This window comes from Macaca nemestrina (genome assembly GCF_043159975.1).
Source record: "Macaca nemestrina isolate mMacNem1 chromosome 4 unlocalized genomic scaffold, mMacNem.hap1 SUPER_4_unloc_1, whole genome shotgun sequence".
Classification (NCBI taxonomy): domain Eukaryota; kingdom Metazoa; phylum Chordata; class Mammalia; order Primates; family Cercopithecidae; genus Macaca; species Macaca nemestrina.
In genome coordinates, this window is record NW_027257554.1 from 1 (window position 1) to 1,028,371 (window position 1,028,371).

General features: G+C 48.0%; 3 protein-coding genes, 4 long non-coding RNA genes and 3 pseudogenes across 19 annotated transcripts; 7 read left to right on the plus strand and 3 right to left on the minus strand.

Moving 5' to 3' along the window:
* Positions 1–32,144: 32,144 nt before the first annotated feature.
* On the plus strand, positions 32,145–602,795 carry LOC139361026 (uncharacterized). Of its 11 annotated transcripts, none has more exons than XR_011618597.1 (6): positions 95,920–98,101; positions 121,665–121,914; positions 123,282–123,430; positions 520,904–522,669; positions 553,254–553,457; positions 585,204–585,536. It is a non-coding gene; the product is annotated as an uncharacterized lncRNA (long non-coding RNA). The 11 variants fall into 11 exon arrangements; XR_011618599.1 differs by lacking the exon at positions 553,254–553,457 and adding an exon at positions 585,841–590,584 and having other exon boundaries at positions 95,923–98,101; positions 585,204–585,691; XR_011618606.1 differs by lacking the exon at positions 553,254–553,457 and adding an exon at positions 602,560–602,793 and having other exon boundaries at positions 95,924–98,101; positions 585,204–585,493.
* LOC139361027 (uncharacterized) lies at positions 186,103–221,688 on the plus strand. Of its 2 annotated transcripts, none has more exons than XR_011618608.1 (4): positions 186,103–186,845; positions 210,136–213,525; positions 215,042–215,331; positions 219,010–221,688. It is a non-coding gene; the product is annotated as an uncharacterized lncRNA (long non-coding RNA). The 2 variants fall into 2 exon arrangements; XR_011618609.1 differs by having other exon boundaries at positions 186,103–186,647.
* LOC139361029 (SH3 domain and tetratricopeptide repeat-containing protein 1-like) lies at positions 191,773–205,586 on the minus strand. Its single transcript, XM_071089520.1, has 6 exons — positions 205,453–205,586; positions 203,662–203,855; positions 200,168–200,209; positions 196,008–196,188; positions 194,682–194,832; positions 191,773–191,916 (listed from the first exon to the last, which is right to left on the minus strand). The coding sequence occupies exons 1-6, from the start codon at positions 205,584–205,586 to the stop codon at positions 191,773–191,775; spliced, it is 846 nt and encodes a 281-aa protein (XP_070945621.1).
* LOC139361024 (collagen alpha-2(I) chain-like) lies at positions 239,905–240,741 on the plus strand (annotated as a pseudogene).
* On the plus strand, positions 282,823–290,649 carry LOC139361030 (beta-defensin 109). Its single transcript, XM_071089521.1, has 2 exons — positions 282,823–282,915; positions 290,444–290,649. Exons 1-2 carry the CDS (start codon positions 282,858–282,860, stop codon positions 290,647–290,649), a joined length of 264 nt encoding a protein of 87 aa, XP_070945622.1. The 5' UTR covers positions 282,823–282,857.
* Positions 358,300–397,031, plus strand: LOC139361022 (SH3 domain and tetratricopeptide repeat-containing protein 1-like; annotated as a pseudogene).
* LOC139361023 (uncharacterized) lies at positions 394,965–399,041 on the minus strand. The gene is made up of 4 exons (XR_011618595.1): positions 398,761–399,041; positions 397,018–397,189; positions 396,708–396,839; positions 394,965–396,559 (listed from the first exon to the last, which is right to left on the minus strand). It is a non-coding gene; the product is annotated as an uncharacterized lncRNA (long non-coding RNA).
* LOC139361025 (SH3 domain and tetratricopeptide repeat-containing protein 1-like) lies at positions 590,580–639,842 on the minus strand. Of its 2 annotated transcripts, XM_071089517.1 has the most exons (5): positions 609,745–610,242; positions 599,043–599,084; positions 594,859–595,039; positions 593,533–593,683; positions 590,580–590,733 (listed from the first exon to the last, which is right to left on the minus strand). In XM_071089517.1, exons 3-5 carry the CDS (start codon positions 594,990–594,992, stop codon positions 590,590–590,592), a joined length of 429 nt encoding a protein of 142 aa, XP_070945618.1. In that variant the 5' UTR covers positions 594,993–595,039; positions 599,043–599,084; positions 609,745–610,242; the 3' UTR covers positions 590,580–590,589. The 2 variants fall into 2 exon arrangements, with proteins under 2 accessions (XP_070945618.1, XP_070945619.1); XM_071089518.1 differs by lacking the exons at positions 599,043–599,084; positions 609,745–610,242 and adding an exon at positions 639,633–639,842.
* Positions 610,308–623,849, plus strand: LOC139361028 (uncharacterized). The gene is made up of 3 exons (XR_011618610.1): positions 610,308–612,386; positions 613,906–614,195; positions 617,870–623,849. It is a non-coding gene; the product is annotated as an uncharacterized lncRNA (long non-coding RNA).
* Positions 639,843–971,211: 331,369 nt separating the features above from the next.
* LOC139361021 (SH3 domain and tetratricopeptide repeat-containing protein 1-like) lies at positions 971,212–1,014,471 on the plus strand (annotated as a pseudogene).
* The last annotated feature ends 13,900 nt before the right edge of the window (positions 1,014,472–1,028,371 follow it).

A 1,028,371-nucleotide genomic window follows, 5' to 3' on the forward strand; every position in this document is an offset into this window, starting at 1 on the left:
TGAGAGGGGGGTGGCCCTTCGGGTCCCCACCTCGCGGCGGGGTGGCTCACCCCCCTGCGAGGTGGCTCCCAATAGCCAAGGGGGGGGAGAGGGGGTGGCCCTTGGTCCCCACCTCGCGGCGGGTGGCTCACCCCCCTGCGAGGTGGCTCCCAATAGCCAAGGGGGGGAGAGGGGGTGGCCCTTGGTCCCCACCTCGCGGCGGGTGGCTCACCCCCCTGCGAGGTGGCTCCCAATAGCCAAGGGGGGGAGAGGGGGTGGCCCTTGGTCCCCACCTCGCGGCGGGTGGCTCACCCCCCTGCGAGGTGGCTCCCCAATAGCCAAGGGGGGAGAGGGGGTGGCCCTTGGTCCCCACCTCGCGGCGGGTGGCTCACCCCCCTGCGAGGTGGCTCCCAATAGCCAAGGGGGGGAGAGGGGGTGGCCCTTGGTCCCCACCTCGCGGCGGGTGGCTCACCCCCCTGCGAGGTGGCTCCCAATAGCCAAGGGGGGGAGAGGGGGTGGCCCTTGGTCCCCACCTCGCGGCGGGTGGCTCACCCCCCTGCGAGGTGGCTCCCAATAGCCAAGGGGGGGAGAGGGGGTGGCCCTTGGTCCCCACCTCGCGGCGGGTGGCTCACCCCCCTGCGAGGTGGCTCCCAATAGCCAAGGGGGGGAGAGGGGGTGGCCCTTGGTCCCCACCTCGCGGCGGGTGGCTCACCCCCCTGCGAGGTGGCTCCCAATAGCCAAGGGGGGGAGAGGGGGTGGCCCTTGGTCCCCACCTCGCGGCGGGTGGCTCACCCCCCTGCGAGGTGGCTCCCAATAGCCAAGGGGGGGAGAGGGGGTGGCCCTTGGTCCCCACCTCGCGGCGGGTGGCTCACCCCCCTGCGAGGTGGCTCCCAATAGCCAAGGGGGGGAGAGGGGGTGGCCCTTGGTCCCCACCTCGCGGCGGGTGGCTCACCCCCCTGCGAGGTGGCTCCCAATAGCCAAGGGGGGAGAGGGGGTGGCCCTTGGTCCCCACCTCGCGGCGGGTGGCTCACCCCCCTGCGAGGTGGCTCCCAATAGCCAAGGGGGGGAGAGGGGGTGGCCCTTGGTCCCCACCTCGCGGCGGGTGGCTCACCCCCCTGCGAGGTGGCTCCCAATAGCCAAGGGGGGGAGAGGGGGTGGCCCTTGGTCCCCACCTCGCGGCGGGTGGCTCACCCCCCTGCGAGGTGGCTCCCAATAGCCAAGGGGGGGAGAGGGGGTGGCCCTTGGTCCCCACCTCGCGGCGGGTGGCTCACCCCCCTGCGAGGTGGCTCCCAATAGCCAAGGGGGGGAGAGGGGGTGGCCCTTGGTCCCCACCTCGCGGCGGGTGGCTCACCCCCCTGCGAGGTGGCTCCCAATAGCCAAGGGGGGGAGAGGGGGTGGCCCTTGGTCCCCACCTCGCGGCGGGTGGCTCACCCCCCTGCGAGGTGGCTCCCAATAGCCAAGGGGGGGAGAGGGGGGTGGCCCTTGGTCCCCACCTCGCGGCGGGTGGCTCACCCCCCTGCGAGGTGGCTCCCAATAGCCAAGGGGGGGAGAGGGGGTGGCCCTTGGTCCCCACCTCGCGGCGGGTGGCTCACCCCCCTGCGAGGTGGCTCCCAATAGCCAAGGGGGGGAGAGGGGGTGGCCCTTGGTCCCCACCTCGCGGCGGGTGGCTCACCCCCCTGCGAGGTGGCTCCCAATAGCCAAGGGGGGGAGAGGGGTGGCCCTTGGTCCCCACCCGCGGCGGGTGGCTCACCCCCCTGCGAGGTGGCTCCAATAGCCAAGGGGGGGAGAGGGGGTGGCCCTTGGTCCCCACCCCGCGGCGGGTGGCTCACCCCCCTGCGAGGTGGCTCCCAATAGCCAAGGGGGGGAGAGGGGGTGGCCCTTGGTCCCCACCCCGCGGCGGGTGGCTCACCCCCCTGCGAGGTGGCTCCCAATAGCCAAGGGGGGGAGAGGGGGTGGCCCTTGGTCCCCACCCCGCGGCGGGTGGCTCACCCCCCTGCGAGGTGGCTCCCAATAGCCAAGGGGGGGAGAGGGGGTGGCCCTTGGTCCCCACCCCGCGGCGGGTGGCTCACCCCCCTGCGAGGTGGCTCCCAATAGCCAAGGGGGGGAGAGGGGGTGGCCCTTGGTCCCCACCCCGCGGCGGGTGGCTCACCCCCCTGCGAGGTGGCTCCCAATAGCCAAGGGGGGGAGAGGGGGTGGCCCTTGGTCCCCACCCCGCGGCGGGTGGCTCACCCCCCTGCGAGGTGGCTCCCAATAGCCAAGGGGGGGAGAGGGGGTGGCCCTTGGTCCCCACCCCGCGGCGGGTGGCTCACCCCCCTGCGAGGTGGCTCCCAATAGCCAAGGGGGGAGAGGGGGTGGCCCTTGGTCCCCACCCCGCGGCGGGTGGCTCACCCCCCTGCGAGGTGGCTCCCAATAGCCAAGGGGGGGAGAGGGGGTGGCCCTTGGTCCCCACCCCGCGGCGGGTGGCTCACCCCCCTGCGAGGTGGCTCCCAATAGCCAAGGGGGGGGAGAGGGGGTGGCCCTTGGTCCCCACCCCGCGGCGGGTGGCTCACCCCCCTGCGAGGTGGCTCCCAATAGCCAAGGGGGGAGAGGGGGTGGCCCTTGGTCCCCACCCCGCGGCGGGTGGCTCACCCCCCTGCGAGGTGGCTCCCAATAGCCAAGGGGGGGAGAGGGGGTGGCCCTTGGTCCCCACCCCGCGGCGGGTGGCTCACCCCCCTGCGAGGTGGCTCCCAATAGCCAAGGGGGGGAGAGGGGGTGGCCCTTGGTCCCCACCCCGCGGCGGGTGGCTCACCCCCCTGCGAGGTGGCTCCCAATAGCCAAGGGGGGGAGAGGGGGTGGCCCTTGGTCCCCACCCCGCGGCGGGTGGCTCACCCCCCTGCGAGGTGGCTCCCAATAGCCAAGGGGGGGAGAGGGGGTGGCCCTTGGTCCCCACCCCGCGGCGGGTGGCTCACCCCCCTGCGAGGTGGCTCCCAATAGCCAAGGGGGGGAGAGGGGGTGGCCCTTGGTCCCCACCCCGCGGCGGGTGGCTCACCCCCCTGCGAGGTGGCTCCCAATAGCCAAGGGGGGGAGAGGGGGTGGCCCTTGGTCCCCACCCCGCGGCGGGTGGCTCACCCCCCTGCGAGGTGGCTCCCAATAGCCAAGGGGGGGAGAGGGGGTGGCCCTTGGTCCCCACCCCGCGGCGGGTGGCTCACCCCCCTGCGAGGTGGCTCCCAATAGCCAAGGGGGGGAGAGGGGGTGGCCCTTGGTCCCCACCCCGCGGCGGGTGGCTCACCCCCCTGCGAGGTGGCTCCCAATAGCCAAGGGGGGGAGAGGGGGTGGCCCTTGGTCCCCACCCCGCGGCGGGTGGCTCACCCCCCTGCGAGGTGGCTCCCAATAGCCAAGGGGGGGAGAGGGGGTGGCCCTTGGTCCCCACCCCGCGGCGGGTGGCTCACCCCCCTGCGAGGTGGCTCCCAATAGCCAAGGGGGGGAGAGGGGGTGGCCCTTGGTCCCCACCCCGCGGCGGGTGGCTCACCCCCCTGCGAGGTGGCTCCCAATAGCCAAGGGGGGGGAGAGGGGGTGGCCCTTGGTCCCCACCCCGCGGCGGGTGGCTCACCCCCCTGCGAGGTGGCTCCCAATAGCCAAGGGGGGGAGAGGGGGTGGCCCTTGGTCCCCACCCCGCGGCGGGTGGCTCACCCCCCTGCGAGGTGGCTCCCAATAGCCAAGGGGGGGAGAGGGGGTGGCCCTTGGTCCCCACCCCGCGGCGGGTGGCTCACCCCCCTGCGAGGTGGCTCCCAATAGCCAAGGGGGGGAGAGGGGGTGGCCCTTGGTCCCCACCCCGCGGCGGGTGGCTCACCCCCCTGCGAGGTGGCTCCCAATAGCCAAGGGGGGGAGAGGGGGTGGCCCTTGGTCCCCACCCCGCGGCGGGTGGCTCACCCCCCTGCGAGGTGGCTCCCAATAGCCAAGGGGGGGAGAGGGGGTGGCCCTTGGTCCCCACCCCGCGGCGGGTGGCTCACCCCCCTGCGAGGTGGCTCCCAATAGCCAAGGGGGGGAGAGGGGGTGGCCCTTGGTCCCCACCCCGCGGCGGGTGGCTCACCCCCCCTGCGAGGTGGCTCCCAATAGCCAAGGGGGGGAGAGGGGGTGGCCCTTGGTCCCCACCCCGCGGCGGGTGGCTCACCCCCCTGCGAGGTGGCTCCCAATAGCCAAGGGGGGGAGAGGGGGGTGGCCCTTGGTCCCCACCCCGCGGCGGGTGGCTCACCCCCCTGCGAGGTGGCTCCCAATAGCCAAGGGGGGGAGAGGGGGTGGCCCTTGGTCCCCACCCCGCGGCGGGTGGCTCACCCCCCTGCGAGGTGGCTCCCAATAGCCAAGGGGGGGAGAGGGGGTGGCCCTTGGTCCCCACCCCGCGGCGGGTGGCTCACCCCCCTGCGAGGTGGCTCCCAATAGCCAAGGGGGGGAGAGGGGGTGGCCCTTGGTCCCCACCCCGCGGCGGGTGGCTCACCCCCCTGCGAGGTGGCTCCCAATAGCCAAGGGGGGGAGAGGGGGTGGCCCTTGGTCCCCACCCCGCGGCGGGTGGCTCACCCCCCTGCGAGGTGGCTCCCAATAGCCAAGGGGGGGAGAGGGGGTGGCCCTTGGTCCCCACCCCGCGGCGGGTGGCTCACCCCCCTGCGAGGTGGCTCCCAATAGCCAAGGGGGGGAGAGGGGGTGGCCCTTGGTCCCCACCCCGCGGCGGGTGGCTCACCCCCCTGCGAGGTGGCTCCCAATAGCCAAGGGGGGGAGAGGGGGTGGCCCTTGGTCCCCACCCCGCGGCGGGTGGCTCACCCCCCTGCGAGGTGGCTCCCAATAGCCAAGGGGGGGAGAGGGGGGTGGCCCTTGGTCCCCACCCCGCCGCGGGTGGCTCACCCCCCTGCGAGGTGGCTCCCAATAGCCAAGGGGGGGAGAGGGGGTGGCCCTTGGTCCCCACCCCGCGGCGGGTGGCTCACCCCCCTGCGAGGTGGCTCCCAATAGCCAAGGGGGGGAGAGGGGGTGGCCCTTGGTCCCCACCCCGCGGCGGGTGGCTCACCCCCCTGCGAGGTGGCTCCCAATAGCCAAGGGGGGGAGAGGGGGTGGCCCTTGGTCCCCACCCCGCGGCGGGTGGCTCACCCCCCTGCGAGGTGGCTCCCAATAGCCAAGGGGGGGAGAGGGGGTGGCCCTTGGTCCCCACCCCGCGGCGGGTGGCTCACCCCCCTGCGAGGTGGCTCCCAATAGCCAAGGGGGGGAGAGGGGGGTGGCCCTTGGTCCCCACCCCGCGGCGGGTGGCTCACCCCCCTGCGAGGTGGCTCCCAATAGCCAAGGGGGGGAGAGGGGGTGGCCCTTGGTCCCCACCCCGCGGCGGGTGGCTCACCCCCCTGCGAGGTGGCTCCCAATAGCCAAGGGGGGGAGAGGGGGTGGCCCTTGGTCCCCACCCCGCGGCGGGTGGCTCACCCCCCTGCGAGGTGGCTCCCAATAGCCAAGGGGGGGAGAGGGGGTGGCCCTTGGTCCCCACCCCGCGGCGGGTGGCTCACCCCCCTGCGAGGTGGCTCCCAATAGCCAAGGGGGGGAGAGGGGGTGGCCCTTGGTCCCCACCCCGCGGCGGGTGGCTCACCCCCCTGCGAGGTGGCTCCCAATAGCCAAGGGGGGGAGAGGGGGTGGCCCTTGGTCCCCACCCCGCGGCGGGTGGCTCACCCCCCTGCGAGGTGGCTCCCAATAGCCAAGGGGGGGAGAGGGGGTGGCCCTTGGTCCCCACCCCGCGGCGGGTGGCTCACCCCCCTGCGAGGTGGCTCCCAATAGCCAAGGGGGGGAGAGGGGGTGGCCCTTGGTCCCCACCCCGCGGCGGGTGGCTCACCCCCCTGCGAGGTGGCTCCCAATAGCCAAGGGGGGGGAGAGGGGGTGGCCCTTGGTCCCCACCTCGCGGGGGGTGGCTCACCCCCTGCCATATTGGGAGTAATGTCAGCCTCTCCTATCCATGGATATTAGGAACACTATCCCAGGCTAGGTGTTCGCCTCCTGCTCTGTGAGGAGTCATATCATTCTCTTCCTTCCAGGATATTAATAACAATATCACAGGCCTGGCGAACACTGCTTGCCCTACTGTGATTATTATCATACTCTCCCCCTCCGGATACTAGTAACCATATCACAGAAGACCTGTACTCTCCCTGGGATATTGGGAGTAATATCATATGCTTCTCCCGTGAATATTAGGAGCAATTTCACCAGGTGGCTGTCCATTCGTTGTTATGTGGGGTGTCATGTCCTACTCTTTCACCGTACATATTAGGATTAATGTCACCAAGTGAGTGTACACCTATTGCGTTATTAAAACTAATATCATGATCTCCGTCCCTGGATATTAGGTACGACATCACAGGTAGGTGTATACTCCTTGTGGTATTAGGAGTAATAATATGATTAATTATTAAACGTAAGTGATTGATTTTAATAATTATCAATGACACTATTAATTAGTAAGATACCTTTATTAATTTTGGATAACTCTTTTACATATGTGATTATGCACCCTTAAAATTAATTATAATATTAATGTCATTTAACAATATTATTAGTTCTTAATATGAATCTTTATTTTATTACCAACATCTCTTAGTAATGATTAAAGTAACATTAATTGTTGAAATCATTATTTCATTATTAATAATGATATTACTATTATTAATATTAATCGTTAACATTTTTAACCAGTATTAATTTTTACTATCTTTATTATGATTATTAATATCGATGATTATTATTAATTTTTATATTTATTAATATTAATAATTAATAGACTTGTTCCTGATATCCGGCGGGGAGAAGATTATATTACTCCCAACATCGAGGAAAGTGTACACCCCTCTATGATGTTATTCCTAATAGCCAGGGGGTATAAGATAACATTATTGAAACTATCGTAGTGGGTTTCTGTCCTCTCGGTGGTCTTGTTTCTTATTTCCTGGGTGGGAGAGGATGATATGACTCCCTATATGGCAATGGGTGTAGACCTCCCCTGTTATATTGTCCCTAACATCCAAAGGTAGAGAGGATGATACTTCTTCTGATTTCACAGTGGGTGTACACCACCCCTGTGATATGATTCCTAATATCCAGTGGGCGAGAGGAATAGTCTCAATATTGCAGGAGGTGTACACTGCCGAGTGATATTGTTCCTAATATTCAGGGATGGAGAAGATATCACCCCCTATAGAGCAGGGGGTGTTCACTCCTTCTGTGACATTGTTCCTAATAGCCAGCTGGGGAGAGGAAGACATTACTCCCAATATTTTAGTGGGTATACACTGCCTTGTGATATTGTTTCCTATATCCTGGGAGGGGGACGATGATGCCAGTGGCAATATCGCAGGGGGTGTACACACCCACTGTGATATTGTTCTGAATATCCAGAGGGAAAGAAAATGATATGACTCCCCATATCACAGGGGGTGTACATCCTCCTGTGATATTGTTTCTTATATTCAGGGGGAGATGATGATATGACTCCCAATATCGCAGGGGTTGTACACACCTCCTGTGATATTGTTCCTAATGTCCCAAAGGGGAGAGCATAATATTTCTCTCAATATCGTAGGGGGTGTACACCTACTTTGTAATATTGTTCTTAATATCCACGATGGGAGAGGATGATATGACTCCCAATATCACAAGAAGTGTACAGCCACCTGTGATATAGTTCCTAACATCTGGGTGGGGAGAGGATGATATTACTGCCCATACCGCTCGAGTTGTAAAACCACTTCGATATTTTGCCTATAATCCTGAGGGGAGAGGATAATATTGCTCCCAATATCGAAGAAGGCATACACCCCCCTGTGACACTATGCCTAATATCCACTTTGGGAGACGATGATACTATGCCAAATATCGCAGGGGATGTACACCCACAGTGGGATATTGTTCCTTATATAGAGAATGGGAGAAAATGCTATTGCTCCCAATAGCGCAGGGACTGTGGCTGTACACCCCTCCTGTGATACTGTTCTTAATATGCTAGGGAAGAGAGGATGATACTACACCCAATATTGCAGGGGAAGTACACCCACCCAGTGATATTGTTCTTAATGTACTCCACCTCCCACCACCAGGGATATGGTTCCTAATATCCAGGGGAAGAGAGGATAACATTATGCCCAATATCGTGGGGCAGTGTCACACCCTCTGTGATGTTGTTCCTAGTATCCAAAGGTAGAGACGATGATATTACTGGCCATATTGCAGGGGGTGTACACCTTTCTGTGATATCGTTTTGGACATTCAGTGGGGGAGAGGATAACATGAATCCCAATATCGCTGAAGGTGTACAGACCCCTGTGATGTAGTTCCTAATAGACAGGGGAAAGAGAGGAATATTGCTCTCAATATCGCAGGGGGTGTAACCACCCTGCCCCCTGTATATTGTTCCTGATATGCAGCGGAGTGGAGGCTGACAGTACTCTCAATATCCCAGAAGGTGCACACGCACCTGTGATATAGTTCCTAATATCCAGTGGGAAAGAGGCTGATTTTACTTTCGATATCGCAGTGGGTGTACACCACCCCCAACCCCGGGGTATCGTTCCTAATATCCAGGCGGGAAGAAGATGACATGGCTGATAATATCGAAGGGGGTGGACACCTCTTCCGTGATATGGTTCCTCTTATCCAGGGGGTGAATGGATGATATTACTCCCAATAAAGTGGGAACCGTACAGCCACCCTGGGATTTTGTCTTTAATAACCACAGGGGAGAGGTGATATTACTACCAACATTGCAAGGGGTGTACACACCTCCTGTGATATTCTTTCTTACATCCAGGAAAGGAGAAGATGGTATTACTACCAATATTGAAGGGATGGACAGTCCCCAAGGGATATTGTTCTAAAGATACAAGTTGAAGGACGATGAGATTCCATCCAATATAACAAGGGGTGTACACCCCGCCTGTGATATGAATTGTAAAACCTAGAAGAAGAGAGAATGACATTGCTTCCAAAAACACACAGGGTTAACACCCACCCTGTGATATTGTTCCTGTCATCCAAAGGAAGAGATGATGATACTACTCCCACTACCGGAAAGGTACACACCCCCTTGTGATATTGTTCCTCATAAGTTGTGGGGGAGAGCATGATATTACTTCCAGTATGACAGTGGCTTGACACCCAGTCTGTGATATTGCTCCTAATTTCCAGTAGGTAAAGTACGATGTTCCTGCCAAGAGAGTAGTGGATGTACAGCTGCCCTGTGATATGTCTCTGAATATTCAGGGAAACAAAGGAGGACATTACCCCAAATCTCCCAAAAAGTGTACACCCGTTGTGTGGTATGGTTGCTAATATCCAGAGATGCAGAGGATGGTATTTGTTCTCCTGTCGCAGGCTGTGTACACACAACCTGTGAAATTGTTCCTAATATCCTGAACAAAAGAGATGCTAATAATGGACACACATTGCAGGGGGGAGTAATTGGCTATTACGATCCACATCGCAGGGGGTGAGGCACTCCCCACGATATGGGGAGTAATAACAACCCCCTCTCCCCACTGGCTATTACGATCCACGTCGCAGGGCACTTCAGGACACCTGCCCTGCCCCAACATTAACCGAGACAGTGGGTGTCATGGGACCACCTCAGGGTGGGTGGCAGCTCAGCTCAAAGGTATCCCTGCTGCCAAAGACCAACTGCTCCTGCTAGTTTGAATCTGGCCACAGGGTCTCTGTTGGTGAGACAGGTGACCATGAGGCAGACACCCTGAAATCTAGCATGACAGAGCTCAACGCCCCCATAAGAGGCACCATAGCACGAAGACTTTGCAGATATACTAGCGAAGGCCACAGCAGGCCCTGAGTGAGGAACAAGCTGACCAAGATCCTGGGGTTCTGCCACACATCCCTTAAACCAGGGACTGGAAACTGTTTCCCTAAAGAGCCAGGAGTCAGTATTTTCAGCTTTGCCAACTGATCTTTGCCTCAAGGATGCAACTCTGCCATGGCTGCATGACAGCAGCCTTCTGCAGGTGGCCTGTGAAGAGATGGGCATGACTGCACCCCCATCAAACTTTACTTATGGACATGGACACTTCTCAGTGTCATGAATTGTTATTTTTTTATTTGTTCAACCATTTGGAAATGTAAAATCCATTCTTGATTCACGGGCCACAAGAGCAGGCAGGTACGGGCTGCCGCTTGCCGTCCTCTGGAATGAGCTTAGAAAAGGAAATGACACGTTGGGCCAGCGCAGCCTCCTCACAGCAGATTCGCTGCAAGAGGGTCCTTCGTAGCAACCACTTCCCATCCTTCGTCTTGGCTTCAAGTGCAGCTCAGGTGGAGAAAGAGAGACAGAACCAGCCTCAGCAAGAAGAAGGAAGGAGATGCAGGGTGAAGCAGCCGTGTGGATCGATCACACTCAACATTCACACCAAGCGGAGCACAGGCAGGACCAGCCCGGGGGGCCTAAGTGGAGGCTCTCTGGGGTAGGGGACCTCTGGGTGGGCAAGATTCTCTACCTAAAACTCAAATAGAAGATCTACACAGCAGTAGTTACAGAAAACACACACTAAGAAAAAGGCCAATATAAAAATAGGACACCAAGTTTGGCCAACGGGGTCTCATAAGCCAGTGGGTAAGAAAACCAAGGAGGGCCCACCAGAGGAGCTGGGGTTGGGTTCCTGCCTGCAGGGTGCCTGGGATACCCCATTCCCATAGACGAGGACCCAAGCTTTGGGGAGGAAGCTGTCAGAGTCACCCAGTGAGCTGCTCAGAGCTGGAGCCACAGAGCAGGTGAGGAGCCTTGGCCACGTCCCCGTATGGGCTGAGAAGCTGGGGTGGGGCACACCCCCAGGGACCGATGGAAACAGTGGACAGTGGGCTCTCCTTCTGCCCAGAGGGACCACCAAAGTCTGGAACCCAGGGACACACCACCTGACCCTCATGCCCAGGCCTCCTGGACCAGGCAATGTCCAGTACAGGCAGGCAGTCTGGGCTTGGGGCCAGGACAGGGATGGATGGTCTTGCTAGGCAGGCCTCCTTCTCCCTACCAGCTGGGCTGGTTGCACTGTAGTTTTGGTTCTGGCAACATATTGCTGCCCACTTTGGCCACACCAGTCCCTGGCTCCCTGGTTAGACCCAGTGCTGTCCAACCCACCTACACAGGCCCCACACACCCAGTGCCCACCAGGCTCCTGTCAGCCAGGAGGACCCGCGCTCATCCCCTGAAGTATCCGTGGGAGCCTGCATCCCACAGGGACCCTCATCTCGGGGCCAACCTCCATGGGGTCCTCTTGGTTGTGGTGGCAGGGGTGGGGGGCAGTTGACCTCCAGCCCTTCCATCCTGGTCACTGTGTTTTGTGGGGATCATTCAGTCCTGGGAGCTTCCTGGCGACCTCAGAAGGAAGAGAACAGGGTAGCCGTGGCAGCCTCAGCCCCTGGCTCTGGGCCCAAGTGCAACAATCTTTCGGTTCTGGTTTGATCTGCTTGGTAACAACATGTCTTGTCATTCACACAAGCATTGGCTTCAATATAATGCATCAAGGGACTGTGGAGGACACAGATCAGCCTCCAGGCCAGTGACACCTGGTGACTTAGCCAGTGCAGGCTGGGGAGTGGAAAAGCTGACCCCTGACCTCCCCACCTACCCTGCCCACCAGATGCCAGTAGCGGCCAGGGATCCCTGACTTCAGGCAGAGGCAGACAGCTCAGTTGCTGCCTCCTTTGATCCCATCCCAGGGCCCACAGGGCCTGGAGAAACCTGGCAGGGGCTGAGTTGGGAGAATCAGGCAGGGAGATGCCAAGTGAAGAATGTGAGGGACTGGGTATGAGGGGCACTAGGGTACAGGGTCTGCTTCCCCTGGGGAGGTGGCAGTGAGACATATAGTAGCCAAGCCTCCACAGGCACCACCCTGCTGCCAGGCACACGTGGTGCCCATACCCACCCCAACGGCTGCAGGAAGGTTCTTCATCAACAAAAGGGGAGGACGCACCCACAGCCACATAGGCATTGGTGCCCACACACACCAGAGAAGATAATTGCTACTGTGCCCAAGGTGTGGGCAAAAGGGCAATGTCCCCTTCCTTCCCATGGTGGGTCCAAAATTACCCGCTCCTGCCAGCACCCCCTCCCCCAACTCCACAAGCTGCTGACCTCCACCACAGTGCCATGCCACGTGCCAAGAACAGCTCAGCGGTACATCCCAAAGGGTGCTATCCTGGAGTGTCTGTGCTGGGCAAGGGACACGTTTCCTAGTCACAGAGGTTTTCTTTCTTTACCGCTCACCGGCCCTGTGCCTCGGTTTCCCCCACTGTGGCACAGTGTAAAAATCCCATCTTGAAGGTTAGGAACCCAGAAAGGTCACCACACCTGGTGAAATGGGGGGTGAAACTCCCTGCCTTGGACCTCTTGCTCCAGGACTGATGTCCACTGGGACATGGCCAGGCCAGCATCCTTGGGAGGGCTGCATTCCCTGCCTGGGGAACCTTGCTCCCAGTTAGGGGTCACTGGAGTTGAGGCCCCTAATGGATTGGGGAGGCACAGGGGTAGAATGGAGGTAGCCCCATCATACAGGCCTGTGTAGACCCCAGAAAACAAGCATTGAGTTCAGACTCTTGTGTGAAGTTGGCCACCTGAAAGTATTTGGGCTTTGGGGTATGATGAGGGCCTGGGGTCAGGGAACAAAGTGTTCTGGTTTGGACACGCAGGAGGTTCTCTGCAGCTCTCTCAGGTACAGGGTATGTTGCTAAGTATATGCTTTTAAAAACCCAGGAGGAGGGGGCACCCAGAAGGGGCCCTGAAGTCAAGGGCAAGGTCCAGCCTTTCCACCTCCCCAGCTGAAGACAGGCTGGAGGACAGTTCTCCAGAGTTTCATAACAAAGAAGAGAAAAAAGAAATCAAAAAGACCTGGAGGATAGACAAGCTAATGAGGGCTGACTAGGATTACACTGCCTAATCTTCAAAACAAGCCTTCCCTATCTGTCCTCTGGGCGAGGTGAGGAAACAGGTCACAGTAGGACATTCAGACCCTGGGCAGGCAGCTGGCAGCCTGGAGCCAAGTAGGTGTAAACACATTTTGACTGAGGCACGTCCTGCACAGCCCTAAATCCATTCAACCTTGAGTCAATACAGCACCTGCTTCTGTGATCACAGGGTTGGGTGTAGGGTGACAGATTAACAGCATCTCAAGGCAGAATACTTTTTCCTAGTACAGATCAAAATGGACTTTCTTGTGTCTTCGTCTTTCTCCATAGACACAGTAACAGTCTGATCTCTCTTTCTTTCCCCCACACAGAGAGTGTCACCACTGTATGTCAGCTACTGGGGGACAGGCTTCAGCTTACACCCACCTTCCAAATTCCATCCTCTCACCTTGGCAGAAGCTGGCCAGGAATTGGGGCCAATGGATGGGTGGGGTCTGCACATGACACCGTGTTCAGGTCCCCATGATGGCTTCACACATGGGTGGTGGCCCTGCTGTTCCAGGTGCCACACACATGTCAGCCCCTGCTCAGGCCCTGATCTTTGAGGAGAGGGAGAAGCAGAACCTGGGCACTGACCCCACAGTGCCACTCACACCCACAGACGATTCTCCAGACAGGCATCAGGTCTCGGTCCTGGCCACCTCCCCCTGCAGGGCCTCAGCTCTTTCCTGGGACTCACATGGTCCTTCCTCACATGCAGTTCTGGTAGGATGCATTGATCTGTACCCACGGGCTCTGAAGTGACAATGGTCACGCTCGTGCAGAGTGCAAGGGCACAGGCTGGGTGCCCATTGTGGGGACCCTGACTGCAGCACTCCCAGACTATCATCAGACATGCTGGCCCCCAGGCTTAGCTAGGGCACCAGCGGTAGGAGTGCACTGCTCTGGACTCTGCAGGAGGAGGACAACTGTCAGCGCATCTTTATGTTCTCCTGCTGGTGTCACTCTGTGCTTCTCATCTCCTGGTTGCACGATTCAGGGCAGAACCTCTGAACACCTTGTGGGAAACAGCACAGTCCAGCAGAGAAGAGGAGAAAAGCCCAGCTGCAAAGATGAAAAAATGGCAGGTGTGACATGGACCCCCATTCAGATTCTGTATTTAAATGAGGTCTTCCGGAACACTTGCTCTCATTCGATAATACTTCAAATATATATATATATATATATATATATATATATATATATAAATACATATATATATATTTTTTTCATTTATTTAATTTTTTTATTGAGACAGAGTCTCACTCTGTAGCCCAAGCTGGAGTGCAGTGGTATGATCTCGGCTCACTGCAACCTCCACCTGCCGGGTCCTGGTTCAAGCAATTCTCCTGCCTCAGCCTCCGGAATACCGGAGATTACAGGCATGCACCCCCATGCGGAGCTAACTTTTTGTACTTTTAGTAGAGACGGAGTTTCACCATGTTTTCAAGGTTGGTCTTGAACCCCTGGCCTCGGGTGATTCACCCACCTTGCCCTCCTAAAGTGCTAAGATTACAGGCATGAGCCACTGTACCCGGCCCATTGTAGCAGCTTAATCACAGAGGAAAAGAAGGCCTGGACCCAGCAGGAAGATGATGAAAACGGGTAAGAGCAGCTCTCTCACCTATGGTGTTGCCAGGCACTTCCAACTTTCAACATAAGGGATACTAAATAGCTTCCCCAGCAAAAACTGAGATGTTGGGTAAAACCTACAAAAATGCATCTTTGTAAGTGCATTACTGAGCTGGCATTGAAGGATGGAATCCACAGCAGTCAATAAAGAATTGGCAGGAACCAAAGTGGAATTTTTTTTTTCTGTTTAGACAGTTGCACAGAGGATGGGGCATCAGAAACAAAACTGGATGTCTCTCCAAAATGAGGTCAGAAATCTGACATCTTAGGCTTAAAATAAAAGCCCACCTCAGAGCAGGAGGAGCAAGGAGAGCAGCTGTCCTTGCATTGGTGCTGGGTGGAGGGAAAACCACTGACCCTGAGAACCGATGAGAAACAGTCCTCCAGGAGTTCATGCTGGAAGACCTGGAGAGCATGGGTCAAATCGACGTGGCACCAGGCGGCTGCTCACTTCACCTCTACCCCATGTGAGTGAACATCTTTGCTGAAACAATACAACCCTGTCCTCAAAATAGCTCCCCACATAAAATTCCAAGGAAGATAAGTCCGCGTGCAAAAAGTTACAAAACAAGTCACCAACGTACTGTGGATACATCCAATAATTCAAGAAACACATTCAGCAAAGCCATAAAAATCCAAAAGGTGGAAAAGATCAACTGCTGGCAAAGTATCCACTGCTGTTGCTCCTGTTAAGAGATTGTATTTCATAAAAAGCTAGACACGCCCCTCTGTGGCCTCACACTTGCCTTCTCAGGCATGTCTGCCCCAGAAATGCCCTTGGACTGTCTTCTCCAAGAGAAACGTACGGGACAAGAATATTTAGGTAGTGATTGCAGAAATAGAAAACACCTGAAAGCCATCCAAACAGACCTCTATCAAGGAAAAAAGCTGGCATAGTCACATTGTGGAATATGATACAGCTGTGAAAATGAACAGCAGTTAGAAGCATCAACAATGAAAAATTACAGTGAACAAAGGAAATTACTGAAAAATACACTGCTATTCCATATACAGTTCACAAACCATAACATATGGCATTGCTTAATAATATGCACAGAAATGATAAACCTTATGAAAAGCAAGACAAACATTAACACATTAGTCCTATGTCTGGGTGAAGAAGGGAGAGCCAGGTGATCAAGGAAGAGCATATTGTAGCCTTTCAAGACAGTTGATGCTAATGGTTGATGACATCAGTGCAATTATTAATCTATCGGATTATGCATTCAGTTTTGTTTGTTTGTTGGTTTTTGAGGCAGAGTTTTGCTTATGTAGCCCAGGCTAGAGTGTAATGGCACGATCTCAGCTCACTGCAACTTCTCTCTCCTGGGTTCAAACAACTCTCCCACCTCAGCCTCCCGAGTAGCTGGGATCATAGGTACCTGCCATGATGCTCAGCCAATGTTTTGTATTTTTTTAGTGGAGACGGGTTTCACCATGTTGGCCAGGCTGGTCTTGAACAGCTGACCTCAAATGATCCACCCGCCTCAGTCTCCGAAAGTGCTGGGATTACAGGCATGAGGCACCATGCCCACCCAAATTTTATAGACTCTTATATGTCACATATTTCATAATTAAACATAAAAAATAAAATATTTACTGTAGTTTGTAAATGAAAGAGGAATAAAAAGTGTTGCAAACTTTTAAACATCAAACCTGTTGTATAGCTCATAGTGACCCTCGTATTAAGCTGTGGTAAGTTCCAAGTTGTATTTCATTGTCATTTTCTAAAACTAGGTGAACAGATGAAAAACAGAATTCAGTTTTAAAACATGATATTAAGATAATGTTACTGGTTAAAGGTGTCCCGGTTCTTGGTGCCTTGAACCAAGAATTGGACACAACGCAAAAATGGAGCAAGGAAAGAATGAAGCAGCAAAGCAGAGATTGACGGAAAATGAAAGCACACTCCACAGGGTGGGAGCGCCTGAGCACAGGGAGCCCGTTACTGAAGCTTCTGGGCTTCAAATCCCCTCTAGAGGTTTCCATTGGTTACTTGGTGTGCACCCTATGTAAATGAAGAGGAGGAAGTACAATTACAAACCCATATACTCGGTGTATGCCCTGTGTAAATGGAGAGGATATTTCCTGTCATAGCCCAAGAGTTTCCATTTGATTTCGTTCTCCGAAGTCAGGGTGAATCGGCCTTATGTTCCTGCCTCCAGACCCCTTTCTCCTGCCTCCGTGGAACGGATGGCAGGACATGGAAAAGTGTTCTGTCCAAATGACATGCCCCAGGGCACTGGCGCTGAGGACAAGAGGGAACCAGTTGGTGCTACTGAGGAACGCTCACCCGTGTCTCCACACCGCACAGAACAAAGTGAGTGTCCTTGTTCTGAACCCTCTGAAGTGAGTATCTTGCCTCAGGGCTTTCATGAAACCCTTTTATGGAGAGGCTCCTTCTCTCTCCTTCTGCAGCCAGAAGGCAGCTGAAATTCTTCTAAAAAACACAAAGAGAATAAAATAATAGAATTAATGTAATGAATAATAAAATAATGAAAATGAAATTTTTTTTACAGAAGCAGCTCTGGAATTTCATGTATTGGTGGCATTAAAAGCAGAAAATGGGCCTATAGGCCTAGTGGAGTGGCTCACGCCTGTAATCCCAGCACTTTGGGAGGCCGAGGCGGGAGGATCACGGGGTCAGGAGATCGAGACCATCCTGGCTAACACGGTGAAACCCCGTCTCTACTAAAAATACAAAAAATTAGCTAGGCATGGTGGCGGACGCCTGTAGTTCCAGCTACTCAGGAGGCTGAGGCAGAGAATGACGTGAACCCAGGAGACGGAGCTTGCAGTGAGTTGAGATCGCCTCACTGCACTCCAGCCTGGGCAACAGAGCAAGACTGTGTCTAAAAAAAAAAAAAAAGAAAAGAAAAGAAAAGAAAAGAAAAGAAAAGAAAAGAAAAGAAAAGAAAAGAAAAGAAAATGGGCCTATTATAGAGCTCAATTTAATGGCAAAATTTAAGGAAAGAATAAAAAGACTCTGCTAATAATGATGACATGAGGTGCTCATATTGTCATTTTCTCTGGAACCTAATATTGGGGAGGAGGTGGGACCATCTGCCACCAGGCTCCAGGTGATTTTCAGGCCGTTCCTCCAAATCGCTGCAACCTCTTCCCTGCTGGTCCCTTGATGCTGCTGCCGTGTCGGGCGTCCTGTGTAGCAGGAGGCACCTCGACAGCTTCCAGTGGGATAGGCCTGCAGCATTCTGAGCCTGAATGCCATCATCACTAGGAAGTAAGGAGACACAAGCAGGAAGGGTTCAGGGATGGAGCGGCCGCTTCTCAGGGATCAGTCTCAGGCTCCAGCTGAGAAGAATCCTCTTTCAAGACAATGGCTCCAGGCTGAGGTCAAGGCTGTTTCTGTGCATTATGATGACTGACCTGCATCCACAGGGAAGCGTATCCGGGCTCCTTTTTTCCAGGTGATGTTGGGAACACCTTGAAATGGGCACTGGTGGATTTCAATTCCAGCCTTCCAGAAGCTGCTCCAAATGGAAATTGAGCTAAGGGATGTAGCTGGAGTAAGTAAACAGCTTTAGGTCCTGAACAACAATTTTCACATACAATATAGTATGCAGGGAGAAATAAAGCCTCAGGACCCCAATTCACAGCAAAAAAAGAAAAAAAAAAAACATTAAGCTGGAAGCTGAATCATGCAAGAAAGTGCCTTTCCTTTTGTTCCTAAGCAGATAGCTACAGATAAAGGGTTACATATCTCCACAGGAAGCTGGTCTATGTTCATCTTATCTTATGTAAAGGACTGATTTACCACATGTGAGATGAAGACATAACTAATCATTCCCCATCTGCTCTCTTTCTCTTGCAACCTGAGGAAGACCACAGGCTCCCTCTCTCCCCTCCAGCTCACCCTTTTCCTCCAGCCCACCTTTCCCCTCCAGCCCACCTTTCCCTTCCAGCCCACCCTTCCCTCCAGCACACCCTTCCTCTTCGGCCCACCCTTCCCCTTTAACTACTGAAGACCTCAAAATCATCTTGGGAGGAAGGCACAGACCACAGACTATTTCTGTGATTCAGTTTTTTTTTCTTCCAAGCATGGCCTTAACCTTGGCAGAATTAACTTTTAAATGGATTGAGATCAGTCTCAGGTACCTTTTGGTTTACAATCGGATGCCTCAGCCATCGCACAGCTCTCTGGCCTTTGTACTCTTGTACCAAAGGAGGAGGGTGGATTTCATGATCCTAAAATCCCTTCAGCTCTCCATAGGTTTCTGAGAGGACATAATTACCTAAGAGATTAGAGAGAGCATCATAAACTATACGTAGATGGTGTGTGGCAGTTACGGTTAAGTTTGGCTGCATAAAACAGAAGACTCAAGCTAACAGAGGCTCACACATATAAAGGTCTGTCTTTTCACATGAAAGGAATCTGAAGGCAGGCAATCCTCCCCTGTTCACTGGATCTGTGATCTTATCAGAGAGCCCAGCTTCTCCTATCATTCCCTCAGACACTTTGACTGAAGGTGGTTGTATCTTCTAGATCACCTCATGCCCCAAGATAGCAGCTTTGTTCCTACAATCAGAGCTGCATTCAAAGCAGCAGGAAAAAGGAAAAAAAAAAAAAAAACAAAAAAAAAACACGAGACTCAGTAGTTTGGCTCCTTTTAAGAAGTCCTTTTGGATGTGCTACTCAACAATTCTACTTAAATCACATAGGCCAGAATGGACCCACATGGCCACATGGGTGCACAGAGACAGCTGGGGAATGAAGCATTTAGTGCAGAGCCTTGGTCAGAAGAGGAAGAAGAAATGGATGTTGAACCAACTGTTTCTGTCACATGGCGTTTTAGTTGAGCTTGGAAGGATGAGTGGGTTATTCACAGACAGGCTTGGAGAGAGACACAAGCAAGGATCGTGTGTGGAAGAAGCACGTCAGGAATTCGCAGGATAAAAAGAGTCTCCCCCTCACTGCAGAGTCTTCTCGCTAAAAACTCAAGGACTTCTGAATTATTTCCATACTTTTTCTTTCTGAATTTAGAAGATTTACAATTCAATTATATATAATGATAAGACACCATCTTCCTGGGGATTGTTTAAAAACACTGTTTGGGTTTGGAAAGAGGAACCTAAGACCCATGTGGAGGGGGTGGGAGTTTCAAGGTTCCTGGAACACAATGCTGGAAGGAATTCAGGCAAAATATTCCATGGCCTTCTGACTGCTCTCTGGTGCCTGTTGTGAAGTCTAAAAGCTGTGATGCTCCCCAGGAATGGCTATGTTCTGAAAGCTTTTCTAGAAAAGTGTCTTGAGCTGGGCTACATTGTTAGCTCTCTGCTTCACAGAAAGATCCTTCTCGAAGTCCAGAGGGCACTTAGATAAGACAGACTACATGGTACTTGAGGTTTCCTCCGTGGTTTTCTTCCAGACATCTCTGAGGCATCAGAAGCAAAGGTCAATGTCAGGCCTCTGAGCCCAAGCCATGCCATCGCACCCCCTGTGACTTGCACGTATATGCCCAGATGGCCTGAAGTAACTGAAGAATCACAAAAGAAGTGCAAATACCCTGCCTCGCCTTAACTGATGACTTTCCACTACAAAAGAAGTGAAAATGGCTGGTCCTTACCTTAAGCGATGATATTATTTGGTGAAATTCCTTTTCCTGGCTCATCCTGGCTCAAAAAGCTTCCCTACTGAGCACCTTGTGACCCCTACTCCTGCCCACCAGAGAACAACTCCCCTTTGACTATAATTTTCCTTTACCTACCCAAATCCTATAAAATGGCCCCACTCTTATCTCCCATCGCTGACTCTCTTTTTAGACTCAGTCCGCCTGCACCCAGGTGATTAAAAAGCTTTATTGCTCACATAAAGCCTGTTTGGTGGTCTCTTCACATGGACGTACATGACAGTCAACAACTCAGTGTAATAGAAATTTTAAAATGAATCAAATATTTGGATGGAAGGAGAAACCTTCAAAATTATGTCTACTATTTAGCATTTTATCTTCCACAACACAAAACAAAGCTATAAACTTCTCACTGCAACTGTGAGGGAAGAGGATCCTAAAACATTTTTTCTTAGCCTGTTTTCTGCTTCTCTTAACAGAGTGCCTGAGACTGGGTAATTTACAAAAACAGAGATTCACTTCTCACAGTCCTGGAAGTGGGAAGTGCAAGGTTAAGGGGTGGTGGGCATCTGTCAAGGACCTTTGTGCTGTGTCATCCCACAGGAAGGTGGAGGAGCAAAAGAGCATGGAGGAGTAAGAGGGGTCAAACTCACTTTTGTAACAGACCAACTCTTGTGATAAGGAACCCACTCCCTCAATAACAGCATTAGTCCACTCACGAGGGTGAAACCCTCATGACCTGATTGTAAAGGTAAACTGAGGCTGGAGCTGAACCGGGAATGAAGACATAAGGCAAATGACAGTGAGAATAGCTTTTATTAGGGCTTGCGGGCGAGGTTCCTCGGTCCAAAGGTGTGGGTCCAGAAAGTCACGCTGAGGGAGGAGGATAGGGGCTTCTTATAGCCTGAGAGGTAGGGAAGCTGGTTGTGCAAACAGGGCCTGGGGGGGTCTTGAAACTACTAGAACAGGAGTTGAGTAAGGGTCATGAGGAAGGGGTCTTTGGAAACTGTTAACCAAAACTGCTGTTTACGAACGTGTGGAATGCAGGTGAGCTGCAGGTCATGGGTAAGTGTGGCTGCCCAGCTGGAACCTCTGATGTACCTAAGTCTGAGGGTGTGTTCAAAGAGGGAGGGAAGTCTCAAAACAAAGGGCCTGCTACACCGAGTGGCGCCGCCATGTCGGGTCCGGGTCCCTGCCTAACACTGATCACCCCTTAAAGATCCCTCCCCTCAACCCTACTGTATGGGGGATTCAGTTTCCAACACTTGAAATTTGGGGGACACTTTGAAACCATAGTAAGAAAGAAATGACAAGAATAAATTACTTATACAGTGTTTATCACTAATAATAAGGTATACACAAAACATCATTTATAGTCTATATTCACTATAATATGTTGTGCTCTATTTTCATGTGAATTCATGCAAAGAAATAAAAAACAAAGAGAAAGATTTTCGAGAGAGGTATTAAGAAACAGCACCATAACCTTTAGTAAAACTGAGAAACTAGTGGAAGTAATTGTTTTAAAAACCTTTTTTATTTGCTGGTTGTTTGGAAGTCAGTGGCGACATTTCAAGGAGGAGTTGTCATTGGGAAGGCAGATTTCAGGAGGCTTTAGTAAGAGTGCCTGAGGAAGATGGGGAAGGAAGGAGGACAGGTGACTTAGAAAGATTCTTGGTGGCAACTGGAAGTGCAGAAATAGAATGGTGACTTCAGGGAGAAGCAATTCAAGGAATGTTGTGCTTTTGCTTCTCTCTTTCCATCCCTCTCCCCATCTCTCTTTCCATCCCTCTCCCCATCTCTCTTTCCATCTCTCTCTGCCTCTCACTTGGTCTGTCTCTGTTTCTCCCTCTCTGTGTCTCTCTCCTGGTTGCTCTGTCTCTCTTTGTCTCTTTTTGAGACTCTGTGTGTGTCTCTGTTTCTCTCTTCCCCTCATCTCTTTCTCCATCTTTCTATGTCTCTCTGTGTCTCTGCTTCTCTGACTTTCTCTCTCTCTCTCTCTCTCTCTCTCTCTCTCTCTCTCTCTGCGTGTGTGTGTGTGTCTCACTCTCTTAGTTTCTCACTCTCACTCTCCATCTCGCAGCTCTTTGGTTTCACTATGCAAGCTGACTCTTCCCACCTGATGATCCAGTGGGATTAGCAGGAACCGGGTGGACCACCCCCACCACCCGCATCCTGTGCCCATCCATGAACTGGGGCAGAGGAGAGGACTGATCTCACTACTTGGCCTGACTGGACGTGCTGACCCTCAAGATCACAGGCAGTGGAAGGAGCAGCTCCTGGAAGGTCAGAGTGGGTCCTGTGATGGATGGAAGCGACAAGTATGTTGAGCAACAAAAATGATCAGCACTTGGTCTATGGCAGCAGGAGCTCAGAAGTGAGGAATCCTAGGGCCTTAAATGAGTGGCCCATTGTGGCAAAAACTTTTTTAAACAAAAAAATAGCCCCTAAGGAGTGTTCCAATGACCACCCCTTAAGCAACACAATTGACCCGTGAACAATGCAGAGATTAAGGGCACCAATCCGGCCACACAGTTGAAATTTGGACAATAACTTTTGAGTAGCCAAAAGGAATTTACTTATAACCTATTCTTGCGTGGAAGCCTCAGTGATCACGCAGATAGTCGGTTAACACACATTTTGTGTGTTATATGTATTGTAAAGTGTATTCTTATAGTAAAGTAAGCTAGAGGAAAGCAATCATAAGGAAAATGTGTTTACTATTCATTAAGTGGCTCATCATAGAGGTTCTTCTCCTCATTTTTGCATTGAGTAGGCTGAGGAGGAGGAGGTGGGAGGAGAGGAGGAGGGGTTGGTCTTGCTGTCTAAGGGGTGGCAGAAGTGAAAGAAAATCCATGTGTAAGTAAGTGACCCACGCGGTTTAAACTCTGTTTCTCAAGGGTCAACTGTTTCAACAGGGAAGTTTTGAAGTGAACTCTTTTTTTTTTTTTTTTCTTTTTCCTTGAGACAGAGTCTCACTCTGTTGCCCAGGTTGGAGTGCAGTGGCTCGATCTTGGTTCACTGAAATGGAAGTGACCTCTCTTCAAATAGGGCATGGCAGGGAAACGGGGAAGAAAATGGCAAGAGTCTGCCCCACAAACTCAGGACCAAGATCCCCAATTTCTTCCCCTGGTGAGTGGGGCTCTCATTCCCTAGACCACAGAGTCTATTTGGGTTCAAAGATGACCTAGGCTCTGGGCTTGGTCTTCCAAGAGAAGAGGGTATCTGGTCCCTCCCAAGAATGCAGAGTTGTCCACCCCTGGATGAGTGACCGCAGCTCTGACCCTGTCCCTGGTCTGGGCTTCACTCCTCCTGTAGGTGGGCGCGGCTGCAGGCTCAGGAGTTCTCTAAACCAGGCAACACGTGGTTGTTGGTGGGTGTGCTTGCAGGCAGAGGAAGAAGTCTGTGGCTTACACCAGAATCTCAAAGTTGACATCCATAAAAGGTAAAAGCTCCTGCGGGATGCTGACATATACAACTAACAAGATAACGCCCTGAGACCGGGTGCGGTGGCTCATGCCTGTAATCCCAGCACTTTGGGAGGCCGAGACGTGCGGATCACAAGGTCAGGAGATTGAGACCATCCTGGCTAACACGGTGAAACACCGTCTCTACTAAAAATACAAAAATTAGCCGGGTGCGGTGGCAGGCGTCTGTAGTCCCAGCTACTTGGGAGGCTGAGGCAGGAGAATGGCGTGAACCTGGGAGGCGGAGCTTGCAGTGAGTGGAGATCGCACCACTGCACTGCAGCCTGGACGACAGAGTGAGACTCCGTCTCAAAGAAAAACAAACAAACAAACAAACAAAAAAAAACAAGATAACGCTCTGGGTGTACATCCTGGCACACAGGAAGAGCATTCTTGTTCATGGCGGTGGTTTCAAATATTTCAGTGAGTTCTCCCTTGAATGCTTCAGTCGGGAGCCACTTCAGTTCAGCACGGGCAGCAAGGGAGCTTCAATGACTGGTAGTTACGAATTCAAGCTTGTACACAGCGACAGGTCACAGGTCTGTGGAAGATACTGTCAATCAATATTCAGAGGTAGCATTCCATAACTGAAGCATAGGGCATATCTGACCTCATCTGACATGGCTAAAATCATGATTGTTTTTCTAACTGGGAAATTTATGTAACTTATTTGCCAATAAAGAACCATCTCTCTCTCCCCATTTTCTGACACAACGCTAGTCATTAGGGAAATGTTCCGATGATGTTTGTGAAAGAACAAACCAATGTCTTCCACTGTAATACCCCCCATTTCACACATATGACTCTTGCTGCTTCCATGTGACACTAAAAGTATCAGGAGTGCCAGGAAGTCTCTTTAATCATCGTTCTCCAACGTGCTCAGGAGATGAAGTCATTCTGTGAAGTGGACTTCAGTTGACATCAGGGCAACCTGTTTCTGCATCAAAGTCTTGGGAAGCTTCCATCTGTTTTTATTTTATTTTATTTATTTATTTATTTATTTATTCAGAAATAGAGTCTCACTCTGTCACCCAGGCCAAAGTGTAGTGGTATGATCACAGCTCACTGCAGTCTTAACCTCTCAGGGTCAAGCCAATCCTCAGGCCTCCACCACCTGAGTAGCTGGGACTGCAGGTGTGCCACCATGTCCTGCTAATGTTTTATTTTTATTGTTTTATTTTGTGTAGAGTCAGGATCTCATTATGTGGCCAAAGTCGGTCTCAAACTCCTGGTCTCAAGCAATACCTATGTCAGCCTCCTAATGCGCTGAGATTATAGACATGAGCCACGGCACACAGCTGATTTATTATTTTATTTTCTCAGAACTCTATGCAACCTGATTCTTAATACATAAGGAAAGAGAAGCCAGACAAAGGTGGAAGTAGTTACACACGATGTGAGTGTCATTTGGCATTTAGACAAGACAGGCGGATCATAAAAATAAAAGATCCACATGTCGCAATTGGTGGTGGGCTTGGATATGGACTCCAGCACTTTTTATTTTTATTTTTTTCGGAGATAGTGTCTCACTCTCTTGCTCCAGCTGGAGTGCATTGATATAATCGTAGCTCACTGTAATCTCAAACTCTTGAGTTCAAATGATCCTCCGGCCTCAGCCTTCCAAGTAGCTGGGACTACAGATGTACCATCGCTCCAGGCTACTTTTTTTTTTTTGAATTTTGTAGAAACGAGGTCTCCCTGTGTTGCCCAGGCTAGTCTCAAACATGTGACCTCAAGCAATCCTTCCGCCTTGGCCTCCAAAGCGCTGGGATTATAGGTGTGAGCCACTGTACCCAGCCAAGAAATCAACTCCACCTGTTTTCTATATAAAGTTTAGCATCTAGATACAAAGCAAAATAATGTTTAAAGATCAAGGAATCTGAAGGGAAGCTGGTGGGAGGGGAATGGGCTGAAGGCAGTGTTTTCTGGTCTACGGTTTTGCTTATTCTTGGACTTTCCAAAGTCCCGAAAGAAGCAGAAGGAAAGTGAGAAGGGAGGAAGAGGCAGGAGGAAAGGAGGAGGGCTGTGCCTCTGAGGTCGCAGATTAGCCCAAGGCGGCTCAGTGGCTGGGAAGGAAGGAAGGAAACCCCCAAGGCCGAAGGTGGAGTCAGAGTCCTGGGTCCAGCAGAGACTGGAGGGGAGGAGGGTCCCGGGAGCCAAAGACCTTCCTGCTAGCATTGCAACCTCTTAAACTGCTTAGGCTTTTATCCAAATTTGGTATGTTCGTATTTTGTAGACCTCCAAACCAAGTCACTCAGGGTAACCCAAGCAGGAAGGGGAGGATGATAGGAGAAGGTGCCCCACCTGATGATGCCCTTCTGGCTTTTATCCATTCCTGGGAATGACTCTTTCTTCAACTCGGGGGATGCCCCTATGGGAGAATACAGTGGCGTGGACCAGCAGTGGAGAATTCCAAGTCCAAAAAACGATTAGCGTTTTAAAGGAAAATAAGAAATCATCCTGCACATGTGAAATATTGGGAAAAAAGGTTGTTACTAATAATTCTCAAGAGACTACTCTGGTGAGATTGGGTTTCTTTGGGGATGTGTGGAACAGGGTATATGTACCGAATGGGCACATCCCACCCTTCAAACTCCTCCCTCAGCTCCTGTCTACTGTAGCAGTCAGAGAGCAGCTCCGGTCCTCATCTCGTCTGAGCGACCCACTCACTCATTCACTCACTCGTTAATTCATTCACTCACTCACTCATTCACTGCTTCACTCGCTCACTCACTCATTCACTCACTCAGTCGTTTACTCATTCACTCACCCTTTTACTCACTCGCTCATTCATTTACTCATTCAATCACCCATTCACTAACCCATTCACTCACTCACTCACCCATTCACTTGCTCATTCACTAACCCATTCATTCACTCAATCACTCACTCATTCACTAAGCCATTCACTCACCCATTCACTCACTCATTCATTCCCTCATTCACTCACTCAGCCATTCACTCATTCACTCACTCATTCACTCACTGACTCATTTCCTCATTCATTCACTCAATCATTCATTCACTCAATCATTCATTCACTCATTCACCTCTTCACTCATTCACTCACTCACTCACTCATTCACTCACCCTTTACTCAACACTCACTCATTTATTGACTCATTCACTCACTCATTTGTTCATTCACTCACTCACTTCTTCACTCACTCGTTCACTTGTTCACTCACTGACTCATTCACTCACTCTTTCCCTCACCCATTCACTCACTCATCACTCATTTATTCCCTTGGTCACTCACTCATTCACTCATTCACTCACTCCCTCACTCATTTATTCACCGACTCATTCACTAAGTCTCTCATTCATTCACTTACTTACTTATTCACTCACCCATTCACTCACTCACTCATTCACTCATTCACTCAGCAATTCACTCACTCACTCACGTTCACTCATTCACTCATTTACCCACTCACTCACTCATTTACTTCTTCCCTCATCCACTCACTCACTCATTCACTGACTGACTCACTCACCCATTCACTCATTTACTCACTCATTTACTCCTTCACTCACTCACTCACTCCTTCATTCATTCATTCAGCAGCACCCATGACAGGTTCACTCTGTCGTGGGCTCTGCTGTTGCCCTAGGCCTGCAGCAGGGAATAGTCAAAGATCTCTGAATCCATGGCATTCAGACTTTAGCAGGGGGACCTCTGGAGAAGCCTAGCAGATAGGTGAAATGCCCCATGTGTGACACTGAGGAGGATGTTTTAAGAGAAGCAGGGAGGGAACAGGAGTGTGCATGGAGCCCAAAATTTCTAAGAGGGTGATCTGGGGAGGCCTCACCATGCAGGAGACCTTGCAGGACAGACCTGAGGAAGGTGGACAGAGTGGGTAGGGAGAGGAGGGCCTGGGCTGGGGAAAGAGCAGGCGGGGCCTGAGGTTGTCGGGTGCCCGCATCGGCCTCTGGGCAGCACCAGGATCTGAAGGGACCAGAGGACAGGCCAGTGTGCCGTGTGTGGGGCCTGTGACTCCAAGTCAGCAGAGAAGATGCCTGAATTACATGCTGATAGGTGCACCCTGACTTTGAAGTTGAGGACACCCGAGGCACGGAGGTGGGGTGAATGTGGGGGCAGAGCATGGGATGGGGAGGGAGCCTGTGCCGGTCCAGGTCAGAGGCAGTGGCTTGGCCCCAGTGGCTCCAGGTGCAATGAAGAGCCAAGAGGGACTTTCCTGAGGGACTTAGATTCCAGGGTGGAGGAGCACTGCAAGGCTTCAGCCTGAGCCCCTGGGAGGATGGAGTCACGAGGAGCTGAGGTGAGGAAGACTGAGCGGTGGGGGGTTGTGCAGAGATGCAGAGGCCTGAGCTGAGTGTGGCCCCTGCAGATTTGAGATGCCCACTCCATGCACAGGCAGACACAGCAGGGGAGGGGAAGAGGCTGCAGCTCAGGTAGCCCTGGAACGTGTAGCCCGACATGCTGGGGCAATGGGTCATGGTGCCCTCATGGCTGGGAGCTGCTTCCCTCCTGGGATGCTACAACTCCTTTAGGGCATATGGGCAACTCCTGCGCTCACCACAGAGGGGAAGCGGGAAGGGCATCTGTCCCTATGCATGTTCTCCTTCACTTGGTCCTAGGCAGGTCCCAGGCAGCACCTCCCCTCCCAAGTGGCTCCCCTTGGCCCCTGCCCCTAGTGTTCACAGCCAGACCCTCGAAGAGGGCTGGACTCAGCGGCTCACTTCTAATGAATAGAAGCAGGCAAAAGAGATGGCGGTCTCTCCTGAGATTGGATTGGGAGGGGCTGCAGGTTCCGTCCATTGGAATTCTCCCCCTGGCTCTTGATAGGTGCTAGTTCTGGCAAAGCCAGTCACTGGCCCAGGGCAGAGGGTGGCCTGAAGCTGATGCCACGGAGAGACTGGGGCCTTCAGTCCAACAGCCTACAAGCAACAGAACCCTGCCAGCAACACAGAAGCGAGCGTGAAATCGGCTCCTCCCCTGATGAGCCTGAGCCTTCAGAGGACAAGGCAGCCCTGGGCAGACACCTGCTGCAGCTGCGGAGAGCCCCTGGGGCAGAGGGCCCAGGGAAGCCTGAACTCCTGGCCCAAGGAGTAATCATTCCTGTGGTATAACTGTGTGCTGGTGTGGGCCACAGTTTGGAGTAACCTGTCAAGGGACAATAAAGAACAAACACACACCTCAGGTCCTACTGGGTGGAAGCTGTAGGGTCAGCACGGCATGTAATATCTGTCAGGCCTGAGCCCAAGCCAAGCCATTGCATCCCCTGTGACTTGCATGTATATGCCCAGATGGCCTGAAGTAACTGAAGAATCACAAAAGAAGTGCAAATGGCCTGCCTCGCCTTAACCGATGACATTCCACCACAAAAGAAGTGAAAATGGCCGGTCCTTGCCTTAAGCGATGATATTATCTTGTGAAATTCCTTTCCCTGGCTCATCCTGGCTCAAAAAGCTCCCCCACTGAGCACCTTGTGACCCCTACTCTTGCCCGCCAGAGAACAACCCTCCTTTGACTGTAATTTTCCTTTACTTTCCCAAATCCTATAAAACGGTCCCACCCTTATCTCCCTTTGCTGACTCTCTTTTTGGACTCAGCCCACCTGCGCCCAGGTGAAATAAACAGCCATGTTGCTCACACAAAACCTCTTTGGTGGTCTCTTCGCAGGAACGAGCATGGCAACATCTTCCAGTTCAATTAGAAGATTCATTGCTAAGGCCAAAGATTAAAAAAAAAAAAAAAAAAACCATACCTTTAATTGTAGCACCATTAAAATACATGACTTGCAAAGAAAGAAAAAAAAAAAAAAAAGAGCCATAGCCATTCTTTTCCATCTTAGTTACAGGTATATATTAATATATGTTAATTCCCTGACTGACTGAGCAATGGGCCAAACTTATAAGAACAGATGTGTGAGGACCGTCAGTGACCACCCTGACCTCAGCCCTTATATACAGACAAATTTTTGAACATAATCTGTAGCCTTGGGGGTCTTGACACTCTAAATTTTATTGTTTTTAATTAACTATTTCTATTCCCTAAGCAATACCTGTTCATCGGAGAGAAAAAATGGCATTACCTATACTAAGCAAAAGAAAGGAAATAAAATGTTCAGAAACATATACATATATATGCAGACACACACACACACTCGCACACACGCACGCACAGGCTCGCACTATGTCTAGGCCTGCCTTTTCACTTATTTGTATGTCCTGAACATATTTCCATGTCAGTAGACACTTATCTTCGTAGCGGTAACAGCAATTAAATATTATTGCAGCGTCTATTTTTACCATCATTTATTTAACTCATCATGTTTGAACTGTTAGGTTGTGTCTATCGTTTTCTGTGTTATAGACAATTTGATGACAAATGACCAATCCCCTAACGTTCAATATAAAAATATCAATTGTATAAGGAGATAAGGGTATTTGGCTAAAATAAAATTCAGTGTGCCCCAACTTCTCCACATGTAATATGCTCTAAAAAGGCATGAATGATTACATTAGCCCTTCTATTCTCCAGCACAGATCCTGAGCCCAGCGGTGGGTGCAGGTGCTCAGAGCCTCGGTCTGCTCTTCTGCCCGCCAGAAGGCAAAGGCCACTCAACTGCCACCTTAAGACACCCAGGATTCTCCTCTCCTTTTTTATTAATAGAATAATGCTCAGGCTCAGTGCATGAGAGCAGCGCTCTCCGACTTTGCATTCATCAGAGTAACCTAGGTGGTTTGTTTAAAAATATACATTCCCTAGCTGCGCTCCCAGAAACTGGACTTCAGTGGTTTAGTGGGGGTGTGCATAGGACAGGTGATTCTGAGGACCACGAGGGGTTAGGAATTTCCCCGTGAATTCTGGCCAAGGGAGAGATCAGACCATCCAGCATTGTCCGCAGCATATTTCTTTTTCCTCTTTTGCAATGAATATTTGATGCTCAGCGGGATGAGCCCCAGGATGAGGCACATAGCCAAGAAAAATCCATGCCTCTCCATCTTTTCCCCAGGATTGCCCTTTGGCGAGACGCTCCTTTACGATTGCTTCACTTTCCCCGGTTCATAGAACAAGCCTCTTCTTAGTCTCTTTTGTTGTCTCTTATCTGTTCAACAAACACCCACTGCGCAGGACCATCCTCCGGTAAGCCCTCGAGTGGGGCCGTTTGGCAGTCCTACTTCGCGAGGTGAGCACTGAAGGAACCGGGATCCCATAAGCCCGTGCTGTTGTGGGGGCTGCCCCCTCTCCCATTGTAGGTAACTGGCACCAGGCTGTTAAGCTGTGGATGGACAACCGCACAGCGCATTGCGTGTGCGTATTTCAGCACTTGGCGTTGGCCAGTGAAGTCAGCCGAGGTCGGCACAGTGTACAGCAGGGCGCGTGTCCGTGGGGAGGAAGGGTCGTCCCGCCTCCCTGCCAGGCCAGTCCTGTTGCGCCTCCTCCAGCCCCACTCTGACTTTCGTGTGCCCAGGCATCTCTGAGGGTCGCGCCCCGATACCCTCCTCCACCCCAAGGCTTCTTTTCCCAAAGGGCCAGGCTGGTGGCTCAGGAGCGCCACAGCCCCCGTGGGCCCGGGAAATCGCAGTTTCGTCATAGCTAAGCCTGCCGCGCTCAGCTTTTCTCGCCACCTGAATGATCCACTCTCCGTGCGTCCTTCCCGACCTCAGGCTGCAGAGAAAACTTGGGGGCGGGGGTCGAGGAAGCCAGGCGCCGGGGCTCCCAGCGCAGCCCCCAGAGGAATCCTGCGGGCAACTACAAGCTGTGCGAGCGGCCGGGCTCGGCGCTGACAACAGCCGGAGCGACCGGGCCCGCCGCGAGCCTCCGCGTCCAGGTAGGGTCTCCGCGCCCCAATTCCATCCCGCCCCGCCATCGGCGCTCCCAGCAGGTGCGGGGTTTCCACCCGCCCCGCCGTTCGCGCCCATTCACGGTCTCCCTTGCCCCCCCCCGGGAGATGCTCCCCGCGTTCTATTCCGTCCCGCCATGGCGAGCCCAGCAAACGTAGTGACACCGCCCCCATGCGTTTTCCCCTCCCCCGGACGCTGCCCCTGCCCCAACCTGTGGCGCTCCGGGCATCTCTAAAGCCCCCAACCAGAGTCCTCCAACCCACCCGCGAGGCTCGCGCACCAGCAACGCGGCCCCACCCGCAGGGACCCCGCCCACCTGTGGAGGTACCCCCGCATCTGCGACATCCCCCACCGCTAGCGCGGCCCCTACCTACCACGACCCCCGCGTAGGTGCTCCTGCCCACACCCGCCCCCTCCCCGCCAGCCCCTGCCCTTTCCCTGCCCGTTTCCCTGCCCCTTTCCCTGCTCCTGCCCCTAGCCGCGCCCCCGCCCCGGCAGGCCCTCCTGTGCGCTTGGGCCCCGCCCGTCACCGCCCATTGGCGCTGGCGCCGGGCGGGGGCGCGGGCGCGGCAGCAGTTCCGAGTCCGGCGCGCTCGGGCAGGGTCCCCATTGCCTGCCGCGCACCCGGACTAGCGATTCCCCTCGGCCTCCTCGCCATGGAGGCGGACGACTCCCGGGACCCCAAGGGCTCCTTGCGGAAGTTCCCGGAGCACCTCTCCGGGGCCAGCAAGGCCATCGGCGTGTTGACCGGCGGCGGGGATGCTCAAGGTGCGCGCCCCCCTCCAGGTGGCGAGGTCGGGACGGACGGAGAGAGGGAGAACAGGGCGAAGGGGATGGGGGGACAGGGCAGAAGAGGGGGGGAGCGATGGGAGGACCCGGGGAAAGATGGGGGAAGCGATGAGAAGAACCGGGGAGAAGAGCGGGGAAGCGATCGGGAGAACTGGGTCGAAGCCGGTGCCCGGGAGCGGCAGGGCAGGGGTACCTGCGGGGCAGCGTGAGCCGTCAAGGCAGCCCCGGGGTCCTTGCCGGGTGGGGCGGAGGAGGGGAAGGGACATGGCGGTAGGAACCTCCATCCGAAAGATAGTGAGCTTTCCATCCCCTCCGGTTTATATTTTAAATTGAGCCTGGCAGAGGGAGTCGCCTGGAGCGCCCTCGGGGGTCGTTCTGCCTCTGAGCTGTAGGACGGGGCCGGGCTTCCCCTCCGAAGCGAGGGTACAGAGCGATCACTTCCTAAGTGGCCCCCCGCCCCCCAACTCCGCTCCACACCACCACCCAGCATGTCGAGAAAGAAACGGCCGTGTCCCCGCACGCCTCCTGTCGCCTCTTGCCCGGCGCGGTGTGGGCGGGGTCCCGGCTGCTGCAATGCAGGACGCGGCGGGGGTGCTCTGGGTTCCCGCCTGGCGTCTCCGAGGCGGTCCGGCAGCCCCTCGCGTTTCCGCTGGAAGATTTACAAAAAGGGTTTCTTGTGCTCGGATGTGCTGTCGCCTTCTGGCTCGTGACAAAACTGAAAAGTAAAATGGGTCCCAGGACCTCCCCGCCAGCCTCCGCGGACCGGAAGGACCAGAAAGCTGGGACTCCGGGACGTCATCGGCGCCGCGGCGCGGGCTCTGGGCTTCCCCTGCCCTGCAATGTGGAAGCGGCTCTCCAGGAAGGGCCCGAGCCTGGGCCCAGGACGCGGGCGTCCCGGGAGGACATTTAACATTGAAGAGCGGGAGGTGATGGAGAGTGCGCTCCAGAGGCCCCGGGTGCACGTAGGGGCGCCTGTGCCCGGGATCAGGAGGGTGAGACCTTCTCCGTCAGGTAGCCTTGTTAAATCTATCTGAAAGTCACAGGTAACTAAGTGTCAAGTCGTCACAGATATTTAAGTATCCTGAATGGATGGCTACGGAAAACATGAAAACATCGTTACTGGTTACGTGCATGATGCATCAAAAACATTGTTGCCTGCACAGTGGCAGCACTGATATTTGTGGGCTTTTGAACGTGTGGACTGGAGTGTTAAGAGTCCTTCAGAGTTATGACAGTAGTTTGCTTTGAATGTTCTTTTCTTGGCGAATAAATGTTGTACATTGAATTTACCCAGGAAACTAGGAAGGTGAACCCACACGAAGGACACAGACCTGTGGGCTGCTCCAGGCACCATTAGGGCGTTTCTGGACCTGAGCCATGGGCTTCCCGCTCAGCCTCCTGAGAGCGGTGACAGCGTCTCTGTTCTGCCTCACACTGGACCGGTTAGTTTCATATTCTTGTTATGGTTCCGAAGCTACAAGCGGTTGGATTCTGCGAGTCACTCTCTGTCTTCCTCCTCCAGCTGCTTTCAAATGGGCCATGTCTTTTTTTAGAACTGCTTTTTAAAGCAGTGATTGGGGTGAGTTGTAGTGCTGGCCTGAACTGCAGAGGGAGCGCATTGAGGGACCTGGGTTTTGATGCTGTGCACATCAGCTGAGTCACCAGCCCAGGGCCCTGTTAGTCCCATTATTAAGCTCATTTCTTGCCCTTCTCATTGTTACTCGACGCCTTAAAAAAAAAAAAAAGCAAACTCCTGCTTGCGGTCACTGGCTGTTTGGCAAATGGGTGTTTACCCTGGAAAGAGGGGCATTTTGTCCTCTGGACCATCTAAGGCGCCCTTTAGTGACGTGGTCGGTTTCTGACCACTCTATTATGTGGGCGTCCTTCCTGCTTCCACCTTCCCTTTCCAAACGCCTCCGCCTCCAGGGCTTTAATTTTCCTTCTGTGTGTGTGTCACGCAGAGGTTATGACTATTGTGCCAGTGGCCTTTTTTTTTTTTTTTTTTTTTTTTTTTTCTGCTGAGGGCCCAGAACTTGCTACATCTCAAAAGAAGCAATTGCACCCATTTGTTCGCAATGATCATAAACAGCGCCCTCTGAGGGAGACTAATTGGTCAACCGGTCTGCTGTGGGTAGAAAGACAGCGGTGGCCGCGGAACGAGGGCTCTGCCTCTTCAGAGCCTGCACAACCATCCTGCTTTCTTTCTTCAATATCCAGTAGGGGGGTTAATTTTAATGAGCCCTTGAAACCAACAAAGCAGGAAAGTGCAAAGACATTGAGTTGCGAGATTTAAAATGACAACCAGCAGCCTCTCATTCTTCCTTCACTGGGGGTTGCCGCTTCGTTTTGGGGCTGCAGGGTATGTTTGGCAGCGACATCGGACCTTTGTGCTGTGCGACTCATGAATTGAGATAGTTCTTTACTAAGTGTTTTGTGCAGTAGGTATGAAAATGGGGAAAGAAGGAGCACTGTCTGGGGTGGAGAGGCGTGGAGAGACGCTGTGATACATAGCGGGTCCTTTTCTTCTGGGCTCCTGGTTAGAAATCTTTTTTTTTTTTTTTTCCTAATAGCTTGACAGATGGTTTTTGTGTCTTAATTAAAAGATTGAAGACTGTAGGCCGGACCCAAACTAATTCCATTGGCATCAGAGAGAAGGATTCTTTACATATTTATCTATAGGCATAATTGATTTTTTTTTTTTTTTTTGCTGAATTATCTGGTTAGTCAAATCATATGTTAGAGAAGTAATATTTAAAATTTTAAAAAATGTATCTGTAAACCTATCCCCCTTCCATTCTAGTCTTTCTCTCTGTGTAATTTTAGCAACTTGAACCACGATGTACATAGAGTTTATATTCTTTTAATATCTTGCTACTTCATTGTTTTAATGTTTAATCTTTGGGTTGATGTATCACAGGTTACTTGACCATTTCTTACAGGTGTTTGGTTTAGTTTTTTTTTTTTCCTTTAACTCTAATGTAAATTTGAATGTTTGGCTGGTAGTTTTAGCAGGATTTAAGGCAGAGCCTCAGTTAGGGCCGTGGATCGATTTATGGTCCCTAGCTTGAAGAGGGAGGCGGCAATCTGCCCTTTCTTCTAAAATTGATATGTTAAATCACAATGGACATTTACTTGATTTTGAGCACTTGGGACTCCCGTGGGGTTCACTGGTATTGCAAGGTCAGGACTGGGGATCTACTGCTGGAGAGGCTCCCAGCTTGCCCAGCGCAGGGTCCTGAGCACGTTGCTGCAGGACAGAAGTCCTGGGCTTTGTCCTCCAGCAGCCATCGCTCTGGGAAGAACTGGCTGCTCCAGGAATGAGGTCAATGCTCTGAAGCCCACAGTCAGCAGACCAGCAAAGGTCAGCACAGACGACCTTATATGAATCATTCATTTAACAAGCATTCATGGAATACACACTCCGTGCAGTTGGAACTTAGAGTGGAAGGCCATCAGCTCACTGTTGTCTGAGCAGAGCTTGGTCTCTGGCTCCCTGTTGAACTTAGAGTGGAAGGCCAACAGCTCACTGTTGTCTGAGCAGAGCTTGGTCTCTGGCTCCCTGTTGTAGCCTCCGCTCCTAGGAGGTGCATGGTGAGTGTTGGGGAACCCTCCACAGGCACAGTTGCCAAACAAGGACCCCTCCCAAGGGCGTCAGCCCTGGGCCCTGAGCTCTGAAGAGGAGGAAGGCATTCCTAGGGCCGACTTCCCTTCTGGATACTGAGCTCTGCACCTGGAGAAACTCTTCCACATTCACTGCAGTGAAGGTCATAAAACAAATAACACTTTAGAGACTGGGACCTGCATTCCCCAGAATTTCCATGGCCACAGGTGGTGGCTGCACCATGCAACTGGTGTCTATGTTCCCTGGAATTTCCGTGGCCATAGGTGGTGGCTGTATCATGTGAATGAGGGTCTGTGTCCCCTGGAATTTTCATGGCCATAGGTGGTGGCTGTACCATGCGACTGGGGTCTGCGTTCCCCAGAATTTCTGTGACTGCAGGCTGTGGCTGCACCATGGGACTGGGGTCTGCATTCCTTGGAATTTCCATGGCCATATATGGTGGCTGTACCACATGATTGAGGGTCTGCGTTCCCTGGAATTTCCGTGGCCATAGATGGTGGCCGTACCATATGACTGAGGGTCTGCGTTCCCTGGAATTTCCATGGCCATAGATGGTGGCTGTACCATGTGACTGAGGGTCTGAATTCCCTAGAATTGGCCATAGATGGTGGCCGTACCATGTGTCTGAGGGTCTGCGTTCCCTGGAATTTCCGTGGCCGCAGATGGTGTACCATGTGACTGAGGGTCTGCGTTCCCTGGAATTTCTGTGGTCACAGATAGCGGCTGTATCATGCAACTGGGGCCTGCATTCCCTGGAATTTCCATGGCCACAGGCGGTGGCTGCATCATGCATCAGGTCCTGTCTCAGGAGTTGGTGCCATTCTCTCTGTTACTCCCTCACCTGACACAGAGCGGCAGTCCCTGACCTTATCACTCCCAGGAAACACACAGGCATCTGTTTTGGATCCTTGTTTTATTTCCTCATCACCTTTGTCATCAAAGGGAAATTCACATCCCTATAAAGCTGAAAATGGTGTGGGGCCCCCTGGTGGTCTTTCCAAGACATTATCAGCAGGTAAACTAGACCTAATGGACCAGTGTACCTGAAATGAAAACAGAAAGGTAAGTCGTATCACTAAGCTTTGCTGGGAGATTCGGGGTCTTTGTCAGTGACAGAATCATCCAAAGTAAGTTGTTTGTTCACTGCAGATCGACACGGTTAGCTGTGTCGGGATTAAACTTACCCAGTGTCGACAGAGTGAAGCTTAATCCTCGTGGAAGGGTGTCAAGTTCATTGAAGAATAGCTGCCGAGCCTGCTATTGTCAGGAGAGGGGCAGGTGCGGCTCTCCCTTAGCCCAGTGCTGAAGCAGGCCGGGCTCACTTCAGGCTGTGCGTGTGAGCGAGCTGGATTTTTAGCACGCTGGGACGAGAAAGCACAAACATCTATTTTTAACTTGTGGGTGACCTTCTTCTGTGCTGCTTGAGTCTCTGTGGACCTTTCTCTGTTTCCTTCCTGAGGAGTCTGTGCCAGGGTCCCAGGCGTTCTCTGGGCTGCACCTCCGCGCATGCCCACTCAGGAGCTCCTCCTGGTGGCTGTGGGACCGGGCTGGGCCCACACTGTCAGCATCGTCCGGGGTAAGCAAGCCCGTCCCTCCACACCTCAGTGTCCCCAGCTGTTGAACAGGGCCAATCAACTGACCGTCAGGATTAATGGGGATCAGATGCGCTCATCTCATAGCCCTGCTTGGTAAACAGCCACTTCCACTCTGTCCTCCAATGTGCTGCTCTAGACTTTTTCTTTACCTGCATTTACCAGGTGATTCGAGGTGATAGTGACTCTCAAGAGGGACGTACAGAGGAAATCAGTGGAAGAGATCTCGAGGAGCAGACATGGGTGCAGGGAACACTGTGCGGGGAGCACGGGTGCAGGGAACATAGGCATGGGGAGCACAGATAGGTGTGGGGAGCATGGGCGTGGGGAGGAGGGGTGCAGGGAGCACGGGTGCCCGGAGCACAGGTGTGGGGAGCACGGGTGCAGGGGACATGGGTGCGGGGAGCACGGGGACCGGTAGCACAGGGTATGGAGAGCATGTGTGTACTTGCTCTGCTCTGACAGATGCTGCCGAGCACGTACTCTGTGATCAGATGGGTCAGAGCCTCAATGCCTCTTTTTTTAAAAAAATCTTTTTTTTTAAAGATAGGACTTCCCTCTTCCTGGTGGCCCCTTTTAGTTCATACTCTTTTAAGCCTGCTTTTCCAGAGGAAAGCTAGGAAGGATGGCCTATATAGGTTCCAGTCTGGGCATATCTGGAAGAATGGCCTGTTTTAGGTTTGAGTCTGGTGTATCTGGGGACATCTTTGAGCCTCCACTCAGAGTCCCAGAGCCACCTGTAGAGGCTCCCCAAATGTCTGCTGGGACTTTCCCCTCTGCTCGGGGATGATGAAGAGCAGAACCTCACCCTGCCACGACCTCTGGGGTCCTCCTTCCTGGAGGGCAGTGCCTTGGTGGCCAGTGTGTGTAGAAGGCTGGGCTGGCACCTTCGGGCTATGCTGTGCAGCGGGGGCTCATGCCATGGGGCATTCTTGTGCTCTGCACCGGGACAGCTGACGTTGGGCATCCTCGTGCACTGTGGACCACATGGGGTGCACATGAGCCAGACAGCTCCTGGAATTCGGAGCCTAGTTCTGCCTCAGGCCACCCACCTGTCTGTGGCACTTCTGGGGGATTGTGGGAACCATATGAGTCTGTGTCCCCACCCTCACTGGCTGGACACCTGTGCCAGGCTGGAGCTTTATGTGTCACCATCACCTGTTCCGAGTTGCGTGAATATTTATTTTCGTTACCTACTCTCATAAGCTTTCCTTTTTATAAAAAAAAATTCAGAGACAGACTTTGAAGTCTCCTGGCCCCACCCTTTGTGGACCTAATGGTATTGCAGAAATTATGGCTTCAATTATGTGTAATAACTGGGGCTACTTTAAAAGTCATGTAAAGGAACAAGGTGGAGTGGCCATTTCAAGCGGTACATCATGATGGATTCTTCAGTGAATATTATCATGCTTTCAACACATTTTCTCTTTTTATTTACTTTGGAGAATATAATGGGTGCTCAGAAGCTGTTGGAATTTAGTAACAGGAAGTCATCCTTAGGAGCTATTTAAGCAAGGGGACAGTTGGAGTAAATGTAAGTTATGAACACACACTTATTCCAAACCAGAGAAATAAAAGCATCAACTGTGCTGGGGTTGAAACTTGGTTGCTAGTGTGTCTTTCCTGCCCACAGTGACTGTGGCAGTGCTGTGGCCAGGAAATTCTGGAAAGAAGACTTGGTGCCAGTGGTAGTTTTTGTGACGATTCATTTGCTTTCAGCTCAAGTGACTATAGTCTTACTTGCAAATGGCTAGGTCTCCACCAGTGGACCACAACATTGACATAGGACAAATGAGAAATGGCCCTTGGGTTTTTAACAATTATTATTTTTAATGGACACATTATGGTACATATCCATGGGATACAGTGTGATATTTCAATACACGTTTATCATGTGTAATTAGCAAATCAGGGTAATTAGCATATCCGCCTTCTCAAACATTTATCATTTCTTAATACTGGGAATATTTAAAATCCTCTCTTCTAGCTGCTTGAAAATATACAATAAATTATAAACTACAGTCACCCTACAAGGCTATAGCATACTAAACCTCATTTTTACTATCTAGATGTAATTTTGTATCCATTAACCAACCTCTCCCTTTCTGCCTTCCCGCCGCCCTTTCCTGTCTCTAGATTCCACTGTTCTCCCTTCAGAAGGTAGAATATCATTTTCCTCATAGAGACCTTTAACCCTCTTGGTTAGACTTCTTCCGAGGTATTTTTATTTTTATTTTATATTTTTGTAGCTAAATGGGATTGCTTTCTTGATTTCTTTTTCCACTGGATCATTGTTAGTCTACAGAAATGCTACTGATTTTTATATGTTTATTTTGTATTCTGTAACTTTACTGAATTTGTTTATCGGTTCAAAGAGATTTTTGCTGGAGTCTTTTTTTTTTTTTTAATATATAAGAGCATATTGTCTGAAAACAGACAATTAGAGTTCCTCCTTTCCACTCTGGGTGCCCTTGATTTCTTTCTCTTGCCTAACTGCTCTTGACTAGGACGTTCAGTGCTGTGTTGGATAGGAGTGGCACAAGTGGGCGTCCTTGTCTTGTTACAGGTGTCAGAGAAAAACTCTTAGTATTTCCCCATTCACCATTATGTTAGCCGTGGGTTTGTCACATATGGCCTTTATTGTGTTGAGGTGTGTTTCCTTCAGTGCCTAGTTTGTTGAGACTTTTTATCAAGAAGCAGCGTTCAATTTTATCAAATGCTTTTTCTGTATCTGTCGAAATGATATGGTTTTTGTCCTTAATTCTCTTGATGTGATGTAGCGTGTTTATTGATTTGTGTTTGTTGAGCAATCCTTGCATCCTGGGATAAATCCCACTTGATCATGGTGTATAATCTTTTCGATTTACTGTTGGATTCAGTTTGTTAGTATTTTGTTGAGGATTTTTGCATCTGTGTTCATCAGGGGTATTGACCTATGGTTTTCTCTTTTTATTGTGTCCTTGTCTTATTTTGGTATCAGGGTAATGCTAGCCATGAAGAATGAACTTGGCAGAATTTCCTCCTCTTCAATATTTTTGGAATAGCATGAGAAGAATTGAAATAAAAATTTGTAGAATTCAGCTGTGAAGCCACCTAGTTCTGGGGTTTTCTTTGTTGGGAGACATTTTATTATAACATAGTCATACATGTTACTCATTATTGGTCTGTTTAGATTTCCGTTTCTTCTTGGTTCCATCTTGGTAGGTTGTACATGTCCAGGAATTTATCCATTTCCTCTAGGTTTTCCAATCCGTTGACATACAGTTGTTAAAAATAGTCTCTAATGATCCCTTGTATTTCTGTGGTATCAAATGTAATTCTCCTTTTCTGTTTCTAATTTTATTTATTTGGGATTTCTTTTTTTTTCCTTAGTGTAGCTAATGGTTTGTCTATTGTATTTATCTTTTCAAAAAACCAACACTTTTTTCTTCATCTTTTATATTTGTTAGTTTCCATATTATTTACTTCCTCTTCGATCTTTGTTATTTCTTTTCTTCTACCACTACTGGATTTGATTTGTTGTTGCTTTTCTAGCTCATTGCAGTTCATTGTTAGGTTGTTTATTTTAAATCTGTTTTTTAAATGTAGGAGTTTATTGTTATAACCTTTCCTCTTAATACTGCTTTTGCTGTATACCATAGGCTTCGATATGTTGTGTTTCTGTTTTCTTTTTTTTTTTTTTTTTTTGAGACGGAGTCTCGCTCTCTCTCCCGAGCTGGAGTGCAGTGGCCAGATCTCAGCTCACTGCAAGCTCTGCCTCCCGGGTTCATGCCATTCTCCTGCCTCACCCTCCCGAGTAGCTGGGACTACAGGCACCCGCCACCTCGCCCAGCTAGTTTTTTGTATTTTTTTTTTTTTTAGTAGAGACGGGGTTTCACCATGTTCTCCAGGATGGTCTCGATCTCCTGACCTCGTGATCCGCCCGTCTCGGCCTCCCAAAGTGCTGGGATTACAGGCTTGAGCCACCGCGCCCGGCCGTGTTTCTGTTTTCAATTATTTCAAGAAATTTTTAAATTTCCTTCTTAATTTCTTCATTGACCCATTGGCTAGTCAAGGGCATATTGTTTAATTTCTATGTATTTATACAGTTTTGAAAGTTCTGCTTGTTGATTTGTTTTTTGTTTGTTTGTTTATTAAACTTTATGTTCTAGGGTACATGTCCACAATGTGCAGGTTTGTTACATATGTATGCATGTGCCAAGTTGGTGTGCTGCACCCATTAACTTGTCGTTTACATTAGGTGTATCTCATAGTGCTATCCTTCCCCCCTCCCCTCACCCCACAACAGGCCCCGGTGTGTGATGTTCCCCTTCCTGTGTCCAAGTGATCTCACTGTTCATTTCCCACCTATGAGTGAGAACATGTGGTGTTTGGTTTTCTGTCCTTGCGATAGTTTGCTAAGAATGATGGTTTCCAGCTGCATCCATGTCCCTACAAAGGACATGAACTCATCCTTTTTTATGGCTGCATAGTATGCCATGGTGTATATGTGCCACATTTTCTTAATCCAGTCTGTCATTGATGGACATTTGGGTTGGTTCCAAGTCTTTGCTATTGTGAATAGTGCCGCAATAAACATATGTGTGCATGTGTCTTTATAGCAGCATGATTTATAATCCTTTGGGTATATACCCAGTAATGGGATTGCTGGGTCAAATTGTATTTCTAGTTCTAGATCCTTGAGGAATGGCCACACTGTTTTCCACAATGGTTGAACTAGTTTACAGTCCCACCAACAGTGTAAAAGTGTTCCTATTTCTCCACATCCTCTCGAGCACCTGTTGTTTCCTGACTTTTTAATGATCGCCATTCTAATTGGTTTGAGGTGGTATCTCATTGTGGTTTTGATTTGCATTTCTCTGATGGCGAGTGATTATGAGCATTTTTTCATGTGTCTATTGGCTGCATAAATGTCTTCTTTTGAGAAGTATCTGTTCCTTGTTGTTGATTTATAGCTTTATTCTGTTACAGTCTGAGAATATCCTAGACGTTATTTCAATTTTTAAAAAATGTATTGAGACTTCTTTTGTAGCCTAGCGTGTGGTTGATTCTAGAAAATGTTCCATGTGCCGATGAGAAGAATGTGCATTCTGTATCTGTTGGATGAAATGTTCTGTAAATGTCTGTTAGGTCCATTTGGTCTACACTGTACTTTCAACTTGATAATTTGTTGTTATTTTTGGTCTAGATGATCTCCAGTGCTGACAGTGGGGTTCTGAAGCCCCTACTATTGTTGTGTTGGTCTCTCTCTCTCTCTCTCTCTCTCTCTCTCTCTCTCTATATATATATATATATATATATATATATACACACACATATATACATATATATATATGTACGTGTGTGTGTATATATATGTATGTGTGTGTGTGTGTATATATATATATATATGTACGTATATATATATTTGAGACGGAGTTTTGCTCTTGTTGCCTAGGCTGGAGTGCAGGGGTGAAATCTCAACTCATTGCAACCTCCACCTCCTGAGTTCAAGTGATTCTCCTGCCTCAGCCTCCCGAGTAGCTGGGATTACAGGCATGTGCCACCATGCTGGGCTAATTTTTTGTATTAGTAGAGACAGGGTTTCACCATGTTGGCCAGGCTGGTCTCGAACTCCTGACCTCAGGTGATCCACCTGCCTCCACCCCGCAAAGTGCTGGAATTACAGGTGTGAGGCACCTTGCCCGACCTCTCTCTCTATTTAGATCTACTAATATTTGCTTTATATATCTGGATGCTTTGTTGTTGGGTGCACATATACTCGTAATTTTTATATCCTCTTGCTATATTGATCTCTTTATTACATAATTACCTTTTTGTCTCCTTTTTACAGTTTTTGACTTAAATTGTGATTGGTCTGAAATAAATATAGCTACTCTTGTTCACTTTTGAGTTCCATTAATGTGGAACATGTTTTTCCATCCCTTCACATTTAGTCTATGTGTGTCTTTACGGCTGAAGTGAGTTTTTTGTAGGCAGCATGTAGTTGGTTTTTCTTCTTTTAAATCCACTCAGCCCATCTATATCTTTTCATTGGGAAGCTTGGGGTTATTTTGCTATTGATATCACAGTCCAGACATTAAGATTTTCTCACTTAAGTTATTTGTACACAAATTGATATGAAGAGGAAATAGAGTTTTTCTTTTGTCTTTTAAAGATGGCGACGGATTATTATTTTGATTTCATGCAAGTAAGGGACTCACCATGCCTGTTGGAATTTTAGAATTTCTTTCCTGTTTTTAGGAACAGCAATGATCTGTAATGGATTCCTGGAATCACCCAGTGATGTTCTGAATATCTTAAAAGTTTCCTTTCATGTCTCACTTTCTATTTCTCCCCTAGTAGTCATGCACCCAGGGCAGGATATGGCTTTCCATTTCCTTGGTTTCTTGATGATTTCTTAGGTTTAGTGTTTGACACAGTTCGGATTCTGGATAAAATCAGCCCTTCTGGAAAGTGTGTAAATCAAACAAGGACTTTCTGGTGGCGTTATACAGGTTTCCCATGCCCCATGAGTACAGGAATAGCTCCCTGGGGAAGGAGTATGGGCACATGATGGCAGGGAGCCATTCTTGGATGGTCCCATCGTTCTGCAATGCAAGAATTCTCATGCAGGGAGAAGAAGCACGCGGCGACTGAGCTGGTAGAGATTCTGCTGGTGGTTTTAATCGTTATGATTTGCTCCTGAAAGGTGATGTGGGATGAAGTGAAATATTTAGAATGCTGACATTCCTTGAAACAAAAATATAGAAAAAATCTTATAATTGCAGGGTGCCTTGTAGTTTTCACCTGCTCTCATGTGGATCCTTTTTCGTCCTTCTGAACTGCTTTCCCAGGAGAGAGCATTGTTCTCTTTATATAGACGAGGAGCCTGGGTTTCAAATGATTAGGAATTCATCGCAGGCATTGGAATCTTTGGTTTCCTGGAACATTTTCTATTCAAGTACAGACCACATGACCTCTAAAGGCTGGCTCACTCTTTTTTTTTTTTTTTTAGTTTGTTTGTTTTTTGAGACGGAGTCTCGCTGTGTCACCCAGGCTGGAGTGCGGTGGACAGATCTCAGCTCACTGCAAGCTCTGCCTCCCGGGTTTACGACATTCTCCTGCCTCAGTCTCCTGAGTAGCTGGGACTACAGGCACCTGCCACCTCACCTGGCTAGTTTTTTGTATTTTTTTTTTAGTAGAGACGGAGTTTCACCGTGTTAGCCAGGATGATCTCGATCTCTTGACCTCGTGATCCGCCCGTCTCGGCCTCCCAAAGTGCTGGAATTATAGGCTTGAGCCACCGCACCTGGCTGGCTCACTCTTAACACCACGATTGGGGATCCAGCCTCACCTCTGGGGTGGGTGGCAGGAACTCCACAGCCATCCTGGGTGCTCTGGGGTGGGGTGGCTGAACTGTGGCAGCCCCTCCCAGCTGAGCAGCAAGGCCAGGGAAAGCTCATTCCATTCCCCTTGGTTCTAACCAGGTAGAGGCTTACACTGCACATTTCCTTAGCTGGGAACATTTAGAACTTTACATTTAAAATCTAATCGGTGATCCAGGGGGTAGATACATGGGTACTCACTGTACAATTCCTACCTTTTTTGTATATTTAAAATTTTTTTATGTGTGTCATGGACGACAAAAGAAATGCAACCCCTTTGAGTTAGCTTTTCTGTATAGCATCTTCTAGAATCAGGAGGCTGGCCAGAGTTTTGTTTCATCAGAAATCTTAATCTTTCTGGTCAAGAGACGGCATTATTAAATTCTTAGTTGTGTGGTTTCTGGGAAACAAATATTCTAAATGAGTTCCAGGAATCACCTCTGTGACGTTTCTACAGGAAAAGTGACCACTCTTAAAGCTTCGCTGTCACTAGCAAGAATGATTGTGATGGTTTCTAAGCCGTCTCCAGACAATCTTTAGTTCTTTTATGCAGAGTGCTTTTATTCCAAGTGAAGTGCGGTTCTGTTTAATGATGACCTCCAGTTACTACAGGGATTGCAGCCGCATTTGATGGACGTGAACCTACTCATCTCTGGCTCCCCAGCTTCACCTCTGGGGTGGGTGGCAGGAGCTCCGCAGCCATCCTGAGCACTCTGGGGTGGGAAGTCCCTAGTGGGAGTGGACGGTGCATGGCCGGAACATTCCTGTCCCATGTTCCACACTGGTGTGTGCTCTCTCTCTGCCTTGTTTCCTCCCTTCATGCGTCTGTGGCGTTTCCTCCCTTCGTGCGTCTGTGTCCTGTTTTCTCCGTGCGTGCCGCAGTGGCACATTTCCTCCATTCGTGTGTCTGCGGCCTGTTTTCTCCATGCGTGCGTCAGTGGCGCGTTTCCTCCCTTCGTGCGTCTGTGGTGTTTCCTCCCTTCGTGCGTCTCTGGCCTGTTTTCTCCATGCGTGCCTCTGTGGCGCGTTTCTTCCGTCCGTGCGTCAGTGCCGTTTCCTCCGTCCATGCGTCTGTGACATTTCTTCCGTCCGTGCGTCAGTGGCGTTTCTTTCGTCCGTGCGTCTGTGGCATTTTCTCCATGTGTGCGTCTGTGGCGCTTTTCCCCCCTCCGTGCGTCTGTGGCGCTTTTCTTCCCTCTGTGGGTCTGTGGTCTGTTTCCTCCGTCCATGAGTCTGTGGTGTTTTCTCCGTCTGTGGATCTGCGGCGTTTCCTCTGTGAGTCTGTGACCTGTTTTCTCCGTCCACGCTGAAGGCCGTCGCTTCTCTCTAGTCACCACTTACTGATCGCTCCCTGTGTGCTGAGCCTATGTCAGGTGTGTGGCGTGTGTCACCTGTGTGGCAGAGGTTTGCGTGACACATAAGGACACACACTTGGGGAGCCACAGTGATGGGGTCATAGCCACGCAGCTCGGCCCTCGGTCTGAGGGTCTTGGTGCCCACCCAGCTCTTCCCGAAGCAGCCTCGGGGCGGATCCCAGCTCTGCTTTCTCTCCTCAAGGCACCTCATGAAGTAAATTAAGCAAATCTAAAGTAGGAAACAGTTGTGAAATGAGACCTGGTTTCAGGTGTGTATGGTCATTTCTCTTTACATCGTTACTTCGTATACCCCAAATGATATACTTTTCCACCTGGTATAACAATTAATTACCAGCCATTACTGGTACAAAATTCCATGAAGGGTATTTGAGGAGGGCATAGTCTCAAAACCATGCTTTATTTTCACAGCTGTGATTTGCATGATAAAACTGTCAGGACTGTGACTTTGTTATCTTATTTTTATTTTTAGACCCTTGAAAGGAAGTTATTTAGTGATTACTTATAATTATGAAAATAATCTAATGATTATAGAACCTCATTAGAACAAATATTATATTTTCTGTTCCTTATGTAAATGAAATCATCTTAATCGAGGCTGATGTTGGCAGGAATGGTCACGTTTAAAATGGGTAAGATGTTCATGTGATGTGCAGACCTCCCTCATATCCTCTCTGGAACATTCCAGGACATCCATCTCAATTCTCACTTGTTGACACCCTACCTTGTTTTGTGATTATTCTTGTTTGCATCAGAATTTTGAATCCACATACCTGAGATGATACTTACGTATGCATGTACACATGCATGTGTGTGCACGTGTGTATGCGTGTGTATGTGCGTGTATGCGTGTCCATGTGCACGTGTATATGCATCAATGTGTGTACATGTGTACACGTGTATATGTGTGTGCGTATATGCGTGTGTATGCATGCATGTGCATATGTGCGCATGTATATGTATGTATGCACACACGTGTACATGTGCGTGCAGTGCATACACGTGTATGTGTGTGCGTGTACATGTGTAGGTATGTGTATGCATGTGTATGCATGTGTGTGCACACAGGTATAGCTTTCCCTTTCATACAGGCTGTGTTGAGTATTGCTGTTAGGCAGTGACAACTTTCCATTTCCTCAGTCAGAAAATGGGTAGCTCATCATTAATAAAGATGAGCATTCAATATCAGGAATCCCTAAAGACAATTGAAATTGTCATATTAAGTAAATAAATTCCAAAACAAAGATAGTGTTCTGTACTATGTGTTCACATTGAACTTTCTTATAAAAATTGGTGTGGATGTTTCCCACTTATTGGAAATTACATGACTAGTTTAAGCCAAAACGTGGAATATTAATTCTGTCTTCAGATCACCTTTGCACATTTATGATTGATCTGTTCTGCTGTTCTGGAAGCTCTGAAAGCCACTCTGTCTTACCCTAGCTGGTGCCACGGTTGTGAGAATTCAGGGAAACAAGGTGTCTGCCAGTTTCAGTATTTTAGATCTCAAGCTGCCTCTTTTCTGCATCATAAACCAGTCTTAAAGAAAGACACAGTGTGACTTGCAGTGGATTATATCAGTTTTATTTTCTGTGGCTGAATCGTCACCCTACCTTGTGAATTAATGTTATTTTTCAGATCGTCTTCATAACACAGGGAGGTTCTCCAGTGTTGAGTGCAGGTTCAGTGAAAGCACTAACACTGTTACTACGGACTTAAACAGACTTGTTTTCCGAGGTGATAACCCTGGAGTCAGGCATTCAGTGTCCGCCCATCACTTCACTTGGTTCCGAGTTCTCGGTCCCCTCCGGCTCTCCTTCCCCTGCACCCTTACTTCTGTCTTACCTTCTTTTTGACTCGTAGGCCCTCGGCAGATGGTGTGTTGGGGGCAGATGTCTGCTGTGAATCTTCGATAACCTTGGGAGAGAACTTTTTCTTTGGAGCAAGACCCCTCTCAATAAACTTTCAGTAGCCCGAGTATCATCTGTCGTGTGAACTATTTGTGGAAAATGTTCAGCATTTTTCCTTGGCTTTTGGCCGATCTTTCTCCACCTGCCAGTTTCTTCTCAGTTTGCCGTGTCTGTACCCTCAGCAACCCCGTTCCAGCCCTGGTTACGTGTGAAGTAATTGAAGCAGAGCTCTGCAGATGAGAGAGTGTGTGTCGCCCCCCGAGTTCCCTTTCTGGCCTCTGAGTGTGGGTTGTGTTTTGTTCTGAGGGACGACTCTGAGGCTCCTGGCCCCTGTTTTGGAGCACCCCACACCAAAGTGGGTGTAAAATGAAAAATGGGTTTATGCTATATTATTATAATTCATAGAGCAGATGATAAAAATGCTTGAATCTGAACAGCAGCTGAAAATGAGGACATGGCGCCAGTTTGGATGTTGGATGACCTTCTTGAGAAAACTTTCATCATACTTTAGAAACCATGCGTGTGCTGTTTTCTATTTCATACTTAGAATGTGTACAGTGTGTGTTGTATGAATGCGTTGTATGAGTGTGTTGTGTTGTGTGTGAGTTGCATGGGTTGTATGTGTGTTGTATGTGCATATTGTGTTGAGTTGCATTTATTGTATATTTGAGTGTTGTGTGTTGTATGAGTGTGTTGTACGTGTATTTGTGAGTTGTATTTTTTGTATGTTGTATGAATGTTGTGTGTTGTATGAATGTTGTGTGTTGTGCATATGCGTATGCTGTATATGAGTTGCATGTATTGTGTGTATGTTGTGTGAGTGTTGTGTGTTGTATGAGTGTGTTGTATGTGTGTTTGTGAGTTGCATGTGTTGTGTGTTGTGTAAGTGTTGTGTGTTGTGAGTGCATTGTACATGTATTTGTGTTGAGTTATATGTATTGTGTATGTTGTATGTGTTATATGTTGTGTGAGTGTGTTGTACGTGCATGTTGTGTTGTGCGTGAGTTCCATTTCTTGTATGTGTTGTATGAGTGTATTGTATGTGTATGTTGTGTTGTGAGTACGTGAATGTTGCATTGAGTTGCGTGTGTTGTAGGTGCATGTTGTGTTGAACGTGAGTTGCATGTGTTGTACGTGAGCTGTATGAGTGTATTGTATGTGTATGTGGTGAGTTGCATGTATTGTGTCTATGTTGTGTGAGTGTTGTGTGTGCATGTTGTGTTGTGAGTTGTGTGTGTTGTGTGTTGTATGAGTGTTGTGTGTTGTATGAGTGTGTTGCATGTGCATATTGTTTGTGAGTTGTGTGTTGTGTGTCCTGTATGAGTGCATTGTACATGCGTGTTGTGTTGTATGTGAGTTACGTGTGCTGTATGTATGTAAGAGTCTGTTGTACGTACATGTTGTGTTGTGAGTTGCATGTATTGGGTATGTGTTGTATAGGTTGTGTGTGTTTGTGTGCATTGTGTGTTGTCAGTGTTATATACGCGCATTGTACATGCGTGTTGTGTTGTTTGTGAGTTGCATGTTGTCAGTGTGTACCGTGTGAGAGGCGGGGCATCCACATGACTGCTCCTCAGCGAGTCCTGCCTTGCAGCCCCTTCGGAGCTTGTAACTTCCCGAGTAGCCTAGAATCAGCAGCATGTTTGCCTCTGCCCCTCCCCAGGAGGCCTCAGCCAGGTCCTGTGCTCAGCCCGCCGCTGGGCGGTCTGCCTCTCTTGTCTCTCTTTTCTCTCTCGTTCTCCTGCGCCTCCTCCTTCTCAGAACCTGCATCCTTCCTCTGTGCTCCCTGGCAAGCCACACCTGGGACGTCGGAGTTCAGGCTCTCCCCGAAACCGTTTGCTCCTCTCTGAAGAGCGCCCCCCTTGACTGGCCGTGAGCAGCTGGAGTGGATTGCAGGGAAGGGAGGTGGGTGTCCCTGTAGAGATGCCGGGGTCTTACCTGGGGAGAACGGGCCTGCCCTCCTGCGGAAGGGGATGGGGCGGGAGGAGCCTCTCGTGGACAAGGGGCCCACCTCCTGCCCTCCTTCCCTCTATCCCAGTCTGTTGTGAGGGAGGGCGAGGCCCTAGGTGATTTCTATGCAGATCTTCAATTATCCAGGCTGTGAATCAAATACTTCTGTTTTTAAGATCAGAGGAAATCTCCTTTTCTTTGTCTGCCTTTTATTTTATTTTATTTTATTTTATTTTATTTTATTTTTTTACTTTTTTTGAGAAGGAGTTGCTCAGGCTGGAGTGCGGTGGTGTGATCTCGGCTCACTGCAACCTCTACCTCCCGGGTTCAAGCGATTCTCCTGCCTCAGCCTCCTAAGTAGCTGGGATTACAGGTGCCCACCATCACATCCGGGAAATTTTTGCATTTTTAGTAGAGATGGGGTTTCACCATGTTGGCCAGGCTGGTCTCGAACTCCTGACCTCAAGTGATCCACTCACCTCGGCCTTCCAAGGGGTTGGGATTACAGGCGTGAGCCACCGCGCCCGGTCCGTCTGCCTCTTAGTTAGAACCTGGATATTTAATGTTTTAAATTTCACTTTTCCGGGTCAGAACATTCGTGTTTCTTTTTCATAGTGTTGCTATGAATGTCCTTTACGATTAAGAGACTGGGCTGGCTGCCCACTGGAGAGTGGTATCACTGGGTCACGGTCACCATCTGCCCCAGCAGGGTCCAGAGTGTTTAGAGTCTTTCCTGGGTGTAGACACCCTTTTGTCTGACGTTCAGATAAAACCAATCACCATATTCAGTTAATCAAAGAGATCAGAGCTGGGAACGGTTAGTGCACATCCACCTCTCCCGAGAGTGTTCACGCCTCTTCCACGCGGGGCTAGGCTGCTGCTGAGCGTGATTCTACTGGCTGTGGGTGTGGCCTCTTTCCTCAACCACAGCCATCGCAGGCCTGCCATAGTTTTGATTCTTCTAGAAGAGAATAGGCAACACAAGAGAAACAAGATGTTAGATTTGAAACCTTTAAAAATTATTTCCTCAAACATTGTGTATATTTTTTGCCCATACCTAATTTGATAGCAATTTAGAAAAGATTAAAATGAAAAAAAAAATTCCCCTATATTAAGTCTTTGAAAGGCATCCAACTTGGTTTTCATACAATTATTGTCTCTTTGGTGTCGTACTTTATTGGTTTCAGTAATGTGTAACAAGTACAGCGGCATAAACAGATTTAGGAGCAAACAGCTGCTTCATGATTATAGTTCAGCTCGCGGGGCCCAGTTGTGGGAGTGCAGCCTGTGCCTGTCTGTGCTCCAATAGGGCTTGTCACCTTGAGCATCTGGGAGTGTCTGGGTAAGTGAGGTCTGGACAAGGCAGCATCCACACACCTGCGTAGTTCTCACTTTGTCCACGTCATCCGGCAATGCCACAAAATTATCAAGTAAGTGTTCTCCAAGCGCATATTCAGTTAGTGTTTGGAAAGTGCATAGGTAGCTCATACAGCACCTTCAGGAGAAGCTAGGAGCCCAGGAATGAGAGCAGGTGTGAGGCCTGTACTCTCTTTGCATAGATAAAATAAGCATGTGCATATCTGAGACCAGAAAGTTAGATGGAGGCCAGAATGTGGAAGTCCTTACCTGTCGGATACTAGGGAGCCACTGAGGGTTTCGGAGAGAATCGTGCCTCTGATGTGCGGCATGCCGTGGAGCCGGAGGGACAGAGCAGGCTCATGCAGGGCACTCGCCGTGGCGAGAGGAAGAGAGAAGGCAGCCAGTGAGCTGAGCGATTCGGTGCCTGGGTCAGGAGGGGAAGAGGGAGTGCAGGAGGGCGGATGAAGCTGCGAGTCTGCACCCGGAGGTCGGCGTTGCGCTTTGCTGGAAATCAGGAGGAGAAGCAAGTGTGGACCTGACTCGGAGATACTTAGAGACACCACTGCAAGCTGCGAGTTTGGAAATACAGGAGGAGGTTTGGGGAAAATCTGGAGCAGGGTGCATTTGGGAGCCTCTTACGTAGAAGTGCAGGTCAAGTAGCCAGAGTGTGAGGCGCGCATGTCTCGAGAGAGGAGGCCAAAGGAAAGCCCACATTTGGAAATGGAGGAAGGGTTGGAAGACCCAGAAAAGGTCCTGCTTAGAGTCCAGAGAAGAGCTGGATGGCGCAGTTCACTAAAGCCCAGAGCTGAGAGTTTCCAGGAGAAAGTCCCAAGCGTTGCTGAAAACCAGGGTGCAGGACTCCAGTTGGAGCCTGGGAGGGGAGCTTGGCGGCCCTGATCCCTGAGAGCAGCCAGAGCCTGGGGGTCTCGCGGAAGTAGGTGGGAAGTGCAGGAAGCAGATGGATATGATCCTTCAAGCCCTGGTGCTTCACACGGGCAGCCAGCCGTGGACCAAGACACAGCTGGAGAGGAGCCTGAACCCACAGCGTCTCCAGGTGGAGGAGGGAGCCAGGAAGGGCAAAGGTACCTGGAAGAAAGGGGGCAGGCATGGAGCCACGTCCCCAGGGAGGCTGCAGTCTTCTTTCTCTGTTCATGGACTGATTGTTGGTTATTTTGAGTTCTCAAAGTCATCCACTCGATGTGGTCCAGAGAAAGTTCCCAGGGGTCTCAAGCCCGGAGCAGGCCTTGTGCTTTTCCGAACACTGTGCGTGTTGACTCAGGGTTACTGTCAATGGCTAATTCTAGCGTGTCTTTTGTTGAAGTCTGCAGAAGAGCCTCAACCAACACCAGCTTTTGAAGAACTTAGAAAACTTGTGTTCTTCTGATTCTGGGATTTTTGTCTGAAATGTCTCGTATATTTTTGGCTTAGGAGTTCTTAGCACTTGTGTTACGGCATTTGGAGCTCTGTATTTTTGTGATGTGCTAGCTAGTGAGGATGTTTAAAATTGGATTCCTAGAAATCAGGTTATAGGAGCTCTCGGCCACGCTACAAGGTTTATGTTTTGACCCCTCATAGTGGATCGCGTTGCGGTGGCTATTCTTAGTATTTGTGGAACACCTGACTGGTGATGCTAGGAGAATGTGATTTGTTTTCTTTGTAAGTCTAAAGTCTAATGACCTTGTAGAGTCTTTATACCCGTCTCTTATAAATCAGCTTTAATGTACTTGAAAGTGTCCTCATTGTGCCCTTGAAAACCAGGCGCACATTTTAAGTCATCCTTTTAAAATCCTTTTCTCCAGCCTGTGCCCTTTGTCTGTTTTGTTTCCTTCACTGCAACATCATGAAACAGGGACAAGGGCTAGAATCTGTTTCATACACAGAGCTTGAAACAGGGACAAGGACTAGAATCTCCGTTTCATCCACAGAGCTGAACTGTGCTGAGCGACCTGCTTTGCCGACGTCTGTTTCTGTCGTGAGAGGGAGCCCAGGCCTCTTGACTTTTCCTTTTGTACATTTTCAAAAAGAATATTTTTTCCTCTCTCGGGTCCATTCCACTGTGAGATTCTCTCCTAAGGCTGTTTCTTTGCCTTCCATTTTGACAACTATGATTTAGTTTCCGAGATGATGAAAGGGCAGTGAAAAGGCCTGGGAAAGAGAAAGCAGGAAGGGAAGGAATTATCTCATGATTTTCGTCAGAAGGAAATCACTCAGACAGAAATGCTATTACAAGTGGGTCAGATCCCACGAAGTGAGATTGAATAAGTGGCATCGTATCACACAACTCTGTTTTACATTCTTGCTGTTGCCAGGAGTAACGAAAAGAACGAGTATATTCATTCTGACGTCAAATATATATCTTTGCTGACTCTGACTATAATTAGCAGAATTCGTTCAGTTCAAGTTTGAGAAAACCTTTACAGAAGAGGGTCTTCGTGCACGTGTGCCTATTTCTATTTGTATGTTCACATGTATTTGAGTATAAATGTGTGTGTGCCGTGTGTGAGACCTCATTATTTGAAATCAAGAAATGTGCAGCACAGCTTATTAATTACGAGAAGGTACATTTGGGGGATAAACCACTTTGTTTAGAATTGAATAATGGAGTCCTTGAGGGGTGTATATATGTATGTGTGTTTGCATTTATGTGTATGAAAATATGTATTGCATGTATATGTGTTGTGCATGTATGTGTGCCTTTGTGTGTAATGTACAGTGCATGCATGTGTATATGTGTGCATGTGTATCTGTTGCATGTATGTGTGTGCATGTGTTACATGTTTAGGCATGGCAGTGCACATATGTGGAAATATGCATACATGGATGCTCGTGTGTGTATAGTTATACATGTCTATTTGTGCATGTTATGTCCATGCATTTACATATGTATGTGTGTGTCAGAATGTATATGCATGAATGTGTATGTATATGCATGTGTGTTTGAATGTTGTGTGTATGTGCATGCATGTGTTATGTGTTGGTATTATGTGATTATGTGAATGTGTGTGCATGTGTGTATGTATGTATTGCATGTAGGTGTGCGTGTGCATGTGTGTGTGTGTGTGTGTGATATGTGTCTGTGCATGCATGCATGTGCACATTTGATTTGTGAGTCCTCTCTGGGAGGGCCATCTTCCTGGAGACAGTGCATGGGATCCTCTGCTGTCCTCTCAGGGAGAGAGACATTGTGAAGATTCGAGCCATTAGGTAAACATGCCTGATGTTGTATAAAATATATATTTACATATACCACTGGGGTTAAATATATGTTAAATGGGTGCAAAGCTGTTATATTGCATTAAAAGTCATGTTAATACTTCCTTGTTAAAGGCTCTGTGAGTGACTTCCTGTACATGGGGCATAATACACCACACAGAATTACAGCGGGTCAATGGTATTTGCCAGGAGGTCTGGCTTATGACTGGTATTTCTAGTTGCAGACATGCAGGTTGAGCTTTTCTGGACTTGGAGGACGGTCATTGACTCTGCCCACTGAATGATACCAGCCTCTTTGCTGCTTCCTTGTTCTGCCGGCTTCATCCAGAGCTGGGACAGCTGCTCTCAGACGCATTGTACTTTTCTCTCCATAAAAATCTGCAGCATTTGTTAGCAGTCCAGTAGCAGACCGAGTGGCAGGTCCAGGGGCAGGTCCAGGGGCAGGTCCAGCGTCAGGTCTAGCATCAGGTCCAGGGGCAGGTCCAGCGTCAGGTCCAGGGGCAGGTCCAGTATCAGGTCCAGCGGCAGTTCCAGCCAACTTTCCACATGGCCCAGGTGAAAATGTACCCCCTCCCTTCCATTGTTCACAGCAGTAGTTATTAGTAGAGCCTACTGCCATTTCTTCTTGAGTTCCTCACAGTGGATGGTAAGCATTTGCTTTATTAAAGCAAAGCTCCATGCTCTTCGTGCTAAGTCTCCTCTGCCTTTCTGCGAGAGGCTAGAATTGGGATCGACCCTCAGCTGTGCCAGAGTCTTGATACTTGTCTCAGTTCTGGAATCTACTCTTTCCTTGTTGCCTTCCATCCACCGACAGCCATCTGTCTTCCTGTCACTCCTTCAACACGGAGTCCAGGAGTGTGCACACAGGTGAGCCTGTGTGGATGCTGGTTTCGTAGGATCTTATCTGGACCTTAGTCATCTTTTCACTAGGAAACCAGACACTGCAAAGGACTTACAGAAAAGCCCAAAGAAACCATATCAATGGAATCATAGAGACAGAATTCTATAACCATAGGAAATGGCATTGATTATCATGAAATGTGCATTTATGTGAGGCATAGTAAAATATCACATTTCTTACGGGGTAAGAGCTTGGGAAAGAGATTATGAAAGTATAACTGGCTCTACTCTTGTATCGTGGAGGATGGTAAAGTGATGCAAGATTATTGTATAGAATGGAACCAACTGAATAGAATTATAGAGAGTAGCGCAGGATAGAACAAAGAGTATAATGTTATATAGGGTAGCATAGAACAGAAGAAACATTGTAACATTATGTTGTATAGTATACAATAGGACAAATAGTATTGCATGGTCTAGAATAGAACAAGTGGGATAGTATTGCAGAGTATACAGTTGAACTAATGGCGTAGTATTGCATAGCATAATATAGTCTAGATTAGAACACACAGCATAGTATTAATATTACATAGTATGGTGTGGAATAGTAGAGTCGCATGGCACAGAACGGAGAGGATAGTGTTCTGTAGCACTGATGCAGGAGTTTTGCTCTTTAGCTCGGCTGAGTCCAGGTTCTTGTCTCATGACCAGGAAGAAACAGGCACGTGGACATCGAAGAGTGCGTGCAGTGGAACTTATTAAGCTAAAAGGAAAGCTCGGCGAAAACAGGGGTGCTGAGAGCAGGTTGCTTGTTGCCGCCTTCCCAGTTGACTACAAGTGCTTTTATATAGAAGCTGATGGGGCTGGGCTCCCTGTCTGTGTAAGGAGCGATTTTCTGGTGGCTCCACCCCATTCCCCCTTGCGCATGGGGGCCCTTAGTCTGCTGTGAGCATGTTTAGGCAAGCTCCCTATCTGCACAAAACTGGAGGCTGCAGGCTGGAGGCTCTCTGAGACCCTTTCCTTACTGTCTGCCTAAGGCAAGCTGGCTAACTCCTTTCTGTATAGAAGAAAATAGTATAGAATAGAACAGATAGTACAGTATTATATAGTATAGAATGAAACTGTTGTATTCTATCGTAGAGAATGGAATAGTATAGAATAGAACAAACAGATCTTACTAGTGTAGTATAGAATAGTAGCCTCGCGCAGCACGGAGCAGTGTTGTGTTCCCTATGTACAGAGCGTAACCACCAGGAGAGCGTTCTTCAGTGGGGCATCACTGGCCCTTCATATTTCCTTGGTTTTCTGGAAATGAGGACAGGGAGATAAGGGAGAGGGAGGAGGTTGGCTTTCTTACTTTCAAGGTGCTCATTACTTCTTGGGGATCATTTGATGATGCCCTTTGGTAGTGTTCTGTGAAGCAGTCTATGGACTCTGTAGGGTGAAATGTGGAGCAGTCTGTGGACTCTGTGTAGGGTGAAATGTGAAACAGTCTGTGGACTCTGTGTAGGGTGAAATGTGGAGCAGTCTGTGGAGTCTGTGTAGGGTGAAATGTGAAGCAGTCTGTGGACTCTGTGTAGGGTGAAATGTGGAGCAGTCTGTGGAGTCTGTGTAGGGTGAAATGTGGAGCAGTCTGTGGACTCTGTGTAGGGTGAAATGTGGAGCAGTCTGTGGACTCTGTGTAGGGTGAAATGTGGAGCAGTCTGTGGAGTCTGTGTAGGGTGAAATGTGAAGCAGTCTGTGGACTCTCTGTAGCATGAAATGAGGTGTTTTATGTAAACAGTTGTCTCGTGCCTGGCACATGGCAGAGCCTCCGTGGATCTTGCTGTTGTGAACTTTCTGATAACTTCTCTACAGTGCCCTCCACACCATAAATACTATGCATTGTGGGAAGTCCGGGCCTTTTCAAAGGCTGGGTTTCATTTTAACAAAATTGGAAAGCCCTGCATATTTGGAGTGGCCAGATCATCCTGCACTTAAATGACTTCACCTGTCCAGCTGGGTACAGCTGGCTTTTCTGTCTTTTCTCCGTTTCTTTCATCTGGCAGTCTCTTCAGGGAAACCTTGACTTTGTTGTCAGGAAAACACTGATTAGCGAGAGATCAGATAGCAGCTGTGAAGAATGAAAGCCACACTAGTGCCTGATGAGGAGAGATGCGCCTCCCTGCGAGCTGCCAAGGTTTATGGAGTGGAATTCCCTGACGCCACTGCCCTCACTGCCTGCACCTGCGTCTGCTGTGGGTTCATTTCCTTATTGGACTTGGCTGGGGACCGCCTAAGGGGTGGATGGGCCAGGACTGGGTAATCTGGGGAAGGTGTGCGCAGCATTCCTGTTTGTAGTCTGTGTCCCTGTTGGAAGAGATGCTTTTAGTGCATCCGTTAATCCAGACGTGATTAGCAAGCGGTGTCTCTCCCAGGTGAGAGTTGGTGCATCTCTGCTGAGCCACTTCTGACTTCATCCTTTTTCAAGTCTGTTACAAAGAGAACTTTGGTTTCTCAAGCCTTAAGGATTAATGTCAAAGAGCAATTTAGTGTTCTTTTTGAGTTTCCAGCCTGGCTGTGGATGATTCGTGAGTCCTTGGTGGTTAGGGCCACAGCACAATCGGTGGGCCGTCTGTTCCCCACCCTGGTGGATACTTTCTCACCCAAAGAAATGTATTCTGTTAACATGTCTCAATTAGAATATTTTAGTAGGAGACAGAGTTATGGTTCTTGTTTTAATTTGTAATAGATGATTACTGTAGCAGGATCAAGGTTGAGACTTGCAGTGTAGCTCATGGAAAACATTGATTAGAAACACCCAAAATATATCACGAGCTTTGTTGCTGCAGCTCCAAGGGACTAGGAATGCATATACATATTTTTCTTTTGTTATTATTTATTATTTTTATTTTTGAGACAGACTCTTGCTCTGTCACCCAGGCTGGATTGCAGTGGCATGATCTCAGCTCACTGCTACCTCTGCTTCCAGGGTTCAAGAGAATCTTGTGTCTCAGCCTCCTGAGTAGCTGGGATTACAGGTGCCTGCCACCATGCTCAGCTAATTTTTGTATTTTTAGTAGAGACGGGGGTCTCACCGTGTTGGCCAGGCTGGTCTTGAACTCCTGACCTCAAGTGATCTGCCCACCTTGGCCTCCCAAAGTGCTGGCATTACAGGCATGAGCCACTGTGCCTGGCCGCCATGACCATTTTAAATGTGGCACTGAATATCTGCCTTTTTTTTTTTTTTAAGAAGTGCAGATGTTACCCCTCACACCTCTATTCTGGGGCTGGCCTGGGCTGGCCAGCAGGGTTCCCAGGCTCGAGGCCATGTCTGAAGTGTTGTTGGACAATGTGGATCTGTGACCCTTGGTCTTTGGGGACTTGGGGCACCCCGAGACACCCAGAGTCTTGCGAGGGTTTACGGCTCTGTGTGTGGCTGCTGTGAGACAGCTTTGGGCGGGGAGGAAGGAGAGCAGAGCCCATCTGTCCTGGTGCGGAAAATGCCCAAGAAAGTAAAGAAATGGTACAAAAAAATCATCATCTGCCCTGGTGCCATTTCTGTTAAAAAAAAAAAAAGAAAAGAAAAATTCACTCTGAATGTGGTTCTGTGCTTGAGGAGGATAAAAATATCTGGAAAGACGCACAAAGTGTTCTTACGGGGTCAGCGCCGGGAAGTGGGATGGGAGGCTTGGGAGTGTGTGGAAAGGAGGACGTGGCATATTTTATTCTAGTCTATTTGGTAAAGCGAGTGACGAAAGTGAAGCTTGAGTGATCCGAGCAGCTCGGCCTGGCCATGGGTAGATCCCAGCGTGTCCCACCTCCCGCCTCCAGCTGCAGCTCTATTTCTCAGTCACAGATGAGACAGGTGGCCTGAGGCTGTTGGCGGAGGAGGGGCAGCTCGGTGTCCCCAGCACGTGACTGTCCAGGCTGCTCTTGGGCCAGCCTGAGGGAAGGGGCGGAGGAGAGCTGGGAGGGTGCACAGTGCGTCCCCCTCCCCCGCCCTGGTACTGAGGTGAGCCCAGGCTGCTGTCAGGATGGAGGAAGATGCCCTCAGGACGGAGGAAGAGGCCGGTGGAGTTTGGTCAGCAGCCAGTGTGGTCTTTCCCACAGGGGATATGCAGTGGGCCAACTCGCAGGAAAAAACTCTGCTTTAGTTTTTAAATTTTGCTCATTCTGTTTATCGTGCTGGTCATGGTAAGATCTGGATATTGTTGGTAGGAATCAGTGTCAATTGCATACAGTTGACTCTTGTCCAACACAAGCTTGAGCTTTGCGGGTCAACTTATAGGTGGATTTTTTCAACCAAACTCAGGGAGAAAATAGAGTGTTCTGCTACGTGAAACGCATGTCGGAGGGCTGATTCTTTGTACACGCAGAAAATATTGTTCCTGCCATGTGAAACGCGTGTCGGAGGGCCGACTCTTTGTATACGCAGATTCAGCAGGTCCACCTGTGCGGCTTGAATGTGCCTGGATTTGGTGTCCATGGGGTCCTGGAACCGACTTCCTGAGTCCATCGAGGCTGGCCCCGGGATCGACTCCTTGAGGACGGCGAGGCTGGCCCCGGGACCGGCTCCCTGAGGACAGCGAGGCTGTTTCTAGTAGCAGGTGGTTTATTTTGTGTTTTCCCCCTGGCTCCACACCCCGTTCTCAGAGACACGGCTGTCACAGGGGGACCAGCTGGGGCAGGGGAAGAGTGGAGAGCACCTGGTAGAAGTGGCCATGGGCTCTCTTAGGAACGATAACCGTGGCACCTACCGTAGATGAAGATGTTGTTGGACTGCACTCTTCTTGTGTTGGTCTGGGGCATGCAGTGGCCGTGGGCTGGTGTGGTCCACAGCCCCAGTCTGGGGCATGCAGTGGCTTTGCGCTGGTGTGGTCCACAGCCCCGGGCTCCGTGGTCCCTGACCCTGAAATCCCATCCGGTGCTGTGTCACCTTGGGCAAGCTGTCTCCTGAGGGGAAGGGAACAGGGAACAGCCCTCCCCGCATGGCCTCCCCAGCACCACCCACTCCCAGGACCTCCAGTGTTGACCCTGCTGGGGGTTCCTCTCTCCTGGGGGGACCTTGTCCCAACAAGAGGGCTCCATGGGCTGCAGGAGGTGTCGAGCTATTTTCTCTCCTGGAACTGGGTTGCTGGCAGCTCCCAGAGGCAGGAGGAAAGGCTCAGAAGTGCCTTCATAATAAGGAGTTGTTGACGTGAACTTTGGACAGCAAACATTGCTTACATTTCCTTTTCCGTTTTGATGCGTTAATGGTGTGCGGCAACACCGTGACACACGGGGATGCGGGTGACGGGTGATCCCCCCGCAAGGGGGCCATGCACCTGTTTGATAATAAGAAGGTATGCTTCTCTTACTGCAAATAAAACTTTTAATGGTTTTCTGCCAGAAAGACCCTGTCCTTTATGTAGGATACATAGAGGATCATTTGGCAAAGGATTGGGGATTTGGGGTTAAACTAAAAACAAATTAATTTCATTTTATAGCACTCTGAACCCATTTGAGTTAATTATTCATTGAGAATTTGAATAGCACACACTGTTCTGACTTCCAATTTCCCCCTAATGAACGGCATTTGCTGTAATATGACAAAACCCTGAGTCTTAGAATTACTGGGTAATGTGGAAAAAGTCAAAGTTGGTTCTCTGTTGTTTTGCTTTAAGGAAATTATATTATTTTACAGCCACTTAGTTTTCTCCTTTCCAATAAGAAAAAATGCTTTCTTACTACCTGAAAATTAGTGAAGGTCAAGAGGACACAGGCTGCAGTGCATTAAAAGCCACCATCAAATGTGGACGTGGACCGAGTTTTCCCCTGTTCTCTCCCACCATCAAATGTGGATGTGGACTCAGTTTCCCCCTGGTCTCGCCCATCATCAAATGTGGACGTTGACCCAGTTTCCCCGTGTTCTCGCCCATCATCAAATGTGGACGTGGACCCAGTTTCCCCCGTTCTCTCCCACCATCAAATGTGGACGTGGACCCAGCTTCCCCCTGTTCTGGCTAACCATCAAATGTGGACTTGGACACACTTTCCCTCTGTTCTTGCCCACCATCAAATGTGGACACGGATTCAGTTTCCCTCTGTTCTTGTCCACCATCAAATATAGATGTGGACCTAGTTACCTTCTGTTCTCACCCACCATCAAATGTCGATGTGGACTAAATTTTCTTCTGTTCTCGCCCACCATCAAATGTGGACATGGACTCAGTTTCCCTCTGTTCGTGCCTACCTTGCCACCATGGCTCATTTCACAGTCACTCAGGAAAGGAAGAAACATTATTTTTAATAGGCATGAAGGCAGTTGTTTTTAACGTAAGGAGCAAGACATAATTCCAGCAATGGAAATTGCCAGCTGAGTGGGTCTGTGTGAGGTTTGGAAGAAAAAAAGGATTTTACCTTCCCCTCTCTGTGTGTGCCCACCTCCCCCAGTTGAGAGTCACAGATTTAATTACTTTAATTTTGAGCTTAAAATAATTTGACAGCCTAACAAAAACTACTACAGTCCTATAAAATTCTGCTGTGTGTTTGGTTTTTCAGTTGCTTTTCTGAATATGGTAAATGAATGCATTATGAGTTGTTATTTTAGTAATTGCTGTAAAAATTAATGTATGTTATAACCAAGTGTTATAAAGTTAATTTAGCACCAAAGTAAAGCTAAAGCTGCATTGATTTCCCACTGTACTTGTGCATAACAACAGCTCCATGAGGCAGGCGCTGTGACCCTGCAGTCTGGTGGGAGCAGGTGCCACCTGGCTGGTGCGGTCACTGCCCATCCCCTCTTGCTACCGGGCAGCTTTGCAGTTTCCAGGCTATGCGGGAGTTAAGGCGGGTGGTCAGTAAGTGACGGTGGGAAGTTGGGTGGTGCAGGTTGGCATGGGGTGGAAGGAGGCGTGGAGAGCCTGGGGAAGGCTGGACAGCAGCTCCGGTACCTGCACAGGGGGGCAGGGTGAGGCGGCACCGGGCAGTGAGTAGCTCCTGGAAACAGCCCTTGGGGTTTTTATAGACGAGTCTGTCTTCAGCTCTGCACCCCTTTCCTGCTGAGTCCGGGTGGAGGGTGGAGGCGTCGAGTGCTTGTTTCTCCAGGTGAGGGCCCATCGGACACAGCCAGTGTTTCCTGGAGTCCCCTCACCTGGGAACGTGCCCCTGCTCTTTTCAGAACAAAACAAATCTTAGTTAAATTTGACACATCACCTTTCCAGAAGGTGTTTAAGTCTGTATGCCTGTTAAGTCACCTAACTTTAAAGAGTAATGATCCAATATGCTTCTTTTTAGGGGAGAAAACCTAGCTGATTTGAAAAAATCAGAGGTTGGGGTCGCAGCATTTTGGAGGAGACTTGGTTTATGTCCTAGTGGGCAGCAGTGTTTCCTCAACTGTTGTGTTTGCTCTATTATTACATTACAGAGGTGACACTTCAAACACAGGGAAATGGAAGACAAAACGGCCCCTCCCCATTCAGAGATAAACGTTATCAACATATTCATGCACTTCCTTCTGCTGTTTTTGCTCTTCACTTTTTATTTTAAGACCACGTTCGTAGGATGGATATGTAATTGTTTATGGTGACTTTAAAAGCACCTTTCTTGCTAAAAAGAGTATTTTTTTCAGTCTGGAAAATTTAGACAACAAGTGTTGTTTAAAAATTAATTATAATACCACCATGAAGTCATCAATGTTTTTATACATTTTCTTGGTCTCTTTGTGGACTTAATATATACAATTTAACAAATTGGAAATAACGTAATTTTATGCATAAAATGTTTCTTGGCTTTAGAGATGGAGCAGAGAGGAGGCACAGGGCTTCCCGCTGGCTGAGGTCCTCCCAGGGTGTGACCAGCAGCCTCCCAAGTTTAGGGTCTGCACGGAGTAAGATTTCTAAATTGCCTTACACCACAAGCCCTGCAGCCACGCGACCCTTTGATAAGGGGGTGTACTCTGATAGATTTTTCAAGACAAGAGTTTGCTGGATCTGAGGCTGTTTCAGCTGCTTCTGGAGACGGCAGCTCTGGGACGTTTGTGCCAGCTCTCCCTCAAGACACCACGGATGCCACATCCTCATCTTTTGGAATCCAGTGTTGTAGAGGAGAAGTCTGAAGCCAGTTTGATTTTTGCTTCCTGGTAGGAAACTGATGTTTTCAGGCTTTTCCCCTTTATTTCCATAATGAAGATGATGTCCCACCTCATCTAGAGGTGTTTTTGTTACTTTGTGGGGAATGTCCAACCCTTATGTGCCCCTTCAGGTCCTCAGTCCCTTTCTCAACTTCCTCGCAATCCTCCCATCTCATCCATCTTCACTGTAATTCTGTTATTTTTTTCATTTTTGTGCTCAATTTCCCATGCGACTTTTGTTCTTGTTTCACAGATGCCCGTGCCAAACTTTATGTCGGAGGCTCGGGGGCCGTGTTTTATTCTGTCTGCCTCTGCATGTACTTTTGAGAAGTGGGGTTGGAGGTTGCCCCCCAGGTGCTGTTTCAGTTGGACCTGCCTAGACTCTATGAATTGGGGGCATCGAGCAGAGCCCATGTGGCTCTATGGTGGGCGATGTTGCTGAACCGTACGTCTGAGGTTTGGGGGCCATGTTTCATTCTGTCTGCCTCTGCATGTACTTTTGAGAAGTGGGGGTGGGGGTTGTCCCCTGGGTGTTTCAGCTGCACCTGCCCAGACTCCCTGAAGTGGGAACATTGGACAGAACCCATGTGGCTCTACAGTGGGCTCTGGTGCTGACAGAGCAAGAAGCCGCACTCCCAGGACGTGCTTGCAGCTGTTGGCAGGTCTGGGATTGTGACAGGATGATTTCCTTCTCTAAAATACATCTCAACTGTTATCCAGAGGGTTGGCTGTAGGCTTTCAACAGCTTCACTCTTCTTAGTAACCAGGAGACAATTCACTAAACAGAGTTACTCTCACGGTTTAATTAGGAATTTCTGCGAGAGGCTGGCGGGACAGCTCCCTCTGCAAGCCTCCTGCAGCCTCCCTGTCCCCACTCTTGGGCCCAGCCACCTGCATTGGTCTGTGGAGGCTGCACATTCTCTGTTCTCCTAAGGGGCTCCTGGACTTTGGGGCAGCCTTGGTAAGCTGATGTGTAACTCCCGGTCTCTTATCTCTTTAAGTAAGTAGGTTCATGGAATCCTGATCTTCTAAATTGTTTCATCTTTGTAAAACAGTCACAGTTTCCTAAGCCACCTTGTGTCTGAATGTGAATCACTTGTTATTTTTCACTGCAGAATGAACAGAACTGGAATAATAAGATTTAGAGGGTGATGAAAAGACAGAGGTGAGCATATTCCATTTTCTCACCTTTTCCTTACACTTTTTCCTTAAATGCACCCCTCATATGTCTGTGAAGTTCTTCCCAATTCCATAACGTCACTCCATCCTCAAGTGGAACATTTGTGAACAGTAACAAGTATTGATGTGTACACCTCTGCAGCCCAGCAGGAATTAATGCTTTTTATTTATAAATGGATGGTCATCGGACGGCCAGAGGGATTCCCTGTGAATTGCGGGGGTCCTCATGCCTCCTTGTGAGTGACATGCACATGGCGAGGGCTAGGGAATCTCAGTCTCTGTGATTCGAGTAGTGACATCGTTTACACAAGGCAGGTGGATGACTCTTTGAGCTTGGCATGCTCCTGGGTGGCACAGCACAGCTGACATGGAGTGGGGCAAGGGCTTGTTCCACAAGTCTCTGTGCTTTTGTTGTTGTTGTTGTTGTTGTTGTTGTTTTGAGATGGAGTCTCTCTCTGTCACCCAGGCTGGAGTGCAGTGGCGCGATCCAGGCTCACTGAAAGCTCCGCCTCCCGGGTTCACGCCATTCTCCTGCCTCAGCCTCCCGAGTAGCTGGGACTACAGGTGCCCGCACCACGCCCTGCTAAATTTTTTGTATTTTTAGTAGAGACGGGGTTTCACAGTGTTAACCAGGATGGTCTCGATCTCCTGACACTGTGATCCACCCGCCTTGGCCTCCTGAAGTGCTGGGATTGCAGGCGTGAGCCACCGTGCCTGGCCTGTTTTTGTTTTTTTGAGACGGAGTCTTGCTCTGTCGTCCAGATTGAAGTGCAGTGTCATGATCTTGGCTCACTGCAACCTCCACTCACTGCAACTTCTCCCTTTCAGTTCGAGCAATTCTCTTGCCTCAGCCCCCCTAGTACCTGGGATTACAGGCATGTGCCACTATGCCTGGCTGATTTTTGTATTTTTAGTAGAGACAGGATTTTGCCATGCTGGTAGGCTGGTCTTAAACTATTGGCCCCATGTGATCCGCCCGCCTTGGCCTCCCAAAGTGCTGAGATTACAGGCATGGGCCACTGCACCCGGCCCTGTGTTTGACTCTTAAATCTTCTTTTTCTTTTTAATATTTCTGTTTCTGGACGGCCACTCAGTGGATATGGAGGAAGAGTTCACAGATGTCCATATTACATTTCTTTCTTAAATTAGCCTCCCTTGAACACTGCTATAGGGTACAGACGCATGAAGGGCTGAAAGGGTGGTTGCGTCCCAGGAAGTGTGAGTGCGGAGCTGGTCTGTGAGACCCCAGTGCCGGTGAAGGCACCCGTGTGAGATGGCCTGGGATGGGGGTGTGCAGAGCCCTGACCGTGGCACACACCCTTCAGCTTTGATGCTTCAGGCCATTGCTCTGGTCATCAGTGAGCAGAAGGTCTAACAGCAGTGATATTTATCACTAGCTGTGTTGACCAATATGTTAGGAGGGTGAACCTGTTTGACTTAAGCTGTTTGACGGGTTTGCATTTAAATAGACAACTGGTGACCTGGTGCCTGGACGCTTGCTCTGTGACCTGCCCCACGTGGCTTCTCCCTCTGGTATGCATTAGATGAGATGGGCGTGTTTAGGGTGGTGTGGCCCTAGACTGCAATGCATTAGAAGTACAAACCCTGCCTCACCCCAGATCTGCCCCACCCCAGTGTGACTTTTGGAGGTGGAGGCCCAGCATCCTTCACCTGCCCTCCAGGTGGGCCTGAGGATGCTGAGGTTTCAGAGCGCTGCTTTGCTAGCACTCCAGCAAGTCCTGCTTAAAGAGGCCAGGATCTGAAATGGCAGCTTATCAAATTGTATAGCAGAAAAATAGAAACGTTTCCTTAGAATGGGTGTAGGAAGAAAAATGATTTCCTTCACCATATCTGGAAAATATTTGGAATTATTAGTGGTCTCCTGTATTTCTTTCTTTTCTTTTTTTTTTTTGATACAGGGTCTCACCCTGATGCCCAGGCTGGAGTGCAGTGGTGCAATCTTTGCTCCCTGCAACCTCCGCCTCCTGGACTCAGGTGATCCTCTCACCTCAGCCCCCTGAGTATCTGGGACTACAGGCATGATACCGCACCTGGCTAATTTTTGTATTTTTTTTTTTTTTTTTTAGAGACAGGGTCTTGCTATTTTGCCCAGGCTGGTCTCAAATTCAAGCATTTGTCCTGCCTCAGTCTCCCAAAATGCTTCTGTACCTCTGACCCAACAAGGAAGGACAAGAGGTGTGAGCCACCCTCCCGGCCTCCTGTCTTTCCTTGTTGGAGCAGGGATGTGGAAGCACTTGCCGCAGCTGACCTGAGTATATCTCGTTTTGCTTTGTTTTCCTCACGGGTAACCTGGCAGTGCTGTGCACCAGTGCTGCTGGCCAGCTGTTTTTTGATGGACTGGCAGAAAATCAAACAGAGACCCGGGTTCCTTTCTCCCTGGGTACTGACCAGGTGGGAGAGGAAGGACGTTATCTGAGTATCATCTTCATGAGGGCTGGTGGGGGAAACGTCAACTTTAAGGTGCCTGGGATCTAAGGCATGGAACCCAGAGTGCAGCAGAACATAGGGGATGTAGCCTTGGGAGCAGAGACGTGCGGGCCGGTGCCCTCGTTCCTGGCGGGTTCTGAGTGCAAGAAAAGGTTAGTGAACCAGACGAGGTCACGGAGCAACCTGCCAAGACCTGCCTGGATGTATGGCTGGCGTCTGTGCTGGCCCCAAAACTGCCCATTTGGGGATTCCTTGCAGTTTCAGATCCACCTAGGGGTCCGGAGAGCGTCCAATCCATGACCTCAAAGAACGAGGTGTTGCCTTGAGATCCTCCAAGGTGAGGGTAGGAATTTTTTTTTTTTTTTTTTTTGCAATTAGCCATAATTTGTTGTGAATGATCTTGGACCTATTTTCCACTTCTTTGTATAGGAAGAGAGACAGAATAAAAAGTCTCAATGTGCCAGATGCCATGTAATGAAGTCGTGGAGTTAACATTGTTGATTATTATGTAACATCACGTTAATTGGAACATATTCACACGTGTCCACAGCGTGTGTGTGTGCCCAGTCCGATGAGCATGTTTGGTTGGGGTCGCTGCTGGTTCTTGCAGCCCCTCTGGGTGGTGCTTTCTCTGTGACTTGCCCAACACCGTTGCTGCTGCCTCTGTTGGAGTTCAGCCTTGACCGGCCTTGCTGCCACCAGGTTCTCGGAGCCTGTGCACCCTCTTCCCCCCGTGCCCCCACTACCCCGCATGTACCTTCTTCCTGGGGCACACCCTCGTCTCCTTGAGCACCCTTGTCCTCCGTCCTGTCCACCCGGGGTCTGCTGTGTGTTTCTACTCAGCCCATGCCTGCCTCTTGCTGTGAGCTCAGTTTATTGAGGTGCGGTGAGAAACCAACAGAGGGGAGCAGTGTCCCAGCCTGTCAGGGCAGGAGGGAGCCTTGGGCATCTCTTCCGCAGCTCTGGCGACCCACCCTTCGCGATGTAGTGCTGGGGAGAGAGGTGAGTTCTAAAGGTAGGACCGCCGTGATTTCCTGAGTCTTAATTACCTAATACTGGGTCATCTGCCATGTCGCCTCATCGAAGGCACCTCTAGAGACAAAGCAAAGCCTCTGGTGGCCGTGGGCGGGGTGGCCATGCCTGTCTGTGGGTTCTGTAGAACCTACTCGGAGCCCCTCCAGCCGTGGGGATGTTCAGGCACTTGCCGCCTGTGGGAGGTGTGCGTTAGCCGCGTGGTAGGTGCGGATGCCTGGAGGGACAGGCACAGGCCCACAGGCGTGGTGAGTGTGGGAGATTTAGCCGCCTGGGGATGTGTGGAAGGACAGGCACAGGACCACAGGCGTGGCGAGTGTGGGAGAAAGTGCACAGAGTGCCCAGCAGATGCCGTGTGGTCAGCGGAAGCCGTGAACACAGGCCGGGCTTGGGAGACACATTTGGAAATACACTTTAAGCAACATCAATGGATAATGCTGCGATTTGGTTTCCTCCCGTGGTCCAAAACACATTCTAGAGATGCCGCTGCTTTGTGTGTACCTGAGAAAAGGGTCTAAATGTATTAGGGCCTTGATATAATCTGTAAGACAGGCACAAAATGCCTATCTCAAAGAGGCACTGAACAAGAAAGCATGCTCTATTCAGTGCAATGAGAATGCTTCATTGTCATAAGCAAAGTAAAATGCCTCCAAGGCGAGCTTGCCATGTGTTTAATGACCTTGGACACGAGCCTCCTAAACCTGCCAGAAAGTGCTTCCAGCGTGGCTTCATGCAGTGGTTTCATGCAGTGGCTTCAGTGAAGAATGTGCGTATGTGGCTGATACTGAGAGCTGCGCAGCACCCTCCTGACCTGACGGGTGCCCGTGTGTGGACCGTGAGCCGGGCAGCACCTTCCCGACCTGACGCATCCCCATGTGTGGACCATGAGCCGGGCAGCACCCTCTTAACCTGACGGGTCTCCTTGTGCCCATTGTGGGACCTCCGTCAGTCAAACAAGTGACACACGTCAAACTGAATGCAGGGAGGAGGGTCCAGGATTGTACGCAGGCTCCGTGTCTCGTTCTTCTGAGGCCTTCTGGGAAGCCAGGAGGGCAGTGGGGTCTTTTGTGTGTTTCCTCCTGGCGGCTGTGAATTTGTAGCAATGGCTTTTTGCAAAAGGGCCCGGAGGCGGAATCAGAGCCTGTCTTGGAAAGGATGACATCTTCACGGGCACCTCTTTCCGCCTCTCCAGTGCTCCTGTGATTTTCAGTATGTGCACCCTGCAGACTTCAGCCTGTTGGTGTCTTGGGGGAAGAGATACCAGGATTGCTTCAATGTCTGTAAACCTGAAACAGGAATTTCTCTGCATTAAGTTGGTCACCAAAATGGGAGGTAAGTGGAGAGGGGAAGGAACTTCTTGACCTCGTCAGCCCTTTTCTTGAAACTCACAGTCAAACTTTGTCAAATTCTAGATGATGGTGCTTCAGGCAATGCATTTATGTATGTTATGTCTTGTTTTCTGAGTATGGTGCTTCAGGAATTTAAATATTAAGGTGAAATTGCCATGCACAGTTGAATTGGCACCATAATTTGACTCTCTGTAAAGCCTTTTGGTTTCCTGTTAGAGTGACTTACCATTTTTTGAGTTAACTGAAGCAAACTCTGCTGTCAGCACGAAGGAGCCACTGTATAGTTAGGACGTCCGATTAAATAGAATTCTCCTAAATAGAGTGTGTTCTTTTCATAAATTTTAAAAATTCATTTATTCATCAAACACATATTGAGTACTTAGCACCCTGGTTGCCAGTCACTGTTCATATATATATTTTTAAGGAATTACTTCCACCTAGCTCTGAAATAACATTGCATTTAGAATTTAGCACAGAGGTGATTAAGCATGAACTTTTCTCAGCAGTCTTGTTTTCATTTTTACTTGGGAACATGTTCTCAGACTCGGTGCCCAGCTGACATTACCGTGCGTTGCCCGAGACACACACCTGGCGGGGCTGTGTCTCTGGGGCTTTAGAGCAGGAAGGAAGGGCTGCCAGGTGTCTGGCCCTTCCATGTTTCCCTGGGGGAAGTATTAGGCCTTGGGCAGGAGTCTTGGCTTGTCTTACTGGATTAGCTGGTGTCATTCAGTAGCTCTGCCTTGGTGTTAAGCTCTGGACTGACTCTGACCTCTGAGTGGCAGAGGAGAGGATGGTGATTTAGAATTAGTCGTGCAGACCGGGGCACCCAGCGGGTCTCGGATAAAAAGTGGTGGCAATTGATCACTTGCCTTTTTGGGAGAACTGTGTGGATTGACTCAGACCTCTTTCTTTTCATTTTATCTTGAGACTTTGTAGAAGCAAAAATGCCTTTAAAAAAATTAAATGATGGGCTTTTGTAATGTTTGTGTCTCCCCAAGATTCACAAGTTGGAATCGTCACCCGCGAGGAGATAGTGCTAGGAGGGGGAGCTTTGGGCGGTGAGGAGGTCGTGAGGGTCTCATAAATGGGATTTGTGCCCTCAAAAAAGGGACTACAGAGAGCTCCTTCACTCCTTCCACGGTGTGTGGACCCAGTGAGAAGGCGCCGTCTATGAACCAGGAAGCCCTCACCAGGCAAACCTGTCAGGCCTTGACTATGAACTTTCCAGCCTGAGACTGAGACTGAGAGCTGTGAGAAATGAACTTGTGTCGTTCGCCAGCCCCTACCCAGCCTGTGGTGTGTTGTTAGAGCAGCCTGGGTGAACGAAGGCAGGTCGTGAATTTTCTGTTGTACTTTCTGGCTTCAGATACTTGCTAGGGAGATGTCACCATCTTACCCAGGTGGGACTGTCTGGAATCAGACGTTCCGTTATGATTTGACCTTGCTCTTGCCCCACGCCTGTGCCATTCACACCTCCAGGTGTCTCGGCTGCCGGCGGCCCCTCCAGACGTTTCTGATTCGGTGTGTGGTGCTGGTCGCGGCCGCGCCGTCAGTGACCAGGAGTAGGAGCTCGCGCCCCTGGTGAACCAGCAGCCTCACCCGGAAGCTGCCGAGAAGCGTTTGACAGAAGGTGATCGCGCCTCGAGACTGAAACTTCCTGTTTACAGGGAATGGAGGTGCATAGTAGGGAATTTAATGATGGCCCTAGAAACAGATGCCTCTGGGGTAGGGGATATTCTGCAGGAAAATGGCCCCGGACTCTCGAAAAGTGAAGATCACAGATAAAAGGGGTGCGAGGCTGTTCCTGACGAAGACGGGGAAGGAGAGTCACTCGGCACAGTGTGTGGCCAGGATAGAAAAGACGTTTTCGGGACGATTGTGCTACCTGAACATAACCTGGACAGCGATGCTCTGAAATCGTTCTTGTCTGCCGATGATGGTACTGCGTCTGCAGAGGGGCCCTTATGCCTAGGGAATGTGTGCCTGAGGACTCCGTGAGGCAGCAGGAGCCTCTCACTTCAAGTGGCTCCAGAGGAGAAACAAATCTGTCTCTCTGTCTGATCTACAGAGAGAGTGAGACAGCAAATCTAACGAAATGTTAGCAGTTGTTGGAGCTCCGTGTGGAGAAAACTTGACCACTCGTTGTACTGTTCTTCCACTTTTTAAATATGTTAGAACATTTTCATAATGAAATGGTGGGAAAGTAAAAATAAATCTGGAAATTAGAACGGAAGTGAGCCCAGCCAAGCACTCTTGGGTTCAGCCGGGAAGAGCCAACGGTCCGTTGGTGTTCTCTCGACTCGTCGTGGGGATTTCCTCCTCCTGGGTTCACCACCTAGTTTTCCTGGTGATAGTTATTTCATACATAGCTATGAGCATAGGTGATACTGAAAACACGTTTAGTGTGGTTTGTCATTAAGAATTTGGAGAACTGGCTACAGAAACCACTTGTACAGAGTTGAGATGAGCACTGCCTGCCTCAACATCTGTGGTAACAGCTTCACTTGGGTGCAGAGCTTGGCAGAGGTTTTGAGTGACTCTGTCTCGATGGTCCTCTGTCAGAGGACAAGGTTAAGCTTCACAACCAAGGGCCCTGTTGAGCCTCTGGGCTGGAAGTAACCTCCCCCGGGCTGGTGAGGCAGCCTCTGCGGGCCTTTCCTGACAAAGCCCCTCACTGAGCTGCAGTCTGGCCACCTCTGCCCTCGCCTCCCCGACTGCAGGGTCTCGAGGTCTTACTACCTCCAGCCTGAGCGCCCAGTGCCCAGGGGCAATTTCCCGCCTTCCCTGGGGGCTCAGGATGCCGGCTCCTGGGGCAGTGTCCGCAGCTGGGCCCCTCCTCCCGGGCTGGGGGTAAGGCTGGCCACGGCCTCCTGCTATGTCCCACTGGCCACTTCACCGCAGCTGCAGCCCACACTGGGTGGCCGCTCCTGCTTCTGTTGGATGTGGAGATGCAGGCCTTCACTGAGGCTTCCTGGCCTCGCCCCTGCTGGCCCCAAGGCTGTGCCACTTCCCCCTGCCCAGCCCCTGGTCTCTGTACAGTGTCTGTCCAGGATGTCTGTCCATCCGTCCTTGACATTCTGTCCACAAGCAGCCACTGTCATCCTAGCTTGTGAGGGGCGAGCAGAGCCCAGGTGCGGTCGACGTGGAGATGCTGATGCCCTTCAGTGTGCAGGGAAGTGAGTTCCTTCATATCTACAACCTCTGCGCAGCCAGCTGGGAGCTCATCCCATTCACAGGTGGATGTGCCTTGTTTTTTGGCCCAATCGCCTGCATTAACCCAGAAGAATCTCAGTTCTCTGCTTTCAAACACATACGCTGGGACATGAACACTCTCACCCTGGACGTTTTGTCTGAATGTTCAGTGCCCAGGCTCTTAGGTACACAGGCGGCCCCGGGTTTTATTTGAAAGCTTTGATTGACTTGAAGGAACGTAGAGGCTGCTGAAATCCTGGTCATTTTGGAACAAAGTATTTTATTAACAGTTTTCTAAAAGAAAGAAATCATTAAAAAATTGATCCCTGTTGAGGTAGAAGGATCTCGTCCTCATGCTTCTCAGTTCCTTCCAGAATCAGCTTCCAGTTCAGCTGCAGAACAGGTTCTGGTGGTGGCTGGAGCAGCCCAGGCAGGTGCCGTCGGGTCTGAGTTCACACTGGTGCCCATGTGGTCTCCAGTTACGGTGTGGGCCGTGGGGCCTGAGTTCACACCATTGCCCAGGTGGTCTCCAATTACGATGCTGGCCATGGAGTCTGAGTTCACACTGGTGCCTGCGTGGTCTTCAGTTACAGTGCTGGCCATTTGTGCCTTTCTGGGAAGTTAGAAGGAGGATCATTTCATCACCTCTCTGTCCTCCCACACCTGATCTATGCTGGGCCACCGTGAATTCTTCCTTTTAGCTGTTTCTCTCATCACGGGCAACGCTGGTGTTCTGTGGTCCACGTTTGCCTTTTCGGAAAACGGATTCTGTGTTGCTTTATATAATCACGTGGTCTCTTTTACGAATTTCGCTTTTCTTTAAGAAAATAATCGTGCTTTTATCTCTTCAATCTCAACTCTGGTCCCTGACACAGGCTCTTGCCAGCTCGAAAATTAAAAGTAATCTTTGATTATACTTAATACTTTCTAAAGTTTTCAAAAGTTTATTAGCATGTGGGTTACTGAACATTGACTGTTTATTTAATGGAAAATTACATTGTAAGTAGAGTATTAGAGTGAAAATGATCTTCTGATTTTATTAAAATATTCAGGTAAAAATATTAAAATGACTTCGCCAAACTTCATGCCTGTGTATCGTGAAAATATTAAGCTGCTCTCTGCTCCCGAGAATGCATGAGTAGAGTATGTGTTTGAAAGCGTCATTCCAGTCTTAAGTTTTAGGTATTCTTAAAGGGGTTGGCTGGAGAAGTGACATTTAGCATTGAGTGAACGTTTGATAAAGATTTGTCTCGATATAAAAATAGTTAAAAACAATCTTTAGTGTTTCCTATCAGGGTTCACCCATTAAAGAATGGTCTTGTAAAAAACTCATCGAGAGTGTCGGCGCCCAGAGGTGCTACCTTGCCCACAGTTGTGTCATCTGTTGTCACCAGGCGACACGCCCAGCGTTTAGCTGCACGTCAGATGTGGCCACGGGGCCACAGGACATCCCTGCGGACGGATGTTCTTATGCAGATTAATGAGGATGGAGACCGCTGCAGAACTGTAAGCCCCCAGGGGCTGACGGAAGCCTGGGAACACCCGAGACACCAGAGTCGCTGCTGCCCTGGGTGGAAGGAAACCTGCCCTGGAAGATGGGAAATGCAATAAGGAGAAAGTACCAAGGTACATGATGCTGTGAAAACGGAGATGTTTTAATTAAATTAACAATTAAAATCATTTTAATTATGTGAATTATTTGAATTCATGTTAGTTCTTTTTAGGAAATTAATACTTAAAGCAAGTTTGTTTTCTGAATTGTTGGAATTAATTGAGTCAGCACAAGAGTTAGCATTGATATCTGACCCTCTTCCAGGGTTGGGGCAGAGGAGATGGGGGCAGAGGAGATGGGCCTCCCACCGGCTTTCCCCTGGAGCTCCGCCAGAATTTCCCATTGAGGAGCCCTCAGCTACCTGAGAGCCAGGAGCTCTTGCAGAGAAGCCACTGTCGGCATGCCGCCCGCTTTGATGGCTCTGCTCTGCCATCCCTGCGCTCCAAGGGCCGGACCCTGCCGCTGCCTGTGCCAGATGGGTCTCAGGGAGGTGCCAGTGAGCGGGTATGCATGGCAAGGCCTGGGCATCGCTGTCCGTTTTCCGTGGCTGCCGGTTTCATTCTCTCGCTGTTTGTCCCCTTAGCAAGACTCATGAGGTTCCTTGAGGACAAGACCCCCTCCTGCCACCTGGTCTGTTTCCTGAACGTTCTCTGCACTAGCACAGCCCTGGGATGCAGCCCTCGGGAATCAGGGTGTTGGCCATAGTAGGGCGGGTCGCTCTGCTGGGCACCACGATGGATGTTAGCTGCTGTGCTTCACTTTGCGGACACGTTGAAGTACAAAAGTAATTTTAAAATTTCACCATTATTTCAAGACAGCTGAGAGCCTATTAGCACAGAATCCCTGGTCTGAATGAAATCAAACAGTTCTTATTAATTATTCATGATGCCATGAATATGTAGCCTTATTTTTTATAATTACCAGTCTGTATAATTAATCTTTCATTTGGTTAAAGTACTTAACAGTAAGTAGAGCTGTAATTTCAACTGTTTATAAAGCATATGGAAGAATGTTTAAATGTTTAATTAGAACCATTTTTTTTAGTTTCATAGAGAATTTTTTTTCTTGTCAACGAGGATCTTTAATTATTTAAACCAAAAGAGGAAAACAGACCAGAAAAGAAAAACAACTAGTAAAGCTCGGAACTGCGAAGGTGGCATCGTTCCGTTAGTCTCGGGTTTTGCTTCCTGGGTTTGTGACGTGGTCAGAGTCCTTGTCTTTGATTTCCTAACACAAGTTGTTAAAGTTGGAAGTGAGTGTGAAATTGAGTTAGTCTAGCTTTATTCTTTCACGGATGAGAAGTGAATTATCTTCAGCAAGGTGGGTGCAGGCGTGGTCCCCGGGGGTCACTGTGGTGAACAGGCTGCTCTTGTGGGGAGCCAAGTTCATCATCACTGGGACAGAGCCCAGGACACTTCCCCGGCTGGCCAGCCTCTTCCTAGAACCCCACACATTGCAAAGGATGGAGTCCAGATCTATACCATAAAGAAACGAGGGTGGTTACAGAAAGCACCACGATCTCAGCTGAGTGGCTCTGAGCACCCCAACGTTGGGGCACCTCAGCATCATGTGTGGCTCAGGCTGTGCCCTGCAGGGAGGCTGGCCCGATTGAGCTTCGATCTCCACCCTGAGAGTGAGGGCTCCTTCCCCCAGAGTGAGTTAAAGCATCGTGTGTCCACCTGTGCAGTGGCTGGTCCCAGTGGCCCTGGAGGGCTGAAACCCTGGGTCTTGCCACTGGTCCGGGGCGTCTATTTCCCCTTCCTGCAGTTCCTGTGTCTGTGTGTCCAGGGGGTTCCGATCCCTGTCTCAGGACCATGGGTGAGGGGTCAAGTTCACCCGCTTTGGAGCTGGCCCGGATCTTGGTTCTGTGGATCCTCGCTGTGTGGCTCTGGAGCAGTTCTGTCCTCAGGAGAGGGATCCTTACAGCCGCCTCTTGGGACCATGAGGAGAATTAATAGGACGACCCCCAGGAAGCTGCTCAAAGCCCTGTGCGGGGCCAGTCCTGTGTCTCCACCAGTTCCTTCCCTCTGTGCTCCCCCCCACTGTCACATCGCGAGCCTTTATTTCCTTTTCCTTGGACCCAGGCAGCGAATGCTCCGCTGCCCTTGGCAGCCCCTTCTCTAGTCTGTCCTCAAATCACTTCCTGACGGACAGCCCTGACTAGCCATCGGCGTGTCCAAAACCCCACAAAATAGAACCCAACTTTCCTATTAAGCTGTGCAGAACTGTCCCAGCCCCACTTCCCACAGGCTGGCCTCATTCGCCATGGGATCCGTGGTTCTCACCTGGGGCTGGGGGTGCCCCTGGCATCTTGTGGGGAGTGTCAGGGATGTCCCTCCAGGCCCAGTACAGTCCCCCAGCCAGTGGGCAGCAGACAGCAGCACCCAACCTGATGTCCCTGTGGCTTCTGGTTCCCCGAGGCTGGCTGTGCTTTGCTGCCTCTTCATGCCCTCTCTCCACCTTCGCTGTTTAGCAGTGTTCCATCCATTAGAGCTCAAAGCACTGCCTCCCAGCAATGCAGCCCGTTCTTCTGGCCTGCCATCTGCCTGTGCCCCGCGGTCTGTACCATGTCCTCACGGGCCCATCAGAGCAAGGCTCCCAGGGATGGAGAGGTTCCTGTTTGTGTCTCTGTCCCACCTTCTCTGGACCTGGCACCGTGCCCTTTGCCGACAGAGGTCTTGGGTTGATTGTCAGCAAAGCAGACAATCTATATGGCTCTAAATGGTTGTGAACATGCTTGATTGGGTGATTTTAAAAATAATTGGATATGTAAGCATTTGAGTGTGACACAGGTGGATTTTTGGGCTAATGGTCTTGTTCTTCAGGGAGTAACCACAGGCCCATCCACAAGGACCATTTCCAGCTGATTTATGGAACGCTGTTCTACCTGGTTAATTTTGAACGTTATCTCAGCCTGAGAGGTAGGTCAGCATGCGACGAAGATCACTGGTTTGAATCCTTAATCTAATCTAATCCTTAGATTGAATCCTAATCCTAATCCTAATCCTTAGGAGCTGCAGCTTCCATGCCTTCGTTTCTTCCTTGGTTAGGTAGGGAAGGTATGAGCTACCTCAGAGTTGTGAGTGAGGCCTGTATCGAGTGAGCGATTTAAGTGACAAGGACTGCACCCGGAGTGTTGGTATTTAAAGACCTTTAAACATCACGATGCTGCATTTTGGTACCCAGGTAAAACAGCAAAGTTATTTCAGATGCAGACACAGACCCTCGGTGAGGTGGGGGGCTGATGGCAGGAGGTGGACCACCGACCCTGTAATGAGGGCGTGGTCTGTTCGAGGCTGAACGAAGTGTACATCATTGCGTGTACCATGGAGGTCCCCTGGAAGGGTCCATGTGGCTGAGCTGTGCGGTCTGTCCATGATGTCTGGCAGGAGCAGAGCTTTCGGGTGAAGCCTTGCTCTTGTGTGCACGGCCCTCAACGGTCTCAAAAGTCTGAGGCTTAAAGCAGGCTTGGGGTTTCCTTACACCTCCTGGACACCTAATTTGCCTGGCAAACATGTTTTTCTTGGGTGTAAAGGTGAAGGAGTGGGTGACTCTGGTGAAAGTGTACTAATTACTGCACTCTGGGTCAGTGGCGCTTGGTCGAAGACACTATCTGCCCTGGGTGGACATCTCTGGGGTGGTGAGAACCGGTGGCTGGATGTCGCAGTTTTGCCCAGAGGATGCCAATTTTTTCCTTTTTCCTCAGTAACAACACCCTACTTTGTTTAGGGAAGCAGCACACCCAGCTGAAAATCCAATTCTCTTGCACGGTGGAGCGGCTGGTGACACAGGTCCAGATGCTGGGATGCTGATGGGGGTTCCTGGAGTGGGAAGTGTCAGGAGGCTTTCCCGACCCACAGCAGCCCTGGGCCCTTGTCCAGCCTTCTTGCCCGGGGCATGACACCTGGAGGGAAAGCAGCTTCGGGGGCCCGAGGGCCAGAAGGCAGAGTCCTGGCGTGTGAGGCAGGCCTGGGCCAGGCTCCTTGGAGGATGTCACAGACCTGCTGCCCATGCAGGGACCACCCACCTCTGAGCCCCACGCAGATTTTCCTCCGTAGCCGAGTGAAATCCTGGTGTGGCGAGTGAGGCAGTCAGAGGCACCTTTTGTGGAAGGAGGACAAAGCTGGAGAGAAAGAGGTTTTCCTAAAGGCACAAGGCGCTGATTGTGTGTTAGGGATAATTCCTAGGAGTGTGGTTGCTGGTGGGTGGAAAACTGTAGCCAGAGAATAAGTGGGAATGGCCCTTGCTGGTACTTAACGGATTCGTTCACGAATGATCTGAACAGTTCCAGTGAAAAGAGCATTTCGGACACAGAAGTTTTCATCCTGCCTGACAATCAGCGTGACTGTGGGCTGTTCCATCCTTCTTGGGCGACAGTGAGAGGGTCTCAGGCCCTTCCGGCCCTGTGCTGGCATTTCCCCAGGGTGTATGCCCCATCCCGAATAGGCTGGAATGCCTCTGGGTGCAGCTGAGCCTCTTGAAAAGGGAAGAGACATGTGATGTGCTCTGGCTGAACAGGAAAGTGAGGGAGGACAGGGAGAGGGGCCTGGAGGTGAGGAGGATGGTGAGCAACACTGGGGAGAGAGGACGGAGGGTAACACCAGGGACAGGGGGATGGAGGGTAACGCCGAGGACAGGGGCATGGAGGGTAACGCCGGGGACCGGGATGGAGGGTAACACCACTTCTCCAGGTGCCTTTGGGGGATGGTGCCGCCTCTCTCACCCCAGAGTGAAGCCAACAGGATTCTGTCCCGAGGAGCCCCAGAGCCTGGCAGCTGGGATTGGCCCAGTATGAACCACCGTTCACTGGCTCTGCACCCTGGGACAGGCTCCCTGGTGTTTCCACCCTGGTTTCCCTTCTGGACAGTGGGACCCTGAGTATCCCCGTCCCAGCTGCACCCAGAGCCCTGGACTCCAGCGTGTCATAGGCACTCGTTAGCGTTTCTTTTGTTGTGGTCCGTGGACGAAGTGGCTCTCTCTTTGTGTGTTCACAGCCCTCCTGCTCACTTTACCTTCTGGGAACACTTTTTACAGAGCTTCGTATGCGGGGAGGACTCAAGTGATTAATCGAATGTTTCATCAGGTGCGGTTCTTCTGTTTCCCAGTTTTGACGTAACATTTGGTGAAATTTCCCGGGACTCCTGTGGTCAGCCTCACGGTTTCACTCTGTCACTTTCTAATGCAGTATTTTTGGGAGTCTTTTAAATTCAGCGCCACCACTTAAAAATAAGTTTTATAATATGCAGTTTCAGGTTAATTCTTTACCTTTGTGTCTCAGGCAGTGGCTCCCCACCTGTGAGTTGTCAGAAAGGTTCACGCAGTTTTCCAGGGCGGCCTTTGCATTTACTGGAACTATAAAGAGCTCGTTCCTGCTTCGGAGGCGATTGACACGCAGTGCGCGTGAGGCTGTGCGTGGCTTAGCGTCTTCTGCAGGCTTAGAGGTCACTTTCTGTTCTTCCCCAAGCCTGCTGCGCTGTGCCGAGTGTTCACTGCGGGCGACGGTTACGCTGTCTGGCACAGGCCACCGAGGCCACAGGGCAGGTTCCACGTAGCGAAGCCTGCAGAATGGCAGAGCCCGGCCTCCTTGCCGCCCTTCACGGGGAGCAGAAAGCGCAAGCCTGTGATCAGAGCTGTGCTAGCCCAGAAAGCCTCTGAACAGGTTGAATTGAGGAATCTGCTCCTACCAACTGCCCATGTTTAGGATGTGTTTGAGTTTTTGTGATTTTTCTTGCACTGAAGCTACTGGACTGGCTCTGTGTCACCGTCATGGGTTTTCATGTTGCCCCGACGGGAAACGGCGGGGGTGGAGGGCTACACAGAGGCTGTGGCCCTGATAATGAAGGGCTTGTTGCCTCTTTGGACAGTGAGTTCAAACTCTTTGTAATTGTCAGCACAAAGAGTGACCCGCTGAGGACACGGCTGTAATACAGGGTGGCATGGTTGATTGTCATAGCTGATATCAGGTACCTGCCTCTAAAATGACGGTACCCGTAGTGTGGCTCCAGGAGGGCAGCTCCTGCCAAACACACGTGCTCCTGGGCCCCTGCAGACAAGGTCGTGTTGCCAGCCAGGCCTGCAGCTGTGAGTGCAGAGGAGTCTACAGGGCACCGAGTGCCTCCCTCGTTTGCTTGTGGGGCCCAGCCCTCCGTCCCTCCCGGTCCCCAGTGCGGCTTCTCCCAGGATTCTCCCAGCCCTGTGGACACCTCCGTCTTCACAGCTTCTGTAGTTTTCTCGTGGGCGCCCCAGGTGGGCGCCTGGGCAGGGTTCGTGTGTTAGTTGAGTTCTCTCTAGCCAACCCTGGCTTGTGGCTCAGCAGGTCCCTTCAAATGAGTCAGCCAGCTGTGTGCCTGCATGTTCAGGATACTTGTCAGGGGCCTTCCTCAGAGCAAGACCGACGCTCACCTCATCCTTGGGACTTTGGAGCCCGCCCTGGAGAGACTCTAGCCAGTCCAAAGGGGCCGTCCGGGTCCCGCAGGCTGGTGGGAGTGACTTCTGAGCCACTCGAGACCCCACTTTGTGTTCCTACACACCACAAAGCCACTTAAAGTGCCATGTTCTGGTGCCGTGTGCCTCTCCAGTGTGCCACACAAGCCCGGACGGGGATCTGAGCGGGCGCTGCCTTCCTCAGGCTATGCTTGAGTTTTGGGGCAACTGGAGCACTCGTGGCTGTGATGATCACCGCTGTCTGGGCTCCCCTAGAAGGTCTCACCCGCAGCCTGAGGGCCACGTCGGCAGCCACCGAGGAGCCGCCAGGTGCGGCGTTGGTCCCACTCAGTTCTTTTCGACTTTGGTGACAAGAGGAGACAGCAAAACTTCAGCTGGGAGCCCCAGGCCTTCTCTGCTTGGGGCCCTGGGACTGAGATAGCACAGATCCTGCCATCCACGTGCTGGGGGCCCCGCCGTGCGGCTCCCTCCTCTGATCAGGAGCCACGCCCTTGGGCTGGGCAGCTCCGGGTTCTCGCACTCAGGGGCCCAGGGAGGGTCCCGGATGCAGAGAGAAGGAGAAGGGTGGCGGTTTGAGCCCAACTGTGTTGGCTTCATCTTCTGCCTCCTGTCCCTAAATACATTTGCAAAGTTTTCCAGATGAAAACTCAGAAGGGATTTTTAATGACTGGAATCTGTGAATTCCATGGGAGCCAAGTGTGTCCACCTCTTTCACCCACCTCATTTCTCCCCGTTGGGGCTGATTTTGGCAGCGTTCAGAGGGGCATGGACTCAAGGGGTGGTGGCCAGCCCTCGGCCCTGTGTCCCTCTCCTCCTCCCCTCAGCGCCACAGCATTTCGGTGTCATCCCCTTCCCTGCGCGCGTCCTCATGAAAACCAAGTGCGGCTGGAGGGAGATGCCTGTGCCCACTCCCGTGACCTTCCCGGCCAGCCTGGCTGCAGCAGCCTCTCAGCAGGCATCTTTCTGGTGCTGCCTCCGTGCCCCTCCCATCACTTGACGCTCGTGCTCCTGAATCTTCACGCGTGTACTCTGTGCATCCACCTCACGGGCTCCCTGGGAACGGAGACAGTGTCTCACACCGGTCAGAATGCTCTTCTCTGTCCACTGAATAGTCCAACACAGAATCATTCCTCTGTGATTATTTATGCCTTGTTATGTAGAACTGGAATAAAGAAAAAGTGAATTTAGACATTACAGCCATCAGGTTGAAGCTAGGTAATTGCATTAGGGAATTAAATGAGAGCATTTGAGCTTCTTGAGTTCTAATTCCACATCTTCGTATCCCCGTCACCCCATACCCAGTGTCTAACACAGCCCTTGGTCTAGGAGTTTCTTGATAAATGCTTCCTGAATTGAACTGGACTGAGCTTAACATTTCCACGTCATAATTCCTAGTCAATATCGGGTATTTAGTCAAATAGAGTCAAGTAGAGAGAGGCATTGGCCCATCTGGAAAAAGGGCAAGGCATGGTGCTTTAGGCCCAGGTCCCCAATATCAACTATGAAAATAAAACGTTGTCATCTCCAATTGCAGCCCTGTCCTCAGCTCGTCACTGTTTACGCTAACAATTATAAACAGCTTGAACTTGCTGTCCTGAGAAGCAACACATCCTCCATTCTCTCTGCAGTGCAGCTGCCTTGGTGGATGGAACATGCCCCTCCTCCCTCCCTCCCCCTCCTCTCTCCTTCTCCCCCCTCTCTCCCTCTCTCCCCCCTCCTCTCTCCCTCTCTCGCCCCTCGTCTCTCCCTCCCTCCCCCCTCCTCTCTCCCCCCTCTTGTCTCCCTCCCTCTCCCCTCCTCTCTCCCTCACTCCCCCCTCCTTCTTCCTGTCTTCTCTCACCTTTCTCCTCCCACCTTCTCTCCTGGGCTAGGGGCAGAAGAGAAGAGACCTCCGGAATCTTCTGCTTCATTCAAGCAGCTTGGGGGCAGCATCAAGTGCTACAATTTGGCTGCTCCAGCAGGTGCCTCAGGGCAGCCTTTCTAATGGGAATCCTGGAATCATGTCTTTCCTTAATGTGTCCTAAAGGCTGGAGGACATGAAGTGAAACAATGCTCCATGCTCGGTCCTGTGATTTTGTGTATTTATTAGACTTAATTTGAAATTAAAATAAATAATACCCAAGGTAGAGCATGAAAAAAAAGAAAAAACAGGCTATGGTGTTTGAAAAACAAACAAAACCGTTTGGTTTGTTGGTTTGTTCTTAGACCTTCAGAGGCTCCTAGGTCACACGTTTCAGTTTCTCAGCGAGTGACATTCTCGTGTCAGCCTCTTGTTTGATGATGTCAGCCACAGCAGAAAGAAGCACTCCGTAGGCCCCGTGCTCAGCACATCGGTGTGAGCTTCTGCCGTCTTCTGTTCATGCTCATCACAGCTCTGTGCAGTGGGCGTCCTCCTGATCCATGTGGGAGAATGGAGGATGGAGGCGGAAGGGTGAGTGACGGCAGGATCACATGAGGGGTCTCTCCCGAGGTAGGGAGGGGAACGGGCCCAGGACCTCGGTGCCCATCGCGTCCTTCCTCCTCCTCCTCTGCGTCTCTGTGACTGTTTGACTCAGGCTGCAGGGACAGACATGAGTATGTGCAGAGCGTGTGTGCACCCCTGGGGGTGTGTGCTCATATTGGCAGAGAGGGATGTGAGCGTGTACAGAGCGTGTGTGCACACCTTGGGGATGTGTGCTGGCATTGGCAGGGACAGATGTGAGTGCATACAGAATATGTGCTGGCATTGGTGGGACAGATGTGTACAGGGCGTGTGTGCACACCTCGGGGTTGTGTGTTGGTGTTGGCACGGACAGATGTGAGCATGTGCAGAGCGTGTGTGCACACCTGGGGCTGTGTGCTGGTGTTGGTATGGGCAGACGTGAGCGTGTACAGAGCGTGTGTGCACAACTAGGGGTGCGTGCTTATGTTGTTTTGTAAGCGGCAAATACGTGGCCCGTTTCCTCGGGCGGCCCTGCGCCCGTGCTGAGTCCGTCAGTGGCCCTCGGGTTGGGGTCTCCATCTCCCCAGACAGCACTCGAATGGCTTGAGGTTTCAGATTCTTCCTCTCCGGGTACTTGGACCTCCTCAGGACCAAACATCAGAACCAGCCAACTGCAAACTACAAGAACGTTCAAATGCATCTTCAGTAGGAAAAAAAGGCAATTGGAATAATTTTCCAACATGACCCCGTGGGTAAGCCGTTAGATACTCCAGCCAACAGATTGAGTCACTTTAAAATTTACACCAATTAAAATAGTTCTGAGAGTTACAGAGCTTTACCGCTAAACCTTGAAATAATTGAAGCGTTCTGCTCCACTTGCTTACAAACGGTTTGAGGATAACTTTCAGTCCAAAGCAGCAACCTTCTAAATCCAGCTTAGATGCGAAGCTCCCACTGACACAGGAAGAGACAGTGGCCCTTGATTATTCTCCTGTGTTCAGATACTTTGTCATTTTTTTTTTTTGTATCCTGATCAGCACTTCTGCTTTTCCAATTCAAACTAAAGGGAGTTTAGTTCTGTTTTGGAGAAGCTGTGGTTAGTGGTTTCTTTTCATGGTTTACTTAATCTCTTAAGTCTGGCACTTACATTTACCCAAATGGACTTTTCTTTAGTACGACGGTGCCATAGCCCAGGGCTTCTCCCTCCATATCTGCTCCCCAGGAGGGCCCCTAGGAATGGGCGCTGGAGATCCAGCCCCTCTCCTTGTGCCCTTTTCTTTGAGTCCAATGTAGGTTTGGCTCAGAGAAGAAAACAGGCCTCCGGGTTAGGTGCCTCTGACTGCTTGCTTGTGAAATGTTTAATGAGAAGGCGTCTTCCAAACTAATTTTACACATTAATAGTTGTAGCTTAAAGTATCACTGCAGTCATAAGAACAAGAAACACTCCCATAAAGTAGATAAGTAGAAAAAAGCCGTAAAAGTTTAATAAAGCGCAAATAAAATGGTGTTGTAAGAATGTACAGTGGGAAATGTTCTCAGTCCAGCCAGATCGGCTGTGGCATCCTCCTGTAAATACATTCAGCCATGTGTGGCCCTGATCGCAATCACTACTGTGAATTGTGATCCAGAATGTTCTTGGGGGCCGATACCTGGACTGTGCCAGCAGCTGAGTCTCATTGGAGGTCACGGAGGTGATGTGCTTAGTGTGGCCATCTGGGCTGAGGGGTGGTCACCCGTTCACTCACCACGTGCAGCCGTTATTCTTGTGATGGAGTTGCACAGGGCCCGGCTTGTCCACCTTGGCTACTTAAAGTACCGGGAACCCAACCGCTGGTGAGTGCGTCCCGACATGGGAGCTGTCTTTTTTATCCAGGGCCCTCTGGTGCTGCAGACCCTGAGTCCACGGGGAGGCACCGGAGGGCTCTACTGGGCCATGGAGGTCCCCGAGCAGGTGGTCACTCATTGTGAAGTGGTCCATGGCCTGTGAGGTTATTCCCGGGGTCTGTGTGAGCGAGGTTAACCAGTTCACAGCTGGGCACTTACCCCTTACACAGGTGACACTACTTAAAGTGGAATCTCTATTAGCTCGCACGGGCGTGTGTGAGGAGCTGGGAGGGTGCGGAGGCTTGGCCCTAGCACTGGAGCCCGGGCTCCTGATATTCTGCGTCTTCCTGCTGAGGGGCCGTCAGGGCTGCTGTGGATCCTGAAGACAGTAGGTGCCATATGGACCAGGGGATGCGGAAGCCTCTAGAGGCTGCGGGAGGCGAGGAGACGGTCGCTTCCCCAGAGCCAGCCCTGTCGACACCTCGACGTTAGCTGGTGGGACCTGTTTTGGACTCCAGCTTTCAGAAATGGGAGAAAATAAGTCAGTGTTCAGGGCGCTAACTTTGGGGTGATTTAGTGGAGAAATAGAAAACCAGCCCACGAAGGTGCACGCATTGAAATGTGCTCTGTCCAGGTGTTCACAGTGGCGTGAGGGGGATGGCATCAGGGTTCGGGGAACTGTGCAGCTTTACTGAAGGAAGGGGACTCGCCACGCCTTTCCTCATGTAACTGAAGGTATGTATGCCTGCCACACCGCCCAGGAGACAGGGACTAGAAATCTGACTTTATTTCTTATGGGAACCAAGGTCAGAACACGGTGAGGGCCGAGACGAGCTTCCTACAGCCTGACCTGGGAAGAGGAATCGCAAGTAGTTTGTGGTTTTCTACACAGACCTGTCCTTTCAGGTTTTGTTAAGTTCTGGAAAAAGGCAGAAGCCAGGCACACCTCGGCGACGGACAGTGTTTCTGGAGGTGGTGCGGCTTCAGCCTTAATGTGGCCGTGTGGTTGGGAGGCTCAGAAACTGCCCTCCAAGAGCACTCATCTGTTCCTTATTGCACTAATACCTCATTTACAGAAATTACAGAGCAGTGCGGGAGGCCTCTGGTCTGGATGGGTTTGTGTGGACCGAGGTCACGGGGTGTTGTCCCAAGTGCTTATCCTGATCTGGCAGAGGCTCTGTTCCCAAATAATTATTCCACAGTTTCAGAGCCTATATCTGAGTGATAGTCTTTTAACTTTGTTGCATAAAAGTAAACAAAGTATGTCTTGAGGGTCTAAAAATTCATGTAGTAATCATGGCTGTAAACTCATACATGGGGCTTTTGGGATGGAGTGAAAACACCGTCACCTGGCGTGGACGCTGCGTGGTATTTTTAGCGTGGTGGCCTGCTCGTGCCTTGAACTCTATCTGCAGTGTGAGCAACAGTTGTGTATTTGAGAAATGTGGGCAGGTCAGCTTGCTCCTCCAGGGGCCTGCGGGCGTCCGGGTGAGGGGCCTGGGATGCGGCCATGTCAGTGGGAAGGAGCTTGGTTGTGTCAGCAGATATGTCTGCCTCTACAGGCCTGCAAGCCAACCAGAACCCAGTTTTCCTTTGGCCATCTAATGCCAGAAAAAAATCTGTTTCTTAGAGACTTTCATAATTTATATTAATGAACCGTTTGACCATACATAAAATGTTATAAATGTATGAGGATTTACAACTTGGCAGATGTGTAACTCACATGTTATGATTGAATCCAACTGTTGAAGATATTTGTTTCACTGGAAGGTTTTTAGCGTTTTATGTGCAAACCAAATGCCAGTAGCATTTTGAAAGAGTATTTTGGAATTTTAAACACAGAGTGGGACAGTGCTGGGTCTCTGGGATGCTGGTGAGGTGGACGTGACCTCAAGCTCTTGGAGCTTGCAAGCAGGATTCCTAAATTGTCACACTTGCAGTGCTGGAAGTCAAAGTGGACTTCTGTAAATGAGGTATTAGTGCAATAAGGAACCGATGAGTGCCCTTGAAGGGCAGTTTCTGAGCCTCCCAGACACCGCCGGAGGAAGTGGGGGAGGGGGGCAGTAACCCACCAGAACCTGGACGGTGGAGCCGGGTTTGCTGGTGGCCCTGCGTGGCTGGTCATTACGTGCAATAAGGAACAGGTGAGCGCCCTTGAGGGCGGTTTCTCCCTGCTTCGGAACTGCAAGTGGAAGATGCCTCAAAGTGGGGGGAGGTTGGTGGTGGTCGGTTATCCAGTGGGGCCGGATTTGCTGGTGGCCGCTGCGTGGCAGGTCACTGGGTGGAGCGATAGGTGAGTGGAGTGGGAATAGAGGATGCACCCTCCACAGCTACTGCTGGGAGTTGGCTCTGGTAGCAGAGGGGGCATAGAGGGATTCCCACCAAGGGCAACACGGCTGGGGTCCCACGTGTGCTGGACGCTGACGTGTAGCTATGTGATCTCAGTCTCCACAGCCATCCTGGGAAGTGGGTTCAGTTACCTTCCCATCTCATATTTGAGAAATCTCGGGCTCACATCACAGCTGGGTGGGTTGGAACTAATGTCTCAGGCAGGACGTTGGCCCCAGAGCCCAGCTCTTACCACCCCCCCCCGCCCTTTTCAGTCCACCAAGCATGTAGAGAGGGGTGTGTGGTGGTGGGGGGCGGCTGAGAAACCAACACAGTAGAAGGGGGGAAGGAAATAAACCAGGCAGGAGACACAGGCAGTACATGGGAGGTCTACCCGGGGTCTGGGTGTGGGGGGCACCTCTGGGCCTGTGAATCCCGTTCTGTGCTCCTGGCTTACCCAACCTTGGCCCTCAGCCACATGCTGTGCGTTTTAGGTGAAATCTCAGTCCCTCGCATGGTGCGAGCATCTTTTCTCCCTGGCTTTGCTTCTCCTTAAATCACAGAGTCTCAGTGGGGATGGCGGGGTGGTTGGTGGTCCATGGAATTTGCCCTCCACTTTCCCATCCTTGTCCTGTCCTGTCTGGCCTGTTACCTGAATCGGTGTCTCTTCGGAGCCTGCAAATGAGTGGAGGCCACAGCAGCCCCTCGCTGACCGGCCTCTCAAACTTTTTTATTCATCAGAATTGTGTTAAATGCTGATTCCTAGGCACCCCATTAGACTCTCTATGCCTGCCTGGCATGGGTACTTTGAGGACGGTACAGAGGGTTGCTGGGCTGTTCCAGGAGGGAATTTGCATTTGTAGAATGTCCCCTGTGGTCTTTCCAGCACTCTACTTTCCACGCACACGTGGCATTAAACCTGGAAGACCTCTGGGTGCTGTGCTGGTGAGGAAGTCCCGGCTGGACGAGGGGCTGCTGGGGCTCGGACTTGATTCCTGGGCTGGGGGCTGTGGGCTTATTCTCTTCAGTGGGCCTGCTGATGGGATGCCCTGAGTTCTGCTGTGCACTCAGGGGATGGTGCAGAGACAGGCTCAGGAAACACAGACCATGGATTTAAAAATTCCTACTGGAAAATCTTTTATGAGCAAAGAAATTTGCATCTAACTGAAGACAATCATTGCTTGAATAATTGGTTTGTTTACAAAATTGGTCCTATGAACAGATCAAAGTTTTCATTCATGCCTTGTCTATAACGTAAATAGGAGCTGTTACCGCAACCTAAATTAGCCTTAAATTTTGTATCAGATTGCAGTCCAGATTACAAACGACTGCTTGATAATCTAATTGATAAAACGGAGGAATTTAGTGCTTGGAACCCAGCGTGAAGAGAACAGAATTGCTTTGGCTTCTCAAAAGCGTGTGACTGAGGGGTGACCTGGGGTGAAGAGAAGTGGCTGGAGTCATTATACTCAAGGAGATGATCTGCCGGAGCGCCTCTCAGCTGTCTTCTGGATAAAACAAAAGGGCGAAAAATGGAAAAATTCAGCACTGAGTTCGTCTATGCCCTGAGCTTCTCATATGGTCATTAATGTGACCGGGCTGTATCTGTGAAGCCTCCATACAGGCACAAAGGAATTAGGCTACCTCTGGCGTCTGGACCGCGTGTCATTTCCTAAAGCCCTTTTGGGTGAAATGACAATCGCAATGTCTGTTCGGAGAAGTGTAATCTCACGTATGAGATACAGATTTTAAATGATGTAGATTTTAAACACCAAAGTCAGGAAGCTTGGTGGGAGTGGCTGTCTTCCAAGTGGTTTTCTGTGCTGCCATGGATGAGGCATGGATGTGTTTGTTGGTGAGATCCACTGGTGAAAGGGCTAAGCAAACCCTGCAGCTGGGGCGGTGTGAAGCTACATCTCTTCCGGCATCCCAAGTAAATACATTTTGTAAATCTTGTGAATTTGACCCTGACCCTAACCCTGAGTGTTGAAGTCTGGTGCAGTGTCTTGAGCCCTCTTCTGCATTGAGGGTGAGTGACTGTAAATGAGCGATTCCTCAGTGAAGAAAGTTCAAATTTGGCTTCCCTGAGGAAGCCAGACCTCAGTCACCCGTATCTCCATTGTAAGCACTGTGGCCTCTAGGCGGGTGGCTGGAAGTTTCCAGGCCCGCCTTGGAGACACAGCCGTGCGGTGTTTGATGATTTGATAACATCGGCCACCTTCTGTCTAATCACGGTACAAATGATTCTCCTACAAGGAAACGGATCTGGTTTCTTCCCTGATCGTTGGAAGAAGCAGCCCACCTAGGAACTGCACCGTCCTCTGCACTTTCACAGCGAAGCCTGTGTCTGTCTCCCAGGAGTGTCATGTGTTGTGGGAATCACGGGAATTGCCTCTTTAATTCTTCCTGCTTTTGAGGGCTCGGGCAGCTCTGCCTGTTTCACCCGGAACAAGCAGCGTGTGGTCTCTGGCTGCTGTGGGACTAGGGCTTGTGTTTCACCTGGGACGAGCAGCGGGTGGTCTCTGGCTGCTGTGGGACTAGGGCTTGGGGTGCATCATCACATCCGGTGACCTGTCCAGGTGGGCATCATTGTCTTTTGCCTGTTGGCTGAGGCAGCTGTGATGCCATGGGGGTCATGCTTGTGTCAGGGCCAACCCAGTTCTTCCTGTGCACACCTCTCCTGCTGGAGTGCCTTTCCTTATGATGACGTGCTGAATTAGGGCGGAGAATGCAGAGAGGCTCTGGGCGTCTCCTTCCCATTCTTATTCCCTGGAGCTGTGATGCCCGACAAGGGAGCCCATAGCCAGAGGCTCCTTTAAATTTAATTAGAATAAAGATTTGATTACATAGCCAAACACATTTGAAAAGAACTTCACAGATTAAATTCCGGATTCAGCCCTTCAGGCCCAGTGGCCACGTTTCGGGGCTCAGCAGCTGTAGGTGGCTGTTATCTTTCTGTGTTGGCTGAGCAGATTGGGACGTTTCCGGTTCAGCTGGCAGTTCTCTTGAATGGCTCTGCCTGTGGTGGGGGCACCTTGGCTGGAGAGCCTCGTGGGGATCCTTTAGGCCTCTGGCTACAGCCAGGCTGCACGGTTCCTGTGCCCCGGGTCCTCTGAGGCCCAGATGGATCCCACCACAGAGCCAGCACTGCTAGACTTGGGTACTGTGTGCAGACAGCAGAGGGGCACGTCTGGGCCTTGCAGGGGCTAGGGTGACTGGCCTCCTTGGCCAGGATCCCGTCTCCAAGTTTTCAGAGGAAATGCATCCACCGTCCACACCGTGCACCAGAGGAAAACTGCAGGCTTCTCTGTGGATGGTGAATTGAGATCATGCAGAGTGACTAGGTTTGGGCTCCTGACCAGCGTGAAACTTGATACCTTTAGGTGGAACCTGACATGCCTCCATATGTACATGGCAAAGAGAATGCAGCGTTGTCAGCTTGAATCCAGATGTGCTCCCGTTTTGAGGTGGAAGGTTCTGGGAGTATTGGCCGTTGGTGATTGTCCTGCCATGGAGGACTTTGAATGCAGGCACTGGTTTAGGATAACCCTGGTTTCCTGGTCCTGTATGTGGGCATCGCTGAGTCTCCCGGGCTGGAGGAAAGCAGGGCAGATGGGAGGGTGACAAGAGGTCAGGTGTTTCCAGCTCTGGGGAGTGATGCCATCAGACGGCTGAGATCAGGTGGCCAGGGAACAAAGCAGGGGTGCATGGAAATGTCATGTTTCCTGGGGTATGGGGAGGACCTGTTGAACTCTATTCCTGGGCAACAGTTCTTCCATTCTCAGGAATCTGTGCCATTGTAATTGAGTAGCAAATTCTAGAATTGCTCTAATTACTTAGTGTTAAGTCCCCATCCCAATTACCATGAATTAGCAACAGTGATAACAGTTTGCCTGGTCAAGCCTTGCTAAGAAAAACCAGTGGAACTAGTTTTAGTTGCCTCGAGTTCCCTCCAAATCGGATTCCTTAGCGGCTTATGTCCCCACAGCTGCTGCAGTTCTTCCTGGGCCTGGCAGGCACATTCCAGACATTCACATCTCAGCTCAGATGCAGGCGTGCATATTATAGAAAATCGCACTGCGCTGTGATTGGCTTGAGCTGACGTTCTCTAGGTGAGAGGCGGAGGCCGAGGACCTGTGAGGGACTGAGTGTCCTCTCATTGACTTGGAGCAGGTGCACATCTGCTCTTCAAAAGTTCTAATGGGATGAAATTAGAAATATGAATTTTTAAAATTCACGTGTTACTAACTCTGTTCAGTGATTTCCTCTGAAATGAGAGACTACTTGCAGACGAGGCATTCAGACTGCAGCTCTCCTTAGAACTGTCCTAGACCTCGATGCCGTCCTTTGGCCTCTTCCTGGGTGTGGGGTCCTCTGCTTGAAGCAAAACCACGTGGTCTGTGCATCACTACTGCAACCAGCTCAACGTACACACCCACTGGGAGGGGGGCCGGATCACTTAACATTTTAAATGCATTTAACATTAAACCAGCAAGTCAGCCAGTGCTTTCTGTAACCAAGCTGCCTGGCTCATGGGAACCTCACACTTGACTTTTCGGAAGAGAATACTTGCTTCTGTGGAGTGTCAATATTTGTCTCATTTCTTGAGACTCTGCTCAAAGTGATGAACGTGTGTAAATTAGGACCTTTTTGTGTAAATTGGGCCACAGAGCTCTCTAAGCACAGTCAGGGGAGTAAACAGCTGTGAAAGATGCCGCCTGATGTGAGCCGTGACCAGGCACTTTGGAACCTGGGATCCCATCTCCAGCCTTTCAAAGGACGTAGAGGAATTGGCCTGATGTGAGCCCTGGCCGGGCACTTTGGAACCTGGAATCCCATCTCCAGTCCTTCAAAGGACAGAGAGGAATATAAAATGCAGATGGGAGAGTTCATATTTTGGGCATCTCTGTTCTTTTGAAATCAAAGTGCAAGGAAAAAGTTTTGCCTTGAGGTCTTACCCCATACTTGTTTTTCTCCTGAGGTTTTAACATTTTCTTAACTGCTTTTTTCTCCCCCGATCCTTGGGGAACTTCTATCTTCATATTTTCTTAAAAGATATGGTTAAATTCAACACTGAAATTTAAAAACATGCATTCATATTATTTTTCTTTAAACTGATGTATCTGATGTTGGTGAAGAACTCACTGGGCGTATTGGTGTATTTTCATTTTTTTGAGACAGTCTTGTGTTGCCCAGGCTGGAATGCAGTGGCGCGATCTTGGCTCACTGCAGCCTCACCTCCTGGTTCACGCCATTCTCCTGCCTCAGCCTCCTGAGTAGCTGGGATTATAAGTGCCTGCCACCATGGCTGGTTCATTTTTGTATTAGTAGAGATGGGGTTTCAACATGTTGGCCAGGCTGGTCTTGAACTCCTGACCTCATTTGATTAGCTCACCTTGGCCTCCCAAAGTGCTAGGATTACAGGCATGAGCCACCACACTCGGCCTGGGATATTCTTGATTGTAACTGTAATAGATCCCTTTAATAAAAACAAAACAGAACACCACCACCAACAACAACAACAAAAAAACAGCTGTCTGAAAAGTCCCAAAATTAAAGAGCTCACTTGGACAGGGATTTGGACACCAGTTGAATGGCCCAGCACAAACCATAGTTACATGGGCCACTCGGCCTGTTAGATCCTTAGGGTATTTGAAGTCATGTGGATATTTGCATTTCTGCTTCTGGATATCGTGTCAGTATGAATTCGTCTAGTGTTTGAGGGCCAGGCTCAGATCCGGGAAAGCAAGAGCCCCTGCCCTCACGGCACTTCTCTTCCGTGTGTGTGTTAGGAAAATAGAAAGCATAAGATATTTTTTTCAATGAGCTGGGAAGATGGAAAAATAAGCTTAAGATGTTTACTTGTTCAGAAGAAGGGAGGTGCAAGGAATACTCAGCTTTGCTGCTGCTGAAGGAGGCCCCTGGCGGAGGATGTTTCAGAGGTAGGGTTTGTCTGAGAAAGGTGGTAAGAGGCAAATAGGATGCCCCATCTGGTTTGCCAGAGATGGGGAAAGTCCGTATCCCCAAAACAGCCTCAGCATTCTGGCAAAGGCTTTGGAAAACCAGCTAGTGTGTGGGACCTTGTTGGCTGCTGGGGAGAAAGAAAACACTGCTGGTCCTGAGGACTGTACTGTTCTTCCACTGCTATAAAGAATTACCTGAGGCTGGGTAATAAGGAAAAAAAAGGTTTAATCGGCATACAGTTCTGTGGGCTGTACAGGTTTCTACATCTGGGGAAACTTAGAGTGGAAGGTGAAGGGGAGGTGGGCATGTCTTCACATGGCTGGAAGGGGAGAGAGAGTGAAGGGGAAGGTGCCATGCACCTCCAAACAACCAGATCTCAGAACTACCATGAGGACAGCACTTGGGGGATTGTGCTAAACCATTAGAAACCACCCCCATGAGTCACTCCCACCAGGGCTCACTTCCAACAAAGGGTTAGAGTTCAGCATGAGATTTGGGTGGGGACACACAGCCACATCATGTCAGGCTTCCCATTCTTCTCCTGCACATGCTTCACAAATGGTTCTGTCATTGGTTTTTGTTTTTGTTGATACATAATATGTGTACATGTTTTCAGAGTGCATGTGATATCTTGATTCATCCCGGTATTGATGAAATCTGTGTACTTGGGATGTCTTTCACTTTAAATATTTTCTTTTCCTTATGCTGGTAATGTTCAAGTTATTCTCTCCTAGCTGTTTTGAAATACACAGTAGATGACCCACTGCCATCCCCCTGCTGATTTATCAATAGTAGGTCTTGTGCTCCCATTAGGCTGTGTGTTTGTGCCCGTTACAAGCCTCTGCCCATCCTGCTTATGAGTGGGCTCTGCTGGGCCCTGTTGACCACCTACTCTTGGCCTCCATGAGATCTGCTCTCAGCTCCTGCTTATGAGTGAGAACATGCTCCATTTCTTTGCTTGGCTCATTTGCTTAACGTATATCCTCCAGCTCCATCCATCCTGTCGCAGATGACAGGGATCTCAGCTGTGTGGTGGAGTATTGCTCCTGTGTATGTTCGGGTCACGTTCCCTTCATCCCCTGTTGACGGACACTCAGGTGATTCCAGACCTTGGCTGCTGTGGATGGTACTGCATTGAAGCTGAGAGCAGTCACTGGCTTTATACTTGGGGGACGTGAGCCACTTTGATGTTCTCAAGCAGCCATTCCCCAAAGTCCTCCATGGAATGCCGCATTCCTTTGTGCCCATGGCTTCCACTAGGATGAAGAGCTGGGAAGGGGCTTTGAGTGAACCCTTGGGTTTCTGTCTTTAATTGGTACCCAGCTGCACTGACCAAGTGGGGGTCCCAGTGACCCTGGACACTACCTCACATAAGGTCCAAAGATGCAGTTAGGTTCTTTTTTTAACTTTAAAAAAAAAAAAAAAAAAAAAAAAAAAAAAAAAAAAAAACCCTTTTGACCTGGTTAAGCTATAGCATTATCAGTTAGTGTTTTTCATATTGGAAAGGTGTATATTTTATTTTCTAAGAAGGAAAGAAATCCTGTTAAATACTCTAACCACAGATTAAATCATGTCAAGGAAAGAGGTACTATTTTGGGGGAAAATTATCCCTTCATGTCAATGATCAAGGAGATGACTTAGATTGTTTAATTGAGTTAATTATGAAATCTTAAGTGGTTTTGAGAAGATGAGCTGTGGATACTACAAGACATGAGACTGATGCTGATTTAATGTTAGTCAGCCCTGACAGAATGTGGCTAATATTTAAAGCTTGCTCCAGTATTGCTTGATAGATTGTAAGTTAATGTAAAGATCTGTTTGATGCTTTTATTTTACAAAATATTATTGAGAAAAAGTTTGACAGCCAAGGAACCACCTTCAACCAATTTCTTCCTAATTTCTATCACTAGAAAAATGTGTCCTGTTAATTCCAAAATTTACTTTTGGAAAGTTCCTGTAAGGAGAGCAGAGGTATTGGTGGTTGAATGGTGACTTGAATTTAGGTGAAGATCGTTAAATATTTCATAGTCATGTTTGTCTTGGTGGTTTTAGCAATTTTATATTAAATTTAGAACTGTGAGTCAAACCAAATGTGTTCTTTCGCTTTTGTGATACTCCTTTGTATGACTATACTGGTAAAGAATGATAAAATGTGTATCGGGTATTTTTTCTGTGTAGATATTAGGATTTTGAGGGGAACAAATTAATCATTCTTCTAATAGACATTGTGCTGTGTGTTGGGTCCTTTGTATATTAGTTGAATCACTCTAATGAGGACCACTTGAAAGTCTGTTTCTATACAAGATCTTTTATATGCTGACTTGTGTTATGCAAAATCCTTCATCCTCAAAGAAGACTAAGCAATGGGTTGGAGGAGAGGTTTAATCCCCCATTAGGTCTATTCCAAATGCCCAGAATTGAATGCAAGTACGAATTATGTTTTTGAAGTGGTGTGTGTGTGTGTGTGTGTGTGTGTGGTGGACTCCTTTTTAGGTCATGAGAGGGAGTTAAAGCAAAGATCAGATTTGCTGATAAACATTTGTGCATATGCTAGTGGAGAAGTCATATGTCTTGACTGCACCTGCGTACTCTGATTTTGGTTTTGTTAGTGTCCGTAGCTACAAGCCTCACCCACCTCTGGGACTCACCCTGAGGGGCTGTGGTGAGGGTTATTACAGAGTCGTGTGTCTTAGCGAATGGCACAAACGGTCTTGTGGGCCTACTTTGGCTTTGTTTGAATCTGTAGATTGTTAAACTAAGTTTAATATTTTGAGGATTATAAATTGTGATTCTTGTCTAAGAAGAGGTTTCTGTTGTCTCTGAAGACAGGAACCACAATACAGATGGTCCCTGGCTCACAATGGTTACGTTTGTGATTTTTTTTCCCAACCTTGTGATGGTGTGAACTAGTCACACTCAGTGCATTGTTCGGCCCGAGATGGGCTGCCTCTGAATGAACCCATTGTAAGTTGAAACTATTATGTCAAATGCACTTTCTATTTAGGATGTTTTCAGCTTACGCTGGGTTTATTGGAACAGTTTCATCCCATGGTAAGTCAGGGAGCATATATGCTCATAAAAGTAGAGAGGATCTCATAGATACCATGAGATATAATGTCTCTGATGTTATAGAGATACGATGAAAACAATCAAGTGGGACTTGGAAGCCTTGGAGGGACTCACAAGGGTGGCTCCTGGAATGCAAATGTGAGCGCCACTGGCTTCTGGATGTGACATCTGTGCCTTCTGCTTAGCCCAGTGGGTTATTGGCTGCTCCCGAGGGCAGAGAGGTCCAGCGTTCCTCTGTTTAGGTGTTTGAGCTGCCTTAAGAGGCTAGGTCAATTCTCACTGGTGTCTTCAGGGCTTTAGGTCTTCTGAACAAGCAGGAGGAAGGACGACTTTGTAGAGCTTTGAAAATCTCAACGGACTTCAGGGCCATCCCCCTTGGTAGGAGAGAGCCCCACTGGAGGCGAGCAGGGTGCCATGCGTGCCTGTGCTGGGCCCAGACGTGTACAGACGTTGTGAGGGCCACAGGACACAGATCGGTCTTGGTGCACAACTGGTGTCAATGGCCACGCAGCATTTCTGCCAGGTACATGAGTGCGGGGACTTGGGTTTTGGGGTGTGCGTCCTGGTTGCCTAGTTGCTTGGAAGACCCCTATTCAGACCCCAGCCTGAGTCACCGTGACAGGCCTCCCGCTTCACACGCCACACGGAAGCCTTGGCGTCGGTCACTGACGCCCACCAGCTGTCAGATGTGCGTGTGTATCTTCCCTGGTCTGGTGATGGGTCTTGTTTTGAGGTTATAGTAAACGTTCAGAGAGGTTTTGGATTTTTTATGTTGTTTGCAAGGAGGCAGCAGGGAGTGCTTGAGCAGTGAGATCCCCTTCCCAACCAATGCAATTTCAGATCACAGCAGGTAATTAGGGCAGCGGAGCTGTGGGATCACCTACCCAACCAATGAGAATTCAGATCACAGCAGGTAATTAGGGCAGCGGGGTGGGTGGCAGAACACTGAATTGTGGCTGTTTCTGGTGTCTTGCCCCGCGGACAGAGTGTGCTGGGGCCTCCGTGGTCCTCTGTGGGGTGGGTGGAGCACATGAGCTGGGTGCTGCTGGGCTGTGGCTGGCTCCGCAGCCCGGGGTTTATGCAGGACTCGTTCTTAAGACAACTTGGAACCCAGAAAGCAGCATGAGGAGAACGGGTTTGTGCGTTTCTGGATCCTTGGTGCTTCCCAGTCTCAGACGCTGTGCAGGCTCTGAGGGGTCTCGCCGGGAAAACTTGAACAGTCGGCCCCCGCGGTGGAGTGGGGCTGCAGCGGGTCTTGCCGAAACTGGAAGTGGGGGTGAGTGTCTCGCAATCGGGACCTTTCAAATGGGCCCAGCAGGCTGCATGTGTGGAAATGGTGCCACCTAACGCAGGGCTGTGGCCAGCATGGCCTGAAAGGCTACAGCGGGCTCTGTTTCTGCTGTCTTGAGAGAGTCGCTGCACGGTTTTCCTTGGTCTTTGTCTATTTGGAGGACGCTTCCCCCTTTCTTGGGCTTACACAAGCCTTCTGAGCTGCCTTGTTGAGTATGACAAAGCCCTGAGAAGGCATTTTTATCGCATAATTATGTTATCCTGGTGGCTGGATAAATGACCTGCAAATGTGGGTGACTCAGTAGCTCTGAGGGTGCTCAATATCCAAGACAGGTGGGAAGAAAATGTTCAGGCAGGTGTCAGAGAATCTGTTCTCTACTTCACACTGGGGCCCTGGTTTGCTGACAGTCTTCACACTCGATCCAAAATGGGGATAATGAAGTCTCACGGATTCGGCGTCAGCTGAGAGCTGCCTCCAGCGCAGTCTTCTGTGAGTAACAGTTTATAGGTTTGGTGCAAAGGGCGGGCGTTAGCTGATCTTATTTGTGGTGGTGCTTATGGTGGCTTTTCCGTAAGGAATTTAGACTTTATTAGCTTTGGCAAGGGAATCCTGAGTGATAAATTGGAAGAATGCTTCAGGAAACTCTGGAACCTGCAGTGAGTTTGGAATCTGTATGAAATTGAGGTTTGGATTCTCACGATTTCCTAATGCTACCCCGAAACCCAGTAGTTGAGAGAGTCGTAGAGCTTCAGTTGTGCTGCCCCGGTTCCCCATTTTAAAAGGAACACGTTGCTTTCATCTAGAATGTTCTGAGCTCTGAGTGCTGCCAGCAGAGTTTCCAGCTCTCTGCATCAGAGGGGAAGCCAGGACTGCGCTCACGGTGTCGCGGCAGCTGGGAGCTGAACCTGGACCTCAGGCACGTGTGATGCTGGCCATTTTCTGTAAACTCCAAGGGTGCAGTGGTCTCCTTGGCACTTTACAGTCTTCTGAAGCTTTTGATGTGTCTGTACTTTATAGATTTTTCAGAAGTAGACGGCCTTTTCCCACACCCTTGGGCTGAGTTTTGTCAGAGGGTAGTGTGTGGGAAGCACTACACCCACATTCTGACAGGGAAGACTCTGGTGCCCAACTGAGGTCAGAGTGGAAATTTGCTTTTCCTTCCCTCCAGTCTGGTCCAGCTGCTCCCTGCTTGGCCAGAAGAAAATCATTCTTATCCAAGTCGTAGGCAAACCCCCGAAGTCAAACATTTGTCTTTTTTCTTTAATATACCCATTTAGGTTTTATGGGATGATAGATGGCGAAGTGTTTTTTAGGGGAAAATTAATTTAATTGCAGAGAACTTTTTGGACAAAAACTGTAATCAAGAAACTATTTTGTAATAAGATCTAGTTAAATACTACAGTTGAAAGCTCCTTATATTTGATCTTAAACTTGGGTCTGGTATGCATGTCCACATGCTCATGCTCATGACGCCAGGCTCAGCTGTGAACTACAGGCACGGTACATACTTTCTGGTTGCTTTTTTGAAAGTCTTACTGCTTGGCCTCTCTGACTCAAATGTTGAGTTAGGTTGCTTCTGTTCAGAATGTTCATCCCTCCATCTAGGGTCCAGTCATCTTTCAGGGAGGAACCGTCTTCCTCATCTTTGTCCCCTACAGTATTGTATATTTAATAGTTAAATATTTATAGGTTACATGGGTGACTGATCTGTTCATTAGGAGGAAAACAATGCCCATTTTTACATCATTATAATGGACTTGTTAAATGATTGTTAGTATAATGAAGTTTCCATGGCAAAAGAGGCTTTGCAGATGTGACTGTAACGGACAGTGAGATGGGGGAGGACCCTGGGTTGTCCAGGTGGGGTCTAGCGTCCTCACATGTGCATTGATGAGAGGGAGTACGAGGGTCTGCCTCAGAGGAGGACACCTGAGGATGAGATAGAGGCCAGAGGGCTGTGGGGCTGAGGGCGGGGGTGGGGTAGGGGCCGGAGGGGCATGGGCCAAGGGTGGGGCAGGGGCTGGAGGGGTGCATGGCTGAGGCCGGGGCAGTGGTCAGAGGGGTGTGGGGCTGTGAGCCAAGCTGCATGGCGGCCTCTATGAATTGGGAGACTCCAGGCAGGAACACAACCTACTGACCCCTTGACTTCAGCCCTGGGACTCCTGACTTCCAGGGCTGAGAGGAGGTTTGCATTTGTGGTAATTTGTTGCAGCAGCCATAGGAAGTTAATGCATTGTATCTGTTCTTCACCTCCAAACCTTTGAAAAGTAACCCTGTTGTATCGGCCTTTTGTGTGCCCTAAATTCTAATGAGATGGTTTGTAGGAAATAACGGACACAAACGGTGGCAGAACACAAAGTTGGACAGAAGCAGTGTCTTCTGTGGTTCTGTAGTTTGGGTCTGTGAAGTTAGATTTCGGTCAGAGAGTGTGTGGTCTTGTTCAGCGTATACCTGGAGTACTTGTTCAGAGCTCCTGGGGGAGTGGTCTTTAACACTGTTAGCATTAAAACTTCAAGCACATCAGGGCCAGAGTTCCTGAGTCAGTGTTAGGTGACCTTTGAATAAGAGTTGGCATGTAGAATCTGCCCACTTTACTAGCATGAAGCAGCAATTTTTTTTTTTTTTTTTTTAGATCGAGTCTCGTTCTGTCACCCAGACTAGAGTACAGTGGCTCGGCCTCGGCTCACTGCAACCTCCGCCGCCTGTACTCAATTGATTCTCCTGCTTCAACCTCCAAATTACATGATTTATTTTCCTGTTTTACATACTTAGTATGTGACAACTCTGCAAACTTTATCAATACAAATGACATGCCAGAACTTATGAGAATCCAGCATTTTCCCATGCAAATTAGTAGTGATGTGGAATTCCTGGGCTGGTTTGGTTTTATAAGACGTAGGGGTGGATTCTTTGCCTAATTTCTGTGGAACTAACAATTGTTAATCACCCAGCAATCTTACCTCCCCCAACAGCTCAGGTGAGGGGGTTACCCCCGCTGTCATGATGAGAGGCAGGAGACTGAGGCTTAGATGAGCAGGTGACACATTACTGTCTAGCCCCACCCACCCCGTAGTTTCCTGCCATGGCTCAGCTATCTTCCTACGAGAAAGAACAGACACCCTGGTGCTGGGTAGAATTCCTTGTGAACCCCTTTGCATCCTCCAGGGAGTTCTTGCTTTACGGTGGTGGCTCATGGGGAGGCCTCTGGCCCAGTGAGAAAGTGACTCATGTTGTAACATTACTGTCTCTCTGTCCGGCTGCTGTCGATTGGGTGATTTGTAAACAGACATTTATTGCTCACAGCTCTGGAGGCTGGAAAGTCCAAGGTCAAGGCAGTCCAAGGTCAAGGCACCTACACATCTGGTGTCCCAGGGCCTGTGGCATACAGACGGCAGCATCTCACAGGTTCTTGCGTGTCAGCAGGCATCTCGTTGGGACTCACATGGTGGAGGAGCAGGAGGGCACCTCCACCTCCCAACAAGGACACCAACCCCAGTCCTGAGAGCAGGACCTCCCAAAGGTCCCACCTCTTAATGTATCCCATCGGAGATGGTTTCAGCATGAGGTTTTGGGGACATTCAGGCCAAAGCCATTACTCTGCCACGGTGTTAGAGCTGCATGGCATCATTACTGCAGCAGAGCCACAGCCTTCTCATGTGCATTTGCTGCAGGAGGAAGACGCAGGAGCCTGTGCAAGTTGGGGTTCAGTGCAAGAAGTCGAGACCCTCTGGGAATCTTAGCAGGAGGAACTTAAGGCTTTGAGAACTGACACCTTAGGACTGTAGTTTTCTTCAGACTGTAAAAACCTTGGTGTGTGATAATACTGAACATTTCCTGAGCCCTGTGATCCTGTAAAACAGTGGTGGTTAAGACATTCCCCCTCCCCACAACTGCGCCCCCACTTTTACTGCAAGAAGCCCCTTCCTATGTGGCTTAGGCTGACTTGCGGATGACCATTTACCGAGGACAAGGCCAGACACAGGCCTTCAAACCCCCCATCTCTGCCTTATAAGTGATTAGCTAAAGTGCCTGTTCGCACTAATCAATCACCTTCCACCTTGAAATGGTTCTTCGTGGTGCAGTTGCGCCTGGGGGGTGGACTTGTCTTTGACTGTTGCCTTCCACAGAGGACGGTTAGGGTGGGCAGGAAAGAATTCTCTGCTACAGGTCTGCATTCCAGGCTGTTTCCAGAAGTGGGAATTCTTGTGCCCTGGAGTCTGGGAATGGATTTCTAGTGTCCCAGCTTCAGGTGGAGTTGAACTTGAGTGAGGCAACCCACCACACCCATCTGGAGCCAGGAACTAGAGCCATTTTTAAAGTGGCAGTTTCTCCATAAGGTTACCCAAAAAATGCGCTCAGCACGTTTCTTTCTTTCTCATATGCATTTGGCCATCTAAAATGGGAATGGTGGCTTTTTCAAGTATGGATGTAGTTTTTTGTTTTTTTTTTTTTTTGAGACGGAGTCTTGCTCTGTCACCCAGGCTGGAGTGCAGTGGCCGGATCTCAGCTCACTGCAAGCTCCGCCTCCCGGGTTTACGCCATTCTCCTGCCTCAGCCTCCCGAGTAGCTGGGATTACAGGCACCCGCCACCTCGCCCGGCTAGTTTTTTTTTTTTGTATTTTTTTTAGTAGAGACGGGGTTTCACCGGGTTAGCCAGGATGGTCTCGATCTCCTGACCTCGTGATGCGCCCGTCTCGGCCTCCCAAAGTGCTGGGATTACAGGCTTGAGCCACCGCGCCCGGCCGGATGTAGTTTTAAATTTTGAGTATTGTAAACCTTAATGTAGCTTCTTAAAATGTTTGCCTGATTATCTGGAGATTTACTAAACCTTTGGAGTGGTAATAATGAGTTGATCTATATGACTTTGCTTTCTATGATGCAATGAAAGTACTCTAATGAAAACCTCTGCAGTTGAGTCAGCAGGCGATTGGCCAAAACAAATTCTGCTTTTTGGGTTTCTTTAACCAAACAAGGGAGTAGAGTGTAGGCTGAAGTGGCAAATTCATTTCAGAGCACGCCAGAGCCCTCAGTGATTGAGCAGCCTTCTCAGGTGAACATGTAATGTGCCGTGAGTCTTGGCAAGCCTGGCTACTGATGTGTGCACGCGACACCACAGAGCCACACCTAGGAAGATGTGGTTTCTGTAACAAGCTTTGGAAAACCAAAGTTCAACTTAATTATCCAACTTTGTTATGGAAAAAGCTTAGATCAGATGGCCTAAGACCTGATTGTTTCATGGTTGAGACATGGTTATAAAATTGCCCTTACTTGGTGCCAATCAGTGTTGGTCCACAGTGATACTCCTCCAACCTCACTGAATAGTTTGGAGACTGATATGAGACTGTGAAAATCTCCTTAAGGTGAAAAGGGCTCTGGGGCACCCGGGAATATCCGCACACCCGTGGCCGTTCCCCTATAAGGTGGAAAGGACGGCTGGGTCACGCGGGAGCATCCGCACACCCGTGGCCGTCCTCTTTAAGATGGAAAGGGCTGCTGGGGTGCCCTGCAATATCTGCACACCCGTGGCCATTGTGGCTGTCCCACTTTCTGCTCAGTCACCTCTGTGTTCCCGCATTCAGGCTTTGGGACACTCATGAACAGCTCGTCCCCTGGGCTGGTGAGGAAGGAGTGGGGGGTTGTTCTGAGGCTCTGTCACTGTCTGCCCTGTCATGAGCTGGGGAAGGCAGTGGCAGTGACCCTGGAGGAGTCTGGTCAGTGAGGGCTCCGGCAGGAAATGCTGAGGCTTGAGGTGGCTCTGCCAGTCATAACCAAATGTCTTCCCTCTTATTTCCATGATTCCTTCTAGTTCTGCACCTTGCACTGCAGAGTCTCTGTGTGTCTATAAATATACATGAGTTACGATACAGGTGTCTCTTTCCCCTCTGTCTGGGGCTGGGCCCAGGGAGTGAAGTGCAAGACCCCCTTACTGCTGGATGCCCACCAGCACGAGGCACTGCCTGCCCTGCTAACGAATGCCTCCAGCGGGGAGGCGGCGGTAGCACTGCCCCCATGGTGCATCCTTGGTGCATGGAGGAAAGTGTGTTCATGATTAAAACACAGCCCATCCTCTCAAAAGCAGGGTGACAACCACATTTACTTCTGGAATCTTAAAAAAGGGCCCGTCTCTTTGAGAGAAGAACGTAGCATGTATGTGTGTACCTCCTTTGTTTTTTTTGAGACAGTTTCCCTCTGTCACCCAGGCTGGAGTGCGGTGGTGCGATCTCACTGCAAGCTCCGCCTCCCAGGTTCATGCAATTCTCCAACCTCAGCCTCCAGCGTAGCTGGGACTACAGGCACCCGCCACCATGCCTGGCTAATTGTTTGTATTTTTAGTAGAGACGGGGTTTCACCGTGTTAGCCAGGATGGTCTCGGTTTCCTGACCTCGTGATCTGCCCACCTCGGCCTCCCAAAGTGCTGGGATTATAGATGTGAGCCACCGCACCGGACCGTATGTGAGTACCTCTTTACAAGTCTTGCCCGACCTTTGCATTTAAAAATTATTGAAAAACTTAAGGATGTAACTGACAAGAACTTTATAGGTTTCTCCAAGTAAAAATTTGGAAAAGTTAAGTGAACCCATAGTGTATTTTATTTCTATGAGTCCCACACTTGGATTTTTAAATGTGGGCAAAACATCTGTATGTTCTTCAGCCTGATTTCCGTGGAATCGTGAATGAAACGTGCTGAAGTTGCCATGCGGATTTTGTTATGTGGCGGTGACAAGTGGGGCTGGTCATTAAACAACTGGAGGGATCCCTGTCCTTTCTGTGCTCCTGTTGGGCACTAGGCACCTGCTTGGGTGTTTTCTGTGTGTGTGGACAAGATGAGGACAGAATTTCCAGATTCACACGGTGGTATCTTCTCCCTTTTCTGTTAAAACGTGTCTTCTGCTGCTTCTACATAGACCAAGTGTTTCTTTCTCTTGCCTGTCTACATAAACGCTGTTTAACAAAAACTGTTTTGCAGACATGTGAAGCTGAATTCCACATGATCAAGCAGATAGAGATGACTGAGTATACTGTTTTGTGGAAGGAAGGTTTAAAATGATTTTTAGCTTTTTCCCTGAAATAGGGAATAATTTTAACTTTTTCCCTGAGATAGGGAATAATGAAATGGGAAAAAAATTAAATTTTCCCATTTAATTGTTAGATTATATTTAATTCATGTATTGCAAGGGAAAAAGGAACTAGATCACCCCATGTACCCAAATGAAAATTTAAAGGGTATGGGCGAGTTCATTTGAACTCCTTTAATTTGTTTTTGTTTGTTTGTTTTTGACAGTCTCACTCTGTTTCTCAGGCTGGGTGCAGTAGTACAATGACAGCTCACTGCAACCCCAACCTTCTAGGCTCAAGTGATTCTCCTGCCTCAGCCACCCCAACGGCTGGGATTTACAGACGTTAACCACCACACACAGCTTATCACGTCTTGGAGACTAGCTTTGAGTTTGGGCATTCACTGAACTACATTTTGGTTAATTCTCAAAGTTTGTCACTGTTTATCTTTAATTTGCTAAAAATCTACATGTATTGTAAAATGCGTTATATGTCCTTAGCATTCATGGATTCCCTGTTATTGGGGCAGAGACGCAGAAGGGCAGAAGGCGTTCGGACATCATCAGGGTTGCAGTTGAGTGCTTGCCCCGAACACACTGGAGCTCTGGGCTCTGTGGCCCCACGGGGGTCCTCTGTCCACTGAGGGGGCCGGGTTACCTGGAAGGTCCCTCCAGCCTCTGCAATTTTGCCCTTTTCAGGTTAACATCTCATCGTTGTCCTGGACAGCACTGCCTTTCGTTCACTGACCCACGAGTGAACAGCTGGTCAGTGGGCAGTGCTGCTTCCTTCAGCTGGGAGGTGGTGATGTGATAACAGTTCCGTGGAATTTGGTTCTTGGTGTATTAAGGGTGCAGTTGTACGTTTATTTTTTAATCTGCACCTCTGAATTGGTCTTTTGATTGCAAAGAGATTGCTTGTTGGATTTGTTTCTGAATATTTCGTGGATAACAGGAGAACCTTGCTTATCTGTGTGTTCATTTAATGTGTTTTTGCCAGGCATTTAAATGGGTGCGTTAGCCCACTTTCTGTGTGTGGTGGAGTCATTGAAATCATTTATGTGAAGTCTCTTCTATTAAGGCCAGAGGACGTGGAGTGGTGTCTCCCTAAACTAGGGAGAAATGGCATTGTTCTGCCCTCCTCCCTGGGAACGCTGGTGTTTCCAGGTCTCTGAACTTGGCTCCCACACTGGGAGAGTGGCTGTGGCTTCTGGAGCCCGTTTTGTGCGGGACTGACTCTTTCACTTGCTTTATTCCCCACCATCTTTGCTGCTTTATGACGCAGGGATGAGGGAGTTGGGCCCAGGGGCCTTGCCTGTGCCTGAAGGGCCCGATGCAGAAACTCCTCATGGGAAGGATGTTCCTTGAGGGCAGCTTTTGGAGTCTTTCCCTACTTTTAACTGAGAAGCAGCTATTCACATGGTTCTATTCTGCTAGTGTGTTTCAAAATAATTGGTGTAGAGTTGCGAAGATGTCCGAGACACCCATGATCCACTCCGGGCCAGTGACAGGCAGTGTGCTCAGATGCATTCAGACCACATTCAGATGCCAAAGATTCTTGCTTGATTATTCTCAAACTTATGAGAATCTAAAACGTGGGCCACGGTATGGATTTTCTCTTGAGCCCCCATGACTTTGCCTTGCATTTTGGGCATAAATGACTTCATCAAGGGGAAAGAATTTGAGGGAGGAGCCTCTGAGGCTAGCGGGGGCGGGGGGAAGAGGAGGGAAAGGAGCTGTAGAGGGAAGAGCCAGGCTGGGCCTAGGGCATCTCCCCATGATGCTCCCCCACCCCTGGCGCGAGGCCCCAGGGACTGACTGATTTTCCCACAGGAAACGTGTATGATTGCGTGTCTGTTTTGTGGGCTGGCCATTTGGATTGGGGGAATGTCTGTGTTGTGATTCCTTATTGATTCGAAGGTTGAAAAGGTTTGTGCTCAATACAGGGGTCTCTTGGTGCGATGGGAAATGTGATCGCAGCCGCCTTCGGGGTGGGGAGAGCCCTTGAGGCCCTCAGTGGTGGCCAGTGTCGGCTTCGCTTCCCTGGGTGAGCTGCCCTCAGGGTGGGAAGGGAGGTCCTCGGTGGTGGCCGCTGTTGGCCTTCGCCTCCCTGGGTGAATGCTGCTCCATCCCCGGCTCTCCGACTCCTTGCCTGGGCACCTTCTTCGTTGGAGGCCGTGATCCATCAACTTTGTCCACGTGTGTCCTGCAAACTAGTGCTGACTGCAGGTTCAGGAGTGGTCAGAGGAGGCCAGAGGAGGCCCTCGTGATGCGAAGCTAAACGTTGAATGATGGCGCTGCTGAGTGCATGAGCCGCGTCAGCCCAAGAGTCTGGGTAGGAGGGAACGGCGGGGTGGAGGGAAGACTGGACAGATGGGTGCTTTCCTCGGCCCCTGGGAGCACGGTCAGGTCCATGCTCAGACCTCCTGGTTTCTCCCACATTGCCATAAATAGCAAGGAAAGGACTCGGGGCATCCAGGGACCTCAGGGGTATAAGCTGTGTCCTCGCGTGGCCCAAGCTGTGTCCTCGCGTGGCCCCAGCTGTGGCCAGTGATGTTATTCTCTTTAACCTCAGGCTTATTTTTTATAAAAACACAAAGGGACAGAAGTAGTTCAAGGGCCTCTAAAGACTTACGTAATTGTTAATAGGCCTACTTTTATGCTTTCTTATGTATTAAGAGCAAATCATGAAACAAACTCATTTCTGTTTGAAGAAATCTTTACTGTTCTCATTTTTGTGGCAAGCAACATTGATTCTTTGCTTAGTGAGCATTAGTGCCCTCCTGCCCAGTGCGGTTGCCTGGTGTGTCCTCGCACACACCTCTGTCCATTGGTCTCCGTTCACCTTTCCGCCTAGAATTGTAGGAGGGGCGCTGGGATCTTAGGGCTAGAAAGAAACTCTGAAGACCACTTATGGGGCGGCTTTTAGTCAGGGCTCTCCAGAGAGACAGCCAGCCGGGTGTGCGTGTGTCTCCAGGGGGAGGCTTGCTGCAGGGGCTACAGAGTCCAAGAAGCCCCAGGACCCACAGCCTGCAAGCTAGAGTCCTGGGAGGGTGTGGCTTGAAGACTTGAGGAGCGGAGGGTGCAGATCCCACCCGGGTCTGAGGAGCTGAGACCCAGGAGCACGGGCGGCAGAAGACAGATGTCACCGGCCCATCAGCCACACAGGTGGAGTGAACCCAGTTTTCCCCGCCTTGCTGTTTTACTTGGGCCCTGGGTGGATAGGGTGGTGCCCCCCACACCGGCGAGGATGGGTCTCCACTCAGTCCAGAGGCAAACATGCATATCACACAGAAATAATGCAGAACCAGCCATCTGGGCACCCCGGGCACGCTCAGGTTGATGCACAAAACCAACGCCGCGCGTGGCCCTGAAGTCTGCGTGTTCGCATCACTCCACGCACATTGCTCAGTCATCGTCTCGGTGAGTTTGTAAGCTCGTTGTGTGGTTCTGGGGCTCTTTGTCCCGGGTGGTGGTGGTGGTGATGACAGGCTCCCCACTGCCCCAGCTCAGGTATGGAATGTGATGGCACCAACGGCTCCTTGTTTCTCAGACACTTGAGCGGGTGCTCTGTGCAGGCAGTTCCACCTGCAGCAGCATCTGTTCCCTATGCCTATTCCATTCGGAGTGTGTGCCTCCCTTCTGTCGAGGGTGCAGCCTTCTTTCAGGGAAGAACTGTGTCCTGCTCGCCTGTATCTCCCGTGGTGTATCTCATGGCTGAATAACTAGCTATAGTATACCTCGGTGGCTGAATGATAGGTTCATTGGAAGGAAAACTTGATACTTTTTTTTTTCTTTTTCGGATGGAGTTTCACACTCAACGCCCAGGCTGAAGTGCAATGGCACGATCTTGGCTCATTGCAAACTCTCCCTCCCGGGTTCGTGATTCTCCTCCCTCAGCCTCCCAAGTAACTGGGGCTACAAGCGTCTGCCACCATGCCTGGCTAATTTTCGTATTTTCGTTAGAGACGGGGTTTCACCCTGTTGGCCAGGCTAGTCTTAAACTCTTGTCCTCAGGTGATGCACCCACCTCGGCCACCCAAAGTTCTGGGATTACAGCCATGAGCTACCACACCCAAGAACTTAATACCATTTTTTTTCTTTTTAAATCATAATGGGCTTGTTAAATGCTTACGTTAGTGCTTATTTTTAAAAATGTTATCTGTGACCTTTCAGCTTTTCATAGCACTTCTCGTGTGAATATTTAAAAAAGGCCCTTTAGTCATGGGGGAGAAGCAGTTATCCCTTTCAGCAGAGGGAGATGGAGGAACAGGCCCTCGTGGGTCTGAGCACAGACAGTCACCCTGACCTTGGTGCTTGCTTAGGTCTGTTCTCTGTTCACCGTAGTGCATCCACTCTCATTGTCAGCTTAAAAATAAGCTTTTTCCTCTTTCTAATCAGAACAGTTAGTTTGTTAACAATCACGTTAAGGTATCGAGAATGATGGCTTTCAGGCCTCAGATATGACACAAGTAGTAAATGCAGCTGACCCTGAACAACATAGGTTTTGAGCTTCGAAGGATCACTTATGTTAAATATTTTCCAACCAAACCCTTACTGAAAAAACCTGGCTTTGTGGAGGGCCGACGTTTCCTACATGCGCTTCCATAGGGTGGCCGCGGGGTCCTGTGGATACGTACATTTGGGTAAACTCGGGAGGTGTTCTGGAATCCATGTCCCTGTGTATACAGAGGGACAACTGCAGCTTTTTAAAACTTTGTGTCCTGCCTTGTCCTGAAAAGGCTCCAAGGTGGATGCAAAATTATTTCGTTTTTTTGGTTTTCTTGGTGGGATATTGATGTTTATTCTTCAGTGTCTAAAATCCTGAGTGAACAGAGTTAGTGCTTCAGGAACAAAGCCAGTCTGGAAACACATATTGAGATATCCACCTTTCCTTCATGGTTTCACAAAAGGCCATGATCATATTTTATTCGGTTGAACTGTAGGAAACTGCCAATATTTGCTGTTTTTGGCGTACAAAATGGCAAGTTCGTACGATATTAAAAACAAAGGCTTCCTGGATGGGGAAAATAGGAATCGGTAAGAACCTGAAGTTGTCTGTCATGGCCTCTGAGTCACAGGTAAATAAACCTGCGTGAAGGGAAGTTGGCTGTACAGTATTTTCCTTCTGTTTTGAGACTGTCGGAAAAAGGCCAGTTCCATTGCGTTGGGTCCCTTTGCCTCACCTTTGCTGCAGAGGGGACTTGCCATTATTCCTCTTGTTTCCGTTGCCCAGGAGGCTGATGCCACATAGAAGACCTGCAGGTCGGTGGATGTGAAACAGGCAACGGACACGCTGTGCACCTTGGGACGCATCTGAGAAGTGCGTGCTTGCAGCAGGTCTGAGGTTGAGGGCGTGTTCCATGTCCTCTCTCTTCTCTGGCTTTGCAGGCCTTTGAAGTTGGTCCTGGAAAATGAAATTTAGTTAATGCTGATTTAAGCTCCAGGTCAAAGCTGGGGGGCCGAAGAGACCCGCCCTTCACTAGGGGTGTGAAGCATTGGGCCTTCCCATCAGGAGGCAGCAGGGACTCGAGAAAGCCCCACATGCCCTCCAGTTCCCTTATGTTGAAATTTTTTGTACTCGGCCATGCCGGGTCATTTTGGGAGGTAAATGGGGGGTTCACATGGGGGTGTGCAGTATTCTTAGTTGGCAGGTGCGAGAGTTGAATTTGTAGAAGCTGTGCAGATAGGAAAGGGCCTGGCCGGGAGTGCTGTTTACAAGGAGCCGATTTAACACGAGGTCTGTGCTCTGCCTGGCTCCGTGTCTGACCGGTGTCTCCCAGTCTGCAACAGGACGTTCACGTGACTTGGCGCCATCGTCCCATTCTGTGTAGGCGTCTGAGGATCTGTGCGCGGCTGCTCTGTGAGCACGAGTTGTGATAATGAACTGAGAAGCAGTGAACAAACCCTGAATTGGTCAGCACTGGTTCCACGGCCACTTCTGCCGTGGTTGGAGTCATTCATAATAAAGTGTGCTGGACTCCTATGCAGAGCTCTGAATTTCAGAGGCCCTTTAACTCGGCAGCTAACGAGCCGCTTCCTTCAGAAGACATTTGAGCCCCCTTTACCTGCCAGGGTGACCCTGGGAGTTTGAAGATGAGTGAGACAAGCCCTCCGTGTCTTATGGATTTTACTGTCCAGAGGAGAGACAGATGTGGATGGTGAAGGAGGCCCTATCAGAGGTCAGCGCATGTCAGTTTTATTTCTTCAGCACTTGCTGTGTTCAGGCGGTGCCCCGGGCCATGTGCAGAGTATCTGGGGACCCTGCCCATGGCATCCCAGGCACAGCTAGCATCTGCGCCATCTTCATACTTGGTCTGAGTTTTGGGGAAGTACCGAGGATGGATTCTGCCTTTGCTGGAGAGAGTTGGAAGTCAGGACAGCCCTCCACAAGATGATGATCGCCAGCTGATTCCTCAAGAAAGAGAGGTGGTCCCCACATGGGCAGAGCAGGGCAGCATGCGCAGACCTGGGTGTGGGGTCTGGGGCATGTGCATCTGAGTGGGGTCTGCTGGGAGACAGCAAAGGTGAGGTGTGAAGGCAGTTGGAATTTACAGGATAAATTATCACTAAGGCCATGCTGGGAAAACATAAAATTGGGACTCTCTGGGGTAAACGTGGACTTAGGGTGACCCTGGGCGTGGGTGTTTTCAGGCTCTGAAGGCAGAGATTTAGGAAATTGGGGCAGAGCTGAGCTCCAGACGAGGATGAAGACCACCCTTGGGATGTTGAATGAGACAGGGGTGGAAACCCAGTGAATGTCGTAGGGTCAGTCCAGCAGGAAGGCAGCAGAGGAGACCGCTGTCCTCAAAGGCCTCGTGGGGCCTGCCTCTCAAAGTGCTGGGATTACAGGCATGAGCCACTGCTCCCTGCCGATACTTTTAAAATTTCTAAGCTACTCTCTCTCATACCCACTCCCGTATTATTTTTTTTTTAGACCAGGTTTATGGCTATATTTTTTCCAAGGAAATCAAACCAGTTACCTGTTTGAAGTACAAATAACACCGTGTTTAAAAACCGAAAATGCCAATTTGCATAGAAGTTTCCAAATACCCAGTTGGTTTGAGCCTTGCATTGCAGTGTCACTACCTGCTCTTAAATTTCTACACGATGTATAGATAGCGAGGCAGGGACGGCTCGTACATCTTCAGGTTTCGATTCTACTCACTTGGGCTATATTTTCATTTATTTTGGCACACCTGTGGGTGTGGCAAGCAATGCTAGGGTATCTATTTTGAAGCTTGTCCAATAACAGTTGGGAAGATTTTCACATTTTTAGAATTTTCATAGTAATAGTTATAATTTACAAAGAATTTAAAATTGTGTAGTCATTATTTTGCTTTTTTCTAGATGTGCCCCGAAACAGGGTTGCTAACTATCATTCTACATCACAGGATTCAGAACAGTACCCTTTTGGAGCAGATGCCTGTAATCGAGGAATTCCACCTAGTCGGTTCACTTTAAACGTGTTTAAAAGGTTTTCTTTATCCTGGTTGGCACCTGTGGCTACAGTTTGTTTTCACTGCTGAGGAATATTCCATGATGGAAACCGTAATTCATCTGTTTTTCATATCGGTGGACATTTGGATTATTTTGGGAGGGTGTGTATGTCTATTCAGCCTTCATTGTTTCAGGATTTTTTGTAGAAGATAATGTAACAGTGTAACATCTTCTGCTACGGAGCCAACACGAACCCTGATGACAGCCACACAGACTCACGCACAGACTCTCAGGCCTTGTTACCAACGCATAGAACCATTTTCTTAAGTTGAAACACAGTAGCAGAACCTGAAGCCATGTGAACGGGTCCTCCGATCTTACACTTGGAATTCACTTTTTATTACTATGTCTGCCAATTAGGAAGCATATCAATTATACAGAAAACTGAGAATGTAAAATTATATGTTTATAACAGAAAAAAACTTATTTAATACCCCAGAACACATGACTATGTTTTTCCCTCATACCCCACCACTGTTTTCTTTGCTTGAAATGTGAAATGACACTTGAATGCGGTTTTCTAGCGACTGTTAGACTGGCATAGTTCTTCAGAGACAGAGGATGTAAAGCACATGGAGAATTTCTGTTTGTGGAATGTGATTTCCCGGTCACCTCATTCAGGCTGCCGCCGCCTTCCCCTCTGGCTGCCTGCACCGTGGGACGTCTGAGGAGGTCCCTGTTTCATCCTCTGGAAATTCTGAAAAGGAAGGAGAGGAGGGCGTGCAGGGTGTGGTACCTTTGTGTTGGTCCTTTGAGCTTTTATTTGGAGTCTGGGCTACCTTGGTGGTTCCTGCCTTTATGTCCCTAGCTCGTGGCTTCGTCCTTGTGTCTAACTCACAGGCAGACAGATGGAAAGGGAAGTTATATTCAGCCAACAGCTTGATCTTATTCTGAAGGCTCAAATCGACTAGGTATTTGGAGACTTGTGTGCAAATTGGCATTTTTGGTTTTTAAACACAATGTCTTATTTGTACTTCAAATGGGTAACTGATTCTCTTGGAAAAAATATAGCCATAAAGATGGTTCTTTAAAAAAAAAAAAAAAAAGGAGTGGGTGTGAGAGAGTGGCATAGAAATTACACCAGTAATGGTTGTGCGTGGTGGCTTACGCCTGTAATTCCAGCACTTTGAGAGGAGGAGGCAGATGGATCCCCTGAGGTTAGCAGTTCCAGACCAGCCTGGTCAACATGGTGAAACCCCGTCTCTACTGAAAATATGAAAATTAGCCAGGCATGGTGACAGGCACCTGTAATCCCAGCTACTTGGGAGGCTGAGGCAGGAGAATCACTTGTACCCTGGAGGCAGAGGTTGCAGTGAGCCGAGATTGCGCCACTGCACTCCACCCTGGGCGACGTTCAGAAACTCCATCTCAAAATAGAAAGAAAAAAAAAAAAAACACCCCGGTAACGGAAACCTGACTGCGTCATCTGTGATGGAGATGGCGGATTATTTGATTTTTAGTGACAGGATGAATTGGATATGTTTGCAGTATTGATCTTGACAAGGGAAATGGTGAGAACCAAATGTGCCGCCCAGCTTGGGCCTTGCCATTGGCAGAAGACCCTGGCGGGCAACAGACTGGAGACTCGGAGACCAAGGAGAGAATTCTCACGCTGTGACGCTGGTGCAGTGTGTGCTTCTGGACTCCTGCTGGAGGGAGCGGCCCCTTTGCCTTGCAGGCTTTGGTGCAATGGAGACCTTAGGACCTGCCCCTCCTGGCACACCTGTGGGTGTGGCGAACAGTGCCAGGGCTGAGGCACAGTTGGTGAGCCCAGAACGTGGAGGGGGAGAGGCTGTACACGCCGGCAGGCGTCTGCTCCAGCAGCCGTGGGTTTCCGCAAGGGGGCGGGGCGTTGGTTTTCCTACTTGAATTTGGGTAGGGAGGGTGTCCTGGGATGCTGTGTCTGCACTTGTGTTGCTCTGAGGTCAAGTTGTGGCCTCGAGTCCCTATCCCTCTGCCAAAGTGAGGGTTTGCCCATTTTCAGGTCAGATTTCCCTTGGGTCCGGGTCTCTAGGAGTGGGGCGCATTCCAAGGGGTCGTGAGCACGGTGGACGCGCCTGGGCCTCTTCCTTTCCCCCCAGCTCCTGGGCTGTGTGTGAAGAGCTGCCCAGCGGAATCGCTCTCCTGCCTGGTGTTTCATTCACCAGAAATCGTTCTCACTGTGGACTCTTGAGTCAAATGTAATCCAGGAATGGAACGTGCTGTTGCTGAATGCCACACACAGCATCAGGAGCTTAGTTGGGGATTATATGATCTTACCCCACACCTTAAAAGTAAAGACTATAGTTGTCAGGCCTCTGAACCCAAGCCAAGCCATCGCGTCCCCTGTGACTTGCACGTATATACGCCCAGATGGCCTGAAGTAACTGAAGAATCACAAAAGTGCAAATGCCCTGCCTGGACTTAACTGATAATATTTTACCAGAAATAAGTGAAAACGGCCGGTCCTTGCTTATTTTCCTGGCTCATCCTGGCTCAAAAGGCTCCCCCACTGAGCACCTTGTGACCCCCACTCCTGCCCGCCAGAGAACCCCCCTTTGACTGTAATTTTCCTTTACCTATCCAAATCCTATAAAATGGCCCCACACTTACCTCCCTTCGCTGACTCTTTTCAGACTCAGCGCGCCTGCACCCAGGTGAAATAAACAGCCATGTTGCCCTCACAAAGCCTGTTTGGTGGTCTCTTCACACGGACGTGCATGACAATAGTTAAGGGGATACTGAAGTCTTTAGCAGCTCCAAGAACTTTTTCAGTTTGTGTCAGGACATTTTAGGCAGAAGGAAAAGCTTGCTCAGGCAATCTTATAGAAATGTTTGGTGCAGCGCCATTAACTCGTGGAATAAATATGTAACTTTCCATGGCGGCCCTCTGGAAAGAGATGCACTTTGAGTGCACCCTGGTCTGCTCGCTACAAGAATCGGCCGTGTCACCCCGCTTTCTGTGGGTCTGCATGTGTGCGTGGTCCATTGCTCTCCACTGTGGCCATGGAAGGGAAGATGATCTGGAATGCTGGCGACAGTTATCGGTGTGTGTTGATGTGTGCTGCTTTCCACAGGGGAGAACATTTCTGTTTAATAAACATCTCATCACGATGATGACTGCAAGATATTTGAGCCTCATTCAACAGTGTTTCTGGGTTCCTTCTGTTTTTAATCTGCTTTCTAGCACTAGGCAAGTGAAGACATGGAAAATAAAAACCCATCGAACTTGTAGAGACATGGTGTTGTGTAGGAGCAGACTGTAGCCTCTGGCTCTGTTTAAAGATTGTAGTAAACCTCTTACCTGGGATGGCCAGGGTGTAAATTATCTTGTTTAATCGAAATGTGAATGAGTCAAAGCTGACGCCTGCATTGTTGATGAAATACCAGATTTTAAGGGAACATGTCAATGTACCATAAGATACCAGCAAAGTTCCTCGATGAGGTTCGGCGCGGGCTTGGAGGAGCTGAGCCTTAGGTCACCAGGGTCGTCTCTGGGAGCAGATGCTCAGTGTGGGCATTAGTCACTTAGCCTTTCCAGAGCCGAGGAACAGCTCGCTGTGGTGGTTTTTGAAACTTGTATTTTGAGTCAGTTTGTCCCACTTGACTCGAAGTTGCCGCTCAATTTCAGACCTTTGCCTCCACCGTGCGCTCGTTTTCTTGTCCCCTGATAACTGCCTCGGTTGCCTCAGCCTGACATTCGAGCCTTGTCGTTCATGGACACAGGCTCCGTGGTGGGGCAAAGGCCGCGACTCCGGCTTGCACAGTTCCGTGCCTCTCACCATGGTTTATCACATCACTCCCGGGATCTCCTGTTTAGAGGAAGAGTGTCCCTTTCCTGCAGGCCCTGTGTGGTGTGGAAACCACCCCTACCTACCTTTCTCCTCTTTGAACTGTACCGTGAAGCTATTTCTGTTCTAGTCAACCGTCAGAATTTAAGGAACAGTGATTCATGTAACTTATCACACGCTTCTCAGCAGTTCTTTATGAATTTCATTCTGTTGTGAAATTATTGCAGTTTTCATGGCTATGCTGGTCTCACGTTGTGGCCCTTGGTAACTACCTTGAAATGAATTGCCTTCCCCATTGTGTGTTAAGGTTGTGCCTGGGAGCTGTTGAGGCCTCACCTTGGGGAGGTGGCTTTGCTCTCCTGACAAGAGGAAGAATCTTATTTAGAGCATTTCTAATGTGGTTTTTGCTTCCAGACAGAATTACTTTTTTCACAGAGACGGCCACTAAAGTCATAAATTATGCTCAGGATGGACACACGGGTCAGCTGACAGAGTGGAGTCCAGAACAGACCCAAAGACGCAAAAGCAGTTCAGTAGAATTTGAGTCTTTTCAACAAATGGTGCTGGAATTATGGGAGAGCTGTATGCAAAAGAGTGAAAACAGGGAGAAATTCCTGTATGAAAATTAAGGTGGACCATAGCCCTGAATGTAAAATACCAAATTACAAAACCTGTAGAAGAAATGGAAATTGTCAAGACCTAGGGCGAGAGCTCTTAACCATGATACCATGATCCATAATCAAGGAAGAAAACAAGTAAGTAAGACTCATCAAAATTAAACTTCTAATATAAAAGACACCCCTAGGGAATTGAAGAGACACATTTTCGATAGATGGGGATAAGATGTCTATGAACCATGCAGCCGGCAAAGGACTCGTATCCAGAATGCACAGGACTCCCACGGCTCATGACAGAGAACAAACCACCTGACTTAAAAGCGGGAAGAGACCTGAACAGATGCTTCACTGAGAAGGATGGGAGGATGGCCTGAAAGCATCTGAAATGACCTTCAGCGTGACTGGTTGCACCGAGATGTGCACCAAAGCCACAGCGAATTTGTTCACACCCCTGCTGGAGCGCCTGACTAAGGTCTTCCGACAGCCCCAGGTGCTGGTGAGGACAGGCAGTAGAGACTCCTGTGCGATGCTGGGGTTCAGCACGGTGCAGACAACTTGGAGGTTTCTTATAAAACTGAACTCACACAAACGTGGGGCCCGGTGACCCCACTCCTGGGTATTTACCCTAGAGAAACAGAAGCTGATGTTTAAGAAAAATTGTGCCCAGATGTTAATAGCGCTGTCTGTAGTTGCCCAAAACAGGTTACAATGTGCTACAGCCATACGTGGAATAATAAACATCCAGCAGCCCCGAGGCCTGGCTGTTGATCACAGGACACCCTGGGTGCACCTCCAAGCACGATGCCCAGGAAATCGTGATTTTGCGAGTGTTTTGCCACAACACTTGCAAAAGATAGACTCGGAGGATGGGAGAACACAGAGACGGTGGTTGCTGGGAATGGGACGGTATGCTTATGAGGCCCCGTGAGTGGGTTTGGGGCTGCTGGACTCTTCTGCTTGTGTGATGGTGATTATGGGAATATTTGTGCCGAAATTCACAGAACTGAACACTGTCCGCTTTACAGTAATTTTTAAAAAGAGTTAATATGCTCATTTTCAGTACTGTTTTTAATGGAAGATGGAGTTTGCAGACAATTCGTTAGGGCAAGCCTGTCTCAGGAGTTTGCAGACGATTCGTTAGGGGCTTGTCTCAGGGCCCTTGGTTTGGGTTGAGTTGGGCTGGGTTGGGTTGGGTTGGGTTGGGCTGGGATGGGTTGGGTTGGAAAAGCCTTCCCTATTGCAGGCAGTAGCATGGGGCATGGAAAGGATATCGCCAAGGAAACACGTAGAATCCTTTGAGGAAGCATGTGTATTTCTAACTTGCTATAAGATAGAATTGGAATTTGTAATGGTTTTGTTTTCTAGAGTCTTGGTAGAATAGGGAAGACAGTGTAATAAAAGCTAATTTTGAAATGAAGAATTTTAAAGATTTTCAACAGAAATAACTCTAGGAAGTCACCCTGGAAATGTTTTTAAAGATGTTCATTAGCAATAGCTCTAGGAAGAGTCACCCTGGAGTTGCTTCTTGAGCATTGCTTTTCTGGCTGTATCTTCCGACTTTCATTTTTAAGTTTTGCTGTGAGTTGGGGATGTGTGGGAATAGCCATTCCCAGGTGTTGGGTAGGAGTGGCCCTGCAGGAGGGTGCATGTGCCCCAAGGCCTGGGGCACTGTTTCAACCTAGCATGGAACATAGGAACTCTTGTCAGTGGCTGGAGTAAGAGTACCCGCCTGGAAGGCTGGGGAGCCCTGGGGTGGTCTGGGTACTGTCCTCCCTGCCTGCAGGATAGCAGCTGGAGGAGCTTGAAGGCTGCCTGCCTCATGGCTGTCAGCGCAGCAGCCCTTCCTGGCCCTGGAGCAAGCTTTTGGTCCATGAGTCTCTGCACCGGGACTTGCCTCGTGGGACCTCTGCCACTGTCTTGAGGGCCCTGGTGCCCAAGCCTCAGGCAGCTGCGACCCCAGATTCGGTTGCTTTCCCTGCCATCTCATTCCAGCACGAGTGCTCACCCCACTCAATGCAGAGCCTCAGGTTCCCTCAAGATCCCCAGAGATGGAATCTCCCAATTTAACAAGATAGTTGGTGACAAGATTTGAGCGGCACTGATTTAACTCAGCTCCCAGAGTTTAAGTTCTCAAGACACAGTCCTGCTCCTTCCCTGGCCTCATCCTGTGTAGCTGGTGTGGATGCGGGGTTTCTGGAGGGTGGGGCTGAGGCAGGTCAGCAGCAGGGGGATGGCTCATTATCGATCGCTCAATGCCTTGAGGATAACTAGGATTAATGACCTTTATAGGGTTGTAGGTTTGGGGTATATACACACATACTTATATATATATGTATGTATATATATATACACACATACATATATATATGTATGTGTATATATATACACACACATACATACATATATATATACACACACATACATATATATATATATATTTTAAACGAATTGGCTTTCACGTGGGGCAGCCTACAGCAGTGTGGCCTCACCAGGTGCCCAGCAAAACACCTGCTGACACTGTTACTGTGTGTGTTCCCGTCATCCCATGAGGTGGACACGGTTATCACCACATTTTTCTGACATGAAACTTGGAGAGGAGAGGGTTTAGGAAACTCCTGAAGCCACATTGTCAGCGGGACCCGGGTGGTCTGGCCTTAGATCCTGCACTGTTTGCCCCTCGCCACGCTGTCAGCAGACCTGGGTGGTCTGGCCTTAGAACTCCCGCTGACCGCCCCTCCCTGCCACGTTGTGGGGTTTTTCCTGCTTCTGGGCAGCATTTGATAGCTTGTGAAACAAGACCAAGACTTGCTATGAGTGGATATGCCATTATCTGAGCTCCAGAACCTTTCCTGGACCTGGCATTGCCGACGTCACATAAGGGGAGGTAAAAACGTTTTCTTTGTGGTCATTGGGGCTCCTGAAATGGTGTTTTTCCCAGTGAGAACTGACTCATAAAAATCTGTTAACTCAATACTATGTGAACAGGAAGAGGTGTGTTGGGCTCTAGTTAAATGTCTCAGAGCCACAGAAGTAAATGAGGGCACCTTCCGAGCACAGCCTCCCGGAGGGGAGGCCAAGGACGTTTGCCTGGAGGGTTTGCCATGAAGCAGGACTCGGACAGGGCTAGTCTGCCTGGAGAGGCCTCTGCCATGATATAAGTTAGTTGAAGTAGTTGAGGGGTGGTGGCGTGAGGTCGGTGGTCCCCGAAAAAGCCCCTAGTAAGGCCGGTTTCCGTGGGATAGAAAACTACCGTTCAGTGGCTGTAATACTGGCTTCACGGGTCTGATGTACAATCCTGCACTTGGGTACTTGGATCCCAGCCAGGTCAGATGGTTGTATCTTGGAGCAGCGTTTGTGTCAGTAGAGAGCAGAGTGGTGGTTCCCAGAGGCTGGGAAAGGACAGAGGTGAGGCCCCTGAAGGATGCTGGTCTTCCTGGTTTAGGGGTTTGGGGCTCAGCCACCTTCCTGTGTCCGTGTAAATTATACCTAGGATGATTTTCGCTCGCCCCACTTTAGTGAAGCATTGGAGCTTCAGGATGTGCGTGCCCACGTCACCTGGGCCGTGATCCTGGAGTTGGGTGAGACTGATTCCCGGGTTTATAGAATTACTCTGGGATTATTAAAAACAGAAGCACTTGAGGCATTCATAATGCTATTTCCTGAACGTAATTTATGTGCAGTTCTTCAGAAACATTTCTCTGAGGAAGCATCTATAATTTTTGTTTTCTGCCACTCAGTGCTAGAAAGAATTGTGCAACACTCAAGTGAGTGGCATTATTCCCCTCCCTCCACCATGCAAGCAAGATTAAAGGTACCTCTGGCCCCCTTCAGTCTTCTCACCTGCAGGGCGCCTGGCGTGGCAGTGTGCTGCCTTCCGTCTTCTTTTTGGGGAGAATTAGTTGTTTTTGTGTGTACTGCTCAGCTCAGCCTGGTGCGGTTGTGTGGGTGAGGAGCTTGGTTGCTAGGTGACCCTCCCAGGCCTGCCTCCCACCTCCCTAGGCCTTGTTCTAAACTGACAGATAACCAGTGTGTTTTGGAAGAGGAGAGCAGCAGGGCAGGAGAGAGTTTATTCAGACTTTCTCCTTGCTCTGATGTTTGAGCCCTCATCCAGCCTGGGCCCTTCTACAGAGCTGCCTTTGTGTGTTGCAAACCACTCCCTCCCAGTAACCGTGCTTTCAGAGGTTTGGAAATGTGAATTAACTCATCTTCAATTTAAAGTGAACTGTTAAATTTTCATGTTGAAACTGATGTATTTTATGGCCTTTATTAGATTTCTCTTGATTTTTTTTCCCCATATGAGACATTGCATCTTAAGGGAGACAGGCTGGTGTTGGCCCCCTTTCCTAAGGATGGAAGTGAATTCTGAAAGCCCTTTATGTAGGCAGCGAAATAATCAGGGAACCGTTATTATAGCTATGCCTGTCCATGTAAAGTGAGCACGACTCATAAGCAGGAAAAAAATGCAGCCCGGGGGCAAGGTGAGCCCTAATGCTGCCTGTGCCTAGCCTCCCTGCCATGAGGAACAGAAGTACAAGCTCAGGTGGTTGAGTCAGCCTCCAAGCCCAGCCTGCGCCCCCCTCACATCCCTCTGCATCTGCAGGGGCACAGGCCATGCTGCCACCCCTCGCTCAGTGCCAGGGCTGATGCATCAGGAACGGGGGTGCTGTCTGCCCCTTGCTCGGTGCCAGGGATGATCTGTCAGGATCCCTTGTGCTCATCTGGTCCTCACGTCTTCATCACCAGCCTCCTGCTGGTAACGGGCTTGTTATTACCTTGGTATGTGTTGTGGGGTGGTGCTCAGTCCTCCGAGGGAGGGAACTGGCCCTCAGCCGATTCACATTCAACAGGACCGGGGAATGGGTTCTTGTTCCATGTCCTGGATCCCAAGAAGCCCTTGTCCTGGATCCTGTAATGCCCGGGGTCTTCCTGAGAAACGCTGGTGCCACTGGAGCACAGCCCGGGCCCCTCCAGTTTCTCTGCTTTGTAACTGCACTTGTGTTTAGCAGGTCTTCCAGGACGTAGACGCTGCTTGGTGTGAGCCAGGTTTTGTGTGGAAAGAGGACAGGTCCGAGCCGACAACCAACCAGCCCAGAACCATCTTTTATGCTTCCAGATTCTGTGGCCAAAAACTTACCCGTGGACGTTGAGGGTGATGCATTTCTGCTCCAAGACGTCTGTGGACTCAGCTGGAGGGATGGAAAGGATGTGGAGCCTCTTCACTCCTGGCCTGGCCTTGGACCTGCTGTGCAGCCTCTCAGTGGCACCAGGGCCCCCTTGTGTCACAGCAGTCTCGGGTTCGTGGCACTGCCTCAGGATGTCCCAGGCTTCATGATGTCCAGGCTCCCCTGGCATGGCGACCTCAGGTGGGTGGCACTGCTCTGACGGACGTCCCAGGCTTCATGATGGTAGGGCCTCCTTGTGCCATGGTGGCCTCAGGATGGTGGCACTGCCCCAGGGTGTCCTAGGCTCCAAGGCCAGTGTTCCATCCAGCGAAGGGAAGTTGTACTGTAAGGTCTAGTCTCGGAAGGTTCCTGGGGTCCTATCCTTCAGAGTGGTCCTACACTCACCACAAATCAAGCCAGGGGAGGCCCTGCCAGAATTTGCAGCTGTGTTTCAGGTGGTTCCACAAGGCCTCTTTTATTTTGGCCTAGTCAGGTATATAATTCTTTTTCTCTTTGGTTTTATTGAGACAGGCAAAAAAAACCTTTTTGTTGCCCAGGCAGTGGTGTGAGCACAGCTTACTACAGTCTCAACCTCCCAGGCTCAAGCGATCCTCCTGCCTCAGTCTCCTGAGTAGCCAGGACCCACAGGCACATGTCCCACATGTCCCCATGCCTGACTTATTTTTGTATTTTTTGTAGAGATGGAATTTTGCAATGTTGCCCAGGCTGGACTCGAACTCCTGGACTTAAGCAGTCCAGCTGCCTCAGCCTCCCAAAGTACTGAGATCACAAGCATGAGCCACCGTGCCTGGCCAAGTGTGTTTCTAATTTCAAAATTAAGAGGACCACCAGCCAGTTAATTACGTCTCTTTTGGAGCATGCTGCTTATAGTACACCAGGAAAAATCATCCAGCACTTGGAAAGGGGGCTGGACAGACACTGCCCTTTGAGGTTGTCTGAGAAACCCCTGGGGTCTTTAACCATCTGGAGGGATGTACCATGTCAGACTCACTGTTGTCGACGGGCCGAAGCCCAGGTTTCATGAGGTTTTGTGTCGGCTTGTAGTACTTTCTCTGGCAGAGATGCGAGTGACTTCTGCTCAGTGAGAGGCTCAACTCAGAGACTTCATGGCCTGAGGGACGGCAGGCTGTTTGAGCTGATCGAGCAATCTCGCGCTACCCTTATTTTCTGAAACGCCTATGAGTGACTTCTCACATGGTCTTTGAAGCGGCTTCATGCCCGCGCTCCTTGGTAATGATCGAATGCTTTTTTTGACCCCTCGTCCCCTTTCTTTGGGATGTTCCGGTCTCAGTTCTCATGTGTTCTGCTTCTACGGGAATTTCTGAAGCTGCTGAATGTAGAAAGCACTGAGGAGGCTGTTCTCCCACCCCTGTGAGCCTTCCAGGCATCATCCTCTCCCCTTGGCGAGGTGGCGTCCATGGCACACCGAGGAGGCTGTGCTCCTGTCCCCCGTGAGCTTTCCAGGCGTCCTCCTCTCCCCTCCAAGGGGGACAGGAGGAACCTTTCAAACCCTTCTTAAACTTGTTTTCATGTCTTTGTTTTAACAGATTTCTTTGTATCTTCTCCCTTATCCAGAAGTGAGGGTGAACGCTGAGTTATTCACGGGAGTCAAGAAACCACACGCAGCCCAAAGTGACGTTTGTTTCCCTGAAATGATTTGTGTGTGTTCACCTTAAAATGCAACTCAGTAAAACAGGTGTGTTTTGAGAAATAACTTTAAATTACCCAGGTAAAAATGTGACAGTTAAATTTCATCATCTGTGCGGGTGTCCAGAGCCCCCTTCTGTGATTGCGTGTGAGTTTGTGACTTGTGGTTATTTTTGAAGAAAGAAAATCTGTTGCTGAGGACTTCAGAGGGTGTGCTGGGATTGTGTAGGGTGGACATCGGGGACTTCAGTGTGTGGCTTCCTTGAAGAGGTTCAAATTAAGGCTGAGAGTCCCTACTCCAAAATGCTCGAAACCTGAAACATTCCGAACTTCCTCATGACACTCGAAGGAAATACTCTTCGGAGCACTTTGGATTTCAGGCTGGGGATGCTCAACTGGAAAGTGAAACAGTGCAAGACCCTTCTGGCCCCAGGAGCTTGGATAAGGTCATGAAGGGGTCCTGTGCCGGGTGTCCCTGGAGTGTGAGGCAGCCTGGGCTCGCTGAACTGGTTTTTGTAGGAGCCACAGAAGGGAAAGAGGGTCAAAGTGGCCACGTCTGGCTCCTGAGAAGGCTGGACCAGAAGGAGGTGGGCACGGAGGGCAGCAGTTGAGTCCCCAGCGTCCGGGGCTCCTGTCCCTGGTGGAGTTGAGAGCCTCCTCTAGTTGTGGCCTCTCCCCTGTCAGCAGCCACTGAGGCCTGAAGGGAGCGGAGGGGGCTGAGGAGAGGAGGAAGGATAGGCCTGCTTCTGGAGAGGGCCAGCATCGGCCTGTGCTGGCCTCGTTTGTTACTCCTGCGTCCAGGGTGCACGGCCATGCCTCGTGGTGTAGCGGTTCCTGGAATGCACAGCGTTCTTGTCTGCAGTAACAGCTTTGTCTCCGACCCTTGGAGGCAAGTTACCTTTTTCCCCAGTGAAAAGAGGCAGAAAATCTTATAGAAATGCATTTGCTCTAATGTCTATTTTCCGATAAGACATGGTCGCTTAGGTTAAATCTTTGGGAGGTCAAGGCAGGAGGATCACTTGAGGCCAAGGGGTTCAAGACCAGCCTGGACAGCATAGCAAGACCACATCTGTATAACAGAAAAATTAGCTGAGTGTGGTGGTGCGTGCCTGTGGTCCCTGCTACTCTGGAGGCTGAGGTGGGAAGATCACTTAAGGTTACAGTGAGCTGCGATTGCTCCACTATACTCCAATCTTGGTGACAGAGCCAAGACCCTGTCTCAGAAAGAAAAGTTAAAAAAAAAAATCCAGAAATGTCATTTTCTTCTTAAATCATCCGAAAAGAAAAATCGTTTTTTTCTAAGAATGTAAAGGGAAACTGATACGATTCTTTCCTTGCATTGTTTCTCCTTTTCAAATATTTACAGTAGTCCGTCCACATCGTCTCTCAATCTCATTACAAAGCAGCAGGTGTCTTTGAGGTTAGTGGTGTTTCTCTGTGTCGCACCTTGGAGAACAGCCAGCATGAAACCTCTTACCACAATCGTGCGCATCGTTTGTAGTCCCAATTAAAATCCTCTCCAGAGATGCCTGTGCTGCTTATTATAGCAGAACTTTGGTTGTGCTGAAATGTGCATTCAGCTAATGGTTTTAAGTTCATATCTGAGATGATGTTGTATAATTCATGAAGCATGTGGGATCAGTAATGATTGAAGATAATTCTGGCTGATGTCATTTAGAGGATATTTTTCACTTCAAGTTAAAGTTTCCTTCGCGATAGTCATTTTGGGATTCATTTAACTATGTGCTTTATTTCATAGCTCAAATTTTCATTTGTCATTTCATAACATAGGATTTTGAAAGCAGATTTGGAAAATATTTCTAACAAAATGTTTGCTTATGACGTCCTAAGGAACAGCACTCAGAATTGCTACTAACTGTGGTACATTTTAAGGCTGATGATAGAAGTCACTTGAACGGGAAGTGGTGCTTTGTGAGGCAGATGGGGTTTGAACCCTGGCCCTCCTGATACACCAGTCCTGACCCTGGCCTTCTCTCCTCTCCACTGGGAGATGAGAAGGTGCCAGCATCCACCTCACAGGCCGTCCTGAGAACCTGGGACTAAGGGCTTGTGTTCCTCTTGCAGGTGGTGCAGATGTGGGGGCTTCAGGATATACACACTGCAGGCTGCCAGTGTCGGGGTAATCCAGTTTTAGTCATAAAGGTGGGATTTACTTTGCTCCCCTGCTGACCAGGTGCGGTGCCGCTGTTGTAGCAGGTGTGTGGATCCTCTTGGGTGGTCCTCAGGTGGAGAAGGAGTCACTGATTCGTATTCCCAGTGTTAGATGTGAGGGGACCATGGACCTCATGTGTTCAGAGGGGAGGAGTAAAAAGCTTCCCTTGTAATTCCAAGACTGTCTATCCCAGGAATGCCAAACCACTGGCTTTCACCTGACACTGTCGTAGGTGACACTGTATGGAAATGAGGACTCATATTTCGCATACCTGAGCCAGTACCTGTCTCTCTCCAGGGCCGTGGCCGAGCCCTCTTGATTTCTCTGGGTTGCCAGCCTGGGGATCTGTAAGCCCAGTGACGTCTCCGGTCTCGGCCCCCGCTCCCCGTGGGGACAGGAGGTGGCTTCAGGAGGCTGGTGATGAATGCCTGAATGAAGCCGACTTGTGACTGCAGTTCTGTCTAAGGGCCTCCCCGGGTGTTAGATGTCAGTAAATGACACCTGTGTGTGGATCTCATGTGCTGAGAGAAACAGTGGGGGAAATCAAAGCTTGTGGAGTCTGCAGGTTCTGGACTTGGGGGTGTGTGCACCTGTGTACTTGGTGAGGGGTGTGATGTCTGGAATGAGTGTGCACGTGTGTCACGTTTGTGCATGTGTGGTGAGTGTATTTAGCAGGCGTGGGTGGAGTGAGCATGTTCATGTGTGTCGTATGTATTTGAGGGTATGTGTGGAGTGTGTACATGCATCACATTTGGTGAGGGTATTTGAGGGTGTATATGGAGTGCATACATGCGTTTGCGTGTATAGTATTGGGTGAAGGGGTGGCATGTGTGGAGTAAGCATGCACACGTGTGTGCTGTGTGTGGGGTTTCTACGTGGTCCTCCCCTGAGCCTGCTCCTGGGCCCTGCTGTCCTGGCAGCTTTACAATTTGGTGTGTCTTTGATTCCGGAAGATTCTGGAACCAAATTCTGAAGCTGTGATCACAAACTTGCAGCCTTGGAGGACGCTGGCCCATGGAGCTGGCACGAGGATCTCTGTGCTGGCCTCTCCCTGGGCTCTGTCCACAGAAGAGCATGTCCGATGATTGAGCTGTGCGGGTCTGTGGCTCCCCAGGCTCCAGTCAGCCCTCGGTTCTGCCTCGCGTCTGTTTTTCTTGCTGAGGGGCTCCGGGAAGTGGTGCCTGGGATGGCGTTTTCACCCTGGGGTTGCTTTCCCAGCTGCCCAGGTGCTGGCTGTCTGAGGCCTGCTGCCATCCTGGTGGACGGGGATGTCGCGGGGGCATTCCTGAGCACCTGCGGGAAGGCAGGGTTAGGAAGTGCCAGAGGTGAGTGGCTTCCTCCCACACTTGATTTTCTGGAAAGTTCTGGGTCTCATATTTTTCCCCAAGGGAAGTTAGAAACTGAGTTTCTCTTTAGGGGAACGTCTTTGCAGCGTCTGTTGTTTGAATGTTCTCCAGGTGTGGAATACTCGGGGCCGTGTGTGTTTGGGAACATCCGTGTCCTAAGCGAATTCAGTAGGGAATGGAGAGAGGCCTCCTGTCAGCTTGGCCTCTGTTTCCTGCTTGTTGAGAGTTGACAGCTGCTGGTATCCCAGGGAGAGTAAAACACTGGGCGGTGTGGGATGGAAACGTTCACTCTGACAAGGTCAGTGGGAAAGCATCTAAACAAACGTCGCTGTTCTTCAGGCTTCTGGGGGTCGAGCTTGTTTTGTGGTGTTGAGGGAAAGCTACGCTTGTTCCTGTTCCTCACCATTTGAATGGTGTCCAGGGCTCGTTCCTCTGGAGAAGTGATGCACGTGAGTGGGGGTCAAGTCGCAGGCTCCGAGGTTATTTGGAATCTGTCAACTGATTTCCTGAACACACAGGTGCTTGGTAAAGATATTCCTGATTAGCTAAAACATTTCAACAGGACGTGATAGCTGGTGGTTGTTTAGAGACTATCACATTTTTCCTGTTACTTTTTAAATGCCTGTTGAATCAGGGGGGATTCCCATACTTTTCTTTTCCTGTCTGCATACTTGATATTTTGTTTATTGTTTTTTATGTGGGTGTGCAGTTAACAGGATTTGGAAGCAGTCTCAGCCCTGGGGAGACTTCAGGGCCACCTCAGTCAGTGCTTAAGGGAGGCAGGGATTTGGGGGCTACCTCCTCCATAGGACGGACACCAAGGGCCAGAGGTCAGCAATCTCAGTGAGGTCACAAAGACGGGCACACCCAGCACCCTGGCCCATGTGCCTCTCCTTCACGTTTGTCTCTGCTCAAACTGCTCTCCTGGGTCATCACGGGTGATCTCTAGGCGCGTGCTTGCTTCTTGCAGAAGTGGTGTCTGGCTGTGGTCAGTGTGGGCCCTCAGGACTCCCATGTTTTTGGCTCACATCAATATTGGGCAGTGGTATATGTTTGTTTTGGAGTGGTAGATCGGGTGGATTTTGGCTTTACCAACTCATTTAATACCTGTTCTCCTAGGTATAATACCTGTTCGTAAGCCGCATGTTTTCCTAGGTGCTGGGGCCCTATCATAAGCCGCATGTTTTCCTAGATGCTGGGGCCCTATCATAAGCCGCGTGTTCTCCTAGGCGCTGGGACCCTATCATAAGCTGTGTGTTCTCCTAGGCGCTGAGACCCTATCGTAAACTGTACTTGAGGGATCTCGGAGGTGCTCCTTATGAGGATCCGATGCCTGACCTGAGGTGGAAGAGTTGCAATTCAAAACCAGCCCCCCGAAAAATTGTCTTCCATGAAACCCATCCCTGGTGCCAGAAAGGCTGGGGGACAGCTGGCCTAACGCGGGCTAAGATGTCAGTAGATTTTTGGACTCGGGCCTCAGTTGAAGAGGATTAGATTTTGAAAGGTGGGGATTGAAGGCTTCTAAAGGGCAGGTTTCATCTCCAGTGGGGCCTCGGCAGAACTGGCTAGAACTGACCCAGAAGCTGACAACTAGTCAGGCTGGCTCACTACCTGTGTCCTGTGTGTGCAGCCTTGCTGTTTATTCAATTGTCTCGTGGTGATGTGGGTTCCATCCACAGCCTCAGAGTAGTGGAACCCATTACTTCAAGGCTGATCTTATTTAACTTTATCAAAAAGACATGAAAATCATTTAGTATAAATCTTCCAGATACCTGTATCCTTTCTTTTCCCAGAGGCTTTTAAGTATTGCAACTTAAAAATCTTCAAAAATAACTTTAAAGGATAACCTCTAAGTACATTTTTGATGAGCACCCTTGACAGTTTTAATATGTGAAGTAAATTCCCTTGACTTTTGTATTCCTAGAAACTCGTTCATGTTTGCAGAAGACTTTGTATTTTGTCAACAGTGGCCACTGTTCGGTGACCATCATACCTGCCGTGGTCTCATTTAGAAAGTTGGATGTGGATGTATTAGCTTTTCAGACACAAAAACACATGGGCTCTTTGATTTTGGTTTTGAATTTTTTGGGTTTTTTTTTCCCCCAGCTGAATTCAAGAAAGGGAAACAAGCAGATAGAGTAAGTACCAGAAAGAGTCTAAGTGGTTGGGTGGGGGATCCTACTATGGTGCTGGGTTGTGTTCTGCCAGATATCACTCCTCAAAAAGCTGACCCTGAAAGGGCTGGCATTGCCCTCACCCTGTGACATTTGTCTGTCTCACCAGAAAATGAAGAATCTGCCAGAGTACTGTGAGTCAAATTCAGTCAGAACTCGATTAAATAAGAGGCTTTGTCTCAAAGACCAAAACATAAGGAGATATTTTTAAGTTTTTTTTTTCTTTTTTTTTGAGACGGAGTCTCGCTCTGTCACCCAGGCTGGAGTGCAGTGGTGTGATTTCGGCTCACTGCAAACTCTGCCTCCCTGCTTCACTCCATTCTCCTGCCTCAGCCTCCCGAGTAGCTGGGACTACAGGTGCCCGCTACCACGCCTGGCTAATTTTTTGTATTTTTGGTAGAGTCGGAGGTTTCACCGTGTTAGCCAGGGTGGTCTCGATCGCCTGACCTTGTGATCCACCTGCCGCCTCTTCCCAACGTGCTGGATTACAAGCGTGAGCCGCCACACCCGGCCGAAAACATGTTTCTTTACTGCCTCAGTCCTCAGTTGGGTAGTCTGTTCTTTGTTGTTGAAAGGCGCGCTCTGCGAGATGGGAATCTTCCGGTTGCTTACTTAGGGAATCCTGCCGGCTGTCATTTACTGGAGAGCGCAGTTTCCTGGCTGCCCTGGTCTTTGAGGGGAGGGAGACTGAGGGGTCATTTTCCCACCTGGACCAACGTGTTTATTAAACCTGGCTTGTGGATCATTTGGATCTTTTTATGAAGGAAAAGCCACATCTGTGACTTTCAGATGAGTGGAAGTCATGTTAAATATATATATATATATATGCTACTATGGAGAAGTTTTGTCTTTGTGACCTGTGAATACAGTCACTGGAGAGCAGAATGTTCACGCCGTAGGTGCTTACAGTGTGCATGCAGGGTCACATTCTTCACTAGTATTACGTTAAAAAGTGACAAATAAGAGAAAAATATTTTCCTCATTACAACCTCGGTAAGAAGCTGGCAGTACTCTTGTTTTTGGAGGGGTGTGAAGGGAATATTGAGAAAGTATCATCAACGTTAGACTCGCCCACTCTGCAAATCCTGTGCCAGCTCGAGTGAGGACCCCGTGATGGAAAGATGCACCCCTCTGCCCGGAAGAAGTTGAATCTTTGTGGCGCTCAGGATGCCTGGTTCATCTCTATACAAAGGCAGAGTGTGAAACGCTGTGGAGACTGAGAGAAGAGATGTGGTTAGCAAGTATGAGTGAGAAGTTTGGGGCTTGTTAGCACCTGGCGTGTGTGCAGCAAGCTTTGCTATCTGCACACGTGTGATCCTTGGAACACTGGTGTGTGGAGCCGTGAGGCTGTCGAGGGCCCCAGCCCCCGGCAGGCTGAGGAATCCCCTGTTACCACCAGGATAACCGTGATTGAAGGCTGTCACTCAATCCCAAGTCCCAGAAGGGGCTCCTTTCAGAGAGGAAAACACCCCTGGAGCCTCGGGCAGAATTCAGTGATTTTTCATATAATGTTGCTCAGATTTCGCAAACATGAAACCAAGAACATATTTCAGAATGCTTATGGTCCTTTTGTAACCATGGAAACAAAGTAATTTGCAGTCGATGGACAGTTTGAGGAAGCTGAACTACCTACATCATGAGCACGGCGCTCTCCCTACCACCCTGGGCCTTGCTCCGGTTTGCTGGGAAGGCTTTGCAGGGCCTCTTGGATGGGATTCTTCTCCCATGTCCCATGTTGCTACCCCTGGTCACAGCCATACTGCTGGGCACCTGCGCCGTGAGGACACTGAGTGGACACGGAGCGGCGGGGCAGCAGTTGGTCATGAGGTGGCATCCACATGGTCCAAAACAGGTTTCTGTTCATTAAGAATGATCGTTGCAATAAAAACAGAGTGAAAGAAAACCCTCTACTGACCTGAGAATGCGTCAGCTCAGTTGGGTGGGGAAGTGCAGTGAGGAAGGTGAAGACTGAAAGGAAATGAAGGAGGGAGAGGAAAGGAGAGAAGGGAAGTGAAAGGGGGAGGGAGGATGGGAGTGAAGAGGGAGATGGAGGAGGAAGAAGAGAGAGGGTGGTGGGCAGGAGCCTGGCAAATGAGTCCCAGAGCCGGTTCCTGACCGTCGTGGGTGCGTCCGAGCTGATCTTCCAGAAGAGGTGGCCTGGGAGGGCTGACCCTTAGGAAGTGAGGGCCGGGGGGAGCTGATGTTTTGGCCCTCAGCGGGGCTGTTGCTGACCTGAGATGCAGTCGATGGTTTTCCCGAAGAGGTCGTCTGCGCAGTCACCGTTTGCTGCCAGGTTGGAGAGAGAAGTGCTCCCCATGGGTTCTTTCTATTTTATGGATTTTTCCCAGTTTAGCTGAGCAGCCTGTCAGTGGAAATGTCAGGGATTACTAACATGTCTCCATTCTACAGAGCAGTCGGCCAGCTTCCGATCCTGTAGTTGTTGGGGGCACCACTCCCGTCCTGTCAGTGCTGGCCCAGCATGGAAGCTGCAGCCGGAGGCACTGGGAAAGCTGCAGCCGGAGGCACTGGGAAACCTGCGTGGCTCTTGCTGCCGGGATTCTGATGGGAGTCGTGCGCTGGAAAAGAGACGTCCTTTAGGCAGAGCCTGGTGAGGAGGGGGTGCTGCTGTTGCAGCAGTACATGGAATTTCAAATGACAAATGAAACAAGCTTTTAATTATGACCAGAGCTCTGGGCCCTGCTTTTCTTCAAATGGAAATGTTGTGCTGAAATGGAAATGAATTTGCTGTTAATTGGTTGCCTCATGCAAGATGGAATGCTGGGAACAAAGTAGAATGTGGACTTATCCACAGAGCTTCCTCCTCTCAGACTGTAATCAGTTGGATGATGATACACAGGAATACGTGAGAATTCATGTGAGAAAGGCGATGGATGCAGACCTGTGTGACCGGCAGGTGTAGGGGGAGGTTTGAGAGAAGCTTTTGGCTGAAGTGGTGTCAGGTGCAGGTGCTGAAGTGTGATGTCTGGCTGGATGGAAGAGCACACACCTCTGGGCTGCGGGAAACAGATAGAGGAGGAGGTGGGCACACGTGAGTCATGTCTTAGGAATGGTAGCAATTCAGGCAGACCCAGGATCAGGCTCCCACGGGGGAGGAGTGGACATCAGGACTCAGGGAGCATGGGGTGGGGGTCATGTCCAGGCCTCTGTGGAGCTCGCTGCTGTGTCAGCAGGGCCTTGTGCTTGCCCTCCTTAAAGCTTTCCCGATCCGTAAAACGGGCACGACAAAATCCACCTTGTGACACTGAAGCTTAAATGAGATGATCTACATGGTGTCTTCCTTCCCCTCCTGACACATCATAGACTCACAGCTATGGTAGCAGCGACAGACTGGATGGAATGCTGGAGCCACTTTGTGCCTGGTGAAGCTACATGGATTTTTGCAGTGCTGGAGACTGTCTCTGAAAGTCTTTGGTCATGGCAGTGGCAGCCTCGAGTGGCTCTTGGCATACTTGAGTCTGTGGAGTGCAAGGTTGACTGGAGCTCCGAGGCCATTGATACTATCCAGGGGTGAGCTGATGGGGCCCTAAAACATGGGGGAAGGCCGAGAGGACTTGGCTGCCAGAAGCATGCCAGAAGCATTGTAGATTTCTGGCTTCGAGAACTTGCTGACTTATGGATATAGGAAGGTAAACCCAGATGGCTCCAAAATTTTAAGTCCAGAAGAAAGGTGGGCGGGTACAATTGCTGATTAGGTCATGGTCGCCCTGTCCCTTTCTTTCTGGCCATCGTTTCTCCTCCCTCCCCCTGCCTTTGTGAGCTGGAGGGCCTGAGCCTGCACAGAGGTCTATGTCATGGTGACGATGACCTGCAGTAAGAAATCTCTCCACTTTATTTTGCAGCAGTAGTTAAATAAATTTAAGGAGTGATGGTGTAGTGGTATTTGTTTTGTTTTTGCTTTTTTTTTTTAAAGTATCATTTAACTGAAAGTTATTCCCAATTTCACTGATCACTTTGAGAGGCCGAAACATGCTTTGATTTGTTATTTTGTGTTTGAGCTAGTTTATTTTCTCACAGGAATGCCAATTGTTCTGTTGTCACACATCATTAAGTATCTCAAATTGTGTTACTATAATACTTAGCTGAATTATCTCCCTTATTTTGACGTTTAATAAACTAAAATCTGTGTGAAACACACAGGATGGTGCATCTCCGTTGAGGGTTGTTCAGAAGTGTGACTTTTCCTGGCATGCTTGAGAATCAGTGACATTATTTTATAGAAACACTTTGCAACTGACACCAAAGCTAGAAGCTCCTGTAAAGGGCAGGGTAGGTAACGTGTTATGCTTTATGGGTCACTGAAGTCTCTACATATATTTCTTTTATTAAAACTTCAAAGTGTAAAAATCACTTCTGGTTCCCTGGCCAAGGCTCGGTCGGGGATCATGGTTTGCAGACCCTTGACATCACCTTAGCTGAAAGCTGGTCTCCCATGCGGTGAGCAGGGGCCCACCTCATTGCTTCAGCCAGGAAGATGCTGCCATCATGCTGGAATTTACTTCAAACAAACTTGAAAGCTCTGGCACCGCTGCTTATTTCCATACTGTTGCAGGCTATCTAAAATACGGGAGATGCCTTGGTGTTTTGATTTTTTTACTCCTCTTGAACGGCTCTGAGATGGCTCATCGCGAGTTAGAGATTTGCAGAAATGATCAAGCAGAGCTGCAGTCATCTTGCAGATCAAGTGAAGTTTTTTCTGAAAGCTTGTTACAGGCTTAAATTTCTGACCCCTTTCCATCCACTGCTCTTGTATGATTGGCTTCTTTTTGCACCCATTTGGATCTGTGAAGCGTCTCCCCACCGTGGTAGAACTTTAGCTCTGATTTCATGTATGAGTCGGTATCCTCACTCCTCTTCTGCGAGGAGAAAGCGCTGCAGGTCCTGCGTGGTTTCCGTCCCCTCCCTGCACGCGGATGGATTGGGAGGTATTTGTGGTGTGTGAACGTGCTATCCCCAGAGGCTCCTGGTTCACTCCCCTGGACCGTACTCCTCCCTACTGCTATGGACTGCACTCCTCCCTCGTGGTTCATTCCTCGGACAGCATTCCTCCCTCCTCCTTCCTGGCTCACTCCCCTGGACCACACTCCTCCCTCCTGGCTCACTCCCCTGGACCACACTCTTCCCTCCTGGTTCACTCCCTGGGCCGAACTCCACCCTCCTCCCTCCTGTTTCACTCTCCTGTGTGCCCACTTCTCCCTCCTGATTCACTGCCCTGGGCCCCCACTCCTCCCTCCTGGTTCATTGCCCTGGGCCCCCGTTCCTCCCTCATAGTTCACTCCCCAGGGCCCCCACTCCTCCCTCATAGTTCACTCCCCAGGGCTCCCACTCCTCCCTACTCCCCTGGGCTGCATTCCTCCCTCCTGGTTCACTCCCCTGGGTCCCCACTCCTCCCTCTTGGGGGCGTGGTAGTTTCTGTTGTGCTTGTGCCAGCACGGTAAGGCTGAGTGGCAGCTCCAGGGCTGTGGCTGCTCACGCAGCTGTGGCATTAGTGCAGAGAACTGCGGAGATGCAGCTGCCCTTGCTGTGATGCTTCGAGTGTCATAGTCGATATGGGAAACTGTGTGGGATGTGGATGTCCCAGGAAGGGACAGGAGCCTCCCCGCAGCCTCTGTCAAACACTTCTCAGCCAGGTGTGGTGGCTCACGCCGGTAATCCCAGCGCTTTGGGAGGCCGGGGCGGGCGGATCACCTGAGGTCAGGAGTTGGAGACCAGTTTGGCCAATGTGGTAATTTTTGACGTATTAAGAATTAAGGAAAATGACTCACACTCGTTTGCCTTGCTTTTTAATTGACGATTGGTGTAGCCCAGTAGTGTGAACTTGTTAAGCAACCATTCTTACCGAAAGACTAATCTTTAAAAGTCTCTTCCTCTGGACACGTCTTTGGCTGCTGTAATCAAATGCAATGTAATCAGCACTGGTTAATGGCTTTCCTTGCTTGGCTAACAAATGCTCCGCAGAAACTTTGGTTTCTTGTTATTTTCATTTATAATTATGTTTTAAGCCTTCTATTTTTTCTAGCTTTCCTGCGAGTTGGGAATAACTGTGATGGGTGCTTAGTTTGGGATGTTGACATACACTGTATGCCCAGCTATTATGCCATTGTGTGAACACTGATTTGTCACTTTCTCATGAAGACTGATTTCACCTAGTTTGGTAAATTCTATTAATTTTAAGGAAGGGGGTATGCCGGGCGCGGTGGCTCAAGCCTGTAATCCCAGCACTTTGGGAGGCCGAGGCGGGCGGATCACGAGGTCAGGAGATCGAGACCATCCTGGCTAACACGGTGAAACCCCGTCTCTACTAAAAATACAAAAAGAAATTAGCCGGGCGTGGTGGCGGGCGCCTGTAGTCCCAGCTACTCCGGAGGCTGAGGCAGGAGAATGGCGTGAACCCGGGAGGCGGAGCTTGCAGTGAGCCGAGATCGCGCCACTGCACTCCAGTCTGGGCGACAGAGCGAGACTCCGTCTCAAAAAAAAAAAAAAAAAAAAAAAAAGGAAGGGGGTGGAATGCAACTGCTGTTAGGTGGCTTTTTTAAGGATCAAGGAAATGTTGCCATGATTATTACCATTACAGAAGGAACATAAAAACACGTGCTGCCTTCAGTCATGTAAGTCCGCATCTGTGACTGCAGAAAACGGCAGCCCCAAATCTTAAAATCGTGTGGATGCACCAAGCCCATCTGCAGGGCACCGTGGAGCAGACTGCATTAGCCGAAGTTGGCCCACAAGTCCTGAGGGATGGTGTCTGAGTTATGATAAGGCTCTGACTTGGGATTAAACAGGCCTCCAGATACTGTGATATTCTAAACAAAGACACGATACTGCCCTGGGAGCCCAGTGGGCACCTGTAGGCAGTGTAGGTGAGAAAAGGCTCCAAGGAAGATTCCTGCAGCTCAGCTAGAAGGATTCTGTAAGGCAGTAGACACATCAATGTTCACATAAGAGTGTTGAGCTATATTCGTTCCTTTTAAGCAGCCAGGCTTGTGCGTGTTTTTAGGGGCACTGACATGGCGCCCCTTCCACCCTCACTGCTGGTTGTGCCTGTTTGATGTTCCGGATTTCTGTGTTAAGTGTGTCCACTCTCCAAATGTATCTCTGTCTCTAGAATATTTTAGAGTAGACCATTTATTGGTTAAACGCTTGTTTTTAGTGAGGGAGAAATCTTTAAAACTGGCCATACAGACCCTGCTATAAATGTTGAACAATGGAGTGTGTAATGTTTAACACGTAGTGTTTAAAGTAGAAGACAGTTTAATTTAGAAATCCTGTTGGAATGCCAACTTAAATTACCACCATCCGTATGCATATGGAAAAGAATGAGAGTGAATGTGCAGAATTGGAATTTTGTCTATTTTGTAGAGATTCTGTAATGTATCAGGTAGAAGCCTCACTTCATGATTTAAATGCATGAAGCTGAAATTACAAAACTTGATGAAAACACGCCTTTGAATAGTGAGCCTTTATCCTCCTTGAAATAGTGATTCATTCACTAACACGTCCACCTGCAACTTTGTCAAACACATTTGTTGCACTAGTTCTCAAGTGGGCTCAGTTTTCCAGACAGGCAGATTATTACTGTTTAAACTTTGTCCTGATGATGTTGGTGAACAGGGAAAATCCTTTGACGTGGATCCTCTGTGTGTGTTACACATCAGACGCGGCCTGCCCAACCCCTCTGCCTGTAACTGGGAACCTTGACTGTCGGGATCATTGTAGAGAACCTTGAGGAAAGCAAAACAAGCCTCTGGAGTAGCAAAAGATGTAGCTGATTTCATGCAGTAAAACTTGCACATTTTTCTTTAAAATGCATCCTTCGGAACATCAGCTTGCTGATTATCTTAGAATCGCTGTAGTCTGCTGACAGCAGTCGTGGGAACAGGTGCATGGCCCGGCTGATGCAGGAGGGTCTCAGAGCGGAACCACACTGCTGACACCGAAGGAGGGGCTGGAGCGATCACGCTCGTGACTCATGCAGATGACCTTGGCTGACCTCCAGAAGAGGAAGTGTCAGTATCCAAGGAGGAAAAAGTGTATTAATTTCATGAGTGTTTGCCTTCACAATGGCTAATACCCTGAGTTTGTGGCACCTGCTGTCTCCAGAATGAGGAGTCTTCCCTTCCTGGCAGACAAGCTCTTGATGGGAACAGGAGCTGTGGCTGCTGGATTGAAGAGGTTTCCTTCTTGGGGAGGTGGCCTTCGAGCCTGACTCGAAGGAAGCTGTGACTGGCGGGAAAGGGCGTTGGAGACAGTGTATTTACCAGGAGGGTCAGTGACTGAGAACCATCCTGTTCCGAGTATTGCCATTCTGGTTCTAGAGTAAACTTGGGGAGAAGCAACAGCCAAAAGCCTCGAGGAATATTCTGTGATGTTGATGACATTTGGCAGATTTGTTGCTGAGACTCTGAAATGATAAGCCCTGGAGGTGCAGGTCTATCAGGCCATGCGACATGGGACAGCTGCTGCTTCAGGGATTGGAGTCCCCGTGCCAGAGGCTCAGTCCTGCAGAGACTTTTGCACAGTGGGCAACTGCTGCCTCCGGTTGATTGTGAGTCCCCCAGATGAATACCCGTGAAAGGTACCATGTCAGCAAAGACCCAAACTCTGTGAAGCATTTCGAGATTTATTCTGAGCCAAATGAGTTACCATGGCCCTTGATACTGCCCTCAGGAGATCCTAAGAATGTATTCCCAAGGTGGTCAGAGCCCAGCCTGGTTTTATAGCTTTTAGGGAGACATGAGACAATCAATCAAATAAATGTAAGATGTACATTGGTTTGGTCTGGAACTGTGGGACAACTGGAAGCAGGGGTGTCCAGGTCATAGGTAGATTCGAAAATTTCCTGATTGACAGTTGGTCGAGAGAGTTGTCAGATAAGGGGTTGTGGAGACCAAGGCTTTGTCATGTGGAGGGAATCCTCCAGGTAACTTCGGAGAGAATAGATTGTAAATGTTTCCCATCAGACTAAGAGTCTAAGTTCTGTCTAATTCCAGAAGGGAGGTGGGGTGATGAGGCAATTCCGACCCCCCAGCGATCATGGCCTGGACTAGTTTTTCAGATTAGCTATGGAATGCCCTTGTCAAAAGCAGGGGCTGTTCAGATGGCCAAAGGGGCTTCAAATTCTAATGTTTTTACAACCAGAAAGTGATTGTGTTTCTTCTGTGGATGAACAGCCAGTGTGGTAATTAATATTTTATTAGCAGATTAATTTGGAAGTCAATGTGTTTTCAAGTATGTTAATTATTAAGTCATCAACAAACAGAGAAGGGCTTGCTTTGAAACCAGCCTGAGACTCAAGAGGCTCATCAAAGAAAACGATGGACTTGGGAGAACTGATTCACGTGTTTACTGCGCCAAGTTTCAGGCATTATGAGAAGTCTGTGCTGATACATTTGTGACTTCAGAACTTAAATCTTGATGGACTCTTAAGAGTGAGGCTTTTTTTTTTCTTTTCTTTTTAAACGGTCAGTGTTTCTGTCTCCTGTGTTTTGTCTTCCAGCCGCTGAGCACTTTAGCCTTGTGTTCTTGTGGCCTTGTTCTCCGAATCACCCCCTTTGCTGCTCCTCTGTCCTGCCCGCCTTGATCGCGTCTTCTCCACCCCATGGGTTTTATCCCGAGGACTGCCCTCCACTGTGTGGAGTGGAGGATCAGTGGACACTGGCTTTACCGACTCATTTTCTGTGTAGCTCCCAGTTTCTCAAAATCATAATTGTCTTGGATTCCCTGTAAAACTGGGAGTCAGGCCTTGGGCGCAGTACTGGGGCAGGAGGGAGAGATGAGAACAGGAGGGATGGGTTTGTCAGGGGAACGAACCCCTTGCCGGATTCCTGTGTCTGTTTTAGGTTAAAGACGAATGTCCGGGTGGGTGGATGTCTCACCGGGTGTGGCTGGACCTCGCTGTGCTGAACCCTGAGCAGGGGCCCCAGCAGCTGCCTCCTGCCAGACCGGGGCAACAGGGCTGGGCTTTCACCTCTGGGGTGGGTTGTGAGGGCTTGTGCCAAGGTGGAAGTGTCTGCACCACCTGAGGGGCATGTGGGAAACTGGTCTGTGCTCCTTACCTGGGAGAAGCTGAGCTCACTTGGGCCAGAGCCTCTGGGGAGGTAGGAAGGCAGAGGCCTAGAATTCCTGTTTTCCCCAGACAGCAAGGAAGCTCAGTGTTGCACCTGCTCTGAGATGCTCTCAGCAGCCATATATAGTTGATTTTAACATGAGGGAAGGTGCCAATTAACCTGGCTCTGTAGGGAGCTTTGAGGAGTCCAGGCCTTGGGCCCCGGGCTTTTTAATGTGTTCCTTCCTGAACAAAAAGCAACAAAGATCCCTGTGGCTGATGCCGACTGCGTGGGGTAGGACATGCCGAGCTTGTGTGGGGCTTGCCCCTGAGTTTCCTTGGTGCTCCTCCCAGCCCCCATGGACACCAGCCGTTCCAGGCCGAGACTTTTCCTGTTTAGACCCTCGTTGGTGGTGTCTGCGATCCTGGATCGAGGGCCCAAGCACTTCTTTCATTATTATAAATGATTCACCCGAGATGCACGGCTGCCCCCAACATCTCACGAGCATGAGATACAGCCAGTGTCGCTGCCCCAAGCTCATAATTCTAGTGGAAAGGGGAAATTTTACTTTTAATGTGCTCGTGTGACTCAGATGCAAATATTCAATTCCCGTTAAACTTTCAAGACCCTGAAAACCTCTGAGATTCCTTGGAAGCCGTTCCTTGGCCCCACGACTAACTCCTGTGGAAGGAGGCTGGGGTGGTCTGCGTGGTCTGGGGTCCTGCTGTGTTCTCCAGGATTCCTTAGGTTTCATCATTAGTCCCAGCTCTTCAGCAGGTGGACTTGATTGACTCTGACATTTCCATTATGTTGTTCTTGTGTTGCCTCAGTTGACTTAGAATAGTCAGTATTTACCAGAAATAACTGATGGCGAGATGGGAATTATTGGTGATTCCCGGACATAGGCAGCCTGTATAGATAAGCGTGTTACACAGTGTCTGATTTCTGAGATGTTGGTCCAAACCTGCTCAGCAACACACTTTCAGGGGTAGATTCCTGTGCAGGAGAAGCTGCTTTTCCCCGAGACACGGTGGTGGCCCCTGCACTGGCATGGCAGGGTGGTTGTGTGACTGGGCAGGGCTGGACGTGCTGCTGTCCACCCCTGCACTGGGCGCCCGCCTCCGCCCCACATCTGTGTCGAGGGTGCCTACCTTTGTTCTCCCAGCTCGAACTCATAGAATTGTGTACCTTCCTTGACACATTCCTGCATAGAGATGATTAGATCTGGGGGCTGAAGCTCAATCTGACATGCATGTAGGTAAATTATTCATGTGAATGACTTGGGTCCTCCACGTTCAGGGTCAGGAGGCGCGAGGTGGGTTTGGAGACAGCTGCCTGGCCTCAGGAAGTTTCTCTCAGAGTCTGTTTCTTTCTCTAGCAAAGTAAATGCTGCCTACCTCACGGGGCTTGACACACGCTCAGTACTCAGATGCTGTCTGGTCTTTATTATAGTTAGTATTTGGGGAACAGCGTGGCTGGTAAGAAAATGCGTTATCTTTACAATTTATAGAATGTCATACAAGGCAAGCGTGAAACCGGGACTCTACCGTAATCTGAAGATGCTGGTGCTTACTCTTCTCCTTAAGCATTTTGTTGTAATTCTGGCGTGTGTCAGCCAAGTCATATGACGGCACCGCATGCGTGATGCCAGCTCAGTTACCTTGGAATGGGGAGCCTGAGGCTGCCAGGGAGCATCCCTCCTGCCTCCAGCCCTCGGCAGTTTGTCTGTCTCTCTATCCTTCCCTCTGTCCCTCCCTATCCCCCACTCCTCCTCACCACTCCTGCTCCCCTCCCTACCCCCCTCACTTACTCTACAACAGAGGCCCAGACTTTGACAAATCGCAGCTGGGCCTATTTATCGCTTGGTTGGGAAACCAGAGGGAAAGGGGCCCAATTACTACAAAAATAGAGAATTGAAATAGAATGTGAGCCACTTTTGCGTCTTGTTTTTTATTTTAATCTGAATATAAAAGGCAAGTGTCAACACAAAATCGGTGGTAACTGCGCCACACAGCTCCGAGTCTGCCTTGTCAGGCCTCCGTGGGTTCCCACACCCTGGCCTTCTCCATGAGCGTCTGGACACGCCGTGGCTGCGAAAGGAGCATTCAGTTATGGTCCTTTGAATGTTCCAGAGTCATGTTTAATAAAAATCTTCACGTTTACCCACAGCCAAGTCTTGATTTAATAAGAGGTACTGCAGGTCTCTGGGTGGGCCTGAGCCTCTGTTTTCGAAGCAGCCGCACCATCCGGGGGGCAGGTCCGTGTGGGCTGGCAGGCGGCCTGGTCCTTGGAGCACAGGGTGGGCCTGACCCAGTCCTGGCAGTGCGGGGCCTTGCAGTTCTAGAATGTAGTGATGCAACCTGTGGCATAAATAAAAAGCCTCATGTGCCCCCATGAGAAGCTGGGACTTCCCCTCAGTACTGTGGTGTGCTGTGTTTGTGATCGTGTAGATGTAAAAGGGTGAGGGAGATGCCTAAAAACCAGGATTCCAAAGACAGCCCTTCATGTCTGGTGCTTTCATGTGTGTATGCACACCTGTTTGACGCGTGCACACCTTCACTCGTACCCCTGTTTCATGCGTGTACACCTGTTCATGTGTGCATGCACCTGTTTCGCGTGTGTATGTGCCTGCGCATTCACCCTGTATTGCGTCATACGTTGTATTTTACAGATTTTTTTTTCCAGTTTGTATCGTGAGCTTGTAACGACTTTGTGAAGAAAAGAGGGGGCCCTGGCAGCCTTTGACTTTGAGAAACGTGATGTCACGGGAACAGATGAGACAGCCCGGGTGAGGCCGGGAGAGGCCATCGTGGCCTGGGAGTCCGTGCACATCCACTGTCTGTCGCTGTGTGACAAGTGACCCCAAAACCTAGGGGCTTAAGGCAACGTATGTGTACGACTGTACAGCTTCTTCAGGTTGCAAATTCACGGCAGCCCTGCTGAGCGGCTCTGGCCCAGTCCCCCGGGTCACCGTGAAGATGCTGTCCAGGGCTGCAGCCATCTGTAGGCTCAGCTGGACTGGAGGTTCTGCTCCAGGATGCTGAGCTGACGTGTCTGCGGGCAGAGGCCTGCTCCTCCACACCTGGCCCCTCCCTGGGGCTGCCAAGTGCATTCCTGCCCAGGGCCGCTCCTTTCCCCAGAGACGTGGGAGTGCTGGTCTTCTGACCAGCGTCAAGGTGGCCGAGTCAGGAGCAAAGACTTGTTTCCCCTACTCAGAGGCTACTCCTGCAGGGTTGGGCGACAGTGGAGGTCGCTCAGGAAGGTGTTCGCTGAAGACCGTGCTCTGTGACTTGACGGATGTTCCTCCCAGGAGGGTGAAATGGAGACTGGACGCTGGGAGCGGCGTCCTGCGCGACCCTGCATGTAGTGGGCTCACAGCAGAGCTAAGTCCTTCCTTTACAGATACTTTTCAGAGTCTGCCTGCCTTTAGATTCTCTGATTAACGTGTCTGAGGAGGGTCCCAGGAGTCTGCCACCTGCCAGGCCAAGGAGGTTCCCTGCATGTGGCTGGTCCCCTGACGCCCTGAGAAACGTGGCTCGAGAGGATCACCCGAGTTTCCTAAATGAGTCACCTGCCTTCTCTTTGCTTTCATGCCTCCCCCAGGCTGGGTCAGTCCTGTCAGCTGCAGCGATACCTGCATGCTGGGGTTACAAGGAGATGGGGGTGTATCTGGTCCCCCAGGGAGATTCGGTGACTGAGGATGCTGTCATAGCAGCCAATATGTCCTTATTTTTTTCACTTTTAATGAAGTTCAGTTACTAGGTTTTCTGAGGCACAATGATGTCCTTGTGAACAATTGGTGAACAAGGAAGCAAACAAGTGTGGGAAAATGATCCTGCCCTGAAACCTAAAAAACGGCAAAACAGTAAAGAGCCCTGAAGAGCCCATGAACCTCCTCATGGGGCAGTGAGGAGACACCTCAGTAATGGCTTTAAAAAAAAATGAGACGATACTGAAGAAAAGGTAAACTAAATTTTGGGTCTCCTATGGGTAAAGAGATTGTGGTTTATATTTTATAGGCCTGTATTTTCATAATTATTTATTTTTCTTTGTTGCATTTAGAATTAGTTGCAATAAATGTGATTTTTTTAAAATTAAAAAATTGGGATATATGAAGTCTAATCCCTTTGTGATATTTCTGTACTGTGAGACTCCACATACAAAAGTGAAGCCCAGACTGTCTATCTCTAACGAACCAGAGAGAAGTGGTCATATCCTGCAGGCTGGTCTGGCCTCCAGGCGTCTGGCCATCCTCCCAATCTTGGGCACGCCTGCGTCACTGGTGCTTCCTGCCAGGCTGTGACTCTGCCCAGGTTTCAGGAGCACCTGGAACAGTTTTCCTGGGGGTCCTGCTTTGTCCTGGTTCCTGGAAGCACAGGCTTTTGATGAAGGACTCTCCCCACCGCCAGGTCAATTGGTGATTGCCCCCCAGGCTGTATTTCTTGCATGAGGCGCAGAGAGTGTGGGCGTGGTGTCCCCGCCCTGGAGCCAGCTCTAGGACTGCACAGCGGCCTTGCCTCCACCCCTCATCTGGGAACAGGGCGGTGGGGAGGAGAAGGAACCAGGGTCTTGATCTTTCTGTGTCTCGAGAACATGGGAACACATCGTCCCATTGCCTTCCACCATTCACAGCCCAAGCTTGTGTGAAGTATTTATTTTATAACCTCCCCTGACAATGATGAATTTTATATAAGCAGCACATAAAGTGGTGATTTAATACCCTATCAAGCAAGATCTAAACAATAAGGAACAGATAAGTTACTTTATCCAGGGAACATTTGTCTACTGCAGGTGGAAATGAATCATGGCTTCCTCCTCGGCAGTTCCTGATAAGCCTGTGAGATTCTGTCCTGTTCGCAACTGTTAGTTTATAAGCTATACCTTTCCTTCTATGATGTTAGTTACAAGCTCTACCTTTCCTTCTATGATGCTTATTTCTTGCCTGTTCGGCACTGTTACAGTTACAAGCTCTACCTTTTTTTCTTCGATGTGTATTTCTTGCCTGTTCACCACTGTTAGTTACAAGCTATACCTTTTCTTCTGTGATGTATATTTCTTGAAGGCATGGACTAAATCCTAATTCCACAGTATTCGATGCACATACTCAAGAGACACTTGTTTGAATGAATGGATTAATGGAAAAGAGAAGTGGTGACTTCCGTTTTAATTCATTATGCCAAACTTTGTTTACATACACAATTTTATGGTCCTTTGGATAAACTGAGCTTCCATGCAGGGTGGTTAGAGATTGTGGGAGTGCAGCAAATGGCTCTGTGTCTCTAGGCTCACGAAGGGCTTGAGGGACTTCATGGCGGCACCCATGTTGAAAACTCAGTTCTGCAAATCCATTCGATGATCTGCCAGCACACACAGCCCTGCTTCCCAGCTGATTTCTATACAGAGGCTTCTCCTGAACACCCCAGGTGAACGTAGGTTCAGCCAGAACTGCTGCACTTCCACAGCAAGCGAGGCGCTGCAGGGATGAGGGAGAAGGGCAGGACCCGGATCTTCCTGGGTCCCAGGGCCCGTGTGGGGACACTGCCTGGCCTGGCTCTTGTTGGGGAAGTCAGAGAAATGATGGCGTGGAGCCTCTGTTGGCAGGATCCGCTTGCTCAAACATGGATCCCAGGTCTGTGTGTGGGAGGCAAAATAGAAATTTATGTGGATATCATCAGTAACATAGCTAATGCGGGCTTCTTCCGTAGGGTGGCTGACCCTCTCGCTCATCTGCTGAGCAAAGGTGCGTCCCGGCCTCCTGGGCCTCCACAGTGAGCTTTTCCCAAGCTCTGTCCACTCTGTGGAGATGGCCGGAGCCAGGGCAGACATGCGGTGTTTGTAACTTTTTTTTTTTTTTTTTTGAGATGGAGTATTGCTGTGTCACCCAGGCTGGAGTACAGTGGTGTGATCTCGGCTTAGTGCAAGCTCCGCCTCCCGGGTTCACGCCATTCTCCTGCCTCAGCCTCCCAAGTAGCTGGGACCACAGTCACCCACCGTCACGCCCAGCTAATTTTTTGCCTTTTTAATAGAGACAGGGCTTCACCGTGTTAGCCAGGATGGTCTCGATCTCCTTACCTCGTGATCCACCCGCCTCAGCCTCCCAAAGTGCTGGGATTACAGGCGCGAGCCACCACACCCGGCCAGGTGTTTGTCAGTTTTTGAAAGCTGCATTTAAAGAATGAAATAGACCGAACAGAATTACTTACTTTTGAATATTTAATACTTAGCCTACAAGAACACTTAAATATAGTTAATGTATTCAAATAATAAGGAAGAACTTTCCAAAGCAAAAGTACAAACCTTTTACTTGGCAGGGATTTCACTCTGTTTCTAAAAAGCCAGCAAGCACTTTTCCTGAAATAGACTCGTCTGTTCCTCTACATAGACCCTACTAACATTTTAGCTGCATTTCTGCTGTATCTTCATGTGATAGATGATAGAAAATTCCTTGCTACTGGAACTTCACGATGCTTTCCTTTGAAACATCAGATAGAAAGTATGGATAGTAAATCTCAGATTAGTTGCCATTCTCAGTCTTGGTAGAGCTGCCACCAACAGCCTCTGTCAGTTACAACAGAGTGTGTCTCCCCAGCAACCAGGCTTAGATTGCAGACTGAGCCAGACTCACCCAGGATTGAGTGCAATGTCTTCCAAAGCTGTAGCCGCTGCTCTCAGAGGAGACTTGAGCCCTCCCTTTGATGCCTGCAAGTGGCTGTTCTCAGATCACAGCAGCTGCTGCAGCATCTCGGAGGATGCCGGCAGGGGTGTCCTGGGTATTGACACCACAGCAGTGGCCTGCAGTGTCGGAATGAAATGGGCCGTGACACTGAGCAGCCTAAAGGAGTCCACAGCCACGTTTCAAAGGTGCAGCGGCCCGAGGTGAACCCCAGAGCACTGAGGAGCCTGGAGTTGACCTGTCTCGAGTCCATTGAGAGAACTGGCTCAATTCTGTACCTGTGCGGGCAAAAGATGACTGTTTGGGCTTGGCCCCTTCCCAGGCCAGGGCTAGGAAGGTTGTCTGCACAGCTAGTGGGAGCTTGACTCTGTTCACACTCGGGGCTGAGTCCCGCTCCTTTCTGTGAGCCCAGGGAAGATAGACATGCCGAGCTCTCCTGTAAGAGGCCCCTGATGAGTCAAAGCTGAGCGCCAGGATGGTCGGCCTTGTGTGCGGGGCAGGTTCGGAGTGGGCACGTGCTACGTGGGGGCCCGGCTGCTGTTGTCACTAATTGGGCTCAGCAGACGCTGCCGGTGGACATGGCTCCTGTGGTACTTGGTGATTTTCTTCTCACAGGAGGTACTTGATGGGTTTCCGTGCGGTGAAGGTGTCGGTGCTCTGACAGGCAGCCTGACTGGAGGAAGGCCCTGGTGGGGTTGTGCTCCGAGGCCTCGTTCCTCTTAAGGAACAGGAAGGGGGTTTGGGATCCTGCTTCCGGCTGCGCTCGCTTGCTAGGTTCTTGGCCTCCACGGCCGGGAGGAGCTGAGCCCCGGCCTGAAACTTGGACCCGTTCCACAGCCTCCGTGGCGCTTGTGGTGGTATGCGGGATGTGGCCCTTGGAACTCCAAGCCCTACCCTGGTATGCCACCCATTGGGGCGTCTCAGGCACCTGCTGTGTGCCAGAATCCGTGGTGGGCTGGGCGGTAGCAAGGGCTATGGGGTAGAGGGGACACGGTACGCGGATGATGCTGAGAAGCATCAGGGATGCACTTGAGGCAGTGACAGCAGAGCTGAGACCTGCAAGGAGGGGACTGGCTGTGGGTGTTGGGGCTCAGGGAGCTGCCTCTACCAGAGCCACAGTGCTCAGTGAGGGCAGAGCGGGGTACTGAGGCCTGGGGAAGCCGTGTGCACAGATCGCATCAGGTATGTAGGTCTGCCGGGCTGTGCTGCCCTTCTCAGTCCTGGCTGGGCCTGGGGTCCCGGAGGGATCTGAGGGTCCTGGCATCTCCCTCTTCTTGCTTCCCTGCTTCTTCCTGGTTAAGGGCTGCTTGTTTATTGCAATTCTGGCAGTTATTCTGAATATTAAGAGGAGTTTCACAAAATTGTAGGGGGAGAGGGACCAGGGATTCTTTTTTTTTTTTCTCCCCCTGATTTTACACGGAGGCTTCTGCTGTCCCTTAGTGTGGAGACAGAGTGCAGATGTTCTGTATTTTTGTCCAGGAAGAGAAGAGCTTCTGAGAAGTCACAGATCTGATCGTTGCAATAGCACTGACATTTTAAAATGGGAGAATGCTGACGTCTATAATAATCAGAGTGAAATTTCGGTAGCTTCAATATAAAGATGCTGAGATGATCTTAGAGCCACTTCGTCCATAGATCCTTCTACAGAGTGGAGTGTGACATCTCTACCAGCCTCTGATCAGTGGCCGCCTGTGGCTGACTGAATGCTTGAAGTGTAAATGAGAAACTGAATTTCTAATTTTTTTTAATTTTAGTCAAATTTAAATAGCTATATGGGCCGGGCACCATGGCTCATGCCTGTACTCCCAGCAGTTTCAGAGGCCGAGGTGGGTGGATCATGTGAGGTCAGGTGTTCGAGACCAGCCTGGCCAACAGAGTGAAATCCCATCTCTATTAAAAATACACAAAATTAGCCGGGCCTGGTGACAGGCGCCTGTATTCCCAGCTACTCGGGAGGCCGAGGCAGGAGAATCACTTGAACTCGAGAGGCAGAGGTTGCAGCGAGCCGAGATTGTGCCACTGCACTCCAGCCTGGGTGACAGAGGGGGACTCTTAAGGAAAAAAAAAGATTTTAAAAACCCTACATGCCCCTAGTTGCTTCTGTAGGAGACGGCATGGTTCCAGAAGGTAGACTTAGTGTTGAGGACTCTGCAGCATCAGGCTTGAGACAGTCTCCCTTCCTAGCAGCGTGTGCCCCTGGGCTGCCCTTCTACCAGAAGGGATGGTGGCATCTCTGGGAGGTATCTGTGGACTCAGATCGGTGTGGATTAGTGACTTCTGTTACTCACAGATACTTAATTTTATGGGTAAATGAATACCTGGACTTGCTGCAACTTCAGGGCGAGATTCGGGAGTAGGGAGTGAAAAGTGACAAGGGGACCCAGGGCTTATTCTGCCGCCCCCAGGACCTGCTCGGGGCGTCTTCCCCTCTGAAGCTGCAGCGCCTGCCTGGGGCACCCCTCCTCTCTGAAGCCCCAGCACCTGGTCGGGGCATCCCTCCCCTCTGAAGCCCCAGCACCTGGTCGGGGCGCCCCTCTCCTCTGAAGCCCCAGCACCTGGTCAGGGAACCCCTCTCCTCTGAAGCCCTGAGACCCTCCTGGCCTGCGGTGCTGCTTCTCCAAATGCTGTCCTTGGCTGTTTTCCAGGAGTCACCGGCACCCGATCAGGCTGCGTGTGTCACTTCTTCATGGATCTGGGGTGTCGGTGAAGTCAGTGAAGCTCATTTGTCTCATCTTCCTCATGTGCCGTATCTCACCTGTTGTCTGTCCGAGTTCGTGTGTGTGCGTGTTGTGCGTTCTCAGGCTGTATTCGGTGCTTAGGTGACAAGAACGTCTTAGCGCAATGGACTGTGTGCTCCAAAGGACACTGTGTGTGAATCGAGACACGGTTTACTTGTGGGGTTTAAATTTCCTGGGTGTTGGAGGCAATTAGGGGGAAACAAGGTCTAAAAAAGCCCTTGGGGAGAAGGAAGGCAATAAAGAAAAACGTAACTTTATACACACTTAGCAGTTGATTCAATTTGAAGGTGAATTTTGTATTTTGGGGACTCCTAAAGTTACTGTTTGTTGGGATTCCTTGATGAGCTTTTCTTGTTTTCTGTCAAGTAGAAAGTAAAATGCATCAGTTTTGTCTTTAATTTTGACTGACTAGAATCTAATTCCCTTTTTCTCCCATTCACGTTAGGGTGGGGATTGGACTACAAGAGCTATTGGATCTCTTTATTTCTGATCTTAAATGAATTTTTTTATTCACTTTTTTTTTTTTTTTTTTGGTGAGTTGCTATTTTTTCCTTCAATGTACTGTTCTTTGGTTTGGAAAATGTTATATTTGTACTGTGCTTAAATGTACACAGTGGTTCTAAATTGCTACTTTTCTTTAAAGTTAGATATAACATCATAATTAAAATGTCATCCATAAATCAGGCACAGTCTGAGGCCTGGAGACCCCTCTTGTCACTTCCTTCCAGCTGTGTCTCCTTGCCCGGCCACGTTGCCTCTGGCCACGTCTCCTCCTTCCCGGCCACATCACCTCTGGCCTCACTGCCTGACACCCTCCCTCCTGGTGACCTCCGAGGCTCCTGCTGACTGCCCTCCCGAGGGTCTTGTTGAGGCTCCTTCCCCGTTTTCTGCTCCTGAGTGGGTCTCAGGGCCTGGATGTTTCATAGTATGCAAGTTTCTTCCCTTCCAGCCGTGGGTCTCTGGGTGACAACTCCAGAGAGTGCACAGAGCTCTCATTACCCACCTGGGGGCCCTGAACCCTGACCTCCAGGGCTTGTCTGCAGGGTGTGGGGCAGACTCATGCATGAATTGGACTAAAAAGGTGCTTCCAGGAATCCTTGTTTTAAGTGCACTGCAGCAGAGATGGGGAGAGGGGACCACCTGGTCTGGCAGTTAATTCCTCAGAAAAGTTAAGCATAGAATCACCGTACGACCCAGTAATTTCACTCCTAGGCATATGCCCAAGAAAATTGAAAGTGTTTTTACCAAAAAATCTTATGTAAGAGTCTTCATAGCGGCATTATTCCTAATAGTAGAAACAGCCCAGGTGTCTGTCAACAGATGAATGGATAAAGACAATGTATGCACAATGGAATCTCACTCAGCCGTAAAAAGGAACAAAAGAACGTGTGCTCCAACCCAAATGAGCCTTGGACGTGAAAGATGCCTGCGCCAAAGGTCACGCACTGTGAGATTCCACTCACCTTGGACGTGAAAGATGCCAGCACCGAAGGTCATGCCAAAGGTCACGCACTGTACGATTCTTCTCACAACAGGTGTCCAGAATGGGCAAATCCAGAGAAACGGAAGTCGGCTGGCGACTGCCACGGGCTGGCGGAAAGAAGGAGCAGGTGCTGACTCTTTAATGGGTTCAAGGTTTCCTTGGCCAGTAGTGAAAAATTCCCGGAATTACATAGTAGTGGTTGATTGTTGTACAGCTTTGAGAATATGCTAAAAAGACTGAATTGTATCCTTTAATATTGGGGCTTTTATGCTTTGTAAATTGCTTTTCAGCTTAACAAGGAACTCAAGAACTTCTTTGGTGTTGGTACTTAGAATGTGAAAGAGACAATACCCAAAACATGTTACTATGTAACTCATGTCCCCAGAGAGTTAAACTTCATTAAAGGATGTGTTTAGGCCTAGGAGACACAATGATCCTATACTATATGTTACAGCCCATCTTACTGATTTCTGTCTCACATAACAACCATATTCAGGGAAAACCGACATGTAAACGTGCGCTGAATGCTATGTAGAGGCACATTCCTCTTACCCGGATGGTCTTTAGTGGTGCAGTAAGAGATACGGTCATAGAAACGTTAGTTTAATTTCCATGGCAACAGGAATTTGGCACATCTGATGAGTTAGATCTACCTGCACAGCTCCTAATAGGGTTGCCCATTTCTGTATGGTGTCTGTGTACGTTCTTGCTGTGGAAATAAGTGATAGTACCTGCATAAACACTTGCCTGGAAACGCGCACGAAGCTGGTGAAAGCAGAGGACAGGCGGGAGGGTAGCATGGCTCAGCCCTGGCAAAGGAGACAGTTATTCCGAATGCAGAAGATTCAGGAACACGATCCTTGGGAAGACTGGTGAATTCCGTGGATCTCACCAATGTCGGGTTGTATCTGTGCAGCCAGTTTACCGGAGCCGTCAGAACCGCATGTGTTGGTATCAGTGTCATCACTCAACGCTTCTGACTTTTCCTGGTGCTGAGGATGACTGCATGTGGTGGAATCAAAGTGCTCACTTAGCACAGATCATCAGATCCCAGTTCTTTTCTATCAAGGGGGGCAGGGTTAGGACCCCCCCACTCCCTAATCGTATAAGAACTGGGATCCGATGATCTGTGCCGTCGAGAGAGGCAGGGTTACAACAGCCCACTCCCCAATCCCATTGTTGAAAATAATAGTTGGCTTGGGAGGGTTTTTACTCCTAAGGTTGAAGCCGTGCATTTCTGAAGTCTGGGCTGTCAGCCGTGGTGGCTGGGGAATGCTGGGGCTGTAGTCGCCCGGCCGCCAGCATCCCTGCTGGTGGGTCCTGCCTCTTTGACACCGTTCCTTTCTGAAGCTTGCTTTCCCCGGTCCTGGAAGTAGCAGCACTGGAGGAATGGCCTCCTTCCTACAGCGAAGCTGTGCCAGGAGAGGAGAAAACATAGAGCTCTGTTGAAGGATATGATGTTCGGGGCACCACACCATTCGTTCTGCTTCTCAGCGGTGCCTCCTGGTTGATGTTACCATCACCTGGCATTGCCCAGGAGGTAACTCGCAGATGCCACACTGATGGAAAGCCGCAGGAGCGTGGTTCGAGTCCAGGGCCAGCTGGAGCATATCAGCAAGGTCGGGCTGGACACCTGTGGTCCACCCAGTGGGTGGGTCTGTGGAACTGGGGTGGCGTGAGAGCCAGAGGGTCCTGGTAGAACCCTGCCAGATGACAAGAAAGAGGCCCATGAGGAGAGGAACCAGTGGGATCGAGACAGGGAACCGAAGGAGGAGGTCAGGAAGGAGCGAGCTGTCACAGGGTGCACAAGCAAATGCACCTTACAGGATGCAAGATATTGGAGACGGTAATTATAGATGACTTTTCTCAGTCTTTTTATTGTGGTAAAATTACATAGCACTCTGTTTTTAAGTGTATGGTTTGGTGGCATTAACTGTGTTCACACTATCGTGCCGCGATCACCACCATTGATCTCCAGAACTTCCTGGTCTCCCCACACTTGAAACTCGGTCTACCAAACACTAGCTCTCCTCCTGCGCCAGCTCTGGTAAGCGCTACAGATTGCTTGTGAAATAGGCTTTTTCAGAAGAGAAGGGGCAAGAAGAGCTCTCAAGACTGTCTTGAGATTTGAGGAAGTGTTTTAGGTTTTGCTCTCTGGTTCCCAGTGTAAAGGAACTATTGAAGACGTGGGAAGGCGAAGGTCTGTGATCTCAGGAAGTGCTGGGCTGGGCAGCTATCCCGCTGTGACGGGGGTACGTGCCCTCAAACCCGCCTGAGATAATCGCGTGAGGATGGTGCTGCATTGTGACAGCTCTGAACTTGGTCTCCTTGAACGTTGCCAAGTACACAAGCTTTGGCGGTTACCGTCTAGTGTCTGCGGGAGACTTAGAATTTGAACATTGTTGACCGCAGAACACACTCACTCTGATAACACTCTACCTGTTCTCATCAATAGGAAATATGCTGTGTCCTTTTTTTTCTTTTTTTCTTTTTCTTTCTTTTTTTTTTTTTTTTTTTTTTTTTTTTTGCCTAAATATTCTGTGTTGCAGTAGCAGTAGTTGCAGCAGACGCTACTTCTGGTTCATGGTCATTGCCAAACACAAGCTTCTGGAAACCGTGTGAACAATGAAGGGGAAAGTGTTTTTCCGCAAAGGGCTTTTTTGAACATCTTGTTTTTCTCTGGAGTATCTGCTGTGGTGTAAAACATTTTCACATTTAGGGGTTGGTAACGTGTTTTTTACTGGTCAGCTTTGAAATCCCGTGTTTCTGCATGTCATGGGGCTGCTTTATCCTGTTACTCTATGATATCGCTGGTTTGCAAAACTATTGGTTATTTCACTTTAAAAACCAAAGCAGCTTACAGTATGAGTGTGATTCCTGCAAGAATTTAATTGTAAAATTGATTTGTGTTCAATAAACTTACTGGAATGACTAGATCAGTGGACAAAAGAACACGTCAAGTCTCTGGGCCAGGAAGGACTTCCAAATAATACACGTGATACACAGTAATTTCTTAACAAAAGATTAGATTTAGTACATAAGTATTTAAAACCTCTGTATTTTCTATTCTAGCCATTCCGCAGTGCCCATGAGGGTGGGCTGCAGGACAGCCTGTGGAATGCAAGGTCTGTGGGCGCTCAGGTCCCTGGTATAAAATGGCATCGTGTTTGCATATGACATACGCACATCCTCCTGCAGACGTTCAGTCATGTCAGGGTTGCCCATAACAGCTGTACCATGGACATGCCATGCGAGTAGTTGTTAAACTATATTGTTTAGTGAATAATAATAATAAAGTCTGAATGCTTAGTACAAACACATTAAAAAGATATTCTTGCTCTATGGTTGGTGGAATCCACAGGCCTGGAACCCCGGGAGAGAGCATAAACTCTAGAAGCAAAACGAACAAATAAAGAACTTGAGGTCATCAGGGACGGGTGTGGGATCACACTGAATCTCGTGTGTTTTGCTGTCTGTGTCACTGCAGAGTGTAAACAGGAACTATTTTTAGCTTAAGGTAAAACAGGTAACGGGAAACACTGTGGAATGGGCACGAAGGTGCACCCCTCATTACCACGTGTTACAGCCAAGCCTCTGCCTCCTGGGGAATGATCTGTTCTGTGGGGAGACTAGACGTTGATGATTTCCGGATATGTGAAGGGAAATGCCCTCCGAGAAGCGTGGCTTTGGCCGGAGCACGTCAGACGAGAGTTAGCGTGGCATGGAGTTTCCACAGTGCCCCTCAGCCCTGCTGCTTCTCTCCCCACCCCTGTTCCTGACTCTTACCAAGGGAGGAAATTTCAACCCCGCACAGGGCTGTGGGTCTCTGGGGCAGGTGCTGCCTTCTCCTGAACAGGCTGCGGCAGAGGAGGGTCTGGCCTTACTTGAACTGTGAGAGATGCTCTCGGAGATCCAGCATCCTGCAAACCCAGGTGCTGAAGGTTCCTCCTTCACCGTCCTGCAGGGAGAGGGCGCTTTTCCTGTTTCCCCTCAACCTGAGCTGACGTCTTGTCTGTTCTGTACACCTAGTTCTCAAGAGCAGTTATTGTTAATCATCCAGCAGACAAACCCCATAAGATGACAGCCTGGGAGGGTGGATGGGGCTGGAAAGTAGTTTCCTGAATAACAGGGTTCAGTTTCCTGTTTTGGTGGCATTTGACCAAAAGACGCCAAATAATTGAAATATTGTCAGCAAAACACCCATGCTGTATCTGAGTTTTTTTGTTTTGTTTTTTTTTTTTTAAGGAATGGGTGCAAACATTTAACAGGGACCTGACAAAAGAGAAGGATGTCTTCTCTGCAATGTGAAGGTCGAGGCTGGTTGGCATTTGCCATCTGTGACTAGCAGCGACCCAGGTTGTTTCCCTCCCGATCCTCCAGCTCCTGCTTCAGTTCCCACCAGCAGGAGGAGCAGCGGGAAGGTGCCTTTTCCCCTTTGAAGGGGATGAGGTGAGAGTTGCACCTGCCATTTCGCAAGTCCCTGGAGTGATTCTCCAGCATGGGTGGGAGTTGGGTTTGGAGGCCTGAGCCCCGTGAAGCTGGGGTTGCTGTTCCCTGAGCAGCAGGAGCCTGGACTCTGGGAAGTGGGGTCAGAGGGTAGCCTTTGCTGCATCCACAGGAGGGGCCCCTCGTCTCAGTTGACATCTTCACTGCAGAAGGGGGTGTGGGCTTCATGGTCCATTGATAAATAGAACGTGACTTTTTTTTTAAGCACATCTAACCCTAATTCAGCCTTTACTAAAGTGGCATTTTGTAATTCCACTTGATTTCATCGTTATACCCGCCGGAGGGAATGCTTCCTATAAACCAGAAGCATCTCTGAGACCGTTCTCGGCCCATAGAGAGTTCATTTTCCCAAGGTTGAAGACACAGCCTCAGGAGGGGTTGAGGACACACTGTGACAGCCTCAGGAGGTCCTGGACATGTGCCCAAGGTGTTTGGGGCACAACTTGGTCTTTCACATTTTAGGGAGACGTGAGACATCAATACATGTGAGATGTTCGTTGGTTCGGTCCAGGACGGAGGGACAGCTCAAAGCAGGGAGGGGTTTCCAGGTCACAGGTAGATCAGATAAATGCGTTTCTGGTGAACCTTTCCAGAGGAAGCAGTCAGATCCGCATTTATCTCCATGTGCAGATGGTGACTTTGAGTTCTGTCCTCTGTCCATGAGGAATTTCCTTGCGGACTGGTTGTGCGGGAGGTACGTGGCTGTTTTTCCCCCCAGTAGCTGTCTCTGTTAGGAAGAGCATGGGAGGCAGGTTTACCCTAAGCTGTCCCCCACCTTGATTTCCCTTTAGCTTAGTGATTTTGGGGTCCTGAGATGTATTTTCAGCTTCACACTTCTGAACACACTGGCACTCTAAACAGTGTTGTTAGGAGGCATCTAACTTAGAAGAAGAATCTATTTGGAAGGACTTGAGCACCTTCCTCTTTGAGAGACACAAGCCTCTGTTTAGTTTGCCCCAAGGCTGTTAGGCTGCCCCGGTCTGTGAGCTTAGAAAGCTGTGCCCCTCTCAGCACCTGGCTGTGGAATCTGATGACTTGGAAGATAATCCAGCATCTACATGTTTTGGAAAGCAGATTGTCTCTTAAATTTTTGGTGATTATGATTCTAACACTAGAATTTCAGTGTGTATTTTCCACCCTTCTTACTTTGTCTCCTCACACCCTGAGATGCTGTTGCATTTGCCCTTAGGCTTCATTGAGGGAGGGTCAGTTCTGACCCTTTCTTAGATATTGACCTGGAACGAACAGAATCGAGATTCAGAAAAACCCTGGAGCTGTGAGAGTGGTTGATATCTATGTAAGTGGGGTTCATGTGTCAAATTCAGGTTGAAGAAATACCAATTCTAGGCTGGGCATAGTGGCTCACACCTGTAATCCCAGCACCTTGGGAGGCTGAAGTGGGCAGTTCAATTTTGAGCCCAGGAATTCGAGACTAGCCTGGGCAACATAGCAAGACCCTGACTCTACAAAAAATTAAATAGTGGTGGTGATGTGCACCTGTGGTCCCAGCTACTCGGGAAGCTGAGGCTGGAGGATCACCCAAGCCTGGCAGGTTGAGGCTGCAGTGAACCCTGATAGCACCACTGTACTTATGGTGCACTGTGCCTGAGTGACAGAACAAGAACCACCACAAACACACACACTATCAATTCATGCAGTGGCCAGTTCTGCTGGGACCACCTGTTAAGTCTACTCTGGGCCTCATGGTTTGAGAAGGGTCTGTCCAGGGGAGAGAGGGAGTAGCTTGAGGGCCTAGAAGCCAGTTCTTGTGGTTCAGCGTGACTGTGGGTGTGGAACTGGGGGCAGGGCTCTCCAGGGGCATGAATGGGTAAGCTGATGGGATTCCAGGATGAGCCCCTGTGACTTTGCCTGGTTTACATCCGTCCAGTACGAATCCACAGGCTCTTACTCTAGAAACTTCTGCCGGGGCTGATGGACTGGCCCAGGGACAGAGGGTGCCCTCAGAGCCTCAGGGTGCCTTCTGGCTTAGGAAGAGCACTTAGTCTCCTAGATCTAGGATTTATGGCACTACAGGGGACTGGTCACACTCGGAGCAGCAGCCACCTACATTCTAGACTTGGTTCTCGCCGAAGTATTTTGGAGCCTGTTGGTACCCTGTGTTCTGTTGATCTGTAAAACAAGTTAGAGTTGTAACTAGTTAAAATCTACTTTTAAATTTTTGCCACAGAATATGGCAGTTGTGGTGGAGCCTGGCCAGAGACCCCCACCCTCGGACGCTGCCGCATGCTGGGGTTGCAAGCGTTGCCTGCATCGGCTGCCCCTCCTGGCGTGCCTGTGTTCTTGATATGGGCGCCGGCTGAGGCTCGGCCTGTGGGACTCGTGCAGCCATTTGTCCGTGTTCCTCTGAGGTTCCGCAGACTTCATGGTCCCGTGGCAGAGCATACGGTATCTGCTTGCATCCTGATTTCCCCAAACCAGTGCACGTGAGGCCTCCCTGGAGAGCTTGTGGGAAGCCCTAGCCCACCCTTTTCTGGTCCCACAGCCAGCACCAAACTCTGAGATCCCCTTGGCCCACCCCTCAGGTTCCTAAAATGGTTAGGGTTTCCTGGGCCCCGAATTTTTAGGTCTAGGCTAAAAAGTCCTGGGACAGACTCGCAGGGTTCTTTATGTAGAAACGATGAGTGTGCTGGTGACTCAGAGCAGGCACTGCACCCTCACTCCAGGGTCCTTTGCGCCAGCTGTAAAGGAGCGTGTGGGTCACACACAGTCCCTGCATCCTCACTCCAGGCACTGCTCTTTTATTTCTTAATTAAAAGCCTAAAAGCCTTGATAATGAAAATGCATTCTCCCCAGAAAGTAGAGTTTCCTGTTACGGAGGCTCACCTGTAAATGCCGTGCCAGCTCCTGCTTCCTGCCAACGGCCAAGGCAGGTACTTCATTTGGGAGGTGACCCAGAGGGACATCTGAGAGGCCTGCCCGTCCCCGAGGGATGAAGCCGCTGGCCTCACACTCTGCTCCGACCTCCATCAGCTCCTTCCTACCTGCAAACTGCCTGCTTTGTCGTTGCCATCATTGGAGATCCGTTAGGGACTTAGTATGGGTTGACTCCCATAGGACCAGGAGATCGTGGAAAGGTGGGAACAAGGGCTGGGAGGGTGGTGACCACGGCCAAAATGAGAACCGTGGTGGACTGGGAGGTCCATCTTCTGTCTAAAATGTTTTTTAAAATAAACATAGTGTCTCAGGAGCATGAGAGGGCAGGCCACAGACAGGGGAGAACGTATCTGTAAAAGACTCATCTGATAAAGGCTGTTATCTAAACCGTGCAAAGAACTCTCAAAACTCAACAAGAAAATGAACAACCTGATTAAAAATGGACCAAAGACCTGGATAGATAACCCAACAAGGAAGATACACAGATGGCAAATCTCCACGCGGAAAGATGGCCCGCGTCTTATGTCGTAGGGCGAGGCGTCACTGCGCACCCATCAGCCTGGTCAATACTGGAACTCTGACACCACTGCGTGCTGGTGGGTGTGTGGGCATCAGGACCTTCACTCATCACTGGGGGAAGTGGGGCAGCTGCTGTGGGAGGCAGCGTGGCAGTTTTCTGTGGAACTAAGCACCCCGACCACAGGAGAAATCAAAGTCTTGGACTTTTACTCAGAAGAGCTGAAAGTTTACTTCCACTCGGAAATGTGCACACAGATGTTGACAGCAGCTTTATTTATCATTGCCAAAACTTGAAAGCAACCAAGATGCCCTTCAGTAGGTGAATGGATAAACTGTGGTACGTCAGAAACTGGGATATCATTCAGCACTGAAAAGAACTGGACCACTAAGCCATGAAAAGACACGGAAGGATCTGAAACGCATGTTGCTAAGTGAGTCTCCAATCTGGAAAGGCTACCTGCTGTCTGAGTCCAACCACAGGACAGTCTGGAAAGGGCAAAGCTGTGGAGAAAGGAAAACGGTCAGCGGCTGCCAGGGTTTGGGGAAGGGAGAGATGAATGGGAGGAGCATACAGGATGTGTAGGGTGGGGAAGCAACTCCGGGTGGGGCTTTCATGGGGGATCCTTGCCGTTCCACCTCTGTGAAACCCACAGAGTGAGCAGCAGCAGGCCGAGCCCTCTGGTGAGCTGTGGACTCTGGGTGGTGGTGTCGTGTTGATACGGGTCCGTCAGTCGTACAGACGTGCTTGTCCGGTGGGGACAGGAGAATGATGGAGGCTGTGCCTGTGCTGGGTAAGGAGATACGTGAGGACTCTCTGTACTTTCCTCCTGATTTTGCTATGAACCGAAAACGGCTTTTAAAAACGTCTATTGAAAAGCCAAAGAAAAGAGTGCTGGCCAGATAGCATCTGTGTGAGCGTGTGGCCTGTGTTCTATGTTCAGGATTTCCCTGTTAGAATACACATATCTACATTATTCAGAAGTTAAACTTTTGCAGTAAGTAACTCACTATAAAGTTAATGACAATATCAGCTTGAGCGCTGCCGGGATAGCCAGGATCCTGTATCCTGAATCCTGAACAGCTTCTCCCCTTACAGGTGCAGTTGACGCCCATGCCCTCAGCCCAGTAAGCAGCAGGGCTGGAACCAGGAGTCAGGCTTTGGGGGGCAGAGTGGAAGTGAAATCTGTAAGCCCGTGGCGGGGGGGTGGCAGGGATGATGTTTTGACCAGTTTTCCTTGTCCCTGAGACCTTCTTACAGTTGGGAGTCCCCACTCTCGGGCACCTCAGAAACCAAAGGCTGCTCGTAATCCTCAAGTTCCAGATGCCTCAGGGGAGATACTTGGGTTGTTGGGTGCAGTTATTTGCTACTCGGTGGGATTTACCCGCAGCATTTCTGGTTGTTTTGAAGAGCTGATGCTTGAGCTGCTTACAATCACGTATGGATATCGATTTACCTGTAAAAGTTAAGAATGGAATTTGAGTTCAAAGATTTGTTGAAAATGCTCAAGTTTGTGTACTAATATATACATTAGTGGAAATATCCAAAAGTCCAGGATTTATGTTAATCACTTCTCTTGATTTTTGTAATATCTACCTGTCGTATTTCCATTTGATTAATAGATGTCAGAGGGCTTAAATTTTGAGTGCCTGAATTCACTGAATTTAAAACTTCTTACACCAAATGTAATTAAACTGAATGCAGCCAACAGTGCGTGCTTTTATGAATGTTGATTAAAATACATATAAAAACACATATCCATGAACATGCAGATGGGGGCAACATATTAAACCAATGGAAGTAGAATTAGTGTTCCTTGTTTTCTGAGAAGACAAATTTTTAAGAAGCTGAGGGGTCTTATAACTTTCTAGTTTCCCACTTATTTGCCCTAAAGTGGAAGATTGACAGCAGCAGAAGAGGAGATCCTGGGCCAGTGCGGGCTCTGGGAGCAGCGGGGTGAGTGCCCGAAGGTGCTGGCTGGAGGCAGAGCAGGGAGGTGCTCAGGCAGGCCAGGACGGCCTCAAGGCACGCGGCTCAGTGAGTGAGAAAGGGTTCACGTTTCCTGGAGAACCCTTGTCTCTGCCCACGGAAAACCCAAACTCCTTCCAACCGGGATGTGCATCTCATGTAAAAGTTGTTGCTCCCAGAAAGAAAGCCAGTGGATATAGAATTTTTTTGTATGCAGAAATTACTTGAAATTTGTTTCTAACCTTATCCTTTTCTTCCACCATCTTAATGTCCAGTAACTTCCTGCAGGTAACACACACATCTTAGGAGAGCGCTGTATTTCAGCTGCTGTTGGCTCCGATGTGACTTTGTGGTGTCTGATGTTCTGGTTCTGAGGTTCTGCCCAGAACGTGGCTCCTCCCTGCTGAGCGTTGCTTGTTGAAGGCCCGTGTGGAAACTTTCCCTGTCAGCTCGTTGACCGCAACAGTCTTGGTTCAGAAACCTCGGACCTCCTGAGACTTCACACAGCCTTCTAAATTTTCTTGCGTGACCTTTTCATTTTAGTGTTCCCCATTAATTCAGCTGTTTTCCAGAATGTAAGTAAGCTGCTGAATGCAGGGTGGGGGGTGCCCTCCGTTGGCTCTGGGGAGAAGCATCGCTGTTTCTCCGGGTGGAGCTTCCCGGCCACCATGTTGTGCTCCAAGACGCAGCAGGGTTCTTTGGCAGAAGTAACCGTCGAAGGCCCGCGTCTCAGTGGCTGGGTGGCTGTGGGTGTGTGGCCTCGCGGCCATACCGGCCCCTCCCCATCAATGGCACCACGGAGAGGAGCAGGGGGAGGCCTGGGATCTGTCAGCAGAGTCACAGCAGTGCTTCCGAGAGTGTCGTCCATTTGTAACTAGACAAGCAGAGAAAGTGTTGGAGATAAGCAGGAGACGGTGTCTGTCCCTAATGAGCTCAGGCGTGCCCTTGAGAGGGTCAGGTTTCTGTGCGGTTGATCCGGACTCAGCCTGGCTGTGGCAGTGCAGGTGACTGCTGGGCTTTGGCAAGGCTGCAGACACTGTCCGTCTGAGACAGCCCCCTTCCCAGGTTCACGGTACCAGCTGGGCGCCCAGGCCTGATTTCCCGCCAGGACAGAGGCCCTGTGTATGTGTTGGGGGAGGGGGCGAGGAAGGGGGAGGTGGGGTCCTGCTTTATTGCCGTATCCAATGCCACGCGGGGTCAGTACTCAGGAAACACGTGCTGTGTGGGTCAGCGATTAAGTTCAGAAACCTGAAAAATTCAGCAGCGCAGGCTTTGGGCATGCATGAGCCGTCCAGCCCTGGGGCTCTTTCTCTGAATTTCCTTCCATGGCATCCTCCTCATCCCAGGGGCCCCTGTCCCCGCATGGCTGTTGGCAGCTTCACAGCTTCCTCTGCCTCCCCTCCAGGGCCCTGGTGTGGCTGGGGCGGCTAGTGGCTGTGCAGACCCCATAGCCAGTAGATCGTTGATGCCAACGCCTTAGGCCTGGGTTACCTGAGCCAAGGACTCCAGTGCACGGCTGAGCTCACCCCAAATGCCTGGATCGGAAGGCCTTGGCTTGCAGTGGGGTGGGAGTTGGATATCGAAGGACAACTGCAAAGCGGAAGGGGAAATGAGTGTGCTGGATGGGCAGCTGGAGGAGTCTGTGCAGAGCCTGGAACCCGGTGCAGATGCAGAGCTGGCATGGGGAATCCGGGGACACGGCCACCATGGAAGTGGACAAAGTTACAGGCTTCAGATCGATATGGAGGGGCTGGTCTAAAAGGATTCTCCTTTTCCTTTAATCCTAACAACTGCTGGCTTACGGGGTGGGGGAATGAGATCTGTGGTGGCGGCGAGGAGAGACAGGGATTTTAATTAAACCCCTCTTTCTGGGAGGGGGAGTAGCCATCTCTGTAGGAGAGTGAGCATTTTCATCTGAGTCAGTTCAGGCTGTTGTAACGAAACACCATTGACTGAGTGGCTTATGAACAACAGGAATTTGTTTCTCACAGTTCTAGAGTCTGGAAGGCGGGATCAGGGTGCCGCAGGAGGGGGTTCTGGTGTGGACCGCTTCCTGGTTAGCACACACCTCTCTGGCCCTGACACAGTGGGAGGGTGAGGGATTTGCTGGGCCCCTTTCTGAGGCACAAACCCCATTCACGGGGCTCCAGCCTCGGGAACTCATCACCTCCCAAAGGCTTCCTGACAGCATCGCATTGAGGGTGAGGATTTCAACCTGTGTTTTGGGGGACGGGTAGGCAGTTTGTCACCCTCACCCTCTTTGTGGATTTCTGACTCAATATTGAGTCTGCATTCGGCTCTCCAGGGGACAGAGCCTGTGTGGACACTGAGCAAGGTCAGAGCTGCAAGCATGTACACATTGGGGGCAGGGGAGCTGCCAGGGGTGCAAGAACGGGTCTTCAGAGTCAATCGGAGCTGCTTTCCTGGCAAATGTACTCATAAGCTATCCTGGCAACATTTGCTCTTCACGAAGAGTCGATCAGGCAGTGCGGGCAGCAGGCGGTGTTGCCAGAAGCTTGGAACAGATGGTCGGGGCAGAGGCCACGACCTTGGGGTGGTCAGCAGCGCCAGGTGTCTGCCCTCCAGGCCTCACGCCTGTGACTGTGCAGAGACCGAGCCGACCGGGGTTTGCCGGCCAGTGTGGCTCTCATGCAGGTGATTATCGGGGTGTGCTTTCTATGTAATGTTCCCTCAATCCCATGCCCACCCCCACCATTTCTGTGTCTAGCAGAAATCATGCTGCGTTTCCTTGATGAAGCACTGAGTTTCCTATGGAGGTGTAGGAATAGCACAATTTGGTTCACGTCAAAATACTTTGTAGTGAAGCTGCATGGAAGAGGATTCTAGGCTTCCATTTGACGTTTTAGACAATGCCTGAGTGTTACAGGACCCACTTGCTTGTTAAAAAGCACCAGAAGAGAAAGGCTACTGGTTAATAAAGGAGATTTTTATATTAGCACAGAGAGGGTGGCTTGAGATAAATTCAGTGTAACGTAGGTGTGTTTGTAAGCCGTCAAAGGGACCATCTCTGTGCTGGTGACACATGTTTTCTGGCATTGATTTTCTGAAAAAGGATGACTGGCATTCGGTAGAATCATTGCAAAATTCACCTGGAAGGCGTCCACATGGTGTCTTGTTTTCTCCTGACATTCTGGGCACCACGAGGAATTATTCTTGTCTTCACCACTAGCGGGGGACTTTCCTGAACACCTGCTCCTCTTTGCCGTTGTGGGTGTGAAGGGGTCAGAGTGACCCTGTCTTCGTGGAGCTTTCAGACACCATGAAGACAGTGTGGCACGAGTGTCAGGCTCGGGTGGGTTGGACGCTTTCCCCAGAAAACAGCTGCCGATTCCAGGATGGCCCTCGACCCCTCCTCCCTCGTTTTTCTGCGTCGTGTCTGAATTAAGGCTGTTCTATTGTAGCGGGGGTGTCATGTTAACTGCAAGTGTGCTTTTGTTCTGGGCAGTAAGTAAATTAATGATACATTTGCCAAGGACAGTGAGGCTTGATTTGATGAATCCAGTGGGGGAAAAGGAGAAGGGGTTTGGCCGGGTGGGCACGTGTGTGATGGGAGCAGAAAGGAGTAGCCATGCAGGCTGGTGGGATGGAGGGACCGCGTCCGCATTTCCATGGGGTCCATCGATGTTTGTGTCACTAGACCTGAACCTCTGTCTCTAATTCTAAACCCTGCATAGTGAGGAAATTCCTGATGGGCCTGCGTTGTTACTTCCTGTGGCCATTGCTGGGAAGTGCCCCGGGCGCCTCTTCTGGCTGGTGACGGCCCCGGGGCTGGACACTGGGTTCGTCCTGAGCTCTTCAAGGGGCTTGGGCTCCACGCGCAGCAGGCACCTGCGCATCTCTTTGGACGTGAGATGTTGGCACTCGGCTTGGAGGCCACCGCGATCTGGGTGTGGTCAGGACTGGCTATCCTTTGGGGAGAGAGCACTTGCCCGGGGGCCCCTCTGAGGTGCGTAGCCCTGCAGTGCCCTCACAGGATGGCCTGTCCTCCGGGGACTTCCTGCCATTCCCCTGGACCCTCAGGTGTGGGAGTCAAGTGTGGTGTGTGTGTGTCACGGGCGGGGGTGCTGAGGACACCACGTGCCTGCTCATTCGAAGACACGAGGCGCTGCGTGGGCTCATTTCCAGGGGGCCGTTGGCATCTGGGGGCCTGTGGGTGTCTTTCCACTGGCAGGAAATAACGGATGGCCCACGTTACCTTTTTTGTCAATTTTTGCCAAGAAGCCCTAATGGCAATGTTGCTGTCCCGTTGTGGGAACCGCCCGTCTCAGGCTCACTGGCCCTCCTGTTTCTGGGTTGTTGCAGTGTTGTGTTCGGATAACCAGGTTAACTTCATTTGATTTTTTTTCCTGTTCTTTTGGAATAAGAGTTGATAGCTTGTTCTGCTTGTTCACCCCAGAGGCGAAGGTATCCTTTAGGCCTGGAGGAGCATAGCCCTTGCAGGCAGGTGCCCGGCCTCGGCTTCTTGTGTCTTCCGCAGCCCTCACCGCACGTCTGCTCTTCGCTCCTCGTGCACACGGCCGGGGTCACGGGCTGTTCACTCTGCTGTTTGAGATCCTCGGAAAAGGTGGTGTTTACACTGAAGGGAGATTGGGGGTGTGGGGCTGATTTTAAATATGAGGAAATGACGGTAATCGAATGAGCAATGCCTAGCACTTAGTTTTAGGCTTGAGAAATTGTGTTTTAGAAACAAGGTATCCCCAACTCCTGGTTTTTTGAAATTAAATCTTTTAAAGTGTTCACATATATAAACAGTAAAAGCCTAAAACTATGCAACAGAGGGCCTAGAGCCCAAGCCACTGCCACCTCTGTCTCCAAGACACCTCAGAAACTTGTTCCTCCTCCTCACAGAACCCCCTTCTACTCCCCCCTACACTCCACCCTCCACACTCTGCCCTCCACACTCTGCCTTTCACAGCCCTCTTCCCCCTCCTTCCGCCCCCTCCTTCCCCTCCTTTCTCCCCTCCTTTCTCCCCTCTTTTCCCCCCTCCTTTCCCCCTCCTTTTACCCCTCCTTCCCCCTTCCCCCCTTCCCCCATCCTTTTACCCCTCCTTCCCCCATCCTTTTACCCCTCCTTCCCCCATCCTTTTACCCCTCCTTCCCCCATCCTTTTACCCCTCCTTCCCCCATCCTTTTACCCCTCCTTCCCCCCTCCTTTTACCCCTCCTTCCCCCATCCTTTTACCCCTCCTTCCCCCATCCTTCCCCCTCCTTCCCCCCTCCTTTTACCCCTCCTTCGCCCCTCCTTTTACCCCTCCTTCCCCCCTCCTTTTACCCCTCCTTCCCCCTCCCTCCTTTCCCCCTCTCCTTTCCCCTCCCTCCTTTCCCCTCCCTCCTTTCCCCTCCCTCCTTTCCTCTCCCTCCTTTCCCCTCCCTCCTTTGCCCTCCCTCCTTTCCCCTCCCTCCTTTCCCCTCCCTCCTTTCCCCTCCCTCCTTTCCCCTCCCTCCTTTCCCCCCTCCTTTCCCCCCTCCTTTTCCTCCCTCCTTTCCCCCTCTCCTTTCCCCTCTCCTTTCCCCTCCCTCCTTTCCCCTCTCTCCTTTCCCCTCCCTCCTTCCCCCTCCCTCCTTTCCCCTCCCTCCTTTCCCCCTCTCCTTTCCCCTCTCCTTTCCCCTCCCTCCTTTCCCCTCTCTCCTTTCCCCTCCCTCCTTCCCCCTCCCTCCTTTCCCCTCCCTCCTTTCCCCTCCCTCCTTTCCCCTCCCTCCTTCCCCCTCCCTCCTTCCCCCTCCCTCCTTCGCCCTCCCTCCTTCGCCCTCCCGCCTTTCCCCTCCCTCCTTTCCCCTCCCTCCTTTCCCCTCCCTCCTTTCCCCTCCCTCCTTTCCCCCTCTCCTTTCCCCCTCTCCTTTCCCCCTCTCCTTTCCCCTCCCTCCTTTCCCCCCTCCTTTCCCCCCTCCTTTCCCTCCCTCCTTTCCCCCTCTCCTTTCCCCTCTCCTTCCCCCTCCCTCCTTTCCCCTCCCTCCTTTGCCCTCCCTCCTTCCCCTCCCTCCTTTCCCCCTCTCCTTTCCCCTCCCTCCTTTCCCCCCCTCCTTTCCCCCCTCCTTTTCCTCCCTCCTTTCCCCCTCTCCTTTCCCCTCTCCTTTCCCCTCCCTCCTTTCCCCTCCCTCCTTTCCCCTCCCTCCTTTCTCCTCCCTCCTTCCCCCTCCCTCCTTCCCCCTCCCTCCCTTCCCCCCCTCCCTTCCCCCTCCCTTCCCCTCCCTTCCCCTCCCTTCCCCTCCCTTCCCCTCCCTTCCCCTCCCTTTCCCTCCCTTCCCCTCCCCTCCCTCCTTTCCCCTCCCTCCTTTCCTCTCTTTTCTTTCCTCTCCCTCCTTTCCTCTCCCTCCTTCCCCCTCCCTCCTTCCCCCTCCTTTCTACTCCCTCCCACTCCCTCCTTCCCCCTGCTTTCCCCCATCCTTTCCTCTCCCTCCTTTCCTCTCCCTCCTTTCTACCCTCCTTTCCCCCGCCCCCTCCCTCCTGCCCACCCTCCTTTCCCCTGCCCCCTCCCTCCTGCCCCACCTCCTTCCCCCTCCCTCCTGCCCCACCTCCTGCCCCACCTCCTTCCCCTTCCCTCCTGCCTCCCTCTTCCCTTCCCTCTTCCCCTCCCTCCTTCCCCCCTCCTGCCCCCCTCCTGCCCTCCCTCCCGACCCCTCTTTCCCCCCCCTTGATCTCCAGGGAAAGCAGATCGATAATGGGTTATAAACATGGAAACGTTTTGGAAAAGCTGTCCTCCATTTGTCAACTCCATCTCTCCTGCCTGGAAGATGTAGGGAGAACCTGCCTTAACCCCCCCTCATCCCGTAACAGGACAGAGGACCAGGAGGCAGAGACCCAAGTCCTGTCAGTGCCCTCAGGAAACCCCCCGTTTCCTCCTCATGGTGGAAGTGGAAACCATCCTGCTGGATGATCTTCCCGGGGAGCTCCTCCACCCTGAAAGCAAGGAATCTGGTTTTGAGCGTGCACACATTCTTGGTGCCATCACTTTCTGCAGCTGAATCCTGCATACGTGGCCCATTAGTCTTGCTAGTCTGGTGTTACTGGGTCCTGAGAGTTTCTATGGGCTGATGGCAGGTGTTTACCATTGTGTTTAGAGAGGAGAATAGAACTTTATTGTGTCAAAATCCAATGATAACGATTGCCATGTGATTCCTTGGGTTGGTTGGGGCGGGAGGTGCTCAAGCTTTTTCTGAGAGTTAAGTTCTTATTTGAGACAGTCTCACTTTGTCGTCAAAGCTGGAGTGCAGTGGTGTGATGTTGGCTCATTGCAACCTCCGCCTCCTGGGTTCAAGCAATTCTCCTTGCCTCAGCCTCCTGAGTAGCTGGGATTATAGGTGTGTACCACCACGCTCGGCTAATTATGAAAATTTTTTAAACAGGCAGGGTTTTGCCATATTGGCCAGGCTGGTCTCGAACTCCTTACCTCAAATGATCGGCCCACCTTGGCCTTCGAAAATGCTGGGATTTACAGGCTTGAGCCACTGCGCCCGGCCCGATCCTGACATCTTTTAAAGCTGCCTTCATGTACCAAAAGGCAGCCTATGTTTGAAAATCAGGCTTGAAGAGCCTAGGAGAAGAGGGTTATACTTCAGCTAGGTAAATAACTATGCATATGTTAAAGATATGGGCCAAAATCTACATCAAATGTTAACTCTTCTGCTTTATATTTTATATCTATTTATGGTTATTATTACAGTATTAAGATTTTTAAAGATTCTTTTGATAATTATAGACAAATTACTACAAAAACTCAGCTGCATTTGTAACACTTTAAAGAACTAATTGGATGACATTATTTTCCTTGGAGGCATTTTGGATAGTTACATAATTAATGTTTATCTCTTTGCCAGAAATCTTTTTTTTTTTCCAGAACAGAAACCTGAAAAGAAAAATTCCTTTGCAGTAAGTGCTATTTCACCGTGTGACAATCAATTTTTGAATGTGAGAACAAGATCATCGTGTATTTTTGGGATAATTCTTACTTCATAGTGATAATACTAAGTGTTAAAATTATGGAACAATTTGTTTCTTTGAAAATTACTATTTGCCTGCTCTCCAGGTGGGAGCTGAAGAGAACGTGGACGTAAAAATTAAATTGTATTTAGCTTGTATAAAAGAAGTTTTAAAAAAAGGTTTTTTGTTTTGTGCTACTACTGAAGTTGCTTAGCTGTGGAAATGAGGTTATTGCAGGCACCTAGAATTGTATCTCCTTCACTTCCACACTGGGAAGAAATTCTCCAACAAGCACAGGAATCTGACATTCTGATATTGAGACTCCTGGGCATCAAGCCCCATGGAAGGGGTGGTGATTACATGAGCGTTGGCGTTGATGTGGGCACCCTCCAAGCCGGACGCAGGGAGCAGGGAAGGGCAGAAAGAACAGGCCCCTCAGGTGCCACGAGAAAATAAAGCTTTGGTGGCAGTGGTAAGGGTTGGTGTCAGGGGCCAGGAAGAGGTGGCGAAGGGAGCTTGTGCCTCAAGGCAGCCCTGGAACCCGCGGTCCCTGCAGTGAGGTCTGGTCTGCAGAGGACGTGGACGGCCACGTGGCGAGGCCCACAGACAGCCTGGACTTGACTGCCTCAGAACTCTGGTGGGCGTTGCAAACAGCCCCACAGGGTTGCAGTGCACATTCCACGGACAGAAAGAAGACGCTTGAAACTGTTCCCGGCACGAAACCAGTGCCCTGCGAACACTGGCCGCTGCTGTCGTGACTGAGTGCTGTCCAACTCGGGGCATTTACTCTGCTCGGTTCACTTAATTGGGCCAGGAATGGGGTTGCCCTGCCTTCAACAAGCTTGACGCATTGAACGAGGACTCAGTCGATAATGTACTCTGTAAACATGCTCTCCCGGCTAGAGTGAGCAAAGCCCAGGGAGCGGGTGGTTCTTCAGTATTAGCCAGGTGTTTGTGGCGGGGCCAGCTGTGCGGCTGCCAGGGCGAGTGTGACCAGGAAGCCTCTGTCCCTCCGAGGTGGCCAGCGTTCCTGTTATACGCGCCTTAAGCAGAAGGTGGGCACTGCTGGGGAACTTGCTCATGATCCTGTTTTCTGATTGGAAATTCAAGGTTTCTGAGCATCGTACATCAAATTTGTACATTGCTGAGACTATACACATTTCAACACTTGTTTTTTTCTGCTTTTCGGATCTATACAATCTGGCATTTGGCCATGGCTTCCAAGACAGGCTGGATGCAGAGTGAAGTCCTCTCCTCACTGTCAATGTTTGCTGATGTCTTTTTGTATAAACTTTGTATTTCCTGAGACTTTCAATTAGGTTTTTACTTAACTAGACTTTTAAAATTGCCATGCACATAATTCTACCAGTTACAATCATGAGCTGACATGGATTTTTGGTTTTACTTTGATGAATGTTTCACATTTGCATGCTGGATGTGGGGGCGGAGGTCATTTATCTGCTTTTCATTTCCTTCTTGGTTATACTTAGTAACTTTCAGGTAAGGCGTGGAAGGCATGGTACAGGGTGAATTGCAGGCCGCACTGTGGCGCGGTGGACGAGAGGCGCGGGCTGCAGCGGTGTACACAGGGGATGAGAGAAAAGAGGAGACTTCCATCCTCGAGGGAAACACACAACAATTTAAAAAACTGATCATCTAGCTTACATGAGGTCCAACAAATTCAGTTTGCAAAGTTTAACTTCCAAGTTAATTTAGTAATTTTTCCCCCAAGTCATTAATTTAGTACCTTACATTTAAATATATTTCTTTTGTCTAAAGCAAGTCATAAATTCTAAAATGAATGACTAAACATGGAATAATTTAGGAGTACAGCACCTGAAGGGAAAACTGCCAGTATGCTTTAATATTGGATACAGATGCTTAAAAAATAGAATGTAGCATTCTTACAATGCATGTGCTTTTAGCATGTAACTTGGTGAGTAGTTTTAAGCTCTATTTGTAGGAATGTGTATCTTGAATACTTCAGGGCACCACTGCAGATGTGTGCGTGAGATGTATAAATACTGAATGTTCTTCTCCCTTCCCTTAAATGAAAAACATTAGCTCCCTTTTTTTAAATTTCAATTTTAATTTTTTTTTGAAGTGGACTCTTGCTCTTGTTGCCCAGGCTGGAGTGCAGTGGCACAATCTCGGCCCACTGCAACTTCTGCTTCCCGGGTTGAAGTGATTCTGCTGTCTCAGCCTCCTGAGTAGCTAGGATTACAGGCACCCACAACCATGCCCAGCTAATTTTGTATTTTTATTAGAGATGGGATTTTGCCATATTGGCCAGGCTGGTCTCAAACTCCTGACCTCAGGTGATCTGCCCACCCCGACCTCCCAAAGTGCTGGGATTACAGGAGTGCTCCACCGTGCCCGGCCAACTCCCTTCTGTACTGATTTATACGGTTGTTTTTGCTTTTTGTTTTTTTGCGACGCGGTCTCACTCTGCCGCCCAAGCTGGAGTGCAGTGAGGCAAATCTTGGCTGACTGCAGCCTTCCCCTCCTGGGCTCAGGTCTCCTCCCACCTCAGCTTCCTGAGTAGCTGGGAATAGACACATGTCACCACGCCCAGCTAATTTTTTTTTTTTTTTTTTTTTTTTGGATTTTTAGTAGGGACAGCTTTTTGCCATGTTTTCCAGGCTGGTCTCGAGCTCCTGGACTGAAGTGATCTGCCCGCCTCAGCCTGCCAAACTGCTGGGATTACAGGTGTGAGCACCACATCTGGCCCATTTTTTTTTCCTTCCAGGATTAGTAGGCGACTTTCAGAAAATTCTTCAACCTTGCAAACTTAATTTTCCATAATAATATGCCTCTAGGATAAAAACAAGACAGAAACAAAGAAGTATGTGTGGACTATAGTTAAACATTTTCAACACAACATAGCTTAGGAGAGTTGACATTTACAAAGAGCAGGAGGCCCGTTCAGTGCCTTCTAGGCATTGGGAATGGCGGTCTGTGGGCGACCCTAACGTGTGGGGGTCCTGAGATGTGATCGTGGTGCTCACGCTTTTACCGAGGGCCTCCCCCCGGAGTACCCGAGGCTCTTCTGCAGTTGGCCAGCCGGGCAGCAGCTGCTGGAGAAGGAACAAACAGGAAAAGACAGATGTACACGGTGTTATTGTGGCAGAGGTTAAAACCAGGCTCACTCTGTTCTTACTGTTTTAAAAAGCTAATAATGAAGTTCTTAAATATGTATTGCATTTCAGGATTTTAAAACAGTTGTGGGTGTGTCTGTGTCTCTCTCTAGCTCCCGTTCGGGTCTGCGAAGAGAGCTCAGAGATGCCACCTTTTCTTGTTGAGATGACAGGGCCTAGAGAGATGTGAACCCCGTGGTAGGGGGTAACTGACCTGTGGGGAGGCTGGGTCAGCATGGGGATCCACCCCACTCCACGTTCCTGTAGGGAATCCACAGTTCTAACTCTTTATGATATGGGTAAGATGAACCTGGAAGAGGTGTTGTTTTTTAAGAAGTAAGTGCCATGCTCTTTTTTCCTCATATTTCTCTGTGTTTAAGCAGCATTGAAGGATAAGGCACTAGTAGCAGGTTGGTTTGGAAACAACCTTGTTGGTTATTTTACGTTGAATCCGATATTAATGTTGTCTGGTAACAGAAGTTTTCCTTTAACAACATGGAACTCTGTTGAATCTGTTGCCCCGTTGGCTGAGCCGTCTGAAGTCGGTGCGGTGGCAGCTGAAGACGCCGCTTCCCCTGGGAGGAAGCCTCTGGCTTGGCAGAAGGCACAGCCCTTGATGGAGGGAGTGAGGCGCCTTTGCAGGGACCCCCACACCGCACCTGTGGCTCTCTCCTGCCCATGTTGGCTGGCCAGCAGCCTCGCGACAGTGTGCTCAGTGTGAACGTTCACGGGGCAGGCCAAGGCTTTTGTTCCAGAAACACTGACTTCGGAAACGGCCGGTGGTGTGTGTTGAGCATGGCAAGAAAGACTTACGTGTGTTTAAACTTCTTGAACAAAGCAAGCTGATGTTTCGAAGGCTAATGACTTTGCTATGATCAATGTTCAGGAGAAAATAGGGTTTGATGAAATAGAAAGATAGGAGTGGCAAGTGACGTGCTTGTGCCCCATATGACTAAGCGATGACCTGGCCCTTCCACACCAGGGCCTCTGAGCAGCCAGCGTTGCAGATACTGGGTCAATTTAGATGGGACTCCTGGAACTGTCAGTCCCCCGGGAGAAACACGAGTTCTGTGTGCCCACGATCATGGTTCCCGCTACTGTGTCCAACAATGTGCCGAGTTCCGATTTCAGCATCGGGGCAGACACAGCCCTGAACACTATCACCGACCTAAGTCCGTGTGTGCCCCACCAGGCGGGCGCCGGCTGACGCTAACCCGAGGGCCCCGGCCCTTTTTATCTACCAGTGCGCTAGAAACAGCCTTTTACAAATACCATGAATGAGAGCTTCTCGTTATTCCCCCCACCCCCAGAAAATTACGTTTTTAGACTCTGAACATTTTTGATCTCATTCTCAAAAAAGTTTTACCGCCTCTTCTTCTGTGTGGCCACCGGCGGGGACGTAGCGTGGCCAATACCCCGGGAGTGCCCGTGAGTACCTGCAGTGCTGAGGAGGGCTGGGCCGCACTCTCTGTAAATGCTGAGCCTACATTTCTTTAAGCCTCCAATACCCATTATGATGAACCCCTGCCTTGATGCTGAGGGTAGAAATTGAACCGAATATTTTATAATTGTAGTCATTGTTCTGAACGCACCATTGCACTTGTTATCTCTTTGGTCTTGGCTGTTGACCTCATTTTCCCCTTTGTAAATTGGGGATGTTAAGTTACATCTAAGGCAATATTGGGGCTAGTTGAGTATTTTGCCAAGAGACAATAATAAAACATAGAAATATATTCTTCTGGTTTTTTGTTTTGTTTTGTTTTGTTTCTTTGTGAGACAAGGTCTTACTCTGTCACCCAGGCTTGAGTGCAGTGTTGCGATCTCGGCTCACTGCAGCTTCGACCTCCTGGGCTCAGGTGATCCTCCCACCTCAGCCTCCCGATTACCTGGGACCACAGGCACGTGCCGCCATTCCCGGCTATTCACGTGGGAGTCTGAAGATGCGTACCTAATGCAGGAAGCATTTCATTTTTTTAAAAATTTTAATGTCTAAAATTTTTCACTAATTCTCAAGTTTTAATTTTTCTTGTGCGACTTAGTTCTCAGGAATATTTTTCAGTTTTTCTTTCTTTCTTTCTTTTTTTTTTGGAAACCCTTGGCATGAAACTTATTTCTGGCACTGGTAAATAAAAAAAAGTATTTAACATACAGCACCTATAGTAAGTAACACTTAGCACTCGTTTCTTGCTTTTCTGAGCATCTTAAACTCTCTTCACTTTCTTTGCGAAGGAAACCTGCCCAGGTTTTCCCGTGTTCACTGGCTTTGGGGGCAACTTTCACCTTATTTTTGGCAGTCACTAATCTCTGACCTAGATGTTGCTTCTGTTTTCCCAGTGACGGGTGTCACGGCTTTGCTGCTGCGGGGCGGGCCCGGCTCTGGGCTGACCTTCGTGCTGGGAACATGAACATGAGTGTCTTGTTTCAAAGAGGGGATTCCAGCATGGCTTTCCCTGCTCTTTCACCAGCTTTAGCTGAATTTTTGGGTCTGTGAAAGTTGGATAGGCAATGGGAGGGATTGAAGCTTCTTTTTTCCCTAATTGGTACCTAATTGGATCTTGCCCAGAGGGAATGGGTGGAGAATTTGAGAGCAGTCATTGCAGTTAGCTGAGCATCTGAAAGATGTGGGACAAAGCTGGTGTTGAGCTCCCTGTGACTTTTTTTATTTTCAAGTTTCCACACAAAGCATAGGTCCTTGTGGCATGTGATGTACACTTTCAGGCATGGAAAAAATCTCTCTTTAATTCCAGGGTCCTCCGCTATAAATAACTTTCTATTTGTTGTTTTTCAGATTGTAAATATGTAACAAATGTGTAGGGTCAAAATTTGAAAACCAAAATACGTGAGGCAAACACCCCACAAATGATCAGTTCCACCCCCTTTGACTTCCCTTGGAGGGACTGTGTGATTTATTATGCGATTGTTTTAAATTCAGTTTTTCATTCATTCGAGTTCCTCAAAGCTAGGTTAAACAATTTCATTTTCTTTCTTTCTTTTCTTTTCTTTTCTTTTTTTTTTTTTTTTTTTTTTTGAGACAGGTCCTCACTCTGTTTCCCAGGCTGGAATGGAGTGGTGCAATCACGATTCACTGCAGCCTCCACCTCCTAGGCTTAGGCAATCCTCCCACCTCAGCCTCCTGAGTAGCTGGGACTACACGTGCATGCTACTGTGCGCATCTAATTTTTTTTTATTTCTACAGAAACGAGGTATCCCTGTGTTGCCCAGGCTGGTCTCAAACTTCTGGGCTCAAGCAGTCCCCCTGTCTTGGCCTCTGAAAGTGCAGGGGTTACAGGGATGAGCCACCGCGCTGGGCCTTAAGTTAACTGATTACAATAGAGAAAGAACTGGAGCGTGTAGTTAGTTGAGGCTCCCGTTGGCCAGGCACAGCCACCTTGGTAAGTGTATGTGTGTGTCCTCATTGCCCTTCTGATCCTGAGCTCCGAGAAATGAGGCTGTCTTGGGAGTTCTGTGGTTCTAGTCTCGTGATGGGTGAGTGACGCCGGCCGATCAAGGTCACCCTGGCGAATGCAACAGCTGCTCGGGAGCCAGGAGAGGGATGAGAAAGCTGCTGAGGGTCCCTCTGTGGACCCCTGAAGGGAGAGGGACCGAGATGTGAACATGGCAGCTGTTTTCTCCAGAGTCCTGTTTACTGACGGCCAAACAGGATGAATCCTGAGAAGGTTTGGATTTGGGTCTGAACTGGGCTTGTCTGGCTGTAGAACAGGAGCTGGTGACGAACTCAGGACATGAGGGCATGAGGCGACTTGATGTGGATGGCTCCGGGTCGCTCCAGCCACTGTCCTGCAGCCGTCAGAGGCTGAGGATGGGTGGGAGTGAGCGTCTCTTCCCTGTCTGGCCACACCCTCTGTGCCCTGTGACTCATGGCCTGGCCCTGGGCAGCATTTATGTTTGGGGTCTGTGGATGGCTCCAGTTGTTCAGTAAATTCGGTGATTCTCATGGGGTGATTGTGCCCCAGGGGATGTTTGCACCGTCCAGGGAGGTTTCTGGTTAGAACTGGGAGAAGGGATGCTCCCAGCCTCTGGGGCTGGAGGCAAGGGACGCTGCGGAATGTCTCTCCAAGCACAGGGCGGGCTCCATAGTAGGAGTCTGGCTCAGGATGTGGCTGTGTTGTGCCCAGGACGCAGCCCTGGGCGGATCTGATGTGGTGAAGTCATCATCCTCAATCGTGATTTCCTTCTTGCCAGCATTGATGCTTAGATGATGCCACAACCCCTCAGAATCTATGCGGTGCTGGTGAGTGGGTCTTCCGGGCAGAACAGAATGAATGAAATACCTCAGAGCAGGTGTTACACATTCTCAGGATATGGCTGCAGGGAGTTTCTGTTGGACTCCTTTCATTCCCTAGCACTGGCTGGTGCATTACTCTGTCCTGTAAGCTTGATCAGGTCACATCAGAAACACAGTAGGTGGGTGCCACGCTGCTGTCAGGTGTCACGAAGGTGACGGTGACCACAGCCTTGTGAGTAATTCCTTGTCATAGTGGCCCCACCACGGACCCAGGGGCCCGGTTGTCTTCGGTCTTGAGAGTTTTATGCTTTTCTGGGCAGGGTCTCCCCTGTCTTGAAGCTTCCCTCTCCTCTTTTGGAGACTGAAGGAAGGAGAAGAGGAGCGATAGGGAAGGAGGGGAGAGAGGATTTGCAGCAATGTGGCCATTCCCACAGATTTCAATGTGGAGTTAAGGAGCCGAGACCTCCCCCACCTGCCCTCTTGTGTGCCTCAGGCACCAGGTTACACACACCCTCCGGCTTCCGGTGAGGGCTTCTTGGAGACGCAACCAGCTCCCCGCAGCCAGTCTTGGTCAGTCCTGAGCTAGGGTATTCCCCAGGAAAGGAGTGACATCACCTGTCTGAAAAGCCTAAGGAGCCCCCCACATGGTTGGTGGTGCTGACGGGGCCACATCCTGGGCACCAGACCAGGGAGTATCCCCCAGATGAGTGTTTCTGGCTGGCAAGCAGGCTGGCATTTGGATTGAAGTCCTGCACAAACTGCCATGGCCAGAGCCTGCAAGGCAGAGCCTGTACAGAGCAGCCCAAGAGCTGGGCATGCGCTGGGCCTGGGAGGACGTGGAGGCCATGCCATGGGGTGTGGGGGACCCTGCTCACAGCTCACCTCGTGGTCGCCCAGCACTGACCCATCCACCTTACCCTCCTACCCACCACGCTGTGAACTCATCTGCCACAGATCTCCACCCACTGTCCGAAGCCCTCGGCCCACAATGCTTTGGGTTGCACCAGGGCTGCAGAGCCTGGGTCGCTCACTGTTCAACTCTCCTGGGGCGATGTGGGCCCGGCCCTGCGTCCCAACAGTAGCATTTCTGCAGCAGATGTGGGGATATTCACAGTAAGAGGGACAAGTCCAAGTCCATAAACAGTTGGTTTTGCCGCCAAGTGGATGACAAAAATACCTTGCTGTGTGGGGCCGCTTGGAGGTGGGAACAGTGAGCGTGTAGACCTGTCCTGCTGTTACCTTGGTTATCACGTTGAGGTGGAGTCTGGAAAACCCCGGTGCACATGGGCTTCGGAACCGCTCCCCTTTTTGACACCAGAACCCATTTCCCAGTGGAACCCCAGAGCAGCAACTCGGGCTCTTGCTCGCCTGTGTGGCTTTGTGTGTGGCTTCCTGCTGGTGAGCAGAGATGTGGCGTGGGGCTGAGTGTGGCCCACCGGTAATCCAGCTGCATGCCTCCTTCCCTGCCTGAGCGTGGAGGCTGCCTCTGCACGATGAAGGCTGTCACTTGGTGTGGTCCTTACAGCTGTGGGCCCCATCCCACTGGTCGTGGCCTGCCTGCAGAAAGCTATAGGACTGGCTTTGCCTTTCAACCTGCTGATCGCCCTGGCCTCCCTTACCCACGATGAGATGCCAAGAGCTGAGCTGTCCCGCTCGTGACTAACTCGCCACTGCCTACAACCTGCGCCGCTGCCTGCCTCACACCCACCCTGCTGTGCTGCCTGCAGGCCTCCCCTTTCACGAGGACCTGGGCTGTGCCCAGGCAGCCCCCTGTGTCGCTGAGGCCTGTCCTGCTACCGCACGGCCTCCAGAGCTCCCCTCGGCCCCTTGACCCGCATGAACCGGCTTCCCCTGGTGATTCAGGCCCCTTCTGTCCCTTCCTGGACCGCAGCGCAGGCCCTGGGGCTGGCAGGTGAGCACCCGGCACCCCCCGCTAACCGCTTGGCCCTGCTGCTTCAGGCTTACAAAAGCGCGTGCGACATGGCCGAGGTGTGAGGCCGCCGCCAGGAGCTTTGCATCCCCCTGTGTGTGGTGCCGGCCACGATCAGCAACAATGTCCCGGGCACAGAAATAAGCCTGGGCGCTGACACTGGCCTGAATGCTGTTGTCTGGGTAAGAGAACCCCGTTTCCTCCCATTGCTTTCTTTCACTTATTTTAGCAATTTGTTTCTTCTGTGCTAAGAATGAGCCAGATTTATTATTACTCTTCTCCACCCCCCACCCCCACTCTTTATTAGCTTGACTTTATGTCGGTCACACTGGCCAGAACAGGGTAAATTTTGTAGCTTCTCTGCCTTAGGGAGAATCTGTCTTTATTGATTAAAAGTGAGATGATATATTCAGTCCTTGGGGTCTTGTCTCTATCGCACCTAGACTAGGGGAGCGGTGAGCACCATTTCTCTGGAGCCTGCCTCTCCTGCCTGCGTTGACTAGCGAGGCTGCAGGGCCAGCTGTGGGAGCCTGCAGAAAGGGGTTTGAGTGCCTGGTATGTACGAGCTCTGGGACACAGCCGTGTCCACTGGGGGCCGCTGCCTGGAACCACAGCCTTCCTGGTGAGACGAGAGGTTCTTGAGAGAGCTGAAAGCAAGCCCTCCTGGGCAGGTAGCTTCACCAACATGTGCTTTGGGAGGAGTGGATCCTGCCGGTCATGGGCATGGTGCTGACACCCGCATGGTGGCCCCTCCGGTCCCTGATAAGCTGACCCACCTCTATGGTCATGAACTGGACATGAGGACCTGTGGGAGTTCCACAGGCCTTTGCTGCAGAGAGGGTCCTCACTCAGCTGCAGACGGGACGGTGGCCATCTTGGCAAGTAGGGTCATGTCAGTGGTTTGGCTGCCTGGTGCCTTCTGAAGAGCAGCCGCTGGCCTTTACCTTAGATGTTCACGTCCAAACCACCTCCGGAGTTTGCGGTGAAAACTCCCAGCCCTGTTGGAGACTCCTTAGTTCAGCTTGGCACAGAACCTCGGAAAACAGCAGTTCTGTTCTTGGTTCTTCAGAACTGACCTCCAGTGCAGGGAAGGGAGCAGAGGGGCCGTGAGGTCGGCTGCAGCCTCCTGTGCCTCACACTCGAGCTGAGGGCCATCTCTCTCCTGGACTTCTCCTTGTTGCGTTCCCTGGTGCTGTGCTGGCCCAGTTCCCTTGCAGAGGCTGGCCCCGACTCGTTCCCTGGACTTTCTTGGGCCCCGTGCTTGACCCCTGTTCATTGAATGCCATTGGGTTCCAGCCATCGCTGGCTTCGCTCTCCTTTAGCACCTTGTAGATGTCCACACATGCGGCGCAGCACTACCCCGGCCAGCGGCTGTGCTTTGCTGCAGGTCCCTTGCTGTAGCAGGGGCGGGACCCCACCCCCGGCCCCGTCTGGCCACCGACTTCAGTAGAGGCTCGGCTGTCGTGAGGGATACCAGTCATGGGAAAACTGGTCTCCTTGCAGATTCACAGAGCAAGGTGGTTCTCACAGAGAAGTCAGTGGCTTTTTTCTACCTTAACGCTGTAGCAAACGCCACCTTATCTTTCACCACCAATTTATAGTTCTTTACACCCACAGAGCAAAGTGCTGGTGATGTTTGAACTGTAGCCTGGGGCTCTCGCTCCCATGGGACTCCTTGGGGAATTTCCTAGCAGGATCGTGTGTGTGCCCTTTCAGGGGGTTGTATCTGCCAGGCGCATCCCATTGTGTGGCAAGAATGGCTGAGGTCACAGGCTCTGCCTGACGAGTGCCACTCACAGCTGCTGTCCACGCAGGGCCATGCTTGGGATCGGCCTTTTTCTTGTCAGTGCTACTTTGACTAATTGCTCGAGTCACGGCTGGAGTGACTTGCTATTTTTAGAAGCTAATTCAGGCTTCAGATGCCATCTAGGTAATGAGGAGAGAGTTCAGGAAAGCTGTATCTAAGCTCCAGCAAAGGCGGATTCTTCCATCACAGCTGTCACTGCGTTTACACTGAGAGGAGCACACGGTCGTGGGCGTGGCTCAGGTGTCAGGGCTGCGCTGTTCCACGCACCCACAGCGGCAGCCTGGCGGGACCAGAACTCAGACACTCTCGGGCACAAATCAGCCTCTTGGGAGAGCTGCTTTGCCTGCAGAATTCTTTTGCTATTAAGCGATGGATGTCATTCTTTGAATGAGTGACAGTAATTCCCCACCTCAGGATGGGCTGCGGGGGAGATTCAGTTGGAAAAATAACCCATGAGGCTTTGTGCCTCTGGGGATCCTGATGCCCCACCCACATTTTCCTTCCCATGCCCAGGATTCTCTAAGACAAAGGGCAAGTCTTAAAGCCTTACGGCATCTTAAGTCTTAGATCGCAATTAGAGACCCACCCAGTACAGGTGGAACAGTGAAACCCTCAGAATTCTACACTGGCCCTTCAAGAAGGCAGTTGTGGGCTCTTTGGACCCTTGACGGGTTTCTGTCCTCCGTCCTTCCTAAGCACAAAGACGGGAATTCTTCCCATTGCCTGTTTCTCTCCCCATCTCGGCTTCTACACAATGCAAAGTGGCCCTCTAACTAGAGCCCGTATTCAGTTTTGAATACATCAACCAATTATTTTGGGAAGAAAAGAATCTGTCAAAAAACGAAGTATAGGTTGGAATGGTTTAATCAAGCCTATGTTTATTCAACAAAGTGCGCTTTTAAATTTCATCCGAGGTACTCAAGTGAAAATTTCCCAGTGGGTGTTAAACTTTCATGCACAGACTCTCATGTGGCTCCCAGTCTCAAGTCCACACCCCCACTTCATGTTTTTACTCTTGGCTGAGTCCCATGGAGGCCGGTTAGGGAATCCTGCAGGATCAGCCCTTGACCAGGACGGACGGACGGACGGACGGACGGACAGACGACTGGCTGAGGAATACTGTGCTTATGTCATTCAGAGACAAGTATTTCTTGAGCGCCTGCTGTTTGGGCTCGGCCGGGTCCTGTTGATGGTGCAGTGATGTAAGCCTAGCCCACAGTTCCTGCCCTCATGGAATTTGCAGCCTAGTGCGGACTGCAAGTGAAATAACCACGAGGTAACTGCAGGGAGAGACACCGGGTTGATTTCTATGAAGAGAGGACATGGGGTGCCCCGAGAGCCCCTGACAGAGGGAACTTTGCACTCCTAGAAACCAGGCGGCGTTTTCCTGAGGAAATGACATTTCCCTCTGGGTCAGAGCTGAGGAAGGTGCCTGTGTGTGTCCCGTGGCCACTGAGACCCTGACCACACACCTGGGGCTGGAAAATAATACTCACTCTCCCACAGCTCTGGAGGGCAGGAGCCATGGACTGAGACAAGAGTGTTTGCTCCAGGAGAGGCCCTCGTGGCCCATTCAGGTGCGCAGAGATGCGGGCCTTGCACGCCTTGTTCCCTGGCGCCACCTCCTCCCATGTGGGTGTGCAGCATCCTGCTCCAGGGCCTTCAGCCTCTGCACCCCTCATCTGCCGATGCAGGTAGTGGCACTTAGGGCCCACCTGGGTTGTCCTCAGAATTCACCTTTATCACCGCATGAGGGAACAGTCCCAGGTTCCAGGGATTGGGACCGGGATTCCTTTGGGGGTCGCTCTCCCGCCCATCACTGTGCCTGAATGTGATGCACACAGCGGCCAGCATATCCAGAGGCCCCAGGAGGACCTGGGGTGGCTGGAGCTAGAGCGGGACCTGGTGTCAGAACCAGGCGGAGCAGGGAATCTCGAGAAAGGCTTGACGTGTACTTGAAGTGAGCAAAGAGTTTTCAATGGATCAGATGAATGTTTTTTATAGATAGCTCTCCAGTCTGTGTGAAAAGATTGGAGGGTGCCGGGGTGGGAGCTGAAGCCCAGGTAGAGGCTTTGCAGAGGCCCCGCGAGGTGGGGCCCAATAGCCACCCCCTCTCCTCCCTTTGGCTATTGGGAGCCATGGTGGACTCATAGCCTGTTTAAGATATTGTGAGTAATATCGTCTCCCCCTCTGGAAATAATGAACTCTTTCACAGACGGGTGTACACCTTCAGTGTATTGCTCAGGAAACAGTGATATAATTCTTAAACATCAAGAATCGATTGTAATAATTATCAATAATACTATTAATTAATATTTTACCATTAATATGGATAATTATTTTAAATAGATGAAGGATGACAAAAATTAATTTTTAATAATTATATCATTTATTAATGTTACTAATTTTTAATATTATTGTTTTTTGCCAGCATCACTTAGTATTGATTTAAGTAAGATTAATTGTTGATATCATTATTTTATTAATAGTGTTAATATTATTAATACTCATCATTAATATTCTGAATCAGTATTAATATTTAGTATCTTTGTCATTATTAATGTCGATGATTACTATTTTTTATTATATTTATTAATAATTAATAGGCTTGTTCCTCATATCCAGCAGGGAGAAGATGATATTACTCCCAATATTGCAGAAAGTGTACATTCCTCTATGATGTTTTTCCTAATAACCAGGGGGTAGAGGATGACATTATTGAAACTAACGCAGTGTGTGTACATCCTTTCGATCATCTTGTTCCTTCTATCTAGGGTACGAGAGGATGATATTACTCCCAATATCGCAAGGGGCGTGGACCTCCACTGTGATATTTTCCCTCACATCCAGCCGGGGAGAGGAAGATATTAGTAAAAGCCAGCAGGGAAGAGGAAGATATTACCCCCAATATCACAGGGGTGTACATCACCTTGTGATATTGTTCCTTATATCCTGGGATGGAGAAGATAATACTAGTGGCAATATCGCAGGGATTTTACACACCCACTGTGCTATTGTTCCAAACAACATGATATGACTCCTAGTATCACAGGGGGAGTACATCCTCCTGTGATATTGTTTCTTATATTCAAGGGGAGAGAATGATATTACTCCCAATATCACAGGGTTTGCACACACCTCCTGCGATATTGTTCCTAATATCCCAAAGAGGAGAGCATAATATTACTCTCAATATCTCAGCAGGTGTACACCTCGTTTCTAATATTTTTCATAATATCCAAGATGGGAGAGGATGATAAGACTCCCAATATGCCAAGAAGTGTATAGCCGCCTGTGATATAGTTCCTAACATCCAGGTGGGGATAGCATGATATTACTGCCCATATCGCACGAGTGGTAAAACCCCTTCGATATTTAGCCTACGATCCTGTGGGGAGGGGATGATATTACTCCCAATATCGAAGAAGGTGTACACCCCCCTGAGACACTGCACCCAATATCCATGTTGGGTGATGATGACAATATACTCAATATCGCAAGGGATGTACACAAACCCTGGGATATTTTTCCTTATATCTAGAGTGGGAGAAGACACTATTACTCCCAATAACACAGGGACTGTGGCTGTATACCCCTCCTGTGATATTATTCTTAATATCCTAGGGAAGAGAGGATGATACTACACCCAATATCGCAGGGGGAGTACACCCACCCAGTGATGTTGTTCTTAATGTACTCCATCTCCCTCCACCAGGGATATCGTTTCTAATATCCAGGGGAAGAGAGGATAATATTATGCCCAATATTGCAGTGGAGTGTACACACCTTCCATGATGTTGTTCCTAGTATCCAAAGGTAGAGACGATGATGTTACTGGCCATATCGCAGGGGGTGTACACCTTTATGTGATATCGTTTTTGACATTCAGTGGGGGAGAGGGTAACATGAATCCCAATATCGTTGAAGGTGTACAGACCCCTGTGATGTAGTTTCTAATGTACAGGGGTAAGACCAGAATATTGCTCTCAATATCACAGGGGGTGTAACCACCCTGCCCCCTGTATGTTGTTCCTAATATGCAGCAGTGTGGAGGCTGATAGTACTCCCAATATCCCAGAAGGTGCGCCCACACCTGAGATAGAGTTCCTAATATCCAGCGGGAAAGAGGCTGATTTTACTTTCGATATCGCAGTGGGTGTACACCGCCCCCAACCCCGGGGTATCGTTCCTAATATCCAGGCGGGAAGAATATGACATGGGTGATAATATCGAAGGGGGTGGACACCTCTTCTGTGATATGGTTCCTGATATCCAGGGGGTGAATGGATGATATTACTCTCAATAAAGTAGGAACCGTACAGCCGCCCTGGGATTTTGTCCTTAATAACCACAGGGGAGAGATGATATTACTACCAACATTGCAAGGGGTGTACACACCTCCTGTGATATTGTTTCTTATATCCAGGAAAGGAGAAGATGGTATTACTAACAATATTGAAGAGATATACAACCCCCATGGGATATTGTTCTAAAGATACAGGTTGAAAGAGGATGAGACTCCATCCAATATAACAAGGGGTGTACACCCCACCTGTGATATGAATCGTAAAACCTAGAAGAAGAGAGAATGACATTGCTTCCAAAAACACACGGGGTGTACACCCACCTGTGATATTGTTTCTGTCATCTAAAGGAAGAGATGATGATACTACTCCCACTACCTGAGAAGGTACACACCCCCCTATGATATTGTTCCTCATAACTTGTGGGGGAGAGCATGATATTACTTCCAGTATGACAGTGGCTTGACACCCAGTCTGTGATATGGTTCTGCACACCAACTCTGTGCCCCTCGTTTCCCATGCATTCTCTCCACACTTTTGGAACCTCGTGGGAGGCTTTGTCTTTGGTTACAGATGAAGAGACGAAGGGTCTGAGAGCTTAAGCAAGTTTGTTACTGGAAAGCGGTTCCGATCCAGACCTCAAGAGAGGTTTCCTGGATCTCACAGAAGAAAGAATTCGGGGCGAGTCCATAAAGTGAAATCAAGTTTATTAGGAAAGAAAAGGAATAAAAGAATGGCTACTCTGGCTGGGCGCAGCGGCTCACTCCTGTAATCCTATAACTTTGGGATGCCGAGGAAGGTGGATCACCTGAGGTGAGAAGTTCGAGACCAGCCTGGTCCAACATGGCAAAACCCTGTCCCCATTAAAATACAAAAAATTAACTGGGCGTGGTGGCAGGTGCCTGTAATCCCAGCTACTAGGAAGACTGAGGCAGGAAAATCGCTTGAACCCAAGAGGTGGAGGTTGTAGTGAGCCAAGATCATGTCACTGCATTCTAGTTCGGCCAACAGAGCAAGACTCCATCTCAAAAAAAAAAAAAAAAAAAAAAGAAAAGAAAGAATGGCTGCTCCATAGGCAGAGTGGTGCCAAAGGCTGCTGGTTGCCCATTTTCACGGTTATTTCTTGATCATATGCTAAACAAGTTTTGGACTATTCATGAGTGTTCCAGGAAAGGGGTGCGCAATTCACAGAACTGAGAGTTTCTGCCCTCCCTTCTGAGACCACGTAGGGTAACCTCCAGATGTTGCCATGGCATCTGTAAACTGTCGTGGCGCTGGTGGGAGTGTCTTGTAGCAGCTAATGCATTATAATTAGCATATAATAAGCCGTGAGGACAATCAGAGGTCACTCTCGTGGCCATCTTGGGTTTGGTGGGCTTTGGCCGACTTTACTGCAAACTGCTTTATCAGCAAGGTCTTTATGACCTGTATCTTGTGCCGACTTCCTATCTCATCCTGTGACTAAGAATGCCTAGCCTCCTGGGAATGCAGCCTAGTAAGTCTCAGCATCCCTTTACCCAGCCCCCATTCAAGATGGAGTCGCTCTGGTTCACGTGCCTCTGACAAGTTGGCCTGGGTAGAGTGTTCTCTAGTGTGGTTGTTGGAGCTGTTCCTAGAAGTAAGAGGTATTTTCAGTAGGAAACAGGTCTCTGTTAGCCCGGGGACTGGCACTCTGCCCCAGTATGTCGGCCTCATTTTAGTGGAGACAAAACTGGGGCTCAGAGACATCAACTCCCTCATCCCGAACCCCCAGACTGTCAGTGGTGGGCTGGGGTTTGAATGTGGGGCTTGAAGACCCATCATCTCCTCTGGTCCCCCAGTCTCTGCTGCCCAAGAGGAACAGGATCCCAGGATACAGGCCCCTCATGGCACCAGTCAGGGTGGGTGGAGATGGGGAGGCACAGTTCCAAAGCTCCCCAGACTCTGAGGCAGGTCGGGGACCAAGAGCAACCCGGACCTGGGGGCCCCACCCCGAGAAGAATGGCTGCAGGCCCGGCCCAGTAGGCAGGAGGTCTGTGTCCTCAGTCAACGTGACGGCGCTTCCAGCTGCTCCAGCCAGGCCGTGCTGTCTTCACGTTTCCAATCATGCGGCCTCCTCTCCAATTCCCAAGCCCAACCCACAGAGACGGCGATCTGGGGTCTACATGAGGTTTGTCAGCAGCTCTGAGCTGCTGCTTCCCGCCAGCCCCGCGGCTGGTTCTGGAAAGCTCTCTGCTGCCCCCTGGTGGGGAGGCTCAGTGTAGGGCTCTGGCTGCAAGCATGGGGTCCCAGAACCTCTTGATTCTGTCACCTCTGCTGGGTGGAAAACCAACCCAGGACTGAACCAGCAGATGGGTGCCTGATTCCTTATTATCAGAGCTCCGCCCACTGGCAAGTCTCTCTCCGGACCTCAGTTTCCCCTTCCGTTAAACGAGGGGCTTGGGGGATACCAAGGAGGGGTAACTGCTTAGTGAGGATGGGAGGTTTCTTTTGGGGAGATGAATACATTTCGAAACTAGATGGCGAGAGTGGTTGCACAAGACTGTGAATGCACAAATGCCACCACATTAATTGCGTTGAAATAGTTAATTGCATGCGATGTGAAAGTCACCTCATTTAAAGTGTGTAAAAAAGGGGCCTGGGAGAGTGCAGTGTATGTGAGAATCACGTGGGACACCCATAGTCTCTGAACCTCGGTTTTCTTGCGTAAACTGGCAGAGAGACCGTGTGAGCCGTGTTCCCTGGGGCCAAGAGATTCCAAGAAGGAAAACCTGGGATTCCTGGGACTAGGATGAGGGCAAGGGGCCGGAAGGGGAGGGGCATGTGGGGATGGCTGGGGTCAGCCCAGATAAGGCTTTCAATACTGGGTAGCAGCGTCTACACAGGCGGAGATCCCTGCATCTCACTTCCTGCAGGGCTGACCAGTGGCCAGAGGTGGGACTGGCCAGGCTCGGCCCAACCAAATCTGAGAGCAGAGGACACTGAGTGAGGGATCCCCGTCACCACCCTCACTGGCCTGTGGCTCTCCTGACACCACAAGAGAGGTCCAGGAGCTGACTTTGGGTCCCAATGGGGGACACCATCCAGGCTACAGGCTGGCAGGGTGGTGTGGTGGTCAGTGTACTGGGCTCTGCGTCTCTGCCCCTACCTGCTGTGTGATGGTGGGCCAGACACCTAACCTCTCTGTGCCTCTATTTCTTCAATGGTGAACAGGGACACTAGCAGTCCCCACATCCGATCACAGTGGCCTGAAGGTTAAAGGCAACGGCGGCACGAGACGTACAGTAAGAGCTCTGAGCAGGGAGAGCAGAGAGCTGTCACCAGGGAAGGAGCTGGCCCGTAGACACAGCCCAGGAAGCACACAGAGAAGGATGCCCTGGGGACTTCGGTATGTTATTGCAAAAAAAACATTTATTGCTATTTGAACCCTGCTTTCATGCCTCCATTTCCCAGAAAATGAGCCACGGAGACACCAGGAGAGGCAGGAGACCATCCTCCTTGCACAAAACCCATTCCCTTGGATGCTGTCCTCAGCGAGGGTGGCTGAGGGCCAACCAGGGGGCCCACCCGCAGAGTGGCAGAGGAGGTAGGTTGACCCTGCAGATGTTGAGCTCTGTGGTGAAGGTCCTGGCCTTCTGGTAGAAGAGGATAAACTTCTCACGGTCCAGGAGGAAGTTGTGGGAGATGGTGGCCGGCTGCGTGTAGGTCTTCAGCTGTGCCCTTCTTGTTGCCCAGGTCCATGGCGGCTGCCAGGGCCAGCTGGTAGTACCCGGCTGCATCAAACGGGTCCTGAAGGGGACAGGACATGCTCAGCAAAAGGGGGACTCGGAGCCCGTCTTCCCAGAGGCCGTTCCTGTCTCCAGGTCATTCCACATGTCCAGCCAATGCTGGCTCACCCCATGAGCCCCAAAGCCTGTGACACTGCTGTGGTGTCAGCTGCAGGAGGTGGGGATGACCCTGACACCCCTGGAAGCCTTCCTGAGTGTCCCTACGCCCCACTCACCCCAAGCCTCCTGCCCCAGTCCCACCCTCTCTGTAGGCAGTGGCTGCTTTCCCCATGGGCTGAGGTCAGGGCAGATCCTACCTGCTCTGACAGTTCCATGCAGGACTCGTGGCTCCAAGCCACAGCAGGGGCACAGCGTTGAGTGACCCAGGCTCCCCTCTGGCCCCTGTCCATGCTGACCATTTCCAGGCCCTCCACGGGACAGGCCAGGTACAAAACCATCTCACAGGTGTCCTCTCTGGCAATGTTCCCTGAAATATTGATGGAGTGTGACTCCCCAGACATCCACTCCTGTTTTCAATGCATCTTTGGCTCAAACTCACCATCCCTGGGTTGGGATGCCGTCTCCCAGACCTCCTCCTTGACCCTCCCATCCCCCACCCGGCACCTCTTCCACATGGGGGTCACCCAAGGGACCTCTCTAAGACCCATGCCTGGCCTGTTCCTCTTTGCCATCTCAAGATGGCTCCCAGGGCCAATGAGAAAGTCCAAGATGCAGCAGTCCATTCCCTCACTGTCCCGCCCCACACACAGAGCAGGGGCGTGAGAAGGTCCCGAGTCACCGCCACTGCTCATCCAATGGCCCCCGCCCAGCCGAACACTGGACTCTGTGCTGGGTGTGTGGCTGAGCCTAACGTCCTTGATCCCAGTCTGAGGGACCTGGGAGTGAACACTGACCACACAGGGTGGCCCGGGCTGTGGCAGAGGGAAGCCCAGGAGACCCCAGACTCAGCCAGGGATGGAAGGCAAAGGCTTCCTGAAGGGGTGGGGGCTTCCCAACTAAACAGGAAGGAGCCAGCCAAAGCATATGTCTCTGCGTGTGCTTGTGTGTGTGCCTGTGCGTGTTTGTGTGCCTGTGTGTGTGCACGTGTCTGTGTGTGGGCGCCTGTGTGTGCATGTGCATTTGCGTGTGCATTTCCATGTGCCTGTAGTGTGTGAAGCAGCTAATGAGCAGCAGGCTGAGCCAGGACACATCTAATCCACCCTATTCCAGCGCTCACTCTCACGTGTAGACTAAAGGGGACCCCATTTTAGAGGCAATCGGCAAAGATGCCCATTTACCTCTGCTTCTCTGCCAGCCTTCCAGGCCCCATGCAGCCCGGCTTTTTCTCCCACTCCTCTGGGCCCTGGGTCCAGGGTCTCCTATACAAGGAGGAGGGTGTAGCCTTGGAAAGACAGCCGCCCTTGGGGAATTCTGAGGGGGCCTCCCTGTGGGAAGCTGGCCTGCGCTGACAGCATAGTCACGATGAGGCTCAGAGGGCTGTGCATGGGAAGGAGGCGAAGGAAGGTTGTGCATGGGAAGGAGGTGAAGGAGGCATCTGCCCCTCGACCTCAACCGTGGACTTTGGCCTCTCAGGTACTACTTGGCCCTTTCCTTTCTCCTGGACAGGGGGAGTGGGTGGCAGGCTTGACCAAGTGAGATAAAGGCCTCTTCTGGGAGGTCGGTCCCCTTGGGTCCCAGGAGAGACCCTGGGCAGTGAGCAGTGTCCCTCTGGGTCTGACACTTGGCACCTCCCTGTCTGGCTGGGACTTGGGAGGCCACAGGGACCACTTCTGATCACCAGGTGTCGCCAGCACTGGGCAAGGGCCTCCCGGGCAGCCCCAAGCCTGCGGTGGGGGATACGGGGCGGGGTCTTAGGGCTGCCCCAGCTCCTCATGTTGTTCTAAGGCCCCCAAGATTTTGGCCCCTGGACTGGAGTGCCCTGGCCTCTCAGCCCCTAAGGAGCACTGACGAGGTGCCGGTGCGATGCTGAGGAGGGGTGGTGCCTGCTGGGCAGAGGGGTGGAGACACCCCAGGTCTGAGTCTGCCAGTCCCAGCTCTCTACCCCTGCAGGGCTGGGGGCAGAGGGAGCACAGCACCTCCCCTCAAGACAGACCCGACCCAGCAAGGTCTCAGCCTGGCTGGCTGGGCCCCCGCCCCACTACACCTGCCCTAAGCTGGGGTTTCCCTGTCTGTGAATCCAATGGTAAGACACTGGGGTCCCACCCAACCCTTCCTGGGTGGTGTGAAGATTCAAGGTGTCTCGGGACTCCAGGAAGGAGTTACTCAGTGCAGGCTGGCACCCTGGGCAGGCTTCCTAGAGGAGGCGCCAGGATTTGGGTTGGATCTTGCAACGTGGATTCAGTGTGAGGATGATGCCATCCTCTGAAATGTCCTTCTCCTGACCCTGTTTTCTTTGTTAAATGCAACTTGACACTTGACTGTCAAGACTCAGTTTGGTGTCACCTCCTCCAGGAGGGCCCCCCTGACTACAATCCTCCTTCTTTACCCAGAGGCCACCATTGCCCACTCATGTGTCAGCCTCCCTGGCTGAGACTGAGTTCTTGAGGGTGGGGCCTGGCCATCTTGGGAGCTTGGTTGTATCTGCTAACCTTGCCGGCTCCTCCAGCTGGGTGCAGAGCTCCAGGGAGGCCACTGGGCCATTCCTAAGGAAGGCTGGAACCCAGGCCTCTGGGGTGTGGGTGGAGATCCCACTCCAAGGGGTCTGGGAACACCCCGTGCCCTACCCCTGCCACCCACCTTCAGGTCATACAAGATGATGTCACCGAGCACCAGATACATGTTCACGTAGTAGACGGTCTCCTCGTCGAACTCCAGCAGCGAGTTGCAGAGCTACAGGGCCTTGAGGTATAAGTGCTCCACCAGCTTGCCATGGCCCAGCCGGTGGTGCAGGGCGGCCAGCCGTGGTAGGCCATGCGCTCGTTCACTGGTCCCCTGGGTGCAGGCCAAAGGTGCAGGTGTGAGGACGTGGCTCCCTGGGGCAGGGAGGGCTCAGGCCCCTCAGGAGCAGGTATGCAGACCCCGGGCTGCATGCCTGGCTTGCCTCCAGGCACCTGTGGTCACCTGGGCAGCTCTGGCCAGTCCCTTCCAGGTTCCCAGACTCACTTTCCCATGTGCAAAGCAGAACTAATAAGGCCTGCCCCTGTCTACTGTGAGGCTTTGGAAAGTCGGACTTGGATGGCCCAGTTCTGTGTCTACACAGAGCCACCTGCCTTTGCTCACTGGTTTTAACCAGGAGAACCCAAAAGCCATGCAGTCCAGGTGCTCCTGGGCTCCCCGGCTCCAGGCAACCCACAGACGTGACATCCGACTCCTCCTGGGTGTGGCACGATCAGAGCCCCCTACCTTGGGGAGTCAGCTGCACACCTACTGTGTAATGGGCCACGGGGCACAAGGCGCTGGGGCATGTGGCCTGCCTAGGGTTCCCTGTCTCTGGAGGGGGACAGACGACCCTGGCACAGCACCAGGGGATGCCCGGCCTTAAGGGGCAGACTGCTGGAAGGGGAACTGGGATTTTATCAGCCAGAGAGCTGTGTGGTTGATGATGGTGGGAAGGGCACAAGAGAAAGGGAATGTGCCACTCAGCCTGGCACAGGGACCAATGAGATGCCTGGCATGTCTGGAAGGCAGAGGGCACACTGGGCGGCCCTTGTGGTCAGCAGCAGGAACAGGCAGAGGAAGCAGAGCTCAGGCAGGCAGGGAGCTCTGCACTGCGTGAGAGACCTCGGGCTGTGCCCCACAGCCGGACGGGGAAGCCCGTTGGGCAGATCTGCCTGCCTGGACAGGAGACCAGGAAAATCCAGCAGCTGTTTCAGCTCCTGGCCTGCAGACCTGGAGGCTGGGCTCTGGCAAAGTGTGGGTCCTGGCAGGGTGGGGGCTCAGGGGACTTACCCAGAGTGATGCTGAGTGCTAGGGCCATGTAGGCAAACTCCAAGCCCTCCTGGGGCTTCTCCAGTGTGGCCAGGAGTGCCACCAGCTTGTTGCACAGCTGAAGCTGCAGCTCCACCTTGCGGTTGCCCGTAGTCACTCCAGGGGCAGGGCCTGGTCCTACCACACAGGCAGGTGGGGTCAGGTTTCCCACAGCACCCACCTTGCCCAGCGCCCTCCTCAGAGCTCAAACATGTACTTGGAGCTTCCCATGCCCCAGCTACCCCTGCACCTCGACACAGCTCTGTGCTCTGGGATAACACACAGTTCAGACACCAAGTTGGGGGCTGAAGAGTCACCTGAGGCCCATCCAGCTACACCTGACAGCCTCAGACCAGCCTCTCCCACCTGGGCACCGGGGGTCTGACTGGGGGGAGCCAGCACTCCTCTCTGCTCTAAAAACACCACATTTTTCTGTGCCCAGGGCTGAGCAACACTGTGAACTCAGAGGAAGGGAGAAGCTGTCCCACTTCGGGGTACATGCAGACCTGGGTCTCCCACTGATGCTGTGTGTCCTTTGACATGTCCCTGTGCCTCTCTGAGCCTCAGTTTCCTCATCTGGAAGATGGGGACAGGACTTCTCACTCATGGTTGCTTGAGGTCATCAGGTACAAGGGTAGAACCATTGTCACGTCCAGGCCCCGAGCGTTTGTCTCGGGCAGGGGCATGGTCAATATCATTCCCGGTGAGACCACTTGGAAACTCATCATGTGCATGGGTGGCCCTGCCTCCAGGTGGGAGACCTCTACCGTGCCACACCTGTACCTCAGCCTCCAGGTGCCCCACTGAGGCCCACCCACATCAGCCCACAGGCCAGCTCACCCGGTAGAAGGACATGCCTTCCTCCCGCTCCCAGGCCCCATTGAAAAAGATGTCTCCAGCTGCTTCAAACAGCTCCAGCCCCAGGTTGGGGTCGCCTGTGTACAGGTCCACATTCTGTGCCACCTGAAAGGAGACAGAAGTTCCCTCAAGACCCACACCTAGCGAGGTGGCCACGCGCACCTTTGCCAGCCTCCTTCCTCTCACACACTACAGGTACACCTGAGCATTTTTCAGACCCTGTGCATGAGGGCTGCCCCCACCACTGGCATGAGGACAATGAACTGATGCACCTGAGTGCCAGGAGGTGACTGAGCAGCTGCAGCCCAGGAGCCCGATACCTCTGAATCCTACCACCAGGGCTAGCCCTAGCCCACTCCCCCTGCACTCAAACCAGTCTCCGTGGCCCCCAGATTGCTGGGAGCCCAGCCCCTGGCTCCTTTCTGCGTTGCCACATCCCTGCCACATCCGCAGTGTTTGTGGGTGGGCCTGGTCCCCTCTTGGCCATGAGCTCTTGATCCTTCTCCTCAGCTCAAGGAGGTATACAGCAGGTGCTCAATAATGAAAACTTCACCAGACTCGTGGGCTTCACAATTTGTTCCAGATCACACTGTGTTTGGGAAAGCCTCTGAAAACAGTCACTATGATAGATTCATTTTGTAAGGAGATGTGCCACGTGTCGCTTGGAGCAAGTTCTGTGTGTTAACTGAGTGGTCGCATTATTTGAGCATGTGCTGTATACCAGCAGATGCTGTGCACTGTGAGGGGCCACGCCTCTGCCCTCAGGGAAAAGATGCTGGCCACTGGGGGAGGATGTGAGGGAACCAGTTGGAGGGAGGGAAAAGGCACACAACAGGTGCTCAGCAGTGGTTTAGGAATGAGTGGATGGATGAATGAATGGATGAGAAGATGTAGACACATGGATGGATGGATGGGCGTGTGGCTAGATTAATGCTTGGATGCATGGATGGATGGATGGATGGAATGATGTGTGTATGTCTGTATGTATGTATGGGTGGGTAGATAATGTATGGATGGGTGGAGGGTAGATGATGTATGTACATGTGGATGGATAGATGGTGGATAGACGAATGTATAGATAAACAAATGGACAGATAGATGAATGGAGGGATGGATTAATAGGTAGATAGGTGGGTGGATGGATGATGGAAGAATGGATGGATGAACAGGTGGATGGATGGATGATGGAAGCATGGATAGATGATGGATAAATAGATATGTGGATGGATGATGGATGGATGGAAGGATGAACGGACGGATGGAACAACAGGTGAATGGATAGATAAAAGGATGGATAAATGATGGATGCAGGGATGGACGGATGGATGAATGGACAGATGGATGGATGGAAAGATGAACAGATGAATGGATAAATGGACAGATGGATGAATGGTGGATGGATGGAAGGATGAACAGGTGGATGGATGGAAGGATAGATGAACAGGTGAATGGATAGTTGATGGAAGGATGAATGGACGGATGGATGGATGAACAGGTGGATGGATGGATGATAAATGGATGAAGGATGGATGATAAAAGGATGGATGGATGGATGATGGATGGAAGGATGAACAGATGAATGGATGGATGAATGGATAAATGGATGGATGGAAGGATGAACAGGAGATGAGTGGATGGATGGATATATGGTTGAATGGATGGATGGATGGATGAAGGATGGATGGATGGAAGGATGAACAGGTGAATGGATGGATGATGCAAGGATGGACAGATGGATGGAACAATAGGTGAATGGATGGATAAAAGGATGGATAAATGGTGGATGGAGGGATGGACAGATGGATGGATGATGGATGGAAAGATAAACAGATGAATGGATAAATGGACAGATGGATGAATGGTGGATGGATGGAAGGATAGAAAGATGAACAGGTGAATGGATGGTTGATGGAAGGATGAATGGACGGAAGGATGGACGAACAGGTGAATGGATGGATGATAAAAGGATGGATGGATGGATGGAAGGATGAACAGATGAATGGATGGATGATGGAAAGACGGATGGATGGAAGGATGGATGAATGAATGGATAAATGGATGGATGGAAGGATGAACAGGAGATGAGTGGATGGATGGATGGATGGATGGAAGGATGAACAGGTGAATGGATGGATGATGGAAGGATGGATGGATGAATGGATGAACAGGTGGATGGATGGTCGCTGAATGAACGGATGATAAAGGAATGAATGAATGATGGATGCACGGATGGATGGATGGATGATAGAAGGATGGATGGATGGAAGGATGAGCAGGCGAGTGGATGAATGATGGAAAGATGGATGGATGATGGATGGATGGAAGAATGAACAGGTGAATGGATGATGGAAGGATGGAAGGATGGAAGGATGGAAGAATGGATGGAGGGATGGATGAACAGGTGAATGGATGGATGGATGATAAAAGGATGGATGATGAATGAATGGATGGATGGACGGACAGGTGAATGGATGGATCATGGATGGATGGAAGATGGTTGGATGGATAACGGAAAGATGGAAGGATGGACGGATGGACGGACCAAGAGGTGAACAGAAGAATGATGGATGGATGATGGAAAGATGGAAGGATGGATGGATGGATGGATGGACGAACAGGTGAATAGATGGATGGAGAGGTGAATGAATGGATGGTTGCATGGAAAGATGAACAGGTGAATGGATGGATGATGGAAGGATGGATGGATGGATGGAAGGACCCACAGGTGTATGGGAAGATGATGGATAGATGATGGATTGATGGATAGAAGGATGAGCAGGTAAACAGATAGATGATGGAAGGATGAATGGATGGGTGGATGGACAGAGAGTGAACAGCACAGGGGTCCTCCTGCATCCCTTGTCACTCACCTGGATGTACAGGTCCACCAGCTCGCTCTGCCGCAGGATGTAATAGATCTTCCCTGCTTGCAGCCAGGCATGCGCCGCCTCCTCTTTCCTCTGGAGGTCAATGGAAATCTCCAGACTTCGTTTGGTGTAGTCCAGAGCGGATTTGTAGGCCCTGGAATCAGACGCAGGTGTCAGAACAAGGGCTCTCATCCTCCTGGAACCAGTCTGCCTCCTCCCATGGGTCTGGCGACAGATGAACTGGAATGTGCAGATTGGGAACAGCCCTCTTGTGTGTGCAGTGTTCTGCCCTTCCCAGGCTGCTGGGAGGGCCAGGGTGAACACACACGGCATGGAAAAGATGAAGGACATCCTTCTGAGGGAATCGAGCATCATGCTGCCCTGTGGCAGGAGGAGTGTGCTAGTCCATCTCCCCTGCCTCCCAGACATGGCCTGTGTCTTCTCCAGATGCACCAGGAGCCGTTAGTGTTCAGAGGCTATCTGGGCCGATGATTCTCAAGGTGTGCAGGCATCACAGTCACCCGGAGGCCTGTCCTTATAGCTTGCTGGCCCTGCCCCCAGAGCTTCCGGCTCCACAGGCCTGGGGCAGGCCCTAGAACTCCCACTTGCCACAAACTCCTAGGTGACATGGATGCTGCTCTACTGGTCCAGGGACTACACTTTGCGAAGCATAGCTCTAGCACACTGGCCCATTTTCCTTCTGTGAACCTGAGGCCAAGACTGGAGCCAGTCTCCCAGGTCCCCATGGAATCTGGCTCCTTCCCTGCTCTCTCAGTAAGTCCAACACTCGAGGGGGTGTGACTGCAGCAATGTCACTGGGCCCTATGGGTGGGGTGGCCAGGGCCATGGTTACCCCACCAGGTCAGGATGCTTGGGGGAAGGGGAGTAGGCCACATATGGGACGTGAGACCTTGAAACCCTGCCCCAGGGAAGGAGGTGAAACAACTGGCTTTGTCTTCTGTGGGAGAGAAGCCACAGGTGGCTGCTGTGGTCACATTTAAGGGGACAGATGAAGGCCAGGAGTGAAGATTCAGGGCAGGCAAAGATCAGATGACAAAAGCCACCATAATAGGAAGAACAGCCCAGAGTGCATGTACTGCCTCTGCTGGGGTTGAGATGACCTTTGACCCAACAAGGGAGGCTCAAGCTGGGACTCACGGGCCAGCAGCAGCCCTGGGACGACCCCAGGCCCACCAGCTCAAAGCATCTGATGCCAAAGAACCAAATGATCAAAAGGAGAGGGGCTGATGGCGCCCTGAGCCAGCTTCCCTGTGCCCCCCTCCCTGCCCTGCCCGCCCCCACCTCCACCACTGCAAAGCCAGCCCTTACCACTCCGTGCCCAGGGACAGGTAGAGCTGACTGATGGTCTCCAGGATCTGCCCCTCCAGCACCTTGTCGGCCACTTTGTGGGTCAGGGAGAGCTGGAGCTTGTGGTAGATGACACACTGGGCCTTCCTGGGCATGATGACGCTGTAGAAGTAGCACAGCCACTGGACGGCCCGCAGCTGGCCTGGGCAGAAGACAAAATGGAAGATGTTAGTCTCCCAGCATTGAAGCGAGGCTGGCTGTTCTCGGAGGCCCCTGCGCCATGCTTGCCTCTTTCACCTCTGTGAGCCTGGGTCCCATAGGCGGGGAGCCTGAGCGCAGACAGGCCATGCACCTGTGCAAGGGCAGATGCCAAGCACACCGTGACATGGGCACAGCTTGGTACAGATGCTCATGGTACAGGCCGGCCTTCTTTACAACTCCCAGGGCTGAGATCCTGGCCAGGCTGTGCCCCTGCACCAGGCCATCTATTTCTGCTTCACAAAGTCCCTCTGGTCAGGACCAGGGCCACCTTCAGCCTGAGCTGATGAGGCCAGGGGCACAAGTAGCCCCTGTCACAGATGGAACTCGCAGAGAGCAAAGCCAAGCGTCATGTCTGCCACACACGGCATCATGTTGGGGGAATGGGGTTCAAAGCCGGCCCCTGGCGTTCCCACACATGCTTCTCTCATGCAACCAGGCTCCCAAGCCACAGGCTCACTGGCCTCTCCCAAAGCCAGGGCGCTGGGAACAGTGGAAAGCTTCTGATTTTCTAGTGTGAGAAACGTTCCGGAGATTAATACAGGAAACCAGGTACGCCGAATGGACATCTGTCACACACGCCCCCCAACAACAGCTGAATACACCGTCCTCTCGAGCACCCATGGGATATTCCCCATGACGGACCATGTGCCAGGCCACAAAATGAGCCTCAGTGAATGGAGAAGGACTGAGACCAAAGCAGAGGTGTTCTTCAGCTGTACTGGCATGAACACTCGAAATCGACAGTGAAGGAAATGTGGGAAATTCAAAAATATGTGGAAATTACACACTCCTAAACAACCAGTGAGTCAAAGAGACCATCAGGGAAACCGAAAACTAATTGGAGAAGAATGCAAACAAATGCACAGCCCGGGCCAGCGCGGTGGCTCACGCCTCTCATCCCAGCACTGTGGGAGTCGAGGCGGGAGGATCGCTTGAGTCCAGGAGTTTGAGATCAGCCTGGGAAACATGGTGAAATCCTGTCTCTATTAAAAAAAAAAAAAATTAGGCGGGGGGGGGGGGCGGGTGGTGCACATACATCTGTAATTCCAGCTACTCGGGAGGCTGAGGCATGAGAATGGCTTGAATCTGGGTAAAAGTTGCAGTGAGCCAAGATTGCACCACTGCACCCCAGCCTGGGCAATAGAGCAAAACTCTGTCTTAAAAAAAAAAAAAAAAAAAAGCACAGCGTATCAAAAATTCCAAGATGCAGCTAAGGCAGTGCTGAAAGGGAAATTTATAACTGCAAATGTCTACATTCAAAGAAAGAAGAAAAATCTGAAATCAAAAACCTAACCTTCTGCCTTGAGAAACTAGAAAAAGAACTAAACGCAAAGTGAATAAAAGGAAGAAAATAATAAACGTGAGAGTGGAGATGGGAAGTAAAAATACAGAGAATGGAAAAACAAGACATAATCAACAGAACCGAAGGTGGGTTTTTTGAAAATAATAACAAAATTGACAAATATTTCACCAGACTGACCAAGAAAAGAAAGATGGGACACAAATGACTAAAATCAGAGACTGAGCACCATGGCTCACGCCTGTCATCCCAGCACTTTGTGAGGCGGAAGTGGAAGGATTGCTGAGGCCAGCATTGAAGACCAGCCTGGGGGAACATGATGAGACCCCATCTTTAATAAAAATAAATAAATAAATAAAAGCCCCAGTTTCTAAAATCAGAAATGAAAGAGGAAACATTATTGCCGACCTGACAGAAATAAAAGGATTCCATGAAAACACCACGAACAATTGTACACCAAGAAATCAGACCATCCAGACACAACAGCCACACTCCTAGAAGGACACAAACTACCGAAAGTGACTCAAAAATGACCCCAAGGAAGCATGTGGGGTATCAGCGCCGCCCTCGGTCTCCTCGACCGTTCAGCTCAGGGTGGGGAGACAAGGAAGCATGATCCCCGTTCCCTGGCCTGCATTTCCGAGTCTGAATCCCCCAGCACCCCGAGGAGGGCCTCGTAGGAGGAGGTGTCACAGGCTGTTGTGCCAGGAGCAACCGGAGGCTGCAGTGGGGGCTGGGGCGCTGGGTTCCTGGAGGGTCTCCTTCCAGTCAGAGAATGCCCCTGGGGAAGAAGCCTGGGTCAGAACCCCCCACCCCTCCTTGGGCAGATATGTGGGACCAGGGCCCCTTCACACGGTCCTTTCCAAAATCTCATCCCTCCTAGGGCCAGGAGTGGGTGCCAGGCCTGTGCTGGGAAATGGGCAGGTTTGGTCACAGCCCCTGGGGCTCTGGTCCAGGCCACAGGAGGCACCTCTGAGTGGTCTCACTATGCCATGACAAAGCGCTGCAAGGCAGAGGGGACCCACAACAGTATCCCTCGACTCAGCCATTTTCCTGGACTCAACTTCCTCATCTATCCTCTGTGGCCTAGATTTCAGACAGCCCTGCCCACCTACTGTCCGTTCACTGCTCAGTCTGCAGTGACTGTTCGATAGCACCCCATGGCTCCCCAGTGCTCTTGGGGAAAAGGCCAAGCCACAGCCTGAGGCCCCAGGCCCTGCTTAGCTCTCCAGAAGAGCTTCTCACCATCCAGCACCCAACCCACCCGCTCCCAACTCTGCACCTCCCTGCATAAGCCCTGCTCACTCACCCCCGCTCACACCCCACTCATCCCCGCTCACACTCCCACTCACTCACCCCCACTCACACCCCACTCATCCCCGCTCACATTCCCACTCACTCACCCCACTCACTCATCCCCGCTCACACCCCACTCATCCCCGCTCACACTCCTGTTCACTCACACCCCATTCACTCACCCCCACTCACACCCCACTCATCCCCGCTCACTCTCTCATTCACTCACCCCATGAAACCTCCGCTCACCAGCACTCACACCCCACTCATCCTCGCTCACTCACCCCCACTCCCTCAACCCTGGGCCTTCACACAGGCTACATCACCAGCCCCTCCTCCACCACCAGCCCCTCATCCACCACCTATTAGTTGACTAAATCCTCTCAACCCTCTGGTTCTAGACTAAAGAGACTTCCCTAACCCGGGGCCAAGTGCTGCCCCACCATCACGCCACTCACCCTTTTGTGGCTTCTGTGGCCTGAAGCTCACATTCCTACGCTCAGTCTCTGCCACCCCAGGACCCTACAAGCCCCATTTGTGGGTGGGGCCTGGCACACTCTGCACACAGCCCCTCCCAGCCACTACCCTGGCCTCCGGGGCAGCTGGAGAGCCACGTGCCTTTGCTCCAGAGACTTTGGCAGAGGGTGGAACCACCCCCTCCCTGAGGCAAACCTACAACAACCTTCCCTTCCCCACTGGCTTCCCGGGCCTCCTCTGGAACCTTGTGCCTGCATCCCAAATGTACTGGGATGGATCCCATTCCCCGGGAAATTCCAAGAGCCCTTGGTGCGTCCATATCACCAGGCTGTCCACATGTGGACCCTGAGGGGAAGAGACAGAGCTGCAGAGGGGAGACGGGAGGGCCTCCCTGAATCAGCCCCTCAGGAAGGAGCAGACCTTTCAGGGACATCAGTTGAGGCCCCTGCAACCTAAGGCTCTGAATTCTGCTACCCGCTGAGGGCAGTGTGGCCTCCCATCTCTGAGGCAGAGCACAGGGTGAACTGCAGCTTCTCCAGGTCATGAAGAAGGAACCCACAACTATATGTGGGCCCCAGCACTGGAAAGGATGCCCCACCTCGTTCGGGGACCAGGCAGGGGTCAGCATGTTCATTGGAAGAAGTGTGGGACCCCACGGCCTCCAGTGCCAGAGTAGACGGGAGGTTCAGGCCCACCTCAGGCGACATCCTCCAAGCCCCCAGCCCACACCACAGAGGGGTGACTGTCGCATCCAATGCCCACCGTACTCAGCTCTGTCACCACCCCCCGCGTTACCCCAAGGCCCAGCTCATAACCAGAGGAAGCCTGAGCCACGCGCAAAACCCACCTTGTTCCTGCGGCTGCTCGGTCTCAGCTTCCTCTACTGAGTCTGGCAAGGGAGAAAAGAGAAGCAATGAACACCCCCAGCCAGCACCTCTGGTTCCATGTCAGGTTCAGCTGGGTGTCGGTGTTGCAGGGTGAGAGCATTGCAGGGTGCAGGGGTTGAAAGTAATATCATCCGAGGGCCGGGCGCGGTGGCTCAAGCCTGTAATCCCAGCACTTTGGGAGGCTGAGACGGGTGGATCACGACGTCAGGAGATCGAGACCATCCTGGCTAACACGGTGAAATCCCGTCTCTACTAAAACATACAAAAAACTAGCCGGGCGAGGTGGCGGGCGCCTGTAGTCCCAGCTACTTGGGAGGCTGAGGCAGGAGAATGGCGTAAACCCGGGAGGCGGAGCTTGCAGTGAGCTGAGATCCGGCCACTGCACTCCAGCTTGGGTGACAGAGCGAGACTCCATCTCAAAAAAAAAAAAAAAAGTAATATCATCCTCTTCCCTCCTGGATCATGGGAACAACATCACTGGGGGGTGTATACTTTCTGTGATATGGGGAGTAATATCGTCTTCTGTGCCTTGGAATATTAATAACAATATCATGGGGGGGCGTGTACATCTTCTGCAATATTGGGAATAATATTATCCTCTCTCCCCCTGCATACTAGGAAAGATAGCAGAGTGGGTGTTCACCTCCCGTGATATGGGGATTAATACCATCTTCTCCCCTTCCGGATAGCAGGAAGAGTATCACACGGGGGTCTATAGTGTCTGCGATACTGGGAGTAATATCAACCTCTCAGCCTTGGAATATTAAGAAGAATATCACAGGATGGATGTACACCCACGGCCATATTGGGAGTAATATCAGCCTCTCCTCTCCATGGATATTAGGAATAATATCCCAGGATGTACGCCTCCTGCTCTATGGGGAGTCATATCATCCTCTCCCTTCCAGGATATTAATAACAATATCACAGGGCGGGTGAACACTGCCTACGATACTGGAATTATTATCATCCTCTCCCCCTCCAGATACTAGGAACCATATCACAGAAGAGCTGTACCCTCCCTGCGATATTGGGAGTGATATCATACGCTTCTTCCATGAGTATTAGGAGCGATATCACCGGGTGACTGTCCATTCATTGCTATGTTGGGAATCATGTCATACTTTACTCCCTGGATATTAGGATCAGTGTCACAGTGTGAGTGTACACCTACTGCGATATTAAAACTAAGATCATGCTCTCTGTCCCTGGATATTAGGAACAACATCACAGGTAGGTGTACACTCCCTCGATATTAGGAGCAATAATATGATTAACTAGTAAACATCAATGATCAATTTTAATAATTATCAGGCTGGTCTCGAACTCTTGACCTCAGGTGATCTGCCCGCCTCAGCCTCCCAAAATGCTGGAATTACAGGGGTGAGCCATCGCGTCCAGCCAACACTTCTTTACATCTCTTTTTGGACCTCAAATTTAGCATGCCCAAAATGCACTTTTGATTCCTCCTGCTATAACCCACTCCTCCCATAGTCTTCCCGATCCCAATAACAGCATCTCTAGCCTTCCAGTTACTCAGGCCAAAATCCTTGACATCATCCTTAAAACTTCTTTTTCTCTCTCTTGTCATCCAAGAGAGAGACTCTCCTTTCAAAATAAATGCCAGACCTAACCCCTTCTCACCTTCCTCATCATTTCCAACCACGTCCAGCCCTCATCATAGCGCTCTGGGTTACTGTAAAAGCCTCCCAATCGCCAGGCAGAGTGGCTCACACCTGTAATCCCAAGCACTTTGGTAGGCCAAGGCAGGTGGATCATCAGAGGTCAGGAGTTCAAGACCAGCCTGGCCAACATGGTGAAACCCCTCTACTAAAAATACAAAAAATTAGCCGAGCATGGTGGTGGGTGCCTGTAATCCCAGCTATTCGGAAGGCTGAAGCAGGAGAATCACTTGAACTCAGAAGGCAGAGGTTAGAGTGAGCCGAGATCGTGCCATTGCACTGCAGCCTGGATGACAAGAGCGAAACTCCATCTCAGAAGGTTAAAAAAAAAAACAGCCTCCCAACCCAACTCTCTCCTTCCGCCTTTCACCCTGCCCTGCATTCTACCTTCCACTCTCAAACATTTCAGAAAAAAAAAAAAATTATATCCACAGAAAGAGAAAAAGAAAGTGCAAATGGGGTGAAATGTTTGGGGAATCTGAGGGAAGACCATACGGGAATTCTCTGTACTATTTTTGCAACTGTTCAATAAGTCTGGATTATTTCGAATTCAAGAGTTAAAGAAAGAGGCCGGGCGCGGTGGCTCAAGCCTGTAATCCCAGCACTTTGGGAGGCCGAGACGGGCGGATCACGAGGTCAGGAGATCGAGACCATCCTGGCTAACACGGTGAAACCCCATCTCTACTAAAAAATACAAAAAAACTAGCCGGGCGAAGTGGCGGGCGCCTGTGGTCCCAGCTACTCGGGAGGCTGAGGCAGGAGAATGGCGTAAACCCGGGAGGTTGAGCTTGCAGTGAGCTGAGATCCGGCCACTGCACTCCAGCCTGGGCAACAGAGCCAGACTCAGTCTCAAAAAAAGAAAAAAAAAAAAAAAAAAAAAGAGTTAAAGAAAGAAAGAAAAAAAATCTCCCTTTGTGAATCCATCCTGTATTTCCCCTGGCAACTTAAGGACGCTCTTAACTAAGCACATCTATTTTTTCATGAACACTTAAAGAACCCTTGCCTAGTTTTGACTTTCTGTGCTTGGCAGAAGTGTGTGTGTGTGTGTGTGTGTGTGTGTATTTCATATATATGTGTGTGTGTATATATGTGTGTGTGTTTTGTGTATATATAGAGAGGGAGAAATATATACGTGTGTGTATATATAAATCTATATTGTATATTTACTATGGTAATATATATATCTGTGTGTGTGTGTGTGTACATATATTACGTACCCCATAGCCTGTCCTTAACCAGTTCTAAACTTAGTGGGAAAAATACATACCTAAGCAGAGAATTTCAAAATAATATGACGAATGTTTTGATAGAGGGATGGGTTGCTATGGAACACGCTGCTAAGACACAAAACCTCCTAGATGGGACAATGAATGAACGAAGTATTGCACCTATAGGCACCCCCTCTGATATCCCCACAAATGTTTATAGTTATATGCATTTGCTTCCCCCAGGACCCCCGTTTCATAAGGGTTAGTCCTAGAGCCTAACAAGTTCCTACTATGGTTGGCATACATATGCCATTCAAGAAAGAATGACTGAGTGAATGACGAGTTAAGAACCATTTGTCAGCCAGTGCTCAGTAACACAACATGCACTGGTATGCAAATTATATTTTTGTTGAAAGCAAGGGCAGGATCACAAATTATCCTTCCAGAGAAAGCAAACCTCAAAAGCTTCTTTACCCTACTAAAGCACATTATAAGAAGCTCCCCTTATATAAAAGAAAACCTCCTCGTTCATTATCAATGGCATGTAAACCAATAAGCCTTCACCTCTGATGACATCTCTTCCGTCACCAGGGCTAGATAAAGGAGGTTCCGGAAACCCTGGTAGTTGTGAAGGCGGCTCCCAGCTCTGACACTCTTGAACCCTGCGGGGGCGGAGGTCACACAGCAGAACAACCGAGGGAAGCATCATCAGGTTTCGAATATGTTTGAACCAGAGACGGCAAATAGGCTTCAACCAGCTGAAAACACCAGAGATTCATGGTGGCCACCTGAGGGGTTGTGCTCTTAAAAAACAAAAATTAAAAATAAAATTAAAAAATTAAGAAAGGAAGGGGTCAAGAATCCATCAGGTCTGACTGAGATGTGTATCAGTGACTAACACCCCGTAAGGCAAAAGTGCTCCGGTGCGCTTTGGGTTCTCTTCAGCAGTATTTAAAGGCGTGTGCTTCCCTAAGACTAAGCCACGGGAATACCCCTAGCAACACTGCCAGGAGAAATGTCTACCATGGATTTGGCTAGAAATACAGTTGTCTTTAAGAAATTAACACTGAATAAATCCTGCCTTATTAGAGCCTGAGAGGATGACATTCTCAATGATAACAGTTATCACTACAATCTCCAAACATCTGCGATCCTGCAAGGAGGAACTGTGACAGCGCAGGTCACGTGTCCAGAATGCTTCCCAGACTGCCTGTTACAGAATAAAAGAAATGAAACCCCCCCCAAGAATGTCTTCTCTCACATTTAGCCAGTTGTTCCTTTGTGTGCATCTCTGTGCTAAAATGGCCATTCTTCCCCACAGCCTGAAGTCATATGCTAAAATAAATGAGACTCACATGAAGCCAGAAACGTGCAGATGCGAGGAAACCAACACAACTGAAATGGGCTGGAGAGTGTGGCCAGGAGGATGGTACTTCCCAGGAAGCAATTACTTCATCTCTGCCCATGAAGCAGGCAGCTGTCACTGTCCCCCAGGCCCACACCAGCCACTCGAAGTTCGTTCTAACCAAACTACCTCCAACAATCAACATCAATACACCACACAATTGGCTTCTGAAAGGACACCTTGCAACCAACAAGAAACTGTTAGCACAACTTTGAAAACCTGTGCAACTAAAAACCTTGGAAAGGGATAAACACTGCCACATTTTGACTCAAATACTGTCATGGGGTAGCACTGCAATAATTCACTGAAACAAAAGAATGAATGAGGAATACGTTTATATAGGAATCAGAGGAAGCATGACTAATCATTTAAAGAAATAGGTCAAGAAACTGCTAGGTTCAAATGCTACCGTGAGACACTGTCAGGGCCTTAGGCAAATTCACTTCTCTTGGTCCTGTTTCTAGGTTCATCAAAAACCAGCTTTGGACTAGGGAATCTGTTGCTTCCCAAAGCCTTCCTTCTGTGATTCCAGCCCAGATTTTAGGACTGCTCTCCCACTTGGTATATGAAAGTGCTTTCTGTGTAGAATAGCAAGAGTACATTTCTGTGTTGAATGAGGTTTGGGACCTACTCTATGAGGCAGAATATCATCATGTAACTTTAAGCATGACGACAAGGCACACTCTAGAATAAGGATAACACATAAGATGTGGCCATACACCTGTGCGTGCCTGGCAGGGAGATGGAGAAGTCTCATTTAATGAAGCCGCGGTGCCTGTTGCACCTGAATATCCTCAGTCCACATCAAGTTCACAACGTCCTTCTGACATCAAACCACAGGTATCACATACTTTTCCATACTTTCTACCCAAGATTAAAATATGCAGAGCACCGTGATAAAGACGCCTCCATCCCCAGCATGTTGGCTCTCGTTCTGTAGAATTACATACTTGAGGTACAAAATGATCACCAGGCTGCAGCGGCAAGCAAGACTGGGCTCCGTGGGGACAGCAGGCCCTGCAGCAGCCACCACTCTTGTCCCCACAGTCTGATGCAGCTGCAGAGAAGCTGTGGTTGAGGCCATTCACTTTGTGAGAGAACCACACAGGAGGGAAAAGGTAGGGGAGGTAGGGAAGAGGGCAATGTCAAGCCTCTGAGCCCAATCCAAGCCACCGCATCCCCTGTGACTTGCAAGTATACACCCAGATGGCCTGAAGTAACTGAAGAATCACAAAAGAAGTGCAAATGCCCTGTCCCACCTTAACTGATGACATTCTACCACAAAAGAAGTGAAAATGGCCGGTCCTTGCCTTAAGGGATGATATTATCTTGTGAAATTCCTTTTCCTGGCTCATCCTGGCTCAAAAAGCTCCCCCACTGAGCACTTTGTGACCCCCACTCCTGCCCACCAGAGCCAGAGAACAACCCCCCTTTGACTGTAATTTTCCTTTACCTACCCAAAGCCTATAAAAGGGCCCCACCCTTATCTCCCTTCGCTGACTCTCTTTTTCGGACTCAGCCCGCCTGCACCCAGGTGATTAAAAAGCTTTATTGCTCACACAAAGCCTGTTTGGTGGTCTCTTCACAGGGACACGCATGACAGGCAGGTGCAGAGCCAGGGAAGGACCTGTCATGAGAACAGAAAGGAATGTGCCTCCCTGTACGCACACTCGGATTTTATGACAATGTGGGCAGGGGGCTGAACAGGATGCCTGAGAACATTCCTCCAAGTTCTTTGGCTGATTTTCTAAATATTGGTGTAAAATCTGAACTCAGACAAATTTCTTTTTAAATCGTTTCAATCAACATCTTTGGTGCTCAGCATCATGTCTACATGATCATCTAGAAAACCAACTTCTGTTCTAAGGCTCACATCTTCCTATTAAGTCCCAAGGATTTTACAAGGGAATGCACCTCTCTCATTCGCATCAAGCACACACACAACTACCATTAAAGAAATGCTTAATTTGCCTACATAATTTTTTAAACACCCAGATTTGAAATACAATAGAGAAGACAACTTTTTGATAGCTCTGCTTTCCAACTGCGAACTGCGGGTCGAGAAAATAACCTGCCATGATTTCTAACCAGTCAACAACCTGTCTTCCCTGGCTGCAGTAGGAGCAATCTTTCTGAGCTCAGGATGAAAAAGAACCCAGCTGTTCAGGGGACAGATAGTCATCAGTTCTCAGCGGGCTTCCTGGGTCCCAAATCCCCATGTGATACGTGGAAGTAAAAAGCTATCAATGACCAAGCATCTGAACTCTTATCCCACCTCGACATCTGCTTCTCCTGCCATGTAAATTTAAAATTAATAAGCCTGCTATTAGAGAACAGAGTTGGTGCTGCATCTGTCTTCCTAAAATTATGGATAATTACCAGCCCACAATGGCTTCTAATCAGATTTGAGTAGTCCCTTAGACAGGAAGCTAAAGTGCCTCAGCCCTAAACTGAGAAGAAAACAGAAACTGGAATGCTCTAGGTTTGATTTTTTCCCCCTTGTTCTAAAGTTGATGTTCCCGAATCTCCTTCTACTGTCTTGCTTATAAAATGTATGAGAAACAGGGAAATTTAAAGACATGATAGAAATGGCCACTTTTTCTAGGTACAAACTTTGTGAACATTATTTTCAGCTGCTGGGCTTTTTCTCCACAAACTGTGAGCCTGGAGGACATTTTCTCCCTCGTGGTTACACATTCAGAGTCAGGGAAGGTGGCTTTAGCAGTAAAGAGGGGAGTGCAGTGAGAAGTGACCGGACACTGAGAAGGGCAGACAGGTACTCTACCTCGGTGGCCTGCAGCACTCCTGAGCCTCGGCCTTTACTTTTCTATCTGTACAAAGGATCTAAAGGCCTGTGATTCTAGGCCACGACAGCTCTTCATACACACATACACAAACATCACACGCCTATGTGAAAAGCTGTGACACTTGGCTGATTTCCTGAAGAGGTTATCTTGTATCATTTCTACTCATGTACTCCACCTCCTTCCAGACAAGTATCTGAGGATGATGGGCTATCCCACAGCCATGTGTGTAACCTCTCCTGCTTACGATCCCTGTTCACATAGCATTTTCCAAAAGCATTTGGTGTGAAGTGACAGAAGAAAGAAGAATAAGGTTCTTTCAGCCCATTCATTCATTCATTCATTCAACAAATATTGACTGACTATCTACGTGCCAGACACTGGTGATATAACAGCGAACATATATTTTTGTAGGTAGAGACAGACAACCAAAAAGTATGTTAAAGAGTGATCGATGCTGTAGAGGAAAATACACCAGGAAACAGGAAAGAAGAATACCCCTATTCTAAACAGGAAAGAAGAAGCCACCCTACACTGGGGTGACGCTAGTGTTACAAAATGGAAACAGCGGCCGGGCACGGTGGCTCACACCTGTATTCTCAGCTCTTTGGGAGACTGAGGCAGGCAGATCACCTGAGTTCAGGAGTTCAAGATCAGCCTGACCAATATGGCAAAACTCTGTGTCTACTAAAAACATAAAAATTAGCTGGACGTGGTGGCACACGCCTGTAATCCCAGTTACTCAGGAAGCTGAGGCACAAGAATCACTTGAACCTGGGAGGCAGAGGTTGGAGTCAGCCGAGATCACACAACTGCACTCCTGCCTGGGTGACAGAGGAAGACTCTGTCTCAAAAAAAATAAATAAATAAAAATAAAAATAAAAATAAAAATAAAATGTAAACAGAGAATAAGATACCAAAAGAAAGAACATGAACAACTAATTGTAACAAAAGCCTTTGTAAGCCGATACTTTCCTTCCTGGATCCTTGTCCCTTACAAATGGAAAAAAAGGGTGGGTAGGGGGTAGCATCAAAATGATGTTTTAAGACGGCTTGGGGTTTCACATGTCTGACAGCCATACTCACGTACTTCAAGGAAAAAGCTCTAGCTCTATAAGCCATCTGGGCAATGGTTTAATGTCTTTTCCTTTTTTTTTCCCCAGAGTTTTTAAAATACAGGAAAACATGTCTGTTTATTCGGCTGCTCTGTGCCCGCACACGTGCAAACTGTGCTAACAGTTTTTTCCATGTTTTGCTGAATTTGCCAGCTTGCCATAAACAGGCTTCCATGTCGTAATTGTCTATAAATAGCACAAACACACGAAAATGCAAATCAAGACAAGCTGTCCCTTCCACTCCTGTTGCCATGATGACAGGAGAGTGACCATTGGCCAAATCAATACGCGGAGACTGCAGCTGTCTGGCAGAGAGCACAAGGTCGACTGCTTTTCCCATAGCATTTAAAGAAACAAGCGGAAACGGCTCTCCACACAGGACAGACACGTCCTTTGTTCTTTGAATCAATACTGCCAATGCCCAAAATACTTTCTCCATCACACTATATGGAATTCAAGTTCCTTCCAATGCCATGAGTAACGCCAGTGATAGACTATGTTTAGTCATAATGACCCATTAGCATTCTTTTTCCTCTAAAATGTTGAAATAATAACATTGAGTGTGCACTCACGAGGTGCCAGGCTCTGAGTTTGATCTCGTTTGGTTCTCGTTGAAATCCTGTAAGATCAGTACCATATTCTCTCATTTTTCATAGATGAGGAAACTGAGGCATAGAAAGGCTAAGTAAGTTGTCCATGGTCACAGGTTATTTACGAACTTTTCTCCAAACTTTCAAAACTTAACCACTGCCACTATTACAAATGGGTTTTTGTTTGTTTGTTTTTGTTTTTTTTTTGAGACAAGGTCTTGCTCTGACCAGGCTGGAGTGCAGTGGCATGATGATGGTTCACTGCAGCCTCGACTTCCCAGGCTCAAGTGATTCTCGCACCTCAGCCTCTCCAGTAGCTGGGATTACAGGCATGAGCCACCACATCTGGCTAATTTTTTAATTTTTATTTTTTCTAGGGATGGGGTTTCATCATGTTGCCCAGACTGGATCCAAACTCTGGGCTCAAGAGATCCTCCCAGGTCGGCCTCCCAAAGTCCTGGGATTACAGGTGTAAGCCGCTGTGCACAGCCCTACAATTGTGACTTATACAAAGTCAGAGCAGTGAGCAGGAAGAGAACAGAGACTTCAGTGAGTCTCCTGGCTGTGGCAACACCATATCCCTCCTCCATACCGTAATGTGTCTACACCCACCAAGCTCCTAGACGTTGAAGGCAGGCCAGCTCAGAGACGAAACAGCAGTCAAGAAAGAGAAGATGCAGACATGTGTCTTGATTTCAGCTCGAGCGTGCCTCTCTGCCTTGCAGCTGCACAGGCAGAAACCAGGGGCGGTGAGTCTGAGACAGTGTGTTTGGTTCCTGGCAGGTAATCTTTTGGGAGACCATCCCATACAATTAGTGTTACAATTCTCAAAAAGGAAGTGTGACTTTTATAGAAAAATCATTTCCATTTGGGAGAAAGGCCTAATAAAACCACAAAAGGATAATACATTCATACAACAGCAAATTCAATTCATCTGTCACAAACTGAAATCCCAAAGCCCTCTGGGCACACAGCTGCTTTTCTGAGCTGAAATTCAACTCCAGTGGAGAAACAGGTCAATTTTTCTAAAAAATTTTCTTTTTCACATGCCTTAAATAAAAATTCCTTCCCCTCACTTGTCATTTTCCAGATTTAATGGCTCTGTTGGTCTTCCTCTCATTTAGGCCATGAGCACTGGCTGCATGTCTGCTACGGCCCGGACTCCAAGGGAGGCACCCTAGGGAACACAGATGACCTCAGCACAGCGACACCCTCAAGGAGCACACACGGAGAAGGCAAGATGATACAATCGCAGACTTCACACAGAAAAGAATGTGGCATCCATACCCCATCCCATTTCTAGAAAACAACGATGCTGAGTCAGTAACATTTACCGAACAGCCTGCAGTGTGGAGGCAGGCACGAGGGGGCTCCATACAGGGAAGAGCACCTTCAGAAGGGGGCATGCAAACAACGTGGAGGCAGGAGACGCCCCCACGCACAAGGGCCAGCCTGGGGGCCTGCAGAAATGCCCATGCATCTGGGAAGAGGGAGAGAGGACAAGATACTTAAATGCTCCAAAATGAATAGAAGCCTCCCAAGAACTTCCCCCGAAATGGGGCAGGGATTTACAAAAGACCAAACCGAGCATGCGCAGTTACCTGAGCATAGCGCCAGGAGAGCAAGCTATTCCAGGAAGAAACAGGGTCCCTAGAAGCCTGAGCCTCTACTCCCAGCTCTGCGACTCATTCACCCTATGACCTTGGTGAAGGCTCTTAGCTTCTGTGAGCCACAAGAGAATCACGCAAAAACAGAAGATATGAAAACTGCTCTGCCTTTTTCACAGAACTGCTGAGGGAATAAAATCAGATCATGGATTTTAAAATTCTCTGTGAATTATGAAGTAAAATACAAAAATATGAAATCATTCTTACCATTAGTAACAGCTCTGTAAAATTAAGAGCAGAGGTAAGATCACAGCATTTTCCACCTCCCGACTCCCGAGAGAAATAGTGAGTCCAGCCGATGTATTTGTGCAACCCCAGTATCTAGGCTTTGAGAGCCTCAAACCGCTCATGAACTCTGACAGTATCACTGCAGCCCACTGCTCATTAAGTTCTCCAAGACAGTCAACTGACATAAAATACTACAGCTTTTTCAGCTGGGCTTGAAGCCCAGCACACAGCACAGCTAAACAGTGAAGAGGTTTTCTGCAACTAGACTCAAAACCTGGCTTTTGTAGATTCCCATAGAAAGAACATTCAAGGCCAGGCATCGCGGCACATGCCTGTAATCCCAGCAATTTGGGAAGCCGAGGCAGGAGGATCACCTGAGGTCAGAAGTTCAAGAACAGCCTGGCCAATATGGCAAAGTCCCATCTGTACTAAAAATACAAAAATTAGCCGGGCATGCTGGTGGGCACCTGTAATCCCAGCTACTCGGGAGGCTGAGGCAGGAAAATCGCTTGAACTTAGGAGGCCGAGGTTGCAGTGAGCTGAGATCATGCCACTGCACTCCAGCCTGGGCGACAAGAGTGAAACTCCATCTCAAAGAAAAAAAAAAAAAAAAAAGAAAGAAAGAGAATTCTTTTTTGCTGATGTTAAATTTCCTGTGCTTAACACAGAGAAATCATACAACACTGAAATCCTGAAAACATATCATAAAAAGCATTTAGCGACTGAAAAGACATTCAATATAACCTGTAACAGTGAGTTCCCCTCCTCTTTCCAGCCAGCTCCACTAACGCTGTGACCCTTAACAATGCTTTCACTAACACAGAGGAAAATTAATAGGACCGCTTACCCCTCTCAGCTGACAGCTAAACCAGTGCTTCTCCCTGGGCTCACTAAAGATGACCTTTACCCAAAACCAGGCTGCAACGACCCTGTAGATGTTGACTAACGATTTCAAAATTCCCATATTCTTTGTCCATTCCTAAGGAAGATGAACTGAAGCCAGGGGTCTCCAAGTCAGAACTAACAGAGGCCTTAAACATCAGATGGCCCGTTCCCTTCTTTGACAACTGGGGTATCTAAAGCTGAGCTTATGGAAGAAAACAGCCTGTTTAGTAACAAAGCGAAAACCAAAGCCTAGTCACCCAACCTCTGGTCTGGAACTTCTTCGACAATCCAGCACCCATACAGGATGAGTCTCCCTAACCAGAAGCTCTGAAATCCGCAACTTTTGAGTGCCAACGTGATGGTCAACGAAATGTTCATTGGAACAGCACAGACTCTGGATTTTTGAATTCAGGATGCTCAACCAGCAAGTATAATACAAATATTCAAAAATCCAAAAATGTAAAAACATCTGAGACACTTCTGGTTCCAAGCAGTTTGGATGAGGGATATTCAACCTGCATTTTTTGTTTTTTCCTCTAATGAAGGAAATTAGAAACGAGACCCGAGCAAAGTCATTCAATCCATACTAAAGTCATTCAATAGTTTAATGAGTACCCATTTAGAGTTAAGTGCTACCCGCAGATATTTAAAAGGATGAATACATACATGCCTATAATCCCAGAACTTCGGAAGGCCGAGGTGGGAGGATCACCTGATGTCGGGAGTCCAAGACCAGCCCGGCCAGCATGGTGAAACTCCATCTCTACTATAAATGCAAAAATTAGCCTGGCGTGGTGGCTCACACCTGTTATCCCAGCTACTCTGGAGGCTGAGGCACAAGAATCGTTTGAACCTGGGGGGAGCACGTTGCAGTGAGCCGAGATCACACCACTGTACTCCAGCCTGGACCACAGAGCAAGACTCTGTCTCAAAAAAAAAAAAAAGAAAAAAGAAAATTTAAATTGTGTTTTCACATGGAGCCCATGTTCCCAGAACACAAGCCCTGCTCTATGCTCCAAAGGCACACAGGGTGCCCCTTTATCTTAATGCTCACCATATTCCATGGCAGCCACTGGCACGTGTCTGTCCATCGCACTAGACTTCCTGCGCATGAGGCAGGGATCATATATTATTACCTTTCTGTCCCCAATGTCTGGCCTAGAAGACACTCAGTAAATGATTACTGAACTAAGTCAGTTACTAAGACATTTTAAACTTGTATTAACAAAATTGATTTAATAAGTTTGCCAATGCAGCCTTCATACCACACAGCTTAAATCTCAACCTGCGGATTTATCTTGTGTTCTGCTAGATTATCACCTATTAACATTCAGGAGGCACCTAGTATGTGCTAGGCATTACTAATTGCTGGGAACCTAGCAGTGACAAAAAAACATTCCTTGTTCAAAGAGAAGTTCTAGTATAAAGAGGAATAGAAGGAACAGGCTAGATTGATGAGAGAGATAAGAAAAGGACAGGCTGCCATGGGAAGCACCTGGTCTTATCTGGATGGTACACAGTTAACGAAGACTGAGTGCTTCATATAGCATAAGATGATCTCCTCCAAAGAAGTGAATGAAGCTTTGATTCCCCAGTACCAGAAGTCATCATAAAGTTGCGTACAGCCCCATGCTTAGTGTAGGAAGTGAAACCAAACAAACAAACAAAGCTCCAACTTCCAGAGGAAACGGTCCAATTATGAAATCCTCTGGCTACGTTCCATTGAAATTCAAGGTATTCAAGAGGCCAATATTTAAGTCATAAATTTACCCAACCACTTAAAACTAAAGTAGTCTTTGGTTCAAGGGGTAAAGGTATAGTACCTTTTACAAATTTATTAGCTCTTAATATTTACATTTAAATATGATGATGATGGTGTAATAACTTTACTGAGTAGTTACTATGTGTTAGGCACCAAACTAAGCACGTTACACACACATTTGCACGATCCTGTGAGATGATCATGACCCCTTGTCATCCCATTTCATAGATGAAAGTCATGTTTATATAAGCTTAAAAACTTATCCCAAATAACACAGCTAGTTAGCAAAACTCAGGCAGCCTGACTCCATAGGCCTTGTTTAAAGAAGTAATATTTATAAACTGTCCAGCACAACAGTGGTACAAACAAGAGTTCAATAAATGCCTAAAGGGTACTTCATACCCAAAATTGTTTCCCGCCAATCAAACTAGACTTACCCTGGTTCTGCATAACCAACTGTCAAATTATTGTTCCACGAAGAAAAGGTGGAATGGGTAGAGATCAGAATAGAGTGAATAACTGGTAAATATACTTCATGACAGGTAGTAACAGGATGTGGCATTTAGGGTATTTCCAGGTTTGTTTGCATAACACTTTTTCACAGTTCTAAAGCACAAGAACCATTCTAAGCTGGTGAAAGCATAAGGCATGTCTATGATCCAGGACTCCAATTCACTGTGGATCAGTGGATCTCAACCTTTACTCAACCTTTACAGTATATCAGAACCACCTGTGGGTTTTTAACAACACTAGAGCTGCCCAGGCTCCATTCCTGCAGATTCTATTTCAACTGGTCGGGAGTAAGCACGCATGCTTTTTTCACAGCCCCCCAGATGCAGCTAGATTTGCAAACCACTGTCCAAGATGCTCTCACACTTCCGCTCAGTTCACTCACTGAGATTCTAAGCACTACGAATCGGGCTAAGTTAACAAGTCAGGCTCCACTCCCTAATAATATTGGCAAAGAAACCAAGATCAGACATTTATTCCAGTCCAAACCAAACAAATTGCCGGGTGAAAAAAACGCCCTGGCATAGTTTGCCATACAAAACAACTTCCTGCATCTTCCCAGTCAGTAGCCTAGAGACTGACTCTGAGCCATGAGAATTCAGAGTCAGGGGAATATGCCAATCTGAGGCATCTGCCACACTCCTAGCACACCCTCAAAAGCGCCCAGCTACATTTCACATCCACTGTCCTAACAGGGGTCGAAATAGGGAAGAGCAGTGCATTACAGAAAACAGAGCCTGCTGGGCATCAAAAGGCTGGAGAATTCCAGTCCTAGCCCTGCTACCAATCGGTCTGGTCACTTCTCTCTGGTCCTGGTGTGGCCAACAGTTATGCGAGAGGGTGAGGCATAAAAACACAGATGTCAGGCAAGCTCCAGCATGCAAAATACATAGTAATTAAAAAGCATTAAGGTGATATCAAGGAATGTATGCCATCAACCAGAAAAGTAACTGAAGTGTTCCTTTTCCCATTCTTAAGAAATCAAAAGTGGAAGCAGAAAATTGAGCAATCAGCCTACCAAGTTGACTGGGGCAACAGAATACACTCACGGATTCTGCTCACAACAGCGGGGGTGGCAGACCAAAAGGAGAAATGCAGAGCGTCCCTCTCTCCTCTGTCCACCTATGCCACCAGCACATGAATGCGTCCACACGCAGCGCCCAGTCTCCTGTTCCACTGACGCCAGCGTCCACTCACCACAAGCCTACTAAGTGCCACATGTGCTAGGATGCTCCCTCATCTCATCACCATAGACATCCCTGCTGGAGGTGAGTATGTGACAGACGAAAATCACGGAGGACTAGGGAGGTTGAGACCCACATTCCCACTGCCGTGAGAGTGAGCTTGAGAGGGACCCCAAGGCTGGGCCCTCCATGCCGCTCTCCTCAGTCATCACTCCCAGACCAGAGCAACGAGGGTGAATTTTCTTCCTCTCACTATTTTCAGCCCCTTGGCTGACCCACGATTCCCCAGAAAGCTATCGAGTTCTGGCAGCTCTGAGGCCACAAACCCATAAACGCACGGGACACACAGCCCATCTGTCTCTAATGGGTCTTTTACTTGTCATGCTGGTCATTTCTAAGAGCAGATGGGTTAAGAAAGACTTGGCAAGTTACCACGAAATGACCCCTCCATTCCTCCCTGGGAGAAGGCTGACTAGCGAGCAGTCAGGCTGGCTTTCTTCCCCCACTCCCTGCATTCCTGTCCCTAAGGAGCCACAGACAATCCCACCAAATATAAGCAGGAGACAGCCGCCTCCTTCCTACAGCTGGAGGGGGGAAGGGTCCTCTCGGGCCTTTCTAACTGCATGAAAACCAAACTGTGAGCTGTACTGACCCGGGCCTCACCCATGTTGCAGGCATGTACAACACAGGTGCCCAGTGGTATCATCAGGCAGAACTACGAATGTGCTTTCCATCGTTTTTATACACTGATTCCAGAACCGCTATCCACACAGCTCCACTTCTCACACATACGACGTGCTTCACGGATTACACAGCATGTTCACCATGCCCCTCATCCGCTCCTCCCAATAGCCTTGTGTGATCCCTTGAAGATGCTTCCTCATACTGAGGTTTGAAACCAAAACTTTCCCAAGAACATCCAGCTAGTGTTAGAAGCAGGATATGAGGGCTTCTGATTCTAGAACGAGTATTTGTGCCACTATTCCCCATGGGACCCTCCAGGGATTTCTGCCTGATATTAAAATGCAGACAGCAAATCCATCTCTCTACAGTCCTGGGGTTCCCTATAGACAAGAAGTCAAACTTCTAAGAGAAAACTTATACTTATTTGGAAGGTTACCTGGGATTTTTTTTTAAGTTAGTTTGTTCACGTTTTGGAAAGATTGTTCCAGTGGCAATGCGGGGCATGAAGTGTAGAAACGATTCCATGATGAGACAGAGAAACAATTCGGGGGCTCTTACAACTGTTCCAATGAGGCATGAGGCGCAACCAGAAAGGACAGAGGGGAAATGCATTGGAAAGAAATGAAAAATGAAATCCACTCAGACCCAGGATGGAAAAAAAGGGAGTAAGCATGATGGTGGTTTGTAGTTTGAAAGACTGATGAATCATTAACTACTGTAGAGTGGTATCTGGGGCCTGGGTGCACCAGTTTGTTTAACCATTCACCTGCTGAGCAGTCTCTGGGCTGTGTCCAGTTTCTAGCCTTTATAAATAATGCTGCTATGAACAGATACATAAAGGCTTTTGTGTGAACATAAGTCTTCATTTCTCTGGGATAACTGCCCATGAATGTGAGTGCTGCCTCCTACGGCAATTGCAAGTTTAGTTTTTTAAGAAACTGTCAAGCTATTTTCCAGAATGGCTGTACCATCTTCCATTCCCACCAGCCAAGTGTGAGTGATCCCGTTTCCCCGCATCCTCACCAGCATTGGTCTTGTTACTACTTTTTATTTTAGGCATTCTGATAGGTGTATAGTGACGTGGCTTCAGTGTGCATTTTTCTGATGGCTCATGATGTTGAACATCTTTTCATGTGCTTATATGTTATCTGAAATGTCCCTTCAGGACTTTTATTCATTTTCAAAGTAGATGATTTGGTTTCACTGCTGAATTTGGATAGTTCTTTATATATTATAGATATGAGTCCTTTATCAGACATGTGGTTTGCAAATAGTTTCTCCCAGTCTCTAGCTTCTCTTTTAATCTTTATTTTGCATTTTACATTTTAGTCCATGATCCATTTTGAGTTAATTTTTGTATGAGGTATGAGGTTTAGATCAGAGTTCAGGTTTTTTTCCTATGACTAATCAGGTAGCCAGTAATTTCTTTTAAGAGACAAGGTCTCACTGTGTCACCCAGGCTGGAATGCAATGACAAGATCAGAGTTCACTGCAGCCTCGACTCCTGGACTCAAGTTATCCTCCTACCTCAGCCTCCTGGAGTAGCTGGGACCACAGGCAGGTGACACCACGACCAGTTAATTTTTTTAGTTTTTGTAAAGACAGGGTCTTGTGCCATGTTACCCAGGCTAGTGTTGAACTCCTAGGCTCAAGTCATCATCCCACTTATATGGGGCCAGGCAGTGGCACATGCCTGTAATCACAGCACTTTGGGAGGATGAAACAGGAGAATCACTTGAACCCAGGAATTCCAGACCAGCCTGAGCAACAGAGGGAGGCCCTGTCTCTGCAAAAAATTTTAAACATTACCTGGGCATGCTGTTGTACACCTGTGGTCCCAGCTACTTGGGAGGCTGAGGTGGGAGGATCTCTTGAGCCTATGAGGCTGAGGCTGCAGGGAGCCATGATCGCACCACTACACTCCAGCCTGGGAGAAAGTGAGACTTTGTCTCCAAAAAAAAAAAAAAAAAAAAATGCTAGAGCATCACCCATATTAAAGACACACATTGTCTTTTTGAAAATTTAATTACAGTTATATAATGGACATGTAAAATGTCCAGTTTGAAAGTTTGAAAAATACATAACTCTAAGTATTCTTACCTTAAAATTCTGATTCCTACCTAAGATATCACATACTGTTTACATAAGTATCATAATGCCTGGACAACAACTAAAAATGTGTACGAGGGAGAAAAATAAGCGTATATACCTACTAATTAAAGGATATTTCCCCCTTATTACTTAAAAAAGTCATCACGGCAAACCCCGTGACTGTATCTAAAGCAAACCTACAGTTTTACTTCTCTGTATTCCAAAATGCAAGGCTAAAATTCAAATACTACACATTTCCTGAAGCCAAGGGCAGTTTACTTAAAATAAATGCTTAGGGTCTATATCAAAAATATGAAAAAGCTAGTTACTTCATAGCCATTCCAATCTAAGTTCAGCTTTTTCTTTTTTAATTGACACATAATTGTGTACTGTACATATGTATGGAGTACACATAGTGATGTTATAATACATGTAATGTATGTGATCAGCATAATTAGCATATCCACCATCTCAAACATTTATCATTTCTTTGTGTTGGTAACGTTCAATACCCTTCCTCCAATTATCTGGAACTATATATTCTATTTTTTTTTTTTTTTTTTGAGACAAAGTCATGTTCTGTTGCCCAGGCTGGAGTGCAGTGGTGCCATCTCGGCTCACTGCAACATCTGCTTCGCTTGCCAGGTTCAAGCTATTCTCCTGCTTCGACCTCCCTGGTAGCTGGGGTTACAGGCACCCAGCACCATGCCCGGCTAATTTTTGTATTTTTAGTAGAGACGGGCTTTCACCACGTTGGCCAGGCTGGTCTGAAACTCCTGACTTCTGGTGATCCACCCACCTCAGCCTCCCAAAGTGCTAGGATTACAGGCATGAGCCACCGCTCCCAGCCTGAAACTATATATTCTTGTTAACTATAGTCATCCTATGTTATAGAACACTAGAATTTATTCTTATCCAGCTATAATTTTGTATCCTTTAACAAATTTCTCCCTATCTCCCTCTTCCCCCACCCTTCTCACCCTCTAGGATCCTCTGTCTACTTTCAACTTCCATGAGATCCACTCCTTTTTGCCTTCCACATAAAAGAACATGTGCTGTGTAACTTTCTGTCCCTGGCTTATTTCATAATATCTTCCAGTTCCATCCACGTTGCTGAGAATAACAGGACTTCATCCTGTGTTATGGCTGAATAGTACTCCACTGTGTATAAAGACCACATTTTCTCGATCCATCATCTGCTGTTGGACACCGAGGCTGATTCCATATCTTGACTATGGTGAACAGTGCTGTAGGAAACATAGAGGTGCGGATGCCCCTCCGACACTGATTTCCTTTTCTTTGGGTATCTACACTGTAGTGGGACTGCTGGATCACACTGTAATTTCATTTGCAGTTTTCTGAGGAACCTCCATACTGTTTGCCATAGTGGGTGCCCTAGCTTACTCTTACTCTTTTTCTTTTTTCTCTTTTAGACAGAGTCTCATTGTTGCCCAGGCTGGAGTACAGTGGTGCAATCTTGGCTTGCTTACTGTAGCATCCGCCTCCCGGGTTCCAGTGGTTCTCATGCCTCAGTCTCCAGAGTAGCTGGGATTATAGGCACCCGCCACTGCACCCGGCAAATTTTTGTATTTTTTAGTAGAGATGGGGTTTCACCATGTTGGCCAGGCTGGTCTGGAACTCCTGGGCTCAAGTGACCCGCCCACCTCAGCCGCCCAACAGTGCTGGAATTACAGGTGTGATCCACCGCTCCCAGCTAATTTTTGTGTTTTTAGTAGAGACGGGGTTTCACCATGTTGGCCAGGCTGGTTTCAAACTCCTGACCTCAGGTGATCTGCCCGCCTCGGCCTCCCAAAGTGCTGAGATGTCAGCGTGCACCCCGCGCCCAGCCAGCTGCTCTAGTGTACAGCCCCCTACAATGTGTAAGAGCTCCTTTGTCTCCATATCCTCACCAGTACTGGTTATTTTTTGTCTTTTTAATAATACCCATCCTAACAGGTGAGATGATACCTCAGTGTGGTTTTGCGTTTCTCTGATTATAAGTGATACCGAGTATTTTTTCCACATATTTTTTGGCCATTTGTATGTCTTCTTTAAAGAAATGTCTGTTCAGTTGGGTGTGATGACACAGACCTGTAAGCCCAGCACTCAGAACGCTAAGGCAGGAGGACAACTTGAGCCTAGACCAGCCTAGGTAGCATAGCAAAACCCTAGCTCAAAAAAAAAAAAAAAAAAAAAAAAGAGAAGAAGAAAAAAGAAATATGTGTCTGTTCAGCTTTTTAACCTCCAAAAATTAAGAGCCCATTTTGGAATCTGACGACCTGCCTGATTCAGAGACAATCTGTGTTGGGTTCTACTCTGCTACTTCCTATGTGACTTGGGAAGTTCCCTTGGCCACTTTGAGCTCAACTTCCCCAACATTAACCAGGAATAACTACCGCCTGCCTCTGCTGGTTAATGCTGAGGACTGAAAGGAGAACCTCCACAACGCCACTTGACAATGCCGCCTGGCGGAAGCCCTTCAATGCGGGGCTGGTAGGATCATCTGAAGCTAAGTACAACTTTCCTTTCCACTGTCCCAGGCTCACTCTGCATATGATTAGCAAGGAATAGAGAATAAAGGAAACCAAAATACTTGCTTAATTTTTAATAAGAAATGTTTAAAAAGTGGGGGTGGTGGAAAAATAGGAGGGAGAGGAGGGGAAGGAAAAGCAGCCGATCAGAAGTTCTAGTCCAGGGCTCATCCCCGGCCTCCTCACTCAGGCAATCACCAGTCCCCACCTCCTGGGGAGGGATACTTTCTCGGCTGGCTTCACCCACATGGAAGGCACTGCCACAGGTGTTCAGAAACCAGGAGCACCTTGAAATGGGCAATGTGCTTTGGGTAGGAGACCTACAATTTCCCCCAAGGAAATCACGGCACAAAAGTGACCCACTTAGGAGGTACCAAGGGCTGTAAATACTTGGTGGCAAAAACTGATGTCACACCTTCTGTACAGGAGACACACACACAAATAAAACTTGACAAAATAGCAGAGAAAAAAATACAGCAGACATCCAGTGCCATTCTGTTAGAGAAATATTTATATCCCAAAGCCAGGGACCTCTCTGGAACACTGTGTTTATTTCCACGTTTCATGGAAGCTGTTTGAGTGCTCTCACCTATGTCTCAACAAACTTCCAGTCCCTGCTCTAAACTCTGTGGCTCCTCAGCAAAACCCAAAAACAAGTATCAGTTTTTCTTCCAAATGGGAAATTTCCCGACCTAGCGAAAGCAGCATCAAATCCACTTATTATGAGATAGCTGATTACAGGCGAAGCCCTCTAGTCCCAGGATGACTCCCCTCCTGCAGGAGCGGGAGGGATGGGCATAGCACTGGCCTGCCAGACCACATCTTCAGGCAGTTTGAAACCATGGCTGCTCAGGTGAGCCATGATAAAAATCAAAATCAAGTATCTCTGAAAATTGTACATGTGAAGAACCAGACCTCGGACCAGACTCAGCAGAAATGGATGTTGCAAGGTTTGTTCAGAGACCTCCTCTCCATGCCCCCTCTCCCCGGGACCTCCCTCCTTGCACTAGGGGACCAGGGACAATGGACCACTCCCTTACCTCTAGCCCAGTGCATTTTCAGGAACAGTTCCCAGACTGTACCAGACCCTGAAATGTATTCACTGAATGCACTATTTCTTGAAATGATCGTAAATCACCTACTATAACAAGAATTGTTTTAAAAGTGTTGTCTCTCTCTCAGGAATCATGCCATGAGTTTGAGTAAGCAGCTTTGCTTATCTCTACTGCAATTCTATCATTTGCAAAATGTTAACAATTACTGTGTTCACCCATAGCATTGTTGTAAAAAGCCTTAAGACCCACTTCATGTAGCCTGCCTGGAGCACAGACCCTGTCACGTGGTAAATGCCCACTGAAGGTGAGTTATCTGTAGCTATTATAACCTGCCACTCCAGCGAACAAAAGGAGTCAATCAGGACTCATCATATCACCATGAAAGGATGTCCATGTAGACTGCGCAGTGGGAGTAGGGGGACTCAATGTTGATCAGGTACTATTTTGTTTTTTACAATGTGTACATATATATTTGTAGGTACACTGGAAAAGATCTGGAAGGAAATACACCCAGTGTTAATAGTGACTACCCCAAAGACACATTCATCCAAACACACAACAGAAAAACACTCACTATCTTTCTGTCTTCCATATCATTTGAACTATTTTCAATAAGCATCTATGGCTTTTGTAAAGTTTTTGAAAGGAATCTATTGCATTTTTTTCTGGAGAAACAAGCACGAGCATGAAAAAGGTGGAAACAGAAGGTAAAATGGAATGGGACTCAATGGAATTGAGTCCAAGCCAGGCTCAGCAGGCACACGAACCATGCACCTCTCACTACAACTCAACACCAGCTCTCTCTTCTCTTGGTCCAATGGCCCAAGACTTAGAGATAAAATCTTTATTGTGATCACATCAATCACACCAAGGAGCTTGGAACCACCCTTCCAAACTCCTCTGGTTCTGTGTACCTGCCCGGGGCTGTTAGCTTTCCTCCTGTGTCTTTGGCTGGCCTGTAATCCCCTAGTGGTGGAAATGCACCCTGACACTTAGCCATCATCCCCACAACACTCAGCACCACAGAGAGACCAGGGCAGTGATGCCCACTCGGACTGTGATTCTACTTATAAAGCAAAGGATCAGGGGCCAGATGCGACATGTCTTTGGTAACTCACCAGCTATTGTTTGAACCAGAACAAAGCCAGGTCTCCTGATGCCCAGAAAAGAGCTAGTGCCTGTCCCACTAGAAACGTGGTGAAAATGTTTTGCTTGCTGTGAAAAGATGCACTACTGGAGAAGATGGGTGCAACTTCTCATGGAGGAACTCAGCCCAGATCACGAGGACACAGGGCTGCCAGATGAGACACTCGGCCCAGGTCACCAGGAAACAGGGCTGCAGAATGAGACACTCGGCCCAGGTCACTAGGAAACAGGGCTTCCGGATGAGACACTAACCCGCCCACCGGAAAGGAAATCTGGCTGGGCAGCGGAGGGAAATTTCACACAGCCCAACGACAGCAACAGCATGAACAAAACAAAAAATACCTGACTGGAAAGTCATAGCCTGGCTAGCAAATTCGAAACAAAGCCACAATCCTAGCAGCACACATCACTGCAACACAGAGCTTCAGTCAGTGTGCGCACACTTTAAGTAGAAATGTAAAATGTCCAAGTTTTTGGAACAAGGAGGCTATTTGTGTGTGTGTGATGTCAAAGAAAACAGATGAGAAGAAACTGTTGGCAAGTAAATAGAAATAGGCGCCCTTACACATTGACAGTGAGATAACGGTATGGCCCTAATGGAAGGAATCCGGCAACACCCATCAACATTTAAAATGTGCAGAACCCTGGATCCCACAATTCCATTTCTAGCAATGCATCCTATGAACATATTCACGCAAATATGCAAGAATTATGTACAACTCAGCGGTGATTAATCGAAAAGGTTGGGAACAACCTAAATACTTACCACTGGACAACCATGTTTATCTTATGCCAACATCTGTGTTTTTAAAAACAAGACACATAGGCTGAGCGCAGTGGCTCACGTGTGTAATCCCAGCACTTTGAGAGTCTGAGGCAGGTGGATCGCGAGGCCAAGATATCCAGACCATCCTGGCCAACATGATGAAATCCCGTCTCTACTAAAAATACAAAACTTATCTGGGCGTGGTGGCACACACCTGCAGTCCCAGCTACTCAGGAGGTTGAGGCAGGAGAACCGCTTGAACCTGGGAGGCGAAGGTTGCAGTGAGCTGAGATCACGCCAGCCTGGTGACAGAGCAAGACTCTGCCTTGGAAAAACAAACAAACAAACAAACAAAAACTGGCAACAGTGGTCACAGGGCAGTGATGGGAGTAGGACTGCCTTTCACTCTCCAGGACCTTTTGAATGTCGCTCATATTACATACTCAAAATATATGACTACAGCAAATATTTTCAAAGTAACTATGAAAAACTGGGAGAATAATAATATCTAACACACAGGACTGCTGTATAATAAAAGGATGAAAAACATTAAGCACTATCAGAGTTCAAAGGAAGAAAGATTAATTCTAGCTTGGATGTCAGAGCGGGGATGATGGAAAGGAAGTGAGTATTTCAAGTCTTGAAGGATGGAGAAGATTTAAAGAGGCAGAAGTGTGGAGATGATGTCCCAGATGGAGATAAGAACATAGGCGAAGACGATGTCCCAGATGGAGATAAGAACATAGGCGAAGACGATGAAGAGATGAGAAGGTATAAATTCTAAGTGCAGCTCTCAGGCTAGGCTTCAGAACAGGGCTTAGACAAGAAGCTGGAGTGCAAGGCTGATGGCGGGAATGGAAACACTGAAACCCAAACTTGCATATCACGCCCTGATCATGAGCATTGATGCCAAGCCAGGGAACCCATCCTTGATCTTAACAATGAAAAATCACTGGGCCGGGTGTGGCGGCTTATGCCTGTAATCCAGTGCTTTGAGAGGCTGAGGCGAGAGGACTGCTTGAGGTCAGGAGTTTGAAACCACTCTGGACAACACAGCAAGACTCTGTTCTTACAAAAAATTTAAAAATTAGCTAGGCAGGATAGCACACCTGTAGTCCCAGCTACTCAGGAGGCTGAGGCGGGAGGATCACTTGAGCCCAGGAATTTAGGGTTACAGTGAGCTGTCATGGCATGCCTGCATTCCAGCCTGAGCAACAGAGCATGGGCATGTCTCAAAAATCAAATAAAATGAAATAAAATCACTAAAAGTTTGTATAGACATGAAGTATAAAATCATACCATATATGATTTAATCCAGATATATAATATAAATTAGAGGGGGAAAAGAGAAATTAGGAAGCTATTATAAGAAAACAAGACTCAACTAAGACATGAGCAAAGGCCCTGGGCTCACAGCGCTATCTTTATATAAAGGAATGAACTATCACATTTATTTTCATGGCATCACCAACTTAGATACAGGCTGCAGTATTCTGGAACCATCTCTGTATCAGTCAAATTAGATTGCCATAATACCGTAGGCAAATACCATAAAAAATACCATAGGCTGTGTGGTTTAAACATTAATTTATTTCTCACAGCTCTGGAGGCTGGAAGTCCAAGATCAAAGTGTTGGCCAACTCAGTTCCAGGACAGAAACCTCTTCCTGGCTTGCAGACAGCCACCTTTCTTCTTGTTTCCTCACACCAGGGCAGTGGGAGCTCTCTGCTTTCTCTTTTTTTTTTTTTTTTGAGACAGAGTCTCATTCTGTCACCAGGCTGGAGTGCAGTGGCACAATCTCAGCTCACTGCAACCTCTGACTCTCTGGTTCAAGCAACCCTCCTGCCTCAGCCTCCCGAGTAGCTGGGATTACAGGCACGTGTCACCACACCCAACTAATTTTTGTATTTTTAGTAGAAACAGGGTTTCAGGATGGTCTCAATCTCCTGACCCCGTGATCTCCCCACCTTGGCCTCCCAAAGTGCTGGGATTACAGGTGTGAGCCACCACACCAGGCCTGGTTTCTCTTCTTCTAAGGGCACTAATCCTGTCAGACCAGGGCCCACACTCATGACTCATCTAACCCTAATCACTTCCCAAAGGTCCTACCCCCTAATACCATCACACTGGCAGTTAGGGCTGCAGTACAAGAATCTGGGGGAGACATAAACATTCAGCTTAGAACAATGTCTTTTCAATCCTGTTGAAAAAAACAACCAAATGAGGAGGCGACAAACTACCTTATATGTAAACAAGTCAGGACTTTTCATATTTCTGCTAACACATTAAGGTCAATTTAAAATGTCTGATAACAAGAGTCAGAAGCAGAGATAAATGAAAGTTAGTTACTCTGCATTTTAGGCCCACATTGAGCTGTCTTTCAATGACATTGTGGCACAAAGAACACTGCTTTCTATTCTTGGTTTTGCCACCAAAAAAGCTGGAACCTTTCCCTGTATTTCTGTTTATCTCTAAAATCACTGGGATGACCTAGCAGACCTCCAAGGTCCCTTCCATTCACAAATTCCACAAATAACTTCCGACCAACAGAGGCTACACAAATAAACTACACTGACGAAGGGGAAAGCTAACACTAGCAAACAATGAGATGCACACAAGACAAGACGTATAGAGAACTGGATCAACCACAAAACTGGTGGACGATGAGCCGGCGGTGGATAAAAACACATTCCCTAACGATGGACAGAGAGGCAATGGCGCCGAGGTAGTATTGTTGAAGATTTCCTATTTTAAACTTTCAAGATAAATGGCTCAATTGTTTATATTCATTCTGATTAAATGTGAACGTGAAAACTTCTTCCAGCGGACACAGACATCTAAAAAGTTCACAATGTATCCAATTTGTCATTTGATATTTTTACTGACAAGAAAAATGAGGGACTGAATATACAAACAGTCCATGCCTGATCATATGTATAAAGACAGAACTCAGACCACAACCTGTAGCTGCCCACCCAGGAAACCAATCCCCTATCTACAGTCAACAGCCAGGAGGCCAGCCAGGCTAGCACATCAGACAGGAAGCCAGACTGCTCTCTCTCCACAACCCAGAAACTAAACCACAACTCTGTCCCACGTGGCCAGGACTTGACTCAAAACTGACAGCCACCCTAATTTTGGCCCCTGTTTCCAGTTAGGATCATTCAGAGAAAGCCAAATACGTCCGTAATGAACCAAGGACACCCCGCTTCTGCACAGCCGCCTCCAGCCCCCACAACAGCCTCCACTGGGAGCCGTTCTTTTCCATCCTGAGGCTTCCCCACTCCTCATCCGCCACTCACTTGCATGTCAGTCTCTGCCACATGCAAGTGATGGTGCTGACTTTCTTGCCACAGCAGCTGTGAGAAAGTCGCCTCTGCCTGTCTCATGTGGGCGGCCTTCCTTTATTTCCCCCCAAAAATAAGTCTTAAATGAGGGGCTTCTCTCTATATGGCCAAGCTATACAATTCAGAAGCCCAGCATGGCAGATTCCAAGCCTGGAAAGACCATACACCCCTCAGGTCCTCTTTCCATAAAACACAGCTTCCTTGAGTTTTTCAGTCACTCCCCACCAACCAGGAAATGAACCACGTGTTATGGAAAGATCAAGGGCCTTGAAGTCAAACTTCTAGGTTCATCAAGTACTTCATCTTTACACTTAAGAAATTACATGGCCTTGGCCAGACGTGGTGGCTCACACCTGTAATCCCAGCACTTGGGGAGGCCGAGTGGGGCGGATCAACCGAGGTTGGGAGTTCAAGACCAACCTAACCAACATAGAAAAACTCCGTCCCTACAAAAAATACAAAATCAGCCTGGCGTGGTGGCGCATGCCTGTCATCCCAGCTACTCGGGAGGCTGAGGCAGGAGAATTACTTAAACCTGGGAAGCAGAGGTTGTGGTGAGCCGAGATCGCACCATTGCACTCCAGCCTGGGCAAGAAGAGCAAAACTCTGTCTCAAAACAAAACAAAACAAAACAAAACAAAGCAAAACAAAACAAATGACGTGATCTTGAACAATTTTCTTAATTTCTCTAAGCCTCTATCTTCATCTTCAATAAAATAATTTTACCTCCAAGATTACATTAAATGGAATCCCACATGTAAACCAGCTGACAAATATCAGGGGCCCAACAGCTGTGCGCTCCTACTGCCGCCCCACTTTACCCCAAGGGAGAAGCGCAAGATGTCCTGAAAAAGCCTGTTGATCCCTACACCTCAGCATCCTGTGTTCACACAAGGCGCAGTGGCATCCAGAATTACCAGGGTCACCCAAATACAAGACATGTTTTGATTTTTCAACTTAGGTACACATGGCTTTTAAAGTTCACCATATATGATCCATAATTTAGAAGAGATTCTCCTACACTACCCCGTGGTTCTATTTTAGCAGACTTACATGTGCCATAATAGCTCACTCTCTTAAGCCCTCTTCAGTATCAAAAACAAAACTTTAATCTGTAACACAGTTATCAGTAGTGAAAGTGGAAAAGGTACCTATGAGTCAAAATCACCCTCTGCTCCGCCCCACCCCACCCTACAAAAAGCTGTTCAGGAGTATTTGGGCTGCTTATGAGAATGCTGTCTGTATTTCCAGGGACAGACAAACGCCTACCCTGGTTAGAAGCTGCGCTGCTCAGCCTCCAGGGTAGAAAGCTCACCACATCCTCTACCCAAGGAGAAGAGAAGCAAATGGGGTGGCCAGGCTCCAGGATGTGGATGTTTAGTGTGGTTTCTGCAGTCCAGGTCACCGCCATGGGTGAAGCTCTTCCTTCCTTCCTTTCCACCCAAGTGGCCAAGGTCCTACGGCTGCTGTAAGGCCTCTTCCCTATGAGGCAGCGCAGCCATTCGCCTTCCCCCTTCCTCTTCTTCTTGTTTTTTGAGATGGAGTCTCGCTCTGTCACCCAAGCTGGAGTGCAGTGGTGTAATCTTAGCTCACTGCCACCTCTGCCTCCCGGGTTTAAGTAATTCTCCTGCCTCAGCCTTCCAAGTACCTGGGATTACAGGCACCTGCCACCACGCCCAGCTAATTTTTATATTTTTAGTAGAGAGGGAATTTCAACTTCTTGGCCAGGCTGCTCTTGAACTCCTGACCTCAGGTGATCCACCTGCCTCGGCCTCCCAGAGTGCTGGGATTACAGGCATGAGCCACTGCGTCTGGCCGAGTCAGCCCAGCCATCCTGACTTTTTGTTCTGGCAAAATTACTCTCTTCCACGTCTACCTTCCAAGTAGCTAAATCAGAGATCTGGCCCCTGGGGCAGGCTTGAAGAATCCCTGTTTTTGGTCCTCAAGAGGTCCTACCAGGGTCTGGGACAATTCCAAGACTTGTGTTCTTAAAGAGGAAAGAAACCTCACATACACGGCTCTCGCAGAGCTCAGGCGAGCCCGTATCGGAGGCAAGGCTTGGGAGGCGGCCCTAAGGTTTGGGTGTGCCATCTATGATAACATCTAAGAGATCTGAAGCCAGCTGTCTGGGTTCAAACCTCAATTCCAACAGCACTGGCTGTGTGATGTTAGACAACGTCCCCAGCCTCTCTGTGGTTCAGTTTCCTCACTGTAAAAGGGCCACAATAATAGAGCTGCTCTAAAAATTAAGTGAATTGGTGCATATAAGGTTTTCAGAACAATGCTTGGCACATGAGGAGTTCAATAGACACGTATTGAACAGAGTAACTTAGCAATTACTAAATATACTCATGCAGGCCAGGCGTGGTGGCTCATGCCTGTAATTCCAAAACTTTGGGATGCTGAGGTGAGAGGGTCACTTGAGCCCAGGAGTTTGAGAGTAGCATGGACAACAGAGCAATATTCCATCTCTAAAAATGTGTGTAACATACATGTCTATATACACTCAAATGTTCACAGTGTATTTATAGTATACAAAATAGCTGGAACACAGACTTAACTATTCACAATGGTTACTTCTAGAGAAGGGGGAATGCAAATTTCAGCTTTTTACACCACACATATATTCTTGTATCATCTGAAATATTTAAGCAAATTGTATGTATAAATTTGCCCCAAAACACATAGCAGAACAATGTAGTTTTGACTCAAAAATCTTCAAATCGTGATGGAATTGTCCTGTGAAAGTAAAGTTATAGAGATGAAAATTCTCCCTCTAGCCTAAATGCTCTTTCATATGACCTATATTACACAAACCAATGCAGAGGCCCAATCCTTTCCCCACTGTCGTAAGAATTTTTCAGTGAACTGCATTCCCCTTTACAAACTAGATGATAGTTAGAGTTACCAGGCAAGAACGTGGATCCAGTTCTGCTTTTTCAAAGCCCAATGTTCCTCACATAATACCAATGCATTCTTCAACTGGTCAACTGCCCCCAACACCTGAGCTCTCTGTTGTACACAACTCAGCGAGGCCTGGGAGAAAGCAGGTGCAAATTTCACTTACTCAGTAACAACACATCCCGCCTGATTCTTCTGCTGGGCTAGTTCTCAAGTCATCTTTTTCTAAGCTTTCATTTGGCTCTGCCACACGTACCTAGGCTGGGTAAAACACTTTATGATTCTCCTGCTTCAACCTCCCAAGTAGCTGGGACTACAGGTGTGCCACCACACCTAGCTAATTTTTGTATTCTTAGTAAAGATGGGGTTTCACCATATTGGCCAGGCTGGTCTCAACCTCCTGACCTCATGATCCGCCCGCCTCGGCCTCCCAAAATGCTGGGATTACAGGTGTGAGTCGCCGCACCTGGCCTACTTTACCAGTTTTGTTCCTGAATTAAACCTGTTATTACTATCAATAATGTCAATCAGTGCCATTTCATTCACCGTATGACACACACACACAAAGCACTTCATACTCGCTCCACCTATCTGCTTTTCTGCAATGGCCTCAGTGTTCCCCATCTTACATGAGAGGCACAGAGAAAGATAATGACTTCTCCAAGGTTTTGTAATTCACAATCAGTGGCAGAACCAACTAGCCCAACCAGGTCTGGCCAAGGCTTGTGTTTCAGCCACACCACCTGGTTGCTGCCCCTAAGGTTCAATGGGCAAGTAACAGATCACTCCGATTGCAGAGGCTTCAGAAATGCCTTCCGCCATAGTACAATGGACGGTTCGCTCTCAGGAGGGGAGGCAGGGGTGGGAATCAGCACACAGTTCTGCTCGGTTTCTATGCAGGGCACAGACTATGTATTTTGTGCCTTGCTTTGGAGGTGAAATGTCTCCTGCTCCCTGTACAACATCTTTCTTTGTCCTCTCCACATAAAAGTACAACTGAGTTCCTCAGGGGCAGGCAGTGATCACTGCCCTGTGCCACACCTGACTGATGTACCAACAGGTGGACACACAGGCTCTTCTCTTATGGCCCAGGCTGCCCCCATCTCCTAAGCATCGAAAACTACACACAGGATTTGCAGAACATTAATGACATGGAGGTGACTGCTTCATCTCTGTTGAAAACTTACTGCAGTGTTGTAAAGAAGAGAATTCAGGAAAAGCTGAACATTTGAGGCTGGCTGGCTGTAATCTTCAGCTGCTGAGAAAGCCTCAGCTGCTCGGTTCCACTGTGGAAATCCAACTCCTCCCTCAAAGTCCAACTCAAGTACACCTCCTCTGCGGTGCCTGCCCCTTCCTCCCTTTCACAAGCACATGCTCCCTCTGCAGTCCCAGAACATTCTATCGCCACCTCTGGAGCCACACTGTCCCAGCCGACAGCCAGCTCAGTGCACAGCTGCCTCTCCCTGTGTGTACCTGCAGGCGCTACCTGGGCTGGAAGGCTGCCTCCTTCTCCTCCACACGGAGGCGGCACTCAGGACCTACTGAATGAGGGAGGGAGTGGATGAGCAAGATCAGCCAAGGGCCACAGGGAGTGGCCTGCAGCTCCCAGCAGGAACAGCCCCTGCCCTGCCAATCCGGAGGTGCTGGCTCTGTTCTCAGCAGGGCTGCTAAAAGCTCCCTTATAACAGCTCTAGGCCACAACGACCAACTTGGTGTCAGGCCCTAGAGACACCAAAAATTGTAACAAATAAAGAGGCCGGGTATGCAGCATGCTGGTTAAAAGCACAGGCTTCAGAGTCAGAGCTTGAATTCCACTTATTAGGTGACCTTGAGCAAGTTACTCAATGCATCGATCTCATTTTGTCACCGGCAGAATGAGGACATTATCTGCCACGTGGTGTTGCTGAAAAAGTAAGAGAGGTGACAGACGCAAAGTGCTTGGCACTTACTTACTTTTACTGGTTTATTACAAAGAAAAGAACACAGGAACAGCCAAATGCAAGAGATGCACAGGGCACACCACGGGGCAGAGAGGTCGGGGCTCCCATGCTGTCCCTGGAAGTGCCACCTCCCCAGCACCAAATGAGTTCACCAAACCAGAAGCTCTCCAAACCCAGTATTTAGAGGGTTTTATGGAGTTTCCATAACATAGACATGATGAAGTCATTGGCCACCCGTGACTAGCTCAATCTCCAGCCTATCTCGTCTCCCCTCCCAGAGATAGGGGTGGTGCTGATATGTCCAACTCTTTACTCATGACTCATCTTTCTGGCAACCAGCCCTAATCCTGAACCTGTCCAGGGGCCCAAAGCCACCTGTCATCTCATTATCATACAAAAGACATTCCTATCACCCCAGAGATTCCAAAAGTCTGAGAAGCTCTTGTGTCAGGTATTGAAACCCCACAATATTGTACTATGTATCCCACTATCACAATACTTTTTTTCCTGAGACAGAGTCTACCTCTGTTGCCCAAGTTGGAGTGCCGTGGTGCGATCTCAGCTTATGGTGCGATCTCAGCTCACTGCAACCTCCACCTCCCAAGTTCAAGCAATTCTTGTGTCTCACCCTCCTGAGTAGCTGGGACTACAGGTGTGCGACACTACAACTAATTTTTGTATTTTTTAGTAGAGATGGGGTTTCACTGTGTTGGCCAGGCTGGCCTTCAACTCCTGGCCTCAAGTGATCTGCCTGCCTCGGCCTCCCAAAAACCTGGAATAAGTCATGAGCCACCATGCCTGGCCTCACTATCACAATAATTATACTGAGAGGATGGGGGAGAAAAACGTGGGCAACAAGAGGAGGGGGGAGGGTAAGCAACCTGAATCCTTGTCTTCCACAGTAAGACATCTCCCTGTCTTCCACACAATCTAGAAGAACCAGCTAAAACATAAACACAGTAACCTCCAAGGAGCAGGGATCAGGGTGGAGAAGGGTAAGGTAGGGGTTTGCTGGGTTTTGTTCTAAGCCTTGTTAATTTCTGACTCTTAGAGCTGCATGCCTGTACAACTTTGCTAAAAATGAATATTTACCTGTAATCCCAGCACTTTGGGAAGCCAAGGTGGTCGGATCATGAGGTCAGGAGATCGAGACCATCCTGGCTAACACGGTGAAACCCCATCTCTACTAAAAATACAAATATTATCCAGGCGTGGTGGCGGGCACCTGTAGTCCCAGCTACTCAGGAGGTTCTGGCAGGAGAATGGTGTGAACTCAGGAGGCAGAGCTTGCAGTGATCTGAGATCATGCCACTGCACTCCAGCCTGGGTGACAGAGCGAGACTCCATCTCAAAAAAAAAAAAAAGAGTATTTAATTTTTAAACAAAATCTGATACTTGACCAACAACAATAGTATATTAAGTGATACGGTTTTTTGGTTTTTTTTTTGGAGAGAGGGTCTTGCTCTCTTGCCCAGGCTGGAGTGCTGTGGTACAATTCTAACTTACTACAGCCTCAAATTATTGGGATCAGGTGATCAACCTCCCGAGCAGCTAGAACCACAGGTGTGCACCACCACGCCCAGCATTTTTTTTTTTTTTTTTTTTTGGTAGAGGTGGAGGTCTCACTATGTTGGTGGTCTTAAACTGCTGATCTCAGTGGATCCTACTGCCTCAGCCTCCCTAAGTGCTGGGATTACAGGTGTGAGCCACCACACCAGGCCCAAGTGGCATATTCTAAAATTTTTTGGAATCCAACCACTTTGAAAATGTATGGAGAGCTATAAATCGTCTCCCCATAAACACACATGGATGCATATACACAAAATTGTTGCACAGGATTTTGGGGACTTCATAAATTTCTGAAAGCCAGGTTAAAAACCTTAGGATTATAGATTCTGGTTTCTTTTTTTTTTTTCTTTTTCTTTTTTTTTTTTTTTTTTTTTTTTTTTTTTGAGACAGAGTCTCGCTTTGTCGTCCAGGCTGGAGTGCAGTGACGTGATCTCGGCTCACTGCAAGCTCCGCCTCCCAGGTTCATGACATTCTCCTGCCTCAGCCTCCCGAGTAGCTGGGATTACAGGTGCCCGCCACCATGCCTGGCTAATTTTTTGTGTTTTTAGTAGAGGCAGGGTTTCACCATAGCCAGGATGGTCTCAATCTCCTGACCTCGTGATCTGCCCTCCTCGGCCTCCCAAAGTCTGGGATTACAGGCGTAGCCACCGCGCCCGGCCCTAGATTCTGGTTTATTAAAGGAAATGTATTTCAAGTCAGAGCTTGTCATTTATTGCACAGGAAAATGAAAACTTCATTTAAAAAATCAAAAACACCCACATGATAAAATGAGGTCCTGCGTGGTTTTAAACTACTTGGTGACCACCATCAGTTGTTTTCTTGACCATGGGATGCACCTAATTCCTAACTATGAATACAGGTGCAAACATTGTTTATTGTGCTTTTGGCTTCAGCCTTGAAATAATCAGATTCTCTCAAACTCAGGAATGTGAATCGCTGTTTGGTTGATGCAGCTATTTCCATTCTAGAAATAGATCTGGAATCATGTACTTTTGCCCATGAAGAGTCCTTTCTGTAAAACTTGAAAAGGCAAGGTCCCAAATTCCCCATATGGGTGTTTCTTCCAGTAGAAGAATGACTCTAATGACCTCTTAGCAAAACTTACATAATCAGGGCAGGCCATCAAAATACTCCAAAACACAAAGTTTAGTTCCGTTTCTTGTGGACTTGTCTCCACTGCTATCAATCTCACCAACAGCCTCACATCAAGTCAGAGGAACGGTTTTTTCATTTAAGAAGGATCTTCATTGCTGGGTGTGGTGGCTCACACCTGTAATCCCAGCACTTTGGGAGGCCAAGGCAGGCGGATCATGAGGTCAGGAGTTTGTGACAAGCCTGGTCAACATACTGAAACCCCGTCTGTAGTAAAAATACAAAAGTTAGCCAGGCTTGGTGGCATGTGCCTGTAGTCCCAGCTACTCAGGAGGCTGAGGCAGGAGAACTGCTTGAACCCGGGAAGTGGAAGTTGTGGTGAGCCAAGATTGCACCACTGCCCTGCAGCCTGGGCAAGAGAATGAGACTAGGCCTAAAAAAAAAAAAAAAAAAAAAAGGGATCTTCATGTTCCTGCCAATTTGCAAAAAAGAAAAAAAAAAATTGGTATCTGTTAACCAGAGGCAATGAAAAGCACTTCCCAGGCTGCTGTAGTAAGTGGATCAGTAACTGTGGTGGGAGATTCCAACCCCCGAGACCTGTGACTATGTCACGCAGCAAAAGGGCTTTGCCACAGGCCTTAGGAGGAGTATCCTGGGCTACCCAGGGAGGTCCAGTCTAATCCCATGAGCCTCTAAGAGCATAGAACTGGCCAGGCACGGTGGCTCACGCCTGTAATCTCCACACTTTGGGAGGCTAAGGCAGGCGGATCACGAGATCAAGAGATGGAGACCATCCTGGCTAAAATGGTGAAACCCCATCTCTACTAAAAATACAAAAATTAGTCGGGCATCGTGGCGGGCACCTGTAGTCCCAGCTACTCAGGAGGCTGAAGCAGGAGAATCACTTGAACCTGGGAGGTAGAGGTTGCAGTGAGCTAAGATCACGCCACTGCACTGCAGCCTGGGTAACAGTGCGAGACTCCATCTCAAAAAAAATTTTAAAGTAGGGCATAGAACTTTCTCTGAATGGAAGAACAGAAATGCACACAGGGGAACTGGAGAGCCTGACCAGGTCCCTGGCCTAGCTAGTCCTGAGCTGATGGGACCACGTGCAAAGACCAGATAGAGGCCTCAGGAGCTGAGGGCAGCCCCCAACAGATGACCAGCAAGGGAACAGACACCTCAGTCCTGCAACCACAAGGAACTATATTTGGCCAAAAGCGCTTGGAAACAATTCTCCAGTGAGGAATGCAGCCCAGCCCACACGGTGATTTTTGTCCAGTGACACCCACGTCAGACTTCTGCCCCACAGAACTGTGAGATGATACAATTTCCATTGTTTTAAGCCATTAAATTTATGGAAATGTGGTAAAGCAGCAACAGAAATGAATACAGTGATTTATGTGGAAACCACTAGAAGAGTGTCTGGCACCGTGTTGACACCTGACAAGCGTTTCCTGATTTCCTTACATCGCAAGGCAGGGCTGGCCACACTCCATCCACAACAATAGATGATAGACTTGTTCTGACAAAACAGATTCAGTGAATTATAAATGGCCCAGAACACCTACAAATTTCAGGTTTCAGGTAAGTGATTGCCTTTCCTTTCACTTAGAAACCTCACAATGCTCATCTTACTGATAAACTCTAAGTACCAGGCAGGAGACTGAACACCAGACAAACCCAGCCCCAGATGCCCCGAGGGAGCCCATCCCAGCACTCACTCCGCTGCACTGAAATGATATCCAGGTCAGTTTATCCCACTAGACCAAGAACTCCGGCTATCCATGTGTGAGTCACCAGTGCTGCCTCTGCATCTCTGCTTCTAGGATGGTGCTTCTGCACTTCACAGGAAATCTGTATCAATGTTTGTCAACACTATATATGACAGTGTAACTTAATGTCTGCACAGAAAACATCAGTTCTTTGAGGACCAGGGCCGGGTTTATTAGCCTTTGTCCTCCCACTGCCACTGTCTGGGACATCAGAGGCACTCGGTAGAAGTTGCTGAAGAGAAAGTAAAGGCAGAGGAGAGACAGGAAAGCAGGACCAACACTGCAGACACAGATTCTGACGTGGCTGGAGGAGAGGCAAGCCAGAGAAACTTCCTGGATGCTGGAATGGGGTTCACTGTGATACCTGCTGCTGAATTTCAAATGTCAAAGGTGGTGCTTTGCTGACCTTGACCTCTGACTGCCCTTTAGCTTTCCCAACCTCAACACAGGGCACTTAGAAACTGCTATGTCAAGAAATTACGCTTCATTAAGGCATGGGAATGTTATTTACATGGACATTCATTACTGCATTTTTTACATGCGAATGTAAATAATTGAAGAGATTGTTAAAAACTAAATCATGTGCATTCAATAACTTTGTAAAATATTAATGATAACTGAAACACAAATTTTGATATTCCCCCAAAATGCTAAAATATAAAAAATACTGGCCAATTAAAGATAGAAAACAATCCTAATGAAGCTCCCCAACAGACACATTAAAACTTCTCTGTACATTAAACATTTGGGATTTCAAAGGAAAACCCAGATTCATTCCATTCTTAATATGGCATTTAAAAAAAAATCTTAGGTAATAAAATATTTCATTTAAAATTTACAAAATTCCATTACATTCATGATTTCATTTGATCCTCAAAACAATCTCCTGAGTTAGGCAGAACAGGTATTACTAACAACTAACTCCATTCTACAGGTAAGGGAATTGAAGTTCAGAAAGCACTTGGACTTAACAAAAGCTTTAATAGGGTCACATATCGAAACCAAATCTTCTGCTCAAAAGAACTAGAAGAAGTTATCTTTTACATATTATTCATACTTACACCCTGTCAATATCCAACAATGTTTTGAAGTCGCCTGCAATAATAGACACCTATCCAATAAAAACATTAAAATGAAAAACGGTGGGGGGGGGGAACAGCAGGTGGCATGGGAGACAGAGGAAGGTAGATAGCAAAGACTGAGACTTATAATCTAAGAAAACTTCATCTCTGACCTTCCAGTTCCAGGCAGATAATACTAAAGGAAATAACATGGTTTACAGACTCATCAACTGACAAAAGAGAGGTTGCATCAGTTCTTAACTATGAAACACTCCTAGCAGCCATAGCAAATCTCTAGGACAACATATCAATGGCATCAAAGCAAGAGTATACTTCAGTGATAGAGTGAATTAAGTTCCCTGTTTGGGACCCAGGCCAGGGCTAGAGAAAAGAACTCTGAAATGTAGAGCTCAAAAATGTATCCTCTGTCAGCCAGGTGCAGTGGCTCACACCTGTAATCCCCAGCACTCTGGAAGGCCGAGGCGGGCAGATCACGAAGTCAGGAGATGGAGACCATCCTGGCTAGCACAGAGAAATCCTGTTTCCACTAAAAATACAAAAAATTAGCCGGGCATGGTGGCAGGCGCCTATAGTCCCAGCTGCTTGGGAGGCTGAGTTGGAGAATGGAGTGAACCCAGGAGGCGGAGCTTGCAGTGAGCCTAGATCCTGCCACTGCACTCCAGCCTAGGCAACAGAGCAAAACTCCGTCTCAAAAAAAAAAAAAAAAAAAAATACATTATATATATGTATGTGTGTGTGTGTGTGTGTGTGTGTGTGTATATATATATATATATATATATCCTCTGTCTTCTCCATACCCATGTGTTCCCTTCTGTGAGAGACTTCCTTACACCACTGCTGGGAAGAGAATTTTTCTCTGCTATATTTGCTTGGAAGAATTTAAGGTGCAGGGCAAAAATTCTTGGAAATTATGTACTTTACGATCCTCAAAAGTGAGAAAAATGAAACCCAGAAGAGAAGGCCTTCCAGGAAAATTCCAGAGCCGAAGGTAGACCCAGTACATTGTTTTTGTTTTGAGAGGAAGTCTCACTCTATGGCCCAGGCTGGAGTGCAGTGGAGCCATTTCACTCACTGCAACCTCCGCCTCCTGGGTTCAAGCTATTCTCCTGCCTCAGCCTCCTGAGTAGCTGCGATTACAGGCACCCACCACCACGCCGAATCAATTTTTGGATTTTTAGTAGAGATAGGGTTTCATCATGTTGGCCAGGTTGCTCTCGAACTCCTGACCTCAAGTGATCAGCCTGCCTAGACCTCCCAAAGTCCTCGGATTACAGGCATGAGCCACCGCGCCTGGCCGACCTGGAAAGTTTTAATCAATTACTCTGAACCATGAAACAAACATTAGGAAGTAATAGAAAAAAAAAAAATTAATCTAAAAACCCTCTGGACAGTCAAAGAATTGCAGATTTAAAATAGTATGAATACTTGGATTCATGGTTTTGAAAAAGGACCTCGCATTTACCCGCATGCACAAACTGCCTGCCCACCTCTATCAGAGCATTTTTCAAGCTGTGCTACAGTTAACTATGTACTGCCCAAAGTTAATCTGTCCCTGCAGATCATAAGCTCTTCAAGACCAGGACTTCAGGAGAACAAGCAAAACTTCAGAGAGAAAGGAGCCACCGAAACAGAGTTCATAACAATGGGTCGGCAGGAGCTGATGACTGGAGGTGCGCTGTAGCTTTGGGGTCTGGGACAGCGGAGGGCAGAGAAGGCAAAAGGGCCTGCATGACACGCTACAGGGCTAGGAGCATCAGCTGCGGTGATTAGTTCAGTTTTGTCTCGTATGCCTGTTACTTATACACCATCTCTTGTTCAGAAAGAACTTCAGGTTGAGTATTTGGACTCCTTGAGTCTTCTGCTGTTTGTCTCCGGGACGTTTAACAGTCTTAAAAGGGGAAAACTGTCCAGTTCGATTTTCCTTCCTGGGACATTACAGGTTTTTCAAAAGTTTGATGAAAGCATTCACTAAGGAGTGATTCCACTTTCTCTGGTGGCTGAGAAATACGCGTCTGAGGGGCAGCATCACGTCTTCTCATCAAGCTGAGGTCGGAGTCTCCCCACCCACGGACCTCACCCTTGCTCTCCCCTCATAAATCTGACTTCTAACTGTAACTGCCTTGGCTTCATTCCGTGGGTGTGGATGCTCCTGCTTGAAACGCATTTTCCAGCCCGCCAAATTTTGGGGAGAGTTTCTTCCACTCTCCAAGCGCCGAGAGTTACAAAGTTCAATCTACCTTTCCAGATTTTTTTTTCTTCCCATTACTAACGGAAGAAATCAAGAAACGCCAGGCAGAAGGGCCCTGCTCCCTCCAATCAGAACCCAGCCCGGGGCCAGAGCGGGAAGTGCGGCGGTGGGACGCGCAGTGATAGCCCCTCGCCCCCTGGACCCGCCGGCCAGGGCAGAGGTCCGTGCGGCCGCTGTGCGACAGCTCCGGGCCCGCGCCTCTCGCTTCCTCCCGCCGGGCAAGTGAGAGGATAAACCATGGGGCGGGGTCAGCGCGCCCCCACCAACCGCGACCCTCGCGCACGGACCCCCACTACACGCGCGTCCCAGGCGGAGTCGACCCAGAGGAGCCACGGGGCAGCGCACAGCCCCACTAGCAGGGCGGCCAGGACCCACGCGCGCGGGTCCACGAAGCCACCTATATAGGTGACAAAACACTCAGGAAGCCGTCATGCGGGGCCGGGAAAGAGCCCCCACCCAGAGTCACGGACTCCCTCGTCCGAGGGTCCGCGCAGTCCCCTCGGTGAGTCTAGCGAAGCAGTCTCGCTGCGAGGGAGGTCGGGGAGGGCGGCGGAGTCTACCACTCGCGGTGACCCGGACCCCGCCCCACGAGTGGGTCCTCGCAGGGCCCCCTCTACCGCACGCGGGGACCAGCCACGCCGCGGAGGACCGGGCAGAAGCCAGCGCCCGGGTCCATGCAGTGCACTCCGCGGCAGACGCGGGGAGCCGGGGAGCAGTGGGGACCTGCCGCCACCCGCAGGGCGACCAGGATCCCCGCGCAGGCCCATGCGGTATCGTAGCAGGCGCGAAGCCCCCGGTGCCACCCGAGGCCGAGACAAAGTCCAGGAGCAAGGACCCCGGATCCCGACCTCGGACCCTGAGGAGCCCAGCTCGGAGCTGCCACGCCCGGGGCAGAGACCCCGCTCGCTCTGGAGACCCCGTTGCCCGTCGCGCCGTCTCACCTCAGGCCGCCGCCTGGCAGCGCTCGCTCCTCGCCGCGGCGCCTGGGCCGACTGGAGCGCAGCTGAGCAGCCGACAGAGCCGCGGCAGCCTCAACAATGGAGCCCCGGGGCGGGGCCGCCGCCGCCGCTTCAGCCCGTGTTCCCCGCTCAGGATCCGGCTCGGATCAAGGAGCTGCAGCTGGCGCGGGGCTGCGGCCGGGACACACACCGTGCAGGTGCACACGGACCAGCCCGCCTCCCGCCGCCCCGCCCCCAGCGGAGCCGGGCGCCAAGGGCCCGCCCCCCGGTCAATGCGGAGCGAGCCGTGTGGAGAGGGCGGGGCCTAGGAGAACAAATGGAGGTTGGGCGGGGCGGTGCCGGGACTGGGCGTGCAGGGTCCCGCGGGAGGACCGGACCCAAGAGCTGGTAGGATCCTGGCCTCCTAGAAGACCCAGCTCAACGTCCACCTGGAGTCTGCTCTACAGGACGCGCTCATCTCAAGCCCAGAACTCAGGCTTTTAGGGCAGAGAGCGAGAGACAGGCTTGCTTTACAAAAAGTGAAACTGAGGTCCAAGGAATAGGATTGCCTGCTGCCCGAAGTCATGTAGTCCCATTCACTCGTTCACCTTGTCATTCAGCAAACAGTTGGAAGCACTTATGGTGGGCGTTAGGAGTGAAGTAGGGCCTGTAATCCCAGCACTGTAATCCAGCACTTTGTGGGGCCGAGGCAGGTGGATCACTTGAGGCCAGGAGTTCGAAACCAGCCTGACCAACAAGATGAAACCCCATCTCTGCTAAAAATACAAAAACTTAGCCGATCGTGGTGGCGCGTACCTGTGGTCCCAGCTACCGGGAAGACTGAGGCAAGATAATCGTTTGAACCCGGGAGCCGGAGGTTGCAGTGAGCTGAGATGGTGCCAACTGCACGCGCTCCGGCCTGGGCGACAGAGTGAGACTCTGTCTCCAAAAAAAAAAAAAAAAAAATTAATAGATGGGAAGTAGAAGCGAACTTAGACCTTCCCTGAAGGAGCTCGGCCAAGGAGTATCTGAAATGTCTCTGCATCTCTTTAAGGTCTGATAAAGGAACCAGGAGCAAGCACTAATCACTTCCCTTTCCTGCCTCATAGCTTTCATGTGTTTGCTGTTCCCCGCCTGAAATGCCAAGTACCAATGGTGTTTATTTATTTATAGAAATAGGGTCTCCCTATATTGCTCAGGCTGGTCTCAACCTTCTGGCCTCAAGCTATCCTCTCGTCTCAGCCTCCCAAAGTGTTGGGATTACAGGCATGAACCACTGTCTCCAGCCCAGATCGTCTTTCAAACCTCTTTCCTCATCTTATTTGAGCTTCCTGCTTCATGTGCCCCCACACATTGGTTTCCCTGTACTTCCACAGCTGCTCCTCGGTGGGTTCCGAGGACCCACCCCCTTCTCTGCCCAACTTGTATATGTCTGGACTCAGGCCAAATGCCTTTCCATTTGCAGTGGGCACTGCCACAGGAAATGTCATGCCCTTGCGGGCTTCACAAACCATCCACATGCTCTGCTGCCTGCCAGAGACATCCGTCCCAGTCAGATGCCCAGCCCTGACCTTTCCCAAAGCCCCAGCTGGACACAGGGAAACATCTCAAATTGTCCGCGGCCAAAACAGAGTGGTTTCTTAATGCCCTAACCTGCTCATCCACATTCTTGTGATTCTCTGTAAACAGCCCCTCCATCCACCCAGCTGCTCAGGTGAAAATCTCAAATCCTCCTCCAGTCCTTCCTCCCCAAACCTCTCATGCAGCCCTCTGCCTTCCTAGGACGCTGAGCACCCCTCACTCCCAGCGCCAGCTGGGGTGCTGTCTGAGTGGCTGCCTCCCACGTGACATGAAGTGTGACATCTCGCCCGATGTGGTGGCTTACACCTGTAGTCACAGCACTTTGGGAGACTGTGGCAGGCAGATCGCTTGAGGCCAGGAGACTGGGACCAGCCTGGCCAATATGGAAACTAAAATACAACAATTAGCCAGGCATGGTAATGCGTGCCTGTCATCCCAGCTCCCCTACCCAGGAGGCTGAGGCAGGAAAATTGCTTGAACCTGGGAGGCAGAGGTTGCAGTGAGCCAAGGTCACACCACTGCACTCCAGCCTGGGCAACAGAGTGAGAATCTGTCACAAATTTAAAAAAAAAAAGAAGAAGAAGAAGAAGAAGGAGAAGTGTGACCTCTCTAAGGCAAGGGAGTGTCCCACTCTGATTCACTTCCATGTGTAAAACAGGACCTGCACCCTGAAGGCATTCACTCAGGGACGCTGCTGGGATGGGTGGATGCACGGTTAAGGTCTTCATGGTGGCTGGGGCTGACCCCATCCCCATCGCTCTTCCCACACACACCTGCACACTCATCACTCCCACGCTCACACCCACCACTGAAAGCCTGGCCCCTAATCTGATTTGCCTAACAAGGTCCCCAGATGAACAACACAGGATTCCCTACCTCTCCCCTGCTAGGGCCCCACCGTGTTCTGGGATGTACTCAGGGATAAGGAGAACAAAACCTCAGGGAGTGAAAGGACATTCCAGGGTGCAGGCCTCTGCATCCCCCTCCATGCCCTCACCCCTGCCTGACACACCCTCACCCCTGTACCTGGCCAGCTCCTACCAGCCCTTAAAGTCTCACCGAGTTCAGTGGTGGCAGCCACACCCTAAAGTGACTGACCCCCCAATGACCTATGCCCTTGCATAGTCTTCCTGACCTTGGGTACGAGCAAAACCGGTGACTGGCTTCTAACCCATAGAGCCTGGCAAAAGCAATGGTATGTCACTGTCACAGTGCATCACCTTCGCACACTAGAGGGAAAGGTTCCACCTGCAGGCGCTCCAGGAGGGAGATGCTCTGCTGAGAAAGGACCTTTGTAGGAGCCCCGTAGGCAAGGAAGCAAAAAGCTGGGCCCTTGCCAAGCGGGTCCAAGCAAATGAATTCTGTCAATAACCTCGGCGGACCTGGAAATGTATTCTGCCCTGGTGGAGCCTCAGATGAGGATGCAGCCCAGCTGCTTAGCATGAGATCCCAAGCACAGGACCTGCTAAAATGTGCTCAACTCCTAGCTTGCCTAAATTGGCTTAAAGGTGTTTGTTACTTTAAGCTTCTAAGTTTTTAGTTATTGCCTATGAAAGTGTTAAAATATGAGACAATAACTTAGGTCCCCTCCCCATCACACACATTCTTCTTTCCAACATTCATCACAATTCTACTTATTGATTTCAAATCTCCCTCTTGACTGGGTGCAGTGGCTCAGGAGTTCCAGACCAGCCTGGCCAACATGGTGAAACCCCATCTCTACTAAAAATACAAAAATTAGCTAGATGTGGTGGTGCAGTCCTGTAATCCCAGCTACTCGGAAGGCTGAGGCAGGAGAATTGCTTGAATCCAGGAGGCAGAGGTTGCAGTGAGCCGAGATGACACCATTGCACTCCAGCCTGAGTGACAAGAACAAAACTCTGTCTCAAAAAATAAAAGAAAAAAAAAGTCTCTTGCCACTAGCATGAAGGTCCCATGAGAAGAAAAATGGGAACTCTTGCTCATAACAGTGCCCCAAATGCCCAGCACGGTGTAGCTCTAGGGCAGTTGGTCGATGGTGGACGCTGCTGGTTGGAGGGCCCAGCTGGCCCTCCCAACTGCCTCCTCCCTGGTCACGTTCCATTATAGAGAACAGAATAGTTTCTTGCCTTTCCAGAGTCCCTCTTAGTGGAGATTGGCCAAGTGACATTGTCCTGCCCCGGGAGATATAAGTGGAAGTTGGCTGAAAGGTTTCTAGCCTTGGTGTGCTGGGACGATTTGAACCAGGACACGACAGCTGACCGTCCATTGTTCGTGAATTCTGCAACTTGGTTGTTCAACACATTCAGTACTTCAAAATATTAAATAATATAAACTCGCAAATTAAAAAATGCATTAGACCAGATGCAGTGGCCCACGTCTAACACATTGGAAGCCTGAGGCAGGAAGATCACTTGAGCCTAGGAGTTCAATACCAGCTTAGGCAAAAAAGGAAGACCCTGTCTCTACAAAAAATTTTAAAATTAGCTATGCATGGTGGTGTGTGCATGCAATCCTAGCCACTCAGGAGGCTGAGATGGGAGGATCGCTTGAGCCATCTGTTCAAGGCCCCAATGAGCTATGATAGTGCCACTGCACTCCAGCCTGGGTAACAGAGCCAGACCCTGTCTCAGAAATAAATATGTTTCATATATTAATAAATTTATAATAAATGTATGTATATACACATTTAAGTATAATAATTATATATTTAGATATAAATATATATTTCTTGTTTTATTTATTTATTTATTTATTTTGCGATGGAGTTTAACCCTTGTCACCCAGGCTGCAGTGCAATGACACAATCTGGGCTCACCGCAACCTCCACCCCCTGGGTTCAAGTGATTTTCCTGCTTCAGTCTCCTGAGTACCTGGGATTACAGACATGCACCACCACGCCTGGCTAATTTTTGTATCTTTAGTAGAGATGGGATTTCTCCATGTTGGTCAGGCTAGTCTCGAACTCCTGACCTCAGGTGATCTGCCCACCTTGGCCTCCCAAATTGCTGGGATTACAGGTGTAAGCCACTGTGCACAGCCTATATGATACATTTATATATTATAATTATGTATATTAATTTTATATAATTATATATAAATATAAATATAAAAACTTTCCTTGCCTTCTCTTGTTACTACCTTCAGTCAGTCCCATGACTTCAAATACTATCTACAGGTAGTAATTTTAAATGTGTATTTTATATTTTTTACATATATATATATATATTTGTTGTTGTTGTTGTTGAGACAGAGTCTCGCCCTGTCGCCAGGCTGGAGTGCAATGGTGTAGTCTCAGCTCACTGCAACCTCTGACTCCTGGGTTCAGGCAATTCTCCTGCCTCAGCCTCCCAAGTAGCTGGGCTTATAAGCGTCCACCACCACGTCCAGCTATTTTTTTTTTTTTTAGTAGAGACAGGGTTTTGCCATGTTGGTTAGTTTGGTTTTGAACTCCTGACCTTAACTGATCGCCCACCTCGGCCTCCTAAAGTGCTGGGAATACATGCGTGAGCCACCTTGGCCAAAATATTTTTCTGTTTCCAAACATTTTACATGAGAGGAAAGTGGAGAAGAAATCATCTGACACTCTACTGTAAAAAAAAAAAATCATTGTGCCTCTCTTCTTTTCATCTTTCCTAAGTGTACATATTACCAAAATGTCTTTAGGTTGAGGTCCCCACGTGAAAACTTTACAGGGTACTGTGTCCTCAGCCACCCTCCTGTCTTTTCCTAGTCCTGGCATTTTAGAACTGTCTGGGGATGACCCAGGATACCCACAGTGGCCGTCTATTGGAGGGTCTAGTGAGTATCAGCCCCGGGGTCATCTCATCGCCAACGACAGCCTGAGGTAGGGAGTAGAGTCTCTCAGGGGAGCAGTTGGATGCTCCTGGCCTTAGAGGAATCTCCTGGTATAGTTTCATCTATAATGGTGACCCCTTAGGGTTATTAAAATTTTAGGACATTAAAATGAATGGACAATACAACGTAATGTCTTTAAAGATAGGTCATTAAAACTGTTCCTCCAGGCCGGGCACGGTGGCTCAAGCCTGTAATCCCAGCACTTTGGGAGGCCGAGACGGGCGGATCACGAAGTCAGGAGATCGAGACCATCCTGGCTAACCCGGTGAAACCCCGTCTCTACTAAAAATATACAAAAAAAAAAAACTAGCCGGGCGAGGTGGCGGGCGCCTGTAGTCCCAGCTACTCGGGAGGCTGAGGCAGGAGAATGGCGTAAACCAGGGAGGCGGAGCTTGCAGTGAGCTGAGATCCGGCCACTGCGCTCCAGCCTGGGCGACAGAGCGAGACTCCGTCTCAAAAAAAAACAAAAAACAAAAAACAAAACAAAACAAAACAAAACAAAAAAACTGTTCCTCCAGCCGGAGCTTTTATTCCTCGGACACACATTGACGGTCTGCAAATGGGATGCTGATATTGAGAGGAAAAGGCAGAAAGGATTTCTGCTCTCTACATTGTCTCAGACTTGTGAAGAGAGAAAAACTGTCCCAAAGGTCAAGGAAAACCCACCCCAGAGAGGATATGCAAGAACCTGAATATGAAAATGCACTGAAGGCACACAGGAGGACAAAGAGCAGTGCCAGTGCCTCCTAGGTGGTCACTGAGGACTTTACTGAACAGGATGGGTGTCCCGAGGGATAGAAGGGCCTGCCGTGACACTTAGAAAGGTCTGTGTTGGAGTCAGCACTGCCTCTCCCTGAGTTTGTTACCTTGATAAGGCTTGTCCGCTTATTTGAGTTTGTTTTTCATTGACTGTAAGATACATGTTGTCAGTACAGCTTGAAAGATAAGGGTACTATTTCTAAAGTAGCAAGGTAAAATGACATATTTTATTTGCTAAAAGTTCATATTTCTTTCTTCCCCAGAGTGAGTGTAGTAAGTTTTAAAGGTCTGTTCTTTTCAAGGGTAATGTCAAATGGAATTGTAACACTCAGCTTTGTCAATGCTACTAGTGAAATAAAAGTGTGATAGATAAATTGATGATTTACAAAGATTCACCAAAATGTCAGTTCCCCTCTTGTAGCATGGTGAAGAATTTATGACAGTGGACACATCTGTATCCTCTTATCTGGATATCTGAGGGGTTTTTTGGTGTTGTTTTATGGTTTTTTTGGAGACACGGTCTTGCTTTGTAGCCCGGCTGGAGTGCAGTGGCACCATCTCTACTTACTGCAACCTCTGCCTCCCGGGTTCAAGTGATTCTCCTGTGTCAGCCTCCCGAGTGGGATTATAGGCACCCACCATCACACATATCTAATTTTTGTATTTTTAGTAAACATAGGGTTTTAGGCCTGGCGCGGTGGCTTATGCCTGTAATCCCAGCACTTTGGGAGGCCAAGGTGGGCGGATCACGAGGTCAGGAGTTCCAGAGCAGCCTGGCCAACATGGCGAAAAACTGTCTCTACCACAAATACAAAAAAATTAGCTGAGTCTGGTGGCAGGCACTTGTAATCCTAGCTACTCGGGAGGCTGAGGCAAGAGAATTGCTTGAACCCGGGAAGTGAAGTTTGCAGTGAGCCAACATCTTGCCACTGCATCCCAGCCCAAGCGACAATGCAAGACTCCGTCTCAAAAAACAAACAAACAAACAAACAGCAAAAAGGCGGGGTTTTGCCATGTTGGCCAGGCTGGTCTCAACCTCCTGACATCAGGTGATTGCCCGCCTCAGCCTCCCAAGGTGCTGGGATTACAGGCGTGGGCCAGCACACCCGGCCCACTCTATTTTCTTTTAATTCCCTAAATTTTAACATGTTAGAGTTTGTCTGTTCCTTTATTACTGTTTTCTTACATAAAAGAAATTCTGTCTAATCCTTCGTAAAAAAAAAAAAAAAATCTTCCTGTGACTTCTGAAAGTGTTCTGGTTTTATCTTTCGTATTTGAATATGTAATACATTGATTATGGTTCATGGAATAGAGAAGAATGCAATGTATTTTCCCAAGTAGACGCCAGCCTGGTTTGGGAAATTCTTCGTTTCTGTTCCAGGTATTAGAAGACACATGATAATGCACAGTGGAAATCCAGTTATAAATGTACGATATATGGGAAAGTGTTTTATTTTCTCAATTCATTTGAAAGACATCAGAGAACTCACACAGGAGAAAAACCCTATAAATGTAAACAGTGTGGTAAAGCGTTCACTGTTTCCGGTTGTTGTGTAATACATGAACGAACTGACACTGGAGAGAAACCCTAGGAATGTAAGGAATGTGGGAAAGCATTCAGATTTTCTTGTTATTTTAAGATGCGTGAAAGGACTCACGCTGGAGAAAGACCCTATACATCTACCAAATGTGATAAAACCTTCAGCTGTTCCACTTCCCTTCGTTACCATGGAAGCATTCATACTGGAGAGAGACCCTTTGAAGGTAAACAATGTGGCAAAGCCTTTAGTCATTTGAGTTCCCTTTGTAACCATAGAAGTACTCATACTGGAGAGAAAGCCTATGAATGTAAACAATGTGACGAAGCCTTCAGTCGTCTCAGTTCCCTTCACCTCCACGAAAGAATTCATACTGGAGAAAAACCCTATGAATGTAAGAGATGCGGTAAAGCCTACATTCGTTCCAGCCATCTTACTCGCTATGAAAGAAGTCATGATATAGAGGCTGGGTGTAGTGACTCAGCCTATAATCCCAGCACTTTGGGATGCCAAGGTGTGTGTATTGCTTGAGCCCAGGAGTTCATAACCAGCCCGGATTAAAACAATGTGAAACAACCTGGGCAACATGGTGAAACCCTGTCTCTAGAAAAAATAAAATAATGCCGGGCATGCTGGCTCAAGCCAGCTACTCAGGAGGTGGAGACAGGAGAAGGGTGTGAACCTGGGAGGCAGAGCTTGCAGTGAGCCGAGATCACACCACTGCATGCCAGCCTGGGCGACAGAGCAAGACTCCATCTCAAAAAAAAAAAAAAAAAAACCAAAATAATTAACTGGGCATGGTGGCACATTTCAGTTGTCTTAGTTCTTTTTCAAGGACATAAAAAGTCATGGGGTGTTGGGGGAAAGCCCTGTGCATGCAGATCACGAGGTCAGGAGATCGAGACCATCCTGGCCAACATGGTGAAACCCCGTCTCTACTAAAAATACAAAAATTAGCTGGGTGTGGTAGCATATGGTTGTAATCCCAGCTACTCAGGAGGCTGAGACAGGAGAATCGCTTGAACCCAGGAGGCGGAGGTTGCAGGGAGCCGAGATTGTGCCACTGTGCTGCAGCCTGGTGGCAGAGTGAGACTCCTTCTCAAAATTAGAGAAAATAACTAACTAAATAAATAAATAAATAAAGACCCTTGAATGTAAAAAATGTGGTAAAACATATACTCTTTCCCATTCCCTCATAAACATGAAAAGGTTCACATTGCACAGAAACCTTAAGAATGTAGGAAATGTGGTCAAGCCTTCAGATTTTCCTGTTTTTGAAAATTTGGGAGGACTCAGAGTGGAGAAAAGCCTTTTGAATCTAAATTTGTGGTAAGGCCTTCAGTTGTTTTAGTTCCATTTGAAGACATCAGCTCATTCCTGAGAAAAACCCTATGAATGTCCAGAATGTGGGAATGTTTCATTTCTCTCATGCCCACTCAAGAACATATGAAAATGCACACTGTAGCTGGCTGGACCTTGTAAATACAAGAACGTACACAGGATTAAAACTCTAATAGTTTGGAAACTGCAAGAATATTTTCAGTTTTCACATTTACTTGAAAAGTCATGTGAAAACTCCCATGGGAAAGAAGTTCTATAAGTGAAGCTTTTCTAATTTGGAAAGCCTGATGTAAATTAATTATGGTGCAGTGTTTGAAAAAATGTATGAAATGTTACACAAGTTACAAGTATATTGTTTTTATCAGTGGCTCATTCTTAAAGAGTCTTGAGTAGGCATTTCATCTTGTTTTGCAGGGAAAGCTTGAGGTGAGAGTTCTGTAAATGCTCTTTAAGCAGTAGTACTTGAGTTTCATAGATAATGATATTAAGTTTGTTGGTAGAATTTTTGTCTATTCATTTGATAATGTGCTGGATTCACGGTTGAATTTTAATGTTTTCTAATATGAAGGTAAGTTTAATTTTTTAATTTCATTATTATCTTTTTTGGAGATGGAGTCTCACTCTGTTGGGCCCAGGCTGGAGTGCAGTGGTGAATCTCGGCTCACTGCAACCTCCGCCTCCTGGGTTTAAGTGATTCTCCTGCCTCAGCCTCCCGAGTAGCTGGGACTACAGGTTCCCGCCACTACGTCCAGGTAATTCTTTGTATTTTTAGTAGAGACAGGGTTTCACCATGTTGGCTAGGCTGGTCTTGAACTCCTGGCCTCATGATTTGCCCACCTTGGCCTCCCAACGTGCTGGGATTACAGACATGAGCCACTGCACCCGGTCAGGTAAGTTTCATTTGTGTGTATTGTCCTGTGATTAATGGACAAGTGAATAATGATTGTGAATTTTTGGGATTGTCTTACTAGCCTCATTTGGCAAATTTCGATTATCCCTTGTTCATTATACACATTCCACCTTTCTTTATTAAAGGAAAAACTACTCTTGATGTAAAGATGTTTATTTTTTCCTAATAATGAGTTGGTATTAATTCCTAAGTAAATAAATTTTACCATAGAGTATCATCTCATGAGTTCTTTGCATTTGTTGCCCTTTATTCTTTATTATTTCTGTCTATTATTTGGATCATTCACTTTGAATGAAGGAGAGAGGACTGTGATGGGACAATATGTTGTAACCAATCTGAGGGAGGAAGCATTCAATCTCTCAGTCACATATGATAGCGTTGGGCTTTTCATCGATGCCTTTCTTATTGTAGTAGATAGTATTGCACCATTATGATATGATAGTTTATATATTGTATTTTAGAGTATTACAGTCTTACCAGTCAGTGTGACATGATTCAGTTCTCTACCAGCCAATAGACAAACCAATCACATACTCCTGTATGAACACAGGAACATCCTCGGCCGGGTGCAATGGATCACACCTGTAATCCCAGCACTTAGGGAGGCCGAGGCCAGTGAATCATGAGATCAGGAGATCAAGACCATCCTGGCTAACACAGTGAAACCCCGTCTCTACGAGAAATACAAAAAATTAGCCATGTGTGGTGGTGTGTGCCTGTAGTCCCAGCTTCTAGAGAGGTTGAGGCAGGAGAATGGCGTAAACCCAGGAGACGGAGCTTGCAGTGAGCTGAGATCACACCACTGCGCTCCAGCAAGGGTGACAGAGAGAGATTCTGTCTCAAAAAAAAAAAAAAAAAAAAGGAACATCCTCACTTTTTTCATGCTATACCACTCTCTGCTCCTAAGTTAATCCCTGTTTGGGCCTGTGGGAGCTTACACCATCCTCCTAAATGTAATTAATAACTGATGTCTGGCTTATCTGTTCAGTAATAGATGTTATGTGTTTAACGGTGCCAGTAAACGTAGGGTGCTCATTCCTTCCTCACCAGTGGGGTGCATGAGACGCTATTGAAACAATTGGCAACACAAACGAAATGGACCAGCCCTCATGCAGGACACCTGCTCAACTTGACCTACCTGCTGTCGGCTGACGGTTCCGTAACACATCATCAGTCACCTGAGTCAGACCGTGAGCTGACGATGGGCCTTCCCTTTGATCTGCACAGCATTTTGTGGTCTTCAGGTGTTGTCATCTTCTCCCACACTAAAATGCTCTGATCTCCTAGACATGAATGTTTAATTACACCCCAGCATGACATTTGGCCTGTGCTTAGCAGGCAGTTTTGAGGCCCTGGCTTGTTAATGCACAAAAGCCCAGCACATAAGCTGACACTTAAGTCGTAATTAGCAAGGATCAGGCTGTATCTCTGTAGTCCCTGCATCTACTCTGGTCACCATCTCTGTATGCTGAGGGCAGCCATGTGGACATTATTAATTATTGTATACTCCAAGACAATAGTTATTATGTAGGGAGAAGTAGTGGCCTTGTTTGTTTCTTGTGCTGCTGCTCCCCTTACCGCTGTCCCCTACACCCTCCTGATGAGGTGTATATCTAAGGTGCCTCATGGTTCAGTCACTGATGAGTAAAGAAAATGGGAAGAAAGAGTTTGATATTAGCCCCTATCGAAGCATATGAAGAAGAGTCTCAGCTGCTTTCATTGAAAAATTCCTAGCAAATGTGTGGGCTTTTCTTATCACTGCTGCTTATCAGCATGCCAAAAGTTGAATCTTCGGACTGCAAGTCTTGCCGGCCTTAGACATAATGGCCTTACTGCATGTGGAGCTAACCCCAGGAAGATGGAGTGACAGTCTCTGGAGGATTAGGTGGTCTCCTCCAATATGGATTGATGGGCTCCTGAACTCTTTCCTGTAACCATGCAGAGAGTCTACACTGCCAGCGATCATGTGCCTCCACTCTGTAGATATAGAAACTCAAAATATTTAAAATATTCTGAAACAGTTTCCATTGAAAGGAAAGAGAAAGACAGTTAGGTGCCACGCTCCGGTCAAGAGAACTAGTACATGGCTCACAAGAACACTCTGTTGCTACTGTCTGCGCCTCTGTCACAACAAATATCCTGATCCTTCAGTTTTAAGGGTGTAGGGCCATTTTCCTTCCTTTCTTACTGGTAGTTCTCAAGATAACTGTATGATATGCTGGGAAGGCAATATGCTGATAATCAGGTGACATTGGTCAGAACAGCCCAGGCTCTGTTATAGTCCCTGCTCGAAACAGAATGGCCTTTAACGCTTGTGTCCAGCAAACCACATTGTGAGAGAAAACCCAAGGTAGGCTACTTTCTGGGGTCCCTCTGTTGTACTGCAAGTGAAGCACTTACAGTCAAAACTGCATCCATCTGCTCTGGGTAGCCTTCCTGATCTTGGGGTAGTGGTTCATATAGAATCCTAGACTTCTGTTGTCTTTTGTTTGCTATTTGTAAGTAATAAATTCACTTCGTGGAATTTATGTATGAATGTGTTTGGTCTCATTGTACTCAGAAAAGTTGGTAGCCATTGCACAGTGAACCCGCTTCATAATTGGTAAAAACACCTATGCCACCCTTGTGCCACAGCAAGAAGGTTAATTCAGCCAAACATAAACTTCATGTTCATAAAACCCTGTAGCACAATTATTACCATGTGGGAGGCCTTTAACAATGGTGATGCTGATTCGAAGAACTCTGAAGGAAGAAATTTACACAAATGTGTTGGGTACTTGGGAGTCCCTCCTAACTTAAAGCAATCCTTGCTCCCCTCTGCCTAAAAAGAATGGAGAGGCCAGGCACGGTGGCTCAGGCCTGTAATCTGAGTACTCTGGGAGGCTCAGGTGGGCAGATCACAAGATCAGGAGTTCAAGAGCAGCCTGACCAATGTGGGGAAGCCACATCTCTACTAAAAATACAAAAATTAGCCGGGCGTGGTGGTGGGCACCTGTAATCCCAGCTACTTGGGAGGCTGAGGTGGGAGAATTGCTTGAACCTGGGAAGTGGAGGTTGAAGTGAGTCAAGACCATGTCACTGCACTCCAGCCTGGGTGACAGGGCAAGACTCCGTCTTGGGGGGGTGGGGGAAAGTGGATAAGAACTGAAACAGGTTTAAAATTTCACCTAATTGGAAATGCAAAGTTTACAAAAATAATATTTAAAATAAAATGCTAAATGAGTGCTCATTGAATTTTATGCCTCCACAAAGTAGGTTGTGAACTAACTTCCACATCTGTTGCAAGCCAGCAAAGTTGGGCAGCCTCTGTGTCTGAAATTCACATGTGGCTCAAATAAGAATTATACCTGGGGATACCCCAAAGTTTAAATATGGTATCCCCTGTGATATTATGAGGAATTACTGTACATAAAACTGGTTGTCTTCCCTTAAATCGGAAAATAATATTATCTTGCCTAAATTCTCCAAAATGCTTCGCTCTGCAGTATCCTATAGTGGACATAGGTTTCCTGACCAATGAGCAGTAAAAGTAAGTGTGTGTGACTCACCTATGTTGTTATCAAAATGGAAATCCCTGAAGCCCACCAGTTAGAATAACATGTCAGAATGTCAGATTTTTGGAATATATAGGTTTTCTGTAAGGTTATTAGGCATTGATTCCATTTTAAAAATAGATATCAATATATTTAGATGACCTATTTCTCCTATATTTTAGTATTAATAGATTGTGTCTTTTAATTCATGCAGTTGGTCTAAGTTACCAAGTTTGTGGGTTATGGAGATTGTAATATTCTTTATTACTTTATCATCCATGGGCTCTCTAATATAAAGGCCTCTTTTAATTCTTCTATTATTAGGTTGGTGCCAAAGTAATTGTGGTTTTGGACCGTGAATTTTAAATTTTTATAAATAGGCTGCAACACATCTTTATTAATCAAAATAGAACCCATTACAATGGACTGAACACAGTGGCTCACGCCTGTAATCCCAGCACTTTGGGAGGCTGAGGCGGGCGGATCAGGGGGTCAGGAGTTTGAGACCAGCCTGACCAACATGGTGAAATCCCGTCTCTACTAAAAATACAAAAAGTAGCCGGGTGTGGTAGCATGTGCCTGTAATCCCAGCTACTCAAGAGGCTGAGGCAGGAGAATCTCTTGAGCCCAGGAGGCAGAGGTGGCAGTGAGCCGAGATTGCACCTTTGCACTCTGGCCTGGGCGACAGAGTGAGACTCGGTCTTAAAAAAAAAAAAAGAAAAAAAGAGAGAAACCATTACATTGAACACATTTTTGCCAATGAGAAACAAACTTGTTTATTCCCTGCTTTCAGGGTTCGATGAACTCTTGGAAAGCATTTTCTTCATCCTGCTGGTTGTGTAAGTGTTTTCCCTGCAAAAAGTTGTCAAGATGCTTAAAGAAGTGGTAGTTGTTTGGCAAGAGGTCAGATGAATATGGCAGATGAGACAAAACTTCATAGCCCAGTTTATTCAACTTTTGAAGCCCTGGTTGTATGACAGGTGGTCATGCATTGTGGAGAATTGGGCCCTTCATGTTGACCAGTGCCAGCTCCAGGTGCTGCAGTTTTCCATGCATCTCATCGATTAACTTGGCGTACTCCTCAGATGTAATGATTTCACCAGGATTCAAAAAGTGTAGTGGATCAGAAGACCGGCAGCTGACTACCAAACGGTGACCATGACCTTTTTTTGGTACAAGTTTGACTTTGGGAAGGGGTTTGGAGCTTCTTCTCAGTCCAACCAGTGAGCTGGCTGTTGTATGAAATCCACTTTTTGTGGCATGTCACAATCTGATCAAGAAATGTTTCAATGTTGTTTCATAGAACAAGAGAAGATGACACTTCAGAAGGATGATTTTTAAAATATTTGCTCAGCTGATGAGGCACCCACTTATCAAGATTTTTCAGCTTTCCAATTGGCTTCAAATGCTGGATGACTGTAGAATGGTCGACATTCAGTTCTTCGCCAACTTCTCGTGTATCTGTAAGAGGCTTGAATTCAGTGGTTGCTCTGAATTGGTCGTTATCAACTTCTGGCCCAGAGCCTGGGGCTGAGGCTGCCATGACCACCCTGTTCTCTTCCTTCTGGGGTCCCCAGGAAGCTCACAGGACTGAATGATTCCCACAAAATACAGTGGCCAGGATGGGAGGGCTGGAGGTCAACTACCCCTCACCCCTGTCACCACAACCAAGAGGCCCCCATGGAGGTTGGCCCTGAGCTGTGGGTCCCTGTGGGATGCAGGCTCCCACAGAAACTTCAGGGGATGAGCATGGGTCCTCCTGGCTGACAGAGCCTGGTGGGCACTGGGTGTGTGGGGCCTGTGTAGGTAGATTGGACAGCACTGGGCCTTGCCAGGGAGCCGGGGACTGGTGTGGCCAAAGTGGGCAACAATATGTTGCCAGAACCAAAACTACAGTGCAATCAGCCCAGCTGGTAGGGAGAAGGAGGCCTGCCTAGCAGGACCATCCACCACTGTCCTGGCCCCAAGTCCAGACTGCCTGCCTGTACTGGACATTGCCTGGTCCAGGAGGCCTGGGCATGATGGTCAGGTGGTGTGTCCCTGGGTTCCAGGCCTTGGTGGTCCCTTGGCAGCTGAGCATCCTCTGGGCAGGAGGAGGGCCCGCGGTCCACTGTTTGCATCGGCCCCTGGGGGTGTGCTCTCACCCCAGCTTCTCAGCGCACAAGGGGGCATGACCAGGGCTCCTCACCTGCTGTGTGGCTCTAGCCTGAACAGTTCACTGGGTGACTCTGACAGCTTCCTCCCCAAAGCTTGGGTCCTCCTCTTTGGGAATGGGGTGTCCCAGGCCCCAGCAGGCAGGAATCAACCCCCAGCTCCTCTGGTGGGCCCTCCTGGGCTTTCTTACCTACTGGCTTGTGAGACCCGTTTGGCCAAACGTGGTGTCCTATTTTTATTTTGGCCTTTTTCTTAGTGTGTGTTTTCTGTAACTACTGCTGTGTAGATCTTCTATTTGAGTTTTAGGTAGAGAATCTTGCCCACCCAGAGGTCCCCCACCCCAGAGAGCCTCCACTTCAGCCCCCCCGGGCTGGTCCTGCCTGTGCTCCGCTTGGTGTGAATGTTAAGTGTGATGGATCCACATGGCTGCTTGACCCTGCATCTCCTTCCTTCTTGTTGCTGAGGCCAGTTCTGTTCTCTCTTTCTCCACCTGAGCTGCACTTGAAGCCAAGATGAAGGATGAGAAGTGGTTGCTACGAAGGACCCTCCTGCAGCGAATCCGCTGTGAGGAGGCTGCGCTGGCCCGACCTGTCATTTACTTCTCTAAACTCATTCCAGAGGTCGGCAAGGGGCGGCCTGTCCCCGCCTGCTCTAGTCGCCCATGAATCAAGAATGGATTTTACATTTCCAAATGGTTGAACAAATAAAAAAATAACACTTCATGACACTGAGAAATTTCCATGTCCATAAGTAAAGTTTGATGGGGGTGCGGTCATGCCCATCTCTTCACAGGCCACCTGCAGAAGGCTGCTGTCGTGCAGCCATGGCAGAGTTGCATGCTTGAGGCAAAGATCAGTTGGCAAAGCTGAAAATACTGACTCCTGGCTCTTTAGGGAAACAGTTTCCAGTCCCTGGTATAAGGGCTGTGTGGCAGAACCCCAGGATCTTGGTCAGCTTGTTCCTCACTCAGGGCCTGCTGCGGCCTTCGCTAGTATGTCTGCAAAGTCTGCGTGCTATGGTGCCTCTCATGGGACTTTGAGCTCTGTCGCTAGATTTCAGGGTATCTGCCTCATGGTCATCTGTCTCACCAACAGAGACCCTGTGGCCAGATTCAAAGTAGCAGGAACAGTTGGTCTTTGGCAGCAAGGATACCTTAGAGCTGAGCTGCCACCCATCCTGAGGTGGTCCCATGACACCCACTGTCTGAGTCAAAGTTGGGGCAGAGCTGGTGTCCTGAACTGCCCTGCGATGTGGATCATAATAGCCAGTGGGGAGAGGGGTTGCTATTACTCACCATATCACGGGGAGTGCCTCACCCCCTGAGATGTGGATCGTAATAGCCAATTACTCCCTCCTGCAATGTGTGTCCATTATTAGCAGTCTCTTTTGTTCAGGATATTAGGAACAATTTCACAGGTTGTGTGTACACAGCCTGCGATAGGAGAATGAATACCATCCTCTGCACCTCCGGATATTAGGAACCATATCACACAATGGGTGTACACTTTTTGGGAGATTTGGGATAATGTCGTCCTGTGTTTCCCTGAATATTCGGAGAAATATTACAGGGTGGCTGTACACCCACTACTCTCTTGGCAGGAACATCATACTTTACCTACTGGAAATTAGGAGCAGTATCACAGACTGGGTGTCAAGCCACTGTCATACTGGAAGTAATATCATGCTCTCTACCACAAGTAATGAGGAACAATATCACAGCGGGTGTGTACCTTCTCCGGTAGTGGGAGTAGTATCATCATCTCTTCCTTTAGATGAGAGAAACAATATCACAGGGTGGGTGTACAATCCGTGTGTTTTTGGAAGCAATGTCATTCTCTCTTCTTCTAGGTTTTACGACTCATATCACAGGTGGGGTGTATACCCCTTGTTATATTGGATGGAATCTCATTCTCTTTCAACATGTAACTTTAGAACAATATCCCACGGGGGGTGTCCATCCCTTCAATATTGGTACTAATACCATCTTCTCCTTTCCTAGATATGAGAAACAATATCACAGGAGGGTGTACACCCCTTGCAATGTTGGTAGTAATGTCATCTCTCCCCTCTGGTTATTAAGGACAAAATCCCAGGGTGGCTGTACGGTTCCTACTTTGTTGGGAGTTATATCATCCACTCACCCCCTGGATATCAGGAACCATATCAGAGAAGAGGTGTCCACCCCCTTCGATATTGTCAGCCATATCATCTTCTTCCTGCTTGGATGTAAGGAATGATACCCCGGGGCTGGCTGCGGTGTACACTCACTGCGATATTGAAAGTAAAAACAGCCTCTTTCCCGCTAGATATTAGGAACTATATCACAGGTGTGTGTGCACCTTCTTGGATATTGGTAGTACTCTCAGCCTCCACCTCGCTGCATATTAGGAACAATATACGGGGGGCAGGGTGGTTACACGTCCTGCAATGTTGAGAGCAATATTCTTCTCTTTCCCCTGTACATTAGGAACCACATAGCAGGGGTCTGTATGCCTTCTGCGATATTAGGATTAATGTTATCCTCTCCCCCACTGAATGTCAAAAACAATATCACAAAAGGGTGTACACCCCCTGTGATATGGCCAGTAATATCATCGTATCTACCTTTGGATACTAGAAACAACATCACAGAGGGTGTGTATGCTCCCCTGCGATATTGGACATAATGTTATCCTCTCTTCCCCTAGATATTAGGAATGATATCCCTGGTGGTGGGAGGTGGAGTACATTAAGAACAACATCATTGGGTGGGTGTACACCCCTTGCGATATTGGGTGTAGTATCATCCTCTCTTCCCTAGGATATTAAGAACAATAACACAGGAGGGGTGTACAGCCCCAGCCCCTGCGTTATTGGGAGCAATAGCATCTTCTCCCCCTCTCGATATAAAGAACAATATCCCAAGGTAGGTGTACATCCCCTGGGACATTGGGCGTAATGTCATCATTTCCCAAAGTGGATATTGGGCATAGTGTCCCAGAGGGGTGTACACCTTCTTCGATATTGGGAGTAATATCATCTTCTCCCCTCAGGGTCGTAGGCAAAATATTGAAGGGGTTTTACAACTCGTGCGATATGGTCAGTAATATCATCCTCTCCTCACCTAGATGTTCAGAACTATATTACAGGCGGTTGCATACTTCTTGCAATATTGGGAGTCATATCATCCTCTCCCACTCTGGATATAAGGAACAACATGACCGAAGGGATGGACACACACTGCAAAAGTTTCAATAATGTCATCCTCTATCCCCTGGCTATTAGGAATAACATCATAGAGGGGTGTACACTTTCCTCGATATTGGGAGTAATATCATCCTCTCCCAGCTGGATATCAGGAACAAGTCTATTAATTATTAATATTAATAACTATAGTAAAAAATAATAACAATTGTCAATATTAATAATCACAATAAAGATAGTATAAATTAATATTGGTAAAAAATATTAACGATTAGTATAACAATTAATCATAATATCAATATTAACAATAAAATAATGATATCAGCAATTAATGTTACTTATATCAATACTAAGTGATGTTGGTAATAAAATAATAATTAATATTAAGAACTAATAATATTGTTAAATGACATTAATATTACTAATTATTTTCAAGCGTGCATAATCATATATTTAAAATAATTATCCATAATTAATAATGATATCGTATTAATTGTGTGATTGATAATTATTAAAATCTACATAGATGTTTAATAATCATATTATTACTCCTAATACCACAGGGGGTGTACACCTACCTGTGATGTTGTTCCTAATATCCAGGGACAGAGAACATGATTTTAGTTTTAATATCATAGTAGGTGTGCAATCACCCTGTGCCACTGATGCTAATATCTAGGGGGTAGAGTATGACATGAATCCCAACATAGCAATGAATGGAAAGCCACCCAGTGATATTGCTCTTAATATTCACAGAAGAAGCGTATGATATTACTCCCAATATCACAGGGAGGGTACAGCTCTTCTGTGATATGGTTCCTAGTATCCAGAAGGGGAGAGGATGTTAATAATTCCAGTATCACAGGCTGTGTTCACCCGTCCTGTGATATTGTTATTTATATCCTGGAAGGGAGAGGATGACATTACTCCCCATAGAGCAGGAGGCATACACCTAGCCTGGGATATTGTTCCTAATATCCATGGAGAGGAGAGGCTGATATTACTTCCAATATGGCAGGGGGTGTACATCCACCCTGTGATATTCTTCTTAATATTCCAAGGCCAAGAGGTTGATATTACTCCCAGTATCACAGACACTGTACACCCCTGTGTGATACTCTTCCTGATATCCAGAACGGGAGAAGATGGTTTTAATCCCCATATCGCAGGAGGTGAACACACACTCTGTGATATTTTTCCTAATATGCAAGGGGAGAGAGGATAATATTATTCCCAATATTGCAGAAGATGTACACATGTCCCCGCGTGATATTGTCCTTAATAATCCAAGGCACAGAAGATGATGTTACTCCCAATATCACAGAAAGTGTACATCCCCCAGTGATGTTGTTCCCATGATCCAGGAGGGGAGAGGATGATATTACTTTCAATATTGCAGGGGGTGTATACGCCCCCAGTGATACTGTTTCTAATTTCCACCGGGGAGAGGATGATACTACTCTCAATATCGCAGGGATTAAAAACATGGGGGTGTACAGTGTCTGTGATACTAGGAGTAATATCAACCTCTCGGCCTTGGAATAGAAAGAAGAATATCACAGGGTGGATGTACACCCCCTGCCACATTGGGAGTAATATCCTCTCCCTTCCCAGATATTAATAACAATGTCACAGGGCCGGTAAACACAGCCTGTGACACTGGAATTATTATCATCCTCTCCTCTTCCGGATATTAGGAATCATAACACAGAAGAGCTGTACCCTCCCTGCGATATTGGGAGTAATATAATACGCATCTTCCGTGAATATTAAGAGCAATATCACCGGGTGGCTATCTATTCATTGCTATGTTGGGAGTCATGTCATACTCCACTACACTGAATATTAGGATCTGTGTCACAGGGTGAGCGTACACTTATTGTGATATCAAAACTAAAACCATGCTCTCCCTCCCTGGATATTAGGAATGACATCACAGGTAGCTGTATACACACTGCAGTATTAGGAGTAATAATATGATTAATTATTAAACATCAATGACCGATTTTAAAAATTATCGATTATACTAATAATTAATAGGATACCATAATTAATTATGGATAATTATTTTAAATATATGATTATGTATGCTTAAAATTAATTATCAATATTAATGACATTTAGCAATGCTAGCAGTTCATAATATTAATCATTATTTTATAACCAACATCACTTAGTATTAAGTAACAATAATTGCTGATATCATTTCATTACTAATAGTGATATTGCTATTAATTGTTACTACTAATTGTTAAAACATTTTTAAACAGTATTAATTTTTACTATCTTTATTGTGATTATTATTGTCAATGATTACTATTAATTTATATTATATTTAATAATAATAATAATTAACAGACTTGTTCCTGATATCGAGCTGGGGGAGGACGATGTCAGGTGGGGAAGCTTCGTGCAGGTTCCCCATGACAGGGGGAAAAGCAATGGAATCCAAATACTGGTCCTTACTTGGGAAGCTTAGAAGATCACTGTGAGGACGGGAAGGTTGGCACATGAGGGAAGGTGCAGAGGTGGAAAGGGCACAAGAGTTCCACTTATTTATCACAAAACACAGAACAGGACTGAGCCAGAGACTGAATTCTGTCTGTCTCCTGGGGAAAACCGGGTGCATGGCCTGAACTTTTTCTCTTCTGCAGGCAACAAGACCCGCAGAGGAAGGCTCCCAAGACCTTTTCTTGGAAATCTTCGGAGAAGGCGCTGCCAAATCGAAAAGCATCCACGGAATCTTGGTTTTATCTGAGGGTGAGTGTCACCCTGGGTCCCTGTTCTTTGCTCCACTAGGTCACTCTGGTTGATTTACTTTCAGGTTCCCGTGTGTGTGAGGGGATCGGGGAACCCCTCTTCCCTGCCTTCTTGGGGTCAGGGACTCCACGATCCTTCCAGGTCCATTTGATTCCAGGTGAAGGCATCTGAAGATGCCGCATTTCCTGTTGCTTTCTTTCTGTGCAATGATGGCAAGCCTGCCAACAACATCTTCCTAGTGGCGTGAGGAAATTAGTCCCTCAGAGGCCCCAAACATGGAGGAGACTCACCCCAGGAACATGCATGTTTTCAGAAAAGACGTCCTGGGAACCCTTGAGCCACCAACCTGCCTTCAGAAGGGCATTAGTCCGTCCCACTTCACGGAAGGCTGAGTGGAGGCGCTTTGATCCAGAGAATGCCCAAGACACAGTCTTTAGAAAAATGGTATTCTTAGACCATAGCTCGTGAGTGCATTTTTCATGGGTCTTGTCCCGATCAGCACTCACGTTGAGGATCTGTCCCTACTTCCAAGGACCGCCTGTCCATACCGTACTAAGAATTTCCTGCTGGGTGCACCTTGTCATTGGATGTGGTTGATTTCCATGTTGGCTCCATGCCGAGGAACCTCTAACGTGTGTGGTCTCCTTTCTTTCAGGTTGCAAGCAGGCCAATGCCGGTGCACACAGTCAACAAGAGGCCACGCGTGGACCCTGCCCTCACTGATGGCTCAGCTACCAAAATGTCTGACACGGTATCCGTCTTGGCTTCGCTGTCTCCCCTCAGAAAAGCCAGTCCGAGCTCCTCGTCAAGTCTCCGACCGAAGGAACGAGAGACAGGGGCTGTGGCCGACATCCCTCAGCCGGGAGTCAGGCAGCAGGGCCCGGAGCCTCTCGTCGTGGTGAAGCCGACACACAGCAGGCCTCAGGGTGGCCGCCGAGAAGTTCCCCAGGCTGCCTCCAAGCCCCACGGCCTGATCCGGGTCATCAGCCCCCAGGCACAAGACAAACGTCCTGCGGTGACCTCACAGCCCTGCCCACCAGCCGACACACACAGCTTGGGCCTCGGCTCCAATCTCAGTTTCAGGCCAGGAGCCAAGAGACCTGCCCAGGCTCCGACTCAGGCTTGCCTGAACTTCCCCAAGAAACCGAGAACGGGTCCCTTCCAGATGCCCGAAAATGCCATCCAGGGAGGTGAGCTGGGGGCCCCGGAGACTCTCCAACCTCCGCCAGCTGCAACCGAACTCAGACCAAGTCCGTCGCCCCAGATGAGCAGGGGGACACCCGCCCAGGTGCCCAGCAGCGACCGGCAGCCTCCGCACAGCAGACCTTACCTGCCTACTGCCCAGGCCTGCACCATGTCCCATCACCCAGCGGCCAGCCACGATGGGGCCCAGCCTCTCAGAATGCTCTTCCGGAGACTGGAAAACGGATGGTGGAGCTCCAGCCTCCTGACAGCTCCCTCGTTTCCCTCTCCTGAGGAGCCGGGAGACTTCCTCTCTCACAGCCCTCACGTCTCAGAGAAGTCTGAGGCTCCCTGTGTTCCTGTCCCGCTGAGTGTCCTCTATGAGGACCTTCAGGTTTCCTCCTCCTCAGAGGACAGCGATTCTGACCTGGAGTGAGACTACAGGTGGCCGGGGCTCCATTGCACCCAGCTCCCGTGACTTGGAGGGGTCTGTGGGACTGAGGAGCACAGAGCAGAGAGCAGACTGTGTGTGGTGACTCCCAAGCTCCCCGGCTGTGGTGCTTCTGTGGATGTTGGAGCCCAGGCCAGGCAGGGACCACATGCAGAGACTCTGCCTCATCGAATTCTGGTGAGGGACATTGTAGTTCGCAGGGCTCTCCGGAAACCCGCCACCAGAAGCTTCTGTGCCAGTGATTCGTTGCCTCAGAAACTGGGTGACGGCGACGCGCGGGAGTCAGACTTCCGCTGTGATGTCAGTAGGAAACTGGGGAATGACTGTGTGTTTGCTCTCTAGATGGCTGAATCAGGGAACAGTTAGGGAACCCTGAGAGATGCAGGCCTTCAGCTGTGCCCCGCCCTGACAGCAGTGTTTTGGACGCTGTGAAGCGTTCTGCGCATAGTGTTCTTGAGGTGTTTCCTCAGCCTGGAAAATTGGGCTCTGGAATGCCGTTGGAAATAGGTGTGTTTAATTTGTTTTGAAGTGAATAAAATTCTCAAAAAGATGACGTACTCTCTTTTGACTTTCATTCCGTGTTTGTGTGTAACTGATTTTCCAAGGGCTTGAAAATGTCTTGACTTGTCAGTAATCCAAGTCATTATGTCTCCGAAACAGAGTTGACTGAGGGGACCGCAGGTCTTCGCAGGACCTGTGACTTCTTAAACATCCACAGGGGCAAGAGAACCTCAGCCCCACTCTACCAACACGCACCTAGTCAAATTCCACCAAGTGAATCTCACGCACGCTAACACGTGGGGAGCGTTGCTTGCACCACGAGTCCCCATTTGGCTCAACGCGATGCCACGTGTGGGGTTCAAACTGTGACGGCCCCCGTGAAGTGGTTTCCGGATGTGTGTATGAACGAGGCACACTTTCATTCGCCAAGTATAACCCAGTAAAGCTGAAGTAAACTCCCAGATTTGGGATGTACTTCAGAGGTAGAATATTCGTCCCGTCTTCTTTCCGGATGCCTGAGCACCGGGCCTTTCCATGCTTCTTCCCCGATCCTAAGAGTAGCTGAGGTGGAGACTCACTGAAAGCTCTAGGTAAAGATATCCCACCATGCACAGGCTATCTCCGTTCTCTGACCTGGGAACAACTCTGACCAGGATTCCACATCTAGGAGGCCTGGGAACTGAGTGGGATTTTCTGAGCAATGCCAAATGGCTGCTCCCTTTCCGCCGCCGTTGAGGGTCGTTACCTTGGTTGTCCAGATCACCTAGAAACTATCAGTATCCAGAATCAACAAGATCAACTCTCTGCTCCTCTGACAGCAGAAGGAGCATGACCAAAATGAACCAAAGAGCGTGGCAGGAAAGGATGTGACCGGAAAGCTCAGAGAACAGTCACAGGGGGATGTAAGCAGGCGTTCCCACCTGATCATGAATAATTAATGAAGCGCAAATCCAGGGGGAATCGAGTTTCAGCAGGTGCAACTCATCCAACGGGAGATCGCCGGAGGGCCAACAAGATTCAGCAACTGAGAGTCGGGTGTAGTGTCAAGTGGGACGCGACTGGTTCCAAAGCTCTAGAAGACCATGGGGTCACTTGGACCACGTGAGAAAATGCCCCCAGTGTGCTGGTTCAGCATTCTGACTCCTGCCTGTCTCTTCCCGCCCAGGGAACGTGGACCCTAACTTGTGCAGGTGCAGATGACGAAGAGCAGAATGAGGGGACGCGGCACCCAAGTTCCCCGACAAGAGAGTTCCACAGAAAGTCCGCTGGATCTTCGCAAATCCAGAGAAATGGCAACGGGACCCAAGGAAATAGAGCCCCACCGGTGTCCTGGAGACTCTTCAGGCATAATGCCTGGAGCCGCAGGACAAGCTGAAAAAGGAGCCAGGCACCGAAGGACAAAGCGGTGTTGACGTTCTTCATCTGGGTTTCCCAGTGCAGTCCAATTCACGGTGGTTTCCAAGGGCCTCCTGGAGGAGAAAACACGTGAGGGTGTGGTCAGGGTTTTCTGCTGACACACTTACCGTGGGGACGAAGGAGAAGCTCTGAAGATGGATAACGACCGAGATTGCATGTCAAGGTGTACCTCCTCGATGACACTGAGGCCTACGTTGAAATAGAGTGAATATGGTCCAATTACACTGTGTCTATTTTAGCACCTTGTTTAAAAAAAAAAAAAAAAAAAAAAGATGTAAAACAAGACAGGGGTACATGCACCAGTAGTACATACCTGACGGGAAACATCTATTCTTCAAAGCTTGCAGCTGTACAGGTAGGTCTTAGAATGTCTGTCCATAGTGAACATCGTCTTAGAGGGGGCTGGGCAAACAGAGCTTTCCAGGTCATGTAATGGGATTAAGTTGATTAGGTTAGGGTCCGTTTCGTGTCAGGGGTCCAGAGGCAGTATAAAAGGCAGCCTGGAAAGCAAAGGTCCCTCTCTGCCCCTTCCTCCGGCTTCCTGAAGGCTGCACCGCTTCCAGCAGGGCTGCTCCAGCACCTGCCCATCTGAGCGCCAGCCGAGGAAAGAAAGTAGACCTATAATTTCAGGTTAGTTTCCCTGAACGACTGTTTGTTTCGCCTAATCCCTGAGGAGTTGGGGGAAAAGAGACAAAGGAGAGTGAAAGAAACAGATCACACTGGGGCTCGCTGATGGGGTAGGATGTGTTCTCCTTATCCGTAATTCTTGGAACAGAAAGCGAGAAAACATTTCCATCTCCGTGCCCGGGATAAGAGCCAGATGGAAATGCAAAAAGAAATGTACTCCAGCACGCTGAATTGGTGGGTAAATGGAAAAAGAACTTTGGAAAAGGGGTGGTTTGCCCTTTAGCCATGCAAGAGATTCATATGCCACTTGTTCAGCGTTTGTTTAGATGAATTCGTATGGCGTGTGTAAAATACCAGAAAAATAAATAAAGAGGGGCTGGAGCTAAAGCCAAAAAGACAGAGCAGGAAAGACCATCACCTGCTAGTGTGGTAGAGAGGGAGATAACTTCTCTCGATGAATTTGTGTTTGGAAGTTGCCTAGTGAAACGGCAAGAGTAGCGATTTGAGTTATGATAGGAAGCATCCCTTATCCCTGACTTCAAGCAGACCTGCCAAGGGGTGACATCGGCCATGCCCTGTAGCTTCGATGCTTTTGTCCCTCAGGGGAGAGAGAATCATTGTGTCTTCTACTGGAGTGAATGGTGAGAGACCTAAGTCCAGTCTCCAGAATCAGTTGTTTGGGTGGGATTGAAATCTCAACTCCAACTCCACATACCTAGGCCGTGGGCCGTGTGGCAGGCCAGGTTTACTCTTGGACCAGGTGGTCACGGCAGAGGAACACACAATATCTGAGGATGCACACACCACATTGTGATCCACAGATTTGACCGACGGGTGGTGAGGTCTCCTCATGACCACACCGTCATGGAATTAGCTGGGGGTTTCTTGTGGGTGTGTGAATATCCAGTGTGCCTAACCATCGCTTTTCATGTGTTTGTGTGTGATTCAGGTGACCCAACCATCAACCCCGGAAAAAGGCGGCCATAAAACGCCCAGGAGACGAAGATGATGGCACGTCGTGACCCCAAAAGTGGGGCAAACAGACTCGTGAGAGCCCAGACCCTCCAGAAGCAGCAGAGGGCCCCAGTTGGGCCAAGGGCTCCCCCACCCGATGAAGAGGATCCCAGGGTACGTCTGGCCCTGGAATCTTTTGGGTATCGAGGGGGGAGGAGCGGGCGAGTGTCACACGGTCCTCAGAGACTGGGTTGGATTCCAAAGAGTTCTGCCAGCACCACCCGGGTTGCTTTTCCCATCCAAGGTGGGCCTGGCTTGGAACCTCCTCCCCGGCCCGACAGGTCCCTGGAGAGACTCTTGGGAGCAACCTCCCTTTCCACTCAGAATCCTGTGTAGCCAGGTTGGGCTGTGCTGTGGACATCGGGTTCACGATCGTCCCCGCTAGAACCCTGAGTCCTTCCTTTGAGAGTTCCTCCGTCACATGGGCTTTGGGAGGGAACATCGTAACCGAACCCTCCCTCCACTTCAGGGCCCCCATGCCGGTGTCCCCTCTTTGGAATCCTCACTCAGTTCTGAATTCACAGTCCGTCTCAATGTTGACATTGGATCACTGCCTGTGGCTTCAGCTCATTCACTGACATCACTTCCTTTCCACCCACAGATCAAGTGCAAAAACTGCGGGGCCTTTGGGCACACGGCCAGAAGTACCAGGTGCCCCATGAAGTGCTGGAACGGAGCCCTGGTTCCCCAGACCTTTGGGAGAAAGGAAGGGAAGGAAAACCTGAAACCATGGAAGCCCCAGGTTCGAGGGAACCCTGGGCCCTTGAACAAGGAAAAGGGAGAGAAGGAAGAGAGACCGAGGTGAGCAGTGGGAGGGGTTTTCACCATCCTTAGGGTACTGCCACCTAAGGACACGGTGTCTCTGCACCTGCACACCGTGTGCCTTTCCGTCTCTGGGACAGGGAAGGAACGCTGCAGAGAAACAGACCAGAGCTCCGTGTCCTCCCGGGTTCCCCACCCAGGAGCTCCTTTGGCTCTGGGAGATTCAGGGACGGGGGAGAGGCGGGGGCGCTTCGTGCAGGTTCCCCATGACAGGGGGAAAAGCAACGGAATCCAAACGACAGTCCTTACTTGGGAAGCCTAGAGGGCCACCGGCATGATGGGAAGGTTGGCACATGAGGGAAGGTGCAGAGGCGGAAAGGGCACAAAAGTTCCATTTGTGTATCACAAAACACAGAACGGGACTGGGCCCCAGACAGGGTTCTCCCTGTCTCCTGGGGAGAACCGGGGGGCAGGGCCTGAACTTTTTCTCTTCTGCAGGCAACAAGACCCGCAGAGGAAGGCTCTCCTCCAGATCTTTTCCGGGACACCTCGGGAGAAGCAGCCGCCAAATCGAAAAGCATCCATGGAATCTTGTGATTATCTGAGGGTGAGTGTCACCCTGGGCCCCTGGTCTTTTTCTCCTCTAGGTCACCCTGGTTGATTTCCTTTCAGGTTCCCGTGTGTGAGGGGATCGGGGAAACCCTCTTCCCTGCCTTCTTGGGGTCAGGGACTCCACGATCCTTCCAGGTCCATTTGATTCCAGGTGAAGGCATCTGAAGGTGCCGTATTTGCTGTTGCTTTCTTTCTGTGCAATGACGGCAAGCCTGCCAACAACATCTTCCTAGCGGCGTGAGGAAATTAGTCCCTCAGGGGCCCCAAACATGGAGGAGGCTCACCCCAGGAACATGCATGTTTTCAGAAAAGACGTCCTGGGGACCCTTGAGCCACCAACCTGCCTTCAGAAGGGCGTTAGTCCGTCCCACTTCATGGAAGGCTGAGTGGAGGCGCTTTGATCCAGTGAATGCCCAAGACACAGTCTTTAGAAAAATGGTATTCTTAGATCATAGCTGGAGAGTGCATTTTTCATGGGTCTTGTCCCGATCAGCACTCACGTTGAGGATCTGTTCCTACTTCCAAGGACCGCCTCTCCGTACCGTATTAAGAATTTCCTGCTGTGTGCACCTTGTCTTTGGATGTGGTTGATTTCCATGTTGGCTCCATGCCGAGGAACTTCTAACGTGTGTGGTTTCCTTTCTTTCAGGTTGCAAGCAGGCCAATGCCGGTGCACACAACCAATAAGAGGCCACGCGTGGACCCTGCCCTCACTGATGGCTCAGCTACCAAAATGTCTGACACGGTATCCATCTTGGCTTCACTGTCTCCCCTCAGAAAAGCCAGTCTGAGCTCCTTGTCAAGTCTCCGACCAAAGGCACGACAGACAGGGGCTGTGGCCGACGTCCCTCAGCCGGGAGTCAGGCAGCAGGGCCCAGAGCCTCTCGTCGTGGTGAAGCCGACACACAGCAGGCCTCAGGGTGGCCGCCGAGAAGTTCCCCAGGCTGCCTCCAAGCCCCACGGCCTGATCCGGGTCATCAGCCCCCAGGCACAAGACAAACTTCCTGCGGTGACCTCACAGCCCTGCCCACCAGCCGACACACACAGCCTGGGCCTCGGCTCCAATCTCAGTTTCAGGCCAGGAGCCAAGAGACCTGCCCAGGCTCCGACTCAGGCTTGCCTGAACTTCCCCAAGAAACCGAGAATGAGTCCCTTCCAGATGCCCGAAAATGCCATCCAGGGAGGTGAGCTGGGGACCCCGGAGACTCTCCAACCTCCGCCAGCTGCAACCAAACTCAGACCAAGTCCGTCGCCCCAGATGAGCAGGGGGACACCCGCCCAGGTGCCCAGCAGTGACCGGCAGCCTCTGCACAACAGACATTGCCTGCCTACTGCCCAGGCCTGCACCATGTCCCATCACCCAGCGGCCAGCCACGATGGGGCCCAGCCTCTCAGAATGCTCTTCCGGAGACTGGAAAACGGATGGTGGAGCTCCAGCCTCCTGACAGCTCCCTCGTTTCCCTCTCCTGAGAAGCCGGGAGCCTTCCTCGCTCACAGCCCTCGTGTCTCAGAGAAGTCTGAGGCTCCCTGTGTTCCTGTCCCCCTGAGTGTCCTCTATGAGGACCTTCAGGTTTCCTCCTCCTCCTCAGACAGCGATTCTGACCTGGAGTGAGACTGCAGGTGGCCGGGGCTCCATTGCATCCAGCTCCTGTGACTTGGAGGGGTCTGTGGGACTGAGGAGCACAGAGCAGAGAGCAGACTGTGTATGGTGACTCCCAAGCTCCCCAGCTGTGGTGCTTCTGTGGATGTTGGAGCCCAGGCCAGGCAGGGACCAAATGCAGAGACTCTGCCTCATCGAATTCTGGTGAGGGACATCGTAGTTTGCAGGGCTCTCCGGAAACCCGCCACCAAAAGCTTCTGTGCCAGTGATTCGTTGCCTCAGAAACTGGGTGACGGTGACGCGCGGGAGTCAGACTTCCGCTGTGATGTTAGTAGGAAACTGGGGACTTGCTGTGTGTTTGCTCTCTAGATGACTGAATCAGGGAACAGTTAGGGAACCCTGAGAGATGCAGGCCTTCAGCTGTGCCCCGCCCTGACAGCAGTGTTTTGGATGCTGTGAAGCGTTCTGCGCAAAGCGTTCTTGGGGTGTTTCCTCAGCCTCGAAAATTGGGCTCTGGAATGCCATTGGAACGAAGTGTGTTTAATTTGTTTTGAAGTGAATAAAATTCTCAAAAAGATGACGTACTCTCTTTTGACTTTCATTCTGTGTTTGTGTGTAACTGATTTTCGTGTTTGTGTGTAACTGATTTTCCAAGGGCTTGAAAATTTCTTGACTTGTCAGCAATCCAAGTCATTATGTCTCTGAAACAGAGTTGATTGAGGGGATCGCAGGTCTTCACAGGACCTGTGACTTCTTAAACATCCAAGAAGTGGGCAAGAGAATCTGAGCCCCACTCTACCAACACGCACCTAGTCAAATTCCGCCAAGTGAATCTCACGCACATTAACACATGGGGAGCGTTGCTTGCACCACGAGTCCCCATTTGGCTCACTGCGATGCCACATGTGGGGTTTCACACGGATGTGTTGCACCACAGTCCATTTCACAGTGGTAGAATATATGTATTGGTTTTCTGTCGGTTTGTTGGAGGCAAAAACCTGTAATATTTGTTGGTTTTTGGTGGGAGAGTTTCACTCTGGAAAAGAAAATATTCTGAAGATGGAGGTTGTCCTAGATTCTATTTCAAGGTGAGTCTACTTGATACCAGTGAAGCATATTTTGGCATATAATACATATGGTTATATTATATTTTGTCTATATTACCTCATTTTAAAAAACCATTTTGTGAAAAATGTCAGAGTTAGTTATACCAACATTAAATTTCTGATCACGTGTCCAGAAGCACTGTAAAATGCAGCCTAGAATGCAAAATTCCCAGCCACTTCTTTGTTGAACTCTGCAGAGCGGCATTGCATCCAGGGGTTCTCAAAGTGCACTAGTGTGGCATGAGCTGCTCTTTGACTTCCTGTTGAAGTTGGAATCCTGCAGATTGTTTAGGGGTGGTGTCTGCTTGTCCCATCTTTCCAGGTCATCATTAACCTTTCCTCGGCACCCACGTGGACTCAGAACTTACCTAGAGTCACAGGCAAGTCTGGGAAGCTGCCCTTGAGCCTTCGTGCAGTCCATGATGGTTCCATGCCTCTGATCCGCTGGGGCACATTCTGCAGAGGGATGGGCTGGCATAAGCTGTCCCTTCCTTTCCGAAAATCACGGAGATTCCTGGTACCTGAAGCCACATAGAAATATCTGTGGAGTCTCAGGCAGGACAGGGATGCCATTCACAGGCTCCTGTTCTTCCTCTTAATGGCAGCAAGAGTGATTCCTGGGTTTCCTAATTGACTTCAAAACAATTTTGGTGACTTTGTTGTGTCAATGACCACTCCTGTTTCTGTGGCATCCAGTTCACCTGTAAGGTTTTTGGGGATTATGTGGAAACTCGTGCATTTTTCCAGAGCCTCACTTCATCCTGGATGCTCTCAGGCATGCACAAGCAGATCCCTGCCTTGGTGGCATCTTGGAGCATTGCAGGAGACCCCTTAGGTCTAGGAGGCACTAGGAGGTCCATCAGGAATTGGGAGGACATGTGTCTGCCCATCTGTAGTGTGAACTTCTATTCACCTTCAGAATGCAGATTCTTCCTGAACTAATAAATTATCTTCATCTTGGTGTAAGTAGCCACAAAAGAATAATTCATATTAACTCCATTAATAAAAATAACTGAAAATCAACAATGAAGATAATAACGACAATGTTAATTATTATAATATTGATAGTAAAGATAAAACAAAGGCATTAGAGATTAGAGATTCCCTTAAGTGAAGGACAATGTGAAGATATAGGGATACATGAGTTGTTTGGACTCAGAGTCCAATGAAATGTGTTCCTCAAAGGCAAAGACAAGAAGCATAAGGAAAATACAAAGTTCATGGATGACCACCTGGGCTACCTTGGAACTCATGTAGGAACACTGCAGGCAAAGTGTACCTCATCCTGGGACTGCCCACCATCCAGCCCCCACTCACCTTCATGAGGTAGGACAGCAGGATAATGGGGAAGGAGTCCATGCAAGGGACGCAAGACTTCTGTCACACCTGATTCAAAGAAGCACTGCTTATGACAGATGTTTATCTCCTAACACTGTGTCACCTCTAACTGCCTGGCTGCATGTCTGCCATCTGTTCTTCTTAGGTCACAGGAGGGACAGACATTACTGTCCACCCATCTGCATACAGAGCCATTGGAGGACATTACCCTTGTTGCTTCCTCCTTGGAAAGGGGCAACATACATGGCAGATGCCATTCTCTGTCTCTTTGGAAAACTTTGCCAGCACATTTAAGATTTTCTTCAGCCACAGAAAGCCACCTGCTTCAAAGTCTCACCCTCCACAAGTGGCAAGCACACAATTATTAATGGAGGCAAGGGTGCATAGGCTTTGCCATTTGATTCAAATGGGACGAATAGGGGAGGTCTTCTTAGCTGAACAGAAGAAGTTGACAAAGTCAGGCTGCATTGCCATTAGACTTGTCCCTTTGCACATAAGGCTTCCCTCCAATCCTTTCCACAGATGTGGATTCTGACATTACTTCCTAATAAACATCCTGCACATTAACTTCATCTATATCCAGCTCCCTGGGAACCAAACCTGTGACAAAAGTGAAAAGTTTCTAGGGAAAATATGGTTTCCTTATCAGACAGGAATCAAATTCTGCTGAGCTAGAAAATAAGGTAAAGTCTGATGCCATCTTATGATGTTTTTTATTAGGACATTACCACTGCCATCAAGAATTATGTGCATCAATTCATGGGGACAAAAATCATATTGGAGTGGGATGAGGTTGTTGTGAGTTGAGGAGAAATTTTGACGAATGAACTTTACCCTCAACTTGAGTTCAGGAGAGGAGATGAAGATGAAAACAGCTGGAAATAAAAGGTGTCCAAAAACATTTTTCTGGTTTTTCAAAAATCAAATTTCGGGTTGGGAGACACTATGTTTAAATTCTAAAAGGATATAGCTTACTGAGAGGAAATAACTATAGATAAATTGTCCTTTTTGTAAATAATACACTTTATGGTATGACAGGAGACCAAGGGACACAACGCAAATTTGGAGTTAAAGAAACTAACAGACATTCTCGATACTCAGTTGTTATGGCAGAGATGCCAGAGTGATGGATGTCCATGTAGCAATACTTTTTTTTTTTTTTTTTGAGACAGAATCTTGATCTGTAACCAGGCTGGGGTGCAATAGTGTGATCTCAGCTCACTGCAACCTCCGCCTCCTTGGTTCAAGAAATCCTCCTGCCTCAGCCTCCCAAGTAGCTGGGACTACAGGTGCGCACCACCACACTCAGCTAATTTTTGTATTTTTAGTAGAGATGGGGTTTCACCATGTTGGCTAGGATGGTCTCGATCTCCTAATCTTGTGATCTGCCCACCTTGCCCTCCCAAAGGGTTGGGATTAGAGGTATGAGCCACTATGCCCGGCCCATGTAGCAGTACTTTTGAACTTAATGGCTGAAAGCATCCACCTCCAAACTTATGTATTATATTTGCAAAAGAGTACAAACCATGTAATGAATTTTAAAAGGAAGACAAGCCTGTGGGAATTCAACAGCCATGGCAATGTTTTGAACTTCTTTTTATTAAACATGTAAGAAGTAAGTGAAGTTCAAAACCTAAAAGAATTGCCAGGAATTATTCGAAGAATTACCAAGATGACTTAGACACTATGAAATCCTTACGACGCCCTCTGGTGGAGTTTCGTCCTGGAGCCAGTGATTTTAAGCCAGAGGCAAATGTCTCTGCAGGCATAAGAATTCGACCCAAATGTACTATTCAATTTTAAATGAGATGACAATAAAATTATCTGCTATATAGTAACAACTTTTTTTTTCTTTCGGACAGAGTCTTTCTCTGTTGCCTAGGCTGGAGTGCAGTGGGGCACTCTTGGCTCACTGCAATCTCTGCCTCCTGGGTTCAAGTGATTTTCCCACCTCATCCTCCTAAGTAGCTGGGATTATAAGCATGTGCCACCATGTCTGACTGATTTTTGTATCAGCAAAATTATTTCTGGGGTGAAGAGTTAGGGACCTTTATTCTCCCACATCCAAAAACATGTTCTCCAAATGATCTGTCAATAGAAATAACTGATACCTATATTTGCTAACCTATCTTTTTCTGTCTTTAAATTCAGAACTAGAGTGTGGAAAAGTTATATTAAGAAGGTTCTCTCAATTTTCAACACAAGTGATGGGCTAGGCACTATTCTAGGTGCTACAGATACACATTAACATACCCACAATAGTTTTGCCTTATTACCTCCTACATTCTAATAATGCAACAAAAGAAAAGTATAGATTAGCTTTTTATTTTTTTGAGATGAAGATTAATTCTGTCACCCAGGATGGAACGCAGAGGCGCGATCTCAGCTCACTGCAACCTCTGCCTCCTGGGTTCAAGCGATTCTCCTGCCTCAGCCTCCTGAGTAGCTGGGATTACAGGCATGTGCCACCATGCCCAGAAAATTTTTGTATTTTTCAGAAAGACGGCTTTCATTATGTTGGCCAGGCTGGTCTCAAACCCCTGGCCTCAAGTGATCCATGCACCTCGACCTTTCAAAGTGCTGGGATTATAAGCATGAGCCATAGTGCCCAGCCAAAGAGAATAGCTTTAAATAAAAAGCATGAAAACAAAAGAAATGTATGCTCATCAATTTTATACTGTATTTGGCCAGGTGCAGAAGATCGACTTGTAGTATTATAAGGGAATAAGGTCAATTCACATCTAATTGTTTGGACAAGTCACCAGAAACCAAAAGTTGGAAGAGTTGTATCTTTTGAGGTGGGTTGCACAGCAAGGAGCAAGTTGCTATCTCTCCAAAGTCCTAAACTGTTCTATTTCTCCTACTGTGGAAAAACATATCTTCTACTTGATTTCAATTTATATAGGAAAATGCTTAATAAAACTACTAAGGGCTACATTCTAGGGACACAGCTAGACCACACATATACTGAACCTTGATTCTGGAAACACATCTTGTTCAATGTAATTGGATTTTCATGACAACAAAAATGTAACCCTGACACAATATTGGAGAGTCAAACGGAAAGGACATTTTGGATTGAAATTTTTTATTTTAAGAATATGTCCTTGAGTTCTATTAACAATAGCTAAAACCTGGGAACAACTCTAATGTCTATCGAGAGGAAATCGAGAAACAAATTATATGCATACTATAGAGCAATATTGGGCAAAAACGGGGGATAATCCACTCTATTAATCAACATCTTGGATCAATATAATCTTTCTCACCCTGAGTGGAGAAAGCTAAGCTAAAAAGTGTCCTATAATATAAATAAATGTGTACAAAATTCTAGAACAGACAAACTTAATATAAGCTAAAAAAAATTTAGAAAAGCCAGGTTCAGTGGCTCATGCCGTTATGCCAGCACTTTGTGAGGTGGGTGGATCGCATGAGCTCAGGATTTTGAGACCAGCCTGGCCAACATGCTGAAGCTACTCCGTCTTTACCAAAAATACAAAAATTAGCCCAGTGTGGTATTGTGCGCAGGAACAGAAAACCAAATACTACATATTCTCCATTATAAGTGAGAGCTAAACATTGGGTTATACATTGTTTAGCTCTCACTTATACGGAAAAAATAGACACTGGAGATTCTTAGAGGGAGGAGAGAGGGTTGAGTACAAGGCCTTAAAAGCTGTCTATTGGGTATTATGTTCACTATGTGTGTGATGAGATCATTCATACTCTAAACCTCAGCGTCACACAATACATCCATGGAACAAACCTGCACATGTATCCTCTGTGTATAAAATTAGAATTAAAAAACTAAAATGAACAAACAGATATGAGTAGGAATTTCTCAAAAGAGGAGATACAAATGGACGACATATATATAAACAATTCTTACCCTTTCTAGTCATCACGGGAATGCAAATGAAAACTACCATGAAATATCACCTCACACCTGTTAGAATAGCTATTATCAAAAAGATGGATGATAACAAGTGTTGGTAAGGATGTGGAGAAAAGGGAACCTTTGTATACTGGTGGTGGGAATGTAAATTAGTATGGCCATCTTGGAAAATAGTATGGAGGTTTCTCAAAAAATTAACAATAAAAATATCATTTTGTTCCAGCAATCCCATTTATTTTATATATATATATATATATATATATATATATATATATATGAAGTCATTGAAATCAGTATGTAAAAGGGATATCTGTACTCATATGTTCTTTTCAGCACTGTTCACAATAGTCAAGATATATGAAGAAGACATACATGTTATCATTCATTCATGGACGGATGAATTAACATTTTATATATATATATATATATATATATATATATATATGCACAATGCAATATTATTCAGTATTATATAACAATGAAACCCTGTCATTTGTGACAGCATCGATGAATCTGAAGGCATGAAGTCATGTGAAATAAACCAAACACAGAATGACAAATATTGTAGATTTCACTTGTATTTGAAATCTCAAATACACTCAGAAGCAGAGAGTAGACTGGAGGTTGCCAGGAGCTGTGGTGTAGGTAAATGAGTAGGTGTGATTATAGTACAAAGTTTTAGATATACAAACATAAATAAGTTCAGGAGGTCTAATCTACAGCATAGTGCTTAGAGCTATGAATGCTGTATTGCATACTTAAAATATAATAGGAGGGTGAATTTTATGTTAATTGTTCTTACTAATAGAAATAATAATTAGAATGGGAGGGAGAACTTCAGGAGGTGATGATTGTGTTTACAATCTTGATAGTAGTGATGCTTTCACAATGTATCCTTATCCTCAAACTCACTGAGATATACACATTAAATAGGTACAGCTTTTTGAATGTAATCGTATCTCAACAAGGTGTTTTTAAGGGGGGTTGGTTAAAAAATTTAAAAAGGAAGGGTAGATGTTCCTTTGCCCTTCTCCCACACCTTTTTTCTCCCTGCTGTCTAGAATTCAGAAATAATAGGTGGGAATTTAGCAGCCAAACTAGGGTATTTTCTAAAGTATAGCAGAGCAGATACCTGGAAGGGACCTGCATCCCTAATGACATTAGAAATTATCTGTATTAGCCCTGAATGGTGTAACTACCGGTTAATTTTAAGTGACAAAGAAATCAACTTCTGCCTTGTTTAAGCAACTTCATTCAGGCATTAATTTTATAAACATGTAGAGAATACACACTCCTTATGAGCAGAAACAATGTTTATAAATAAAACAATGGTGATAAATAAAAGAAAATAAAAAGCAGTGAAACAAAGTGGTTTAATAGCTACACAGTTATTTTGTTGAAAGATTCTGCTGCTAATATTATTCAATACTTTTGTATGCTGGTGCAAGTAAGGAAATTTACATTGTCTAATAAAAATTATTTATCAATTTATAAAACAATAAACATTTCATAGAATGGGGCTAAGAATCTGCATTGCAAAATAACTTTCAGTTGATTTCATGCACAGTAATTATTGAGAATCCCAACAGATCTGGACCTACATAGGTGCTATCAAGACTTAAGGAAGAAAATTTTCCTGACTCTATCCATACCTCCAGTTAGTAATAGATCTAGAGATTCAGAACTCAAATCCAGACCTCCTGCTTCCATGTGCAGTGGCCTTTCACTGTCCTGTTTCGCTTCACTTGTTGAAGAGGATTTGAGAATAAATGACCACATGATTCAACTCTCTCCTGAGCTCTGAGGAATATAGCCCTGTCCTGGCAAACAAGAAGCTCACACAGTAGTAGAGGAGGCAACTATACATTCACTAATCTAGCATACAAGCAGTAGGCACTGTACCATATAGAAGGCACTGTGGGGGTTCAGACCAGGAACAAGCAGGGATTAGCAGGGCTAGTAAAGTCTGGGAAGTGTTCACTAACAAAATGTTTAATCGTTAACTAAACCAAATGGTTTCTCAACATGGCCTAATTAATTGTAACTTAATATAAATGGTTGGTTGTTCTTAAACCTTAATCTTTTGCCAAAATATTTGTAACTTATTTTCCCATTTAACAAGGTTTTCTGATCAAAACTGTGCACCCAAATCGTTCTAACGAACTTAGCGTCCAATAAAACATGGACTTCATCCCATGAAGGTGATTTTGCATGCATAGTACATCTCTGTCTGTGAATATGCCTAATGAGGTATGGAAGGACACTTATTATCCAAACAAAGACATTCCACTGGTGCGAGAGAGCCACAGACGGAAGTTTTTTCTGCCTACTGGAAATAAAGCCAAGCTTTCTTCTTCCTTCAGCAGTGAGGACTGCTGTCCTCCTCTTTATCGTTCTCTCTCTCTCTCTTTTTTTAATGGGCCAAACTCTACCAAATAGAAAGATAAACTTTGGGTAAGCCTTGATAAGAGTAGAGTGTCTGACACCTTATGGTGCTATAATACTCAAAGCAAAAGCAAAATCACCTATGACCAGAAAAGGGAGTCCCAGGAAATCTAGAAAACTTATTGGCCAAGAGACCTGCAGCCTCCTAGTTCATTAGCTCTCCATAAGAACTCTCACGTGAAATGAAGTCAGTGGTGTTTCAAGTGCTTGAAACCCTCGTTACTCTACCTCTAAATGTGAATTAATTAGGCAAGTTTACTAGCAGTTACTAAACCTCAAAAGCAAGATAATCAGGCATTATTCTACTAAATATTGGTCTCCATCACTCCTCTATTTTCTTTAGGAAAAGTTAGTTAGCCTAAGACATTTGGCATAAGAGCTATGCCAAAGCTATGTTGGGGTCAGCCAGGAAGCATTCACGGGGGTCTCCTTGAAAATATTACAATCATCGAAGAAATCTTCAACCTATTGCCCCTCAGTACTGTTGGTCCCTTGTACTTGATTTTTCCCCTTAAGTTTTATTCCAATTTCTAACATTATCATTCCCTCTTCCTTCTCAGCAACTAGTCCTCCAACGTAGAACTTAAACAATGACCAGACATGGCCCTGCAACACAGCATATCCTTCTATATTTAGCATGCAATCATGAATCACAGGTATAAGACCCCTTGAACAGACATGGTTTTGGTGACTACATGTAGGACTTATTGCTTTTACCCAAGAAGAGGATCAGGCATCCTAAGTAGCTCAGAAATTTTTCTGGAGCTCTTGAATGTGTATAGGCAAGAAAGATTAAGCAACCTGTTGCCTTCCATGAGGCATACTATCTTCTTATGTTTTCTTTTGAATTCAAGATTTCAAGGTTGGGGAAGGAGTGGGAAAGTAGCCATGGACATGTGAAAATGTGGATGATCTTTTTACATTGTCAGGAACGGTCAAATTCTATGCTTTATATTGTTTGCTAAAAGACATTTTCCAAAGCTTTCAACAGAAAATATAATGGCACACATGTCTATTCTTGGTGAACCCAGACTTTTTATCAAGTCTCTGATAGTCAGTTTCGAAGGACTGCTTAGGGTAATGAATCCTTCAAGTTGTAAAGATGAAGGGCAGTTTTTGGACAATTCCCATTTTGCTGTAGTAAAACTAATCTGGAAGAAGTAAAAGGGAGAGATTGAAGTGGGAGAGAACGGAGGTGGAAAATGAGTTCAGTTGATCAAATATTTGTTTGGCACCCACTGTATGTCGGGCCCTTACAAGGAAGCAAGCAAAGAACAAAAGCATGTGATGGGCTTGCTCCTAAGAAACCAGAGGCCAGTAACCTGGATTGCTATAGACCAGAAAAACTTCCACAAGCCCCTACAATACAGCACTGGCATAGGATGAAGAAGAAGTTTCTTTCTATGAGGTAAATAGCATACAACCAAATAAGAAAGTCAAAAGTTACACAAAGTTCACAAACCTAAGGCACCAACCTTTAAGAGATCTGATTGTCGGTGGTGACTTTGGAAGGAAAGTTATTATTAGGATTATTTTAGTATTAAGAGTTTTGAGCTGTCTATCCAATATTTTCATCTGCACCTCTGCATTGGTAATACTGTGTGTGTGTGCGTGCCTGTGTGTGTGTGTATGTGCTTGTGCCTTTTCATGTGTTTGAAATATATTATCTATCCCACACTCCACATAGGTTTGGGGGTTAATTACATACAGGCTGATCTGAATCTATACTCTTAGGAACGGGGTTAAGCTACTCTACCACATTGTGAAGAGTTGATATGTAAGAGACTCTGAACATCTTATAAATTATCTTTAAAATGTTTCCTTTTTTGTGAAAGGAAGAATAAGTATTTTTAAACAAATGCAAAAATATCTAACTAAACAAAAGAACAGTTAGTTAACCTTGTCGTGATTAGCAGAGAGGATAGCTGCAGACACTAAAATCACTCAGCAACAAGATTTGACAAAACCTTAAAGATGGCTCTATTTTTCCTGTTTTATACAGGAAAATATTAAGGCCCTGGGAATTGAAGTACTTTTCCCAACAGTGGAGTAAATGTCAGAGTCAAGGCTGTGTTTTACATCTCGGTTTTCCCACACATCCCACCCTATGGCTCTGTTGTGCTGTTCCTTTGTGTGACTCCTCAAAGCCTGGTTAAAGGTGATACTGTATCAAATTGTATTAACTCAGTAGCACAAAACACCAGGGAATTGATTTATAAGAGTATTAACCTTGTGGCATTACTGAAGACCCATCTGATTAGTAGTTATCGAGTAGTCACCCTGGCTAAATATATAGGTTTGATTTTTAATTTTGAAAATGAAAAATATTTTAGAATATATGTCTTACATCCATATCCCCAGGAAATTTTAATCAAGTTTTAAAACTTCCAAATTTAGATAAACTCATGTTTTTTGTTGTTTTAATTTTCACTCAATGAAAATAGAAAAAAACTAATTGGATAGAACAGCACAGCAGAAGCATTACTTATAGCCAAAAATGGGATGCAACAAGACTGAAGAAGAAAATGCAGGACAGTGCTTAAAAAAGCAGTCTAAGGAAAAGTGGGGTCTCCTCAGGATGTCCTTAGGTAGACATTGCAGCAGAACTGCAAAGTTTTCTTTAGAAGGCTGGGGAAGAGAGGAGGAAACAGAGAAGGGGCAAGAGTGGAAAATAGAATGAGGCTCAGAATACCAAGCGTTAGTGCTGTCCCTATCACCTTCCTCACTTGATCACTGGGTGATCTTGGGCAAGTTTCTTCCTTTCCCTCAGCTCATTTCCTCATCTGGAAGGTAAGTTACTAGACAAGATAGCCTTTGGTGTTCATTGTAACTCTAACTAATCTTCCCCAAGCAAATAGCTGGGAAAGACCCTGTGCCCACAATATGCAAGACACAAGGTTACAAGCAAAGAACCAATCAAAACAAAAGATGTTTTAAAACCCCTAATGTCACTTGAATTCTTACAAATAAGCAATGGTACATCATACTTTTACAAAGCCCTTCTGTGATTTCATTTTTAAAATCATTTCAAGTTTTATTTTACTTCATATTAAGATAATGGGAGATAAAGTGTTAAATGGTTCATGCAGGAATATATGTAAGAGACACAAAAATCCAAAATAGGTAATTGTTATGTTAGTAGTTCCCTTTACTGAAGGGGGGCAGACAAAAGAATGTTAGGAAAAGCTTCATAAAGTGGATTATATAGAATGTGCTTTAAAAGAGTTTGGTATTTTATTGAGTGGGAAAGAACAATACGGGGAGTTATTGTTCAAGGGTTAAAGCTATGCAAAATGAGTCAATTACAGAGATAGGCTCTAAAACATAGTACCTATAGTTATTACTGAGGTATTTTGTATGTAACAATTTGTTAAGAGGGTCGATCTTAGGGGTTCTGACAACAACAACAACAACAATAAAGGGACGTAGGAAACATTTGGAGGTGATGGATATATTATTACCTGGATATTGGTTGTGGTAACAAGAGTAATATATATGTGCAAATTTGCCAAACTATATCCATTAATTACGTAGAGTTTTTGTGTAACAACTTTACTTCAGTTCCTACTATATTGCCTGGCAAACAATACTTTATACTTAAAGTAAGAGCAATGATTATTGCATGTGCATGTTGAAAATAATAAAGAAAGCAGGTGACAATAAGACATCCTGAGTCTTTTGGAAATAAATAGCATTCACCTGCTTTCTCATCCATTGAGATATCACCACATTTATGTACTTGTGTGTCCCTGGAAGTTTCTTGTGGGAGATTTATTCTTTTTTCGTTAGTCTCTACTAACCAAGAACAAATCACAGACTCAGACGGCATCACAAAAAGGCCCAGACCCACGATGTCCAGAGACTCCAGGCTCAACCCACATTGATGCTGGCCCTTCAGCCATGAGACTCCATTTACTTCTTCTTATTCTCCTTCTTTTTTCAATTCTTTTATCCCCAGGTAAGTTGGTAGCTGATTACTATAAGGTTCTGCAGATTAGAAGGCTATACCCCTGGCCAGACAAGATCCTAGAATCAGTCCTGTGGGTTCAAGAACCTAATATTTACAGCTTCACTAGGATTATAATAGGGAAAAATAGAAAAGAGACTCATTTAGCAGTAGCTCCTGTTGATAATTCAATCCATGTTTTTTGATCTAGTGAGTGGATATAATAATGGATGCTGCTGAAATTCAGTCCTGTCAGATCAAACTGCCTACATATCAATTTCCATGCCCCACTAAGGCATCTCAAGATACAAAGTAAGGATACAACAGAATGTGACCTCAATGAGATGCCTTTGTGGGACCTGGAAATTTATATGCAGGCAGTTAGATCTGACAGGATTGAATTTCAGCAGCATTTATTATTATATTTGCTCACTAGGTCAAAAGAGATGTTTGGAATTCTATCAATAGGAGCTACTGCTAAATGAGTGTTGAGAAATCTGAAAGTTTTATTCAAAGAGACAAACAGAAAAATTATAATCCTAGAATAAGTGAAAATTTTATGAGAGACTTTTCAAAATAAATTCTATTTTACGTGGCTATGAATAAATAATGATTTGCAAAGTGAAACTTAGGACTAGAAAGGAGAGTTAAAGGAACTTCAGACAAGTGAATTAATAATAAGTAAAGACCCCAAGCTCATGGTATATTACAGGTAACCACACAGAAATGAGTAACATCACTTTCAATACTAAACCAGATAAAATTTAATGGTCTAAGCATGCATTTTGAGGGCTTTTGGGGAAAAAAAAGCATAATCAACCTAAAGAAGATAAAGGGAAAGTTATAAATACAAAATATAAATTAATGAAACAAATGAGAAAAAAACTAGTATTTTAAAAAATGTTTTTCATAAAGTCTAATATACTTTATAATAACCTGGCAACACTGGACAAATGAGAACATGCTTAAAATAACTATTGCAGGAATGAAAGGTTAATGTCAAAACAGATGTTTCAGAGATTCAAATCATTTTTTAAAAAATATATTTGTGTATTATATTCCCTCTTTGCTGTGTACCCTGGGGATTTTCCTGTTGCAGTTCACTATATCATGTGTCATCAATTGTGACTGTGTCATCAATTTTTATGCTAGTAAATTATTACCATCAGCATACAAATATGCTGTTAAGTATGTCCTTGCTTTTCTTCTGATGCCAGCTGTCATCCTATTTTTTGCTCTAGTTTTCAGTAAAAATCTTAAAATAGTTGTTCATACTCTCTGTCTTCAATTCCTCTCCTCTCATTGTCTCTTAAATATATCCCAGTCGGGCTCTCTCCCCTTTTTTCAATCATGTTATTGACACCACTTTTGTCAAAGTGACCAATAATCTCCATATTGCTAGGTCCAATGATCATTTTTCACTACAACTTTAATTGGCCTATTAGCAGCATTTGACACAAATAATCACTTCCTTCTTCATAGTATACTTTCTTCACTTGGTTTCCAGGACAGCACATTCACTTGATTCTCAGCCTATCTCACTGGAGCTACCACTTCGGCTTTCTTTGTTTCTTCCTCATCTTTTCCCATCACACTTCCTATTGGAGAGCTCCAGAGCTCAGTGCCTGATTCTCTTCTCTTCTCCCTCACCACACACTCTGGAGGGGCTCAGCAAGTCTCATCCTTTTCAATTCTCCTTTTGGACCTCCTTTTGAACTGCAGGCTTATAATAAATTATCCAACTGCATAACTGGTATATCTACATGGACACTGAATTTCAAAAGTCATAGATATCCGAAATTGAACTCATGATTTTCCCTCATAAACCACTACATACAGATTTTCTCTTCTTGCAGAATGCCATGGTCAGCACTGGAGCCTCTCTTAGCTCTCCTGTACACTTTCATCCTCAGCAAGCCTCTATCTCTGCACCTCAAGAATCTCTCAGGGCTCCCATCCCTTGCCCAGCCTTGGGCAGTAGCTGCCTCACACTCAAAGAAAGACCAGAGAATCTGCTTCTCTCATCTACCTGCCCTGCCCTGCCTTCAGACCTCATCAGGCCCCTCTGCTTATGCACCTGTGAGAAAAGAGAGTGAAGGGGGATTGTCTCAGCTCCCTCACCCACTCCCCAGTAACAGAAGATTTTACCTGATTCTCACAGTAAGACCTTTACCTTGCTCTCACCTCAAATTGCAGCAGTTCCTACATGGCTGTCCCTCAAAAGTGCATCTGGTAGTTCTGCTCTCCATCCGATCTTACCTAGGAGCACACAAGATAGGTCATGAAAAAACCATTAGTGGGGCCGGGCGCTGTGGCTCACGCTTGTAATCCCAGCACTTTGGGAGGCCGAGGTGGGCAGATCACGAGGTCAGTGGCTAACACGGTCAAACCCCGTCTCTACTAAATACAAAAAATTAGCCGGGCATGGTGGCATGCGCCTGTAGTCCCAGCTACTTGGGAGGCTGAGTCAGGAGAATCGCTTGAACCCTGGAGGCGGAGGATGCAGTGAGACAAGGTCGCGCCATTGCACTCCAGCCTGGGCGACAGAGTGAGACTCCAAAGAAAGAAAGAGAGAGAGAGAGAGAGAGAAAGGAAGAGAGGGAGGGAGGGAGGGAAGGAGGGAGGGAGGAAGGAAGGAAGGAAGGAGGGAAGGAGAAGGAGAGAGAGAGAAAGAAAGAAAGAAAGAAAGAAAGAAAGAAAGAAAGAAAGAAAGAAAGAAAGAAAGAAAGAAAGAAAGAAGGAAGGAAGGAAGGAAAGAAGGAAGGAAGGAAGGAAAGAAAGAAGGAAAGAAAGAAAGAAAGAAAGAAAGAAAAAGAAAGAAAGAAAGAAAGAAAGAAAGAAAGAAAGAAAGAAAGAAAGAAAGAAAGAAAGAAAGAAAGAAAGAAAGAAAGAAAGAAAGAAGCATTAGGGAGGGAGAGTGAGTGAGAGTGAGTGTGTTTGGACCCCTACTGATGATGCTAAACTATCACAAGCCCACACTCAGCCTTTCAACATTTGCTGGAGATTCACTTGTTTCCTTGTTATCTCCATCAAGGGCAGCTTCCTCCTGCTTCTGCTGCTGCAACTCAGCTAGGCACAAAGCATCTGTGGATCCGTTCTTTTTTCAGCAGGGCTTCATCACTCTGAATTTAAGTTAATTAGCTTTTTTTGAGACCTCAGTTCTGTGTTTCAAAATGAAATCTATGATCTATAGATTATCCAGCTTATTCTCTTTGTCAGGGCAAGAGCATTTTTCTACAACTTTCTAAATTCTTTTTTTTTTTTTTTTTTTTTTGAGACGGAGTCTCGCTCTGTCGCCCAGGCTGGAGTGCAGTGGCGCGATCTCGGCTCACTGCAAGCTCCGCCTCCCGGGTTCACGCCATTCTCCTGCCTCAGCCTCCCGAGTAGCTGGGACTACAGGCGCCCACAACCGCGCCCGGCTAATTTTTTGTATTTTTAGTAGAGACGGGGTTTCACCGTGGTCTCGATCTCCTGACCTTGTGATCCGCCCGCCTCGGCCTCCCAAAGTGCTGGGATTACAGGCGTGAGCCACCGCGCCCGGCCCAACTTTCTAAATTCTAAACAAAAGTAAAAGTTCACTTCTTTTCAGAATCCCCACGTGTCAGAAAGTGTTACTATTATCATCAGTTTAGTGATATTTATGGAATTCCAAGTTGACTCTAGTATCAGCTTTTGGGTTAAATTCTTTCTTTCTGATATGTAGCCTTTGAAATTTTATTTGCTGCAGATCTCTTGGTAGTGAACAATTTTAATTTTTATCTGTCAATTTCATTTTGTTATTTTTGATCTTGAAAGACAGCATTACTGAGTACCCAATTCTATATTAACAGTTATTTTCTCTCGACATTTGTTGATACTAGTTTACTCATTTTTAGTGAATGAGTGAACAAGTGAATCTCCAGCAAATGTTGAAAGGCTGAGTGTGGGCTTGTGATAGTTTAGCATCATCAGTAGGGGCCCAAACACACTCACTCTCGCTCACTCTCCCTCACTAATGCTTTTTTCTTTCTTTCTTTCTTTCTTTCTTTCTTTCTTTCTTTCTTTCTTTCTTTCTTTCTTTCTTTCTTTCTTTCTTTCTTTCTTTTTTTCTTTCTTTCCTTCTTTCTCTTTGTTTCTTTCTTTCTTTCCTTCTTTCTCTTTGTTTCTTTCTTTCTTTAATAATCAGATAAATATTATTTCATTATAAATTATCCTTTTTTCAATGTTTGTATGGTCTGGTGTTTGGTTTTAATGTTTTATAATTTAACTAAAGTGAGTTGATTTTTATATCATCTGTTAGAAATATATTCTTTGAATCAATGGATTTATACCTTTTCTTAATTTCTTTCTGAGAATCTCTTGAAATGGTGAATCCTTTTACACTTCTCTCCCCCCATATTTGAATTAAATAAATGTTAGACCTTGTGTTTCCATGCTACATTCTGGGTATATCATGTAAACATTTTTTCTTCTTTACTAGTTATCCTCTTACCTGATCTTGGCTCACTGCAACCTCCACCTCCTGGGTTCAAGCGATTATTCTATCTCAGCCTCCTGAGTAGCTGGGAGTACAGGCACCCACCACCATGCTCAGCTAATTTATATATATATGTATTTTAGTAGAGACAAGGTTTCACCATCTTGGGCATGCTGGTCTTGAACTCCTGACCTCGTGATCCACCCATCTTGGCCTCCCAAATTTCTGGGATTACAGGCATGAGCCACCATGCCCAGCCAGACCTGCCCATTTTTTCTATCATCTATATTGTTTTACTATTGTTTTTACATCTTTGTAATAGTAGATTGTTTCTTTAAACAATTGATACATTCCTGCTTAATTATTTCTCCACATTGATGATTTCAATATATTTAGTTTTAAAGGGTCTAGATATGCTATTCATTTCATTAACTTTTATTCATGGTGTCTTGCTTACCTGATCATTTTTAATACTGAACTCATTGTTCATCCTGAACCTGACATCATTTTATGGTCTGAAATGAGAATGCTATTATCCAGACTTCCTCTGGGAACCTGACACAATGCTTTAACTCAATATAGAAGTTTCAGCATTAACAAACTGGAATTTCTGATGGCTCAAGAGTCAGTAGTACCATCATTAGCATTATTGATCATAGCAGATCTTCCCAGAAGATCTGGGAAACCCTCACCCCCCTCCATCAGCTATCCAATACAAAGTGCCCACTGCTCAAGCTCCAGTTCACAGACTATTTTTGTGTTTGCAAGAGGAGATATTTTAGGAACTTGCCTAACCATTTTCAGGGATAGAAGTGTTTCAAAGAGATCCTCTACTATATATTTGTTCTATAGCAGCAGTCACTTGAGAGCAGCTAACCTGCAGTCATGGCCAAAAGCCTAAATCTTTCTTTCATTCTAGTCACACCTATTTTGTACCTTTTGGGGATATCTCAGATTCAGATGCATTCATAGTATTCTATGATTTGGGACACTACTACAGATTCTTCAAAATGTTACAACATTCCAATGGTATTTTGGGAGGTATAGAAGGAGAGGAAAAACAATGGGCTCAAGTCTCCTCTGACTTCTCTTCTTACAATATGTTTCATTGTTCAATACTTTTAGAACTATATTAATACAGCATTGACAGTGGACATTCTTCTTTTCCTTCTGACTTTAATAGGATTGAAGGAAATGTTTTGCTATGAAATTGCTATATGGGTTGTATTCAGACAAATTTTGACTTTGTAAAGGCAATATTCTCCTCATTATTTTTAAATGCTTACCAGGACTCACAGTATTATTTTCAGTTCTCCCTGTTTAAAGGCATATTTAAATAACTTGATGACTTGGATATATTATATATGTTACTCTGTTACAGAAACAGAAAAGCCACCACCAAATTATATTCTAAGATACTTGGTACACCAATTGCACCATCTTTTTTTATCTAAGACATTCAATTCTTCCACAGGTGGGAGCACATGAATTAGAATCATTTACTACTTGTAGCATTCACTACAGACTTTCAGACTTATGGTGCCTAAAAGAAATAGAATACTTATAGTTGGGTTTAAAAGCTACAAATAAACAGAGGAAATATACACTATTTTGAAAGTACTACTTGAGTGTTATGCATGTATTTCAATATTATGTTGCTAATTTTAATTGTTCAAAGTTAAAGAGCTTAAACCTCCCCCTCATGCATTCCTGAATCACCCATTACTCCCACACATACATTGTTTGATACAGCATAAACCTAAGTAAATAAAGATGTGACAAAATGAAAAAAATAAAATAACGTTATACCATTCTCATCTGTGAATGGCATCAGTAGATGTGAATAAAAGTAATGTGATTATAATTTTAAAAATCATCTTTAATAGGATCCATTTACTATTAAATGAACTTTTGGTAACTTAATGAATAATAAATCTTTGACACAATGAAAACTCTTAATGCAGAGTGAGACCAAAATGAAGGTAATAACTGATTTTTTCCTAACCCTTGCTTTAGTTGGTCTTTCCACTAGACTGTCACTTTATTTTAAGGATATTATAATAGCACAAAGCCATCAGCTTTACCATTAGAGAGATCTTCATTAAATTATCTTTGTTGTAATAAAGGTCATCTGGAGGAAATACTGGTCTGGACACAATAATAAATGTTAAGCTTTCTAATATTTTACACTTTTAGACACAAATTGAAAGGATCATTTATAATGTCAAAAATATACTTTTTTCTAACTAAACTATCCTATGACTAAGACACTATTAGCAATTAAAGTAGACAGAGCAAATCTAAATGTGGAGAGAAAAAGTAATTTCCACTTACGTTTGGACAGATAAAAGCACGGATAAATTGAAAGCCTGAAATATTAGCTTGGGGGAATGAAATCACCTGGGGGAGCAAGAGCAGGATACACCAGCCTTTAACTCTATACTTCCCCCAAGAAAAAATATATAGATAGCTATGTACAAACCAAAATAGCACTGGGAGGGTTCAAGGGACCACTTAAGAAACTATGGCAACACAGTGAAGCCAAAAAAAAAAAAAAAAAAAGAAAGAAAAAAAAAAGAGAGAGAGAGAGAGAGAGTGAAAGAAAAAAAAAAAACCGAATAACCATATAGAAAAAACAACTGCTGAAATCAGCATACCTGAGACTGCAGAAACATCTTTTTTGGCTAGGAACGAAAAAAAGCAGAAAGGGACTATCAGTATCAGCCACAAGGTGGAACCACCATGGCCCTCAGTAACCCACTCTGGCAGAAGACACTGGCATTTTTGCCCTGCGGTAAGCAACAGCCATTTCTGAGAGAAAACCTAGAGGAAAAGATGAAGATGTACCATCCCCTCCCACATCCCTTTTCTCCCACCAAAAAGACCGCGACTGTTGTGCCAAACCAGGATCGGAACTACTACCTTTCTTAATCTGCATGTGTCTCTGACATGTGAGCAGCAACCAGTTCAAAAGCTCCCACGTAAAAATGCTCATACTAAATTTATTCTCTTACTTAAGAGTGTTTATGGATTTACATTCCATTTGTGGACTATGTAGATCTCACTGGATCTTCTTTCCTGCAGTGAGAGGTGGTTTGGGTGCTGCTGAAGGTCATTGTCTCAATTTGTCTGGTGTTTGCAGAAGAGATGTCTGCAAAGTAGTAGAAGATCAAATTGGTGCCTGCCGAAGAAGGATGAAGTGCTGTAGAGCATGGTGGATTTTAATGCCAATTCCAACACCACTTATCATGTCAGATTATCAAGAACCCCTTAAACCAAAGTTGAAATGAAACTGACGTAAAATAAAAATACATCAAAAGTGAAGTTCTTTGCATCTAAGAATATTGAAATATACATATTAAGTACTTCCATCTTGATAACCATCTTGTATTTTCACTTATCAACATGAATGAATAAATACTAATTTCAGATATACCCAATATGTTTTCTTTGTGAGTCATTAACAGATCTTAACAAAACCTTTAAAAATGAGAAAACTGAGGCCGGGCGCGGTGGCTCACGCCTGTAATCCCTGCACTTTGGGAGGCCGAGGCGGGCGGATCACGAGGTCAGGAGATCGAGACCATCCTGGCTAACACGGTGAAACCCCGTCTCTACTAAAATACAAAAAAAAAAAAAAAAAAAAAAATTAGCCGGGCGCGGTGGCGGGTGCCTATAGTCCCAGCTACTCGGGAGGCTGAGGCAGGAGAATGGCGCGAACCCGGGAGGCAGAGCTTGCAGTGAGCCGAGATCGCGCCACTGCACTCCAGCCTGGGCGACAGAGTGCAGACTCTGCCTCAAAAAAAAAAAAAAAAAAAAAGAGAAAACTGTTATTTTTGTTTTCCAAGATGGTGGATTGAAGGCATTGTTAGCCTGCCTCTTGCACTTGGAAAGACAAAGTGGTGTGTAGAGATTCACACTGAACTTTCTTTCAAGAAGCAACACAGGAACTTAACAGGAAAATTGAAATAAGCCACAGACAATTTGAAAGAAGCAGCAGGATGCAGCTTACACCATAAGCTAGGCAGAAAATTTTGAGTTTCCAGGGTGTGAGAGGGGGATAAACTGACTGTAAGATATACACTTCCATTGGGAAACCTATCAATCTAGGCCATAGGGGAAGGCCTTAATCCTGCTCAGGGCTGGACTTGATTTAGTGAAGAGTGATGAGTATATGAGGAGTGGCATTGGGATGTGCTTTGAGTCTCCAGCGCGTTCCCAGTTTCTGGCAGGATGGAGGGAAGCCATTTCTGATTCTACCTCAGGGAGGACCTCCCAGAAGTCTGCCAGCTAACTCAAATGGTGGTCACAGGTTGAGAGAACCTTCCAACTGAAATGTTTGATATAATCTTGTGAGGGGACAAACTCCCCAGGCCAGAACTGAGAGGTGAGTGGGACGTGTGATGCAGCAGCAAGCACAGGAGCTGGATGCCCCTGCTCTGCAGGTGGATCAGGAGGGATGTGGCCTGAAAGCTGCAGTTGCTGTCTCCATAGGAGAGGCTTATGGTATGGGTCAGTTTTGAGCTCTGAGTTCAGACTTCTTGAAACTTAGCTAGCTACTCCCAGTGGAACACTGTGGGTGTGAGACCTGCCTTGCCAAGGGTGTGGGAGCTGGATGGGGCTTACTGCCAAGCTGCTACTCCCCATTCTTCATATGGACTCTCCTTGTACAGAGGCAGAGGCAGCTTCACTTCTCTCTGGAAAATTACCCCAGTGGCCCAAGAACTGCCTTCCAATTCCCACTGGAGCCACTGCTTGTCCCACATGTAGAGAGCCAGAGCATCACTTTACCTGACCTAGTTCCCACCTGGTTTTGCTCAACCACCTACCCTGGTAGATTAACACAAATAACAGAAGAAACTTTTAGAAGCCCTTTGGCTCTACCCGTTCCCTGAGACACCAGAGTACCTCCCATGGGTAACATAAGGCAAGTCCAAATCTCACCACTACCACCACAGCTGCCAGTCTTTTGCAAGCACCACCTCCTGGCTGAAGGCCAACTGACACAGTCCATTAGAGCATCTTGAATTCAGAACATTCAATGTCATGGCAGGCCGGGGAGCCTCCTCTGCCCTAATTTGGCTTTCTATCACACATTCACACACACACACACACACGTCACACACACACATCAACCTCCTGGCAAACCGAGGTAAAAACACACACACACACACACACCTGCTCAATTCAGGCCATTATCCCTGATGAACATCGATGCAAAAATTCTCAATAAAATACTGGCAAACCGAATCCAGCAGCACATCAAAAAGCTTCTCCACCACGATCAAGTGGGCTGCATCTTTGGGATGAAAGGCTGATTCAACATACACAAATCAATAAATGTAATTGATCACATAAACAGAACCAAAGGCAAACACCAGACAATTATTTTGATATATGCAAAAATGCCTCTGATAAAATTCAACATCCCTTCCTGTTAAAAACTCTCAATAAACTAGGTATTGATGGAACATACCTTAAAATAATAAGAGCTATTTCATACAGCCAATATCATAAAGAATAGGCGAAAGCTGGAAGCATTCCATTTGAAAACTGGTACAAGACAAGGAAGCCCTCTGTAACCACTTCTATTCAACATAGTATTGGAAGTTCTTGCCAGGGCAATCAGGTAATAGAAAGAAATAAAGGGTATTCAAATAGGAAGAGAGAAAGTCAACTTGTCTCTGTTTGCAGATGACATGACTTCATATTTAGAAAACCCCATCATCTCAACTGAAAAACTTCTTGAACTGATAAGCAACTTCACCAAGGTCTCAAGATACAAAATCATTGTGCAAAAATCACAAGCATTCCATGACACCAACAATACTCAAGCAGAGAGCCAAATCAAGAATGAACTCCCATTCACAATTGCTACAAAGAGAGTAAAATACCTAGGAATACAACTAGGAGTACAAGGGATGTGAAGGACCTCTTCAAGGACAACTGCAAACCACTGCTCAAGGTAATAAGAGAGGACACAGATGAATGGAAAAACATTCCATCCTCATGAATAGGAAGAATCAATATTGTGAAAATGGCCATACTGCCCAAACATTATAGATTCAATGCTGTATCCATCAAAATACCGTTGACATTTTTCACAGAATTAGAAAGAACTATTTTAAATGTCATATGGAATCAAAGAATACCCTATATAGCCAAGACAATGATAAACAAAAATAACAAAGCTGGAGGCATTACTCTAACTTCAAACTGTACTAGAAGGCTATGGTACCAAAACAGCAGGCTACTGCTGCCAAAACAGACATATAGACAAATGGAGCAGAACAAAGACCTCAGAAATAACACCACACATCTATGTCCACCTGATCTTTGACAAACCTGACAAAAACAAGCAAGGGAGAAAGGATCTCCTACTCAGTAAATGATGCTGGGAAAACTGGCTTGCCATATACAGAAAACCAAATCTTGACCCCTTCCTTACACCTTATACAATAATTAACTCAAGATGGATTAAAGACTTAAATGTAAAATCCAAAACCATAAAAACCCTAGAAGAAAACCTAGGCAATACCATTCAGGACACAGGCAAGGACAAAGACTTCATGACAAAAATGTCAAAAGCAATTGCAACAAAAGCCAAAATTGACAGATCGGATCTAATTGAACTAAAGACCTGCACAGCAAAGAAACTATCATCAGCATGAGCAATCAACCTACAGGATGGGAGAAAATTATTGCAACCTACCCATCTGACAAAGGTCTAATAACAAAAATTGACAAGGAACTTAAACATATTTACAAGCAAAAAAACAAACAACCCCATCAAAAGTGAGCAAAGGATATGAATAGAAACTTATCAAAAGAAGACATTTATCTAACCAACAAATATATTTTTTATAAGCTCAATAGTACTGATCATCCGAGAAGTGAAAATCAAAACTACAATGAGATACCATCTCACACCCATCAGAATGGTGATTTTTAAAAAGTTAAGAAACAATAGATGCTGGTGAGGCAGAGAAGAAAGAGGAACGCTTTCACACTGTTGGGGAAACTGTAAATTAGTTCAACCATTGTGGAAGACAGTATGGTGATTCCTCAAGGATCTAGAACCAGAAACACCATTTGACCCAGTAATCCCATTACTGGCTATATACCCAAAGGAATATAAATCATTCCACTATAAAGACACATGCACATGTATGTTTATTGCAGCACTATATACAATAGCAAAGACATTAAACCAACCCAAATGCCCTTCAGTGCTAGACTGGATAAAGAATATGTGGTACATTTACACCATAAAATACTATGCAGTCATAAAAAGGAATGAGATCATGTCTTTTGCAGACAAATGGATGAAGCCATCATACTGAGCAAACTAACACAGTAACAAAAAAATCAAACACCGCATGTTCTCACTAATAAGTGAAAGTTGAACATTGAGAAAACAAGGACACAATGAGGGGAACAACACACAACACGGCCCGCTGGGGACTGGGGGTGAGGGAAGAGAACTTAGAGGATGAGCCAATAGGTGCAACAAACCACCATGGCAAAGGATACCTATATAACAAACCTGTACGTTCTGCACATGTATCCTGTATTTTTTAAATTTAAAAACAGGAAATAATTATGTACATACATACATACATACGCACATACATTCTTCCCAGATCTTCATTCCTGGTAAGCCAAGGAACCTGGAGAAACACCAGAATTCTGTCCCTCTGAAAATGCAGGACAGGTCTACCTTCATCAGCATAAAATTTTGGACCAAATGTGGTAACTACAGGTCCACCCCACAATGAGTAACTGAAAATTGAGGCAGTATTTCAGATCCTAAAAAACTGATGAAGCAATTCATGACACATTTGGGTTGTTTTTGCCTTTTCCTACTATGAAGAGTGCTAGTAGGAAGAAGGAAGAACGGTGTACAAATATCTGTTTGATTCTCTGCTTTCAGAATCCTTTGTTTGTTTGTTTGTGTGTTTGTTTGTTCTTTCTTGAGACAGGACATCACTCCAGTCAGCCAGGCTTTTCCAGTCTGTAATTTATGTTGTTTCCTTTTGTCAAGTTTTAGAAGATTTTATTTAACTTCTATTGAATTTTAAGGCATTTTTAGATATGTATTAAAACATTATCTCACATGCTGTGTGTTACATTTCATTTATTTTCATCGTCCCTTTTTTATTTTATTATTTTATTTTAGTTTAGTTTATATTCTAGGGAATATATGCACAAAGTGCAGGTTTGTTACATATGTATACATGTGCCATGTTGGTGTGCTGCACCCATTAACTCGTCATATACATTAGGTGTATCTCGTAATGCTATCCTTCCCTCCTCCCCCCACCCCACAACAGGCCCGGGTGTGTGATATTCCCCTTCCTGTGCCCAGGTTTTCTCATTGTTCAGTTCCCATCCATGAGTGAGAACATGTGGTGTTTGGTTTTCTGTTCTTGCAGTAGTTTGCTGAGAATGATGGTTTCCAGCTGCATCCATGTCCCTACAAAGGACATGAACTCATCCTCTTTTATGGCTGCATAGTATTCCATGGTGTATATGTGCCACATTGTCTTAATCCAGTCTATCATTGATGAACATTTGGGTTGGCTCCAAGTCTTTACTGTTGTGAATAGTGATGCAATAAACATATGTGTGCATGTGTCTTTATAGCAGCATGATTTATAATCCTTTGGGGATATAGCCAGTAATGGGATGTCTGGGTCAAATGGTATTTCTAGTTCTAGATCCTTAAGGAATCACCATGCTGTTTTCCACAATGGTTGAACTAGTTGACAGTTCCACCAACAGTGTAAAAGTGTTCCTATTTCTCCACATCCTCTCCAGCACCTGTTGTTTCCTGAGTTTTTAATAATCACCATTCTAACTGGTGTGAGACAGTATCTCATTGTGGTCTTGATTTGCATTTCTTTGATGGCTAGTGATGATGAGCATTTTTTCATGTGTCTGTTGACTGCATAAATGTCTTCTTTTGAGAAGTGGTTGTTCATATCCTTTGCCCACTTTTTGATGGGATTTTTTTTTTTTTCTTGTAAATTTCTTTGAGTTCTTTGTAGGTTCTGGATATTAGCCCTTTGTCAGATGAGTAGATTGCAAAAATTTTCTCCCATTCTGTAGGTTGCCTGTTTAATCTGATGGTAGTTTCTTCTGCTGTGCAGAAGCTCTTTAGTTTAATTAGATCCCATTTGTCAATTTTGGCTTCTGTTGCCATTGCTTTTGTTGTTTTAGACATGAAATCCTTGCCCACGCTTGTGTCCTGAATGGTATCGCCTAGGTTTTCTTCTAGGGTTTTTATGGCTTTAGTCCTAACATTTAAGTCTCTAATCCATCTTGAATTAATGTTTGTATAAGGTGTAAGGAATGGATACAGTTTCAGCTTTCTACTTATGGCTAGCCACTTTTCCCAGCAGCATTTATTAAATAGGGAATCCTTTCTCCATTTCTTGTTTTTGTCAGGTTTGTCAAAGATCAGATAGTTGTAGAAGTGTGGTATTATTTCTGAGGGCTCTGTTCTGTTCCATTGGTCTATAGCTCTGTTTTGGTACTAGTACCATGCTGTTTTGGTTACTGTAGCCTTGTAGTATAGTTTTAATTCAGGTAGCGTGATGACTCCAGCTTTGTTCTTTTGACTTAAGATTGTCTTGGCAATGCGGGCTCTTTTTTGGTTCCATATGAACTTTAAAGTAGTTTTTTCCAATTCTGTGAAGAAAGTCACTGGTAGCTTAATGGGGATGGCATTGAATCTATAAATTACCTTGCACAGTATGGCCATTTTCACTATATTGATTCTTCCTATCCATGAGCATGGAATGTATGGAATGTTCTCCCATTTGTTTCTGTCCTCTTTTATTTCATTGAGCAGTGGTTTGTAGTTCTCCTCAAAGAGGTCCTTCACATCCCTTGTAAGTTGGATTCCTAGATATTTTATTCTCTTTGAAGCAATTGTGAATGGAAGTTCACTTATGATTTGGTTCTCTGTTTGTCTGTCATTGGTGTATAAGAATGCTTGTGATTTTTGCAAATTGATTTTGTATCCTGAGACTTTGCTGAAGTTGCTTATCAGCTTAAGGAGATTTTGGGCTGAGATGATGAGGTTTTCTAAATATACAATCATGTCATCTGCAAACAGGGACAATTTGATTTCCTCTTTTCCTAATTGAATACCCTTTATTTCTTTCTCTTGCCTGGTTGCCCTGGCCAGAAGTTCAACACGATGTTGAATAGGAGTGGTGAAAGAGGGCATCCCTGTCTTGTGCTAGCTTTCAAGGGGAATGCTTCCAGTTTTTGCCTATTCAATATGATATTGGCTGTGGGTTTGTCATAAATAGCTCTTATTATTTGGAGATATGTTCCATCAATTCCGAATTTATTAAGTTTTTAGCATGAAGAGCTGTTGAATTTTGTCAAAGGCCTTTTCTGCATCTATTGAGATAATCATGTGGTTTTTGTCTTTGGTTCTGTTTATATGCTGGATTACGTTTATTGATTTGTGTATGTTGAACCAGTCTTGCATCCCAGGGATGAAGCCCACTTGATCATGGTGGATAAGCTTTTTGAAGTGCTGTGGATTTGGTTTACCAGTATTTTATTGAGGATTTTTGCATGGATGTTCATCAGGGATATTGGTCTAAAATTCCCTTTTTTTTGTTGTGTCTCTGCCAGGCTTTGGTATCAGGATGATGTTGGCCTTATAAAATGAGTTAAGGAGGATTCCCTCTTTTTCTATTCATTGGAATAGTTTCAGAAGGAATGGTACCAGCTCCTCCTTGTACCTCTGGTAGAATTGGGCTATGAATCTTTCTGGTCCTGGACTTTTTTGGTTGGTAGGCTATTAATTATTTCCTCCATTTCAGAGCCTGTTATTGGTCTATTCAGGGATTCAACTTCTTCCTGGTTTAGTCTTGAGAGAATGTATGTGTCCAGCAATTTATCCATTTATTCTAGGTTTTCTAGCTTATTTATGTAGAGGTGTTTTTAGTATTCTCTGATGGTAGTTTGTATTTCTGTGGGGTCAGTGGTGATATCCCCTTTATCATTTTTTATTGCATCTATTGGATTCTTCTCTTTTTTCTTCTTTATTAGTCTTGCTAGCTGTCTATCAATTTTGTTAATCTTTTCAAAAAACCAGCTTCTGGATTCATTGATTTTTTGGAGGGTTTTTTGCGTCTCTGTCTCCTTGAGTTCCGCTCTGATCTTAGTTATTTCTTGCCTTCTGCTAGCTTTTGAATGTATTTGCTCTTGCTTCTCTGGTTCTTTTAGTTGTGATATTAGGATGTCAATTTTAGATCTTTCCTGCTTTCTCTTGTGGGCATTTATTGCTATAAATTTCCCTCTACACACTGCTTTAAATGTGTCCAGAGATTCTGGTATGACGTATCTTTGTTCTCATTGGTTTCAAAGAACATCTTTATTTCTGCCTTCATTTCGTTATGTAACCAGTAGTCATTCAGGAGCAGGTTGTTTAGTTTCCATTTAGTTGAGAAGTTTTGATTGAGTTTCTTAATCCTGAGTTCTTGTTTGATTGCACTGTGGTCTGAGAGACAGTTTGTTATAATTTCTGTTCTTTTATATTTCCTGAGGAGTGCTTTACTTCCAACTATGTGGTCAATTTTGGAATAAGTGTGATGTGGTGCTGAGAAGAATGTATATTTTGTTGGTTTGGGGTGGAGAGTTCTGTAGATGTCTATTAGGTCTGCTTGGTGCAGAGTTGGGTTCAATTCCTGTATATTCTTAACTTTCTGTCTCTTTGATCTGTCTAATGTGGACAGTGGGGTATTAAAGTCTCCCATTATCATTGTGTGGGAGTCTAAGTCTCTTTGTAAGTCTCTAAGGACTTGCTTTATGCATCTGGGTGCTCCTGAATTGGGTGCATATATATTTTGGATAGTTAGCTCTTCTTGTTGAATTGATCCCTTTACGATTATGTAATGGCCTTCTTTGTCTCTTTTGATCTTTGTTGGTTTAAACTCTGTTTTACCAGCGACTAGGATTGCAACCCCTGCCGTTTTTTGTTTTCCATTTGCTTGGTAGATCTTCCTCCATCCCTTTATTTTGAGCCTATGTGTGTCTCTGCATATGAGATGTGTCTCCTGAATACAGCAAACTGATGGGTCTTGTCACCACCAGGCCTGCCCTACAAGAGCTCCTGACTCTTTATCCAACTTGCCAGTCTGTGTCTTTTAATTGGAACATTTAGCCCATTTACATTTAGGTTAATATTGTTACATGTGAACTTGATCCTGTCATTATGATGTTAGCTGGTTATTTTGCTCATTAGTTGATGCCGTTTCTTCCTAGCATCGACGGTCTTTACATTTTGGCATGTTTTTGCAGTGGCCGGTACCAGTTGTTCATTTCCATGTTTAGTGCTTCCTTCAGGAGCTCTTGTAGGGCAGGCCTGGTGGTGACAAAATCTCTCAGCGTTTGCTTGTCTGTAAGGATTTTATTTCTCCCTCACTTATGAAACTTAATTTGGCTCGATATGAAATTCTGGGTTGAAAATTCTTTTCTTTAAGAATGTTGAATATTGCCCCACGCCTCCCTTCTGGCTTGTAGAGTTTCTGCCGAGAGATCCACTGTTAGTCTCATGGGCTTCCCTTTGTGGGTAACCCGACCTTTCTTTCTGGCTGCCCTTAACATTTTTTCCTTCATTTCAACTTTGGTGAATCTGACAATTATATGTCTTGGAGTTGCTCTTCTAGAGGAGTATCTTTGTGGCGTTCTCTGTATTTCCTGAATTTGAATTTCGGCCTGCCTTGCTAGGTTGGGGGAGTTCTCCTGGATAATATCCTGCAGATGTTTTCCAACTTGGTTCCATTCTCCCCCTCACTTTCAGGTACACAAATCAGACGTAAATTGTGCCTTTTCCCATAGTCCCATATTTCTTGGAGGCTTTGTTCATTTCTTTTTACTCTTTTTTCTCTAAAGTTCTCTTCTCACTTCATTTTATTTATTTGATCTTCAATCACTGACGCACTTTCTTCCAGTTGACCGAGTCGGTTATTGAAGCTTGCGCATTTGTCATGTAGTTCTTGTGTCATGGTTTTCAGCTCTCTCAGGTCATTTAAGGACTTCTTTACATTGGTTTTTCTAGTTAGCCATTCAGGAAATATTTTTTCAAGGTTTTTAGCTTCTTTGTTATGGGTTCGAACTTCCTCCTTTAGCTCGGAGAAGTTTGATCGTCTGAAGCCTTCTTCTCTCAACTCGTCAAAGTCATCCTCTGTTCAGCTTTGTTCCATTGCTGGAGAGGAGCTGCATTCCTTTGGAGGGGGAGTGGTGCTCAGATTTTTAGAATTTTCAGTTTTTCTGCACTTCTTTTTCCCCATCTTTGTGATTTTATCTACCTTTTGTCTTTGATGATGTTGATGTACAGATGGGGTTTTGGTGTGGATGTCCTTTCTGTTTGTTTGTTAGCTTTCTTTCTAATAGTCATGACCCTCAGTTGCAGGTCTGTTGGAGTTTGCTCAAGGTCCACTCCAGACCCTGTTTGCCTGGGTGGCAGCAGTGGAGGCTACAGAAGAGTGAATATTGCTGAACAGCGAATGTTTCTGCCTGATTATCCTCTGGAAGCTTCATCTCAGAGGGGTACCCGGTTTTGTGAGGTGTGAGGGGTCAATCTGACCCTAGTGGGGGTGTCTCCCATTTAGGCTACTCCAGGGTCAGGGTCCCACTTGAGCAGGCAGTCTGTCTGTTCTCAGATCTCAAACTGCATGCTGGGAGAACCACTACTCTCTTCAAAGCTGTCAGACAGGGACATTTAAATCTGCAGAGGTTTCTGCTGCCTTTTGTTTGGCTATGCCCTCTCCCCAGAAGTGGAGTCTACAGAGGCAGGCAGGCCTCTTTGAGCTGTGGTGGGCTCCACCCAGTTCGAGCTTCCCCACCACTTTGTTTACCTACTCAAGCCTCAGCAATGGCGAGCACCCCTCCCCCAGCCTTGCAGCCTCCTTCCAGTTAGGTCTTGGACTACTGTGCTAGCAATGAGGGAGGCTCTGTGGGCGTGGGACTCTCCAAGCCAGATGCGGGATATAATCTCCTGGTGTGACGTTTGCTGAGACCCTTGATAAAGGACAGTGTTAGGGTGGGAGTAACCCAATTTTCCAGGTGTTGTCTATCACGGTTTCCCTTGGCTAGGAAAGGGAATTCCCTTCCCCCTTGCACTTCCTGGGTGAGGTGATGGCTCGCCCTGCTTTGGTTGTTGCTCTGTGTGCTGCATTCACTGTCCTGCCCCCACTGTCCAACAAGCCCCAGTGAGATGAACCCGGTACCTCAGTTGGAAATGCAGAAATCACCCGTCTCCTGTGTTGCTCACGCTGGGAGCTGGAGGCTGGATCTGTTCCTATTCGACCATCTTGGAACTGCCTCTCATCGCTCCTTTAATGAACAAAAGGTTTTAGCTTAGATATCTTCCTGTTTGTCAAATTTTTCTGATTTTGACTTTTCAAAATATGCTGTCATATACAAGAAACCCTTGGATATAAAATTCCATGAATATTTCTCTTTTCTTGCAGTCATAACTTCGGTGGATGTCATCAATTAATCTCTGGGTTATAGTATGTTTTCTTGAAAGTGTTCCACAGTCTATTTTGGGCATTGAGAATTTCATCAAACTTAAGTGAATATTTCTACAAATCGAAGGAATAGTCCCTTTTGATGCTTTATTATTTGCATATATTGCTTCCACAAGACCATTTCATGCAAAGACTTGTCTTGTCCCCACAGCCAGATCATTGCAACATGATATAGAATCAATTGGTCAAAAGTGGGAAGGTTATCTCTGGAATGTCTATTTGACTCCATTGATCTCTCCATTTTAATTAAGACAGAATATGCTGTGTTGATTTCATAACATTGCTGCACATTCTCAAATCAGAAAGTGTAGTTCCAACTTCTTGTCCTTCAATCGCGGAAAGAATGATCTTATCTCCCAGATGCACATGCTTGGAAGTACTTCTCAACACACACACACACTCACATCCAGACACAAAGATACAAATACACACACAGACACAAACTGTTTAATATGTACACAATTGTTAACTGGCATTGTTTTACATGAAATAAGGCAAATGTGTAGGCACTGTCCTAACCCACTTCCACTCCTATCATATTTGCCCATAACACTGATTAGTAAATCTGATTCAACTGTTCTATAATCACAATTTAAGCTGTGTCCATTAAATTCCCTGAGGAATTCAAAAGGATACAACCTAAGACACAAAACTTAATTGACTGCTGATATTTCATTGCTAAATTGGGTAATTGGTGGGTAAATGTAGTGGAACTGTTATGCCCAGACTGTTTGTTCCCCAAAGAAGACCACCAGAGTCCAGAGTCAAAGCCAGGCGGCAAGGATCTTTATTACAAGTTCGAACCTGGTCCCTCCTTTACACAGTATACAAGAGGGCCCCGAACAATGCGAGCGTTTGCTTTTTATAGCCCGAAAGTTGTAGGGGAACAAAGAAATTCTTTTGGCTCCTGCGCTTTCAGTAACCTTGAACGGCTGTCCCCTTATCGGAGACTTTCCAGGTGGTGTTTATACTGGGCTCAGGGAGTTTGAGAGATATATGGTGGTGGGATGGGAGGATGGGATGTGTTTGTGCTAGGCTCAGGGAGTTTTGAGCCCGGGGCTGAGGAATGTGCCCAGCTCCTTTCAGAACCGGTGGGTGGGCATTAGTAATATAAGGGGTGAAGCAGCAAGATACGTCATTATTAAAAGGTGTTTGAAAGAAATTGAAACACAGGAGTGTGTGTATTCAGCTGAAATAAAATTAGAAAACCCAGAAATAAATCTCACTTGGGGTGTAAAAAAATAGCATGAGGGGAGATTCTGGGTCAATCGTCCAAGTGTGCAAACTGGATCTTGGAAGCAGGATCCCTTTCCTGCAATGAGACTTGTTTATTGGTGGTGGTGTTCCAGTGGAAACGATTTTGGAGAATGGCCCCTTCCTTTTGTGTATCTGCTGATTAGATTTCATGGCTGATTAGATTTCATGGGAAATCTGGGGTTTTAAACTCTATTTAAATGTTAACATAATTCATTCAAATGGCAAAAAATCAACAGGTTCTTTGATGTGGAATCATCGCGGATCAATTTCTTCTTAGGTACAGTTATTAAAATTGACCTACCAGAGTTAAACAATTGTGGAGAATGGCCTCTTCCTTTAGTGTATTTGCTGATTAGATTTAATGGTACATTTATCATTAGGTATAGTGATCAAAGTTGACCTACGCAAGAGTAGAGATGTCCAGGACAGAACTCAGGACTCTGTAGAATCACAGAATCTTGGGTGCAACACTGTTTAAGCACATAAATATGCTCATTCAGAGTGTTTCGGTGTGACACGTGTGTGAACTGCAGTGTAATGAGCACAACACACAGACAGGTTATCAAGTGGACTCACCTCAAAATCAGTTATGGGCATTACAGAACACTGATGCCAAGTTCCCAGATCCAGAGGAAAGAAACTCCAGCATCCTGTGTAAAGCCACGGCATCTGGATTTCTCATGCTTCTGGGGATCATGCTCCTGAAAACGGTGACTCCTTCCTCCTTGTAGAGCATCTTTCTCAGCAGCGCTCATTTCTTCTTCCAGAACTCTGTCCAACAGAAAGGGGAAGCCTTCTGATAGAGCACACCTGACCCATGAAAAGAAAAGGGAAAGAAAGGAGGCCAAAGGTCACACTCTCCTCATTCCACCATCCTCCCTAAAATCATCCTGATTTCATGGGCCCTGAGACCGGGGATGCTTCTGTACACCTCGAGGCCTTGGCGCCTGGCCCAAATTCTATTCTCTTTCTCATTATCTGAAAAATTTTAAGAAAATCCCTAGAGCCAGGATCTTTATTCCTAGTAAGCCGAAAGTCCCAGAGAAACACCCAAATTCTGTCCCTCTTAGTTTGGGAAACAAGTCTACCTTCATCAGCATGACATTTTCCACCAAATGTGGTAACTGCAAGTCCACCACACAATGCTTAACTGGAATTGGAAGCAACATCTCAGACGATGAAAAATACATGCAAGAATCCCTAAGACAAATGGTTTATTTTTCCCTTTCTTACTAAAACAACTGCCAGTATTAACAATGGTATGCAAATCTCTTTTAGACGCCCTGCTTTTAAATCTCTATGTTTCTTCCTGAGACAGGGACTCATTCCCACCACCCAGGCATTTACAGTGTTTAATTCTGGTTATATGCTATTCTCAAATTTACAACTATTTATTTCATCTCTCTCAAATGTTGATCTATTATCACATACGTATTAAAATATTATCTCCCATGCTGCGTGATATGTTGTTTTTATATTCATCCTTTCTTAAATGAACCCAAGGTTTTAGTTGGATTAGATTGTGATTAGTCAAGTTTTCTGATTTCATGATTTCTTAAATTGCGGTCATACGACCTCAATCACTGGAAATAGAATGTCATGAGTATTTCTCTTTACTTGCAATCATAAATTCGGGGAATGTCATCAATTGGTATGTCGGTGATTGCATGATTTCCTGAAAGTCTTTCACAGTCTAATTTGGGCACTAAGTATTTCGTCTAGGTTCAGTGCATGTTTCCAACCCTTGATGCTTTATGATTTGGGTATACAGCTTCCACAAGAGCATTTCCTGCAAAGACATGTCTTGGTCCCCACTGGTAAGTCATTTCACTCGAACACAGAATCAATAGGCTGAACATGGAAAGGTTACTGCTAGAATACTTATTAGACTGCATGGATCTATTCTTTGATATTAAGGAAACAAATACACCGTGTTATTAACTGTACTTCATTGATGATTCTCAAGTCAGGAAGTACAGGTCTGACTTCCTGTCCTTCAATGCCTGAAAGGATGATCGTATCTGCCAAAAGCACATAGTAAGAAGCACATCGCAGCTCAAACACACACACACCCAGAAATATGAACAAACACAAAGAAACACTCACATGGGCATGATTCTGCATGTTTTAAGTAAACTAACGCATTTTAAGTAAACTACCACTTAAGTTTACTGTTTTAAGTAAACACCACTGTTTTAAGGAAACTAACGCATTTTCCAGGAGTTTTAAGTGAACTCCCTGGGGAATACAAGGGGACACACCCTATGATTCATTCTTTAACTGAGTGCTGATATTGGATTGGTGGACCGCGTACCTGATGGGTGGGTGGGGTGTTCGCGGTAGGCGGGGTTGAGTTATATAAGGGCTGATGCGGCCAGATGGCGTGTCATTTGAAGACTCTCTCGGAAGAGATAGCATCTTTCTGCAACGTGCGGTCCCAGCAGAGAAAGCTTGTGATCCTTGCTCCTGGCGACATGGAGGCCGATTCACTCCACTTGGGAGGTGAGTGGCAGTTCAACCACTTTTCAAAACTCACATCTTCTCGGCCAGATGCAGCTTTTGCTGAAATCCAGCGGACTTCTCTACCTGAGAAGTCACCACTGTCATCTGAGACCCATGTCGACCTCTGTGATGGTTTGGCTCCTGTGGCAAGACAGCCTGCCCCTGGGGAGAAGCTTCCTCTCAGTAGCAGGAGACCTGCTGCGGTGGGGGCTGGGCTCCAGAATATGGGAAATACTTGCTATGTGAATGCTTCCCTGCAGTGCCTGACATACACACCACCCCTTGCCAACTACATGCTGTCCCGGGAGCACTCTCAACTTTGTCATCATCACAAGTGCTGCATGCTGTGTACGATGGAAGCTCACATCACACCGGCCCTCCACCGTCCTGGCCACGTCATCCAGCCCTCACAGGCATTGGTTGCTGGCTTCCATCGAGGCAAGCAGGAAGATGCCCATGAATTTCTGATGTGCATTGTGGATGCCATGAAAAAGGCATGCCTTCCCGGGCACAAGCAGGTAGATCATGACTCTGAGGACACCACCCTCATCCACCAGATATTTGGAGGCTGCTGGAGATCTCAAATCAAGTGTCTCCACTGCCAGGGGGTTTCAGACACCTTTGACCCTTACCTGGACATGGCCCTGGATATCCAGGCAGCTCAGAGTGTGAAGCAAGCTTTGGAACAGGTGGTGAAGCCCGAAGAACTCAATGGAGAGAATGCCTATCATTGTGGTCTTTGTCTCCAGAAGGCGCCTGCCTCCAAGACGTTCACTCTACACACTTCTGCCAAGGTCCTCATCCTTGTATTGAAGAGATTCTCCGATGTCACAGGCAACAAACTTGCCAAGAATGTGCAATACCCTGAGTGCCTTGCCATGCAGCCATACATGTCTCAGCAGAACACAGGACCTCTTGTCTATGTCCTCTATGCTGTGCTGGTCCACGCTGGGTGGAGTTGTCACAACGGACATTACCTCTCTTTTGTCAAAGCTCCAGGAGGCCAGTGGTATAAAATGGATGATGCCGAGGTCACTGCCTGCAGCATCGCTTCTGTCCTGAGTCAACAGGCCTATGTCCTCTTTTACATCCAGAAGAGTCAACTGGAAAGGTGCAGTGAGAGTGTGTCAATAGGCAGGGAACCAGGAGCCCTTGGCGCTGATCACAAAGACAGGCGAGCAACGCAAGGAGAGCTCCAGAGAGAACCCTGCCTCCAGGTAACCGACTTGGAGGAGCCCTTGGTGGAAAGAGCCACTCAGGAAAGCACCTTAGACCACTGGAAGTTCCTCCAAGAGCAAAACAAAACCAAGCCTGACTTCAACGTCAGAAAAGTCGAGTGTACCCTTCCTCCCAACGTGCTTGTGATTCATCCATCAAAATACAAGAGTGGGATGAACAACCGTCATCCTGAACAGCAAAGCTCCCTGCTGAACCTCTCTTCAAGGAACCTGACACCTCAGGAGTCCATGAGCACTGGCACACTCACTTCTCTGCAAGGGAGGACCAGGAGATCCAAAGGGAGGAACAAACACAGCAAGAGGGCTCTGTTTGTGTGCCAGTGATCTCAGGAAAAGTCTCCATGCAAACGCAGGAGTGCATGCGCACACACACTGACACACACACACATACACGTACTCACACACACACCCACGAGGGGGTTCGCGCGCACACACACACACACACCATCACATACACAGTCAATCCGACATAAAGTAATGAGGAGCCCAGGTTTCTGTCTACACAAGAGGGACAACTGGATAGTGATGGCTGCGTTTCAGGATGAGCCCAGACATGGGAAACATCGAGTTTTGCAGTCGTGAGTCTTGTGAACCTGTGGAGGGATTGTCTGCGTGTTTGTGTTCACGGTAGGTGTCATTCAGTGTGAATTTCTGAATATGACATATTGCGGTGTAGGGTTGCGTGAGAGGTTATTGCAGGGGACGGGGTTGACTATTTTCTCTTGGGGTGTGTTTCATTCTTTAGTTGTTGGTGAGCACCAGAAGTTGAAATTTTGCGAACGTGGGACTTCTGTGGATCCTTCTCGCTACCTTGAGTAGTGGAAACTGGAACGCATTTGAAGAGAGGAAGGGTGTTCTTCTTTTGAACCTGCCTCGCCGTTTTTACATTGCTTGTTGAATGGACGTCAGGCGCCCTAGGACTTGTGCCTTTGGTGGAACCCACAGAATGCTGGAGACAGACAGACAGACACACTTGCCTATTGAATGGTGTCCATTTCCAATGAATTGAAGCAGAAAATCATCCCACTGGTATGTGAGTCATTTGGAAATAAGTTGTATTGATAAAGGAAATCAAACGCAGGAGCGTGTGTGTATTCAACTAAAATAAAATCAGCAAGCACTGAAATAAATCTCATTCGGTGTGTATCAAAATGGCATTTGGGAGATTCCGGGTCAATCGTCCAGCTGCGAAAGGTGCATCTCTGAAGCACAGTCCCTGACCTGCAATGAGACTTGTTCATCTGAGGTGGTGTTGCAGTGGAAATGATTGTGGGAAATGGCCCCTTCCTTTTGTGTATTCGCTGATTGGATTTTGGGCTCCGTTTCTCGTTCGGTACAGTGATCCAAGTTGACCAACCCGAGAGGAAAGATGTCCAGGGCATAACTCAGGGCTCCATACAACCACAGAATCTTGGGTGCAACCCTGCTCAAGCACACAAATGCGCGTATTAACAGTGTCTCTGTGTGACGTGTGTGCAAAGTACAGTGTGATGAGCATGACTGGCAGACAGGTGATCCATTGGGCTCACCTGAAAATCAGTTATGAGCATGAAAGAACACCGACGCCCAGGTCCCCGCTTCAGACATAACACCCTCCAGCATTTTGTGTGAAGCCTCAGCATCTGGACTGCTCATGCTTCTGGGGATCATTCTCCTGAAAATGGTGGCTCCTTTCTCCCTGTGGAGCAACGCTCTACGCAGCGCTTCTTTCCTCCCCCAGGACTCATTTCATCGGGCCCGGGAAGCCTTCTGATTCAACACACCTGCCCCATGAAAAGACAATGGAAAGAAACGGGGCCAAAGGTCACAGTCCTCTCATTCCACCATCCTCCCTAAAATCATCCTGATTTCATGGGCCCTGAGGCCAGCGTGTTTCTTTACACCTCGCTGAGGCCTTGGCGCCGGGCCTAAAATCTGCCCCGTTTCTCACTCTCTAAGACATTTGGACAAAATCCCTGGAGCCAGGATCTTCATTCCTGGTAAGCCAAAGGACCTGAAGACACACCCAAATTCTGCCCCTCCTAGTTTGGGGATCCTGTCTATGTTCATCAGCTTTAAATTTTGCACCAAATGTGGCAACTGCCAGTCCACCACACAATGCCTAACTGGAAACGGAGGCAACATCGCAGATCCTGAACAATCCATGCAAGAATCCATGAGATAAAAGCCTTCTTTTCGCCTTTTCCTCCTGAAACAAGGGCCAGTAGTAACAATGGTGTACAAACCTCTGTTCCACTCCCTGCTTTTAAATCTCTCTGTTTCTTCTTGAGACAGGGCGCCCCACTCCCGTCACCCAGGCTTTTCCAGTGTTTAATTCTGGTTGTTTGCTTTTGTCAAATTTACAACTTTTTATTGCATCTCTCTCAAATGTTGATCCATTATCACATACATATGAAAACGTCATCTCCCATGCTGTGTGATATGTGGTTTTTATTTTCATACTTTGTTAAAGGAACCGAAGGTTTTAGTTGACATAGCTTCCGATTACTCAAGTTTCTTCATTTCATGATTTCTTCAATTGCCTTCGTACGTCCCCAACCACCGGAAATAGAATGTCATGAGTATTTCTCTCTTCTTGCAATCATAAATTCGGGGAATGTCATCAATCAGCCTCTCAGTGATCACATGATTACCCGAAAGACTTTCACCGTCTAAATTGTGCACTCAGTATTTCGTCTAACTTCAGTGCATGTTTCCAACACTCGATGCTTTATAATTTGGGTATCTAGCTCCCACCAGAACACTTCCTGCAAAGAACTTATCTTGTTCCGCATTGGCAAGTCATTTCACTGGGATATAGAATCAAGAGGCTGAACATGGAAAAAATCAAGAGGCTGCAATGTCTATTGGATTCCTCGGATCCCTCCATTGTTATTAAGGAAGAAAATACGCTGTGTTAATTACTGTACTTCCTTGACAGTACTCAAGTCAGAAAGCGCACGTCCGACTTCCTGTCCTTCAGTCGCCGAAAGGATGATGGTATCTGCCAAATGCACATACATGGAAGTACATCCCAGCACAAACACACACACACACAGACATAAACACACACAGAGACACACTCACGCGGGCCTGCTTGATAGTGCTCGTGTGCTCTCGCCTGCGCGCACACACGCACACACACACACGCAAGCATACACACACTGTTTCATATGTACACAATTCTTCCCTGGCATTGTTTTACCTAAACTAAGGCAAATGTGTGGCCACTGTCCTAAGCCTTGGTTGCACTCCTATTATATGTGCTTATCATCCTGAGACGTCAATTTGCTTCAGGTGTTCTATAAATCACGATGTGGGCTGTGTCTGTTGAACTCTCTGGGGAATACAAGGGGACACACCCTATGACTCATTCCTTAATTGAGTGCTGAGGTTTGATTGGTGGATCGCGAACCTGATGGGTGGGTGGGGTGTTCGCGGTAGGCGGGAGTGAGTTATACAACGGCTGATGCGGCCAGATGGCGCGTCATTTGAAGACTCTCTCGGAAGAGATAGCGTCTTTCTGCAACGTGCAGTCCCAGCAGAGAAAGCTTGTGATCCTTGCTCCTGGCGACATGGAGGCCGATTCACTCCACTTGGGAGGTGAGTGGCAGTTCAACCACTTTTCAAAACTCACATCTTCTCGGCCAGATGCAGCTTTTGCTGAAATCCAGCGGACTTCTCTACCTGAGAAGTCACCACTGTCATCTGAGACCCATGTCGACCTCTGTGATGGTTTGGCTCCTGTGGCAAGACAGCCTGCCCCTGGGGAGAAGCTTCCTCTCAGTAGCAGGAGACCTGCTGCGGTGGGGGCTGGGCTCCAGAATATGGGAAATACTTGCTATGTGAATGCTTCCCTGCAGTGCCTGACATACACACCACCCCTTGCCAACTACATGTTGTCCCGGGAGCACTCTCAACTTTGTCATCGTCACAAGTTATGCATGCTGTGTACGATGGAAGCTCACATCACACGCGCCCTCCATAGAGGCTGGAATAAAGTAGTGTAATAGTAGAAATTATATTGATAGTTTAGGAATCTTTGACACATGATACCCAACCTAGAGTCCTTAGAAAACTTAATTGGAGGCCAGATACCTGAAAGTCTCCTGATTGCAATTGGAACACCCAGGCTGGGTGGATTTTGCATCATAAAAACAAAAACAAACAAACAAAAAAAAGAAACATCCATGCAAACTGGAGAAAACTGCCCATTTGCCAGCAATATGGGTATAATTTCAGTAGAAAGAGGCATCCCCTACTCACTAGTGAATGCATTGTCAAGAACTCAGTTTCTCTCTGTCTTCTTCTGGATTTCCACTTGCAGACACCTCAGGCACTAAGAAAAGCTGAGGTTGGAGAAAGAACACGTGAGACACCAGCCTTGTACATCATTTTCAGACCAACCTGTGATGAAAAGTCGGACCTTCACTGAAGTGTGACACCACCTGCACCACAGCCTAACCAACAGACACAAACACGCAGAGGCCTCTCCTCTTTTCCCATGGTCAAAATTAGGAAGCCTATGACGATGGTTTCTGACAAAGAAGGAACACAGATATCTTGTGAATGAGAACATCAAAAGCACTGAGTTTTGTATGTTAATTGACACAAGTCCAGATATTCAATTCCCTCACTGATTTTAAAACACAGGGATCCCTGACTCTGCCCACATGTGGAATATGATTTCTACCTGTATATAAACACTGTGGGATTTCTCAGAATGTATTATCTCAACTTTATGCCCTAGCAATGTTTCTCCAACACCAATCACAGCCTTCTGAAGCCTTACTCGACTTTTACTTTCTCTCAATTTCGACTTTTGTATTTCCCCTTGGAACTCGGAAATCAATCAAGTAAGAATCTGTTTTAGGGTCAAGTGCGGTTGCTCTCACCTGTAATTCCAGCACTTTGGGAGTCCAAGGCAGGTGGATCAGCTGAGGTTAGGAGTTTGAGACCAGCCTGGCCAAAATGGTGAAACCCCATTTCTACTACAAATACACAAATTAGCTGGGCATGGTGGTGCTTGCCTGTAATCCCAGCTACTCAGGAGGCTGAAGCAGAAGAATTGCTTGAACCCAGGAGACAATTACGGTGAGTCCAGATCCTAACCCTGCACTCCAGCCAGGGCGACAGAGCAACACTCTGTATCACCAAAAAAAAAAAAAAAAAAAAAAAAAAAATCTGTTTTATAATGGGGATAATCAATTCAGGAATTTATTTCACTTGGAGGGTCAACACTCCCATCCTGCTGATGTGGCCCTTAAAATCCCCTGCATCAGAAATTCACAGCAGTACCTTGGGTCATGGTGTTTCTATCCTGTGTATACAGTCACAATCCTCTACGATGCTCAGAAAATACAAAATGACTTAGGGCTGAGAGAAATTTAGCAGCTCAGTCTGATATTTTACTAAGGTGGTATCTAAAATTCCTGCAATCATGATTCATATTAGTCTCCGTTAGTTGCAATTTCTCTGATTATCATGATACATATTTGCTGAGAAATACTGATGTCCGTGTGTATATTCATACATAGATATGTAGGTATATAGATGGGTATGTTTATATGAACGCATGTGTTTGAGATGGCGGAAAACATGCATGTATTATTTCCCTGCTAAAAATATAAAAATAATTAAATATATTTTATGTACAACTGATAATTATGTGTCATAAAAAATTAACTGACCCATTTGTACATGAAGTCCAGGAAAAATGAAAAGGGTAACTTTGTATTAATTGTGACATTGTGCTTACAGATATACATAAATTCCCTTATTAACCCTTATAATAACCCTGCTGATTATAGTTTATTTACTAGTTTAATAAATGATCAACAAAGTTTGAAAAATATGACAAAATTACAAAATTAGAAAATGACACAGCAATACTTTTAATTATATTCTGCCTTGTCACTGCCTCTTCTTGCTTTTTTACAAAATTACTCCCCTAACCAAGGTTCTCTGTGATTCTGGGGACTCCAGGATTTAGACCCCAGTTCCCAAACTTCACTGTGTCTATTTTTACTGCCACATTTTAATGCACATTTTCAGACTTCAACAAGCACTTTTCAGTATCAACTTTTTTCTTATTCCTTGGACTATTTCCTACATCTGTTCATCAAGACTCCAGTAACATACGACTCCATCTGCCTGTCCCTTCCATGAATGTACCTGACAGTACATGTATTATGTTGTCTATAATTCAAGCAGAACAGATATTCCTTCAAAAAAATAAGGTATTAGAGAATGCCTACAAAGCTTCAGTGAAACCAGCTGTAACCCTTAATATTATTACCATGTAAAATCTTCCTCGAATATCAAAATAAGATTTGGACTTTAGAGAATATTTGTGTGTGATTATAATCCAAACATGAACTAAAAGTAATTTAAATGGTCATATACAGACTGTGCCAGGGACAAAAAAGGACAAATATTATAAGAAAATTAAAGTACACTTATTTCCTAAAGGAGTCTTGTGTGGAATCTATAAAAACTATTTCAAGATATAGAGATTAAATATATTTCAAAACACATACATACACAAGCAATCTTTAGGATAAATTTTTTCAAACTTATGTTATGGGTCTAAAATTTTCATTAATTCATGGAAAAAATGTATTGACAAACTTCTCACCAGAGCAGGAATAACAACTTACGTATTTGGTGACTGCAAGATGAGAGCCTGCACAGCGTAGTATCTCCCTCCAGATCTCTCTCTCTCTCTCTCCTTTTTTGTTTTTTGACAGAGTTTCGCTTTTGTTGCCCAGGCTGGAGTGCAATGGTGAAATCTCAGCTCACTGCCACCTCCACCTCCCAGGTTCAAGCTATTCTCCTGCCTCAGCCTTCCAAGTAGCTGGGACGACAGGCATGCGCCACCACGCTTGGCTAATTTTGTATTTTCAGTCGAGATAGGGTTTCTCCATTTTGGTCAGGCTGGTCTGGAACTCCTGACCTCAGGTGATCCACCCAACTCAGCCTCTCAAAGTGCTGGGATTACAGGCGTGAGCCACAGCGCCCGGCCCAGATCTCTTAAAAAGACATGAGGAAGGATCCATTCTGCATCCTCAATATTACCTTAATATTTTAAGGACACCCATAACAATTAAGAGGCTGACTTGCGACTTCCTAGCCCTTTCAGGGCTATTTAGGCACACCTTAGTGAAGTATTAGGAATGCAGTGTTAGGTCTCAAGTTTCTGGACACCAAAACCATGTTCTCCAACAGATCTTCGGTAAAAATAGCTGATGTCTATATTCTTTTGCCTGTCTTTTCCCTTCCTTTTAATTCAGAATTGTGGTCTCGAAAAGTGCTATTATTTAGTAGATTCTCTCAATTCTCACCACCAGCACTATACAGTGTTGAGTAACATCTCAGGTGCTAGGGAAACAGCAGCTGACATTCTAGCAATGCACAAATAGAAAAGAAAAGATCACCACAGAGTAAAAGAGAATAGATTTTTTAAAAGTATGAAACCAAAACGAATATATATCAGATTACACTATAAATGGAAAATCCTATTATCTTGACTGGATTGCAAGTCAAAACCTCTCATGGCCTCCAACATCCAATATATTCAAAGCAGTTCAGGAATGGTGAAAGTGGAATGGAATTTAAAATTATTCTAAGGTTGCATGTGTGAAAGCACCATGCCCTGAAACAAAATATTTATTTTTAAAGTGCATAATGAACACTGCATACAAAGTTTGTGTAACAAGAGAGAGAAAAAAATCTCACATTTTTAAAAAAGGAATATGCAACATATTTACATATAATAAAATAAAATTAAACTAAAATAACAGCAATGGAAGACACAATCTGATCTCTGAAAATCAAGGGAGAAATCTCTTTTAAATAAACTTGGCACAATTTTTAAAGTAAGTTATGAAAAATAGTAATACCTGAATATAGTATGTAAAAGTACCAACACAATAAAGCTAAAACAATATCCGTGGAAAAATTATTTGCTGTATATTATTTTTAAAAAATGATCTAAGTACTTTCCTCAAGAAGGTAGATGAATGAAATTTTAAAATTGCCTGAGAAATTCTGTGAAAGGAAATGAATATAGAGAAGCAGAATATAATTTAACTATAAAGCACACAAATAGAATTTAAAAATAAGGCCGGGCACAGTGGCTCATACCTGTAATTCCAGCACTTTGGGAGGCAGAGGCAGGCGGATCACCTGAGGTCAGGAGTTTGAGATCAGCCTGACCAACATGGAGAAACCCCGTCTCTACTAAAAATAGAAAAAAAACACACACACACACACAAAACCAGGCGGGCGTGGTGGCACATGCCTGTAATCCCAGCTACTAGGGAGGCTTAGGCAGGAGAATCGCTTGAACCTGGGAGGTGGAGGTTGCGGTGAGCTGAGATCACGCCATTGCACTCCAGCCTGGGCAACAAGAGCAAAACTCTGTCTCAAAGAAATAAAAAATAAAAATAAAAATAAAAATAAGTGGCAGCCAACATGCCCAACATGATTATCTGTGATGAAAGAAATTCTCTGCATCTACATTATCCAATGCAGTAACTACCACACATATGTAGTTACAGAATTTCTAATTTGGCTACCAATTTGGCTATTACTACTAAAGACATGCCATTTAGTTATTTAATTATAATTAATTTACAGTTTATAGCCACATGTGACTAGTAGTTACTCTATTGGTCAATGCAGATCTAGAATCTTGGAGAAGGCAGTTAAAATAATGAGATATGGTCAAAACAAAAATGGAAAAGGCACCCAAATAGTGAACACAGAATATGAGAATGTGAAGTAACAATTCACACAGTAAAATTTACTAATGAGATGCTGCCTTGATGGGACACATGTCTAATGATATTCAAGGCTTGTCTTGTTACAGGTAGAAGAGCAGGAGCAGGGCAGGAGAGGGCTCTTCCCCTACCCACTAGAAATGTCAGGTGATGGCCTGTTAATGATCACTTTGCCTCTCTAAAAACGATAATTAGGCAGCGCCAGAGAGAGGCCATTTCATGGTGGTCTACACCTGTTAACATCAAAAACGTTAATTAAATGCAGACCCCAGGAAGAAGCAACTTCTTGGGCATGCATGTTAAGAGACAAAAATGGCAAAGTATAATCTTCCGGGGACACACTCCACTGGAAGAGGAAAGAAAGCCTCAGATGGACACGCATATAACTCCCTAAACACACCGTGCATGCTCAATTCCGAAGGGTAAGGAAAGCACTGTGCCTGCCGGAAACTCTCCCTAAAGAAAGAATCATGGGAAAGAGGCAAGGCCATCCCAGGATCAAGGTTAAAGGCCCTTCTCTTTTCTCTCTTGGACCTTCAGGCATCCACTTGGGTCTCTTCCAAGAGAATTTTCCTTTCCTTTCTGTTCTAAAGCCTTTTGAAATAAACTTCCACTCCTGCTCTGAAACTTAGTCTCTTTTTCCGCTGTATGCCCCTCAGTCGAATTCTTTCTTCTGAGGAGGCAAGGACTGAAGTTGCTTATGGACCCATGCAGATATGCTGCCAGTAACTCAAATCTCTTCTACTAGTAACAGTATCATTGTAAGGGAATGAGGCCAGTTCACTTCTCAGTGCTCGGAGAACTCACCAAAAATAAAAAGTTGGAGGATGCTGTGAATTTATCTACCTTCCAAGGCAAGTCCCACAAGCAAGCAGTAAAACTCTCTTCCCCCAAGGTCTTAAACTCTTCTGATGCTCCTTCTCTGGGAAAACGCATCCTCTGATTGGCTTCCCCTTATATAGGAAAAAACAATTAATAAACCTAATTAGCACTACATTCCAAGAGACATGCCCTGACTGCACAGATATTGAACCTAATCAAAACTTCATTCTGGAGACACACCCGGGTCAATTTGATTGGATTTTTGAGACAGCTACTAAAAACCCCACATAAACTTGGAAACCAAAGAGTTAAGGCTATTTTGAAGGAAAAATAGGAAGATTCATTCCTTTTTTTCATTCATAAGTACTTTTTTTTTTTTTTTTTGAGATGGAGTCTTGTTCTGTTGCCCAGGCTAGAGCGCAGTGGTACCATCTCGGCTCTCTGCAAGCTCCACCTCCCGGGTTCACGCCATTCTCCTGCCTCAGCCTCCCAAGTAGCTGGGACTACAGGCGCCTGATACCACGTCCGGCTATTTTTTTGTATTTTTTTTAATAGAGACGGGGTTTCACCCGTGTTAGCCGGAGTGATCTCCATCTCCTGACCTCGTGATCCGCTCACCTCGGCCTCCCAAAGTGCTGGGATTACAGGCGTGGGCCACTGCATCCGGCCTCATAAGTACTTTTGAGTGTATTGTATGTACTAGAAAGCATTCGCAGTCATGGGGTACAGCAAGAAACCAGACAAACTAGAGTCTTATGGAGACTCTATATTCTAAAATTATTTGGAAGTAAACTGGACTTGAAAACAAATGGAAAGTGAATAGATATAAAAAGTTTCAATATTCATGATGATGTAAAAAAATAAAATATATTGTAGAAATGAAATCAGGAAGTGTTAGGGGTCATATGGTACTTTTAAGTCCATTGGTATACTCTGAAATTCAAGCAGGCTGAAGACATTTGCATAACTAAAAGGAAAGCAGATACTAATAGAAGACAGTGAAGAGCCTGAAAGGCATTTCAGAGACCTTGGCTGGTGGCAGCCCCTCCCTTCAAAGGTCGGGAGGCTTATAAGGGAAGACTGGTTTTGTGGGCTGGGCCTAGGGCTGCACCACCCCAGGCAAGCGCAGGACAGTGCTCACAGCATTCTACCTCCCAACCCCTCCAGCTCCAGCCATGGCTAAGAAGGCCCCAAACACAATTTGGGTCACTGCTTTGAGGGTGCAAGCCATAAGCCTTGGCAATTTCCATGGGATATTAAACCTGCAGTTGCACAAAGTACAGGAGTGCGCTGCTGATAAAGACATACCCGAGACTGGGCAATTTACAAAAGAAAGAAGCTTAATTGGACTTACAGTTCCACATGGCTGGGGGAGGCAGAAGGCGAAAGGCATGTCGTACATCACAGCAGGCAAGTGAGAGAATGAGAGCCAAGCAAAACTGGTTTCGCCTTATCAAACCATCAGAACTCATAAGACTTATTCACTACGACGAGAACGATATGGGAGAAACTGTCCCCGTGATTCAATTATTTCCCACTGGGTCCCCCCACAACATGTGGGAATTGTGGGAGTACAATTTGAGGTGAGATTTGGGCGGGGACACAGAGCCAAACCATATCAGAAGCCTTCACCTGGATTTCAAAAGATGTATGGAAAAGCCTGTATGTCCAGTAGAAGCCTGCTGGGGTGGAGACCTCATGGCAAATGTCTACTACAGCAGTGCAGAGGGAGAATATGGGGTAGGAGCCCCCACAGAGTCCCCACTGGGGCACTGCCTAGTGGAGCTCTGAGAAGACGGCCACCATCCTCCAGACCCCAGAATGATAGATCCACTGACAGCTTGCACCCTGAGCCTGGAAAAGCTGCAGGCACTCAACGCTAGCCCTTGACAGCAGCCATGGGGACTGACACTTGTATCCAAAAGAAAATAAATTGTTCTACCATAAAGACATGTGCACTCATATATTTATTATAGAATTATTTGCAATAGCAAAGACATGAATATTTCCTCTATCATTGGATAGAGAAAATGTAGTGTATGTACACCATGGAATACTATGCAACCATTTAAAAAATTATGTCCTTTGCACCAACATGGATGCAGCTAGAGGCCATTATTCTAAAATAATGCAGGAAGAAAAAACCAAATACCATATGTTCTTAGTTATAAGTAAGAACAAAGCACTGATTGCACATGGATGTAAAGATGGGAACATGGATACTGGGGACTACAAGAAGGGGAAGGGAAGGTGGGGACCAAGACCTGAAAAATATATACACCATGAAATATTATGTTTTCTACCTGGGTTACAAGATCATTCATACTCCAAGCCTCAGCATCACACAATGTGCCAATGTAAAACCCTGCACATGCATTCAGTGAATCTAAAATAAAAGTTGAAATTATTTTTAAATAGGCGAAGATCTGAATAAACGTTTCCCAGAAGAAGAGATACAAATGGCCAACAAATATATGACAAAATTCTTACCATCTCTAATTGTCAGGGGGATGCAAATAAAAACCACCATGAAATGTCACCTGACACCTCTTAGAATAGCTGTTATCGAAAAGATGAATAGCAAGTATTAGTGAGGATGTGGATAAAAGATAACCCTTGTATACTCGTGGCGGAAATACAAACTACTATGGCCATTTTGGATAATAGTATGAAGGTTTCTCAAAAAATTGTTAAATAAAACTACCTGCTGATGAGGCTGTTGAGATATAGGAACACTTCTACACTGTTGGTGGAATGTAAATTAGTTCAACCATTGTGGAAGACAGTATGGTGATTCCTCAAAGACCTAGAACCAGAAATATCACTTGATCCAGCAATCTCATTACTGTGTATATACCCAAAGGAATATAAATCATTCTGTTATAAAGATGCATGCACACACATGTTCATTGCAGCACTAGTCACAACAGCAAAGACATGGAATCAATCCAAATGTCCCTCAATGACAGACTGGATAAAGAAAATGTGGTACATATACACCATGAAATACTATGCAGCCGTAAAAGGGAATGAGATCATGTCCTTTGCAGGGACATAGATGGAGCTGGAAGCCATTATCCTCAGCAAACTCACCTGGGAACAGAAAATCAAACACTGCATGTTCTCACTGACAAGTGGAAGCAGAACAATGAGAACACATGGATACTGAGAGGGGAACAACACACACTGGGGTCTGTTGGGAGGCAGGTGGAGGGAGAGTATCAGGATAAATGGGTAATACATATATGCATTGGAATATTATTCAGTGTTACATAATAATGAATCCCTGTCATTTATGACAACATGGGTAGACTTCGAGGGCATTACGTTATATGAAATAGGCCAGCCACAGAATGACAATTACTATATGATTTCACTTGCATTTGAAATCTAAAATAGACAAACTCACAAAAGCAGAGAGTAGAATGGTGGTTGCCAGGGGCTGTGGTGCAGGGGAAATGGGTAGATGTGGTTAGAGCACAAAGTTTCACATATACCATATAAGTAAGTTCTGGAGGTCTCATTTACAGCACAGTGCTTATAGCTAAGAATACTGTATTGCATACTGAAAATTTGCTAAAAGGGTGGATTTTGTGTTCTTACCAAAATTTCTTACCAGTAATAATAATAACAATAATGATGGGGGGGACTTTGGGAGGTGAAGGATATGTTTATAATCTTAAGGGTAGTGGTGTTCATGATGTATACTTATCCCCAGACTCACTGAGATGCATACCTTAAACATGCACAGCTTGTTAAATGTAATCATAACTCAACAAATTGGGTTAAAAAAAGGGGGGGTTGGTTAAGAAATTTAAAAGGAGGGGTAGATGTTCCCTTGTTTTTCTCTCTTGGCTATTTTCTTTCCTGCTGTCTGGAATTAAAAAATGATAGGTGGGCATTTAGCAGCCAAACTGGAGCCTCTTCTAAAGTACAGCAGAGCAGACAGCTGGAAGGGGCCTGCGTCCCTAATGAATTTGGCAAGCATCTGTACCAGCCATGATAGGGGTAACTATAGATTTAAGTGAGAAAGAAATAAACTTCTGCCTCGTTTAAGCCACTTTGTTCAGACATTAATTTCATATGCATATAGAGAATATATGCTCCTTACGAGTAGGAAAAATGTTTATGCCATATGGTTCATAATGGGTGTTCAGCAATGTAGGATGATCCTGATTATGATGACAATGGTGACAAACAGCATGAAATAATAAGGAATGAAAAAAAGTGGTTTGGGTTAATAGTTGTATATAGATACTTTATTTAAAGATTCTGCTGCTAATATCATTCAATGTATTTGTATGCCGGTGGGAGTTTTATTAGATGTAGACTAAGAAAGTTTACATTATTTAATGAAAAATACTAGATCAATTTTAAAAAACAGTAAAAATATCATGAGATGGAACTACGCATCTATATTGCAAAGCAACTCTCCCAGTTGTTTTATGCATAGTAATGATTGAGAATCCCCTGATCTAGATCCAATAGATCTCAACCTTTATAGGTGCTATCAAGGAAGCACCTAAGGAAGACAATTTTCCTGACTCTATCCATACCTCCAGTTAGTAATAGATCTGGAGATCTACAACCCAAATCCAGACCTCCTGCTTCCATGTGCAGTGGTCTTTCGCTGTTCTGTTTTGTTCCACTTGGTGAAGAGGATTTGAGAATAAATGGCCTCATGATTCAAATCCCTCCTCTGCTCTGAGGAATATAGCCTTGTCCTAGCAAGCAAGAAGCTCATACAGTAGTGGAAGAGGCAAATATACATTCACTAATCTAACATACAAGGCAGTAAGCACCGTAACATCAACAAAGCACTTTGGGGTTTCAGACCAGGAGCAAGTGGGGTGATTAATTCTTAGCAGGGCTAGTAAAGTCTGGGAAGTGTTCGCTAAAAAAATGTCTGATCATTAACGAAAGCAACTGGTTTCTCAACACAGTCTAACTTATTGTAACAATATAAATGGTTGTTTGTTCATAAAATTTCATCTTTTGCCAAAATGTTTGTAGCTTATATTCCCATTTAACAAGGTTTTCCGGCCAAAACTGTGTACCCACGTCAGTCCTCCCATAAAAGCAATTTTGCATGCATAGAACACCTCTATCTATGAATATCCCTAATGAGGTACAGAAAGACTCTTATTATCCAAACAGAGACATTCCACTGGTGCTGGAGAGCCACAGACGGAAGTTTTCTCTGCCTCCTGGAAATGAAGCCAAACTTTCTTCTTTCTTCAGCCATGAGGATTCCTGTCCTCCTCTTCACCATTTTCTTGTTTATGAGCCAAGTTCTACCAGGTAACAAAATAAACTTAGTAAGAACGGAATGCCTAACACCTTGCAGGGATTCAGTACTTGAAGAGAAATCACCATCATCTATGACCAGATAGGGGATCTCATAGGAAATCTGGAAGACACACCAGTCTCTGGCTCCCTGGTTAGGCCCAGTTCTGTCCAACCCACCTATACAGGCCCCACAAACCCAGTGCCCACCAGGCTCCTGTCAGCCAGGAGGACCAGTGCTCATCCCCTGAAATATCCGTGGGAGCCTGCATCCCACAGGGACTCACATCTGGGGGTCTACCTCCATGGGGGCCTCTTGGTTGTGGTGGCAGGGGCGGGGGAGTAGTTGACCTCCAGCCCTCCCATCCTGGCCACTGTATTTTGTGGGGATCATTCAGTCCTGGGAGCTTCCTGGGGACCCCAGAAGGAAGAGAACAGGGTGGTCATGGCAGCCTCAGCCCCAGGCTCTGGGCCAGAATTTGATAACGACCAATTCAGAGCAACCACTGAATTCAATCCTCTTACAGATACACGAGAAGTTGGCGAAAAACTGAATGTCGACCATTCTATGGTCATCCAGCATTTGAAGCCAATTGGAAAGCTGAAAAATCTTGATAAGTGGGTGCCTCATGAGCTGACCAAATATTTTAAAAATCATCCTTTGGAGTGTCATCTTTTCTTATTCTATGAAACAATGAAACATTTCTTGATCAGATTGTGACATGCCATGAAAAGTGGATTTCATACAACTGCCAGCTCACTGGTTGGACTAAGAAGAAGCTCCAAACCACTTCCCAAAGTCAAACTTGTACCAAAAAAAGGTCATGGTCACTGTTGGGTGGTCAGCTGCCAGCCTTCTGGCAGTTTTTGAATCCACTACAGTTTTTGAATCCTGGTGAAATCATTACATCTGAGAAGTATGCCAAGTTAATCGATGAGATGCATGGAAAACTGCAGCACCTGGAGCTGGCACTGGTCAACATGAAGGGCCCAGTTCTCCACAACCCATGACCACATGTCATACAACCAGGGCTTCAAAAGTTGAATAAACTGGGCTATGAAGTTTTGTCTCATCTGCCATATTCATCTGACCTCTCGCCAACCAACTACCACTTCTTGAAGCATCTTGACAACTTTTTGCAGGGAAAACACTTACAAAACCAGCAGGATGAAGAAAATGCTTTCCAAGAGTTCATCGAACCCTGAAAGCACGGAATAAACAAGTTTATTTCTCATTGACAAAAATGTGTTCAATGTAATGGTTTCTTTTCTTTTTTTAAGACCGAGTCTCACTCTGTCACCCAGGCCAGAGTGCAAAGGTGCAATCTCGGCTCACTGCAACCTCTGCCTCCTGGGTTCAAGAGATTCTCCTGCCTAGCCTCTTGAGTAGCTGGGATTACAGGCACATGCCACCACACCCGGCTACTTTTTGTGTTTTTAGTAGAGACGGGATTTCACCACGTTGGTCAGGCTGGTCTCAAACTCCTGACCTCGTGATCCGCCCGCCTCAGCCTCCCAAAGTGCTGGGATTACAGGCGTGAGCCACTGTGTCCAGTCCATTGTAATGGGTTCTATTTTGATTAATAAAGATGTGTTGCAGCCTAATTATAAAAATTTAAAATTCACGGTCCAAAACCACAATTACTTTGGCACCAACCTAATAATAGAAGAATTAAAAGAGGCCTTTATATTAGAGAACCCATGGATGATAAAATAATAAAGAATATTACAATCTCCATAACCCACAAACTTGGTAACTTAGACCAACTGGATGAATTAAAAGACACAATCTATTAATACTAAAACATAGGAGAAATAGGTCATCTAAATATATTGATAACTATTTTAAAAATGGAATCAATACCTAATAACCTTACAGAAAACCTATAGATTCCAAAAATCTGACATTCTGACATGTTATTCTAACTGGTAGGATTCGGGGATTTCCATTTTGATAAGAACATAGGTGAGTCGCACACACTGACTTTTACTGCTCATTGGTCAGGAAACCTATGTCCACCATAGGATACTGCAGAGCGATGTGTTTTGGAGAATTTAGCAAGATAATATGATTTTCAGAGTTAAAGGAAGACAACCTGTTTTATGTACAGTAATTCCTCATAATATCACAGGGGATACCATATTTAAATTTTGGGGTATCCCCAGGTATAATTCTTATTTGAGCCACATGTGAATTTCAGACACGGAGGCTGCCCAACTTTGGTGGCTTGCAACAGATGTGGAAGTTAATTCACAACCTACTTTGTGGAGGCATAAAATTCAATGAGCACTCATTTAGCATTTTATTTGAAATACTATTTTTGTAAAGTTTGCATTTCCAATTAGGTGAAATTTTAAACCTGTTTCAGTTCTTATCCACTTTTTTTTTTTTTCCCTGAGATGGAGTCTTGCCCTGTCACCCAGGCTGGAGTGCAGTGGCGTGGTCTTGACTCACTTCAACTTCCGCCTCCCAGGTTCAAGCAATTCTCCTGCCTCAGCCTCCCAAGTAGCTGGGATTACGGGTGCCCACCACCATGCCCGGCTAATTTTTGTATTTTTAGTAGAGATGTGGCTTCCCCATGTTGGTCAGGCTGGTCTTGAACCCCTGATATCTTATTATCTGCCCACCTCGGCCTCCTAGAGTGCTCGGATTACAGGTCTGAGCCACGGTGCCTCGCCTCTCCACTCTTTTAGGCAGAGGGGAGTAAGGTTTTCTTTAAGTTAGGAGGGACTCCCGTGTACCCAACCTATTTGTGTAAATTTCTTCCTTCAGAGTTCTTCAAATCAGCATCACCATTGTTAAAGGCCTCCCGCATGGTAATAATTGTGCTACAGGGTTTTACAAACATGAAGTTTATGTTTGGCTGAATTAACCTCCTTACTGTGACACAAGGGGGCCATAGGTGTTTTCACCAATTATGAAGCGGGTTCACTGTGCAATGGCTACCAACTTTTCTGAGTACAATGAGACCAAACACATTCATACATAAATTCCATGAAGTGAATTTATTACTTACAAATAGCAAACAAAAGACAACAGAAGTCTAGGATTCAATATGAACTGCTACCACAAGATCACGAAGGCTACCCAGAGCAGATGGATGGAGTTTTGACTGTAAATGCTTCACTTGCACCATAACTGAGGGACCCCAGAAAGAAGCCCACCTTGGGTTTTCTCAAATGATGTGGTTTGCTGGACACAAGTGTTAAAGGCCATTCTGTTTTGAGCAGGGACTATAACAGAGCCTGGGCTGTTCTGACCAATGTCACCTGATTATCAGGATATTGTCTTCTCAGCATATCATACAGTTATCTTGAGAACTACCAGTAAGAAAGGAAGGAAAATGGCCCTACATCCTTAAAACTGAAGGATCAGGATATTTGTTGTGACAGAAGCACAGACAGTAGCAACAGAGTGTTCTTGTGAGCCATGTACTAGTTCTCTTGACCGGAGCGTGGCACCTAACTGTCTTTCTCTTTCCTTTCAATGGAAACTGTTTCAGAATATGTTGAATATTTTGAGTTTCTACATCTACAGAGTTGAGGCACATGATCACTGGCAGTGTAGACTCTCTGCATGGTTACAGGAAAGAGTTCAGGAACCCATCAAGTCACATTGGAGGAGACCACCTAATCCTCCAGAGACTGTCACTTCATCTTCCTGGGGTTAGCTCCACACGCAGTAAGGCCATTATGTCTAAGGCCGGCAAGACTTGCCATCCGAAGATTCGACTTTTGACATGCTGATAAGCAGCAGTGATAAGAGAAGCCCACACACTCGCTAGGAATTTTTCAATGCAAGCAACTGAGACTCTTCTTCATATCCCTCGATAGGGGCTAATGTCAAACTCTTTCTTCCCAATTTCTGTACTCATCAGTGCCTGAACCATGAGGAACCATAGATGTACACCTCATCAGGAGGGTGTATGGGACAGCGGCAAGGGGAGCAGCAGCACAAGAAACAAACAAGGCCACTACTTCTGCCTACATAATAACTATTATCTTGGAGTGTACAATAATTAATAATGTTCACATGGTTGCCCTCAGCATACAGAGATGGTGACCAGAGTAGATGCAGGGACTACAGAGATACAGCCTGATCCTTGCTAATTAGGACTTAAGTGTTGGCTTATGTGCTGCGCTTCTGTGCATTAATAAGTCAGGGCCTCAAAACTGCCTGCTAAGCAAAGGCCAAATGTCATGCTGGGGTGCAATGAAGCATTCATGTCTAGGAGATGAGAGCATTTTAGTGTGGGAGAAGATGAAAACACCTGAAGATGACAGAACGCTGTGCAGACCAAAGGGAAAGCCCATCATCAGCTCACGGTTCTGACTCAGGTGACTGCTGATGTGTTACGGAACCGTCAGCGGACAGCAGGTAGGTCAAGTTGAGCAGGTGTCCTGCATGAGGGCTGGTCCATTCCATTTGTGTTGCCAATTATTTCAATAGCATCTCATGCACCCCACTGGTGAGGAAGGAATGAGCACCCTACGTTTACTGGCACCGTTAAACACATAACATCTATTACTAAACAGAAAAACCAGACATCAGTTATTAATTACATATAGGAGGATGGTGTAAGCTCCCGTAGGCCCAAACAGGGATTAACTTAGGAGCAGAGAGTGGTATAGCATGAAAAAAGTGAGGATGTTCCTTTTTTTTTTTTTTTTTTTTTTGGAGACAGAATCTCTCTCTGTCACCCTTGCTGGAGCGCAGTGGTTTGATCTCAGCTCACTGCAAGCTCCGTCTCCGGGGTTCACAACATTCTCCTGCCTCAGCCTCTCTAGAAGCTGGGACTACAGGCACATACCACCACACATGGCTAATTTTTTGTATTTTTAGTAGAGACGGGGTTTCACCGTGTCAGCCAGGATGGTCTGGATCTCCTGACCTCATGATTCACCGGCCTCGGCCTCCCTAAGTGCTGGGATTACAGGCGTGATCCACTGCACCCGGCCGAGGATGTTCCTTTGTTCCTACAGGACTATGTGATTGCTTTGTCTGTTGGCTGGTAGGGAACTGAATCATGTCACACAGACTGGTAAGACTGTAATACTCTAAAAAACAATATATAAACTATCATATCATAATGGTGCAATACTATCTACTACAATGAGAAAGGCATCGATGAAAAACCGAATGATATCATATGTGACTGAGAGATTGAATGCTTCCTCCCTCAGATTGGTTACAACATGTTGTGCTATCACAGTCCTCTCTCCTTCATTCAAAGTGAATGATCCAAATAATAGACAGAAATAATAAAGAATAAAGGGCAACACATGCAAAGAACTCACGAGATGATAATCCATGGTAAAATTTATGTACTTAGGAATTAATACTAACTCATTATTAGCAAAAAATAAACATCTTTACATCAAGAGTAGTTTTTCCTTTAATAAAGAAAGGTGGAATGTGTATAATGAACAAGGGATAATCAAAATTTGCCAAATGAGGCTAGTAAGACAATCCCAACAATTCACAATCATTATTCACTGGTCCATTAATCACAGGACAATACATACAAATGAAACTTACCTGACCGGGTGCAGTGGCTCATGTCTGTAATCTCAGCACGTTGGGAGGCCAAAGTGGGCAAATCATGAGGCCAGGAGTTCAAGACCAGCCTAGCCAACATGGTGAAATCCTGTCTTTACCAAAAATACAAAGAATTAGCTGGACATAGTGGTGGGCACCTGTAGTCCCAGCTACTCGGGAGGCTGAGGCAGGAGAATCACTTAAACCCAGGAGGCGGAGGTTGCAGTGAGCTGAGATTGCACCACTGTACTCCAGCCTGGGCAACAGAGGGAGATTCCATCTCAAAAAAAAAAAAAAAAATGAAATAAAAAAAATTAAATGTACCTACATATTAGAAAAATTAAATTCAACCATGAATCCAGCACATTATCAAATGAATAGACAAAAATTCTATCAACAAACTTAATATCATTATCTATGAAACTCAAGTACTACTGCTTAAAGAGCATTTACGGAACTCTCACCTCAAGGTTTCCCGCAAAACAAAGTGAAATGCATACTCAAGACTCTTTAAGAATGAGCCACTGATAAAAACAATATACTTGTAACTTGTGTAACATTTCATACATTTTTTTCAAGCACTGCACCATAATTAATTTGCATCAGGCTTTCCAAATTAGAAAAGCTTCACTTATAGAACTTCTTTCCCATGGGAGTTTTCACATGACTTTTCAAGTAAATGTGCAAACTGAAAATATTCTTGCAGTTTCTAAACTATTAGAGTTTTAATCCTGTGTACGTTCTTGTATTTACAAGGTCCAGCCAGCTACAGTGTGCATTTTCATATGTCCTTGAGTGGGTATGAGAGAAATGAAACATTCCCACATTCTGGACATTCATAGGGTTTTTCTCAGGAATCAGCTGATGTCTTCAAATGGAACTAACATAACTGAAGGCCTTACCACAAATTTAGATTCAAAAGGCTTTTCTCCACTCTGAGTCCTCCCAAATCTTCAAAAACAGGAAAATCTGAAGGCCTGACCACATTTCCTACATTCTTAAGGTTTCTGTGCAATGTGAGCCTTTTCATGCTTATGAGGGAATGGGAAAGAGTATATGTTTTACCACATTTCTTACATTCAAGGGGCTTTATTTACTTATTTATTTATTTATTTATTTATTTATTTATTTTCTTTAATTTTGAGATGGAATCTCACTCTGTAACCAGGCTGGAGTGCAGTGGCACAATCTCGGCTCCCTGCAACCTCCGCCTCCTGGGTTCAAGTGATTCTCCTGCCTCAGCCTCCTGAGTACCTGGGATTACAAACATATGCTACCACACCCAGCTAATTTTTGTATTTCTAGTAGAGACGAGGTTTCACCATGATGGCCAGGATGGTCTCGATCTCCTGACCTCGTGATCCGCATGCACAGGGCTTTCCCCCAACCCCCTGTGGCTTTTTATGTCCTTTAAAAAGAACTAAGACAACTGAAATGTGCCACCATGCCCAGTTAATTATTTTCTTTTTTCTTTTTTTTTTTTTTTTCTTTTTGAGATGGAGTCTCGCTCTGTCGCGCAGGCTGGCATGCAGTTGTGCGATCTTGGCTCACTGCAAGCTCTGCCTCCCAGGTTCACACCCTTCTCCTGTCTCAGCCTCCCGAGTAGCTGGCTTGAGCCAGCGTGCCTGGCATTATTTTATTTTTTCTAGAGACAGGGTTTCACCGTGTTGCCCAGGTTGTTTCACATTGTTTTAATCCGGGCTGGTTATGAACTCCTGGGCTCAAGCAATACACACACCTTGGCCTCCCAAAGTGCTGGGATTATAGGCCGAGTCACTATACCCAGCCTCTATATCATGACTTCTTTCATGGCGAGTAAGATGACTGGAACGAGCGTAGTCTTTACCGCATCTCTTACATTCATAGGGTTTTTCTCCAGTATGAATTCTTTCGTGGAGGTGAGGGGAACTGAGACGACTGAAGGCTTGGTCACATTGTTTACATTCATAGGCTTTCTCTCCAGTATGAGTACTTCTATGGTTACAAAGGGAACTCAAATGACTAAAGGCTTCGCCACATTGTTTACATTCATAGGGTCTCTCTCCAGTATGAATGCTTCCATGGTTACGAAGGGAAGTGGGACAGCTGAAGGCTTTATCACATTTGGTACATGTATCGGATCTTTCTCTAGTGTGAGTCCTTTCACGCATCTTAAAACAACAAGAAAATCTAAATGTTTTCCCACATTCCTTACATTCCTAGGGTTTCTCTCCAGTGTGAGTTCGTTCATGTATTACACAACAACCGGAAACAGTGAACGCTTTACCACACTGTTTACATTTATAGGGTTTTTCTCCTGTGTGAGTTCTCTGATGTCTTTCTTTCTTTTTTTTTTTTTTGTAAAATAGAAGTTTATTAACTGTTGGCCAGTGATTTCTTTTTTTTTTTCATTAATGGTTAATGTTTTTTTTAATTTATTTATTATTATTATACTTTAAGTTGTAGGGTACATGTGCATAACGTGCAGGTTTGTTACATATGTATACTTGTGCCATGTTGGTGTGCTGCACCCATCAACTCGTCATTTGCATCAGGTATAACTCCCAATGCAATCCCTCCCCTCTCCCCCCTCCCCATGATAGGCCCCGGATCTGATGTCTTTCAAATGAATTGAGAAAATAAAACATTTTCCCACATATCGTACATTTATAACTGGATTTCCACTGTACATTATCATGTGTCTTCTAACACCTGGAACAGAAACGAAGAATTTCCCACATTGTTCACATTTATATTGCTTCTCTCCGTATGGTTTGTATCCTGAGTGAGCCAGGATGTGCCTATTAAGGAGGGAATGATGTACAAAGACTTTTCCACAAACACTGCTTTCACATTGTTTTAATCCAGTAGAAATGTTCTCATTCAGATCAAGATTTGGAATTTGGCTGACTACTTGTCCATACTGTCTACCTTCTTTGCTTTCACACAGTCTCTGTACCACATGATTTCTGTAAAAAATGACAAGCACATTATTATTGGTTGGTTTAATAACTTTCTACTTACTAATAGGTCTTGGCCTTACACTGCAACCAATACCAAGGAAAATGCATTGTTATTATTATTATTATTATTATTATTATTATTATTGCCATGATTGAATTATTTGAAAGTAAATGGGTTACTACTGAAAACACAGCTACCACCTGCATGGCTATGACCAAATTAGTAACATTCATATACACAATTTTGTAGTGCTATTTTCAAGTAAACTGTTTTCCAAACACTGACTGCTACCTTGAAGTACGTTACATTTTGGGTGAAATTTTTCTAAAAAAAATAAATTTCAAGTGACTCTATTTGTTTTGATTGCTTGTTTTTAAGTTCATGACAAGCTAAGATTCCTTCAGAGGACTTTATTTCCTCTTCTCAGTGCAAATTATCTTATATCTTTCCCAAGTTTTTCAAAGTGATCTTCAATATTCTGGTCTTTCCATTTGTTTCCTAAAATGCAGACCCACAAAATTATCATGAATTATTACAAACTACAGAAACATTACTAGATTTCATGTTCATTGTACACAGTGCCCATGCCTGATTTCTTCACCAAATCATTCCCTTGCCACATTCCAAATCACAAATAGCACTGATGATAGGGAAATACTTCTGTAATTAAGTGAAATGTGTTGTCATTCTTACCTACAGAAGCCAGGTTCCTGCAGGTTTCCTGCATCACTTCTCTGCAGAGATTCTTCTGAGAAGAATCTACCAAAGCCCATTCCTCCTGGGTAAAGTTCACAGCCACATCCTCAAAAGCCATGGAGTCCTAGAACATTCCACATATGTGGATAGTAGGACGGGTGAGACTGACAGCACTGGGAATCTATACTCAATCCATAAGCTGTTTACATGATTCTAAAATTTCCAAGCATTTATTCTATGACTTGATTGTCACAACTCTTACTCTGTTCACACATACTCCCTCCCACACAGCAGTTCTAATGTGAGAATTGAACTATTCAAAAAGGCAACAGCAAAGTAGAAACACCCATCTCATTAGAGAATCCAGGGAGTAAGATGTGCTGCTAGGAGTTACCTTTTAACTTCACTTTGTACATTTCTAGTATCTGTCATAATAAAGTTCTACCTGATGTGCATAAAGGAGTTAATATTATCAGTCCTGAGACTACTTATTCTTAAAAATGTCTGCTCACAAAGTTCCATCTTTGTTTGTATTAGTAACTTACATTTTGAAAGGGATTCCACCAACCCAAGTAATAAGAAAGATTCACTGCATCTAAATGGCTTATGCAATATATTTGCCAAAACTTTTTTGCCGAAGATCTATTATTTTCACTGCAGTGGTGCTTAGAGAACCAGACACCAAACCACAGTCTGAACACTAAGTGTTCAATGAGTTTCCCTGGTACACAATATTTTACATGTGCTGTCACTTATTAACTGGGGAGTTGAGCCCATTCCATGTGATTATACCAAAAGAGAGTAGGCTTATTAAATTTAATTGAGTAGTAAATAAAACCAATAATTGATATTGGACAATATTAATACAATAATTTTTCAAATTTCTGTTGCACAATGTCAAGGTAGAAAGGAATAAGAGTAAATACGACACCTGTTTTTAAAAAAGGACATTAATGTCACCACTTCCAGATGCTATTCCTATGAAATCACATAAATTCCCAAATCAGGTTTTTTTTAGGCAGGAAAAATTACTTTTTCATGCGTAGTAAAAATGACAAATGTCTAATGCTTTTTAGTCATCTAAAAAAAGAGTGATGGCTTGTCTAACATACTTCTAAGATTTTCAAACGAAAATACTCAGGACAGCACAGTATTAGCAGAGAGATGAGCAAGCAGACCAATGGGAAGAAGTCTTAATGACCCAGCATTTAAATGAAAAGTTGATGAGTGATAGAGTAGGCACTGTAGAATAGAAAAAGAAATCACATGCACTTTAAAATATGAGGCAAACCAGGCTGGCATCTGCTTAGGAAAATCCACTGCATTCTTCTCTATTCCATGATCCATAATCAACTTATTATATATTCAAATATGAAAGATAAAACCAGAACACTTTCAGAAGTCACAGAAAGATTTTTTTTTTTTTTTTTACGAAGGATTAGGCAGAATTTCTTTTATGTAAGAAAAGAGTGATAAAGGAACAGACAAACTCAAACATATTAAAATTTAGGGAATAAAAATAAAATAGTGTGGGCAGGGCATGGTGGCTCACGCCTGTAATCCCAGCACCTTGGGAGGATGAGGTGAGCAATCATCTGATGTCAGGATGTTGAGACCAGCCTGGCCAACATGGCAAAACCCCGCCTTTTTGCTGTTTGTATTTTTTGTTTTTTGAGACGGAGTCTTGCATTGTCGCTTGGGCTGTGGTGCAGTGGCAAGATCTTGGTTCACTGCAACCTCCACCTCTCGGGTTCAAGCAATTCTCTTGCCTCAGCCTCCCAAGTAGCTGGGATTACAGGTGTCTGCCACCATGCTCAGCTAAATTTTTTTTTGTATTTTTAGTAGAGACAGGGTTTCACCATGTTGGCCAGGCTGCTCTGGAACTCCTGACCTCGTGATCCACCCACCTTGGCCTCCCAAATTGCTGGGATTACAGGCCTGAGCCCAGTGCCAGGCCTAAAACCCCGTGTTTACTAAAAATGCAAAAATTAGCTGGGTGTGATGGTGGGTGCCTATAATCCCAGTAACTCGGGAGGCTGACACAGGAGAATCACTTGAACCCGGGAGGCAGAGGTCGCAGTAAGCAGAGATAGTGCCACTGCACTTCAGCCGGGCTACAGAGCAAGACAGTGTCTCCAAAACAAAAAAACATAAAACAACACCAAAAAACCCCTCAGCTATCCAGATAAGAGGACACAGATGTGTCCACTGTCATAAATTCTTCACCATGCTACAAGAGGGGAACTGACATTTTGGTGAATCCTTGTAAATCATCAATTTATCTATCATACTTTTATTTCACCAGTAGCATTCACAAAGCTAAGTCCTACAATTCCATTTGAAATTACCCTTGAAAAGAACAGACCTTTAAATCTTACTACACTCACTCTGGGGAAGAAATAAATATGAACTTCTAGCAAATAAAATACGTCATTTTACCTTGCTACTTTGGAAATAGTACCTTTATCTTTCAAACTGTACTGACAACATGTATCTTACAGTCAATGAAAAACTGAAACTCATGGCCGGGCGCGGTGGCTCAAGCCTGTAATCCCAGCACTTTGGGAGGCCGAGACGGGCGGATCACGAGGTCAGGAGATCGAGACCATCCTGGCTAACACGGTGAAACCCCGTCTCTACTAAAAAATACAAAAAACTAGCCGGGCGAGGTGGCGGGCGCCTGTAGTCCCAGCTACTCGGGAGGCTGAGGCAGGAGAATGGGCGTGAACCCGGGAGGCGGAGCTTGCAGTGAGCTGAGATCTGGCCATTGCACTCCAGCCTGGGCGACAGAGCGGGACTCCGTCTCAAAAAAAAAAAAAAAAAAGAAAAACTGAAACTCATATAAGCGGACAAGCCTTATCAAGGTAACAAACTCAGGGAGAGGCAGCGCTGACTCCAACACAGACCTTTCTAAGTGTCACGGCAGGCCATTCTATCCCTCAGGACACCCACCCTGTTCAGTAAAGTCCTCAGTGACCACCTAGGAGGCACTGGCACTGCTCTTTGTCCTCCTGTGTGCCTTGAGTGCATTTTCATATTCAGGTTCTTGCACATCCTCTCTGGGGTGGGTTTTCCTTGTCCTTTGGGACAGTTTTTCTCTCTTCACAAACCTGAGACAATCTAGAGAGCAGAAATCATTTCTGCCCTTTCCTCTCAATATCAGCATCCCATTGGCAGACCGTCAATGTGTCTCTGAGGAATAAAAGCTCCGGCTGGAGGAACAGTTTTAATGACCTAGCTTTAATGACATTATGTTGTATTGTCCATTCATTTTAATGTCCTAAAATTTTAATAACCCTAAGGGGTCACCATTTTAGATGAAACTATACCAGGAGATTCCTCTAAGGCCAAGAGCATCCAGCTGCTCCCCTGAGAGACTCTACCCCCTACCTCAGGCTGTCGTTGGCGATGAGATGACCCCGGGGCTGATACTCACTAGACCCTCCGATAGACATGGCCACAGCGGGTATCCTGGATCATCCCCAGACAGTTCTAAAATGCCAGGACTAGGAAAAGACAGGAGGGTGTCTGAGGACACAACACCCTGTAAAGTTTTCACGGGGGGACCTCAACCTAAAGACATTTTGGTAATATGTACACTTAGGAAAGATGAAAAGAAGAGAGGCACAAAGATTTTCTTTTTATAGTAGTATGTCAGATGATTTATTCTCCGCTTTCCTCTCTTGTAAAATGTTTGGAAACAGAAAAATATTTTGGACAAGGTGGCTCACGCATGCATTCCCAGCGCTTTAAGAGGCCGAGGTGGGCGATCAGTTAAGGTCAGGAGTTCAAAACCAACCTAACCAACATGGCAAAACCCTGTCTCTACTAAAAATACAAAAATTAGCTGAACGTGGTGGTGGGCGCTTATAAGCCCAGCTACTTGGCACGCTGAGGCAGGAGAATCACTTGAACCCGGGAGTCAGAGGTTGCAGTGAGCTGAGACTGCGCCATTGCACTCCAGCCTGACGACAGGGCAAGACTCCGTCTCAACAACAACAACAAAATATATATATATATAAACATACATTTAAAATTACCACATGTAGATAGTATTTGAAGTCATGGGACTGACTGTAGGTAGAAACAAGAGAAGGCAAGGAAAGGTTTTATATTGATATTTATATATAATTATATAAAATATACATAATTATAATATATAAATATATCATATAGGCTGGGCACAGTGGCTTACACCTGTAATCCCAGCAATTTGGGAGGCCGAGGTGGGCAGATCACCTGAGGTCAGGAGTTTGAGACTAACCTGACCAACATGGAGAAATCCCATCTCTACTAAAGATACAAAAATTAGCCAGGCATGGTGTTGTGTGTCTGTAATCCCAGCTACTCAGGAGACTGAAGCAGGAAAATCCCTTGAACCCAGGAGGTGGAGGTTGCGGTGAGCCCAGATTGTGTCATTGCACTCCAGCCTGGGTGACAAGGGTTAAACTCCAACTCAAAATAAATAAATAAATAAATAAATAAATAAAACAAGAAATATATATTTATGTCTAAATATATAATTATAATACATACATGTATATGTAAACATACATTTATTATAAATTTGTTAATATATGAAATATGTTTATTTCTGAGACAGGGTCTGGTTCTGTCACCCAGACTGGAGTGCAGTGGCACTATCATAGCTCATTGGAGCCTTTAACAGGTGGCTCAAGCGATCCTCCCACCTCAGCCTCCTGAGTGGCTAGGATTGCCTGCACACACCACCATGCCTAGCTAATTTTAAATTTTTTGTGGAGACAGGCTCTTCCTTTTTGCCTAAGCTGGTCTTGAACTCCTGGGCTCAAGTGATCTTCCTGCCTCAGGCTTCCAATGTGTTAGACGTGGGCCACTGCATCTGGTTTAATGCATTTTTTAATTTGCGAGTTTATATTATTTGATATTTTTAAGTACTGAATGTGTTGAAAAATCAACTTGCAGAATTCCTGAACAATGGACGGTCAGCTCTCATGTCCTGGTTCAAATCGCCCCAGCACACCACGGCTAGAAACCTTTCAGCCAACTTCCACTTATATCTCCCGGGGCAGGACAATGTCACTTCGCCAATCCCCACTAAGAGGGACTCCGGAAAGGCATGAAACTATTCTGTTTTCTATAATGGAACATGACCAGGGAGAAGGCAGCTGGGAGGGCCAGCTGGGCCCTCCAACCAGCAGTGTCCACCATCGACCAACTGCCCTAGAACTACACCGTGCTGGGCATTTGGGACACTGTTATGAGCAAGAGTTTCCATTTTTCTTCTCATGGGACCTTCACGCTAGTGGCAAGAGACTTTTTTTTTTTTTTTTTTGAGACAGAGTTTTGTTCTTGTCACTCAGGCTGGAGTGCAATGGTGTCATCATGGCTCACTGAAACCTCTGCCTCCTGGATTCAAGCAATTCTCCTGCCTCAGCCTTCGGAGTAGCTGGGATTACAGGATTGCACCACCACATCTAGCTAATTTTTGTATTTTTAGTAGAGATGGGGTTTCACCATGTTGGCCAGGCTGGTCTGGAACTCCTGAGCCACTGCACCCAGTCAAGAGGGAGATTTTAAATCAATAAGGAGAATTGTGATGAATGCCAGAAGGAAGAATGTGTGTGATGGGGAGGGGACCTAAGTTATTGTCTCACATTTTAACACTTTCATAGGCAATAACTAAAAATGTAGAAGCTTAAAACAACACAAGCCAATTTTGGCAAGCTAGGAGTTGAGCCTATTTAAGCGGGTCCTGTGCTTGGGATCTCATGCTAAGCAGCTGGGCTGCATCCTCATCTGAGGCTCCCCCAGGGCAGAATCCATTTTCAGGTCCGCTGAGGTTACTGGCAGAATTCATTTCCTCAGACCCGCTTGGCAAGGGCCCAGCTTTTTGCTTCCTTGCCTACGGGGCCCCTCCAAAGGTCTTTCTCAGCACAGCATCTCCCTCCAGCAGCACCTGCAGGTGGAATATTTCTCTCTAGTGTGCGAAGGTGATGCACTGTGACAGTGACATCCCATTGCTTTTGCCAGGGCCTATGGCTTAGAAGCCAGTCACCGGTTTTGCTCGTATCTAAGGTCAGGAAGACTATGCAAGGGCATAGGTTATTGGGGGGTCAGTCACTTTAGAGTGTGGCTGTCACCACAGAACTTGGTGAGACTTTAAGTGTTGGTAGGAGCTGGCCAGGTACAGGGGGGAGGGTGTGTCAGGCAGGGGTGAGGGCATGGAGGGGGATGCAGAGGCCTGCACCCTGGAATGTCCTTTCACTCCCTGAGGTTTTGTTCTCCTGATCCCTGAGTACATCCCAGAACACGGTGGGGCCCTAGCAGGGGAGAGGTAGGGAAGCCTGTGTTGTTCATCCGGGGACCTTGTTAGGCAAATCAGATTAGGGGCCAGGCTTTCAGTGGTGGGTGCGAGCGTGGGAGTGATGAGTGTGCAGGTGTGTGTGAGAAGAGCGATGGGGATGGGGTCAGCCCCAGCCACCATGAAGACCTTAACCGTGCATCCACCCATCCCAGCAGCCTCCCTGAGTGAATGCCTTCAGGGTGCAGGTCCTGTTTTGCACATGGAAGTGAATCAGAGTGGGACACTGCCTTGCCTTAGAGAGGTCACACTTCTTCTTCTTCTTCTTTTTTTTTTTTTTTAATTTGCAACAGAGTCTCACTCTGTTGCCCAGCCTGGAATGCAGTGCTGTGATGTTGGCTCACTGCCACCTCTGCCTCCCAGGTTCAAGCAATTTTCCTGCCTCGGCCTCCTGGGTAGGGTAGCTGGGATGATAGGCATGCATTACCATGCCTGGCTAATTGTTGTATTTTAGTTTCACCATATTGACCAGGCTGGTCCCAGTCTCCTGGCCTCAAGCGATCTGCCCGCCTCAGCCTCCCAAAGTGCTGTGACTACAGGCGTAAGCCACCACACTGGGCGAGAGGTCACACTTCATGCCAAGTGGGTGGCAGCGACTCAGACAGCACCCCAGCTGGTGCTGGGAGTGAGGGGTGCTCAGCGTCCTAGGAAGGCAGAGGGCTGCATGAGAGGTTTGGGGAGGAAGGACTGGAGGAGGATTTGAGATTTTCACCTGAGCAGCTGGGTGGATGGAGGGGCTGTTTACAGAGAATCACGAGAATGTGGATGAGCAGGTTAGGGCACTAATAAACCACTTTGTTTTGGCCCACGGAAAATTTGAGATGCTTCCCTGTGTCCAGCTGGGGCTTTGGGAAAGGTCAGGGCTGGGCATCTGACTGGGATGGATGTCTCTGGCAGGCAGCAGAGTATGTGGATGGTTTGTGAAGCCCGGAAGGGCATGAGATTTCCTGTGGCAGTGCCCACTGCAAATGGAAGGGCATTTGGCCTGAGCCCAGACATATACAAGTTTGGCAGAGTAGCTATGGAAGTACAGGAAAACCAAGGGTGTGGGGGCACATGAAGCAGGAAGCTCAAATAAGATGAGGAAAGAGGTTTGAAAGACGATCAGGGCTGGGGACAGTGCTTCATGCCTGTAATCCCAACACTTTGGGAGGCTGAGACGAGAGGATAGCTTGAGGCCAGGAGTTTGAGACCACCCTGGGCAACATAGGGTGACCCCATTTCTATAAATAAATAAATTCCATTGGTACTTGGCATTTCAGGCGGGGAACAGCAAACATATGAAAGCTCTGAGGCAGGAAAGGGAAGTGATTAGTGCTCGCTCCTGGTTCCTTTATCAGACCTTAAAGAGATGCAGAGACATTTCAGGTACTCCTTGGCCGAGCTCCTTCAGGGAAGGCCTAAGTTCGCTTCTACTTCCCATCTATTAATTTTTTTTTTTTTTTTTGGAGACAGAGTCTCACTCTGTCGCCCAGGCTGGAGCGCATGCAGTGGTACCATCTCAGCTCACTGCAACCTCCACATCCAGGGTTCAAACGATTCTCCTGCCTCAGCCTTCCCAGTAGCTGGGACCACAGGTACGCGCCACCACGATCGGCTAAGTTTTTGTATTTTTAGCAGAGATGGGGTTTCATCTTGTTGGCCAGGCTGGTTTCGAACTCTTGGCCTCAAGTGATCCACCTGCCTCGGCCCCACAAAGTGCTGGGATTACAGTCGGGAGCCACCGCGCCCGGCCCTACTTCACTCCTAACGCCCACCATAAGTGCTTCCAAATGTTTGCTGAATGAGAAGGTGAACGAGTGAATGGGACTACGTGACTTCAGGCAACAGGCAATCCTATTCCTTGGACCTCAGTTTCACTTTTTGTAAAGCAAGCCTGTCTCTCGCTGTCTGCCCTAAAAGCCTGAGTTCTGGCCTTGAGATGAGCGCGTCCTGTAGAGCACACTGCAGGTGGACGTTGAGCTGGGTCTTCTAGGGGGCCAGGATCCGGCCAGCTCTTGGGTCCGGTCCTTCCGCGGGACCCCGCACGCCCAATCCCAGCGCCGCCCCGCCCAACCTGCCTTTGTTCCCCCAGGCCCCGCCCTCTCCGCGCGGCTTGCTCCCCATTGGCCGAAGGGGGCCCTAGGCGCCCGGCTCCGCTGGGGGCGGGGCGGCGGGCGGCGGGCGGCGGGCGGTGGGCGGGTCCGTGTGCACCTGCACGGTGTGTTTCCTGGCCGCAGCCCCGCGCCAGCTGCAGCTCCTTGATCCGAGCCGGATCCTGAACGGGGAACACGGGCTGAAGCGGCGCGGCGGCCCAGCCCCAGGGCTCCATTGTTGAGGCTGCCGCGTCTCTGTCGGCTGCTCAGCTGCGCTCCAGTGCGCCCAGGCTCCGCGGCCAGGAGCGAGCGATGCGAGGCGGCGGCCTGAGGTGAGAGGGCGCGACGGGCGACGGGTTCTCCGGACCGGGCGGGGGTCTCTGCCCTGGGCGTGGCGGCTCCGAGCTGGGCTCCGCAGGGTCCGAGTTCGGGATCCGGAGTCCTTGCGCCTGGGCTTTGTCTCGGCCTCGTGTGGCACCGGGGACTTCGCCCCTGCTGCGATAAAGCGTGGGCCCGCGCGGCGGTGCCGGTCGCCCTGGGGGTGGGGGCCGATCCCCACTGCTCCCCAGCTCCCCGCGCCTGCCGCGGAGGGGACTTCATGGACCCGGGCGCTGGCTTCTGCCCGGTCCTCCGCGGCGTGGCTGGTCCCCGCGTGCGCAGAGGGGGCCCTGCGAGAACCCACTCGTGGGGCGGGGCCCGGGTCACCGCCAGTGGGAGACTCCGCCACCCTCCCCGCCTTCCCTCTCAGCGAGACTGCTTCGCTAGACTCACCGAGGGGACTGCGCGGACCCTCGGACGAGGGAGTCCGTGACTCTGGGTGGGGGCTTTTTCCTGGCCCCGCATGACAGTTTCCTGAGTGTTTTGTCACCTATATAGGTGGCTGCGTGGACCCACGCGCTTGGGTCCTGGCCGCCCTGCTAGTGGGGCTGTGCGCCCCCCCGTGGCTGGTCTAGGTCGACCCCGCCTGGGACGCGTGTAGTGGGGGTCCGTGCGCGAGGGTCGCGGTTGGTGGGGTTGCACCGCCCCCGCCGCATGGTTTGTCCTCTCACTTGCCCGGAGGGAGGAAGCGAGAGGCGCGGGCCCGGAGCTGTCGCACAGCGGCCGCACCGACCTGTGTCCTGCCCGGCGGGTCCCGGGGGACGAGGGGCTGTCACCAGGCGTCCCACCAGGCGTCCCACCGCCGCACTTCCTGCTCTGGCCCCGAGCTGGGCTCTGATTGGAGGGAGCAGGGCCCTTCTGCCGGGCGCTTCTTGATTTCTTCCGTTAGTAATGGGAAGAAAAAAAAATCTGGAAAGCCAGATTGAACTTTGTAACTCTCAGCGCTTGGAGAGTGGAAGAAGCTCTCCCAAGAATTTGGCGCGCTGGAAAATGCGTTTCAAGCAGGAGCATCCACACCCATGGAATGAGGCCAAGGCAGTTACAGTTAGAGGTCAGATTTATGAGGGGAGAGCGAGGGTGAGGTCCGTGGGTGGGGAGATTCTGACCTCAGCTTGATGGGAAGACGTGATGCTGCCCCTCAGACGCCTATTTCTCAGCCACCAGAGAAAGTGGAATCACTCCTTAGTGAATGCTTTCATCAGACTTTTGAAAAACCTGTAATGTTCCAGGAAGGAAAATCGAACTGGACAGTTTTCCCCTTTTAAGAGTGTTAAACGTCCCGGAGACAAACAGCAGAAGGCTCAAGGAGTCCAAATACTCAACCTGAAGTTCTTTCTGAACAAGAGATGGTGTATAAGTAACAGGCATACGAGACAAATCTGAACTAATCACCGCAGCTGTGGCTCCTAGCCCTGTAGCGTGTCATGCAGGCCCTTTTGCGTTCTCTGCCCTCCGCTGTCCCAGACCCCAACGCTACCGCGCACCTCCAGTCATCAGCTCCTGCCGACCCATTGCTATGAATTCTGTTTCGGTGGCTCTCTTCTCTCTGAAGTTTTGCTCTTTCTCCTGAAGTCCTGGTCTTGAAGAGCTTATGATCTGCAGGGACAGATTGGATTTGGGCAGTACATAGTTAACTGTAGCACAGCTTGAAAAATGCTCTGATAGAGGTGGGCAGGCAGTTTGTACATGCGGGTAAATGCGAGGTCCATTTTCAAAACCATGAATCCAAGTATTCATGCTATTTTAAGTCTGCAATTCTTTGACTCTCCAGAGGATTTTTAGATTAATTCTTTTTTCTGTTACTTCCTAGTGTTTGTTGCATAATTCAGAGTACTTGATTAAAACTTACCAGGTCGGCCGGGCACGGGGGCTCACGCCTGTAATCCGAGGACTTTGGGAGGTCTAGGCAGGCAGATCACTTGAGATCAGGAGTTCGAGACCAACATGGCCAACATGGTGAAACCCTGTCTCTACTAAAAATACAAAAATGAGTTGGGCATGGTGGTGGGCGCCTGTAATTGCAGCTACTCAGGAGGCTGAGGCAGGAGAATAGCTTGAACCCAGGAGGCGGAGGTTGCAGCGAGTGAAATGGCTCCACTGCACTCCAGCCTGGGCCATAGAGTGAGACTTTCTCTCTAAACAAAAACAAAAACAATGTACGGGGTCTACCTCCGGCTCTGGAATTTTCCTGGAAGGCCTTCTCTTCTGGGCTTCATTTTTCTCACTTTTGAGGATCGTAAACTACATAATTTCCAAGATTTTTGCCCTACACTTTTAATTCTTTCAAGCAAATAGAGCAGAGAAAAATTCTCTTCCCCGTAATGGTGTAAGGAATTCTCTCACAGAAGGGAACACATGGGTATGGAGAAGACAGAGGGTGTGTATATATATATAAATATGTGTGTGTATATATATATAAATATGTGTGTATATATATATAAATATGTGTGTGTATATATATATGTGTGTGTGTGTGTGTGTGTGTATATATATGTTTTTTTGGGTTTTTTTTTTTTTTTTTTTGGAGACAGAGTTTTGCTCTGTTGCCCAGGCTGGAGTGTAGTGGCAGGATCTAGGCTCACTGCAAGCTCCGCCTCCTGGATTCACTCTGTTCTCCTACCTCAGCCTCCCAAGCAGCTGGGACTATAGGCGCCTGCCACCACGCCCGGCTAATTTTTTGTATTTTTAGTAGAAACAGGATTTCACTTTACTAGCCAGGATGGTCTCCATCTCCTGACTTCGTGATCTGCCTGCCTCGGCCTTCCAGAGCGCTGGGGACTACAGGCGTGAGCCACTGTGCCTGGCCGACAGAGGATATATTTTTGAGCTCTACATTTCAGAGTTCTTTTCTCTAGCCCTGGCCTGGGTCCCAAGCAGGGAACTTAATTCACTCTATCACTGAAGTATTCTCTTGCTTTGATACCATTGATATGTTGTCCTAGAGATTTGCTGTGGCTACTAGGAGTGTTTCATAGTTAAGAACTGATGCAACCTCTCTTTTGTCAGTTGATGAGTCTATGAACCATGTTGTTTCCTTTAGTATTATCTGCCTGGAACTGGAAGGTCAGAGATGAAGTTTTCTTAGGTTGTAAGTCTCAGTCTTTGCTATGTACCTTTGTCTGTCTCCCATGTTACCTGCTGTTTTCCCCCCCGTTTTTCATTTTAATGTTTTTATTGGATAGGTGTCTAGTATTGCAGGCTACCTCAAAACGTTTTTGGATATTGACAGGATATAAGTATGAATAATAAGTAAAAGATAACTTCTTCTAGTTCTTTTGAGCAGAAGATTTGGTTTCTACATGTGGCCCTATTAAAGCTTTTGTTAAGTCCAAGTGCTTTCTGAACTTCAATTCCCTTACCTGTAGAATGGAGTTAGTTGTTAGTAATACCTGTTCTGCCTAACTCAGGAGATTGTTTTGAGGATCAAATGAAATAATGAATGTGATGGAATTTTGTAAATTTTAAATGAAATATTGTATTACCTAAGAATTTTTTTTTTAATGCCCTATTAAGAATGGAATGAATCTGGGTTTTCCTTTGAAATCCCAAATGTTTAATGTACAGAGAAGTTTTAATGTGTCTGTTGGGGAGCTTCATTAGGATTGTTTTCTATCTTTAACTGGCCAGTATTGTTTTATATTTTAGCATTTTTGGGGAACATCAAAATTTGTGTTTCAGTTATCATTAATATTTTACAAAGTTATTGAATGTGCATGATTTAGTCTTTACCAATCTCTTCAATTATTTACATTCCCATGTAAAAAAATGCAGTAATGGACGTCCATGTAAATAACATTCCCATGCTTTAATGAAGCATCATTTCTTGACATTGCAGTTTCTAAGTGCCCTGTGTTGAGGTCGGGAAAGCTAAAGGGCAGTCAGAGGTCAAGGTCAGCAAAGCACCACCTTTGACATTTGAAATTCAGCAGCAGGTATCACAGTGAACCCCATTCCAGCATCCAGGAAGTTTCTCTGCCCTGCCTCTCCTCCAGCCACCTCGGAATCTGTGTCTGCAGTGTTGGTCCTGCTTTCCTGTCTCTCCTCTGCCTTTTCCTTCTCTTCACCAACTTCTACCGAGTGCCTCTGGTGTCCCAGACAGTGGCAGTGGGAGGATAAAGGCTAATAAACCTGGCCCTGGTCCTCAAAGAATTGATGTTTTCTGTGCAGACATTAAGTTACACTGTCATATATAGTGTTGACAGACATTGATACAGATTTCTTGTGAAGTGCAGAAGCACCATCCTGGAAGCAGAGATGCAGAGGCAGCACTGGTGACTCACACATGGAGAGCTGGAGTTCTTGGTCTAGTGGGATAAACTGACCTGGACGGAGCAGGTCACTCCGAAGCAGCGGAGTGAGTGCTGGGATGGGCTCCCTCGGGGCATCTGGGGCTGGGTTTGTCTGGTGTTTAGTCTCCTGCTTGGTACTTAGAGTTTATCAGTAAGATGAGCATTGGGAGGTTTCTAAGTGAAAGGAAAGGCAATCACTTACCTGAAACCTGAAATTTGTAGGTGTTCTGGGCCATTTATAATTCACTGAATCTGTTTTGTCAGAACAAGTCTATCATCTATTGTTTTGGATGGAGTGTGGCCAGCCCTGTCTTGCGATGTAAGGAAGTCCGGAAACGCCTGTCAGGTGTCAACACCGTGCCAGACACTCTTCTAGGGGTTTCCATGTAAATCACTGTATTCATTTCTGTTGCTGCTTTACCACATTTCCACAAATTTCGGGGCTTAAAACAATTGAAATTGTATCATCTCACAGTTCTGTGGGACAGAAGTCTGACGTGGGTGTCACTGGGCAAAAATCACCATGTGGGCTGGGCTGCATTCCTCACTGGAGAATTGTTTCCAAGCACTTTTGGCCAAACATAGTTCTTTGTGGTTGCAGGACTGAGGTGTCTGTTCCCTTGCTGGCCATCTGTTGGGGGCTGCCCTCAGCTGCTGAGGCCTCTATCTGGTCTTTGCACGTGGTCCCATCAGCTCAGGACTAGCTAGGCCAGGGACCTGGTCAGGCTCTCCAGTTCCCCTGTGTGCATTTCTCTTCTTCCACTCGGAGAAAGTTCTATGCCCTATTTTAAAATTTTTTTTGAGATGGAGTCTCACACTGTTGCCCAGGCTGGAGTGCAGTGGCGTGATCTCAGCTCACTGCAACCTCTACTTCCTAGGTTCAAGTGATTCTCCTGCTTCAGCCTCCTGAGTAGCTGGAATTACAGGTGCCCGCCACAACACCCGACTAATTTTTGTATTTTTAGTAGAGATGGGGTTTCACCATTTTAGCCAGGATGGTTTCCATCTCTTGATCTCGTGATCCGCCTGCCTTAGCCTCCCAATGTGTGGAGATTACAGGCAAGAGCCACCGTGCCTGGCCAGTTCTATGCTCTTAGAGGCTCATGGGATTAGACTGGACCTCCCTGGATAGCCCAGGATACTCCTCCTAAGGCCTGTGGCAAAGCCCTTTTGCTGTGTGACATAGTCACAGGTCTCAGGGGTTGGAATCTCCCATCACAGTTACTGATCCAGTTACTACAGCAGCCTGGGAGGTGCTTTTCATTGCCTCTGGTTAACAGATGCCAATTTTTTTTTTCATTTTTGCAAATTGGCAAGAACATGAAGATCCCTCTTTTTTTTTTTTTTTTTTTTTTTTTCCAGACGGAGTCTCATTCTCTTGCCCAGGCTGGAGTGCAGTGGTGCAATCTTGGCTCACCACAATTTCCACCTCCCGGGTTCAAGCAGTTCTCCTGCCTCAGCCTCATGAGTAGCTGGGACTACAGACATGTGCCACCAGGCCCGGCTAATTTTTGTATTTTTAGTAGAGACAGGGTTTCACTATGTTGGCCGGGCTGGTCACAAACTCGTTAACTTGTGATTTGCCCACCTTGGCCTCCCAAAGTGCTGGGATTACAGGCGTGAGCCACCACACCCAGCCATGAAGATCCTTCTTAAGTGAAAAAACCGTTCCTCTGACTTGATGTGAGGCTGTTGGTGAGATTGATAGCAATGGAGACAGGTCCATTAGAAATGGAGCTAAACTTTGTGTTTTGGAGTATTTTGATGGCCTGCCCTGATTATGTAAGTTTTGCTAAGAAGTCATTCGAGTCATTCCTCTACTGGAAGAAACACCCATATGGGGAATTTGGGACCTTGCCTTTTCAAGTTTTACACAAAGGACTCTCTATGAGTGAAAAGTACGTGATTCCAGGTCCATTTCTAGAATGGAAACAGCTGCATCAGCCCAACAGCGATTCACATTCCTGAGTTTGAGAGAATCTGACTATTTCAAGGCTGAAGCCAAAAGCCCAATAAACAATGTTTGTACCTTTATTCATAGTTAGGACTTAGGTGCATCCTGTGGTCAAGAAAACAACTGATGGTGGCCAAGTAGTTTAAAACCAAGCAGGACCTCATTTTATCATGTGGGTGTTTTTGATTTTTTAAATGAAGTTTTTATTTTCCTGTGCAATAAATGACAAGCTCTGACTTGAAATACATTTCCTTTAATAAACTAGAATCTAGGGCTGGGCGCGGTGGCTACGCCTGTAATCCCAGACTTTGGGAGGCCGAGGAGGGCAGATCACGAGGTCAGGAGATTGAGACCAACCTGGCTATGGTGAAACCCTGCCTCTATTAAAAATACAAAAAATTAGCAGGGCATGGTGGTGGGCGCCTGTAGTCCCAGCTACTCAGGAGGCTGAGGCAGGAGAATGGTGTAAACCCATGAGGCGGAGCTTGCAGTGAGCCGAGATCACGCCACTGCACTCCAGCCTGGACGACAAAGCGAGACTCTGTCTCAAAAAAAAAAAAAAAGAAAAAAAAAAAGAAACCAGAATCTATAATCCTAAGGTTTTTAACCTGGCTTTCAGAAATTTATGAAGTCCCCAAAATCCTGTGCAACAATTTTGTGTATATGCATCCATGTGTGTTTATGGGGAGACGATTTATAGCTCTCCATACATTTTCAAAGTGGTTGGATTCCAAAAAATTTTAGAATACGCCACTTGGGCCTGGTGTGGTGACTCACATCTGTAATCCCAGCACTTAGGGAGGCTGAGGCAGTAGGATCCACTGAGATCAGGAGTTTAAGACCAGCAACATAACGAGACCTCCACCTCTACCAAAAAAAAAAAAAAAAATGCTGGGCGTGGGGGTGCATACCTGCGGTTCTAGCTGCTCGGGAGGTTGATCACCTGATCCCAATAATCTGAGGCTGTGATGAGTTAGAATTACACCACAGCACTCCTCCCTGGGCAACAGAGCAAGACCCTCTCAAACAAAAACAAAAAACTATATCACTTAATATACTATTGTTGTTGGTCAAGTATCAGATTTTGTTTAAAAATTAAATACTCTTTCTTTTTTTTTGAGATGGAGTCTCGCTGTGTCGCCCAGGCTGGATTGCAGTGGCATGGTCTGAGCTCACTGCAAGCTCTGCCTCCTGGGTTCGCACCATTCTCCTGCCTGAGCCTCCTGAGTAGCTGGGATTACAGGTGCCCACCACCATGCCTGGCTAATATTTTGTATTTTTAGTAGAGATGGAGTTTCGCCGTGTTAGCCAGGATGGTCTCGATCTCCTGACCTCGTGATCCGCCCACCTTGGCTTCCCAAAGTGCTGGGATTACAGGTAAATACTCATTTTTGCAAAGTTGTACAGGCATACAGCTCTAAGAGTCAGAAATTAACAAGGCTTACAATAAAACCCAGCAATCCCCCACCTTACCCTTCTCCACCCTAATCCCTGCTCCTTGGAGGTTACTATGTTTATGTTTTAGCTGGTTCTTCTAGATTGTGTGGAAGACAAGGATTCAGGTTGCTTACCCTCTCCCCTCCTCCTGTTGCCCACGTTTTTCTCCCCCATCCTCTCAGTATAATTATTGTGATAGTGAGGCCAGGCATGGTGGCTTGTGACTTATCCCAGATTTTTGGGAGGCCGAGGCAGGCAAATCACTTGAGGCCAGGAGTTGAAGGCCAGCCTGGCCAACACAGTGAAACCCTGTCCTACTAAAAAATACAAAAATTCGTCAGTTGTAGTGTCGCACACCTGTAGTCCCAGCTACTCAGGAGCGTGAGGCACAAGAATTGCTTGAACCTGGGAGGTGGAGGTTGCAGTGAGCTGAGACCGCATCATAAGCTGTACACGCCACTGTACTCCAACCTGGGCAACAGAGGTCGACGCTGTCTCAAAAAAAAAAAGTATCGTGATAGTGGGATCCATAGTACAATAGTGTATATATTTAGTATTCTTCCTGGTTTTTGGCCCAGAGCTTCTAAAACCCTTGTAATTTCCTGAGTGATAGGAACATCATTGGTTATAATATTTGGTCTTAGGTTTCAATACCTGACACAAGAGCTTCTAAGACTTTTGGAATCTCTGGGGTGATAGGAGTGTCTTTTGTATGATAATGAGATGACAGGTGGCTTCGGGCCCCTGGACAGGTTCAGGATTGGGGCTGGTTGCCAGAAAGATGAGTCATGAGTAAAGAGTTGGACATACCAGCCCCACCCCTACCTCTGGGAGGGGAGATGAGACAGGCTGGAGATTGAGCTAGTCACAGGTGGCCAATGACTTCATCATGTCTATGTTATGAAAACTCCATAAAACCCTCTAAATACTGGGTTTGGAGAGCTTCTGGTTTGGTGAACTCATTTGGTGCTGGGGAGGTGGCACTTCCAGGGACGGCATGGGAGCCCCGACCTCTCTGCCCCGTGGTGTGCCCTGTGCATCTCTTGCATTTGGCTGTTCCTGTGTTCTCTTCTTTGTAATAAACCAGTAAAAGTAAGTAAGTGCCAAGCACTTTGCGTCTGTCACCTCTCTTACTTTTTCAGCAACACTGTGTGGCGGATAATGTCCTCATGTTGCTGGTGACAAAATGAGATTGATGCCTTGAGTAACTTGCTCAAGGTCACATAATAAGTGGAATTCAAGCTCTGACTCCAAAGCCTGTGCTTTTAACCAGCATGCTGCATAGCCGCCTCTTTATTTGTTAGGATTTTTGGTGTCTTTAGGGCCTGACACCAAGTTGGTCGTTGTGGCCTAGAGCTGTTATAAGGGAGCTTTTAGCAGCCCTGCTGAGAACAGAGCCAGCACCTCCGGATTGGCAGGGCAGGGGCTGTTCCTGCTGGGAGCCGCAGGCCATTCATTCCCTGTGGCCCTTGGCTATCTTGCTCATCCACTCCCTCCCTCATTCAGTAGGTCCTGAGTGCCGCCTCCGTGTGGAGGAGAAGGAGGCAGCCTTCCAGCCCAGGTAGCGCCTGCAGGTACACACAGGGAGAGGCAGCTGTGCACTGAGCTGGCTGTCGGCTGGGATAGTGTGGCTCCAGAGGTGGCGATAGAATGCTCTGGGACTGCAGAGGGAGCACGTGCTTCTGAAAGGGAGGAAGGGGCAGGCACCGCAGAGGAGGTGTACTTGAGTTGGACTTTGAGGGAGGAGTTGCATTTCCACAGTGGAACCGAGCAGCTGAGGCTTTCTCAGCAGCTGAAGATCACAGCCAGCCAGCCTCAAATGTTCAGCTTTTCCTGAATTCTCTTCTTTACAACACTGCAGTAAGTTTTCAACAGAGATGAAGCAGTCACCTCCATGTCATTAATGTTCTGCAAATCCTGTGTGTAGTTTTCGATGCTTAGCAGATGGGGGCAGCCTGGGCCATAAGAGAAGAGCCTGTGTGTCCACCTATTGGGACAGCAGTCAGGTGTGGCACAGGGCAGTGATCACTGCCTGCCCCTGAGGAACTCAGTTGTACTTTTATGTGGAGAGGCCAAAGAAAGCTGTGGTACAGGGGGCAGGAGACATTTCACCTCCAAAGCAAGGCACAAAATACATAGTCTGTGCCCTGCATGAGAAACCGAGCAGAACCGTGTGCTGATTCCCACCCCTGCCTCCCCTCCTGAGAGTGAACCGTCCATTGTACTATGGCGGAAGGCATTTCTGCAGCCTCTGCAATTGGAGTGATCTGTCACTTGCCCATTGAGCCTTAGGGGCAGCAACCAAGTGGTGTGGCTGAAACACAGGCCTTGGCCAGACCGGGTTGGATATGTTGGTTCTGCCACTGATTGTGAATTACAAAACCTTGGAGAAGTCATTGTCTTTCTCTGTGCCTCTCATGTAAGATGGGGAACACTGCGGCCATTGCAGAAAAGCAGATAGGTGGAGCGAGTATGAAGTGCTTTGTGTGTGTGTCACACGGTGAATGAAATGGCACTGATTGACATTATTGATAGTAATAACAGGTTTCATTCAGGAACAAAACCGGTAAAGTAGGCCAGGTGCAGTGACTCCCGCCTGTAATCCCACCACTTTGGGAGGCCGAGGCAGGCGGATCATGAGGTCAGGAGTTTGAGACCAGCCTGACCAATATGGTGAAACCCCATCTTTACTAAGAATACAAAAACTAGCTGGGTGTGGTGGCATGCCTATAGTCCCAGGTACTTGGGAGGTTGAAACAGGAGAATCATTTGAACCCAGGAGGCAGAGGTTATAGTGAGCCGAGATGGCGTCACTGCACTCCAGCCTGGGCGACAGAGTGAAACTCTGTCTCGAAAAAAAAAAAAAATCTGGTAAAGTGTTTTACCCAGCCTAGGTACGTGTGGCAGAGCCAAATGAAAGCTTAGAAAAAGATGACTTGAGAACTAGCCCAGCAGAAGAATCAGGTGGGATGTGTTGTTACTGAGTAAGTGAAATTTGCACCTGCTTTCTCCCAGGCCTTGCTGAGTTGTGTACAACAGAGAGCTCAGGTGTTGGGGGCAGTTGACCGGTTGAAGAATGCATTGTTATTATGTGAGGAACATTGGGCTTTGAAAAAGCAGAACTGGATCCACGTTCTTGCCTGGTAACTCTAATTATCATCTAGTTTGTAAAGGGGAATGCAGTTCACTGAAAAATTCATATGACAGTGGGACAAGGATTGGGCCTCTGCATTGGTTTGTGTAATATAGGTCACATGAAAGAGCATTTAGGCTGCAGGGAGACTTTTCATCTCTATAAATTTGCTTTCACAGGACAATTCCATCATGATTTGAAGATTTGGGAGTCAAAACTACATTGTTCTGGTATGTGTTTCGGGGCAGATTTATGCATACAATTTGCTTAAATATTTCAGATGATACAAGAATATATGTGTGGTGTAAAAAGCTGAAATTTGCATTCCCCCTTCTCTAGAAGTAACCATTGTGAATAGTTAACTCTGTATTCCAGCTATTTTGTATATTATAAATACACTGTGAACATTTGAGTGTATATATACATGTATGTTACACACATTTTTAGAGATGGAATATTGCTGTGTTGCCCATGCTAGTCTCAAACTCCTGGGCTCAAGGGACCCTCTCGCCTTAGTCTCCCAAAGTTTTGGAATTACAGGCGTGAGCCACAGCGCCTGGCCTGCATGAGTATATTTACTAATTGCTAAGTTACTCTGTTCAATACGTGTCTATTGAACTCCCCATGTGCCAAGCATTGTTCTGAATACCTTATATGCACCAATTCACTTAATTTTTAGAGCAGCTCTATTATTGTGGCCCTTTTACAGTGAGGAAACTGAACCACAGAGAGGCTGGGGACGTTGTCTAACATCACACAGCCAGTGCTGTTGGAATTGAGGTTTGAACCCAGACAGCTGGCTTCAGATCTCTTAGCTGTTATCATAGATGGCACACCCAAACCTTAGGGCCACCTCCCAAGCCTTGCCTCCGATACGGGCTCGCCTGAGCTCTGCGAGAGCCATGTACGTGAGGTTTCTTTCCTCTTTAAGAACACAAGTCTTGAAATTGTCCCAGACCCTGGAAGGACCTCTTGAGGACCAAAAACAGGGATTCTTCAAGCCTGCCCCAAGGGCCAGATCTCTGATTTAGCTACTTGGAAGGTAGATGTAGAAGAGAGTAATTTTGCCAGAACAAAATGTCAGGATGGCTGGGCTGACTCGGCCAGATGCAGTGGCTCATGCCTTTAATCCCAGCAATTTGGGAGGCCAAAGCAGGTGGATTACCTGAGGTCGGGTGTTCGAGAGCAGCCTGGCCAACAAGTTGAAACTCCGTCTCTACTAAAAATATAAAAATTAGCTGGGCGTGGTATCGGGTGTCTGTAATCCCAGGTACTTGGGAGACTGAGGCAGGAGAATTGCTTTAACCCGGTTTACAGAGGTGGTAGTGAGCTAAGATTATGCCACTGCATCCAGCTTAGGTGACAGAGTGAGACTCCATTTCAAAAAAAAAAAAAAGAAGAAGAAGAAGAAGAAGAAGAAGGGGGAAGGAGAATGGCTGGGCTAACTCATAGGGTAGAGGCCCTACAGCGGCCGTAGGACCTTGGCCACTTGGGTGGAAAAGAAGGAAGGAAGAGCTTCACCCATGGCGGTGACCTGGACTGCAGAAACCACACTAAATATCCACATCCTGGAGCCTGGCCACCCCATTTGCTTCTCTTCTCCTTGGGTAGAGGGTGTGGGGAGCTTTCTACCCTGGAGGCTGAGCAGCGCAGCTTCCAACCAGGGTAGGCGTTTGTCTGTCCCTGGGAATACAGACAGCATTCTCATAAGCAGCCCAAATACTCCTGAACAGCTTTTTGTAGGGTGGGGCGGGGCGGGGCAGAGGGTGATTTTGACTCATAGGTACCTTTTCCACTTTCACTGCTGATAACTGTGTTACAGATTAAAGTTTTGTTTTTGATACTGAAGAGGGCTTAAGAGAGTGAGCTATTATGGCACATCTAAGTCTGCTAAAATAGAACCACGGGGTAGAGTAGGAAAATCTCTTCTAAATTATGGATGATATATGGTGAACGTTAGAAGCCATGTGTACCTAAGTTGAAAAATCAAAACATGTCTTGTATTTGGGTGACCCCGGTAAGTCTGGATGCCACTGCGCCTTGTGTGAACACAGGATGCTGAGGTGTAGGGACCAACAGGCTTTTTCTGGACATCTTGTGCTTCTCCCTTGGGGTAAAGTGGGGCGGCAGTAGGAGCGCACAGCTGTTGGGCCCCTAATATTTGTCAGCTGGTTTACATGTGGGATTCCATTTAATGCAATCTTGGAGGTAAAATGATTTTATTGAAGATGAAGATAGAGGCTTAGAGAAGTTAAGAAAATTGTTCAATGTCACGTCATTTGTTTTGTTTTGTTTTGTTTTGAGGCAGAGTTTTGCTCTTCTTGCCCAGGCTGGAGTGCAATGGCACGATCTCGGCTCACCACAACCTCTACTTCCCAGGTTCAAGTGATTCTCCTGCCTCAGCCTCCTGAGTAGCTGGGATGACAGGCATGCACCACCACGCCAGGCTGATTTTGTATTTTTAGTAGGGACGGGGTTTTTTCATGTTGGTTAGGCTGGCCTTGAACTCCCAACCATGAGTGATCTGCCCAACTCGGACTCCCCAACTGCTGGGATTACAGGTGTGAGCCACCACACCTGGCCGAGGCCATGTAATTTCTTAAGTGGAAAGATGAAGTACTTGATGAACTCAGAAGTTTGACTTCAAGGCCCTTCATCTTTCCATAACACGTGGTTCCTTCCCTGGTTGGTGGGAGTGACTGAAGAACTCAAGGAAGCTGTGTTTTGTGGAAAGAAGACCTGAGGGGTGTATGGTCTTTCCAGGCTTGGAATCTGCCATGCTGGGCTTCTGAATTGTATAGCTTGGCCATATAGAGAGAAGCCCCTCATTTAAGACTTATTCTTTGGGGGAAATAAAGGAAGGCCACCCGCATGAGACAGGCAGAGGTGATTTTCTCAGAACTGCTGTGGCAAGAGAGTCAGCACCATTACTTGCGTGTGGCAGAGACTGACATGCAAGTGAGTGGCTGATGAAGAGTGGGGAAATTTCAGGATGGAAAAGAACGGCTCCCAGTGGAGGCTGTTGTGGGGACTGGAGGCGGCTGTGCAGAAGTGGGTTGTCCTATGTGATTGGTTAGGGGCGTATTTGGCTTTCTCTGAATGATCCTAACTGGAAACAGGGGCCAAAATTAGGGTAGCTGTCAGTTTTGAGTCAAGTCCTGGCCACATGGACAGAGTTGTGGTTTAGTTTCTGGGTTGTGGAGAGAGAGCAGTCTGGCTTCCTGTCTGATGTGCTAGCCTGGCTGGCCTCCTGGCTGTTGACTGTAGATAGGGGATTGGTTTCCTGGGTGGGCAGCTACAGGTTGTGGTCTGAGTTCTGTCTTTATACGTATGATCAGGCATGGTCTGTTTGTATATTCAGTCCCTCATTTTTCTTGTCAGTAAAAATATCAAATGACAAATTGGATACATTGGGAACTTTTTAGATGTCTGTGTCCCCTGGAGGAAGTTTTCATGTTCACATTTAATCAGAATGAATATAAACAATTGGGCATTTATCTTAAGATTTAAAATAGGAAATCTTCCACAATACTACCTCGGCGCCATTGCCTCTCTGTCCGTCATTAGGGAATGTGTTTTTATCCACCGCCGGCTCATCGTCCACCAGTTTGTGGTTGATCCAGTTCTCTATACGTCTTGTCTTGTGTGCATGTCATTGTTTGCTAGTGTTAGCTTTCCCCTTCGTCAGTGTAGTTTATTTGTGTAGCATCTGTTGGTAGGAAGTTATTTGTGGAATTTGTGAATGGAAGGGACCTTGGAGGTCCGCTAGGTCAGCCCAGTGATTTTCAAGATAAACGGAAATACAGGGAAATGTTCCAGCTTTTTTGGTGGCAAAACCAGGAATAGAAAGCAGTGTTCTTTGTGCCACAATGTCATTGAAAGACAGCTCAATGTGGGTCTAAAATGCAGAGTAACTAACTTTCATTTATCTCTGCTTCTGACTCTTGTTATCAGACATTTTAAATTGACCTTAATGTGTTAGCAGAAATATGAAAAGTCCTGACTTGTTTACATATAAGGTACTCCTTTGCCTACTCATTTGGTTGTTTTTTTCAACAGGATTGAAAAGACATTGTTCTAAACTGAATGTTTATGTCTCCAACAGATTCTTGTACTGGAGCCCTAACTGCCAGTGTGATGGTATTAGGGGGTAGGACCTTTGGGAGGTGATAAGGGTTAGAGGAGGTCATGAGCATGGGCCCTTGTCTCACAGGATTAGTGCCCTTAGAAGAAGAGAAACCAGGCCGGGTGTGGTGGCTCACACCTGTAATCCCAGCACTTTGGGAGGCCGAGGTGGGCAGATCACGAGGTCAGGAGATTGAGACCATCCTGAAACCCTGTTTCTACTAAAAATACAAAAATTAGTTGGGTTTGGTGACACGTGCCTGTAATCCCAGCTACTCGGGCGGCTGAGGCAGGAGAGTTGCTTGAACCAGAGAGTCAGAGGTTGCAGTGAGCTGAGATTGTGCCACTACACTCCAGCCTGGTGACAGAGCGAGACTCTGTCTCAAAAAAAAAGAAAGAGAAAGCAGGCAGCTCCCACTGCCCTGGTGTGAGGAAACAAGAAGAAAGGTTGCTGTCTGCAAGCCAGGAAGAGGTCCCTGTCCCGGAACTGAGTTGGCCAACACTCTGATCTTGGACTTCCAGCCTCCAGAGCTGTGAGAAATAAACTAATGTTTAAACCACACAGCCTATGGCGTTTTTTATGGTATTTCCCTATGGTATTATGGCTATCTGATTTGACTGATACAGAGATGGTTCCAGAATATTGTAGCCTGTATCTAAGTTGGTGATACCATGAAAATAAATGTGGTAGTTCATTCCTTTATATGAAGATAGCGCTGTGAGCCCAGGGCCTTTGCTCATGTCTTAGTTGAGTCTTGTTTTCTTATAATAGCTTCCTAAGTTCTCTTTTCCCCCTCTAATTTATATTATATATCTGAATTAAATCATATATGGTATGATTTTATACTTCATGTCTATACAAACTTTTAGTGATTTTATTTCATTTTATTTGATTTTTGAGACATGCCCTTGCTCTGTTGCTCAGGCTGGAATGCAGGCGTACCATCACAGCTCACTGTAACCCTAAATTCCTGGGCTGAAGTGATCCTCCCGCCTCAGCCTCCTGAGTAGCTGGGAGTACAGGTGTGCTATCCTTAGCAGTCCTCTCGCCTCAGCCTCTCAAAGCACTGGATTACAGGCATGAGCCGCCACACCCAGCCCAGTGATTTTTCATTATTAAGATCAAGGACGGGTTCCCTGGCTTGGCATTCAAGGCTCATGATCAGGGCGTGATATGCAAGTTTGGGTTTCAGTGTTTCCATTCCCACCATCAGCCTTGCGTTCCAGCTTCTTTCCTAAGCCCTGTTCTAAAGCCCAGCCTCAGAGCTGCACTTAGAATTTATACCTTCTCATCTCTTCATCGTCTTCGCCTATGTTCTAAACTCCATCTGGGACATCGTCTTCGCCTATGTTCTTATCTCCATCTGGGACGTCATCTCCACACTTCCGCCTCTTTAAATCTTCTCTATCCTTCAAGACTTGAAATACTCATTTCCTTTACATGATCCCTACTCTGACATCCAAGCTAGAATTAATCTTTCTTCCTTTGAACTCTGATAGTGCTTAATATTTTTCATTCATTAATTATACAGCAGTCCTGTGTGTTAGATATTCTTATTCTCCCAGTTTTTCATAGTTTCTTTGAAAATATTTGCTGTAGTCATGTATTTTGAATATGTAATGTGAGTGACATTCAAAAGGTCCTGGAGAGTGAAAGGCAGTCCTACTCCCATCACTGCCCTGTGACCACTATTGCCAGTTTTTGTTTGTTTGTTTGTTGTTCCAAGGCAGAGTCTTGCTCTGTCACCAGGCTGGCGTGATCTCAGATCTCTGCAACCTCTGCCTCCCGGTTTCAAGGGATTCTCCTGCCTCAACCTCCTGAGTAGCTGGGACTACAGGCGTGCGCCACCACGCCCAGATAATTTTTGTATTTTTCGAAGAGACGGGGTTTCACTATGTTGGCCAGGATGGTCTGGATATCTTGGCCTCGTGAGCCACCTGCCTCAGCCTCTCAAAGTGCTGGGATTACACGCGTGAGCCACTGCGCCGAGCCTATGTGTCTTGTTTTTAAAAACACAGATGTTGGCATAAGATAAACACGGTTGTCCGCCGGTAAGTATTTAGGTTGTTCCCAACCGTTTGGATTAATCAATGCTGAGTTGTACATAATTCTTGCATATTTGCGTGAATATGTTCATAGGATGCATTGCTAGAAATGGAATTGAGGGATCCAGGGTTCTGCGCATTTTAAATTTTGATGGGTGTTGCTGGATTCCCTTCCGTTAGGGCCATACCGTTATCTCACTGTCAATGTGTAAGGGCGCCTATTTCTATTTCCTTGCCACAGTTTCTTCTCAGCTGTTTTCTTTGACATCACACACACACAAATACCCCTTGTTCCAAAAACATGGACATTTTACATATCTACTTAAAGTGTGCATACACTGATTGAAGCTCTGTGTTGCAGTGATATGTGCTGCTAGGATTGTGGCTCTGTTTCGAATCTGCTAGCCAGGCTATGGCTTTCCAGTCAGGTATTTTTTGTTTTGTTCATGCTGTTGCTGTCATTGGGCTGTGTGAATTTCCCTCCATTGCCCATCCAGATTTCCTTTCCGGTGGGCGGGCTTAGTGTCTCATCTGGCAGCCCTGTTTCCTAGTGACCTGGGCCGAGTGTCTCATTCGGCAGCCCTGTTTCCTGGTGATCTGGGCTGAGTGTCTCTTTCGGCAGCCCTGTTTCCTGGTGATCTGGGCCCCATGTCTCATCCAACAGTCCTGTTTCCTGGTGATCTGGGCCGAGTGTCTCATCCGGCAGCCCTGTTTCCTGGTGATCTGGGCCAAGTGTCTCATCCAGCAGCCCTGTTTCCTGGTGATCTGGACTGAGTGTCTCCATGAGAAGTTGCACCCATCTTCTCCAGTAGTGCATCTTTTCACAGCAAGCAAAACATTTTCACCACGTTTCCAGTGGGACAGGCACTAGCTCTTTTCTGGGCATCAGGAGACCTGGCTTTGTTCTGGTTCAAGCAACAGCTGGTGAGTTACCAAAGACAATTCGCATCTGGCCCCTGGTCCTTTTCTTTATAAGTAGAATCACAGTCCGAGTGGGCATCACTGCCCTGGTCTCTATGCGGTGCTGAGTGTTGTGGGGATGATGGCTAAGTGTCAGGGTGCATTTCCACCACTAGGGGATTACAGGTCAGCCAAAGACACAGGAGGAAAGCTAACAGCCCCGGGCAGGTACACAGAACCAGAGGAGTTTGGAAGGGTGGTTCCAAGCTCCTTGGTGTGATTGATGTGATCACAATAAACATTTTATCTCTAAGTCTTGGACCGTTGGACCAAGAGAAGAGAGAGCTGGTGTTGAGTTGTAGTGAGAGATGCGTGGTTCCTGTACCTGCTGAACCTGGCTGGGACTCAATTCCATTGAGTCCCATTCCATTTAACCTTCTGTTTCCACCTTTTTCATGCTCCTGCTTGTTTCTCCAGAAAAAAATGCAATAAATTCCTTTCAAAAACTTTACAAAAGCCATAGACGCTTATTGAAAATAGTTCAAATGATATGGAAGTCAGAAAGATAGTGAGTGTTTTTCTGTTGTGTGTTTGGATGGATGTGTCTTTGGGGTAGTCACTATTAACACTGGGTGTATTTCCTTCCAGATCTTTTCCAGTGTGCCTACAAATATGTATGTACACACTGTAAAAAACAAAATAGTACGTGATCAACATTGAGTTCCCCTATTCTCACTGCGTAGTCGACATGGACATCCTTTCATGGTGATACGATGAGGCCTGATCGACTCCTTTTGTTCGCTGGAGTGGCAGGTAATAATAGCTACAGATAACTCACCTTCAGTGGGCATTTACCATGTGACAGGGTCTGTGCTCCAGGCAGGCTACGTGAAGTGGGTCTTAAGGCTTTTTACAACAATGCTATGGGTGAACACAGTAATTGTTAACATTTTGCAAATGATAGAATTGCAGTAGAGAGAAGCAAAGCTGCTTGCTCAAACTCATGGCACGATTCCTGAGAGAGAGAGAGAGAACACTTTTAAAACAGTTGTTGTTATAGTCAGTTGATTTATGATCATTTCAAGAAATAGTGCATTCAGTGAATACATTTCAGGGTCTGGTACAGTCTGGGAGCTGGTTCTGAAAATGCTCTGCGCTAGAGGTAAGGGAGCGATCCATTGGCCCTGGGCTCCTAGTGCAAGGAGGGAGGTCCCGGGGAGAGGGGGCATGGAGAGGAGGTCTCTGAACAAACCTTGCAACATCCATTTCTGCTGAGTCTGGTCCGAGGTCTGGTTCTTGACATGTACACTTTTCAGAGATACTTGGTTTTGATTTTTATCATGGCTCAGCTGAGCAGCCATGGTTTCAAACTGCCTGGAGATGTGGTCTGGCAGGCCAGTGCTATGCCCATCCCTCCCGCTCCTGCAGGAGGGGAGTCATCCTGGGACTAGAGGGCTTCGCCTGTAATCAGCTATCTCATAATAAGTGGATTTGATGCTGGGTTCGCTAGGTCAGGAAATTTCCCATTTGGAAGGAAAACTGATACTTGTTTTTGGGTTTTGCTGAGGAGCCACAGGGTTTAGAGCAGGGACTGGAAGTTTGTTGAGACACACGTGAGTGCACTCAAACATCTTCCATGAAACGTGGAAATAAAGACAGTGTTCCAGAGAGGTCCCTGGCTTTGGGATATAAATATTTCTGTAACAGAATGGCACTGGCTGTCTGCTGTATTTTTTTCTCTGCTATTTTGGCAAGTTTTATTTGGGTGTGTGTCTCCTGTACAGAAGGTATGACATCAGTTTTTGCCACCAAGTATTTACAGCCGTTGGTACCTCCTGTGTGGGTCACTTTTGTGCCGTGGTTTCTTTGGGGAAATTGTAGGTCTCCTACCCAAAGCACATTGCCCATTTCAAGGTGCTCCTGGTTTCTGAACACCTGTGGCAGTGCCTTCCATGTGGGTGAAGCCAGCCGAGAAAGTACCCCTCCCCAGGAGGTGGGGACTGGTGATTGCCTGAGTGAGGAGGCCGGGGATGAGCCCTGGACTAGAACTTGTGACCGGCTGCTTTTCCTTCCCCTCCTGTCCGTCCTATTTTGCCACCACCCCCACTTTTGAAAAATTTCTTATTAAAAATTAAGCAACTATTTTGGTTTCCTTTATTCGCTATTCCTTGCTAATCGTATGCAGAGTGAGCCTAGGACAGTGGAAAGGAAAGTTGTACTTAGCTTCAGATGATCCTACCAGTCCCGCATTGAAGGGTTTCTGCCAGGCGGCATTGTCAAGTGGCGTTGTGGAGGTTCTCCTTTCAGTCCTCAGCATTAACCAACAGAGGTAGGTGGTACTTATTCCTGGTTAATGTTGAGGAAGTTGAGCTCAAATTGGCTAAGGGAACTTCCCAAAGTCACATAGGAAGTAGCAGAGTAGAACCAAACACATATTGTCTCTGAATCAGGCAGGTTGTCAGATTCCAAAATAGGCTCTTAATTTTTGGAGGTCAAAAAGCTGAACAGACACAGATATTTCTTTTTTCTTCTTCTTCTTTTTTTTTTTTTTTTTTTTTTTTTTTTTTTTTTTTTTTTTTTGCGCTAGAGTTACGCTATGCTGCCTAGGCTGGTCTAGGCTCAAGCTGTCCTCCTGCCTTAGCGTTCTGAGTGCTGGGCTTACAGGTTTGTGTCACCACACCCAATAAAACAGACATTTCTTTAAAGAAGACATACAAATGGCCAAAAAATATGTGAGAAAAATGCTCAGTATCACTTATAATCAGAGAAATGCAAATCAAAACCACAGTGAGGTATCATCTCACCTGTTAGGATGAGTATTATCAAAAAGACAAAAAATAGCAAGTGCTGGTGAGGCTATGGAGACAAGGGAGCTCTTACACACTGTAGGGGGGTGTGCACTAGAGCAGCTGGCTGGGCGCGGGGCGCACGCTGACATCTCAGCACTTTGGGAGGCCGAGGCGGGCAGATCACCTGATGTCAGGAGTTTGAACCAGCCTGGCCAACAAGGTGAAACCCCGTCTCTACTAAAAACACAAAAATTAGCTGGGAGCGGTGGATCATACCTGTAATCCCAGCACCGTTGGGCAGCTGAGGTGGGTGGGTCACTTGAGACCAGGAGTTTAAGACCAGCCTGGCCAACGTGGTGAAACCCCATCTTTACTAAAAAATACAAAAATTTACCAGGTGCAGTGGTGGGCGCCCATAATCCCAGCTACTCAGGAGGCTGAGGCATGAGAACTACTGGAACCCTGGAGGCAGATGCTACAGTGAGCAAGCCGAGATTGCACCACTGTGTTCCAGCCTGGGCAACAGTGAGACTCTGTCTCGAAGAGAAAAAAAGAAAAAGAGTAAGAGTAAGCTACAGCACCCACTATGGCAAACAGTATGGAGGTTCCTCAGAAAACTGCAAATGAATTTACAGTGTGATCCAGCAGTCCCACTACAGTGTAGATACCCAAAGAAAAGGAAATCAGTGTCGGAGGGGCATCCGCACCTCTGTTTCCTACAGCACTGTTCACCATAGCCAAGATAAGGAATCAGCCTCGGTGTCCAACAGCAGATGATGGATAGAGAAAATGTGGTCTTTATACACAGTGGAGTACTATTCAGCCATAACACGGGAAGAAGTCCTGTTATTCTCAGCAACGTGGATGGAACTGGAAGATATTATGAAATAAGCCAGGGACAGAAAGTTACACAGCACATGTTCACTTATGTGGAAGGCAAAAAGGAGTGGATCTCATGGAATTTGAAAGTAGACAGAGGATCCTAGAGGGTGAGAAGGGTCGGGGAAGAGGCAGATAGGGAGAAATTTGTTAAAGAATACAAAATTATAGCTGGATAGGAAAAAGTTCTAGTGTTCTATAACATAGGATGACTATAGTTAACAAGAATATATAGTTTCAGGCTGGGTGTGGTGGCTCATACCTGTAATCCTAGCACTTTGGGAGGCTGAGGTGGGTGGATCACCTGAGGTCAGGAGTTTGAGACAAGCCTGGCCAATGTGTAGAGAAACCCCGTCTCTACTTAAAATGCAAAAATTAGCCAGGCATAGTGGTGGGTGCCTTGTAACCCCAGTTACCAAGGAGGCCGAGGCAGGAGAATAGCTTCAACCTAGGAAGCAGATGTTGCAGTGAGCTGAGATCACACCACTGCACTCCAGCCTGGGCAACAGAGCCAGACTTTGTCTCAAAAAAATATATATATATATAGTTCCAGATAATTGGAGAAAGGGCATTGAACGTTCCAACAGAAAGAAATGATAAATGTTTGAGATGGTGGATATGCTAATTATGCTGATCACATACATTACATGTATTATAACATCACTATGTGTACTTCATACATATGTACAGTACACAATTATGTGTCAATTAAAAAAGAAAAGCTGAACTTAGATTGGAATGGCTATGAAGTAGCTAGCTTTTTCATATTTTTGATATAGACCCTAGGCATTTATTTTAAGTAAACTACAGTTGGCTTCAGGAAGTGTTTAGTATTTGAATTGTAGCCTTGCATTTTATAATACGGAGAAGTAAAACTGTAGGCTTGCTTTAGATACAGTCACAGGGGTTTGTCGTGATGACTTTTTTATGTAATAAGGGGGAAATGTACCTTAATTAATAGGCATATATGATCATTTTTCTCCCTCGTACACAATTTTAGTTGTTGTCCAGGCATTGTGATACTTATGTAAACAGTATGCGATACCTTAGGGAGGAATCAGAATTTTAAGGTAAGAATACTTAGAGTTATATATGTTTCAACCTTTCAAACTGGACATTTTACATGTCCATTATATAACTGTAATTAAATTTTCAAAAAGACAATGTGTGTCTTTAATATGGGTGATGCTCTATTTTTTTTTTTTTTTTTTTTTTGGGAGACAGGGTCTTACTTTCTCCCAGGCTGGAGTGTAGTGGTGCGATCACGGCTCACTGCAGCCTCAGCCCCATAGGCTTGAGAGATCCTCCCACCTCAGCCTCCCAAGTAACTGGGACCACAGGTGTACAACACCATGCCCAGCTAATGTTTAAAATATTTTGCAGAGATAGGGCCTCCGTCTGTTGCTCAGGCTGGTCTGGAATTCCTGGATTCAAGTGATTCTCCTGCTTCATCCTGCCAAAGTGCTGTGATTACAGGCATGTGCCACTGCCTGGCCCCATATAAGTGGGATGATGACTTGAGCCTAGGAGTTCCAGACCAGCCTGGGGAACATGGCACAAGACCCTGTCTCTACAAAAACTAACAAAATTAACTGGTCATGGTGGCACCTGCCTGTGGTCTCAGCTACTCTAGGAGGCTGAGGCAGGAGGATAACTTGAGCCCAGGAGTCGAGGCTGGAGGATAACTTGAGCCTAGGAGTCGAGGCTGCAGTGAGCTCTGATCCTGTCATTGCACTCCAGCCTGGGTGACAGAGTAGACCTTGTCTCTTAAAAAAAAGTTACTGGCTACCTGATTATTCATAGGAAAAAAAACCTGAACTCTGATCGAAACCTCATACCTCGTACAAAAATTAACTCAAAATGGATCATGGACTAAAATGTAAAATGCAAAATAAAGATGAAAAGAGGAGCTAGAGACTGGGAGAAACTATTTGCAAACCACATGTCTGATGAAGGACTCATATCTATAATATATAAACAACTATCCAAATTCAGCAGTGAAACCAAGTCATCTAGTTTGAAAATGAATAAAAAACCTGAAGAGACATTTCAGATAACATATAAGCACATGAAAAGATGTTCAACATCATGAGCCATCAGAAAAATGCACACTAAAGCCACGTCACTACACACCTATCAGAATGCCTAAAATAAAAAGTAGTAACAAGAGCAATGCTGGTGAGGATGCGGGGAAACGGAATCACTCACACTTGGCTGGTGGGAATGGAAGATGGTACAGCCATTCTGGAAAACAGCTTGACCGTTTCTTAAAAAACTAAACGTGCAATTGCTGTAGGAGGCAGCACTCACATTCACGGGCAGTTATCCCAGAGAAATGAGGACTTATGTTCACACAAAAACCTATATGTATCTGTTCATAGCAGCATTATTTATAAAGTCTAGAAACTGGACACAGCCCGGAGACTGCTCAGCAGGTGAATGGTTAAACAAACTGGTGCACCCAGGCCCCAGATACCACTCTGCAGTAGTTAATGACGTCCTTGTTCATCAGTCTTTCAACCTCGAAACCACCATCATGCTTAATCCCCTTTTTTCCATCCTGGGTCTGAGTGGACTTCATTTTGCATTTCTTTCTAATGCATTTTCCCTCTGTCCTTTCTGCTTGAGCCTCATGCCTCATTGGAACCATTGTAAGAGCCACCGAATTGTTTCTCTGCCTCATCATGGAATCCTTTCTACACTTCATGCCCCGCATTGCCATTGGAACAATCTTTCCAAAACATGAACAAACTAACTTAAAAGAAATATCCCAGGTAGCCTTCCAAATAAGTATAAGCTTTCTGTTAGAAGTTTCACTTCTTGTCTATAGGGAACCCAGGACTGTAGAGAGACAGATTTGCTGTCTGCATTTTAAGATCAGGCAGAAATCCCTGGAGGGGCCCATGTGGAATAGTGGAACAAATACTGGTTCTAGAATCAGAAGCCCTCATATCCTGGTTCTAACACTAGCTGGATGTTCTTGGGAAAGTTTTGGTTTCAAACCTCAGTATGAGGAAGCATCCTCAAGGGATCACACAAGGCTGCTGGGAGGAGCAGATGAGGGCCATGGTGAACATGCTGTGTAATCCGTGAAGCACGTCGTATGTGTGAGAAGTGGAGCTGTGTGGATAGCGGTTCTGGAATCATTGTATGAAAACGATGGAAAGCACATTTGTAGTTCTGCCTGATGATACCACTGGGCACCTGGGTTGTACACGCCTGCAACATGGGTGAGGCCCGGGTCAGTACAGCTCACAGTTTGGTTTTCATGCAGTTAGAAAGGCCCGAGAGGACCCTTCCCCCCTCCAGCTGTAGGAAGGAGGTGGCTGTCTCCTGCTTATATTTGGTGGGATTGTCTGTGGCTCCTTGGGGACAGGAATGCAGGGAGTGGGGGAAGAAAGCCGGCCTGACTGCTCGCTAGTCAGCCTTCCCCCAGGGAAGAGTGGAGGGGTCATTTCGTGGTAACTTGCCAAGTCTTTCTTAACCCATCTGCTCTTAGAAATGACCAGCATGACAAGTAAAAGACCCATTAGAGACAGATGGGCTGTGTGTCCCGTGCGTTTATGGCTTTGTGGTCTCAGAGCTGCCAGAACTCGATAGCTTTCTGGGGAATGCTGGGTCAGCCAAGGGGCTGAAAATAGTGAGAGGAAGAAAATTCCCCCTCGCTGCTCTGGTCTGGGAGTGATTAGTGAGTAGAGCGGCATGGAGGGCCCAGCCGTGGGGTCCCTCTCAAGCACACCCTCACTGCAGTGGGAACGCGGGTCTCAACCTCCCTAGGCCTCCGTGATTTTCGTCTGTCACATACTCACCTCCAGCAGGGATGTCTATGGTGATGAGATGAGGGAGCATCGTAGCACATGTGGCACTTAGTAGGCTTGCGGTGAGTGGACGCTGGCGTCAGTGGAACAGGAGACTGGGCGCTGCGTGTGGACGCACTCACGTACTGGTGGCATGGGTGGACAGAGGAGAGAGGGACGCTCTGCAGTTCTCCTTTTGGTCTGTCACCCCCGCTGTTGTGAGCAGAATCCGTAAGTGTATTCTGTTGCCCCAGTCAACTTGGTAGGCTGATTGCTCAATTTTCTGCTTCCACTTTTGATTTCTTAAGAATGGGAAAACGAATACTTCAGATACTTTTCTGGTTGATGCTATACATTCCTTGATATCACCTTAATGCTTTTTAATTTCTATGTATTTTGGATGTTGGAGCTTGCCTGACATCTGTGCTTTTATGTCTCAACCTCTCGCGTAACTGTTGGCCACACCAGAACCAGAGAGAAGTGAGTAGACCGATTGGTAGCAGGGCTAGGACTGGAATTCCCCAGCCTTTTGGCGCCCAGCAGGCTCTGTTTTCTGTATTGCACTGCTCTTCTCTATTTCGACCCCTGTTAGAACAGTGGATGTGAAATGTAGCTGGGCGCTTTTGGGGGTGTGCTAGGAGTGTGGCAGATGCCTCAGACTGGCATTTTCCCCTGATTCTGAATTCTCATGGCTCAGAGTCAGTCTCTAGGCTACTGACTGGGAAGATGCAGGAAGTTGTTTTGTATGACAAACTATGCCAGGGCATTTTTTTCACCCGGCAATTTGTTTGGTTTGGACTGGAATAAATCTCTGATCTTGGTTTCTTTGTCTATATTATTAGGGAGTGGAGCCTGACTTGTTAACTTAGCCCAATTCATAGTGCTTAGAATCTCAGTGAGTGTGTGTTGAACTGAGCGGAAGTGTGAGAGCATCTTGGACAGTGGTTTGCAAACCTAGCTGCATCTTGGGGGCTGTGAAAAAAGCATGTGTGCTTACTCCCGACCAGTTGAAATAGAATCTGCAGGAATGGAGCCTGGGCAGGTATAGTGCTGTTAAAAACCCCCAGGTGGTTCTGATATACTGTAAAGGTTGAGTAAAGGTTGAGATGCCCTGATCCACAGTGAATTGGAGTCCTGGATCATAGACATGCCTTATGCTTTCACCAGCTTAGAATGGTTCTTGTGCTTTAGAACTGTGAAAAAGTGTTATGCAAACAAATGTGGAAACAGCCTAAATGTCACATCCTGTTACTACCTGTCATGAAGTATATTTACCGGTTACTCACTCTACTCTGATCTCTACCCATTCCACCTTTTCTTCATGGTATGAAGTACTCTTTAGGCATTTATTGAACTCTTGTTTGTACCACCGCTGTGCTGGACAGTTTATAAATATTACTTCTTTAAACAAGGCCTATGGAGTCAGGCTGCCTGGGTTTTGCTAACTAGCTGTGTCATTTGGGGCAACTTTTTAAGCTTATATAAACCTGACTTTCATCTATGAAATGGGATGACAGGGGGTCATGATCATCTCACAGGATCATGCAAATGTGTGTGTAAAGTGCTTAGTTTGGTGCCTAACACATAGTAACTACTTAGTAAAGTTATTATTACACCATCATCATCATATTTAAATGTAAATATTAAGAGCTAATAAATTTGTAAAAGGTACTATACCTTACCCCTTGAACCAAAGACCACTTTAGTTTTAAGTGGTTGGGTTAATTTATCACTTAAATATTGGCCTCTTGAATACCTTGAATTTCAATTGAACGTAACCAGAGGATTTCATAATTGGACCGTTGCCTGTGGAAGTTGGAGCTTTGTTTGGTTTCACTTCCTACACTAAGCATATGGCTGTGCACATCTTTATGATGACTTTTGGTACTGGGGAATCAAAGCTTCATTCGCTTTTTGGAGGAGATGACCTTATGCTGTATGAAGCACTCAGACTTCGTTAACTATGTACCATCCAGACAAGACCAGGTGCTTCCCAGGGCAGCCTGTCCTTTTCTTATCTCTTTCATCAATCTAGCATGTTCCTTCTATTCCTCTTTATATTAGAACTTCTCTTTGAACAAGGAATGTTGTTTTGTCACTGCTAGGTCCCCAGCAATTAGTAATGCCTAGCACATACTAGGTGCCTCCTGAATGTTAATAGGTGATAATCTAGCAGTACACAAGATAAATCCGCAGGTTGAGATTTAAGCTGTGTGGTATGAAGGCTGCATTGGCAAACTTATTAAATCAATTTTGTTAATACAAGTTTAACATATCTTAGTAACTGACTTAGTTCAGGAATCATTTGCTGAGTGTCTTCTAGGCCAGACATTGGGGACAGAAAGGTAATAATATATGATCCCTGCCTCATATCCAGGAAGTCTAGTGCGATGGACAGATGCGTGCTAATGGCTGCCATGGAATACGGTGAGTATTAGATAAAGGGGCACCCTGTGTGCCCTTGGAGCATAGAGCAGGGCTTGTGTTCTGGGAACATGGGCTCCATGTGAAAACACAATTTAAATTCTCTTTTTTCTTTTTTTTTTTTTTTTTTTTTTTTTTTTTTGAGACAGAGTCTTGCTCTGTGGTCCAGGCTGGAGTATAGTGGTGTGATCTCGGCTCACTGCAACGTGCTCCCCCCAGGTTCAAGCGATTCTCGTACCTCAGCCTCCCGAGTAGCTGGGATAACAGGTGTGCGCCACCACGCCTGGCTAATTTTTGCATTTATAGTAGAGATGGAGTTTCACCATGCTGGCTGGGCTGGTCTTGGACTCCTGACATCAGGTGATCCTCCCGCCTCGGTCTTCCAAAGTTCTGGGATTATAGTCATGTATGTATTCATCCTTTAATTATCTGCGGGTAGCATTTAACTTTAAATGGGTACTAATTAAACTATTGAATGACTTTAGTATGGATTGAATGACTTTGCTCGGGCCTCGTTTTTAATTTCCTTCATTAGAGAGAAAAAAAAAAATGCAGGTTGAATATCCCTCATCCAAACTTCTTGGAATCAGAAGTGTCTCAGATTTTTTTCCTTTTTTGGATTTTTGAATATTTGCATTATACCTGCTGGTTGAGCATCCTGAATTCAAAAATCCAGAGTCTGAGCTGTTCCAATGAACATTTCATTGAGCATCACCTCGACACTCAAAAGTTGAGGATTTCGGAGTTTCTGGTTAGGGAGACTCATCTTGTATGGGTGCTGGGTTGTTGCAGGAGTTTTGGACCAGAGGTTGGGTGACTAGGCTTTGGTTTTCGCTTTGTTATTAAACGGGCTGTTTTATTCCATAATCTCAGCTTTAGATACCCCGGTTGTCAAAGAAGGGAACGGGCCATCTGATGTTTAAGGCCTCTGTTAGTTCTGACTTGGAGACACCTGGCTTCCGTTCATCTTCCTTAGGAGTGGACAAAGAATATGGGAATTTTGAAATCGTTAGTCAACATCTACAGGGTCATTGCAGCCTGGTTTTGGGTAAGGTCATCTTTAGTGAGCCCAGGGAGAAACAGTGGTTTAGCTGTCAGCTGAGAGGGGTAAGCGGTCCTACTAATTTTCCTCTGTGTTAGTGAAAGCATTGTTAAGGGTCACAGCGTTAGTGGAGCTGGCTGGAAAGAGGAGGGGAACTCACTGTTACAGGTTATATTGAATGTCTTTTCAGTCACTAAATGCTTTTTATGATATGTTTTTCAGGATTTCAGTGTTGTATGATTTCTCTGTGTTAAGCACAGGAAATTTAACATCAGCAAAAAAGAATGCTCTTTCTTTTTTTTTTCCTTTGAGATGGAGTTTCGTTCTTGTCGCCCAGGCTGGAGTGCAGTGGCGTGATCTCAGCTCACTGCAACCTTGGCCTCCTGAGTTCAAGCGATTTTCCTGCCTCAGCCTCCCGAGTAGCTGGGATTACAGGTGCCCACCAGCATGCCTGGCTAATTTTTGTATTTTTAGTACAGATGAGGCTTTGCCATATTGGCCAAGCTGTTCTTGAACTTCTGACCTCAGGTGATCCTCCTGCCTCGGCTTCCCAAATTGCTGGGATTACAGGCATGTGCCGCGATGCCTGGCCTTGAATGTTCTTTCTATGGGAATTTACAAAAGCCAGCTTTTGAGTCTAGTGGCAGAAAACCTCTTCATTATTTAGCTGTGCTGTGAGCTTGGAGGGCTTCAAGCCCAGCTGAAAAAGCTGTAGTATTCTATGTCAGTTGGCTGTCTTGGAGAACTTAATGAGCACTGGACTGGAGTGATACTGTCAGAGTTCATGAGCGGTTTGAGGCTCTCAAAGCCTAGATACTGGGGTTGCCCAAATACATCCGCTGGACTCACTATTTCTCTCGGGAGTCGGGGGGTGGAAAATGCTGTGGTCTTAACTCTGCTCTTAATTTTACAGTGCTGTTATTAATGGTAAGAATGATTTCATACGTTTGCATTTTGCTTTGTAATTCACAGAGAATTTTAAAATCTGTTATCTGATTTTATTCCCTCAGCAGTTCTGTGAAAAAGGTAGAGCACTTTCATATCTTCTGTTTTTCCATGATTCTCTTGTGGCTCACAGAAGCTAAGAGCCTTCACCAAGGTCATAGGGTGAATGAGTTGCAGAGCTGGGAGTAGAGGCTCAGGCTTCTAGTGACCCTGTTTCTTCCTTGATAGCTTGCTCTGGTGGCGCTATGCTCAGGTAACTGCGCATGCTCGGTTTGGTCTTTTGTAAATCCCTGCCCCATTTCGGGGGAAGTTCTTGGGAGGCTTCTATTCATTTTGGAGCATTTAAGTATCTTGTTCTCTGTCCCTCTTCCCAGATGCATGGGCATTTCTGCAGGCCCCCAGGCTGGCCCTTGTGCTTGGGGGCGTCTCCTGTCTCCACGTTGCTTGCACGCCCCGGGGCCCCCTAGTGCCTGCCTCCACACTGCAAGCTGTTTGGTAAATGTTACTAAGTCAGCATCGTTGTTTTCTAGAAATGGGACGGGGTATGGATGGCACGTTCTTTTCTGTGTGAAGTCTGCGATTGTATCATCTTGCCTTCCCCGTGTGTGCTCCTTGAGGGTGTCGCTGTGCTGCGGTCATCTGTGTTCCCTAGGGTGCCTCCCTTGGAGTTCGGGCGGTAGTAGACATGCAGTCAGTGTTCACGGCCTGAATGAGAGGAAGGCCAACAGAGCCATTAAATCTGGAAAATGACAAGTGAAGGAAAGGAATTTTTATTGAAGGCATGTGAAAAAGAAATCTTTTTAGAAAAGTTGACCTGTTTCTCAATTGGAGTTGAATTTCAGCTCAGAAAAGCAGCTGTGTGCCCAGAGGGATTTGGGATTTCAGTTTGTGACAGATGAATTGAATTTGTTGTTGTATGAATGTATTATCCTTTTGTGGTTTTATTAGGCCTTTCTCCCAAATGGAATCGATTTTTCTATAAAAGTCACACTTCCTTTTTGAGAAGTGTAACACTAATTGTATGGGATGGTCTCCCAAAAGATTACCTGCCAGGAACCAAACACACTGCCTGAGACTCACGGCCCCTGGTTTCTGCCTGTGCAGCTGCAGGGCAGAGAGGCACGCTCGAGCTGAAATCAAGATGCGTGTCTGCATCTTCTCTTTCTTGACTGCTGTTTCGTCTCTGAGCTGGCCTGCCTTCAATGTCTAGGAGCTTGGTGGGTGTAGACACACTACGGTATGGAGGAGGGATATGGTGTTGCCACAGCCAGGAGACTGGCTGAAGTCTCTGTTCTCTTCCTGCTCACTGCTCTGACTTTGTATGAGTCACATTTGTAGGGCTGTGCACAGCGGCTTACACCTGTAATCCCAGCACTTTGGGAGGCCGACCTGGGAGGATGTCTTGAGCCCAGAGTTTGGAACCAGTCTGGGCAACATGGTGAAACCCCATTCCTACAAAAAATAAAAATTAAAAAATTAGCCAGATGTGGTGGCTCCTGCCTGTAATCCCAGCTACTGGAGAGTCTGAAGTTCGAGAATCACTTGAGCCTGGGAAGTCGAGGCTGCAGTGAACCATCATCACGCCACTGCACTCCAGTCTGGAGCAAGACCTTGTCCCCAAAAAAACAAACAAACAAAAACTCATTTGTAATAGTGGCAGTAGTTAACTTTTGAAAGTTTGAAGAAAAGTTTCTAAATAACCTGTGACCATGGACAACTTACTTAGCCTTTCTATGCCTCAGTTTCCTCATCTATGAAAAATGAGAGAATATGGTACTGATCTTATAGGATTTCAATGAGAACTAGACGAGATCAAACTCAGAGCCTGGCACCTCGTGAGTGCACACTCAATGTTATTATTTCAACATTTTAGAGGAAAAAGAATGCTAATGGGTCACTATGGCTAAACATAGTCTATCACTGGCGTTACTTATGGTATTGGAAGGAAGTTGAATTCCATATAGATAGTGTGATGGAGAAAGTATTTTGGGCATTGGCAGTATTTATTCAAAGAACAAAGGATGTGTCTGTCCTGTGTGGAGAGCCGTTTCCGCTTGTTTCTTTAAATGCTATGGGAAAAGCAGTGGACCCTGTGCTCTCTGCCGGACAGCTTCAGTCTGCGCGTATTGATTTGGCCAATGGTCGCTCGCCGTCATCATGGCAGCAGCAGTGGAAGGGACAGCTTGTCTTGATTTGCATTTTTGGGTGTTTGTGCTATTTATAGACAATTAAGACTTGGAAGCCTGTTTATGGCAAGCTGGCAAATTCAGCAAAACATGGAAAAACCTGTTAGCAGAGTTTGCACGTGTGCAGGCACAGAGCAGCCAAATAAACACACAAGTTTTCCTGTATTTTAAAACTCTCTGGAAAAAAAAAAAAAAGACATTAAACCATTGCCCAGATGGCTTATAGAGCTAGAGCTTTTTCCTTGAAGTACGTGAGTATGACTGTCAGACATCTGAATCCCCAAGCCATCTTAAAACATCATTTGGATGCTACCCCCTCTCTGCCCTTTTTTTCCATTTGTAAGGGACAAGGATCCAGGAAGGAAAGTATTAGTTTACAAAGGCTTTTGTTACAATTAATCGTTCATGTTCTTTCTTTTGGTATCTTATTCTCTGTTTACATTTTTTTTTTTATTTTTACATTTTTTGAGACAGAGTCTTGCTCTGTCACCCAGGCTGGAGTGCAGTGGCACGCTCTCAGCTCACTCCAACCTCTGCCTCCCAGGTTCAAGTGATTCTTGTGCCTCAGCTTCCTGAGTAACTGAGATTACAGGCGTGTGCCACCACGTCCAGCTAATTTTTATGTTTTTAGTAGAGACAAGGTTTCGCCGCATTGGTCAGGCTGATCTTGAACTCCTGAACTCAGGTGATCTGCCTGCCTCAGGCTCCCAAAGAGCTGAGAATACAGGTGTGAGCCACCGCGCCCGGCCGCTGTTTCCATTTTGTAAACACTAGCGCCACCCCAGTGTAGGGTGGCTAGGGGTATTCTTCTTTCCTGTTTCCTGGTGTATTTTCCTCTACAGCGTTGATCACTCTTTAACATACTTTTTGGTTGTCTGTCTCTACCTACAAAAATATATGTTCGCTGTTATATCACCAGTGCCTGGCACGTAGATAGTCAGTCAATATTTGTTGAATGAATGAATGAATGGGCTGAAAGAACCTTCTTCTTCTTTCTTCTGTCACTTCACACCATAGGCTTTTGGAAAATGCTATATGAACAGGGATCGTAAGCAGCAGAAGTTACACACATGGCTGTGGGATAGCCCATCATCCTCAGATACTTGTCTGGAAGGAGGTGGAGTACATGAGTAGAAATGATACAAGATAACCTCTTCAGGAAATCAGCCAGGTGTCACAACTTTTCACATAGGCGTGTGATGTTAGTGTATGTGTGTATGAAGAGCTGTCGTGGCCTAGAATCACGGGCCTTTAGATCCCTTGTACAGATAGAAAAGTAAAGGTGGAGGCCCAGGAATGCTGTAGGCCACCGAGGTAGAGTCCCTGTCTGCCCTTCTCAGTGTCCGGTCACTTCTCAGTGCACTCCCCTCTTTACTGCTAAAGCCACTTTCCCTGATTCTGAATGTGTAACCACGAGGGGGAAAATGACCTCCAGGCTCACAATTTGTGGAGAAAAAGCCCAGCACCTAAAATAATGTTCACGAAGTTTGTACCTAGAAAACGTGGCCATTTCTATCATATCTTTGAATTTCCCTCTTTCTCATACATTTTATAAACAAGACAGTAGAAGGAGATTCGTGAACAGCCACTTTAGAACAAGAGGGAAAAAATCAAATCTAGAACATTCCAGTTTCTGTTTTCTTCTCAGTTTAGGGCTGAGGCACTTTAGCTTCCTGTCTAAGGGACTACTCAAATCTGATTAGAAGCCATTGTGGGCTGGTAATTATCCGTAATTTTAGGAAGACAGATGCAGCACCAACTCTATTCTCTGATAGTAGGCTTAAGAATTTTAAATTTGCATGGCAGGAGAATCAGATGGTGAGGTGGGATAAGCGTTCAGATGCTTGGTCATTGATAGCTTTTTACTTCCACGTATCACATGGGGATTTGGGACTCGGGAAGCCCGCTGAGAACTGATGACTATCTGTCCCCTGAACAGCTGGGGTCTGTTTCATCCTGAGCTCAGAAAGATTGCTCCTACTGCAGCCAGGGAAGACAGGTTGTTGACTGGTTAGAAATCATGGCAGGTTATTTTCTCCACCCGCAGTTCGCAGTTGAAAAGCAGAGCTATCAAAAAGTTGTCTTCTCTGTTGTATTTCAAATCTGGGTGTTTAAAAAATTATGTAAGCAAATTAAGCATTTCTGTAATGGTAGTTGTGTGTGTTCTTGATGCGAATGAGAGGTGCATTCCCTTGTAAAATCTCTGGGACTTTATAGGAGTATGTGAGCCTTAGAACAAAAGTTGGTTTTCTAGATGATCACGTAGATATGATGCTGAGCACTAGACAAAGATGTTGATTGAAGCGATTTAAAAAAAATTTTTCTGAGTTCAGATTTTACACCAATATTTAGAAAATCAGCAAAAGAACTTGGAGGAATGTTCTCAGGCATCCAGTTCAGCCCCCTGCGCACATTGTCATAAAATCCGAGGGTGTGTACAGGGAGACGCATTCCTTTCTGTTCTCATCACTGGTCCTTTCCTGGCTCTGCACCTGCCTGTCATGCGCGTCCGTGCGAAGAGACCACCAAACAGGCTTTGTGTGAGCAATAAAGCTTTTTAATCACCTGGGTGCAGGCGGGCTGAGTCCAAAAAAGAGAGTCAGTGAAGGGAGATAAGGGTGGGGCCGTTTTATAGGGTTTGGGTAGGTAAAGGAAAATTACAGTCAAAAGGGGGTTCTGTGGCGGGCAGGAGTGAGGGTCACAAGGTGCTCAGTATGGGAGCTTTTTGAGCCAGGATGAGCCAGGAAAAGGAATTTCACAAGATAATATAATCACTTAAGGCAAGGACTTCATTTTCACTTCTTTTGTGGTAGAATGTCATCAGTTAAGGTGGGACAGGGCATTTGCACTTCTTTTGTGATTCTTCAGTTACTTCAGGCCATCTGGGCATATACGTGCAAGTCACAGGGGATGCGATGGCTTGGCTTGGGCTCAGAAGCATGACATTGCCCTCTTCCCGACCTTCCCTACCTTTTCCCTCCTGTGCGGTTCTCTCACAAAGTGAATGGCCTCAGCCACAGCTTCTCTGCAGCTGCATCAGACTGTGGCGACAGGAGTGGTGGCTCCTGCAGGGCCTGCTGTCCCCACGGAGCCCAGTCTTGCTTGCGGCTGGAACCTGGTCACCATTTGCACCGAAAGTATGTAATTCTACAGAACGAGAGCCAACATGCTGGGAATGGAGGTGTCTTTATCACGGTGCTCTGCATATTTTAATCTTGGGTAGAAAGTATGGAAAAGTATGTGATACCTGTGGTTTGATGTCAGAAGGACATTGTGAACTTGATGTGGACTGAGGATGTTCAGGTGCAACAGGCACCCCGGCTTCATTAAATGAGACTTCCCCACCTCCCTGCCAGGCATGCACAGGTGTATGGCCACATCTTATGTGTCATCCTTATCTAGAGTGCGCCTTGTCATGCTTAAAGTTACATGATGATATTCTGCCTCATAGAGTAGGTCCCAAACCGCATTCAACACAGAAATATACTCTTGCTATTATACATAGAAAGGGCTTTCATATACCAAGCGGGAGAGCAGTCCTAAAATCTGGGCTGGAATCACAGAAGGAAGGTTTGGGAAGCAACAGATTCCCTAGTCCAAAGCTGGTTTTTGATGAACCTAGAAACAGGACCAAGAGAAGTGAATTTCCCTAAGGCCCTGACAGTGTCTCACGGTAGCATTTGAACCTAGCAGTTTCTTGACCTATTTCTTTCAATGATTAGTCATGCTTCCTCTGATTCCTATATAAACGTATTCCTCATTCATTCTTTTGTTTCAGTGAATTATTGCAGTGCTACCACGTAACAGTATTGGAGTCAAAATGTGGCAGTGTTTATCCCTTTCCAAGGTTTTTAGTTGCACAGTTTGTCAAAGTTGTGCTAACAGTTTCTTGTTGGTTGCAAGGTGTCCTTTCAGAAGCCAATTGTGTGGTGTATTGACGTTGATTGTTGGAGGTAGTTTGGTTAGAACGTACTTCGAGTGGCTGGCGTGGGCCTGGGGAACAGTGACAACTGCCTGCTTCATGGGCAGAGATGAAGTAATTGCTTCCTGGGAAGTACCATCCTCCTGGCCACACTCTCCAGCCCATTTCGTTTGTGTTGGTTTCCTCGCATCTGCACGTTTCTGGCTTCATGTGAGTCTCATTTATTGTAGCATATGACTTCAGGCTGTGGGGAAGAATGGCCATTTTAGCACAGAGATGCACACAAAGGAACAACTGGCTAAATGTGAGTGAAGACATTCTTAGAGGGGGTTTCATTTTTTTTATTCTTTAACAGGCAGTCTGGGAAGCATTCTGGACATGTGGCCTGCGCTGTCACAGTTCCTCCCTGCAGGATCCCAGATGTTTGGAGATTGTAGTGATAACTATTATCATTGAGAATGTCATTCTCACAGGCTCTAATAAGTCAGGATTTATTCAGTGTTAATTTGTTAAAGACAACTGTATTTCTAGCCAAATCCATGTGAGACGTTTCTCCTGGCAGTGTTGCTGGGGGTATTCCCGTGGCTTAGTCTTCGGGCAGCACACGCCTTTGAATACTGCTGAAGCTGTGAGTACCCAAAGCGCACTGGAGTACTTTTACCATACGGGGTGTTAGTCACTGATACACGTCTCAGTCAGACCTGATGGATTCTTGACCCCTTCCTTTCTTAATTTTTTAATTTTTATTTTTTATTTTTGTTTTTTAAGAGCATAACCCCTTAGGTGGCCACCATGAATCTCTGGTGTTTTCAGTTGGCTGCAGCCTATTTGCCGTCTCTGGTTCAAACATATTCGAAGCCTGATGATGCTTCCCTCGGTTGTTCTTCTGCTGTGTGACCTCCGTGCCCGCAGGGTTCAAGAGTGTCAGAGCTGGGAGCCACCTTCACAACTACCAGGGTTTCCGGAACCTCCTTTATCTAGCCCTGGGGACGGAAGAGGTGTCATCAGAGTCGGAGGCTTATTAGGGTTACACGCCATTGATAACAAATGAGGAGGTTTTCTTTTATATAAGGGGAGCTTCTTATAATGTGCTTTAGTAGGGTAAAGAAGCTTTTGAGATTTGCTTTCTCTGGAAAGATAATTTGTGATCCTGCTGTTGCTTTCAACAAAAATATAATTTGCATACCAGTGCATGTTGTATTACTGAGCACTGGCTGACAAATGGTTCTTAACTCATCATTCACTCCGCCACTGTTTCTTGAATGGCATATGTGTGCCAGCTGTAGTAGGAACTTGCTAGGCTCTAGGACTAACCCTTATGAAATAGGGGTCCTGGGGGAAGCAAATGCATATAACTATAAACGTTTGAGGGGATATCAGAGGGGTGCCTATAGGTACAAAAGTTTGTTCATTCATTGTCCCATCTAGGAGGTTTTGTGTCTTAGCAGCGTGTTCCATAGCAACCCATCCCTCTATCAAAATATTCATCATGTTATTTTGAAATTCTCTGCTTAGGTATGTGTTTTTCTGACTACATTTAGAACTGGTTAAGGACAGGCTATGGGGTATGTATTATATATATCTACACACACACATATATTTATATATATACACATTACCATTGTAAATATACTATATATTTATATATATACTCATATATATATTTCTCCCTCTCTATATATACATACACACCACACACATATATATACACACATATATATGAAATACACACACACACACACTTCTACTGCCAAGCACAGAAAGTCAATACTAGGCAAGAGTTCTTTTAGTGTTCATGAAAAAATAGATGTGTTAGTTGAGAGCGTCCTTAAGTTGCCAGGGGAAAGACAGGATGGATTCACAAAGGGAGATAGTGTGTTTTTTTTCCTTTGTTTAACTCTTGAATTCGAAATAATCCAGACTTATGGAAAAGTTGCAAAAATAGTACAGAGAATTCCCATATACTCTTCCCTCAGATTCCCCAAACATTTCACCCCATTTGTACTTTCTTTCTCTGTGGATATAATTTTTTTTTTCTGAAATGTTTGAGAGTGGAAGGTAGCATGCAGGCAGGGTGAAAGGCGGAAGGAGAGAGGTGGGTTGGGAGGCTTTTTTTTTTTTTGACCTTCTGAGATGGCGTTTCACTCTTGTCACCCAGGCTGGAGTGCAATGGCACGATCTTGGCTCACTGTAACCTCTGTCTTCTGAGTTCAAGTGATTCTCCTGCTTCAGCCTCTGGGATAGCTGGGATTACAGGCGCCCACCAGCATGCTTGCCTAAGTTTTTGTATTTTTAGTAGGGGCATTTCACCATTTTGGTCAGGCTGGTCTTGAGCTCCTGACCTCTGATGATCCACCTGCCTTGGCCTACCAAAGTGCTGGGATTACAGGCATGAGCCACTGTGGCTGGCGATTGGGAGGCTTTTGCAGTAACCCAGAGCGCTATGATGAGGGCTGGACCTGGTTGGAAATGATGAGAAAGGTGAGAAGTGGTTAGGTCTGGCATATATTTTGAAAGGAGAGTTTAAATGGGTTGGATGACAAGAGAGAGAAAAAGAAGTTTTAAGGATGATGTCAAGGATTTTGGCCTGAGTAACTGGAAGACTAGAGATGCTGTTATTGGGATTGGGAAGACTATGGGAGGAGTGGGTTATAGCAGGGGGAATCAAAAGTGTGTTTTCGGCATGCTAAATTTGAGGTCCAAAAAGGGATATCAAGAAGTGTTGGCTGGGCGCGGTGCCTCACGCCTGTAATTCCAGCACTTTGGGAGGCTGAGGCGGGCAGATCACCTGAGGTCAAGAGTTTGAGACCAGCCTGATAATTATTAAAATCGATCATTGATGTTTACTAATTAATCATATTATTGCTCCTGATACTGCAGGGGGTGTATACCTACCTGTGATGTTGTTCCTAATATCCAGGGACAGAGAGCATGATTTTAGTTTTAATATCACAGTAGGTATACACTCACCATGTGAAACTGATCCTAATATCCAGGGGGGTAGAATATGACATGACTCCCAACATAGCAATGAATGGACAGCCACCTGGTGATATTACTCCTAATATACACAGAAGAAGCGTATGATATTACTCCCAATATCCCAGGGAGGGTACAGCTCTTCTGTGATATGGTTCCTAGTATCTGGAGGGGGAGAGGATGATAATAATTCCAGTATCACAGGCTGTGTTCACCCGCCCTGTGATATTGTTATTAATATTCTGGAAGGGAGAGGATGATATGATTCCCCATAGAGCAGGAGGCGTACACCCAGCCTGGGATATTGTTCCTAATATCCATGGAGAGGAGAGGCTGATGTTACTCCCAATATGGCAGGGGGTGTACATCCACCCTGTGATATTCTTCTTAATATTCCAAGGCTGAGAGGTTGATACTACTCCCAGTATCGCAGACACCGTACACCCCCATGTGATATTCTTCCTGATATGTGGAAGGGGAGAAGATGGTATTAATCCCCATATCGCAGGAGGTGAACACCCACTTTGTGATATCTTTCCTAATATGCAGAGGGAGAGAGGATAATATTATTCCCAATATTGCAGAAGATGTACACGCTCCCCCATGATATTGTCCTTAATATTCCAAGGCACAGAAGACGATGTTACTCCCAATATCGCAGAAAGTGTACACCCCCCAGTGATGTTGTTCCCATGATCCAGGAGGGAAGAGGATGATATGACTTTCAACCCCTGCACCCTGCAATGCTCTCACCCTGCAACACCGACACCAGCTCAACCTGACATGGGACCAGAGGTGCTGGCTGGGGGTGTTCATTGCTTCTCTTTTCTCCCTTGCCAGACTCAGTAGAGGAAGCTGAGACCGAGCAGCCGCAGGAACAAGGTAGGTTTTGCCCGTGGCTCAGGCTTCCTCTGGTTATGGGCTGGGTCTTGGAGTAACACCGGGGGAGGGGACAGAGCTGAGTACAGTGGGCATTGGATGTGGCTGTCACCCCTCTGTGGTGTGGGCCGGGGACTTGAGGGACATCGCCTGAGGTGGGCCTGAACCTCCCGTCTACTCTGGCACTGGAGGCCGTGGGGTCCCACACTTCTTCCAATGAACATGCTGACCCCTGCCTGGTCACCGACCGAGGTGGGACATCCTTTCCACTGCTGGAGACCACATGTAGCTGTGGGTTCCTTCTTCATGACCTGGAGAAGCTGCAGTTCACCCTGTGCTCCGCCTCAGAGATGGGAGGCCACACTGCCCTCAGCGGGTAGCAGAATGCAGAGCTTTAGGTTGCAGGGGCCTCAACTGAGGTCCCTGAAGGGTCTGCTCCTTCCTGAGGGGAGCCAGTGGGGAAGGGAAGGCTGTTGTAGGTTTGCCTCAGGGAGGGGGTGGTTCCACCCTCTGCCAAAGTCACTGGAGCAAAGGCACGTGGCTCTCCAGCTGCCCCGGAGGCCAGGGTAGTGGCTGGGAGGGGCTGTGTGCCTCTGCCGGATTGGGGAGATTTCTTAGCTAATCTAGTGTAGTCAAGTCAGACATTTGCCTCTAAATCATATTTATTTATTTTTTTAATTCCAAGGCTTTACAGATGAATAAGGAGGCAGTTTGTACTGAAAATATTTTTTACATGTGAGCTTGAAACAGAGAGTCTGTTTAAATCTAGTTTTTTCCTTCCCAGTAATGCCTCCTTTCATCCCAGGTTTTCCAACAGGAAATGCGCTTGTTTGCTCACCTCTGGGAGGGGGCTTTGGCTAGGAATCCACCAAAGCCAGCAGGCACCAGTGGGCTGCTGGAGCACGCTGGCCTTTGTTAACCCTTTAGGAACTGTGGGCTTCAGGTTTTCAGACCATTGAAGGTGAAGGTGGCCACAGGGGCCTGGAAGCTTTCCCATCCTTCCTGCAGCGATGGTCCGTTTCCCTGCACGGAGATGGGTACATGGGTACAACAGCCCTGTCCTGTGCCGTCAGTGGCTTTACCAATTTTGCATAGCAGCTTTTGAGCTGATCAATAGCTCTGATTGGCTATTGAGGATTTCATGGATTCCTGTACCCCACCGGGGGGCCCAATATGCTGACAAAAGTTACATTTGTAGTTGTAGTGCTGCATATACATGGGTCCAGTTAGAAGGCTTTGATTCTTTCTAAAGGGAAAGGCATCTCTGAGGGATCACTGAGCTGACATAGTCTCCTAAAACCATGCTGTGAGGTGGGCGACAAAGCAGGACAGGAGGGTGATTTTGTAGGAGAGTCGGGCCACGGGCCGGCGTGTTCTCTCTGTCCCCATAGTGCCGGAGTTCCTGTGTGCTCCAGGCCTGGGTTTGCATTGCACATAATTCTCAAGGGCTCATGGCAAGCTGTGCCAGGGACACAGAGAGGGGGGATGTGGGGACCTTGTCCCCAGTGGACCAAGGACTCAATGCTGAACTCTAATCTGTCTAGGTGTTTTTGTGACTTGCAGAAATACCTCCACCTTGCCTGGGCCTGGAGCCACAGGCGACCCTGCCGAAGGTGAAGAATGTTCTAGAACAATGCAAGACCTGCCCAGGCTGCCCCCAGGAGCCAGCATCCTGGGGTCTCTGTGCGGCATCCAGCAACATGAGCTTGCAGGACCCCGAGGAGCCTTCCTTCTTCTTGGAAGCTGAGGACGACTGGGAGGACCCAGAGGCCCTGACCTCACTGCTGTGTTCCTGAACGCCCCCGGGTACAAGGCCAGCTTCTGTGGCCTGTATGGTGTGGCATGGCCATGGCTGAGCGGCATGTTCTGCAGCTTTAGCGACGAGGAGGAGCTGACTGGGCGCCTGGCACAGGCCTGAGGGGTGGCCAAGAAAGCTGGCCTCTTCATGGCCCTGGCCAGACTCTGCTTCCTCCTGGGGCGGCTGCGCAGCAGGAGGCTCAAGCTGTCCCGTGCCCGGGTGTACTTGGAGGAAGCACTGGGGTCCCTGGAGGGCAGCTTTGGGGACCTGTTCCTGGTGGTGGCTGTGTACGCCAACCTGGCCAGCATTTACCGGAAGCAGAACGGGAGAAGTGTACACAGGTGGTTCCCAAAGCCATGGCCCTGCTCCTGGGGACGCCGGGTCACATCTGCAGCACCGAGGTGGAGGAATAGCTCCTGCAGCTGGCCCTGCAGCAGATAGTGGGTGGCCAGAGCCTGCAGGCCACGGCCCGGGCCTGCTTCCTGCTGGCCAGGCACCATGTGCACCTCAAGCAGCTCGAGGAGGCCCTGCCCTTCCTAGAGCTGCTGCTGCTTTTGCACAGGGACTCGGGAGCCCCAGAGGCTGCGTGGCTCTCAGACTGCTCCCTACTGCTGGCTGACATCTACTCCTGGCTCCTACTCCTGGCCACAAGTGCCTGCCCCACCTCGTGCTGAGCCTGTGTCATGGTGGCCTCATTGAGGACACAGGACTCGCTGGCCGGCTCGCTAAGAAGCGTGAACCTGGTGCTCCAGAACTCCCTCCAGCCCCACAGCCGCCCCACCCAGACTTCCCACTACCTCAGGTGAGCGCTGGCCTCCCTAACCCCAGGCACAGGCCACGTGCTGCGCGGCCTTCTCCACACCAGCCTGGCCCAACTGTACAGCCACCGTGGCTATCACGGCCCAGCCATCACCTTCATGACACAGGCGGTGGAAGCCAGTGCTGTTGCCGGAGTCTGTGCCATCGTGGACCCCCTGGTGGCCCTGGCCTGGCTGCACGTGCTTCATGGACAGAGCCCGGTGGCCCTGAACATCCTGCAGTATATCCAGGATGCAGTGGTGGCCAGCGAGGACCAGGAGGGTATGATTGCCAACATGGTGGCCGTGGCTCTGAAGAGGACAGGCCAGACAAGGCAGGCAGCCGAGGGCTACTACTGCGCCCTACGGGCGGCTTGGTACCTGGGCCAGCGGAGGAACCAGGCAGTGGTGCTGGCCAACTTCGGGACCCTGTGCCTGCTCTGGGGTGCCAGAAGGCTGGCCCAGCACTACCTCCTGGAGGCTGTGCGGCTGTTCTCGAGGCTGCCCTGCAGGGAGTGTGGACAGGACTTCACCCACGTGCTCCTGTAGCTGGGCCACCTCTGCACCCGCCAGGGCCTGGCACAGCAGGACAAGGGCTACTATGAGTGGGCCCTTCTGGTCGCCGTGGAGATGGGCCATGTGGAGAGTGAGTGCCCCAGTTCCCCCTGTGCGCCTTCCGGGGCCACTCGGGTCAGGGCACACCTGGGGTTTGTGATTCGGAAACAAGGGGTGGTTTTTCCACCATCGAAAGTGCTGAGTCATGGCCAGCAGCAGATGTTGGCAAGCGCCCTGGGGACAGGCGGTTCCCATGCAGGGCCAGGTCCTCTGTGCCCTACTGAGGCAGCCAGCTCTTCCTGGTTTGCCCAGGGACCATCCTGCCTTGAGCATGGAAAGTCCTGCTTGCTGGGAATCCCTAGACATAACCCTGGGATCAAGGCAGGCTCTGCTGCACTGGGACTTGGGGCCCCTCCATGAGCCAGGCCCTGACACCGGTTCTTGTGCCCGTGTGATCTGCTTGGTATGTTGGCAGCCTGCGCACCTGTCATCCCACTTCACAGGGGACAGGGGGTGGGTGATTGCCCAAAGCCGCAGAGCAGTTCATGCAGAGTGTGTCAGGCCCCACCCACAAATGGGGCTTGTGGAGTCCTCGGGTGGCAGGGACTGAGTGTGGGAATGGAAGCTTCAGGCCAGAGAAGCCACAAAAGTGTGAGTGGTGTGATGGCGGGGCACCAGTTGGCCCCGGGTTAGGGAAGCCTCTTTAGTGTGGGACCAGAGGGTTGAGAGGATTTAGTCAAGTAATAGGTGGTGGGGGAGGGGCTGGTGGTGTAGCCTGTGTGAAGCACCAGGGATGAGCGAGTGGGGGTGAGTGAGCGGGAGTGTGAGCGGGGATGAGTGAGTTGGGGTGAGTGAGCGGAGGTGTGATGGGGGTGAGTGAGCGGGAGTGTGAGCGGGGATGAGTGGGTTGTGAGCAGGGGTGCGTGAGTGGGGTGAGCGAGCGGGAGTGTGAGCGGGGATGAGTGGGTTGTGAGCAGGGGTGCGTGAGTGGGGGTGAGTGAGTGGGAGTGTGAGCGGGGATGAGTGGGGTGTGAGTGGGGGGTGAGTGAGTGGGAGTGTGAGCGGGGATGAGTGGGGTGTGAGTGGGGGTGAGTGAATGGGGTGTGAGTGAACAGGAGTGTGAGCGGGGATGAGTGGGGTGTGAGCGGGGATGAGTGAGTGGGGTGTGAGCGGGGATGAGTGAGTGGGGTGAGTGAGCGGGAGTGTGAGCGGGGATGAGTGAGTGGGGTGAGTGAGCGGGAGTGTGAGCGGGGATGAGTGGGGTGTGAGCGGGGATGAGTGAGTGGGGGTGAGTGAGCGGGAGTGTGAGCAGGGATGAGTGGGGTATGAGCGGGGGTGAGTGAGCAGGGCTTATGCAGGGAGGTGCAGAGTTGGGAGCGGGTGGGTTGGGTGCTGGATGGTGAGAAGCTCTTCTGGAGAGCTAAGCAGGGCCTGGGGCCTCAGGCTGTGGCTTGGCCTTTTCCCCAAGAGCACTGGGGAGCCATGGGGTGCTATCGAACAGTCACTGCAGACTGAGCAGTGAACGGACAGTAGGTGGGCAGGGCTGTCTGAAATCTAGGCCACAGAGGATAGATGAGGAAGTTGAGTCCAGGAAAATGGCTGAGTCGAGGGATACTGTTGAGTCCCCTCTGTCTTGCAGCGCTTTGTCATGGCATCGTGAGACCACTCAGAGGTGCCTCCTGTGGCCTGGGCCAGAGCCCCAGGGGCTGTGACCAAACCTGCCCATTTCCCAGCACAGGCCTGGCACCCACTCCTGGCCCTAGGAGGGATGAGATTTTGGAAAGGACCATGTGAAGGGGCCCTGGTCCCACATATCTGCCCAAGGAGGGGTGGGGGGTTCTGACCCAGGCTTCTTCCCCAGGGGCATTCTCTGACTGGAAGGAGACCCTCCAGGAACCCAGCGCCCCAGCCCCCACTGCAGCCTCCGGTGGCTCCTGGCACAACAGCCTGTGGCACCTCCTCCTACGAGGCCCTCCCCGGTGTGCTGGGGGATTCAGACTTGGAAATGCAGGCCAGGGAACGGGGATCATGCTTCCCTGTCTCCCCACCCTGAGCTGAACAGTCGAGGAGACCGAGGGTGCCACTGATACCCCACATGCTTCCTTGGGGTCATTTTTGAGTCACTTTCGGTAGTTTGTGTCCTTCTAGGAGTGTGGCTGTTGTGTCTGGATGGTCTGATTTCTTGGTGTACAATTGTTCGTAGTGTTTTCATGGAATCCTTTTATTTCTGTCAGGTCGGCAATAATGTTTCCTCTTTCATTTCTGATTTTAGAAACTTGGGTTTTTATTTATTTATTTTTATTAGGGATGGGGTCTCATCATGTTCCCCCAGGCTGGTCTTGAATGCTGGCCTCAGCGATCCTTCCACTTCCGCCTCACAAAGCGCTGGGATGACAGGCGTGAGCCATGGTGCTCAGTCTCTGATTTTAGTCATTTGTGTCCCGTCTTTCTTTTCTTGGTCAGTCTGGAGAAATATTCGTCAATTTTGTTATTATCTTCAAAAAACCCACCTTCGGTTCTGTTGATTATCTGTTTTGTTTTTCCATTCTCTGTATTTTTACTTCCCATTTCCACTCTCACATTTATTATTTTCTTCCTTTTATTCACTTTGGGTTTAGTTCTTTTTCTAGTTTCTCAAGGTGGAAGGTTAAGTTATTGACTTGAGATTTTTCTTCTTTCTTTGAATGTAGACATTTACAGTTATAAATTTCCCTTTCAGTGCTGCCTTAGCTGCATCTTGGAATTTTTGATATGCTGCGCTATTTTTTTTTTTTGTTTTAAAGACAGAGTTGTGCTCTATTGCCCAGGCTGGGGTGCAGTGGTGCAATCTTGGCTCACTGCACCTTCTACCCAGGTTCAAGCCATTCTCATGCCTCAGCCTCCCGAGTAGCTGGAATTACAGATGTGCACCACCCCACCTGGCTAATTTTTTTTTTTTTTTTTTAATAGAGCGAGACGGGATTTCACCATGTTTCCCAGGCTGATCTCAAACTCCTGGACTCAAGAGATCCTCCCACCTCGACCTCTCACAGTGCTGGGATGAGAGGCGTGAGCCACCGCGCTGGCCCGGGCTGTGCATTTGTTTGCATTCTTCTCAAATTAGTTTTCGGTTTCCCTGATGGTCTCTTTGACTCACTGGTTGTTTAGCAGTGTGTAATTTCCACGTATTTTTGAATCTCCCACATTTCCTTCACTGTTGATTTCCAGTTTCATGCCAGTACAGCTGAAGAACACCTCTGCTTTGGTCTCAGTCCTTCTCCATTCACTGAGGCTCATTTTGTGGCCTGGCACATGGTCTGTCATGGGGAATGTCCCATGGGTACTCGAGAGGACGGTGTATTCAGCTGTTGTTGGGTGGCGTGTGTGACAGATGTCCATTCGGCGTACCTGGTTTCCGGTGTTAATCTCCGGAATGTTTCTGACACTAGAAAATCAGAAGCTTTTGACCGTTCCCAGTGCCCTGGCTTTGGGAGAGGCCAGTGAACCTGTGGGTTTGGAGCCTGGTGCCATGAGAGAAGCATGTGTGGGAACGCCAGGGGCCGGCTTTGAACCCCATTCCCCCAACATGATGCTGTGTGTGGCAGACATGACGCTTGGCTTTGCTCTCTCAGGGTTCCATCTGCGACAGGGGCTACTTGTGCCCCTGGCCTCATCAGCTCAGGCTGAAGGCGGCCCTGCTCCTGGCCAGAGGGGCTTTGTGAAGCAGAAATAGATGGCCTGGTGCAGGGGCCGAGCCTGGCCAGGACCTCGGCCCTGGGAGTTGTAAAGAAGGCCGGCCTGTACCATGAGCATCTGCATCAAGCTGTGCCCATGTCACGGTGTGCTCGGTGTCTGCCCTGGCACAGGTACATGGCCTGTCTGCACTCAGGCTCCCCGCCTATGGGGCCCAGGCTCACAGAGGTATGAAAGAGGCAAGCACGGCACCGGGGTCTCCGACCCCAGCCAGCCTCGCTTCGATGCTGGGAGACTAACGTCTTCCATTTTGTCCTCTGCCCAGGCCAGCTGCAGGCCGTCTAGCGGCTGTGCTACTTCTACAGCGCCGTCATGCCCAGCGAGGCCCAGTGTGTCATCTACCGCGAGCTCCAGCTCTCCCTGGCCCGCAAGGTGGCCGACAAGGTGCTGGAGGGGCACATCCTGAAGACCATCAGTCAGCTCTACCTGTCCCTGGGCATGGAGCAGTAAGGGCTGGCTTTGCAGTGGTGGAGGTGGGGGCGGGCAGGGCAGGGAGAGGGGCACAGGGAAGCTGGCCCAGGGCGCCAGCAGCCCCTCTCCTTTTGATCATTTGGTTCTTTGGCATCAGATGCTTTGAGCTGGTGGGCCTGGGGTCGTTCCAGGGCTGCTGCTGGCCCGTGAGTCCCAGCTTGAGCCTCCCTTGTTGGGTCAAAGGTCATCTCAACCCCAGCAGAGGCAGTACGTGCACTCTGGGCTGTTCTTCCTACTGTGGTGGCTTTTGTCGTCTGACCTCTGCCTGCCCCGAATCTTCCCTCCTGGCCTTCATCTGTCCCCTTAAATGTGACCACAGCAGCCACCTGTGGCTTCTCTCCCACAGAAGACAGAGCCAGTTGTGTCACCTGCTTCCCTGGGGCACGGTTTCCAAGGTCTCACGTCCCATAAGTGGCCTACTCGGCTTCCCCCAAGCATCCTGACCTGTTGGGGTAACCATGGCCCTGGCCACCCCACCCATAGGGCCCAGTGACATTGCTGCAGTCACACCCCCTCGAGTGTTGGACTTACTGAGAGAGCAGGGAAGGAGCCAGATTCCATGGCGACCCAGGAGACTGGCTCCAGTCTTGGCCTCAGGTTCACAGAAGGAAATGGGCCATTGTGCTAGAGCCATGCTTCTCAAAGTGTAGTCCCTGGACCAGTAGAGCAGCATCCATGTCACCTAGGAGTTTGTGGCAAGTGGGAGTTCTAGGGCCTGCCCCAGGCCTGTGGAACCAGAAGCTCTGGGGGCAGGGCCAGCAATCTGTACAGACCGGCCTCCGGGTGACTGTGATGCCTGCACACCTTGGGAACCATCGGCCCAGATAGCCTCTGAACACTAACGGCTCCTGGTGCATCTGGAGAAGACACAGGCCATGTCTGGGAGGCAGGGGAGATGGACTAGCACACTCCTCCTGCCACAGGACAGCATGATGCTCGATTCCCTCAGAAGGATGTCCTTCATCTTTTCCATGCCGTGTGTGTTCACCCTGGCCCTCCCAGCAGCCTGGGAAGGGCAGAACACTGCACACACGAGAGGGCCGTTCCCAGTCCCCACATTCCAGGTTCATCTGTCACCAGACCCACGGGTGGAGGCAGACTGGTTCCAGGAGGATGAGAGCCCTTGTTCTGACACCTGTGTCTGATTCCAGGGCCTACAAATCTGCTCTGGACTACACCAAACGAAGTCTGGGGATTTTCATTGACCTCCAGAGGAAAGAGAAGGAGGCGTATGCCTGGCTGCAAGCAGGGAAGATCTATTACATCTTGCGGCAGAGCGAGCTGGTGACCTGTACATCCAGGTGAGTGGCAAGGGATGCAGGAGGACCCCTGTGCTGTTCACTCTCTGTCCATCCACCCATCCATTCATCCTTCCATCATTTATTTACCTGTTCATCCTTCCATCCATCCATCCATTCTTCTGTCCATCCATCCATCATCCATCCATCCACCATTCATCCATCCTTTTATCATCCATTTATTCACCCGTCTATCCATCCATTCACCTGTCCATCCACCCATCCATTCATCCTTCCATCTTCTATCTGTTTACCTGCTCATCCTTCTATCCATCAATCCATCATCCATCCATCCATCCATTCTTCCATCATCTTCCCATACACCTGTGGGTCCTTCCATCCATCCATCCATCATCCATCCATCCATCCATCCATCCTTCCATCCTTCCATCATCCATCCATTCATCTGTTCGTCTTTCCACGAATCCATCCATCCATCCATCCATCATCCATCCCTCCGTCCATCCATCTATCATCCATCCATCCTTTTATCATCCATTCATTCACCTGTCCATCCATCCATCCATTCACCTGTTCGTCCATCCATTCACCTGTTCGTCCATCTATCCATCCTTCCATCTATCTTTCCATCATCCATCCAACTGTTCATCCTTCTATCCATCTATCCATCCATCATTCTTCTGTTCACCTCTTCGTCCATCCATTCACCTCTTCGTCCGTCCATCCATCCATCCTTCCATCCATCCATCCTTCCGTCCATCCATTCTTCTGTCCATCCATCCTTCCATCCATCCTTCCATCCATCTTTCCATTATCCATCCAACCATCTTCCATCCATCCATGATCCATCCATTCACCTGTCCATCCATCCATCCATTCATTCATCATCCATCCTTTTATCATCCATCCATCCATTCACCTGTTCATCCATCCCTCCATCCATTCTTCCATCCTTTCATCATCCATTCACCTGTTCATTCTTCCATCCATCCATCATCCATCCATCCTTCCATCATTCATCCACTCGTCTGCTCATCCTTCCATCCATCCATCCATCCTTCTATCATCCATCCATTCACCTGTTCATCGTTCCATTCACCTGTTCATCCTTCCATTCATCCATCCATCATCCATCCATCCATCCATTCGTCCACCCATCCATCCATTCGTCCATCCATCATTCATTCATTCAGCCACCATCCATCCACCTGTTCATCCATTCATCCATCCATCCTTCCATCATCCGTCCATTCACCTGTTCATCCTTCCATCCATCCATCCTTCATCCATCCATCCATTTATCCATTCATCCATATATCCATCAATCCATCTATCATCCATCTATCCTTCCATCATCTATCTACTCACCTCCTGTTCATCCTTCCATCCATCCATTTATCCATTCATTCATCCATCCATCCTTCCATCCTTCCATCATCCATCCATCTTTCCATCATCCATCCTTCCATCATCCATCCATTCATCCGTTCATCCTTCCATCCATCCATCATCCATCCAGCCATCATCCATCCATCTGTCCATTCATCCATCCATCCTTTTATCATCCATCCTTCATCCATTTATCATCCATCCATTCACCCGTCTATCCATCCATTCACCTGTTCATCCATCCGTCCATTCATCCTTCCATCAACCATCCATTCACCTGTTCATCCTTCCATCCTTCCATCCATCTACCTGTTCATCCTTCCATCCATCCACCATTCATCCATCCACCATTCATCCATCCATCATTCATCCATCCATCCATTTATCCATTCATCCATTTATCCATTCGTCCATATATCCATCCATCATCCATCCATCCTTCCATCAACCATCTACTCACCTCCTGTTCATCCTTCCATCCATCCATCATTCATCCATCTATCCATTTATCCATTCATCCATCCATCCTTCCATCATCCATCCATTCATCTGTTCATCCTTCCATCCATCCATCATCCATCCATCCATCCATCATCCATCCATCCATCATCCATCCATCTGTCCATTCATCCATCAGTCCATTCATCCATCCATCATTCATCCATTCTTTTATCCATCCATTCACTCGTCTATCCATCCATTCACCTGTTGTTCCATCCATGTGTCCATTCATCCTTCCATCATCCATCCATTCACCTGTTCATCCTTCCATCCATCCATCATCCATCCACATATCTGTTTATCCATCCATCCATCCATCATCTATCCATGCTTCCATCATCCATCCATGCTTCCATCATCCATCCATCCACCTGTTCATCCTTCCATCCATCCATCATCCATCCACCCATCCATTCATCCATCCTTCCATCATCCATCCTTTCTCCCATCCATCCATTCACCGTTTGTCCATCCATCCATCATTCATCCATCCACCCACCAATCTACCTATTAATCCATCCCTCCATTCATCTATCTGTCCATTTGTTTATCCACACATTCGTCTATCCACCATCTATCCATCCACATGTACATACATCATCTACCCTCCACCCATCCATACATTATCTACCCACCCATACATACATACAGACATACACACAAAATTCCACCCACCCACCCACCCATCCATCCATCCACCCACCCATCCACCCATCCATCCATCCATCCATCCATCCAAGCATTCATCTATCCGCACACCCATCCATCCATCCATGTGTCTACATCTCCTCATCCATTCATCCATCCATCCACTCATTCCTAAACCACTGCTGAGCACCTGTTGTGTGCCTTTTCCCTCCCTCCAACTGGTTCCCTCACATCCTCCCCCAGTGGCCAGCATCTTCTCCCTGAGGGCAGAGGCGTGGCCCCTCAGTGCACAGCACCTGCTGGTATACAGCACATGCTCAAATAATGTGACCACTCAGTTAACACACAGAAGAGCTTGCTCCAAGTGACACGTGGCACATCTCCTTACAAAATGAATCTATCATAGTGGCTGTTTTCAGAGGCTTTTCCAAACACAGTGTGATCTGGAACAAATTGTGAAGCCCACGAGCCTGGTGAAGCTTTCATTATTGAGCACCTGCTGTATATCTCCTTGAGCTGAGGAGAGGGATCAAGAGCTCATGGCCAAGAGAGGACCAGGCCCACCCACAAACACTGCTGATGTGGCAGGGATGTGGCAACGCAGAAAGGTGCCAGGGGCTGGGCTCCCAGCAATCTGGGGGCCACGGAGACTGTTTTGAGTGCAGGGGGAGTGGGCTAGGGCTAGCCTTGTTGGTAGGATTCACAGGTATCGGGCTCCTGGGCTGCAGCTGCTCAGTCACCTCCTGGCACTCAGGTGCATCAGTTCATTTTCCTCATGCCAGTGGTGGGGGCAGCCCTCATGCACAGGGTTTGAAAAATGCTCAGGTGTACCTGTAGTGTGTGAGAGGAAGGAGGCTGGCAAAGGTGCGCGTAGCCACCTCGCTAGGTGTGGGTCTTAAGGGAACTTCTGTCTCCTTTCAGGTGGCACAGAATGTGGACCTGTACACAGGGAACCCCAACCTGGGGCTGGAGCTGTTTGAGGCAGCTGGAGACATCTTCTTCAATGGGGCCTGGGAGCGGGAGGAAGGCATGTCCTTCTACCGGGTGAGCTGGCCTGTGGGCTGATGTGGGTGGGCCTCAGTGGGGCACCTGGAGGCTGAGGTACAGGTGTGGCAGGGTAGAGGTCTCCCACCTGGAGGCAGGGCCACCCATGCACATGATGAGTTTCCAAGTGGTCTCACCGGAATGATATTGACCGTGCCCCTGCCCGGGACAAACGCTCGGGGTCTGGACGTGACAATGGCTGTACCTTTGTACCTGATGACCTCAAGCAACCATGAGTGGGAAGTCCTGTCCCCATCTTCCAGATGAGGAAACTGAGGCTCAGAGAGGCACAGGGACATGTCAAAGGACACACAGCATCAGTGGGAGGCCCAGGTCTGCATGCACCCCGAAGTGGGACGGCTTCTCCCTTCCTCTGAGCTCACGGTGTGGCTCAGCCGTGGGCACAGATAAATGTGGTGTTTTTAGAGCAGAGAGGAGTGCTGGCTCCCCCCAGTCAGACTCCCGGTGCCCAGGTGGGAGAGGCTGGTCTGAGGCTGTCGAGTGTAGCTGGATGGGCCTCAGGTGACTCTTCAGCCCCCAACTTGGGTGTCTGAACTGTGTGTTATCCCAGAGCACAGAGCTGTGTCGAGGTGCAGGGGTAGCTGGGGCGTGGGAAGCTCCAAGTACATGTTTGAGCTCTGAGGAGGGCTGTGGGCAAGGTGGGTGCTGCGGGAAACCTGACCCCACCTGCCTGTGTGGTAGGACCAGGTCCTGCCCCTGGCAGTGACTACGGGCAACCGCGAGGTGGAGCTGCAGCTACAGCTGTGCAACAAGCTGGTGGCACTCCTGGCCGCGCTGGAGAAGCCCCAGGAGGGCTTGGAGTTTGCCTACATGGCCCTAGCACTCAGCATCACTCTGGGTAAGTCCCCTGAGCCCCCACCCTGCAAGGACCCACACTTTGCCAGAGCCCAGCCTCCAGGTCTGCAGGTCAGGAGCTGAAACAGCTGCTGGATTTTCCTGGTCTCCTGTCCAGGCAGGCAGATCGACCCAACTGGCTTCCCCGTCCGGCTGTGGGGCACAGCCCGAGGTCTCTCACGCAGTACAGAGCTCCCTGCCTGACTGAGCTCTGCTTCCTCTGCCTGTTCCTGCTGCTGACCACAAGGGCCGCCCAGTGTGCCCTCTGCCTTCCAGACATGCCAGGCATCTCGTTGGTTCCTGTATGTGTCAGGCTGAGTGGCACATTCCCTTTCTCTTGTGCCCTTCCCACCCTTATCAACCACATGGCTCTCTGGCTGATAAAATCCCAGTTCCCCTTCCAGCAGTCTGCCCCTTAAGGCCAGGTATCCCCTGGTGCTGTGCCAGGGTCGTCTGTCCCCCTCCAGAGACAGGGAACCCTAGGCAGGCCACATGCCCCAGCGCCTTGTGCCCCGTGGCCCAGTACACAGTAGGTGTGCAGCTGACTCCCCAAGGTAGGGGTTCTGATCGTGACACACCCAGGAGGAGTCAGATGTCACGTCGTTGGGTTGCCTGGAGCCGGGGTCCCGGGAGCACCTGGACTGCATGGCTTTTGGGCTCCCCTGGTTAAAACCAGTGAGTAAAGGCAGGTGGCTATGTGTAGGCACAGAGCTGGGCCATCCAAGTCCGACTTTGCCAAAGCCTCACAGTAGACAGGGGCAGGCCTTATTAGTTCTGCTTTGCAGATGGGAAAGTGAGTCTGGGAACCTGGAAGGGAATGGCCAGAGCTGCCCAGGTGACCACAGGTGCCTGGAGGCAAGCCAGGTGTGCTGCCCGGGGTCTGCATACCTGCTCCTGAGGGGCCTGTGCCCTCCCTGCCCCAGGGAGCCGCGTCCTCACACCTGCCCCTTTGGCCTGTACCCCAGGGGACCGGCTGAACGAACGCGTGGACTACCACCGGCTGGCAGCCCTGCACCACCGGCTGGGCCATGGCAAGCTGGCGGAGCACTTCTACCTCAAGGCCCTGTAGCTCTGCAACTTGCCCCTGGAGTTTGACGAGGAGACCCTCTACTACGTGAAGGTGTACCTGGTGCTCGGTGACATCATCTACGACCTGAAGGTGGGTAGGGGGGGCAGGGCTCGGGGTGTTCCCGGCCCCCTTGGAGTGAGATCTCCACCCAGACCCCAGAGGCCTGGGTTCCAGCCTTCCTTAGGAATGGCCCAGTGGCCTCCCTGAAGTTCTGCACCCAGCTGGAGGAGCCGGCAAGCTTAGCAGATACAACCCAGCTCCCAAGATGGCCAGGCCCCACCCTCAGGAACTCAGACTCAGCCAGGGAGGCTGACACATGAGTGTGCAATGGTGGCCTCCGAGTAAAGAAGGGGGATTGTAGTCAGGGGGGCCCTCCTGGAGGAGGTGACACCAAAGCTGAGTCTTGACAGTCAAGTGTCAAGTTGCATTTAACAAAGAAAACAGGGTTGGGAGAAGGACATTTCGGAGGACGGCATCATCCTCACATTGAATCCACGTTGCAAGATCAAATCCTGGCACCTCCTCTAGGAAGCCTGCCCAGGGTGCCAGCCTGCACTGAGCAACTCCTTCCTGGAGTCCCGAGACACCTTGAATCTTCACACCACCCAGGAAGGGTGGGGTGGGACCCCAGTGTCTTACCATTGGGTTCACAGACAGGGAAACCCCAGCTTAGGGCAGGTGCAGTGGGGCGGGGCCCCAGCCAGCCAGGCTGAGGCCTTGCTGGGTCGGGTCTGTCTCGAGGGGAGGTGCTGTGCTCCCTCTGCCCCCAGCCCTGCAGGGGTGGAGAGCTGGGACTGGCAGACTCAGACCTGGGGTGTCTCCACCCCTCTGCCCAGCAGGCACCGCTCCCCCTCAGCATCGCACCGGCGCCGCGTCAGTGCTCCTTATGGGCTGAGGGGCCAGGGCGCTCCAGTCCAGGGGCCGAGATCTTGGCGGCCTTAGAACAACATGAGGAGCTGGGGCAGCCCTAAGACCCCGCCCCGTTTCCCCCACCTCAGGCCTGGGGCTGCCCGGGAGGCCTCTTCCCAGTGCTGGCGACACCTGGTGGTCAGAAGTGGTCCCTGTGGTCTCCCAAGTCCCAGCCAGACAGGGAGGTGCCAGGTGTCAGGCCCAGAGGGACGCTGCTCAGGGGCTCGCCTGGGACCCAGGGGGACGGGCCTCCCAGAAGAGGCCTTTATCTCTCTTGGTCAAGCCTGCCGCCCATTCCGCCTGTCCAGGAGAAAGGAAAGGGCCAAGTACTACCTGAGAGGCCAAAGTCCACGGTTGGGGTCGAGGGGCAGAGGCCTCCTTCACCTACTTCCCATGCACAGCCCTCCTTCCCATGCACAGTCCTCCTTCCCATGTACAGCCCTCCTTTACCTCCTTCCCGTGCACAACCTTCCTTCACCTCCTTCCCGTGCACAACCTTCCTTCACCTCCTTCCCATGCACAGCCCTCTGGGCCTCATCGTGACTATGCTGTCAGCGCAGGCCAGCTTCCCACAGGGAGGCCGCCTTGGAATTCCCCAAGGACGGCTGTCTTTCCAAGGCTACACCCTCCTCCTTGTATAGGAGGCTCTGGACCCAGGGCCCAGAGGAGTGGGAGAAAAAGCCGGGCTGGATGGAGCCTGGAAGGCTGGCAGAGAAGCAGGGGTAAATGGGCATCTTTGCCAATTGCCTCTAAAATGGGGTCCCCTTTAGTCTACACATGAGAGTGAGCCCTGGAATAGGGTGGATTAGGTGTGTCCTGGCTCAGCCTGCCACTCACTAGCTGCTTCACACACTACAGGCACATGGAAATGCACACACACACAGGCACACGCACACACAGGCATGCACACAGGCACAGAAACATGCACAAGCACATGCACAGGCACACGCAGAGACATATGCTTTGGCTGGCTCCTTCCTGTTTAGTTGGGAAGCCCCCACCCCTTCAGGAAGCCTTTGCCTTCCACCCCCGGCTGAGTCTGGGGCCTCCTGGGCTTCCCTCTGCCACAGCCCGGGCCACCCTGTGTGGTCAGTGTTCACTCAAAGGTCCCTCAGACTGGGAGCAAGGACGTTAGGCTCAGCCACGCACCCAACACAGAGTCCAGTGTTCGGCTGGGCTGGGGGCCATTGGATGAGCAGTGGCGGTGACTCGGGGCCTTCTCACGCCCCTGCTCTGTGTGTGGGGTGGGGCAGTGAGGGAATGGACTGCTGCATCTTGGACTTTCTCATTGGCCCTGGGAGCCATCTTGAGATGGTAAAGAGGAACAGGCCAGGCATGGGTCTTAGAGAGGTCCCTTGGGTGACCCCCATGTGGAGGAGGTGCCTGGGGAGAAGCCGGGTGGGGGATGGGAGGGTCAAGGAGGAGGTCTGGGAGACGGCATCCCAACCCAGGGATGGTGAGTTTGAGCCAAAGATGCATTGAAAACAGGAGTGGATGTCTGGGGAGTCACACTCCATCAATATTTCAGGGAACATTGCCAGAGAGGACACCTGTGAGATGGTTTTGTACCTGGCCTGTCCCGTGGAGGGCCTGGAAATGGTCAGCATGGACAGGGGCCAGAGGGGAGCCTGGGTCACTCAACGCTGTGCCCCTGCTGTGGCTTGGAGCCACGGGTCCTGCATGGAACTCTCAGAGCAGGCAGGATCTGCCCTGACCTCAGCCCATGGGGAAAGCAGCCACTGCCTGCAGAGAGGGTGGCACTGGGGCAGGAGGCGTGGGGTGAGTGGGGCATAGGGACAGTCAGGAAGGCTTCCAGGGGTGTCAGGGTCATCCCCACCTGCAGCTGAGACCACAGCAGTGTCACAGGCTTCGGGGCTCATGGGGTGAGCCAGCATTGGCTGGACATGTGGAATGACCTGGAGACAGGAACGGCCTCTGGGAAGACGGGCTCCGAGTCCCCCTTTTGCTGAGCATGGCCTGTCCCTTTCAGGACCCCTTTTGATGCAGCCGGGTACTACCAGCTGGCACTGGCAGCTGCCGTGGACCTGGGCAACAAGAAGGCACGGCTGAAGATCTACACGTGGCCGGCCACCATCTCCCACAACTTCCTCCTGGACCGCGAGAAGTCGATCCTCTTCTACCAGAAGGCCAGGACCTTCGCCACAGAACTCAACGTCCGCAGGGTCAACCTACCTCCTCTGCCACTCTGCGGGTGGGCCCCCTGGTTGACCCCAGCCACCCTCGCTGAGGACAGCATCCGAGGGAATGGGTTTTGTGCAAGGAGGATGGTCTCCTGCCTCTCCTGGTGTCTCCGTGGCTCATTTTCTGGGAAATGGAGGCATGAAAACAGGGTTCAAATAGCAATAAATGGTTTTTTTTGCAATAACATACCAAAGTCCCCAGGGCATCCTTCCCTGTGTGCTTCCTGGGCTGTGTCTAGGGGCCAGCTCCTTCCCTGGTGGCAGCCCTCTTGGGGATGAGAAGGACTGTGAGTCCAACAGACCTGGGCCAGGTCACCATGAGCCTAGGTTTCCTCGGCGGCCAGAGGGGAGATGGTGGTGGAACTCTGGGCAGCTTCCTGCTCTCCCTGCTCAGAGCTTTTGCTGTAGGTCTCGTGCCGCCGTTGCCTTTAACCTTCAGGCCACTGTGCCCGGATGTGGGGGATGCTAGTGTCCCTGTTCGCCATTGGAGAAATAGAGGCACAGAGAGGTTAGGTGTCTGGCTGACCGTCACACAGCAGGTAGGGGCGGAGACGCAGAGCCCAGTACACTGACCACCACACCACCCTGTCAGCCTGCAGCCAGGAAGGTGTCCCCCATTAGGACCCAAGGTCAGCTCCTGGACCTCTCTTGTGGTGTCAGGAGAGCCACAGGCCAGTGAGGGTGGCGACGGGCATCCCTCAGTCAATGTCCTCTGCTCCCAGACTTGGTTGGGCCAAGCCTGGCTAGTCCCACCTCTGGCCACTGGTCAGCCCTGCGGGAAGTGAGATGCAGGGATCTCCACCTGTGTAGACGCTGTTACCCAGTATTGAAAGCCTTATCTGGGCTGACCACAGCTATCCCCACATGCCCCTCCCCTTCCGGCCCCCGGCCCTCATCCCAGTCCCAGGAATCCCAGGTTTTCCTGCTTGGAATCTCTGGGCCCCAGGGAACACAGCTCACACGGTCTCTTTGCCAGTTTACGGCAAGGAAACCGAGGTTCAGAGACTGTGGGTGTCCCACGTGATTCTCACGTACACTGCACTCTCCCAGGCCCCTCTTTTAAACACTTTAAATGAGGTGACTTTCACATCACATGCAATTAACTATTTCAACGCGATTAATGTGGTGGCATTTCTGTATTCACAGTCCTGTGCAACCACTCATGCCATCTAGTTTCAAAATGTGTTCATCTCCCCAGAAGAAACCTCCCATCCTCACTAAGCAGTTACCCCTCCTTGGTATCCCCAAGCCCCTCGTTTAATGGAAGGGGAAACTGAGGCCCGCAGAGAGACTTGCCAGTGGATGGAGCTCTGATAATAAGGAATCAGGCACCCATCTGCTGGTTCAATCCTGGGTTGGTTTTCCACCCAGCAGAGGTGACAGAGCCAGGAGGTTCTGGGACCCCATGCTTGCAGCCAGAGCCCTACCCTGAGCCCCCCCCACCAGGGAGCAGCAGAGAGCTTTCCAGAACCAGCCGCGAGGCTGGCAGGAAGCAGCGCGTCAGAACTGCTGACAAACCTCACGTGGACTCCAGATCCCTGTCTCTGGGGGTTGGGCTTGGGAATTGGAGAGGAGGCCGCATGATTGGAAACGAAGACAGCACGGCCTGGCTGGAGCAGCCGGAAGCGCCGTCACGTTGCCTGAGGACAGACTTCGTGCCCGCTGGGTTGGACCTGCAGCCATTCTTCTCGGGGTGGGGCCCCTAGGTCAGGGTTGCTCTTGGTCCCCGACCTGCCTCAGAGTCCGGGGGGCTTTGGAACTGTGCCTCCCCATCTCCACCCACCCTGGCTGGTGCCATGAGGGGCCTGTATCCTGGGATCCTGTTCCTCTTGGTCAGCAGAGACTGGGGGACCAGAGGAGATGACGGGTCTTCAAGCCCCACATTCAAACCCCAGCCCACCACTGACAGTCTGGGGGTTCGGGATGAGGGAGTTGATGTCTCTGAGCCCCAGTTTTGCCATCACTAAAATGAGGCCGACATACTGGGGCAGAGTGCCAGCCCCCGGGCTAACAGAGGCCTGTTTCCTACTGACAATCCCTCTTACCCCTAGGAACAGCTCCAACAACCACACACTAGAGAACACTCAACCCAGGCCAACTTGTCAGAGGCACGAGAACCAGAGCGACTCCATCTTGAATGGGGGCTGGGTAAAGGGAGGCTGAGACCTGCTGGGCCGCATTCCCAGGAGGCTAGGCATTCTTAGTCACAGGATGAGATAGGAGGTCCCCACAAGATACAGGTCATAAAGACCTTGCTGATAAAGCAAGTTGCAGTAAAGTCGGCCAAAGCCCACCAAACCCAAGATGGCCACGAGAGTGACCTCTGATTGTCCTCACAGCTCATTATGTGCTAATTATAATGCATTAGCTGTTACAAGACACTCCGACCAGCGCCGCGACAGTTTACAGATGCCATGGCAACATCTGGAGGTTGCCCTACATGGTCTTAGAAGGGAGGGCAGAAACTCTCAGTTCCGGGAATTGCCCACCCCTTTCCTGGAACACTCATGAATAGTCCAACCCTTGTTTAGCGTATGATCAAGAAATAACCATGAAAATGGGCAACCAGCAGCCTTTGGCACCACTTTGCCTATGGAGCAGCCATTCTTTTTTTTCTTTTTTTTCTTTTTTTTTTTTTTTTCTTTTTTGAGATGGAGTCTCGCTCTGTTGGCCGAACTGGAATGCAGTGGCGTGATCTTGGCTCACTACAACCTCTACCTCTTGGGTTCAAGCGATTCTCTTGCCTCAGCCTTCCTAGTAGCTGGGATTACAGGCACCTGCCACCACGCCCAGTTAATGTTTTGTATTTTAGTGGCGACAGGGTTTTGCCATGTTGGACCAGGCTGGTCTCGAACTTCTCACCTCAGGTGACCCACCTGCCTCGGCATCCCAAAGTTATAGGATTACAGGAGTGAGCCATTGCGCCCGGCCAGAGTAGCCATTCTTTTATTCCTTTCCTTTCCTAATAAACTTGATTTCACTTTATGGACTCGCCCCGAATTCTTTCTTCTGTGAGATCCAAGAAACCTCTCTTGGGGTCTGGATCGGAACCGCTTTCCAGTAACAAACTTGCTTAACCTCTCAGACCCTTTTTCTCTTCATCTGTAACCAAAGACAAAGACTCCCCCGAGGTTCCAAAAGTGTGGAGAGAACGCCTGGGAAACGAGGGGCACAGAGTTGGTGTGCAGAACCAATATCACAAAGTGAGTGTCAAGCCACTGTCATACTGGAAGTAATATCATGCTCTCCCTCACAAGTTATGAGGAACAATATCACAGGGAGGTGTGTACCTTCTCTGGTAGTGGGACTAGTATCATCATCTCTTCCTTTAGATGACAGGAACGATGTCACAGGGTGGGTGTACACCCCGTGTGTTTTTGGAAGCAATGTCATTCTCTCTTCTTCTAGGTTTTACGATTCACATCACAGGCGGGGTGTACACCCCTTATTATATTGGATGGCGTCTCATCCTCTTTCAACCTGTATCTTTAGAACAATATCCCATAGGGGTTGTATATCTTTTCAATATTGATAGTAATACCATCTTCTCCTTTCCTGGATATCAGAAACAATATCACAGGAGGTGTGTACACCACTTGCAATGTTGGTAGTAATATCACCTCTCTCCTGTGGTTATTAAGGACAAAATCCCAGGGCGGCTGTACGGTTCCTACTTTATTGGGAGTAATATCATCCATTCACCCCCTGGATATCAGGAACCATATCACAGAAGAGTTGTCCACCCCCTTCGATATTGTCAGCCATGTCATCTTCTTCCCGCCAGGATATTAGGAACGATACCCGAGGTTTGGGGGCGGTTTACACCCACTGCGATATCGAAAGTAAAATCAGCCTCTTTCCCACTGGATATTAGGAACGATATCACGGGTGTGTGTGCACCTTCTGGGATATTGGGAGTACTCTCAGCCTCCACCCTTCTGCATATCAGGAACAACACAAAGGGGGCAGGGTGGTTACATCCCCTGTGATATTGAGAGCAATACTCTTCTCTTTCCCCTATACATTAGGAACTACATCACAGGGGTCTGTACACCTTCAGCGATATTGGGATTCCTGTTATCCTCTCCCCCATTGAATGTCGAAAACGATATCACAGAAGGGTGTACACCCCCTGCAATATGGCCAGTAACATCATCGTCTCTACCTTTGGATACTAGGAACAACATCACAGAGGGTGTGTACACTCCCCTGCAATATTGGGCATAATGTTATCCTCCCTTCCCCTGAATATTAGAAACGATATCCCTGGTGGAGGGAGGTGGAGTACATTAAGAACAACATCACTGGGTGGCTGTACTCCCCCTGCGATATTGTGCGTAGTATCATCCTCTCTTGCCTAGGATATTAAGAACAATATCAAAGGAGGGGGGTACAGCCACAGTCCCTGCGTTATTGGGAGTAATAGCGTCTTCTTCCACTCTAGATATAAGCAACAATATCCCTGGGTTTGTGTACATCCCTTGCGATATAGGGCATATTGTCATTGTCACCCAATGTGGATATTGGGTGCAGTGTCTCAGCGGGGTTTACACCTTCTTCGATATTGGGAGTAATATCATCCTCTCCCCTCAGGATCGTAGGCTAAATGTCGAAGGGGTTTTACAACTCGTACGATATGGGCAGTAATAGCATCCTATCCCCACCTGGATGTTAGGAACTATATCACAGGGGACTGTACACTTCTTGGCATATTGGGAATCTTATCATCCTCTCCCATTTTAGATATTATGAAAAATATTAGAAACGAGGTGTACACCCGCTGAGATATTGAGAGTAATATTATGCTCTCCTCTTCGGGATATTAGGAACAATATTGCAGGAGGTGTGTACAACCCCTGTGATATTGGGAGTAATATCATTCTCTCTCTTTGAATATAAGAAACCATATCACAGGAGGATGTACCCCACCCCCGGTGATACTGGGAGTCATATGATGTTATTCGGAACAATAGCACAGTGGGTGTGTAAAATCCCTGCAATATTGCCACTAGTATTATCTTCTCCATCCCAGGATATAAGGAACAATGTCACAAGGGGATGTACACCCCTGTGATATTGGGGATAATATCTTCCTCTCCCCGGCTGGCTATTAGTAATATCTTCCTCTCTCCGGCTGGATGTGAGGGAAAATATCACAGTGGAGGTCGACGCCCTTTGTGATATTGGGAGTAATATTATCCTCTCGCAGGTTGGATAGAGGGAACAAGATGACCGAAAGGATGAATACACGCTGCGGTACTTTCATTCACGTCAGCCGCTACCCCCTGGTTATTAGGAATAACATCATAGAGGAGTGAACACTTTCTTCGATATTGGGAGTAATATCAACTTCTCAACGCCGGATATCAGGAACAAGCCTATTAATTGTTAATATTAATAAATACAATAAAAATTGATACTAATCATCAACATTACTAATGACAATAAAGATACTAAATATTATTCATTCAAAATGTTAACGATTAGTATTAATAATTAATAATCATAACACTATTAATAATAAAATAGTGGTATCAATAACTAATGTTACTTAAGTCAATACAAAGTGATACTGGCAAAAACACAATAATTAATATAAAAAATTAATATTAATAAATGACATAATTATTAAAAATTAATTTTGGCATCCATCATCATCTATTTAAATTAATTATCAATATTAATGAGAAAATATTAATTGATAATATTATTGATAATTATTATAATTGATTCTTAATATTTAATAAATAATTCTATCATTGTTCCCTGAGCAATATTCTGAAGATACACACACGTCTGTGAAAGAGTTAATCATTTCCAGAGAGAGAAACGATACTACTCACAATATCGAAAACAGGATGTGAGTCCACAATGTGAGTCCACAATGGCTCCCTCCCAATAGCCAAGGGGGGGAGAGGGGGTGGCTCTTGGTCCCCACCTCGCGGGGGGTGGCTCACCCCCCTGCGAGGTGGCTCCCAATAGCCAAGGGGGGGAGAGGGGGTGGCTCTTGGTCCCCACCTCGCGGGGGGTGGCTCACCCCCCTGCGAGGTGGCTCCCAATAGCCAAGGGGGGGAGAGGGGGTGGCTCTTGGTCCCCACCTCGCGGGGGGTGGCTCACCCCCCTGCGAGGTGGCTCCCAATAGCCAAGGGGGGGAGAGGGGGTGGCTCTTGGTCCCCACCTCGCGGGGGGTGGCTCACCCCCCTGCGAGGTGGCTCCCAATAGCCAAGGGGGGGAGAGGGGGTGGCTCTTGGTCCCCACCTCGCGGGGGGTGGCTCACCCCCCTGCGAGGTGGCTCCCAATAGCCAAGGGGGGGAGAGGGGGTGGCTCTTGGTCCCCACCTCGCGGGGGGTGGCTCACCCCCCTGCGAGGTGGCTCCCAATAGCCAAGGGGGGGAGAGGGGGTGGCTCTTGGTCCCCACCTCGCGGGGGGTGGCTCACCCCCCTGCGAGGTGGCTCCCAATAGCCAAGGGGGGGAGAGGGGGTGGCTCTTGGTCCCCACCTCGCGGGGGGTGGCTCACCCCCCTGCGAGGTGGCTCCCAATAGCCAAGGGGGGGAGAGGGGGTGGCTCTTGGTCCCCACCTCGCGGGGGGTGGCTCACCCCCCTGCGAGGTGGCTCCCAATAGCCAAGGGGGGGAGAGGGGGTGGCTCTTGGTCCCCACCTCGCGGGGGGTGGCTCACCCCCCTGCGAGGTGGCTCCCAATAGCCAAGGGGGGGAGAGGGGGTGGCTCTTGGTCCCCACCTCGCGGGGGGTGGCTCACCCCCCTGCGAGGTGGCTCCCAATAGCCAAGGGGGGGAGAGGGGGTGGCTCTTGGTCCCCACCTCGCGGGGGGTGGCTCACCCCCCTGCGAGGTGGCTCCCAATAGCCAAGGGGGGGAGAGGGGGTGGCTCTTGGTCCCCACCTCGCGGGGGGTGGCTCACCCCCCTGCGAGGTGGCTCCCAATAGCCAAGGGGGGGAGAGGGGGTGGCTCTTGGTCCCCACCTCGCGGGGGGTGGCTCACCCCCCTGCGAGGTGGCTCCCAATAGCCAAGGGGGGGAGAGGGGGTGGCTCTTGGTCCCCACCTCGCGGGGGGTGGCTCACCCCCCTGCGAGGTGGCTCCCAATAGCCAAGGGGGGGAGAGGGGGTGGCTCTTGGTCCCCACCTCGCGGGGGGTGGCTCACCCCCCTGCGAGGTGGCTCCCAATAGCCAAGGGGGGGAGAGGGGGTGGCTCTTGGTCCCCACCTCGCGGGGGGTGGCTCACCCCCCTGCGAGGTGGCTCCCAATAGCCAAGGGGGGGAGAGGGGGTGGCTCTTGGTCCCCACCTCGCGGGGGGTGGCTCACCCCCCTGCGAGGTGGCTCCCAATAGCCAAGGGGGGGAGAGGGGGTGGCTCTTGGTCCCCACCTCGCGGGGGGTGGCTCACCCCCCTGCGAGGTGGCTCCCAATAGCCAAGGGGGGGAGAGGGGGTGGCTCTTGGTCCCCACCTCGCGGGGGGTGGCTCACCCCCCTGCGAGGTGGCTCCCAATAGCCAAGGGGGGGAGAGGGGGTGGCTCTTGGTCCCCACCTCGCGGGGGGTGGCTCACCCCCCTGCGAGGTGGCTCCCAATAGCCAAGGGGGGGACAGGGGGTGGCTCTTGGTCCCCACCTCGCGGGGGGTGGCTCACCCCCCTGCGAGGTGGCTCCCAATAGCCAAGGGGGGGACAGGGGGTGGCTCTTGGTCCCCACCTCGCGGGGGGTGGCTCACCCCCCTGCGAGGTGGCTCCCAATAGCCAAGGGGGGGACAGGGGGTGGCTCTTGGTCCCCACCTCGCGGGGGGTGGCTCACCCCCCTGCGAGGTGGCTCCCAATAGCCAAGGGGGGGACAGGGGGTGGCTCTTGGTCCCCACCTCGCGGGGGGTGGCTCACCCCCCTGCGAGGTGGCTCCCAATAGCCAAGGGGGGGACAGGGGGTGGCTCTTGGTCCCCACCTCGCGGGGGGTGGCTCACCCCCCTGCGAGGTGGCTCCCAATAGCCAAGGGGGGGACAGGGGGTGGCTCTTGGTCCCCACCTCGCGGGGGGTGGCTCACCCCCCTGCGAGGTGGCTCCCAATAGCCAAGGGGGGGACAGGGGGTGGCTCTTGGTCCCCACCTCGCGGGGGGTGGCTCACCCCCCTGCGAGGTGGCTCCCAATAGCCAAGGGGGGGAGAGGGGGTGGCTCTTGGTCCCCACCTCGCGGGGGGTGGCTCACCCCCCTGCGAGGTGGCTCCCAATAGCCAAGGGGGGGAGAGGGGGTGGCTCTTGGTCCCCACCTCGCGGGGGGTGGCTCACCCCCCTGCGAGGTGGCTCCCAATAGCCAAGGGGGGGAGAGGGGGTGGCTCTTGGTCCCCACCTCGCGGGGGGTGGCTCACCCCCCTGCGAGGTGGCTCCCAATAGCCAAGGGGGGGAGAGGGGGTGGCTCTTGGTCCCCACCTCGCGGGGGGTGGCTCACCCCCCTGCCATATTGGGAGTAATGTCAGCCTCTCCTATCCATGGATATTAGGAACACTATCCCAGGCTAGGTGTTCGCCTCCTGCTCTGTGAGGAGTCATATCATTCTCTTCCTTCCAGGATATTAATAACAATATCACAGGCCTGGCGAACACTGCTTGCCCTACTGTGATTATTATCATACTCTCCCCCTCCGGATACTAGTAACCATATCACAGAAGACCTGTACTCTCCCTGGGATATTGGGAGTAATATCATATGCTTCTCCCGTGAATATTAGGAGCAATTTCACCAGGTGGCTGTCCATTCGTTGTTATGTGGGGTGTCATGTCCTACTCTTTCACCGTACATATTAGGATTAATGTCACCAAGTGAGTGTACACCTATTGCGTTATTAAAACTAATATCATGATCTCCGTCCCTGGATATTAGGTACGACATCACAGGTAGGTGTATACTCCTTGTGGTATTAGGAGTAATAATATGATTAATTATTAAACGTAAGTGATTGATTTTAATAATTATCAATGACACTATTAATTAGTAAGATACCTTTATTAATTTTGGATAACTCTTTTACATATGTGATTATGCACCCTTAAAATTAATTATAATATTAATGTCATTTAACAATATTATTAGTTCTTAATATGAATCTTTATTTTATTACCAACATCTCTTAGTAATGATTAAAGTAACATTAATTGTTGAAATCATTATTTCATTATTAATAATGATATTACTATTATTAATATTAATCGTTAACATTTTTAACCAGTATTAATTTTTACTATCTTTATTATGATTATTAATATCGATGATTATTATTAATTTTTATATTTATTAATATTAATAATTAATAGACTTGTTCCTGATATCCGGCGGGGAGAAGATGATATTACTCCCAACATCGAGGAAAGTGTACACCCCTCTATGATGTTATTCCTAATAGCCAGGGGGTATAAGATAACATTATTGAAACTATCGTAGTGGGTTTCTGTCCTCTCGGTGGTCTTGTTTCTTATTTCCTGGGTGGGAGAGGATGATATGACTCCCTATATGGCAATGGGTGTAGACCTCCCCTGTTATATTGTCCCTAACATCCAAAGGTAGAGAGGATGATACTTCTTCTGATTTCACAGTGGGTGTACACCACCCCTGTGATATGATTCCTAATATCCAGTGGGCGAGAGGAATAGTCTCAATATTGCAGGAGGTGTACACTGCCGAGTGATATTGTTCCTAATATTCAGGGATGGAGAAGATATCACCCCCTATAGAGCAGGGGGTGTTCACTCCTTCTGTGACATTGTTCCTAATAGCCAGCTGGGGAGAGGAAGACATTACTCCCAATATTTTAGTGGGTATACACTGCCTTGTGATATTGTTTCCTATATCCTGGGAGGGGGACGATGATGCCAGTGGCAATATCGCAGGGGGTGTACACACCCACTGTGATATTGTTCTGAATATCCAGAGGGAAAGAAAATGATATGACTCCCCATATCACAGGGGGTGTACATCCTCCTGTGATATTGTTTCTTATATTCAGGGGGAGATGATGATATGACTCCCAATATCGCAGGGGTTGTACACACCTCCTGTGATATTGTTCCTAATGTCCCAAAGGGGAGAGCATAATATTTCTCTCAATATCGTAGGGGGTGTACACCTACTTTGTAATATTGTTCTTAATATCCACGATGGGAGAGGATGATATGACTCCCAATATCACAAGAAGTGTACAGCCACCTGTGATATAGTTCCTAACATCTGGGTGGGGAGAGGATGATATTACTGCCCATACCGCTCGAGTTGTAAAACCACTTCGATATTTTGCCTATAATCCTGAGGGGAGAGGATAATATTGCTCCCAATATCGAAGAAGGCATACACCCCCCTGTGACACTATGCCTAATATCCACTTTGGGAGACGATGATACTATGCCAAATATCGCAGGGGATGTACACCCACAGTGGGATATTGTTCCTTATATAGAGAATGGGAGAAAATGCTATTGCTCCCAATAGCGCAGGGACTGTGGCTGTACACCCCTCCTGTGATACTGTTCTTAATATGCTAGGGAAGAGAGGATGATACTACACCCAATATTGCAGGGGAAGTACACCCACCCAGTGATATTGTTCTTAATGTACTCCACCTCCCACCACCAGGGATATGGTTCCTAATATCCAGGGGAAGAGAGGATAACATTATGCCCAATATCGTGGGGCAGTGTCACACCCTCTGTGATGTTGTTCCTAGTATCCAAAGGTAGAGACGATGATATTACTGGCCATATTGCAGGGGGTGTACACCTTTCTGTGATATCGTTTTGGACATTCAGTGGGGGAGAGGATAACATGAATCCCAATATCGCTGAAGGTGTACAGACCCCTGTGATGTAGTTCCTAATAGACAGGGGAAAGAGAGGAATATTGCTCTCAATATCGCAGGGGGTGTAACCACCCTGCCCCCTGTATATTGTTCCTGATATGCAGCGGAGTGGAGGCTGACAGTACTCTCAATATCCCAGAAGGTGCACACGCACCTGTGATATAGTTCCTAATATCCAGTGGGAAAGAGGCTGATTTTACTTTCGATATCGCAGTGGGTGTACACCACCCCCAACCCCGGGGTATCGTTCCTAATATCCAGGCGGGAAGAAGATGACATGGCTGATAATATCGAAGGGGGTGGACACCTCTTCCGTGATATGGTTCCTCTTATCCAGGGGGTGAATGGATGATATTACTCCCAATAAAGTGGGAACCGTACAGCCACCCTGGGATTTTGTCTTTAATAACCACAGGGGAGAGGTGATATTACTACCAACATTGCAAGGGGTGTACACACCTCCTGTGATATTCTTTCTTACATCCAGGAAAGGAGAAGATGGTATTACTACCAATATTGAAGGGATGGACAGTCCCCAAGGGATATTGTTCTAAAGATACAAGTTGAAGGACGATGAGATTCCATCCAATATAACAAGGGGTGTACACCCCGCCTGTGATATGAATTGTAAAACCTAGAAGAAGAGAGAATGACATTGCTTCCAAAAACACACAGGGTTAACACCCACCCTGTGATATTGTTCCTGTCATCCAAAGGAAGAGATGATGATACTACTCCCACTACCGGAAAGGTACACACCCCCTTGTGATATTGTTCCTCATAAGTTGTGGGGGAGAGCATGATATTACTTCCAGTATGACAGTGGCTTGACACCCAGTCTGTGATATTGCTCCTAATTTCCAGTAGGTAAAGTACGATGTTCCTGCCAAGAGAGTAGTGGATGTACAGCTGCCCTGTGATATGTCTCTGAATATTCAGGGAAACAAAGGAGGACATTACCCCAAATCTCCCAAAAAGTGTACACCCGTTGTGTGGTATGGTTGCTAATATCCAGAGATGCAGAGGATGGTATTTGTTCTCCTGTCGCAGGCTGTGTACACACAACCTGTGAAATTGTTCCTAATATCCTGAACAAAAGAGATGCTAATAATGGACACACATTGCAGGGGGGAGTAATTGGCTATTACGATCCACATCGCAGGGGGTGAGGCACTCCCCACGATATGGGGAGTAATAACAACCCCCTCTCCCCACTGGCTGTTACGATCCACGTCGCAGGGCACTTCAGGACACCTGCCCTGCCCCAACATTAACCGAGACAGTGGGTGTCATGGGACCACCTCAGGGTGGGTGGCAGCTCAGCTCAAAGGTATCCCTGCTGCCAAAGACCAACTGCTCCTGCTAGTTTGAATCTGGCCACAGGGTCTCTGTTGGTGAGACAGGTGACCATGAGGCAGACACCCTGAAATCTAGCATGACAGAGCTCAACGCCCCCATAAGAGGCACCATAGCACGAAGACTTTGCAGATATACTAGCGAAGGCCACAGCAGGCCCTGAGTGAGGAACAAGCTGACCAAGATCCTGGGGTTCCGCCACACATCCCTTAAACCAGGGACTGGAAACTGTTTCCCTAAAGAGCCAGGAGTCAGTATTTTCAGCTTTGCCAACTGATCTTTGCCTCAAGGATGCAACTCTGCCATGGCTGCATGACAGCAGCCTTCTGCAGGTGGCCTGTGAAGAGATGGGCATGACTGCACCCCCATCAAACTTTACTTATGGACATGGACACTTCTCAGTGTCATGAATTGTTATTTTTTTATTTGTTCAACCATTTGGAAATGTAAAATCCATTCTTGATTCACGGGCCACAAGAGCAGGCAGGTACGGGCTGCCGCTTGCCGTCCTCTGGAATGAGCTTAGAAAAGGAAATGACACGTTGGGCCAGCGCAGCCTCCTCACAGCAGATTCGCTGCAAGAGGGTCCTTCGTAGCAACCACTTCCCATCCTTCGTCTTGGCTTCAAGTGCAGCTCAGGTGGAGAAAGAGAGACAGAACCAGCCTCAGCAAGAAGAAGGAAGGAGATGCAGGGTGAAGCAGCCGTGTGGATCGATCACACTCAACATTCACACCAAGCGGAGCACAGGCAGGACCAGCCCGGGGGGCCTAAGTGGAGGCTCTCTGGGGTAGGGGACCTCTGGGTGGGCAAGATTCTCTACCTAAAACTCAAATAGAAGATCTACACAGCAGTAGTTACAGAAAACACACACTAAGAAAAAGGCCAATATAAAAATAGGACACCAAGTTTGGCCAACGGGGTCTCATAAGCCAGTGGGTAAGAAAACCAAGGAGGGCCCACCAGAGGAGCTGGGGTTGGGTTCCTGCCTGCAGGGTGCCTGGGATACCCCATTCCCATAGACGAGGACCCAAGCTTTGGGGAGGAAGCTGTCAGAGTCACCCAGTGAGCTGCTCAGAGCTGGAGCCACAGAGCAGGTGAGGAGCCTTGGCCACGTCCCCGTATGGGCTGAGAAGCTGGGGTGGGGCACACCCCCAGGGACCGATGGAAACAGTGGACAGTGGGCTCTCCTTCTGCCCAGAGGGACCACCAAAGTCTGGAACCCAGGGACACACCACCTGACCCTCATGCCCAGGCCTCCTGGACCAGGCAATGTCCAGTACAGGCAGGCAGTCTGGGCTTGGGGCCAGGACAGGGATGGATGGTCTTGCTAGGCAGGCCTCCTTCTCCCTACCAGCTGGGCTGGTTGCACTGTAGTTTTGGTTCTGGCAACATATTGCTGCCCACTTTGGCCACACCAGTCCCTGGCTCCCTGGTTAGACCCAGTGCTGTCCAACCCACCTACACAGGCCCCACACACCCAGTGCCCACCAGGCTCCTGTCAGCCAGGAGGACCCGCGCTCATCCCCTGAAGTATCCGTGGGAGCCTGCATCCCACAGGGACCCTCATCTCGGGGCCAACCTCCATGGGGTCCTCTTGGTTGTGGTGGCAGGGGTGGGGGGCAGTTGACCTCCAGCCCTTCCATCCTGGTCACTGTGTTTTGTGGGGATCATTCAGTCCTGGGAGCTTCCTGGCGACCTCAGAAGGAAGAGAACAGGGTAGCCGTGGCAGCCTCAGCCCCTGGCTCTGGGCCCAAGTGCAACAATCTTTCGGTTCTGGTTTGATCTGCTTGGTAACAACATGTCTTGTCATTCACACAAGCATTGGCTTCAATATAATGCATCAAGGGACTGTGGAGGACACAGATCAGCCTCCAGGCCAGTGACACCTGGTGACTTAGCCAGTGCAGGCTGGGGAGTGGAAAAGCTGACCCCTGACCTCCCCACCTACCCTGCCCACCAGATGCCAGTAGCGGCCAGGGATCCCTGACTTCAGGCAGAGGCAGACAGCTCAGTTGCTGCCTCCTTTGATCCCATCCCAGGGCCCACAGGGCCTGGAGAAACCTGGCAGGGGCTGAGTTGGGAGAATCAGGCAGGGAGATGCCAAGTGAAGAATGTGAGGGACTGGGTATGAGGGGCACTAGGGTACAGGGTCTGCTTCCCCTGGGGAGGTGGCAGTGAGACATATAGTAGCCAAGCCTCCACAGGCACCACCCTGCTGCCAGGCACACGTGGTGCCCATACCCACCCCAACGGCTGCAGGAAATCTTCATCAACAAAAGGGGAGGACGCACCCACAGCCACATAGGCATTGGTGCCCACACACACCAGAGAAGATAATTGCTGCTGTGCCCAAGGTGTGGGCAAAAGGGCAATGTCCCCTTCCTTCCCATGGTGGGTCCAAAATTACCCGCTCCTGCCAGCACCCCCTCCCCCAACTCCACAAGCTGCTGACCTCCACCACAGTGCCATGCCACGTGCCAAGAACAGCTCAGCGGTACATCCCAAAGGGTGCTATCCTGGAGTGTCTGTGCTGGGCAAGGGACACGTTTCCTAGTCACAGAGGTTTTCTTTCTTTACCGCTCACCGGCCCTGTGCCTCGGTTTCCCCCACTGTGGCACAGTGTAAAAATCCCATCTTGAAGGTTAGGAACCCAGAAAGGTCACCACACCTGGTGAAATGGGGGGTGAAACTCCCTGCCTTGGACCTCTTGCTCCAGGACTGATGTCCACTGGGACATGGCCAGGCCAGCATCCTGGGGAGGGCTGCATTCCCTGCCTGGGGAACCTTGCTCCCAGTTAGGGGTCACTGGAGTTGAGGCCCCTAATGGATTGGGGAGGCACAGGGGTAGAATGGAGGTAGCCCCATCATACAGGCCTGTGTAGACCCCAGAAAACAAGCATTGAGTTCAGACTCTTGTGTGAAGTTGGCCACCTGAAAGTATTTGGGCTTTGGGGTATGATGAGGGCCTGGGGTCAGGGAACAAAGTGTTCTGGTTTGGACATGCAGGAGGTTCTCTGCAGCTCTCTCAGGTACAGGGTATGTTGCTAAGTATATGCTTTTAAAAACCCAGGAGGAGGGGGCACCCAGAAGGGGCCCTGAAGTCAAGGGCAAGGTCCAGCCTTTCCACCTCCCCAGCTGAAGACAGGCTGGAGGACAGTTCTCCAGAGTTTCATAACAAAGAAGAGAAAAAAGAAATCAAAAAGACCTGGAGGATAGACAAGGTAATGAGGGCTGACTAGGATTACACTGCCTAATCTTCAAAACAAGCCTTCCCTATCTGTCCTCTGGGCGAGGTGAGGAAACAGGTCACAGTAGGACATTCAGACCCTGGGCAGGCAGCTGGCAGCCTGGAGCCAAGTAGGTGTAAACACATTTTGACTAAGGCACGTCCTGCACAGCCCTAAATCCATTCAACCTTGAGTCAATACAGCACCTGCTTCTGTGATCACAGGGTTGGGTGTAGGGTGACAGATTAACAGCATCTCAAGGCAGAATACTTTTTCCTAGTACAGATCAAAATGGACTTTCTTGTGTCTTCGTCTTTCTCCATAGACACAGTAACAGTCTGATCTCTCTTTCTTTCCCCCACATAGAGAGTGTCACCACTGTATGTCAGCTACTGGGGGACAGGCTTCAGCTTACACCCACCTTCCAAATTCCATCCTCTCACCTTGGCAGAAGCTGGCCAGGAATTGGGGCCAATGGATGGGTGGGGTCTGCACATGACACCGTGTTCAGGTCCCCATGATGGCTTCACACATGGGTGGTGGCCCTGCTGTTCCAGGTGCCACACACATGTCAGCCCCTGCTCAGGCCCTGATCTTTGAGGAGGGGGAGAAGCAGAACCCGGGCACTGACCCCACAGTGCCACTCACACCCACAGACGATTCTCCAGACAGGCATCAGGTCTCGGTCCTGGCCACCTCCCCCTGCAGGGCCTCAGCTCTTTCCTGGGACTCACATGGTCCTTCCTCACATGCAGTTCTGGTAGGATGCATTGATCTGTACCCACGGGCTCTGAAGTGACAATGGTCACGCTCGTGCAGAGTGCAAGGGCACAGGCTGGGTGCCCATTGTGGGGACCCTGACTGCAGCACTCCCAGACTATCATCAGACATGCTGGCCCCCAGGCTTAGCTAGGGCACCAGCGGTAGGAGTGCACTGCTCTGGACTCTGCAGGAGGAGGACAACTGTCAGCGCATCTTTATGTTCTCCTGCTGGTGTCACTCTGTGCTTCTCATCTCCTGGTTGCACGATTCAGGGCAGAACCTCTGAACACCTTGTGGGAAACAGCACAGTCCAGCAGAGAAGAGGAGAAAAGCCCAGCTGCAAAGATGAAAAAATGGCAGGTGTGACATGGACCCCCATTCAGATTCTGTATTTAAATGAGGTCTTCCGGAACACTTGCTCTCATTGGATAATACTTCAAGTATATATATATATATATATATATATATATATATATATATATATAAATACATATATATATTTTTCATTTATTTAATTTTTTTATTGAGACAGAGTCTCACTCTGTAGCCCAAGCTGGAGTGCAGTGGTATGATCTCGGCTCACTGCAACCTCCACCTGCCGGGTCCTGGTTCAAGCAATTCTCCTGCCTCAGCCTCCGGAATACCGGAGATTACAGGCATGCACCCCCATGCGGGGCTAACTTTTTGTACTTTTAGTAGAGACGGAGTTTCACCATGTTTTCAAGGTTGGTCTTGAACCCCTGGCCTCGGGTGATTCACCCACCTTGCCCTCCTAAAGTGCTAAGATTACAGGCATGAGCCACTGTACCCGGCCCATTGTAGCAGCTTAATCACAGAGGAAAAGAAGGCCTGGACCCAGCAGGAAGATGATGAAAACGGGTAAGAGCAGCTCTCTCACCTATGGTGTTGCCAGGCACTTCCAACTTTCAACATAAGGGATACTAAATAGCTTCCCCAGCAAAAACTGAGATGTTGGGTAAAACCTACAAAAATGCATCTTTGTAAGTGCATTACTGAGCTGGCATTGAAGGATGGAATCCACAGCAGTCAATAAAGAATTGGCAGGAACCAAAGTGGAAGTTTTTTTTTCTGTTTAGACAGTTGCACAGAGGATGGGGCATCAGAAACAAAACTGGATGTCTCTCCAAAATGAGGTCAGAAATCTGACATCTTAGGCTTAAAATAAAAGCCCACCTCAGAGCAGGAGGAGCAAGGAGAGCAGCTGTCCTTGCATTGCTGCTGGGTGGAGGGAAAACCACTGACCCTGAGAACCGATGAGAAACAGTCCTCCAGGAGTTCATGCTGGAAGACCTGGAGAGCATGGGTCAAATCGACGTGGCACCAGGCGGCTGCTCACTTCACCTCTACCCCATGTGAGTGAACATCTTTGCTGAAACAATACAACCCTGTCCTCAAAATAGCTCCCCACATAAAATTCCAAGGAAGATAAGTCCGCGTGCAAAAAGTTACAAAACAAGTCACCAACGTACTGTGGATACATCCAATAATTCAAGAAACACATTCAGCAAAGCCATAAAAATCCAAAAGGTGGAAAAGATCAACTGCTGGCAAAGTATCCACTGCTGTTGCTCCTGTTAAGAGATTGTATTTCATAAAAAGCTAGACACGCCCCTCTGTGGCCTCACACTTGCCTTCTCAGGCATGTCTGCCCCAGAAATGCCCTTGGACTGTCTTCTCCAAGAGAAACGTATGGGACAAGAATATTTAGGTAGTGATTGCAGAAATAGAAAACACCTGAAAGCCATCCAAACAGACCTCTATCAAGGAAAAAAGCTGGCATAGTCACATTGTGGAATATGATACAGCTGTGAAAATGAACTGCAGTTAGAAGCATCAACAATGAAAAATTACAGTGAACAAAGGAAATTACTGAAAAATACACTGCTATTCCATATACAGTTCACAAACCATAACATATGGCATTGCTTAATAATATGCACAGAAATGATAAACCTTATGAAAAGCAAGACAGACATTAACACATTAGTCCTATGTCTGGGTGAAGAAGGGAGAGCCAGGTGATCAAGGAAGAGCATATTGTAGCCTTTCAAGACAGTTGATGCTAATGGATGATGACATCAGTGCAATTATTAATCTATCGGATTATGCATTCAGTTTTGTTTGTTTGTTGGTTTTTGAGGCAGAGTTTTGCTTATGTAGCCCAGGCTAGAGTGTAATGGCATGATCTCAGCTCACTGCAACTTCTCTCTCCTGGGTTCAAACAACTCTCCCACCTCAGCCTCCCGAGTAGCTGGGATCATAGGTACCTGCCATGATGCTCAGCCAATGTTTTGTATTTTTTTAGTGGAGACGGGTTTCACCATGTTGGCCAGGCTGGTCTTGAACACCTGACCTCAAATGATCCACCCGCCTCAGTCTCCGAAAGTGCTGGGATTACAGGCATGAGGCACCATGCCCACCCAAATTTTATAGACTCTTATATGTCACATATTTCATAATTAAACATAAAAAATAAAATATTTACTGTAGTTTGTAAATGAAAGAGGAATAAAAAGTGTTGCAAACTTTTAAACGTCAAACCTGTTGTATAGCTCATAGTGACCCTCGTATTAAGCTGTGGTAAGTTCCAAGTTGCATTTCATTGTCATTTTCTAAAACTAGGTGAACAGATGAAAAACAGAATTCAGTTTTAAAACATGATATTAAGATAATGTTACTGGTTAAAGGTGTCCCGGTTCTTGGTGCCTTGAACCAAGAATTGGACACAACGCAAAAATGGAGCAAGGAAAGAATGAAGCAACAAAGCAGAGATTGATGGAAAATGAAAGCACACTCCACAGGGTGGGAGCGCCTGAGCACAGGGAGCCCGTTACTGAAGCTTCTGGGCTTCAAATCCCCTCTAGAGGTTTCCATTGGTTACTTGGTGTGCACCCTATGTAAATGAAGAGGAGGAAGTACAATTACAAAGTCATATACTCGGTGTATGCCCTGTGTAAATGGAGAGGATATTTCCTGTCATAGCCCAAGAGTTTTCATTTGATTTCGTTCTCCGAAGTCAGGGTGAATCGGCCTTATGTTCCTGCCTCCAGACCCCTTCCTCCTGCCTCCGTGGAATGGATGGCAGGACATGGAAAAGTGTTCTGTCCAAATGACATGCCCCAGGGCACTGGCAGCTGAGGACAAGAGGGAACCAGTTGGTGCTACTGAGGAACGCTCACCCGTGTCACCACACCGCACAGAACAAAGTGAGTGTCCTTGTTCTGAACCCTCTGAAGTGAGTATCTTGCCTCAGGGCTTTCATGAAACCCTTTTATGGAGAGGCTCCTTCTCTCTCCTTCTGCAGCCACAAGGCAGCTGAAATTCTTCTAAAAAACACAAAGAGAATAAAATAATAGAATTAATGTAATGAATAATAAAATAATGAAAATGAAATTTTTTTTTACAGAAGCAGCTCTGGAATTTCATGTATTGGTGGCATTAAAAGCAGAAAATGGGCCTATAGGCCTAGTGGAGTGGCTCACGCCTGTAATCCCAGCACTTTGGGAGGCCGAGGCGGGAGGATCACGGGGTCAGGAGATCGAGACCATCCTGGCTAACACGGTGAAACCCCGTCTCTACTAAAAATACAAAAAATTAGCTAGGCATGGTGGCGGACGCCTGTAGTTCCAGCTACTCAGGAGGCTGAGGCAGAGAATGACGTGAACCCAGGAGACGGAGCTTGCAGTGAGTTGAGATCGCCTCACTGCACTCCAGCCTGGGCAACAGAGCAAGACTGTGTCTAAAAAAAAAAAAAAAAGAAAAGAAAAGAAAAGATAAGAAAAGAAAAGAAAATGGGCCTATTATAGAGCTCAATTTAATGGCAAAATTTAAGGAAAGAATAAAAAGACTCTGCTAATAATGATGACATGAGGTGCTCATATTGTCATTTTCTCTGGGACCTAATATTGGGGAGGAGGTGGGACCATCTGCCACCAGGCTCCAGGTGATTTTCAGGCCGTTCCTCCAAATCGCTGCAACCTCTTCCCTGCTGGTCCCTTGATGCTGCTGCCGTGTCGGGCGTCCTGTGTAGCAGGAGGCACCTCGACAGCTTCCAGTGGGATAGGCCTGCAGCATTCTGAGCCTGAATGCCATCATCACTAGGAAGTAAGGAGACACAAGCAGGAAGGGTTCAGGGATGGAGCGGCCGCTTCTCAGGGATCAGTCTCAGGCTCCAGCTGAGAAGAATCCTCTTTCAAGACAATGGCTCCAGGCTGAGGTCAAGGCTGTTTCTGTGCATTATGATGACTGACCTGCATCCACAGGGAAGCGTATCCGGGCTCCTTTTTTCCAGGTGATGTTGGGAACACCTTGAAATGGGCACTGGTGGATTTCAATTCCAGCCTTCCAGAAGCTGCTCCAAATGGAAATTGAGCTAAGGGATGTAGCTGGAGTAAGTAAACAGCTTTAGGTCCTGAACAACAATTTTCACATACAATATAGTACGCAGGGAGAAATAAAGCCTCAGGACCCCAATTCACAGCAAAAAAAGAAAAAAAAAACATTAAGCTGGAAGCTGAATCATGCAAGAAAGTGCCTTTCCTTTTGTTCCTAAGCAGATAGCTACAGATAAAGGGTTACATATCTCCACAGGAAGCTGGTCTATGTTCATCTTATCTTATGTAAAGGACTGTTTTACCACATGTGAGATGAAGACATAACTAATCATTCCCCATCTGCTCTCTTTCTCTTGCAACCTGAGGAAGACCACAGGCTCCCTCTCTCCCCTCCAGCTCACCCTTTTCCTCCAGCCCACCTTTCCCCTCCAGCCCACCTTTCCCTTCCAGCCCACCCTTCCCTCCAGCACACCCTTCCTCTTCGGCCCACCCTTCCCCTTTAACTACTGAGGACCTCAAAATCATCTTGGGAGGAAGGCACAGACCACAGACTATTTCTGTGATTCAGTTTTTTTTTCTTCCAAGCATGGCCTTAACCTTGGCAGAATTAACTTTTAAATGGATTGAGATCAGTCTCTGGTACCTTTTGGTTTACAATCGGATGCCTCAGCCATCGCACAGCTCTCTGGCCTTTGTACTCTTGTACCAAAGGAGGAGGGTGGATTCCATGATCCTAAAATCCCTTCAGCTCTCCATAGGTTTCTGAGAGGACATAATTACCTAAGAGATTAGAGAGAGCATCATAAACTATACGTAGATGGTGTGTGGCAGTTACGGTTAAGTTTGGCTGCATAAAACAGAAGACTCAAGCTAACAGAGGCTCACACATATAAAGGTCTGTCTTTTCACATGAAAGGAATCTGAAGGCAGGCAATCCTCCCCTGTTCACTGGATCTGTGATCTTATCAGAGAGCCCAGCTTCTCCTATCATTCCCTCAGACACTTTGACTGAAGGTGGTTGTATCTTCTAGATCACCTCATGCCCCAAGATAGCAGCTTTGTTCCTACAATCAGAGCTGCATTCAAAGCAGCAGGAAAAAGAAAAAAAACAAAACAAAACAAAACAAAAAAAAAAACAAAAAAAAAAAACACGACACTCAGTAGTTTGGCTCCTTTTAAGAAGTCCTTTTGGATGTGCTACTCAACAATTCTACTTAAATCACATGGGCCAGAATGGACCCACATGGCCACATGGGTGCACAGAGACAGCTGGGGAATGAAGCATTTAGTGCAGAGCCTTGGTCAGAAGAGGAAGAAGAAATGGATGTTGAACCAACTGTTTCTGTCACATGGCGTTTTAGTTGAGCTTGGAAGGATGAGTGGGTTATTCACAGACAGGCTTGGAGAGAGACACAAGCAAGGATCGTGTGTGGAAGAAGCACGTCAGGAATTCGCAGGATAAAAAGAGTCTCCCCCTCACTGCAGAGTCTTCTCGCTAAAAACTCAAGGACTTCTGAATTATTTCCATACTTTTTCTTTCTGAATTTAGAAGATTTACAATTCAATTATATATAATGATAAGACACCATCTTCCTGGGGATTGTTTAAAAACACTGTTTGGGTTTGGAAAGAGGAACCTAAGACCCATGTGGAGGGGGTGGGAGTTTCAAGGTTCCTGGAACACAATGCTGGAAGGAATTCAGGCAAAATATTCCATGGCCTTCTGACTGCTCTCTGGTGCCTGTTGTGAAGTCTAAAAGCTGTGATGCTCCCCAGGAATGGCTATGTTCTGAAAGCTTTTCTAGAAAAGTGTCTTGAGCTGGGCTACATTGTTAGCTCTCTGCTTCACAGAAAGATCCTTCTCGAAGTCCAGAGGGCACTTAGATAAGACAGACTACATGGTACTTGAGGTTTCCTCCGTGGTTTTCTTCCAGACATCTCTGAGGCATCAGAAGCAAAGGTCAATGTCAGGCCTCTGAGCCCAAGCCATGCCATCGCACCCCCTGTGACTTGCACGTATATGCCCAGATGGCCTGAAGTAACTGAAGAATCACAAAAGAAGTGCAAATACCCTGCCTCGCCTTAACTGATGACATTCCACTACAAAAGAAGTGAAAATGGCTGGTCCTTACCTTAAGCGATGATATTATTTGGTGAAATTCCTTTTCCTGGCTCATCCTGGCTCAAAAAGCTTCCCTACTGAGCACCTTGTGACCCCTACTCCTGCCCACCAGAGAACAACACCCCTTTGACTATAATTTTCCTTTACCTACCCAAATCCTATAAAATGGCCCCACTCTTATCTCCCATCGCTGACTCTCTTTTTAGACTCAGTCCGCCTGCACCCAGGTGATTAAAAAGCTTTATTGCTCACATAAAGCCTGTTTGGTGGTCTCTTCACATGGACGTACATGACAGTCAACAACTCAGTGTAATAGAAATTTTAAAATGAATCAAATATTTGGATGGAAGGAGAAACCTTCAAAATTATGTCTACTATTTAGCATTTTATCTTCCACAACGCAAAACAAAGCTATAAACTTCTCACTGCAACTGTGAGGGAAGAGGATCCTAAAACATTTTTTCTTAGCCTGTTTTCTGCTTCTCTTAACAGAGTGCCTGAGACTGGGTAATTTACAAAAACAGAGATTCACTTCTCACAGTCCTGGAAGTGGGAAGTGCAAGGTTAAGGGGTGGTGGGCATCTGTCAAGGACCTTTGTGCTGTGTCATCCCACAGGAAGGTGGAGGAGCAAAAGAGCATGGAGGAGTAAGAGGGGTCAAACTCACTTTTGTAACAGACCAACTCTTGTGATAAGGAACCCACTCCCTCAATAACAGCATTAGTCCACTCACGAGGGTGAAACCCTCATGACCTGATTGTAAAGGTAAACTGAGGCTGGAGCTGAACCGGGAATGAAGACATAAGGCAAATGACAGTGAGAATAGCTTTTATTAGGGCTTGCGGGCGAGGTTCCTCGGTCCAAAGGTGTGGGTCCAGAAAGTCACGCTGAGCGAGGAGGATAGGGGCTTCTTATAGCCTGAGAGGTAGGGAAGCTGGTTGTGCAAACAGGGCCTGGGGGGTCTTGAAACTACTAGAACAGGAGTTGAGTAAGGGTCATGAGGAAGGGGTCTTTGGAAACTGTTAACCAAAACTGCTGTTTACGAACGTGTGGAATGCAGGTGAGCTGCAGGTCATGGGTAAGTGTGGCTGCCCAGCTGGAACCTCTGATGTACCTAAGTCTGAGGGTGTGTTCCAAGAGGGAGGGAAGTCTCAAAACAAAGGGCCTGCTACGCCGAGTGGCGCCGCCATGTCGGGTCCGGGTCCCTGCCTAACACTGATCACCCCTTAAAGATCCCTCCCCTCAACCCTACTGTATGGGGGATTCAGTTTCCAACACTTGAAATTTGGGGGACACTTTGAAACCATAGTAAGAAAGAAATGACAAGAATAAATTACTTATACAGTGTTTATCACTAATAATAAGGTATACACAAAACATCATTTATAGTCTATATTCACTATAATATGTTGTGCTCTATTTTCATGTGAATTCATGCAAAGAAATAAAAAACAAAGAGAAAGATTTTCGAGAGAGGTATTAAGAAACAGCACCATAACCTTTAGTAAAACTGAGAAACTAGTGGAAGTAATTGTTTTAAAAACCTTTTTTATTTGCTGGTTGTTTGGAAGTCAGTGGCGACATTTCAAGGAGGAGTTGTCATTGGGAAGGCAGATTTCAGGAGGCTTTAGTAAGAGTGCCTGAGGAAGATGGGGAAGGAAGGAGGACAGGTGACTTAGAAAGATTCTTGGTGGCAACTGGAAGTGCAGAAATAGAATGGTGACTTCAGGGAGAAGCAATTCAAGGAATGTTGTGCTTTTGCTTCTCTCTTTCCATCCCTCTCCCCATCTCTCTTTCCATCCCTCTCCCCATCTCTCTTTCCATCTCTCTCTGCCTCTCACTTGGTCTGTCTCTGTTTCTCCCTCTCTGTGTCTCTCTCCTGGTTGCTCTGTCTCTCTTTGTCTCTTTTTGAGACTCTGTGTGTGTCTCTGTTTCTCTCTTCCCCTCATCTCTTTCTCCATCTTTCTATGTCTCTCTGTGTCTCTGCTTCTCTGACTTTCTCTCTCTCTCTCTCTCTCTCTCTCTCTCTCTCTGCGTGTGTGTGTGTGTCTCACTCTCTTAGTTTCTCACTCTCACTCTCCATCTCGCAGCTCTTTGGTTTCACTATGCAAGCTGACTCTTCCCACCTGATGATCCAGTGGGATTAGCAGGAACCGGGTGGACCACCCCCACCACCCGCATCCTGTGCCCATCCATGAACTGGGGCAGAGGAGAGGACTGATCTCACTACTTGGCCTGACTGGACGTGCTGACCCTCAAGATCACAGGCAGTGGAAGGAGCAGCTCCTGGAAGGTCAGAGTGGGTCCTGTGATGGATGGAAGCGACAAGTATGTTGAGCAACAAAAATGATCAGCACTTGGTCTATGGCAGCAGGAGCTCAGAAGTGAGGAATCCTAGGGCCTTAAATGAGTGGCCCATTGTGGCAAAAACTTTTTTAAACAAAAAAATAGCCCCTAAGGAGTGTTCCAATGACCACCCCTTAAGCAACACAATTGACCCGTGAACAATGCAGAGATTAAGGGCACCAATCCGGCCACACAGTTGAAATTTGGACAATAACTTTTGAGTAGCCAAAAGGAATTTACTTATAACCTATTCTTGCGTGGAAGCCTCAGTGATCACGCAGATAGTCGGTTAACACACATTTTGTGTGTTATATGTATTGTAAAGTGTATTCTTATAGTAAAGTAAGCTAGAGGAAAGCAATCATAAGGAAAATGTGTTTACTATTCATTAAGTGGCTCATCATAGAGGTTCTTCTCCTCACTTTTGCATTGAGTAGGCTGAGGAGGAGGAGGTGGGAGGAGAGGAGGAGGGGTTGGTCTTGCTGTCTAAGGGGTGGCAGAAGTGAAAGAAAATCCATGTGTAAGTAAGTGACCCAGGCGGTTTAAACTCTGTTTCTCAAGGGTCAACTGTTTCAACAGGGAAGTTTTGAAGCGAACTCTTTTTTTTTTTTTTTTTTTCTTTTTCCTTGAGACAGAGTCTCACTCTGTTGCCCAGGTTGGAGTGCAGTGGCTCGATCTTGGTTCACTGAAATGGAAGTGACCTCTCTTCAAATAGGGCATGGCAGGGAAACGGGGAAGAAAATGGCAAGAGTCTGCCCCACAAACTCAGGACCAAGATCCCCAATTTCTTCCCCTGGTGAGTGGGGCTCTCATTCCCTAGACCACAAAGTCTATTTGGGTTCAAAGATGACCTAGGCTCTGGGCTTGGTCTTCCAAGAGAAGAGGGTATCTGGTCCCTCCCAAGAATGCAGAGTTGTCCACCCCTGGATGAGTGACCGCAGCTCTGACCCTGTCCCTGGTCTGGGCTTCACTCCTCCTGTAGGTGGGCGCGGCTGCAGGCTCAGGAGTTCTCTAAACCAGGCAACACGTGGTTGTTGGTGGGTGTGCTTGCAGGCAGAGGAAGAGGTCTGTGGCTTACACCAGAATCTCAAAGTTGACATCCATAAAAGGTAAAAGCTCCTGCGGGATGCTGACATATACAACTAACAAGATAACGCCCTGAGACCGGGTGCGGTGGCTCATGCCTGTAATCCCAGCACTTTGGGAGGCCGAGACGTGCGGATCACAAGGTCAGGAGATTGAGACCATCCTGGCTAACACGGTGAAACACCGTCTCTACTAAAAATACAAAAATTAGCCGGGTGCGGTGGCAGGCGTCTGTAGTCCCAGCTACTTGGGAGGCTGAGGCAGGAGAATGGCGTGAACCTGGGAGGCGGAGCTTGCAGTGAGTGGAGATCGCACCACTGCACTGCAGCCTGGACGACAGAGTGAGACTCCGTCTCAAAGAAAAACAAACAAACAAACAAACAAACAAACAAAAAAACAAGATAACGCTCTGGGTGTACATCCTGGCACACAGGAAGAGCATTCTTGTTCATGGCGGTGGTTTCAAATATTTCAGTGAGTTCTCCCTTGAATGCTTCAGTCGGGAGCCACTTCAGTTCAGCGCGGGCAGCAAGGGAGCTTCAATGACTGGTAGTTACGAATTCAAGCTTGTACACAGCGACAGGTCACAGGTCTGTGGAAGATACTGTCAATCAATATTCAGAGGTAGCATTCCATAACTGAAGCATAGGGCATATCTGACCTCATCTGACATGGCTAAAATCATGATTGTTTTTCTAACTGGGAAATTTATGTAACTTATTTGCCAATAAAGAACCATCTCTCTCTCCCCATTTTCTGACACAACGCTAGTCATTAGGGAAATGTTCCGATGATGTTTGTGAAAGAACAAACCAATGTCTTCCACTGTAATACCACCCATTTCACACATATGACTCTTGCTGCTTCCATGTGACACTAAAAGTATCAGGAGTGCCAGGAAGTCTCTTTAATCATCGTTCTCCAACGTGCTCAGGAGATGAAGTCATTCTGTGAAGTGGACTTCAGTTGACATCAGGGCAACCTGTTTCTGCATCAAAGTCTTGGGAAGCTTCCATCTGTTTTTATTTTATTTTATTTTATTTATTTATTTATTTATTTATTTATTCAGAAATAGAGTCTCACTCTGTCACCCAGGCCAAAGTGTAGTGGTATGATCACAGCTCACTGCAGTCTTAACCTCTCAGGGTCAAGCCAATCCTCAGGCCTCCACCACCTGAGTAGCTGGGACTGCAGGTGTGCCACCATGTCCTGCTAATGTTTTATTTTTATTGTTTTATTTTGTGTAGAGTCAGGATCTCATTATGTGGCCAAAGTCGGTCTCAAACTCCTGGTCTCAAGCAATACCTATGTCAGCCTCCTAATGCGCTGAGATTATAGACATGAGCCACGGCACACAGCTGATTTATTATTTTATTTTCTCAGAACTCTATGCAACCTGATTCTTAATACATAAGGAAAGAGAAGCCAGACAAAGGTGGAAGTAGTTACACACGATGTGAGTGTCATTTGGCATTTAGACAAGACAGGCGGATCATAAAAATAAAAGATCCACATGTCGCAATTGGTGGTGGGCTTGGATATGGACTCCAGCACTTTTTATTTTTATTTTTTTCGGAGATAGTGTCTCACTCTCTTGCTCCAGCTGGAGTGCATTGATATAATCGTAGCTCACTGTAATCTCAAACTCTTGAGTTCAAATGATCCTCCGGCCTCAGCCTTCCAAGTAGCTGGGACTACAGATGTACCATCGCTCCAGGCTACTTTTTTTTTTTTTTTTTGAATTTTGTAGAAACGAGGTCTCCCTGTGTTGCCCAGGCTAGTCTCAAACATGTGACCTCAAGCAATCCTTCCGCCTTGGCCTCCAAAGCGCTGGGATTATAGGTGTGAGCCACTGTACCCAGCCAAGAAATCAACTCCACCTGTTTTCTATATAAAGTTTAGCATCTAGATACAAAGCAAAATAATGTTTAAAGATCAAGGAATCTGAAGGGAAGCTGGTGGGAGGGGAATGGGCTGAAGGCAGTGTTTTCTGGTCTACGGTTTTGCTTATTCTTGGACTTTCCAAAGTCCCGAAAGAAGCAGAAGGAAAGTGAGAAGGGAGGAAGAGGCAGGAGGAAAGGAGGAGGGCTGTGCCTCTGAGGTTGCAGATTAGCCCAAGGCGGCTCAGTGGCTGGGAAGGAAGGAAGGAAACCCCCAAGGCCGAAGGTGGAGTCAGAGTCCTGGGTCCAGCAGAGACTGGAGGGGAGGAGGGTCCCGGGAGCCAAAGACCTTCCTGCTAGCATTGCAACCTCTTAAACTGCTTAGGCTTTTATCCAAATTTGGTATGTTCGTATTTTGTAGACCTCCAAACCAAGTCACTCAGGGTAACCCAAGCAGGAAGGGGAGGATGATAGGAGAAGGTGCCCCACCTGATGATGCCCTTCTGGCTTTTACCCATTCCTGGGAATGACTCTTTCTTCAACTCGGGGGATGCCCCTATGGGAGAATACAGTGGCGTGGACCAGCAGTGGAGAATTCCAAGTCCAAAAAACGATTGGCGTTTTAAAGGAAAATAAGAAATCATCCTGCACATGTGAAATATTGGGAAAAAAGGTTGTTACTAATAATTCTCAAGAGACCACTCTGGTGAGATTGGGTTTCTTTGGGGATGTGTGGAACAGGGTATATGTACCGAATGGGCACATCCCACCCTTCAAACTCCTCCCTCAGCTCCTGTCTACTGTAGCAGTCAGAGAGCAGCTCCGGTCCTCATCTCGTCTGAGCGACCCACTCACTCATTCACTCACTCGTTAATTCATTCACTCACTCACTCATTCACTGCTTCACTCGCTCACTCACTCATTCACTCACTCAGTCGTTTACTCATTCACTCACCCTTTTACTCACTCGCTCATTCATTTACTCATTCAATCACCCATTCACTAACCCATTCACTCACTCACTCACCCATTCACTTGCTCATTCACTAACCCATTCACTCACTCAATCACTCACTCATTCACTAAGCCATTCACTCACCCATTCACTCACTCATTCATTCCCTCATTCACTCACTCAGCCATTCACTCATTCACTCACTCATTCACTCACTGACTCATTTCCTCATTCATTCACTCAATCATTCATTCACTCAATCATTCATTCACTCATTCACCTCTTCACTCATTCACTCACTCACTCACTCATTCGCTCACCCTTTACTCAACACTCACTCATTTATTGACTCATTCACTCACTCATTTGTTCATTCACTCACTCACTTCTTCACTCACTCGTTCACTTGTTCACTCACTGACTCATTCACTCACTCTTTCCCTCACCCATTCACTCACTCACCCACTCATTTGTTCACTCACTCATTCACTCACTCATCCATTTACTCATTCATTAACTCACTCACTCATTCATTCACTCACTCATCACTCATTTATTCCCTTGGTCACTCACTCATTCACTCATTCACTCACTCCCTCACTCATTTATTCACCGACTCATTCACTAAGTCTCTCATTCATTCACTTACTTACTTATTCACTCACCCATTCACTCACTCACTCATTCACTCATTCACTCAGCAATTCACTCACTCACTCACGTTCACTCATTCACTCATTTACCCACTCACTCACTCATTTACTTCTTCCCTCATCCACTCACTCACTCATTCACTGACTGACTCACTCACCCATTCACTCATTTACTCACTCATTTACTCCTTCACTCACTCACTCACTCCTTCATTCATTCATTCAGCAGCACCCATGACAGGTTCACTCTGTCGTGGGCTCTGCTGTTGCCCTAGGCCTGCAGCAGGGAATAGTCAAAGATCTCTGAATCCATGGCATTCAGACTTTAGCAGGGGGACCTCTGGAGAAGCCTAGCAGATAGGTGAAATGCCCCATGTGTGACACTGAGGAGGATGTTTTAAGAGAAGCAGGGAGGGAACAGGAGTGTGCATGGAGCCCAAAATTTCTAAGAGGGTGATCTGGGGAGGCCTCACCATGCAGGAGACCTTGCAGGACAGACCTGAGGAAGGTGGACAGAGTGGGTAGGGAGAGGAGGACCTGGGCTGGGGAAAGAGCAGGCGGGGCCTGAGGTTGTCGGGTGCCCGCATCGGCCTCTGGGCAGCACCAGGATCTGAAGGGACCAGAGGACAGGCCAGTGTGCCGTGTGTGGGGCCTGTGACTCCAAGTCAGCAGAGAAGATGCCTGAATTACATGCTGATAGGTGCACCCTGACTTTGAAGTTGAGGACACCCGAGGCACGGAGGTGGGGTGAATGTGGGGGCAGAGCATGGGATGGGGAGGGAGCCTGTGCCGGTCCAGGTCAGAGGCAGTGGCTTGGCCCCAGTGGCTCCAGGTGCAATGAAGAGCCAAGAGGGACTTTCCTGAGGGACTTAGATTCCAGGGTGGAGGAGCACTGCAAGGCTTCAGCCTGAGCCCCTGGGAGGATGGAGTCACGAGGAGCTGAGGTGAGGAAGACTGAGCGGTGGGGGGTTGTGCAGAGATGCAGAGGCCTGAGCTGAGTGTGGCCCCTGCAGATTTGAGATGCCCACTCCATGCACAGGCAGACACAGCAGGGGAGGGGAAGAGGCTGCAGCTCAGGTAGCCCTGGAACGTTTAGCCAGACATGCTGGGGCAGTGGGTCATGGTGCCCTCATGGCTGGGAGCTGCTTCCCTCCTGGGATGCTACAACTCCTTTAGGGCATATGGGCAACTCCTGCGCTCACCACAGAGGGGAAGCGGGAAGGGCATCTGTCCCTATGCATGTTCTCCTTCACTTGGTCCTAGGCAGGTCCCAGGCAGCACCTCCCCTCCCAAGTGGCTCCCCTTGGCCCCTGCCCCTAGTGTTCACAGCCAGACCCTCGAAGAGGGCTGGACTCAGCGGCTCACTTCTAATGAATAGAAGCAGGCAAAAGAGATGGCGGTCTCTCCTGAGATTGGATTGGGAGGGGCTGCAGGTTCCGTCCATTGGAATTCTCCCCCTGGCTCTTGATAGGTGCTAGTTCTGGCAAAGCCAGTCACTGGCCCAGGGCAGAGGGTGGCCTGAAGCTGATGCCACGGAGAGACTGGGGCCTTCAGTCCAACAGCCTACAAGCAACAGAACCCTGCCAGCAACACAGAAGCGAGCGTGAAATCGGCTCCTCCCCTGATGAGCCTGAGCCTTCAGAGGACAAGGCAGCCCTGGGCAGACACCTGCTGCAGCTGCAGAGAGCCCCTGGGGCAGAGGGCCCAGGGAAGCCTGAACTCCTGGCCCAAGGAGTAATCATTCCTGTGGTATAACTGTGTGCTGGTGTGGGCCACAGTTTGGAGTAACCTGTCAAGGGACAATAAAGAACAAACACACACCTCAGGTCCTACTGGGTGGAAGCTGTAGGGTCAGCATGGCATGTAATATCTGTCAGGCCTGAGCCCAAGCCAAGCCATTGCATCCCCTGTGACTTGCATGTATATGCCCAGATGGCCTGAAGTAACTGAAGAATCACAAAAGAAGTGCAAATGGCCTGCCTCGCCTTAACCGATGACATTCCACCACAAAAGAAGTGAAAATGGCCGGTCCTTGCCTTAAGCGATGATATTATCTTGTGAAATTCCTTTCCCTGGCTCATCCTGGCTCAAAAAGCTCCCCCACTGAGCACCTTGTGACCCCTACTCTTGCCCGCCAGAGAACAACCCTCCTTTGACTGTAATTTTCCTTTACTTTCCCAAATCCTATAAAACGGTCCCACCCTTATCTCCCTTTGCTGACTCTCTTTTTGGACTCAGCCCACCTGCGCCCAGGTGAAATAAACAGCCATGTTGCTCACACAAAACCTCTTTGGTGGTCTCTTCGCAGGAACGAGCATGGCAACATCTTCCAGTTCAATTAGAAGATTCATTGCTAAGGCCAAAGATTAAAAAAAAAAAAAAAAAAAAAAAAAAAAAAACCATACCTTTAATTGTAGCACCATTAAAATACATGACTTGCAAAGAAAGAAAGAAAAAAAAAGAGCCATAGCCATTCTTTTCCATCTTAGTTACAGGTATATATTAATATATGTTAATTCCCTGACTGACTGAGCAATGGGCCAAACTTATAAGAACAGATGTGTGAGGACCGTCAGTGACCACCCTGACCTCAGCCCTTATATACAGACAAATTTTTGAACATAATCTGTAGCCTTGGGGGTCTTGACACTCTAAATTTTATTGTTTTTAATTAACTATTTCTATTCCCTAAGCAATACCTGTTCATCGGAGAGAAAAAATGGCATTACCTATACTAAGCAAAAGAAAGGAAATAAAATGTTCAGAAACATTTACATATATATGCAGACACACACACACACACACTCGCACACACGCACGCACAGGCTCGCACTATGTCTAGGCCTGCCTTTTCACTTATTTGTATGTCCTGAACATATTTCCATGTCAGTAGACACTTATCTTCGTAGCGGTAACAGCAATTAAATATTATTGCAGCGTCTATTTTTACCATCATTTATTTAACTCATCATGTTTGAACTGTTAGGTTGTGTCTATCGTTTTCTGTGTTATAGACAATTTGATGACCAATGACCAATCCCCTAACGTTCAATATAAAAATATCAATTGTATAAGGAGATAAGGGTATTTGGCTAAAATAAAATTCAGTGTGCCCCAACTTCTCCACATGTAATATGCTCTAAAAAGGCATGAATGATTACATTAGCCCTCCTATTCTCCAGCACAGATCCTGAGCCCAGCGGTGGGTGCAGGTGCTCAGAGCCTCGGTCTGCTCTTCTGCCCGCCAGAAGGCAAAGGCCACTCAACTGCCACCTTAAGACACCCAGGATTCTCCTCTCCTTTTTTATTAATAGAATAATGCTCAGGCTCAGTGCATGAGAGCAGCGCTCTCCGACTTTGCATTCATCAGAGTAACCTAGGTGGTTTGTTTAAAAATATACATTCCCTAGCTGGGCTCCCAGAAACTGGACTTCAGTGGTTTAGTGGGGGTGTGCATAGGACAGGTGATTCTGAGGACCACGAGGGGTTAGGAATTTCCCCGTGAATTCTGGCCAAGGGAGAGATCAGATCATCCAGCATTGTCCGCAGCATATTTCTTTTTCCTCTTTTGCAATGAATATTTGATGCTCAGCGGGATGAGCCCCAGGATGAGGCACATAGCCAAGAAAAATCCATGCCTCTCCATCTTTTCCCCAGGATTGCCCTTTGGCGAGACGCTCCTTTACGATTGCTTCACTTTCCCCGGTTCATAGAACAAGCCTCTTCTTAGTCTCTTTTGTTGTCTCTTATCTGTTCAACAAACACCCACTGCGCAGGACCATCCTCCGGTAAGCCCTCGAGTGGGGCCGTTTGGCAGTCCTACTTCGCGGGGTGAGCACTGAAGCAACCGGGATCCCATAAGCCCGTGCTGTTGTGGGGGCTGCCCCCTCTCCCATTGTAGGTAACTGGCACCAGGCTGTTAAGCTGTGGATGGACAACCGCACAGCGCATTGCGTGTGCGTATTTCAGCACTTGGAGTTGGCCAGTGAAGTCAGCCGAGGTCGGCACAGTGTACAGCAGCGCGCGTGTCCGTGGGGAGGAAGGGTCGTCCCGCCTCCCTGCCAGGCCAGTCCTGTTGCGCCTCCTCCAGCCCCACTCTGACTTTCGCGTGCCCAGGCGTCTCTGAGGGTCGCGCCCCGATACCCTCCTCCACCCCAAGGCTTCTTTTCCCAAAGGGCCAGGCTGGTGGCTCAGGAGCGCCACAGCCCCCGTGGGCCCGGGAAATCGCAGTTTCGTCATAGCTAAGCCTGCCGCGCTCAGCTTTTCTCGCCACCTGAATGATCCACTCTCCGTGCGTCCTTCCCGACCTCAGGCTGCAGAGAAAACTTGGGGGCGGGGGTCGAGGAAGCCAGGCGCCGGGGCTCCCAGCGCAGCCCCCAGAGGAATCCTGCGGGCAACTACAAGCTGTGCGAGCGGCCGGGCTCGGCGCTGACAACAGCCGGAGCGACCGGGCCCGCCGCGAGCCTCCGCGTCCAGGTAGGGTCTCCGCGCCCCAATTCCATCCCGCCCCGCCATCGGCGCTCCCAGCAGGTGCGGGGTTTCCACCCGCCCCGCCGTTCGCGCCCATTCACGGTCTCCCTTGCCCCCCCGGGAGATGCTCCCCGCGTTCTATTCCGTCCCGCCATGGCGAGCCCAGCAAACGTAGTGACACCGCCCCCATGCGTTTTCCCCTCCCCCGGACGCTGCCCCTGCCCCAACCTGTGGCGCTCCGGGCATCTCTAAAGCCCTCAACCAGAGTCCTCCAACCCACCCGCGAGGCTCGCGCACCAGCAACGCGGCCCCACCCGCAGGGACCCCGCCCACCTGTGGAGGTACCCCCGCATCTGCGACATCCCCCACCGCTAGCGCGGCCCCTACCTACCACGACCCCCGCGTAGGTGCTCCTGCCCACACCCGCCCCCTCCCCGCCAGCCCCTGCCCTTTCCCTGCCCGTTTCCCTGCCCCTTTCCCTGCTCCTGCCCCTAGCCGCGCCCCCGCCCCGGCAGGCCCTCCTGTGCGCTTGGGCCCCGCCCGTCACCGCCCATTGGCGCTGGCGCCGGGCGGGGGCGCGGGCGGGGCAGCAGTTCCGAGTCCGGCGCGCTCGGGCAGGGTCCCCATTGCCTGCCGCGCACCCGGACTAGCGATTCCTCTCGGCCTCCTCGCCATGGAGGCGGACGACTCCCGGGCCCCCAAGGGCTCCTTGCGGAAGTTCCCGGAGCACCTCTCCGGGGCCGGCAAGGCCATCGGCGTGTTGACCGGCGGCGGGGATGCTCAAGGTGCGCGCCCCCCTCCAGGTGGCGAGGTCGGGACGGACGGAGAGAGGGAGAACAGGGCGAAGGGGATGGGGGGACAGGGCAGAAGAGGGGGGGAGCGATGGGAGGACCCGGGGAAAGATGGGGGAAGCGATGAGAAGAACCGGGGAGAAGAGCGGGGAAGCGATCGGGAGAACTGGGTCGAAGCCGGTGCCCGGGAGCGGCAGGGCAGGGGTACCTGCGGGGCAGCGTGAGCCGTCAAGGCAGCCCCGGGGTCCTTGCCGGGTGGGGCGGAGGAGGGGAAGGGACATGGCGGTAGGAACCTCCATCCGAAAGATAGTGAGCTTTCCATCCCCTCCGGTTTATGTTTTAAATTGAGCCTGGCAGAGGGAGTCGCCTGGAGCGCCCTCGGGGGTCGTTCTGCCTCTGAGCTGTAGGACGGGGCCGGGCTTCCCCTCCGAAGCGAGGGTACAGAGCGATCACTTCCTAAGTGGCCCCCCGCCCCCCAACTCCGCTCCACACCACCACCCAGCATGTCGAGAAAGAAACGGCCGTGTCCCCGCACGCCTCCTGTCGCCTCTTGCCCGGCGCGGTGTGGGCGGGGTCCCGGCTGCTGCAATGCAGGACGCGGCGGGGGTGCTCTGGTTTCCCGCCTGGCGTCTCCGAGGCGGTCCGGCAGCCCCTCGCGTTTCCGCTGGAAGATTTACAAAAAGGGTTTCTTGTGCTCGGATGTGCTGTCGCCTTCTGGCTCGTGACAAAACTGAAAAGTAAAATGGGTCCCAGGACCTCCCCGCCAGCCTCCGCGGACCGGAAGGACCAGAAAGCTGGGACTCCGGGACGTCATCGGCGCCGCGGCGCGGGCTCTGGGCTTCCCCTGCCCTGCAATGTGGAAGCGGCTCTCCAGGAAGGGCCCGAGCCTGGGCCCACGACGCGGGCGTCCCGGGAGGACATTTAACATTGAAGAGCGGGAGGTGATGGAGAGTGCGCTCCAGAGGCCCCGGGTGCACGTAGGGGCGCCTGTGCCCGGGATCAGGAGGGTGAGACCTTCTCCGTCAGGTAGCCTTGTTAAATCTATCTGAAAGTCACAGGTAACTAAGTGTCAAGTCGTCACAGATATTTAAGTATCCTGAATGGATGGCTACGGAAAACATGAAAACATCGTTACTGGTTACGTGCATGATGCATCAAAAACATTGTTGCCTGCACAGTGGCAGCACTGATATTTGTGGGCTTTTGAACGTGTGGACTGGAGTGTTAAGAGTCCTTCAGAGTTATGACAGTAGTTTGCTTTGAATGTTCTTTTCTTGGCGAATAAATGTTGTACATTGAATTTACCCAGGAAACTAGGAAGGTGAACCCACACGAAGGACACAGACCTGTGGGCTGCTCCAGGCACCATTAGGGCGTTTCGGGGCCTGAGCCATGGGCTTCCCGCTCAGCCTCCTGAGAGCGGTGACAGCGTCTCTGTTCTGCCTCACACTGGACCGGTTAGTTTCATATTTTTGTTATGGTTCCGAAGCTACAAGCGGTTGGATTCTGCGAGTCACTCTCTGTCTTCCTCCTCCAGCTGCTTTCAAATGGGCCATGTCTTTTTTTAGAACTGCTTTTTAAAGCAGTGATTGGGGTGAGTTGTAGTGCTGGCCTGAACTGCAGAGGGAGCGCATTGAGGGACCTGGGTTTTGATGCTGTGCACATCAGCTGAGTCACCAGCCCAGGGCCCTGTTAGTCCCATTATTAAGCTCATTTCTTGCCCTTCTCATTGTTACTCGACGCCTTAAAAAAAAAAAAAAAAGCAAACTCCTGCTTGCGGTCACTGGCTGTTTGGCAAATGGGTGTTTACCCTGGAAAGAGGGGCATTTTGTCCTCTGGACCATCTAAGGCGCCCTTTAGTGACGTGGTCGGTTTCTGACCACTCTATTATGTGGGCGTCCTTCCTGCTTCCACCTTCCCTTTCCAAACGCCTCCGCCTCCAGGGCTTTAATTTTCCTTCTGTGTGTGTGTCACGCAGAGGTTATGACTATTGTGCCAGTGGCCTTTTTTTTTTTTTTTTTTTTTTTTTTTTTTTTCTGCTGAGGGCCCAGAACTTGCTACATCTCAAAAGAAGCAATTGCACCCATTTGTTCGCAATGATCATAAACAGCGCCCTCTAAGGGAGACTAATTGGTCAACCCGTCTGCTGTGGGTAGAAAGACAGCGGTGGCCGCGGAACGAGGGCTCTGCCTCTTCAGAGCCTGCACAACCATCCTGCTTTCTTTCTTCAATATCCAGTAGGGGGGTTAATTTTAATGAGCCCTTGAAACCAACAAAGCAGGAAAGTGCAAAGACATTGAGTTGCGAGATTTAAAATGACAACCAGCAGCCTCTCATTCTTCCTTCACTGGGGGTTGCCGCTTCGTTTTGGGGCTGCAGGGTATGTTTGGCAGCGACATCGGACCTTTGTGCTGTGCGACTCATGAATTGAGATAGTTCTTTACTAAGTGTTTTGTGCAGTAGGTATGAAAATGGGGAAAGAAGGAGCACTGTCTGGGGTGGAGAGGCGTGGAGAGACGCTGTGATACATAGCGGGTCCTTTTCTTCTGGGCTCCTGGTTAGAAATCTTTTTTTTTTTTTCCTAATAGCTTGACAGATGGTTTTTGTGTCTTAATTAAAAGATTGAAGACTGTAGGCCGGACCCAAACTAATTCCATTGGCATCAGAGAGAAGGATTCTTTACATATTTATCTATAGGCATAATTGATTTTTTTTTTTTTTTTGCTGAATTATCTGGTTAGTCAAATCATATGTTAGAGAAGTAATATTTAAAATTTTAAAAAATGTATCTGTAAACCTATCCCCCTTCCATTCTAGTCTTTCTCTCTGTGTAATTTTAGCAACTTGAACCAAGATGTACATAGAGTTTATATTCTTTTAATATCTTGCTACTTCATTGTTTTAATGTTTAATCTTTGGGTTGATGTATCACAGGTTACTTGACCATTTCTTACAGGTGTTTGGTTTAGTTTTTTTTTTTTCCTTTAACTCTAATGTAAATTTGAATGTTTGGCTGGTAGTTTTAGCAGGATTTAAGGCAGAGCCTCAGTTAGGGCCGTGGATCGATTTATGGTCCCTAGCTTGAAGAGGGAGGCGGCAATCTGCCCTTTCTTCTAAAATTGATATGTTAAATCACAATGGACATTTACTTGATTTTGAGCACTTGGGACTCCCGTGGGGTTCACTGGTATTGCAAGGTCAGGACTGGGGATCTACTGCTGGAGAGGCTCCCAGCGTGCCCAGCGCAGGGTCCTGAGCACGTTGCTGCAGGACAGAAGTCCTGGGCTTTGTCCTCCAGCAGCCATCGCTCTGGGAAGAACTGGCTGCTCCAGGAATGAGGTCAATGCTCTGAAGCCCACAGTCAGCAGACCAGCAAAGGTCAGCACAGACGACCTTATATGAATCATTCATTTAACAAGCATTCATGGAATACACACTCCGTGCAGTTGGAACTTAGAGTGGAGGGCCATCAGCTCACTGTTGTCTGAGCAGAGCTTGGTCTCTGGCTCCCTGTTGAACTTAGAGTGGAAGGCCAACAGCTCACTGTTGTCTGAGCAGAGCTTGGTCTCTGGCTCCCTGTTGTAGCCTCCGCTCCTAGGAGGTGCATGGTGAGTGTTGGGGAACCCTCCACAGGCACAGTTGCCGAACAAGGACCCCTCCCAAGGGCGTCAGCCCTGGGCCCTGAGCTCTGAAGAGGAGGAAGGCATTCCTAGGGCCGACTTCCCTTCTGGATACTGAGCTCTGCACCTGGAGAAACTCTTCCACATTCACTGCAGTGAAGGTCATAAAACAAATAACACTTTAGAGACTGGGACCTGCATTCCCCAGAATTTCCATGGCCACAGGTGGTGGCTGCACCATGCAACTGGTGTCTATGTTCCCTGGAATTTCCGTGGCCATAGGTGGTGGCTGTATCATGTGAATGAGGGTCTATGTCCCCTGGAATTTTCATGGCCATAGGTGGTGGCTGTACCATGCGACTGGGGTCTGCGTTCCCCAGAATTTCTGTGACTGCAGGCTGTGGCTGCACCATGGGACTGGGGTCTGCATTCCTTGGAATTTCCATGGCCATATATGGTGGCTGTACCACATGATTGAGGGTCTGCGTTCCCTGGAATTTCCGTGGCCATAGATGGTGGCCGTACCATCTGACTGAGGGTCTGCGTTCCCTGGAATTTCCATGGCCATAGATGGTGGCTGTACCATGTGACTGAGGGTCTGAATTCCCTAGAATTGGCCATAGATGGTGGCCGTACCATGTGTCTGAGGGTCTGCGTTCCCTGGAATTTCCGTGGCCGCAGATAGTGTACCATGTGACTGAGGGTCTGCGTTCCCTGGAATTTCTGTGGTCACAGATAGCGGCTGTATCATGCAACTGGGGCCTGCATTCCCTGGAATTTCCATGGCCACAGGCGGTGGCTGCATCATGCATCAGGTCCTGTCTCAGGAGTTGGTGCCATTCTCTCTGTTACTCCCTCACCTGACACAGAGCGGCAGTCCCTGACCTTATCACTCCCAGGAAACACACAGGCATCTGTTTTGGATCCTTGTTTTATTTCCTCATCACCTTTGTCATCAAAGGGAAATTCACATCCCTATAAAGCTGAAAATGGTGTGGGGCCCCCTGGTGGTCTTTCCAAGACATTATCAGCAGGTAAACTAGACCTAATGGACCAGTGTACCTGAAATGAAAACAGAAAGGTAAGTCGTATCACTAAGCTTTGCTGGGAGATTCGGGGTCTTTGTCAGTGACAGAATCATCCAAAGTAAGTTGTTTGTTCACTGCAGATCGACACGGTTAGCTGTGTCGGGATTAAACTTACCCAGTGTCGACAGAGTGAAGCTTAATCCTCGTGGAAGGGTGTCAATTGAAGAATAGCTGCCGAGCCTGCTATTGTCGGGAGAGGGGCAGGTGCGGCTCTCCCTTAGCCCAGTGCTGAAGCAGGCCGGGCTCACTTCAGGCTGTGCGTGTGAGCGAGCTGGATTTTTAGCACGCTGGGACGAGAAAGCACAAACATCTATTTTTAACTTGTGGGTGACCTTCTTCTGTGCTGCTTGAGTCTCTGTGGACCTTTCTCTGTTTCCTTCCTGAGGAGTCTGTGCCAGGGTCCCAGGCGTTCTCTGGGCTGCACCTCCGCGCATGCCCACTCAGGAGCTCCTCCTGGTGGCTGTGGGACCGGGCTGGGCCCACACTGTCAGCATCGTCCGGGGTAAGCAAGCCCGTCCCTCCACACCTCAGTGTCCCCAGCTGTTGAACAGGGCCAATCAACTGACCGTCAGGATTAATGGGGATCAGATGCGCTCATCTCATAGCCCTGCTTGGTAAACAGCCACTTCCACTCTGTCCTCCAATGTGCTGCTCTAGACTTTTTCTTTACCTGCATTTACCAGGTGATTCGAGGTGATAGTGACTCTCAAGAGGGACGTACAGAGGAAATCAGTGGAAGAGATCTCGAGGAGCAGACATGGGTGCAGGGAACACTGTGCGGGGAGCACGGGTGCAGGGAACATAGGCATGGGGAGCACAGATAGGTGTGGGGAGCATGGGCGTGGGGTGGAGGGGTGCAGGGAGCACGGGTGCCCGGAGCACAGGTGTGGGGAGCACGGGTGCAGGGGATATGGGTGCGGGGAGCACGGGGACCGGTAGCACAGGGTATGGAGAGCATGTGTGTACTTGCTCTGCTCTGACAGATGCTGCCGAGCACGTACTCTGTGATCAGATGGGTCAGAGCCTCAATGCCTCTTTTTTTAAAAAAATCTTTTTTTTTAAAGATAGGACTTCCCTCTTCCTGGTGGCCCCTTTTAGTTCATACTCTTTTAAGCCTGCTTTTCCAGAGGAAAGCTAGGAAGGATGGCCTATATAGGTTCCAGTCTGGGCATATCTGGAAGAATGGCCTGTTTTAGGTTTGAGTCTGGTGTATCTGGGGACATCTTTGAGCCTCCACTCAGAGTCCCAGAGCCACCTGTAGAGGCTCCCCAAATGTCTGCTGGGACTTTCCCCTCTGCTCGGGGATGATGAAGAGCAGAACCTCACCCTGCCACGACCTCTGGGGTCCTCCTTCCTGGAGGGCAGTGCCTTGGTGGCCAGTGTGTGTAGGAGGCTGGGCTGGCACCTTCGGGCTATGCTGTGCAGCGGGGGCTCATGCCATGGGGCATTCTTGTGCTCTGCACCGGGACAGCTGACGTTGGGCATCCTCGTGCACTGTGGACCACATGGGGTGCACATGAGCCAGACAGCTCCTGGAATTCGGAGCCTAGTTCTGCCTCAGGCCACCCACCTGTCTGTGGCACTTCTGGGGGATTGTGGGAACCATATGAGTCGGTGTCCCCACCCTCACTGGCTGGACACCTGTGCCAGGCTGGAGCTTTATGTGTCACCATCACCTGTTCCGAGTTGCGTGAATATTTATTTTCGTTACCTACTCTCATAAGCTTTCCTTTTTATAAAAAAAAATTCAGAGACAGACTTTGAAGTCTCCTGGCCCCACCCTTTGTGGACCTAATGGTATTGCAGAAATTATGGCTTCAATTATGTGTAATAACTGGGGCTACTTTAAAAGTCATGTAAAGGAACAAGGTGGAGTGGCCATTTCAAGCGGTACATCATGATGGATTCTTCAGTGAATATTATCATGCTTTCAACACATTTTCTCTTTTTATTTACTTTGGAGAATATAATGGGTGCTCAGAAGCTGTTGGAATTTAGTAACAGGAAGTCATCCTTAGGAGCTATTTAAGCAAGGGGACAGTTGGAGTAAATGTAAGTTATGAACACACACTTATTCCAAACCAGAGAAATAAAAGCATCAACTGTGCTGGGGTTGAAACTTGGTTGCTAGTGTGTCTTTCCTGCCCACAGTGACTGTGGCAGTGCTGTGGCCAGGAAATTCTGGAAAGAAGACTTGGTGCCAGTGGTAGTTTTTGTGACGATTCATTTGCTTTCAGCTCAAGTGACTATAGTCTTACTTGCAAATGGCTAGGTCTCCACCAGTGGACCACAACATTGACATAGGACAAATGAGAAATGACCCTTGGGTTTTTAACAATTATTATTTTTAATGGACACATTATGGTACATATCCATGGGATACAGTGTGATATTTCAATACACGTTTATCATGTGTAATTAGCAAATCAGGGTAATTAGCATGTCCGCCTTCTCAAACATTTATCATTTCTTAATACTGGGAATATTTAAAATCCTCTCTTCTAGCTGCTTGAAAATATACAATAAATTATAAACTACAGTCACCCTACAAGGCTATAGCATACTAAACCTCATTTTTACTATCTAGATGTAATTTTGTATCCATTAACCAACCTCTCCCTTTCTGCCTTCCCGCCGCCCTTTCCTGTCTCTAGATTCCACTGTTCTCCCTTCAGAAGGTAGAATATCATTTTCCTCATAGAGACCTTTAACCCTCTTGGTTAGACTTCTTCCGAGGTATTTTTATTTTTATTTTATATTTTTGTAGCTAAATGGGATTGCTTTCTTGATTTCTTTTTCCACTGGCTCATTGTTAGTCTACAGAAATGCTACTGATTTTTATATGTTTATTTTGTATTCTGTAACTTTACTGAATTTGTTTATCGGTTCAAAGAGATTTTTGCTGGAGTCTTTTTTTTTTTTTTAATATATAAGAGCATATTGTCTGAAAACAGACAATTAGAGTTCCTCCTTTCCACTCTGGGTGCCCTTGATTTCTTTCTCTTGCCTAACTGCTCTTGACTAGGACGTTCAGTGCTGTGTTGGATAGGAGTGGCACAAGTGGGCGTCCTTGTCTTGTTACAGGTGTCAGAGAAAAACTCTTAGTATTTCCCCATTCACCATTATGTTAGCCGTGGGTTTGTCACATATGGCCTTTATTGTGTTGAGGTGTGTTTCCTTCAGTGCCTAGTTTGTTGAGACTTTTTATCATGAAGCAGCGTTCAATTTTATCAAATGCTTTTTCTGTATCTGTCGAAATGATATGGTTTTTGTCCTTAATTCTCTTGATGTGATGTAGCGTGTTTATTGATTTGTGTTTGTTGAGCAATCCTTGCATCCTGGGATAAATCCCACTTGATCATGGTGTATAATCTTTTCGATTTACTGTTGGATTCAGTTTGTTAGTATTTTGTTGAGGATTTTTGCATCTGTGTTCATCAGGGGTATTGACCTATGGTTTTCTCTTTTTATTGTGTCCTTGTCTTATTTTGGTATCAGGGTAATGCTAGCCATGAAGAATGAACTTGGCAGAATTTCCTCCTCTTCAATATTTTTGGAATAGCATGAGAAGAATTGAAATAAAAATTTGTAGAATTCAGCTGTGAAGCCACCTAGTTCTGGGGTTTTCTTTGTTGGGAGACATTTTATTATTACATAGTCATACATGTTACTCATTATTGGTCTGTTTAGATTTCCGTTTCTTCTTGGTTCCATCTTGGTAGGTTGTACATGTCCAGGAATTTATCCATTTCCTCTAGGTTTTCCAATCCGTTGACATACAGTTGTTAAAAATAGTCTCTAATGATCCCTTGTATTTCTGTGGTATCAAATGTAATTCTCCTTTTCTGTTTCTAATTTTATTTATTTGAGATTTCTTTTTTTTTCCTTAGTGTAGCTAATGGTTTGTCTATTGTATTTATCTTTTCAAAAAACCAACACTTTTTTCTTCATCTTTTATATTTGTTAGTTTCCATATTATTTACTTCCTCTTCGATCTTTGTTATTTCTTTTCTTCTACCACTACTGGATTTGATTTGTTGTTGCTTTTCTAGCTCATTGCAGTTCATTGTTAGGTTGTTTATTTTAAATCTGTTTTTTAAATGTAGGAGTTTATTGTTATAACCTTTCCTCTTAATACTGCTTTTGCTGTATACCATAGGCTTCGATATGTTGTGTTTCTGTTTTCTTTTTTTTTTTTTTTTTTTTTGAGACGGAGTCTCGCTCTCTCTCCCGAGCTGGAGTGCAGTGGCCAGATCTCAGCTCACTGCAAGCTCTGCCTCCCGGGTTCATGCCATTCTCCTGCCTCACCCTCCTGAGTAGCTGGGACTACAGGCACCCGCCACCTCGCCCAGCTAGTTTTTTGTATTTTTTTTTTTTTTAGTAGAGACGGGGTTTCACCATATTCTCCAGGATGGTCTCGATCTCCTGACCTCGTGATCCGCCCGTCTCGGCCTCCCAAAGTGCTGGGATTACAGGCTTGAGCCACCGCGCCCGGCCGTGTTTCTGTTTTCAATTATTTCAAGAAATTTTTAAATTTCCTTCTTAATTTCTTCATTGACCCATTGGCTAGTCAAGGGCATATTGTTTAATTTCTATGTATTTATAGTTTTGAAAGTTCTGCTTGTTGTTGATTTGTTTTTTGTTTGTTTGTTTATTAAACTTTATGTTCTAGGGTACATGTCCACAATGTGCAGGTTTGTTACATATGTATGCATGTGCCAAGTTGGTGTGCTGCACCCATTAACTTGTCGTTTACATTAGGTGTATCTCATAGTGCTATCCTTCCCCCCTCCCCTCACCCCACAACAGGCCCCGGTGTGTGATGTTCCCCTTCCTGTGTCCAAGTGATCTCACTGTTCATTTCCCACCTATGAGTGAGAACATGTGGTGTTTGGTTTTCTGTCCTTGCGATAGTTTGCTAAGAATGATGGTTTCCAGCTGCATCCATGTCCCTACAAAGGACATGAACTCATCCTTTTTTATGGCTGCATAGTATGCCATGTTGTATATGTGCCACATTTTCTTAATCCAGTCTGTCATTGATGGACATTTGGGTTGGTTCCAAGTCTTTGCTATTGTGAATAGTGCCGCAATAAACATACGTGTGCGTGTGTCTTTATAGCAGCATGATTTATAATCCTTTGGGTATATACCCAGTAATGGGATTGCTGGGTCAAATGGTATTTCTAGTTCTAGATCCTTGAGGAATGGCCACACTCTTTTCCACAATGGTTGAACTAGTTTACAGTCCCACCAACAGTGTAAAGGTGTTCCTATTTCTCCACATCCTCTCGAGCACCTGTTGTTTCCTGACTTTTTAATGATCGCCATTCTAATTGGTTTGAGGTGGTATCTCATTGTGGTTTTGATTTGCATTTCTCTGATGGCGAGTGATTATGAGCATTTTTTCATGTGTCTATTGGCTGCATAAATGTCTTCTTTTGAGAAGTATCTGTTCCTTGTTGTTGATTTATAGCTTTATTCTGTTACAGTCTGAGAATATCCTAGACGTTATTTCAATTTTTAAAAAATGTATTGAGACTTCTTTTGTAGCCTAGCGTGTGGTTGATTCTAGAAAATGTTCCATGTGCCGATGAGAAGAATGTGCATTCTGTATCTGTTGGATGAAATGTTCTGTAAATGTCTGTTAGGTCCATTTGGTCTACACTGTACTTTCAACTTGATAATTTGTTGTTATTTTTGGTCTAGATGATCTCCAGTGCTGACAGTGGGGTTCTGAAGCCCCTACTATTGTTGTGTTGGTCTCTCTCTCTCTCTCTCTCTCTCTCTCTCTCTCTCTCTATATATATATATATATATATATATATATATATATATGTACGTGTGTGTATATATATGTGTGTGTGTGTGTATATATATATGTACGTATATATATATATATTTGAGACGGAGTTTTGCTCTTGTTGCCTAGGCTGGAATGCAGAGGTGAAATCTCAACTCATTGCAACCTCCACCTCCTGAGTTCAAGTGATTCTCCTGCCTCAGCCTCCCGAGTAGCTGGGATTACAGGCATGTGCCACCATGCTGGGCTAATTTTTTGTATTAGTAGAGACAGGGTTTCACCATGTTGGCCAGGCTGGTCTTGAACTCCTGACCTCAGGTGATCCACCTGCCTCCACCCCGCAAAGTGCTGGAATTACAGGTTTGAGGCACCTTGCCCGACCTCTCTCTCTATTTAGATCTACTAATATTTGCTTTATATATCTGGATGCTTTGTTGTTGGGTGCACATATACTCGTAATTTTTATATCCTCTTGCTATATTGATCTCTTTATTACATAATTACCTTTTTGTCTCCTTTTTACAGTTTTTGACTTAAATTGTGATTGGTCTGAAATAAATATAGCTACTCTTGTTCACTTTTGAGTTCCATTAATGTGGAACATGTTTTTCCATCCCTTCACATTTAGTCTATGTGTGTCTTTACGGCTGAAGTGAGTTTTTTGTAGGCAGCATGTAGTTGGTTTTTCTTCTTTTAAATCCACTCAGCCCATCTATATCTTTTCATTGGGAAGCTTGGGGTTATTTTGCTATTGATATCACAGTCCAGACATTAAGATTTTCTCACTTATTTGTACACAAATTAATATGAAGAGGAAATAGAGTTTTTCTTTTGTCTTTTAAAGATGGCGACGGATTATTATTTTGATTTCATACAAGTAAGGGACTTACCATGCCTGTTGGAATTTTAGAATTTCTTTCCTGTTTTTAGGAACAGCAATGATCTGTAATGGATTCCTGGAATCACCCAGTGATGTTCTGAATATCTTAAAAGTTTCCTTTCATGTCTCACTTTCTATTTCTCCCCTAGTAGTCATGCACCCAGGGCAGGATATGGCCTTCCATTTCCTTGGTTTCTTGATGATTTCTTAGGTTTAGTGTTTGACACAGTTCGGATTCTGGATAAAATCAGCCCTTCTGGAAAGTGTGTAAATCAAACAAGGACTTTCTGGTGGCGTTATACAGGTTTCCCATGCCCCATGAGTACAGGAATAGCTCCCTGGGGAAGGAGTATGGGCACATGATGGCAGGGAGCCATTCTTGGATGGTCCCATCGTTCTGCAAGAATTCTCATGCAGGGAGAAGAAGCACGCGGCGACTGAGCTGGTAGGGATTCTGCTGATGGTTTTAATCGTTATGATTTGCTCCTGAAAGGTGATGTGGGATGAAGTGAAATATTTAGAATGCTGACATTCCTTGAAACAAAAATATAGAAAAAATCTTATAATTGCAGGGTGCCTTGTAGTTTTCACCTGCTCTCATGTGGATCCTTTTTCGTCCTTCTGAAATGCTTTCCCAGGAGAGAGCATTGTTCTCTTTATATAGACGAGGAGCCTGGGTTTCAAATGGTTAGGAATTCATCGCAGGCATTGGAATCTTTGGTTTCCTGGAACATTTTCTATTCAAGTACAGACCACATGACCTCTAAAGGCTGGCTCACTCTTTTTTTTTTTTTTTAGTTTGTTTGTTTTTTGAGATGGAGTCTCGCTGTGTCACCCAGGCTGGAGTGCGGTGGACAGATCTCAGCTCACTGCAAGCTCTGCCTCCCGGGTTTACGACATTCTCCTGCCTCAGTCTCCTGAGTAGCTGGGACTACAGGCACCTGCCACCTCACCTGGCTAGTTTTTTGTATTTTTTTTTTAGTAGAGACGGAGTTTCACCGTGTTAGCCAGGATGATCTCGATCTCTTGACCTCGTGATCCGCCCGTCTCGGCCTCCCAAAGTGCTGGAATTATAGGCTTGAGCCACCGCACCTGGCTGGCTCACTCTTAACACCACGATTGGGGATCCAGCCTCACCTCTGGGGTGGGTGGCAGGAACTCCACAGCCATCCTGGGTGCTCTGGGGTGGGGTGGCTGAACTGTGGCAGCCCCTCCCAGCTGAGCAGCAAGGCCAGGGAAAGCTCATTCCATTCCCCTTTGTTCTAACCAGGTAGAGGCTTACACTGCACATTTCCTTAGCTGGGAACATTTAGAACTTTACATTTAAAATCTAATCGGTGATCCAGGGGGTAGATACATGGGTACTCACTGTACAATTCCTACCTTTTTTGTATATTTAAAAATTTTTTTATGTATGTCATGGACGACAAAAGAAATGCAACCCCTTTGAGTTAGCTTTTCTGTATAGCATCTTCTAGAATCAGGAGGCTGGCCAGAGTTTTGTTTCATCAGAAATCTTAATCTTTCTGGTCAAGAGACGGCATTATTAAATTCTTAGTTGTGTGGTTTCTGGGAAACAAATATTCTAAATGAGTTCCAGGAATCACCTCTGTGACGTTTCTACAGGAAAAGTGACCACTCTTAAAGCTTCGCTGTCACTAGCAAGAATGATTGTGATGGTTTCTAAGCCGTCTCCAGACAATCTTTAGTTCTTTTATGCAGAGTGCTTTTATTCCAAGTGAAGTGCGGTTCTGTTTAATGATGACCTCCAGTTACTACAGGGATTGCAGCCGCATTTGATGGACGTGAACCTACTCATCTCTGGCTCCCCAGCTTCACCTCTGGGGTGGGTGGCAGGAGCTCCGCAGCCATCCTGAGCACTCTGGGGTGGGAAGTCCCTAGTGGGAGTGGACGGTGCATGGCCGGGACATTCCTGTCCCATGTTCCACACTGGTGTGTGCTCTCTCTCTGCCTTGTTTCCTCCCTTCATGCGTCTGTGGCGTTTCCTCCCTTCGTGCGTCTGTGTCCTGTTTTCTCCGTGCGTGCTGCAGTGGCACATTTCCTCCATTCGTGTGTCTGCGGCCTGTTTTCTCCATGCGTGCGTCAGTGGCGCGTTTCCTCCCTTCGTGCGTCTGTGGTGTTTCCTCCCTTCGTGCGTCTCTGGCCTGTTTTCTCCATGCGTGCCTCTGTGGCGCGTTTCTTCCGTCCGTGCGTCAGAGCCGTTTCCTCCGTCCATGCGTCTGTGACATTTCTTCCGTCCGTGCGTCAGTGGCGTTTCTTTCGTCCGTGCGTCTGCGGCGTTTTCTCCATGTGTGCGTCTGTGGCGCTTTTCCCCCCTCCGTGCGTCTGTGGCGCTTTTCTTCCCTCTGTGGGTCTGTGGTCTGTTTCCTCCGTCCATGAGTCTGTGGTGTTTTCTCCGTCTGTGGATCTGCGGCGTTTCCTCTGTGAGTCTGTGACCTGTTTTCTCCGTCCACGCTGAAGGCCGTCGCTTCTCTCTAGTCACCACTTACTGATCGCTCCCTGTGTGCTGAGCCTATGTCAGGTGTGTGGCGTGTGTCACCTGTGTGGCAGAGGTTTGCGTGACACATAAGGACACACACTTGGTGAGCCACAGTGATGGGGTCATAGCCACGCAGCTCGGCCCTTGGTCTGAGGGTCTTGGTGCCCACCCAGCTCTTCCCGAAGCAGCCTCGGGGCGGATCCCAGCTCTGCTTTCTCTCCTCAAGGCACCTCATGAAGTAAATTAAGCAAATCTAAAGTAGGAAACAGTTGTGAAATGAGACCTGGTTTCAGGTGTGTATGGTCATTTCTCTTTACATGGTTACTTCGTATACCCCAAATGATATACTTTTCCACCTGGTATAACAATTAATTACCAGCCATTACTGGTACAAAATTCCATGAAGGGTATTTGAGGAGGGCATAGTCTCAAAACCATGCTTTATTTTCACAGCTGTGATTTGCATGATAAAACTGTCAGGACTGTGACTTTGTTATCTTATTTTTATTTTTAGACCCTTGAAAGGAAGTTATTTAGTGATTACTTATAATTATGAAAATAATCTAATGATTATAGAACCTCATTAGAACAAGTATTATATTTTCTGTTCCTTATGTAAATGAAATCATCTTAATCCAGGCTGATGTTGGCAGGAATGGTCACGTTTAAAATGGGTAAGATGTTCATGTGATGTGCAGACCTCCCTCATATCCTCTCTGGAACATTCCAGGACATCCATCTCAATTCTCACTTGTTGACACCCTACCTTGTTTTGTGATTATTCTTGTTTGCATCAGAATTTTGAATCCACATACCTGAGATGATACTTACGTATGCATGTACACATGCATGTGTGTGCACGTGTGTATGCATGTGTATGTGCGTGTATGCGTGTCCATGTGCACGTGTATATGCATCAATGTGTGTACATGTGTATACGTGTATATGTGTGTGCGTATATGCGTGTGTATGCATGCATGTGCGTATGTGCGCATGTATATGTATGTATGCACACACGTGTACATGTGCGTGCAGTGCATACACGTGTATGTGTGTGCGTGTACATGTGTAGGTATGTGTATGCATGTGTATGCATGTGTGTGCACACAGGTATAGCTTTCCCTTTCATACAGGCTGTGTTGAGTATTGCTGTTAGGCAGTGACAACTTTCCATTTCCTCAGTCAGAAAATGGGTAGCTCATCATTAATAAAGATGAGCATTCAATATCAGGAATCCCTAAAGACAATTGAAATTGTCATATTAAGTAAATAAATTCCAAAACAAAGATAGTGTTCTGTACTATGTGTTCACATTGAACTTTCTTATAAAAATTGGTGTGGATGTTTCCCACTTATTGGAAATTACATGACTAGTTTAAGCCAAAACGTGGAATATTAATTCTGTCTTCAGATCACCTTTGCACATTTATGATTGATCTGTTCTGCTGTTCTGGAAGCTCTGAAAGCCACTCTGTCTTACCCTAGCTGGTGCCACGGTTGTGAGAATTCAGGGAAACAAGGTGTCTGCCAGTTTCAGTATTTTAGATCTCAAGCTGCCTCTTTTCTGCATCATAAACCAGTCTTAAAGAAAGACACAGTGTGACTTGCAGTGGATTATATCAGTTTTATTTTCTGTGGCTGAATCGTCACCCTACCTTGTGAATTAATGTTATTTTTCAGATCGTCTTCATAACACAGGGAGGTTCTCCAGTGTTGAGTGCAGGTTCAGTGAAAGCACTAACACTGTTACTACGGACTTAAACAGACTTGTTTTCCGAGGTGATAACCCTGGAGTCAGGCATTCAGTGTCCGCCCATCACTTCACTTGGTTCCGAGTTCTCGGTCCCCTCCGGCTCTCCTTCCCCTGCACCCTTACTTCTGTCTTACCTTCTTTTTGACTCATAGGCCCTCGGCAGAGGGTGTGTTGGGGGCAGATGTCTGCTGTGAATCTTCGATAACCTTGGGAGAGAACTTTTTCTTTGGAGCAAGACCTCTCTCAATAAACTTTCAGTAGCCCGAGTATCATCTGTCGTGTGAACTATTTGTGGAAAATGTTCAGCATTTTTCCTTGGCTTTTGGCCGATCTTTCTCCACCTGCCAGTTTCTTCTCAGTTTGCCGTGTCTGTACCCTCAGCAACCCCGTTCCAGCCCTGGTTACGTGTGAAGTAATCGAAGCAGAGCTCTGCAGATGAGAGAGTGTGTGTCGCCCCCCGAGTTCCCTTTCTGGCCTCTGAGTGTGGGTTGTGTTTTGTTCTGAGGGACGACTCTGAGGCTCCTGGCCCCTGTTTTGGAGCACCCCACACCAAAGTGGGTGTAAAATGAAAAATGGGTTTATGCTATATTATTATAATTCATAGAGCAGATGATAAAAATGCTTGAATCTGAACAGCAGCTGAAAATGAGGACATGGCGCCAGTTTGGATGTTGGATGACCTTCTTGAGAAAACTTTCATCATACTTTAGAAACCATGCGTGTGCTGTTTTCTATTTCATACTTAGAATGTGTACAGTGTGTGTTGTATGAATGCGTTGTATGAGTGTGTTGTGTTGTGTGTGAGTTGCATGGGTTGTATGTGTGTTGTATGTGCATATTGTGTTGAGTTGCATTTATTGTATATTTGAGTGTTGTGTGTTGTATGAGTGTGTTGTACGTGTATTTGTGAGTTGTATTTTTTGTATGTTGTATGAGTGTTGTGTGTTGTATGAATGTTGTGTGTTGTGCATATGTGTATGCTGTATATGAGTTGCATGTATTGTGTGTATGTTGTGTGAGTGTTGTGTGTTGTATGAATGTGTTGTATGTGTGTTTGTGAGTTGCATGTGTTGTGTGTTGTGTAAGTGTTGTGTGTTGTGAGTGCAAGTACATGTATTTGTGTTGAGTTATATGTATTGTGTATGTTGTATGTGTTATATGTTGTGTGAGTGTGTTGTACGTGCATGTTGTGTTGTGCGTGAGTTCCATTTCTTGTATGTGTTGTATGAGTGTATTGTATGTGTATGTTGTGTTGTGAGTACGTGAATGTTGCATTGAGTTGCGTGTGTTGTAGGTGCATGTTGTGTTGAACGTGAGTTGCATGTGTTGTACGTGAGCTGTATGAGTGTATTGTATGTGTATGTGGTGAGTTGCATGTATTGTGTCTATGTTGTGTGAGTGTTGTGTGTGCATGTTGTGTTGTGAGTTGTGTGTGTTGTGTTGTATGAGTGTTGTGTGTTGTATGAGTGTGTTGCATGTGCATATTGTTTGTGAGTTGTGTGTTGTGTGTCCTGTATGAGTGCATTGTACGTGCGTGTTGTGTTGTATGTGAGTTACGTGTGCTGTATGTATGTAAGAGTGTGTTGTACGTACATGTTGTGTTGTGAGTTGCATGTATTGGGTATGTGTTGTATAGGTTGTGTGTGTTTGTGTGCATTGTGTGTTGTCAGTGTTGTATACGCGCATTGTACATGCGTGTTGTGTTGTTTGTGAGTTGCATGTTGTCAGTGTGTACCGTGTGAGAGGCGGGGCATCCACATGACTGCTCCTCAGCGAGTCCTGCCTTGCAGCCCCTTCGGAGCTTGTAACTTCCCGAGTAGCCTAGAATCAGCAGCATGTTTGCCTCTGCCCCTCCCCAGGAGGCCTCAGCCAGGTCCTGTGCTCAGCCCGCCGCTGGGCGGTCTGCCTCTCTTGTCTCTCTTTTCTCTCTCGTTCTCCTGCGCCTCCTCCTTCTCAGAACCTGCATCCTTCCTCTGTGCTCCCTGGCAAGCCACACCTGGGACGTCGGAGTTCAGGCTCTCCCCGAAACCGTTTGCTCCTCTCTGAAGAGCGCCCCCCTTGACTGGCCGTGAGCAGCTGGAGTGGATTGCAGGGAAGGGAGGTGGGTGTCCCTGTAGAGATGCCGGGGTCTTACCTGGGGAGAACGGGCCTGCCCTCCTGCGGAAGGGGATGGGGCGGGAGGAGCCTCTCGTGGACAAGGGGCCCACCTCCTGCCCTCCTTCCCTCTATCCCAGTCTGTTGTGAGGGAGGGCGAGGCCCTAGGTGATTTCTATGCAGATCTTCAATTATCCAGGCTGTGAATCAAATACTTCTGTTTTTAAGATCAGAGGAAATCTCCTTTTCTTTGTCTGCCTTTTATTTTATTTTATTTTATTTTATTTTACTTTTTTTGAGAAGGAGTTGCTCAGGCTGGAGTGCGGTGGCGTGATCTCGGCTCACTGCAACCTCTACCTCCCGGGTTCAAGCGATTCTCCTGCCTCAGCCTCCTAAGTAGCTGGGATTACAGGTGCCCACCATCACATCCGGGTAATTTTTGCATTTTTAGTAGAGATGGGGTTTCACCATGTTGGCCAGGCTGGTCTCGAACTCCTGACCTCAAGTGATCCACTCACCTCGGCCTTCCAAGGGGTTGGGATTACAGGCGTGAGCCACCGCGCCCGGTCCGTCTGCCTCTTAGTTAGAACCTGGATATTTAATGTTTTAAATTTCACTTTTCCGGGTCAGAACAGTCGTGTTTCTTTTTCGTAGTGTTGCTATGAATGTCCTTTACGATTAAGAGACTGGGCTGGCTGCCCACTGGAGAGTGGTATCACTGGGTCACGGTCACCATCTGCCCCAGCAGGGTCCAGAGTGTTTAGAGTCTTTCCTGGGTGTAGACACCCTTTTGTCTGACGTTCAGATAAAACCAATCACCATATTCAGTTAATCAAAGAGATCAGAGCTGGGAACGGTTAGTGCACATCCACCTCTCCCGAGAGTGTTCACGCCTCTTCCACGCGGGGCTAGGCTGCTGCTGAGCGTGATTCTACTGGCTGTGGGTGTGGCCTCTTTCCTCAACCACAGCCATCGCAGGCCTGCCATAGTTTTGATTCTTCTAGAAGAGAATAGGCAACACAAGAGAAACAAGATGTTAGATTTGAAACCTTTAAAAATTATTTCCTCAAACATTATGTATATTTTTTGCCCATACCTAATTTGATAGCAATTTAGAAAAGATTAAAATGAAAAAAAAAATTCCCCTATATTAAGTCTTTGAAAGGCATCCAACTTAGTTTTCATACAATTATTGTCTCTTTGGTGTCGTACTTTATTGGTTTCAGTAATGTGTAACAAGTACACCGGCATAAACAGATTTAGGAGCAAACAGCTGCTTCATGATTATAGTTCAGCTCGCGGGGCCCAGTTGTGGGAGTGCAGCCTGTGCCTGTCTGTGCTCCAATAGGGCTGGTCACCTTGAGCATCTGGGAGTGTCTGGGTAAGTGAGGTCTGGACAAGGCAGCATCCACACACCTGCGTAGTTCTCACTTTGTCCACGTCATCCGGCAATGCCACAAAATTATCAAGTAAGTGTTCTCCAAGCGCATATTCAGTTAGTGTTTGGAAAGTGCATAGGTAGCTCATACAGCACCTTCAGGAGAAGCTAGGAGCCCAGGAATGAGAGCAGGTGTGAGGCCTGTACTCTCTTTGCGTAGATAAAATAAGCATGTGCATATCTGAGACCAGAAAGTTAGATGGAGGCCAGAATGTGGAAGTCCTTACCTGTCGGATACTAGGAAGCCACTGAGGGTTTCGGAGAGAATCGTGCCTCTGATGTGCGGCATGCCATGGAGCCAGAGGGACAGAGCGGGCTCATGCAGGGCACTCGCCGTGGCGAGAGGAAGAGAGAAGGCAGCCAGTGAGCTGAGCGATTCGGTGCCTGGGTCAGGAGGGGAAGAGGGAGTGCAGGAGGGCGGATGAAGCTGCGAGTCTGCACCCGGAGGTCGGCGTTGCGCTTTGCTGGAAATCAGGAGGAGAAGCAAGTGTGGACCTGACTCGGAGATACTTAGAGACACCACTGCAAGCTGCGAGTTTGGAAATACAGGAGGAGGTTTGGGGAAAATCTGGAGCAGGGTGCATTTGGGAGCCTCTTACGTAGAAGTGCAGGTCAAGTAGCCAGAGTGTGAGGCGCGCATGTCTCGAGAGAGGAGGCCAAAGGAAAGCCCACATTTGGAAATGGAGGAAGGGTTGGAAGACCCAGAAAAGGTCCTGCTTAGAGTCCAGAGAAGAGCTGGATGGCGCAGTTCACTAAAGCCCAGAGCTGAGAGTTTCCAGGAGAAAGTCCCAAGCGTTGCTGAAAACCAGGGTGCAGGACTCCAGTTGGAGCCTGGGAGGGGAGCTTGGCGGCCCTGATCCCTGAGAGCAGCCAGAGCCTGGGGGTCTCGCGGAAGTAGGTGGGAAGTGCAGGAAGCAGATGGATATGATCCTTCAAGCCCTGGTGCTTCACACGGGCAGCCAGCCGTGGACCAAGACACAGCTGGAGAGGAGCCTGAACCCACAGCGTCTCCAGGTGGAGGAGGGAGCCAGGAAGGGCAAAGGTACCTGGAAGAAAGGGGGCAGGCATGGAGCCACGTCCCCAGGGAGGCTGCAGTCTTCTTTCTCTGTTCATGGACTGATTGTTGGTTATTTTGAGTTCTCAAAGTCATCCACTCGATGTGGTCCAGAGAAAGTTCCCAGGGGTCTCAAGCCCGGAGCAGGCCTTGTGCTTTTCCGAACACTGTGCGTGTTGACTCAGGGTTACTGTCAATGGCTAATTCTAGCGTGTCTTTTGTTGAAGTCTGCAGAAGAGCCTCAACCAACACCAGCTTTTGAAGAACTTAGAAAACTTGTGTTCTTCTGATTCTGGGATTTTTGCCTGAAATGCTTCGTATATTTTTGGCTTAGGAGTTCTTAGCACTTGTGTTACGGCATTTGGAGCTCTGTATTTTTGTGATGTGCTAGCTAGTGAGGATGTTTAAAATTGGATTCCTAGAAATCAGGTTATAGGAGCTCTCGGCCACGCTACAAGGTTTATGTTTTGACCCCTCATAGTGGATCGCGTTGCGGTGGCTATTCTTAGTATTTGTGGAACACCTGACTGGTGATGCTAGGAGAATGTGATTTGTTTTCTTTGTAAGTCTAAAGTCTAATGACCTTGTAGAGTCTTTATACCCGTCTCTTATAAATCAGCTTTAATGTACTTGAAAGTGTCCTCATTGTGCCCTTGAAAACCAGGCGCACATTTTAAGTCATCCTTTTAAAATCCTTTTCTCCAGCCTGTGCCCTTTGTCTGTTTTGTTTCCTTCACTGCAACATCATGAAACAGGGACAAGGGCTAGAATCTGTTTCATACACAGAGCTTGAAACAGGGACAAGGACTAGAATCTCCGTTTCATCCACAGAGCTGAACTGTGCTGAGCGACCTGCTTTGCCGACGTCTGTTTCTGTCGTGAGAGGGAGCCCAGGCCTCTTGACTTTTCCTTTTGTACATTTTCAAAAAGAATATTTTTTCCTCTCTCGGGTCCATTCCACTGTGAGATTCTCTCCTAAGGCTGTTTCTTTGCCTTCCATTTTGACAACTATGATTTAGTTTCCGAGATGATGAAAGGGCAGTGAAAAGGCCTGGGAAAGAGAAAGCAGGAAGGGAAGGAATTATCTCATGATTTTCGTCAGAAGGAAATCACTCAGACAGAAATGCTATTACAAGTGGGTCAGATCCCACGAAGTGAGATTGAATAAGTGGCATCGTATCACACAACTCTGTTTTACATTCTTGCTGTTGCCAGGAGTAACGAAAAGAACGAGTATATTCATTCTGACGTCAAATATATATCTTTGCTGACTCTGACTATAATTAGCAGAATTCGTTCAGTTCAAGTTTGAGAAAACCTTTACAGAAGAGGGTCTTCGTGCACGTGTGCCTATTTCTATTTGTATGTTCACATGTATTTGAGTATAAATGTGTGTGTGCCGTGTGTGAGACCTCATTATTTGAAATCAAGAAATGTGCAGCAGAGCTTATTAATTACGAGAAGGTACATTTGGGGGATAAACCACTTTGTTTAGAATTGAATAATGGAGTCCTTGAGGGGTGTATATATGTATGTGTGTTTGCATTTATGTGTATGAAAATATGTATTGCATGTATATGTGTTGTGCATGTATGTGTGCCTTTGTGTGTAATGTACAGTGCATGCATGTGTATATGTGTGCATGTGTATCTGTTGCATGTATGTGTGTGCATGTGTTACATGTTTAGGCATGGCAGTGCACATATGTGGAAATATGCATACATGGATGCTCGTGTGTGTATAGTTATACATGTCTATTTGTGCATGTTATGTCCATGCATTTACATATGTATGTGTGTGTCAGAATGTATATGCATGAATGTGTATGTATATGCATGTGTGTTTGAATGTTGTGTGTATGTGCATGCATGTGTTATGTGTTGGTATTATGTGATTATGTGAATGTGTGTGCATGTGTGTATGTATGTATTGCATGTAGGTGTGCGTGTGCATGTGTGTGTGTGTGTGTGTGATATGTGTCTGTGCATGCATGCATGTGCACATTTGATTTGTGAGTCCTCTCTGGGAGGGCCATCTTCCTGGAGACAGTGCATGGGATCCTCTGCTGTCCTCTCAGGGAGAGAGACATTGTGAAGATTCGAGCCATTAGGTAAACATGCCTGATGTTGTATAAAATATATATTTACATATACCACTGGGGTTAAATATATGTTAAATGGGTGCAAAGCTGTTATATTGCATTAAAAGTCATGTTAATACTTCCTTGTTAAAGGCTCTGTGAGTGACTTCCTGTACATGGGGCATAATACACCACACAGAATTACAGCGGGTCAATGGTATTTGCCAGGAGGTCTGGCTTATGACTGGTATTTCTAGTTGCAGACATGCAGGTTGAGCTTTTCTGGACTTGGAGGACGGTCATTGACTCTGCCCACTGAATGATACCAGCCTCTTTGCTGCTTCCTTGTTCTGCCGGCTTCATCCAGAGCTGGGACAGCTGCTCTCAGACGCATTGTACTTTTCTCTCCATAAAAATCTGCAGCATTTGTTAGCAGTCCAGTAGCAGACCGAGTGGCAGGTCCAGGGGCAGGTCCAGGGGCAGGTCCAGCGTCAGGTCTAGCATCAGGTCCAGGGGCAGGTCCAGCGTCAGGTCCAGGGGCAGGTCCAGTATCAGGTCCAGCGGCAGTTCCAGCCAACTTTCCACATGGCCCAGGTGAAAATGTACCCCCTCCCTTCCATTGTTCACAGCAGTAGTTATTAGTAGAGCCTACTGCCATTTCTTCTTGAGTTCCTCACAGTGGATGGTAAGCATTTGCTTTATTAAAGCAAAGCTCCATGCTCTTCGTGCTAAGTCTCCTCTGCCTTTCTGCGAGAGGCTAGAATTGGGATCGACCCTCAGCTGTGCCAGAGCCTTGATACTTGTCTCAGTTCTGGAATCTACTCTTTCCTTGTTGCCTTCCATCCACCGACAGCCATCTGTCTTCCTGTCACTCCTTCAACACGGAGTCCAGGAGTGTGCACACAGGTGAGCCTGTGTGGATGCTGGTTTCGTAGGATCTTATCTGGACCTTAGTCATCTTTTCACTAGGAAACCAGACACTGCAAAGGACTTACAGAAAAGCCCAAAGAAACCATATCAATGGAATCATAGAGACAGAATTCTATAACCATAGGAAATGGCATTGATTATCATGAAATGTGCATTTATGTGAGGCATAGTAAAATATCACATTTCTTACGGGGTAAGAGCTTGGGAAAGAGATTATGAAAGTATAACTGGCTCTACTCTTGTATCGTGGAGGATGGTAAAGTGATGCAAGATTATTGTATAGAATGGAACCAACTGAATAGAATTATAGAGAGTAGCGCAGGATAGAACAAAGAGTATAATGTTATATAGGGTAGCATAGAACAGAAGAAACATTGTAACATTATGTAGTATAGTATACAATAGGACAAATAGTATTGCATGGTCTAGAATAGAACAAGTGGGATAGTATTGCAGAGTATACAGTTGAACTAATGGCGTAGTATTGCATAGCATAATATAGTCTAGATTAGAACACACAGCATAGTATTAATATTACATAGTATGGTGTGGAATAGTAGAGTCGCATGGCACAGAACGGAGAGGATAGTGTTCTGTAGCACTGATGCAGGAGTTTTGCTCTTTAGCTCGGCTGAGTCCAGGTTCTTGTCTCATGACCAGGAAGAAACAGGCACGTGGACATCGAAGAGTGCGTGCAGTGGAACTTATTAAGCTAAAAGGAAAGCTCTCGGCGAAAACAGGGGTGCTGAGAGCAGGTTGCTTGTTGCCGCCTTCCCAGTTGACTACAAGTGCTTTTATATAGAAGCTGATGGGGCTGGGCTCCCTGTCTGTGTAAGGAGCGATTTTCTGGTGGCTCCACCCCATTCCCCCTTGCGCATGGGGGCCCTTAGTCTGCTGTGAGCATGTTTAGGCAAGCTCCCTATCTGCACAAAACTGGAGGCTGCAGGCTGGAGGCTCTCTGAGACCCTTTCCTTACTGTCTGCCTAAGGCAAGCTGGCTAACTCCTTTCTGTATAGAAGAAAATAGTATAGAATAGAACAGATAGTACAGTATTATATAGTATAGAATGAAACTGTTGTATTCTATCGTAGAGAATGGAATAGTATAGAATAGAACAAACAGATCTTACTAGTGTAGTATAGAATAGTAGCCTCGCGCAGCACGGAGCAGTGTTGTGTTCCCTATGTACAGAGCGTAACCACCAGGAGAGCGTTCTTCAGTGGGGCATCACTGGCCCTTCATATTTCCTTGGTTTTCTGGAAATGAGGACAGGGAGATAAGGGAGAGGGAGGAGGTTGGCTTTCTTACTTTCAAGGTGCTCATTACTTCTTGGGGATCATTTGATGATGCCCTTTGGTAGTGTTCTGTGAAGCAGTCTATGGACTCTGTAGGGTGAAATGTGGAGCAGTCTGTGGACTCTGTGTAGGGTGAAATGTGAAACAGTCTGTGGACTCTGTGTAGGGTGAAATGTGGAGCAGTCTGTGGAGTCTGTGTAGGGTGAAATGTGAAGCAGTCTGTGGACTCTGTGTAGGGTGAAATGTGGAGCAGTCTGTGGAGTCTGTGTAGGGTGAAATGTGAAGCAGTCTGTGGACTCTCTGTAGCATGAAATGAGGTGTTTTATGTAAACAGTTGTCTCGTGCCTGGCACATGGCAGAGCCTCCGTGGATCTTGCTGTTGTGAACTTTCTGATAACTTCTCTACAGTGCCCTCCACACCATAAATACTATGCATTGTGGGAAGTCCGGGCCTTTTCAAAGGCTGGGTTTCATTTTAACAAAATTGGAAAGCCCTGCATATTTGGAGTGGCCAGATCATCCTGCACTTAAATGACTTCACCTGTCCAGCTGGGTACAGCTGGCTTTTCTGTCTTTTCTCCGTTTCTTTCATCTGGCAGTCTCTTCAGGGAAACCTTGACTTTGTTGTCAGGAAAACACTGATTAGCGAGAGATCAGATAGCAGCTGTGAAGAATGAAAGCCACACTAGTGCCTGATGAGGAGAGATGCGCCTCCCTGCGAGCTGCCAAGGTTTATGGAGTGGAATTCCCTGACGCCACTGCCCTCACTGCCTGCACCTGCGTCTGCTGTGGGTTCATTTCCTTATTGGACTTGGCTGGGGACCGCCTAAGGGGTGGATGGGCCAGGACTGGGTAATCTGGGGAAGGTGTGCGCAGCATTCCTGTTTGTAGTCTGTGTCCCTGTTGGAAGAGATGCTTTTAGTGCATCCGTTAATCCAGATGTGATTAGCAAGCGGTGTCTCTCCCAGGTGAGAGTTGGTGCATCTCTGCTGAGCCACTTCTGACTTCATCCTTTTTCAAGTCTGTTACAAAGAGAACTTTGGTTTCTCAAGCCTTAAGGATTAATGTCAAAGAGCAATTTAGTGTTCTTTTTGAGTTTCCAGCCTGGCTGTGGATGATTCGTGAGTCCTTGGTGGTTAGGGCCACAGCACAATCGGTGGGCCGTCTGTTCCCCACCCTGGTGGATACTTTCTCACCCAAAGAAATGTATTCTGTTAACATGTCTCAATTAGAATATTTTAGTAGGAGACAGAGTTATGGTTCTTGTTTTAATTTGTAATAGATGATTACTGTAGCAGGATCAAGGTTGAGACTTGCAGTGTAGCTCATGGAAAACATTGATTAGAAACACCCAAAATATATCACGAGCTTTGTTGCTGCAGCTCCAAGGGACTAGGAATGCATATACATATTTTTCTTTTGTTATTATTTATTATTTTTATTTTTGAGACAGACTCTTGCTCTGTCACCCAGGCTGGATTGCAGTGGCATGATCTCAGCTCACTGCTACCTCTGCTTCCAGGGTTCAAGAGAATCTTGTGTCTCAGCCTCCTGAGTAACTGGGATTACAGGTGCCTGCCACCATGCTCAGCTAATTTTTGTATTTTTAGTAGAGATGGGGGTCTCACCGTGTTGGCCAGGCTGGTCTTGAACTCCTGACCTCAAGTGATCTGCCCACCTTGGCCTCCCAAAGTGCTGGCATTACAGGCATGAGCCACTGTGCCTGGCCGCCATGACCATTTTAAATGTGGCACTGAATATCTGCCTTTTTTTTTTTTTTAAGAAGTGCAGATGTTACCCCTCACACCTCTATTCTGGGGCTGGCCTGGGCTGGCCAGCAGGGTTCCCAGGTTCGAGGCCATGTCTGAAGTGTTGTTGGACAATGTGGATCTGTGACCCTTGGTCTTTGGGGACTTGGGGCACCCCGAGACACCCAGAGTCTTGCGAGGGTTTACGGCTCTGTGTGTGGCTGCTGTGAGACAGCTTTGGGCGGGGAGGAAGGAGAGCAGAGCCCATCTGTCCTGGTGCGGAAAATGCCCAAGAAAGTAAAGAAATGGTACAAAAAAATCATCATCTGCCCTGGTGCCATTTCTGTTAAAAAAAAAAAAAGAAAAGAAAAATTCACTCTGAATGTGGTTCTGTGCTTGAGGAGGATAAAAATATCTGGAAAGACGCACAAAGTGTTCTTACGGGGTCAGCGCCGGGAAGTGGGATGGGAGGCTTGGGAGTGTGTGGAAAGGAGGACGTGGCATATTTTATTCTAGTCTATTTGGTAAAGCGAGTGACGAAAGTGAAGCTTGAGTGATCCGAGCAGCTCGGCCTGGCCATGGGTAGATCCCAGCGTGTCCCACCTCCCGCCTCCAGCTGCAGCTCTATTTCTCAGTCACAGATGAGACAGGTGGCCTGAGGCTGTTGGCGGAGGAGGGGCAGCTCGGTGTCCCCAGCACGTGACTGTCCAGGCTGCTCTTGGGCCAGCCTGAGGGAAGGGGCGGAGGAGAGCTGGGAGGGTGCACAGTGCGTCCCCCTCCCCCGCCCTGGTACTGAGGTGAGCCCAGGCTGCTGTCAGGATGGAGGAAGATGCCCTCAGGACGGAGGAAGAGGCCGGTGGAGTTTGGTCAGCAGCCAGTGTGGTCTTTCCCACAGGGGATATGCAGTGGGCCAACTCGCAGGAAAAAACTCTGCTTTAGTTTTTAAATTTTGCTCATTCTGTTTATCGTGCTGGTCATGGTAAGATCTGGATATTGTTGGTAGGAATCAGTGTCAATTGCATACAGTTGACTCTTGTCCAACACAAGCTTGAGCTTTGCGGGTCAACTTATAGGTGGATTTTTTCAACCAAACTCAGGGAGAAAATAGAGTGTTCTGCTACGTGAAACGCATGTCGGAGGGCTGATTCTTTGTACACGCAGAAAATATTGTTCCTGCCATGTGAAACGCGTGTCGGAGGGCCGACTCTTTGTATACGCAGATTCAGCAGGTCCACCTGTGCGGCTTGAATGTGCCTGGATTTGGTGTCCATGGCGTCCTGGAACCGACTTCCTGAGTCCATCGAGGCTGGCCCCGGGATCGACTCCTTGAGGACGGCGAGGCTGGCCCCGGGACCGGCTCCCTGAGGACAGCGAGGCTGTTTCTAGTAGCAGGTGGTTTATTTTGTGTTTTCCCCCTGGCTCCACACCCCGTTCTCAGAGACACGGCTGTCACAGGGGGACCAGCTGGGGCAGGGGAAGAGTGGAGAGCACCTGGTAGAAGTGGCCATGGGCTCTCTTAGGAACGATAACCGTGGCACCTACCGTAGATGAAGATGTTGTTGGACTGCACTCTTCTTGTGTTGGTCTGGGGCATGCAGTGGCCGTGGGCTGGTGTGGTCCACAGCCCCAGTCTGGGGCATGCAGTGGCTTTGCGCTGGTGTGGTCCACAGCCCCGGGCTCCGTGGTCCCTGACCCTGAAATCCCATCCGGTGCTGTGTCACCTTGGGCAAGCTGTCTCCTGAGGGGAAGGGAACAGGGAACAGCCCTCCCCGCATGGCCTCCCCAGCACCACCCACTCCCAGGACCTCCAGTGTTGACCCTGCTGGGGGTTCCTCTCTCCTGGGGGGACCTTGTCCCAACAAGAGGGCTCCATGGGCTGCAGGAGGTGTCGAGCTATTTTCTCTCCTGGAACTGGGTTGCTGGCAGCTCCCAGAGGCAGGAGGAAAGGCTCAGAAGTGCCTTCATAATAAGGAGTTGTTGACGTGAACTTTGGACAGCAAACATTGCTTACATTTCCTTTTCCGTTTTGATGCGTTAATGGTGTGCGGCAACACCGTGACACACGGGGATGCGGGTGACGGGTGATCCCCCCGCAAGGGGGCCATGCACCTGTTTGATAATAAGAAGGTATGCTTCTCTTACTGCAAATAAAACTTTTAATGGTTTTCTGCCAGAAAGACCCTGTCCTTTATGTAGGATACATAGAGGATCATTTGGCAAAGGATTGGGGATTTGGGGTTAAACTAAAAACAAATTAATTTCATTTTATAGCACTCTGAACCCATTTGAGTTAATTATTCATTGAGAATTTGAATAGCACACACTGTTCTGACTTCCAATTTCCCCCTAATGAACGGCATTTGCTGTAATATGACAAAACCCTGAGTCTTAGAATTACTGGGTAATGTGGAAAAAGTCAAAGTTGGTTCTCTGTTGTTTTGCTTTAAGGAAATTATATTATTTTACAGCCACTTAGTTTTCTCCTTTCCAATAAGAAAAAATGCTTTCTTACTACCTGAAAATTAGTGAAGGTCAAGAGGACACAGGCTGCAGTGCATTAAAAGCCACCATCAAATGTGGACGTGGACCGAGTTTTCCCCTGTTCTCTCCCACCATCAAATGTGGATGTGGACTCAGTTTCCCCCTGGTCTCGCCCATCATCAAATGTGGACGTTGACCCAGTTTCCCCGTGTTCTCGCCCATCATCAAATGTGGACGTGGACCCAGTTTCCCCCGTTCTCTCCCACCATCAAATGTGGACGTGGACCCAGCTTCCCCCTGTTCTGGCTAACCATCAAATGTGGACTTGGACACACTTTCCCTCTGTTCTTGCCCACCATCAAATGTGGACACGGATTCAGTTTCCCTCTGTTCTTGTCCACCATCAAATATAGATGCGGACCTAGTTACCTTCTGTTCTCACCCACCATCAAATGTCGATGTGGACTCAATTTTCTTCTGTTCTCGCCCACCATCAAATGTGGACATGGACTCAGTTTCCCTCTGTTCGTGCCTACCTTGCCACCATGGCTCATTTCACAGTCACTCAGGAAAGGAAGAAACATTATTTTTAATAGGCATGAAGGCAGTTGTTTTTAACGTAAGGAGCAAGACATAATTCCAGCAATGGAAATTGCCAGCTGAGTGGGTCTGTGTGAGGTTTGGAAGAAAAAAAGGATTTTACCTTCCCCTCTCTGTGTGTGCCCACCTCCCCCAGTTGAGAGTCACAGATTTAATTACTTTAATTTTGAGCTTAAAATAATTTGACAGCCTAACAAAAACTACTACAGTCCTATAAAATTCTGCTGTGTGTTTGGTTTTTCAGTTGCTTTTCTGAATATGGTAAATGAATGCATTATGAGTTGTTATTTTAGTAATTGCTGTAAAAATTAATGTATGTTATAACCAAGTGTTATAAAGTTAATTTAGCACCAAAGTAAAGCTAAAGCTGCATTGATTTCCCACTGTACTTGTGCATAACAACGGCTCCATGAGGCAGGCGCTGTGACCCTGCAGTCTGGTGGGAGCAGGTGCCACCTGGCTGGTGCGGTCACTGCCCATCCCCTCTTGCTACCGGGCAGCTTTGCAGTTTCCAGGCTATGCGGGAGTTAAGGCGGGTGGTCAGTAAGTGACGGTGGGAAGTTGGGTGGTGCAGGTTGGCATGGGGTGGAAGGAGGCGTGGAGAGCCTGGGGAAGGCTGGACAGCAGCTCCGGTACCTGCACAGGGGGGCAGGGTGAGGCGGCACCGGGCAGTGAGTAGCTCCTGGAAACAGCCCTTGGGGTTTTTATAGACGAGTCTGTCTTCAGCTCTGCACCCCTTTCCTGCTGAGTCCGGGTGGAGGGTGGAGACGTCGAGCGCTTGTTTCTCCAGGTGAGGTCCCATCGGACACAGCCAGTGTTTCCTGGAGTCCCCTCACCTGGGAACGTGCCCCTGCTCTTTTCAGAACAAAACAAATCTTAGTTAAACTTGACACATCACCTTTCCAGAAGGTGTTTAAGTCTGTATGCCTGTTAAGTCACCTAACTTTAAAGAGTAATGATCCAATATGCTTCTTTTTAGGGGAGAAAACCTAGCTGATTTAAAAGAAAAAATCAGAGGTTGGGGTCGCAGCATTTTGGAGGAGACTTGGTTTATGTCCTAGTGGGCAGCAGTGTTTCCTCAACTGTTGTGTTTGCTCTATTATTACATTACAGAGGTGACACTTCAAACACAGGGAAATGGAAGACAAAACAGCCCCTCCCCATTCAGAGATAAACGTTATCAACATATTCATGCACTTCCTTCTGCTGTTTTTGCTCTTCACTTTTTATTTTAAGACCACGTTCGTAGGATGGATATGTAATTGTTTATGGTGACTTTAAAAGCACCTTTCTTGCTAAAAAGAGTATTTTTTTCAGTCTGGAAAATTTAGACAACAAGTGTTGTTTAAAAATTAATTATAATACCACCATGAAGTCATCAATGTTTTTATACATTTTCTTGGTCTCTTTGTGGACTTAATATATACAATTTAACAAATTGGAAATAATGTAATTTTATGCATAAAATGTTTCTTGGCTTTAGAGATGGAGCAGAGAGGAGGCACAGGGCTTCCCGCTGGCTGAGGTCCTCCCAGGGTGTGACCAGCAGCCTCCCAAGTTTAGGGTCTGCACGGAGTAAGATTTCTAAATTGCCTTACACCACAAGCCCTGCAGCCACGTGACCCTTTGATAAGGGGGTGTACTCTGATAGATTTTTCAAGACAAGAGTTTGCTGGATCTGAGGCTGTTTCAGCTGCTTCTGGAGACGGCAGCTCTGGGACGTTTGTGCCAGCTCTCCCTCAAGACACCACGGATGCCACATCCTCATCTTTTGGAATCCAGTGTTGTAGAGGAGAAGTCTGAAGCCAGTTTGATTTTTGCTTCCTGGTAGGAAACTGATGTTTTCAGGCTTTTCCCCTTTATTTCCATAATGAAGATGATGTCCCACCTCATCTAGAGGTGTTTTTGTTACTTTGTGGGGAATGTCCAACCCTTATGTGCCCCTTCAGGTCCTCAGTCCCTTTCTCAACTTCCTCGCAATCCTCCCATCTCATCCATCTTCACTGTAATTCTGTTATTTTTTTCATTTTTGTGCTCAATTTCCCATGCGACTTTTGTTCTTGTTTCACAGATGCCCGTGCCAAACTTTATGTCGGAGGCTCGGGGGCCGTGTTTTATTCTGTCTGCCTCTGCATGTACTTTTGAGAAGTGGGGTTGGAGGTTGCCCCCCAGGTGCTGTTTCAGCTGGACCTGCCTAGACTCTATGAATTGGGGGCATCGAGCAGAGCCCATGTGGCTCTATGGTGGGCCGTGTTGCTGAACCGTACGTCTGAGGTTTGGGGGCCATGTTTCATTCTGTCTGCCTCTGCATGTACTTTTGAGAAGTGGGGGTGGGGGTTGTCCCCTTGGTGTTTCAGCTGCACCTGCCTAGACTCCCTGAAGTGGGAACGTTGGACAGAACCCATGTGGCTCTACAGTGGGCTCTGGTGCTGACAGAGCAAGAAGCCGCACTCCCAGGACGTGCTTGCAGCTGTTGGCAGGTCTGGGATTGTGACAGGATGATTTCCTTCTCTAAAATACATCTCAACTGTTATCCAGAGGGTTGGCTGTAGGCTTTCAACAGCTTCACTCTTCTTAGTAACCAGGAGACAATTCACTAAACAGAGTTACTCTCACGGTTTAATTAGGAATTTCTGCGAGAGGCTGGTGGGACAGCTCCCTCTGCAAGCCTCCTGCAGCCTCCCTGTCCCCACTCTTGGGCCCAGCCACCTGCATTGGTCTGTGGAGGCTGCACATTCTCTGTTCTCCTAAGGGGCTCCTGGACTTTGGGGCAGCCTTGGTAAGCTGATGTGTAACTCCCAGTCTCTTATCTCTTTAAGTAAGTAGGTTCATGGAATCCTGATCTTCTAAATTGTTTCATCTTTGTAAAACAGCCACAGTTTCCTAAGCCACCTTGTGTCTGAATGTGAATCACTTGTTATTTTTCACTGCAGAATGAACAGAACTGGAATCATAAGATTTAGAGGGTGATGAAAAGACAGAGGTGAGCATATTCCATTTTCTCACCTTTTCCTTACACTTTTTCCTTAAATGCACCCCTCATATGTCTGTGAAGTTCTTCCCAATTCCATAACGTCACTCCATCCTCAAGTGGAACATTTGTGAACAGTAACAAGTATTGATGTGTACACCTCTGCAGCCCAGCAGGAATTAATGCTTTTTATTTATGAATGGATGGTCATCGGATGGCCAGATGGATTCCCTGTGAATTGCGGGGGTCCTCATGCCTCCTTGTGAGTGACATGCACAATGGCGAGGGCTAGGGAATCTCAGTCTCTGTGATTCGAGTAGTGACATTGTTTACGCAAGGCAGGTGGATGACTCTTTGAGCTTGGCATGCTCGTGGGTGGCACAGCACAGCTGACATGGAGTGGGGCAAGGGCTTGTTCCACGAGTCTCTGTGCTTTTGTTGTTGTTGTTGTTGTTGTTTTGAGATGGAGTCTCTCTCTGTCACCCAGGCTGGAGTGCAGTGGCACGATCCAGGCTCACTGAAAGCTCCGCCTCCCGGGTTCACGCCATTCTCCTGCCTCAGCCTCCCGAGTAGCTGGGACTACAGGTGCCCGCACGACGCCCTGCTAAATTTTTTGTATTTTTAGTAGAGACGGGGTTTCACAGTGTTAACCAGGATGGTCTCGATCTCCTGACACTGTGATCCACCCGCCTTGGCCTCCTGAAGTGCTGGGATTGCAGGCGTGAGCCACCGTGCCTGGCCTGTTTTTGTTTTTTTGAGAGGGAGTCTTGCTCTGTCGTCCAGATTGAAGTGCAGTGTCATGATCTTGGCTCACTGCAACCTCCACTCACTGCAACTTCTCCCTTTCAGTTCGAGCAATTCTCTTGCCTCAGCCCCCCTAGTACCTGGGATTACAGGCATGTGCCACTATGCCTGGCTGATTTTTGTATTTTTAGTAGAGACAGGATTTTGCCATGCTGGTCGGCTGGTCTTAAACTATTGGCCCCATGTGATCCGCCCGCCTTGGCCTCCCAAAGTGCTGAGATTACAGGCATGGGCCACTGCACCCGGCCCTGTGTTTGACTCTTAAATCTTCTTTTTCTTTTTAATATTTCTGTTTCTGGACGGCCACTCAGTGGATATGGAGGAAGAGTTCACAGATGTCCATATTACATTTCTTTCTTAAATTAGCCTCCCTTGAACACTGCTATAGGGTACAGACGCATGAAGGGCTGAAAGGGTGGTTGCGTCCCAGGAAGTGTGAGTGTGGAGCTGGTCTGTGAGACCCCAGTGCCGGTGAAGGCACCCGTGTGAGATGGCCTGGGATGGGGGTGTGCAGAGCCCTGACCGTGGCACACACCCTTCAGCTTTGATGCTTCAGGCCATTGCTCTGGTCATCAGTGAGCAGAAGGTCTAACAGCAGTGATATTTATCACTAGCTGTGTTGACCAATGTGTTAGGAGGGTGAACCTGTTTGACTTAAGCTGTTTGACGGGTTTGCATTTAAATAGACAACTGGTGACCTGGTGCCTGGACGCTTGCTCTGTGACCTGCCCCATGTGGCTTCTCCCTCTGGTATGCATTAGATGAGATGGGCGTGTTTAGGGTGGTGTGGCCCTAGACTGCAATGCATTAGAAGTACAAACCCTGCCTCACCCCAGATCTGCCCCACCCCAGTGTGACTTTTGGAGGTGGAGGCCCAGCATCCTTCACCTGCCCTCCAGGTGGGCCTGAGGATGCTGAGGTTTCAGAGCGCTGCTTTGCTAGCACTCCAGCAAGTCCTGCTTAAAGAGGCCAGGATCTGAAATGGCAGCTTATCAAATTGTATAGCAGAAAAATAGAAACGTTTCCTTAGAATGGGTGTAGGAAGAAAAATGATTTCCTTCACCATATCTGGAAAATATTTGGAATTATTAGTGGTCTCCTGTATTTCTTTCTTTTCTTTTTTTTTTGATACAGGGTCTCACCCTGATGCCCAGGCTGGAGTGCAGTGGTGCAATCTTTGCTCCCTGCAACCTCCGCCTCCTGGACTCAGGTGATCCTCTCACCTCAGCCCCCTGAGTATCTGGGACTACAGGCATGATACCACACCTGGCTAATTTTTGTATTTTTTTTTTTTTTTTTTTTTTTTTTAGAGACAGGGTCTTGCTATTTTGCCCAGGCTCGTCTCAAATTCAAGCATTTGTCCTGCCTCAGTCTCCCAAAATGCTTCTGTACCTCTGACCCAACAAGGAAGGACAAGAGGTGTGAGCCACCCTCCCGGCCTCCTGTCTTTCCTTGTTGGAGCAGGGATGTGGAAGCACTTGCCGCAGCTGACCTGAGTATATCTCGTTTTGCTTTGTTTTCCTCACGGGTAACTTGGCAGTGCTGTGCACCAGTGCTGCTGGCCAGCTGTTTTTTGATGGACTGGCAGAAAATCAAACAGAGACCCGGGTTCCTTTCTCCCTGGGTACTGACCAGGTGGGAGAGGAAGGACGTTATCTGAGTATCATCTTCATGAGGGCTGGTGGGGGAAACGTCAACTTTAAGGTGCCTGGGATCTAAGGCATGGAACCCAGAGTGCAGCAGAACATAGGGGATGTAGCCTTGGGAGCAGAGACGTGCGGGCCGGTGCCCTCGTTCCTGGCGGGTTCTGAGTGCAAGAAAAGGTTAGTGAACCAGACGAGGTCACGGAGCAACCTGCCAAGACCTGCCTGGATGTATGGCTGGCGTCTGTGCTGGCCCCAAAACTGCCCATTTGGGGATTCCTTGCAGTTTCAGATCCACCTAGGGGTCCGGAGAGCGTCCAATCCATGACCTCAAAGAACGAGGTGTTGCCTTGAGATCCTCCAAGGTGAGGGTAGGAATTTTTTTTTTTTTTTTTTTTTGCAATTAGCCATAATTTGTTGTGAATGATCTTGGACCTATTTTCCACTTCTTTGTATAGGAAGAGAGACAGAATAAAAAGTCTCAATGTGCCAGATGCCATGTAATGAAGTCGTGGGGTTAACATTGTTGATTATTATGTAACATCATGTTAATTGGAACATATTCACACGTGTCCACAGCGTGTGTGTGTGCCCAGTCCGATGAGCATGTTTGGTTGGGGTCGCTGCTGGTTCTTGCAGCCCCTCTGGGTGGTGCTTTCTCTGTGACTTGCCCAACACCGTTGCTGCTGCCTCTGTTGGAGTTCAGCCTTGACCGGCCTTGCTGCCACCAGGTTCTCGGAGCCTGTGCACCCTCTTCCCCCCGTGCCCCCACTACCCCGCATGCACCTTCTTCCTGGGGCACACCCTCGTCTCCTTGAGCACCTTTGTCCTCCGTCCTGTCCACCCGGGGTCTGCTGTGTGTTTCTACTCAGCCCATGCCTGCCTCTTGCTGTGAGCTCAGTTTATTGAGGTGCGGTGAGAAACCAACAGAGGGGAGCAGTGTCCCAGCCTGTCAGGGCAGGAGGGAGCCTTGGGCATCTCTTCCGCAGCTCTGGCGACCCACCCTTCGCGATGTAGTGCTGGGGAGAGAGGTGAGTTCTAAAGGTAGGACCGCCGTGATTTCCTGAGTCTTAATTACCTAATACTGGGTCATCTGCCATGTCGCCTCATCGAAGGCACCTCTAGAGACAAAGCAAAGCCTCTGGTGGCCGTGGGCGGGGTGGCCATGCCTGTCTGTGGGTTCTGTAGAACCTACTCGGAGCCCCTCCAGCCGTGGGGATGTTCAGGCACTTGCCGCCTGTGGGAGGTGTGCGTTAGCCGCGTGGTAGGTGCGGAGGTCTGGAGGGACAGGCACAGGCCCACAGGCGTGGTGAGTGTGGGAGATTTAGCCGCCTGGGGATGTGTGGAAGGACAGGCACAGGACCACAGGCGTGGCGAGTGTGGGAGAAAGTGCACAGAGTGCCCAGCAGATGCCGTGTGGTCAGCGGAAGCCGTGAACACAGGCCGGGCTCGGGAGACACATTTGGAAATACACTTTAAGCAACATCAATGGATAATGCTGCGATTTGGTTTCCTCCCGTGGTCCAAAACACATTCTAGAGATGCCGCTGCTTTGTGTGTACCTGAGAAAAGGGTCTAAATGTATTAGGGCCTTGATGTAATCTGTAAGACAGGCACAAAATGCCTATCTCAAAGAGGCACTGAACAAGAAAGCATGCTCTATTCAGTGCAATGAGAATGCTTCATTGTCATAAGCAAAGTAAAATGCCTCCAAGGCGAGCTTGCCATGTGTTTAATGACCTTGGACACGAGCCTCCTAAACCTGCCAGAAAGTGCTTCCAGCGTGGCTTCATGCAGTGGTTTCATGCAGTGGCTTCAGTGAAGAATGTGCATATGTGGCTGATACTGAGAGCTGCGCAGCACCCTCCTGACCTGACGGGTGCCCGTGTGTGGACCGTGAGCCGGGCAGCACCTTCCCGACCTGACGCATCCCCATGTGTGGACCATGAGCCGGGCAGCACCCTCTTGACCTGACGGGTCTCCTTGTGCCCATTGTGGGACCTCCGTCAGTCAAACAAGTGACACACGTCAAACTGAATGCAGGGAGGAGGGTCCAGGATTGTACGCAGGCTCCGTGTCTCGTTCTTCTGAGGCCTTCTGGGAAGCCAGGAGGGCATGGGGTCTTTTGTGTGTTTCCTCCTGGCGGCTGTGAATTTGTAGCAATGGCTTTTTGCAAAAGGGCCCGGAGGCGGAATCAGAGCCTGTCTTGGAAAGGATGACATCTTCACGGGCACCTCTTTCCGCCTCTCCAGTGCTCCTGTGATTTTCAGTATGTGCACCCTGCAGACTTCAGCCTGTTAGTGTCTTGGGGGAAGAGATACCAGGATTGCTTCAATGTCTGTAAACCTGAAACAGGAATTTCTCTGCATTAAGTTGGTCACCAAAATGGGAGGTAAGTGGAGAGGGGAAGGAACTTCTTGACCTCGTCAGCCCTTTTCTTGAAACTCACAGTCAAACTTTGTCAAATTCTAGATGATGGTGCTTCAGGCGATGCATTTATGTATGTTATGTCTCGTTTTCTGAGTATGGTGCTTCAGGAATTTAAATATTAAGGTGAAATTGCCATGCACAGTTGAATTGGCACCATAATTTGACTCTCTGTAAAGCCTTTTGGTTTCCTGTTAGAGTGACTTACCATTTTTTGAGTTAACTGAAGCAAACTCTGCTGTCAGCACGAAGGAGCCACTGTATAGTTAGGACGTCCGATTAAATAGAATTCTCCTAAATAGAGTGTGTTCTTTTCATAAATTTTAAAAATTCATTTATTCATCAAACACATATTGAGTACTTATCACCCTGGTTGCTAGTCACTGTTCATAGATATATTTTTAAGGAATTACTTCCACCTAGCTCTGAAATAACATTGCATTTAGAATTTAGCACAGAGGTGATTAAGCATGAACTTTTCTCAGCAGTCTTGTTTTCATTTTTACTTGGGAACATGTTCTCAGACTCGGTGCCCAGCTGACATTACCGTGCGTTGCCCGAAACACACACCTGGCGGGGCTGTGTCTCTGGGGCTTTAGAGCAGGAAGGAAGGGCTGCCAGGTGTCTGGCCCTTCCATGTTTCCCTGGGGGAAGGATTAGGCCTTGGGCAGGAGTCTTGGCTTGTCTTACTGGATTAGCTGGTGTCATTCAGTAGCTCTGCCTTGGTGTTAAGCTCTGGACTGACTCTGACCTCCGAGTGGCAGAGGAGAGGATGGTGATTTAGAATTAGTCGTGCAGACCGGGGCACCCAGCGGGTCTCGGATAAAAAGTGGTGGCAATTGATCACTTGCCTTTTTGGGAGAACTGTGTGGATTGACTCAGACCTCTTTCTTTTCATTTTATCTTGAGACTTTGTAGAAGCAAAAATGCCTTTAAAAAAATTAAATGATGGGCTTTTGTAATGTTTGTGTCTCCCCAAGATTCACAAGTTGGAATCGTCACCCGCGAGGAGATAGTGCTAGGAGGGGGAGCTTTGGGCGGTGAGGAGGTCGTGAGGGTCTCATAAATGGGATTTGTGCCCTCAAAAAAGGGACTACAGAGAGCTCCTTCACTCCTTCCACGGTGTGTGGACCCAGTGAGAAGGCGCCGTTTATGAACCAGGAAGCCCTCACCAGGCAAACCTGTCAGGCCTTGACTATGAACTTTCCAGCCTGAGACTGAGACTGAGAGCTGTGAGAAATGAACTTGTGTCGTTCGCCAGCCCCTACCCAGCCTGTGGTGTGTTGTTAGAGCAGCCTGGGTGAACGAAGGCAGGTCGTGAATTTTCTGTTGTACTTTCTGGCTTCAGATACTTGCTAGGGAGATGTCACCATCTTACCCAGGTGGGACTGTCTGGAATCAGACGTTCCGTTATGATTTGACCTTGCTCTTGCCCCACGCCTGTGCCATTCACACCTCCAGGTGTCTCGGCTGCCGGCGGCCCCTCCAGACGTTTCTGATTCGGTGTGTGGTGCTGGTCGCGGCCGCGCCGTCAGTGACCAGGAGTAGGTGACCAGGAGTAGGAGCTCGCGCCCCTGGTGAACCAGCAGCCTCACCCGGAAGCTGCCGAGAAGCGTTTGACAGAAGGTGATCGCGCCTCGAGACTGAAACTTCCTGTTTACAGGGAATGGAGGTGCATAGTAGGGAATTTAATGATGGCCCTAGAAACAGATGCCTCTGGGGTAGGGGATATTCTGCAGGAAAATGGCCCCGGACTCTCGAAAAGTGAAGATCACAGATAAAAGGGGTGCGAGGCTGTTCCTGACGAAGACGGGGAAGGAGAGTCACTCGGCACAGTGTGTGGCCAGGATAGAAAAGACGTTTTCGGGACGATTGTGCTACCTGAACATAACCTGGACAGCGATGCTCTGAAATCGTTCTTGTCTGCCGATGATGGTACTGCGTCTGCAGAGGGGCCCTTATGCCTAGGGAATGTGTGCCTGAGGACTCCGTGAGGCAGCAGGAGCCTCTCACTTCAAGTGGCTCCAGAGGAGAAACAAATCTGTCTCTCTGTCTGATCTACAGAGAGAGTGAGAAAGCAAATCTAACGAAATGTTAGCAGTTGTTGGAGCTCCGTGTGGAGAAAACTTGACCACTCGTTGTACTGTTCTTCCACTTTTTAAATATGTTAGAACATTTTCATAATGAAATGGTGGGAAAGTAAAAATAAATCTGGAAATTAGAACGGAAGTGAGCCCAGCCAAGCACTCTTGGGTTCAGCTGGGAAGAGCCAACGGTCCGTTGGTGTTCTCTCGACTCGTCGTGGGGATTTCCTCCTCCTGGGTTCACCACCTAGTTTTCCTGGTGATAGTTATTTTATACATAGCTATGAGCATAGGTGATACTGAAAACACGTTTAGTGTGGTTTGTCATTAAGAATTTGGAGAACTGGCTACAGAAACCACTTGTACAGAGTTGAGATGAGCACTGCCTGCCTCAGCATCTGTGGTAACAGCTTCACTTGGGTGCAGAGCTTGGCAGAGGTTTGAGTGACTCTGTCTCGATGGTCCTCTGTCAGAGGACAAGGTTAAGCTTCACCACCAAGGGCCCTGTTGAGCCTCTGGGCTGGAAGTAACCTCCCCCGGGCTGGTGAGGCAGCCTCTGGGGGCCTTTCCTGACAAAGCCCCTCACTGAGCTGCAGTCTGGCCACCTCTGCCCTCGCCTCCCCGACTGCAGGGTCTCGAGGTCTCACTACCTCCAGCCTGAGCGCCCAGTGCCCAGGGGCAATTTCCCGCCTTCCCTGGGGGCTCAGGATGCCGGCTCCTGGGGCAGTGTCCGCAGCTGGGCCCCTCCTCCGGGGCTGGGGGTAAGGCTGGCCACGGCCTCCTGCTATGTCCCACTGGCCACTTCACCGCAGCTGCAGCCCACACTGGGTGGCCGCTCCTGCTTCTGTTGGATGTGGAGATGCAGGCCTTCACTGAGGCTTCCTGGCCTCGCCCCTGCTGGCCCCAAGGCTGTGCCACTTCCCCCTGCCCAGCCCCTGGTCTCTGTACAGTGTCTGTCCAGGATGTCTGTCCATCCGTCCTTGACATTCTGTCCACAAGCAGCCACTGTCATCCTAGCTTGTGAGGGGCGAGCAGAGCCCAGGTGCGGTCGACGTGGAGATGCTGATGCCCTTCAGTGTGCAGGGAAGTGAGTTCCTTCATATCTACAACCTCTGCGCAGCCAGCTGGGAGCTCATCCCATTCACAGGTGGATGTGCCTTGTTTTTTGGCCCAATCGCCTGCATTAACCCAGAAGAATCTCAGTTCTCTGCTTTCAAACACATACGCTGGGACATGAACACTCTCACCCTGGACGTTTTGTCTGAATGTTCAGTGCCCAGGCTCTTAGGTACACAGGCGGCCCCGGGTTTTATTTGAAAGCTTTGATTGACTTGAAGGAACGTAGAGGCTGCTGAAATCCTGGTCATTTTGGAACAAAGTATTTTATTAACAGTTTTCTAAAAGAAAGAAATCATTAAAAAAAATTGATCCCTGTTGAGGTAGAAGGATCTTGTCCTCATGCTTCTCAGTTCCTTCCAGAATCAGCTTCCAGTTCAGCTGCAGAACAGGTTCTGGTGGTGGCTGGAGCAGCCCAGGCAGGTGCCATCGGGTCTGAGTTCACACTGGTGCCCATGTGGTCTCCAGTTACGGTGTGGGCCGTGGGGCCTGAGTTCACACCATTGCCCATGTGGTCTCCAGTTACGATGCTGGCCATGGAGTCTGAGTTCACACTGGTGCCTGCGTGGTCTTCAGTTACAGTGCTGGCCATTTGTGCCTTTCTGGGAAGTTAGAAGGAGGATCATTTCATCACCTCTCTGTCCTCCCACACCTGATCTATGCTGGGCCACCGTGAATTCTTCCTTTTAACTGTTTCTCTCATCACGGGCAACGCTGGTGTTCTGTGGTCCACGTTTGCCTTTTCGGAAAACGGATTCTGTGTTGCTTTATATAATCACGTGGTCTCTTTTACGAATTTCGCTTTTCTTTAAGAAAATAATCGTGCTTTTATCTCTTCAATCTCAACTCTGGTCCCTGACACAGGCTCTTGCCAGCTCGAAAATTAAAAGTAATCTTTGATTATACTTAATACTTTCTAAAGTTTTCAAAAGTTTATTAGCATGTGGGTTACTGAACATTGACTGTTTATTTAATGGAAAATTACATTGTAAGTAGAGTATTAGAGTGAAAATGATCTTCTGATTTTATTAAAATATTCAGGTAAAAATATTAAAATGACTTCGCCAAACTTCATGCCTGTGTATCGTGAAAATATTAAGCTGCTCTCTGCTCCCGAGAATGCATGAGTAGAGTATGTGTTTGAAAGCGTCATTCCAGTCTTAAGTTTTAGGTATTCTTAAAGGGGTTGGCTGGAGAAGTGACATTTAGCATTGAGTGAACGTTTGATAAAGATTTGTCTCGATATAAAAATAGTTAAAAACAATCTTTAGTGTTTCCTGTCAGGGTTCACCCATTAAAGAATGGTCTTGTAAAAAACTCATCGAGAGTGTCGGCGCCCAGAGGTGCTACCTTGCCCACAGTTGTGTCATCTGTTGTCACCAGGCGACACGCCCAGCGTTTAGCTGCACGTCAGATGTGGCCACGGGGCCACAGGACATCCCTGCGGACGGATGTTCTTATGCAGATTAATGAGGATGGAGACCGCTGCAGAACTGTAAGCCCCCCAGGGGCTGACGGAAGCCTGGGAACACCCGAGACACCAGAGTCGCTGCTGCCCTGGGTGGAAGGAAACCTGCCCTGGAAGATGGGAAATGCAATAAGGAGAAAGTACCAAGGTACATGATGCTGTGAAAACGGAGATGTTTTAATTAAATTAACAATTAAAATCATTTTAATTATGTGAATTATTTGAATTCATGTTCGTTCTTTTTAGGAAATTAATACTTAAAGCAAGTTTGTTTTCTGAATTGTTGGAATTAATTGAGTCAGCACAAGAGTTAGCATTGATATCTGACCCTCTTCCAGGGTTGGGGCAGAGGAGATGGGGGCAGAGGAGATGGGCCTCCCACCGGCTTTCCCCTGGAGCTCAGCCAGAATTTCCCATTGAGGAGCCCTCAGCTACCTGAGAGCCAGGAGCTCTTGCAGAGAAGCCACTGTTGGCATGCCGCCCGCTTTGATGGCTCTGCTCTGCCATCCCTGCGCTCCAAGGGCCGGACCCTGCCGCTGCCTGTGCCAGACGGGTCTCAGGGAGGTGCCAGTGAGCGGGTATGCATGGCAAGGCCTGGGCATCGCTGTCCGTTTTCCGTGGCTGCCGGTTTCATTCTCTCGCTGTTTGTCCCCTTAGCAAGACTCATGAGGTTCCTTGAGGACAAGACCCCCTCCTGCCACCTGGTCTGTTTCCTGAACGTTCTCTGCACTAGCACAGCCCTGGGATGCAGCCCTCGGGAATCAGGGTGTTGGCCATAGTAGGGCGGGTCGCTCTGCTGGGCACCACGATGGATGTTAGCTGCTGTGCTTCACTTTGCGGACACGTTGAAGTACAAAAGTAATTTTAAAATTTCACCATTATTTCAAGACAGCTGAGAGCCTATTAGCACAGAATCCCTGGTCTGAATGAAATCAAACAGTTCTTATTAATTATTCATGATGCCATGAATATGTAGCCTTATTTTTTATAATTACCAGTCTGTATAATTAATCTTTCATTTGGTTAAAGTACTTAACAGTAAGTAGAGCTGTAATTTCAACTGTTTATAAAGCATATGGAAGAATGTTTAAATGTTTAATTAGAACCATTTTTTTTAGTTTCATAGAGAATTTTTTTTCTTGTCAACGAGGATCTTTAATTATTTAAACCAAAAGAGGAAAACAGACCAGAAAAGAAAAACAACTAGTAAAGCTCGGAACTGCGAAGGTGGCATCGTTCCGTTAGTCTCGGGTTTTGCTTCCTGGGTTTGTGACGTGGTCAGAGTCCTTGTCTTTGATTTCCTAACACAAGTTGTTAAAGTTGGAAGTGAGTGTGAAATTGAGTTAGTCTAGCTTTATTCTTTCACGGATGAGAAGTGAATTATCTTCAGCAAGGTGGGTGCAGGCGTGGTCCCCGGGGGTCACTGTGGTGAACAGGCTGCTCTTGTGGGGAGCCAAGTTCATCATCACTGGGACAGAGCCCAGGACACTTCCCCGGCTGGCCAGCCTCTTCCTAGAACCCCACACATTGCAAAGGATGGAGTCCAGATCTATACCATAAAGAAACGAGGGTGGTTACAGAAAGCACCACGATCTCAGCTGAGTGGCTCTGAGCACCCCAACGTTGGGGCACCTCAGCATCATGTGTGGCTCAGGCTGTGCCCTGCAGGGAGGCTGGCCCGATTGAGCTTCGATCTCCACCCTGAGAGTGAGGGCTCCTTCCCCCAGAGTGAGTTAAAGCATCGTGTGTCCACCTGTGCAGTGGCTGGTCCCAGTGGCCCTGGAGGGCTGAAACCCTGGGTCTTGCCACTGGTCCGGGGCGTCTATTTCCCCTTCCTGCAGTTCCTGTGTCTGTGTGTCCAGGGGGTTCCGATCCCTGTCTCAGGACCATGGGTGAGGGGTCAAGTTCACCCGCTTTGGAGCTGGCCCGGATCTTGGTTCTGTGGATCCTCGCTGTGTGGCTCTGGAGCAGTTCTGTCCTCAGGAGAGGGATCCTTACAGCCGCCTCTTGGGGCCATGAGGAGAATTAATAGGACGACCCCCAGGAAGCTGCTCAAAGCCCTGTGCGGGGCCAGTCCTGTGTCTCCACCAGTTCCTTCCCTCTGTGCTCCCCCCCACTGTCACATCGCGAGCCTTTATTTCCTTTTCCTTGGACCCAGGCAGCGAATGCTCTGCTGCCCTTGGCAGCCCCTTCTCTAGTCTGTCCTCAAATCACTTCCTGACGGACAGCCCTGACTAGCCATCGGCGTGTCCAAAACCCCACAAAATAGAACCCAACTTTCCTATTAAGCTGTGCAGAACTGTCCCAGCCCCACTTCCCACAGGCTGGCCTCATTCGCCATGGGATCCGTGGTTCTCACCTGGGGCTGGGGGTGCCCCTGGCATCTGGTGGGGAGTGTCAGGGATGTCCCTCCAGGCCCAGTACAGTCCCCCAGCCGGTGGGCAGCAGACAGCAGCACCCAACCTGATGTCCCTGTGGCTTCTGGTTCCCCGAGGCTGGCTGTGCTTTGCTGCCTCTTCATGCCCTCTCTCCACCTTCGCTGTTTAGCAGTGTTCCATCCATTAGAGCTCAAAGCACTGCCTCCCAGCAATGCAGCCCGTTCTTCTGGCCTGCCATCTGCCTGTGCCCCGCGGTCTGTACCATGTCCTCACGGGCCCATCAGAGCAAGGCTCCCAGGGATGGAGAGGTTCCTGTTTGTGTCTCTGTCCCACCTTCTCTGGACCTGGCACCGTGCCCTTTGCCGACAGAGGTCTTGGGTTGATTGTCAGCAAAGCAGACAATCTCTATGGCTCTAAATGGTTGTGAACATGCTTGATTGGGTGATTTTAAAAATAATTGGATATGTAAGCATTTGAGTGTGACACAGGTGGATTTTTGGGCTAATGGTCTTGTTCTTCAGGGAGTAACCACAGGCCCATCCACAAGGACCATTTCCAGCTGATTTATGGAACGCTGTTCTACTTGGTTAATTTTGAACGTTATCTCAGCCTGAGAGGTAGGTCAGCATGCGACGAAGATCACTGGTTTGAATCCTAATCTAATCTAATCCTTAGATTGAATCCTAATCCTAATCCTAATCCTTAGGAGCTGCAGCTTCCATGCCTTCGTTTCTTCCTTGGTTAGGTAGGGAAGGTATGAGCTACCTCAGAGTTGTGAGTGAGGCCTGTATCGAGTGAGCGATTTAAGTGACAAGGACTGCACCCGGAGTGTTGGTATTTAAAGACCTTTAAACATCACGATACTGCATTTTGGTACCCAGGTAAAACAGCAAAGTTATTTCAGATGCAGACACAGACCGTCGGTGAGGTGGGGGGCTGATGGCAGGAGGTGGACCACCGACCCTGTAATGAGGGCGTGGTCTGTTCGAGGCTGAACGAAGTGTACATCATTGCGTGTACCACGGAGGTCCCCTGGAAGGGTCCATGTGGCTGAGCCGTGCGGTCTGTCCATGATGTCTGGCAGGAGCAGAGCTTTCGGGTGCAGCCTTGCTCTTGTGTGCACGGCCCTCAACGGTCTCAAAAGTCTGAGGCTTAAAGCAGGCTTGGGGTTTCCTTACACCTCCTGGACACCTAATTTGCCTGGCAAACATGTTTTTCTTGGGTGTAAAGGTGAAGGAGTGGGTGACTCTGGTGAAAGTGTACTAATTACTGCACTCTGGGTCAGTGGCGCTTGGTCGAAGACACTATCTGCCCTGGGTGGACATCTCTGGGGTGGTGAGAACCGGTGGCTGGATGTCGCAGTTTTGCCCAGAGGATGCAAATTTTTTCCTTTTTCCTCAGTAACAACACCCTACTTTGTTTAGGGAAGCAGCACACCCAGCTGAAAATCCAATTGTCTTGCACGGCGGAGCGGCTGGTGACACAGGTCCAGATGCTGGGATGCTGATGGGGGTTCCTGGAGTGGGAAGTGTCAGGAGGCTTTCCCGACCCACAGCAGCCCTGGGCCCTTGTCCAGCCTTCTTGCCCGGGGCATGACACCTGGAGGGAAAGCAGCTTCGGGGGCCCGAGGGCCAGAAGGTAGAGTCCTGGCGTGTGAGGCAGGCCTGGGCCAGGCTCCTTGGAGGATGTCACAGACTTGCTGCCCATGCAGGGACCACCCACCTCTGAGCCCCACGCAGATTTTCCTCCGTAGCCGAGTGAAATCCTGGTGTGGTGAGTGAGGCAGTCAGAGGCACCTTTTGTGGAAGGAGGACAAAGCTGGAGAGAAAGAGGTTTTCCTAAAGGCACAAGGCGCTGATTGTGCGTTAGGGATAATTCCTAGGAGTGTGGTTGCTGGTGGGTGGAAAACTGTAGCCAGAGAATAAGTGGGAACGGCCCTTGCTGGTACTTAACGGATTTGTTCACGAATGATCTGAACAGTTCCAGTGAAAAGAGCATTTCGGACACAGAAGTTTTCATCCTGCCTGACAATCAGCGTGACCGTGGGCTGTTCCATCCTTCTTGGGCGACAGTGAGAGGGTCTCAGGCCCTTCCGGCCCTGTGCTGGCATTTCCCCAGGGTGTATGCCCCATCCCGAATAGGCTGGAATGCCTCTGGGTGCAGCTGAGCCTCTTGAAAAGGGAAGAGACATGTGATGTGCTCTGGCTGAACAGGAAAGTGAGGGAGGACAGGGAGAGGGGCCTGGAGGTGAGGAGGATGGTGAGCAACACTGGGGAGAGAGGACGGAGGGTAACACCAGGGACAGGGGGATGGAGGGTAATGCCGAGGACAGGGGCATGGAGGGTAACGCCGGGGACCGGGATGGAGGGTAACACCACTTCTCCAGGTGCCTTTGGGGGATGGCGCCGCCTCTCTCACCCCAGAGTGAAGCCAACAGGATTCTGTCCCGAGGAGCCCCAGAGCCTGGCAGCTGGGATTGGCCCAGTATGAACCACCGTTCACTGGCTCTGCACCCTGGGACAGGCTCCCTGGGGTTTCCACCCTGGTTTCCCTTCTGGACAGTGGGACCCTGAGTATCCCCGTCCCAGCTGCACCCAGAGCCCTGGACTCCAGCGTGTCATAGGCACTCGTTAGCGTTTCTTTTGTTGTGGTCCGTGGACGAAGTGGCTCTCTCTTTGTGTGTTCACAGCCCTCCTGCTCACTTTACCTTCTGGGAACACTTTTTACAGAGCTTCGTATGTGGGGAGGACTCAAGTGATTAATCGAATATTTCATCAGGTGCGGTTCTTCTGTTTCCCAGTTTTGACGTAACATTTGGTGAAATTTCCCGGGACTCATGTGGTCAGCCTCACGGTTTCACTCTGTCACTTTCTAATGCAGTATTTTTGGGAGTCTTTTAAATTCAGCACCACCATTTAAAAATAAGTTTTATAATATGCAGTTTCAGGTTAATTCTTTACCTTTGTGTCTCAGGCAGTGGCTCCCCACCTGTGAGTTGTCAGAAAGGTTCACGCAGTTTTCCAGGGCGGCCTTTGCATTTACTGGAACTATAAAGAGCTCGTTCCTGCTTCGGAGGCGATTGACACGCAGTGCGCGTGAGGCTGTGCGTGGCTTAGCGTCTTCTGCAGGCTTAGAGGTCACTTTCTGTTCTTCCCCAAGCCTGCGGGGCTGTGCCGAGTGTTCACTGCGGGCGACGGTTACGCTGTCTGGCACAGGCCACCGAGGCCACAGGGCAGGTTCCACGTAGCGAAGCCTGCAGAATGGCAGAGCCCGGCCTCCTTGCCGCCCTTCACGGGGAGCAGAAAGCGCAAGCCTGTGATCAGAGCTGTGCTAGCCCAGAAAGCCTCTGAACAGGTTGAATTGAGGAATCTGCTCCTACCAACTGCCCATGTTTAGGATGTGTTTGAGTTTTTGTGATTTTTCTTGCACTGAAGCTACTGGACTGGCTCTGTGTCACCGTCATGGGTCTTCATGTTGCCCCGACGGGAAACGGCGGGGGTGGAGGGCTACACAGAGGCTGCGGCCCTGATAATGAAGGGCTTGTTGCCTCTTTGGACAGTGAGTTCAAACTCTTTGTAATTGTCAGCACAAAGAGTGACCCGCTGAGGACACGGCTGTAATACAGGGTGGCATGGTTGATTGTCATAGCTGATATCAGGTACCTGCCTCTAAAATGACGGTACCCGTAGTGTGGCTCCAGGAGGGCAGCTCCTGCCAAACACACGTGCTCCTGGGCCCCTGCAGACAAGGTCGTGTTGCCTGCCAGGCCTGCAGCTGTGAGTGCAGAGGAGTCTACAGGGCACCGAGTGCCTCCCTCGTTTGCTTGTGGGGCCCAGCCCTCCGTCCCTCCCGGTCCCCAGTGCGGCTTCTCCCAGGATTCTCCCAGCCCTGTGGACACCTCCGTCTTCACAGCTTCTGTAGTTTTCTCGTGGGCGCCCCAGGTGGGCGCCTGGGCAGGGTTCGTGTGTTAGTTGAGTTCTCTCTAGCCAACCCTGGCTCGTGGCTCAGCAGGTCCCTTCAAATGAGTCAGTCAGCTGTGTGCCTGCATGTTCAGGATACTTGTCAGGGGCTTTCCTCAGCAAGACCGACGCTCACCTCATCCTTGGGACTTTGGAGCCCGCCCTGGAGAGACTCTAGCCAGTCCAAAGGGGCCGTCCGGGTCCCGCAGGCTGGTGGGAGTGACTTCTGAGCCACTCGAGCCCCCACTTTGTGTTCCTACACACCACAAAGCCACTTAAAGTGCCATGTTCTGGTGCCGTGTGCCTCTCCAGTGTGCCACACAAGCCCGGACGGGGATCTGAGCGGGCGCTGCCTTCCTCAGGCTATGCTTGAGTTTTGGGGCAACTGGAGCACTCGTGGCTGTGATGATCACCGCTGTCTGGGCTCCCCTAGAAGGTCTCACCCGCAGCCTGAGGGCCACGTCGGCAGCCACCGAGGAGCCGCCAGGTGCGGCGTTGGTCCCACTCAGTTCTTTTCGACTTTGGTGACAAGAGGAGACAGCAAAACTTCAGCTGGGAGCCCCAGGCCTTCTCTGCTTGGGGCCCTGGGACTGAGATAGCACAGATCCTGCCATCCACGTGCTGGGGGCCCCGCCGTGCGGCTCCCTCCTCTGATCAGGGGCCACGCCCTTGGGCTGGGCAGCTCCGGGTTCTCGCACTCAGGGGCCCAGGGAGGGTCCTGGATGCAGAGAGAAGGAGAAGGGTGGCGGTTTGAGCCCAACTGTGTTGGCTTCATCTTCTGCCTCCTGTCCCTAAATACATTTGCAAAGTTTTCCAGATGAAAACTCAGAAGGGATTTTTAATGACTGGAATCTGTGAATTCCATGGGAGCCAAGTGTGTCCACCTCTTTCACCCACCTCATTTCTCCCCGTTGGGGCTGATTTTGGCAGCGTTCAGAGGGGCATGGACTCAAGGGGTGGTGGCCAGCCCTCGGCCCTGTGTCCCTCTCCTCCTCCCCTCAGCGCCACAGCATTTTGGTGTCATCCCCTTCCCTGCGCGCGTCCTCATGAAAACCAAGTGCGGCTGGAGGGAGATGCCTGTGCCCACTCCCGTGACCTTCCCGGCCAGCCTGGCTGCAGCAGCCTCTCAGCAGGCATCTTTCTGGTGCTGCCTCCGTGCCCCTCCCATCACTTGACGCTCGTGCTCCTGAATCTTCACGCGTGTACTCTGTGCATCCACCTCACGGGCTCCCTGGGAACGGAGACAGTGTCTCACACCGGTCAGAATGCTCTTCTCTGTCCATTGAATAGTCCAACACAGAATCATTCCTCTGTGATTATTTATGCCTTGTTATGTAGAACTGGAATAAAGAAAAAGTGAATTTAGACATTACAGCCATCAGGTTGAAGCTAGGTAATTGCATTAGGGAATTAAATGAGAGCATTTGAGCTTCTTGAGTTCTAATTCCACATCTTCGTATCCCCGTCACCCCATACCCAGTGTCTAACACAGCCCTTGGTCTAGGAGTTTCTTGATAAATGCTTCCTGAATTGAACTGGACTGAGCTTAACATTTCCACGTCATAATTCCTAGTCAATATCGGGTATTTAGTCAAATAGAGTCAAGTAGAGAGAGGCATTGGCCCATCTGGAAAAAGGGCAAGGCATGGTGCTTTAGGCCCAGGTCCCCAATATCAACTATGAAAATAAAACGTTGTCATCTCCAATTGCAGCCCTGTCCTCAGCTCGTCACTGTTTATGCTAACAATTATAAACAGCTTGAAGTTGCTGTCCTGAGAAGCAACACATCCTCCATTCTCTCTGCAGTGCAGCTGCCTTGGTGGATGGAACATGCCCCTCCTCCCTCCCTCCCCCTCCTCTCTCCTTCTCCCCCCTCTCTCCCTCTCTCCCCCCTCTTGTCTCCCTCCCTCTCCCCTCCTCTCTCCCTCACTCCCCCCTCCTTCTTCCTGTCTTCTCTCACCTTTCTCCTCCCACCTTCTCTCCTGGGCTAGGGGCAGAAGAGAAGAGACCTCCGGAATCTTCTGCTTCATTCAAGCAGCTTGGGGGCAGCATCAAGTGCTACAATTTGGCTGCCCCAGCAGGTGCCTCAGGGCAGCCTTTCTAATGGGAATCTTGGAATCATGTCTTTCCTTAATGTGTCCTAAAGGCTGGAGGACATGAAGTGAAACAATGCTCCATGCTCGGTCCTGTGATTTTGTGTATTTATTAGACTTAATTTGAAATTAAAATAAATAATACCCAAGGTAGAGCATGAAAAAAAAGAAAAAACAGGCTATGGTGTTTGAAAAACAAACAAAACCGTTTGGTTTGTTGGTTTGTTCTTAGACCTTCAGAGGCTCCTAGGTCACACGTTTCAGTTTCTCAGCGAGTGACATTCTCGTGTCAGCCTCTTGTTTGATGATGTCAGCCACAGCAGAAAGAAGCACTCCGTAGGCCCCGTGCTCAGCACATTGGCGTGAGCTTCTGCCGTCTTCTGTTCATGCTCATCACAGCTCTGTGCAGTGGGCGTCCTCCTGATCCATGTGGGAGAATGGAGGATGGAGGCGGAAGGGTGAGTGACGGCAGGATCACATGAGGGGTCTCTCCCGAGGTAGGGAGGGGAACGGGCCCAGGACCTCGGTGCCCATCACGTCCTTCCTCCTCCTCCTCTGCCTCTCTGTGACTGTTTGACTCAGGCTGCAGGGACAGACATGAGTATGTGCAGAGCGTGTGTGCACCCCTGGGGGCGTGTGCTCATATTGGCAGAGAGGGATGTGAGCGTGTACAGAGCGTGTGTGCACACCTTGGGGATGTGTGCTGGCATTGGCAGGGACAGATGTGAGTGCATACAGAATATGTGCTGGCATTGGTGGGACAGATGTGTACAGAGCGTGTGTGCACACCTCGGGGTTGTGTGTTGGTGTTGGCACGGACAGATGTGAGCATGTGCAGAGCGTGTGTGCACAGCTGGGGCTGTGTGCTGGTGTTGGTATGGGCAGACGTGAGCGTGTACAGAGCGTGTGTGCACAACTAGGGGTGCGTGCTTATGTTGTTTTGTAAGCGGCAAATACGTGGCCCGTTGCCTCGGGCGGCCCTGCGCCCGTGCTGAGTCCGTCAGTGGCCCTCGGGTTGGGGTCTCCATCTCCCCAGACAGCACTCGAATGGCTTGAGGTTTCAGATTCTTCCTCTCCGGGTACTTGGACCTCCTCAGGACCAAACATCAGAACCAGCCAACTGCAAACTACAAGAACGTTCAAATGCATCTTCAGTAGGAAAAAAAGGCAATTGGAATAATTTTCCAACATGACCCCGTGGGTAAGCCGTTAGATACTCCAGCCAACAGATTGAGTCACTTTAAAATTTACACCAATTAAAATAGTTCTGAGAGTTACAGAGCTTTACCGCTAAACCTTGAAATAATTGAAGCGTTCTGCTCCACTTGCTTACAAACGGTTTGAGGATAACTTTCAGTCCAAAGCAGCAACCTTCTAAATCCAGCTTAGATGCGAGGCTCCCACTGACACAGGAAGAGACAGTGGCCCTTGATTATTCTCCTGTGTTCAGATACTTTGTCATTTTTTTTTTTTTTTTGTATCCTGATCAGCACTTCTGCTTTTCCAATTCAAACTAAAGGGAGTTTAGTTCTGTTTTGGAGAAGCTGTGGTTAGTGGTTTCTTTTCATGGTTTACTTAATCTCTTAAGTCTGGCACTTACATTTACCCAAATGGACTTTTCTTTAGTACGACGGTGCCATAGCCCAGGGCTTCTCCCTCCATATCTGCTCCCCAGGAGGCCCCCTAGGAATGGGCGCTGGAGATCCAGCCCCTCTCCGTGTGCCCTTTTCTTTGAGTCCAATGTAGGTTTGGCTCAGAGAAGAAAACAGGCCTCCGGGTTAGGTGCCTCTGACTGCTTGCTTGTGAAATGTTTAATGAGAAGGCGTCTTCCAAACTAATTTTACACATTAATAGTTGTAGCTTAAAGTGTCACTGCAGTCATAAGAACAAGAAACACTCCCATAAAGTAGATAAGCAGAAAAAAGCCGTAAAAGTTTAATAAAGCGCAAATAAAATGGTGTTGTAAGAATGTACAGTGGGAAATGTTCTCAGTCCAGCCAGATCGGCTGTGGCATCCTCCTGTAAATACATTCAGCCATGTGTGGCCCTGATCGCAATCACTACTGTGAATTGTGATCCAGAATGTTCTTGGGGGCCGATACCTGGACTGTGCCAGCAGCTGAGTCTCATTGGAGGTCACGGCGGTGATGTGCTTAGCGTGGCCATCTGGGCTGAGGGGTGGTCACCCGTTCACTCACCACGTGCAGCCGTTATTCTTGTGATGGAGTTGCACAGGGCCCGGCTTGTCCACCTTGGCTACTTAAAGTACCGGGAACCCAACCGCTGGTGAGTGCGTCCCGACATGGGAGCTGTCTTTTTTATCCAGGGCCCTCTGGTGCTGCAGACCCTGAGTCCACGGGGAGGCACCGGAGGGCTCTACTGGGCCATGGAGGTCCCCGAGCAGGTGGTCACTCATTGTGAAGTGGTCCATGGCCTGTGAGGTTATTCCCGGGGTCTGTGTGAGCGAGGTTAACCAGTTCACAGCTGGGCACTTACCCCTTACACAGGTGACACTACTTAAAGTGGAATCTCTATTAGCTCGCACGGGCGTGTGTGAGGAGCTGGGAGGGTGCGGAGGCTTGGCCCTAGCACTGGAGCCCGGGCTCCTGACATTCTGCGTCTTCCTGCTGAGGGGCCATCAGGGCTGCTGTGGGTCCTGAAGACAGTAGGTGCCATATGGACCAGGGGATGCGGAAGCCTCTAGAGGCTGCGGGAGGCGAGGAGACGGTCGCTTCCCCAGAGCCAGCCCTGTCGACACCTCGACGTTAGCTGGTGGGACCTGTTTTGGACTCCAGCTTTCAGAAATGGGAGAAAATAAGTGAGTGTTCAGGGCGCTAACTTTGGGGTGATTTAGTGGAGAAATAGAAAACCAGCCCACGAAGGTGCACGCATTGAAATATGCTCTGTCCAGGTGTTCACAGTGGCGTGAGGGGGATGGCATCAGGGTTCGGGGAACTGTGCAGCTTTACTGAAGGAAGGGGGCTCGCCACGCCTTTCCTCATGTAACTGAAGGTATGTATGCCTGCCACACCGCCCAGGAGACAGGGACTAGAAATCTGACTTTATTTCTTATGGGAACCAAGGTCAGAACACGGTGAGGGCCGAGACGAGCTTCCTACAGCCTGATCTGGGAAGAGGAATCGCAAGTAGTTTGTGGTTTTCTACACAGACCTGTCCTTTCAGGTTTTGTTAAGTTCTGGAAAAAGGCAGAAGCCAGGCACACCTCGGCGACGGACAGTGTTTCTGGAGGTGGTGCGGCTTCAGCCTTAATGTGGCCGTGTGGTTAGGAGGCTCAGAAACTGCCCTCCAAGAGCACTCATCTGTTCCTTATTGCACTAATACCTCATTTACAGAAATTACAGAGCAGTGCGGGAGGCCTCTGGTCTGGATGGGTTTGTGTGGACCGAGGTCACGGGGTGTTGTCCCAAGTGCTTATCCTGATCTGGCAGAGGCTCTGTTCCCAAATAATTATTCCACAGTTTCAGAGCCTATATCTGAGTGATAGTCTTTTAACTTTGTTGCATAAAAGTAAACAAAGTATGTCTTGAGGGTCTAAAAATTCATGTAGTAATCATGGCTGTAAACTCATACATGGGGCTTTTGGGATGGAGTGAAAACACCATCACCTGGCGTGGACGCTGCGTGGTATTTTTAGTGTGGTGGCCTGCTCGTGCCTTGAACTCTATCTGCAGTGTGAGCAACAGCTGTGTATTTGAGAAATGTGGGCAGGTCAGCTTGCTCCTCCAGGGGCCTGTGGGCGTCCGGGTGAGGGGCCTGGGATGCGGCCATGTCAGTGGGAAGGAGCTTGGTTGTGTCAGCAGATATGTCTGCCTCTACAGGTCTGCAAGCCAACCAGAACCCAGTTTTCCTTTGGCCATCTAATGCCAGAAAAAAATCTGTTTCTTAGAGACTTTCATAATTTATATTAATGAACCGTTTGACCATACATAAAATGTTATAAATGTATGAGGCTTTACAACTTGGCAGATGTGTAACTCACATGTTATGATTGAATCCAACTGTTGAAGATATTTGTTTCACTGGAAGGTTTTTAGCATTTTATGTGCAAACCAAATGCCAGTAGCATTTTGAAAGAGTATTTTGGAATTTTAAACACAGAGTGGGATAGTGCTGGGTCTCTGGGATGCTGGTGAGGTGGACGTGACCTCAAGCTCTTGGAGCTTGCAAGCAGGATTCCTAAATTGTCACACTTGCAGTGCTGGAAGTCAAAGTGGACTTCTGTAAATGAGGTATTAGTGCAATAAGGAACCGATGAGTGCCCTTGGAGGGCAGTTTCTGAGCCTCCCAGACACCGCCGGAGGAAGTGGGGGAGGGGGGCAGTAACCCACCAGAACCTGGACGGTGGAGCCGGGTTTGCTGGTGGCCCTGCGTGGCTGGTCATTATGTGCAATAAGGAACAGGTGAGCGCCCTTGAGGGCGGTTTCTCCCTGCTTCGCAACTGCAAGTGGAAGATGCCTCAAAGTGGGGGGAGGTTGGTGGTGGTCGGTTATCCACTGGGGCCGGATTTGCTGGTGGCCGCTGCGTGGCAGGTCACTGGGTGGAGCGATAGGTGAGTGGAGTGGGAATAGAGGATGCACCCTCCACAGCTACTGCTGGGAGTTGGCTCTGGTAGCAGAGGGGGCATAGAGGGATTCCCACCAAGGGCAACACGGCTGGGGTCCCACGTGTGCTGGACGCTGACGTGTGGCTATGTGATCTCCACAGCCATCCTGGGAAGTGGGTTCAGTTACCTTCCCATCTCACATTTGAGAAATCTCGGGCTCACATCACAGCTGGGTGGGTTGGAACTAATGTCTCAGGCAGGACGTTGGCCCCAGAGCCCAGCTCTTACCACCCCCCCCTGCCCTTTTCAGTCCACCAAGCTTGTAGAGAGGGGTGTGTGGTGGTGGGGGGCGGCTGAGAAACCAACACAGTAGAAGGGGGGAAGGAAATAAACCAGGCAGGAGACACAGGCAGTACTTGGGAGGTCTACCCGAGGTCTGGGTGTGGGGGGCACCTCTGGGCCTGTGAATCCCGTTCTGTGCTCCCGGCTTACCCAACCTTGGCCCTCAGCCACATGCTGTGCGTTTTAGGTGAAATCTCAGTCCCTCGCATGGTGCGAGCATCTTTTCTCCCTGGCTTTGCTTCTCCTTAAATCACAGAGTCTCAGTGGGGATGGCGGGGTGGTTGGTGGTCCATGGAATTTGCCCTCCACTTTCCCATCCTTGTCCTGTCCTGTCTGGCCTGTTACCTGAATCGGTGTCTCTTCAGAGCCTGCAAATGAGTGGAGCCCACAGCAGCCCCTCGCTGACCGGCCTCTCAAACTTTTTTATTCATCAGAATTGTGTTAAATGCTGATTCCTAGGCACCCCATTAGACTCTCTATGCCTGCCTGGCATGGGTACTTTGGGGACGGTACAGAGGGTTGCTGGGCTGTTCCAGGAGGGAATTTGCATTTGTAGAATGTCCCCTGTGGTCTTTCCAGCACTCTACTTTCCACGCACACGTGGCATTAAACCTGGAAGACCTCTGGGTGCTGTGCTGGTGAGGAAGTCCCGGCTGGACGAGGGGCTGCTGGGGCTCGGACTTGATTCCTGGGCTGGGGGCTGTGGGCTTATTCTCTTCAGTGGGCCTGCTTATGGGATGCCCTGAGTTCTGCTGTGCACTCAGGGGATGGTGCAGAGACAGGCTCAGGAAACACAGACCATGGATTTAAAAATTCCTACTGGAAAATCTTTTATGAGCAAAGAAATTTGCATCTAACTGAAGACAATCATTGCTTGAATAATTGGTTTGTTTACAAAATTGGTCCTATGAACAGATTAAAGTTTTCATTCATGCCTTGTCTATAACGTAAATAGGAGCTGTTACCGCAACCTAAATTAGCCTTAAATTTTGTATCAGATTGCAGTCCAGATTACAAACGGCTGCTTGATAATCTAATTGATAAAACGGAGGAATTTAGTGCTTGGAACCCAGCGTGAAGAGAACAGAATTGCTTTGGCTTCTCAAAAGCGTGTGACTGAGGGGTGACCTGGGGTGAAGAGAAGTGGCTGGAGTCATTATACTCAAGGAGATGATCTGCCGGAGCGCCTCTCAGCTGTCTTCTGGATAAAACAAAAGGGCGAAAAATGGAAAAATTCAGCACTGAGTTCGTCTATGCCCTGAGCTTCTCATATGGTCATTAATGTGACCGGGCTGTATCTGTGAAGCCTCCATACAGGCACAAAGGAATTAGGCTACCTCTGGTGTCTGGACCGCGTGTCATTTCCTAAAGCCCTTTTGGGTGAAATGACAATCGCAATGTCTGTTCGGAGAAGTGTAATCTCACGTATGAGATACAGATTTTAAATGATGTAGATTTTAAACACCAAAGTCAGGAAGCTTGGTGGGAGTGGCTGTCTTCCAAGTGGTTTTCTGTGCTGCCATGGATGAGGCGTGGATGTGTTTGTTGGTGAGATCCACTGGTGAAAGGGCTAAGCAAACCCTGCAGCTGGGGCGGTGTGAAGCTACATCTCTTCCGGCATCCCAAGTAAATATATTTTGTAAATCTTGTGAATTTGACCCTGACCCTAACCCTGAGTGTTGAAGTCTGGTGCAGTGTCTTGAGCCCTCTTCTGCATTGAGGGTGAGTGACTGTAAATGAGCGATTCCTCAGTGATGAAAGTTCAAATTTGGCTTCCCTGAGGAAGCCAGACCTCAGTCACCCGTATCTCCATTGTAAGCACTGTGGCCTCTAGGCGGGTGGCTGGAAGTTTCCAGGCCCGCCTTGGAGACACAGCCGTGCGGTGCTTGATGATTTGATAACATCGGCCACCTTCTGTCTAATCACGGTACAAATGATTCTCCTACAAGGAAACGGATCTGGTTTCTTCCCTGATCGTTGGAAGAAGCAGCCCACCTAGGAACTGTACCGTCCTCTGCATTTTCACAGCGAAGCCTGTGTCTGTCTCCCAGGAGTGTCATGTGTTGTGGGAATCACGGGAATTGCCTCTTTAATTCTTCCTGCTTTTGAGGGCTCGGGCAGCTCTGCCTGTTTCACCCGGGACAAGCAGCGTGTGGTCTCTGGCTGCTGTGGGACTAGGGCTTGTGTTTCACCTGGGACGAGCAGCGGGTGGTCTCTGGCTGCTGTGGGACTAGGGCTTGGGGTGCATCATCACATCCGGTGACCTGTCCAGGTGGGCATCATTGTCTTTTGCCTGTTGGCTGAGGCAGCTGTGATGCCATGGGGGTCATGCTTGTGTCAGGGCCAACCCAGTTCTTCCTGTGCACACCTCTCCTGCTGGAGTGCCTTTCCTTATGATGACGTGCTGAATTAGGGCGGAGAATGCAGAGAGGCTCTGGGCGTCTCCTTCCCATTCTTATTCCCTGGAGCTGTGATGCCCGACAAGGGAGCCCATAGCCAGAGGCTCCTTTAAATTTAATTAGAATAAAGATTTGATTACATAGCCAAACACATTTGAAAAGAACTTCACAGATTAAATTCCGGATTCAGCCCTTCAGGCCCAGTGGCCACGTTTCGGGGCTCAGCAGCTGTAGGTGGCTGTTATCTTTCTGTGTTGGCTGAGCAGATTGGGACGTTTCCGGTTCAGCTGGCAGTTCTCTTGAATGGCTCTGCCTGTGGTGGGGGCACCTTGGCTGGAGAGCCTCGTGGGGATCCTTTAGGCCTCTGGCTACAGCCAGGCTGCACGGTTCCTGTGCCCCGGGTCCTCTGAGGCCCAGATGGATCCCACCACAGAGCCAGCACTGCTAGACTTGGGTACTGTGTGCAGACAGCAGAGGGGCACGTCTGGGCCTTGCAGGGGCTAGGGTGACTGGCCTCCTTGGCCAGGATCCCGTCTCCAAGTTTTCAGAGGAAATGCATCCACCGTCCACACCGTGCACCAGAGGAAAACTGCAGGCTTCTCTGTGGATGGTGAATTGAGATCATGCAGAGTGACTAGGTTTGGGCTCCTGACCAGCGTGAAACTTGATACCTTTAGGTGGAACCTGACATGCCTCCATATGTACATGGCAAAGAGAATGCAGCGTTGTCAGCTTGAATCCAGATGTGCTCCCGTTTTGAGGTGGAAGGTTCTGGGAGTATTGGCCGTTGGTGATTGTCCTGCCATGGAGGACTTTGAATGCAGGCACTGGTTTAGGATAACCCTGGTTTCCTGGTCCTGTATGTGGGCATCGCTGAGTCTCCCGGGCTGGAGGAAAGCAGGGCAGATGGGAGGGTGACAAGAGGTCAGGTGTTTCCAGCTCTGGGGAGTGATGCCATCAGACGGCTGAGATCAGGTGGCCAGGGAACAAAGCAGGGGTGCATGGAAATGTCATGTTTCCTGGGGTATGGGGAGGACCTGTTGAACTCTATTCCTGGGCAACAGTTCTTCCATTCTCAGGAATCTGTGCCATTGTAATTGAGTAGCAAATTCTAGAATTGCTCTAATTACTTACTGTTAAGTCCCCATCCCAATTACCATGAATTAGCAACAGTGATAACAGTTTGCCTGGTCAAGCCTTGCTAAGAAAAACCAGTGGAACTAGTTTTAGTTGCCTCGAGTTCCCTCCAAATCGGATTCCTTAGCGGCTTATGTCCCCACAGCTGCTGCAGTTCTTCCTGGGCCTGGCAGGCACATTCCAGACATTCACATCTCAGCTCAGATGCAGGCGTGCATATTATAGAAAATCGCACTGCGCTGTGATTGGCTTGAGCTGACGTTCTCTAGGTGAGAGGCGGAGGCCGAGGACCTGTGAGGGACTGAGTGTCCTCTCATTGACTTGGAGCAGGTGCACATCTGTTCTTCAAAAGTTCTAATGGGATGAAATTAGAAATATGAATTTTTAAAATTCACGTGTTACTAACTCTGTTCAGTGATTTCCTCTGAAATGAGAGACTACTTGCAGACGAGGCATTCAGACTGCAGCTCTCCTTAGAACTGTCCTAGACCTCGATGCCGTCCTTTGGCCTCTTCCTGGGTGTGGGGTCCTCTGCTTGAAGCAAAACCACGTGGTCTGTGCATCACTACTGCAACCAGCTCAACGTACACACCCACTGGGAGGGGGGCCGGATCACTTAACATTTTAAATGCATTTAACATTAAACCAGCAAGTCAGCCAGTGCTTTCTGTAACCAAGCTGACTGGCTCATGGGAACCTGACACTTGACTTTTCGGAAGAGAATACTTGCTTCTGTGGAGTGTCAATATTTGTCTCATTTCTTGAGACTCTGCTCAAAGTGATGAACGTGTGTAAATTAGGACCTTTTTGTGTAAATTGGGCCACAGAGCTCTCTAAGCACAGTCAGGGGAGTAAACAGCTGTGAAAGATGCCGCCTGATGTGAGCCGTGACCAGGCACTTTGGAACCTGGGATCCCATCTCCAGCCTTTCAAAGGACGTAGAGGAATTGGCCTGATGTGAGCCCTGGCCGGGCACTTTGGAACCTGGAATCCCATCTCCAGTCCTTCAAAGGACAGAGAGGAATATAAAATGCAGATGGGAGAGTTCATATTTTGGGCATCTCTGTTCTTTTGAAATCAAAGTGCAAGGAAAAAGTTTTGCCTTGAGGTCTTACCCCATACTTGTTTTTCTCCTGAGGTTTTAACATTTTCTTAACTGCTTTTTTCTCCCCCGATCCTTGGGGAACTTCTATCTTCATATTTTCTTAAAAGATATGGTTAAATTCAACACTGAAATTTAAAAACATGCATTCATATTATTTTTCTTTAAACTGATGTATCTGATGTTGGTGAAGAACTCACTGGGCGTATTGGTGTATTTTCATTTTTTTGAGACAGTCTTGTGTTGCCCAGGCTGGAATGCAGTGGCGCGATCTTGGCTCACTGCAGCCTCACCTCCTGGTTCACGCCATTCTCCTGCCTCAGCCTCCTGAGTAGCTGGGATTATAAGTGCCTGCCACCATGGCTGGTTCATTTTTGTATTAGTAGAGATGGGGTTTCAACATGTTGGCCAGGCTGGTCTTGAACTCCTGACCTCATTTGATTAGCTCACCTTGGCCTCCCAAAGTGCTAGGATTACAGGCATGAGCCACCACACTCGGCCTGGGATATTCTTGATTGTAACTGTAATAGATCCCTTTAATAAAAACAAAACAGAACACCACCACCACCAACAACAACAAAAAAACAGCTGTCTGAAAAGTCCCAAAATTAAAGAGCTCACTTGGACAGGGATTTGGACACCAGTTGAATGGCCCAGCACAAACCATAGTTACATGGGCCACTCGGCCTGTTAGATCCTTAGGGTATTTGAAGTCATGTGGATATTTGCATTTCTGCTTCTGGATATCGTGTCAGTATGAATTCGTCTAGTGTTTGAGGGCCAGGCTCAGATCCGGGAAAGCAAGAGCCCCTGCCCTCACGGCACTTCTCTTCCGTGTGTGTGTTAGGAAAATAGAAAGCATAAGATATTTTTTTCAATGAGCTGGGAAGATGGAAAAATAAGCTTAAGATATTTACTTGTTCAGAAGAAGGGAGGTGCAAGGAATACTCAGCTTTGCTGCTGCTGAAGGAGGCCCCTGGCGGAGGATGTTTCAGAGGTAGGGTTTGTCTGAGAAAGGTGGTAAGAGGCAAATAGGATGCCCCATCTGGTTTGCCAGAGATGGGGAAAGTCCGTATCCCCAAAACAGCCTCAGCATTCTGGCAAAGGCTTTGGAAAACCAGCTAGTGTGTGGGACCTTGTTGGCTGCTGGGGAGAAAGAAAACACTGCTGGTCCTGAGGACTGTACTGTTCTTCCACTGCTATAAAGAATTACCTGAGGCTGGGTAATAAGGAAAAAAAAGGTTTAATCGGCATACAGTTCTGTGGGCTGTACAGGTTTCTACATCTGGGGAAACTTAGAGTGGAAGGTGAAGGGGAGGTGGGCATGTCTTCACATGGCTGGAAGGGGAGAGAGAGTGAAGGGGAAGGTGCCATGCACCTCCAAATAACCAGATCTCAGAACTACCATGAGGACAGCACTTGGGGGATTGTGCTAAACCATTAGAAACCACCCCCATGAGTCACTCCCACCAGGGCTCACTTCCAACAAAGGGTTAGAGTTCAGCATGAGATTTGGGTGGGGACACACAGCCACATCATGTCAGGCTTCCCATTCTTCTCCTGCACATGCTTCACAAATGGTTCTGTCATTGGTTTTTGTTTTTGTTGATACATAATATGTGTACATGTTTTCAGAGTGCATGTGATATCTTGATTCATCCCTGTATTGATGAAATCTGTGTACTTGGGATGTCTTTCACTTTAAATATTTTCTTTTCCTTATGCTGGTAATGTTCAAGTTATTCTCTCCTAGCTGTTTTGAAATACACAGTAGATGACCCACTGCCATCCCCCTGCTGATTTATCAATAGTAGGTCTTGTGCTCCCATTAGGCTGTGTGTTTGTGCCCGTTACAAGCCTCTGCCCATCCTGCTTATGAGTGGGCTCTGCTGGGCCCTGTTGACCACCTACTCTTGGCCTCCATGAGATCTGCTCTCAGCTCCTGCTTATGAGTGAGAACATGCTCCATTTCTTTGCTTGGCTCATTTGCTTAACGTATATCCTCCAGCTCCATCCATCCTGTCGCAGATGACAGGGATCTCAGCTGTGTGGTGGAGTATTGCTCCTGTGTATGTTCGGGTCACGTTCCCTTCATCCCCTGTTGACGGACACTCAGATGATTCCAGACCTTGGCTGCTGTGGATGGTACTGCATTGAAGCTGAGAGCAGTCACTGGCTTTATACTTGGGGGACGTGAGCCACTTTGATGTTCTCAAGCAGCCATTCCCCAAAGTCCTCCATGGAATGCCGCATTCCTTTGTGCCCATGGCTTCCACTAGGATGAAGAGCTGGGAAGGGGCTTTGAGTGAACCCTTGGGTTTCTGTCTTTAATTGGTACCCAGCTGCACTGACCAAGTGGGGGTCCCAGTGACCCTGGACACTACCTCACATAAGGTCCAAAGATGCAGTTAGGTTCTTTTTTTAACTTTAAAAAAAAAAAAAAAAAAAAACCCTTTTGACCTGGTTAAGCTATAGCATTATCAGTTAGTGTTTTTCATATTGGAAAGGTGTATATTTTATTTTCTAAGAAGGAAAGAAATCCTGTTAAATACTCTAACCACAGATTAAATCATGTCAAGGAAAGAGGTACTATTTTGGGGGAAAATTATCCCTTCATGTCAATGATCAAGGAGATGACTTAGATTGTTTAATTGAGTTAATTATGAAATCTTAAGTGGTTTTGAGAAGATGAGCTGTGGATACTACAAGACATGAGACTGATGCTGATTTAATGTTAGTCAGCCCTGACAGAATGTGGCTAATATTTAAAGCTTGCTCCAGTATTGCTTGATAGATTGTAAGTTAATGTAAAGATCTGTTTGATGCTTTTATTTTACAAAATATTATTGAGAAAAAGTTTGACAGCCAAGGAACCACCTTCAACCAATTTCTTCCTAATTTCTATCACTAGAAAAATTTGTCCTGTTAATTCCAAAATTTACTTTTGGAAAGTTCCTGTAAGGAGAGCAGAGGTATTGGTGGTTGAATGGTGACTTGAATTTAGGTGAAGATCGTTAAATATTTCATAGTCATGTTTGTCTTGGTGGTTTTAGCAATTTTATATTAAATTTAGAACTGTGAGTCAAACCAAATGTGTTCTTTCGCTTTTGTGATACTCCTTTGTATGACTATACTGGTAAAGAATGATAAATGTGTATCGGGTATTTTTTCTGTGCAGATATTAGGATTTTGAGGGGAACAAATTAATCATTCTTCTAATAGACATTGTGCTGTGTGTTGGGTCCTTTGTATATTAGTTGAATCACTCTAATGAGGACCACTTGAATGTCTGTTTCTATACAAGATCTTTTATATGCTGACTTGTGTTATGCAAAATCCTTCATCCTCAAAGAAGACTAAGCAATGGGTTGGAGGAGAGGTTTAATCCCCCATTAGGTCTATTCCAAATGCCCAGAATTGAATGCAAGTACGAATTATGTTTTTGAAGTGGTGTGTGTGTGTGTGTGTGTGTGTGTGTGTGGTGGACTCCTTTTTAGGTCATGAGAGGGAGTTAAAGCAAAGATCAGATTTGCTGATAAACATTTGTGCATATGCTAGTGGAGAAGTCATATGTCTTGACTGCACCTGCGTACTCTGATTTTGGTTTTGTTAGTGTCCGTAGCTACAAACCTCACCCACCTCTGGGACTCACCCTGAGGGGCTGTGGTGAGGGTTATTACAGAGTCGTGTGTCTTAGCGAATGGCACAAACGGTCTTGTGGGCCTACTTTGGCTTTGTTTGAATCTGTAGATTGTTAAACTAAGTTTAACATTTTGAGGATTATAAATTGTGATTCTTGTCTAAGAAGTTTCTGTTGTCTCTGAAGACAGGAGCCACAATACAGATGGTCCCTGGCTCACAATGGTTACGTTTGTGATTTTTTTTCCCAACCTTGTGATGGTGTGAACTAGTCACACTCAGTGCATTGTTCGGCCCGAGATGGGCTGCCTCTGAATGAACCCATTGTAAGTTGAAACTATTATGTCAAATGTACTTTCTATTTAGGATATTTTCAGCTTACGCTGGGTTTATTGGAACAGTTTCATCCCATGGTAAGTCAGGGAGCATATATGCTCATAAAAGTAGAGAGGATCTCATAGATACCATGAGATATAATGTCTCTGATGTTATAGAGATACGATGAAAACAATCAAGTGGGACTTGGAAGCCTTGGAGGGACTCACAAGGGTGGCTCTTGGAATGCAAATGTGAGCGCCACTGGCTTCTGGATGTGACATCTGTGCCTTCTGCTTAGCCCAGTGGGTTATTGGCTGCTCCCGAGGGCAGAGAGGTCCAGCGTTCCTCTGTTTAGGTGTTTGAGCTGCCTTAAGAGGCTAGGTCAATTCTCACTGGTGTCTTCAGGGCTTTAGGTCTTCTGAACAAGCAGGAGGAAGGACGACTTTGTAGAGCTTTGGAAATCTCAACGGACTTCAGGACCATCCCCCTTGGTAGGAGAGAGCCCCACTGGAGGCGAGCAGGGTGCCATGCGTGCCTGTGCGGGGCCCAGACGTGTACAGACGTTGTGAGGGCCACAGGACACAGATCGGTCTTGGTGCACAACTGGTGTCAATGGCCACGCAGCATTTCTGCCAGGTACATGAGTGCGGGGACTTGGGTTTTGGGGTGTGCGTCCTGGTTGCCTAGTTGCTTGGAAGACCCCTATTCAGACCCCAGCCTGAGTCACCGTGACAGGCCTCCCGCTTCACACGCCACACGGAAGCCGTGGCGTCGGTCACTGATGCCCACCAGCTGTCAGATGTGCGTGTGTATCTTCCCTGGTCTGGTGATGGGTCTTGTTTTGAGGTTATAGTAAACGTTCAGAGAGGTTTTGGATTTTTTATGTTGTTTGCAAGGAGGCAGCAGGGAGTGCTTGAGCAGTGAGATCCCCTTCCCAACCAATGCAATTTCAGATCACAGCAGGTAATTAGGGCAGTGGAGCTGTGGGATCACCTACCCAACCAATGAGAATTCAGATCACAGCAGGTAATTAGGGCAGCGGGGTGGGTGGCAGAACACTGAACTGTGGCTGTTTCTGGTGTCTTGCCCCGCGGACAGAGTGTGCTGGGGCCTCCGTGGTCCTCTGTGGGGTGGGTGGAGCACATGAGCTGGGTGCTGCTGGGCTGTGGCTGGCTCCCCAGCCCGGGGTTTATGCAGGACTCGTTCTTAAGACAACTTGGAACCCAGAAAGCAGCATGAGGAGAACGGGTTTGTGCGTTTCTGGATCCTTGGTGCTTCCCAGTCTCAGACGCTGTGCAGGCTCTGAGGGGTCTCGCCGGGAAAACTTGAACAGTCGGCCCCCGCGGTGGAGTGGGGCTGCAGCGGGTCTTGCAGAAACTGGAAGTGGGGGTGAGTGTCTCGCAATCGGGACCTTTCAAATGGGCCCAGCAGGCTGCATGTGTGGAAATGGTGCCACCTAACGCAGGGCTGTGGCCAGCATGGCCTGAAAGGCTACAGCAGGCTCTGTTTCTGCTGTCTTGAGAGAGTCGCTGCACGGTTTTCCTTGGTCTTTGTCTATTTGGAGGACGCTTCCCCCTTTCTTGGGCTTACACAAGCCTTCTGAGCTGCGTTGTTGAGTATGACAAAGCCCTGAGAAGGCATTTTTATCGCATAATTATGTTCTCCTGGTGGCTGGATAAATGACCTGCAAATGTGGGTGACTCAGTAGCTCTGAGGGTGCTCAATATCCAAGACAGGTGGGAAGAAAATGTTCAGGCAGGTGTCAGAGAATCTGTTCTCTACTTCACACTGGGGCCCTGGTTTGCTGACAGTCTTCACACTCGATCCAAAATGGGGATAATGAAGTCTCACGGATTCGGTGTCAGCTGAGAGCTGCCTCCAGCGCAGTCTTCTGTGAGTAACAGTTTATAGGTTTGGTGCAAAGGGCGGGCGTTAGTTGATCTTATTTGTGGTGGTGCTTATGGTGGCTTTTCCGTAAGGAATTTAGACTTTATTAGCTTTGGCAAGGGAATCCTGAGTGATAAATTGGAAGAATGCTTCAGGAAACTCTGGAACCTGCAGTGAGTTTGGAATCTGCATGAAATTGAGGTTTGGATTCTCACGATTTCCTAATGCTACCCCGAAACCCAGTAGTTGAGACAGTCGTAGAGCTTCAGTTGTGCTGCCCCGGTTCCCCATTTTAAAAGGAACACGTTGCTTTCATCTAGAATGTTCTGAGCTCTGAGTGCTGCCAGCAGAGTTTCCAGCTCTCTGCATCAGAGGGGAAGCCAGGACTGCGCTCACGGTGTCGCGGCAGCTGGGAGCTGAACCTGGACCTCAGGCACCTGTGATGCTGGCCATTTTCTGTAAACTCCAAGGGTGCAGTGGTCTCCTTGGCACTTTACAGTCTTCTGAAGCTTTTGATGTGTCTGTACTTTATAGATTTTTCAGAAGTAGACGGCCTTTTCCCACACCCTTGGGCCGAGTTTTGTCAGAGGCTGGTGTGTTGGAAGCACTACACCCACATTCTGACAGGGAAGACTCTGGTGTCCAACTGAGGTCAGAGTGGAAATTTGTTTTTCCTTCCCTCCAGTCTGGTCCAGCTGCTCCCTGCTTGGCCAGAAGAAAATCATTCTTATCCAAGTCGTAGGCAAACCCCCGAAGTCAAACATTTGTCTTTTTTCTTTAATATATCCATTTAGTTTTTATGGGATGATAGATGGCGAAGTGTTTTTTAGGGGAAAATTAATTTCTTTAATTACAGAGAACTTTTTGGACAAAAACTGTAATCGAGAAGCTATTTTGTAATAAGATCTAGTTAAACACTACAGTTGAAAGCTCCTTATATTTGATCTTAAACTTGGGTCTGGTATGCATGTCCACACGCTCATGCTCATGACGCCAGGCTCAGCTGTGAACTACAGGCACGGTACATACTTTCTGGTTGCTTTTTTGAAAGTCTTACTGCTTGGCCTCTCTGACTCAAATGTTGAGTTAGGTTGATTCTGTTCAGAATGTTCATCCCTCCATCTAGGGTCCAGTCATCTTTCAGGGAGGAACCGTCTTCCTCATCTTTGTCCCCTACAGTATTGTATATTTAATAGTTAAATATTTATAGGTTACATGGGTGACTGATCTGTTCATTAGGAAAATAAACAATGCCCATTTTTACATCATTATAATGGACTTGTTAAATGATTGTTAGTATAATGAAGTTTCCATGGCAAAAGAGGCTTTGCAGATGTGACCGTAACGGACAGTGAGATGGGGGAGGACCCTGGGTTGTCCAGGTGGGGTCTAGCGTCCTCACATGTGCATTGATGAGAGGGAGTACGAGGGTCTGCCTCAGAGGAGGAGACCTGAGGATAAGATAGAGGCCAGAGGGCTGTGGGGCTGAGGGCGGGGGTGGGGTAGGGGCCGGAGGGGCATGGGCCAAGGGTGGGGCAGGGGCTGGAGGGGTGCAGGGCTGAGGCCAGGGCAGTGGTCAGAGGGGTGTGGGGCTGTGAGCCAAGCTGCATGGTCGCCTGTATGAATTGGGAGACTCCAGGCAGGAACACAACCTACTGACCCCTTGACTTCAGCCCTGGGACTCCTGACTTCCAGGGCTGAGAGGAGGTTTGCATTTGTGGTAATTTGTTGCAGCAGCCATAGGAAGTTAATGCATTGTATCTGTTCTTCACCTCCAAACCTTTGAAAAGTAACCCTGTTGTATCAGCCTTTTGTGTGCCCTAAAATCTAATGAGATGGTTTGTAGGAAATAACGGACACAAACGGTGGCAGAACACAAAGTTGGACAGAAGCAGTGTCTTCTGTGGTTCTGTAGTTTGGGTCTGTGAAGTTAGATTTCGGTCAGAGAGTGTGTGGTCTTGTTCAGCGTATACCTGGAGTACTTGTTCAGAGCTCCTGGGGGAGTGGTCTTTAACACTGTTAGCATTAAAACTTCAAGCACATCAGGGCCAGAGTTCCTGAGTCAGTGTTAGGTGACCTTTGAATAAGAGTTGGCATGTAGAATCTGCCCACTTTACTAGCATGAAGCAGCAATTTTTTTTTTTTTTTTTTTTTTTTTTTTTTTTTTTTTTTTAGATCGATCTCGTTCTGTCACCCAGACTGGAGTACAGTGGCTCGGCCTCGGCTCACTGCAACCTCCACCGCCTGTACTCAATTGATTCTCCTGCTTCAACCTCCAAATTGCATGATTTATTTTCCTGTTTTACATACTTAGTATGTGACAACTCTGCAAACTTTATCAATACAAATGACATGCCAGAACTTATGAGAATCCAGCATTTTCCCATGCAAATTAGTAGTGATATGGAATTCCTGGGCTGGTTTGGTTTTATAAGACGTAGGGGCGGATTCTTTGCCTAATTTCTGTGGAACTAACAATTGTTAATCACCCAGCAATCTTACCTCCCCTAACAGCTCAGGTGAGGGGGTTACCCCCGCTGTCATGATGAGAGGCAGGAGACTGAGGCTTAGATGAGCAGGTAACACATTACTGTCTAGTCCCACCCACCCCGTAGTTTCCTGCCATGGCTCAGCTATCTTCCTACGAGAAAGGACAGACACCCTGGTGCTGGGTAGAATTCCTTGTGAACCCCTTTGCATCCTCCAGGGAGTTCTTGCTTTACGGTGGTGGCTCATGGGGAGGCCTCTGGCCCACTGAGAAAGTGACTCATGTTGTAACATTACTGTCTCTCTGTCCGGCTGCTGTCGATTGGGTGATTTGTAAACAGACATTTATTGCTCACAGCTCTGGAGGCTGGAAAGTCCAAGGTCAAGGCAGTCCAAGGTCAAGGCACCTACACATCTGGTGTCCCAGGGCCTGTGGCATACAGACGGCAGCATCTCACAGGTTCTTGCGTGTCAGCAGGCATCTCGTTGGGACTCACATGGTGGAGGAGCAAGAGGGCACCTCCACCTCCCAACAAGGACACCAACCCCAGACCTGAGAGCAGGACCTCCCAAAGGTCCCACCTCTTAATGTATCCCATCGGAGATGGTTTCAGCATGAGGTTTTGGGGACATTCAGGCCAAAGCCATTACTCTGCCACGGTGTTAGAGCTGCATGGCATCATTACTGCAGCAGAGCCACAGCCTTCTCATGTGCATTTGCTGCAGGAGGAAGACGCAGGAGCCTGTGCAAGTTGGGGTTCAGTGCAAGAAGTCGAGACCCTCTGGGAATCTTAGCAGGAGGAACTTAAGGCTTTGAGAACTGACACCTTAGGACTGTAGTTTTCTTCAGACTGTAAAAACCTTGGTGTGTGATAATACTGAACATTTCCTGAGCCCTGTGATCCTGTAAAACAGTGGTGGTTAAGACATTCCCCCTCCCCACAACTGCGCCCCCACTTTTACTGCAAGAAGCCCCTTCCTATGTGGCTTAGGCTGACTTGCAGATGACCATATACCGAGGACAAGGCCAGACACAGGCCTTCAAACCCCCCATCTCTGCCTTATAAGTGATTAGCTAAACTGCCTGTTCGCACTAATCAATCACCTTCCACCTTGAAATGGTTCTTCGTGGTGCAGTTGCGCCTGGGGGGTGGACTTGTCTTTGACTGTTGCCTTCCACAGAGGACGGTTAGGGTGGGCAGGAAAGAATTCTCTGCTACAGGTCTGCATTCCAGGCTGTTTCCAGAAGTGGGAATTCTTGTGCCCTGGAGTCTGGGAATGGATTTCTAGTGTCCCAGCTTCAGGTGGAGTTGAACTTGAGTGAGGCAACCCACCACACCCATCTGGAGCCAGGAACTAGAGCCATTTTTAAAGTGGCAGTTTCTCCATAAGGTTACCCAAAAAATGCGCTCAGCACGTTTCTTTCTTTCTCATATGCATTTGGCCATCTAAAACGGGAATGGTGGCTTTTTCAAGTATGGATGTAGTTTTTTTTTTTTTGTTTTTTTTTTTGAGACGGAGTCTTGCTCTGTCGCCCAGGCTGGAGTGCAGTGGCCGGATCTCAGCTCACTGCAAGCTCCGCCTCCCGGGTTTACGCCATTCTCCTGCCTCAGCCTCCCTAGTAGCTGGTATTACAGGCACCCGCCACCTCGCCCGGCTAGTTTTTTTTTTTTGTATTTTTTTTAGTAGAGACGGGGTTTCACCGTGTTAGCCAGGATGGTCTCGATCTCCTGACCTCGTGATGCGCCCGTCTCGGCCTCCCAAAGTGCTGGGATTACAGGCTTGAGCCACCGCGCCCGGCCGGATGTAGTTTTAAATTTTGAGTATTGTAAACCTTAATGTAGCTTCTTAAAATGTTTGCCTGATTATCTGGAGATTTACTAAACCTTTGGAGTGGTAATAATGAGTTGATCTATATGACTTTGCTTTCTATGATGCAATGAAAGTACTCTAATGAAAACCTCTGCAGTTGAGTCAGCAGGCGATTGGCCAAAACAAATTCTGCTTTTTGGGTTTCTTTAACCAAACAAGGGAGTAGAGTGTAGGCTGAAGTGGCAAATTCATTTCAGAGCACGCCAGAGCCCTCAGTGATTGAGCAGCCTTCTCAGGTGAACGTGTAATGTGCCGTGAGTCTTGGCAAGCCTGGCTACTGATGTGTGCACGCGACACCACAGAGCCACACCTAGGAAGATGTGGTTTCTGTAATAAGCTTTGGAAAACCAAAGTTCAACTTAATTATCCAACTTTGTTATGGAAAAAGCTTAGATCAGATGGCCAAAGACCTGATTGTTTCATGGTTGAGACATGGTTATAAAATTGCCCTTACTTGGTGCCAATCAGTGTTGGTCCACAGTGATACTCCTCCAACCTCACTGAATAGTTTGGAGACTGATATGAGACTGTGAAAATCTCCTTAAGGTGAAAAGGGCTCTGGGGCACCCGGGAATATCCGCACACCCGTGGCCGTTCCCCTATAAGGTGGAAAGGACGGCTGGGTCACGCGGGAGCATCCGCACACCCGTGGCCGTCCTCTTTAAGATGGAAAGGGCTGCTGGGGTGCCCTGCAATATCTGCACACCCGCGGCCATTGTGGCTGTCCCACTTTCTGCTCAGTCACCTCTGTGTTCCCGCATTCAGGCTTTGGGACACTCATGAACAGCTCGTCCCCTGGGCTGGTGAGGAAGGAGTGGGAGGTTGTTCTGAGGCTCTGTCACTGTCTGCCCTGTCATGAGCTGGGGAAGGCAGTGGCAGTGACCCTGGAGGAGTCTGGTCAGTGAGGGCTCCGGCAGGAAATGCTGAGGCTTGAGGTGGCTCTGCCAGTCATAACCAAATGTCTTCCCTCTTATTTCCATGATTCCTTCTAGTTCTGCACCTTGCACTGCAGAGTCTCTGTGTGTCTATAAATATACATGAGTTACGATACAGGTGTCTCTTTCCCCTCTGTCTGGGGCTGGGCCCAGGGAGTGAAGTGCAAGACCCCCTTACTGCTGGATGCCCACCAGCACGAGGCACTGCCTGCCCTGCTAACGAATGCCTCCAGCGGGGAGGCGGCGGTAGCACTGCCCCCATGGTGCATCCTTGGTGCATGGAGGAAAGTGTGTTCATGATTAAAACACAGCCCATCCTCTCAAAAGCAGGGTGACAACCACATTTACTTCTGGAATCTTAAAAAAGGGCCCGTCTCTTTGAGAGAAGAACGTAGCATGTATGTGTGTACCTCCTTTGTTTTTTTTGAGACAGTTTCCCTCTGTCACCCAGGCTGGAGTGCGGTGGTGCGATCTCACTGCAAGCTCCGCCTCCCAGGTTCATGCAATTCTCCAACCTCAGCCTCCAACGTAGCTGGGACTACAGGCACCCGCCACCATGCCTGGCTAATTGTTTGTATTTTTAGTAGAGACGGGGTTTCACCGTGTTAGCCAGGATGGTCTCGGTTTCCTGACCTCGTGATCTGCCCACCTCGGCCTCCCAAAGTGCTGGGATTATAGATGTGAGCCACCGCACCGGGCCGTATGTGAGTACCTCTTTACAAGTCTTGCCCGACCTTTGCATTTAAAAATTATTGAAAAACTTAAGGATGTAACTGACAAGAACTTTATAGGTTTCTCCAAGTAAAAATTTGGAAAAGTTAAGTGAACCCATAGTGTATTTTATTTCTATGAGTCCCACACTTGGATTTTTAAATGTGGGCAAAACATCTGTATGTTCTTCAGCCTGATTTCCGTGGAATCGTGAATGAAACGTGCTGAAGTTACCATGCGGATTTTGTTATGTGGCGGTGACAAGTGGGGCTGGTCATTAAACAACTGGAGGGATCCCTGTCCTTTCTGTGCTCCTGTTGGACACTAGGCACCTGTTTGGGTGTTTTCTGTGTGTGTGGACAAGATGAGGACAGAATTTCCAGATTCACACGGTGGTATCTTCTCCCTTTTCTGTTAAAACGTGTCTTCTGCTGCTTCTACATAGACCAAGTGTTTCTTTCTCTTGCCTGTCTACATAAACGCTGTTTAACAAAAACTGTTTTGCAGACATGTGAAGCTGAATTCCACATGATCAAGCAGATAGAGATGACTGAGTATACTGTTTTGTGGAAGGAAGGTTTAAAATGATTTTTAGCTTTTTCCCTGAAATAGGGAATAATTTTAACTTTTTCCCTGAGATAGGGAATAATGAAATGGGAAAATAATTAAATTTTCCCATTTAATTGTTAGATTATATTTAATTCATGTATTGCAAGGGAAAAAGGAACTAGATCACCCCATGTACCCAAATGAAAATTTAAAGGGTATGGGCGAGTTCATTTGAACTCCTTTAATTTGTTTTTGTTTGTTTGTTTTTGACAGTCTCACTCTGTTTCTCAGGCTGGGTGCAGTAGTACAATGACAGCTCACTGCAACCCCAACCTTCTAGGCTCAAGTGATTCTCCTGCCTCAGCCACCCCAACTGCTGGGATTTACAGGCGTTAACCACCACACACAGCTTATCACCTCTTGGAGACTAGCTTTGAGTTTGGGCATTCACTGAACTACATTTTGGTTAATTCTCAAAGTTTGTCACTGTTTATCTTTAATTTGCTAAAAATCTACATGTATTGTAAAATGCGTTATATGTCCTTAGCATTCATGGATTCCCTGTTATTGGGGCAGAGACGCAGAAGGGCAGAAGGCGTTCGGACATCATCAGGGTTGCAGTTGAGTGCTTGCCCCGAACACACTGGAGCTCTGGGCTCTGTGGCCCCACGGGGGTCCTCTGTCCACTGAGGGGGCCGGGTTACCTGGAAGGTCCCTCCAGCCTCTGCAATTTTGCCCTTTTCAGGTTAACATCTCATCGTTGTCCTGGACAGCACTGCCTTTCGTTCACTGACCCACGAGTGAACAGCTGGTCAGTGGCCAGTGCTGTTTCCTTCAGCTGGGAGGTGGTGATGTGATAACAGTTCCGTGGAATTTGGTTCTTGGTGTATTAAGGGTTCAGTTGTACGTTTATTTTTTAATCTGCACCTCTGAATTGGTCTTTTGATTGCAAAGAGATTGCTTGTTGGATTTGTTTCTGAATATTTGGTGGATAACAGGAGAACCTTGCTTATCTGTGTGTTCATTTAATGTGTTTTTGCCAGGCATTTAAATGGGTGCGTTAGCCCACTTTCTGTGTGTGGTGGAGTCATTGAAATCATTTATGTGAAGTCTCTTCTATTAAGGCCAGAGGACGTGGAGTGGTGTCTCCCTAAACTAGGGAGAAATGGCATTGTTCTGCCCTCCTCCCTGGGAACGCTGGTGTTTCCAGGTCTCTGAACTTGGCTCCCACACTGGGAGAGTGGCTGTGGCTTCTGGAGCCCGTTTTGTGCGGGACTGACTCCTTCACTTGCTTTATTCCCCACCATCTTTGCTGCTTTATGACGCAGGGATGAGGGAGTTGGGCCCAGGGGCCTTGCCTGTGCCTGAAGGGCCCGATGCAGAAACTCCTCATGGGACGGATGTTCCTTGAGGGCAGCTTTTGGAGTCTTTTCCTACTTTTAACTGAGAAGCAGCTATTCACATGGTTCTATTCTGCTAGTGTGTTTCAAAATAATTGGTGTAGAGTTGCGAAGATGTCCGAGACACCCATGATCCACTCCGGGCCAGTGACAGGCAGTGTGCTCAGATGCATTCAGACCACATTCAGATGCCAAAGATTCTTGCTTGGTTATTCTCAAACTTATGAGAATCTAAAACGTGGGCCACGGTATGGATTTTCTCTTGAGCCCCCATGACTTTGCCTTGTATTTTGGGCATAAATGACTTCATCAAGGGGAAAGAATTTGAGGGAGGAGCCTCTGAGGCTAGCGGGGGCGGGGGGAAGAGGAGGGAAAGGAGCTGTAGAGGGAAGAGCCAGGCTGGGGCTGGGGCATCTCCCCATGATGCTCCCCCACCCCTGGCGCGAGGCCCCAGGGACTGACTGATTTTCCCACAGGAAACGTGTATGATTGCGTGTCTGTTTTGTGGGCTGGCCATTTGGATTGGGGGAATGTCTGTGTTGTGATTCCTTATTGATTCGAAGGTTGAAAAGGTTTGTGCTCAATACAGGGGTCTCTTGGTGCGATGGGAAATGTGATCGCAGCCGCCTTCGGGGTGGGGAGAGCCCTTGAGGCCCTCAGTGGTGGCCAGTGTCGGCTTCGCTTCCCTGGGTGAGCTGCCCTCAGGGTGGGAAGGGAGGTCCTCGGTGGTGGCCGCTTTTGGCCTTCGCCTCCCTGGGTGAGTGCTGCTCCATCCCCGGCTCTCCGACTCCTTGCCTGGGCACCTTCCTCGTTGGAGGCCGTGATCCATCAACTTTGTCCACGCGTGTCCTGCAAACTAGTGCTGACTGCAGGTTCAGGAGTGGTCAGAGGAGGCCAGAAGAGGCCCTCGTGATGCGAAGCTAAACGTTGAATGATGGCGCTGCTGAGTGCATGAGCCGCGTCAGCCCAAGAGTCTGGGTAGGAGGGAACGGCGGGGTGGAGGAAAGACTGGACAGATGGGTGCTTTCCTCGGCCCCTGGGAGCACGGTCAGGTCCATGCTCAGACCTCCTGGTTTCTCCCACATTGCCATAAATAGCAAGGAAAGGACTCGGGGCATCCAGGGACCTCAGGGGTACAAGCTGTGTCCTCACGTGGCCCAAGCTGTGTCCTCGCGTGGCCCCAGCTGTGGCCAGTGATGTTATTCTCTTTAACCTCAGGCTTATTTTTTATAAAAACACAAAGGGACAGAAGTAGTTCAAGGGCCTCTAAAGACTTACGTAATTGTTAATAGGCCTACTTTTATGCTTTCTTATGTATTAAGAGCAAATCATGAAACAAACTCATTTCTGTTTGAAGAAATCTTTACTGTTCTCATTTTTGTGGCAAGCAACATTGATTCTTTGCTTAGTGAGCATTAGTGCCCTCCTGCCCAGTGCGGTTGCCTGGCGTGTCCTCGCACACACCTCTGTCCATTGGTCTCCGTTCACCTTTCCGCCTAGAATTGTAGGAGGGGCGCTGGGATCTTAGGGCTAGAAAGAAACTCTGAAGACCACTTATGGGGCGGCTTTTAGTCAGGGCTCTTCAGAGAGACAGCCAGCCGGGTGTGCGTGTGTCTCCAGGGGGAGGCTTGCTGCAGGGGCTACAGAGTCCAAGAAGCCCCAGGACCCACAGCCTGCAAGCTAGAGTCCTGGGAGGGTGTGGCTTGAAGACTTGAGAAGCGGAGGGTGCAGATCCCACCCGGGTCTGAGGAGCTGAGACCCAGGAGCACGGGCGGCAGAAGACAGATGTCACCGGCCCATCAGCCACACAGGTGGAGTGAACCCAGTTTTCCCCGCCTTGCTGTTTTACTGGGGCCCTGGGTGGATAGGGTGGTGCCCCCCACACCGGCGAGGATGGGTCTCCACTCAGTCCAGAGGCAAACATGCATATCACACAGAAATAATGCAGAACCAGCCATCTGGGCACCCCGGGCACGCTCAGGTTGATGCACAAAACCAACGCCGCGCGTGGCCCTGAAGTCTGCGTGTTCGCATCACTCCACGCACATTGCTCGGTCATCGTCTTGGTGAGTTTGTAAGCTCGTTGTGTGGTTCTGGGGCTCTTTGTCCCGGGTGGTGGTGGTGGTGATGACAGGCTCCCCACTGCCCCAGCTCAGGTATGGAAGGTGATGGCACCAACGGCTCCTTGTTTCTCAGACACTTGAGCGGGTGCTCTGTGCAGCCAGTTCCACCTGCAGCAGCATCTGTTCCCTATGCCTATTCCATTCGGAGTGTGTGCCTCCCTTCTGTCGAGGGTGCAGCCTTCTTTCAGGGAAGAACTGTGTCCTGCTCGCCTGTATCTCCTGTGGTGTATCTCATGGCTGAATAACTAGCTATAGTATACCTCGGTGGCTGAATGATAGGTTCATTGGAAGGAAAACTTGATACTTTTTTTTTCTTTTTGGGATGGAGTTTCACACTCAACGCCCAGGCTGAAGTGCAATGGCACGATCTTGGCTCATTGCAAACTCTCCCTCCCGGGTTCGTGATTCTCCTCCCTCAGCCTCCCAAGTAACTGGGGCTACAAGCGTCTGCCACCATGCCTGGCTAATTTTCGTATTTTCGTTAGAGACGGGGTTTCACCATGTTGGCCAGGCTAGTCTTAAACTCTTGACCTCAGGTGATGCACCCACCTCGGCCACCCAAAGTTCTGGGATTATGGCCATGAGCTACCACACCCAAGAACTTAATACCATTTTTTTTCTTTTTAAATCATAATGGGCTTGTTAAATGCTTACGTTAGTGCTTATTTTAAAAAATGTTATCTGTGACCTTTCAGCTTTTCATAGCACTTCTCGTGTGAATATTTAAAAAAGGCCCTTTAGTCATGGGGGAGAAGCAGTTATCCCTTTCAGCAGAGGGAGATGGAGGAACAGGCCCTCGTGGGTCTGAGCACAGACAGTCACCCCGACCTTGGTGCTTGCTTAGGTCTGTTCTCTGTTCACCGTAGTGCATCCACTCTCATTGTCAGCTTAAAAATAAGCTTTTTCCTCTTTCTAATCAGAACAGTTAGTTTGTTAACCATCACGTTAAGGTATCGAGAATGATGGCTTTCAGGCCTCAGATATGACACAAGTAGTAAATGCAGCTGACCCTGAACAACATAGGTTTTGAGCTTCGAAGGATCACTTACGTTAAATATTTTCCAACCAAACCCTTACTGAAAAAACCTGGCTTTGTGGAGGGCCGACGTTTCCTACATGCGGTTCCATAGGGTGGTCACGGAGTCCTGTGGATACGTAGATTTGGGTAAACTCGGGGGGTGTTCTGGAATCCATGTCCCTGTGTATACAGAGGGACAACTGCAGCTTTTTAAAACTTTGTGTCCTGCCTTGTCCTGAAAAGGCTCCCAGGTGGATGCAAAATTATTTCATTTTTTTGGTTTTCTTGGTGGGATATTGATGTTTATTCTTCAGTGTCTAAAATCCTGAGTGAACAGAGTTAGTGCTTCAGGAACAAAGCCAGTCTGGAAACACATATTGAGATACCCACCTTTCCTTCATGGTTTCACAAAAGGCCATGATCATATTTTATTCGGTTGAACTGTAGGAAACTGCCAATATTTGCTGTTTTTGGCCTACAAAATGGCAAGTTCGTACGATATTAAAAACAAAGGCTTCCTGGATGGGGAAAATAGGAATCGGTAAGAACCTGAAGTTGTCTGTCATGGCCTCTGAGTCACAGGTAAATAAACCTGCGTGAGGGGAAGTTGGCTGTACAGTATTTTCCTTCTGTTTTGAGACTGTCGGAAAAAGGCCAGTTCCATTGCATTGGGTCCCTTTGCCTCACCTTTGCTGCAGAGGGGACTTGCCATTATTCCTCTTGTTTCCGTTGCCCAGGAGGCTGATGCCACATAGAAGACCTGCAGGTCGGTGGATGTGAAACAGGCAACGGACACGCTGTGCACCTTGGGACGCATCTGAGAAGTGCGTGCTTGCAGCAGGTCTGAGGTTGAGGGCGTGTTCCATCTCCTCTCTCTTCTCTGGCTTTGCAGGCCTTTGAAGTTGGTCCTGGAAAATGAAATTTAGTTAATGCTGATTTAAGCTCCAGGTCAAAGCTGGGGGGCCGAAGAGACCCGCCCTTCACTAGGGGTGTGAAGCATTGGGCCTTCCCATCAGGAGGCAGCAGGGACTCGAGAGAGCCCCACATGCCCTCCAGTTCCCTTATGTTGAAATTTTTTGTACTCGGCCATGCCGGGTCATTTTGGGAGGTAAATGGGGGGTTCACATGGGGGTGTGCAGTATTCTTAGGTGTCAGGTGCGAGAGTTGAATTTGTAGAAGCTGTGCAGATAGGAAAGGGCCTGGCCGGGAGTGCTGTTTACAAGGAGCCGATTTAACGCGAGGTCTGTGCTCTGCCTGGCTCCGTGTCTGACCGGTGTCTCCCAGTCTGCAACAGGACATTCACGTGACTTGGCGCCATTGTCCCACTCTGTGTAGACGTCTGAGGATCTGTGCGCGGCTGCTCTGTGAGCATGAGTTGTGATAATGAACTGAGAAGCAGTGAACAAACCCTGTATTGGTCAGCACTGGTTCCACGGCCACTTCTGCCGTGGTTGGAGTCATTCATAATAAAGTGTGCTGGACTCCTATGCAGAGCTCTGAATTTCAGAGGCCCTTTAACTCGGCAGCTAACGAGCCGCTTCCTTCAGAAGACATTTGAGTCCCCTTTACCTGCCAGGGTGACTCTGGGAGTTTGAAGATGAGTGAGACAAGCCCTCCGTGTCTTATGGATTTTACTGTCCAGAGGAGAGACAGATGTGGATGGTGAAGGAGGCCCTATCAGAGGTCAGCGCATGTCAGTTTTATTTCTTCAGCACTTGCTGTGTTCAGGTGGTGCCCCGGGCCATGTGCAGAGTATCTGGGGACCCTGCCCATGGCATCCCAGGCACAGCTAGCATCTGCGCCATCTTCATACTTGGTCTGAGTTTTGGGGAAGTACCGAGGATGGATTCTGCCTTTGCTGGAGAGAGTTGGAAGTCAGGGCAGCCCTCCACAAGATGATGATCGCCAGCTGATTCCTCAAGAAAGAGAGGTGGTCCCCACATGGGCAGAGCACGGCAGCATGCGCAGACCTGGGTGTGGGGTCTGGGGCATGTGCATCTGAGTGGGGTCTGCTGGGAGACAGCAAAGGTGAGGTGTGAAGGCAGTTGGAATTTACAGGATAAATTATCACTAAGGCCATGCTGGGAAAACATAAAATTGGGACTCTCTGGGGTAAACGTGGACTTAGGGTGACCCTGGGCGTGGGTGTTTTCAGGCTCTGAAGGCAGAGATTTAGGAAATTGGGGCAGAGCTGAGCTCCAGACGAGGATGAAGACCACCCTTGGGATGTTGAATGAGACAAGGGTGGAAACCCAGTGAATGTCGTAGGGTCAGTCCAGCAGGAAGGCAGCAGAGGAGACCGCTGTCCTCAAAGGCCTCGTGGGGCCTGCCTCTCAAAGTGCTGGGATTACAGGCATGAGCCACTGCTCCCTGCCGATACTTTTAAAATTTCTAAGCTACTCTCTCTCATACCCACTCCCGTATTATTTTTTTTTTAGACCAGGTTTATGGCTATATTTTTTCCAAGGAAATCAAACCAGTTACCTGTTTGAAGTACAAATAACACCGTGTTTAAAAACCGAAAATGCCAATTTGCATAGAAGTTTCCAAATACCCAGTTGGTTTGAGCCTTGCATTGCAGTGTCACTACCTGCTCTTAAATTTCTACACGATGTATAGATAGCGAGGCAGGGACGGCTCGTACATCTTCAGGTTTCGATTCTACTCACTTGGGCTATATTTTCATTTATTTTGGCACACCTGTGGGTGTGGCAAGCAATGCTAGGGTATTTATTTTGAAGCTTGTCCAATAACAGTTGGGAAGATTTTCACATTTTTAGAATTTTCATAGTAATAGTTATAATTTACAAAGAATTTAAAATTGTGTAGTCATTATTTTGCTTTTTTCTAGATGTGCCCCGAAACAGGGTTGATAACTATCATTCTACATCACAGGATTCAGAACAGTACCCTTTTGGAGCAGATGCCTGTAATCGAGGAATTCTGCCTAGTCGGTTCACTTTAAACGTGTTTAAAAGGTTTTCTTTATCCTGGTTGGCACCTGTGGCTACAGTTTGTTTTCACTGCTGAGGAATATTCCATGATGGAAACCGTAATTCATCTGTTTTTCATATCGGTGGACATTTGGATTATTTTGGGAGGGTGTGTATGTCTATTCAGCCTTCATTGTTTCAGGATGTTTTGTAGAAGATAATGTAACAGTGTAACATCCTCTGCTACGGAGCCAACACGAACCCTGATGACAGCCACACAGACTCACGCACAGACTCTCAGGCCTTGTTACCAACGCATAGAACCATTTTCTTAAGTTGAAACACAGTAGCAGAACCTGAAGCCATGTGAACGGGTCCTCCGATCTTACACTTGGAATTCACTTTTTATTACTATGTCTGCCAATTAGGAAGCATATCAATTATACAGAAAACTGAGAATGTAAAATTATATGTTTATAACAGAAAAAAACTTATTTAATACCCCAGAACACATGACTATGTTTTTCCCTCATACCCCACCACTGTTTTCTTTGCTTGAAATGTGAAATGACACTTGAATGCGGTTTTCTAGCGACTGTTAGACTGGCATAGTTCTTCAGAGACAGAGGATGTAAAGCACATGGAGAATTTCTGTTTGTGGAATGTGATTTCCCGGTCACCTCATTCAGGCTGCCGCCGCCTTCCCCTCTGGCTGCCTGCACCGTGGGACGTCTGAGGAGGCCCCTGTTTCATCCTCTGGAAATTCTGAAAAGGAAGGAGAGGAGGGCGTGCAGGGTGTGGTACCTTTGTGTTGGTCCTTTGAGCTTTTCTTTGGAGTCTGGGCTACCTTGGTGGTTCCTGCCTTTATGTCCCTAGCTCGTGGCTTCGTCCTTGTGTCTAACTCACAGGCAGACAGATGGAAAGGGAAGTTATATTCAGCCAACAGCTTGATCTTATTTTGAAGTCTCAAATCGACTGGGTATTTGGAGACTTGTGTGCAAATTGGCATTTTTGGTTTTTAAACACGATGTCTTATTTGTACTTCAAATGGGTAACTGATTCTCTTGGAAAAAATATAGCCATAAAGATGATTCTTTAAAAAAAAAAAAAAAGGAGTGGGTGTGAGAGAGTGGCATAGAAATTACACCAGTAATGGTTGTGCGTGGTGGCTTACGCCTGTAATTCCAGCACTTTGAGAGGAGGAGGCAGATGGATCCCCTGAGGTTAGCAGTTCCAGACCAGCCTGGTCAACATGGTGAAACCCCGTCTCTACTGAAAATATGAAAATTAGCCAGGCATGGTGACAGGCACCTGTAATCCCAGCTACTTGGGAGGCTGAGGCAGGAGAATCACTTGTACCCGGGAGGCAGAGGTTGCAGTGAGCCGAGATTGCGCCACTGCACTCCACCCTGGGCGACGTTCAGAAACTCCATCTCAAAATAGAAAGAAAAAAAAAAAAAAAACCCGGTAACGGAAACCTGACTGCGTCATCTGTGATGGAGATGGCGGATTATTTGATTTTTAGTGACAGGATGAACTGGATATGTTTGCAGTATTGATCTTGACAAGGGAAATGGTGAGAACCAAATGTGCCGCCCAGCTTGGGCCTTGCCGTTGGCAGAAGACCCTGGCGGGCAACAGACTGGAGACTCGGAGACCAAGGAGAGAATTCTCACGCTGTGACGCTGGTGCAGTGTGTGCTTCTGGACTCCTGCTGGAGGGAGCGGCCCCTTTGCCTTGCAGGCTTTGGTGCAATGGAGACCTTAGGACCTGCCCCTCCTGGCACACCTGTGGGTGTAGCGAGCAGTGCCAGGGCTGAGGCACAGTTGGTGAGCCCGGAACGTGGAGGGGGAGAGGCTGTACACGCCGGCAGGCGTCTGCTCCAGCAGCTGGGGGTTTCCGCAAGGGGGCGGGGCGTTGGTTTTCCTACTTGAATTTGGATAGGGAGGGTGTCCTGGGGTGCTGTGTCTGCACTTGTGTTGCTCTGAGGTCAAGTTGTGGCCTCGAGTCCCTATCCCTCTGCCAAAGTGAGGGTTTGCCCATTTTCAGGTCAGATTTCCCTTGGGTCCGGGTCTCTAGGAGTGGGGCGCATTCCAAGGGGGCGTGAGCACGGTGGACGCGCCTGGGCCTCTTCCTTTCCCCCCAGCTCCTGGGCTGTGTGTGAAGAGCTGCCCAGCGGAATCGCTCTCCTGCCTGGTGTTTCATTCACCAGAAATCATTCTCACTGTGGACTCTTGAGTCAAATGTAATCCAGGAATGGAACGTGCTGTTGCTGAATGCCACACACAGCATCAGGAGCTTAGTTGGGGATTATATGATCTTACCCCACACCTTAAAAGTAAAGACTATAGTTGTCAGGCCTCTGAACCCAAGCCAAGCCATCGCGTCCCCTGTGACTTGCACGTATATACGCCCAGATGGCCTGAAGTAACTGAAGAATCACAAAAGTGCAAATGCCCTGCCTGGACTTAACTGATAATATTTTACCAGAAATAAGTGAAAACGGCCGGTCCTTGCTTAAGCGATGATTTTTGTGTGTGTGTGAAATTCCTTTTCCTGGCTCATCCTGGCTCAAAAGGCTCCACCACTGAGCACCTTGTGACCCCCACTCCTGCCCGCCAGAGAACCCCCCTTTGACTGTAATTTTCCTTTACCTATCCAAATCCTATAAAATGGCCCCACACTTACCTCCCTTCGCTGACTCTTTTCAGACTCAGCGCGCCTGCACCCAGGTGAAATAAACAGCCATGTTGCCCTCACAAAGCCTGTTTGGTGGTCTCTTCACACGGACGTGCATGACAATAGTTAAGGGGATACTGAAGTCTTTAGCAGCTCCAAGAACTTTTTCAGTTTGTGTCAGGACATTTTAGGCAGAAGGAAAAGCTTGCTCAGGCAATCTTATAGAAATGTTTGGTGCAGCACCATTAACACGTGGAATAAATGTGTAACTTTCCATGGCGGCCCTCTGGAAAGAGATGCACTTTGAGTGCACCCTGGTCTGCTCGCTACAAGAATCGGCCGTGTCACCCCGCTTTCTGTGGGTCTGCATGTGTGCGTGGTCCATTGCTCTCCACTGTGGCCATGGAAGGGAAGATGATCTGGAATGCTGGCGACAGTTATCGGTGTGTGTTGATGTGTGCTGCTTTCCACAGGGGAGAACATTTCTGTTTAATAAACATCTCATCACGATGATGACTGCAAGATATTTGAGCCTCATTCAAGAGTGTTTCTGGGTTCCTTCTGTTTTTAATCTGCTTTCTAGCACTAGGCAAGTGAAGACATGGAAAGTAAAAACCCATCGAACTTGTAGAGACATGGTGTTGTGTAGGAGCAGACTGTAGCCTCTGGCTCTGTTTAAAGATTGTAGTAAACCTCTTACCTGGGATGGCCAGGGTGTAAATTATCTTGTTTAATCGAAATGTGAATGAGTCAAAGCTGGCGCCTGCATTGTTGATGAAATACCAGATTTTAAGGGAACATGTCAATGTACCATAAGATACCAGCAAAGTTCCTCAATGAGGTTAGGCGCGGGCTTGGAGGAGCTGAGCCTTAGGTCACCAGGGTCGTCTCTGGGAGCAGATGCTCAGTGTGGGCATTAGTCACTTAGCCTTTCCAGAGCCGAGGAACAGCTCGCTGTGGTGGTTTTTGAAACTTGTATTTTGAGTCAGTTTGTCCCACTTGACTCGAAGTTGCCGCTCAATTTCAGACCTTTGCCTCCACCGTGCGCTCGTTTTCTTGTCCCCTGATAACTGCCTCGGTTGCCTCAGCCTGACATTCGAGCCTCGTCGTTCATGGACACAGGCTCCGTGGTGGGGCAAAGGCCGCGACTCCGGCTTGCACAGTTCCGTGCCTCTCACCATGGTTTATCACATCACTCCCGGGATCTCCTGTTTAGAGGAAGAGTGTCCCTTTCCTGCAGGCCCTGTGTGGTGTGGAAACCACCCCTACCTACCTTTCTCCTCTTTGAACTGTACCGTGAAGCTATTTCTGTTCTAGTCAACCGTCAGAATTTAAGGAACAATGATTCATGTAACTTATCACATGCTTCTCAGCAGTTCTTTATGAATTTCATTCTGTTGTGAAATTATTGCAGTTTTCATGGCTATGCTGGTCTCACGTTGTGGCCCTTGGTAACTACCTTGAAATGAATTGCCTTCCCCATTGTGTGTTAAGGTTGTGTCTGGGAGCTGTTGAGGCCTCACCTTGGGGAGGTGGCTTTGCTCTCCTGACAAGAGGAAGAATCTTATTTAGAGCATTTCTAATGTGGTTTTTGCTTCCAGACAGAATTACTTTTTTCACAGAGACGGCCACTAAAGTCATAAATTATGCTCAGGATGGACACACGGGTCAGCTGACAGAGTGGAGTCCAGAACAGACCCAAAGACGCAAAAGCAGTTCAGTAGAATTTGAGTCTTTTCAACAAATGGTGCTGGAATTATGGGACAGCTGTATGCAAAAGAGTGAAAACAGGGAGAAATTCCTGTATGAAAATTAAGGTGGACCATAGCCCTGAATGTAAAATACCAAATTACAAAACCTGTAGAAGAAATGGAAATTGTCAAGACCTAGTGCGAGAGCTCTTAACCATGATACCATGATCCATAATCAAGGAAGAAAACAAGTAAGTAAGACTCATCAAAATTAAACTTCTAATATAAAAGACACCCCTAGGGAATTGAAGAGACACATTTTCGATAGATGGGGAGAAGATGTCTATGAACCATGCAGCCGGCAAAGGACTCGTATCCAGAATGCACAGGACTCCCACGGCTCATGACAGAGAACAAACCACCTGACTTAAAAGCGGGAAGAGACCTGAACAGATGCTTCACTGAGAAGGATGGGAGGATGGCCTGAAAGCATCTGAAATGACCTTCAGCGTGACTGGTTGCACCGAGATGTGCACCAAAGCCGCAGCGAATTTGTTCACACCCCTGCTGGAGCGCCTGACTAAGGTCTTCCGACAGCCCCAGGTGCTGGTGAGGACAGGCAGTCGAGACTCCTGTGCGATGCTGGGGTTCAGCAGGGTGCAGACAACTTGGCGGTTTCTTATAAAACTGAACTCACACAAACGTGGGGCCCGGTGACCCCACTCCTGGGTATTTACCCTAGAGAAACAGAAGCTGATGTTTAAGAAAAATTGTGCCCAGATGTTAATAGCGCTGTCTGTAGTTGCCCAAAACAGGTTACAATGTGCTACAGCCATACGTGGAATAATAACCATCCAGCAGCCCCGAGGCCTGGCTGTTGATCACAGGACACCCTGGGTGCACCTCCAAGCACGATGCCCAGGAAATCGTGATTTTGCGAGTGTTTTGCCACAACACTTGCAAAAGACAGACTCGGAGGATGGGAGAACACAGAGACGGTGGTTGCTGGGAATGGGACGGTATGCTTATGAGGCCCCGTGAGTGGGTTTGGGGCTGCTGGACTGTTCTGCTTGTGTGATGGTGATTATGGGAATATTTGTGCCGAAATTCACAGAACTGAACACTGTCCGCTTTACAGTAATTTTTAAAAAGAGTTAATATGCTCATTTTCAGTACTGTTTTTAATGGAAGATGGAGTTTGCAGACAATTCGTTAGGGCAAGCCTGTCTCAGGAGTTTGTAGACGATTCGTTAGGGGCCTGTCTCAGGGCCCTTGGGTTGGGTTGAGTTGGGCTGGGTTGGGTTGGGTTGGGTTGGGCTGGGATGGGTTGGGTTGGAAAAGCCTTCCCTATTGCAGGCAGTAGCATGGGGCATGGAAAGGATATCGCCAAGGAAACACGTAGAATCCTTTGAGGAAGCATGTGTATTTCTAACTTGCTATAAGATAGAATTGGAATTTGTAATGGTTTTGTTTTCTAGAGTCTTGGTAGAATAGGGAAGACAGTGTAATAAAAGCTAATTTTGAAATGAAGAATTTTAAAGATTTTCAACAGAAATAGCTCTAGGAAGTCACCCTGGAAATGTTTTTAAAGATGTTCAGTAGCAATAGCTCTAGGAAGAGTCACCCTGGAGTTGCTTCTTGAGCATTGCTTTTCTGGCTGTATCTTCCGACTTTCATTTTTAAGTTTTGCTGTGAGTTGGGGATGTGTGGGAATAGCCATTCCCAGGTGTTGGGTAGGAGTGGCCCTGCAGGAGGGTGCATGTGCCCCAAGGCCTGGGGCACTGTTTCAACCTAGCATGGAACATAGGAACTCTTGTCAGTGGCTGGAGTAAGAGTACCCGCCTGGAAGGCTGGGGAGCCCTGGGGTGGTCTGGGTACTGTCCTCCCTGCCTGCAGGATAGCAGCTGGAGGAGCTTGAAGGCTGCCTGCCTCATGGCTGTCAGCGCAGCAGCCCTTCCTGGCCCTGGAGCAAGCTTTTGGTCCATGAATCTCTGCACCGGGACTTGCCTCCTGGGACCTCTGCCACTGTCTTGAGGGCCCTGGTGCCCAAGCCTCAGGCAGCTGCGACCCCAGATTCGGTTGCTTTCCCTGCCATCTCATTCCAGCACGAGTGCTCACCCCACTCAATGCAGAGCCTCAGGTTCCCTCAAGATCCCCAGAGATGGAATCTCCCAATTTAACAAGATAGTTGGTGACAAGATTTGAGCGGCACTGATTTAACTCAGCTCCCAGAGTTTAAGTTCTCAAGACACAGTCCTGCTCCTTCCCTGGCCTCATCCTGTGTAGCTGGTGTGGATGTGGGGTTTCCGGAGGGTGGGGCTGAGGCAGGTCAGCAGCAGGGGGATGGCTCATTATCGATCGCTCAATGCCTTGAGGATAACTAGGATTAATGACCTTTATAGGGTTGTAGGTTTGGGGTATATACATACATACATATATATATATATGTATATATATACACACACATACATATATATATGTGTATATATATACACACACACATATATATATGTATATATATATACACACACATACATACATATATATATACACACACATACATATATATATATATATATATATTTTAAACGAATTAGCTTTCACGTGGGGCAGCCTACAGCAGTGTGGCCTCACCAGGTGCCCAGCAAAACACCTGCTGACACTGTTACTGTGTGTGTTCCCATCATCCCACGAGGTGGACACGGTTATCACCACATTTTTCTGACATGAAACTTGGAGAGGAGAGGGTTTAGGAAACTCCTGAAGCCACATTGTCAGCGGGTCCCGGGTGGTCTGGCCTTAGATCCTGCACTGTTTGCCCCTCGCCACGCTGTCAGCAGACCTGGGTGGTCTGGCCTTAGAACTCCCGCTGACTGCCCCTCCCTGCCACGTTGTGGGGTTTTTCCTGCTTCTGGGCAGCATTTGATAGCTTGTGAAACAAGACCAAGACTTGCTATGAGTGGATATGCCATTATCTGAGATCCAGAACCTTTCCTGGACCTGGCATTGCCGACGTCACATAAGGGGAGGTAAAAACGTTTTCTTTGTGGTCATTGGGGCTCCTGAAATGGTGTTTTTCCCAGTGAGAACTGACTCATAAAAATCTGTTAACTCAATACTATGTGAACAGGAAGAGGTGTGTTGGGCTCTAGTTAAATGTCTCAGAGCCACAGAAGTAAATGAGGGCACCTTCCGAGCACAGCCTCCCGGAGGGGAGGCCAAGGACGTTTGCCTGGAGGGTTTGCCATGAAGCAGGACTCGGACAGGGCTAGTCTGCCTGGAGAGGCCTCTGCCATGATATAAGTTAGTTGAAGTAGTTGAGGGGTGGTGGCGTGAGGTCGGTGGTCCCCGAAAAAGCCCCTAGTAAGGCCGGTTTCCGTGGGATAGAAAACTACCGTTCAGTGGCTGTAATACTGGCTTCACGGGTCTGATGTACAATCCTGCACTTGGGTACTTGGATCCCAGCCAGGTCAGATGGTTGTATCTTGGAGCAGCGTTTGTGTCAGTAGAGAGCAGAGTGGTGGTTCCCAGAGGCTGGGAAAGGACAGAGGTGAGGCCCCTGAAGGATGCTGGTCTTCCTGGTTTAGGGGTTTGGGGCTCAGCCACCTTCCTGTGTCCGTGTAAATTATACCCAGGATGATTTTCGCTCGCCCCACTTTAGTGAAGCATTGGAGCTTCAGGATGTGCGTGCCCACGTCACCTGGGCCGTGATCCTGGAGTTGGGTGAGACTGATTCCCGGGTTTATAGAATTACTCTGGGATTATTAAAGACAGAAGCACTTGAGGCATTCATAATGCTATTTCCTGAACGTAATTTATGTGCAGTTCTTCAGAAACATTTCTCTGAGGAAGCATCTATAATTTTTGTTCTCTGCCACTCAGTGCTAGAAAGAACTGTGCAACACTCAAGTGAGTGGCATTATTCCCCTCCCTCCACCATGCAAGCAAGATTAAAGGTACCTCTGGCCCCACTCAGTCTTCTCACCTGCAGGGCGCCTGGCATGGCAGTGTGCTGCCTTCCGTCTTCTTTTTGGGGAGAATTAGTTGTTTTTGTGTGTACTGCTCAGCTCAGCCTGGTGCGGTTGTGTGGGTGAGGAGCTTGGTTGCTAGGTGACCCTCCCAGGCCTGCCTCCCACCTCCCTAGGCCTTGTTCTAAACTGACAGATAACCAGTGTGTTTTGGAAGAGGAGAGCAGCAGGGCAGGAGAGAGTTTATTCAGACTTTCTCCTTGCTCTGATGTTTGAGCCCTCATCCAGCCTGGGCCCTTCTACAGAGCTGCCTTTGTGTGTTGCAAACCACTCCCTCCCAGTAACCGTGTTTTCAGAGGTTTGGAAATGTGAATTAACTCATCTTCAATTTAAAGTGTACTATTAAATTTTCATGTTGAAACTGATGTATTTTATGGCCTTTATTTGATTTCTCTTGATTTTTTTTCCCCATATGAGACATTGCATCTTAAGGGAGACAGGCTGGTGTTGGCCCCCTTTCCTAAGGATGGAAGTGAATTCTGAAAGCCCTTTATGTAGGCAGCGAAATAATCAGGGAACCGTTATTATAGCTATGCCTGTCCATGTAAAGTGAGCACGACTCATAAGCAGGAAAAAAATGCAGCCCGGGGGCAAGGTGAGCCCTAATGCTGCCTGTGCCTAGCCTCCCTGCCATGAGGAACAGAAGTGCAAGCTCAGGTGGTTGAGTCAGCCTCCAAGCCCAGCCTGCACCCCCCTCACATCCCTCTGCATCTGCAGGGGCACAGGCCATGCTGCCACCCCTCGCTCAGTGCCAGGGCTGATGCATCAGGAACGGGGGTGCTGTCCGCCCCTTGCTCGGTGCCAGGGATGATCTGTCAGGATCCCTTGTGCTCATCTGGTCCTCATGTCTTCATCACCAGCCTCCTGCTGGTAACGGGCTTGTTATTACCTTGGTATGTGTTGTGGGGTGGTGCTCAGTCCTCCGAGGGAGGGAATTGGCCCTCAGCCGATTCACATTCAACAGGACCGGGGAATGGGTTCTTGTTCCATGTCCTGGATCCCAAGAAGCCCTTGTCCTGGATTCTGTAATGCCCGGGGTCTTCCTGAGAAACGCTGGTGCCACTGGAGCACAGCCCGGGCCCCTCCAGTTTCTCTGCTTTGTAACTGTACTTGTGTTTAGCAGGTCTTCCAGGACGTAGACGCTGCTTGGTGTGAGCCAGGTTTTGTGTGGAAAGAGGACAGGTCCGAGTCGACAACCAACCAGCCCAGAACCATCTTTTATGCTTCCAGATTCTGTGGCCAAAAACTTACCCGTGGACGTTGAGGGTGATGCATTTCTGCTCCAAGACGTCTGTGGAATCAGCTGGAGGGATGGAAAGGATGTGGAGCCTCTTCACTCCTGGCCTGGCCTTGGACCTGCTGTGCAGACTCTCAGTGGCACCAGGGCCCCCTTGTGTCACAGCAGTCTCGGGTTCGTGGCACTGCCTCAGGATGTCCCAGGCTTCATGATGTCCAGGCTCCCCTGGCATGGCGACCTCAGGTGGGTGGCACTGCTCTGACGGACGTCCCAGGCTTCATGATGGTAGGGCCTCCTTGTGCCATGGTGGCCTCAGGATGGTGGCACTGCCCCAGGGTGTCCTAGGCTCCAAGGCCAGTGTTCCATCCAGCGAAGGGAAGTTGTACTGTAAGGTCTAGTCTCGGAAGGTTCCTGGGGTCCTATCCTTCAGAGTGGTCCTACACTCACCACAAATCAAGCCAGGGGAGGCCCTGCCAGAATTTGCAGCTGTGTTTCAGGTGGTTCCACAAGGCCTCTTTTATTTTGGCCTAGTCAGGTATATAATTCTTTTTCTCTTTGGTTTTATTGAGACAGGCAAAAAAAACCTTTTTGTTGCCCAGGCAGTGGTGTGAGCACAGCTTATTACAGTCTCAACCTCCCAGGCTCAAGCGATCCTCCTGCCTCAGTCTCCTGAGTAGCCAGGACCCACAGGCACATGTCCCACATGTCCCCATGCCTGACTTATTTTTGTATTTTTTGTAGAGATGGAATTTTGCAATATTGCCCAGGCTGGACTCGAACTCCTGGACTTAAGCAGTCCAGCTGCCTCAGCCTCCCAAATTACTGAGATCACAAGCATGAGCCACCGTGCCTGGCCAAGTGTGTTTCTAATTTCAAAATTAAGAGGACCCCCAGCCAGTTAATTACGTCTCTTTTGGAGCATGCTTCTTATAGTACACCAGGAAAAATCCTCCAGAACTTGGAAAGGGGGCTGGACAGACACAGCCCTTTGAGGTTGTCTGAGAAACCCCTGGGGTCTTTAACCATCTGGAGGGATGTACTATGTCAGACGCACTGTTGTCGACGGGCTGAAGCCCAGGTTTCATGAGGTTATGTGTCGGCTTGTAGTACTTTCTCTGGCAGAGATGCGAGTGACTTCTGCTCACTGAGAGGCTCAACTCAGAGACTTCATGGCCTGAGGGACGGCAGGCTGTTTGAGCTGATCGAGCAATCTCGCGCTACCCTTATTTTCTGAAACGCCTATGAATGACTTCTCACATGGTCTTTGAAGAGGCTTCATGCCCGCGCTCCTTGGTAATGATCGAATGCTTTTTTTGACCCCTCGTCCCCTTTCTTTGGGATGTTCCGGTCTCAGTTCTCATGTGTTCTGCTTCTACGGGAATTTCTGAAGCTGCTGAATGTAGAAAGCACTGAGGAGGCTGTGCTCCCACCCCTGTGAGCCTTCCAGGCATCATCCTCTCCCCTTGGCGAGGTGGCGTCCATGGCACACCGAGGAGGCTGTGCTCCTGTCCCCCGTGAGCTTTCCAGGCGTCCTCCTCTCCCCTCCAAGGGGGACAGGAGGAACCTTTCAAACCCTTCTTAAACTTGTTTTCATGTCTTTGTTTTAACAGATTTCTTTGTATCTTCTCCCTTATCCAGAAGTGAGGGTGAACGCTGAGTTATTCACGGGAGTCAAGAAACCACACGCAGCCCAAAGTGACGTTTGTTTCCCTGAAATGATTTGTGTGTGTTCACCTTAAAATGCAACTCAGTAAAACAGGTGTGTTTTGAGAAATAACTTTAAATTACCCAGGTAAAAATGTGACAGTTAAATTTCATCATCTGTGTGGGTGTCCAGAGCCCCCTTCTGTGATTGCGTGTGAGTTTGTGACTTGTGGTTATTTTTGAAGAAAGAAAATCTGTTGCTGAGGACTTCAGAGGGTGTGCTGGGATTGTGTAGGGTGGACATCGGGGACTTCAGTGTGTGACTTCCTTGAAGAGGTTCAAATTAAGGCTGAGAGTCCCTACTCCAAAATGCTCGAAACCTGAAACATTCCGAACTTCCTCATGACACTCGAAGGAAATACTCTTCGGAGCACTTTGGATTTCAGGCTGGGGATGGTCAACTGGAAAGTGAAACATTGCAAGACCCTTCTGGCCCCAGGAGCTTGGATAAGGTCATGAAGGGGGCCTGTGCCGGGTGTCCCTGGAGTGTGAGGCGCCTGGGCTCGCTGAACTGGTTTTTGTAGGAGCCACAGAAGGGAAAGAGGGTCAAAGTGGCCACGTCTGGCTCCTGAGAAGGCTGGACCAGAAGGAGGTGGGCACGGAGGGCAGCAGTTGAGTCCCCAGCGTCCGGGGCTCCTGTCCCTGGTGGAGTTGAGAGCCTCCTCTAGTTGTGGCCTCTCCCCTGTCAGCAGCCACTGAGGCCTGAAGGGAGAGGAGGGGGCTGAGGAGAGGAGGAAGGATAGGCCTGCTTCTGGAGAGGGCCAACATCGGCCTGTGCTAGCCTTGTTTGTTACTCCTGCGTCCAGGGTGCACGGCCGTGCCTCGTGGTGTAGCGGTTCCCGGAATGCACAGCGTTCTTGTCTGCAGTAACAGCTTTGTCTCCGACCCTTGGAGGCAAGTTACCTTTTTCCCCAGTGAAAAGAGGCAGAAAATCTTATAGAAATGCATTTGCTCTAATGTCTATTTTCCGATAAGACATGGTCGCTTAGGTTAAATCTTTGGGAGGTCAAGGCAGGAGGATCACTTGAGGCCAAGGGGTTCAAGACCAGCCTGGACAGCATAGCAAGACCACATCTGTATAACAGAAAAATTAGCTGAGTGTGGTGGTGCGTGCCTGTGGTCCCTGCTACTCTGGAGGCTGAGGTGGGAAGATCACTTAAGGTTACAGTGAGCTGCGATTGCTCCACTATACTCCAATCTTGGTGACAGAGCCAAGACCCTGTCTCAGAAAGAAAAGTTAAAAAAAAAAAATCCAGAAATGTCATTTTCTTCTTAAATCATCCGAAAAGAAAAATCGTTTTTTTCTAAGAATGTAAAGGGAAACTGATACGATTCTTTCCTTGTATTGTTTCTCCTTTTCAAATATTTACAGTAGTCCGTCCACATCGTCTCTCATCTCATTACAAAGCAGCAGGTGTCTTCGAGGTTAGTGGTGTTTCTCTGTGTCACACCTTGGAGAACAGCCAGCATGAAACCTCTTACCACAATCGTGCGCATCGTTTGTAGTCCCAATTAAAATCCTTTCCAGAGATGCCTGTGCTGCTTATTATAGCAGAACTTTGGTTGTGCTGAAACGTGCATTCAGCTAATGGTTTTAAGTTCATATCTGAGATGATGTTGTATAATTCATGAAGCATGTGGGATCAGTAATGATTGAAGATAATTCTGGCTGATGTCATTTAGAGGATATTTTTCACTTCAAGTTAAAGTTTCCTTCGCGATAGTCATTTTGGGATTCATTTAACTATGTGCTTTATTTCATAGCTCAAATTTTCATTTGTCATTTCATAACATAGGATTTTGAAAGCAGATTTGGCAAAATATTTCTAACAAAATGTTTGCTTATGACGTCCTAAGGAACAACACTCAGAATTGCTGGTAACTGTGGTACATTTTAAGGCTGATGATAGAAGTCACTTGAACGGGAAGGGGTGCTTTGTGAGGCAGATGGGGTTTGAACCCCGACCCTCCTGATACACCAGTCCTAACCCTGGCCTTCTCTCCTCTCCACTGGGAGATGAGAAGGTGCCAGCATCCACCTCACAGGCCGTCCTGAGAACCTGGGACTAAGGGCTTGTGTTCCTCTTGCAGGTGGTGCAGATGTGGGGGCTTGAGGATATACACACTGCAGGCTGCCAGTGTCGGGGTAATCCAGTTTTAGTCATAAAGGTGGGATTTGCTTTGCTCCCCTGCTGACCAGGTGCGGTGCCGCTGTTGTAGCAGGTGTGTGGATCCTCTTGGGTGGTCCTCAGGTGGAGAAGGAGTCACTGATTCGTATTCCCAGTGTTAGATGTGAGGGGACCATGGACCTCATGTGTTCAGAGGGGAGGAGTAAAAAGCTTCCCTTGTAATTTCAGGACTGTCTATCCCAGGAATGCCAAACCACTGGCTTTCACCTTATGCTGTCATAGGTGACACTGTACGGAAATGAGGACTCCTATTTCGCATACCTGAGCCAGTACCCGTCTCCCTCCAGGGCCGTGGCTGAGCCCTCTTGATTTCTCTGGGTTGCCAGCCTTGGGGATCTGTAAGCCCAGTGATGTCTCCGGTCTCGGCCCCCGCTCCCCGTGGGGACAGGAGGTGGCTTCAGGAGGCTGGTGATGAATGCCTGAATGAAGCCGACTTGTGACTGCAGTTCTGTCTAAGGGCCTCCCCGGGTGTTAGATGTCAGTAAATGACACCTGTGTGTGGATCTCATGTGCTGAGAGAAACAGTGGGGGAAACCAAAGCTTGTGGAGTCTGCAGGTTCTGGACTTGGGGGCGTGTGCACCTGTGTACTTGGTGAGGGGTGTGATGTCTGGAATGAGTGTGCACGTGTGTCACGTTTGTGCATGTGTGGTGAGTGTATTTAGCAGGCGTGGGTGGAGTGAGCATGTTCATGTGTGTCGTATGTATTTGAGGATGTGTGTGGAGTGTGTACATGCATCACATTTGGTGAGGGTATTTGAGGGTGTGTATGGAGTGCATACATGCGTTTGCGTGTATAGTATTGGGTGAAGGGATGGCATGTGTGGAGTAAGCATGCACACGTGTGTGCTGTGTGTGGGGTTTCTACGTGGTCCTCCCCTGAGCCTGCTCCTGGGCCCTGCTGTCCTGGCAGTTTTACAGTTTGGTGTGTCTTTGATTCCGGAAGATTCTGGAACCAAATTCTGAAGCTGTGATCACAAACTTGCAGCCCTGGAGGACGCTGGCCCATGGAGCTGGCACGAGGATCTCTGTGCTGGCCTCTCCCTGGGCTCTGTCCACAGAAGAGCATGTCCGACGATTGAGCTGTGCGGGTCTGTGGCTCCCCAGCCTCCAGTCAGCCCTCGGTTCTGCCCTGCCTCTGTTTTTCTTGCTGAGGGGCTCCGGGAAGTGGTGCCTGGGATGGCATTTTCACCCTGGGGTTGCTTTTCCAGCTGCCCAGGTGCTGGCTGTCTGAGGCCTGCTGTCATCCTGGGTGGACGGGGCTGTTGCGGGGGCATTCCTGAGCACCTGCGGGAAGGCAGGGTTAGGAAGTGCCAGAGGTGAGTGGCTTCCTCCCACACTTGATTTTCTGGAAAGTTCTGGGTCTCATATTTTTCCCTAAGGGAAGTTAGAAACTGAGTTTCTCTTTAGGGGAACGTCTTTGCAGCGTCTGTTGTTTGAATGTTCTCCAGGTGTGGAATACTCGGGGCCGTGTGTGTTTGGGAACATCCGTGTCCTGAGTGAATTCAGTAGGGAATGGAGAGAGGCCTCCTGTCAGCTTGGCCTCTGTTTCCTGCTTGTTGAGAGTTGACAGCTGCTGGTATCCCAGGGAGAGTAAAACACTGGGCAGTGTGGGATGGAAACGTTTGCTCTGACAAGGTCAGTGGGAAAACATCTAAACAAACGTCGCTGTTCTCCAGGCTTCTAGGGGTCGAGCTTGTTTTGTGGTGTTGAGGGAAAGCTACGCTTGTTCCTGTTCCTCACCATTTGAATGGTGTCCAGGGCTCGTTCCTCTGGAGAGGTGATGCACGTGAGTGGGGGTCAAGTCACAGGCTCCGAGGTTATTTGGAATCTGTCAACTGATTTCCTGAACACACAGGTGCTTGGTAAAGATATTCCTGATTAGCTAAAACATTTCAACAGGACGTGATAGCTGGTGGTTGTTTAAAGACTATCACAATTTTCCTGTTACTTTTTAAATGCCTGTTGAATCAGGGGGGATTCCCATACTTTTCTTTTCCTGTCTGCATACTTGATATTTTGTTTATTGTTTTTTATGTGGGTGTGCAGTTAACAGGATTTGGAAGCAGTCTCAGCCCTGGGGAGACTTCAGAGCCACCTCAGTCAGTGCTGAAGGGAGGCAGGGATTTGGGGGCTGCCTCCTCCATAGGACGGACACCAAGGGCCAGAGGTCAGCAATCTCAGTGAGGTCACAAAGACGGGCACACCCAGCACCCTGGCCCATGTGCCTCTCCTTCACGTTTGTCTCTGCTCAAACTGCTCTCCTGGGTCATCACGGGTGATCTCTAGGCGCGTGCTTGCTTCTTGCAGAAGTGGTGTCTGGCTGTGGTCAGTGTGGGCCCTCAGGACTTCCATGTTTTTGGCTCACATCAATATTGGGCAGTGGTGTATGTTTGTTTTGGAGTGGTAGATCGGGTGGATTTTGGCTTTACCAACTCATTTAATACCTGTTCTCCTAGGTATAATACCTGTTCGTAAGCCGCATGTTTTCCTAGGTGCTGGGGCCCTATCATAAGCCGCGTGTTCTCCTAGGCGCTGAGACCCTATCATAAGCTGTGTGTTCTCCTAGGCGCTGGGACCCTATCGTAAACTGTATTTGAGGGATCTCGGAGGTGCTCCTTATGAGGATCCGATGCCTGACCTGAGGTGGAAGAGTTGCAATTCAAAACCAACCCCCCAAAAAATTGTCTTCCATGAAACCCATCCCTGGTGCCAGAAAGGCTGGGGGACAGCTGGCCTAACGAGGGCTAAGATGTCAGTAGATTTTTGGACTCGGGCCTCAGTTGAAGAGGATTAGATTTTGAAAGGTGGGGATTGAAGGCTTCTAAAGGGCAGGTTTTCATCTCCAGTGGGGCCTCGGCAGAACTGGCTAGAACTGACCCAGAAGCTGACAACTAGTCAGGCTGGCTCACTACCTGTGTCCTGTGTGTGCAGCCTTGCTGTTTATTCAATTGTCTCTTGGGGTTGTGGATTCCATCCACAGCCTCAGAGTAGTGGAACCCATTACTTCAAGGCTGATCTTATTTAATTTTATCAAAAAGACATGAAAACCATTTAGTATAAATCTTCCAGATACCTGTATCCTTTCTTTTCCCAGAGGCTTTTAAGTATTGCAACTTAAAAATCTTCAAAAATAACTTTAAAGGAAAACTTCTAAGTACATTTTTGATGAGCACCCTTGACAGCTTTAATATGTGAAGTAAATTCCCTTGACTTTCGTATTCCTAGAAACTCGTTCATGTTTGCAGAAGACTTTGTATTTTGTTAACAGTGGCCACTGTTCGGTGACCATCATACCTGCCGTGGTCTCATTTAGAAAGTTGGATGTGGATGTATTAGCTTTTCAGACACAAAAACACATGGGCTGTTTGTTTTTGGTTTTGAATTTTTTGGGTTTTTTTTTCCCCCCAGCTGAATTCAAGAAAGGGAAACAAGCAGACAGAGTAAGTACCAGAAAGCGTCTAAGTGGTTGGGTGGGGGATCCTACTATGGTGTTGGGTTGTGTTCTGCCAGATATCACTCCTCAAAAAGCTGACCCTGAAAGGGCTGGCATTGCCCTCACCCTGTGACATTTGTCTGTCTCACCAGAAAATGAAGAATCTGCCAGAGTACTGTGAGTCAAATTCAGTCAGAACTCGATTAAATAAGAGGCTTTGTCTCAAAGGCCAAAACATGAGGACACATTTTTAATTTTTTTTTTTTTTTTTTTTTTTGAGACGAAGTCTCGCTCTCTTGCCCAGGCTGGAGTGCAGTGGCGTGATCTCGGCTCACTGCAAACTCTGCCTCCCTGCTTCACTCCATTCTCCTGCCTCAGCCTTCCGAGTAGCTGGGACTACAGGTGCCCGCTACCAAGCCTGGCTAATTTTTGTATTTTTGGTAGAGACGGAGGTTTCACCGTGTTAACCAGGGTGGTCTCGATCGCCTGACCTTGTGATCCACCTGCCACCTCCTCCCAACGTGCTGGATTACAAGCGTGAGCCGCCACACCCGGCCGAAAATATGTTGCTTTACTGCCTCAGTCCTCAGTTGGGTAGTCTGTTCTTTGTTGTTGAAAGGCGCGCTCTGCGAGATGGGAATCTTCCGGTTGCTTACTTAGGGAATCCTGCCGGCTGTCATTTACTGGAGAGCGCAGTTTCCTGGGTGCCCTGGTCTTTGAGGGGACGGAGACTGAGGGGTCATTTTCCCACCTGGACCAACGTGTTTATTAAACCTGGCTTGTGGATCATTTGGATCTTTTTATGAAGGAAAAGCCACATCTGTGACTTTCAGATGAGTGGAAGTCGTGTTAAAATATATATATATATTTGGCTACTATGGAGAAGTTTTGTCTTTGTGACCTGTGAATACAGTCACTGGAGAGCAGAATGTTCACGCCGTAGGTGCTTACAGTGTGCATGCAGAGTCACATTCTTCACTAGTATTACGTTAAAAAGTGACAAATAAGAGAAAAATATTTTTCCTCATTACAACCTCGGTAAGAAGCTGGCAGTACTCTTGTTTTTGGAGGGGTGTGAAGGGAATATTGAGAAAGTATAATCAACGTTAGACTCGCCCACTCTGCAAATCCTATGCCAGCTCGAGTGAGGACCCCGTGATGGAAAGATGCACCCCTCTCCCCGGAAGAAGTTGAATCTTTGTGGGGCTCAGGATGCCTGGTTCATCTCTATACAAAGGCAGAGTGTGAAACGCTGTGGAGACTGAGAGAAGAGATGTGGTTAACAAGTATGAGTGAGAAGTTTGGGGCTTGTTAGCACCTGGCGTGTGTGCAGCAAGCTTTGCTATCTGCACACGTGTGATCCTTGGAACACTGGTGTGTGGAGCCGTGAGGCTGTCGAGGGCCCCAGCTCCCGGCAGGCTGAGGAGTTCCCTGTTACCACCAGGATAACCGTGATTGAAGGCTGTCACTCAATCCCAAGTCCCGGAAGGGGCTCCTTTCCGAGAGGAAAACACCCCTGGAGCCTCGGGCAGAATTCAGTGATTTTTCATATAATGTTGCTTAGATTTCGCAAACATGAAACCAAGAACATATTTCAGAATGCTTATGGTCCTTTTGTAACCATGGAAACAAAGTAATTTGCAGTCGATGGACAGTTTGCCGAAGCTGAACTACCTACATCATGAGCACGGCGCTCTCCCTACCGCCTTCGGCCTTGCTCCGGTTTGCTGGGAAGGCTTTGCAGAGCCTCTTGGCTGGGATATTTCTCCCATGTCCCATGTTGCTACCCCTGGTCACAGCCATACTGCTGGGCACCTGCGCCGTGAGGACACTGAGTGGACACGAAGCCGCGGGGCAGCAGTTGGTCATGAGGCGGCATCCACATGGTCCAAAACAGGTTTCTGTTCATTAAGAATGATCGTTGCAATAAAAACAGAGTGAAAGAAAACCCTCTACTGACCTGAGAATGCGTCAGCTCAGTTGGGTGGGGAAGTGCAGTGAGGAAGGTGAAGACTGAAAGGAAATGAAGGAGGGAGAGGAAAGGAGAGAAGGGAAGTGAAAGGGGGAGGGAGGATGGGAGTGAAGAGGGAGATGGAGGAGGAAGAAGAGAGAGGGCGGTGGGCAGGAGCCTGGCAAATGAGTCCCAGAGCCGGTTCCTGACCGTCGTGGGTGCGTCAGAGCTGATCTTCCAGGGGAGGTGGCCTGGGAGGGCTGACCCTTAGGAAGTGAGGGCCGGGGGGAGCTGATTTTTTGGCCCTCAGCGGGGCTGTTGCTGACCTGAGATGCAGTCGATGGTTTTCCCGAAGAGGTCGTCTGCACAGCCACCGTTTGCTGCCAGGTTGGAGAGAGAAGTGCTCCCCATGGGTTCTTTCTATTTTGTGGATTTTTCCCAGTTTAGCTGAGCAGCCTGTCAGTGGAAATGTCAGGGATTACTAACATGTCTCCATTCTACAGAGCAGTCGGCCAGCTTCCGATCCTGTAGTTGTTGGGGGCACCACTCCCGTCGTGTCAGTGCTGGCCCAGCATGGAAGCTGCGGCCGGAGGCACTGGGAAACCTGCGTGGCTCTTGCTGCCGGGGTTCTGATGGGAGTCGTGCGCTGGAAGAGAGACGTCCTTTAGGCAAAGCCTGGTGAGGAGGGAGTGTTGCTGTTGCAGCAGTACATGGAATTTCAAATGACAAATGAAACAAGCTTTTAATTATGACCAGAGCTCTGGGCCCTGCTTTTCTTCAAATGGAAATGTTGTGCTGAAATGAATTTGCTGTTAATTGGTTGCCTCATGCAAGACGGAATGCTGGGAGCAAAGTAGAATGTGGACTTATCGACAGAGCTTCCTCCTCTCAGACTGTAATCAGTTGGATGGTGCTACACAGGAATACGTGAGAATTCGTGTGAGAAAGGCGATGGGTGCAGACCTGTGTGACCGGCAGGTGTGGGGAGAGGTTTGAGAGAAGCTTTTGGCTGAAGTGGTGTCAGGTGCAGGTGCTGAAGTGTGATGTCTGGCTGGATGGAAGAGCACATGCCTCTGGGCTGTGGGAAACAGAGGAGGAGGTGGGCAGACGTGAGTCATGTCTTAGGAATGGTAGCAATTCAGGCAGACCCAGGATCAGGCTCCCACGGGGGAGGAGTGGACATCAGGACCCAGGGAGCGTGGGATGGTGGTCACGCCCGGGCCTCTGTGGAGCTCGCTGCTGTGTCAGCAGGGCCTTGTGCTTGCCCTCCTTAAAGCTTTCCCTATCCATAAAATGGGCATGACAAAATCCACCTTGTGACACTGAAGCTTAAATGAGATGATCTACATGGTGTCTTCCTTCCCTTCCTGACACATCATAGACTCACAGCTATGGTAGCAGAGAGAGACTGGATGGAATGCTGGAGCCCCTTTGTGCCTGGTGAAGCTACATGGATTTGTGCAGTGCTGGCGACTGTCTCTGAAAGCTTTTGGTCATAGCAGTGGCAACCTCGAGTGGCTCTTGGCATACTTGAGTCTGTGGAGTGCAAGGTTGACTGGAGCTCCAAGGCCATTGATACTATCCAGGGATGAGCTGATGGGGCCTTAAAACATAGGGGAAGGCCGAGAGGACTTGGCTGCCAGAAGCATGCCAGAAGCATTGCAGATTTCTGGCTTCGAGAACTTGCTGACTTATGGATATAGGAAGGTAAACCCAGATGGCTCCAAAATTTTAAGTCCAGAAGAAAGGTGGGAGGGTACAATTGCTGATTAGGTCATGATCGCCCTGTCCCTTTCTTTCTGGCCATCGTTTCTCCTCCCTTCCCCTGCCTTTGTGAGCTGGAGGGCCTGAGCCTGCACAGAGGTCTATTTCATGGTAACGATGACCTGCAGTAAGAAATCTCTCCACTTTATTTTGCAGCAGTAGTTAAATAAATTTAAGGAGTGACGGTGTAGTGGTATTTGTTTTTGCTTTTTTTTTTTTTAAGTATCATTTAACTGAAAGTTATTCCCAATTTCACTGATCACTTTGAGAGGCTGAAACATGCTTTGATTTGTTATTTTGTGTTTGAGCTAGTTTATTTTCTCACAGGAATGCCAATTGTTCTGTTGTCACACATCATTAAGTATCTCAAATTGTGTTACTATAATACTTAGCTGAATTATCTCCCTTATTTTGGCTTTCAATAAACTAAAATCTGTGTGAAACACACAGGATGGTGCATCTCCATTGAGGGTTGTTCAGAAGTGTGACTTTTCCTGGCATGCTTGAGAATCAGTGACATTATTTTATAGAAACACTTTGCAACTGACACCAAAGCTAGAAGCTCCTGTAAAGGGCAGGGTAGGTGACGTGTTATGCTTTATGGGTCACAGAAGTCTCTACATATATTTCTTTTGTTAAAACTTCAAAGTGTAAAAATCACTTCTGGTTCCCTGGCCAAGGCTCGGTCGGGGATCATGGTTTGCAGACCCTTGACATCACCTTAGCTGAAAGCTGGTCTCCCATGCGGTTAGCAGGGGCCCACCTCATTGCTTCAGCCAGAAAGATGCTGCCCTCATGCTGGAATTTACTTCAAACAAACTTGAAAGCTCTGGCACCGCTGCTTATTTCCATACTGTTGCAGGCTATCTAAAATACGGAGGATGCCTTGGTGTTTTGATTTTGTTACTCCTCTTGAATGGCTCTGAGATGGCTCATCGCGAGTTAGACATTTGCAGAAATGATCAGGCAGAGCTGCAGTCATCTTGCAGATCAAGTGAAGTTTTTTCTGAAAGCTTGTTACAGGCTTAAATTTCTGACCCCTTTCCATCCACTGCTCTTGTATGATTGGCTTCTTTTTGCACCCATTTGGATCTGTGAAGCGTCTCCCCACCGTGGTAGAACTTTAGCTCTGATTTCATGTATGAGTCAGTATCCTCACTCCTCTTCTGCGAGGAGAAAGCGCTGCAGGTCCTGCATGGTTTCCATCCCCTCCCTGCACGCGGATGGATTGGGAGGTATTTGTGGTGTGTGAACTTGCTACCCCCAGAGGCTCCTTGTTCACTCCCCTGGACCGCACTCCCTACTGCCATGGACTGCACTCCTCCCTCGTGGTTCATTCCCCGGACCGCATTCCTCCCTCCTCCTTCCTGGCTCACTCCCCTGGACCACACTCCTCCCTCCTGGTTCACTCCCTGGGCCGAACTCCACCCTCCTCCCTCCTGTTTCACTCTCCTGTGTGCCCACACCTCCCTCCTGGTTCACTACCCTGGGCCCCCACGCCTCCCTCCTGGTTCACTGCCCTGGGCCCCCACACCTCCCTCCTGGTTCACTGCCCTGGGCCCCCACACCTCCCTCCTGGTTCACTGCCCTGGGCCCCCACACCTCCCTCCTGGTTCACTGCCCTGGGCCCCCACGCCTCCCTCCTGGTTCACTGCCCTGGGCCCCCACGCCTCCCTCCTGGTTCACTGCCCTGGGCCCCCACGCCTCCCTCATAGTTCACTCCCCAGGGCCCCCACTCCTCCCTACTCCCCTGGGCCGCATTCCTCCCTCCTGGTTCACTCCCCTGGGTCCCCACTCCTCCCTCTTGGGGGCGTGGTAGTTTCTGTTGTGCTTGTGCCAGCACGGTAAGGCTGAGTGGCAGCTCCAGGGCTGTGGCTGGTCACGCAGCTGTGGCATTAGTGCAGAGAACTGCGGGGATGCAGCTGCCCTTGCTGTGATGCTTCGAGTGTCATAGTCGATATGGGAAACTGTGTGGGATGTGGATGTCCCAGGAAGGGACAGGAGCCTCCCCGCAGCCTCTGTCAAACACTTCTCAGCCAGGCGTGGTGGCTCACGCCGGTAATCCCAGCGCTTTGGGAGGCCGGGGCGGGCGGATCACCTGAGGTCAGGAGTTGGAGACCAGTTTGGCCAATGTGGTAACTTTTGACGTATTAAGAATTAAGGAAAATGACTCATACTCGTTTGCCTTGCTTTTTAATTGACGATTGGTGTAGCCCAGTAGTGTGAACTTGTTAAGCAACCATTCTTACCGAAAGACTAATCTTTAAACGTCTCTTCCTCTGGACACGTCTTTGGCTGCTGTAATCAAATGCAATGTAATCAGCACTGGTTAATGGCTTTCCTTGCTTGGCTAACAAATGCTCCTCAGAAACTTTGGTTTCTTGTTATTTTCATTTATAATTATGTTTTAAGCCTTCTAATTTTTCTAGCTTTCCTGCGAATTGGGAATAACTGTGATGGGTGCTTAGTTTGGGATGTTGACATACACTGTATGCCCAGCTATTATGCCATTGTGTGAACACTGATTTGTCACTTTCTCATGAAGACTGATTTCACCTAGTTTGGTAAATTCTATTAATTTTAAGGAAGGGGGTGGAATGCAACTGCTGTTAGGTGGCTTTTTTAAGGATCAAGGAAATGTTGCCATGATTATTACCATTACAGAAGGAACATAAAAACACGTGCTGCCTTCAGTCATGATGAATATGTAAGTCTGTGACTGCAGAAAACGGCAGCCCTAAATCTTAAAATCGTGTGGATGCACCAAGCCCATCTGCAGGGCACCGTGGAGCAGACTGCATTAGCCGAAGTTGGCCCACAAGTCCTGAGGGATGGTGTCTGAGTTATGATAAGGCTCTGACTTGGGATTAAACAGGCCTCCAGATACTGTGATATTCTAAACAAAGACACGATACTGCCCTGGGAGCCCAGTGGGCACCTGTAGGCAGTGTAGGTGAGAAAAGGCTCCAAGGAAGATTCCTGCAGCTCAGCTAGGAGGATTCTGTAAGGCAGTAGACCCATCAATGTTCAGAGTGTTGAGCTATATTCATTCCTTTTAAGCAGCCAGGCTTGTGCGTGTTTTTAGGGGCACTCACATGGCGCCCCTTCCGCCCTCACTGCTGGTTGTGCCTGTTTGATGTTCCGAATTTCTGTGTTAAGTGTGTCCACTCTCCAAATGTATCTCTGTCTCTAGAATATTTTAGAGTAGACCATTTATTGGTTAAACGCTTGTTTTGAGTGAGGAAGAAATCTTTAACACTGGCCATACAGACCCTGCTTTAAATGTTGAACAATGGAGTGTGTAATGTTTAACACGTAGTGTTTAAAGTAGAAGACAGTTTAATTTAGAAATCCTGTTGGAATGCCAACTTAAATTACCACCATCCGTATGCATATGGAAAAGAATGAGAGTGAATGTGCAAAATTGGAATTTTGTCTATTTTGTAGAGATTCTGTAATGTATCAGGTAGAAGCCTCACTTCATGATTTAAATGCATGAAGCTGAAATTACAAAACTTGACGAAAACATGCCTTTGAATAGTGAGCCTTTATCCTCCTTGAAATAGTGATTCATTCACTAACACGTCCACCTGCAACTTTGTCAAACACATTTGTTGCCCTAGTTCTCAAGTGGGCTCAGTTTTCCAGACAGGCAGATTATTACTGTTTAAAATTTGTCCTGATGATGTTGGTGAACAGGGAAAATCCCTTGAGGTGGATCCTCTGTGTGTGTTACACATCAGACGCGGCCTGCCCAACCCCTCTGCCTGTAACTGGGAACCTTGACTGTCGGGATCATTGTAGAGAACCTTGAGGAAAGCAAAACAAGCCTCTGGAGTAGCAAAAGATGTAGCTGATTTCATGCAGTAAAACTTACACATTTTTCTTTAAAATGCATCCTTCGGAACATCAGCTTGCTGATTATCTTAGAATCGCTGTAGTCTGCTGACAGCAGTCGTGGGAACAGGTGCATGGCCCGGCTGATGCAGGATGGTCTCAGAGCGGAACCACACTGCTGACACCGAAGGAGGGGCTGGAGCCATCACGCTCGTGACTCGTGCAGATGACCTTGGCTGACCTCCAGAAGAGGAAGTGTCAGTATCCAAGGAGGAAAAAGTGTATTAATTTCATGAGTGTTTGCCTTCACAATGGCTAATACCCTGAGTTTGTGGCACCTGCTGTCTCCAGAATGAGGAGTCTTCCCTTCCTGGCAGACAAGCTCTAGATGGGAACAGGAGCTGTGGCTGCTGGATTGAAGAGGTTTCCTTCTTGGGGAGGTGGCCTTCGAGCCTGACTCGAAGGAAGCTGTGACTGGCGGGAAAGGGCGTTGGAGACAGTGTATTTACCAGGAGGGTCAGTGACTGAGAACCATCCTGTTCTGAGTATTGCCATTCTGGTTCTAGAGTAAACTTGGGGAGAAGCAACAGCCAAAAGCCTCGAGGAATATTCTGTGATGTTGATGACATTTGGTAGATTTGTTGCTGAGACTCTGAAATGAGAAGCCCTGGAGGTGCAGGTCTATCAGGCCATGCGACATGGGACAGCTGCTGCTTCAGGGATTGGAGTCCCCGTGCCAGAGGCTCAGTCCTGCAGAGACTTTTGCACAGTGGGCAACTGCTGCCTCCGGTTGATTGTGAGTCCCCCAGACGAATACCCGTGAAAGGTACCGTGTCAGCAAAGACCCAAACTCTGTGAAGCATTTCGAGATTTATTCTGAGCCAAATGAGTTACCATGGCCCTTGATACTGCCCTCAGGAGATCCTAAGAATGTATTCCCAAGGTGGTCAGATTCCAGCCTGGTTTTATAGCTTTTAGGGAGACATGAGACAATCAATCAAATAAATGTAAGATGTACATTGGTTTGGTCTGGAACTGTGGGACAACTGGAAGCAGGGGTGTCCAGGTCATAGGTAGATTCGAAAATTTCCTGATTGACAGTTGGTCGAGAGAGTTGTCAGATAAGGGGTTGTGGAGACCAAGGCTTTGTCATGTGGAGGGAATCCTCCAGGTAACTTCGGAGAGAATAGATTGTAAATGTTTCCCATCAGACTAAGAGTCTAAGTTCTGTCTAATTCCAGAAGGGAGGTGGGGTGATGAGGCAATTCCGACCCCCCAGCGATCATGGCCTGGACTAGTTTTTCAGATTAGCTATGGAATGCCCTCGTCAAAAGCAGGGGCTGTTCAGATGGCCAAAGGGGCTTCAAATTCTAATGTTTTTACAACCAGAAAGTGATTGTGTTTCTTCTGTGGATGACAGCCAGTGTGGTAATTAATATTTTATTAGCAGATTAATTTGGAAGTCAATGTGTTTTCAAGTATGTTAATTATTAAGTCATCAACAAACAGAGAAGGGCTTGCTTTGAAACCAGCCTGAGACTCAAGAGGCTCATCAAAGAAAACGATGGACTTGGGAGAATTGATTCACGTGTTTACTGCGCCAAGTTTCAGGCATTATGAGAAGTCTGTGCTGATACATTTGTGACTTCAGAACTTAAATCTTGCTGGACTCTTAAGAGTGAGGCTTTTTTTTTTTTTTCTTTTCTTTTTAAACGGTCAGTGTTTCTGTCTCCTGTGTTTTGTCTTCCAGCCGCTGAGCACTTTAGCCTTGTGTTCTTGTGGCCTTGTTCTCCGAATCACCCCCTTTGCTGCTCCTCTGTCCTGCCCACCTTGATCGCGTCTTCCCCACCCCATGGGTTTTATCCCGAGGACTGCTCTCCACTGTGTGGAGTGGAGGATCAGTGGACACTGGCTTTACCGACTCATTTTCTGTGTAGCTCCCAGTTTCTCAAAATCATAATCGTCTTGGATTCCCTGTAAAACTGGGAGTCAGGCCTTGGGCGCAGTGCTGGGTGGCCTTGGGGGCAGTACTGGGGCAGGAGGGAGAGATGAGAACAGGAGGGATGGGTTTGTCAGGGGAAGGAACCCCTTGCCGAATTCCTGTGTCTGTTTTAGGTTAAAGACGAATGTCCGGGTGGGTGGATGTCTCACCTGGTGTGGCTGGACCTCGCTGTGCTGAACCCTGAGCAGGGGCCCCAGCAGCTGCCTCCTGCCAGACCGGGGCAACAGGGCTGGGCTTTCACCTCTGGGGTGGGTTGTGAGGGCTTGTGCCAAGGTGGAAGTGTCTGCACCACCTGAGGGGCATGTGGGAAACTGGTCTGTGCTCCTTACCCGGGAGAAGCTGAGCTCACTTGGGCCAGAGCCTCTGGGGAGGTAGGAAGGCAGAGGCCTAGAATTTCTGTTTTCCCCAGACAGCAAGGAAGCTCAGTGTTGCACCTGCTCTGAGATGCTCTCAGCAGCCATATATAGTTGATTTTAACATGAGGGAAGGTGCCAATTAACCTGGCTCTGTGGGGAGCTTTGAGGAGTCCAGGCCTTGGGCCCCGGGCTTTTTAATGTGTTCCTTCCTGAACAAAAAGCAACAAAAGATCCCTGTGGCTGATGCCGACTGTGTGGGCTAGGACATGCCGAGCTTGTGTGGGGCTTGCCCCTGAGTTTCCTTGGTGCTCCTCCCAGCCCCCACGGACACCAGCCGTTCCAGGCCGAGGCTTTTCCTGTTTAGACCCTCGTTGGTGGTGTCTGCGATCCTGGATCGAGGGCCCAAGCACTTCTTTCATTATTATAAATGATTCACCCGAGATGCACGGCTGCCCCCAACATCTCACGAGCATGAGATACAGCCAGTGTCGCTGCCCCAAGCTCATAATTCTAGTGGAAAGGGGAAATTTTACTTTTAATGTGCTCGTGTGACTCAGATGCAAATATTCAATTCCCGTTAAACTTTCAAGACCTTGAAAACCTCTGAGATTCCTTGGAAGCCGTTCCTTGGCCCCACGACTAACTCCTGTGGAAGGAGGCTGGGGTGGTCTGCGTGGTCTGGGGTCCTGCTGTGTTCTCCAGGATTCCTTAGGTTTCATCATTAGTCCCAGCTCTTCAGCAGGTGGAGTTGATTGACTCTGACATTTCCATTATGTTGTTCTTGTGTTGCCTCAGTTGACTTAGAATAGTCAGTATTTACCAGAAATAACTGATGGCGAGACGGGAATTATTGGTGATTCCCGGACATAGGCAGCCTGTATAGATAAGCGTGTTACACAGTGTCTGATTTCTGAGATGTTGGTCCAAACCTGCTCAGCAACACACTTTCAGGGGTAGATTCCTGTGCAGGAGAAGCTGCTTTTCCCCGAGACACGGTGGTGGCCCCTGCACTGGCATGGCAGGGTGGTTGTGTGACTGGGCAGGGCTGGACGTGCTCCTGTCCACCCCTGCACTGGGCGCCCGCCTCCGCCCCACATCTGTGTCGAGGGTGCCTACCTTTGTTCCCCCAGCTCGAACTCATAGAATTGTGTACCTTCCTTGACACATTCCTGCATAGAGATGATTAGATCTGGGGGCTGAAGCTCAATCTGACATGCATGTAGGTAAATTATTCATGTGAATGACTTGGGTCCTCCACGTTCAGGGTCAGGAGGCGCGAGGTGGGTTTGGAGACAGCTGCCTGGCCTCAGGAAGTTTCTCTCAGAGTCTGTTTCTTTCTCTAGCAAAGTAAATGCTGCCTACCTCACGGGGCTTGACACACGCTCAGTACTCAGATGCTGTCTGGTCTTTATTATAGTTAGTATTTGGGGAACAGCGTGGCTGGTAAGAAAATGCGTTATCTTTACAATTTATAGAATGTCATACAAGGCAAGCGTGAAACCGGGACTCTACCGTAATCTGAAGATGCTGGTGCTTACTCTTCTCCTTAAGCATTTTGTTGTAATTCTGGCGTGTGTCAGCCAAGTCATATGACGGCACCGCATGCGTGATGCCAGCTCAGTTACCTTGGAATGGGGAGCCTGAGGCTGCCAGGGAGCATCCCTCCTGCCTCCAGCCCTCGGCAGTTTGTCTGTCTCTCTATCCTTCCCTCTGTCCCTCCCTATCCCCCACTCCTCCTCACCACTCCTGCTCCCCTCCCTACCCCCCTCACTTACTCTACAACAGAGGCCCAGACTTTGACAAATCGCAGCTGGGCCTATTTATCGCTTGGTTGGGAAACCAGAGGGAAAGGGGCCCAATTACTACAAAAATAGAGAATTGAAATAGAATGTGAGCCACTTTTGCGTCTTGTTTTTTATTTTAATCTGAATATAAAAGGCAAGTGTCAACACAAAATCGGTGGTAACTGCGCCACACAGCTCCGAGTCTGCCTTGTCAGGCCTCCGTGGGTTCCCACACCCTGGCCTTCTCCATGAGCGTCTGGACACGCCGTGGCTGCGAAAGGAGCATTCAGTTATGGTCCTTTGAATGTTCCAGAGTCATGTTTAATAAAAATCTTCACGTTTACCCACAGCCAAGTCTTGATTTAATAAGAGGTACTGCAGGTCTCTGGGTGGGCCTGAGCCTCTGTTTTCGAAGCAGCCGCACCATCCGGGGGGCAGGTCCGTGTGGGCTGGCAGGCGGCCTGGTCCTTGGAGCACAGGGTGGGCCTGACCCAGTCCTGGCAGTGCGGGGCCTTGCAGTTCTAGAATGTAGTGATGCAACCTGTGGCATAAATAAAAAGCCTCATGTGCCCCCATGAGAAGCTGGGACTTCCCCTCAGTACTGTGGTGTGCTGTGTTTGTGATCGTGTAGATGTAAAAGGGTGAGGGAGATGCCTAAAAACCAGGATTCCAAAGACAGCCCTTCATGTCTGGTGCTTTCATGTGTGTATGCACACCTGTTTGACGCGTGCACACCTTCACTCGTACCCCTGTTTCATGCGTGTACACCTGTTCATGTGTGCATGCACCTGTTTCGCGTGTGTATGTGCCTGCGCATTCACCCTGTATTGCGTCATACGTTGTATTTTACAGATTTTTTTTTCCAGTTTGTATCGTGAGCTTGTAACGACTTTGTGAAGAAAAGAGGGGGCCCTGGCAGCCTTTGACTTTGAGAAACGTGATGTCACGGGAACAGATGAGACAGCCCGGGTGAGGCCGGGAGAGGCCATCGTGGCCTGGGAGTCCGTGCACATCCACTGTCTGTCGCTGTGTGACAAGTGACCCCAAAACCTAGGGGCTTAAGGCAACGTATGTGTACGACTGTACAGCTTCTTCAGGTTGCAAATTCACGGCAGCCCTGCTGAGCGGCTCTGGCCCAGTCCCCCGGGTCACCGTGAAGATGCTGTCCAGGGCTGCAGCCATCTGTAGGCTCAGCTGGACTGGAGGTTCTGCTCCAGGATGCTGAGCTGACGTGTCTGCGGGCAGAGGCCTGCTCCTCCACACCTGGCCCCTCCCTGGGGCTGCCAAGTGCATTCCTGCCCAGGGCCGCTCCTTTCCCCAGAGACGTGGGAGTGCTGGTCTTCTGACCAGCGTCAAGGTGGCCGAGTCAGGAGCAAAGACTTGTTTCCCCTACTCAGAGGCTACTCCTGCAGGGTTGGGCGACAGTGGAGGTCGCTCAGGAAGGTGTTCGCTGAAGACCGTGCTCTGTGACTTGACGGATGTTCCTCCCAGGAGGGTGAAATGGAGACTGGACGCTGGGAGCGGCGTCCTGCGCGACCCTGCATGTAGTGGGCTCACAGCAGAGCTAAGTCCTTCCTTTACAGATACTTTTCAGAGTCTGCCTGCCTTTAGATTCTCTGATTAACGTGTCTGAGGAGGGTCCCAGGAGTCTGCCACCTGCCAGGCCAAGGAGGTTCCCTGCATGTGGCTGGTCCCCTGACGCCCTGAGAAACGTGGCTCGAGAGGATCACCCGAGTTTCCTAAATGAGTCACCTGCCTTCTCTTTGCTTTCATGCCTCCCCCAGGCTGGGTCAGTCCTGTCAGCTGCAGCGATACCTGCATGCTGGGGTTACAAGGAGATGGGGGTGTATCTGGTCCCCCAGGGAGATTCGGTGACTGAGGATGCTGTCATAGCAGCCAATATGTCCTTATTTTTTTCACTTTTAATGAAGTTCAGTTACTAGGTTTTCTGAGGCACAATGATGTCCTTGTGAACAATTGGTGAACAAGGAAGCAAACAAGTGTGGGAAAATGATCCTGCCCTGAAACCTAAAAAACGGCAAAACAGTAAAGAGCCCTGAAGAGCCCATGAACCTCCTCATGGGGCAGTGAGGAGACACCTCAGTAATGGCTTTAAAAAAAAATGAGACGATACTGAAGAAAAGGTAAACTAAATTTTGGGTCTCCTATGGGTAAAGAGATTGTGGTTTATATTTTATAGGCCTGTATTTTCATAATTATTTATTTTTCTTTGTTGCATTTAGAATTAGTTGCAATAAATGTGATTTTTTTAAAATTAAAAAATTGGGATATATGAAGTCTAATCCCTTTGTGATATTTCTGTACTGTGAGACTCCACATACAAAAGTGAAGCCCAGACTGTCTATCTCTAACGAACCAGAGAGAAGTGGTCATATCCTGCAGGCTGGTCTGGCCTCCAGGCGTCTGGCCATCCTCCCAATCTTGGGCACGCCTGCGTCACTGGTGCTTCCTGCCAGGCTGTGACTCTGCCCAGGTTTCAGGAGCACCTGGAACAGTTTTCCTGGGGGTCCTGCTTTGTCCTGGTTCCTGGAAGCACAGGCTTTTGATGAAGGACTCTCCCCACCGCCAGGTCAATTGGTGATTGCCCCCCAGGCTGTATTTCTTGCATGAGGCGCAGAGAGTGTGGGCGTGGTGTCCCCGCCCTGGAGCCAGCTCTAGGACTGCACAGCGGCCTTGCCTCCACCCCTCATCTGGGAACAGGGCGGTGGGGAGGAGAAGGAACCAGGGTCTTGATCTTTCTGTGTCTCGAGAACATGGGAACACATCGTCCCATTGCCTTCCACCATTCACAGCCCAAGCTTGTGTGAAGTATTTATTTTATAACCTCCCCTGACAATGATGAATTTTATATAAGCAGCACATAAAGTGGTGATTTAATACCCTATCAAGCAAGATCTAAACAATAAGGAACAGATAAGTTACTTTATCCAGGGAACATTTGTCTACTGCAGGTGGAAATGAATCATGGCTTCCTCCTCGGCAGTTCCTGATAAGCCTGTGAGATTCTGTCCTGTTCGCAACTGTTAGTTTATAAGCTATACCTTTCCTTCTATGATGTTAGTTACAAGCTCTACCTTTCCTTCTATGATGCTTATTTCTTGCCTGTTCGGCACTGTTACAGTTACAAGCTCTACCTTTTTTTCTTCGATGTGTATTTCTTGCCTGTTCACCACTGTTAGTTACAAGCTATACCTTTTCTTCTGTGATGTATATTTCTTGAAGGCATGGACTAAATCCTAATTCCACAGTATTCGATGCACATACTCAAGAGACACTTGTTTGAATGAATGGATTAATGGAAAAGAGAAGTGGTGACTTCCGTTTTAATTCATTATGCCAAACTTTGTTTACATACACAATTTTATGGTCCTTTGGATAAACTGAGCTTCCATGCAGGGTGGTTAGAGATTGTGGGAGTGCAGCAAATGGCTCTGTGTCTCTAGGCTCACGAAGGGCTTGAGGGACTTCATGGCGGCACCCATGTTGAAAACTCAGTTCTGCAAATCCATTCGATGATCTGCCAGCACACACAGCCCTGCTTCCCAGCTGATTTCTATACAGAGGCTTCTCCTGAACACCCCAGGTGAACGTAGGTTCAGCCAGAACTGCTGCACTTCCACAGCAAGCGAGGCGCTGCAGGGATGAGGGAGAAGGGCAGGACCCGGATCTTCCTGGGTCCCAGGGCCCGTGTGGGGACACTGCCTGGCCTGGCTCTTGTTGGGGAAGTCAGAGAAATGATGGCGTGGAGCCTCTGTTGGCAGGATCCGCTTGCTCAAACATGGATCCCAGGTCTGTGTGTGGGAGGCAAAATAGAAATTTATGTGGATATCATCAGTAACATAGCTAATGCGGGCTTCTTCCGTAGGGTGGCTGACCCTCTCGCTCATCTGCTGAGCAAAGGTGCGTCCCGGCCTCCTGGGCCTCCACAGTGAGCTTTTCCCAAGCTCTGTCCACTCTGTGGAGATGGCCGGAGCCAGGGCAGACATGCGGTGTTTGTAACTTTTTTTTTTTTTTTTTTGAGATGGAGTATTGCTGTGTCACCCAGGCTGGAGTACAGTGGTGTGATCTCGGCTTAGTGCAAGCTCCGCCTCCCGGGTTCACGCCATTCTCCTGCCTCAGCCTCCCAAGTAGCTGGGACCACAGTCACCCACCGTCACGCCCAGCTAATTTTTTGCCTTTTTAATAGAGACAGGGCTTCACCGTGTTAGCCAGGATGGTCTCGATCTCCTTACCTCGTGATCCACCCGCCTCAGCCTCCCAAAGTGCTGGGATTACAGGCGCGAGCCACCACACCCGGCCAGGTGTTTGTCAGTTTTTGAAAGCTGCATTTAAAGAATGAAATAGACCGAACAGAATTACTTACTTTTGAATATTTAATACTTAGCCTACAAGAACACTTAAATATAGTTAATGTATTCAAATAATAAGGAAGAACTTTCCAAAGCAAAAGTACAAACCTTTTACTTGGCAGGGATTTCACTCTGTTTCTAAAAAGCCAGCAAGCACTTTTCCTGAAATAGACTCGTCTGTTCCTCTACATAGACCCTACTAACATTTTAGCTGCATTTCTGCTGTATCTTCATGTGATAGATGATAGAAAATTCCTTGCTACTGGAACTTCACGATGCTTTCCTTTGAAACATCAGATAGAAAGTATGGATAGTAAATCTCAGATTAGTTGCCATTCTCAGTCTTGGTAGAGCTGCCACCAACAGCCTCTGTCAGTTACAACAGAGTGTGTCTCCCCAGCAACCAGGCTTAGATTGCAGACTGAGCCAGACTCACCCAGGATTGAGTGCAATGTCTTCCAAAGCTGTAGCCGCTGCTCTCAGAGGAGACTTGAGCCCTCCCTTTGATGCCTGCAAGTGGCTGTTCTCAGATCACAGCAGCTGCTGCAGCATCTCGGAGGATGCCGGCAGGGGTGTCCTGGGTATTGACACCACAGCAGTGGCCTGCAGTGTCGGAATGAAATGGGCCGTGACACTGAGCAGCCTAAAGGAGTCCACAGCCACGTTTCAAAGGTGCAGCGGCCCGAGGTGAACCCCAGAGCACTGAGGAGCCTGGAGTTGACCTGTCTCGAGTCCATTGAGAGAACTGGCTCAATTCTGTACCTGTGCGGGCAAAAGATGACTGTTTGGGCTTGGCCCCTTCCCAGGCCAGGGCTAGGAAGGTTGTCTGCACAGCTAGTGGGAGCTTGACTCTGTTCACACTCGGGGCTGAGTCCCGCTCCTTTCTGTGAGCCCAGGGAAGATAGACATGCCGAGCTCTCCTGTAAGAGGCCCCTGATGAGTCAAAGCTGAGCGCCAGGATGGTCGGCCTTGTGTGCGGGGCAGGTTCGGAGTGGGCACGTGCTACGTGGGGGCCCGGCTGCTGTTGTCACTAATTGGGCTCAGCAGACGCTGCCGGTGGACATGGCTCCTGTGGTACTTGGTGATTTTCTTCTCACAGGAGGTACTTGATGGGTTTCCGTGCGGTGAAGGTGTCGGTGCTCTGACAGGCAGCCTGACTGGAGGAAGGCCCTGGTGGGGTTGTGCTCCGAGGCCTCGTTCCTCTTAAGGAACAGGAAGGGGGTTTGGGATCCTGCTTCCGGCTGCGCTCGCTTGCTAGGTTCTTGGCCTCCACGGCCGGGAGGAGCTGAGCCCCGGCCTGAAACTTGGACCCGTTCCACAGCCTCCGTGGCGCTTGTGGTGGTATGCGGGATGTGGCCCTTGGAACTCCAAGCCCTACCCTGGTATGCCACCCATTGGGGCGTCTCAGGCACCTGCTGTGTGCCAGAATCCGTGGTGGGCTGGGCGGTAGCAAGGGCTATGGGGTAGAGGGGACACGGTACGCGGATGATGCTGAGAAGCATCAGGGATGCACTTGAGGCAGTGACAGCAGAGCTGAGACCTGCAAGGAGGGGACTGGCTGTGGGTGTTGGGGCTCAGGGAGCTGCCTCTACCAGAGCCACAGTGCTCAGTGAGGGCAGAGCGGGGTACTGAGGCCTGGGGAAGCCGTGTGCACAGATCGCATCAGGTATGTAGGTCTGCCGGGCTGTGCTGCCCTTCTCAGTCCTGGCTGGGCCTGGGGTCCCGGAGGGATCTGAGGGTCCTGGCATCTCCCTCTTCTTGCTTCCCTGCTTCTTCCTGGTTAAGGGCTGCTTGTTTATTGCAATTCTGGCAGTTATTCTGAATATTAAGAGGAGTTTCACAAAATTGTAGGGGGAGAGGGACCAGGGATTCTTTTTTTTTTTTCTCCCCCTGATTTTACACGGAGGCTTCTGCTGTCCCTTAGTGTGGAGACAGAGTGCAGATGTTCTGTATTTTTGTCCAGGAAGAGAAGAGCTTCTGAGAAGTCACAGATCTGATCGTTGCAATAGCACTGACATTTTAAAATGGGAGAATGCTGACGTCTATAATAATCAGAGTGAAATTTCGGTAGCTTCAATATAAAGATGCTGAGATGATCTTAGAGCCACTTCGTCCATAGATCCTTCTACAGAGTGGAGTGTGACATCTCTACCAGCCTCTGATCAGTGGCCGCCTGTGGCTGACTGAATGCTTGAAGTGTAAATGAGAAACTGAATTTCTAATTTTTTTTAATTTTAGTCAAATTTAAATAGCTATATGGGCCGGGCACCATGGCTCATGCCTGTACTCCCAGCAGTTTCAGAGGCCGAGGTGGGTGGATCATGTGAGGTCAGGTGTTCGAGACCAGCCTGGCCAACAGAGTGAAATCCCATCTCTATTAAAAATACACAAAATTAGCCGGGCCTGGTGACAGGCGCCTGTATTCCCAGCTACTCGGGAGGCCGAGGCAGGAGAATCACTTGAACTCGAGAGGCAGAGGTTGCAGCGAGCCGAGATTGTGCCACTGCACTCCAGCCTGGGTGACAGAGGGGGACTCTTAAGGAAAAAAAAAGATTTTAAAAACCCTACATGCCCCTAGTTGCTTCTGTAGGAGACGGCATGGTTCCAGAAGGTAGACTTAGTGTTGAGGACTCTGCAGCATCAGGCTTGAGACAGTCTCCCTTCCTAGCAGCGTGTGCCCCTGGGCTGCCCTTCTACCAGAAGGGATGGTGGCATCTCTGGGAGGTATCTGTGGACTCAGATCGGTGTGGATTAGTGACTTCTGTTACTCACAGATACTTAATTTTATGGGTAAATGAATACCTGGACTTGCTGCAACTTCAGGGCGAGATTCGGGAGTAGGGAGTGAAAAGTGACAAGGGGACCCAGGGCTTATTCTGCCGCCCCCAGGACCTGCTCGGGGCGTCTTCCCCTCTGAAGCTGCAGCGCCTGCCTGGGGCACCCCTCCTCTCTGAAGCCCCAGCACCTGGTCGGGGCATCCCTCCCCTCTGAAGCCCCAGCACCTGGTCGGGGCGCCCCTCTCCTCTGAAGCCCCAGCACCTGGTCAGGGAACCCCTCTCCTCTGAAGCCCTGAGACCCTCCTGGCCTGCGGTGCTGCTTCTCCAAATGCTGTCCTTGGCTGTTTTCCAGGAGTCACCGGCACCCGATCAGGCTGCGTGTGTCACTTCTTCATGGATCTGGGGTGTCGGTGAAGTCAGTGAAGCTCATTTGTCTCATCTTCCTCATGTGCCGTATCTCACCTGTTGTCTGTCCGAGTTCGTGTGTGTGCGTGTTGTGCGTTCTCAGGCTGTATTCGGTGCTTAGGTGACAAGAACGTCTTAGCGCAATGGACTGTGTGCTCCAAAGGACACTGTGTGTGAATCGAGACACGGTTTACTTGTGGGGTTTAAATTTCCTGGGTGTTGGAGGCAATTAGGGGGAAACAAGGTCTAAAAAAGCCCTTGGGGAGAAGGAAGGCAATAAAGAAAAACGTAACTTTATACACACTTAGCAGTTGATTCAATTTGAAGGTGAATTTTGTATTTTGGGGACTCCTAAAGTTACTGTTTGTTGGGATTCCTTGATGAGCTTTTCTTGTTTTCTGTCAAGTAGAAAGTAAAATGCATCAGTTTTGTCTTTAATTTTGACTGACTAGAATCTAATTCCCTTTTTCTCCCATTCACGTTAGGGTGGGGATTGGACTACAAGAGCTATTGGATCTCTTTATTTCTGATCTTAAATGAATTTTTTTATTCACTTTTTTTTTTTTTTTTTTTGGTGAGTTGCTATTTTTTCCTTCAATGTACTGTTCTTTGGTTTGGAAAATGTTATATTTGTACTGTGCTTAAATGTACACAGTGGTTCTAAATTGCTACTTTTCTTTAAAGTTAGATATAACATCATAATTAAAATGTCATCCATAAATCAGGCACAGTCTGAGGCCTGGAGACCCCTCTTGTCACTTCCTTCCAGCTGTGTCTCCTTGCCCGGCCACGTTGCCTCTGGCCACGTCTCCTCCTTCCCGGCCACATCACCTCTGGCCTCACTGCCTGACACCCTCCCTCCTGGTGACCTCCGAGGCTCCTGCTGACTGCCCTCCCGAGGGTCTTGTTGAGGCTCCTTCCCCGTTTTCTGCTCCTGAGTGGGTCTCAGGGCCTGGATGTTTCATAGTATGCAAGTTTCTTCCCTTCCAGCCGTGGGTCTCTGGGTGACAACTCCAGAGAGTGCACAGAGCTCTCATTACCCACCTGGGGGCCCTGAACCCTGACCTCCAGGGCTTGTCTGCAGGGTGTGGGGCAGACTCATGCATGAATTGGACTAAAAAGGTGCTTCCAGGAATCCTTGTTTTAAGTGCACTGCAGCAGAGATGGGGAGAGGGGACCACCTGGTCTGGCAGTTAATTCCTCAGAAAAGTTAAGCATAGAATCACCGTACGACCCAGTAATTTCACTCCTAGGCATATGCCCAAGAAAATTGAAAGTGTTTTTACCAAAAAATCTTATGTAAGAGTCTTCATAGCGGCATTATTCCTAATAGTAGAAACAGCCCAGGTGTCTGTCAACAGATGAATGGATAAAGACAATGTATGCACAATGGAATCTCACTCAGCCGTAAAAAGGAACAAAAGAACGTGTGCTCCAACCCAAATGAGCCTTGGACGTGAAAGATGCCTGCGCCAAAGGTCACGCACTGTGAGATTCCACTCACCTTGGACGTGAAAGATGCCAGCACCGAAGGTCATGCCAAAGGTCACGCACTGTACGATTCTTCTCACAACAGGTGTCCAGAATGGGCAAATCCAGAGAAACGGAAGTCGGCTGGCGACTGCCACGGGCTGGCGGAAAGAAGGAGCAGGTGCTGACTCTTTAATGGGTTCAAGGTTTCCTTGGCCAGTAGTGAAAAATTCCCGGAATTACATAGTAGTGGTTGATTGTTGTACAGCTTTGAGAATATGCTAAAAAGACTGAATTGTATCCTTTAATATTGGGGCTTTTATGCTTTGTAAATTGCTTTTCAGCTTAACAAGGAACTCAAGAACTTCTTTGGTGTTGGTACTTAGAATGTGAAAGAGACAATACCCAAAACATGTTACTATGTAACTCATGTCCCCAGAGAGTTAAACTTCATTAAAGGATGTGTTTAGGCCTAGGAGACACAATGATCCTATACTATATGTTACAGCCCATCTTACTGATTTCTGTCTCACATAACAACCATATTCAGGGAAAACCGACATGTAAACGTGCGCTGAATGCTATGTAGAGGCACATTCCTCTTACCCGGATGGTCTTTAGTGGTGCAGTAAGAGATACGGTCATAGAAACGTTAGTTTAATTTCCATGGCAACAGGAATTTGGCACATCTGATGAGTTAGATCTACCTGCACAGCTCCTAATAGGGTTGCCCATTTCTGTATGGTGTCTGTGTACGTTCTTGCTGTGGAAATAAGTGATAGTACCTGCATAAACACTTGCCTGGAAACGCGCACGAAGCTGGTGAAAGCAGAGGACAGGCGAGAGGGTAGCATGGCTCAGCCCTGGCAAAGGAGACAGTTATTCCGAATGCAGAAGATTCAGGAACACGATCCTTGGGAAGACTGGTGAATTCCGTGGATCTCACCAATGTCGGGTTGTATCTGTGCAGCCAGTTTACCGGAGCCGTCAGAACCGCATGTGTTGGTATCAGTGTCATCACTCAACGCTTCTGACTTTTCCTGGTGCTGAGGATGACTGCATGTGGTGGAATCAAAGTGCTCACTTAGCACAGATCATCAGATCCCAGTTCTTTTCTATCAAGGGGGGCAGGGTTAGGACCCCCCCACTCCCTAATCGTATAAGAACTGGGATCCGATGATCTGTGCCGTCGAGAGAGGCAGGGTTACAACAGCCCACTCCCCAATCCCATTGTTGAAAATAATAGTTGGCTTGGGAGGGTTTTTACTCCTAAGGTTGAAGCCGTGCATTTCTGAAGTCTGGGCTGTCAGCCGTGGTGGCTGGGGAATGCTGGGGCTGTGGTCGCCCGGCCGCCAGCATCCCTGCTGGTGGGTCCTGCCTCTTTGACACCGTTCCTTTCTGAAGCTTGCTTTCCCCGGTCCTGGAAGTAGCAGCACTGGAGGAATGGCCTCCTTCCTACAGCGAAGCTGTGCCAGGAGAGGAGAAAACATAGAGCTCTGTTGAAGGATATGATGTTCGGGGCACCACACCATTCGTTCTGCTTCTCAGCGGTGCCTCCTGGTTGATGTTACCATCACCTGGCATTGCCCAGGAGGTAACTCGCAGATGCCACACTGATGGAAAGCCGCAGGAGCGTGGTTCGAGTCCAGGGCCAGCTGGAGCATATCAGCAAGGTCGGGCTGGACACCTGTGGTCCACCCAGTGGGTGGGTCTGTGGAACTGGGGTGGCGTGAGAGCCAGAGGGTCCTGGTAGAACCCTGCCAGATGACAAGAAAGAGGCCCATGAGGAGAGGAACCAGTGGGATCGAGACAGGGAACCGAAGGAGGAGGTCAGGAAGGAGCGAGCTGTCACAGGGTGCACAAGCAAATGCACCTTACAGGATGCAAGATATTGGAGACGGTAATTATAGATGACTTTTCTCAGTCTTTTTATTGTGGTAAAATTACATAGCACTCTGTTTTTAAGTGTATGGTTTGGTGGCATTAACTGTGTTCACACTATCGTGCCGCGATCACCACCATTGATCTCCAGAACTTCCTGGTCTCCCCACACTTGAAACTCGGTCTACCAAACACTAGCTCTCCTCCTGCGCCAGCTCTGGTAAGCGCTACAGATTGCTTGTGAAATAGGCTTTTTCAGAAGAGAAGGGGCAAGAAGAGCTCTCAAGACTGTCTTGAGATTTGAGGAAGTGTTTTAGGTTTTGCTCTCTGGTTCCCAGTGTAAAGGAACTATTGAAGACGTGGGAAGGCGAAGGTCTGTGATCTCAGGAAGTGCTGGGCTGGGCAGCTATCCCGCTGTGACGGGGGTACGTGCCCTCAAACCCGCCTGAGATAATCGCGTGAGGATGGTGCTGCATTGTGACAGCTCTGAACTTGGTCTCCTTGAACGTTGCCAAGTACACAAGCTTTGGCGGTTACCGTCTAGTGTCTGCGGGAGACTTAGAATTTGAACATTGTTGACCGCAGAACACACTCACTCTGATAACACTCTACCTGTTCTCATCAATAGGAAATATGCTGTGTCCTTTTTTTTCTTTTTTTCTTTTTCTTTCTTTTTTTTTTTTTTTTTTTTTTTTTTTTTTGCCTAAATATTCTGTGTTGCAGTAGCAGTAGTTGCAGCAGACGCTACTTCTGGTTCATGGTCATTGCCAAACACAAGCTTCTGGAAACCGTGTGAACAATGAAGGGGAAAGTGTTTTTCCGCAAAGGGCTTTTTTGAACATCTTGTTTTTCTCTGGAGTATCTGCTGTGGTGTAAAACATTTTCACATTTAGGGGTTGGTAACGTGTTTTTTACTGGTCAGCTTTGAAATCCCGTGTTTCTGCATGTCATGGGGCTGCTTTATCCTGTTACTCTATGATATCGCTGGTTTGCAAAACTATTGGTTATTTCACTTTAAAAACCAAAGCAGCTTACAGTATGAGTGTGATTCCTGCAAGAATTTAATTGTAAAATTGATTTGTGTTCAATAAACTTACTGGAATGACTAGATCAGTGGACAAAAGAACACGTCAAGTCTCTGGGCCAGGAAGGACTTCCAAATAATACACGTGATACACAGTAATTTCTTAACAAAAGATTAGATTTAGTACATAAGTATTTAAAACCTCTGTATTTTCTATTCTAGCCATTCCGCAGTGCCCATGAGGGTGGGCTGCAGGACAGCCTGTGGAATGCAAGGTCTGTGGGCGCTCAGGTCCCTGGTATAAAATGGCATCGTGTTTGCATATGACATACGCACATCCTCCTGCAGACGTTCAGTCATGTCAGGGTTGCCCATAACAGCTGTACCATGGACATGCCATGCGAGTAGTTGTTAAACTATATTGTTTAGTGAATAATAATAATAAAGTCTGAATGCTTAGTACAAACACATTAAAAAGATATTCTTGCTCTATGGTTGGTGGAATCCACAGGCCTGGAACCCCGGGAGAGAGCATAAACTCTAGAAGCAAAACGAACAAATAAAGAACTTGAGGTCATCAGGGACGGGTGTGGGATCACACTGAATCTCGTGTGTTTTGCTGTCTGTGTCACTGCAGAGTGTAAACAGGAACTATTTTTAGCTTAAGGTAAAACAGGTAACGGGAAACACTGTGGAATGGGCACGAAGGTGCACCCCTCATTACCACGTGTTACAGCCAAGCCTCTGCCTCCTGGGGAATGATCTGTTCTGTGGGGAGACTAGACGTTGATGATTTCCGGATATGTGAAGGGAAATGCCCTCCGAGAAGCGTGGCTTTGGCCGGAGCACGTCAGACGAGAGTTAGCGTGGCATGGAGTTTCCACAGTGCCCCTCAGCCCTGCTGCTTCTCTCCCCACCCCTGTTCCTGACTCTTACCAAGGGAGGAAATTTCAACCCCGCACAGGGCTGTGGGTCTCTGGGGCAGGTGCTGCCTTCTCCTGAACAGGCTGCGGCAGAGGAGGGTCTGGCCTTACTTGAACTGTGAGAGATGCTCTCGGAGATCCAGCATCCTGCAAACCCAGGTGCTGAAGGTTCCTCCTTCACCGTCCTGCAGGGAGAGGGCGCTTTTCCTGTTTCCCCTCAACCTGAGCTGACGTCTTGTCTGTTCTGTACACCTAGTTCTCAAGAGCAGTTATTGTTAATCATCCAGCAGACAAACCCCATAAGATGACAGCCTGGGAGGGTGGATGGGGCTGGAAAGTAGTTTCCTGAATAACAGGGTTCAGTTTCCTGTTTTGGTGGCATTTGACCAAAAGACGCCAAATAATTGAAATATTGTCAGCAAAACACCCATGCTGTATCTGAGTTTTTTTGTTTTGTTTTTTTTTTTTTAAGGAATGGGTGCAAACATTTAACAGGGACCTGACAAAAGAGAAGGATGTCTTCTCTGCAATGTGAAGGTCGAGGCTGGTTGGCATTTGCCATCTGTGACTAGCAGCGACCCAGGTTGTTTCCCTCCCGATCCTCCAGCTCCTGCTTCAGTTCCCACCAGCAGGAGGAGCAGCGGGAAGGTGCCTTTTCCCCTTTGAAGGGGATGAGGTGAGAGTTGCACCTGCCATTTCGCAAGTCCCTGGAGTGATTCTCCAGCATGGGTGGGAGTTGGGTTTGGAGGCCTGAGCCCCGTGAAGCTGGGGTTGCTGTTCCCTGAGCAGCAGGAGCCTGGACTCTGGGAAGTGGGGTCAGAGGGTAGCCTTTGCTGCATCCACAGGAGGGGCCCCTCGTCTCAGTTGACATCTTCACTGCAGAAGGGGGTGTGGGCTTCATGGTCCATTGATAAATAGAACGTGACTTTTTTTTTAAGCACATCGAACCCTAATTCAGCCTTTACTAAAGTGGCATTTTGTAATTCCACTTGATTTCATCGTTATACCCGCCGGAGGGAATGCTTCCTATAAACCAGAAGCATCTCTGAGACCGTTCTCGGCCCATAGAGAGTTCATTTTCCCAAGGTTGAAGACACAGCCTCAGGAGGGGTTGAGGACACACTGTGACAGCCTCAGGAGGTCCTGGACATGTGCCCAAGGTGTTTGGGGCACAACTTGGTCTTTCACATTTTAGGGAGACGTGAGACATCAATACATGTGAGATGTTCGTTGGTTCGGTCCAGGACGGAGGGACAGCTCAAAGCAGGGAGGGGTTTCCAGGTCACAGGTAGATCAGATAAATGCGTTTCTGGTGAACCTTTCCAGAGGAAGCAGTCAGATCCGCATTTATCTCCATGTGCAGATGGTGACTTTGAGTTCTGTCCTCTGTCCATGAGGAATTTCCTTGCGGACTGGTTGTGCGGGAGGTACGTGGCTGTTTTTCCCCCCAGTAGCTGTCTCTGTTAGGAAGAGCATGGGAGGCAGGTTTACCCTAAGCTGTCCCCCACCTTGATTTCCCTTTAGCTTAGTGATTTTGGGGTCCTGAGATGTATTTTCAGCTTCACACTTCTGAACACACTGGCACTCTAAACAGTGTTGTTAGGAGGCATCTAACTTAGAAGAAGAATCTATTTGGAAGGACTTGAGAACCTTCCTCTTTGAGAGACACAAGCCTCTGTTTAGTTTGCCCCAAGGCTGTTAGGCTGCCCCGGTCTGTGAGCTTAGAAAGCTGTGCCCCTCTCAGCACCTGGCTGTGGAATCTGATGACTTGGAAGATAATCCAGCATCTACATGTTTTGGAAAGCAGATTGTCTCTTAAATTTTTGGTGATTATGATTCTAACACTAGAATTTCAGTGTGTATTTTCCACCCTTCTTACTTTGTCTCCTCACACCCTGAGATGCTGTTGCATTTGCCCTTAGGCTTCATTGAGGGAGGGTCAGTTCTGACCCTTTCTTAGATATTGACCTGGAACGAACAGAATCGAGATTCAGAAAAACCCTGGAGCTGTGAGAGTGGTTGATATCTATGTAAGTGGGGTTCATGTGTCAAATTCAGGTTGAAGAAATACCAATTCTAGGCTGGGCATAGTGGCTCACACCTGTAATCCCAGCACCTTGGGAGGCTGAAGTGGGCAGTTCAATTTTGAGCCCAGGAATTCGAGACTAGCCTGGGCAACATAGCAAGACCCTGACTCTACAAAAAATTAAATAGTGGTGGTGATGTGCACCTGTGGTCCCAGCTACTCGGGAAGCTGAGGCTGGAGGATCACCCAAGCCTGGCAGGTTGAGGCTGCAGTGAACCCTGATAGCACCACTGTACTTATGGTGCACTGTGCCTGAGTGACAGAACAAGAACCACCACAAACACACACACTATCAATTCATGCAGTGGCCAGTTCTGCTGGGACCACCTGTTAAGTCTACTCTGGGCCTCATGGTTTGAGAAGGGTCTGTCCAGGGGAGAGAGGGAGTAGCTTGAGGGCCTAGAAGCCAGTTCTTGTGGTTCAGCGTGACTGTGGGTGTGGAACTGGGGGCAGGGCTCTCCAGGGGCATGAATGGGTAAGCTGATGGGATTCCAGGATGAGCCCCTGTGACTTTGCCTGGTTTACATCCGTCCAGTACGAATCCACAGGCTCTTACTCTAGAAACTTCTGCCGGGGCTGATGGACTGGCCCAGGGACAGAGGGTGCCCTCAGAGCCTCAGGGTGCCTTCTGGCTTAGGAAGAGCACTTAGTCTCCTAGATCTAGGATTTATGGCACTACAGGGGACTGGTCACACTCGGAGCAGCAGCCACCTACATTCTAGACTTGGTTCTCGCCGAAGTATTTTGGAGCCTGTTGGTACCCTGTGTTCTGTTGATCTGTAAAACAAGTTAGAGTTGTAACTAGTTAAAATCTACTTTTAAATTTTTGCCACAGAATATGGCAGTTGTGGTGGAGCCTGGCCAGAGACCCCCACCCTCGGACGCTGCCGCATGCTGGGGTTGCAAGCGTTGCCTGCATCGGCTGCCCCTCCTGGCGTGCCTGTGTTCTTGATATGGGCGCCGGCTGAGGCTCGGCCTGTGGGACTCGTGCAGCCATTTGTCCGTGTTCCTCTGAGGTTCCGCAGACTTCATGGTCCCGTGGCAGAGCATACGGTATCTGCTTGCATCCTGATTTCCCCAAACCAGTGCACGTGAGGCCTCCCTGGAGAGCTTGTGGGAAGCCCTAGCCCACCCTTTTCTGGTCCCACAGCCAGCACCAAACTCTGAGATCCCCTTGGCCCACCCCTCAGGTTCCTAAAATGGTTAGGGTTTCCTGGGCCCCGAATTTTTAGGTCTAGGCTAAAAAGTCCTGGGACAGACTCGCAGGGTTCTTTATGTAGAAACGATGAGTGTGCTGGTGACTCAGAGCAGGCACTGCACCCTCACTCCAGGGTCCTTTGCGCCAGCTGTAAAGGAGCGTGTGGGTCACACACAGTCCCTGCATCCTCACTCCAGGCACTGCTCTTTTATTTCTTAATTAAAAGCCTAAAAGCCTTGATAATGAAAATGCATTCTCCCCAGAAAGTAGAGTTTCCTGTTACGGAGGCTCACCTGTAAATGCCGTGCCAGGTCCTGCTTCCTGCCAACGGCCAAGGCAGGTACTTCATTTGGGAGGTGACCCAGAGGGACATCTGAGAGGCCTGCCCGTCCCCGAGGGATGAAGCCGCTGGCCTCACACTCTGCTCCGACCTCCATCAGCTCCTTCCTACCTGCAAACTGCCTGCTTTGTCGTTGCCATCATTGGAGATCCGTTAGGGACTTAGTATGGGTTGACTCCCATAGGACCAGGAGATCGTGGAAAGGTGGGAACAAGGGCTGGGAGGGTGGTGACCACGGCCAAAATGAGAACCGTGGTGGACTGGGAGGTCCATCTTCTGTCTAAAATGTTTTTTAAAATAAACATAGTGTCTCAGGAGCATGAGAGGGCAGGCCACAGACAGGGGAGAACGTATCTGTAAAAGACTCATCTGATAAAGGCTGTTATCTAAACCGTGCAAAGAACTCTCAAAACTCAACAAGAAAATGAACAACCTGATTAAAAATGGACCAAAGACCTGGATAGATAACCCAACAAGGAAGATACACAGATGGCAAATCTCCACGCGGAAAGATGGCCCGCGTCTTATGTCGTAGGGCGAGGCGTCACTGCGCACCCATCAGCCTGGTCAATACTGGAACTCTGACACCACTGCGTGCTGGTGGGTGTGTGGGCATCAGGACCTTCACTCATCACTGGGGGAAGTGGGGCAGCTGCTGTGGGAGGCAGCGTGGCAGTTTTCTGTGGAACTAAGCACCCCGACCACAGGAGAAATCAAAGTCTTGGACTTTTACTCAGAAGAGCTGAAAGTTTACTTCCACTCGGAAATGTGCACACAGATGTTGACAGCAGCTTTATTTATCATTGCCAAAACTTGAAAGCAACCAAGATGCCCTTCAGTAGGTGAATGGATAAACTGTGGTACGTCAGAAACTGGGATATCATTCAGCACTGAAAAGAACTGGACCACTAAGCCATGAAAAGACACGGAAGGATCTGAAACGCATGTTGCTAAGTGAGTCTCCAATCTGGAAAGGCTACCTGCTGTCTGAGTCCAACCACAGGACAGTCTGGAAAGGGCAAAGCTGTGGAGAAAGGAAAACGGTCAGCGGCTGCCAGGGTTTGGGGAAGGGAGAGATGAATGGGAGGAGCATACAGGATGTGTAGGGTGGGGAAGCAACTCCGGGTGGGGCTTTCATGGGGGATCCTTGCCGTTCCACCTCTGTGAAACCCACAGAGTGAGCAGCAGCAGGCCGAGCCCTCTGGTGAGCTGTGGACTCTGGGTGGTGGTGTCGTGTTGATACGGGTCCGTCAGTCGTACAGACGTGCTTGTCCGGTGGGGACAGGAGAATGATGGAGGCTGTGCCTGTGCTGGGTAAGGAGATACGTGAGGACTCTCTGTACTTTCCTCCTGATTTTGCTATGAACCGAAAACGGCTTTTAAAAACGTCTATTGAAAAGCCAAAGAAAAGAGTGCTGGCCAGATAGCATCTGTGTGAGCGTGTGGCCTGTGTTCTATGTTCAGGATTTCCCTGTTAGAATACACATATCTACATTATTCAGAAGTTAAACTTTTGCAGTAAGTAACTCACTATAAAGTTAATGACAATATCAGCTTGAGCGCTGCCGGGATAGCCAGGATCCTGTATCCTGAATCCTGAACAGCTTCTCCCCTTACAGGTGCAGTTGACGCCCATGCCCTCAGCCCAGTAAGCAGCAGGGCTGGAACCAGGAGTCAGGCTTTGGGGGGCAGAGTGGAAGTGAAATCTGTAAGCCCGTGGCGGGGGGGTGGCAGGGATGATGTTTTGACCAGTTTTCCTTGTCCCTGAGACCTTCTTACAGTTGGGAGTCCCCACTCTCGGGCACCTCAGAAACCAAAGGCTGCTCGTAATCCTCAAGTTCCAGATGCCTCAGGGGAGATACTTGGGTTGTTGGGTGCAGTTATTTGCTACTCGGTGGGATTTACCCGCAGCATTTCTGGTTGTTTTGAAGAGCTGATGCTTGAGCTGCTTACAATCACGTATGGATATCGATTTACCTGTAAAAGTTAAGAATGGAATTTGAGTTCAAAGATTTGTTGAAAATGCTCAAGTTTGTGTACTAATATATACATTAGTGGAAATATCCAAAAGTCCAGGATTTATGTTAATCACTTCTCTTGATTTTTGTAATATCTACCTGTCGTATTTCCATTTGATTAATAGATGTCAGAGGGCTTAAATTTTGAGTGCCTGAATTCACTGAATTTAAAACTTCTTACACCAAATGTAATTAAACTGAATGCAGCCAACAGTGCGTGCTTTTATGAATGTTGATTAAAATACATATAAAAACACATATCCATGAACATGCAGATGGGGGCAACATATTAAACCAATGGAAGTAGAATTAGTGTTCCTTGTTTTCTGAGAAGACAAATTTTTAAGAAGCTGAGGGGTCTTATAACTTTCTAGTTTCCCACTTATTTGCCCTAAAGTGGAAGATTGACAGCAGCAGAAGAGGAGATCCTGGGCCAGTGCGGGCTCTGGGAGCAGCGGGGTGAGTGCCCGAAGGTGCTGGCTGGAGGCAGAGCAGGGAGGTGCTCAGGCAGGCCAGGACGGCCTCAAGGCACGCGGCTCAGTGAGTGAGAAAGGGTTCACGTTTCCTGGAGAACCCTTGTCTCTGCCCACGGAAAACCCAAACTCCTTCCAACCGGGATGTGCATCTCATGTAAAAGTTGTTGCTCCCAGAAAGAAAGCCAGTGGATATAGAATTTTTTTGTATGCAGAAATTACTTGAAATTTGTTTCTAACCTTATCCTTTTCTTCCACCATCTTAATGTCCAGTAACTTCCTGCAGGTAACACACACATCTTAGGAGAGCGCTGTATTTCAGCTGCTGTTGGCTCCGATGTGACTTTGTGGTGTCTGATGTTCTGGTTCTGAGGTTCTGCCCAGAACGTGGCTCCTCCCTGCTGAGCGTTGCTTGTTGAAGGCCCGTGTGGAAACTTTCCCTGTCAGCTCGTTGACCGCAACAGTCTTGGTTCAGAAACCTCGGACCTCCTGAGACTTCACACAGCCTTCTAAATTTTCTTGCGTGACCTTTTCATTTTAGTGTTCCCCATTAATTCAGCTGTTTTCCAGAATGTAAGTAAGCTGCTGAATGCAGGGTGGGGGGTGCCCTCCGTTGGCTCTGGGGAGAAGCATCGCTGTTTCTCCGGGTGGAGCTTCCCGGCCACCATGTTGTGCTCCAAGACGCAGCAGGGTTCTTTGGCAGAAGTAACCGTCGAAGGCCCGCGTCTCAGTGGCTGGGTGGCTGTGGGTGTGTGGCCTCGCGGCCATACCGGCCCCTCCCCATCAATGGCACCACGGAGAGGAGCAGGGGGAGGCCTGGGATCTGTCAGCAGAGTCACAGCAGTGCTTCCGAGAGTGTCGTCCATTTGTAACTAGACAAGCAGAGAAAGTGTTGGAGATAAGCAGGAGACGGTGTCTGTCCCTAATGAGCTCAGGCGTGCCCTTGAGAGGGTCAGGTTTCTGTGCGGTTGATCCGGACTCAGCCTGGCTGTGGCAGTGCAGGTGACTGCTGGGCTTTGGCAAGGCTGCAGACACTGTCCGTCTGAGACAGCCCCCTTCCCAGGTTCACGGTACCAGCTGGGCGCCCAGGCCTGATTTCCCGCCAGGACAGAGGCCCTGTGTATGTGTTGGGGGAGGGGGCGAGGAAGGGGGAGGTGGGGTCCTGCTTTATTGCCGTATCCAATGCCACGCGGGGTCAGTACTCAGGAAACACGTGCTGTGTGGGTCAGCGATTAAGTTCAGAAACCTGAAAAATTCAGCAGCGCAGGCTTTGGGCATGCATGAGCCGTCCAGCCCTGGGGCTCTTTCTCTGAATTTCCTTCCATGGCATCCTCCTCATCCCAGGGGCCCCTGTCCCCGCATGGCTGTTGGCAGCTTCACAGCTTCCTCTGCCTCCCCTCCAGGGCCCTGGTGTGGCTGGGGCGGCTAGTGGCTGTGCAGACCCCATAGCCAGTAGATCGTTGATGCCAACGCCTTAGGCCTGGGTTACCTGAGCCAAGGACTCCAGTGCACGGCTGAGCTCACCCCAAATGCCTGGATCGGAAGGCCTTGGCTTGCAGTGGGGTGGGAGTTGGATATCGAAGGACAACTGCAAAGCGGAAGGGGAAATGAGTGTGCTGGATGGGCAGCTGGAGGAGTCTGTGCAGAGCCTGGAACCCGGTGCAGATGCAGAGCTGGCATGGGGAATCCGGGGACACGGCCGCCATGGAAGTGGACAAAGTTACAGGCTTCAGATCGATATGGAGGGGCTGGTCTAAAAGGATTCTCCTTTTCCTTTAATCCTAACAACTGCTGGCTTACGGGGTGGGGGAATGAGATCTGTGGTGGCGGCGAGGAGAGACAGGGATTTTAATTAAACCCCTCTTTCTGGGAGGGGGAGTAGCCATCTCTGTAGGAGAGTGAGCATTTTCATCTGAGTCAGTTCAGGCTGTTGTAACGAAACACCATTGACTGAGTGGCTTATGAACAACAGGAATTTGTTTCTCACAGTTCTAGAGTCTGGAAGGCGGGATCAGGGTGCCGCAGGAGGGGGTTCTGGTGTGGACCGCTTCCTGGTTAGCACACACCTCTCTGGCCCTGACACAGTGGGAGGGTGAGGGATTTGCTGGGCCCCTTTCTGAGGCACAAACCCCATTCACGGGGCTCCAGCCTCGGGAACTCATCACCTCCCAAAGGCTTCCTGACAGCATCGCATTGAGGGTGAGGATTTCAACCTGTGTTTTGGGGGACGGGTAGGCAGTTTGTCACCCTCACCCTCTTTGTGGATTTCTGACTCAATATTGAGTCTGCATTCGGCTCTCCAGGGGACAGAGCCTGTGTGGACACTGAGCAAGGTCAGAGCTGCAAGCATGTACACATTGGGGGCAGGGGAGCTGCCAGGGGTGCAAGAACGGGTCTTCAGAGTCAATCGGAGCTGCTTTCCTGGCAAATGTACTCATAAGCTATCCTGGCAACATTTGCTCTTCACGAAGAGTCGATCAGGCAGTGCGGGCAGCAGGCGGTGTTGCCAGAAGCTTGGAACAGATGGTCGGGGCAGAGGCCACGACCTTGGGGTGGTCAGCAGCGCCAGGTGTCTGCCCTCCAGGCCTCACGCCTGTGACTGTGCAGAGACCGAGCCGACCGGGGTTTGCCGGCCAGTGTGGCTCTCATGCAGGTGATTATCGGGGTGTGCTTTCTATGTAATGTTCCCTCAATCCCATGCCCACCCCCACCATTTCTGTGTCTAGCAGAAATCATGCTGCGTTTCCTTGATGAAGCACTGAGTTTCCTATGGAGGTGTAGGAATAGCACAATTTGGTTCACGTCAAAATACTTTGTAGTGAAGCTGCATGGAAGAGGATTCTAGGCTTCCATTTGACGTTTTAGACAATGCCTGAGTGTTACAGGACCCACTTGCTTGTTAAAAAGCACCAGAAGAGAAAGGCTACTGGTTAATAAAGGAGATTTTTATATTAGCACAGAGAGGGTGGCTTGAGATAAATTCAGTGTAACGTAGGTGTGTTTGTAAGCCGTCAAAGGGACCATCTCTGTGCTGGTGACACATGTTTTCTGGCATTGATTTTCTGAAAAAGGATGACTGGCATTCGGTAGAATCATTGCAAAATTCACCTGGAAGGCGTCCACATGGTGTCTTGTTTTCTCCTGACATTCTGGGCACCACGAGGAATTATTCTTGTCTTCACCACTAGCGGGGGACTTTCCTGAACACCTGCTCCTCTTTGCCGTTGTGGGTGTGAAGGGGTCAGAGTGACCCTGTCTTCGTGGAGCTTTCAGACACCATGAAGACAGTGTGGCACGAGTGTCAGGCTCGGGTGGGTTGGACGCTTTCCCCAGAAAACAGCTGCCGATTCCAGGATGGCCCTCGACCCCTCCTCCCTCGTTTTTCTGCGTCGTGTCTGAGTTAAGGCTGTTCTATTGTAGCGGGGGTGTCATGTTAACTGCAAGTGTGCTTTTGTTCTGGGCAGTAAGTAAATTAATGATACATTTGCCAAGGACAGTGAGGCTTGATTTGATGAATCCAGTGGGGAAAAAGGAGAAGGGGTTTGGCCGGGTGGGCACGTGTGAGATGGGAGCAGAAAGGAGTAGCCATGCAGGCTGGTGGGATGGAGGGACCGCGTCCGCATTTCCATGGGGTCCATCGATGTTTGTGTCACTAGACCTGAACCTCTGTCTCTAATTCTAAACCCTGCATAGTGAGGAAATTCCTGATGGGCCTGCGTTGTTACTTCCTGTGGCTATTGCTGGGAAGTGCCCCGGGCGCCTCTTCTGGCTGGTGACGGCCCCGGGGCTGGACACTGGGTTCGTCCTGAGCTCTTCAAGGGGCTTGGGCTCCACGCGCAGCAGGCACCTGCGCATCTCTTTGGACGTGAGATGTTGGCACTCGGCTTGGAGGCCACCGCGATCTGGGTGTGGTCAGGACTGGCTATCCTTTGGGGAGAGAGCACTTGCCCGGGGGCCCCTCTGAGGTGCGTAGCCCTGCACTGCCCTCACAGGATGGCCTGTCCTCCGGGGACTTCCTGCCATTCCCCTGGACCCTCAGGTGTGGGAGTCAAGTGTGGTGTGTGTGTGTCACGGGCGGGGGTGCTGAGGACACCACGTGCCTGCTCATTCGAAGACACGAGGCGCTGCGTGGGCTCATTTCCAGGGGGCCGTTGGCATCTGGGGGCCTGTGGGTGTCTTTCCACTGGCAGGAAATAACGGATGGCCCACGTTACCTTTTTTGTCAATTTTTGCCAAGAAGCCCTAATGGCAATGTTGCTGTCCCGTTGTGGGAACCGCCCGTCTCAGGCTCACTGGCCCTCCTGTTTCTGGGCTGTTGCAGTGTTGTGTTCGGATAACCAGGTTAACTTCATTTGATTTTTTTTCCTGTTCTTTTGGAATAAGAGTTGATAGCTTGTTCTCCTTGTTCACCCCAGAGGCGAAGGTATCCTTTAGGCCTGGAGGAGCACAGCCCTTGCAGGCAGGTGCCCGGCCTCGGCTTCTTGTGTCTTCCGCAGCCCTCACCGCACGTCTGCTCTTCGCTCCTCGTGCACACGGCCGGGGTCACGGGCTGTTCACTCTGCTGTTTGAGATCCTCGGAAAAGGTGGTGTTTACACTGAAGGGAGATTGGGGGTGTGGGGCTGATTTTAAATATGAGGAAATGACGGTAATCGAATGAGCAATGCCTAGCACTTAGTTTTAGGCTTGAGAAATTGTGTTTTAGAAACAAGGTATCCCCAACTCCTGGTTTTTTGAAATTAAATCTTTTAAAGTGTTCACATATATAAACAGTAAAAGCCTAAAACTATGCAACAGAGGGCCTAGAGCCCAAGCCACTGCCACCTCTGTCTCCAAGACACCTCAGAAACTTGTTCCTCCTCCTCACAGAACCCCCTTCTACTCCCCCCTACACTCTGCCCTCCACACTCTGCCCTCCACACTCTGCCCTTCACAGCCCTCTTCCCCCCCTTCCGCCCCCTCCTTCCCCTCCTTCCCCTCCTTTCTCCCCTCCTTTCTCCCCTCCTTTCTCCCCTCTTTTCCCCCCTCCTTTCCCCCTCCTTTTACCCCTCCTTCCCCCTTCCCCTCCTTCCCCCATCCTTTTACCCCTCCTTCCCCCATCCTTTTACCCCTCCTTCCCCCATCATTTTACCCCTCCTTCCCCCATCCTTCCCCCTCCTTCCCCCCTCCTTTTACCCCTCCTTCGCCCCTCCTTTTACCCCTCCTTCCCCCCTCCTTTTACCCCTCCTTCCCCCTCCCTCCTTTCCCCCTCCTTCCCCCTCCCTCCTTTCCCCTCCCTCCTTTCCCCTCCCTCCTTTCCCCTCCCTCCTTTCCCCTCCCTCCTTTCCCCTCCCTCCTTTCCCCTCCCTCCTTTCCCCCTCTCCTTTGCCCTCCCTCCTTTCCCCCTCTCCTTTTCCCTCCCTCCTTTCCCCTGCCTCCTTTCCCCTCCCTCCTTTCCCCCCCTCCTTTCCCCCCTCCTTTTCCTCCCTCCTTTCCCCGTCTCCTTTCCCCTCTCCTTTCCCCTCCCTCCTTTCCCCTCTCTCCTTTCCCCTCCCTCCTTCCCCCTCCCTCCTTTCCCCTCCCTCCTTCCCCCTCCCTCCTTCCCCCTCCCTCCTTTCCCCTCCCTCCTTCCCCTCCCTCCTTCCCCCTCCCTCCTTCCCCCTCCCTCCTTCCCCCTCCCTCCTTCCCCCTCCCTCCTTCCCCCTCCCTCCTTCCCCCTCCCTCCTTCCCCCTCCCTCTTTCGCCCTCCCTCCTTTCCCCTCCCTCCTTTCCCCCTCTCCTTTTCCCTCCCTCCTTTCCCCTCCCTCCTTTCCCCCTTTCCTTTCCCCTCCCTCCTTTCCCCTCCCTCCTTTCCCCCTCTCCTTTCCCCCTCTCCTTTCCCCCTCTCCTTTCCCCCTCTCCTTTCCCCTCTCTCCTTTCCCCCCTCCTTTCCCCCCTCCTTTTCCTCCCTCCTTTCCCCCTCTCCTTTCCCCTCTCCTTTCCCCTCTCCTTCCCCCTCCCTCCTTCCCCCTCCCTCCTTCCCCCTCCCTCCTTCCCCCTCCCTCCTTCCCCCTCCCTCCTTCCCCCCTCCCTTTCCCTCCCTTCCCCTCCCCTCCCTCCTTTCCCCTCCCTCCTTTCCTCTCTTTTCTTTCCTCTCCCTCCTTTCCTCTCCCTCCTTTCCACCCTCCTTTCCCCCACCCCCTCCCTCCTGCCCACCCTCCTTTCCCCTGCCCCCTCCCTCCTGCCCCACCTCCTTCCCCCTCCCTCCTGCCCCACCTCCTGCCCCACCTCCTGCCCCACCTCCTTCCCCTTCCCTCCTGCCTCCCTCTTCCCCTCCCTCTTCCCCTCCCTCCTTCCCCCCTCCTGCCCCCCTCCTGCCCTCCCTCCCGCCCCCTCTTTCCCCCCCCTTGATCTCCAGGGAAAGCAGATCGATAATGGGTTATAAACATGGAAACGTTTTGGAAAAGCTGTCCTCCATTTGTCAACTCCATCTCTCCTGCCTGGAAGATGTAGGGAGAACCTGCCTTAACCCCCCCTCATCCCGTAACAGGACAGAGGACCAGGAGGCAGAGACCCAAGTCCTGTCAGTGCCCTCAGGAAACCCCCCGTTTCCTCCTCATGGTGGAAGTGGAAACCATCCTGCTGGATGATCTTCCCGGGGAGCTCCTCCACCCTGAAAGCAAGGAATCTGGTTTTGAGCGTGCACACATTCTTGGTGCCATCACTTTCTGCAGCTGAATCCTGCATACGTGGCCCATTAGTCTTGCTAGTCTGGTGTTACTGGGTCCTGAGAGTTTCTATGGGCTGATGGCAGGTGTTTACCATTGTGTTTAGAGAGGAGAATAGAACTTTATTGTGTCAAAATCCAATGATAACGATTGCCATGTGATTCCTTGGGTTGGTTGGGGCGGGAGGTGCTCGAGCTTTTTCTGAGAGTTAAGTTCTTATTTGAGACAGTCTCACTTTGTCGTCAAAGCTGGAGTGCAGTGGTGTGATGTTGGCTCATTGCAACCTCCGCCTCCTGGGTTCAAGCAATTCTCCTTGCCTCAGCCTCCTGAGTAGCTGGGATTATAGGTGTGTACCACCACGCTCGGTTAATTACGAAAATTTTTTAAACAGGCAGGGTTTTGCCATATTGGCCAGGCTGGTCTCGAACTCCTTACCTCAAATGATCGGCCCACCTTGGCCTTCGAAAATGCTGGGATTTACAGGCTTGAGCCACTGCGCCCGGCCCGATCCTGACATCTTTTAAAGCTGCCTTCATGTACCAAAAGGCAGTCTGTGTTTGAAAATCAGGCTTGAAGAGCCTAGGAGAAGAGGGTTATACTTCAGCTAGGTAAATAACTATGCATATGTTAAAGATATGGGCCAAAATCTACATCAAATGTTAACTCTTCTGCTTTATATTTTATATCTATTTATGGTTATTCTTTCAGTATTAAGATTTTTAAAGATTCTTTTGATAATTATAGACAAATTACTACAAAAACTCAGCTGCATTTGTAACACTTTAAAGAACTAATTGGATGACATTATTTTCCTTGGAGGCATTTTGGATAGTTACATAATTAATGTTTATCTCTTTGCCAGAAATCTTTTTTTTTTTTCCAGAACAGAAACCTGAAAAGAAAAATTCCTTTGCAGTAAGTGCTATTTCACCGTGTGACAATCAATTTTTGAATGTGAGAACAAGATCATCGTGTATTTTTGGGATAATTCTTACTTCATAGTGATAATACTAAGTGTTAAAATTATGGAACAATTTGTTTCTTTGAAAATTACTATTTGCCTGCTCTCCAGGTGGGAGCTGAAGAGAACGTGGACGTAAAAATTAAATTGTATTTAGCTTGTATAAAAGAAGTTTTAAAAAAAGGTTTTTTGTTTTGTGCTACTACTGAAGTTGCTTAGCTGTGGAAATGAGGTTATTGCAGGCACCTAGAATTGTATCTCCTTCACTTCCACACTGGGAAGAAATTCTCCAACAAGCACAGGAATCTGACATTCTGATATTGAGACTCCTGGGCATCAAGCCCCATGGAAGGGGTGGTGATTACATGAGCGTTGGCGTTGATGTGGGCACCCTCCAAGCCGGACGCAGGGAGCAGGGAAGGGCAGAAAGTACAGGCCCCTCAGGTGCCACGAGAAAATAAAGCTTTGGTGGCAGTGGTAAGGGTTGGTGTCAGGGGCCAGGAAGAGGTGGCGAAGGGAGCTTGTGCCTCAAGGCAGCCCTGGAACCCGCGGTCCCTGCAGTGAGGTCTGGTCTGCAGAGGACGTGGACGGCCACGTGGCGAGGCCCACAGACAGCCTGGACTTGGCTGCCTCAGAACTCTGGTGGGCGTTGCAAACAGCCCCACAGGGTTGCAGTGCACATTCCACGGACAGAAAGAAGACGCTTGGAACTGTTCCCGGCACGAAACCAGTGCCCTGCGAACACTGGCCGCTGCTGTCGTGACTGAGTGCTGTCCAACTCGGGGCATTTACTCTGCTCGGTTCACTTAATTGGGCCAGGAATGGGGTTGCCCTGCCTTCAACAAGTTTGACGCATTGAACGAGGACTCAGTCGATAATGTACTCTGTAAACATGATCTCCCGGCTAGAGTGAGCAAAGCCCAGGGAGCGGTTGGTTCTTCAGTATTAGCCAGGTGTTTGTGGCGGGGCCAGCTGTGCGGCTGCCAGAGCGAGTGTGACCAGGAAGCCTCTGTCCCTCCGAGGTGGCCAGCGTTCCTGTTATACGCGCCTTAAGCAGAAGGTGGGCACTGCTGGGGAACTTGCTCATGATCCTGTTTTCTGATTGGAAATTCAAGGTTTCTGAGCATCGTACATCAAATTTGTACATTGCTGAGACTATACACATTTCAACACTTGTTTTTTTCTGCTTTTCGGATCTATACAATCTGGCATTTGGCCATGGCTTCCAAGACAGGCTGGATGCAGAGTGAAGTCCTCTCCTCACTGTCAATGTTTGCTGATGTCTTTTTGTATAAACTTTGTATTTCCTGAGACTTTCAATTAGGTTTTTACTTAACTAGACTTTTAAAATTGCCATGCACATAATTCTACCAGTTACAGTCATGAGCTGACATGGATTTTTGGTTTTACTTTGATGAATGTTTCACATTTGCATGCTGGATGTGGGGGCGGAGGTCATTTATCTGCTTTTCATTTCCTTCTTGGTTATACTTAGTAACTTTCAGGTAAGGCGTGGAAGGCATGGTACAGGGTGAATTGCAGGCCGCACTGTGGCGCGGTGGACGAGAGGCGCGGGCTGCAGCGGTGTACACAGGGGATGAGAGAAAAGAGGAGACTTCCATCCTCGAGGGAAACACACAACAATTTAAAAAACTGATCATCTAGCTTACATGAGGTCCAACAAATTCAGTTTGCAAAGTTTAACTTCCAAGTTAATTTAGTAATTTTTCCCCTAAGTCATTAATTTAGTACCTTACATTTAAATATATTTCTTTTGTCTAAAGCAAGTCATAAATTCTAAAATGAATGACTAAACATGGAATAATTTAGGAGTACAGCACCTGAAGGGAAAACTGCCAGTATGCTATAATATTGGATACAGATGCTTAAAAATTAGAATGTAGCATTCTTACAATGCATGTGCTTTTAGCATGTAACTTGGTGAGTAGTTTTAAGCTCTATTTGTAGGAATGTGTATCTTGAATACTTCAGGGCACCACTGCAGATGTGTGCGTGAGATGTATAAATACTGAATGTTCTTCTCCCTTCCCTTAAATGAAAAACATTAGCTCCCTTTTTTTAAATTTCAATTTTAATTTTTTTTTGAAGTGGACTCTTGCTCTTGTTGCCCAGGCTGGAGTGCAGTGGCACAATCTCGGCCCACTGCAACTTCTGCTTCCCGGGTTGAAGTGATTCTGCTGTCTCAGCCTCCTGAGTAGCTAGGATTACAGGCACCCACAACCATGCCCAGCTAATTTTGTATTTTTATTAGAGATGGGATTTTGCCATATTGGCCAGGCTGGTCTCAAACTCCTGACCTCAGGTGATCTGCCCACCCCGACCTCCCAAAGTGCTGGGATTACAGGAGTGCTCCACCGTGCCCGGCCAACTCCCTTCTGTACTGATTTATACAGTTGTTTTTGCTTTTTGTTTTTTTGCGACGCGGTCTCACTCTGCCGCCCAAGCTGGAGTGCAGTGAGGCAAATCTTGGCTGACTGCAGCCTTCCCCTCCTGGGCTCAGGTCTCCTCCCACCTCAGCTTCCTGAGTAGCTGGGAATAGACACATGTCACCACGCCCAGCTAATTTTTTTCTTTTTTTTTTTTTTTTTTTTTGTATTTTTAGTAGGGACAGCGTTTTGCCATGTTTTCCAGGCTGGTCTCGAGCTCCTGGACTGAAGTGATCTGCCCGCCTCAGCCTGCCAAACTGCTGGGATTACAGGTGTGAGCACCACATCTGGCCCATTTTTTTTTCCTTCCAGGATTAGTAGGCGACTTTCAGAAAATTCTTCAACCTTGCAAACTTAATTTTCCATAATAATATGCCTCTAGGATAAAAACAAGACAGAAACAAAGAAGTATGTGTGGACTATAGTTAAACATTTTCAACACAACATAGCTTAGGAGAGTTGACATTTACAAAGAGCAGGAGGCCCGTTCAGTGCCTTCTAGGCATTGGGAATGGCGGTCTGTGGGCGACCCTAACGTGTGGGGGTCCTGGGATGTGATCGTGGTGCTCACGCTTTTACCGAGGGCCTCCCCCCGGAGTACCCGAGGCTCTTCTGCAGTTGGCCAGCCGGGCAGCAGCTGCTGGAGAAGGAACAAACAGGAAAAGACAGATGTACACGGTGTTATTGTGGCAGAGAGGTTAAAACCAGGCTCACTCTGTTCTTACTGTTTTAAAAAGCTAATAATGAAGTTCTTAAATATGTATTGCATTTCAGGATTTTAAAACAGTTGTGGGTGTGTCTGTGTCTCTCTCTAGCTCCCGTTCGGGTCTGCGAAGAGAGCTCAGAGATGCCACCTTTTCTTGTTGAGATGACAGGGCCTAGAGAGATGTGAACCCCGTGGTAGGGGGTAACTGACCTGTGGGGAGGCTGGGTCAGCGTGGGGATCCACCCCACTCCACGTTCCTGTAGGGAATCCACAGTTCTAACTCTTTATGATATGGGTAAGATGAACCTGGAAGAGGTGTTGTTTTTTAAGAAGTAAGTGCCATGCTCTTTTTTCCTCGTATTTCTCTGTGTTTAAGCAGCATTGAAGGATAAGGCACTAGTAGCAGGTTGGTTTGGAAACAACCTTGTTGGTTATTTTACGTTGAATCCGATATTAATGTTGTCTGGTAACAGAAGTTTTCCTTTAACAACATGGAACTCTGTTGAATCTGTTGCCCCGTTGGCTGAGCCATCTGAAGTTGGTGCGGTGGCAGCTGAAGACGCCGCTTCCCCTGGGAGGAAGCCTCTGGCTTGGCAGAAGGCACAGCCCTTGATTGAGGGAGTGAGGCGCCTTTGCAGGGACCCCCACACCGCACCTGTGGCTCTCTCCTGCCCCTGTTGGCTGGCCAAGCAGCCTCGCGACAGTGTGCTCAGTGTGAACGTTCACGGGGCAGGCCAAGGCTTTTGTTCCAGAAACACTGACTTCGGAAACGGCCGGTGGTGTGTGTTGAGCATGGCAAGAAAGACTTACGTGTGTTTAAACTTCTTGAACAAAGCAAGCTGATGTTTCGAAGTCTAATGACTTTGCTATGATCAATGTTCAGGAGAAAATAGGGTTTGATGAAATAGAAAGATAGGAGTGGCAAGTGACGTGCTTGTGCCCCATATGACTAAGCGATGACCTGGCCCTTCCACACCAGGGCCTCTGAGCAGCCAGCGTTGCAGATACTGGGTCAATTTAGATGGGACTCCTGGAACTGTCAGTCCCCCGGGAGAAACACGAGTTCTGTGTGCCCACGATCATGGTTCCCGCTACTGTGTCCAACAATGTGCCGAGTTCCGATTTCAGCATCGGGGCAGACACAGCCCTGAACACTATCACCGACCTAAGTCCGTGTGTGCCCCACCAGGCGGGCGCTGGCTGACGATAACCCGAGGGCCCCCGCCCTTTTTATCTACCAGTGCGCTAGAAACAGCCTTTTACAAATACCATGAATGAGAGCTTCTCGTTATTCCCCCCATCCCCAGAAAATTACGTTTTTAGACTCTGAACATTTTTGATCTCATTCTCAAAAAAGTTTTACCGCCTCTTCTTCTGTGTGGCCACCGGCGGGGACGTAGCGTGGCCAATACCCTGGGAGTGCCCGTGAGTACCTGCAGTGCTGAGGAGGGCTGGGCCGCACTCTCCTGTGATGGCACCAGCATTAAAATCCGCTTTTTTTTTTTTTTTTTTTTTCTGTAAATGCTGAGCCTACATTTCTTTAAGCCTCCAATACCCATTATGATGAACCCCTGCCTTGATGCTGAGGGTAGAAATTGAACCGAATATTTTATAATTGTAGTCATTGTTCTGAACGCACCATTGCACTTGTTATCTCTTTGGTCTTGGCTGTTGACCTCATTTTCCCCTTTGTAAATTGGGGATGTTAAGTTACATCTAAGGCAATATTGGGGCTAGTTGAGTATTTTGCCAAGAGACAATAATAAAACATAGAAATATATTCTTCTGGTTTTTTGTTTTGTTTTGTTTTGTTTCTTTGTGAGACAAGGTCTTACTCTGTCACCCAGGCTTGAGTGCAGTGTTGCGATCTCGGCTCACTGCAGCTTCGACCTCCTGGGCTCAGGTGATCCTCCCACCTCAGCCTCCCGAGTACCTGGGACCACAGGCACGTGCCGCCATTCCCGGCTATTCACGTGGGAGTCTGAAGATGCGTACCTAATGCAGGAAGCATTTCATTTTTTTAAAATTTTAATGTCTAAAATTTTTCACTAATTCTCAAGTTTTAATTTTTCTTGTGCGACTTAGTTCTCAGGAATATTTTTCAGTTTTTCTTTCTTTCTTTCTTTCTTTCTTTTTTTTTGGAAACCCTTGGCATGAAACTTATTTCTGGCACTGGTAAATAAAAAAAAGTATTTAACATACAGCACCTATAGTAAGTAACGCTTAGCACTCGTTTCTTGCTTTTCTGAGCATCTTAAACTCTCTTCACTTTCTTTGCGAAGGAAACCTGCCCAGGTTTTCCCGTGTTCACTGGCTTTGGGGGCAACTTTCACCTTATTTTTGGCAGTCACTAATCTCTGACCTAGATGTTGCTTCTGTTTTCCCAGTGACGGGTGTCACGGCTTTGCTGCTGCGGGGCGGGCCCGGCTCTGGGCTGACCTTCGCGCTGGGAACATGAACATGAGTGTCTTGTTTCAAAGAGGGGATTCCAGCATGGCTTTCCCTGCTCTTTCACCAGCTTTAGCTGAATTTTTGGGTCTGTGAAAGTTGGATGGGCAATGGGAGGGATTGAAGCTTCTTTTTTCCCTAATTGGTACCTAATTGGATCTTGCCCAGAGGGAATGGGTGGAGAATTTGAGAGCAGTCACTGCAGTTAGCTGAGCATCTGAAAGATGTGGGACAAAGCTGGTGTTGAGCTCCCTGTGACTTTTTTTATTTTCAAGTTTCCACACAAAGCATAGGTCCTTGTGGTATGTGATGTACACTTTCAGGCATGAAAAAAATCTCTCTTTAATTCCAGGGTCCTCCGCTATAAATAACTTTCTATTTGTTGTTTTTCAGATTGTAAATATGTAACAAATGTGTAGGGTCAAAATTTGAAAACCAAAATACGTGAGGCAAACACCCCACAAATGATCAGTTCCACCCCCTTTGACTTCCCTTGGAGGGACTGTGTGATTTATTATGCGATTGTTTTAAATTCAGTTTTTCATTCATTCGAGTTTCTCAAAGCTAGGTTAAACAATTTCATTTTCTTTCTTTCTTTTCTTTTCTTTTCTTTTCTTTTCTTTTCTTTTCTTTTTTTTTTTTTTTTTTTGAGACAGGTCCTCACTCTGTTTCCCAGGCTGGAATGGAGTGGTGCAGTCACGATTCACTGCAGCCTCCACCTCCTAGGCTTAGGCAATCCTCCCACCTCAGCCTCCTGAGTAGCTGGGACTACACGTGCATGCTACTGTGCGCATGTAATTTTTTTTTATTTCTACAGAAACGAGGTCTCCCTGTGTTGCCCAGGCTGGTCTCAAACTTCTGGGCTCAAGCAGTCCCCCTGTCTTGGCCTCTCAAAGTGCAGGGGTTACAGGGATGAGCCACCACGCTGGGCCTTAAGTTAACTGATTATAATAGAGAAAGAACTGGAGCGTGTAGTTAGTTGAGGCTCCCGTTGGCCAGGCACAGCCACCTTGGTAAGTGTATGTGTGTGTCCTCATTGACCTTCTGATCCTGAGCTCCGAGAAATGAGGCTGTCTTGGGAGTGCTGTGGTTCTAGTCTCGTGATGGGTGAGTGACGCCGGCCGATCAAGGTCACCCTGGCGAATGCAACAGCTGCTCGGGAGCCAGGACAGGGATGAGAAAGCTGCTGAGGGTCCCTCTGTGGACCCCTGAAGGGAGAGGGACCGAGATGTGAACATGGCAGCTGTTTTCTCCAGAGTCCTGTTTACTGACGGCCAAACAGGATGAATCCTGAGAAGGTTTGGATTTGGGTCTGAACTGGGCTTGTCTGGCTGTAGAACAGGAGCTGGTGACGAACTCAGGACATGAGGGCATGAGGCGACTTGATGTGGATGGTTCCGGGTCGCTCCAGCCACTGTCCTGCAGCCGTCAGAGGCTGAGGATGGGTGGGAGTGAGCGTCTCTTCCCTGTCTGGCCACACCCTCTGTGCCCTGTGACTCATGGCCTGGCCCTGTGCAGCATTTATGTTTGGGGTCTGTGGATGGCTCCAGTTGTTCAGTAAATTCGGTGATTCTCATGGGGTGATTGTGCCCCAGGGGATGTTTGCACCGTCCAGGGAGGTTTCTGGTTAGAACTGGGAGAAGGGATGCTCCCAGCCTCTGGGGCTGGAGGCAAGGGACGCTGCGGAAAGTCCCTCCAAGCACAGGGCGGGCTCCATAGTAGGAGTCTGGCTCAGGACGTGGCCGTGTTGTGCCCAGGACGCAGCCCTGGGCAGATCTGATGTGGTGAAGTCGTCATCCTCACTCGTGATTTCCTTCTTGCCAGCATTGATGCTTAGATGACGCCACAACCCCTCAGAATCTATGCGGTGCTGGTGAGTGGGTCTTCCGGGCAGAACAGAATGAATGAAATACCTCAGAGCAGGTGTTACACATTCTCAGGATATGGCTGCAGGGAGTTTCTGTTGGACTCCTTTCATTCCCTAGCACTGGCTGGTGCATTACTCTGTCCTGTAAGCTTGATCAGGTCACATCAGAAACACAGTAGGTGGGTGCCACGCTGCTGTCAGGTGTCACGAAGGTGACGGTGACCACAGCCTTGTGAGTAATTCCTTGTCATAGTGGCCCCACCACGGACCCAGGGGCCCGGCTGTGTTCGGTCTTGAGAGTTTTATGCTTTTCTGGGCAGGGTCTCCCCTGTCTTGAAGCTTCCCTCTCCTTTTTTGGAGACTGAAGGAAGGAGAAGAGGAGCGATAGGGAAGAGGGGAGAGAGGATTTGCAGCAATGTGGCCATTCCCACAGATTTCAATGTGGAGTTAAGGAGCCGAGACCTCCCCCACCTGCCCTCTTGTGTGCCTCAGGCACCAGGTTACACACACCCTCCGGCTTCCGGTGAGGGCTTCTTGGAGACGCAACCAGCTCCCCGCAGCCAGTCTTGGTCAGTCCTGAGCTAGGGTATTCCCCAGGAAAGGAGTGACATCACCTGTCTGAAAAGCCTAAGGAGCCCCCCACATGGTTGGTGGTGCTGACGGGGCCACATCCTGGGCACCAGACCAGGGATTATCCCCCAGATGAGTGTTTCTGGCTGGCAAGCAGGCTGGCATTTGGATTGAAGTCCTGCACAAACTGCCATGGCCAGAGCCTGCAAGGCAGAGCCTGTACAGAGCAGCCCAAGAGCTGGGCATGTGCTGGGCCTGGGAGGACGTGGAGGCCATGCCATGGGGTGTGGGGGACCCTGCTCACAGCTCACCTCGTGGTCGCCCAGCACTGACCCATCCACCTTACCCTCCTACCCACCACGCTGTGAACTCATCTGCCACAGATCTCCACCCACTGTCCGAAGCCCTCGGCCCACAATGCTTTGGGTTGCACCAGGGCTGCAGAGCCTGGGTCGCTCACTGTTCAACTCTCCTGGGGCGATGTGGGCCCGGCCCTGCGTCCCAACAGTAGCATTTCTGCAGCAGATGTGGGGATATTCACAGTAAGAGGGACAAGTCCAAGTCCATAAACAGTTGGTTTTGCCGCCAAGTGGATGACAAAAATACCTTGCTGTGTGGGGCCGCTTGGAGGTGGGAACAGTGAGCGTGTAGACCTGTCCTGCTGTTACCTTGGTTATCACGTTGAGGTGGAGTCTGGAAAACCCCGGTGCACATGGGCTTCGAAACCGCTCCCCTTTTTGACACCAGAACCCATTTCCCAGTGGAACCCCATAGCAGCAACTCAGGCTCTTGCTCGCCTGTGTGGCTTTGTGTGTGGCTTCCTGCTGGTGAGCAGAGATGTGGCGTGGGGCTGAGTGTGGCCCACCGGTAATCCAGCTACATGCCTCCTTCCCTGCCTGAGCGTGGAGGCTGCCTCTGCACGATGAAGGCTGTCACTTGGTGTGGTGCTTACAGCTGTGGGCCCCATCCCACTGGTCGTGGCCTGCCTGCAGAAAGCTATAGGACTGGCTTTGCCTTTCAACCTGCTGATCGCCCTGGCCTCCCTTACCCACGATGAGATGCCGAGAGCTGAGCTGTCCCGCTCGTGACTAACTCGCCACTGCCTACAACCTGCGCTGCTGCCTGCCTCACACACACCCTGCTGTGCTGCCTGCAGGCCTCCCCTTTCACGAGGACCTGGGCTGTGCCCAGGCAGCCCCCTGTGTCGCTGAGGCCTGTCCTGCTACCGCACGGCCTCCAGAGCTCCCGTCGGCCCCTTGACCCGCATGAACCGGCTTCCCCTGGTGATTCTGGCCCCTTCTGTCCTTTCCTGGACCGCAGCGTAGGCCCTGGGGCTGGCAGGTGAGCACCCGGCACCCCCCGCTAACCGCTTGGCCCTGCTGCTTCAGGCTTACAAAAGCGCGTGCGACATGGCCGAGGCGTGAGGCCGCCGCCAGGAGCTTTGCATCCCCCTGTGTGTGGTGCCGGCCACGATCAGCAACAATGTCCCGAGCACAGAAATAAGCCTGGGCGCTGACACTGGCCTGAATGCTGTTGTCTGGGTAAGAGAACCCCGTTTCCTCCCATTGCTTTCTTTCACTTATTTTAGCAATTTGTTTCTTCTGTGCTAAGAATGAGCCAGATTTATTATTACTCTTCTCCACCCCCCACCCCCACTCTTTATTAGCTTGACTTTATGTCGGTCACACTGGCCAGAACAGGGTAAATTTTGTAGCTTCTCTGCCTTAGGGAGAATCTGTCTTTATTGATTAAAAGTGAGATGATATATTCAGTCCTTGGGGTCTTGTCTCTATCGCACCTAGACTAGGGGAGTGGTGAGCACCATTTCTCTGGAGCCTGCCTCTCCTGCCTGCGTTGACTAGCGAGGCTGCAGGGCCAGCTGTGGGAGCCTGCAGAAAGGGGTTTGAGTGCCTGGTATGTACGAGCTCTGGGACACAGCCGTGTCCACTGGGGGCCGCTGCCTGGAACCACAGCCTTCCTGGTGAGACGAGAGGTTCTTGAGAGAGCTGAAAGCAAGCCCTGCTGGGCAGGTAGCTTCACCAACATGTGCTTTGGGAGGAGTGGATCCTGCCGGTCCTGGGTGTGGTGCTGACACCCGCATGGTGGCCCCTCCGGTCCCTGATAAGCTGACCCACCTCTATGGTCATGAACTGGACATGAGGACCTGTGGGAGTTCCACAGGCCTTTGCTGCAGAGAGGGTCCTCACTCAGCTGCAGACGGGATGGTGGCCATCTTGGCAAGTAGGGTCATGTCAGTGGCTTGGCTGCCTGGTGCCTTCTGAAGAGCAGCCACTGGCCTTTACCTTAGATGTTCACGTCCAAACCACCTCCGGAGTTTGCGGTGAAAACTCCCAGCCCTGTTGGAGACTCCTTAGTTCAGCTTGGCACAGAACCTCGGAAAACAGCAGTTCTGTTCCGGGTTCTTCAGAACTGACTTCCAGTGCAGGGAAGGGAGCAGAGGGGCCGTGAGGTCGGCTGCAGCCTCCTGTGCCTCACACTCGAGCTGAGGGCCATCTCTCTCCTGGACTTCTCCTTGTTGCGTTCCCTGGTGCTATGCTGGCCCAGTTCCCTTGCAGAGGCTGGCCCCGACTCGTTCCCTGGACTTTCTTGGGCCCCGTGCTTGACCCCTGTTCATTGAATGCCATTGGGTTCCAGCCATCGCTGGCTTCACTCTCCTTTAGCACCTTGTAGATGTCCACACATGCTGCGCAGCACTACCCCGGCCAGCGGCTGTGCTTTGCTGCAGGTCCCTTGCTGTAGCAGGGGCGGGACCACCACCCCCTGCCCCGTCTGGCCACCGACTTCAGTAGAGGCTCGGCTGTCGTGAGGGATACCAGTCATGGGAAAACTGGTCTCCCTGCAGATTCACAGAGCAAGGTGGTTCTCACACAGAAGTCAGTGGCTTTTTTCTACCTTAACGCTGTAGCAAATGCCACCTTATCTTTCACCACCAATTTATAGTTCTTTACACCCACAGAGCAAAGTGCTGGTGATGTTTGAACTGTAGCCTGGGGCTCTCGCTCCCATGGGACTCCTTGGGGAATTTCCTAGCAGGATCGTGTGTGTGCCCTTTCAGGGGGTTGTATCTGCCAGGCGCATCCCATTGTGTGGCAAGAATGGCTGAGGTCACAGGCTCTGCCTGACGAGTGCCACTCACAGCTGCTGTCCACGCAGGGCCATGCTTGGGATCGGCCTTTTTCTTGTCAGTGCTACTTTGACTAATTGCCCGAGGCACGGCTGGAGTGACTTGCTATTTTTAGAAGCTAATTCAGGCTTCAGATGCCATCTAGGTAATGAGGAGAGAGTTCAGGAAAGCTGTATCTAAGCTCCAGCAAAGGCGGAATCTTCCATCCCAGCTGTCACTGCGTTTACACTGAGAGGAGCACACGGTCGTGGGCGTGGCTCAGGTGTCAGGGCTGCGCTGTTCCACGCACCCACAGCAGCAGCCTGGCGGGACCAGAACTCAGACACTCTCGGGCACAAATCAGCCTCTTGGGAGAGCTGCTTTGCCTGCAGAATTCTTTTGCTATTAAGCGATGGATGTCATTCTTTGAATGAGTGACAGTAATTCCCCACCTCAGGATGGGCTGCGGGGGAGATTCAGTTGGAAAAATAACCCATGAAGCTTTGTGCCTCTGGGGATCCTGATGCCCCACCCACATTTTCCTTCCCATGCCCAGGATTCTCTAAGACAAAGGGCAAGTCTTAAAGCCTTACGGCATCTTAAGTCTTAGATCGCAATTAGAGACCCACCCAGTACAGGTGGAACAGTGAAACCCTCAGAATTCTACACTGGCCCTTCAAGAAGGCAGTTGTGGGCTCTTTGGACCCTTGACGGGTTTCTGTCCTCCGTCCTTCCTAAGCACAAAGACGGGAATTCTTCCCATTGCCTGTTTCTCTCCCCATCTCGGCTTCTACACAATGCAAAGTGGCCCTCTAACTAGAGCCCGTATTCAGTTTTGAATACATCAACCAATTATTTTGGGAAGAAAAGAATCTGTCAAAAAACGAAGTATAGGTTGGAATGGTTTAATCAAGCCTATGTTTATTCAACAAAGTGCGCTTTTAAATTTCATCCGAGGTACTCAAGTGAAAATTTCCCAGTGGGTGTTAAACTTTCATGCACAGACTCTCATGTGGCTCCCAGTCTCAAGTCCACACCCCCACTTCATGTTTTTACTCTTGGCTGAATCCCATGGAGGCCGGTTAGGGAATCCTGCAGGATCAGCCCTTGACCAGGACGGACGGACGGACGGACGGACAGACGACTGGCTGAGGAATACTGTGCTTATGTCATTCAGAGACAAGTATTTCTTGAGCGCCTGCTGTTTGGGCTCGGCCGGGTCCTGTTGATGGTGCAGTGGTGTAAGCCTAGCCCACAGTTCCTGCCCTCATGGAATTTGCAGCCTAGTGCGGACTGCAAGTGAAATAACCACGAGGTAACTGCAGGGAGAGACACCGGGTTGATTTCTATGAAGAGAGGACATGGGGTGCCCCGAGAGCCCCTGACAGAGGGAACTTTGCACTCCTAGAAACCAGGCGGCGTTTTCCTGAGGAAATGACATTTCCCTCTGGGTCAGAGCTGAGGAAGGTGCCTGTGTGTGTCCCGTGGCCGCTGAGACCCTGACCACACACCTGGGGCTGGAAAATAATACTCACTCTCCCACAGCTCTGGAGGGCAGGAGCCATGGACTGAGACCAGAGTGTTTGCTCCAGGAGAGGCCCTCGTGGCCCATTCAGGTGCGCAGAGCTGCGGGCCTTGCACGCCTTGTTCCCTGGCGCCGCCTCCTCCCATGTGGGTGTGCAGCATCCTGCTCCAGGGCCTTCAGCCTCTGCACCCCTCATCTGCCGATGCAGGTCGTGGCACTTAGGGCCCACCTGGGTTGTCCTCAGAATTCACCTTTATCACCGCATGAGGGAACAGTCCCAGGTTCCAGGGATTGGGACCGGGATTCCTTTGGGGGTCGCTCTGCCGCCCATCACTGTGCCTGAATGTGATGCACACAGCGGCCAGCATATCCAGAGGCCCCAGGAGGACCTGGGGTGGCTGGAGCTAGAGCGGGACCTGGTGTCAGAACCAGGCGGAGCAGGGAACCTCGAGAAAGGCTTGACGTGTACTTGAAGTGAGCAAAGAGTTTTCAATGGATCAGATGAATGTTTTTTATAGATAGCTCTCCAGTCTGTGTGAAAAGATTGGAGGGTGCCGGGGTGGGAGCTGAAGCCCAGGTAGAGGCTTTGCAGAGGCCCCGCGAGGTGGGGCCCAATAGCCACCCCTTCTCCTCCCCTTGGCTATTGGGAGCCATGGTGGACTCATAGCCTGTTTAAGATACTGTGAGTAATATCGTCTCCCCCTCTGGAAATAATGAACTCTTTCACAGACAGGTGTACACCTTCAGTGTATTGCTCAGGAAACAGTGATATAATTCTTAAACATCAAGAATTGATTGTAATAATTATCAATAATACTATTAATATTTTACAATTAATATGGATAATTATTTTAAATAGATGATGGATGAAAAAAATTAATTTTTAATAATTATATCATTTATTAATGTTACTAATTTTTAATATTGTTTTTTGCCATCATCACTTAGTATTGATTTAAGTAAGATTAATTGTTGATATCATTATTTTATTGTGTTAATATTATTAATTAATACTCATTGTTAATATTCTGAATCAGTATTAATATTTAGTATCTTTGTCATTATTAATGTCGATGATTACTAATTTTTATTATATTTATTAATAATTAATAGGCTTGTTCCTCATATCCAGCAGGGAGAAGATGATATTACTCCCAATATTGCAGAAAGTGTACATTCCTCTATGATGTTTTTCCTAATAACCAGGGGGTAGAGGATGACATTATTGAAACTACCGCAGTGTGTGTACATCCTTTCGATCATCTTGTTCCTTCTATCTAGGGTACGAGACGATGATATTACTCCCAATATCGCAAGGGGCGTGGACCTCCACTGTGATATTTTCCCTCACATCCAGCCGGGGAGAGGAAGATATTAGTAAAAGCCAGCAGGGAAGAGGAAGATATTACCCCCAATATCACAGGGGTGTACATCACCTTGTGATATTGTTCCTTATATCCTGGGATGGAGAAGATAATACTAGTGGCAATATCGCAGGGATTTTACACACCCACTGTGCTATTGTTCCAAACAACATGATATGACTCCTAGTATCACAGGGGGAGTACATCCTCCTGTGATATTGTTTCTTATATTCAAGGGGAGAGAATGATATTACTCCCAATATCGCAGGGTTTGCACACACCTCCTGCGATATTGTTCCTAATATCCCAAAGAGGAGAGCATAATATTACTCTCAATATCTCAGCAGGTGTACACCTCGTTTCTAATATTTTTCATAATATCCAAGATGGGAGAGGATGATAAGACTCCCAATATGCCAAGAAGTGTATAGCCGCCTGTGATATAGTTCCTAACATCCAGGTGGGGATAGCATGATATTACTGCCCATATCGCACGAGTGGTAAAACCCCTTCGATATTTAGCCTACGATCCTGTGGGGAGGGGATGATATTACTCCCAATATCGAAGAAGGTGTACACCCCCCTGAGACACTGCACCCAATATCCATGTTGGGTGACGATGACAATATACTCAATATCGCAAGGGATGTACACAAACCCTGGGATATTTTTCCTTATATCTAGAGTGGGAGAAGACACTATTACTCCCAATAACACAGGGACTGTGGCTGTATACCCCTCCTGTGATATTATTCTTAATATCCTAGGGAAGAGAGGATGATACTACACCCAATATCGCAGGGGGAGTACACCCACCCAGTGATGTTGTTCTTAATGTACTCCATCTCCCTCCACCAGGGATATCGTTTCTAATATCCAGGGGAAGAGAGGATAATATTATGCCCAATATTGCAGTGGAGTGTACACACCTTCCATGATGTTGTTCCTAGTATCCAAAGGTAGAGACGATGATGTTACTGGCCATATCGCAGGGGGTGTACACCTTTATGTGATATCGTTTTTGACATTCAGTGGGGGAGAGGGTAACATGAATCCCAATATCGTTGAAGGTGTACAGACCCCTGTGATGTAGTTTCTAATGTACAGGGGTAAGACCAGAATATTGCTCTCAATATCACAGGGGGTGTAACCACCCTGCCCCCTGTATGTTGTTCCTAATATGCAGCAGTGTGGAGGCTGATAGTACTCCCAATATCCCAGAAGGTGCGCCCACACCTGAGATAGAGTTCCTAATATCCAGCGGGAAAGAGGCTGATTTTACTTTCGATATCGCAGTGGGTGTAAACCGCCCCCAACCCCGGGGTATAGTTCCTAATATCCAGGCGGGAAGAATATGACATGGGTGATAATATCGAAGGGGGTAGACACCTCTTCTGTGATATGGTTCCTGATATCCAGGGGGTGAATGGATGATATTACTCCCAATAAAGTAGGAACTGTACAGCCACCCTGGGATTTTGTCCTTAATAACCACAGGGGAGAGATGATATTACTACCAACATTGCAAGGGGTGTACACACCTCCTGTGATATTGTTTCTTATATCCAGGAAAGGAGAAGATGGTATTACTAACAATATTGAAGAGATATACAACCCCCATGGGATATTGTTCTAAAGATACAGGTTGAAAGAGGATGAGACTCCATCCAATATAATAAGGGGTGTACACCCCACCTGTGATATGAATCGTAAAACCTAGAAGAAGAGAGAATGACATTGCTTCCAAAAACACACGGGGTGTACACCTACCTGTGATATTGTTTCTGTCATCTAAAGGAAGAGATGATGATACTATTCCCACTACCGGAGAAGGTACACACCCCCCTATGATATTGTTCCTCATAACTTGTGGGGGAGAGCATGATATTACTTCCAGTATGACAGTGGCTTGACACCCAGTCTGTGATATTGGTTCTGCACACCAACTCTGTGCCACTCGTTTCCCATGCATTCTCTCCACACTTTTGGAACCTCGTGGGAGGCTTTGTCTTTGGTTACAGATGAAGAGACGAAGGGTCTGAGAGGTTAAGCAAGTTTGTTACTGGAAAGCGGTTCCGATCCAGACCTCAAGAGAGGTTTCCTGGATCTCACAGAAGAAAGAATTCCGGGCGAGTCCATAAAGTGAAAGCAAGTTTATTAGGAAAGAAAAGGAATAAAAGAATGGCTACTCTGGCTGGGCGCAGCGGCTCACTCCTGTAATCCTATAACTTTGGGATGCCGAGGAAGGTGGATCGCCTGAGGTGAGAAGTTCGAGACCAGCCTGGTCCAACATGGCAAAACCCTGTCCCCACTAAAATACAAAAAATTAACTGGGCGTGGTGGCAGGTGCCTGTAATCCCAGCTACTAGGAAGACTGAGGCAGGAAAATCGCTTGAACCCAAGAGGTGGAGGTTGTAGTGAGCCAAGATCACGCCACTGCATTCTAGTTCGGTCAACAGAGCAAGACTCCATCTCAAAAAAAAAAAAAAGAAAAAGAAAAGAAAGAATGGCTGCTCCATAGGCAGAGTGGTGCCAAAGGCTGCTGGTTGCCCATTTTCATGGTTATTTCTTGATCATATGCTAAACAAGTTTTGGACTATTCATGAGTGTTCCAGGAAAGGGGTGCGCAATTCACAGAACTGAGAGTTTCTGCCCTCCCTTCTGAGACCACGTAGGGTAACCTCCAGATGTTGCCATGGCATCTGTAAACTGTCGTGGCGCTGGTGGGAGTGTCTTGTAGCAGCTAATGCATTATAATTAGCATATAATGAGCCGTGAGGACAATCAGAGGTCACTCTCGTGGCCATCTTGGGTTTGGTGGGCTTTGGCCGACTTTACTGCAAACTGCTTTATCAGCAAGGTCTTTATGACCTGTATCTTGTGCCGACTTCCTATCTCATCCTGTGACTAAGAATGCCTAGCCTCCTGGGAATGCGGCCTAGTAGGTCTCAGCATCCCTTTACCCAGCCCCCATTCAAGATGGAGTCGCTCTGGTTCACGTGCCTCTGACAAGTTGGCCTGGGTAGAGTGTTCTCTAGTGTGGTTGTTGGAGCTGTTCCTAGAAGTAAGAGGTATTTTCAGTAGGAAACAGGTCTCTGTTAGCCCGGGGACTGGCACTCTGCCCCAGTATGTCGGCCTCATTTTAGTGATGGCAAAACTGGGGCTCAGAGACATCAACTCCCTCATCCCGAACCCCCAGACTGTCAGTGGTGGGCTGGGGTTTGAATGTGGGGCTTGAAGACCCATCATCTCCTCTGGTCCCCCAGTCTCTGCTGCCCAAGAGGAACAGGATCCCAGGATCCAGGCCCCTCATGGCACCAGTCAGGGTGGGTGGAGATGGGGAGGCAGAGTTCCAAAGCTCCCCAGACTCTGAGGCAGGTCGGGGACCAAGAGCAACCCGGACCTGGGGGCCCCACCCCGAGAAGAATGGCTGCAGGCCCGGCCCAGTAGGCAGGAGGTCTGTGTCCTCAGTCAACGTGACGGCGCTTCCAGCTGCTCCAGCCAGGCCGTGCTGTCTTCACGTTTCCAATCATGCGGCCTCCTCTCCAATTCCCAAGCCCAACCCACAGAGACGGCGATCTGGGGTCTACATGAGGTTTGTCAGCAGCTCTGAGCTGCTGCTTCCCGCCTCTCTGCTGCCCCCTGGTGGGGAGGCTCAGGGTAGGGCTCTGGCTGCAAGCATGGGGTCCCAGAACCTCTTGATTCTGTCACCTCTGCTGGGTGGAAAACCAACCCAGGACTGAACCAGCAGATGGGTGCCTGATTCCTTATTATCAGAGCTCCGCCCACTGGCAAGTCTCTCTCCGGACCTCAGTTTCCCCTTCCGTTAAAGGAGGGGCTTGGGGGATACCAAGAAGGGGTAACTGCTTAGTGAGGATGGGAGGTTTCTTCTGGGGAGATGAATACATTTTGAAACTAGATGGCGAGAGTGGTTGCACAGGACTGTGAATGCACAAATGCCACCACATTAATTGCGTTGAAATAGTTAATTGCATGCGATGTGAAAGTCACCTCATTTAAAGTGTGTAAAAAAGGGGCCTGGGAGAGTGCAGTGTATGTGAGAATCACGTGGGACACCCATAGTCTCTGAACCTCGGTTTTCTTGCGTAAACTGGCAAAGAGACCGTGTGAGCCGTGTTCCCTGGGGCCAAGAGATTCCAAGAAGGAAAACCTGGGATTCCTGGGACTAGGATGAGGGCCAGGGGCCGGAAGGGGAGGGGCATGTGGGGATGGCTGGGGTCAGCCCAGATAAGGCTTTCAATACTGGGTAGCAGCGTCTACACAGGCGGAGATCCCTGCATCTCACTTCCTGCAGGGCTGACCAGTGGCCAGAGGTGGGACTGGCCAGGCTCGGCCCAACCAAGTCTGAGAGCAGAGGACACTGAATGAGGGATCCCCGTCGCCACCCTCACTGGCCTGTGGCTCTCCTGACACCACGAGAGGTCCAGGAGCTGACTTTGGGTCCCAATGGGGGACACCATCCAGGCTACAGGCTGGCAGGGTGGTGTGGTGGTCAGTGTACTGGGCTCTGCGTGTCTGCCCCTACCTGCTGTGTGACGGTGGGCCAGACACCTAACCTCTCTGTGCCTCTATTTCTTCAATGGTGAACAGGGACACTAGCAGCCCCCACATCCGATCACAGTGGCCTGAAGGTTAAAGGCAACGGCGGCACGAGACGTACAGTAAGAGCTCTGAGCAGGGAGAGCAGGGAGCTGCCCAGGGAGTTCCACCACCATCTCCCATCTGGCCGCCGAGGAAACCGAGGCTCATGGTGACCTGGCCAGGTCTGTTGGACTCAGGGTCCTTCTCATCCCGAAGATCAGAGAGCTGTCACCAGGGAAGGAGCTGGCCCCTAGACACAGCCCAGGAAGCACACAGAGAAGGATGCCCTGGGGACTTCGGTATGTTATTGCAAAAAAAACATTAATTGCTATTTGAACCCTGCTTTCATGCCTCCATTTCCCAGAAAATGAGCCACGGAGACACCAGGAGAGGCAGGAGACCATCCTCCTTGCACAAAACCCATTCCCTTGGATGCTGTCCTCAGCGAGGGTGGCTGAGGGCCAACCAGGGGGCCCACCCGCAGAGTGGCAGAGGAGGTAGGTTGACCCTGCGGACGTTGAGTTCTGTGGTGAAGGTCCTGGCCTTCTGGTAGAAGAGGATAAACTTCTCACGGTCCAGGAGGAAGTTGTGGGAGATGGTGGCCGGCCACGTGTAGGTCTTCAGCCGTGCCCTTCTTGTTGCTCAGGTCCATGGCGGCTGCCAGGGCCAGCTGGTAGTACCCGGCTGCATCAAACGGGTCCTGAAGGGGACAGGCCATGCTCAGCAAAAGGGGGACTCGGAGCCCGTCTTCCCAGAGGCCGTTCCTGTCTCCAGGTCATTCCACATGTCCAGCCAATGCTGGCTCACCCCATGAGCCCCGAAGCCTGTGACACTGCTGTGGTCTCAGCTGTAGGAGGTGGGGATGACCCTGACACCCCTGGAAGCCTTCCTGAGTGTCCCTATGCCCCACTCACCCCAAGCCTCCTGCCCCAGTGCCACCCTTTCTGTAGGCAGTGGCTGCTTTCCCCATGGGCTGAGGTCAGGGCAGATCCTGCCTGCTCTGACAGTTCCATGCAGGACTCGTGGCTCCAAGCCACAGCAGGGGCAAAGCGTTGAGTGACCCAGGCTCCCCTCTGGCCCCTGTCCATACTGACCATTTCCAGGCCCTCCACGGGACAGGCCAGGTACAAAACCATCTCACAGGTGTCCTCCCTGGCAATGATCCCTGAAATATTGATGGAGTGTGACTCCCCAGACATCCACTCCTGTTTTCAATGCATCTTTGGCTCAAACTCACCATCCCTGGGTTGGGATGCCGTCTCCCAGACCTCCTCCTTGACCCTCCCATCCCCCACCCGGCACCTCTTCCACATGGGGGTCACCCAAGGGACCTCTCTAAGACCCATGCCTAGCCTGTTCCTCTTTGCCATCTCAAGATGGCTCCCAGGGCCAATGAGAAAGTCCAAGACGCAGCAGTCCATTCCCTCACTGCCCCGCCCCACACACAGAGCAGGGGCGTGAGAAGGCCCCGAGTCACCGCCACTGCTCATCCAATGGCCCCCGCCCAGCCGAACACTGGACTCTGTGCTGGGTGTGTGGCTGAGCCTAACGTCCTTGATCCCAGTCTGAGGGACCTGGGAGTGAACACTGACCACACAGGGTGGCCCGGGCTGTGGCAGAGGGAAGCCCAGGAGACCCCAGACTCAGCCGGGGATGGAAGGCAAAGGCTTCCTGAAGGGGTGGGGGCTTCCCAACTAAACAGGAAGGAGCCAGCCAATGCATATGTCTCTGCGTGTGCCTGTGTGTGTGCCTGTGCGTGTTTGTGTGCCTGTGTGTGTGCACGTGTCTGTGTGTGGGCGCCTGTGTGTGCATGTGCATTTGTGTGTGCATTTCCATGTGCCTGTAGTGTGTGAAGCAGCTGTGAGCAGCAGGCTGAGCCAGGACACATCTAATCCACCCTATTCCAGGGCTCACTCTCACATGTAGACTAAAGGGGACCCCATTTTGGAGGCAATCGGCAAAGATGCCCATTTACCTCTGCTTCTCTGCCAGCCTTCCAGGCCCCATGCAGCCCGGCTTTTTCTCCCACTCCTCTGGGCCCTGGGTCCAGGGTCTCCTATACAAGGAGGAGGGTGTAGCCTTGGAAAGACAGCCGCCCTTGGGGAATTCTGAGGGGGCCTCCCTGTGGGAAGCTGGCCTGCGCTGACAGCATAGTCACGATGAGGCCCAGAGGGCTGTGCATGGGAAGGAGGTGAAGGAGGCCTCTGCCCCTCGACCCCAACCGTGGACTTTGGCCTTTCAGGTACTACTTGGCCCTTTCCTTTCTCCTGGACAGGGGGAGTGGGCGGCAGGCTTGACCAAGTGAGATAAAGGCCTCTTCTGGGAGGTCGGTCCCCTTGGGTCCCAGGAGAGACCCTGGGCAGTGAGCAGTGTCCCTCTGGGTCTGACACTTGGCACCTCCCTGTCTGGCTGGGACTTGGGAGGCCACAGGGACCACTTCTGATCACCAGGTGTCGCCAGCACTGGGCAAGGGCCTCCCGGGCAGCCCCAAGCCTGCGGTGGGGGATACGGGGCGGGGTCTTAGGGCTGCCCCAGCTCCTCATGTTGTTCTAAGGCCCCCAAGATTTTGGCCCCTGGACTGGAGTGCCCTGGCCTCTCAGCCCCTAAGGAGCACTGACGAGGTGCCGGTGCGATGCTGAGGAGGGGTCGTGCCTGCTGGGCAGAGGGGTAGAGACACCCCAGGTCTGAGTCTGCCAGTCCCAGCTCTCTACCCCTGCAGGGCTGGGGGCAGAGGGAGCACAGCACCTCCCCTCAAGACAGACCCGACCCAGCAAGGTCTCAGCCTGGCTGGCTGGGCCCCCGCCCCACTACACCTGCCCTAAGCTGGGGTTTCCCTGTCTGTGAACCCAATGATAAGACACTGGGGTCCCACCCAACCCTTCCTGGGTGGTGTGAAGATTCAAGGTGTCTCGGGACTCCAGGAAGGAGTTACTCAGTGCAGGCTGGCACCCTGGGCAGGCTTCCTAGAGGAGGCGCCAGGATTTGGGTTGGATCTTGCAACGTGGATTCAGTGTGAGGATGATGCCGTCCTCTGAAATGTCCTTCTCCCGACCCTGTTTTCTTTGTTAAATGCAACTTGACACTTGACTGTCAAGACTCAGTTTGGTGTCACCTCCTCCAGGAGGGCCCCCCTGACTACAATCCTCCTTCTTTACCCAGAGGCCACCATTGCCCACTCATGTGTCAGCCTCCCTGGCTGAGACTGAGTTCTTGAGGGTGGGGCCTGGCCATCTTGGGAGCTTGGTTGTATCTGCTAACCTTGCCGGCTCCTCCAGCTGGGTGCAGAGCTCCAGGGAGGCCACTGGGCCATTCCTAAGGAAGGCTGGAACCCAGGCCTCTGGGGTGTGGGTGGAGATCCCACTCCAAGGGGTCTGGGAACACCCCGTGCCCTACCCCTGCCACCCACCTTCAGGTCATAGAAGATGATGTCACCGAGCACCAGATACATGTTCACGTAGTAGACGGTCTCCTCGTCGAACTCCAGCAGTGAGTTGCAGAGCTACAGGGCCTTGAGGTAGAAGTGCTCCACCAGCTTGCCATGGCCCAGCCGGTGGTGCAGGGCGGCCAGCTGTGGTAGGCCATGCGCTCGTTCACTGGTCCCCTGGGTGCAGGCCAAAGGTGCAGGTGTGAGGACGTGGCTCCCTGGGGCAGGGAGGGCTCAGGCCCCTCAGGAGCAGGTATGCAGACCCCGGGCTGCATGCCTGGCTTGCCTCCAGGCACCTGTGGTCACCTGGGCAGCTCTGGCCAGTCCCTTCCAGGTTCCCAGACTCGCTTTCCCATGTGCAAAGCAGAACTAATAAGGCCTGCCCCTGTCTACTGTGAGGCTTTGGAAAGTCGGACTTGGATGGCCCAGTTCTTTGTCTACACAGAGCCACCTGCCTTTGCTCACTGGTTTTAACCAGGAGAACCCAAAAGCCATGCAGTCCAGGTGCTCCTGGGCTCCCCGGCTCCAGGCAACTCACAGACGTGACATTCGACTCCTCCTGGGTGTGGCACGATCAGAGCCCCCTACCTTGGGGAGTCAGCTGCACACCTACTGTGTAATGGGCCACGGGGCACAAGGCGCTGGGGCATGTGGCCTGCCTAGGGTTCCCTGTCTCTGGAGGGGGATAGACAACCCTGGCACAGCACCAGGGGATGCCCGGCCTTAAGGGGCAGACTGCTGGAAGGGGAACTGGGATTTTATCAGCCAGAGAGCTGTGTGGTTGATGATGGTGGGAAGGGCACAAGAGAAAGGGAATGTGCCACTCAGCCTGGCACAGGGACCAATGAGATGCCTGGCATGTCTGGAAGGCAGAGGGCACACTGGACAGCCCTTGTGGTCAGCAGCAGGAACAGGCAGAGGAAGCAGAGCTCAGGCAGGCAGGGAGCTCTGCACTGCGTGAGAGACCTTGGGCTGTGCCCCACAGCCGGACGGGGAAGCCCGTTAGGCAGATCTGCCTGCCTGGACAGGAGACCAGGAAAATCCAGCAGCTGTTTCAGCTCCTGGCCTGCAGACCTGGAGGCTGGGCTCTGGCAAAGTGTGGGTCCTGGCAGGGTGGGGGCTCAGGGGACTTACCCAGAGTGATGCTGAGTGCTAGGGCCATGTAGGCAAACTCCAAGCCCTCCTGGGGCTTCTCCAGTGTGGCCAGGAGTGCCACCAGCTTGTTGCACAGCTGAAGCTGCAGCTCCACCTTGCGGTTGCCCGTAGTCACTCCAGGGGCAGGCCTGGTCCTACCACACAGGCAGGTGGGGTCAGGTTTCCCACAGCACCCACCTTGCCCAGCGCCCTCCTCAGAGCTCAAACATGTACTTGGAGCTTCCCATGCCCCAGCTACCCCTGCACCTCGACACAGCTCTGTGCTCTGGGATAACACACAGTTCAGACACCAAGTTGGGGGCTGAAGAGTCACCTGAGGCCCATCCAGCTACACCTGACAGCCTCAGACCAGCCTCTCCCACCTGGGCACCGGGGGTCTGACTGGGGGGAGCCAGCACTCCTCTCTGCTCTAAAAACACCACATTTATCTGTGCCCAGGGCTGAGCAACACTGTGAGCTCAGAGGAAGGGAGAAGCCGTCCCACTTCGGGGTACATGCAGACCTGGGTCTCCCACTGATGCTGTGTGTCCTTTGACATGTCCCTGTGCCTCTCTGAGCCTCAGTTTCCTCATCTGGAAGATGGGGACAGGACTTCTCACTCATGGTTGCTTGAGGTCATCAGGTACAAGGGTAGAACCATTGTCACGTCCAGGCCCCGAGCGTTTGTCTCGGGCAGGGGCATGGTCAATATCATTCCCGGTGAGACCACTTGGAAACTCATCATGTGCATGGGTGGCCCTGCCTCCAGGTGGGAGACCTCTACCGTGCCACACCTGTGCCTCAGCCCTCCAGGTGCTCCACTGAGGCCCACCCACATCAGCCCACAGGCCAGCTCACCCGGTAGAAGGACATGCCTTCCTCCCGCTCCCAGGCCCCATTGAAGAAGATGTCTCCAGCTGCCTCAAACAGCTCCAGCCCCAGGTTGGGGTCGCCTGTGTACAGGTCCACATTCTGTGCCACCTGAAAGGAGACAGAAGTTCCCTTAAGACCCACACCTAGCGAGGTGGCCACGCTCACCTTTGCCAGCCTCCTTCCTCTCACACACTACAGGTACACCTGAGCATTTTTCAGACCCTGTGCATTAGGGCTGCCCCCACCACTGGCATGAGGAAAATGAACTGATGCACCTGAGTGCCAGGAGGTGACTGAGCAGCTGCAGCCCAGGAGCCCGATACCTGTGAATCCTACCACCAGGGCTAGCCCTAGCCCACTCCCCCTGCACTCAAACCAGTCTCTGTGGCCCCCAGATTGCTGGGAGCCCAGCCCCTGGTTCCTTTCTGCGTTGCCACATCCCTGCCACATCAGCAGTGTTTGTGGGTGGGCCTGGTCCCCTCTTGGCCATGAGCTCTTGATCCTTCTCCTCAGCTCAAGGAGGTATACAGCAGGTGCTCAATAATGAAAACTTCACCAGGCTCGTGGGCTTCACAATTTGTTCCAGATCACACTGTGTTTGGGAAAGCCTCTGAAAACAGTCACTATGATAGATTCATTTTGTAAGGAGATGTGCCACGTGTCGCTTGGAGCAAGTTCTGTGTGTTAACTGAGTGGTCGCATTATTTGAGCATGTGCTGTATACCCGCAGATGCTGTGCACTGTGAGGGGCCACGCCTCTGCCCTCAGGGAAAAGATGCTGGCCACTGGGGGAGGATGTGAGGGAACCAGTTGGAGGGAGGGAAAAGGCACACAACAGGTGCTCAGCAGTGGTTTAGGAATGAGTGGATGGATGAATGAATGGATGAGAAGATGTAGACACATGGATGGAAGGATGGGCCTGTGGCTAGATTAATGCTTGGATGCATGGATGGATGGATGGATGGAATGATGTGTGTATGTCTGTATGTATGTATGGGTGGGTAGATAATGTATGGATGGGTGGAGGGTAGATGATGTATGTACATGTGGATGGATAGATGGTGGATAGACGAATGTATGGATAAACAAATGGACAGATAGATGAATGGAGGGATGGATTAATAGGTAGATAGGTGGGTGGATGGATGATGGAAGAATGGATGGATGGATGATGGAAGCATGGATAGATGATGGATAAATAGATATGTGGATGGATGATGGATGGATGGAAGGATGAACGGACGGATGGAACAACAGGTGAATGGATAGATAAAAGGATGGATAAATGATGGATGCAGGGATGGACGGATGGATGAATGGACAGATGGATGGATGATGGATGGATGGAAAGATGAACAGATGAATGGATAAATGGACAGATGGATGAATGGTGGATGGATGGAAGGATGAACAGGTGGATGGATGGAAGGATAGATGAACAGGTGAATGGATAGTTGATGGAAGGATGAATGGACGGATGGATGGATGAACAGGTGAATGGATGGATGATAAATGGATGAAGGATGGATGATAAAAGGATGGATGGATGGATGATGGATGGAAGGATGAACAGATGAATGGATGGATGAATGGATAAATGGATGGATGGAAGGATGAACAGGAGATGAGTGGATGGATGGATATATGGTTGAATGGATGGATGGATGAACAGGTGAATGGATGGATGATGCAAGGATGGACAGATGGATGGAACAACAGGTGAATGGATGGATAAAAGGATGGATAAATGGTGGATGGAGGGATGGACAGATGGATGGATGATGGATGGAAAGATAAACAGATGAATGGATAAATGGACAGATGGATGAATGGTGGATGGATGGAAGGATAGAAAGATGAACAGGTGAATGGATGGTTGATGGATGAATGGACGGATGGATGGACGAACAGGTGAATGGATGGATGATAAAAGGATGGATGGATGGATGGAAGGATGAACAGATGAATGGATGGATGATGGAAAGACGGATGGATGGAAGGATGAACAGGAGATGAGTGGATGGATGGATGGATGGATGAACAGGTGAATGGATGGATGATGGAAGGATGGATGGATGAATGGATAAATGGATGGATGGAAGGATGAACAGGAGATGAGTGGATGGATGGATGGATGGATGGAAGGATGAACAGGTGAATGGATGGATGATGGAAGGATGGATGGATGGATGAATGGATGAACAGGTGGATGGATGGTCGCTGAATGAACGGATGATAAAGGAATGAATGAATGATGGATGCACGGATGGATGGATGGATGATAGAAGGATGGATGGATGGAAGGATGAGCAGGCGAGTGGATGAATGATGGAAAGATGGATGGATGATGGATGGATGGAAGAATGAACAGGTGAATGGATGATGGAAGGATGGAAGGATGGAAGGATGGAAGAATGGATGGAGGGATGGATGAACAGGTGAATGGATGGATGGATGATAAAAGGATGGATGATGAATGAATGGATGGATGGACGGACAGGTGAATGGATGGATCATGGATGGATGGAAGATGGTTGGATGGATAACGGAAAGATGGAAGGATGGACGGATGGACGGACCAAGAGGTGAACAGAAGAATGATGGATGGATGATGGAAAGATGGAAGGATGGATGGATGGATGGATGGACGAACAGGTGAATAGATGGATGGAGAGGTGAATGAATGGATGGTTGCATGGAAAGATGAACAGGTGAATGGATGGATGATGGAAGGATGGATGGATGGATGGAAGGACCCACAGGTGTATGGGAAGATGATGGATAGATGATGGATTGATGGATAGAAGGATGAGCAGGTAAACAGATAGATGATGGAAGGATGAATGGATGGGTGGATGGACAGAGAGTGAACAGCACAGGGGTCCTCCTGCATCCCTTGTCACTCACCTGGATGTACAGGTCCACCAGCTCGCTCTGCCGCAGGATGTAATAGATCTTCCCTGCTTGCAGCCAGGCATGCGCCGCCTCCTCTTTCCTCTGGAGGTCAATGGAAATCTCCAGACTTCGTTTGGTGTAGTCCAGAGCGGATTTGTAGGCCCTGGAATCAGACGCAGGTGTCAGAACAAGGGCTCTCATCCTCCTGGAACCAGTCTGCCTCCTCCCGTGGGTCTGGCGACAGATGAACTGGAATGTGCAGATTAGGAACAGCCCTCTTGTGTGTGCAGTGTTCTGCCCTTCCCAGGCTGCTGGGAGGGCCAGGGTGAACACACACGGCATGGAAAAGATGAAGGACATCCTTCTGAGGGAATCAAGCATCATGCTGCCCTGTGGCAGGAGGAGTGTGCTAGTCCATCTCCCCTGCCTCCCAGACATGGCCTGTGTCTTCTCCAGATGCACCAGGAGCCGTTAGTGTTCAGAGGCTATCTGGGCCGATGATTCTCAAGGTGTGCAGGCATCACAGTCACCCGGAGGCCTGTCCTTATAGCTTGCTGGCCCTGCCCCCAGAGCTTCCGGCTCCACAGGCCTGGGGCAGGCCCTAGAACTCCCACTTGCCACAAACTCCTAGGTGACATGGATGCTGCTCTACTGGTCCAGGGACTACACTTTGCGAAGCATAGCTCTAGCACACTGGCCCATTTTCCTTCTGTGAACCTGAGGCCAAGACTGGAGCCAGTCTCCCAGGTCCCCATGGAATCTGGCTCCTTCCCTGCTCTCTCAGTAAGTCCAACACTCGAGGGGGTGTGACTGCAGCAATGTCACTGGGCCCTATGGGTGGGGTGGCCAGGGCCATGGTTACCCCACCAGGTCAGGATGCTTGGGGGAAGGGGAGTAGGCCACATATGGGACATGAGACCTTGAAACCCTGCCCCAGGGAAGGAGGTGAAACAACTGGCTTTGTCTTCTGTGGGAGAGAAGCCACAGGTGGCTGCTGTGGTCACATTTAAGGGGACAGATGAAGGCCAGGAGTGAAGATTCAGGGCAGGCAAAGATCAGATGACAAAAGCCACCATAATAGGAAGAACAGCCCAGAGTGCACGTACTGCCTCTGCTGGGGTTGAGATGACCTTTGACCCAACAAGGGAGGCTCAAGCTGGGACTCACGGGCCAGCAGCAGCCCTGGGACGACCCCAGGCCCACCAGCTCAAAGCATCTGATGCCAAAGAACCAAATGATCAAAAGGAGAGGGGCTGCTGGCGCCCTGGGCCAGCTTCCCTGTGCCCCCCTCCCTGCCCTGCCCGCCCCCACCTCCACCACTGCAAAGCCAGCCCTTACCACTCCGTGCCCAGGGACAGGTAGAGCTGACTGATGGTCTCCAGGATCTGCCCCTCCAGCACCTTGTCGGCCACTTTGTGGGTCAGGGAGAGCTGGAGCTTGTGGTAGAGGACACACTGGGCCTTCCTGGGCATGATGACGCTGTAGAAGTAGCACAGCCACTGGACGGCCCGCAGCTGGCCTGGGCAGAAGACAAAATGGAAGATGTTAGTCTCCCAGCATTGAAGCGAGGCTGGCTGTTCTCGGAGGCCCCTGCGCCATGCTTGCCTCTTTCACCTCTGTGAGCCTGGGTCCCATAGGCGGGGAGCCTGAGCGCAGACAGGCCATGCACCTGTGCAAGGGCAGATGCCAAGCACACCGTGACATGGGCACAGCTTGGTACAGATGCTCATGGTACAGGCCGGCCTTCTTTACAACTCCCAGGGCTGAGATCCTGGCCAGGCTCGGCCCCTGCACCAGGCCATCTATTTCTCCTTCACAAAGTCCCTCTGGTCAGGACCAGGGCCACCTTCAGCCTGAGCTGATGAGGCCAGGGGCACAAGTAGGCCCTGTCACAGATGGAACTCGCAGAGAGCAAAGCCAAGCGTCATGTCTGCCACACACGGCATCATGTTGGGGGAATGGGGTTCAAAGCCGGCCCCTGGCGTTCCCACACATGCTTCTCTCATGCAACCAGGCTCCCAAGCCACAGGCTCACTGGCCTCTCCCAAAGCCAGGGCGCTGGGAACAGTGGAAAGCTTCTGATTTTCTAGCGTGAGAAACGTTCCGGAGATTAATACAGGAAACCAGGTACGCCGAATGGACATCTGTCACACACGCCCCCCAACAACAGCTGAATACACCGTCCTCTCGAGTACCCATGGGATATTCCCCATGACGGACCATGTGCCAGGCCACAAAATGAGCCTCAGTGAATGGAGAAGGACTAAGACCAAAGCAGAGGTGTTCTTCAGCTGTACTGGCACGAACACTCGAAATCGACAGTGAAGGAAATGTGGGAAATTCAAAAATATGTGGAAATTACACACTCCTAAACAACCAGTGAGTCAAAGAGACCATCAGGGAAACCGAAAACTAATTGGAGAAGAATGCAAACAAATGCACAGCCCGGGCCAGCGCGGTGGCTCACGCCTCTCATCCCAGCACTGTGGGAGTTGAGGCGGGAGGATCGCTTGAGTCCAGGAGTTTGAGATCAGCCTGGGAAACATGGTGAAATCCTGTCTCTATAAAAAAAAAAAAAAAAAAAAAAAAAAATTAGGCGGGGGGGGGGGTGGTGCACAAACATCTGTAATTCTAGCTACTCGGGAGGCTGAGGCATGAGAATGGCTTGAATCTGGGTAAAAGTTGCAGTGAGCCAAGATTGCACCACTGCACCCCAGCCTGGGCAATAGAGCAAAACTCTGTCTTAAAAAAAAAAAAAAAAAAAACACACAGCGTATCAAAAATTCCAAGATGCAGCTAAGGCAGTGCTGAAAGGGAAATTTATAACTGCAAATGTCTACATTCAAAGAAAAGAAAAATCTGAAATCAAAAACCTAACCTTCCGCCTTGAGAAACTAGAAAAAGAACTAAACGCAAAGTGAATAAAAGGAAGAAAATAATAAACGTGAGAGTGGAGATGGGAAGTAAAAATACAGAGAATGGAAAAACAAGACATAATCGACAGAACCGAAGGTGGGTTTTTTGAAAATAATAACAAAATTGACAAATCTTTCACCAGACTAACCAAGAAAAGAAAGACGGGACACAAATGACTAAAATCAGAGACTGAGCACCATGGCTCATGCCTGTCATCCCAGCACTTTGTGAGGCGGAAGTGGAAGGATCGCTGAGGCCAGCATTCAAGACCAGCCTGGGGGAACATGATGAGACCCCATCTTTAATAAAAATAAATAAATAAATAAATAATTAAAAGCCCAAGTTTCTAAAATCAGAAATGAAAGAGGAAACATTATTGCCGACCTGACAGAAATAAAAGGATTCCGTGAAAACACCATGAACAATTGTACACCAAGAAATCAGACCATCCAGACACAACAGCCACACTCCTAGAAGGACACAAACTACCGAAAGTGACTCAAAAATGACCCCAAGGAAGCATGTGGGGTATCAGCGCCGCCCTCGGTCTCCTCGACCGTTCAGCGCAGGGTGGGGAGACAGGGAAGCATGATCCCCGTTCCCTGGCCTGCATTTCCGAGTCTGAATCCCCCAGCACCCCGGGGAGGGCCTCGTAGGAGGAGGTGTCACAGGCTGTTGTGCCAGGAGCAACCGGAGGCTGCAGTGGGGGCTGGGGCGCTGGGTTCCTGGAGGGTCTCCTTCCAGTCAGAGAATGCCCCTGGAGAAGAAGCCTGGGTCAGAACCCCCCACCCCTCCTTGGGCAGATATGTGGGACCAGGGCCCCTTCACACGGTCCTTTCCAAAATCTCATCCCTCCTAGGGCCAGGAGTGGGTGCCAGGCCTCTGCTGGGAAATGGGCAGGTTTGGTCACAGCCCCTGGGGCTCTGGTCCAGGCCACAGGAGGCACCTCTGAGTGGTCTCACTATGCCATGACAAAGCGCTGCAAGGCAGAGGGGACCCACAACAGTATCCCTCGACTCAGCCATTTTCCTGGACTCAACTTCCTCATCTATCCTCTGCGGCCTAGATTTCAGACAGCCCTGCCCACCTACTGTCCGTTCACTGCTCAGTCTGCAGTGACTGTTCGATAGCACCCCATGGCTCCCCAGTGCTCTTGGGGAAAAGGCCAAGCCACAGCCTGAGGCCCCAGGCCCTGCTTAGCTCTCCAGAAGAGCTTCTCACCATCCAGCACCCAACCCACCCGCTCCCAACTCTGCACCTCCCTGCATAAGCCCTGCTCACTCACCCACGCTCACACCCCACTCATCCCCGCTCACACTCCCACTCACTCACCCCCACTCACACCCCACTCATCCCCGCTCACATTCCCACTCACTCACCCCACTCACTCATCCCCGCTCACACCCCACTCATCCCCGCTCACACTCCTGTTCACTCACACCCCATTCACTCACCCCCACTCACACCCCACTCACACCCCACTCATCCCCGCTCACACTCTCATTCACTCACCCCATGAAACCTCCGCTCACCAGCACTCACACCCCACTCATCCTCGCTCACTCACCCCCACTCCCTCAACCCTGGGCCTTCACACAGGCTACATCACCAGCCCCTCCTCCACCACCAGCCCCTCATCCACCACCTATTAGTTGACTAAATCCTCTCAACCCTCTGGTTCTAGACTAAAGAGACTTCCCTAACCCGGTGCCAAGTGCTGCCCCACAATCACGCCACTCACCCTTTTGTGGCTTCTGTGGCCTGAAGCTCACATTCCTACGCTCAGTCTCTGCCACCCCAGGACCCTACAAGCCCCATTTGTGGGTGGGGCCTGGCACACTCTGCACACAGCCCCTCCCAGCCACTACCCTGGCCTCCGGGGCAGCTGGAGAGCCACGTGCCTTTGCTCCAGAGACTTTGGCAGAGGGTGGAACCACCCCCTCCCTGAGGCAAACCTACAACAACCTTCCCTTCCCCACTGGCTTCCCAGGCCTCCTCTGGAACCTTGTGCCTGCATCCCAAATGTACTGGGATGGTCCCATTCCCCGGGAAATTCCAAGAGCCCTTGGTGCGTCCATATCACCAGGCTGTCCACATGTGGACCCTGAGGGGAAGAGACAGAGCTGCAGAGGGGAGACGGGAGGGCCTCCCTGAATCAGCCCCTCAGGAAGGAGCAGACCTTTCAGGGACATCAGTTGAGGCCCCTGCAACCTAAGGCTCTGAATTCTGCTACCCGCTGAGGGCAGTGTGGCCTCCCATCTCTGAGGCAGAGCACAGGGTGAACTGCAGCTTCTCCAGGTCATGAAGAAGGAACCCACAACTATATGTGGGCCCCAGCACTGGAAAGGATGCCCCACCTCGGTCGGGGACCAGGCAGGGGTCAGCATGTTCATCGGAAGAAGTGTGGGACCCCACGGCCTCCAGTGCCAGAGTAGACGGGAGGTTCAGGCCCACCTCAGGCGACATCCTCCAAGCCCCCAGCCCACACCACAGAGGGGTGACTGTCGCATCCAATGCCCACCGTACTCAGCTCTGTCACCACCCCCCGCGTTACCCCAAGGCCCAGCTCATAACCAGAGGAAGCCTGAGCCACGCGCAAAATCCACCTTGTTCCTGCGGCTGCTCGGTCTCAGCTTCCTCTACTGAGTCTGGCAAGGGAGAAAAGAGAAGCAATGAACACCCCCAGCCAGCACCTCTGGTTCCATGTCAGGTTCAGTTGGGTGTCGGTGTTGCAGGGTGAGAGCATTGCAGGGTGCAGGGGTTGAAAGTAATATCATCCGAGGGCCGGGCGCGGTGGCTCAAGCCTGTAATCCCAGCACTTTGGGAGGCTGAGACGGGTGGATCACGACGTCAGGAGATCGAGACCATCCTGGCTAACACGGTGAAATCCCGTCTCTACTAAAACATACAAAAAACTAGCCGGGCGAGGTGGCGGGCGCCTGTAGTCCCAGCTACTTGGGAGGCTGAGGCAGGAGAATGGCGTAAACCCGGGAGGCGGAGCTTGCAGTGAGCTGAGATCCAGCCACTGCACTCCAGCTTGGGCGACAGAGCGAGACTCCATCTCAAAAAAAAAAAAAAAAAAAAAAGTAATATCATCCTCTTCCCTCCTGGATCATGGGAACAACATCACTGGGGGGTGTATGCTTTCTGTGATATGGGGAGTAATATCGTCTTCTGTGCCTTGGAATATTAAGAACAATATCATGGGGGGGCGTGTACATCTTCTGCAATATTGGGAATAATATTATCCTCTCTCCCCCTGCATACTAGGAAAGATAGCAGAGTGGGTGTTCACCTCCCGTGATATGGGGATTAATACCATCTTCTCCCCTTCCGGATAGCAGGAAGAGTATCACACGGGGGTCTACAGTGTCTGCGATACTGGGAGTAATATCAACCTCTCAGCCTTGGAATATTAAGAAGAATATCACAGGATGGATGTACACCCACGGCCATATTGGGAGTAATATCAGCCTCTCCTCTCCATGGATATTAGGAATAATATCCCAGGATGTACGCCTCCTGCTCTATGGGGAGTCATATCATCCTCTCCCTTCCAGGATATTAATAACAATATCACAGGGCGGGTGAACACTGCCTACGATACTGGAATTATTATCATCCTCTCCCCCTCCAGATACTAGGAACCATATCACAGAAGAGCTGTACCCTCCCTGCGATATTGGGAGTAATATCATACGCTTCTTCCATGAGTATTAGGAGCAATATCACCGGGTGACTGTCCATTCATTGCTATGTTGGGAATCATGTCATACTTTACTCCCTGGATATTAGGATCAGTGTCACAGTGTGAGTGTACACCTACTGCGATATTAAAACTAAGATCATGCTCTCTGTCCCTGGATATTAGGAACAACATCACAGGTAGGTGTACACTCCCTCGATATTAGGAGCAATAATATGATTAATTAGTAAACATCAATGATCAATTTTAATAATTATCAGGCTGGTCTCGAACTCTTGACCTCAGGTGATCTGCCCGCCTCAGCCTCCCAAAATGCTGGAATTACAGGGGTGAGCCATCGCGTCCAGCCAACACTTCTTTACATCTCTTTTTGGACCTCAAATTTAGCATGCCCAAAATGCACTTTTGATTCCTCCTGCTATAACCCACTCCTCCCATAGTCTTCCCGATCCCAATAACAGCATCTCTAGCCTTCCAGTTACTCAGGCCAAAATCCTTGACATCATCCTTAAAACTTCTTTTTCTCTCTCTTGTCATCCAAGAGAGAGACTCTCCTTTCAAAATAAATGCCAGACCTAACCCCTTCTCACCTTCCTCATCATTTCCAACCACGTCCAGCCCTCATCATAGCACTCTGGGTTACTGTAAAAGCCTCCCAATCGCCATGCAGAGTGGCTCACACCTGTAATCCCAAGCACTTTGGTAGGCCAAGGCAGGTGGATCATCAGAGGTCAGGAGTTCAAGACCAGCCTGGCCAACATGGTGAAACCCCTCTACTAAAAATACAAAAAATTAGCCGAGCATGGTGGTGGGTGCCTGTAATCCCAGCTATTCGGAAGGCTGAAGCAGGAGAATCACTTGAACTCAGAAGGCAGAGGTTAGAGTGAGCCGAGATCGTGCCATTGCACTGCAGCCTGGATGACAAGAGCGAAACTCCATCTCAGAAGGTTAAAAAAAAAACAGCCTCCCAACCCAACTCTCTCCTTCCGCCTTTCACCCTGCCCTGCATTCTACCTTCCACTCTCAAACATTTCAGAAAAAAAAAAATTATATCCACAGAAAGAGAAAAAGAAAGTGCAAATGGGGTGAAATGTTTGGGGAATCTGAGGGAAGACCATACGGGAATTCTCTGTACTATTTTTGCAACTGTTCAATAAGTCTGGATTATTTCGAATTCAAGAGTTAAAGAAAGAGGCCGGGCGCGGTGGCTCAAGCCGGTAATCCCAGCACTTTGGGAGGCCGAGACGGGCGGATCACGAGGTCAGGAGATCGAGACCATCCTGGCTAACACGGTGAAATCCCATCTCTACTAAAAAATACAAAAAAACTAGCCGGGCGAAGTGGCGGGCGCCTGTGGTCCCAGCTACTCGGGAGGCTGAGGCAGGAGAATGGCGTAAACCCGGGAGGTGGAGCTTGCAGTGAGCTGAGATCCGGCCACTGCACTCCAGCCTGGGCAACAGAGCCAGACTCAGTCTCAAAAAAAAAAAAAAAAAAAAAAAAAAGAGTTAAAGAAAGAAAGAAAAAAAATCTCCCTTTGTGAATCCATCCTGTATTTCCCCTGGCAACTTAAGGACGCTCTTAACTAAGCACATCTATTTTTTCATGAACACTTAAAGAACCCTTGCCTAGTTTTGACTTTCTGTGCTTGGCAGAAGTGTGTGTGTGTGTGTGTGTGTATTTCATATATATGTGTGTGTGTATATATGTGTGTGTGTGTGTTTTGTGTATATATAGAGAGGGAGAAATATATACGTGTGTGTATATATAAATCTATATTGTATATTTACTATGGTAATATATATATCTGTGTGTGTGTGTGTACATATATTTCGTACCCCATAGCCTGTCCTTAACCAGTTCTAAACTTAGTGGGAAAAATACATACCTAAGCAGAGAATTTCAAAATAATATGATGAATGTTTTGATACAGGGATGTGTTGCTGTGGAACACGCTGCTAAGACACAAAACCTCCTAGATGGGACAATGAATGAACGAAATATTGCACCTATAGGCACCCCCTCTGATATCCCCACAAATGTTTATAGTTATATGCATTTGCTTCCCCCAGGACCCCCGTTTCATAAGGGTTAGTCCTAGAGCCTAGCAAGTTCCTACTACGGTTGGCATACATGTGCCATTCAAGAAAGAATGACTGAGTGAATGACGAGTTAAGAACCATTTGTCAGCCAGTGCTCAGTAACACAACATGCACTGGTATGCAAATTATATTTTTGTTGAAAGCAAGGGCAGGATCACAAATTATCCTTCCAGAGAAAGCAAACGTCAAAAGCTTCTTTACCCTACTAAAGCACATTATAAGAAGCTCCCCTTATATAAAAGAAAACCTCCTCGTTCATTATCAATGGCATGTAAACCAATAAGCCTTCACCTCTGATGACATCTCTTCCGTCACCAGGGCTAGATAAAGGAGGTTCCGGAAACCCTGGTAGTTGTGAAGGCGGCTCCCAGCTCTGACACTCTTGAACCCTGCGGGGGCGGAGGTCACACAGCAGAACAACCGAGGGAAGCATCATCAGGTTTCGAATATGTTTGAACCAGAGACGGCAAATAGGCTTCAACCAGCTGAAAACACCAGAGATTCATGGTGGCCACCTGAGGGATTGTGCTCTTAAAAAACAAAAATTAAAAATAAAATTAAAAAATTAAGAAAGGAAGGGGTCAAGAATCCATCAGGTCTGACTGAGATGTGTATCAGTGACTAACACCCCGTAAGGCAAAAGTGCTCCAGTGCGCTTTGGGTTCTCTTCAGCAGTATTTAAAGGCGTGTGCTTCCCTAAGACTAAGCCACGGGAATACCCCTAGCAACACTGCCAGGAGAAATGTCTACCATGGATTTGGCTAGAAATACAGTTGTCTTTAACAAATTAACACTGAATAAATCCTGCCTTATTAGAGCCTGAGAGGATGACATTCTCAATGATAACAGTTATCACTACAATCTCCAAACATCTGCGATCCTGCAAGGAGGAACTGTGACAGCGCAGGTCACGTGTCCAGAATGCTTCCCAGACTGCCTGTTACAGAATAAAAGAAATGAAACCCCCCCCAAGAATGTCTTCTCTCACATTTAGCCAGTTGTTCCTTTGTGTGCATCTCTGCGCTAAAATGGCCATTCTTCCCCACAGCCTGAAGTCATATGCTAAAATAAATGAGACTCACATGAAGCCAGAAACGTGCAGATGCGAGGAAACCAACACAACTGAAATGGGCTGGAGAGTGTGGCCAGGAGGATGGTACTTCCCAGGAAGCAATTACTTCATCTCTGCCCATGAAGCAGGCAGCTGTCACTGTCCCCCAGGCCCACACCAGCCACTCGAAGTACGTTCTAACCAAACTACCTCCAACAATCAACATCAATACACCACACAATTGGATTCTGAAAGGACACCTTGCAACCAACAAGAAACTGTTAGCAGAACTTTGAAAACCTGTGCAACTAAAAACCTTGGAAAGGGATAAACACTGCCACATTTTGACTCAAATACTGTCATGGGGTAGCACTGCAATAATTCACTGAAACAAAAGAATGAATGAGGAATACGTTTATATAGGAATCAGAGGAAGCATGACTAATCATTTAAAGAAATAGGTCAAGAAACTGCTAGGTTCAAATGCTACCGTGAGACACTGTCAGGGCCTTAGGCAAATTCACTTCTCTTGGTCCTGTTTCTAGGTTCATCAAAAACCAGCTTTGGACTAGGGAATCTGTTGCTTCCCAAAGCCTTCCTTCTGTGATTCCAGCCCAGATTTTAGGACTGCTCTCCCGCTTGGTATATGAAAGTGCTTTCTGTGTAGAATAGCAAGAGTACATTTCTGTGTTGAATGAGGTTTGGGACCTACTCTATGAGGCAGAATATCATCATGTAACTTTAAGCATGACGCAAGGCGCACTCTAGAATAAGGATAACACATAAGATGTGGCCATACACCTGTGCGTGCCTGGCAGGGAGATGGAGAAGTCTCATTTAATGAAGCCGCGGTGCCTGTTGCACCTGAATATCCTCAGTCCACGTCAAGTTCACAACGTCCTTCTGACATCAAACCACATGTATCCCATACTTTTCCACACTTTCTACCCAAGATTAAAATATGCAGAGCACCGTGATAAAGACGCCTCCATCCCCAGCATGTTGGCTCTGGTTCTGTAGAATTACATACTTGAGGTACAAAATGATCACCAGGCTGCAGCGGCAAGCAAGACTGGGCTCCGTGGGACAGCAGGCCCTGCAGCAGCCACCACTCCTGTCCCCACAGTCTGATGCAGCTGCAGAGAAGCTGTGGTTGAGGCCATTCACTTTGTGAGAGAACCACACAGGAGGGAAAAGGTAGGGGAGGTAGGGAAGAGGGCAATGTCAAGCCTCTGAGCCCAATCCAAGCCACCGCATCCCCTGTGACTTGCACGTATACACCCAGATGGCCTGAAGTAACTGAAGAATCACAAAAGAAGTGCAAATGCCCTGTCCCACCTTAACTGATGACATTCTACCACAAAAGAAGTGAAAATGGCCGGTCCTTGCCTTAAGGGATGATATTATCTTGTGAAATTCCTTTTCCTGGCTCATCCTGGCTCAAAAAGCTCCCCCACTGAGCACTTTGTGACCCCCACTCCTGCCCGCCAGAGCCAGAGAACAACCCCCCTTTGACTGTAATTTTCCTTTACCTACCCAAAGCCTATAAAAGGGCCCCACCCTTATCTCCCTTCGCTGACTCTCTTTTTCGGACTCAGCCCGCCTGCACCCAGGTGATTAAAAAGCTTTATTGCTCACACAAAGCCTGTTTGGTGGTCTCTTCATAGGGACACGCATGACAGGCAGGTGCAGAGCCAGGGAAGGACCTGTCATGAGAACAGAAAGGAATGTGCCTCCCTGTACGCACACTCGGATTTTATGACAATGTGGGCAGGGGGCTGAACAGGATGCCTGAGAACATTCCTCCAAGTTCTTTGGCTGATTTTCTAAATATTGGTGTAAAATCTGAACTCAGACAAATTTCTTTTTAAATCGTTTCAATCAACATCTTTGGTGCTCAGCATCATATCTACGTGATCATCTAGAAAACCAACTTCTGTTCTAAGGCTCACATCTTCCTATTAAGTCCCAGGGATTTTACAAGGGAATGTACCTCTCATTCGCATCAAGCACACACACAGCTACCATTAAAGAAATGCTTAATTTGCCTACATAATTTTTTAAACACCCAGATTTGAAATACAATGGAGAAGACAACTTTTTGATAGCTCTGCTTTCCAACTGCGAACTGCGGGTCGAGAAAATAACCTGCCATGATTTCTAACCAGTCAACAACCTGTCTTCCCTGTCTGCAGTAGGAGCAATCTTTCTGAGCTCAGGATGAAAAAGAACCCAGCTGTTCAGGGGACAGATAGTCATCAGTTCTCAACGGGCTTCCTGGGTCCCAAATCCCCATGTGATACGTGGAAGTAAAAAGCTATCAATGACCAAGCATCTGAACTCTTATCCCACCTCGGTATCTGCTTCTCCTGTCATGTAAATTTAAAATTAATAAGCCTGCTATTAGAGAACAGAGTTGGTGCTGCATCTGTCTTCCTAAAATTATGGATAATTACCAGCCCACAATGGCTTCTAATCAGATTTGAGTAGTCCCTTAGACAGGAAGCTAAAGTGCCTCAGCCCTAAACTGAGAAGAAAACAGAAACTGGAATGCTCTAGGTTTGATTTTTTCCCCCTTGTTCTAAAGTTGATGTTCCCGAATCTCCTTCTACTGTCTTGCTTATAAAATGTATGAGAAACAGGGAAATTTAAAGACATGATAGAAATGGCCACTTTTTCTAGGTACAAACTTTGTGAACATGATTTTCAGCTGCTGGGCTTTTTCTCCACAAACTGTGAGCCTGGAGGACATTTTCTCCCTCGTGGTTACACATTCAGAGTCAGGGAAGGTGGCTTTAGCAGTAAAGAGGGGAGTGCAGTGAGAAGTGACCGGACACTGAGAAGGGCAGACAGGGACTCTACCTCGGTGGCCTGCAGCACTCCTGGGCCTCGGCCTTTACTTTTCTATCTGTACAAAGGATCTAAAGGCCTGTGATTCTAGGCCACGACAGCTCTTCATACACACATACACAAACATCACACGCCTATGTGAAAAGCTGTGACACTTGGCTGATTTCCTGAAGAGGTTATCTTGTATCATTTCTACTCATGTACTCCACCTCCTTCCAGACAAGTATCTGAGGATGATGGGCTATCCCACAGCCATGTGTGTAACCTCTCCTGCTTACGATCCCTGTTCACATAGCATTTTCCAAAAGCATTTGGTGTGAAGTGACAGAAGAAAGAAGAAGAAGGTTCTTTCAGCCCATTCATTCATTCATTCATTCAACAAATATTGACTGACTATCTACGTGCCAGACACTGGTGATATAACAGCGAACCTATATTTTTGTAGGTAGAGACAGACAACCAAAAAGTATGTTAAAGAGTGATCGATGCTGTAGAGGAAAATACACCAGGAAACAGGAAAGAAGAATACCCCTATTCTAAACAGGAAAGAAGAAGCCACCCTAAACTGGGGTGACGCTAGTGTTACAAAATGGAAACAGCGGCCGGGCGCGGTGGCTCACACCTGTATTCTCAGCTCTTTGGGAGACTGAGGCAGGCAGATCACCTGAGTTCAGGAGTTCAAGATCAGCCTGACCAATATGGCAAAACTCTGTGTCTACTAAAAACATAAAAATTAGCTGGACGTGGTGGCACACGCCTGTAATCCCAGTTACTCAGGAAGCTGAGGCACAAGAATCACTTGAACCTGGGAGGCAGAGGTTGGAGTCAGCCGAGATCACACAACTGCACTCCAGCCTGGGTGACAGAGGAAGACTCTGTCTCCAAAAAAAATAAATAAAAATAAAAATAAAATGTAAACAGAGAATAAGATACCAAAAGAAAGAACATGAACAACTAATTGTAACAAAAGCCTTTGTAAGCTGATACTTTCCTTCCTGGATCCTTGTCCCTTACAAATGGAAAAAAAGGGTGGGTAGGGGGTAGCATCAAAATGATGTTTTAAGACGGCTTGGGGTTTCACATGTCTGACAGCCATACTCACGTACTTCAAGGAAAAAGCTCTAGCTCTATAAGCCATCTGGGCAATGGTTTAATGTCTTTTCCTTTTTTTTTTCCCCAGAGTTTTTAAAATACAGGAAAACATGTGTGTTTATTTGGCTGCTCTGTGCCCGCACACGTGCAAACTGTGCTAACAGGTTTTTCCATGTTTTGCTGAATTTGCCAGCTTGCCATAATCAGGCTTCCATGTCGTAATTGTCTATAAATAGCACAAACACACGAAAATGCAAATCAAGACAAGCTGTCCCTTCCACTGCTGTTGCCATGATGACAGGAGAGCGACCATTGGCCAAATCAATACGCGGAGACTGCAGCTGTCTGGCAGAGAGCACAAGGTCGACTGCTTTTCCCATAGCATTTAAAGAAACAAGCGGAAACGGCTCTCCACACAGGACAGACACGTCCTTTGTTCTTTGAATCAATACTGCCAATGCCCAAAATACTTTCTCCATCACACTATCTATATGGAATTCAAGTTCCTTCCAATGCCATGAGTAACGCCAGTGATAGACTATGTTTAGTCATAATGACCCATTAGCATTCTTTTTCCTCTAAAATGTTGAAATAATAACATTGAGTGTGCACTCACGAGGTGCCAGGCTCTGAGTTTGATCTCGTTTGGTTCTCGTTGAAATCCTGTAAGATCAGTACCATATTCTCTCATTTTTCATAGATGAGGAAACTGAGGCATAGAAAGGCTAAGTAAGTTGTCCATGGTCACAGGTTATTTAGGAACTTTTCTCCAAACTTTCAAAACTAAACCACTGCCACTATTACAAATGGGTTTTTGTTAGTTTGTTTTTGTTTTTTTTTTTTGAGACAAGGTCTTGCTCTGACCAGGCTGGAGTGCAGTGGCATGATGATGGTTCACTGCAGCCTCGACTTCCCAGGCTCAAGTGATTCTCGCACCTCAGCCTCTCCAGTAGCTGGGATTACAGGCATGAGCCACCACACCTGGCTAATTTTTTAATTTTTATTTTTTCTAGGGATGGGGTTTCATCATGTTGACCAGACTGGATCCAAACTCTGGGCTCAAGAGATCCTCCCAGGTCGGCCTCCCAAAGTCCTGGGATTACAGGTGTAAGCCGCTGTGCACAGCCCTACAAATGTGACTTATACAAAGTCAGAGCAGTGAGCAGGAAGAGAACAGAGACTTCAGCGAGTCTCCTGGCTGTGGCAACACCATATCCCTCCTCCATACCGTAATGTGTCTACACCCACCAAGCTCCTAGACGTTGAAGGCAGGCCAGCTCAGAGACGAAACAGCAGTCAAGAAAGAGAAGATGCAGACATGTGTCTTGATTTCAGCTCGAGCGTGCCTCTCTGCCTTGCAGCTGCACAGGCAGAAACCAGGGGCGGTGAGTCTGAGACAGTGTGTTTGGTTCCTGGCAGGTAATCTTTTGGGAGACCATCCCATACAATTAGTGTTATACTTCTCAAAAAGGAAGTGTGACTTTTATAGCAAAATCATTTCCATTTGGGAGAAAGGCCTAATAAAACCACAAAAGGATAATACATTCATACAACAACAAATTCAATTCATCTGTCACAAACTGAAATCCCAAAGCCCTCTGGGCACACAGCTGCTTTTCTGAGCTGAAATTCAACTCCAGTTGAGAAACAGGTCAATTTTTCTAAAAAATTTTCTTTTTCACATGCCTTAAATAAAAATTCCTTCCCCTCACTTGTCATTTTCCAGATTTAATGGCTCTGTTGGTCTTCCTCTCATTTAGGCCATGAGCACTGGCTGCATGTCTGCTATGGCCCGGACTCCAAGGGAGGCACCCTAGGGAACACAGATGACCTCAGCACAGCGACACCCTCAAGGAGCACACACGGAGAAGGCAAGATGATACAATCGCAGACTTCACACAGAAAAGAATGTGGCATCTATACCCCATCCCATTTCTAGAAAACAACGATGCTGAGTCAGTAACATTTACCGAACAGCCTGCAGTGTGGAGGCAGGGACGAGGGGGCTCCATACAGGGAAGAGCACCTTCAGAAGGGGGCATGCAAACAACGTGGTGGCAGGAGACGCCCCCACGCACAAGGGCCAGCCTGGGGGCCTGCAGAAATGCCCATGCATCTGGGAAGAGGGAGAGAGGACAAGATACTTAAATGCTCCAAAATGAATAGAAGCCTCCCAAGAACTTCCCCCGAAATGGGGCAGGGATTTACAAAAGACCAAACCGAGCATGCGCAGTTACCTGAGCATAGCGCCAGGAGAGCAAGCTATTCCAGGAAGAAACAGGGTCCCTAGAAGCCTGAGCCTCTACTCCCAGCTCTGCGACTCATTCACCCTATGACCCTGGTGAAGGCTCTTAGCTTCTGTGAGCCACAAGAGAATCACGCGAAAACAGAAGATATGAAAACTGCTCTGCCTTTTTCACAGAACTGCTGAGGGAATAAAATCAGATCATGGATTTTAAAATTCTCTGTGAATTATGAAGTAAAATACAAAAATATGAAATCATTCTTACCATTAGTAACAGCTCTGTAAAATTAAGAGCAGAGGTAAGATCACAGCATTTTCCACCTCCCGACTCCCGAGAGAAATAGTGAGTCCAGCCGATGTATTTGTGCAACCCCAGTATCTAGGCTTTGAGAGCCTCAAACCGCTCATGAACTCTGACAGTATCACTGCAGCCCACTGCTCATTAAGTTCTCCAAGACAGTCAACTGACATAAAATACTACAGCTTTTTCAGCTGGGCTTGAAGCCCAGCACACAGCACAGCTAAACAGTGAAGAGGTTTTCTGCCACTAGACTCAAAAGCTGGCTTTTGTAGATTCCCATAGAAAGAACATTCAAGGCCAGGCATCGCGGCACATGCCTGTAATCCCAGCAATTTGGGAAGCCGAGGCAGGAGGATCACCTGAGGTCAGAAGTTCAAGAACAGCCTGGCCAATATGGCAAAGCCCCATCTGTACTAAAAATACAAAAATTAGCCGGGCATGCTGGTGGGCACCTGTAATCCCAGCTACTCGGGAGGCTGAGGCAGGAAAATCGCTTGAACTTAGGAGGCCGAGGTTGCAGTGAGCTGAGATCATGCCACTGCACTCCAGCCTGGGCGACAAGAGTGAAACTCCATCTCAAAGAAAAAAAAAAAAAAAAAAAAGAAAGAAAGAGAATTCTTTTTTGCTGATGTTAAATTTCCTGTGCTTAACACAGAGAAATCATACAACACTGAAATCCTGAAAACATATCATAAAAAGCATTTAGCGACTGAAAAGACATTCAATATAACCTGTAACAGTGAGTTCCCCTCCTCTTTCCAGCCAGCTCCACTAATGCTGTGACCCTTAACAATGCTTTCACTAACACAGAGGAAAATTAATAGGACCGCTTACCCCTCTCAGCTGACAGCTAAACCAGTGCTTCTCCCTGGGCTCACTAAAGATGACCTTTACCCAAAACCAGGCTGCAACGACCCTGTAGATGTTGACTAACGATTTCAAAATTCCCATATTCTTTGTCCATTCCTAAGAAAGACGAACTGAAGCCAGGTGTCTCCAAGTCAGAACTAACAGAGGCGTTAAACATCAGATGGCCCGTTCCCTTCTTTGACAACTGGGGTATCTAAAGCTGAGCTTATGGAAGAAAACAGCCTGTTTAGTAACAAAGCGAAAACCAAAGCCTAGTCACCCAACCTCTGGCCTGGAACTTCTTCGACAATCCAGCACCCATACAGGATGAGTCTCCCTAACCAGAAACTCTGAAATCCGCAACTTTTGAGTGCCGACGTGATGGTCAACGAAATGTTCATTGGAACAGCTCAGACTCTGGATTTTTGAATTCAGGATGCTCAACCAGCAAGTATAATACAAATATTCAAAAATCCAAAAATGTAAAAACATCTGAGACACTTCTGGTTCCAAGCAGTTTGGATGAGGGATATTCAACCTGCATTTTTTGTTTTTTCCTCTAATGAAGGAAATTAGAAACGAGACCCGAGCAAAGTCATTCAATCCATACTAAAGTCATTCAATAGTTTAATGAGTACCCATTTAGAGTTAAGTGCTACCCGCAGATATTTAAAAGGATGAATACATACATGCCTATAATCCCAGAACTTCGGAAGGCCGAGGTGGGAGGATCACCTGATGTCGGGAGTCCAAGACCAGCCCGGCCAGCATGGTGAAACTCCATCTCTACTATAAATGCAAAAATTAGCCTGGCGTGGTGGCTCACACCTGTTATCCCAGCTACTCTGGAGGCTGAGGCACAAGAATCGCTTGAACCTGGGGGGAGCACGTTGCAGTGAGCCGAGATCACACCACTGTACTCCAGCCTGGACCACAGAGCAAGACTCTGTCTCAAAAAAAAAAAAAAGAAAAAAGAAAATTTAAATTGTGTTTTCACATGGAGCCCATGTTCCCAGAACACAAGCCCTGCTCTGTGCTCCAAAGGCACACAGGGTGCCCCTTTATCTTAATGCTCACCATATTCCATGGCAGCCACTGGCACGTGTCTGTCCATCGCACTAGACTTCCTGCACATGAGGCAGGGATCATATATTATTACCTTTCTGTCCCCAATGTCTGGCCTAGAAGACACTCAGTAAATGATTACTGAACTAAGTCAGTTACTAAGACATTTTAAACTTGTATTAACAAAATTGATTTAATAAGTTTGCCAATGCAGCCTTCATACCACACAGCTTAAATCTCAACCTGCGGATTTATCTTGTGTTCTGCTAGATTATCACCTATTAACATTCAGGAGGCACCTAGTATGTGCTAGGCATTACTAATTGCTGGGAACCTAGCAGTGACAAAACAACATTCCTTGTTCAAAGAGAAGTTCTAGTATAAAGAGGAATAGAAGGAACAGGCTAGATTGATGAGAGAGATAAGAAAAGGACAGGCTGCCATGGGAAGCACCTGGTCTTATCTGGATGGTACACAGTTAACGAAGACTGAGTGCTTCATATAGCATAAGATGATCTCCTCCAAAGAAGTGAATGAAGCTTTGATTCCCCAGTACCAGAAGTCATCATAAAGTTGCGTACAGCCCCATGCTTAGTGTGGGAAGTGAAACCAAACAAACAAACAAAGCTCCAACTTCCAGAGGAAACGGTCCAATTATGAAATCCTCTGGCTACGTTCCATTGAAATTCAAGGTATTCAAGAGGCCAATATTTAAGTCATAAATTTACCCAACCACTTAAAACTAAAGTAGTCTTTGGTTCAAGGGGTAAAGGTATAGTACCTTTTACAAATTTATTAGCTCTTAATATTTACATTTAAATATGATGATGATGGTGTAATAATAACTTTACTGAGTAGTTACTATGTGTTAGGCACCAAACTAAGCACTTTACACACACATTTGCACGATCCTGTGAGATGATCATGACCCCTTGTCATCCCATTTCATAGATGAAAGTCATGTTTATATAAGCTTAAAAACTTATCCCAAATAACACAGCTAGTTAGCAAAACTCAGGCAGCCTGACTCCATAGGCCTTGTTTAAAGAAGTAATATTTATAAACTGTCCAGCACAGCAGTGGTACAAACAAGAGTTCAATAAATGCCTAAAGGGTACTTCATACCCAAAATTGTTTCCCGCCAATCAAACTAGACTTACCCTGGTTCTGCATAACCAACTGTCAAATTATTGTTCCACTAAGAAAAGGTGGAATGGGTAGAGATCAGAATAGAGTGAATAACTGGTAAATATACTTCATGACAGGTAGTAACAGGATGTGGCATTTAGGGTATTTCCACGTTTGTTTGCATAACACTTTTTCACAGTTCTAAAGCACAAGAACCATTCTAAGCTGGTGAAAGCATAAGGCATGTCTATGATCCAGGACTCCAATTCACTGTGGATCAGTGGATCTCAACCTTTACTCAACCTTTACAGTATATCAGAACCACCTGTGGGTTTTTAACAACACTAGAGCTGCCCAGGCTCCATTCCTGCAGATTCTATTTCAACTGGTCGGGAGTAAGCATGCATGCTTTTTTCACAGCCCCCCAGATGCAGCTAGATTTGCAAACCACTGTCCAAGATGCTCTCACACTTCCGCTCAGTTCACTCACTGAGATTCTAAGCACTACGAATCGGGCTAAGTTAACAAGTCAGGCTCCACTCCCTAATAATATTGGCAAAGAAACCAAGATCAGACATTTATTCCAGTCCAAACCAAACAAATTGCCGGGTGAAAAAAACGCCCTGGCATAGTTTGCCATATAAAACAACTTCCTGCATCTTCCCAGTCAGTAGCCTAGAGACTGACTCTGAGCCATGAGAATTCAGAGTCAGGGGAATATGCCAATCTGAGGCATCTGCCACACTCCTAGCACACCCTCAAAAGCGCCCAGCTACATTTCACATCCACTGTCCTAACAGGGGTCGAAATAGGGAAGAGCAGTGCATTACAGAAAACAGAGCCTGCTGGGCATCAAAAGGCTGGAGAATTCCAGTCCTAGCCCTGCTACCAATCGGTCTGGTCACTTCTCTCTGATCCTGGTGTGGCCAACAGTTGTGCGAGAGGGTGAGGCATAAAAACACAGATGTCAGGCAAGCTCCAGCATGCAAAATACATAGAAATTAAAAAGCATTAAGGTGATATCAAGGAATGTATGCCATCAACCAGAAAAGTAACTGAAGTGTTCCTTTTCCCATTCTTAAGAAATCAAAAGTGGAAGCAGAAAATTGAGCAATCAGCCTACCAAGTTGACTGGGGCAACAGAACACACTCACGGATTCTGCTCACAACAGCGGCGGTGGCAGACCAAAAGGAGAAATGCAGAGCGTCCCTCTCTCCTCTGTCCACCTATGCCACCAGCACATGAATGCGTCCACACGCAGCGCCCAGTCTCCTGTTCCACTGACGCCAGCGTCCACTCACCACAAGCCTACTAAGTGCCACATGTGCTAGGATGCTCCCTCATCTCATCACCATAGACATCCCTGCTGGAGGTGAGTATGTGACAGACGAAAATCTCGGAGGACTAGGGAGGTTGAGACCCACATTCCCACTGCCGTGAGAGTGAGCTTGAGAGGGACCCCAAGGCTGGGCCCTCCATGCCGCTCTCCTCAGTCATCACTCCCAGACCAGAGCAACGAGGGTGAATTTTCTTCCTCTCACTATTTTCAGCCCCTTGGCTGACCCAGCATTCCCCAGAAAGCTATCGAGTTCTGGCAGCTCTGAGGCCACAAACCCATAAACGCACGGGACACACAGCCCATCTGTCTCTAATGGGTCTTTTACTTGTCATGCTGGTCATTTCTAAGAGCAGATGGGTTAAGAAAGACTTGGCAAGTTACCACGAAATGACCCCTCCATTCCTCCCTGGGAGAAGGCTGACTAGCGAGCAGTCAAGCCGGCTTTCTTCCCCCACTCCCTGCATTCCTGTCCCTAAGGAGCCACAGACAATCCCACCAAATATAAGCAGGAGACAGCCGCCTCCTTCCTACAGCTGGAGGGGGGAAGGGTCCTCTCCGGCCTTTCTAACTGCATGAAAACCAAACTGTGAGCTGTACTGACCCAGGCCTCACCCATGTTGCAGGCATGTACAACCCAGGTGCCCAGTGGTATCATCAGGCAGAACTACGAATGTGCTTTCCATCGTTTTCATATACTGATTCCAGAACCGCTATCCACACAGCTCCACTTCTCACACATACGACGTGCTTCACGGATTACACAGCATGTTCACCATGCCCCACATCCGCTCCTCCCAGTAGCCTTGTGTGATCCCTTGAAGATGCTTCCTCATACTGAGGTTTGAAACCAAAACTTTCCCAAGAACATCCAGCTAGTGTTAGAACCAGGATATGAGGGCTTCTGATTCTAGAACGAGTATTTGTGCCACTATTCCCCATGGGCCCCTCCAGGGATTTCTGCCTGATCTTAAAATGCAGACAGCAAATCCGTCTCTCTACAGTCCTGGGGTTCCCTATAGACAAGAAGTCAAACTTCTAAGAGAAAACTTATACTTATTTGGAAGGTTACCTGGGATTTTTTTTTAAGTTAGTTTGTTCACGTTTTGGAAAGATTGTTCCAGTGGCAATGCAGGGCATGAAGTGTAGAAACGATTCCATGATGAGACAGAGAAACAATTCGGGGGCTCTTACAACTGTTCAAATGAGGCATGAGGCGCAACCAGAAAGGACAGAGGGGAAATGCATTGGAAAGAAATGCAAAATGAAATCCACTCAGACCCAGGATGGAAAAAAAGGGAGTAAGCATGATGGTGGTTTGTAGTTTGAAAGACTGATGAATCATTAACTACTGTAGAGTGGTATCTGGGGCCTGGGTGCACCAGTTTGTTTAACCATTCACCTGCTGAGCAGTCTCTGGGCTGTGTCCAGTTTCTAGCCTTTATAAATAATGCTGCTATGAACAGATACATAAAGGCTTTTGTGTGAACATAAGTCTTCATTTCTCTGGGATAACTGCCCATGAATGTGAGTGCTGCCTCCTACGGCAATTGCAAGTTTAGTTTTTAAAGAAACTGTCAAGCTATTTTCCAGAATGGCTGTACCATCTTCCATTCCCACCAGCCAAGTGTGAGTGATCCCGTTTCCCCGCATCCTCACCAGCATTGGTCTTGTTACTACTTTTTATTTTAGGCATTCTGATAGGTGTATAGTGACGTGGCTTCAGTGTGCATTTTTCTGATGGCTCATGATGTTGAACATCTTTTCATGTGCTTATATGTTATCTGAAATGTCCCTTCAGGTCTTTTATTCATTTTCAAAGTAGATGATTTGGTTTCACTGCTGAATTTGGATAGTTCTTTATATATTATAGATATGAGTCCTTTATCAGACATGTGGTTTGCAAATAGTTTCTCCCAGTCTCTAGCTTCTCTTTTCATCTTTATTTTGCATTTTACATTTTAGTCCATGATCCATTTTGAGTTAATTTTTGTATGAGGTATGAGGTTTAGATCAGAGTTCAGGTTTTTTTCCTATGACTAATCAGGTAGCCAGTAATTTCTTTTAAGAGACAAGGTCTCACTGTGTCACCCAGGCTGGAATGCAATGACAAGATCAGAGTTCACTGCAGCCTCGACTCCTGGACTCAAGTTATCCTCCTACCTCAGCCTCCTGGAGTAGCTGGGACCACAGGCAGGTGCCACCACGACCCGTTAATTTTTTTAGTTTTTGTAAAGACAGGGTCTTGTGCCATGTTACCCAGGCTAGTGTTGAACTCCTAGGCTCAAGTCATCATCCCACTTATATGGGGCCAGGCAGTGGCACATGCCTGTAATCACAGCACTTTGGGAGGATGAAACAGGAGAATCACTTGAACCCAGGAATTCCAGACCAGCCTGAGCAACAGAGGGAGGCCCTGTCTCTGCAAAAACTTTTAAACATTACCTGGGCATGCTGTTGTACACCTGTGGTCCCAGCTAATTGGGAGGCTGAGGTGGGAGGATCTCTTGAGCCTATGAGGCTGAGGCTGCAGGGAGCCATGATCGCACCACTACACTCCAGCCTGGGAGAAAGTGAGACTTTGTCTCCAAAAAAAAAAAAAAAAAAAAAAAATGCTAGAGCATCACCTATATTAAAGACACACATTGTCTTTTTGAAAATTTAATTACAGTTATATAATGGACATGTAAAATGTCCAGTTTGAAAGTTTGAAAAATACATAACTCTAAGTATTCTTACCTTAAAATTCTGATTCCTACCTAAGATATCACATACTGTTTACATAAGTATCATAATGCCTGGACAACAACTAAAAATGTGTAAGAGGGAGAAAAATAAGCGTATATACCTACTAATTAAAGGATATTTCCCCCTTATTACTTAAAAAAGTCATCACGGCAAACCCCGTGACTGTATCTAAAGCAAACCTACAGTTTTACTTCTCTGTATTCCAAAATGCAAGGCTAAAATTCAAATACTACACATTTCCTGAAGCCAAGGGCAGTTTACTTAAAATAAATGCTTAGGGTCTATATCAAAAATATGAAAAAGCTAGTTACTTCATAGCCATTCCAATCTAAGTTCAGCTTTTTCTTTTTTAATTGACACATAATTGTGTACTGTACATATGGAGTACACATAGTGATGTTATAATACATGTAATGTATGTGATCAGCATAATTAGCATATCCACCATCTCAAACATTTATCATTTCTTTGTGTTGGTAACGTTCAATACCCTTCCTCCAATTATCTGGAACTATATATTCTATTTTTTTTTTTTTTTGAGACAAAGTCATGTTCTGTTGCCCAGGCTGGAGTGCAGTGGTGCCATCTCGGCTCACTGCAACATCTGCTTCGCTTGCCAGGTTCAAGCTATTCTCCTGCTTCGACCTCCCTGGTAGCTGGGGTTACAGGCACCCAGCACCATGCCCGGCTAATTTTTGTATTTTTAGTAGAGACGGGCTTTCACCACGTTGGCCAGGCTGGTCTGAAACTCCTGACTTCTGGTGATCCACCCACCTCAGCCTCCCAAAGTGCTAGGATTACAGGCATGAGCCACCGCTCCCAGCCTGAAACTATATATTCTTGTTAACTATAGTCATCCTATGTTATAGAACACTAGAATTTATTCTTATCCAGCTATAATTTTGTATCCTTTAACAAATTTCTCCCTATCTCCCTCTTCCCCCACCCTTCTCACCCTCTAGGATCCTCTGTCTACTTTCAACTTCCATGAGATCCACTCCTTTTTGCCTTCCACATAAGAGAACATGTGCTGTGTAACTTTCTGTCCCTGGCTTATTTCATAATATCTTCCAGTTCCATCCACGTTGCTGAGAATAACAGGACTTCATCCTGTGTTATGGCTGAATAGTACTCCACTGTGTATAAAGACCACATTTTCTCGATCCATCATCTGCTGTTGGACACCGAGGCTGATTCCATATCTTGACTATGGTGAACAGTGCTGTAGGAAACATAGAGGTGCGGATGCCCCTCCGACACTGATTTCCTTTTCTTTGGGTATCTACACTGTAGTGGGACTGCTGGATCACACTGTAATTTCATTTGCAGTTTTCTGAGGAACCTCCATACTGTTTGCCATAGTGGGTGCCCTAGCTTACTCTTACTCTTTTTCTTTTTTCTCTTTTAGACAGAGTCTCATTGTTGCCCAGGCTGGAGTACAGTGGTGCAATCTTGGCTTGCTTACTGTAGCATCCGCCTCCCGGGTTCCAGTGGTTCTCATGCCTCAGTCTCCAGAGTAGCTGGGATTATAGGCACCCGCCACTGCACCCGGCAAATTTTTGTATTTTTTAGTAGAGATGGGGTTTCACCATGTTGGCCAGGCTGGTCTGGAACTCCTGGGCTCAAGTGACCCGCCCACCTCAGCCGCCCAACAGTGCTGGAATTACAGGTGTGATCCACCGCTCCCAGCTAATTTTTGTGTTTTTAGTAGAGACGGGGTTTCACCATGTTGGCCAGGCTGGTTTCAAACTCCTGACCTCAGGTGATCTGCCCGCCTCGGCCTCCCAAAGTGCTGACATGTCAGCGTGCACCCCGCGCCCAGCCAGCTGCTCTAGTGTACAGCCCCCTACAATGTGTAAGAGCTCCTTTGTCTCCATATCCTCACCAGTACTGGTTATTTTTTGTCTTTTTAATAATACCCATCCTAACAGGTGAGATGATACCTCAGTGTGGTTTTGCGTTTCTCTGATTATAAGTGATACCGAGTATTTTTTCCACATATTTTTTGGCCATTTGTATGTCTTCTTTAAAGAAATGTCTGTTCAGTTGGGTGTGATGACACAGACCTGTAAGCCCAGCACTCAGAACGCTAAGGCAGGAGGACAACTTGAGCCTAGACCAGCCTAGGTAGCATAGCAAAACCCTAGCTCAAAAAAAAAAAAAAAAAAAAAAAAAAAAAAAAAAAAAAAAAGAGAAGAAGAAAAAAGAAATATGTGTCTGTTCAGCTTTTTAACCTCCAAAAATTAAGAGCCCATTTTGGAATCTGACGACCTGCCTGATTCAGAGACAATCTGTGTTGGGTTCTACTCTGCTACTTCCTATGTGACTTGGGAAGTTCCCTTGGCCACTTTGAGCTCAACTTCCCCAACATTAACCAGGAATAACTACCGCCTGCCTCTGCTGGTTAATGCTGAGGACTGAAAGGAGAACCTCCACAACGCCACTTGACAATGCCGCCTGGCGGAAGCCCTTCAATGCGGGGCTGGTAGGATCATCTGAAGCTAAGTACAACTTTCCTTTCCACTGTCCCAGGCTCACTCTGCATATGATTAGCAAGGAATAGAGAATAAAGGAAACCAAAATACTTGCTTAATTTTTAATAAGAAATGTTTAAAAAGTGGGGGTGGTGGAAAAATAGGAGGGAGAGGAGGGGAAGGAAAAGCAGCCGATCAGAAGTTCTAGTCCAGGGCTCATCCCCGGCCTCCTCACTCAGGCAATCACCAGTCCCCACCTCCTGGGGAGGGATACTTTCTCGGCTGGCTTCACCCACATGGAAGGCACTGCCACAGGTGTTCAGAAACCAGGAGCACCTTGAAATGGGCAATGTGCTTTGGGTAGGAGACCTACAATTTCCCCCAAGGAAATCACGGCACAAAAGTGACCCACTTAGGAGGTACCAAGGGCTGTAAATACTTGGTGGCAAAAACTGATGTCACACCTTCTGTACAGGAGACACACACACAAATAAAACTTGACAAAATAGCAGAGAAAAAAATACAGCAGACATCCAGTGCCATTCTGTTAGAGAAATATTTATATCCCAAAGCCAGGGACCTCTCTGGAACACTGTGTTTATTTCCACGTTTCATAGAAGCTGTTTGAGTGCTCTCACCTATGTCTCAACAAACTTCCAGTCCCTGCTCTAAACTCTGTGGCTCCTCAGCAAAACCCAAAAACAAGTATCAGTTTTCCTTCCAAATGGGAAATTTCCCGACCTAGCGAAAGCAGCATCAAATCCACTTATTATGAGATAGCTGATTACAGGCGAAGCCCTCTAGTCCCAGGATGACTCCCCTCCTGCAGGAGCGGGAGGGATGGGCATAGCACTGGCCTGCCAGACCACATCTTCAGGCAGTTTGAAACCATGGCTGCTCAGGTGAGCCATGATAAAAATCAAAATCAAGTATCTCTGAAAATTGTACAAGTGAAGAACCAGACCTCGGACCAGACTCAGCAGAAATGGATGTTGCAAGGTTTGTTCAGAGACCTCCTCTCCATGCCCCCTCTCCCCGGGACCTCCCTCCTTGCACTAGGGGACCAGGGACAATGGACCACTCCCTTACCTCTAGCCCAGTGCATTTTCAGGAACAGTTCCCAGACTGTGCCACACCCTGAAATGTATTCACTGAATGCACTATTTCTTGAAATGATCGTAAATCACCTACTATAACAAGAATTGTTTTAAAAGTGTTGTCTCTCTCTCGGGAATCATGCCATGAGTTTGAGCAAGCAGCTTTGCTTATCTCTACTGCAATTCTATCATTTGCAAAATGTTAACAATTACTGTGTTCACCCATAGCATTGTTGTAAAAAGCCTTAAGACCCACTTCATGTAGCCTGCCTGGAGCACAGACCCTGTCACGTGGTAAATGCCCACTGAAGGTGAGTTATCTGTAGCTATTATAACCTGCCACTCCAGCGAACAAAAGGAGTCAATCAGGACTCATCGTATCACCATGAAAGGATGTCCATGTAGACTGCGCAGTGGGAGTAGGGGGACTCAATGTTGATCAGTTACTATTTTGTTTTTTACAATGTGTACATATATATTTGTAGGTACACTGGAAAAGATCTGGAAGGAAATACACCCAGTGTTAATAGTGACTACCCCAAAGACACATTCATCCAAACACACAACAGAAAAACACTCACTATCTTTCTGTCTTCCATATCATTTGAACTATTTTCAATAAGCATCTATGGCTTTTGTAAAGTTTTTGAAAGGAATCTATTGCATTTTTTTCTGGAGAAACAAGCACGAGCATGAAAAATGTGGAAACAGAAGGTAAAATGGAATGGGACTCAATGGAATTGAGTCCAAGCCAGGCTCAGCAGGCACATGAACCATGCACCTCTCACTACAACTCAACACCAGCTCTCTCTTCTCTTGGTCCAATGGCCCAAGACTTAGAGTTAAAATCTTTATTGTGATCACCTCAATCACACCAAGGAGCTTGGAACCACCCTTCCAAACTCCTCTGGTTCTGTGTACCTGCCCGGGGCTGTTAGCTTTCCTCCTGTGTCTTTGGCTGACCTGTAATCCCCTAGTGGTGGAAATGCACCCTGACACTTAGCCATCATCTCCACAACACTCAGCACCGCATAGAGACCAGGGCAGTGATGCCCACTCGGACTGTGATTCTACTTATAAAGCAAAGGATCAGGGGCCAGATGCGACATGTCTTTGGTAACTCACCAGCTATTGTTTGAACCAGAACAAAGCCAGGTCTCCTGATGCCCAGAAAAGAGCTAGTGCCTGTCCCACTAGAAACGTGGTGAAAATGTTTTGCTTGCTGTGAAAAGATGCACTACTGGAGAAGATGGGTGCAACTTCTCATGGAGGAACTCAGCCCAGATCACGAGGACACAGGGCTGCCAGATGAGACACTCGGCCCAGGTCACCAGGAAACAGGGCTGCAGAATGAGACACTCGGCCCAGGTCACTAGGAAACAGGGCTTCCGGATGAGACACTAACCCGCCCACCGGAAAGGAAATCTGGCTGGGCAGTGGAGGGAAATTTCACACAGCCCAACGACAGCAACAGCATGAACAAAACAAAAAATACCTGACTGGAAAGTCATAGCCTGGCTAGCAAATTCGAAACAAAGCCACAATCCTAGCAGCACACATCACTGCAACACAGAGCTTCAGTCAGTGTGCGCACACTTTAAGTAGAAATGTAAAATGTCCATGTTTTTGGAACAAGGAGGCTATTTGTGTGTGTGTGATGTCAAAGAAAACAGATGAGAAGAAACTGTTGGCAAGTAAATAGAAATAGGCGCCCTTACACATTGACAGTGAGATAACGGTATGGCCCTAATGGAAGGAATCCGGCAACACCCATCAACATTTAAAATGTGCAGAACCCTGGATCCCACAATTCCATTTCTAGCAATGCATCCTATGAACATATTCACGCAAATATGCAAGAATTATGTACAACTCAGCGGTGATTAATCGAAAAGGTTGGGAACAACCTAAATACTTACCACTGGACAACCATGTTTATCTTATGCCAACATCTGTGTTTTTAAAAACAAGACACATAGGCTGAGCGCAGTGGCTCACGTGTGTAATCCCAGCACTTTGAGAGTCTGAGGCAGGTGGATCGCGAGGCCAAGATATCCAGACCATCCTGGCCAACATGATGAAATCCCGTCTCTACTAAAAATACAAAACTTATCTGGGCGTGGTGGCACACACCTGCAGTCCCAGCTACTCAGGAGGTTGAGGCAGGAGAACCGCTTGAACCTGGGAGGCGAAGGTTGCAGTGAGCTGAGATCACGCCAGCCTGGTGACAGAGCAAGACTCTGCCTTGGAAAAACAAACAAACAAACAAACAAAAACTGGCAACAGTGGTCACAGGGCAGTGATGGGAGTAGGACTGCCTTTCACTCTCCAGGACCTTTTGAATGTCAGTCATATTACATATTCAAAATATATGACTACAGCAAATATTTTCAAAGTAACTATGAAAAACTGGGAGAATAATAATATCTAACACACAGGACTGCTGTATAATAAAAGGATGAAAAACATTAAGCACTATCAGAGTTCAAAGGAAGAAAGATTAATTCTAGCTTGGATGTCAGAGCGGGGATGATGGAAAGGAAGTGAGTATTTCAAGTCTTGAAGGATGGAGAAGATTTAAAGAGGCAGAAGTGTGGAGATGATGTCCCAGATGGAGATAAGAACATAGGCGAAGACGATGTCCCAGATGGAGATAAGAACATAGGCGAAGACGATGAAGAGATGAGAAGGTATAAATTCTAAGTGCAGCTCTCAGGCTGGGCCTCAGAACAGGGCTTAGGCAACAAGCTGGTGTGCAAGGCTGATGGCGGGAATGGAAACACTGAAACCCAAACTTGCATATCACGCCCTGATCATGAGCATTGATGCCAAGCCAGGGAACTCATCCTTGATCTTAACAATGAAAAATCACTGGGCCGGGTGTGGCGGCTTATGCCTGTAATCCAGTGCTTTGAGAGGCTGAGGCGAGAGGACTGCTTGAGGTCAGGAGTTTGAAACCACTCTGGACAACACAGCAAGACTCTGTTCTTACAAAAAATTTAAAAATTAGCTAGGCAGGATAGCACACCTGTAGTCCCAGCTACTCAGGAGGCTGAGGCGGGAGGATCACTTGAGCCCAGGAATTTAGGGTTACAGTGAGCTGTCATGGCATGCCTGCATTCCAGCCTGAGCAACAGAGCATGGGCATGTCTCAAAAATCAAATAAAATGAAATAAAATCACTAAAAGTTTGTATAGACATGAAGTATAAAATCATACCATATATGATTTAATCCAGATATATAATATAAATTAGAGGGGGAAAAGAGAAATTAGGAAGCTATTATAAGAAAACAAGGCTCAACTAAGACATGAGCAAAGGCCCTGGGCTCACAGCGCTATCTTTATATAAAGGAATGAACTACCACATTTATTTTCATGGCATCACCAACTTAGATACAGGCTACAGTATTCTGGAACCATCTCTGTATCAGTCAAATCAGATTGCCATAATACCGTAGGCAAATACCATAAAAAATACCATAGGCTGTGTGGTTTAAACATTAGTTTATTTCTCACAGCTCTGGAGGCTGGAAGTCCAAGATCAAAGTGTTGGCCAACTCAGTTCCGGGACAGGGACTCTCTTCCTGGCTTGCAGACAGCCACCTTTCTTCTTGTTTCCTCACATCAGGGCAGTGGGAGCTGCCTGCTTTCTCTTTTTTTTTTTTTTTTGAGACAGAGTCTCATTCTGTCACCAGGCTGGAGTGCAGTGGCACAATCTCAGCTCACTGCAACCTCTGACTCTCTGGTTCAAGCAACCCTCCTGCCTCAGCCTCCCGAGTAGCTGGGATTACAGGCACGTGTCACCACACCCAACTAATTTTTGTATTTTTAGTAGAAACAGGGTTTCAGGATGGTCTCAATCTCCTGACCCCGTGATCTCCCCACCTTGGCCTCCCAAAGTGCTGGGATTACAGGTGTGAGCCACCACACCAGGCCTGGTTTCTCTTCTTCTAAGGGCACTAATCCTGTCAGACCAGGGCCCACACTCATGACCTCATCTAACCCTAATCACTTCCCAAAGGTCCTACCCCCTAATACCATCACACTGGCAGTTAGGGCTGCAGTACAAGAATCTGGGGGAGACATAAACATTCAGTTTAGAACAATGTCTTTTCAATCCTGTTGAAAAAAACAACCAAATGAGGAGGCGACAAACTACCTTATATGTAAACAAGTCAGGACTTTTCATATTTCTGCTAACACATTAAGGTCAATTTAAAATGTCTGATAACAAGAGTCAGAAGCAGAGATAAATGAAAGTTAGTTACTCTGCATTTTAGGCCCACATTGAGCTGTCTTTCAATGACATTGTGGCACAAAGAATACTGCTTTCTTTTTTTTTTTTTTTTTTTTTTTTTTTTTTTTTTTTTTTGAGACGGAGTCTCGCTCTGTCACCCAGGCTGGAGTGCAGTGGCGCGATCTCGGCTCACTGCAAGCTCCGCCTCCCGGGTTCACGCCATTCTCCTGCCTCAGCCTCCCGAGTAGCTGGGACTACAGGCGCCTGCCACCTCGCCCGGCTAAGTTTTTGTATTTTTAGTAGAGACGGGGTTTCACTGTGTTACCCAGGATGGTCTCGATCTCCTGACCTCGTGATCCGCCCGTCTCGGCCTCCCAAAGTGCTGGGATTACAGGCTTGAGCCACCGCGCCCGGCCAAGAACACTGCTTTCTATTCTTGGTTTTGCCACCAAAAAAGCTGGAACATTTCCCTGTATTTCTGTTTATCTCTAAAATCACTGGGATGACCTAGCAGACCTCCAAGGTCCCTTCCATTCACAAATTCCACAAATAACTTCCGACCAACAGAGGCTACACAAATAAACTACACTGACGAAGGGGAAAGCTAACACTAGCAAACAATGAGATGCACACAAGACAAGACGTATAGAGAACTGGATCAACCACAAACTGGTGGACGATGAGCCGGCGGTGGATAAAAACACATTCCCTAACGATGGACAGAGAGGCAATGGCGCCGAGGTAGTATTGTTGAAGATTTCCTATTTTAAACTTTCAAGATAAATGGCTCAATTGTTTATATTCATTCTGATTAAATGTGAACGTGAAAACTTCTTCCAGCGGACACAGACATCTAAAAAGTTCACAATGTATCCAATTTGTCATTTGATATTTTTACTGACAAGAAAAATGAGGGACTGAATATACAAACAGTCCATGCCTGATCATATGTATAAAGACAGAACTCAGACCACAACCTGTAGCTGCCCACCCAGGAAACCAATCCCCTATCTACAGTCAACAGCCAGGAGGCCAGCCAGGCTAGCACATCAGACAGGAAGCCAGACTGCTCTCTCTCCACAACCCAGAAACTAAACCACAACTCTGTCCCACGTGGCCAGGACTTGACTCAAAACTGACAGCCACCCTAATTTTGGCCCCTGTTTCCAGTTAGGATCATTCAGAGAAAGCCAAATACGTCCCTAATGAACCAAGGACACCCCGCTTCTGCACAGCCGCCTCCAGCCCCCACAACAGCCTCCACTGGGAGCCGTTCTTTTCCATCCTGAGGCTTCCCCACTCCTCATCCGCCACTCACTTGCATGTCAGTCTCTGCCACATGTAAGTGATGGTGCTGACTTTCTTGCCACAGCAGCTGTGAGAAAGTCGCCTCTGCCTGTCTCATGTGGGCGGCCTTCCTTTATTTCCCCGCAAAAATAAGTCTTAAATGAGGGGCTTCTCTCTATATGGCCAAGCTATACAATTCAGAAGCCCAGCATGGCAGATTCCAAGCCTGGAAAGACCATACACCCCTCAGGTCCTCTTTCCATAAAACACAGCTTCCTTGAGTTTTTCAGTCACTCCCCACCAACCAGGAAATGAACCACGTGTTATGGAAAGATCAAGGGCCTTGAAGTCAAACTTCTAGGTTCATCAAGTACTTCATCTTTGCACTTAAGAAATTACATGGCCTTGGCCAGATGTGGTGGCTCACACCTGTAATCCCAGCACTTGGGGAGGCCGAGTGGGGCGGATCAACCGAGGTTGGGAGTTCAAGACCAACCTAACCAACATAGAAAAACTCCGTCCCTACAAAAAATACAAAATCAGCCTGGCGTGGTGGCGCATGCCTGTCATCCCAGCTACTCGGGAGGCTGAGGCAGGAGAATTACTTGAACCTGGGAAGCAGAGGTTGTGGTGAGCCGAGATCGCACCATTGCACTCCAGCCTGGGCAAGAAGAGCAAAACTCTGTCTCAAAACAAAACAAAACAAAACAAAACAAAACAAAACAAAGCAAAACAAAACAAATGACGTGATCTTGAACAATTTTCTTAATTTCTCTAAGCCTCTATCTTCATCTTCAATAAAATAATTTTACCTCCAAGATTACATTAAATGGAATCCCACATGTAAACCAGCTGACAAATATCAGGGGCCCAACAGCTGTGCGCTCCTACTGCCGCCCCACTTTACCCCAAGGGAGAAGCGCAAGATGTCCTGAAAAAGCCTGTTGATCCCTACACCTCAGCATCCTGTGTTCACACAAGGCGCAGTGGCATCCAGAATTACCAGGGTCACCCAAATACAAGACATGTTTTGATTTTTCAACTTAGGTACACATGGCTTTTAAAGTTCACCATATATGATCCATAATTTAGAAGAGATTCTCCTACACTACCCCGTGGTTCTATTTTAGCAGACTTAGATGTGCCATAATAGCTCACTCTCTTAAGCCCTCTTCAGTATCAAAAACAAAACTTTAATCTGTAACACAGTTATCAGTAGTGAAAGTGGAAAAGGTACCTATGAGTCAAAATCACCCTCTGCTCCGCCCCACCCCACCCTACAAAAAGCTGTTCAGGAGTATTTGGGCTGCTTATGAGAATGCTGTCTGTATTCCCAGGGACAGACAAACGCCTACCCTGGTTAGAAGCTGTGCTGCTCAGCCTCCAGGGTAGAAAGCTCACCACATCCTCTACCCAAGGAGAAGAGAAGCAAATGGGGTGGCCAGGCTCCAGGATGTGGATATTTAGTGTGGTTTCTGCAGTCTAGGTCACCGCCATGGGTGAAGCTCTTCCTTCCTTCCTTTCCACCCAAGTGGCCAAGGTCCTACGGCTGCTGTAAGTCCTCTTCCCTATGAGGCAGCGCAGCCATTCGCCTTCCCCCTTCTTCTTCTTCTTGTTTTTTGAGATGGAGTCTCGCTCTGTCACCCAAGCTGGAGTGCAGTGGTGTAATCTTAGCTCACTGCCACCTCTGCCTCCCGGGTTTAAGTAATTCTCCTGCCTCAGCCTTCCAAGTACCTGGGATTACAGGCACCTGCCACCACGCCCAGCTAATTTTTATATTTTTAGTAGAGAGGGAATTTCAACTTCTTGGCCAGGCTGCTCTTGAACTCCTGACCTCAGGTGATCCACCTGCCTCGGCCTCCCAGAGTGCTGGGATTACAGGCATGAGCCACTGCGTCTGGCCGAGTCAGCCCAGCCATCCTGACTTTTTGTTCTGGCAAAATTACTCTCTTCCACGTCTACCTTCCAAGTAGCTAAATCAGAGATCTGGCCCCTGGGGCAGGCTTGAAGAATCCCTGTTTTTGGTCCTCAAGAGGTCCTACCAGGGTCTGGGACAATTCCAAGACTTGTGTTCTTAAAGAGGAAAGAAACCTCACATACACGGCTCTCGCAGAGCTCAGGCGAGCCCGTATCGGAGGCAAGGCTTGGGAGGCGGCCCTAAGGTTTGGGTGTGCCATCTATGATAACAGCTAAGAGATCTGAAGCCAGCTGTCTGGGTTCAAACCTCAATTCCAACAGCACTGGCTGTGTGATGTTAGACAACGTCCCCAGCCTCTCTGTGGTTCAGTTTCCTCACTGTAAAAGGGCCACAATAATAGAGCTGCTCTAAAAATTAAGTGAATTGGTGCATATAAGGTTTTCAGAACAATGCTTGGCACATGAGGAGTTCAATAGACACGTATTGAACAGAGTAACTTAGCAATTACTAAATATACTCATGCAGGCCAGGCGTGGTGGCTCATGCCTGTAATTCCAAAACTTTGAGATGCTGAGGTGAGAGGGTCACTTGAGCCCAGGAGTTTGAGAGTAGCATGGGCAACAGAGCAATATTCCATCTCTAAAAATGTGTGTAACATACATGTCTATATACACTCAAATGTTCACAGTGTATTTATAGTATACAAAATAGCTGGAACACAGACTTAACTATTCACAATGGTTACTTCTAGAGAAGGGGGAATGCAAATTTCAGCTTTTTACACCACACATATATTCTTGTATCATCTGAAATATTTAAGCAAATTGTATGTATAAATTTGCCCCAAAACACATAGAAGAACAATGTAGTTTTGACTCAAAAATCTTCAAATCGTGATGGAATTGTCCTGTGAAAGTAAAGTTATAGAGATGAAAATTCTCCCTCTAGCCTAAATGCTCTTTCATATGACCTATATTACACAAACCAATGCAGAGGCCCAATCCTTTCCCCACTGTCGTAAGAATTTTTCAGTGAACTGCATTCCCCTTTACAAACTAGATGATAGTTAGAGTTACCAGGCAAGAACGTGGATCCAGTTCTGCTTTTTCAAAGCCCAATGTTCCTCACATAATAGCAATGCATTCTTCAACCGGTCAACTGCCCCCAACACCTGAGCTCTCTGTTGTACACAACTCAGCGAGGCCTGGGAGAAAGCAGGTGCAAATTTCACTTACTCAGTAACAACACATCCCGCCTGATTCTTCTGCTGGGCTAGTTCTCAAGTCATCTTTTTCTAAGCTTTCATTTGGCTCTGCCACACGTACCTAGGCTGGGTAAAACACTTTATGATTCTCCTGCTTCAACCTCCCAAGTAGCTGGGACTACAGGTGTGCCACCACACCTAGCTAATTTTTGTATTCTTAGTAAAGATGGGGTTTCACCATATTGGCCAGGCTGGTCTCAACCTCCTGACCTCATGATCCGCCCGCCTCGGCCTCCCAAAGTGCTGGGATTACAGGTGTGAGTCGCCGCACCTGGCCTACTTTACCAGTTTTGTTCCTGAATTAAACCTGTTATTACTATCAATAATGTCAATCAGTGCCATTTCATTCACCGTATGACACACACACACAAAGCACTTCATACTCGCTCCACCTATCTGCTTTTCTGCAATGGCCTCAGTGTTCCCCATCTTACATGAGAGGCACAGAGAAAGATAATGACTTCTCCAAGGTTTTGTAATTCACAATCAGTGGCAGAACCAACTAGCCCAACCAGGTCTGGCCAAGGCTTGTGTTTCAGCCACACCACCTGGTTGCTGCCCCTAAGGTTCAATGGGCAAGTAACAGATCACTCCGATTGCAGAGGCTTCAGAAATGCCTTCCGCCATAATACAATGGACGGTTCGCTCTCAGGAGGGGAGGCAGGGGTGGGAATCAGCACACAGTTCTGCTCGGTTTCTCATGCAGGGCACAGACTATGTATTTTGTGCCTTGCTTTGGAGGTGAAATGTCTCCTGCTCCCTGTACAACATCTTTCTTTGTCCTCTCCACATAAAAGTACAACTGAGTTCCTCAGGGGCAGGCAGTGATCACTGCCCTGTGCCACACCTGACTGATGTACCAACAGGTGGACACACAGGCTCTTCTCTTATGGCCCAGGCTGCCCCCATCTCCTAAGCATCGAAAACTACACACAGGATTTGCAGAACATTAATGACATGGAGGTGACTGCTTCATCTCTGTTGAAAACTTACTGCAGTGTTGTAAAGAAGAGAATTCAGGAAAAGCTGAACATTTGAGGCTGGCTGGCTGTGATCTTCAGCTGCTGAGAAAGCCTCAGCTGCTCGGTTCCACTGTGGAAATCCAACTCCTCCCTCAAAGTCCAACTCAAGTACACCTCCTCTGCGGTGCCTGCCCCTTCCTCCCGTTCACAAGCACATGCTCCCTCTGCAGTCCCAGAACATTCTATCGCCACCTCTGGAGCCACACTGTCCCAGCCGACAGCCAGCTCAGTGCACAGCTGCCTCTCCCTGTGTGTACCTGCAGGCCCCACCTGGGCTGGAAGGCTGCCTCCTTCTCCTCCACACGGAGGCGGCACTCAGGACCTACTGAATGAGGGAGGGAGTGGATGAGCAAGATCAGCCAAGGGCCACAGGGAGTGGCCTGTAGCTCCCAGCAGGAACAGCCCCTGCCCTGCCAATCCGGAGGTGCTGGCTCTGTTCTCAGCAGGGCTGCTAAAAGCTCCCTTATAACAGCTCTAGGCCACAACCACCAACTTGGTGTCAGGCCCTAGAGACACCAAAAATTGTAACAAATAAAGAGGCCGGGTATGCAGCATGCTGGTTAAAAGCACAGGCTTCAGAGTCAGAGCTTGAATTCCACTTATTAGGTGACCTTGAGCAAGTTACTCAATGCATCGATCTCATTTTGTCACCGGCAGAATGAGGACATTATCTGCCACGTGGTGTTGCTGAAAAAGTAAGAGAGGTGACAGACGCAAAGTGCTTGGCACTTACTCTTTCTGCTTTATTACAAAGAAAAGAACACAGGAACAGCCAAATGCAAGAGATGCACAGGGCACACCACGGGGCAGAGAGGTCGGGGCTCCCATGCCGTCCCTGGAAGTGCCACCTCCCCAGCACCAAATGAGTTCACCAAACCAGAAGCTCTCCAAACCCAGTATTTAGAGGGTTTTATGGAGTTTTCATAACATAGACATGATGAAGTCATTGGCCACCCGTGACTAGCTCAATCTCCAGCCTATCTCGTCTCCCCTCCCAGAGATAGGGGTGGTGCTGATATGTCCAACTCTTTACTCATGACTCATCTTTCTGGCAACCAGCCCTAATCCTGAACCTGTCCAGGGGCCCAAAGCCAACTGTCATCTCATTATCATACAAAAGACATTCCTATCACCCCAGAGATTCCAAAAGTCTGAGAAGCTCTTGTGTCAGGTATTGAAACCCCACAATATTGTACTATGTATCCCACTATCACAATACTTTTTTTCTGAGACAGAGTCTACCTCTGTTGCCCAAGTTGGAGTGCCGTGGTGCGATCTCAGCTTATGGTGCGATCTCAGCTCACTGCAACCTCCACCTCCCAAGTTCAAGCAATTCTTGTGTCTCACCCTCCTGAGTAGCTGGGACTACAGGTGTGCGACACTACAACTAATTTTTGTATTTTTTAGTAGAGATGGGGTTTCACTGTGTTGGCCAGGCTGGCCTTCAACTCCTGGCCTCAAGTGATCTGCCTGCCTCGGCCTCCCAAAAACCTGGGATAAGTCATGATCCACCATGCCTGGCCTCACTATTACAATAATTATACTGAGAGGATGGGGGAGAAAAACGTGGGCAACAAGAGGAGGGGGGAGGGTAAGCAACCTGAATCCTTGTCTTCCACAGTAGGACATCTCCCTGTCTTCCACACAATCTAGAAGAACCAGCTAAAACATAAACACAGTAACCTCCAAGGAGCAGGGATCAGGGTGGAGAAGGGTAAGGTAGGGGTTTGCTGGGTTTTGTTCTAAGCCTTGTTAATTTCTGACTCTTAGAGCTGCATGCCTGTACAACTTTGCTAAAAATGAATATTTACCTGTAATCCCAGCACTTTGAGAAGCCAAGGTGGGCGTATCACGAGGTCAGGAGATCGAGACCATCCTGGCTAACACGGTGAAACCCCATCTCTACTAAAAATACAAATATTATCCAGGCGTGGTGGCGGGCACCTGTAGTTCCAGCTACTCAGGAGGTTCTGGCAGGAGAATGGTGTGAACTCAGGAGGCAGAGCTTGCAGTGATCTGAGACCATGCCACTGCACTCCAGCCTGGGTGACAGAGCGAGACTCCATCTCAAAAAAAAAAAAAGAGTATTTAATTTTTAAACAAAATCTGATACTTGACCAACAACAATAGTATATTAAGTGATACGGTTTTTTGGTTTTTTTTTTTGGAGAGAGGGTCTTGCTCTGTTGCCCAGGCTGGAGTGCTGTGGTACAATTCTAACTTACTACAGCCTCAAATTATTGGGATCAGGTGATCAACCTCCCGAGCAGCTAGAACCACAGGTGTGCACCACCACGCCCAGCATTTTTTTTTTTTTTGGTAGAGGTGGAGGTCTCACTATGTTGGTGGTCTTAAACTGCTGATCTCAGTGGATCCTACTGCCTCAGCCTCCCTAAGTGCTGGGATTACAGGTGTGAGCCACCACACCAGGCCCAAGTGGCATATTCTAAAATTTTTTGGAATCCAACCACTTTGAAAATGTATGGAGAGCTATAAATCGTCTCCCCATAAACACACATGGATGCATATACACAAAATTGTTGCACAGGATTTTGGGGACTTCATAAATTTCTGAAAGCCAGGTTAAAAACCTTAGGATTATAGATTCTGGTTTCTTTTTTTTTTTTCTTTTTCTTTTCTTTTTTTTTTTTTTTTTTTTTTTTTTTGAGACAGAGTCTCGCTTTGTCGTCCAGGCTGGAGTGCAGTGACGTGATCTCGGCTCACTGCAAGCTCCGCCTCCCAGGTTCATGACATTCTCCTGCCTCAGCCTCCCGAGTAGCTGGGATTACAGGTGCCCGCCACCATGCCTGGCTAATTTTTTGTGTTTTTAGTAGAGGCAGGGTTTCACCATAACCAGGATGGTCTCAATCTCCTGACCTCGTGATCTGCCCTCCTCGGCCTCCCAAAGTCTGGGATTACAGGCGTAGCCACCGCGCCCGGCCCTAGATTCTGGTTTATTAAAGGAAATGTATTTCAAGTCAGAGCTTGTCATTTATTGCACAGGAAAATGAAAACTTCATTTAAAAAATCAAAAACACCCACATGATAAAATGAGGTCCTGCGTGGTTTTAAACTACTTGGTGACCACCATCAGTTGTTTTCTTGACCATGGGATGCACCTAATTCCTAACTATGAATAAAGGTGCAAACATTGTTTATTGTGCTTTTGGCTTCAGCCTTGAAATAATCAGATTCTCTCAAACTCAGGAATGTGAATCGCTGTTTGGTTGATGCAGCTATTTCCATTCTAGAAATAGATCTGGAATCATGTACTTTTGCCCATGAAGAGTCCTTTCTGTAAAACTTGAAAAGGCAAGGTCCCAAATTCCCCATATGGGTGTTTCTTCCAGTAGAAGAATGACTCTAATGACCTCTTAGCAAAACTTACATAATCAGGGCAGGCCATCAAAATACTCCAAAACACAAAGTTTAGTTCCGTTTCTTGTGGACTTGTCTCCACTGCTATCAATCTCACCAACAGCCTCACATCAAGTCAGAGGAACGGTTTTTTCATTTAAGAAGGATCTTCATTGCTGGGTGTGGTGGCTCACACCTGTAATCCCAGCACTTTGGGAGGCCAAGGCAGGCGGATCATGAGGTCAGGAGTTTGTGACAAGCCTGGTCAACATACTGAAACCCCGTCTGTAGTAAAAATACAAAAATTAGCCAGGCTTGGTGGCATGTGCCTGTAGTCCCAGCTACTCAGGAGGCTGAGGCAGGAGAACTGCTTGAACCCGGGAAGTGGAAGTTGTGGTGAGCCAAGATTGCACCACTGCCCTGCAGCCTGGGCAAGAGAATGAGACTAGGCCTAAAAAAAAAAAAAAAAAAAAAAAAAAAAAAAAAAAAAAAAAAAAAAGGGATCTTCATGTTCCTGCCAATTTGCAAAAAGGAAAAAAAAAATTGGTATCTGTTAACCAGAGGCAATGAAAAGCACTTCCCAGGCTGCTGTAGTAAGTGGATCAGTAACTGTGGTGGGAGATTCCAACCCCCGAGACCTGTGACTATGTCACGCAGCAAAAGGGCTTTACCACAGGCCTTAGGAGGAGTATCCTGGGCTACCCAGGGAGGTCCAGTCTAATCCCATGAGCCTCTAAGAGCATAGAACTGGCCAGGCACGGTGGCTCACGCCTGTAATCTCCACACTTTGGGAGGCTAAGGCAGGCGGATCACGAGATCAAGAGATGGAGACCATCCTGGCTAAAATGGTGAAACCCCATCTCTACTAAAAATACAAAAATTAGTCGGGCATCGTGGCGGGCACCTGTAGTCCCAGCTACTCAGGAGGCTGAAGCAGGAGAATCACTTGAACCTGGGAGGTAGAGGTTGCAGTGAGCTAAGATCACACCACTGCACTGCAGCCTGGGTAACAGTGCGAGACTCCATCTCAAAAAAAATTTTAAAGTAGGGCATAGAACTTTCTCTGAATGGAAGAACAGAAATGCACACAGGGGAACTGGAGAGCCTGACCAGGTCCCTGGCCTAGCTAGTCCTGAGCTGATGGGACCACGTGCAAAGACCAGATAGAGGCCTCAGGAGCTGAGGGCAGCCCCCAACAGATGACCAGCAAGGGAACAGACACCTCAGTCCTGCAACCACAAGGAACTATATTTGGCCAAAAGCGCTTGGAAACAATTCTCCAGTGAGGAATGCAGCCCAGCCCACACGGTGATTTTTGTCCAGTGACACCCACGTCAGACTTCTGCCCCACAGAACTGTGAGATGATACAATTTCCATTGTTTTAAGCCATTAAATTTATGGAAATGTGGTAAAGCAGCAACAGAAATGAATACAGTGATTTATGTGGAAACCACTAGAAGAGTGTCTGGCACCGTGTTGACACCTGACAAGCGTTTCCTGATTTCCTTACATCGCAAGGCAGGGCTGGCCACACTCCATCCAAAACAATAGATGATAGACTTGTTCTGACAAAACAGATTCAGTGAATTATAAATGGCCCAGAACACCTACAAATTTCAGGTTTCAGGTAAGTGATTGCCTTTCCTTTCACTTAGAAACCTCACAATGCTCATCTTACTGAGAAACTCTAAGTACCAGGCAGGAGACTGAACACCAGACAAACCCAGCCCCAGATGCCCCGAGGGAGCCCATCCCAGCACTCACTCCGCTGCACTGAAATGATGTCCAGGTCAGTTGATCCCACTAGACCAAGAACTCCGGCTCTCCATGTGTGAGTCACCAGTGCTGCCTCTGCATCTCTGCTTCTAGGATGGTGCTTCTGCACTTCACAGGAAATCTGTATCAATGTTTGTCAACACTATATATGACAGTGTAACTTAATGTCTGCACAGAAAACATCAGTTCTTTGAGGACCAAGGCCGGGTTTATTAGCCTTTGTCCTCCCACTGCCACTGTCTGGGACATCAGAGGCACTCGGTAGAAGTTGCTGAAGAGAAAGTCAAGGCAGAGGAGAGACAGGAAAGCAGGACCAACACTGCAGACACAGATTCTGACGTGGCTGGGGGAGAGGCAAGCCAGAGAAACTTCCTGGATGCTGGAATGGGGTTCACTGTGATACCTGCTGCTGAATTTCAAATGTCAAAGGTGGTGCTTTGCTGACCTTGACCTCTGACTGCCCTTTAGCTTTCCCAAACTCAACACAGGGCACTTAGAAACTGCTATGTCAAGAAATTACGCTTCATTAAGGCATGGGAATGTTATTTACATGGACATTCATTACTGCATTTTTTACATGCGAATGTAAATAATTGAAGAGATTGTTAAAAACTAAATCATGTGCATTCAATAACTTTGTAAAATATTAATAACTGAAACACAAATTTTGATATTCCCCCAAAATGCTAAAATATAAAAAATACTGGCCAATTAAAGATAGAAAACAATCCTAATGAAGCTCCCCAACAGACACATTAAAACTTCTCTGTACATTAAACATTTGGGATTTCAAAGGAAAACCCAGATTCATTCCATTCTTAATATGGCATTTAAAAAAAAATCTTAGGTAATAAAATATTTCATTTAAAATTTACAAAATTCCATTACATTCATGATTTCATTTGATCCTCAAAACAATCTCCTGAGTTAGGCAGAACAGGTATTACTAACAACTAACTCCATTCTACAGGTAAGGGAATTGAAGTTCAGAAAGCACTTGGACTTAACAAAAGCTTTAATAGGGCCACATATCGAAACCAAATCTTCTGCTCAAAAGAACTAGAAGAAGTTATCTTTTACATATTATTCATACTTACACCCTGTCAATATCCAACAATGTTTTGAAGTCGCCTGCAATAATAGACACCTATCCAATAAAAACATTAAAATGAAAAACGGTGGGGGGGGAACAGCAGGTGGCATGGGAGACAGAGGAAGGTAGATAGCAAAGACTGAGACTTATAATCTAAGAAAACTTCATCTCTGACCTTCCAGTTCCAGGCAGATAATACTAAAGGAAATAACATGGTTTATAGACTCATCAACTGACAAAAGAGAGGTTGCATCAGTTCTTAACTATGAAACACTCCTAGCAGCCATAGCAAATCTCTAGGACAACATATCAATGGCATCAAAGCAAGAGTATACTTCAGTGATAGAGTGAATTAAGTTCCCTGTTTGGGACCCAGGCCAGGGCTAGAGAAAAGAACTCTGAAATGTAGAGCTCAAAAATGTATCCTCTGTCAGCCAGGTGCAGTGGCTCACACCTGTAATCCCCAGCACTCTGGAAGGCCGAGGCGGGCAGATCACGAAGTCAGGAGATGGAGACCATCCTGGCTAGCACAGAGAAATCCTGTTTCCACTAAAAATACAAAAAAATTAGCCGGGCGTGGTGGCAGGCGCCTATAGTCCCAGCTGCTTGGGAGGCTGAGTTGGAGAATGGAGTGAACCCAGGAGGCGGAGCTTGCAGTGAGCCTAGATCCTGCCACTGCACTCCAGCCTAGGCAACAGAGCAAAACTCCGTCTCAAAAAAAAAAAAAAAAAAAAAAAAAAAACATTATATATGTGTGTGTGTGTGTGTGTGTGTATATATATATATATCCTCTGTCTTCTCCATACCCATGTGTTCCCTTCTGTGAGAGACTTCCTTACACCACTGCTGGGAAGAGAATTTTTCTCTGCTATATTTGCTTGGAAGAATTAAAGGTGCAGGGCAAAAATTCTTGGAAATTATGTACTTTACGATCCTCAAAAGTGAGAAAAATGAAACCCAGAAGAGAAGGCCTTCCAGGAAAATTCCAGAGCCGAAGGTAGACCCAGTACATTGTTTTTGTTTTGAGAGGAAGTCTCACTCTATGGCCCAGGCTGGAGTGCAGTGGAGCCATTTCACTCACTGCAACCTCCGCCTCCTGGGTTCAAGCTATTCTCCTGCCTCAGCCTCCTGAGTAGCTGCGATTACAGGCACCCACCACCACGCCGAATCAATTTTTGGATTTTTAGTAGAGATAGGGTTTCATCATGTTGGCCAGGTTGCTCTCGAACTCCTGACCTCAAGTGATCAGCCTGCCTAGACCTCCCAAAGTCCTCGGATTACAGGCATGAGCCACCGCGCCTGGCCGACCTGGAAAGTTTTAATCAATTACTCTGAACCATGAAACAAACATTAGGAAGTAATAGAAAAAAAATTAATCTAAAAACCCTCTGGACAGTCAAAGAATTGCAGATTTAAAATAGTATGAATACTTGGATTCATGGTTTTGAAAAAGGACCTCGCATTTACCCGCATGCACAAACTGCCTGCCCACCTCTATCAGAGCATTTTTCAAGCTGTGCTACAGTTAACTATGTACTGTCCAAAGTTAATCTGTCCCTGCAGATCATAAGCTCTTCGAGACCAGGACTTCAGGAGAACAAGCAAAACTTCAGAGAGAAAGGAGCCACCGAAACAGAGTTCATAACAATGGGTCGGCAGGAGCTGATGACTGGAGGTGCGCTGTAGCTTTGGGGTCTGGGACAGCGGAGGGCAGAGAAGGCAAAAGGGCCTGCATGACACGCTACAGGGCTAGGAGCATCAGCTGCGGTGATTAGTTCAGTTTTGTCTCGTATGCCTGTTACTTATACACCATCTCTTGTTCAGAAAGAACTTCAGGTTGAGTATTTGGACTCCTTGAGTCTTCTGCTGTTTGTCTCCGGGACGTTTAACAGTCTTAAAAGGGGAAAACTGTCCAGTTCGATTTTCCTTCCTGGGACATTACAGGTTTTTCAAAAGTTTGATGAAAGCATTCACTAAGGAGTGATTCCACTTTCTCTGGTGGCTGAGAAATACGCGTCTGAGGGGCAGCATCAGGTCTTCTCATCAAGCTGAGGTCGGAGTCTCCCCACCCACGGACCTCACCCTTGCTCTCCCCTCATAAATCTGACTTCTAACTGTAACTGCCTTGGCTTCATTCCGTGGGTGTGGATGCTCCTGCTTGAAACGCATTTTCCAGCCCGCCAAATTTTGGGGAGAGTTTCTTCCACTCTCCAAGCGCCGAGAGTTACAAAGTTCAATCTACCTTTCCAGATTTTTTTTTTCTTCCCATTACTAACGGAAGAAATCAAGAAACGCCAGGCAGAAGGGCCCTGCTCCCTCCAATCAGAACCCAGCCCGGGGCCAGAGCGGGAAGTGCGGCGGTGGGACGCGCAGTGATAGCCCCTCGCCCCCCTGGACCCGCCGGCCAGGGCAGAGGTCCGTGCGGCCGCTGTGCGACAGCTCCGGGCCCGCGCCTCTCGCTTCCTCCCGCCGGGCAAGTGAGAGGATAAACCATGGGGCGGGGTCAGCGCGCCCCCACCAACCGCGACCCTCGCGCACGGACCCCCACTACACGCGCGTCCCAGGCGGAGTCGACCCAGAGGAGCCACGGGGCAGCGCATAGCCCCACTAGCAGGGCGGCCAGGACCCACGCGCGCGGGTCCACGAAGCCACCTATATAGGTGACAAAACACTCAGGAAGCCGTCATGCGGGGCCGGGAAAGAGCCCCCACCCAGAGTCACGGACTCCCTCGTCCGAGGGTCCGCGCAGTCCCCTCGGTGAGTCTAGCGAAGCAGTCTCGCTGCGAGGGAGGTCGGGGAGGGCGGCGGAGTCTACCACTCGCGGTGACCCGGACCCCGCCCCACGAGTGGGTCCTCGCAGGGCCCCCTCTACCGCACGCGGGGACCAGCCACGCCGCGGAGGACCGGGCAGAAGCCAGCGCCCGGGTCCATGCAGTGCACTCCGCGGCAGACGCGGGGAGCCGGGGAGCAGTGGGGACCTGCCGCCACCCGCAGGGCGACCAGGATCCCCGCGCAGGCCCATGCGGTATCCTAGCAGGCGCGAAGCCCCCGGTGCCACCCGAGGCCGAGACAAAGTCCAGGAGCAAGGACCCCGGATCCCGACCTCGGACCCTGAGGAGCCCAGCTCGGAGCTGCCACGCCCGGGGCAGAGACCCCGCTCGCTCTGGAGACCCCCGTTGCCCGTCGCGCCGTCTCACCTCAGGCCGCCGCCTGGCAGCGCTCGCTCCTCGCCGCGGCGCCTGGGCCGACTGGAGCGCAGCTGAGCAGCCGACAGAGCCGCGGCAGCCTCAACAATGGAGCCCCGGGGCGGGGCCGCCGCCGCCGCTTCAGCCCGTGTTCCCCGCTCAGGATCCGGCTCGGATCAAGGAGCTGCAGCTGGCGCGGGGCTGCGGCCGGGACACACACCGTGCAGGTGCACACGGACCAGCCCGCCTCCCGCCGCCCCGCCCCCAGCGGAGCCGGGCGCCAAGGGCCCGCCCCCCGGTCAATGGGGAGCGAGCCGTGTGGAGAGGGCGGGGCCTAGGGGAACAAATGGAGGTTGGGCGGGGCGGTGCCGGGACTGGGCGTGCAGGGTCCCGCGGGAGGACCGGACCCAAGAGCTGGTAGGATCCTGGCCTCCTAGAAGACCCAGCTCAACGTCCACCTGGAGTCTGCTCTACAGGACGCGCTCATCTCAAGCCCAGAACTCAGGCTTTTAGGGCAGAGAGCGAGAGACAGGCTTGCTTTACAAAAAGTGAAACTGAGGTCCAATGAATAGGATTGCCTGCTGCCCGAAGTCATGTAGTCCCATTCACTCGTTCACCTTGTCATTCAGCAAACAGTTGGAAGCACTTATGGTGGGCGTTAGGAGTGAAGTAGGGCCTGTAATCCCAGCACTGTAATCCAGCACTTTGTGGGGCCGAGGCAGGTGGATCACTTGAGGCCAGGAGTTCGAAACCAGCCTGACCAACAAGATGAAACCCCATCTCTGCTAAAAATACAAAAACTTAGCCGATCGTGGTGGCGCGTACCTGTGGTCCCAGCTACCGGGAAGACTGAGGCAAGATAATCGTTTGAACCCGGGAGCTGGAGGTTGCAGTGAGCTGAGATGGTGCCAACTGCATGCGCTCCGGCCTGGGCGACAGAGTGAGACTCTGTCTCAAAAAAAAAAAAAAAAAAAAAAATTAATAGATGGGAAGTAGAAGCGAACTTAGGCCTTCCCTGAAGGAGCTCGGCCAAGGAGTATCTGAAATGTCTCTGCATCTCTTTAAGGTCTGATAAAGGAACCAGGAGCAAGCACTAATCACTTCCCTTTCCTGCCTCATAGCTTTCATGTGTTTGCTGTTCCCCGCCTGAAATGCCAAGTACCAATGGTGTTTATTTATTTATAGAAATAGGGTCTCCCTATATTGCTCAGGCTGGTCTCAACCTTCTGGCCTCAAGCTATCCTCTCGTCTCAGCCTCCCAAAGTGTTGGGATTACAGGCATGAACCACTGTCTCCAGCCCAGATCGTCTTTAAAACGTCTTTCCTCATCTTATTTGAGCTTCCTGCTTCATGTGCCCCCACACATTGGTTTCCCTGTACTTCCACAGCTGCTCCTCGGTGGGTTCCGAGGACCCACCCCCTTCTCTGCCCAACTTGTATATGTCTGGACTCAGGCCAAATGCCTTTCCATTTGCAGTGGGCACTGCCACAGGAAATGTCATGCCCTTGCGGGCTTCACAAACCATCCACATGCTCTGCTGCCTGCCAGAGACATCCGTCCCAGTCAGATGCCCAGCCCTGACCTTTCCCAAAGCCCCAGCTAGACACAGGGAAACATCTCAAATTGTCCGCGGCCAAAACAGAGTGGTTTCTTAATGCCCTAACCTGCTCATCCACATTCTTGTGATTCTCTGTAAACAGCCCCTCCATCCACCCAGCTGCTCAGGTGAAAATCTCAAATCCTCCTCCAGTCCTTCCTCCCCGAACCTCTCATGCAGCCCTCTGCCTTCCTAGGACGCTGAGCACCCCTCACTCCCAGCGCCAGCTGGGGTGCTGTCTGAGTGGCTGCCTCCCACGTGACATGAAGTGTGACCTCTCGCCCGATGTGGTGGCTTACACCTGTAGTCACAGCACTTTGGGAGACTGTGGCAGGCAGATCGCTTGAGGCCAGGAGACTGGGACCAGCCTGGCCAATATGGAAACTAAAATACAACAATTAGCCAGGCATGGTAATGCGTGCCTGTCATCCCAGCTCCCCTACCCAGGAGGCTGAGGCAGGAAAATTGCTTGAACCTGGGAGGCAGAGGTTGCAGTGAGCCAAGGTCACACCACTGCACTCCAGCCTGGGCAACAGAGTGAGAATCTGTCACAAATTAAAAAAAAAAAAGAAGAAGAAGAAGGAGAAGAAGTGTGACCTCTCTAAGGCAAGGCAGTGTCCCACTCTGATTCACTTCCATGTGTAAAACAGGACCTGCACCCTGAAGGCATTCACTCAGGGACGCTGCTGGGATGGGTGGATGCACGGTTAAGGTCTTCATGGTGGCTGGGGCTGACCCCATCCCCATCGCTCTTCCCACACACACCTGCACACTCATCACTCCCACGCTCACACCCACCACTGAAAGCCTGGCCCCTAATCTGATTTGCCTAACAAGGTCCCCAGATGAACAACACAGGATTCCCTACCTCTCCCCTGCTAGGGCCCCACCGTGTTCTGGGATGTACTCAGGGATAAGGAGAACAAAACCTCAGGGAGTGAAAGGACATTCCAGGGTGCAGGCCTCTGCATCCCCCTCCATGCCCTCACCCCTGCCTGACACACCCTCACCCCTGTACCTGGCCAGCTCCTACCAGCCCTTAAAGTCTCACCGAGTTCAGTGGTGGCAGCCACACCCTAAAGTGACTGACCCCCCAATGACCTATGCCCTTGCATAGTCTTCCTGACCTTGGGTACGAGCAAAACCGGTGACTGGCTTCTAACCCATAGAGCCTGGCAAAAGCAATGGGATGTCACTGTCACAGTGCATCACCTTCGCACACTAGAGAGAAAGGTTCCACCTGCAGGCGCTCCAGGAGGGAGATGCTCTGCTGAGAAAGGACCTTTGTAGGAGCCCCGTAGGCAAGGAAGCAAAAAGCTGGGCCCTTGCCAAGCGGGTCCAAGCAAATGAATTCTGCCAATAACCTCGGCGGACCTGGAAATGTATTCTGCCCTGGTGGAGCCTCAGATGAGGATGCAGCCCAGCTGCTTAGCATGAGATCCCAAGCACAGGACCTGCTAAAATGTGCTCAACTCCTAGCTTGCCAAAATTGGCTTAAAGGTGTTTGTTACTTTAAGCTTCTAAGTTTTTAGTTATTGCCTATGAAAGTGTTAAAATATGAGACAATAACTTAGGTCCCCTCCCCATCACACACATTCTTCTTTCCAACATTCATCACAATTCTACTTATTGATTTCAAATCTCCCTCTTGACTGGGTGCAGTGGCTCATGAGTTCCAGACCAGCCTGGCCAACATGGTGAAACCCCATCTCTACCAAAAATACAAAAATTAGCTAGATGTGGTGGTGCAGTCCTGTAATCCCAGCTACTCGGAAGGCTGAGGCAGGAGAATTGCTTGAATCCAGGAGGCAGAGGTTGCAGTGAGCCGAGATGACACCATTGCACTCCAGCCTGAGTGACAAGAACAAAACTCTGTCTCAAAAAATAAAAGAAAAAAAAAGTCTCTTGCCACTAGCATGAAGGTCCCATGAGAAGAAAAATGGGAACTCTTGCTCATAACAGTGCCCCAAATGCCCAGCACGGTGTAGCTCTAGGGCAGTTGGTCGATGGTGGACGCTGCTGGTTGGAGGGCCCAGCTGGCCCTCCCAACTGCCTCCTCCCTGGTCACGTTCCATTATAGAGAACAGAATAGTTTCTTGCCTTTCCAGAGTCCCTCTTAGTGGAGATTGGCCAAGTGACATTGTCCTGCCCCGGGAGATATAAGTGGAAGTTGGCTGAAAGGTTTCTAGCCTTGGTGTGCTGGGACGATTTGAACCAGGACATGACAGCTGACCGTCCATTGTTCGGGAATTCTGCAACTTGGTTGTTCAACACATTCAGTACTTCAAAATATTAAATAATATAAACTCGCAAATTAAAAAATGCATTAGACCAGATGCAGTGGCCCACGTCTAACACATTGGAAGCCTGAGGCAGGAAGATCACTTGAGCCTATGAGTTCAATACCAGCTTAGGCAAAAAAGGAAGACCCTGTCTCTACAAAAAATTTTAAAATTAGCTATGCATGGTGGTGTGTGCATGCAATCCTAGCCACTCAGGAGGCTGAGATGGGAGGATCGCTTGAGCCATCTGTTCAAGGCCCCAATGAGCTATGATAGTGCCACTGCACTCCAGCCTGGGTAACAGAGCCAGACCCTGTCTCAGAAATAAATATATTTCATATATTAATAAATTTATAATAAATGTATGTATATACACATTTAAGTATAATAATTATATATTTAGATATAAATATATATTTCTTGTTTTATTTATTTATTTATTTATTTTGCAATGGAGTTTAACCCTTGTCACCCAGGCTGCAGTGCAATGACACAATCTGGGCTCACCGCAACCTCCACCTCCTGGGTTCAAGTGATTTTCCTGCTTCAGTCTCCTGAGTACCTGGGATTACAGACATGCACCACCACGCCTGGCTAATTTTTGTATCTTTAGTAGAGATGGGATTTCTCCATGTTGGTCAGGCTAGTCTCGAACTCCTGACCTCAGGTGATCTGCCCACCTTGGCCTCCCAAATTGCTGGGATTACAGGTGTAAGCCACTGTGCACAGCCTATATGATACATTTATATATTATAATTATGTATATTAATTTTATATAATTATATATAAATATAAATATAAAAACTTTCCTTGCCTTCTCTTGTTTCTACCTTCAGTCAGTCCCATGACTTCAAATACTATCTACAGGTAGTAATTTTAAATGTGTATTTTATATTTTATATATATATATATATATATTTGTTGTTGTTGTTGTTGAGACAGAGTCTCGCCCTGTCGCCAGGCTGGAGTGCAATGGTGTAGTCTCAGCTCACTGCAACCTCTGACTCCTGGGTTCAGGCAATTCTCCTGCCTCAGCCTCCCAAGTAGCTGGGCTTATAAGCGTCCACCACCACGTCCAGCTTTTTTTTTTTTTTTTAGTAGAGACAGGGTTTTGCCATGTTGGTTAGTTTGGTTTTGAACTCCTGACCTTAACTGATCGCCCACCTCGGCCTCCTAAAGTGCTGGGAATACATGCGTGAGCCACCTTGGCCAAAATATTTTTCTGTTTCCAAACATTTTACATGAGAGGAAAGTGGAGAAGAAATCATCTGACACTCTACTGTAAAAAAAAAAAAATCATTGTGCCTCTCTTCTTTTCATCTTTCCTAAGTGTACATATTACCAAAATGTCTTTAGGTTGAGGTCCCCACGTGAAAACTTTACAGGGTGCTGTGTCCTCAGCCACCCTCCTGTCTTTTCCTAGTCCTGGCATTTTAGAACTGTCTGGGGATGACCCAGGATACCCACAGTGGCCATGTCTATTGGAGGGTCTAGTGAGTATCAGCCCCGGGGTCATCTCATCGCCAACGACAGCCTGAGGTAGGGAGTAGAGTCTCTCAGGGGAGCAGTTGGATGCTCCTGGCCTTAGAGGAATCTCCTGGTATAGTTTCATCTATAATGGTGACCCCTTAGGGTTATTAAAATTTTAGGACATTAAAATGAATGGACAATACAACGTAATGTCTTTAAAGATAGGTCATTAAAACTGTTCCTCCAGGCCGGGCACGGTGGCTCAAGCCTGTAATCCCAGCACTTTGGGAGGCCGAGACGGGCGGATCACGAAGTCAGGAGATCGAGACCATCCTGGCTAACCCGGTGAAACCCCGTCTCTACTAAAAATATACAAAAAAAAAAAAACTAGCCGGGCGAGGTGGCGGGCGCCTGTAGTCCCAGCTACTCGGGAGGCTGAGGCAGGAGAATGGCGTAAACCCGGGAGGCGGAGCTTGCAGTGAGCTGAGATCCGGCCACTGCGCTCCAGCCTGGGCGACAGAGCGAGACTCCGTCTCAAAAAAAAAAAAAACAAAAAACAAAACAAAACAAAACAAAACAGAAAAAAAACTGTTCCTCCAGCCGGAGCTTTTATTCCTCGGACACACATTGACGGTCTGCAAATGGGATGCTGATATTGAGAGGAAAAGGCAGAAAGGATTTCTGCTCTCTAGATTGTCTCAGACTTGTGAAGAGAGAAAAACTGTCCCAAAGGTCAAGGAAAACCCACCCCAGAGAGGATATGCAAGAACCTGAATATGAAAATGCACTGAAGGCACACAGGAGGACAAAGAGCAGTGCCAGTGCCTCCTAGGTGGTCACTGAGGACTTTACTGAACAGGATGGGTGTCCCGAGGGATAGAAGGGCCTGCCGTGACACTTAGAAAGGTCTGTGTTGGAGTCAGCACTGCCTCTCCCTGAGTTTGTTACCTTGATAAGGCTTGTCCGCTTATTTGAGTTTCAGTTTTTCATTGACTGTAAGATACATGTTGTCAGTACAGCTTGAAAGATAAAGGTACTATTTCTAAAGTAGCAAGGTAAAATGACATATTTTATTTGCTAAAAGTTCATATTTCTTTCTTCCCCAGAGTGAGTGTAGTAAGTTTTAAAGATCTGTTCTTTTCAAGGGTAATGTCAAATGGAATTGTAACACTCAGCTTTGTCAATGCTACTAGTGAAATAAAAGTGTGATAGATAAATTGATGATTTACAAAGATTCACCAAAATGTCAGTTTCCCTCTTGTAGCATGGTGAAGAATTTATGACAGTGGACACATCTGTATCCTCTTATCTGGATATCTGAGGGGTTTTTTGGTGTTGTTTTATGGTTTTTTTGGAGACACTGTCTTGCTTTGTAGCCCGGCTGGAGTGCAGTGGCACCATCTCTACTTACTGCAACCTCTGCCTCCCGGGTTCAAGTGATTCTCCTGTGTCAGCCTCCCGAGTGGGATTATAGGCACCCACCATCACACATATCTAATTTTTGTATTTTTAGTAAACATAGGGTTTTAGACCTGGCGCGGTGGCTTATGCCTGTAATCCCAGCACTTTGGGAGGCCAAGGTGGGCGGATCACGAGGTCAGGAGTTCCAGAGCAGCCTGGCCAACATGGCGAAAAACTGTCTCTACCACAAATACAAAAAAATTAGCTGAGTCTGGTGGCAGGCACTTGTAATCCTAGCTACTCGGGAGGCTGAGGCAAGAGAATTGCTTGAACCCGGGAGGTGAAGTTTGCAGTGAGCCAACATCTTGCCACTGCATCCCAGCCCAAGCGACAATGCAAGACTCCGTCTCAAAAAACAAACAAACAAACAAACAAACAGCAAAAAGGCGGGGTTTTGCCATGTTGGCCAGGCTGGTCTCAACCTCCTGACATCAGGTGATTGCCCGCCTCAGCCTCCCAAGGTGCTGGGATTACAGGCGTGGGCCAGCACACCCGGCCCACTCTATTTTCTTTTAATTCCCTAAATTTTAACATGTTAGAGTTTGTCTGTTCCTTTATTACTGTTTTCTTACATAAAAGAAATTCTGTCTAATCCTTCGTAAAAAAAAAAAAAAAAATCTTCCTGTAACTTCTGAAAGTGTTCTGGTTTTATCTTTCGTATTTGAATATCTAATACATTGATTATGGTTCATGGAATAGAGAAGAATGCAATGTATTTTCCCAAGTAGACGCCAGCCTGGTTTGCCTCATATTTTAAAGTGCATGTGATTTCTTTTTCTATTCTACGGTGCCTACTCTATCATTCGTCAACTTTCCACATAAATGCTGGGTCATTAAGACTTTTCTTCCCGTTGGTCTGCTTGCTCATCTCTCTGCTAATACTGAGCTGTCCTGAGTATTTTCGTTTGAAAATCTTAGAAGTATGTTAGACAAGCCATCACTCTTTTTTTAGATGACGAAAAAACATTAGTCATTTGTCATTTTTACTATGCATGAAAAAGTAATTTTTCCTGCCTAAAAACAACCTGATTTGGGAATTTATGTGATTTCATAGGAATAGCATCTGGAAGTGGTGACATTAATGTCATTTTAAAATGCCTTGACATTGTGCAATAGAAATTTTAAAAATTATTGTATTAGTATTGTTAAATATCAATTATTGGTTTTATTTACTACTCAATTAAATTTAATAATCCTACTCTCTCTTGGTATAATCACATGGAATGGGCTCAACTCCCCAGTTAATAAGTGACAGCACGTATAAAATATTGTCTACCAGGGAAACTCATTGAACACTTAGTGTTCAGACTGTGTTTTGGTGTCTGGTTTCCTAAGCACCACTGTAGTGAAAATAATAGACCTTCGGCAGAAAAAGTTTTGGTAAATATATTACATAAGCCATTTAAATGCAGTGAGTCATTCTTATTACTTGGTTTGGTGGAATCCCTTTCAAAATGTAAGTTACCAATACAAACAAAGATGGAATTTTGTGAGCAGGCATTTTTAAGAATAAGTAGTCTCAGGACTGATAATATTAACTCCCTTATGCACATCAGGTAGGACTTTATTATGACAGATACTAGAAATGTACAAAATGAAGTTAAAAGGTAACTCCCAGCAGCACATCTTACTCCCTGGATTCTCTAATGAGATGGGTGTTTCTACTTTGCTGTTGCCTTTTTGAATAGTTCAATTTTAGCAATAGTACTGCTGTGTGGGAGGGAGTATGTGTGAACAGAGTAAGAGTTGTGACAATCAAGTCACAGAATAAATGGTTGGAAATTTTAGAATTATGTAAACAGCTTTTGGATTGAGTATAGATTCCCAGTGCTGTCATTCTCACCCGTCCTTCTATCCACAAGTGTGGAATGTTCTAGGACTCCATGGCTTTTGAGGATGTGGCTCTGAACTTTACCCAGGAGGAATGGATTTTGATAGATTCTTCTCAAAGAACCTCTACAGAGAAGTGATGCAGGAAGCCTGCAGGAATCTGGCTTCTGTAGGTAAGAATGACAACACATTTCACTTAATTACAGAAGTATTTCCCTATCATCAGTGCTATTTGTGATTTGGAATGTGGCAAGGGAATGATTTGGTGAAGAAATCAGGCATGGGCACTGTGTACAATGAACATGAAATCTAGTAATGTTTCTGTAGTTTGTAATAATTCATGATAATTTTGTGGGTCTGCATTTTAGGAAACAAATGGAAAGACCAGAATATTGAAGATCACTTTGAAAAACCTGGGAAAGAGATAAAATAATTTGCACTGAGAAGAGGAAATAAAGTCCTCTGAAGGAATCTTAGCTTGTCATGAACTTAGAAACAAGCAACCAAAACAAATAAGAGTCACTTGAAATTTATTTTTTTTTTAGAAAAATTTCACCCAAAATGTAATATACTTCAGTGTAGCAGTCAGTGTTTGGAAAACAGTTTAATTGAAAGTAGCACTACAAAAATGTGTATATGAATGTTACTAATTTGGTCATAGCCATGCAGGTGGTAGCTGTGTTTTCAATAGTAACCCATTTACTTTCAAATAATTCAATCATGGCAAAAAAAATATAATAATAACAATGCATTTTCCTTGATATTGGGAGCAGTGTAAGCCCAAGACCTATTAATAAGTAGAAAGTTATTAAACCAACCAATAATAATGTGCTTTTCATATTTTTTACAGAAATCATGTGATACAGAGACTGTGTGAAAGCAAAGAAGGTAGACAGTATGGACAAGTTGTCAGCCAAGTTCCAAATCTTGATCTGAATGAGAACATTTCTACTGGATTAAAAAAATGTGAATGCAGTGTTTGTGGAAAAGTCTTTGTACATCATTCCCTCCTTAATAGGCATATCCTGGCTCACTCAGGATACAAACTATATGGAGAGAAGCAATATAAATGTGAACAATGTGGGAAATTCTTCGTTTCTGTTCCAGGTATTAGAAGACACATGATAATGCACAGTGGAAATCCAGTTATAAATGTACGATATATGGGAAAGTGTTTTATTTTCTCAATTCATTTGAAAGACATCAGAGAACTCACACAGGAGAAAAACCCTATAAATGTAAACAGTGTGGTAAAGCGTTCACTGTTTCCGGTTGTTGTCTAATACATGAACGAACTGACACTGGAGAGAAACCCTAGGAATGTAAGGAATGTGGGAAAGCATTCAGATTTTCTTGTTATTTTAAGATGCGTGAAAGGACTCACGCTGGAGAAAGACCCTATACATCTACCAAATGTGATAAAACCTTCAGCTGTTCCACTTCCCTTCGTTACCATGGAAGCATTCATACTGGAGAGAGACCCTTTGAAGGTAAACAATGTGGCAAAGCCTTTAGTCATTTGAGTTCCCTTTGTAACCATAGAAGTACTCATACTGGAGAGAAAGCCTATGAATGTAAACAATGTGACCAAGCCTTCAGTCGTCTCAGTTCCCTTCACCTCCACGAAAGAATTCATACTGGAGAAAAACCCTATGAATGTAAGAGATGCGGTAAAGCCTACATTCGTTCCAGCCATCTTACTCGCTATGAAAGAAGTCATGATATAGAGGCTGGGTGTAGTGACTCAGCCTATAATCCCAGCACTTTGGGAGGCCAAGGTGTGTGTATTGCTTGAGCCCAGGAGTTCATAACCAGCCCGGATTAAAACAATGTGAAACAACCTGGGCAACATGGTGAAACCCTGTCTCTAGAAAAAATAAAATAATGCCGGGCATGCTGGCTCAAGCCAGCTACTCAGGAGGTGGAGACAGGAGAAGGGTGTGAATCTGGGAGGCAGAGCTTGCAGTGAGCCGAGATCGCACCACTGCATGCCAGCCTGGGCGACAGAGCAAGACTCCATTTCAAAAAAAAAAAAAAAAAACAACAAAAAAAAAAACAAAATAATTAACTGGGCATGGTGGCACATTTCAGTTGTCTTAGTTCTTTTTCAAGGACATAAAAAGCCATGGGGTGTTGGGGGAAAGCCCTGTGCATGCAGATCACGAGGTCAGGAGATCGAGACCATCCTGGCCAACACGGTGAAACCCCGTCTCTACTAAAAATACAAAAATTAGCTGGGTGTGGTAGCATATGGTTGTAATCCCAGCTACTCAGGAGGCTGAGAGAGGAGAATCGCTTGAACCCAGGAGGCGGAGGTTGCAGGTAGCCGAGATTGTGCCACTGTGCTGCAGCCTGGTGGCAGAGTGAGACTCCATCTCAAAATTAGAGAAAATAACTAACTAACTAACTAAATAAATAAATAAAGACCCTTGAATGTAAAAAATGTGGTAAAACATATACTCTTTCCCATTCCCTCATAAACATGAAAAGGCTCACATTGCACAGAAACCTTAAGAATGTAGGAAATGTGGTCAAGCCTTCAGATTTTCCTGTTTTTGAAAATTTGGGAGGACTCAGAGTGGAGAAAAGCCTTTTGAATCTAAATTTGTGGTAAGGCCTTCAGTTGTTTTAGTTCCATTTGAAGACATCAGCTCATTCCTGAGAAAAACCCTATGAATGTCCAGAATGTGGGAATGTTTCATTTCTCTCATGCCCACTCAAGAACATATGAAAATGCACACTGTAGCTGGCTGGACCTTGTAAATACAAGAACGTACACAGGATTAAAACTCTAATAGTTTGGAAACTGCAAGAATATTTTCAGTTTTCACATTTACTTGAAAAGTCATGTGAAAACTCCCATGGGAAAGAAGTTCTATAAGTGAAGCTTTTCTAATTTGGAAAGCCTGATGTAAATTAATTATGGTGCAGTGTTTGAAAAAATGTATGAAATGTTACACAAGTTACAAGTATATTGTTTTTATCAGTGGCTCATTCTTAAAGAGTCTTGAGTAGGCATTTCATCTTGTTTTGCAGGGAAAGCTTGAGGTGAGAGTTCTGTAAATGCTCTTTAAGCAGTAGTACTTGAGTTTCATAGATAATGATATTAAGTTTGTTGGTAGAATTTTTGTCTATTCATTTGATAATGTGCTGGATTCACGGTTGAATTTTAATGTTTTCTAATATGAAGGTAAGTTTAATTTTTTAATTTCATTATTATCTTTTTTGGAGATGGAGTCTCACTCTGTTGGGCCCAGGCTGGAGTGCAGTGGTGAATCTCGGCTCACTGCAACCTCCGCCTCCTGGGTTTAAGTGATTCTCCTGCCTCAGCCTCCCGAGTAGCTGGGACTACAGGTTCCCGCCACTACGTCCTGGTAATTCTTTGTATTTTTAGTAGAGACAGGGTTTCACCATGTTGGCTAGGCTGGTCTTGAACTCCTGGCCTCATGATTTGCCCACCTTGGCCTCCCAACGTGCTGGGATTACAGACATGAGCCACTGCACCCGGTCAGGTAAGTTTCATTTGTGTGTATTGTCCTGTGATTAATGGACAAGTGAATAATGATTGTGAATTTTTGGGATTGTCTTACTAGCCTCATTTGGCAAATTTCGATTATCCCTTGTTCATTATACACATTCCACCTTTCTTTATTAAAGGAAAAACTACTCTTGATGTAAAGATGTTTATTTTTTCCTAATAATGAGTTGGTATTAATTCCTAAGTAAATAAATTTTACCATAGAGTATCATCTCATGAGTTCTTTGCATTTGTTGCCCTTTATTCTTTATTATTTCTGTCTATTATTTGGATCATTCACTTTGAATGAAGGAGAGAGGACTGTGATGGGACAATATGTTGTAACCAATCTGAGGGAGGAAGCATTCAATCTCTCAGTCACATATGATAGCGTTGGGCTTTTCATCGATGCCTTTCTTATTGTAGTAGATAGTATTGCACCATTATGATATGATAGTTTATATATTGTATTTTAGAGTATTACAGTCTTACCAGTCAGTGTGACATGATTCAGTTCTCTACCAGCCAATAGACAAACCAATCACATACTCCTGTATGAACAAAGGAACATCCTCGGCCGGGTGCAATGGATCACACCTGTAATCCCAGCACTTAGGGAGGCCGAGGCCAGTGAATCATGAGATCAGGAGATCAAGACCATCCTGGCTAACACAGTGAAACCCCGTCTCTACGAGAAATACAAAAAATTAGCCATGTGTGGTGGTGTGTGCCTGTAGTCCCAGCTTCTAGAGAGGTTGAGGCAGGAGAATGGCGTAAACCCAGGAGACGGAGCTTGCAGTGAGCTGAGATCACACCACTGCGCTCCAGCAAGGGTGACAGAGAGAGATTCTGTCTCAAAAAAAAAAAAAAAAAAAAGGAACATCCTCACTTTTTTCATGCTATACCACTCTCTGCTCCTAAGTTAATCCCTGTTTGGGCCTGTGGGAGCTTACACCATCCTCCTAAATGTAATTAATAACTGATGTCTGGCTTATCTGTTCAGTAATAGATGTTATGTGTTTAACGGTGCCAGTAAACGTAGGGTGCTCATTCCTTCCTCACCAGTGGGGTGCATGAGACGCTATTGAAACAATTGGCAACACAAACGAAATGGACCAGCCCTCATGCAGGACACCTGCTCAACTTGACCTACCTGCTGTCGGCTGACGGTTCCGTAACACATCATCAGTCACCTGAGTCAGACCGTGAGCTGACGATGGGCCTTCCCTTTGATCTGCACAGCATTTTGTGGTCTTCAGGTGTTGTCATCTTCTCCCACACTAAAATGCTCTGATCTCCTAGACATGAATGTTTAATTACACCCCAGCATGACATTTGGCCTGTGCTTAGCAGGCAGTTTTGAGGCCCTGGCTTGTTAATGCACAAAAGCCCAGCACATAAGCTGACACTTAAGTCGTAATTAGCAAGGATCAGGCTGTATCTCTGTAGTCCCTGCATCTACTCTGGTCACCATCTCTGTATGCTGAGGGCAGCCATGTGGACATTATTAATTATTGTATACTCCAAGACAATAGTTATTATGTAGGGAGAAGTAGTGGCCTTGTTTGTTTCTTGTGCTGCTGCTCCCCTTACCGCTGTCCCCTACACCCTCCTGATGAGGTGTATATCTAAGGTGCCTCATGGTTCAGTCACTGATGAGTAAAGAAAATGGGAAGAAAGAGTTTGATATTAGCCCCTATCGAAGCATATGAAGAAGAGTCTCAGCTGCTTTCATTGAAAAATTCCTAGCAAGTGTGTGGGCTTTTCTTATCACTGCTGCTTATCAGCATGCCAAAAGTTGAATCTTCGGACTGCAAGTCTTGCCGGCCTTAGACATAATGGCCTTACTGCATGTGGAGCTAACCCCAGGAAGATGGAGTGACAGTCTCTGGAGGATTAGGTGGTCTCCTCCAATATGGATTGATGGGCTCCTGAACTCTTTCCTGTAACCATGCAGAGAGTCTACACTGCCAGCGATCATGTGCCTCCACTCTGTAGATATAGAAACTCAAAATATTTAAAATATTCTGAAACAGTTTCCATTGAAAGGAAAGAGAAAGACAGTTAGGTGCCACGCTCCGGTCAAGAGAACTAGTACATGGCTCACAAGAACACTCTGTTGCTACTGTCTGTGCCTCTGTCACAACAAATATCCTGATCCTTCAGTTTTAAGGGTGTAGGGCCATTTTCCTTCCTTTCTTACTGGTAGTTCTCAAGATAACTGTATGATATGCTGGGAAGGCAATATGCTGATAATCAGGTGACATTGGTCAGAACAGCCCAGGCTCTGTTATAGTCCCTGCTCGAAACAGAATGGCCTTTAACGCTTGTGTCCAGCAAACCACATTGTGAGAGAAAACCCAAGGTAGGCTACTTTCTGGGGTCCCTCTGTTGTACTGCAAGTGAAGCACTTACAGTCAAAACTGCATCCATCTGCTCTGGGTAGCCTTCCTGATCTTGGGGTAGTGGTTCATATAGAATCCTAGACTTCTGTTGTCTTTTGTTTGCTATTTGTAAGTAATAAATTCACTTCGTGGAATTTATGTATGAATGTGTTTGGTCTCATTGTACTCAGAAAAGTTGGTAGCCATTGCAGAGTGAACCCGCTTCATAATTGGTAAAAACACCTATGCCACCCTTGTGCCACAGCAAGAAGGTTAATTCAGCCAAACATAAACTTCATGTTCATAAAACCCTGTAGCACAATTATTACCATGTGGGAGGCCTTTAACAATGGTGATGCTGATTCGAAGAACTCTGAAGGAAGAAATTTACACAAATGTGTTGGGTACTTGGGAGTCCCTCCTAACTTAAAGCAATCCTTGCTCCCCTCTGCCTAAAAAGAATGGAGAGGCCAGGCACGGTGGCTCAGGCCTGTAATCTGAGTACTCTGGGAGGCTCAGGTGGGCAGATCACAAGATCAGGAGTTCAAGACCAGCCTGACCAATGTGGGGAAGCCACATCTCTAGTAAAAATACAAAAATTAGCCGGGCGTGGTGGTGGGCACCTGTAATCCCAGCTACTTGGGAGGCTGAGGTGGGAGAATTGCTTGAACCTGGGAAGTGGAGGTTGAAGTGAGTCAAGACCATGTCACTGCACTCCAGCCTGGGTGATAGGGCAAGACTCCACGTCAGGGGGGGAAAAAAAAGTAGATAAGAACTGAAACAGGTTTAAAATTTCACCTAATTGGAAATGCAAACTTTACAAAAATAATATTTAAAATAAAATTCTAAATGAGTGCTCATTGAATTTTATGCCTCCACAAAGTAGATTGTGAACTAGCTTCCACATCTGTTGCAAGCCAGCAAAGTTGGGCAGCCTCTGTGTCTGAAATTCACATGTGGCTCAAATAAGAATTATACCTGGGGATACCCCAAAGTTTAAATATGGTATCCCCTGTGATATTATGAGGAATTACTGTACATAAAACTGGTTGTCTTCCCTTAAATCTGAAAATAATATTATCTTGCCTAAATTCTCCAAAATGCTTCGCTCTGCAGTATCCTATAGTGGACATAGGTTTCCTGACCAATGAGCACTAAAAGTAAGTGTGTGTGACTCACCTATGTTGTTATCAAAATGGAAATCCCTGAAGCCTACCAGTTAGAATAACATGTCAGAATGTCAGATTTTTGGAATATATAGGTTTTCTGTAAGGTTATTAGGCATTGATTCCATTTTAAAAATAGATATCAATATATTTAGATGACCTATTTCTCCTATATTTTAGTATTAATAGATTGTGTCTTTTAATTCATCCAGTTGGTCTAAGTTACCAAGTTTGTGGGTTATGGAGATTGTAATATTCTTTATTACTTTATCATCCATGGGCTCTCTAATATAAAGGCCTCTTTTAATTCTTCTATTATTAGGTTGGTGCCAAAGTAATTGTGGTTTTGGACCGTGAATTTTAAATTTTTATAATTAGGCTGCAACACATCTTTATTAATCAAAATAGAACCCATTACAATGGACTGAACACAGTGGCTCACGCCTGTAATCCCAGCACTTTGGGAGGCTGAGGCGGGCGGATCAGGAGGTCAGGAGTTTGAGACCAGCCTGACCAACATGGTGAAATCCCGTCTCTACTAAAAATACAAAAAGTAGCCGGGTGTGGTAGCATGTGCCTGTAATCCCAGCTACTCAAGAGGCTGAGGCAGGAGAATCTCTTGAGCCCAGGAGGCAGAGGTGGCAGTGAGCCGAGATTGCACCTTTGCACTCTGGCCTGGGCGACAGAGTGAGACTCGGTCTTAAAAAAAAAAAGGAAAAAAGAGAGAAACCATTACATTGAACACATTTTTGCCAATGAGAAATAAACTTGTTTATTCCCTGCTTTCAGGGTTCGATGAACTCTTGGAAAGCATTTTCTTCATCCTGCTGGTTGTGTAAGTGTTTTCCCTGCAAAAAGTTGTCAAGATGCTTAAAGAAGTGGTAGTTGTTTGGCAAGAGGTCAGATGAATATGGCAGATGAGACAAAACTTCATAGCCCAGTTTATTCAACTTTTGAAGCCCTGGTTGTATGACAGGTGGTCATGCATTGTGGAGAATTGGGCCCTTCATGTTGACCAGTGCCAGCTCCAGGTGCTGCAGTTTTCCATGCATCTCATCGATTAACTTGGCATACTCCTCAGATGTAATGATTTCACCAGGATTCAAAAAGTGTAGTGGATCAGAAGACCGGCAGCTGACTACCAAACGGTGACCATGACCTTTTTTTGGTACAAGTTTGACTTTGGGAAGTGGTTTGGAGCTTCTTCTCAGTCCAACCAGTGAGCTGGCTGTTGTATGAAATCCACTTTTTGTGGCATGTAACAATCTGATCAAGAAATGTTTCAATGTTGTTTCATAGAACAAGAGAAGATGACACTTCAAAAGGATGATTTTTAAAATATTTGCTCAGCTGATGAGGCACCCACTTATCAAGATTTTTCAGCTTTCCAATTGGCTTCAAATGCTGGATGACCGTAGAATGGTCGACATTCAGTTCTTCGCCAACTTCTCGTGTATCTGTAAGAGGCTTGAATTCAGTGGTTGCTCTCAATTGGTCGTTATCAACTTCTGGCCCAGAGCCTGGGGCTGAGGCTGCCATGACCACCCTGTTCTCTTCCTTCTGGGGTCCCCAGGAAGCTCACAGGACTGAATGATTCCCACAAAATACAGTGGCCAGGATGGGAGGGCTGGAGGTCAACTACCCCTCACCCCTGTCACCACAACCAAGAGGCCCCCATGGAGGTTGGCCCTGAGCTGTGGGTCCCTGTGGGATGCAGGCTCCCACAGAAACTTCAGGGGATGAGCATGGGTCCTCCTGGCTGACAGAGCCTGGTGGGCACTGGGTGTGTGGGGCCTGTGTAGGTAGATTGGACAGTACTGGGCCTTGCCAGGGAGCCGGGGACTGGTGTGGCCAAAGTGGGCAACAATATGTTGCCAGAACCAAAACTACAGTGCAATCAGCCCAGCTGGTAGGGAGAAGGAGGCCTGCCTAGCAGGACCATCCACCACTGTCCTGGCCCCAAGTCCAGACTGCCTGCCTGTACTGGACATTGCCTGGTCCAGGAGGCCTGGGCATGATGGTCAGGTGGTGTGTCCCTGGGTTCCAGGCCTTGGTGGTCCCTTGGCAGCTGAGCATCCTCTGGGCAGGAGGAGGGCCCGCGGTCCACTGTTTGCATCGGCCCCTGGGGGTGTGCCCTCACCCCAGCTTCTCAGCGCACAAGGGGGCATGACCAGGGCTCCTCACCTGCTGTGTGGCTCTAGCTCTGAACAGTTCACTGGGTGACTCTGACAGCTTCCTCCCCAAAGCTTGGGTCCTCCTCTTTGGGAATGGGGTGTCCCAGGCCCCAGCAGGCAGGAATCAACCCCCAGCTCCTCTGGTGGGCCCTCCTGGGCTTTCTTACCTACTGGCTTGTGAGACCCGTTTGGCCAAACGTGGTGTCCTATTTTTATTTTGGCCTTTTTCTTAGTGTGTATTTTCTGTAACTACTGCTGTGTAGATCTTCTATTTGAGTTTTAGGTAGAGAATCTTGCCCACCCAGAGGTCCCCTACCCCAGAGAGCCTCCACTTCAGCCCCCCCGGGCTGGTCCTGCCTGTGCTCCGCTTGGTGTGAATGTTAAGTGTGATGGATCCACATGGCTGCTTGACCCTGCATCTCCTTCCTTCTTGTTGCTGAGGCCAGTTCTGTTCTCTCTTTCTCCACCTGAGCTGCACTTGAAGCCAAGATGAAGGATGGGAAGTGGTTGCTACGAAGGACCCTCCTGCAGCGAATCCGCTGTGAGGAGGCTGCGCTGGCCCGACCTGTCATTTACTTCTCTAAACTCATTCCAGAGGTCGGCAAGGGGCGGCCTGTCCCCGCCTGCTCTAGTCGCCCATGAATCAAGAATGGATTTTACATTTCCAAATGGTTGAACAAATAAAAAAATAACACTTCATGACACTGAGAAATTTCCATGTCCATAAGTAAAGTTTGATGGGGGTGCGGTCATGCCCATCTCTTCACAGGCCACCTGCAGAAGGCTGCTGTCGTGCAGCCATGGCAGAGTTGCATGCTTGAGGCAAAGATCAGTTGGCAAAGCTGAAAATACTGACTCCTGGCTCTTTAGGGAAACAGTTTCCAGTCCCTGGTATAAGGGCTGTGTGGCAGAACCCCAGGATCTTGGTCAGCTTGTTCCTCACTCAGGGCCTGCTGCGGCCTTCGCTAGTATGTCTGCAAAGTCTGCGTGCTATGGTGCCTCTCATGGGACTTTGAGCTCTGTCGCTAGATTTCAGGGTATCTGCCTCATGGTCATCTGTCTCACCAACAGAGACCCTGTGGCCAGATTCAAAGTAGCAGGAACAGTTGGTCTTTGGCAGCAAGGATACCTTAGAGCTGAGCTGCCACCCATCCTGAGGTGGTCCCATGACACCCACTGTCTGAGTCAAAGTTGGGGCAGAGCTGGTGTCCTGAACTGCCCTGCGATGTGGATCATAATAGCCAGTGGGGAGAGGGGTTGCTATTACTCCCCATATCACGGGGAGTGCCTCACCCCCTGAGATGTGGATCGTAATAGCCAATTACTCCCTCCTGCAATGTGTGTCCATTATTAGCAGTCTCTTTTGTTCAGGATATTAGGAACAATTTCACAGGTTGTGTGTACACAGCCTGCGATAGGAGAATGAATACCATCCTCTGCACCTCCGGATATTAGGAACCATATCACACAATGGGTGTACACTTTTTGGGAGATTTGGGATAATGTCGTCCTGTGTTTCCCTGAATATTCGGAGAAATATTACAGGGTGGCTGTACACCCACTACTCTCTTGGCAGGAACATCATACTTTACCTACTGGAAATTAGGAGCAGTATCACAGACTGGGTGTCAAGCCACTGTCATACTGGAAGCAATATCATGCTCTCTACCACAAGTAATGAGGAACAATATCACAGCGGGTGTGTACCTTCTCCGGTAGTGGGAGTAGTATCATCATCTCTTCCTTTAGATGAGAGAAACAATATCACAGGGTGGGTGTACAATCCGTGTGTTTTTGGAAGCAATGTCATTCTCTCTTCTTCTAGGTTTTACGACTCATATCACAGGTGGGGTGTATACCCCTTGTTATATTGGATGGAATCTCATTCTCTTTCAACATGTAACTTTAGAACAATATCCCACGGGGGGTGTCCATCCCTTCAATATTGGTACTAATACCATCTTCTCCTTTCCTAGATATGAGAAACAATATCACAGGAGGGTGTACACCCCTTGCAATGTTGGTAGTAATGTCATCTCTCCCCTCTGGTTATTAAGGACAAAATCCCAGGGTGGCTGTACGGTTCCTACTTTATTGGGAGTTATATCATCCACTCACCCCCTGGATATCAGGAACCATATCAGAGAAGAGGTGTCCACCCCCTTCGATATTGTCAGCCATATCATCTTCTTCCTGCTTGGATGTAAGGAATGATACCCCGGGGCTGGCTGCGGTGTACACCCACTGCGATATTGAAAGTAAAAACAGCCTCTTTCCCGCTAGATATTAGGAACTATATCACAGGTGTGTGTGCACCTTCTTGGATATTGGTAGTACTCTCAGCCTCCACCTCGCTGCATATTAGGAACAATATACGGGGGGCAGGGTGGTTACACGTCCTGCAATGTTGAGAGCAATATTCTTCTCTTTCCCCTGTACATTAGGAACCACATAGCAGGGGTCTGTATGCCTTCTGCGATATTAGGATTAATGTTATCCTCTCCCCCACTGAATGTCAAAAACAATATCACAAAAGGGTGTACACCCCCTGTGATATGGCCAGTAATATCATCGTATCTACCTTTGGATACTAGAAACAACATCACAGAGGGTGTGTATGCTCCCCTGCGATATTGGGCATAATGTTATCCTCTCTTCCCCTAGATATTAGGAATGATATCCCTGGTGGTGGGAGGTGGAGTACATTAAGAACAACATCATTGGGTGGGTGTACACCCCTTGCGATATTGGGTGTAGTATCATCCTCTCTTCCCTAGGATATTAAGAACAATAACACAGGAGGGGTGTACAGCCCCAGCCCCTGCGTTCTTGGGAGCAATAGCATCTTCTCCCCCTCTCGATATAAAGAACAATATCCCAAGGTAGGTGTACATCCCCTGGGACATTGGGCGTAATGTCATCATTTCCCAAAGTGGATATTGGGCATAGTGTCCCAGAGGGGTGTACACCTTCTTCGATATTGGGAGTAATATCATCTTCTCCCCTCAGGGTCGTAGGCAAAATATTGAAGGGGTTTTACAACTCGTGCGATATGGTCAGTAATATCATCCTCTCCTCACCTAGATGTTCAGAACTATATTACAGGCGGTTGCATACTTCTTGCAATATTGGGAGTCATATCATCCTCTCCCACTCTGGATATAAGGAACAACATGACCGAAGGGATGGACACACACTGCAAAAGTTTCAATAATGTCATCCTCTATCCCCTGGCTATTAGGAATAACATCATAGAGGGGTGTACACTTTCCTCGATATTGGGAGTAATATCATCCTCTCCCAGCTGGATATCAGGAACAAGTCTATTAATTATTAATATTAATAACTATAGTAAAAAATAATAACAATTGTCAATATTAATAATCACAATAAAGATAGTATAAATTAATATTGGTAAAAAATATTAACGATTAGTATAACAATTAATCATAATATCAATATTAACAATAAAATAATGATATCAGCAATTAATGTTACTTATATCAATACTAAGTGATGTTGGTAATAAAATAATAATTAATATTAAGAACTAATAATATTGTTAAATGACATTAATATTACTAATTATTTTCAAGCGTGCATAATCATATATTTAAAATAATTATCCATAATTAATAATGATATCGTATTAATTGTGTGATTGATAATTATTAAAATCTACATAGATGTTTAATAATCATATTATTACTCCTAATACCACAGGGGGTGTACACCTACCTGTGATGTTGTTCCTAATATCCAGGGACAGAGAACATGATTTTAGTTTTAATATCATAGTAGGTGTGCAATCACCCTGTGCCACTGATGCTAATATCTAGTGGGTAGAGTATGACATGAATCCCAACATAGCAATGAATGGAAAGCCACCCAGTGATATTGCTCTTAATATTCACAGAAGAAGCGTATGATATTACTCCCAATATCGCAGGGAGGGTACAGCTCTTCTGTGATATGGTTCCTAGTATCCAGAAGGGGAGAGGATGTTAATAATTCCAGTATCACAGGCTGTGTTCACCCGTCCTGTGATATTGTTATTTATATCCTGGAAGGGAGAGGATGATATTACTCCCCATAGAGCAGGAGGCATACACCTAGCCTGGGATATTGTTCCTAATATCCATGGAGAGGAGGGGCTGATATTACTTCCAATATGGCAGGGGGTGTACATCCACCCTGTGATATTCTTCTTAATATTCCAAGGCCAAGAGGTTGATATTACTCCCAGTATCACAGACACTGTACACCCCCGTTTGATACTCTTCCTGATATCCAGAATGGGAGAAGATGGTTTTAATCCCCATATCACAGGAGGTGAACACACACTCTGTGATATTTTTCCTAATATGCAAGGGGAGAGAGGATAATATTATTCCCAATATTGCAGAAGGTGTACACATGTCCCCGCGTGATATTGTCCTTAATAATCCAAGGCACAGAAGATGATGTTACTCCCAATATCACAGAAAGTGTACATCCACCAGTGATGTTGTTCCCATGATCCAGGAGGGGAGAGGATGATATTACTTTCAATATTGCAGGGGGTGTATACGCCCCCAGTGATACTGTTCCTAATTTCCACCGGGGAGAGGATGATACTAATCTCAATATCGCAGGGATTAAAAACATGGGGGTGTACAGTGTCTGTGATACTAGGAGTAATATCAACCTCTCGGCCTTGAAATATAAAGAAGAATATCACAGGGTGGATGTACACCCCCTGCCACATTGGGAGTAATATCCTCTCCCTTCCCAGATATTAATAACAATGTCACAGGGCCGGTAAACACAGCCTGTGACATTGGAATTATTATCATCCTCTCCTCTTCCGGATATTAGGAATCATAACACAGAAGAGCTGTACCCTCCCTGCGATATTGGGAGTAATATAATACACATCTTCCGTGAATATTAAGAGCAATATCACCGGGTGGCTATCTATTCATTGCTATGTTGGGAGTCATGTCATACTCCACTACACTGAATATTAGGATCTGTGTCACAGGGTGAGCGTACACTTATTGTGATATCAAAACTAAAACCATGCTCTCCCTCCCTGGATATTAGGAATGACATCACAGGTAGCTGTATACACACTGCAGTATTAGGAGTAATAATATGATTAATTATTAAACATCAATGACCGATTTTAAAAATTATCGATTATACTAATAATTAATAGGATACCATAATTAATTATGGATAATTATTTTAAATATATGATTATGTATGCTTAAAATTAATTATCAATATTAATGACATTTAGCAATGCTAGCAGTTCATAATATTAATCATTATTTTATAACCAACATCACTTAGTATTAAGTAACAATAATTGCTGATATCATTTCATTACTAATAGTGATATTGCTATTAATTGTTACTACTAATTGTTAAAACATTTTTAAACAGTATTAATTTTTACTATCTTTATTGTGATTATTATTGTCAATGATTACTATTAATTTATATTATATTTAATAATAATAATAATTAACAGACTTGTTCCTGATATCGAGCTGGGGGAGGACGATGTCAGGTGGGGAAGCTTCGTGCAGGTTCCCCATGACAGGGGGAAAAGCAATGGAATCCAAATACTGGTCCTTACTTGGGAAGCTTAGAAGATCACTGTGAGGACGGGAAGGTTGGCACATGAGGGAAGGTGCAGAGGTGGAAAGGGCACAAGAGTTCCACTTATTTATCACAAAACACAGAATGGGAATGGGCCAGAGACTGAACTCTTCCTGTCTCCTAGGGAAAACTGGATGCATGGCCTGAACTTTTTCTCTTCTGCAGGCAACAAGACCCACAGAGGAAGGCTCAATTCCAGACCTTTTCTGGGAAACCTTTGGAGAAGCCGCTGCCAGATCGAAAAGAATCCACGGAATCTTGGATTTATCTGAGAGTGAGTGTCACTCTGGGTCCCTGTTCTTTGCTCCACTAGGTCACTCTGGTTGATTTCCTTTCAGGTTCCTGTGTGCGTGAGGGGATCGGGGAACCCCTCTTCCCTGCCTTCTTGGGGTCAGGGACTCCACGATCCTCCCAGGTCCATTTGATTCCAGGTGAAGGCATCTGAAGGTGCCGTATTTGCTGTTGCTTTCTGTCTGTGCAATGATGGCAAGCCTGCCAACAACATCTTCCTAGCGGCATGAGGAAATTAGTCTCTCAGAGGCCCCAAACATGGAGGAGGCTCACCCCAGGAACATGCATGTTTTCAAAAAAGACGTCCTGGGAACCTTTGAGCCACCAACCTGCCTTCAGAAGGGCATTAGTCCGTCCCACTTCACGGAAGGCTGAGTGGAGGCGCTTTGATCCAGAGAATGCCCAAGACACAGTCTTCAGAAAAATGGTATTCTTAGACCATAGCTCGAGAGTGCATTTTTCATGGGTCTTGTCCCGATCAGCACTCACGTTGAGGATCTGTCTCTACTTCCAAGGACCGCCTGTCCATACCGTACTAAGAATTTCCTGCTGGGTGCACCTTGTCATTGGATGTGGTTGATTTCCATGTTGGCTCCATGCCGAGGAACCTCTAACGTGTGTGGTCTCCTTTCTTTCAGGTTGCAAGCAGGCCAATGCCGGTGCACACAGCCAATAAGAGGCCACGCGTGGACCCTGCCCTCACTGATGGCTCAGCTACCAAAATGTCTGACACGGTATCCGTCTTGGCTTCGCTGTCTCCCCTCAGAAAAGCCAGTCCGAGCTCCTCGTCAAGTCTCCGACCGAAGGAACGAGAGACAGGGGCTGTGGCCGACATCCCTCAGCCGGGAGTCAGGCAGCAGGGCCCGGAGCCTCTCGTCGTGGTGAAGCCGACACACAGCAGGCCTCAGGGTGGCCGCCGAGAAGTTCCCCAGGCTGCCTCCAAGCCCCACGGCCTGATCCGGGTCATCAGCCCCCAGGCACAAGACAAACGTCCTGCGGTGACCTCACAGCCCTGCCCACCAGCCGACACACACAGCTTGGGCCTCGGCTCCAATCTCAGTTTCAGGCCAGGAGCCAAGAGACCTGCCCAGGCTCCGACTCAGGCTTGCCTGAACTTCCCCAAGAAACCGAGAACGGGTCCCTTCCAGATGCCCGAAAATGCCTTCCAGGGAGGTGAGCTGGGGGCCCCGGAGACTCTCCAACCTCCGCCAGCTGCAACCGAACTCAGACCAAGTCCGTCGCCCCAGATGAGCAGGGGGACACCCGCCCAGGTGCCCAGCAGCGACCGGCAGCCTCCGCACAGCAGACCTTACCTGCCTACTGCCCAGGCCTGCACCATGTCCCATCACCCAGCGGCCAGCCACGATGGGGCCCAGCCTCTCAGAATGCTCTTCCGGAGACTGGAAAACGGATGGTGGAGCTCCAGCCTCCTGACAGCTCCCTCGTTTCCCTCTCCTGAGGAGCCGGGAGACTTCCTCTCTCACAGCCCTCACGTCTCAGAGAAGTCTGAGGCTCCCTGTGTTCCTGTCCCGCTGAGTGTCCTCTATGAGGACCTTCAGGTTTCCTCCTCCTCAGAGGACAGCGATTCTGACCTGGAGTGAGACTACAGGTGGCCGGGGCTCCATTGCACCCAGCTCCCGTGACTTGGAGGGGTCTGTGGGACTGAGGAGCACAGAGCAGAGAGCAGACTGTGTGTGGTGACTCCCAAGCTCCCCGGCTGTGGTGCTTCTGTGGATGTTGGAGCCCAGGCCAGGCAGGGACCACATGCAGAGACTCTGCCTCATCGAATTCTGGTGAAGGACATTGTAGTTCGCAGGGCTCTCCGGAAACCCGCCACCAGAAGCTTCTGTGCCAGTGATTCGTTGCCTCAGAAACTGGGTGACGGCGACGCGCGGGAGTCAGACTTCCGCTGTGATGTCAGTAGGAAACTGGGGAATGACTGTGTGTTTGCTCTCTAGATGGCTGAATCAGGGAACAGTTAGGGAACCCTGAGAGATGCAGGCCTTCAGCTGTGCCCCGCCCTGACAGCAGTGTTTTGGACGCTGTGAAGCGTTCTGCGCATAGCGTTCTTGGGGTGTTTCCTCAGCCTGGAAAACTGGGCTCTGGAATGCTGTTGGAAATAGGTGTGTTTAATTTGTTTTGAAGTGAATAAAATTCTCAAAAAGATGACGTACTCTCTTTTGACTCTCATTCCGTGTTTGTGTGTAACTGATTTTCCAAGGGCTTGAAAATGTCTTGACTTGTCAGTAATCCAAGTCATTATGTCTCCGAAACAGAGTTGACTGAGGGGACCGCAGGTCTTCTCAGGACCTGTGACTTCTTAAACATCCACAGGGGCAAGAGAACCTCAGCCCCACTCTACCAACACGCACCTAGTCAAATTCCACCAAGTGAATCTCACGCACGCTAACACGTGGGGAGCGTTGCTTGCACCACGAGTCCCCATTTGGCTCAACGTGATGCCACGTGTGGGGTTCAAATTGTGACGGCCCCCATGAAGTGGTTTCCGGATGTGCGTATGAACGAGGCACACTTTCATTCGCCAAGTAGAACCCAGTAAAGCTGAAGTAAACTCCCAGATTTGGGATGTACTTCAGAGGTAGAATATTCGTCCCGTCTTCTTTCCGGATGCCTGAGCACCAGGCCTTTCCATGCTTCTCCCCCGATCCTAAGAGTAGCTGAGGTCGAGACTCACTGAAAGCTCTAGGTAAAGATATCCCACCATGCACAGGCTATCTCCGTTCTCTGACCTGGGAACAACTCTGACCAGGATTCCACATCTAGGAGGCCTGGGAACTGAGTGGGATTTTCTGAGCAATGCCAAATGGCTGCTCCCTTTCCGCCGCCGTTGAGGGTCATTACCTTGGTTGTCCAGATCACCTAGAAACTATCAGTATCCAGAATCAACAAGATCAACTCTCTGCTCCTCTGACAGCAGAAGGAGCATGACCAAAATGAACCAAAGAGCGTGGCAGGAAAGGATGTGACCGGAAAGCTCCGAGAACAGCCACAGGGGGATGTAAGCAGGCGTTCCCACCTGATCATGAATAATTAATGAAGCGCAAATCCAGGGGGAATCGAGTTTCAGCAGGTGCAACTCATCCAACGGGAGATCGCCGGAGGGCCAACAAGATTCAGCAACTGAGAGTCGGGTGTAGTGTCAAGTGGGACGCGACTGGTTCCAAAGCTCTAGAAGACCATGGGGTCACTTGGACCACGTGAGAAAATGCCCCCAGTGTGCTGGTTCAGCATTCTGACTCCTGCCTGTCTCTTCCCGCCCAGGGAACGTGGACCCTAACTTGTGCAGGTGCAGATGACGAAGAGCAGAATGAGGGGACGCGGCACCCAAGTTCCCCGACAAGAGAGTTCCACAGAAAGTCCGCTGGATCTTCGCAAATCCAGAGAAATGGCAACGGGACCCAAGGAAATAGAGCCCCACCGGTGTCCTGGAGACTCTTCAGGCATAACGCCTGGAGCCGCAGGACGAGCTGAAAAAGGAGCCAGGCACCGAAGGACAAAGCGGTGTTGACGTTCTTCATCTGGGTTTCCCAGTGCAGTCCAATTCACGGTGGTTTCCAAGGGCCTCCTGGAGGAGAAAACACGTGAGGGTGTGGTCAGGGTTTTCTGCTGACACACTTACCGTGGGGAAGAAGGAGAAGCTCTGAAGATGGATAACGACCGAGATTGCATGTCAAGGTGTACCTCCTTGATGACACTGAGGCCTACGTTGAAATAGAGTGAATATGGTCCAATTACACTGTGTCTATTTTAGCACCTTGTTTAAAAAAAAAAAAAAAAAGATGTAAAACAAGACAGGGGTACGTGCACCAGTAGTACATACCTGACGGGAAACATCTATTCTTCAAAGCTTGCGGCTGTACAGGTAGGTTTTAGAATGTCTGTCCGTAGTGAACATCGTCTTAGAGGGGGCTGGGCAAACAGAGCTTTCCAGGTCATGTAATGGGATTCAGTTGATTAGGTTAGGGTCCGTTTCGCGTCAGGGGTCCAGAGGCAGTATAAAAGGCAGCCTGGAAAGCAAAGGTCCCTCTCTGCCCCTTCCTCCGGCTTCCTGAAGGCTGCACCGCTTCCAGCAGGGCTGTTCCAGCACCTGCCCATCTGAGCGCCAGCGCACCTGTTCATCTGAGCGCCAGCCGAGGAAAGAAAGTAGACCTGTAATTTCAGGTAAGTTTCCCTGAACGACTGTTTGTTTCGCCTAATCCCTGAGGAGTTGGGGGAAAAGAGACAAAGGAGAGTGAAAGAAACAGATCACACTGGGGCTCCTGATGGGGTAGGATGTGTTCTCCTTATCCGTAATTCTTGGAACAGAAAGCGAGAAAACATTTCCATCTCCGTGCCCGGGATAAGAGCCAGATGGAAATGCAAAAAGAAATGCACTCCAGCACGCTGAATTGGTGGGTAAATGGAAAAAGAACTTTGGAAAAGGGGTGGTTTGCCCTTTAGCCATGCAAGAGATTCATATGCCACTCGTTCAGCGTTTGTTTAGATGAATTCCTATGGCGTGTGTAAAATACCAGAAAAATAAATAAAGAGGGGCTGGAACTAAAGCCAAAAAGACAGAGCAGGAAAGACCATCACCTGCTAGTGTGGTAGAGAGGGAGATAACTTCTCTCGATGAATTTGTGTTTGGAAGTTGCCTAGTGAAACGGCAAGAGTAGCGATTTGAGTTATGATAGGAAGCATCCCTTATCCCTGACTTCAAGCAGACCTGCCAAGGGGTGACATCGGCCATGCCCTGTAGCTTCGATGCTTTTGTCCCTCAGGGGAGAGAGAATCATTGTGTCTTCTACTGGAGTGAATGGTGAGAGACCTAAGTCCAGTCTCCAGAATCAGTTGTTTGGGTGGGATTGAAATCTCAACTCCAACTCCACATACCTAGGCCGTGGGCCGTGTGGCAGGCCAGGTTTACTCTTGGACCAGGTGGTCACGGCAGAGGAACACACAATATCTGAGGATGCACACACCACATTGTGATCCACAGATTTGACCGACGGGTGGTGAGGTCTCCTCATGACCACACCGTCATGGAATTAGCTGGGGGTTTCTTGTGGGTGTGTGAATATCCAGTGTGCCTAACCATCGCTTTTCGTGTGTTTGTGTGTGATTCAGGTGACCCAACCATCAACCCCGGAAAAAGGCGGCCATAAAACGCCCAGGAGACGAAGATGATGGCACGTCGTGACCCCAAAAGTGGGGCAAACAGACTCGTGAGAGCCCAGACCCTCCAGAAGCAGCAGAGGGCCCCAGTTGGGCCAAGGGCTCCCCCACCCGATGAAGAGGATCCCAGGGTACGTCTGGCCCTGGAATCTTTTGGGTATCGAGGGGGGAGGAGCGGGCGAGTGTCACACGGTCCTCAGAGACTGGGTTGGATTCCAAAGAGTTCTGCCAGCACCACCCGGGTTGCTTTTCCCATCCAAGGTGGGCCTGGCTTGGAACCTCCTCCCCGGCCCGACAGGTCCCTGGAGAGACTCTTGGGAGCAACCTCCCTTTCCACTCAGAATCCTGTGTAGCCAGGTTGGGCTGTGCTGTGGACATCGGGTTCACGATCGTCCCCGCTAGAACCCTGAGTCCTTCCTTTGAGAGTTCCTCCGTCACATGGGCTTTGGGAGGGAACATCGTAACCGAACCCTCCCTCCACTTCAGGGCCCCCATGCCGGTGTCCCCTCTTTGGAATCCTCACTCAGTTCTGAATTCACAGTCCGTCTCAATGTTGACATTGGATCACTGCCTGTGGCTTCAGCTCATTCACTGACATCACTTCCTTTCCACCCACAGATCAAGTGCAAAAACTGCGGGGCCTTTGGGCACACGGCCAGAAGTACCAGGTGCCCCATGAAGTGCTGGAACGGAGCCCTGGTTCCCCAGACCTTTGGGAGAAAGGAAGGGAAGGAAAACCTGAAACCATGGAAGCCCCAGGTTCGAGGGAACCCTGGGCCCTTGAACAAGGAAAAGGGAGAGAAGGAAGAGAGACCGAGGTGAGCAGTGGGAGGGGTTTTCACCATCCTTAGGGTACTGCCACCTAAGGACACGGTGTCTCTGCACCTGCACACCGTGTGCCTTTCCGTCTCCGGGACAGGGAAGGAACGCTGCAGAGAAACAGACCAGAGCTCCGTGTCCTCCTGGGTTCCCCACCCAGGAGCTCCTTTGGCTCTGGGAGTTTCAGGGACGGGGGAGAGGCGGGGGCGCTTCGTGCAGGTTCCCCATGACAGGGGGAAAAGCAACGGAATCCAAATGACAGTCCTTACTTGGGAAGCCTAGAGGGCCACCGGCAGGATGGGAAGGTTGGCACATGAGGGAAGGTGCAGAGGCGGAAAGGGCACAAAAGTTCCATTTATGTATCACAAAACACAGAACGGGACTGGGCCCCAGACAGGGTTCTCCCTGTCTCCTGGGGAGAACCGGGGGGCAGGGCCTGAACTTTTTCTCTTCTGCAGGCAACAAGACCCGCAGAGGAAGGCTCTCCTCCAGATCTTTTCCGGGGCACCTCCGGAGAAGCAGCCGCCAAATCGAAAAGCATCCATGGAATCTTGTGATTATCTGAGGGTGAGTGTCACCCTGGGCCCCTGGTCTTTTTCTCCTCTAGGTCACCCTGGTTGATTTCCTTTCAGGTTCCCGTGTGCGTGAGGGGATCGGGGAACCCCTCTTCCCTGCCTTCTTGGGGTCAGGGACTCCACGATCCTTCCAGGTCCATTTGATTCCAGGTGAAGGCATCTGAAGGTGCCGTATTTGCTGTTGCTTTCTTTCCGTGCAATGATGGCAAGCCTGCCAACAACATCTTCCTAGTGGCCTGAGGAAATTAGTCCCTCAGGGGCCCCAAACATGGAGGAGGCTCACCCCAGGAACATGCATGTTTTCAGAAAAGACGTCCTGGGAACCCTTGAGCCACCAACCTGCCTTCAGAAGGGCATTAGTCCGTCCCACTTCACGGAAGGCTGAGTGGAGGCGCTTTGATCCAGTGAATGCCCAAGACACAGTCTTCAGAAAAATGGTATTCTTAGACCATAGCTCGAGAGTGCATTTTTCATGGGTCTTGTCCCGATCAGCACTCACGTTGAGGATCTGTCCCTACTTCCAAGGACCGCCTGTCCATACCGTATTAAGAATTTCCTGCTGGGTGCACCTTGTCATTGGATGTGGTTGATTTCCATGTTGGCTCCATGCCGAGGAACCTCTAACGTGTGTGGTCTCCTTTCTTTCAGGTTGCAAGCAGGCCAATGCCGGTGCACACAGTCAACAAGAGGCCACGCGTGGACCCTGCCCTCACTGATGGCTCAGCTACCAAAATGTCTGACACGGTATCCGTCTTGGCTTCGCTGTCTCCCCTCAGAAAAGCCAGTCCGAGCTCCTCGTCAAGTCTCCGACCGAAGGAACGAGAGACAGGGGCTGTGGCCGACATCCCTCAGCCGGGAGTCAGGCAGCAGGGCCCGGAGCCTCTCGTCGTGGTGAAGCCGACACACAGCAGGCCTCAGGGTGGCCGCCGAGAAGTTCCCCAGGCTGCCTCCAAGCCCCACGGCCTGATCCGGGTCATCAGCCCCCAGGCACAAGACAAACGTCCTGCGGTGACCTCACAGCCCTGCCCACCAGCCGACACACACAGCTTGGGCCTCGGCTCCAATCTCAGTTTCAGGCCAGGAGCCAAGAGACCTGCCCAGGCTCCGACTCAGGCTTGCCTGAACTTCCCCAAGAAACCGAGAACGGGTCCCTTCCAGATGCCCGAAAATGCCATCCAGGGAGGTGAGCTGGGGGCCCCGGAGACTCTCCAACCTCCGCCAGCTGCAACCGAACTCAGACCAAGTCCGTCGCCCCAGATGAGCAGGGGGACACCCGCCCAGGTGCCCAGCAGCGACCGGCAGCCTCCGCGCAGCAGACCTTACCTGCCTACTGCCCAGGCCTGCACCATGTCCCATCACCCAGCGGCCAGCCACGATGGGGCCCAGCCTCTCAGAATGCTCTTCCGGAGACTGGAAAACGGATGGTGGAGCTCCAGCCTCCTGACAGCTCCCTCGTTTCCCTCTCCTGAGGAGCCGGGAGACTTCCTCGCTCACAGCCCTCACGTCTCAGAGAAGTCTGAGGCTCCCTGTGTTCCTGTCCCGCTGAGTGTCCTCTATGAGGACCTTCAGGTTTCCTCCTCCTCAGAGGACAGCGATTCTGACCTGGAGTGAGACTACAGGTGGCCGGGGCTCCATTGCACCCAGCTCCCGTGACTTGGAGGGGTCTGTGGGACTGAGGAGCACAGAGCAGAGAGCAGACTGTGTGTGGTGACTCCCAAGCTCCCCGGCTGTGGTGCTTCTGTGGATGTTGGAGCCCAGGCCAGGCAGGGACCACATGCAGAGACTCTGCCTCATCGAATTCTGGTGAGGGACATTGTAGTTCGCAGGGCTCTCCGGAAACCCGCCACCAGAAGCTTCTGTGCCAGTGATTCGTTGCCTCAGAAACTGGGTGACGGCGACGCGCGGGAGTCAGACTTCCGCTGTGATGTCAGTAGGAAACTGGGGAATGACTGTGTGTTTGCTCTCTAGATGGCTGAATCAGGGAACAGTTAGGGAACCCTGAGAGATGCAGGCCTTCAGCTGTGCCCCGCCCTGACAGCAGTGTTTTGGACGCTGTGAAGCGTTCTGCGCATAGCGTTCTTGGGGTGTTTCCTCAGCCTGGAAAACTGGGCTCTGGAATGCCGTTGGAAATAGGTGTGTTTAATTTGTTTTGAAGTGAATAAAATTCTCAAAAAGATGACGTACTCTCTTTTGACTTTCATTCCGTGTTTGTGTGTAACTGATTTTCCAAGGGCTTGAAAATGTCTTGACTTGTCAGTAATCCAAGTCATTATGTCTCCGAAACAGAGTTGACTGAGGGGACCGCAGGTCTTCTCAGGACCTGTGACTTCTTAAACATCCACAGGGGCAAGAGAACCTCAGCCCCACTCTACCAACACGCACCTAGTCAAATTCCACCAAGTGAATCTCACGCACGCTAACACGTGGGGAGCGTTGCTTGCACCACGAGTCCCCATTTGGCTCAACGTGATGCCACGTGTGGGGTTCAAATTGTGACGGCCCCCATGAAGTGGTTTCCGGATGTGCGTATGAACGAGGCACACTTTCATTCGCCAAGTAGAACCCAGTAAAGCTGAAGTAAACTCCCAGATTTGGGATGTACTTCAGAGGTAGAATATTCGTCCCGTCTTCTTTCCGGATGCCTGAGCACCAGGCCTTTCCATGCTTCTCCCCCGATCCTAAGAGTAGCTGAGGTCGAGACTCACTGAAAGCTCTAGGTAAAGATATCCCACCATGCACAGGCTATCTCCGTTCTCTGACCTGGGAACAACTCTGACCAGGATTCCACGTCTAGGAGGCCTGGGAACTGAGTGGGATTTTCTGAGCAATGCCAAATGGCTGCTCCCTTTCCGCCGCCGTTGAGGGTCATTACCTTGGTTGTCCAGATCACCTAGAAACTATCAGTATCCAGAATCAACAAGATCAACTCTCTGCTCCTCTGACAGCAGAAGGAGCATGACCAAAATGAACCAAAGAGCGTGGCAGGAAAGGATGTGACCGGAAAGCTCCGAGAACAGCCACAGGGGGATGTAAGCAGGCGTTCCCACCTGATCATGAATAATTAATGAAGCGCCAATCCAGGGGGAATCGAGTTTCAGCAGGTGCAACTCATCCAACGGGAGATCGCCGGAGGGCCAACAAGATTCAGCAACTGAGAGTCGGGTGTAGTGTCAAGTGGGACGCGACTGGTTCCAAAGCTCTAGAAGACCATGGGGTCACTTGGACCACGTGAGAAAATGCCCCCAGTGTGCTGGTTCAGCATTCTGACTCCTGCCTGTCTCTTCCCGCCCAGGGAACGTGGACCCTAACTTGTGCAGGTGCAGATGACGAAGAGCAGAATGAGGGGACGCGGCACCCAAGTTCCCCGACAAGAGAGTTCCACAGAAAGTCCGCTGGATCTTCGCAAATCCAGAGAAATGGCAACGGGACCCAAGGAAATAGAGCCCCACCGGTGTCCTGGAGACTCTTCAGGCATAACGCCTGGAGCCGCAGGACGAGCTGAAAAAGGAGCCAGGCACCGAAGGACAAAGCGGTGTTGACGTTCTTCATCTGGGTTTCCCAGTGCAGTCCAATTCACGGTGGTTTCCAAGGGCCTCCTGGAGGAGAAAACACGTGAGGGTGTGGTCAGGGTTTTCTGCTGACACACTTACCGTGGGGAAGAAGGAGAAGCTCTGAAGATGGATAACGACCGAGATTGCATGTCAAGGTGTACCTCCTTGATGACACTGAGGCCTACGTTGAAATAGAGTGAATATGGTCCAATTACACTGTGTCTATTTTAGCACCTTATTTAAAAAAAAAAAAAAAAGATGTAAAACAAGACAGGGGTACGTGCACCAGTAGTACATACCTGACGGGAAACATCTATTCTTCAAAGCTTGCGGCTGTACAGGTAGGTTTTAGAATGTCTGTCCGTAGTGAACATCGTCTTAGAGGGGGCTGGGCAAACAGAGCTTTCCAGGTCATGTAATGGGATTCAGTTGATTAGGTTAGGGTCCGTTTCGCGTCAGGGGTCCAGAGGCAGTATAAAAGGCAGCCTGGAAAGCAAAGGTCCCTCTCTGCCCCTTCCTCCGGCTTCCTGAAGGCTGCACCGCTTCCAGCAGGGCTGCTCCAGCACCTGCCCATCTGAGCGCCAGCGCACCTGTTCATCTGAGCGCCAGCCGAGGAAAGAAAGTAGACCTGTAATTTCAGGTAAGTTTCCCTGAACGACTGTTTGTTTCGCCTAATCCCTGAGGAGTTGGGGAAAAAGAGACAAAGGAGAGTGAAAGAAACAGATCACACTGGGGCTCGCTGATGGGGTAGGATGTGTTCTCCTTATCCGTAATTCTTGGAACAGAAAGCGAGAAAACATTTCCATCTCCGTGCCCGGGATAAGAGCCAGATGGAAATGCAAAAAGAAATGTACTCCAGCACGCTGAATTGGTGGGTAAATGGAAAAAGAACTTTGGAAAAGGGGTGGTTTGCCCTTTAGCCATGCAAGAGATTCATATGCCACTTGCTCAGCGTTTGTTTAGATGAATTCGTATGGCGTGTGTAAAATACCAGAAAAATAAATAAAGAGGGGCTGGAGCTAAAGCCAAAAAGACAGAGCAGGAAAGACCATCACCTGCTAGTGTGGTAGAGAGGGAGATAACTTCTCTCGATGAATTTGTGTTTGGAAGTTGCCTAGTGAAACGGCAAGAGTAGCGATTTGAGTTATGATAGGAAGCATCCCTTATCCCTGACTTCAAGCAGACCTGCCAAGGGGTGACATCGGCCATGCCCTGTAGCTTCGATGCTTTTGTCCCTCAGGGGAGAGAGAATCATTGTGTCTTCTACTGGAGTGAATGGTGAGAGACCTAAGTCCAGTCTCCAGAATCAGTTGTTTGGGTGGGATTGAAATCTCAACTCCAACTCCACATACCTAGGCCGTGGGCCGTGTGGCAGGCCAGGTTTACTCTTGGACCAGGTGGTCACGGCAGAGGAACACACAATATCTGAGGATGCACACACCACATTGTGATCCACAGATTTGACCGACGGGTGGTGAGGTCTCCTCATGACCACACCGTCATGGAATTAGCTGGGGGTTTCTTGTGGGTGTGTGAATATCCAGTGTGCCTAACCATCGCTTTTCGTGTGTTTGTGTGTGATTCAGGTGACCCAACCATCAACCCCGGAAAAAGGCGGCCATAAAACGCCCAGGAGACGAAGATGATGGCACGTCGTGACCCCAAAAGTGGGGCAAACAGACTCGTGAGAGCCCAGACCCTCCAGAAGCAGCAGAGGGCCCCAGTTGGGCCAAGGGCTCCCCCACCCGATGAAGAGGATCCCAGGGTACGTCTGGCCCTGGAATCTTTTGGGTATCGAGGGGGGAGGAGCGGGCGAGTGTCACACGGTCCTCAGAGACTGGGTTGGATTCCAAAGAGTTCTGCCAGCACCACCCGGGTTGCTTTTCCCATCCAAGGTGGGCCTGGCTTGGAACCTCCTCCCCGGCCCGACAGGTCCCTGGAGAGACTCTTGGGAGCAACCTCCCTTTCCACTCAGAATCCTGTGTAGCCAGGTTGGGCTGTGCTGTGGACATCGGGTTCACGATCGTCCCCGCTAGAACCCTGAGTCCTTCCTTTGAGAGTTCCTCCGTCACATGGGCTTTGGGAGGGAACATCGTAACCGAACCCTCCCTCCACTTCAGGGCCCCCATGCCGGTGTCCCCTCTTTGGAATCCTCACTCAGTTCTGAATTCACAGTCCGTCTCAATGTTGACATTGGATCACTGCCTGTGGCTTCAGCTCATTCACTGACATCACTTCCTTTCCACCCACAGATCAAGTGCAAAAACTGCGGGGCCTTTGGGCACACGGCCAGAAGTACCAGGTGCCCCATGAAGTGCTGGAACGGAGCCCTGGTTCCCCAGACCTTTGGGAGAAAGGAAGGGAAGGAAAACCTGAAACCATGGAAGCCCCAGGTTCGAGGGAACCCTGGGCCCTTGAACAAGGAAAAGGGAGAGAAGGAAGAGAGACCGAGGTGAGCAGTGGGAGGGGTTTTCACCATCCTTAGGGTACTGCCACCTAAGGACACGGTGTCTCTGCACCTGCACACCGTGTGCCTTTCCGTCTCCGGGACAGGGAAGGAACGCTGCAGAGAAACAGACCAGAGCTCCGTGTCCTCCTGGGTTCCCCACCCAGGAGCTCCTTTGGCTCTGGGAGTTTCAGGGACGGGGGAGAGGCGGGGGCGCTTCGTGCAGGTTCCCCATGACAGGGGGAAAAGCAACGGAATCCAAATGACAGTCCTTACTTGGGAAGCCTAGAGGGCCACCGGCAGGATGGGAAGGTTGGCACATGAGGGAAGGTGCAGAGGCGGAAAGGGCACAAAAGTTCCATTTATGTATCACAAAACACAGAACGGGACTGGGCCCCAGACAGGGTTCTCCCTGTCTCCTGGGGAGAACCGGGGGGCAGGGCCTGAACTTTTTCTCTTCTGCAGGCAACAAGACCCGCAGAGGAAGGCTCTCCTCCAGATCTTTTCCGGGGCACCTCCGGAGAAGCAGCCGCCAAATCGAAAAGCATCCATGGAATCTTGTGATTATCTGAGGGTGAGTGTCACCCTGGGCCCCTGGTCTTTTTCTCCTCTAGGTCACCCTGGTTGATTTCCTTTCAGGTTCCCGTGTGCGTGAGGGGATCGGGGAACCCCTCTTCCCTGCCTTCTTGGGGTCAGGGACTCCACGATCCTTCCAGGTCCATTTGATTCCAGGTGAAGGCATCTGAAGGTGCCGTATTTGCTGTTGCTTTCTTTCCGTGCAATGATGGCAAGCCTGCCAACAACATCTTCCTAGTGGCCTGAGGAAATTAGTCCCTCAGGGGCCCCAAACATGGAGGAGGCTCACCCCAGGAACATGCATGTTTTCAGAAAAGACGTCCTGGGAACCCTTGAGCCACCAACCTGCCTTCAGAAGGGCATTAGTCCGTCCCACTTCACGGAAGGCTGAGTGGAGGCGCTTTGATCCAGTGAATGCCCAAGACACAGTCTTCAGAAAAATGGTATTCTTAGACCATAGCTCGAGAGTGCATTTTTCATGGGTCTTGTCCCGATCAGCACTCACGTTGAGGATCTGTCCCTACTTCCAAGGACCGCCTGTCCATACCGTACTAAGAATTTCCTGCTGTGTGCACCTCGTCATTGGATGTGGTTGATTTCCATGTTGGCTCCATGCCGAGGAACCTCTAACGTGTGTGGTCTCCTTTCTTTCAGGTTGCAAGCAGGCCAATGCCGGTGCACACAGCCAATAAGAGGCCACGCGTGGACCCTGCCCTCACTGATGGCTCAGCTACCAAAATGTCTGACACGGTATCCTTCTTGGCTTCGCTGTCTCCCCTCAGAAAAGCCAGTCCGAGCTCCTCGTCAAGTCTTCGACCGAAGGAACGAGAGACAGGGGCTGTGGCCGACATCCCTCAGCCGGGAGTCAGGCAGCAGGGCCCGGAGCCTCTCGTCGTGGTGAAGCCGACACACAGCAGGCCTCAGGGTGGCCGCCGAGAAGTTCCCCAGGCTGCCTCCAAGCCCCACGGCCTGATCCGGGTCATCAGCCCCCAGGCACAAGACAAACGTCCTGCGGTGACCTCACAGCCCTGCCCACCAGCCGACACACACAGCTTGGGCCTCGGCTCCAATCTCAGTTTCAGGCCAGGAGCCAAGAGACCTGCCCAGGCTCCGACTCAGGCTTGCCTGAACTTCCCCAAGAAACCGAGAACGGGTCCCTTCCAGATGCCCGAAAATGCCATCCAGGGAGGTGAGCTGGGGGCCCCGGAGACTCTCCAACCTCCGCCAGCTGCAACCGAACTCAGACCAAGTCCGTCGCCCCAGATGAGCAGGGGGACACCCGCCCAGGTGCCCAGCAGCGACCGGCAGCCTCCGCGCAGCAGACCTTACCTGCCTACTGCCCAGGCCTGCACCATGTCCCATCACCCAGCGGCCAGCCACGATGGGGCCCAGCCTCTCAGAATGCTCTTCCGGAGACTGGAAAACGGATGGTGGAGCTCCAGCCTCCTGACAGCTCCCTCGTTTCCCTCTCCTGAGGAGCCGGGAGACTTCCTCGCTCACAGCCCTCACGTCTCAGAGAAGTCTGAGGCTCCCTGTGTTCCTGTCCCGCTGAGTGTCCTCTATGAGGACCTTCAGGTTTCCTCCTCCTCAGAGGACAGCGATTCTGACCTGGAGTGAGACTACAGGTGGCCGGGGCTCCATTGCACCCAGCTCCCGTGACTTGGAGGGGTCTGTGGGACTGAGGAGCACAGAGCAGAGAGCAGACTGTGTGTGGTGACTCCCAAGCTCCCCGGCTGTGGTGCTTCTGTGGATGTTGGAGCCCAGGCCAGGCAGGGACCACATGCAGAGACTCTGCCTCATCGAATTCTGGTGAGGGACATTGTAGTTCGCAGGGCTCTCCGGAAACCCGCCACCAGAAGCTTCTGTGCCAGTGATTCGTTGCCTCAGAAACTGGGTGACGGCGACGCGCGGGAGTCAGACTTCCGCTGTGATGTCAGTAGGAAACTGGGGAATGACTGTGTGTTTGCTCTCTAGATGGCTGAATCAGGGAACAGTTAGGGAACCCTGAGAGATGCAGGCCTTCAGCTGTGCCCCGCCCTGACAGCAGTGTTTTGGACGCTGTGAAGCGTTCTGCGCATAGCGTTCTTGGGGTGTTTCCTCAGCCTGGAAAACTGGGCTCTGGAATGCTGTTGGAAATAGGTGTGTTTAATTTGTTTTGAAGTGAATAAAATTCTCAAAAAGATGACGTACTCTCTTTTGACTTTCATTCCGTGTTTGTGTGTAACTGATTTTCCAAGGGCTTGAAAATGTCTTGACTTGTCAGTAATCCAAGTCATTATGTCTCCGAAACAGAGTTGACTGAGGGGACCGCAGGTCTTCTCAGGACCTGTGACTTCTTAAACATCCACAGGGGCAAGAGAACCTCAGCCCCACTCTACCAACACGCACCTAGTCAAATTCCACCAAGTGAATCTCACGCACGCTAACACGTGGGGAGCGTTGCTTGCACCACGAGTCCCCATTTGGCTCAACGCGATGCCACATGTGGGGTTTCCCACGGATATGTTGCACCGCAGTCCATTTCACAAAGGTAGAATAAACGTATTGGCTTTCTGTCGGTTTTTTGGATGCAAAAACCTGTAATGTTGTTGTTTTTTGGTGGGAGAATTTCACTCTGGAAAAGAAATTATTCTGAAAATGGAGGTTGTCCTAGATTGTATTTCAAGGTGAGTCTACTTGATGCTAGTGTAGCATATTTTGGCATATAATACATATGGTTATATTATATTTTGTCTATATTACTTCATTTTAAAAAACCTTTTTGTGAAAAATGTCAGAGTTAGATATACCAATGTTAAATTTCTGATCACGTGTCCAGAAGCACTGTAAAATGCAGCCTAGAATGCAAAATTCCCAGCCACGTCTTTGTTGAAATCTCTGCAGAGCGACATTGCATCCAGGGGTTTTCAAGGTGCACTAGTGTGGCATGAGCTGGTCTTTGGCTTCCTGCTGAAGTTGGAATCGTGCAGATTGTTTAGGGGTGGTGTCTGCTTGTCCCATCTTTCCAGGTCATCATTAACCTTTCCTCGGCACCCACGTGGACTCAGAACTTACCTAGAGTCACAGGCAGGTCTGGGAAGCTGCCCTTGAGCCTTTGTTCAGTCCATGATGGTTCCATGCCTCTGATCTGCTAGGGCACATTCTGCAGAGGGATGGGCTGGCATAAGCTGCCCCTGCCCTTCTGAAAATCACGGAGATTCCTGGTACCTGAAGCCACATAGAAATATCTGTGGAGTCTCAGGCAGGACAGGGATGTCATTCACAGGCTCCTGTTCTTCCACTTAATGGCCACAAGAGTGATTCCTAGGTTTCCTAATTAACTTCAAAACAATTTTGGTGACTTTGTTGTGTCAATGACCACTCCCGTTTCTGTGGCATCCAGTTTACCTGTAAGGTTTTTTGGGGATTATGTGGAAACTTGTGCATTTTTCCAGAGCCTCACTTCATCCTGGATGCTCTCAGCATGCACAAGCGGATCCATGCCTTGGTGGCATCTTGGAGCATCGCCGGACACCCATTAGGTCTAGGAGGCACTAGGAGGTCCATCAGGAATTGGGCGGGCATGTGTCTGCCCATCTGTAGTGTGAACTTCTATTCACCTTCAGAATGCAGATTCTTCCTGAACTAATAAGTTATCTTCATCTTGGTGTAAGTAGCCACAAAAGAATAATTCATATTAACTACATTAATAAAAATAACTGAAAATCAACAATGAAGATAATAACGACAATGTGATTTATTATAATATTGATAGTAATAATAAAACAAAGGCATTAGAGATTAGAGATTCCCTTAAGTGAAGGACAATGTGAAGATATAGGGATACATGAGTTGTTTGGACTCAGAGTCCAATGAGACCTGTTCCTCAAAGGCAAAGACAAGAAGCATAAGGAAAATACAAAGTTCATGGGTGACCACCTGGGCTACCTTGGAACTCATGTGGGAACACTGCAGGCAAAGTGTACCTTGTCTTGGGACTGCCCACCACCCAGCCCCCACTCACCTTCATGAGGTAGGACAGCAGGATAATGGAGAAGGAGTCCATGCAAGGGATGCAAGACTTGTGTCACACCAGATTCAAAGAAGCACTGCTTATGACAGATGTTTCTCTCCTAACACTGTGTCACTTCTAACTGCCTGGCTGCATGTCTGCCCTCTGTTCTTCTTAGGTCACAGAAGGGACAGACATTACTGTCCACCCATCTGCATACAGAGCCATTGGAGGACGTTACCCTTGTTGCTTCCTCCTTGGAAAGGGGCAACATACATGGCAGATGCCATTCTCTGTCTCTTTGGAAAACTTTGCCAGCACATTTAAGGTTTTCTTCAGCCACAGAAAGCCACCTGCTTCAAAGTCTCACCCTCCACAAGTGGCAAGCACACAATAATTAATGGAGGCACGGGTGCATAGGCTTTGCCATTTGATTCCGTTGGGACAAATGGGGAGGTCTTCTTAGCTGAACAGCTCTGTCTGTGCGGCCACTTGACAAAGTCAGGCTGCATTGCCATTAGACTTGTCCCTTTGCACGTAAGGCTTCCCTCCAATCCTTTCCACAGATGTGAATCCTGACATTACTTCCTAATAAACATCCTGCACACTAAACTTCATCTATATCCAGCTCCCTGGGAACCAAACCTGTGACAAAAGTGAAAAGTTTCTAGGGAAAATATGGTTTCCTTATCAGACAGGGATCAAATTCTCTGAGCTAGAAAATAAGGTAAAGTCTGATGCCATCTCATGATTTTTTTTATTAGGACATTACCACTGCCAGCAAGAATTATGTGCATCAATTCATGGGGACAAAAATCATATTGGAGTGGGATGAGGTTGTTGTGAGTTGAGGAGAAATTTTGATGAATGAACTTTACCCACAACTTGAGTTCAGGAGAGGAGATGAAGATGAAAACAGCTGGAAATAAAAGGTGTCCAAAAACATTTTTCTGGTTGTTCAAAAATCAAATTTCAGGTTGGGAGACACTATGTTTAAATTCTAAAAGGATGTAGCATACTGAGAGGAAATAACTATAGATAAATTGTCCTTTTTGTAAATAATACACTTTATAGTATGACGGTAGACCAAGGGACACAACACAAATTTGGAGTTAAAGAAACTAACAGACATTCTCGATACTCAGCTGTTATGGCAGAGATGCCAGAATGATGGATGTCCATGTAGCAGTACTGTTTTTTTGTTTTTGTTTTTGTTTTTTGAGACAGAATCTTGATCTGTAACCAGGCTGGGGTGCAATAGTGTGATCTCAGCTCACTGCAATCTCCACCTTCTTGGTTCAAGAAATCCTCCTGCCTCAGCCTCCCAAGTAGCTGGGACTACTTGCGCACCACCACACTCAGCTAATTTTTGTATTTTTAGTAGAGATGTGGTTTCACCATGTTGGCTAGGATGGTCTCAATCTCCTGATCTTGTGATCTGCCCCCCTTGGCCTCCCGAAGGGTTGGGATTAGAGGTATGAGCCACTATGCCCGGCCCATGTAGCAGTACTTTTGAACTTAATGGCTGAAAGCATCCACCTCCAAACTTATGTATTATATTTGCAAAAGAGTACAAACCATGTAATGAATTTTAAAGGGAAGACAAGCCTGTGGGAATTCAACAGCCATGGCAACGTTTTGAACTTCTTTTTACTAAACATGTAGGAAGTAAGTGAAGTTCAAGACCTAACAGAATTGCCAGGAATTATTTGAAGAGTTACCAAGATGACTTAGACACTATGAAATCCTTACGATGCCTTCAGGTGGAGTTTCCTCCGTTAGCCAGTGATTTTAAGCCAGAGGCAAATGTCTCTGCAGGCATAAGAATTCGACCCAAATGTACTATTCAATTTTAAATGAGATGACAATAAAATTGTCGACTATATAGTAACAACTTTTTTTTTTTCTTTCAGACAGATTCTTTCTCTGTTGCCTAGGATGGAGTGCAGTGGGGCACTCTTGGCTCACTGCAATCTCTGCCTCCTGGGTTCAAGTGATTTTCCCATCTCATCCTCCTAAGTAGCTGGGATTATAAGCATGTGCCACCATGTCTGACTGATTTTTGTATCAGCAAAATTATTTCTGGGGTGGAGAGTTAGGGATTTTTATTCTCCCACATCCAAAAATATATTCTCCAAATGATCTGTCAATAGAAATAACTGATACCTATATTTGCTAACCTATCTTTTTCTTTCTTTAAATTCAGAACTAGAGTGTGGAAAAGTTATATTAAGAAGGTTCTCTCAATTTTCAACACGAGTGATGGGCTAGGCACTATTCTAGGTGCTACAGATACACATTAACATACCCACAATAGTTTTGCCTTATTACCTCCTACATTCTAATAATGCACCAAAAGAAAAGTATAGACTAGCTTTTTACTTTTTTGAGATGAAGGTTAATTCTGTCACCCAGGATGGAATGCAGAGGCAGGATCTCAGCTCACTGCAACCTCTGCCTCCCGGGTTCAAGCGATTCTCCTGCCTCAGCCTCCTGAGTAGCTGGGATTACAGGCATGTGCCACCATGCCCAGAAAATTTTTGTATTTTTCAGAAAGAATGCTTTCATTATGTTGGCCAGGCTGGTCTAAACCCCTGGCCTCAAGTGATCCATGCACCTCGACCTTCCAAAGTGCTGGGATTATAAGCACGAGCCATAGTGCCCAGTCAAAGAGAATAGGTTTAAATAGAAAGCATGAAAACAAAAGAAATGTATGCCCATCAATTTTATACTGTATTTAGCCAGGTGCAGAAGATCGACTTGTAGTATTGTAAGGGAATAAGGTCAGTTCACATCTAATTGTTAGGACAAGTCACCAGAAACCAAAAGTTGGAGGAGTTGTATCTTTTGAGGTGGGTTGCATAGGCAAGCAACAAGTTGCTATCTCTCCAAAGTCCCAAATTGTTCTATTTCTCCTACTGTGGAAAAATGCATCTTCTACTTGATTTCAGTTTATATAGGAAAATGCTTAATAAAACTAATAGGGGTTCCTTCTAGGGACACAGCTAGACCACACATATACTGAATCTTGATTCTGGAAACACGTCTTGTTCAATGTAATTGGATTTTCATGACAACAAAAATGTAACCCTGACACAATATTGGAGAGTCAAAAGGAAAGGACATTTTGGATTGAAATTTTTTATTTTAAAAATATGTCCTTGAGTTCTATTAACAATAGCTAAAACCTGGGAACAACTCAAACGTCTACGAGAGGAAATCGATAAACAAATTATATGCATATTATAGAGCAATATTGGGCAATAACGGGGGATGATCCACTCTATTAATCAACATCTTGGATCAATATAATCTTTCTCATCCTGAGTAGGGAAAGCTAAGCTAAAAAGTGTCCTATAATATAAATAAATGTACACAAAATTCTAGAACAGACAAACCTAATATAAGCTAAAAAAATTTCAGAAAAGCCAGGTGCAGTGGCTCATGCCTGTTACGCCAGCACTTTGTGAGGTGGGTGGATCACATGAGCTCAGGATTTTGAGACCAGCCTGGCCAACATGCTGAAGCTACTCCGTCTTTACCAAAAATACAAAAATTATCCCAGTGTGGTATTGTGCGCAGGAACAGAAAACCAAATACTACATATTCTCCATTATAAGCGAGAGCTAAACATTGGGTTATACATTGTTTAGCTCTCACTTATATGGAAACAATAGACACTGGAGATTCTTAGAGGGAGGAGGGAGGGTTGGGTACAAGGCCTTAAAAACTGTCTATTGGGTATTATGTTCACTATGTGTGTGATGAGATCATTCATACTCTAAACCTCAGCGTCACACAATACATCCATGGAACAAACCTGCACATGTATCCTCTGTGTATAAAATTAAAATTAAAAAACTAAAATGAACAAACAGATATGAGAAAGAATTTCTCAAAAGAGGAGATACAAATGGACGATATATATATAAACAATTCTTACCCTCTCTAGTCACCACGGGAATGCAAATGAAAACTACCATGAAATATCACCTCACACCTGTTAGAATAGCTATTATCAAAAAGATGGATGATAACAAGTGTTGGTAAGGATGTGGAGAAAAGGGAACCTTTGTATACTGGTGGTGGGAATGTAAATTAGTATGGCCATCTTGGAAAATAGTATGGAGGTTTCTCAAAAACTTAACAATAAAAATACTATTTTGTTCCAGCAATCCCACTTATTTTATATATATATAATATATAATGTATATGAAATCATTGAAATCATTATGTGAAAGAGATATCTGCACTCATATGTTCCTTTCAGCACTGTTCACAATAGTCAAGATATATGAAGAAGACACACATGTTATCATTCATTCACGGATGGATGAATTAACGTTTTATATATATATGTATGCACAATGCAAAATTATTCAGTATTATAAAATAATGAAACCCTGTCATTTCTGACAGCGTCGATGGATCTGAAGGGCATGAAGTCATGTGAAATAAACCAAACACAGAATGACAAACATTGTATGATTTCACTTGTATTTGAAATCTCAAATACACTCAGAAGCAGAGAGTAGACTGGAGGTTGCCAGGAGCTGTGGTGTAGGTAAATGAGTAGGTGTGATTATAGTACAAAGTTTTAGATATACAAACATTAAATTCAGGAGGTCTAATCTACAGCATAGTGCTTATAGCCATGAATGCTGTGTTGCATACTTAAAATATAATAGGAGGGTGAATTTTATGTTAATTGTTCTTACTAATAGAAATAATAATTAGAATGGGAGGGAGAACTTCAGGAGGTGATGATTGTGTTTACAATCTTGATAGTAGTGATGCTTTCACAATGTATCCTTATCCTCAAACTCACTGAGATATACACATTAAATAGGTACAGCTTTTTGAATGTAATCGTATCTCAACAAAGTGTTTTTAAGGGGGGTTGGTTAAAAAATTTAAAAAGGAAGGGTAGATGTTCCTTTGCCCTTCTCCCACGCTTTTTTTCTCCCTGCTGTCTAGAATTCAGAAATAGTAGGTGGGAATTTAGCAGCCAAACTAGGGTATTTTCTAAAGTATAGCAGAGCAGATACCTGGAAGGGACCTGCATCCCTAAAGACATTAGAAAGTATCTGTACTAACCCTGAATGGTGTAACTACAGGTTAATTTTAAGTGAAAAAGAAATCAACTTCTGTCTTGTTTAAGCAACTTCATTCAGGCATTAATTTTATAAACATGTAGAAAATACATACTCCTTATGAGTAGAAACAATGTTTATAAATAAAACAATGGTGATAAATAAAAGAAAATAAAAAGCAGTGAAACAAAGTGGTTTCATAGCTATACATAGTTATTTTGTTGAAAGATTCTGCTGCTAATATTATTCAATATTTTTGTATGCTGGTGCAAGTAAGGAAATTTACATTGTCTAATAAAAATTATTTATCAATTTATAAACAGTAACCACTTCATAGAATGGGGCTAAGAATCTGCATTGCAAAATAACTTTCCGTTGATTTTATGCACAGTAATTATTGAGAATCCCAACAGATCTGGACCTACATAGGTGCTATCAAGACAAGGAAGAATATTTTCCTGACTGTATCCATACCTCCAGTTAGTAATAGATCTAGAGATTCAGAACTCAAATCCAGACCTCCTGCTTCCATGTGCAGTGGCCTTGCACCGTCCTGTTTCGCTTCACTTGTTGAAGAGGATTTGAGAATAAATGACCACATGATTCAACTCTCTCCTCAGCTCTGAGGAATATAGCCCTGTCCTGGCAAACAAGAAGCTCACACAGTAGTAGAGGAGGCAACTATACATTCACTAATCTAGCATACAAGCAGTAGGCACTGTATCATAAACAAGGCACTGTGGGGGTTCAGACCAGGAGCAAAGCAGGGATTAGCAGGGCTAGTAAAGTCTGGGAAGTGTTCACTAACAAAATGTCTTATCATTAACTAAACCAAATGGTTTCTCAACATGGCCTAATTAATTGTAACTTAATATAAATGCTTGGTTGGTTGTTCATAAACTTTAATCTTTTGCCAAAATATTTGTAGCTTATGTTCCCATTTAACAAGGTTTTCTGGTCAAAACTGTGCACCCACATCTTTCTAATGAACTTAGTGTCCAATAAAACATGGACTTTCAGTCATCCCATGAAGGTGATTTTGCGTGCATAGTACATCTCTGTCTGTGAATATGCCTAATGAGGTATGGAAGGACACTTATTATCCAAACAAAGACATTCCACTGGTGCTAGAGAGCTACAGAGGGAAGTTTTTTCTGCCTACTGGAAATAAAGCCAAGCTTTCTTCTTCCTTCAGCAGTGAGGATTGCTCTCCTCCTCTTTATCATTCTCACACTCTCTTTTTTTTAATGGGCCAAACTCTACCAAATAACAAGATAAACTTTGTGTAAGCCTTGGTAAGAGCAGAGTGTCTGACATCTTATGGTGCTATAATACTCAAAGTAAAAGCAAAATCACCTATGACCAGAAAAGGGAGTCACAGAAAATCTAGAAGACTTATTGGCCAAGAGACCTGCAGCCTCATAGTTCATTAGCTCTCCATAAGAACTCTCACGTGAAATGAAGCCAGTGTTGTTTCAAGTGCTTGAAACCCTCGTTACTCTACCTCTAAATGTGAATTAATTAGGCAAGTTTACTAGCAGTTACTAAACCTCAAAAGCAAGATAATCAGGCATTATTCTACTAAATACTGGTCTCCATAACTCCTCTATTTTCTTTAGGAAAAGTTAGTTAGCCTAAGACATTTGGCATAAGGGCTATGCCAAAGCTATGTTGGGGTCAGCCAGGAAGGATTCATGGGAGTCTCCTTGAAAATATTACAATCATCGAAGAAATCTTCAACCTATTGCCCCTTAGTACTGTTGGTCCCTTGTACTTGATTTTTCCCCTTAAGTTTTATTCCAATTTCTAACATTATCATTCCCTCTTCCTTCTCAGCAACTAGTCCTCCAAAGTAGAACTTAAACAATGACCAGACATGGCCCTGCAACAGAGCATATCCTTCTACATTTAGCATGCAATCATGAATCACAGGTATAAGACCCCTTGAACAGACTTGGTTTTGGTGACTACATGTAGGACTTATTGCTTTTACCCAAGAAGAGGATCAGGCATCCTAAGTAGCTCAGAAATTTTTCTGGAGCTCTTGAATGTGTAGAGGCAAGAAAGATTAAGCAACCTGTTGCCTTACATGAGGCATACTATCTTCTTATGTTTTCTTTTGAATTCAGGATTTCAAGGTTGGGGAAGGAGTGGGAAAGTAGCCATGGACATGTGAGAATGTGGATGATCCTTTTACATTGTCAGGAATGGTCAAATTCTATGCTTTATGTTGTTTGCTAAAAGACACTTTCCAAAGCTTTCAACAGAAAATATAATGGCACACATGCCTATTCTTGGTGAACCCAGACTTTTTATCTAGTCTCTGATAGTCAATTTTGAAGGACTGCTTAGGGTAATGAATCCTTCAAGTTGTAAAGATGAAGGGCAGTTTTTGGACAATTCCCATTTTGCTGTAGGAAAACTAATCTGGAAGAAGTAAAAGGGAGAGGTTGAAGTGAGAGAACGGAGGTGGAAAATGATTTCAGTTGATCAATTATTTGTTAAGCACCCACTGTATGTCAGGCCCTTACAAGGAAGCAAGCAAAGAACAAAAGCATGTGATGGCCTTGCTCCTAAGAAGCCAGAGGCCAGTAACCTGGATTGCTATAGACCAGAAAAACGACCACAAGCCCCTACAACACAGCACTGGCATAGGATGAAGTAGAAGTTTCTTTCTATGAGATCAATAGCATACAACCAAATAAGAAAGTCAAAAGTTACACAAAGTTCAAAAACCTAAGACACCAATCTTTAAGAGATCTGATTGTCGGTGGTGATTTTGGAAGGAAAGTTATTATTAGGATTATTTTAGTACTAAGAGTTTTGAGCTGTCTATCCAATATTTTCACCTGAACCTCTGCCTTGGTAATACTGCGTGTGTGTGTGTGTGTGCGAGTGTGTGTGTGTGCGCGTGCCTTTTCATGTGTTTGAAATATATTATCTATCCCACACTCCACATAGGTTTGGGGGTTAATTACATACAGGCTGATCTGAATCTATACTCTTAGGAACGGGGTTAAGCTACTCTACCACAATGTGAAGAGTTGATATGTAAGAGACTCTGAACATCTTATAAATTATCTTTAAAATGTTTCCTTCTTTGTGAAGGGGAGAATAAGTATTTGTAAGCAAATGCAAAAATATCTTTAACTAAACAAAAGAACAGTTAGTTAACCTTGTTGTGATTAGCAGAGAGGATAGCTGCAGACACTATAAAATAACTCAGCAACAAGATTTGACAAAACCTTAAAGATGGCTCTATTTTTCCTGTTTTATACAGGAAAATATTAAGGCCCTGGGAATTGAAGTACTTTTCCCAACAGTGGAGTAAATGTCAGAGTCAAGGCTGTGTTTTACATCTCGGTTTCCCCACACATCCCACCCTATGGTTCTGTTGTGCTGTTCCTTTGTGTGACTCCTCAAAGCCTGGTTAAAGGTGATACCGTATCAAATTGTATTAACTCAGTAGCACAAAACACCAGGGAATTGATTTATAAGAGTATTAACCTTGTGGCATTACTGAAGACCCATCTGATTAGTAGTTATCAAGTAGTCACCCTGGCTAAATATATGGGTTTGATTTTTAATTTTGAAAATGAAAAATATTTTAAAATCTATGTCTTACATCCATATCCCCAGGAAATTTTAATCAAGTTTTAAAACTTCCAAATTTAGATAAACTCATGTTTTTTGTTGTTTTAATTTTCAATCAATGAAAATAGAAAAAAACTAATTGGATAGAACAGCACAGCAGAAGCATTACTTATAGCCAAAAATGGGATGCAACAAGACTGAAGAAGAAAATGCAGGACAGTGCTTAAAAAAGCAGTTTAAGGAAAAGTGGGGTCTCCTCAGGATGTCCTTAGGTAGACATTGCAGCAGAACTGCAAAGTTTTCTTTAGAAGGCTGGGGAAGAGAGGAGGAAACAGAGAAGGGACAAGAGTGGAAAATAGAATGAGGCTGAGAATACCAAGCGTTAGTGCTGTCCCTATCACCTTCCTCACTTGATCACTGGGTGATCTAGGGCAAGTTTCTTCCTTTCCCTCAGCTCATTTCCTCATCTGTAAGGTAAGTCACTAGACAAGATAGCCTTTGATGTTCATTGTAGCTCTAACTGATCTTCCCCAAGCAAATAGCTGGGAAGGACACTGTGCCCACAATATGCAAGACACAAGGTTTACAAGCAAAGAACCAATCAAAACAAAAGATGTTTTAAAACCCCTAATGTCACTTGAATTCTTACAAATGAGCAATGGTACATCATACTTTTACAAAGCCCTTCTGTGATTTCATTTTTAAAATCATTTCAAGTTTTATTTTACTTCATATTAAGATAATGGGAGATAAAGTGGTAAATGGTTCATGCAGGAATATATGTAAGAGACACAAAAATCCAAAATAGGTAATTGTTATGTTAGTATTTCCCTTTACTGAGGGGGAGCAGACAAAAGAATGTTAGAAAAAGCTTCATAAAGTGGATTATATAGAATGTGCTTTAAAAGAGTTTGGTATTTTACTGAGTGGGAAAGAGCAGTACGGGGAGTTATTGTTCAAGGGTTAAAGCTATGCAAAATGGGTCAATTACAGAGATAGGCTCTAAAACATAGTACCTATAGTTATTACTGAGGTATTTTGTATTTAACAATTTGTTAAGAAGGTCGATCTTAGGGATTCTGACAACAACAACAACAACGACAACAACAACAATAAAGGGATGTAGGAAACATTTGGAGGTGATGGGTATATTATTACCTGGATATTCATTGTGGTAACAAGAGTAATATATATGTGCAAATTTGCCAAACTATATCCATTAATTACATACTGTTTTTGTATAACAATTTTACTTCAGTTCCTACTATATTGCCTGGCAAACAATACTTTATACTTAAAGTAAGAGCAATGATTATTGCATGTGCATGTTGAAAATAATAAAGAAAGCAGGTGACAATAAGACATCCTGAGTCTTTTGGAAATAATAGCATTCACCTGCTTTCTCATCCATTGAGATATCACCACATTTAGGTACTTGTGTGTCCCCGGAAGTTTCTTGTGGAAGATTTAGTTATTCTCTTTTCGTTAGGCTCTGCCAACCAAGAACAAATCACAGACTCAGACAGCATCATAAAAAGGCTCAGACCTACCATGTCCAGAGACTCCAGGCTCAACCCACATTGATGCTGGCCCTTCAGCCATGAGACTCCATTTGCTTCTTCTTATTCTCCTTCTTTTTTCAATTCTTTTATCCCCAGGTAAGTTGGTAGCTGATTACTGTAAGGTTCTGCAGATTAGAAGGCTATATCCCTGGCCAAACAAGATCCTAGAATCAGTTCTGTGGGTTCAAGAACCTAATATTTACAGATTCACTAAGATTATAATAGGGAAAAATAGAAAAGAGACTCATTTAGCAGTAGCTCCTGTTGATAAGATTCCATCCATGTTTTTTGATCTAGTGAGTGGATATAATAATGGATGCTGCTGAAATTCAATCCTGTCAGATCAAACTGCCTACATATCAATTTCCATGCCCCACCAAGGCATCTCAAGATACAAAGTAAGGATACAACAGAACGTGACCTCAATGAGATGCCTTTGTGGGACCTGGAAATTTATATGCAGGCAGTTAGATCTGACAGGATTGAATTTCAGCAGCATTTATTATTATATTTGCTCACTAGGTCAAAAGAGATGGATGGAATTCTATCAATAGGAGCTACTGCTAAATGAGTGTTGACAAATCTGAAAGTTTTATTCAAAGAGACAAACAGAAAAATTATAATCCTAGAATAAGTGAAAATTATATGAGAGACTTTTCAAAATAAATTCTATTTTACGTGGCTATGAATAACAAATGATTTGCAAAGTGAAACTTAGGACTAGAAAGGAGAGTTAAAGGAACTTCAGACAAGTGAATTAATAATAAGTAAAGACACCAAGAAGTGCCGCTCGTGGTATATTACAGGTAACCACACAGAAATGGGTAACATCACTTTCAATACTAAACCAGCTAAAATTTAATGGTCTAAGCATGCATTTTGAGGGCTTTTGGAAAAAAACAGCATAATAAACCTAAAGAAGATAAAAGGAAAGTTATAAATACAAAATATAAATTAATGAAACAAATGAGAAAAAAACTAACATTTTAAAAAACGCTTTTCATAAAGTCTAATATACTTTATAATAACCTGGCAACACTGGACAAATGAGAACATGCTTAAAATAACTATTGCAGGAATGAAAGGTTAATGTCAAAACATGTTTCAGAGATTCAAATAATTTTTTAAAAAATATATTTGTGTATTATATTCCCTCTTTGCTGTGTACTGGGGGATTTTCCTGTTGCAGTTCACTACATCATGTGTCATCAATTGTGACTGTGTCATCAATTTTTATGCTAGTAAATTATTACCATCAGCATACAAATATGCTGTTAAGCATGTCCTTGCTTTTCTTCTGATGCCAGCTGTCAATCTATTTTTTGCTCTAGTTTTCAGCAAAACATCTTATAAGAGTTGTCCATACTCTCTGTCTTCAATTCCTCTCCTCTCATTGTCTCTTAAATATATCACAGTTGGGCTCTCTCCCCTTTTTTCGATCATGTTATTGACACCACTTTTGTCAAAGTTACCAATAATCTCCATATTGCTAGATCCAATGATCATTTTTTACTACAACTTTAATTGGCCGATTAGCAGCATTTGACACAAATAATCACTTCCTTCTTCATAGTATACTTTCTTCACTTGGCTTCCAGGACAGCACATTCACTTGATTCTCAGCCTATCTCACTGGAGCTACCATTTCGGCTTCCTTTGTTTCTTCCTCATCTTTTCCCGTCACACTTCCTATTGGAGAGCTCCAGAGCTCAGTTCCTGATCCTCTTCTCTTCTCCCTAACCACACACTCTGGAGGGGCTCAGCAAGTCTCATCCTCTTAAATTCTCCTTTTGGACCTCCTTTTGAACTGCAGTCTTATAATAAATTATCCAACTGCATAACTGGTATATCTACTTGGACACTGAATTTCAAAAGTCATAGATATCCAAAATTGAACTCATGATTTTCCCTCATAAACCACTACATACAGATTTTCTCTTCTTGCAGAATGCCATGGTCAGCACTGGAGCCTCTCTTAGCTCTCCTGTACACTTTCATCCTCAGCAAGCCTCTATCTCTGCACCTCAAGAATCTCTCAGGGCTCCCATCCCTTGCCCAGCCTTGGACAGTAGCTGCCTCACACTCAGTGAAAGACCAGAGAATCTGCTTCTCTCATCTACCTGCCCTGCCCTGTCTTCAGACATCAGGTCCCTCTGCTTATGCACCTGTGAGAAAAGAGAGTGAAGGGGGCATTGTCTCAGCTCCCCCACCCACTCCCCAGTAACAGAGGATTTTACCCGATTCTCACAGTAAGACCTTTACCTTGCTCTCACCTCAAACTGCAGCAGTTCCTACATGCCTGTCCCTCAAAAGGGTCTCAGGTAGTTCTGCTCTCCATCCGATCTTACCTAGGAGCACACAAGATAGGTCATGAAAAAACCATTAGTGGGGTCGGGTGCTGTGGCTCACGCTTGTAATCCCAGCACTTTGGGAGGCCGAGGTGGGCAGATCACGAGGTCAGTGGCTAACACGGTGAAACTCCGTCTCTACTAAATACAAAAAACGAGCCGGGCACGGTGGCATGCGCCTGTAGTCCCAGCTACTTGGGAGGCTGAGTCAGGAGAATGGCTTGAACCCTGGAGGCGGAGGTTGCAGTGAGACAAGATCGCGCCATTGCAATCCAGCCTGGGTGACAGAGTGAGACTCCAAAGAAAGAAAGAGAGAGAGAGAGAGAGAGAGAGAGAGAAAGAGAGAGAGACAGAGAAAGGAAGAGAGGGAGGGAGGGAAGGAGGAAGGGAGGAAGGAAGGAAGGAAGGAAGGAAGGAAGGAAGGAAGGAAGGAAGGAAGGAAGGAAGGAGAAGGAGAAAGAAAGAAAGAAAGAAAGAAAGAAAGAAAGAACGAAAGAAAGAAAGAAAGAAAGAAAGAAAGAAAGAAAGAAAGAAAGAAAGAAAGAAAGAAAGAAAGAAAGAAAGAAGCATTAGTGAGGGAAAGTGAGTGAGAGTGAGTGTGTTTGGGCCCCTACTGATGATGCTAAACTATCACAAGCCCACACTCAGCCTTTCAACATTTGCTGGAGATTCACTTGTTTCCTTTTTATCTCCATCAAGGGCAGCTTCCTCCTGCTTCTGCTGCTGCAACTCAGCTAGGCACAAAGCATCTGTGGATCCGTTCTTTTTTCAGCAGGGCTTCATCACTCTGAATTTAAAATAATTAGCTTTTTTTGAGACCTCAGTTCTGTGTTTCAAAATGAAATCTATGATCTATAGATTATCCAGCTTATTCTCTTTGTCAGGGCAAGAGCATTTTTCTACAACTTTCTAAATTCTAAACAAAAGTAAAAGTTCACTTCTTTTCAGAATCCCCACATGTCAGAAAGTGTTACTATTATCATCAGTTTAGTGATATTTATGGAATTCCAAGTTGACTCTAATATCAGCTTTTGGGTTAAGTTCTTTCTTTCTGATATGTAGCCTTTGAAATTTTATTTGCTGCAGATCTTTTGGTAGTGAACAATTTTAATTTTTATCTGTCAATTTCATATTGTTATTTTTGATCTTGAAAGACAGCATTACTGAGTACCCAATTCTATATTAACAGTTATTTTCTCTCGACATTTGTTGATACTAGTTTACTCATTTTTAGTGAATGAGTGAACAAGTGAATCTCCAGCAAATGTTGAAAGGCTGAGTGTGGGCTTGTGATAGTTTAGCATCATCAGTAGGGGCCCAAACACACTCACTCTCACTCGACCTCCCTCACTAATGCTTTTTTCTTTCTTTCTTTCTTTATTTCTTTAATAATCAGATAAATATTATTTCATTATAAATTATCCTTTTTTCAATGTTTGTATGGTCTGGTGTTTGGTTTTAATGTTTTATAATTTAACTAAAGTGAGTTGATTTTTATATCATCTGTTAGAAATATATTCTTTGAATCAATGGGTTTATACCGTTTCTTAATTTCTTTCTGAGAATCTCTTGAAATGGTGAATCCTTTTACACTTCTCTCCCCCCATATTTGAATTAAATAAATGTTAGACCTTCTGTTTCCATGCTACATTCTGGGTATATCATGTAAACATTTTTTTCTTCACTAGTTATCCTCTTACCTGTGTCTAATATATCATTAATAACCTGCATTATTTTTAAATTATTTTTTTGTTTCAGACCTGCCTTTTTTTTTTTTTTTTTTTTTTTTTGGAGATGGATTCTCGCTCTGTTGCCCAGGCTGGAGTGCAGTGGTGTGATCTGGGCTCACTGCAACCTCCACCTCCCGGGTTCAAGAGATTCTTCTATCTCAGCCTCCTGAGTAGCTGGGACTACAGGCACCCGCCACCATGCTCGGCTAATTTTTATATATATATTTTTTATTAGAGACAAGGTTTCACCATCTTGGGCATTCTGGTCTTGAACTCCTGACCTCGTGATCCACCCATCTTGGCCTCCCACAGTGCTAGGATTACAGGCATGAGCCACCATGCCCAGCCAGACCTGCCCATTTTTTCTATCATCTATATTGTTTTACTATTGTTTTTACATCTTTGTAATAGTAGATTGTTTCTTTAAACAATTGATACACACCTGCTTAATTATTTCTCCACATTGATGATTCCAATATATTTAGTTTTAAAGGGTCTACATATGCTATTCATTTCATTAACTTTTATTCATGGTGTCTTGCTTACCTGATCATTTTTAATACTGAACTCATTGTTCATCCTTAACCTGACATCATTTTATGGTCTGAAATGAGAATGCTATTATCCAGACTTCCTCTGTGAAGCTGACTCAATGCTTTAACTCAATATAGAAGTTTCAGCATTAACAAACTGGAATTTCTGATGGCCCAAGAGTCAGTAGTACCATCATTAGCATTACTGATCATAGCAGATCTTCCCAGAAGATCTGGGAAACCCTCACCCCCCTCCATCAGTTATCCAGTACAAAGTGCCCACTGCTCAAGCTCCAGTTCACAGACTATTTTTGTGTTTGCAAGAGGAGATATTTTAAGAACTTGCCTAACCATTTTCAGGGATAGAAATGTTTCAAAGAGATCCTCTACTATATATTTGTTCTATAGCAGCAGTCACTTGAGAGCAGCTAACTTGCAGTCATGGCCAAAAGCCTAAATCTTTCTTTCATTCTAGTCACACCTATTTTGTATCTTTTGGGGATATCTCAGATTCAGATGCATTCATAGTATTCTATGATTTGGGACACTACTACAGATTCTTCAAAATGTTACAACATTCCAATGGTATTTTGGGAGGTATAGAAGGAGAGGAAAAACAATGGGCTCAAGTCTCCTCTGACTTCTCTTCTTACAATATGTTTCATTGTTCAAAACTTTTAGAACTATATTAATACAGCATTGACAGTGGACATTCTTCTTTTCCTTCTGACTTTAATAGGATTGAAGGAATGTTTTGCTATGAAGTTGCTATATGGGTTGTATTCAGACAAATTTTGACTTTGTAAAGGCAATATTCTCCTCATTATTTTTAAATGCTTACCAGGATTCACAGTATTATTTTCAGTTCTCCCTGTTTAAAGGCATATTTAAATAACTTGATGACTTGGATATATTATATATGTTACTCTGCTACAGAAACAGAAAAACCACCACCAAATTATATTCTAAGATACTTGGTACACCAATTGCACCATCTTTTTTTTATCTAAGACATTCAATTCTTCCACAGGTGGGAGCACATGAATTAGCATCGTTTACTACTTGTAGCTTTCACTACAGACTTTCAGACTTATGGTGCCTAAAAGAAATAGAATACTTCTAGCTGGGTTTAAAAGCTACAAATAAACAGAGGAAATATACACTATTTTGAAAGTACCACTTGAGTGTTATGCATGTATTTCAATATTATGTTGCTAATTTTAATTGTTCGAAGTTAAAGAGCTTAAACCTCCCCCTCATGCATTCCTGAATCACCCATTACTCCCACACATACATTGTTTGATACAGCATAAACCTAAGTAAATAAAGATGTGGCAAAATGAAAAAAATAAAATAACGTTATACCATTCTCATCTGTGAATGGCATCAGTAGACAGATGTGAATAAAAGTAATGTGATTATAATTTTAAAAATCATCTTTAATAGGATCCATTTACTATTAAATGAACATTTGCTTAATGAATAATAAATCTTTGACACAATGAAAACTATTAATGCAGAGTGAGACCAAAATGAAGGTAATAACTGATTTTTTCCTAACCCTTGCTTTAGTTGGTCTTTCCACTAGACTGTCACTTTATTTTAAGGATATTATAATAGCACAAAGCCATCAGCTTTACCATTAGAGAGATCTTCATTAAATTATCTTTGTTGTAATAAAGGTCATCTGGAGGAAATACTGGTCTGGACACAATAATAAATGTTAAGCTTTCTAATATTTTCCACTTTTAGACACAAATTGAAAGGATCATTTATAATGTCAAAAATATACTTTTTTTCTAACTAATCTATCCTATGACTAAGACACTATTAGCAATTAAAGTAGATAGAGCAAATCTAAATGTGGAGAGAAAAAGTAATTTCCACTTACGTTTGGACAGATGAAAGCACGGATAAATTGAAAGCCTGAAATATTAGCTTGGGGGAATGAAATCACTTGGGGGAGCAAGAGCAGGATACACCAGCCTTTAACTCTATACTTCCCCCAAGAAAAAATATATAGATAGCTAAGTACAAACCAAAATAGCACTGGGAGGGTTCAAGGGACCACTTAAGAAGCTACGGCAACACAGTGAAGCCAAAAAAAAAAAAAAAAGAAAAAAAAAAAGAGAGAGAGAGAGTGAAAGAAAAAAAAAATAGCCATATAGAAAAAAACAACTGCTGAAATCAGCATACCTGAGACTGCAGAAATATCTTTTTTGGCTAGGAACGAAAAAAAGCAGAAAGGGACTATCAGTATCAGCCACAAGGTGGAACCACCATGGCCCTCAGTAACCCACTCTGGCAGAAGACACTGGCATTTTTGCCCTGCGGTAAGCAACAGCCATTTCTGAGAGAAAACGCAGAGGAAAAGATGAAGATGTACCATCCCCTCCCACAGCTCTTTTCCCCCACTGAAAATACCGTGACTGTTGTGCCAAACCAGGATTGGAACTACTACCTTTCTTAATCTGCACGTGTCTCTGACATATGAGCAGCAACCATTTCAAAAGCTCCCACGTAAAAATGCTCATACTAAATTTATTCTCTTACTTAAGAGTGTTTATGGATTTACATTCCATTTGTGGACTATGTAGATCTCACTGGATCTTCTTTCCTGCAGTAATAGGTGGTTTGGGTGCTGCTGAAGGTCATTGTCTCAATTTGTCTGGTGTTTGCAGAAGAGATGTCTGCAAAGTAGTAGAAGATCAAATTGGTGCCTGCCGAAGAAGGATGAAGTGCTGTAGAGCATGGTGGATTTTAGTGCCAATTCCAACACCACTTATCATGTCAGATTATCAAGAACCCCTTAAACCTAAGTTGAAATGAAACTGATGTAAAATAAAAATACATCAAAAGTGAAGTTCTTTGCATCTAAGAATATTGAAATATACATATTAAGTACTTCCATCTTGATAACCATCTTGTATTTTCACTTATCAACATAAATGAATAAATACTAATTTCAAATATACCCAATACTATTTCTTTGTGAGTCATTAACAGATCTTAACAAAACCTTTAAAAATGAGAAAACTGTTATTTTTGTTTTCCAAGATGGTGGATTGAAGGCATTGTTAGCCTGCCTCTTGCACTTGGAAAGACAAAGTGGTGTGTAGAGATTCACACTGAACTTTCTTTCAAGAAGCAACACAGGAACTTAATAGGAAAATTGAAATAAGCCACAGACCATTTGAAAGAAGCAGCAGGATGCAGGTTACGCCATAAGCTAGGCAGAAAATTTTGAGTTTCCAGGGTGTGAGAGGGGGATAAACTGACTGTAAGATATACACTTCCATTGGGAAACCTATCAATCTAGGCCATAGGGGAAGGCCTTAATCCTACTCAGAGCTGGAGTTGATTTAGTGAAGGGTGATGAGTATATGAGGAGTGGCATTGGGATGTGCTTTGAGTCTCCAGCACGTTCCCAGTTTCTGGCAGGATGGAGGGAAGCCATTTCCGATTCTACCTCAGAGAGGACCTCCCAGAAGTCTGCCAGCTAACTCAAATGGTGGTCACAGGTTGAGAGAACCTTCCAACTGAAATGTTTGATATAATCTTGTGAGGGGACAAACTCCCCAGGCCAGAACTGAGAGGTGAGTGGGACGTGTGATGCAGCAGCAAGCACAGGAGCTGGATGCCCCTGCTCTGCAGGTGGATCAGGAGGGATGTGGCCTGAAAGCTGCAGTTGCTGTCTCAATAGGAGAGGCTTATGGTATGGGTCAGTTTTGAGCTCTGAGTTCAGACTTCTTGAAACTTAGCTAGCTACTCCCAGTGGAACACTGTGGGTGTGAGACCTGCCTTGCCAAGGGTGTGGGAGCTGGATGGGGCTTACTGCCAAGCTGCTACTCCCCATTCTTCATATGGACTCTCCTTGTACAGAGGCAGAGGCAGCTTCACTTCTCTCTGGAAAATTACCCCAGTGGCCCAAGAACTGCCTTCCAATTCCCACTGGAGCCACTGCTTGTCTCACATGTAGAGAGCCAGAGCATCACTTTACCTGACCTAGTTCCCACCTGGTTTTGCTCAACCACCTACCCTGGTAGATTAACACAAATAACAGAAGAAACTTTTAGAAGCCCTTTGGCTCTACCCGTTCCCTGAGACACCAGAGTACCTCCCATGGGTAACATAAGGCAAGTCCAAATCTCACCACTACCACCACAGCTGCCAGTCTTTTTCAAGCACCACCTCCTGGCTGAAGGCCAACTGACACAGTCCATTGGAGCATCTTGAATTCAGAACATTCAATGTCATGGCAGGCCGGGGAGCCTCCTCTGCCCTAATTTGGCTCTCTATCACACATTCACACACACACACACACGTCACACACACACATCAACCTACTGGCAAACCGAGGTAAACACACACACACACACACACACACACCCCTGCTCGATTCAGGCCATTATCCCTGATGAACATCGATGCAAAAATTCTCAATAAAATACTGGCAAACCGAATCCAGCAGCACATCAAAAAGCTTATCCACCATGTTCAAGTGGGCTGTATCTTTGGGATGAAAGGCTGATTCAACATACACAAATCATTAAATGTTATTGATCACATAAACAGAACCAAAGGCAAACACCAGACAATTATTTTGATACATGCAAAAATGCCTCTGATAAAATTCAACATCCCTTCCTGTTAAAAACTCTCAATAAACTAGGTATTGATGGAACATACCTTAAAATAATAAGAGCTATTTCATACAGCCAATATCATAAAGAATAGGCAAAAGCTGGAAGCATTCCATTTGAAAACTGGTACAAGACAAGGAAGCCCTCTGTAACCACTTCTATTCAACATAGTGTTGGAAGTTCTCGCCAGGGCAATCAGGCAATAGAAAGAAAGAAAGGGTATTCAAATAGGAAGAGAGAAAGTCAACTTGCCTCTGTTTGCAGATTACATGACTTCATATTTAGAAAACCCCATCATCTCAACTGAAAGACTTCTTGAACTGATAAGCAACTTCACCAAGGTCTCAAGATACAAAATCATTGTGCAAAAATCACAAGCATTCCATTACACCAACAATACTCAAGCAGAGAGCCAAATCAAGAATGAACTCCCATTCACAATTGCTACAAAGAGAGTAAAATACCTAGGAATACAACTAGGAGTACAAGGGATGTGAAGGACCTCTTCAAGGACAACTGCAAACCACTGCTCAAGGTAATAAGAGAGGACACAGATTTAATTGGAAAACATTCCATCCTCATGAATAGGAAGAATCAATATTGTGAAAATGGCCATACTGCCCAAACATTATAGATTCAATGCTATACCCATCAAAATACCGTTGACATTTTTCACAGAATTAGAAAGAACTATTTTAAATGTCATATGGAATCAAAGAATACCCTATATAGCTAAGACAATGATAAACAAAAATAACAAAGCTGGAGGCATTATGCTAACTTCAAACTGTACTAAAAGGCTACGGTACCAAAACAGCAGGCTACTGCTGCCAAAACAGACATATAGACCAATGGAGTAGAACAAAGACCTCAGAAATAACACCACACATCTATGTCCACCTGATCTTTGACAAACTTGACAAAAACAAGCAAGGGAGAAGGGATCTCCTATTCAGTAAATGATGCTGGGAAAACTGGCTTGCCATATACAGAAAACCAAAACTTGACCCCTTCCTTACACCTTATACAATAATTAACTCAAGATGGATTAAAGACTTAAATGTAAAATCCAAAACCATAAAAACCCTAGAAGAAAACCTAGGCAATACCATTCAGGACACAGGCAAGGACAAAGACTTCATGACAAAAATGTCAAAAGCAATTGCAACAAAAGCCAAAATTGACAACTCGGATCTAATTGAACTAAAGACCTTCTGCACAGCAAAGAAACTATCATCAGCATGAGCAATCAACCTACAGGATGGGAGAAAACTATTGCAACCTACCCATCTGACAAAGGTCTAATAACAAAAATTGACAAGGAACTTAAACATATTTACAAGCAAAAAAACAAACAACCCCATCCAAAGTGAGCAAAGGATATGAACAGAAACTTATCAAAAGAAGACATTTATCTAACCAACAAATATATTTTTTAAAAGCTCAACAATACTGATCATCAGAGAAGTGAAAATCAAAACTACAATGAGATACCATCTCACACCCATCAGAATGGTGATTACTAAAAAGTTAAGAAACAATAGATGCTGGTGAAGCTGAGAAGAAAGAGGAACGCTTTTACACTGTTGGGGAAACTGTAAATTAGTTCAACCATTGTGGAAGACAGTATGGTGATTCCTCAAGGATCTAGAACCAGAAACACCATTTGACCCAGTAATCCCATTACTGGCTATATACCCAAAGGAATATAAATCATTCCACTATAAAGACACATGCACATGTAAGTTTTTGCAGCACTATATACAATAGCAAAGACATGAAACCAACCCAAATGCCCTTCAGTGCTAGACTGGATAAAGAAAATGTGGTACATTTACACCATAAAATACTATGCAGTCATAAAAAGGAATGAGATCATGTCTTTTGCAGACACATGGATGAAGCCATCATACTGAGCAAACTAACACAGTAACAAAAAAATCAAACACCGCATGTTTTCACTAATAAGTGAAAGTTGAACATTGAGAAAACAAGGACACAGTGAGGGGAGCAACACACAACACGGCCCGCTGGGGACTCGGGGTGAGGGAAGAGAACTTAGAGGATGAGTCAATAGGTGCAACAAACCACCATGGCAAAGGATACCTATATAACAAACCTGTACGTTCTGCACATGTATCCCATATTTTTTCAATTTAAAAACAGGAAATAATTATGTACATACATACATACATAAACACATACATTCTTCCCGGATCTTCATTCCTGGTAAGCCAAGGAACCTGGAGAAACACCAGAATTCTGTCCCTCTGAAAATGCAGGACAGGTCTACCTTCATCAGAATAAAATTTTGGACCAAATGTGGTAACTACAGGTCCACCCCACAATGAGTAACTGAAAATTGAGGCAGTATTTCAGATCCTAAAAAACTGATGAAGCAATTCGTGACACATTTGGGTTGTTTTTGCCTTTTCCTACTATGAAGAGTGCCAGTAGGAAGAAGAAAGAACGGTGTACAAATATCTGTTTGATTCTCTGCTTTCAGAATTCTTTGTTTGTTTGTGTGTTTGTTTGTTCTTTCTTGAGACAGGACATCACTCCAGTCAGCCAGGCTTTTCCAGTCTGTAATTTTTGTTGTTTCCTTTTGTCAAGTTTTAGAAGATTTTATTTTATTTCTATTGAATTTTAAGGCATTTTTAGATATGTATTAAAACATTATCTCACACGCTGTGTGTTACGTTTCATTTATTTTCATCCCTTTTTTATTTTATTATTTTATTTTATTATAGTTTATATTCTAGGGAATATATGCACAAAGTGCAGGTTTGTTACATATGCATACATGTGCCATGTTGGTGTGCTGCACCCATTAACTCGTCATATACATTAGGTGTATCTCCTAATGCTATCCTTCCCTCCTCCCCCAACCCCACAACAGGCCCTGGTGTGTGATATTCCCGTTCCTGTGTCCAGGTGTTCTCATTGTTCATTTCCCATCCATGAGTGAGAACATGTGGTGTTTGGTTTTCTGTTCTTGCAGTAGTTTGCTGAGAATGATGGTTTCCAGCTGCATCCATGTCCCTACAAAGGACATGAACTCATCCTCTTTTATGGCTGCATAGTATTCCATGGTGTATATGTGCCACATTGTCTTAATCCAGTCTATCATTGATGAACCTTTGGGTTGGTTCCAAGTCTTTACTGTTGTGAATAGTGATGCAATAAACATATGTGTGCATGTGTCTTTATAGCAGCTTGATTTATAATCCTTTGGGGATATAGCCAGTAATGGGATGTCTGGGTCAAATAGTATTTCTAGTTCTAGATCCTTAAGGAATCACCATGCTGTTTTCCACAATGGTTGAACTAGTTTACAGTCCCACCAACAGTGTAAAAGTGTTCCTATTTCTCCACATCCTCTCCAGCACCTGTTGTTTCCTGACTTTTTAATGATCACCATTCTAACTGGTGTGAGACAGTATCTCATTGTGGTCTTGATTTGCATTTCTTTGATGGCTAGTGAGGATGAGCATTTTTTCATGTGTCTGTTGACTACATAAATGTCTTCTTTTGAGAAGTGGCTGTTCATATCCTTTGCCCACTTTTTGATGGGATTGGTTTTTTTTTTTTCTAGTAAATTTCTTTGAGTTCTTTGTAGGTTCTGGATATTAGCCCTTTGTCAGATGAGTAGATTGCAAAAATTTTCTCCCATTCTGTAGGTTGCCTGTTTATTCTGATGGTAGTTTCTTCTGCTGTGCAGAAGCTCTTTAGTTTAATTAGATCCCATTTGTCAATTTTGGCTTCTGTTGCCATTGCTTTTGTTGTTTTAGACATGAAGTCCTTGCCCACGCTTGTGCCCTGAATGGTATCGCCTAGGTTTTCTTCTAGGGTTTTTATGGTTTTAGGTCTAACATTTAAGTCTCTAATCCATCTTGAATTAATTTTTGTATAACATGTAAGGAAAGCATACAGTTTCAGCTTTCTACTTATGGCTAGCCACTTTTCCCAGCAGCATTTATTAAATAGGGAATCCTTTCTCCATTTATTGTTTTTGTCAGGTTTGTCAAAGATCAGATGGTTGTAGATGTGTGGTATTATTTCTGAGGGCTCTGTTCTGTTCCATTGGTCTATAGCTCTGTTTTGGTACTAGTACCATGCTGTTTTGGTTACTCTAGCCTTGTAGTATAGTTTGAAGTCAGGTAGCGTGATGACTCCAGCTTTGTTCTTTTGACTTAGGATTGTCTTGGCAATGCGGGCTCTTTTTTGGTTCCATATGAACTTTAAAGTAGTTTTTTCCAATTCTGTGAAGAAAGTCACTGGTAGCTTAATGGGGATGGCATTGAATCTATAAATTACCTTGCACAGTATGGCCATTTTCACTATATTGATTCTTCCTATCCATGAGCATGGAATGTATGGAATGTTCTCCCATTTGTTTCTGTCCTCTTTTATTTCATTGAGCAGTGGTTTGTAGTTCTCCTTGAAGAGGTCCTTCACATCCCTTGTAAGTTGGATTCCTAGATATTTTATTCTCTTTGAAGCAATTGTGAATGGGAGTTCACTTATGATTTGGTTCTCTGTTTGTCTGTCATTGGTGTATAAGAATGCTTGTGATTTTTGCAAATTGATTTTGTATCCTGAGACTTTGCTGAAGTTGCTTATCAGCTTAAGGAGATTTGGGGCTGAGATGATGAGGTTTTCTAAATATACAATCATGTCATCTGCAAACAGGGACAATTTGACTTCCTCTTTTCCTAATTGAATACCCTTTATTTCTTTCTCTTGCCTGGTTGCCCTGGCCAGAAGTTCAACACTATGTTGAATAGGAGTGGTGAAAGAGGGCATCCCTGTCTTATGCTAGCTTTCAAGGGGAATGCTTCCAGTTTTTGCCTATTCAATATGATATTGGCTGTGGGTTTGTCATAAATAGCTCTTATTATTTGGAGATATGTTCCATCAATTCCGAATTTATTAAATTTTTAGCATGAAGAGCTGTTGAATTTTGTCAAAGGCCTTTTCTGCATCTATTGAGATAATCATGTGGTTTTTGTCTTTGGTTCTGTTTATATGCTGGATTACGTTTATTGATTTGTGTATGTTGAACCAGTCTTGCATCCCAGGGATGAAGCCTACTTGATCATGGTGGATAAGCTTTTTGAAGTGCTGTGGATTTGGTTTACCAGTATTTTATTGAGGATTTTTGCATGGATGTTCATCAGGGATATTGGTCTAAAATTCTCTTTTTTGTTGTTGTGTCTCTGCCAGGCTTTGGTATCAGGATGATGTTGGCCTTGTAAAATGAGTTAAGGAGGATCCCCTCTTTTTCTATTGATTGGAATAGTTTCAGAAGGAATGGTACCGGCTCCTCCTTGTACCTCTGGTAGAATTCGGCTATGAATCTTTCTGGTCCTGGACTTTTTTGGTTGGTAGGCTATTAATTATTTCCTCCATTTCAGAGCCTGTTATTGGTCTATTCAGGGATTCAACTTCTTCCTGGTTTAGTCTTTGGAGAATGTATGTGTCCAGCAATTTATCCATTTATTCTCGGTTTTCTAGCTTATTTATGTAGAGGTGTTTTTAGTATTCTCTGATGGTAGTTTGTATTTCTATCCCATTTATCATTTTTTTATTGCATCTATTTGATTCTTCTCTTTTTTCTTCTTTATTAGTCTTGCTAGCTATCAATTTTGTTAATCTTTTTAAAAAACCAGCTTCTGGATTCATTGATTTTTTGGAGGGTTTTTTGTGTTTCTGTCTCCTTGAGTTCCGCTCTGATCTTAGTTATTTATTGCCTCCTGCTAGCTTTTGAATGTATTTGCTCTTGCTTCTCTAGTTCTTTTAGTTGTGATATTAGGATGTCAATTTTAGATCTTTCCTGCTTTCTCTTGTGGGCATTTATTGCTATAAATTTCCCTCTACACACTGCTTTAAATGTGTCCAGAGATTCTGGTATGACGTATCTTTGTTCTCATTGGTTTCAAAGAACATCTTTATTTCTGCCTTCATTTCGTTATGTAACCAGTAGTCATTCAGGAGCAGGTTGTTTAGTTTCCATTTAGTTGAGAAGTTTTGATTGAGTTTCTTAATCCTGAGTTCTTTGTTTGATTGCACTGTGGTCTGAGAGACAGTTTGTTATAATTTCTATTCTTTTATATTTCCTGAGGAGTGCTTTACTTCCAACTATGTGGTCAATTTTGGAATAAGTGTGATGTGGTGCTAAGAAGAATGTATATTTTGTTGGTTTGGGGTGGAGAGTTCTGTAGATGTCTATTAGGTCTGCTTGGTGCAGAGTTGGGTTCAATTCCTGTTTATTCTTAACTTTCTGTCTCGTTGATCTGTCTAATGTTGACAGTGGGGTATTAAAGTCTCCCATTATCATTGTGTGGGAGTCTAAGTCTCTTTGTAAGTCTCTAAGGACTTGCTTTATGCATCTGGGTGCTCCTGAATTGGGTGCATATATATTTTGGATAGTTAGCTCTTCTTGTTGAATTGATCCTTTTACGATTATGTAATGGCCTTCTTTGTCTCTTTTGATCTTTGTTGGTTTAAACTCTGCTTTACCAGCGACTAGGATTGCAACCCCTGCCGTTTTTTGTTTTCCATTTCCTTGGTAGATCTTCCTCCATCCCTTTATTTTGAGCCTATGTGTGTCTCTGCATATGAGATGGGTCTCCTGAATACAGCAAACTGATGGGTCTTGTCACCACCAGGCCTGCCCTACAAGAGCTCCTGACTCTATATCCAACTTGCCAGTCTGTGTCTTTTAATTGGAATATTTAGCCCATTTACATTTAGGTTAATATTGTTACATGTGAACTTGATCCTGTCATTATGATGTTAGCTGGTTATTTTGCTCATTAGTTGATGCGGTTTCTTCCTAGCATCGATGGTCTTTACATTTTGGCATGTTTTTGCAGTGGCCGGTACCAGTTGTTCATTTCCATGTTTAGTGCTTCCTTCAGGAGCTCTTGTAAGGCAGGCCTGGTGGTGACAAAATCTCTCAGCGTTTGCTTGTCTGTAAGGATTTTATTTCTCCCTCACTTATGAAACTTAATTTGGCTCGATATGAAATTCTGGGTTGAAAATTCTTTTCTTTAAGAATGTTGAATATTGCCCCACGCCTCCCTTCTGGCTTGTAGAGTTTCTGCCGAGAGATCTACTGTTAGTCTCATGGGCTTCCCTTTGTGGGTAACCCGACCTTTCTTTCTGGCTGCCCTTAACATTTTTTCCTTCATTTCAACTTTGGTGAATCTGACAATTATATGTCTTGGAGTTGCTCTTCTAGAGGAGTATCTTTGTGGCATTCTCTGTATTTCCTGAATTTGAATTTCGGCCTGCCTTGCTAGGTTGGGGGAGTTCTCCTGGATAATATCCTGCAGATGTTTTCCAACTTGGTTCAATTCTCCCCCTCACTTTCAGGTACACAAATCAGACGTAGATTGTGCCTTTTCCCATAGTCCCATATTTCTTGGAGGCTTTGTCCATTTCTTTTTACTCTTTCTTCTCTAAAGTTCTCTTCTCACTTCATTTTATTTATTTGATCTTCAATCACTGACGCACTTTCTTCCAGTTGACCGAGTCGGTTATTGAAGCTTGCGCATTTGTCATGTAGTTCTTGTGTCATGGTTTTCAGCTCTCTCAGGTCATTTAAGGACTTCTTTACATTGGTTATTCTAGTTAGCCATTCAGGAAATATTTTTTCAAGGTTTTTAGCTTCTTTGTTATGGGTTCGAACTTCCTCCTTTAGCTCGGAGAAGTTTGATCGTCTGAAGCCTTCTTCTCTCAACTCGTCAAAGTCATTCTCTGTTCAGCTTTGTTCCATTGCTGGAGAGGAGCTGCATTCCTTTGGAGGCGGAGTGGTGCTCAGATTTTTAGAATTTTCAGTTCTTCTGCACTTCTTTTTCCCCATCTTTGTGATTTTATCTACCCTTTGTCTTTGATGATGTTGATGTACAGATGGGGTTTTGGTGTGGATGTCCTTTCTGTTTGTTTGTTAGCTTTCTTTCTAATAGTCATGACCCTCAGCTGCAGGTCTGTTGGAGTTTGCTCAAGGTCCACTCCAGACCCTGTTTGCCTGGGTGGCAGCAGTGGAGGCTACAGAAGAGTGAATATTGCTGAACAGCGAATGTTTCTGCCTGATTATCCTCTGGAAGCTTCATCTCAGAGGGGTACCCGGTTTTGTGAGGTGTGAGGGGTCAATCTGACTCTAGTGGGGGTGTCTCCCATTTAGTCTACTCCAGGGTCAGGGACCCACTTGAGCAGGCAGTCTGTCTGTTCTCAGATCTCAAACTGCATGCTGGGAGAAACACTACTCTCTTCAAAGCTGTCAGACAGGGACATTTAAATCTGCAGAGGTTTCTGCTGCCTATTGTTTGGCTATGCCCTCTCCCCAGAAGTGGAGTCTACAGAGGCAGGCAGGCCTCTTTGAGCTGTGGTGGGCTCCACCCAGTTCGAGCTTCCCCACCACTTTGTTTACCTACTCAAGCCTCAGCAATGGCGAGCGCCCCTCCCCCAGCCTTGCAGCCTCCTTGCAGTTAGGTCTTGGACTACTGTGCTAGCAATGAGGGAGGCTCTGTGGGCGTGGGACTCTCCAAGCCAGATGCGGGATATAATCTCCTGGTGTGACGTTTGCTGAGACCCTTGATAAAGGACAGTGTTAGGGTGGGAGTAACCCAATTTTCCAGGTGTTGTCTATCACGGTTTCCCTTGGCTAGGAAAGGGAATTCCCTTCCCCCTTGCACTTCCTGGGTGAGGTGATGGCTCGCCCTGCTTTGGTTGTTGCTCTGTGTGCTGCATTCACTGTCCTGCCCCCACTGACCAACAAGCCCCAGTGAGATGAACCCGGTACCTCAGTTGGAAATGCAGAAATCACCCGTCTCCTGTGTTGCTCACGCTGGGAGCTGGAGGCTGGATCTGTTCCTATTCGACCATCTTGGAACTGCCTCTCATGGCTCCTTTAATGAACAAAAGGTTTTAGCTTAGATATCTTCTGTTTGTCAAATTTTTCTGATTTTGACTTTTCAAAATATGCTGTCATATACAAGAAACCCTTGGATATAAAATTCCATGAATATTTCTCTTTTCTTGCAGTCATAACTTCGGTGGATGTCATCAATTAATCTCTGGGTTATAGCATGTTTTCTTGAAAGTGTTCCACAGTCTATTTTGGGCATTGAGAATTTCATCAAACTTAAGTGAATATTTCTACAAATCGAAGGAATAGTCCCTTTTGATGCTTTATTATTTGCATATATTGCTTCCACAAGACCATTTCATGCAAAGACTTGTCTTGTCCCCACAGCCAGATCATTGCAACATGATATAGAATCAATTGGTCAAAAGTGGGAAGGTTATCTCTGGAATGTCTATTTGACTCCATTGATCTCTCCATTTTAATTAAGACAGAATATGCTGTGTTGATTACATAACATTGCTGCACATTCTCAAATCAGAAAGTGTAGTTCCAACTTCTTGTCCTTCAATCGCGGAAAGAATGATCTTATCTCCCAGATGCACATGCTTGGAAGTACTTCTCAACACACACACACACTCACATCCAGACACAAAGATACAAATACACACACAGACACAAACTGTTTAATATGTACACAATTGTTAACTGGCATTGTTTTACATGAAATAAGGCAAATGTGTAGCCACTGTCCTAACCCACTTCCACTCCTATCATATTTGCCCATAACACTGATTAGTAAATCTGATTCAACTGTTCTATAATCACAATTTAAGCTGTGTCCATTAAATTCCCTGAGGAATGCAAAAGGATACAACCTAAGACACAAAACTTAATTGACTGCTGATATTTCATTGCTAAATTGGGTAATTGGTGGGTAAATGTAGTGGAACCGGTGGGTGGGCATTAGTTATATAAGGGGTGAAGCAGCAAGATACTTCATTATTAAAAGGTGTTGGAAAGAAATTGAAACACAGGAGTGTGTGTATTCAGCTGAAATAAAATTAGAAAACCCAGAAAAAAATCTCACTTGGGGTGTAAAAAAATGGCATTAGGGGAGATTCTGGGTCAATCGTCCAACTGTGCAAACTGGATCTTGGAAGCAGGATCCCTTTCCTGCAATGAGACTTGTTTATTGGTGGTGGTGTTCCAGTGGAAACGATTTTGGAGAATGGCCCCTTCCTTTTGTGTATCTGCTGATTAGATTTCATGGCTGATTAGATTTCATGGGAAATCAGGGGTTTTAAACTCTATTTAAGTGTTAACATAATTCATTCAAAAGGCAAAAAATCAACAGGTTCTTTGATGTGGAATCATCGCGGATCAATTTCTTCTTAGGTACAGTTATTAAAATTGACCTACCAGAGTTAAACAATTGTGGAGAATGGCCTCTTCCTTTAGTGTATTTGCTGATTAGATTGAATTGTACATTTATCATTAGGTATAGTGATCAAAGCTGACCTACGCAAGAGTAGAGATGTCCAGGACAGAACTCAGGACTCTGTAGAATCACAGAATCTTGGGTGCAACACTGTTCAAGCACATAAATATGCTCATTCAGAGTGTTTCGGTGTGACACATGTGTGAACTGCAGCGTAATGAGCACGACACACAGACAGGTTATCAAGTGGACTCACCTCAATCAGTTATGGGCATTACAGAACACTGATGCCAAGTTCCCAGATCCAGAGGAAAGAAACTCCAGCATCCTGTGTAAAGCCACGGCATCTGGATTTCTCAGGCTTCCGGGGATCATGCTCCTGAAAACGGTGACTCCTTCCTCCTTGTAGAGCATCTTTCTCAGCAGCGCTCATTTCTTCTTCCAGAACTCTGTCCAACAGAAAGGGGAAGCCTTCTGATAGAGCACACCTGACCCATGAAAAGAAAAGGGAAAGAAAGGAGGCCAAAGGTCACACTCTCCTCATTCCACCATCCTCCCTAAAATCATCCTGATTTCATGGGCCCTGAGACCAGGGATGCTTCTGTACACCTCGAGGCCTTGGCGCCTGGCCCAAATTCTATTCTCTTTCTCATTATCTGAAAAATTTTAAGAAAATCCCTAGAGCCAGGATCTTTATTCCTAGTAAGCCGAAAGTCCCAAAGAAACACCCAAATTCTGTCCCTCTTAGTTTGGGAAACAAGTCTACCTTCATCAGCATGACATTTTCCACCAAATGTGGTAACTGCAAGTCCACCACACAATGCTTAACTGGAATTGGAAGCAACATCTCAGACGATGAAAAATACATGCAAGAATCCCTAAGACAAATGGTTTATTTTTCCCTTTCTTACTGAAACAACTGCCAGTATTAACAACGGTATGCAAATCTCTTCTAGACGCCCTGCTTTTAAATCTCTATGTTTCTTCCTGAGACAGGGACTCATTCCCACCACCCAGGCATTTACAGTGTTTAATTCTGGTTATATGCTATTCTCAAATTTACAACTATTTATTTCATCTCTCTCAAATGTTGATCTATTATCACATACGTATTAAAATATTATCTCCCATGCTGCGTGATATGTTGTTTTTATATTCATCCTTTCTTAAATGAACCAAAGGTTTTAGTTGGATTAGATTGTGATTAGTCAAGTTTTCTGATTTCATGATTTCTTAAATTGCGGTCATACGACCTCAATCACTGGAAATAGAATGTCATGAGTATTTCTCTTTACTTGCAATCATAAATTCGGGGAATGTCATCAATTGGTATGTCGGTGATTGCATGATTTCCTGAAAGTCTTTCACAGTCTAATTTGGGCACTAAGTATTTCGTCTAGGTTCAGTGCATGTTTCCAACACTTGATGCTTTATGATTTGGGTATATAGCTTCCACAAGAGCATTTCCTGCAAAGACATGTCTTGGTCCCCACTGGTAAGTCATTTCACTCGAACACAGAATCAATAGGCTGAACATGGAAAGGTTACTGCTAGAATACTTATTAGACTGCATGGATCTATTCTTTGATATTAAGGAAACAAATACACTGTGTTATTAACTGTACTTCATTGATGATTCTCAAGTCAGAAAGTACAGGTCTGACTTCCTGTCCTTCAATGCCTGAAAGGATGATCGTATCTGCCAAAAGCACATGGTTAGAAGCACATCGCAGCTCAAACACACACACACACCCAGAAATATAAACAAACACAAAGAAACACTCACATGGGCATGATTCTGCATGTTTTAAGTAAACTAACGCATTTTAAGTAAACTACCACTTAAGTTTACTGTTTTAAGTAAACACCACTGTTTTAAGTAAACTAACGCATTCCCCAGGAGTTTTAAGTGAACTCCCTGGGGAATACAAGGGGACACACCCTATGATTCATTCTTTAACTGAGTGCTGATATTGGATTGGTGGATCGCGTACCTGATGGGTGGGTGGGGTGTTCGAGGTAGGCGGGGTTGACTTATATAAGGGCTGATGCGGCCAGATGGCGTGTCATTTGAAGACTCTCTCGGAAGAGATAGCATCTTTCTGCAACGTGCGGTCCCAGCAGAGAAAGCTTGTGATCCTTGCTCCTGGCGACATGGAGGCCGATTCACTCCACTTGGGAGGTGAGTGGCAGTTCAACCACTTTTCAAAACTCACATCTTCTCGGCCAGATGCAGCTTTTGCTGAAATCCAGCGGACTTCTCTACCTGAGAAGTCACCACTGTCATCTGAGACCCATGTCGACCTCTGTGATGGTTTGGCTCCTGTGGCAAGACAGCCTGCCCCTGGGGAGAAGCTTCCTCTCAGTAGCAGGAGACCTGCTGCGGTGGGGGCTGGGCTCCAGAATATGGGAAATACTTGCTATGTGAATGCTTCCCTGCAGTGCCTGACATACACACCACCCCTTGCCAACTACATGCTGTCCCGGGAGCACTCTCAACTTTGTCATCATCACAAGTGCTGCATGCTGTGTACGATGGAAGCTCACATCACACGGGCCCTCCACCGTCCTGGCCACGTCATCCAGCCCTCACAGGCATTGGTTGCTGGCTTCCATCGAGGCAAGCAGGAAGACGCCCATGAATTTCTGATGTTCATTGTGGATGCCATGAAAAAGGCATGCCTTCCCGGGCACAAGCAGGTAGATCATGACTCTGAGGACACCACCCTCATCCACCAGATATTTGGAGGCTGCTGGAGATCTCAAATCAAGTGTCTCCACTGCCAAGGCGTTTCGGACACCTTTGACCCTTACCTGGACATTGCCCTGGATATCCAGGCAGCTCAGAGTGTGAAGCAAGCTTTGGAACAGGTGGTGAAGCCCGAAGAACTCAATGGAGAAAATGCCTATCATTGTGGACTTTGTCTCCAGAAGGCGCCTGCCTCCAAGACGTTCACTCTACACACTTCTGCCAAGGTCCTCATCCTTGTATTGAAGAGATTCTCCGATGTCACAGGCAACAAACTTGCCAAGAACGTGCAATACCCTGAGTGCCTTGACATGCAGCCATACATGTCTCAGCAGAACACAGGACCTCTTGTCTATGTCCTCTATGCTGTGCTGGTCCATGCTGGGTGGAGTTGTCACAACGGACATTACCTCTCTTATGTCAAAGCTCCAGGAGGCCAGTGGTATAAAATGGATGACGCCGAGGTCACTGCCTGTAGCATCGCTTCTGTCCTGAGTCAACAGGCCTATGTCCTCTTTTACATCCAGAAGAGTCAACTGGAAAGATGCAGTGAGAGTGTGTCAATAGGCAGGGAACCAGGAGCCCTTGGTGCTGAACACAAAGGCAGGCGAGCAACGCAAGGGGAGCTCCAGAGAGAACCCTGCCTCCAGGTACCCGACTTGGAGGAGCACTTGGTGGAAAGAGCCACTCAGGAAAGCACCTTAGACCACTGGAAGTTCCTCCAAGAGCAAAACAAAACCAAGCCTGACTTCAACGTCAGAAAAGTCGAATGTACCCTGCCTCCCAACGTGCTTGTGATTCATCCATCAAAATACAAGAGTGGGATGAACAACCGTCATCCTGAACAGCAAAGCTCCCTGCTGAACCTCTCTTCAAGGAACCTGGCACCTCAGGAGTCCATGAACACTGGCACACTCACTTCTCTGCAAGGGAGGACCAGGAGATCCAAAGGGAGGAACAAACACAGCAAGAGGGCTCTGTTTGTGTGCCAGTGATCTCAGGAAAAGTCTCCATGCAAACGCAGGAGTGCATGCGCACACACACTGACACACACACACACATACACGTACACACACACACACACCCACGAGGGGGTTCGTGCGCGCACACACACACACCATCACATAGGCAGTCAATCCGACATAAAGTAATGAGGAGCCCAGGTGTCTGTCTACACAAGAGGGAAAACTGGATAGTGATGGCTGCGTTTCAGGATGAGCCCAGACATGGGAAACATCGAGTTTTGCAGTCGTGAGTCTTCTGAACCTGTGGAGGGATTGTCTGTGTGTTTGTGTTCACGGTAGATGTCATTCAGTGTGAATTTCTGAATATGACATATTGCGGTGTAGGGTTGCGCGTGAGGTTATTGCAGGGGACGGGGTTGACTATTTTCTCTTGGGGTGTGTTTCATTCGTCAGTTGTTGGTGAGCACCAGAAGTTGAAATTTTGCGAACGTGGGACTTGTGTGGATCCTTCTCGCTACCTTGAGTAGTGGAAACTGGAACGCATTTGAAGAGAGGAAGGGTGTTCTTCTTTTGAACCTGCCTTGCCGTTTTTACATTACTTGTTGAATGGACGTCAGGCGCCCTAGGACTTGTGCCCTTGGTGGAACCCACAGAATGCTGGAGACAGACAGACAGACACACTTGCCTATTGAATGGTGTCCATTTCCAATGAATTGAAGCAGAAAATCATCCCACTGGTATGTGAGTCATTTGGAAGTAAGTCGTATTGATAATAAAGGAAATCAAACACAGGAGCGTGTGTGTATTCAACTACAATAAAATCAGCAAGCACTGAAATAAATCGCATTTGGTGTGCATCAAAATGGCGTCTGGGAGATTCCGGGTCAATCGTCCAGCTGCGAAAGGTGCATCTCTGAAGCACAGTCCCTGACCTGCAGTGAGACTTGTTCATCCGAGGTGGTGTTGCAGTGGAAATGATTGTGGGAAATGGCCCGTTCCTTTTGTGTATTCGCTGATTGGATTTCAGGCTCCGTTTCTCGTTCGGTACAGCGATCCAAGTTGACCAACCCGAGAGGAAAGATGTCCAGGGCATAACTCAGGGCTCCATACAACCACAGAATCTTGGGTGCAACCCTGCTCAAGCACACAAATGCGCGTATTAACAGTGTCTCTGTGTGACGTGTGTGCAAAGTACAGTGTGATGAGCATGACTGGCAGACAGGTGATCCATTGGGCTCACCTGAAAATCAGTCATGAGCATGAAAGAACACCGACGCCCAGGTCCCCGCTTCAGACATAACACCCACCAGCGTCTTGTGTGAAGCCACGGCATCTGGACTGCTCATGCTTCTGGGGATCATTCTCCTGAAAATGGTGGCTCCTTTCTCCCTGTGGAGCAACTCTCTACGCAGCGCTTCTTTCCTCCCCCAGGACTCATTTCATCGGGCCCAGGAAGCCTTCTGATTCAACACACCTGACCCATGAAAAGAAAAGGGAAAGAAAGGAGGCCAAAGGTCACACTCTCCTCATTCCACCATCCTCCCTGAAATCATCCTGATTTCATGGGCCCTGAGACCGGGGATGCTTCTGTACACCTCGAGGCCTTGGCGCCTGGCCCAAATTCTATTCTCTTTCTCATTATCTGAAAAATTTTAAGAAAATCCCTAGAGCCAGGATCTTTATTCCTAGTAAGCCGAAAGTCCCAAAGAAACACCCAAATTCTGTCCCTCTTAGTTTGGGAAACAAGTCTACCTTCATCAGCATGACATTTTCCACCAAATGTGGTAACTGCAAGTCCACCACACAATGCTTAACTGGAATTGGAAGCAACATCTCAGACGATGAAAAATACATGCAAGAATCCCTAAGACAAATGGTTTATTTTTCCCTTTCTTACTGAAACAACTGCCAGTATTAACAATGGTATGCAAATCTCTTTTAGACGCCCTGCTTTTAAATCTCTATGTTTCTTCCTGAGACAGGGACTCATTCCCATCACCCAGGCATTTACAGTGTTTAATTCTGGTTATATGCTATTCTCAAATTTACAACTATTTATTTCATCTCTCTCAAATGTTGATCTATTATCACATACGTATGAAAATATTATCTCCCATGCTGCGTGATATGTTGTTTTTATATTCATCCTTTCTTAAATGAACCCAAGGTTTTAGTTGGATTAGATTGTGATTAGTCAAGTTTTCTGATTTCATGATTTCTTAAATTGCGGTCATACGACCTCAATCACTGGAAATAGAATGTCATGAGTATTTCTCTTTACTTGCAATCATAAATTCGGGGAATGTCATCAATTGGTAGGTCGGTGATTGCATGATTTCCTGAAAGTCTTTCACAGTCTAATTTGGGCACTAAGTATTTCGTCTAGGTTCAGTGCATGTTTCCAACCCTTGATGCTTTATGATTTGGGTATACAGCTTCCACAAGAGCATTTCCTGCAAAGACATGTCTTGGTCCCCACTGGTAAGTCATTTCACTCGAACACAGAATCAATAGGCTGAACATGGAAAGGTTACTGCTAGAATACTTATTAGACTGCATGGATCTATTCTTTGATATTAAGGAAACAAATACACTGTGTTATTAACTGTACTTCATTGATGATTCTCAAGTCAGAAAGTACAGGTCTGACTTCCTGTCCTTCAATGCCTGAAAGGATGGTCGTATCTGCCAAAAGCACATAGTTAGAAGCACATCGCAGCTCAAACACACACACACACCCAGAAATATAAACAAACACAAAGAAACACTCACATGGGCATGATTCTGCATGTTTTAAGTAAACTAACGCATTTTAAGTAAACTACCACTTAAGTTTACTGTTTTAAGTAAACACCACTGTTTTAAGTAAACTAACGCATTCCCCAGGAGTTTTAAGTGAACTCCCTGGGGAATACAAGGGGACACACCCTATGATTCATTCTTTAACTGAGTGCTGATATTGGATTGGTGGACCGCGTACCTGATGGGTGGGTGGGGTGTTCGAGGTAGGCGGGGTTGAGTTATATAAGGGCTGATGCGGCCAGATGGCGTGTCATTTGAAGACTCTCTCGGAAGAGATAGCATCTTTCTGCAACGTGCGGTCCCAGCAGAGAAAGCTTGTGATCCTTGCTCCTGGCGACATGGAGGCCGATTCACTCCACTTGGGAGGTGAGTGGCAGTTCAACCACTTTTCAAAACTCACATCTTCTCGGCCAGATGCAGCTTTTGCTGAAATCCAGCGGACTTCTCTACCTGAGAAGTCACCACTGTCATCTGAGACCCATGTCGACCTCTGTGATGGTTTGGCTCCTGTGGCAAGACAGCCTGCCCCTGGGGAGAAGCTTCCTCTCAGTAGCAGGAGACCTGCTGCGGTGGGGGCTGGGCTCCAGAATATGGGAAATACTTGCTATGTGAATGCTTCCCTGCAGTGCCTGACATACACACCACCCCTTGCCAACTACATGCTGTCCCGGGAGCACTCTCAACTTTGTCATCATCACAAGTGCTGCATGCTGTGTACGATGGAAGCTCACATCACACGGGCCCTCCACCGTCCTGGCCACGTCATCCAGCCCTCACAGGCATTGGTTGCTGGCTTCCATCGAGGCAAGCAGGAAGATGCCCATGAATTTCTGATGTTCATTGTGGATGCCATGAAAAAGGCATGCCTTCCCGGGCACAAGCAGGTAGATCATGACTCTGAGGACACCACCCTCATCCACCAGATATTTGGAGGCTGCTGGAGATCTCAAATCAAGTGTCTCCACTGCCAGGGCGTTTCGGACACCTTTGACCCTTACCTGGACATTGCCCTGGATATCCAGGCAGCTCAGAGTGTGAAGCAAGCTTTGGAACAGGTGGTGAAGCCCGAAGAACTCAATGGAGAGAATGCCTATCATTGTGGTCTTTGTCTCCAGAAGGCGCCTGCCTCCAAGACGTTCACTCTACACACTTCTGCCAAGGTCCTCATCCTTGTATTGAAGAGATTCTCCGATGTCACAGGCAACAAACTTGCCAAGAACGTGCAATACCCTGAGTGCCTTGACATGCAGCCATACATGTCTCAGCAGAACACAGGACCTCTTGTCTATGTCCTCTATGCTGTGCTGGTCCATGCTGGGTGGAGTTGTCACAACGGACATTACCTCTCTTATGTCAAAGCTCCAGGAGGCCAGTGGTATAAAATGGATGACGCCGAGGTCACTGCCTGTAGCATCGCTTCTGTCCTGAGTCAACAGGCCTATGTCCTCTTTTACATCCAGAAGAGTCAACTGGAAAGATGCAGTGAGAGTGTGTCAATAGGCAGGGAACCAGGAGCCCTTGGTGCTGAACACAAAGACAGGCGAGCAACGCAAGGGGAGCTCCAGAGAGAACCCTGCCTCCAGGTACCCGACTTGGAGGAGCACTTGGTGGAAAGAGCCACTCAGGAAAGCACCTTAGACCACTGGAAGTTCCTCCAAGAGCAAAACAAAACCAAGCCTGACTTCAACGTCAGAAAAGTCGAATGTACCCTGCCTCCCAACGTGCTTGTGATTCATCCATCAAAATACAAGAGTGGGATGAACAACCGTCATCCTGAACAGCAAAGCTCCCTGCTGAACCTCTCTTCAAGGAACCTGGCACCTCAGGAGTCCATGAACACTGGCACACTCACTTCTCTGCAAGGGAGGACCAGGAGATCCAAAGGGAGGAACAAACACAGCAAGAGGGCTCTGTTTGTGTGCCAGTGATCTCAGGAAAAGTCTCCATGCAAACGCAGGAGTGCATGCGCACACACACTGACACACACACACACATACACGTACACACACACACACACCCACGAGGGGGTTCGCGCGCGCACACACACACCATCACATACGCAGTCAATCCGACATAAAGTAATGAGGAGCCCAGGTGTCTGCCTACACAAGAGGGAAAACTGGATAGTGATGGCTGCGTTTCAGGATGAGCCCAGACATGGGAAACATCGAGTTTTGCAGTCGTGAGTCTTCTGAACCTGTGGAGGGATTGTCTGTGTGTTTGTGTTCACGGTAGATGTCATTCAGTGTGAATTTCTGAATATGACATATTGCGGTGTAGGGTTGCGCGTGAGGTTATTGCAGGGGACGGGGTTGACTATTTTCTCTTGGGGTGTGTTTCATTCGTCAGTTGTTGGTGAGCACCAGAAGTTGAAATTTTGCGAACGTGGGACTTGTGTGGATCCTTCTCGCTACCTTGAGTAGTGGAAACTGGAACGCATTTGAAGAGAGGAAGGGTGTTCTTCTTTTGAACCTGCCTCGCCGTTTTTACATTACTTGTTGAATGGACGTCAGGCGCCCTAGGACTTGTGCCCTTGGTGGAACCCACAGAATGCTGGAGACAGACAGACAGACACACTTGCCTATTGAATGGTGTCCATTTCCAATGAATTGAAGCAGAAAATCATCCCACTGGTATGTGAGTCATTTGGAAGTAAGTCGTATTGATAATAAAGGAAATCAAACACAGGAGCGTGTGTGTATTCAACTACAATAAAATCAGCAAGCACTGAAATAAATCACATTTGGTGTGCATCAAAATGGCGTCTGGGAGATTCCGGGTCAATCGTCCAGCTGCGAAAGGTGCATCTCTGAAGCACAGTCCCTGACCTGCAGTGAGACTTGTTCATCCGAGGTGGTGTTGCAGTGGAAATGATTGTGGGAAATGGCCCCTTCCTTTTGTGTATTCGCTGATTGGATTTCAGGCTCCGTTTCTCGTTCGGTACAGCGATCCAAGTTGACCAACCCGAGAGGAAAGATGTCCAGGGCATAACTCAGGGCTCCATACAACCACAGAATCTTGGGTGCAACCCTGCTCAAGCACACAAATGCGCGTATTAACAGTGTCTCTGTGTGACGTGTGTGCAAAGTACAGTGTGATGAGCATGACTGGCAGACAGGTGATCCATTGGGCTCACCTGAAAATCAGTCATGAGCATGAAAGAACACCGACGCCCAGGTCCCCGCTTCAGACATAACACCCACCAGCGTCTTGTGTGAAGCCACGGCATCTGGACTGCTCATGCTTCTGGGGATCATTCTCCTGAAAATGGTGGCTCCTTTCTCCCTGTGGAGCAACTCTCTACGCAGCGCTTCTTTCCTCCCCCAGGACTCATTTCATCGGGCCCGGGAAGCCTTCTGATTCAACACACCTGACCCATGAAAAGAAAAGGGAAAGAAAGGAGGCCAAAGGTCACACTCTCCTCATTCCACCATCCTCCCTGAAATCATCCTGATTTCATGGGCCCTGAGACCGGGGATGCTTCTGTACACCTCGAGGCCTTGGCGCCTGGCCCAAATTCTATTCTCTTTCTCATTATCTGAAAAATTTTAAGAAAATCCCTAGAGCCAGGATCTTTATTCCTAGTAAGCCGAAAGTCCCAAAGAAACACCCAAATTCTGTCCCTCTTAGTTTGGGAAACAAGTCTACCTTCATCAGCATGACATTTTCCACCAAATGTGGTAACTGCAAGTCCACCACACAATGCTTAACTGGAATTGGAAGCAACATCTCAGACGATGAAAAATACATGCAAGAATCCCTAAGACAAATGGTTTATTTTTCCCTTTCTTACTAAAACAACTGCCAGTATTAACAATGGTATGCAAATCTCTTTTAGACGCCCTGCTTTTAAATCTCTATGTTTCTTCCTGAGACAGGGACTCATTCCCATCACCCAGGCATTTACAGTGTTTAATTCTGGTTATATGCTATTCTCAAATTTACAACTATTTATTTCATCTCTCTCAAATGTTGATCTATTATCACATACGTATTAAAATATTATCTCCCATGCTGCGTGATATGTTGTTTTTATATTCATCCTTTCTTAAATGAACCCAAGGTTTTAGTTGGATTAGATTGTGATTAGTCAAGTTTTCTGATTTCATGATTTCTTGAATTGCGGTCATACGACCTCAATCACTGGAAATAGAATGTCATGAGTTTTTCTCTTTACTTGCAATCATAAATTCGGGGAATGTCATCAATTGGTATGTCGGTGATTGCATGATTTCCTGAAAGTCTTTCACAGTCTAATTTGGGCACTAAGTATTTTGTCTAGGTTCAGTGCATGTTTCCAACACTTGATGCTTTATGATTTGGGTATACAGCTTCCACAAGAGCATTTCCTGCAAAGACATGTCTTGGTCCCCACTGGTAAGTCATTTCACTCGAACACAGAATCAATAGGCTGAACATGGAAAGGTTACTGCTAGAATACTTATTAGACTGCATGGATCTATTCTTTGATATTAAGGAAACAAATACACTGTGTTATTAACTGTACTTCATTGATGATTCTCAAGTCAGAAAGTACAGGTCTGACTTCCTGTCCTTCAATGCCTGAAAGGATGGTCGTATCTGCCAAAAGCACATAGTTAGAAGCACATCGCAGCTCAAACACACACACACACCCAGAAATATAAACAAACACAAAGAAACACTCACATGGGCATGATTCTGCATGTTTTAAGTAAACTAACGCATTTTAAGTAAACTACCACTTAAGTTTACTGTTTTAAGTAAACACCACTGTTTTAAGTAAACTAACGCATTCCCCAGGAGTTTTAAGTGAACTCCCTGGGGAATACAAGGGGACACACCCTATGATTCATTCTTTAACTGAGTGCTGATATTGGATTGGTGGACCGCGTACCTGATGGGTGGGTGGGGTGTTCGAGGTAGGCGGAGTTGAGTTATATAAGGGCTGATGCGGCCAGATGGCGTGTCATTTGAAGACTCTCTCGGAAGAGATAGCATCTTTCTGCAACGTGCGGTCCCAGCAGAGAAAGCTTGTGATCCTTGCTCCTGGCGACATGGAGGCCGATTCACTCCACTTGGGAGGTGAGTGGCAGTTCAACCACTTTTCAAAACTCACATCTTCTCGGCCAGATGCAGCTTTTGCTGAAATCCAGCGGACTTCTCTACCTGAGAAGTCACCACTGTCATCTGAGACCCATGTCGACCTCTGTGATGGTTTGGCTCCTGTGGCAAGACAGCCTGCCCCTGGGGAGAAGCTTCCTCTCAGTAGCAGGAGACCTGCTGCGGTGGGGGCTGGGCTCCAGAATATGGGAAATACTTGCTATGTGAATGCTTCCCTGCAGTGCCTGACATACACACCACCCCTTGCCAACTACATGCTGTCCCGGGAGCACTCTCAACTTTGTCATCATCACAAGTGCTGCATGCTGTGTACGATGGAAGCTCACATCACACGGGCCCTCCACCGTCCTGGCCACGTCATCCAGCCCTCACAGGCATTGGTTGCTGGCTTCCATCGAGGCAAGCAGGAAGATGCCCATGAATTTCTGATGTTCATTGTGGATGCCATGAAAAAGGCATGCCTTCCCGGGCACAAGCAGGTAGATCATGACTCTGAGGACACCACCCTCATCCACCAGATATTTGGAGGCTGCTGGAGATCTCAAATCAAGTGTCTCCACTGCCAGGGCGTTTCGGACACCTTTGACCCTTACCTGGACATTGCCCTGGATATCCAGGCAGCTCAGAGTGTGAAGCAAGCTTTGGAACAGGTGGTGAAGCCCGAAGAACTCAATGGAGAGAATGCCTATCATTGTGGTCTTTGTCTCCAGAAGGCGCCTGCCTCCAAGACGTTCACTCTACACACTTCTGCCAAGGTCCTCATCCTTGTATTGAAGAGATTCTCCGATGTCACAGGCAACAAACTTGCCAAGAACGTGCAATACCCTGAGTGCCTTGACATGCAGCCATACATGTCTCAGCAGAACACAGGACCTCTTGTCTATGTCCTCTATGCTGTGCTGGTCCATGCTGGGTGGAGTTGTCACAACGGACATTACCTCTCTTATGTCAAAGCTCCAGGAGGCCAGTGGTATAAAATGGATGACGCCGAGGTCACTGCCTGTAGCATCGCTTCTGTCCTGAGTCAACAGGCCTATGTCCTCTTTTACATCCAGAAGAGTCAACTGGAAAGATGCAGTGAGAGTGTGTCAATAGGCAGGGAACCAGGAGCCCTTGGTGCTGAACACAAAGGCAGGCGAGCAATGCAAGGGGAGCTCCAGAGAGAACCCTGCCTCCAGGTACCCGACTTGGAGGAGCACTTGGTGGAAAGAGCCACTCAGGAAAGCACCTTAGACCACTGGAAGTTCCTCCAAGAGCAAAACAAAACCAAGCCTGACTTCAACGTCAGAAAAGTCGAATGTACCCTGCCTCCCAACGTGCTTGTGATTCATCCATCAAAATACAAGAGTGGGATGAACAACCGTCATCCTGAACAGCAAAGCTCCCTGCTGAACCTCTCTTCAAGGAACCTGGCACCTCAGGAGTCCATGAACACTGGCACACTCACTTCTCTGCAAGGGAGGACCAGGAGATCCAAAGGGAGGAACAAACACAGCAAGAGGGCTCTGTTTGTGTGCCAGTGATCTCAGGAAAAGTCTCCATGCAAACGCAGGAGTGCATGCGCACACACACTGACACACACACACACATACACGTACACACACACACACACCCACGAGGGGGTTCGTGCGCGCACACACACACACCATCACATACGCAGTCAATCCGACATAAAGTAATGAGGAGCCCAGGTGTCTGCCTACACAAGAGGGAAAACTGGATAGTGATGGCTGCGTTTCAGGATGAGCCCAGACATGGGAAACATCGAGTTTTGCAGTCGTGAGTCTTCTGAACCTGTGGAGGGATTGTCTGTGTGTTTGTGTTCACGGTAGATGTCATTCAGTGTGAATTTCTGAATATGACATATTGCGGTGTAGGGTTGCGCGTGAGGTTATTGCAGGGGACGGGGTTGACTATTTTCTCTTGGGGTGTGTTTCATTCGTCAGTTGTTGGTGAGCACCAGAAGTTGAAATTTTGCGAACGTGGGACTTGTGTGGATCCTTCTCGCTACCTTGAGTAGCGGAAACTGGAACGCATTTGAAGAGAGGAAGGGTGTTCTTCTTTTGAACCTGCCTCGCCGTTTTTACATTACTTGTTGAATGGACGTCAGGCGCCCTAGGACTTGTGCCCTTGGTGGAACCCACAGAATGCTGGAGACAGACAGACAGACACACTTGCCTATTGAATGGTGTCCATTTCCAATGAATTGAAGCAGAAAATCATCTCACTGGTATGTGAGTCATTTGGAAGTAAGTCGTATTGATAATAAAGGAAATCAAACACAGGAGCGTGTGTGTATTCAACTACAATAAAATCAGCAAGCACTGAAATAAATCGCATTTGGTGTGCATCAAAATGGCGTCTGGGAGATTCCGGGTCAATCGTCCAGCTGCGAAAGGTGCATCTCTGAAGCACAGTCCCTGACCTGCAGTGAGACTCGTTCATCCGAGGTGGTGTTGCAGTGGAAATGATTGTGGGAAATGGCCCCTTCCTTTTGTGTATTCGCTGATTGGATTTCAGGCTCCGTTTCTCGTTCGGTACAGCGATCCAAGTTGACCAACCCGAGAGGAAAGATGTCCAGGGCATAACTCAGGGCTCCATACAACCACAGAATCTTGGGTGCAACCCTGCTCAAGCACACAAATGCGCGTATTAACAGTGTCTCTGTGTGACGTGTGTGCAAAGTACAGTGTGATGAGCATGACTGGCAGACAGGTGATCCATTGGGCTCACCTGAAAATCAGTCATGAGCATGAAAGAACACCGACGCCCAGGTCCCCGCTTCAGACATAACACCCACCAGCGTCTTGTGTGAAGCCACGGCATCTGGACTGCTCATGCTTCTGGGGATCATTCTCCTGAAAATGGTGGCTCCTTTCTCCCTGTGGAGCAACTCTCTACGCAGCGCTTCTTTCCTCCCCCAGGACTCATTTCATCGGGCCCGGGAAGCCTTCTGATTCAACACACCTGACCCATGAAAAGAAAAGGGAAAGAAAGGAGGCCAAAGGTCACACTCTCCTCATTCCACCATCCTCCCTGAAATCATCCTGATTTCATGGGCCCTGAGACCGGGGATGCTTCTGTACACCTCGAGGCCTTGGCGCCTGGCCCAAATTCTATTCTCTTTCTCATTATCTGAAAAATTTTAAGAAAATCCCTAGAGCCAGGATCTTTATTCCTAGTAAGCCGAAAGTCCCAAAGAAACACCCAAATTCTGTCCCTCTTAGTTTGGGAAACAAGTCTACCTTCATCAGCATGACATTTTCCACCAAATGTGGTAACTGCAAGTCCACCACACAATGCTTAACTGGAATTGGAAGCAACATCTCAGACGATGAAAAATACATGCAAGAATCCCTAAGACAAATGGTTTATTTTTCCCTTTCTTACTAAAACAACTGCCAGTATTAACAATGGTATGCAAATCTCTTTTAGACGCCCTGCTTTTAAATCTCTATGTTTCTTCCTGAGACAGGGACTCATTCCCATCACCCAGGCATTTACAGTGTTTAATTCTGGTTATATGCTATTCTCAAATTTACAACTATTTATTTCATCTCTCTCAAATGTTGATCTATTATCACATACGTATTAAAATATTATCTCCCATGCTGCGTGATATGTTGTTTTTATATTCATCCTTTCTTAAATGAACCCAAGGTTTTAGTTGGATTAGATTGTGATTAGTCAAGTTTTCTGATTTCATGATTTCTTGAATTGCGGTCATACGACCTCAATCACTGGAAATAGAATGTCATGAGTATTTCTCTTTACTTGCAATCATAAATTCGGGGAATGTCATCAATTGGTATGTCGGTGATTGCATGATTTCCTGAAAGTCTTTCACAGTCTAATTTGGGCACTAAGTATTTCGTCTAGGTTCAGTGCATGTTTCCAACACTTGATGCTTTATGATTTGGGTATATAGCTTCCACAAGAGCATTTCCTGCAAAGACATGTCTTGGTCCCCACTGGTAAGTCATTTCACTCGAACACAGAATCAATAGGCTGAACATGGAAAGGTTACTGCTAGAATACTTATTAGACTGCGTGGATCTATTCTTTGATATTAAGGAAACAAATACACCGTGTTATTAACTGTACTTCATTGATGATTCTCAAGTCAGAAAGTACAGGTCTGACTTCCTGTCCTTCAATGCCTGAAAGGATGGTCGTATCTGCCAAAAGCACATAGTTAGAAGCACATCGCAGCTCAAACACACACACACACCCAGAAATATAAACAAACACAAAGAAACACTCACATGGGCATGATTCTGCATGTTTTAAGTAAACTAACGCATTTTAAGTAAACTACCACTTAAGTTTACTGTTTTAAGTAAACACCACTGTTTTAAGTAAACTAACGCATTCCCCAGGAGTTTTAAGTGAACTCCCTGGGGAATACAAGGGGACACACCCTATGATTCATTCTTTAACTGAGTGCTGATATTGGATTGGTGGACCGCGTACCTGATGGGTGGGTGGGGTGTTCGAGGTAGGCGGGGTTGAGTTATATAAGGGCTGATGCGGCCAGATGGCGTGTCATTTGAAGACTCTCTCGGAAGAGATAGCATCTTTCTGCAACGTGCGGTCCCAGCAGAGAAAGCTTGTGATCCTTGCTCCTGGCGACATGGAGGCCGATTCACTCCACTTGGGAGGTGAGTGGCAGTTCAACCACTTTTCAAAACTCACATCTTCTCGGCCAGATGCAGCTTTTGCTGAAATCCAGCGGACTTCTCTACCTGAGAAGTCACCACTGTCATCTGAGACCCATGTCGACCTCTGTGATGGTTTGGCTCCTGTGGCAAGACAGCCTGCCCCTGGGGAGAAGCTTCCTCTCAGTAGCAGGAGACCTGCTGCGGTGGGGGCTGGGCTCCAGAATATGGGAAATACTTGCTATGTGAATGCTTCCCTGCAGTGCCTGACATACACACCACCCCTTGCCAACTACATGCTGTCCCGGGAGCACTCTCAACTTTGTCATCATCACAAGTGCTGCATGCTGTGTACGATGGAAGCTCACATCACACGGGCCCTCCACCGTCCTGGCCACGTCATCCAGCCCTCACAGGCATTGGTTGCTGGCTTCCATCGAGGCAAGCAGGAAGATGCCCATGAATTTCTGATGTTCATTGTGGATGCCATGAAAAAGGCATGCCTTCCCGGGCACAAGCAGGTAGATCATGACTCTGAGGACACCACCCTCATCCACCAGATATTTGGAGGCTGCTGGAGATCTCAAATCAAGTGTCTCCACTGCCAGGGCGTTTCGGACACCTTTGACCCTTACCTGGACATTGCCCTGGATATCCAGGCAGCTCAGAGTGTGAAGCAAGCTTTGGAACAGGTGGTGAAGCCCGAAGAACTCAATGGAGAGAATGCCTATCATTGTGGTCTTTGTCTCCAGAAGGCGCCTGCCTCCAAGACGTTCACTCTACACACTTCTGCCAAGGTCCTCATCCTTGTATTGAAGAGATTCTCCGATGTCACAGGCAACAAACTTGCCAAGAACGTGCAATACCCTGAGTGCCTTGACATGCAGCCATACATGTCTCAGCAGAACACAGGACCTCTTGTCTATGTCCTCTATGCTGTGCTGGTCCATGCTGGGTGGAGTTGTCACAACGGACATTACCTCTCTTATGTCAAAGCTCCAGGAGGCCAGTGGTATAAAATGGATGACGCCGAGGTCACTGCCTGTAGCATCGCTTCTGTCCTGAGTCAACAGGCCTATGTCCTCTTTTACATCCAGAAGAGTCAACTGGAAAGATGCAGTGAGAGTGTGTCAATAGGCAGGGAACCAGGAGCCCTTGGTGCTGAACACAAAGTCAGGCGAGCAACGCAAGGGGAGCTCCAGAGAGAACCCTGCCTCCAGGTACCCGACTTGGAGGAGCACTTGGTGGAAAGAGCCACTCAGGAAAGCACCTTAGACCACTGGAAGTTCCTCCAAGAGCAAAACAAAACCAAGCCTGACTTCAACGTCAGAAAAGTCGAATGTACCCTGCCTCCCAACGTGCTTGTGATTCATCCATCAAAATACAAGAGTGGGATGAACAACCGTCATCCTGAACAGCAAAGCTCCCTGCTGAACCTCTCTTCAAGGAACCTGGCACCTCAGGAGTCCATGAACACTGGCACACTCACTTCTCTGCAAGGGAGGACCAGGAGATCCAAAGGGAGGAACAAACACAGCAAGAGGGCTCTGTTTGTGTGCCAGTGATCTCAGGAAAAGTCTCCATGCAAACGCAGGAGTGCATGCGCACACACACTGACACACACACACACATACACGTACACACACACACACACCCACGAGGGGGTTCGCGCGCGCACACACACACACCATCACATACGCAGTCAATCCGACATAAAGTAATGAGGAGCCCAGGTGTCTGCCTACACAAGAGGGAAAACTGGATAGTGATGGCTGCGTTTCAGGATGAGCCCAGACATGGGAAACATCGAGTTTTGCAGTCGTGAGTCTTCTGAACCTGTGGAGGGATTGTCTGTGTGTTTGTGTTCACGGTAGATGTCATTCAGTGTGAATTTCTGAATATGACATATTGCGGTGTAGGGTTGCGCGTGAGGTTATTGCAGGGGACGGGGTTGACTATTTTCTCTTGGGGTGTGTTTCATTCGTCAGTTGTTGGTGAGCACCAGAAGTTGAAATTTTGCGAACGTGGGACTTGTGTGGATCCTTCTCGCTACCTTGAGTAGCGGAAACTGGAACGCATTTGAAGAGAGGAAGGGTGTTCTTCTTTTGAACCTGCCTCGCCGTTTTTACATTACTTGTTGAATGGACGTCAGGCGCCCTAGGACTTGTGCCCTTGGTGGAACCCACAGAATGCTGGAGACAGACAGACAGACAGACTTGCCTATTGAATGGTGTCCATTTCCAATGAATTGAAGCAGAAAATCATCCCACTGGTATGTGAGTCATTTGGAAGTAAGTCGTATTGATAATAAAGGAAATCAAACACAGGAGCGTGTGTGTATTCAACTACAATAAAATCAGCAAGCACTGAAATAAATCGCATTTGGTGTGCATCAAAATGGCGTCTGGGAGATTCCGGGTCAATCGTCCAGCTGCGAAAGGTGCATCTCTGAAGCACAGTCCCTGACCTGCAGTGAGACTTGTTCATCCGAGGTGGTGTTGCAGTGGAAATGATTGTGGGAAATGGCCCCTTCCTTTTGTGTATTCGCTGATTGGATTTCAGGCTCCGTTTCTCGTTCGGTACAGCGATCCAAGTTGACCAACCCGAGAGGAAAGATGTCCAGGGCATAACTCAGGGCTCCATACAACCGCAGAATCTTGGGTGCAACCCTGCTCAAGCACACAAATGCGCGTATTAACAGTGTCTCTGTGTGACGTGTGTGCAAAGTACAGTGTGATGAGCATGACTGGCAGACAGGTGATCCATTGGGCTCACCTGAAAATCAGTCATGAGCATGAAAGAACACCGACGCCCAGGTCCCCGCTTCAGACATAACACCCACCAGCGTCTTGTGTGAAGCCACGGCATCTGGACTGCTCATGCTTCTGGGGATCATTCTCCTGAAAATGGTGGCTCCTTTCTCCCTGTGGAGCAACTCTCTAAGCAGCGCTTCTTTCCTCCCCCAGGACTCATTTCATCGGGCCCGGGAAGCCTTCTGATTCAACACACCTAACCCATGAAAAGAAAAGGGAAAGAAAGGAGGCCAAAGGTCACACTCTCCTCATTCCACCATCCTCCCTGAAATCATCCTGATTTCATGGGCCCTGAGACCGGGGATGCTTCTGTACACCTCGAGACCTTGGCGCCTGGCCCAAATTCTATTCTCTTTCTCATTTTCTGAAAAATTTTAAGAAAATCCCTAGAGCCAGGATCTTTATTCCTAGTAAGCCGAAAGTCCCAAAGAAACACCCAAATTCTGTCCCTCTTAGTTTGGGAAACAAGTCTACCTTCATCAGCATGACATTTTCCACCAAATGTGGTAACTGCAAGTCCACCACACAATGCTTAACTGGAATTGGAAGCAACATCTCAGACGATGAAAAATACATGCAAGAATCCCTAAGACAAATGGTTTATTTTTCCCTTTCTTACTAAAACAACTGCCAGTATTAACAATGGTATGCAAATCTCTTTTAGACGCCCTGCTTTTAAATCTCTATGTTTCTTCCTGAGACAGGGACTCATTCCCATCACCCAGGCATTTACAGTGTTTAATTCTGGTTATATGCTATTCTCAAATTTACAACTATTTATTTCATCTCTCTCAAATGTTGATCTATTATCACATACGTATGAAAATATTATATCCCATGCTGCGTGATATGTTGTTTTTATATTCATCCTTTCTTAAATGAACCCAAGGTTTTAGTTGGATTAGATTGTGATTAGTCAAGTTTTCTGATTTCATGATTTCTTGAATTGCGGTCATACGACCTCAATCACTGGAAATAGAATGTCATGAGTATTTCTCTTTACTTGCAATCATAAATTCGGGGAATGTCATCAATTGGTATGTCGGTGATTGCATGATTTCCTGAAAGTCTTTCACAGTCTAATTTGGGCACTAAGTATTTCGTCTAGGTTCAGTGCATGTTTCCAACACTTGATGCTTTATGATTTGGGTATATAGCTTCCACAAGAGCATTTCCTGCAAAGACATGTCTTGGTCCCCACTGGTAAGTCATTTCACTCGAACACAGAATCAATAGGCTGAACATGGAAAGGTTACTGCTAGAATACTTATTAGACTGCGTGGATCTATTCTTTGATATTAAGGAAACAAATACACCGTGTTATTAACTGTACTTCATTGATGATTCTCAAGTCAGAAAGTACAGGTCTGACTTCCTGTCCTTCAATGCCTGAAAGGATGGTCGTATCTGCCAAAAGCACATAGTTAGAAGCACATCGCAGCTCAAACACACACACACACCCAGAAATATAAACAAACACAAAGAAACACTCACATGGGCATGATTCTGCATGTTTTAAGTAAACTAACGCATTTTAAGTAAACTACCACTTAAGTTTACTGTTTTAAGTAAACACCACTGTTTTAAGTAAACTAACGCATTCCCCAGGAGTTTTAAGTGAACTCCCTGGGGAATACAAGGGGACACACCCTATGATTCATTCTTTAACTGAGTGCTGATATTGGATTGGTGGACCGCGTACCTGATGGGTGGGTGGGGTGTTCGAGGTAGGCGGGGTTGAGTTATATAAGGGCTGATGCGGCCAGATGGCGTGTCATTTGAAGACTCTCTCGGAAGAGATAGCATCTTTCTGCAACGTGCGGTCCCAGCAGAGAAAGCTTGTGATCCTTGCTCCTGGCGACATGGAGGCCGATTCACTCCACTTGGGAGGTGAGTGGCAGTTCAACCACTTTTCAAAACTCACATCTTCTCGGCCAGATGCAGCTTTTGCTGAAATCCAGCGGACTTCTCTACCTGAGAAGTCACCACTGTCATCTGAGACCCATGTCGACCTCTGTGATGGTTTGGCTCCTGTGGCAAGACAGCCTGCCCCTGGGGAGAAGCTTCCTCTCAGTAGCAGGAGACCTGCTGCGGTGGGGGCTGGGCTCCAGAATATGGGAAATACTTGCTATGTGAATGCTTCCCTGCAGTGCCTGACATACACACCACCCCTTGCCAACTACATGCTGTCCCGGGAGCACTCTCAACTTTGTCATCATCACAAGTGCTGCATGCTGTGTACGATGGAAGCTCACATCACACGGGCCCTCCACCGTCCTGGCCACGTCATCCAGCCCTCACAGGCATTGGTTGCTGGCTTCCATCGAGGCAAGCAGGAAGATGCCCATGAATTTCTGATGTTCATTGTGGATGCCATGAAAAAGGCATGCCTTCCCGGGCACAAGCAGGTAGATCATGACTCTGAGGACACCACCCTCATCCACCAGATATTTGGAGGCTGCTGGAGATCTCAAATCAAGTGTCTCCACTGCTAGGGCGTTTCGGACACCTTTGACCCTTACCTGGACATTGCCCTGGATATCCAGGCAGCTCAGAGTGTGAAGCAAGCTTTGGAACAGGTGGTGAAGCCCGAAGAACTCAATGGAGAGAATGCCTATCATTGTGGTCTTTGTCTCCAGAAGGCGCCTGCCTCCAAGACGTTCACTCTACACACTTCTGCCAAGGTCCTCATCCTTGTATTGAAGAGATTCTCCGATGTCACAGGCAACAAACTTGCCAAGAATGTGCAATACCCTGAGTGCCTTGACATGCAGCCATACATGTCTCAGCAGAACACAGGACCTCTTGTGTATGTCCTCTATGCTGTGCTGGTCCATGCTGGGTGGAGTTGTCACAACGGACATTACCTCTCTTATGTCAAAGCTCCAGGAGGCCAGTGGTATAAAATGGATGACGCCGAGGTCACTGCCTGTAGCATCGCTTCTGTCCTGAGTCAACAGGCCTATGTCCTCTTTTACATCCAGAAGAGTCAACTGGAAAGATGCAGTGAGAGTGTGTCAATAGGCAGGGAACCAGGAGCCCTTGGTGCTGAACACAAAGACAGGCGAGCAACGCAAGGAGAGCCCCAGAGAGAACCCTGCCTCCAGGTACCCGACTTGGAGGAGCACTTGGTGGAAAGAGCCACTCAGGAAAGCACCTTAGACCACTGGAAGTTCCTCCAAGAGCAAAACAGAACCAAGCCTGACTTCAACGTCAGAAAAGTCGAATGTACCCTGCCTCCCAACGTGCTTGTGATTCATCCATCAAAATACAAGAGTGGGATGAACAACCGTCATCCTGAACAGCAAAGCTCCCTGCTGAACCTCTCTTCAAGGAACCTGGCACCTCAGGAGTCCATGAACACTGGCACACTCACTTCTCTGCAAGGGAGGACCAGGAGATCCAAAGGGAGGAACAAACACAGCAAGAGGGCTCTGTTTGTGTGCCAGTGATCTCAGGAAAAGTCTCCATGCAAACGCAGGAGTGCATGCGCACACACACTGACACACACACACATACACGTACACACACACACACACACCCACGAGGGGGTTGGCGCGCGCACACACACACTCCATCACATAGGCAGTCAATCCGACATAAAGTAATGAGGAGCCCAGGTGTCTGTCTACACAAGAGGGAAAACTGGATAGTGATGGCTGCGTTTCAGGATGAGCCCAGACATGGGAAACATCGAGTTTTGCAGTCGTGAGTCTTCTGAACCTGTGGAGGGATTGTCTGTGTGTTTGTGTTCACGGTAGATGTCATTCAGTGTGAATTTCTGAATATGACATATTGCGGTGTAGGGTTGCGCGTGAGGTTATTGCAGGGGACGGGGTTGACTATTTTCTCTTGGGGTGTGTTTCATTCGTCAGTTGTTGGTGAGCACCAGAAGTTGAAATTTTGCGAACGTGGGACTTGTGTGGATCCTTCTCGCTACCTTGAGTAGCGGAAACTGGAACGCATTTGAAGAGAGGAAGGGTGTTCTTCTTTTGAACCTGCCTCGCCGTTTTTACATTACTTGTTGAATGGACGTCAGGCGCCCTAGGACTTGTGCCCTTGGTGGAACCCACAGAATGCTGGAGACAGACAGACAGACACACTTGCCTATTGAATGGTGTCCATTTCCAATGAATTGAAGCAGAAAATCATCCCACTGGTATGTGAGTCATTTGGAAGTAAGTCGTACTGATAATAAAGGAAATCAAACACAGGAGCGTGTGTGTATTCAACTACAATAAAATCAGCAAGCACTGAAATAAATCGCATTTGGTGTGCATCAAAATGGCATCTGGGAGATTCCGGGTCAATCGTCCAGCTGCGAAAGGTGCATCTCTGAAGCACAGTCCCTGACCTGCAGTGAGACTTGTTCATCCGAGGTGGTGTTGCAGTGGAAATGATTGTGGGAAATGGCCCCTTCCTTTTGTGTATTCGCTGATTGGATTTCAGGCTCCGTTTCTCGTTCGGTACAGCGATCCAAGTTGACCAACCCGAGAGGAAAGATGTCCAGGGCATAACTCAGGGCTCCATACAACCACAGAATCTTGGGTGCAACCCTGCTCAAGCACACAAATGCGCGTATTAACAGTGTCTCTGTGTGACGTGTGTGCAAAGTACAGTGTGATGAGCATGACTGGCAGACAGGTGATCCATATGGCTCACCTGAAAATCAGTCATGAGCATGAAAGAACACCGACGCCCAGGTCCCCGCTTCAGACATAACACCCACCAGCGTCTTGTGTGAAGCCACGGCATCTGGACTGCTCATGCTTCTGGGGATCATTCTCCTGAAAATGGTGGCTCCTTTCTCCCTGTGGAGCAACTCTCTACGCAGCGCTTCTTTCCTCCCCCAGGACTCATTTCATCGGGCCCGGGAAGCCTTCTGATTCAACACACCTGACCCATGAAAAGAAAAGGGAAAGAAAGGAGGCCAAAGGTCACACTCTCCTCATTCCACCATCCTCCCTGAAATCATCCTGTTTTCATGGGCCCTGAGACCGGGGATGCTTCTGTACACCTCGAGGCCTTGGCGCCTGGCCCAAATTCTATTCTCTTTCTCAATATCTGAAAAATTTTAAGAAAATCCCTAGAGCCAGGATCTTTATTCCTAGTAAGCCGAAAGTCCCAAAGAAACACCCAAATTCTGTCCCTCTTAGTTTGGGAAACAAGTCTACCTTCATCAGCATGACATTTTCCACCAAATGTGGTAACTGCAAGTCCACCACACAATGCTTAACTGGAATTGGAAGCAACATCTCAGACGATGAAAAATACATGCAAGAATCCCTAAGACAAATGGTTTATTTTTCCCTTTCTTACTAAAACAACTGCCAGTATTAACAATGGTATGCAAATCTCTTTTAGACGCCCTGCTTTTAAATCTCTATGTTTCTTCCTGAGACAGGGACTCATTCCTATCACCCAGGCATTTACAGTGTTTAATTCTGGTTATATGCTATTCTCAAATTTACAACTATTTATTTCATCTCTCTCAAATGTTGATCTATTATCACATACGTATGAAAATATTATCTCCCATGCTGCGTGATATGTTGTTTTTATATTCATCCTTTCTTAAATGAACCCAAGGTTTTAGTTGGATTAGATTGTGATTAGTCAAGTTTTCTGATTTCATGATTTCTTGAATTGCGGTCATACGACCTCAATCACTGGAAATAGAATGTCATGAGTATTTCTCTTTACTTGCAATCATAAATTCGGGGAATGTCATCAATTGGTATGTCGGTGATTGCATGATTTCCTGAAAGTCTTTCACAGTCTAATTTGGGCACTAAGTATTTTGTCTAGGTTCAGTGCATGTTTCCAACCCTTGATGCTTTATGATTTGGGTATACAGCTTCCACAAGAGCATTTCCTGCAAAGACATGTCTTGGTCCCCACTGGTAAGTCATTTCACTCGAACACAGAATCAATAGGCTGAACATGGAAAGGTTACTGCTAGAATACTTATTAGACTGCATGGATCTATTCTTTGATATTAAGGAAACAAATACACTGTGTTATTAACTGTACTTCATTGATGATTCTCAAGTCAGAAAGTACAGGTCTGACTTCCTGTCCTTCAATGCCTGAAAGGATGGTCGTATCTGCCAAAAGCACATAGTTAGAAGCACATCGCAGCTCAAACACACACACACACCCAGAAATATAAACAAACACAAAGAAACACTCACATGGGCATGATTCTGCATGTTTTAAGTAAACTAACGCATTTTAAGTAAACTACCACTTAAGTTTACTGTTTTAAGTAAACACCACTGTTTTAAGTAAACTAACGCATTCCCCAGGAGTTTTAAGTGAACTCCCTGGGGAATACAAGGGGACACACCCTATGATTCATTCTTTAACTGAGTGCTGATATTGGATTGGTGGACCGCGTACCTGATGGGTGGGTGGGGTGTTCGAGGTAGGCGGGGTTGAGTTATATAAGGGCTGATGCGGCCAGATGGCGTGTCATTTGAAGACTCTCTCGGAAGAGATAGCATCTTTCTGCAACGTGCGGTCCCAGCAGAGAAAGCTTGTGATCCTTGCTCCTGGCGACATGGAGGCCGATTCACTCCACTTGGGAGGTGAGTGGCAGTTCAACCACTTTTCAAAACTCACATCTTCTCGGCCAGATGCAGCTTTTGCTGAAATCCAGCGGACTTCTCTACCTGAGAAGTCACCACTGTCATCTGAGACCCATGTCGACCTCTGTGATGGTTTGGCTCCTGTGGCAAGACAGCCTGCCCCTGGGGAGAAGCTTCCTCTCAGTAGCAGGAGACCTGCTGCGGTGGGGGCTGGGCTCCAGAATATGGGAAATACTTGCTATGTGAATGCTTCCCTGCAGTGCCTGACATACACACCACCCCTTGCCAACTACATGCTGTCCCGGGAGCACTCTCAACTTTGTCATCATCACAAGTGCTGCATGCTGTGTACGATGGAAGCTCACATCACACGGGCCCTCCACCGTCCTGGCCACGTCATCCAGCCCTCACAGGCATTGGTTGCTGGCTTCCATCGAGGCAAGCAGGAAGATGCCCATGAATTTCTGATGTTCATTGTGGATGCCATGAAAAAGGCATGCCTTCCCGGGCACAAGCAGGTAGATCATGACTCTGAGGACACCACCCTCATCCACCAGATATTTGGAGGCTGCTGGAGATCTCAAATCAAGTGTCTCCACTGCCAGGGCGTTTCGGACACCTTTGACCCTTACCTGGACATTGCCCTGGATATCCAGGCAGCTCAGAGTGTGAAGCAAGCTTTGGAACAGGTGGTGAAGCCCGAAGAACTCAATGGAGAGAATGCCTATCATTGTGGTCTTTGTCTCCAGAAGGCGCCTGCCTCCAAGACGTTCACTCTACACACTTCTGCCAAGGTCCTCATCCTTGTATTGAAGAGATTCTCCGATGTCACAGGCAACAAACTTGCCAAGAACGTGCAATACCCTGAGTGCCTTGACATGCAGCCATACATGTCTCAGCAGAACACAGGACCTCTTGTCTATGTCCTCTATGCTGTGCTGGTCCATGCTGGGTGGAGTTGTCACAACGGACATTACCTCTCTTATGTCAAAGCTCCAGGAGGCCAGTGGTATAAAATGGATGACGCCGAGGTCACTGCCTGTAGCATCGCTTCTGTCCTGAGTCAACAGGCCTATGTCCTCTTTTACATCCAGAACAGTCAACTGGAAAGATGCAGTGAGAGTGTGTCAATAGGCAGGGAACCAGGAGCCCTTGGTGCTGAACACAAAGGCAGGCGAGCAACGCAAGGGGAGCTCCAGAGAGAACCCTGCCTCCAGGTACCCGACTTGGAGGAGCACTTGGTGGAAAGAGCCACTCAGGAAAGCACCTTAGACCACTGGAAGTTCCTCCAAGAGCAAAACAAAACCAAGCCTGACTTCAACGTCAGAAAAGTCGAATGTACCCTGCCTCCCAACGTGCTTGTGATTCATCCATCAAAATACAAGAGTGGGATGAACAACCGTCATCCTGAACAGCAAAGCTCCCTGCTGAACCTCTCTTCAAGGAACCTGGCACCTCAGGAGTCCATGAACACTGGCACACTCACTTCTCTGCAAGGGAGGACCAGGAGATCCAAAGGGAGGAACAAACACAGCAAGAGGGCTCTGTTTGTGTGCCAGTGATCTCAGGAAAAGTCTCCATGCAAACGCAGGAGTGCATGCGCACACACACTGACACACACACACACATACACGTACACACACACACACACGCACGAGGGGGTTCGCGCGCGCACACACACACACCATCACATAAGCAGTCAATCCGACATAAAGTAATGAGGAGCCCAGGTGTCTGCCTACACAAGAGGGAAAACTGGATAGTGATGGCTGCGTTTCAGGATGAGCCCAGACATGGGAAACATCGAGTTTTGCAGTCGTGAGTCTTCTGAACCTGTGGAGGGATTGTCTGTGTGTTTGTGTTCACGGTAGATGTCATTCAGTGTGAATTTCTGAATATGACATATTGCGGTGTAGGGTTGCGCGTGAGGTTATTGCAGGGGACGGGGTTGACTATTTTCTCTTGGGGTGTGTTTCATTCGTCAGTTGTTGGTGAGCACCAGAAGTTGAAATTTTGCGAACGTGGGACTTGTGTGGATCCTTCTCGCTACCTTGAGTAGCGGAAACTGGAACGCATTTGAAGAGAGGAAGGGTGTTCTTCTTTTGAACCTGCCTCGCCGTTTTTACATTACTTGTTGAATGGACGTCAGGCGCCCTAGGACTTGTGCCCTTGGTGGAACCCACAGAATGCTGGAGACAGACAGACAGACACACTTGCCTATTGAATGGTGTCCATTTCCAATGAATTGAAGCAGAAAATCATCTCACTGGTATGTGAGTCATTTGGAAGTAAGTCGTATTGATAATAAAGGAAATCAGACACAGGAGCGTGTGTGTATTCAACTAAAATAAAATCAGCAAGCACTGAAATCAATCGCATTTGGTGTGCATCAAAATGGCGTCTGGGAGATTCCGGGTCAATCGTCCAGCTGCGAAAGGTGCATCTCTGAAGCACAGTCCCTGACCTGCAGTGAGACTCTTTCATCCGAGGTGGTGTTGCAGTGGAAATGATTGTGGGAAATGGCCCCTTCCTTTTGTGTATTCGCTGATTGGATTTCAGGCTCCGTTTCTCGTTCGGTACAGCGATCCAAGTTGACCAACCCGAGAGGAAAGATGTCCAGGGCATAACTCAGGGCTCCATACAACCGCAGAATCTTGGGTGCAACCCTGCTCAAGCACACAAATGCGCGTATTAACAGTGTCTCTGTGTGACGTGTGTGCAAAGTACAGTGTGATGAGCATGATTGGCAGACAGGTGATCCATTGGGCTCACCTGAAAATCAGTCATGAGCATGAAAGAACACCGACGCCCAGGTCCCCGCTTCAGACATAACACCCACCAGCGTCTTGTGTGAAGCCACGGCATCTGGACTGCTCATGCTTCTGGGGATCATTCTCCTGAAAATGGTGGCTCCTTTCTCCCTGTGGAGCAACTCTCTACGCAACGCTTCTTTCCTCCCCCAGGACTCATTTCATCGGGCCCGGGAAGCCTTCTGATTCAACACACCTGACCCATGAAAAGAAAAGGGAAAGAAAGGAGGCCAAAGGTCACACTCTCCTCATTCCACCATCCTCCCTGAAATCATCCTGATTTCATGGGCCCTGAGACCGGGGATGCTTCTGTACACCTCGAGGCCTTGGCGCCTGGCCCAAATTCTATTCTCTTTCTCATTATCTGAAAAATTTTAAGAAAATCCCTAGAGCCAGGATCTTTATTCCTAGTAAGCCGAAAGTCCCAAAGAAACACCCAAATTCTGTCCCTCTTAGTTTGGGAAACAAGTCTACCTTCATCAGCATGACATTTTCCACCAAATGTGGTAACTGCAAGTCCACCACACAATGCTTAACTGGAATTGGAAGCAACATCTCAGACGATGAAAAATACATGCAAGAATCCCTAAGACAAATGGTTGATTTTTCCCTTTCTTACTAAAACAACTGCCAGTATTAACAATGGTATGCAAATCTCTTTTAGACGCCCTGCTTTTAAATCTCTATGTTTCTTCCTGAGACAGGGACTCATTCCCATCACCCAGGCATTTACAGTGTTTAATTCTGGTTATATGCTATTCTCAAATTTACAACTATTTATTTCATCTCTCTCAAATGTTGATCTATTATCACATACGTATGAAAATATTATCTCCCATGCTGCGTGATATGTTGTTTTTATATTCATCCTTTCTTAAATGAACCCAAGGTTTTAGTTGGATTAGATTGTGATTAGTCAAGTTTTCTGATTTCATGATTTCTTCAATTGCGGTCATACGACCTCAATCACTGGAAATAGAATGTCATGAGTATTTCTCTTTACTTGCAATCATAAATTCGGGGAATGTCATCAATTGGTATGTCGGTGATTGCATGATTTCCTGAAAGTCTTTCACAGTCTAATTTGGGCACTAAGTATTTCGTCTAGGTTCAGTGCATGTTTCCAACCCTTGATGCTTTATGATTTGGGTATACAGCTTCCACAAGAGCATTTCCTGCAAAGACATGTCTTGGTCCCCACTGGTAAGTCATTTCACTCGAACACAGAATCAATAGGCTGAACATGGAAAGGTTACTGCTAGAACACTTATTAGACTGCATGGATCTATTCTTTGATATTAAGGACACAAGTACACCGTGTTATTAACCGTACTTCATTGATGATTCTCAAGTCAGAAAGTACAGGTCTGACTTCCTGTCCTTCAATGCCTGAAAGGATGGTCGTATCTGCCAAAAGCACATAGTTAGAAGCACATCGCAGCTCAAACACACACACACACCCAGAAATATAAACAAACACAAAGAAACACTCACACATGGGCATGATTCTGCATGTTTTAAGTAAACTAACGCATTTTAAGTAAACTACCACTTAAGTTTACTGTTTTAAGTAAACACCACTGTTTTAAGTAAACTAACGCATTCCCCAGGAGTTTTAAGTGAACTCCCTGGGGAATACAAGGGGACACACCCTATGATTCATTCTTTAACCGAGTGCTGATATTGGATTGGTGGACCGCGTACCTGATGGGTGGGTGGGGTGTTCGAGGTAGGCGGGGTTGAGTTATATAAGGGCTGATGCGGCCAGATGGCGTGTCATTTGAAGACTCTCTCGGAAGAGATAGCATCTTTCTGCAACGTGCGGTCCCAGCAGAGAAAGCTTGTGATCCTTGCTCCTGGCGACATGGAGGCCGATTCACTCCACTTGGGAGGTGAGTGGCAGTTCAACCACTTTTCAAAACTCACATCTTCTCGGCCAGATGCAGCTTTTGCTGAAATCCAGCGGACTTCTCTACCTGAGAAGTCACCACTGTCATCTGAGACCCATGTCGACCTCTGTGATGGTTTGGCTCCTGTGGCAAGACAGCCTGCCCCTGGGGAGAAGCTTCCTCTCAGTAGCAGGAGACCTGCTGCGGTGGGGGCTGGGCTCCAGAATATGGGAAATACTTGCTATGTGAATGCTTCCCTGCAGTGCCTGACATACACACCACCCCTTGCCAACTACATGCTGTCCCGGGAGCACTCTCAACTTTGTCATCATCACAAGTGCTGCATGCTGTGTACGATGGAAGCTCACATCACACGGGCCCTCCACCGTCCTGGCCACGTCATCCAGCCCTCACAGGCATTGGTTGCTGGCTTCCATCGAGGCAAGCAGGAAGATGCCCATGAATTTCTGATGTTCATTGTGGATGCCATGAAAAAGGCATGCCTTCCCGGGCACAAGCAGGTAGATCATGACTCTGAGGACACCACCCTCATCCACCAGATATTTGGAGGCTGCTGGAGATCTCAAATCAAGTGTCTCCACTGCCAGGGCGTTTCGGACACCTTTGACCCTTACCTGGACATTGCCCTGGATATCCAGGCAGCTCAGAGTGTGAAGCAAGCTTTGGAACAGGTGGTGAAGCCCGAAGAACTCAATGGAGAGAATGCCTATCATTGTGGTCTTTGTCTCCAGAAGGCGCCTGCCTCCAAGACGTTCACTCTACACACTTCTGCCAAGGTCCTCATCCTTGTATTGAAGAGATTCTCCGATGTCACAGGCAACAAACTTGCCAAGAACGTGCAATACCCTGAGTGCCTTGACATGCAGCCATACATGTCTCAGCAGAACACAGGACCTCTTGTCTATGTCCTCTATGCTGTGCTGGTCCATGCTGGGTGGAGTTGTCACAACGGACATTACCTCTCTTATGTCAAAGCTCCAGGAGGCCAGTGGTATAAAATGGATGACGCCGAGGTCACTGCCTGTAGCATCGCTTCTGTCCTGAGTCAACAGGCCTATGTCCTCTTTTACATCCAGAACAGTCAACTGGAAAGATGCAGTGAGAGTGTGTCAATAGGCAGGGAACCAGGAGCCCTTGGTGCTGAACACAAAGGCAGGCGAGCAACGCAAGGGGAGCTCCAGAGAGAACCCTGCCTCCAGGTACCCGACTTGGAGGAGCACTTGGTGGAAAGAGCCACTCAGGAAAGCACCTTAGACCACTGGAAGTTCCTCCAAGAGCAAAACAAAACCAAGCCTGACTTCAACGTCAGAAAAGTCGAATGTACCCTGCCTCCCAACGTGCTTGTGATTCATCCATCAAAATACAAGAGTGGGATGAACAACCGTCATCCTGAACAGCAAAGCTCCCTGCTGAACCTCTCTTCAAGGAACCTGGCACCTCAGGAGTCCATGAACACTGGCACACTCACTTCTCTGCAAGGGAGGACCAGGAGATCCAAAGGGAGGAACAAACACAGCAAGAGGGCTCTGTTTGTGTGCCAGTGATCTCAGGAAAAGTCTCCATGCAAACGCAGGAGTGCATGCGCACACACACTGACACACACACACACATACACGTACACACACACACACACGCACGAGGGGGTTCGCGCGCGCACACACACACACCATCACATAAGCAGTCAATCCGACATAAAGTAATGAGGAGCCCAGGTGTCTGCCTACACAAGAGGGAAAACTGGATAGTGATGGCTGCGTTTCAGGATGAGCCCAGACATGGGAAACATCGAGTTTTGCAGTCGTGAGTCTTCTGAACCTGTGGAGGGATTGTCTGTGTGTTTGTGTTCACGGTAGATGTCATTCAGTGTGAATTTCTGAATATGACATATTGCGGTGTAGGGTTGCGCGTGAGGTTATTGCAGGGGACGGGGTTGACTATTTTCTCTTGGGGTGTGTTTCATTCGTCAGTTGTTGGTGAGCACCAGAAGTTGAAATTTTGCGAACGTGGGACTTGTGTGGATCCTTCTCGCTACCTTGAGTAGCGGAAACTGGAACGCATTTGAAGAGAGGAAGGGTGTTCTTCTTTTGAACCTGCCTCGCCGTTTTTACATTACTTGTTGAATGGACGTCAGGCGCCCTAGGACTTGTGCCCTTGGTGGAACCCACAGAATGCTGGAGACAGACAGACAGACACACTTGCCTATTGAATGGTGTCCATTTCCAATGAATTGAAGCAGAAAATCATCTCACTGGTATGTGAGTCATTTGGAAGTAAGTCGTATTGATAATAAAGGAAATCAGACACAGGAGCGTGTGTGTATTCAACTAAAATAAAATCAGCAAGCACTGAAATCAATCGCATTTGGTGTGCATCAAAATGGCGTCTGGGAGATTCCGGGTCAATCGTCCAGCTGCGAAAGGTGCATCTCTGAAGCACAGTCCCTGACCTGCAGTGAGACTCTTTCATCCGAGGTGGTGTTGCAGTGGAAATGATTGTGGGAAATGGCCCCTTCCTTTTGTGTATTCGCTGATTGGATTTCAGGCTCCGTTTCTCGTTCGGTACAGCGATCCAAGTTGACCAACCCGAGAGGAAAGATGTCCAGGGCATAACTCAGGGCTCCATACAACCGCAGAATCTTGGGTGCAACCCTGCTCAAGCACACAAATGCGCGTATTAACAGTGTCTCTGTGTGACGTGTGTGCAAAGTACAGTGTGATGAGCATGACTGGCAGACAGGTGATCCATTGGGCTCACCTGAAAATCAGTCATGAGCATGAAAGAACACCGACGCCCAGGTCCCCGCTTCAGACATAACACCCACCAGCGTCTTGTGTGAAGCCACGGCATCTGGACTGCTCATGCTTCTGGGGATCATTCTCCTGAAAATGGTGGCTCCTTTCTCCCTGTGGAGCAACTCTCTACGCAACGCTTCTTTCCTCCCCCAGGACTCATTTCATCGGGCCCGGGAAGCCTTCTGATTCAACACACCTGACCCATGAAAAGAAAAGGGAAAGAAAGGAGGCCAAAGGTCACACTCTCCTCATTCCACCATCCTCCCTGAAATCATCCTGATTTCATGGGCCCTGAGACCGGGGATGCTTCTGTACACCTCGAGGCCTTGGCGCCTGGCCCAAATTCTATTCTCTTTCTCATTATCTGAAAAATTTTAAGAAAATCCCTAGAGCCAGGATCTTTATTCCTAGTAAGCCGAAAGTCCCAAAGAAACACCCAAATTCTGTCCCTCTTAGTTTGGGAAACAAGTCTACCTTCATCAGCATGACATTTTCCACCAAATGTGGTAACTGCAAGTCCACCACACAATGCTTAACTGGAATTGGAAGCAACATCTCAGACGATGAAAAATACATGCAAGAATCCCTAAGACAAATGGTTGATTTTTCCCTTTCTTACTAAAACAACTGCCAGTATTAACAATGGTATGCAAATCTCTTTTAGACGCCCCGCTTTTAAATCTCTATGTTTCTTCCTGAGACAGGGACTCCTTCCCATCACCCAGGCATTTACAGTGTTTAATTCTGGTTATATGCTATTCTCAAATTTACAACTATTTATTTCATCTCTCTCAAATGTTGATCTATTATCACATACGTATTAAAATATTATCTCCCATGCTGCGTGATATGTTGTTTTTATATTCATCCTTTCTTAAATGAACCCAAGGTTTTAGTTGGATTAGATTGTGATTAGTCAAGTTTTCTGATTTCATGATTTCTTCAATTGCGGTCATACGACCTCAATCACTGGAAATAGAATGTCATGAGTATTTCTCTTTACTTGCAATCATAAATTCGGGGAATGTCATCAATTGGTATGTCGGTGATTGCATGATTTCCTGAAAGTCTTTCACAGTCTAATTTGGGCACTAAGTATTTCGTCTAGGTTCAGTGCATGTTTCCAACCCTTGATGCTTTATGATTTGGGTATACAGCTTCCACAAGAGCATTTCCTGCAAAGACATGTCTTGGTCCCCACTGGTAAGTCATTTCACTCGAACACAGAATCAATAGGCTGAACATGGAAAGGTTACTGCTAGAACACTTATTAGACTGCATGGATCTATTCTTTGATATTAAGGACACAAGTACACCGTGTTATTAACCGTACTTCATTGATGATTCTCAAGTCAGAAAGTACAGGTCTGACTTCCTGTCCTTCAATGCCTGAAAGGATGGTCGTATCTGCCAAAAGCACATAGTTAGAAGCACATCGCAGCTCAAACACACACACACACCCAGAAATATAAACAAACACAAAGAAACACTCACACATGGGCATGATTCTGCATGTTTTAAGTAAACTAACGCATTTTAAGTAAACTACCACTTAAGTTTACTGTTTTAAGTAAACACCACTGTTTTAAGTAAACTAACGCATTCCCCAGGAGTTTTAAGTGAACTCCCTGGGGAATACAAGGGGACACACCCTATGATTCATTCTTTAACCGAGTGCTGATATTGGATTGGTGGACCGCGTACCTGATGGGTGGGTGGGGTGTTCGAGGTAGGCGGGGTTGAGTTATATAAGGGCTGATGCGGCCAGATGGCGTGTCATTTGAAGACTCTCTCGGAAGAGATAGCATCTTTCTGCAACGTGCGGTCCCAGCAGAGAAAGCTTGTGATCCTTGCTCCTGGCGACATGGAGGCCGATTCACTCCACTTGGGAGGTGAGTGGCAGTTCAACCACTTTTCAAAACTCACATCTTCTCGGCCAGATGCAGCTTTTGCTGAAATCCAGCGGACTTCTCTACCTGAGAAGTCACCACTGTCATCTGAGACCCATGTCGACCTCTGTGATGGTTTGGCTCCTGTGGCAAGACAGCCTGCCCCTGGGGAGAAGCTTCCTCTCAGTAGCAGGAGACCTGCTGCGGTGGGGGCTGGGCTCCAGAATATGGGAAATACTTGCTATGTGAATGCTTCCCTGCAGTGCCTGACATACACACCACCCCTTGCCAACTACATGCTGTCCCGGGAGCACTCTCAACTTTGTCATCATCACAAGTGCTGCATGCTGTGTACGATGGAAGCTCACATCACACGGGCCCTCCACCGTCCTGGCCACGTCATCCAGCCCTCACAGGCATTGGTTGCTGGCTTCCATCGAGGCAAGCAGGAAGATGCCCATGAATTTCTGATGTTCATTGTGGATGCCATGAAAAAGGCATGCCTTCCCGGGCACAAGCAGGTAGATCATGACTCTGAGGACACCACCCTCATCCACCAGATATTTGGAGGCTGCTGGAGATCTCAAATCAAGTGTCTCCACTGCCAGGGCGTTTCGGACACCTTTGACCCTTACCTGGACATTGCCCTGGATATCCAGGCAGCTCAGAGTGTGAAGCAAGCTTTGGAACAGGTGGTGAAGCCCGAAGAACTCAATGGAGAGAATGCCTATCATTGTGGTCTTTGTCTCCAGAAGGCGCCTGCCTCCAAGACGTTCACTCTACACACTTCTGCCAAGGTCCTCATCCTTGTATTGAAGAGATTCTCCGATGTCACAGGCAACAAACTTGCCAAGAACGTGCAATACCCTGAGTGCCTTGACATGCAGCCATACATGTCTCAGCAGAACACAGGACCTCTTGTCTATGTCCTCTATGCTGTGCTGGTCCATGCTGGGTGGAGTTGTCACAACGGACATTACCTCTCTTATGTCAAAGCTCCAGGAGGCCAGTGGTATAAAATGGATGACGCCGAGGTCACTGCCTGTAGCATCGCTTCTGTCCTGAGTCAACAGGCCTATGTCCTCTTTTACATCCAGAAGAGTCAACTGGAAAGATGCAGTGAGAGTGTGTCAATAGGCAGGGAACCAGGAGCCCTTGGTGCTGAACACAAAGACAGGCGAGCAACGCAAGGAGAGCTCCAGAGAGAACCCTGCCTCCAGGTACCCGACTTGGAGGAGCACTTGGTGGAAAGAGCCACTCAGGAAAGCACCTTAGACCACTGGAAGTTCCTCCAAGAGCAAAACAAAACCAAGCCTGACTTCAACGTCAGAAAAGTCGAATGTACCCTGCCTCCCAACGTGCTTGTGATTCATCCATCAAAATACAAGAGTGGGATGAACAACCGTCATCCTGAACAGCAAAGCTCCCTGCTGAACCTCTCTTCAAGGAACCTGGCACCTCAGGAGTCCATGAACACTGGCACACTCACTTCTCTGCAAGGGAGGACCAGGAGATCCAAAGGGAGGAACAAACACAGCAAGAGGGCTCTGTTTGTGTGCCAGTGATCTCAGGAAAAGTCTCCATGCAAACGCAGGAGTGCATGCGCACACACACTGACACACACACACACATACACGTACACACACACACACACCCACGAGGGGGTTCGCGCGCGCACACACACACACACCATCACATACGCAGTCAATCCGACATAAAGTAATGAGGAGCCCAGGTGTCTGCCTACACAAGAGGGAAAACTGGATAGTGATGGCTGCGTTTCAGGATGAGCCCAGACATGGGAAACATCGAGTTTTGCAGTCGTGAGTCTTCTGAACCTGTGGAGGGATTGTCTGTGTGTTTGTGTTCACGGTAGATGTCATTCAGTGTGAATTTCTGAATATGACATATTGCGGTGTAGGGTTGCGCGTGAGGTTATTGCAGGGGACGGGGTTGACTATTTTCTCTTGGGGTGTGTTTCATTCGTCAGTTGTTGGTGAGCACCAGAAGTTGAAATTTTGCGAACGTGGGACTTGTGTGGATCCTTCTCGCTACCTTGAGTAGCGGAAACTGGAACGCATTTGAAGAGAGGAAGGGTGTTCTTCTTTTGAACCTGCCTCGCCGTTTTTACATTACTTGTTGAATGGACGTCAGGCGCCCTAGGACTTGTGCCCTTGGTGGAACCCACAGAATGCTGGAGACAGACAGACAGACACACTTGCCTATTGAATGGTGTCCATTTCCAATGAATTGAAGCAGAAAATCATCCCACTGCTATGTGAGTCATTTGGAAGTAAGTCGTATTGATAATAAAGGAAATCAAACACAGGAGCGTGTGTGTATTCAACTACAATAAAATCAGCAAGCACTGAAATAAATCGCATTTGGTGTGCATCAAAATGGCGTCTGGGAGATTCCGGGTCAATCGTCCAGCTGCGAAAGGTGCATCTCTGAAGCCCAGTCCCTGACCTGCAGTGAGACTTGTTCATCCGAGGTGGTGTTGCAGTGGAAATGATTGTGGGAAATGGCCCCTTCCTTTTGTGTATTCGCTGATTGGATTTCAGGCTCCGTTTCTCGTTCGGTACAGCGATCCAAGTTGAGCAACCCGAGAGGAAAGATGTCCAGGGCATAACTCAGGGCTCCATACAACCACAGAATCTTGGGTGCAACCCTGCTCAAGCACACAAATGCGCGTATTAACAGTGTCTCTGTGTGACGTGTGTGCAAAGTACAGTGTGATGAGCATGACTGGCAGACAGGTGATCCATTGGGCTCACCTGAAAATCAGTCATGAGCATGGAAGAACACCGACGCCCAGGTCCCCGCTTCAGACATAACACCCACCAGCGTCTTGTGTGAAGCCACGGCATCTGGACTGCTCATGCTTCTGGGGATCATTCTCCTGAAAATGGTGGCTCCTTTCTCCCTGTGGAGCAACTCTCTACGCAGCGCTTCTTTCCTCCCCCAGGACTCATTTCATCGGGCCCGGGAAGCCTTCTGATTCAACACACCTGACCCATGAAAAGAAAAGGGAAAGAAAGGAGGCCAAAGGTCACACTCTCCTCATTCCACCATCCTCCCTGAAATCATCCTGATTTCATGGGCCCTGAGACCGGGGATGCTTCTGTACACCTCGAGGCCTTGGCGCCTGGCCCAAATTCTATTCTCTTTCTCATTATCTGAAAAATTTTAAGAAAATCCCTAGAGCCAGGATCTTTATTCCTAGTAAGCCGAAAGTCCCAAAGAAACACCCAAATTCTGTCCCTCTTAGTTTGGGAAACAAGTCTACCTTCATCAGCATGACATTTTCCACCAAATGTGGTAACTGCAAGTCCACCACACAATGCTTAACTGGAATTGGAAGCAACATCTCAGACGATGAAAAATACATGCAAGAATCCCTAAGACAAATGGTTGATTTTTCCCTTTCTTACTAAAACAACTGCCAGTATTAACAATGGTATGCAAATCTCTTTTAGACGCCCCGCTTTTAAATCTCTATGTTTCTTCCTGAGACAGGGACTCATTCCCATCACCCAGGCATTTACAGTGTTTAATTCTGGTTATATGCTATTCTCAAATTTACAACTATTTATTTCATCTCTCTCAAATGTTGATCTATTATCACATACGTATTAAAATATTATCTCCCATGCTGCGTGATATGTTGTTTTTATATTCCTCCTTTCTTAAATGAACCCAAGGTTTTAGTTGGATTAGATTGTGATTAGTCAAGTTTTCTGATTTCATGATTTCTTAAATTGCGGTCATACGACCTCAATCACTGGAAATAGAATGTCATGAGTATTTCTCTTTACTTGCAATCATAAATTCGGGGAATGTCATCAATTGGTATGTCGGTGATTGCATGATTTCCTGAAAGTCTTTCACAGTCTAATTTGGGCACTAAGTATTTCGTCTAGGTTCAGTGCATGTTTCCAACCCTTGATGCTTTATGATTTGGGTATACAGCTTCCACAAGAGCATTTCCTGCAAAGACATGTCTTGGTCCCCACTGGTAAGTCATTTCACTCGAACACAGAATCAATAGGCTGAACATGGAAAGGTTACTGCTAGAATACTTATTAGACTGCATGGATCTATTCTTTGATATTAAGGAAACAAATACACTGTGTTATTAACTGTACTTCATTGATGATTCTCAAGTCAGAAAGTACAGGTCTGACTTCCTGTCCTTCAATGCCTGAAAGGATGGTCGTATCTGCCAAAAGCACATAGTTAGAAGCACATCGCAGCTCAAACACACACACACACCCAGAAATATAAACAAACACAAAGAAACACTCACATGGGCATGATTCTGCATGTTTTAAGTAAACTAACGCATTTTAAGTAAACTACCACTTAAGTTTACTGTTTTAAGTAAACACCACTGTTTTAAGTAAACTAACGCATTCCCCAGGAGTTTTAAGTGAACTCCCTGGGGAATACAAGGGGACACACCCTATGATTCATTCTTTAACTGAGTGCTGATATTGGATTGGTGGACCGCGTACCTGATGGGTGGGTGGGGTGTTCGAGGTAGGCGGGGTTGAGTTATATAAGGGCTGATGCGGCCAGATGGCGTGTCATTTGAAGACTCTCTCGGAAGAGATAGCATCTTTCTGCAACGTGCGGTCCCAGCAGAGAAAGCTTGTGATCCTTGCTCCTGGCGACATGGAGGCCGATTCACTCCACTTGGGAGGTGAGTGGCAGTTCAACCACTTTTCAAAACTCACATCTTCTCGGCCAGATGCAGCTTTTGCTGAAATCCAGCGGACTTCTCTACCTGAGAAGTCACCACTGTCATCTGAGACCCATGTCGACCTCTGTGATGGTTTGGCTCCTGTGGCAAGACAGCCTGCCCCTGGGGAGAAGCTTCCTCTCAGTAGCAGGAGACCTGCTGCGGTGGGGGCTGGGCTCCAGAATATGGGAAATACTTGCTATGTGAATGCTTCCCTGCAGTGCCTGACATACACACCACCCCTTGCCAACTACATGCTGTCCCGGGAGCACTCTCAACTTTGTCATCATCACAAGTGCTGCATGCTGTGTACGATGGAAGCTCACATCACACGGGCCCTCCACCGTCCTGGCCACGTCATCCAGCCCTCACAGGCATTGGTTGCTGGCTTCCATCGAGGCAAGCAGGAAGATGCCCATGAATTTCTGATGTTCATTGTGGATGCCATGAAAAAGGCATGCCTTCCCGGGCACAAGCAGGTAGATCATGACTCTGAGGACACCACCCTCATCCACCAGATATTTGGAGGCTGCTGGAGATCTCAAATCAAGTGTCTCCACTGCCAGGGCGTTTCGGACACCTTTGACCCTTACCTGGACATTGCCCTGGATATCCAGGCAGCTCAGAGTGTGAAGCAAGCTTTGGAACAGGTGGTGAAGCCCGAAGAACTCAATGGAGAGAATGCCTATCATTGTGGTCTTTGTCTCCAGAAGGCGCCTGCCTCCAAGACGTTCACTCTACACACTTCTGCCAAGGTCCTCATCCTTGTATTGAAGAGATTCTCCGATGTCACAGGCAACAAACTTGCCAAGAACGTGCAATACCCTGAGTGCCTTGACATGCAGCCATACATGTCTCAGCAGAACACAGGACCTCTTGTCTATGTCCTCTATGCTGTGCTGGTCCATGCTGGGTGGAGTTGTCACAACGGACATTACCTCTCTTATGTCAAAGCTCCAGGAGGCCAGTGGTATAAAATGGATGACGCCGAGGTCACTGCCTGTAGCATCGCTTCTGTCCTGAGTCAACAGGCCTATGTCCTCTTTTACATCCAGAAGAGTCAACTGGAAAGATGCAGTGAGAGTGTGTCAATAGGCAGGGAACCAGGAGCCCTTGGTGCTGAACACAAAGACAGGCGAGCAACGCAAGGAGAGCTCCAGAGAGAACCCTGCCTCCAGGTACCCGACTTGGAGGAGCACTTGGTGGAAAGAGCCACTCAGGAAAGCACCTTAGACCACTGGAAGTTCCTCCAAGAGCAAAACAAAACCAAGCCTGACTTCAACGTCAGAAAAGTCGAATGTACCCTGCCTCCCAACGTGCTTGTGATTCATCCATCAAAATACAAGAGTGGGATGAACAACCGTCATCCTGAACAGCAAAGCTCCCTGCTGAACCTCTCTTCAAGGAACCTGGCACCTCAGGAGTCCATGAACACTGGCACACTCACTTCTCTGCAAGGGAGGACCAGGAGATCCAAAGGGAGGAACAAACACAGCAAGAGGGCTCTGTTTGTGTGCCAGTGATCTCAGGAAAAGTCTCCATGCAAACGCAGGAGTGCATGCGCACACACACTGACACACACACACACATACACGTACACACACACACACACCCACGAGGGGGTTCGCGCGCGCACACACACACACACCATCACATACGCAGTCAATCCGACATAAAGTAATGAGGAGCCCAGGTGTCTGCCTACACAAGAGGGAAAACTGGATAGTGATGGCTGCGTTTCAGGATGAGCCCAGACATGGGAAACATCGAGTTTTGCAGTCGTGAGTCTTCTGAACCTGTGGAGGGATTGTCTGTGTGTTTGTGTTCACGGTAGATGTCATTCAGTGTGAATTTCTGAATATGACATATTGCGGTGTAGGGTTGCGCGTGAGGTTATTGCAGGGGACGGGGTTGACTATTTTCTCTTGGGGTGTGTTTCATTCGTCAGTTGTTGGTGAGCACCAGAAGTTGAAATTTTGCGAACGTGGGACTTGTGTGGATCCTTCTCGCTACCTTGAGTAGCGGAAACTGGAACGCATTTGAAGAGAGGAAGGGTGTTCTTCTTTTGAACCTGCCTCGCCGTTTTTACATTACTTGTTGAATGGACGTCAGGCGCCCTAGGACTTGTGCCCTTGGTGGAACCCACAGAATGCTGGAGACAGACAGACAGACACACTTGCCTATTGAATGGTGTCCATTTCCAATGAATTGAAGCAGAAAATCATCCCACTGCTATGTGAGTCATTTGGAAGTAAGTCGTATTGATAATAAAGGAAATCAAACACAGGAGCGTGTGTGTATTCAACTACAATAAAATCAGCAAGCACTGAAATCAATCGCATTTGGTGTGCATCAAAATGGCGTCTGGGAGATTCCGGGTCAATCGTCCAGCTGCGAAAGGTGCATCTCTGAAGCCCAGTCCCTGACCTGCAGTGAGACTTGTTCATCCGAGGTGGTGTTGCAGTGGAAATGATTGTGGGAAATGGCCCCTTCCTTTTGTGTATTCGCTGATTGGATTTCAGGCTCCGTTTCTCGTTCGGTACAGCGATCCAAGTTGAGCAACCCGAGAGGAAAGATGTCCAGGGCATAACTCAGGGCTCCATACAACCACAGAATCTTGGGTGCAACCCTGCTCAAGCACACAAATGCGCGTATTAACAGTGTCTCTGTGTGACGTGTGTGCAAAGTACAGTGTGATGAGCATGACTGGCAGACAGGTGATCCATTGGGCTCACCTGAAAATCAGTCATGAGCATGGAAGAACACCGACGCCCAGGTCCCCGCTTCAGACATAACACCCACCAGCGTCTTGTGTGAAGCCACGGCATCTGGACTGCTCATGCTTCTGGGGATCATTCTCCTGAAAATGGTGGCTCCTTTCTCCCTGTGGAGCAACTCTCTACGCAGCGCTTCTTTCCTCCCCCAGGACTCATTTCATCGGGCCCGGGAAGCCTTCTGATTCAACACACCTGACCCATGAAAAGAAAAGGGAAAGAAAGGAGGCTAAAGGTCACACTCTCCTCATTCCACCATCCTCCCTGAAATCATCCTGATTTCATGGGCCCTGAGACCGGGGATGCTTCTGTACACCTCGAGGCCTTGGCGCCTGGCCCAAATTCTATTCTCTTTCTCATTATCTGAAAAATTTTAAGAAAATCCCTAGAGGCAGGATCTTTATTCCTAGTAAGCCGAAAGTCCCAAAGAAACACCCAAATTCTGTCCCTCTTAGTTTGGGAAACAAGTCTACCTTCATCAGCATGACATTTTCCACCAAATGTGGTAACTGCAAGTCCACCACACAATGCTTAACTGGAATTAGAAGCAACATCTCAGACGATGAAAAATACATGCAAGAATCCCTAAGACAAATGGTTTATTTTTCCCTTTCTTACTAAAACAACTGCCAGTATTAACAATGGTATGCAAATCTCTTTTAGACGCCCCGCTTTTAAATCTCTATGTTTCTTCCTGAGACAGGGACTCCTTCCCATCACCCAGGCATTTACAGTGTTTAATTCTGGTTATATGCTATTCTCAAATTTACAACTATTTATTTCATCTCTCTCAAATGTTGATCTATTATCACATACGTATTAAAATATTATCTCCCATGCTGCGTGATATGTTGTTTTTATATTCCTCCTTTCTTAAATGAACCCAAGGTTTTAGTTGGATTAGATTGTGATTAGTCAAGTTTTCTGATTTCATGATTTCTTAAATTGCGGTCATACGACCTCAATCACTGGAAATAGAATGTCATGAGTATTTCTCTTTACTTGCAATCATAAATTCGGGGAATGTCATCAATTGGTATGTCGGTGATTGCATGATTTCCTGAAAGTCTTTCACAGTCTAATTTGGGCACTAAGTATTTCGTCTAGGTTCAGTGCATGTTTCCAACCCTTGATGCTTTATGATTTGGGTATACAGCTTCCACAAGAGCATTTCCTGCAAAGACATGTCTTGGTCCCCACTGGTAAGTCATTTCACTCGAACACAGAATCAATAGGCTGAACATGGAAAGGTTACTGCTAGAATACTTATTAGACTGCATGGATCTATTCTTTGATATTAAGAAAACAAATACACTGTGTTATTAACTGTACTTCATTGATGATTCTCAAGTCAGAAAGTACAGGTCTGACTTCCTGTCCTTCAATGCCTGAAAGGATGGTCGTATCTGCCAAAAGCACATAGTTAGAAGCACATCGCAGCTCAAACACACACACACACCCAGAAATATAAACAAACACAAAGAAACACTCACATGGGCATGATTCTGCATGTTTTAAGTAAACTAACGCATTTTAAGTAAACTACCACTTAAGTTTACTGTTTTAAGTAAACACCACTGTTTTAAGTAAACTAACGCATTCCCCAGGAGTTTTAAGTGAACTCCCTGGGGAATACAAGGGGACACACCCTATGATTCATTCTTTAACTGAGTGCTGATATTGGATTGGTGGACCGCGTACCTGATGGGTGGGTGGGGTGTTCGAGGTAGGCGGGGTTGACTTATATAAGGGCTGATGCGGCCAGATGGCGTGTCATTTGAAGACTCTCTCGGAAGAGATAGCATCTTTCTGCAACGTGCGGTCCCAGCAGAGAAAGCTTGTGATCCTTGCTCCTGGCGACATGGAGGCCGATTCACTCCACTTGGGAGGTGAGTGGCAGTTCAACCACTTTTCAAAACTCACATCTTCTCGGCCAGATGCAGCTTTTGCTGAAATCCAGCGGACTTCTCTACCTGAGAAGTCACCACTGTCATCTGAGACCCATGTCGACCTCTGTGATGGTTTGGCTCCTGTGGCAAGACAGCCTGCCCCTGGGGAGAAGCTTCCTCTCAGTAGCAGGAGACCTGCTGCGGTGGGGGCTGGGCTCCAGAATATGGGAAATACTTGCTATGTGAATGCTTCCCTGCAGTGCCTGACATACACACCACCCCTTGCCAACTACATGCTGTCCCGGGAGCACTCTCAACTTTGTCATCATCACAAGTGCTGCATGCTGTGTACGATGGAAGCTCACATCACACGGGCCCTCCACCGTCCTGGCCACGTCATCCAGCCCTCACAGGCATTGGTTGCTGGCTTCCATCGAGGCAAGCAGGAAGATGCCCATGAATTTCTGATGTTCATTGTGGATGCCATGAAAAAGGCATGCCTTCCCGGGCACAAGCAGGTAGATCATGACTCTGAGGACACCACCCTCATCCACCAGATATTTGGAGGCTGCTGGAGATCTCAAATCAAGTGTCTCCACTGCCAGGGCGTTTCGGACACCTTTGACCCTTACCTGGACATTGCCCTGGATATCCAGGCAGCTCAGAGTGTGAAGCAAGCTTTGGAACAGGTGGTGAAGCCCGAAGAACTCAATGGAGAGAATGCCTATCATTGTGGTCTTTGTCTCCAGAAGGCGCCTGCCTCCAAGACGTTCACTCTACACACTTCTGCCAAGGTCCTCATCCTTGTATTGAAGAGATTCTCCGATGTCACAGGCAACAAACTTGCCAAGAACGTGCAATACCCTGAGTGCCTTGACATGCAGCCATACATGTCTCAGCAGAACACAGGACCTCTTGTCTATGTCCTCTATGCTGTGCTGGTCCATGCTGGGTGGAGTTGTCACAACGGACATTACCTCTCTTATGTCAAAGCTCCAGGAGGCCAGTGGTATAAAATGGATGACGCCGAGGTCACTGCCTGTAGCATCGCTTCTGTCCTGAGTCAACAGGCCTATGTCCTCTTTTACATCCAGAAGAGTCAACTGGAAAGATGCAGTGAGAGTGTGTCAATAGGCAGGGAACCAGGAGCCCTTGGTGCTGAACACAAAGACAGGCGAGCAACGCAAGGAGAGCTCCAGAGAGAACCCTGCCTCCAGGTACCCGACTTGGAGGAGCACTTGGTGGAAAGAGCCACTCAGGAAAGCACCTTAGACCACTGGAAGTTCCTCCAAGAGCAAAACAAAACCAAGCCTGACTTCAACGTCAGAAAAGTCGAATGTACCCTGCCTCCCAACGTGCTTGTGATTCATCCATCAAAATACAAGAGTGGGATGAACAACCGTCATCCTGAACAGCAAAGCTCCCTGCTGAACCTCTCTTCAAGGAACCTGGCACCTCAGGAGTCCATGAACACTGGCACACTCACTTCTCTGCAAGGGAGGACCAGGAGATCCAAAGGGAGGAACAAACACAGCAAGAGGGCTCTGTTTGTGTGCCAGTGATCTCAGGAAAAGTCTCCATGCAAACGCAGGAGTGCATGCGCACACACACTGACACACACACACACATACACGTACACACACACACACACCCACGAGGGGGTTCGCGCGCGCACACACACACACCATCACATACGCAGTCAATCCGACATAAAGTAATGAGGAGCCCAGGTGTCTGCCTACACAAGAGGGAAAACTGGATAGTGATGGCTGCGTTTCAGGATGAGCCCAGACATGGGAAACATCGAGTTTTGCAGTCGTGAGTCTTCTGAACCTGTGGAGGGATTGTCTGTGTGTTTGTGTTCACGGTAGATGTCATTCAGTGTGAATTTCTGAATATGACATATTGCGGAGTAGGGTTGCGCGTGAGGTTATTGCAGGGGACGGGGTGGACTATTTTCTCTTGGGGTGTGTTTCATTCGTCAGTTGTTGGTGAGCACCAGAAGTTGAAATTTTGCGAACGTGGGACTTGTGTGGATCCTTCTCGCTACCTTGAGTAGCGGAAACTGGAACGCATTTGAAGAGAGGAAGGGTGTTCTTCTTTTGAACCTGCCTCGCCGTTTTTACATTACTTGTTGAATGGACGTCAGGCGCCCTAGGACTTGTGCCCTTGGTGGAACCCACAGAATGCTGGAGACAGACAGACAGACACACTTGCCTATTGAATGGTGTCCATTTCCAATGAATTGAAGCAGAAAATCATCCCACTGGTATGTGAGTCATTTGGAAGTAAGTCGTATTGATAATAAAGGAAATCAAACACAGGAGCGTGTGTGTATTCAACTACAATAAAATCAGCAAGCACTGAAATCAATCGCATTTGGTGTGCATCAAAATGGCGTCTGGGAGATTCCGGGTCAATCGTCCAGCTGCGAAAGGTGCATCTCTGAAGCCCAGTCCCTGACCTGCAGTGAGACTTGTTCATCCGAGGTGGTGTTGCAGTGGAAATGATTGTGGGAAATGGCCCCTTCCTTTTGTGTATTCGCTGATTGGATTTCAGGCTCCGTTTCTCGTTCGGTACAGCGATCCAAGTTGAGCAACCCGAGAGGAAAGATGTCCAGGGCATAACTCAGGGCTCCATACAACCACAGAATCTTGGGTGCAACCCTGCTCAAGCACACAAATGCGCGTATTAACAGTGTCTCTGTGTGACGTGTGTGCAAAGTACAGTGTGATGAGCATGACTGGCAGACAGGTGATCCATTGGGCTCACCTGAAAATCAGTCATGAGCATGGAAGAACACCGACGCCCAGGTCCCCGCTTCAGACATAACACCCACCAGCGTCTTGTGTGAAGCCACGGCATCTGGACTGCTCATGCTTCTGGGGATCATTCTCCTGAAAATGGTGGCTCCTTTCTCCCTGTGGAGCAACTCTCTACGCAGCGCTTCTTTCCTCCCCCAGGACTCATTTCATCGGGCCCGGGAAGCCTTCTGATTCAACACACCTGACCCATGAAAAGAAAAGGGAAAGAAAGGAGGCTAAAGGTCACACTCTCCTCATTCCACCATCCTCCCTGAAATCATCCTGATTTCATGGGCCCTGAGACCGGGGATGCTTCTGTACACCTCGAGGCCTTGGCGCCTGGCCCAAATTCTATTCTCTTTCTCATTATCTGAAAAATTTTAAGAAAATCCCTAGAGCCAGGATCTTTATTCCTAGTAAGCCGAAAGTCCCAAAGAAACACCCAAATTCTGTCCCTCTTAGTTTGGGAAACAAGTCTACCTTCATCAGCATGACATTTTCCACCAAATGTGGTAACTGCAAGTCCACCACACAATGCTTAACTGGAATTGGAAGCAACATCTCAGACGATGAAAAATACATGCAAGAATCCCTAAGACAAATGGTTTATTTTTCCCTTTCTTACTAAAACAACTGCCAGTATTAACAATGGTATGCAAATCTCTTTTAGACGCCCCGCTTTTAAATCTCTATGTTTCTTCCTGAGACAGGGACTCCTTCCCATCACCCAGGCATTTACAGTGTTTAATTCTGGTTATATGCTATTCTCAAATTTACAACTATTTATTTCATCTCTCTCAAATGTTGATCTATTATCACATACGTATTAAAATATTATCTCCCATGCTGCGTGATATGTTGTTTTTATATTCCTCCTTTCTTAAATGAACCCAAGGTTTTAGTTGGATTAGATTGTGATTAGTCAAGTTTTCTGATTTCATGATTTCTTAAATTGCGGTCATACGACCTCAATCACTGGAAATAGAATGTCATGAGTATTTCTCTTTACTTGCAATCATAAATTCGGGGAATGTCATCAATTGGTATGTCGGTGATTGCATGATTTCCTGAAAGTCTTTCACAGTCTAATTTGGGCACTAAGTATTTCGTCTAGGTTCAGTGCATGTTTCCAACCCTTGATGCTTTATGATTTGGGTATACAGCTTCCACAAGAGCATTTCCTGCAAAGACATGTCTTGGTCCCCACTGGTAAGTCATTTCACTCGAACACAGAATCAATAGGCTGAACATGGAAAGGTTACTGCTAGAATACTTATTAGACTGCATGGATCTATTCTTTGATATTAAGGAAACAAATACACTGTGTTATTAACTGTACTTCATTGATGATTCTCAAGTCAGAAAGTACAGGTCTGACTTCCTGTCCTTCAATGCCTGAAAGGATGGTCGTATCTGCCAAAAGCACATAGTTAGAAGCACATCGCAGCTCAAACACACACACACACCCAGAAATATAAACAAACACAAAGAAACACTCACATGGGCATGATTCTGCATGTTTTAAGTAAACTAACGCATTTTAAGTAAACTACCACTTAAGTTTACTGTTTTAAGTAAACACCACTGTTTTAAGTAAACTAACGCATTCCCCAGGAGTTTTAAGTGAACTCCCTGGGGAATACAAGGGGACACACCCTATGATTCATTCTTTAACTGAGTGCTGATATTGGATTGGTGGACCGCGTACCTGATGGGTGGGTGGGGTGTTCGAGGTAGGCGGGGTTGACTTATATAAGGGCTGATGCGGCCAGATGGCGTGTCATTTGAAGACTCTCTCGGAAGAGATAGCATCTTTCTGCAACGTGCGGTCCCAGCAGAGAAAGCTTGTGATCCTTGCTCCTGGCGACATGGAGGCCGATTCACTCCACTTGGGAGGTGAGTGGCAGTTCAACCACTTTTCAAAACTCACATCTTCTCGGCCAGATGCAGCTTTTGCTGAAATCCAGCGGACTTCTCTACCTGAGAAGTCACCACTGTCATCTGAGACCCATGTCGACCTCTGTGATGGTTTGGCTCCTGTGGCAAGACAGCCTGCCCCTGGGGAGAAGCTTCCTCTCAGTAGCAGGAGACCTGCTGCGGTGGGGGCTGGGCTCCAGAATATGGGAAATACTTGCTATGTGAATGCTTCCCTGCAGTGCCTGACATACACACCACCCCTTGCCAACTACATGCTGTCCCGGGAGCACTCTCAACTTTGTCATCATCACAAGTGCTGCATGCTGTGTACGATGGAAGCTCACATCACACGGGCCCTCCACCGTCCTGGCCACGTCATCCAGCCCTCACAGGCATTGGTTGCTGGCTTCCATCGAGGCAAGCAGGAAGATGCCCATGAATTTCTGATGTTCATTGTGGATGCCATGAAAAAGGCATGCCTTCCCGGGCACAAGCAGGTAGATCATGACTCTGAGGACACCACCCTCATCCACCAGATATTTGGAGGCTGCTGGAGATCTCAAATCAAGTGTCTCCACTGCCAGGGCGTTTCGGACACCTTTGACCCTTACCTGGACATTGCCCTGGATATCCAGGCAGCTCAGAGTGTGAAGCAAGCTTTGGAACAGGTGGTGAAGCCCGAAGAACTCAATGGAGAGAATGCCTATCATTGTGGTCTTTGTCTCCAGAAGGCGCCTGCCTCCAAGACGTTCACTCTACACACTTCTGCCAAGGTCCTCATCCTTGTATTGAAGAGATTCTCCGATGTCACAGGCAACAAACTTGCCAAGAACGTGCAATACCCTGAGTGCCTTGACATGCAGCCATACATGTCTCAGCAGAACACAGGACCTCTTGTCTATGTCCTCTATGCTGTGCTGGTCCATGCTGGGTGGAGTTGTCACAACGGACATTACCTCTCTTATGTCAAAGCTCCAGGAGGCCAGTGGTATAAAATGGATGACGCCGAGGTCACTGCCTGTAGCATCGCTTCTGTCCTGAGTCAACAGGCCTATGTCCTCTTTTACATCCAGAAGAGTCAACTGGAAAGATGCAGTGAGAGTGTGTCAATAGGCAGGGAACCAGGAGCCCTTGGTGCTGAACACAAAGGCAGGCGAGCAACGCAAGGGGAGCTCCAGAGAGAACCCTGCCTCCAGGTACCCGACTTGGAGGAGCACTTGGTGGAAAGAGCCACTCAGGAAAGCACCTTAGACCACTGGAAGTTCCTCCAAGAGCAAAACAAAACCAAGCCTGACTTCAACGTCAGAAAAGTCGAATGTACCCTGCCTCCCAACGTGCTTGTGATTCATCCATCAAAATACAAGAGTGGGATGAACAACCGTCATCCTGAACAGCAAAGCTCCCTGCTGAACCTCTCTTCAAGGAACCTGGCACCTCAGGAGTCCATGAACACTGGCACACTCACTTCTCTGCAAGGGAGGACCAGGAGATCCAAAGGGAGGAACAAACACAGCAAGAGGGCTCTGTTTGTGTGCCAGTGATCTCAGGAAAAGTCTCCATGCAAACGCAGGAGTGCATGCGCACACACACTGACACACACACACACATACACGTACACACACACACACACCCACGAGGGGGTTCGCGCGCGCACACACACACACCATCACATACGCAGTCAATCCGACATAAAGTAATGAGGAGCCCAGGTGTCTGCCTACACAAGAGGGAAAACTGGATAGTGATGGCTGCGTTTCAGGATGAGCCCAGACATGGGAAACATCGAGTTTTGCAGTCGTGAGTCTTCTGAACCTGTGGAGGGATTGTCTGTGTGTTTGTGTTCACGGTAGATGTCATTCAGTGTGAATTTCTGAATATGACATATTGCGGTGTAGGGTTGCGCGTGAGGTTATTGCAGGGGACGGGGTTGACTATTTTCTCTTGGGGTGTGTTTCATTCGTCAGTTGTTGGTGAGCACCAGAAGTTGAAATTTTGCGAACGTGGGACTTGTGTGGATCCTTCTCGCTACCTTGAGTAGCGGAAACTGGAACGCATTTGAAGAGAGGAAGGGTGTTCTTCTTTTGAACCTGCCTCGCCGTTTTTACATTACTTGTTGAATGGACGTCAGGCGCCCTAGGACTTGTGCCCTTGGTGGAACCCACAGAATGCTGGAGACAGACAGACAGACACACTTGCCTATTGAATGGTGTCCATTTCCAATGAATTGAAGCAGAAAATCATCCCACTGGTATGTGAGTCATTTGGAAGTAAGTCGTATTGATAATAAAGGAAATCAAACACAGGAGCGTGTGTGTATTCAACTACAATAAAATCAGCAAGCACTGAAATAAATCGCATTTGGTGTGCATCAAAATGGCGTCTGGGAGACTCCGGGTCAATCGTCCAGCTGCGAAAGGTGCATCTCTGAAGCACAGTCCCTGACCTGCAGTGAGACTTGTTCATCCGAGGTGGTGTTGCAGTGGAAATGATTGTGGGAAATGGCCCCTTCCTTTTGTGTATTCGCTGATTGGATTTCAGGCTCCGTTTCTCGTTCGGTACAGCGATCCAAGTTGACCAACCCGAGAGGAAAGATGTCCAGGGCATAACTCAGGGCTCCATACAACCACAGAATCTTGGGTGCAACCCTGCTCAAGCACACAAATGCGCGTATTAACAGTGTCTCTGTGTGACGTGTGTGCAAAGTACAGTGTGATGAGCATGACTGGCAGACAGGTGATCCATTGGGCTCACCTGAAAATCAGTCATGAGCATGGAAGAACACCGACGCCCAGGTCCCCGCTTCAGACATAACACCCACCAGCGTCTTGTGTGAAGCCACGGCATCTGGACTGCTCATGCTTCTGGGGATCATTCTCCTGAAAATGGTGGCTCCTTTCTCCCTGTGGAGCAACTCTCTACGCAGCGCTTCTTTCCTCCCCCAGGACTCATTTCATCGGGCCCGGGAAGCCTTCTGATTCAACACACCTGACCCATGAAAAGAAAAGGGAAAGAAAGGAGGCCAAAGGTCACACTCTCCTCATTCCACCATCCTCCCTGAAATCATCCTGATTTCATGGGCCCTGAGACCGGGGATGCTTCTGTACACCTCGAGGCCTTGGCGCCTGGCCCAAATTCTATTCTCTTTCTCATTTTCTGAAAAATTTTAAGAAAATCCCTAGAGCCAGGATCTTTATTCCTAGTAAGCCGAAAGTCCCAAAGAAACACCCAAATTCTGTCCCTCTTAGTTTGGGAAACAAGTCTACCTTCATCAGCATGACATTTTCCACCAAATGTGGTAACTGCAAGTCCACCACACAATGCTTAACTGGAATTGGAAGCAACATCTCAGACGATGAAAAATACATGCAAGAATCCCTAAGACAAATGGTTTATTTTTCCCTTTCTTACTAAAACAACTGCCAGTATTAACAATGGTATGCAAATCTCTTTTAGACGCCCTGCTTTTAAATCTCTATGTTTCTTCCTGAGACAGGGACTCATTCCCATCACCCAGGCATTTACAGTGTTTAATTCTGGTTATATGCTATTCTCAAATTTACAACTATTTATTTCATCTCTCTCAAATGTTGATCTATTATCACATACGTATTAAAATATTATCTCCCATGCTGCGTGATATGTTGTTTTTATATTCATCCTTTCTTAAATGAACCAAAGGTTTTAGTTGGATTAGATTGTGATTAGTCAAGTTTTCTGATTTCATGATTTCTTAAATTGCGGTCATACGACCTCAATCACTGGAAATAGAATGTCATGAGTATTTCTCCTTAGTTGCAATCATAAATTCGGGGAATGTCATCAATTGGTATGTCGGTGATTGCATGATTTCCTGAAAGTCTTTCACAGTCTAATTTGGGCACTAAGTATTTCGTCTAGGTTCAGTGCATGTTTCCAACCCTTGATGCTTTATGATTTGGGTATACAGCTTCCACAAGAGCATTTCCTGCAAAGACATGTCTTGGTCCCCACTGGTAAGTCATTTCACTCGAACACAGAATCAATAGGCTGAACATGGAAAGGTTACTGCTAGAATACTTATTAGACTGCATGGATCTATTCTTTGACATTAAGGAAACAAATACACTGTGTTATTAACTGTACTTCATTGATGATTCTCAAGTCAGAAAGTACAGGTCTGACTTCCTGTCCTTCAATGCCTGAAAGGATGGTCGTATCTGCCAAAAGCACATAGTTAGAAGCACATCGCAGCTCAAACACACACACACACCCAGAAATATAAACAAACACAAAGAAACACTCACATGGGCATGATTCTGCATGTTTTAAGTAAACTAACGCATTTTAAGTAAACTACCACTTAAGTTTACTGTTTTAAGTAAACACCACTGTTTTAAGTAAACTAACGCATTCCCCAGGAGTTTTAAGTGAACTCCCTGGGGAATACAAGGGGACACACCCTATGATTCATTCTTTAACCGAGTGCTGATATTGGATTGGTGGACCGCGTACCTGATGGGTGGGTGGGGTGTTCGAGGTAGGCGGGGTTGAGTTATATAAGGGCTGATGCGGCCAGATGGCGTGTCATTTGAAGACTCTCTCGGAAGAGATAGCATCTTTCTGCAACGTGCGGTCCCAGCAGAGAAAGCTTGTGATCCTTGCTCCTGGCGACATGGAGGCCGATTCACTCCACTTGGGAGGTGAGTGGCAGTTCATCCACTTTTCAAAACTCACATCTCCTCGGCCAGATGCAGCTTTTGCTGAAATCCAGCGGACTTCTCTACCTGAGAAGTCACCACTGTCATCTGAGACCCATGTCGACCTCTGTGATGGTTTGGCTCCTGTGGCAAGACAGCCTGCCCCTGGGGAGAAGCTTCCTCTCAGTAGCAGGAGACCTGCTGCGGTGGGGGCTGGGCTCCAGAATATGGGAAATACTTGCTATGTGAATGCTTCCCTGCAGTGCCTGACATACACACCACCCCTTGCCAACTACATGCTGTCCCGGGAGCACTCTCAACTTTGTCATCATCACAAGTGCTGCATGCTGTGTACGATGGAAGCTCACATCACACGGGCCCTCCACCGTCCTGGCCACGTCATCCAGCCCTCACAGGCATTGGTTGCTGGCTTCCATCGAGGCAAGCAGGAAGATGCCCATGAATTTCTGATGTTCATTGTGGATGCCATGAAAAAGGCATGCCTTCCCGGGCACAAGCAGGTAGATCATGACTCTGAGGACACCACCCTCATCCACCAGATATTTGGAGGCTGCTGGAGATCTCAAATCAAGTGTCTCCACTGCCAGGGCGTTTCGGACACCTTTGACCCTTACCTGGACATTGCCCTGGATATCCAGGCAGCTCAGAGTGTGAAGCAAGCTTTGGAACAGGTGGTGAAGCCCGAAGAACTCAATGGAGAGAATGCCTATCATTGTGGTCTTTGTCTCCAGAAGGCGCCTGCCTCCAAGACGTTCACTCTACACACTTCTGCCAAGGTCCTCATCCTTGTATTGAAGAGATTCTCCGATGTCACAGGCAACAAACTTGCCAAGAACGTGCAATACCCTGAGTGCCTTGACATGCAGCCATACATGTCTCAGCAGAACACAGGACCTCTTGTCTATGTCCTCTATGCTGTGCTGGTCCATGCTGGGTGGAGTTGTCACAACGGACATTACCTCTCTTATGTCAAAGCTCCAGGAGGCCAGTGGTATAAAATGGATGACGCCGAGGTCACTGCCTGTAGCATCGCTTCTGTCCTGAGTCAACAGGCCTATGTCCTCTTTTACATCCAGAAGAGTCAACTGGAAAGATGCAGTGAGAGTGTGTCAATAGGCAGGGAACCAGGAGCCCTTGGTGCTGAACACAAAGACAGGCGAGCAACGCAAGGGGAGCTCCAGAGAGAACCCTGCCTCCAGGTACCCGACTTGGAGGAGCACTTGGTGGAAAGAGCCACTCAGGAAAGCACCTTAGACCACTGGAAGTTCCTCCAAGAGCAAAACAAAACCAAGCCTGACTTCAACGTCAGAAAAGTCGAATGTACCCTGCCTCCCAACGTGCTTGTGATTCATCCATCAAAATACAAGAGTGGGATGAACAACCGTCATCCTGAACAGCAAAGCTCCCTGCTGAACCTCTCTTCAAGGAACCTGGCACCTCAGGAGTCCATGAACACTGGCACACTCACTTCTCTGCAAGGGAGGACCAGGAGATCCAAAGGGAGGAACAAACACAGCAAGAGGGCTCTGTTTGTGTGCCAGTGATCTCAGGAAAAGTCTCCATGCAAACGCAGGAGTGCATGCGCACACACACTGACACACACACACACATACACGTACACACACACACACACCCACGAGGGGGTTCGTGCGCGCACACACACACACCATCACATACGCAGTCAATCCGACATAAAGTAATGAGGAGCCCAGGTGTCTGCCTACACAAGAGGGAAAACTGGATAGTGATGGCTGCGTTTCAGGATGAGCCCAGACATGGGAAACATCGAGTTTTGCAGTCGTGAGTCTTCTGAACCTGTGGAGGGATTGTCTGTGTGTTTGTGTTCACGGTAGATGTCATTCAGTGTGAATTTCTGAATATGACATATTGCGGTGTAGGGTTGCGCGTGAGGTTATTGCAGGGGACGGGGTTGACTATTTTCTCTTGGGGTGTGTTTCATTCGTCAGTTGTTGGTGAGCACCAGAAGTTGAAATTTTGCGAACGTGGGACTTGTGTGGATCCTTCTCGCTACCTTGAGTAGCGGAAACTGGAACGCATTTGAAGAGAGGAAGGGTGTTCTTCTTTTGAACCTGCCTCGCCGTTTTTACATTACTTGTTGAATGGACGTCAGGCGCCCTAGGACTTGTGCCCTTGGTGGAACCCACAGAATGCTGGAGACAGACAGACAGACACACTTGCCTATTGAATGGTGTCCATTTCCAATGAATTGAAGCAGAAAATCATCCCACTGGTATGTGAGTCATTTGGAAGTAAGTCGTATTGATAATAAAGGAAATCAAACACAGGAGCGTGTGTGTATTCAACTACAATAAAATCAGCAAGCACTGAAATCAATCGCATTTGGTGTGCATCAAAATGGCGTCTGGGAGACTCCGGGTCAATCGTCCAGCTGCGAAAGGTGCATCTCTGAAGCACAGTCCCTGACCTGCAGTGAGACTTGTTCATCCGAGGTGGTGTTGCAGTGGAAATGATTGTGGGAAATGGCCCCTTCCTTTTGTGTATTCGCTGATTGGATTTCAGGCTCCGTTTCTCGTTCGGTACAGCGATCCAAGTTGACCAACCCGAGAGGAAAGATGTCCAGGGCATAACTCAGGGCTCCATACAACCACAGAATCTTGGGTGCAACCCTGCTCAAGCACACAAATGCGCGTATTAACAGTGTCTCTGTGTGACGTGTGTGCAAAGTACAGTGTGATGAGCATGACTGGCAGACAGGTGATCCATTGGGCTCACCTGAAAATCAGTTATGAGCATGAAAGAACACCGACGCCCAGGTCCCCGCTTCAGACATAACACCCACCAGCGTCTTGTGTGAAGCCACGGCATCTGGACTGCTCATGCTTCTGGGGATCATTCTCCTGAAAATGGTGGCTCCTTTCTCCCTGTGGAGCAACTCTCTACGCAGCGCTTCTTTCCTCCCCCAGGACTCATTTCATCGGGCCCGGGAAGCCTTCTGATTCAACACACCTGACCCATGAAAAGAAAAGGGAAAGAAAGGAGGCCAAAGGTCACACTCTCCTCATTCCACCATCCTCCCTGAAATCATCCTGATTTCATGGGCCCTGAGACCGGGGATGCTTCTGTACACCTCGAGGCCTTGGCGCCTGGCCCAAATTCTATTCTCTTTCTCATTATCTGAAAAATTTTAAGAAAATCCCTAGAGCCAGGATCTTTATTCCTAGTAAGCCGAAAGTCCCAAAGAAACACCCAAATTCTGTCCCTCTTAGTTTGGGAAACAAGTCTACCTTCATCAGCATGACATTTTCCACCAAATGTGGTAACTGCAAGTCCACCACACAATGCTTAACTGGAATTGGAAGCAACATCTCAGACGATGAAAAATACATGCAAGAATCCCTAAGACAAATGGTTGATTTTTCCCTTTCTTACTAAAACAACTGCCAGTATTAACAATGGTATGCAAATCTCTTTTAGACGCCCTGCTTTTAAATCTCTATGTTTCTTCCTGAGACAGGGACTCCTTCCCATCACCCAGGCATTTACAGTGTTTAATTCTGGTTATATGCTATTCTCAAATTTACAACTATTTATTTCATCTCTCTCAAATGTTGATCTATTATCACATACGTATGAAAATATTATCTCCCATGCTGCGTGATATGTTGTTTTTATATTCATCCTTTCTTAAATGAACCCAAGGTTTTAGTTGGATTAGATTGTGATTAGTCAAGTTTTCTGATTTCATGATTTCTTAAATTGCGGTCATACGACCTCAATCACTGGAAATAGAATGTCATGAGTATTTCTCTTTACTTGCAATCATAAATTCGGGGAATGTCATCAATTGGTATGTCGGTGATTGCATGATTTCCTGAAAGTCTTTCACAGTCTAATTTGGGCACTAAGTATTTCGTCTAGGTTCAGTGCATGTTTCCAACACTTGATGCTTTAGGATTTGGGTATACAGCTTCCACAAGAGCATTTCCTGCAAAGACATGTCTTGGTCCCCACTGGTAAGTCATTTCACTTGAACACAGAATCAATAGGCTGAACATGGAAAGGTTACTGCTAGAATACTTATTAGACTGCGTGGATCTATTCTTTGATATTAAGGAAACAAAAACACCGTGTTATTAACTGTACTTCATTGATGATTCTCAAGTCAGAAAGTACAGGTCTGACTTCCTGTCCTTCAATGCCTGAAAGGATGGTCGTATCTGCCAAAAGCACATAGTTAGAAGCACATCGCAGCTCAAACACACACACACCCAGAAATATAAACAAACACAAAGAAACACTCACATGGGCATGATTCTGCATGTTTTAAGTAAACTAACGCATTTTAAGTAAACTACCACTTAAGTTTACTGTTTTAAGTAAACACCACTGTTTTAAGTAAACTAACGCATTCCCCAGGAGTTTTAAGTGAACTCCCTGGGGAATACAAGGGGACACACCCTATGATTCATTCTTTAACCGAGTGCTGATATTGGATTGGTGGACCGCGTACCTGATGGGTGGGTGGGGTGTTCGAGGTAGGCGGGGTTGAGTTATATAAGGGCTGATGCGGCCAGATGGCGTGTCATTTGAAGACTCTCTCGGAAGAGATAGCATCTTTCTGCAACGTGCGGTCCCAGCAGAGAAAGCTTGTGATCCTTGCTCCTGGCGACATGGAGGCCGATTCACTCCACTTGGGAGGTGAGTGGCAGTTCAACCACTTTTCAAAACTCACATCTCCTCGGCCAGATGCAGCTTTTGCTGAAATCCAGCGGACTTCTCTACCTGAGAAGTCACCACTGTCATCTGAGACCCATGTCGACCTCTGTGATGGTTTGGCTCCTGTGGCAAGACAGCCTGCCCCTGGGGAGAAGCTTCCTCTCAGTAGCAGGAGACCTGCTGCGGTGGGGGCTGGGCTCCAGAATATGGGAAATACTTGCTATGTGAATGCTTCCCTGCAGTGCCTGACATACACACCACCCCTTGCCAACTACATGCTGTCCCGGGAGCACTCTCAACTTTGTCATCATCACAAGTGCTGCATGCTGTGTACGATGGAAGCTCACATCACACGGGCCCTCCACCGTCCTGGCCACGTCATCCAGCCCTCACAGGCATTGGTTGCTGGCTTCCATCGAGGCAAGCAGGAAGATGCCCATGAATTTCTGATGTTCATTGTGGATGCCATGAAAAAGGCATGCCTTCCCGGGCACAAGCAGGTAGATCATGACTCTGAGGACACCACCCTCATCCACCAGATATTTGGAGGCTGCTGGAGATCTCAAATCAAGTGTCTCCACTGCCAGGGCGTTTCGGACACCTTTGACCCTTACCTGGACATTGCCCTGGATATCCAGGCAGCTCAGAGTGTGAAGCAAGCTTTGGAACAGGTGGTGAAGCCCGAAGAACTCAATGGAGAGAATGCCTATCATTGTGGTCTTTGTCTCCAGAAGGCGCCTGCCTCCAAGACGTTCACTCTACACACTTCTGCCAAGGTCCTCATCCTTGTATTGAAGAGATTCTCCGATGTCACAGGCAACAAACTTGCCAAGAACGTGCAATACCCTGAGTGCCTTGACATGCAGCCATACATGTCTCAGCAGAACACAGGACCTCTTGTCTATGTCCTCTATGCTGTGCTGGTCCATGCTGGGTGGAGTTGTCACAACGGACATTACCTCTCTTATGTCAAAGCTCCAGGAGGCCAGTGGTATAAAATGGATGACGCCGAGGTCACTGCCTGTAGCATCGCTTCTGTCCTGAGTCAACAGGCCTATGTCCTCTTTTACATCCAGAACAGTCAACTGGAAAGATGCAGTGAGAGTGTGTCAATAGGCAGGGAACCAGGAGCCCTTGGTGCTGAACACAAAGGCAGGCGAGCAACGCAAGGGGAGCTCCAGAGAGAACCCTGCCTCCAGGTACCCGACTTGGAGGAGCACTTGGTGGAAAGAGCCACTCAGGAAAGCACCTTAGACCACTGGAAGTTCCTCCAAGAGCAAAACAAAACCAAGCCTGACTTCAACGTCAGAAAAGTCGAATGTACCCTGCCTCCCAACGTGCTTGTGATTCATCCATCAAAATACAAGAGTGGGATGAACAACCGTCATCCTGAACAGCAAAGCTCCCTGCTGAACCTCTCTTCAAGGAACCTGGCACCTCAGGAGTCCATGAACACTGGCACACTCACTTCTCTGCAAGGGAGGACCAGGAGATCCAAAGGGAGGAACAAACACAGCAAGAGGGCTCTGTTTGTGTGCCAGTGATCTCAGGAAAAGTCTCCATGCAAACGCAGGAGTGCATGCGCACACACACTGACACACACACACACATACACGTACACACACACACACACCCACCAGGGGGTTCGCGCGCGCACACACACACACCATCACATACGCAGTCAATCCGACATAAAGTAATGAGGAGCCCAGGTGTCCGCCTACACAAGAGGGAAAACTGGATAGTGATGGCTGCGTTTCAGGATGAGCCCAGACATGGGAAACATCGAGTTTTGCAGTCGTGAGTCTTCTGAACCTGTGGAGGGATTGTCTGTGTGTTTGTGTTCACGGTAGATGTCATTCAGTGTGAATTTCTGAATATGACATATTGCGGTGTAGGGTTGCGCGTGAGGTTATTGCAGGGGACGGGGTTGACTATTTTCTCTTGGGGTGTGTTTCATTCGTCAGTTGTTGGTGAGCACCAGAAGTTGAAATTTTGCGAACGTGGGACTTGTGTGGATCCTTCTCGCTACCTTGAGTAGCGGAAACTTGAACGCATTTGAAGAGAGGAAGGGTGTTCTTCTTTTGAACCTGCCTCGCCGTTTTTACATTACTTGTTGAATGGACGTCAGGCGCCCTAGGACTTGTGCCCTTGGTGGAACCCACAGAATGCTGGAGACAGACAGACAGACACACTTGCCTATTGAATGGTGTCCATTTCCAATGAATTGAAGCAGAAAATCATCCCACTGGTATGTGAGTCATTTGGAAGTAAGTCGTATTGATAATAAAGGAAATCAAACACAGGAGCGTGTGTGTATTCAACTACAATAAAATCAGCAAGCACTGAAATAAATCGCATTTGGTGTGCATCAAAATGGCGTCTGGGAGATTCCGGGTCAATCGTCCAGCTGCGAAAGGTGCATCTCTGAAGCCCAGTCCCTGACCTGCAGTGAGACGTGTTCATCCGAGGTGGTGTTGCAGTGGAAATGATTGTGGGAAATGGCCCCTTCCTTTTGTGTATTCGCTGATTGGATTTCAGGCTCCGTTTCTCGTTCGGTACAGCGATCCAAGTTGACCAACCCGAGAGGAAAGATGTCCAGGGCATAACTCAGGGCTCCATACAACCACAGAATCTTGGGTGCAACCCTGCTCAAGCACACAAATGCGCGTATTAACAGTGTCTCTGTGTGACGTGTGTGCAAAGTACAGTGTGATGAGCATGACTGGCAGACAGGTGATCCATTGGGCTCACCTGAAAATCAGTCATGAGCATGGAAGAACACCGACGCCCAGGTCCCCGCTTCAGACATAACACCCACCAGCGTCTTGTGTGAAGCCACGGCATCTGGACTGCTCATGCTTCTGGGGATCATTCTCCTGAAAATGGTGGCTCCTTTCTCCCTGTGGAGCAACTCTCTACGCAGCGCTTCTTTCCTCCCCCAGGACTCATTTCATCGGGCCCGGGAAGCCTTCTGATTCAACACACCTGACCCATGAAAAGAAAAGGGAAAGAAAGGAGGCCAAAGGTCACACTCTCCTCATTCCACCATCCTCCCTGAAATCATCCTGATTTCATGGGCCCTGAGACCGGGGATGCTTCTGTACACCTCGAGGCCTTGGCGCCTGGCCCAAATTCTATTCTCTTTCTCATTATCTGAAAAATTTTAAGAAAATCCCTAGAGCCAGGATCTTTATTCCTAGTAAGCCGAAAGTCCCAAAGAAACACCCAAATTCTGTCCCTCTTAGTTTGGGAAACAAGTCTACCTTCATCAGCATGACATTTTCCACCAAATGTGGTAACTGCAAGTCCACCACACAATGCTTAACTGGAATTGGAAGCAACATCTCAGACGATGAAAAATACATGCAAGAATCCCTAAGACAAATGGTTGATTTTTCCCTTTCTTACTAAAACAACTGCCAGTATTAACAATGGTATGCAAATCTCTTTTAGACGCCCTGCTTTTAAATCTCTATGTTTCTTCCTGAGACAGGGACTCATTCCCATCACCCAGGCATTTACAGTGTTTAATTCTGGTTATATGCTATTCTCAAATTTACAACTATTTATTTCATCTCTCTCAAATGTTGATCTATTATCACATACGTATTAAAATATTATCTCCCATGCTGCGTGGTATGTTGTTTTTATATTCATCCTTTCTTAAATGAACCAAGGGTTTTAGTTGGATTAGATTGTGATTAGTCAAGTTTTCTGATTTCATGATTTCTTAAATTGCGGTCATACGACCTCAATCACTGGAAATAGAATGTCATGAGTATTTCTCTTTACTTGCAATCATAAATTCGGGGAATGTCATCAATTGGTATGTCGGTGATTGCATGATTTCCTGAAAGTCTATCACAGTCTAATTTGGGCACTAAGTATTTCGTCTAGGTTCAGTGCATGTTTCCAACACTTGATGCTTTATGATTTGGGTATATAGCTTCCACAAGAGCATTTCCTGCAAAGACATGTCTTGGTCCCCACTGGTAAGTCATTTCACTCGAACACAGAATCAATAGGCTGAACATGGAAAGGTTACTGCTAGAATACTTATTAGACTGCATGGATCTATTCTTTGATATTAAGGAAACAAATACACTGTGTTATTAACTGTACTTCATTGATGATTCTCAAGTCAGAAAGTACAGGTCTGACTTCCTGTCCTTCAATGCCTGAAAGGATGGTCGTATCTGCCAAAAGCACATAGTTAGAAGCACATCGCAGCTCAAACACACACACACACCCAGAAATATAAACAAACACAAAGAAACACTCACATGGGCATGATTCTGCATGTTTTAAGTAAACTAACGCATTTTAAGTAAACTACCACTTAAGTTTACTGTTTTAAGTAAACACCACTGTTTTAAGTAAACTAACGCATTCCCCAGGAGTTTTAAGTGAACTCCCTGGGGAATACAAGGGGACACACCCTATGATTCATTCTTTAACTGAGTGCTGATATTGGATTGGTGGACCGCGTACCTGATGGGTGGGTGGGGTGTTCGAGGTAGGCGGGGTTGACTTATATAAGGGCTGATGCGGCCAGATGGCGTGTCATTTGAAGACTCTCTCGGAAGAGATAGCATCTTTCTGCAACGTGCGGTCCCAGCAGAGAAAGCTTGTGATCCTTGCTCCTGGCGACATGGAGGCCGATTCACTCCACTTGGGAGGTGAGTGGCAGTTCAACCACTTTTCAAAACTCACATCTTCTCGGCCAGATGCAGCTTTTGCTGAAATCCAGCGGACTTCTCTACCTGAGAAGTCACCACTGTCATCTGAGACCCATGTCGACCTCTGTGATGGTTTGGCTCCTGTGGCAAGACAGCCTGCCCCTGGGGAGAAGCTTCCTCTCAGTAGCAGGAGACCTGCTGCGGTGGGGGCTGGGCTCCAGAATATGGGAAATACTTGCTATGTGAATGCTTCCCTGCAGTGCCTGACATACACACCACCCCTTGCCAACTACATGCTGTCCCGGGAGCACTCTCAACTTTGTCATCATCACAAGTGCTGCATGCTGTGTACGATGGAAGCTCACATCACACGGGCCCTCCACCGTCCTGGCCACGTCATCCAGCCCTCACAGGCATTGGTTGCTGGCTTCCATCGAGGCAAGCAGGAAGATGCCCATGAATTTCTGATGTTCATTGTGGATGCCATGAAAAAGGCATGCCTTCCCGGGCACAAGCAGGTAGATCATGACTCTGAGGACACCACCCTCATCCACCAGATATTTGGAGGCTGCTGGAGATCTCAAATCAAGTGTCTCCACTGCCAGGGCGTTTCGGACACCTTTGACCCTTACCTGGACATTGCCCTGGATATCCAGGCAGCTCAGAGTGTGAAGCAAGCTTTGGAACAGGTGGTGAAGCCCGAAGAACTCAATGGAGAGAATGCCTATCATTGTGGTCTTTGTCTCCAGAAGGCGCCTGCCTCCAAGACGTTCACTCTACACACTTCTGCCAAGGTCCTCATCCTTGTATTGAAGAGATTCTCCGATGTCACAGGCAACAAACTTGCCAAGAACGTGCAATACCCTGAGTGCCTTGACATGCAGCCATACATGTCTCAGCAGAACACAGGACCTCTTGTCTATGTCCTCTATGCTGTGCTGGTCCATGCTGGGTGGAGTTGTCACAACGGACATTACCTCTCTTATGTCAAAGCTCCAGGAGGCCAGTGGTATAAAATGGATGACGCCGAGGTCACTGCCTGTAGCATCGCTTCTGTCCTGAGTCAACAGGCCTATGTCCTCTTTTACATCCAGAAGAGTCAACTGGAAAGATGCAGTGAGAGTGTGTCAATAGGCAGGGAACCAGGAGCCCTTGGTGCTGAACACAAAGGCAGGCGAGCAACGCAAGGGGAGCTCCAGAGAGAACCCTGCCTCCAGGTACCCGACTTGGAGGAGCACTTGGTGGAAAGAGCCACTCAGGAAAGCACCTTAGACCACTGGAAGTTCCTCCAAGAGCAAAACAAAACCAAGCCTGACTTCAACGTCAGAAAAGTCGAATGTACCCTGCCTCCCAACGTGCTTGTGATTCATCCATCAAAATACAAGAGTGGGATGAACAACCGTCATCCTGAACAGCAAAGCTCCCTGCTGAACCTCTCTTCAAGGAACCTGGCACCTCAGGAGTCCATGAACACTGGCACACTCACTTCTCTGCAAGGGAGGACCAGGAGATCCAAAGGGAGGAACAAACACAGCAAGAGGGCTCTGTTTGTGTGCCAGTGATCTCAGGAAAAGTCTCCATGCAAACGCAGGAGTGCATGCGCACACACACTGACACACACACACACATACACGTACACACACACACACACCCACGAGGGGGTTCGTGCGCGCACACACACACACCATCACATACGCAGTCAATCCGACATAAAGTAATGAGGAGCCCAGGTGTCTGCCTACACAAGAGGGAAAACTGGATAGTGATGGCTGCGTTTCAGGATGAGCCCAGACATGGGAAACATCGAGTTTTGCAGTCGTGAGTCTTCTGAACCTGTGGAGGGATTGTCTGTGTGTTTGTGTTCACGGTAGATGTCATTCAGTGTGAATTTCTGAATATGACATATTGCGGTGTAGGGTTGCGCGTGAGGTTATTGCAGGGGACGGGGTTGACTATTTTCTCTTGGGGTGTGTTTCATTCGTCAGTTGTTGGTGAGCACCAGAAGTTGAAATTTTGCGAACGTGGGACTTGTGTGGATCCTTCTCGCTACCTTGAGTAGCGGAAACTGGAACGCATTTGAAGAGAGGAAGGGTGTTCTTCTTTTGAACCTGCCTCGCCGTTTTTACATTACTTGTTGAATGGACGTCAGGCGCCCTAGGACTTGTGCCCTTGGTGGAACCCACAGAATGCTGGAGACAGACAGACAGACACACTTGCCTATTGAATGGTGTCCATTTCCAATGAATTGAAGCAGAAAATCATCCCACTGGTATGTGAGTCATTTGGAAGTAAGTCGTATTGATAATAAAGGAAATCAAACACAGGAGCGTGTGTGTATTCAACTACAATAAAATCAGCAAGCACTGAAATCAATCGCATTTGGTGTGCATCAAAATGGCGTCTGGGAGACTCCGGGTCAATCGTCCAGCTGCGAAAGGTGCATCTCTGAAGCACAGTCCCTGACCTGCAGTGAGACTTGTTCATCCGAGGTGGTGTTGCAGTGGAAATGATTGTGGGAAATGGCCCCTTCCTTTTGTGTATTCGCTGATTGGATTTCAGGCTCCGTTTCTCGTTCGGTACAGCGATCCAAGTTGACCAACCCGAGAGGAAAGATGTCCAGGGCATAACTCAGGGCTCCATACAACCACAGAATCTTGGGTGCAACCCTGCTCAAGCACACAAATGCGCGTATTAACAGTGTCTCTGTGTGACGTGTGTGCAAAGTACAGTGTGATGAGCATGACTGGCAGACAGGTGATCCATTGGGCTCACCTGAAAATCAGTCATGAGCATGGAAGAACACCGACGCCCAGGTCCCCGCTTCAGACATAACACCCACCAGCGTCTTGTGTGAAGCCACGGCATCTGGACTGCTCATGCTTCTGGGGATCATTCTCCTGAAAATGGTGGCTCCTTTCTCCCTGTGGAGCAACTCTCTACGCAGCGCTTCTTTCCTCCCCCAGGACTCATTTCATCGGGCCCGGGAAGCCTTCTGATTCAACACACCTGACCCATGAAAAGAAAAGGGAAAGAAAGGAGGCCAAAGGTCACACTCTCCTCATTCCACCATCCTCCCTGAAATCATCCTGATTTCATGGGCCCTGAGACCGGGGATGCTTCTGTACACCTCGAGGCCTTGGCGCCTGGCCCAAATTCTATTCTCTTTCTCATTATCTGAAAAATTTTAAGAAAATCCCTAGAGCCAGGATCTTTATTCCTAGTAAGCCGAAAGTCCCAAAGAAACACCCAAATTCTGTCCCTCTTAGTTTGGGAAACAAGTCTACCTTCATCAGCATGACATTTTCCACCAAATGTGGTAACTGCAAGTCCACCACACAATGCTTAACTGGAATTGGAAGCAACATCTCAGACGATGAAAAATACATGCAAGAATCCCTAAGACAAATGGTTGATTTTTCCCTTTCTTACTAAAACAACTGCCAGTATTAACAATGGTATGCAAATCTCTTTTAGACGCCCCGCTTTTAAATCTCTATGTTTCTTCCTGAGACAGGGACTCCTTCCCATCACCCAGGCATTTACAGTGTTTAATTCTGGTTATATGCTATTCTCAAATTTACAACTATTTATTTCATCTCTCTCAAATGTTGATCTATTATCACATACGTATTAAAATATTATCTCCCATGCTGCGTGATATGTTGTTTTTATATTCATCCTTTCTTAAATGAACCAAAGGTTTTAGTTGGATTAGATTGTGATTAGTCAAGTTTTCTGATTTCATGATTTCTTAAATTGCGGTCATACGACCTCAATCACTGGAAATAGAATGTCATGAGTATTTCTCCTTACTTGCAATCATAAATTCGGGGAATGTCATCAATTGGTATGTCGGTGATTGCATGATTTCCTGAAAGTCTTTCACAGTCTAATTTGGGCACTAAGTATTTCGTCTAGGTTCAGTGCATGTTTCCAACCCTTGATGCTTTATGATTTGGGTATACAGCTTCCACAAGAGCATTTCCTGCAAAGACATGTCTTGGTCCCCACTGGTAAGTCATTTCACTCGAACACAGAATCAATAGGCTGAACATGGAAAGGTTACTGCTAGAATACTTATTAGACTGCATGGATCTATTCTTTGACATTAAGGAAACAAATACACTGTGTTATTAACTGTACTTCATTGATGATTCTCAAGTCAGAAAGTACAGGTCTGACTTCCTGTCCTTCAATGCCTGAAAGGATGGTCGTATCTGCCAAAAGCACATAGTTAGAAGCACATCGCAGCTCAAACACACACACACACCCAGAAATATAAACAAACACAAAGAAACACTCACATGGGCATGATTCTGCATGTTTTAAGTAAACTAACGCATTTTAAGTAAACTACCACTTAAGTTTACTGTTTTAAGTAAACACCACTGTTTTAAGTAAACTAACGCATTCCCCAGGAGTTTTAAGTGAACTCCCTGGGGAATACAAGGGGACACACCCTATGATTCATTCTTTAACCGAGTGCTGATATTGGATTGGTGGACCGCGTACCTGATGGGTGGGTGGGGTGTTCGAGGTAGGCGGGGTTGACTTATATAAGGGCTGATGCGGCCAGATGGCGTGTCATTTGAAGACTCTCTCGGAAGAGATAGCATCTTTCTGCAACGTGCGGTCCCAGCAGAGAAAGCTTGTGATCCTTGCTCCTGGCGACATGGAGGCCGATTCACTCCACTTGGGAGGTGAGTGGCAGTTCATCCACTTTTCAAAACTCACATCTCCTCGGCCAGATGCAGCTTTTGCTGAAATCCAGCGGACTTCTCTACCTGAGAAGTCACCACTGTCATCTGAGACCCATGTCGACCTCTGTGATGGTTTGGCTCCTGTGGCAAGACAGCCTGCCCCTGGGGAGAAGCTTCCTCTCAGTAGCAGGAGACCTGCTGCGGTGGGGGCTGGGCTCCAGAATATGGGAAATACTTGCTATGTGAATGCTTCCCTGCAGTGCCTGACATACACACCACCCCTTGCCAACTACATGCTGTCCCGGGAGCACTCTCAACTTTGTCATCATCACAAGTGCTGCATGCTGTGTACGATGGAAGCTCACATCACACGGGCCCTCCACCGTCCTGGCCACGTCATCCAGCCCTCACAGGCATTGGTTGCTGGCTTCCATCGAGGCAAGCAGGAAGATGCCCATGAATTTCTGATGTTCATTGTGGATGCCATGAAAAAGGCATGCCTTCCCGGGCACAAGCAGGTAGATCATGACTCTGAGGACACCACCCTCATCCACCAGATATTTGGAGGCTGCTGGAGATCTCAAATCAAGTGTCTCCACTGCCAGGGCGTTTCGGACACCTTTGACCCTTACCTGGACATTGCCCTGGATATCCAGGCAGCTCAGAGTGTGAAGCAAGCTTTGGAACAGGTGGTGAAGCCCGAAGAACTCAATGGAGAGAATGCCTATCATTGTGGTCTTTGTCTCCAGAAGGCGCCTGCCTCCAAGACGTTCACTCTACACACTTCTGCCAAGGTCCTCATCCTTGTATTGAAGAGATTCTCCGATGTCACAGGCAACAAACTTGCCAAGAACGTGCAATACCCTGAGTGCCTTGACATGCAGCCATACATGTCTCAGCAGAACACAGGACCTCTTGTCTATGTCCTCTATGCTGTGCTGGTCCATGCTGGGTGGAGTTGTCACAACGGACATTACCTCTCTTATGTCAAAGCTCCAGGAGGCCAGTGGTATAAAATGGATGACGCCGAGGTCACTGCCTGTAGCATCGCTTCTGTCCTGAGTCAACAGGCCTATGTCCTCTTTTACATCCAGAAGAGTCAACTGGAAAGATGCAGTGAGAGTGTGTCAATAGGCAGGGAACCAGGAGCCCTTGGTGCTGAACACAAAGGCAGGCGAGCAACGCAAGGGGAGCTCCAGAGAGAACCCTGCCTCCAGGTACCCGACTTGGAGGAGCACTTGGTGGAAAGAGCCACTCAGGAAAGCACCTTAGACCACTGGAAGTTCCTCCAAGAGCAAAACAAAACCAAGCCTGACTTCAACGTCAGAAAAGTCGAATGTACCCTGCCTCCCAACGTGCTTGTGATTCATCCATCAAAATACAAGAGTGGGATGAACAACCGTCATCCTGAACAGCAAAGCTCCCTGCTGAACCTCTCTTCAAGGAACCTGGCACCTCAGGAGTCCATGAACACTGGCACACTCACTTCTCTGCAAGGGAGGACCAGGAGATCCAAAGGGAGGAACAAACACAGCAAGAGGGCTCTGTTTGTGTGCCAGTGATCTCAGGAAGTCTCCATGCAAACGCAGGAGTGCATGCGCACACACACTGACACACACACACACATACACGTACACACACACACACACCCACGAGGGGGTTCGCGCGCGCACACACACACACACCATCACATACGCAGTCAATCCGACATAAAGTAATGAGGAGCCCAGGTGTCTGCCTACACAAGAGGGAAAACTGGATAGTGATGGCTGCGTTTCAGGATGAGCCCAGACATGGGAAACATCGAGTTTTGCAGTCGTGAGTCTTCTGAACCTGTGGAGGGATTGTCTGTGTGTTTGTGTTCACGGTAGATGTCATTCAGTGTGAATTTCTGAATATGACATATTGCGGTGTAGGGTTGCGCGTGAGGTTATTGCAGGGGACGGGGTTGACTATTTTCTCTTGGGGTGTGTTTCATTCGTCAGTTGTTGGTGAGCACCAGAAGTTGAAATTTTGCGAACGTGGGACTTGTGTGGATCCTTCTCGCTACCTTGAGTAGCGGAAACTGGAACGCATTTGAAGAGAGGAAGGGTGTTCTTCTTTTGAACCTGCCTCGCCGTTTTTACATTACTTGTTGAATGGACGTCAGGCGCCCTAGGACTTGTGCCCTTGGTGGAACCCACAGAATGCTGGAGACAGACAGACAGACACACTTGCCTATTGAATGGTGTCCATTTCCAATGAATTGAAGCAGAAAATCATCCCACTGGTATGTGAGTCATTTGGAAGTAAGTCGTATTGATAATAAAGGAAATCAAACACAGGAGCGTGTGTGTATTCAACTACAATAAAATCAGCAAGCACTGAAATCAATCGCATTTGGTGTGCATCAAAATGGCGTCTGGGAGACTCCGGGTCAATCGTCCAGCTGCGAAAGGTGCATCTCTGAAGCACAGTCCCTGACCTGCAGTGAGACTTGTTCATCCGAGGTGGTGTTGCAGTGGAAATGATTGTGGGAAATGGCCCCTTCCTTTTGTGTATTCGCTGATTGGATTTCAGGCTCCGTTTCTCGTTCGGTACAGCGATCCAAGTTGACCAACCCGAGAGGAAAGATGTCCAGGGCATAACTCAGGGCTCCATACAACCACAGAATCTTGGGTGCAACCCTGCTCAAGCACACAAATGCGCGTATTAACAGTGTCTCTGTGTGACGTGTGTGCAAAGTACAGTGTGATGAGCATGACTGGCAGACAGGTGATCCATTGGGCTCACCTGAAAATCAGTCATGAGCATGGAAGAACACCGACGCCCAGGTCCCCGCTTCAGACATAACACCCACCAGCGTCTTGTGTGAAGCCACGGCATCTGGACTGCTCATGCTTCTGGGGATCATTCTCCTGAAAATGGTGGCTCCTTTCTCCCTGTGGAGCAACTCTCTACGCAGCGCTTCTTTCCTCCCCCAGGACTCATTTCATCGGGCCCGGGAAGCCTTCTGATTCAACACACCTGACCCATGAAAAGAAAAGGGAAAGAAAGGAGGCCAAAGGTCACACTCTCCTCATTCCACCATCCTCCCTGAAATCATCCTGATTTCATGGGCCCTGAGACCGGGGATGCTTCTGTACACCTCGAGGCCTTGGCGCCTGGCCCAAATTCTATTCTCTTTCTCATTATCTGAAAAATTTTAAGAAAATCCCTAGAGCCAGGATCTTTATTCCTAGTAAGCCGAAAGTCCCAAAGAAACACCCAAATTCTGTCCCTCTTAGTTTGGGAAACAAGTCTACCTTCATCAGCATGACATTTTCCACCAAATGTGGTAACTGCAAGTCCACCACACAATGCTTAACTGGAATTGGAAGCAACATCTCAGACGATGAAAAATACATGCAAGAATCCCTAAGACAAATGGTTTATTTTTCCCTTTCTTACTAAAACAACTGCCAGTATTAACAATGGTATGCAAATCTCTTTTAGACGCCCTGCTTTTAAATCTCTATGTTTCTTCCTGAGACAGGGACTCATTCCCATCACCCAGGCATTTACAGTGTTTAATTCTGGTTATATGCTATTCTCAAATTTACAACTATTTATTTCATCTCTCTCAAATGTTGATCTATTATCACATACGTATTAAAATATTATCTCCCATGCTGCGTGATATGTTGTTTTTATATTCATCCTTTCTTAAATGAACCAAAGGTTTTAGTTGGATTAGATTGTGATTAGTCAAGTTTTCTGATTTCATGATTTCTTAAATTGCGGTCATACGACCTCAATCACTGGAAATAGAATGTCATGAGTATTTCTCCTTACTTGCAATCATAAATTCGGGGAATGTCATCAATTGGTATGTCGGTGATTGCATGATTTCCTGAATGTCTTTCACAGTCTAATTTGGGCACTAAGTATTTCGTCTAGGTTCAGTGCATGTTTCCAACCCTTGATGCTTTATGATTTGGGTATACAGCTTCCACAAGAGCATTTCCTGCAAAGACATGTCTTGGTCCCCACTGGTAAGTCATTTCACTCGAACACAGAATCAATAGGCTGAACATGGAAAGGTTACTGCTAGAATACTTATTAGACTGCATGGATCTATTCTTTGACATTAAGGAAACAAATACACTGTGTTATTAACTGTACTTCATTGATGATTCTCAAGTCAGAAAGTACAGGTCTGACTTCCTGTCCTTCAATGCCTGAAAGGATGGTCGTATCTGCCAAAAGCACATAGTTAGAAGCACATCGCAGCTCAAACACACACACACACCCAGAAATATAAACAAACACAAAGAAACACTCACATTGGCATGATTCTGCATGTTTTAAGTAAACTAACGCATTTTAAGTAAACTACCACTTAAGTTTACTGTTTTAAGTAAACACCACTGTTTTAAGTAAACTAACGCATTCCCCAGGAGTTTTAAGTGAACTCCCTGGGGAATACAAGGGGACACACCCTATGATTCATTCTTTAACCGAGTGCTGATATTGGATTGGTGGACCGCGTACCTGATGGGTGGGTGGGGTGTTCGAGGTAGGCGGGGTTGAGTTATATAAGGGCTGATGCGGCCAGATGGCGTGTCATTTGAAGACTCTCTCGGAAGAGATAGCATCTTTCTGCAACGTGCGGTCCCAGCAGAGAAAGCTTGTGATCCTTGCTCCTGGCGACATGGAGGCCGATTCACTCCACTTGGGAGGTGAGTGGCAGTTCATCCACTTTTCAAAACTCACATCTCCTCGGCCAGATGCAGCTTTTGCTGAAATCCAGCGGACTTCTCTACCTGAGAAGTCACCACTGTCATCTGAGACCCATGTCGACCTCTGTGATGGTTTGGCTCCTGTGGCAAGACAGCCTGCCCCTGGGGAGAAGCTTCCTCTCAGTAGCAGGAGACCTGCTGCGGTGGGGGCTGGGCTCCAGAATATGGGAAATACTTGCTATGTGAATGCTTCCCTGCAGTGCCTGACATACACACCACCCCTTGCCAACTACATGCTGTCCCGGGAGCACTCTCAACTTTGTCATCATCACAAGTGCTGCATGCTGTGTACGATGGAAGCTCACATCACACGGGCCCTCCACCGTCCTGGCCACGTCATCCAGCCCTCACAGGCATTGGTTGCTGGCTTCCATCGAGGCAAGCAGGAAGATGCCCATGAATTTCTGATGTTCATTGTGGATGCCATGAAAAAGGCATGCCTTCCCGGGCACAAGCAGGTAGATCATGACTCTGAGGACACCACCCTCATCCACCAGATATTTGGAGGCTGCTGGAGATCTCAAATCAAGTGTCTCCACTGCCAGGGCGTTTCGGACACCTTTGACCCTTACCTGGACATTGCCCTGGATATCCAGGCAGCTCAGAGTGTGAAGCAAGCTTTGGAACAGGTGGTGAAGCCCGAAGAACTCAATGGAGAGAATGCCTATCATTGTGGTCTTTGTCTCCAGAAGGCGCCTGCCTCCAAGACGTTCACTCTACACACTTCTGCCAAGGTCCTCATCCTTGTATTGAAGAGATTCTCCGATGTCACAGGCAACAAACTTGCCAAGAACGTGCAATACCCTGAGTGCCTTGACATGCAGCCATACATGTCTCAGCAGAACACAGGACCTCTTGTCTATGTCCTCTATGCTGTGCTGGTCCATGCTGGGTGGAGTTGTCACAACGGACATTACCTCTCTTATGTCAAAGCTCCAGGAGGCCAGTGGTATAAAATGGATGACGCCGAGGTCACTGCCTGTAGCATCGCTTCTGTCCTGAGTCAACAGGCCTATGTCCTCTTTTACATCCAGAAGAGTCAACTGGAAAGATGCAGTGAGAGTGTGTCAATAGGCAGGGAACCAGGAGCCCTTGGTGCTGAACACAAAGGCAGGCGAGCAACGCAAGGGGAGCTCCAGAGAGAACCCTGCCTCCAGGTACCCGACTTGGAGGAGCACTTGGTGGAAAGAGCCACTCAGGAAAGCACCTTAGACCACTGGAAGTTCCTCCAAGAGCAAAACAAAACCAAGCCTGACTTCAACGTCAGAAAAGTCGAATGTACCCTGCCTCCCAACGTGCTTGTGATTCATCCATCAAAATACAAGAGTGGGATGAACAACCGTCATCCTGAACAGCAAAGCTCCCTGCTGAACCTCTCTTCAAGGAACCTGGCACCTCAGGAGTCCATGAACACTGGCACACTCACTTCTCTGCAAGGGAGGACCAGGAGATCCAAAGGGAGGAACAAACACAGCAAGAGGGCTCTGTTTGTGTGCCAGTGATCTCAGGAAAAGTCTCCATGCAAACGCAGGAGTGCATGCGCACACACACTGACACACACACACACATACACGTACACACACACACACACCCACGAGGGGGTTCGCGCGCGCACACACACACACCATCACATACGCAGTCAATCCGACATAAAGTAATGAGGAGCCCAGGTGTCTGCCTACACAAGAGGGAAAACTGGATAGTGATGGCTGCGTTTCAGGATGAGCCCAGACATGGGAAACATCGAGTTTTGCAGTCGTGAGTCTTCTGAACCTGTGGAGGGATTGTCTGTGTGTTTGTGTTCACGGTAGATGTCGTTCAGTGTGAATTTCTGAATATGACATATTGCGGTGTAGGGTTGCGCGTGAGGTTATTGCAGGGGACGGGGTTGACTATTTTCTCTTGGGGTGTGTTTCATTCGTCAGTTGTTGGTGAGCACCAGAAGTTGAAATTTTGCGAACGTGGGACTTGTGTGGATCCTTCTCGCTACCTTGAGTAGCGGAAACTGGAACGCATTTGAAGAGAGGAAGGGTGTTCTTCTTTTGAACCTGCCTCGCCGTTTTTACATTACTTGTTGAATGGACGTCAGGCGCCCTAGGACTTGTGCCCTTGGTGGAACCCACAGAATGCTGGAGACAGACAGACAGACACACTTGCCTATTGAATGGTGTCCATTTCCAATGAATTGAAGCAGAAAATCATCCCACTGGTATGTGAGTCATTTGGAAGTAAGTCGTATTGATAATAAAGGAAATCAAACACAGGAGCGTGTGTGTATTCAACTACAATAAAATCAGCAAGCACTGAAATCAATCGCATTTGGTGTGCATCAAAATGGCGTCTGGGAGACTCCGGGTCAATCGTCCAGCTGCGAAAGGTGCATCTCTGAAGCACAGTCCCTGACCTGCAGTGAGACTTGTTCATCCGAGGTGGTGTTGCAGTGGAAATGATTGTGGGAAATGGCCCCTTCCTTTTGTGTATTCGCTGATTGGATTTCAGGCTCCGTTTCTCGTTCGGTACAGCGATCCAAGTTGACCAACCCGAGAGGAAAGATGTCCAGGGCATAACTCAGGGCTCCATACAACCACAGAATCTTGGGTGCAACCCTGCTCAAGCACACAAATGCGCGTATTAACAGTGTCTCTGTGTGACGTGTGTGCAAAGTACAGTGTGATGAGCATGACTGGCAGACAGGTGATCCATTGGGCTCACCTGAAAATCAGTCATGAGCATGGAAGAACACCGACGCCCAGGTCCCCGCTTCAGACATAACACCCACCAGCGTCTTGTGTGAAGCCACGGCATCTGGACTGCTCATGCTTCTGGGGATCATTCTCCTGAAAATGGTGGCTCCTTTCTCCCTGTGGAGCAACTCTCTACGCAGCGCTTCTTTCCTCCCCCAGGACTCATTTCATCGGGCCCGGGAAGCCTTCTGATTCAACACACCTGACCCATGAAAAGAAAAGGGAAAGAAAGGAGGCCAAAGGTCACACTCTCCTCATTCCACCATCCTCCCTGAAATCATCCTGATTTCATGGGCCCTGAGACCGGGGATGCTTCTGTACACCTCGAGGCCTTGGCGCCTGGCCCAAATTCTATTCTCTTTCTCATTATCTGAAAAATTTTAAGAAAATCCCTAGAGCCAGGATCTTTATTCCTAGTAAGCCAAAAGTCCCAAAGAAACACCCAAATTCTGTCCCTCTTAGTTTGGGAAACAAGTCTACCTTCATCAGCATGACATTTTCCACCAAATGTGGTAACTGCAAGTCCACCACACAATGCTTAACTGGAATTGGAAGCAACATCTCAGACGATGAAAAATACATGCAAGAATCCCTAAGACAAATGGTTTATTTTTCCCTTTCTTACTAAAACAACTGCCAGTATTAACAATGGTATGCAAATCTCTTTTAGACGCCCTGCTTTTAAATCTCTATGTTTCTTCCTGAGACAGGGACTCATTCCCATCACCCAGGCATTTACAGTGTTTAATTCTGGTTATATGCTATTCTCAAATTTACAACTATTTATTTCATCTCTCTCAAATGTTGATCTATTATCACATACGTATGAAAATATTATCTCCCATGCTGCGTGATATGTTGTTTTTATATTCATCCTTTCTTAAATGAACCAAAGGTTTTAGTTGGATTAGATTGTGATTAGTCAAGTTTTCTGATTTCATGATTTCTTAAATTGCGGTCATACGACCTCAATCACTGGAAATAGAATGTCATGAGTATTTCTCCTTACTTGCAATCATAAATTCGGGGAATGTCATCAATTGGTATGTCGGTGATTGCATGATTTCCTGAAAGTCTTTCACAGTCTAATTTGGGCACTAAATATTTCGTCTAGGTTCAGTGCATGTTTCCAACCCTTGATGCTTTATGATTTGGGTATACAGCTTCCACAAGAGCATTTCCTGCAAAGACATGTCTTGGTCCCCACTGGTAAGTCATTTCACTCGAACACAGAATCAATAGGCTGAACATGGAAAGGTTACTGCTAGAATACTTATTAGACTGCATGGATCTATTCTTTGACATTAAGGAAACAAATACACTGTGTTATTAACTGTACTTCATTGATGATTCTCAAGTCAGAAAGTACAGGTCTGACTTCCTGTCCTTCAATGCCTGAAAGGATGGTCGTATCTGCCAAAAGCACATAGTTAGAAGCACATCGCAGCTCAAACACACACACACACCCAGAAATATAAACAAACACAAAGAAACACTCACATGGGCATGATTCTGCATGTTTTAAGTAAACTAACGCATTTTAAGTAAACTACCACTTAAGTTTACTGTTTTAAGTAAACACCACTGTTTTAAGTAAACTAACGCATTCCCCAGGAGTTTTAAGTGAACTCCCTGGGGAATACAAGGGGACACACCCTATGATTCATTCTTTAACCGAGTGCTGATATTGGATTGGTGGACCGTGTACCTGATGGGTGGGTGGGGTGTTCGAGGTAGGCGGGGTTGAGTTATATAAGGGCTGATGCGGCCAGATGGCGTGTCATTTGAAGACTCTCTCGGAAGAGATAGCATCTTTCTGCAACGTGCGGTCCCAGCAGAGAAAGCTTGTGATCCTTGCTCCTGGCGACATGGAGGCCGATTCACTCCACTTGGGAGGTGAGTGGCAGTTCAACCACTTTTCAAAACTCACATCTCCTCGGCCAGATGCAGCTTTTGCTGAAATCCAGCGGACTTCTCTACCTGAGAAGTCACCACTGTCATCTGAGACCCATGTCGACCTCTGTGATGGTTTGGCTCCTGTGGCAAGACAGCCTGCCCCTGGGGAGAAGCTTCCTCTCAGTAGCAGGAGACCTGCTGCGGTGGGGGCTGGGCTCCAGAATATGGGAAATACTTGCTATGTGAATGCTTCCCTGCAGTGCCTGACATACACACCACCCCTTGCCAACTACATGCTGTCCCGGGAGCACTCTCAACTTTGTCATCATCACAAGTGCTGCATGCTGTGTACGATGGAAGCTCACATCACACGGGCCCTCCACCGTCCTGGCCACGTCATCCAGCCCTCACAGGCATTGGTTGCTGGCTTCCATCGAGGCAAGCAGGAAGATGCCCATGAATTTCTGATGTTCATTGTGGATGCCATGAAAAAGGCATGCCTTCCCGGGCACAAGCAGGTAGATCATGACTCTGAGGACACCACCCTCATCCACCAGATATTTGGAGGCTGCTGGAGATCTCAAATCAAGTGTCTCCACTGCCAGGGCGTTTCGGACACCTTTGACCCTTACCTGGACATTGCCCTGGATATCCAGGCAGCTCAGAGTGTGAAGCAAGCTTTGGAACAGGTGGTGAAGCCCGAAGAACTCAATGGAGAGAATGCCTATCATTGTGGTCTTTGTCTCCAGAAGGCGCCTGCCTCCAAGACGTTCACTCTACACACTTCTGCCAAGGTCCTCATCCTTGTATTGAAGAGATTCTCCGATGTCACAGGCAACAAACTTGCCAAGAACGTGCAATACCCTGAGTGCCTTGACATGCAGCCATACATGTCTCAGCAGAACACAGGACCTCTTGTCTATGTCCTCTATGCTGTGCTGGTCCATGCTGGGTGGAGTTGTCACAACGGACATTACCTCTCTTATGTCAAAGCTCCAGGAGGCCAGTGGTATAAAATGGATGACGCCGAGGTCACTGCCTGTAGCATCGCTTCTGTCCTGAGTCAACAGGCCTATGTCCTCTTTTACATCCAGAAGAGTCAACTGGAAAGATGCAGTGAGAGTGTGTCAATAGGCAGGGAACCAGGAGCCCTTGGTGCTGAACACAAAGGCAGGCGAGCAACGCAAGGGGAGCTCCAGAGAGAACCCTGCCTCCAGGTACCCGACTTGGAGGAGCACTTGGTGGAAAGAGCCACTCAGGAAAGCACCTTAGACCACTGGAAGTTCCTCCAAGAGCAAAACAAAACCAAGCCTGACTTCAACGTCAGAAAAGTCGAATGTACCCTGCCTCCCAACGTGCTTGTGATTCATCCATCAAAATACAAGAGTGGGATGAACAACCGTCATCCTGAACAGCAAAGCTCCCTGCTGAACCTCTCTTCAAGGAACCTGGCACCTCAGGAGTCCATGAACACTGGCACACTCACTTCTCTGCAAGGGAGGACCAGGAGATCCAAAGGGAGGAACAAACACAGCAAGAGGGCTCTGTTTGTGTGCCAGTGATCTCAGGAAAAGTCTCCATGCAAACGCAGGAGTGCATGCGCACACACACTGACACACACACACACATACACGTACACACACACACACACCCACGAGGGGGTTCGCGCGCGCACACACACACACCATCACATACGCAGTCAATCCGACATAAAGTAATGAGGAGCCCAGGTGTCTGCCTACACAAGAGGGAAAACTGGATAGTGATGGCTGCGTTTCAGGATGAGCCCAGACATGGGAAACATCGAGTTTTGCAGTCGTGAGTCTTCTGAACCTGTGGAGGGATTGTCTGTGTGTCTGTGTTCACGGTAGATGTCATTCAGTGTGAATTTCTGAATATGACATATTGCGGTGTAGGGTTGCGCGTGAGGTTATTGCAGGGGACGGGGTTGACTATTTTCTCTTGGGGTGTGTTTCATTCGTCAGTTGTTGGTGAGCACCAGAAGTTGAAATTTTGCGAACGTGGGACTTGTGTGGATCCTTCTCGCTACCTTGAGTAGCGGAAACTGGAACGCATTTGAAGAGAGGAAGGGTGTTCTTCTTTTGAACCTGCCTCGCCGTTTTTACATTACTTGTTGAATGGACGTCAGGCGCCCTAGGACTTGTGCCCTTGGTGGAACCCACAGAATGCTGGAGACAGACAGACAGACACACTTGCCTATTGAATGGTGTCCATTTCCAATGAATTGAAGCAGAAAATCATCCCACTGGTATGTGAGTCATTTGGAAGTAAGTCGTATTGATAATAAAGGAAATCAAACACAGGAGCGTGTGTGTATTCAACTACAATAAAATCAGCAAGCACTGAAATCAATCGCATTTGGTGTGCATCAAAATGGCGTCTGGGAGACTCCGGGTCAATCGTCCAGCTGCGAAAGGTGCATCTCTGAAGCACAGTCCCTGACCTGCAGTGAGACTTGTTCATCCGAGGTGGTGTTGCAGTGGAAATGATTGTGGGAAATGGCCCCTTCCTTTTGTGTATTCGCTGATTGGATTTCAGGCTCCGTTTCTCGTTCGGTACAGCGATCCAAGTTGACCAACCCGAGAGGAAAGATGTCCAGGGCATAACTCAGGGCTCCATACAACCACAGAATCTTGGGTGCAACCCTGCTCAAGCACACAAATGCGCGTATTAACAGTGTCTCTGTGTGACGTGTGTGCAAAGTACAGTGTGATGAGCATGACTGGCAGACAGGTGATCCATTGGGCTCACCTGAAAATCAGTCATGAGCATGGAAGAACACCGACGCCCAGGTCCCCGCTTCAGACATAACACCCACCAGCGTCTTGTGTGAAGCCACGGCATCTGGACTGCTCATGCTTCTGGGGATCATTCTCCTGAAAATGGTGGCTCCTTTCTCCCTGTGGAGCAACTCTCTACGCAGCGCTTCTTTCCTCCCCCAGGACTCATTTCATCGGGCCCGGGAAGCCTTCTGATTCAACACACCTGACCCATGAAAAGAAAAGGGAAAGAAAGGAGGCCAAAGGTCACACTCTCCTCATTCCACCATCCTCCCTGAAATCATCCTGATTTCATGGGCCCTGAGACCGGGGATGCTTCTGTACACCTCGAGGCCTTGGCGCCTGGCCCAAATTCTATTCTCTTTCTCATTATCTGAAAAATTTTAAGAAAATCCCTAGAGCCAGGATCTTTATTCCTAGTAAGCCGAAAGTCCCAAAGAAACACCCAAATTCTGTCCCTCTTAGTTTGGGAAACAAGTCTACCTTCATCAGCATGACATTTTCCACCAAATGTGGTAACTGCAAGTCCACCACACAATGCTTAACTGGAATTGGAAGCAACATCTCAGACGATGAAAAATACATGCAAGAATCCCTAAGACAAATGGTTTATTTTTCCCTTTCTTACTAAAACAACTGCCAGTATTAACAATGGTATGCAAATCTCTTTTAGACGCCCCGCTTTTAAATCTCTATGTTTCTTCCTGAGACAGGGACTCCTTCCCATCACCCAGGCATTTACAGTGTTTAATTCTGGTTATATGCTATTCTCAAATTTACAACTATTTATTTCATCTCTCTCAAATGTTGATCTATTATCACATACGTATGAAAATATTATCTCCCATGCTGCGTGATATGTTGTTTTTATATTCATCCTTTCTTAAATGAACCAAAGGTTTTAGTTGGATTAGATTGTGATTAGTCAAGTTTTCTGATTTCATGATTTCTTAAATTGCGGTCATACGACCTCAATCACTGGAAATAGAATGTCATGAGTATTTCTCCTTACTTGCAATCATAAATTCGGGGAATGTCATCAATTGGTATGTCGGTGATTGCATGATTTCCTGAAAGTCTTTCACAGTCTAATTTGGGCACTAAATATTTCGTCTAGGTTCAGTGCATGTTTCCAACCCTTGATGCTTTATGATTTGGGTATACAGCTTCCACAAGAGCATTTCCTGCAAAGACATGTCTTGGTCCCCACTGGTAAGTCATTTCACTCGAACACAGAATCAATAGGCTGAACATGGAAAGATTACTGCTAGAATACTTATTAGACTGCATGGATCTATTCTTTGACATTAAGGAAACAAATACACTGTGTTATTAACTGTACTTCATTGATGATTCTCAAGTCAGAAAGTACAGGTCTGACTTCCTGTCCTTCAATGCCTGAAAGGATGGTCGTATCTGCCAAAAGCACATAGTTAGAAGCACATCGCAGCTCAAACACACACACACACCCAGAAATATAAACAAACACAAAGAAACACTCACATGGGCATGATTCTGCATGTTTTAAGTAAACTAACGCATTTTAAGTAAACTACCACTTAAGTTTACTGTTTTAAGTAAACACCACTGTTTTAAGTAAACTAACGCATTCCCCAGGAGTTTTAAGTGAACTCCCTGGGGAATACAAGGGGACACACCCTATGATTCATTCTTTAACCGAGTGCTGATATTGGATTGGTGGACCGCGTACCTGATGGGTGGGTGGGGTGTTCGAGGTAGGCGGGGTTGAGTTATATAAGGGCTGATGCGGCCAGATGGCGTGTCATTTGAAGACTCTCTCGGAAGAGATAGCATCTTTCTGCAACGTGCGGTCCCAGCAGAGAAAGCTTGTGATCCTTGCTCCTGGCGACATGGAGGCCGATTCACTCCACTTGGGAGGTGAGTGGCAGTTCATCCACTTTTCAAAACTCACATCTCCTCGGCCAGATGCAGCTTTTGCTGAAATCCAGCGGACTTCTCTACCTGAGAAGTCACCACTGTCATCTGAGACCCATGTCGACCTCTGTGATGGTTTGGCTCCTGTGGCAAGACAGCCTGCCCCTGGGGAGAAGCTTCCTCTCAGTAGCAGGAGACCTGCTGCGGTGGGGGCTGGGCTCCAGAATATGGGAAATACTTGCTATGTGAATGCTTCCCTGCAGTGCCTGACATACACACCACCCCTTGCCAACTACATGCTGTCCCGGGAGCACTCTCAACTTTGTCATCATCACAAGTGCTGCATGCTGTGTACGATGGAAGCTCACATCACACGGGCCCTCCACCGTCCTGGCCACGTCATCCAGCCCTCACAGGCATTGGTTGCTGGCTTCCATCGAGGCAAGCAGGAAGATGCCCATGAATTTCTGATGTTCATTGTGGATGCCATGAAAAAGGCATGCCTTCCCGGGCACAAGCAGGTAGATCATGACTCTGAGGACACCACCCTCATCCACCAGATATTTGGAGGCTGCTGGAGATCTCAAATCAAGTGTCTCCACTGCCAGGGCGTTTCGGACACCTTTGACCCTTACCTGGACATTGCCCTGGATATCCAGGCAGCTCAGAGTGTGAAGCAAGCTTTGGAACAGGTGGTGAAGCCCGAAGAACTCAATGGAGAGAATGCCTATCATTGTGGTCTTTGTCTCCAGAAGGCGCCTGCCTCCAAGACGTTCACTCTACACACTTCTGCCAAGGTCCTCATCCTTGTATTGAAGAGATTCTCCGATGTCACAGGCAACAAACTTGCCAAGAACGTGCAATACCCTGAGTGCCTTGACATGCAGCCATACATGTCTCAGCAGAACACAGGACCTCTTGTCTATGTCCTCTATGCTGTGCTGGTCCATGCTGGGTGGAGTTGTCACAACGGACATTACCTCTCTTATGTCAAAGCTCCAGGAGGCCAGTGGTATAAAATGGATGACGCCGAGGTCACTGCCTGTAGCATCGCTTCTGTCCTGAGTCAACAGGCCTATGTCCTCTTTTACATCCAGAAGAGTCAACTGGAAAGATGCAGTGAGAGTGTGTCAATAGGCAGGGAACCAGGAGCCCTTGGTGCTGAACACAAAGGCAGGCGAGCAACGCAAGGGGAGCTCCAGAGAGAACCCTGCCTCCAGGTACCCGACTTGGAGGAGCACTTGGTGGAAAGAGCCACTCAGGAAAGCACCTTAGACCACTGGAAGTTCCTCCAAGAGCAAAACAAAACCAAGCCTGACTTCAACGTCAGAAAAGTCGAATGTACCCTGCCTCCCAACGTGCTTGTGATTCATCCATCAAAATACAAGAGTGGGATGAACAACCGTCATCCTGAACAGCAAAGCTCCCTGCTGAACCTCTCTTCAAGGAACCTGGCACCTCAGGAGTCCATGAACACTGGCACACTCACTTCTCTGCAAGGGAGGACCAGGAGATCCAAAGGGAGGAACAAACACAGCAAGAGGGCTCTGTTTGTGTGCCAGTGATCTCAGGAAAAGTCTCCATGCAAACGCAGGAGTGCATGCGCACACACACTGACACACACACACACATACACGTACACACACACACACACCCACGAGGGGGTTCGTGCGCGCACACACACACACCATCACATACGCAGTCAATCCGACATAAAGTAATGAGGAGCCCAGGTGTCTGCCTACACAAGAGGGAAAACTGGATAGTGATGGCTGCGTTTCAGGATGAGCCCAGACATGGGAAACATCGAGTTTTGCAGTCGTGAGTCTTCTGAACCTGTGGAGGGATTGTCTGTGTGTTTGTGTTCACGGTAGATGTCATTCAGTGTGAATTTCTGAATATGACATATTGCGGTGTAGGGTTGCGCGTGAGGTTATTGCAGGGGACGGGGTTGACTATTTTCTCTTGGGGTGTGTTTCATTCGTCAGTTGTTGGTGAGCACCAGAAGTTGAAATTTTGCGAACGTGGGACTTGTGTGGATCCTTCTCGCTACCTTGAGTAGCGGAAACTGGAACGCATTTGAAGAGAGGAAGGGTGTTCTTCTTTTGAACCTGCCTCGCCGTTTTTACATTACTTGTTGAATGGACGTCAGGCGCCCTAGGACTTGTGCCCTTGGTGGAACCCACAGAATGCTGGAGACAGACAGACAGACACACTTGCCTATTGAATGGTGTCCATTTCCAATGAATTGAAGCAGAAAATCATCCCACTGGTATGTGAGTCATTTGGAAGTAAGTCGTATTGATAATAAAGGAAATCAAACACAGGAGCGTGTGTGTATTCAACTACAATAAAATCAGCAAGCACTGAAATCAATCGCATTTGGTGTGCATCAAAATGGCGTCTGGGAGACTCCGGGTCAATCGTCCAGCTGCGAAAGGTGCATCTCTGAAGCACAGTCCCTGACCTGCAGTGAGACTTGTTCATCCGAGGTGGTGTTGCAGTGGAAATGATTGTGGGAAATGGCCCCTTCCTTTTGTGTATTCGCTGATTGGATTTCAGGCTCCGTTTCTCGTTCGGTACAGCGATCCAAGTTGACCAACCCGAGAGGAAAGATGTCCAGGGCATAACTCAGGGCTCCATACAACCACAGAATCTTGGGTGCAACCCTGCTCAAGCACACAAATGCGCGTATTAACAGTGTCTCTGTGTGACGTGTGTGCAAAGTACAGTGTGATGAGCATGACTGGCAGACAGGTGATCCATTGGGCTCACCTGAAAATCAGTCATGAGCATGGAAGAACACCGACGCCCAGGTCCCCGCTTCAGACATAACACCCACCAGCGTCTTGTGTGAAGCCACGGCATCTGGACTGCTCATGCTTCTGGGGATCATTCTCCTGAAAATGGTGGCTCCTTTCTCCCTGTGGAGCAACTCTCTACGCAGCGCTTCTTTCCTCCCCCAGGACTCATTTCATCGGGCCCGGGAAGCCTTCTGATTCAACACACCTGACCCATGAAAAGAAAAGGGAAAGAAAGGAGGCCAAAGGTCACACTCTCCTCATTCCACCATCCTCCCTGAAATCATCCTGATTTCATGGGCCCTGAGACCGGGGATGCTTCTGTACACCTCGAGGCCTTGGCGCCTGGCCCAAATTCTATTCTCTTTCTCATTATCTGAAAAATTTTAAGAAAATCCCTAGAGCCAGGATCTTTATTCCTAGTAAGCCGAAAGTCCCAAAGAAACACCCAAATTCTGTCCCTCTTAGTTTGGGAAACAAGTCTACCTTCATCAGCATGACATTTTCCACCAAATGTGGTAACTGCAAGTCCACCACACAATGCTTAACTGGAATTGGAAGCAACATCTCAGACGATGAAAAATACATGCAAGAATCCCTAAGACAAATGGTTGATTTTTCCCTTTCTTACTAAAACAACTGCCAGTATTAACAATGGTATGCAAATCTCTTTTAGACGCCCTGCTTTTAAATCTCTATGTTTCTTCCTGAGACAGGGACTCATTCCCATCACCCAGGCATTTACAGTGTTTAATTCTGGTTATATGCTATTCTCAAATTTACAACTATTTATTTCATCTCTCTCAAATGTTGATCTATTATCACATACGTATGAAAATATTATCTCCCATGCTGCGTGATATGTTGTTTTTATATTCATCCTTTCTTAAATGAACCCAAGGTTTTAGTTGGATTAGATTGTGATTAGTCAAGTTTTCTGATTTCATGATTTCTTAAATTGCGGTCATACGACCTCAATCACTGGAAATAGAATGTCATGAGTATTTCTCCTTACTTGCAATCATAAATTCGGGGAATGTCATCAATTGGTATGTCGGTGATTGCATGATTTCCTGAAAGTCTTTCACAGTCTAATTTGGGCACTAAATATTTCGTCTAGGTTCAGTGCATGTTTCCAACCCTTGATGCTTTATGATTTGGGTATACAGCTTCCACAAGAGCATTTCCTGCAAAGACATGTCTTGGTCCCCACTGGTAAGTCATTTCACTCGAACACAGAATCAATAGGCTGAACATGGAAAGGTTACTGCTAGAATACTTATTAGACTGCATGGATCTATTCTTTGACATTAAGGAAACAAATACACTGTGTTATTAACTGTACTTCATTGATGATTCTCAAGTCAGAAAGTACAGGTCTGACTTCCTGTCCTTCAATGCCTGAAAGGATGGTCGTATCTGCCAAAAGCACATAGTTAGAAGCACATCGCAGCTCAAACACACACACACGCCCAGAAATATAAACAAACACAAAGAAACACTCACATTGGCATGATTCTGCATGTTTTAAGTAAACTAACGCATTTTAAGTAAACTACCACTTAAGTTTACTGTTTTAAGTAAACACCACTGTTTTAAGTAAACTAACGCATTCCCCAGGAGTTTTAAGTGAACTCCCTGGGGAATACAAGGGGACACACCCTATGATTCATTCTTTAACCGAGTGCTGATATTGGATTGGTGGACCGCGTACCTGATGGGTGGGTGGGGTGTTCGAGGTAGGCGGGGTTGAGTTATATAAGGGCTGATGCGGCCAGATGGCGTGTCATTTGAAGACTCTCTCGGAAGAGATAGCATCTTTCTGCAACGTGCGGTCCCAGCAGAGAAAGCTTGTGATCCTTGCTCCTGGCGACATGGAGGCCGATTCACTCCACTTGGGAGGTGAGTGGCAGTTCATCCACTTTTCAAAACTCACATCTCCTCGGCCAGATGCAGCTTTTGCTGAAATCCAGCGGACTTCTCTACCTGAGAAGTCACCACTGTCATCTGAGACCCATGTCGACCTCTGTGATGGTTTGGCTCCTGTGGCAAGACAGCCTGCCCCTGGGGAGAAGCTTCCTCTCAGTAGCAGGAGACCTGCTGCGGTGGGGGCTGGGCTCCAGAATATGGGAAATACTTGCTATGTGAATGCTTCCCTGCAGTGCCTGACATACACACCACCCCTTGCCAACTACATGCTGTCCCGGGAGCACTCTCAACTTTGTCATCATCACAAGTGCTGCATGCTGTGTACGATGGAAGCTCACATCACACGGGCCCTCCACCGTCCTGGCCACGTCATCCAGCCCTCACAGGCATTGGTTGCTGGCTTCCATCGAGGCAAGCAGGAAGATGCCCATGAATTTCTGATGTTCATTGTGGATGCCATGAAAAAGGCATGCCTTCCCGGGCACAAGCAGGTAGATCATGACTCTGAGGACACCACCCTCATCCACCAGATATTTGGAGGCTGCTGGAGATCTCAAATCAAGTGTCTCCACTGCCAGGGCGTTTCGGACACCTTTGACCCTTACCTGGACATTGCCCTGGATATCCAGGCAGCTCAGAGTGTGAAGCAAGCTTTGGAACAGGTGGTGAAGCCCGAAGAACTCAATGGAGAGAATGCCTATCATTGTGGTCTTTGTCTCCAGAAGGCGCCTGCCTCCAAGACGTTCACTCTACACACTTCTGCCAAGGTCCTCATCCTTGTATTGAAGAGATTCTCCGATGTCACAGGCAACAAACTTGCCAAGAACGTGCAATACCCTGAGTGCCTTGACATGCAGCCATACATGTCTCAGCAGAACACAGGACCTCTTGTCTATGTCCTCTATGCTGTGCTGGTCCATGCTGGGTGGAGTTGTCACAACGGACATTACCTCTCTTATGTCAAAGCTCCAGGAGGCCAGTGGTATAAAATGGATGACGCCGAGGTCACTGCCTGTAGCATCGCTTCTGTCCTGAGTCAACAGGCCTATGTCCTCTTTTACATCCAGAAGAGTCAACTGGAAAGATGCAGTGAGAGTGTGTCAATAGGCAGGGAACCAGGAGCCCTTGGTGCTGAACACAAAGGCAGGCGAGCAACGCAAGGGGAGCTCCAGAGAGAACCCTGCCTCCAGGTACCCGACTTGGAGGAGCACTTGGTGGAAAGAGCCACTCAGGAAAGCACCTTAGACCACTGGAAGTTCCTCCAAGAGCAAAACAAAACCAAGCCTGACTTCAACGTCAGAAAAGTCGAATGTACCCTGCCTCCCAACGTGCTTGTGATTCATCCATCAAAATACAAGAGTGGGATGAACAACCGTCATCCTGAACAGCAAAGCTCCCTGCTGAACCTCTCTTCAAGGAACCTGGCACCTCAGGAGTCCATGAACACTGGCACACTCACTTCTCTGCAAGGGAGGACCAGGAGATCCAAAGGGAGGAACAAACACAGCAAGAGGGCTCTGTTTGTGTGCCAGTGATCTCAGGAAAAGTCTCCATGCAAACGCAGGAGTGCATGCGCACACACACTGACACACACACACACATACACGTACACACACACACACACCCACGAGGGGGTTCGCGCGCGCACACACACACACCATCACATACGCAGTCAATCCGACATAAAGTAATGAGGAGCCCAGGTGTCTGCCTACACAAGAGGGAAAACTGGATAGTGATGGCTGCGTTTCAGGATGAGCCCAGACATGGGAAACATCGAGTTTTGCAGTCGTGAGTCTTCTGAACCTGTGGAGGGATTGTCTGTGTGTTTGTGTTCACGGTAGATGTCATTCAGTGTGAATTTCTGAATATGACATATTGCGGTGTAGGGTTGCGCGTGAGGTTATTGCAGGGGACGGGGTTGACTATTTTCTCTTGGGGTGTGTTTCATTCGTCAGTTGTTGGTGAGCACCAGAAGTTGAAATTTTGCGAACGTGGGACTTGTGTGGATCCTTCTCGCTACCTTGAGTAGCGGAAACTGGAACGCATTTGAAGAGAGGAAGGGTGTTCTTCTTTTGAACCTGCCTCGCCGTTTTTACATTACTTGTTGAATGGACGTCAGGCGCCCTAGGACTTGTGCCCTTGGTGGAACCCACAGAATGCTGGAGACAGACAGACAGACACACTTGCCTATTGAATGGTGTCCATTTCCAATGAATTGAAGCAGAAAATCATCCCACTGCTATGTGAGTCATTTGGAAGTAAGTCGTATTGATAATAAAGGAAATCAAACACAGGAGCGTGTGTGTATTCAACTACAATAAAATCAGCAAGCACTGAAATCAATCGCATTTGGTGTGCATCAAAATGGCGTCTGGGAGACTCCGGGTCAATCGTCCAGCTGCGAAAGGTGCATCTCTGAAGCACAGTCCCTGACCTGCAGTGAGACTTGTTCATCCGAGGTGGTGTTGCAGTGGAAATGATTGTGGGAAATGGCCCCTTCCTTTTGTGTATTCGCTGATTGGATTTCAGGCTCCGTTTCTCGTTCGGTACAGCGATCCAAGTTGACCAACCCGAGAGGAAAGATGTCCAGGGCATAACTCAGGGCTCCATACAACCACAGAATCTTGGGTGCAACCCTGCTCAAGCACACAAATGCGCGTATTAACAGTGTCTCTGTGTGACGTGTGTGCAAAGTACAGTGTGATGAGCATGACTGGCAGACAGGTGATCCATTGGGCTCACCTGAAAATCAGTCATGAGCATGGAAGAACACCGACGCCCAGGTCCCCGCTTCAGACATAACACCCACCAGCGTCTTGTGTGAAGCCACGGCATCTGGACTGCTCATGCTTCTGGGGATCATTCTCCTGAAAATGGTGGCTCCTTTCTCCCTGTGGAGCAACTCTCTACGCAGCGCTTCTTTCCTCCCCCAGGACTCATTTCATCGGGCCCGGGAAGCCTTCTGATTCAACACACCTGACCCATGAAAAGAAAAGGGAAAGAAAGGAGGCCAAAGGTCACACTCTCCTCATTCCACCATCCTCCCTGAAATCATCCTGATTTCATGGGCCCTGAGACCGGGGATGCTTCTGTACACCTCGAGGCCTTGGCGCCTGGCCCAAATTCTATTCTCTTTCTCATTATCTGAAAAATTTTAAGAAAATCCCTAGAGCCAGGATCTTTATTCCTAGTAAGCCGAAAGTCCCAAAGAAACACCCAAATTCTGTCCCTCTTAGTTTGGGAAACAAGTCTACCTTCATCAGCATGACATTTTCCACCAAATGTGGTAACTGCAAGTCCACCACACAATGCTTAACTGGAATTGGAAGCAACATCTCAGACGATGAAAAATACATGCAAGAATCCCTAAGACAAATGGTTGATTTTTCCCTTTCTTACTAAAACAACTGCCAGTATTAACAATGGTATGCAAATCTCTTTTAGACGCCCTGCTTTTAAATCTCTATGTTTCTTCCTGAGACAGGGACTCATTCCCATCACCCAGGCATTTACAGTGTTTAATTCTGGTTATATGCTATTCTCAAATTTACAACTATTTATTTCATCTCTCTCAAATGTTGATCTATTATCACATACGTATGAAAATATTATCTCCCATGCTGCGTGATATGTTGTTTTTATATTCATCCTTTCTTAAATGAACCCAAGGTTTTAGTTGGATTAGATTGTGATTAGTCAAGTTTTCTGATTTCATGATTTCTTAAATTGCGGTCATACGACCTCAATCACTGGAAATAGAATGTCATGAGTATTTCTCCTTACTTGCAATCATAAATTCGGGGAATGTCATCAATTGGTATGTCGGTGATTGCATGATTTCCTGAAAGTCTTTCACAGTCTAATTTGGGCACTAAGTATTTCGTCTAGGTTCAGTGCATGTTTCCAACCCTTGATGCTTTATGATTTGGGTATACAGCTTCCACAAGAGCATTTCCTGCAAAGACATGTCTTGGTCCCCACTGGTAAGTCATTTCACTCGAACACAGAATCAATAGGCTGAACATGGAAAGGTTACTGCTAGAATACTTATTAGACTGCATGGATCTATTCTTTGACATTAAGGAAACAAATACACTGTGTTATTAACTGTACTTCATTGATGATTCTCAAGTCAGAAAGTACAGGTCTGACTTCCTGTCCTTCAATGCCTGAAAGGATGGTCGTATCTGCCAAAAGCACATAGTTAGAAGCACATCGCAGCTCAAACACACACACACACCCAGAAATATAAACAAACACAAAGAAACACTCACACGGGCATGATTCTGCATGTTTTAAGTAAACTAACGCATTTTAAGTAAACTACCACTTAAGTTTACTGTTTTAAGTAAACACCACTGTTTTAAGTAAACTAACGCATTCCCCAGGAGTTTTAAGTGAACTCCCTGGGGAATACAAGGGGACACACCCTATGATTCATTCTTTAACCGAGTGCTGATATTGGATTGGTGGACCGTGTACCTGATGGGTGGGTGGGGTGTTCGAGGTAGGCGGGGTTGAGTTATATAAGGGCTGATGCGGCCAGATGGCGTGTCATTTGAAGACTCTCTCGGAAGAGATAGCATCTTTCTGCAACGTGCGGTCCCAGCAGAGAAAGCTTGTGATCCTTGCTCCTGGCGACATGGAGGCCGATTCACTCCACTTGGGAGGTGAGTGGCAGTTCAACCACTTTTCAAAACTCACATCTCCTCGGCCAGATGCAGCTTTTGCTGAAATCCAGCGGACTTCTCTACCTGAGAAGTCACCACTGTCATCTGAGACCCATGTCGACCTCTGTGATGGTTTGGCTCCTGTGGCAAGACAGCCTGCCCCTGGGGAGAAGCTTCCTCTCAGTAGCAGGAGACCTGCTGCGGTGGGGGCTGGGCTCCAGAATATGGGAAATACTTGCTATGTGAATGCTTCCCTGCAGTGCCTGACATACACACCACCCCTTGCCAACTACATGCTGTCCCGGGAGCACTCTCAACTTTGTCATCATCACAAGTGCTGCATGCTGTGTACGATGGAAGCTCACATCACACGGGCCCTCCACCGTCCTGGCCACGTCATCCAGCCCTCACAGGCATTGGTTGCTGGCTTCCATCGAGGCAAGCAGGAAGATGCCCATGAATTTCTGATGTTCATTGTGGATGCCATGAAAAAGGCATGCCTTCCCGGGCACAAGCAGGTAGATCATGACTCTGAGGACACCACCCTCATCCACCAGATATTTGGAGGCTGCTGGAGATCTCAAATCAAGTGTCTCCACTGCCAGGGCGTTTCGGACACCTTTGACCCTTACCTGGACATTGCCCTGGATATCCAGGCAGCTCAGAGTGTGAAGCAAGCTTTGGAACAGGTGGTGAAGCCCGAAGAACTCAATGGAGAGAATGCCTATCATTGTGGTCTTTGTCTCCAGAAGGCGCCTGCCTCCAAGACGTTCACTCTACACACTTCTGCCAAGGTCCTCATCCTTGTATTGAAGAGATTCTCCGATGTCACAGGCAACAAACTTGCCAAGAACGTGCAATACCCTGAGTGCCTTGACATGCAGCCATACATGTCTCAGCAGAACACAGGACCTCTTGTCTATGTCCTCTATGCTGTGCTGGTCCATGCTGGGTGGAGTTGTCACAACGGACATTACCTCTCTTATGTCAAAGCTCCAGGAGGCCAGTGGTATAAAATGGATGACGCCGAGGTCACTGCCTGTAGCATCGCTTCTGTCCTGAGTCAACAGGCCTATGTCCTCTTTTACATCCAGAAGAGTCAACTGGAAAGATGCAGTGAGAGTGTGTCAATAGGCAGGGAACCAGGAGCCCTTGGTGCTGAACACAAAGGCAGGCGAGCAACGCAAGGGGAGCTCCAGAGAGAACCCTGCCTCCAGGTACCCGACTTGGAGGAGCACTTGGTGGAAAGAGCCACTCAGGAAAGCACCTTAGACCACTGGAAGTTCCTCCAAGAGCAAAACAAAACCAAGCCTGACTTCAACGTCAGAAAAGTCGAATGTACCCTGCCTCCCAACGTGCTTGTGATTCATCCATCAAAATACAAGAGTGGGATGAACAACCGTCATCCTGAACAGCAAAGCTCCCTGCTGAACCTCTCTTCAAGGAACCTGGCACCTCAGGAGTCCATGAACACTGGCACACTCACTTCTCTGCAAGGGAGGACCAGGAGATCCAAAGGGAGGAACAAACACAGCAAGAGGGCTCTGTTTGTGTGCCAGTGATCTCAGGAAAAGTCTCCATGCAAACGCAGGAGTGCATGCGCACACACACTGACACACACACACACATACACGTACACACACACACACACCCACGAGGGGGTTCGCGCGCGCACACACACACACCATCACATACGCAGTCAATCCGACATAAAGTAATGAGGAGCCCAGGTGTCTGCCTACACAAGAGGGAAAACTGGATAGTGATGGCTGCGTTTCAGGATGAGCCCAGACATGGGAAACATCGAGTTTTGCAGTCGTGAGTCTTCTGAACCTGTGGAGGGATTGTCTGTGTGTTTGTGTTCACGGTAGATGTCATTCAGTGTGAATTTCTGAATATGACATATTGCGGTGTAGGGTTGCGCGTGAGGTTATTGCAGGGGACGGGGTTGACTATTTTCTCTTGGGGTGTGTTTCATTCGTCAGTTGTTGGTGAGCACCAGAAGTTGAAATTTTGCGAACGTGGGACTTGTGTGGATCCTTCTCGCTACCTTGAGTAGCGGAAACTGGAACGCATTTGAAGAGAGGAAGGGTGTTCTTCTTTTGAACCTGCCTCGCCGTTTTTACATTACTTGTTGAATGGACGTCAGGCGCCCTAGGACTTGTGCCCTTGGTGGAACCCACAGAATGCTGGAGACAGACAGACAGACACACTTGCCTATTGAATGGTGTCCATTTCCAATGAATTGAAGCAGAAAATCATCCCACTGGTATGTGAGTCATTTGGAAGTAAGTCGTATTGATAATAAAGGAAATCAAACACAGGAGCGTGTGTGTATTCAACTACAATAAAATCAGCAAGCACTGAAATCAATCGCATTTGGTGTGCATCAAAATGGCGTCTGGGAGACTCCGGGTCAATCGTCCAGCTGCGAAAGGTGCATCTCTGAAGCACAGTCCCTGACCTGCAGTGAGACTTGTTCATCCGAGGTGGTGTTGCAGTGGAAATGATTGTGGGAAATGGCCCCTTCCTTTTGTGTATTCGCTGATTGGATTTCAGGCTCCGTTTCTCGTTCGGTACAGCGATCCAAGTTGACCAACCCGAGAGGAAAGATGTCCAGGGCATAACTCAGGGCTCCATACAACCACAGAATCTTGGGTGCAACCCTGCTCAAGCACACAAATGCGCGTATTAACAGTGTCTCTGTGTGACGTGTGTGCAAAGTACAGTGTGATGAGCATGACTGGCAGACAGGTGATCCATTGGGCTCACCTGAAAATCAGTCATGAGCATGGAAGAACACCGACGCCCAGGTCCCCGCTTCAGACATAACACCCACCAGCGTCTTGTGTGAAGCCACGGCATCTGGACTGCTCATGCTTCTGGGGATCATTCTCCTGAAAATGGTGGCTCCTTTCTCCCTGTGGAGCAACTCTCTACGCAGCGCTTCTTTCCTCCCCCAGGACTCATTTCATCGGGCCCGGGAAGCCTTCTGATTCAACACACCTGACCCATGAAAAGAAAAGGGAAAGAAAGGAGGCCAAAGGTCACACTCTCCTCATTCCACCATCCTCCCTGAAATCATCCTGATTTCATGGGCCCTGAGACCGGGGATGCTTCTGTACACCTCGAGGCCTTGGCGCCTGGCCCAAATTCTATTCTCTTTCTCATTATCTGAAAAATTTTAAGAAAATCCCTAGAGCCAGGATCTTTATTCCTAGTAAGCCGAAAGTCCCAAAGAAACACCCAAATTCTGTCCCTCTTAGTTTGGGAAACAAGTCTACCTTCATCAGCATGACATTTTCCACCAAATGTGGTAACTGCAAGTCCACCACACAATGCTTAACGGGAATTGGAAGCAACATCTCAGACGATGAAAAATACATGCAAGAATCCCTAAGACAAATGGTTGATTTTTCCCTTTCTTACTAAAACAACTGCCAGTATTAACAATGGTATGCAAATCTCTTTTAGACGCCCTGCTTTTAAATCTCTATGTTTCTTCCTGAGACAGGGACTCATTCCCATCACCCAGGCATTTACAGTGTTTAATTCTGGTTATATGCTATTCTCAAATTTACAACTATTTATTTCATCTCTCTCAAATGTTGATCTATTATCACATACGTATGAAAATATTATCTCCCATGCTGCGTGATATGTTGTTTTTATATTCATCCTTTCTTAAATGAACCCAAGGTTTTAGTTGGATTAGATTGTGATTAGTCAAGTTTTCTGATTTCATGATTTCTTAAATTGCGGTCATACGACCTCAATCACTGGAAATAGAATGTCATGAGTATTTCTCCTTACTTGCAATCATAAATTCGGGGAATGTCATCAATTGGTATGTCGGTGATTGCATGATTTCCTGAAAGTCTTTCACAGTCTAATTTGGGCACTAAGTATTTCGTCTAGGTTCAGTGCATGTTTCCAACCCTTGATGCTTTATGATTTGGGTATACAGCTTCCACAAGAGCATTTCCTGCAAAGACATGTCTTGGTCCCCACTGGTAAGTCATTTCACTCGAACACAGAATCAATAGGCTGAACATGGAAAGGTTACTGCTAGAATACTTATTAGACTGCATGGATCTATTCTTTGACATTAAGGAAACAAATACACTGTGTTATTAACTGTACTTCATTGATGATTCTCAAGTCAGAAAGTACAGGTCTGACTTCCTGTCCTTCAATGCCTGAAAGGATGGTCGTATCTGCCAAAAGCACATAGTTAGAAGCACATCGCAGCTCAAACACACACACACACCCAGAAATATAAACAAACACAAAGAAACACTCACATGGGCATGATTCTGCATGTTTTAAGTAAACTAACGCATTTTAAGTAAACTACCACTTAAGTTTACTGTTTTAAGTAAACACCACTGTTTTAAGTAAACTAACGCATTCCCCAGGAGTTTTAAGTGAACTCCCTGGGGAATACAAGGGGACACACCCGATGATTCATTCTTTAACCGAGTGCTGATATTGGATTGGTGGACCGTGTACCTGATGGGTGGGTGGGGTGTTCGAGGTAGGCGGGGTTGAGTTATATAAGGGCTGATGCGGCCAGATGGCGTGTCATTTGAAGACTCTCTCGGAAGAGATAGCATCTTTCTGCAACGTGCGGTCCCAGCAGAGAAAGCTTGTGATCCTTGCTCCTGGCGACATGGAGGCCGATTCACTCCACTTGGGAGGTGAGTGGCAGTTCAACCACTTTTCAAAACTCACATCTTCTCGGCCAGATGCAGCTTTTGCTGAAATCCAGCGGACTTCTCTACCTGAGAAGTCACCACTGTCATCTGAGACCCATGTCGACCTCTGTGATGGTTTGGCTCCTGTGGCAAGACAGCCTGCCCCTGGGGAGAAGCTTCCTCTCAGTAGCAGGAGACCTGCTGCGGTGGGGGCTGGGCTCCAGAATATGGGAAATACTTGCTATGTGAATGCTTCCCTGCAGTGCCTGACATACACACCACCCCTTGCCAACTACATGCTGTCCCGGGAGCACTCTCAACTTTGTCATCATCACAAGTGCTGCATGCTGTGTACGATGGAAGCTCACATCACACGGGCCCTCCACCGTCCTGGCCACGTCATCCAGCCCTCACAGGCATTGGTTGCTGGCTTCCATCGAGGCAAGCAGGAAGATGCCCATGAATTTCTGATGTTCATTGTGGATGCCATGAAAAAGGCATGCCTTCCCGGGCACAAGCAGGTAGATCATGACTCTGAGGACACCACCCTCATCCACCAGATATTTGGAGGCTGCTGGAGATCTCAAATCAAGTGTCTCCACTGCCAGGGCGTTTCGGACACCTTTGACCCTTACCTGGACATTGCCCTGGATATCCAGGCAGCTCAGAGTGTGAAGCAAGCTTTGGAACAGGTGGTGAAGCCCGAAGAACTCAATGGAGAGAATGCCTATCATTGTGGTCTTTGTCTCCAGAAGGCGCCTGCCTCCAAGACGTTCACTCTACACACTTCTGCCAAGGTCCTCATCCTTGTATTGAAGAGATTCTCCGATGTCACAGGCAACAAACTTGCCAAGAACGTGCAATACCCTGAGTGCCTTGACATGCAGCCATACATGTCTCAGCAGAACACAGGACCTCTTGTCTATGTCCTCTATGCTGTGCTGGTCCATGCTGGGTGGAGTTGTCACAACGGACATTACCTCTCTTATGTCAAAGCTCCAGGAGGCCAGTGGTATAAAATGGATGACGCCGAGGTCACTGCCTGTAGCATCGCTTCTGTCCTGAGTCAACAGGCCTATGTCCTCTTTTACATCCAGAAGAGTCAACTGGAAAGATGCAGTGAGAGTGTGTCAATAGGCAGGGAACCAGGAGCCCTTGGTGCTGAACACAAAGGCAGGCGAGCAACGCAAGGGGAGCTCCAGAGAGAACCCTGCCTCCAGGTACCCGACTTGGAGGAGCACTTGGTGGAAAGAGCCACTCAGGAAAGCACCTTAGACCACTGGAAGTTCCTCCAAGAGCAAAACAAAACCAAGCCTGACTTCAACGTCAGAAAAGTCGAATGTACCCTGCCTCCCAACGTGCTTGTGATTCATCCATCAAAATACAAGAGTGGGATGAACAACCGTCATCCTGAACAGCAAAGCTCCCTGCTGAACCTCTCTTCAAGGAACCTGGCACCTCAGGAGTCCATGAACACTGGCACACTCACTTCTCTGCAAGGGAGGACCAGGAGATCCAAAGGGAGGAACAAACACAGCAAGAGGGCTCTGTTTGTGTGCCAGTGATCTCAGGAAAAGTCTCCATGCAAACGCAGGAGTGCATGCGCACACACACTGACACACACACACACATACACGTACACACACACACACACCCACGAGGGGGTTCGTGCGCGCACACACACACACCATCACATACGCAGTCAATCCGACATAAAGTAATGAGGAGCCCAGGTGTCTGCCTACACAAGAGGGAAAACTGGATAGTGATGGCTGCGTTTCAGGATGAGCCCAGACATGGGAAACATCGAGTTTTGCAGTCGTGAGTCTTCTGAACCTGTGGAGGGATTGTCTGTGTGTTTGTGTTCACGGTAGATGTCATTCAGTGTGAATTTCTGAATATGACATATTGCGGTGTAGGGTTGCGCGTGAGGTTATTGCAGGGGACGGGGTTGACTATTTTCTCTTGGGGTGTGTTTCATTCGTCAGTTGTTGGTGAGCACCAGAAGTTGAAATTTTGCGAACGTGGGACTTGTGTGGATCCTTCTCGCTACCTTGAGTAGCGGAAACTGGAACGCATTTGAAGAGAGGAAGGGTGTTCTTCTTTTGAACCTGCCTCGCCGTTTTTACATTACTTGTTGAATGGACGTCAGGCGCCCTAGGACTTGTGCCCTTGGTGGAACCCACAGAATGCTGGAGACAGACAGACAGACACACTTGCCTATTGAATGGTGTCCATTTCCAATGAATTGAAGCAGAAAATCATCCCACTGGTATGTGAGTCATTTGGAAGTAAGTCGTATTGATAATAAAGGAAATCAAACACAGGAGCGTGTGTGTATTCAACTACAATAAAATCAGCAAGCACTGAAATCAATCGCATTTGGTGTGCATCAAAATGGCGTCTGGGAGACTCCGGGTCAATCGTCCAGCTGCGAAAGGTGCATCTCTGAAGCACAGTCCCTGACCTGCAGTGAGACTTGTTCATCCGAGGTGGTGTTGCAGTGGAAATGATTGTGGGAAATGGCCCCTTCCTTTTGTGTATTCGCTGATTGGATTTCAGGCTCCGTTTCTCGTTCGGTACAGCGATCCAAGTTGACCAACCCGAGAGGAAAGATGTCCAGGGCATAACTCAGGGCTCCATACAACCACAGAATCTTGGGTGCAACCCTGCTCAAGCACACAAATGCGCGTATTAACAGTGTCTCTGTGTGACGTGTGTGCAAAGTACAGTGTGATGAGCATGACTGGCAGACAGGTGATCCATTGGGCTCACCTGAAAATCAGTCATGAGCATGAAAGAACACCGACGCCCAGGTCCCCGCTTCAGACATAACACCCACCAGCGTCTTGTGTGAAGCCACGGCATCTGGACTGCTCATGCTTCTGGGGATCATTCTCCTGAAAATGGTGGCTCCTTTCTCCCTGTGGAGCAACTCTCTACGCAGCGCTTCTTTCCTCCCCCAGGACTCATTTCATCGGGCCCGGGAAGCCTTCTGATTCAACACACCTGACCCATGAAAAGAAAAGGGAAAGAAAGGAGGCCAAAGGTCACACTCTCCTCATTCCACCATCCTCCCTGAAATCATCCTGATTTCATGGGCCCTGAGACCGGGGATGCTTCTGTACACCTCGAGGCCTTGGCGCCTGGCCCAAATTCTATTCTCTTTCTCATTATCTGAAAAATTTTAAGAAAATCCCTAGAGCCAGGATCTTTATTCCTAGTAAGCCGAAAGTCCCAAAGAAACACCCAAATTCTGTCCCTCTTAGTTTGGGAAACAAGTCTACCTTCATCAGCATGACATTTTCCACCAAATGTGGTAACTGCAAGTCCACCACACAATGCTTAACTGGAATTGGAAGCAACATCTCAGACGATGAAAAATGCATGCAAGTATCCCTAAGACAAATGGTTTATTTTTCCCTTTCTTACTAAAACAACTGCCAGTATTAACAATGGTATGCAAATCTCTTTTAGACGCCCTGCTTTTAAATCTCTATGTTTCTTCCTGAGACAGGGACTCATTCCCATCACCCAGGCATTTACAGTGTTTAATTCTGGTTATATGCTATTCTCAAATTTACAACTATTTATTTCATCTCTCTCAAATGTTGATCTATTATCACATACGTATTAAAATATTATCTCCCATGCTGCGTGATATGTTGTTTTTATATTCATCCTTTCTTAAATGAACCAAAGGTTTTAGTTGGATTAGATTGTGATTAGTCAAGTTTTCTGATTTCATGATTTCTTAAATTGCGGTCATACGACCTCAATCACTGGAAATAGAATGTCATGAGTATTTCTCCTTACTTGCAATCATAAATTCGGGGAATGTCATCAATTGGTATGTCGGTGATTGCATGATTTCCTGAAAGTCTTTCACAGTCTAATTTGGGCACTAAGTATTTCGTCTAGGTTCAGTGCATGTTTCCAACCCTTGATGCTTTATGATTTGGGTATACAGCTTCCACAAGAGCATTTCCTGCAAAGACATGTCTTGGTCCCCACTGGTAAGTCATTTCACTCGAACACAGAATCAATAGGCTGAACATGGAAAGGTTACTGCTAGAATACTTATTAGACTGCATGGATCTATTCTTTGACATTAAGGAAACAAATACACTGTGTTATTAACTGTACTTCATTGATGATTCTCAAGTCAGAAAGTACAGGTCTGACTTCCTGTCCTTCAATGCCTGAAAGGATGGTCGTATCTGCCAAAAGCACATAGTTAGAAGCACATCGCAGCTCAAACACACACACACACCCAGAAATATAAACAAACACAAAGAAACACTCACATGGGCATGATTCTGCATGTTTTAAGTAAACTAACGCATTTTAAGTAAACTACCACTTAAGTTTACTGTTTTAAGTAAACACCACTGTTTTAAGTAAACTAACGCATTCCCCAGGAGTTTTAAGTGAACTCCCTGGGGAATACAAGGGGACACACCCGATGATTCATTCTTTAACCGAGTGCTGATATTGGATTGGTGGACCGTGTACCTGATGGGTGGGTGGGGTGTTCGAGGTAGGCGGGGTTGAGTTATATAAGGGCTGATGCGGCCAGATGGCGTGTCATTTGAAGACTCTCTCGGAAGAGATAGCATCTTTCTGCAACGTGCGGTCCCAGCAGAGAAAGCTTGTGATCCTTGCTCCTGGCGACATGGAGGCCGATTCACTCCACTTGGGAGGTGAGTGGCAGTTCAACCACTTTTCAAAACTCACATCTTCTCGGCCAGATGCAGCTTTTGCTGAAATCCAGCGGACTTCTCTACCTGAGAAGTCACCACTGTCATCTGAGACCCATGTCGACCTCTGTGATGGTTTGGCTCCTGTGGCAAGACAGCCTGCCCCTGGGGAGAAGCTTCCTCTCAGTAGCAGGAGACCTGCTGCGGTGGGGGCTGGGCTCCAGAATATGGGAAATACTTGCTATGTGAATGCTTCCCTGCAGTGCCTGACATACACACCACCCCTTGCCAACTACATGCTGTCCCGGGAGCACTCTCAACTTTGTCATCATCACAAGTGCTGCATGCTGTGTACGATGGAAGCTCACATCACACGGGCCCTCCACCGTCCTGGCCACGTCATCCAGCCCTCACAGGCATTGGTTGCTGGCTTCCATCGAGGCAAGCAGGAAGATGCCCATGAATTTCTGATGTTCATTGTGGATGCCATGAAAAAGGCATGCCTTCCCGGGCACAAGCAGGTAGATCATGACTCTGAGGACACCACCCTCATCCACCAGATATTTGGAGGCTGCTGGAGATCTCAAATCAAGTGTCTCCACTGCCAGGGCGTTTCAGACACCTTTGACCCTTACCTGGACATTGCCCTGGATATCCAGGCAGCTCAGAGTGTGAAGCAAGCTTTGGAACAGGTGGTGAAGCCCGAAGAACTCAATGGAGAGAATGCCTATCATTGTGGTCTTTGTCTCCAGAAGGCGCCTGCCTCCAAGACGTTCACTCTACACACTTCTGCCAAGGTCCTCATCCTTGTATTGAAGAGATTCTCCGATGTCACAGGCAACAAACTTGCCAAGAACGTGCAATACCCTGAGTGCCTTGACATGCAGCCATACATGTCTCAGCAGAACACAGGACCTCTTGTCTATGTCCTCTATGCTGTGCTGGTCCATGCTGGGTGGAGTTGTCACAACGGACATTACCTCTCTTATGTCAAAGCTCCAGGAGGCCAGTGGTATAAAATGGATGACGCCGAGGTCACTGCCTGTAGCATCGCTTCTGTCCTGAGTCAACAGGCCTATGTCCTCTTTTACATCCAGAAGAGTCAACTGGAAAGATGCAGTGAGAGTGTGTCAATAGGCAGGGAACCAGGAGCCCTTGGTGCTGAACACAAAGGCAGGCGAGCAACGCAAGGGGAGCTCCAGAGAGAACCCTGCCTCCAGGTACCCGACTTGGAGGAGCACTTGGTGGAAAGAGCCACTCAGGAAAGCACCTTAGACCACTGGAAGTTCCTCCAAGAGCAAAACAAAACCAAGCCTGACTTCAACGTCAGAAAAGTCGAATGTACCCTGCCTCCCAACGTGCTTGTGATTCATCCATCAAAATACAAGAGTGGGATGAACAACCGTCATCCTGAACAGCAAAGCTCCCTGCTGAACCTCTCTTCAAGGAACCTGGCACCTCAGGAGTCCATGAACACTGGCACACTCACTTCTCTGCAAGGGAGGACCAGGAGATCCAAAGGGAGGAACAAACACAGCAAGAGGGCTCTGTTTGTGTGCCAGTGATCTCAGGAAAAGTCTCCATGCAAACGCAGGAGTGCATGCGCACACACACTGACACACACACACACATACACGTACACACACACACACACCCACGAGGGGGTTCGTGCGCGCACACACACACACCATCACATACGCAGTCAATCCGACATAAAGTAATGAGGAGCCCAGGTGTCTGCCTACACAAGAGGGAAAACTGGATAGTGATGGCTGCGTTTCAGGATGAGCCCAGACATGGGAAACATCGAGTTTTGCAGTCGTGAGTCTTCTGAACCTGTGGAGGGATTGTCTGTGTGTTTGTGTTCACGGTAGATGTCATTCAGTGTGAATTTCTGAATATGACATATTGCGGTGTAGGGTTGCGCGTGAGGTTATTGCAGGGGACGGGGTTGACTATTTTCTCTTGGGGTGTGTTTCATTCGTCAGTTGTTGGTGAGCACCAGAAGTTGAAATTTTGCGAACGTGGGACTTGTGTGGATCCTTCTCGCTACCTTGAGTAGCGGAAACTGGAACGCATTTGAAGAGAGGAAGGGTGTTCTTCTTTTGAACCTGCCTCGCCGTTTTTACATTACTTGTTGAATGGACGTCAGGCGCCCTAGGACTTGTGCCCTTGGTGGAACCCACAGAATGCTGGAGACAGACAGACAGACACACTTGCCTATTGAATGGTGTCCATTTCCAATGAATTGAAGCAGAAAATCATCCCACTGGTATGTGAGTCATTTGGAAGTAAGTCGTATTGATAATAAAGGAAATCAAACACAGGAGCGTGTGTGTATTCAACTACAATAAAATCAGCAAGCACTGAAATAAATCGCATTTGGTGTGCATCAAAATGGCGTCTGGGAGACTCCGGGTCAATCGTCCAGCTGCGAAAGGTGCATCTCTGAAGCACAGTCCCTGACCTGCAGTGAGACTTGTTCATCCGAGGTGGTGTTGCAGTGGAAATGATTGTGGGAAATGGCCCCTTCCTTTTGTGTATTCGCTGATTGGATTTCAGGCTCCGTTTCTCGTTCGGTACAGCGATCCAAGTTGACCAACCCGAGAGGAAAGATGTCCAGGGCATAACTCAGGGCTCCATACAACCACAGAATCTTGGGTGCAACCCTGCTCAAGCACACAAATGCGCGTATTAACAGTGTCTCTGTGTGACGTGTGTGCAAAGTACAGTGTGATGAGCATGACTGGCAGACAGGTGATCCATTGGGCTCACCTGAAAATCAGTCATGAGCATGGAAGAACACCGACGCCCAGGTCCCCGCTTCAGACATAACACCCACCAGCGTCTTGTGTGAAGCCACGGCATCTGGACTGCTCATGCTTCTGGGGATCATTCTCCTGAAAATGGTGGCTCCTTTCTCCCTGTGGAGCAACTCTCTACGCAGCGCTTCTTTCCTCCCCCAGGACTCATTTCATCGGGCCCGGGAAGCCTTCTGATTCAACACACCTGACCCATGAAAAGAAAAGGGAAAGAAAGGAGGCCAAAGGTCACACTCTCCTCATTCCACCATCCTCCCTGAAATCATCCTGATTTCATGGGCCCTGAGACCGGGGATGCTTCTGTACACCTCGAGGCCTTGGCGCCTGGCCCAAATTCTATTCTCTTTCTCATTATCTGAAAAATTTTAAGAAAATCCCTAGAGCCAGGATCTTTATTCCTAGTAAGCCGAAAGTCCCAAAGAAACACCCAAATTCTGTCCCTCTTAGTTTGGGAAACAAGTCTACCTTCATCAGCATGACATTTTCCACCAAATGTGGTAACTGCAAGTCCACCACACAATGCTTAACTGGAATTGGAAGCAACATCTCAGACGATGAAAAATACATGCAAGAATCCCTAAGACAAATGGTTGATTTTTCCCTTTCTTACTAAAACAACTGCCAGTATTAACAATGGTATGCAAATCTCTTTTAGACGCCCTGCTTTTAAATCTCTATGTTTCTTCCTGAGACAGGGACTCATTCCCATCACCCAGGCATTTACAGTGTTTAATTCTGGTTATATGCTATTCTCAAATTTACAACTATTTATTTCATCTCTCTCAAATGTTGATCTATTATCACATACGTATGAAAATATTATCTCCCATGCTGCGTGATATGTTGTTTTTATATTCATCCTTTCTTAAATGAACCCAAGGTTTTAGTTGGATTAGATTGTGATTAGTCAAGTTTTCTGATTTCATGATTTCTTAAATTGCGGTCATACGACCTCAATCACTGGAAATAGAATGTCATGAGTATTTCTCCTTACTTGCAATCATAAATTCGGGGAATGTCATCAATTGGTATGTCGGTGATTGCATGATTTCCTGAAAGTCTTTCACAGTCTAATTTGGGCACTAAATATTTCGTCTAGGTTCAGTGCATGTTTCCAACCCTTGATGCTTTATGATTTGGGTATACAGCTTCCACAAGAGCATTTCCTGCAAAGACATGTCTTGGTCCCCACTGGTAAGTCATTTCACTCGAACACAGAATCAATAGGCTGAACATGGAAAGGTTACTGCTAGAATACTTATTAGACTGCATGGATCTATTCTTTGACATTAAGGAAACAAATACACTGTGTTATTAACTGTACTTCATTGATGATTCTCAAGTCAGAAAGTACAGGTCTGACTTCCTGTCCTTCAATGCCTGAAAGGATGGTCGTATCTGCCAAAAGCACATAGTTAGAAGCACATCGCAGCTCAAACACACACACACACCCAGAAATATAAACAAACACAAAGAAACACTCACATGGGCATGATTCTGCATGTTTTAAGTAAACTAACGCATTTTAAGTAAACTACCACTTAAGTTTACTGTTTTAAGTAAACACCACTGTTTTAAGTAAACTAACGCATTCCCCAGGAGTTTTAAGTGAACTCCCTGGGGAATACAAGGGGACACACCCTATGATTCATTCTTTAACCGAGTGCTGATATTGGATTGGTGGACCGTGTACCTGATGGGTGGGTGGGGTGTTCGAGGTAGGCGGGGTTGAGTTATATAAGGGCTGATGCGGCCAGATGGCGTGTCATTTGATGACTCTCTCGGAAGAGATAGCATCTTTCTGCAACGTGCGGTCCCAGCAGAGAAAGCTTGTGATCCTTGCTCCTGGCGACATGGAGGCCGATTCACTCCACTTGGGAGGTGAGTGGCAGTTCAACCACTTTTCAAAACTCACATCTCCTCGGCCAGATGCAGCTTTTGCTGAAATCCAGCGGACTTCTCTACCTGAGAAGTCACCACTGTCATCTGAGACCCATGTCGACCTCTGTGATGGTTTGGCTCCTGTGGCAAGACAGCCTGCCCCTGGGGAGAAGCTTCCTCTCAGTAGCAGGAGACCTGCTGCGGTGGGGGCTGGGCTCCAGAATATGGGAAATACTTGCTATGTGAATGCTTCCCTGCAGTGCCTGACATACACACCACCCCTTGCCAACTACATGCTGTCCCGGGAGCACTCTCAACTTTGTCATCATCACAAGTGCTGCATGCTGTGTACGATGGAAGCTCACATCACACGGGCCCTCCACCGTCCTGGCCACGTCATCCAGCCCTCACAGGCATTGGTTGCTGGCTTCCATCGAGGCAAGCAGGAAGATGCCCATGAATTTCTGATGTTCATTGTGGATGCCATGAAAAAGGCATGCCTTCCCGGGCACAAGCAGGTAGATCATGACTCTGAGGACACCACCCTCATCCACCAGATATTTGGAGGCTGCTGGAGATCTCAAATCAAGTGTCTCCACTGCCAGGGCGTTTCGGACACCTTTGACCCTTACCTGGACATTGCCCTGGATATCCAGGCAGCTCAGAGTGTGAAGCAAGCTTTGGAACAGGTGGTGAAGCCCGAAGAACTCAATGGAGAGAATGCCTATCATTGTGGTCTTTGTCTCCAGAAGGCGCCTGCCTCCAAGACGTTCACTCTACACACTTCTGCCAAGGTCCTCATCCTTGTATTGAAGAGATTCTCCGATGTCACAGGCAACAAACTTGCCAAGAACGTGCAATACCCTGAGTGCCTTGACATGCAGCCATACATGTCTCAGCAGAACACAGGACCTCTTGTCTATGTCCTCTATGCTGTGCTGGTCCATGCTGGGTGGAGTTGTCACAACGGACATTACCTCTCTTATGTCAAAGCTCCAGGAGGCCAGTGGTATAAAATGGATGACGCCGAGGTCACTGCCTGTAGCATCGCTTCTGTCCTGAGTCAACAGGCCTATGTCCTCTTTTACATCCAGAAGAGTCAACTGGAAAGATGCAGTGAGAGTGTGTCAATAGGCAGGGAACCAGGAGCCCTTGGTGCTGAACACAAAGGCAGGCGAGCAACGCAAGGGGAGCTCCAGAGAGAACCCTGCCTCCAGGTACCCGACTTGGAGGAGCACTTGGTGGAAAGAGCCACTCAGGAAAGCACCTTAGACCACTGGAAGTTCCTCCAAGAGCAAAACAAAACCAAGCCTGACTTCAACGTCAGAAAAGTCGAATGTACCCTGCCTCCCAACGTGCTTGTGATTCATCCATCAAAATACAAGAGTGGGATGAACAACCGTCATCCTGAACAGCAAAGCTCCCTGCTGAACCTCTCTTCAAGGAACCTGGCACCTCAGGAGTCCATGAACACTGGCACACTCACTTCTCTGCAAGGGAGGACCAGGAGATCCAAAGGGAGGAACAAACACAGCAAGAGGGCTCTGTTTGTGTGCCAGTGATCTCAGGAAAAGTCTCCATGCAAACGCAGGAGTGCATGCGCACACACACTGACACACACACACACATACACGTACACACACACACACACCCACGAGGGGGTTCGCGCGCGCACACACACACACCATCACATACGCAGTCAATCCGACATAAAGTAATGAGGAGCCCAGGTGTCTGCCTACACAAGAGGGAAAACTGGATAGTGATGGCTGCGTTTCAGGATGAGCCCAGACATGGGAAACATCGAGTTTTGCAGTCGTGAGTCTTCTGAACCTGTGGAGGGATTGTCTGTGTGTTTGTGTTCACGGTAGATGTCATTCAGTGTGAATTTCTGAATATGACATATTGCGGTGTAGGGTTGCGCGTGAGGTTATTGCAGGGGACGGGGTTGACTATTTTCTCTTGGGGTGTGTTTCATTCGTCAGTTGTTGGTGAGCACCAGAAGTTGAAATTTTGCGAACGTGGGACTTGTGTGGATCCTTCTCGCTACCTTGAGTAGCGGAAACTGGAACGCATTTGAAGAGAGGAAGGGTGTTCTTCTTTTGAACCTGCCTCGCCGTTTTTACATTACTTGTTGAATGGACGTCAGGCGCCCTAGGACTTGTGCCCTTGGTGGAACCCACAGAATGCTGGAGACAGACAGACAGACACACTTGCCTATTGAATGGTGTCCATTTCCAATGAATTGAAGCAGAAAATCATCCCACTGCTATGTGAGTCATTTGGAAGTAAGTCGTATTGATAATAAAGGAAATCAAACACAGGAGCGTGTGTGTATTCAACTACAATAAAATCAGCAAGCACTGAAATCAATCGCATTTGGTGTGCATCAAAATGGCGTCTGGGAGACTCCGGGTCAATCGTCCAGCTGCGAAAGGTGCATCTCTGAAGCACAGTCCCTGACCTGCAGTGAGACTTGTTCATCCGAGGTGGTGTTGCAGTGGAAATGATTGTGGGAAATGGCCCCTTCCTTTTGTGTATTCGCTGATTGGATTTCAGGCTCCGTTTCTCGTTCGGTACAGCGATCCAAGTTGACCAACCCGAGAGGAAAGATGTCCAGGGCATAACTCAGGGCTCCATACAACCACAGAATCTTGGGTGCAACCCTGCTCAAGCACACAAATGCGCGTATTAACAGTGTCTCTGTGTGACGTGTGTGCAAAGTACAGTGTGATGAGCATGACTGGCAGACAGGTGATCCATTGGGCTCACCTGAAAATCAGTCATGAGCATGGAAGAACACCGACGCCCAGGTCCCCGTTTCAGACATAACACCCACCAGCGTCTTGTGTGAAGCCACGGCATCTGGACTGCTCATGCTTCTGGGGATCATTCTCCTGAAAATGGTGGCTCCTTTCTCCCTGTGGAGCAACTCTCTACGCAGCGCTTCTTTCCTCCCCCAGGACTCATTTCATCGGGCCCGGGAAGCCTTCTGATTCAACACACCTGACCCATGAAAAGAAAAGGGAAAGAAAGGAGGCCAAAGGTCACACTCTCCTCATTCCACCATCCTCCCTGAAATCATCCTGATTTCATGGGCCCTGAGACCGGGGATGCTTCTGTACACCTCGAGGCCTTGGCGCCTGGCCCAAATTCTATTCTCTTTCTCATTATCTGAAAAATTTTAAGAAAATCCCTAGAGCCAGGATCTTTATTCCTAGTAAGCCGAAAGTCCCAAAGAAACACCCAAATTCTGTCCCTCTTAGTTTGGGAAACAAGTCTACCTTCATCAGCATGACATTTTCCACCAAATGTGGTAACTGCAAGTCCACCACACAATGCTTAACGGGAATTGGAAGCAACATCTCAGACGATGAAAAATACATGCAAGAATCCCTAAGACAAATGGTTGATTTTTCCCTTTCTTACTAAAACAACTGCCAGTATTAACAATGGTATGCAAATCTCTTTTAGACGCCCTGCTTTTAAATCTCTATGTTTCTTCCTGAGACAGGGACTCATTCCCATCACCCAGGCATTTACAGTGTTTAATTCTGGTTATATGCTATTCTCAAATTTACAACTATTTATTTCATCTCTCTCAAATGTTGATCTATTATCACATACGTATGAAAATATTATCTCCCATGCTGCGTGATATGTTGTTTTTATATTCATCCTTTCTTAAATGAACCCAAGGTTTTAGTTGGATTAGATTGTGATTAGTCAAGTTTTCTGATTTCATGATTTCTTAAATTGCGGTCATACGACCTCAATCACTGGAAATAGAATGTCATGAGTATTTCTCCTTACTTGCAATCATAAATTCGGGGAATGTCATCAATTGGTATGTCGGTGATTGCATGATTTCCTGAAAGTCTTTCACAGTCTAATTTGGGCACTAAGTATTTTGTCTAGGTTCAGTGCATGTTTCCAACCCTTGATGCTTTATGATTTGGGTATACAGCTTCCACAAGAGCATTTCCTGCAAAGACATGTCTTGGTCCCCACTGGTAAGTCATTTCACTCGAACACAGAATCAATAGGCTGAACATGGAAAGGTTACTGCTAGAATACTTATTAGACTGCATGGATCTATTCTTTGACATTAAGGAAACAAATACACTGTGTTATTAACTGTACTTCATTGATGATTCTCAAGTCAGAAAGTACAGGTCTGACTTCCTGTCCTTCAATGCCTGAAAGGATGGTCGTATCTGCCAAAAGCACATAGTTAGAAGCACATCGCAGCTCAAACACACACACACACCCAGAAATATAAACAAACACAAAGAAACACTCACATGGGCATGATTCTGCATGTTTTAAGTAAACTAACGCATTTTAAGTAAACTACCACTTAAGTTTACTGTTTTAAGTAAACACCACTGTTTTAAGTAAACTAACGCATTCCCCAGGAGTTTTAAGTGAACTCCCTGGGGAATACAAGGGGACACACCCTATGATTCATTCTTTAACCGAGTGCTGATATTGGATTGGTGGACCGTGTACCTGATGGGTGGGTGGGGTGTTCGAGGTAGGCGGGGTTGAGTTATATAAGGGCTGATGCGGCCAGATGGCGTGTCATTTGAAGACTCTCTCGGAAGAGATAGCATCTTTCTGCAACGTGCGGTCCCAGCAGAGAAAGCTTGTGATCCTTGCTCCTGGCGACATGGAGGCCGATTCACTCCACTTGGGAGGTGAGTGGCAGTTCAACCACTTTTCAAAACTCACATCTTCTCGGCCAGATGCAGCTTTTGCTGAAATCCAGCGGACTTCTCTACCTGAGAAGTCACCACTGTCATCTGAGACCCATGTCGACCTCTGTGATGGTTTGGCTCCTGTGGCAAGACAGCCTGCCCCTGGGGAGAAGCTTCCTCTCAGTAGCAGGAGACCTGCTGCGGTGGGGGCTGGGCTCCAGAATATGGGAAATACTTGCTATGTGAATGCTTCCCTGCAGTGCCTGACATACACACCACCCCTTGCCAACTACATGCTGTCCCGGGAGCACTCTCAACTTTGTCATCATCACAAGTGCTGCATGCTGTGTACGATGGAAGCTCACATCACACGGGCCCTCCACCGTCCTGGCCACGTCATCCAGCCCTCACAGGCATTGGTTGCTGGCTTCCATCGAGGCAAGCAGGAAGATGCCCATGAATTTCTGATGTTCATTGTGGATGCCATGAAAAAGGCATGCCTTCCCGGGCACAAGCAGGTAGATCATGACTCTGAGGACACCACCCTCATCCACCAGATATTTGGAGGCTGCTGGAGATCTCAAATCAAGTGTCTCCACTGCCAGGGCGTTTCGGACACCTTTGACCCTTACCTGGACATTGCCCTGGATATCCAGGCAGCTCAGAGTGTGAAGCAAGCTTTGGAACAGGTGGTGAAGCCCGAAGAACTCAATGGAGAGAATGCCTATCATTGTGGTCTTTGTCTCCAGAAGGCGCCTGCCTCCAAGACGTTCACTCTACACACTTCTGCCAAGGTCCTCATCCTTGTATTGAAGAGATTCTCCGATGTCACAGGCAACAAACTTGCCAAGAACGTGCAATACCCTGAGTGCCTTGACATGCAGCCATACATGTCTCAGCAGAACACAGGACCTCTTGTCTATGTCCTCTATGCTGTGCTGGTCCATGCTGGGTGGAGTTGTCACAACGGACATTACCTCTCTTATGTCAAAGCTCCAGGAGGCCAGTGGTATAAAATGGATGACGCCGAGGTCACTGCCTGTAGCATCGCTTCTGTCCTGAGTCAACAGGCCTATGTCCTCTTTTACATCCAGAAGAGTCAACTGGAAAGATGCAGTGAGAGTGTGTCAATAGGCAGGGAACCAGGAGCCCTTGGTGCTGAACACAAAGGCAGGCGAGCAACGCAAGGGGAGCTCCAGAGAGAACCCTGCCTCCAGGTACCCGACTTGGAGGAGCACTTGGTGGAAAGAGCCACTCAGGAAAGCACCTTAGACCACTGGAAGTTCCTCCAAGAGCAAAACAAAACCAAGCCTGACTTCAACGTCAGAAAAGTCGAATGTACCCTGCCTCCCAACGTGCTTGTGATTCATCCATCAAAATACAAGAGTGGGATGAACAACCGTCATCCTGAACAGCAAAGCTCCCTGCTGAACCTCTCTTCAAGGAACCTGGCACCTCAGGAGTCCATGAACACTGGCACACTCACTTCTCTGCAAGGGAGGACCAGGAGATCCAAAGGGAGGAACAAACACAGCAAGAGGGCTCTGTTTGTGTGCCAGTGATCTCAGGAAAAGTCTCCATGCAAACGCAGGAGTGCATGCGCACACACACTGACACACACACACACATACACGTACACACACACACACACCCACGAGGGGGTTCGCGCGCGCACACACACACACCATCACATACGCAGTCAATCCGACATAAAGTAATGAGGAGCCCAGGTGTCTGCCTACACAAGAGGGAAAACTGGATAGTGATGGCTGCGTTTCAGGATGAGCCCAGACATGGGAAACATCGAGTTTTGCAGTCGTGAGTCTTCTGAACCTGTGGAGGGATTGTCTGTGTGTTTGTGTTCACGGTAGATGTCATTCAGTGTGAATTTCTGAATATGACATATTGCGGTGTAGGGTTGCGCGTGAGGTTATTGCAGGGGACGGGGTTGACTATTTTCTCTTGGGGTGTGTTTCATTCGTCAGTTGTTGGTGAGCACCAGAAGTTGAAATTTTGCGAACGTGGGACTTGTGTGGATCCTTCTCGCTACCTTGAGTAGCGGAAACTGGAACGCATTTGAAGAGAGGAAGGGTGTTCTTCTTTTGAACCTGCCTCGCCGTTTTTACATTACTTGTTGAATGGACGTCAGGCGCCCTAGGACTTGTGCCCTTGGTGGAACCCACAGAATGCTGGAGACAGACAGACAGACACACTTGCCTATTGAATGGTGTCCATTTCCAATGAATTGAAGCAGAAAATCATCCCACTGCTATGTGAGTCATTTGGAAGTAAGTCGTATTGATAATAAAGGAAATCAAACACAGGAGCGTGTGTGTATTCAACTACAATAAAATCAGCAAGCACTGAAATCAATCGCATTTGGTGTGCATCAAAATGGCGTCTGGGAGACTCCGGGTCAATCGTCCAGCTGCGAAAGGTGCATCTCTGAAGCACAGTCCCTGACCTGCAGTGAGACTTGTTCATCCGAGGTGGTGTTGCAGTGGAAATGATTGTGGGAAATGGCCCCTTCCTTTTGTGTATTCGCTGATTGGATTTCAGGCTCCGTTTCTCGTTCGGTACAGCGATCCAAGTTGACCAACCCGAGAGGAAAGATGTCCAGGGCATAACTCAGGGCTCCATACAACCACAGAATCTTGGGTGCAACCCTGCTCAAGCACACAAATGCGCGTATTAACAGTGTCTCTGTGTGACGTGTGTGCAAAGTACAGTGTGATGAGCATGACTGGCAGACAGGTGATCCATTGGGCTCACCTGAAAATCAGTCATGAGCATGGAAGAACACCGACGCCCAGGTCCCCGCTTCAGACATAACACCCACCAGCGTCTTGTGTGAAGCCACGGCATCTGGACTGCTCATGCTTCTGGGGATCATTCTCCTGAAAATGGTGGCTCCTTTCTCCCTGTGGAGCAACTCTCTACGCAGCGCTTCTTTCCTCCCCCAGGACTCATTTCATCGGGCCCGGGAAGCCTTCTGATTCAACACACCTGACCCATGAAAAGAAAAGGGAAAGAAAGGAGGCCAAAGGTCACACTCTCCTCATTCCACCATCCTCCCTGAAATCATCCTGATTTCATGGGCCCTGAGACCGGGGATGCTTCTGTACACCTCGAGGCCTTGGCGCCTGGCCCAAATTCTATTCTCTTTCTCATTATCTGAAAAATTTTAAGAAAATCCCTAGAGCCAGGATCTTTATTCCTAGTAAGCCGAAAGTCCCAAAGAAACACCCAAATTCTGTCCCTCTTAGTTTGGGAAACAAGTCTACCTTCATCAGCATGACATTTTCCACCAAATGTGGTAACTGCAAGTCCACCACACAATGCTTAACGGGAATTGGAAGCAACATCTCAGACGATGAAAAATACATGCAAGAATCCCTAAGACAAATGGTTGATTTTTCCCTTTCTTACTAAAACAACTGCCAGTATTAACAATGGTATGCAAATCTCTTTTAGACGCCCTGCTTTTAAATCTCTATGTTTCTTCCTGAGACAGGGACTCATTCCCATCACCCAGGCATTTACAGTGTTTAATTCTGGTTATATGCTATTCTCAAATTTACAACTATTTATTTCATCTCTCTCAAATGTTGATCTATTATCACATACGTATTAAAATATTATCTCCCATGCTGCGTGATATGTTGTTTTTATATTCATCCTTTCTTAAATGAACCAAAGGTTTTAGTTGGATTAGATTGTGATTAGTCAAGTTTTCTGATTTCATGATTTCTTAAATTGCGGTCATACGACCTCAATCACTGGAAATAGAATGTCATGAGTATTTCTCCTTACTTGCAATCATAAATTCGGGGAATGTCATCAATTGGTATGTCGGTGATTGCATGATTTCCTGAAAGTCTTTCACAGTCTAATTTGGGCACTAAGTATTTCGTCTAGGTTCAGTGCATGTTTCCAACCCTTGATGCTTTATGATTTGGGTATACAGCTTCCACAAGAGCATTTCCTGCAAAGACATGTCTTGGTCCCCACTGGTAAGTCATTTCACTCGAACACAGAATCAATAGGCTGAACATGGAAAGGTTACTGCTAGAATACTTATTAGACTGCATGGATCTATTCTTTGACATTAAGGAAACAAATACACTGTGTTATTAACTGTACTTCATTGATGATTCTCAAGTCAGAAAGTACAGGTCTGACTTCCTGTCCTTCAATGCCTGAAAGGATGGTCGTATCTGCCAAAAGCACATAGTTAGAAGCACATCGCAGCTCAAACACACACACACACCCAGAAATATAAACAAACACAAAGAAACACTCACATGGGCATGATTCTGCATGTTTTAAGTAAACTAACGCATTTTAAGTAAACTACCACTTAAGTTTACTGTTTTAAGTAAACACCACTGTTTTAAGTAAACTAACGCATTCCCCAGGAGTTTTAAGTGAACTCCCTGGGGAATACAAGGGGACACACCCTATGATTCATTCTTTAACCGAGTGCTGATATTGGATTGGTGGACCGTGTACCTGATGGGTGGGTGGGGTGTTCGAGGTAGGCGGGGTTGAGTTATATAAGGGCTGATGCGGCCAGATGGCGTGTCATTTGAAGACTCTCTCGGAAGAGATAGCATCTTTCTGCAACGTGCGGTCCCAGCAGAGAAAGCTTGTGATCCTTGCTCCTGGCGACATGGAGGCCGATTCACTCCACTTGGGAGGTGAGTGGCAGTTCAACCACTTTTCAAAACTCACATCTCCTCGGCCAGATGCAGCTTTTGCTGAAATCCAGCGGACTTCTCTACCTGAGAAGTCACCACTGTCATCTGAGACCCATGTCGACCTCTGTGATGGTTTGGCTCCTGTGGCAAGACAGCCTGCCCCTGGGGAGAAGCTTCCTCTCAGTAGCAGGAGACCTGCTGCGGTGGGGGCTGGGCTCCAGAATATGGGAAATACTTGCTATGTGAATGCTTCCCTGCAGTGCCTGACATACACACCACCCCTTGCCAACTACATGCTGTCCCGGGAGCACTCTCAACTTTGTCATCATCACAAGTGCTGCATGCTGTGTACGATGGAAGCTCACATCACACGGGCCCTCCACCGTCCTGGCCACGTCATCCAGCCCTCACAGGCATTGGTTGCTGGCTTCCATCGAGGCAAGCAGGAAGATGCCCATGAATTTCTGATGTTCATTGTGGATGCCATGAAAAAGGCATGCCTTCCCAGGCACAAGCAGGTAGATCATGACTCTGAGGACACCACCCTCATCCACCAGATATTTGGAGGCTGCTGGAGATCTCAAATCAAGTGTCTCCACTGCCAGGGCGTTTCGGACACCTTTGACCCTTACCTGGACATTGCCCTGGATATCCAGGCAGCTCAGAGTGTGAAGCAAGCTTTGGAACAGGTGGTGAAGCCCGAAGAACTCAATGGAGAGAATGCCTATCATTGTGGTCTTTGTCTCCAGAAGGCGCCTGCCTCCAAGACGTTCACTCTACACACTTCTGCCAAGGTCCTCATCCTTGTATTGAAGAGATTCTCCGATGTCACAGGCAACAAACTTGCCAAGAACGTGCAATACCCTGAGTGCCTTGACATGCAGCCATACATGTCTCAGCAGAACACAGGACCTCTTGTCTATGTCCTCTATGCTGTGCTGGTCCATGCTGGGTGGAGTTGTCACAACGGACATTACCTCTCTTATGTCAAAGCTCCAGGAGGCCAGTGGTATAAAATGGATGACGCCGAGGTCACTGCCTGTAGCATCGCTTCTGTCCTGAGTCAACAGGCCTATGTCCTCTTTTACATCCAGAAGAGTCAACTGGAAAGATCCAGTGAGAGTGTGTCAATAGGCAGGGAACCAGGAGCCCTTGGTGCTGAACACAAAGGCAGGCGAGCAACGCAAGGGGAGCTCCAGAGAGAACCCTGCCTCCAGGTACCCGACTTGGAGGAGCACTTGGTGGAAAGAGCCACTCAGGAAAGCACCTTAGACCACTGGAAGTTCCTCCAAGAGCAAAACAAAACCAAGCCTGACTTCAACGTCAGAAAAGTCGAATGTACCCTGCCTCCCAACGTGCTTGTGATTCATCCATCAAAATACAAGAGTGGGATGAACAACCGTCATCCTGAACAGCAAAGCTCCCTGCTGAACCTCTCTTCAAGGAACCTGGCACCTCAGGAGTCCATGAACACTGGCACACTCACTTCTCTGCAAGGGAGGACCAGGAGATCCAAAGGGAGGAACAAACACAGCAAGAGGGCTCTGTTTGTGTGCCAGTGATCTCAGGAAAAGTCTCCATGCAAACGCAGGAGTGCATGCGCACACACACTGACACACACACACACATACACGTACACACACACACACACCCACGAGGGGGTTCGCGCGCGCACACACACACACCATCACATACGCAGTCAATCCGACATAAAGTAATGAGGAGCCCAGGTGTCTGCCTACACAAGAGGGAAAACTGGATAGTGATGGCTGCGTTTCAGGATGAGCCCAGACATGGGAAACATCGAGTTTTGCAGTCGTGAGTCTTCTGAACCTGTGGAGGGATTGTCTGTGTGTTTGTGTTCACGGTAGATGTCATTCAGTGTGAATTTCTGAATATGACATATTGCGGTGTAGGGTTGCGCGTGAGGTTATTGCAGGGGACGGGGTTGACTATTTTCTCTTGGGGTGTGTTTCATTCGTCAGTTGTTGGTGAGCACCAGAAGTTGAAATTTTGCGAACGTGGGACTTGTGTGGATCCTTCTCGCTACCTTGAGTAGCGGAAACTGGAACGCATTTGAAGAGAGGAAGGGTGTTCTTCTTTTGAACCTGCCTCGCCGTTTTTACATTACTTGTTGAATGGACGTCAGGCGCCCTAGGACTTGTGCCCTTGGTGGAACCCACAGAATGCTGGAGACAGACAGACAGACACACTTGCCTATTGAATGGTGTCCATTTCCAATGAATTGAAGCACAAAATCATCCCACTGCTATGTGAGTCATTTGGAAGTAAGTCGTATTGATAATAAAGGAAATCAAACACAGGAGCGTGTGTGTATTCAACTACAATAAAATCAGCAAGCACTGAAATCAATCGCATTTGGTGTGCATCAAAATGGCGTCTGGGAGACTCCGGGTCAATCGTCCAGCTGCGAAAGGTGCATCTCTGAAGCACAGTCCCTGACCTGCAGTGAGACTTGTTCATCCGAGGTGGTGTTGCAGTGGAAATGATTGTGGGAAATGGCCCCTTCCTTTTGTGTATTCGCTGATTGGATTTCAGGCTCCGTTTCTCGTTCGGTACAGCGATCCAAGTTGACCAACCCGAGAGGAAAGATGTCCAGGGCATAACTCAGGGCTCCATACAACCACAGAATCTTGGGTGCAACCCTGCTCAAGCACACAAATGCGCGTATTAACAGTGTCTCTGTGTGACGTGTGTGCAAAGTACAGTGTGATGAGCATGACTGGCAGACAGGTGATCCATTGGGCTCACCTGAAAATCAGTCATGAGCATGGAAGAACACCGACGCCCAGGTCCCCGCTTCAGACATAACACCCACCAGCGTCTTGTGTGAAGCCACGGCATCTGGACTGCTCATGCTTCTGGGGATCATTCTCCTGAAAATGGTGGCTCCTTTCTCCCTGTGGAGCAACTCTCTACGCAGCGCTTCTTTCCTCCCCCAGGACTCATTTCATCGGGCCCGGGAAGCCTTCTGATTCAACACACCTGACCCATGAAAAGAAAAGGGAAAGAAAGGAGGCCAAAGGTCACACTCTCCTCATTCCACCATCCTCCCTGAAATCATCCTGATTTCATGGGCCCTGAGACCGGGGATGCTTCTGTACACCTCGAGGCCTTGGCGCCTGGCCCAAATTCTATTCTCTTTCTCATTATCTGAAAAATTTTAAGAAAATCCCTAGAGCCAGGATCTTTATTCCTAGTAAGCCGAAAGTCCCAAAGAAACACCCAAATTCTGTCCCTCTTAGTTTGGGAAACAAGTCTACCTTCATCAGCATGACATTTTCCACCAAATGTGGTAACTGCAAGTCCACCACACAATGCTTAACGGGAATTGGAAGCAACATCTCAGACGATGAAAAATACATGCAAGAATCCCTAAGACAAATGGTTGATTTTTCCCTTTCTTACTAAAACAACTGCCAGTATTAACAATGGTATGCAAATCTCTTTTAGACGCCCTGCTTTTAAATCTCTATGTTTCTTCCTGAGACAGGGACTCATTCCCATCACCCAGGCATTTACAGTGTTTAATTCTGGTTATATGCTATTCTCAAATTTACAACTATTTATTTCATCTCTCTCAAATGTTGATCTATTATCACATACGTATGAAAATATTATCTCCCATGCTGCGTGATATGTTGTTTTTATATTCATCCTTTCTTAAATGAACCCAAGGTTTTAGTTGGATTAGATTGTGATTAGTCAAGTTTTCTGATTTCATGATTTCTTAAATTGCGGTCATACGACCTCAATCACTGGAAATAGAATGTCATGAGTATTTCTCCTTACTTGCAATCATAAATTCGGGGAATGTCATCAATTGGTATGTCGGTGATTGCATGATTTCCTGAAAGTCTTTCACAGTCTAATTTGGGCACTAAGTATTTCGTCTAGGTTCAGTGCATGTTTCCAACCCTTGATGCTTTATGATTTGGGTATACAGCTTCCACAAGAGCATTTCCTGCAAAGACATGTCTTGGTCCCCACTGGTAAGTCATTTCACTCGAACACAGAATCAATAGGCTGAACATGGAAAGGTTACTGCTAGAATACTTATTAGACTGCATGGATCTATTCTTTGACATTAAGGAAACAAATACACTGTGTTATTAACTGTACTTCATTGATGATTCTCAAGTCAGAAAGTACAGGTCTGACTTCCTGTCCTTCAATGCCTGAAAGGATGGTCGTATCTGCCAAAAGCACATAGTTAGAAGCACATCGCAGCTCAAACACACACACACACCCAGAAATATAAACAAACACAAAGAAACACTCACATGGGCATGATTCTGCATGTTTTAAGTAAACTAACGCATTTTAAGTAAACTACCACTTAAGTTTACTGTTTTAAGTAAACACCACTGTTTTAAGTAAACTAACGCATTCCCCAGGAGTTTTAAGTGAACTCCCTGGGGAATACAAGGGGACACACCCTATGATTCATTCTTTAACCGAGTGCTGATATTGGATTGGTGGACCGCGTACCTGATGGGTGGGTGGGGTGTTCGAGGTAGGCGGGGTTGAGTTATATAAGGGCTGATGCGGCCAGATGGCGTGTCATTTGAAGACTCTCTCGGAAGAGATAGCATCTTTCTGCAACGTGCGGTCCCAGCAGAGAAAGCTTGTGATCCTTGCTCCTGGCGACATGGAGGCCGATTCACTCCACTTGGGAGGTGAGTGGCAGTTCAACCACTTTTCAAAACTCACATCTCCTCGGCCAGATGCAGCTTTTGCTGAAATCCAGCGGACTTCTCTACCTGAGAAGTCACCACTGTCATCTGAGACCCATGTCGACCTCTGTGATGGTTTGGCTCCTGTGGCAAGACAGCCTGCCCCTGGGGAGAAGCTTCCTCTCAGTAGCAGGAGACCTGCTGCGGTGGGGGCTGGGCTCCAGAATATGGGAAATACTTGCTATGTGAATGCTTCCCTGCAGTGCCTGACATACACACCACCCCTTGCCAACTACATGCTGTCCCGGGAGCACTCTCAACTTTGTCATCATCACAAGTGCTGCATGCTGTGTACGATGGAAGCTCACATCACACGGGCCCTCCACCGTCCTGGCCACGTCATCCAGCCCTCACAGGCATTGGTTGCTGGCTTCCATCGAGGCAAGCAGGAAGATGCCCATGAATTTCTGATGTTCATTGTGGATGCCATGAAAAAGGCATGCCTTCCCGGGCACAAGCAGGTAGATCATGACTCTGAGGACACCACCCTCATCCACCAGATATTTGGAGGCTGCTGGAGATCTCAAATCAAGTGTCTCCACTGCCAGGGCGTTTCGGACACCTTTGACCCTTACCTGGACATTGCCCTGGATATCCAGGCAGCTCAGAGTGTGAAGCAAGCTTTGGAACAGGTGGTGAAGCCCGAAGAACTCAATGGAGAGAATGCCTATCATTGTGGTCTTTGTCTCCAGAAGGCGCCTGCCTCCAAGACGTTCACTCTACACACTTCTGCCAAGGTCCTCATCCTTGTATTGAAGAGATTCTCCGATGTCACAGGCAACAAACTTGCCAAGAACGTGCAATACCCTGAGTGCCTTGACATGCAGCCATACATGTCTCAGCAGAACACAGGACCTCTTGTCTATGTCCTCTATGCTGTGCTGGTCCATGCTGGGTGGAGTTGTCACAACGGACATTACCTCTCTTATGTCAAAGCTCCAGGAGGCCAGTGGCATAAAATGGATGACGCCGAGGTCACTGCCTGTAGCATCGCTTCTGTCCTGAGTCAACAGACCTATGTCCTCTTTTACATCCAGAAGAGTCAACTGGAAAGATGCAGTGAGAGTGTGTCAATAGGCAGGGAACCAGGAGCCCTTGGTGCTGAACACAAAGGCAGGCGAGCAACGCAAGGGGAGCTCCAGAGAGAACCCTGCCTCCAGGTACCCGACTTGGAGGAGCACTTGGTGGAAAGAGCCACTCAGGAAAGCACCTTAGACCACTGGAAGTTCCTCCAAGAGCAAAACAAAACCAAGCCTGACTTCAACGTCAGAAAAGTCGAATGTACCCTGCCTCCCAACGTGCTTGTGATTCATCCATCAAAATACAAGAGTGGGATGAACAACCGTCATCCTGAACAGCAAAGCTCCCTGCTGAACCTCTCTTCAAGGAACCTGGCACCTCAGGAGTCCATGAACACTGGCACACTCACTTCTCTGCAAGGGAGGACCAGGAGATCCAAAGGGAGGAACAAACACAGCAAGAGGGCTCTGTTTGTGTGCCAGTGATCTCAGGAAAAGTCTCCATGCAAACGCAGGAGTGCATGCGCACACACACTGACACACACACACACATACACGTACACACACACACACACCCACGAGGGGGTTCGCGCGCGCACACACACACACCATCACATACGCAGTCAATCCGACATAAAGTAATGAGGAGCCCAGGTGTCTGCCTACACAAGAGGGAAAACTGGATAGTGATGGCTGCGTTTCAGGATGAGCCCAGACATGGGAAACATCGAGTTTTGCAGTCGTGAGTCTTCTGAACCTGTGGAGGGATTGTCTGTGTGTTTGTGTTCACGGTAGATGTCATTCAGTGTGAATTTCTGAATATGACATATTGCGGTGTAGGGTTGCGCGTGAGGTTATTGCAGGGGACGGGGTTGACTATTTTCTCTTGGGGTGTGTTTCATTCGTCAGTTGTTGGTGAGCACCAGAAGTTGAAATTTTGCGAACGTGGGACTTGTGTGGATCCTTCTCGCTACCTTGAGTAGCGGAAACTGGAACGCATTTGAAGAGAGGAAGGGTGTTCTTCTTTTGAACCTGCCTCGCCGTTTTTACATTACTTGTTGAATGGACGTCAGGCGCCCTAGGACTTGTGCCCTTGGTGGAACCCACAGAATGCTGGAGACAGACAGACAGACACACTTGCCTATTGAATGGTGTCCATTTCCAATGAATTGAAGCAGAAAATCATCCCACTGGTATGTGAGTCATTTGGAAGTAAGTCGTATTGATAATAAAGGAAATCAAACACAGGAGCGTGTGTGTATTCAACTACAATAAAATCAGCAAGCACTGAAATCAATCGCATTTGGTGTGCATCAAAATGGCGTCTGGGAGACTCCGGGTCAATCGTCCAGCTGCGAAAGGTGCATCTCTGAAGCACAGTCCCTGACCTGCAGTGAGACTTGTTCATCCGAGGTGGTGTTGCAGTGGAAATGATTGTGGGAAATGGCCCCTTCCTTTTGTGTATTCGCTGATTGGATTTCAGGCTCCGTTTCTCGTTCGGTACAGCGATCCAAGTTGACCAACCCGAGAGGAAAGATGTCCAGGGCATAACTCAGGGCTCCATACAACCACAGAATCTTGGGTGCAACCCTGCTCAAGCACACAAATGCGCGTATTAACAGTGTCTCTGTGTGACGTGTGTGCAAAGTACAGTGTGATGAGCATGACTGGCAGACAGGTGATCCATTGGGCTCACCTGAAAATCAGTCATGAGCATGAAAGAACACCGACGCCCAGGTCCCCGCTTCAGACATAACACCCACCAGCGTCTTGTGTGAAGCCACGGCATCTGGACTGCTCATGCTTCTGGGGATCATTCTCCTGAAAATGGTGGCTCCTTTCTCCCTGTGGAGCAACTCTCTACGCAGCGCTTCTTTCCTCCCCCAGGACTCATTTCATCGGGCCCGGGAAGCCTTCTGATTCAACACACCTGACCCATGAAAAGAAAAGGGAAAGAAAGGAGGCCAAAGGTCACACTCTCCTCATTCCACCATCCTCCCTGAAATCATCCTGATTTCATGGGCCCTGAGACCGGGGATGCTTCTGTACACCTCGAGGCCTTGGCGCCTGGCCCAAATTCTATTCTCTTTCTCATTATCTGAAAAATTTTAAGAAAATCCCTAGAGCCAGGATCTTTATTCCTAGTAAGCCGAAAGTCCCAAAGAAACACCCAAATTCTGTCCCTCTTAGTTTGGGAAACAAGTCTACCTTCATCAGCATGACATTTTCCACCAAATGTGGTAACTGCAAGTCCACCACACAATGCTTAACTGGAATTGGAAGCAACATCTCAGACGATGAAAAATACATGCAAGAATCCCTAAGACAAATGGTTGATTTTTCCCTTTCTTACTAAAACAACTGCCAGTATTAACAATGGTATGCAAATCTCTTTTAGACGCCCTGCTTTTAAATCTCTATGTTTCTTCCTGAGACAGGGACTCATTCCCATCACCCAGGCATTTACAGTGTTTAATTCTGGTTATATGCTATTCTCAAATTTACAACTATTTATTTCATCTCTCTCAAATGTTGATCTATTATCACATACGTATGAAAATATTATCTCCCATGCTGCGTGATATGTTGTTTTTATATTCATCCTTTCTTAAATGAACCCAAGGTTTTAGTTGGATTAGATTGTGATTAGTCAAGTTTTCTGATTTCATGATTTCTTAAATTGCGGTCATACGACCTCAATCACTGGAAATAGAATGTCATGAGTATTTCTCCTTACTTGCAATCATAAATTCGGGGAATGTCATCAATTGGTATGTCGGTGATTGCATGATTTCCTGAAAGTCTTTCACAGTCTAATTTGGGCACTAAGTATTTCGTCTAGGTTCAGTGCATGTTTCCAACCCTTGATGCTTTATGATTTGGGTATACAGCTTCCACAAGAGCATTTCCTGCAAAGACATGTCTTGGTCCCCACTGGTAAGTCATTTCACTCGAACACAGAATCAATAGGCTGAACATGGAAAGGTTACTGCTAGAATACTTATTAGACTGCATGGATCTATTCTTTGACATTAAGGAAACAAATACACTGTGTTATTAACTGTACTTCATTGATGATTCTCAAGTCAGAAAGTACAGGTCTGACTTCCTGTCCTTCAATGCCTGAAAGGATGGTCGTATCTGCCAAAAGCACATAGTTAGAAGCACATCGCAGCTCAAACACACACACACACCCAGAAATATAAACAAACACAAAGAAACACTCACATGGGCATGATTCTGCATGTTTTAAGTAAACTAACGCATTTTAAGTAAACTACCACTTAAGTTTACTGTTTTAAGTAAACACCACTGTTTTAAGTAAACTAACGCATTCCCCAGGAGTTTTAAGTGAACTCCCTGGGGAATACAAGGGGACACACCCTATGATTCATTCTTTAACCGAGTGCTGATATTGGATTGGTGGACCGCGTACCTGATGGGTGGGTGGGGTGTTCGAGGTAGGCGGGGTTGAGTTATATAAGGGCTGATGCGGCCAGATGGCGTGTCATTTGAAGACTCTCTCGGAAGAGATAGCATCTTTCTGCAACGTGCGGTCCCAGCAGAGAAAGCTTGTGATCCTTGCTCCTGGCGACATGGAGGCCGATTCACTCCACTTGGGAGGTGAGTGGCAGTTCAACCACTTTTCAAAACTCACATCTCCTCGGCCAGATGCAGCTTTTGCTGAAATCCAGCGGACTTCTCTACCTGAGAAGTCACCACTGTCATCTGAGACCCATGTCGACCTCTGTGATGGTTTGGCTCCTGTGGCAAGACAGCCTGCCCCTGGGGAGAAGCTTCCTCTCAGTAGCAGGAGACCTGCTGCGGTGGGGGCTGGGCTCCAGAATATGGGAAATACTTGCTATGTGAATGCTTCCCTGCAGTGCCTGACATACACACCACCCCTTGCCAACTACATGCTGTCCCGGGAGCACTCTCAACTTTGTCATCATCACAAGTGCTGCATGCTGTGTACGATGGAAGCTCACATCACACGGGCCCTCCACCGTCCTGGCCACGTCATCCAGCCCTCACAGGCATTGGTTGCTGGCTTCCATCGAGGCAAGCAGGAAGATGCCCATGAATTTCTGATGTTCATTGTGGATGCCATGAAAAAGGCATGCCTTCCCGGGCACAAGCAGGTAGATCATGACTCTGAGGACACCACCCTCATCCACCAGATATTTGGAGGCTGCTGGAGATCTCAAATCAAGTGTCTCCACTGCCAGGGCGTTTCGGACACCTTTGACCCTTACCTGGACATTGCCCTGGATATCCAGGCAGCTCAGAGTGTGAAGCAAGCTTTGGAACAGGTGGTGAAGCCCGAAGAACTCAATGGAGAGAATGCCTATCATTGTGGTCTTTGTCTCCAGAAGGCGCCTGCCTCCAAGACGTTCACTCTACACACTTCTGCCAAGGTCCTCATCCTTGTATTGAAGAGATTCTCCGATGTCACAGGCAACAAACTTGCCAAGAACGTGCAATACCCTGAGTGCCTTGACATGCAGCCATACATGTCTCAGCAGAACACAGGACCTCTTGTCTATGTCCTCTATGCTGTGCTGGTCCATGCTGGGTGGAGTTGTCACAACGGACATTACCTCTCTTATGTCAAAGCTCCAGGAGGCCAGTGGTATAAAATGGATGACGCCGAGGTCACTGCCTGTAGCATCGCTTCTGTCCTGAGTCAACAGGCCTATGTCCTCTTTTACATCCAGAAGAGTCAACTGGAAAGATGCAGTGAGAGTGTGTCAATAGGCAGGGAACCAGGAGCCCTTGGTGCTGAACACAAAGGCAGGCGAGCAACGCAAGGGGAGCTCCAGAGAGAACCCTGCCTCCAGGTACCCGACTTGGAGGAGCACTTGGTGGAAAGAGCCACTCAGGAAAGCACCTTAGACCACTGGAAGTTCCTCCAAGAGCAAAACAAAACCAAGCCTGACTTCAACGTCAGAAAAGTCGAATGTACCCTGCCTCCCAACGTGCTTGTGATTCATCCATCAAAATACAAGAGTGGGATGAACAACCGTCATCCTGAACAGCAAAGCTCCCTGCTGAACCTCTCTTCAAGGAACCTGGCACCTCAGGAGTCCATGAACACTGGCACACTCACTTCTCTGCAAGGGAGGACCAGGAGATCCAAAGGGAGGAACAAACACAGCAAGAGGGCTCTGTTTGTGTGCCAGTGATCTCAGGAAAAGTCTCCATGCAAACGCAGGAGTGCATGCGCACACACACTGACACACACACACACATACACGTACACACACACACACACCCACGAGGGGGTTCGCGCGCGCACACACACACACCATCACATACGCAGTCAATCCGACATAAAGTAATGAGGAGCCCAGGTGTCTGCCTACACAAGAGGGAAAACTGGATAGTGATGGCTGCGTTTCAGGATGAGCCCAGACATGGGAAACATCGAGTTTTGCAGTCGTGAGTCTTCTGAACCTGTGGAGGGATTGTCTGTGTGTTTGTGTTCACGGTAGATGTCATTCAGTGTGAATTTCTGAATATGACATATTGCGGTGTAGGGTTGCGCGTGAGGTTATTGCAGGGGACGGGGTTGACTATTTTCTCTTGGGGTGTGTTTCATTCGTCAGTTGTTGGTGAGCACCAGAAGTTGAAATTTTGCGAACGTGGGACTTGTGTGGATCCTTCTCGCTACCTTGAGTAGCGGAAACTGGAACGCATTTGAAGAGAGGAAGGGTGTTCTTCTTTTGAACCTGCCTCGCCGTTTTTACATTACTTGTTGAATGGACGTCAGGCGCCCTAGGACTTGTGCCCTTGGTGGAACCCACAGAATGCTGGAGACAGACAGACAGACACACTTGCCTATTGAATGGTGTCCATTTCCAATGAATTGAAGCAGAAAATCATCCCACTGGTATGTGAGTCATTTGGAAGTAAGTCGTATTGATAATAAAGGAAATCAAACACAGGAGCGTGTGTGTATTCAACTACAATAAAATCAGCAAGCACTGAAATAAATCGCATTTGGTGTGCATCAAAATGGCGTCTGGGAGACTCCGGGTCAATCGTCCAGCTGCGAAAGGTGCATCTCTGAAGCACAGTCCCTGACCTGCAGTGAGACTTGTTCATCCGAGGTGGTGTTGCAGTGGAAATGATTGTGGGAAATGGCCCCTTCCTTTTGTGTATTCGCTGATTGGATTTCAGGCTCCGTTTCTCGTTCGGTACAGCGATCCAAGTTGACCAACCCGAGAGGAAAGATGTCCAGGGCATAACTCAGGGCTCCATACAACCACAGAATCTTGGGTGCAACCCTGCTCAAGCACACAAATGCGCGTATTAACAGTGTCTCTGTGTGACGTGTGTGCAAAGTACAGTGTGATGAGCATGACTGGCAGACAGGTGATCCATTGGGCTCACCTGAAAATCAGTCATGAGCATGGAAGAACACCGACGCCCAGGTCCCCGCTTCAGACATAACACCCACCAGCGTCTTGTGTGAAGCCACGGCATCTGGACTGCTCATGCTTCTGGGGATCATTCTCCTGAAAATGGTGGCTCCTTTCTCCCTGTGGAGCAACTCTCTACGCAGCGCTTCTTTCCTCCCCCAGGACTCATTTCATCGGGCCCGGGAAGCCTTCTGATTCAACACACCTGACCCATGAAAAGAAAAGGGAAAGAAAGGAGGCCAAAGGTCACACTCTCCTCATTCCACCATCCTCCCTGAAATCATCCTGATTTCATGGGCCCTGAGACCGGGGATGCTTCTGTACACCTCGAGGCCTTGGCGCCTGGCCCAAATTCTATTCTCTTTCTCATTATCTGAAAAATTTTAAGAAAATCCCTAGAGCCAGGATCTTTATTCCTAGTAAGCCGAAAGTCCCAAAGAAACACCCAAATTCTGTCCCTCTTAGTTTGGGAAACAAGTCTACCTTCATCAGCATGACATTTTCCACCAAATGTGGTAACTGCAAGTCCACCACACAATGCTTAACTGGAATTGGAAGCAACATCTCAGACGATGAAAAATACATGCAAGAATCCCTAAGACAAATGGTTTATTTTTCCCTTTCTTACTAAAACAACTGCCAGTATTAACAATGGTATGCAAATCTCTTTTAGACGCCCTGCTTTTAAATCTCTATGTTTCTTCCTGAGACAGGGACTCATTCCCATCACCCAGGCATTTACAGTGTTTAATTCTGGTTATATGCTATTCTCAAATTTACAACTATTTATTTCATCTCTCTCAAATGTTGATCTATTATCACATACGTATGAAAATATTATCTCCCATGCTGCGTGATATGTTGTTTTTATATTCATCCTTTCTTAAATGAACCAAAGGTTTTAGTTGGATTAGATTGTGATTAGTCAAGTTTTCTGATTTCATGATTTCTTAAATTGCGGTCATACGACCTCAATCACTGGAAATAGAATGTCATGAGTATTTCTCCTTACTTGCAATCATAAATTCGGGGAATGTCATCAATTGGTATGTCGGTGATTGCATGATTTCCTGAAAGTCTTTCACAGTCTAATTTGGGCACTAAGTATTTCGTCTAGGTTCAGTGCATGTTTCCAACCCTTGATGCTTTATGATTTGGGTATACAGCTTCCACAAGAGCATTTCCTGCAAAGACATGTCTTGGTCCCCACTGGTAAGTCATTTCACTCGAACACAGAATCAATAGGCTGAACATGGAAAGGTTACTGCTAGAATACTTATTAGACTGCATGGATCTATTCTTTGACATTAAGGAAACAAATACACTGTGTTATTAACTGTACTTCATTGATGATTCTCAAGTCAGAAAGTACAGGTCTGACTTCCTGTCCTTCAATGCCTTAAAGGATGGTCGTATCTGCCAAAAGCACATAGTTAGAAGCACATCGCAGCTCAAACACACACACACACCCAGAAATATAAACAAACACAAAGAAACACTCACATGGGCATGATTCTGCATGTTTTAAGTAAACTAACGCATTTTAAGTAAACTACCACTTAAGTTTACTGTTTTAAGTAAACACCACTGTTTTAAGTAAACTAACGCATTCCCCAGGAGTTTTAAGTGAACTCCCTGGGGAATACAAGGGGACACACCCTATGATTCATTCTTTAACCGAGTGCTGATATTGGATTGGTGGACCGCGTACCTGATGGGTGGGTGGGGTGTTCGAGGTAGGCGGGGTTGAGTTATATAAGGGCTGATGCGGCCAGATGGCGTGTCATTTGAAGACTCTCTCGGAAGAGATAGCATCTTTCTGCAACGTGCGGTCCCAGCAGAGAAAGCTTGTGATCCTTGCTCCTGGCGACATGGAGGCCGATTCACTCCACTTGGGAGGTGAGTGGCAGTTCAACCACTTTTCAAAACTCACATCTCCTCGGCCAGATGCAGCTTTTGCTGAAATCCAGCGGACTTCTCTACCTGAGAAGTCACCACTGTCATCTGAGACCCATGTCGACCTCTGTGATGGTTTGGCTCCTGTGGCAAGACAGCCTGCCCCTGGGGAGAAGCTTCCTCTCAGTAGCAGGAGACCTGCTGCGGTGGGGGCTGGGCTCCAGAATATGGGAAATACTTGCTATGTGAATGCTTCCCTGCAGTGCCTGACATACACACCACCCCTTGCCAACTACATGCTGTCCCGGGAGCACTCTCAACTTTGTCATCATCACAAGTGCTGCATGCTGTGTACGATGGAAGCTCACATCACACGGGCCCTCCACCGTCCTGGCCACGTCATCCAGCCCTCACAGGCATTGGTTGCTGGCTTCCATCGAGGCAAGCAGGAAGATGCCCATGAATTTCTGATGTTCATTGTGGATGCCATGAAAAAGGCATGCCTTCCCGGGCACAAGCAGGTAGATCATGACTCTGAGGACACCACCCTCATCCACCAGATATTTGGAGGCTGCTGGAGATCTCAAATCAAGTGTCTCCACTGCCAGGGCGTTTCGGACACCTTTGACCCTTACCTGGACATTGCCCTGGATATCCAGGCAGCTCAGAGTGTGAAGCAAGCTTTGGAACAGGTGGTGAAGCCCGAAGAACTCAATGGAGAGAATGCCTATCATTGTGGTCTTTGTCTCCAGAAGGCGCCTGCCTCCAAGACGTTCACTCTACACACTTCTGCCAAGGTCCTCATCCTTGTATTGAAGAGATTCTCCGATGTCACAGGCAACAAACTTGCCAAGAACGTGCAATACCCTGAGTGCCTTGACATGCAGCCATACATGTCTCAGCAGAACACAGGACCTCTTGTCTATGTCCTCTATGCTGTGCTGGTCCATGCTGGGTGGAGTTGTCACAACGGACATTACCTCTCTTATGTCAAAGCTCCAGGAGGCCAGTGGTATAAAATGGATGACGCCGAGGTCACTGCCTGTAGCATCGCTTCTGTCCTGAGTCAACAGGCCTATGTCCTCTTTTACATCCAGAAGAGTCAACTGGAAAGATGCAGTGAGAGTGTGTCAATAGGCAGGGAACCAGGAGCCCTTGGTGCTGAACACAAAGGCAGGCGAGCAACGCAAGGGGAGCTCCAGAGAGAACCCTGCCTCCAGGTACCCGACTTGGAGGAGCACTTGGTGGAAAGAGCCACTCAGGAAAGCACCTTAGACCACTGGAAGTTCCTCCAAGAGCAAAACAAAACCAAGCCTGACTTCAACGTCAGAAAAGTCGAATGTACCCTGCCTCCCAACGTGCTTGTGATTCATCCATCAAAATACAAGAGTGGGATGAACAACCGTCATCCTGAACAGCAAAGCTCCCTGCTGAACCTCTCTTCAAGGAACCTGGCACCTCAGGAGTCCATGAACACTGGCACACTCACTTCTCTGCAAGGGAGGACCAGGAGATCCAAAGGGAGGAACAAACACAGCAAGAGGGCTCTGTTTGTGTGCCAGTGATCTCAGGAAAAGTCTCCATGCAAACGCAGGAGTGCATGCGCACACACACTGACACACACACACACATACACGTACACACACACACACACCCACGAGGGGGTTCGTGCGCGCACACACACACACCATCACATACGCAGTCAATCCGACATAAAGTAATGAGGAGCCCAGGTGTCTGCCTACACAAGAGGGAAAACTGGATAGTGATGGCTGCGTTTCAGGATGAGCCCAGACATGGGAAACATCGAGTTTTGCAGTCGTGAGTCTTCTGAACCTGTGGAGGGATTGTCTGTGTGTTTGTGTTCACGGTAGATGTCATTCAGTGTGAATTTCTGAATATGACATACTGCGGTGTAGGGTTGCGCGTGAGGTTATTGCAGGGGACGGGGTTGACTATTTTCTCTTGGGGTGTGTTTCATTCGTCAGTTGTTGGTGAGCACCAGAAGTTGAAATTTTGCGAACGTGAGACTTGTGTGGATCCTTCTCGCTACCTTGAGTAGCGGAAACTGGAACGCATTTGAAGAGAGGAAGGGTGTTCTTCTTTTGAACCTGCCTCGCCGTTTTTACATTACTTGTTGAATGGACGTCAGGCGCCCTAGGACTTGTGCCCTTGGTGGAACCCACAGAATGCTGGAGACAGACAGACAGACACACTTGCCTATTGAATGGTGTCCATTTCCAATGAATTGAAGCAGAAAATCATCCCACTGGTATGTGAGTCATTTGGAAGTAAGTCGTATTGATAATAAAGGAAATCAAACACAGGAGCGTGTGTGTATTCAACTACAATAAAATCAGCAAGCACTGAAATCAATCGCATTTGGTGTGCATCAAAATGGCGTCTGGGAGACTCCGGGTCAATCGTCCAGCTGCGAAAGGTGCATCTCTGAAGCACAGTCCCTGACCTGCAGTGAGACTTGTTCATCCGAGGTGGTGTTGCAGTGGAAATGATTGTGGGAAATGGCCCCTTCCTTTTGTGTATTCGCTGATTGGATTTCAGGCTCCGTTTCTCGTTCGGTACAGCGATCCAAGTTGACCAACCCGAGAGGAAAGATGTCCAGGGCATAACTCAGGGCTCCATACAACCACAGAATCTTGGGTGCAACCCTGCTCAAGCACACAAATGCGCGTATTAACAGTGTCTCTGTGTGACGTGTGTGCAAAGTACAGTGTGATGAGCATGACTGGCAGACAGGTGATCCATTGGGCTCACCTGAAAATCAGTCATGAGCATGGAAGAACACCGACGCCCAGGTCCCCGCTTCAGACATAACACCCACCAGCGTCTTGTGTGAAGCCACGGCATCTGGACTGCTCATGCTTCTGGGGATCATTCTCCTGAAAATGGTGGCTCCTTTCTCCCTGTGGAGCAACTCTCTACGCAGCGCTTCTTTCCTCCCCCAGGACTCATTTCATCGGGCCCGGGAAGCCTTCTGATTCAACACACCTGACCCATGAAAAGAAAAGGGAAAGAAAGGAGGCCAAAGGTCACACTCTCCTCATTCCACCATCCTCCCTGAAATCATCCTGATTTCATGGGCCCTGAGACCGGGGATGCTTCTGTACACCTCGAGGCCTTGGCGCCTGGCCCAAATTCTATTCTCTTTCTCATTATCTGAAAAATTTTAAGAAAATCCCTAGAGCCAGGATCTTTATTCCTAGTAAGCCGAAAGTCCCAAAGAAACACCCAAATTCTGTCCCTCTTAGTTTGGGAAACAAGTCTACCTTCATCAGCATGACATTTTCCACCAAATGTGGTAACTGCAAGTCCACCACACAATGCTTAACTGGAATTGGAAGCAACATCTCAGACGATGAAAAATACATGGAAGAATCCCTAAGACAAATGGTTGATTTTTCCCTTTCTTACTAAAACAACTGCCAGTATTAACAATGGTATGCAAATCTCTTTTAGACGCCCTGCTTTTAAATCTCTATGTTTCTTCCTGAGACAGGGACTCATTCCCATCACCCAGGCATTTACAGTGTTTAATTCTGGTTATATGCTATTCTCAAATTTACAACTATTTATTTCATCTCTCTCAAATGTTGATCTATTGTCACATACGTATTAAAATATTATCTCCCATGCTGCGTGATATGTTGTTTTTATATTCATCCTTTCTTAAATGAACCAAAGGTTTTAGTTGGATTAGATTGTGATTAGTCAAGTTTTCTGATTTCATGATTTCTTAAATTGCGGTCATACGACCTCAATCACTGGAAATAGAATGTCATGAGTATTTCTCCTTACTTGCAATCATAAATTCGGGGAATGTCATCAATTGGTATGTCGGTGATTGCATGATTTCCTGAAAGTCTTTCACAGTCTAATTTGGGCACTAAGTATTTCGTCTAGGTTCAGTGCATGTTTCCAACCCTTGATGCTTTATGATTTGGGTATACAGCTTCCACAAGAGCATTTCCTGCAAAGACATGTCTTGGTCCCCACTGGTAAGTCATTTCACTCGAACACAGAATCAATAGGCTGAACATGGAAAGGTTACTGCTAGAATACTTATTAGACTGCATGGATCTATTCTTTGACATTAAGGAAACAAATACACTGTGTTATTAACTGTACTTCATTGATGATTCTCAAGTCAGAAAGTACAGGTCTGACTTCCTGTCCTTCAATGCCTGAAAGGATGGTCGTATCTGCCAAAAGCACATAGTTAGAAGCACATCGCAGCTCAAACACACACACACACCCAGAAATATAAACAAACACAAAGAAACACTCACATGGGCATGATTCTGCATGTTTTAAGTAAACTAACGCATTTTAAGTAAACTACCACTTAAGTTTACTGTTTTAAGTAAACACCACTGTTTTAAGTAAACTAACGCATTCCCCAGGAGTTTTAAGTGAACTCCCTGGGGAATACAAGGGGACACACCCTATGATTCATTCTTTAACCGAGTGCTGATATTGGATTGGTGGACCGTGTACCTGATGGGTGGGTGGGGTGTTCGAGGTAGGCGGGGTTGAGTTATATAAGGGCTGATGCGGCCAGATGGCGTGTCATTTGAAGACTCTCTCGGAAGAGATAGCATCTTTCTGCAACGTGCGGTCCCAGCAGAGAAAGCTTGTGATCCTTGCTCCTGGCGACATGGAGGCCGATTCACTCCACTTGGGAGGTGAGTGGCAGTTCAACCACTTTTCAAAACTCACATCTCCTCGGCCAGATGCAGCTTTTGCTGAAATCCAGCGGACTTCTCTACCTGAGAAGTCACCACTGTCATCTGAGACCCATGTCGACCTCTGTGATGGTTTGGCTCCTGTGGCAAGACAGCCTGCCCCTGGGGAGAAGCTTCCTCTCAGTAGCAGGAGACCTGCTGCGGTGGGGGCTGGGCTCCAGAATATGGGAAATACTTGCTATGTGAATGCTTCCCTGCAGTGCCTGACATACACACCACCCCTTGCCAACTACATGCTGTCCCGGGAGCACTCTCAACTTTGTCATCATCACAAGTGCTGCATGCTGTGTACGATGGAAGCTCACATCACACGGGCCCTCCACCGTCCTGGCCACGTCATCCAGCCCTCACAGGCATTGGTTGCTGGCTTCCATCGAGGCAAGCAGGAAGATGCCCATGAATTTCTGATGTTCATTGTGGATGCCATGAAAAAGGCATGCCTTCCCGGGCACAAGCAGGTAGATCATGACTCTGAGGACACCACCCTCATCCACCAGATATTTGGAGGCTGCTGGAGATCTCAAATCAAGTGTCTCCACTGCCAGGGCGTTTCGGACACCTTTGACCCTTACCTGGACATTGCCCTGGATATCCAGGCAGCTCAGAGTGTGAAGCAAGCTTTGGAACAGGTGGTGAAGCCCGAAGAACTCAATGGAGAGAATGCCTATCATTGTGGTCTTTGTCTCCAGAAGGCGCCTGCCTCCAAGACGTTCACTCTACACACTTCTGCCAAGGTCCTCATCCTTGTATTGAAGAGATTCTCCGATGTCACAGGCAACAAACTTGCCAAGAACGTGCAATACCCTGAGTGCCTTGACATGCAGCCATACATGTCTCAGCAGAACACAGGACCTCTTGTCTATGTCCTCTATGCTGTGCTGGTCCATGCTGGGTGGAGTTGTCACAACGGACATTACCTCTCTTATGTCAAAGCTCCAGGAGGCCAGTGGTATAAAATGGATGACGCCGAGGTCACTGCCTGTAGCATCGCTTCTGTCCTGAGTCAACAGGCCTATGTCCTCTTTTACATCCAGAAGAGTCAACTGGAAAGATGCAGTGAGAGTGTGTCAATAGGCAGGGAACCAGGAGCCCTTGGTGCTGAACACAAAGGCAGGCGAGCAACGCAAGGGGAGCTCCAGAGAGAACCCTGCCTCCAGGTACCCGACTTGGAGGAGCACTTGGTGGAAAGAGCCACTCAGGAAAGCACCTTAGACCACTGGAAGTTCCTCCAAGAGCAAAACAAAACCAAGCCTGACTTCAACGTCAGAAAAGTCGAATGTACCCTGCCTCCCAACGTGCTTGTGATTCATCCATCAAAATACAAGAGTGGGATGAACAACCGTCATCCTGAACAGCAAAGCTCCCTGCTGAACCTCTCTTCAAGGAACCTGGCACCTCAGGAGTCCATGAACACTGGCACACTCACTTCTCTGCAAGGGAGGACCAGGAGATCCAAAGGGAGGAACAAACACAGCAAGAGGGCTCTGTTTGTGTGCCAGTGATCTCAGGAAAAGTCTCCATGCAAACGCAGGAGTGCATGAGCACACACACTGACACACACACACACATACACGTACACACACACACACACCCACGAGGGGGTTCGCGCGCGCACACACACACACCATCACATACGCAGTCAATCCGACATAAAGTAATGAGGAGCCCAGGTGTCTGCCTACACAAGAGGGAAAACTGGATAGTGATGGCTGCGTTTCAGGATGAGCCCAGACATGGGAAACATCGAGTTTTGCAGTCGTGAATCTTCTGAACCTGTGGAGGGATTGTCTGTGTGTTTGTGTTCACGGTAGATGTCATTCAGTGTGAATTTCTGAATATGACATACTGCGGTGTAGGGTTGCGCGTGAGGTTATTGCAGGGGACGGGGTTGACTATTTTCTCTTGGGGTGTGTTTCATTCGTCAGTTGTTGGTGAGCACCAGAAGTTGAAATTTTGCGAACGTGGGACTTGTGTGGATCCTTCTCGCTACCTTGAGTAGCGGAAACTGGAACGCATTTGAAGAGAGGAAGGGTGTTCTTCTTTTGAACCTGCCTCGCCGTTTTTACATTACTTGTTGAATGGACGTCAGGCGCCCTAGGACTTGTGCCCTTGGTGGAACCCACAGAATGCTGGAGACAGACAGACAGACACACTTGCCTATTGAATGGTGTCCATTTCCAATGAATTGAAGCAGAAAATCATCCCACTGGTATGTGAGTCATTTGGAAGTAAGTCGTATTGATAATAAAGGAAATCAAACACAGGAGCGTGTGTGTATTCAACTACAATAAAATCAGCAAGCACTGAAATCAATCGCATTTGGTGTGCATCAAAATGGCGTCTGGGAGACTCCGGGTCAATCGTCCAGCTGCGAAAGGTGCATCTCTGAAGCACAGTCCCTGACCTGCAGTGAGACTTGTTCATCCGAGGTGGTGTTGCAGTGGAAATGATTGTGGGAAATGGCCCCTTCCTTTTGTGTATTCGCTGATTGGATTTCAGGCTCCGTTTCTCGTTCGGTACAGCGATCCAAGTTGACCAACCCGAGAGGAAAGATGTCCAGGGCATAACTCAGGGCTCCATACAACCACAGAATCTTGGGTGCAACCCTGCTCAAGCACACAAATGCGCGTATTAACAGTGTCTCTGTGTGACGTGTGTGCAAAGTACAGTGTGATGAGCATGACTGGCAGACAGGTGATCCATTGGGCTCACCTGAAAATCAGTCATGAGCATGGAAGAACACCGACGCCCAGGTCCCCGCTTCAGACATAACACCCACCAGCGTCTTGTGTGAAGCCACGGCATCTGGACTGCTCATGCTTCTGGGGATCATTCTCCTGAAAATGGTGGCTCCTTTCTCCCTGTGGAGCAACTCTCTACGCAGCGCTTCTTTCCTCCCCCAGGACTCATTTCATCGGGCCCGGGAAGCCTTCTGATTCAACACACCTGACCCATGAAAAGAAAAGGGAAAGAAAGGAGGCCAAAGGTCACACTCTCCTCATTCCACCATCCTCCCTGAAATCATCCTGATTTCATGGGCCCTGAGACCGGGGATGCTTCTGTACACCTCGAGGCCTTGGCGCCTGGCCCAAATTCTATTCTCTTTCTCATTATCTGAAAAATTTTAAGAAAATCCCTAGAGCCAGGATCTTTATTCCTAGTAAGCCGAAAGTCCCAAAGAAACACCCAAATTCTGTCCCTCTTAGTTTGGGAAACAAGTCTACCTTCATCAGCATGACATTTTCCACCAAATGTGGTAACTGCAAGTCCACCACACAATGCTTAACTGGAATTGGAAGCAACATCTCAGACGATGAAAAATACATGCAAGAATCCCTAAGACAAATGGTTGATTTTTCCCTTTCTTACTAAAACAACTGCCAGTATTAACAATGGTATGCAAATCTCTTTTAGACGCCCTGCTTTTAAATCTCTATGTTTCTTCCTGAGACAGGGACTCATTCCCATCACCCAGGCATTTACAGTGTTTAATTCTGGTTATATGCTATTCTCAAATTTACAACTATTTATTTCATCTCTCTCAAATGTTGATCTATTATCACATACGTATTAAAATATTATCTCCCATGCTGCGTGATATGTTGTTTTTATATTCATCCTTTCTTAAATGAACCAAAGGTTTTAGTTGGATTAGATTGTGATTAGTCAAGTTTTCTGATTTCATGATTTCTTAAATTGCGGTCATACGACCTCAATCACTGGAAATAGAATGTCATGAGTATTTCTCTTTACTTGCAATCATAAATTCGGGGAATGTCATCAATTGGTATGTCGGTGATTGCATGATTTCCTGAAAGTCTTTCACAGTCTAATTTGGGCACTAAGTATTTCGTCTAGGTTCAGTGCATGTTTCCAACCCTTGATGCTTTATGATTTGGGTATACAGCTTCCACAAGAGCATTTCCTGCAAAGACATGTCTTGGTCCCCACTGGTAAGTCATTTCACTCGAACACAGAATCAATAGGCTGAACATGGAAAGGTTACTGCTAGAATACTTATTAGACTGCATGGATCTATTCTTTGACATTAAGGAAACAAATACACTGTGTTATTAACTGTACTTCATTGATGATTCTCAAGTCAGAAAGTACAGGTCTGACTTCCTGTCCTTCAATGCCTGAAAGGATGGTCGTATCTGCCAAAAGCACATAGTTAGAAGCACATCGCAGCTCAAACACACACACACACCCAGAAATATAAACAAACACAAAGAAACACTCACACGGGCATGATTCTGCATGTTTTAAGTAAACTAACGCATTTTAAGTAAACTACCACTTAAGTTTACTGTTTTAAGTAAACACCACTGTTTTAAGTAAACTAACGCATTCCCCAGGAGTTTTAAGTGAACTCCCTGGGGAATACAAGGGGACACACCCTATGATTCATTCTTTAACCGAGTGCTGATATTGGATTGGTGGACCGTGTACCTGATGGGTGGGTGGGGTGTTCGAGGTAGGCGGGGTTGAGTTATATAAGGGCTGATGCGGCCAGATGGCGTGTCATTTGAAGACTCTCTCGGAAGAGATAGCATCTTTCTGCAACGTGCGGTCCCAGCAGAGAAAGCTTGTGATCCTTGCTCCTGGCGACATGGAGGCCGATTCACTCCACTTGGGAGGTGAGTGGCAGTTCAACCACTTTTCAAAACTCACATCTCCTCGGCCAGATGCAGCTTTTGCTGAAATCCAGCGGACTTCTCTACCTGAGAAGTCACCACTGTCATCTGAGACCCATGTCGACCTCTGTGATGGTTTGGCTCCTGTGGCAAGACAGCCTGCCCCTGGGGAGAAGCTTCCTCTCAGTAGCAGGAGACCTGCTGCGGTGGGGGCTGGGCTCCAGAATATGGGAAATACTTGCTATGTGAATGCTTCCCTGCAGTGCCTGACATACACACCACCCCTTGCCAACTACATGCTGTCCCGGGAGCACTCTCAACTTTGTCATCATCACAAGTGCTGCATGCTGTGTACGATGGAAGCTCACATCACACGGGCCCTCCACCGTCCTGGCCACGTCATCCAGCCCTCACAGGCATTGGTTGCTGGCTTCCATCGAGGCAAGCAGGAAGATGCCCATGAATTTCTGATGTTCATTGTGGATGCCATGAAAAAGGCATGCCTTCCCGGGCACAAGCAGGTAGATCATGACTCTGAGGACACCACCCTCATCCACCAGATATTTGGAGGCTGCTGGAGATCTCAAATCAAGTGTCTCCACTGCCAGGGCGTTTCAGACACCGTTGACCCTTACCTGGACATTGCCCTGGATATCCAGGCAGCTCAGAGTGTGAAGCAAGCTTTGGAACAGGTGGTGAAGCCCGAAGAACTCAATGGAGAGAATGCCTATCATTGTGGTCTTTGTCTCCAGAAGGCGCCTGCCTCCAAGACGTTCACTCTACACACTTCTGCCAAGGTCCTCATCCTTGTATTGAAGAGATTCTCCGATGTCACAGGCAACAAACTTGCCAAGAACGTGCAATACCCTGAGTGCCTTGACATGCAGCCATACATGTCTCAGCAGAACACAGGACCTCTTGTCTATGTCCTCTATGCTGTGCTGGTCCATGCTGGGTGGAGTTGTCACAACGGACATTACCTCTCTTATGTCAAAGCTCCAGGAGGCCAGTGGTATAAAATGGATGACGCCGAGGTCACTGCCTGTAGCATCGCTTCTGTCCTGAGTCAACAGGCCTATGTCCTCTTTTACATCCAGAAGAGTCAACTGGAAAGATGCAGTGAGAGTGTGTCAATAGGCAGGGAACCAGGAGCCCTTGGTGCTGAACACAAAGGCAGGCGAGCAACGCAAGGGGAGCTCCAGAGAGAACCCTGCCTCCAGGTACCCGACTTGGAGGAGCACTTGGTGGAAAGAGCCACTCAGGAAAGCACCTTAGACCACTGGAAGTTCCTCCAAGAGCAAAACAAAACCAAGCCTGACTTCAACGTCAGAAAAGTCGAACGTACCCTGCCTCCCAACGTGCTTGTGATTCATCCATCAAAATACAAGAGTGGGATGAACAACCGTCATCCTGAACAGCAAAGCTCCCTGCTGAACCTCTCTTCAAGGAACCTGGCACCTCAGGAGTCCATGAACACTGGCACACTCACTTCTCTGCAAGGGAGGACCAGGAGATCCAAAGGGAGGAACAAACACAGCAAGAGGGCTCTGTTTGTGTGCCAGTGATCTCAGGAAAAGTCTCCATGCAAACGCAGGAGTGCATGCGCACACACACTGACACACACACACACATACACGTACACACACACACACACCCACGAGGGGGTTCGCGCGCGCACACACACACACCATCACATACGCAGTCAATCCGACATAAAGTAATGAGGAGCCCAGGTGTCTGCCTACACAAGAGGGAAAACTGGATAGTGATGGCTGCGTTTCAGGATGAGCCCAGACATGGGAAACATCGAGTTTTGCAGTCGTGAGTCTTCTGAACCTGTGGAGGGATTGTCTGTGTGTTTGTGTTCACGGTAGATGTCATTCAGTGTGAATTTCTGAATATGACATATTGCGGTGTAGGGTTGCGCGTGAGGTTATTGCAGGGGACGGGGTTGACTATTTTCTCTTGGGGTGTGTTTCATTCGTCAGTTGTTGGTGAGCACCAGAAGTTGAAATTTTGCGAACGTGGGACTTGTGTGGATCCTTCTCGCTACCTTGAGTAGCGGAAACTGGAACGCATTTGAAGAGAGGAAGGGTGTTCTTCTTTTGAACCTGCCTCGCCGTTTTTACATTACTTGTTGAATGGACGTCAGGCGCCCTAGGACTTGTGCCCTTGGTGGAACCCACAGAATGCTGGAGACAGACAGACAGACACACTTGCCTATTGAATGGTGTCCATTTCCAATGAATTGAAGCAGAAAATCATCCCACTGCTATGTGAGTCATTTGGAAGTAAGTCGTATTGATAATAAAGGAAATCAAACACAGGAGCGTGTGTGTATTCAACTACAATAAAATCAGCAAGCACTGAAATCAATCGCATTTGGTGTGCATCAAAATGGCGTCTGGGAGACTCCGGGTCAATCGTCCAGCTGCGAAAGGTGCATCTCTGAAGCACAGTCCCTGACCTGCAGTGAGACTTGTTCATCCGAGGTGGTGTTGCAGTGGAAATGATTGTGGGAAATGGCCCCTTCCTTTTGTGTATTCGCTGATTGGATTTCAGGCTCCGTTTCTCGTTCGGTACAGCGATCCAAGTTGACCAACCCGAGAGGAAAGATGTCCAGGGCATAACTCAGGGCTCCATACAACCACAGAATCTTGGGTGCAACCCTGCTCAAGCACACAAATGCGCGTATTAACAGTGTCTCTGTGTGACGTGTGTGCAAAGTACAGTGTGATGAGCATGACTGGCAGACAGGTGATCCATTGGGCTCACCTGAAAATCAGTCATGAGCATGGAAGAACACCGACGCCCAGGTCCCCGCTTCAGACATAACACCCACCAGCGTCTTGTGTGAAGCCACGGCATCTGGACTGCTCATGCTTCTGGGGATCATTCTCCTGAAAATGGTGGCTCCTTTCTCCCTGTGGAGCAACTCTCTACGCAGCGCTTCTTTCCTCCCCCAGGACTCATTTCATCGGGCCCGGGAAGCCTTCTGATTCAACACACCTGACCCATGAAAAGAAAAGGGAAAGAAAGGAGGCCAAAGGTCACACTCTCCTCATTCCACCATCCTCCCTGAAATCATCCTGATTTCATGGGTCCTGAGACCGGGGATGCTTCTGTACACCTCGAGGCCTTGGCGCCTGGCCCAAATTCTATTCTCTTTCTCATTATCTGAAAAATTTTAAGAAAATCCCTAGAGCCAGGATCTTTATTCCTAGTAAGCCGAAAGTCCCAAAGAAACACCCAAATTCTGTCCCTCTTAGTTTGGGAAACAAGTCTACCTTCATCAGCATGACATTTTCCACCAAATGTGGTAACTGCAAGTCCACCACACAATGCTTAACGGGAATTGGAAGCAACATCTCAGACGATGAAAAATACATGCAAGAATCCCTAAGACAAATGGTTGATTTTTCCCTTTCTTACTAAAACAACTGCCAGTATTAACAATGGTATGCAAATCTCTTTTAGACGCCCTGCTTTTAAATCTCTATGTTTCTTCCTGAGACAGGGACTCATTCCCATCACCCAGGCATTTACAGTGTTTAATTCTGGTTATATGCTATTCTCAAATTTACAACTATTTATTTCATCTCTCTCAAATGTTGATCTATTATCACATACGTATGAAAATATTATCTCCCATGCTGCGTGATATGTTGTTTTTATATTCATCCTTTCTTAAATGAACCAAAGGTTTTAGTTGGATTAGATTGTGATTAGTCAAGTTTTCTGATTTCATGATTTCTTAAATTGCGGTCATACGACCTCAATCACTGGAAATAGAATGTCATGAGTATTTCTCCTTACTTGCAATCATAAATTCGGGGAATGTCATCAATTGGTATGTCGGTGATTGCATGATTTCCTGAAAGTCTTTCACAGTCTAATTTGGGCACTAAGTATTTCGTCTAGGTTCAGTGCATGTTTCCAACCCTTGATGCTTTATGATTTGGGTATACAGCTTCCACAAGAGCATTTCCTGCAAAGACATGTCTTGGTCCCCACTGGTAAGTCATTTCACTCGAACACAGAATCAATAGGCTGAACATGGAAAGGTTACTGCTAGAATACTTATTAGACTGCATGGATCTATTCTTTGACATTAAGGAAACAAATACACTGTGTTATTAACTGTACTTCATTGATGATTCTCAAGTCAGAAAGTACAGGTCTGACTTCCTGTCCTTCAATGCCTGAAAGGATGGTCGTATCTGCCAAAAGCACATAGTTAGAAGCACATCGCAGCTCAAACACACACACACACCCAGAAATATAAACAAACACAAAGAAACACTCACATGGGCATGATTCTGCATGTTTTAAGTAAACTAACGCATTTTAAGTAAACTACCACTTAAGTTTACTGTTTTAAGTAAACACCACTGTTTTAAGTAAACTAACGCATTCCCCAGGAGTTTTAAGTGAACTCCCTGGGGAATACAAGGGGACACACCCGATGATTCATTCTTTAACCGAGTGCTGATATTGGATTGGTGGACCGTGTACCTGATGGGTGGGTGGGGTGTTCGAGGTAGGCGGGGTTGAGTTATATAAGGGCTGATGCGGCCAGATGGCGTGTCATTTGAAGACTCTCTCGGAAGAGATAGCATCTTTCTGCAACGTGCGGTCCCAGCAGAGAAAGCTTGTGATCCTTGCTCCTGGCGACATGGAGGCCGATTCACTCCACTTGGGAGGTGAGTGGCAGTTCAACCACTTTTCAAAACTCACATCTTCTCGGCCAGATGCAGCTTTTGCTGAAATCCAGCGGACTTCTCTACCTGAGAAGTCACCACTGTCATCTGAGACCCATGTCGACCTCTGTGATGGTTTGGCTCCTGTGGCAAGACAGCCTGCCCCTGGGGAGAAGCTTCCTCTCAGTAGCAGGAGACCTGCTGCGGTGGGGGCTGGGCTCCAGAATATGGGAAATACTTGCTATGTGAATGCTTCCCTGCAGTGCCTGACATACACACCACCCCTTGCCAACTACATGCTGTCCCGGGAGCACTCTCAACTTTGTCATCATCACAAGTGCTGCATGCTGTGTACGATGGAAGCTCACATCACACGGGCCCTCCACCGTCCTGGCCACGTCATCCAGCCCTCACAGGCATTGGTTGCTGGCTTCCATCGAGGCAAGCAGGAAGATGCCCATGAATTTCTGATGTTCATTGTGGATGCCATGAAAAAGGCATGCCTTCCCGGGCACAAGCAGGTAGATCATGACTCTGAGGACACCACCCTCATCCACCAGATATTTGGAGGCTGCTGGAGATCTCAAATCAAGTGTCTCCACTGCCAGGGCGTTTCGGACACCTTTGACCCTTACCTGGACATTGCCCTGGATATCCAGGCAGCTCAGAGTGTGAAGCAAGCTTTGGAACAGGTGGTGAAGCCCGAAGAACTCAATGGAGAGAATGCCTATCATTGTGGTCTTTGTCTCCAGAAGGCGCCTGCCTCCAAGACGTTCACTCTACACACTTCTGCCAAGGTCCTCATCCTTGTATTGAAGAGATTCTCCGATGTCACAGGCAACAAACTTGCCAAGAACGTGCAATACCCTGAGTGCCTTGACATGCAGCCATACATGTCTCAGCAGAACACAGGACCTCTTGTCTATGTCCTCTATGCTGTGCTGGTCCATGCTGGGTGGAGTTGTCACAACGGACATTACCTCTCTTATGTCAAAGCTCCAGGAGGCCAGTGGTATAAAATGGATGACGCCGAGGTCACTGCCTGTAGCATCGCTTCTGTCCTGAGTCAACAGGCCTATGTCCTCTTTTACATCCAGAAGAGTCAACTGGAAAGATGCAGTGAGAGTGTGTCAATAGGCAGGGAACCAGGAGCCCTTGGTGCTGAACACAAAGGCAGGCGAGCAACGCAAGGGGAGCTCCAGAGAGAACCCTGCCTCCAGGTACCCGACTTGGAGGAGCACTTGGTGGAAAGAGCCACTCAGGAAAGCACCTTAGACCACTGGAAGTTCCTCCAAGAGCAAAACAAAACCAAGCCTGACTTCAACGTCAGAAAAGTCGAATGTACCCTGCCTCCCAACGTGCTTGTGATTCATCCATCAAAATACAAGAGTGGGATGAACAACCGTCATCCTGAACAGCAAAGCTCCCTGCTGAACCTCTCTTCAAGGAACCTGGCACCTCAGGAGTCCATGAACACTGGCACACTCACTTCTCTGCAAGGGAGGACCAGGAGATCCAAAGGGAGGAACAAACACAGCAAGAGGGCTCTGTTTGTGTGCCAGTGATCTCAGGAAAAGTCTCCATGCAAACGCAGGAGTGCATGCGCACACACACTGACACACACACACACATACACGTACACACACACACACACCCACGAGGGGGTTCGTGCACGCACACACACACACCATCACATACGCAGTCAATCCGACATAAAGTAATGAGGAGCCCAGGTGTCTGCCTACACAAGAGGGAAAACTGGATAGTGATGGCTGCGTTTCAGGATGAGCCCAGACATGGGAAACATCGAGTTTTGCAGTCGTGAGTCTTCTGAACCTGTGGAGGGATTGTCTGTGTGTTTGTGTTCACGGTAGATGTCATTCAGTGTGAATTTCTGAATATGACATATTGCGGTGTAGGGTTGCGCGTGAGGTTATTGCAGGGGACGGGGTTGACTATTTTCTCTTGGGGTGTGTTTCATTCGTCAGTTGTTGGTGAGCACCAGAAGTTGAAATTTTGCGAACGTGGGACTTGTGTGGATCCTTCTCGCTACCTTGAGTAGCGGAAACTGGAACGCATTTGAAGAGAGGAAGGGTGTTCTTCTTTTGAACCTGCCTCGCCGTTTTTACATTACTTGTTGAATGGACGTCAGGCGCCCTAGGACTTGTGCCCTTGGTGGAACCCACAGAATGCTGGAGACAGACAGACAGACACACTTGCCTATTGAATGGTGTCCATTTCCAATGAATTGAAGCAGAAAATCATCCCACTGGTATGTGAGTCATTTGGAAGTAAGTCGTATTGATAATAAAGGAAATCAAACACAGGAGCGTGTGTGTATTCAACTACAATAAAATCAGCAAGCACTGAAATCAATCGCATTTGGTGTGCATCAAAATGGCGTCTGGGAGACTCCGGGTCAATCGTCCAGCTGCGAAAGGTGCATCTCTGAAGCACAGTCCCTGACCTGCAGTGAGACTTGTTCATCCGAGGTGGTGTTGCAGTGGAAATGATTGTGGGAAATGGCCCCTTCCTTTTGTGTATTCGCTGATTGGATTTCAGGCTCCGTTTCTCGTTCGGTACAGCGATCCAAGTTGACCAACCCGAGAGGAAAGATGTCCAGGGCATAACTCAGGGCTCCATACAACCACAGAATCTTGGGTGCAACCCTGCTCAAGCACACAAATGCGCGTATTAACAGTGTCTCTGTGTGACGTGTGTGCAAAGTACAGTGTGATGAGCATGACTGGCAGACAGGTGATCCATTGGGCTCACCTGAAAATCAGTCATGAGCATGGAAGAACACCGACGCCCAGGTCCCCGCTTCAGACATAACACCCACCAGCGTCTTGTGTGAAGCCACGGCATCTGGACTGCTCATGCTTCTGGGGATCATTCTCCTGAAAATGGTGGCTCCTTTCTCCCTGTGGAGCAACTCTCTACGCAGCGCTTCTTTCCTCCCCCAGGACTCATTTCATCGGGCCCGGGAAGCCTTCTGATTCAACACACCTGACCCATGAAAAGAAAAGGGAAAGAAAGGAGGCCAAAGGTCACACTCTCCTCATTCCACCATCCTCCCTGAAATCATCCTGATTTCATGGGCCCTGAGACCGGGGATGCTTCTGTACACCTCGAGGCCTTGGCGCCTGGCCCAAATTCTATTCTCTTTCTCATTATCTGAAAAATTTTAAGAAAATCCCTAGAGCCAGGATCTTTATTCCTAGTAAGCCGAAAGTCCCAAAGAAACACCCAAATTCTGTCCCTCTTAGTTTGGGAAACAAGTCTACCTTCATCAGCATGACATTTTCCACCAAATGTGGTAACTGCAAGTCCACCACACAATGCTTAACGGGAATTGGAAGCAACATCTCAGACGATGAAAAATACATGCAAGAATCCCTAAGACAAATGGTTGATTTTTCCCTTTCTTACTAAAACAACTGCCAGTATTAACAATGGTATGCAAATCTCTTTTAGACGCCCTGCTTTTAAATCTCTATATTTCTTCCTGAGACAGGGACTCATTCCCATCACCCAGGCATTTACAGTGTTTAATTCTGGTTATATGCTATTCTCAAATTTACAACTATTTATTTCATCTCTCTCAAATGTTGATCTATTATCACATACGTATGAAAATATTATCTCCCATGCTGCGTGATATGTTGTTTTTATATTCATCCTTTCTTAAATGAACCCAAGGTTTTAGTTGGATTAGATTGTGATTAGTCAAGTTTTCTGATTTCATGATTTCTTAAATTGCGGTCATACGACCTCAATCACTGGAAATAGAATGTCATGAGTATTTCTCCTTACTTGCAATCATAAATTCGGGGAATGTCATCAATTGGTATGTCGGTGATTGCATGATTTCCTGAAAGTCTTTCACAGTCTAATTTGGGCACTAAGTATTTCGTCTAGGTTCAGTGCATGTTTCCAACCCTTGATGCTTTATGATTTGGGTATACAGCTTCCACAAGAGCATTTCCTGCAAAGACATGTCTTGGTCCCCACTGGTAAGTCATTTCACTCGAACACAGAATCAATAGGCTGAACATGGAAAGGTTACTGCTAGAATACTTATTAGACTGCATGGATCTATTCTTTGACATTAAGGAAACAAATACACTGTGTTATTAACTGTACTTCATTGATGATTCTCAAGTCAGAAAGTACAGGTCTGACTTCCTGTCCTTCAATGCCTGAAAGGATGGTCGTATCTGCCAAAAGCACATAGTTAGAAGCACATCGCAGCTCAAACACACACACACACCCAGAAATATAAACAAACACAAAGAAACACTCACATGGGCATGATTCTGCATGTTTTAAGTAAACTAACGCATTTTAAGTAAACTACCACTTAAGTTTACTGTTTTAAGTAAACACCACTGTTTTAAGTAAACTAACGCATTCCCCAGGAGTTTTAAGTGAACTCCCTGGGGAATACAAGGGGACACACCCGATGATTCATTCTTTAACCGAGTGCTGATATTGGATTGGTGGACCGTGTACCTGATGGGTGGGTGGGGTGTTCGAGGTAGGCGGGGTTGAGTTATATAAGGGCTGATGCGGCCAGATGGCGTGTCATTTGAAGACTCTCTCGGAAGAGATAGCATCTTTCTGCAACGTGCGGTCCCAGCAGAGAAAGCTTGTGATCCTTGCTCCTGGCGACATGGAGGCCGATTCACTCCACTTGGGAGGTGAGTGGCAGTTCAACCACTTTTCAAAACTCACATCTTCTCGGCCAGATGCAGCTTTTGCTGAAATCCAGCGGACTTCTCTACCTGAGAAGTCACCACTGTCATCTGAGACCCATGTCGACCTCTGTGATGGTTTGGCTCCTGTGGCAAGACAGCCTGCCCCTGGGGAGAAGCTTCCTCTCAGTAGCAGGAGACCTGCTGCGGTGGGGGCTGGGCTCCAGAATATGGGAAATACTTGCTATGTGAATGCTTCCCTGCAGTGCCTGACATACACACCACCCCTTGCCAACTACATGCTGTCCCGGGAGCACTCTCAACTTTGTCATCATCACAAGTGCTGCATGCTGTGTACGATGGAAGCTCACATCACACGGGCCCTCCACCGTCCTGGCCACGTCATCCAGCCCTCACAGGCATTGGTTGCTGGCTTCCATCGAGGCAAGCAGGAAGATGCCCATGAATTTCTGATGTTCATTGTGGATGCCATGAAAAAGGCATGCCTTCCCGGGCACAAGCAGGTAGATCATGACTCTGAGGACACCACCCTCATCCACCAGATATTTGGAGGCTGCTGGAGATCTCAAATCAAGTGTCTCCACTGCCAGGGCGTTTCGGACACCTTTGACCCTTACCTGGACATTGCCCTGGATATCCAGGCAGCTCAGAGTGTGAAGCAAGCTTTGGAACAGGTGGTGAAGCCCGAAGAACTCAATGGAGAGAATGCCTATCATTGTGGTCTTTGTCTCCAGAAGGCGCCTGCCTCCAAGACGTTCACTCTACACACTTCTGCCAAGGTCCTCATCCTTGTATTGAAGAGATTCTCCGATGTCACAGGCAACAAACTTGCCAAGAACGTGCAATACCCTGAGTGCCTTGACATGCAGCCATACATGTCTCAGCAGAACACAGGACCTCTTGTCTATGTCCTCTATGCTGTGCTGGTCCATGCTGGGTGGAGTTGTCACAACGGACATTACCTCTCTTATGTCAAAGCTCCAGGAGGCCAGTGGTATAAAATGGATGACGCCGAGGTCACTGCCTGTAGCATCGCTTCTGTCCTGAGTCAACAGGCCTATGTCCTCTTTTACATCCAGAAGAGTCAACTGGAAAGATCCAGTGAGAGTGTGTCAATAGGCAGGGAACCAGGAGCCCTTGGTGCTGAACACAAAGGCAGGCGAGCAACGCAAGGGGAGCTCCAGAGAGAACCCTGCCTCCAGGTACCCGACTTGGAGGAGCACTTGGTGGAAAGAGCCACTCAGGAAAGCACCTTAGACCACTGGAAGTTCCTCCAAGAGCAAAACAAAACCAAGCCTGACTTCAACGTCAGAAAAGTCGAATGTACCCTGCCTCCCAACGTGCTTGTGATTCATCCATCAAAATACAAGAGTGGGATGAACAACCGTCATCCTGAACAGCAAAGCTCCCTGCTGAACCTCTCTTCAAGGAACCTGGCACCTCAGGAGTCCATGAACACTGGCACACTCACTTCTCTGCAAGGGAGGACCAGGAGATCCAAAGGGAGGAACAAACACAGCAAGAGGGCTCTGTTTGTGTGCCAGTGATCTCAGGAAAAGTCTCCATGCAAACGCAGGAGTGCATGCGCACACACACTGACACACACACACACATACACGTACACACACACACACACCCACGAGGGGGTTCGTGCACGCACACACACACACCATCACATACGCAGTCAATCCGACATAAAGTAATGAGGAGCCCAGGTGTCTGCCTACACAAGAGGGAAAACTGGATAGTGATGGCTGCGTTTCAGGATGAGCCCAGACATGGGAAACATCGAGTTTTGCAGTCGTGAGTCTTCTGAACCTGTGGAGGGATTGTCTGTGTGTTTGTGTTCACGGTAGATGTCATTCAGTGTGAATTTCTGAATATGACATATTGCGGTGTAGGGTTGCGCGTGAGGTTATTGCAGGGGACGGGGTTGACTATTTTCTCTTGGGGTGTGTTTCATTCGTCAGTTGTTGGTGAGCACCAGAAGTTGAAATTTTGCGAACGTGGGACTTGTGTGGATCCTTCTCGCTACCTTGAGTAGCGGAAACTGGAACGCATTTGAAGAGAGGAAGGGTGTTCTTCTTTTGAACCTGCCTCGCCGTTTTTACATTACTTGTTGAATGGACGTCAGGCGCCCTAGGACTTGTGCCCTTGGTGGAACCCACAGAATGCTGGAGACAGACAGACAGACACACTTGCCTATTGAATGGTGTCCATTTCCAATGAATTGAAGCAGAAAATCATCCCACTGGTATGTGAGTCATTTGGAAGTAAGTCGTATTGATAATAAAGGAAATCAAACACAGGAGCGTGTGTGTATTCAACTACAATAAAATCAGCAAGCACTGAAATCAATCGCATTTGGTGTGCATCAAAATGGCGTCTGGGAGACTCCGGGTCAATCGTCCAGCTGCGAAAGGTGCATCTCTGAAGCACAGTCCCTGACCTGCAGTGAGACTTGTTCATCCGAGGTGGTGTTGCAGTGGAAATGATTGTGGGAAATGGCCCCTTCCTTTTGTGTATTCGCTGATTGGATTTCAGGCTCCGTTTCTCGTTCGGTACAGCGATCCAAGTTGACCAACCCGAGAGGAAAGATGTCCAGGGCATAACTCAGGGCTCCATACAACCACAGAATCTTGGGTGCAACCCTGCTCAAGCACACAAATGCGCGTATTAACAGTGTCTCTGTGTGACGTGTGTGCAAAGTACAGTGTGATGAGCATGACTGGCAGACAGGTGATCCATTGGGCTCACCTGAAAATCAGTCATGAGCATGGAAGAACACCGACGCCCAGGTCCCCGCTTCAGACATAACACCCACCAGCGTCTTGTGTGAAGCCACGGCATCTGGACTGCTCATGCTTCTGGGGATCATTCTCCTGAAAATGGTGGCTCCTTTCTCCCTGTGGAGCAACTCTCTACGCAGCGCTTCTTTCCTCCCCCAGGACTCATTTCATCGGGCCCGGGAAGCCTTCTGATTCAACACACCTGACCCATGAAAAGAAAAGGGAAAGAAAGGAGGCCAAAGGTCACACTCTCCTCATTCCACCATCCTCCCTGAAATCATCCTGATTTCATGGGCCCTGAGACCGGGGATGCTTCTGTACACCTCGAGGCCTTGGCGCCTGGCCCAAATTCTATTCTCTTTCTCATTATCTGAAAAATTTTAAGAAAATCCCTAGAGCCAGGATCTTTATTCCTAGTAAGCCGAAAGTCCCAAAGAAACACCCAAATTCTGTCCCTCTTAGTTTGGGAAACAAGTCTACCTTCATCAGCATGACATTTTCCACCAAATGTGGTAACTGCAAGTCCACCACACAATGCTTAACGGGAATTGGAAGCAACATCTCAGACGATGAAAAATACATGCAAGAATCCCTAAGACAAATGGTTGATTTTTCCCTTTCTTACTAAAACAACTGCCAGTATTAACAATGGTATGCAAATCTCTTTTAGACGCCCTGCTTTTAAATCTCTATATTTCTTCCTGAGACAGGGACTCATTCCCATCACCCAGGCATTTACAGTGTTTAATTCTGGTTATATGCTATTCTCAAATTTACAACTATTTATTTCATCTCTCTCAAATGTTGATCTATTATCACATACGTATTAAAATATTATCTCCCATGCTGCGTGATATGTTGTTTTTATATTCATCCTTTCTTAAATGAACCCAAGGTTTTAGTTGGATTAGATTGTGATTAGTCAAGTTTTCTGATTTCATGATTTCTTAAATTGCGGTCATACGACCTCAATCACTGGAAATAGAATGTCATGAGTATTTCTCCTTACTTGCAATCATAAATTCGGGGAATGTCATCAATTGGTATGTCGGTGATTGCATGATTTCCTGAAAGTCTTTCACAGTCTAATTTGGGCACTAAGTATTTCGTCTAGGTTCAGTGCATGTTTCCAACCCTTGATGCTTTATGATTTGGGTATACAGCTTCCACAAGAGCATTTCCTGCAAAGACATGTCTTGGTCCCCACTGGTAAGTCATTTCACTCGAACACAGAATCAATAGGCTGAACATGGAAAGGTTACTGCTAGAATACTTATTAGACTGCATGGATCTATTCTTTGACATTAAGGAAACAAATACACTGTGTTATTAACTGTACTTCATTGATGATTCTCAAGTCAGAAAGTACAGGTCTGACTTCCTGTCCTTCAATGCCTGAAAGGATGGTCGTATCTGCCAAAAGCACATAGTTAGAAGCACATCGCAGCTCAAACACACACACACACCCAGAAATATAAACAAACACAAAGAAACACTCACATGGGCATGATTCTGCATGTTTTAAGTAAACTAACGCATTTTAAGTAAACTACCACTTAAGTTTACTGTTTTAAGTAAACACCACTGTTTTAAGTAAACTAACGCATTCCCCAGGAGTTTTAAGTGAACTCCCTGGGGAATACAAGGGGACACACCCGATGATTCATTCTTTAACCGAGTGCTGATATTGGATTGGTGGACCGTGTACCTGATGGGTGGGTGGGGTGTTCGAGGTAGGCGGGGTTGAGTTATATAAGGGCTGATGCGGCCAGATGGCGTGTCATTTGAAGACTCTCTCGGAAGAGATAGCATCTTTCTGCAACGTGCGGTCCCAGCAGAGAAAGCTTGTGATCCTTGCTCCTGGCGACATGGAGGCCGATTCACTCCACTTGGGAGGTGAGTGGCAGTTCAACCACTTTTCAAAACTCACATCTTCTCGGCCAGATGCAGCTTTTGCTGAAATCCAGCGGACTTCTCTACCTGAGAAGTCACCACTGTCATCTGAGACCCATGTCGACCTCTGTGATGGTTTGGCTCCTGTGGCAAGACAGCCTGCCCCTGGGGAGAAGCTTCCTCTCAGTAGCAGGAGACCTGCTGCGGTGGGGGCTGGGCTCCAGAATATGGGAAATACTTGCTATGTGAATGCTTCCCTGCAGTGCCTGACATACACACCACCCCTTGCCAACTACATGCTGTCCCGGGAGCACTCTCAACTTTGTCATCATCACAAGTGCTGCATGCTGTGTACGATGGAAGCTCACATCACACGGGCCCTCCACCGTCCTGGCCACGTCATCCAGCCCTCACAGGCATTGGTTGCTGGCTTCCATCGAGGCAAGCAGGAAGATGCCCATGAATTTCTGATGTTCATTGTGGATGCCATGAAAAAGGCATGCCTTCCCGGGCACAAGCAGGTAGATCATGACTCTGAGGACACCACCCTCATCCACCAGATATTTGGAGGCTGCTGGAGATCTCAAATCAAGTGTCTCCACTGCCAGGGCGTTTCGGACACCTTTGACCCTTACCTGGACATTGCCCTGGATATCCAGGCAGCTCAGAGTGTGAAGCAAGCTTTGGAACAGGTGGTGAAGCCCGAAGAACTCAATGGAGAGAATGCCTATCATTGTGGTCTTTGTCTCCAGAAGGCGCCTGCCTCCAAGACGTTCACTCTACACACTTCTGCCAAGGTCCTCATCCTTGTATTGAAGAGATTCTCCGATGTCACAGGCAACAAACTTGCCAAGAACGTGCAATACCCTGAGTGCCTTGACATGCAGCCATACATGTCTCAGCAGAACACAGGACCTCTTGTCTATGTCCTCTATGCTGTGCTGGTCCATGCTGGGTGGAGTTGTCACAACGGACATTACCTCTCTTATGTCAAAGCTCCAGGAGGCCAGTGGTATAAAATGGATGACGCCGAGGTCACTGCCTGTAGCATCGCTTCTGTCCTGAGTCAACAGGCCTATGTCCTCTTTTACATCCAGAAGAGTCAACTGGAAAGATGCAGTGAGAGTGTGTCAATAGGCAGGGAACCAGGAGCCCTTGGTGCTGAACACAAAGGCAGGCGAGCAACGCAAGGGGAGCTCCAGAGAGAACCCTGCCTCCAGGTACCCGACTTGGAGGAGCACTTGGTGGAAAGAGCCACTCAGGAAAGCACCTTAGACCACTGGAAGTTCCTCCAAGAGCAAAACAAAACCAAGCCTGACTTCAACGTCAGAAAAGTCGAATGTACCCTGCCTCCCAACGTGCTTGTGATTCATCCATCAAAATACAAGAGTGGGATGAACAACCGTCATCCTGAACAGCAAAGCTCCCTGCTGAACCTCTCTTCAAGGAACCTGGCACCTCAGGAGTCCATGAACACTGGCACACTCACTTCTCTGCAAGGGAGGACCAGGAGATCCAAAGGGAGGAACAAACACAGCAAGAGGGCTCTGTTTGTGTGCCAGTGATCTCAGGAAAAGTCTCCATGCAAACGCAGGAGTGCATGCGCACACACACTGACACACACACACACATACACGTACACACACACACACACCCACGAGGGGGTTCGCGCGCGCACACACACACACCATCACATACGCAGTCAATCCGACATAAAGTAATGAGGAGCCCAGGTGTCTGCCTACACAAGAGGGAAAACTGGATAGTGATGGCTGCGTTTCAGGATGAGCCCAGACATGGGAAACATCGAGTTTTGCAGTCGTGAGTCTTCTGAACCTGTGGAGGGATTGTCTGTGTGTTTGTGTTCACGGTAGATGTCATTCAGTGTGAATTTCTGAATATGACATATTGCGGTGTAGGGTTGCGCGTGAGGTTATTGCAGGGGACGGGGTTGACTATTTTCTCTTGGGGTGTGTTTCATTCGTCAGTTGTTGGTGAGCACCAGAAGTTGAAATTTTGCGAACGTGGGACTTGTGTGGATCCTTCTCGCTACCTTGAGTAGCGGAAACTGGAACGCATTTGAAGAGAGGAAGGGTGTTCTTCTTTTGAACCTGCCTCGCCGTTTTTACATTACTTGTTGAATGGACGTCAGGCGCCCTAGGACTTGTGCCCTTGGTGGAACCCACAGAATGCTGGAGACAGACAGACAGACACACTTGCCTATTGAATGGTGTCCATTTCCAATGAATTGAAGCAGAAAATCATCCCACTGCTATGTGAGTCATTTGGAAGTAAGTCGTATTGATAATAAAGGAAATCAAACACAGGAGCGTGTGTGTATTCAACTACAATAAAATCAGCAAGCACTGAAATCAATCGCATTTGGTGTGCATCAAAATGGCGTCTGGGAGACTCCGGGTCAATCGTCCAGCTGCGAAAGGTGCATCTCTGAAGCACAGTCCCTGACCTGCAGTGAGACTTGTTCATCCGAGGTGGTGTTGCAGTGGAAATGATTGTGGGAAATGGCCCCTTCCTTTTGTGTATTCGCTGATTGGATTTCAGGCTCCGTTTCTCGTTCGGTACAGCGATCCAAGTTGACCAACCCGAGAGGAAAGATGTCCAGGGCATAACTCAGGGCTCCATACAACCACAGAATCTTGGGTGCAACCCTGCTCAAGCACACAAATGCGCGTATTAACAGTGTCTCTGTGTGACGTGTGTGCAAAGTACAGTGTGATGAGCATGACTGGCAGACAGGTGATCCATTGGGCTCACCTGAAAATCAGTCATGAGCATGGAAGAACACCGACGCCCAGGTCCCCGCTTCAGACATAACACCCACCAGCGTCTTGTGTGAAGCCACGGCATCTGGACTGCTCATGCTTCTGGGGATCATTCTCCTGAAAATGGTGGCTCCTTTCTCCCTGTGGAGCAACTCTCTACGCAGCGCTTCTTTCCTCCCCCAGGACTCATTTCATCGGGCCCGGGAAGCCTTCTGATTCAACACACCTGACCCATGAAAAGAAAAGGGAAAGAAAGGAGGCCAAAGGTCACACTCTCCTCATTCCACCATCCTCCCTGAAATCATCCTGATTTCATGGGCCCTGAGACCGGGGATGCTTCTGTACACCTCGAGGCCTTGGCGCCTGGCCCAAATTCTATTCTCTTTCTCATTATCTGAAAAATTTTAAGAAAATCCCTAGAGCCAGGATCTTTATTCCTAGTAAGCCGAAAGTCCCAAAGAAACACCCAAATTCTGTCCCTCTTAGTTTGGGAAACAAGTCTACCTTCATCAGCATGACATTTTCCACCAAATGTGGTAACTGCAAGTCCACCACACAATGCTTAACTGGAATTGGAAGCAACATCTCAGACGATGAAAAATACATGCAAGAATCCCTAAGACAAATGGTTTATTTTTCCCTTTCTTACTAAAACAACTGCCAGTATTAACAATGGTATGCAAATCTCTTTTAGACGCCCTGCTTTAAAATCTCTATGTTTCTTCCTGAGACAGGGACTCCTTCCCATCACCCAGGCATTTACAGTGTTTAATTCTGGTTATATGCTATTCTCAAATTTACAACTATTTATTTCATCTCTCTCAAATGTTGATCTATTGTCACATACGTATGAAAATATTATCTCCCATGCTGCGTGATATGTTGTTTTTATATTCATCCTTTCTTAAATGAACCAAAGGTTTTAGTTGGATTAGATTGTGATTAGTCAAGTTTTCTGATTTCATGATTTCTTAAATTGCGGTCATACGACCTCAATCACTGGAAATAGAATGTCATGAGTATTTCTCCTTACTTGCAATCATAAATTCGGGGAATGTCATCAATTGGTATGTCGGTGATTGCATGATTTCCTGAAAGTCTTTCACAGTCTAATTTGGGCACTAAATATTTCGTCTTGGTTCAGTGCATGTTTCCAACCCTTGATGCTTTATGATTTGGGTATACAGCTTCCACAAGAGCATTTCCTCCAAAGACATGTCTTGGTCCCCACTGGTAAGTCATTTCACTCGAACACAGAATCAATAGGCTGAACATGGAAAGGTTACTGCTAGAATACTTATTAGACTGCATGGATCTATTCTTTGACATTAAGGAAACAAATACACTGTGTTATTAACTGTACTTCATTGATGATTCTCAAGTCAGAAAGTACAGGTCTGACTTCCTGTCCTTCAATGCCTGAAAGGATGGTCGTATCTGCCAAAAGCACATAGTTAGAAGCACATCGCAGCTCAAACACACACACACACCCAGAAATATAAACAAACACAAAGAAACACTCACATGGGCATGATTCTGCATGTTTTAAGTAAACTAACGCATTTTAAGTAAACTACCACTTAAGTTTACTGTTTTAAGTAAACACCACTGTTTTAAGTAAACTAACGCATTCCCCAGGAGTTTTAAGTGAACTCCCTGGGGAATACAAGGGGACACACCCTATGATTCATTCTTTAACCGAGTGCTGATATTGGATTGGTGGACCGCGTACCTGATGGGTGGGTGGGGTGTTCGAGGTAGGCGGGGTTGAGTTATATAAGGGCTGATGCGGCCAGATGGCGTGTCATTTGAAGACTCTCTCGGAAGAGATAGCATCTTTCTGCAACGTGCGGTCCCAGCAGAGAAAGCTTGTGATCCTTGCTCCTGGCGACATGGAGGCCGATTCACTCCACTTGGGAGGTGAGTGGCAGTTCAACCACTTTTCAAAACTCACATCTCCTCGGCCAGATGCAGCTTTTGCTGAAATCCAGCGGACTTCTCTACCTGAGAAGTCACCACTGTCATCTGAGACCCATGTCGACCTCTGTGATGGTTTGGCTCCTGTGGCAAGACAGCCTGCCCCTGGGGAGAAGCTTCCTCTCAGTAGCAGGAGACCTGCTGCGGTGGGGGCTGGGCTCCAGAATATGGGAAATACTTGCTATGTGAATGCTTCCCTGCAGTGCCTGACATACACACCACCCCTTGCCAACTACATGCTGTCCCGGGAGCACTCTCAACTTTGTCATCATCACAAGTGCTGCATGCTGTGTACGATGGAAGCTCACATCACACGGGCCCTCCACCGTCCTGGCCACGTCATCCAGCCCTCACAGGCATTGGTTGCTGGCTTCCATCGAGGCAAGCAGGAAGATGCCCATGAATTTCTGATGTTCATTGTGGATGCCATGAAAAAGGCATGCCTTCCCGGGCACAAGCAGGTAGATCATGACTCTGAGGACACCACCCTCATCCACCAGATATTTGGAGGCTGCTGGAGATCTCAAATCAAGTGTCTCCACTGCCAGGGCGTTTCGGACACCTTTGACCCTTACCTGGACATTGCCCTGGATATCCAGGCAGCTCAGAGTGTGAAGCAAGCTTTGGAACAGGTGGTGAAGCCCGAAGAACTCAATGGAGAGAATGCCTATCATTGTGGTCTTTGTCTCCAGAAGGCGCCTGCCTCCAAGACGTTCACTCTACACACTTCTGCCAAGGTCCTCATCCTTGTATTGAAGAGATTCTCCGATGTCACAGGCAACAAACTTGCCAAGAACGTGCAATACCCTGAGTGCCTTGACATGCAGCCATACATGTCTCAGCAGAACACAGGACCTCTTGTCTATGTCCTCTATGCTGTGCTGGTCCATGCTGGGTGGAGTTGTCACAACGGACATTACCTCTCTTATGTCAAAGCTCCAGGAGGCCAGTGGCATAAAATGGATGACGCCGAGGTCACTGCCTGTAGCATCGCTTCTGTCCTGAGTCAACAGGCCTATGTCCTCTTTTACATCCAGAAGAGTCAACTGGAAAGATGCAGTGAGAGTGTGTCAATAGGCAGGGAACCAGGAGCCCTTGGTGCTGAACACAAAGGCAGGCGAGCAACGCAAGGGGAGCTCCAGAGAGAACCCTGCCTCCAGGTACCCGACTTGGAGGAGCACTTGGTGGAAAGAGCCACTCAGGAAAGCACCTTAGACCACTGGAAGTTCCTCCAAGAGCAAAACAAAACCAAGCCTGACTTCAACGTCAGAAAAGTCGAATGTACCCTGCCTCCCAACGTGCTTGTGATTCATCCATCAAAATACAAGAGTGGGATGAACAACCGTCATCCTGAACAGCAAAGCTCCCTGCTGAACCTCTCTTCAAGGAACCTGGCACCTCAGGAGTCCATGAACACTGGCACACTCACTTCTCTGCAAGGGAGGACCAGGAGATCCAAAGGGAGGAACAAACACAGCAAGAGGGCTCTGTTTGTGTGCCAGTGATCTCAGGAAAAGTCTCCATGCAAACGCAGGAGTGCATGCGCACACACACTGACACACACACACACATACACGTACACACACACACACACCCACGAGGGGGTTCGCGCGCGCACACACACACACCATCACATACGCAGTCAATCCGACATAAAGTAATGAGGAGCCCAGGTGTCTGCCTACACAAGAGGGAAAACTGGATAGTGATGGCTGCGTTTCAGGATGAGCCCAGACATGGGAAACATCGAGTTTTGCAGTCGTGAGTCTTCTGAACCTGTGGAGGGATTGTCTGTGTGTTTGTGTTCACGGTAGATGTCATTCAGTGTGAATTTCTGAATATGACATATTGCGGTGTAGGGTTGCGCGTGAGGTTATTGCAGGGGACGGGGTTGACTATTTTCTCTTGGGGTGTGTTTCATTCGTCAGTTGTTGGTGAGCACCAGAAGTTGAAATTTTGCGAACGTGGGACTTGTGTGGATCCTTCTCGCTACCTTGAGTAGCGGAAACTGGAACGCATTTGAAGAGAGGAAGGGTGTTCTTCTTTTGAACCTGCCTCGCCGTTTTTACATTACTTGTTGAATGGACGTCAGGCGCCCTAGGACTTGTGCCCTTGGTGGAACCCACAGAATGCTGGAGACAGACAGACAGACACACTTGCCTATTGAATGGTGTCCATTTCCAATGAATTGAAGCAGAAAATCATCCCACTGGTATGTGAGTCATTTGGAAGTAAGTCGTATTGATAATAAAGGAAATCAAACACAGGAGCGTGTGTGTATTCAACTACAGTAAAATCAGCAAGCACTGAAATCAATCGCATTTGGTGTGCATCAAAATGGCGTCTGGGAGACTCCGGGTCAATCGTCCAGCTGCGAAAGGTGCATCTCTGAAGCACAGTCCCTGACCTGCAGTGAGACTTGTTCATCCGAGGTGGTGTTGCAGTGGAAATGATTGTGGGAAATGGCCCCTTCCTTTTGTGTATTCGCTGATTGGATTTCAGGCTCCGTTTCTCGTTCGGTACAGCGATCCAAGTTGACCAACCCGAGAGGAAAGATGTCCAGGGCATAACTCAGGGCTCCATACAACCACAGAATCTTGGGTGCAACCCTGCTCAAGCACACAAATGCGCGTATTAACAGTGTCTCTGTGTGACGTGTGTGCAAAGTACAGTGTGATGAGCATGACTGGCAGACAGGTGATCCATTGGGCTCACCTGAAAATCAGTCATGAGCATGGAAGAACACCGACGCCCAGGTCCCCGCTTCAGACATAACACCCACCAGCGTCTTGTGTGAAGCCACGGCATCTGGACTGCTCATGCTTCTGGGGATCATTCTCCTGAAAATGGTGGCTCCTTTCTCCCTGTGGAGCAACTCTCTACGCAGCGCTTCTTTCCTCCCCCAGGACTCATTTCATCGGGCCCGGGAAGCCTTCTGATTCAACACACCTGACCCATGAAAAGAAAAGGGAAAGAAAGGAGGCCAAAGGTCACACTCTCCTCATTCCACCATCCTCCCTGAAATCATCCTGATTTCATGGGCCCTGAGACCGGGGATGCTTCTGTACACCTCGAGGCCTTGGCGCCTGGCCCAAATTCTATTCTCTTTCTCATTATCTGAAAAATTTTAAGAAAATCCCTAGAGCCAGGATCTTTATTCCTAGTAAGCCGAAAGTCCCAAAGAAACACCCAAATTCTGTCCCTCTTAGTTTGGGAAACAAGTCTACCTTCATCAGCATGACATTTTCCACCAAATGTGGTAACTGCAAGTCCACCACACAATGCTTAACTGGAATTGGAAGCAACATCTCAGACGATGAAAAATACATGCAAGAATCCCTAAGACAAATGGTTGATTTTTCCCTTTCTTACTAAAACAACTGCCAGTATTAACAATGGTATGCAAATCTCTTTTAGACGCCCTGCTTTTAAATCTCTATGTTTCTTCCTGAGACAGGGACTCATTCCCATCACCCAGGCATTTACAGTGTTTAATTCTGGTTATATGCTATTCTCAAATTTACAACTATTTATTTCATCTCTCTCAAATGTTGATCTATTATCACATACGTATTAAAATATTATCTCCCATGCTGCGTGATATGTTGTTTTTATATTCATCCTTTCTTAAATGAACCAAAGGTTTTAGTTGGATTAGATTGTGATTAGTCAAGTTTTCTGATTTCATGATTTCTTAAATTGCGGTCATACGACCTCAATCACTGGAAATAGAATGTCATGAGTATTTCTCCTTACTTGCAATCATAAATTCGGGGAATGTCATCAATTGGTATGTCGGTGATTGCATGATTTCCTGAAAGTCTTTCACAGTCTAATTTGGGCACTAAATATTTCGTCTTGGTTCAGTGCATGTTTCCAACCCTTGATGCTTTATGATTTGGGTATACAGCTTCCACAAGAGCATTTCCTGCAAAGACATGTCTTGGTCCCCACTGGTAAGTCATTTCACTCGAACACAGAATCAATAGGCTGAACATGGAAAGGTTACTGCTAGAATACTTATTAGACTGCATGGATCTATTCTTTGACATTAAGGAAACAAATACACTGTGTTATTAACTGTACTTCATTGATGATTCTCAAGTCAGAAAGTACAGGTCTGACTTCCTGTCCTTCAATGCCTGAAAGGATGGTCCTATCTGCCAAAAGCACATAGTTAGAAGCACATCGCAGCTCAAACACACACACACACCCAGAAATATAAACAAACACAAAGAAACACTCACATGGGCATGATTCTGCATGTTTTAAGTAAACTAACGCATTTTAAGTAAACTACCACTTAAGTTTACTGTTTTAAGTAAACACCACTGTTTTAAGTAAACTAACGCATTCCCCAGGAGTTTTAAGTGAACTCCCTGGGGAATACAAGGGGACACACCCTATGATTCATTCTTTAACCGAGTGCTGATATTGGATTGGTGGACCGTGTACCTGATGGGTGGGTGGGGTGTTCGAGGTAGGCGGGGTTGAGTTATATAAGGGCTGATGCGGCCAGATGGCGTGTCATTTGAAGACTCTCTCGGAAGAGATAGCATCTTTCTGCAACGTGCGGTCCCAGCAGAGAAAGCTTGTGATCCTTGCTCCTGGCGACATGGAGGCCGATTCACTCCACTTGGGAGGTGAGTGGCAGTTCAACCACTTTTCAAAACTCACATCTCCTCGGCCAGATGCAGCTTTTGCTGAAATCCAGCGGACTTCTCTACCTGAGAAGTCACCACTGTCATCTGAGACCCATGTCGACCTCTGTGATGGTTTGGCTCCTGTGGCAAGACAGCCTGCCCCTGGGGAGAAGCTTCCTCTCAGTAGCAGGAGACCTGCTGCGGTGGGGGCTGGGCTCCAGAATATGGGAAATACTTGCTATGTGAATGCTTCCCTGCAGTGCCTGACATACACACCACCCCTTGCCAACTACATGCTGTCCCGGGAGCACTCTCAACTTTGTCATCATCACAAGTGCTGCATGCTGTGTACGATGGAAGCTCACATCACACGGGCCCTCCACCGTCCTGGCCACGTCATCCAGCCCTCACAGGCATTGGTTGCTGGCTTCCATCGAGGCAAGCAGGAAGATGCCCATGAATTTCTGATGTTCATTGTGGATGCCATGAAAAAGGCATGCCTTCCCGGGCACAAGCAGGTAGATCATGACTCTGAGGACACCACCCTCATCCACCAGATATTTGGAGGCTGCTGGAGATCTCAAATCAAGTGTCTCCACTGCCAGGGCGTTTCGGACACCTTTGACCCTTACCTGGACATTGCCCTGGATATCCAGGCAGCTCAGAGTGTGAAGCAAGCTTTGGAACAGGTGGTGAAGCCCGAAGAACTCAATGGAGAGAATGCCTATCATTGTGGTCTTTGTCTCCAGAAGGCGCCTGCCTCCAAGACGTTCACTCTACACACTTCTGCCAAGGTCCTCATCCTTGTATTGAAGAGATTCTCCGATGTCACAGGCAACAAACTTGCCAAGAACGTGCAATACCCTGAGTGCCTTGACATGCAGCCATACATGTCTCAGCAGAACACAGGACCTCTTGTCTATGTCCTCTATGCTGTGCTGGTCCATGCTGGGTGGAGTTGTCACAACGGACATTACCTCTCTTATGTCAAAGCTCCAGGAGGCCAGTGGTATAAAATGGATGACGCCGAGGTCACTGCCTGTAGCATCGCTTCTGTCCTGAGTCAACAGGCCTATGTCCTCTTTTACATCCAGAAGAGTCAACTGGAAAGATGCAGTGAGAGTGTGTCAATAGGCAGGGAACCAGGAGCCCTTGGTGCTGAACACAAAGGCAGGCGAGCAACGCAAGGGGAGCTCCAGAGAGAACCCTGCCTCCAGGTACCCGACTTGGAGGAGCACTTGGTGGAAAGAGCCACTCAGGAAAGCACCTTAGACCACTGGAAGTTCCTCCAAGAGCAAAACAAAACCAAGCCTGACTTCAACGTCAGAAAAGTCGAATGTACCCTGCCTCCCAACGTGCTTGTGATTCATCCATCAAAATACAAGAGTGGGATGAACAACCGTCATCCTGAACAGCAAAGCTCCCTGCTGAACCTCTCTTCAAGGAACCTGGCACCTCAGGAGTCCATGAACACTGGCACACTCACTTCTCTGCAAGGGAGGACCAGGAGATCCAAAGGGAGGAACAAACACAGCAAGAGGGCTCTGTTTGTGTGCCAGTGATCTCAGGAAAAGTCTCCATGCAAACGCAGGAGTGCATGCGCACACACACTGACACACACACACACATACACGTACACACACACACACACCCACGAGGGGGTTCGTGCGCGCACACACACACACCATCACATACGCAGTCAATCCGACATAAAGTAATGAGGAGCCCAGGTGTCTGCCTACACAAGAGGGAAAACTGGATAGTGATGGCTGCGTTTCAGGATGAGCCCAGACATGGGAAACATCGAGTTTTGCAGTCGTGAGTCTTCTGAACCTGTGGAGGGATTGTCTGTGTGTTTGTGTTCACGGTAGATGTCATTCAGTGTGAATTTCTGAATATGACATACTGCGGTGTAGGGTTGCGCGTGAGGTTATTGCAGGGGACGGGGTTGACTATTTTCTCTTGGGGTGTGTTTCATTCGTCAGTTGTTGGTGAGCACCAGAAGTTGAAATTTTGCGAACGTGAGACTTGTGTGGATCCTTCTCGCTACCTTGAGTAGCGGAAACTGGAACGCATTTGAAGAGAGGAAGGGTGTTCTTCTTTTGAACCTGCCTCGCCGTTTTTACATTACTTGTTGAATGGACGTCAGGCGCCCTAGGACTTGTGCCCTTGGTGGAACCCACAGAATGCTGGAGACAGACAGACAGACACACTTGCCTATTGAATGGTGTCCATTTCCAATGAATTGAAGCAGAAAATCATCCCACTGGTATGTGAGTCATTTGGAAGTAAGTCGTATTGATAATAAAGGAAATCAAACACAGGAGCGTGTGTGTATTCAACTACAATAAAATCAGCAAGCACTGAAATCAATCGCATTTGGTGTGCATCAAAATGGCGTCTGGGAGACTCCGGGTCAATCGTCCAGCTGCGAAAGGTGCATCTCTGAAGCACAGTCCCTGACCTGCAGTGAGACTTGTTCATCCGAGGTGGTGTTGCAGTGGAAATGATTGTGGGAAATGGCCCCTTCCTTTTGTGTATTCGCTGATTGGATTTCAGGCTCCGTTTCTCGTTCGGTACAGCGATCCAAGTTGACCAACCCGAGAGGAAAGATGTCCAGGGCATAACTCAGGGCTCCATACAACCACAGAATCTTGGGTGCAACCCTGCTCAAGCACACAAATGCGCGTATTAACAGTGTCTCTGTGTGACGTGTGTGCAAAGTACAGTGTGATGAGCATGACTGGCAGACAGGTGATCCATTGGGCTCACCTGAAAATCAGTCATGAGCATGGAAGAACACCGACGCCCAGGTCCCCGCTTCAGACATAACACCCACCAGCGTCTTGTGTGAAGCCACGGCATCTGGACTGCTCATGCTTCTGGGGATCATTCTCCTGAAAATGGTGGCTCCTTTCTCCCTGTGGAGCAACTCTCTACGCAGCGCTTCTTTCCTCCCCCAGGACTCATTTCATCGGGCCCGGGAAGCCTTCTGATTCAACACACCTGACCCATGAAAAGAAAAGGGAAAGAAAGGAGGCCAAAGGTCACACTCTCCTCATTCCACCATCCTCCCTGAAATCATCCTGATTTCATGGGCCCTGAGACCGGGGATGCTTCTGTACACCTCGAGGCCTTGGCGCCTGGCCCAAATTCTATTCTCTTTCTCATTATCTGAAAAATTTTAAGAAAATCCCTAGAGCCAGGATCTTTATTCCTAGTAAGCCGAAAGTCCCAAAGAAACACCCAAATTCTGTCCCTCTTAGTTTGGGAAACAAGTCTACCTTCATCAGCATGACATTTTCCACCAAATGTGGTAACTGCAAGTCCACCACACAATGCTTAACGGGAATTGGAAGCAACATCTCAGACGATGAAAAATACATGCAAGAATCCCTAAGACAAATGGTTGATTTTTCCCTTTCTTACTAAAACAACTGCCAGTATTAACAATGGTATGCAAATCTCTTTTAGACGCCCTGCTTTTAAATCTCTATGTTTCTTCCTGAGACAGGGACTCATTCCCATCACCCAGGCATTTACAGTGTTTAATTCTGGTTATATGCTATTCTCAAATTTACAACTATTTATTTCATCTCTCTCAAATGTTGATCTATTGTCACATACGTATTAAAATATTATCTCCCATGCTGCGTGATATGTTGTTTTTATATTCATCCTTTCTTAAATGAACCCAAGGTTTTAGTTGGATTAGATTGTGATTAGTCAAGTTTTCTGATTTCATGATTTCTTAAATTGCGGTCATACGACCTCAATCACTGGAAATAGAATGTCATGAGTATTTCTCCTTACTTGCAATCATAAATTCGGGGAATGTCATCAATTGGTATGTCGGTGATTGCATGATTTCCTGAAAGTCTTTCACAGTCTAATTTGGGCACTAAGTATTTCGTCTAGGTTCAGTGCATGTTTCCAACCCTTGATGCTTTATGATTTGGGTATACAGCTTCCACAAGAGCATTTCCTGCAAAGACATGTCTTGGTCCCCACTGGTAAGTCATTTCACTCGAACACAGAATCAATAGGCTGAACATGGAAAGGTTACTGCTAGAATACTTATTAGACTGCATGGATCTATTCTTTGACATTAAGGAAACAAATACACTGTGTTATTAACTGTACTTCATTGATGATTCTCAAGTCAGAAAGTACAGGTCTGACTTCCTGTCCTTCAATGCCTGAAAGGATGGTCGTATCTGCCAAAAGCACATAGTTAGAAGCACATCGCAGCTCAAACACACACACACACCCAGAAATATAAACAAACACAAAGAAACACTCACATTGGCATGATTCTGCATGTTTTAAGTAAACTAACGCATTTTAAGTAAACTACCACTTAAGTTTACTGTTTTAAGTAAACACCACTGTTTTAAGTAAACTAACGCATTCCCCAGGAGTTTTAAGTGAACTCCCTGGGGAATACAAGGGGACACACCCTATGATTCATTCTTTAACCGAGTGCTGATATTGGATTGGTGGACCGTGTACCTGATGGGTGGGTGGGGTGTTCGAGGTAGGCGGGGTTGAGTTATATAAGGGCTGATGCGGCCAGATGGCGTGTCATTTGAAGACTCTCTCGGAAGAGATAGCATCTTTCTGCAACGTGCGGTCCCAGCAGAGAAAGCTTGTGATCCTTGCTCCTGGCGACATGGAGGCCGATTCACTCCACTTGGGAGGTGAGTGGCAGTTCAACCACTTTTCAAAACTCACATCTCCTCGGCCAGATGCAGCTTTTGCTGAAATTCAGCGGACTTCTCTACCTGAGAAGTCACCACTGTCATCTGAGACCCATGTCGATCTCTGTGATGGTTTGGCTCCTGTGGCAAGACAGCCTGCCCCTGGGGAGAAGCTTCCTCTCAGTAGCAGGAGACCTGCTGCGGTGGGGGCTGGGCTCCAGAATATGGGAAATACTTGCTATGTGAATGCTTCCCTGCAGTGCCTGACATACACACCACCCCTTGCCAACTACATGCTGTCCCGGGAGCACTCTCAACTTTGTCATCATCACAAGTGCTGCATGCTGTGTACGATGGAAGCTCACATCACACGGGCCCTCCACCGTCCTGGCCACGTCATCCAGCCCTCACAGGCATTGGTTGCTGGCTTCCATCGAGGCAAGCAGGAAGATGCCCATGAATTTCTGATGTTCATTGTGGATGCCATGAAAAAGGCATGCCTTCCCGGGCACAAGCAGGTAGATCATGACTCTGAGGACACCACCCTCATCCACCAGATATTTGGAGGCTGCTGGAGATCTCAAATCAAGTGTCTCCACTGCCAGGGCGTTTCAGACACCTTTGACCCTTACCTGGACATTGCCCTGGATATCCAGGCAGCTCAGAGTGTGAAGCAAGCTTTGGAACAGGTGGTGAAGCCCGAAGAACTCAATGGAGAGAATGCCTATCATTGTGGTCTTTGTCTCCAGAAGGCGCCTGCCTCCAAGACGTTCACTCTACACACTTCTGCCAAGGTCCTCATCCTTGTATTGAAGAGATTCTCCGATGTCACAGGCAACAAACTTGCCAAGAACGTGCAATACCCTGAGTGCCTTGACATGCAGCCATACATGTCTCAGCAGAACACAGGACCTCTTGTCTATGTCCTCTATGCTGTGCTGGTCCATGCTGGGTGGAGTTGTCACAACGGACATTACCTCTCTTATGTCAAAGCTCCAGGAGGCCAGTGGTATAAAATGGATGACGCCGAGGTCACTGCCTGTAGCATCGCTTCTGTCCTGAGTCAACAGGCCTATGTCCTCTTTTACATCCAGAAGAGTCAACTGGAAAGATGCAGTGAGAGTGTGTCAATAGGCAGGGAACCAGGAGCCCTTGGTGCTGAACACAAAGGCAGGCGAGCAACGCAAGGGGAGCTCCAGAGAGAACCCTGCCTCCAGGTACCCGACTTGGAGGAGCACTTGGTGGAAAGAGCCACTCAGGAAAGCACCTTAGACCACTGGAAGTTCCTCCAAGAGCAAAACAAAACCAAGCCTGACTTCAACGTCAGAAAAGTCGAACGTACCCTGCCTCCCAACGTGCTTGTGATTCATCCATCAAAATACAAGAGTGGGATGAACAACCGTCATCCTGAACAGCAAAGCTCCCTGCTGAACCTCTCTTCAAGGAACCTGGCACCTCAGGAGTCCATGAACACTGGCACACTCACTTCTCTGCAAGGGAGGACCAGGAGATCCAAAGGGAGGAACAAACACAGCAAGAGGGCTCTGTTTGTGTGCCAGTGATCTCAGGAAAAGTCTCCATGCAAACGCAGGAGTGCATGAGCACACACACTGACACACACACACACATACACGTACACACACACACACACCCACGAGGGGGTTCGCGCGCGCACACACACACACCATCACATACGCAGTCAATCCGACATAAAGTAATGAGGAGCCCAGGTGTCTGCCTACACAAGAGGGAAAACTGGATAGTGATGGCTGCGTTTCAGGATGAGCCCAGACATGGGAAACATCGAGTTTTGCAGTCGTGAATCTTCTGAACCTGTGGAGGGATTGTCTGTGTGTTTGTGTTCACGGTAGATGTCATTCAGTGTGAATTTCTGAATATGACATACTGCGGTGTAGGGTTGCGCGTGAGGTTATTGCAGGGGACGGGGTTGACTATTTTCTCTTGGGGTGTGTTTCATTCGTCAGTTGTTGGTGAGCACCAGAAGTTGAAATTTTGCGAACGTGGGACTTGTGTGGATCCTTCTCGCTACCTTGAGTAGCGGAAACTGGAACGCATTTGAAGAGAGGAAGGGTGTTCTTCTTTTGAACCTGCCTCGCCGTTTTTACATTACTTGTTGAATGGACGTCAGGCGCCCTAGGACTTGTGCCCTTGGTGGAACCCACAGAATGCTGGAGACAGACAGACAGACACACTTGCCTATTGAATGGTGTCCATTTCCAATGAATTGAAGCAGAAAATCATCCCACTGGTATGTGAGTCATTTGGAAGTAAGTCGTATTGATAATAAAGGAAATCAAACACAGGAGCGTGTGTGTATTCAACTACAATAAAATCAGCAAGCACTGAAATCAATCGCATTTGGTGTGCATCAAAATGGCGTCTGGGAGACTCCGGGTCAATCTTCCAGCTGCGAAAGGTGCATCTCTGAAGCACAGTCCCTGACCTGCAGTGAGACTTGTTCATCCGAGGTGGTGTTGCAGTGGAAATGATTGTGGGAAATGGCCCCTTCCTTTTGTGTATTCGCTGATTGGATTTCAGGCTCCGTTTCTCGTTCGGTACAGCGATCCAAGTTGACCAACCCGAGAGGAAAGATGTCCAGGGCATAACTCAGGGCTCCATACAACCACAGAATCTTGGGTGCAACCCTGCTCAAGCACACAAATGCGCGTATTAACAGTGTCTCTGTGTGACGTGTGTGCAAAGTACAGTGTGATGAGCATGACTGGCAGACAGGTGATCCATTGGGCTCACCTGAAAATCAGTCATGAGCATGGAAGAACACCGACGCCCAGGTCCCCGCTTCAGACATAACACCCACCAGCGTCTTGTGTGAAGCCACGGCATCTGGACTGCTCATGCTTCTGGGGATCATTCTCCTGAAAATGGTGGCTCCTTTCTCCCTGTGGAGCAACTCTCTACGCAGCGCTTCTTTCCTCCCCCAGGACTCATTTCATCGGGCCCGGGAAGCCTTCTGATTCAACACACCTGACCCATGAAAAGAAAAGGGAAAGAAAGGAGGCCAAAGGTCACACTCTCCTCATTCCACCATCCTCCCTGAAATCATCCTGATTTCATGGGCCCTGAGACCGGGGATGCTTCTGTACACCTCGAGGCCTTGGCGCCTGGCCCAAATTCTATTCTCTTTCTCATTATCTGAAAAATTTTAAGAAAATCCCTAGAGCCAGGATCTTTATTCCTAGTAAGCCGAAAGTCCCAAAGAAACACCCAAATTCTGTCCCTCTTAGTTTGGGAAACAAGTCTACCTTCATCAGCATGACATTTTCCACCAAATGTGGTAACTGCAAGTCCACCACACAATGCTTAACTGGAATTGGAAGCAACATCTCAGACGATGAAAAATACATGCAAGAATCCCTAAGACAAATGGTTGATTTTTCCCTTTCTTACTAAAACAACTGCCAGTATTAACAATGGTATGCAAATCTCTTTTAGACGCCCTGCTTTTAAATCTCTATGTTTCTTCCTGAGACAGGGACTCATTCCCATCACCCAGGCATTTACAGTGTTTAATTCTGGTTATATGCTATTCTCAAATTTACAACTATTTATTTCATCTCTCTCAAATGTTGATCTATTATCACATACGTATTAAAATATTATCTCCCATGCTGCGTGATATGTTGTTTTTATATTCATCCTTTCTTAAATGAACCAAAGGTTTTAGTTGGATTAGATTGTGATTAGTCAAGTTTTCTGATTTCATGATTTCTTAAATTGCGGTCATACGACCTCAATCACTGGAAATAGAATGTCATGAGTATTTCTCTTTACTTGCAATCATAAATTCGGGGAATGTCATCAATTGGTATGTCGGTGATTGCATGATTTCCTGAAAGTCTTTCACAGTCTAATTTGGGCACTAAGTATTTCGTCTAGGTTCAGTGCATGTTTCCAACCCTTGATGCTTTATGATTTGGGTATACAGCTTCCACAAGAGCATTTCCTGCAAAGACATGTCTTGGTCCCCACTGGTAAGTCATTTCACTCGAACACAGAATCAATAGGCTGAACATGGAAAGGTTACTGCTAGAATACTTATTAGACTGCATGGATCTATTCTTTGACATTAAGGAAACAAATACACTGTGTTATTAACTGTACTTCATTGATGATTCTCAAGTCAGAAAGTACAGGTCTGACTTCCTGTCCTTCAATGCCTGAAAGGATGGTCGTATCTGCCAAAAGCACATAGTTAGAAGCACATCGCAGCTCAAACACACACACACACCCAGAAATATAAACAAACACAAAGAAACACTCACACGGGCATGATTCTGCATGTTTTAAGTAAACTAACGCATTTTAAGTAAACTACCACTTAAGTTTACTGTTTTAAGTAAACACCACTGTTTTAAGTAAACTAACGCATTCCCCAGGAGTTTTAAGTGAACTCCCTGGGGAATACAAGGGGACACACCCTATGATTCATTCTTTAACCGAGTGCTGATATTGGATTGGTGGACCGTGTACCTGATGGGTGGGTGGGGTGTTCGAGGTAGGCGGGGTTGAGTTATATAAGGGCTGATGCGGCCAGATGGCGTGTCATTTGAAGACTCTCTCGGAAGAGATAGCATCTTTCTGCAACGTGCGGTCCCAGCAGAGAAAGCTTGTGATCCTTGCTCCTGGCGACATGGAGGCCGATTCACTCCACTTGGGAGGTGAGTGGCAGTTCAACCACTTTTCAAAACTCACATCTCCTCGGCCAGATGCAGCTTTTGCTGAAATCCAGCGGACTTCTCTACCTGAGAAGTCACCACTGTCATCTGAGACCCATGTCGACCTCTGTGATGGTTTGGCTCCTGTGGCAAGACAGCCTGCCCCTGGGGAGAAGCTTCCTCTCAGTAGCAGGAGACCTGCTGCGGTGGGGGCTGGGCTCCAGAATATGGGAAATACTTGCTATGTGAATGCTTCCCTGCAGTGCCTGACATACACACCACCCCTTGCCAACTACATGCTGTCCCGGGAGCACTCTCAACTTTGTCATCATCACAAGTGCTGCATGCTGTGTACGATGGAAGCTCACATCACACGGGCCCTCCACCGTCCTGGCCACGTCATCCAGCCCTCACAGGCATTGGTTGCTGGCTTCCATCGAGGCAAGCAGGAAGATGCCCATGAATTTCTGATGTTCATTGTGGATGCCATGAAAAAGGCATGCCTTCCCGGGCACAAGCAGGTAGATCATGACTCTGAGGACACCACCCTCATCCACCAGATATTTGGAGGCTGCTGGAGATCTCAAATCAAGTGTCTCCACTGCCAGGGCGTTTCAGACACCTTTGACCCTTACCTGGACATTGCCCTGGATATCCAGGCAGCTCAGAGTGTGAAGCAAGCTTTGGAACAGGTGGTGAAGCCCGAAGAACTCAATGGAGAGAATGCCTATCATTGTGGTCTTTGTCTCCAGAAGGCGCCTGCCTCCAAGACGTTCACTCTACACACTTCTGCCAAGGTCCTCATCCTTGTATTGAAGAGATTCTCCGATGTCACAGGCAACAAACTTGCCAAGAACGTGCAATACCCTGAGTGCCTTGACATGCAGCCATACATGTCTCAGCAGAACACAGGACCTCTTGTCTATGTCCTCTATGCTGTGCTGGTCCATGCTGGGTGGAGTTGTCACAACGGACATTACCTCTCTTATGTCAAAGCTCCAGGAGGCCAGTGGTATAAAATGGATGACGCCGAGGTCACTGCCTGTAGCATCGCTTCTGTCCTGAGTCAACAGGCCTATGTCCTCTTTTACATCCAGAAGAGTCAACTGGAAAGATGCAGTGAGAGTGTGTCAATAGGCAGGGAACCAGGAGCCCTTGGTGCTGAACACAAAGGCAGGCGAGCAACGCAAGGGGAGCTCCAGAGAGAACCCTGCCTCCAGGTACCCGACTTGGAGGAGCACTTGGTGGAAAGAGCCACTCAGGAAAGCACCTTAGACCACTGGAAGTTCCTCCAAGAGCAAAACAAAACCAAGCCTGACTTCAACGTCAGAAAAGTCGAACGTACCCTGCCTCCCAACGTGCTTGTGATTCATCCATCAAAATACAAGAGTGGGATGAACAACCGTCATCCTGAACAGCAAAGCTCCCTGCTGAACCTCTCTTCAAGGAACCTGGCACCTCAGGAGTCCATGAACACTGGCACACTCACTTCTCTGCAAGGGAGGACCAGGAGATCCAAAGGGAGGAACAAACACAGCAAGAGGGCTCTGTTTGTGTGCCAGTGATCTCAGGAAAAGTCTCCATGCAAACGCAGGAGTGCATGCGCACACACACTGACACACACACACACATACACGTACACACACACACACACCCACGAGGGGGTTCGCGCGCGCACACACACACACCATCACATACGCAGTCAATCCGACATAAAGTAATGAGGAGCCCAGGTGTCTGCCTACACAAGAGGGAAACTGGATAGTGATGGCTGCGTTTCAGGATGAGCCCAGACATGGGAAACATCGAGTTTTGCAGTCGTGAGTCTTCTGAACCTGTGGAGGGATTGTCTGTGTGTTTGTGTTCACGGTAGATGTCATTCAGTGTGAATTTCTGAATATGACATATTGCGGTGTAGGGTTGCACGTGAGGTTATTGCAGGGGACGGGGTTGACTATTTTCTCTTGGGGTGTGTTTCATTCGTCAGTTGTTGGTGAGCACCAGAAGTTGAAATTTTGCGAACGTGGGACTTGTGTGGATCCTTCTCGCTACCTTGAGTAGCGGAAACTGGAACGCATTTGAAGAGAGGAAGGGTGTTCTTCTTTTGAACCTGCCTCGCCGTTTTTACATTACTTGTTGAATGGACGTCAGGCGCCCTAGGACTTGTGCCCTTGGTGGAACCCACAGAATGCTGGAGACAGACAGACAGACACACTTGCCTATTGAATGGTGTCCATTTCCAATGAATTGAAGCAGAAAATCATCCCACTGCTATGTGAGTCATTTGGAAGTAAGTCGTATTGATAATAAAGGAAATCAAACACAGGAGCGTGTGTGTATTCAACTACAATAAAATCAGCAAGCACTGAAATCAATCGCATTTGGTGTGCATCAAAATGGCGTCTGGGAGACTCCGGGTCAATCGTCCAGCTGCGAAAGGTGCATCTCTGAAGCACAGTCCCTGACCTGCAGTGAGACTTGTTCATCCGAGGTGGTGTTGCAGTGGAAATGATTGTGGGAAATGGCCCCTTCCTTTTGTGTATTCGCTGATTGGATTTCAGGCTCCGTTTCTCGTTCGGTACAGCGATCCAAGTTGACCAACCCGAGAGGAAAGATGTCCAGGGCATAACTCAAGGCTCCATACAACCACAGAATCTTGGGTGCAACCCTGCTCAAGCACACAAATGCGCGTATTAACAGTGTCTCTGTGTGACGTGTGTGCAAAGTACAGTGTGATGAGCATGACTGGCAGACAGGTGATCCATTGGGCTCACCTGAAAATCAGTCATGAGCATGGAAGAACACCGACGCCCAGGTCCCCGCTTCAGACATAACACCCACCAGCGTCTTGTGTGAAGCCACGGCATCTGGACTGCTCATGCTTCTGGGGATCATTCTCCTGAAAATGGTGGCTCCTTTCTCCCTGTGGAGCAACTCTCTACGCAGCGCTTCTTTCCTCCCCCAGGACTCATTTCATCGGGCCCGGGAAGCCTTCTGATTCAACACACCTGACCCATGAAAAGAAAAGGGAAAGAAAGGAGGCCAAAGGTCACACTCTCCTCATTCCACCATCCTCCCTGAAATCATCCTGATTTCATGGGCCCTGAGACCGGGGATGCTTCTGTACACCTCGAGGCCTTGGCGCCTGGCCCAAATTCTATTCTCTTTCTCATTATCTGAAAAATTTTAAGAAAATCCCTAGAGCCAGGATCTTTATTCCTAGTAAGCCGAAAGTCCCAAAGAAACACCCAAATTCTGTCCCTCTTAGTTTGGGAAACAAGTCTACCTTCATCAGCATGACATTTTCCACCAAATGTGGTAACTGCAAGTCCACCACACAATGCTTAACTGGAATTGGAAGCAACATCTCAGACGATGAAAAATACATGCAAGAATCCCTAAGACAAATGGTTGATTTTTCCCTTTCTTACTAAAACAACTGCCAGTATTAACAATGGTATGCAAATCTCTTTTAGACGCCCTGCTTTTAAATCTCTATGTTTCTTCCTGAGACAGGGACTCATTCCCATCACCCAGGCATTTACAGTGTTTAATTCTGGTTATATGCTATTCTCAAATTTACAACTATTTATTTCATCTCTCTCAAATGTTGATCTATTATCACATACGTATTAAAATATTATCTCCCATGCTGCGTGATATGTTGTTTTTATATTCATCCTTTCTTAAATGAACCAAAGGTTTTAGTTGGATTAGATTGTGATTAGTCAAGTTTTCTGATTTCATGATTTCTTAAATTGCGGTCATACGACCTCAATCACTGGAAATAGAATGTCATGAGTATTTCTCCTTACTTGCAATCATAAATTCGGGGAATGTCATCAATTGGTATGTCGGTGATTGCATGATTTCCTGAAAGTCTTTCACAGTCTAATTTGGGCACTAAGTATTTCGTCTAGGTTCAGTGCATGTTTCCAACCCTTGATGCTTTATGATTTGGGTATACAGCTTCCACAAGAGCATTTCCTGCAAAGACATGTCTTGGTCCCCACTGGTAAGTCATTTCACTCGAACACAGAATCAATAGGCTGAACATGGAAAGGTTACTGCTAGAATACTTATTAGACTGCATGGATCTATTCTTTGACATTAAGGAAACAAATACACTGTGTTATTAACTGTACTTCATTGATGATTCTCAAGTCAGAAAGTACAGGTCTGACTTCCTGTCCTTCAATGCCTGAAAGGATGGTCGTATCTGCCAAAAGCACATAGTTAGAAGCACATCGCAGCTCAAACACACACACACACCCAGAAATATAAACAAACACAAAGAAACACTCACACGGGCATGATTCTGCATGTTTTAAGTAAACTAACGCATTTTAAGTAAACTACCACTTAAGTTTACTGTTTTAAGTAAACACCACTGTTTTAAGTAAACTAACGCATTCCCCAGGAGTTTTAAGTGAACTCCCTGGGGAATACAAGGGGACACACCCTATGATTCATTCTTTAACCGAGTGCTGATATTGGATTGGTGGACCGTGTACCTGATGGGTGGGTGGGGTGTTCGAGGTAGGCGGGGTTGAGTTATATAAGGGCTGATGCGGCCAGATGGCGTGTCATTTGAAGACTCTCTCGGAAGAGATAGCATCTTTCTGCAACGTGCGGTCCCAGCAGAGAAAGCTTGTGATCCTTGCTCCTGGCGACATGGAGGCCGATTCACTCCACTTGGGAGGTGAGTGGCAGTTCAACCACTTTTCAAAACTCACATCTCCTCGGCCAGATGCAGCTTTTGCTGAAATCCAGCGGACTTCTCTACCTGAGAAGTCACCACTGTCATCTGAGACCCATGTCGACCTCTGTGATGGTTTGGCTCCTGTGGCAAGACAGCCTGCCCCTGGGGAGAAGCTTCCTCTCAGTAGCAGGAGACCTGCTGCGGTGGGGGCTGGGCTCCAGAATATGGGAAATACTTGCTATGTGAATGCTTCCCTGCAGTGCCTGACATACACACCACCCCTTGCCAACTACATGCTGTCCCGGGAGCACTCTCAACTTTGTCATCATCACAAGTGCTGCATGCTGTGTACGATGGAAGCTCACATCACACGGGCCCTCCACCGTCCTGGCCACGTCATCCAGCCCTCACAGGCATTGGTTGCTGGCTTCCATCGAGGCAAGCAGGAAGATGCCCATGAATTTCTGATGTTCATTGTGGATGCCATGAAAAAGGCATGCCTTCCCGGGCACAAGCAGGTAGATCATGACTCTGAGGACACCACCCTCATCCACCAGATATTTGGAGGCTGCTGGAGATCTCAAATCAAGTGTCTCCACTGCCAGGGCGTTTCAGACACCTTTGACCCTTACCTGGACATTGCCCTGGATATCCAGGCAGCTCAGAGTGTGAAGCAAGCTTTGGAACAGGTGGTGAAGCCCGAAGAACTCAATGGAGAGAATGCCTATCATTGTGGTCTTTGTCTCCAGAAGGCGCCTGCCTCCAAGACGTTCACTCTACACACTTCTGCCAAGGTCCTCATCCTTGTATTGAAGAGATTCTCCGATGTCACAGGCAACAAACTTGCCAAGAACGTGCAATACCCTGAGTGCCTTGACATGCAGCCATACATGTCTCAGCAGAACACAGGACCTCTTGTCTATGTCCTCTATGCTGTGCTGGTCCATGCTGGGTGGAGTTGTCACAACGGACATTACCTCTCTTATGTCAAAGCTCCAGGAGGCCAGTGGTATAAAATGGATGACGCCGAGGTCACTGCCTGTAGCATCGCTTCTGTCCTGAGTCAACAGGCCTATGTCCTCTTTTACATCCAGAAGAGTCAACTGGAAAGATGCAGTGAGAGTGTGTCAATAGGCAGGGAACCAGGAGCCCTTGGTGCTGAACACAAAGGCAGGCGAGCAACGCAAGGGGAGCTCCAGAGAGAACCCTGCCTCCAGGTACCCGACTTGGAGGAGCACTTGGTGGAAAGAGCCACTCAGGAAAGCACCTTAGACCACTGGAAGTTCCTCCAAGAGCAAAACAAAACCAAGCCTGACTTCAACGTCAGAAAAGTCGAACGTACCCTGCCTCCCAACGTGCTTGTGATTCATCCATCAAAATACAAGAGTGGGATGAACAACCGTCATCCTGAACAGCAAAGCTCCCTGCTGAACCTCTCTTCAAGGAACCTGGCACCTCAGGAGTCCATGAACACTGGCACACTCACTTCTCTGCAAGGGAGGACCAGGAGATCCAAAGGGAGGAACAAACACAGCAAGAGGGCTCTGTTTGTGTGCCAGTGATCTCAGGAAAAGTCTCCATGCAAACGCAGGAGTGCATGCGCACACACACTGACACACACACACACATACACGTACACACACACACACCCACGAGGGGGTTCGCGCGCGCACACACACACACCATCACATACGCAGTCAATCCGACATAAAGTAATGAGGAGCCCAGGTGTCTGCCTACACAAGAGGGAAAACTGGATAGTGATGGCTGCGTTTCAGGATGAGCCCAGACATGGGAAACATCGAGTTTTGCAGTCGTGAGTCTTCTGAACCTGTGGAGGGATTGTCTGTGTGTTTGTGTTCACGGTAGATGTCATTCAGTGTGAATTTCTGAATATGACATATTGCGGTGTAGGGTTGCGCGTGAGGTTATTGCAGGGGACGGGGTTGACTATTTTCTCTTGGGGTGTGTTTCATTCGTCAGTTGTTGGTGAGCACCAGAAGTTGAAATTTTGCGAACGTGGGACTTGTGTGGATCCTTCTCGCTACCTTGAGTAGCGGAAACTGGAACGCATTTGAAGAGAGGAAGGGTGTTCTTCTTTTGAACCTGCCTCGCCGTTTTTACATTACTTGTTGAATGGACGTCAGGCGCCCTAGGACTTGTGCCCTTGGTGGAACCCACAGAATGCTGGAGACAGACAGACAGACACACTTGCCTATTGAATGGTGTCCATTTCCAATGAATTGAAGCAGAAAATCATCCCACTGGTATGTGAGTCATTTGGAAGTAAGTCGTATTGATAATAAAGGAAATCAAACACAGGAGCGTGTGTGTATTCAACTACAATAAAATCAGCAAGCACTGAAATCAATCGCATTTGGTGTGCATCAAAATGGCGTCTGGGAGACTCCGGGTCAATCGTCCAGCTGCGAAAGGTGCATCTCTGAAGCACAGTCCCTGACCTGCAGTGAGACTTGTTCATCCGAGGTGGTGTTGCAGTGGAAATGATTGTGGGAAATGGCCCCTTCCTTTTGTGTATTCGCTGATTGGATTTCAGGCTCCGTTTCTCGTTCGGTACAGCGATCCAAGTTGACCAACCCGAGAGGAAAGATGTCCAGGGCATAACTCAGGGCTCCATACAACCACAGAATCTTGGGTGCAACCCTGCTCAAGCACACAAATGCGCGTATTAACAGTGTCTCTGTGTGACGTGTGTGCAAAGTACAGTGTGATGAGCATGACTGGCAGACAGGTGATCCATTGGGCTCACCTGAAAATCAGTCATGAGCATGGAAGAACACCGACGCCCAGGTCCCCGCTTCAGACATAACACCCACCAGCGTCTTGTGTGAAGCCACGGCATCTGGACTGCTCATGCTTCTGGGGATCATTCTCCTGAAAATGGTGGCTCCTTTCTCCCTGTGGAGCAACTCTCTACGCAGCGCTTCTTTCCTCCCCCAGGACTCATTTCATCGGGCCCGGGAAGCCTTCTGATTCAACACACCTGACCCATGAAAAGAAAAGGGAAAGAAAGGAGGCCAAAGGTCACACTCTCCTCATTCCACCATCCTCCCTGAAATCATCCTGATTTCATGGGCCCTGAGACCGGGGATGCTTCTGTACACCTCGAGGCCTTGGCGCCTGGCCCAAATTCTATTCTCTTTCTCATTATCTGAAAAATTTTAAGAAAATCCCTAGAGCCAGGATCTTTATTCCTAGTAAGCCGAAAGTCCCAAAGAAACACCCAAATTCTGTCCCTCTTAGTTTGGGAAACAAGTCTACCTTCATCAGCATGACATTTTCCACCAAATGTGGTAACTGCAAGTCCACCACACAATGCTTAACTGGAATTGGAAGCAACATCTCAGACGATGAAAAATACATGCAAGAATCCCTAAGACAAATGGTTGATTTTTCCCTTTCTTACTAAAACAACTGCCAGTATTAACAATGGTATGCAAATCTCTTTTAGACGCCCTGCTTTTAAATCTCTATGTTTCTTCCTGAGACAGGGACTCCTTCCCATCACCCAGGCATTTACAGTGTTTAATTCTGGTTATATGCTATTCTCAAATTTACAACTATTTATTTCATCTCTCTCAAATGTTGATCTATTATCACATACGTATTAAAATATTATCTCCCATGCTGCGTGATATGTTGTTTTTATATTCATCCTTTCTTAAATGAACCAAAGGTTTTAGTTGGATTAGATTGTGATTAGTCAAGTTTTCTGATTTCATGATTTCTTAAATTGCGGTCATACGACCTCAATCACTGGAAATAGAATGTCATGAGTATTTCTCCTTACTTGCAATCATAAATTCGGGGAATGTCATCAATTGGTATGTCGGTGATTGCATGATTTCCTGAAAGTCTTTCACAGTCTAATTTGGGCACTAAGTATTTCGTCTAGGTTCAGTGCATGTTTCCAACCCTTGATGCTTTATGATTTGGGTATACAGCTTCCACAAGAGCATTTCCTGCAAAGACATGTCTTGGTCCCCACTGGTAAGTCATTTCACTCGAACACAGAATCAATAGGCTGAACATGGAAAGGTTACTGCTAGAATACTTATTAGACTGCATGGATCTATTCTTTGACATTAAGGAAACAAATACACTGTGTTATTAACTGTACTTCATTGATGATTCTCAAGTCAGAAAGTACAGGTCTGACTTCCTGTCCTTCAATGCCTGAAAGGATGGTCGTATCTGCCAAAAGCACATAGTTAGAAGCACATCGCAGCTCAAACACACACACACACCCAGAAATATAAACAAACACAAAGAAACACTCACACGGGCATGATTCTGCATGTTTTAAGTAAACTAACGCATTTTAAGTAAACTACCACTTAAGTTTACTGTTTTAAGTAAACACCACTGTTTTAAGTAAACTAACGCATTCCCCAGGAGTTTTAAGTGAACTCCCTGGGGAATACAAGGGGACACACCCTATGATTCATTCTTTAACCGAGTGCTGATATTGGATTGGTGGACCGTGTACCTGATGGGTGGGTGGGGTGTTCGAGGTAGGCGGGGTTGAGTTATATAAGGGCTGATGCGGCCAGATGGCGTGTCATTTGAAGACTCTCTCGGAAGAGATAGCATCTTTCTGCAACGTGCGGTCCCAGCAGAGAAAGCTTGTGATCCTTGCTCCTGGCGACATGGAGGCCGATTCACTCCACTTGGGAGGTGAGTGGCAGTTCAACCACTTTTCAAAACTCACATCTCCTCGGCCAGATGCAGCTTTTGCTGAAATCCAGCGGACTTCTCTACCTGAGAAGTCACCACTGTCATCTGAGACCCATGTCGACCTCTGTGATGGTTTGGCTCCTGTGGCAAGACAGCCTGCCCCTGGGGAGAAGCTTCCTCTCAGTAGCAGGAGACCTGCTGCGGTGGGGGCTGGGCTCCAGAATATGGGAAATACTTGCTATGTGAATGCTTCCCTGCAGTGCCTGACATACACACCACCCCTTGCCAACTACATGCTGTCCCGGGAGCACTCTCAACTTTGTCATCATCACAAGTGCTGCATGCTGTGTACGATGGAAGCTCACATCACACGGGCCCTCCACCGTCCTGGCCACGTCATCCAGCCCTCACAGGCATTGGTTGCTGGCTTCCATCGAGGCAAGCAGGAAGATGCCCATGAATTTCTGATGTTCATTGTGGATGCCATGAAAAAGGCATGCCTTCCCGGGCACAAGCAGGTAGATCATGACTCTGAGGACACCACCCTCATCCACCAGATATTTGGAGGCTGCTGGAGATCTCAAATCAAGTGTCTCCACTGCCAGGGCGTTTCAGACACCTTTGACCCTTACCTGGACATTGCCCTGGATATCCAGGCAGCTCAGAGTGTGAAGCAAGCTTTGGAACAGGTGGTGAAGCCCGAAGAACTCAATGGAGAGAATGCCTATCATTGTGGTCTTTGTCTCCAGAAGGCGCCTGCCTCCAAGACGTTCACTCTACACACTTCTGCCAAGGTCCTCATCCTTGTATTGAAGAGATTCTCCGATGTCACAGGCAACAAACTTGCCAAGAACGTGCAATACCCTGAGTGCCTTGACATGCAGCCATACATGTCTCAGCAGAACACAGGACCTCTTGTCTATGTCCTCTATGCTGTGCTGGTCCATGCTGGGTGGAGTTGTCACAACGGACATTACCTCTCTTATGTCAAAGCTCCAGGAGGCCAGTGGTATAAAATGGATGACGCCGAGGTCACTGCCTGTAGCATCGCTTCTGTCCTGAGTCAACAGGCCTATGTCCTCTTTTACATCCAGAAGAGTCAACTGGAAAGATGCAGTGAGAGTGTGTCAATAGGCAGGGAACCAGGAGCCCTTGGTGCTGAACACAAAGGCAGGCGAGCAACGCAAGGGGAGCTCCAGAGAGAACCCTGCCTCCAGGTACCCGACTTGGAGGAGCACTTGGTGGAAAGAGCCACTCAGGAAAGCACCTTAGACCACTGGAAGTTCCTCCAAGAGCAAAACAAAACCAAGCCTGACTTCAACGTCAGAAAAGTCGAACGTACCCTGCCTCCCAACGTGCTTGTGATTCATCCATCAAAATACAAGAGTGGGATGAACAACCGTCATCCTGAACAGCAAAGCTCCCTGCTGAACCTCTCTTCAAGGAACCTGGCACCTCAGGAGTCCATGAACACTGGCACACTCACTTCTCTGCAAGGGAGGACCAGGAGATCCAAAGGGAGGAACAAACACAGCAAGAGGGCTCTGTTTGTGTGCCAGTGATCTCAGGAAAAGTCTCCATGCAAACGCAGGAGTGCATGCGCACACACACTGACACACACACACACATACACGTACACACACACACACACCCACGAGGGGGTTCGCGCGCGCACACACACACACCATCACATACGCAGTCAATCCGACATAAAGTAATGAGGAGCCCAGGTGTCTGCCTACACAAGAGGGAAAACTGGATAGTGATGGCTGCGTTTCAGGATGAGCCCAGACATGGGAAACATCGAGTTTTGCAGTCGTGAGTCTTCTGAACCTGTGGAGGGATTGTCTGTGTGTTTGTGTTCACGGTAGATGTCATTCAGTGTGAATTTCTGAATATGACATATTGCGGTGTAGGGTTGCGCGTGAGGTTATTGCAGGGGACGGGGTTGACTATTTTCTCTTGGGGTGTGTTTCATTCGTCAGTTGTTGGTGAGCACCAGAAGTTGAAATTTTGCGAACGTGGGACTTGTGTGGATCCTTCTCGCTACCTTGAGTAGCGGAAACTGGAACGCATTTGAAGAGAGGAAGGGTGTTCTTCTTTTGAACCTGCCTCGCCGTTTTTACATTACTTGTTGAATGGACGTCAGGCGCCCTAGGACTTGTGCCCTTGGTGGAACCCACAGAATGCTGGAGACAGACAGACAGACACACTTGCCTATTGAATGGTGTCCATTTCCAATGAATTGAAGCAGAAAATCATCCCACTGGTATGTGAGTCATTTGGAAGTAAGTCGTATTGATAATAAAGGAAATCAAACACAGGAGCGTGTGTGTATTCAACTACAATAAAATCAGCAAGCACTGAAATCAATCGCATTTGGTGTGCATCAAAATGGCGTCTGGGAGACTCCGGGTCAATCGTCCAGCTGCGAAAGGTGCATCTCTGAAGCACAGTCCCTGACCTGCAGTGAGACTTGTTCATCCGAGGTGGTGTTGCAGTGGAAATGATTGTGGGAAATGGCCCCTTCCTTTTGTGTATTCGCTGATTGGATTTCAGGCTCCGTTTCTCGTTCGGTACAGCGATCCAAGTTGACCAACCCGAGAGGAAAGATGTCCAGGGCATAACTCAGGGCTCCATACAACCACAGAATCTTGGGTGCAACCCTGCTCAAGCACACAAATGCGCGTATTAACAGTGTCTCTGTGTGACGTGTGTGCAAAGTACAGTGTGATGAGCATGACTGGCAGACAGGTGATCCATTGGGCTCACCTGAAAATCAGTCATGAGCATGGAAGAACACCGACGCCCAGGTCCCCGCTTCAGACATAACACCCACCAGCGTCTTGTGTGAAGCCACGGCATCTGGACTGCTCATGCTTCTGGGGATCATTCTCCTGAAAATGGTGGCTCCTTTCTCCCTGTGGAGCAACTCTCTACGCAGCGCTTCTTTCCTCCCCCAGGACTCATTTCATCGGGCCCGGGAAGCCTTCTGATTCAACACACCTGACCCATGAAAAGAAAAGGGAAAGAAAGGAGGCCAAAGGTCACACTCTCCTCATTCCACCATCCTCCCTGAAATCATCCTGATTTCATGGGCCCTGAGACCGGGGATGCTTCTGTACACCTCGAGGCCTTGGCGCCTGGCCCAAATTCTATTCTCTTTCTCATTATCTGAAAAATTTTAAGAAAATCCCTAGAGCCAGGATCTTTATTCCTAGTAAGCCGAAAGTCCCAAAGAAACACCCAAATTCTGTCCCTCTTAGTTTGGGAAACAAGTCTACCTTCATCAGCATGACATTTTCCACCAAATGTGGTAACTGCAAGTCCACCACACAATGCTTAACTGGAATTGGAAGCAACATCTCAGACGATGAAAAATACATGCAAGAATCCCTAAGACAAATGGTTTATTTTTCCCTTTCTTACTAAAACAACTGCCAGTATTAACAATGGTATGCAAATCTCTTTTAGACGCCCTGCTTTTAAATCTCTATGTTTCTTCCTGAGACAGGGACTCATTCCCATCACCCAGGCATTTACAGTGTTTAATTCTGGTTATATGCTATTCTCAAATTTACAACTATTTATTTCATCTCTCTCAAATGTTGATCTATTATCACATACGTATTAAAATATTATCTCCCATGCTGCGTGATATGTTGTTTTTATATTCATCCTTTCTTAAATGAACCAAAGGTTTTAGTTGGATTAGATTGTGATTAGTCAAGTTTTCTGATTTCATGATTTCTTAAATTGCGGTCATACGACCTCAATCACTGGAAATAGAATGTCATGAGTATTTCTCCTTACTTGCAATCATAAATTCGGGGAATGTCATCAATTGGTATGTCGGTGATTGCATGATTTCCTGAAAGTCTTTCACAGTCTAATTTGGGCACTAAGTATTTCGTCTAGGTTCAGTGCATGTTTCCAACCCTTGATGCTTTATGATTTGGGTATACAGCTTCCACAAGAGCATTTCCTGCAAAGACATGTCTTGGTCCCCACTGGTAAGTCATTTCACTCGAACACAGAATCAATAGGCTGAACATGGAAAGGTTACTGCTAGAATACTTATTAGACTGCATGGATCTATTCTTTGACATTAAGGAAACAAATACACTGTGTTATTAACTGTACTTCATTGATGATTCTCAAGTCAGAAAGTACAGGTCTGACTTCCTGTCCTTCAATGCCTGAAAGGATGGTCGTATCTGCCAAAAGCACATAGTTAGAAGCACATCGCAGCTCAAACACACACACACACCCAGAAATATAAACAAACACAAAGAAACACTCACACGGGCATGATTCTGCATGTTTTAAGTAAACTAACGCATTTTAAGTAAACTACCACTTAAGTTTACTGTTTTAAGTAAACACCACTGTTTTAAGTAAACTAACGCATTCCCCAGGAGTTTTAAGTGAACTCCCTGGGGAATACAAGGGGACACACCCTATGATTCATTCTTTAACCGAGTGCTGATATTGGATTGGTGGACCGTGTACCTGATGGGTGGGTGGGGTGTTCGAGGTAGGCGGGGTTGAGTTATATAAGGGCTGATGCGGCCAGATGGCGTGTCATTTGAAGACTCTCTCGGAAGAGATAGCATCTTTCTGCAACGTGCGGTCCCAGCAGAGAAAGCTTGTGATCCTTGCTCCTGGCGACATGGAGGCCGATTCACTCCACTTGGGAGGTGAGTGGCAGTTCAACCACTTTTCAAAACTCACATCTCCTCGGCCAGATGCAGCTTTTGCTGAAATCCAGCGGACTTCTCTACCTGAGAAGTCACCACTGTCATCTGAGACCCATGTCGACCTCTGTGATGGTTTGGCTCCTGTGGCAAGACAGCCTGCCCCTGGGGAGAAGCTTCCTCTCAGTAGCAGGAGACCTGCTGCGGTGGGGGCTGGGCTCCAGAATATGGGAAATACTTGCTATGTGAATGCTTCCCTGCAGTGCCTGACATACACACCACCCCTTGCCAACTACATGCTGTCCCGGGAGCACTCTCAACTTTGTCATCATCACAAGTGCTGCATGCTGTGTACGATGGAAGCTCACATCACACGGGCCCTCCACCGTCCTGGCCACGTCATCCAGCCCTCACAGGCATTGGTTGCTGGCTTCCATCGAGGCAAGCAGGAAGATGCCCATGAATTTCTGATGTTCATTGTGGATGCCATGAAAAAGGCATGCCTTCCCGGGCACAAGCAGGTAGATCATGACTCTGAGGACACCACCCTCATCCACCAGATATTTGGAGGCTGCTGGAGATCTCAAATCAAGTGTCTCCACTGCCAGGGCGTTTCAGACACCTTTGACCCTTACCTGGACATTGCCCTGGATATCCAGGCAGCTCAGAGTGTGAAGCAAGCTTTGGAACAGGTGGTGAAGCCCGAAGAACTCAATGGAGAGAATGCCTATCATTGTGGTCTTTGTCTCCAGAAGGCGCCTGCCTCCAAGACGTTCACTCTACACACTTCTGCCAAGGTCCTCATCCTTGTATTGAAGAGATTCTCCGATGTCACAGGCAACAAACTTGCCAAGAACGTGCAATACCCTGAGTGCCTTGACATGCAGCCATACATGTCTCAGCAGAACACAGGACCTCTTGTCTATGTCCTCTATGCTGTGCTGGTCCATGCTGGGTGGAGTTGTCACAACGGACATTACCTCTCTTATGTCAAAGCTCCAGGAGGCCAGTGGTATAAAATGGATGACGCCGAGGTCACTGCCTGTAGCATCGCTTCTGTCCTGAGTCAACAGGCCTATGTCCTCTTTTACATCCAGAAGAGTCAACTGGAAAGATGCAGTGAGAGTGTGTCAATAGGCAGGGAACCAGGAGCCCTTGGTGCTGAACACAAAGGCAGGCGAGCAACGCAAGGGGAGCTCCAGAGAGAACCCTGCCTCCAGGTACCCGACTTGGAGGAGCACTTGGTGGAAAGAGCCACTCAGGAAAGCACCTTAGACCACTGGAAGTTCCTCCAAGAGCAAAACAAAACCAAGCCTGACTTCAACGTCAGAAAAGTCGAATGTACCCTGCCTCCCAACGTGCTTGTGATTCATCCATCAAAATACAAGAGTGGGATGAACAACCGTCATCCTGAACAGCAAAGCTCCCTGCTGAACCTCTCTTCAAGGAACCTGGCACCTCAGGAGTCCATGAACACTGGCACACTCACTTCTCTGCAAGGGAGGACCAGGAGATCCAAAGGGAGGAACAAACACAGCAAGAGGGCTCTGTTTGTGTGCCAGTGATCTCAGGAAAAGTCTCCATGCAAACGCAGGAGTGCATGCGCACACACACTGACACACACACACACATACACGTACACACACACACACACCCACGAGGGGGTTCGCGCGCGCACACACACACACCATCACATACGCAGTCAATCCGACATAAAGTAATGAGGAGCCCAGGTGTCTGCCTACACAAGAGGGAAAACTGGATAGTGATGGCTGCGTTTCAGGATGAGCCCAGACATGGGAAACATCGAGTTTTGCAGTCGTGAGTCTTCTGAACCTGTGGAGGGATTGTCTGTGTGTTTGTGTTCACGGTAGATGTCATTCAGTGTGAATTTCTGAATATGACATATTGCGGTGTAGGGTTGCGCGTGAGGTTATTGCAGGGGACGGGGTTGACTATTTTCTCTTGGGGTGTGTTTCATTCGTCAGTTGTTGGTGAGCACCAGAAGTTGAAATTTTGCGAACGTGGGACTTGTGTGGATCCTTCTCGCTACCTTGAGTAGCGGAAACTGGAACGCATTTGAAGAGAGGAAGGGTGTTCTTCTTTTGAACCTGCCTCGCCGTTTTTACATTACTTGTTGAATGGACGTCAGGCGCCCTAGGACTTGTGCCCTTGGTGGAACCCACAGAATGCTGGAGACAGACAGACAGACACACTTGCCTATTGAATGGTGTCCATTTCCAATGAATTGAAGCAGAAAATCATCCCACTGCTATGTGAGTCATTTGGAAGTAAGTCGTATTGATAATAAAGGAAATCAAACACAGGAGCGTGTGTGTATTCAACTACAATAAAATCAGCAAGCACTGAAATCAATCGCATTTGGTGTGCATCAAAATGGCGTCTGGGAGACTCCGGGTCAATCGTCCAGCTGCGAAAGGTGCATCTCTGAAGCACAGTCCCTGACCTGCAGTGAGACTTGTTCATCCGAGGTGGTGTTGCAGTGGAAATGATTGTGGGAAATGGCCCCTTCCTTTTGTGTATTCGCTGATTGGATTTCAGGCTCCGTTTCTCGTTCGGTACAGCGATCCAAGTTGACCAACCCGAGAGGAAAGATGTCCAGGGCATAACTCAGGGCTCCATACAACCACAGAATCTTGGGTGCAACCCTGCTCAAGCACACAAATGCGCGTATTAACAGTGTCTCTGTGTGACGTGTGTGCAAAGTACAGTGTGATGAGCATGACTGGCAGACAGGTGATCCATCGGGCTCACCTGAAAATCAGTCATGAGCATGGAAGAACACCGACGCCCAGGTCCCCGCTTCAGACATAACACCCACCAGCGTCTTGTGTGAAGCCACGGCATCTGGACTGCTCATGCTTCTGGGGATCATTCTCCTGAAAATGGTGGCTCCTTTCTCCCTGTGGAGCAACTCTCTACGCAGCGCTTCTTTCCTCCCCCAGGACTCATTTCATCGGGCCCGGGAAGCCTTCTGATTCAACACACCTGACCCATGAAAAGAAAAGGGAAAGAAAGGAGGCCAAAGGTCACACTCTCCTCATTCCACCATCCTCCCTGAAATCATCCTGATTTCATGGGCCCTGAGACCGGGGATGCTTCTGTACACCTCGAGGCCTTGGCGCCTGGCCCAAATTCTATTCTCTTTCTCATTATCTGAAAAATTTTAAGAAAATCCCTAGAGCCAGGATCTTTATTCCTAGTAAGCCGAAAGTCCCAAAGAAACACCCAAATTCTGTCCCTCTTAGTTTGGGAAACAAGTCTACCTTCATCAGCATGACATTTTCCACCAAATGTGGTAACTGCAAGTCCACCACACAATGCTTAACTGGAATTGGAAGCAACATCTCAGACGATGAAAAATACATGCAAGAATCCCTAAGACAAATGGTTGATTTTTCCCTTTCTTACTAAAACAACTGCCAGTATTAACAATGGTATGCAAATCTCTTTTAGACGCCCTGCTTTTAAATCTCTATGTTTCTTCCTGAGACAGGGACTCATTCCCATCACCCAGGCATTTACAGTGTTTAATTCTGGTTATATGCTATTCTCAAATTTACAACTATTTATTTCATCTCTCTCAAATGTTGATCTATTATCACATACGTATTAAAATATTATCTCCCATGCTGCGTGATATGTTGTTTTTATATTCATCCTTTCTTAAATGAACCCAAGGTTTTAGTTGGATTAGATTGTGATTAGTCAAGTTTTCTGATTTCATGATTTCTTAAATTGCGGTCATACGACCTCAATCACTGGAAATAGAATGTCATGAGTATTTCTCCTTACTTGCAATCATAAATTCGGGGAATGTCATCAATTGGTATGTCGGTGATTGCATGATTTCCTGAAAGTCTTTCACAGTCTAATTTGGGCACTAAGTATTTCGTCTAGGTTCAGTGCATGTTTCCAACCCTTGATGCTTTATGATTTGGGTATACAGCTTCCACAAGAGCATTTCCTGCAAAGACATGTCTTGGTCCCCACTGGTAAGTCATTTCACTCGAACACAGAATCAATAGGCTGAACATGGAAAGGTTACTGCTAGAATACTTATTAGACTGCATGGATCTATTCTTTGACATTAAGGAAACAAATACACTGTGTTATTAACTGTACTTCATTGATGATTCTCAAGTCAGAAAGTACAGGTCTGACTTCCTGTCCTTCAATGCCTGAAAGGATGGTCGTATCTGCCAAAAGCACATAGTTAGAAGCACATCGCAGCTCAAACACACACACACACCCAGAAATATAAACAAACACAAAGAAACACTCACACGGGCATGATTCTGCATGTTTTAAGTAAACTAACGCATTTTAAGTAAACTACCACTTAAGTTTACTGTTTTAAGTAAACACCACTGTTTTAAGTAAACTAACGCATTCCCCAGGAGTTTTAAGTGAACTCCCTGGGGAATACAAGGGGACACACCCTATGATTCATTCTTTAACCGAGTGCTGATATTGGATTGGTGGACCGTGTACCTGATGGGTGGGTGGGGTGTTCGAGGTAGGCGGGGTTGAGTTATATAAGGGCTGATGCGGCCAGATGGCGTGTCATTTGAAGACTCTCTCGGAAGAGATAGCATCTTTCTGCAACGTGCGGTCCCAGCAGAGAAAGCTTGTGATCCTTGCTCCTGGCGACATGGAGGCCGATTCACTCCACTTGGGAGGTGAGTGGCAGTTCAACCACTTTTCAAAACTCACATCTCCTCGGCCAGATGCAGCTTTTGCTGAAATCCAGCGGACTTCTCTACCTGAGAAGTCACCACTGTCATCTGAGACCCATGTCGACCTCTGTGATGGTTTGGCTCCTGTGGCAAGACAGCCTGCCCCTGGGGAGAAGCTTCCTCTCAGTAGCAGGAGACCTGCTGCGGTGGGGGCTGGGCTCCAGAATATGGGAAATACTTGCTATGTGAATGCTTCCCTGCAGTGCCTGACATACACACCACCCCTTGCCAACTACATGCTGTCCCGGGAGCACTCTCAACTTTGTCATCATCACAAGTGCTGCATGCTGTGTACGATGGAAGCTCACATCACACGGGCCCTCCACCGTCCTGGCCACGTCATCCAGCCCTCACAGGCATTGGTTGCTGGCTTCCATCGAGGCAAGCAGGAAGATGCCCATGAATTTCTGATGTTCATTGTGGATGCCATGAAAAAGGCATGCCTTCCCGGGCACAAGCAGGTAGATCATGACTCTGAGGACACCACCCTCATCCACCAGATATTTGGAGGCTGCTGGAGATCTCAAATCAAGTGTCTCCACTGCCAGGGCGTTTCAGACACCTTTGACCCTTACCTGGACATTGCCCTGGATATCCAGGCAGCTCAGAGTGTGAAGCAAGCTTTGGAACAGGTGGTGAAGCCCGAAGAACTCAATGGAGAGAATGCCTATCATTGTGGTCTTTGTCTCCAGAAGGCGCCTGCCTCCAAGACGTTCACTCTACACACTTCTGCCAAGGTCCTCATCCTTGTATTGAAGAGATTCTCCGATGTCACAGGCAACAAACTTGCCAAGAACGTGCAATACCCTGAGTGCCTTGACATGCAGCCATACATGTCTCAGCAGAACACAGGACCTCTTGTCTATGTCCTCTATGCTGTGCTGGTCCATGCTGGGTGGAGTTGTCACAACGGACATTACCTCTCTTATGTCAAAGCTCCAGGAGGCCAGTGGTATAAAATGGATGACGCCGAGGTCACTGCCTGTAGCATCGCTTCTGTCCTGAGTCAACAGGCCTATGTCCTCTTTTACATCCAGAAGAGTCAACTGGAAAGATGCAGTGAGAGTGTGTCAATAGGCAGGGAACCAGGAGCCCTTGGTGCTGAACACAAAGGCAGGCGAGCAACGCAAGGGGAGCTCCAGAGAGAACCCTGCCTCCAGGTACCCGACTTGGAGGAGCACTTGGTGGAAAGAGCCACTCAGGAAAGCACCTTAGACCACTGGAAGTTCCTCCAAGAGCAAAACAAAACCAAGCCTGACTTCAACGTCAGAAAAGTCGAACGTACCCTGCCTCCCAACGTGCTTGTGATTCATCCATCAAAATACAAGAGTGGGATGAACAACCGTCATCCTGAACAGCAAAGCTCCCTGCTGAACCTCTCTTCAAGGAACCTGGCACCTCAGGAGTCCATGAACACTGGCACACTCACTTCTCTGCAAGGGAGGACCAGGAGATCCAAAGGGAGGAACAAACACAGCAAGAGGGCTCTGTTTGTGTGCCAGTGATCTCAGGAAAAGTCTCCATGCAAACGCAGGAGTGCATGCGCACACACACTGACACACACACACACATACACGTACACACACACACACACCCACGAGGGGGTTCGCGCGCGCACACACACACACCATCACATACGCAGTCAATCCGACATAAAGTAATGAGGAGCCCAGGTGTCTGCCTACACAAGAGGGAAAACTGGATAGTGATGGCTGCGTTTCAGGATGAGCCCAGACATGGGAAACATCGAGTTTAGAAGTCGTGAGTCTTCTGAACCTGTGGAGGGATTGTCTGTGTGTTTGTGTTCACGGTAGATGTCATTCAGTGTGAATTTCTGAATATGACATATTGCGGTGTAGGGTTGCGCGTGAGGTTATTGCAGGGGACGGGGTTGACTATTTTCTCTTGGGGTGTGTTTCATTCGTCAGTTGTTGGTGAGCACCAGAAGTTGAAATTTTGCGAACGTGGGACTTGTGTGGATCCTTCTCGCTACCTTGAGTAGCGGAAACTGGAACGCATTTGAAGAGAGGAAGGGTGTTCTTCTTTTGAACCTGCCTCGCCGTTTTTACATTACTTGTTGAATGGACGTCAGGCGCCCTAGGACTTGTGCCCTTGGTGGAACCCACAGAATGCTGGAGACAGACAGACAGACACACTTGCCTATTGAATGGTGTCCATTTCCAATGAATTGAAGCAGAAAATCATCCCACTGGTATGTGAGTCATTTGGAAGTAAGTCGTATTGATAATAAAGGAAATCAAACACAGGAGCGTGTGTGTATTCAACTACAATAAAATCAGCAAGCACTGAAATCAATCGCATTTGGTGTGCATCAAAATGGCGTCTGGGAGACTCCGGGTCAATCGTCCAGCTGCGAAAGGTGCATCTCTGAAGCACAGTCCCTGACCTGCAGTGAGACTTGTTCATCCGAGGTGGTGTTGCAGTGGAAATGATTGTGGGAAATGGCCCCTTCCTTTTGTGTATTCGCTGATTGGATTTCAGGCTCCGTTTCTCGTTCGGTACAGCGATCCAAGTTGACCAACCCGAGAGGAAAGATGTCCAGGGCATAACTCAGGGCTCCATACTACCACAGAATCTTGGGTGCAACCCTGCTCAAGCACACAAATGCGCGTATTAACAGTGTCTCTGTGTGACGTGTGTGCAAAGTACAGTGTGATGAGCATGACTGGCAGACAGGTGATCCATTGGGCTCACCTGAAAATCAGTCATGAGCATGGAAGAACACCGACGCCCAGGTCCCCGCTTCAGACATAACACCCACCAGCGTCTTGTGTGAAGCCACGGCATCTGGACTGCTCATGCTTCTGGGGATCATTCTCCTGAAAATGGTGGCTCCTTTCTCCCTGTGGAGCAACTCTCTACGCAGCGCTTCTTTCCTCCCCCAGGACTCATTTCATCGGGCCCGGGAAGCCTTCTGATTCAACACACCTGACCCATGAAAAGAAAAGGGAAAGAAAGGAGGCCAAAGGTCACACTCTCCTCATTCCACCATCCTCCCTGAAATCATCCTGATTTCATGGGCCCTGAGACCGGGGATGCTTCTGTACACCTCGAGGCCTTGGCGCCTGGCCCAAATTCTATTCTCTTTCTCATTATCTGAAAAATTTTAAGAAAATCCCTAGAGCCAGGATCTTTATTCCTAGTAAGCCGAAAGTCCCAAAGAAACACCCAAATTCTGTCCCTCTTAGTTTGGGAAACAAGTCTACCTTCATCAGCATGACATTTTCCACCAAATGTGGTAACTGCAAGTCCACCACACAATGCTTAACTGGAATTGGAAGCAACATCTCAGACGATGAAAAATACATGCAAGAATCCCTAAGACAAATGGTTGATTTTTCCCTTTCTTACTAAAACAACTGCCAGTATTAACAATGGTATGCAAATCTCTTTTAGACGCCCTGCTTTTAAATCTCTATGTTTCTTCCTGAGACAGGGACTCCTTCCCATCACCCAGGCATTTACAGTGTTTAATTCTGGTTATATGCTATTCTCAAATTTACAACTATTTATTTCATCTCTCTCAAATGTTGATCTATTATCACATACGTATTAAAATATTATCTCCCATGCTGCGTGATATGTTGTTTTTATATTCATCCTTTCTTAAATGAACCAAAGGTTTTAGTTGGATTAGATTGTGATTAGTCAAGTTTTCTGATTTCATGATTTCTTAAATTGCGGTCATACGACCTCAATCACTGGAAATAGAATGTCATGAGTATTTCTCCTTACTTGCAATCATAAATTCGGGGAATGTCATCAATTGGTATGTCGGTGATTGCATGATTTCCTGAAAGTCTTTCACAGTCTAATTTGGGCACTAAGTATTTCGTCTAGGTTCAGTGCATGTTTCCAACCCTTGATGCTTTATGATTTGGGTATACAGCTTCCACAAGAGCATTTCCTGCAAAGACATGTCTTGGTCCCCACTGGTAAGTCATTTCACTCGAACACAGAATCAATAGGCTGAACATGGAAAGGTTACTGCTAGAATACTTATTAGACTGCATGGATCTATTCTTTGACATTAAGGAAACAAATACACTGTGTTATTAACTGTACTTCATTGATGATTCTCAAGTCAGAAAGTACAGGTCTGACTTCCTGTCCTTCAATGCCTGAAAGGATGGTCGTATCTGCCAAAAGCACATAGTTAGAAGCACATCGCAGCTCAAACACACACACACACCCAGAAATATAAACAAACACAAAGAAACACTCACACGGGCATGATTCTGCATGTTTTAAGTAAACTAACGCATTTTAAGTAAACTACCACTTAAGTTTACTGTTTTAAGTAAACACCACTGTTTTAAGTAAACTAACGCATTCCCCAGGAGTTTTAAGTGAACTCCCTGGGGAATACAAGGGGACACACCCTATGATTCATTCTTTAACCGAGTGCTGATATTGGATTGGTGGACCGTGTACCTGATGGGTGGGTGGGGTGTTCGAGGTAGGCGGGGTTGAGTTATATAAGGGCTGATGCGGCCAGATGGCGTGTCATTTGAAGACTCTCTCGGAAGAGATAGCATCTTTCTGCAACGTGCGGTCCCAGCAGAGAAAGCTTGTGATCCTTGCTCCTGGCGACATGGAGGCCGATTCACTCCACTTGGGAGGTGAGTGGCAGTTCAACCACTTTTCAAAACTCACATCTCCTCGGCCAGATGCAGCTTTTGCTGAAATCCAGCGGACTTCTCTACCTGAGAAGTCACCACTGTCATCTGAGACCCATGTCGACCTCTGTGATGGTTTGGCTCCTGTGGCAAGACAGCCTGCCCCTGGGGAGAAGCTTCCTCTCAGTAGCAGGAGACCTGCTGCGGTGGGGGCTGGGCTCCAGAATATGGGAAATACTTGCTATGTGAATGCTTCCCTGCAGTGCCTGACATACACACCACCCCTTGCCAACTACATGCTGTCCCGGGAGCACTCTCAACTTTGTCATCATCACAAGTGCTGCATGCTGTGTACGATGGAAGCTCACATCACACGGGCCCTCCACCGTCCTGGCCACGTCATCCAGCCCTCACAGGCATTGGTTGCTGGCTTCCATCGAGGCAAGCAGGAAGATGCCCATGAATTTCTGATGTTCATTGTGGATGCCATGAAAAAGGCATGCCTTCCCGGGCACAAGCAGGTAGATCATGACTCTGAGGACACCACCCTCATCCACCAGATATTTGGAGGCTGCTGGAGATCTCAAATCAAGTGTCTCCACTGCCAGGGCGTTTCGGACACCTTTGACCCTTACCTGGACATTGCCCTGGATATCCAGGCAGCTCAGAGTGTGAAGCAAGCTTTGGAACAGGTGGTGAAGCCCGAAGAACTCAATGGAGAGAATGCCTATCATTGTGGTCTTTGTCTCCAGAAGGCGCCTGCCTCCAAGACGTTCACTCTACACACTTCTGCCAAGGTCCTCATCCTTGTATTGAAGAGATTCTCCGATGTCACAGGCAACAAACTTGCCAAGAACGTGCAATACCCTGAGTGCCTTGACATGCAGCCATACATGTCTCAGCAGAACACAGGACCTCTTGTCTATGTCCTCTATGCTGTGCTGGTCCATGCTGGGTGGAGTTGTCACAACGGACATTACCTCTCTTATGTCAAAGCTCCAGGAGGCCAGTGGTATAAAATGGATGACGCCGAGGTCACTGCCTGTAGCATCGCTTCTGTCCTGAGTCAACAGGCCTATGTCCTCTTTTACATCCAGAAGAGTCAACTGGAAAGATGCAGTGAGAGTGTGTCAATAGGCAGGGAACCAGGAGCCCTTGGTGCTGAACACAAAGGCAGGCGAGCAACGCAAGGGGAGCTCCAGAGAGAACCCTGCCTCCAGGTACCCGACTTGGAGGAGCACTTGGTGGAAAGAGCCACTCAGGAAAGCACCTTAGACCACTGGAAGTTCCTCCAAGAGCAAAACAAAACCAAGCCTGACTTCAACGTCAGAAAAGTCGAATGTACCCTGCCTCCCAACGTGCTTGTGATTCATCCATCAAAATACAAGAGTGGGATGAACAACCGTCATCCTGAACAGCAAAGCTCCCTGCTGAACCTCTCTTCAAGGAACCTGGCACCTCAGGAGTCCATGAACACTGGCACACTCACTTCTCTGCAAGGGAGGACCAGGAGATCCAAAGGGAGGAACAAACACAGCAAGAGGGCTCTGTTTGTGTGCCAGTGATCTCAGGAAAAGTCTCCATGCAAACGCAGGAGTGCATGCGCACACACACTGACACACACACACACATACACGTACACACACACACACACCCACGAGGGGGTTCGCGCGCGCACACACACACACCATCACATACGCAGTCAATCCGACATAAAGTAATGAGGAGCCCAGGTGTCTGCCTACACAAGAGGGAAAACTGGATAGTGATGGCTGCGTTTCAGGATGAGCCCAGACATGGGAAACATCGAGTTTTGCAGTCGTGAGTCTTCTGAACCTGTGGAGGGATTGTCTGTGTGTTTGTGTTCACGGTAGATGTCATTCAGTGTGAATTTCTGAATATGACATATTGCGGTGTAGGGTTGCGCGTGAGGTTATTGCAGGGGACGGGGTTGACTATTTTCTCTTGGGGTGTGTTTCATTCGTCAGTTGTTGGTGAGCACCAGAAGTTGAAATTTTGCGAACGTGGGACTTGTGTGGATCCTTCTCGCTACCTTGAGTAGCGGAAACTGGAACGCATTTGAAGAGAGGAAGGGTGTTCTTCTTTTGAACCTGCCTCGCCGTTTTTACATTACTTGTTGAATGGACGTCAGGCGCCCTAGGACTTGTGCCCTTGGTGGAACCCACAGAATGCTGGAGACAGACAGACAGACACACTTGCCTATTGAATGGTGTCCATTTCCAATGAATTGAAGCAGAAAATCATCCCACTGGTATGTGAGTCATTTGGAAGTAAGTCGTATTGATAATAAAGGAAATCAAACACAGGAGCGTGTGTGTATTCAACTACAATAAAATCAGCAAGCACTGAAATCAATCGCATTTGGTGTGCATCAAAATGGCGTCTGGGAGACTCCGGGTCAATCGTCCAGCTGCGAAAGGTGCATCTCTGAAGCACAGTCCCTGACCTGCAGTGAGACTTGTTCATCCGAGGTGGTGTTGCAGTGGAAATGATTGTGGGAAATGGCCCCTTCCTTTTGTGTATTCGCTGATTGGATTTCAGGCTCCGTTTCTCGTTCGGTACAGCGATCCAAGTTGACCAACCCGAGAGGAAAGATGTCCAGGGCATAACTCAGGGCTCCATACAACCACAGAATCTTGGGTGTAACCCTGCTCAAGCACACAAATGCGAGTATTAACAGTGTCTCTGTGTGACGTGTGTGCAAAGTACAGTGTGATGAGCATGACTGGCAGACAGGTGATCCATTGGGCTCACCTGAAAATCAGTCATGAGCATGGAAGAACACCGACGCCCAGGTCCCCGCTTCAGACATAACACCCACCAGCGTCTTGTGTGAAGCCACGGCATCTGGACTGCTCATGCTTCTGGGGATCATTCTCCTGAAAATGGTGGCTCCTTTCTCCCTGTGGAGCAACTCTCTACGCAGCGCTTCTTTCCTCCCCCAGGACTCATTTCATCGGGCCCGGGAAGCCTTCTGATTCAACACACCTGACCCATGAAAAGAAAAGGGAAAGAAAGGAGGCCAAAGGTCACACTCTCCTCATTCCACCATCCTCCCTGAAATCATCCTGATTTCATGGGCCCTGAGACCGGGGATGCTTCTGTACACCTCGAGGCCTTGGCGTCTGGCCCAAATTCTATTCTCTTTCTCATTATCTGAAAAATTTTAAGAAAATCCCTAGAGCCAGAATCTTTATTCCTAGTAAGCCGAAAGTCCCAAAGAAACACCCAAATTCTGTCCCTCTTAGTTTGGGAAACAAGTCTACCTTCATCAGCATGACATTTTCCACCAAATGTGGTAACTGCAAGTCCACCACACAATGCTTAACTGGAATTGGAAGCAACATCTCAGACGATGAAAAATACATGCAAGAATCCCTAAGACAAATGGTTTATTTTTCCCTTTCTTACTAAAACAACTGCCAGTATTAACAATGGTATGCAAATCTCTTTTAGACGCCCTGCTTTTAAATCTCTATGTTTCTTCCTGAGACAGGGACTCATTCCCATCACCCAGGCATTTACAGTGTTTAATTCTGGTTATATGCTATTCTCAAATTTACAACTATTTATTTCATCTCTCTCAAATGTTGATCTATTATCACATACGTATTAAAATATTATCTCCCATGCTGCGTGATATGTTGTTTTTATATTCATCCTTTCTTAAATGAACCAAAGGTTTTAGTTGGATTAGATTGTGATTAGTCAAGTTTTCTGATTTCATGATTTCTTAAATTGCGGTCATACGACCTCAATCACTGGAAATAGAATGTCATGAGTATTTCTCCTTACTTGCAATCATAAATTCGGGGAATGTCATCAATTGGTATGTCGGTGATTGCATGATTTCCTGAAAGTCTTTCACAGTCTAATTTGGGCACTAAGTATTTCGTCTAGGTTCAGTGCATGTTTCCAACCCTTGATGCTTTATGATTTGGGTATACAGCTTCCACAAGAGCATTTCCTGCAAAGACATGTCTTGGTCCCCACTGGTAAGTCATTTCACTCGAACACAGAATCAATAGGCTGAACATGGAAAGGTTACTGCTAGAATACTTATTAGACTGCATGGATCTATTCTTTGATATTAAGGAAACAAATACACTGTGTTATTAACTGTACTTCATTGATGATTCTCAAGTCAGAAAGTACAGGTCTGACTTCCTGTCCTTCAATGCCTGAAAGGATGGTCGTATCTGCCAAAAGCACATAGTTAGAAGCACATCGCAGCTCAAACACACACACACACCCAGAAATATAAACAAACACAAAGAAACACTCACACGGGCATGATTCTGCATGTTTTAAGTAAACTAACGCATTTTAAGTAAACTACCACTTAAGTTTACTGTTTTAAGTAAACACCACTGTTTTAAGTAAACTAACGCATTCCCCAGGAGTTTTCAGTGAACTCCCTGGGGAATACAAGGGGACACACCCTATGATTCATTCTTTAACTGAGTGCTGATATTGGATTGGTGGACCGCGTACCTGATGGGTGGGTGGGGTGTTCGAGGTAGGCGGGGTTGAGTTATATAAGGGCTGATGCGGCCAGATGGCGTGTCATTTGAAGACTCTCTCGGAAGAGATAGCATCTTTCTGCAACGTGCGGTCCCAGCAGAGAAAGCTTGTGATCCTTGCTCCTGGCGACATGGAGGCCGATTCACTCCACTTGGGAGGTGAGTGGCAGTTCAACCACTTTTCAAAACTCACATCTTCTCGGCCAGATGCAGCTTTTGCTGAAATCCAGCGGACTTCTCTACCTGAGAAGTCACCACTGTCATCTGAGACCCATGTCGACCTCTGTGATGGTTTGGCTCCTGTGGCAAGACAGCCTGCCCCTGGGGAGAAGCTTCCTCTCAGTAGCAGGAGACCTGCTGCGGTGGGGGCTGGGCTCCAGAATATGGGAAATACTTGCTATGTGAATGCTTCCCTGCAGTGCCTGACATACACACCACCCCTTGCCAACTACATGCTGTCCCGGGAGCACTCTCAACTTTGTCATCATCACAAGTGCTGCATGCTGTGTACGATGGAAGCTCACATCACACGGGCCCTCCACCGTCCTGGCCACGTCATCCAGCCCTCACAGGCATTGGTTGCTGGCTTCCATCGAGGCAAGCAGGAAGATGCCCATGAATTTCTGATGTTCATTGTGGATGCCATGAAAAAGGCATGCCTTCCCGGGCACAAGCAGGTAGATCATGACTCTGAGGACACCACCCTCATCCACCAGATATTTGGAGGCTGCTGGAGATCTCAAATCAAGTGTCTCCACTGCCAGGGCGTTTCGGACACCTTTGACCCTTACCTGGACATTGCCCTGGATATCCAGGCAGCTCAGAGTGTGAAGCAAGCTTTGGAACAGGTGGTGAAGCCCGAAGAACTCAATGGAGAGAATGCCTATCATTGTGGTCTTTGTCTCCAGAAGGCGCCTGCCTCCAAGACGTTCACTCTACACACTTCTGCCAAGGTCCTCATCCTTGTATTGAAGAGATTCTCCGATGTCACAGGCAACAAACTTGCCAAGAACGTGCAATACCCTGAGTGCCTTGACATGCAGCCATACATGTCTCAGCAGAACACAGGACCTCTTGTCTATGTCCTCTATGCTGTGCTGGTCCATGCTGGGTGGAGTTGTCACAACGGACATTACCTCTCTTATGTCAAAGCTCCAGGAGGCCAGTGGTATAAAATGGATGACGCCGAGGTCACTGCCTGTAGCATCGCTTCTGTCCTGAGTCAACAGGCCTATGTCCTCTTTTACATCCAGAAGAGTCAACTGGAAAGATGCAGTGAGAGTGTGTCAATAGGCAGGGAACCAGGAGCCCTTGGTGCTGAACACAAAGGCAGGCGAGCAACGCAAGGGGAGCTCCAGAGAGAACCCTGCCTCCAGGTACCCGACTTGGAGGAGCACTTGGTGGAAAGAGCCACTCAGGAAAGCACCTTAGACCACTGGAAGTTCCTCCAAGAGCAAAACAAAACCAAGCCTGACTTCAACGTCAGAAAAGTCGAATGTACCCTGCCTCCCAACGTGCTTGTGATTCATCCATCAAAATACAAGAGTGGGATGAACAACCGTCATCCTGAACAGCAAAGCTCCCTGCTGAACCTCTCTTCAAGGAACCTGGCACCTCAGGAGTCCATGAACACTGGCACACTCACTTCTCTGCAAGGGAGGACCAGGAGATCCAAAGGGAGGAACAAACACAGCAAGAGGGCTCTGTTTGTGTGCCAGTGATCTCAGGAAAAGTCTCCATGCAAACGCAGGAGTGCATGCGCACACACACTGACACACACACACACATACACGTACACACACACACACACCCACGAGGGGGTTCGCGCGCGCACACACACACACCATCACATACGCAGTCAATCCGACATAAAGTAATGAGGAGCCCAGGTGTCTGCCTACACAAGAGGGAAAACTGGATAGTGATGGCTGCGTTTCAGGATGAGCCCAGACATGGGAAACATCGAGTTTTGCAGTCGTGAGTCTTCTGAACCTGTGGAGGGATTGTCTGTGTGTTTGTGTTCACGGTAGATGTCATTCAGTGTGGATTTCTGAATATGACATATTGCGGTGTAGGGTTGCGCGTGAGGTTATTGCAGGGGACGGGGTTGACTATTTTCTCTTGGGGTGTGTTTCATTCGTCAGTTGTTGGTGAGCACCAGAAGTTGAAATTTTGCGAACGTGGGACTTGTGTGGATCCTTCTCGCTACCTTGAGTAGCGGAAACTGGAACGCATTTGAAGAGAGGAAGGGTGTTCTTCTTTTGAACCTGCCTCGCCGTTTTTACATTACTTGTTGAATGGACGTCAGGCGCCCTAGGACTTGTGCCCTTGGTGGAACCCACAGAATGCTGGAGACAGACAGACAGACACACTTGCCTATTGAATGGTGTCCATTTCCAATGAATTGAAGCAGAAAATCATCCCACTGGTATGTGAGTCATTTGGAAGTAAGTCGTATTGATAATAAAGGAAATCAAACACAGGAGCGTGTGTGTATTCAACTACAATAAAATCAGCAAGCACTGAAATCAATCGCATTTGGTGTGCATCAAAATGGCGTCTGGGAGACTCCGGGTCAATCGTCCAGCTGCGAAAGGTGCATCTCTGAAGCACAGTCCCTGACCTGCAGTGAGACTTGTTCATCCGAGGTGGTGTTGCAGTGGAAATGATTGTGGGAAATGGCCCCTTCCTTTTGTGTATTCGCTGATTGGATTTCAGGCTCCGTTTCTCGTTCGGTACAGCGATCCAAGTTGACCAACCCGAGAGGAAAGATGTCCAGGGCATAACTCAGGGCTCCATACAACCACAGAATCTTGGGTGCAACCCTGCTCAAGCACACAAATGCGCGTATTAACAGTGTCTCTGTGTGACGTGTGTGCAAAGTACAGTGTGATGAGCATGACTGGCAGACAGGTGATCCATTGGGCTCACCTGAAAATCAGTCATGAGCATGGAAGAACACCGACGCCCAGGTCCCCGCTTCAGACATAACACCCACCAGCGTCTTGTGTGAAGCCACGGCATCTGGACTGCTCATGCTTCTGGGGATCATTCTCCTGAAAATGGTGGCTCCTTTCTCCCTGTGGAGCAACTCTCTACGCAGCGCTTCTTTCCTCCCCCAGGACTCATTTCATCGGGCCCGGGAAGCCTTCTGATTCAACACACCTGACCCATGAAAAGAAAAGGGAAAGAAAGGAGGCCAAAGGTCACACTCTCCTCATTCCACCATCCTCCCTGAAATCATCCTGATTTCATGGGCCCTGAGACCGGGGATGCTTCTGTACACCTCGAGGCCTTGGCGCCTGGCCCAAATTCTATTCTCTTTCTCATTATCTGAAAAATTTTAAGAAAATCCCTAGAGCCAGGATCTTTATTCCTAGTAAGCCGAAAGTCCCAAAGAAACACCCAAATTCTGTCCCTCTTAGTTTGGGAAACAAGTCTACCTTCATCAGCATGACATTTTCCACCAAATGTGGTAACTGCAAGTCCACCACACAATGCTTAACTGGAATTGGAAGCAACATCTCAGACGATGAAAAATACATGCAAGAATCCCTAAGACAAATGGTTTATTTTTCCCTTTCTTACTAAAACAACTGCCAGTATTAACAATGGTATGCAAATCTCTTTTAGACGCCCTGCTTTTAAATCTCTATGTTTCTTTCTGAGACAGGGACTCATTCCCATCACCCAGGCATTTACAGTGTTTAATTCTGGTTATATGCTATTCTCAAATTTACAACTATTTATTTCATCTCTCTCAAATGTTGATCTATTATCACATACGTATTAAAATATTATCTCCCATGCTGCGTGATATGTTGTTTTTATATTCATCCTTTCTTAAATGAACCAAAGGTTTTAGTTGGATTAGATTGTGATTAGTCAAGTTTTCTGATTTCATGATTTCTTAAATTGCGGTCATACGACCTCAATCACTGGAAATAGAATGTCATGAGTATTTCTCTTTACTTGCAATCATAAATTCGGGGAATGTCATCAATTGGTATGTCGGTGATTGCATGATTTCCTGAAAGTCTTTCACTGTCTAATTTGGGCACTAAGTATTTCGTCTAGGTTCAGTGCATGTTTCCAACCCTTGATGCTTTATGATTTGGGTATACAGCTTCCACAAGAGCATTTCCTGCAAAGACATGTCTTGGTCCCCACTGGTAAGTCATTTCACTCGAACACAGAATCAATAGGCTGAACATGGAAAGGTTACTGCTAGAATACTTATTAGACTGCATGGATCTATTCTTTGATATTAAGGAAACAAATACACTGTGTTATTAACTGTACTTCATTGATGATTCTCAAGTCAGAAAGTACAGGTCTGACTTCCTGTCCTTCAATGCCTGAAAGGATGGTCGTATCTGCCAAAAGCACATAGTTAGAAGCACATCGCAGCTCAAACACACACACACACCCAGAAATATAAACAAACACAAAGAAACACCCACATGGGCATGATTCTGCATGTTTTAAGTAAACTAACGCATTTTAAGTAAACTACCACTTAAGTTTACTGTTTTAAGTAAACACCACTGTTTTAAGTAAACTAACGCATTCCCCAGGAGTTTTAAGTGAACTCTCTGGGGAATACAAGGGGACACACCCTATGATTCATTCTTTAACCGAGTGCTGATATTGGAATGGTGGACCGCGTACCTGATGGGTGGGTGGGGTGTTCGAGGTAGGCGGGGTTGAGTTATATAAGGGCTGATGCGGCCAGATGGCGTGTCATTTGAAGACTCTCTCGGAAGAGATAGCATCTTTCTGCAACGTGCGGTCCCAGCAGAGAAAGCTTGTGATCCTTGCTCCTGGCGACATGGAGGCCGATTCACTCCACTTGGGAGGTGAGTGGCAGTTCAACCACTTTTCAAAACTCACATCTTCTCGGCCAGATGCAGCTTTTGCTGAAATCCAGCGGACTTCTCTACCTGAGAAGTCACCACTGTCATCTGAGACCCATGTCGACCTCTGTGATGGTTTGGCTCCTGTGGCAAGACAGCCTGCCCCTGGGGAGAAGCTTCCTCTCAGTAGCAGGAGACCTGCTGCGGTGGGGGCTGGGCTCCAGAATATGGGAAATACTTGCTATGTGAATGCTTCCCTGCAGTGCCTGACATACACACCACCCCTTGCCAACTACATGCTGTCCCGGGAGCACTCTCAACTTTGTCATCATCACAAGTGCTGCATGCTGTGTACGATGGAAGCTCACATCACACGGGCCCTCCACCGTCCTGGCCACGTCATCCAGCCCTCACAGGCATTGGTTGCTGGCTTCCATCGAGGCAAGCAGGAAAATGCCCATGAATTTCTGATGTTCATTGTGGATGCCATGAAAAAGGCATGCCTTCCCGGGCACAAGCAGGTAGATCATGACTCTGAGGACACCACCCTCATCCACCAGATATTTGGAGGCTGCTGGAGATCTCAAATCAAGTGTCTCCACTGCCAGGGCGTTTCGGACACCTTTGACCCTTACCTGGACATTGCCCTGGATATCCAGGCAGCTCAGAGTGTGAAGCAAGCTTTGGAACAGGTGGTGAAGCCCGAAGAACTCAATGGAGAGAATGCCTATCATTGTGGTCTTTGTCTCCAGAAGGCGCCTGCCTCCAAGACGTTCACTCTACACACTTCTGCCAAGGTCCTCATCCTTGTATTGAAGAGATTCTCCGATGTCACAGGCAACAAACTTGCCAAGAATGTGCAATACCCTGAGTGCCTTGACATGCAGCCATACATGTCTCAGCAGAACACAGGACCTCTTGTCTATGTCCTCTATGCTGTGCTGGTCCATGCTGGGTGGAGTTGTCACAACGGACATTACCTCTCTTATGTCAAAGCTCCAGGAGGCCAGTGGTATAAAATGGATGACGCCGAGGTCACTGCCTGTAGCATCGCTTCTGTCCTGAGTCAAAAGGCCTATGTCCTCTTTTACATCCAGAAGAGTCAACTGGAAAGATGCAGTGAGAGTGTGTCAATAGGCAGGGAACCAGGAGCCCTTGGTGCTGAACACAAAGACAGGCGAGCAACGCAAGGGGAGCTCCAGAGAGAACCCTGCCTCCAGGTACCCGACTTGGAGGAGCACTTGGTGGAAAGAGCCACTCAGGAAAGCACCTTAGACCACTGGAAGTTCCTCCAAGAGCAAAACAAAACCAAGCCTGACTTCAACGTCAGAAAAGTCGAATGTACCCTGCCTCCCAACGTGCTTGTGATTCATCCATCAAAATACAAGAGTGGGATGAACAACCATCATCCTGAACAGCAAAGCTCCCTGCTGAACCTCTCTTCAAGGAACCTGGCACCTCAGGAGTCCATGAACACTGGCACACTCACTTCTCTGCAAGGGAGGACCAGGAGATCCAAAGGGAGGAACAAAGACAGCAAGAGGGCTCTGTTTGTGTGCCAGTGATCTCAGGAAAAGTCTCCATGCAAACGCAGGAGTGCATGCGCACACACACTGACACACACACACACATACACGTACACACACACACACACCCACGAGGGGGTTCGCGCGCGCACACACACACACCATCACATACGCAGTCAATCCGACATAAAGTAATGAGGAGCCCAGGTGTCTGTCTACACAAGAGGGAAAACTGGATAGTGATGGCTGCGTTTCAGGATGAGCCCAGACATGGGAAACATCGAGTTTTGCAGTCGTGAGTCTTCTGAACCTGTGGAGGGATTGTCTGTGTGTTTGTGTTCACGGTAGATGTCATTCAGTGTGAATTTCTGAATATGACATATTGCGGTGTAGGGTTGCGCGTGAGGTTATTGCAGGGGACGGGGTTGACTATTTTCTCTTGGGGTATGTTTCATTCGTCAGTTGTTGGTGAGCACCAGAAGTTGAAATTTTGCGAACGTGGGACTTGTGTGGATCCTTCTCGCTACCTTGAGTAGCGGAAACTGGAACGCATTTGAAGAGAGGAAGGGTGTTCTTCTTTTGAACCTGCCTCGCCGTTTTTACATTACTTGTTGAATGGACGTCAGGCGCCCTAGGACTTGTGCCCTTGGTGGAACCCACAGAATGCTGGAGACAGACAGACAGACACACTTGCCTATTGAATGGTGTCCATTTCCAATGAATTGAAGCAGAAAATCATCCCACTGGTATGTGAGTCATTTGGAAGTAAGTCGTATTGATAATAAAGGAAATCAAACACAGGAGCGTGTGTGTATTCAACTACAATAAAATCAGCAAGCACTGAAATCAATCGCATTTGGTGTGCATCAAAATGGCGTCTGGGAGACTCCGGGTCAATCGTCCAGCTGCGAAAGGTGCATCTCTGAAGCACAGTCCCTGACCTGCAGTGAGACTTGTTCATCCGAGGTGGTGTTGCAGTGGAAATGATTGTGGGAAATGGCCCCTTCCTTTTGTGTATTCGCTGATTGGATTTCAGGCTCCGTTTCTCGTTCGGTACAGCGATCCAAGTTGACCAACCCGAGAGGAAAGATGTCCAGGGCATAACTCAGGGCTCCATACAACCACAGAATCTTGGGTGCAACCCTGCTCAAGCACACAAATGCGCGTATTAACAGTGTCTCTGTGTGACGTGTGTGCAAAGTACAGTGTGATGAGCATGACTGGCAGACAGGTGATCCATTGGGCTCACCTGAAAATCAGTCATGAGCATGGAAGAACACCGACGCCCAGGTCCCCGCTTCAGACATAACACCCACCAGCGTCTTGTGTGAAGCCACGGCATCTGGACTGCTCATGCTTCTGGGGATCATTCTCCTGAAAATGGTGGCTCCTTTCTCCCTGTGGAGCAACTCTCTACGCAGCGCTTCTTTCCTCCCCCAGGACTCATTTCATCGGGCCCGGGAAGCCTTCTGATTCAACACACCTGACCCATGAAAAGAAAAGGGAAAGAAAGGAGGCCAAAGGTCACACTCTCCTCATTCCACCATCCTCCCTGAAATCATCCTGATTTCATGGGCCCTGAGACCGGGGATGCTTCTGTACACCTCGAGGCCTTGGCGCCTGGCCCAAATTCTATTCTCTTTCTCATTATCTGAAAAATTTTAAGAAAATCCCTAGAGCCAGGATCTTTATTCCTAGTAAGCCGAAAGTCCCAAAGAAACACCCAAATTCTGTCCCTCTTAGTTTGGGAAACAAGTCTACCTTCATCAGCATGACATTTTCCACCAAATGTGGTAACTGCAAGTCCACCACACAATGCTTAACTGGAATTGGAAGCAACATCTCAGACGATGAAAAATACATGCAAGAATCCCTAAGACAAATGGTTTATTTTTCCCTTTCTTACTAAAACAACTGCCAGTATTAACAATGGTATGCAAATCTCTTTTAGACGCCCCGCTTTTAAATCTCTATGTTTCTTCCTGAGACAGGGACTCCTTCCCATCACCCAGGCATTTACAGTGTTTAATTCTGGTTATATGCTATTCTCAAATTTACAACTATTTATTTCATCTCTCTCAAATGTTGATCTATTATCACATACGTATTAAAATATTATCTCCCATGCTGCGTGATATGTTGTTTTTATATTCATCCTTTCTTAAATGAACCAAAGGTTTTAGTTGGATTAGATTGTGATTAGTCAAGTTTTCTGATTTCATGATTTCTTAAATTGCGGTCATACGACCTCAATCACTGGAAATAGAATGTCATGAGTATTTCTCTTTACTTGCAATCATAAATTCGGGGAATGTCATCAATTGGTATGTCGGTGATTGCATGATTTCCTGAAAGTCTTTCACTGTCTAATTTGGGCACTAAGTATTTCGTCTAGGTTCAGTGCATGTTTCCAACCCTTGATGCTTTATGATTTGGGTATACAGCTTCCACAAGAGCATTTCCTGCAAAGACATGTCTTGGTCCCCACTGGTAAGTCATTTCACTCGAACACAGAATCAATAGGCTGAACATGGAAAGGTTACTGCTAGAATACTTATTAGACTGCATGGATCTATTCTTTGATATTAAGGAAACAAATACACTGTGTTATTAACTGTACTTCATTGATGATTCTCAAGTCAGAAAGTACAGGTCTGACTTCCTGTCCTTCAATGCCTGAAATGATGATCGTATCTGCCAAAAGCACATAGTTAGAAGCACATCGCAGCTCAAACACACACACACACCCAGAAATATAAACAAACACAAAGAAACACTCACATGGGCATGATTCTGCATGTTTTAAGTAAACTAACGCATTTTAAGTAAACTACCACTTAAGTTTACTGTTTTAAGTAAACACCACTGTTTTAAGTAAACTAACGCATTCCCCAGGAGTTTTAAGTGAACTCCCTGGGGAATACAAGGGGACACACCCTATGATTCATTCTTTAACCGAGTGCTGATATTGGATTGGTGGACCACGTACCTGATGGGTGGGTGGGGTGTTCGAGGTAGGCGGGGTTGAGTTATATAAGGGCTGATGCGGCCAGATGGCGTGTCATATGAAGGCTCTCTCGGAAGAGATAGCATCTTTCTGCAACGTGCGGTCCCAGCAGAGAAGGCTTGTGATCCTTGCTCCTGGCGACATGGAGGCCGATTCACTCCACTTGGGAGGTGAGTGGCAGTTCAACCACTTTTCAAAACTCACATCTTCTCGGCCAGATGCAGCTTTTGCTGAAATCCAGCGGACTTCTCTACCTGAGAAGTCACCACTGTCATCTGAGACCCATGTCGACCTCTGTGATGGTTTGGCTCCTGTGGCAAGACAGCCTGCCCCTGGGGAGAAGCTTCCTCTCAGTAGCAGGAGACCTGCTGCGGTGGGGGCTGGGCTCCAGAATATGGGAAATACTTGCTATGTGAATGCTTCCCTGCAGTGCCTGACATACACACCACCCCTTGCCAACTACATGCTGTCCCGGGAGCACTCTCAACTTTGTCATCATCACAAGTGCTGCATGCTGTGTACGATGGAAGCTCACATCTCACGGGCCCTCCACCGTCCTGGCCACGTCATCCAGCCCTCACAGGCATTGGTTGCTGGCTTCCATCGAGGCAAGCAGGAAGATGCCCATGAATTTCTGATGTTCATTGTGGATGCCATGAAAAAGGCATGCCTTCCCGGGCAAAAGCAGGTAGATCATGACTCTGAGGACACCACCCTCATCCACCAGATATTTGGAGGCTGCTGGAGATCTCAAATCAAGTGTCTCCACTGCCAGGGCGTTTCGGACACCTTTGACCCTTACCTGGACATTGCCCTGGATATCCAGGCAGCTCAGAGTGTGAAGCAAGCTTTGGAACAGGTGGTGAAGCCCGAAGAACTCAATGGAGAGAATGCCTATCATTGTGGTCTTTGTCTCCAGAAGGCGCCTGCCTCCAAGACGTTCACTCTACACACTTCTGCCAAGGTCCTCATCCTTGTATTGAAGAGATTCTCCGATGTCACAGGCAACAAACTTGCCAAGAATGTGCAATACCCTGAGTGCCTTGACATGCAGCCATACGTGTCTCAGCAGAACACAGGACCTCTTGTCTATGTCCTCTATGCTGTGCTGGTCCATGCTGGGTGGAGTTGTCACAACGGACATTACCTCTCTTATGTCAAAGCTCCAGGAGGCCAGTGGTATAAAATGGATGACGCCGAGGTCACTGCCTGTAGCATCGCTTCTGTCCTGAGTCAACAGGCCTATGTCCTCTTTTACATCCAGAGGAGTCAACTGGAAAGATGCAGTGAGAGTGTGTCAATAGGCAGGGAACCAGGAGCCCTTGGTGCTGAACACAAAGACAGGCGAGCAACGCAAGGGGAGCTCCAGAGAGAACCCTGCCTCCAGGTACCCGACTTGGAGGAGCACTTGGTGGAAAGAGCCACTCAGGAAAGCACCTTAGACCACTGGAAGTTCCTCCAAGAGCAAAACAAAACCAAGCCTGACTTCAACGTCAGAAAAGTCGAATGTACCCTGCCTCCCAACGTGCTTGTGATTCATCCATCAAAATACAAGAGTGGGATGAACAACCGTCATCCTGAACAGCAAAGCTCCCTGCTGAACCTCTCTTCAAGGAACCTGGCACCTCAGGAGTCCATGAACACTGGCACACTCACTTCTCTGCAAGGGAGGACCAGGAGATCCAAAGGGAGGAACAAAGACAGCAAGAGGGCTCTGTTTGTGTGCCAGTGATCTCAGGAAAAGTCTCCATGCAAACGCAGGAGTGCATGCGCACACACACTGACACACACACACACATACACGTACACACACACACACACCCACGAGGGGGTTCGCGCGCGCACACACACACACCATCACATACGCAGTCAATCCGACATAAAGTAATGAGGAGCCCAGGTGTCCGCCTACACAAGAGGGAAAACTGGATAGTGATGGCTGCGTTTCAGGATGAGCCCAGACATGGGAAACATCGAGTTTTGCAGTCGTGAGTCTTCTGAACCTGTGGAGGGATTGTCTGTGTGTTTGTGTTCACGGTAGATGTCATTCAGTGTGAATTTCTGAATATGACATATTGCGGTGTAGGGTTGCGCGTGAGGTTATTGCAGGGGACGGGGTTGACTATTTTCTCTTGGGGTGTGTTTCATTCGTCAGTTGTTGGTGAGCACCAGAAGTTGAAATTTTGCGAACGTGGGACTTGTGTGGATCCTTCTCGCTACCTTGAGTAGCGGAAACTGGAACGCATTTGAAGAGAGGAAGGGTGTTCTTCTTTTGAACCTGCCTCGCCGTTTTTACATTACTTGTTGAATGGACGTCAGGCGCCCTAGGACTTGTGCCCTTGGTGGAACCCACAGAATGCTGGAGACAGACAGACAGACACACTTGCCTATTGAATGGTGTCCATTTCCAATGAATTGAAGCAGAAAATCATCCCACTGCTATGTGAGTCATTTGGAAGTAAGTCGTATTGATAATAAAGGAAATCAAACACAGGAGCGTGTGTGTATTCAACTACAATAAAATCAGCAAGCACTGAAATCAATCGCATTTGGTGTGCATCAAAATGGCGTCTGGGAGATTCCGGGTCAATCGTCCAGCTGCGAAAGGTGCATCTCTGAAGCAGAGTCCCTGACCTGCAGTGAGACTTGTTCATCCGAGGTGGTGTTGCAGTGGAAATGATTGTGGGAAATGGCCCCTTCCTTTTGTGTATTCGCTGATTGGATTTCAGGCTCCGTTTCTCGTTCGGTACAGCGATCCAAGTTGACCAACCCGAGAGGAAAGATGTCCAGGGCATAATTCAGGGCTCCATACAACCACAGAATCTTGGGTGCAACCCTGCTCAAGCACACAAATGCGCGTATTAACAGTGTCTCTGTGTGACGTGTGTGCAAAGTACAGTGTGATGAGCATGACTGGCAGACAGGTGATCCATTGGGCTCACCTGAAAATCAGTTATGAGCATGAAAGAACACCGACGCCCAGGTCCCCGCTTCAGACATAACACCCACCAGCGTCTTGTGTGAAGCCACGGCATCTGGACTGCTCATGCTTCTGGGGATCATTCTCCTGAAAATGGTGGCTCCTTTCTCCCTGTGGAGCAACTCTCTACGCAGCGCTTCTTTCCTCCCCTAGGACTCATTTCATCGGGCCCGGGAAGCCTTCTGATTCAACACACGTGCCCCATGAAAAGACAATGGAAAGAAACGGGTCCAAAGGTCACAGTCCTCTCATTCCACCATCCTCCCTAAAATCATCCTCATTTCATGGGCCCTGAGGCCAGCGTGTTTCTTTACACCTCGCCGAGGCCTTGTCGCCGGGCCTAAAATCTGCCCCGTTTCTCACTCTCTAAGACATTTGGACAAAATCCCTGGAGCCAGGATCTTCATTCCTGGTAAGCCAAAGGACCTGAAGACACACCCAAATTCTGCCCCTCCTAGTTTGGGGATCATGTCTATGTTCATCAGCATGACATTTTCCACCAAATGTGGGAACTTCCAGTCCACCACACAATGCCTAACTGGAAACGGAAGCAACATCGCAGATCCTGAACAATCCATGCAGGAATCCATGAGATAAAAGCCTTCTTTTCGCCTTTTCCTCCTGAAACAAGGGCCAGTAGTAACAATGGTGTACAAACCTCTGTTCCACTCCCTGCTTTTAAATCTCTCTGTTTCTTCTTGAGACAGGGCGCCCCACTCCCGTCACCCAGGCTTTTCCAGTGTTTAATTCTGGTTGTTTGCTTTTGTCAAATTTACAACTTTTTATTGCATCTCTCTCAAATGTTGATCCATTATCACATACATATGAAAACGTCATCTCCCATGCTGTGTGATATGTGGTTTTTATTTTCATCCTTTGTTAAAGGAACCGAAGGTTTTAGTTGGCATAGCTTCCGATTACTCAAGTTTCTTGATTTCATGATTTCTTCAATTGCCTTCGTACGTCCCCAACCACCGGAAATAGAATGTCATGAGTATTTCTCTGTTCTTGCAATCATAAATTCGGGGAATGTCATCAATCAGCCTCTCGATGATCACATGATTACCCGAAAGACTTTCACCGTCTAAATTGTGCACTGAGTATTTCGTCTAACTTCAGTGCATGTTTCCAACACTCGATGCTTTATGATTTGGGTATCTAGCTCCCACCAGAGCACTTCCTGCAAAGACTTATCTTGTTCCGCACTGGCAAGTCATTTCACTCGGATATAGAATCAAGAGGCTGAACATGGAAAAAATCAAGAGGCTGCAATGTCTGTTGGATTCCTCGGATCCCTCCATTGTTATTAAGGAAGCAAATACGCTGTGTTAATTACTGTACTTCCTTGACTGTACTCAAGTCAGAAAGCGCACTTCCGACTTCCTATCCTTCAGTCACCGAAAGGATGATGGTATCTGCCAAACGCACATACGTGGAAGTACATCCCAGCACAAACACACACACAGACAGACATAAACACACACAGAGACACACTCACGCGGGCGTGCTTGCTAGTGCTCGTGTGCTCTCGCCTGCGCGCACGCACGCACACACACACACACATGCAAGCATACACACACTGTTTCATACGTACACAATTCTTCCCTGGCATTGTTTTACCTAAACTAAGGCAAATGTGTGGCCACTGTCCTAAGCCTTGGTTACACCTGCACCACAGCCTGACCAACAGACACAAACACACACAGGCCTCTCCTCTTTTCCCATGGTCAAAATTAGGAAACCTATGACGATGGTTTCTGACAAAGAAGGAACACAGATATCTTGTGAATGAGAACATCAAAAGCACTGAGTTTTGTATGTTAATTGACACAAGTCCAGATATTCAATTCCCTCACTGATTTTAAAACACAGGGATCCCTGACTCTGCCCACATGTGGAATATGATTTCTACCTGTAGATAAACACTGTGGGATTTCTCAGAATGTATTATCTCAGCTTTATGCCCTAGCAATGTTTCTCCAACACCAATCACAGCCTTCTGAAGCCTTACTCCACTTTTACTTTCTCTCAATTTCGACTTTTGTATTTCCCCTTGGAACTCGGAAATCAATCAAGTAAGAATCTGTTTTAGGGTCAAGTGCGGTTGCTCTCACCTGTAATTCCAGCACTTTGGGAGGCCAAGGCAGGTGGATCAGCTGAGGTTAGGAGTGTGAGACCAGCCTGGCCAAAATGGTGAAACCCCATTTCTACTAAAAATACACAAATTAGCTGGGCATGGTGGTGCTTGCCTGTAATCCCAGCTACTCAGGAGTGTGAAGCAGGAGAATTGCTTGAACCCAGGAGACAATTACAGTGAGCCGAGATCCTAACCCTGCACTCCAGCCAGGGCGACAGAGCAAGACTCTGTATCACACACACACACACACACACACACAAAAAAAAAAAAAAAAAAAAAATGGGTTTTATAATGGGGATAATCCATTCAGGAATTTATTTCACTTGGAGGGTCAACACTTGCATCCTGCTGATGTGGCCCTTAAAATCCCCTGCATCAGAAATTCACAGCAGTACCCTGGGTCATGGTGTTTCTGTCCTGTGTATACAGTCACAATCCTCTACGATGCTCAGAAAATACAAAATGACTTAGGGCTGAGAGAAATTTAGCAGCTCAGTCTGATATTCTACTAAGGTAGTATCTAAAATTCCTGGAATCATGGTTCATATTAGTCTCCGTTAGTTGCAATTTCTCTGATTATCATGATACATATTTGCTGAGAAATACTGATGTCCATGTGTATATTCATACATAGATATGTAGGTATATAGATGGGTATGTTTATATGAATGCATGTGTTTGAGATGGCAGAAAACATGCATGTATTATTTCCCTGCTAAAAATATAAAAATAATTAAATATATTTTATGTACCACTGATAATTATGTGTCATAAAAAATTAACTGACCCATTTGTACATGAAGTCCAGGAAAAATAAAAAGGGTAACTTTGTATTAATTGTGACATTGTGCTTACAGATATACATAAATTTCCTTATTTAACCCTTATAATAACCCTGCTGATTATAGTTTATTTACTAGTTTAATAAATGATCAACAAAGTTTGAAAAATATGACAAAATTACAAAATTAGAAAATGACACAGCAATACTTTTAATTATATTCTGCCTTGTCACTGCCTCTTCTTGCTTTTTTACAAAATTACTCCCCTAACCAAGGTTCTCTATGATTCTGGGGACTCCAGGATTAAGACCCCAGTTCCCAAACTTCACTGTGTCTATTTTTACTGCCACATTTTAATACACATTTACAGACTTCAACAAGCACTTTCCAGTATCAACTTTTTTCTTATTCCTTGGACTATTTCCTACATCTGTTCATCAAGACTCCAGTAACATACGACTCCATCTGCCTGTCCCTTCCATGAATGTACCTGACAGTACATGTATTATGTTGTCTATAATTCAAGCAGAAAAGATATTCCTTCAAAAAAATAAGGTTTTAGAGAATGCCTACAAAGCTTCAGTGAAACCAGCTGTAACCCTTAATATTATTACCATGTAAACTCTTCCTAGAATATCAAAATAAGATTTGGACTTTAGAGAATATTTGTGTGTGATTATAATCCAAACATGAACTAAAAGTAATTTAAATGGTCATATAGAGACTGTGTCAGGGACAAAAAAGGACAAATATTATAAGAAAATTAAAGTACACTTATTTCCTAAAGGAGTCTTGTGTGGAATCTATAAAAACTATTTCAAGATATAGAGATTAAATATATTTCAAAACACATACATACACAAGCAATCTTTAGGATAAATTTTTTCAAACTTATGTTATGGGTCTAAAATTTTCATTAATTCATGGAAAAAATGTATTGACAAACTTCTCACCAGAGCAGGAATAACAACTTACGTATTTGGTGACTGCAAGATGAGAGCCTGCACAGCTTAGTATCTCCCTCCAGATCTCTCTCTCTCTCTCTCCTTTTTTGTTTTTTCACAGTTTCGCTTTTGTTGCCCAGGCTGGAGTGCAATGGTGAAATCTCAGCTCACTGCCACCTCCACCTCCCAGGTTCAAGCTATTCTCCTGCCTCAGCCTTCCAAGTAGCTGGGACGACAGGCATGCGCCACCACGCTTGGCTAATTTTGTATTTTCAGTCGAGATAGGGTTTCTCCATTTTGGTCAGGCTGGTCTGGAACTCCTGACCTCAGGTGATCCACCCAACTCAGCCTCTCAAAGTGCTGGGATTACAGGCGTGAGCCACAGCGCCTGGCCCAGATCTCTTAAAAAGACATGAGGAAGGAGCCATTCTGCATCCTCAATATTACCTTAATATTTTAAGGACACCCATAACAATTAAGAGGCTGACTTGCGACTTCCTAGCCCTTTCAGGGCTATTTAGGCACACCTTAGTGAAGTATTAGGAATGCAGTGTTAGGTCTCAAGTTTCTGGACACCAAAACCATGTTCTCCAACAGATCTTCAGTAAAAATAGCTGATGTCTATATTCTTTTGCCTGTCTTTTCCCTTCCTTTTAATTCAGAATTGTGGTCTCGAAAAGTGCTATTATTTAGTAGATTCTCTCAATTCTCAACACCAGCACTATACAGTGTTGAGTAACATCTCAGGTGCTAGGGAAACAGCAGCTGACATTCTAGCAATGCACAAATAGAAAAGAAAAGATCACCACAGAGTAAAAGAGAATAGATTTTTTAAAAGTATGAAACCAAAACGAATATATATCAGATTACACTATAAATGGAAAATCCTATTATCTTGACTGGATTGCAAGTCAAAACCTCTCATGGCCTCCAACATCCAATATATTCAAAGCAGTTCAGGAATGGTGAAAGTGGAATGGAATTTAAAATTATTCTAAGGTTGCATGTGTGAAAGCACCATGCCCTGAAACAAAATATTTATTTTTAAAGTGCATAATGAACACTGCATACAAAGTTTGTGTAACAAGAGAGAGAAAAAAATCTCACATTTTTAAAAAAGGAATATGCAACATATTTACATATAATAAAATAAAATTAAACTAAAATAACAGCAATGGAAGACACAATCTGATCTCTGAAAATCAAGGGAGAAATCTCTTTTAAATAAACGGCACAATTTTTAACGTAAGTTATGAAAAATAGTAATACCTGAATATAGTATGTAAAAGTACCAACACAATAAAGCTAAAACAATATCCGTGGAAAAATTATTTACTGTATATTATTTTTAAAAAATGATCTAAGTACTTTCCTCAAGAAGGTAGATGAATGAAATTTTAAAATTGCCTGAGAAATTCTGTGAAAGGAAATGAATATAGAGAAGCAGAATATAATTTAACTATAAAGCACACAAATAGAATTTAAAAATAAGGCCGGGCACAGTGGCTCATACCTGTAATCCCAGCACTTTGGGAGGCAGAGGCAGGCGGATCACCTGAGGTCAGGAGTTTGAGATCAGCCTGACCAACATGGAGAAACCCCGTCTCTACTAAAAATAGAAAAAAAAAACACACACACACACAAAACAGGCGGGCGTGGTGGCACATGCCTGTAATCCCAGGTACTAGGGAGGCTTAGGCAGGAGAATCGCTTGAACCTGGGAGGTGGAGGTTGCGGTGAGCTGAGATCACGCCATTGCACTCCAGCCTGGGCAACAAGAGCAAAACTCTGTCTCAAAGAAATAAAAAATAAAAATAAAAATAAAAATAAGTGGCAGCCAACATGCCCAACATGATTTTCTGTGATGAAAGAAAATCTCTGCATCTACATTATCCAATGCAGTAACTACCACACATATGTAGTTACAGAATTTCTAATTTGGCTACCAATTTGGCTATTACTACTAAAGACATGCCATTTAGTTATTTAATTATAATTAATTTACAGTTTATAGCCACATGTGACTAGTAGTTACTCTATTGGTCAATGCAGATCTAGAATCTTGGAGAAGGCAGTTAAAATAATGAGATATGGTCAAAACAAAAATGGAAAAGGCACCCAAATAGTGAACACAGAATATGAGAATGTGAAGTAACAATTCACACAGTAAAATTTACTAATGAGATGCTGCCTTGATGGGACACATGTCTAATGATATTCAAGGCTTGTCTTGTTACAGGTAGAAGAGCAGGAGCAGGGCAGGAGAGGGCTCTTCCCCTACCCACTAGAAATGTCAGGTGATGGCCTGTTAATGATCACTTTGCCTCTCTAAAAACGATAATTAGGCAGCGCCAGAGAGAGGCCATTTCATGGTGGTCTACACCTGTTAACATCAAAAACGTTAATTAAATGCAGACCCCAGGAAGAAGCAACTTCTTGGGCATGCATGTTAAGAGACAAAAATGGCAAAGTATAATCTTCCGGGGACACACTCCACCGGAAGAGGAAAGAAAGCCTCAGATGGACACGCATATAACTCCCTAAACACACCGTGCATGCTCAATTCCGAAGGGTAAGGAAAGCACTGTGCATGCCGGAAACTCTCCCTAAAGAAAGAATCATAGGAAAGAGGCAAGGCCATCCCAGGATCAAGGTTAAAGGCCCTTCTCTTTTCTCTCTTGGACCTTCAGGCATCCACTTGGGTCTCTTCCAAGAGAATTTTCCTTTCCTTTCTGTTCTAAAGCCTTTTGAAATAAACTTCCACTCCTGCTCTGAAACTTAGTCTCTTTTTCCGCTGTATGCCCCTCAGTCGAATTCTTTCTTCTGAGGAGGCAAGGACTGAAGTTGCTTATGGACCCATGCAGATATGCTGCCAGTAACTCAAATCTCTTCTACTGGTAACAGTATCATTGTAAGGGAATGAGGCCAGTTCACTTCTCAGTGCTCGGAGAACTCACCAAAAATAAAAAGTTGGAGGATGCTGTGAACTTATCTACCTTCCAAGGCAAGTCCCACAAGCAAGCAGTAAAACTCTCTTCCCCCAAGGTCTTAAACTCTTCTGATGCTCCTTCTCTGGGAAAACGCATCCTCTGATTGGCTTCCCCTTATATAGGAAAAAACAATTAATAAACCTAATTAGCACTACATTCCAAGAGACATGCCCTGACTGCACAGATATTGAACCTAATCAAAACTTCATTCTGGAGACACACCCGGGTCAATTTGATTGGATTTTTGAGACAGCTACTAAAAACCCCACATAAACTTGGAAACCAAAGAGTTAAGGCTATTTTGAAGGAAAAATAGGAAGATTCATTCCTTTTTTTCATTCATAAGTACTTTTTTTTTTTTTTTTGAGATGGAGTCTTGTTCTGTTGCCCAGGCTAGAGCGCAGTGGTACCATCTCGGCTCTCTGCAAGCTCCACCTCCCGGGTTCACGCCATTCTCCTGCCTCAGCCTCCCAAGTAGCTGGGACTACAGGCGCCTGATACCACGTCCAGCTATTTTTTTGTATTTTTTTTAATAGAGACGGGGTTTCACCCGTGTTAGCCGGGGTGATCTCCATCTCCTGACCTCGTGATCCGCTCACCTCGGCCTCCCAAAGTGCTGGGATTACAGGCGTGGGCCACTGCATCCGGCCTCATAAGTACTTTTGAGTGTATTGTATGTACTAGAAAGCATTCGCAGTCATGGGGTACAGCAAGAAACCAGACAAACTAGAGTCTTATGGAGACTATATTCTAAAATTATTTGGAAGTAAACTGGACTTGAAAACAAATGGAAAGTGAATAGATATAAAAAGTTTCAATATTCATGATGATGTAAAAAAATAAAATATATTGTAGAAATGAAGTCAGGAAGTGTTAGGGGTCATATGGTACTTTTAAGGCCATTGGTATCCTCTGAAATTCAAGCAGGCTGAAGACATTTGCATAACTAAAAGGAAAGCAGATACTAATAGAAGACAGTGAAGAGCCTGAAAGGCATTTCAGAGACCTTGGCTGGTGGCAGCCCCTCCCTTCAAAGGTCTGGAGGCTTATAAGGGAAGACTGGTTTTGTGGGCTGGGCCTAGGGCTGCACCACCCCAGGCAAGCGCAGGACAGTGCTCACAGCATTCTACCTCCCAACCCCTCCAGCTCCAGCCATGGCTAAGAAGGCCCCAAACACAGTTTGGGTCACTGCTTTGAGGGTGCAAGCCATAAGCCTTGGCAATTTCCATGGGATATTAAACCTGCAGTTGCACAAAGTACAGGAGTGCGCTGCTGATAAAGACATACCCGAGACTGGGCAATTTACAAAAGAAAGAAGCTTAATTGGACTTACAGTTCCACATGGCTGGGGGAGGCAGAAGGCGAAAGGCATGTCGTACATCACAGCAGGCAAGTGAGAGAATGAGAGCCAAGCAAAACTGGTTTCGCCTTATCAAACCATCAGAACTCATAAGACTTATTCACTACGACGAGAACGATATGGGAGAAACTGTCCCCATTATTCAATTATTTCCCACTGGGTCCCCCCACAACATGTGGGAATTGTGGGAGTACAATTTGAGGTGAGATTTGGGTGGGGACACAGAGCCAAACCATATCAGAAGCCTTCACCTGGATTTCAAAAGATGTATGGAAAAGCCTGTATGTCCAGTAGAAGCCTGCTGGGGTGGAGACCTCATGGCAAATGTCTACTACAGCAGTGCAGAGGGAGAATATGGGGTAGGAGCCCCCACAGAGTCCCCACTGGGGCACTGCCTAGTGGAGCTCTGAGAAGACGGCCACCATCCTCCAGACCCCAGAATGATAGATCCACTGACAGCTTGCACCCTGAGCCTGGAAAAGCTGCAGGCACTCAACGCTAGCCCTTGACAGCAGCCATGGGGACTGACCCTTGTATCCAAAAGAAAATAAATTGTTCTACCATAAAGACATGTGCACTCATATATTTATTATAGAATTATTTGCAATAGCAAAGACATGAATATTTCCTCTATCATTGGATAGAGAAAATATAGTTATTTTCTCTATCATTGGATAGAGAAAATGTAGTGTATGTACACCATGGAATACTATGCAACCATTTAAAAAATTATGTCCTTTGCACCAACATGGATGCAGCTAGAGGCCATTATTCTGAAATAATGCAGGAAGAAAAAACCAAATACCATATGTTCTTAGTTATAAGTAACAACAAAGCACTGATTGCACATGGATGTAAAGATGGGAACATGGATACTGGGGACTACAAGAAGGGGAAGGGAAGGTGGGGACCAAGACCTGAAAAATATATACACCATGAAATATTATGTTTTCTACCCGGGTTACAAGATCATTCATACTCCAAGCCTCAGCATCACACAATGTGCCAATGTAAAACCCTGCACATGCGTTCAGTGAATCTAAAATAAAAGTTGAAATTATTTTTAAATAGGCGAAGATCTGAATAAACGTTTCCCAGAAGAAGAGATACAAATGGCCAACAAATATATGACAAAATTCTTACCATCTCTAATTGTCAGGGGGATGCAAATAAAAACCACCATGAAATGTCACCTGACACCTCTTAGAATAGCTGTTATCGAAAAGATGAATAGCAAGTATTAGTGAGGATGTGGATAAAAGATAACCCTTGTATACTCGTGGTGGAAATACAAACTACTATGGCCATTTTGGATAATAGTATGAAGGTTTCTCAAAAAATTTTTAAATAAAACTACCTGCTGATGAGGCTGTTGAGATATAGGAACACTTTTACACTGTTGGTGGAATGTAAATTAGTTCAACCATTGTGGAAGACAGTATGGTGATTCCTCAAAGACCTAGAACCAGAAATATCACTTGATCCAGCAATCTCATTACTCTGTATATACCCAAAGGAATATAAATCATTCTGTTATAAAGATACATGCACACACATGTTCATTGCAGCACTAGTCACAATAGCAAAGACATGGAATCAATCCAAATGTCCCTCAATGATAGACTGGATAAAGAAAATGTGGTACATATACACCATGAAATACTATGCAGCCGTAAAAGGGAATGAGATCATGTCCTTTGCAGGGACATAGATGGAGCTGGAAGCCATTATCCTCAGCAAACTCACCTGGGAACAGAAAATCAAACACTGCATGTTCTCACTGACAAGTGGAAGCAGAACAATGAGAACACATGGATACTGAGAGGGGAACAACACACACTGGGGTCTGTTGGGAGGCAGGTGGAGGGAGAGTATCAGGATAAATGGGTAATACATATATGCATTGGAATATTATTCAGTGTTACATAATAATGAATCCCTGTCATTTATGACAACATGGGTAGACTTCGAGGGCATTACGTTATATGAAATAGGCCAGCCACAGAATGACAATTACTATATGATTTCACTTGCATTTGAAATCTAAAATAGACAAACTCACAAAAGCAGAGAGTAGAATGGTGGTTGCCAGGGGCTGTGGTGCAGGGGAAATAGGTAGATGTGGTTAGAGCACAAAGTTTCACATATACCATATAAGTAAGTTCTGGAGGTCTCATTTACAGCACAGTGCTTATAGCTAAGAATACTGTATTGCATACTGAAAATTTGCTAAAAGGGTGGATTTTGTGTTCTTACCAAAATTTCTTACCAGTAATAATAATAACAATAATGATGGGGGGGACTTTGGGAGGTGAAGGATATGTTTATAATCTTAAGGGTAGTGGTGTTCATGATGTATACTTATCCCCAGACTCACTGAGATGCATACCTTAAACATGCACAGCTTGTTAAATGTAATCATAACTCAACAAATTGGGTTAAAAAAAGGGGGGGTTGGTTAAGAAATTTAAAAGGAGGGGTAGATGTTCCCTTGTTTTTCTCTCTTGGCTATTTTCTTTCCTGCTGTCTGGAATTAAAAAATGATAGGTGGGCATTTAGCAGCCAAACTGGAGCCTCTTCTAAAGTACAGCAGAGCAGACAGCTGGAAGGGGCCTGCGTCCCTAATGAATTTGGCAAGCATCTGTACCAGCCATGATAGGGGTAACTATAGATTTAAGTGAGAAAGAAATAAACTTCTGCCTCGTTTAAGCCACTTTGTTCAGACATTAATTTCATATGCATATAGAGAATATATGCTCCTTACGAGTAGGAAAAATGTTTATGCCATATGGTTCATAATGGGTGTTCAGCAATGTAGGATGATCCTGATTGTGATGACAATGGTGACAAACAGCATGAAATAATAAGGAATGAAAAAAAGTGGTTTGGGTTAATAGTTGTATATAGATACTTTATTTAAAGATTCTGCTGCTAATATCATTCAATGTATTTGTATCCCGGTGGGAGTTTTATTAGATGTAGACTAAGAAAGTTTACATTATTTAATGAAAAATACTAGATCAATTTTAAAAAACAGTAAAAATATCATGAGATGGAACTACGCATCTATATTGCAAAGCAACTCTCCCAGTTGTTTTATGCATAGTAATGATTGAGAATCCCCTGATCTAGATCCAATAGATCTCAACCTTTATAGGTGCTATCAAGGAAGCACCTAAGGAAGACAATTTTCCTGACTCTATCCATACCTCCAGTTAGTAATAGATCTGGAGATCTAGAACCCAAATCCAGACCTCCTGCTTCCATGTGCAGTGGTCTTTCGCTGTTCTGTTTTGTTCCACTTGGTGAAGAGGATTTGAGAATAAATGGCCTCATGATTCAAATCCCTCCTCTGCTCTGAGGAATATAGCCTTGTCCTAGCAAGCAAGAAGCTCATACAGTAGTGGAAGAGGCAAATATACATTCACTAATCTAACATACAAGGCAGTAAGCACCGTAACATCAACAAAGCACTTTGGGGTTTCAGACCAGGAGCAAGTGGGGTGATTAATTCTTAGCAGGGCTAGTAAAGTCTGGGAAGTGTTCGCTAAAAAAATGTCTGATCATTAACGAAAGCAACTGGTTTCTCAACACAGTCTAACTTATTGTAACAATATAAATGGTTGTTTGTTCATAAAATTTCATCTTTTGCCAAAATGTTTGTAGCTTATATTCCCATTTAACAAGGTTTTCTGGCCAAAACTGTGCACCCACGTCAGTCCTCCCATAAAAGCAATTTTGCATGCATAGAACACCTCTATCTATGAATATCCCTAATGAGGTACAGAAAGACTCTTATTATCCAAACAGAGACATTCCACTGGTGCTGGAGAGCCACAGACGGAAGTTTTCTCTGCTTCCTGGAAATGAAGCCAAACTTTCTTCTTTCTTCAGCCATGAGGATTCCTGTCCTCCTCTTCACCATTTTCTTCTTTATGAGCCAAGTTCTACCAGGTAACAAAATAAACTTAGTAAGAACGGAGTGCCTAACACCTTGCAGGGATTCAGTACTTGAAGAGAAATCACCATCATCTATGACCAGATAGGGGATCTCATAGGAAATCTGGAAGACACACCAGTCTCTGGCTCCCTGGTTAGGCCCAGTTCTGTCCAACCCACCTATACAGGCCCCACAAACCCAGTGCCCACCAGGCTCCTGTCAGCCAGGAGGACCAGTGCTCATCCCCTGAAATATCCGTGGGAGCCTGCATCCCACAGGGACTCACATCTGGGGGTCTACCTCCATGGGGGCCTCTTGGTTGTGGTGGCAGGGGCGGGGGAGTAGTTGACCTCCAGCCCTCCCATCCTGGCCACTGTATTTTGTGGGGATCATTCAGTCCTGGGAGCTTCCTGGGGACCCCAGAAGGAAGAGAACAGGGTGGTCATGGCAGCCTCAGCCCCAGGCTCTGGGCCAGAAGTTGATAACGACCAATTCAGAGCAACCACTGAATTCAATCCTCTTACAGATACACGAGAAGTTGGCGAAAAACTGAATGTCGACCATTCTATGGTCATCCAGCATTTGAAGCCAATTGGAAAGCTGAAAAATCTTGATAAGTGGGTGCCTCATGAGCTGACCAAATATTTTAAAAATCATCTTTGGAGTGTCATCTTTTCTTATTCTATGAAACAATGAAACATTTCTTGATCAGATTGTGACATGCCATGAAAAGTGGATTTCATACAACTGCCAGCTCACTGGTTGGACTAAGAAGAAGCTCCAAACCACTTCCCAAAGTCAAACTTGTACCAAAAAAAGGTCATGGTCACTGTTGGGTGGTCAGCTGCCAGCCTTCTGGCAGTTTTTGAATCCACTACAGTTTTTGAATCCTGGTGAAATCATTACATCTGAGAAGTATGCCAAGTTAATCGATGAGATGCATGGAAAACTGCAGCACCTGGAGCTGGCACTGGTCAACATGAAGGGCCCAGTTCTCCACAACCCATGACCACATGTCATACAACCAGGGCTTCAAAAGTTGAATAAACTGGGCTATGAAGTTTTGTCTCATCTGCCATATTCATCTGACCTCTCGCCAACCAACTACCACTTCTTTAAGCATCTTGACAACTTTTTGCAGGGAAAACACTTACACAACCAGCAGGATGAAGAAAATGCTTTCCAAGAGTTCATCGAACCCTGAAAGCACGGAATAAACAAGTTTATTTCTCATTGACAAAAATGTGTTCAATGTAATGGTTTCTTTTCTTTTTTTTAAGACCGAGTCTCACTCTGTCACCCAGGCCAGAGTGCAAAGGTGCAATCTCGGCTCACTGCAACCTCTGCCTCCTGGGTTCAAGAGATTCTCCTGCCTAGCCTCTTGAGTAGCTGGGATTACAGGCACATGCCACCACACCCGGCTACTTTTTGTGTTTTTAGTAGAGACGGGATTTCACCACGTTGGTCAGGCTGGTCTCAAACTCCTGACCTCGTGATCCGCCCGCCTCAGCCTCCCAAAGTGCTGGGATTACAGGCGTGAGCCACTGTGTCCAGTCCATTGTAATGGGTTCTATTTTGATTAATAAAGATGTGTTGCAGCCTAATTATAAAAATTTAAAATTCACGGTCCAAAACCACAATTACTTTGGCACCAACCTAATAATAGAAGAATTAAAAGAGGCCTTTATATTAGAGAACCAATGGATGATAAAATAATAAAGAATATTACAATCTCCATAACCCACAAACTTGGTAACTTAGACCAACTGGATGAATTAAAAGACACAATCTATTAATATTAAAACATAGGAGAAATAGGTCATCTAAATATATTGATAACTATTTTAAAAATGGAATCAATACCTAATAACCTTACAGAAAACCTATAGATTCCAAAAATCTGACATTCTGACATGTTATTCTAACTGGTAGGATTCGGGGATTTCCATTTTGATAAGAACATAGGTGAGTCGCACACACTGACTTTTACTGCTCATTGGTCAGGAAACCTATGTCCACCATAGGATACTGCAGAGCGATGTGTTTTGGAGAATTTAGCAAGATAATATGATTTTCAGAGTTAAAGGAAGACAACCTGTTTTATGTACAGTAATTCCTCATAATATCACAGGGGATACCATATTTAAATTTTGGGGTATCCCCAGGTATAATTCTTATTTGAGCCACATGTGAATTTCAGACACGGAGGCTGCCCAACTTTGGTGGCTTGCAACAGATGTGGAAGTTAATTCACAACCTACTTTGTGGAGGCATAAAATTCAATGAGCACTCATTTAGCATTTTATTTGAAATACTATTTTTGTAAAGTTTGCATTTCCAATTAGGTGAAATTTTAAACCTGTTTCAGTTCTTATCCACTTTTTTTTTTTTTTCCCTGAGATGGAGTCTTGCCCTGTCACCCAGGCTGGAGTGCAGTGGCGTGGTCTTGACTCACTTCAACTTCCGCCTCCCAGGTTCAAGCAATTCTCCTGCCTCAGCCTCCCAAGTAGCTGGGATTACGGGTGCCCACCACCATGCCCGGCTAATTTTTGTATTTTTAGTAGAGATGTGGCTTCCCCATGTTGGTCAGGCTGGTCTTGAACCCCTGATATCTTATTATCTGCCCACCTCGGCCTCCTAGAGTGCTCGGATTACAGGTCTGAGCCACGGTGCCTCGCCTCTCCACTCTTTTAGGCAGAGGGGAGTAAGGTTTTCTTTAAGTTAGGAGGGACTCCCGTGTACCCAACCTATTTGTGTAAATTTCTTCCTTCAGAGTTCTTCAAATCAGCATCACCATTGTTAAAGGCCTACCGCATGGTAATAATTGTGCTACAGGGTTTTACGAACATGAAGTTTATGTTTGGCTGAATTAACCTCCTTACTGTGACACAAGGGGGCCATAGGTGTTTTCACCAATTATGAAGCGGGTTCACTGTGCAATGGCTACCAACTTTTCTGAGTACAATGAGACCAAACACATTCATACATAAATTCCATGAAGTGAATTTATTACTTACAAATAGCAAACAAAAGACAACAGAAGTCTAGGATTCAATATGAACTGCTACCACAAGATCACGAAGGCTACCCAGAGCAGATGGATGGAGTTTTGACTGTAAATGCTTCACTTGCACCACAACTGAGGGACCCCAGAAAGAAGCCCACCTTGGGTTTTCTCAAATGATGTGGTTTGCTGGACACAAGTGTTAAAGGCCATTCTGTTTTGAGCAGGGACTATAACAGAGCCTGGGCTGTTCTGACCAATGTCACCTGATTATCAGGATATTGTCTTCTCAGCATATCATACAGTTATCTTGAGAACTACCAGTAAGAAAGGAAGGAAAATGGCCCTACACCCTTAAAACTGAAGGATCAGGATATTTGTTGTGACAGAAGCACAGACAGTAGCAACAGAGTGTTCTTGTGAGCCATGTACTAGTTCTCTTGACCGGAGCATGGCACCTAACTGTCTTTCTCTTTCCTTTCAATGGAAACTGTTTCAGAATATGTTGAATATTTTGAGTTTCTACATCTACAGAGTTGAGGCACATGATCACTGGCAGTGTAGACTCTCTGCATGGTTACAGGAAAGAGTTCAGGAACCCATCAAGTCACATTGGAGGAGACCACCTAATCCTCCAGAGACTGTCACTTCATCTTCCTGGGGTTAGCTCCACACGCAGTAAGGCCATTATGTCTAAGGCCGGCAAGACTTGCCATCCGAAGATTCGACTTTTGACATGCTGATAAGCAGCAGTGATAAGAGAAGCCCACACACTCGCTAGGAATTTTTCAATGCAAGCAACTGAGACTCTTCTTCATATCCCTCGATAGGGGCTAATGTCAAACTCTTTCTTCCCAATTTCTGTACTCATCAGTGCCTGAACCATGAGGAACCATAGATGTACACCTCATCAGGAGGGTGTATGGGACGGCGGCAAGGGGAGCAGCAGCACAAGAAACAAACAAGGCCACTACTTCTGCCTACACAATAACTATTATCTTGGAGTGTACAATAATTAATAATGTTCACATGGTTGCCCTCAGCATACAGAGATGGTGACCAGAGTAGATGCAGGGACTACAGAGATACAGCCTGATCCTTGCTAATTAGGACTTAAGTGTTGGCTTATGTGCTGTGCTTCTGTGCATTAATAAGTCAGGGCCTCAAAACTGCCTGCTAAGCAAAGGCCAAATGTCATGCTGGGGTGCAATGAAACATTCATGTCTAGGAGATGAGAGCATTTTAGTGTGGGAGAAGATGAAAACACCTGAAGATGACAGAACGCTGTGCAGACCAAAGGGAAAGCCCATCATCAGCTCACGGTTCTGACTCAGGTGACTGCTGATGTGTTACGGAACCGTCAGCGGACAGCAGGTAGGTCAAGTTGAGCAGGTGTCCTGCATGAGGGCTGGTCCATTCCATTTGTGTTGCCAATTATTTCAATAGCATCTCATGCACCCCACTGGTGAGGAAGGAATGAGCACCCTACGTTTACTGGCACCGTTAAACACATAACATCTATTACTAAACAGAAAAACCAGACATCAGTTATTAATTACATATAGGAGGATGGTGTAAGCTCCCATAGGCCCAAACAGGGATTAACTTAGGAGCAGAGAGTGGTATAGCATGAAAAAAGTGAGGATGTTCCTTTTTTTTTTTTTTTTTTTGGAGACAGAATCTCTCTCTGTCACCCTTGCTGGAGCGCAGTGGTTTGATCTCAGCTCACTGCAAGCTCCGTCTCCGGGGTTCACAACATTCTCCTGCCTCAGCCTCTCTAGAAGCTGGGACTACAGGCACACACCACCACACATGGCTAATTTTTTGTATTTTTAGTAGAGACGGGGTTTCACCGTGTCAGCCAGGATGGTCTGGATCTCCTGACCTCATGATTCACCGGCCTCGGCCTCCCTAAGTGCTGGGATTACAGGCGTGATCCACTGCACCCGGCCGAGGATGTTCCTTTGTTCCTACAGGACTATGTGATTGCTTTGTCTGTTGGCTGGTAGGGAACTGAATCATGTCACACAGACTGGTAAGACTGTAATACTCTAAAAAACAATATATAAACTATCATATCATAATGGTGCAATACTATCTACTACAATGAGAAAGGCATCGATGAAAAGCCGAATGATATCATATGTGACTGAGAGATTGAATGCTTCCTCCCTCAGATTGGTTACAACATGTTGTGCTATCACAGTCCTCTCTCCTTCATTCAAAGTGAATGATCCAAATAATAGACAGAAATAATAAAGAATAAAGGGCAACACATGCAAAGAACTCACGAGATGATAATCCATGGTAAAATTTATGTACTTAGGAATTAATACTAACTCATTATTAGCAAAAAATAAACATCTTTACATAAAGAGTAGTTTTTCCTTTAATAAAGAAAGGTGGAATGTGTATAATGAACAAGGGATAATCAAAATTTGCCAAATGAGGCTAGTAAGACAATCCCAACAATTCACAATCATTATTCACTGGTCCATTAATCACAGGACAATACATACAAATGAAACTTACCTGAACGGGTGCAGTGGCTCATGTCTGTAATCCCAGCACGTTGGGAGGCCAAAGTGGGCAAATCATGAGGCCAGGAGTTCAAGACCAGCCTAGCCAACATGGTGAAATCCTGTCTTTACCAAAAATACAAAGAATTAGCTGGACATAGTGGTGGGCACCTGTAGTCCCAGCTACTCGGGAGGCTGAGGCAGGAGAATCACTTAAACCCAGGAGGCGGAGGTTGCAGTGAGCTGAGATTGCACCACTGTACTCCAGCCTGGGCAACAGAGGGAGATTCCATCTCAAAAAAAAAAAAAAAAAAGAAATAAAAAAAATTAAATGTACCTACATATTAGAAAAATTAAATTCAACTATGAATCCAGCACATTATCAAATGAATAGACAAAAATTCTATCAACAAACTTAATATCATTATCTATGAAACTCAAGTACTACTGCTTAAAGAGCATTTACGGAACTCTCACCTCAAGGTTTCCCGCAAAACAAAGTGAAATGCATACTCAAGACTCTTTAAGAATGAGCCACTGATAAAAACAATATACTTGTAACTTGTGTAACATTTCATACATTTTTTTCAAGCACTGCACCATAATTAATTTCCATCAGGCTTTCCAAATTAGAAAAGCTTCACTTATAGAACTTCTTTCCCATGGGAGTTTTCACATGACTTTTCAAGTAAATGTGCAAACTGAAAATATTCTTGCAGTTTCTAAACTATTAGAGTTTTAATCCTGTGTACGTTCTTGTATTTACAAGGTCCAGCCAGCTACAGTGTGCATTTTCATATGTCCTTGAGTGGGTATGAGAGAAATGAAACATTCCCACATTCTGGACATTCATAGGGTTTTTCTCAGGAATCAGCTGATGTCTTCAAATGGAACTAACATAACTGAAGGCCTTACCACAAATTTAGATTCAAAAGGCTTTTCTCCACTCTGAGTCCTCCCAAATCTTCAAAAACAGGAAAATCTGAAGGCCTGACCACATTTCCTACATTCTTAAGGTTTCTGTGCAATGTGAGCCTTTTCATGCTTATGAGGGAATGGGAAAGAGTATATGTTTTACCACATTTCTTACATTCAAGGGGCTTTATTTATTTATTTATTCATTTATTTTCTTTAATTTTGAGATGGAATCTCACTCTGTAACCAGGCTGGAGTGCAGTGGCACAATCTCGGCTCCCTGCAACCTCCGCCTCCTGGGTTCAAGTGATTCTCCTGCCTCAGCCTCCTGAGTACCTGGGATTACAAACATATGCTACCACACCCAGCTAATTTTTGTATTTCTAGTAGAGACGAAGTTTCACCATGATGGCCAGGATGGTCTCGATCTCCTGACCTCGTGATCCGCATGCACAGGGCTTTCCCCAGCCCCCTGTGGCTTTTTATGTCCTTGAAAAAGAACTAAGACAACTGAAATGTGCCACCATGCCCAGTTAATTATTTTCTTTTTTCTTTCTTTTTTTTTTTCTTTTTGAGATGGAGTCTCGCTCTGTCGCGCAGGCTGGCTCACTGCAAGCTCTGCCTCCCAGGTTCACACCCTTCTCCTGTCTCAGCCTCCCGAGTAGCTGGCTTGAGCCAGCGTGCCTGGCATTATTTTATTTTTTCTAGAGACAGGGTTTCACCGTGTTGCCCAGGTTGTTTCACATTGTTTTAATCTGGGCTGGTTATGAACTCCTGGGCTCAAGCAATACACACACCTTGGCCTCCCAAAGTGCTGGGATTATAGGCCGAGTCACTATACCCAGCCTCTATATCATGACTTCTTTCATGGCGAGTAAGATGACTGGAACGAGCGTAGTCTTTACCGCATCTCTTACATTCATAGGGTTTTTCTCCAGTATGAATTCTTTCGTGGAGGTGAGGGGAACTGAGACGACTGAAGGCTTGGTCACATTGTTTACATTCATAGGCTTTCTCTCCAGTATGAGTACTTCTATGGTTACAAAGGGAACTCAAATGACTAAAGGCTTCGCCACATTGTTTACATTCATAGGGTCTCTCTCCAGTATGAATGCTTCCATGGTTACGAAGGGAAGTGGGACAGCTGAAGGCTTTATCACATTTGGTACATGTATCGGATCTTTCTCTAGTGTGAGTCCTTTCACGCATCTTAAAACAACAAGAAAATCTAAATGTTTTCCCACATTCCTTACATTCCTAGGGTTTCTCTCCAGTGTGAGTTCGTTCATGTATTAGACAACAACCGGAAACAGTGAACGCTTTACCACATTGTTTATATTTATAGGGTTTTTCTCCTGTGTGAGTTCTCTGATGTCTTTCTTTCTTTTTTTTTTTTTTGTAAAATAGAAGTTTATTAACTGTTGGCCAGTGATTTCTTTTTTTTTTTTCATTAATGGTTAATGTTTTTTTTAATTTATTTATTATTATTATACTTTAAGTTGTAGGGTACATGTGCTTAACGTGCAGGTTTGTTACATATGTATACTTGTGCCATGTTGGTGTGCTGCACCCATCAACTCGTCATTTGCATCAGGTATAACTCCCAATGCAATCCCTCCCCTCTCCCCCCTCCCCATGATAGGCCCCGGATCTGATGTCTTTCAAATGAATTGAGAAAATAAAACACTTTCCCACATGTCGTACATTTATAACTGGATTTCCACTGTACATTATCATGTGTCTTCTAACACCTGGAACAGAAACGAAGAATTTCCCACATTGTTCACATTTATATTGCTTCTCTCCATATGGTTTGTATCCTGAGTGAGCCAGGATGTGCCTATCAAGGAGGGAATGATGTACAAAGACTTTTCCACAAACACTGCTTTCACATTGTTTTAATCCAGTAGAAATGTTCTCATTCAGATCAAGATTTGGAATTTGGCTGACTACTTGTCCATACTGTCTACCTTCTTTGCTTTCACACAGTCTCTGTACCACATGATTTCTGTAAAAAATGACAAGCACATTATTATTGGTTGGTTTAATAACTTTCTACTTACTAATAGGCCTTGGCCTTACACTGCAACCAATACCAAGGAAAATGCATTGTTATTATTATTATTATTATTATTATTGCCATGATTGAATTATTTGAAAGTAAATGGGTTACTACTGAAAACACAGCTACCACCTGCATGGCTATGACCAAATTAGTAACATTCATATACACAATTTTGTAGTGCTATTTTCAAGTAAACTGTTTTCCAAACACTGACTGCTACCTTGAAGTACGTTACATTTTGGGTGAAATTTTTCTAAAAAAAATAAATTTCAAGTGACTCTATTTGTTTTGATTGCTTGTTTTTAAGTTCATGACAAGCTAAGATTCCTTCAGAGGACTTTATTTCCTCTTCTCAGTGCAAATTATCTTATATCTTTCCCAAGTTTTTTAAAGTGGTCTTCAATATTCTGGTCTTTCCATTTGTTTCCTAAAATGCAGACCCACAAAATTATCATGAATTATTACAAACTACAGAAACATTACTAGATTTCATGTTCATTGTACACAGTGCCCATGCCTGATTTCTTCACCAAATCATTCCCTTGCCACATTCCAAATCACAAATAGCACTGATGATAGGGAAATACTTCTGTAATTAAGTGAAATGTGTTGTCATTCTTACCTACAGAAGCCAGGTTCCTGCAGGTTTCCTGCATCACTTCTCTGCAGAGATTCTTCTGAGAAGAATCTACCAAAGCCCATTCCTCCTGGGTAAAGTTCACAGCTACATCCTCAAAAGCCATGGAGTCCTAGAACATTCCACATATGTGGATAGTAGGACGGGTGAGACTGACAGCACTGGGAATCTATACTCAATCCATAAGCTGTTTACATGATTCTAAAATTTCCAAGCATTTATTCTATGACTTGATTGTCACAACTCTTACTCTGTTCACACATACTCCCTCCCACACAGCAGTACTAATGTGAGAATTGAACTATTCAAAAAGGCAACAGCAAAGTAGAAACACCCATCTCATTAGAGAATCCAGGGAGTAAGATGTGCTGCTAGGAGTTACCTTTTAACTTCACTTTGTACATTTCTAGTATCTGTCATAATAAAGTTCTACCTGATGTGCATAAAGGAGTTAATATTATCAGTCCTGAGACTACTTATTCTTAAAAATGTCTGCTCACAAAGTTCCATCTTTGTTTGTATTAGTAACTTACATTTTGAAAGGGATTCCACCAACCCAAGTAATAAGAATGATTCACTGCATCTAAATGGCTTATGCAATATATTTGCCAAAACTTTTTCTGCCGAAGATCTATTATTTTCACTGCAGTGGTGCTTAGAGAACCAGACACCAAACCACAGTCTGAACACTAAGTGTTCAATGAGTTTCCCTGGTACACAATATTTTACATGTGCTGTCACTTATTAACTGGGGAGTTGAGCCCATTCCATGTGATTATACCAAAAGAGAGTAGGCTTATTAAACTTAATTGAGTAGTAAATAAAACCAATAATTGATATTGGACAATATTAATACAATAATTTTTCAAATTTCTGTTGCACAATGTCAAGGTAGAAAGGAATAAGAGTAAATACGACACCTGTTTTTAAAAAAGGACATTAATGTCACCACTTCCAGATGCTATTCCTATGAAATCACATAAATTCCCAAATCAGGTTTTTTTTAGGCAGGAAAAATTACTTTTTCATGCGTAGTAAAAATGACAAATGTCTAATGCTTTTTAGTCATCTAAAAAAAGAGTGATGGCTTGTCTAACATACTTCTAAGATTTTCAAACGAAAATACTCAGGACAGCACAGTATTAGCAGAGAGATGAGCAAGCAGACCAATGGGAAGAAGTCTTAATGACCCAGCATTTAAATGAAAAGTTGATGAGTGATAGAGTAGGCACTGTAGAATAGAAAAAGAAATCACATGCACTTTAAAATATGAGGCAAACCAGGCTGGCATCTGCTTAGGAAAATGCACTGCATTCTTCTCTATTCCATGATCCATAATCAACTTATTATATATTCAAATATGAAAGATAAAACCAGAACACTTTCAGAAGTCACAGAAAGATTTTTTTTTTTTTTTTACGAAGGATTAGGCAGAATTTATTTTATGTAAGAAAACAGTGATAAAGGAACAGACAAACTCAAACATATTAAAATTTAGGGAATAAAAATAAAATAGTGTGGGCAGGGCATGGTGGCTCACGCCTGTAATCCCAGCACCTTGGGAGGATGAGGTGAGCAATCATCTGATGTCAGGAGGTTGAGACCAGCCTGGCCAACATGGCAAAACCCCGCCTTTTTGCTGTTTGTATTTTTTGTTTTTTGAGACGGAGTCTTGCATTGTCGCTTGGGCTGTGGTGCAGTGGCAAGATCTTGGTTCACTGCAACCTCCACCTCTCGGGTTCAAGCAATTCTCTTGCCTCAGCCTCCCAAGTAGCTGGGATTACAGGTGTCTGCCACCATGCTCAGCTAAATTTTTTTTTGTATTTTTAGTAGAGACAGGGTTTCACCATGTTGGCCAGGCTGCTCTGGAACTCCTGACCTCGTGATCCACCCACCTTGGCCTCCCAAATTGCTGGGATTACATGCCTGAGCCACAGTGCCAGGCCTAAAACCCCGTGTTTACTAAAAATGCAAAAATTAGCTGGGTGTGATGGTGGGTGCCTATAATCCCAGTAACTCGGGAGGCTGACACAGGAGAATCACTTGAACCCGGGAGGCAGAGGTCGCAGTAAGCAGAGATAGTGCCACTGCACTTCAGCCGGGCTACAGAGCAAGACAGTGTCTCCAAAACAAAAAAACATAAAACAACACCAAAAAACCCCTCAGATATCCAGATAAGAGGACACAGATGTGTCCACTGTCATAAATTCTTCACCATGCTACAAGAGGGGAACTGACATTTTGGTGAATCCTTGTAAATCATCAATTTATCTATCATACTTTTATTTCACCAGTAGCATTCACAAAGCTAAGTCCTACAATTCCATTTGAAATTACCCTTGAAAAGAACAGACCTTTAAATCTTACTACACTCACTCTGGGGAAGAAATAAATATGAACTTTTAGCAAATAAAATACGTCATTTTACCTTGCTACTTTGGAAATAGTACCTTTATCTTTCAAACTGTACTGACAACATGTATCTTACAGTCAATGAAAAACTGAAACTCATGGCCGGGCGCGGTGGCTCAAGCCTGTAATCCCAGCACTTTGGGAGGCCGAGACGGGCGGATCACGAGGTCAGGAGATAGAGACCATCCTGGCTAACACGGTGAAACCCCGTCTCTACTAAAAAATACAAAAAACTAGCCGGGCGAGGTGGCGGGCGCCTGTAGTCCCAGCTACTCGGGAGGCTGAGGCAGGAGAACGAGCGTGAACCTGGGAGGCGGAGCTTGCAGTGAGCTGAGATCTGGCCATTGCACTCCAGCCTGGGCGACAGAGCGGGACTCCGTCTCAAAAAAAAAAAAAAAAAAAAAAGAAAAACTGAAACTCATATAAGCGGACAAGCCTTATCAAGGTAACAAACTCAGGGAGAGGCAGCGCTGACTCCAACACAGACCTTTCTAAGTGTCACGGCAGGCCATTCTATCCCTCAGGACACCCACCCTGTTCAGTAAAGTCCTCAGTGACCACCTAGGAGGCACTGGCACTGCTCTTTGTCCTCCTGTGTGCCTTGAGTGCATTTTCATATTCAGGTTCTTGCACATCCTCTCTGGGGTGGGTTTTCCTTGTCCTTTGGGACAGTTTTTCTCTCTTCACAAACCTGAGACAATCTAGAGAGCAGAAATCATTTCTGCCCTTTCCTCTCAATATCAGCATCCCATTGGCAGACCGTCAATGTGTCTCTGAGGAATAAAAGCTCCGGCTGGAGGAACAGTTTTAATGACCTAGCTTTAATGACATTATGTTGTATTGTCCATTCATTTTAATGTCCTAAAATTTTAATAACCCTAAGGGGTCACCATTTTAGATGAAACTATACCAGGAGATTCCTCTAAGGCCAAGAGCATCCAGCTGCTCCCCTGAGAGACTCTACCCCCTACCTCAGGCTGTCCTTGGTGATGAGATGACCCCGGGGCTGATACTCACTAGACCCTCCGATAGACATGGCCACAGCGGGTATCCTGGATCATCCCCAGACAGTTCTAAAATGCCAGGACTAGGAAAAGACAGGAGGGTGTCTGAGGACACACACCCTGTAAAGTTTTCACGGGGGGACCTCAACCTAAAGACATTTTGGTAATATGTACACTTAGGAAAGATGAAAAGAAGAGAGGCACAAAGATTTTCTTTTTATAGTAGTATGTCAGATGATTTATTCTCCGCTTTCCTCTCTTGTAAAATGTTTGGAAACAGAAAAATATTTTGGACAAGGTGGCTCACGCATGCATTCCCAGCGCTTTAAGAGGCCGAGGTGGGCGATCAGTTAAGGTCAGGAGTTCAAAACCCACCTAACCAACATGGCAAAACCCTGTCTCTACTAAAAATACAAAAATTAGCTGAACGTGGTGGTGGGCGCTTATAAGCCCAGCTACTTGGCACGCTGAGGCAGGAGAATCACTTGAACCCGGGAGTCAGAGGTTGCAGTGAGCTGAGACTGCGCCATTGCACTCCAGCCTGACGACAGGGCAAGACTCCGTCTCAACAACAACAACAAAACATATATATATATAAACATACATTTAAAATTACTACATGTAGATAGTATTTGAAGTCATGGGACTGACTGTAGGTAGAAACAAGAGAAGGCAAGGAAAGGTTTTATATTGATATTTATATATAATTATATAAAATATACATAATTATAATATATAAATATATCATATAGGCTGGGCACAGTGGCTTACACCTGTAATCCCAGCAATTTGGGAGGCCGAGGTGGGCAGATCACCTGAGGTCAGGAGTTTGAGACTAACCTGACCAACATGGAGAAATCCCATCTCTACTAAAGATACAAAAATTAGCCAGGCATGGTGGTGTGTGTCTGTAATCCCAGCTACTCAGGAGACTGAAGCAGGAAAATCCCTTGAACCCAGGAGGTGGAGGTTGCGGTGAGCCCAGATTGTGTCATTGCACTCCAGCCTGGGTGACAAGGGTTAAACTCCAACTCAAAATAAATAAATAAATAAATAAATAAATAAATAAATAAATAAATAAATAAAACAAATATATATTTATGTCTAAATATATAATTATAATACATACATGTATATGTAAATATACATTTATTATAAATTTGTTAATATATGAAATATGTTTATTTCTGAGACAGGGTCTGGTTCTGTCACCCAGACTGGAGTGCAGTGGCACTATCATAGCTCATTGGAGCCTTGAACAGGTGGCTCAAGCGATCCTCCCACCTCAGCCTCCTGAGTGGCTAGGATTGCATGCACACACCACCATGCCTAGCTAATTTTAAATTTTTTGTGGAGACAGGCTCTTCCTTTTTTGCCTAAGCTGGTCTTGAACTCCTGGGCTCAAGTGACCTTCCTGCCTCAGGCTTCCAATGTGTTAGACGTGGGCAACTGCATCTGGTTTAATGCATTTTTTAATTTGCGAGTTTATATTATTTGATATTTTTAAGTACTGAATGTGTTGAACAATCAACTTGCAGAATTCCTGAACAATGGACGGTCAGCTCTCATGTCCTGGTTCAAATCGCCCCAGCACACCACAGCTAGAAACCTTTCAGCCAACTTCCACTTATATCTCCCGGGGCAGGACAATGTCACTTGGCCCATCCCCACTAAGAGGGACTCTGGAAAGGCATGAAACTATTCTGTTTTCTATAATGGAACATGACCAGGGAGGAGGCAGCTGGGAGGGCCAGCTGGGCCCTCCAACCAGCAGTGTCCACCATTGACCAACTGCCCTAGAACTACACCGTGCTGGGCATTTGGGACACTCTTATGAGCAAGAGTTTCCATTTTTCTTCTCATGGGACCTTCACACTAGTGGCAAGAGACTTTTTTTTTTTTTTTTTTTTTTTTTGAGACAGAGTTTTGTTCTTGTCACTCAGGCTGGAGTGCAATGGTGTCATCATGGCTCACTGAAACCTCTGCCTCCTGGATTCAAGCAATTCTCCTGCCTCAGCCTTCGGAGTAGCTGAGATTACAGGATTACACCACCACATCTAGCTAATTTTTGTATTTTTAGTAGAGATGGGGTTTCGCCATGTTGGCCAGGCTGGTCTGGAACTCCTGAGCCACTGCACCCAGTCAAGAGGGAGATTTTAAATCAATAAGTAGAATTGTGATGAATGCCAGAAGGAAGAATGTGTGTGATGGGGAGGGGACCTAAGTTATTGTCTCACATTTTAACACTTTCATAGGCAATAACTAAAAATGTAGAAGCTTAAAACAACACAAGCCAATTTTGGCAAGCTAGGAGTTGAGCCTATTTAAGCGGGTCCTGTGCTTGGGATCTCATGCTAAGCAGCTGGGCTGCATCCTCATCTGAGGCTCCCCCAGGGCAGAATCCATTTTCAGGTCCGCTGAGGTTACTGGCAGAATTCATTTCCTCAGACCCGCTTGGCAAGGGCCCAGCTTTTTGCTTCCTTGCCTATGGGGCCCCTCCAAAGGTCTTTCTCAGCACAGCATCTCCCTCCAGCAGCACCTGCAGGTGGAACATTTCTCTCTAGTGTGCGAAGGTGATGCACTGTGACAGTGACATCCCATTGCTTTTGCCAGGGCCTATGGCTTAGAAGCCAGTCACCGGTTTTGCTCGTATCAAAGGTCAGGAAGACTATGCAAGGGCATAGGTCATTGGGGGGTCAGTCACTTTAGGGTATGGCTGTCACAACAGAACTTGGTGAGACTTTAAGGGTTGGTAGGAGCTGGCCAGGTACAGGGGGGAGGGTGTGTCAGGCAGGGGTGAGGGCATGGAGGGGGATGCAGAGGCCTGCACCCTGGAATGTCCTTTCACTCCCTGAGGTTTTGTTCTCCTGATCCCTGAGTACATCCCAGAACACGGTGGGGCCCTAGCAGGGGAGAGGTAGGGAAGCCTGTGTTGTTCATCCGGGGACCTTGTTAGGCAAATCAGATTAGGGGCCAGGCTTTCAGTGGTGGGTGTGAGCGTGGGAGTGATGAGTGTGCAGGTGTGTGTGGGAAGAGCGATGGGGATGGGGTCAGCCCCAGCCACCATGAAGACCTTAACCGTGCATCCACCCATCCCAGCAGCGTCCCTGAGTGAATGCCTTCAGGGTGCAGGTCCTGTTTTGCACATGGAAGTGAATCAGAGTGGGACACTGCCTTGCCTTAGAGAGGTCACACTTCTTCTTTTTCTTCTTTTTTTTTTTTTTTTTTTTTAATTTGCAACAGAGTCTCACTCTGTTGCCCAGCCTGGAATGCAGTGGTGTGATGTTGGCTCACTGCCACCTCTGCCTCCCAGGTTCAAGCAATTTTCCTGCCTCAGCCTCCTGGGTAGGGTACCTGGGATGATAGGCATGCATTACCATGCCTGGCTAATTGTTGTATTTTAGTTTCACCATATTGACCAGGCTGGTCCCAGTCTCCTGGCCTCAAGCGATCTGCCCGCCTCAGCCTCCCAAAGTGCTGTGACTACAGGCGTAAGCCACCACACTGGGCGAGAGGTCACACTTCATGCCAAGTGGGTGGCAGCGACTCAGACAGCACCCCAGCTGGTGCTGGGAGTGAGGGGTGCTCAGCGTCCTAGGAAGGCAGAGGGCTGCATGAGAGGTTTGGGGAGGAAGGACTGGAGGAGGATTTGAGATTTTCACCTGAGCAGTTGGGTGGATGGAGGGGCTGTTTACAGAGAATCACGAGAATGTGGATGAGCAGGTTAGGGCACTAATAAACCACTTTGTTTTGGCCCACGGAAAATTTGAGATGCTTCCCTATGTCCAGCTGGGGCTTTGGGAAAGGTCAGGGCTGGGCATCTGACTGGGATGGATGTCTCTGGCAGGCAGCAGAGCATGTGGATGGTTTGTGAAGCCCGGAAGGGCATGAGATTTCCTGTGGCAGTGCCCACTGCAAATGGAAGGGCATTTGGCCTGAGCCCAGACATATACAAGTTTGGCAGAGTAGCTATGGAAGTACAGGAAAACCAAGGGTGTGGGGGCACATGAAGCAGGAAGCTCAAATAAGATGAGGAAAGAGATTTGAAAGACGATCAGGGCTGGGGACAGTGCTTCATGCCTGTAATCCCAACACTTTGGGAGGCTGAGACGAGAGGATAGCTTGAGGCCAGGAGTTTGAGACCACCCTGGGCAACATAGGGAGACCCCATTTCTATAAATAAAAAAATTCCATTGGTACTTGGCATTTCAGGCGGGGAACAGCAAACATATGAAAGCTCTGAGGCAGGAAAGGGAAGTGATTAGTGCTCGCTCCTGGTTCCTTTATCAGACCTTAAAGAGAAGCAGAGACATTTCAGGTACTCCTTGGCCGAGCTCCTTCAGGGAAGGCCTAAGTTCGCTTCTACTTCCCATCTATTAATTTTTTTTTTTTTTTTTTTTTTTTTTTTTTTTTTTTTTTGGAGACAGAGTCTCACTCTGTCGCCCAGGCTGGAGCGCATGCAGTGGCACCATCTCAGCTCACTGCAACCTCCACATCCAGGGTTCAAACGATTCTCCTGCCTCAGCCTTCCCGGTAGCTGGGACCACAGGTACGCGCCACCACGATCGGCTAAGTTTTTGTATTTTTAGCAGAGATGGGGTTTCATCTTGTTGGCTAGGCTGGTTTCGAACTCCTGGCCTCAAGTGATCCACCTGCCTCGGCCCCACAAAGTGCTGGGATTACAGGCGGGAGCCACCGCGCCCGGCCCTACTTCACTCCTAACGCCCACCATACTTGCTTCCAAATGTTTGCTGAATGACAAGGTGAACGAGTGAATGGGACTACGTGACTTCGGGCAACAGGCAATCCTATTCCTTGGACCTCAGTTTCACTTTTTGTAAAGCAAGCCTGTCTCTCGCTGTCTGCCCTAAAAGCCTGAGTTCTGGGCTTGAGATGAGCGCGTCCTGTAGAGCAGACTGCAGGTGGACGTTGAGCTGGGTCTTCTAGGGGGCCAGGATCCGGCCAGCTCTTGGGTCCTGTCCTCCCGCGGGACCTCGCACGCCCCGCCCAACTTCCCTTTGTTCCCCCAGGCCCCGCCCTCTCCGCGCGGCTTGCTCCCCATTGGCCGGAGGGGGCCCTAGGCCCCGGCTCCGCTGGGGGCGGGGCGGCGGGTGGTGGGCGGGTCCGTGTGCACCTGCATGGTGTGTTTCCTGGCCGCAGCCCCGCGCCAGCTGCAGCTCCTTGATCCGAGCTGGATCCTGAACGGGGAACACGGGCTGAAGCGGCGCGGCGGCCCCTCCCCGGGGCTCCATTGTTGAGGCTGCCGCGTCTCTGTCGGCTGCTCAGCTGCGCTCCAGTGGGCCCAGGCTTCGCTGCGAGGAGCGAGCGATGCGAGGCGGCGGCCTGAGGTGAGACGGCGCGACGGGCGACGGGTTCTCCGGACCGGGTGGGGTTCTCTGCCCCGGGCGTGGCGGCTCCGAGCTGGGCTCCGCAGGGTCCGAGTTCGGGATCCGAAGTCCTTGCGCCTGGGCTTTGTCTCGGCCTCGTGTGGCACCGGGGGCTTCGCGCCTGCTGCGATAAAGCGTGGGCCCGCGCGGCGGTGCAGGTCGCCCTGCGGGTGGGGGCCGGTCCCCACTGCTCCCCGAGCCATCGCGTCTGCCGCGGAGGGGACTTCATGGACCCGGGCACTGGCTTCTGCCCGGTCCTCCGCGGCGTGGCTGGTCCCCGCGTGCGCAGAGGGGGCCCTGCGAGAACCTACTCGTGGGGCGGGGCCCGGGTCACCGCCAGTGGGAGACTCCGCCACCCTCCCCGCCTTCCCTCTCAGCGAGACTGCTTCGCTAGACTCACCGAGGGGACTGCGCGGACCCTCGGACGAGGGAGTCCGTGACTCTGGGTGGGGGCTTTTTCCTGGCCCCGCATGACAGTTTCCTGTTTTGTCACCTATATAGGTGGCTGCGTGGACCCACGCGCTTGGGTCCTGGCCGCCCTGCTAGTGGGGCTGTGCGGCCCCCCGTGGCTCCTCTAGGTCGACCCCGCCTGGGACGCGCGTGTAGTGGGGGTCCGTGCGCGAGGGTCGCGGTTGCTGGGGTCGCACCGCCCCCGCCACATGGTTTGTCCTCTCACTTGCCCGGCGGGAGGAAGCGAGAGGCGCGGGCCCGGAGCTGTCGCACAGCGGCCGCACCGACCTGTGTCCTGGCCGGCGGGTCCCGGGGGGCGAGGGGATGTCACCAGGCGTCCCACCAGGCGTCCCACCGCCGCACTTCCTGCTCTGGCCCCGAGCTGGGCTCTGATTGGAGGGAGCAGGGCCCTTCTGCCGGGCGCTTCTTGATTTCTTCCGTTAGTAATGGGAAGAAAAAAAAATCTGGAAAGCCAGATTGAACTTTGTAACTCTCAGCGCTTGGAGTGTGGAAGAAGCTCTCCCAAGAATTTGGCGCGCTGGAAAATGCGTTTCAAGCAGGAGCATCCACACCCATGGAATGAGGCCAAGGCAGTTACAATTAGAGGTCAGATTTATGAGGGGAGAGCGAGGGTGAGGTCCGTGGGTGGGGAGATTCTGACCTCAGCTTGATGGGAAGACGTGATGCTGCCCCTCAGACGCCTATTTCTCAGCCACCAGAGAAAGTGGAATCACTCCTTAGTGAATGCTTTCATCAGACTTTTGAAAAACCTGTAATGTTCCAGGAAGGAAAATCGAACTGGACAGTTTTCCCCTTTTAAGAGTGTTAAACGTCCCGGAGACAAACAGCAGAAGGTTCAAGGAGTCCAAATACTCAACCTGAAGTTCTTTCTGAACAAGAGATGGTGTATAAGTAACAGGCATACGAGACAAACCTGAACTAATCATCGCAGCTGTGGCTCCTAGCCCTGTAGCGTGTCATGCAGGCCCTTTTGCCTTCTCTGCCCTCCGCTGTCCCAGACCCCAACGCTACCGCGCACCTCCAGTCATCAGCTCCTGCCGACCCATTGCTATGAACTCTGTTTCGGTGGCTCTCTTCTCTCTGAAGTTTTGCTCTTTCTCCTGAAGTCCTGGTCTTGAAGAGCTTATGATCTGCAGGGACAGATTGGATTTGGGCAGTACATAGTTAACTGTAGCACAGCTTGAAAAATGCTCTGATAGAGGTGGGCAGGCAGTTTGTACATGCGGGTAAATGCGAGGTCCTTTTTCAAAACCATGAATCCAAGTATTCATGCTATTTTAGGTCTGCAATTCTTTGACTCTCCAGAGGATTTTTAGATTAATTCTTTTTTCTGTTACTTCCTAGTGTTTGTTGCATAATTCAGAGTACTTGATTAAAACTTACCAGGTCGGCCGGGCACGGTGGCTCACGCCTGTAATCCGAGGACTTTGGGAGGTCTAGGCAGGCGGATCACTCGAGATCAGGAGTTCGAGACCAACATGGCCAACATGGTGAAACCCTGTCTCTACTAAAAATACAAAAATGAGTTGGGCGTGGTGGTGGGCGCCTGTAATCGCAGCTACTCAGGAGGCTGAGGCAGGAGAATAGCTTGAACCCAGGAGGCGGAGGTTGCAGCGAGTGAAATGGCTCCACTGCACTCCAGCCTGGGCCATAGAGTGAGACTTTCTCTCTAAACAAAAACAAAAACAATGTACGGGGTCTACCTCCGGCTCTGGAATTTTCCTGGAAGGCCTTCTCTTCTGGGCTTCATTTTTCTCACTTTTGAGGATCGTAAACTACATAATTTCCAAGATTTTTGCCCTACACTTTTAATTCTTTCAAGCAAATAGAGCAGAGAAAAATTCTCTTCCCCGTAATGGTGTAAGGAATTCTCTCACAGAAGGGAACACATGGGTATGGAGAAGACAGAGGGTGTATATATATATATATTTATATATATATAAAAATATGTGTGTGTATATATATATAAATATGTGTGTGTATATATATAAATATGTGTGTGTATATATATATAAATATGTGTGTGTATATATATATGTGTGTGTGTGTGTGTGTGTATATATATATGTTTTTTGGGTTTTTTTTTTTTTTTTTTTTTTTTTTTTTGGAGACAGAGTTTTGCTCTGTTGCCCAGCTGGAGTGTAGTGGCAGGATCTAGGCTCACTGCAAGCTCCGCCTCCTGGATTCACTCTGTTCTCCTACCTCAGCCTCCCAAGCAGCTGGGACTATAGGCGCCTGCCACCACTCCCGGCTAATTTTTTGTATTTTTAGTAGAAACAGGATTTCACTTTACTAGCCAGAATGGTCTCCATCTCCTGACTTCGTGATCTGCCTGCCTCGGCCTTCCAGAGCGCTGGGGACTACAGGTGTGAGCCACCGTGCCTGGCCGACAGAGGATATATTTTTGAGCTCTACATTTCAGAGTTCTTTTCTCTAGCCCTGGCCTGGGTCCCAAGCAGGGAACTTAATTCACTCTATCACTGAAGTATTCTCTTGCTTTGATACCATTGATATGTTGTCCTAGAGATTTGCTGTGGCTACTAGGAGTGTTTCACAGTTAAGAACTGATGCAACCTCTCTTTTGTCAGTTGATGAGTCTATAAACCATGTTGTTTCCTTTAGTATTATGTCCCTGGAACTGGAAGGTCAGAGATGAAGTTTTCTTAGATTGTAAGTCTCAGTCTTTGCTATGTACCTTTGTCTGTCTCCCATGTCACCTGCTGTTTTTTTTCCCCGTTTTTCATTTTAATGTTTTTATTGGATAGGTGTCTATTATTGCAGGCTACCTCAAAACGTTTTTGGATATTGACAGGATATAAGTATGAATAATATGTAAAAGATAACTTCTTCTAGTTCTTTTGAGCAGAAGATTTGGTTTCTATATGTGGCCCTATTAAAGCTTTTGTTAAGTCCAAGTGCTTTCTGAACTTCAGTTCCCTTACCTGTAGAATGGAGTTAGTTGTTAGTAATACCTGTTCTGCCTAACTCAGGAGATTGTTTTGAGGATCAAATGAAATCATGAATGTGATGGAATTTTGTAAATTTTAAATGAAATATTGTATTACCTAAGAATTTTTTTTTAATGCCGTATTAAGAATGGAATGAATCTGGGTTTTCCTTTGAAATCCCAAATGTTTAATGTACAGAGAAGTTTTAATGTGTCTGTTGGGGAGCTTCATTAGGATTGTTTTCTATCTTTAACTGGCCAGTATTGTTTTATATTTTAGCATTTTTGGGGAACATCAAAATTTGTGTTTCAGTTATCATTAATATTTTACAAAGTTATTGAATGTACATGATTTAGTCTTTACCAATCTCTTCAATTATTTACATTCCCATGTAAAAAAATGCAGTAATGGACGTCCATGTAAATAACATTCCCATGCTTTAATGAAGCATCATTTCTTGACATTGCAGTTTCTAAGTGCCCTGTGTTGAGGTCGGGAAAGCTAAAGGGCAGTCAGAGGTCAAGGTCAGCAAAGCACCACCTTTGACATTTGAAATTCAGCAGCAGGTATCACAGTGAACCCCATTCCAGCATCCAGGAAGTTTCTCTGCCCTGCCTCTCCTCCAGCCACCTCGGAATCTGTGTCTGCAGTGTTGGTCCTGCTTTCCTGTCTCTCCTCTGCCTTTTCCTTCTCTTCACCATCTTCTACTGAGTGCCTCTGGTGTCCCAGACAGTGGCAGTGGGAGGACAAAGGCTAATAAACCCGGCCCTGGTCCTCAAAGAATTGATGTTTTCTGTGCAGACATTAAGTTACACTGTCATATATAGTGTTGACAGACATTGATACAGATTTCCTGTGAAGTGCAGAAGCACCATCCTAGAAGCAGAGATGCAGAGGCAGCACTGGTGACTCACACATGGAGAGCTGGAGTTCTTGGTCTAGTGAGATAAACTGACCTGGACATCATTTCAGTGCAGCGGAGTGAGTGCTGGGATGGGCTCCCTCGGGGCATCTGGGGCTGGGTTTGTCTGGTGTTTAGTCTCCTGCTTGGTACTTAGAGTTTCTCAGTAAGATGAGCATTGGGAGGTTTCTAAGTGAAAGGAAAGGCAATCACTTACCTGAAACCTGAAATTTGTAGGTGTTCTGGGCCATTTATAATTCACTGAATCTGTTTTGTCAGAACAAGTCTATCATCTATTGTTTTGGATGGAGTGTGGCCAGCCCTGTCTTGCAATGTAAGGAAGTCCGGAAACGCCTGTCAGGTGTCAACACGGTGCCAGACACTCTTCTAGGGGTTTCCATGTAAATCACTGTATTCATTTCTGTTGCTGCTTTACCACATTTCCACAAATTTTGGGGCTTAAAACAATTGAAATTGTATCATCTCACAGTTCTGTGGGACAGAAGTCTGACGTGGGTGTCACTGGGCAAAAATCACCATGTGGGCTGGGCTGCATTCCTCACTGGAGAATTGTTTCCAAGCACTTTTGGCCAAACATAGTTCCTTGTGGTTGCAGGACTGAGGTGTCTGTTCCCTTGCTGGCCATCTGTTGGGGGCTGCCCTCAGCTCCTGAGGCCTCTATCTGGTCTTTGCACGTGGTCCCATCAGCTCAGGACTAGCTAGGCCAGGGACCTGGTCAGCCTCTCCAGTTCCCCTGTGTGCATTTCTCTTCTTCCACTCGGAGAAAGTTCTATGCCCTATTTTAAAATTTTTTTTGAGATGGAGTCTCACACTGTTGCCCAGGCTGGAGTGCAGTGGCGTGATCTCAGCTCACTGCAACCTCTACTTCCTAGGTTCAAGTGATTCTCCTGCTTCAGCCTCCTGAGTAGCTGGAACTACAGGTGCCCGCCACAACGCCCGACTAATTTTTGTATTTTTAGTAGAGATGGGGTTTCACCATTTTAGCCAGGATGGTTTCCATCTCTTGATCTCGTGATCCGCCTGCCTTAGCCTCCCAATGTGTGGAGATTACAGGCAAGAGCCACCGTGCCTGGCCAGTTCTATGCTCTTAGAGGCTCATGGGATTAGATTGGACCTCCCTGGATAGCCCAGGATACTCCTCCTAAGTCCTGTGGCAAAGCCCTTTTGCTGTGTGACATAGTCACAGGTCTCGGGGGTTGGAATCTCCCATCACAGTTACTGATCCAGTTACTACAGCAGCCAGGGAGGTGCTTTTCATTGCCTCTGGTTAACAGATACCAATTTTTTTTTTTCATTTTTGCAAATTGGCAAGAACATGAAGATCCCTCTTTTTTTTTTTTTTTTTTTTTTTTTTTTCCAGACGGAGTCTCATTCTCTTGCCCAGGCTGGAGTGCAGTGGTGCAATTTTGGCTCACCACAATTTCCACCTCCCAGGTTCAAGCAGTTCTCCTGCCTCAGCCTCATGAGTAGCTGGGACTACAGACATGTGCCACCAGGCCCGGCTAATTTTTGTATTTTTGTAGAGACAGGGTTTCACTATGTTGGCCGGGCTGGTCACAAACTCGTTAACTTGTGATTTGCCCACCTTGGCCTCCCAAAGTGCTGGGATTACAGGCGTGAGCCACCACACCCAGCCATGAAGATCCTTCTTAAGTGAAAAAACTGTTCCTCTGACTTGATGTGAGGCTGTTGGTGAGATTGATAGCAATGGAGACAGGTCCATTAGAAATGGAGCTAAACTTTGTGTTTTGGAGTATTTTGATGGCCTGCCCTGATTATGTAAGTTTTGCTAAGAAGTCATTAGAGTAATTCCTCTACTGGAAGAAACACCCATATGGGGAATTTGGGACCTTACCTTTTCAATTTTTACACAAAGGACTCTCTATGAGTGAAAAGTACGTGATTCCAGGTCCATTTCTAGAATGGAAACAGCTGCATCAGCCCAACAGCGATTCACATTCCTGAGTTTGAGAGAATCTGACTATTTCAAGGCTGAAGCCAAAAGCCCAATAAACAATGTTTGTACCTTTATTCATAGTTAGGACTTAGGTGTATCCTGTGGTCAAGAAAACAACTGATGGTGGCCAAGTAGTTTAAAACCAAGCAGGACCTCATTTTATCATGTGGGTGTTTTTGATTTTTTAAATGAAGTTTTTATTTTCCTGTGCAATAAACGACAAGCTCTGACTTGAAATACATTTCCTTTAATAAACCAGAATCTAGGGCTGGGTGCGGTGGCTACGACTGTAATCCCAGACTTTGGGAGGCCGAGGAGGGCAGATCACGAGGTCAGGAGATTGAGACCAACCTGGCTATGGTGAAACCCTGCCTCTATTACAAATACAAAAAATTAGCCGGGCATGGTGGTGGGCGCCTGTAGTCCCAGCTACTCAGGAGGCTGAGGCAGGAGAATGGCGTAAACCCATGAGGCGGAGTTTGCAGTGAGCCGAGATCACGCCACTGCACTCCAGCCTGGAGGACAAAGCGAGACTCTGTCTCAAAAAAAAAAAAAAGAAAAAAAAAGAAACCAGAATCTATAATCCTAAGGTTTTCAACCTGGCTTTCAGAAATTTATGAAGTCCCCAAAATCCTGTGCAACAATTTTGTGTATGTGCATCCATGTGTGTTTATGAGGAGACGATTTATAGCTCTCCATACATTTTCAAAGTGGTTGGATTCCAAAAAATTTTAGAATACGCCACTTGGGCCTGGTGTGGTGACTCACATCTGTAATCCCAGCACTTAGGGAGGCTGAGGCAGTAGGATCCACTGAGATCAGGAGTTTAAGACCAGCAACATAACGAGACCTCCACCTCTACCAAAAAAAAAAAAAAAAATGCTGGGCGTGGGGGTGCATACATGTGGTTCTAGCTGCTCGGGAGGTTGATCACCTGATCCCAATAATCTGAGGCTGTGGTGAGTTAGAATTACACCACGGCACTCCTCCCTGGGCAACAGAGCAAGACCCTCTCAAACAAAAACAAAAAACTGTATCACTTAATATACTATTGTTGTTGGTCAAGTATCAGATTTTGTTTAAAAATTAAATACTCTTTCTTTTTTTTTGAGATGGAGTCTCGCTGTGTCTCCCAGGCTGGATTGCAGTGGCATGGTCTGAGCTCACTGCAAGCTCTGCCTCCTGGGTTCGCACCATTCTCCTGCCTGAGCCTCCTGAGTAGCTGGGATTACAGGTGCCCACCACCATGCCTGGCTAATATTTTGTATTTTTAGTAGAGATGGGGTTTCACCGTGTTAGCCAGGATGGTCTCGATCTCCTGACCTCGTGATCCGCCCACCTTGGCTTCCCAAAGTGCTGGGATTACAGGTAAATACTCATTTTTGCAAAGTTGTACAGGCATACAGCTCTAAGAGTCAGAAATTAACAAGGCTCACAATAAAACCCAACAATCCCCCACCTTACCCTTCTCCACCCTGATCCCTGCTCCTTGGAGGTTACTATGTTTATGTTTTAGCTGGTTCTTCTAGATTGTGTGGAAGACAAGGATTCAGGTTGCTTACCCTCTCCCCTCCTCCTGTTGCCCACGTTTTTCTCCCCCATCCTCTCAGTATAATTATTGTGATAGTGAGGCCAGGCATGGTGGCTTGTGACTTATCCCAGATTTTTGGGAGGCCGAGGCAGGCAAATCACTTGAGGCCAGGAGTTGAAGGCCAGCCTGGCCAACACAGTGAAACCCTGTCCTACTAAAAAATACAAAAATTCGTCAGTTGTAGTGTCGCACACCTGTAGTCCCAGCTACTCAGGAGCGTGAGGCACAAGAATTGCTTGAACCTGGGAGGTGGAGGTTGCAGTGAGCTGAGATCGCATCATAAGCTGTACACACCACTGTACTCCAACCTGGGCAACAGAGGTCGACGCTGTCTCAAAAAAAAAAAGTATCGTGATAGTGGGATACATAGTACAATAGTGTATATATTTAGTATTCTTCCTGGTTTTTGGCCCAGAGCTTCTAAAACCCTTGTAATTTCCTGAGTGATAGGAACATCATTGGTTATAATATTTGGTCTTAGGTTTCAATACCTGACACAAGAGCTTCTAAGACTTTTGGAATCTCTGGGGTGATAGGAGTGTCTTTTGTATGATAATGAGATGACAGGTGGCTTCAGGCCCCTGGACAGGTTCAGGATTGGGGCTGGTTGCCAGAAAGATGAGTCATGAGTAAAGAGTTGGACATATCAGCCCCACGCCTACCTCTGGGAGGGGAGACGAGACAGGCTGGAGATTGAGCTAGTCACGGGTGGCCAATGACTTCATCATGTCTATGTTATGAAAACTCCATAAAACCCTCTAAATACTGGGTTTGGAGAGCTTCTGGTTTGGTGAACTCATTTGGTGCTGGGGAGGTGGCACTTCCAGGGACGGCATGGGAGCCCCGACCTCTCTGCCCCGTGGTGTGCCCTGTGCATCTCTTGCATTTGGCTGTTCCTGTGTTCTCTTCTTTGTAATAAACCAGCAAAAGTAAGTAAGTGCCAAGCACTTTGCGTTTGTCACCTCTCTTACTTTTTCAGCAACACTGTGTGGCGGATAATGTTCTCATTTTGCTGGTGACAAAATGAGATTGATGCCTTGAGTAACTTGCTCAAGGTCACATAATAAGTGGAATTCAAGCTCTGACTCCAAAGCCTGTGCTTTTAACCAGCATGCTGCATAGCCGCCTCTTTATTTGTTAGGATTTTTGGTGTCTTTAGGGCCTGACACCAAGTTGGTCGTTGTGGCCTAGAGCTGTTATAAGGGAGCTTTTAGTAGCCCTGCTGAGAACAGAGCCAGCACCTCCGGATTGGCAGGGCAGGGGCTGTTCCTGCTGGGAGCCGCAGGCCATTCATTCCCTGTGGCCCTTGGCTATCTTGCTCATCCACTCCCTCCCTCATTCAGTAGGTCCTGAGTGCCGCCTCCGTGTGGAGGAGAAGGAGGCAGCCTTCCAGCCCAGGTGGGGCCTGCAGGTACACACAGGGAGAGGCAGCTGTGCACTGAGCTGGCTGTTGGCTGGGACAGTGTGGCTCCAGAGGTGGCGATAGAATGCTCTGGGACTGCAGAGGGAGCACGTGCTTCTGAAAGAGAGGAAGGGGCAGGCACCGCAGAGGAGGTGTACGTGAGTTGGACTTTGAGGGAGGAGTTGGATTTCCACAGTGGAACCGAGCAGCTGAGGCTTTCTCAGCAGCTGAAGATCACAGCCAGCCAGCCTCAAATGTTCAGCTTTTCCTGAATTCTCTTCTTTACAACACAGCAGTAAGTTTTCAACAGAGATGAAACAGTCACCTCCATGTCATTAATGTTCTGCAAATCCTGTGTGTAGTTTTCGATGCTTAGCAGATGGGGGCAGCCTGGGCCATAAGAGAAGAGCCTGTGTGTCCACCTATTGGGACAGCAGTCAGGTGTGGCACAGGGCAGTGATCACTGCCTGCCCCTGAGGAACTCAGTTGTACTTTTATGTGGAGAGGCCAAAGAAAGCTGTGGTACAGGGGGCAGGACGCATTTCACCTCCAAACCAAGGCACAAAATACATAGTCTGTGCCCTGCATGAGAAACCGAGCAGAACCGTGTGCTGATTCCCACCCCTGCCTCCCCTCCTGAGAGCGAACCGTCCATTGTACTATGGCGGAAGGCATTTCTGCAGCCTCTGCAATCGGAGTGATCTGTCACTTGCCCATTGAGCCTTAGGGGCAGCAACCAAGTGGTGTGGCTGAAACACAGGCCTTGGCCAGACCTGGTTGGATATGTTGGTTCTGCCACTGATTGTGAATTACAAAACCTTGGAGAAGTCATTGTCTTTCTCTGTGCCTCTCATGTAAGATGGGGAACACTGCGGCCATTGCAGAAAAGCAGATAGGTGGAGCGAGTATGAAGTGCTTTGTGTGTGTGTCACACGGTGAATGAAATGGCACTGATTGACATTATTGATAGTAATAACAGGTTTCATTCAGGAACAAAACCGGTAAAGTAGGCCAGGTGCAGTGACTCACGCCTGTAATCCCACCACTTTGGGAGGCCGAGGCAGGCGGATCATGAGGTCAGGAGTTTGAGACCAGCCTGACCAATATGGTGAAACCCCATCTTTACTAAGAATACAAAAACTAGCTGGGTGTGGTGGCATGCCTGTATTCCCAAGTACTTGGGAGGTTGAAACAGGAGAATCATTTGAACCCAGGAGGCAGAGGTTATAGTGAGCCGAGATGGCGTCACTGCACTCCAGCCTGGGCGACAGAGTGAAACTGTCTCGAAAAAAAAAAAAAAATCTGGTAAAGTGTTTTACCCAGCCTAGGTACGTGTGGCAGAGCCAAATGAAAGCTTAGAAAAAGATGACTTGAGAACTAGCCCAGCAGAAGAATCAGGCGGGATGTGTTGTTACTGAGTAAGTGAAATTTGCACCTGCTTTCTCCCAGGCCTTGCTAAGTTGTGTACAACAGAGAGCTCAGGTGTTGGGGGCAGTTGACCGGTTGAAGAATGCATTGTTATTATGTGAGGAACATTGGGCTTTGAAAAAGCAGAACTGGATCCACGTTCTTGCCTGGTAACTCTAATTATCATCTAGTTTGTAAAGGGGAATGCAGTTCACTGAAAAATTCGTATGACAGTGGGACAAGGATTGGGCCTCTGCATTGGTTTGTGTAATATAGGTCACATGAAAGAGCATTTAGGCTGCAGGGAGACTTTTCATCTCTATAAATTTGCTTTCACAGGACAATTCCATCATGATTTGAAGATTTTGGAGTTAAAACTACATTGTTCTGGTATGTGTTTCGGGGCAAATTTATGCATACAATTTGCTTAAATATTTCAGATGATACAAGAATATATGTGTGGTGTAAAAAGCTGAAATTTGCATTCCCCCTTCTCTAGAAGTAACCATTGTGAATAGTTAACTCTGTATTCCAGCTATTTTGTATATTATAAATACACTGTGAACATTTGAGTGTATATATACATGTATGTTACACACATTTTTAGAGATGGAATATTGCTGTGTTGCCCATGCTAGTCTCAAACTCCTGGGCTCAAGGGACCCTCTCGCCTTAGTCTCCCAAAGTTTTGGAATTACAGGCGTGAGCCACAGCGCCTGGCCTGCATGAGTATATTTAGTAATTGCTAAGTTACTCTGTTCAATACGTGTCTATTGAACTCCCCATGTGCCAAGCATTGTTCTGAATACCTTATATGCACCAATTCACTTAATTTTTAGAGCAGCTCTATTATTGTGGCCCTTTTACAGTGAGGAAACTGAACCACAGAGAGGCTGGGGACGTTGTCTAACATCACACAGCCAGTGCTGTTGGAATTGAGGTTTGAACCCAGACAGCTGGCTTCAGATCTCTTAGCTGTTATCATAGATGGCACACCCAAACCTTAGGGCCACCTCCCAAGCCTTGCCTCCGATACGGGCTCGCCTGAGCTCTGCGAGAGCCATGTACGTGAGGTTTCTTTCCTCTTTAAGAACACAAGTCTTGAAATTGTCCCAGACCCTGGAAGGACCTCTTGAGGACCAAAAACAGGGATTCTTCAAGCCTGCCCCAAGGGCCAGATCTCTGATTTAGCTACTTGGAAGGTAGATGTAGAAGAGAGTAATTTTGCCAGAACAAAATGTCAGGATGGCTGGGCTGACTCGGCCAGATGCAGTGGCTCATGCCTGTAATCCCAGCAATTTGGGAGGCCAAAGCAGGTGGATTACCTGAGGTCGGGTGTTCGAGAGCAGCCTGGCCAACAAGTTGAAACTCCGTCTCTACTAAAAATATAAAAATTAGCTGGGCGTGGTATCGGGTGTCTGTAATCCCAAGTACTTGGGAGACTGAGGCAGGAGAATTGCTTTAACCCGGTTTACAGAGGTGGTAGTGAGCTAAGATTATGCCACTGCATCCAGCTTAGGTGACAGAGTGAGACTCCATTTCAAAAAAAAAAAAAAGAAGAAGGAGAAAAGGAGAAGGAGGAGAAGGAGAAGGAGAAGGAGGAGAAGGAGAAGGAGAAGGAGAAGGAGAAGGAGAAGGAGAAGGAGAAGGAGAAGGAGAAGGAGAGGAAGAGGAAGAGGAAGAGGAAGAGGAAGAGAAGAAGAGAAGAAGAAGAGAAGAAGAAGAGAAGAAGAAGAGAAGAAGAAAAGAAGAAGAAGAAGAAGAAAAGAAGAAGAAGAAGAAAAGAAGAAGAAGAAGAAGAAGAAGAAGAAAAGAAGAAGAAAAGAAGAAGAAGAAGAAAAGAAGAAGAAGAAGAAGAAGAAAGAAGAAAGAAGAAAGAAGAAAGAAGAAAGAAGAAGAAAGAAGAAGAAGAAGAAGAAAGAAGAAGAGAAGAAGAAGAGAGAATGATGGCTGGGCTAACTCATAGGGTAGAGGCCCTACAGCGGCCGTAGGACCTTGGCCACTTGGGTGGAAAAGAAGGAAGGAAGAGCTTCACCCATGGCGGTGACCTGGACTGCAGAAACCACACTAAACATCCACATCCTGGAGCCTGGCCACCCCATTTGCTTCTCCTCTCCTTGGGTAGAGGGTGTGGGGAGCTTTCTACCCTGGAGGCTGAGCAGCGCAGCTTCCAACCAGGGTAGGCGTTTGTCCCTGGGAATACAGACAGCATTCTCATAAGCAGCCCAAACACTCCTGAACAGCTTTTTGTAGGGTGGGGCGGGGCGGGGCAGAGGGTCATTTTGACTCATAGGTACCTTTTCCACTTTCACTGCTGATAACTGTGTTACAGATTAAAGTTTTGTTTTTGATACTGAAGAGGGCTTAAGAGAGTGAGCTATTATGGCACATCTAAGTCTGCTAAAATAGAACCACGGGGTAGTGTAGGAGAATCTCTTCTAAATTATGGATCATATATGGTGAACGTTAGAAGCCATGTGTACCTAAGTTGAAAAATCAAAACATGTCTTGTATTTGGGTGACCCCGGTAAGTCTGGATGCCACTGCGCCTTGTGTGAACACAGGATGCTGAGGTGTAGGGACCAACAGGCTTTTTCTGGACATCTTGTGCTTCTCCCTTGGGGTAAAGTGGGGTGGCAGTAGGAGCGCACAGCTGTTGGGCCCCTAATATTTGTCAGCTGGTTTACATGTGGGATTCCATTTAATGCAATCTTGGAGGTAAAATGATTTTATTGAAGATGAAGATAGAGGCTTAGAGAAGTTAAGAAAATTGTTCAATGTCACATCATTTGTTTTGTTTTGTTTTGTTTTGAGGCAGAGTTTTGCTCTTCTTGCCCAGGCTGGAGTGCAATGGCGCGATCTCGGCTCACCACAACCTCTACTTCCCTGGTTCAAGTGATTCTCCTGCCTCAGCCTCCTGAGTAGCTGGGATGACAGGCATGCGCCACCTCGCCAGGCTGATTTTGTATTTTTAGTAGGGACGGGGTTTTTTCATGTTGGTTAGGCTGGCCTTGAACTCCCAACCATGAGTGATCTGCCCAACTGGGACTCCCCAACTGCTGGGATTACAGGTGTGAGCCACCACGCCTGGCCGAGGCCATGTAATTTCTTAAGTGGAAAGATGAAGTACTTGATGAACTCAGAAGTTTGACTTCAAGGCCCTTCATCTTTCCATAACACGTGGTTCCTTCCCTGGTTGGTGGGAGTGACTGAAGAACTCAAGGAAGCTGTGTTTTGTGGAAAGAAGACCTGAGGGGTGTATGGTCTTTCCAGGCTTGGAATCTGCCATGCTGGGCTTCTGAATTGTATAGCTTGGCCATATAGAGAGAAGCCCCTCATTTAAGACTTATTCTTTGGGGGAAATAAAGGAAGGCCGCCCGCATGAGACAGGCAGAGGTGATTTTCTCAGAACTGCTGTGGCAAGAGAGTCAGCACCATTACTTGCGTGTGGCAGAGACTGACATGCAAGTGAGTGGCTGATGAAGAGTGGGGAAATTTCAGGATGGAAAAGAACGGCTCCCAGTGGAGGTTGTTGTGGGGACTGGAGGCGGCTGTGCAGAAGTGGGTTGTCCTATGTGATTGGTTAGGGGCGTATTTGGCTTTCTCTGAATGATCCTAACTGGAAACAGGGGCCAAAATTAGGGTAGCTGTCAGTTTTGAGTCAAGTCCTGGCCACATGGACAGAGTTGTGGTTTAGCTTCTGGGTTGTGGAGAGAGAGCAGTCTGGCTTCCTGTCTGATGTGCTAGCCTGGCTGGCCTCCTGGCTGTTGACTGTAGATAGGGGATTGGTTTCCTGGGTGGGCAGCTACAGGTTGTGGTCTGAGTTCTGTCTTTATACATATGATCAGGCATGGTCTGTTTGTATATTCAGTCCCTCATTTTTCTTGTCAGTAAAAATATCAAATGACAAATTGGATACATTGGGAACTTTTTAGATGTCTGTGTCCCCTGGAGGAAGTTTTCATGTTCACATTTAATCAGAATGAATATAAACAATTGGGCATTTATCTTAAGATTTAAAATAGGAAATCTTCCACAATACTACCTCGGCGCCATTGCCTCTCTGTCCGTCATTAGGGAATGTGTTTTTATCCACCGCCGGCTCATCGTCCACCAGTTTGTGGTTGATCCAGTTCTCTATACGTCTTGTCTTGTGTGCATCTCATTGTTTGCTAGTGTTAGCTTTCCCCTTCGTCAGTGTAGTTTATTTGTGTAGCATCTGTTGGTAGGAAGTTATTTGTGGAATTTGTGAATGGAAGGGACCTTGGAGGTCCGCTAGGTCAGCCCAGTGATTTTCAAGATAAACGGAAATACAGGGAAATGTTCCAGCTTTTTTGGTGGCAAAACCAGGAATAGAAAGCAGTGTTCTTTGTGCCACAATGTCATTGAAAGACAGCTCAATGTGGGTCTAAAATGCAGAGTAACTAACTTTCATTTATCTCTGCTTCTGACTCTTGTTATCAGACATTTTAAATTGACCTTAATGTGTTAGCAGAAATATGAAAAGTCCTGACTTGTTTACATATAAGGTACTTCTTTGCCTACTCATTTGGTTGTTTTTTTCAACAGGATTGAAAAGACATTGTTCTAAACTGAATGTTTATGTCTCCAACAGATTCTTGTACTGGAGCCCTAACTGCCAGTGTGATGGTATTAGGGGGTAGGACCTTTGGGAGGTGATAAGGGTTAGAGGAGGTCATGAGCATGGGCCCTTGTCTCACAGGATTAGTGCCCTTAGAAGAAGAGAAACCAGGCCGGGTGTGGTGGCTCACACCTGTAATCCCAGCACTTTGGGAGACCGAGGTGGGCAGATCACGAGGTCAGGAGATTGAGACCATCCTGAAACCCTGTTTCTACTAAAAATACAAAAATTAGTTGGGTTTGGTGACACGTGCCTGTAATCCCAGCTACTCGGGCGGCTGAGGCAGGAGAGTTGCTTGAACCAGAGAGTCAGAGGTTGCAGTGAGCTGAGATTGTGCCACTACACTCCAGCCTGGTGACAGAGCGAGACTCTGTCTCAAAAAAAAAGAAAGAGAAAGCAGGCAGCTCCCACTGCCCTGGTGTGAGGAAACAAGAAGAAAGGTTGCTGTCTGCAAGCCAGGAAGAGGTCCCTGTCCCGGAACTGAGTTGGCCAACACTCTGATCTTGGACTTCCAGCCTCCAGAGCTGTGAGAAATAAACTAATGTTTAAACCACACAGCCTATGGCGTTTTTTATGGTATTTCCCTATGGTATTATGGCTATCTGATTTGACTGATACAGAGATGGTTCCAGAATATTGTAGCCTGTATCTAAGTTGGTGATACCATGAAAATAAATGTGGTAGTTCATTCCTTTATATGAAGATAGCACTGTGAGCCCAGGGCCTTTGCTCATGTCTTAGTTGAGTCTTGTTTTCTTATAATAGCTTCCTAAGTTCTCTTTTCCCCCTCTAATTTATATTATATATCTGAATTAAATCATATATGGTATGATTTTATACTTCATGTCTATACAAACTTTTAGTGATTTTATTTCATTTGATTTGATTTTTGAGACATGCCCTTGCTCTGTTGCTCAGGCTGGAATGCAGGCGTACCATCACAGCTCACTGTAACCCTAAATTCCTGGGCTCAAGTGATCCTCCCGCCTCAGCCTCCTGAGTAGCTGGGACTACAGGTGTGCTATCCTTAGCAGTCCTCTCGCCTCAGCCTCTCAAAGCACTGGATTACAGGCATGAGCCGCCACACCCAGCCCAGTGATTTTTCATTATTAAGATCAAGGACGGGTTCCCTGGCTTGGCATTCAAGGCTCATGATCAGGGCGTGATATGCAAGTTTGGGTTTCAGTGTTTCCATTCCCACCATCAGCCTTGCGTTCCAGCTTCTTTCCTAAGCCCTGTTCTAAAGCCCAGCCTCAGAGCTGCACTTAGAATTTATACCTTCTCATCTCTTCATCGTCTTCGCCTATGTTCTAAACTCCATCTGGGACATCGTCTTTGCCTATGTTCTTATCTCCATCTGGGACATCATCTCCACACTTCCGCCTCTTTAAATCTTCTCTATCCTTCAAGACTTGAAATACTCATTTCCTTTACATGATCCCTACTCTGACATCCAAGCTAGAATTAATCTTTCTTCCTTTGAACTCTGATAGTGCTTAATATTTTTCATTCTTTAATTATACAGCAGTCCTGTGTGTTAGATATTCTTATTCTCCCAGTTTTTCATAGTTTCTTTGAAAATATTTGCTGTAGTCATGTATTTTGAATATGTAATGTGAGTGACATTCAAAAGGTCCTGGAGAGTGAAAGGCAGTCCTACTCCCATCACTGCCCTGTGACCACTGTTGCCAGTTTTTGTTTGTTTGTTTGTTTTTCCAAGGTAGAGTCTTGCTCTGTCACCAGGCTGGCGTGATCTCAGATCTCTGCAACCTCTGCCTCCCGGTTTCAAGGGATTCTCCTGCCTCAACCTCCTGAGTAGCTGGGACTACAGGCGTGCGCCACCACGCCCAGATAATTTTTGTATTTTTCGAAGAGACGGGGTTTCACCATGTTGGCCAGGATGGTCTGGATATCTTGGCCTCGTGAGCCACCTGCCTCAGCCTCTCAAAGTGCTGGGATTACACGCGTGAGCCACTGCGCCGAGCCTATGTGTCTTGTTTTTAAAAACACAGATGTTGGCATAAGATAAACACGGTTGTCCGCCGGTAAGTATTTAGGTTGTTCCCAACCGTTTGGATTAATCAATGCTGAGTTGTACATAATTCTTGCATATTTGCGTGAATATGTTCATAGGATGCATTGCTAGAAATGGAATTGAGGGATCCAGGGTTCTGCGCATTTTAAATTTTGATGGGTGTTGCTGGATTCCCTTCCGTTAGGGCCATACCGTTATCTCACTGTCAATGTGTAAGGGCGCCTATTTCTATTTCCTTGCCACAGTTTCTTCTCAGCTGTTTTCTTTGACATCACACACACACAAATACCCCTTGTTCCAAAAACATGGACATTTTACATATCTACTTAAAGTGTGCATACACTGATTGAAGCTCTGTGTTGCAGTGATATGTGCTGCTAGGATTGTGGCTCTGTTTCGAATCTGCTAGCCAGGCTATGGCTTTCCAGTCAGGTATTTTTTGTTTTGTTCATGCTGTTGCTGTCATTGGGCTGTGTGAATTTCCCTCCATTGCCCATCCAGATTTCCTTTCCGGTGGGCGGGCTTAGTGTCTAATCTGGCAGCCCTGTTTCCTAGTGACCTGGGCCGAGTGTCTCATTCGGCAGCCCTGTTTCCTGGTGATCTGGGCTGAGTGTCTCTTTCGGCAGCCCTGTTTCCTGGTGATCTGGGCCCCATGTCTCATCCAACAGTCCTGTTTCCTGGTGATCTGGGCCGAGTGTCTCATCCGGCAGCCCTGTTTCCTGGTGATCTGGGCCAAGTGTCTCATCCAGCAGCCCTGTTTCCTGGTGATCTGGGCTGAGTGTCTCCATGAGAAGTTGCACCCATCTTCTCCAGTAGTGCATCTTTTCACAGCAAGCAAAACATTTTCACCACGTTTCCAGTGGGACAGGCACTAGCTCTTTTCTGGGCATCAGGAGACCTGGCTTTGTTCTGGTTCAAGCAACAGCTGGTGAGTTACCAAAGACAATTCGCATCTGGCCCCTGGTCCTTTTCTTTATAAGTAGAATCACAGTCCGAGTGGGCATCACTGCCCTGGTCTCTATGCGGTGCTGAGTGTTGTGGGGATGATGGCTAAGTGTCAGGGTGCATTTCCACCACTAGGGGATTACAGGTCAGCCAAAGACACAGGAGGAAAGCTAACAGCCCCGGGCAGGTACACAGAACCAGAGGAGTTTGGAAGGGTGGTTCCAAGCTCCTTGGTGTGATTGATGTGATCACAATAAACATTTTATCTCTAAGTCTTGGGCCGTTGGACCAAGAGAAGAGAGAGCTGGTGTTGAGTTGTAGTGAGAGGTGCGTGGTTCCTGTACGTGCTGAACCTGGCTGGGACTCAATTCCATTGAGTCCCATTCCATTTAACCTTCTGTTTCCACCTTTTTCATGCTCCTGCTTGTTTCTCCAGAAAAAAATGCAATAAATTCCTTTCAAAAACTTTACAAAAGCCATAGACGCTTATTGAAAATAGTTCAAATGATATGGAAGTCAGAAAGATAGTGAGTGTTTTTCTGTTGTGTGTTTGGATGAATGTGTCTTTGGGGTAGTCACTATTAACACTGGGTGTATTTCCTTCCAGATCTTTTCCAGTGTGCCTACAAATATGTATGTACACACTGTAAAAAACAAAATAGTACGTGATCAACATTGAGTTCCCCTATTCTCACTGCGTAGTCGACATGGACATCCTTTCATGGTGATACGATGAGGCCTGATCGACTCCTTTTGTTCGCTGGAGTGGCAGGTAATAATAGCTACAGATAACTCACCTTCAGTGGGCATTTACCATGTGACAGGGTCTGTGCTCCAGGCAGGCTACATGAAGTGGGTCTTAAGGCTTTTTACAACAATGCTATGGGTGAACACAGTAATTGTTAACATTTTGCAAATGATAGAATTGCAGTAGAGAGAAGCAAAGCTGCTTGCTCAAACTCATGGCACGATTCCTGAGAGAGAGAGAGAGAACACTTTTAAAACAGTTGTTGTTATAGTCAGTTGATTTATGATCATTTCAAGAAATAGTGCATTCAGTGAATACATTTCAGGGTCTGGTACAGTCTGGGAGCTGGTTCTGAAAATGCTCTGCGCTAGAGGTAAGGGAGCGATCCATTGGCCCTGGGCTCCTAGTGCAAGGAGGGAGGTCCCGGGGAGAGGGGGCATGGAGAGGAGGTCTCTGAACAAACCTTGCAACATCCATTTCTGCTGAGTCTGGTCCGAGGTCTGGTTCTTGACATGTACACTTTTCAGAGATACTTGGTTTTGATTTTTATCATGGCTCAGCTGAGCAGCCATGGTTTCAAACTGCCTGGAGATGTGGTCTGGCAGGCCAGTGCTATGCCCATCCCTCCCGCTCCTGCAGGAGGGGAGTCATCCTGGGACTAGAGGGCTTCGCCTGTAATCAGCTATCTCATAATAAGTGGATTTGATGCTGGGTTCGCTAGGTCAGGAAATTTCCCATTTGGAAGGAAAACTGATACTTGTTTTTGGGTTTTGCTGAGGAGCCACAGGGTTTAGAGCAGGGACTGGAAGTTTGTTGAGACACACGTGAGTGCACTCAAACATCTTCCATGAAACGTGGAAATAAAGACAGTGTTCCAGAGAGGTCCCTGGCTTTGGGATATAAATATTTCTGTAACAGAATGGCACTGGCTGTCTGCTGTATTTTTTTCTCTGCTATTTTGGCAAGTTTTATTTGGGTGTGTGTCTCCTGTACAGAAGGTATGACATCAGTTTTTGCCACCAAGTATTTACAGCCGTTGGTACCTCCTGTGTGGGTCACTTTTGTGCCGTGGTTTCTTTGGGGAAATTGTAGGTCTCCTACCCAAAGCACATTGCCCATTTCAAGGTGCTCCTGGTTTCTGAACACCTGTGGCAGTGCCTTCCATGTGGGTGAAGCCAGCCGAGAAAGTACCCCTCCCCAGGAGGTGGGGACTGGTGATTTCCTGAGTGAGGAGGCCGGGGATGAGCCCTGGACTAGAACTTGTGACCGGCTGCTTTTCCTTCCCCTCCTGTCCGTCCTATTTTGCCACCACCCCCACTTTTGAAAAATTTCTTATTAAAAATTAAGCAACTATTTTGGTTTCCTTTATTCGCTATTCCTTGCTAATCGTATGCAGAGTGAGCCTAGGACAGTGGAAAGGAAAGTTGTACTTAGCTTCAGATGATCCTACCAGTCCCGCATTGAAGGGTTTCTGCCAGGCGGCATTGTCAAGTGGCATTGTGGAGGTTCTCCTTTCAGTCCTCAGCATTAACCAACAGAGGTAGGTGGTACTTATTCCTGGTTAATGTTGAGGAAGTTGAGCTCAAATTGGCTAAGGGAACTTCCCAAAGTCACATAGGAAGTAGCAGAGTAGAACCAAACACATATTGTCTCTGAATCAGGCAGGTTGTCAGATTCCAAAATAGGCTCTTAATTTTTGGAGGTCAAAAAGCTGAACAGACACAGATATTTCTTTTTTCTTCTTCTTCTTTTTTTTTTTTTTTTTTTTTTTTGCGCTAGGGTTACGCTATGCTGCCTAGGCTGGTCTAGGCTCAAGCTGTCCTCCTGCCTTAGCGTTCTGAGTGCTGGGCTTACAGGTTTGTGTCACCACACCCAATAAAACAGACATTTCTTTAAAGAAGACATACAAATGGCCAAAAAATATGTGAGAAAAATGCTCAGTATCACTTATAATCAGAGAAATGCAAATCAAAACCACAGTGAGGTATCATCTCACCTGTTAGGATGAGTATTATCAAAAAGACAAAAAATAGCAAGTGCTGGTGAGGCTATGGAGACAAGGGAGCTCTTACACACTGTAGGGGGGTGTGCACTAGAGCAGCTGGCTGGGCGCGGGGCGCACGCTGACATCTCAGCACTTTGGGAGGTCGAGGCGGGCAGATCACCTGATGTCAGGAGTTTGAACCAGCCTGGCCAACATGGTGAAACCCCGTCTCTACTAAAAACACAAAAATTAGCTGGGAGCGGTGGATCATACCTGTAATCCCAGCACCGTTGGGCAGCTGAGGTGGGTGGGTCACTTGAGCCCAGGAGTTCAAGACCAGCCTGGCCAACGTGGTGAAACCCCATCTTTACTAAAAAATACAAAAATTTACCAGGTGCAGTGGTGGGCGCCCATAATCCCAGCTACTCAGGAGGCTGAGGCATGAGAACTACTGGAACCCTGGAGGCGGATGCTACAGTGAGCAAGCCGAGATTGCACCACTGTGTTCCAGCCTGGGCAACAGTGAGACTCTGTCTCGAAGAGAAAAAAAGAAAAAGAGTAAGAGTAAGCTACGGCACCCACTATGGCAAACAGTATGGAGGTTCCTCAGAAAACTGCAAATGAATTTACAGTGTGATCCAGCAGTCCCACTACAGTGTAGATACCCAAAGAAAAGGAAATCAGTGTCGGAGGGGCATCCGCACCTCTGTTTCCTACAGCACTGTTCACCATAGCCAAGATAAGGAATCAGCCTCGGTGTCCAACAGCAGATGATGGATAGAGAAAATGTGGTCTTTATACACAGTGGAGTACTATTCAGCCATAACACGGGAAGAAGTCCTGTTATTCTCAGCAACGTGGATGGAACTGGAAGATATTATGAAATAAGCCAGGGACAGAAAGTTACACAGCACATGTTCACTTATGTGGAAGGCAAAAAGGAGTGGATCTCATGGAATTTGAAAGTAGACAGAGGATCCTAGAGGGTGAGAAGGGTCGGGGAAGAGGCAGATAGGGAGAAATTTGTTAAAGAATACAAAATTATAGCTGGATAGGAAAAAGTTCTAGTGTTCTATAACATAGGATGACTATAGTTAACAAGAATATATAGTTTCAGGCTGGGTGTGGTGGCTCATACCTGTAATCCTAGCACTTTGGGAGGCTGAGGTGGGTGGATCACCTGAGGTCAGGAGTTTGAGACAAGCCTGGCCAATGTGTAGAGAAACCCCGTCTCTACTTAAAATGCAAAAATTAGCCAGGCATAGTGGTGGGTGCCTTGTAACCCCAGTTACCAAGGAGGCCGAGGCAGGAGAATAGCTTCAACCTAGGAAGCAGATGTTGCAGTGAGCTGAGATCACACCACTGCACTCCAGCCTGGGCAACAGAGCCAGACTTTGTCTCAAAAAAAAAAAAAAATATATATATATATATATAGTTCCAGATAATTGGAGAAAGGGCATTGAACGTTCCAACAGAAAGAAATGATAAATGTTTGAGATGGTGGATATGCTAATTATGCTGATCACATACATTACATGTATTATAACATCACTCTGTGTACTTCATACATATGTACAGTACACAATTATGTGTCAATTAAAAAAGAAAAGCTGAACTTAGATTGGAATGGCTATGAAGTAGCTAGCTTTTTCATATTTTTGATATAGACCCTAGGCATTTATTTTAAGTAAACTACAGTTGGCTTCAGGAAGTGTTTAGTATTTGAATTGTAGCCTTGCATTTTATAATACGGAGAAGTAAAACTGTAGGCTTGCTTTAGATACAGTCACAGGGGTTTGCCGTGATGACTTTTTTATGTAATAAGGGGGAAATGTACCTTAATTAATAGGCATATATGATCATTTTTCTCCCTCGTACACATTTTTAGTTGTTGTCCAGGCATTGTGATACTTATGTAAACAGTATGCGATACCTTAGGTAGGAATCAGAATTTTAAGGTAAGAATACTTAGAGTTATATATGTTTCAACCTTTCAAACTGGACATTTTACATGTCCATTATATAACTGTAATTAAATTTTCAAAAAGACAATGTGTGTCTTTAATATGGGTGATGCTCTATTTTTTTTTTTTTTTTTTTTTGGAGACAGGGTCTTACTTTCTCCCAGGGTGGAGTGTAGTGGTGCGATCACGGCTCACTGCAGCCTCAGCCCCATAGGCTTGAGAGATCCTCCCACCTCAGCCTCCCAAGTAACTGGGACCACAGGTGTACAACACCATGCCCAGCTAATGTTTAAAATATTTTGCAGAGATAGGGCCTCCGTCTGTTGCTCAGGCTGGTCTGGAATTCCTGGATTCAAGTGATTCTCCTGCTTCATCCTCCCAAAGTGCTGTGATTACAGGCATGTGCCACTGCCTGGCCCCATATAAGTGGGATGATGACTTGAGCCTAGGAGTTCCAGACCAGCCTGGGGAACATGGCACAAGACCCTGTCTCTACAAAAACTAACAAAATTAACTGGTCATGGTGGCACCTGCCTGTGGTCTCAGCTACTCCAGGAGGCTGAGGCAGGAGGATAACTTGAGCCCAGGAGTCGAGGCTGGAGGATAACTTGAGCCTAGGAGTCGAGGCTGCAGTGAGCTCTGATCCTGTCATTGCACTCCAGCCTGGGTGACAGAGTAGACCTTGTCTCTTAAAAAAAAGTTACTGGCTACCTGATTATTCATAGGAAAAAAAACCTGAACTCTGATCGAAACCTCATACCTCGTACAAAAATTAACTCAAAATGGATCATGGACTAAAATGTAAAATGCAAAATAAAGATGAAAAGAGGAGCTAGAGACTGGGAGAAACTATTTGTAAACCACATGTCTGATGAAGGACTCATATCTATAATATATAAACAACTATCCAAATTCAGCAGTGAAACCAAGTCATCTAGTTTGAAAATGAATAAAAAACCTGAAGAGACATTTCAGATAACATATAAGCACATGAAAAGATGTTCAACATCATGAGCCATCAGAAAAATGCACACTAAAGCCACGTCACTACACACCTATCAGAATGCCTAAAATAAAAAGTAGTAACAAGAGCAATGCTGGTGAGGATGCGGGGAAACGGAATCACTCACACTTGGCTGGTGGGAATGGAAGATGGTACAGCCATTCTGGAAAACAGCTTGACAGTTTCTTAAAAAACTAAACGTGCAATTGCTGTAGGAGGCAGCACTCACATTCACGGGCAGTTATCCCAGAGAAATGAGGACTTATGTTCACACAAAAACCTATATGTATCTGTTCATAGCAGCATTATTTATAAAGTCTAGAAACTGGACACAGCCCGGAGACTGCTCAGCAGGTGAATGGTTAAACAAACTGGTGCACCCAGGCCCCAGATACCACTCTGCAGTAGTTAATGACGTCCTTGTTCATCAGTCTTTCAACCTCGAAACCACCATCATGCTTAATCCCCTTTTTTCCATCCTGGGTCTGAGTGGACTTCATTTTGCATTTCTTTCTAATGCATTTTCCCTCTGTCCTTTCTGCTTGAGCCTCATGCCTCATTGGAACCATTGTAAGAGCCACCGAATTGTTTCTCTTCTCTGCCTCATCATGGAATCCTTTCTACACTTCATGCCCCGCATTGCCATTGGAACAATCTTTCCAAAACATGAACAAACTAACTTAAAAGAAATATCCCAGGTAGCCTTCCAAATAAGTATAAGCTTTCTGTTAGAAGTTTCACTTCTTGTCTATAGGGAACCCAGGACTGTAGAGAGACAGATTTGCTGTCTGCATTTTAAGATCAGGCAGAAATCCCTGGAGGGGCCCATGTGGAATAGTGGAACAAATACTGGTTCTAGAATCAGAAGCCCTCATATCCTGGTTCTAACACTAGCTGGATGTTCTTGGGAAAGTTTTGGTTTCAAACCTCAGTATGAGGAAGCATCCTCAAGGGATCACACAAGGCTGCTGGGAGGAGCAGATGAGGGCCATGGTGAACATGCTGTGTAATCCGTGAAGCACGTCGTATGTGTGAGAAGTGGAGCTGTGTGGATAGCGGTTCTGGAATCATTGTATGAAAACGATGGAAAGCACATTTGTAGTTCTGCCTGATGATACCACTGGGCACCTGGGTTGTACACGCCTGCAACATGGGTGAGGCCCGGGTCAGTACAGCTCACAGTTTGGTTTTCATGCAGTTAGAAAGGTCCGAGAGGACCCTTCCCCCCTCCAGCTGTAGGAAGGAGGTGGCTGTCTCCTGCTTATATTTGGTGGGATTGTCTGTGGCTCCTTGGGGACAGGAACGCAGGGAGTGGGGGAAGAAAGCCGGCCTGACTGCTCGCTAGTCAGCCTTCCCCCAGGGAAGAGTGGAGGGGTCATTTCGTGGTAACTTGCCAAGTCTTTCTTAACCCATCTGCTCTTAGAAATGACCAGCATGACAAGTAAAAGACCCATTAGAGACAGATGGGTTGTGTGTCCCGTGCGTTTATGGCTTTGTGGTCTCAGAGCTGCCAGAACTCGATAGCTTTCTGGGGAATGCTGGGTCAGCCAAGGGGCTGAAAATAGTGAGAGGAAGAAAATTCCCCCTCGCTGCTCTGGTCTGGGAGTGATTAGTGAGTAGAGCGGCATGGAGGGCCCAGCCGTGGGGTCCCTCTCAAGCACACCCTCACTGCAGTGGGAACGCGGGTCTCAACCTCCCTAGGCCTCCGTGATTTTTGTCTGTCACATACTCACCTCCAGCAGGGATGTCTATGGTGATGAGATGAGGGAGCATCGTAGCACATGTGGCACTTAGTAGGCTTGCGGTGAGTGGACGCTGGCGTCAGTGGAACAGGAGACTGGGCGCTGCGTGTGGACGCACTCACGTACTGGTGGCATGGGTGGACAGAGGAGAGAGGGACGCTCTGCAGTTCTCCTTTTGGTCTGTCACCCCCGCTGTTGTGAGCAGAATCCGTGAGTGTATTCTGTTGCCCCAGTCAACTTGGTAGGCTGATTGCTCAATTTTCTGCTTCCACTTTTGATTTCTTAAGAATGGGAAAACGAATACTTCAGATACTTTTCTGGTTGATGCTATACATTCCTTGATATCACCTTAATGCTTTTTAATTTCTATGTATTTTGGATGTTGGAGCTTGCCTGAGATCTGTGCTTTTATGTCTCAACCTCTCGCGTAACTGTTGGCCACACCAGAACCAGAGAGAAGTGAGTAGACCGATTGGTAGCAGGGCTAGGACTGGAATTCCCCAGCCTTTTGGCGCCCAGCAGGCTCTGTTTTCTGTATTGCACTGCTCTTCTCTATTTCGACCCCTGTTAGGACAGTGGATGTGAAATGTAGCTGGGCGCTTTTGGGGGTGTGCTAGGAGTGTGGCAGATGCCTCAGACTGGCATTTTCCCCTGATTCTGAATTCTCATGGCTCAGAGTCAGTCTCTAGGCTACTGACTGGGAAGATGCAGGAAGTTGTTTTGTATGACAAACTATGCCAGGGCATTTTTTTCACCCGGCAATTTGTTTGGTTTGGACTGGAATAAATCTCTGATCTTGGTTTCTTTGTCTATATTATTAGGGAGTGGAGCCTGACTTGTTAACTTAGCCCAATTCATAGTGCTTAGAATCTCAGTGAGTGTGTGTTGAACTGAGCGGAAGTGTGAGAGCATCTTGGACAGTGGTTTGCAAACCTAGCTGCATCTTGGGGGCTGTGAAAAAAGCATGCATGCTTACTCCCGACCAGTTGAAATAGAATCTGCAGGAATGGAGCCTGGGCAGGTATAGTGCTGTTAAAAACCCCCAGGTGGTTCTGATATACTGTAAAGGTTGAGATGCCCTGATCCACAGTGAATTGGAGTCCTGGATCATAGACATGCCTTATGCTTTCACCAGCTTAGAATGGTTCTTGTGCTTTAGAACTGTGAAAAAGTGTTATGCAAACAAATGTGGAAACAGCCTAAATGTCACATCCTGTTACTACCTGTCATGAAGTATATTTACCGGTTACTCACTCTACTCTGATCTCTACCCATTCCACCTTTTCTTCATGGTATGAAGTACTCTTTAGGCATTTATTGAACTCTTGTTTGTACCACCACTGTGCTGGACAGTTTATAAATATTACTTCTTTAAACAAGGCCTATGGAGTCAGGCTGCCTGGGTTTTGCTAACTAGCTGTGTCATTTGGGGCAACTTTTTAAGCTTATATAAACCTGACTTTCATCTATGAAATGGGATGACAGGGGGTCATGATCATCTCACAGGATCATGCAAATGTGTGTGTAAAGTGCTTAGTTTGGTGCCTAACACATAGTAACTACTTAGTAAAGTTATTATTACACCATCATCATCATATTTAAATGTAAATATTAAGAGCTAATAAATTTGTAAAAGGTACTATACCCTTACCCCTTGAACCAAAGACTACTTTAGTTTTAAGTGGTTGGGTTAATTTATCACTTAAATATTGGCCTCTTGAATACCTTGAATTTCAATTGAACGTAACCAGAGGATTTCATAATTGGACCGTTGCCTGTGGAAGTTGGAGCTTTGTTTGTTTGGTTTCACTTCCTACACTAAACATATGGCTGTGCACATCTTTATGATGACTTTTGGTACTGGGGAATCAAAGCTTCATTCGCTTTTTGGAGGAGATGACCTTATGCTGTATGAAGCACTCAGACTTCGTTAACTATGTACCATCCAGACAAGACCAGGTGCTTCCCAGGGCAGCCTGTCCTTTTCTTATCTCTTTCATCAATCTAGCATGTTCCTTCTATTCCTCTTTATATTAGAACTTCTCTTTGAACAAGGAATGTTGTTTTGTCCCTGCTAGGTCCCCAGCAATTAGTAATGCCTAGCACATACTAGGTGCCTCCTGAATGTTAATAGGTGATAATCTAGCAGTACACAAGATAAATCCGCAGGTTGAGATTTAAGCTGTGTGGTATGAAGGCTGCATTGGCAAACTTATTAAATCAATTTTGTTAATACAAGTTTAACATATCTTAGTGACTGACTTAGTTCAGGAATCATTTGCTGAGTGTCTTCTAAGCCAGACATTGGGGACAGAAAGGTAATAATATATGATCCCTGCCTCATGTGCAGGAAGTCTAGTGCGATGGACAGATGCGTGCTAATGGCTGCCATGGAATACGGTGAGTATTAGATAAAGGGGCACCCTGTGTGCCCTTGGAGCATAGAGCAGGGCTTGTGTTCTGGGAACATGGGCTCCATGTGAAAACACAATTTAAATTCTCTTTTTTCTTTCTTTTTTTTTATTTTTATTTTTTTTGAGACAGAGTCTTGCTCTGTGGTCCAGGCTGGAGTATAGTGGTGTGATCTCGGCTCACTGCAACGTGCTCCCCCCAGGTTCAAGCGATTCTCGTACCTCAGCCTCCCGAGTAGCTGGGATAACAGGTGTGCGCCACCACGTCTGGCTAATTTTTGCATTTATAGTAGAGATGGAGTTTCACCATGCTGGCTGGGCTGGTCTTGGACTCCTGACATCAGGTGATCCTCCCGCCTCGGTCTTCCAAAGTTCTGGGATTATAGTCATGTATGTATTCATCCTTTTAAATATCTGCGGGTAGCATTTAACTTTAAATGGGTACTAATTAACTATTGAATGACTTTAGTATGGATTGAATGACTTTGCTCGGGCCTCGTTTTTAATTTCCTTCATTAGAGAGAAAAAAAAAAAATGCAGGTTGAATATCCCTCATCCAAACTTCTTGGAATCAGAAGTGTCTCAGATTTTTTTCCTTTTTTGGATTTTTGAATATTTGCATTATACCTGCTGGTTGAGCATCCTGAATTCAAAAATCCAGAGTCTGAGCTGTTCCAATGAACATTTCATTGAGCATCACCTCAACACTCAAAAGTTGAGGATTTCGGAGTTTCTGGTTAGGGAGACTCATCTTGTATGGGTGCTGGGTTGTTGCAGGAGTTTTGGACCAGAGGTTGGGTGACTAGGCTTTGGTTTTCGCTTTGTTATTAAACGGGCTGTTTTATTCCATAATCTCAGCTTTAGATCCCCCGGTTGTCAAAGAAGGGAACGGGCCATCTGATGTTTAAGGCCTCTGTTAGTTCTGACTTGGAGACACCTGGCTTCCGTTCATCTTCCTTAGGAGTGGACAAAGAATATGGGAATTTTGAAATCGTTAGTCAACATCTACAGGGTCATTGCAGCCTGGTTTTGGGTAAGGTCATCTTTAGTGAGCCCAGGGAGAAACAGTGGTTTAGCTGTCAGCTGAGAGGGGTAAGCGGTCCTATTAATTTTCCTCTGTGTTAGTGAAAGCATTGTTAAGGGTCACAGCGTTAGTGGAGCTGGCTGGAAAGAGGAGGGGAACTCACTGTTACAGGTTATATTGAATGTCTTTTCAGTCACTAAATGCTTTTTATGATATGTTTTTCAGGATTTCAGTGTTGTATGATTTCTCTGTGTTAAGCACAGGAAATTTAACATCAGCAAAAAAGAATGCTCTTTCTTTTTTTTTCCTTTGAGATGGAGTTTCGTTCTTGTCGCCCAGGCTGGAGTGCAGTGGCGTGATCTCAGCTCACTGCAACCTTGGCCTCCTGAGTTCAAGCGATTTTCCTGCCTCAGCCTCCCGAGTAGCTGGGATTACAGGTGCCCACCAGCATGCCTGGCTAATTTTTGTATTTTTAGTACAGATGAGGCTTTGCCATATTGGCCAAGCTGTTCTTGAACTTCTGACCTCAGGTGATCCTCCTGCCTCGGCTTCCCAAATTGCTGGGATTACAGGCATGTGCCGCGATGCCTGGCCTTGAATGTTCTTTCTAAGGGAATTTACAAAAGCCAGCTTTTGAGTCTAGTGGCAGAAAACCTCTTCATTATTTAGCTGTGCTGTGAGCTTGGAGGGCTTCAAGCCCAGCTGAAAAAGCTGTAGTATTCTATGTCAGTTGGCTGTCTTGGAGAACTTAATGAGCACTGGACTGGAGTGATACTGTCAGAGTTCATGAGCGGTTTGAGGCTCTCAAAGCCTAGATACTGGGGTTGCCCAAATACATCAGCTGGACTCACTATTTCTCTCGGGAGTCGGGGGGTGGAAAATGCTGTGGTCTTAACTCTGCTCTTAATTTTACAGTGCTGTTATTAATGGTAAGAATGATTTCATACGTTTGCATTTTGCTTTGTAATTCACAGAGAATTTTAAAATCTGTTATCTGATTTTATTCCCTCAGCAGTTCTGTGAAAAAGGTAGAGCACTTTCATATCTTCTGTTTTTCCATGATTCTCTTGTGGCTCACAGAAGCTAAGAGCCTTCACCAAGGTCATAGGGTGAATGAGTTGCAGAGCTGGGAGTAGAGGCTCAGGCTTCTAGTGACCCTGTTTCTTCCTTGATAGCTTGCTCTGGTGGCGCTATGCTCAGGTAACTGCGCATGCTCGGTTTGGTCTTTTGTAAATCCCTGCCCCATTTCGGGGGAAGTTCTTGGGAGGCTTCTATTCATTTTGGAGCATTTAAGTATCTTGTCCTCTCTCCCTCTTCCCAGATGCATGGGCATTTCTGCAGGTCCCCAGGCTGGCCCTTGTGCGTGGGGGCGTCTCCTGTCTCCACGTTGCTTGCACGCCCCGGGGCCCCCTAGTGCCTGCCTCCACACTGCAAGCTGTTTGGTAAATGTTACTAAGTCAGCATCGTTGTTTTCTAGAAATGGGACGGGGTATGGATGGCACGTTCTTTTCTGTGTGAAGTCTGCGATTGTATCATCTTGCCTTCCCCGTGTGTGCTCCTTGAGGGTGTCGCTGTGCTGCGGTCATCTGTGTTCCCTAGGGTGCCTCCCTTGGAGTTCGGGCGGTAGTAGACATGCAGTCAGTGTTCACGGCCTGAATGAGAGGAAGGCCAACAGAGCCATTAAATCTGGAAAATGACAAGTGAAGGAAAGGAATTTTTATTGAAGGCATGTGAAAAATAAATCTTTTTAGAAAAGTTGACCTGTTTCTCAACTGGAGTTGAATTTCAGCTCAGAAAAGCAGCTGTGTGCCCAGAGGGCTTTGGGATTTCAGTTTGTGACAGATGAATTGAATTTGTTGTTGTATGAATGTATTATCCTTTTGTGGTTTTATTAGGCCTTTCTCCCAAATGGAATCGATTTTTCTATAAAAGTCACACTTCCTTTTTGAGAAGTGTAACACTAATTGTATGGGATGGTCTCCCAAAAGATTACCTGCCAGGAACCAAACACACTGCCTGAGACTCACGGCCCCTGGTTTCTGCCTGTGCAGCTGCAGGGCAGAGAGGCACGCTCGAGCTGAAATCAAGATGCGTGTCTGCATCTTCTCTTTCTTGACTGCTGTTTCGTCTCTGAGCTGGCCTGCCTTCAATGTCTAGGAGCTTGGTGGGTGTAGACACATTACGGTATGGAGGAGGGATATGGTGTTGCCACAGCCAGGAGACTGGCTGAAGTCTCTGTTCTCTTCCTGCTCACTGCTCTGACTTTGTATGAGTCACATTTGTAGGGTTGTGCACAGCGGCTTACACCTGTAATCCCAGCACTTTGGGAGGCCGACCTGGGAGGATCTCTTGAGCCCAGAGTTTGGAACCAGTCTGGGCAACATGGTGAAACCCCATTCCTACAAAAAATAAAAATTAAAAAATTAGCCAGATGTGGTGGCTCCTGCCTGTAATCCCAGCTACTGGAGAGTCTGAGGTTCGAGAATCACTTGAGCCTGGGAAGTCGAGGCTGCAGTGAACCATCATCACGCCACTGCACTCCAGTCTGGTCAGAGCAAGACCTTGTCCCCAAAAAAACAAACAAACAAACAAAAACTCATTTGTAATAGTGGCAGTAGTTAACTTTTGAAAGTTTGAAGAAAAGTTTCTAAATAACCTGTGACCATGGACAACTTACTTAGCCTTTCTATGCCTCAGTTTCCTCATCTATGAAAAATGAGAGAATATGGTACTGATCTTACAGGATTTCAATGAGAACTAGACGAGATCAAACTCAGAGCCTGGCACCTCGTGAGTGCACACTCAATGTTATTATTTCAACATTTTAGAGGAAAAAGAATGCTAATGGGTCACTATGGCTAAACATAGTCTATCACTGGCGTTACTTATGGTATTGGAAGGAAGTTGAATTCCATATAGATAGTGTGATGGAGAAAGTATTTTGGGCATTGGCAGTATTTATTCAAAGAACAAAGGTTGTGTCTGTCCTGTGTGGAGAGCCGTTTCTGCTTGTTTCTTTAAATGCTATGGGAAAAGCAGTGGACCCTGTGCTCTCTGCCGGACAGCTTCAGTCTCCGCGTATTGATTTGGCCAATGGTCACTCGCCGTCATCATGGCAGCAGCAGTGGAAGGGACAGCTTGTCTTGATTTGCATTTTTGGGTGTTTGTGCTATTTATAGACAATTAAGACTTGGAAGCCTGTTTATGGCAAGCTGGCAAATTCAGCAAAACATGGAAAAACCTGTTAGCAGAGTTTGCACGTGTGCAGGCACAGAGCAGCCAAATAAACACACAAGTTTTCCTGTATTTTAAAACTCTCTGAAAAAAAAAAAAAAAAAAAGACATTAAACCATTGCCCAGATGGCTTATAGAGCTAGAGCTTTTTCCTTGAAGTACGTGAGTATGACTGTCAGACATCTGAATCCCCAAGCCATCTTAAAACATCATTTGGATGCTACCCCCTCTCTGCCCTTTTTTTCCATTTGTAAGGGACAAGGATCCAGGAAGGAAAGTATTAGTTTACAAAGGCTTTTGTTACAATTAATCGTTCATGTTCTTTCTTTTGGTATCTTATTCTCTGTTTACATTTTTTTTTTATTTTTACATTTTTTGAGACAGAGTCTTGCTCTGTCACCCAGGCTGGAGTGCAGTGGCACGCTCTCGGCTCACTCCAACCTCTGCCTCCCAGGTTCAAGTGATTCTTGTGCCTCAGCTTCCTGAGTAACTGAGATTACAGGCGTGTGCCACCACGTCCAGCTAATTTTTATGTTTTTAGTAGAGACAAGGTTTCGCCGCATTGGTCAGGCTGATCTTGAACTCCTGAACTCAGGTGATCTGCCTGCCTCAGGCTCCCAAAGAGCTGAGAATACAGGTGTGAGCCACCGCGCCCGGCCGCTGTTTCCATTTTGTAAACACTAGCGCCACCCCAGTGTAGGGTGGCTAGGGGTATTCTTCTTTCCTGTTTCCTGGTGTATTTTCCTCTACAGCGTTGATCACTCTTTAACATACTTTTTGGTTGTCTGTCTCTACCTACAAAAATATATGTTCGCTGTTATATCACCAGTGCCTGGCACGTAGATAGTCAGTCAATATTTGTTGAATGAATGAATGAATGGGCTGAAAGAACCTTCTTCTTCTTTCTTCTGTCACTTCACACCATAGGCTTTTGGAAAATGCTATATGAACAGGGATCGTAAGCAGCAGAAGTTACACACATGGCTGTGGGATAGCCCATCATCCTCAGATACTTGTCTGGAAGGAGGTGGAGTACATGAGTAGAAATGATACAAGATAACCTCTTCAGGAAATCAGCCAGGTGTCACAACTTTTCACATAGGCGTGTGATGTTAGTGTATGTGTGTATGAAGAGCTGTCGTGGCCTAGAATCACGGGCCTTTAGATCCCTTGTACAGATAGAAAAGTAAAGGTGGAGGCCCAGGAATGCTGTAGGCCACCGAGGTAGAGTCCCTGTCTGCCCTTCTCAGTGTCCGGTCACTTCTCAGTGCACTCCCCTCTTTACTGCTAAAGCCACTTTCCCTGATTCTGAATGTGTAACCACGAGGGGGAAAATGTCCTCCAGGCTCACAATTTGTGGAGAAAAAGCCCAGCACCTAAAATAATGTTCACGAAGTTTGTACCTAGAAAACGTGGCCATTTCTATCATATCTTTGAATTTCCCTCTTTCTCATACATTTTATAAACAAGACAGTAGAAGGAGATTCGTGAACAGCCACTTTAGAACAAGAGGGAAAAAATCAAATCTAGAACATTCCAGTTTCTGTTTTCTTCTCAGTTTAGGGCTGAGGCACTTTAGCTTCCTGTCTAAGGGACTACTCAAATCTGATTAGAAGCCATTGTGGGCTGGTAATTATCCGTAATTTTAGGAAGACAGATGCAGCACCAACTCTATTCTCTGATAGTAGGCTTAAGAATTTTAAATTTGCATGGCAGGAGAATCAGATGGTGAGGTGGGATAAGCGTTCAGATGCTTGGTCATTGATAGCTTTTTACTTCCACGTATCACATGGGGATTTGGGACTCGGGAAGCCCGCTGAGAACTGATGACTATCTGTCCCCTGAACAGCTGGGGTCTGTTTCATCCTGAGCTCAGAAAGATTGCTCCTACTGCAGCCAGGGAAGACAGGTTGTTGACTGGTTAGAAATCATGGCAGGTTATTTTCTCCACCCGCAGTTCGCAGTTGAAAAGCAGAGCTATCAAAAAGTTGTCTTCTCTGTTGTATTTCAAATCTGGGTGTTTAAAAAATTATGTAAGCAAATTAAGCATTTCTGTAATGGTAGTTGTGTGTGTTCTTGATGCGAATGAGAGGTGCATTCCCTTGTAAAATCTCTGGGACTTTATAGGAGTATGTGAGCCTTAGAACAAAAGTTGGTTTTCTAGATGATCACGTAGATATGATGCTGAGCACTAGACAAAGATGTTGATTGAAGCGATTTAAAAAAAATTTTTCTGAGTTCAGATTTTACACCAATATTTAGAAAATCAGCAAAAGAACTTGGAGGAATGTTCTCAGGCATCCAGTTCAGCCCCCTGCGCACATTGTCATAAAATCCGAGTGTGTGTACAGGGAGACGCATTCCTTTCTGTTCTCATCACTGGTCCTTTCCTGGCTCTGCACCTGCCTGTCATGCGCGTCCGTGCGAAGAGACCACCAAACAGGCTTTGTGTGAGCAATAAAGCTTTTTAATCACCTGGGTGCAGGCGGGCTGAGTCCAAAAAAGAGAGTCAGTGAAGGGAGATAAGGGTGGGGCCGTTTTATAGGGTTTGGGTAGGTAAAGGAAAATTACAGTCAAAAGGGGGTTCTGTGGCGGGCAGGAGTGAGGGTCACAAGGTTCTCAGTATGGGAGCTTTTTGAGCCAGGATGAGCCAGGAAAAGGAATTTCACAAGATAATATAATCACTTAAGGCAAGGACTTCATTTTCACTTCTTTTGTGGTAGAATGTCATCAGTTAAGGTGGGACAGGGCATTTGCACTTCTTTTGTGATTCTTCAGTTACTTCAGGCCATCTGGGCATATACGTGCAAGTCACAGGGGATGCGATGGCTTGGCTTGGGCTCAGAAGCATGACATTGCCCTCTTCCCGACCTTCCCTACCTTTTCCCTCCTGTGCGGTTCTCTCACAAAGCGAATGGCCTCAGCCACAGCTTCTCTGCAGCTGCATCAGACTGTGGCGACAGGAGTGGTGGCTCCTGCAGGGCCTGCTGTCCCCACGGAGCCCAGTCTTGCTTGCGGCTGGAACCTGGTCACCATTTGCACCGAAAGTATGTAATTCTACAGAATGAGAGCCAACATGCTGGGAATGGAGGTGTCTTTATCACGGTGCTCTGCATATTTTAATCTTGGGTAGAAAGTATGGAAAAGTATGTGATACCTGTGGTTTGATGTCAGAAGGACATTGTGAACTTGATGTGGACTGAGGATGTTCAGGTGCAACAGGCACCCCGGCTTCATTAAATGAGACTTCCCCACCTCCCTGCCAGGCATGCACAGGTGTATGGCCACATCTTATGTGTCATCCTTATCTAGAGTGCGCCTTGTCATGCTTAAAGTTACATGATGATATTCTGCCTCATAGAGTAGGTCCCAAACCGCATTCAACACAGAAATATACTCTTGCTATTATACATAGAAAGGGCTTTCATATACCAAGCGGGAGAGCAGTCCTAAAATCTGGGCTGGAATCACAGAAGGAAGGTTTGGGAAGCAACAGATTCCCTAGTCCAAAGCTGGTTTTTGATGAACCTAGAAACAGGACCAAGAGAAGTGAATTTCCCTAAGGCCCTGACAGTGTCTCACGGTAGCATTTGAACCTAGCAGTTTCTTGACCTATTTCTTTCAATGATTAGTCATGCTTCCTCTGATTCCTATATAAACGTATTCCTCATTCATTCTTTTGTTTCAGTGAATTATTGCAGTGCTACCACGTAACAGTATTGGAGTCAAAATGTGGCAGTGTTTATCCCTTTCCAAGGTTTTTAGTTGCACAGTTTGTCAAAGTTGTGCTAACAGTTTCTTGTTGGTTGCAAGGTGTCCTTTCAGAAGCCAATTGTGTGGTGTATTGACGTTGATTGTTGGAGGTAGTTTGGTTAGAACGTACTTCGAGTGGCTGGCGTGGGCCTGGGGAACAGTGACAACTGCCTGCTTCATGGGCAGAGATGAAGTAATTGCTTCCTGGGAAGTACCATCCTCCTGGCCACACTCTCCAGCCCATTTCGTTTGTGTTGGTTTCCTCGCATCTGCACGTTTCTGGCTTCATGTGAGTCTCATTTATTGTAGCATATGACTTCAGGCTGTGGGGAAGAATGGCCATTTTAGCACAGAGATGCGCACAAAGGAACAACTGGCTAAATGTGAGTGAAGACATTCTTAGAGGGGGTTTCATTTTTTTTATTCTTTAACAGGCAGTCTGGGAAGCATTCTGGACATGTGGCCTGCGCTGTCACAGTTCCTCCCTGCAGGATCCCAGATGTTTGGAGATTGTAGTGATAACTATTATCATTGAGAATGTCATTCTCACAGGCTCTAATAAGTCAGGATTTATTCAGTGTTAATTTGTTAAAGACAACTGTATTTCTAGCCAAATCCATGTGAGACGTTTCTCCTGGCAGTGTTGCTGGGGGTATTCCCGTGGCTTAGTCTTCGGGCAGCACACGCCTTTGAATACTGCTGAAGCTGTGAGTACCCAAAGCGCACTGGAGTACTTTTACCATACGGGGTGTTAGTCACTGATACACGTCTCAGTCAGACCTGATGGATTCTTGACCCCTTCCTTTCTTAATTTTTTAATTTTTATTTTTTATTTTTGTTTTTTAAGAGCATAACCCCTTAGGTGGCCACCATGAATCTCTGGTGTTTTCAGTTGGCTGCAGCCTATTTGCCGTCTCTGGTTCAAACATATTCGAAGCCTGATGATGCTTCCCTCGGTTGTTCTTCTGCTGTGTGACCTCCGTGCCCGCAGGGTTCAAGAGTGTCAGAGCTGGGAGCCACCTTCACAACTACCAGGGTTTCCGGAACCTCCTTTATCTAGCCCTGGGGACGGAAGAGGTGTCATCAGAGTCGGAGGCTTATTAGGGTTACACGCCATTGATAACAAATGAGGAGGTTTTCTTTTATATAAGGGGAGCTTCTTATAATGTGCTTTAGTAGGGTAAAGAAGCTTTTGAGATTTGCTTTCTCTGGAAAGATAATTTGTGATCCTGCTGTTGCTTTCAACAAAAATATAATTTGCATACCAGTGCATGTTGTATTACTGAGCACTGGCTGACAAATGGTTCTTAACTCATCATTCACTCCGCCACTGTTTCTTGAATGGCATATGTGTGCCAGCTGTAGTAGGAACTTGCTAGGCTCTAGGACTAACCCTTATGAAATAGGGGTCCTGGGGGAAGCAAATGCATATAACTATAAACGTTTGAGGGGATATCAGAGGGGTGCCTATAGGTACAAAAGTTTGTTCATTCATTGTCCCATCTAGGAGGTTTTGTGTCTTAGCAGCGTGTTCCATAGCAACCCATCCCTCTATCAAAATATTCATCATGTTATTTTGAAATTCTCTGCTTAGGTATGTGTTTTTCTGACTACATTTAGAACTGGTTAAGGACAGGCTATGGGGTATGTATTATATATATCTACACACACACATATATTTATATATATACACATTACCATTGTAAATATACTATATATTTATATATATACTCATATATATATTTCTCCCTCTCTATATATACATACACACCACACACATATATATACACACATATATATGAAATACACACACACACACACACACACACACACACACTTCTACTGCCAAGCACAGAAAGTCAATACTAGGCAAGAGTTCTTTTAGTGTTCATGAAAAAATAGATGTGTTAGTTGAGAGCGTCCTTAAGTTGCCAGGGGAAAGACAGGATGGATTCACAAAGGGAGATAGTGTGTTTTTTTTCCTTTGTTTAACTCTTGAATTCGAAATAATCCAGACTTATGGAAAAGTTGCAAAAATAGTACAGAGAATTCCCATATACTCTTCCCTCAGATTCCCCAAACATTTCACCCCATTTGTACTTTCTTTCTCTGTGGATATAATTTTTTTTTTCTGAAATGTTTGAGAGTGGAAGGTAGCATGCAGGCAGGGTGAAAGGCGGAAGGAGAGAGGTGGGTTGGGAGGCTTTTTTTTTTTTGACCTTCTGAGATGGCGTTTCACTCTTGTCACCCAGGCTGGAGTGCAATGGCACGATCTTGGCTCACTGTAACCTCTGTCTTCTGAGTTCAAGTGATTCTCCTGCTTCAGCCTCTGGGATAGCTGGGATTACAGGCGCCCACCACCATGCTTGCCTAATTTTTTGTATTTTTAGTAGGGGCATTTCACCATTTTGGTCAGGCTGGTCTTGAGCTCCTGACCTCTGATGATCCACCTGCCTTGGCCTACCAAAGTGCTGGGATTACAGGCATGAGCCACTGTGGCTGGCGATTGGGAGGCTTTTGCAGTAACCCAGAGCGCTATGATGAGGGCTGGACCTGGTTGGAAATGATGAGAAAGGTGAGAAGTGGTTAGGTCTGGCATATATTTTGAAAGGAGAGTTTAAATGGGTTGGATGACAAGAGAGAGAAAAAGAAGTTTTAAGGATGATGTCAAGGATTTTGGCCTGAGTAACTGGAAGACTAGAGATGCTGTTATTGGGATTGGGAAGACTATGGGAGGAGTGGGTTATAGCAGGGGGAATCAAAAGTGTGTTTTCGGCATGCTAAATTTGAGGTCCAAAAAGGGATATCAAGAAGTGTTGGCTGGGCGCGGTGCCTCACGCCTGTAATTCCAGCACTTTGGGAGGCTGAGGCGGGCAGATCACCTGAGGTCAAGAGTTCGAGACCAGCCTGATAATTATTAAAATCGATCATTGATGTTTACTAATTAATCATATTATTGCTCCTGATACTGCAGGGGGTGTATACCTACCTGTGATGTTGTTCCTAATATCCAGGGACAGAGAGCATGATTTTAGTTTTAATATCACAGTAGGTGTACACTCACCATGTGAAACTGATCCTAATATCCAGGGGGGTAGAATATGACATGACTCCCAACATAGCAATGAATGGACAGCCACCTGGTGATATTACTCCTAATATACACAGAAGAAGCGTATGATATTACTCCCAATATCCCAGGGAGGGTACAGCTCTTCTGTGATATGGTTCCTAGTATCTGGAGGGGGAGAGGATGATAATAATTCCAGTATCACAGGCTGTGTTCACCCGCCCTGTGATATTGTTATTAATATTCTGGAAGGGAGAGGATGATATGATTCCCCATAGAGCAGGAGGCGTACACCCAGCCTGGGATATTGTTCCTAATATCCATGGAGAGGAGAGGCTGATGTTACTCCCAATATGGCAGGGGGTGTACATCCACCCTGTGATATTCTTCTTAATATTCCAAGGCTGAGAGGTTGATACTACTCCCAGTATCGCAGACACCGTACACCCCCATGTGATATTCTTCCTGATATCTGGAAGGGGAGAAGATGGTATTAATCCCCATATCGCAGGAGGTGAACACCCACTTTGTGATATCTTTCCTAATATGCAGAGGGAGAGAGGATAATATTATTCCCAATATTGCAGAAGATGTACACGCTCCCCCATGATATTGTCCTTAATATTCCAAGGCACAGAAGACGATGTTACTCCCAATATCGCAGAAAGTGTACACCCCCCAGTGATGTTGTTCCCATGATCCAGGAGGGAAGAGGATGATATGACTTTCAACCCCTGCACCCTGCAATGCTCTCACCCTGCAACACCGACACCAGCTCAACCTGACATGGGACCAGAGGTGCTGGCTGGGGGTGTTCATTGCTTCTCTTTTCTCCCTTGCCAGACTCAGTAGAGGAAGCTGAGACCGAGCAGCCGCAGGAACAAGGTAGGTTTTGCCCGTGGCTCAGGCTTCCTCTGGTTATGGGCTGGGTCTTGGAGTAACACCGGGGGAGGGGACAGAGCTGAGTACAGTGGGCAATGGATGTGGCTGTCACCCCTCTGTGGTGTGGGCCGGGGACTTGAGGGACATCGCCTGAGGTGGGCCTGAACCTCCCGTCTACTCTGGCACTGGAGGCCGTGGGGTCCCACACTTCTTCCAATGAACATGCTGACCCCTGCCTGGTCACCGACCGAGGTGGGACATCCTTTCCACTGCTGGAGACCACATGTAGCTGTGGGTTCCTTCTTCATGACCTGGAGAAGCTGCAGTTCACCCTGTGCTCCGCCTCAGAGATGGGAGGCCACACTGCCCTCAGCGGGTAGCAGAATGCAGAGCTTTAGGTTGCAGGGGCCTCAACTGAGGTCCCTGAAGGGTCTGCTCCTTCCTGAGGGGAGCCAGTGGGGAAGGGAAGGCTGTTGTAGGTTTGCCTCAGGGAGGGGGTGGTTCCACCCTCTGCCAAAGTCACTGGAGCAAAGGCACGTGGCTCTCCAGCTGCCCCGGAGGCCAGGGTAGTGGCTGGGAGGGGCTGTGTGCCTCTGCCGGATTGGGGAGATTTCTTAGCTAATCTAGTGTAGTCAAGTCAGACATTTGCCTCTAAATCATATTTATTTATTTTTTTAATTCCAAGGCTTTACAGATGAATAAGGAGGCAGTTTGTACTGAAAATATTTTTTACATGTGAGCTTGAAACAGAGAGTCTGTTTAAATCTAGTTTTTTCCTTCCCAGTAATGCCTCCTTTCATCCCAGGTTTTCCAACAGGAAATGCGCTTGTTTGCTCACCTCTGGGAGGGGGCTTTGGCTAGGAATCCACCAAAGCCAGCAGGCACCAGTGGGCTGCTGGAGCACGCTGGCCTTTGTTAACCCTTTAGGAACTGTGGGCTTCAGGTTTTCAGACCATTGAAGGTGAAGGTGGCCACAGGGGCCTGGAAGCTTTCCCATCCTTCCTGCAGCGATGGTCCGTTTCCCTGCACGGAGATGGGTACATGGGTACAACAGCCCTGTCCTGTGCCGTCAGTGGCTTTACCAATTTTGCATAGCAGCTTTTGAGCTGATCAATAGCTCTGATTGGCTATTGAGGATTTCATGGATTCCTGTACCCCACCGGGGGGCCCAATATGCTGACAAAAGTTACATTTGTAGTTGTAGTGCTGCATATACATGGGTCCAGTTAGAAGGCTTTGATTCTTTCTAAAGGGAAAGGCATCTCTGAGGGATCACTGAGCTGACGTAGTCTCCTAAAACCATGCTGTGAGGTGGGCGACAAAGCAGGACAGGAGGGTGATTTTGTAGGAGAGTCGGGCCACGGGCCGGCGTGTTCTCTCTGTCCCCATAGTGCCGGAGTTCCTGTGTGCTCCAGGCCTGGGTTTGCATTGCACATAATTCTCAAGGGCTCATGGCAGGCTGTGCCAGGGACACAGAGAGGGGGGATGTGGGGACCTTGTCCCCAGTGGACCAAGGACTCAATGCTGAACTCTAATCTGTCTAGGTGTTTTTGTGACTTGCAGAAATACCTCCACCTTGCCTGGGCCTGGAGCCACAGGCGACCCTGCCGAAGGTGAAGAATGTTCTAGAACAATGCAAGACCTGCCCAGGCTGCCCCCAGGAGCCAGCATCCTGGGGTCTCTGTGCGGCATCCAGCAACATGAGCTTGCAGGACCCCAAGGAGCCTTCCTTCTTCTTGGAAGCTGAGGACGACTGGGAGGACCCAGAGGCCCTGACCTCACTGCTGTGTTCCTGAACGCCCCCGGGTACAAGGCCAGCTTCTGTGGCCTGTACGGTGTGGCATGGCCATGGCTGAGCGGCATGTTCTGCAGCTTTAGCGACGAGGAGGAGCTGACTGGGCGCCTGGCACAGGCCTGAGGGGTGGCCAAGAAAGCTGGCCTCTTCATGGCCCTGGCCAGACTCTGCTTCCTCCTGGGGCGGCTGTGCAGCAGGAGGCTCAAGCTGTCCCGGGCCCGGGTGTACTTGGAGGAAGCACTGGGGTCCCTGGAGGGCAGCTTTGGGGACCTGTTCCTGGTGGTGGCTGTGTACGCCAACCTGGCCAGCATTTACCGGAAGCAGAACGGGAGAAGTGTACACAGGTGGTTCCCAAAGCCATGGCCCTGCTCCTGGGGACGCCGGGTCACATCTGCAGCACCGAGGTGGAGGAATAGCTCCTGCAGCTGGCCCTGCAGCAGATAGTGGGTGGCTAGAGCCTGCAGGCCGCGGCCCGGGCCTGCTTCCTGCTGGCCAGGCACCATGTGCACCTCAAGCAGCTCGAGGAGGCCCTGCCCTTCCTAGAGCTGCTGCTGCTTTTGCACAGGGACTCGGGAGCCCCAGAGGCTGCGTGGCTCTCAGACTGCTCCCTACTGCTGGCTGACATCTACTCCTGGCTCCTACTCCTGGCCACAAGTGCCTGCCCCACCTCGTGCTGAGCCTGTGTCATGGTGGCCTCATTGAGGACACAGGACTCGCTGGCCGGCTCGCTAAGAAGCGTGAACCTGGTGCTCCAGAACTCCCTCCAGCCCCATAGCCGCCCCACCCAGACTTCCCACTACCTCAGGCGAGCGCTGGCCTCCCTAACCCCAGGCACAGGCCACGTGCTGCGCGGCCTTCTCCACACCAGCCTGGCCCAACTGTACAGCCACCGTGGCTATCACGGCCCAGCCATCACCTTCATGACACAGGCGGTGGAAGCCAGTGCTGTTGCCGGAGTCTGTGCCATCGTGGACCCCCTGGTGGCCCTGGCCTGGCTGCACGTGCTTCATGGACAGAGCCCGGTGGCCCTGAACATCCTGCAGTATATCCAGGATGCAGTGGTGGCCAGCGAGGACCAGGAGGGTATGATTGCCAACATGGTGGCCGTGGCTCTGAAGAGGACAGGCCAGACGAGGCAGGCAGCCGAGGGCTACTACTGCGCCCTACGGGCGGCTTGGTACCTGGGCCAGCGGAGGAACCAGGCAGTGGTGCTGGCCAACTTCGGGACCCTGTGCCTGCTCTGGGGTGCCAGAAGGCTGGCCCAGCACTACCTCCTGGAGGCTGTGCGGCTGTTCTCGAGGCTGCCCTGCAGGGAGTGTGGACAGGACTTCACCCACGTGCTCCTGTAGCTGGGCCACCTCTGCACCCGCCAGGGCCCGGCCCAGCAGGACAAGGGCTACTATGAGTGGGCCCTTCTGGTCGCCGTGGAGATGGGCCATGTGGAGAGTGAGTGCCCCAGTTCCCCCTGTGCGCCTTCCGGGGCCACTCGGGTCAGGGCACACCTGGGGTTTGTGATTCGGAAACAAGGGGTGGTTTTTCCACCATCGAAAGTGCTGAGTCATGGCCAGCAGCAGATGTTGGCAAGCGCCCTGGGGACAGGTGGTTCCCATGCAGGGCCAGGTCCTCTGTGCCCTACTGAGGCAGCCAGCTCTTCCTGGTTTGCCCAGGGACCATCCTGCCTTGAGCATGGAAAGTCCTGCTTGCTGGGAATCCCTAGACATAACCCTGGGATCAAGGCAGGCTCTCCTGCGCTGGGACTTGGGGCCCCTCCATGAGCCAGGCCCTGACACCGGTTCTTGTGCCCGTGTGATCTGCTTGGTATGTTGGCAGCCTGCGCACCTGTCATCCCACTTCACAGGGGACAGGGGGTGGGTGATTGCCCAAAGCCGCAGAGCAGTTCATGCAGAGTGTGTCAGGCCCCACCCACAAATGGGGCTTGTGGAGTCCTCGGGTGGCAGGGACTGAGTGTGGGAATGGAAGCTTCAGGCCAGAGAAGCCACAAAAGTGTGAGTGGTGTGATGGCGGGGCACCAGTTGGCCCCGGATTAGGGAAGCCTCTTTAGTGTGGGACCAGAGGGTTGAGAGGATTTAGTCAAGTAATAGGTGGTGGGGGAGGGGCTGGTGGTGTAGCCTGTGTGAAGCACCAGGGATGAGCGAGTGGGGGTGAGTGAGCGGGAGTGTGAGCGGGGATGAGTGAGTTGGGGTGAGTGAGCGGAGGTGTGATGGGGGTGAGTGAGCGGGAGTGTGAGCGGGGATGAGTGGGTTGTGAGCAGGGGTGCGTGAGTGGGGTGAGCGAGCGGGAGTGTGAGCGGGGATGAGTGGGTTGTGAGCAGGGGTGCGTGAGTGGGGGTGAGTGAGTGGGAGTGTGAGCGGGGATGAGTGGGGTGTGAGTGGGGGGTGAGTGAGCGGGAGTGTGAGCGGGGATGAGTGGGATGTGAGTGAACAGGAGTGTGAGCGGGGATGAGTGGGGTGTGAGCGGGGATGAGTGAGTGGGGTGTGAGCGGGGATGAGTGAGTGGGGGTGAGTGAGCGGGAGTGTGAGCGGGGATGAGTGGGGTGTGAGCGGGGATGAGTGAGTGGGGGTGAGTGAGCGGGAGTGTGAGCAGGGATGAGTGGGGTATGAGCGGGGGTGAGTGAGCAGGGCTTATGCAGGGAGGTGCAGAGTTGGGAGCGGGTGGGTTGGGTGCTGGATGGTGAGAAGCTCTTCTGGAGAGCTAAGCAGGGCCTGGGGCCTCAGGCTGTGGCTTGGCCTTTTCCCCAAGAGCACTGGGGAGCCATGGGGTGCTATCGAACAGTCACTGAAGACTGAGCAGTGAACGGACAGTAGGTGGGCAGGGCTGTCTGAAATCTAGGCCACAGAGGATAGATGAGGAAGTTGAGTCCAGGAAAAAGGCTGAGTCGAGGGATACTGTTGAGTCCCCTCTGTCTTGCAGCGCTTTGTCATGGCATCGTGAGACCACTCAGAGGTGCCTCCTGTGGCCTGGGCCAGAGCCCCAGGGGCTGTGACCAAACCTGCCCATTTCCCAGCACAGGCCTGGCACCCACTCCTGGCCCTAGGAGGGATGAGATTTTGGAAAGGACCATGTGAAGGGGCCCTGGTCCCACATATCTGCCCAAGGAGGGGTGGGGGGTTCTGACCCAGGCTTCTTCCCCAGGGGCATTCTCTGACTGGAAGGAGACCCTCCAGGAACCCAGCGCCCCAGCCCCCACTGCAGCCTCCGGTGGCTCCTGGCACAACAGCCTGTGACACCTCCTCCTACGAGGCCCTCCCCGGTGTGCTGGGGGATTCAGACTTGGAAATGCAGGCCAGGGAACGGGGATCATGCTTCCCTGTCTCCCCACCCTGAGCTGAACAGTCGAGGAGACCGAGGGTGCCGCTGATACCCCACATGCTTCCTTGGGGTCATTTTTGAGTCACTTTCGGTAGTTTGTGTCCTTCTAGGAGTGTGGCTGTTGTGTCTGGATGGTCTGATTTCTTGGTGTACAATTGTTCGTAGTGTTTTCATGGAATCCTTTTATTTCTGTCAGGTCGGCAATAATGTTTCCTCTTTCATTTCTGATTTTAGAAACTTGGGTTTTTATTTATTTATTTTTATTAGGGATGGGGTCTCATCATGTTCCCCCAGGCTGGTCTTGAATGCTGGCCTCAGCGATCCTTCCACTTCCGCCTCACAAAGCGCTGGGATGACAGGCGTGAGCCATGGTGCTCAGTCTCTGATTTTAGTCATTTGTGTCCCGTCTTTCTTTTCTTGGTCAGTCTGGAGAAATATTCGTCAATTTTGTTATTATCTTCAAAAAACCCACCTTCGGTTCTGTTGATTATCTGTTTTGTTTTTCCATTCTCTGTATTTTTACTTCCCATTTCCACTCTCACATTTATTATTTTCTTCCTTTTATTCACTTTGGGTTTAGTTCTTTTTCTAGTTTCTCAAGGTGGAAGGTTAAGTTATTGACTTGAGATTTTTCTTCTTTCTTTGAATGTAGACATTTACAGTTATAAATTTCCCTTTCAGTGCTGCCTTAGCTGCATCTTGGAATTTTTGATATGCTGCGCTATTTTTTTTTTTGTTTTAAAGACAGAGTTGTGCTCTATTGCCCAGGCTGGGGTGCAGTGGTGCAATCTTGGCTCACTGCACCTTCTACCCAGGTTCAAGCCATTCTCATGCCTCAGCCTCCCGAGTAGCTGGAATTACAGATGTGCACCACCCCACCTGGCTAATTTTTTTTTTTTTTTTTTTAATAGAGCGAGACGGGATTTCACCATGTTTCCCAGGCTGATCTCAAACTCCTGGACTCAAGAGATCCTCCCACCTCGACCTCTCACAGTGCTGGGATGAGAGGCGTGAGCCACTGCGCTGGCCCGGGCTGTGCATTTGTTTGCATTCTTCTCAAATTAGTTTTCGGTTTCCCTGATGGTCTCTTTGACTCACTGGTTGTTTAGCAGTGTGTAATTTCCACGTATTTTTGAATCTCCCACATTTCCTTCACTGTTGATTTCCAGTTTCGTGCCAGTACAGCTGAAGAACACCTCTGCTTTGGTCTCAGTCCTTCTCCATTCACTGAGGCTCATTTTGTGGCCTGGCACATGGTCTGTCATGGGGAATGTCCCATGGGTACTCGAGAGGACGGTGTATTCAGCTGTTGTTGGGTGGCGTGTGTGACAGATGTCCATTCGGCGTACCTGGTTTCCGGTGTTAATCTCCGGAATGTTTCTGACACTAGAAAATCAGAAGCTTTTGACCGTTCCCAGTGCCCTGGCTTTGGGAGAGGCCAGTGAACCTGTGGGTTTGGAGCCTGGTGCCATGAGAGAAGCATGTGTGGGAACGCCAGGGGCCGGCTTTGAACCCCATTCCCCCAACATGATGCTGTGTGTGGCAGACATGACGCTTGGCTTTGCTCTCTCAGGGTTCCATCTGCGACAGGGGCTACTTGTGCCCCTGGCCTCATCAGCTCAGGCTGAAGGCGGCCCTGCTCCTGGCCAGAGGGGCTTTGTGAAGCAGAAATAGATGGCCTGGTGCAGGGGCCGAGCCTGGCCAGGACCTCGGCCCTGGGAGTTGTAAAGAAGGCCGGCCTGTACCATGAGCATCTGCATCAAGCTGTGCCCATGTCACGGTGTGCTCGGTGTCTGCCCTGGCACGGGTACATGGCCTGTCTGCACTCAGGCTCCCCGCCTATGGGGCCCAGGCTCACAGAGGTATGAAAGAGGCAAGCACGGCACCGGGGTCTCCGAGCCCAGCCAGCCTCGCTTCGATGCTGGGAGACTAACGTCTTCCATTTTGTCCTCTGCCCAGGCCAGCTGCAGGCCGTCTAGCGGCTGTGCTACTTCTACAGCGCCGTCATGCCCAGCGAGGCCCAGTGTGTCATCTACCACGAGCTCCAGCTCTCCCTGGCCCGCAAGGTGGCCGACAAGGTGCTGGAGGGGCAGATCCTGAAGACCATCAGTCAGCTCTACCTGTCCCTGGGCATGGAGCAGTAAGGGCTGGCTTTGCAGTGGTGGAGGTGGGGGCGGGCAGGGCAGGGAGAGGGGCACAGGGAAGCTGGCCCAGGGCGCCAGCAGCCCCTCTCCTTTTGATCATTTGGTTCTTTGGCATCAGATGCTTTGAGCTGGTGGGCCTGGGGTCGTTCCAGGGCTGCTGCTGGCCCGTGAGTCCCAGCTTGAGCCTCCCTTGTTGGGTCAAAGGTCATCTCAACCCCAGCAGAGGCAGTACGTGCACTCTGGGCTGTTCTTCCTACTGTGGTGGCTTTTGTCGTCTGACCTCTGCCTGCCCCGAATCTTCCCTCCTGGCCTTCATCTGTCCCCTTAAATGTGACCACAGCAGCCACCTGTGGCTTCTCTCCCACAGAAGACAGAGCCAGTTGTGTCACCTGCTTCCCTGGGGCACGGTTTCCAAGGTCTCACGTCCCATAAGTGACCTACTCGGCTTCCCCCAAGCATCCTGACCTGTTGGGGTAACCATGGCCCTGGCCACCCCACCCATAGGGCCCAGTGACATTGCTGCAGTCACACCCCCTCGAGTGTTGGACTTACTGAGAGAGCAGGGAAGGAGCCAGATTCCATGGGGACCCAGGAGACTGGCTCCAGTCTTGGCCTCAGGTTCACAGAAGGAAATGGGCCAGTGTGCTAGAGCCATGCTTCTCAAAGTGTAGTCCCTGGACCAGTAGAGCAGCATCCATGTCACCTAGGAGTTTGTGGCAAGTGGGAGTTCTAGGGCCTGCCCCAGGCCTGTGGAACCAGAAGCTCTGGGAGCAGGGCCAGCAATCTGTACAGACCGGCCTCCGGGTGACTGTGATGCCTGCACACCTTGGGAACCATCGGCCCAGATAGCCTCTGAACACTAACGGCTCCTGGTGCATCTGGAGAAGACACAGGCCATGTCTGGGAGGCAGGGGAGATGGACTAGCACACTCCTCCTGCCACAGGGCAGCATGATGCTCGATTCCCTCAGAAGGATGTCCTTCATCTTTTCCATGCCGTGTGTGTTCACCCTGGCCCTCCCAGCAGCCTGGGAAGGGCAGAACACTGCACACACGAGAGGGCCGTTCCCAGTCCCCACATTCCAGGTTCATCTGTCACCAGACCCACGGGTGGAGGCAGACTGGTTCCAGGAGGATGAGAGCCCTTGTTCTGACACCTGTGTCTGATTCCAGGGCCTACAAATCTGCTCTGGACTACACCAAACGAAGTCTGGGGATTTTCATTGACCTCCAGAGGAAAGAGAAGGAGGCGTATGCCTGGCTGCAAGCAGGGAAGATCTATTACATCTTGCGGCAGAGCGAGCTGGTGACCTGCACATCCAGGTGAGTGGCAAGGGATGCAGGAGGACCCCTGTGCTGTTCACTCTCTGTCCATCCACCCATCCATTCATCCTTCCATCATTTATTTACCTGTTCATCCTTCCATCCATCCATCCATTCTTCTGTCCATCCATCCATCATCCATCCATCCACCATTCATCCATCCTTTTATCATCCATTTATTCACCCGTCTATCCATCCATTCACCTGTCCATCCACCCATCCATTCATCCTTCCATCTTCTATCTGTTTACCTGCTCATCCTTCTATCCATCAATCCATCATCCATCCATCCATCCATTCTTCCATCATCTTCCCATACACCTGTGGGTCCTTCCATCCATCCATCCATCATCCATCCATCCATCCATCCATCCTTCCATCCTTCCATCATCCATCCATTCATCTGTTCGTCTTTCCACGAATCCATCCATCCATCCATCATCCATCCCTCCGTCCATCCATCTATCATCCATCCATCCTTTTATCATCCATTCATTCACCTGTCCATCCATCCATCCATTCACCTGTTCGTCCATCCATTCACCTGTTCGTCCATCTATCCATCCTTCCATCTATCTTTCCATCATCCATCCAACTGTTCATCCTTCTATCCATCTATCCATCCATCATTCTTCTGTTCACCTCTTCGTCCATCCATTCACCTCTTCGTCCGTCCATCCATCCATCCTTCCATCCATCCATCCTTCCATCCATCCATTCTTCTGTCCATCCATCCTTCCATCCATCCTTCCATCCATCTTTCCATTATCCATCCAACCATCTTCCATCCATCCATGATCCATCCATTCACCTGTCCATCCATCCATCCATTCATTCATCATCCATCCTTTTATCATCCATCCATCCATTCACCTGTTCATCCATCCCTCCATCCTTTCTTCCATCCTTTCATCATCCATTCACCTGTTCATTCTTCCATCCATCCATCATCCATCCATCCTTCCATCATTCATCCACTCGTCTGCTCATCCTTCCATCCATCCATCCATCCTTCTATCATCCATCCATTCACCTGTTCATCGTTCCATTCACCTGTTCATCCTTCCATTCATCCATCCATCATCCATCCATCCATCCATTCGTCCATCCATCCATCCATTCGTCCATCCATCATTCATTCATTCAGCCACCATCCATCCACCTGTTCATCCATTCATCCATCCATCCTTCCATCATCCGTCCATTCACCTGTTCATCCTTCCATCCATCCATCCTTCATCCATCCATCCATTTATCCATTCATCCATATATCCATCAATCCATCTATCATCCATCTATCCTTCCATCATCCATCCACTCACCTCCTGTTCATCCTTCCATCCATCCATTTATCCATTCATTCATCCATCCATCCTTCCATCCTTCCATCATCCATCCATCTTTCCATCATCCATCCTTCCATCATCTATCCATTCATCCGTTCATCCTTCCATCCATCCATCATCCATCCAGCCATCATCCATCCATCTGTCCATTCATCCATCCATCCTTTTATCATCCATCCTTCATCCATTTATCATCCATCCATTCACCCGTCTATCCATCCATTCACCTGTTCATCCATCCGTCCATTCATCCTTCCATCAACCATCCATTCACCTGTTCATCCTTCCATCCTTCCATCCATCTACCTGTTCATCCTTCCATCCATCCACCATTCATCCATCCACCATTCATCCATCCATCATTCATCCATCCATCCATTTATCCATTCATCCATTTATCCATTCGTCCATATATCCATCCATCATCCATCCATCCTTCCATCAACCATCTACTCACCTCCTGTTCATCCTTCCATCCATCCATCATTCATCCATCTATCCATTTATCCATTCATCCATCCATCCTTCCATCATCCATCCATTCATCTGTTCATCCTTCCATCCATCCATCATCCATCCATCCATCCACCATTCATCCATCCACCATTCATCCATCCATCATTCATCCATCCATCCATTTATCCATTCATCCATTTATCCATTCGTCCATATATCCATCCATCATCCATCCATCCTTCCATCAACCATCTACTCACCTCCTGTTCATCCTTCCATCCATCCATCATTCATCCATCTAACCATTTATCCATTCATCCATCCATCCTTCCATCATCCATCCATTCATCTGTTCATCCTTCCATCCATCCATCATCCATCCATCCATCCATCATCCATCCATCCATCATCCATCCATCTGTCCATTCATCCATCAGTCCATTCATCCATCCATCATTCATCCATTCTTTTTCCATCCATTCACTCGTCTATTCATCCATTCACCTGTTGTTCCATCCATGTGTCCATTCATCCTTCCATCATCCATCCATTCACCTGTTCATCCTTCCATCCATCCATCATCCATCCACATATCTGTTTATCCATCCATCCATCCATCATCTATCCATGCTTCCATCATCCATCCATGCTTCCATCATCCATCCATCCACCTGTTCATCCTTCCATCCATCCATCATCCATCCACCCATCCATTCATCCATCCTTCCATCATCCATCCTTTCTCCCATCCATCCATTCACCGTTTGTCCATCCATCCATCATTCATCCATCCACCCACCAATCTACCTATTAATCCATCCCTCCATTCATCTATCTGTCCATTTGTTTATCCACACATTCGTCTATCCACCATCTATCCATCCACATGTACATACATCATCTACCCTCCACCCATCCATACATTATCTACCCACCCATACATACATACAGACATACACACAAAATTCCACCCACCCACCCACCCATCCATCCATCCACCCACCCATCCACCCATCCATCCATCCATCCATCCAAGCATTCATCTATCCGCACACCCATCCATCCATCCATGTGTCTACATCTCCTCATCCATTCATCCATCCATCCACTCATTCCTAAACCACTGCTGAGCACCTGTTGTGTGCCTTTTCCCTCCCTCCAACTGGTTCCCTCACATCCTCCCCCAGTGGCCAGCATCTTCTCCCTGAGGGCAGAGGCGTGGCCCCTCAGTGCACAGCACCTGCTGGTATACAGCACATGCTCAAATAATGTGACCACTCAGTTAACACACAGAAGAGCTTGCTCCAAGTGACACGTGGCACATCTCCTTACAAAATGAATCTATCATAGTGGCTGTTTTCAGAGGCTTTTCCAAACACAGTGTGATCTGGAACAAATTGTGAAGCCCACGAGCCTGGTGAAGCTTTCATTATTGAGCACCTGCTGTATATCTCCTTGAGCTGAGGAGAGGGATCAAGAGCTCATGGCCAAGAGAGGACCAGGCCCACCCACAAACACTGCTGATGTGGCAGGGATGTGGCAACGCAGAAAGGTGCCAGGGGCTGGGCTCCCAGCAATCTGGGGGCCACGGAGACTGTTTTGAGTGCAGGGGGAGTGGGCTAGGGCTAGCCTTGTTGGTAGGATTCACAGGTATCGGGCTCCTGGGCTGCAGCTGCTCAGTCACCTCCTGGCACTCAGGTGCATCAGTTCATTGTCCTCATGCCAGTGGTGGGGGCAGCCCTCATGCACAGGGTTTGAAAAATGCTCAGGTGTACCTGTAGTGTGTGAGAGGAAGGAGGCTGGCAAAGGTGCGCGTAGCCACCTCGCTAGGTGTGGGTCTTAAGGGAACTTCTGTCTCCTTTCAGGTGGCACAGAATGTGGACCTGTACACAGGGAACCCCAACCTGGGGCTGGAGCTGTTTGAGGCAGCTGGAGACATCTTCTTCAATGGGGCCTGGGAGCGGGAGGAAGGCATGTCCTTCTACCGGGTGAGCTGGCCTGTGGGCTGATGTGGGTGGGCCTCAGTGGGGCACCTGGAGGCTGAGGTACAGGTGTGGCACGGTAGAGGTCTCCCACCTGGAGGCAGGGCCACCCATGCACATGATGAGTTTCCAAGTGGTCTCACCGGAATGATATTGACCGTGCCCCTGCCCGGGACAAACGCTCGGGGTCTGGACGTGACAATGGCTGTACCTTTGTACCTGATGACCTCAAGCAACCATGAGTGGGAAGTCCTGTCCCCATCTTCCAGATGAGGAAACTGAGGCTCAGAGAGGCACAGGGACATGTCAAAGGACACACAGCATCAGTGGGAGGCCCAGGTCTGCATGCACCCCGAAGTGGGACGGCTTCTCCCTTCCTCTGAGCTCACGGTGTGGCTCAGCCGTGGGCACAGATAAATGTGGTGTTTTTAGAGCAGAGAGGAGTGCTGGCTCCCCCCAGTCAGACTCCCGGTGCCCAGGTGGGAGAGGCTGGTCTGAGGCTGTCGAGTGTAGCTGGATGGGCCTCAGGTGACTCTTCAGCCCCCAACTTGGGTGTCTGAACTGTGTGTTATCCCAGAGCACAGAGCTGTGTCGAGGTGCAGGGGTAGCTGGGGCGTGGGAAGCTCCAAGTACATGTTTGAGCTCTGAGGAGGGCTGTGGGCAAGGTGGGTGCTGCGGGAAACCTGACCCCACCTGCCTGTGTGGTAGGACCAGGTCCTGCCCCTGGCAGTGACTACGGGCAACCGCGAGGTGGAGCTGCAGCTACAGCTGTGCAACAAGCTGGTGGCACTCCTGGCCGCGCTGGAGAAGCCCCAGGAGGGCTTGGAGTTTGCCTACATGGCCCTAGCACTCAGCATCACTCTGGGTAAGTCCCCTGAGCCCCCACCCTGCAAGGACCCACACTTTGCCAGAGCCCAGCCTCCAGGTCTGCAGGCCAGGAGCTGAAACAGCTGCTGGATTTTCCTGGTCTCCTGTCCAGGCAGGCAGATCGACCCAACTGGCTTCCCCGTCCGGCTGTGGGGCACAGCCCGAGGTCTCTCACGCAGTACAGAGCTCCCTGCCTGACTGAGCTCTGCTTCCTCTGCCTGTTCCTGCTGCTGACCACAAGGGCCGCCCAGTGTGCCCTCTGCCTTCCAGACATGCCAGGCATCTCGTTGGTTCCTGTATGTGTCAGGCTGAGTGGCACATTCCCTTTCTCTTGTGCCCTTCCCACCCTTATCAACCACATGGCTCTCTGGCTGATAAAATCCCAGTTCCCCTTCCAGCAGTCTGCCCCTTAAGGCCAGGTATCCCCTGGTGCTGTGCCAGGGTCGTCTGTCCCCCTCCAGAGACAGGGAACCCTAGGCAGGCCACATGCCCGAGCGCCTTGTGCCCCGTGGCCCAGTACACAGTAGGTGTGCAGCTGACTCCCCAAGGTAGGGGTTCTGATCGTGACACACCCAGGAGGAGTCAGATGTCACGTCGTTGGGTTGCCTGGAGCCGGGGTCCCGGGAGCACCTGGACTGCATGGCTTTTGGGCTCCCCTGGTTAAAACCAGTGAGTAAAGGCAGGTGGCTATGTGTAGGCACAGAGCTGGGCCATCCAAGTCCGACTTTGCCAAAGCCTCACAGTAGACAGGGGCAGGCCTTATTAGTTCTGCTTTGCAGATGGGAAAGTGAGTCTGGGAACCTGGAAGGGAATGGCCAGAGCTGCCCAGGTGACCACAGGTGCCTGGAGGCAAGCCAGGTGTGCTGCCCGGGGTCTGCATACCTGCTCCTGAGGGGCCTGTGCCCTCCCTGCCCCAGGGAGCCGCGTCCTCACACCTGCCCCTTTGGCCTGTACCCCAGGGGACCGGCTGAACGAACGCGTGGACTACCACCAGCTGGCAGCCCTGCACCACCGGCTGGGCCATGGCAAGCTGGCGGAGCACTTCTACCTCAAGGCCCTGTAGCTCTGCAACTTGCCCCTGGAGTTTGACGAGGAGACCCTCTACTACGTGAAGGTGTACCTGGTGCTCGGTGACATCATCTACGACCTGAAGGTGGGTAGGGGGGGCAGGGCTCGGGGTGTTCCCGGCCCCCTTGGAGTGAGATCTCCACCCAGACCCCAGAGGCCTGGGTTCCAGCCTTCCTTAGGAATGGCCCAGTGGCCTCCCTGAAGTTCTGCACCCAGCTGGAGGAGCCGGCAAGCTTAGCAGATACAACCCAGCTCCCAAGATGGCCAGGCCCCACCCTCAGGAACTCAGACTCAGCCAGGGAGGCTGACACATGAGTGTGCAATGGTGGCCTCCGAGTAAAGAAGGGGGATTGTAGTCAGGGGGGCCCTCCTGGAGGAGGTGACACCAAAGCTGAGTCTTGACAGTCAAGTGTCAAGTTGCATTTAACAAAGAAAACAGGGTTGGGAGAAGGACATTTCGGAGGACGGCATCATCCTCACATTGAATCCACGTTGCAAGATCAAATCCTGGCACCTCCTCTAGGAAGCCTGCCCAGGGTGCCAGCCTGCACTGAGCAACTCCTTCCTGGAGTCCCGAGACACCTTGAATCTTCACACCACCCAGGAAGGGTGGGGTGGGACCCCAGTGTCTTACCATTGGGTTCACAGACAGGGAAACCCCAGCTTAGGGCAGGTGCAGTGGGGCGGGGCCCCAGCCAGCCAGGCTGAGGCCTTGCTGGGTCGGGTCTGTCTCGAGGGGAGGTGCTGTGCTCCCTCTGCCCCCAGCCCTGCAGGGGTGGAGAGCTGGGACTGGCAGACTCAGACCTGGGGTGTCTCCACCCCTCTGCCCAGCAGGCACCGCTCCCCCTCAGCATCGCACCGGCGCCGCGTCAGTGCTCCTTATGGGCTGAGGGGCCAGGGCGCTCCAGTCCAGGGGCCGAGATCTTGGCGGCCTTAGAACAACATGAGGAGCTGGGGCAGCCCTAAGACCCCGCCCCGTTTCCCCCACCTCAGGCCTGGGGCTGCCCGGGAGGCCTCTTCCCAGTGCTGGCGACACCTGGTGGTCAGAAGTGGTCCCTGTGGTCTCCCAAGTCCCAGCCAGACAGGGAGGTGCCAGGTGTCAGGCCCAGAGGGACGCTGCTCAGGGGCTCGCCTGGGACCCAGGGGGACGGGCCTCCCAGAAGAGGCCTTTATCTCTCTTGGTCAAGCCTGCCGCCCATTCCGCCTGTCCAGGAGAAAGGAAAGGGCCAAGTAGTACCTGAGAGGCCAAAGTCCACGGTTGGGGTCGAGGGGCAGAGGCCTCCTTCACCTACTTCCCATGCACAGCCCTCCTTCCCATGCACAGTCCTCCTTCCCATGTACAGCCCTCCTTTACCTCCTTCCCGTGCACAACCTTCCTTCACCTCCTTCCCGTGCACAACCTTCCTTCACCTCCTTCCCATGCACAGCCCTCTGGGCCTCATCGTGACTATGCTGTCAGCGCAGGCCAGCTTCCCACAGGGAGGCCGCCTTGGAATTCCCCAAGGGCGGCTGTCTTTCCAAGGCTACACCCTCCTCCTTGTATAGGAGGCTCTGGACCCAGGGCCCAGAGGAGTGGGAGAAAAAGCCGGGCTGGATGGAGCCTGGAAGGCTGGCAGAGAAGCAGGTTTAAATGGGCATCTTTGCCAATTGCCTCTAAAATGGGGTCCCCTTTAGTCTACACATGAGAGTGAGCCCTGGAATAGGGTGGATTAGGTGTGTCCTGGCTCAGCCTGCCACTCACTAGCTGCTTCACACACTACAGGCACATGGAAATGCACACACACACAGGCACACGCACACACAGGCATGCACACAGGCACAGAAACATGCACATGCACAGGCACACGCAGAGACATATGCTTTGGCTGGCTCCTTCCTGTTTAGTTGGGAAGCCCCCACCCCTTCAGGAAGCCTTTGCCTTCCACCCCCGGCTGAGTCTGGGGCCTCCTGGGCTTCCCTCTGCCACAGCCCGGGCCACCCTGTGTGGTCAGTGTTCACTCAAAGGTCCCTCAGACTGGGAGCAAGGACGTTAGGCTCAGCCACGCACCCAACACAGAGTCCAGTGTTCGGCTGGGCTGGGGGGCATTGGATGAGCAGTGGCGGTGACTCGGGGCCTTCTCACGCCCCTGCTCTGTGTGTGGGGTGGGGCAGTGAGGGAATGGACTGCTGCATCTTGGACTTTCTCATTGGCCCTGGGAGCCATCTTGAGATGGTAAAGAGGAACAGGCCAGGCATGGGTCTTAGAGAGGTCCCTTGGGTGACCCCCATGTGGAGGAGGTGCCTGGGGAGAAGCCGGGTGGGGGATGGGAGGGTCAAGGAGGAGGTCTGGGAGACGGCATCCCAACCCAGGGATGGTGAGTTTGAGCCAAAGATGCATTGAAAACAGGAGTGGATGTCTGGGGAGTCACACTCCATCAATATTTCAGGGAACATTGCCAGAGAGGACACCTGTGAGATGGTTTTGTACCTGGCCTGTCCCGTGGAGGGCCTGGAAATGGTCAGCATGGACAGGGGCCAGAGGGGAGCCTGGGTCACTCAACGCTGTGCCCCTGCTGTGGCTTGGAGCCACGGGTCCTGCATGGAACTCTCAGAGCAGGCAGGATCTGCCCTGACCTCAGCCCATGGGGAAAGCAGCCACTGCCTGCAGAGAGGGTGGCACTGAGGCAGGAGGCGTGGGGTGAGTGGGGCATAGGGACAGTCAGGAAGGCTTCCAGGGGTGTCAGGGTCATCCCCACCTGCAGCTGAGACCACAGCAGTGTCACAGGCTTCGGGGCTCATGGGGTGAGCCAGCATTGGCTGGACATGTGGAATGACCTGGAGACAGGAACGGCCTCTGGGAAGACGGGCTCCGAGTCCCCCTTTTGCTGAGCATGGCCTGTCCCTTTCAGGACCCCTTTTGATGCAGCCGGGTACTACCAGCTGGCACTGGCAGCTGCCGTGGACCTGGGCAACAAGAAGGCACGGCTGAAGATCTACACGTGGCCGGCCACCATCTCCCACAACTTCCTCCTGGACCGCGAGAAGTCGATCCTCTTCTACCAGAAGGCCAGGACCTTCGCCACAGAACTCAACGTCCGCAGGGTCAACCTACCTCCTCTGCCACTCTGCGGGTGGGCCCCCTGGTTGACCCCAGCCACCCTCGCTGAGGACAGCATCCGAGGGAATCGGTTTTGTGCAAGGAGGATGGTCTCCTGCCTCTCCTGGTGTCTCCGTGGCTCATTTTCTGGGAAATGGAGGCATGAAAACAGGGTTCAAATAGCAATAAATGGTTTTTTTTTGCAATAACATACCAAAGTCCCCAGGGCATCCTTCCCTGTGTGCTTCCTGGGCTATGTCTAGGGGCCAGCTCCTTCCCTGGTGGCAGCCCTCTTGGGGATGAGAAGGACTGTGAGTCCAACAGACCTGGGCCAGGTCACCATGAGCCTAGGTTTCCTCGGCGGCCAGAGGGGAGATGGTGGTGGAACTCTGGGCAGCTTCCTGCTCTCCCTGCTCAGAGCTTTTGCTGTAGGTCTCGTGCCGCCGTTGCCTTTAACCTTCAGGCCACTGTGCCCGGATGTGGGGGATGCTAGTGTCCCTGTTCGCCATTGGAGAAATAGAGGCACAGAGAGGTTAGGTGTCTGGCTGACCGTCACACAGCAGGTAGGGGCGGAGACGCAGAGCCCAGTACACTGACCACCACACCACCCTGTCAGCCTGCAGCCAGGAAGGTGTCCCCCATTAGGACCCAAGGTCAGCTCCTGGACCTCTCTTGTGGTGTCAGGAGAGCCACAGGCCAGTGAGGGTGGCGACGGGCATCCCTCAGTCAGTGTCCTCTGCTCCCAGACTTGGTTGGGCCAAGCCTGGCTAGTCCCACCTCTGGCCACTGGTCAGCCCTGCGGGAAGTGAGATGCAGGGATCTCCACCTGTGTAGACGCTGTTACCCAGTATTGAAAGCCTTATCTGGGCTGACCACAGCTATCCCCACATGCCCCTCCCCTTCCGGCCCCCGGCCCTCATCCCAGTCCCAGGAATCCCAGGTTTTCCTGCTTGGAATCTCTGGGCCCCAGGGAACACAGCTCACACGGTCTCTTTGCCAGTTTACGGCAAGGAAACCGAGGTTCAGAGACTGTGGGTGTCCCACGTGATTCTCACGTACACTGCACTCTCCCAGGCCCCTCTTTTAAACACTTTAAATGAGGTGACTTTCACATCACATGCAATTAACTATTTCAACGCGATTAATGTGGTGGCATTTCTGTATTCACAGTCCTGTGCAACCACTCATGCCATCTAGTTTCAAAATGTGTTCATCTCCCCAGAAGAAACCTCCCATCCTCACTAAGCAGTTACCCCTCCTTGGTATCCCCAAGCCCCTCGTTTAATGGAAGGGGAAACTGAGGCCCGCAGAGAGACTTGCCAGTGGATGGAGCTCTGATAATAAGGAATCAGGCACCCATCTGCTGGTTCAATCCTGGGTTGGTTTTCCACCCAGCAGAGGTGACAGAGCCAGGAGGTTCTGGGACCCCATGCTTGCAGCCAGAGCCCTACCCTGAGCCCCCCCACCAGGGAGCAGCAGAGAGCTTTCCAGAACCAGCCGCGGGGCTGGCAGGAAGCAGCGCGTCAGAACTGCTGACAAACCTCACGTGGACTCCAGATCCCTGTCTCTGGGGGTTGGGCTTGGGAATTGGAGAGGAGGCCGCATGATTGGAAACGAAGACAGCACGGCCTGGCTGGAGCAGCCGGAAGCGCCGTCACGTTGCCCGAGGACAGACTTCGTGCCCGCTGGGTTGGACCTGCAGCCATTCTTCTCGGGGTGGGGCCCCTAGGTCAGGGTTGCTCTTGGTCCCCGACCTGCCTCAGAGTCCGGGGGGCTTTGGAACTGTGCCTCCCCATCTCCACCCACCCTGGCTGGTGCCATGAGGGGCCTGTATCCTGGGATCCTGTTCCTCTTGGGCAGCAGAGACTGGGGGACCAGAGGAGATGACGGGTCTTCAAGCCCCACATTCAAACCCCAGCCCACCACTGACAGTCTGGGGGTTCGGGATGAGGGAGTTGATGTCTCTGAGCCCCAGTTTTGCCATCACTAAAATGAGGCCGACATACTGGGGCAGAGTGCCAGCCCCCGGGCTAACAGAGACCTGTTTCCTACTGACAATCCCTCTTACCCCTAGGAACAGCTCCAACAACCACACACTAGAGAACACTCAACCCAGGCCAACTTGTCAGAGGCACGAGAACCAGAGCGACTCCATCTTGAATGGGGGCTGGGTAAAGGGAGGCTGAGACCTGCTGGGCCGCATTCCCAGGAGGCTAGGCATTCTTAGTCACAGGATGAGATAGGAGGTCCCCACAAGATACAGGTCATAAAGACCTTGCTGATAAAGCAAGTTGCAGTAAAGTCGGCCAAAGCCCACCAAACCCAAGATGGCCACGAGAGTGACCTCTGATTGTCCTCACGGCTCATTATGTGCTAATTATAATGCATTAGCTGTTACAAGACACTCCGACCAGCGCCGCGACAGTTTACAGATGCCATGGCAACATCTGGAGGTTGCCCTACATGGTCTTAGAAGGGAGAGCAGAAACTCTCAGTTCCGGGAATTGCCCACCCCTTTCCTGGAACACTCATGAATAGTCCAACCCTTGTTTAGCGTATGATCAAGAAATAACCATGAAAATGGGCAACCAGCAGCCTTTGGCACCACTTTGCCTATGGAGCAGCCATTCTTTTTTTTCTTTTTTTCTTTTTTTTTTTTTTTTTTTTTTTTGAGATGGAGTCTCGCTCTGTTGGCCGAACTGGAATGCAGTGGCGTGATCTTGGCTCACTACAACCTCTACCTCTTGGGTTCAAGCGATTCTCTTGCCTCAGCCTTCCTAGTAGCTGGGATTACAGGCACCTGCCACCACGCCCAGTTAATGTTTTGTATTTTAGTGGCGACAGGGTTTTGCCATGTTGGACCAGGCTGGTCTCGAACTTCTCACCTCAGGTGACCCACCTGCCTCGGCATCCCAAAGTTATAGGATTACAGGAGTGAGCCATTGCGCCCGGCCAGAGTAGCCATTCTTTTATTCCTTTCCTTTCCTAATAAACTTGATTTCACTTTATGGACTCGCCCCGAATTCTTTCTTCTGTGAGATCCAAGAAACCTCTCTTGGGGTCTGGATCGGAACCGCTTTCCAGTAACAAACTTGCTTAACCTCTCAGACCCTTTTTCTCTTCATCTGTAACCAAAGACAAAGACTCCCCCGAGGTTCCAAAAGTGTGGAGAGAACGCCTGGGAAACGAGGGGCACAGAGTTGGTGTGCAGAACCAATATCACAAAGTGAGTGTCAAGCCACTGTCATACTGGAAGTAATATCATGCTCTCCCCCACAAGTTATGAGGAACAATATCACAGGGAGGTGTGTACCTTCTCCGGTAGTGGGACTAGTATCATCATCTCTTCCTTTAGATGACAGGAACGATGTCACAGGGTGGGTGTACACCCCATGTGTTTTTGGAAGCAATGTCATTCTCTCTTCTTCTAGGTTTTACGATTCACATCACAGGCGGGGTGTACACCCCTTATTATATTGGATGGCGTCTCATCCTCTTTCAACCTGTATCTTTAGAACAATATCCCATGGGGGTTGTATATCTTTTCAATATTGATAGTAATACCATCTTCTCCTTTCCTGGATATCAGAAACAATATCACAGGAGGTGTGTACACCACTTGCAATGTTGGTAGTAATATCACCTCTCTCCTGTGGTTATTAAGGACAAAATCCCAGGGCGGCTGTACGGTTCCTACTTTATTGGGAGTAATATCATCCATTCACCCCCTGGATATCAGGAACCATATCACAGAAGAGTTGTCCACCCCCTTCGATATTGTCAGCCATGTCATCTTCTTCCCGCCAGGATATTAGGAACGATACCCGAGGTTTGGGGGCGGTGTACACCCACTGCGATATCGAAAGTAAAATCAGCCTCTTTCCCACTGGATATTAGGAACGATATCACGGGTGTGTGTGCACCTTCTGGGATATTGGGAGTACTCTCAGCCTCCACCCTTCTGCATATCAGGAACAACACAAAGGGGGCAGGGTGGTTACATCCCCTGTGATATTGAGAGCAATACTCTTCTCTTTCCCCTATACATTAGGAACTACATCACAGGGGTCTGTACACCTTCAGCGATATTGGGATTCCTGTTATCCTCTCCCCCATTGAATGTTGAAAACGATATCACAGAAGGGTGTACACCCCCTGCAATATGGCCAGTAACATCATCGTCTCTACCTTTGGATACTAGGAACAACATCACAGAGGGTGTGTACACTCCCCTGCAATATTGGGCATAATGTTATCCTCCCTTCCCCTGAATATTAGAAACGATATCCCTGGTGGAGGGAGGTGGAGTACATTAAGAACAACATCACTGGGTGGCTGTACTCCCCCTGCGATATTGTGCGTAGTATCATCCTCTCTTGCCTAGGATATTAAGAACAATATCACAGGAGGGGGGTACAGCCACAGTCCCTGCGTTATTGGGAGTAATAGCGTCTTCTTCCACTCTAGATATAAGCAACAATATCCCTGGGTTTGTGTACATCCCTTGCGATATAGGGCATATTGTCATTGTCACCCAATGTGGATATTGGGTGCAGTGTCTCAGCGGGGTTTACACCTTCTTCGATATTCGGAGTAATATCATCCTCTCCCCTCAGGATCGTAGGCTAAATGTCGAAGGGGTTTTACAACTCGTACGATATGGGCAGTAATAGCATCCTATCCCCACCTGGATGTTAGGAACTATATCACAGGGGACTGTACACTTCTTGGCATATTGGGAATCTTATCATCCTCTCCCATTTTGGATATTATGAAAAATATTAGAAACGAGGTGTACACCCGCTGAGATATTGAGAGTAATATTATGCTCTCCTCTTCGGGATATTAGGAACAATATTGCAGGAGGTGTGTACAACCCCTGTGATATTGGGAGTAATATCATTCTCTCTCTTTGAATATAAGAAACCATATCACAGGAGGATGTACCCCACCCCCGGTGATACTGGGAGTCATATGATGTTATTCGGAACAATAGCACAGTGGGTGTGTAAAATCCCTGCAATATTGCCACTAGTATTATCTTCTCCATCCCAGGATATAAGGAACAATGTCACAAGGGGATGTACACCCCTGTGATATTGGGGATAACATCTTCCTCTCCCGGCTGGCTATTAGTAATATCTTCCTCTCTCCGGCTGGATGTGAGGGAAAATATCACAGTGGAGGTCGACGCCCTTTGTGATATTGGGAGTAATATTATCCTCTCGCAGGTTGGATAGAGGGAACAAGATGACCGAAAGGATGAATACACGCTGCGGTACTTTCATTCACGTCAGCCGCTACCCCCTGGTTATTAGGAATAACATCATAGAGGAGTGAACACTTTCTTCGATATTGGGAGTAATATCATCTTCTCAACGCAGGATATCAGGAACAAGCCTATTAATTGTTAATATTAATAAATACAATAAAAATTGATACTAATCATCAACATTACTAATGACAATAAAGATACTAAATATTATTCACTCAAAATGTTAACGATTAGTATTAATAATTAATAATCATAACACTATTAATAATAAAATAATGGTATCAATAACTAATGTTACTTAAGTCAATACAAAGTGATACTGGCAAAAACACAATAATTAATATAAAAAATTAATATTAATAAATGACATAATTATTAAAAATTAATTTTGGGCATCCATCATCATCTATTTAAATTAATTATCAATATTAATGAGAAAATATTAATTGATAATATTATTGATAATTATTATAATTGATTCTTAATATTTAATAAATAATTCTATCATTGTTCCCTGAGTAATATTCTGAAGATACACACACGTCTGTGAAAGAACTAATCATTTCCAGAGAGAGAAACGATACTACTCACAATATCGAAAACAGGATGTGAGTCCACAATGTGAGTCCACAATGGCTCCCAATAGCCAAGGGGGGGAGAGGGGGTGGCTATTGGTCCCCACCTCGCGGGGGCTGGCTCACCCCCCTGCGAGGCGGCGCCCAATAGCCAAGGGGGGGAGAGGGGGTGGCTATTGGTCCCCACCTCGCGGGGGCTGGCTCACCCCCCTGCGAGGCGGCGCCCAATAGCCAAGGGGGGGAGAGGGGGTGGCTATTGGTCCCCACCTCGCGGGGGGTGGCTCACCCCCCTGCGAGGCGGCTCCCAATAGCCAAGGGGGGGAGAGGGGGTGGCTATTGGTCCCCACCTCGCGGGGGGTGGCTCACCCCCCTGCGAGGCGGCTCCCAATAGCCAAGGGGGGGAGAGGGGGTGGCTATTGGTCCCCACCTCGCGGGGGGTGGCTCACCCCCCTGCGAAGCGGCTCCCAATAGCCAAGGGGGGGAGAGGGGGTGGCTATTGGTCCCCACCTCGCGGGGGGTGGCTCACCCCCCTGCGAGGCGGCTCCCAATAGCCAAGGGGGGGAGAGGGGGTGGCTATTGGTCCCCACCTCGCGGGGGGTGGCTCACCCCCCTGCGAGGCGGCTCCCAATAGCCAAGGGGGGGAGAGGGGGTGGCTATTGGTCCCCACCTCGCGGGGGGTGGCTCACCCCCCTGCGAGGCGGCTCCCAATAGCCAAGGGGGGGAGAGGGGGTGGCTATTGGTCCCCACCTCGCGGGGGGTGGCTCACCCCCCTGCGAGGCGGCTCCCAATAGCCAAGGGGGGGAGAGGGGGTGGCTATTGGTCCCCACCTCGCGGGGGGTGGCTCACCCCCCTGCGAGGTGGCTCCCAATAGCCAAGGGGGGGAGAGGGGGTGGCTATTGGTCCCCACCTCGCGGGGGGTGGCTCACCCCCCTGCGAGGTGGCTCCCAATAGCCAAGGGGGGGAGAGGGGGTGGCTATTGGTCCCCACTTCGCGGGGGGTGGCTCACCCCCCTGCGAGGTGGCTCCCAATAGCCAAGGGGGGGAGAGGGGGTGGCTATTGGTCCCCACCTCGCGGGGGGTGGCTCACCCCCCTGCGAGGTGGCTCCCAATAGCCAAGGGGGGGAGAGGGGGTGGCTATTGGTCCCCACCTCGCGGGGGGTGGCTCACCCCCCTGCGAGGTGGCGCCCAATAGCCAAGGGGGGGAGAGGGGGTGGCTATTGGTCCCCACCTCGCGGGGGCTGGCTCACCCCCCTGCGAGGCGGCGCCCAATAGCCAAGGGGGGGAGAGGGGGTGGCTATTGGTCCCCACCTCGCGGGGGCTGGCTCACCCCCCTGCGAGGCGGCGCCCAATAGCCAAGGGGGGGAGAGGGGGTGGCTATTGGTCCCCACCTCGCGGGGGCTGGCTCACCCCCCTGCGAGGCGGCGCCCAATAGCCAAGGGGGGGAGAGGGGGTGGCTATTGGTCCCCACCTCGCGGGGGCTGGCTCACCCCCCTGCGAGGCGGCGCCCAATAGCCAAGGGGGGGAGAGGGGGTGGCTATTGGTCCCCACCTCGCGGGGGCTGGCTCACCCCCCTGCGAGGCGGCGCCCAATAGCCAAGGGGGGGAGAGGGGGTGGCTATTGGTCCCCACCTCGCGGGGGCTGGCTCACCCCCCTGCGAGGCGGCGCCCAATAGCCAAGGGGGGGAGAGGGGGTGGCTATTGGTCCCCACCTCGCGGGGGCTGGCTCACCCCCCTGCGAGGCGGCGCCCAATAGCCAAGGGGGGGAGAGGGGGTGGCTATTGGTCCCCACCTCGCGGGGGCTGGCTCACCCCCCTGCGAGGCGGCGCCCAATAGCCAAGGGGGGGAGAGGGGGTGGCTATTGGTCCCCACCTCGCGGGGGCTGGCTCACCCCCCTGCGAGGCGGCGCCCAATAGCCAAGGGGGGGAGAGGGGGTGGCTATTGGTCCCCACCTCGCGGGGGCTGGCTCACCCCCCTGCGAGGCGGCGCCCAATAGCCAAGGGGGGGGAGAGGGGGTGGCTATTGGTCCCCACCTCGCGGGGGCTGGCTCACCCCCCTGCGAGGCGGCGCCCAATAGCCAAGGGGGGGAGAGGGGGTGGCTATTGGTCCCCACCTCGCGGGGGCTGGCTCACCCCCCTGCGAGGCGGCGCCCAATAGCCAAGGGGGGGAGAGGGGGTGGCTATTGGTCCCCACCTCGCGGGGGCTGGCTCACCCCCCTGCGAGGCGGCGCCCAATAGCCAAGGGGGGGAGAGGGGGTGGCTATTGGTCCCCACCTCGCGGGGGCTGGCTCACCCCCCTGCGAGGCGGCGCCCAATAGCCAAGGGGGGGAGAGGGGGTGGCTATTGGTCCCCACCTCGCGGGGGCTGGCTCACCCCCCTGCGAGGCGGCGCCCAATAGCCAAGGGGGGGAGAGGGGGTGGCTATTGGTCCCCACCTCGCGGGGGCTGGCTCACCCCCCTGCGAGGCGGCGCCCAATAGCCAAGGGGGGGAGAGGGGGTGGCTATTGGTCCCCACCTCGCGGGGGCTGGCTCACCCCCCTGCGAGGCGGCGCCCAATAGCCAAGGGGGGGAGAGGGGGTGGCTATTGGTCCCCACCTCGCGGGGGCTGGCTCACCCCCCTGCGAGGCGGCGCCCAATAGCCAAGGGGGGGAGAGGGGGTGGCTATTGGTCCCCACCTCGCGGGGGCTGGCTCACCCCCCTGCGAGGCGGCGCCCAATAGCCAAGGGGGGGAGAGGGGGTGGCTATTGGTCCCCACCTCGCGGGGGCTGGCTCACCCCCCTGCGAGGCGGCGCCCAATAGCCAAGGGGGGGAGAGGGGGTGGCTATTGGTCCCCACCTCGCGGGGGCTGGCTCACCCCCCTGCGAGGCGGCGCCCAATAGCCAAGGGGGGGAGAGGGGGTGGCTATTGGTCCCCACCTCGCGGGGGCTGGCTCACCCCCCTGCGAGGCGGCGCCCAATAGCCAAGGGGGGGAGAGGGGGTGGCTATTGGTCCCCACCTCGCGGGGGCTGGCTCACCCCCCTGCGAGGCGGCGCCCAATAGCCAAGGGGGGGAGAGGGGGTGGCTATTGGTCCCCACCTCGCGGGGGCTGGCTCACCCCCCTGCGAGGCGGCGCCCAATAGCCAAGGGGGGGAGAGGGGGTGGCTATTGGTCCCCACCTCGCGGGGGCTGGCTCACCCCCCTGCGAGGCGGCGCCCAATAGCCAAGGGGGGGAGAGGGGGTGGCTATTGGTCCCCACCTCGCGGGGGCTGGCTCACCCCCCTGCGAGGCGGCGCCCAATAGCCAAGGGGGGGAGAGGGGGTGGCTATTGGTCCCCACCTCGCGGGGGCTGGCTCACCCCCCTGCGAGGCGGCGCCCAATAGCCAAGGGGGGGAGAGGGGGTGGCTATTGGTCCCCACCTCGCGGGGGCTGGCTCACCCCCCTGCGAGGCGGCGCCCAATAGCCAAGGGGGGGAGAGGGGGTGGCTATTGGTCCCCACCTCGCGGGGGCTGGCTCACCCCCCTGCGAGGCGGCGCCCAATAGCCAAGGGGGGGAGAGGGGGTGGCTATTGGTCCCCACCTCGCGGGGGCTGGCTCACCCCCCTGCGAGGCGGCGCCCAATAGCCAAGGGGGGGAGAGGGGGTGGCTATTGGTCCCCACCTCGCGGGGGCTGGCTCACCCCCCTGCGAGGCGGCGCCCAATAGCCAAGGGGGGGAGAGGGGGTGGCTATTGGTCCCCACCTCGCGGGGGCTGGCTCACCCCCCTGCGAGGCGGCGCCCAATAGCCAAGGGGGGAGAGGGGGTGGCTATTGGTCCCCACCTCGCGGGGGCTGGCTCACCCCCCTGCGAGGCGGCGCCCAATAGCCAAGGGGGGGAGAGGGGGTGGCTATTGGTCCCCACCTCGCGGGGGCTGGCTCACCCCCCTGCGAGGCGGCGCCCAATAGCCAAGGGGGGGAGAGGGGGTGGCTATTGGTCCCCACCTCGCGGGGGCTGGCTCACCCCCCTGCGAGGCGGCGCCCAATAGCCAAGGGGGGGAGAGGGGGTGGCTATTGGTCCCCACCTCGCGGGGGCTGGCTCACCCCCCTGCGAGGCGGCGCCCAATAGCCAAGGGGGGGAGAGGGGGTGGCTATTGGTCCCCACCTCGCGGGGGCTGGCTCACCCCCCTGCGAGGCGGCGCCCAATAGCCAAGGGGGGGAGAGGGGGTGGCTATTGGTCCCCACCTCGCGGGGGCTGGCTCACCCCCCTGCGAGGCGGCGCCCAATAGCCAAGGGGGGGAGAGGGGGTGGCTATTGGTCCCCACCTCGCGGGGGCTGGCTCACCCCCCTGCGAGGCGGCGCCCAATAGCCAAGGGGGGGAGAGGGGGTGGCTATTGGTCCCCACCTCGCGGGGGCTGGCTCACCCCCCTGCGAGGCGGCGCCCAATAGCCAAGGGGGGGAGAGGGGGTGGCTATTGGTCCCCACCTCGCGGGGGCTGGCTCACCCCCCTGCGAGGCGGCGCCCAATAGCCAAGGGGGGGAGAGGGGGTGGCTATTGGTCCCCACCTCGCGGGGGCTGGCTCACCCCCCTGCGAGGCGGCGCCCAATAGCCAAGGGGGGGAGAGGGGGTGGCTATTGGTCCCCACCTCGCGGGGGCTGGCTCACCCCCCTGCGAGGCGGCGCCCAATAGCCAAGGGGGGGAGAGGGGGTGGCTATTGGTCCCCACCTCGCGGGGGCTGGCTCACCCCCCTGCGAGGCGGCGCCCAATAGCCAAGGGGGGGAGAGGGGGTGGCTATTGGTCCCCACCTCGCGGGGGCTGGCTCACCCCCCTGCGAGGCGGCGCCCAATAGCCAAGGGGGGGAGAGGGGGTGGCTATTGGTCCCCACCTCGCGGGGGCTGGCTCACCCCCCTGCGAGGCGGCGCCCAATAGCCAAGGGGGGGAGAGGGGGTGGCTATTGGTCCCCACCTCGCGGGGGCTGGCTCACCCCCCTGCGAGGCGGCGCCCAATAGCCAAGGGGGGGAGAGGGGGTGGCTATTGGTCCCCACCTCGCGGGGGCTGGCTCACCCCCCTGCGAGGCGGCGCCCAATAGCCAAGGGGGGGAGAGGGGGTGGCTATTGGTCCCCACCTCGCGGGGGCTGGCTCACCCCCCTGCGAGGCGGCGCCCAATAGCCAAGGGGGGGAGAGGGGGTGGCTATTGGTCCCCACCTCGCGGGGGCTGGCTCACCCCCCTGCGAGGCGGCGCCCAATAGCCAAGGGGGGGAGAGGGGGTGGCTATTGGTCCCCACCTCGCGGGGGCTGGCTCACCCCCCTGCGAGGCGGCGCCCAATAGCCAAGGGGGGGAGAGGGGGTGGCTATTGGTCCCCACCTCGCGGGGGCTGGCTCACCCCCCTGCGAGGCGGCGCCCAATAGCCAAGGGGGGGAGAGGGGGTGGCTATTGGTCCCCACCTCGCGGGGGCTGGCTCACCCCCCTGCGAGGCGGCGCCCAATAGCCAAGGGGGGGAGAGGGGGTGGCTATTGGTCCCCACCTCGCGGGGGCTGGCTCACCCCCCTGCGAGGCGGCGCCCAATAGCCAAGGGGGGGAGAGGGGGTGGCTATTGGTCCCCACCTCGCGGGGGCTGGCTCACCCCCCTGCGAGGCGGCGCCCAATAGCCAAGGGGGGAGAGGGGGTGGCTATTGGTCCCCACCTCGCGGGGGCTGGCTCACCCCCCTGCGAGGCGGCGCCCAATAGCCAAGGGGGGGAGAGGGGGTGGCTATTGGTCCCCACCTCGCGGGGGCTGGCTCACCCCCCTGCGAGGCGGCGCCCAATAGCCAAGGGGGGGAGAGGGGGTGGCTATTGGTCCCCACCTCGCGGGGGCTGGCTCACCCCCCTGCGAGGCGGCGCCCAATAGCCAAGGGGGGGAGAGGGGGTGGCTATTGGTCCCCACCTCGCGGGGGCTGGCTCACCCCCCTGCGAGGCGGCGCCCAATAGCCAAGGGGGGGAGAGGGGGTGGCTATTGGTCCCCACCTCGCGGGGGCTGGCTCACCCCCCTGCGAGGCGGCGCCCAATAGCCAAGGGGGGGAGAGGGGGTGGCTATTGGTCCCCACCTCGCGGGGGCTGGCTCACCCCCCTGCGAGGCGGCGCCCAATAGCCAAGGGGGGGAGAGGGGGTGGCTATTGGTCCCCACCTCGCGGGGGCTGGCTCACCCCCCTGCGAGGCGGCGCCCAATAGCCAAGGGGGGGAGAGGGGGTGGCTATTGGTCCCCACCTCGCGGGGGCTGGCTCACCCCCCTGCGAGGCGGCGCCCAATAGCCAAGGGGGGGAGAGGGGGTGGCTATTGGTCCCCACCTCGCGGGGGCTGGCTCACCCCCCTGCGAGGCGGCGCCCAATAGCCAAGGGGGGGAGAGGGGGTGGCTATTGGTCCCCACCTCGCGGGGGCTGGCTCACCCCCCTGCGAGGCGGCGCCCAATAGCCAAGGGGGGGAGAGGGGGTGGCTATTGGTCCCCACCTCGCGGGGGCTGGCTCACCCCCCTGCGAGGCGGCGCCCAATAGCCAAGGGGGGGAGAGGGGGTGGCTATTGGTCCCCACCTCGCGGGGGCTGGCTCACCCCCCTGCGAGGCGGCGCCCAATAGCCAAGGGGGGGAGAGGGGGTGGCTATTGGTCCCCACCTCGCGGGGGCTGGCTCACCCCCCTGCGAGGCGGCGCCCAATAGCCAAGGGGGGGAGAGGGGGTGGCTATTGGTCCCCACCTCGCGGGGGCTGGCTCACCCCCTGCGAGGCGGCGCCCAATAGCCAAGGGGGGGAGAGGGGGTGGCTATTGGTCCCCACCTCGCGGGGGCTGGCTCACCCCCCTGCGAGGCGGCGCCCAATAGCCAAGGGGGGGAGAGGGGGTGGCTATTGGTCCCCACCTCGCGGGGGCTGGCTCACCCCCCTGCGAGGCGGCGCCCAATAGCCAAGGGGGGGAGAGGGGGTGGCTATTGGTCCCCACCTCGCGGGGGCTGGCTCACCCCCCTGCGAGGCGGCGCCCAATAGCCAAGGGGGGGAGAGGGGGTGGCTATTGGTCCCCACCTCGCGGGGGCTGGCTCACCCCCCTGCGAGGCGGCGCCCAATAGCCAAGGGGGGGAGAGGGGGTGGCTATTGGTCCCCACCTCGCGGGGGCTGGCTCACCCCCCTGCGAGGCGGCGCCCAATAGCCAAGGGGGGGAGAGGGGGTGGCTATTGGTCCCCACCTCGCGGGGGCTGGCTCACCCCCCTGCGAGGCGGCGCCCAATAGCCAAGGGGGGGAGAGGGGGTGGCTATTGGTCCCCACCTCGCGGGGGCTGGCTCACCCCCCTGCGAGGCGGCGCCCAATAGCCAAGGGGGGGAGAGGGGGTGGCTATTGGTCCCCACCTCGCGGGGGCTGGCTCACCCCCCTGCGAGGCGGCGCCCAATAGCCAAGGGGGGGAGAGGGGGTGGCTATTGGTCCCCACCTCGCGGGGGCTGGCTCACCCCCCTGCGAGGCGGCGCCCAATAGCCAAGGGGGGGAGAGGGGGTGGCTATTGGTCCCCACCTCGCGGGGGCTGGCTCACCCCCCTGCGAGGCGGCGCCCAATAGCCAAGGGGGGGAGAGGGGGTGGCTATGGTCACGGTCCCACCTCGCGGGGGCTGGCTCACCCCCCTGCGAGGCGGCGCCCAATAGCCAAGGGGGGGAGAGGGGGTGGCTATTGGTCCCCACCTCGCGGGGGCTGGCTCACCCCCCTGCGAGGCGGCGCCCAATAGCCAAGGGGGGGAGAGGGGGTGGCTATTGGTCCCCACCTCGCGGGGGCTGGCTCACCCCCCTGCGAGGCGGCGCCCAATAGCCAAGGGGGGGAGAGGGGGTGGCTATTGGTCCCCACCTCGCGGGGGCTGGCTCACCCCCCTGCGAGGCGGCGCCCAATAGCCAAGGGGGGGAGAGGGGTGGCTATTGGTCCCCACCTCGCGGGGGCTGGCTCACCCCCTGCGAGGCGGCGCCCAATAGCCAAGGGGGGGAGAGGGGGTGGCTATTGGTCCCCACCTCGCGGGGGCTGGCTCACCCCCCTGCGAGGCGGCGCCAATAGCCAAGGGGGGAGAGGGGGTGGCTATTGGTCCCCACCTCGCGGGGGCTGGCTCACCCCCTGCGAGGCGGCGCCCAATAGCCAAGGGGGGGAGAGGGGGTGGCTATTGGTCCCCACCTCGCGGGGGCTGGCTCACCCCCCTGCGAGGCGGCGCCCAATAGCCAAGGGGGGGAGAGGGGGTGGCTATTGGTCCCCACCTCGCGGGGGCTGGCTCACCCCCCTGCGAGGCGGCGCCCAATAGCCAAGGGGGGGAGAGGGGGTGGCTATTGGTCCCCACCTCGCGGGGGCTGGCTCACCCCCCTGCGAGGCGGCGCCCAATAGCCAAGGGGGGGAGAGGGGGTGGCTATTGGTCCCCACCTCGCGGGGGCTGGCTCACCCCCCTGCGAGGCGGCGCCCAATAGCCAAGGGGGGGAGAGGGGGTGGCTATTGGTCCCCACCTCGCGGGGGCTGGCTCACCCCCCTGCGAGGCGGCGCCCAATAGCCAAGGGGGGGAGAGGGGGTGGCTATTGGTCCCCACCTCGCGGGGGCTGGCTCACCCCCCTGCGAGGCGGCGCCCAATAGCCAAGGGGGGGAGAGGGGGTGGCTATTGGTCCCCACCTCGCGGGGGCTGGCTCACCCCCCTGCGAGGCGGCGCCCAATAGCCAAGGGGGGGAGAGGGGGTGGCTATTGGTCCCCACCTCGCGGGGGCTGGCTCACCCCCCTGCGAGGCGGCGCCCAATAGCCAAGGGGGGGAGAGGGGGTGGCTATTGGTCCCCACCTCGCGGGGGCTGGCTCACCCCCCTGCGAGGCGGCGCCCAATAGCCAAGGGGGGGAGAGGGGGTGGCTATTGGTCCCCACCTCGCGGGGGCTGGCTCACCCCCCTGCGAGGCGGCGCCCAATAGCCAAGGGGGGAGAGGGGGTGGCTATTGGTCCCCACCTCGCGGGGGCTGCTCACCCCCTGCGAGGCGGCGCCCAATAGCCAAGGGGGGGAGAGGGGGTGGCTATTGGTCCCCACCTCGCGGGGGCTGGCTCACCCCCCTGCGAGGCGGCGCCCAATAGCCAAGGGGGGAGAGGGGTGGCTATTGGTCCCCACCTCGCGGGGGCTGGCTCACCCCCCTGCGAGGCGGCGCCCAATAGCCAAGGGGGGGAGAGGGGGTGGCTATTGGTCCCCACCTCGCGGGGGCTGGCTCACCCCCCTGCGAGGCGGCGCCCAATAGCCAAGGGGGGGAGAGGGGGTGGCTATTGGTCCCCACCTCGCGGGGGCTGGCTCACCCCCCTGCGAGGCGGCGCCCAATAGCCAAGGGGGGGAGAGGGGGTGGCTATTGGTCCCCACCTCGCGGGGGCTGGCTCACCCCCCTGCGAGGCGGCGCCAATAGCCAAGGGGGGAGAGGGGGTGGCTATTGGTCCCCACCTCGCGGGGGCTGGCTCACCCCCCTGCGAGGCGGCGCCCAATAGCCAAGGGGGGGAGAGGGGGTGGCTATTGGTCCCCACCTCGCGGGGGCTGGCTCACCCCCCTGCGAGGCGGCGCCCAATAGCCAAGGGGGGGAGAGGGGGTGGCTATTGGTCCCCACCTCGCGGGGGCTGGCTCACCCCCCTGCGAGGCGGCGCCCAATAGCCAAGGGGGGGAGAGGGGGTGGCTATTGGTCCCCACCTCGCGGGGGCTGGCTCACCCCCCTGCGAGGCGGCGCCCAATAGCCAAGGGGGGGAGAGGGGGTGGCTATTGGTCCCCACCTCGCGGGGGCTGGCTCACCCCCCTGCGAGGCGGCGCCCAATAGCCAAGGGGGGGAGAGGGGGTGGCTATTGGTCCCCACCTCGCGGGGGCTGGCTCACCCCCCTGCGAGGCGGCGCCCAATAGCCAAGGGGGGGAGAGGGGGTGGCTATTGGTCCCCACCTCGCGGGGGCTGGCTCACCCCCTGCGAGGCGGCGCCCAATAGCCAAGGGGGGGAGAGGGGGTGGCTATTGGTCCCCACCTCGCGGGGCTGGCTCACCCCCCTGCGAGGCGGCGCCCAATAGCCAAGGGGGGAGAGGGGGTGGCTATTGGTCCCCACCTCGCGGGGGCTGGCTCACCCCCCTGCGAGGCGGCGCCCAATAGCCAAGGGGGGGAGAGGGGGTGGCTATTGGTCCCCACCTCGCGGGGGCTGGCTCACCCCCCTGCGAGGCGGCGCCCAATAGCCAAGGGGGGGAGAGGGGGTGGCTATTGGTCCCCACCTCGCGGGGGCTGGCTCACCCCCCTGCGAGGCGGCGCCCAATAGCCAAGGGGGGGAGAGGGGGTGGCTATTGGTCCCCACCTCGCGGGGGCTGGCTCACCCCCTGCGAGGCGGCGCCCAATAGCCAAGGGGGGGAGAGGGGGTGGCTATTGGTCCCCACCTCGCGGGGGCTGGCTCACCCCCCTGCGAGGCGGCGCCCAATAGCCAAGGGGGGGAGAGGGGGTGGCTATTGGTCCCCACCTCGCGGGGGCTGGCTCACCCCCCTGCGAGGCGGCGCCCAATAGCCAAGGGGGGGAGAGGGGGTGGCTATTGGTCCCCACCTCGCGGGGGCTGGCTCACCCCCCTGCGAGGCGGCGCCCAATAGCCAAGGGGGGAGAGGGGGTGGCTATTGGTCCCCACCTCGCGGGGGCTGGCTCACCCCCCTGCGAGGCGGCGCCCAATAGCCAAGGGGGGAGAGGGGGTGGCTATTGGTCCCCACCTCGCGGGGGCTGGCTCACCCCCCTGCGAGGCGGCGCCCAATAGCCAAGGGGGGGAGAGGGGGTGGCTATTGGTCCCCACCTCGCGGGGCTGGCTCACCCCCCTGCGAGGCGGCGCCCAATAGCCAAGGGGGGGAGAGGGGGTGGCTATTGGTCCCCACCTCGCGGGGGCTGGCTCACCCCCCTGCGAGGCGGCGCCCAATAGCCAAGGGGGGGAGAGGGGGTGGCTATTGGTCCCCACCTCGCGGGGCTGGCTCACCCCCCTGCGAGGCGGCGCCCAATAGCCAAGGGGGGGAGAGGGGGTGGCTATTGGTCCCCACCTCGCGGGGGCTGGCTCACCCCCCTGCGAGGCGGCGCCCAATAGCCAAGGGGGGGAGAGGGGTGGCTATTGGTCCCCACCTCGCGGGGGCTGGCTCACCCCCCTGCGAGGCGGCGCCCAATAGCCAAGGGGGGGAGAGGGGGTGGCTATTGGTCCCCACCTCGCGGGGGCTGGCTCACCCCCTGCGAGGCGGCGCCCAATAGCCAAGGGGGGAGAGGGGGTGGCTATTGGTCCCCACCTCGCGGGGGCTGGCTCACCCCCCTGCGAGGCGGCGCCCAATAGCCAAGGGGGGGAGAGGGGGTGGCTATTGGTCCCCACCTCGCGGGGGCTGGCTCACCCCCCTGCGAGGCGGCGCCCAATAGCCAAGGGGGGGAGAGGGGGTGGCTATTGGTCCCCACCTCGCGGGGGCTGGCTCACCCCCCTGCGAGGCGGCGCCCAATAGCCAAGGGGGGGAGAGGGGGTGGCTATTGGTCCCCACCTCGCGGGGGCTGGCTCACCCCCCTGCGAGGCGGCGCCCAATAGCCAAGGGGGGGAGAGGGGGTGGCTATTGGTCCCCACCTCGCGGGGGCTGGCTCACCCCCCTGCGAGGCGGCGCCCAATAGCCAAGGGGGGAGAGGGGGTGGCTATTGGTCCCCACCTCGCGGGGGCTGGCTCACCCCCCTGCGAGGCGGCGCCCAATAGCCAAGGGGGGGAGAGGGGGTGGCTATTGGTCCCCACCTCGCGGGGGCTGGCTCACCCCCCTGCGAGGCGGCGCCCAATAGCCAAGGGGGGGAGAGGGGGTGGCTATTGGTCCCCACCTCGCGGGGGCTGGCTCACCCCCTGCGAGGCGGCGCCCAATAGCCAAGGGGGGGAGAGGGGGTGGCTATTGGTCCCCACCTCGCGGGGGCTGGCTCACCCCCCTGCGAGGCGGCGCCCAATAGCCAAGGGGGGGAGAGGGGGTGGCTATTGGTCCCCACCTCGCGGGGGCTGGCTCACCCCCCTGCGAGGCGGCGCCCAATAGCCAAGGGGGGGAGAGGGGGTGGCTATTGGTCCCCACCTCGCGGGGGCTGGCTCACCCCCCTGCGAGGCGGCGCCCAATAGCCAAGGGGGGGAGAGGGGGTGGCTATTGGTCCCCACCTCGCGGGGGCTGGCTCACCCCCCTGCGAGGCGGCGCCCAATAGCCAAGGGGGGGAGAGGGGGTGGCTATTGGTCCCCACCTCGCGGGGGCTGGCTCACCCCCCTGCGAGGCGGCGCCCAATAGCCAAGGGGGGGAGAGGGGGTGGCTATTGGTCCCCACCTCGCGGGGGCTGGCTCACCCCCTGCGAGGCGGCGCCCAATAGCCAAGGGGGGGAGAGGGGGTGGCTATTGGTCCCCACCTCGCGGGGGCTGGCTCACCCCCCTGCGAGGCGGCGCCCAATAGCCAAGGGGGGGAGAGGGGGTGGCTATTGGTCCCCACCTCGCGGGGCTGGCTCACCCCCCTGCGAGGCGGCGCCCAATAGCCAAGGGGGGGAGAGGGGGTGGCTATTGGTCCCCACCTCGCGGGGGCTGGCTCACCCCCCTGCGAGGCGGCGCCCAATAGCCAAGGGGGGGAGAGGGGGTGGCTATTGGTCCCCACTCGCGGGGCTGGCTCACCCCCTGCCATATTGGGAGTAATGTCAGCCTCTCCTCTCCATGGATATTAGGAACACTATCCCAGGCTAGGTGTTCGCCTCCTGCTCTGTGAGGAGTCATATCATTCTCTTCCTTCCAGGATATTAATAACAATATCACAGA

Bases quoted from the DNA above. Each gene is read 5' to 3' on its own strand.
- LOC139361029 (XM_071089520.1), bottom strand. From the start codon at position 205,586: ATGGCCTCAACCACAGCTTCTCTGCAGCTGCATCAGACTGTGGGGACA. The intron at 196,189-200,167 runs GTGGGTTTTGCG...TCTTCTGCCCAG, and splicing joins CGAGCAGCCGCAGGAACAAG to GCCAGCTGCGGGCCGTCCAG. The intron at 194,833-196,007 runs GTAAGGGCTGGC...GTCTGATTCCAG, and splicing joins CTGTCCCTGGGCACGGAGTG to GGCCTACAAATCCGCTCTGG.
- LOC139361025 (XM_071089518.1), bottom strand. From the start codon at position 594,992: ATGCCCAGGAAGGCCCAGTGTGTCCTCTACCACAAGCTCCAGCTCTCC. The intron at 593,684-594,858 runs GTAAGGGCTGGC...GTCTGATTCCAG, and splicing joins CTGTCCCTGGGCACGGAGTG to GGCCTACAAATCCGCTCTGG. The intron at 590,734-593,532 runs GTGAGTGACAAG...GTCTCCTTTCAG, and splicing joins TGGTGGACCTGTACATCCAG to GTGGCACAGAATGTGGACCT.
- LOC139361030 (XM_071089521.1), top strand. From the start codon at position 282,858: ATGAGACTCCATTTACTTCTTCTTATTCTCCTTCTTTTTTCAATTCTT. The intron at 282,916-290,443 runs GTAAGTTGGTAG...TCTTTCCTGCAG, and splicing joins TTCAATTCTTTTATCCCCAG to TGAGAGGTGGTTTGGGTGCT.